The 950,643-nt window shown below is 36.3% G+C and overlaps 6 protein-coding genes, 1 long non-coding RNA gene and 2 pseudogenes across 12 annotated transcripts; 4 read left to right on the top strand and 5 right to left on the bottom strand.

The window, feature by feature from the left end:
* Window positions 1-23,280: 23,280 nt before the first annotated feature.
* Window positions 23,281-24,044, bottom strand: LOC122121785 (annotated as a pseudogene).
* Window positions 24,045-43,147: 19,103 nt separating this feature from the next.
* On the bottom strand, window positions 43,148-52,181 carry Kiaa0408 (KIAA0408 ortholog). The gene is made up of 5 exons (XM_042701505.1): window positions 51,956-52,181; window positions 48,227-48,586; window positions 48,062-48,141; window positions 45,610-46,882; window positions 43,148-43,393 (listed from the first exon to the last, which is right to left on the bottom strand). Exons 1-5 carry the CDS (start codon window positions 52,088-52,090, stop codon window positions 43,220-43,222), a joined length of 2,022 nt encoding a protein of 673 aa, XP_042557439.1. The 5' UTR covers window positions 52,091-52,181; the 3' UTR covers window positions 43,148-43,219.
* A 16,545-nt stretch (window positions 52,182-68,726) lies between these two features.
* Soga3 (SOGA family member 3) lies at window positions 68,727-103,248 on the bottom strand. Its single transcript, XM_042701427.1, has 6 exons — window positions 102,148-103,248; window positions 101,400-101,624; window positions 99,243-99,401; window positions 75,236-75,307; window positions 70,632-71,810; window positions 68,727-68,943 (listed from the first exon to the last, which is right to left on the bottom strand). Exons 1-6 carry the CDS (start codon window positions 103,246-103,248, stop codon window positions 68,833-68,835), a joined length of 2,847 nt encoding a protein of 948 aa, XP_042557361.1. The 3' UTR covers window positions 68,727-68,832.
* Window positions 103,249-132,264: 29,016 nt separating this feature from the next.
* Window positions 132,265-142,136, top strand: CUNH6orf58 (chromosome unknown C6orf58 homolog). The gene is made up of 6 exons (XM_042701298.1): window positions 132,265-132,565; window positions 132,837-132,923; window positions 135,981-136,165; window positions 137,384-137,484; window positions 140,565-140,803; window positions 141,994-142,136. The coding sequence occupies exons 1-6, from the start codon at window positions 132,265-132,267 to the stop codon at window positions 142,092-142,094; spliced, it is 1,014 nt and encodes a 337-aa protein (XP_042557232.1). The 3' UTR covers window positions 142,095-142,136.
* Window positions 142,137-165,277: 23,141 nt separating this feature from the next.
* On the top strand, window positions 165,278-173,584 carry LOC122096217 (protein LEG1 homolog). The gene is made up of 6 exons (XM_042666705.1): window positions 165,278-165,578; window positions 165,852-165,938; window positions 167,482-167,666; window positions 168,890-168,992; window positions 172,047-172,283; window positions 173,468-173,584. Exons 1-6 carry the CDS (start codon window positions 165,278-165,280, stop codon window positions 173,566-173,568), a joined length of 1,014 nt encoding a protein of 337 aa, XP_042522639.1. The 3' UTR covers window positions 173,569-173,584.
* A 33,421-nt stretch (window positions 173,585-207,005) lies between these two features.
* Window positions 207,006-207,101, top strand: LOC122103482 (annotated as a pseudogene).
* A 5,711-nt stretch (window positions 207,102-212,812) lies between these two features.
* Themis (thymocyte selection associated) lies at window positions 212,813-377,487 on the bottom strand. Of its 2 annotated transcripts, XM_042673925.1 has the most exons (6): window positions 377,171-377,487; window positions 337,616-337,774; window positions 305,136-305,594; window positions 287,673-288,721; window positions 224,952-225,104; window positions 212,813-213,179 (listed from the first exon to the last, which is right to left on the bottom strand). In XM_042673925.1, exons 1-5 carry the CDS (start codon window positions 377,259-377,261, stop codon window positions 224,973-224,975), a joined length of 1,890 nt encoding a protein of 629 aa, XP_042529859.1. In that variant the 5' UTR covers window positions 377,262-377,487; the 3' UTR covers window positions 212,813-213,179; window positions 224,952-224,972. The 2 variants fall into 2 exon arrangements, with proteins under 2 accessions (XP_042529859.1, XP_042529867.1); XM_042673933.1 differs by lacking the exon at window positions 224,952-225,104.
* Window positions 377,488-423,709: 46,222 nt separating this feature from the next.
* On the top strand, window positions 423,710-435,245 carry LOC122103587. The gene is made up of 4 exons (XR_006146799.1): window positions 423,710-423,787; window positions 425,467-425,470; window positions 426,820-426,825; window positions 435,233-435,245. It is a non-coding gene; the product is annotated as an uncharacterized LOC122103587 (long non-coding RNA).
* On the bottom strand, window positions 424,682-929,423 carry Ptprk (protein tyrosine phosphatase receptor type K). 5 transcript variants are annotated; one of them, XM_042673843.1, is made up of 32 exons: window positions 929,284-929,423; window positions 813,301-813,423; window positions 750,083-750,354; window positions 681,651-681,732; window positions 679,405-679,520; window positions 660,939-661,113; window positions 633,372-633,665; window positions 555,288-555,590; window positions 549,851-549,960; window positions 548,796-548,997; window positions 544,360-544,465; window positions 530,643-530,916; window positions 526,790-526,826; window positions 469,919-470,057; window positions 460,594-460,754; window positions 459,083-459,118; window positions 457,162-457,173; window positions 454,708-454,892; window positions 453,017-453,104; window positions 451,777-451,853; window positions 448,690-448,726; window positions 446,786-446,883; window positions 446,250-446,366; window positions 438,841-438,995; window positions 436,717-436,852; window positions 436,098-436,247; window positions 435,060-435,233; window positions 433,890-434,021; window positions 433,632-433,757; window positions 430,800-430,963; window positions 428,423-428,558; window positions 424,682-424,918 (listed from the first exon to the last, which is right to left on the bottom strand). In XM_042673843.1, exons 1-32 carry the CDS (start codon window positions 929,378-929,380, stop codon window positions 424,865-424,867), a joined length of 4,368 nt encoding a protein of 1,455 aa, XP_042529777.1. In that variant the 5' UTR covers window positions 929,381-929,423; the 3' UTR covers window positions 424,682-424,864. The 5 variants fall into 5 exon arrangements, with proteins under 5 accessions (XP_042529777.1, XP_042529858.1, XP_042530002.1 ...); XM_042673924.1 differs by lacking the exon at window positions 457,162-457,173; XM_042674068.1 differs by lacking the exons at window positions 457,162-457,173; window positions 459,083-459,118 and having other exon boundaries at window positions 469,919-470,054.
* Between the last annotated feature and the right edge of the window lie 21,220 nt (window positions 929,424-950,643).

The raw sequence follows: 950,643 nt of genomic DNA on the forward strand, positions 1-950,643 counted from the left end.
CATTTTCACTTTTTCCTTCAACCAATTATGCTTGTTTGTTGAGTAGGCCTCATGCTTTCATTTTAGAACTCTTGAAAATCATTACTTTTTAGAAAATAGCTTCAATTAAGGTGGAAAAGGAAGGACACAAATAATTAAGAACTCAAAAATGAGATGAGGTTACTCTTTCAAGTATTCATGTCCAAGAATTTTACTATAAAATCATTGAGAGGTACAACTGTGGCATGATTTTAATTGACATATAGTAATTATACCTACTTAGGGAATACAGTGTGATATTTCAGTACATGTATAAAATTTTCTTATGGTCAGATCACTTAATTTATATGTTTGTATACATATATATGTATATAATGTGTGTATGTAATCTTACACATTCATCAATAAATGTGTTTTCTTAACGTATATTCTTAGAAACATTCAAAATAATCTCTACTAGCTATTCTTATAGTCAATTAATTATTGTGAACAACAGTGTACTATGTAACATTAGAAATTATTTTTCTATGTCCTGTATTTACTAACCATGTTCTCTTAACCCCAAGAGATTATTTTAAATAAATGCCATGTCTTAAATATATTAGTCTATTGAAAGTGGAAAAAAATGAAAGACTATTTGGGTTTTGCTAAACAATGAAGTATGAGAAAGTTAACTGAAGAAGTCACTGAAATTTTTGAGGTAGGGCAAAGTATGACAATATAACTTTGAGCTGAAAATAAGATCAAGTAAAAGAGATGGTATCAGGTTTTGTTTTGCCACAACATTGCTTCCCTACATTGAATATTAACAAGTTATAAGTTGGGATGGGTAAGCTACCTCAGTAAACAATATAACCAAATTCTATGGGGCAGATAGAGAACACAATTGTGAAATGTGTAAAAGTATTTCAGCCAAGAATGAAGAGAGTTGGAGTGTACACATCCATCCACACACTAATGAGCTGTTAATAAAGTTCAGTTACTGCAAATCATCGACATGCACAGGTGTGTCATGTCTGGTGCTCTTCTGTAGCCTGAGTGTGGCTCTATGCAAAGATAGAGCAACTAGCTGTCAGGGAATTTTGTTATATGCAGAAATTGTGGTCCTTTAGGCATTGCTAGTACTTGCTCACTGAGGAGACTTGCAAACAATAGTACAAGCCTGTATGTTGAGCTTTCTCCCACTAAACACTCCAAATTCTGGTTAACTTTGTATATCAGAGTGTAGAAAAGCAGGGCAGATTGACATGTGTTTTCAGAAAGACGTTTATTGGTAAATACCATAGAAGTTAATTTTTTAAAGTTTTTACCAAGTCTAAAAGTAGGACTGAGAATATAGAGGAGAAGAGAGAAAATTAAATTTTTAAACATCACTTCAAGGAAAATATAATTGGGGTCAAGAAAAAATAACAAAAGATTGTAGAGATTAGCCAGGCACAGTTGGCTCATGCCTGTAATCCTAACTACTCAGGAGGCTAAGATCTGAGGATCACGGTTCAAAGCCAGCACAGGCAGGAAAGGCACAGGGTTCAAGACCCATGACTGATGAAAAAAAAAAAAAAAAAGAATTGTAGAGATTGAAGTAGAAACATGAATTCTACTATACACTCACTGGGTATTAGGAAAAGATCCAGCAGATGAAAGGAGAGAAAGAAAGCAGATACCTCAACAGGTCTGAACAGGCTTTAATTATTGCTGCAGAGAGACTTTGTGTAACACCCAGCAGGGTTGGAGAAGCAAGGAGCAGGGAGTATGGAGGGTTTTATGCATTTATACATTCAAGGGTGAGATCTTCTCTGGAATGTCTTTGTCTTGTACTGTTTGTGATTTATGAGAGAAGTATTCTTCTGATACCAACAGTCCTGAACTTTCAGATAAGGTCGGGGTGAAGTTTTTCTGAGAACCAGGAGGTGTCCCCGGAGAAGGGTAATCAATGGGCCATGGAGACAGCATTGAGTTATGAAACAAAGCAGATTTCCATCACTGGGGACACAGGGTAGCTACCCCTGGACATTCTGAGGAAAATAAGTAAAGTTGTTAATGTGAGAATTTAAATTAAAGTATATGGACTGAGCTGGTGTCAGGGCCTTACATCTGTACTTCTGGCTACTTAGGTTGAGCTCTGAAGATAGCTGTTCAAAGACAGGCTGGGAAGACAAGTCTGATTCTTAGCTCCAATTAATCAGCAAAAAAAAGCCAGAAGTGGATATGTGGCTCATATAGTTAAGTGCCAGCTATGGGAAAGTGAAATACCTTGACTTCAAGCTTCTATAGCAGTACAAACACACTGTACTATGTCTTGGCCAGATAAAGTGCACCACATATGTCCAAAAGAGGAAAGGTTTAATGTCAGGAAAGACTGACGGGCTGCTTCCACTGGAAAGGAGAACAGTAGCTGCCATTTAGGTTGTGGAATGGACCTGTAGGTATGAGGTGGGAGTAAACCTATAGAAACGAGGAAGTGAAAGTCTGCATTGTGTCGGGGAAATGGATGGTGAGGGGGTGAGAGGGAAATCGACTGTGAGGGGCATTGGCCAGGTCAGGGTGAGGGAGATGCAAGCAGCCAGGCAGAACATGAACAGCCAGAATACTGGCCACCTCGGGATGACTTCACCACAGCCAGGTGTATTCTGGCTGTTTGTTATCAGCCAGAATAAGGGGCGATGGTCCATCTTCCGGAGCTGCTTCCTGTTGAAAAGTGGCAATGACCCTATGGGGGTGAACTCAAGGTCCAGATATCCATTGGACTCGTGGGTAGAAAGTTGACTGTAGCCATATCCACCATGTAGGAACATCGGGTTGACAGTTTGGTTGGTGAAAACACTGGCTTGTTCCAGAAGCACTTCCTGTAGGCATTTGAAAATGCAGGGTAGCAAAACTTCCGGTGGTAATAGAGCAGCTAGTAGCATGGGTAGCATGAGCCAGGAAGTATTGGGTCCTGAAGTTTTTTCCTTCCCCCAAAGAGCCTATTGGAGTTAGAAATTTTCTCAGGGTTTTAACAATTTGTTCTACCTTACCTGATTGGTTAACCTAATAGCAACATTGTTCACCAAAGAATAAACAGGTTTCTCTCTTTTTGGTGGTGAGAAGATCTATGGCACTTCAGTTTTGCAGGGTTACCTTAGCCAGGGGGGAGATCTTTTGTTGGAGCAGGCTGATGGTAGTGGCAGAAGTCTCAAAGGATGGTACCTCATCCCTGAACTGTTGAAGTTGGCAGGCTAGCCTTAAACTGTGGCCTCGTACTCCCCCAGAGAAGGCCACGGAGGTGAAGGCAGTGCCAACTAAGATGGGAAGAATTATAGCTCTTTTCTGTCCTGTTGGCAGGGCTACCTGTAGGGCAAATTCTACAGAGTCATATAAAGTGAGTTGAGGTGACAGTGTGACCAGTGAACAAGATCCCATAACAGATAAGTTTATATACAAGTATAAGACTTTGATATACAAGAAATATGTTCCCAGAGGGCTGGTGATTGAGGAAGTAGATTTTACAGCATTCATAGGTGAGCAGGAGAGGTTGTATGGCTGGCTGTAATTACTCATCCAGTGAAACCTCCCGAATGTACAGAGAGGCTTTTGCTAACTATTTTATCTGGAGTTGGAATGCAGGAATTAAAGTTGGTCGTGGCAGCGGGTAAAAGAACTGCCAAAATAGGAGGCTTTGTTAATGAAGCACATATAAAGACATTTCAGTGATATAAAGAAACATTTGCTATTTGGTGTAACATGTCAAGGGACAGATTAATGATCTGGACCAATCTCATTAAGGACTGGGGTCCTTTTGAGCTATTTCAAGGTCTCCTGAACAAAATTATTTACCACATCCATGGTGGCAGTGGGAGTTTGTACGTAGCCTTCATGATTTTTAATAGGTCATGGGGGTCCTATATATTATATAGATATCTATATGCATATCTATATAGTATAGATATAGTATCTATATCCCATCCCCATGTGCATGGGAATAGAAGCCTCTACACCCCATTGTCATGTAGGGTCCTCTGAATCTTCAGTTCTAAAGGAAAGCAAGGAGGAAATATTGTTCTGCTCACCTTGTGCAGCTGGGTCTGTGGTGAGGATGTGGTCTTTAAGGCCATATCTAGCAGCAGTATAGTAATAATTACAGCTCCAGCTAGTACATACCCTCCAACAGTCATCTATTCAGGAAGGGGAATTGCCTGCCTTTTTTCCATGCACGAAGTAAAAGAGGGAGGCTCTAAATTCTGCTGAATTTGTGACTGAGCGGTGACAATTATGTCTGCATACTTTAGCAAAGACAAAATTTGAAATTACTGGGGATTTGCAGCCTGAAATCCAGCAAAAGGTGAAATTGCAGCGTTCATAGATATTTTTTCCTGGGGGCAGTGTTCACAGCTGAAAGTGCTGCGCATATCTTACCCCAGGTTGTTTGCTGGCAACCAGGCCAGTGGAAGGAGGGTAATTAGGAGAAGTAAAAGCGTAATTCAAAGAAAATATATGAGAGGAGCAAATGGCTCAGGTTAATTTTGAAAGGGCAAGTGCCGTAGTGGCTCCATTTAGGATGTGACCCCATCCCCTCTTACTCTTCTCCATGATTTGTCATTATCAGGACTGGCTTTATCCTGGTGGTCTGCTCATTGTCCCAGTTGGTATCTCTCTTGTCAGTCAAGAAGTTTGAACTCAAGACCTGGGCACTGTTCCTGAGCATTTCTGCTCAAGGCTAGTGCTCCACCACTTTGAGCCACAGTGCCACTTCCAGCGCTTGGATGCTTAATGAGAGATAAGAGTTTCTTGAGCTATGTTTCTAGCCTGGCTTTTCACTGGTTAATTGGGAGATGGAGTCTTAGAGGGATTTTTCTGCCCAGGCTGGTTTTCAACTGCAATCTTCAGATCAAATGAGTCTTTGCCACAAAAACCCCTTTTATTTCCAGTTAAGGCAACAAGGAGATCAATAGAAATATTAAGTAGAGGGCTGGGAAGGTGGCTAAGTGGTAGAGCGCTTGCCTTGCATGCATGAGGCCCAGTGTTCGATTCCTCAGCACCACATAAGCAGAAAAAGAAAGCCGGAAGTGGTGCTGTGGCTCAAGTGGTAGAGTGCTAGCCTTGAGCTGAAGAGCTGAGGGATAGCGCCCAGGCCCAGAGTTCAGGCCCCACGACCGGACCCCGCCCCCCCCCAAAAAAAGAAAGAAATATTGAGTAGAGCTTACTTGTAACTTGTTAAGAGTTGACCAACAAATACTTGTCCAACTTATTTTTCTGTGTGTCTGGCTAAATACTGCAGAGGATGAAATCTGTAATAACAAAACTCAGTAGATGTGATGAGAGAGTTTTAAAATAGCAGCTGCTTAACTGAATATAGCACTTCAGGATTCTACTTGAGATTGAAACCATTGTCAGCTCTGTATTCAAGATAGCTTACATACTTGGAAAACATATTAAAAACTGGACAAACTTAATAGTGCACAATTACTTTCATAGATAGACATAAAAAATGACATGCTGGTTTTACATCAGTATATCAATCTTGACCTTATTTAAATCATAGCCAACTTAATTACATACCAACTTTACCCAGAAGCTCTATCTTTTAGACATACTCAGACCATCTGCTATATACTTGAACCTTCTGGGTGTCAGGCCACTGGACGAAGTAGGCAGCCAGGGAAAAATATTAGGCCATGGAGGGAAAACAGGCTGCTGCGGGAAAAAGACCATGCCCCTATCAAAAGCACCATCTGAGTCAACCATTCTTCCAGTGTACCATCCTAAAACTGCTCAAATTTGCAAAATAAGCTATGGTCACAAGTTCCTGTTCACTAAAATTTTGGCTTTTACCCTGTCTATAAAAGCTCTGCTGCAACTAAACTCAGTGCAACCTCTCTGATGCGAATCAGGAAGTTCGCCCAGGAGCATACCCCAATAAGCTTCCTTATCAATCTTTTAGTGTGGTCATTTTCTCGCTTGAAACCTTACACTGGGGTTTGTCTTTCCCACTTTTTTCATTTTGGACAAACATGTTAAGGTAATTCTTACTTTCCAAATCCTTTTTCAGAGGAAACCATTTTTTGTTTTTTCAGTTCTTTCCCAAGTCTTTCTTTACTAATTTCCTTCTTTCTTTACATTTCCTTACTGTTTTGTTTTTTTTAATTTGTGTCTCAGATGAACTCTTAGACACATTTGTTCACATCCAAATCTGAAAAGGTTTTGCAGTTTGAGTTTAAAACTGCCTGCTTTTTTTCCTTTGGCCTGTAGGACTAGGTAACTTCAGAACTGCTACAGACTTGTACAAGGCCATTAATTGTGACTCTACCTACAGATAGGCAGTAAAGGCAGAGCAGTTTGCTAGACTTTGGCTCACATTATACCTTTTAACAAGCAGAACACCTGATAGTTATCTCCTTTAACACAAGTTTCACAGTAGTTAGGATTGTAATCTAAAGCAAATAATTTTAAGAGAGTTTCCTGAGCTCACAGTATAGGTATGGTGAGGTGTAGTAATCTCCACATCTCCGGCCTCTGCTTCTAGAGATTCTGGCCCACCCGTTACCTGGGGAGGGTGAACTCTACCCTCAAGATTTAAAAAAAAATTTCCTATCTTCTACCACCTTGCCAAGAGGACCCCTGCTAAACCCTATTATCCACCGTTAAACTCTATCCACCATGTGGGGTTAATCGTTGGCAAAACTTAAGAGTTAGCCAACAGCAAGCAGAATTTAACAGAATCTCCATTCTTAAACACTGATAACAAGAACAGAAAACCTTTAAAACAATTTCGGTAATGAGACATAGAGGAGTGAAGGTGAGTTAGCTTCGTGGAAGAGTGGGGGTTGGGCCAGAGAGCTCACCACGTGGCCTTTGTCCTTGGCAGGTGTTAGTCTCCAGGACCTGTAGAGAGAATGTTTCTCCAGGTGAGTCTAAAGCAGTGTTTTGCTTTAAGGGGGAGGTTATGAATCCAGGTTCCAAAGAGAGTAGACTCAGGAAAGAAAGAGATTTATTTGTTTTAGGTATACTATCTGTCTAACTTCTTCCATTACAGGATTGCCTGAAGTAAAAACGGACAGTTTTTATTTAGAATCTGCAGAGAGAAAGAATTTAGTGACAAGAGCAAGGATGGAGAAAAGATTTAGGCTAACCACTGGCCATTTTGTTGGAGAAATTTTGAGTGGAATGGAGGCGATTTAGTGGCAAATGATTTTTAGTTTGGAGGGCACCAGAGAATGGGGGAAGGGGGGGTGGAGAGAGGGAGAGACAGAGAGAGAGAGAGAGAGTGCATGCAGCACAGAGAGAAAGACAGAGATATACACAGTTTCCAGGTAAGAATGCATCTTGCCATAAAACAGATCCTTATCCTTGAGATAAGGAAGGTGCTTAAGTTTTGGGGAAGCATTTTTCTCAGGAAGGCAAGTGTTAATTCTTAGGGTTAGGAATGTATCCCTCAGGAAGGAAGGAATCCTGCTGTCTTTCTCTGAAGCGAAGATGGCACTTCTATGTTTCTAAAGACCATATTTATGAGGGATTGCTGATACCAGGCCTCAGTTTCCTTAATTTATCCTGTTTCATTTTCCCATAAATGACTTTGGTCCCTTACTCTTAATGGAAGTACATCTCTTTTATGTGATATAACTTTATTACCCCTCATTTTCCCCTAGTCTATCCAGCTTCAAAATAACTATGCAAAATAAATTAGGAAGACACATGTTAGTCATAGTAAAACATTGAAAGTATCAGCCTACTACCAACATGTACTGTGTGACCTCTTTATTAGAATAAAGTATTTCTAGATTTTGAGAAAGTGCCTTTTTTGTTTTCTAGCTCAGTTTTTTTTTGGGGGGGGGTCATTTAGTGAAACATATTCATTTTAATTTTTCATTTGCAAATGCTCTTCTGTAAAAGCTGGTATCACCATAAGCAGAAATAAAAAGGGGACAGACAGAATTGTTCGTCCCTCAGTTGCAATAACATTTGCTTCTTTTAATATTTCTCTGCTCTTTCCATATTTAGTAAAGTCAAAAGATAATTGAGTAAGACACATTAATAATACAGGCAGGTTTATGTAGCAGTGCCTGAAGGTTCAAAGAGAGAAAAAAGTTTGGCTGTAACGTGCATATAACCAGACCAGAGACTAAGTTTTATCTGAAATATTTAGACAACATTTTTTGAAGTGTACTTTTGACTCCAGCAAATGTGAAATTGCGTTTTATAGGATTTGTGATTTGATCTGCCTCTGTTCTGAGTCTGCCACAGGCTGTGATTTATTCAGTAATATTTCTCTTACCTCTCTCTGAGCAGACGGGAAGGCACATTTTCTGCTTTAAGTAAGTACTTGTCTTTTATTTTCTCTTGTCCATATCAGAAGTTTTGTAGCCATGAGGCAGGTGGGAACAATTCAAGTGGGACTCAAGGGGCATTCACATGGCTTTTACCCTCAGTCCCAGGAAAATTATGTCAACAATAGTGTTATGGTAGAGAGCATACATTTATTTGGAGCACCCCCAAAAGAGGAGGAGCTCTGATTCCCCTGGCTCTAACATACAATATTTGTTTTAAAATGCCTATAACCTACTTTGCATTTCTTTCCTTTTTATACCTTTAAAAATTATCTTTCAATAGTTGTACAAAGGAATGGTAATTCAATAAAGTAGTTTATGAATACCATGTATTTGACCAATGTCACCCTTTTCAATATCCTCACCAGCCCCATTCCTGTCCACCCTTTTCCCTCCTCTTCTTAATTTTGTAGGATAGACATTGAATTCTTGTTACATTCTCCACCTCTTCTTTTTATTCATCTACCCCTATCTCCTTGACCCTACCCCACCCCTCTCAAGTACCCACTTCCTAGAGTTTATTTTGTTGACTTTGATTTTGCCTCTATAAGAAATTATACTATTTCCCTTAAATCTACCATGTTTCAGTTAACACATTTGTATGCACTTGCATACTACCCACTGTATTTACTTATAAGTTTATAAGATAAATCCAGCTTTCATCTATAAGGGAAAACATGATCATTTGTCTCTCTGGGATCTGGCTTGCTTCATGTAACACAATTTTTTTTCCAGGTGTTACCAATTATTTACAAATGGTACAATATAATTCTTTCTAACAGGTGAATATAATTCCGTTGTATATAATACTACATTTTCTTGATCTATTCATCCACTGAGGGGCATGTGGGCTAATTTCAAACCTTGCTTATGGTGAATAGTGCTGAAATGAACATGGTTGTGCTAGAGGCTTTACTGAATCCTGGGTTTATCATCTTTTGGATAAATGCCCAGGAGTGGAACTGCTGGATCATAGAGTAATTCTATGTTTAATTATTTGAGGGACTTTCTGTAAGGTCCTCTCCAGGAAGACAGGCAGACTCCTCCCTTCTCTTGGCTAAATCTTCACCCAGTATGTGCCTTACCTAGGCAGCTGGCACACCTGGAGGAGGTCACATTCCCATCCACTGAGATCACATCCCAATCTGATGTGGCCACACCCTTCTCCCACCTGGCCACATCTCCCTTTACCTGGCCTTACCTCCCCTTACCTGGTCCCACCTTCCTTTTCCTGGCCACACCTTCTCCCTGTCCCTACCCTAGAAAAGATTTGGCCTGGAACCAGAGTCCCTCTTTCCCAACCACATGGAGTACCAGCTTGGCCTGGTGCCAGCCAGCAGTTCAGTGAATAAACTTGTCCCTTGCCAGAATACTACATGGTATTCTCTTTACTCCACAGCCAATTTAATTACCTAACACTTCCATACTGCTTTCCAAAGTGGTTGAACAAGTCTATAGTCCCACCAACAGTTTTTTAGGGTTCACTTGTGGCTGCATCCTTGTCAGCATCTGTTAACATTTGTCTCTTGATAATGATCATCCTTACTGGGGTGAAGCTATATCTCAATGTTGTTTTGATTTGCAGAAAGCTATCTCCTGTACTTGTTAACTAGAAATAATTTTTAGGGCATTCTGAAATGCATGCATTTTCCAGTGATGAAACATGAAATGTCATCAATAAGATAGGTGTTTACAAATAAAGGTTTACCAATGAGATAGAAAGTTATGTCACCAAGTTATGATGGGGATAATAAAAAACATGATATTTGTCTCTAATACTTTATATCCCCATTTGGAAGCAGGTTGATCCAAAGGTGTGTCCAAGTCAGCTTTGTAGTCCTAGGGCTATAGGTGGTTTCTGAAACAACTACATTTGGTTGACCTTATCTATAACCTTAATTAGGCTTTTAAAATGCTTTGCTTTCCTTATGAAAATAACTAGAACCCACTAAATCTTAAAGCAAATAAAACATTAATTACAAAGGCAGAACAAAAATATCTCATGAATGCAAATTTATACTGAAAGCCTCTGAGAAGTGTTATACTTCTCAGAAACAGATAGCACTGTATTTAACTTGGAATAAAGTGCAATTGTTTTCTTACACATTGTATTTCTTACAATTTCTTACATTTCTTACAATTGCATTTCTTATATAGCATTCTTATCTCATACCTTACATGAAGAAAATAAGGTACAATTTTGATAGACTACTTCATGACATTGAATGTTCAACCTGGAGTTGATCAGTTCTGAAACTGACTGTGGATCTTCCTAATTGTATAGCTTTAAAAAACTTTTTCACCTAGGTTTATATGAGTTAAAATGAAAATAATACTAGTCTCTAACTTTTAAAATTGCCTTGAATTAATACATAGCATTATAAAGTGTTCAGTAAATGATAGAAACATTACACCACTGGGCTGGGAAGGTGGCTCAGTGGTAGAGCGCTTGCCTTGCATGCTCGAGGCCCTGGGTTCTATTCCTCAGCACCACATAAGCAAAAAGAAAAAAGCCGGAAGTGGCGCTGTGGCTCAAGTGGTAGTGCGCTAGCCTTGAGCTGAAGTGCTGAGGGACAGTGCCCAGGCCCAGAGTTCAGGCCCCACGAACGGACCCCCCCCCAAAAAAAAGAAATATTACACCATTATTGTTTCACTAAGGCCAAATACAAGACAAATTCAGTGTCTCCATACCAGAAGATATGGAGAATATGCATGCCCACTAGACATCAGGTTGCAATATTAGATAGCCCAATAATTGTATGACAAATGTCTGTTAACATCAATCTGCCATTTTTACTATAAACTTCAAGTACTACATTAGTATCTTTTGTGTAGGCAGTTGACTGTAAAAAATGCTAACACCCTCCTTTGAAAATTTAAGATACTACCTTATTCTTACACAAAAATAAGCCAGCAAATGATTGTTTTAGAACATATAAAAACATATTTTTAAACAACAAAGTAGATGTGTAAACAACAAATTAGAAATGTAACTAAGTGGAATGTTATACGTATGCATGTATAAAAATGATTACAGACTAAAACATAAAGTAACATAGCAATGGATAATAATGTTTTTAAAAATTACAGGTTAGGGCTGGGAAGATGGCTCAGTGGTAGAGTGCTCGCCTTGCATGCATGAGGCCCTGGGTTCAATTCCTCAGCACTACATAAGCAGAAAAGGCCGGAAGTGGGTGCTGTGGCTCAAGTGGTAGAGTGCTAGCCATGAGCTGAAGAGGAAGAGCCGAGGGATAGTGCCTAGGCCCAGAGTTCAGGCCCCACGACCGACCAAAAAAAAAAAAAATTACAGGTTAGAATTAAAATGTTGCACTTACAACTAATAACCAAGTAAGAAAGAACTGATTGGCTGGGCACTAGTGGCTCACACCTGTAATCCTAGCTACTCAGGAAGCTGAGATCTGAGGATTGTGGTTCAAAGCCATCTGAGCAGGAAAGTATGTGAGACTCTTATCTCCAATTAACTGCTCAGAAAACCTGAAGTGGCATTGTGGCTAAAGTGGTACAGTGCTAGCCTTGAGTTGAAGAGCTGAGGACAGTGCCCACGCCCAGAGTTCAAACCCCATCACAGACAAAAGAAAAAGAAAGAACTGACTGGTGGAGCCAGAATGTTTAAAGTGACAGTGACTAAAAATATCACAGAACTAATGAAAAACTTATATCCACAGATCCAAAAGGTAAAATGCACTAGGAATGTATTGTAGTCTATAAATTAGTTTATAAATTAGTCCTAGGCTAATAAGTGTGAAACTGAAGAATACTAGCAATAATAAGACATCTAAAAATGTAATTACTCACACACTTATTTATGACCACAAAGACTGAAATCATCAAATAGATTTATTTATATACAAAGTCTCAATTTTTTTTTTTTTTTTTTTTTTTTTTTTTTGCCAGCCATGGGGCCTGAACTCTGGGCCTGGGCATTTTCCCTTAGCTCTTCAGCTCAAGGCTAGCACTCTACCACTTGAGCCACAGCGCCACATCTGGCTATTTCTGCTTATGTGGTACTGAGGAATGGAACCCAGGGCCTCATACATGCAAGGCAAGCACTCTACCACTGAGCCACCTTCTCAGCCCCAAAGTCTCAAACTTTAAGACCCACTTCCCAGAATAACCTTGACTTAGTATCACGTTTGGTTTTAGAAGACTAAGAACTGGGTGTGGGCTAAGTTAACACAGGAAAGCAACTCTAGAAATGGAAATGCTTTGCATTCTTTGACACAACTGCAGTAAATAGATTGAACATTATTTACAGTGGTCATCACAGACACAGCATGCTACATGTGCCATCTGCACTATAATCACTACAAAATACTCCTATAGGATCCCTATGTATTTCTTGGCCAATCCATACTTACAAGGATCTCTGCCCAAGGTCAAACTTAGCTTTGGTATGCATGTAGAGAGAAATATGGTTTTCAGGACTGTTGTTCTCTACATTCCTAACTAGAGTAATATTAGCAATGGTAGACCTACAACAGGCTTCTCAAGTACAATGAAAGCCAGAAGACAACACAGCCTAAACTGATGTGTCACCACACAAGAGCCCTACATTAATATAACATTTTTAAAAGGTGAAGAATTGCTGAGAAAGCTAAAGACTGCTACACTGCCCCTGTTCAAAATTTATATGAAAACATTCAGTGCTTCTTGATTGTGGAAAAGTAAAGCATAGGTATTCAGGAGAGGTTGAAAATGGTGTTGGATTGGATTAGAACATTAGAAATGTTGCCAAAACATAGAGGGGTCTGTAATTAGCACTATTGTGAACAATGTTGACCATGGTGAATTTTATTTTTTGGATGCCATCACTGTTTCAAATATCTACTCTGTAGTTACACTTACAAGAGATGGGGATCACTGTCATACTTATTTTTTTTTAATGTGTGAAGCCCTCAAATTTGTTTTGAATTACCAAAATAATGTAGTTTTACTACATTACTAAACTTTACTAAAAGAATACTAGTTATGTTACCAAATTGTTACAATTATGTTCATTTACCTGTTCAAATAGATTTATGCCATTTCTTTCCTGCTTATGTTCCTATACAGCCTGTATATAACTTATAATGTAACACTTATTAAAAGAACTTAATAGTAATCTTTTTATCGCCCATTCTAGTCACAAAGCACTTCATAAATATTATAGTTTAATAAATAAATATAAGTCTACATGCATTAGTAATCAAAGCTAAAGGGCTGATGTATGTGATAGTCACTCTCCAAGGAGAAGAGTCAGCAGTATACCAGATTACTAGATCCAACTGATAATTGTCAGGAATTTGGTGACCTGGGAGACATCAAATTAGTTGCTAGAAATTGGCTATGATTGAAACAGTGTACACCATGGAAATTGGCAAATGTTGCTAAGATACTGGCTTTTCTTGTTTTCCTTCCCTGAAAACCAGATGTAAAACATTAACTCGCACTGTTGAAACCTTTTTCATTGCTCACATGCATGTACATGTTATATCTTAGAACAAAGAAAAGTTCAAAGCAGGATCCAGCTGTTACACAACTGTTTTAATAGTTTAATTTACCATACAGCTTCCTCACTCCTTCTATAGTAGCTCAGGATGTGAGATTACAGATTCTAATTCTTTGAAAATTGCATTAGATTCATTCAATGCCCACTAATAAAGGGCTGACTTTCCCCTTGCATGCTCTCCCCTGGCTCTCATTCAGAATAGAGGACTAGAAAGAATAAATTCATTGGGTAGCTGTTTGTGGCTCCTTCCAAGTTATTTTACTCATTATTTCCTGTCATTCTGCCTTTAATGTTCTTTGTTTTCTGTTTTAATCTAACTTTCTAAGAAAAGTCATCATTTTATGCACATAAGATGGAGCCAGAATAGATTTAACCCTTTAAAACAAAGAAATTAAATTAGGCCTAAGACTTGAAGAAACTTGTTAGGCACTATAAAGGAAAACTCAAATATGCAAAAAAAAATAGGATTTGTAATTACTGAAATGGTTTATCTATGGAGTGTCTCCCGACTCAAATGCTCCTCTGTTCAGGGTTTGGTCCCTCGCTGGTCATGCAGATTTGGGAGGTTCTGGAAACTTTAGCAGGTGAGGCCTAGCTGGATGAAGTAGAGCACAGGGTGAGTCCTTGAGTGTATCTTGCTTCCACTACTTCCTGTTTCCTCTTCCTAATTTCCGTCCACCATGATATAAGCTGCCCTACTCCATCTTGCCCTGGCTCCTGAGGATTAGAGAACCGACCTTTTTGAAACCCAGAGCCCAACTAAATCTTCCTTATTTTCTTTCAGGTATTTGGTCACAGCAATGAGAAGCTAACTAATGTAATTAAATGTGATCATAAAAAATGAGTTTACTCTGAAATAAGGTAAATATAATGCGGCACTCAGCAGAATAAGAGGAGCCATGATAGTGCTAAAAAGCCAGGCCGAGGGTTGTGATGATACTGGGAAGCCATGGCAAGAAATTGCTAGACAAACTCACAAAAGCTCCTAAAAAGAAGAACTTAGCAAAGGAGGTAGTTTGTGGGCAGCCGATTCTATTATGAGTGGTGGTCCTGGCACCTACTTTTTTTTTTTTTTTTACTGACAATTGGATATTTAGCGTCTGTATTTTGCTTGGCTTGCAAAACATAGGAGAGTTGGAAAGATTCCATTTGCATGACCCCCCCCCCATCCCATTTGGGGGTATAAAAACCCCCACTAGTTGCTATTCGGGCTGCTTCTGGGTTCCTGATACCTAAGAGTAATCCCGGCTGGTTATAATTGGCTATTGACAAATTTCCTTTTACTAATAAATTTCCTTATAATCAAGATTTGGTTTCTGAGTCAGTGGTCTTTATCCTGGGGATTTTTCAACTCATTGCAACTTTATCTACAAGATAAACCACAGTAAGTGTGGTGAGAGGTCTAGATCAGTATGTCTTTTCTTTATCAGCATGTATGTTTCATTAATGTGAATTTTTGGAAAGAAGCATCCTCACCAGTGGGAGAAGTGAGGGTGGATGAGGCTGAAAAAGCAGGAAAGGAGTTGATAACAAAGTTCCAGATTCATCCTATCATGGATTTCCCCTAGAGTTACCATCCTTAAAAATCATGCTCTACTTCTAAAGAACAACCATGTTAGCTTATAACCCTAGCTACTCAAGAGGCTGAGATCTGAGGATCCTAGTTCAAAGCCCACCTGGGAAGGGAAATCTGTGAGCTTTTTCTCTCCATTTAATCACCAGAAAACTGGAAGTGGAGCTGGGGCTTAAAGTGGTAGAGTGCTAGCCTTGAGCAACAGAGCTCAGGGATAGCACCCAGGCCCCAAGTTTAAGCCCCACAACTGGCAAAAAAAGTACTAAATTTCTAGCTATAGCTATCCAGAGTACAATAGATGTCTTGAATTTATCCCTCTTGTCTAACTGAAATTTTATCCAACTTCTTCACTTTCAATACAGCCTCTGGTAACAGTTGTTCCTCTCTACTGTGCAGTCAACTGATAAAATTACACATATAATTGACATCAGATAGTATTTGTCTTTTTACCTTGTCTTATTTTACTTAGCAAATATCCTTTAGACTTACCTATGTTCCACATGACTGTATTTCTTTCTTCTTTAAGGCTAAATATTCTACTCTTCTGTTTGTATTTGTTTGTGTCTGTATGTACATATTGTATTTTCTTTATTCATCTGTTGATGGACTTTTAGCTTGTTTACATTCATTAGCTATGAATAATGATGCAATGAACATGGGAGTATAGACACTTCTTCAACATACTAGTTTAATTTCTTTTGGATATATAGATAATATGGAGATACTATAGAGATATGGATAGCATACTAGTTCCACTTTTAATTTTTGAGGAAAAATACCATCATTGTCTTTAGCAGTTTTATGTATTACTTTATCTTCAATATTTATAGGTTATTTATTAATATATTTACATCCATAATTATAGATCATAATTCTGATCTTAGTGCTAAAGATTGTATTAAATGTTTCCCTGTTTTCCCCTTGAAGCTTCAAACCAAGTTTTGCAGATGAAATTTCACCTTGTCTTGAAATTTTCTATTTTTTTCTATTGAGTGGTTTTGTTGGTTTGGTTGGTTGGCCACATTATTGAATACTTTCCCTTATTTTGTAAATCTTCATACTAAGAGTCTTGCCTTCCTAAGATAGAAGTTATAAAACTCATACCCACAAACTAATTTGTATTATAGTACAGGCCAATAAGATTGTATGCATTATGCATAAAAGTCAGAGAAACTTTGAGATTTTTATATAAAAACTGATCATACTTGTTAAAATAGTATAAATTTCCCATTTTTGTATATATATTTATTGTAAAAATACTGAACAGGGCTAGGAAGGTGGCTCAGTGATAGAGCGCTTGCCTTACATCTTTGAGGCCCTAGGTTCAATTCCTCAGCACCACATAAGCAGAAAAAAAGCCTGAAGTTGCGCTGTGGCTCAAGTGGTAGAGTGCCAGCCTTGAGCTGAAGAGCTGAGGGACAGCACCCAGGCCCAGAGTTCAGGCCCCACGACCGAACCCCCCCCCAAAAAAAATACTGTACAGAGGGGTTACAGTTACATGAGTAAGGTAATAAGTACATTTCCCAAAGAGCATTGTTACCTCCTCCTTTGTTTTGCCCCTACCATTCCTTCCCTCCCTACCTTCCCAATTCCTCACCCCACTCCCGAGAAGTTGTAAAGTTCATTTTCAATATAGTGTCTTATACATCTCATTGTTACAATGGGTCAACCTGCATCCTTATTTCAGCATTTTGTTATTTCCCTTCCCCTCCCCAAATTAGAAAAATGTATATTCAAGATGCAGGGCACTGGAACCAAATACAGTGAAAACAGGGGTTGTACCATAGGGGGAAGAACATACAAAAGAAACAAAAACAAATCACATGGTGATAATGTACATTTCATTAGCATACTTCTCCATAATCCAGTCTCTACTGGTCTGTATAATTTAGTAACCCATCAGCTACCTTATCTATACCTTATACCTTATCTTGCATATAAAGTTCACATTTAAGAAAGAAAAAAACTTTTCATGCTTATAAAACAAATATATATATAATTACTCTGAACTTGTTCAGGAGGCAATAAGTGAAATTTCAACTTTTAATTGTTGGGAAATTAGGGAGAGCTCCTGCTTTCTGAACTTACTTTATTAATTACTTCATAAACTGGGCCTGGGCATATAGTGTTCTCTAATTGGCATGAAGAGTAGTGGTAAGAGAAGGAGCAATATTTGTCTTCTTCATACTGCAGTCCCCACATATACTCTGATCTTTCCTAATAAAACTGACTGTATATTAGTTTGGAAAAATACAACATACCCTTATTCTGTCTTCTCCAGAACAAAACTAGACTCATACAAACTTGTTTAAAAACACACTATAAGGAAATGAATAAGTTTTAAAAGAGACCCTCACTTAATAAGGCAATTATTTAAAATTCAGCTTCACTGAACACTTGACCAGAAATGACAACAACCTGAGAATTTTCCCAGAGGAGAGATTCTAAGTAACCACTCTGACACACTCAGGGCTGTGCAAGTTGGGGACACTGTGCTTCTGTTGCACTCTAGAATTAGTACAGGTCAGCTACTTGACAGTAGAGGCTTGACTATTTGGCATCTTGCTCCAAACCAGCATTTTTTGTTTTGTTTTGTTTTTTTCTGAAGCTTTGGAACTCAGCAAAGTAACAGGAACAGGCTATAACCAATTTTTCTATTTGATGTGGAAATGCAAAGAGACAGAAGTAAGGTTTAACAAAGTCTAAAGCTACTAAGAAGGAGGAAGGAGTAGACAGGAAAGATATTAGCCAATATCTACTCTGCAGCTCACTATGCCAGAAGCTTTATAGATAATAACATTAAATCTTCAAAAAACAAAACAAAACAACAAAACAGTTACTCCATTAAAAGTACATTTCCATTGCAGAAGTAAGGAAGCTAGAGAGCTAGCTACTTGAGAGGCAGAGATTGGGAACAGCAGGATGAGAGGCCAGGCTGAGAATATGAATATATATATATATATATATATATATATATATATCATAAGACTGTATTTGACAAATAACTAAATCAAGAAGGGTTATGTTTGTAGTTCAACTGGTAGAGCACCTGCCTAACAAGCACAAAGCCCTGAGTACAAGTCCTACTATCTTTCTCACCAAAAGCTACAGATATCTGATTTTCTGGTTTTGAAAAACATATTCTTTCTACCTCATTCATTTCCCACAAGGTTATTTTAGCCTTAGCATTTTTTTTACAAATAAATTATTTAAAAATAATCATCAGGGTTCATAAGTTAGCCATTATCTTATAATTCTGTATGTAAACAAGTGAAAATTAACATATATATATATATATATATATATATATATATACTGCATTCTGAAATCAACTGTGGCATAAATTGTTAAAAATAGAGAAGAAAGCTTCATTATAGAGCAGTGTAAACCTATAATCCCAGCACTTGAGTGCCTGAGACAAAAAGGATCTGAGTTAGATGCCAGCCTGAACTATAGAGTAAGATCCAGACCAGCTTGGGCTACATATTTAGGGCTCTCACTCCAAAAAAAAAAATGGTTGAAGAATGACACAAAATATGTACGTTACTAATATCTCCTTTGAAATCTCAGTATTTCTGATAGAGTTTGTCAAGTGAGACTAAAATTTATCTTTGAAGGAGAGCATGCACAGGCCAGGCCACAAAAATCTCCAGAAACTTTAATGTGACTAAATAAGGAGGAGAAGCATCAAGTCCAGTGCTTTGGGTAGAGTATATCACACTATTTTATAATGCTGTAGTTGTTTCCAGAACAAAGAAAAGTTTCAGAAACTTTCTCATGCAAACTATTTGGCAGAACAAGTGTTTACTAGATTGTGGATGCATGGTAGCAAATAAGGTAAAAATACCACAGCAATATAGCAAAGACAAGGCAACTCAGCCCACAGATAATACAGCAAAGACAAGACAACTCAGCCCACAGATAATCCATTTATCTCTTGGCTCCCCCCCCCCCAAACTCACAATTACCCAAGTAATTCACCTCTGTCAAAGTTCAAGTCCGTGTCGGTATGATGTCAAGAGGGATGTGTGTGGGTGTATAACATTCAATTGATAAGAGAGCTCTTCAGTCTTTGTAACACCAATCCTATAGGCATTTTCCCATTCTGATTATCATGCAAAGGTTTCTTATTTGGATGTTTGATATCACTTAAATACAATGTAGGACTCAAAAATAAGTACGATCATTTATAGCACAAATTACACACACCATATCACTATCTGGCTATAAATAATGAATGCATCAATTATCCTGCTGCCTCCTCACGAAAGCAGATGACAAACTCCTACTCCTTTCCCCAGAGGGCAGCTCATGTTTTGGTATTTCCAGCTATGGTTTATAAAAAAAATTAACATACAACGTTCTTCTATTTTTATATCTACCACAACAGAGATTAGGAGATTTAAAAGCTATTTAGGATATTTGTGCTCCCCCATGTCACTTTGACTCAAGGACATTATAATGGTAATCCTGGTGCAGGACCACAGTTGTGACCAGAGCTGGGTGGCTCATTAGGACTGTATTGCTCTTCTGGGCTTACCCTCAGTAAAAGTCACCTTTGGTTATTAGGCCACTAATAGGTCAACTTCCTAGTCCTTCATCTATGGTTCTACCTAGAGATTTTAGTTGAAAACCTTCTGAATAACTTGTATTGTCAGTGTAACAGGAAACTTTGGGTCACCAGAATATCTTTTCAAAAATTTTAGAGAGCTGGGAAGGTAGCTCAGTGGGAGAGTGCTTGCCTTGCATGCATGAGTCCTGATTTCAATTCTCAGCACCACGTAAGCAGAAATAGCCTGAAGTGGTGCTGTGGCTTAAGTGATAGAGTGCTAGCCTTGAGCTGAAGAGCTGAGGGGCAGCACCCAGGCCCAGAGTTGAGTCCCCGCGATCTACCAAAAAAAAAAAAAAAATTAGAGAAAAGAAAACAAATGGTGGAGACACATATTTTTCTGTTAACCAAAGGAGAATTCATTTTCCAAATCTGATAGTTTCAACTTCACTTAATCTAAAACTTGATGAGTAAAATAACAGCTGCCACAGCACTACATAAAACAAGATCAGAAAATTCTTAGCAAGCTATTTCATGGCTGTGGGCAGAGATGAAGGAAGATAGACAATGTTGGTCTATACCATAAAGGTCTGTGAAGACACAAGATTTTATAGGCCCAGGACTAGCTTCTGGTGAGTTGGTGTACAGATGGATTATTCTCTTTAATAGCAATATTTTTTAAATTTTATTTTATTGTAAAGATGCTGTACAGAGGGGTTACAGTTACATGAGTAAGACAATGAGTACATTTCTTGTCGAGGATTGTTACCCCTTCCTTTGTTGTTCTCCCACTATCCCTCCCCTCCCCCTACCCCCCTCCCTCATTCCTACCCTATAAAGTCTTGTGAGTTGTAATGTCTTGTAAGTATCATTGTTGCAATGAGTTATTCCGTGTCCTTATTTCAGTGTTTTTTTAATTCCCCTTCCCCTACACAAATTAGATTTATATATATATATATATATATATATATATATATATATGATTCAGGATACCAAAATCAAGCAGAGTGACAACAGGGGATATACCTTAAAGGGAAGAACATAGAAAGGAAACAAAAAAAATCACATAGTACATTAAAAACAACAATAACAAAGAAAGACCTCTTGTTTCCATATCTTGGGGTTCATTTCACTTAGCATCATCTTGAATGCTCATATGTACATAGCTTTTGACCTTTTCTGCTCACTTGCTAAAATTATCCCACACATATACTAATTATTGCAAATTAGGGAAACCATTTGACCTATATTGGTTTGGGTCAGGCTTACTTCACTTAATATGTTTTTTTTCCAAGCTTTCCATTTCCTAACAAATGGGTGGTGTCATTCTATCTGATGGAAGCATAGAATTCCATTCTATATGTATACCACATTTTCTTGATCTATTCATCTACTGAGGGGCATCTCCCACCACCCGATCCTCCCCCTCCCCCCACCAAAGTTGTAAAGTTCATTTTTTGACATAACGATTTGTACATCTCATTGTTGCAATGGGTCCACCTGTATCCCTAGTTAAATATAACTCAAAGACTTATTCATGTATTTTCCTGAACATTAAAGGTATTGTTATAGAAACATAAGAGTCCTTCTATAACAATTATATGAACTTGTGGGTATGTTTCTTATAATCATACTTCATGGATTAAAAAAAATCAATACTGGCTGGGCGCCAGTAGCTCATGCCTATAATCCTACCTACTAAGGAGGCTGAGATCTGATGATCATGAGTTAAAGCCAGTCAAGGCAGATCTCCAATAAAACACCAGAAACTGGAAGTGGCACTGTGGCTCAAGTGGTAGCTAGCCTTAAGCTGAAGAGCTGAGGGACAGCATCCAGGCCCAGAGTTCAGGCCCCACTACCACAAAAATAGATAGATAGATAGATAGATAGATAAACTGACATCTGAAGAAGAACTTGTAAATCAAAGATTATTAGCTGGATCAGAATAATTTTTTTTTGTTGTTAACAAGAACCCAAGTACAATGTGTAACCAAATATTGCTGAAACTACAGAAACAACTAAAAAATCTATATTTATCTGTTTGACATCTGCTGCTTATTAGCTCAGTACACTTATCAGTTCTAGTGATTCTAGCTTTTCAGTTTGCTAAAAGTATCAGCAGGAAAAAAAACAAATTTGCTTTTATCACTGATTTCTAAGTAACTTTAGCACCAAACATTATTTTACTTAATCTGAGCGCATGATCCATTAATAACTTTCTCTTTACAAAGTGAAAACTTGCTTCATCAATTGTAAAAATACCTGAGTTAAATACATTAGAATACAAAGATGAGTATGTGTGGCAACAGAAGAATACAACCTGGGGCGGGGAAGGTGGCTCAGTGGTAGAGCGTTTGCCTTGCATGCATGAGGCCCTGGGTTCGATTCCTCAGCACCACATAAGCAGAAAGAAAAAAGCCAGAAGTGGCGCGTGGCTCAAGTGGTAGAGCGCTAGCCTTGAGCTGAAGAGCTGAGGGACAGCGCCCAGGCCCAGAATTCAGGCCCTATGACCGGACCCAAAGAAAAATAAAAAGAAAAATACAACCTAATTTTAAGACAAACTATTACACACCTAATTAAAACTGTAGTCTGACCTGTGACCGCAGCAGGATTCTCCAGGATTGGTCCCAGCATTCCTCTCAGTGCCCCTTCTCTATCCCTCCTCTTGGATCACCTTCAGATGCACTGACCTACTTGCAGCTTTTACAGCCTATCAAGCTTCAATCCATTTTAGAGTTTGGCTTTTCTGATCTTTTGCCTAGTCCTCAGGCCATAAGTTCTCTTAACTCACTTCTACTCATCTTGTACTTTTTAATGACACTTTGTTAGGGAAAGTTTTCTTAATACCCTAGATTTGGCAAGGTCTTCTGTTACATATCTTCCACAACTATGTTTTTCTTTCATAGCATTTAATGCAATGCAATGAGATGGCCTTTATAATTATTGATTTAATATGTGTCTTCATACGTCATTGCAGTAATGTTGGGAGGGTCTCTGTGTTTGTTAATTAGATGAGTAAGAAACATGAAGGTGATGCATCTCCTGAGACCCATTCTAGTAGCCACAAGTGTTTCTTTTCTTTTCTCCTTCCTTTCTCCCTTGCTTCCTTCCTTCCTTCCTTCCTCTTTCTTTCTTTCTTCCTTCCTTCCTTCCTTCCTTCCTTCCTTCCTTCCTTCCTTCCTTCCTTCCTTCCTTCCTTCCTTCCTTCCTTCCTTCCTTCCTTCCTTCCTTCCTTTCTTTCTTTCTTTCTTTCTTTCTTTCTTTCTTTCTTTCTTTCTTTCCTTCTTCCCTTTCTCTGTTTATCTTCTCTCCTGAAATCCCTCATAGCCCTAATTAAACACAAACAAAAGTGTCTTCCATAGATAGACTACTTGTCATTTTCAGTTGCCTCCTGTGGTGGCTCTGGGGCCTGTGGAGGTGCCATCTCTTCTGGAGTGCCGATGTCCTCTGGCATCTCATTGGAGCTTGTATGTGTCTGTTGAAGCTGGCCTCTGTGGCAAGAGGCTGCTGCTAGTTTCTTGAGTATTAGGAGGTCGACTTCCTACTCTCTTCTAGTAGTAAAATACCTCTTTGATCCAGCACACTGGGGGGTTGTGCCAGCAAGGGGCTTTATAGCGTTTCACAGCAGTTCTTTACAATGTTGCCATGGCTGTAGGGATTCCACACATGATGTTTCCCTGTCCAAGATCCTTTGATGTCTTCATTGGTTGATGGGTTGAGAGCCATGAGGAAAGTGTGAAATCCAGTCAGTCCCAAAACAGACCACAGTGTGAACATGCAAATGAGGACTTCTACAACAGTTCCAGGAGTTTGATTCAGCCTCTTCAGGAAGCCAACTTTCAAGGATTTGAGGGCCACCTAGGTGATGTTGAAATCAAAGACACAAATTGTGAGGAAGGGAGGAGAAAGAGCGAAGAGCTAGAAGAAGTGATAGTTCCTCTTTCCAACCCAATTTTGCACACAGGGGCAGTGGTGTTTGAAGCGCTTCACATGCTTGTCACAGATGCAGAAATGAGGAGCCCGGGGAAGTCAGAAGATCTTCCATGTATTGTTGTAAGGTGAATTATCCAAGAAGCCACATTTTGGAAGATGGAATTTGGGAGTCTTTATTACATAGTTAACAGGCTGCATGTAGCCCCCAAATACATGTAACACAGCTAGGAAACAAGCCAGAGAGGAAAGAAAGAACAAAAACAACACTAGCAAACTGATTCAGCTCCAGTGGAGAGCGGAATTGGAACACCATGATGACCAGAGCCAAGCCAGGAGACAGGACACAGGACATGATTGTTGGGAAAGTGGAGGAGAATGGAAAAGGAATAGGCCAGTCTGGATCATCAACAGGCGATGAGTCTTCATTGAGGAACAATGAGGTGCACAGACCTTCTCATGGCTTTGGACGTTGTGCAAAGGATTGCATTTTGGGGTGGGCTTATAGAGATCTAAACAAGGAAGCAGAGAAAAAAAATGAGCTATGGTCTCCTTGGGATCAAGGGCAATGTCCTTGACCAGGCCCACATGGAATGCTGGGTGTGGGGGTCTATTTACTCCTGGGGGCCAAGGTGAGAATGACCAGCCTGTGCACAAGCACATGAGCACAGATCTGGTGCTTTGTTTGACCCTGGGGAAAAAGGAGGACTCAATCCTTCAGCGATCATGGAGACTCAAGTGGCATGGCATCCCAATGCCTATGCTGTTCCATGCCTAAATAAGGTCTGGGCAGGGAGCAGGGTCACAGACACTTCTAGGCTCAGGCACTAGACTGACAGGTTCAGCACAACCTGTCAGCCAAGTGCCCACCCCTGTCTCCAGGGATCAAGGCATGCCCATCACCCCCACCCCCACCATGAAAACAAGATGACATCTGCATTTCTCTGAAGCAGAGCCCTACTAGTTCACCTTGAGCTCTGCATCTGCATTTCAAAGGATGGTTTGTCTCACCTCTAGGTCTTGGAGCTGGATGGACAGCCCCATTCTCCTGCCTAGGCACTACGATGTCTGCAATAAAGTATTTAGGCTCACCCACCTTACTTCATCCTCTCCCCCCTTTTCTTTTGCACATGGAATCAAATAATGGATTTCTCTGTAAGAGGGCCGACTTTTTGCCTGCGCTGTTTACTCCTGTAACTTAAGGAGCCTTCAGAAGTTAAAAGTTAGCTCCATATAGTAGTCAGGGGGCTTCAAACTTTCTTTCCCAGGTCAAGCCTGGTAAGGTTTACAAATCTACATATTACAGAAAGAATGTCCCACAACCGAAGTCTCAGTTTGTAGGTCCAAAGCAGTCTTTCACCAGGAACCAGCGATGTGTGATGGCGTCAGGCATGAGTCCAGTCCACTTTCACCATGGTGGAGGTGGTCAGGGTGAAGATGTAGTCTCCTGCAGGTGATGTCAGGCTGTCTTTGTGCTTCACTCCAGAGGCTTTCCTGGGACCCTGGCAATGATGGAGCATCCTGAAGCAGTAAGCCACTGCTCAGATGGCAGAGGTGGTGTTGGAGATCCACTTGTGGATGGCCCTTCAAAAATTGTCAGAGCCAGGAAGTCATGGGAAGATAGGTTGTAAGTATGCCTAATGTCCATGACCATCTAACTTATAAAAGGACAGTTACTTGCCAGTCATCTGTGATAGTAGTAAAAAGCTAAGGTTGTAAACCCTCCCTGTATTTGCTCAAAGCTCTAATTGGCAGTAAATGTTTGGCTGGCAGCAGCCACCTATATTTATCAATTCAGGAAAGAAAGCTGTGGATCTGAGATTGTATCTAAAGGCCTACACAGGTAACTTAGGCCTTGTTAGGGTCACTAGAGATCACGTTCCTAAGCCAGCCAGAAAAATTCTTTTGCAAACCAGAGTGCTAAACAAGCTACAATGTTGTAGCTAGAGAAAAGGTCTGTGCATTTGTTAAAAGTTAAATGTTGTATATCATTTCCGAGTAAAATATTGCCCCTAATAACATCTCATCCTGGCAACCCATTGGTAAAATAGGCTAAGGCTATAGGTTCCTGACTAGGAAGTCTCAATGACCCTGAGTCAGCTTGAAGAAGTTACAGAAGATGCATCTTCACCCATTAACCCCGTTGAGATCAAGGGACCAGAGTCATTTTAAAAAATGAGGCAGGATAAAGTAAAGGAGCCATGAAAAACATAGTGATAACAAATGGACAAATGTAGAGACTGCACTTAAAAATGGTTACAAGCCAAGCCCTAGGAAAACCTAGGGCTGCCTAGGAAGCCCCTCGTCTGCCTAGGAAAACCTAGCCTTACTTGATAAAATCTCTGGTTAATAAAAAGTTGTCACCTTGGTATATTACCCAGGAGGAGCTACTGCCTAAACTGCCTTAAAAACCGGTCGGGCTTCAGCCTGCAAGAGCCAGTGTCCAACCAGGAAGGTAGTGAGAAATTTCAAAAAAAGGTCAGACCTTAGGTTAAGCTTCTTTAACCAGTTTGTGCAGAAATTGGCAGGTAATTCAGAAAGAGGTTTAACAATCTACCCGAGCCTCTGGGAGACATTGCTGCTGCTGTCCAGCCCATCTCTTCTAATCTAGAGATTCCTGTTTGGGTAAAGTTTAAAAATGGCCTGGCATCATCTGGAGGAGACTACATCATCATCCTGACCACCTCCATTGTGGCCAAAGTGGACTACTTCTTGCCTGACTCCACCACCTGTGGCTGATTCCTGGCGAAAGACTGGTTTGGATCTGCGTAACCTAAGACTTTGGTTGCAGGACATTCTTTTTTTTTTTTTTCTGTTGGTCATGGGGCTTGAACTCTGGGCCTGGGTGCTGTCCCTCAGCTTTTCAGCTCAAGGTAAGTGCTTTACCACTTGAGCCACTGTGCCACTTCCGCGGGACATTCTTTTGCGGGACATAAATTTATAAATCATAACCTGTCTGACTTGGGAAAGAAGTTCAAAATCCCCTGACCATATATATGGGTACCAACCCTATGGAGCCAACTTTTAACTGCTGGAGACTCCATAAATTAGAGGAGTAAATGGCCTAGTCAAAAATTCGGTCCTCTTACAGAGAAATCAATGATTGGATTTCATGTACATAAGAAAAAAGGGGGGTAATGAAGTAAAGAGGTTAGATCTGGCTGGCCCCATATTGACCACATGGTGGATGGCAGGGTCTGGCATCTTGTCTTCATGCTGGGGGAAGAAAACTCCCCTGCCAATCACCTGCCTCCCAGGTAATGGGCTGCCCAGATTTCTGGAGACAGGGGCAGGCACTTGGCTGGTAGGTTACTGAATCTGTCAATCCAGTGCCTGAGATTGGGAATTTCCTGAGGATCTGCCCCTTGTGCTGACCTATTTAGGCCTGAAACAGCCTAGCCATGCTATGTGTGTCTCTGTGATCGTGTCCTGTGTCCTGTCCAGTCATCATGGCATCCCAATTAAACTCTCCATTGAAGCTGAATTGTCTTATTGTATTGTTTTTGTTATTTCTTTCCTCTTTAGTATGTTTCCTAGCTGTGTTATGTGTATTTCTGTGTGGTATTGCTTTGTAACAAGTGGCTACCTGCAGCCTATTAACTGTATAATAAAGACTCCAATATTCTATATTTTAAAATCTGGCTTCTGGGATGATTCACCTTACAATACCACTACCCTCTATGGAGAGACTTTGTGGGTGGGCAGATTTTGTTTTTGTCATTATAACCCAATAATTTTGAAATTACATAAAGACATTTACTGATTGATTGATTGATGGGAATCTACAATCCCCCAAGCAGGAAAGTCCACTCTCCCTACTCTTAAGGTAACAGGCACCTGAATTCCCTTGAAGCAAGCAACACTTGGCTGAACTGCACCTTCTCAGTGTGTACACAACAGGCTCCTAGAAACCAGGCCACTATAAATTACTTCAGGCTCAAACCACTGGCTTGCAACGTACTTCCTGAAGCTTTTTGTACCCTCCAGCCGCCTTCACCCAGGAACCCTCTCGATGCCTTCACACCGCCTCCCCCACCCCCAAGCATGCCATGCATCCTGTCTCCTGACAAACCTCAGATCACCATGGCATCCCTCTTCAAAACTCTCCAGTAAAGTTGATCTGGTCTGTTGGGGTCGTTTCTGCTCTTTCTTTATTCTAATAACCTCTTTAAGATCTCAGAGTCAGTTTGGTGATTAAGGCCCTTCCCCGTGTCCCTACCTGTTTACAAAACTCTGTTAAGTTTCTATTTCCCCAATGCTGTATTGCTTTCTTGGTGTGAAGTACAAAGTTCTGCCCCAGTTGCAACAGTCTCCTTACACTTACACTCTTTCTCACAATGTGACTCTCCCTTCAATTCCTGTAGTCCCCGTAATACCCTTATAACACTTCTTCTCAGAAGTGACTCTACCACCAAATTCCCATAGCCCATGTAACGTGAACTATGTGGATCATGTGACTGCCCCTAAAATTTTGTTTAAATTCATCCCACACCTGTCCATGGCTGTGCCTCCATTCCTGCTTGGAGCAGCCCAGCAGGTCTGTCCCCCAATAAAGCCTTGAGCTTGTATCGGTTGCTTTCACTTGCCTCTCATTTCTTACACTCTCATGACGGTTTTCTAACATTTGTAATGGAAAACATACCATATTTTATGCTTCTTGCATTTTAGTGATTTTTTAAATCTTTTTTTTTTTGTTGTTAACAATCAGTTACCAGCCAGTTTATTAGTTTATCTTACTTGGAGTAGCATGCTTCCCTCTGTTCCTAATTCACAGACATTGCTCCATTTTCCCCAGAGCTGCATGTTGAAGGATTTTAAGCCTGGGGAACACATCAGTACCACCTTGTTAGCCTCTCATGCACATCATCTTACAGCCATTTCTGAATCCCAAAGTAAGATTTTTTAAAATTAAGTAGTGTGTGTGTGTGTGTGTGTGTGTGTGTGTGCGTGTGTGTGCGTGTGTGCGTGTGTGTGCGTGTGTGTGTGTGCGTGTGTGCGTGTGTGTGTGTGCGTGTGTGCGCGCGCGTGTGTGTGCGTGTGTGTGCGCGTGTGTGTGTGCGCGCGCACGCGTGTGTGTGTGCGCGCGCGCGCGTGTGTGTGTGTGTGTGTGTGTGTGTGTGTGTGTGTGTGTGTGCGCGCGCTGGGCCTGGGACTTTGAACTCAGAGCCTGGGTGTTGTTCCACCTTCTTTTGCTCAAGGCTTCTGCAGTACTACTTGAGCCACAGCACTACTCTTGGCTTTTTCTTAGTAGTTTATTGAAGATAAGAGTATAACAGACTTTCCTGCCTGGGCTTGCTTCAAACTGTGTTCTTCAGAAATTGGCCTTCCAAGTAGGTAGTATTATAGGCATGAGCCTTCAGTGTCCAGCTTACTTTGTAAGATTTTAAGTCCTTTTTAATTTCTTCTTCATTTAGTCCCTCTTGATGTAGTTCCTTCCTTTAATTTCTACTCTGGCCTGTCATAGGCAAAATTGAATATGTGCAGGGTTTCTAGATAACACACAGATCTCCAAGAATAAATGTAATTTTTAGATAAAAATAATATTGTATAGAGTATGTTAAGTTTTTAAAGAGTTGGCCAAGTAAGAACCACACCATGCACGTGGTATTCAGGTAAGGGGTAGTTTTATTCATCGTTCCAGCTGGCACCAGGCCATGTTAGCATTCCACGAGGTTGGGAAAAGCCTGGGAAAGAGAGCATCTGGCCTTGGGCTAGGCCTTATCTGTGAGGGCAGAGGGCGGGGGGGGGCCACATCGAATCCAGATGTGACCTCTTCCAGGTGTGCCAGTTGCCTAGGTAACACAGACACTGGGCAGAGACTTTGCTGCAGAGACTTTGGAGTCTATCTATCCCATCACAACTCTACTTAAAACCTTGAAATTGGATGCTGTGGGAATACAATAGAACATATTGTGCTCAAGTCAAAAGTCTATGAGTTGGGCAAAGTATATGATTCAGAGTAGGGGTCTGATGCTGAATAAATCAATGAAATTGATGTTAACACAAAGATAGATACGTAGGTAAATGTAAGGAGAGTCTTAGGCCCCAGACCAAACTCCAAGTGTTCCAGGTCTACTCCTCCCACCCACGCCCCACAAAAGGAGATGTGACATAGTATATATAGGGTCTATATAGGAACTCAATCACAGAAACAGAGGAGTCACATCTTGAGAGGATGAATTGGGAGTCTTTACTAGAAAGCCAGTGACTGCAGGTAGACTCCTGTCTCAAAATCTGCAGCCTAGGATGTAGCTTGCACCAAGCTTTTAAAGACAAAAAACACATGTTTGGGGTGGAGGCCCAACTCAACAAAAGCAGACCATATAGGGGAAAATTCAAGGACAAGTAAAACTTTCCATCTAGAGAAATAATCACAAAAATTTCCATCTAGGGGAATACTCAGAGGTGAGCAAATCAAACCATTTAGGGAAACGTTCAGGGGACAGCTTTCTATGTAGCAAAGCTTTCCTGAAGCTAAAAACAGAATGACATCTGCAACTCAAAGAATGGCCTATCTCACCTGTAGGCTTTTCAGAGGGGATTGAAAGGCCCCCTCCACCCAGCAAGACACCCAGACGGCTGTGAGAACAAAGGAATGTTGCTTAGACCTTATTTTATAGGCAGCCTCAGGAAAGAGGCAAAGTAAGCTTTTCAGCACATCTTCAACATATAGACATGAACTTTAGGCTTAAATGGAAATAAGCAGGGCAAAGGGGTGAGAAGTTATGCATAGTTCAGATACAGTTCAGTTACTTGAGGCCTAGTGGATCTTTATCTCAGTCTTGGTTTGGGAAGAACTCTAGAAAAGTTGCAATCCTTGTCATCCCTTGATGAGAGCAATCTGGCCAGGATGAGCAAGTCACAGTTGCCTGATGGGTAGTCTATTATGTGTAGTCTCTGTTGATTTTCTATTGGGGCCACTGTCCCTTGAAAAGATGTTGCTAATCAGTTGCAAAGACAGGTACAAAGAAAGTCAGAGAAACCAAGTTTTTCTCCTGCTTTTAGTAAATTTATGGGCCCACACCAGGAATTAGTGCTTTTTCTTCTTTCTTTCTTTCTTTCTTCCTTTCTTTCTTTCTTTCTTTCTTTCTTTCTTTTCTTTCTTTCTTTCCTTCTTTCTTTCTTTCTTTCTTTCTTTCTTTTCCTTTCTTTTCCTTTCTTTCTTTTCCTTTCTTTCTTTCTTTTCCTTTCTTTCTTTCTTTCTTTCTTTCTTTCTTTCTTTCTTTCTTTCTTTCTTTCTTTCTTTCTTTCTTTCTTAAGCAAATGTAGTTTCCAATTAGATAGGTTAAATAAATGCAGTATTTAGGAAATATTTGTACTAAAATTTTTTTGTGACTTCTCTGAAATTCAAATTCCACTGAGCAACTTGTATTTATTCGTTTATTTTTAAGCCAGGCTCTTACTATGTTATTTAGACTGGCCTGGAACTCATTATGTCATCCAAGGCTAAACAAAATAAATCATACACTTCCTTTTTTTAAAAAAAATTCCTCTTTTCACATTTATGTTCCATAACATCTTGAACAGAAGTGCAAACATATTTTGCTATATAAAAGTTATCAGGGGCTGGGAAGGTGGCTCAGTGATAGAGTGCTTGCCTTGCATGCATAAGGTCCTGGGTTCGATTCCTCAGCACCACATATGCAAAAAGAAAAAAGCCAGAAGTGGTGCTGTGGCTCAAGTGGTAGAGCTCTAGCCTTGAGCTGAAGAGCTGAGGGACAGCGCCCAGGTCCAGAATTCAGGCCCCATGACTGGACCCTAAATAAACAAATAAATAAATAAATGTTACCAGATTCCACTTTTGACATTCTACAATATGTCTGCCTATAATCAAAAGAGTATCTCTTTACTAATAACTTTTCTAAAACTCTTAATTTCCTTTCTGCTACCTTGGCTATTAAAGCAAATAGAGCCTTCCTGAGATGGCTGACTTTGGTAACTCATTTCCTCCCTCTATTGGTAGCTAACCTGGACAGTCAGTTTAACAAAAGAACAACCCTGACAGCCATGACAATGTTCTGTAGTTTTCCCTTTGAAACAAGGCCATGTTTTCAGTCTCACGCCATTATTAAAGGAAGATCCCCTTGACACAGTGTTAAAGTCAAATAGCCATTCCTTACCCACTTTCGGTATCTTCCTTGATTGTTACACCTGTAATGTGTTCCTATCTGATGAAGTCCTTCTTCCATTCAATGACATCTCTCCTTGTTTCAGCATGTCCCAGCAAGATACCTGGACAAAAAGAAGCCTGCCTTTCTCTGCACTTTCCATGTTTCTCCAAGATATCCACTTTATTTCCATGCATCTGGCTGTTAATGTTGTCTTGTACTGACACATACGCAATGATACATACCAGACAACATTTAGAAATGATGATGGTGTTATCATTGAACCAGCCAAGCCTTTTTATGAGCTCCAAAGGGGCTTTTACCCAAATTTGGGATTGAGTGCAGAAGATTCAATCACTTTATTACAATCACTTGCAAGTCATTATTCCCTATTCCATCCCAGTAATCACCCTTGGCTCTTTCAGCAAAGTTGGGTAAAAGATTGGCACCCAGTCCCATAACTTTGCATCTGTGTTCTTCGAAAGAGGTATTATAAAGTCACTGTAAAATCACCTGAGCTCCAGGAAAGGCACGATTCACCAATAATCACCTGTGACAAAAGGCAAGCTGCCCCTTACCCTGTCGATGCCATCTTCTTTTCATCTTTTCTAAAAGACAAGTTTTCCATTAGGTTTTTGCTCCTATTGTATTTCTCCCTCTAAACATGGACAAAATAGAAATGATTTTGAAGCCTTATTTAATAAGCCATGAAAATTTTAAAATGTCAATTACAGTAATAGAAAAAAAATTAGGTGAATGTATTACAAGTTTTATAGATAACATTAGGACAATCTGAGTCAGAGATGGTCACTTAAGGCATAGATGCCAAATACAGTTTAAAGGACAATCTTTAATGTTTTATAAATATTCTACACTAACCTTCATTTTTGGAATGGACTGACTTCCATTCCTTACCCTTTTTCACACATGCATCTTAATAAACCTTGTGTGTGTGTGTGTGTGTATGTGTGTGTGTGTGTGTGTGTGTGTTAAAGTAAATCTCTTCTCTGCCAGTTTACCTTTGGTAATTTTGATGTAAAACATAATGTACAGAATATCACTAACAGATAGCATATGCTATCACTTTTTCCTTGTGGTTTAAAGATGTTAAAATCTAATGTTTAACTGGGTAACTGTGGTTTAAAATATCCTAACTATTAAGGAAGCTGAGATCTGAGAATCACAATTCAAAGCTAGCCCAGACAGGAAAGTCTGTGAGACTCTTATCTCCAGTTATCCACCAAAAAGTTGGCAAGCACTCTACCACTGAGCCACCTTCCCAGCCCCCCACCAAAAAGTTGGAAGTGGAGCTGTGGCTCAATTAGCCTTGAGCATGAAAGCTCAGTGGCGGTGCCTTTGAATCAAAGCCTTAGAACTTGCACAAAAGTCAACAACAAAATCTCATGTTTCCTTTTAGATTAAATTTTACTTTTCTTATTTTCCTCCTTGTTTTCATATATTTTGCTGTATCGTAGCCAGGGCTGTAGGACTACAACTCACATTTCTATTCTCCCTTGGAACTGCAAAAGCTCAGAAAGATGAATTAGCAGGTGATGTTGGTTCGGTGTTGGAGGTCAGGTGATTCCAAACTCCGTGGTTCAGATGGAAGCAGAATATTTCCATGTGGATTGTTCCTCACTCTGTCTCAGAATCAGCCAACAGTACCTAGAGAGGAGGCTTTCCTAGTGAAGTTGAGGTATAAAACATCACAGACCTTTACTACTAAACTTGCAGTACGTAGATGTTACCTAAAAGTAGGAGATATACTTAACAATCATAATGAAGACAAGATGAAATTGTGTCTACTGGCAAATTCTAATCCTTTATGCCTTTCAGTGGTAAAACTGAGAAAAGTTGCTTAACCCATCGTTGTTTTTGAAGATAGCATTAAAGATGAGTTGTTTAAATAGCTAGACAATTTTGCATCTATGAAACAAAAAATAGAACAGCTAGGAGTAAAAATCATGACTAAAATGTCATAATTTTCCTTATGGTTAGGGACGCTGAGCATCTCTGCATGTACTTATTGGCCATTTTTCCTTCTTTCCAGAGTTTTCTGGATTTTTTCCTATTTATTAATTAGGTTGTTGATTCTTTGGGGGTTCAGGAGCTTTTTTTACTTCCCTTTCTAGTTTCGTATAATCTTCAGCAGAGAGATAGATCACTGGCACAGATTTTTCTCCCATTCTGTAGGTAAGTCTGAAATCTAGTGATTATTTCCTTTGGTGTATAGAAACTCATTAATTTAATCCAATACTATTTGTCAATCCTTGCTTTTATTTGCGGAGCTATTGGTGTTCTGTTTAGAATCAATATAGTCCAAAGAGTAATAATACAGCTTGTTGAGGTTGGTTTGGGAACTAACCTCAAGTGAAGGAAGGGTGAGTCTGTCTAATCAAGGAACATTGTATGCATTTATGGGTATGTCAAAATAAAGTCCCTTTGTACAACTAAATTGGTGCTAATAAAAATTTAAGGAGTCAAAATTGCTGCATAATTTACTTAAAAGCTATTTACAAAAGACAAAACTTGGTAACATTCCATGCTGTGGTAATGGCCAAAGTTGTATGGAGCTTAAAAAGCAAATGGAGAGCAGGGTGCCAGTGGCTCATATCTGTAATCCTAGCTACTCAGGAGGCTGAGATCTGGGGACCGCCGTTTGAAGCCAGTCTGTGAAGACTCTTTATCTCCAATAAATCACTCAGAAAAAGCCAGAAGGGGCTCTGTGGCTCAAGTGGTAGTGTACTTATAGCCTTGAACTCAAAAGAGGCTCCGGGATAGCATGCAGGCTGGGTTCAAGCCCCAGGACTGGCAGAAAAGAAAATAAAAGCAATTGGAGATGCAGCAAAAGTAAAGTCATGCAATGATGCTGATCTAAGTATTCTACCATGCAAAGGAACTTCTGGGATTATTTGCTGAGAGATGAATGATAACTTTTGTCTTTAATTTTAGCTAGAAAATATGGACATTAATGAATTTGTGAATTTATTAGTCATTCACTAATTTTAGAAAAAATATAAAGAACAAAATATTTTTAAGAAGGTATTTGAGGTTTTAAGGGATATAAAAAAAAAAACCATGGATGAACACACGTCAAACCAGCCTATGATAAACATTGACAAAGATGGTAGAGATTTTGTGTCCTGTATGTACCAGGATCCCTGAAGTTAGCCACCAGTAGAATCTCCTCTAGATAAATTTGTCTCTTGATTTTCTTGGTGTATTAAAGGGGAAAAAGAAATGTAGGGGTGTTTTTTTCTTAAAGAAATGCTTGTTTTTCAAATTGCTTTGTAAAGAAATGAGAAATGAGTTTGAAAATTTGTTCTTTGACATGGTGGACATGCATCCATTGGTGTAGGCAGAGAGAAATGTCAATTTGATTTCCAGTTAGCAGAATTTAGAATTATTCCTTTATGGGGAATGAGCCCTTATGGAGAAAGTTTATGACAACTAGCATGGAAATCCATGTCTATAAATTCTAGGAGGTGAATGCAGGAGGATCTAGAGTTTAAGGCCAACCTGAGCTGGCCTTTAGTGAAACAATAATTCATAAAAACAACAATAACAACAAAACTAGTCAACAACAGCATCCCTCCAACCCCCAAACTTACAACATTGGTTAAAATGTGATTAAAAGCAGGGATCATGGCTTTGCCTAATGGTAAAGAGTAGTTCTCAAAATTGGCTTACTTAGCAGAAGTTTAAAGAGTAAATCCTTTGTGAAAATGAAACTATGAAAGCTCAATGATTGCAGGAAACTTGCCACAGAATTAAAGTGTGACAGTTGAGAAGTGACTTTATTGACAATGAAATATTTACCATTTAACCACATGGAATAAAAGCCCATATAATGTATTAATTTTCTCCTTTCAAAAGGACTTTCTACTATCCTTCCTCCCTAGGCAATAAAAGAAACAGCCTTACACCAAATTATTTGACACATCCTTTTTGTATTGTTGATAAAATGTATTTAACCAAGTTTCTTCTGGCAGTCATCTGCATTGCTGATATTCAGCTCTTCTTGCCTCAGTGGTTGTGTTTGTAATTTTTGCCAGACAAAGATAAAAGAAATTTTTATTTTTATTTATATTTTGGTGGGACTCAAGCTCTCAAACTATGGTTACAGAGGAAGAGAAATTACTTCCCAATTATTATAATAAGCAAATTCAGATTGCTTTGATTAAATGAGGACACAGAAAGAAAGACTTTTCCTTTTCCTGGTGACAAGTGATTTGAACATTTGTATTTTCTATTCATTCATGTCACCCTCTCTGTCGGCTGACACTTTTCTAAGTGCACGGCATAATAATTAGTGAATGAAGCAGCCACATTCTCTGTTCAGTGACTATAGTTTTCAAGTTCAAAACCTCCCAAATTTAGAAAAATTCCCTTAGATGCTGTGAGACACTTGGCTGTGGTTATATCTTTCCTCTACTGTTTGAGAAAATTTAATGGGAACATGCAGAAGGACTCTAGATCTAAAAAGTAAACAATAGGACAAGAATGTAGAGAGAACACCTTATCGGTAGGACCAATGAATGAGAGGAAGGAGAAATGAGGGTTAAAATTATGTAGTATTTCATATACATAGGTGAAAATGGTGGAATGAAACCTACTAAAAACTTAAAGAGGAGGGAAAGGGAGAGAGGTTGGTTAAAAAAGAAGTAATTTAGATGAGGCCAAGTTGATCAAAGCACATCATATACATGTTGTAAATATCACAATGGAACCCTTTTGTAAACTAATTTATACAATTAAAGAAGAACTAAGAGGAAAGCAATCCCTGAAATTAGAAGAAAGCTTTACATGTACACTCTCCAAATTCTAATTCATCAGTTTTTTTCCCCCTTCTGATGATCAGTTTCTCCATTTATTCCACACTCATCCAAGAGGCCTGATTCTTGCTAACTACATTGATATTTAGAGAAAATAATGAATATCCAGAGTAATAAAGATGTAGAAAGAAAAAAAGAGAGAGGGAGAGAAGGCCCATCTGTTCTAGTTCCTCCCAGTGAAGTTCTTTGATAATATCCTGTCTGTTCTAATTCAGGAAAATACTCAGATCAGAGCTTAAGCTTTACCACCCACCATCTGTTTCTGCTTGGTAGTCATTAGTCTCCTAATTTCCTATGAATTGGTCCTCACTTCTTATATGTTGGTTCCAACATATTGTATATTGAATGTAGATCTTTTTTTTTTTTCTCAGTCAGTCATGGGGCTTGAACTCTGGGCCTGGGCACTGTCCCTCAGCTCTTCAGCTCAAGTTTAGCACTCTACCACGTGAGCCACAGCGCCACTTCTGGCTTTTTCTGTTTTTATGTGGTGCTGAGGAATCGAACTCAGGGTCTCATGCATGTGAACTAAGCACTCTACCACTGAGCCACCTTCCCAGCCGTAGGTCTTCTTTGAGTCAGTATTGACACAGACTCTAGACACAGAGTCCAGTGCTGCTTTATGTAGAAAGCTCCTTTATGATAACCACCTGCCTCATCCTCAGCACATCCTCATGGTGCCCATCTGGGTGCCTACCTGGCTCCTTCACACTACACTCCCTCTTCTAGACTCCCTGATATGTGCTTTTCCCAGGCTGTGGATATGTCTGAGAAGCTTAGTGTTTGCCTTTGGTGAGCAGAACACCTCATAAATTCATTTGGCTCTGGATCCCTAGGCTATCATTCTGCTAAATTCCTTTGAAATAATATGACATTCCTAGTCTCTGCTCTTCCTAGGAAGAGCATTTATTCCCAGTGAATGGCTTTCTAATTTTTAACAGATGTGCTCATTACTCCTATATGTATTTTAACTTCCTTTAAAAATATTGTTGACAGCTGGTTGCTGATGGCTCAAGCCTCTAATCCTAGCTACTCAGGAGGCTAAGATCTGAGGATTGCAATTCAAAACCAGCCTGGGCAGGGCAGTCTGTGAGACTCTTATCTCCAATTAACCATCAAAAACTGGAAGTGGTGCTGTGGCTCAAAGCAATAGAGTGCTAGCCTTGAGTAAAAAAGCTCAGGGACAGAGACCAGACCCTGGCTCAAGCCCACAATCTATCTATCTTTCTATCTATCTATCTATCTATCTATCTATCTATCTATCTATCTATCTATCTATCTATCTATCTGGTGTATACTTCTCCAGTTTTCACTGCAAATTAGCTATTTTACTTCTGGTATCATCAACTCAAACAATCCTTTATGGAGTTTTAAACATTAAAATGAAACACATACACACAGAATCTGGGTTAGATAATTCTGCATTCATTGGAGTGGCATTATGTAGAAAAGATGTAACAAGTAGATGGATTACAAATGAGTCTTATAAATTTGATAAGTGAATAAACAATTTGGTTGGGAAATGAAGCTTGCAAATGAAACCGGTGGCCAAAACACACTAAAATTTAAAGGAGATTCAACTGGAAGTAATAACTTGCTGGGTTTGAATGTGCTCTACCAACATTCACCCTGAAACTTAAACTCTACTGTAATAGTTTTTAGAGGTTGGGCCTTTAAGAAGTGATCTGTAATTATACATTCTCAGCCCCTTTTGCTACACAGTACTGCTTTTTCTACCATGGATACAGCAGTTTTTGCCTCTTTTGTTATGTGAAGGCACAGCGACAAAGCACCATCTTGGATACAAAGAACAGCTTGTTCCACACACTAAATCCACTAGCACCTTGCTCACATACTTGCTAACCTCCAGGACTGTAAAAAAAAATAATTTTTTTACAAGTTAATCCAATTCAGATTTTTTTCTTTTAACATACACTAGTTCCAAACAGACAAAGACAATGCTCCAATTGAAGCACTCTTTTATTCTGGATTAAGTTTATATAGCCTGATCCTTTTGAAGACAGAAAGGTCAGGATTCACATAATACTAAAAGATTATTGGTCCACTTATTGGTTTTTACCTTCAACATCACGTTCTACATAAAACTTTATATAAAATCAAAGGAAAACATTACAGATAAATATTGTCTATTTTTGTGAACCTGTTCATAACTTCTTAAAATTTTTTTTAAATCCCCAAGTCAAGGGTATTGATTACTAGCCAAGAGTACTGAAAAAGAAAATGAAGAGCAACACTCGATGAAAGTGAACAATCCCCTGGTCACGAGGAAATATATTAAAAACATGAAAATAACATTTAGCTCATTTTCATCCTCTTCTGCTTCTTCGGGAAAAGAGTCTGAGTCGAGAGGAAAAGTCATCTAATTTATGTCTAACTTTTATCTTGAAATATGTTTCTTCTCATTATTATTTTGAGTAGAAATGAAAAAAATCACAAAGCCTGCCTTCACGTTTGCTTTGCTTTGAGAAGCAAAACTAAGTGATGGACTGTGAGTGGATGAGCTTTATAAGCTCTGAGTCACAGATGCTCACAGGACATATGTATACAAAGAAGCAGGGCATGGATCTTCAAGGATCAACTCAGAAACCATCCTGGAACCCCTGACAGCCATAAAAACTTTTCTTCTCTGGGCATAATTATTCGAATAACTTCTAAGGTGTTTCCAATTCTGGATTACTCTTAATTTCTAGACTTCTATATAATTTCCTATGTAATTTTTCCAGATCTCATCAGATCCAACTATATTGAAATATGGATCTATTTTTAAGCCTTGTGATTCTTTTTTATAAATACAAAAATTATTTCCTATGACAAGAAAAAATTTACATATAATAATGAAAGAGTAGTGGTCGTCTTTGCCATCTCAAATTTTCTTTGTTTTCATTTTTGTTTTTCATCTTGAAACCCATATTTGGAAGGAGCTTATTTTCCAATGAGATAAATAAAGTCATAGTTATAAATTCCGTGTATAACTATACTATATATTTGCATCGCCGTAAAAATTAACATAAATTAAAATACTAGAAGTGATTACTCTTTTCAAAGAAAACTTTCGTCAGACTTACTTAGCAGTAAAATGACACAGCATGGATGTCTGTGTGAGAAACTCTATCAGGTTGTGTGTGGTTAGAAGCAGGAAGTCAAGCAGGTCTAGTTGAAATTCCAGAGATATTTTTGGAGAAGCCAGACCGGAATTGGGTACACATTTGCGTTTAGACTTACATTTTCTGCTTCACTGCTATTCAGTGTAGGAAAGGAGAGACATAAAAATATTCTCAATGTATACAACTGCCACAGCAAGTGTTTCCAAACTTATTTTATTTAATAGCTTCCAAAGGATGAAGGAGATTTTAATATCAAGTAATTGTTTTGTCAGAAAATTTGCCTAAAAACTATTTTCAAGATATTTTTTAGAGAGGTGGATACTCTTTTGGGGTTCAGAAGCTTCCTCAAGATGACATGGAGGCTGGTTAAGTCACCTACATAGAAGTAAATCAAATTTTAGGGCAACATCAACAAAATGACACATCACTTTCACGGTCTATATAAAAAAACAAATCAAAGCTATGAGTAATTAATGATGAATAACAGTGAACTATACAAAGCATCATTTATAAGTTTATATTTGGCTTTGGGACATAAGGCAATATAGAGAAATTATGTAAAAGTGGCTGGTGTGCATGGTAGTGCATGTGCACACATGCACAGAGAAAAATGTAAGAACACTTCTCTATTTCTGTCTTACTCCTTTCTGAGTGTAGCCAACCAAATAAATAATCCCCTATGAAGTAAAGTGAGATTTTTCTTTCTGAAAAAAAAAATCTATAGGTTTTGTTTCTAATCAGATTTCCGAAAATGTTTACAAATTCCTTAAATCCAGAAATGATAGCATAATGAAGTGTATGCTTGGGTAAGAAAATGTCCATCCAAAGTAGAAAAATTGCCAGTTAAAAAGCACAATACCTCAAAAAATATTTTTTCAAGGATAATTTCCACTTAATTGTTAGATTATTTTCCCATAAAAAATTATAAAACATTTTAAAGGAGAACACAGAATACTTAATCTGTTTTAGTCTATGTGGTTTGCAAACAGGGGTTGGACTAAATACTAGTTATTTTTTCAGCTCTAATATTTCATGATTTTAGTCAACATAAGTCACTAAAGTGGTCCCACCTATTCATTCAAATAATAATAGAAAAAGTGGCTTAAAATTCTGAAGCCTGACAATATAATAACTCTGTTCATTTGTCGATAACAAAGGCATGTCTAAGGATGGAGTGAGGGGTTGCTGGGAGAGGAGATACAACCCAAGGGTACTGATCAATTTGGGCACTGTTTCAGTATCTGGTAGGCCACCAAATCGTCTGCATTTCATTTTTTGCTTTGTTTTGCTTTTATTAAGTACTCCCAAACTCTCAAGCCCCAACACTGGGAATTTTGATTTAGCAGTTATGGAGTAAGGGCAGGAATTTAACTTTTCAAGGTATCCTCCCTGTTCTGATTTGTAGGTAAAGATAGGAACAGGTAAGCTGGAGGGGAGCTTATGCAACAGGGTCTGGGCACCATTGTTTATAGAACATTTCCTTGACAGGTCTGCCATTTCAGATCCCAGGGAATCCCTTTTCCAATATTTTCTTCCTTCTATTAGAAAGGTGTATGACAAAAGTGCTATCACTTGGTAACTAGGTTACTTTTCTTTGATAGATTTCATGTGGGAAAGAAAGATAATCCCTGAAGGAAATAAGAGTTAGAAAAGTATATCTATAGCCCTTACCATCCAATCCAGTCTCCCCCTCTAGTTTAATTCAGTTTACCTCCTGGAACTTTCCTTACTATGTAAAGCATGAATCTAGTCATCTCTGTGCTACAGTATTGAGCCTTTTAAGGCAGTCAGCTATTTGCAAATGATTTACTCTACCTCAGAGCAGGGTGTAACAAAATGAATCCTCTTAGTGGTTAGAACATCATAAAGAGAAATCTCTCTGAATGCATTTGGCATAAGATTTTCTTGACCTTTTTTGGTAGTAAAAGATGAAACAGAACTAATATCTAAATAATAACAATCGGTTGTGAAAAGAGGCTGTGGTAAATAAACATAGCTGCTTCTAAGATCTTATACATAGAATTTCAAGCACTTCAGCATTCCAGTTCTGCCAGCCCTCAAGACTGCATTCATATATTTACTGTGGGAAAATTGTAGCCAAGGCATACACACACACACACACACATACACAGAACACACACTCTTCTGTTTCTTATGCTACTGTGGATGCCAATATTTAAGGCCTTTTTTTAATAGCACATTATAAGAAATATAATTCAATTCTCAATGAAATATTTTTCCTGATCTTCCTTGCCAATAAAAAAGCAAGCTAGTCTTTTATCACTAATTTTTAGGGCAGAAATTAGAAAAAAGGGAAAAAATGACTTACCTCTAAGCATGTATAGCTCCAGATAAGGCAGCTAAACTAAAAGCTTACCATAATCTTAACAAAAAGGTGAAATTCAGCATAATTTCATTTTGCATACAATGTAAGGAATATTTGTTACTGAGGTTGACAAAATAAACTCATTATTTAGTCCTGTCATTCATAAGGCAGTCTTATGAAGTTGGCTCTGAGGATCAAGTATACAGGTAAAGCCATTTGAGACTACCAAATGATATAGAAGCATTTATAAATAGTTTATGCTTACTTGAGAATACTGATCTGTTAAATTTGTTGCATTTTTATTTTAAAAGAATAAACAAGAAAATCCATGGTGTAAGTCTATCCTCATGTGAATTACGAAGCTACTTATATGCTATATTTAGAAAACTACTGTTAGATATATGTTTCATTCTTTTTTTAATGTAGTTGTGGGTCAAGAAAGTGGTGAATGAATATATGAACCTCAAATGTTTTAGGTGGATACCTATTAAAAGGTATACAAAATATAAATAGTACTGTATATTTTCAAAACTTTCAAACAAAAACAAAGAATATATAGGTATACATGTTATAATGTCAAAGTCAACACTAGCACATAAGTGTTTCTTGTCTGAATACATACTAGAATACTTCTTATTACAGCACATGCACCTACAAACACATGGCCATGCACATCACCTTGCTTTCTGCAAATTGCAAGAAAGTTAGAATATACAATATTGTACACTGTTCCAACTTAAATCATAGTGAGAAATTGATGCGAATGACATTAAAAAATTCTGACCTAAAAAGCCAAAAACTACAAAGAGATAATTGTTCTGTAGATTAAAAACACTGAAGACTGATGGAAAGTTAAGATTTAAACGGCTCATCCTAGTGATCCTGAAAGATACAGAAGAGAACAGGACTGGCTGTAAACATTCAGAATGTCTGGCTTGGCAACTGGGACTACAACTTCTGTAATCTACTAATCCAGACTAGAGATTTAGATCATGTGTGCCTCAGATTGCAGAGAAATATTATAGTTGTACGTAGTCCGCCTCAAGGCAGGGGGTGCTGATGGAGATCTAGATGCCCATCTGGATGGCAGCCTGCGATTTGCAGGTCTAGCAGGTCGGGAAAATCCTTTTCCGTCTGAAGCTTTCATTACCATGGATTCCTACAAAAACGAATGCATGTATCTCACTACATACACATCAGCAATGTAGCTTAACACATTACACATCCCAACAGTGGGATTAAAGAACTGAAAATGAAAGAAAGTATCTAGCATGTGTAGGCTTGATGTTTTAATCAACTTCAGTTTTAATCCAAAATCAATTTTAATATGGTATATGGTTTTTGATATTCTTGAAGATCTCTTTACATTGGCAAATCTTGATACAGTTAATGCTTTTGTAGGACTATGAGCTCAAGATTCAAAAGTTCAAGTCAAATAATTTCAATAGGACAGATCTACTGATGTTTCTTTGGGGGGTGCTAGAATATTTTGATAGTATTTGAAGATAAGGTAATCAGATAATTATATTAAAATCATTCATTTATATTAGGTAAGTGACACATTTAGAGATCAAAAGTACAAGGCTTTTAAACAAAATACCTTATATATTTATTTTATTTTATTTTTTATTTTTTTGTGGGTCATGGTGCCTGAAACTCTGAGCCTGGGTGCTGTCTCTCAGATCTTCAGCTCAAGGCTAACTTCAAGTGCCACTTCCAGCTTTTTCTGTTTATGTGGTGCTGAGGAATTGAACCCAGGGCCTCATACATGCAAGGCAAGCACTCTAACACTGAGCCACCTTCCCGGCCTCCCATATGTATATATATATATATATATATATATATATATATATATATATATTTTTTTTTAAAACTAGAGATCACTGTGATACTGTCTCATAAACATTTAAAAACTGTACTTAACTCCTTAAAGTCCTTTTCTTTTTTTCATGCTGGATATTGAACCGAAGGTCTTACATGTGCTAAGCAAATACTCTACCACTGAGTTCTACTCCATGCCCTAACATTAATCCAAATATAACTTAATTTGAAATTGCTAATAATAGAAGGTTTGCTAGCTAATTTGAGAATTAGCTAGAATTCTGATGAGTGAAAAGTTTTTTCTTCTCTATCCTTTCATTTTCTTCCTTCCTTCTTTCTATTTTGTGAAAGAAAACCAGCCTTTGACCATGACTATTACAAAGATGACCCTTGGTTCTACCTAGTCTTCTTAACAAAGCTTGCACCCTTTCATTGAGAATGGACAATGCAGTTTTTTCTGTTCTAGTCATAGCTGGCAATAACCTGCACTTTTCTTTTTCTCTCTTTAGAGCCAACCAACCCAAAGCAAAGCAAAGTTTATTCGTATGGCATCTATAATAGAGTATCTTGCTTCCAGACCTCCTCAATTATTGCAAAAGAAAAGGGAAATCCATTCATGCTTGCTAGCTAATGAGAATTTTGGTTGGTTAATGTGTATATTTCTATTTCCTATCTCCAACTGTAGGATTTCACAGTTATTTAAGAGCTCAAACAAAAAAATAGAGAAATGTAAAAGCAGGATGATTCATTGAAATATTGGTAAATAATAACAATATGTCCATTGCAACTCCTTGTAATATTATGCACACAAAAAGGAAACACTGTATGACTTCACTTTACAAGTTTCTTTACTTCTTTATAATTTATGAAAATTTTACTCTTTTGTAAATGGACAACAAAGAGAAAGGGTGAGTTTACTTAAATATTTGTGGTTTGTTTTTTTTTTTCTGTTCCTTTCTCTTCTGTTCCTTTCCTTCCCTCCTTCTTTCCTTCCTTCCTTTTCTCTCTCTCTCTCTCTCTTTTCCTCTCTCATTTCAAATGCTAAGTATATCTCCATGTGGCCCTGTTTCCACATATGGTCTTTTAGTACCATGGGTAATAAAACTGTGAGACAGTGTTTAAATGATGTGTTTAGCCAATATTCACATTCTTATGACTAATCCTCTTCTAACATGAATCAAATGCTAAGAATGACTGATCACAGAAAATGTCTGAAAAATGAACGTTATATTTAGAAATATTTATATACTGCAAAAATCAAACTCAAAAAAATAAAATTTTAGAAATCAGCAAATGTACATTCTCAACTTTTTTTCAACCAAGAAAATAAACATTTGATCTCCTTTAAACCACTTGAAATATTACTCTAATTGGTTATTAAGTAATACACTAAGTCTAGTCTTTAAAAACTCACTTTAAATTCATCTTGTTGAAATATATTCACAAAAGGTGAAGTTCTGTCTAATTTCTATGTAGATGAATGGACAATTGAACTCAGAGCCATTGCTAATTACTAATACAGGCCTACCAAAACGTATAATTTGAATTTCTTACCTCTGTTACCTTGTTCTCATCTATTCCTTGTTTCACTTGCTGTCCCCCAAGCAAAGCTGTTTTTGGCTGAAATTCTTGCGCCATTGGATGCATTTCTAAATGCTGACTTAATGTGTCATTACCACTGGCATCAGAATTACATCTGATCCAGTTATCCTGGAAACATTTAGAATGTTGACATGCAGGCCTGACTGAGGTCTTATAAGTTTTCAGCAGCTTTTCTACAACACCATAATTTGACCTGGGGTCAGCTGACCTGGGTCGGCCAGATAAATCGCTTGGTCTCCAGTCATGTTCAGGGAACATATTCTGGTTACTGCTATGACTTCCATAATCCTGCATTTGTCTGACCAGGCCTGTTGATTTCTTGGTGGGATTATTGATCATATTTTCCATGGACACAAGTACATGTTCACTGGCTTCCACAGCACCAGTCACATGGTCACTTTTTGTGGTGCTATCACAGGGATGAAGATCCTCAGATGATTTTGAGTTGTTCTGAGTTTGCGGAATTGCATGGCAATTCCGGTCCGTTCTAAACACAGTTCTGTTAAATTCATCAGTCTTTGCTGCCAGCTTTTCATTCCTTGTTGTCCTTTCAAAGCCACAACTGAAGCTTGCAAGTGAGCCACCGCTCTGTGTTATGGAGGAACTACAGTCATTATTTATATGAAGCTCAGGGGGAAATTTAGGGAGGTGTTCTGAAATCACCCTTTCTGATGTCGGGTTATTGGGTATATAGCTGTTTTTCTGAAAGCACAAAGGGGAAAGGCTCTTTTGTGTATACATCCCAAAGTCATGTGACCACACAGGAAGTCTGATATCTTCATTACCTGGATGCTTACTATCTACCTTGACCTCTGGTGTCAAAATCTTCTCTTCCTCTGGACACGAGGTAGGTTTCCTCATAAGGAATTGAGGGTTGGCATTCCTTTCTCCTTCGCCCTTGTGGGTCACCCAGCTGTTGTGCTCTAAACTTGCCTTCAGTCTTGCTTGGGCTTGCTCAGAATAAGAACTGGGAAAATTTCGAGATGTGCTTCTTGGAGGAGGAACTGGTGGGGTTTCATTTCTTAGCAGATCAATTGTACCAATTCCACATTTTTTCATAGGATTGCTTTGGGGCACATGGGTATAGCTCAGATTCTTTCTAATTTTCTGTGTTTCTTTTTCTAAATGGATTGGAAGAACATGCTGGTCATTGTTGATTATATGCTCTTTCTGAGGCGCACTGATTACATTTGGTATTTCCTGGATAAAAGAGTCTGACTTCATCCTAAATAATGATCAAAGATGGTACTTTAGTGATAATTTTATTTTAAGATGCAGTCTTCAAAGAAATGGCTTAAGCAATCTATTTCTGTAATAAGAAAAAAATCCTCACAGTTTCTCCCAAGGAAACACATTGTCATAGCTTCCTAAAAGTTGCTAACCCCATTTCCTGGATGGAGAGCAAGAATGTTTTTCTCTCTTTTTCTATTTCTTCCTACCACAAACCTGTTCTACTAAAATAAATCCTTACTAAACCATTAAAAAAGATAACTGCCTCTAAAAGAGATAAATACTGATCCTAGTATAACCCATCTTTGTTAACCATATCAAAACTCAAGATTAACCTTAAAAAACATGGCTAAAACTGTTACAGTTATATACTGTTTATGAACTAAGGCAGCACTTCTTGTACCATGTGTATATGTGTACACATTTATATGTTGTTCTGAAAATTACATGTGTATTTATTATATAATGGCTAATCATAGAGAAATAAATGAATCAGATATAAAATATTTCAGTTGAATATCAATATGTTATCAAAACACCACCTTTTACAAACTTTTCTCCAGGAAAACTTGAAAAATGCACAAAAAATGTATTGTAGAAAGTCTACCTCAACTAAATGCCAAAAAGTAAAGTATTTCTTATAAATTACACAAAGCAGTAGAAGATGTGTATTAAGTGTTATCACACAGTTGGATGCTGGTGGTTCTGGGCTTTAATCTTAGCTTCCCAGGAGACTGAGAGTTAAGGATCTTGGTTTGAACCCAGCCCAGGCAGAATAAAGACTCTGTCTCCAATAAACCAGCAAAAAATAAAGACAAAAACAAAACAACAACAAAAACACAACTGGAATGGAGGTGTGGCACAGGTGGTAAATCATCAGCTGTTAGCTGTAAGTGGGAGTAGCATGAGGGTGAAGATGAACGTAGAAGTGAGGGTAGTCGGGTAAGGAATGCAAAGCTCTAAGTTCAAAGCATGGTACCAGCAGGAGAGAAAGAAAAGAGCACACCAAGAAACGTGCAGTTAGAATATATCTCTTGTGTCCAACAATAAAAATAAAATAATTTATTTTATAATTCTAACAAACTGTAAAGAGGAAGCAGTTTGGATTCACGAACTAAAACCAGTATTCCTATTGATTTTCTGGAATAAAATAATTACATATGTGCCAGCCTACCTTCTGTGGTTAGACCGCTTCCGAATTTCCTCTTGAAAGCTGCATAACTCTTCACTAACTTTGGCAAGTTCTTCAAGAGCCTTTGTACACATAAGCAATAGCATGTTAGCACTTAGAAGTAATATTTCCTTAGACACAGTTCATAGCCAGTCATATCTTACTTACAGTGTGGAGGGCTCCAGAGCAGCTCTTACTTTCTTTCTCAGAAGTCTTCTGGCCAGGCCAGGCCTCATATTCCTTCTTGTCTGTGGCCAAAGGATCTATAAACCCAACTTTTGGTTTATTGGTTGCTTTTGGTTCCTTACACACTTGATTCTCTTCACTGAGAAAGCTCTGCTCTGTTTTCTTTTCTTTTCCCAGTCCATCCCTGTGATTCACCCCTGTAAAATCAGATTGCTTTGAACTGGGGTCCTTTGGAGAAGATTCCAAGATTTTATCTTGAACAGCCTTTTCATGATCAATATCAATGACTTTAAATCGTTCATTCATGTTGTTTTTTCTTCGAAGTTTTACTTCCTGACAAAGCTGTAAGAAAAAAATTAAAACTTTCCCAATTCATTTTAACAAAGTTTTTTAGTACTTAGCAAACCATTTTGAGCTCTCTTGGCCATTTTACTATGCACTCCCCCAGATATTAATGCTTTTGCCTCCAAATGGTTGTCTCTAAACTATGGATTAGTTGGAATATTTTGACAAAACTTAAATACTACTAGTAGTATTTAGTAGTAGATATTCTTTCTTTCTGAATAGAATTTAGGAAAATAGACCTCCCCTATGACCCAGCCATACCACTCCTAAGTATCTACCTTGAGCAACAGGAACCAGTATACAAGGACATATGCACCTCCATGTTCATTGCTGCACTGTTCACAATAGCCAAGATATGAAAACAACCCAGATGCCCCACTACAGATGAATGGATCAAAAATTGTGGTACCTATTTACAATGGAATATTATGCAGCTATTATAAAGAACAAAATAATGGCATTTTCAGGGAAATGGATGGAACTAGAGCATATCATTTTGAGCGAGGTAAGCCAAGATCAGAGAGACAAATGGCACATGGTCTCCCTGATATGTTGGGTGTTAAATCCAAAATGCAAGGAGATATGACAAAGTAAACAGGACTCAAGAAACAAATGACATATACTTAGTCATATAATTTCCAAATGACTCCATGTTCTTGACCTCATATATGGCACATATATGTGCACATCTGAGGGAATCTAGGAGGAGAGCACAGAATCAGAGGGAAATAGGAAAAAATACAACAGAGGACCCATCAGCTGCACTGGATATTGATGAAGATGAACTAAGCGACTCAATGACAGTGATGGGAGGGAAAGACAGAGAGGGAAAGAGAGAACAGTTAACACTAAGCAAAAGGAAAGAAATATACATATCACCCAATGCAGAAGTAATAGTTGTATGTCCAAGCTTATAGAATTCACAAACTTATAGACCAAGATAATGATAATTTGCCTTGTGAAGGTTAACATGTGCTTGTGACTTTAACTAAGTATCACTATCCTCCAATACTGTAAAATTTGTGAAATTTATATAATCACTTAATCTCAATAAAAAATTATTAAGAAAAAAAATGATGGGCCTTCTCTTGAGTCTTGGGAGTTTGTCAGTTTTCAAAAGGGACCATCAGATAATTACTAGAACAAGTGCCTACATTTCACAAACACAATCAATATATATACTCCAGGTATTATTAGTCATACAATAACAGATTTACTGCTCCTTGATATTTACCCCAAATCCCAGTTGAAAGAAGTACTACCTGAAGTACTGCCTAAAGGTTGCTGTTGATATTACCTTCTTTCTAAGAAGGTGTAGGGAAAACAAAAAATGTTTTTGTTTCAATACAAAGAGCTGTTCCTGGGGTGTAGGTTTGCTTTAGTTTTCTGAATATTGAGAAATATGTGGCTGATTACTTCTTTGTTGGTTCCTAAAAAGAGACACACTGCTACATTTTATGTGTGAACCTTCCTTGTGGCTATCTATCAATTTATTTTTGTTTTCATATGCTTTCGTATTCTTTTTTTTATACCAGTAAAATTCTGTTGGGGACTGAAGGTGAGGAATGAATAATAATTAGTAGAAAACCATTTGTTTTATTTAAGGAAATCTATTATGTGATATTTAGCCCTTATTAATTCTATCAGAGAAGATAATCAGAAAAGATTGCAATGTGGAGAAAAAAATTCTGCAGTCTATCAACTCTAAATAATGTCTCAATAATCCATACTTCCTAACTGGATTATTCCAAGTTTCAAACAATACAAGTATGTACCTCTTTTTTTTAAAAAAAAAAATAGCAAGTGTAATAGCTGTCAAAAGTACACAATGCTGGATGCTCTCAGTTGGTAATATTATCAGGCAAAACCACTGAAGTTCGGGCTGGGAAGGTGGCTCAGTGGTAGAGTGCTTGCCTTGCATGCATGAGGCCCTGGATTCGATTCCTTAGCACCACATAAGCAGAAAAAAAAGCCAGAAGTGGCGCTGTGGCTCAAGTGGTAGAGCGCTAGCCTTGAGCTGAAGAGCTGAGGGACAGCGCCCAAGCCCAGAGTTCAGGCCCATGACCGGACCCGGAAAAAAACAACAACAACAGCAACAACAAACCACTGAAGTTCTTTATGTGAACCCCTGGGAGTCTACAATTCTCATTTTTTTCACAATGTATGTTTCAATAATTTGTACTTAAAACACAGAACTCAATAATGAATGTCAGAAAAAATACATTCTATTGTGATTATGACATGATATCATTTTTCCAAGTAGTGATTTTTTTTCCTTGTCAGTTGTAGGCTCAAGGCTATTGCTTTACCACTTTGAGACACAGCTCTATTACTGGTTTTTGAGTGGTTAATTGGAGATAAGAGTCTCATCGGGATTTTTCTGCTGGGGCTGGCTTTGAACCATGATCCTCAGATCTCAACTTCCTGAGTAGTTAGGATTACACAGGCATGAACTACTGGCACCTGGCTCCAAGTATTGATTTCTTAATTTTAGTTTAAAAATTTTTTTCTCTGTGACCTGTGAACATATTTTGCCTGCACTTTCCTTTTTACTGTAGCTTTGTAGCTTACAAGAATGTACCATATTTGGTGCATCCACATATATATGATGTGTGTTATATAATAAGAGAAAGATAACTATGATAAGGTGAGCCCAGTGCTGGTACTCAGGTATTGAAAAGAACCATCATGAGCATTCTCGGTAAGTATATTATATAAATATATTCCCAGCTATATAGCTGTATACACAAGCCATAACAGCATTGCATAATTTGCCTCTGTGATATGAAAACTATGTTTTGTTTGCTCCCTTCATTTTTCCCCTCTGGCCCCACTCACACATGACAGAATTGGATGAGATCTACAAGGAGATAATGAGGTCATGTAGTCAAAATAATTAAGGATGCATAATTAATCTAGCCAGTTGTTTAGCCATGTAGCTAAAACAGTCTGCTGACTGGTTAAATTTGTAATTATTCAATAATTACTCTGCCTACTCTATATACTCCATATATGGTAAATATTAGCTTCTGAATATCTAGGATTACAGGCATGACCCAATGGCACTTGGCTACAAACATTACTTTTAATATTAAACCTCTCTGTTCAGAAAATAAAATAAAATGATGTATTTTACAGTGAAGTTTCGAGATCTTAATTTTCTTTTAAGGCTGAAAAATAAGTGTAAGTCTGTCAACTACCATTGGGAAAAGTCGTGCTATTTTTGGTCTAGTAAGTGTTAGTAAGACTTGTATCTCTTCAGGGCAATACAGAATATAAAAATGGTTTCTAATAGAAAATAAACTTCAACAAAGTTTCACTCTGAACTTGAAGTTTAGAATATATTCAAAGCAAATCAACTTATACCTCTTCTATCTTCTTCTGCATGATCTTCCATTGACTTTCCCATTCCTTCCTTTCATTGTCAAACTGGTCCAGCAATTCCATCTTTTCCTTATGCCAGTTGGCCTCTGTGTTCTCCCATTGCTTATGTAGGTCCATGGCAACTGTGCAAGTATCAGCAAAGTGGGGCTGCTTGTCTCTGCCTTCTCTTAACTGTTTCTTGGAAACTCGGAGTTGTTTTATTTGAAGCAATCTCACTTGCCCTTAAAATAAAGCCTAATATAAACATAAAACACAGAGTTCCAAATTCACATGCTTCCTGAAAACATGAATTATCATTTTGTTAAGAATCATTAACATAAACTAGGAAACTGAACACAGAAGAGATAACAATCACCTGCTTAAGAAGAAACTATCACAGTCAATAAAATAAAGAACTACCGTCTAAACGCATGCTTCCCCCTTTTAGAAACCAGTCAGTAAAACTGTAGTGGACAAGATGGTCAAATGCACATATTTGATACAAATATTCCTTTAACAATCTAAAAATAGATTTTTTGTGAATGTTCAAATATTTAAGTATGAAATTCAAGTGTATGTTACATATACTCAAGTGTGGTAGAATTGCTATAATAGAATTATTCTTTTTCTGTACTGATGCTATAAAGTGACTTAAATTCCTGATCCAAGTCGGGATTGTAATCTCAATTTGTACTTAGAGATCATGCTTATCCACATATGATAAGTACACCATGTCTGCCTCCAAATTCAGCAGTCAAGACTGATGTATCAAGAAGCTAAACCACACCTTAAAAATGAAATTATTATTCCACTTTACAAAAGCAAATTTAAAAGCATCAAGACCATCCTGAAACTTATGTTAAGTTTGGCTTTCTTTTCTTTCTGGTAAACTATGTATGTTAAGCCTGTTAAGGATAACAAAGAATTGAAGAAAAACTTTAGCTCAGTTTTTAAGTAATCTATTACATTAATGACTGAAATAATTAGGTTTCTAACCTTCAGGGTATGTACAGAAACTGCTATAAGTCATTGAACATTCCTGAGATTTACTTTATTACATTAAAACAGAGATATTGATGGAATTGTTATAAACATTGCATGACATAATGAATGCAAAGTATTGAGATGTTTTAAAAATATATTTCCACATTTTTTGCTTTCAAAGTCTTGCTTCAGCTGGGTGCCAGGGGCTCACTCCTGTAATCCTAGTTACTCAGGAAGCTGAGATCTGAGGATTGCAATTTGAAGCCAGCAAAGCCCATGAGACTGTTCTTTCCAATTAACTACCAAAAAAAGCCAAAAGTAGAGCTGTGGGTCAAGTGGTTAGAGTGTTAGCCTTAAGTAAAAACGTTCAAGGACAGCACCCAGGCTCTGAGTTTAAACCACAGGCCTGCTACAAACAAACAAAAAACCTCCTTTCAGTTCAATTGTAAAAAAGTTTTATTACCAAAGCCATATATCTTTTAGTGACTATAAAATTATATTTAAAATGGATGTGTATTTAAAATAATTATGCCTATAAGAAATATAGGGCTGTAGCTCAGTGGTAAAGCATGAACTTAACATTTGCAAAGCCCTAGGTTCAATCTCTAACACAAAAAAAAAACAGAAAAAGTGGAAGAAGAAATCTAATTCTCTAGCTTACCAATCCATTTACCATGATACCATAGCTTACGGATAAACACTTAAGATGATTATGTACAAACCACCCAATGGCCAGTATTGTGCAGGTATGGCATTGTAGAATTAATTCTACATAACTAGGCAGCAAGCATAATTTTGTATTCACAGAAGATAGGTATTTACTTCATATCGCCAAATACACACAATCAAGGACATCTTATTTTTTGTCAGACTTTTCTGAACAATTTCTCAATGAATTATAATAGCCTAATAAGGAGGTTAAAATTAGCTGATTACCTATGCTGGGTTATGAGTTCAAAAGCACCCTAATAATATTAGGATCTATATTTTTATCCTTTCCCAATACCATTTGTTAATGATCCTATGGTAATCTTTTATTTCCTTAGTACTCACAATGTCATCACTAATTCAGCCAAGAAAAAAAGAGTAATTTCATATGTAGATATGTTCTCCTATCTCATTGTATTCCCATAGCCCTAGTTTTAACCACCTTTCTATTCTGTCATCTCTTTATTTTGCTACCATTCATTCTAATAAGCCAGTAAACAGAACTATTCGCCACAATAAATGTCAAAGACAACCTTCTGACAAATTAAAATAGTAAAGAATTTAGTTTTTCTTTATTTTGGATAATTTAACTTTTACTGATCTTGATTGCCTGGCAATCATTTAGGTTCATCTAACAGCTGTTCACAGGAAATGCAGACTTTGCTTGTTCTGAGGCAGGAAGACTGTTTCTTAGCTATATATAATTAACTGTGAACTGAAACTGTCTGGCTGACTAGAAGTTACTTGCCACTGGAACTTCTTTGTAAATATGGAATGCTTTGTGATATTAAGAGATAGCTCCATTTTAAACCAACAATGCTATAAAAGGGAAATGAACTAATTACAAGATATCTGGAAAATAAATTCTATGGTAGTGTATGTGTTTTTTTCTAAATTTATCGTAACTTTTAGCAAGGATTTATATAGTATAAAATAAAGCAAAAGTAAATCAAAATAGAAAAAGAGAAACATTTCCTGCTCTTCACACAGGAAACAGGAATTAAAGACTCTGACATTCCTTGTTTTAGCCTGTCTTTAAGCACTGGAAATGTTGTACACACACACACACACACACACACACACACACACACACACACACACAGAGATATCTCAACATAAAGTTTTCCTACAGGTGTATAGCAAATGGCTCTAATTTTTCCTTCTATTCCTAACTACCTAATCCCACTTCATATTTTGGCTGTATGAGGGATTGAATTCAATGCCTTGTGCTTGCTGCTCTACTTACTCAAGCTATTCCCTAGTCCTTTGTGTTTTAGTTTGTTTTCTAGATAGGGACTTGTGCTTGTGGCCCAGCCTGTGCTTAGGCATTAATCTTCCTACCTTCACTTTCCAAATGGCTAGGATTACAGACATGCACCACCACACCTGGTCCATTCTAAATCTTCCTGAACCACTTCTACACTAATTACAAAAGTGCCATACCCTTTTCTTTCTTTTACTTACCAGAAGGTCATCTAGAAATACTCTAAATCAGTTTTGCTTCTGGGAACAGGGCTAAGTTAGGATGAATAACACTGGTGAAACTTTCAGAAATCTATGCTTATCTGCAAAGAGCCAAGCTCATCACTTACTAGGGAGAAGGGCCAGTCTGTAGAGCTTCTCCTTTCTAGGGCCAGAGCGATTCTAAGTGCCAAGAAATGTAATGATTATGGATGAAAAGTAAGCCTGTGCAGAAAAATTTCTGTAGAGCATTAGTGCCAATTTTTGTGGGAGGATTTAGTATGTTAGTCTTGTCGTAAATATCAAATATAATACAGCTGAATCTATTGTTTCCTCCTTGAAAAATAAAGTAGGGAGGGGGCACAGAATTGCAACATGTAAACACTGGATCACAATGAATGCTTGATGAATGATTATTTCTTGGTTTCTTCCTCTTCTTTCTTGTCTTCCCACATCCCATCTTCCTTTCCATCATTTATCTCTTTCTATCCCATTATCTTTGTCTGAAATAAAAGTGATCGTTTTGATTTTTAATTATAAAACTGACACAAGCAAGTTTAATTGTTAAACTTTTATGTTCCCCATGATTTTCCTTTTCCTAGTATTTTCTAACTGTTTCAAGGACATATATCAAGTTAAATGGGGGTGTGTGGAACGTTATACCAGTAATGTAGATTCAATAAATCTCATATGAAATCATTTTAAATCAAGCATTTAAGAGCCAAATGAAAGAAGGAATATTGTAGGACCAGAATGTTCTGTGATGAGAAGTTACAGGGTAGAGTTGTTGAGCACTCTCTTTGCTCTCCAACAAGGCAAATATAAAAGTTCTCTTTGTTCTCAGTTGTCACTCTTTTCCTCCCACAATTCCTGGCATCTATGTGGGAGAGAAAGAAGGATTTCTGTGTTCTTGGAACTCTCTTCCCTGCATCTTTTTGTTCTTCATGTCATTTTACTCTTTCTAGAATTTCATTCAGAATAAAAAAAAAAGTATTAGTGCAAATGTTAAAAGACTGAGTGAGCTGCATTACTTGCACACATTCTTTTCTCCAATAACTCAAAGCTATCCTTACATAATCCCTTTTAACCTACTTCTCCTCCCCTAGGCTGAAAGCCAGGATGGTTGTGAGGGGATTGTGCAAAGGTGCCATGGAAGGCAAGTTATTTTGTTCTTAGCTGGACTAGGAAGCACAATTTAAGAGGAGCACAGGGGTCTCACAGAACTATTTTCTTGTCCTACATCAGGTTCAGTTTAATAATGGCAGCACTTTGTTACGTGAGCAGTGCTCCATTCTGACCCCTCTTTGGTCGATACCATTTTAATCTCTATCTTGCCCATTTTGAAAACTGTACTTTAGCCAACCAAACTAAACATTGTTGGTAGAGATTACTGCACTGCTAGTTCTCTGGAGATTTTTACATCAGAATACTTGTTTCTTGCTCTTTATTTTCCTTTTTTGAAACATATTACTTTTCATGTAATTAGAGAGTTTTCATGGAAATGAAGTTGCATATTTCAATAAAAATTTCATACATAGCAGGTACTGCTAACTGCACTACTCAATTCCTGGAACCAATCATTAACCTGAAGATGCTTCTCTATTGGATCAACTTTTAAGTATTAGGAATTTCTATGTCTATATCTTTCGGAGTAATGTAACATTTGCCTCTAAAACTCTTACCTTCTTTCCAGGTTACTATCAATAATTGGCATTATTTCACCAAATTAATAAATCCCATTGCTCCTTTATTATTCATTTGCAAATGATCTTTCCAGAGAACATCCTGGTTTGATTTTATTAGGGAGTAAGAGGAAAACTTTTTTATTGCTATCTTTTGCTATTTCAGTGTACACTTTAATGTTCCAACAAGGTCAGGGAGACACAATCACATGCAATTTCAAAGAAATTGGTTTTGCTTTCTCATTTAACTATCATCTCTTTTAATGTCTCTCTAATAGTTTACTCAAATTAGAAAACATTCAAGCTATAGGCACGCTTATTTTACCTTTCTTCACTTATAAAATATAAGCTTTGATAAAAAACCTTTTGGGCTTGGATAAAGAAATGTTTAAATTTAATCATCTGGAGTAGAAGATACAGTGATGAAATTTCCTCTCACTGTAGATTAACCCTTTATGAACAGTTCAGATTTAAGATCACATTGAGAATACACTCCTCCTGCAGTTATCTTGGATGAAACATTTATTTAGTTTGACGGAAACTTTCACATACCAACAGACCCAGGAGTTGTAAATTTTAATGTATAAATCTTTTAAAAAATTCTTCATCCTAACATGAGTTACATTCTAATAAACTAGTTAAATGAAATCCCGGGCCACTCTGAGTGCTCTGTGAACACTGAGAAGCAGTGTGTTTGAAGATACAGTCTCAGAGAGCGGATGGCACTGTCAGTCCTGGCTTGGGAAATCCACCCACAGCAGCTGACCAGTCTCTCCCCTGAGTCAGTTCAATCCGTTATGCACCCCGCCCACTGTTCTGAAGCTGAAGCCTAGACACAGACATTAGTACAGGCAGATGTTGAAATCATGCTCAACGTCAACAGTATAGTTGGAAATACATCCTCAGCAGCCCCACTGTGTCTTGCTGTCATTAGATGCTTGCTTTATAATTTGCCAGGAAAAAAAAACATACCTTTTGGTATTGGGGTGGGCAGTCCTACGGCAGCTGCACCTCTTGTCAGTCTAGCAGCAGATGGCAGCAGGATAGACAGCTGACATCTTTAAGAGTAGAGTCATCTCAGCTCAGTGAATCTTGTGTCTTTTACAAGAAAATGGAATGCAGCAAAGGTCCAAGGGCTCCACGGAGTGGTAAAGACAAGTCCCTTAGAAATGCACGCTGCTTTTACAGGCAGAGCTGCTTGCTCAATGTCACCACAGCAGCTGAGACTTCTGTGACGTCAGTTACTTGGAGGCGGCCTTCAAGCCACTGCTTCCAACCACAGCTCTGTAACTTTAGAGCAGCTTGTACTCTGGGGTAAACAACTCCAGGTCCAGGACATTTTTAACTTTTATAATGGAGCTCAGCATCTTCAAACTTGCCAAAAGAGCTGCTTGTTAACATCGCACGATGACAATGGCCAATTTTAGATTTCCTTTTATTAGGAAAAGTAAACTCATTTCTTATGGGCAAGAACTATGCCTTGCTTTGTATTTCTCTCTTTTCCCCCTTCTCAGTTACTATCAGGATATAGTCCTCAGTGACTTTAGAGCTCAGGGTCTGAATGTGACAGGAAAACAGTTAGTAACTGCACATATGTATGTATGTGTATACACACATGTAAATGTATACACACGTCCATATTCCAGAAAGCTTGTAAAATCTATGGAAATTGTGTCTTTAAATAAAATAGAACTGGGATATATATTAGACCAGTCTTGTAGCTCTCTGTGATATGATGGCAGCATTGTGTAGCTCCAATAATATTCAAGGCTTTTTAGTGGGGGAAATGCTTCCTATCAAGGAAAATCATAGTGAGATAGATCCAGGTACTTATTTTTAGCCCAAATTAGAAAACAAAGCAACTCAAGTGTATAGAAAAGTTTTTAAGTCATTTCACATAGGCCTCTCTTACATCCAGAAATGTTGCCTTTCTGGTAATATTTCTAAGTGTGTTATTCCTTTGTGTGTTTTTCTGTGTACTAGACAATGGAGACCATGTTTGGTTCAATTTAGTGGAAAAAAAGTCTCTACAGCAATTTATGTCTAATGAAGCAAATAAAACACATTATAGTTTAAGTGATCAGGTCCTCAAGTTGAAGAGCTTCTTTAGTATGGTGTTTGAAGCAGGACATATGTTCACATTACTTTTGCTCACTTCCAGGTAATATTTCATAAGTAGTGAAAATATTAATTCATAGTAGTACTCATATGGGCAGGATAACTGAAATTCTGTCCTGAGTTTGAAGAGCTTGGCATCAACATTTCAACAGCAATAACAACATAATGTTTACAATAAAATAGCAATTAGTAATGGATAATAGCTTTCTGCAAGACCTTGTTCTAAGTACTTCAAGTAGAACTTTATCTCAGGCTTTTCTGTCCCCACCTCCAGCAAAAGTAGGTATTAGGAGCTTGATCTTATAATCATGGCTTAGAGAGTTAAAATAACTTGCCAAAGTTCATAGAAAATCATCCATATGGAGGTGGAAGATTAAGGCTTGGAGCTACTTTCCCAAATTGGGAACTCTAAAGTTTTTGTCACAGTGCCCTACTGCCACCCCTTATCTACCTGATTTTGGGGGTCTCTGTTTCTTCCTTAAACAAGTAATTGTGTTTCTTTCTTGAATGGAAACATATAGTGACAAGGACACAGTAAATGTTTGTCCCTCTTTGCTTATACTCATGAAAACAGAAGATTCTGAGCATGAGGGTGAAGAACAGAATTACTTAAACATCTGTCAGAACTATCAAATAACATCATTTTTATAGTTTCCCATTCCAAACCCTATACTTCAGACTGTCACACAGCAGTACTTATTCCAATGTCCTTTTTCCTGTACATCCTCAGTATTTCCACAAACAATTCTTAAATTGTATGTGGAGTCAAAATTTACCAAAAGATTTTGATCAAGTTTGCCACTTATCTAGAATAACTTTGTCAAGAAAGTATGTTTATGCTATGCATATTTTCTCTGGCATGGTTTCATATCCAGAAGACATTAGGTAAGTCAATTAGGTGAGATGGCACAAAGGCCACTGTTCAACACAACTTTTGATCATTTCCATTAAAACAAACTTTTGAGAAAACTTTAGGGGGAAAAAACCCTGAGTAGGCTGAGTCAAGGATAGTGGTAGGGTAATGGTACACATCTGTAATCTCAGATCAGGGGGGTTGCAGGTAGCTTGTCTGGAGATCACTATCAGAGGCCAACCGAAGCAAAAAGCACAAGAGTCTATCTGAAAAGAACTAAAGCAAAGTGGGCTAGGACGGAGCTTGAGTCCAAATCCTAGTACTATCAAAATGAGGGAGGAAGAGAGGAAAAGAGGAAGGAAGGGAGGAAGGAAGGAAGGGAGGAAAGCAGGAAATTGAAACAAAGAAAGAAAAGAGAGAAAGGAAGGAAGGAAGTAAAAGAGAAACAAAGATAGAAAGAAGGAGAAGAAAGATGGAAGGAAGGAAGAAGAAAAATGGATTGTGAAGACTAACGAGAGTGTGCTCAGCTCTACAGTGATAATCAGACATCTTGAACTGCCTGACATTTTCAGGTGTTAGAATGGCTGAAAAGTTTAGTTGGATTTGCTGCATGATATGTTATTTCTAAACCATTTGAACACTTAAATACAAAATGCATTTTGTATTTGAGGACTTTATGTTTTGGAAAGAATCACAACTTTAATACCTGAAGACATCCTAATCCAATTTCAATGTATAACAGATAGGTACAGAAATGTATATCATAATGCTTAATGACAAATAGATGTAGAAATACAGCAGCTGCAGAACTAATATAAATGATTTGAAAAGATTTATAGTGAGCCACCAACTAGGACATTTTGGAGAGGATGAAAAAGGGATTTTGAAACATAAATATCACTAGCAGGTGTTTTCAGACTTGAAGAATTTTAGAGCCAGAAAGAGCCACTGAAATCATTTAGCTAACCTTCTCATTTTACAGTGAGAGAAGAGGCCCTAATGTTAAGTCATCTGTTCAAGGTCACAAAGCCACTTACTAGTAAGGCCAAGAATAGAATCTAGGTCTTCTCATTCCTGATAGGATGTCTTAAAGTTTAAAATTCCTAGCAGTTCAAGGGAAAGGAAGCAAACCTATGGTTAGGACTGTTAGCTGAGAGAGAAAAGTGAGAGACTGATTCCTGGTTTTGTTAAATTTTGAATTCAGTTTTCTTTTATGTCCAAGTTGAGAGGTACAATACTCTTATCTTTCAAGGATGACTAAGAGTCAGGCAGCAGAATATTTGTTTTGATTATTATTTAGAGAGGTTTATGCTTTTTGCTAGTCTAAATTCTGGGTCAAAACACAAAGAAAAAACAATTCTAACAGCAGTTGAACAAAGGTCAGGAGATAAAGCACATGGCCTTAGGCAGAATTAAAAGATTTCGTTTGTTTGTTGAATGATCCTGAAACATTACAAAACAGTCACATAATATTTTTTATACTATAATAACCCTGTCTACTATAAGACCAAATGGCTTCTAACTTCTTATATCATTTTAAAAATTTATCCCTTAGGTACCATTTAATCATATTTAACAGTAAAAGAGATACTATGTTTCTATTTTTATCTAAAAAAAGATGGAAAAAACTATTCGAAAAGAGAATGACTTTTGAAAAACTATGTTTTTATTCGCATTCAAGTTAAGAAGCTATTATGGGTGACGAAGCTATTGTAGTAACAAATCCTAAAAGGATGCCCAGCCTTTAAAGATAGATGATTCTCAATGGTGCAGCAGAATTCTTCAATCTTAAATTATCTTGAATTTCTAAAGAAAATCTTGAGCATTTCAACTAACATTCCATTGAACAAACTTTTAAGAGTGGTAACCTAGGTTAACCTAGGTTAGATGATGAGGATTTCAAGACATAATCCTCGTCCTGAAATAGACTGATAATCTTTAAAGTTTCCCTGAAATACAGTCTGCTGCATTAGTGATCACACATAGCCGATGTAGCCAAGACTTTGGAAAAAAGTTGTCAACAATTTTGGAGGGCCTCATCTGGTATATCTGTTTAGTGTAACCTTTTGCCCTAGTTGCACATTGCAACCACCCAGAGATTTATATTTTAGATAAATATGAAAACTGCAACTTTCCCCATGTTGAGCTTTTTGAATCAGGCTGAACAGCGGTAAAGATATAGGCTTTTTTTAATTTTCATTTTTCTTTGTTCTAGGTCCTCGAATAGAATTTCAACAGCATGTTCATAAAATATAGTTTTGACACATCTGAGGCTCTGTCTTCGGGGATAAAATTATGAGGTACACCCAGAGTATTTACTATCCTTGGAAGTTTCAAATTTAGATTATTATGTGTCAGCAAATGCACTATTTTCTAAGTGCTGGATGTTTTTCCTGAGAATCATGGGGTTCTGGCTCTTTCTTCTATTTTGAGGGCTGATGACATGTCAACAGATATTTTCACAAAGCAGATCTGTCATGGGGCTTATGTACAGCCATTTCCAGATGGCAGAAGTATTCCAAAAGAACAGTTTTGAACAGTCCTTTCTTATAATGTATGAGTCCAGATTCTGAATAAAACAGTAACATATTTGAGAAATATGGGTTATTTAAAACTAGAGAGACCTTACGTATATTTTTCAAAGATATTTTAGCTTCTCATTATATTCTTTACAGATTCATAAGCTAAGGATTGTTGATGACGATGACAATCAAATTTTAAAAAATAATAAAAGGACAGTTAAATGGTTTGCTCTTTATTCAGTTACCAGTCTTGTGAATGCCTGTCTACCACAAGAGGGCGACCCTGAGTCATTTCTCGCTGCTAGAAATTCTAGCAGTAAAGCATAGTGGAGAGGCCATTTAGTATACAGGATGTGAAGGACACAAGGATTAAATTTATAATCCTCTAGAGAGTTACTGATCCTATATCTTGTACCAATGTTAGCGTTATCAAAACTGGGTGAGATCAGTATATTTCCACTAGTTGTATATTAAAATGACAGTGATTTAGAAGTCAATTACTGGCTACTCATACCTGGCGCCCCCCTCCCATCACCCCTTCACACCCCCACATACCAAAACAACAACAACAACAACAAAAAGCCAGCACATAGAAAGGACTGGAAGGGAAAAGTTTATATAGGTAGGCTTTGATGGGAGTTTGGGAAATGTATCTGTTTCATTTATAGGGCACAGAGTGGGAAAAGGGAGGGAAGATCCAAATGAGAGCCAGTAAGAGTGGGTGCTAGATTTTTAGACACTTGAAACTCAAATGAAAAGAATGTGGTGTTTATTTGTGAGTTTACAATAAAAGATTGAGAGATAAGGGTACAAAAAAAGAGAGGTACAAAGCTGCAATGAATACTAATTAGTATATTCTATCAACTATGCTAATAATTTGAAGGAAACAATTTTAAAAAGAGAAAATTGAAAGAGGATGAGTACAATCAACATAAACTGTATATATCTATGAATATAGAACAATGAAACCTGTTGAAATTGTTGGAAGTGGGAACAAAGGAGAGTAGAAGATGAGGAGAAATTGACTGAAATTCCTCTCCTTGTATATCTAATATAAAATAATATGGAAAATAAAAAAGCAACATTTCTGATCTAAGTTTTAAATGTCTAGAGAGGAATTTGGGTTAGACAACATTGCAAAAAAGTGCTAAGGCATAAGTCAATAAAACTATATGACCGATTTTGAAAAGGCTGAACAAATGCTTAAAAAAGCTTAAAAGAATAAAGAGATTATATATTCTTATAGTGAATTTTTGAATGTCACGAAAGCGTATGTCTTTTTCATATGTTGGGTTTGGTCTCTACTTTGAAACACAGCTACAAGAAAACACGGACAGCTATGAACTAAAAACCGTTTATACTTGTTCATGAAACTAGATAATTGAGACTACAGATTTAAATTTACTAAACATAAATGTCTGAGATATATAAAAAAAATTAGGGCCCTTCAGGACAACACAGCCTGGTGCTGATTGCTAGGTATTTTTTTATTTCAAAATTTGCTACTTGTATTCTTTTGTTCCAGCGGATTTTAACAGGACTTCTCTGAAAAGGTAACCTTGAAGTGTCTAAAAAATTATCCACATCTCAGCTACAGATTAGAACTGCTAATAAATAAACACTGCTTTGAATAGGTAGAACATGGACTCATAGATATTTGTTCAGTAACAGGCAAAGAACCTTTAGAGAGTCTATGATTCTGCATACTTTCAGAGCATTCACCATGGAATAAAAATAAAAGCCACCTCTACTTCCCCTTCCCCTCACTGAGTAACCCAAAAGCACAGCTCGGAAGTATCTGAGATGCAGCAGCATCTGGGATGCTACTGTAGTGTTCCTTAAGGAACTGCTAAGTGTTCCCTCTCATGCTTAGGCCACCAAGCATTCTTACTTTGCAAGAGTTACTCTCTGAGAAGTACAAGTTGTCATGTCGAAAACGAGCTTTACAACGTTGGTGGGGGGGGGAGGATTGAGGGGGGGGGGAAGGAGGCTGGGAAGGGATGTGAAGGGTAAACAAAGGAGGAGGCTGCAATGCTTGATAAGAAATGTATGCATTATCCTGCCCATGTAATTGTAACCCCTCTGTACAGTATATTCACAAAAAAAATAAAATAAAATTTAAAAAAAAAAAAGAAAAAAAAGTTACTCTCTGAAACGCTACAAGTAGGCTAATGAGAATATGAAGATATAGTCATAAAATATTAAGTTGTTATCAAAATGTATATGCAATTACCCCATCTATGATAAACCAGATCAAAATTCCAAGCAGATTCAAACTGTGCTATAACTGAAGGTAAAACAGCTAAGTTTCCATGTATACTTAAAAAAATTATACCAAATCCTGTTACTTTAGTAAACTTTTCTTACTTTACTTACTTACTTACGTAAACTTTTCTTACATTGTAACACTATCCTCTACCGGTTTCTGTGGATATTTGGAGTGAAGACTAAGCTACCAAGCTGACATTCCAAACTTTGCTGGCAGCTGCTTAAATAATCACACCCCACTTTGCCATAAAATTGAAGACTGGGGAATTTAAGCCAATACACATTCCAGGCTCAGCTTTGAATTTTCCTTTTTGTTAAAAGTTTCAGTATTTTACACTTAAAAATAACCAACAGAATCCCTCCCTTTTTTCTTAAATCCAGGCTAATTTAACAAAGACATGTTTCCTATGCCCAATAATGTGCAATGCAAGAGAGTTTTCTATAATAAGATTTGCTTTTTTGTGAGTTTATTTCCAGCGTGGTGTTTAAATCACCATAGCTTCAAAGGGTTTTTGGTTTGTTTTGTTTTTGATTTTTTTTTTTGCTTTCTTGATGAATTAAAGCTACCCGAGTGTTCTTTTAAAACTAGCTAAATAAAACAAAAGCAATACAAACAACAGAGTCAATGGGGAGAGAGGGGAAAGAAAGGCTAGATTTCTCTTTGGATGTCTTGGACACAGCCTGTTACATTCTCAGTTCGAGGTTTTGTGGTATGAGAGTTGTATCGTAGCTGCTGAGGGCCCACAGGACAGACTCAAGGAACAGAGGGCAATTAGTCAGGGAAAAGGTTATTTCATGCCTATTGACAGTTTGCTGAAATGACCTTTTACCCACTGGGCTCCAGCACGTTCCAGAGGTACAGGCAGGTCTGAGCACCCTGACCTGCAAGCATGTATTTTTATAGACCACAGTAGGAGAGAGAGAGAGAGACAGAGACGGGGGGGGGGGGGGCCACAGAGACAGAGACAGTCAGAGACAGAGAGACAGAGAGAGACAGAGACAGAAACAGAGACAGAGACAGAGACAGAGAGAGACAGAGACAGAGACAGACAGACAGACAGAGTCTGTACATGTAGGAAATTGGCTACTCAATGGATAAATGGACAGGACCAAGTTGTAGGAACAAACCCTTCCTTACAATTGAATGGAACACATGTTGCCTCACGAAATTTGGAGCTGTCAGAGGCCTCCTAAGTCTGCGAGCAGCCGTCAGGTCAGATGCGCGCAGCCTACATTCTCCTCCCAAGTATTGTATACGGTTCTCCATTTGTAGGTCTGGATGAGGTTTTAAAATTCTCCTTAAATTCTATAACATCAATGCCTTAGAACTCACAAGTAAGGTTAGCACATCTGTTGTCAGGATGACAAGAGCTGACTTTCAAGAAGATCTGACGATGAGGCTGGTGTTTGATTAGTCTACACACTGCTTCTTCCTTACTAGGCCATAGGTCATGCTAAAGTGTATCACTCTGGTACATATTTGGGTCTCTGTGAAGAATGCCTATGCAAGTTATTGTAATAGAATATTGGATCCTCATCAGGCTTTAATTCATTATGCCCCGACACCTGTACCTCTGAGTGTGCCTGACCCTGTATTCACAACTCTCCATCTTGTCTTTCCTTTCTCTTATTATTCTGATCTACTCAAACCTAGACAAGTGATGATCAAATAGTGGCTCTGCTGTAATCCTACCTACTTAGGAGATGGAAATTTGAAGGACCATGTTTCAAGACCAGCCTTAGCAGAAAACTTAAGACTGCTATCTATCTCAGCTAGTAACTAGCTTCTGCCATGTACACCTGGCATACTCACTACAGAAGAAGTTAAGATTAGGAAGACTGCTTTCAGATCAGCCCTAGCAAAATAGTTTGCAAGACTCCATCCTAACCTAAAATGCTGAGTATGGTGGTGAACACATGTCTTTTCAGTTACAACAGAAAACACAAATAAGAGACTTGCAGTTCAGGTCAGCTTGTGTACAAAAGCAAGACTCTATCTTAAAAGTAACAAGAATAAGGAGGCATGGCTCAAATAGTAGATTGCCATCTATTATAAAAACCCTGAGTTCAAACCCCATAACTACCAACAAGGAAAAAAAGAAAAGAAAAAGCAAACACATCCCAAGCTAAAGGCTTGGGGCATACTCCAAACCAAGATAAACAAACACTATGTTTGATACTAACACTCTCATTTTTCAACTGCTATGAATTTTTTAAAACTAATTCTCAAAGAGAAATGGATTTGTAAGAAAGATAAGGCTATATATGTATCAGTGTTCTGCATATTACATTTCTGGAATTCAAAAGACCATTACAACAGGGGACCGGTGGCTCACACCTATAATCCTAGCTACTCAGGAGGCTGAGATCTAAGGATTGTGGTTCAAAGCCAGCCCAGGCAGAAAAGTCTGTGAGACTCTTATCTCCAATGAACCGCTAGAAAAACTAAAGTGGTGCTGTGGTTCAAGTGGCAGAACACTTGCCTTGAGCTGAAGAGCTCAGTGACAGTGCCCAGGCCCAGAGTTCAAGCCCCAAGGCCAAAACACAAAACTAACAAACAAACAAAAAGATCATTATTTGCTCCATTGCTTTGTTGTGGTGGTTGTCTTTATATTTTGCTGGTACTGGGGTTTGAACTTAGAACTCAGGTTCTCATGCTTATTGAGCAGGTATGCTTACAGCTGAGCCTCCGGTCTTGCTTTAGGTTTTTGGTGTGTGTGTGTGCATGTGCGTGTGAGCAAGTGTGTGTGTGTGTGTGTGTGTGTGTGTGTGTGTGTGTGTGTGTGTGTGTGTGTGCCAGTCCTGGGTCTTGAACTCAGGAACTGGGTGCTGTCCCTGAGTTTTTGCTCAAGGCTCATGCTCTACCACTTGAGCCACAGCCCCACTTCCAGCTTTTGGTGGTTAACTGGAGATAAGAGTCCCATAGACTTCACTGCTGAACCTGGCTCTGAGTCTGATCCTCAGAACTCAGCCTCCTGATTAATTTGGATTACATACATGAGCCACAAGCAGTTGGCTTTTGTTCCTATTTTGAGATGAGGTCTTTCCTCCCTCCTGCCTTGGTACATGCAATTCACCTATATTAAACTCCACCTATATTAAAGCCACAGCATCAAGTTCTTCATTAAGAAGGAATCTTCTGAACTTTTTTCTTCCTGAGATGTCCTTGAAATTTGATCCTAACACTCTCAGACTCTCAAGTAACAAGGATTAGAGGTGTAAAGCACCAGTACTTGGCTCCAATACCAACTTTAGTGAAAAAGCAAATGTCTTCTATGTACTATGGTTTTTGCTGAGCCCAAGATACTTCTTTATTACCGATTTTTTGATATGTGCTAACCAAAACATCTGAGAATCACAAGCATATGACTACAGTGCTGTGATTTCTCAATCTTGAGTGGCACAGGTGATTCCATGTTTCTGCTGGGTAAAATACCAACAAGACAGACAGAAGAGCTTTAGATATATATAGTATCTGCTCAGGCTGCTTCAGTTGTGAGATGACAGAGAAGTAACTCCCTCTAAAACTAGGCTTCTGGTTTGGCCTATGATTTCAAGAAATTCTAGAGACTACTGTTTTCTCTGCTTGAGATGTTTTAAGAACCACATTTCTAGCATTTTTCTTGCTCTGAAGGCAGTTCTGAGGGGCAGACTATTAAGGAGGATAGAACGCCATATAATAAACTGCATCACATAGTAAGTAAATGCAGAAAGAGCTGGCTTGATGAGAAGCTGGTTAACTAAAATAGCATGATTTAAAGCCTGATCCACACTCAGGCTTCTAAACACACGTCTACAGAGAGAACAGAGAGAACATTTTGGTTGGCTTCCATGAGGGCCACATTGCATTTATTCATGTATTTTTGACAGATAACCATTGGATGTTAAACTTATCTTGTTGGTAATGTATAAATCTATATCATGAATAGCAAAGATACATATATCTAGATTTATAAAGGAAAGGTATAAACTATTCATTAATAGTCTGCAAGTATTTATTAATACAAGTGCAAACGAAGATTTAAAGAAAGAAGCAAAAATTAAAATACATAACAAAGACAGTCACATTTTCCTACCTGAAATATTTTCATGCTCAGGCTTCTTATTAAATTTGGTTGTGGTAAGATGAGTTGTGACTTTTTTTTTTTACAGAAATAAGCAGTCTTCAGTGTTTTTAAAGCATTGATTACTACAGAAATTATACTTCTTTTACTTCTGGTCTTGAAGGATGAACAAAATAAAACAAACTGAAAACACTACAATGAATGGTAAATGATGAAAGATTTACAGTACAAAAAACAGCGTAAAAAGGAAGACAAGTTTAAATATTGTTGTGTACGAAAGCGATGAAAATAATACAAGAATGAGAATAAGCAAAATGATAGGCTGGAACATCTGGGAAGGTAAATGCAAAGACAAAGAGAAGAGTTAATTAATAATAATTTTTGACACATATTCACATCACCTAATCTATTTATTTAATTTAAAATCAGGATTATTCCCTGAAGCCTTTATTAACAAAAATCTGAATCTAGTACACAGTTCATCCATTCTGATTTTTATTTTTTCCCCTTGAGGGCATAATTAAAACACACACACACACATGCTCAGAATACTAATAAGAAAACTGCAATCATTTACTATAATAGAAAAACTTCAACATTTCAAAATCCAATATGTTCCATCATAAAACTTTTTCTTTTCATAGCAAAGCAGAGCAACATGCAAGATAAATAAGCAATGAGCTAGCAGTTTTGCTAGTTGTGAGTCTAAAAGACAGGTAGTCTAATGTCATGCTTCTGTGCATAAACTGAATCTTAAGTATAAATGTTTTGCCAGTCGCCCATGGCTCACGTCTGTAATTCCACCTACTCAGGAAACTGAGATCTGAAGATCATTGTTTCAAGCCAGCCCGGGGCAGACAAGTCATGGGGACTCTTATTTCCAGTTAGCCAGCAAAAAGCCAGGAGTGGAGGCGTGGCTCATGTGGTACAGTGCCAGCCAAAAAGCCAAGCGAGAGTGCAAGGTCCTGAGGTTAAACCCCAGTGCCAAAATATTAGTCTTGCGTGTCTTAAAAGCCATGCAAGCTGTTGTACTTCAGTGGGTTCTCCATTGGGTTAGACACCAGGCTTGCCACAAAAGACAGCCTTGCCTTTTGTTTCATAAATGTTGATGAATTTTGGTAAACAGTCTTTCAGAGGCCACCATACCTGGTGAGTGGCCCAGTTCCATTCATCCGGTGTGCCTCTACAGGTCAGGATGGAGGAAAAATGGTGATTTCCCCTGGTCTGAAATGCACTATTACTAAGTCTGTGGGTTGGTGTTTTCTTAAAAAGTTATGGTGTGACACTCTTTTACCAGTCATGAGATTTTCCACTACAGAACGGTCAGTGACTTTTCTCTTGTTACTTTAACTTAAGGAAGAGAGGTAGCTTGCATGTTGTGTGTTTTTGATATAGATTTACGCACAGATCATGTCTCTTTGATACTATTGTCTACATTTTTCAGTAAGTATCCGTTGGTCGTGTTTCTTTATTTAGTACAGCTGAAGCTCAATTTGGATCTTGGCTCAAAAATCTCAAGTGAACACACTTGAAGATTGCTATTAAAGACTTTTTTTTGGGGGGGGGGCGGAGAGGGGGACAGGCCAATCTGCAAAAGTAGATTTCTTAAGATAATAACATACAATGAAAAAAAGAGATAAATCCCTTAATCTTTGCATAGAAAAACAGAGGGTTGAGGGGTTCAATTTTTTTTTGTCCTTAAAAGAAATAAGGGGGAGAGAGGTAGAAATGAGTGGTTGCAGGGGCGTTGGGAAACCCAACACAGACAGACAGACAGACAGACACACACACACTCAGGTGTGAAGTATTCTGGTGTGAAGGATTGTGGTGGAAAGAACACAGAAGCCCTAGCGGGGCGCTTGGATCCCCAGCAAGGCTGAGGGTCCGGAGGGGGACGGGGAGGGAGGCCCTTCCCTAGGGCGGGGATGGGAACTCCAGACGTGGAGACGCCCCCCGAGGGACTGCAGCTCCGCGGGCCAGCCTCGCCATCGCCGTGGCGCGCAAAAGGCAGAACTGTACCTGACTCACGGATATGGGCTCCTCGGGGCCGCGCTCGTCGGCGGACTTGGGCACCTCGAGGCGGTCGATGAAGGTCTGCAGCTCCTTGCGGAAGGCCTTCATCTGCGCGTTGATCCGGTAGAGCAGCTCGTGCTCGCGGATGCGGCTGCCGTCGTCCTCCTCCTCCATCAGTCCGAACAGGTCCCCGTTGGCCACGTAGATGCGCGCCTCGGTGATGATGGTGCTCGTGTCGGCGATGAGCCGGTCGATGGTTTTGCCCAGGCGTTCGGCCTCGGAGCGGATGTCCTTCATCTGCTGCCGATCGGAGAAGCTCTTGGGCCAGGCGCCGGGCGCGGGGTAGAAGGAGCGGGTAGGGGTGAGGCAGCGGATGTTGCGCACCTCCTCCGAGTCGCTCTCGCCCCCGATGGGCCCCTCGCGCTTGCGGTGCGGCGGGCGGGAGTCGTCGTCGCTCTCCTTCTTGCCCGCGTCGCTCTCGGCGTCGCTGTCGCGGGGGCTGCCGCGGATGCCCAGGTGCGAGGCCAGGTCGTAGCGCTGCATGTTGGACATGAGCACGCGGTTCTCGTACTGCAGCTGCATGACCTTGCCGCTGAGCTCGTTGATCTGCAGGCGCGCCGCCTTCAGCTCCTCCTGCAGCGCCTCGCTCTTGGCGCTGTTGTCGTGGTGCCGCGCGCTGTCGTGGCTGCCGGACTTGTACTTGTACTTGTTCAGCTCGGCCGTGATGCGCTTGTTCTGCTCCTCCAGGTCGGCCACGTTCCGGCGCAGCAGCTCTGTCTCGTCCTCCACCAGCTGCAGGTGCTGCCGCAGCTCCGACAGCGACTCGCTCTGCTCCCTCATCAGAGGGTTGGCCGAGCCGTTGAAGTCATCGCCCCGCAGGTCGTCCAGCTCGGCCTTCAGCCCTCGGTTCTCCACCTCCAGTTCCACGATTTTCCGGCCCAGGATGTTGGCTTCTTCCTCCACCAACCTCAGCCGTAGTTTGAGCTCGGCCTCTCTGGTGCTGGGAGGTCCCCCGGCCTCCCCTTTGGGCAGAGGGCTGTCCAGATCGCCGTAAAAAGATCTGTACTTCTGCAGCTCGTGTTCGAATCTGTCCTTTTCTTTATCAATCTTGGCCATTTTCTTTCGCATCAAAGCAGCTTCTTCCTTCACGAACTGCAGCTGGCATTTCAGATCTTCATTGTCCTCCTCAAAAAGGGGAAATAAAGGGTAGGAGGTCATTGTTATGGAAATGAACACCACTAAGAAAAAAGAGACACCTGCAGAAAAAAAAAAAAAAAAACCGGCATTTCTTTTTCTGGTCCTTAAGATTTCACCGCACACGGAGAAGTAGATGTTGTGTATTTTCTCCAAATCACTTACATTCTTTGGCCAACAAGACATTACATCCCGGAAACAAAAGGAAAAAGAATATGAAAAGGAAAAAAAAAACACTTCAGCAATCACTATTCAGAGATTATTTTATGTTATAATCATGTATAAATGTTTGGTGGTCATTTTGACAGTGTTGCTTTTGTTTTGTTTTCAAATGATGTAAATTCCCCTAATTGTAATAAACATGAAATCTAGTACTGTAAGGAAGATGATTAGAATGCATTTACTCGACATTAATGTTCTCACAACGATGAACAACTTTAATACTCAAAATAAACTTGTAAGTAGGTTATACAGCTCCAGTTTGAAGCTGTTCAGTGACTTGTTCAAAGTTACATAGCAAAAAAAAGTCACATAGCTAATAAGTGGGAGAGAAAAAAGGATAAAATTTGAATTCATCCCATCGGAAACTAAGGCTCTTGATCACTCTGCTATACAAGGAATAATCTTCCTCTGTGGTCAGAGAAAATTGTTTTACAGTTCATTAATAGGGAAATGAAACATCCAAGGAGCAACTGGTACGTTTTCCATTACTCATGACTTCTAAAAGAGGATGCACTACCATCAGTGTGAAATTCTTCTTGGAGAAAGGATAATGGAGTAGACATGGTAGAAAGTCCTGTCCTTCATGTTTAACACAGTCGGCAACTCCTAGTCATTAACTACAATGATGAATCTAAAGAAAAAAATGAAAATATTTCTCTCTGAGAGCTTTTGTAGAAGCACATTAACTATGTCCCAGACTACATTTCCCAAGGGCAATTACTCAACTTCTGTTTTGAGTCTGTACTTTGGGGCATGTAACTTCTGTGGACTTTGGCTCCCTTGTTTTTACTTACTTTGCATTTATTTATTTATTTATTATTTTGCAGGGTATAAGCTAGCGTCTTGTACATACTCAACAAACTATCATGAACTGAAGCTTTTCTCTTAAAAACAGAAACAAACAAACAAAAATAACGGACAAAAGTCCTTTCCTTATCTAGCTCTGAGTTATCTTGTGTTTGAGAAACATTCTAACAATGAAGTAGAAGACAGTGAGGAGAAAAATGAGTTTCTGCCACAAGTGTGATTCAGAACCTATGAGACAGAAGTAATGAGGAACAGGGCACAAATGTCCTGTCCCTCCATCTATTAATGGAGAGTTGCTGGATAGATAGAGCCCACAAGCTACATTCCTTCTTTCATGAAATACTTCTATCAACTACTCGAATAAGTGATTTATTTTTCCTTTTACAGAGAGGAGGTGTTGCTTAACACAGCAGAAAGCAAATTAGTAAGTGACAGAGCACAATCTGAATTCAGGTTGATTCCAAAGCTCATGTTCTGTGTACTGCACACATTGCCCCTACAACTGAAGTAGGAAAAAACCCAGAGCAATGGGTTAATAGACTGTATCCTTTCTCCCTAGAACTGCACTCACAGGAAAGAAGGAAACACTGCAGAGATTTTTTTTTAAAAGACAACAAAAAGCACTTCAGTAGTACATACAAAGGAGGGAAAAGGGAGTAGATCATAGGAAGACATACAAAGGAGGGAAAAGGGTGTAGATCATAGGAAGATTTGTTATTAGATTCTCAGAGATGGAAAGTGCCCTGCAAAAGACACAGGAACCAGGAAATATAATGGTTAAGATTATATCCACCAAGGGACCACAGATAACCCTGATTCTCTAAATTTAGTTGTCTCACTGGGCTGTATTGCTAATAGCAGGGACAGAGAACAAATAGGATTGGGTTTGGGGTAAAAGATACGGGGTTTAGGTTTTTAAAATGTTGCCCTTAAAATGGAGGAATGGAGTGGAAGCATCTAGTAAGAAGCATGTCCAACCTAGGAGTCAACATAATGAAGATTATATCTTAAGGCATGAAGAAAACTCAGATATGCAGAGTACATGGGAATGAGATTCTTTTATGTGATGGGGAAAGCCATGGTAGTAGTTGCAGAGATGACTAAAGAGAAGTAAAGATTGTGTGGAGAGTGTAAGGTCACATAAGGCTACTAATTAGAAACAATATGTGAACTAGTAATGGCCAACCATAAAATATGATTTTATGTTAGAAAGAATAAGTAGATTGAGTGTTATTGTAATAAATGTAATGTTTCCACCACCAAAAAAAAAAAGCTGGAATGTTCTCATTTGCTACAGTTTGAATCGAATATACTACAGTTTGAGTCTAACTAAAACAGTAGTGGTGAAATACAAGCTGAGGAGTGGAGCAGAATTACACTGGGCATATTAAGCAAATAAAAGAGAAAATCCCTGACTTGTGTATGTATAAGCTCTCCTCATCAGATGCATGAAAACATGAAGGTTATTTTCAGGCTTGGGCAGAGTTTGCATGTAATAAAGGAGAATATGTAGCAAGATGATGATGGCACAGAAATTTATTTTACTTATTTGAAATGACATCTTTTCAAGATACAAACTATGTATACCAACTTGCTTTGCATCTTTATCTTAAAAAGAAAAACTGGCTACATTTGAAGCTAAGCAGGGAAGCATAACTGTTGGGGGGAGGAAAAAAAAGAAGAGAAAGTAATGGAAAGTGCCTGGTCCAATAAACCACCAGAAAAACAGAAGTAGCGCCTTGGCTCAAGTGGTAGAGTGCTAGCCTTGAGCTGAAGAGCTCAGGGACAGCGCTCAGGCACAGAGTTCAAGCCCCACAACAGACAAAAAGAAAAAGAAAAAAAGAAAAAGTCCTTTCTCTCCCAAGTGAATGCTTACCTACAAGTTGACTATATATATAAACATATAGAGGAACTACTTTTTTTATCGTGAGAATGGTTCTAATGATTTTAATAATTTCATGGTGAATACTGTTGTTACTTTTTTCTTCTGCTTCTTTTTTTCCCTTCTCTCTCCTTCTGCCCCTTTCCTACATTTCCTTATTCACTTTGCCAGTATTATAAGAACAATAATTGCATTGGCCCCCCATTAATTATGGAAAGATATTTGTACCCTGGTTAGAGTTCTCTAATATGGCAACACATAAAGTACTAATGACATGTTGCTGTATGCTTACAGCATGAAAGCCATTATGACAGGGATGCTAATGTGGCTTTAAAAGCAAATATACTGAATACTTCATCCTACCTGAGCCTACAGCTACATAATTGTTATGCATAATTTCACTGTTTTACATAAGTCTACTTGGTCATTACATCTATTTATGAATGTAGCTTCTTACATATTCAGAAGTGCTTGATGTTCTAGCTGAAATTTTATTTCCACATACCTCTGTGGGAGTCTGTTGAGTCTTTTTCTCAGATTTTGGCAAGTCTTTGCTTCCTCTTCTTTTTAAGGATAACTGAAACAAAGCATGAACATGTTTAGTTTGATAAACTATCATTTTAATTCAATTTTATGTTGCAAGTGTCCTTATTACAAATGGGAAAACCAATACAAACAAAAAGAATTAGCACACTAATCATAATCAAACTGCATAGATTCAGATTTTCATTTCAAAGTAGAATATGCATCACAGTAGTATGTATCTGACAAGTATCTCATGAATTCAAGAAAATGCAGAAAAACACCTCATTAAAAAAGGGTGTCTGGCTGGGCTCCAGTGGCTAATATCTGTATTCCTAGCTCCCCAGGGGGCTGAGATCTGAGGATCCTGCCAGCTCAAGCAGTAAAGTCATTGAGATTCTCATCTCCAATAAACTATTCAGAAAACTCTTTATGTGGCTCTGTGACTCAAAGTTATAGAACACTAGCCTTGGGTGAAAAAGTTCAGGGACAGAGCCCAGGTCCTGTGTTCAAGCCCCATAAGAAACAAAATTTAAAAAAAAAAAAAAAAAGATGCTTAGCCGGGCGCTGGTGGCTCACGCCTATAATCCTAGCTACTCAGGAGGCTGAGATCTGAGGATCGCGGTTCAAAGCCAGCCCAGGCAGGAGAGACCGTGAGACTCCTATCTCCAATAAACCACCAGAAAACCGGAAGTGGCACTGTAGCTCAAGTGGTAGAGCGCTCGCCTTGAGCTGAAGAGCTGAGGGACAGCGCCCAGGCCCAGAGTTCAAGCCCCACGGCCGACAAAAAAAAAAAAAAAGATGCTTAATCACTCAATAGTCTAGTTCAGCTGAAGGCAAATGTTTGTTAGCATTCATGTCATTAAAGAAAAGAGTTCCTATTTATAATGTTGGAGCAAAGTTGCTATATACTTGTAAAAACAAATTTTCAGTATAATTTAAAGAATTTTCATTCTTTCTTGCCACCATCAAACAAACCCCATACACATTCACGTATAATCAGACAGAAAGTGGAAGGGGGGTAGAGGGGAAAGCACAGTATGGATCTCAAAGCACAGCCAGACTGGGAACAGCACCAGCCCATTAGTAGAATGTGGGCTTTCCCCAGGAACACCAGGCCTCTGGATTGTTATGTAAAATCTCTCACATTTTCTTGGCTGATCCTAATTAAGATTCACAAAGACTTTGCAATTTACAGAATGTGAACTGGTGCCAATCTGGTCCATGAACCAGAAGTATATAGAATTCAATCATCACTTCCTTTTCTCACCACAAAGTCATATGAATGACCTTTGAAAATACTAATTACCCATATGTAGGGACATCTACTGTATACCATTTACTGAGCTATACACTCAAAAGTTTGATTCCGTATCGCACCTTCTAGCATGAGGCTCAAATTAGTCATGGGCAAAAAGGAAGCTAAGAATTACAGTGCCAACCAGCCAGTGCCATGCTTGTGGGTATGTGAAGCTAGGTTTTTTTTTTTTTAACTATGGCATCATCCCTGAGAACAATGCTTGCTCTTGTGAGGTGGTAAAAAAATATTTTCTGAACTGATAATAATATAAAATACAAAATTTTAATATTAAAAAAAGAATGACAAATGTAGAGACTGACAGTAAAAGCAAGAAGAGTTTTTCAAAGGGGAGATGAGGCTTCATGAACTTTCAAACACAGAATATCACATTCTTCACATTTCAGTTTCTAACTGATGGAACTCTGCCTTGCCCTCATAATTCAACTTTGCCTCCCTGGCCCACTGATCTTCCCCTCCTCCCCCTTTCTGGGAAGTAGCTTCCATGGAGCAATTACAAACCTATTCCCTTTCCCCCATCCCGAGAAAGTATGTGTTGAACCAGGTGGAACCTTTTTCCACAATGACCTGATTTATTTCATAATCCATAACTTTCTTATTTGACTGTACTTAAACCCTGCACCCCTACTTTCTGTGGCCCTTATATCTCTGACTCTATTCGTTCTTACTTGGTGCCCCTCTTCGGCGATGATTAAAATCTGATCTTATCTGCGGAGGTCTCTGTCTTCTTTCTTTCCTTTATTCCACTTGATCTTCCCAACATTAACTCCTATCCCATATTAAATGATAACAACAAAATTCAGGTACAGAAAGTGGGTGAAATATAATGCTGCAACTGATTTCATTCAGAACAAACTGAAATGACAGAGATGAACAAATCCATATGGGAATTCTTTTCTAGTTCTTTACAGAAAGAAGCTCTGTATATTGCTTGTGCAGTCTTCTCAGAAATGGAAGGTGTGGGGACCAACTTGGCATAACCCAAAGTAATGTAGGAAGCAGTCGTCAAAATCAGTCCCAAGTATACCAAGAACTGTAGAGAACTGAAATCGAGAGCCTGAAAGATTCTAGGTAGAGAATACTTACAAGGAATAGTAAAGTAGTTTTACTAAAAATCTATTGAATCATTTTCTTTTGAGTTCATGATGCTGAATGAATGTAATTAATACCCACTAACGCACCTCATAAAGTACCTGATCCATAGCAGTGGAAACCAATGCAATCTCTGCTTTTTATGGGGTTCTCAGTCCAAGGCACATGGCCTATTCAGTCTTCAGTTCAGTAATGTAATGACACACTGGTAGTGTAAAGACAATTATTATGTGGCATTGACTGAGAAATAGTTCATGACACCTTACATACATTATCTCAACTAATTTTCTAAAAACATCTCTTCTGCTTTACTTTGTAGATACTGAAACTAAAGCTTAGAAATGTAGATTAATAAATTATATACAACAGGTTTTTACTAAGTATGATCATCCAAAGAGCACCATCAAAGTAACTTGGAAAAAAATCAGTTAGAAAAGCAAATTCATGAGATCAGTTGAGCCCACTAAATCAAAAGCTGTAAGGATGAGGCCCCATGGGATATGGCTTGTTGTTAATATTTTTTAAGACAGTATCCTGCTGTCTTAGGCTAGGCTGGAACTGCAATTCTCTTGCCTTTCCTCCAGAACGTTGCGCTAGCAGGGATACTTGCATGGGATTATGGGACACCTCACCAGCTTCTGCATATGATTCTGATGTATTCTGGTCTAAAGTTACCACTTGGTAAATGGAAGATTCAGATCTTGATCCAAGTCTCTTTGATCTTGGCTACCTATTAGACTTCAGGAAATATAAAAAAAAAAAAAAAGGCTTAATCTTAATCTACCCTGGAGTTAATAGAGATATTGAAGCAACTAGGGATGATTTCCAGAATAAATTGGATCTGGTAGATGTGTATCAGGTAATAGACGGTAGAAAGAGTAGACAAGGAATAACAGATCATCTCATGAAAAAAGATCGATTTCTGGGAAACAAAAAAACATAGTACAAATGTAGCAGAGAATGAGGAGCCAAAAGTGACATAAGATTTGTTGGTTTTCTTATGTCACTTAAGGGTATTGAATAAAGTTGCAAATGATCTCATTAAGACCAAATGATTCTGCGGTCAACTAGGATCATTGATGGGTTTTAAGTAAGGAATAATGTAATTAGACTGTCATTGTTCAGAAATAAAAAGACACACAGGTGGCATAAGCTAAAAGGATGACATGAAAGGTTACAGGTAAAACTATGGTCTAGTTCGGAAACAATAGTTTTTTTTTTCCCTCCTTGAACTTCATCCATTTCAATAGATATTTGTTGAGGTCCTGGCATATACATACATATAGATATATAAACGTATATACATATATATGACATAACTATGTAAAATATATAAATATACATATATAACTACATTAAACATGCATGACTAAGAAATATTTTATTCTTTCCCTAAAGAGCTGTTTGTGTTTTTGTTTGTTTTGTTTGTTCTTTTGTGTTTCTTTAGTCGGGAGGCCTGAACTCTGGGCCTGGGTACTGTCCCTCAGCTCTTTAGTGCAAAGCTAGTGCTCTACCACTTGAACCACAGTGCCACTTCCGGCTTTTTCTGCTTATGTGGTGCTGAGGAATTGAATCCAGAGCCTCATGCATGCAAGGCAAGCATTCTACCACTGAGCCACCATCCCAGCCCTGTTTTTGTTTTTGTTTTTAAGTACACAATTAGTTAAAAGAGTAAGAAGAGTTAATTATGGGAAATAAATGAGCAACAAACTAACCATACAGAATAAAGAAAGAAGCTGTTACTACAGATCTGGGGAATTAGAGAAAATCATCCAATGAACTGGCTGATTTTTAAAGGATGTACAAAATGTCAACAAGTAAAACTGAACAAATAGCAAGGGGAAAGACAGATTGGAACGAATGTAAATCGATGCACTAACTTCTGTGGATTAGTGATGGAGAGAAGACTACTGTGGAAATGTGGAAGATGGCATTGAAAGGTAGAGGTCAGAGTTTGAGCTGAGAAGTTTAGACTGTATCCTATAGGCAGCTGAGAAGATGAGACCTCTGAATTAATTTGAGAGAAATGCTTAAATTAGGGCACTCTCCCACCAGATGCATTTTTTTCACTTTTTAAAATATTATCACTCAGGTAGGGTGTTAAACTCAAAGGAAGCTTTATAAAAAAGCTTTTAAGCTGCCTCAAAAGCCTCGTGCCTTTAAGCATCAGCATTAGATTTTCACTAAATAGTTAATCATCTTTTCATATTTAAGTAGGTTTTAAACAAACTTCCTGCCTTCTATGAAACAAAGATGAACGCTTTGCAAAGTGGAGAAAGTTTTAGCAATAATGTCAATCCTAACCGTCTATTGCCCCAAGGATAAAACTGTCTTACTTATTCTGTCATCCTGCCTAAACTTCACCCACCAAATCTGGAAACCTCTTTGAGATGGAAGACTACAATGAAATCTTAGATTTTCATTTTTCGCAGAACAGCCATTTCATAGAGTTTCCAGATAAATATGCTGAAAAGATTTCTTGTCTCTCCACTTAATTCTTGGCATTTCTAGCCTCAGCTTTTCCAAAAGTAGCTATTGTTCTTTTTATCCAATTAAAGATGAGGAATTAGTTTTTTTCCAATCATTATATTTTCATAGCAGTTATATAAAATAGATGGTTTATATTCTGGAAATGTTTTGAAGCTGACATTCTTTCTCAATTGGAATTTTGTCTGCTTCTCCATGTGTACTATCTTTATGTTTTGAGTAATTAAGTAGCAAAAAAGAACCTTCCTAAAATGCTGGAAAAACATGCGAAATCTATAAACATCTGCTGGGTTGATAAAATTAAAGACAGATCTATTTGTATGGTGATTAAATTGTATATTTACTCATTTAGACAAAGAATAAACAACCTGGCTAAGAAATGTGAGAGCCAGCATGCAAATCATAAATTTCCCTTTTTCTGAACTACTAGTTTATACTGTGATTCCAAACGAAGAAATGTGCAAGCTAGGAAACAAGGGTCTGTTTTTTCTGAGCATATCTTCCCTATCGATGACTATATAGATCTGGGGAACTAAGTGCACATACATTACACATACATAGGTCTGGGGAACTAAGTGCACATACATTACACATATGTAATGAGTCTTTGCATTTTCAACAAAAGGGCCAGCAGAAGTGAAACACACATTTATAGGTTCTAATAGTCAATGTGTAAATATCTGTGATTTCAAGGCAACCTTGAGAAGGAAGTCCAGGGATATCTGACTGAAGGTGGAAAGAAGCTAAAAGAGGCAGGAGCTCTGTCTCAATCAGTTCATGGGAAGGCAAGGAGAGACTCCTGTACCTAAAAGAAACTTTTTCTCTCTTATCCTTCAAATTGTATCCTAACAACAGAGAGCTTGGTAGAAGCAGGATAGGTGAGAATATCCAAAGATTCTGCTCAGGAACATAGTGTCCCTTCTCACCCTGAAAGATGACACATGATTTGGGGTCTGGAGAAGGAGAGAGAGTGGTAGAGAGACAGATGAAATTGGATCAGGCCAATCTTGTAGTGGTTATCTATACCGCTCACGGTCAGTGCCATGATTTACTAAGGTACTCAGCCTGGATTCCACAGTGGGTTTTACAAAGAATTGAGCAGGCTTACAAAGTCAGATTCTGATCGGTGTATTTCCCTTTGCCTTTTCCAATGTTTTGACTCCAGAAGGGATTTTTTAAAAAAAAAAATGAATCTGGTTAAAAATAAGTTGTTTTAGCTTATAATTCTATTCTAAATTGAAGATTTTCCGTGTTTTGAAAATAATTTTATTGTTATTATTAAGGCATTGTACAGAAGGGCAGGTAATGAGTGCATTTCTATTTTTGGACAATGTCATCCCTCCCTTTACTTTCCCCCAGTTCAGATGTTCCTTTTAGTATAAAGTAAGCTTGCACCAGAGGTGTGATCTGAGTTAAGCTAAAAAAGTTTGTGTAACATTGAAGCTTATTACTGGGATCAGATCAGCACAATTTTGAAGTATTTTGTGTATTTGAAATTGGTTTTTCTCTTTCATTTTCAGGTAAGCTCCTAGATCTAAGTTTCTGACTTAAACCTATCACTTTTGTTCTTAATTTGAGCTAATCTAGTTCTGTAATTTTCTTAGGCAGGGAAAGAAAATTAACTAATTTTCAATTCTGGCTATCTTTAGTCAGTCAGAATTGAAGGATAAAGGCGTACGCAAACAAAACCCAGAAAATTCTTTTTTTTTTTTTGGTTGGTCGTGGGGCTTGAACTCTGTGCCTGGGCGCTGTCTCTGAGCTCTTCAGTTCAAAGCTAGCACTCTACCACTTGAAACACAGCATCACTTCCGGTTTTCTTGTGGTTTATTGGAGATAAGAGTCTCACAGACTTTCCTGCCCAGGCAGGCTTTGAACCTCAATCCTCGGATCTTAGCCTCCTGAGTAGCTAGGATTACAGGCGTGAGCCACCGGCACCCAGCTTAGCCCAGAAAATTCTTAAATGTAACTTTAGGAGTACATTTTTTCCAAACTTCTATGAATTGTTAAGAAGGCCAAGATTTAGGAAAGAATAAAATGGAGAATGTGGGGGAAAAGCCATCGTTAACTCATCTACTTGCAATAATCAATGTTGGAAAACTTAGGAAAGGAGATTGACTCTTTAAACCTGGAACTTATCCCCAGAAAACAATAATAAATAAAAAGCCATGGGCTTTTCATTCTTGGTGAAGATGGTGATTTTCTGAGGATACTTACAAAGGCAGAGGAGGAATGATGTGTCTGGCACACAGACATCTCTGACATGAGAGCAGAAAATCAAATCTGCAACCCACAACTAACCTCCTCCCAGCCAGCTCAGTTCCTCCTCCATCTCATAAGTACAGGCCCTATTGTAGTCTTCTGAGTTATAAAGGCTGTATTTTTCCCCTTTCTTCAGCAAATGCCTAAAAATTTTCAACTACTGAAAGCAAAAAAAGAAAAACAAAAACCTACTTTTTTTCTGCTCTAAAATTTTTGATCCATTGCAAATTAAAAAATAAAAAACTTGGATTGTGTTCTTTATTGTTTCTTTTTCTAAATAATAGAACAAATACATTTTCCTTTTCTTGGTTCCTGCATCCTTTTCCTGTTTGGTTAGAATAGATACCTACAACAGAAGTCAGATTGATGAGAGCTACAGGAATTTATCATTAGGGAATACTAATGGGTAAACTTTGTTTTTCACCAATGAAATAAAAAGTTATTACTCTTTGTGGGCATTAGAGATGTCTTAGGGCTTACATATAGGGTCTTTTACTTTTAAAACATTTTCTGGTGCTGAATATTACTTTAGAACACCACTGCTCTTTTCCTACTATGACTTGCTAATAGTGCTTACATGTTGTTAAACTGAAACCCACTTTTCATGACTAGCAGACTGAAGTTTACCTAAGCCAGAAATTTGGTAAGTGGATGGTTAAAAACATATGCAGTATTAATACATGTTATTTTTCCTTCGCTGTGGTTACATACTTGACATAGGCAACTTATAGGAGGAAAGATTTATTTTAGCTCAGATTTGAAAAGTTTCTGATCATTATGATGGGGCACAGAGTCGGGGCAGGGATCGTGGCAGAGCAGTTCACATCATGGCAGACAGGAAGCAGGGTAGAGCCACAACAGGAAGAAGCCAAAGTAAGATATATCACCCAAGGTTAAACCTTCATTGATATACTGCTTCCACCCAGGTCCCACCTTTGATAGTTCCATCACTTCACAATATTCTATTCCAGTTTTAAATTAGTCAACGGATTAAATCATTGACTAGATCAGAATCCTCAGGACGTACTTGTCTCTGGAAATACCCTCACAGACACTTGAGGGATGCCATCTCTAACTTCATTAGTTTCTTAATCCAATCAAGCAGAAAATCAAGATTAACCAACTCTCAAGCCCAATGAAGTATTATTCTGCCATTTGAAAGATGAAAGTTTGTCACTTGTGGGAAGTATGGGTGCAAATACACAACAGTATGTACAGTAAAATTAGACTGGAACACAACAACATATTCTCACTTGTGGATGTTAAAAATATTAATCACAAAAATAAAGAGTAGAACAATGGTCACTAGAGGCTAAAAAGGATAGAAGAAAGGGAGTATAGATGTTAGGTAAAGGAACCACAAAACAAGTAGTTCTAGTGTTCTATAGCACACTAGGGCTACTGTGATTTCAAATTCTTTAGTCTTCATTCTCGAATAATTTTAGAAGACATTAAAGGTGTCTAACAAAGAATTGATAATATTTGAGGAGACAGTACTGCTGATTGTCTTGACTTAATCAGTGCACATTGTACCAAATTATGATACTTTCCAGGCACTGGTGGTTTACACCTGTAATCCTAGCTACTCAAGAGGCTGAGATCTGAGGATCACAGTTTGAAGCTAGCCTGGGCAGGAAAGTCCATGAAACTCTTATCTCCAATAAACTACTCAGAAAATGCCAGAAGTAGTGCTGTGGCTCAAGTGGTAGAATGTGCTAACCTTGAGTAAAAGAAACTCAGGGATAGCACTGTGGCCCTGAGTTCAAGCCTGCGACCCAAACCATACTGTACCCTATAAGTAAGTAAAAATACTATGTCAACTAAAAATAAAGAAGACAAAATGTAGAAGAAAACGTTTTTCAATAATGTATCTTGCATCTAGACTTGTATCTACACTAAAAAGAGCCTAAATTGAATTTCACAGAAATATAGGCAAAAATACAAAATTTTTAAAAATGGGTAAAAAAAGAGTAAAAATTGCATAGAAGCAGATGCATAATAAGCATATGAAAAGATGTTTAATACCATTCTAGAAACACAAATTCAGATAACAACATTATATATAATATCCAACAGAAAAGCTATAATAAAAAGTAAGCATTGGCTAGGCTACTACAGATAAATTGGACCTTCTAATCCACTGCTGGGACACACACGGGACACAGTGCGCTGTTTCTTTAACAAGTCAAACATATATATCCACATAAAATTCTGTATGTGTTCATAGCAGCATTAATCATAAAATTGAAAAGTATGCAATGAGCTGGGCACAGGTGGCTCATGTCTATAATCCTAGCTACCCAGGAAGCTGAAATCTGAGGATCACTGTTCAAAGATAGCCTGGACAGAAAAAGTCAGAGAGACTCTTATTTCCAATTAATTTCCCAAAAAGCCAGAAATGGAGATATGGCTCAAGTGGTAGAGCACAAGCTTTCATCATAAAAGTGCAAGGCAGTGCCCAAGCCCTGAATTCAAGCTGCAGAACTAATATAAGTATACACACAGACATATCCCTGAATTCAAGCTGCAGAACTAATATAAGTATACACACAGACATATACATACCACACAAATACACACACACACACACACACACACACACACGGATGCAGTATTCATCATCTAATTAATACATTTAAACAAATGTAGTGTATATAAATTTAACATTATTTAGAAATAAAAAATTCTCATGCAGGGTATAGGAATGAATCTTAAACACTCTAGTCTATGAGAGAAACCAAATTGAAAATTGCCCACCACTGTATAAGATATTTAGAAAATATAAAGCCATTCAGAAAATGGATTCATGGTTGGCTGAGGGTAGGGCTGAGAACAAAATATGGGAACTTGGCATCTTAATCAATTAGATTTTTCATTTAATACATTTATGCTATCAAAACAAAAATAAAACATATGAGGTAGATTTTCTTTTACTTATTTATTTTTATTTTTATTTTTTGGTTGGTCATGGGGCTTGAACTCTGGGCCAGGGTACTGTCCCTGAACTCTTCAGCTCAAGGTGAGCGCTCTACCACTTGAGCCACAATGCCACTTCCAGTTTTCTGGTGGTTAATTGGAGATGAGTCTCACGGACTTTCCTGCCCCAGCTGGCTTTGAACCATAATCCTCAGATCTCAGCCTCCTGAGTAGCTAGGATGACAGGTGTGAGCCAGTGGTACCCTGCCTAAGTGTTTTTTTAAAAATCAGCAATGAAAATAAAAAACTATTTATATTTGAAAATGTTTACTACAACAATCAGAAGACAGCTTTGGAAAGCAATGTATTTTTTAACAAGAACCAAGCTATGGTCTAAAGGGTTAAATTAACTGAAAGAATGTTTAATTCCATATTTCACTTTTGGTTTTAGTATCTAGGAAAATTAAAAATCATAGGTGTTACAAAAAAAAAAACCTTAATGTTAACAGCAACCAAATTAAAAATAGCATAACTGCCTTCAGAATCACTGCAGAACAGAACTAGTCTACTTTGAATTTAGACATTAAAGAATCCAGTAGCTTTATTTTATGTTTGAAAGATGATGTTTTCCATATGTCAGATTCTCCTAAGTACACACACATGGATTAACTGGCTAACCTTCAGTGAAAGTTTTTTCTTTTATGTGCATGTGCAAATGAGGAAGATGATACAACTATGTATCAACGTGGAAGATACTCAGTCTATACTTTAGTGCAGAAATATTGGGCTATCTACTCCCATTGCTATAAACGGTTCTCAGTCAATGTAATGGTAAGAAATATACTTTGTAGCCCGGCACTCGCTGGTGGCTCACGCCTGTAATCCTAGCTACTCAGAAGGCTGAGATCTGAAGATCATGGTTTTCCAAGCAGGAAAGACCAGAAGTGGCGCTGTGGCTCAAGTGGTAGAGTGCTCACCTTGAGCTGAAGAGCTGAGAGATCAGCGCCCAGGCCCAGAGTTCAAGCCCGACTACCGACAAAAAAAAAAAAAAGGAAATATACTTTGTAAAGGAGAGAAAAAAATATCCTTGATTTTTAATGACTGCTTACCCCTATGTTAAGTGACTGGACCACTGAAGCTAACTGATAGGCAGCAAATGAACATAGAACACTGTGAATTTTTTTTATTTTACGAGCTTCTAAGTTGAACATGCTCACTATAAATTACTCGATTAAGTGAAATGTGTAAGTATTAGACAGAAAATGTCAGCAGAGTAGCTAAATGACATCTTCAAATGTCATCTGCTATCTCAATGAGGATTAGTTTAAGTGATCCTAATATGTAAAATATAAATATATAAAATATAAAATAGAATTAGAGCAGAAATATGAAATAGTTGTTTTTCATTGCAGTTCAGTCAAGTTGGAAATCATTAAGATATAATTGAGTTTTTTACTTTAAAAAGGAATCCCAATACTTAGTAAGATGGTGTGCTATATATACTTTCTCAAAAATTACCTAAGTGTGCTGGCGAGGTGGCACAAGTCAGTAACCCTAACACTTAGGAGGCTGAGACAGTATGATTAGAAGTTCAGTGCCATTCTGGGCTACACAATGAGCCTGAGTTAAAAGTGAGAGCCTGTCTCAATATTAAATAAAATTAAATTTAAAAAAAAAAAAGAAAAAAAATAAGGGGCTTGGCTGGGTGGCTCATTCGGTAAAGCTGTAGGCCAATGAGACAAAGTATCAGGTACCAGGTGAGTCCCGGTCTCAGACCAAAAAAACAAAAAAAGAAAAAGAAAAAGGAAAAGGAAAAAAGGAAAGAAAACAAACAAAAAAACAATACAACATAGCACAGGTAGGACAGAATTCTAATTAAGGAGCTAAGTGTGAAGTCTTTTTAAAAATCGTTTTTTTTTTTAAACCACAGCCATTAGATACTTACTATATGCATTGGAATTAAATAGAAATGTGGTATTCAAATTCAAAGAACATAAAATTTATCGAAGCTAGAATTTATCAAAACTAGAATTAAAGCTACAAAGCAATTTCAGATGTCTTGAACTTTAATAGTTTAATACTTTTGATCAAAGGCAAGCCTTCCTCCCTCCCTTTCTCCCTTCCTCCCTCTTCTGAAGAAATACTAGTCACAGATGAGCAGCAAGGTAGAAGAAAGGTATTTCATTGTGAGATCAGCACCTTCTGCTCTGTTGATGGACGTAGAAGTAGTCAGTACATTTGGTGGTCTGTTTATCTTCCAAGCATGTGAGAATAGGAGGTAAGTACAGGGAAAAGTACACAAGAAAAGAGAAAGATAAGGCATTGCCAAGTTTACATAAACTAATATGTCCTAACTTGATCCAAAATCTCACTCTGCTCGGTGTGTTGGTTTATGTCTATAATTGCAGCACTGTAGTAGCTGAGGAAGAAGAATTACGAATTTGAGGGCTGCCTGAACTACATAGTTAGACACCTTGTCTCAAAACAGCTAAGTTAACGCAAATATTTAAAAAATAAACAGAAATAAGCAAAAAGTAAAATAAAATATAATTCTTAAAAATGTCTTGGTGGGAATGTAAACTTGTTCAACCACTTTGGAAAGCAGTGTGGAGGTTTCTTGAAAGACTCCACATGGAGCTCCCCTATGACTCAGCAATCCCACTTTTGGGCATTTACCCAAACAATCACAAACAAGGCCACACTAAAGCTACCAGCACAACTATGTTTATTGCAGCATTATTTACCATAGCTAAGATATGGAACCGATCCCAGATGCCCCTCAGTAGATGAGTGGATCAAGAAAATGTTGTAATATATACAATGGAATTCTATGCCTCCATCAGAAAGAATGATATTGCCCCATTTGTTAGGAAATGGAAAGACTTGGAAAAAATTATATTAAGTAAGCCAAGCCCAAAGAAACATAGGTCCCCTAGTTATTTGCAGTAACTAGTATATGTCTGGGACAAGCAGATATGTATATATCAAGAGATATATACATATGATCATATAAGATGATGTTAAGGGGCTGGGAAGGTGGCTCAGTGGGAGAGTGCTTGCCTTTGCATGCATGAGGCCCTGGGTTCAATTCCTCAGCACCACATAAGCAGAAAAAGCCAGAAGTGGCTCTGTGGCTCAAGTGGTTGAGCTGAGGGACAGTGCCCAGGCCCAGAGCTCAGGCTCAAAAAAAAAAAGATGTTAAGTGAAATGAACCCCAAGACAGAGACATAAATGTTTTTTTTCTTTCTTGCTATTGTTTTCAATGTACTTATATACTATGTGATTTTTTTTGTTTCTTTGGTATGTTCTTTCCCATGGTATAACCCGTTTTCACTGTACTTGATTCTGGTGCCCTGCATCTTGTATATACACTTTTCTAATTTGGGGAGGGGAAGGGACAAACAAAATGCTTAAGCAGGGATGCAGGTCGACCCATTGTAACAATGAGATGTACAAGACACCATGCTGAAAACAAACTTTACAACTTGTGTGCGGGAGAGGGGAGTAGTTGGGAAGGTGGTGGGAAGGGATGGTAGGGGGAAAACAAAGGAGGAGGTAACAATGCTTGATAGGAAATGTACTCATTACCTTACTCATGTAACTGTAACCCCTCTGTACACTATTTTTTACAATAAAAAACTTATTAAAAATGTCTTTTAGAGGCAGAGCTACTATCCCAAGAGTTAGAAGGCTGAGGCAGGAGAATCATGACTAGCAGGTCAACCTGGGGTTGATATTATAATTATTAAAAAAAAAAAAAAGAAAGAAAAGAAACTTCTGGTAGGATGAGCTCTTGATCAGCTAACTGGGGCATGATGAGGACACCTGACATAGCACCTTCCTGCTGACACAGCAGTTTCACACACACTATTTCATGTCACCCCTGTAAAGATGGAAAGAGAAGATGTTTTCCTGTGGAAGGTGACTGAATTGAGAATCAGGGGCCGCCTGTGTGCCTCCGATGGCGTCACACAGCCCTGGCGAGTCAAGATGATGCAATGGAGGTTGACAGACTGGTCTGGGGACACAGCCTGCTTCTGATGATGCTAAATTTCAAAAATCTATGATCTCTCTCTTTAGAGTTTACCTATAAAATGAAACTCTTAGCACTTTTATACATAAGTATTTGGGTACAGTGATTGGAATATAACTAGCCCTCATTGGTGGCTACTGATCAACTGCAGCAATTGCTAGGGCCAGTGTCCATCTGTCTTCGGCCAAATTAACTGCTGGATTAACTGTCCCAAATATTAGAGGCATCAAAGGAAATTTCATTGGACTGTCTTTGGGAATGAGTGGATCTCTATTTCAATTTTTCTCACCAAAACGTAATACAGTTGTCAAATCATAGAGCCAATGTCCAGGGGCCTCACAGTTCATAAGCAAACTGTACCTCTTTAGCTACTGTCCCCCCTTTTCCTCCCAAAAGAAATTTTATTCTGGAGTTCCTGTCTTCATTGGCCTTCCCCAGAACCTTAGAGCTTCTTATAGGAGTTTGCTTTAAGTTTGCTTTGTTCCTTCCAAGTGATCAGTAGGATTTGAGAGAATCAATAGAGGGTTAAAAGCTTCTACAATGTAGTAAGGTAGCAAGAACTTTTCATTTCACTTCTGGAAGCAGATGAGGCTGATACTATCCATCTGCTCCCTTCCATGTTGACTGTTTTCCACTAAGCACTGTGGGAGGAGTCCTGATTCCCTCTCTCACCACCCTTCACTCTCAGGCAAAACAGTTTGCTTGACTGCATGCTGCTGAATCATTTATTGTTTAACAACTCTGTGCCCCAGTTCTCCTGGCTGGGACAAATGAAAAAGGAAAGTAAGCCAGGCCCAAAGAAACATAAGTCCCATGATTTCCCTTATCTGCAATAACTAGTATATGTCTAGGACAAGCAGAAAAGGTCAAAAGCTATGTACATATGACCACATAAGATGATGCCAAGTGAAATGAACCCCCAGGGACACAATAGGTTTTATCTTTCTTGCTGTTGTTTCTAATGTATTTATAATGTACTATGTGATTTTTTTTTGGTTTCTTTTGTATGCTCTTCCCCCATGGTATAACCCCTGTTGTCACCATATTTGATTCCAGTGCCCTGAATCTTATATATACATTTTTTAATTTGGGGAGGGGAAGGGAATAACAAAACACTGAAATAAGGATGCAGGTTGGCCCATTGTAACAAGGAGATGTACAAGACACTATTGAAAATGAACGGTTACAACTTGTGGGGAGGAGGGGAGGAAGGGGAAAAACAAAGGAGGAGGTAACAATGCTTGATAGGAAATGTACTCATTACTTACTTACTAATGTAACTGTAACCCCTCTGTATAGTATCTTTACAATAATAATATATATACTAAAAAACAAAAAGAAAAAGAAGACAGACTCAGTCCTTTGTCTGTGAGTTTATAGTCCAGCACAGGAAAAAGATACATGCAAATTAAACATGGAGAGTAGCGTTTTACAGAAGATAACTGCCAAATTGTCTGCATGCTGGACACTGAAAAGGGCACTGAGGGTCTCAGGAATTCCATGAAGTCTGAGTTCTCACCTCACAGAGCCCACATCTCGCTCATGTTGTAAGAACTCCCTGATACATGGACATCAAAGTATCTGGCAAAGTAAGGTATATATGCAGCTGTTGTCACAACACAAGTACTATAAAGCTGTCTTTGTTTAAGAAAAGGAATCAACTTTGGAGGAAGTGGACTACTATCCCATGGTGATATTATCTGTTATTTCTTTTCGACCAACAAAAAAAAGAAAGAACATCAAATACAGTGAAAGCAGGGGTTATGTCCCCCATGGTATAAGCCCTGCTTTCACTGTACATAACCCCTGCTTTCACTGTATTGATGTTCTTTCTTTTTTTTGTTGGTCATGGGGCTTGAACTCTGGGCCTGAGCACTGTCCATCAGTTCTTCAGCTCAAGGCTAGCACTCTACCACTTGAACCACAGCGCAGCACCACTTCTGGTTTTCTAGTGGTTTACTGGAGATAAGAGTTTCACCGCCTTTCCTGCCTGGGCTGGCTTTGAACCGCGATCTTCAGATCTCAGCCTCCTAAGTAGTCAGGATTACAGGCGTGAGCCACTGGTGCCATGCTATCTGTTATTTCTTAAACATTCTCGCTCTCTGTTTACACACACACACACACACACACACACACACACACACACACAGGTAAGTAGAGGGGCTTAATAAATGTTTGCTAGATTAAATTCAAGTCAAACTGTACAAGATTTTAAACTCTTTTTACAAGTGTAGACCTATTTACAAGGCTGAGATACTATTATCTGCCATGATTTAATGTCAAGACCTTTCTCAGGTAACCAAGGATGGCTCTGATAAAGGGGAAAAATAGAGAATAGTATTGTCAATTACTTTTTAATCCCAAAGGCTGTGTGTACCACTTGGACTTCTTAGACCACAGCTACATCCTCTGAATCCCTTAAAACAGAAACAGATTCTTAATGGAGGTGGTTGCACAGGATGGTTGTATGTCTGTGCTCCACATAAGGGCCAAGTAGTCCCAAAGAAAACATCATTATGCTTCTGGAAAGATAAAGTCTTGCAACTTCAAAAAACACAGTCACGGGTAGTAGAGGGTACTAAAATAGATTATATTTCAACAAGACCAAAATACAAATGTTTGGTTGTTTAACTGCTCATTAAGGCATGTGAAATACACTTTCTGGTAGACCCTAATAGCTTTGAGGGACAGGAAACAGGAGCTGACTTCACTCCAGAGGACATTGTTAATCAAACCACCTCAGAAATGTTTGGGTGTCATTATTCAATACACTGGTTTGTTGATTTATTGCAAAAGATGGTGAATTCTTTGGTTACCATCTGGTCTGTGTGGCTTTCTAGAGTGGAGAAGCATCTCATCAAAAACTGTAGGTCAGATTATGAGAAAAGTTCTACTTGTCTTCATCCTTACATCTCAGGTTTTCAGTTCAGATTTCTACAGCATGAAGCCAGGCTCTGAATGCTGAATACTAACACTCAGATCACTGTAGGCCTTATTCTGTGTTAAAGACCCTCAGTAATGTTCTTCAGTGAGGACAGGAATTTAATGCAATATACTGCCATTCCTCTTTTTATCTACACTTTCTTGAATCTGGATGGATTGCCACACTATAGTAGAGATTAAATTTAAAGTCAACAAATACCTGTTAATGAAATGTATGAAAAACTATTACAGCAATTAAGTCAAGGTAATAAAATTTTATTCTTGATTATGACACTTTCATGGAAACAGAGATGGATAACTAACAGATAACAATTTTATAATGGTATCTTAGAAAGTGGTTTTGTTTCAGTATTTACAAATAAAGAAATTAAAGCCTATAAATTTAAAATTAGTTGCTAAAGGTCATAAGGAATGACCTATGGTCTAGGCTCTATGATATAATTACTTCCTAATAAATGCCATTCAAATTTATACATCATGACAAAATGTCTTAATTGTATTTGCTTTAAAAATTTATTTCTTAATTTGTTGATTCTATCGATGACAATTGATAATTTTTTGGAAGGCTCATTTGTCTATGTTGTTGTCATGTCATGTCAACTTATAGCAGTCTACATTTTTCTGTACTATAATGGCTTTTCTTCATGTTTCTCTCATACGTAACTCAATAATGCCTCCATATTTGGTCATAGTTTGGACAGAAATACTTTCAATATTTCATTCCATGCCTTCATTGCCACTAAATTCAAGAGCTGTTTCATAGCAATGCGTATCCCTCAGATTAACTTCTCATTCGTCTTCCCAGAATATTTCCTCGACTTAATTCTTAAACTCTGTTTCAATTGCTTTATTCTTTCATTATGAATCATTTCAAATTATTTTTTTCAGGCAAATTGGATACAGAAGTCAGAGAAGTTAATAACCCTTCAATAATGAGATGAGTCATTGTCATGGAGATACTTAACACAGGAAAGCTGCTAACTTTCCTGTAGGTCATTAAAAGTTCAGCCTCGGGCCATATTAAACTGGACTCTAAGCAGGGTCTATGGTTAGACACACTTAGCTCCAGTGAATATGGTTTATCAGCAAAGGGAACAAACATCCAAACATGTAACTACTGAACAACGCAGCCCACTACACTGCAAAACATTAAACTTAATTTTGTAGGAAAATTAGAAATAGATTCATTAAGGTTTTGCTTAATGAGGTGAAACTTCTGTTGTGAACAACTTAATCATTTCAAGAATATAAAGTTCAAAAATCCCAGTCAATAAAGATATGAGATCTGATCAGCAATGTGGAGGTGCATAATGCTAAGCTGAATTTTTTTAAAAAATGTTATTGGGATAGGGACTTGCTAAGCTGCTTTGGAGCTTGTAATCACCTTGCCTCAGTCTCCTGAGTGTTAGGATAGCAGGAATATTCCACCACACCTTGCTTTACCTCTGTTGTAAAATAAATAACCAAAACATTGAAGTTCATAATAAAACTTAAATATATTTCACTAAACAATCTATCAATTTCTAGTCTGGATACTCATTTGCTTTTTTGAGGGGCTTTGGTAAGAAAGCTACTTACCTAAGACTAAACCTTGAAAATGACTGCAAAGTGTATAACACTACAACTAATAATTGTCATTTTATTTTAAAATACTAATGACTATTGGTCCATTGTTTTTCTTTTCTTTTCTTTCTTTCTTCTTCTTCTTTTTTTTTTTTTGATCTGGTCGTGGGGCCTGCACTCTGGGCCTGGGCGCTGTCCCTCAGCTCTTCAGCTCAAGGCTAGTGCTCTCCACTTGAGCCACAGCGCCACTTCCGGCTTTTTTCTTTTTGCTTATGTAGTGCTGAGGAATCAAACCCAGGGCCTCAGGCATGCAAGGCAAGCACTCTACCACTGAGCCACCTTCCCAGCCCCTTTCTTCTTCTTTTTTGGATGGTATTGGAATTTGGAACTCAAGGCTTCATACTTGCTAGGCATTACCATCTAAGTCATACTTCAAAATTTTTCACTTCCAAATTTCAATAAACCAATGAGAGAAAATATTCACATTTCGAAAACTTCTCCATTAAAATTGCCTCTTTTGCTGCCTCTTCACTGATTTATCACTCTGCAGGATACTTGCATAATATTGCTTAAAAAATATGACTTACAAAATTAAGTGTGGCTATGATAATCCTTTATATAAGAAAACAAATAAGTATCCATAAACATGTAGAGCAATAATTTGTTGAAGTGCTCCACATATGAAGATGATAGGTACATACACATACACACACACACACACACACACACACACACACACACACATATACACATATGCATTGTATTGTATTAAAAAAGCGGAGGTACTGCTATTAAAATGTATACTACTAATTATTCCTGTGTTCTAGAGTGAAAGCTTATTGTAGTTTTAGGCTATATTAACTAAGTTTAGATAGATAGTATTATTTTAGTAGGTCATTTAAATGTCTCTAGCAAAGCCTGGAAAAAATTAACAAAATTATTTTCTTTTAACACTGTTGTAAAAAAGAGAGTGAAGAGTGAAATGATTAAAAGAATACTTGTTGCTCCCTTCAGTATAATTTTTTTTACTCAATTTTCTATCATCAATTCTTTTGGCACCAGGCCTTAAAAGTAACATGAGGCGTCCCCTTCCTCCTGAGGGGTACAAGGAGGTCCAAAGGCCAAATAATTTTCCTTCCCAGTGCAACCAAACTTCAAGAAAGGAACTGGCCAACAATGTAACTGGAACAAAATTTATCCCAACTCAGAGAATGTGTTGTGTATAACCTCCTCCACAGCTTCCCCTACTTTTATTTGTGCTCAAACTTATCATGACATTCAAAGAGCTGGCTGTTGTTTCCATGAACTTTTGCAGAAATCTCTATTGCTAAGTGATAGACCATCATTTCCCCAAATTATAGGAAGTTGAAGGTATTCTCTTCTCCAGGAAGAAAGCATGCTGCTACTAGCAATCAGTGTTTTATAACTGGGATGAGAATGTTATAAAGATTGGAAGGCAGCATTCTAAAGGTCTCTCTTGTTTGCAATTGGCAGAATATCAGCTGTTTCAATACAAGCAATAAGTGGCTAAAGACTGAACAAATTACTTCCATCCTACTTCTACTCAGTTCTTCTAGTCCCAGATGTCTACTCCATCCTCAGGAGAAGCAGATTAGCAGATGGATGTGAGCAGGTACATAGGACTCTGTGTTGCCACTAGCTCTGAGAACAATTGGTCAATACCCTTGAAGCCAGTTAAAGGCCTTAGTAAATGGTTCCAAACACTAGCAGATGGTTGATTGGTCCCAATAGGACTATTCAACATCTATATGGCTCCATGTGAGGAACTAAAGTCTTAGAATTAGAAGAGTGCTTTTTTCAAGTACATTATATTTAACATTTCATGTTTGTCTCCAAAACTAATGTCTTTTCATCATAATAGAGAATTTGGCATGATTCCACTTTCCTCCATTGGTAAAGAATAACACAAAAGGCTTGTTGTTCATGTGGTTGGTTATGAACTCAGGAAGGATTTGAACATGTTTTCATTTCATAACTAAGAGAGAACATGGTTAGTAACTTCTGCCTCAAAAAATAACCAAGCTACTATTGCAACTCAGTTCTAATAGTTATCTTCTTAGAGGAAAACAAAGTTATCATTACAAAAAATAATTTGTTTTGAATAAACCAGTTCTTGTTTCTAGACATGTTAAAACTATTTTTTTTTACCTCTGACACATCTCCAAACATTATGAAGGTCAACCTCAGGTTGAACCCTCCTGCTAGAATATTTTTCATTTTTCTTTCATTTTATTCAATAGTCTCATATATTCTATACCACCCTACTTCGGCTCGTTTTTTACCACGCACACCACCCCATTTTCTAATATTGTTATTCTTTTTTAAAGAAAAAATATTGAATAAGGGTTTCTGTCCTAAGATTTCAGCTCAAAGCTTTAAGGGCCTTTTGCTTGCTATACAGGCACGCCATGCTTTTAGCTCTTTCTAAGATAGAGTCTTGTTTTTGTTAGGGCCAGCCTCTGACTAGGATCCTTCAACCTCTGCCTCCCATATAGGTGGAATTACAGGTCCAGACTGTTCTATTGACACTGGGGAGGGAGGATCTCACCAACTTTGTACTAGGGCTGGTCTCAAATAATGATCATCATGAACACTGTTTCCCAAGTTCCTGGAATTATAGGTATGAATCACCACTTCTGGTCTTACACTTATGATCTTTAGTCAGGGATTAAAGTTTGGGTTTTATAACTCTACAGAGAATGTGAATTGCCTCTCTGGGTTGCCCATATATGCTTACACTTCCTGGAGGTGCAACAGCATTTCTAGAAGTACATCCTGCAAGGCAGAAAGTCATAGGCATGTGTGGGGAAAAGAATCAAAGAAATGCTTCTCTCTGACAAGTCTCCTGAGGACTTTCATAGGTTTCAGTTCTTCCTCATTACAACCTTGGCTTTCACTATTGGATCGGAGAAGTCCCTCCACGGAAAGAACCAACAGTCTTTAAGCATTTCCTCCTTTGCAGGACATAGGGTAAATTTCAGAAGATTCTTATGCCATTCTTAGGTACAACTTGCCAAATATCCACTTGAAAAATATTCACATGATGCCAAATTGCAAAGTATTTTTGTCCTATCTCTGGTAATCAAGTGAAGATTATTTTTCACTGAATGTGTTTAATTCAAGCAAGATAATTCTATGTTTATAAACACAAAATGTTAAGGATGAAATGAATGACCTGGAAATGAAATCTACTAGGACTGACAGTCCCTTCTGTCACCTCTATCATTGCATATGGTGAAATCCTAAACCCTAAGTTCTTAAAAGAAAGGTAAAATTGAAAACAGCTATAGGGAGAATGGCAGGTGCATATGAACACAGCCATGGACAAGTCAAGAAGAGAAGCCTGGACCCTACTCTTTACTCCAGCCTTCAGAAGAAACCAACCCTGCTGAAACCTTAATTTGGGACTTCTAGCCCCCATAACATAAAGTTTTGTTCAAGCCATCTAGTTTTGTTACCTCATTACAGCAGCTTTAGCAAATAAATACAGCTATCTGCTTCATTCCATCTTTTCTTTCTCTCTTTTATTTTTAGGTCTGAGACTGGGACTCAAACTGGGTATCTGCCACTTTCACTGATTGGGCAATGTTCTATCAACTGAGTCATGCCTCCAATCCCATGCTTCATTTCATCTTATCTTGGAAGTGATATTTCAAATTATGATATTCAATTATATGTTTTGAAAAAATACATGTATTACTACTTATAGATACATGCTTGTATTTATATTAATTTCATGTTTATTTCTTGCCTTTAATAAAACAAAAAAAAGCTATGCTTTTGGGGGGGAGGTCAATTGTGGGGTTTGAACTCGGGATCTGGGTGCTGTCCTCCACTCTTCAGCTCAAGGTTAGTGCTCTACCACTTGAGCCACAGTTCTGCTTCCAGCTTTTTCTGCTTATGTGGTATGGAGGAATCAAACCTAGGGCCTCATGCATGCAAGACAAGCATTCTACCACTGAGCCACCTTCCCAGGGCAGTGCCCTGAATTTTATGAGAAAGTATGTAGTAGTTGAAAATCATCTAAAACAATTTACTACTGAGTAAATAAAGACAAGTAAAAGAAGCCTTAAAAGGTCCCCTAGTCAGTTATTTGTAAAGATGGGTTACAAGATTTTATTCTCCATATTTTTATACTGTAACACAGGTCCACTCTTAGCTAGTGGCCAAGGATCATAGATCATCAAACTGATTTTCCCTGTTTTATATAAAATAAGTTTAAAGCCAGTATAATATAAGAACAAATAGATATTAACATTATGAAAAATAGCTTCCTCGACTGAAACCACTCTACAAAGTTCTTATGTACACTTAATCTATCAATATTTTTGGTTACATCATAAATATAGATATATAGTTGTACCATTCCAAAGTAAGCACAGAAATTATAGGTTAATACCTCAGTCCACGGAAAGATTAACGTTTTCTTTAGGATTCTGTATATCCAAGCAAAGGAATTTGCTCAGAAAGTCATGTATGCATTTGTTAATTGTCAATATTAGTTCTCTCAATTTCACTGTACATACTTAGGTACTTTCAGAGAAAAGTACTGTAATTCAAATAAACTTAATAGTTATTATGAACCTAATTATGTATTGGCAGAACCTTTTCTGTTTTATTCTTCTCTATTTTAAGTGATATTTATTTTGTTCTTCAAGATGACTCAGTATAATTAAGGTAAGAATCTTCAAATTGTCAGTATGGACGAAAGCTTTGACTATCTTCTGACAGAACTAGAGGAATTGCTTACTACCTAAATGATTTCAACAGAAAGAAATCCTTTAAACAGAAATATGCTGTAACTAAACTGGTAGATGTGGAATATCTCCAAGGTAAGTCATTCATCATATCCAATGAGATATCATCTTAGGGACCTTATCATAGAGAAAATTCAAGCCAATGAGTAGAATTGATTGAATGGGCCTTACAGTGTTGACCATTCTAGAAAGTTATTGTTCTATGAATTCATCAGTAATACCACAAATCTGTTCCTGTCATCCAACACAAGCACCACTCCTTCCTTCCTACTTTTGATGTCCATTGAGTCTGCTTCATGGGATAATTTATTTAATTAGCATACACAATAATGTCCAGGAACAAAACATTTAGTCACAGCCCATAGTATGTGGAGCAGGCGGTAATGCTCAATTCGAAATTTTTTCTTTGCTACTCATTTGTTACTAGGAAATAATATATTTATTAGTACCTTGGTTAAGATCAAGAAACTGTCTTTTATAAATTATAAGAATTACTTATACTACTATATAGAATTACTTAACCAGCCATATCATGCTTTAGGATTTTTTTCAAGCATTTAAAAAAAATACATATTACATTGTAAGACAAGCAGTTACTAACCTCTTTCATTTTTTCTAGTTCATTCTGTAAGGCTTGTTTTGCAATTTCAACTTCTATAAGCTGCTGCCTCAGTTTCTCATTTTCATCTTCTGTTGTTGTCCTCTTTTCTTCTACATTTTCCAACTCATGGTGAAGTCTCACAGATACATCCTTTGCTACCTAAATTAAAGTGTTTGTAAAAAGAGAATATAATTTTATTCATACTAAAAGTATTAAGAACCTATGGTGTTTTTCTTCATATTGAAAATATTAAAATGCCAGGCATTGATGGCTCATCCCTGTAATCCTAGCCAGTCAGGTGGCTGAGATCTGAGGATCTCAGTTCAAAGCTAGCCTGGGCAGGAATGTCTATGAAACAACTAACTACTAAAAATGCTGCAGTGGAGCAGCAAAAATCTCCTACCATATGATAGTTATAAATTCCATAAGTCATTTTTTTATGGAAGTGGAAACAATGTCAGAAAGGTAAATTAAGATGATTAACATTACACAGCTAACAAAAGGCCAGATGGGATGGTTCTAGACTTTGTTACCTTAACTTCGGTAGTACACTGTAGTATTTGGTTATACTGGAACTCCTACAGAGCCATTCATACACCTAGAGCTCTTCAGTACACTATGAGGTAGATGTTTTGGTTATTGCATTTATTGAAAACTGGAGAGACATTTATTCAAATGGCAGTTGGGGGCTGAATTTTGATCTTATAAGAGGTATTTAAATGTAGGAAACATTTTAGTCTTGATTTGGTCTTGACTTAGTCTTCAAATTTTTGGAATGATTGTTTGCATTTTTCCCCAAGCATTCAGATGATGATGAAAATTATAGAGTTTGGAAGACTAAGGGATCACCTAGTGTATAAACTCAAGACACATGCTATGGTTTTAGACTGATGAGGGCTGAACCTGGCTGAACCTCCAAGTGTGTCTAGGTCTGGGCACTGGAAATTAACCTCTATAAATGTTGTAGTATTTGTACCTACACAATGGTTCTATTAATAATCTCTACTGCATGTTTTTTTTTCTTGAAATTAAATGAAAAAGAAATGTATAAAACAATGCTTGCTACAGCTCCTGGTGCATAATGAACATGCAAATGTTGGGGAGAGAATGGATGTAACAATGACTTTGGTAAAAATTAAAACAATACTTATAGTTGTATTGAATATAGGGCAATTTTACTTTTTTTTTTTTTTTTTTGGTCGGTTGTGGGGCTTGAACTCTGGGCCTGGGCGCTGTCCCTCAGTTCTTCAGCTCAAGGCTAGCTCTCGCCACTTGAACCACAGCGCCACTTCCAGCTTTTTTCTGCTTATGTGGTGCTGAGGAATTGAACTCAGGGCCTCATGCATGAGAAGCAAGCACTCTACCACTGAGCCACCTTCCCCAGCCCCTTTATTACATTTTTATGCTGAAGTTAACACAATTAAAAGTATATTTTGTTATGCATGGTGATGGATTTTATACCAGGTGTTCATTGTCCGTGAGTCTGCCTGATAATCAACCTGAAGGGAAGAAACCACACAGTCCAACAACTGCATTTCAAGGCTGCATTTTCTCCTGGGAGAGACTCTGGAAGGAGTCACTTCACTTCTAAATGAGGTTCTGTCTATACTTCTCCCAAAGGGGTTGCAATTTGGATAGTTTTCCTTTCGGAAAGTAACTGGAGTGGTAAGTACAGAGAGGAAGGAGTGAAGTGTGGGTGGGGGAGTGGAGACGAGAGACGTAACCTTCACCGTGCTGGTTCTTTCTATTCTGGATGTCACCATGTCTGCACCTGTCCATCTCAAGCTGCCCTCAATCTCCCCTTGGCTTTCCCCGAGGAGACAGACCCTGGAGACCAGATGGAGGCTAGAGCCAAGGCACTGCCACGCCTTGTTCCAGCTAAGGAGGGAGGTGCTCTCTCCATCACTTCTGCAAGACCCACAATTCCTTCCAGGAACGCCCCACAACCTCGTTCTCCACGAACACACGCTGAATTCTTCAGATCCACCATCCAGTTCTCCTTCTGGAACCCTGATAGTTGGCAATCGACGCTGCTAAACTCCGCGTCCTAACCACCACGTCACGTCCTTCACTGGCCCTCCACCAAAATACCCCGCCTCCCACTCGCACCCCGCCACCAAGCGCGGTGCAGCCCCCGCGCGCGCGCGCGCCGCAGACCTTGAGGTCCTGCTCCAGGCTGCGCAGCAGCTCGCCGTCGATCTCCCCGGTCTGCGCGTAGCGGAGCCGTTTGCGCTCGGCCTTGCGGAGGCGGTACTGCAGGATCCGGCAATTTTTGTTGGCTCTCTCCAACTCGTGGCGCATTTCCTGCAGCTGACAGGCATCCTCTTCGAAGAAAGTATCCCTCATCTCGTCCATCTCGGTTCTCAGCTCATCAATCTCGTTCTGGAGCGGGGACGATAGGCCGCGAGGCGAATCAAACAACCAGCCTCACATCCGTCCCCTCCGATACACACCGAGCGCATCCTATTCCTACTCTGAACCCTCAGCTTTATCGTCCCCTCTCCAAGAGGGAGTGAGGGCTGACAAAGATCTGATTGAAGGAGAAGAAACTAGAAAAATAAAAACGGCCTGCTTTCAAGCCTTTCTCTCTCTGGCTCTAGGTTTATCCATACTCTCCTCTTCCCCCCGCCCCCCAAAAAGTGGGACAAACCTTGATCGTTAGCAAAGCGAAGGCCCAGATTTGGTTTCCCATGAACCCTAACGCAGTTTCAAATCCCAACCAGGCCAAGGAACAACCCCACCTTTTCAGTTCTCCGTACCCTCCCCTCCCCCAGTCTGGCAAGGCACCCCGAACAGGTTAGCAACCACCACACAGCCCGGCCAGGACACGCCCTAATCCTCCCGGGGAGCCCTCCGCCCAGGTCCGTTCCTCCCCCGGCCCCGGGGTCTCCCCTCTCTTTCTCACCTTGAGCGTCTCGTTCTCCTCTCGCAGCTTCTCCATCTCCTCTTGCATCTCCTCTTGCTCCTGAAGCGGCTGCGGCTGCGGCTGCGATGCAGGGGGCGCCGCCGCCTGCATGGCTCCGCCGCTGGCGCTGCCCTCTGCGTTCTGCGGGGGGCCCTCGGCCGCGGCCGCCATTGGAGAGGAGGAAGGGACGACGGTCAGGGGCTCACAGATGGCCGGGGAGCCAGCGACCGGCGAGCCGCGATTGCCGCCGCCGCCGCCGTTCTTGGTGTGCATCTGAGCCGCGGCCGCCGCCGCCGCCGCCGCCGCCGCGCGCTCCTTCTTGAGATGGAACTGGATGAGCTCAGACTGCAGACATCCTTCTTTCCAGTAGCCCCCTCCCCCGCCGCCGCCCCCGGCCACGCCGCTTCCGGAGTTTCTCCCGCTGGGGCCCGGGGTTTTGCTCCCGGCAGAGGTGGATGGAGACGGGGAGCCCCCCTCCCCGCCGCTGCCGCCCCTCTGCGGAGCGCGGGCGCCTTTCCCTCGCCAGCCCCTGGGCGGCGGCAGCTGCGGAGCGCCCCCCTCCCTTTCCCGGGAGCCGCCGCCGGCTCCGCCCCCTTCCCCACCCCCTCCTCCTCCTTCCCCGAGCGGAAGGGGTTCCCCGAGTTTGGAGGGTACTGAGTCTATCCCCCGGGGTGAGTCTTCCTGCGGCCCGGTCCTCCTGCCGCCCGCAGAAGGCGGGGTCGCGGCGGGGGCCGCTTCAGCACCAGCCGCGGGCTGGACAGCTCCCGGAGCGGCTCCTTTGGGCGCCAGGGGCGTCGCCTTCTCCGCCCCGCCCCCGCCCGTCCTGGAGCCGGCTGGCGGCGCCGCGCGGCTGGGGTTCTTGTTCCCCTGTTGCAGCTGCAGCTGCTGCTGCCGGACAGAATTGAGTTTTGTGCCGGCCCCCACGGGAGACCGCGTGGCCCCGGCTGTCTGTCGGAGGGAATTGTCCCGGGGTCTCGCAGGTGACTGAGCTCGCTGCTGCTTTCGGCTGCTGCCCTCCGGGTGCAGGCGAGCCTCGGTGGCGGCGGCCACCGAAGCTGAGATTGCAGCAGGGGCAGCGCCCCCGGTCGGTGGCTGACTCATGGCAGTCTAGGAAGAGCCTACCAGAGGCGACTTGGAATCGTCCATCACTAGATCCTCCTCTCTCCCCTCCTCACCGCCACCAACCTTGCTTTCTAAGCTGGAGGGGGGGGGGGGGGGGAGAGAAACAAAAGAAGAGAAAGATGCACCGTGTCTGCATTGTTAAAGAGCCAGACCTGACTGTGTTGTGCAAGCGAAGCTGCAGAACCCGAAGGTTTTCAACACAGAGGTTTTGACCTAGGAACGGGATGCGGAGCTGTCAGGTCTCTTTTCGGTCGTGGTGGCGCTGTGTTCCATCTGTCAGTAAAATGGCAGATTGGAAACTGCAGAGGCTTTCATTCTGTGAGGTAGCAGGTTTCCGGAAGGGTGAGATAGAGGGTCAGAAAGACATCGATGGGAAGAAAGTTAAGTAAAGAAGAAAAAATAAGGTCAAGAAGCTTTGGTGCGAAAAGGAGATGAGCACACACTGGAGTTGCCAAACCTCAGCCTTTCATAAGGTTGGCTTTCCTCAGCATCAAATCTGTATTTAACGCTTACCTTACTGGAGAAGTTTCCTTAAACCAGTATTCTCATGAGTCAACTACAGAAAAAGAGTTATGATATAGAGGAAATTTGCTACGGGTACACGATATCTTTCCCAAACATTTCCAACTCTTATTGCTATTTTAGAGAAAGGTAGCCACTTGTCTTTAGAATAGGACTAAAAGAAATAGAATTAATTAATTTTAAATCAACCCCAATTTTAAGAAAATAACAACACCAGGAACTATCTATATGGTTAAATTATTCACAACCCTTAAGAGGTTCGGTCCCCCCCCCTTTATAGCTTACACATATATTTTTGAAGAGTTGATAGGCAAGTCTACACTTTTTAAAAAATTATTTTTCTACACTTAGTCCATTTTGTAGTTGTTCAGAATAGTTTTAGTTTTACATGTAATTCCAAGTATTTTCATTTGTAGGCATCTTCTTAGGTGATATATGTTAGGCTAACTGGTACTTTTAGCGTTGAATATGGTAAATTGTGTCTTTAATGTGCCAATTTCTTTGAATGGAGTCAAACTTTGAGACAGAATGACCCTAAACCTAAAAGGTGATGCATGTCACCTTCTTTCATGGTAATAAGATTATTTTCTTTTGTATATCTTTCCAAGATGAATCCATTCCTGACTTCTTTAGTCTGTAAAAATAGCCAGGTACTGTCTCTTGGGTTTTCCTCTCTGGTGATCCATTCAGCTAGTCAATTTGGTGCTTTCTCTTTGGGATTTTTATTTTTCTCTAAAGCACTGAAAAGGCATGACTAGGCAAAATGCTCTCTTAAAAAACAAAGAAAGTCAATACTGCCCAACATCAGCTACTTTAAAGAAAGGAAGATAGTTCCTTTGCCTCCATCATTCCTGTTAGTATCTACTCTGTTAGAAAGTAAGCATTTTCCTTTTGTAAAGAAACAGTACTGAAAAGCTCCTTCTCCACCTCACCTCCCTTTCTGTTTCTGGGCTCTTCTTCTAAGTCACTGAAATACAGTAGTGGGGGAGGGGGGAGAAGTTACCCACCAACTTTCCACATTCTTTCCAGGAACCCACAATCCTACTAAACTGTCTGACTTATTTAATAAGCCTGGGCTAGATTAATGTGGTCTGCCCAACAAAATTACAAAGCCAAAGCAAACTTATTTGTAATTAGGCAGAACCACCCTGAAGCTGAGAAGCCATCAGAAAACACTAAAGGCTGTCCCCCAAACAGATAGAAACCCAAACAAAGCTTGGCTTCCAATAACTTGGCTTCATAACCAAGGTACCTGACAGCTGTCACGTGGTTCTCACAAAATGACAAGAGGCCACATCTCTTTGAGTCTTCCCCCACGGAAATCTCCCAGCAGAGCCCAAATGAACACTTTGTATCTCAAACTTTACCTGCCCACTTATCCACTCCATTTCTCATTCCCACCCCTTTAGAAATCCAGGGTAACGGCTCACTTTCTCAGGAGAAGAGATGTGTCCAAGAAGTTGATGCAAATCCACAGAGCTTTCGTTCCGGTGTTCCGGGGACCTCGGAGCTTATGTCTGTCTGTCAGAGAAAAGTTCAACTTTGTAGTATTATGTGTATATAAACGACTTTCTGACGGAGCACGCCCGCTCGCCTACTTCCACACCCACATGGATTTCCCCCAGACAATGGTGGTAACCTCCAAACGCAGCTGGGTTGGGAGAGGGCTCCTTGATGGCTCTCCGCGGCCGGGCTGCAGCTGAGTCTGGCAGCAGGCTAGAATCGAGGTACCAAGCCGTGCCAGACGCTCCCCAGGAAGTGCAGTGGTATTCATGAGCTGACCTCACCGGGCTGGGCAGGAGAGAGGGCGGGATTGAGAGCAGGACAGGACAGAAGTAACCACAGAGAGGTTACTTTGAAGAGAAAAGAGAAGGTGGAGGTCAGAAAGGGGGTGGGAGGTTGGGGGAGGGGGACTGGGGTGGAGAGTGGGAGGAGGAAAGCAGACACAAAAAGGCCAGAGCCACGCCCGAGCTGGAAGATTGGCATCCGAGCTCAAAGTCCCAGCTCCACTCACATTTCCCGTACTTGGCCAAGGATCCCCCAAACCGCTTAAAATCGGATGCATTGATTTTCTGCAAAGCTTTTGTCTCGGCTCGGATCAATCTCCATCAATTATTTACTTGAGCGCTTTGCTTTAGCAGGCGGGCTCCAGCAGCCTTCCGGGCTGCCCGGCCTCTGCGGCGGCAGCTGCGAGGCGCTGGCGAGCGAGCGGCTGCCGGAGTTCTCTTTGTTCACTCACTTTAATTCTCAGACGAGCTCTCCACGCGGTGCGCCCTCCCCACCCCCAGCTCGGGCGGAGTCACTCGACGTCTTTTCCATGAATAGATCCTGCCCGCCAAGCCCACCGTCCCACAGACAAAGGGTTCTTGGGAAATCTCGACTAATTGACTGCATAAATATTAGCTTACAGGGAAGGTTTGCTGGCGAGTCAGCCCTTGCTTGGCACATTTTCTTTTCTCCTGTACAGAGAGACGGATTTTTTTTTCTCCTCTTCCTACAAAACCCAGGTGCATTTGCTGGGATCCACAATCTTTATTGCGGTGTCCATGAGTGATGGAATCGGGAAGAACGCATTTATTATAAAATAGCAGGGTAAAAAGGAATTCACAATCTATGTTTTCATAACTTAACTCTTCTGCATGCTGCTACACAGTAACAATGTGTCTTTTTAATAAAGGGAATTTTCTCCTTTTCCTTCTTCATTTTTTTTTTTCCTTTTTGAGTCTCCCTCCTACCTACAAGGATTCCTTTGTGAGCTGGAACGTGAGAATAAAAACAAATGTAGAAAAGGGCATTTGTAGAAATCAAATTTCTTTTACATTGCTATGGTGATTTTGTAAGGAAAGGTGGGGGTAAATGCCATGAACAAAGCATTTGTGCTAATACGAATTTTAGTGTAGGTTTTTTTTTTTTATAAGCATGAATTTTACATATTGTTAAATTAAGGGGAAATGAAAACAATTTGAGGGTAATTTGGCATGCAAGCAGTCATTACAGTAAACCAAAGTATGTTTAAAACCATAGTAACTAATAATCTTCCTTAACAAACAGGACAATGGTTATCATAACAAGATCATTTCCTGATAAAACCTGAGAAGCTGTGAGTGCCTGGTACTGTCCAAGGTGCTAAGAATACAAGTTAAAGTTAATATATTGTGCCTGGGCTGAGGAGGTTCAAGCATAGTAGCTAGAGTTGAGGTTAATTTCCTTATTCTTCTAATAATTTATGGAGGTGCAAAAGAAGTATTTGTGATATCTATGAGGAAAAGCTTAAACACTTGACTAGCTTATCATAAGAAAGGGAGAAAAGACCAAAGTGAAAGTGTAGTCTTGTTATTTTGAGCTTGTATTAGATAATTTCTCATCATGAGCTCAATTTTAACTCACAATATTTTTGAAAAATCTCAAGATCCACAGTGTCCATTCAAACAAAGGAGACATAATGGATAGAGATAACTTTCAATAATCTTTCAAAATAAAATATTGGCATAGTCTTCCTTGTTTAAGAATTTGTCCTGTGTTCAAACATCTCCATGTCAATTTTCCCCACCTTGAATAAAATTTCAATGTAATTTTAAGACGTATAATATCAAACAGGAATCTGTCATTTTGCCTGACACTTTATAACTTAGTAGAATATACTTTCAAAGTTGACTATAATCATAAAGATAAATAAAAATAATATTTAAGGTATGTCTTTATCTATGTAAATATAAGAGAGCATAAGAGAATGAACTATTGCATTACAAGTTTTTCTAGTTTATTCCCTTATTTACTTATCAACATTATACTTCTTCAATTAAGGAAACCTCAAAGCTGATTATTCTTCAGAATCTAGAGCAACATGATGTTTGCTATTTCCGAAATAGGTATGCCAAAAAAAACCTTAAGATGTACTTGCAATCATTAATCATCAACTGTATACCACAGCAGAAGATACTCATCTTCAATCAAGGGAAGAAGCTAAAGTTTCAAGTCTGAAACCATTAAAAAACACAGAGATTAAAAATCTTATCCTTTAATCACTGTTACTTTAACTAAATCACTATTGCTAATCTAAGTAGCTACACCGTTTACAAGGCTCTCTTATTTTGTGCCTCCAAAAGGCTGTGATGTAGATATTATCTTCCTTACTTGATTTATTCTGATGGTAAATGTCTTAAAATAATATGTCATGTTCTTCATTTTTTCTAGGAGACACAGAAGCTGTTCAATATATACCAATTGATTTCTGATTCCTACCAGAAGAAAGCTGATGCTTTAAAATCTATCCTCCCTTTTTCAAGAGTAGTATAGCAAAGAGATGTGTCATTGTCCTGACCTTTACTGGCATGTGTATGAAGTCACATACCATATTTGTTCTCTGATGATACTTTTGATAGTAATGAATCATAGACTCTTTGGGTTGTAAACAACATGATTCATCCTTCCTTTTGTCTCTAAGTAGTCTAACAAGACTATATCATATTGAATTTAGCCCAATTTCAGAAAGTTCCATAAAGGTTATCCTACAAACTCCTAGGTTAAATGTACACATGTTTAGTTATTGTTGTTAATTTGGTTAATTTTTAAGAAAATGCCTCACTATGAAGCCTAAGCTGGCCTCAAACTTGTGGCTTTTCTGCCTCAGCCTACTGAGTATGGGATTAGGCATGACTCACCATGCCCAGCTTTACATATATTTTAACCTAATGTTATGACCAATAATTTTTGACATGGTTGATGTATTGAATTTAAGCTGTTTTGTGAATAACATTGATACTTTACTACCATGGATGGTTTAATTATTCACACCATTGCTGCTGTATACATTTGCAGCTGAGTTTTACATGGTCAAAGTTCTGTTACATTACTTCTGTTAATGTTCATGAGAATTTAGTCTTGGTAATGCAGCACATTTTCTAGCCCTTTATTGTAGCCAACATACTATTGAATGCAGGATTCTAATGCAGCTTCATATTCAAATTTATCTTAAACTCAGTGGGGATTTTCAACATGTACAATATATTTTATATAAATACTGTCCAAATTTAAGATTAAATCTAAGACATTTTCATTCAATATCACTACTTTAATAACATAGAATAATCAAATGTTCTACACAAACATTTCAGTAACCTTTATTCTACCTACTCTGGAAACTCACGCAACTCTATGCATTCATTCATCAGTAATTATTATGTTTAAAATGAGCATACCAGGAAAAATTTCCTCATACTAGACCAATACTTTAAACTTCCCTGGGAAATTTCAGCACAAAACTTTTCCATCTTAACATTTTTTTTCTGGTTCTGGGGCTGGAACTTGGGTATCTCATTCTTGCTTAGCTTTTCACTCAAGGCTGTTACTCTACCACTCAAGCCACACCTCCATTCTTTATTTTGCTGGTTAGTTGGAGATGAGAGTCTCCAGCTGTCCAGGCTGACTTCAAACCCTAACCCTCACATCTTACTCTCCTGAGTAGGTAGGATTACACGCATGAGCCAGTGCCCAGCTCAGTACATTCTTTTGTTTGTTTCTTGTTTCTACCTTCTATCTTGGTGTCTAATAATAAAATGTCTAAAGATACCCTGTATAGACATCATCTAGCAAATATACCACTGTAAATGGAATATGACAAATGCCTTTTGATACTCAATATTTAGAAAATTGCAAAGATATTTTAACATTCCATTTACCTAGTTATAAAAACAAGAAGCAAATGCCAACTGTGTTCTGTAGTCTAATATTTTCCCTTTCTTCTGAAATACCAGTGACATTTTAATACTATGTGAGTCGTTCCTATCATATATACATATATGTATGCATACGTTTCATATGTCTATCTATGTATATCCAAATGATGTTATATGCAATACAGAGACCAAGGCACACTTACCTAACAGTAAGCTAGATTATGTTGACTTAATTAATTATGTACCCAGTTACAATAATTGTAAACAAGTGTTTATTTAGGATCTTTAAAGTAGCAAGTAGCAAGTAGCAAATTCACCCAATTTAAGCTAATTTACAAAGAGGTAATTTTCATAGAGACTAATTTATAAGATGTGGGTTAGGTACAGAAGAACATAATGGGTACTTCAATTATCTGAGTTAAATAACAGAGAGTTACTAACATCACACTTTGTGAATAAGGATGATACCACTGACAGGAGGGATACAGGGGTAACTGCAACCTACAGGAAGATATGCAGGGGCTGGGAAGGTGGCTCAGTGGTAGAGTGCTTGCCTCACATGCATGAGGCCCTGGGTTCGATTCCTCAGCACCACATAAGCAAAAAGAAAAAAGCTGGAAGTGGCGCTGTGGCTCAAGTGGTAGAGCGCTAGCCTTGAGCTGAAGAGCTGAGGAACAGTGCCCAGGCCCAGAGTTCAGCCCCCACAACAAAAATAAAGAGAGATAGACATGCAGAGCATGATACCTTGAAAAGAACAGTGTTTTACATCAAATGACAGAGACAATCCATATGATCTCACTATGAGTGATTCAGAATGACATTTACAATTACTCAACTTCTCCATTGCCTCTGGCCTGCTTGAAATCTCTAGTGGTTGACCAAGAGAATGCAGAGGTAGATGGGGTCAGTTGATATGGCTAGACTTGTTTGTTTTTATGACTAGACCATCTTATTGAATAACGGTATTTAATAACAATAGTGATTTTCCTAGTAATGACTGAAGTAGGAATAAATGAGAACTTTCTTAGGTTCATACGGTATGCTTATAAAAATTTCCCATAAGCATCAACATATTTGCTGATTGATTAAAATATTTGATTTGAATTTAGAAAAAGACAGGAAAGCTTTCTGGCATTACTTTTATTTATTATTTAACTGAAGTCTTTACAAGAAAATAATGAAGGACAAACTATGTTTAAGGGTTGCAAAGGAGGCAAAAATTGGTCATTATCTTGGGCATTATATTGATAAAATTAGGTACCAGTCCAGTCCTAAAGAATCGGAGGATAGGGGCTGAGAAGGTGGCTCAGCAGTAGAGTGCTTGCCTTGCATGCATGAGGCCCTGGGTTCAATTCCCCAGCACCACATAAGCAAAAAGAAAAAAAGCCAGAAGTGGCACTGTAGCTCAAGTGGTATAGAGTTAGCCTTGAGCTGAAGAGCTGAGGGACAGCGCCCAGGCCCAGAGTTCAGGCCCCACGACCAAACCCCCCCCCCCCAATAAAAAGAATCTGAGGATAAGTTATTGCACTAAAGTTACATTTATCAGGAGTTGTGTTCATGGGGACATTTGTGATATCAAAACTCCATGAATTTGGGGCTAGGAAGGTGGCTCAGTGGTAAAGTGCTTGCCTTGCATCCATGAGGCCCTGGGTTCAATTCCTCAGCACCACATAAGCAGAAAAAGCTGGAAGTGGCACTGTGGCTCAAGTGGTAGAGTGCTAGCCTTGACCTGAAGAGCTGAGGGACAGCACCCAGGCCCAGAGTTCAGACCTCACATCTGCCAAAAAAAAAAAATCCCATGTATTTCAAAATTACATGAATAATTTAGCTGTAATATGTTTATTCAATGTATTACTATAAATGGCAAAACTGAATGAATTATATCTATAAGCATCATATTTTATTGTATAGAGTTTAATAAAAGAGGCATATCACAAAACAGATGACTACATAATTTACCAAACTGTGAAACTAAACATATTACTATGAATGTATGCATATAAAATAGCTAGAAAAAAACTCAAAACAACAAGGAAATAATAATAAAATCCTGGCCTGTAGTTACCTCTAAATGTAAGAGAATAGTAGTTCAAAAGAAGTGGTGCCAGTCGCTGGTGGCTCACATCTGTAATCCTAGCTACACAAGAGCCTGAGATCTGAGGATCGCGGTTCAAAGCCAGTGAGGCAGGAATTTCTGAGATTTTTATCTCCAATTAACCACCAGAAAATCAGAAGTAATTCTGTGGCTCAAAGTGGTAGAGTGCTAGCATTGAGTAGGAAAAAGCTCAGGGACATCACCCAGAGGGAGGGAGAGTGGGAGAGAGGGAGAGTGGGAGGGAGGGAGAGAGGAAGGGAGGGAGGAAGAGAGAGAGATATTATGCTTTGGAAACAGGTAGGATGGCTGTATTTTTCCACTAGTTTCAATATCAGGGAGACTCATCATTTTAAAGTAACTATGTATACCTCCAGGCTTTTTGGGTTTTTTTGTTGGTCATGGGACTTGAACTCTGCGCCTGGGCACTGTCCCTCAGCATTTCAGATCAAGTCTAGTGCTCTACTGCTTGAGCCACAGCACCACTTCCAGTTTTCTAGTGGTTTATTAGAGATAAGAGTTTCATAGACTTTCCTGCCCGGGCTGGCTTTGAACAGCAATCCTCAGATCTCAGCCTCCTGAGTAGCTAGGATTCCAGGCGTGAGCCACCAGCACTCAGCTACCTCCAGTTTTATAACTCTAGGATTATCAGAAAATCTGTTTTCTAGTAGCTCCAGTGAAATTCTAGCTACCACTCTCATCATCCACATTAGGTTACATGGATAACGGTCAGTTTTCATGGATATATATATATATATATATATATATATATATATAATTATCATACCTAAATCTGGACCACATGTCAGCTTCTTAAGCTAAATAATAGGGAGAAAAAACTCACCAGTCAATATAAAAATTTTTGGAAGATTCATAATATTCAAAGGAAAATTAAGGACCTGCTTCCGAAAGAATGGAATTCTGGTGTTTAGTTGCCCCCAAATGGACTTGCACTTCAGTTTCCATGCAAATTATCTGTCTCTGAACCAAATAGTCATTACATGGTGATTAATAATATAGAGTCATTAAGATATCTAGTGAATTCTGTACAAGTAGGATCTAAGACCAGTATGCATATATGGCAATATTTTCATGACATTGTCCAAGAAGAATCCTGATGCAGGCTGGGTGCTGGTAGCTCATGCTTGTAATCCTAGCTACTCAGGAGAGTGAGATCTGAGGATTGTGGCTCAAAGCCACTCTGGGAAGGAAAAGTCCATGAGTCTGTTATCACCAATTGACCACAAAATATCGAAAGCGCAGCTATGGCTTAAGTGGTGGAGTGTTAGTCTTGAGAAAAATAACTCAGAGATAGCCCCCTGGCTCTGAGTTCAAGCCTCTGGCACAAAAGTGAAAATAGAAAAGGAAAAGAAGTGAAACACCTGATTCAGTTGGAGCAAGTGATGGGAACAGTTCATATCAAACAGTTACTTGGGGAAGATCAGACTTGATGGGAGATTCAGAGGACCTGCAAAATTCTTACTGCTATTTGTGTGAAGTTTTGACTATCGTGAGAAAGGAGATCAAAACCAAATGTTCTCACATAATGTAACTGAATTGTAGAGATGAACTTGAGGGTTCGATTGAGATTTCGAGGCAGGTGACTCAACTATTACAGATTGAATTCCTGATTAACACAGCTCCAGCAAATATATAAACATTATGACTACTTGGGGCTGTGTTTGTCCTGAATAGAGGCTTTCAGAATGAGTGTCCTGGGATTCCATGAGATTGCTGGAGCTACCAAGGCATGGCACTTCTAGAGTTCTCCAACTTGCTGTCAACACAGAACCTCCACAGAAAAAAAGAAACTTTAAACACAAAGCTGAAACTTTAAATAGATCATAGAACATGTATATTTTATAACTATTTTTATGAATAATACTATAAACCATTCAGTTTGTGTTTGCACGCTTATGAATCTATTTTCTGTAGAATCAATGTTCAGAATTGAGTTACTAATTATGCAGATTCCTTTAGCTTTACAAAGGTTTGCTCTTTCCTTTCTCGAATGCCACTTTTAAAATTAATTCATTTTCTTATTATAATGTGTGCCTGTCATCTACACTCATGACTCTAGTCACTGATCTCTTTTTATGCTAATCTAGGCTCTTTTAGTTACCAAAAAATCATATGCAACATTGATATTTGGTAGAACATAGTCCTTGTTATTTATTTACATCTTTTTCTTGACCACTTTTTTCCATTTGTCTTTCAGGCAGAAGTTTGAATGAGCTTGTCATGTTTCATGAAACTCCTGTTAAGATTTTTCTAAATGTACGCATTTGTTTTGGGAAAATTAATGTTTTTTATAGATGAACATTTTCATGGTATCATTATTAATTTGGACTATTGTTGACTATTGCATGTGGGAGTGATGAGAAAAATTACAGGAGAACATTTAGTCATTTAAACAGCATGGAGTAATATAACTCAAGGTTGCCTTGAAACAAGTATCACATTTGATCATTATTTGATTCTCTGGCTTACATTGATCTTTCTTTCCTCTTTAATTCTGGCATTTCTCTTTTTTTCATTTAATTAAAAAATGGAAATATGTTATATTCCAACCATGGAACGTGTATACTACACATTGAGCTTTCAGGATTATGTCAGAAACTTCTTGAGAGCAATTTTGTCATAGATCATATTTATATCCCTGTAGAAGATAGTGAATCAGTATCCACTATTTGTCAGATACTGTCTTTATAGATACTGTATTCAGTATCATTCAGTATTCTTTGTGTGTAACTGGCTATTTTTCTAGAATATTTTGTATATTTGAATAGTGTTGTTGTAATGTTGCAGATATACAGATTATTTCCAGATGTTGGTTAGGAACGAGTGAAGCCACAGGTTTTCAGTTGCTAGTGTAAAGCCTTGCAAAGTTTTTGAATGGTTCCTAAATGTTTTTAATTTAGTGAGAAAATGGTGGGTAAAAACATAAACTTAAGGAAATAAGTGTAAGATAAGTACTGGGAAGAGGTCAGACTAAAACACATGGAATCTTTCTGTGAAGGTATGATTATATACCTTCTGCATTTCTTCAGTGTCAGGTGATAAGGCCCCATTTCCCTCGTTATTTAACTCACAATGGTCATCTCATCTTTTTCTCCTCATATGCGATCCCAGTCAGTCTAAGCATTTTGGTTCTGTCCACAAAACACATGCCCAAAAGAAGATACCTTCCTGTACCTTCTTGTTATTATTACCATAGCCCAGGGATCATTTCATGTCTTAAAAATATTTTTAAAAGTCATTCTGAGGGAGGATGAGAAGGGATGGGAAGGAGAAACAAAGGAGGAGGCTGAAATGCTTGATAAGAAATGTACTCATTATCTTGTCCATGTAATTGTAACCCCTCTGTACAGTATTTTCACAATTAAAAAAAAGTCATTTTGAGCCCACAGTAGTCCCAATGGCAAAGACTTTGAGAAAGGCAAATAAATATAATACTTGTATAGCCATAAAAGACTGTTCTTCTCAAATTACATTTTTACTTTTTTATATTTTATGGTGTACCTTCATGTAGCAGGCTGTTGTAATTTGATCTGCATGCTAGCCTGAAAAGGAAAGATCCTAACTCCAAATAATAGTATGTTTTTACTGCATCTTAAAGAGTCATAAAATAATTAATGAGTCCCCAGATTCTCTTTGACCTAGCCCTCTAGGTATGTCCCATTTTAGAACTCCATATTCATAGATATTCATTAACATAATGGATAACATAATGGATTTCCAAAATCCTACACTCAGACAGAGAGAGAGAGAGAGAGAGAGAGAGAGAGAGAGAGAGAGAGAGAGAGAGAGACAGAGATGGGGAAAGAGATATATGTGGCTCTACACTGATTAGAATCCCAGTTACCTTTTGATATGAAATTTAGGTTGAGACTTTAATAAGTACCTCTTCGGCCCTAATCGGATTATATTTACTTTAATCAAATCAATTCTTTCTTGATAGTCCAGATGGTAACTCATCTTGTCTATTCAAAAGGTTACTAGAGCAATTTCAACGTTTACAACTGTAGTCTGTTCAAGTTTAATAATACCAGAAGAAGACAAATGACAATGTAGAAAGCCAAAAGAAGAAAAAAAAAGAACCTAATACTTAAAAACCCACATAAACAAATACCAACAATCAAAACAACAACAATAATAACAACAACAAAAGTTTGGTAGTAATTCTCTTGCAGAAATAGGAATTCATTCTCAAGTATTGCATAAAATGAAGATGTTACGATTTTCAACAGTGAGTCTGCAAGAGATGGTGAGCTTTTGTCCTGGGCAGCAAATAGATGACCTGGAAAATGAAGTGAAAGCTAATTAAGGGCAGGACTACTCCTACCCCTGTACTGATAATGAGCTCACTTCCAGAAAAGGCTAGCACTGGGACTGCTCTGCCATCTCACTGGGAGACAGGGATTCACAGTTGCTGGATTCTGAATCCACATTTACACTCTGCAGCATGCTGTTCCCTAGTTATCAAGGTGCCATTCACAACCGTTTTCTAGCATTTGCCATTTGCATACAGAGGAATACATGTTTCATTTGTGTATCTTTGTGTATAAAAACACAGAGAATATTCATTGGGAATATTTTCAAGAATTACATGTACCACAATCATTCAGTGTAAACTTCCATTCCTATTCCAGAAATGATATTTTATAGTATATGTGGTCAATATACTTGTCCTTAGAGCACTAGGTACGCACCTAGAACTTTCACTTTTTTATTTTACAGAATTCAGCATGTTATGCTCTCAATTTAGACATCTCCAAGAACCTGATGAGGTCTTTCAAATTCTAATACCATCAAATAGGAAACAAAATCATGAGAACATGAATGTCTTGAACAGAATATTGTCTTCTATTAAGTCAACAGTACATCATGGAAATACTGTTATAGTAGTGGTAACAACAGCCCCAGCTTGTGAAAAATAATAATTCCTAGTGATTTTTTAAAAATTTGATTTCATCTGACAATTGACACACTTCACACTGCATAACTTAGTGAAAAACTCACCATTATTATTTGCTTGCTTAAGTAATATATAAGACTATTCTGCCTTGATGGGCTCTGATTATAGCTGCACTGTATTTGGTCCTAGATTGAGAAATGTATATCTGAACATTTGTAATGGGACTTTGTGAAATGTATTGATCTGCTCTGGTCATCAAGAAAACCTTCATTCACTGTGATTTGGAAGGGCTGTCATATTAAGACCAATGAACAAATTCTGGATTTTAATGAGATTTTATATCCTATTTTTAAAACTTCACTTGACTATTTAACAAAGAATATTTTAAATAAAAAACACTCATGTTCATTATGTGATTCTGGTTTGGATGATAAAACTTGATAAGATTCTCCTGAGCTGAAATTATTTGTCAATATTTTATTCTGTTTTTTTCATTTCTCTCTCTCTCTCCTCTCTCTTTCTTTCTCTCTTCTCTTCTCTTTCTTTCTTTCTTCTTTCTTTCTTTTCTTTCTTTCTTTCTTTCTTTCTTTCTTTCTTTCTTTCTTTCTTTCTTTCTTTCTTTCTTTCTTTCTTTCTTTCTTTCTTTCTTTCTTTCTCTTTCTTTCCTTCCTTCTCTCTTTCCTTCCTTCTCTCTCTCTTTCTCCATCCTCCTCCTTTTTCTCCCCCTCCTTCTTTTCTCCTCCTCCATCTTTTTTTTTTCCAGACAGTGTGTCACTATGTAGCTTAGAATGGCTGTAAACTCATGTTTTCCCAGAGTGCTAGGATTACATGCTTGTTTCAAAGCAACTATAACAACAAAAAATGTTTTCCTGATAACTTTAACATTCTATAAGAAAAATTTTAGCATTATATAAGAAACAATTTATTCAAATTCATATTTTCACTAAACTTGTCACTTTATAAAAGAAATAGAAAGTATGCTCATGTAATGAAACAGTGCCTTCTTTGAAACTGTCATATGGACCATTGTCCTTATATATGGAAACAAACAACAACATTGAATTTTCTCTGCATAAGCACTGCTTCCCCCAGCCCCTGGGATCATTTGAAGTTTGTGCATATTAGTGACTGGATTTCCCAGTACTGACTATTTCTAATGTAGGCTTTGCAGTATTAGGCTTCTTTAGTCCTCACAGTGAACAGCCTCTTTGTTTGAATCATACTTTGGTATGCTGGGCTTCCATTCCATTCCTTAGGAATAATAAAAGGCTGAGAAAAGAAGGAGAACATTTCCCTCCTGTGAAGTTTGTGCATGAGTACTCATTTTGGGTAGGAAATTTTCTACTCTGCATGACAAGGATATTAAGAAAACTGTACAATGCTTGTTTTTTGTTGTTAGTTTCTTAAAGAAGATTCTTTCCTCTATACAGCTATTTTCTTAGTTGTTTATTTGCTTTTATACTAGTTCAAAATTCAAAATGGAATTGAATGCAGTTGAAGTTTTATCTCCAGTTTGTACCCTTTGTTTTCATACTCTTGTTCAAATACCTTTACTTCAGTTTCCCAATAAAATTCCACAGTCAGCACTTTGGATCCTGGCTCAAACATGTTTTCTGTCATACCTTAGGCTTAGAATCTTTTTTCTTCTTTTCCTTTTTCTTTCTTTCTTTTTTTTTTTTGTCATTTTACTAGCAAGTTGTTTTTCTCAGTTTCTTAATTTCCAAGGAAAGAGCTGGCTGATGGTCAAGTTATTATAATATCATTACATAGTCTTTTTCTGTATGCTATTTCACATTATTGTGACATGTTAGAAATTTATAAGTATTCTTTATAAGGAACTTAACAATGGTTTCTGCTTTAACATATCCTGGACATTATTTTTCACTTCTCCACTTCTAATCATACCAAAGCTGTACTAAAACTGAGAAACTATCATAATTTTTAAAAAAGCTATAAATATCATTGTCTTAGTCAGTATATGTTACAAATTAATTTAACATACCAGAATTCTGGAAACTTCCAACACATACAATCTTCAGTGACACAGACTAGAGGGTAAAGCTTTACCCTCCTGATAATATCTTAGATGGATTTTCTTTTAAAAAATTCAGTTTAGAGCCTCCTGCTGGTAGAGTTTCAACAGTATGGCCTCTCTGGGAAGGAAAGGGCTTCCTGTACAGAAGAATTTTATCTTCTTCCTTTTGACCAGAACCATCATGCTCTTGATTGGCCTGAAGGCATAGGACACCAATTATTAAATCAAATAAAGAATTGTGCTATGCAGGTTCTAAGCATGATTGATTGTATTTCTAACCCAACATGTAATTAGGGACAAATTACTGTTGCTGGGCCTCAGTTTCCTAGGAAGTGCATTAAATATTTCAAATTATATGATAGAATGACGTTTCTCCTTCTAAAGTTTAAAATATTCATTGCAATGTTGTTCTTTATTTGTTTACTACTGACTGTCTTGGCCTACTGGATATTATGGGAGACACTGAGACATGCTGATTTTTAAGGAAATCAAGCACTATCTCAAATTGTGTTTTATTTTGCTGAATGTACTTTATCTCCATCTAGTGGACTCATCCTAAAATTGCACTCTCTAATTTTTTGACAATGACTTGATCACATTCAAATAGAATATTTCCTTAGGGGAAATGATATACAATGCAGGCCATGTTGTCTAACCTCAGGTTTCAGATAATAGCTCATATGTCCATCAGCATGGTATATACAGAAGCATAAAATCCTTAACAAAATGGAAAGCAATTGAACTCAACAACCTGTAAAACAAATGACACTGAGGAGCAAGTGGTGCTCATTTCAGAAAAGCAAAAGTAGCTCAACATTCTAAAATCAATTGATTCTACTTACTGTTATAAAGTTTGACAGTTTTAAAATAATTGTTGTGGATAGAGTACCTGTAAGTACCTCAGTGCTGGTCACTCCTACATCTTCTCAAAATACATACTGTTTCTGAGCAAGGGGGACTCACATCTGTAATTCTAGCTAATCAAGAGGTTTAGATATGAGGATCACAGTTCAAAGCCAGAAGTTTGGTAAATAAACCCACCCCTGGACATTACCAAAAGTATAAAAGGATTATTACATCGCTTTAAATAACTTTAGTTAAAAGATTTTGTAAGGATTCTTTAATTTGGAAACCAAAAAAAATCTGATATTTTGATGCATAAGGCTGTTTACTTTGCAATCAAGTTATCTAGCTTAGCAAAATGCATTGGAAACTTGAGATTTATTTCCCATCACTGCTAAAATTTGGGAGTAAATATTAGAAATTTGTTTTTTTTATTATTATTGTTTAAATATTAGAAATTTGGATGTAAAGTTTTGTTTACCACTGTTAGAAACATTGCTTCTTCTGTGTGTCTAAACTGCTTGGTTTCTCAGGCAGAGATAAAAAGGACAGAAAATTTTTAGGATAAACCTGCATGCCTATTTTCTGGGGTGAGGGGTGCTCTGGCAAGGGAGCAACTCAGCCACTCCATGCATGGTGGGACAGGCCTTGGGGGAGTTCATGCATGGTGGAAGAGGGTAAGTTGGCAGTTCATCTAACCCTACAGAGTCAGATTGGGTGTATGTCCATTCTGTAGGACCAGCCAACTGGCCCATCTTCATCCTGTCTCTTTTCCATGCAGATGGAGGCTGGAAACCTGATGGTAAAAATTGGTGTTGTAATATTTCTAAGACTGCCCTTTAGGATATATTTAAATTGAAAAAGTTTTAAAGAAGAGTTTAAAAGAGTTTATTTATGTGATGTAATTTGATTTCTAGGCTCCTTTTGCAGTGGGATGTATTTTTTAAAAAGACAAAAGGATACTAAGTCTAGATTCTTGGTACAGTGCTAGTACTTGTAATTTCTTGCATTAAGAAACAATGCTAATTTCCTAAAGGTAACTCAGATTGCAGGAGAAAAAGTGGCCAGTTTAAACCTTTGGCCAAGAGGTAATAAGTGCTGCCCAGGATTCCAATGGTGCATTTAAATGCAAATTACAGTGACTTTAGGGAAAGGGATTAAAAATAGCATCCCCATTGTACAAATGTGGAAAATAGTAAGGGAGTGGCTGGCCTCCCTGACAAAGTTTAAAGTTAAAATTGTCCTAAAAGTTTCTTTAAAAATCCAAAAAGGTAAACTAGGATTACCAAAATGATTGTTTAATTGATATTCCAGTTTTCCCTTAGAGGTTTTTTGTAACAGTTTCCAGCAGGCCAACAGTAAAGAACAGAGGTTTCTTATAAATTTGTCAGATGTTGGCTCTTAATAAATTCCAGGTAAGGGGCTGGGAAAGTGGTTTAGTGGTAAAGTGCTTGCCTTGAATGTGTGAGGCCCTGGGTCTGATTCCTCAGAACCATATAAATAGAAAAAGCCAGAAGTGGTGCTGTGGCTCAATTGATAGAGTGCTAGCCTTGAGCTGAAGAGCTGAGGGACAGCATTGAGGCCCCGAGTTCAAGGCCCATGACTGACAAAAAAAAAAAAGAAAAGAAAAGTTCCAGGTAAGACCATGCTTATAGAACTACTTCCAATGACCATATTTGCTGCTTTTAATTGGAGTAAAGTGGGCATAAGACTCATTGATCTGAAAGCTGGTTTGAAGTCAGCAGGGGCAGAAAAAGATCCTGTGAGATTGTCATCCCTAATCCACCAGCAAAGTGGTGGAGTTGCTTTGGAGCTCAAAGTGGCAGAGTGCTAGCCTTGAGCTGAAGAGCTGAGGGACAGTGCTCAAACCCTGGTCAGGTGCAACTGACCAAGGAAAATGCCAAGAGTGCATTTATCCCAGTATGGAGAAAGGCACTCCTCCCTGACAATGATGGAGCATCCTGAGGCCATAAGCCACTGCTCAGATGACAGAGGTGGTGTCAGAGAACCTGGAGTCACTTGTGCATGGCCCTTCAAAAATTGGTTAGAGCCAGGAGGTTATGGGAAGATAGCTTATAAGCATGCTTAATGTCCATGACTGTCTACCTTGTAAAGGGACAGTCATCTGTGATATAGTAAAAAGCTAAGGTTGTAAAATGTGGGGGATAGTTTTGTTAGACTCAAACTCGAGACCCCTGAGCGACCCCCAGAGACCACGACCAATGCAAACAGCAAAAGAGTTGTTTATTTACAAGCTCGAGCCTGGACTCACAATCGTCACTGATGCAGTGGATCAGAGTTGTGAGTCCCAGCCACATGTTCAGCAGGGTTTTTATAGGGTTTCCAGCAAGAGGAGGGGGTTTCCATCCTAGCAGTTACATGATTGGCTTAAGGTTCGTGGGCTTCTACACAATTCTACACATTTCACGGGCAAGTTTCAGGGTAGGCTCATTGGTTAGGGGCATAATCATTTCCAGTAAGGGTAGGGGCTTTCCAACGTAGTGATTACAGGATTGGTTAAATGATACATAGCAAGCAGATCATTGGCTGGGATATATAAGACTAACCATAGGACTGCAGGCAACAATATATTTTTTAACTGTTTATGACCCTACAGCTGCTTTTTCCAGGAACTTGACCATTTTCCAGTAACTGGGGTCGTGTTTCTCAACCCTTTGTCTAACTGACAGTTGCTAAGGGTATAGTTGCAGTTTCGATTGTGGGTTTTCTGAGAACTTTTCCAAAAACTGGTTTTTCCGACAACTGTTTGTGCCTTAAGTGGCTAACTTGCGTTCTTTCTCAACAGTTTAAATCCCAACCCCCTGTATTTGCTCAAAGCTCTAATTGGCAGTAACTGTTGGGCTGGCAGCAGCCATCTAAATTCATCAATTCAGGAAAGAAAGTTGTTGTCTCTACTGAGATCTGTCTAAAGGCCTATATAGGTAACTTAAGCATTGTTAGGGTCACTAGAGATCATGTTCTTAAGAAAAACGCTTTTGCAAACCAGAGTGCTAAACAAGTTACACTGCTGTAGCTGGAGAAAAGGTCTGTGCATTTGTTAAAAGTTAAATGTTGTATGCCATTTCCAGTTTGGAGTAAAATATTGCCCCTGGCAACCCATTGGTAAAATAAGCTAAGGCTTTAGGTGCCTGACTAGGAAGTCTCAATGACCTTGACTCAGCTTGAAGAAGTTACAGAAGATGCATCTTCACCCATCAACCCCTTTAAGATCAAGGGACCAGAGTCTTTATTTTATTTTATTTTTTTGGTTGTGAGGCTTGAACTCTGGGCTTGGGCGCTGTCCTTATGCTCTTCAGCTTGAGGCAAACGTTCTACCGCTTGAGCCAGAACTCCACTTCCAGTTTTCGAGTAGTTTATTGGATATAAGAGTCTCACGGACTTTGCTGCCTGGGCTGGCTTTGAACCATGATCCTCAGATCTCAGCCTCCTGAGTAGCTAGGATTACAGTTGTAAGCCACCGGCACCTGGCCAGAGTCATTTTTAAAAAATGAGGCAGGATAAATTAAAAGGAGGCATGAAAAACATAGTGATAACAAATGGACAAGTGTAGAGACTGCATTCAAAGATGGTTACAAACCCAAGCCCTCTATGTCTGCCTAGGAAAACCTAGCCTTATTTGATAAAATCTCTGGTTAATAAAAAGTTGTCACCTTGGTACATTACCCAGGCGGAGCTATTGCCTAAACTACCTTAAAAACCAGTTGGGCTCCAGCCTGCAAGAGCCAGTGTCCAACCAGGAAGTTACTGGGAAATTTCAAGAACAGATCAGACCTTAGGTTAAGCTTCTTTAACCAATTTGTGCAAAAATTGGTAGGTAACTCAGAAAGAGGTTTAACAATCTACCCGAGCCTCTGGGAGACATTGCTGCTGCTGTCCAGCCCATCTCTTCTAATCTACAGATTCCTGTTTGAGCAAAGTTCAAAAATGGCCTGGCATCATCTGGAGGAGACTACATCATCATCCTGACCACCTCCATTGTGGTCAAAGTGGACTGGATTCCTTCCTGCCAGACTCCACCACCTGCAGCTGATTCCTGGTGAAGGACTGCTTTGGATGTGCTTAAGACTTTGGTTTCAGGACATTCTTTCTGTGTGACATAGATTGTAAGTCATAACCTGCCTGACATGGGAAGGAAGTTCAAAGTCCTCTGACTATATGGGTACCAACATATAGAGCCAACTTTTAACTGCTGGAGACTTCATAAATTACAGGAGTAAATGGCCTAGACAAAAAATTGGTCCTCTTACAGAGAAATCAATGACTTGATTTCATGGACATAAGAAAAAATGGGGGAATGAAATGAGGAGGTTGGGTCTGGCTGGTGCCATTTTGGCCACATGGTGGATGGTAGAGTCTGGCATCTTCATGCTGAGGGAAGAAACTCCCCTGCCTCCCCCCCCCCCCTAGCCCTGCCCATCACTTGCCTCCCAGGTGATGAGCATGTCTGGATTTCTGGAGACAAGGGCAGGCATTTGGCTGATAAGTTACTGAATCTGTCAGTCCAGTGCCTGAGTCTGGGAATTTCCTGAGGATCTGTCCCTTGTGCTGACCTATTTAGGGCCGGACCAGCCTAGCCACCAGGAGGCCATGCCACGTGTGTCTCTGTGGTCATGTCCTGTGTCCTGTGTCCTGTATCCTGGCTCATGTCCAGTCATCATGGCATCCCAATTCAGCTCTCCATTGAAGTTGAATTGTCTTGTTGTATTGTTTTTGTTATTCTTTCCTCTTTAGCATGCTTTCTAGCTGTGTTATGTGTATTTGCATGTGGCATGCCTTTGTAACAACTGGCTACTTGCAGCCTGCTAACTGTATAATAAAGACTCCAATATTCTACATTATAAATGTGGCTTCAGGGATGATTCACCTTACAACATTATATAAGGTCAAAACCAAAAAAGCAACAGAGTCAATTCTATGAAGTGTATTTGAAATTACACTCAACACTACACAAAAAATAATTTCTAAATGCTCAACCTCAAAAAATTGAAAAGATATCCATCCTAACAGATGTGAAAATATCAGTATAAAGCCCATACAGCTGAAAAAGACAACATTATCACTGAGAAACTTAATAGCAATGCCATTAGTGAGTGCCCAAAAAATAAACAAATAGAATTAAAAGATTGATTTTAAAAGCTGTAAGTGGATTAACAGAGCAGCTGAATAAATTATAAAAGGCAATACAAAATATGCAAAACACAATTGAATAAGAAGATAGGAATGATGCTGAGAAAATTCACCATCCACATGCAGAAAACTAAATCTATATCTCTCAATGTCACCAGTTATGACATTGTGGTCAGAGCTAGGTCATATACCTGGTACTAGTGGTCCCAAAATTCAGGTCTGGTCAATTTACCCAAAAGATCAATTGAAGGGCAAAATGGTGGTAAAATTGGTTCTTTTCAGTGTAATTGCTCCAGAAAGAACAGAGAGACTTTGTCATCACTGTGGTATAACAATTTTGAGATTACATTGAAAAATAACAAAGGCAACAGCCAGAGATTTGTATAAATGGTGGTTTTGGTCAAACCTGGTTCTCTGTAATCATTATCTCAGGATTTATCATATAATTTCTTGTCAGTGATAAGTAAGCTGTTACTATCAGGAGGTGAAATGCTAATATAAAATGTTTATCAATCTGATCTATTATTGTACATCTTCAAGGTGACTGCAGAAGACGACTCAGAGAGAGAATACATCAGAAAAGCAATATATGACATCAATATTTGGGCCCTCCTTTAAGTGTAGGGCAATAATTGGTCATTTCTAGTTCTATTTAATGGCCTGAAACAAGTCATTATAAAATGTTGCAGGTTGACAATATGTTGACTATAATGGTCATGAAAATCTTTCACAGCATTGGAATAACCATCAGAATAAAGAAAGCACCTATGTTATAAGAGCAAGTATGTATAAAGTGTACATCTTTCAGAGGACAAATGTCTAGGATTTAAAAGGAACTCCAGAAATTATTAAAGGAAATTGTATTTTTCTAAATAAATATTTAAAACACCAGGCTCAGAAATTAGAACCAGGAAACAAACTGAAAAAGTGGTTGGCTCCTTTGAATTACAATAGGGTAACATAAAAGGCCTATCTGTACCTCCTCACTTGTTAGCAAATCTTCTTGAATGATTAGAATTGGTATAAATAATTAAAGACATATCTAGCCAAACAAAGTCCTGAAGGCTACTATTGTTTTGCCTCACCCATTATAGCCACACCAAACCATTATCTAAGACTTAGGGCCAGCAGAAACAATTAAAGCCCTATCTGGCAAAAGAAAGTCCTGAAGTTTACTATTGATTGGCCTCACACACCATACCCACTTAAAACTATTATCTAAGAATTGGGGCTTGGTAGCAGATATGATGATGTTTATTCTCTCAACTTGGAAAGTATAAAGGCTACTGATAGGAACCACCATTTGAGTCTTTAGCTTCCATTTCCTCCTTGGGGAGAAGGAAATATTTCTTCACTTTTTTCTTCTTCTCCCTATTTTGTTCTGATATACGAAAATAACCCCTGCCTAAAACTTACACCTTGTGAGGTACACTTTATTTGAAGACCTGTCGAGATGATTTTCTGTGGGGATCTCAGGAACATATGGTTTTATGTGGAAACTAGGAAACTGAGGAGATATTTTCACCCCTCATATAGTGGGCAAACCACTATATTTATGTCTTGGCTTCAAGACATAAATAGACCTGCCTGAAAAGAGAATGTCCACCAAGTAAATAAAAAGTTATTACTGTTCACAAATTAAATGTAAATGCTACACACATTGAGGTATCCCCAATGTCCAGGACAATATGTTCACCTACATCCCATTTTCCAGGTGGCGTGCCTCTTTCCACCTGCGATTCCTTGGATCCCTTCAGGGATCTGCATAAGAGGTAACTGAATAGTTCCAGCTATAGCCCTACAGCTAAAAAGGAACTGTTATGCTATTCTGAAAGTACATGCCCATGTGTTTTTAGATTTTGATAAACTGTATCTTCTTAATATATCTTTTATAAGTGGAACAACTGTTTAAAACCAGGTAAATGGGACTGAATCCTTCATACTGTGGTTTTCATGTTCTTCTATAATCAGGATTCTAACACACACAGGGAACTTGGTTGATTTAGAGAAGGAAGATCATATAGACCTTCTTGAATAGTAAAACTTAGGAGGAAAAGAAAAATAGAGAACTTGGTCTTTATTTGCTTTAAAGACATTCTGACTGATGTAGTGGTCACAACTTCCCCAATCCCTTGAATATAATATCCTCTTACTGTTTCAGCACATTTATTTGTTGGAACTTAGCATTTTCTCCTGTCTGGTTTCTAATTTTGCCCTTTTTCTATTTTATTTTCTTATTCAGGGCCTGGGCATTGTCCTTGAGTTTTTTACTCAAGGATAGCATTCTGACATTGTGCTACAGCTCCACTTCTGTTTTTCTTGTAGTTATTTGAAGATAAGAGTTTCATGGACTTTTCTATTCAGGTTGGCTTAGAATTGTGATACTCAAATCTCAGCCTCTAGAGTAGCTATGATTACAGGCACAAACTGCCAGTGCTCCACTTTGCCATTGTAATTTTTATTCTCTCTTCTCCTCTTCAAAAGAGGAAAAAATATGAAGACAGAATATGCTATGGTGGTTGGAAGTATCAGAGTGAACCTTTACAATGTGTAATGACCTCCTAGGGATTATGACGTATACCTGGATAGGGAGAACTTTGCAACCTAGGAAGACATGCCTAAAATTAGTGATCACTTAGCTTCTTGATCTCCTTCATATTTCTTATCTATAAATATCCAGGAAATAATGGAGAAAAATTGCCTTTGGGTCAAATCTACAGAGACTCTGCCCATAAATAGCACCTACACCAATCCAAAACATAAATTCTATCAGTTCCCATAAGAAAGTCAAAATATTCAAAAAAAATGGAGCCTCTGATAAAATATGACACAGTTATTCAAGAAAGGAGGAAGTGTTTGAGGGAGCAATTGACATTTGCTCTTTCAACTCTATATGTATTTCATAATTTTGGTATGTCTTTCACATGTATATATAAATGGGGAAATTTAAACTGGGAAGATTTGATATTAGGTTTGATATTCCTATTGCTCTCTTAGATGCAAAACTAGAGGGCTTGGGTATTAAAGCAAAAGCATAACAACATTTTATATGTATTAATATAACATTATGTATATAACATATTTATATATGAAATCTTCTCCTGGAAGTAATTGTAGATATAAGAGCAATCTTTTTCTAAAAAACTGCGGTATATGCACTCCCAGGTTAACTGGATATAAAATAAATGATCTTTCTAGTTCTTATTACAGGGTTTTGCTGAATTAGAAAAATTGAGTTATTGTACTGGATTATGAATTTAAGGCTTCTAACAGTCAATTTTAAAATTTTTTGTAAAAGAATTTTACAAAGTTGTATTCACAAAGTTGTTTCCCTTTCCTAGCAAGAAATGAAACTTTCAGATTAAGGAATGTAAAACTTGTGAGAATCATGAGAGTCTTTTGTAGAAACAATTGACATATTCCAAAATTACATCATATTTAAAATCAAAGACTCCTCTGTGCAACCACTGGACTTTCAGATTGCTTCATACTTTCTTTGAGTTGGTTTTCTGCCTCTTGGTGCTTTTTAGCTTTCCTGAGACCTCTTTCCTGATTCTCAAAGCTTTTCTTCTCCTTTTCTCCTTAGAACTAATAAGCACTTTTTGAGTTTGGTGCTCATATTCAATCTCAGAAATGACTTTCTGGTAAAAGTTTGTAATATGACACAGAATGCACAGTTAGTGAGCCTTTCACTTAATATGTGTCTAGTATATTTGCTCTTAATATATCCTTACCTCTTTTACCCACAGAAACTATCATTACTGCCATTGTCCAAAGTACTGGTTAAAAAGCATAACTCAACTGGGCAGTTGATGTTTTATTTGTAGATTACTTTTGCCATGGTTTTCCCTATATTTTTTTTTCTGTATTTTAATAAAGGGAGTTCCTGAGCTAAGAAGAGTTAACATCTTGAGCAGAATTTCAATTTCCAGTATATTCCAGTATATTTCCAGTATAGTCAGAATATTTTTAATTTCAATGCTGACAGATTTACAGTTACAAATAAGTTGCTGATATCACTTGAAAAATCAGTCAAGGCATTATCTATTAAATATTTTTCTTACTTGTATGATCTATTAATTCTTTAAAAGGTGTTAACTGAGTCAAGCTGGGAGTGTTTGTTCACACTGTGGTATCAGTTACATTGCAGGTATAGGTAGGAGGATTGCAGTCAAGATTGGCCAAGGCAAAATCCACAAGTAAAGGTCAATTAAGGAAAAAAGGGAAGAGTGATTGTCTATCAATAGCAAGATCTTGAGTATAAACCTCAATTCTACTAGAAATAAAATAGGAAAATAAAGGTTTCTGGCACTGACTGTTAGTCTGAAGCAGTTCATTGATGGGTGAGATATGGTGATTATGCTATACATAATTTATGCTATAATGGATTATGCTATACATGATTATGCTATACATATGCTAAACTTGAAAATATATTTGTGTTGTCTTCAGTCTGGTATAGGGAGAAAGATTAGGTAAATTTATGTGTAACATTGGAGAAATACCTCCATATATTGGAACTGAGAAGGCACAGGACTGCAAAGGAAACAAAAGCAAAAATTTACACATATGATTTCATTAAACTAAAAAGCTCTATACAGCACTGGAAACAAACAGTGAGTAAAGAAGAAACCTATGAGATGGGAGAGAAAATTTGTTCACTGTACATCTGATAAAGGGTTGATATGGAAATATTGGATCACATCTAAAAATCAATAGCAAATGCAGCCAGTAACTCAAGTAAGGTGGGATACAGAATTGTCACAAAGGAGTCACTGAAATGATACCAGGTAAATTTCAACATTACTGATCATGATTTAAATAAAAACCAAATGGCATTGAAATATCTACTCACCCTAAGATTACTTATTAACAAAATGACAGTAGACATAGACAAAAGTACAGGAAAAATGTGCAGAAAAGGAAATCTTTGCATAGTGTTTTTTGGAATGCAAATTAGGGAAGCTATTATGGGAAACAGTACAGTGGTTCCTCAAAAATCTGTCATAAATAGAACTTCCATGTTATCTGATGATTCATTACTATATATCTAAAGGAATAAAATCAGTCTGTTAATGTGACAAATGCACTAGTCACAATACACTCAAAACATCCATGAAATGAAAGTATGTGCTCATCACCTGATGAATGATTATAGACAAGTTGGTACATAAAAGCATTGAACTATTATTTGCCATAAAAAGAGTGAAATATCAGTGTGGTAACATGGTGGAACTAGAAATCCTCTGGTTAAGTAAAACAAGTGTTTGGTTAAGACAAGTGTTGTCTGATCTCATTCATATATGGACTAAAAAATATTTGATATCAGTGGTGGGGGAGGAGAGGAAAGAGGAAAGGTATGGGTGATGGAGTTGGAGCTGAATATTACAGTACTATACATAATATATAACATATCTATATAGCATAGTTATGTAATATATTTACATTATATACATATATAACATTAATGCCACTAAAATGTTAAAATATGAGGGAAGGAGAAATGGGGTTAGGAAAACAATGTAGAAGAGGTGAATTTGATAAAAATTCATGACATGGATAATAGAGAAATGGAGGAGAAAGGAAGGAAAGAGGAGGGACTCAGTCTTCAACAGGAGAGGACTATTTATGAGGAACAACGAGAGTCCCAGCATTCCTGCGGGTTTGGATATGGGGCCAGGGAGGTGTTGGCGTCAACACTTTCATAGGGTCTTGGCAAGGAAACAGAGGTGACTTTGGTTTAGTATAGGGGAGTTATTGCAGGTGTGGAAGAGAATAGGGAGAATATTCCCTTATACAAGGTCTCAAGCTATCTAATGTTTAAACAGCTTACATTTGTCTTGCCTAGATTGTTTGACCTTCAAAGGGTCCAGTTCTCAGTCTTTTAACCTCTTAACCCATTCCAGGCCTCATAGCTCATAGCTCATAGCTCAGGCTCAGGCTCAGGCTCAGAGCCTTACAGGCTAGGCCCAGGATGGAATATTTACAGGCAGGTTTAGGTAGGATTGCCCTACCTGCACATTAAGCATGTCTGCACATATCTGGGGTTTCTCCTGGCATCTTTATGCACTTGGTATAATAGGGTAGAGCTCAGTCCTTTAATGGATATTGTAAGTTTTACGACGAAGCCATTTTTAGAATTAATTTATGCTAACAAAACTTTTACTAGAAAAGCTGATAGCACTAAAGATAAGATTAGAGTGATGGTTATCAGAGCCTGGGGCGGTTTATTGGGAGAGAGGGATGATCAACTGGTACTAAATCACAGGTAGGGTAAGAAGCTCTGGTATGGCATTGAACTTAGGGCAGCAATAGGGTGCAATTAGTTCTTATCTTATCAAAGAGGTCAAAGAAAGAATTTTCAGTATTTTCATCATGAGAAAATGGTGGACACTTGAGGAGCTAGATTTCCTTAGCCTGTTTTATACACAATACAATATACATTAGATGGTACTCCACTATAAGGTACAAATTCTGATTATTTAAGTTAAAAATGATTGCTAATATCAGTGATTCTTGCTTTTCAAATTTCTCAATTTACTTCTGATAATATTGTGTCAATATAAAACCTGACATATAACTAAACATAAGTTCTCTTTTTTACTTTTTCAATTTATTTTCTCATCCTTTCCAAGTACCAGCATAACATCTACAAACAAAACTTTTCTGATGGTACCAGTCCTGGGAATTGAACTCAAGATCTAGGCACTGTACCCTGGCTTTTGTGCTTAGTGCTAGCGCTCTACCACTTGAGCACCACTTCCTGATATTTGGTAGTTCATTGTAGATAAGAGTCTCACAGACATTCTTTCTGACTTCATACTATGATCCTCAGCTCAATCCTGAGTAGCTAAGGTTATAGGTGTATTTACAGCCTTAATTAAAGGAAAATATATGTACTTGGGCAATGTTTTGTGTTTTTTTTTGTTGGTCGTGGAGCTTGAACTCAGGGCCTATATGCTGTCCCTGAGCTTTTTCCCTCAAGGCTCTACTACTTTGAGCCACAGCTCCACTTCTGGATTTGTGTGTGTGTGTGTGTGTGTGTGAGTGTGTGTGTGTGTGCTGGTTAAATGAAGTTAAAAGAATAGATATTGGGAATTTATTAGCAGTATCTGTCCAACAAACTCATTATTTCTAAGCTACTGGTTTTGTCTATGGAACTGAGATAATTGGATATACTTCAAGCTTCTTTCTTTAATGAACTGGTAATAACTGATAAAGTTTCTTTCTTTTCTTTCTCTTTTTTGATGTTAAGGATACTCTTGTTTTTGCAACTCTACGTAGTAAATAGGTTTCTTTCTTGAAACAGAAATTTGCTTTATAACAAAATCAATCTTATTTTTATAGCATATCTTGCTTGCCTATGATTACAAATGTTAGTATTCCCATTTTCTATGAGATATGTTTTTTTAAAATGAGGGCAAGTATTCTAATGCCCCTGATGATCTATTTTATAACCACAGTATGGGTTGGATAATTTTTGAAATTTTTTTTGTTGACAAATCTTTCATAGAGTACAGCCTCATTTTGTATTTAGGTTTGAGCATAATTTGTGAATTCTCCACAGCTGGCAAAAATAACTTAATTGTAGTGAATGCTAACAAATGTATCAAAGTTATCAACACCTCCACCCTCTGCAAAAAAAAAAAAAAAAGAAGAATGCAAAGTAGTAACAAGAGGTGGGGGTAGGAAAATATTGCTACTTCCTCCTTCCTTCTCCAATAAAAGCTCAACCCAATCACAGTTCCCCAACATTAGCACCATGGCTTTCATTCCTTGCTGGGCATTGGTATTAGTGGGTTATCTTTCTACCTCTGTAGTAGGAGCTCCTAACCTTTCAAGTTTCTATCCCCCTCTATGGGAGGAGAGTCCTGGCCAGTTCAGTGACTACAAGGTGGAGAATGGAAAATACATTATTGATCCCTGGGTCTACACTAGCAGAATGGGGATGTATAAAATTCTGCTGAGCCAGACAGCCACATATTTTGCAAAATTTGCTCCAGAAAATGAGCAAAATGTCTTATGGGGACTGCCTTTGCAACTTGGCTGGCAATTCAGATCAGGTGAGAAACCTCGTTTTCCTTCTCTTGATCTATGAAAAGTGGAACTCTGTATGCCACACCCATGTTTTTGAAAATTGCTTTATTTTCTCATTGGAATAATTATATTTCTCTACTTTCCTTTTCTCACAAGTTCTTTTTTGTTTGTCTATTTCTAGTAGAAACTTCAGTACAAAATTAGGCATAATTATCAAGCATAAATCAATGTTAGATCTGAATTATTGGCATTAGAGATACTCAACTACTACTAATCTCTGCATTCTTTGTTCTCTAGGCAGATCAGCTGATCCTACCAGAAAGACTAACTGTGGTTATGAATCAGAAGATAATCTGTGTATCTCTGCAGACAGTTGGTGGACTGGTAGGTTTACTTTGCAAAAATCTTGATTACCTTTTCCCTAACTCACAATTCTCCTATAAAAATGAATCAAATTCACGATGTATGTGGTAGACTCTGTCACATTATAAAAGATATCAACTACAGTCATTTTTAGGACACATCCAGCATTTTACAGAAGAACTGAACCACAAAACGGAAGAAGGTTATGACCTCTGAGAGATCAACAGTGACACTTAGCAGGCAGGTCCCCAAAGTGTGGTATGGAGTCTTTTGAACTGAGGAAGCTAAGAAGTGAAAGTCAAGAAATCAGTGCTTTAGTTTTTCTTGGTCAAATGGGTAAATGAATCAGATGAATAGTTTTCACACTTTATTTTATCATCATGTAATTTAAGGCTTCAGTCACATAAAAAAAGTGCTAAAATGCATTGGAAGGAATTTCTAATTCTCTAATTTTGTGTGTTTGGCAAAACTAATGTATATATGTATTTATATATATCTGCTTCTTAGAGATTATTTCCTAATTATAAGACACAAGATAAAGTTAATTTTCACTTTCTCAGGGAATCACATGTGATATGTATCTCCAAATATATTTCTCTTACTACTTTACACACTCTTCTCAAAAGTTCAAGAATAGGCTTGTCACAGATATAAAATTTAAATTTCATTTCCCTTCCCCATTAGCTTAGTAGTTCAGTATATCATCCTGCTATGCTGAGACATATGAAAAAAATACATGGTTATAGTACACCACTGATTTCTAGTGGGCATCAGTATGAATTAGAATGCTTAACTCTGCTGTAATAAAGCCATTGAGGGAAAAACTTTTAGCTTATGTGATTGTTATTCTCATTATTTATTGATTTTATTATCTACTGCTAGAACTCAGGAATAGTTTGATTTGGAGACTTTGGTTAAAACAAGGGCTAAAACCAGACACTTAATATGTCTTCAAATTAAAGATACTTCTCTAAGAGAAAAAAATATCCATTTGCAAAATCTACAATCATATTAGAGTACTTTAGAAAAATTATAATTCACAATATAATCTTGGTGAGAGATATATCCACTTCAATTTGATAGTTTTCTTCCTGTTTTATTTAATATTTGAAAAACGAGTGTTACTAAGTCTATTAAAATATTTTTCATTTTCACATTCCTTTTTTAAAAAGCTATAGAGCAAATTATTTGTTCATTTTTTAATCAGTCACGGGGCTTGGACTCAAGCCTTTAGCACTATACTTGACCTTCTTTTGTTCAAGGCTAGTGCTCTAACACTTTGAGCCATAGCTCCATTCGCAGTTTTCTGGTGGTTAATTTCAGATAAGAGTCTCAGGATCCTCAGATCTCAGCCTCTGGAGTAGCTAGGATTACAGGTATGAGCCACCAGTACCTAGCTGTTCTTTTGTTTTTAATCTTATCTATTAAGTAGCTGTACAAAGGAATTGCCATTTAACAAAACAATTTATGAGTAAAATGCATCTTGATCATGTCTCCCTTATTCCCTCCTTCCCTAACTCTTCTTAATTTTGTAGAATATGCATTGAATTCTTTACTGAAGTCTCCACTTCTTCTCCTCTTTCCCTTGACCCAACCCCACCCTACCCCCTTGGGGTACCCATTTCCTGGTGTTTTATTTTTACTAAACTTTGATTTTGCCTTCCTAAGGAATTATACTATTTGAGTTCTTCTTTAAGTCTACTGTATTTTGATTGGTACATTTCTTGAACTGGTATATATTCATGATTATAGTATTACTAACAGAAGTACATTGAATTCATATGCATGGTCTTTAGGGTTTTTTATATAATATTTTTGAGTTTGGTCCCCAATTTTTATCTCCTGCTTCTGAATCTGTATTCGTTTTATTTTATTTTATTGTAGGGGTGGTGTACAGAAGGTTTACAGTTACATAAATAAGTTAATGAGTACATTGCTTGTTGAACATTGTTACCCCTCCCTTGTTTTCTCCCACTTTCCTTCCTCCAGACTTCCCTGCCCTGTAAGTTGTAAAGTTCGTGTCCAACTTACTGTCTTTGCGTATCACTGTTGCATCGGTTCAACCTTGGTCCTTTGTCTCACCATTTTATTATTCCCCTTTCCTTCCTCAAATCAGATAAACATATATACAATAAACAGGGTACCAAAATAAAAAACTGGCAATAGGGGATAAAAAAAAGGAAAAAAAAGGAGCACAGAAGTAACTTCACGCAATACATTAAAAACAAACCAAAACAAAAAACTCTTAAACCTTGTGTTCCCATATCTTGGAGTTTATTTCCATTAGCATCATTGTCTGTGCATAGCCATTGAGCTATTGTGATCCTCTGCTAGGGCTATCCTAGACCTATTCTAATTATTACAAATGAGGGAAACCATGGAGCTTATGTTTCTTTAGGTCTGTCTTACTTCATTAAATATAATTTTTTCCAAGTCTTTCCATTTCCTTATGTTCAGGGTGATGTCATTCTTTCTGATGGAAACATAAAATTCCATTGCATATTTATACCACATTTTCTTGATCCTTTAATCTACTAAGAGAGATCTGAGTTGGTTAAATATGTTAGCTATGATAAATGATGCTACAATAAACCTAGTTGTGCTCGCAGCTTCTATGTGGCCTTGTTTGTGATCGTTTGGATAAATGCCCAGGACTGGGACTACTGGATCATAGCAGAGCTCTATGTTTAATCTTTTGAGGAACACCCATACTGCTTTCCAGAGAAGTTGAACCAGTTCACAATCCCACCAACTGTTAATGCCCTATGGCCTCATTACAAACATGTTTTTGACGTAGGTACCAGTGGCTTATGCCTTTAAGTCTAACATGTTATGAAGCTGAGTCCAGAGGACCTGAGTTTCAAGAGTTTAAAGACAGACTAAGTAGAAAATCTCTGAGACTCCATCCCTAAACAACAAGCTCAAACTTTGGACTGCAGGTATAGATCAAATGGTAAAACATCAGCCAGGAATGAAAAAAAAAAAAAAAAGAGTTAACAGTGTGAGGCCCTGATCTCAATCCCTGGAAACTGAACACATGCAAACCAAAATTCTCTTGATGTTTGTTTGTTGTTACAGATATAAATTATTTTCTGTGTGCAATACCTTTCCTTTCTGCGGTTGATTCTGGCATCATGGGGATATCACCCGATCAAGTCACACTACTGCCACCACCCAAGGATCAGCAGAGGTTTTGTTACAATGTTTCTGGCTGTCGTTCATCCCACACTGAGATGATGAACCAATGGAATGCTTTTTATCAGGTTGCTTCTTTAAGTATTGCCATTGACTATTATCATGTCAAGAGATTCCTGTAGTTACGTTGCAATTATTGTTTAAGTCTGTTTTAGGGGTAATGTACAAAAACATTTTCCTTATTATGAAAATGTGAATTGTTGTACTACATATATTGAGGCTAAGTAGCACAGTAGTACAATGCATGTCATTGATAATTACAACTCAATCACAGCATTAATATAAAATGTATCCATTCTTCTCAATTCCAATGATGTATAGCTCCCAAATTGAGGATATTAGATTTGTTTTAAACTATAGGATAGATAAGCTAGAATGGTTAATAGTAAGTGTAGGTAAGCTGTGAGATCTTAGGAGAAATGCAATGGCAGAGTTGGTTTTAGAGGAACCAATTTATTTCAATGAAAATTAATAAATAATCATATATGGGAAGAACTAAACAAATGGATGGTTTTTTGTCATAAATATTCAGTGAAAAGCTAGGCATAATGAATCATGTCTGCAATCCTAACTACTTGGGAAACAGAGATCAGGAGGATTGGGGATCAAGGCCCACCAAAACATTAGTACCATCCCACCTCAATCAGTGAGCCAGGCATGGTGACATGGAACTATGAGTCCAGCTATAGGGAGAAGCTATAGGTCAGGATTGTAGTCTGAGGTTAGCTGAAGCAAAAACATGAGACTCTCCCTGAACAATAACTAAAATTGAAAACGTGTGAAGGCATGCCTCAAGTATTAGAGTTTCTGAGTAGTTAGCAGGACATCAAGTTCAAACCTAGTACCACCAAATAAATAAATGACAAAGCATACCTAGGTTAAATACAGGAAAGGACTAAAATCAGTGATGAAAAGATGTATTTATCTATTTAATTTTCAATTGATTGCGGTAAAGGTAATTAAATATTGAAACAAAAATTTTCCTTCTTACTGTTATGATAATTTTAATTATGTTTGTGGGAGAATAGAACACAAATACTTCTAGACAGTATAAACCTATGGGCTTTTTGAAAATGAAGTTCTTGTTTTCTGGATAAATGTGCTTTACTAAAATTAATATATATTCATATATATTATATTCTCTCTACAAGATGTTTGGCACTAAAGTCTTCTACATATTAATTCTTAGAAACTCAAACTAATTTTATGCAGTACATTTCTCAATTGAGAAATACTTCAATTGTCTTGAACTTTTTTCAAATCATGATTTCTTTTCCATACTTTAGTATCTGAAGTCACCTTCCACTAACTTTGATGATATCTTGAGATACCTATGGACTGCACATACCTCCTCCTTGGAAGGATCTCTTGGCAATTTTGAAGATAAGTAAGGATAAATTTTAAATGTTAAACTACTAAAAAACTTATTATTTTTATTTTTCCTTTAGAAAGGTAGTGATTTTCAATCTGAATATTACAAACAAATCCCAGGTTGGGCGCCAGTGGCTTATCCCTGTAATCTTAACTACTCAGGTGGCTGAAATCTGAGGATTTAGGTTTGCAGCCAGCCCAGGAAGGAACATTCATAAGACTCTTTTCTTTAATTAACCAAAGTGTGAGCTTTGAGCACAAAAAGCTCAGGGACAGTGCTCAGGCCTTGAGTTCAAGTCCCATGACTGATCAAGGAAAACACAACAAATTCCATCATCAGTGTTTATAGCATGATTTACAAATAGTTTTGGATGTTCTAGCTTAGAAAGTATGTGATGACAAAGGGCAAAAATGTGATAGGGGAGTATCACATTCAAAGTTAGTCATCTTCCTTAGGTTGATGTTCAGAGTTGAGATTGCTATGGCTGTAATCATTAGTCACATTTTGCCTCAGACTGAATGGATCACTTTTCCTTACTGTTTTATCCACCTAACAGATAATCATTGTCCTATGTGCTGTCTCAGTGTTCTGTACACATAACACTATTACGCCGTGTGTTGTGCTACATACTGTATGCATCTCCTCTTCTGTTTCTAATCAATGCACTTTCTATGATCTGCCCAAAGGCCAGGTATGGTCCAGTGATCCGATTATACTGCTGCCCTGGGGAAATTTTCTGCCTCCTTTCATTGGTGTTTTATCATCCATTTCCATTTCTCCAGAGTCTTTCCTGTGCATTATTTGGTAGGACCCATCCCCTAGTAGGTTCTGAAGAGATGAACATGAAAGGTAAAATTGTTTGAGGTACAGTTCTTAACTAATCTTTCTTCTAGTGTCTGTGACACTAGGAATCTAGCAGGTTGTTTTCACAATTTCAAACATTAATCTCTAATTTTGTGCTTCTTTCCTGGAAGTCTTGGGATCCCATCCACATTTGAAGCTTTCCTCAGGAATCTGGTTCCCTTGGAAATCATTCATATTGAACAATTTCATATTGAACAATTGTTCATATTGAGCAAGTTGTAGTGCACTACAACTGGTAAGGAGTAGCACTACTACTCTAAGGGCCAGAATAGAATTTTTCAACTATAAACATGCCCCTAGGGTAAACATGATATGTTGTTTATCTAAGCAATCATTTAACTATAAACAACATGGTTCCAAATAAATTTATCTTTATTCTTGTTGGTCTCCAGAAAAGACAGTTTTAGTCACCTGCTTCCAAAGTGAAAGGTGGCTTCTAATATTCTTAAGGGAGGAAAGGAAGGAGTAGAGAACTCTTGATCCCTTTTTTAACTTGGTGTCTTCTTTTTCTAAATTTGTAGGAAAATAACAGTAGACTGGATTATAGAAAATGTTGAAGAGTTGGGTCCACCATTGTAACATACTACACACTGCCAAACATCAGTTACTTTCTTCAGACCAGACTATGAAAAGAAGTGTTATTTCAGTAAGACACTACTGTGTGGCTTTCATGTGCTCCAATCTTAGAGAATTGAATTCTAGAACTGACTGGCTCCAGTCTACCTATTCATAAAATTTATATGAATGATTTGAAGTTGTTTTTTAAAATATATTTTCATGGTCACACAGAAATTGCTCATCTCACTCATCGCATGAACAACTCATTCAGCCAAAGTATTTGGAAAGGTCACTTACTATAGAAGTTCACATTGGGTCCTTTCTCCAATGTCTATGAAGTGGTGCTGTCATTCCATTTCCTCCTGTCCTAATCCTTTGGAATGTAGCACATCCACTGTTACTGGTCCTTAGTGTTCTTTGCACAAGAACCTTAGTTACAGTCAGATGTTCTTATTTTCATTTGAAAGACAAATGTGGTCTAAAAAAGATCAGTGATTCCCAAGTAAACTCTTGTCACCAAGGATCTAAATCTGCTGTTCTACCACCTCCAGGCAAGGAAGGAAGCTGGGAGACCCTGCCAGCTAGTGTTCCTTGTCATTCCATAGTTTACTTGGCATTGACAAGCATAATACAAGCATTTTCTGTTTGATGGTAGTCAAAAAGACCTAGCTTCTGTGAATGAGAATATAATCTAGTGATATAAGAAACTTTCAAGTATGCAGATGGTGCCATGGGAAACAGAGAAGGAGTTGCTGCTTTCTGATGAGATGACTAAGGTGCTGGGATTGGTAAGGCTTGGAGGAGGATGCTCTTAGTGAGCCAAGGAAGGTGCGTACATGTCTTATGGGGAACAAGAATTTTGCATATCTTTAAATCATTTAGCATGCTGAATAGTTGTTGAAGACAGAGTCGTACACCTGTTATTACTTCCAACTATAATTATTAGACTTATAAATATGAGGAATTTTGAGAGAGATTTCCTCCACTTTAAAAGCTTCTAATCCCTTCCCCCCAAAGCCAAGGAAAGCTAGGTGCCAGTGGCTCACATCTGTTAGCTACTGAGAAGGATGAGATCTGAAGATCTTGGTTTGAATCCTGCAAGAAAGTCTTTGAGATTCTTAGGTCTAAATTTATGACTAAAGAGTCAGAAGTGGATCTGTGGCTCAAATGGTAGACTGCTAGCTTTGAGAACAAAAACTTGGGCCTTGAGTTCAAGTCCTAGAAAACAAAGGAAACAAGAAAAGTTGACATCTTCCTTTGGGGTGCTTAGTATCCTGGGGACACACAGCAATGGTACTTATTTCTATATTACCAAGGAGAGTTATTTACACTCTTACCATTCTTACAAATCAACCATCAAAAGTTTTTCTAGTATAATGTGTCTTAGAGAGGTATATAAAACGTTAACAATGTGGTATGATCCTTTTCAGGTTTAAAAACCTATTAGCCATCTCCAAAACTTTTGAAGGTATCATAGACTAATGTCATTCTACTTTCAGACCTATTTCTCAATGAAGTATGGATTTTGTTTTCTTTTTTTTTTATTGCTTTTGAATATCAGTATTTGTTTTTATTTTATTTTATTTTATTTGCATATTGTTTTCTTAACAGAAGACAATCTTGAATGAAATGAGTTTGAAATGAAGTGAGTATGTTTTCCATTTGTCTTGCAGAATTCTTTACTATTCCAAACCAGAAGCAGATTTTGAGAAAAGTTGGTGTGTTGTTGTGAATTATTTAGTGGCATCCTTGTATCCCCCTACCTTGATCAGAACACATAACTTCGAGAAGGGCCTGCCACCACGAGTTCTTCTTAAGACTGACATAGCCCCATTCATCAAGGGCTTTACTCCTCTCCAAAATGTAGTCGTGCTCTCACTGAATGGTCTCAGGAAACTGGATGAATCAACAGGTAAGAATTGAAAAATACTTTAAAATTCAAGATTTGAAGTACTGTAATTAAATCAGAGGTATAGACATCAAAACAGATTCCAAATATATATTTTTTCATCACCTATGAGTATCATTTCAAGTTCTTTAGCAGTAATTAGTCTTTGTATATGGTAGGGCATTTATACATTCTTGGCTTTCCCATTCATGGTCTGTCTTTTCATCTCAAATCTTGGAACACAGTTTTTTTTCCCACACCCACACCCACACACATACACACACACACATATATATACATATATATTTATATATGTATATATATATATGTATATTTCTTACTTTTGCTCATGAGAACCTAAGAAAACATCCTACTTTGCTCTTAAGCTTTTTAGAAAGAAAGGAATGCTTAAAAATCTGACATAATTAAAGGACAGTTCTATCAACTTGACTATTCTCTGTTCCTTTGAGCCAAGAATATTAATTGAGGATTAAATCCTTTGCTTTATCTTTCAATGCTCAGGTTCCCAGAAAACTGAAAAGAAGTATGTATTAATTATATGAATAAAGATTTCTGTGTCATTCCTCTATTCAATAGGTGAACTGAAACTAAGCCAAGCTAAGCACATATTTATACTATGATTACTTTGAAAGGAAAGAAACCTCATGTTATAGATATAAATAAAGTACACTATACATAAATACATTATACACATGTATTTTTGAAAATCTTAGCATTATGTATTAAAAACATTGGAATACGTTAGGGCATTTTTGCAATTGGAGCTGCTTGGTAGCTTCATGGCTGTAGTTCAGCACTGTGAGTCAGCAAGGAGCTTTCCTACTACACACAATGACCACGTACTCCGGAGTCTCCTGGTCTGTCAGTGGTAATTCAATTTGGAGCATTACACCAGAAAATTGACTCTCATTTTCTAAAAAGTAGATGTGTATTTTATCATTATAAGTATGGAATTAGTATGCTTTTCTGGTATAATTCTATGAATTTATTACTTAAATTCATGACAAAGATGCCATGAAATTGATAGGTCAGATAGTGCCAAAGGATGTTGTGAACAATGAAACAACAAAATAACATGTTTATTTTCTTTGTATAATTGATGATTTTGCAACTAGTCATCAGGAAAGAAATGAGACAGGATTGATCAGTCTTTATTGGGGAGTTCATATGTACCAATTTTACATGTCTTCTAGATTCAGAATCGTTGACTGTTTGGGAAACTTTAATGAAGACCAAGACTGCAAGGAAGCTAGTGCTGCTGTTAATGGAAATATTTATTGAAATAGCTACTTAAAACTTTAAAAAATGGATGGGGGGCTGGGAAGATGGTTTAGTGGTGGAGTGCTTGTCTTGCATGCATAGGCCCTGCGTACGATTCCTCACCACCACATAAGTAAAAATAAAAAAAACTGGCTGTGGATCAAGTGGTAGAGCGCTAGCCTTGAGCTGAAGAGCTGAGGGACAGCACCCAGGCCCAGAGTTCAGGCCCCACGACCAGACCAACCCCCCAAAAAATGAATGGGCTAAATATGAGCAATGTTGACTGCAGAAAATAGAGATTTCACAAAGTAATGAACACAATCATGTACTGTTATGGTTTCTGCTGTTTTCCCCAGATTTGCATTTTTTAAAAAAGAATTTGTCTATCCCTATTGAAATGATCAGTATGATTATGTTGCTTAAGCAGTCATTCTTTTTTTAAATCAATATTTCATTTTTAAGATTTGAAGAGATTTTTCAATGTACCAGACAATCACTAATTAAAATACTGAAATTGAAGTGTGGATTTTTTCCTTTTACATTTTCATTAGCATGAATTAATTGTACAGGGAAACCTCATGTTGACATGTTCATATATTCATACAATGAGCCTTGAACAAATTCACCTCTCCATCACCCTTCCTCATCCCAACTCCTCACCCTTCCCAGACAAATTTCCAAAGGCTTCATTGTCCCAATCTCAAGCATATATGTAAAGTATGTTGACCAATTTTGACATCCTCATTGGTTGTCCTTCCATTAGTAACTGAAGTGCTCAGTTTTCAGACATCCCCTCACAGACCACCAGAGGCCATGATCAATGCAAACAGCAAAGAGTCGTTGATTGCAAGCTCCAGCTTGGTCCTCCACGCACTCGGTGACGCTAAGAGGCCCGGAGATCAAAATTAGCACAGCTTTTATAGTATTAAACAAGTTCACAAGTTCAGGGGGGTTCCACACAAGTAAGCAAGTTCACCAGTTCAGGGGTCTGCCCTGACTACACTTCCCCTTTTTCTGATGGAACACTTGGGCAACTGTTCTGTTCCTTAAGGGTGCGCAGGGTTGGTGGCAACCTGTGGTTTTTTGAGAAGTGTTCCTCTTTTGAGGTTATTCTGAGGGCAGCACAGCTACAGGTTGGTGGGGTTAATCTTAAAATGCAGTTACTTGAGCTCTTCTTCATTCCCTTCTCTTCTAGAGCATCAGGGACCAATCATGCTCCCCTAATTGGCGCAGTCTTTTATATTTACAGTTTGGTATTGGGATCTCAGAACTAATAGATGGACTGTGCTGATCTCTTTTTTTTAGAGTAACCTAATCCTAGACAGGACCTGTTTTCACATTCATTATTTTTAGTGAATGATGCTTAATCAAAAAGGTTTTATCTTGGTGTTTTACACATGTATGTACAGTAGTGTGTGTGTGTGTGTGTGTGTGTGTGTGTGTGTGTCTTTGCCTGTTCTGGGGCTTGAATTCAGGGGCTGGGTGCTGTCCCCAAGCTTCTTTAGCTCATGCTAGTGCTCTACCACTTCAGCCACAGCTCCACTTTTGGCTTGTGTCTTTTTTCAACTGGAGATAAGAATCTCATGGACTTTACTACCCTGGAGAGATTGGAAGCTTGATCTCACCTGTTGAGTAGCTAGGATTACAGAGTTGAGCCATTGGTGATTGCCTCATGGATAGTGTTTTAATCAGATTTAACTCCTTATTTGTTTTCCTCATCTCCATTACCCATGTTTTTCAAGAGCTTTCAGTGTATTCTAAAGTATAACCAATACATGTATCTAATAAAACTGCCACAAAAGTGCACTTAAGACCTTCTGGTAGAGAAACTTACTACAGATGAAGGTTTTGGAAAAATTAGGAATCCATGGAACATTCCTGAATACAATAAAGGCTGTATATGACAAACCTACAGCCAGCATTATACTCAACGGTGAAAAACTAAAGCCATTTCCTCTTAACTCAGGAACAAGACAAGGATGCCCACTCTCTTCACTTCTCTTCAATCTAGTATTAGAATGCCTAGCTACAGCAATAAGACAAGATGCAGACATAAAGGGGATCCAAATAGGGAAAGAAGAAATAAAACTCTCCCTCTTTGCAGATGACATGATCTTGTATTTAAAGAATCCCATAGACTCCACTCCCAAATTACTCAAGCTGATTCAAAACTTTGGCAAAGTAGAGGTTATAAAATTAACCCCCAAAAATCAATGGCTTTTCTGTATGCCAACAATGAGAAAAGTGTGGCTGAAATTAGGAAAGCAACTCCATTTGTAATAGCCCCACAAAAAATAAAATACCTAGGAATTAACTTAACTAAAGAAGTGAAGGACCTCTATGATGAAAACTTTAAAATCTTGAAAAAGGAAATCAACACAGAACTTAAAAAATGGCAAAACCTCCCATGCTCCTGGATTGGAAAGATTAACATCGTGAAAATGGCAATACTTCCCAAGGCTATCTACAAATTCAACGCAATACCTATCAAAATTCCACCCTCATTCTTCAAGGAAATAGAAGAGGCAATCCAAAAATTCATATGGAACAATAAAAGACCCCGAATAGCAAAAACGCTCCTCAACGGAAAGAACACTGCTGGAGGAATAGCAATACCAAATTTCAAACTCTACTACAAAGCCATAGTAATCAAAACAGCTTGGTATTGGCTTAAGAACAGACCTCAGGACCAATGGAATAGAATTGAAAACCCAGAAATGAACCTACAGACCTATAGCCATCTAATCTTCGATAAGGGAGCTAAAACAATAGAATGGAAGACAGACAGCCTCTTCAGTAAATGGTGCTGGCAAAATTGGTTAACTACATGTAGAAAACTAAAGCTAGATCCTTATATATCACCCTGCACCAGAATCAACTCCAAATGGATCAAAGACCTTGAACTCAAAGCAGACACTCTGAAAACTTTACAGGATGGAATAGGAGAAACCCTAGGTCTCCTTGGCTCAGGCCGAAATTTTCTGAATAGAGACCCGGAAACACAACAAATCAAAGAAAGGTTGGACAAATGGGATTGCATAAAGTTGCAGAGCTTCTGCAGGGCAAATGACATAGCTAGCAAGATCAATAGAAAGCCCACGGACTGGGAGAAGATCTTTACTAGCCATACAAAGGACAAGGGTCTCATATCTAAAATATACTTGGAACTCAAAAAACTAAATCCCCCAACAACAAATCCTCAAAGAAACAACTGCCCAATAAATAAGTGGGCGAAAGACTTAAAGAGAAACTTCTCTGAAGAAGAAAGAAGGATGGCCAATAGACACATGAAGAAATGTTCAACATCCCTAGCCATAAAAGAAATGCAAATCAAAACAACATTGAGATATCACCTCACTCCAGTTAGAATGGCAAAAATCAAGAACTCTAACAACAGCAGATGCTGGAGGGGATGTGGACACAAAGGAACCTTACTTCATTGTTGGTGGGAATGTAAACTTGTTCAGCCACTTTGGAAAGCAGTATGGAGGTTCCTCAAAAGACTTCACATAGAACTCCCCTATGACCCAGCAATCCCACTTTTGGGCATTTACCCAAATGTTTACAAACAAGACCACACTAAAGCTACCAGCACAACTATGTTTATTGCAGCATTATTTACCATAGCTAAGATCTGGAACCAACCCAGATGCCCCTCAGAAGATGAATGGATCAAGAAAATGTGGTATATATACACAATGGAATTCTACGCCTCCATCAGACAGAATGACATTTCCCCATTTGTTAGGAAATGGAAAGGCTTGGAAAAAATTATATTAAGTGAAGTAAGCCAGGCCCAAAGAAACATAGGTCCCATGGGTTCCCTTATTTGCAATATCTAGTATAGGTATGAGTCAAGCGGAAAAGGTCAGATAATGTGATGTTAAGAAAACGAACCCTTAAATATGTATTTTAATGTTTTTGTTTCTTTCATGCATGTGTTTCTAACGCATTTATAAGATTATTTCTTTGTTGTTTTGTATGTCCCTCCCCCACAGTGTAACCCCCGCTTTCACTATATTTGATGTCATTATAACATGTGGAGGAGATGGGGACAAACAAGTCGTTTAAGGATTCAGGTGGACCTGTTGCTACAATGAGAAGTACAAAATGTCATGTCAAAACCAGCTTTACAATGTCGGTGTGGGGGTGGGGGAGGGAGGGTATGGTTGGGTGGGGGGGAGGGGGGAGGCTGGGAAGGGATGTGAAGGGTAAACAAAGGAGGAGGCTGCAATGCTTGGTAAGAAATGTATGCATTATCCTGCCCATGTAATTGTAACCCCTCTGTACAGTATGTTCTCAAATAAAATAAAATTAAATTAAAAAAAAAAGACCTTCTGATAGAGAAACTTACTACAGATGCATTTATATAGAAAAAGCCACATGGAATAATATAATTCAAACTGGACTGAAAGCTCTTAATGCACTGGAAGAGCCCAAGAGCAGATGAATGACACGTGATTATAGATTGCTATATAGCTATATATGTATAGAACTGTATGTACAAACAATAATTTGAAATTCTTTATTTCTTCATATATTTTCAAACTTTTTTAATGTATTAGTTGCACTTTTTTTTCTTCTGGCATTAAGGCTTGAAATTGTGTTTCAGCTCAGCACTTTTGCTCATGGTTGGCATTTTACCACTTGAGCCATACTTCTAGTTGCAGCTTTTTCTGGTTAATTGGTGCTATGAGTCTCAAGAATTTATCTGTCTGAGTTGCTAGGATTATAGGCATGGGTCATCAGTACTTGTCAAAAAACTGCATTTTTATCATATACCAAAGTATTTAGAATACAAGCAAGAGCAGCTGCTGAAAGTACTGTAGTGTGCAAGTTCTAGGCCTAGGTATATTCCTAACCAAATATGTGACCTGTGGGATTTTTGTTTTTGTTGTTTTGGGTTTTTTTTTCTGGTCTTGGGGCTTGAACTCAGAGCCTGGGTGCTATCACTGAGCTTTTGTGCTGAAGGCTAGCATTCTACCACTTGAGCCACAGCTCAATTTTCAGCTTTTTTGATTCTTAATTGAAGATAAAAATCTCATGGACATACCTGCCCAGGCTGGCTTTGAACCTTGATCCTCAGAGGCAGCCTCCTCTTTAGGTTGGATTGTAGGAGTGAGCAACTACTGGCACCAGGCTTGCAGCAAATTAGTGTCTGGCTGAACCTCATTTCTCTAGAAAGTGCACTGAATGTCTTAGGTTAATGTTTCCTGTCTTAAAGTCGGAGACACTCACTCATTTCTATATTGCTTTTTCCTTTTTTTTTTTTTTTAATAACTTGGCTGTTGGGAGATGCAATAAATTAAGCTAGTACCTGTCAACTCAGATTGCTAATGAATTAAGTACTATCTTGTATATATATATGTTTTTAAAAATTTGTTGTAAAGGTGATGTACAGAGGAGTTGCAGTTACAAAAGTCAGGTAATAAATACATATATTTTTGAACAGTGTCACCTCTTCCTTTATTTTCTCCCAGTTTTTTTCCCTCCCGACCTCCCTCCCCCACAAGTTGTATAGTTCATTTTCAACATAGTGTCTAGTGAGTATCACTGCCAATTTTACTCTTTGTCTGTGAGATTCTTATCGCCAATAAATCACTCAGGAAAAGCTAGAAGTAGGTTTAGGGCTCAAGTGTTCGAATTCTAGCCTTTAGCACAAAGGCTCAGACAGCCACTGTGTTTTGTTTTTTATGTGACTTATCTCCATCTGCTGGCTCAATGCTGAAATTGTAACATTATTTTGAGAAAGAAGATTTTATATTCCAAACCCAGCTGATAGGATTCCTCAAAGAAATTTATCTTTCTTTAGCCTACTAATCTGAAAGGATACATTATTAATTTTTGACTTTTAACCACTTCTTCTGTAACATAACACCTATCTATCCTTAGAAAGATCACTTTTTCTGTAATTTACCAATGTATATTAGCAGTAGTATGATTTTGATTTGATTTAAATTGCTTTCATTTCTTTTGATGCTTCTTTTTTTTCCTTTAGTTTTATTCAGAAATGTACAATTTGATCTCCAAATATTTGGGAATGTTCTAGATTTTTTTCTGCTATATTTCTAGCATATTCCATCTCTATCCCAAGTCCATTATGGCCTGAGAACTCACTTGATCTTAAACCTATTATGATGAATTTTCTATACAGAAAAATGAAAAAAAACAGACCATAAAATTTAAAAGCCAATAACGAGCCAAATAGTCATGGCTCATACCTGCAATTCTTATACTCAAGAAGCTGAGAAACGGAAGTGGCACTGTGGCTCAAGTGGTAGAGCACTAACCTTGAGCTGAAGAGCTGAGGGACAGCGCCCAGGCCCAGAATTCAAGTCCCACAACCTACAAACAAAAAAACAGAAAAGAACATGAGAAAATGGAGGATGTTAGTTCTGAGCAGGCCCAGGTTGAACAGTTCGTGACAGTCTATATCCTACATAATTAGCAATAACTAACTACATGTGTGACTTAAGTGGTGGAGCACTAGACCAGCAAGTACATCAAACAAGTGAGGCTCTTAAGTCAAACTCCAGTGCTGTCCAAATGAGTCAACAAACAAATACCCAATCAAAAGCAGCAACAATAATTGAAACAGGTAAAGTATGTATATGAAATAAATAAAAATCTAAATACCAATTATTGAAAAATTCAAAAAATAAAGTACTACTAACCAAGGCAAGAAAATTACAAAATACAGAGAAACAAAATAAAACAGCAACAAAACAAAGCAAAAAAGCAAAGCAAAACAATATAAAAATGAGAAGAGATAAATTACTATACCATAAATGCAAAATACGTTGTTCCTACTCATCTCATGAACACTCAGAAGTGAGAGAGGGAATACTTACATGTTATATTTTGTTTAGGACATATACTTCTTGTATAAGTCTGATGTAATGAACCAGTTTCATTTTTTTCCTATTCTGTTTTTTTCTTTTTTCTTTTTTGTCTGTCATGGGGCCTGAACTCTGAGCCTGGGCCCTGTCCCTCAGCTTTTCAGCTCAAGGCTATCTCCCTACCACTTGAGCCACAGTGACACTTCTGGCTTTTTCTGCTTATGTGATGCCGAGAAATTAAACCCATGGCCCTATGCATGCCAGGCAAGCACTCTACCACCTTCCCAGCCCAGCCACCTTCCCAACCCTCTTTTTTCTTTCTTTTCTTTTTCTTTTTGGTCCTGGTGCTTGAACTTAGGGACTGGGCTCTGTCCTGAGATCCTTTTGCTCAAGGCTAGTACTCTACTCTACCTCTTGAGCCACAGCATAATGCAGAAAATTGTTTAAAAAATCATTAATGTAAACACCTTAGAATAAAAATGTCATGATATGTCCTAAGATTTTTTTTTTTTGCTTAATGTTTTCTAGAGCAGTATGAATCTAATATGCACTCTTTTCTCAAAACCTGAAGAGACAAGAAACTTCTTCGCTTGTTTTTCACTTGGGGCTTTGAGATTGTTTGACTTGGTCACAAGTGGGCAGCATTTGAAAAGTGATTCTCATTTCCTCCTGTTTGTTCACTAGTGATACAGAGGACTGAATTACTTGCTCAGTCTTGGTGGCTAGCTTCCAGTTCTCAACACGAATGACTGGCAGGCAGGCAGATCGGCCCTATTTCATCAACGTTAGGGTGATGGATCTTTGTTTTAGATAGTACTCTGCTGGAATGTTGATTTTGATTCTGAAGGCCCCCTTATCATATGGAGGACGATCAGGAACAATAAGCCCTTACCAAGTCAATAAATTAGCTTTATTAACCTGGATGTTAGGAAGTTTCTTGTTCCACATCTGTGAATCTCTTCAAGCTCCTTCATCGGCTTACTGCTGGTGACCATCCTGTCTTTGGTATTCCATTCATTTCCTATATTCACAGACTTTCTTCATAAAATCCAGTTTGGGAAATTTTATCTAAAGTAAGTAAAATATGCTTAGGTGGTTATTTGAGAATATTCTGAGATCTTGGATACTTAAGAACAAATGACACAGTATTTTATTGATAGATGAATGTAAAGCCAATCACTCTTGAAATAATCCTCTGGGGGCTGGGAAGGTGGCTCAGTGGTAGAGTGCTTGCCTTGCATGCATGAGGCCCTGAGTTCGATTCCTCAGCACCACATAAACAAAAAGAAAAAAAAAGCCAGGAGTGGCGCTGTGGCTCAAGTGGTAGAGTGCTAGCCTTGAGTTGAAGAGCTGAGGGACAGCGCCCAGTCCCAGAGTTCAGGCACCATGACCGGACTCTAAAAAAAAAAAGAAAAAGAAAGAAAGAAAGAATCTTGTGTACAACCAGATCTTTCCCAGATATTTATCTCATTGAATTATCAATATTATTATTGACCCATAAAGTAGGCTCCTGATTTTGAGCAATACGATAAAAATATTGCAGATTATAGAAAAGCCACTGAACCATAATAACAACGAACCTTTCTTAAAATGACACTTTTAAACTAAGTTCCACTAAAACTAAGTAGCAGGCGAGTGTATTAAGAAAAAGATACTTTCATTCCAAAAAGCAAAAAAACATGAAAAAGTGGATCTTAAAAATTAGAGTTTCAAAGATAGAGGCAGTTTAGTTTAGAAGTGCCAAAGGTATTGAAAGCAAGAAAGACAATAGAGTTAAAAACAACTACTGATAAGCAGAGGAGGACAGAGCACAACGAAAGACACAGTCAATTGTGACCAGGGAATGATCCAAAAAACTTATCATGCATTTAAGGCCTCCTGTCTTGCTGATAAGTCATTGGTCACCTCATTCTTCAGGTAAAAGGGAAATCATGTTATGATATTTGGTGTATTGGAGAGTAAAAGCTTAATCATTACAACACACTTGGACACATTCCTTATAAATAATGATAAGCCAGGGCACAATAGAGCAGTATTGTTTCCTGAATAGTAGTGTCACTAGCCAGTGTTCCAGAATATGGCAATTTGGCAACTGAGGAAACTGAAAAACAAAAGTCAGTCTGACTTTTTCCCACCTTTATGAACAGGAGCTATCATAAATGAAATTTCTAACCCACGTCGCCCACCCCACCCGAAGTGGTAAAGTTCAGTTCCAATATAGTGTCTTGTGAGTATCATTGTTGCAATGGGTCATCCTGTGTCCTTGTTTCAGCATTTTGTTATTCCCCTTCCCCTCCCCAGATTAGACAAATGTATATACAAGATGCAGGGTACCAAAATCTAGTACGGTGACAACAAGGGATATACCATAGGAGGAAGAACATACAAAGGAAACAAAAAAATCACTTAGTACATTTAAAACAACAACAACAAATACAGACCTCCTATGTCCATATCTTGCAGTTCATTTCACTTAACATCATCTTATATGGTCATATGTACATAGCTTTTGAGCTTTTTGGCTCATCTGATAAAATTATCCTATACGTATACACAAATAAGGGAAACTATGGGATCTAAATTTCTTTAGGCCTAACTTACTTCACTTAATATGATTTTTTCCACACCTTTCCATTTCCTAACAAGTGGTATTGTCATTCTTTCTGATGAAAGCATAGAATTCATATATATTTATATATATATATCACATTTTCTTGATCCATCTATCTACTGAGGGGCATCTTGTTGATTCCATATCTTAGCTATGGTGAATAACGCTGGGATGAACATAGTTGTGCTGGTAGCTTTAGTATGGCTTTATTTATTTTCATTTATGTAAATGCCAGAAGTGGGATTGCCTTAGTCTTTTGAGGAACCTCCATACTGCTTTCCAAAGTGTTTGAAGAGCTGAGGGACAGAGCCCAGGCCCAGAGTTCAAGCCCCATGATGAAAAAAAGAAAAGAAAGTGTAACCACCTACTATAGCAAGTGGCAGAGGGAAGGTTCTGAATTCCAGCATTTATAAAATCCTATAGCAAAGCCCAAATCCAGCATGAGACATAATGATGAGAAACAGGACATATTTCTAAATTCATGAATCATACAAAGATATTCCTTTTTTTTTTTTTTTGTGGTGGGGCTTGAACTCTGGGGTTGGGCACTATCCCTTAGTTCTTCAGCTCAAGGCGAGCGCTTTACCACTTGAACCACAGTGCCACTTCCGGTTTTCTAGGGGTTTATTGGAGAAAAGAGTCTCATGGGCTTTTCTGCCCGGACTAGCTTTGAATCCTGATCCTCAGGCCTCAGCCTCCTGAGGAGCTAGGATTACAGGCATTTGCACCAGCGCCTGGCTAAAGACATTCTTTATCTTACTCCTCTAACATTGTATTGATGAGGAAACCTAAGGTCTTAAGATGGGTGAAGAAAATTAAAGCGTACATGTTGGCACAGGTGCTGGCGGCTCATGTCTGTAATACCTAGCTACTCAGAAGGCTGGGTGCTAAAGCTCTAACCTTGAGTGAAATTGCTCAGAGACAGTGCCCAGGTCCCGAGTACAAGTCTCATGACCAACAACAGCCACAAAAGAGAGTATATGTCAGGGAAGAGGAAATGAAACTGTGCTCATTTATGAAATGATTGTTTCTGTACAGAATCCCAAGGAGGCAACCCAAAGCTGCTAGAATTAATAAGATCATATCATACAGAGTTCATTATTTAGAAATCAATAGCTTTGCTACAGACTAAATATTTTCTAATAGCATCAGGAGAAACTATGTTGTGAGAAATTGTTCATGGGAAGACTTTAGCATTAAACACATCATGAAGACTTGTTGGAATGGTTTTAACAGTGTATTAAATATAAAACTGAAATCTGTCAAACTTTGCAATGATGTCAGGATTCTCCTTTCTCCACCTTTTCACTGGGACTCCCCCTCCCCCACCCGAGTCAGCATGAGAACAAGGTCTCCATTTCTTCCTGGTGAGTGCCCTGTTTTTGCATCACAAGCATAGAGCAGAGGGATTAGAGTGGCATCATTAAGTGACAGTCTAAAACTAGACAACCAACATACTCCGTAACTATCAAAGCACAAAATTGTGTCATTATAGTGCAGAAATTTGAGTTTTCCACTTCTAGAATAGAAGTCCCTATAACATCAAAAGAGCAGCAAGTTAGCACCTTTATAATACTTAGCTCCAGGAAACGGGACAAAGTTCATCACACACATGATTGTATGGGATCTTCCTAAGTAGTGTGATACATCTTTATCTTTATTTCACAACAGACAAAATCTAGTGTTATATACCAGACACACCCTGACAAAGAACATCTAGGCTATCTTGAAACTTGGAAGCAGTAGACAGATTTTTCTTAACCATCACTGGCCAATGATGTTTTGAAATTATGATGTGATTATGATGATGATGATGAAATTATCATGTGGTTATGTAATTATTACATAAAACTTTATGTGAATATGCAATCATCTCATGCAATATTTTTTCTCTTAGGGGCTACAAGCTTCACAGGTGTGACAAACTTGTTTTCCAAATCATGATGACAGAAAATGTGTGAGTACACTGAGGTTTGTTGCAATTTTGGAGATGGTCAGAAGATTGCCCTCTGTTGCAAACTAGAACAACTGGAAGTTCTGGAGGATAGCCCTAAGGCGCCTTGTCCAAATGGCATGGGAGTGTAGAGGATTAGTGGAGGGAGTATGAGGTTGGCCTCTCATTCCCTCTGGGTCTGCAGGGACTATTGCTATGTGAAGAGATGTGGTTCTGAGGACACTTCATGATAGACCAGCCCTATTCTGAAATCCTTGAACTTGTAAATTCACACCAGGTCCTGGCAACTCATTGACTCAGAAAGGAAAGTCTGCTTGCTACCTTGTGACTTAATGAGTGACCAGACAATGAGCTGAAGAGGTAAGAGGACACCTGGCCACCCCAAAATCCCTTGGATAAGAAACATTTAATTGTAATAAATGGCAACAATATTTTCTCAACAAAATAAGTTAGGTTCTGAATATAAGAGTGATATTTCATAACGGGTTTTCTAAGTCAACTTTAGAATACCTGTGTTCTTAGTCATTAGCTTTGTGCGTAACAAGAAGAATGGGGTAGAAGTTAGCCCAAGTAATTATGATATAAAGCAACAGTTATTTGAGAATATTCTGAAATCTTGGATTAATGGGAACAAATTGGGCACTATTTTCATTGACATAAAACTCAAACCACTGAACTGCTAAACTGATCTTCTGTACATAACCAGATCTGTATCAGTTATCTACACACAGCTATCATACTAGTCAGCAAAAATCCAGACAAAATAGAGACTATAGAGAAGTCACTAAACCACAAGCAAGTATGTATGTATGTATGTTTGTCTCTATCTATCTATGTATCTACCTACCCACCTACCTACCTACCTACCTACCTACCTACCTACCTACCTACCTACCTACCTACCTATCTCTCTGGAGCTTGGGCTCTGAGCTTAAGCCTTTGTGCTTACTAAGCAGATATTTGACTTGAGTCACAACTATAGCTTTCTGTTTGTTGTTTGTTCTAGTTATTTTTGAGATAGGGTCTCGTTTTATGCCCAGAATGCCCCAGATTAAAATCCTCCCATTTTTGTTTACCATTGTAGCTGGGATAATAGGACTATGATACCATGCTTTAGCTTTGGTTGTTGTTGTTGAAATTGGGGGGGAGGGGTCTCATAAACTTTTTTCTTTGGGCTGGCCTACAATTTTGATATTTGCAAAATTAGCTTTACCAGTAGCTATGATTAGAGGTACGAGCCACCAGTCAGTGGCAAGTCTAAAGATGCTTTAGGATGTAGATTGATTTATTAACACAAAAATATAATAGTTATTATATTTTTATCTTTAAGCAGTTGTACAGAGGGAATATCATTCAACAAAGGATGAATCTTGATATATATCACTTTTTTCATTACCCTCTCCTCTCCTTCCCAACACCTCTTCTTAATATTTCTAGTTGAATGGCTATATATTCTCCCTCTCCTTCTTTTTCATTTACATATTCCCTTCCTTTGATGCCCCGCCCCTATCAATCTTAAGAACCAGCTTCCAGATACTCATTTAGTAGGAGTTTGTATGTGTTCATTTTTCCAAGTAATTATACTATTTGAATTCTCCCATTCATATACCATACTTCGGTTAATTCATTTATGTGTACACCTGCTCATGACCCTGTATATGTTTACTTGTATATTTAAAAATTACATCTAGAGAGAAAACATGCATCCTTTGCCTCTGTGGGCCTGACTTCACAATTGTTTTCCGGGTTCATCCATTGTTAATATTATTCTTCCTCTTGGCCGAGTAAAATCCATTGTACAACACAATCTTTCAGGCAAAGCAGGCTCAAAAACCTGAACATTCCCACAGATGATGGAACTTATTGTCAGAAAATAATAAGCCAAGGTACAGACTTCTGTTGGCTGGAGAGGCATGCCAGGACATATGGTTTAATACGCACAAATGTGCCACTCTGGCAACTGAACGAACTAGACACATAAAAGGCACCCTATTTAAGCTTACCTATTTGAATAGAGTTTAAACAGATGCAATATTTTATGTATTTTGAAACCAATTGCATTTAAGATTTTATGTTTCTTTAAGGGATAAAAATATTGAAACCATGCATATATAAGGAATAACTTTTGGTACTAGAAATTAGTATGAAATAAGTTATTTTACTACTTGGACGCTGAGATTTGAGGATCGCTGTTCAAAGCCAGCCCAGGCAGGACAGTCCATGAGACTCTTATCTCCAATAAACCACTAGAAAACCAGTAGTGGTGCTGTGGCTCAAGTGGTAGAGTGCTAGCCTTGAACTGAAGAGTGCAGGGACAGTGCCCAAGTCCAGAGTTCAAGCCTCACGACTGACAAAAAAAATATTGTGTAATAACTTGAAATCAAGCCACTTTTATAATATGGATATACTCTGGGAAAATTAACAGCATGGGCATCTATTGTTTTTAATGCCTCCAATGTGGCAGCTATTTTTATCACAATCAGCTGAAGTCATCGCTCAAGTGGTAGAGCGCTACCTTTAAGAACAAAGCCTTGAATTCCTACTTCAGTACTTCTCTCCAAAACTTGGTCGTTATATGAATGTATGGAATTATCCTTTTCTTTCTCCCTCACTGGTCCCAGTGATACATCCAAGATAGACCTTCTCCCACTTTCATTACTGCCATCATGATCATCATGATGATGATGATGATCATCATCATTTGCATCCATTCTCCAACAAATGAGTGGGAATACATTTTTCTTTAATAGGTTATAATTTTCTAATTAAAAACTAATGTCCGAATGTCTCTGGTAAGCTCATTTCTACAAAGTGGTCCTAAAGTTCAAAAGGGGCATTGTCAGATTTTTATGTAGTAATTTACTTACTAATCACTACAAAAATGTCTTTTTGTGATTACTTTTCCAGCTTATTATTCGTAAGTCTAAAATGGTATAATTTCCTCTGAAAATTTGTGCTTTTCCTTCCTCAATATAGGTTGTATACATCTAATGTTGCTCTTTCTGAAGTACCTTGTTGGGATCCTGAAAGAAAAATCTTGTTACTGTTACACTAATGATCATTTTTAATCTATTTTAAACTACTTTTATCTTTTTTCTGACTTTATGGGTAATGCTATTAAGGTTTATTTGCATTGTTGATAGCCCTTGCAATTGATTTTAGAGCCATACTAAGTAATACTCAATTTCAATTTGTTTTTAATAAAGATGGAATGTGCTTTAAATGTGCAGAATACTTATTTTGATTTTGTCAATTTAGAACATTAGGGCAATTGCCAGAACTTCCTTTCAATAACAATATATGTGAAGAATTTATAATTAATGATCCAGTGGCCATTGGCCAGTACTAGAGCAGGACAAAGAACTGAGTTCTATTCTAATCTATAGTACTGCACAAGTGAACAAACTCTGTAACTTGCTATGAAAAAACTGGAAACAATTATTTCTATAGTTGACATTTTTAATAGTACTGCTTTTAACGAGGGAATTTGACTACAGATGATTGAAACCTAAATAACAGTTACAAAATGAGAACATGATTTTGTTTTGTTTTGTTTTGATATTTGTTTCTCAGACAAAATTAAGATCTAGGATTAGAGACTCAGCATTGACCTTCAAAATTTTCAACCTTTAAAATAGTGGGAAGTGTCTGAGGGTCAAGACTGAGGTTAAGACACTGCATTAGTAATGGAAACCTCAGCAAACTGGCAGGGGCATTGACTTTCCAATTAAGAACCTGTACCAGAAGGTGGCAACTCAATTTAAGACCCTGTTCCAATGGCCACCATTTGGCTAAATGGTTGCAGTGCAAGAAACATCGAAAATCACTCTTTAATTCCAGGATACTGTGTTTGTGCTCAGCTAAAATTCTAAGCATCTTTTACTAAAAAAAGAAAAAAAATGGAAAATGGATATCGAGTCAATTAACAGGTTTTGTCCAACAACCTGGTTTTGTTTATCTGATTTGGCTATTTGGGTAGACTTTAAGCTTCCGTATTTTTTTTTTTTTTTGGGTCCGGTCGTGGGGCCTGAACTCTGGGCCTGGGCGCTGTCCCTCAGCTCTTCAGCTCAAGGCTAGCGCTCTACTCTTGAGCCACAGCGCCACTTCCGGCTTTTTTTCCTTATTGCTGGGGAATCGAACCCAGGGCCACATGTATGCAAGGCAAGCTTTCTACCACGGAGCCACCTTCCCAGCCCCTAAGCTTCAGTCTTAAAGCAGAAACTTGTCTTAAAAGCCCCGCATATTTTGTAGTACATCTTGAGCCTTGTGACCAATCCAGTAATTTACATCTTCAATTAGTACTTTCATTAAATAAGTTAAAATATAAAAATTCCATTGCCATGGTTGACATATTTTATAGTTAAATGTAGGATAGAATAGTTCTGGAAGGTTTTTGTTAGTAAATAGTTTTCAACAAAATAGTATAATATGTTCGAGTTGTGCTCAGGTTCTGATCCAATGCACTGATAATGAAAAGATGGCAAAACTCTATCACTTTAAAGATGAACTAGTATGCCATCACCTTTGACATATCCACCCATATCAAGCAAAAGGAAGCAAGGTGGTGTGAAGATATGAGATTAAAAAATACTGTGACTTCCTCCTTCACTCATCAATAAAAGCTCTGCTGTGGTCTCAATTCTAGGATGGCGCTGGCTTTTTTTCTTTCCTGGACATGGGTACTAGTGGGTTGACTTTCTGCCTCTTGGGCAGGAGCCTCTAACTTTCAGATCTGTGTCCCCCACTGTGGGAGGAAAGTCCTGGCCAAAAAAGTGAACGTGAGATTCTGCTAATGAGGAAGAATGAGAATTGAAGACAAAGGAAAGTACTTTCCTTTTTGAATACATTAACTTTGTTAAATACCAAAACCCATCAACGTGTCAGATACTTTGATTAGATTCATTGATTATATTATAAGACTTAATCATGTACACGATGGTAAAATAATCAGAAGGAATTATCATATTTTTTTATTTATTGTGTTTTGGTTATGATATTAATTGAAACAAATTGTGTGTGTGTGTGTGTGTGTGTGTGTGTATGTATGTATGTGTGTGCCCACGAGAAAGAGTCACAAGCTTGAATTCACAGCCTGGCACTGTCCTTTATCTTCTCTCTCAAGGCTGGTACTATAGTATTTGAGCCAAAACATGACTTTTGGCTTTTTGGTGGTTAATTTGAGATGCAGTGGCTCACAGACTTTCTTGCCCCTGTTAATCAGAATCAAGATCATAGTAAATTTTAATTTCTGAAAATGACAGATACGGTGCATATCCCTGTATGTCTTGCAAATACAGCCTTTGAAACTCTTTTAAAGAGTCATGTCTACAGATCTGTAATTCAAATTTTGCTTTTCTCCTATTGAAGTTCTAGCTGAACACTGGGACCAAGAAAGACAAATGTGCATCTATAATGAACATTATTTTGCATCACTGATTTACAGTTGATATCAATATAAACTTAATTTATCTAGCTAAATTGACATACCTAACTCTGGTAGATGTGGTGTCACATTCGAATCAACAGCACCGGTTACATTTCAGTTGGTAGGTCAAAAGCTTTAAGTCCAGTCTGGGCTACATAGTAAATTCAAGGCCACCAGGTGAATAGTAAGTATTGTCTCAAATAAAAAGTTGTGAAATTTCTGGACTAAGTTATATGTTGGTAGAAATTTCAAAAAGCAACTTCTTCCCTTTTTTTTCTGAAAGCCTTGAAAAATAATTATTGCAAATCTATTAGAAGTTTTTTCTTTAAAAAGGTTATAGTTATGCACATTAAACCATATATTCATGATCATAGGATTATTAGAAGCAAGGCCCTAATGGTACTTTATATATACATTTATGTATATATATATATATATATACATATATGTATATATACATATATATGCATATATACATATATGTATATATGATATTATATGTTATTACATATGTGTATATATCTGTATGTCTATGTGTATATATATATATATATATATATATATATATATATGGAATTTTGTTAACCGTTTTTTTCCTAAGTCCACTTTTCTGAATCTGTGACTTTTTCCTTAATGACTTAAGCCTCCCTCAAGGCATGCTGACTTTTGTAACTGATTGTTTTAACAATAAGCAGTTTGTTCTCACAAGTGTGAATCATTTTCTGAGAGCATTACCATTCCTTGCAGAGGTTGATTCTGGCATCAGGGGGATATCATCAGACCAAGCCACACTGTTGCCACCACCTGAGGATCAGCTGAGGTTTTGTTACAACATTTCTGACTGTCCTTTATCTTACTCTGAAATCAGGAACAAATGGAGCTCCTTTTTTCAGGTTCCTTTTTGTGTTTCACAGTTAATTCTCTTAAGACATGACAATGTATTTTAGTAGGGCATTGTCTCTCATACTTACTGTCCCAACATATAATTTATCTATATTTTTCATTTCATAAAATTATATCACAAGTCCTAGCCAAACATAATATTTTGCTGTAGATTTATAGGTTAAGATGGTTATATGAACCTTTTGTTAATAATGACGTCTTAGATTAAATGCGAGTAGAGAATTGATTATAGAGCAATCTTTCAATTTATTACAACTGAAGTCTTCATGGTCATCTACTACATACTTAAAGTATGAAGTATACTAGTATACTTAAAGACTTATATAACATTTTTGAATTAACTATTCAAAGGATTCCCCCATACATGAGTCAAGCATAGACAATGACTAACAAACATTAATATGACATTTACTAGTAGCCTAGATTGTGAATTCATTATTTTAGGTATAACTAAATTTTAAATTGAAACAAAGCTTTTGTTACTCTTAAGATTTCCTGGGAGTTTTAATCATGCTTCTAGAAGAAAAGTACCAAAAAAGATTCTTGTCTAGTATGCAATATAGTCTTTGAAGATACTTGAAGTTAATGTCTTTTAGGTTTACATGCCTTATTAAAACGAATGCATACATTTTGCCCTTTTTGGTTAAGATAGACACTAGCATCCTTCATATATTAAGTCTGAAAGACATAATTCTATCAGTGTAGAATATTGCTCGGTTATCTTTCTAATCAAGTTTGCAATTTAGGAAGAGGAATTATTATAGGAGCTCAAATAACCATAGATTTCTTCTCTCCAGCATATACAGTCACCCTCTAGTAAATTCACCATCATCTTGAAACATTTACGGGCTGCACACAGCTCACCCCTGAAATATTCTGTCAAATTATTTGAAGACAGGTAAGAAAGAATCCCAAATTATTTTTAAAAATTTTTATTTGTTGGCAATGTTAGGCTTTGAACTTAGGACTTTGTGCTTGTTAGTCAGGTGTTTACCATTTGAGCCATGCCCACAGTTCTCTCTCTTTTTTTGCTCGCTTTAGTTATTTTTGTTTTGCAAACCATCTTGTGTTGCTTCTCAAGAACATCCTTCCTATGTTTCCATCATAGCTGGAAACACAGCCACTGTCACGATGACTGGTGTTGCTCTCTCTTCTTTCTTTTTGCTTACCTTCTCTCTCTCTCTCTCTCTCTCTCTCTCTCTTTCTTTCTCTCATTCTTTCCTTCCTTCCTTTTCTTTTCTTTTTTCTCATTATTTTCTCCCTTATCTTCCTCCCTCCATCCCTCCCTCCCTCCCTCCCTCCCTTTTTTCCTTCCTTCTTTCCTTCCTTCCTTCCTTCCTTCCTTCCTTCCTTCCTTCCTTCCTTCCTTCCTTCCTTCCTTCCCTCCTCTCTCCTTCCTCCTGTCCTCATGTCTTTCTTCCTTCCTTTCTCTCCTTTCTTCTTTCTTTCCTTCTTTGCCTGTGCCTAATGTGAACCACAATGCTTCTAATCTGTACTCTGCTTAAGTAGTTAGGGCTATAAACATCAACCTCTACACATGGACCCAAATTATCTCTGATAAATGATATTTTTGTCTCACTTTATCCATTTTATTGTTATACATAGTATTTTTAAACCTTCATGATAAAAAATAATTCTAACCTTTAACGATTATAATGATGAACATGATCTAGACTAGAAATTATTTTATAAGGGACAAAACTCTGAGAAAAAGTGTTGCATTTAAAAAAAATCATACAAATTGGATGTTGACTATAGCTACTCAAGAGACTGAGATGTGAGGATCCTGATTCGAAGCCAGTGTGGGCAGGAAAGCCCATGAAACTCTTATTTCCAATTAACCACTCAAATGCCCCAGAACCAGCAAAACAAAAAACAAAAATCAATTAATTTTCTAATTATAGACTGACGCCTGTAATTCCAGCTACTCAGGAGACTGAGATCTAAGAATCGTGGTTCAAAGCCAGTTGAGGCAGGAAAGTCCATGAGACTCTTACCTCCAATTAACCACCAGAAAACCAAAAGTGGTGCTGAGGCTCAAATGGTAGAGTGCTCGCCTTGAGCTGAAGAGCTGAGGGACAGTGAACAGGCCGAGTTCAAACCCTATGACTGACAGAGAGAGAGAGGGGGGGAGAGGGAGAGAGAGAGTTTTCCTTTTAAAATTGCTTATCTTCAAGTAGTTGTGCAAAGGAGTTGCTATAAAACAATTTATGACAAAGCATCTTGAAAGTTCCACTTCTTTCATCACCCCCCCCCCCCCACATCCCTGGGAGTTTTACCTTGATCACAGCTGTATGACCCAATGGTATATAATTGCGAAAATATCAGCTACCGTCAGAGCTAACCTTTAAGACAGTCTAGAAAATTAATAAACCCATCTGGAAGAGCTGATGAAAGAATGATCTGGTTACAAAATGAATGATGTTGCAGAAGGGTGATATCATCCGATCTGAATGGGGTGTGGGTAGTACGGGCACTACAACAATGAGAGCAAAGAAAGCAGGGCTCATGGTGCCATACAAACAGGTGGTTGCATTTGGGTAGGAATGTCTGAAGACTTCTCATTCATCTCTCTTGCTTCGGCTATGCACCACATTTATGAATTGCTTCTGGATTTTTATGTTATTTGAATATGTGTTTTGAAAATATTGCTGTTTGTGTGATCCCCCTATATTATCTCTAATTATTTTATTTTATTTTATATTTTTTTGTTGGTTGTGGGGTCTGAACTCTGGGCCTGGGCGCTGTCCCTCAGCTCTTCAGCTCAAGGCTAGAGCTCTACCACTTGAGCCACAGGGCCACTTCCTGCATTTTCTGCTTACATGGTGCTGAGGAATCGAACCCAGAGCCTCATGCATGCAAGGCAAGCACTCTACCACTGAGCCACCTTCCCAGCCCCTAATTTTTTTTTTAAATTAGGACTTTTCTCTTTTCCTTTTAGTTAGATTGACTAAAAGTTTATCCATTTTGATTTTCTTTTCAGGGAACCAGCTTTCACTTTCTTTTAAAAATATTTTTGTCTCCATTTCAATTTTTTTTTTTTTTTGGTTGGGAAGAAATGATTCTTTCTGAAACAAGTTTGTTGGAATTCTGAGATGTTTGGCTTTAATTGAATGCTTTGTCTTTTAGGTATGCTCATTATTCTAAAAAAGAAGCAGGGCCTCTGCTCACATCTGTAATCCTAGCTACTCAGGAGGTTGAGATCTGAGGATGGAGGTTCAAAGCCAGCCTGGGCAGGACAGTCCATGAGACTCTTACCTCCAACAAACCACTTGAAAACCAGAAGTGGCACTGTGGCTCAAGCAGTAGAGCGCTCCCCTTGAGCTGAATAGCTGAGGGACAGCACCCAAGTCCAGAGTTCAAGCCCCACGACCGACCAAAAAAAAAAAAAAAAGAAGCAGACTTTTAAAAATGGATTATTGTAGTTGATTACATAGCTATTACCAGATTTCCTATGACACTGATTATAACACATGAGTCTCAGAAACACCTGCCACAATGGATACTTTCTAATACTGATAGAGCTAATTTTTTTAAAGACTTTACTGTTACTCAGAATTCAGTACTGGTGGCTTTCAGTTCTCTTGCAAGTTGGAAGGAGCTACAGTTAAGATTATACTTTTCTTTGATTTGTTGTGTTTCTGGGTCTCTATTAAGAGAATTTTGGCCTACGCCAAGGAGACCTAGGGTTTCTCCTATTCCATCCTGTAATGTTTTCAGAGTGTGTGTTTTGACTCCGAGGTCTTGATCCATTTGGAGTTGATTCTGGTGCAGGGTGATATATAAGGATCTAGCTTTAGTTTTCTACAAGTTGTTAACCAATTTTGCCAGCACCATTTACTGAAGAGATTGTCTAAAGAAAACTTAAATGATTAGAATGCTACTAACAAATGCTCTTGAGGTTTTTCTATTGACAATGATTTTGGAACTCGATTTTAGAGAAATGTGTAATATACATTCATGTATTTATTTTGTACAAATGTAGAAAAACATTTTAATTGTTCATAATACTCATTTTCTAGCTGCAGAGAGTAATAGAAATCCAAACTACTTTCATTTTACATTGTTATATGTGGAAATTTTAATAATTAATGGAAAAAGTGGCTATTGGGTAAATAATATGACAAAAATAAATATTTGAATTGTGTCAGAATTATTTAATCTGGAGCCATGGCAGGATTAAACAGACCCCTTGACCTGTTATGCAGAATTAAACAGAATGCTTGACAGGCTATGCAATGTATGGATATGGTTAGCCTAATAATTCAGATGATCAGATTCAACTACCTGTGAAACAGAAAGATGTTTCTCATATAAAATGGAGCTGTAAGTATTCTGAGATATTTCATGATTGTACAGTTTTATGGACTTCAGGCAATATCCTGCTTTACATTCCATAATACCTAAAGTAGTGTCTGATGCATGGGGATCAAAACTGAGGTTTCACCATTGTTCCAAGCCACACTCCATAGGAAGAGAAGTGACTTATGAGCATGCCATGAGATGGGGAAATCATTTGTATTTATAGCTCCCATTGTCAACACTTAGTTCTATAATGTTGGTGTAAGAGACCTTGCAAATACAGCCTTAATTATAGGAAAATACGTGTACTTGGGCAATGTTTTGTGGTTGAACTCATGGCCTAGATGCTGTCCCTGAGCTTTTTCCCTCAAGGCTAGTGCTCTTCGTCTTTGAGCCACAGCTCCACTTCTGGATTTGTGTGTGTGTGTGTGTGTGTGTGTGTGTGTGCGTGTGTGTGTGTGTGTGTGCTGGTTAAATGAAGTTAAAAGAATAGATATTGGGAATTTATTAGCAGTCTCTGTCCAACAAACTCATTATTTCTACGCTACTGGTTTTGTCTATGGAACTGAGATAATTGGATATATGTCAAGCTTCTTTCTTTAATGAACTGGTAATAACTGATAAAGTTTCTTTCTTTTCTTTCTCTTTTTTGATTTTAAGGATACTCTTGTTTTTGCAACTCTATGTAGTATATGTTTCTTTCTTGAAATAGAAATTTGCTTTATAACAAGATCAATCATATTTTATAGCATACCTTGCCTGCCTATGATTACAAATGTTAGTATTCCCATTTTCAGTTATCCAATATTTTCTATGAGATATGTTGTTTTTTTTTAAATGAGGGCAAGTATTCTAATGCCACTGATGATCTATTTTATAACCACAGTATGGGTTGGATAATTTTTGAAATTTTTTTTGTTGTCAAATCTTTCATAGAGTACAGCCTCATTTTGTATTTAGGTTTGAGCATAATTTGTGAATTCTCCACAGCTGGCAAAAATAACTTAATTGTAGTGAATGCTAACAAATGTATCAAAGTTATCAACACCTCCACCCTCTGCAAAAAAAAAAAAAAGAAGAATGCAAAGTAGTAACAAGAGGTGGGGGTAGGAAAATATTGCTACTTCCTCCTTCCTTCTCCAATAAAAGCTCAACCCAATCTCAGTTCCCCAACATTAGCACCATGGCTTTCATTCCTTGCTGGGCATGGGTATTAGTGGGTTATCTTTCTACCTCTGTAGTAGGAGCTCCTAACCTTTCAAGTTTCTACCCCCCTCTATGGGAGGAGAGTCCTGGCCAGTTCAGTGACTACAAGGTGGAGAATGGAAAATACATTATTGATCCCTGGGTCTACACTAGCAGAATGGGGATGTATAAAATTCTGCTGAGCCAGACAGCCACATATTTTGCAAAATTTGCTCCAGAAAATGAGCAAAATGTCTTATGGGGACTGCCTTTGCAACTTGGCTGGCAATTCAGATCAGGTGAGAAACCTCTTGTTTTCCTTCTCTTGATCTATGAAAAGTTGAACTCTGTATGCCACACCCATGTTTTTGAAAATTGCTTTATTTTCTCATTGGAATAATTATACTTCTCTACTTTCCTTTTCTCACAAGTTCTTTTTTGTTTGTCTATTTCTAGTAGAAACTTCAGTACAAAATTAGGCATAATTATCAAGCATAAAACAACATTAGATCTGAATTATTGGCATTAGAGATACTCAACTACTACTAATCTCTGCATTCTTTGTTCTCCAGGCAGATCAGCTGATCCTACCAGAAAGACTAACTGTGGTTATGAATCAGAAGATCATCTGTGTATCTCTGCAGACAGTTGGTGGACTGGTAGGTTTACTTTGCAAGAATCTTGATTATCTTTTCCCCAACTCACAATTCTCCTATAAAAATGAATCAAATTCACGATGTATGTGGTAGACTCTGTCACATTATAAAAGATATCAACTACAGTCATTTTTAGGACACATCCAGCATTTTACAGAAGAACTGAACCACAAAACGGAAGAAGGTTATGACCTCTGAGAGATCAACAGTGACACTTAGCAGGCAGGTCCCCAAGTGTGGTATGGAGTCTTTTGAACTGAGGAAGCTAAGAAGTGAAAGTCAAGAAATCAGTGCTTTAGTTTTTCTTGGTCAAATGGGTAAATGAATCAGATGAATAGTTTTCACACTTTATTTTATCATCATGTAATTTAAGGCTTCAGTCACATAAAAAAAGTGCTAAAATGCGTTGGAAGGAATTGGTAATTCCTTCCTTTGGTAATTCCTTGTTTGGCAAAACTAATGTATATATATCTCCTTCCTAGAGATTATTTCCCAATTATAAGACACAAGATAAAGTTAATTTTCACTTTCTCAGGGAATCACATGTGATATGTATCTCCAAATGTATTTCTCTTACTACTTTACACACTCTTCTCAAAAGTTCAAGAATAGGCTTGTCAGAGATCTAAAATTTAAATTTCATTTCCCTTCCCCATTAGCTTAGTAGTTCAGTATATCATCCTGCTATGCTGAGACCTATGAAAAAAATACATGGTTATAGTACACCTTGTGTTCCCATATCTTGGAGTTTATTTCCATTAGCATCATTGTCTGTGCATAGCTATTGAACTATTGTGATCCTCTGCTAGGGCTATCTTAGACCTATTCTAATTATTACAAATGAGGGAAACCATGGAGCCTATGTTCCTTTTGGTCTGTCTTACTTCATTAAATATAATTTTTTCCAAGTCTTTCCATTTCCTTATGTTCAGGGTGATGTCATTCTTACTGATGGAAACATAAAATTCCATTGCATATTTATACCACATTTTCTTGATCCTTTAATCTACTAAGAGAGATCTGAGTTGGTTAAATATCTTAGCTATGATAAATGATGCTACAATAAACCTGGTTGTGCTCGCAGCTTCTATGTGGCCTTGTTTGTGATCGTTTGGATAAATGCCCAGGAGTGGGACTACTGGATCATAGAGGAGCAATAGGTTTAGTCTTTTGAGGAACACCTATACTGCTTTCCAGAGAAGTTGAACCAGTTCACATTCCCACCAACTGTTAATGCCCTATGGCCTCATTACAAACATGTTTTTGAAGTAGGTACCAGTGGCTTTTGCCTTTAAATCTAACGTTATTAAACTGAGTCCAGAGGATCTAAGTTTCAAGAGTTTAAAGACAGACTAAGTAGAAAATCTCTGAGCCTCCATCCATAAACAACAAGCTCAAACTTTGGACTGCAGGTATAGATCAAATGGTAAAACATCAGCCAGGAATGAAAAAAAAAAAGAGTTAACAGTGTGAGGCCCTGATCTCAATCCCTGGAAACTGAACACATGCAAACCAAAATTCTCTTGATGTTTGTTTGTTCTTACAGATATAAATTATTTTCTGTGTGCAATACCTTTCCTTTCTGCGGTTGATTCTGGCATTATGGGGATATCACCCGATCAAGTCACACTACTGCCACCACCCAAGAATCAGCAGAGGTTTTGTTACAACGTTTCTGGCTGTCGTTCATCCCACACTGAGATGATGAACCAATGGAATGCTTTTTATCAGGTTGCTTCTTTAAGTATTGCCATTGACTCTTATCATGTCAAGAGATTCCTGTAGTTACGTTGCAATTTTTGTTTAAGTCTGTTTTAGGGGTAATGTACAAAAGCATTTTTCTAATTATGAAAATGTGAATTGTTGTACTACATATATTGAGACTAAGTAGCACAGTAGTACAATGCATGTCATTGATAATTACAACTCAATCACAGCATTAATATAAAATATATCCATTCTTCTCAATTCCAATGATGTATAGCTCCCAAATTGAGGATATTAGATTTGTTTTAAACTATAGGATAGATAAGCTAGAATGGTTAATAGTAAGTGTAGGTAAGCTGTGAGATCTTAGGAGAAATGCAATGGCAGAGTTGGTTTTAGAGGAACCAATTTATTTCAATGAAAATTAATAAATAATCATATATGGGAAGAACTAAACAAATGGATGGTTTTTTGTCATAAATATTCAGTGAAAAGCTAGGCATAATGAATCATGTCTGCAATCCTAACTACTTGGGAAACAGAGATCAGGAGGATTGGGGATCAAGGCCCACCAAAACATTAGTACCATCCCACTCAATCAGTGAGCCAGGCATGGTGACATGAAACTATGAGTCCAGCTATAGGGAGAAGCTATAGGTCAGGATTGTAGTCTGAGGTTAGCTGAAGCAAAAACATGAGACCCTCCCTGAACAATAACTAAAATTGAAAACATGTGAAGGCATGCCTCAAGTATTAGAGTTTCTGAGTAGTTAGCAGGACATCAAGGTCAAACCTAGTACCACCAAATAAATAAATGACAAAGCATACCTAGGTTAAATACAGGAAAGGACTAAAATCAGTGATGAAAAGATGTATTTATCTATTTAATTTTCATTTAATTGCTGTAGAGGTAATTAAATATTGAAACAAAAATTTTCCTTCTTACTTTTATGGTAATTTTAATAATGTTTGTGGGAGAATAGGACACAAATACTTCTAGATAGTATAAAAGTATGAGCCTTTTGAAAATGAAGTTCTTGTTTTCTGGATAAATTTGCTTTACTAAAATTAATACATATATACATATACATATATTATATTCTCTCTACAAGATGTTTGGCACTAAAGTCTTCTACATATTAATTCTTAGAAACTCAAACTGATTTTATTCAGTACATTTCTCAATTGAGAAATACTTCAATTGTCTTGAACTTTTTTCAAATCATGCTTTCTCTTCCATACTTTAGTATCTGAAGTCACCTTCCACTAACTTTGATGGTATCTTGAGATACTTATGGACTGCACATACCTCCTCCTTGGAAGGATCTCTTGGCAATTTTGAAGATAAGTAAGGATAAATTTTAAATGTTAAGTGACTAAAAAAACTTATTTACTTCTTTTTATTTTTCCTTTAGAAAGGTAATGATTTTCAATCTGAATATTACAAACAAATCCCAGGCTGGGTGCCAGTGGCTTATCCCTGTAGTCTTAACTACTCAGGTGACTGAAATCTGAGGATTTAGGTTTGCAGCCAGCCCAGGAAGGAACATCCATAAGACTCTTATCTCTAATTAACCACCCAAAATACTGGAAGTGATAGAGTGTGAGCTTTGAGCACAAAAAGCTCAGGGACAGTGCCCAGGCCTTGAGTTCAAGCCCCATGACTAATCAAGGAAAACACAACCAATTCCATCATCAGTGTTTATTAGCATGATTTACAAATAGTTTTGGGTGTTCTAGCTTAGAAAGTATGTGATGACAAAGGGCAAAAATGTGATAGGGGAGTATCACATTCAAAGTTAGTCATCTTCCTTAGGCTGATGTTCAGAGTTGAGATTGCTATGGCTGTAATCATTAGTCACATTTTGCCTCAGACTGAATGGATCACTTTTCCTTACTGTTTTATCCACTTGACAGATAATCATTGTCCTATGTGCTGTCTCAGTGTTCTGTACACATAACACTATTACACCGTGTGTTGTGCTACATACTGTATGCATCTCCTCTTCTGTGTCTAAGCAATGCACTTTCTATGATCTGCCCAAAGGCCAGGTATGGTCCAGTGATCCAATTATACTGCTGCCCTGGGGAAATTTTCTGCCTCCTTTCATTGGTGTTTTATCATCCATTTCCATTTCTCCAGAGTCTTTCCTGTGCATTATTTGGTATGTCCCGTCCTCTAGTAGGTTCTGAAGAGATGAACATGAAAGGTAAAATTGTTTGAGGTACAGTTCTTAACTAATCTTTCTTCTAGTGTCTGTGACACTAGGAATCTAGCAGGTTGTTTTCACAATTTCGAACATTAATCTCTAATTTTGGGCTTCTTTCCTGGAAGTCTTGGGATCCCATCCACATTTGAAGCTTTCCTCAGGAATCTGGTTCCCTTGGAAATTGTTCATATTTAATGGAGGAACACTACAACTGTAAGGGCCAGAATAGAATTTTTCAACTATAAACATGCCCCTAGGGTAAACATGATATGTTGTTTATCTAAGCAATCATTTAACTATAAACAACATGGTTCCAAATAAATTTAGCTTTATTCTTGTTGGTCTCCAGAAGAGACAGTTTTAGTCAACTGTTTCCAAAGTGAAAGGTGGCTTCTAATATTCTTAAGGGAGGAAAGGAAGGAGTGGAGAACTCTTGATCCCTTCTTTAACAAGGTGTCTTCTTTTTCCAAGTTTGTAGGAAAATAACAATAGCCTGGATTATAGAAAATGTTGAAGAGTTGGGTCCACCATTGTAACATACTACACACTGCCAAACATCAGTTACTTTCTTCAGAACAGGCTATGTAAAGAAGTGTTATTTCAGTAAGACACTACTGTGTGGCTTTCATGTGCTCCAATCTTAGAGAATTGAATTCTAGAACTGACTGGCTCCAGTCTACCTATTCATAAAATTTATATGAATGATTTGAAGTTGTTTTTTAAAATATATTTTCATGGTCACACAGAAATTGTTCATCTCACTCATGGCATGAACAACTCATTCAGCTAAAGTATTTGGAAAGGTCACTTACTATAGAAGTTCACATTGGGTCCTTTCTCCAATGTCTATGAAGTGGTGCTGTCATTCCATTTCCTCCTGTCCTAATCCTTTGGAATGTAGCACATCCACTGTTACTGGTCCTTAGTGTTCTTTGCACAAGAACCTTAGTAACAGTCAGGTGTTCTTATCTTCATTTGAAAGACAAATGTGGTCTAAAAAAGAGTAGTGATTCCCAAGTAAACTCTTGTCACCAAGGATCTAAATCTGCTGTTCTACCACCTCCAGGCAAGAAGGAAGCTGGGAGACCCCGCTAGCTAGTGTTCCTTGTCATTCCTTAGTTTACTTGGCATTGACAAGCATAATACAAGCATTTTCTGTTTGATGGTAGTTAAAAAGACTTAGCTTCTTTGAATGAGAATATAATCTAGTGATATAAGAAACTTTCAAGTATGCAGATGGTGACATGGGAAGCAGAGAAGGAGTTGCTGCTTTCTGATGAGATGACTGAGGTGCTGGGATTGGTAAGGCTTGGAGGAGGATGCCCTTAGTGAGCCAAGGAAGGTGTGTACATGTCTTATGGGGAACAAGAATTTTGCATATCTTTAAATCATTTAGCATGATGAAAATGCTGTTTAAGACAGAGTCTGCACCTGTTACTACTTCCAACTATAATTATTAGACATATAAATATGAGGAATTTTGAGAGAGATTTCCTCCACTTTAAAAGTTTCTTTCCCCCCAAACCCAAGGAAAACTAGATGCCAGTGGCTCACATCTGTTATCTTAGCTACTAAGAAGGATGAGATCTGAAGATCTTGGTTTGAAGCCTGCAAGAAAGTCTTTGAGATTCTTAGGTCTAACTTTATGACTAAAGAGTCAGAAGTGGATCTGTGGCTCAAATGGTAGACTGCTAGCTTTGAGAACAAAAACATGGGCATAGCTCACAGGCCTTAAGTTCAATTCCCAGAAAACAAAGGAAACAAGAATAGTTGACATCTTTCTTTGGGGTGCTTAGTATCCTGGGGACACACACCAATGGCACTTATTTCTATATTACCAGAGAGAGTTATTTACACTCTTACCATTCTTACAAATCAACCATCAAAAGTTTTTCTAGTATAATGTGTCTTCGAGAGGCATATAAATGGTAACAATGTTGTATGATCCTTTTCAGGTTTAAAACCTATTAGCCATCTCCAAAACTTTTGAAGGTATCATAGACTAATGTCATTCTACTTTAAGAGCTATTTCTCAATGAAGTAGGGATTTTGTTTTCTTTTTTTTTTTATTGCTGTTGAATATCAATATTTGTTTTTATTTTATTTTATTTGCATTTTGTTTTCTTAACAGAAGACATATTGAATGAAATGAGCTTGAAATGAAGTGAGTATGTTTTCCATTTGTCTTGCAGACTTCTTTACTATTCCAAACAAGAAGCAGAGTTTAGGAAAAGTTGGTGTGTTTTCTTAAATTATTTAGTGGCATCCTTGTATCCCCCTACCTTGATCAGAACACATAACTTCGAGAAGGGCCTGCCACCACGAGTTCTTCTTAAGACTGACATAGCCCCATTCATCAAGGGCTTTACTCCTCTCCAAAATGTAGTCGTGCTCTCACTGAATGGTCTTAGGAAACTGGATGAATCAACAGGTAAGAATTGAAAAATACTTTAAAATTCAAGATTTGAAGTAATGTAATTAAATCAGAGGTATAGACATCAAAACAGATTCCAAATATATATATTTTTATCACCTATGAGTATCATTTCAAGTTCTTTAGCAGTAATTAGTCTTTGTATATGGTAGGGCATTTATACATTCTTGGCTTTCCCATTCATGGTCTGTCTTTTCATCTCAAATCTTGGAACGCAGTTTTTTTTCCCACATAGATGTATATATGTATGTATGTATATATATATATATATATATATATATATATATATATGTATATTTCTTACTTTTGCTCATGAGAACCTAAGAAAACATCCTACTTTGCTCTTAAGCTTTTTAGAAAGAAAGGAATGTTTAAAAATCTGACATAATTAAAGGACAGTTCTATCAACTTGACTATTCTCTGTTCCTTTGAGCCAAGAATATTAATTGAGGATTAAATCCTTTGCTTTATCTTCCAATGCTCAGCTTCCCAGAAAACTGAAAAGAAGTATGCATTAGTTATATGCATAAAGATTTCTGTGTCATTCCTCTATTCAATAGGTGAACTGAAACTAAGCCAAGCTAAGCACATATTTATACTATGATTACTTTGAAAGGAAAGAAACCTCATGTTATAGATATAAATAAAGTACATTAAACATAAATACATTATACACATGTATTTTTGAAAATCGTAGCATTATGTATTAAAAACACTGGAATATATTAGGGTATTGTTGCAATTGGAGTTGCTTGGTAGCTTCATGGCTGTAGTTCAGCACTGTGAGTCAGCAAGGAGCTTTCCTACTACACACAATGACCATCTACTCCCGGTGTCTCCTGGTCTGTCAGTGGAAATTTAATTTGGAGCATTACACCAGAAAATGAGTTGACTCTCATTTTCTAAAAAGTAGATTGTATTTTGTCATTATAATTATGGAATTAGTATGCTTTTGTGGTATAATTCTATGAATTTACTACTTAAATTCATGATAAAGATGCCATGAAATTGATAGGTCTGATAGTGCCAAAGGATATTGTGAACAATGAAACAACAAAATAACATGCTTATTTTCTTTGTATAATTGATGATTTTGCAACTAATCCTCAGAAAAGAAATGAGACAGGATTGATCAGTCTTTATTGGGGAGTTCATATGTACCAATTTTACATGTCTCCTAGGTTCAGAATTGTTGACTGTTTGGAAAACTTTAATGAAGACCAAGACTGCAAGGAAACAATTGCTGCTGTTAATGGAAATATTTTTTGAAATAGCTACTTAAAAACTTTAAAAAATGAATGGGGGCTGGGATGATGGCTCAGTGGTAGAGGGCTTGCCTTGCATGCATGAGGCCCTGGGTTCGATTCCACAGCACCATATAAGCAAAAAGAAAAAAGCTGGAAGTGGTGCTGTGGCTCAAGTGGTAGAGCGTTAGCCTTGAGCTGAAGAGCTGAGGGACAGCACCTAGGCCCAGAGTTCAGGCCCCATGAGAAGACTCCCCCACCCTCAAAAAAAATGAATGGGTTAAAAATGAGCTATGTTGATGAGGAAAATAGAGATTTAACAAAGTAATGAGCACAATCATGTACTCTTATGGTTTCTGCTGTTTTTCCCAGATTTGCATTTTTAAAAAAAGTATTTGTCTACCCCTATTGAAATGATCAGTATGATTATGTTGCTTAAGCAGTCATTCTTTTTTAAATCGATATTTCATTTTTAAGATTTGAAGAGATTTTTCAATGTACCAGACAATCACTAATTAAAATACTGAAATTGAAGTGTGGATTTTTTCCTTTTACATTTTCATTAGCATGAATTAATTGTACAGGGAAACCTCATGTTGACATGTTCATATATTCATACAATGAGCCTTGAACAAATTCACCTCTCCATCACCCTTCCTCATCCCAACTCCTCACCCTTCCCAGACAAATTTCCAAAGGCTTCATTGTCCCAATCTCAAGCATATATGTAAAGTATGTTGACCAATTTTGACATCCTCATTGGTTGTCCTTCCATTAGTAACTGAAGTGCCCAGTTTTCAGACATCCCCTCACAGACCACCAGAGACCATGATCAATGCAAACAGCAAAGAGTCGTTGATTGCAAGCTCCAGCTTGGTCCTCCGCGCACTCGGTGACGCTAAGAGGCCCAGAGATCAAAATTAGCACAGCTTTTATAGTATTAAACAAGTTCACAAGTTCAGGGGGGTTCCACACAAGTAAGCAAGTTCACCAATTCAGGGGTCTGCCCTGACTTCACTTCCCCTTTTTCTGATGGAACACTGAGGCAACTGTTCTGTTCCTTAAGGGTGCGCAGGGTTGGTGGCAACCTGTGGTTTTTTGAGAAGTGTTCCTCTTTTGAGGTTATTCTGAGGGCAGCACAGCTACAGGTTGGTGGGGTTAATCTTAAAATGCAGTTACTTGAGCTCTTCTTCAATCCCTTCTCTTCTAGAGCATCAGGGACCGATCATGGTCCCCTAATTGGCACAGTCTTTTATATTTACAGTTTGGTATTGGGATCTCAGAACTAATAGATTGACTGTGCTGATCTCTTTTTTTTTAGAGTAACCTAATCCTAGACAGGAGCTGTTTTCACATTCATTATTTTTAGTGAATGATGCTTATTTAAAAATGTTTTATCTTGGTGTTTTACACATGTATGTACAGGTGTGTGTGTGTGTGTGTGTGTGTGTGTGTGTGTGTGTGTGTGTCTTTGCCTGTTCTGGGGCTTGAATTCAGGGGCTGGGTGCTGTTCCCCAAGCTTCTTTAGCTCATGCTAGTGCTCTACCACTTCAGCCACAACTCCACTTTTGGCTCCTGTCTTTTTTCAACTGGAGATAAGAATCTCATGGACTTTACTACCCTGGAGAGATTGGAAGCTTGATCTCACTTGATGAGTAGCTAGCATTACAGACTTGAGCCACTGATGCTTGCCTCATGGATAGTGTTTTAATCAGCTTTAACTCCTTATTTGCTTTCTTCATCTCCATTACCCATGTTTTTCAAGAGCTTTCAGTGTATTCTAAAGTATAACCAATACATGTATCTAATAAAACTGCCACAAAAATGTACATAAGACTTCTGGTAGAGAAACTTACTACAGATGCATTTAGATAGAAAAAGCCACATGGAATAATATAACTCAAACTGGACTGAAAGCTCTTAATGCACTGGAAGAGCCCAAGAGCAGATGAATGACACATGATTATAGATTGCTATATAGCTATATATGTATAGAACTGTATGTACAAACAATAATTTGAAATTCTTTATTTCTTCATATATTTTCAAACTTTTTTAATGTATTAGTTGCACTTTTTTTTCTTCTGGCATTAAGGCTTGAAATTGTGTTTCAGCTCAGCACTTTTGCTCATGGTTGGCATTTTACCACTTGAGCCATACTTCTAGTTGCAGCTTTTTCTGGTTAATTGGTGCTATGAGTCTCAAGAATTTATCTGTCTGAGTTGCTAGGATTATAGGCATGGGTCATCAGTACTTGTCAAAAAACTGCATTTTTATCATATACCAAAGTATTTAGAATACAAGCAAGAGCAGCTGCTGAAAGTACTGTAGTGTGCAAGTTCTAGGCCTAGGTATATTCCTAACCAAATATGTGACCTGTGGGATTTTTGTTTTTGTTGTTTTGGTTTTTTTTTTTCTGGTCTTGGGGCTTGAACTCAGAGCTTGGGTGCTATCACTGAGCTTTTGTGCTGAAGGCTAGCATTCTACCACTTGAGCCACAGCTCAATTTTCAGCTTTTTTGATTCTTAATTGAAGATAAAAATCTCATGGACATTCCTGCCCAGGCTGGCTTTGAACCTTGATCCTCAGAGGCAGCCTCCTGTTTAGCTAGGATTATAGGCGTGGGCAACTACTGGCACCAGGCTTGCAGCAAAATAGTGTCTGGCTGAACCTCAGTTCTCTAGAAAGTGCACTGAATATCTTAGGTTAATGTTTCTTGTCCTGAAGTTGGAGACATTCACTCATTTCTGTATTACTTTTCCCTTTTTTTTTTTTTTTTTTAAGTAACTTGATGTCTTAAACCATTGGCTGTTGGGAGATGCAATAAATTAAGCTAGTACCTGTCAACTCAGGTTGCTAATGAATTAAGTACTATCTTGTATATGTGTTTTTAAAATTTATTGTAAAGGTGATGTACAGAGGAGTTGCCGTTATATAAGTCAGGTAATGAATGCATTTCTTTTTAAGCAGTATCACCTCTTCCTTTATTTTCTCCCAGTTTTTTTCCCTCCCAACATCAAGTTGTATAGTTCATTTTCAACATAGTGTCTAGTGAGTATCACTGCCAATTTCAATCTTTGTCTGTGAGATTCTTTTATTTTTTATTTTTTTTTTGGGTTTGATCGTGGGGCCTGAACTCTGGGCCTGGGTGCTGTATCTTGGCTCTTCAGCTCAAGGCAAGCACTGTACCACTTGAGCCACAGTACCACTTCCGGCTTTTTTCTTTTTGCTGATGTGGTGCTGAGGAATCAAACCCAGGGCCTCATGCATGCAAGGCAAGTGCTCTACCACTGAACCACCTTCCCAGACCCTGTCTGTGAGATTCTTCTAGCCAATAAGTTACTCAGGAAAAGCTAGAAGTAGGTTTAGGGCTCAAGTGTTCAAATTCTACCCTTTAGCACAAAGGCTCAGACAGCCACTGTGTTTTGTTTTTTATGTGACTTATCTCCATCTGCTGGCTCAGTGCTGAAATTGTAACAATATTTTGAGAAAGAAGATTTTATATTCCAAACCCAGATGATTGGATTCCTCAAAGAAATTTATCTTTCTTTAGCCTACTAATCTGAAAGGATACATTTTTAATTTTTGACTTTTAACCACTTCTTCTGTAACATAACATCTATCTATCCTTAGAAGGATCACTTTTTCTGTAATTTACCAATGTATATTAGCAGTATTATCATTTTGATATTATTGAAAAGGTTTTCATTTCTTTTGGTACATCTTTTTTTTACTTTAGTTTTATTCAGAAATGTACAATTAGATCTCCAAATATTGGGGAATTTTCTAAAATTTTTTTCTGTTATATTTCTAGCATATTCTATCTCTATCCCAAGTCCATTATGGCTCGAGAACTCACTTGATCTTAAATCTATGAGTTTCCTATATAGAAAAATGAAAAAAACAGTCCATAAAATTTAAAAGCCAATAACAAGCCAGATAGTGGTGGTTCATACCTGCAATTCTTCTACTCAAGAAGCTGAGAAATGGAAGTGGCGCTGTGGCTCAAGTGGTAGAGCACTAACCTTGAGCTGAAGAGCTGAGGGACAGCGCCCAGGCCCAGAATTCAAGTCCCACAACCTACAAACAAAAAAACAGAAAAGAACATGAGAAAATGGAGGATGTTGGTTCCGAGAAGGCCCAGGTTGCACAGTTAGTGAAAGTCTATATCCTACATAACTAGCAATAACTAACTATATGTGTGACTTAAGTGGTGGAGCACTAGACCAGCAAGTACATCAAACAAGTGAGGCTCTTAAGTCAAACTCCAGTGCTGTCCAAATGAGTCAACAAACAAATACCCAATCAAAAGCAGCAACAGTAGTTGAAACAGGTAAAGTATGTATATGAAATAAATAAATCTAAATACCAATTATTGAAAAATTCAATAAACTACTACTAACCAAGGCAAGAAAATTACAAAATAAAGAGAAACAAAATAAAATAGCAACAAAACAAAGCAAAAAAGCAAAGCAAAACAATATAAAAGCAAGAAGAGATAAATTACTATACCATAAATGCAAAATACGTTGTTCCTACTCATCTCATGGCCACTCAGGAGCTAGAGAGGGAATACTTACATGTTATATTTTGTTTAGGACATAAACTTCTTGTATAAGTCTGATGTAATGAACCAGTTTCATTTTTTTCCTGTTCTGTTTTCTTCTTTTTTCTTTTTTGTCTGTCATGGGGCCTGAACTCTGAGCCTGGGCCCTGTCCCTCAGCTTTTCAGCTCAAGGCTATCTCCCTACCACTTGAGCCACAGTGCCACTTCTGCTTTTTCTGCTTATGTGATGCCGAGGAATTGAACCCAAGGCCCCAAGCATGCCAGGCAAGCACTCTACCACCTTCCCAGCCCAGCCACCTTCTCAATGCTCTTTTTTCTTTCTTTTCTTTTTTTTGGTCCTGGTGCTTGAACTTAGGGACTGGGCTCTGTCCTGAGATCCTTTTGCTCAAGGCTAGTACTCTACCTCTTGAGCCACAGAATAAAGCAGAAAATTGTTTTAAAAAATCGTTAATGTAAATATCTTAGAATAAAAATGTCATGATATGTTCTAAGGCTTTTTTTTGCTTAATGTTTTCTAGAGCAGTATGAATCTATTCTCTCTCTTTTTTTTTTTTTTGGGTCCAGTCGTGGGGCCTGAACTCTGGGCCTGGGCGCTGTCCCTCAGCTGTTCAGCTCAAGGCTGGCGCTCTAACTCTTGAGCCCCAGCGCCATTTCTGGCTTTTTTCTTTTTGCTAATGAGGTGCTGAGGGATCGAACCCAGGGTCTCAAGCATGCAAGGCAAGCGCTCTACTACTGAGCCACTTTCCCAGCCCAGCAGTATAAATCTAATATGCACCCTTTTCTCAAAACCTGAAGAGACAAGAAACCTCTTCGCTTGTTTTTCACTTGGGGCTTTGAGATTGTTTGGCTTGGTCACAAGTGGGCAGCATTTGAAAAGTGATTCTCATTTCCTCCTGTTTGTTCACTAGTGATACAGAGGACTGAATTACTTGCTCAGTCTTGGTGGCTAGCTTCCAGTTCTCAACACGAATGACTGGCAGGCAGGCAGATCGGCCCTATTTCATCAACGTTAGGGTGATGGATCTTTGTTTTAGATAGTACTCTGCTGGAATGTTGATTTTGATTCTGAAGGCCCCTTATCATATGGAGGACGATCAGGAACAATAAGCCCTTACCAAGTCAATAAATCAGCTTTATTAACCTGGATGTTAGGAAGTTTCTTGTTCCACATCTGTGAATCTCTTCAAGCTCCTTCATCGGCTTACTGCTGGTGACCATCCTGTCTTTGGTATTCCATTCATTTCCTATATTCACAGACTTTCTTCATAAAATCCAGTTTGGGAATATGCTTAGGTGGTGATTTGAGAATATTTTGAGATCTTGGATACTTAAGAACAAATGACACAGTATTTTACTGATATATGAATGTAAAGCCAATCACTCTTGAAATAATCCTCTGGGGGCTGGGAAGGTAGCTTAGTAGTAGAGCGCTTGCCTTGCATGCATGAGGCCCTGGGTTCGATTCCTCAGCACCACATAAGCTAAAAGAAAAAAAAAGCCGGAAGGGGCACTGTGGCTCAAGTGGTAGAGCACTAGCCTTGAGCTGAAGAGCTGAGGGACAGCACCCAGGCCCAGAGTTCAGGCACCACGACCGGACCCTTCCCCCCAAAAAAAGAAATAATCCTCTGTGTACAACAAGATCTCTCCCAGATATTTATCTCATTGAATTATCAATATTATTATTGAACCATAAAGTAGGCTCCTGATTTTGAGCAGATTATAGAAAAGCCACTGAACCATGATAACAATGAATCTTTCTTAAAATGATACTTTTAAACTAAGTTCTACTAAAACTAAGTAGCAGGCGAGTGTTTTAAGAAAAAGATACTATCATTCCAAAAAGCAAAAAAAAAACATGAAAAAGTGGATCTTAAAAATTAGAGTTTCAAAGATAGAGGCAGTTTAGATTAGAAGTGCCAAAAGTATTTCAAGCAAGAAAGACAATAGAGTTAAAAACAACTACTGATAAGCAGAGGAGGACAGAGCACAAAGAAAGACACAGTCAATTGTGACCAGGGAATGATCCAAAAAACTTATCATGCGTTTAAGGCCTCCTGTCTTGCTGATAAGTCATTGGTCACCTCATTCTTCAGGTAAAAGGGAAGTCATGTTATGATATTTGGTGTATTGGAAAGTAAAAGCTTAATCATTATAACACGCTGTGGACACATTCCTTATAAATAATGATAAGCCAGGGCACAATAGAGCAGTATTGTTTCCTGAATAGTAGTGTCACTAGCCAGTGTTCCAGAATGTGGCAATTTGACAACTGAGGAAACTAAAAAAACAAAGGTCAGTCTGACTTTTTCCCACCTTTATGAACAGGAGCTATCATAAATGAAATTTCTAACCCACGTCGCCCACCCCACCCGAAGTGGTAAAGTTCAGTTCCAATATAGTGTCTTGTGAGTATCATTGTTGCCATGGGTCATCCTGTGTCCTTGTTTCAGCATTTTTTTATTCTCCTTCCCCTCCCCAGATTAGACAAATGTATACATAAGATGCAGGGTACCAAAATCTAGTGCGGTGACAACAAGAGATATACCATAGGAGAAAAAACATACAAAGGAAACAAAAAAAATCACGTACTACATTTAAAACAATAACAACAAAGACAGAACTCCTGTGTCCATATCTTGAAGTTCATTTCACTTAACATCATCTTATTTGATGTGATTATTATTATGATGATGAAATTATTATGTGGTTATATAATTATTACATAAAAGTTTATGTGAGTATGCAATCATCTCACGCAATACTTTTTCTCTTAGGGGCCACAAGCTTCACAGGTGTGACAAACTTGTTTTCCAAATCATGATGACAGAAAATGTGTGAGTACACTGAGGTTTGTTGCAATTTTGGAGATCGTCAGAAGATTGCCCTCTGTTGCAAACTAGAACAACTGGAAGATCTGGAGGATAGCCGGAAGGCGCCTTGTCCACATGGCGTGGGAGTTCAGAGGATTAGTGGAGGGAGTGTGAGGTTGGCCTCTCATTCCCTCTGGGTCTGCAGGGACTATTGCTATGTGAGGAGATGTGGTTCTGAGGACACTTCATGATAGACCAGCCCTATTCTGAAATCCTTGAACTTGTAAATTCACACCAGGTCCTGGCAACTCACTGACTCAGAAAGGAAAGTCTGCTTGCTACCTTGTGACTTAATGAGTGACCAGACAATGAGTTGAAGAGGTAAGAGGACACCTGGCCACCCCAAAATCCCTTGGATAAGAAACATTTAATTGTAATAAATAACAACAATATTTTCTCAACAAAATAAGTTAGGTTCTGAATATAAGAGTGATATTTCATAACGGGTTTTCTAAGTCAACTTTAGAATACCTGTGTTCTTATAGTCATTAGCTTTGTGCGTAACAAGAAGAATGGGGTAGAAGTTAGCCCAAGTAATTATGATATAAAGCAACAGTTATTTGAGAATATTCTGAAATCTTGGATTAATGGGAACAAATTGGGTACTATTTTCATTGACATAAAACTCAAACCACTGAACTGCTAAACTGATCTTCTGTACATAACCAGATCTGTATCAGTTATCTACACACAGCTATCATACTAGTCAGCAAAAATCCAGGCAAAATAGAGACTATAGAGAAGTCACTGAACCACAAGCAAGTATGTATGTATGTTTGTTTGTCTCTATCTATCTATCTACCTACCTACCTACCTATCTCTCTGGAGCTTGGGCTCTGAGCTTAAGCCTTTGTGCTTACCAAGCAGGTATTTGACTTGAGTCACAACTATAGCTTCCTGTTTGTGGTTTGTTCTAGTTATTTTTGAGATAGGGTCTCATTTTATGCCCAGAATGTCCAGGATTAAAATCCTCCCATTTTTGTTTACCATTGTAGCTGGGATAATAGGACTATGATACCATGTTTAGCTTTGGTTGTTGTTGTTGAAATTGAGGAGGAGAGGTCTCATAAACTTTTTTCTTTGGGCTGGCCTACAACTTTGATACTTACAAACTTAGCTTCCCCAGTACCTATGATTAGAGGTACGAGCCACCAGTCACTGGCAAGTCTAAAGATGCTTTAGGGTGTAGATGGGTTTATTAACACAAAAATATAATAGTTATTATATTTTTATGTTTAAGCAGTTGTACAGAGGGAATATCATTCAACAAAGGATGTATCTTGATCCATATCACTTTTTTCATTGCCCTCTCCTCTCCTTCCCAACACCTCTTCTCAATATTTCTAGTTGAATGGCTATATATTCTCCCTCTCCTTCTTTTTCATTTATATATTCCCTTCCTTTGATGCCCCGCCCCTATCAATCTTAAGAACCAGCTTCCAGACATTCATTTAGTAGGAGTTTGTATGTGTTCATTTTTCCAAGTAATTATACTATTTGAATTCTCCCATTCATATACCATGCTTTGGTTAATTCATTTATGTGTACACCTGCTCATGACCATGTATATTTAAAAATTACATCTAGAGAGAAAACATGCATCCTTTGCCGTGGTGGGCCTGACTTCACAATTGTTTTCCGGGTTCATCCATTGTTAATATTATTCTTCCTCTTGGCCGAGTAAAATCCATTGCACAACACAATCTTTCAGGCAAAGCAGGCTCAAAAACCTGAACATTCCAACAGATGATGGAATTTATTGTAAGAAAATAATAAGCCAAGGTCCGTACAATGGACTTCTGTTGGCTGGAGAGGCATGCCAGCACATATGACTTAATACCCACAAATGTGCCACTCTGGTCAGGTGTTGGGGCCTGAACTCTGGGCCTGGGTGCCATCGTTGACATCTTTTATAGTCATATGTAGGCTAGAATAGTTCTGGAAGGCTTTTGTTAGTAAATAGTTTTCAACAACATAGTGTAATATGTTTGAGCTGTGCTCAGGTTCTGATCCAATGCACTGATAATGAAAAGATGGCAAAACTCTATCACGTTAAAGATGAACTAGTATGCCATCACCTTTGACATATCCACCCATATCAAGCAAAAGGAAGCAAGGTGGTGTGAAGATATGAGATTAAAAAATACTGTGACTTCCTCCTTCATTCATCAATAAAAGCTCTGCTGTGGTCTCAATTCTAGGATGGGGCTGGCTTTTTTTCTTTCCTGGACATGGATATTTAAGGAGAGGGAGAATATATAGCCATTCAACTAGAAATATTGAGAGGAGGTGTTGGGAAGGATGGGAGAGGGCAAGCAAAGAGGTGATATGGGTCAAGATACATCTTTTGTTGAATGATATTCCCTCTGTACAACTGCTTAAAGATAAAAATATAATAACTATTATATTTTTGTGTTAATAAACTCATCTACATCCTAAAGCATCTTTAGACTTTCTGCCTCTTGGGAAGGAGCCTCTAACCTTTCAGATCTGTGTCCCCCATTGTGGGAGGAGAGTCCTGGCTAAAAAAGTGAACGTGAGATTCTGCTAATGAGGAAGAATGAGAATTGAAAGACAAAGGAAAGTACTTTCCTTTTTGAATACATTAACTTTGTTAAATACCAAAACCCATCAACATGTCAGATACTTGGACTAGATTCATTGATTATATTATAAGACTTAATCATGTACACAATGGTATAGTAATCAGAAGGAATTATCATATTTTTTATTTATTGTGTTTTGGTTATGATATTAATTGAAACAAAGTGTGTGTGTGTGTGTGTGTGTGTGTGTGTGTGTGTGTGTATGCGTGTGCACACGAGAGAGAGCCACAAGCTTGAATTCACAGCCTGGCACTGTCCTTTATCTTCTCTCTCAAGGCTGGTACTATAGTATTTGAGCCAAAACATGACTTCTGGCATTTTGGTGGTTAATTTGAGATGAAGTGTCTTTCAGACTTTCTTGCCTCTGTTAGTCAGAATCAAGATCATAGTAAATTTTAATTTCTGAAAATGACAGATACGGTGCATATTCCCGTATGTTTTGAAACTCTTTTAACGAGTCATGTCTACAGATCTGTAATTCAAATTTTGCTTTTCTCCTATTGAAGTTCTATCTGAACACTGGGACCAAGATAGACAAGTGTGCATCTATAATGAACATTATTTTGCATCACTGATTTACAGTTGATATCAATATAAACTTAATTTATCTAGCTAAATTGACATACCTAACTCTGGTAGATGTGGTGTCACATTCGAATCAACAGCACCGGTTACGTTTCAGTTGGTAGGTCAAAAGTTTTAAGGCCAGTCTGGGCTACATAGTGAATTCAAGGACACTGGGTGAATAGTAAGTTTCGTCTCAAATAAAAAGTTGTGAAATTGCTGGACTAAGTTATTTGTTGGTAGAAATTTCAAAAAGCATCTTCTTCCCTTTTTTTTTTTTTTTACTGAAAGCCTTGAAAAATAATTATTGCAAATCTATTAGAATTTTTTTCTTTAAAAAGATTATAGTTATGCACATTAAACCATATATTCATGATCATAGGATTATTAGAAGCAAGGCCCTAATGGTACTTTGTATATACATATATATATGTATATATGATATTATATGTTATTACATATGTGTATATATCTGTATGTCTATGTGTATATATATGTATATATGGGATTTTGTTCACCATTTTTTTCCTAAGTGTCTGTTATCCAATTTTTTCTAAGCAGCAAACATCCACTTTTCTGAATCTGTGACTTTTTCCTTAATGACTTAAGCCTCCCTCAAGGCATGCTGACTTTTGTAACTGATTGTTTTAACAATAAGCAGTTTGTTCTCACAGGTGTGAATCATTTTCTGAGCGCATTACCATTCCTTGCAGAGGTTGATTCTGGCATCAGGGGGATATCATCAGACCAAGCCACACTGTTGCCACCACCTGAGGATCAGCTGAGGTTTTGTTACAACATTTCTGACTGTCCTTTATCTTACTCTGAAATCAGGAACAAATGGATGACACTTTTTCAGGTTCCTTCTTTATGTTTCACAGTTAATTCTCTTAAGACATGACAATGTATTTTAGTAGGGCATTGTCTCTCAAACTTACTGTTCCAACATATAATTTATCTATATTTCTCATTTCATAAAATTATAGCACAAGTCCAAGCCAAACATAATATTTTGCTGTAGATTTATATGTTAAGATGGTTATATGAACCTTTTGTCAATAATGACGTCTTAGATTAAATGTGTGTAGAGAATTGATTATAGAGCAATCTTTCAATATATTACAACTGAAGTCTTCATGGTCATCTACTACATACTTAAAGTATGAAATATACTAGTATACTTAAAGACTTATATAACATTTTTGAATTAACTATTCAAAGGATTCCCCCATACATGAGTCAAGCATAGACAATGACTAACAAACATTAATATGACATTTACTAGTAGCCTAGATTGTGAATTCATTATTTTAGGTATAACTAAATTTTAAATTGAAACAAAGCTTTTGTTACTCTTAAGATTTCCTGGGAGTTTTAATCATGCTTCTAGAAGAAAAGTACCAAAAAAGATTCTTGTCTAGTATGCAATATAGTCTTTGAAGATACTTGAAGTTAATGTCTTTTAGGTTTACATGCCTTATTAAAACGAATGCATACATTTTGCCCTTTTTGGTTAAGATAGACACTAGCATCCTTCATATATTAAGTCTGAAAGACATAATTCTATCAGTGTAGAATATTGCTCGGTTATCTTTCTAATCAAGTTTGCAATTTAGGAAGAGGAATTATTATAGGAGCTCAAATAACCATAGATTTCTTCTCTCCAGCATATACAGTCACCTTCTAGTAAATTCAGCATCATCTTGAAACATTTACGGGCTGCACACAGCTCACCCCTGAAATATTCTGTCAAATTATTTGAAGACAGGTAAGAAAGAATCCCAAATTATTTTTAAAAATTTTTATTTGTTGGCAATGTTAGGCTTTGAACTTAGGACTTTGTGCTTGTTAGTCAGGTGTTTACCATTTGAGCCATGCCCACAGTTCTCTCTCTTTTTTTGCTCGCTTTAGTTATTTTTGTTTTGCAAACCATCTTGTGTTGCTTCTCAAGAACATCCTTCCTATGTTTCCATCATAGCTGGAAACACAGCCACTGCCACGATGACTGGTGTTGCTCTCTCTTCTTTCTTTTTTGCTTACCTTCTCTCTCTCTCTCTCTCTCTCTCTCTCTCTTTCTCTCATTCTTTCCTTCCTTCCTTTTGTCTTTCTTTTCTTTTTTCTCATTATTTTCTTCCTACCTTATCTTCCTCCCTCCTTCCCTCCCTCCCTCTCTCCCTCCCTCCCTCCCTTCCTTCCTTCCTTCCTTCCTTCCTTCCTTCCTTCCTTCCTTCCTTCCTTCCTTCCTTCCTTCCTTCCTTCTTTCCTTCCCTCCTCTCTCCTTCCTCCTGTCCTCATGTCTTTCTTCCTTCCTTTCTCTCTTTCTCTCCTTTCTTCTTTCTTTCCTTCTTTGCCTGTGCCTAATGTGAACCACAATGCTTCTAATCTGTACTCTGCTTAAGTAGTTAGGGCTATAAACTTCAACCTCTACACATGGACCCAAATTATCTCTGATAAATGATATTTTTGTTTCACTTTATCCATTTTATTGTTCATATATAGTATTTTTAAACCTTAATGATAAATAATAATTCTAACCTTTAACGATTATAATGATGAGCATGATCTAGACTAGAAATTATTTTATAAGGGACAAAACTCTGAGAAAAAGTGTTGCATTTAAAAAAAAATCATACAAATTGGATGTTGACTATAGCTACTCAAGAGACTGAGATGTGAGGATCCTGATTCGAAGCCAGTCTGGTCAGGAAAGCCCATGAAACTCTTATTTCCAATTAACCACTCAAATGCCCCAGAACCAGCAAAACAAAAAACAAAAATCAATTAATTTTCTAATTATAGACTGACGCCTGTAATTCCAGCTACTCAGGAGACTGAGATCTAAGAATCGTGGTTCAAAGCCAGTTGAGGCAGGAAAGTCCATGAGACTCTTAACTCCAATTAACCACCAGAAAACCAAAAGTGCTGAGGCTCAAATGGTAGAGTGCTCGCCTTTAGCTGAAGAGCTGAGGGACAGTGAACAGGCCGAGTTCAAACCCTATGACTGACAGAGAGAGAGGGGGGGGGAGAGGGAGAGAGAGAGTTTTCCTTTTAAAATTGCTTATCTTCAAGTAGTTGTGCAAAGGAGTTGCTATAAAACAATTTATGACAAAGCATCTTGAAAGTTCCACTTCTTTCATCACCCCCCCCCCCACATCCCTGGGAGTTTTATCTTGATCACCGCTGTATGACCCAATGGTATATAATTGCGAAAATATCAGCTACCGTCAGAGCTAACCTTTAAGACAGTCTAGAAAATTAATAAACCCATCTGGAAGAGCTGATGAAAGAATGATCTGGTTACAAAATGAATGATGTTGCAGAAGGGTGATATCATCCGATCTGAATGGGGTGTGGGTAGTACGGGCACTACAACAATGAGAGCAAAGAAAGCAGGGCTCATGGTGCCATACAAACAGGTGGTTGCATTTGGGTAGGAATGTCTGAAGACTTCTCATTCATCTCTCTTGCTTCGGCTATGCACCACATTTATGAATTGCTTCTGGATTTTTTATGTTATTTGAATATATGTTTTGAAAATATTCCCTCTGTGTTCCATTGCTGTTTGTGTGATCCCCCTATATTATCTCTAATTATTTTATTTTATTTTATATTTTTTTGTTGGTTGTGGGGTCTGAACTCTGGGCCTGGGCGCTGTCCCTCAGCTCTTCAGCTCAAGGCTAGAGCTCTACCACTTGAGCCACAGGGCCACTTCCTGCATTTTCTGCTTACATGGTGCTGAGGAATCGAACCCAGGGCCTCATGCATGCAAGGCAAGCACTCTACCACTGAGCCACCTTCCCAGCCCCTAATTTTTTTTTTTTAAATTAGGACTTTTCTCTTTTCCTTTTAGTTGGATTGACCAAAAGTTTATCCATTTTGATTTTCTTTTCAGGGAACCAGCTTTTACTTTCTTTTAAAAACTTTTTTGTCTCCATTTCAATTTTTGTTTTTTGGTTGGGAAAAATGATCCTTTCTGATTGGCTTTAATTGAATGCTTTGTCTTTTAGGTATGCTCATTATTCTAAAAAAGAAGCAGGGCCTGGCCCTCGTGGCTCACACCTGTAATCCTAGCTACTCAGGAGGTTGAGGTCTGAGGATCGCGGTTCAAAGCCAGCCTGGGCAGGAAAGTCCATGAGACTCTTACCTCCAACAAACCACTTGAAAACCAGAAGTGGCTCTGTGGCTCAAGTGGTAGAGTGCTCGCCTTGAGCTGAAGAGCTGAGGGACAGCACCCAAGTCCAGAGTTCAAGCCCCATGACTGACCAAAAAAAAAAAAAGAAGAAGCAGACTATGAAAAATGGATTATTGTAGTTGATTACTTAGCTATTATTAGATTTCCTATAACACTGATTATATAACACATGAGTCTCCGAAACACCTGTCACTATGGATACTTTCTAATACTGACAGAACCATTTTTATTAAAGACTTTACTGTTACTTAGAAGTCAGTACTGGTGGCTTTCAGTTCTCTTGGCAAGTTGGAAAGAGCTACAGTTAAGAATATACTTTTCTTTTTATAAGCTTATCATTTGCTCTTAAATTTATAGAACATAAAGAAATTTCAAAACAAAATGTGCCACAATTAATGAAATCATTATTAATTTGATTTATACAAGTTTTTTGGCTCTACTAGTATTAGTTATGAAAGTGCCTTCTTTTATTACTTCAATGTTGAATTTCACAGAAAACTTTTAAAAATGCATTAAAAAAGAGTATAATGAATATTTGAATATTTTTCATGTCATTTATTTTTGAGCCAAACTAAAAATATGATTGTAGTATTAGTATTTTGCAAAGTAAAATGATTGAAGCTGAAAAGTGTTAAGTAAAAGAAATTAAACATGGATAGATTACATAACTGTTCTTTAAAGTATATTTGCCTTATGAAGAATCAAAGGTATTTAAACACAGCTGGGTTTGATGGTTAACGCCTGTAAGCTTACCTTTTTTGGGGCCTGAGCTCAGGAGGATTGTAGTTTCAGCCCAGTCCTGACAAAAGTAGTTGTGAGATTCCATCTCAAGTAATAACTAGGTAACCTGGTATGTGCTCATCACAGCTATTGAAGAAACAAAATAGGAGGTAGTCCTATCTGGCTTAGGCAAAGAGTGAGGACCTGCGTCAATATAACAGAACAAAATAGGCCAGAGGGAATGCCTGAAGGGATGGAGTAGATGCTAACAACTAACTACGAAACCCTGAATTCAAATTCCATTATTAAAAAAAGAAACAAGAAGAGAAAAAGTAAAAAAGGAAGGAAAAGGAAGAGAGGAAAAGGAAGGTAAGAGGAAGGGAAAGTAAAGGAAAGGAAAGACAAATATGACAAACTTTAAGAAGCTGGTCCAACTGGAGCTTGTTGGTAGTAGACATGGCTCTAGTGCAGCCTCGTTAGTCAATAGCCAGATTCCTTCTTCACACATCGACTAGTCCACCAAGTCTGTTTGTATAAATCTTTCTTAAAGCTTTAACCTAGAAATGGGTTGGTTCAATTTATTTTGTCTAATAGATTTACAGTATTTTGTATTATAAATTTACCAAAACTACGACCATTATTTAAGCTCTTTCTAATAAAATGCTTAGGCCATTCCATGTTAATTTACCTGAAAATTTTTATTATTCCATTACTAACTTCACAGAAAAGATGAAATAAAATCATTTGGGCAGTTTCTCTCAAATGATACTGAAGATAATGTAAAAATGGGCACATCATATGTTCTTCATATCAGTGAAGATTTTTATCACTAAGTTGCAGAAAGGAAATGAAATACAATTTCTTTGTTATATAGTATCAAGTAAAGCTAAAAGTTTTGTAGTGGTTTTTATATCATATATTTTTATCCATATCTATTCCAGGTTTAGCAGCTAACTTACACTATTTGAATGATAATTTTACTTTCATTGAGTGTATTTTTAGAGAATTTAAAAGAAAGACTTCCAGAAAGTCTTCATGAATTTAAAACGAGCAACTAAAATTTGAACGAGTACTTTCAAAAAGTGACTACAACCATGTTGTCATATAGATTCTTGTGTGGAGGCCTCTGTGATATTTTTAATAAATAATAATCCTTTATTACAAAATCAACTCTGTAATGTTTAAAGTTTAAGATTCAAGTGAATACATGATTGTACCAAAAATTCACTAATAAATAAATATAAAGTGAGTATGATTCCTTTGTGGTTATCCTATATAACATAATTTCATCCTCTATAGCAATATATTCTACTAATTTATAACAAGTCGAGAGAAAATAGACATAAATTACAGATAAATAACGTAAGTCTTTTGAAAACAGATAAAACCCAACAGGGAAATATAACAAACCGAATAATCCAATATATTTTTTTTCTGTGCATTTTTACTGAGCCTACGTTTATAATATTTACCTGATTTTCACTCAGTCTTGATAATGAATACTTCAGGATCAAGTTTGTCAGGATTTCTCCTTTACCCAGAGGTGTAATTCTCTGGCCAAGATAGGATGATTTCCAGAACTGACATGAAGCTATTTCCTCAATGGACATTCTGTGTGGGTCAACTCCCAAGGAAAAAAGAGAAAAATTGCATGGTGGAGAAACAGACTCAAGTGGCTAAGTTTACACAGATCAGACTGGGGATTCTGCCTATTCTCTGTAAGCCACAGTTTGGTGTTAATTAATTAATTAATTAATTAATTAATTTTAGAGTCTTTAAAATGGTCCAATGTTACTTGACTCTGTCTTTCTCTGACCATCTGTGACTGGTCCCATGGCCTTTGCATATATATTATTCTCACCATCTCTGGCATGCTAGTCATAACCAATTCATGTATGAATATGGTGAGGGCAGCTCAGAAGTTCCTAAATAATTTTGTAACTGGCTTTCTGAGCCTCTCCATGAATCTAGAAATTATGCCTATCACTTGATAGCTAGGAGTCTGTTATGTTACTGAAAAAAAAGAAAACAACTAAAATGTCCTACAAATCATCTCTTCAATTAAGAATACAAAAATAAATGAAAAAAGGAAAAGGAAGAAAAGAAGCCTATCAAGTAAACACTAACAAAACTGAATCGTCGCCCAGTTTATTCCTATGTGCTAGCACTACCCTGTGGTCTATAGGATTGAACACTGTCACAAATCATGCTTTCCATTAGGATGTTTCTTACTTTCCTTTATCAAAAAACAAAATTGCAACTGGTCTCATTCAAAAATCTGTTTAAGAAGCGTACAGAGACAAGACCAAGTGCTTCAGTGAGAAAGGCTGAGCAGTTGGTTTTGGTAAGGTGGAGGCAGGAAAACAATACAATAATACACATGCCAATTGGTTTATATGAGAATACTTCCGGTTACTTTTCTCTTTAAGGATGGGGCAAAGTGGACTTTTAAATTACTCTGGGTAAGGTCAACTGAGCCCTTTTCTATTGGTGCTAAGGAGCGTATGGAAACTTGTGCTACTATCTTTCCATTTTGGTATAAGTCCAAATTACTCTGAAGAAAATAAAAGTACATTTAAAAACTACCACTGACTACTTACTAAGTTTCCTTGGAAGGAAATGAGCAGAAAGGCAAGGAATGAGTGGGCCGCATATATCAAACCCCAAATATAGAAAAAGAGGAAATCTAGTTCTTCTTGATGGTGCTTCATATTTTAAGTTCTCCTGGGTCTTAGGAGTACAGGTTAAACTGTATTTTGCTTTCAAACTCTGTAATTTCAATGTTTTTTTTTTCATGGTCATAGATAGTAAAGTTCTCTGATTTTCTATTGTACTCAGCCCGATGTACAAGGAACCATGTATAATGTAGCCTTTATATTAACAGGTGTTAAAATAATCCTTTTAAAGCGAAAAGGTATGCAAGTCTGATTTTTTCATTTCCAAAATATGTAGATTAAAGTTATCTATGTCTTTCAAAATAAAATAATTTAACTGAGTAAATTCATATATTTATTTGTGGTACAGATAACCATCTAAAATTCTGTTTTGAAAATTATGGAAGTTAAGGGTTATTCAAAAGTAAACCTGTTTGTTTTAAATTTGAGTATCATGAAGGAGAATTTGTAGGATGCTTCTTTTTTGAATACTGTTATCTGTATACCTACACACTACATGAATTTACTTTTTAGAGGCCTGCCATTATTGATTCTGATTACTGGAGATAATCAGTGGCTTTGATAACTTTGGTAACTTCTAATTCTACAGTAACAATGCATTCTGTAATGCATTGGATAAATGACAATTTAGTAGTCAAATTACGAGGATGCAAACTCTATCAATTTGTCCTCTTAAAAAACACGAGTTAAGCACAGTTTACCTGACCAAGAAAAGCAATCATTAAAACTGCTTTGTCAGAATTTTGCCTACCCAACTCTTTAGATTTTGGACACAAACAAAGTCCCTTGCCCAAATTCTAATGTTTTGCTCATCCTTCCCAATTCCTAGATTATATAGCAAAGAAAGAAGCCAAAGCAGTTGAACATTTGAAACTTCCTCATTTACCTTAACTATGGAATAAATTTAAGTTGAACTGTTATAATTAATTATTTGTAATTACATAGCAGGAAATATCCAAGTGGATACCTATATAGAAGTAGAAATATTATCAACTTTTTAGCTACTATAGTTTGGGATATTCCTTTTTAAAATATAAAGAAAAGAGGTTAATTAAAAAATTAAAATAGGGGCTGGGAAGGTGGCTCAGTGGTAGAGCACTTGCCTTGCATGTATGAAGCCCTGGGTTCAATTCCTCAGCACCACATAAGCAAAAAGAAAAAGCCAGAAGTGGTGCTGTGGTTCAAGTGGTAGAGCGCTAGCCTTGAGCTGAAGAGCTGAGGGACAGTGCCCAGGCCTAGAGTTCCGGCCCCACGACCGGACCCCCCAAAAATAAATAAAAGAAAAAATTAAAATAAAAATTAAAGAAGGCTGTTAAATATTTTAGAGTTTCTTATCATTTAGTTTTATTCAAGCTGGCATTGCATGAAATATGTGCTTGAAAAATATTAATGAAAGAATGAGAGACAAGCTTCTGAAAACTGAAACTGCAGATTTATAAAGTAGTCAACTTCCACCATCTAGTGGCTGTTCTTATGAATAACCTCTTTCTTTTCCATTATTAATTATAAGCAAAACAAATTCAGAACATATAAACATTTGTTTCAGTATAGTGCAAGAATAACCAGGTTATACACAAACTTTTATTTCCTTCCTTCCTTCCTTCCTTCCTTCCTTCCTTCCTTCCTTCCTTCCTTCCTTCCTTCCTTCCTTCCTTCCTTCCTTCCTTCCTTCTTTCCCTCCTTCCCTCCCTCCCTCCTTTTTTGTACCAGTTTTGGGGCTTAAATTTAGGGCCTGGGCATGCCATCCCTGAGCTTTCTCCCAACCCCCATCCCTCCTCCCCCCACCCCAAGGCTCTACTCTTGAGCCACAGCTCCATCTACAGTATTTTGGTGGTTAATTGAAACTGTCTGGGCTTGCTTCAAAGCATGATCCTCAGATCTCATCCTCTCGAGTAGCTAGGATTACAGGGCATGAGCCACTGGTACCCAACTTACAAACTGTTATTTTCAAATGCTTGTGTTCAGTTTATAATCAATAAAATTTAATACATTGAGCAAAACTCATTTAAAAATGTTTAGCTGCTTTACCTATTGATAGATGGGTTATGATTTTTCTGTATTTAGAGGACAGAACTTAATTTTAAAAACTTTAATCTTCAGGGTCAAGCCAGTATTTAAACTCCCCCTTCTTTTAATAGAATTAAAATTAATTTTAAAAATTAATGGAATTGTCACAGTGTACTATTATTTTCTCAATTGTTTGGAAGTAAGCTATCTGAATAGCAGGATTCAGCCCTTGAGCATACATAATCTTGAAGTGAAAGTGTATTCACGTTAAGAAATAGAAATAACAACTCTTTTATGGCAAAGAAAGGTATTTTTGGAGGTTTTATATTTTTCACTGTCAACTTGCAAATAAATAACAAGGATTGAAAACTGTTTCCTCTATAATTCAATTGCTCTAAAAGATTACTTCAATATAGTAGTAACACATTTTATTTAAAACACACAGGGTTTTTTTTTGCAAATTGAGATGGGAATTATAGGAGAGACGAATGATTGTTATGCACATTCTTTTTTTAATTTTAATTTTTTGTGAACATACTGTACAGAGGGGTTACAATTACATGGGCAAGATAATGAGTGCATTTCTTATCAAGCATTGCAGCCTCCTCCTTTGTTTACCCTTCACATCCCTTCCCAGCCCCCCTCCCCCCCCAATCTTCCCCCCCTCCACCAAAGTTGTAAAGTTCGTTTTCGACATGACAACTTGTACTTCTCATAGTTGCATCAGGTCCACCTGTATCCTTAAACGACTTGTTTTTCCCCATCTCCTCCACAAATTATACTGACGTCAAATATAGTAAAAGCAGGGGTTATACTGTGGGGGAGGGACATACAAAGCAACAAAGAAATAATCTTATAAATGCGTTAGAAACAAATGCATAAAAGAAAAAAACATTTAAATACATATCTAAGGGTTCATTTTCCTAACATCAACTTATCTGACCTTTTCTGCTTGACTCATACATGTTATGCACATACTAAGCAGTAGATGTTGCTTCATGCACATCCATCATCCTATCTCTCCCCGGGACAGTAATAATCATAGATGTCTCATTTTATAGATAAAAGAAACTGAGGAGTTTTACTGTCACAATCATATAAATCTAGAGTTGACTTCAACGGTCTAATTAAACAATCAATATTCTTAGAGATTAGAAATCATCTTATACACTAAATTTATAGTTGGGGCAGAGAGTTTTAATTGTATTAGTAGAAATTGATAGTGTCATTGTTTTGCAAAATCTTGAATGAAGTTGATCCAAGGTCAATCACATAAAGATACCCTATTGGTTAAATATGACTTATTAGTGAGCAAACTTTGAATTATATACATTTTTAATTGTGAAAATACTGTACAGAGGGGTTACAATTACATGGGCAAGGTAATGAGTATATTTCTTTTTTTAAATTTTATTTTATTTTATTTGAGAACATACTGTACAGAGGGGTTACAATTACATGGGCAGGATAATGCGTACATTTCTTACCAAGCATTGCAGACTCCTCCTTTGTTTACCCTTCACATCCCTTCCCAGCCTCCCCCCCCCACCCAATCCTTCCCCCACTCCCCCCCCACACCGACATTGTAAAGCTCATTTTTGACATGACATTTTGTACTTCTCATTGTTGCAACAGGTCCACCTGAATCCTTAAACGACTTGTTTTTCCCCATTTCCTCCACAAGTTATACTGACATCAAATATAGTGAAAGCGGGGGTTACACTGTGGGGGAGGGACATACAAAGCAACAAAGAGATAATCTTATAAATGTGTTAGAAACACATGCATGAAAGAAAAAAACATTAAAATACATATTTAAGGGTTCATTTTCCTAACATCACATTATCTGACCTTTTCCGCTTGACTCATACATATACTAGATATTGCAAATAAGGGAAACGATGGGACCTATGTTTCTTTGGGCCTGGCTTACTTCACTTAATATAATTTTTTCCAAGCCTTTCCATTTCCTAACAAATGGGGAAATGTCATTCTTTCTGATGGAGGCATAGAATTCCATGGTGTATACATACCACATTTTCTTGATCCATTCATCTACTGAGGGGCATCTGGGTTGGTTCCAGATCTTAGCTATGGTAAATAATGCTGCAATAAACAAAGTTGTGCTGGTAGCTTTAGTGTGGTCTTGTTTGTAAACATTTGGGTAAATGCCCAAAAGTGGGATTGCTGGGTCATAGGGGAGTTCTATGTGAAGTCTTTTGAGGAACCTCCAAACTGCTTTCCAAAGTGGTTGAACAAGTTTACATTCCCAACAACAATGAAGTAAGGTTCCTTTCTGTCCACATCCCCTCCAGCATCTGTTGTTGTTAGAGTTCTTGATTTTTGCTGTTCTAACTGGAGTGAGGTGATATCTCAATGTTGTTTTGATTTGCATTTCTTTTATGGCTAGGGATGTTGAACATTTCTTCATGTGTCTATTGGCCATCCTTCTTTCTTCTTCAGAGAAGTTTCTCTTTAAGTCTTTCGCCCACTTACTTATTGGGCAGTTGTTTCTTTGAGGATTTGTTGTTGGGTGGTTTAATTTTTTGAGTTCCAAGTATATTTTAGATATGAGACCCTTGTCCTTTGTATGGCTAGTAAAGATCTTCTCCCAGTCCGTGGACTTTCTATTGATCTTGCTAGTTATGTCATTTGCCCTGCAGAAGCTCTGCAACTTTATCCAATCCCATTTGTCCAACCTTTCTTTGATTTGTTGTGTTTCCGGGTCTCTATTCAGAAAATTTCGGCCTGAGCCAAGGAGACCTAGGGTTTCTCCTATTCCATCCTGTAATGTTTTCAGAGTGTCTGCTTTGAGTTCAAGGTCTTTGATCCATTTGGAGTTGATTCTGGTGCAGGGTGATATATAAGGATCTAACTTTAGTTTTCTACATGTAGTTAACCAATTTTGCCAGCACCATTTACTGAAGAGGCTGTCTTTCTTCCATTCTATTGTTTTAGCTCCCTTATCGAAGACTAGATGGCTATAGGTCTGTAGGTTCATTTCTGGGTTTTCAATTCTATTCCATTGGTCCTGAGGTCTGTTCTTATGCCAATACCAAGCTGTTTTGATTACTATGGCTTTATAGTAGAGTTTGAAATTTGGTATTGCTATTCCTCCAGCAGTGTTCTTTCCGTTGAGGAGCGTTTTTGCTATTTGGGGTCTTTTATTGTTCCATATGAATTTTTGGATTGCCTCTTCTATTTCCTTGAAGAATGAGGGTGGAATTTTGATAGGTATTGCGTTGAATTTGTAGATAGCCTTGGGAAGTATTGCCATTTTCACGATGTTAATCTTTCCAATCCAGGAGCATGGGAGGTTTTGCCATTTTTTAAGTTCTGTGTTGATTTCCTTTTTCAAGATTTTAAAGTTTTCATCATAGAGGTCTTTCACTTCTTTAGTTAAGTTAATTCCTAGGTATTTTATTTTTTGTGGGGCTATTACAAATGGAGTTGCTTTCCTAATTTCAGCCACACTTTTCTCATTGTTGGCATACAGAAAAGCCATTGATTTTTGGGGGTTAATTTTATAACCTGCTACTTTGCCAAAGTTTTGAATCAGCTTGAGTAATTTGGGAGTGGAGTCTATGGGATTCTTTAAATACAAGATCATGTCATCTGCAAAGAGGGAGAGTTTTATTTCTTCTTTCCCTATTTGGATCCCCTTTATGTCTGCATCTTGTCTTATTGCTGTAGCTAGGCATTCTAATACTAGATTGAAGAGAAGTGGAGAGAGTGGGCATCCTTGTCTTGTTCCTGAGTTAAGAGGAAATGGCTTTAGTTTTTCACCATTGAGTATAATGCTGGCTGTAGGTTTGTCATATACAGCCTTTATTGTATTGAGGAATGTTCCATGGATTCCTAATTTTTCCAAAACCTTCATCATAAAGGGGTGTTGGATCTTGTCGAATGCTTTTTCTGCATCTATTGAGATAACCATGTGGTTCTTATTCTTGCTCCTGTTGATGTGATGAATAATATTAACTGATTTGCGTATATTGAACCAGCTTTGCATCCCTGAAATGAATCCTGTTTGATCGTGGTGTATGATTTTTTGGATGAATTGTTGAAGTCAATTGGCCAAAACTTTGTTGAGAAGTTTTGCATCAATGTTCATCAAAGAAATGGGTCTATAGTTTTCTTTCTTTGATGAGTCCCTGCCTGGTTTGGGGATGAATGTTATGATGGCTTCATAGAATGTGTTCGGTAGTGAACTTTCTCTTTCAATTTCATTGAAGATTTGGAGGAGTATTGGTGTGAGCTCTGCTTTGAAGGCCTTGTAGAATTCTTCTGTAAAACCATCTGGTCCTGGACTTTTCTTAGCTGGGAGGTCTCTTATTGCTGTTTCTATTTCAATGCTTGATATGGGCCTGTTAAGCTGGTTTAACTCATCTTGGTTTAGTTTTGGCATGTCAATATTTGCTAGGAAAAGGTCCATTTCTGTCAAGTTCTCAAACTTATTAGCATAAAGTTTTGAGAAGTATTCCCTTATAATGTTCTGAATCTTGGTTGTTCCCGTGGTGATGTTTCCATTCTCATCTCTGAGTTTATTAATTTGGGTGTGTGCTCTTCTTTTTCTGATAAGATTTGCTAAGGGTCTGTCAATTTTGTTAAGTTTTTCTAAGAACCACCTCTTTGTTTTGTTGATTCTTTCTGTAGTTTTTTTGGATTCTAATTCATTCAATTCTGATTTAATTTTGATTATTTCTTTCCATCTACTGGATTGGGGTTTATCTTGCTGCTCTTTTTCAAGGAGGTTTAGATGTGTTATTAAATTGTTAGTTTCAGATCTCTCCAATTTGTTGATGTAGGAGCTCAGAGCTATAAACTTGCCTCTGAGTACTGCCTTTGCTGTGTCCCAGAGGAGCTGGTAATTTGTGTGTTCATTTTTGTTGAATAGCATGAACATTTGAATTTCCTTTCTAATCTCTTCCATGACCCACTCATGATTCAGCAGTGTGTTGTTCAGCCTCCATGTGTTACCGGACTTTCTTTGGTGGCTTTTGGTGTTGAGTTCTAATTTTATTCCCTTGTGGTCAGAGAGACTGCAAGGTATAACTTCAATGTTTCTGAATTTAGACAAGTTTGCTTTGTGGCCTAAAATGTGGTCTATTTTAGAAAACGTTCCATGTGCTGCTGAGAAAAACGTGTATTCTGATGCTGCTGGGTGAAATGTTCAGTAGATGTCTGTTAAGTCTAGTTGATCTATGCAGCTGTTTAGATCTGCGGTTTCTCTGTTGAGTTTTTGTCGAGTTGATCTATCTAGTGGGGAGAGTGGTGTGTTAAAATCCCCAACAATTAATGTCTTTGCATCTACATGGGATTTGAGGGAAAGTAGTGTTTCTTTGATAAATTTGGGTGCTCCATTTTTTGGCGAATAGATATTTAGAATTGTAATATCCTCCTGAAGGAGAGATCCTTTAATTAGTATGTAGCGACCTTCTTTATCTCTTCTCACGAATTTTAATTTGAAGTCTATTTTATCTGATATTAGGATTGCAACTCCCGCCTGTTTATGGGGGCCGTTTGCTTGGTAGATTTTGTTCCAGCCTTTCACATTGAAAATGTGTTTGTTTTTACGGGCAAGATGTGACTCCTGCAGGCAGCAGATAGAAGGGTCTTATTTTTTAATCCAACTAGACAGTCTATGTCGCTTAATTGGAGAGTTCAGTCCGTTAACGTTAAGAGATAGGACTGAGAGGTATTTGGGAGTTCCTGCCATGTTATCTACCTTCTTGGGGGCTGCGAGAACTGGGTTCTTCCTATGGTTCTTGGATTCTCAGTTTGGGTTCAGTTTCTTGGCCTTTATTGCGGTCTTGTTGGTTTTCTATGTGTAGGACATCTTTAAGAATCTTTTGTAGGGCTGGTTTGGTGGAGATGTATTGTTTCAATTTTTCTTTACTATGGAAGGTTTTTATTTGGCCTTCAGTTATGAAGGAGAGTTTAGCTGGGTACAGTATTCTTGGTTGATAGTTGTTTGTTTTTAGGGCATGGCATACATCATTCCAGGCTCTTCTTGCTTTGATTGTCTCTGCTGAGAAATCTGAGGTGATTCTAATTGGTTTCCCTTTATAGGTGATTAATCTTTTCTCCTTGACAGCTTTAAGGATCTTTTCCTTGGACTGATTTGATCCTGTGTGGATTATAATGTGACGGTGGGATGTCCTATTCTGGTCTGGTCTATTTGGGGTTCTAAAGGCTTCTTGTATCTGAATAGGCCTATCTTTTTGCATGTTTGGGAAGTTCTCTGCTAGGATCCTGTTAAACAAATTTCCTAGACCATTAACTTCTGTTTCTAGGTGCTCCTCTACACCCATTATCCTTAGATTAGGCCTTCTGATGGTGTCTTCATATTTCTTGGACTTGTCTTGGATGGTTGTATGTTCTTTCTCTATAATATCTAGGCTGTCTTCAATCCCTGAGATTCGATCTTCTGCATGGTCTAACCCGCTGTCAAGACTCTCTACTTTGTTTTTTATCTCTTTTCCTTCTAATTGGTTAGCTTTGATGGCTTCAAGTTCTTTGTTGAAGCTCTGTTTTAGGTCTTGTATGAATTTCTTTACTTCCTTAATTTGGTGTTCAGTGTTTGTTCTCAAATCACTTAGTTGATTGGTTATGGTTTCTTTGGACTCCCATTCCTTCTGTTGGGTTCCATTCAGCATTCTCTTTGTGGTCTCCCTGTCTTCCTTCAGCTCTTTGTTAATGGATTCCATGAATGTCTTTAGTGATCTTTGTGTGTTCTCTACCTGGTCTCTCAATTCCTGTATTACTCTTTGATTAGCTTCCTCCCGTTCGTGGGATTCCTGCAGTTCTCTTTGAGTGTTCTCAGCCTGCTCATGCCATTCCTCCCTTTCTCTTTGAGTATTCTCAAGTTGTTCACGCAAATCCTGTATCAGTTTTTGAGTAGCTTCCTCACGCTTATGATATTCCTGTATAAACTTCTGGGATGCCTCCTCTCTCTCCCTATCACGCTCATACAGAGTCCTTTGTACGTTGTCAAACTTATTTATCATGTTTGCCAGCAGTGTTTGTAGAGCTATTTGGGAACTCTCCTCTGGATTATTCATTATCTGTTCTAACCCCTGATTATCAAGATTGGGAATTGAGATACCTGAATTTGCCATTTTTCTTGTGTTTTTCCAGCTTACTCTGCCCATTTGAGATGAAGATAGCACCAGTTTTGTGCTAGAACACTATCTTAAGGCAACCATCAACCAAAGTTTGCATTTGTACAGTCAATAGTCTACAGATACAATCTAGTTCAACAGATACATCTATTCAACATCAAACAACTATATGTTAAAGGACTTCGAACCGCAGAGAAGAATTTGGAAAACCAGAAATTATTAGGGTTAGGAAGAGATGTGGGTAAAAAATAGGAATAGATTGGTTGGTGTGGGGAGGCACAGGGAGAGTTAACTATGTCCTAATCACAATGCAGGAAATAGGTTGGGTAGGATGCAAGTAGAGAGAGAGAGAAAAAGAAGAAAGGGAAAGGGGAATGAAAAGAGACCAGAAAAAAAATAGAAACGTAAAAATTAATGTTATTATAGAGATTAAAAGACCATCTATTTAGAGAGGAATGTGAATATATTGAGAGAAAGGGAGGGACATAGAGGAGATGTGAAAAACTTTAAAAAAATGCTTAAAATATTATATAGGTATAAAGAGGTAGTACTGCTATTAATGAATTTAAGTCTCAGAGGTTTTGAATTGAGTAATAAATTTGTGGATTAAGTGTGTACACAATGGGGGATAGGGTCTACTAGTTAACTACGGGTTTATCTGAGGATGTGCAGGGCAAGAGTTAAGTCACATAAAGAAGAACAAAAGAGAGGAAAAGGTGGAAAGGATAGGAAAGTGAGAAGAAAAGATCAGAAGTTCAGTAGAGCTAGACAAAAAACAAAAAGATAATTAAGAAAGAAAGAAAAAGAGAAAGAAGACAAGAAAAGAAAGGAAAACGCACATTCACGTATTCCTAAAATAAAAATTATAAGAGGAGAAAAAAAAGTTACTGGAAAACAATTATTTTTTCAGAAGAGGCAAAAATAAAAGATTAATAAAAGTTTTAGAAAAGGAAAAAAAATTTTTATATATATAAGGTAACAAAAACAAAAAACAAAAAAAAAAAGAAAAGAAGAAGAAAAAAAAAAGTTCTTTGATTTTTTTTTTTGGGGGGAGGGGTGGGAAGAATCCTGTATCTCCCTTTTGTCTGTAACCAGCCTCTTGTTGGAGTCTCTGGTCAGCTTGAGGTCCTGTGGCTTGATTGGTTTCTTAAGTCAGTTTGTTGGAACAGGCAGAAAAATGCACTGCTTTACCCAAGATTTTGAGATCCCCCTCCCAGGTTAGTTTACTGGGAGGGTGATCTGCTTTGAGAATCACAAAAGAGGGGGATGCAGTGATGAGGCTAGGTTCTGGGTAGAGTTGAGGCCTTTCAACGAACAGTAGCTTTTCCCTGGGGCTATTTTGTGAAAAAAACTCACAGCGCCCAGCCTGAAGCCATTCTCAGGGTTTCTGTTTTTCAATTGATTGTGGTGGCTGCTAGAGGGAGGGGCAACCTCTGGCTCTGGTTACCCAGTGAGGAGAGCCACTCCAATGGCTGGCGCCTGAGCTGGGTGACTTTTCCCTGGATGGAACTGAGTCTGTGAGGTCACTTTGCCGTTAAGTTCTTGTGACCTGCTAAATGACTCGTTTTATTCCAAGGCCTGAGCTGGAGCTAGCTGCTCCTCCGAGCTTTGTCGGTATCCAAGATGGAGATCACCGGTGCTGGGGGGGGAGGGGTGACCTTCCCTCCTCTGCTCCCTGAGAAGGAGTGAGGACATCGGGCTTCTACTCACGCCGAGTCTTGGATCCTGTGTCGTCTCTGGTCTGCAAACTGCAGGATGAAGATGTCCGCTCCTTGTCAGTTCTTGCTGGTGTTGAGTAGAATCCACTCTTCCGCTGCGTCTGGCTCCTTCGTCCCGGACTCTCTGTGGCTCAGGTATGTCCGCGGCGGCAGTTGCCGCCGCGACCCTGCCTCCGGCGGCTGCTGGCAAGCGCTCAGATGTGTCTCCTTGCCTTGGCTTCCCCTCTCTGGCCTAACTCTCTGTCCTGTGATGGCACACTTGGTGTGATTCTCTGGCTTAGGACTGTTCACTGGAACTCTAAAACTGCTTTCTATGCGAGAGCTTGTTCAGATTCCAGCTTCTCTTCCGCCATATTCCCGGAATGTCTCTGAGTACATTTCTTATCAAGCATTGTAGCCTCCTCCTTTGTTTCCCATTCTCTCCCTCCCCCCGCCCCCCCAATCCTTCCTGCCCCCCCCTTGAATTTCATACATTTATTCAACAATGGTGCTGCCATTTCTACAACTGGAAATCCATTGTGTGAATCTCCTCTATCCCAAAGCTTGCTTTCTTTTTCTTTTTAATGTTTGTTACTGTATCTTTACCTGTTTGCTTTGTTTTGTTTCTAGCAAGAGCCATCTCCAAGGGCCATGCTGTGAACAAAATATCAGCACAAAGGTCTAAGCACAAGTCATCAGGTTTGTCCAAGCCATTGGTTAGCTTCTGATTGGCGTATTTGTCCTACTAGTTTGGGCAACAATGCCAGCAGGGACGCCAGCCAGTGCATCACATGGGTTTCATTTCCCTCAGAGAGGGAAGCGAGTGTGTGTTCCTGGAGAAATCATTCAGCTAAGCAGGTATATTACAAGCACCACACAAAAGTACTCCAGGAGGCTTCTTTCCAGAACAACCTAGTAGGGGAACAAAATTCATCTGATACCTGAGAAAACTTTTGACTACATGGACCGCCTAAAGTCCCCACACATTGCCTTTGACCTGTCGATGCATAAAAACATTCTGGCTTCTTGTCCCAAGACAAAGGATATTGGCAGGAGGCTGCTAGGAAGAAAATAGCATGTGGGTGTGGGTCTTTATTGCAAGAAAGTTAAAGATGTAAGTTGCTGCTAGAATATAACATAGTCTGTCCGGTGTGTCTTCTCTTTCACTTTCCAAAAGGAAACATTGAACTCAAGGCCTAGGGGGAAAAGGGAAAAAAAATCACTGGTATCCCTGAGAAGGGCGAAGCATGGCCTACAAAAAAGGAAAAATATTTTCTTACTAAGCTGTGCTTACAGAAAGACAGGCCGCCCATCTCCAACTGCTACTTAGCCCATGCAGAATGGGTAAAGATGTTATAGACGTAGGATACTGCTGTCCTACAGGAACTCATTCGTGAGAAACAGAGAAGCCACATTTTGAGAGGTCAAATTGGAAGTCTGAGAGCCGGTGTGTGCAGGTGGACTCCTGTCCCAAAGACCTGCAGCCCCTCAAATACATTTAACACCATTAGGAAATCGAGCCATGAGAGCCAGAGAGGAAAGAAAGAGCAGAAAAACAATACCAAGAAACCAGGTCAACTCCAATGGAGAGTTGAAGGGGGACAGCATAAGTGGCTGGAGGAGAGCCAGGAGTCCCGAGACACAAGGCATAAGACATGATGTTGCCATGCCTGAGCTTCTCTGGGCTTAAATGGGAGGAGAGTCCAGGGTCCCAGGAAACTGTGACTCTCCTGAGTTCAAAGCATAGGACTGACAGTCCAGTAACCAAGTCCCTGCTCCTGTGTCTGGGAATTCAGCCACGCCCATCACCTGAGCGAAGAACTTCCCTGCCTCTGCCATGAAGACAAGTTAAACCCAATTCCTTATCATCCACCGCGTGGCCAAGATGGCGCTGGTTATACCCAGTATCCTTATTTCATTGTCAGTTAGAGTGTAACACTGTCTGGTCAGGAGTGTCTTTCCTTTCACTATCTGAAAGGAATCATTCAACTCAAGGCCTTAAATGAAAAAGGGAAAAATTCCCTGGAATCCCCAAGAAGGGCAAAGTTTGGGCTTCAAGAGACAAAAAGTTATTTTCTTACTCATTAGCTGTGCTTAGAGACTGGTACTTCGCACCCGAAGAATGTCTTCACAGAACCTGGTCACAACAAGCCAGATCCAGAGAATTTCTACTACTCTATAAGGCCCATCTGCCTCCCTGCCCCTCCCGTCTTCTCTGGAATGAGAGCCTTAATTGACCATGGAACACTGTGGACTGCATTTGGTCAAGGCAGAAGCCTGAGGGCATACAGAGATTGGGAGAGGACAACTGTTTTGCCGAAAAGACAAGCAGACACTCTTCATTATTTAAATAACCAGACAGGTTTCAAATAAAGAACCTAGTGCTGCATCTCATCATCCTAGACAAACAAGAACAATTCTAATCAAAATTTAACATACTAAAAATATAAAAGAATCATTTAAAGAATATTTACAGAAGACCGCATAGGTTGTCCACAAATAATTTGTGATTTTAGAAAAGAGACAAGACATTTGACCATCTCAGGGAGTGTGAAAAATAACCCCTTGTAGATACAAAGCATAGTATTTCTTCTTCCTCTTCCTCTTCTTCCTCCTCCTTCTCCTCTTCTTCCTCCTCCTCCTCCCTCCTCTCCTGCCTCCCCCTTTCCTCCCCTCTCCCCCTCCCCCTCCTTCTCCTCCTCCTTTTTTTTTTTTTTTTGGTGCTAACCTGAGGCTTGAACTCAAAGCTTGGACACTGTCCTTCAGATATTGTACTCAAAGTTAGTGCTCTACTACTTGAGCTGCAGCTTAATTTCCATCTGTTTTTTGCAGTTAATTAGAGATAAAATATCTCATGAATTTTCCTACCTGGGCTAGCTTTAAATCTCAGTCCTCAGATCTCAGCCTCCTGAGTAGCTAAGATTATAGGCATGAGCCACTGGTACCTGGCTACAAGGATAACTTTCAAGGACAAGTCACAATTAAAATAAAATATAAGGTTCAATTCCTTTTTTATAAGGGAAACCTATTTTTCACAAGATCTGATACACTCAATTTATGCTTGAAAGTTTTAGGATTCAAATAAGAAATTCATGTGTATACCTTTATTTAACCATAGTTTCAAAGTAGAAGTCAATATTCTACACAAATTAATTTTTGTAAGGAGAGGAAGGACTTAATCTAGCAAACATTTTCTAATTGGGTGTTAATAGTTTTGTCAAGGACATGAACACTTAAAAATATTTTTGAATAGTTTTGCTACTAATCTGCAGGAGGAGTAGATCTATTCTTATATTTTTTATGCATAGGAAATATTCAAACCAAGCTTGTGGTTCCTCAGAGTGCACAAAAGGAAAAAAAGGTATTAAATGTCAGGTTTATATATAAAATTATACATATATGATATACACTAGTACTTTAAGTACTTTGATCATGCAGACTAAAAGGTTTAGCTTTCACTTCAGAATACAACAAAAGATAAGGTTGTCACACAATGTAGAAAGCATTTATTGTCAACACAAGGATTTCATGTATCTTCAAGAACATGAAAAGTAGTACTTCTTATCTTTTATTAGCACATAGGATAAAAATAAAAAGATGTTTATAAGATCATTCACAGAAAAACACATCCAGCAAGATAGCAGAGCAAGAGTACATGTGTGAAAATATTTCATGTTATAAAGTAAGTGCATGCTGGGTGCTAGAGCAGATATTGAGGGAGGCTTGCTGAATATCTGCTCACTCTGTTGGCACGTCAAATACAAATGTTTCCTAGCCACTCAGGAGGCTGAGATCTGAGGATCAAGGTTCAAAGCCAGCCTGGGCAGGAAAGGCCCTGAAACTCTTTATCTCCAATTAATCACCAGAAAACCAGAAGTGGTGCTGTGGCTCAAGTGGTAGAGCACTTGCCTAGAGCTGAAGAGCTGAGGGACAGCACTCAGGCTCAGAGTTCAAGCCCCATGACTGACAAAAAAAAATGTTTCCTGATGCTCTTTTTTTCCTTATTTGTTAGGAAAATACTCACATGTGCAAAACATGGATGTAAATAATGATAAATAAAATACAACACTGCTGATATATTTAATCTTTTAGGACCCTTAGAATCCCATCCACAATCTCTTCTTAAGCTTTACCACAGGACTTAACTATTAATTAATTAATGGTCTCACTATGTAGCTCAAACTGGCCTGAACTCACAATATTCCTGCCACAGCCTCCAAAGCGTGTACCACCATTCGCAGCTCAAGGAGTAAGTTCTAGGCTGAAATTGATATGTCCTATTGTAGTAGGAAGCTTGGTGGATTTAAATCCATGGTTGCGGGGTGTGTGTCCTCTGGTGTGTCCAGTGTGTCCTCCCTTCCACAGTCACTTCCAATTCAATTGCAAGCAGTACCCTCACTTCTTTTTTGCATAAGGAGTGTTGCCTGTCCTTCAAAGTCATTTAGATGCATGCTTGCTTGAGCAGCACACACACTAACATTGGAATAATACACAGATTAACATGGCTCCTGCACAAAGATGACACACAAAATCATGATCTTCTGAGTTTGGGCTTTTAAAATGATTGTGTTGGTGATTTTTAGTAGCTTTGTGTGGGTTTATAGTAAGTAAGGCTGAGGTGAAGCCTCTGAAATTACATTCACTTACCTCTGGCTAAGACATAAACATAAAGCAATACATATCCTAATGGTATTGACATGTCAGTGCTAACTTCAGTGTGGAAGTTGTAGTCTGTCATATTTCCATTTCATTTAGCAATTTGTTCCCCACAGAAATTTAGTATAATATGATAGAGAACAATGGTCATAGCCATATAGTAAACTTAATTATAAGCACAATGTTTTTTAATTGTAGACTCTGATACACTACCTACCTTACTTTTAGTATGTACAAGAAGGATCAAAACCAATTCTTAGGTCAGCTTTACTGCAGAGAAATGCTGACTGCTCCTGCTTTCTGCCACAAGACACTCCAAGAAATAAGGATCACCTGGAAATATCATGTTAGTATAACCTATGGACAATATTTTGTTATTTTGACATGATGTAAAGGAAGGTAGGTTCTCTGATGAGATCCACGTACTCCAAGGCATGTAAGATAAATTCTGTAGAGATCCCAGAATGTCGCAATATGGGCCAAGTATCTGGTGTTCCATTGATCTGGGGATGGCTAACTTGCCTCCTTTAAGAAGGACAATGTATCATACAGTCTCATGTCACTCCCGGCTGCTATAACAGAAGATACGGCATTGAGTAATTTATAAATGAGGAATTTATTCTTATTAATTTAAATTTTGAACCAGGTGAGATCCAGGTGCCAGAAGATTTTGTGTCTGGCTGCGGCTGGCTCTACTCAAAGATGGTGCTCCTTGGTGTAGACACATGACCAAGGAACAGTGTGAGCCATACGACTTCCGTTATGTGGGCACTAAAGCATTCATGAATGGGAAGATCATATGATGCATGATTTACAATTCCTAAGGCTCTCACCTTTTGATATTACTGTATCGCATTTAAACACAAGCGTTGGAAGGACAGCAATATTTGGAAGATTGTCTTTACCCTGCTTGGCTTTCCATGGAAACGTTCAGCACACTTCTTGGGCCATTTTGGGGTTTAGAGGTAGCATTACCACACTTCGTGTACCTGCTATGAACCAGAATTCAAACCAAAGTAGTCTGACCTGAGTTCTCATATCTTAATTTTTATCAGTTCATCCAGCAAATATACACTGAGCAATGAACATGTGTCAGACACTCCTCTAAATCCTTGTTTCCATGGAGTTTCCGTTCCACTGTAGGTATGATAAAAATAAACTAGACATGTGAGCTATGGAATATGGTCAATAGAATCTAAAAACTAAAATAGGGAAGGAGACAGAAGGCCCAGAAGGGATTTAGGTTACAATTTGAGAAGGGGTGGCCAGTGAAGGCTGCAGTGAGAAGGTAACTCCAATAAACCCTGAACAGAGTGAGGAAGTACCGTCATGGAGACAAAATGAACAAGCCAACTTCTAAGCATAGAGAACAGCAAATGCGAAGGTCTTGAAGCAAGGTGGGCTTGAGTGTATTTAGAGAACCATAGAAAGCCCACTGAGATATTAGCAAAGTGAGTGAGAAGAGGCTGGCTAGGTAAATGGAATACTGGTGTAGAATTACTTAGATCATTTTAGAAATTGGGGCTTTTACTCTGAGTGAGTTGGGAAGCAATTGTGGCATCTTTTCATGAAATGATTCATTAAGAATGAATGGCCTCACTCTGTGAATGCCTAGAGACCTGTGTAATTTATTGTGTCCCAGTATACTTTTGTTTTCTTTTACCACTCAGGGTTTTTACTTGTATATTTGTAGGAACATTCTAGTTACCACAAATGAGGAAAAAAATGTTTCTTTGGGTCTGGCTTGCTTTGCTTAACATATTTTTTCTAAGTCTTTCCATTTTTTTTACAAATGGTAAATATAATTCTTTATGATGGATGAGTAGAATTATTTGTGTACATATAGCACATTTTCTTGATTCAATTCAGGTGCACCTGGGTTGATTCACTAATCTTAGGTATGGTAAGCAATAGTGCAATGAACATGATTGTGCTGGTAGCTTTAGTGTGGCCTGGTTTGTGATCTATTGGATAAATGACCAAGAGTGTAATTTCTGGGTCATAGGGAAGCTCTATGTTTAGTCTTTTAAGGAACCTCCATACTGTTTTCCAGAATGGCAGAACAAGTTTACATTCCCACCAACAGTGTAATAGAGCTCCCTTTTGGCCACATACCCACTAGACATTCATAGAATGAGACCAAAGGAGGATACTCTTGGGAGGTAATGATAAAGGCACAATAGCTATGTGTGTCTGATCATATAAAATAATATTTATTGAAATGAACTCTAAGAAATAGAAAGAAGAGGGTTTTTTCCTTTTTGTTGTTTTTGTCTTCCTTTTGTCTTGTTTGTTCATTTACCTGTTTTGGGCAGAGTAATAGGAACACAGTAATGGTGGGACAAAGAGTGAACAAATACGTAGTGATACTATACGCTTTGTTGAAAGCTAACTATACAACTTGTGGGTAGGGACAGGAGGAAAAAAACTGGGAGGGAGGGACGAAAGTAGGGAGGGAGGGAGGGCAGGGATGACATTGTTCAAAACAAATGTACTCTTTAGGTGACTTATGTAACTATTACCCTTCTGTATATCACTTTTACAATAACAATAAAAGTATTAATGGTTATCATAGTAAGAATAGCTTGGTAGGTGGCCAGGACAGGAATAGAGAGAATGCTTTCAGGGTTATAAAATAGACAACATGACATGACTGGAACTTGAACCACAGTAGAAGTGGAAGTTAGAAAATGTAGTAAGATCTTGGAAATACTTTGATAGGAAAATGGAAAGAAAATTTTCATACTATTGGATATCATTTTCGATATTCTAGCTTATTAAGATAAATTTATACTCTAATACTAGTTCTTCCCAAATTTTTGACTTTTTCTCTTCCATTTCCCAGCAACATGAATGATAAACCTTTGAATATACATTGAAAAGCCATGTAATGTTGACTCTGAAATTAGAACAGATTTTTTTAGAATAAATGATTTTTTATCAAGGTGATATACGGAAGGGTTACAATTCCATAAGTGAGGTAACAAGTACATTTTCTTGTCAAACTTGTTACCCATTCCCTCATTTTTCTCCTACTTTCCTTCCCACTCCCAAGTTGTACAAATCATTCCCAACATATTGTCTCGTGTATATTGCTGTTGCATTGTCTCTAAGAGCATATGTATTGCGTCTCAAAGAATCATATTTCTAGGTACCTTTCACTTCCTTTCTACTGCCATTTATAAAATTGCCTGATTGATCCAATTACAAAGAAAGCAGCATTATTAATTAATAGCACTTATAACTGGTAATCTTGGCACCTGTCTGTGCAGAATATCCATGCTGTCAAATTTTGTCATTGTGATTGGCCCAACATTGCAGATTCATAGTGGGTGGGGTAGGCAGAAAAGATACCACTCTCTTCTTCTTCAATATTAAGCAGCCTCCTCTTTAGTAATGAAAAATAAATTTTTACTCTAGTTAAAATATTTTAACTTAGTTGTTATAAGGAGATAGTTTCTGCATTGTCAGATATGACAAAATACTAGACATGGACAAGTACAAATACAAACACAAGTACATGGACAAGTATTAGCAAATTTATTTTCAATTTCAAAATAGTCTTCTGTAGGTGAGCTTGAAAGTTACTACACTTTTACTGCTAAGACAACTGGGAGTACTATATATAAAAGGAGTAATATTAACTTAGAAATACATGATTTCCAACAGAAAAACTGTTGATATATAACCACAAGATATGGATTCTCTTTATTTTTCTAACCAGAGACTTGTCTTCTAAAAGTAGAAAGTTAAATCACTCTCAATAAATAGAAAAATAGGAATATAAGGCATCCTCATATTTCTTGAAAAACTCCCAATTCTGTGGGCTTAATAGTATCAATGGTATGCCTTATGAAGATTGTCAAGATTCTTTGTGTTGTTCAAAAATCCGATATGATATAAACAAAAATTGTGTTTTTGTTTATGTAGCAAAATAAATAAAAATAAAATCACATTATAAAATTTCAGAATAGTAAATGATATTATTGCAATCAAATCACAAAACAACTTGTACAGCATTGGAAATCAGGACTCATCACTAAAATAGAAAAAAATAAAATGAGTATACGATATTACAAATGAATATTGTATGAAAGGTTGCTAGCTATAATTGTTTTTCTGTTGACAGTTTGACTCAAAATTTATTATCTTTAGAAACGTGCTAAATCATCAAATAAGTCTTCCACACAATGTAATTAATTGTAAAACTAGAGCTTATTTATATGTATGTTTATTTTAAAGATACTATACAGAGGGATTACAGTTACATGAGTAAGGTAATGAGTACATTTCCTATGAGCATTGTTACAGACTCCTTTGTTTTTCCCCTACCATCCCTCTCCTCCCCAATCCCCCCACACCCAAAATTGTAAAGTTCATTTTCAATATAGTGTCTTGTACATCTCATTGTTACAATGCATCAACCTGTATCCTTGTTTCAGCATTTTGTTATTTCCCTTCCCCTTCCCAAATTAGAAAAATGTATATACAATATGCAGGGCACCAGAATCAAATACAGTGACAACAGGGGTTATACCATGGGGGAAGAACATACAAAAGAAACAAAAAAATCACATAGGACATTAAAAACAACAGCGACAGAGCCTGTTTTTGTAAAAAATGAAAGTATGACCTAGGAACAAAATTTAAGTCTTATCATTAAATTATCATTAAATTCTGGTGTAACTTAACCAGTTAAATTCTGTTTCTTCAACTTTTAGAGACAAAGTAATATTTCTGTATCCTTAATATTTAACAAGATAAATTATAAAAATGTGATAGCCTTTGAAGTAATTTTTACATATTGTGTAAGAATCAATGGTATTCTAGTATTTTATAAGAACCAATCAACTAAGTTTATTGTATCTTATAATTCTAATATCTTTTTTCTTTTCATCAAATATTACTATTAATTAGATAATTTTGTTATAATTCTAATAAACATTTATCTAAAGGATCATCTAGAACATAGTACATAAAAGAACAAAGTATAGTATCACAACTTCAGTAGTATTTTAGTCAAAACTCTAGTTCTTAGGATATTGAGGGAGAAGTTATGAAAAATTTCAAAATTTTTTGCCTATTGAGACTTGAACACATTTATTTTATAGTGCATTTATAAAACAGACTCAAAATGTGAAGTTAAACTAATTTCCACAGTTCACAGGAAATCAAAGATATAACCTGATTATATTTGATTTGTAGATATAATTATTTTCCTTTGAATTAGTCTCATAGAAATGGTGGTAACATTAGAAAAGTGGCAAAACTAATTTTAGAATGAAGTGGAATTATTTGGTGAGCTTTTATAATAGTTTTACTCAATAACTGAAGTATTAAATAGTTTGCAATAGCTTAAACAATTAATCTAGAAATAGAAATAGCTACAAGAGCCAGATGCCAGTGGCTCACACTGGCAATCCTAACTACTCAGAAGGCTGAGATCTGAGAATTGTAGTTTACAGCCAGCCCAAGTAGGAAAGGCACTGAGATTCTTATCTCCAATTAACCACTCAAAAGCTGGAAGTAGAGCTGTGTCTCAAGTAGTAGAGTGCTAGTTTTGAGCAAAAAAGCTCAAGCCCAGGACCAACACACACACACACACACACACACACACACACACACACACACACACACACTCACACATGAGAAAATAAAAGAAATAGTCACAACAATGTGCACAGTAAATATGTGCTTACAATGAAACAGTGCATGCAGATTTTGGTATAACAGAACACAAAGTATGAGTTCCTTATCACAGTATTCTCTTTGAGTTTTAGCTGTTAAAACTTTCAAGATTGTTTTCTCCTTTGCAGTGCCCAGCCAAAATTCTCCTGGAGTTCCACTGGGAAACAGTTGTTTTTCAGTTAGGAGCCTGAACTTCCTTTCCCATTGCAACATTTATGTTCACTGCCCAAGTGGCTTCCATCGTATCTTGTTATTTTTGATGTTTTTCCATGTTTGAAGATTTCTATAAGTAAAGAAAAAAGAGAGAAGCCCATCAGAAGTATGTACTAGAAACAACCACAAAGGAAACTTCCTGCTATGCAATATTGTTTATAAAATTTTCACATATATGTCTTTTGAGAAATAATTTGGAGTAAAACAAAAAAGCCAAAAATAATAAAATAAAATAAAAGGAAGAGATGTAAATTCTTCAGACAAAAGATAGATGCTTCTATACACCAGGCTAGGAGATAACAACACTTGGAATTTCTAAAGTGTTGTTCTAAAGTGTTTAGTTTATCCTTATACTATCCTATTTTATAGGTAATACAAGATAAGGTCACAATGAAGTTCTGTCATGTCTACCAATCACACAGCTGGTGGGAGTCCAGAGCTGATTGTGATCCATAAATGCTTGACTCCATAGCCAACATTCTTTGGACCTGGCACTAGGCATGTGGAATAGAATACAATCCTGGTGGAATTCTAATGACTATCGAGTAGAAGGGCATCTCTAAATGTCAGTCTGACAAAAAAACCAATAGGCTTCAAGTATCAGCTGTACTGCTGAAAGCTGCTAATTAAAATACATGCCACTATGACATTAATACAACATCCTACCAAATTTGAAGAAAAGTAAAAAGGAGTTCTGGATTTTCATACAGGACATTTTCTTTCTTTCCATTATGTCTTTTTTAAAGCACAACGCATGAGTAGATAAAAAGCCAAATGAGCAAGCATTACTCTCGTCAAGTGGCATGGAAAGCCAGAAATCTTATCCTTTGATTGTACTAGAGGTCTGTTAAGTGCTAGCCTCTAAACCTACTCACTACACCTGTATGGATTTGCTGCTGAGTAGTCATTACCCTGTGACTGACTTCTTTCGCTTCCTCTTCTTTCTTTGCTCCTGCTCCTTTCTCTCATTTCTTTCTTTCTCTCGTCCTTTTTCCCTCACTTCTTTTTGTTATTCTTCTTTCCCCCACTTTCTTGAATTCTTTTTCTATTACTAGTAGTTAGATGATCTAAAGGAAGCTACTTAATCAATGGATGTCATTATTATAAAATTCAGGACAGATAAAGGGATAATGATGCCTAAATGAGTTGAAATAAAGAACCTAAAACTGCCTTATCACCTGTTCTTTATTATTATAGTATCAGTGAAATACGAAATGTTCAGTCTTGTGACTTCTGAGATCACAGGAAAAAGAAAGATGACATCAAAATAGGTAGAAATAGGATTTCTCCAGGAATTATGAAATAAACTTCTTTTTCCTTTTTAAAAATTTCAACATCTCTCAATGCTAACTGGAGATGGAAACAGACAGTGGCCTAATATGGAAGAGGCCTAAGGACCCTGTTCTCTTGAATTTTGATTTCATTCTCTCTTCCCATGATCCACTCCTTTCCCCAATGGATGCATTTAGATAGGTAGACATTTCTTATAGCACAAATAGCAAAACAACTATTATAGAATATACATTATAGATAATACAATATACAGTTTTTAGGAAATATGTCCAGATTTAATTTCTACTTCTATGACTTTCTATCTTTGAGATATTATCTGTAAAAGGAAATAACAACATTTCTCACTCACAGTGTTGCTTTTTTTTTGGTGGAGGGAGATAAGGAAAAATAAAATAGATGTATTATAATACAAAGTACTGGAATCTGAGGATCTAGGTCTGAGCCCTAACTCTACAACTCACTGGCTGTGTCCTAGAGTCTATGGATTTTATCCCTTATTATTGAACAACTTGATAAAAAATTGCAGATTCATAGAGCTATGGAACTATCAAATGAAAAAAAGGATTTGCAAAGTGCATTGTAAAACATAAAGTGCTAAAGAGATATTACCTGTTATTACTATCTCATATTCACATAAAATTATTATAAGCCTGTAGTTGGAGAGTTCAATCCATCATCTTGACAGTTATTACTCACACTCTCCCTTGTCAATAAACTGATTTAACATAGTATATAGTCAGGCAAAAAGTGGGAGGTGAAAAAAATCTGAATAATTATATTATCTCAAAATGGAATAATAGGATTTAATCCAATTAATTTAGAAAGGGCTAGATAAGTGACTTCCCCTGTCTCATCGAGCCCAATTTCCTAAACTGCTACAGAAATCTTCCAAATACTATTGCTGCTTTAGTGGCCAGTTCTAGTCAACAGAACCATGGATTTCACAGTAAATAGAAACTCTGTGATTGATTTAACTTTGAAGAATATGCAGGAATTTTTTTTCCTTATAATTATTTCAGTTTTAAAATCCAAATTAGCCAAACCTTTATCTGGGATCAGTCATTACTCATTCTTTTGGTGAAGAAGACATATTTACATGCAAGTGATATTTCTTACATTGCATTGAATATTCACTGAATATTACATAGTGTTGTAAGGAAATTCAGTCTCTAGAAACAGAGAAGCCACCCCTTAAAAGGTCAAATTATGAGTCTTCAGTGAAAGCAGGAGGACTGCTGATCTCTGAGACCAGCAGCCCAAGTGCAGCTAGCACAAAGCTTAGATAGGCCAAAGCCACACATGTCCATGGAGTCAAACCTAACACAAGTGTTATACAGGAGCAAAGCAAACCAGATTAGGACACTTAAGCCTAATAGAAAAGCAAATCATCTAGGGAAACAATCAGGGGAAATCAAGGGCCAATTATCTAGGGAATCCTAGACCCAGTCTCCTTACTTCACCAGAACATGGGATGAACTGAGGAATTTGGAGTCACAGAAACTAAGTTCTATGACAATCGAAACAAACAAAACCCACACATCCTTAGAAGAATAAATACAAAAACTGAAACTGTTAGAACACTTGTTATTCAGTTTTTAAAAATGAAGCTAGAAGCATAAAATCAGATGGGCAATTCTTTGAATGAGAAGATAGAAGTGGAAGAAAATCTCCATTTCTTCATACGTTACAGGACTCAAATTCAAGCATATCTCAACCTGATTTACATTCTCTTGCTAAGTTGATGTTTCCTAAACTTTAATTTAAATCAAATCTATTCACACTTCACTTGCCCTTTTGGGAATATGGAGTGCCAGACTCCAATTGTGAGCAGCAAAACCTTCAACAAACTATCCACTCCTTAACAAGCATTGAGGCTACAGCCTCTCTGAACAACTGAAGGAATCTCTTGATTCAACGTTTTCAACTATATTTTCATCCATATTCTCATATCTGTGCCCAGTTGTCGAATTTCTTTTCATTGGTATCTTTTGTAAGTAAGTCTGAGAATGAACAAGCAAATGAAATATGGTAATAGTCACTTTATTCTCTCTCATTAGCAATAATTAAGTAGTATTCCATAGTTTATCCAGAGAGGGCAATACACACACACACACACACACACACACACACACACACACACACACACACACACACACACACTCACCTATCTATGATTGTTTTTGCATATAGAAAAATTTTGAGAAGTGCCATAAATTATTTGTCAAATACAGAACAAGAGTCTGGAGTTTATATTTTCTTATTCAATAAATATTTATTAAGGAATTCCTAAGAGCCAGATATTTTTTCTAGAATCTAAAAATAGACCACACTGGTAAAAAAAAATTGTGTTATAATGTCCCTATGGGTAGAAAAATGGGCAATAAAAATTTTTGAAAGGAAGCACACACATTAGGTATTGGAAATTGGATAGGCAGTTCCAGACAAGTGGGTTATAATTTCAGATAAGGTGGTTTTGTAAGGAATACCCGTATTGAAAGGAGGCCATTAGGATTTCTGGGGAAAAGATTAAGTGACAGAGAGAAAATAATCTTTGTGAGACCTACGTGATCTTCCTTTTGAGGTTTTAGAAAACAGGATGCCAGTGTTGCTAGGGCAGTGGGAAAGGGGGAGAAATGGAGGTCTCTGAGGACTGTCAGGAGGGGCATTCCATGTTTAGGAACTCAGCACACTGAGGTCTTAGCACAGTGAGGTTTCAGCACGTTGCCTCTGGGTATTACGTTAAGAATGGACACTCAGCCACAAGGACAGAAGCAGATGGATTAGTTAGAAAGCCCCATAATCCTGATGAGACGTGTCTGATAGAAACAGACAGCTGAGACTAAATAGATAACAGTGGTCATAGAACAGAAACAATCACATCTCACATGTTTTTTAAAGATGTGGACTCACTAATAGTGTAGGCGTGATGAATGAGTGAAAATAAGAGAGAAGTTTCTCTCAATTCTTATACTTAATTACTTTGTAAAATCTGAGCCAGGTGTCAGTGGTTCGTGCCTGTAATCCTGGCTACTTAAGAAGCTGAGCACTAAGAATCATGGTTCAAAGCCAACCTGGGCAAGAAAGTTCATGAGATTCTTATCTCAAATTAATCAACAAAATACTGGATGCGGGTCTGTGGGTCAGTGGTAGAGTGCTAGCCTTGAGGAAAAAAGCTAAGGGACAGAGCCCAAGCCCTGAATTCAATCCCCAGGACTGGCACAAAAACAAATTTGTTTCATAGGCCTCTTACATTGGAATCAACAGAAGACCAGGCTGAGAAAGATCTTGCATTCCAAAGAATCTCTGAATCATTCTCTGGAGTACAGGTTTGTAAATTTTTCTGTAAAGTGCCGAATAGTAAATATCAAAACTATTCAACTTGGTCAATATGGAGCTGTAGCCATCACTGACAACATGTAAATAAATGTTGAATGTGTCTATGTCCAAATAAGGCTTTATGTGCAGAAATTGACATTTAAACTTCATATTCTTCACTTCTCACTTATGCTACTTTCTACATTTTAAACCACTTCTAATGTGAAAAGAAAACATTTATAGTACCTATGCTAGGCAAAAACAAGCAATGGATCAGATCTGATTCATAGGCCATAGCCTGCCCAACCCTTCTGTAGGAGACAGATCCCCCCAAGAATGGATTTTTTAACATACTTTGAATGCATTATGCACATTAAATGATTTTTAATGCACAAGAACTTTCATGACAGGTAAGCATTTTTTTATTCTATGTTTAAAGACTAGAAAGCAAGCTCAAATGAAATGGGACCATCTTTGAGGTTAGCATTCAATCCTAGGTCTATCTGGTTGCAAAGCCTGAATATTTTCCACAATCCCTTGTCACTTTGTAGAATATTTTCCTTAAACCTAATGGTTCCATGAAGCCACAGAATGATGAGCAGATAGATTGAAAAGGGAAAGTAAGGGTTTTCTTGTCTAGAGTACTAGCTCTTCTTTTCAATTCAATGCCTGGTGTTGCTTTTATAATTAACATTCTGTGATAAGATCTCCCATTGGTGAAGGCTGATGAGTGGCATTTTTTTTTCATGAAGAGCAAGCACTGCAGGAAATAAATTAATCTCTAGAGAAGAAGAGGGGCAAGGTTGTCAGTGCTCACACAACTGCCTAATAGAGAATGATATTTCAGAATTGTTCAAAGAAGAGAATGACCGTGGTTTTCCTTCCAGCATATTCTAAAACATTTAACAGGGTTGGGATGAATTGAAGACCAATCTTATAATATTTTACTTTAAGGGGTCAGTATTTTTCAAACTCACAGAGAATTACCTATAAATATTAGGAGAATTCGATTGGTGTTGTTATTTTGTCTATATATGAAAACTTTACTTTAACGTTAAACAGAACAAAATGAAATAATACCTGTATGGAAAACAAGAATAGAAGAGTTTGAAAGTTCTAAAAATAGAGCTTAAAGATATGATAAATCTAATTATCCTGATTTGATCAGTATATCGTATAAATGTTAATTGAAATATCACACTGTATCCTACAGCTGTATATAACCTCTCTAATTAAACAATTAGAGATGAATAAAAATAAAAATAAAACTACCATATAATATGAAGAATAGAATTCAAGATATACTAGATTTTTTGGTTCCCAGTTTTAAATTATACAATATTTTAATTAATAAGTAATTACTTATTTTTTTAAAAATTATCTAGTCTTTAAAAATATTTATTTGATTTAGAGCACCTTTTAGAATAGCACTGATAAACAATGTTTCATGATAATAATGACATTTCAGTATGCACACTTTTTAACATTTGTTCCTGTCCATTCCTTCTACTCTAGCTTCTACCTTGCTCTGAATGAAGAGCTTTCCTACAGAGTTTGTCCCCTCTCACCTGTTTAATAGACCAAAACCAGTAAGAGCCTAGGCTCAATGAAGCAAGTGTATGTTCATCTTACTTAGAAAGAGATGGATCAAGTCAAGCAATGTCAATGCATTGTGAAATCAACTAGGCTCTGAATCAGAAACATTCACAATGTTTCGGAGGCAAGAAGACTCCTTCTGAGTTTGGAAAGGGAAGTAAAGCTCTAGCATACTTTGTGAAAAGATATCCATTTAGGTTTTGGCAGAGATGGGACTAGAACTTGCAGAACTTGTATTTGTTTTCTGAAACAAGGTTCCTCTCACCAGTCGACTAATGTGTGAAGCATAAGTGGTGGCAGATTTAGTCTAAAGATTAAAAATAATTTAAGGAACAGAGTTGAGGCTTCACATGGAATTGCGGGGAGGAGCATAAAATTTGCTCAATCGAGAATACTTTGGTATGTAAACACAGGCATGTTTAAGTAGGTAAACTCTCTGGCTAAGATTCCAGTTCCTAGAGGGATAGATAAGGAGAAAAAAGAAACTCCCTTTCTACTTGGTCAGTCAAAGTACCAGATGTTAATGGATGACTCATATATAATAAATATTTGCTCTTCATATCTAAATAATCATCCCCTTATTCTGAAGTATGTTGTGCTTGGCTGAAAGAAGACGCCATGCCTACAGTCACAGTCTGGTCTCAGGAGCAGTTGTATCCAGTAATTGGCTTATGCAGGGGTATGTATAGAGGGAGGTCTGTCCTCAAATTCCTTAGTTCTCTGCGGACTTGGCTGAAGTATTGGCAGTGACTATTATATCTTGATTCATTATTTGCCCAGCCCTGCCTAGACCTGCTTCTGTTTTTCAGATGTTTTTCCTGACAGCAATTCTCCCAATCAACCTCCCAAGTACAAATCAACCCAGGGAACTGAATGTGTAACCAGGAGCTTAATGCAAACTTTTCCAATGAACACATTTGCCCACTAAAAATAACTCCTGAGCTGATTATCAGTGAAGACCTGTTTTCTCCTTAATTTATTGCTGCTGAGGTAAAAAGGGCAAGAATGTGTCAGAGGACTTCATCACCCATAATTGGAATTTTCTTTAAACTTAGCAATTAATGACATTACCAAAAAGTTTTTCATCTCTTTCCAGGTCCATAGCTTCACAAGGGGCATTAGTGTCCCCAAAGGACAGAGTTCTCAAAAATTAAATGCAGACAGAGACTCAAAAACTACAAATCCACAGCATCATGTAGTCATAACCAAAATTTGGTATAGATATGGTAGGGAGTTTTCCTACACTAGAGTTGATTTCCTTAGTAATCTACTTGTAATGGTTTATTACATTACTATCGCACTGAATGAATTAAACTTTATCATGTGCTAGATTAATTTCACCTATTTAATCTAATGTACTCTTCAAAAGTGCTTTAATATAGATAGCACTCTTCTTACTGACTCATTATGTTAAATAATAACATAGGGAGTTTGACAAGTTATTTCTGATACGGAGTTAGCAAGTGGGAGAACCAAAAATTTAAACACAGCCATCTCAGTTCATACTCAAGAGGGCTGAACTTTACCCTTATTCCACTTATTTATGCTGCTCTCACACAACTGTACTCCTAGCTATTTATGGGCAAAATAACATGCAGAATTAATGGTAGTGTCTATGAAATAGGAAGTGAGAAACACCAAGCCACATGAGTAAATTAAGGACCCACTACAAAGGTTATTGATGAGATCTGGTGAAATATTTTCATCAGCTTTATGGTGAAAGAAGCAGAGGTTGGCAGCACTGCCTGAAGTTTTTTTTCTTTTCTTCTCTCCTTTCTCCCTCCCTCCCTCCCTCCCTCCCTTCCTTCCTTGCTTCCTTCCTCTCTCTCTTTCTCTCATTCTCCCTTTCTTCTTCTGGCTGCAATATCATATCATTACATAATTTGGTCCCAGCCATTCATGTTAATCCTAGTAGTTTACACTGAATGTCTCAGATAAAGAATTCCTGTAAGTACATCATTAGCCAAATATTTGTAAAGGATCTATATCATATCTTTGAAAGAATAAATTTGAGTATATTGAAGTAACACAATCAGACAATCAGTACCCCTACTTTAATTAAGCTTAAAAAGGTTATTTTTTTGGTTATTTTTTTTAGTCTTGAATTTGCTACAAAGATTCTACAAGTGCCACTCTCACTAGAAAAAAATTGGAAATGGCTAATGTCTAAGCAACAAAAAACAAGTGAAAGGTTGGTGTGGTGGTGCTTGTTTATAATATCAGCACTCAGAAGATAGAGGGAGGATTGTGAATTCAATACTTAGATGAGCCACATAGTGAAATCATAAAAAGAGAGAGAAAGAAAGAGACAGTATATTATAAGAGGAGAGGAGAAGAGAGGAAAGAGGAGAGAGAGAGACAGACAGACAGACAGAGACAGAGACAGAGACAGAAAGACACAGAGAGAGACAGAGAGAGACACACACAAAGACAGAGAGACCTTACTCACAAAATGTTTCACTTGCCTATCATAAATCCAAGAGAAGCTACTAAATATGAATATTTAGGAATAGTAAAAACTCTATATTCAGAGTAACCACAATTCAAAGCATGGATTAATAGCAAAGTAGCACAATAGAATGATTTTTTTTTCTGGTTGGTTGTGGGGCTTGAATTCAGGGCCAGGGAACTGGCATTGAGCTTTTTGTACTCAAGGCTAGAGCTCTACCACGGTAAGTCACACCTCCATTTCATGTTTGCTGGTAGTTAATTAGAGAGAGGAGTTCCAAGGACTTTCTTGCCAAGAGTGGCTTCGACCTGTGATCCTCAGATCTCTGCCTCAGAAGTAGTTGGGATTACAGGCATGAGCCACTGGTGCCCAGTGATTTTTTTAAATAGCAATCAATTGCTTCACATTAAAATGTTCCCTTTTCACCATCAATGATACTTTCACTTAAAGCCTTTAGGACAACCCATGTATAGGATCAGCACCTGTCATAACATATGACCATTATCATTTGTAAATGTAAATCATCAGTTATACACAGCCAGACAGATAACTGGACCCCGGGCTCTTCACATTACCCATGATACACACAGTGCACATTTGTGCCATGGTTGATGGTTTCCAATGGGAATTACTTATGTTGCTGATATGTAATAGGGATGCACTAGTCCAGGAACCAAGACACGTGAGTTCTTGTCCTACTCTTGCTCCCAAGAAGCCATCTTACAAGTTAGCTGACATTGTAGCCAAATTTATCACCCATCAGGGACTTGTCAGACTGATGGTTCCAATAAGCTCGTGAGCCTCTCAAATGGTACCTAGGACTCTGCATTGAAAAGCACTAGGCACCTAATAAGATAACTGATGGATGCTGCTATTCATCTTAATGGTTCTTAATCATGATCACTGCAACTAAACACATAAACAGACAATCCTAACAGTGACTGAATTGTCCAAATGCTTTAACATGACAGGCAATTACTCTTATTTTGTAGACTGTGCACTTAAAAATCCATACAGTGATTCTGTTACTTCACTGGAGGAAACAATAAACAAAAATTTCTCTTGAGGTATTAAAATATCTGTAGAAATCATAGCTTACTTTGATAATGTGGAAATCAGTGGATTTGCTGAGAATATCATGCGATCCTCCTTCTGTCAGGAGGAAAGTACATGCATGATGTTCTTCGTTCATTATGTGCTTAGTTCCTGTTTTGATCAGTTGCATATAAATGTATTCTATTGTGATGTTTATTGTACTAGTCAGAAACATATCACCTATGAAGTATTTAGTCAAAAATATATCTCCCTTGAAGTATTTTTTCCCATTAAGTCTGGTTTGTATACTTGCCCAGGTCTTTCCAAGGCAAAATTTATGTCAACGTTTCTTTTATGTGAAATATGATAAAAGTAAAGAGGAGAAAGCATAGAAAGGGTTTCATTTGCCCACCCCAAACGAAAAGGAGACTACCGAATTACATGTTCAGAGATGAGCTACTTATACCAGGCATGTATATGTTAAGTATGAATCCAATTAGTCTTTAAAAATGAAGCCATCTATGCTATATTATATAAGATTTGAAAACATTTACTTATGCTCTAATCTACTCTTGCATTTTATATATGAACTTGTATATATGAAATTGTCATACAATTATGATTCATAACAAAAAGATTCCAATGTATTGAATTTGCAGATGGGAAATCAAATAAAAACAGATATGCATAAGGGATAATTTCTAAGCAAATACATATGCACATTAACCTAAGAAAGGAAACTTCTCACTTTCTTGAGTGAAGCTAGGAAATCCCATTTGCCTTGAACCATTACTTGAATCCCAGGTCCTCTATGTCTTTATCTTTAAAACCATTGCCTATGAGAAATAGGTTGAGAGCAGGGGTTTTCCTAGTCTGTAACATATTCTGCACTATTCAGCAAGAAACAGAGCTGGACTGCCACTCTACTATTCCAGACACACACACACACACACACACACACACACACACACACACACACACACACAAGATTAGATAACAAGTTTCTCTTAGCTTGAAACAAAAACTTTGATCTCAGGAATTGTGTCATCTGGTACTTTTTTAGGATCCAGAATCTCAAAAGAAAGAAAATAGTTTGCAATGAATTAATAATGGCTTTGAGTCTCAACATGCTACAGCAATTTTCACTACGGTGGTTGTTTCTTTTATAGTCACACTTGATTAGTATTTGAAATGTGGAGGAATTGCAATATGCATGGTTTTCAAAGCCCTTTACAGAATTTCATTTTTATCACTCGCAGAGAGTCAATGAAAAGGTAATAAGAAAAGCTCTATGGGATATTTTTATAGGAATGTCAGAAGCCAGTAAGCTAACTACATGAAAGAATCCAGATTGTACAGACAGGGTTTGGAGCAGAAACACTTCAGAGACTTTATATCTAGTATTTTGACTTTTACATGTCCTTGGAGAAAAAAGTGTGCTGGTTACAAAACCAAATAAGGAGGCAAAAGGAACACACAGTATGCTTAAGAATAATTACAGTTTCAATTTTCCTGCAAACTAAATATGAAGTTTCAAAGATAAAGTATAATAGAAATTGAGCTGGTTTGGTGTGTCTACAATATTGTCAAAAGAAAATTCTTATTTCTCTTGCTAACTCATCCCTGATTTCTACCAGATGGAAGTTAGTCTGGGTAGCTTAACTGAATGTCACCAACTCCTCTATGAGTCCATTTGCTCTTGTTTATCTCTCTACAGAAATGAAAAAGTTCAGATCATCATCTCTATAAATGAAACCATTATAGTTGAAGCCTACATTTGATTACTTGTCTGCCACATTTAAATATTTCAAGACATATCAACTATGAACCTCCTTTCAAGCCATGAATCTTGTTCACTCTTCTAGTAGAGATATCAAAACATCATCATCATAAAAATAGAAGTAATCTCAACACACATTTTGGGCCACAAAAGCTATAAATGAAGAAAAATGTCATTATGGAAAACAATGAATAGCCCTATCGTTATTGTGAGTGTTTAATATCATGCTGCACTTAAAACTTCATTTCCAAAAGATTTGGAGGACAGTAGTCAATTCAGATGAGAATATATTCCCAACAAATGGTATTACAAACACGTACACTGTACCTTTGTCAGACAGGCCACTAAAACCACAGTCCTGGGGCTTAACTAACCTCTAGTCAGAGTGGTGCCTGCTACTGCGGGGTCTCATCCTTGCTCTTCTGTTTCTCCACCCTGGCCGAATCATTGTGATAACCAGGTGGTACTCTGGAATCCAGGCCAGCTTGATTTGACTGAATTTTCTTGGATACATCCACGTGGTGACTCTGGAATGACACAGGCCAGCGTGTTTGATTTCACAAGGAAATTACCAGTACGAGATACATGCTCCCTAAAGATATGACGAGGATAAATATTTAGCATATAGCCAGTCATTTCTGTACGGCCAAAGCAAGTTATACGTTTTACATTGTGGAAATTTAGGTGCGAAATATTTTAAGTAACTTCTGTGACTAGAAGAAGAACTTTTTTTTAATTTTAATTTTTTGTGAACATACTGTACAGAGGGGTTACAATTACATGGGCAAGATAATGAGTACATTTCTTATCAAGCATTGCAGCCTCCTCCTTTGTTTACCCTTCACATCCCTTCTCAGCCTCCCCCTGCCCCTCTCCCCAATCCCCCCCTTCCCACCCCCCCCACCCCGGACCAAAGTTGTAAAGTTCGTTTTTCACATGACAACTTGTACTTCTCATAGTTGCAATGGGTCCACCTGTATCCTTAAACAACTTGTTTTTCCCCATCTCCTCCACAAATTATACCGACATCAAATATAGTGAAAGCAGGGGTTATACTGTGGGGGAGGGACATACAAAGCAACAAAGAAATAATCTTATAAATGAGTTAGAAACAAATGCATGAAAGAAAAAAACATTTAAATACATATCTAAGGGTTCATTTTCCTAACATCAACTTATCTGACCTTTTTTGCTTGACTCATACATATACTAGATACTGCAAATAAGGGAAACCATGGGACCTATGTTTCTTTGGGCTTGGCTTACTTCACTTAATATAATTTTTTCCAAGCCTTTCCATTTCCTAACAAATGGGGAAATGTCATTCTTTCTGATGGAGGCATAGAATTCCATTGTGTAAGCTGGGTGCTGGTGGCTCACGCCTGTAATCCTAGCTACTCAGGAGGCTGAGATCTGAGGATCGCGATTCAAAGCCAGCTCAGGCAGGAGAGACTGTGAGACTCCTATATCCAATAAACCACCAGAAAACTGGAAGTGGTGCTGTAGCTCAAGTGGTAGAGCGCTCACCTTGAGCTGAAGAGCTGAGGGACAGCACCCAGGCCCAGAGTTCAAGTCCCATGACCGACAAAAAAAAAAAAAAAGAATTCCATTGTGTATATATACCACATTTTCTTGATCCAAAGAAGAACTTATTTTAAGCACAGAAACTCATATTAAAATACTATTTGTGGATATTAGTTTTTCTTTGTGAAGCTTCTAAAGTATTTCCTCACTTAGAACATTTTACCCAGTTTATAGTCTCTTAGTTAAATAATCTAGCCTTTAAATATATTATACAATTAATTATTATTATTATTATCATTATATTTGTTACACTGGGGTTTGGATCCAGGAATTTGTATGTCCTAGGCAGGTACTCTAACACTTGAATCATATTTCCAGCTCTGTAATAAAAATCTCCATGTCATTTTTATATTATTGAACTCTTATTCAGAAGAAATTTACTCTTTATTTGTTTTTATTTTGGTCGTATTGAGGTTTGAGGTCAGAGGTAGGCAACACTCTAGTGCTTGAGCCACTCCATGAGTTCTTTTTTTGCACTGGTTATTTTCAAGATAGGATTTCTTATGCCCAGACCAGATCTTCCTATTTGCTCTTCCTTTTGTTGCTAGGATGACAGGTATCTTCATATTTAGCTCATATTTAGCTCATATTTAGCTCAGCCATTTTGTTTTGTTTTTTCCACAGTTTAGGCATGTGCCAGCACATCATGCCATTGATTGAGATGCAATCTCTGGAAATTTTAACTCTGGCTGGCTTTGAATGACCATCTTCACCTTCTAAATAGTTAGGTTACAGATTTGAATCTACTTGATCAACTCAGAACAAATCTTAATATATAGTCTACATTTGCAATCCATGTTACAAGAATTCTGCGAATCTCACAAAGCTCTTATAGTCAATTTAAGCATCATAATTTATGATAATAAAGACGTCAATAGCTCTTATAATTCCTATCAGTGGGGGGAAATACCTTAGTGTTTGCCATTATGTTGACCCATTGTACACTTCATGAGAATCATCAGTTTGAGCCAAAACTGAAGAGCAAAGTAGGACAAGGAATTTCAATACTTTGCTTCATACTCAAATTCAGACTAAAATTTATCAACTTGAATGTGAGTATAGGATGTTTTAGATTCACAGTCAAAATTAGCCAATTAATTTTAGCCATCCACATTAGCTATTTTGGCTCATTATAGGGTAGGATAATGAATAACTTTTCTCTAAAGTTCCTTTCATGGATGAGGTGTTGAATTAAATTCATTAAAAGCTTGATTTTATAGACTGAAAAGCTTTTAAAGCTTGGAAAATACCAATAAGAAAATTATCAGTATAATTACATAATTTTGTTAAAATGAACAGTGCCAGGGCTCAAAGGTAGACTCGGAGTCTTTGCATTCCTTAGTGACACAAAGTTAGTACAAGGTTCTTTTTGCTACCCTCTGAGTGATCAGATTAGTTTTTCAAGGGAGTGGACTTGTTGCATGCATGGTCTCAATCCTCTGCTCTCTGTGTCCATGTCCTTTGCATGCCCTCCTATTCTGCCTTCTAGATTGTCCATGTGGCTTTTTCTGGACCAACAGGATATTGCCACAAATGGAGACATCAAAGACACTTGCAGAAATGGTTTTGTTCATTCTTGCACTTTCATTAGACCATGGGAGGTTAGCCCACTTGTCCAAGGTAAAGCAACCAACAAATTTAAGGAATCCTAGATAGTTGAACTAAGTCAGCCTAGATCAGAGTCAGGGAAGCCCACAGCCCCATGAACTAAACAAGTGTCATTTTGGCTACACACGATTAAGGTGTTCTGATGGCCATGTGATATTGTGAGGTGCTAACTAGCAAATGAAACAATCACATATCTATGGTACCAAGCATAGAAGGTGGTGAGAGAGTTTCTAAATGGCTTAAATACAAGGCCTAAAATTGCTAAAACAGAGAATTTAGACAGAGGGTGGTCAGTCATTTGTAGGTAATTCCCATTTCTGATGACTAAAAATAGGTCTTAATGATGCTACCAGGTGGTGAACTAACTGTGTCACCTGATGGGCCCTCTGTGCTGCAGGCATGGGGAAATCAAGAAATAAAACCCTAGCAATGACACCAAGTTTTCAACCATACATTTACACTGAGAAAATGTAAATGCATGCAAAGTATAGATGGAAGAATAGATAAGTTTGTGCCTACACGTATCAGCCTTTAAGAACATTCTATATTTGTACTTATAACATAAATCTTGTTTATTCTGTGTACTTTCCACTTAAATAGTCATTTGAAATGAGTCATTAGGATCCTGGCTGTTAATACAAAGTGACTGTTAAATTATTTTCCATGTTATTCTTGGCATATAGTTTTCATGTTGATTTTAGTGTTCCTGTGAAAGTAATGATCTAATTACAAGGTACTGAATATGTTTCTCATGAACAAAAAAAGAACAAAATTAATATTACCCAAAATTATGATCACTAAGGCATCCATGAAAATAAAATAAAGTTCTTTTTGTCTATGTTTATCTTTAATGTTATATATAAGGTCATTTTTGCTCAGTAAAATCATCCTTTACCATGAAATTTATTGAGATTCCCAGTTCATGATTGTGTCCACTTATGCCCTTTCTCCCCAAAGGCAAAGAGGCTTGATTTTCTTAGAGGGCTGCAAATGACCTGTCTTGGCCAAGGATGAAATAGCCATTATATTTAAAACAACATAAGGCATTCTATATAATGTACTTTCCTCTATGCTTTGTAAAAATAACAATCCTCTTCTAACCAGCTGAAAATGTAATCTATTTCTTCTCTGTGTATACAAACAACTGCTCCATTACACTATTTATTTTTCAATCAGAAAGCAAATTTGAGAGATATTTCACAAGAAATTTCAAATGTTATTTAATGAACTTCTCCTGAAATTTCTTTTAAGGAATTAAATTTGACTTAAAACAAGAACAATAGCAAAATGCCAGAGATTATACATTAAAGGAGTATCAAACCAATCTGGAGGAACTTAAGCTTGATATGCATATTCCAATGATCATTCCAGAGAATACTGAGTCCTCTAGGTAATCTTTCTCTGTGTGTGTTGGAGCACAGAGTTCTCTTATGGTTGAATTACCATAAGTAATGACCAAGGAGATTATTAAGATCAATTTTTCAGCTTAGTAAAAATATATAACCCTGGACATAATTTATCCTCTACTGTGTGTGTGTGTGTGTGTGTGTGTGTGTGTGTGTGTGTGTGTGCGCGCGCGCGCGTCTTTAGTTATATGGTTCAACTACCACAAATAATTTAGAGGATTACCAGTGTGGCTATTCATGCTTATAATCTGAACCACTTGGAAGTGAGAATCAGGAGAATAATTGTTTGAATTTAGCCTGGGCAAAATGTTAGCAAGACCTCATTTCAACCAAGAACCCTGGCATGGTACACACCTGTATTCTCAACTACATGGTAGGCCATAAGTAAGGACATCTCTAGCTGAAGTTAGCTCCAAGAGGAAAAAATATCAAAACCTTTTCTGAAAAAGTAACCTAAAGCAAAAATGACTGGAGGTATGGCTCAAGTGGGATAGAGTTTGCTTAGCAATCATAAGGCCCTGAATTAATATAGCCCCAAATAAAAATCTCATTATGCCTTATAAAGTTCCAGTCTCATAGAGACAAAGGTTTGCATTTTTTCTGAGGAAAATACTTAAATAAGCAAGAATGTAAACTGTGAAAAGCAATCTAAGTGGAATCATGTAGTCCTCTCTTCTCTTGTATACAATTTGAAATTTTCTGTAGTCATCTATACACTCATAAACTGCCTTCTCTGTCATCCTTGTCCCAACTGAAAGTAAATTCTTGGGCCCAAATGTGGTTGATAGTCAACTGTAATTCAATCCTTTCTTCTCTGTGCCAAGTATCACCAGAAGTTCAGCCATTTATAAAAGATTTGGAGTTTTCCATCTATCTTCTTCCCTCATTAGGATCATACAAGAGACATCAGGCTATAGAATAGAAGATTCCTGTATCTACTTTCCCAGTTTCTCTGGTAAAGATGACAGCCTTCCATTACTGGGCCTTCTATCTCTCCTGGACTGGCTGGGATTAGATTCAAGAATAGATATCTCTGTCGAAGTATGATTAGCACTCTTACCATGATAGCATAATAAAGATTTTGCATGTTCCCTTGGGAAGAAATCCTTTATTTCTTTGTAATATTATTGTAAATCCTTGTCTTCTAATACCTATTTCAACAGCATGTTAGGCATTAAAATAAGAGATTATCAGTACTCATATTTCAATAACATATTCCTCTGTTCTCTTTGCTGAAACTGGAAAGGAGCTTATTTAAGATTTCCAAAGTTACTCTGTCCTGATTTGACATTGAGTTGATCACCTTCTTGGGAAAAATAAGATTCTAGCCTGCCAATCAAGATGTCAGTATAATCCTATACTTTGAAAGAGTTTAGGAATTCTTGTTCACAGTTTTTGGGTAGAAAACCCAATTAATTAATTAATCACTTCATTCTCCTTCTTCCTACTCTAAGGTTCTATGAACTTAGTCAAAAATGAAAAGGACATTTTAAGTGATATTTAATTGAAGTATTTTCATCTTAAAACAGGAATTGAATGGATAGCTAATTTATAGAGTTGTGAGACAAATGAGAAAGCCGCATTGCCTCTAAGATGTTAGAAACAACACTCCAGGTACTGGACAAGCATTGGAAAGGGCTGGTTATTTTACAGATAACATGGTGTTTTCCCTAGGTCAGCTTACCTAAAATGTTGTGGTATGGTATGAACCATGAAGTAGCACTTAGTATACAGAAAAATCTTTCTTCTTCTTTATTTTTCCTTCCAACAAATTTAAAAGTAATTAATTTACATAGTATGGTCATAAACATTCAGGGCTCCTATTTTTAATGAGAGATTTTTGTGAGGGTAATTGGTGGCCAGAGGGCAAGCAAATAATCTAATTTTGAATTGCAGGAACAGAAATTCCAATGGACAAAAGTATGTGACACATTTTGGGGGGTTAAATTAGTTTTTGCTGAAATTAATTTTGAATTAGGGGACATATGAATAGCATTTGAACGGTGTCCAGCAGAGTCGCGGGTATCGCAGATGCCAGATGAAATCCTTCGTGTGCTACATAATAGGTTTGTAGCTAGGCAAATTGTTCCAAATTCATTTCCTTCAAATTGCATTCAAAATCACCTTAACCTTCTGCATGCGAAAACATAGGCTCTCACATTACTCTTTTAAAAGTATATATCTGGGCCGCTGTTACATTGTTGCTTGAGCCAGAAACCATGTTGCTGAGTATGATTTATCTCACCAGTTCTTCAAGCATTCACAGGACAGGAGTCAAGTGTTGTTAAAATATAAAAAGGCTCTGCTTCTCTGGAAGTGCCCAACACAGAGTGAGGTGCTTGAAGTGTTCTTTCTACCTCCCATCAACTCAATTCTGCAAACATTCCTTTAAAACCCTCTCCCATGGAGGTCATTCCTCTCACTCAAGACCCTGTTCCCCATCCTCTTTCTCATATATTTATTTATACAACTTATTTAACATGTCTAAACTAATTTTTAACTGAAAAACACAAGTGGACACTGTTCATAGGATACTTCAGGACATGTTTATTGTGTACGGTTTCAAGTATGCCCCATCCCACACTTTGTCCGCATTACTGTATCTGAAGTCCTGGTGTTGCCCTTCATATTCAGGAATGTCCTGCATTTTGCTTAGAATGTCCTCTTCAGCTCACGTCTCCCCCCACCACCCCAGCAGGAAATCAAAAGACCCTCAGTATTTAGACTTTTCTTTATCTTTTAATTTTTTTACTCTTTTAACTCCTTATAATGGAACTACAATAAAACCTTCATTGTCTTCCAGAATATTCCATCCTCATGGCTTCAGATTCTAAGACTCTACTCTGTGCTGACATTTACTGCTGCTAACCATGCTCTTCCCTCTCAGTCTTCATTGCTACCAGGAGCCTCCTCCTCCAGCCTTCGCTTTCTCCCTAACCTTGGGGTCCTTACCACCTGCTTAGTGGAGCTAAGAGCCTTTTGCTATTTCACACTTTTTGCTAGTCCCTAAAATATTCTTTATCTTCTCTTAGTACCCCCCCACCACTCCCTGTTCCCACAATCCCCAAATATCTCTTTGTTTCCGATGGAAATCCTTACTATCTAGTGGCACCTGGGTCCTCGCCATGGATCAATGATCTGATCTGCCTGCTTTCTTGTGTGAGAGGCGGGGAGGAGATGGCAAACCCCACTCTTTTTTTTAATCATGTGGCCTATTGAAGCCTGGCATTCCTCAATCTTAGAAGTTACTTAATCACTTAATCCATTGAGATAGTGGCCATCTGAAATCAATTCCCACAGCTTTCCTGCTCTGTCTCTTATCTTTATTGCTGACTTCCCAACTGTCCTGTCTTCTTTTAAGGGAAACTGCCTCCTACTTTGAATGTGACCCCTTTCCTTCCCATGCTCTGCTTGACTTAATCAACAACACTTACTTCTATTAGCTGAGTCTCCTCCATTGTCTCATGATTTCTGGTCAAAGTTGAATAAGAATAATCTCCTTTCACAGCTCCATTTTCATTCCTCTTCTTTTCACTGAGCTAACAGTGTTTTCACCAATAATTCTCGAATCCTCTGCCATATCCTCTGTCTTAAGTCTCTCAGTCTTTCGCAGCCTGGTCTTTGCTCCACATACTGTTTCTCACACCGGTGAGCTTCTCATCAGTCCCCTCAGCCTCCAGTTATGCTGCTCTCTTCTGTTTCCTAGGTCTTCATATACTTATCTCTTGGTATTACTTCTCTTTTCTTCTAGCTTCTCAACCAGTGATTTCTAAACCATTCTGATTATACATTCTTAAAATAAAAATTGCAAGCATAAGTCAGGCACTGGGGCACAAGACCGTAATTCTAGCTATGTAGGAGGTAGATGTGGAGGTTGTGGTCTAAGGCAAGCCAGGACATAAAAGTTGAGGATACTCAGTTCCAACCAATGTCCTGTATCAGTTATCTCAGCTATGGGAGAAACTCAATGTCTGGTTACAGTGATGTGCACCTGTCATTCCTAGTGACATGGGGAAGTATAAGTAGGAAGATCACAGCCCAACTTGGCATAGACATATTAGAAGACCCAACCCTGAAAATAACCAATGCAAAAAGGGACTTAAGGGTGTGGCTTAAGGAGTGGAGCACCTGCCTATCAAGTGACAGGCTCTGTGTTCAGTCTTTTGTACTGCCCAAAATAAAGTAACCAAGTAAGAAAGTAAGTAGTGAGCATGAACCATAAAATTATATACATGTACTCTATAAAAATATATATATCGATATATACATTTACTCTGTTAAGACATTGTGTAGCTGGGTGCTGGCAGCATACACCTGTAATCCTAGGTACTGAGGTGGAGATCTGAGGAAAGTGGTTTGAAGCCAACTCATGTAGGAAAGTCCACAAAACTCTTATCTCCAGTGAGTCAACAAAAAGCTAGAAGTGGAACTGTGAGTCACATGGTAGAGAGCTAGCTTTGAGCAAAGATGATGAAGGACAGCATCGAGGCTCTGAGATCAAGCCACAGAAATGGGACAAAAACAAACAAACATCATGTGCCTGTATGAAAACTTCAATTGAACTTTTAAAAGAACAAAGTTTCCCAGTGCATGGGGCTCATGCCTGTAATCCTAGCTACTCAAATGGCGGAGATTTGAAGATCGTGATTCAAAGCCAGCTTGGGCAGAAAAGTCCCCAAGAGGCTATCACCTCCAATTAACCACTCAAATATTGGAAGTGGTACTGTGGCTCACCTTAGCCTTGAGCAAAAGAGCCTAGGAACCCAGGCCCAGAATTCAAGCCCTGTGGCCCACAAAAAAGAAAAGCTCATGGACAGCTCCCAGACCCTGAGTTCAAGACCCACAATGATCACCACTAACAACAACAACAAAAACAAAAAGAACAAACTTAACTTTGTTTGCCTTTTCTCCTCCATGTTCTTACCCAGTCTGCCACTGTACACCTTCGGCAAAAACAAAACTGCCTCCCTGAAATCAGATGACACAGGGTTTTTGTTGTTGTTTTTTTTTTGCCTGAAAACAGGTGACTCAGGTAGCTACAATCTCAAATGGTATCCCTTTCAAAATGCAATTTCTCTCCTCCTTGTTTGTGCAGCTATAACTGTAAATGTTAAATCCTTCCACAACTTCCCTGATCTCATGCTCCACATAAACCCACCCCTATAAAACTCTGCTATTGCTCTGCCCAACTGCTACTCTCTGCCCATGAGGTCGCCTGTCAGGCTACTGACATTAAAAACTCCTTTTCTGGCTGGGAATGTGGGGCTTAGTGGTAGAGTGCTTGCCTAGCATGCGTGAAGCCCTGAATTCCATTCATCAGTAATACATACACAGAAAAAGCTGGAAGTGGCACTGTGGCTCAAGTGGTAGAGTGATAGTCTGGAACAAAAGAAGCTCAAGGACAGTGCCCAGGCCCTGATTCAAGCTCCAGGACTAACAACAAAGCAAAACAAAACAAAAAAAAACAAAAAAGAACCCCAAAACAAAAAACAACAACAACGAAAAACTTCTTTTTGGACCAAGTAGCTGAGTGATTTTCTTGGGGAAGCCTTTCAAACTTAAAAATATTTTCAGCAAAACTCATATTTTACTTAGTTGTAGTAGTATATTGAGAGAATGGTTGGCTGGTTGTCATCATTTTAAAATTGCTTTGGCATTTTGTGATACAGAAATTCGATTGTTTGCTTCATAATTCAGTTGATTTGTGTAACATGGAGTTTTAATGGCTATCACTGCTAAGAATGAAGCCTCACAAATATACAAGGATCCAAACTGGAGAAATTCATGATTAATCACTCTTTGTCATCATGTATATTTTTTTCAGTAAAGTTCTTGGTGAAACTGGCTGCTAAATTCCTGTCCATTGTAGGCAGGTCAAACTGAAACATATTTGAGTTAATCATTATTTAATATAATTAGGAAGAGAAACAGATTTGAGTAAATGTTTAATTATTAGTTAGTATGTTAATTATTGGATTTCAAATCCACTTCAATTCCTTAGAAGAATTTATAAATGGTTAGAACATTTGTTTCCATATGTGAAGTTTACAAGAAGAGAGATTTTATAGGTTAAACACTATCTTTAGCAATAAATCACATGACACAGACATTCCAAACTACTCAGCCTTCAAAGCGTTCTTTATGGGATGGTTCTTCCATTACAGTCACATTTTTGAGCTTTTGGTTAAATGACCACTTCAGATGTCATATGTGTTTGTCGCTGACGACTGTGAAATGCAGTTCACTGCTAATACAACCTTAGTTTTAAACAAAATATTTTGTCATAAAATAACCAGCAAATGTCAAAATGGTACAAACAACTGTTAGTCGTTACCCACATCATAAAGTACCATGAAAACATTGCTGTGTTTTTAATCTTAGTTTCTGTACGTTAGTCAGATTCATAACATCTTGCATAACTTTGTAAACTTCTGGCTATAATTTCCATGCTTCAATAACTAGAAATGTATTCCATAGGTAAAGCCATTTCTTTATAAAGCTATTTCTTTAGTCATCCTGTAAGATCACTTTAAAAAGTTTTAAACAATCTAGCTGCTGTATGGGTGTTTGAACTGACTCCAAAAATAATGCTTTCACTACAGAGATCATTCAGGGATAGAATAACAGCATAATATAAAAAATTACTTCTTTGTGCAATTTTTTATTGAAACTCAGGCTAGCAAATACAGTAAACAGATACGTCAGGGGGATAAATTGAACTCTCTTGCAACTTTATAAAAAATCTCCTACACCAAGGACTTCATTCATACCAATAATCATGACATTTATTTGGCATTTACGGTCACTCATATTGTAGCATATTGAAATTCACATTATTGTAGAGGTAATGTACAGAGAGGTTATGATTACATAAGTCAAGTAATGAGTACATTTCTTTTTGAGTCACATCATCCCTTCCCTTGCTTCTCCCAGATTTTCCCTCCCATCCCAACATACAAGATGGACAGTTCATTATCCACACAGTGTCCAGTGAGTACCACTGTTATAGTTGTTCACCCTTTGTTCTACCTTTTCTGTGACCCACTCTTACCCTCCCAAAGACAAACTAAAAACAAGACAAAAAGAAAACACAACAACTCTCTTGTTCCCAAGAGATTTTTGGTGCCAGTCCTGGAGTTAGAACTCAGAGTCAACAAAAGATATGTCTCAATGACTTGAAACTTCTCCAAACTTAACTACCAACTTGATGCCTAATATCATAGCTTAGTTTTCATTCCTGTATGGAAATTTTATGTATTTTGAATTATGTATTTTGTCCTATTTTGTGTCTGACTTCTTTCTTTATATCAATAGCATATTCCAGGCATGAATATATTGAAACAGAATATACTGCTGAGGAATGTTTGTGTCACTTCCCATTTTAGCTATTATAATTGATCCTGTTTGAATCTTCCTGCACACGTCCTTTTGGGCATATTGCCATTGGGTGCAGAAGTGCATCTCAGAAGGTCCAGTTTTAGTGGACCTTATGAAATAATTTCCCAGAGTATAATACACCCTGAGCATAAGTATATTAAGTTGTAGTTTTTCCATATCTTTACTAAGATCAGATACAGTTACTCTACTTAAAAATGCTAACTATTCTGAAGTGCTGATGTTATTTCATTGTGGTTGTAGTTTGTATGGATGATTCCAGGAAGTAAGTAGCTTTAAATGTTATATTCATCATAGGAAGTACTTTTCTTGAATACTTGTTGTTAAGTACCTGTTTCCATTGATATGACAAATACCCAAGAAAACACCTTCAGAGAGGAAAGACTTACTTTGTCTTACAGTTTTGGAGGTTTTGCCATGCCCAGCATGGCAAAGAGAATGATGGCGCAGAAACTCTCAGCATGGCAGCCAAGAAGAGGGAGAGAATGCCTGCATCAGTTGGCATGTCTCCTTTTCTCTGTTTTATTCCATCCAGGATTAAAAACCTATAGTGAAGCTCTTCATATTCAGAGCAGATCTTGCTTTCTTAGTTAATGCTCTCTGGAAATCCCTCAGACATAGCCAGAGGTGTGCTTTATTCATCTCATAGCTGCTTCCTGATCCAATCAAGTTTGCAACCAAGATCAACTATCAGATGTGTTTTGTGAAGTAACTGTTCCAGTGTTTTCATTCACTTTATTTGTCATGTAATCTGTATTTTTGTTATTGGTTGCAAAAACTATATAAATGCTGAATATAAGTTTTTTAAATAACCCTTATCTATTTGCAATCAAGTTTGCAACCAAGATCAACTATCAGATGTGTTTTGTGAAGTAACTGTTCCAGTGTTTTCATTCACTTTATCTGTCATGTAATCTGTATTTTTGTTATTGGTTGCAAAAACTATATAAATGCTGAATATAAGTTTTTTAAATAACCCTTATCTATTTGCAAATAGCTTCTTCTATGCAGTACCTTGCCTTTCACTGTTTTAATGGTGTCTGCAGTATAATCTTTACAGGAGGTCTCAGTAATTTTTGTTCAGTACTTGACAATCAGGTTGGGTTTTTGGTTGGTTTACATTAGAAAACATAACTATTAGAATCCTTATCTAGGCACATCGCATCTATAATGGAATATATTCCCTGCAATCAAGGGTGTCACTGGGATCCCTTGGGTAGGAGCTCTTGAGCGAAATTTTGTGGGGACTTACAGACAAAAGCATGTCTTGAGGGGTGGCAAGACAGGAAGAAACCTGCACGTCAAGGCCAGAGAAAGATGTTCCTGTGCTAACTTAGACAAAGGTGATCTGTGTCTGCCACTGTGTTCTTGCTTCTTCTCAAAAAATATAGCCTGCCCAGTGTCAGCTAAGAAAAGAGCTTTGGTGTACACGAGTGTTTTGTCATCTTAATATTTATGTCATACAAGGCTTGTACTATGTACCAGAAGCACAAGGTATCTATAGTTCAGACAGGCTGGATCCCTATAACATGCTGTTTGAAACATAATCTGTTTGAAGCAGGTATACCTTAAGAAAAACAAGAGCCATTATTTTTTGTAAACAGCTTCAATTTTCCTTTGGAATTTATATTGGAGATTGTCTTTCATATAGAAGCACTCACTGCCTTTCCGTGAAAAACAAAAGAAACCCATGGCTTATACATAATCTAAATACACAGTGATCATTTTTTACTTAAGTCCATCGTGGGGTAGGTGAAGTCTGTCCAATGCAGGTAGAACAAGTGCTGTGATCTGTTCTGAAAATCAGCTTGTTTATTGGCTTCATTGACCATCTCTCTACATGAAATGAGTCCCCTGCCTTATTACTGAATCATTCAAGATGACTGGATCCCCCTCCCCAAAGGTGCATGATATGACTGAGATGCTTAGCCTTTGAATATAAGATGAAGAATTCTGTCCAAGCATTGGGATGGGGACCTGGACAAACAAGCCAGTCAACAACTGCATCGGCTGATCCTGATCAAGCCGTCTGAGCAGCTGCCAGGCAGCTCCTGTGGATCGTAGGCCTTCATGAAGCTTTGCTCACATGGATTACTTTGTGTAGCTTGCTCCAGGATGTGGGCTATGGGAAATTTATTAATTTAATGAAGTTTAGCGATTCTTCCAAGAAGGCGTGAAATGTATGAACTCCTTTTTAATTTCTTTTTATTTCTTTAGGTAGCTGTACGAGAGGAGTTCCAATTCAACATGTCATGAATGACTGTAATACATCAGGATCAGTGTCACATCACCCACCTTTCTCTCACATCGGTATTTGCTCTTCAGGAAGATTTTTAGACACTATAATTCAAAAGTTTCATTAAACTACTGCTTAGCTTGCTAAAGAAGGCATCAGCAAATCCAGTGGAGGGGCTCAGGAAATGCCAACCCCAGATGTAGCCTGTTGGTAGATTGGTAACTTTGAGTGGAAACAAGGAATGTAGACAGAGATTTTCTCTGAGCTCCTCTCATCTACATAAAGATGCTCCACCAATTGCATGAGCCCCTTTCCAAGGAATCTTAATCAATGAAAGAAGATTAACTCAGGGTCTCCAGAGAGGAAACAAAATAGCTACCATATCCAGACACACTCCTGGTTATTCTTCTGGGGAATATTATTCTGAGTCAGTTTCTATTACCCAAGATACTTTTAATTTACACAAGGCAGCTTTATTCACCATATATTTTCTTCCCTCTATCGCCAATCACTTGTGTCATTACTACATAGAAACTTCAAGCTACAACTGTGTGTTGACACTCAGTTTAAACTGTGTGATCCTTCTTCAAGTGTGTGTGTATGTTGGTGTGCCTGTGCACAAGTATGTAATTAAATGTCTTTTCTCATATGAATCTGACTTACCACATTAATTTGTTGCATACTCAAGGCATCTAGAAGGGCAGATCGAAGCCATTTCCCCCCTTACCTACGCTAGTCACATAGATATGCACAACCTGAAAGCATTTGTAGTGGGCCATAACACAAACTGCATTGCCTCATATGACCAAGCTCACGATCCCGCATGGAATTTCAGCTTAATTGTAGGGAGTTAATGAGAGAAGTAGGTTTGAATGTAGTATCTTTTTTTTAACCTATATCTAAAATTATACAAAAAATAGGTATGTTGTTTTTGTCTTTTGGTATGGGTCTTTTGGCTTGGGTTAGAAATGAATAATTAAGGTCATGTATTGAAAGAAAATTGATTTGATTATATAAAATACTTATATTAAACGAAGATACAAACATATGATATGAGTTTTAAACACAAACACACACATGCACACACACCATCTAATATTTTTCAACTCCCTCCCAAAGTCTTTTTTGAGAAATTCAATACTATAGAGAGTCAAATTGATTTTAAAGAAGGCTAAGAGCTGAACATTTATTGATAAAATCTTATGGAAGCAAGATCTAGCCCAGCCTCAGGATCACATAAGCACTTTAAGTATTTTGAAGTCTCTACACGAATACTTGGTCTGTCACAATCATTTGCCAAGGTGAAACCACACTGAGAAACTATGAGAGCTAGAGTTGACAACTGAAACAAGTACAAAAGGAGTAGACAATATCCTCACATGTGAACTAGAATCCATGCTGAAAAACTCATGCCATGACTCGCAGACCTGTTGGGGTATGTGTCTTTTTCTTGATTCTTCTATATTCTTCTGTCTCCTAATACACTGTGAGGTGAACAATTCATTGACATTTTTTTTTGTAACAGCAGGGCTTATCTTGATTTTTAAAAATGATGAAATGATTAATAGGAAAAAACTAAAAGATCAAATAAAATCTGGATTTTTACCTGTCAGAAGAACAAAATGTAAAACAGAACTTGCAAATTTAAAATTAGTACTCATTATTAATGACAATATTATTAATTTCATCCCAGTGGTGTTTGATTTAAACTTTCATTTCACACTTGCCTTAAAATTAGGTTTTGGGGAAGAGGTTCAGGAGAGGAAAGAAAGAAGGAGAAGGTAGAATAAAGTGTGAGTCTGATCAATGAGTAATTTTTTGTATGGATTTATAATACACATTAATCTATATGATTTAACCAATTCACATATACTACTAATTATTTTGAAGTTAAATTGTAAACAAGTATTTCAAGCGACCCGGGAGGTTGGCTTGCATCTTTGGTAGTAACTGTATATTCCCACTGGATGGCAGTGTTCCCTGGCTCATGGCAGAACTTTCTAGCATCAGCAGCTATTGGCAGCTGATAAAGCAGTAGCATTTTATTTCTGTACTCAATTTGAATATTGGAAATCTGCCAGGATTCCGTGACTTCAAGATTAAGTGTCTCTCATTTGAAAAGAGACTTCCATGGGCAGAGGTTTTTGTTTTCTCAGGCATACATATATCTTCAGGACAAAGGCTATTTACATAAACTCTGGGCTTCCTTAAGCCTCTCAGAAACACAGTTGGCCTCTTCTCTTGAAGTTGAGGACTACAAGCAGTTGGTAACACACTAGTAAATGCTGGACAGTATTGTGTTTTATAAAGCAGAGCCAAGTAAGAAGTATTCAAATGCCACAAGATCTCAAGTATTCTTATCTAATCTTAACTCCTAGACTATTTACTTAAAACATTTCCATTTTCTTGGCAAAAAGCTACATAAATACATTTAATTTTTTAAAAGTTTTTACACATTATGTCCCTGAGACATCTGACTAATGTGTTAGATTTGAAAGTTCTACTCTCAAACTACATGGGCAAAAATATGTAATAAACTAGTTTGAGTATAAATGGCTTACCATAAAGATCAGTAACATTTGCAATGGAAAATTCAGCATTTCCCTTTACTGTAAATAATGCATTTTAAAATTTGTGCCTCTAACAGACACATATATCTAGCATTAGTGAACTACTTACTATTCAATTTTACTATGTGTGTTACCCTGGGTGCTGTCTAAATTTTAGGTAGAGAATAGGCTTGGGACCATTCTCATAGGAAATCTGTGCATCTATTCAGGATAAAGGATGGGGCATTGAGGATGTCCCAGAAAAGGCTATGGGAGCTGGGGGCCAGGGATTTGATGTATCCATTATACCTTGGCTATGTCCTATTCACAGGCAGCAGAGAGAAGTACATGCTATTGAAGGATGCTAAGGAAAAGATCCACTTACTCACTTGACCCCAACACAATGTAGTAGCACTAGTCTGCAAACATAGAGAATATAAGTTAGTTTTCATATGCATCATATAAAGGGTTAGAATTCAGTATGAATTTAAGTAAAAATAAAAAAAATACTCATTACCTAGAGCTAAATTCACAGACATCCACAGAGAATTTGACTGTAATCCAATTTCCAAATAATGTAGCATATATTGATACAATCATGCATAGAAAAGAAAGTATTTCTATGGTTGGAGAATTTGGGACCAAATTATTTAAGTAAACAATTCAACGTGGAGAAGACACAGTACTATTCAGGAAACAAGTTCTATTCTAGCTCAGTAGCAAAGAGTGACAGTTTCTTTTAGGAAATTAGTAGTTAATTTAACTCCACTATAACTTAGTTTATTGGCCAAACAAAAAGAGCCAGTACGTCGCCTTGAAGATTATTCTGTAACTCCACTGAATACCTTTCCTGCTATGTGTTGTTTTGTAGTTCTCTGAGTAAGCCCCAAGTTTTACTTGTTTTCAAGTCTAGCCAGATATTTCACCCTGATAGTACACTAGGCCTCTTATTAGTTATCTTTGAAATTTCTAGTTTGCCCACAATACACATGTGATGAATTATCAAATAAGTAACTCATGAGAACTTTTCTGATGAGGATATTTATGTAAATTCCCCAAATGCCTGAGAAATATATGTCTATTTGTATTGTCTTGGGAAATCACAAAATATTTGTGTGCTTTATTAGTTTTCTTGAGTGTTTTGGCTTAAAAAATTATACTCAGTGTTCTGGAGGTCAGAAGTTTGTGACCTTTGGCAGGTGACTACACTGCTCCAACCTCTGCCTTTATCTTCATGTTGACTTTTCTGTTTCAGTGTGTCTAAATTCTCTGCTTCTCTCTTTCAAGGATACTAGGTTGGAATTTAGGGTCACCAGTTATTTCATGACAAACTCCTTGAGATCTTTAACTTAACCATATATTTGCCATAGAAAGGAATGTTAAGGAAGAATAAGAAAAGTAGAATGGGGAACTGGGTCAAAAGGTAAATAAGAAGCCTCAATAGGAAAATTAGTCTCACTTCTAAGAAATAAAGAGAAAAGGGGGTTGGGAATGAGAGGGAGAGAGAATGAGAGAAAGCATGAGAGAAAGAACATAGATGGAGAAAAAAATTAATGAAACAATTTGCAACTTCCCTGAAGGGCTGAGAATAAAGGAAAAAAAACAAAGCAGATCAGTTGGAAGATGGAGGTGACCCTGTGACATGGGGGAAAGCTAGGAAGCCCGCTTAATGCTCTTAGCCTAACAAATTATATATAAACTAAAATTAGATTTTGTATAAGTGATTAATCTGATGTTTTTTCTAATAAACTCATATTCTAATATTCAAATGAGCTGTTAAAAACCAGGGTGATTTTTAATTAAATTTCAGAGCTCATATTTGCAGGATGTATTTTATTATACAACTGAGCAGCATCCATTTTCTACAAGGCATGTTCTGATTGGCTAATGTTTACATTGAATTTCTCCAGGATCATAACTTCCTTCACAAGCATGTAAGAATGGAAGAGAAAGCCGGGCGCTGGTGGCTCACGCCTGTAATCCTAGCTACTCAGGAGGCTGAGATCTGAGGACTGCGGTTCAAAGCCAGCCCGGGCAGGAGAGACCGTGAGACTCCTATCTCCAGTAAACCACTAGAAAACCGGAAGTGGCGCTGTAGCTCAAGTGGTAGAGCGCTTGCCTTGAGGTGAAGAGCTGAGGGACAGCTCCCAGGCCCAGAGTTCAAGCCCCACAACCAACAACAACAAAAAAAAAAGAATGGAAGAGTATTACTGAATAAGGGAGACACAGATTCCTTCCTGATTCTCCCAGAGAAAGAAGTAGGAAATTAATTAGAAAAAGTAGCAACAGAAACTGAATTGAGTTTTTGTTTTTCTACTTTATGGTTTTTATTTTTGAAAAGGGTAGAGGATAATTTAATTTAGGTAGGTAATTTTAGTTACACATAAAATTGTAATCATTTAAAATATTTATGGTATTAGGTACTGGCAAATGCCTTGACAACCCATGACAGCTAAATAGATAGATAGATAGGTAGGTAGATACCTGATTGCTGCTAAATCCTTTATTGGATATAAAGTTCAAACTGTTAATAGTTATATCACAGCGATTTTAAGCACGCAACCAATTTAACTTAAATCAAATTCAACCCAAATATTCTTTTGGTTCTTAATTGTCTCATGTCTCCCTCCGCCATTGATAATGGCAGCTATATATAAAACCAGCCTTATTTATTGGCTTGTCAAGGAAGACACAAAAATACAAAGGGAGAGGATGATATTATTACTGAAGCAATCCACAGTGGGCATTTATTTATACAGAGAGCCTCTAGAAGTCACTATGACTCACAACATAAACTATCCACTACTTGCTACCATCCATTTTTTCTAAGAAAGAAGAAATAATAATTTAGAGAACATTTTATGATTTAGATAGTTTTATATGGTCAGCAAGTACTCTAACTAAAATTCAAAAGCCTTTAAAATTTTTGCTTTATCAATCATGTTTGAAAATAGTTTAACCTCTCTCCTTCCATTGTATATATAAAGAGACATTTGTATGTGTTGGCTTGCCTGAACCTCAAAGTACTTACATTTTATAGACAATATCTATGAGTCCCAATAAAATGTTGCAAATAACATAGCTCAGTGGAAAATTCAGTTTTAAATCTTCAAGCCTAGAATTCAGCTTCACTATTTCTCAACAAATGTGTGGTTTATAGGTAAAAAAAAAAAAAAAAAAAAACAGCAAAAGATAGTAGCCCACACCATAAATTTTAGCATGTGGGTAAGCTAACCATTTCCTGCAAATTTGATATTGTTTTCATCAATTATTTTAAGAGTTGAACAATGATCTACCCTTCATTTAAAGTTAAATTACCCTTTATATTTCCTTTTTCATCTTCTCAGATCTTGAAAGTAGCTGGTGTAGTAGCAGTGTGTGATGTTGCTCATCAAATTTCACCTGCAGTATTATAAAAGGAGGAGTACCTGCTAGATCTACCTTGCAATCTACTCCACATAAAGTAAAAATGAAAAAATGGAGTGAGAAAGAAGACAAACCAGCTAGATATAGACAACCATTTCATCATGAATTCTTCTTTTTTTTTTTTTTTTTGGGTCCAGTCATGGGGCCTGAACTCTGGGCCTGGGCGCTGTCCCTCAGCTCTTCAGCTCAAGGCTAGCACTCTACCACTTGAGCCACAGCACCATTTCCGGCTTTTTTCTTTTTGCTTATGTGGTGCTGAGGAATCGAACCCAGGGCCTCGGGCATGCAAGGCAAGCGCTCTACCACTGAGCCACCTTCCCAGCCCTCATCATGAATTCTTAAGGCTTAAAACACACCAAGACCTAGAGGTACAACAGAAAATAACTCATTGTGAATTTAGAAAGCCTGATTTTTATACCCACTTTTCCTCTAATTGGCATGTGAAATCATCTTTCACTTAATCTTTTACTAATTTCTTAGCTTCAAAATGGGAATAATCGTTCCTGGCTCTTCACAATAGTAGATGAAAATTACCTGAGTCTGCTCAGGCTAGAAGACAGATTGAATCATGAAAATCCTTCAGGAGACAGTTCTCTCCAAGCAGATAACCAAGTAGATCAGAAAAATGACAATGTTGTCAAGAATTGATTGATACAAAAATGAATGAAGATATTTTAAACACATTCTTTGCATTAACAATTAACAAGCCCAAGCACCAGTGGCTCTTGCCTATAATCCTAGGTATACAAGAGGCTGAGATCTGAGGATCCCAGTTCAAAGTCAGCCAATGCAGAAAAGTCCATGAGATTTTTATCTCTAATTAATCACCAACAGCTGGAAGCAGAGCTGTAGCTCAAGTGGTAGAGCACTAGTCTTATGCAAAAATATCTCAGAAGCAGTGTCCAGACCCTGAGTTCAAGCCCCAAGACTGACACACACACACACACACACACACACACACACACACACACACACACACACACACAAAGAATACCAACATACAAGACAAAACCCAATCAATAGAGTCACATGAAATGTAAAAGATAAAGAGGATGTACAAAAGATATGAGCCACTGTACAAATAGGGTGTCAGTTCATTCATATATTAAACATACAGCCAGGCACTGGTGGTTCATGTCTATAATCCTAGCTCTTCAGGAAGCTGAGATTTGAGGATCATGGTTCAAAGCCAGCCCCAGCAGGAAAGTCCATAGACTCTGATCTCCAATTAACAACCAAACAAGCTGGAAGTGGAACTGTTGCCTAAGTGGTAGAGCACTAGCCTTGAGCAAAAAGATCAGGGACAGTGTCCAGGCCTTAAGTTCAAGCCCCAGGACCCCCCCCCCCATATTTGTGTACGCACACATACAAGAAATTAAACAAAATTATATGATTAAGAAGTTCTAGGTCTCATACTATATCTATAGCAGGCAGATTCTTTTACTGTAGCATGATTCCCAGTAGCCCAAAAGAAGAAGCAGTATCAGTATCCATCAGTGGATGAATAAATACACAAATATGGTAGAATATTATCCAGCCTTGAAATTGTAGCAATTCTGACATATGCTACAACATGGTAAAGTTTAAATACATTATGCTAAGTGGAATAAGGCAGACACAAAAAGAAGAAATATACAATTTCACTTACCTACAGTTGTCAAATTTGTAGAGACAAAAAGCAGAATGGATACTGATCTTTAGTTTGGGACTGGATGATAATCATGGTTGCAGAACAATGTGAATGTCCTTTTACACTAAGCTGTATTCTTAAACTCAGAAAGATTGCAAATTTAATATTGTGAGGTCTTGATGTGAAAACTTAAAAGTAGATATTATGGACTTAACTATAGCATTTCAGAGGTTAAGAAGGGTAAAAAAGAGGGAAAGAGGGAAAAGGCAATGCAATCTAATGAGTACATAATTACTATTATGTGAGGGAAGTAAATCCTACTCTTCTTCAACTGGTTTTAGTTAATATTAACAGTGTATACTGCAAAATAGATATGTGAAGATTTTGGATGTTTCCAACCCAAATAACTGATGAATGCTAAAAAAGTGATGAATAGGCTACGGACCTCAATTAATACAGGTATTGACATATACCACACTGTACCCTATAATATATACCATTATTAGATATCCATTAAAAATAAATAAGTAAAACATAAAACTATATATGAAGAATATGTCTTCCCAGATTGTATAAAATATTTATTAAAAGAGGTCAACTTCTAAAAAAACACATTTACTTTGCAAACTATATACAACATAGGGAAGGAAAAGACAGAAAGAGAAAATGGGTTATTCTTCTGAGGGTCAGCACGCCAAGAAGTAGCCCAGGAAAGAATAATAAAGGCAAGAAACAGCACTAGGTGACTGTCTTCTCCAAGGTTAAAAAGATATCTCAGCCCCAGAGAATGGTTTTGCATTAGAGCCCTTCAATTTCAACTCCATCACTTAGCTGCTAATCTTCTAGGTATCAAACACTGCAGATATGAAGTCTAAGCCTGGAAAAATGTCGTCCCCCTCAATTTTTCTCCCACCCAAAGCCAAGCGAAATGAAAAAGTCCGCTTGACATTTAAAAATCTATGGATGTGAATGAAGAGGAGGAAAAAAGTGCATGTTAGAAATACATTTGATGTTTAAGAGGAGTACAAGAATAAGATTTCTGAGAGAGAGAGAGAGAGAGAGAGAAAAAAAGGACTGAAATGTTCTGAAGATGCACTGTACAGTCCTTAAATCTAAGGGGATGAGAGTACAAAAGGTTTCTTAAGATAGAAACTCTTAAGGAAAATGTACAAGTGTTTTCTTACTTGTGATTATATTAGCTTTGTGGCAGATACTGAGTTTAAATACAAGTACAGACATTCATTGTGCCCACAGGCTGTTCAACGTATGTGCTATTATGAAAAAGTTGATGAATAAATCAATTGCTTTCATAAATCTTAGTCCAAATTTCTCAGGTACACAATGTATCACAAAAGCAAATCTTGTATGTAGAAGTAGTTCTGTGGAGAACAATGTATAAATAGTGAAAAAGAGTCTATACTTTCAATATTATTCTAGTCATTTCTGTATTATGCCTAGGCTGTTTCCTTGGGTTAAAGAACAGCAACTTATTAGGATTTATTTCCACCAACCTAGTATATTATACCTTAAAAATGCATTTTAAGTCAGGAAAACAAATAGTAAAAAGAAATTATTGAAATATGAAGGCAAACTTTTAAAAATTAAATCATTGAACTTGATTAAGTTTTAAATATATAGTAATCAGGCATATGGAGCAGAACTGTCCACAGAACAGACTGGGCATGGACTGCGCCAGGACTTATTCCCCAATAAATTACAGAAGCTTGAAGTTTCTTTATATAGAGTCAGAGCCACAGTCATCTATGGTCACTTTTCTCAAGATGACAGAGAAGGGTGATCCTTTGAAATCTGTCAGGGGGTGGGGGCAACCTTCATCCATTGTTGTCTGTTGTTACTCATTCTTTTTACTCTTCTTCTTATCTCCATCTCAGCAACTAATTTCCTTTAATACCTGTACTACCCTAGACTCAACCCAGTTAGTGCACTTGTGTATAATTGAAAAGTATGAGAAGAGAAAGCCTGAGAATATCTATTTCACCTATAATCGCATCATTGTTCATACTAGCCACAATATAGAAACATTCAAAGAACAAATGACAGGGATGTTATGAGTTGTTTACTGACAGAAGCACGTGTTAAGCCTATCTAATATCAGTTCAATCCTATGGTGTTTAAATCATCTCTGTGTGCAGAGCACAGACATTCATAAAAGAACTAGCTTTATTAAATAATGAAGTTTTAACTTATTGCAAGACCTCTGCTCCCATAAGTGAGCAGAATTCTCAAAATTTGTCTGTATTACTATAGTAAGATTTAGAAACATAGAATTCCTGATGTTAGTATGAATATTTATACTAAAACTACTTCAAATTGTTTTGTGCAAATTGCATCATACTCAAGAGTTTGAGCAATATCTATCTATCTATCTATCTATCTACCCATCATCTATTATCTTCTGTTATCTATCTCTATCTATTCTGATCGATCTGCATCAATATCCATTATCAATATATAAACATATAGATACATCTATCTATATATCTTAAAATATTGGTTTCTCCTTACGACCAAAATGGGTTCTGAACTCTATCCCTTTCTACTAATACACTGACCAGGTTAACATATTAACCTGCAGAAACACTGTCATTTTGTGTCTATGACTCATTGGCCATACTTCGTTTTGTAATCAACCTAGTTGTAAGATATGCTAGGAGAGCTAGGACTTATACTAGAAGGCAGACCCTCAAAACTAGGGCTTGTATATTACTAAGGAAGAAGTAAAAATGAACAATCATAAAACAATAAAGTCTAACACAAAGACATTGGTCTTCATTTTGGCAGTTTTCAGAATAAAGTAAGTGTGGAAAAATATTTGACAAATGATATCTTTAGTATTTAAATCAATTAAGGTAGGAATATTCAATCACAAATTTAATGATATGGTAAAATTTAATACTATGATTCAGAAATGGCAATTCTAGTTTCTTTCAGTAAGTAATAAATAAAAACATGCTAAAATATTTAACAGGGTATAGTTACACTTTATACTAAAATTATGAATAACGAAACACAAATAATACAAGATGCGTTACATAAAATCTGTATGATATCCATAACATATTGCTTATGTTCACGTGTAGAAAATGTATATAGCAAACATCATATATAAATGAAATAAGTTGAAAAGAGCTGGTTACAAATCAGAATGAGCAGTTATAAAGAAATGGAAAATAGATTCATTAAACTTTACTGAGGTAACTACATGTTGAATTATAAGCAAATTTATATTCATGTTGATCTGCTACTTTTTCAAAATATTGTCCTACAATAATCATTTTTGGATAAAAGTTATTCACACAGTAAAGTGATTTTAAAAGTTGTAGTGGAATATACAACATCAGCATCAAAAGGAGTGAGTGCTCATGATTTACACTGAATGGACATTCTCCACACTCTGACCAAAAGGATACTTGAGAGACCCAAGAACTCTTCCCCTTACTCTTTCTATTTACTATTTCCCAATTCTCTCCCCAATTTCTTCTTATCAATTTCCCCTCTTCCATCACATGAGCTACACAGAAAGCTATATAGCTAGAAACTTCCGGGAAAACCATGACAACTATTTAAATTGAAAAAAGACTATTAAAAAATCACATTATGAAGACACCACACACAAAAAGAGACTCGTTTCTCAGGAGCATTTTTCAGAATTAGAATTAGCAATGCTATTGAATGTGGGCTGACAGGCAGCATCCATTGCTGCTAGGACTCAGGTTTGCCTCCACTGGGGATTACATTTGCTTGGATTTAGTAACTCAAACCATCAGAACACACAAGATCCAAGGGTCAAATGGATATGCTACAAGAATACTGCAACAAAATAGAAAGTTAAAACTTGGCTGTTACCATTATTTTATAGTCTTGAAAAACAATCATAATTTTTTCCAAAACCCAAGTTTCAGACTAATCCCCAATAATGTAATTGTATAATATCTAGATGTTAGTAAGGCTCATACAAAATTATTCCATAGTGATGAATGTACTGGATGAAAGGCCAGATTGAAATCTGAGTCAGTTCAGTATTCAGTTTACATTCTCAGCTCATTCCAAACTTATACTGATACTAGCTAGACAATTTATCAGGAGCTGGAAGTCTACCTGTAAGTGAGATAAGATGAACTCTAATTTCTCCTTCAGATGCACATTTCATGATTTCTTAAAGAAAGTGTCTGAAATAACTTCATATCCTAGAATATCACATTTAGCGAAACTCTCCTTATGGCAAAGCCTGAATCAGCCCTGAGTCTGTCATGCCTCCTGAATCTGGGGCTCACCACAGGATGGATGTTCTTCTTTAAATAGGAAAAGCATGTGATTACCCACTCTGTGCCCCTTGTACTATGGGTAATTGTATCAATAGCCATTGTTCATATCTGATTCAACTGAGGAAAATATTTATTCAAAGCCCTGATTGATGCTTTTTATTTTTTTGATGCCTGTCTCCTGGAGGCCTGGGTGTTCTACCACTTGAGCCACAGCTCCACTTTTGGCTTTTGGGTGCTTAATTGGAGATAAAAGTCTCACAGACTTTCCTGCTTACACTGGATTTGAACCAGGATCTTCACATCTCAGCCTTTAAAATAGTTAGGATTACAGGTATGAGCCACCAGCACCTGGCTGTGTTTAACTGAATTTTATTTTATTTCTGTGCCTTTTCTGAGGCTTGAATTCAGGACTTGGGCACTGTCCCTGTGCTTTTGTAGTCAAGGCTGGTGCACAGCTCCTGTTCCAGCTTTAGTCATTTATTGAAGATAAGAGTCTCATGGACTTTCCTGTCAGTGCTGGCTTTGATCCTCAACCTTCAGATCTCAGCCTCCTGAGTAGCTATGATTACAGTTTAAGCCACAGGTGCTCCGCTAGACTGGTGCTTTTTATGTCACATTAATGGAGAAGTAAACTCTTCATGAAACTAGGTATGAGCTATTAGATATCAGCAGCTTGTTTTGAAAGAAGATTTGCAATAGAAAAGAATGATTCATAATCATAAAAGTCTTTCTCCTATTTTTCAGCTCTCCCCTAGGGGTTAGCTGTGTGTGCCAGATGCCCTTGTAGGATGTCATTCCCAACACAGCAGGAGACTAATGCAAAGGGAGTCTCAAATAGATACTACAACAGGCCAGAGACTTCTTTGAATTTGTAAAAGGGGGTTAAGACTCCAATTAAGTAATCTTATTCCATAAGAGCCTGACAAAGCATTACCAGGCCAGAGGGTTAAATGTTTCTGGACCTCACTAGATTCAAGATGAAGTTTAAGCCATAAAATAGGCCTTACCCTCTGGACAAGCAGCTGAACTAAAAGTTTATAAGAGCATAATACATCACAGAGAACTGCTGCTAGCTCCATTGACCACAATAACACCATGTCACAAGTTTTACAGAACAGACAGATAGGTTGGTAGTTTTTTGTAGATCAAGATATTCATGAAAGGTACTTTGTTGGAACTTTTTTGGGGAGCATTAATTAAAAACCCCTAACTCTACTAATTTCAGAATGCAGTCATTATATCCAAGAGTCACTGGAAATGTTTGTCATTGCTATATGTATCATGGAGATTCAAAGAAGCCAAAGGTTAAAGGATTCACCATAAGTCTTATTAGATGGGTGACATTGACACATTTCTCTCTAGGTCTCAGTTAACTAACCAGACTTACCTTGTGTTGAAAAAGGTGTATCTGAAGCAGTGAGGAATATTACCTGTTGCCTTTGCCAATTAATACTAGGTTTTGGTTACCAACAAGGTGAAGAAAGAAATGGTCTCTCCCAAGAGATATAAACAAGGAAATGGCATCATTCATATATAGTTCTGTTGAGTCAGGCATGTGTTGCTTGGACTATGAAGAAAGTGTACTTTCATATCTAGTTTTAAACACTGACTTTGATAAATTTTGTTGTTGTTGTTGTTGGTTATGGGGCTTGAACATGGGGCCTAGGCACTCTCTCTGAGCTCTTTGGCTCAAGACTAGTGCTCTCTTAGAACCACAGTGACACTTCCAGTTTTCTGGTGTTTAATTGGAGATAAGAGCTTAGAGACTTTCCTGCCTGAACTGGGCTTTGGATCATGATCCTCAGATCTCAGCCTCTACAGCAGTTAGGATTACAGCTATGAGCTGCCAGTGCTAATTTATTTATATTTATTTATTTTATATATTTCACAATATTTCTGTAGAAACTTTAGAAAGAACACAAAATAATTCAATAATTATGGGCACAGTGTCGTTTGTCCTAATCACACACTAGCACAAGACCTATTCTCTCTTTTTTGTGTGTATGCTAGCACTGAGATTTGAACTCAGCCTCTTGTGCTCTTGCCTGGCTTTTCACTCACTTGAACCACAGCTCCACTTCCAGATTTTTGCTAGGTTATTGGAGATAGGAGACTCATGGAATTTTCTGCTTGGGCTAGCTTCTAACTGTGATCCTCAGATTGCAACCTCCTAGGAGGAGGTAGGGTTATGAGCCACTGGAGCCTGGCACAAACTATCCTCTTCATACATATATGGATGTGAGCTGGAGCACATGGCTCACACCTATCACCCTAGCTATGTGTGGTGTAAGATGGAGAGAACTGAGTTTCTAGGCTGCCTCAGGCAGAAAAGTTCAAGAGACCCAATCTCAATGGAAGAGGCTGACCCTGGTGGCAGAAACACTAAAATAGGAGAATTTTGGCCCAAGTGCTTGCTTAGGCAAGAAGCAAGTTATTAACTCAAAATAATCAGGCAAGAATAAGCCTAGAGCTTCATTTCACTTACCTGGCAAGCACGCGCCTCTAAGTTCAAACTCTAATACTGCCAAACATAAAGGAATGAATGAATAAATAAATAAATAAATAAATAATGGTAGATTCTCATAGTAATGGTGCAAAACAGTCTAACTAGATATTTTTGTCTGGTTTCGGATGGGAGAAGTAGTCTGCTTGTCATAATCGAAAATATTTTTAAGTTGATTGTTAAAATATATGGAAAAGTAAAATGATTCATCTTATAAAAATGATTCATCTTATACAAGAAATTCCATAACAGAATTAATAAGTTTATCAGTAAAATCTTTAGAGGCCAAGAGACAGTAGAATACTGTCCCAAAACCAAGAAGTTTTATTGGGCAAAACTATCCTTCAGAGATAAAGATAAATAAAAGTTTGCCCAGACAAACACAAGTTGGAAGAATCCCCTGCCCTCAACCAGTCTTACAAGAGATGATAGAGTTCTTGTTGAAATGAAAGAATTTTAATTAGAAAAATGAAAACACAAATTCAGAATACCAGTAAAATGAAGATGCATAAAAATTAAATTACAAAGATTAAATCTACAGCAACAATAATTTGTTAGTGGATACAAAGGCAGTGGCAGTGACATCACTAACAAAGTATATGGGGAACAGTTGAAAGTATAGTATTTTTGTATGTAATTGAGACTAATTATTATAGTTAAAAATAAGCTGTAATGTCTATGAGATAATCCTATGTAAGAACTACTATGAAGGAATCACAAAGAAGTCTAGAGTATATACACAAAAGATAAAGAGAAAAGAATAAAAATATATCTCCATAAAAAGATCAAATCACAAAAGTAGGCAAGATGAGAGTAATAAAGTAATTCACTTCGGTTTTAAAGGTAAAGATGGCTGGATGTGAAGGAATGGGAAAAAGACATTCTGTGAAATAGTAAATAAGAGAACTGAGGTGATGATACTTATATCAGACAAAATAGACTTCAAATAAAGAACTGTCACAAGAGACAACAAAGTGGGTCATTGTACAATAAAAAAGGAGTCAATTCAACAAAACCCCATAACAAAGTATAACTATGTACACACCCAACATTGGAGTCCCTAAACATGAAAGTATTAACTGAAAATAAAGGATAGTCAGCAATACAATCACAGCTAGAGGACTTTAATACCCCCTTTTAACCCTAGATTATTCTCCTAGGCATAAAGTCAATACGGAAATGGTAGACAGGAACAATACCCCTAAAGTAGCAAATACAACAGCAACAGAACACACATTCATGAAGCATGTGTTTAATGCTCTCCAGGAAAGATCACACATTAGGCTGTAAAACAAGACCTGAACAATTTAAGAAGATTACCAGGTAAGCATACAGTTCAGTGGTACACTTGCCATCCAAGAGAAAAGTTCTGGGTTCAATCCTTGGTACTATAAAAACAAACAAACAAAAATTCAAGAAGGTGGAAATCATGTCAAATATCTTTTCTAACCATGAGGAATAAAACTAGAAGCAAGAAGAAGAAAAATGAACAGATCATTCTTAAAGAACTAATGGACCAAAAAAGAAATCAAAAGGAAATCATAAAGTATCTTGGGACAACTCAAAATGAAAACGAAACAAACCCAAACTTACAAAATGAAGCCAAAGAAGTTTTAGCAGGAAACGTTATCGTAATAAATGACTATATGAGAAAAGTGTAAGGTTTCAAGTATGCAACCTAACTTTATATCTCAAGAAACTGAAAAGAATAGTAAACTAAACACAAGTTAGCAGTGTGAAAGAAAGAAATAAATGACATCAAGTTTAGAAAAAAATAAAACAAAACAATCTAAGATTTGTTTTTTTAAAAAATAAGTAAAATTAAATATTTAGCTAAGCTAAAGAAAGATTCAAATAAATAGAATTATACATAAAAGAGAGGACATTACAATTGATAACAACAGAAATACAAAGTATCATATGGTTGGGGAGAATTTTTAATGGCACAACTCCTAAGGACAGAATGAATGCTCCTTACTGTGCTTCAAGACTAATTCTAGCTTCTTCAGAGGGAGAAGATTCAAATCCACTATGGGCATTATAATTGTGGAGACTTGAGTTCAGCCAATGCTTAGGCACGTGGCAAGTACCTGTTATCTCAACCAGGGAGGGAAGGACAAAGAATGAATATAATGGTGTAGAACTTTACCCCAGTGACACAGGGACACACAAGTAAAAGGATTACAGCCCAATCCTTTCCAGGATCCACGTCTAGAACCCAAATGAGTGATTCTATAATCTTCCTTTTCAAAGTGAAAGAAGGAAAAGATGGAAGGTAAGGGGTCCTTTTCATTTTTTAAAAATGAATAATTTCATTTCGACATCATTCATTTTACCTTCCTAAAACACTACATGAAAATACAATCTCAATATGCAAGCAGACATTCATTTGTATGAGCCTGACTATGCAGCAGCATTTGTACAGAGCTGCTGTCACTTTAAAACAGTAGCACAGAAACATCTCATTAACTTGTAGATCAATGCCAGAAATGCAACTCTAAAATTTTGGAATGTTTTTCTTTGCTACACCAAAGGATATTTCTAATCAATTTCATTTTTGCGGCAGCACAAAAGATGAAAACTATTGTGTGACAGTCTCCAGCAGAATGTTTGCATAACCAAATTTGATATTATTCAAGATGGCTGTCTACCTACTGCTTCCAAAGGATACTTTTGACAAGATGATAATAAAAATAAAGCGATGAGAGTGATCAGTAAGCAAAACATTTCAGAAAAATATTCTAATACTTTTACAGGAAGCTTTTGCTATTTTTCCTTCCATTCCTCTGTTGTCACTCAACCATGTCATGTAATACTTTTTGCTAATTATTATTTACTAATATGACAGCTACATTCTTTAGCTGAAGAAAAATAAACCTAAAGTGATAGTGTATTTTCTGGGATTTTAATATGCTATTGCAAATTAATTCCAAAAGTGATATCAGAGTGGTACATTGCTTAGCTTTTATGAGGGAGAAGTAATGTCACTTTGAACTCTAAACTGTTCATGTTCCACAGTCCAATTATTTATCTCCTAATAGAAAATGCCGCTATAATTAATCTTGGATTTTTTTTCTAACAGTACAATATGCCATGATTTCAATTCAGACATTTTCTCATTAGAACACTGGTGCCAATTTGCTATTTTTTGTTGCAAAAATAATAACAAAGTAGTACTATAATAAAATGGTTATATCTTTTTTTTAACAAGGAAAAGTAAAAAACAAAAAATATACTTTAAGTCAAAAGAACATTTTCTTAATCCATCATTAAGTTGCCCATTGAGCTTTCTGTGATACTACACTAGAAGTGTTTTTCCCCTGCAGAGATTTAAAACAGTTTGAAGAAGAAAAGGACTTGCCTGATCTTTGAATAACTCATAAAGGAAAAATTCATTTATAAAGGATAGAGAGACTTATTTTGTGTGTTCTCACCAATGAATTCTTTAGATGATTAAGAAGTCTTGATCCTTGAGATGCAGTATATTGAGATGTCAACTTCACAGGATGCTTTCATAATGAGTTATCTCACTAGGTCACCAAAATTAAGATTTTTGTTGCTGTAGTTGTAACAGTTATTGTTAATAAAGAGAACTCTGTACTTTGAAATTGAAGGAACTATCATTGAAGCTATTTAATTAAAATCAAAATATTTTGGTTATATCTAATTCTCTTACAGAAGACCTGCATTCTCAAAGGGTTCTTCGTAAGAGTTTCAAGAATTCTCGAAGTCAAGAATCCTATTATAATCCATAATCCCTTCCTAAAAATGTAGGAAAGCAGTAGGAAAAAAAACACGTAAGTGGTCAGACTTTCAGTGGTCTTACAAACCCGAAACTAAGTTCATGCACAAGGCTATTTGAGGAATTAAAAATCGTCACTTTGTGGGATGGGAAGGTGGCTCAGTGGTAGAGTGCTTGCCTTGCATGCATGAGGCCCTGGGTTTGATTCTTCAGTACCGCATAAGCAGAAAAAGCCTGAAATGGTGCTGTGGCTCAAGTGGTAGAGTGCTAGCCTTGAGCTGAAGAGCTGAGGGACAGTGCCCAGGCCCAAGAGTTCAGGCTCCATGACGGGTAAAATAAAAAGTCACTTTTTAGGTTTTTTTCTTACTCATCAAAGTGATAAATTTATCACTTTTTTTCTAGGAAATGTGTTAGAATGCCACAAAGATCATGTCCTGAGTTTAACAGTGTAGGAAATACAGAGAGCAATAAATGGCCCATGTTGCCATGGATTGCCCATTGGGAAAGGGAACTTGATCCTAATTCATCAGCTTTGAAGAATTCAGTATTGTAATTCAGTCATGAATTACATTTTCTGAAGTCATTTGTTAAATAATAAAGAGAATTTTGTAATATTAAGAAACTATCACTCAAGCTATTTACTTAAAATTAAAATATATTGGTTATGTTTAAATGGTATTTCACTGACATAAAATCACTTGGCAAAAAATCTGCAAATGTTCTTAAACTTACTGGTGATCTATAGTGAAGTTTCATATCAAGTGGCTCAAGGAAAGTGTAGAAGTGAACAGCTGACTTTCAATAAGCAATACATATTTAAAACCACTATTTAAAATTCTGTTCATGAAACCTTGTTATCAGAATTCTAACAAACTCTCGATTATTATTAGTTGGGATTATTACATTGCAATCTTTGCTCATCTGATAATTCCTTTTATCATTACATCTTTGCTATGTCCAACAGAAATCCCCAGAGTGAATTTCCCCCATTTTATGTACTATTTGTTTGATTAATATTCTAACCAACAATTTCATTGAGTATAAAATATGTCATGACTATTAAGCAACATTTGGAAATATTTGTTTCTAAACAAATATCATTTAGTTAAATGATATTTTAGTTAAAAATATGGTTTTGTTAAGCAAAGATTTAGTCTCTTTTCTATTCAACTTCCAGTAAGAAGAGAATTATTTCTTCTCTTCAGGTTGAAGCACCTGTGAAATAATGTTTAACAGTCCAGTATAACAACTGGCATGTATTGACAGTTTGTGGTAGTGATTCCTCAAACATTCATAAATACGTTTCTCCCATCTTCTTAAAATCTGCATTCAAACACATATGCATTCAAACACATCATTTAACTCTCTCCTTCAGCCTAGAAATCCAACGGTACTTTTCCATTCACATAGGTTACCAATTGGTAGAGGAATATGATACTTCCTCCACTTAATTGACAAACTGTACTTTCAAAAGAAAATAAATGTTAACTAACACTATTTGTATTCTAAAGACTCATCTTCTATGTCTTCTAACTGACTTAAATGCCATGCTATGTTTCTAGATTCGTTAGCAATCCAGGCACACATCCCTTCCCTTGCCTCTGTCAACCAGCAAGCTGTTCCTCCTGACTTCAAAGTGTAAATATTTTTGCTTCATCATCAGTTTTGTAGTCTGAAGGGAGAATTGGCTCATCTAAAAAGAAACCATACTTTGCAAAGAAAACAATAGAGATGCTAATCAATGCTTCCTTTTAAAATATGTATGCCTTTTCCTCCAAAACAGAAAAAGACAAAAGAATAAAGGCAAAATATGAACAATACCTTCAGACAGTATTAATTATATTTTTTAAAATTCCAGTTATTAAACATCTTACAACACAATTAGCTGAATTATTTATATATTCCCTTGACTATTCAGATGGGGAATTTAACAGTTCTGAAAAAAATTAGAGTATTTCCAGACAAAAGCTCCCAAGTTGCTCATCATTTCTGCAAATTTATGTGAATATAGGTGGATGATGATTTTTAAAGTAATCGCTTTCTTATTCATTTTAATTTTGCTTTCTACTAACAAGTTCTAACTCTTGGCAGCCACAGTTTTAGTTTTGGGCACCAAATCAGACTTTGTTGCTTAGAAAATCCTGGAAAAGTTTTCAACCTGAAATAACACAATACTGAGCTCATTCTAAAACACAAATAGCCCCTGGTTTGTAACATATCATGAGGATACAATGTAAATTTCTAATTCACTTCCTAAATTTCCTTTACCAAGTGGCTCTCTGATTTTGGTCAACTTTTATCTTCACGAGAAAGTGAAAACATTATTTCTTGGGGAACTATTATACTTCTGAAAGCTATACCACAATGAAAGTGTTAAAGAGGGAAAAAATAGGTACACATAAAGCATAGACTTTTAAGAATCTTGCCTGAATGGGGGTTAACCACTTGAACTAGTGCTCCTTGATTTTCTTCATATTACTCTAATCAGAAGTGGAAGAAGTTCTTTAAAGCTTCTGAGATTGTGGAATTGTTATGAGTAGATAAAACAGGTCAAGATTTGAGGATCTTGGTAGTGTCTGAAATGTTGTTCTACTATACCGTCTTCCCTTTCCCCTAGAAACTTAGCAGACAGAGAACATCTCTTCATTTCACAAATGATGGAAAGAGAAACAGAGATGGTGCAAGGTACTTAATGTCGCAAAATTCATCCATCCACTCTGCATTGCTCTCTACTGCCAATCATGCTTATCGTTGAGGCTTAACAAGGTCTTATTTCTGCTCCATTAGATAAAGTACTTTAAAGATTACCTTTATATTCCATAGCAAATACCAACCTCTCATTTGAAGTTGGAACTATGAAAGTAATTATTTGTAGTTCAGCCATTAAACAAAAAAAAAGAGATGAGAGTCTTTTAAACTGAACCATGGATATATTTTCCTTTTTCTTAACTTCTGCATACTTACCTCAATAGTTCTCTCTCCCCTATCACTACAATAAGTAAACAGCTAGGTGTATGTATGTCACATAGGCTACATAGGTGCATCCTAGCACCCATATGAAAATGTATGTATTTATTTTACGATTTTTGGGGGGCAGTATTAGGCTTTGAACTCAGGACCTTGCAATTGCTAGGCTGGTACAATACTACTTCAACATCTCTAACCTCACTTTTAAATAATTATCTTTGAGATGTGGCCTAGTGAAATTTTCTGTCCAGGCTGGTTTTGAACCATGATCCTCTAGGTCTCAGCCTACTGAATAGCTGGGATTATAAGCATGAACTACTGGTGCTCACCTTGTTTTGTTATCTTGAAATAGATGCATTTAATAATAATTTATTATAACACCTTCATTTTAATTTTTTAATTACAAATTTTATTGTATTTGTTGGTATGCTTGTGTTTGTGTGTGCATGTATGTGGGTGTATGCTCATGCATATGTATCAGTCCTGGGGTTTGAACTTAGGCTCTGGACACTTTCCCAGAGTTGTTTGTTTTCTAAAGACTAGCACTCTTTCCTTGAACCACATATCTACTTCTGGCTTTTTTTTTTTTTTTTTTTTTTTGGTGAGGGTTGGGACTAACTGGAAATAAGAGTCTCACAGACTTTCCTGAAGGAGCTAGTTTTGAAATGAGATCGTTAGATCTCAGGCTTCTGAGTTGTTTGGATTACAGGAGAGAGCCATTGGCTCCTGTAGCTCAGACTGGTCTCCAACCTGAGATCCTCTTACCTCACCCTCCTGTTGATTACTTGTGTGTGCTACCACAGCTGGCAATAATAATCTTAAGTATATAGGAAGAGTTCTGGAAACTTGGACTCCACTTTACTTTAAACCCAAGGAACTACACCCTTTCCACCTGACAACTAGTTACCATCACTGAACAACTGAGTGATGCTGGCCCAAGCCTGGAGGTGACATTTAATATTTAATAACACCTTGCATAGTCATAACACCATGCATGCTATGAACCCACTTGAGTGCAAAAGCAAATGTGGCAAGTAGGAGGCCTGGTGACTCTAGAGAATTCTATATGGGTTTCTATCTTGATTTCCAATGTTCAGCTTTTCTGTAAATTTATTTTTTTAAGGAGGTCTCAGAGTATACAATTTCCAGATATTCTGATTAAGTCAATCAACTCAGTGATTCTGGGATAAGTACTATGAACCTGAGGTTTTTAGGTTCCTCCAATCTGTTGCACAAAAAAAAAAAATAGTTTTAATGCATCTAGGTGACTTACTATTTTTAGATCTTTGGTAGTATATATGTTCCTAGTTTATATAATTCATTCATTAATACACTGTTTCCATTTGCTCCTTATTTGAAACCATACAATATTTTTTCCCAGGAATGCAAACATGTGGCATACTTCTAAGACATATTAATATTAAAATGGAACTATTACACCAGGCACCAGTGGCTCATGCCTTTATTGGAGGCATTATAGGAAGCTGAAGATTGCAATTCGAAGCCAGCCTGGGCAGGAAAGTCCACGAGACTCAGAACTTCAACTAATCACTAAAACGCCAAAAGTAGAGCTGTGGCTCAAATGGTAGAGGTGCTAGCCTTAAGCAAAAAGGAACAGCACCTAGGTCCTGACTTCAAGCCCCACAACACACACACACACACACACACACACACACACACACACACACACACTCAAACTATTAAAAAATGTCAGTGATGGAGATTATTTGGAAGTTATTGTATGCATGAGTATAAATGTCATCATAAAATCACTCCTGCGTAGCTAATAAAGGCTAATAAAAATAAGCAAAATATATACTGACAGGTTACAAAAGAACTTGTTTCTTTTATACTCCTAGATTATTTCAACTTTTAAACTTTTTTTTCTATTTTTGTCCCTCTTGAAATTCAATTTATTTTAAATTGTTCTTATTCTTGAATTTTAGTGAGAGTAAGCTCTTTTTCATATATTGGCCATTTGCCTTTCTTTGAATTTTCCGTTCATTCTATTTTTCTCCAGAACGTAAAAATCATTTGCCTGATTTTCAGAGACAACGTTTATCTATTTGCTAAGGAATCTTAAGGCAGACTTCTTGTAGCTTCTTATTTACTTACTAACTTAATTACTTAAAGATCAAGTTCATAGACTCAACTCTGGGAAACTCTGGATTTGTGATGCTCGTTTTTGCATAGCCTTTATCATGCAACACATTTTTCTTTCTGTCATTCCAAACATTCCTCTCTCTTCCTGTTAGTAGGCAAGCTCACCAGCAGATTTTTAGTTTGTACAGCTTTCTCAGAAACAATAATTGTAACTTTCTAGTTCAATGTCATGGTGTTTTTACTCAGAGAAGTCTAAATATGTGAGAAGTTATCATGAACAATTTAGAAGCACAGTCTTTTCATTTATGCAGTTTGTTGCATAGGGGAAGAAAATAAACCGAATCTTTAAAGAAGTTCTTGCTCTATAAGAAGTCAAAGTTTATTTAGCAGGCCTTTCCTGGCTGTCACAGTCATGACTACTTAGCAGAATCATGAAGTTAGGTTAAATCAATGGAATAGCACTGGATAAGTTCCAGAACTTGTTGTCTGCATGCATGTTAATGTATGTTGACTCTAACTAAGAATCTAAAGGCTTTACGAAACTCTTTCCATGATTTGGAAGATTAAAATATAACTAAAAGCTTGACATTGTTCTAATATTTTGCTGATAAAAGAGCTCAACTTTGACTAGGAATATACTGGCTAAGGTGTAAAACACTGAATGTAGCTTTTTGTAGGAGTCTCATACAAGTACACTAATGAGAAAATACTGAGACAGATCAAGGAATTTGGGGATACCAGGTTATGTTTCTCATCATCAAACATATTCCTGATATAGTTCAGCAGAACTGATACGCCAAGTTCTAAAATCTTCCTAAAGAAGAATTTACATTTTTTGAACATGTTGAGCCTCTGTACCCATTTTACCTTAAAATTAGAACATTGTTAAAATATTCAGAGATCTTTAAAATATACATTTAAAGAATTATGGTTTTCTGACTGCTAAGTTACGATGAATCTATACTTTCACTAAAGGATTTTTCAAAAAAATTTTTTCATGACAACAGGAAGATTCTGGGTATTTTCACCATATACATGACAGCTGGTACCTTTTTCTTGCCAAGATCCATAAATGGTGGAAAGTATCACTTAACTTTATACTTTAAAAAAAGCACCACCTTAATAAAGAAGCCAGAATACCTAAAGTATAATTAATAGACTAATAACTGTACAAAGCTCTTACATTGGTAGCTATATAATGTTATAGAAAATGGCTTAGTTGGGGTGAGATTCGCCCATCTTACCCACCCATTTTACCTTGCGGTGTAAGGATTAGGAGTTGCTAGACAATGTGTCCCATGAGGATTTGCCCCAGTCAAAAGGTCCAAGTAGGGCCTACCATTTTGAGTCGCTCTCATTTCCTGCTTGAAGATCAGGAAATGTTTCTCTTTTCTCTTAATTCCTACTTTAACCTGTTATACTAAAATAAATCCTTACTAAAAACTTTAAAGAAAAAGATGTAAGATGAACTTAGGTTCAGGAAGCAAACTTATTTTTATTCTATGGGAACTGATGTTCTTACATGTAGAAAATGCTTCATATCCCTGGGACCTATTGCTGGCAAACAAATCACCCCCCAAATTCAGTTATTACCTCTACCAGTCTGAATCTACCAGGCCCAGGGCCATATATATATCATCTAGGTTTCCAACTGGCTGCATTATTAAAATTGCAGTATATTGTGTTTGTTTTCAATAGATTCAAATTATTTTCATTCCCAATGTGATTTCTTTGTTGACACAGAAAATATCTTAAATGCCAAGTAATTAGAGATTTTTCTACCTATCTTTTTGTTTTGTACTTCTAACTAATTTCACTGTGGTCAGAAAATTTATTCTGTAGAATTTGTTTTTCTCCTCCAATAAACTTTTTTTCATGTTCCAATGTATGTTCAAGAAGCACTGCCTCTAAAATGACTGCTTTTCTAAAATGTGCCCTCAATGATTGCTGTGTCCTGAATTCACCCCTTTATGTAACCCCTTCATTGAATGTCAGCTGGTTTCAGTGATCGACATTTAACAAGAAAATAAAGCAGAAGTGATGAGATCTCCCTTCTGAAATTATAGAGATGTAAAGAGATGTAAATGTCTATCTTTCTCTAAAGCCTCTTACTCTATGGGTAGCTAGCTGCCATTTTATTTGACAGCTCTGGGGATAGATTCATGTAAGTGATCTTGATCTAGAACTTCAGAAGCCTACCCCAAGCCAGGTGAATATCCTTGAAAGCAGAACTTCCTAGAATCAACCCTTGAGATGAGGACAGCGTCAGCTATCACTTTGATTATAGCATTAAGAGACTCTGAGCTGGGTACCTGAGATTTACACCTATAAATCTATCTACTTAGAAGGCTGGATTGGGAGGACCGAAGTTCAAGTCAGTTCAATACAGGGATGTTTACATGTAGTTTCTCAACCAAGAGCTGTCATCCTCACTATACTGGGAAGACTGAAAGAGGCCCATGATATGCTTGGACAGGAAATGACCCTTATTTGAAAATTAGCCAATGAACAAAAGGAGCCGAGGCAGACAATTGTGCATTTGCCTATTTCTTTTCTCTTTAACACTTTTTTACTTTGTATGTTTTAAAGCTCTCTTATTAGGTTGGACATACACGTTCAAGAATGGCGATATCTCCTCTGGTGAATTGACCTTTCATAAATATACAAATATAACATTTCTATTTTTATAGTTGGCAATGTTCTTTTCCCTGAAACTTATTTTTTGGTTTTATAAACCTTCTCCAGCCTTCATTTTATTTATTTTTAATATACATATTTTTATTGGAACTAACAGTTTTCCTTAAGATTCCTTAGGCCATCTTTCTGCACAAGTGTAATGTTTTGATATCATTTACCCTTCACTGTTTATCTCCTCCACTCCCTTAATAGCTCCATAGTTAAAATCATGTTCTATGTGTATATATTTGTTCAGGTATCAATTGAATTCAACTTTTTAATGCAAATTACCTTTCCCTTTTTTAATTACTTTTCCATCCCACTGAGAAGAGGTATGTGAAAGGAATGTGTGTCTGTTTCCATTCTTTTGCATTCAACCTATGTTTAATATTTAAAGTACATTTGCTTTAGACAACACAGCTGGGTATTTATTTTCATATGTGATCTGGTAACTTCCTTCTTCTCTTGGACTGTTTACCCATTTACATTTAATATTGTTATAAATGCCACTTTTTTTCAGGGATATCAGATAAACTTTAAACATTTCTCATATGTATAACCTTTTAAAAATTTACAGTCCATTGGAGAAGGCAGGACATGGAAGATACATGAGGGCAGCAATCCCTTTTGTCATATGCAAACAATTTGTTCATGAAAAGAAAATCACCAGAGCAAGCTTCTTTTCTTTATGTATGCAGTCTTGCATTTTATGTTTAGTACATTTCATCTGACTATTTCATTCACGCTGAACTACTCTGTAGTGTTTACTAAAGTCTAGTTCTATAAGTCATTCGTATTAAATATTTTTTTTCTTTTTGGCTACAAAGAAAAGTGAAGGAATGAAGAAATAATACTTACTGGGTTCCTTGAACTCAAGCTCTCATTTTTATGGAGTCAATTTTATTACCTTGAACAGAGAAAGAGATTCATCTAACTTACGAACCACTTCATGCTATACATTTCCAGGAGGACACAGAGTTATTACAAAATTCTCTCTCTCTTCTCTCTTTCTTTCTTTCTCTCTCTCTCTCTCTTGAGAAACATAGAAGAGGAGTCTGTGAAAGAAATTTCTGAAGAAAACCAAAACAATAGACAGTCTATAAGTGATATCAGTCAATGCGTCAAAACGATAGTTACAGAGTACACTCGGGGTTTAACATCGTCCTCTAAGTGCCTGCTCTCACTTACTCTTGACTTTATCATCTTTTAGAAGGAATTGAAAGCCCTTCTTCCAGACTGATCTTTCCTTAGGCATTAAACAATGATAAAATGTATCTTTAAATAGAGTTTCACTGCAGAGGCCTTCTCTTTAACACCATACCCACCTCAAATCTCCCAGTGACTTAAGTTTTAAACTTATTGGTGCCTTATCTTTCACAAAAAAAGCATACAAGTAGCTTTTCCAAGCCAGAATTGAGACGAGATGATTAAATTAGCATAGTCTTCTGAACCTCTCCAATCATACACAGTCAGTCATGTCATTACTTCGTTCATTTTACTGTGCTTATTCGTTTTCCAAACAAAATTTCAAGTCATTGAGAAATACAGAATAAAATACCTGCTTAAAAGATTCAGATAAAGATTGTATTTCTAATGCACTGTAGAAACTGCTATATCAAAGGTATAAAATGATACTTGTAATTCTCCTTTCTTTAAAAACAGCTTTTCCTATAAAGCTGCATATCAAATTAATGGATATGCAGTGATACAGGACAAATCTTGGAACTACTCTGGCCTCTAGTTGCTCTACTGTAAGAAACATTTAGAAGTGTCATTTCTAAAACTTACTGGCTTTAATTATACTATTTATTTAGCTTTACTTCCCCTACTAATTAAAAAACATCAATTTCATAGAGATAGTTGTGAAACTATCTCTTCTGTGGTTACATTCTCCATCAGCAACTTCTTGCTCCTTTGTCTGATTCCTCCAGCAGAGTTTGGGCTCTCATGGTGGTTCCGTCCCTCCACACAGCCCACGTGATCTGACTGAAGCAGCATGCCTGTCTCCACATGAGAATGGGTGACTTAGACAAGTAACTTAGTAGTATTACTTCTATTTAATTCTTTGCTAAAGCAGGTATCGTTGTTCGGAGAAACTGAATGTCTTGATGGCATGATTTTTTTTTTGGGGGGGGCCTGTTATGGGGCCTGAACTCTGGGCCTGGGCACTGTCCCTCAGCTCTTCAGCTCAAGACTAGCACTCTACCACTTGAGCCACAGCTCCACTTCTGGCTTTTTCTTTTTGCTTATGTATTGCTGAGGAATCGAACCCAGGGCCTTATGCATGCAAGGCAAGCGCTCTACCACTGAACCACCTTCCCAGTCTCAAGGCATGATTCTTATAATATAATTGTGGTGAGCACAATCAAACTGTAAATGGAATGGCTATGAGGCATTAGAGACATGCAGTTGTGATATCTTCATCCAGGCCTGGAGAATAACTCACCTCTACCCTTTTCTTACTTAACCCAATTTGGGATGGGATTTTTTCCGTTAACAACCAAAAGAACTGCTAACTGTCACAGACAAAAAGTTTTCATTGCTAATCATTAAATTGTAAAGATAGTCCTTAGTACATATAGGAGATTACATAAAATATAGTCAGATCTTTGGTTTTTACTTTCTACTAAGTGACACCGTTAACAGAAAACTTCATGTGAAGTATATTCTTCCCTTCCTTTCCCCTTTTCTTTTTCTTTTGCTGGTCTTGGGGCTTGAACTCAGGGCCTCTGACCTTCTTTATGCTCAAGGTTAACACTATACTGCTTGAGGCACAGCATCATTTCCATCTTTTTTTGAGTAGTTTATTGGAGATAAGAGTCTCATGGACTTTCTTACTCAGGCTGGCTTTGAACCATGATCCTCAGATCTCAGCCTCCTGAGTAGCCAGGATTACAGGTGTGAGCCAGTGGCCCAAGGCTTCCTTCCTTTTCTTTATCCCTTCTTCTTCCCTCCCTCCCTCCCTCCCTCCCTTCCTCCCTCCCTCCTTCCTTCCTTCCTTCCTTCGTTCCTTCCTTCGTTCCTTCCTTCTTCCCCTCCTCTTTCTCCTTCTCTCTCTCTTTCCTTTTCTCCCTCCTTCCCTCTCTTCTCCCTTTCATTTTTTTAAATTTTTATTTCTTATTGTGAAAATACTGTACAGAGGGGTTACAATTACATGGGCAAGTTAAATGAGTGCGTTTCTTATCAAGCATTGTTGGCTCCTCCTTTGTTTCCCCTTCCCATCTGTTCCCAATCCTCCTCCCCCCCCCCCATGCCAAATTGTTTAAATAGGGATACAGGTGGACCCATTGCACCAATGAGATGTACAAGATTTATGTTGAAAATGAACCTTCTCCCTTTCTTTAAAATAGTCTCCCTATATAACTCAAGATAGCCTTGAACAGGCTGCCTTAACCTCTCACATGCTGGAATTACAGGTGTGCACCACCAGGAAAATTCTTCAAATTTGATTTAGTGTGACTTTACCATATGGAAAGATTTTAAATCTTAACCATTAGAATATTTCAGTTCACTCATGAACATTTCCAACATCAGGTACAGTGGCTCATGTATGCTATCTTAGTTACTCTAGAAGCAAAAATTAAGATTGTCATTCAAGACCAGGCAGGGCAAAGGTAGCAAGACTCCAACTAACAAATAAATTGGGCATGATGTGCATGCACGTAATTCCAGTTACAAGGGAAGCTTAAGTAGAATTGTGGTGTGAGGGCCAATTTGAGCAAAAATGTTGTTCTATTTCTGAAAAATTGCTAAACCAAAAAAAGGGCTAGGAGTTTGGCTCAAATGGTAGAACATCGGGCTGCCAAAGCATGAAACCTTGGATTTACTCCCCCTTACTACCAAAAAGAAAACAAAAGAACAACTGATGAACTACCATAAACATCTTTTCTAGTTTAGTCAAAAGTCAGAAGGGCCAGGTGTGGTACTATGCACCTATAATCTCAGCTGTTTAGGGAACACAGACAGGAGAAAATTGGTTTAAGCCATCTGGGGAAATATTGAAGTGGAAGAATATGTGCTTGAGGCCCTGAGTTCAACTCCTGGTATGGAATAAGTATATAAATAACCTGGAGAGGTACTAACAAATATAGACCAAAAGAAAAAAAAGTGAGAATACCTCATGTTCATTATATGAATACTCCCCTTTATCAGTTTTATAGAACAGAGGGAAAATGAATATCTTTCACCATGAATTTATTGTTAAATATTCTCCGTGAGCCACTGAGATTACATAAGTCTATGGGAGGGCATTCACTTCCACTGACGAACTAGTTTGCGAGTATTTAAGGTACTGAAGGAGAGCCTGCCTTCTAGTATCTTTTGCCCTTGGTATGTGGATCTTTTGAGGAAGCAGCTTTGTCACTAAAAATGTAAATATTCATTAAAATATTAAATGACTTTGATAGCTCTAGGTATCCAATAAAATGCTTCACATGTTTTATTTGCACTGTGAGACAAACCTCAAAAAGTGCAATTTTATAAGCCACACTGAGAAAAAATAGGTAAGTAAATGTAACACACTTGTTTTTCTGAGGTAATGAAGGCAAAATTACCCTGTTATGGTATGGTTTCAGCCTACATGTTTGTAAAGTAAGTTGAATCATAATGTCTCCAACAGCTTGGCCATCTGTTATTGTTTCAAAAAGCTTTGGGGAATATTCAGTGTGATGGAATGTAAAACAACATCATCGACTGTTATGTTCGGGGGCTCTGTGAAATGTAATTTGTACACCTTCCTGTCTGAATGAACTAGCTCAGAAAACAGAAAATATGGCTTTCACTTCAAACATGAAACCAACATTTAGATCAAATAAAAGATGGATCTGTTACTCTCTGAATATGTTTATTTACTTATACCATAATTAAATGTAACTGGTACATGGAAGCATACAAGTTGTACAGAATAATAAAGTAATGTGCTACTTTGGAACATATACACATTGCATAAGTTTGAAATCAGAATAAATACACATTTCTCTACCAAGTATTTTTATATATGGTAAAACCTTTCAATATCCTTTCTTCTAGTTCTTTGACCTGCACAGCTCATGCTCATTGCAAGTAATAGTCATTCTACTAGGTAATAACACACAGAACTTGTTGATCTTATCTAACTGTACCTTGGTACTCAACTGATCAGCCATCCTACCTCATCACCCAGTTCCTGCTATTCTTCCCCTACTTTGATAAGCATCATTCTACTCTCAAATTCCAAGAGATAGTTTTTAAATTTTTTTTGTTTCCTCATATGAGTCAAATCACATACCACCTTTCTTTCTCTACTTGGCTTATTTTACTTAATAGAAAGATCTCCAGTTCAACTATGATATCACAAATAACATGGCTTCATTTTTATTTATAGACGAAGGTATTCCTTTGTATATACATTCCATCTTTCTTAAACCATCCGCCAGCTGATAAACACTTATTTTCACTCCATATGTTGGCAATTGTGAAAACTGATACCCTAAATATGGGCATGAGTGATTTCATTTCTTTTGGTAATAGATTCAATTGTTGGATCAAATGAAAGCTCTATCTGTAATTATTTTAGGAATCTGATGCTGTTTTCCAAGCAACAGCATGTGGGGGTTTCCTTTCCATTATACCCTTGCCCACATTTTGTTATCTTTAATTTTTTTTTTTTTGTCAGTCGTGGGGCTTGAACTCTGGGCGTAGGCGCTGTCCCTCAGCTCTTCAGCTCAAGGGGAGCGCTCTACCACTTGAGCTACAGCGCCACTTCCAGTTTTCTGGTGGTTTATTGGAGATAGGAGTCTCACGGTCTTTCCTGCCCGGGCTGGCTTTGAACCGCGATCCTCAGATCTCAGCCTCCTGAGTAGCTAGGATTACAGGCGTGAGCCACCAGCGCCCAGCTTATCTTTAATTTTTTTTTTGATAATAGTTATTTTTACTAGGGAGAGGTGATGCCTCATTATGTATTTTTTACTTGCATTTCCCTGTTGATTAGCAATGTTGAACATTTTAATAAACCTGTTTTGAAGAGCTATTTATACCTATTGTCTGTTTTTAATTGTTTTATAGATTTGATATTTAATTTTCAGAGTTCCTTACATATTCTGAATATCATCTCAAGTTCAGATGTAGAGTTTGCAAATATTTTCTCCCATTTGGTGGGCTGTCTCTTCACTTTGGCCATTGCTTCCTTTGGTCTGCAGAAGCATTGTAGTTTGATATAATCCCATTTGTCTATTTCAATTCATGTAGTTAAAATAAATCTACTGATAGGATGCATGCTTATTGTGTGTTCACTGTGACAGGTACTACCCTGGATGGATCAGCTTAGTCCTTACAACTCTCTTAGATATCTAGTCTTTCTTGTACAAATGAGAAACACCAAGGAAAGGAAAGATTATCTTGCATCAATGAGCAATGGTAAATTTAGTACTGTTATTCTGGGACTTAAAAATCTATTCATGCATAAGCAAAAATGAACACAAGCAAAAGCAATCACAGAAAACATTTTCAAAAGTCTAGAAATTATCTAAAGACACTACTGCAGGAAGAGGAGAAGAAGAAGAAGGAGAAGAAGAAGAAGAAGAAGAAGAAGAAGAAGAAGAAGAAGAAGAAGAAGAAGAAGAAGAAGAAGAAGAAGAAGAAGAAGAAGAAGAAGAAGAAGAAGAAGAAGAAGAAGAAGAAGAAGAAGAAGAAGAAGAAGAAGAAGAAGAAGGAAGAAGAAGGAAGAAGAAGGAAGAAGAAGAAGAGGAGGAGGAGGAAGAGAAGGAGGAGGAGGAAGAGGAAGAAGAGGAAGAAGAAGAAGAAGAAGAAGAAGAAGAAGAAGAAGAAGAAGAAGAAGAAGAAGAAGAAGAAGAAGAAGAAGAAGAAGAAGAAAAGGAGGAGGAGGAGGAGGAGGAGGAGGGGAGGGAGAAGAGGAAGAGGAGTAAAGAAAGGGGAGGAGGAAGTGGAGGAGTAAGGGAAGGGGAAGAGGAACTGGAGGAGGAGGAAGGGGAGGAGGAGGGAGGGAAGGAGGAAGAAGGGGAGGAGGAGGAAAGGGAGGAGGAGGGGAAGGAGCAGGAGGAGGAAGAAGGAGAGGAGGAAGAGGAAGAGGAAGAAGAAAGGAGGAGGAGGAGGAGTATCTTGCCCATGTAATTGTAACCCCTCTGTATGGTATTTTCACAATTAAAAAAATAAGGAGGAGAAGGAGGAAGAAGAAGAAGAGGAGGAGGAGGAGGAGGAATAGGAGGAGGAGAAGGAGGAAGAGGAGGAGGACGACGAGGAGGAGGAGGCAACAAAAAAAAAATCAGTGAACTGTTGTGTTTTAAATTTCTCTATTCCAATTCCCTTTTCCCTACATCCCTAGTATTCTTCATAACCACAATAGCTAGGAAAACAACCTTAGCCCTATACATAGTTCACAGCTGTAATCCCAGCAACTAGAGAGCTAGAGGCAGAAGAGAATTCAAAGTTTGAGGCCTGGGTTGTACAGAGAGATCTTGTATGAGACAAAACTAAAACTAAAATGAACCCCAATAATCTGAAAGTCAGCAGAGAACAGACACTTTGTGTAAAGCTCTTCCAAAATCCAAATTCCTACATCATTGTTACTCTTCAACCAGATAAGAATATCCCTGAAAAAGCCCTGTTCATAGGACTTATATTTGTTTATACCACTCCACACTAGAACAGCCACCACCTGAGCACTTATCAAAGAATCAGCAGCAACTGTTTAGCACTACATCTTCCTGAGTCTGTGATATCAACTACAATGAACAAGATACAAGATATAGTTTATTCCTTTCATAGTCTAAATCTTTCTTACTTGCTTAATTTCTCTCTGTCTTTCTCTAGGGTGTACACACACACACACACACACACACACACACACACACACACACACACACACACACACACACCTCAACTTCTTTTAACCAGAAAATAAAAACCTTCAATATGTATTTATGCAAATACAAGGCCCTAGTCTACTCTCTGCCAGCATGGATCCTAGCTGACACCTATATTACTCATCTTTGTAAAACATCATCTTAAACTTGCATTCATGGCCTCCATTACCATTGGGAAACTGCTTCCATCTCTCCCTTTCAATAATTATATAAATATGGGCATATATGTGTGCATATGTGCAAAAATCATACATGTCCATATATTATTTCTGAGATCGATTCTTGAATATATAACAGAGAACAAATGACATACAGAAGATCTTTGTTATTCATACTGTGAGATACTTGTTCCTAATGAGTAGAAACATCAACATGAGATTTATGAAGACAAATGTTTTGAGTCATAACTCTACTTATAAGCTGAGAAATTATAGGTAGGAAGACACATAAATAGTTAGGTGAGTAGGTATTTAAGCAGATATAGATGATAGAGAGATATCCTGAAAAATAAACAAAGTAAGATCCCCAAATCTTTAGTCTCCAGAAGGTGCGACAATGGGTAACATGAAAGTATTCATGGGGACTTCTGCCCAGGAGTCAGTCAGAGTTGAGATGAAAAGGTCTAAGGAACTTTCCTCAGTTTCTCCTAGTTTTTGATTATTGAATAGAGGAAGACTGAAGGCCCAATATGAAAGATGCTTTCAATTCAACAGGGAGAATATTTTCTTGTCTATTATTGATAGTTTTCTTAAACATATGAGTTATATTTATAACTTTGCCTCCTTCTACCCAAGTACTTGAGCTTTGAAGATAATAGTGTTGTGGTAATTATAAATTACTAAGCCACATTTTCAAATTCTACTAGAAAAAAAAAGCCCTTTTGCATTTCACCCTGTGATTTTCTTTAAAAGACCCCCAAATAGGCTCATCCCAATGGAGATTCCCTCCCATTACTGACTGGAAAAACCATGCATTTTTTTTTAATATTTTACAAACTCTTGTTAGACAAGGCTATTTGACTTAATTCTTGCGAGCTCCTGACACTCTTCTAGAATATGACAAAATATTAGAGAAATAACATTTACTTTAATAAGGTAATATATATCAAATTTTATTTTATGTTTTATTTATTAAAAATATTTTTTCTTATCTTTAAGTAGTTGTACCAAGGAGTTGTCATTTAACAAAAGTTTATGAATAAAATGAGTCTCTCATCACCTATTTATACATACAATCTTACTCATCCACTCAACCCACCCTTTCCCTAACTTTTCTTAATTTTGGAGGAAGTACATTAATGTTTGATTGCATTCCCCTTTCTCTTCATTCCTTCATTGTAGCCCCCTTGACCCATCTTGTCCTTTTCAAGTACCTGTTTCCTTGTGTTTAATTTGTTTAACTGTGCTTTTTGTCTTTCTAAGGAATTGCACTGAGTTCTCCCTTAAATCTACCATATTTCAATCATTATATTTACATACTCTTCTTTATCACCCAAGGCATTTACTTATGTTTTTATGCATTTATTATATATTCCAAATATGAGTGAGAACATGTGCATTCAATTGTATGATTATGTCTCCTCATTTCCTCTATTTAAATAATTTTCAAAAACAAAATAAAATGGCTTTAGTATCTAGATTACATTAAAACTAAATCCTAGCTGCCCTGACCATGACTGATGTTAATCATTAGCTTGCTCTTAGAATTATGTTTTTTTAAGCAGAAATCATATCATCATTTACCTGCTTCAAAGCCTGTGATCATTTTCAATTTCAGTCATAGAAAAAAAAATCAGATTCCTTTCAATGGGCTACAATACTCCACAAAGCTTGTATTAACAGTTGTAACTTTTTCAAAGTTAGTTTTGTTTTTTTATATATCCATCTTTTAAACAACTGATAGATCATTTGATAAACAATTGAGTATAATTAGCATGCAGCTTAGAAAAAAAGTTTCCGAGCTGCTTAGCTCTGCACAGAAACCATACATATTCAGTATACAATTGAAATGTTTTCAGAGAAAGTATTTTTCAGGTGTCATGAACATTTGTTCTCTTTTCTAACATTAGATAAAGATTTCTTAAGCACCCAGAACATGGTGTTTGCTGTACAGAACATCACAGGTCTAAGAAAGGAGATAATTTGAGTCTGTAGATGCTAATATTACCAAATAAAACATCATAAGAAAAAAAATAGAATGTTAAGAATTCCAAAGAAACTGTGTTTGAGATCCCTTGTTTACTCAGCCCAAAGTATTCCTGAGTGAAATTCTCTCAAAGAAAATGAAAAATGTCCAGGAACCTAAATCTGCTCAGAGTGAAAGAAGTAGATAAGAGGAACAGGTGTCCTGCCTAACTGCATAGTTGTAGTTTACCTCCTTAGCACACAAAACACAAAACCAACTAGGAAACTTGTATAAAACACCTGTCTCTCCAACAGTGTGTTAGCAATAGGAAAATAGAAATCCATTTGTTTCTATACTTATTATTAATGTAGCCAACTATAATACCTTCTCCTAGAAGAAATTACTTATGTCAAATAACAACATTTGCATTGAAACAATTAAAATTTTCATATCTCTTATAAGTCATATTTATTCTCTTTTGGTAGGTATGAATGTATGTAGATAAGTGTATGTGTATCTCTACATACACACATATTCATGCATTTGTACACATATATGTATACATTATATACATGCATATATGTGTATATGTATGTGTGTATTAATATATATTTACAGAGGTACACACAAGCATAGATTATTTCTTTGGGTTTTGCATTCAAAACCACCCTCATGGAAATGCTATTGTTACTGGCATTGGCAGACACAAACATAGCTTCCCTACTAAGAAAAAAAGAGCAAGACATTACAAAGGCCCTCATATACCACCTTTCCAGTGTACATCATGGGATGGTAAGTGCATGGGCTCTGCGGGGAGGAGACCAGAGAGCTAAGCCAGCTTTCACACTGACTGTGAACCTTAGCCCTTTGGGTAAGATTCCTGCTGTGAAAAGATGACCATGAAACGCCTCTCAGTGCTATATGGGTCAGAAAAATAACACACACACAGAAAGTATTCAAACCCACTATGTTTCACTGTTATAGTTGCCAGGAAAGACACAATTTTGTTTTTGTAAGTTGCAATATATTTACTAATATAATGTGATGTTAGGAAAACAATTCTTGGAAATGTTATTTTGGACTGTGTTTCTTTCTCTCTGCAAATGTTCTGCATTTTGAAACTGTTCCTTAAAAAGCCTATGGCACCAATCAAATTGGAATTACTGCTTACCTCTACAGGACTACTCTCCCGAAGACTGATTACCTTTTAACCGTGACTCAAGATTTAGTTTTCATAATAGGAAATAACAGTTTCACAGAGTGGTCTGGCAGAGCTTTAAAGAACAGCTTCACTGTGGCTGACATAGGCTTTTATTAACCACATTTCCTGTAGCTGCACAGACAATGAGAAATCCACTTCTCCGGGCAAAACCAATTATAACTGAACAGGTACACTTTTTTCCCTCAGCCTGGTCATGATGTCAAATATTTGATTAGAAAGGTCTTGTGCTTTTAGCCAAATGAGGCTAAATTTCTTTCTATTTTGCTAGAACAAGCTATTTCTGCCTTTCATTGCATAACCTCTTGGTATCTTAATTCTGGTATCTCAATGGCAAATAGAGTCATAATGTAACACCCTTGAGATGGGTAAAACAATATTGCTATATTTATTTGAAAACAAATTGAGTTAGTTTCAGAAAGGAATTGTTTACATCTCTGTCTGGAATTGATGCACTGTGGAATACAAAAGGGTAGAGGCAAACTAAATGTGAGGATTGGGTAACCAAAGGAAACACGGGGTTGGGATGAGTAACCACAGAGAGGAATCTAAAGGTGAATCAAGGTGAAATAAAGGGAAATATTAAGGCAGAATGGACTATAAGTAGAAGGTACTGCTATGTGCATATCTAAGGGAATAGCACAATCCTGACAGATCAGGTTTTGGAGATGCAGAACTGAAATAGTGAGGAATTATTCTACACAGAAGGAGATCCTTGGAAAAACCTTTCAGGGAAGGAAAGAGAAGGTGAAAACAGGAGGCAAGCTAGAGGTATAGGTGTGAGCTATTGGTCAAGCCTCAATTTTCTTTCCTCTATTTTTTGTTTACAGTTGAACACTCAAAAGGACATTGAATGGATTCAATGAGAATTCATAACCTATTTAGAATTTAATAAACTCCAGTAAATAGTTATTAAAAACCAGCAGTAATTACAAAATTGTATTGGAAAGACTAGAGACTAAGAATAGAAAAAAGTATTTGTGAATTGTAAATATTAAGTATGATACAATAGTAATTGTGTAAATATGAGTCAAGGTATAAAGAGCCATAAAAAAGAACAAATGATTAACAAAAGGAATGTCAAAGAAATCTTACGATATGTAAGATTTTTCTCTTAAAATGATCAGTCAGTCAGTAATGTGAATAACAATTTGAATACATTATGACAAGAAACAAAACGATGATTTACAAGTTGGGCTCAATAATACAGACTAAAAATAAAAATGATAATGATCTAAGTAAGAAAGTATGCATTAATGGACCATTCAAGAAACTCTAAAGAAGTGCAACCTTCAGAGTTTAGTTAATGACAAATAGAAAAGGGATGGTTCCTAGATGTCTGCTGTAGGCTAGTTAGTAGAACATGTTAGTATTTCCAAAAACGAGTAGAGAGGAGGAATAAAGATAGAAATTTTTAATTTTTTTATTATTATTTTGGTCGGTCATGGGACTTGAACTCTGAACCTGGGTGCTGTCCCTCAGTTCTTCAGCTCAAGGCTAGTAGTGCTCTACCACTTGAACCACAGCACCACTTCCGGTTTTCTGGTGTTTTCTGTTGGAAATAAGAGTCTCATGGACTTTCCTGCCTGGGTTGGTTTTGAACCATGATCCTCAGATCTTAGCCTCCTGAGTAGCTAGGATTACAGGCGTGAGCCATGGCGACCGGCTGAAATTTTTTTTTTTTAAGGTAATGTAGTAGTTCTAACGTTCACGAGTGCTCAGTTTCTTGCTACTTCCATGTTTAATAGAACATGACCACCTTTTCACCCTAGCAAAAGAAGGACTGTAATTTTTTTTTTGACTAGGTAGAGAACAGATGAACTACTTCACATTTTTCTTACTATTTCCTTCCTCAATGCATGATAACTGAACTTCCAGGAGAAGAAGCCCGGTGAAAATTGGCATTTCAGAAAAAAAATTCCTTTGACATATTAGAGTGCCATGAATTTAAGTTATAGTTGAGTCTCTGAATGATTTCTACAACGCTTTATAAGAAAAATTAGTGCCATGGTTTCAGCTGTCATTCTAAAATCAAAGCTATTCTTTTTTTTTTTTTTCATTGTCAAGGCAATGTACAGAAGGGTTACAGTTACATAAGTAAGCTGGTGATTACATTTCTTTCTTTTCTTTCTTTTTTTTGTCGGTCGTGGGGCTTGAACTCTGGGCCTGGGTGCTGTCCTCAGATCTTCAGCTCAAGGCGAGCACTCTACTGCTTGTGCCACAACGCCACTTCTGGTTTACTAGTGGTTAATTGAAGATGAGTCTCATGGCCTTTTCAGCCTGGGCTGGCTTTGAACCCCAATCATCAGATCTCAGCCTCCTGAGTAGGAGTAGACTGAGTAGGATTACAGGCGTGAGTCACCGGCACCTGGCTATTACATTTCTTGTATAACTTGTCACCCCTTCCATCATTTTTCTCCCTCTTCCCCGCCTCCCCCAAGTTGTACAGATTATTTCCAACATAGTATCTTGTGAGTGTCGCTGTTGCGTAGGTTCCCTGTCGTTCGTTGCCTCACCATTTTGTTGTTCCCATTCCCTTCCCCAGTTCAGATACACGTATACATAATCCTCAGCAAAATCAAACACAATGACAACAGGGGATATACCATAGAGGGGGAAAACACAACAGAAAAACTAAATACATTGAGAGCAACAATGAAGAAAAACCTCTTGTGTCCATGTCTTAAGAGATCATTTCATCAAAGCTATTCTTTATGACACCAACTACCTTAAATGTTCATTTCTTTTCTACTTGGAAAAATAACAATCAGACTTAAGATTTTGGAAGGTTAACATCAGTATGGATGTACCTTTCTATACCTGTAAAACCAGGATAAGAATGATAAAGTAAGACTGACTTCATTAGGCTTACTTGAGGATTAAATGAGTTTATACATGGAATTAGGGACCTAATCACTGTCAGCACTCAGATAATAGAACTTGTAGGGTCCCAGGTTTGGGGCTCTTTATGTATTTTTCCTTGTTCCCTGTATTTTTGAACTTCTCAGAGAAGAATTCCAGCTTATGCTTCCCTCGTGGGTTATACTCATTCTTCAAATTCCTTTCTCTCATATATATATATATAAACCCTAACTCAGTTCATGCAAAAGAACCTTAAGAGTTATGTCCTGTGCTCCTTATGTTAATGAGTTTTGGGCTGAATTTTAGTGAATTTAAGTATCCTCCATTTTGATATGTAGGCCAGAAACCAGGATATCACCCTTACATGTGGCTTTCTTGTTCCTTACTTTATGTCAACCACACATCCTACAAATTTCATATCACAAGTTTTCTTGAATGTTTTCCATCTTTTAAGGCAGCATTTTCTAATTTCTATATTATTGTTTTAGCTTTCTAAACAAGGCAGGGAAACTTCCCTGCCTTGGTGTGAGTTATCTTATCATAATTATAGTTTTAATTGCTTTATGTGAGTATGAAAAATGTTACCATTATAATTGTACAAAGGATTATCACAATTCAATTTTAATATCTTTTCATCATCCTGAAATTTCCCACAACTACGTGTTCTATCTCTATAGACTTGCCTTTTCTAGATATTTTAAGTCTAAAATATTTGTTTCTAAATATTATCGCTATTTTCCTACTGGGAATGTTAAAATGACTTCCATTTTTTTTGTGTGTGTCTGCGAGGAGTTTAAGTTCCTTAAAAATCAGCGACGTTTAGAAAATCCCAGGCTTTTCAACGTGAAATAAACCAATTTTGTTTTCCTTCATTCTTTAGTGTAGCAGAATAAAATATATTATTTTATCCACAAGGATCAGAAGAAAATAAAAATAAGTTGGTTTCAGGTATTAAAGTTTTAGCTGTGAACTAAATGAATCTTATGTTTCCTTATTAAAGAAGGGGTGAGGATAAGGACACAATGTTTGCCCCCAGAAAAACTAAAGAAAGCAAAGAATTATGAAAAGAAGAAAAGGATGGGACAGTGGCTGGGGATTCTTCAAAGACAGAATAGAAATGCTTAGGAAATTGGCCAGAAAGATGGATCCAAAATCATAGAAATTTGATGGTTGAAACAAGCATTAGGAAACATAAAATGAAGACATAGGCTTTGATCTTTTGAAGAGAGAATGTGGCAGGGACTTTGTAATTTAGTGGTAAGGAAGTCTCATATTCTATCTATAATGGAGAACCCTGAGCTAAGAAACTAGATAACTGTACAGATTTATCATCTGAATCTCTATGTTCTTCTACTTTTGTATCATTGCTCTATACTCCAGTCAATGTAAGTCACTCCTAAATCAATGCAGAGTTATGCCTACACACATGATCACAAATGTATGGTCTTTCTCCTGGCTGGACCACACTAGCCATCACTCAGCATTTGATTACCTATGTCAGTAAATTTTAATAGATTTTAACATTAATATTAACATCATCACAGCAAAGGGCACACAATTAAAGTTCTATACATATGAAGAATTAAAATTACAATTAACTATTTTGACATGGTAAAATAATTAGATATAAATAATTTAAAATAATTTTATTAAGGGGTATCTGGCCAGATTCCATACCTTGGCTATGGTAAATAATGCTGCAATGAACATGGTTCTGCTGGTAGCTTTAATGTGGTCTTATTTGTAGTCTATCGGGTAAATGCCTAGGATTGTAATTGCTGGGTCATAGGGAAGCTCTGATGAGTCTTTTAGGAACTGCCATACTGCTTTCCAGAGTGATTGGACAAGTATCCATTCACAACTACAGCCTAATAGAGATCCCTTTTTGCTTCTAAGCCAGCATTTGTTGTTAATAGTTTCTTGATAACAGACATTCTAACTGTGGTGAAGTGGAATCTCAAGATATGCTTTGTGTGTTTATTGGCCATTCTTACCTCTTCTGAGAAGTCTCTCTTTAAGTCATTAGCCCATAAAACTTACATGTGCAAATGTGTAGTTTATATTTTATCGAGGTTTTATTCTGAAATAGATATTGTATTGATAAATATAATAATAGAAAATTTATATAAATTATCTTTAGAAACTGCAAAACCAGCTAGAATTTCATCCTCTGCCAGTTTCCAACTATTATTTTGATTGTTTTTAATTAATAAAGTAAAACTGGCCATTGAGAGCTCAAAGAATATGACTTGCCTATCTAGTAATCCCAACACTCATTTTAGTGACTCCAGGCACTAAAACTTCTATTGGGATTATGGGAATTTGCCAAATTAGTTGTCCTTAACTTTGTAGATACTACATACAGAACATCCCAAACTTCTTTTATTATTGCTGGTCATTTTTAGCAGGGATTTCCGTGTTGTGGAAATTTAAGAAAAGGAAACTCATTCTAATTTTCTTTAAAGCCAGAAATCTAATACAAAGTAATTGACTCCAGATTTCACTGGATCATTTTTCTAATCTTCTGGAGAAATAAACTTTTTTTGTATAGCTAAGAAATAACCATTCTTAGCACTGAGAACATAGTAATTACATGTTTGGTGGTATTTTAATTTTTGACACCACAAATAAAGGGTTGGAAATAATATTAACTAAAGTTTTCATTGCTTCTCTATGGATGAAAGCATTCTCAGCTGCTTGAAAGGTTAAGAGGGCCAGAATTTTGGTTCACTGAAGGATTTCCAAGTGGGAGTTTACTTCAATCATCTCAGAATGAAATAATGGTCTTTAGACATAAACTATCCAGAGAAAATTAATATTTTCTTCTTTGTTTGATGACTTGTTCATTGTTAGTTGAAGTTCTTTTAAAACCAGGAAATGTTTTTGAATGTCTTACTAAATTTAACTGGCTCTTTTAAAGCTCACTTAAACTGGTATTCAGCTACCCAATTCTAGGTATTAACGTAGGATAGGTTATGCCTAGAGCAAAACTTTGAAAGTGTAGACTACTCTCCCATTTTGAGAAGCACAGAAAAAACTTATGTCACACATCCCACTTGGCATAGAGCTCTGTCTGGGAGTTTCCCACTAACAGTTTTCAACCGAACACTTACTTTATCCAGGGTTAACTTTCTCCCATCTTTTTCAACTGTTTCCTTTATAGTTGGCTGTTTATAGACCAGGCCATTTACTAAACCAACCTCAGGGACCCAAACACTGTGATTTAATTAATCTGTTTGTGTCGTAGTCTAAAAACAACTCATATATCTGCTAAGAAAATGACACACCTGTTATCTTACAGTTAAATTTTGCCATTTTTTAAGAAAAAGAAGCTGCGATTTCTTATTTCTAGATTCAAACACCCAACTTTTAAATGTGCCTATATTTGATCTTCATTGCCTTAAAAATTTCTATAATCTCTACTAGACAGCAAACAGATTTGCAACTTTTAGATTGAACCAAGTGGACATACTAATACTAATAGTATATTCTATATCAGTATTGAGAAGTTCAGAGGCATTTATAAATTCCAAACATTCAATGATTTTAAATCACATCACAGTAAGAAAAACAGAAGGAAATCATATTGCTTGTGACTGAACCCTACCAATAGCAATGGGGTGGATGTTATACTCTTCCCTGTTGTGAGAAGATCTAGATTCAGTCCAGGAGCTTGGGCTTTTTAAAACAAACAAACCCCACATTTCAGCCACTCATCTGTCACTGCAGATCAGAAGTGTTGTTTTAGCACCAGCAGCAGCAACCAAAGAGGGTTCTCTTTGCACTTTCCAGGAACTAGTGCTTTCCATCTGCCCTCTTCAGCCTCACTCTAATTCTGGCTTAGGGTTTCTTCCTGCACATTGTGCAGTACCTAGCCATTACAGCTTCCTTTGTTCTTTGCCTTAATGTGTCCTGTGGGGATTCTTGTCTGACAGAAATCTAGAAATTCTGGCAACGAAGTGGACACTTGGGCATTAAATAGCCAAACAGAGTTAGTGAAATGCAAGATTTCTGGTCCCAGTTGCAGTCTCTGTAGACATGGAATATCTCATCTTTCAACCAGTGGATTGTTTTTCTATCTGGTTATAGGCCCTTTCATCAGAATGCAGAAGTTACATTTCTCCCGTGTGGTACTCAGAAGTCATAGTCATATATATATCCACGACAGGCAAAGACCCCAGTGAGTATGTGTTCCTCCAAACTACCTGAAACTACTTCTCATAGAAACTAACCTTTGAGGAAGGGCAGTCTATACCACCACCTCATTCCTATGTCAATCACCATTTTAGGCATAGTTTCATTTGTTTAGCCATATTATATTATCTTCATTTGATTAAAAAATCCAAATGCACAGTTCTTGAAGATATTATTTCTACATCATGATGTTGTATCATTTTAAAGGGAATTTGAAGGGTCATTTGGTAAATCCCCTCGCCTGTTTTGATTCCATACATTATTTCATAAACAAACACTAAAGTTCTTCCATGCAAAACTGCACAGAGCTTGAGATAACTTGTCATTTCTTTAGGTATCCAACCCACACTGTCCTCTGCTCCTCACCATGCTTGAATTACTTCTCTAATTTCTACTACAATCTTCTTTTTGTTGCTTCTTATCTGTGCATTGCTGAAAGTGAAGAATAGTTGGGAATCATACCTTCAAAAATGATTCTTTTCATCACTTCTAGTTTTTAACATAATTTATCCTCATTTGTTTTTAATTTCTAAAATGTCTTAGATGAACTTACAGTGTTCACAACTGACAATGGATACTTTTTATAGAGTAATTTGGCTAATACTAAGTACTTTTTAGATTCTTCCTCCTAAACTATACATCTGTCCTGTTATTAGCAATGCAAAAAATGATGTGTAAAGTTAATGATCCATTAGGAAAGCAAAAGTAAACTGATATAATGATGCATCTAGTATTCTTTTCTATAGTGTGAAAAAGCATTTTAACTAAGGAAATGAACTTAAATGTTTAAACTCTGAATAACCCTCACAAATTGTTCTGTAAAGTTAAAGGAATATTCTGTATACAATCCAAAATTCTAGAGGCATGTTTTCAATGATTGCTTCCTGCATGGAAAACATAATGTTCTATCCAATAACTTCAAAGCTATTCATTATAGAAGAGCTTTAATGTAGGTATCAGAAGAAACCGAAAAGAAACGTATTAAGGGGTGAAATTGTAATAATAGGAAAGAGTTGGTTGGAAGACTTTAAAAAATAGATTATACAGAGATGGACAGATCTTCTGCTGATGTTCCAAAAATGACCTACTAAGCAGATCCGTATCTTCATGATAAGAAACATCACTGAAAATGAGGTTATCTGGCCTGAACACAGGTAAATGATAGCATCTTATGGCATTTTAGGTGATTTCAGAGAAAATATAGTGTTTTATTTACTATAGAAGCAAGGAAAATGTATATTATTCTTTACTACCTGAAAAAAATAATTAATCAAAGCAAGATCCCCCTAACAACATCTCTCACCTACAGTCCACTATATTTTGATATAAAATTTTACCCTTCCCCAAAAGTCCTTTCTAGGACTCAAATATTGGTGAGGATATTGTAACAGGACAACAAGGTTGCCCTCTTTTCTTTTCTTGTCGATTGTGGGTTGAACTCTAGGCCTGGGCGCTGTCCCTCAGCTCTTCAGCTCAAGGCCAGCACTCTACTACTTGAGCCGCAGCGCCACTTCCCATTGCCCTCTTTTCATAAAGTACTTTCTATCATTTTAAAAACAATTTGCAAACTCTAATGAATCTTCTGTAGACTGGGACTCAGAATTCAATACCAAGAAGAAATGTAGGGTTTAACCAATAAAGAAGCATTATTAAATAAAATTGATATGATGCTCTGCATAGAAGAATTTAGTTATGATTACATTCACCTTCACTGCCTAGAAATAGTCATGTTGTTTTATATTTCCCTCCCAATAAAACATTTGAATCATTTTCATCTGCCAAAGGAAAAAAATTAATCTAGGAATGATACCTTTCTGGTTTAGGCTTTTTTATTTCCTTCCTGTTCTGTTTCATCTCCCAATCTACAGGCTTGATTTTGAATCTTCTAGTGTTCACATATTATAGTTCTAATATCTATTATTTGAGACAACCAGACTTCATTTCTTTCTATTGTTTGAATGCATTTGTCCCTTCAAAAATCCATGTTTTGTATAGTTAATTTCCAGAGCAATAGTGCTGGGAAGTGGGGTTTGACAGGAAGAGATTAAGTTACAAGGGATTTAATGGATGAATTTCTCTATAAAAAGGGACCCGAGTCAGTGGCTCATGCCTATAATCCAAGCTATTTGGAAGGCATAACTAGGGAGGAGTGCTAGGTCAGTTAGGGTGAAAAGTTCACAAGTTTTCATCTCAACTAATGAGATGCTGGGTTCAGTGGCACACACCTGTCATCCCAGGTATGTGGAAAGTGTAAATAGTAACACTGTGGTCCAAGCCAGCCTGGGCATAAATGGTAAACCCTACTTGAAGAATAAGTGAACATCAAAAAATGCAAATGCAAGCTTGAATTCATATCTAAATAAAGGGGAGTGGCAGGGCACCTGGATTGTGGGAATGAGTTTTCTCTCTCTTGCTCTTCTGTCATGTGGAGACTTAATGTTCCTTTCTCATCTCTGGATGATGCAACAACATGGTATCATATTGGAAACAACTTAAATTTGGACTTTCCATTCTCCAGAAATATAAGACAATAGACTTTTGTTCTTTATAAATTATTCAGCCTGTGATTTTCTGTTACAGTAAATTGAATCTAGAACACGCATTAATCTTGTCCCTAATTTGGCTAGCCAGCAAGTTGATTGAGTCCAGAGATGGACATGTAAACCCATGTGACATTCTTTTCTAGTAATGAAACAATAAAATATGAGATGCAGAAACTCTCAGCAATCATGTCACCTGTATGACAAAACTTTCCTGGGAAAATAAAACCAATATGTAAAGAAAAATAAAGCACATTCTGGCCATTTTCAATAGCTCCTGAAGCTTAGCTGTGCCTTTAATTTCTCCATGAAAAATAAATTCATTATAAAGAAAAAATGCAACAAAATCAACAGTAGCTGATATATGGATTTAGCTTTCAAAGATTTTTACTTATTTTCCCCTTTCAACTTTATGTCCTATAGTATTCTTTATGCCATATATTATCTTTTCATTGCCATGATAAATGACCATAAATTCAACAGTTCAAATACAATAAATTTATGGTCTCATAGTTTTGTACGTCAGGAGATTGATACTGATGTCACTGCCTCCAATCAAGATACTGTCATTTGTCATTTTTGTTATTGTTGATCTCTTTCTTCTCTCTGAGTTCAAGCCCCAGGTTTAGAAAACAAACAAACAAATAGATAAAACACTGTCATTAATTTTTTACCTACCAGCATAATCTAGGTTAAACTTCTCATCTCAAGGTCCTGAATTTTACAGACACATGCAAAGTCTCCTTTGACATGTAATATAGTACCTTCAAATCATCTGGGAATGGCATTATTCTGATCACAAATAAAAATAAGGAAAGGATTCTTTTCCACACATCACCCAGTACTGAATTATGTCATGGAGAAGAGGCAAAGACAGACAGACACTTTTCATGGGAGTATCAACCGCTAATCAATGCTATGAACTGTTTCTTTAAAATTTGAAATGGGAGCTCTGAAGGTGGCTCAGTGGTAGAGTGCTTGCCTTGCATGCATGAGGCCCTGGGTTCAATTCCTTAGCACCACATAAGCAGAAAAAGCGGGAAGTGGTGTGGTGGCTCAAGTGGTACAGCACTAGCCTTGAGCTGAAGAGCTCAGGGACACCACTGAGGCCCAGAGTTCAGGTCCATGATCAACAAAAAATAAAATAAAATAAAATGAATTTGAAATGATTCCTCCTAAACTGCTATACCAAAAATTATTTGGTAATTCTTATTAGATTTCTCCAACATACATTCTGAATGTAATATTTGAGAGGTGAAATGAACGTCTCAACATCTATAGTTGAGCCTTAAAGCCCAAGGTTACTTATGCTTCCAGAGCTCAGGGAGCAAACAAGACATCTCTCTTTGTTTTAGTAATTGTGTAGATTCCCTAAACTGCTAGCACAGCATCTACCAGGACAGAAGGCACTTCTACATTCCCTAGAACCACAGCCGGATAAACAACCCCAACGTCCTAATAGGATGAGATCTTTCCAGGTAGCCAGGAGGCAGACAAAGACAACAAGTGGAACTGAAGCTGAGCCACCATCCAGAATCTTCAGAGTGGTGATGGGGTTGTTAATTCTATAATGGTCTCATACTGTCTGCAATTTTATTGATTTTGTTTTCCAATAGAACTGTTAAAGATTGCAATTCTGAGATAGACGTAATGTGGGCAGATGCTCACATTCTCACACACAGTGCTGCCAAGATATTTTTACATCTTTCTTCAGATAAAACAAAATGAAGACATGTGTTAGAGATGCATGTTACCAGAAACTTTCCAGAAAAAAAAATGGGAGTTTATTGTATGCTCATTTCCTGTATGAAGTATTAAAATAATTCTACCCTGGAAAAATAAACCACTCTTGCTCATCCAACATAAAAAAGATACTTGCCTCTGAGGCAGCTTCTTAAGTCTTCTTAGTTGTGAGTAGGAGCGGTTTGGGCCATTACATCTAAATGCTATCCCTGCTATTTCTCATTCAGTGTAGACTCCATACCACATCGACTGGTTAAGCATCAAAACACACAATACTGCAACACTTATGCTCTGGTGATGTTCATTCACCCACTGTGCATCGGAAGGGCTCATTTCAAAGATGGCACGCAAGTAAGAAAAAAGCAAACTCAACAAAAGACTCGAAACAAATTGGCTCATGAATAAAACACTCCAAAGGAAAATCTGGGAACTCGCAGCCTTACCTTGGGAGAAGCGGGCAGATCCAGTCTCCTTTCTTCTGCTAGAGTGCGCAGGGTTAACCTGGCTCCCTCGATGGAGGGATGTTTGGGGGGTCTGGGTGGGGGGTGTAAGAGAGAGCTTTCATATCTCCGCATCATGTAATACTGCTCTTCGGTGATCTCTTCCACCAGGCTCCTGACGAGAGGCGAACCTGCGTCCTTGGACACATTGTGAACTAACTGAACAGTCATGTTCCAGCGGCCAGCAGGGATCTCCCAACATTCCCCAGGGTTGGCAAAGTCACTTATGAGCAAGTAAGAGTCTGTGATGTCTTCCTCCAACTGCAGGCCGGGGGTAGATGCCAAGATGTCCTCTTCAATAGAGAGATCTCGCACAGACACCTTCACATTGAACGGCAAGCGGAACTGCTGGCAGAGCTCAGCCAGCTGGTACTGCTTCTTGTCATGAATCACCTCTACAAAACCTCCTTCCATGTACAGAGGGAGCCGCGCCGCCTCTTTGGACTTGGAGAGGAGCTTTTCACAGGCCAGAACATTGACCACTTCCGTGATTCCCTCGCAGAGGACTTCCGTGGTCTCCGAGTGATGCACCAGAAACTGGTCCCCGATGGACACCGAGGAGAGCTCCCGGTGCAGGGGGTGGAAGGCCTTGGTGGCCACCACGTGCAGCGACTCCTTCTCACTCTTGGCTATCTCCAGGTCATAGGCGGTTGGGAACTCGCGAGGCCTCCGCTTGAACTTGCCTTTGTAGCTGGTGGGGATCAAGAAGTGTCTTTTAGGGAAACTGCTTCTGATTTCTGAAGCCAAGATTCTTGATGCCTGGTACTTTTTGTGGATCACAATGGTCTTCCCAGGCTGTAAAACACTATTGGACAGCTGACTTCTGGGAGGTGCTTCTAGGACTTCAGCCACCATGGGAAAGTCTTTATGGGCCATTTCGAAAAGGTCTTCGGTAGAGAGCAGCTGAAGAAACCAGTTAGCATCGTGAGAATCAGTGATGTCTTTGACCTCGACGTCTAAACTGGGGAGAATGCGGACAATATCCTTTCGAACTGAAAACAAAAAAAGACAAAAAAGATTGACATACATCCAAATGTTTTCTGTGGCTTATTCTCCTAGTGATATAGATAATTTTAATTTAGAAAAAAATGAACTGATATAATTAGAATATTGCAGTTTTTAATGTGACTTTTCAGATTTAGAACTTGGGATGGCTATGTTAAAAGGAATGCAAGTGTGTGTGTGTGTGTGTGTGTGTGTGTGTGTGTGTGTGTGTGTGTGTGTGTGTGTGTGTTGGTCCTAGGGCTTGAACTCAGGGCCTGGGTGCTGTGCTTGAACTTCTTTGCTCAAGTCTAGCATTCTACCACTTGAGCCATAGCTCCCCTTCTAGCATTTTGGTAGTTCATTAGAGATACAGGAATTTTTCCTGCTGGGGCTGGCATCAAACCTCAATCTTCAGCCTCCTGAGTAGCTAGCTTTACTGGTGTCAGCAATTGGCACTCAGCTAAATTCAATTTTATATATAAACAACTCCTATGAGCCCATGTTCAATTAAGGAAGAATATTGACTATTCCTTTGGGCCCTATGCATCTCACTCAAATCATGAATAATAATTTCATGAATATGCATGTAAATCTCTATGTGAAAAATGATATCATTATAGCATTTTAAGTCATGTTCTTTAAGGCCAGAGTTCAGATAAAATTATTATACAAGAAAGTTTGATACTTTAGACAAAATCCTTTATGTGTAATGCCCACGACATACATACTTTTTAAATTTGTTTTCTATACTACAAATAAAACCAAGACATGCATTCTGTGTACAAAATCTTTTCCTGTGAGAAAAAGCATTGTTGTAAAATTACAAGATAAAAAGTATTTAAGAGCTGGGCGATGGTGACTCACATCCAAAATCCTATCCACTCAGAGGCTGAGATCTGAGGATCGCGGTTCAAAAGCAGCTCAGGCAGGAAAAGTCCTTGCGAGTCTTTCTTTTTTTTTGGGGGAGGGGAGGGAAGGGTCTGGTCATGGGGCCTGAACTCTGGGCCTGGGTGCTGTCCCTCAGCTCTTCAGCTCAAGGCTGGCTCTCTACCACTTGAGCCACAGTGCCACTTCTGTCTTTTTTTCTTTTTTCTTATGCGGTGCTGTGGAATCGAACCCAGGGCCTCATGCATGCAAGGCAAGTGCTCTACCACTGAGCCACCTTCCCAGCCCCAGTCCTGACACTGAGCCACCTTCCCAGCCCCAGTCCTTGCGAGTCTTATCTCCAATAAACCGGCAAACCAGAAGTGGCGCTGTGGCTTAAGTGGTAGAGTCCTTGAGCTGATAGAGCTCAGGGACAGTGCCCAGGCCCTGAGTTCAAGCCCATGACCAACAACAACAAAAAAGCATTTAAGAGTAACATACAAAAATGAATAGCAAGGTAGAATCTTTTTCCAATGTCATAGTTACTTTTTTTTTCCCAGTGCCGTATGCTACCTGGGTAGAAAGAGTAGGAGCGTATGAATCACAGAACATCCACTCAGAAGCTGAGGAAGACTAGTGGGTACCTATAAATTCATTTTTGGGACAAAGGACTCTTTCTAAGACTTTGTTCTTTCCAAAAGGTCTTCCTTTGAGACCAAAGAGCTATCAAAATACTGTTGCAAATCATTTACTTACTCTCCAGGATTACTACCCATTGGTGTTATGATAAAGAATCTTAAATTCAAAATAAAGTTTTGTGTGAGTGTTGATATATTTTTATAAGAGTTTACATGTTTTCTAAAAGTTTTTGTTCTGTTTTGGTTGTGTCTATCTAGGGCCTGTTTATTGCTCAACTACTACATGAACAACAGCTACATTTCTGGCTTTTTGGTGTTTAAGTGGAGGTGAGAATCTCATAGACTTTCATGCTTCAGATGGCTTTAAACTTTGATCCTCAGATCTCAGCCCCCTGAGTAGTTAGGATTATAGGCATGAGCCACTGGTGTCTGGCTAACACAAGTTTTTAAGCATTTTCATGATCCAATATTATTTCCCAATCTCTCAAGACACTTTTAGTATTCTTTCTTCCATGTTCTGAAAATGAACAATTTGGGAAACTTAGAATATATAATTTGTTTTCACACACACATACACACATATAATTTGCTCTAGTTAACTTTAGTTATTGCAGATTAAACACAGGACCTCCTGTTTGCTAAGCATTCTACCCCTTCAATCATGCCTCTAATCCTATAGTTTATAGTTTAATTTTGAGATAGGGTCTCACTAACTTTTCCTAGCTGTATCCACCTCTTCATTAGTTAGAAATAAGGTGAACACAACCCCACCTGACCTTTTCTATTATTACTTATTTATTCCATATCTAAAAACCTTATTCTATGACTTCTGTCAGATGACACTTACATTCTGTATAATGGAGTTTGTGAAGACACAGCTTCAAAAAAGTATTCTTTCATTTCCTTGAGAAGAAAAAGTAAAAAATCAATGGCTTCCAATAGATTGAAATCTATAAAACTTCTAATACAGAACAGGAAGGTTAATAAAAAGAGAAACTTTTACCTCCTTAATCAGTTCATTTTCTAAGGTTTATCAGATCCTAATGATTGAGATTATTACCACAGGCTTCCTAGAATCCAGAGGTAATTTTAGAAACTAAAATCTTGTTACTGATGCAAAAATTAAGTAGGTTTAAACATTCTAGAGCTAGAGGGACATAGTACTTGCATGCTATTTCTCCAGTCTCAAAAATGACTAGAGATTGATGTAATAAATGACATCAAGTACTTTGTGGAATCTCTAAATCACTCCATCAGTACACCTTTGCCATAATACAAGCTGAATTCCCAAATATATTTGTGTTGGTAGATGCACTGTACCAAGATTAGCCTAATTGAAACACCATAGCTGCCAGAGAAAGCCTCCAGACCAGGCTTTCCAATCTCTCTACCAACTTTGTGAATCTAAGCTATTGACTTATCTTCAATGCTTCTCTTTTCAAGTCTTCTAAAGTTATGATAACCAATCTCATTTCAATAGCATATCAACAGTATTTGACAAAGAGGATTTTGGCTCCTTCTGCTTTGATCGGTTTTCCTCACTTTTTTTTTAATCTTAATTTTTTCTCAAGACTTTTTTCTTGGTTTCTTGTCTTGTCACACCACCCACTATTTAAACACATGTCTTTTAGTGTGTCTTAGCTCTCTTCCTTGATCTACACTCACACCTACAGAAATGTTACAGTCTCATGTATTCAAATATCATCTATCTGCTAAGGATTCCGTACAGTATAGCTCTAGCCAAATCTTTCTCCTGACTTCCGTATAGCTCTTTCAGATCTTCTTTTGGATTATTTGTAGCTGTACTAAACTTAAAATTCTCAAGCTAAATTATGATTTTCCTATCCTCTCCTAAGCCTGGTTAATCAGGATTGTTTCTCCATCACAGTTATTGCAAAAAAATTCTCCTTGTTTAACCTATAGAGCTCAGAAACATCCCTAGCTTCTCTCTTTTACTAACATCTGAAGTCCCATTCATCAGCACTACTCTGATCTCTGATCTATGCAACATTATTTCTTATCTTGTCTGTGATGATGGTTTCCTAATCAGACTCCATACAGTCAAATCTCAAAAGAGATTGGCCAGAGATCTCCTGAAATGTTAAAACAAGTATGGCTACTGTCTGCCCACAGAATTACAACTTGACCCTTTTTACTTAAAAGCAAAGTCTTCACCTGGTCCATGGTGTTACTCATATCTAATATTCTACTGCAATTCTCCACTCTAAATCACTTCTATCTCCCTGTATCTCTTCATTTTCCATCACGCTTTGCATTCCATGCTTCTTCTGACTGCTACATCCTTCAACCAGAAATATTCTTCATCAATCCCACTTACAAGTCTTCCTAACTATTCTTATCAATGACACCTACTTTAAGTATTCATTTAAAAAATGCATTCATCCTGCTCTTTGCCCTTCTGCTTCTTCACTTTTCTTCTATTTCTTTAACTTCAATCATTCAAAAATGTGCATGTTTTCTATAACTTATTTCCTGAAGCTGTAGATAGCATTTATTCCCAGAGACAGAAGTCACTAATTGTTTTGTCCATCAATACATCCAATGTATATAATGGTGTCTCAATCATAGCAGATATTTACTAAATGAATTAAATGACTACAACACAATTGTCAGCACAATATACTGAAGCAATCATTAAAAGAAGTGATTCGGTAAACAAGTAGAGCTCCACGTGAAATTTCACTATGTAAGAAAGTTTGCACCACTGAAACTCTTGATATATCTAAGTAAACATTGTAGGCTTTATTTAAAAAGTTTTTTTGAAGGTGATATTTATCTTATTTAATGATCTATCCAATATATGAAGTACTTGTTAAATTTTGACAAAATAACATAGCTGTTTAGTATAAAGATGTGGGCAGAATGAATTCTTTTTCATCCAAGATTTTAGGAAAAAAGACCAGGTAAAATTGCCATATGCATGCCAAAAGACAAAGTGAAATTGCACATGCAATGTTCTCTTAGATCAATTTCAAAATTTATGTCATAGAGTGAATCATTACCCCTAACACTAGAGAATAGATGAATACAAAGGCAAAACTTACGGCAAGTAGAAACTACTGTAGAAACTCTACAACTGTGAAGAGCGTGTAAAGAATTATTGATTCTTTCTGGTGGCTGAATATAGAGTTTCTTGACACTGTGGTATCTTAAGAAACTCCACACCATATTGTCTGCGTGATGGTTGGAGAAAAACCCCCTTGTGATTTTGGCAGGGTGAAGGGAAAAAACAAGCCTTGTTATTCTGATCTCCTTTTAAAAGATCTCCCCACAAGGACAACCATCTCACCATAGTCTAACCATCTTTTTGTTTTTTACCATAACCTAACCACCATGGAAGAAGGTAATTACCCTATCTGATCCATCTGTAACCCTCTACATGTAAAAAAGGAAATATTCAACTCCTACCCCCTTTTATCTTCCCACAGAGGGGAGGGGGGGGGGAATTCCTAAGTCCAGAATCAACTAATGGTTCTCTATCCCACAATGCACAGGCTCACTGAATGACCAAAACCTACTTATAAGGTTATAGAATGATCACAATTTCCCCTCCCTCAATAAAGCACAACCTATAATTACATCAATGGGAATCTCACTGGGGAATGCCGTTTAAAACCCTACTTAAGATGGAACTCTTAGGAATATACACAAAGAGAACAAGACAAAGACACTACAAGAAATTCTAACCTCTGACACTTACAAGCATAGTGAATAGTAAAAACCAACTATGTCTAGCCAGATAAACAGTAAACTTCACACTACAGGGTTATTTACCTTAGTTCCTTTCCACTGAAACATCCTATCTGTCAAAAATTTACACAATATGTTAAAAGAAAATAAAGAAAAACCTGAGGAAACAAAGCCAGGATACAAACTCAGATATAGAAGTTCTGGGAGCATAAGATCAAGAACTTAATGTGTGGTTAATTTAAAATGGGAAGGGGAACACCAAAAAAAGTACAAATGAGTAATATAATCAGATTAATGGAAAATTATAAAGAAATGGTAGAAAAAATGAAGAATTACTTTGATGGATTACTCAATAGACCAGACACTGCCAAGAAAAGGATCAGAAATGTGGAGATAAGCCAATTTAAACTTCTTCAGTGGAAAAGTAAAAATGGCTGAGAAATAAAATATCCAAAAAGTCTGGGATGATTACAAAAGATGTTGCATGCATGTAATGGTTATACCAGAAAGAAAAGGAAAGGAAAGGAAGAGTAGTGATACCTAGGACTATTTTGTTCAATCTGCATAAAACAAAAGACAAAGAGAAAACATGGAGCCAGAGAAAGGAAAAAAGGAGGAATAGATGTAAAGTTTACACTGGAATTATCCCCAGAAACCAAGCAGGAAGAAGAAAGAGGTAAAAAGTATTCAAATTGCAGGTAACCTTCAGGACTTCTTTTCACACGTATCTGTCATTCTTTCTATATTCTCATTCTTTAAGGAACCCTGGCAGATTTTTATATAATAATAATAATTACTATTATTATTCCAAGAGAGAGAAAAGATAGATACCCAGAGGAGAGATCCCTTTATGTAATTCAACAACTTAAAGGAGGTGGAGAGGGACTTAAATACTTCTTTTTCAGTTTACTTCTTGGTTCTACTTTCTGAGCCTGATGTTTTTAATTTTTGTTATGTAATGTAATTTCTATGTCTTCTCTTCTATGTGTCCTGACTCATAAAGTAAGGGAAGAGTGTTAGATGAAGAATAAATGAAAAAAAATAATACTTTTTATTTTTATTAATGATAGATGATAAACAGCAGCTAGCCATGAGCAAGGGAGAAAGGCAAAGGGAACCCAAGATGGTAGCTAAGATCAGAAACTCTCTAAGAAATAATAGTGGAATTAGACTTCCCAACTGACAGGTGTGAACTCAGCCCTGCAGACTCAACCTGGGTGCAGGAAATTGTCAGATGCCATCCCAATAAGCACTTGAACTCCACAGGCCAATGCCGTTTTTCTTATCATAGATACAACTTATCAGTCTATTGAAAGTGTATTTGAAGCTTTTGCCTGGTCTCTCTGTCTTTATTTTGTGATTCTTATTGTTCTAAGCCATTCTCGCCACAGACACTTGTCAGTCACCTTGGGTTCCAGGAAAGACAGGACTGCTTAATAACAAAGGACTAGAATTTTAGTCCCTTCAAACTGAAGTCTTCAGGGCAGATCATCTCTAAATGGGGATAATTGCTAGTAATGATCAGGTTGCACTCTAGAATGAGAGCCATCATTTTGTAGGAACCAGATTGCTCTCTTCAGGTGATGTCGATTATAACTACTTCTCCAGAATGGGGAGAGCCAGAACCCAGAAAATGACCAGCCAGGCAAAATCTGTAATCTTAAACTTTGCATATCTTTGTCCTCTGTCCCCAATTCTTCCTCTACCTAAACCTAATGCTCAGATGACTGAAGATAAACTAAACTGTCACCTTCCTGTGGCATCATGCCACATATCCCATTTTCTGCCATATTCCTTTTGTAATAAACTCTTTCTCTTTCATGACATTCACTGCATTGATGTCTTGCCTAAATTCTCTTGAGTCAAAGACACAACTAAGGTTGATTAGCGGAACTTAACTTTCCAGTAACAGTAGGACAGAACTTGTTTAAAATAAAACAAGTGAAATAAATGACAGTATGTTACAATAGGTTGGGGGACAGGCAAATACTTTGTTGTACAATATTTTTACTACTCATGAACTTATTTATGTTGTTTGAAAGAGGCCTTAGATTAGTCATAAATGTATATAGCAAACTCTAGAAAATATTTTAAAAATATTTTCTACATTGTCATTGATACACTAAAAGAACAGACACATGATATGAAAGACTCAATACTACAATCTTTGGGAAAAGAATGGAAAAATAGCACATCTAATTTGAGAGTGATGATAAGGACAGATACTGTGAAAGACACAAAATAATAGTTCAATGGGAGGAGAAGCTGAAGAATGAGTTTACCTTCTCTACAAATCATACAGATAGGTTGCAAATTTATTGAGAACTCAATATGTCTAATTCTTTCTGTATCAATTTCAAATTGTAGATCACATTGTCTGTGGAAACACTAGAACATAACTATTTTTATAGCGTTCTCTACTTTTCCATGTTTTAATTTTTCCATTATAAAAAGTTGAAATAAAGACACACTTGTTTAAGGTTATTTTTATTTAAGGTTATTTTTCCAGACAATTTTTTTTTTTTTTTTTTTTTTTTTTTTTTTTTTTTTGTCGGTCGTGGGGCTTGAACTCTGGGCCTGGGCTCTGTCCCTCAGCTCTTCAGCTCAGGAGAGCGCTATACCACTTGAGCTACAGCGCTACTTCCTAAGGTTATTTTTAAGATTATGAAAAATTTGAAAATACTGTCTCAAGTTGTTACACTGGAATAAATTTAACTACATGTAAGAAAAAAAATTGGTTGTGGGGCTAAGTGTTGTCCCTGAGCTATCTTTGCTTAAGAATACTGTACTACTACTTTGAGCCATAGCTCTGCTTCTGGCTTTTTACGTGGTTAATTGGAGATAAGCGACTGATAGACTTTCCTGCCTGGGCTGGTGTTGAACTGTGATCCTCAGATCTCAGCCTTATGAATAGTAAGGATTATAGGTGTGAGCCACCAGTACCGGCTTAACTAATTTTTATGACAGATGTTACACCTAAAAATCTCTGCTAGCGGAAGACAACTTATTTTTGTTTTTCTTAGTAAATACAGTGTTATATAATATTTAAAATATGAGATAAAATCATAAAAACATATTTATGAACATATATTTAGAGCATACATTAAAACAATTAAATATTATACATAATTATGTAATATATTATATGCAATATATAATATATAGTTTATATAATTTATGTTATATAATATATAGTTTATATAATTTATATATGTTATATATGTATAAAATATATGTAATATATAATATCATATAAATAGTTTTGTACCACAAACTTTTTAAAGAAGCATTTTGCTATTTTACAATTGGAAAACATAATCTTCTCTCAGACGACATATAGATAGTAAGCTAAATTTAAAACTGTCACTTTCTGAAAAGTTCTCTTTGACTTTAAAATTATAGATAAGAAAGCAGAAACTCAGCAGGAGAAACATTTCTGGAGGTATTTATTTAAAAATTTCCAGCTTCAAACTAGAAGCAATATATAATTAAACAATCCTAGTCTAAACTTCCCAAATTGAATTGATTCTGGCTGAAAATGGTTTGGTTTTCCAAAGGGAGCTTCTGTTAAAAACAATTTTGTTTCCATTTTTCTCTAACAAATTAAGATAAATTTCCTCTTTATGCTGCTGAGTCATTTTCCTAAATCCTTGTCTTTGTACCTGTTCCTTCAGAGAAAGTCCCTGTAATGTGCTGCTATTCTACATTAGCTATTGCAATACTTGTTTTGTTTGACTTTTGAAGATCCCACTAAAGAATAACTTGTAAGAGAATACAAAAATACTACATTTCATTTTAGCTGGTAATGAACAAAATATATTTTTGTTCAGTGGTAGGATACAAACTCAGTTCAAACTCAGCACATGAAAAACTATCCTTTGCAAGTGAACCTAAATTTGTTTATTATTGACAATCTTATGTATCTTGAAGACATGATGATTGTCTCTTTTTCTACCTTAAGCTAATTTCTCACACTTTCTAGTTTCTCATATATTATTAACAATGATAAAGATTTAATAGCTGTGCATTTTCAGTTTTTAAGTTTGATTTCTTTGATAGTTACATTTTCTTTTTTAAAAACATGTTTTTTATTGTGAAAATACTGCCCAGAGGGGTTACAGTTACATGAGCAAGGTAATGAGTACATTTCTTATCCAGCATTGTTGCCTCCTCCTTTGTTTTTCCCCTACCATCCCATCCCTCCCACCTCCTCAACTACTCCCCGCCCCGCACCGAAAATTGTAAAGTTCGTTTTTCGACATAGTGTCTTGTACAATAGTGGTACAGATTGACCCATTGCAACAATGAGATGATAGTTACTTTTCTAAGGCACTTCTTTTACTCAAAACTACTATCAGAAACTTCATCTCCATCTTGCAAGTACTCATGAATTACTCTGTTACGTTTTTACATTTCATTATACTCTGCGACATGGCAATTATGAAACTTAACTAATAATTTCTAAGGTCTGCATTGTTCTAGATTTAAAATAAAATTTGCTTTAGAACCAATCTATTTTATCTAAATTTTCTTTGTAAATATTCTCTATTTTTTTGTCTGTTTTATTCAGTTTTATTTCAACTGAAGAGAAGCTATCTTGTAAATTTCCATTTTGTTAAATACTCTCTTTTGGCTTGTTTGCTCTTCAGATTAAGTGTTTCAAAATTGCTCTCTATCTTTTGATACCTGAAACAAAAATTATGATGACCCTTTTTGGGAAATCAAGAGTCAATTAAAATGAATGCATTTGATTCTGGCATGAGCTATGTATAATACCACTCCATCTTTCACATTTTCATTTGGTTTTTAAAAACTAAGAAAAATTTTATTATACTAGTTGGTACATTCCAACATTTTTTCCATTAATGTTTGTGATGGTTAATTTTAAGTATAAACTTGCATAGGCTATAATATCTAGCTATTTAATCTAACAGTAACCTGGTAACTGCTGTGAAGGAATTTTATAGATAAATTAACAATCTAAAATTAGCAGTCCTTCAGTAAAGAATGTTACCTTCTGTAATGTAGCTGGATTTCATACATGTACTTGGTACTCTTAAAAGAAAAAAACTGGGGCTTCTCAGAGCAAAAGAAATTCATTCTGCCTCAAGGCTACAGTATTAAGTTTAAGTTTCCTGCTTGCTCACCTGACCTTCAGATTTAAGACTTATCAACCTCTACAATTGCATGAGCCAATACTTTCAAATAAAAAAATATTACATGCAATATTTCACATTAATATTTTATAATAGTATGTAATTACATAATGATATATAATATAACAATATAAAGATAATAAATACAAATATAACATATAGCATATAATATAAATGAATACAAAATATACTAGAATGTATTAAATATATTAGTTATAACATTGTTATATAATAATTACAATATGTATTTATATTATATAAATATTATATAATTGTGTATTATATACTATGCACAAAATATTATATAATAAAGAAAACCACATATGTAACATAATATATAGTATATAACTTTATATATGACAAGCATGCATATACTTTATATTATGATATATTTGTTTTATATATATAACAAATAGTAATTATATTTTTAGAGGACGCTGTCTGATAAAACATTATTATTTGGTAGTGTTAAAACTCAAAATTTGGGGCTGGGAATCTGGCTTAGTGGTAGAGTGCTTGCGTAGCATGCATGAAGCCCTGGGTTCAATTCCTCAGTTACACATAAAACAAAAAAAGCTGGGAATAGTGCTGTGGCTCAAGTGGTAGAGAGCTATCCTTGAGTAAAAGAAGCTCAGGGAAGTGCCTAGGCCCTGGGTTTAAGTCCCAAGACTTACACACACACACACACACACACACACACACACACACACACACACACACAAATAAACATGTATAAATAAATAAATAATTAAATTGTGTTCTTCTGCTTGCCGTGTGGTATTTCTATTATAATTAATAATGTACCTTAAAAGAAAGAAATAAAATTAAGACCAAGTCATGTACCTTTGGTTCTAAATAGCATGTCACCATAGTATTTTCATGACTGCTTAAGTGAAAATATCACTAATAAAAATAGATCCTGTTATATGAATATAAATGGTAACATCTTTGGTGCCAGGAAGTTAATGCTTTTTTAACTATTAAAGTCATAAATACATCACCATGATAAATCAAATCTACAATGATCAGTGAGAAAGTCTCTTATTTCCTAAGAGCTTTGTAAATTACAATAAATGAATGAATATGTGCATAAACAATATTCTACTTTATTAAAATTCTTCCTTTACTGAATATGTTCAATATTGAGATTGATGCACTGAGAAGTATTTGAGCATTAAGAAGGTAAAAATAATTGTGGAAGGAATTCACTCTGAGCTGTGTATAAGTGGCTCATGCGTATAATGTCTTTCAGAAATCTAAAAAGCTTTAGGACTTGGAGAAGAAAGACTCCTCTACAAGTGGAAAGGAAGCCAGGGACTAAAAAACAAGGAGTTTATTTGAATGACACACAGATTCATACATATACGTACACACACACACACACACACACACACACACACACACACACACACACAAAGTTAGTTATTTGATTCCAGAAATTTCTGTTTAATACAAAATCAAGTCAAAAGGGAGCCATAAGAATAATTTTAAATAGAAGCCCCATTTCTGCACATATACAGTATGTTTTAAGAATAACGTTGAGATTAGAGTATAAGGAGGAGGACTGTCCTTCAAAGGAAAAAAGAAAAGAAAAGAAATGATTTACTGATAAGTTGGAATTTGTAAAATTGCAGAGTGGCTTTTTTCACAAAGATATTGGAGATTTAGGAGACAACTGTAGAAATGGAAGTAGAGAAAACAAGGCCATCATGACAGAGAGCAGTTAGAGATATTGTATTACTCATGGCTTGGTTCAGCAATGAACCAACACAGTAATGAAAATGCTAATGCTTAACCACAACCTACCATCCATGGAGACAACAGGAATGGAAAGTAGGAATCTAAGAGAATCACACTGTCAGGGATATATGTGAAAGTTAGTACTATCTATGGGGCTGAGAAGGTAGCTCAGTGGTAGAGCACTTGCCTTACATGCTTGAGACCCTGGGTTCGATTCCTCAGCACCACATAAGCAGGAAAAAAAAAAAGCAGGAAGTGGCACTGTGGCTCAAGTGGTAGCGTGCTAGCCTTGAGCTGAAGAGCTGAGGGACAGCGCCCAGGCCCAGAGTTCAGGCCCCACGACCGGACAGAGAGAGAGAGAGAGAGAGAGAGAGAGAGACTTCTTTCTTCAAAGACAGTAATGTTTCCATTCTTTTGAGATTGAACACAGATATCAAAAAAGTAGGAAAATATTGAAAGGAATCTGTTCAGAGTATCAGAAGGTGAGGAAAACTGTAAGTAGGCAGGGCACAAGGTTTGGTGATAACTTTGTTATGCCTCTCCATACTACAGTTTGACCTTTTAATTTTGATTAAGGTTGAAAACTGTTTTTAAAGAAAGAAGTCTTAGCTGGGCACCGGTGGCTCATGCCTATAATCCTAGCTATTCAGGAGGCTGAGATCTGAAGATCACAGTTCAAATCCAGCCTGGGCAGGAAAGTCTGTGAGACTCTTATCTCCAATAAACCACTAGAAAACCAGAAGTAGCGCTGTGGCTCAAGCGGTAGAGCGCTAGCCTTGAGCTGAAGAGAGCAAGGACAGAGTCCAAGTCCAGAGTTCAAGACCCACAACTGACCAAAAAGAAAAAAAGAAAAGAAAAGAAAGGAGTCTTAAGATACTAAAGATGTTTGTTCTGTGATTCATTTATTTTCTACCATACCATATTTACATCTAACTTTCTCAGTCTCTCGTTTAAATGTGTGATTTCAGCTCTCTGCTTATAAAACTAATTAATGTTTTATATCTATAAGCCAAGACTGTATCCCCAGATTTTGAGCAGTATTGGAATTTTCTTCTCAAACACAAAAGACTTGCATAATACTGAAATGTTCAGTTAAGGAGGAAACAAAGCATATATATATATATTTATTTATTTGATGTATAAATATATATTTAATATAAAATGAATTACAAAAACATAAAATGAATTACAAAGTATCAATTGTCAAGACCTCTGTTTGGATGAAGCAAATTTAAATAACTTTCAGCTTTTCATGTGCAAATAGTATACCTCCAATTTCTTACAGTAATAAGAACTTTTATTTTCCTGTAATAGCACAACCATTTCATAGAAGACTTACGTGAGACCAATACTTAGAGGTATTAGAATGTCATTGACATTTATTCTTCATAGAGAGATCATTTATTTTACAAATTATTAGATGTGTGATGAAGGTTCTCATGGTTTTGGGCTTATAATAGGGATTTCAGAAAGAGTTCCAGGAACAGATATCTCATTTCAATATTTCTACTTCTTCTCTTTTTTTCTTTTCTTATGAAGCCCAACTTGTCTAGTAAAAACATTACAAATAAGTAATAAGAGTAGAATGTTCATGTTCTTATCTGCCATGTTCCCTTTAGCAAATCAATATTTCATAGGTTCTTATAGTTCTTCTCATATTGCTCTTCCCATAAGGTTTATATGAAACTTCCTAACCCGACTCACATCTATTCATTTCATTTCATTTCTTGGTCCAGCCAAGAAAGTTTAAGCTACATCAGATACCCAAGACCTGCAGAAAGTAACTTCCCCTTATCCCTTGAATTCAAGGCATGCTTGAGCCTTTACTTTAAAAAATAGCATAAAAAGATTACCACTGGCTCAAAGCACCAACTATATTTTACATTTTAAACTTAGGGGAAGAAATACCTACAATACAATTTTTTTGAATGGAGCAATATGGTAGATTTCATGGAATACTATACTGTCAGTATACAAGCTGGTCTCATGTAGCATCTGTCCCCAAATGGCTTTACAGTTAGAACTAACATATAAAATTATCCTTAGGAAATTAAGATGCAGAGTAATAAAAATGAAAATTTAATTTTTAGAGCTGCTACAGCTGGAAATTGAACTAAAAAATTTTATGAAAGACTTTTATTTCAACCAAAGGCTTTCTTCTGGGATTTTGTTTAACAGAAACCATATGTAAGACTCGTTGAATAATTTTGTTAATAGCCTTTGCTTTTCTGACGCTTATATTTAATACATACACTTCGATCCAACAGTAGAAGTAGCTAGAAAAGGATAGGAATAATGTTGACTATTTTTCCTTCCAATGGACTTCCGAATTTGGCTTACTGTACTTAAACATTCATTAATCCCAATCATTTCTGTCTCTCATTGATATCTCTGTTACATAAACCTCTCTGTTGGCAATATGTCCAACTGGCATTACTTTATGCTATGTCTCCAAGTTTAAAGATCTTTCTTGACTAGGACAAATTTCAATCTCTTAGAACAGATCCAAAATCTTCTAGGATCAAGTCCAGTACCATGTTTTCATATTCGTCTCAGTTTTCCCTCTCTTTATTCTCATAGCAGCTGCATTTGAGCTCTAATCTCTTGCTAAATGCTTTTCTTCAAGATTCTCCTGCTGGCACTAGCCTTAGCCTCTGCCCCTTAATTGTCTTCTATTCATCCAGGCAGACCCAGTTTCTAGGGGTCAGAGGCATGGCGCAGGGAGTAGTGCCAGACAATGAGCCAAAGCATCAGATAATGAGTTCTAGTGCTGGTCTCAGACCAAAAGAAAAAAGATTCAACCTCTAATCTACATTCATTCACTATTATAAACACCCTATTCATATGCTTAAGTTCTAAGTTTTAAAATGAGAAAATTCTGTTAGTGGTGAAAAATGAGAAAAAAGCATTGATTCATCTCAATCGCATATTTTAGGATAGCTAGCTGAACACTAATGTTCTAAAATTCTAAAGTTTGCTGTGGCTTTGATTTTTTGTAATATTATGTCATAAGTCACTAGTATGATTTCTATACTCTTAATTATGGTTATAAAAATGAAACAAGGATAACATGTGGAGGAGACGGGGACAAACAAGTCGTTTAAGGATTCAGGTGGACCTGTTGCAACAATGAGAAGTACAAAATGTCATGTCAAAACCAGCTTTACAATGTCGGTGGGGGGGGGGGGGAGGGGGGGTATGATTGGGTGGGAGGGAGGGGGGAGGCTGGGAAGGGAGGTGAAGGGTAAACAAAGGAGGAGGATGCAATGCTTGGTAAGAAATGTATGCATTATCCTGCCCATGTAATTGTAACCCCTCTGTACAGTATGTTCTCAAATAAAAAAAAAAAAAAAAAAAAAAATGAAACAAGGAGCAGGGAGCCGGTGGCTCACACCTGTAATCCTAGCTATTCATGAGGCTGAGATCTTAGGATCTCGGTTTGAAGCCAGCATAAGCAGCAAAGTCCACATGAGATTCTTATCTCAAACAAATGACTCAAAAAGCCAGAAGTGGCACTGTGACTCAAGTGGTAGAGAGCCTTGAGCACAAAGAGGCTCAGAGATGGCACCCAGGCCCTGAGTTCAAGCCCAGGACTGGTATGCTATTTTGTGGGGAGAGGAAGAAAAAGACATGATTGAGGGGTGAGGTAAGTTAGAATAAGGCACAAACATTTGTGGAGATGTAGCAATAAAATCTCTCCCTGTATAAACATATTTTAAAAATATGTTAACATATTTTAAAAATATATTAAATATTAAAAAAACATAATTTTAAAAATGGGAAGGATAAGAAAAAATGTGGAGTGGAGTTGTTTTGTTTTTTTTTAATATAGTAGTACTACACATTATGCTTAGGATCTTGTGCTTGCTAGGCAGGTGCTCTACCACTTGAGCCATTCCTTCTGACCAGAAGGGGTCAATTTGATCAAAGCAAATTCTATATATGCATGGAAATTCACAATTAAACATCTTGGTACAATGACCACCAGTAAAAATAAAATAAAATAAAATTTCAAAGCCATTTTGACCATGCTTCGATGGCAGTAGTAAAAATGATTAGTATTTTTAATTTACCTGTACCTGATAATTACAGTATCATACAATGGAGTAGCTCATAAAATCTATAATATATATTATTTGATTTGATCCTTACTACAGACATGTGGTTTAGTTATATGTGGAGGAATCCATGTCTGAAGGACTTAAGAAATAAAACAGAGACAGAATTCCATTTTTTGGTGTCTGAAAGCCTTTCTTTTTGCTGGTCCCTTTCCCCCCATAGTACTCATACCATCACTTCCAGTGCATACTTACATTTCATCACACCATGGATTTCATAAACAGGCTTGAGAGTCAGAGTGCCGTAAAAGTCTTTAGGAAATGGATTTGCTGAGGCCCATTTATCAGAAAAATCCGTAAGTTTCACCTTTCGTGTTCTGTTCTTGGGAATCTTCCATTCGACAATCTCTTTTAGAGTATAAATATGCTCATCTTCACACTCATAGAATTCTCCTTCTTGTGTCAAAGGCAAAGTAAATGAATGACTTTGATGATTCCTTACTATTCCACAATTCACCATCATTTCTCCATCAATTTCTTCAACTGAGCTGAGCATGATTGGCTCATCCTGCTTGATGGTGAGATTATCTAGTTTTACATCCTTCTGACAATAGAAGCAAGGATGCCCTAATCTAGTAGGTCCAATATGAATAGTTCTTGTAATTTCTTCCATAGTGAGGTATGGAGTTTTATCAGCCATGATCTGAAAGAGACCTAAACATAAAATAAACATAAAATAAATAAAGAATAGCTTTAATAAGGAACGCTCCATTTTTTGAAGATTTTAGTATGGCTTATTTTCTAGGTAAAATGACAGCATACTCTTTGTAGATTACTCGATCATCAGCTCAGAAGCACAAATGACAACAAATGAGCAATACCTTAAAGTAGAAAATGCCTATACTTGGAAATAGGAGAGATATTAGTTCTGAGTCAACCGACCATGTGATTTCAAAGAAGGTAATAAAACAGTTAAGGTCACATTTTTAATGTTAGGAAGAGATTTTTTTAAAAACTCAAATGACCTTTGACTCTTAAAGAGTCAATATGTCATTCAGAATTCACCAAATTTCTTTCATTATAAAACTCTTCAGCAGGAAGTGGTGCCGTGGCTCAAGTTGTAGAGCACTTGCCTTGAGCTGAAGAGCTGAGGGACAGCGCCCAGGCCCAGAGTTCAAGCCCCACGACCAAAAAAAAAAAAAAAAAAACCAACAAAACAAAACAAAACAAAACCCCCAAACTCTTCAGTAGTGCACATATGCAAAAATAATACAATATAGTATAATATCATAATCCTTCTTGGAAAAATGGCCAGTCAAATGGTTGTCTGTTTTGAATAATTTTGATAGCATGTCATTCCTTGTTTGTATTCATTTTCTATTTTTCCATTTCATTTTTCACTACTTCACAAATTTCTATTTAGCTAATTTTACTCTTAGAAATTTTTCTTTAATGCTGTTTGCATATCAAATGCACATTTATTATTAAGGAAGTAGCTTTTTATAGTTGCAAGTTAATAGTGACATGCATAAGTGTTTCTCCTGGTTGAACTATTTTCTTTTCATTCCAGTGCACATCTGCTTCACATCATTCTCAGAAAATTATTTATTGAATGGATTTTAATAAATTCCAGAGAAAACAAAAGGAAAAGAAAAGTTAATTGCTTTCTCAAACAAAAGGCAAATTAATGAAAATAGTATCTACTAGCATGCTGTAAGAAGATTGTGTAATTTAAAAACTTACTTGGATAAGATAGCTTGGAGAAATCATTTATTAGTTTACACAACAAATTCACTCTAAGTAATTTATATATCTAATTATTTATTTATTAGATCATAGTACTTTCTATGCTTATTTGTAGTTACTGTTCAAACACTTCTAAGCAGTTGTTTTTAAAGTATGTTTTTCTTATAACAGAATTTGGGTTATGGTTAGATATATATAGTTTTAGTGACCCAGTCCTAACAGGGAAAAGGCAGCACATGAGACCTGTCCCCAAAACCTTTAGAAAATGAAAAGTGTCCATCCAGTACATGATGTGCTTGACAAAAAGAAAGAAAAGAAGCATTGACATTGAAATAATTTCTTATTGTATTATGTATTATATCAGGGAAAATGCTACAAATAATAATCTGGAAAAGTAGTCTTTGCTGCAGCAGATGTATTGTGTATTGTGTATTGCGTGTGTGTGTGTGTGTGTGTGTGTGTGTGTGTGTGTGTATACGTGTGTGTGCACATGCATGGGCATGCCTAAGAATTTAATCTAATTTGTAGTGTGTATAGATTTATTTCTAAGAGCCCACAGTCATTATCACAAAACAGAAAATTCATAAATGTCATAAATATAGAAACACATATTTTTTTGATATTCATTGATCATTATTTATTATTGCTCCAACAAGCATTTATTGAGCATCTATTTTTGTAGCATATAAAGATAATAAAAAATTGCAGTGCCTTAAGACCATCACAAGCTAACAATGACATGAAGTAGTAGTGGAACTATGCAGAGTTGATTATACACAGGGAAACACATACTTTATTTCTATTTTTTTTACTTCTATTCCAGCTATGTTGGTGAAATAACCCACAGAAGAACTAATTAGTGTTTCTTATTTCGAGTTATAGAATTTACTTAAGGTAATAATGGCCTTAACATAGAAGTAGAAAGACCCTGAAACCCTAAGAGCCACTATTACTCCAAGTTACTCATGCTCCTCAGTGCTGTCTTGTTGGATATCTCTATTGAAAGAAAAATGCATGCATGAATTAGTGTGTTTTCTCTTAAAAGATAATGTAGTACATAGTTTAGCATACCAATTGACAGGATATAGGAGGAAAAACCAGTTGACTGTCTCACTTGCTTCCAGCCAATACTAACAATCCTTCCTCATAAACAGGCTTTGTCCACTATGTACTCTAAGGTAAACTTCTGAATATGCTGATGCATTGTAAGTTCAATTTTACATTGCAGAAATTTAAAGATAAACTAAAGCACTACCAAGACTGATCTGCTCAAAATCTGGCCAATTTTTCATCTTTACCACAGAGAATATAATGGATTAAAACCGGAAAAATACTCTTTATCACTTAATTATATTTCTGACGAATATCAAAACACTTTATGGGAGTTGAGTCATTATGAGATTTATTCTCAAATAACCCTGTATGTAATCTTTGTAAGTTAAAAGCTTAAAGAAAATAGATTTGTATTTCTACTTTGGATTGTTACTTGCTAGGGTGAGTTTCATGTTAATGCCAAATTAGAAGAAAGTATTAATAAAGAATGTCACTTAAGAAATAAAAATTATAAAAAGTGAAATTATATTTTTGAAAATTAATTAAAATAAAAAACTTATTAGGTCTTTTTCTTAAATCTTAGTTTTGGAGAAATTAGTATTTTCAACCAATTCTTAGTGATTTACAATCATTATTAGTCATATCTAATATTTGTGCATCATGTATGTTCATAATAATGAAACATTATTTCTGGGAAATATGAAAATTTTTCATGTCTTCTAATTATGACTCTAAATTGTTCAATCAGAACTTGGACATCTGTATAATACATTTTGCCATTATGCTCAGCTGCCTCTCCATTACACATGACTCACAAGACAGAAGAACATGTTTATTCTAGTTCATAAAACTATTACCCTTCTTTGCATTCATTAGGGAAAAAAGGCCAGAAGTGTGGTTCAAGTGGTAAAGTGCCTGCCTTGCAAGCATAAAGACATGAATTCAAGCCCAGTGCCATAAATAAAACACAACACCATAAAGCAACATCTTAAAAGCTTTCAGCAAAGTGCTGGCACATTCAATAATATCCACGCTATGAAAAAATTACCCAGATTTCTGAGTCAATTGGGGGCTATTGAACACCATCAACTAAAAACGAGTTTGTTAACTTGTAGGTAAGACTGAGCCAGGCTACAGATTTCCTATTTGCAAATGTCTTTCCATTAATAATTTAATTGCAACTGTCTATAATAACTATTAATGGTGTTTGTGTGTGTGTGTGTGTGTGTGTGTGTGTGTGTGTGTGTGTGTGTGTGTGTGTGTGTGTGTGTGTACTTGGAGGAAAAAGAATACATCATAAAGTCTTGTCATTTATTTTTATCTCTTTGGTTCAACCTTGTATGGAATAACCAAAAGAAAACACCTCTTTCTCAATGACATATAAACTCTTTGAAATGTGATAACACATTTGAGATGTTTAACAAATAATCTCCATTAATAATGTCAGCTCTCGAAATCAAATAACATAGCCCAATAAAGCTTGGTTGTAAGCACAGCTTATTAATAAAGGTAGAACCATAGGTGCTCATGTTAAAGCTCCTTTTCTCTCAAGCTGCAACAAGAATAACAGAACAGATGAGGACAGAGGATCTTCCCCGTCTTCTCATCATCCTTGGTAAGTGGATAGCTCCTGGCCTCTCTGCAGTCTGTGCTGTCCCTTGTGTGGCCCAAAGATGCATTGTAACCACAGTGCTGGAAAGAACCTCCACTGACCTTCTATGCCTCCCCAGCCTCTCACTGAGCTTTGTCAGGAGGATCTTGAAAACATCACAGCATTACTCCTGCGGGCCACAGGTGACTTTGGGCATTGTAATTTCCAGGATAAGGGAATTCTAACTACACCAACAGAAGAGTAAGTGGTGAAGAGTATGTCCATTTTGAAGGCCTCCTTTCCATTCTGGTCTCAGCCCTTTCCTGCCTATGTAAACATGAAATCTGAAATTCTCAGGGCTAGTTCCAAAATGTAGAAGAAATGACATCACCTTCTTACATCATTGTTATAAATAAGCCAACACATGTAACATGTTTAGTTAATACAGTGAACAGTCCCCTCAAAAAGCACAAAAAAGAAAACCTGGCAATTCTCTGTCTTCATTTTCCTGCACTCTTGCACTCTTAAGCCATTGCTTATAAGGTCAGAAAAGATTATAAGGTCAGAAAGATTAATCCCACTAGAACTTCACTGCCAAATAGGGAACACTGGATATTCAGTTCTGGAGCAAATAGAGGAAACAAAATATATGTAATCTACCGCTCAGTCTCTGACAGGAATTGAGCCAATTTTCTCAGCAATGATCATTTGCACCAATTTTACCACCATGTTTGAAAATGGAAATGAGTCTCAGGTGACCTCTTCATGTGGACTACCTTTAGGGAGGTATCTGTAGGTTGTTTTGAGGAGTTTGACCCCATGCTTTGATAAATGACTTAGAATTTAACCACCATAATTGTATGCCCATAGTAAGTAGACTGGATACTGGATAGGGAGAAGAAAAGATGTAAGCACATTTAAATGCAAATACTGTGCTGGCTGTAGTTATTCACAAGGTATATATTATACACAGTTACTGAAGTTCTCATGAACAAAAGAAACTGCAAAATACTGAGGTATTTTTGAAAGTGTGTTTTATTCATGACTCTGAAAGGTAGTTGAAGCCATCAGAGGGAGGAATATAACCCTCCCTCTATTTTAATGATCTTAATTTGCTAATGGAATGTTAGTACAAAGAGTTTGGGAGCCATGTGGAGCTGATTGTGTTGTTCGGTATTGATGTTGCCTGCAAATTAAATGTACCTAAGTAGCCACCTGTTTATGCTTATGATTATGTAAAGCCCCATATGTTTCCCTCTCTACACATGGGAGGTAAATATTGAAAAAATTACTCTGGTGTGAAGGGTGAAAACAGCAGCAATTCTTTTATAGCTGTCAACATATGCTGTGGCGTTTCCTTGTGATGTTGTGCTTTGTCTGACATATTTGCTGATTTTTGCTATGCAACATTCAAAAAAATCTGTTACCCAGGGTTATACAAAACAATTAAATATCAGTTTGCATTAAATTCAAATTAAGAAGAGGTATAATTTTCCAATGTAACCATAAGTTTTAAATGGATTTCAGAGCTTATGATTTAAATAGATTTTGATTTGTACAATACAAAGAACTGAGCTTTTTTTTTTTTTTTAAATTTACCAACATGGAAAAAGGAATATTTTTCTCTCTAAGAATCTCTTTTGGATTCCATATTACTAGGCAATCCAAATGAACTCCCATAACAGAAATTTGTAAATCCCATGTAAAATTTGCACTGGGCTTTTCCATTGGGCAGCTAGGACTGGCCCTGCCCATGTGATTGATGTGGTAGATGTCTGATAGGATTCTTCAAGAGCTCTGACCTGGCACCAGCCAGCAGAAGTGCCTTAGCCACCCAGTGTTGGAGTGTTGTGACTTCCAGTGCAAGTAACTCTGAAGGAACTGCTTCATATTATGGAGAGACTGATCCACACAGTAGAAAAGACCAGAGAGACTTGATATTGTGATCACTTCAGATGACAAAGATAACCAAACTGGCCTTTTCCCTGACTCTGATCTGATTTAGAGGGCTTCAAACATGGACAGTCTGGCAGTTCAAAATGCCTATGTCTCTGACTTCCTCATAAAATATTCACAACAAAACCCAGAAAATGATAGGAAAGGTTGAAAATGTAACCACATCACTCAAAACTACAAGTAACAGACCAGCTAAAAAAGCCAGATAGGAGGGTTTTTAAAAAAAATTTAAAGGTTTTTTTTTTCTTTCAAATTTTATCTTTAAGTAGTTGCACAGAGGAGTTGCCATACAACACAGTAACCTAGGAACTGAATGCTTCCTGATCATCAATTCCCCCATCCCTCACAATCTTACTCCTTTCCTCAATTGTCCTAATTTTTGTAGGACGTGTGCTGAATTTTCTGGCTGCAGCACCCCCTTGCTCTCCTCATTCATCCATTTTCAAGTACCAAAATTCCTGGTGTTTATTTTGTTGGACTGTGATTTGGGCTAAGAAATTACATCATTTGAGTTCTTTCCCCATCTCCGACATTTTGGTGTATACTTAACTATTACCACAAAGTGCATATTTATATATTGATAGATTCACTCTAGCATTTACATGGGAAAGAAAACATAGTCTTTTGTCACCGTGCTTTACTTACTTCACTTAACATGATTTCCCCCCCCCCCCAGGAGAAAAAGAGCTGAAAGGAGAATATTAGAGGCCCATTCTTGCTGGATTTTGTGAAGTACAGGAACACATCTAAATTTCTAAAAGATAACTACAGTATTAACAATCTCTGAGTAATTGTTGTGTGCCAAAGTTTGTAGTAAGCACTGAATGATTACTTTATTTGTTTAATTCTCAGAAGACTTTTATGAGCTATTACTTGTATTTCCTAACTCAATGGATGAGAAAATGGATAAACTTCACCAAGACACATCACATTTACTCAGCCTAAATTTTTATGTGAGGGGGCAAGTAAGCAATTTGCATATATATTTCTTACAAAACTTTAATTAATTCAAAATAAAATCACATCCCATTAGATTAAAATAGCTTCCTTTAAAACTTCGGCACATGCTTTTCCATCTTTTCATATACATAGATAGAACAAAGTTTCAACAACAGTGAAACACTATTTTGTACCTGTGGGATCCTACTTTCCCCACTTATCACTGATTAAACCAAATTTTTGAAATTATTTTTTTACAAATACTATTTTTAATGCTTTAATATATCCATTTCTTTATTCCTGGGCATTTAAGTTGATTCTATCATTTAGCTATCAAAAGTAATTCTGCAATGATTATTTCTTTAGAGTTTATTGTTACATGTGACAAAAATGAATTAGAGCCTTTGACATTACAAAGGGCCATTCTTTAACAGACTGCCTGTTCTAGGATGGCAACTCTAAGACTTAAGTGCATCCCTCTTATCAATCATTCTCTAGAAACATGCACAAAACACACATTTTCTAATTGACTGATGGGTATTACTTGAAGTATGTCAGTTCTCCTTACAGGATTACTCAGTTTATTAAATATTCAAGATGATTACCATATAACTTTCAGCTGGGTTTTAGAGTGACAATACCTTTTTCAACAATACATTTTTCACTTGATTATCATAATAGGAAAAGCTTAGCTAATTATGTGTATAGAAAACTTCATTTGTTTTTCACTTGAATGAATCAAAATTAATTATGTCGTTATAAAATATTCAGTATTTTCTATTCTTTGTCCATTTCCCAGTTAGTGTTCTACTAGACTTCCTACTGATTTCTTATTTTACATTTTGATAATAATCTAGTCTTGGCTATTTCCTATGCTTTGTTATTAAGCTCTTCTTCCTTTTTTCACCTTTTCGATGCACAGAAAGCTTCATTGTTAATATATCAGGGGTTTTCATTATATTTGTAATCTGAAAGTTGTTTCATGTACAAACATGAACTAGCTTTACTTGAAATGTAACTTTTTCATCTATTTCTAACTTCTTTTGCTGTGTATTATAAAGTTGGTGATCTAATTTGATCCACTGTTTTCTAAGTAGAAATTGGTACTGGAACAATTTACAAAGTAATTCTTTAACTCTGGATGTAGCATCACTTTTATCTAATAGAAAGTAATACTCTATAATAAAGTCTTCTGAACTAAAAACAAAAATCTAAGGGCCTAGAGTCAAGTGTAAAGCATTACTCTAGTATTTCTGAAACAACCAGTTCTATTATTATTAAAATAATTTATTGAACCAGCTTTTGGTTTTTGGACATCAAAATGTTGGATTTGGAAAAGTGTACTATGATTTATTAAAACATATTTTCAGTTTTAATATTAGTAGAACAAGTACTTCCTCACCATTCTACTTTAAAAAATATTTGCTTATATGGAAACTCTGTGTATCAGTGTGATAACTTACAATTTAATTCAGACACAATTGATGTATATTTAGAATTCTTAACTTTCTGATTCAAATACTTATACTAACCTAATCTTTTCATTTAATAAAATAACTGAACATTATAGAACTTTAAGTGAACAAGTGACTTAAAAGGTATAATATGCAATCATTAAGTATATTGTATGGGGAGTTATGACTATATATTCTTATTTATAAATATTAACTTATACAAACTTTTCGGGCAATATGAAATGAATCAAAAAAGACACCTTATGACAACTCTGCATGACTCAGCTATGGTGCTGCACTTGCCTCGGGCCTTTCTAAGATTCTAATGGCTTGTTTTTGTTTAGTGTGTAGGTGTTTTGCTGTTACTAGGGTTTGAATTCAAGGCTTCAATTGCTCAGCTGGTGCCCTACTGCTTAGGACATACCTTCAAGCTTGCTTTGCTAGTTAATTGAGGATGGAGTCTTGTAGACTTTTCTGCCTGGGATGGCCTTGTACCATAATGCTTTGGTTCTCAGCCTCTTGAGGAACTAGGATTATAGTGATTTTAAATTTCAGGTTGCCAAAAGCCTAGGGAAATGAAACTTTAAAAACTCATTGATTCATGTATTTCCTTGTAAACAATTTTTATTAGCATAAATGAATGATACAAAAGGACTTTACTTTGCAACATGTGTATAATATGCTTTGGTCAAATTTACCTCAATAAATTGTGTACCTTAAACAGATGAATTTAATTACATATAAAGTATATTCCGATAAGGCTATTAACCATTAACTGAAAGAGTGGGAATAGAGAGATGAATAGTCAAATCATAGTTTAAATAAAGTGATTGGGTTGATCCCTTCAAATATTTCTACTAAAAATGCAAATTGGTAGAGTTAGCATTGAGGTCTTCAAATATATATTGAGATCTTCTAAATCATTTTTACTTCTGAACCAATGATGGAACTGTAATAATCAGAAATGCAAATAAATTACTAAACACTTGTAATAATAAAATTGCATCAATTGCCACATTCAGAATGGATTTACTAAATTGCAAAATGTATATGAGAAATGTAAAAAATTAAGGTATTTTTGTAGATTAGGAACAACCACTTTCTCTGACACAAGTTTTCTATTATGTCACATCATTTATCTCTATATAGAGATGAACATTGTACTATCAACAATGTAAAAATGTAAAAATGTTAATTAATGCTACACAGGTCTAGTGATGAAATTAGAGGGAGCTTTTGTTTACTTTTGAGTATTTTATGCTATTCTGTAATTTTCTGCAAATAGCAGACAAATCAATACATTTTACAATTTTAATGCACATAAATGTTCAATATAGTTTCATTCATGACTGTGAAACTTGTAAGTAATCAAAAGTTCTTCGAGAGGTGAATGGATAGTACATGCATACAATAAAATATTACCCATTGTTAAGGAAAAAAAAACTTATCAAGCTATAAACATCCATGAAAGAGCATGAAAAGTATATTAGGAAGAGAGGAATGCACTCTAAAAAATGCATGTTTTCATATGATTCCAACTTTCCGAAATTCTGGAAAACCCAAAACTACAGAAACAGTGAGGGAGTTAGGGGTTAGAGAAGGATTTAGGACTGAGACTGGAACATCCTCCAGGCCATAAAACTAATCTGAATGATATAAAATGTTGAATCTATGTCATGAAACATGAATCAAAACCCCAGAATGCATAACCCAGAGAGTGAATGTCAGTACAAACTTGGGGTGTCAGTGTAGGTTAATTACTTAAAAAAAGTCTCAAATTAATTTTTACCAATGCATTCACTCTGGAGTAAATGCTCATTGGGAATGTATAGTTGCTTATATTTGGTTTGGGGGGGGGGGGAGTCAGAGAACAAGTACATGGAAATTCTGCTTGTATTCAATGGCAGAACCTTTAAATCACTGAAATGCCATTGAGTACAAATAGAACAAAGTGTCTTTTAAAAAAATTAATTTTTGTCAAGGTGATGTACACAGGGGTTATAGTTGTGTTCAACTGGCAATATTCAGTAAAGAGTCAAGGCACTGAAGAGCAAGTCTAAGAGCAATGTGATAGACTTTCCACAGTGATAATGGCCAAGATAACATTAAGATATTTTACAAAATTGCACAATACGAAAGGAGTACATTAAGAACAAGGAGAAATGAAATAGATCTTAGAAAATTGATCTAATATATTAATACTATAAAAACTTGTAGAATAATGCTATCTGTGGAATTGTCTATTTTTTAAAAATGGTATTTCTGACAGAATTCTGGTCTGAAACTAAAATATAGATTGGGTGTAAAAGATCACATTAACCTAGAATTGCAATCTGTTTGTCTCTCATAATATACATAGTCATTATCCAAAGGCATATGACTAATCTAATCATCACTGAAGTATAGAAGAAAACGTTTTACATTTTAAGACTATAAATGCCTGACAATTTTGCTTGTTGATTAATCTACATTTTATTTCAGAGTTTGTACAAAATATCCTTTTATCTCTCAGAAAATATTTTGTATACATTAGACAAATCTGAACTTATTTTGCTTAAATAAGCACAGTATGGAAGAAATGCCATAAGAGAAGTTGACCCAGAAAAGTTAGAAGAATAAGCCATTCCTTAGATAGTAAATTATCTAAAAGACAGGGAGCTCCGTGGAGGGCTGCTCTGAGTTACATTTTATCATAACACCTAGATGGAGAAGCAGAAACAAATTTTGCCCCATAAGCTTGTCTTTTAATAAAAGTCGTTAAAAAATCAGATGCTAGAAGTGTATCTAGCATAATGCTATAAAACATACTTTATTTTTTGCATAATAATTTCTATATTAAATTTTTTCTAAAAAAACTATAATCATAACATGGCTAAAGATGAAACATAAAGATGAAAGTAGAGGTTCCAGGAAGATGGCAGAGGAGAAGCTAGAGGCTAAACAAGCTCTCACATAGAAAGCACTTTTAGTGTTCCAGTGAACAGTCTTAGGCCAGAGAATTACACCAAGTGTGCCATCACAGTATAGAGAGTTTGGCCAGAGAGGGAAAATCCAGGCAAGGAGACAGATCTGAGCACTTGCCGGTAGCTGCAGCTGCGGCCGCGGTGGCAGTGGCCGTAGGTGCCATACCTGCAACACAGAGAGTCTGGGAAAAAGGTGCCAGGTGCAGCGGGCGAGCAGATTCTACTCAACAGCAGCAAGAACTGACAAGGAGCAGATATCTTCATCCTGCAGTTCGCAGACCAGAAATGATCCAGGAACCAAGACTCCAGTGAGTAGAAGCCTGACATCCTCACTCCTTCTCAGGGAGCAGAGGAGGAAAGGCCACCTCTCCCTCCCACCACCACAGGAGATCTCCATCTTTGATACTGACAAAGGTCTGGCTGAGCAGCTAGCTCCAACTCAGGCTTTGGAAAAGAGTCATTTAGCAGGTCACAGGAACCCGACCTGACCTGCCAGGCTCAGCCCACCCAGGGGAAAGTCACCCAGCCCAGGCAGCGGCAGCTCTACCCCCAGACAAGTGACTTTCTTCACTGGGTAAACAGAGCCAGAGGCTGCCCCTCCCTACAGCAGCCTAGACAATCAATTGAAATTCAGTAAACATAAACCCTGAGAATGGCTCCAAGCTGGGCTCTGTGTGTCTCAGAAGCTAGCCCCTCAGGGAAAAGCTACTGTTTGCTCAAATGCCTCACTCTAACCAGAGCCTAGCCTCATCACAGCATCTCCAAACTAGAGGAAACAACCATCTTCCTCTTTTGTGATACTCAAAGATCTGCCTCCCACTGAACTAGCCTGGGAGAAGGATCACAAAATTCTAGGTAAAGCATAATGACCCAGCAATCCCACTTTTGGGCATTTACCCAAATGACCACAAACAAGGCCACACTAAAGCTACCAGCACAACTATGTTTATTGCAGCATTATTTACCATAGCTAAGATATGGAACCAACCCAGATGCCCCTCAGTAGATGAATGGATCAAGAAGATGTGGTATATATACACAATGGAATTCTATGCCTCCATCAGAAAGAATGACATTGCCCCATTTGTTAGGAAATGGAAAGGCTTGGAAAAAATTATATTAAGTGAAGTAAGCCAGGCCCAAAGAAACATAGGTCCCATGATTTCCCTTATTTGCAATATCTAGTATAGGTATGAGTCAAGCGGAAAAAGTCAGAGAATGTGATGTTAGGAAAACGAACCCTCAAATATGTATTTTAATGTTTTTGTTTCATTTATGCATGTGTTTCTAACGCATTTATAAGATTATTTCTTTGTTGCTTTGTATGTCCCTCCCCCACAGTGTAACCCCCGCTTTCACTATATTTGATGTCAGTATAACATGTGGAGGAGACGGGGACAAACAAGTCGTTTAAGGATTCAGGTGGACCTGTTGCAACAATGAGAAGTACAAAATGTCATGTCAAAACCAGCTTTACAATGTCGGTGGGGGGGAGGGAGGGGGGGTATGATTGGGTGGGAGGGAGGGGGGAGGCTGGGAAGGGAGGTGAAGGGTAAACAAAAGAGGAGGCTGCAATGCTTGGTAAGAAATGTATGCATTTTCCTGCCCATGTAATTGTAACCCCTCTGTACAGTATGTTCTCAATTAAAATAAAATAAAAAAAAAATTCTAGGTAAAGCAGAGCATTTATTTCCTTGCTCAAACAAACGGACTTAAGAAACCAATCAAACCACAGGAAAACCAAATACCACAAACAGACCAGAGACTGGTTATGGACACAAGGGAGATACAAGATTTCCCACCCTCCCCCCCCCAAAAAAAACCCAAAGAACTATTTTTTGTACCTATTTAAGAAATTTTTAATTAAAAAAATTGTTTTCTATTAATCTTTTTTTCCTCTCATAATTTTTATTTTACGTGTATATGTGTGTGTGCTTTTTAAAAAATCTCTACTGACCTTTTAGTCCTTTTTTTCTTTTTCATTCTTTTCATTTTTTTCTTCTTTCATTCTTTTTTACGTAACTTAATTTCTGTTCTGCTCATCCTCAGATATATACCCATTGTCGAATATTAGACCTTACCCCCCATTGTGTACACACTTAATCCAGAAATTCGTTACTCAATTCAAAACCTCTTGGGCTTAAATTCCTTAATAGAAGCATTATCTCTTTATAACTATATAATTTTTTAAGAATTTTTATTTCTTAGTTTTTCATGTCTCCTTTCGATCCCTCCCCTCCTCTCATCCTATCCCTTTCTTCTCTCAATTTCACCTGTAAAATTAGATAATTTTTAAGCTTCACTTTTTAAACTTAAATTTTTGTTTTTCCATTCTTCCTTGTCTCTTTTTTTCTCTCTCCTATCATTCTGTCCAATCCATTTCCCTCTTTGAGATTAGGACTTGGTTAATTTCACTCTCCTTTTACCCCTCTAATTATCCCTCTAATCCTATTTTTCCCACATTTCTCCCTAAACCTAATAATTTCTGGTTTGCCAAATTCTTCTTTGCTGTTTTTAGCCCATTAATACATAGTTGTTGGATGATGATTAGATTGTATCTGCAGCCTTTTGGCTGTGCAACTACAGGACATTGGTTGATGCTTGCCTTAAAATAGTGTTCTAGCACAAAATTGGTGTTACTTTCTTTTTTTCACATTTTAAAAGGGTTTCTATCTTTTTTTTATTTAATTTTAATTTTTTGTGAACATACTGTACAGAGGGGTTACAATTACATGGGCAAGATAATGAGTACATTTCTTATCAAGCATTGCAGCCTCCTCCTTTGTTTACCCTTCACATCCCTTCTCAGCTTTCCCCTGCCCCTCCCCCCAACCCCCCCTTCCCTCCCACCAAAGTTGTAAAGTTCGTTTTTCACATGACAACTTGTACTTCTCCTAGTTGCATCGAGTCCACCTGTATCCTTAAATGACTTGTTTTTTCCCCATCTCCTCCACAAATTATATCGACATCAAATATAGTGAAAGCAGGGGTTATACTGTGGGGAAGGGCCATACAAAGCTACAAAGAAATAATCTTATAAATGAGTTAGAAACAAATGCATGAAAGAAAAAAAACATTTAAATACTTATCTAAGGGTTCATTTTCCTAACATCACATTATCTGACCTTTCCTGCTTGACTCATACATATACTAGATATTGCAAATAAGGGAAACCATGGGACCTTTGTTTCTTTGGGCTTGGCTTACTTCACTTAATATAATTTTTTCCATCTGGGTTCCGGGAAGATGGAGGAGAAGCTGGAATCTGAACAAGCTCTTGCATAGAAAACAGTTTCAGAGTTCCAGTGAACAGTCCCAAGCCAGAGAATCACACCAAGTGTGCCATCACAGGACCGAGAGTTAGCCAAGAGAGGGGAAGCCAAGCAGACACATCTGAGCGCCTGCCAGCAGCTGCTGCTGCGGCGGCAGGGTCGCAGCGGCGACCGCAGCCGCGGCCATACCTGAGCGCTCACACAGAGAGTCCGGGACCAAGGAGCCAGACGCAGCGGGCCAGCGGATTCTACTCAACACCAGCAAGAACCGACAAGGAGCGGACAACTTCATCCTGCACTTTGCAGACCAGAGACGACCCAGGATCCAAGACTCGGCGTGAGTAGAAGCCCCACTTCCTCACTCCTTCTCTGGGAGCAGAGGAGGGAAGGCCACCCCTCCCCCCCAGCACCGGTGATCTCCATCTTGGATACCGACAAAGTTCGGAGGAGCGGCTAGCTCCAGCTCAGGCCTTGGAATAAAACGAGTCATTTAGCAGGTCACAAGAACTTAACGGCGAAGTGACCTCACAGACTCAGTTCCATCCAGGGAAAAGTCACCCAGCTCAGGCGCCAGCCATTGGAGTGGCTCTCCTCACCGGGTAACCAGAGCCAGAGGCTGCCCCTCCCTCTAGCAGCCACCACAATCAATTGAAAAACAGAAACCCTGAGAATGGCTCCAGGCTGGGTGCTGTGAGTTTTTTTCACAAAATAGCCCCAGGGAAAAGCTACTGTTTGTAGAAAGGCCTCAACTCTACCCAGAACCTAGCCTCATCACTGCATCCCCCCTCTTTTGTGATTCTCAAAGCAGATCACCCTCCCAGTAAACTAACCTGGGAGGGGGATCTCAAAATCTTGGGTAAAGCAGAGCATTTTTCTGCCTGTTCCAACAAACTGACTTAAGAAACCAATCAAGCCACAGGACCTCAAGCTGACTAGAGACTCCAACCAGACTCTGGTTACAGACAAAAGGGAGATACAGGACTCTTCCCACCCCTCCCAAAAAAAAAAAAAAAAAATCAAAGAACTTTTTTTTTTCTTCTTCTTCTTTTTTTTCTTTTTTTGTTTTTTTTTTTTTTTCGTCTTATGTTACCTTATATATATAAAAAATTTTTTTTTGCTTTTCTAAAACTTTTATTAATCTTTAATTTTTGCCTCTTCTGAAAAAATAATTGTTTTCCATTAACTTTTTTTTTTCTTTCTCCTCTTATAATTTTTATTTTAGGAATACGTGAATGTGTGTTTTCCTTTCTTTTCTTGTCTTCTTTCTCTTTTTCTTTCATTCTTAATTATCTTTTTGTTTTTTGTCTAGCTCTACTGAATTTCTGATATTTTCTTCTCACTCTCCTATCCTTTCCATCTTTTCCTCTTTGTTCTTCTTTATATGACTTAACTCTTGTCCTGCACATCCTCAGATAAACCCGTAGTTAACCAGTAGACCCTATCCCCCATTGTGTACACACTTAATCCACAAACTTATTACTCAATTCAAAACCTCTGAGACTTAAATTCATTAATAGCAGTACTACCTCTTTATACCTATATAATATTTTAAGCATTTTTTTAAAGTTTTTCACATCTCCTGTATGTCCCTCCCTTTCTCTCAACATATTCATATTCCTCTATAAATAGATGGTCCTTTAATCTCTAAAATAACATTAATTTTTACGTTTCTTTTTTTTCTGGTCTCTTTTCATTCCCCTTTCCCTTTCTTCTTTTTCTCTCTCTCTCTACTTGCATCCTACCCAACCTATTTCCTGCATTGTGATTAGGACATAGTTAACTCTCCCTGTGCCTCCCCACACCAATCTATTCCTATTTTTTACCCACATCTCTCCCTAACCCTAATAATTTCTGGTTTTCCAAATTCTTCTCTGCGGTTTGAAGCCCTTTAACATATAGTTGTTTGATGTCGAATAGATGTATCCGTTGAACTAGATTGTATCTGTAGACTATTGACTGTACAAATGCAAACTTTGGTTGATGGTTGCCTTAAGATAGTGTTCTAGCACAAAACTGGTGCTATCTTCATCTCAAATGGGCAGAGTAAGCCGGAAAAACACAAGAAAAATGGCAAATTCGGGTATCTCAATTCCCAATCTTGATAATCAGGGGTTAGAACAGATAATGAATAATCCAGAGGAGAGTTCCCAAACAGCTCTACAAACACTGGTGGCAAACATGATAAATGAAAAGTTTGACAACGTACAAAAGACTCTGTATGAGCGTGATAGGGAGAGAGAGGAGGCATCCCAGAAGTTTATACAGGAATATCATAAGCGTGAGGAAGCTACTCAAAAACTGATACAGGATTTGCGTGAACAACTTGCGAATACTCAAAGAGAAAGGGAGGAATGGCGTGAGCAGGCTGAGAACACTCAAAGAGATCTGCAGGAATCCCACGAACGGGAGGAAGCTAATCAAAGAGTAATACAGGAATTGAGAGACCAGGTAGAGAACACACAAAGATCACTAAAGGCATTCATGGAATCCATTAACAAAGAGCTGAAGGAAGTCAGGGAGACCACAAAGGGAATGCTGAATGGAACCCAACAGAAGGAATGGGAGTCCAAAGAAACCATAACCAATCAACTAAGCGATTTGAGGACAAACACTGAACACCAAATTAAGGAAGTAAAGAAATTCATACAAGACCTAAAACAGAGCTTCAACAAAGAACTTGAAGCCATCAAAGCTGACCAACTAGAAGGAAAAGAGATAAAAAACAAAGTAGAGAGTCTTGACAGCAGGTTAGACCATGCAGAAGATCGAATCTCAGGGATTGAAGACAGCCTAGATATTATAGAGAAAGAACATACAACCATCCAAGACAAGTCCAAGAAATATGATAGATCTATCCAACACCTGGAAGACACCATCAGAAGGCCTAATCTAAGGATAATGGGTGTAGAGGAGCACCTAGAAACAGAAGTTAATGGTCTAGGAAATTTGTTTAACAGGATCCTAGCAGAGAACTTCCCAAACATGCAAAAAGATAGGCCTGTCCAGATACAAGAAGCCTTTAGAACCCCAAATAGACCAGACCAGAATAGGACATCCCACCGCCACATTATAATCCACACAGGATCAACTCAGAACAAGGAAAAGATCCTTAAAGCTGTCAGAGAGAAAAGGGTAATCACTTATAAAGGGAAACCAATTAGAATCACCTCAGATTTCTCAGCAGAGACAATCAAAGCAAGAAGAGCCTGGAATGATGTATGCCATGCCCTAAAAACAAACAACTATCAACCAAGAATACTGTACCCAGCTAAACTCTCCTTCATAACTGAAGGCCAAATAAAAACCTTCCATAGCAAAGAAAAATTGAAACAATACATCTCCACCAAACCAGCCCTACAAAAGATTCTTAAAGATGTCCTACACATAGAAAACCAACAAGACCGCAATAAAGGCCAAGAAACTGCACCCAAACTGAGAATCCAAGAACCATAGGAAGAACCCAGTTTTCGCAGCCCCCAAGAAGGTAGATAACATGGCAGGAACTCCCAAATACCTCTCAGTCCTATCTCTTAATGTTAACGGACTGAATTCTCCAATTAAGCGACATAGACTGTCTAGTTGGATTAAAAAACAAGACCCTTCTATCTGCTGCCTGCAGGAGTCACATCTTGCCCGTAAAAACAAACACATTTTCAATGTTAAAGGCTGGAACAAAATCTACCAAGCAAACGGACCGCATAAACAGGCGGGAGTTGCAATCCTAATATCAGATAAAATAGACTTCAAATTAAAATTCGTGAAAAGAGATAAAGAAGGTCGCTACATACTAATTAAAGGATCTCTCCTTCAGGAGGATATTACAATTCTAAATATCTATTCGCCAAACAATGGAGCACCCAAATTTATCAAAGAAACACTACTTTCCCTCAAATCCCATGTAGATGCAAAGACATTAATTGTTGGGGATTTTAACACACCACTCTCCCCACTAGATAGATCAACTCGGCAAAAACTCAACAGAGAAACCGCAGATCTAAACAGCTGCATAGATCAACTAGACTTAACAGACATCTACCGAACATTTCACCCAGCAGCATCAGAATACACGTTTTTCTCAGCAGCACATGGAACGTTTTCTAAAATAGACCACATTTTAGGCCACAAAGCAAACTTGTCTAAATTCAGAAACATTGAAGTTATACCTTGCATTCTCTCTGACCACAAGGGAATAAAATTAGAACTCAACACCAAAAGCCACCAAAGAAAGTCCAGTATCACATGGAGGCTGAACAACACACTGCTAAATCATGAGTGGGTCATGGAAGAGATTAGAAAGGAAATTCAAATGTTCATGCTATTCAACAAAAATGAACACACAAAATACCAGCTCCTCTGGGACACAGCAAAGGCAGTACTCAGAGGCAAGTTTATAGCTCTGAGCTCCTACATCAACAAATTGGAGAGATCTGAAACTAACAATTTAATGACACATGTAAACCTCCTTGAAAAAGAGCAGCAAGATAAACCCCAATCCAGTAGACGGAAAGAAATAATCAAAATTAAATCAGAATTAAATGAATTAGAATCCAAAAAAACTATAGAAAGAATCAACAAAACAAAGAGTTGGTTCTTCGAAAAACTTAACAAAATTGACAGACCCTTAGCAAATCTTATCAGAAAAAGAAGAGAACACACCCAAATTAATAAACTCAGAGATGAGAATGGAAACATCACCACGGAAACAACCAAGATTCAGAACATTATAAGGGAATACTTCTCAAAACTTTATGCTAATAAGTTTGAGAACTTGACAGAAATGGACCTCTTCCTAGCAAATATTGACATGCCAAAACTAAACCAAGATGAGTTAAACTGTCTTAACAGGCCCATATCAAGCATTGAAATAGAAACAGCAATAAGAGACCTCCCAGCTAAGAAAAGTCCAGGACCAGATGGTTTTACAGCGGAATTTTACAAGGCCTTCAAAGCAGAGCTCACACCAATTCTCCTCCAACTCTTCAATGAAATTGAAAGAGAAAGCTCACTACCGAACACATTCTATGAAGCCATCATAACCCTCATCCCAAAACCAGGCAGGGACTCATCAAAGAAAGAGAACTATAGACCCATTTCTTTGATGAACATTGATGCAAAACTTCTCAACAAAATTTTGGCCAACCGACTTCAACAATTCATCCAAAAAATCATACACCATGATCAAACAGGATTCATTTCAGGGATGCAAAGCTGGTTCAATATACGCAAATCAATTAATATTATTCATCACATCAACAGGAGCAAGAATAAGAACCACATGGTTATCTCAATAGACGCAGAAAAAGCATTCGACAAGATCCAACACCCCTTTATGATGAAGGTTTTGGAAAAATTAGGAATCCATGGAACATTCCTCAATACAATAAAGGCTGTATATGACAAACCTACAGCCAGCATTATACTCAATGGTGAAAAATTAAAGCCATTTCCTCTTAACTCAGGAACAAGACAAGGATGCCCACTCTCTCCACTTCTCTTCAATCTAGTATTAGAATGCCTAGCTACAGCAATAAGACAAGATGCAGACATAAAGGGGATCCAAATAGGGAAAGAAGAAATAAAACTTTCCCTCTTTGCAGATGACATGATCTTGTATTTAAAGAATCCCATAGACTCCACTCCCAAATTACTCAAGCTGATTCAAAACTTTGGCAAAGTAGCAGGTTATAAAATTAACCCCCAAAAATCAATGGCTTTTCTGTATGCCAACAATGAGAAAAGTGTGGCTGAAATTAGGAAAGCAACTCCATTTGTAATAGCCCCACAAAAAATAAAATACCTAGGAATTAACTTAACTAAAGAAGTGAAGGACCTCTATGATGAAAACTTTAAAATCTTGAAAAAGGAAATCAACACAGAACTTAAAAAATGGCAAAACCTCCCATGCTCCTGGATTGGAAAGATTAACATCGTGAAAATGGCAATACTTCCCAAGGCTATCTACAAATTCAACGCAATACCTATCAAAATTCCACCCTCATTCTTCAAGGAAATAGAAGAGGCAATCCAAAAATTCATATGGAACAATAAAAGACCCCGAATAGCAAAAACGCTCCTCAACGGAAAGAACACTGCTGGAGGAATATCAATACCAAATTTCAAACTCTACTATAAAGCCATAGTAATCAAAACAGCTTGGTATTGGCATAAGAACAGACCTCAGGACCAATGGAATAGAATTGAAAACCCAGAAATGAACCTACAGACCTATAGCCATCTAATCTTCGATAAGGGAGCTAAAACAATAGAATGGAAGACAGACAGCCTCTTCAGTAAATGGTGCTGGCAAAACTGGTTAACTACATGTAGAAAACTTAAGCTAGATCCTTATATATCACCCTGCACCAGAATCAACTCCAAATGGATCAAAGACCTTGAACTCAAAGCAGACACTCTGAAAACATTACAGGATGGAATAGGAGAAACCCTGGGTCTCCTTGGCTCAGGCCGAAATTTTCTGAATAGAGACCCGGAAACACAACAAATCAAAGAAAGGTTGGACAAATGGGATTGTATAAGGTTGCAGAGCTTCTGCAGGGCAAATGACATAGCTAGCAAGATCAATAGAAAGCCCACGGACTGGGAGAAGATCTTTACTAGCCATACAACGGACAAGGGCCTCATATCTAAAATATACTTGGAACTCAAAAAATTAAACCACCCAACAACAAATCCTCAAAGAAACAACTGCCCAATAAGTAAGTGGGCGAAAGACTTAAAGAGAAGCTTCTCTGAAGAAGAAAGAAGGATGGCCAATAGACACATGAAGAAATGTTCAACATCCCTAGCCATAAAAGAAATGCAAATCAAAACAACATTGAGATATCACCTCACTCCAGTTAGAACAGCAAAAATCAAGAACTCTAACAACAACAGATGCTGGAGGGGATGTGGACAGAAAGGAACCTTACTTCATTGTTGGTGGGAATGTAAACTTGTTCAACCACTTTGGAAAGTAGTATGGAGGTTCCTCAAAAGACTCCACATAGAGCTCCCCTATGACCCAGCAATCCCACTTTTGGGCATTTACCCTAATGTTTACAAAAAAGACCACACTAAAGCTACCAGCACAACTATGTTTATTGCAGCATTATTTACCATAGCTAAGATATGGAACCAACCCAGATGCCCCTCAATAGATGAATGGATCAAGAAAATGTGGTATATATACACAATGGAATTCTATGCCTCCATCAGAAAGAATGACATTGCCCCATTTGTTAGGAAATGGAAAGGCTTGGAAAAAATTATATTAAGTGAAGTAAGCCAGGCCCAAAGAAACATAGGTCCCATGGTTTCCCTTATTTGCAATATCTAGTATAGGTATGAGTCAAGTGGAAAAAGTCAGAGAATGTGATGTTAGGAAAACGAACCCTCAAATATGTATTTTAATGTTTTTGTTTCTTTCATGCATGTGTTTCTAACACATTTATAAGATAATTTCTTGGTTGCTTTGTATGTCCCTCCCCCACAGTGTAACCCCTGCTTTCACTATATTTGATGTCAGTATAACATGTGGAGGAGATGGGGACAAACAAGTCGTTTAAGGATTCAGGTGGACCTGTTGCAACAATGAGAAGTACAAAATGTCATGTCAAAACCAGCTTTACAATGTCGGAGGGGGGGGAGGGAGGGGATGATTGGGTGGGGGGGAGGGGGGAGGCTGGGAAGGGAGGTGAAGGGTAAACAAAGGAGGAGGCTGTAATGCTTGGTAAGAAATGTATGCATTATCCTGCCCATGTAATTGTAACCCCTCTGTACAGTATGTTCTCAAATAAAATAAAATAAAATTAAAAAAAAAATATATATAATTTTTTCCAAGCCTTTCCATTTCCTAACAAATGAGGAACTGTCATTCTTTCTGATGGAGGCATAGAATTCCATTGTGTATATATACCACATTTTCTTGATCCATTCATCTACTGAAGGGCATCTGGGTTGGTTCCATATCTTAGCTATGGTAAGTAATGCTGCAATAAACATAGTTGTGCTGGTAGCTTTAGTGTGGTCTTGTTTGTAAACATTTGGGTAAATGCCCAAAAGTGAGATTGCTGGGTTGGTGTTACTTTCGTACCAAATGGGAAGAACAAGCCAGAAAAAAAACAAGAAAAATGGCAAATCCAGGTATCTCAACTTTCACTCATGATAATCAGGTGACAGAACAGTGGAGAGCTCCCAAAAGCTCTACAAACACTACTGGGAAACATGGTGAATGAAAAGATTGAAAACCTGCAAAGGACTCAGTGTGAGCGTGATAGGGAGAGATAGGAGGCAAACCAAAGATCAATACAGGAATCACATGAGCACGAGGAAGCCACTCAAAGATTGACCAAAGAATTGCATGAGCAGGTTGAGAACACTCAAAGAGAAAGAAAGGAATTGCATGAGCAGGTTGAGAACAGCTAAAGATAACTGCAGGAATTGCATGAACATGAGGAAGCTAATCAAAGAGTAATACAGGAATTGCGAGATTGGGATGAGAATAGACAAAGATCAATAGAGGCATTCATGGAATCCATAAACAGACAGCTGAAAGAAGTCTGGGAGACCACAAAGGCAATGCTGAATGGAGCCCAACAGAAGGAATGGCAGTCCAAGGAAACCATAACCAATCAACTAAGTAATTTGAGAATAAATACTGAAAGTCAAATTAAGGAAGTAAAGAAGTTCATACAAGATCTAAAACAAAGCTCCAACAAAGAATTTGAAGCCATTAAAGCTGACCAATTAGAAGGAAAGAAATACAAAACAAAGTAGGTAGTCTTGACATTAGGTTAGACCATGCAGAATATCGAATCTCCCAGCTTGAAGACAGCCTAGATATTATAGAGAAAGAACATACAACTATCCAAAACAAATCCAAGAAATAAGATAGATCTATTCAACATTTGGAAGACACCATCAGAAGGCCTAATCTGAGGATAATAGGTGTAGAGGAACACCTAGAGACAGAAGTTAATGGTCTAGGAAATTGGTTTAACAGGATCCTAGCAGAGAACTTCCCAAACATGCAAAAAGATAGGCCTATTCAGATACAAGAAGCTTTTAGAACTCCAAATAGACCAGACCAGAATAGACATCCCACCGTCACATTATAATTCACACAGGATCAATTCAGACCAAGGAAAAGATCCTTAAAGCTGTCAAGGAGAAAAGATTAATCACCTATAAAGGGAAACCAATTAGAATCACCTCAGATTTCTCAGCAGAGACAATCAAAGCAAGAAGAGCCTGGAATGATGTATGCCATGCCCTAAAGACAAACAACTATCAACCACAAATACTGTACCCAGCTAAACTCTCCTTCATAACTGAAGGCCAAATAAAAACCTTCCATAGCAAAGAAAAATTGAAACAATATATCTCCACCAAACCAGTCCTACAAAGGATTCTTAAAGATGTCCTACACATAGAAAACCAACAAGAACACAATAAAGGCCAAGAAACCACACCCAAACTGAGAATCCAAGAGCCATAGGAAGAACCCAGTTTTTGCAGCCCCCAAGAAGGTGGATAAAATGCAAGGAACTCCCAAATACCTCTCAGTCCTATCTCTCAACATTAACAGACTTAACTCTCCAATTAAGCAACATAGACTGTCTAGTTGCATTAAAAAGCAAGATCCTTCTATCTGCTGCCTTCAGGAGTCACATCTTGCCCATAAAAACAAACACATTTTCAATGTGAAAGGCTGGAACAAAATCTACCAAGCAAATGGCCCCTATAAACAGGCGGGAGTTGCAAGCTTAAAATCAGATAAAATAGACTTCAAATTAAAATTCGTGATAAGAGATAAAGAAGGTTGCTACATACTAATTAAGGGATCTCTCCTTCAGGAGGATATTACAATGCTAAATATCTATTTGCCAAACAACGGAGCACCAAAATTTATCCAAGAAACACTACTTTCCCTCAAATCCCATATAGATCCAAAGACATTATTTGTTGGGGATTTTAACACACCACTTTCCCCACTAGATAGATCAACTGGGCAAAAACTCAACAGAGAAATCACAGATCTAAACAACTGCATAGATCAACTAGATTTAATAGACATCTACCGAATATTTCACCCAGCAGCATCAGAATATACCAGCACAAATAGGCCACATTTTAGGCCACAAAGCAAACTTCCAAATTCAGAAACATTGAAGTTATACCTTGCGTTCTTTCAGACCACAAGGGAATAAAATTAGAACTCAACACCAAAAGCCACCAAAGAAAGTCCGGTAACACATGGAGGCTGAACAACACACTGCTGAATCACGAGTGGGTCATGGAAGAGATTAGAAAGGAAATTCAAATGTTCATGATATTCAACAAAAATGAGCACACAAATTACCAGCTTCTCTGGGCCACAGCAAAGGCAGTACTCAGTGGCAAGTTCATAGCTCTGTGTTCCTACATCAACAAATGGGAGAGATTTGAAACCAACAATTTAATGAGACATCTGAACCTCCTTGAAAAAGAGCAGCAAGATAAACCCCAATCCAGTAGACGGAAAGAAATAATCAAAATTAAATCAGAATTAAATGAATTAGAATCCAAAAAACTATAGAAAGAATCAACAAAACAAAGAGTTGGTTCTTTGAAAAAATTAACAAAATTGACAAACCATAAGCAAATCTTATCAGAAAAAGAAGAGAACACACCCAAATAAATAAACTCAGAGATGAGAATGGAAACATCACCAGAGAAACAACCAAGATTCAGAACATTATAAGGGAATACTTCTCAAAACTTTATGCTAATAAGTTTGAGAACTTGGCAGAATGGACCTTTTCCTAGCAAATATTGACATGCGAAAACTAAACCAAGATGAGTTAAACCATCTTAACAAGCCCATATCAAGCACTGAAATAGAAACAGCAATAAGAGACCTTCCAGCTAAGAAAATTCCAGGACCAGATGGTTTTACAGAAGAATTCTACAAGCCCTTCAAAGCAGAGCTCACACCAATACTCCTCCAACTCTTCAATGAAATTGAAAGAGAAAGTTCACTACCGAACACATTCTATGAAGCCATCATAACGCTCATCCCCAAACCAGGCAGGGACTCATCAAAGAAAGAGAACTATAGACCCATTTCTTTGATGAACATTGATGCAAAACTTCAAACAAAATTTTGGCCAATTGACTTCAACAATTCATCCAAAAAATCATACACCATGATCAAACAGGATTCATTTCAGGAATGCAAAGCTGGTTCAATATATGCAAATCAATTAATATAATTCATCACCTCAACAAGAGCAAGGATAAGAACCACATGGTTATCTCAATAGATGCAGAAAAAGCATTTGACAAGATCTAACACCCTTTTATGATGAAGGTTTTGGAAAAATTAGGAATCCATGGATCATTCCTCAATATAATAAAGGCTGAATATGACAAACCTACAGCCAGTATTATACTTAATGGTGAAAAACTAAAGCCATGTCCTCTTAACTCAGGAACAAGACAAGAATGTCCACTCTCTCCACTTCTCTTCAATCTAGTAAAAGAATGCCTAGCTACAGCAATAAGACAAGATACAAACATAAAGGGGATCCAGGGCTGGGAAGGTGGCTCAGTGGTAGAGAGCTTGCATGCATGAGGCCCTGGGTTTGATTCCTCAGCACCACATAAGCAAAAAGAAAAAAGCTGGAAGTGGTGCTGTGGCTCAAGTGGTAGAGCACTAGCCTTGAGCTGAAGAGCTGAGGGACAGCGCCCAGGCCTAGAGTTCAGGCCCCACGACTGGATCCCCCAAACATAAAGGGGATCCAAATAGGGAAAGATGAAGTAAAACCCTCCCTCTTTGCAGATGACATGATCTTGTATTTAAAGAATCCACAGACTCCACTCCTAAATTACTCAAGCTGATTCAAAACTTTGGCAAAGTAGCAGGGTATAAAATTTACCCCCCCTCCCAAATCAGTGGCTTTTCTGTATGCCAACAAATGAGAAAAGTGTGGCTAAAATTAGGAAAGCAACTCCATCCGTAATAGTCCCACAAAAAATAAAATACCTAGGAATTAACTTAACCAAAGAAGTGAAGGACCTCTATGATGAAAACTTTAAAAACTTGAAAAAGGAAGTCAAAACAGAACTTAGAAAGTGGCAAAAACTCCCATGCTCCTGGATTGGAAAGATCAACATCGTGAAAATGGCAATACTTCCCAAGGCTATCTACAAATTCAATGTGATACCTATTAAAATTCCAACCTCATTCTTCAAGGAAATAGAAGAGACAATCCAAAAATTCATATGGAACAATAAAAGACCCCGAATAGCAAAAACGATCCCCAACAGAAAGAACACTGCTGGAGGAATATCAATACCAAATTTCAAATTCTAAAGCCATAGTAATCAAAACAGCTTGGTACTGGCACAAGAACAGACCTCAGGACCAATGGACTAGAATTGAAAACCCAGAAATGAACCTACAGACCTATAGCTGTCTAATCTTCCATAGAGAGCTAAAAAAATAGAATGGAAGAAAGCCTCTTAAGTAATTGGTGCTGGCAAAATTGGTTAACTACTTGTAGAAAACTAAAGCTAGATCCTTATATATCACCCTGCACCAGAATCAACTCCAAATGGATCAAAGATCTCAGAGTCAAAGCATACACTCTGAAAACCTTAAAGGATGGAATAGGAGAAACCCTAGGCCTCCTTGGCTCAAGTGGAAATTTTCTTAATAGAGACCCAGAAACACAAAGAAAGGTTGGACAAATGGGATTGCATGAAGTTGCAGAGCTTCTGCATGGCAAAGGGCATAGCTAGCAAGATCAATAGAAAGCCCATGAATTGGGAGAATATCTAGCCATACAACGGACAAGGGTCTCATATCTAAAATATACTTGGAATTCAAAAAATTAAATCCCCCAACAACAAATCCTCAAAGAAACAACTGCCCAATAAATAAGTGGGCTAAAGACTTAAAGAGAAACTTCTCTGAAGAAGAAAGAAGGATGGCCAATAAACACATGAAGAAATGTTCAACATCCCTAGCCATAAAAGAAATGCAAATCAAAACAACATTGAGATACCATCTCACTTCAGTTAGAATGGCTAAAATCAAGAACTCTAATAACAATAGATGCAGGAGAGGATGTGGACAGAAGGGAACCTTACTGCACTGCTGGTGGGAATGTAAACTTGTTCAACCACTTTGGAAAGTAGTATGGAGGTTCCACAAAAGACTCCACATAGAACTCCCTTATGACCCGGCAATCCCACTTTTGGGCATTTACCCAAATGATCACAAACAAGACCATACTAAAGCTACCAGCATGACTATGTTTATTGCAGACTTATTTACCATAGCTAAGATATGGAACCAACCCAGATGCCCCTCAGTAGATGAATGGATCGAGAAAATGCAGTATATATACACAATGGAATTCTATGCCTCCATCAGAAAGAATGACATTGCCCCATTTGTTAGGAAATGGAAAAAATCATATTAAGTGAAGTAAGCCAGGCCCAAAGAAACACGGGTCCATGGTTTCCCTTACTTACAAGAACTAGTATATGTCTGAGACAAGCAGAAAAGGTCAGATAAGGTGATGTTAGGTGAAATAAACCCCAAGATAAGTATTCAAATGTTTTTTCTTTCATTGTTTCTAACACATTTATACGATGATTTCTTTGTTGCTTTATACATCTCTCCCCCATGGTATAACCCTTGCTTTCACTGTATTTAATGTTGGTATAATTTGTGGAGGGGAAGGGCAAAAACAAATCATTTAAATAGGGATACAGGTGGACCCATTGCAACAATGAGATGTACAAGTCGTGGGGATTGGTTGGAGGGGGGGAAGGTGAGGGGGAGATGGGAAGGGATGGGAAGGGAAAACGAAGGAAGAGGCAAAAATGCTTGAGAAGAAATGCACTCATTATCTTGCCCATGTAATTGTAACCCCTCTGTACTCTGTTTTCACAAAAAAAGGTGAAAGTATAATTAATTCAATGTACTATTATACATGTTATATTAAGTATATAATTCATCAAAGGAAATATTGGGAAAATGCATTTTCAAAATATTACTGACATATTTTGACAGCCAAGCCAAAAATAGAAGTATATTTTATAAATTTTGTTCATTGAACTTTTGAGAATTTTATGTCGAAGCACTTCTTTTATTCAATTTTTGTCATAGTTTATTCTTAATACTTCTAAATTTTTCACATGCTTGGAGAAACTTGAAAGATAATGCTTATTGAATTTAGAGGCAATTTTCATGTAATAAATGAAAAAATTAATGTGACTTCTCGAAAATTTCAAATTAATTTTTGTAGCTTATAACCTGTTTTTATTGAACAGTGACAGTATAGATGCAACAAAACCACTTGTGACTGTGAATGAGCTGCTCAGTCTCTCTAGCTCTATTGCCTTATCTGTAAAATGCAGATTAAATCCAGAACCTACAAGTACATAAAGTACTTGTTATATTTCAGATATTTAGAACAGTGTCTGACACAGTCTCAGGATCCTCATTTAGTTTCTGATTTAATGGTAGACTGTAATGCAGTAGAAGATGTTTCATTTTAAGCTTTACTTCCACATTTCTTACTTATCTATGACCTTCAGAAACAAAATTTCTGTATAGTAATATAATTCATAGAGTAAGAATCTGAAAATGTAGTGAAAAAATTCTTCAGTCTAGCTGTGTAATGTTAATAGTAGTTTTATAGATATATACAACCTTCTTCTAACATATAGTTTAGAGATACAATGTAAACTTTTAGGTTTCACAGGGGGAGGAAGGAAAAAGTCTGTGTTCATCATAAAGATGGATTAAAACATTTTCTTTCAGGATATTTCTCATGATTAAATTGGAGACATTTATTATTCATGCTTCATAACATTGCAAAGGAAGAATAAATCCAAGAGGTAATCTAGAAATTTGGATCTTCACTGTAAGCCAAATATTATGTGATTTGCCAATCTATGGCGATAACACAATCAACTACTAAGTATCAAGATATATTTTTACTGTGTTTGGTAAGAACAGCATGTATTCTTGCTCATCAAAAACCTCAGCTGAGAGAGCTGTCTCCTAAAAGAACAAATTGTGCTTCTAAGACAGTTTGTTTATTCCTGTACAGAAATGAAATGATAGCTTTTTATTTCTTTTAATGTATTTGAACATATTTTGAGATGACAAAATAGAGACATATGGAAGCATAACATTATATAGAATGCAGCAATGGAAATTCAGTTCCACGCTCATATTTCAGCATTAAAGAAAAAGCAGGTTGTAATGTGTTCCATAAAAGTGGGTTTTCCCCCTAAATCTCTGCAGACATTCCCTTTCTTGACTTTTGCTTGACCTTGAATTTATGTTTTGGGGGCTGGGAAGGTAGCTCAGTGGTAGAATGCTTGCCTTGCATGCATGAGGCCCTGGGTTCGATTCCTCAGCATCACATAAGCAAAAAAAAAAGGAAAAAAGCCGGAAGTGGTGCTGTGGCTCAAGTGGTAGAGCGCTAGCCTTGAGCTGAAGAGCTGAGGGATAGCAGCCAGGCCCAGAGTTCAGGCCCACAACCAGACCCCCCCCAAAAAATTATCTTTTGGAGCTGCCTCAATAGACCTATTATTGGATAGAGGTCAGTCTTTTATTTTTTTCAGTGAATTTCCTTTACTTCCCAGGTTTCATTAAAACTTCTGTGTTACCATATGAAACTGGGAATCTGTGCACTTGAATACATAAGGGTAAATGGTGTCAGCAAAGTGATGAAAAGACCTATAGAAAATATTCACCATACCCATGTTATGGAAACGTGTCCTAAAATGGGCCAAGAAAATGAGATAGATAGATAGATAGATAGATAGATAGATAGATAGATAGATAGATAGATAGATAGATTGATTGATTGATTGATAGATAGATAATAGATGGATAGATATAGAGATATATTCTTTTCACTCATTCATTAGGAAGAATAATATTGTGTCTTTGTAGGGAACTTTATGGACTTAGAAAATTATGTTAAGTGAAGTCAGACTCAGAGAAAAAGGGCACATGTTTTTTCTCATATGTGGAAGTTAGATCTAAATCATAAACATATATGATAAGAATGTATAGGGTTGTATGCACATGTGGATATACACAAACATGTTTACTATAGTATGTTGTAGGCATACACCAGAACAGCACTGATATAAATGTTACCATGAAACCTAATAATTAATAAAAGTTAACGCATTTATAGACAAACGCTTTGCCAACTCTCATAAACAAGCACTTGAAATTATCTCAACACAAGTTCTCCCAGCAACACTAAGAGATACAGATAGTAGTATTTCATTTTACACAAGGAAGGAAAATAACTGGCCCAGGTTACACAACTAAGAATTGGCAGGCTTAGGAACGAAATGCAACTCCCAAACCCCATGCCCTAAAACATGACTCACCACAGTTTGAAATTCCTTGTGGAGCCTCCCATTGAAGCCAGATAAGCTTCTGCTGTATTATAACTGAAACAACACATCACAATGTTTCCAATGCTTTGCTCTCTCTATTCATATACCCACTTCTCTACACCAGAAAATTGCTTGGTACTAGAAATGTGAAGTTGCATGTCAAAGCACCCAATAAAGAGTTTTAGTCTACAGCAGAGCTCAGCCAATCATAGCTGATAGGCCAAATCCTGCTATCCACTATTTTTTATAAAGAATTTTTTTGTTAAGGTATACCATGGCTATAGTGTCATATACTATCTATAAGAACCTTCATACCATAACATTTAGAGGGGAGTAGCTCTGACTGCAAAGCCTAAATTACTACCTGGCACATTTGCCAAACTCTGCTTTAGACAAAAAGACAAGCAAATCATCAGTCCTGGCCCAGTGATGTGTGAGTTATGGTGCCCCATATACCATGAGAATACACCAAAAAAATCTTGAGCAAGTTAAAGGTAGGCAGATGCTTTCTAGATACCAAGATACATGCGGTAATTTTAGAAGGCTGAGTATAGTTAACTAGACAAAGAAAAAGAACCAAACTTGTCAGTAAGAATCAAACAGAAAAGCTAAGCAATGGTCTAAGATAATGGCCACAGGAATACAGGGTATATAAGTTTAACTGATGCAGATTGGTTCTAGTTCTATATGTCTTTTGTTGCAAGTCCTGGTGCTTGAATTCAAGGCTTAAGTGCTATCCCTGAGCTTTTTTTTGCTCTACCATTTGAGTCAGCTCTACTTCCTGAATTCTTTGGTAGTTTATTGGAGATGTGGGCTGACTTAGAATCAAAATCCTCATATTTCAGCCTCTTGAATAGGTGGGATTACAGGTGTTAGCCATCAGTGTCCAGTAGTTCTATATAAACTATAATAAAAATGTAATAAAATTTAATAAAAATTAATTTAATAATAAATAATAAATAAAAATGTGGACAATGTTTTCCTAATAGTAGTTCTTAATTAGAGTTAACTATAAGAATTATGATTTTTTCCCCTACCTATTCCTCTAAACTGGGAAGACAAAAAGTTATTACCAATGGTAGACAACTGAAATGAAAGCCCTGGGGAGATAGAGAGGCAGCAGGGTCCAGATCACTCCAGATCACTCCAGATCAGTCTAGATTATATACGAGTTTTGAGGCCAGCCTTGACTAACCAGTGGGACTTCCTCTAAAACAAAACAAAAGTATCACAACAAAAAATCCCTAGCACTTGTTTATTGTTTCTGGTTGTATGGATGGAGGTGATTATTAGCAACATTATTTTACAAATGAGAATTGGTCATAATGTACTATACCTGGAAAATTCATAGGCAGTTCAAAGGTTTTTGGAGACCGGTCACCTTCAATATTCTCACAAATTTCAGCTAAGATCTTCTTAATTTTTAGACCAGTGATTTTGATCACTTCGCCAGTTGACAAACAGCATTCATTGCCAAACATTTCATAAATGGAGCCTACAAAGAAAGAAAATTGAGAAAGAAAGGAATGAAACAATGAAGCAGGAAATGGAGTCAGAGGTTTTTACTCCGTTCCTCTATTACCGATCTACTACAGTAAGTAGAAATTTAATCATGCCTTCCAAGTTGTACACTATGTACTAGGAAGCATTAGATTTTTACTTCATTGAGTGGGTAAAGTATAAGCAATCATATTTTTATATTATTATAAATTATATTTATATCTCCTTAGCAACTGACTCATCTGTCCAAGGTCAAACTACAAATATGCCTTCCACTGCTGGGATTTATGATCTGCTTTTGCTGGGCCAAAGAATTAGACTTATGAGTCAACAATGATCTAAGTAAATACTGCAAAAAAGGTTTTAATACAATCCAAGCTTCAACGACAGAGAGGTTTACATACCAGGCTATATATGAGGAACATCATATTTACTTGCTAGATGTGTCTGTTCCTTATTATGAAATAAGATTTTGCTCACTTTGACTGTTGTTCTTCTATAAACTGTAACAACTCTCCATACCTTCGTGGCAATAGATGGCAGACCAGACCAGAAAACAGAAACACTTTATTGTAGTTGTTAAGAATTTTGATCTCTGGGGCTGGGAAGGTGGCTCAGTGGTAGAGCGCTTGCCTTGCATGCATGAGGCCCTGGGTTCGATTCTTCAGCACCACATAAGCAAAAAGAAAAAAGCCAGAAGTGGTGCTGTGGCTCAAGTGGTAGAGCGCTAGCCTCGAGCTGAAGAGCTGAGGGACAGCGCCCAGGCCCAGAGTCCAGGCCCCATGACTGGACCTGCCCCCCCCAAAAAAGAATTTCAATCTCCACTTGGACAAACCACGTGCACAAACCTTTTATCCTAGATGCCAATGTTCTATTTTCCATCATTTATATTACTTTTTACCCCCTGTGGGTAGGCTAATACATAGTGAAGTAACTAGAAAGTAAATAATAAAAAAGAAGAGAGGTTATAACCTTGGACAATTCTACTGCTGATAAAAAGGGAATATCCTGCTGTACACCAATGGCTCACACCTCAAATCCTAGCTACTTAGAAGGTTGAGATCTGAGGATCATGATTCAAAGCCACCCCAGGCAAAAAGTCCCTGTGAGACTCTTATCTCCAATTAACCACTCAAAAATGGAAGTGGCACTGTGGCTCAAGTGGTAGAGCACTCTTTGGTTACAAAGAGACTCAGGGACAGTGTCCAGGCAGCAAGTCGCCCCACAATTGACAAATAAAAAAGGAAAGAAAGAAATTGTGAATACACACAAAAAGTCATTCTAAATCAGAAGCCTCTTCAAAGTAAGAGCACATACATTTCCAGTTTTGAAAGTCAAGAAACCTATCAACTTAATAAGAGGTCATTTGTACACTTGACACTCACTGCCTAAAGTGTGGTCCACTGTTTCATCAGGGAGCTTGTTAGTGTCTTGGCTAGCCCCAGGCCTGCTGAGTCAGAACCTGCATTGTTAACAAGGTCCCCAGATGATTTGTAAGTATATTAAAGGTTTGTAAAGCATTGGTCTAAGCAATAAATTTATAAGTGAAATAGTCTGCTTTTAGATTGTTGTCAAACTAACCACAGAGAAAGCCTACTGTCACTGAATAGGGAAAGGGTGGGTTTTTAACTGAGAGGTGGTGTCATGAGTTTTCTGATCACATGAAACAAAATATAATTTAACTCAGACCCTTTCAGTTGATATTTGTTGGGCTTCATTTCGAAGCAATGAATGTCCAGTTGTGGATGTGATGTAGGCCCAACTGTCTGACGTGGGATTCCATCTTTTTCACAAAGCTTTAGTTGGAATTAAAAATGACAATATAAAGGCCAGGATTGGTGGTACACACCTGAAACCCCAGATCCTTGGGAAGTGGGGATTGGAAGAGCCAGCTAAGGCAAAAAATAGTTAGCAAGACTCTATTAAAACAAACAAGGTGGTCATGGTAGTTTAATCTTACTATCCCAGTTACATTGAAGACACAGGTAGGAGGAACACAGTCTAATGCTGGTCTGAGCAAAGGCAAAACCCTATCTGAAATAATAACTAAAGCGAAGAAAAAAGGACTGGTGTAACTGCCTAGCAAGTGTAAGGCCCTGAGTTCAAACCCAATCTTAGAAAAGGAAAAAAAAAAAAAGTATAGACAAAAGTTTGAGTTTGCACATCAATGCTCTGGGAATAGAAACCAGAGACTTCTATTGCTTCTGTAAGTTTCGTGTCCCTATGAAAAACTTTGGGCTCTTCAGTTTTTTAACCATTTCTTTCCTTTTCCCTCCCTTTTTTCAGCATTTTGTTATTTCTCTTCCCCTCCCCAATTAGAAAAATATATATATAAGATGCAGTTCTCTTTCTCTTTTCCTTCTTTTAGTCAGAAAAGGAGAAGAACCTTATGTCAATGCTGGCATTTGAAATTTCTCTTAGAAAGTTTTTTCTAATCAAGGAAGTTACTAGCCCACATTTAATAGAGAAGAGTCAATGATGCCCAGTGCTAGACAGGTTTTATATATGATGAAAAAAAATGTCCCTCCCCCAGGTATAAGCCCTGCTTTCACTGTATTTGATGCTGATATAATTTGTGGAGGGGAAGGGAAAAACAAACAGTTCAAATAGGGATACAGGTGGACCCATTACAACAATGAGATGTACAAGACGTTATGTCGAAAAACAAACCTTACAACTTTGGCGGGGTGGGGGGTGGGGAGGTGGAGGGGTGGTGGTAGGGGGTTTGGGGGTGGAGGAGGAGAGGGGAAAGGATGGTATAGGAAACAAAGGAGGACGCAACAATGCTTGATAAGAAATGTACTTACTATCTTGCCCATGTAATTGTAACCCCTCTGTATGGTATTTTCACAATAATAATAAAAAAATGTAGAGTGTAGGAAGGGGTGACATTGTCCAAAAAGAAAAGTTCTCTTTACCTAATTTATGAACTGTAACCTCTCTGTACATCACCTTTATAATAATAAAAAATTTTAAAAATAGAGCCAATGTCAAATCCCTGAAAGCAGAAAGATTTTTACACTCTGCTATTGACAATATTATGTCTCATAAAATATACTTTTTTCTTAGTACTAATATACAATGGTGAGATTTATAAATTTCCAATGTTCATAATCTTAGAACAAACACATATTTGTAATTGTTTTTTAAATTTTTATTGAGATGTTTATCTAAAATACATTTGTGTATATAGAGACATACATATTAAAGTGGACTTCATTTCATTTTAACCACAAGACATGTATTTTGAATATGGAAGTCTAGAATCTATTAAATCTTTACAGACTCATATTTTCTAAGTCACAGCACATGTATTCACAATAATGCAAAACATCAGAGAAAACTGGAACAAAGCAGCCCGTTTTCAGTGATCAAACATCGCCCCCGAAGGCTGTAATGAAAGAGCCACGCGCCTTTGAAATCACCTTCTCTATAATGTTGCTTTGCTCAATGAAAATGACACATTGATATCCTTTTATAACTCAGCCCTTGTCTGACAATCCTTATAAGTAATGCTATGATCACATAAGAATAGCCAAAACAATTGGCTCAAAAGATTTCCTTCCATTTCCCCTCAACAATAAAAATATATGGCAACCAGATGACACTACGTTGCATGGGCTTTCCATCCCTATTCAAATGTCCCAAAGTATTCTAAGTATTCTAAGTTCCACATTCCCTTACCTTCTCATCGGCCTAAGTCCAGAAAGAATCAGCTAATCCTCATTTCCTTCTAGAAGAGGATCTCACACTTAAAAATTAATTGCTTTGCCTAGGCTCTAAAAGCACTTGTATGTGTATCTCATTATAGCCTTTTTGAGATGATTGCTATAGACTTTTAGTGGGCTATTATTTCCTGAGTTGATATTATGTATAGTATAAAATGTATTATGAGTTCTTAAAATAGAAACATTGGGTTAACTCTTTATAAACCTCCATAAGAAGCTATAACATGGCTTGTTCACTTACAGGTGACTGTTGTTATTTCTTAATTTTCCTAGATAAGGACAATAAATTACTGCAAATGTAACTGTGGTCCTACATCATCAAACTAAAGCATGTTCAATTCAAGGTTCTGGCATGGGTTGCATTTTCCATTCGTGTGTGTGTGTGTGTGTGTGTGTGTGTGTGTGTATGCAGTCCTGGGGATTGAGTTGTATTTCTGGCTTTTCTTGGTAGTTCATTGAAGAGTCTCACAGATTTTCCTGCCCAGGCTGGCTTCAAACCTCAGATTTCAGCCTATTAAGTAGCTAAGATTATACATGTGATCCACTTGGTGCCCAACCAATTAGTATTTTTTACTGTCAATGATATAGCCACATGTCAGATCAGCTAGCTGATCTGTACATTCCCTAGATAAAGAATATTGAGGGTGGGTGACCCTCTATGATCTCTACGGATTGAGCTGACCACTTTACAATGATGTTTGGGGTTTTTGTCACTCTAGTTCTTTCACGTTTTTGTACCAATACTACAGTTTGAACTTAAGGCCAAGAGCTAGCACATGGATTTTATTTTTGCTCAAAGCTGGCACTCTAACAGTTGAGCCATACCCCCACTTCTGTATTTGTCTGATTAATTGGAGAGAAGAGTCTCAAAGACTTTCCTGCCAAGGCTAGCATTTAATAGTAACCCTCAGATCTCACCTTCCTGAGTAGCTAGGTTTACAAGTGTGAGACACCAGCAGTGTTTGTTTGTTTATTGCTGGACTTGAAGGAGCTCATGTGATGATGTGAGACAGATGTGTAGAGTTTAGGAATTTATATTTATAAAGTATGTTTCATAATACTGGACAATATAAATAGACCCATATCAGAGTGTGTTGTGGTTAGGGACATACTTTTGCTTCTTATAAATATGTGTGTTTAGTCTTTGCTAAAGGATAACACAAATTATCAAGGAATAACCCCAGACAGTAAGCCTTTACAAGTGCAATTGTTTTATTGGAATTATACATATCCCTAGATTTGGTGGTTGGTAAGGTATTAAAGAAACTATTTGAGAGATATGTTCAATTCTTCACAGATAGTTCACAGATAGTTAAGAATAAGGCTTAAAGAGGTCCATGGTTGAACAGACCTTTACATAACCAGTGTTCCAAGAGGATGTTCTCCCAATATACTGAAAGGTAAAGAAAAAATATCACCATAGGAACAATACATCTAAAATAAATGAACATGTCATCGGAGTGCAGTATACAGAGAAAGATGCAAAAAAGCAGGCTTGTTGCTTAGCTGGGGGTGAATTTTGTCAGCTAAAATATGAAGCATATTTGAATATTAACAACAAATGATCTTTCAAAGTATGCTTTCTTTCCCCTCTTCCTACATAGCAGTATAAAGTGTGCAGAAGACTGAGACAAAGAGGTAGGAAAGTAGTAGCTGCTTTAAGGACTAAGGGATTATCTCCACCCTTAAATGATGTCAAGTCATTATATTCAAGAAGTCAAGCCTACAACCAATGATGAACAGTAATTGGTGAATCTTTAAAAGTGTTCATGGAAAAGAGCTGAAGCCCTTTCAGATGAGTAAGACTGCATCTTGAGACCCAGAGAGCAAATGCAAGGCAGATCAAAATATTAGTGAAGTCAGAATCCAGAAGTACTCAACTTTCCAACTACTCTGAGTGAAGTACATGGCTTTCGCTATTGAGGAGAAATGATTTAATTTCTTAACTGTTAGTATCTATTAATTTAATAGATTTTAAAAATGTATTAAGAGAGTTTGCAAATAGTTGTTATAATTGAAGTCATTATTGTGGCTCTTTCTTTGTGTCAATGGTTACCTCAGCAAACAGACTTAAGGGTAAGCGTGTATGAAACCAATGTCTCTCCTTACAGAGACACAAAATGTGTTCCTATGATGTGACAAATTAGTGGATCTTTATCTTCTGACACTGTTTTGTGTGTGTGTGTGTGTGTATGTGTGTATGTGTGCACACACACGTGTGTGTTGGTCGTGGGGCTTGAACTCTGGGCCTGGGTGCTGTCCCTGAGTTCTTCAGCTCCGAAGTGAGTGCTCTACTACTTGAGCCACGGCATCACTTCTGGTTTTCTGGTGGTTAATCAGAAATAAGAATCACATAAACTTTCCTGCCCAGGCTGGCTTTGAACCATGATCCTCAGATCTCAGCCTCCTGAATAGCTAGGATTACAGTGTGAGCCACCAGCGCCTGGCTCTGACATTGTTTAAAAACCAAACAGTCCTATGTTTTACCCAGATTTCAACCTTTAAAATGTCTTAATTTTATTTAAACAGTATCACATTAAGGGTTGTTTTCAGTTTTATGAAGGACATTGTTTCAAGTACATTTTATCTACTTTAATATACTTGCCTGTGTTTTATTTCCTAAATGTTATATAAAGCTATTACAGACCTCTATTGCTATTAAAAATCATAAACCTGTTCTCTACATCCCATTTAATGAACTCAAATGTACTGATGGCATTGATGATTCAGGACTCAAATGTACCATAAAAAGTGTTCACACTGTACATTTTAAAAAGCTTTACTATGTTAGCTATTTCTCTATGTTCATTATCATAATTAAAGCACCTAATTAACTATTCTGCTTGTGCATTATAGTATAGAAATTGAGAGTGAAATTTTAGAAAATATTATAGAAATTTTGGAGGTGATGTCAATTGAATTAAATAATAGAAGTTATTCTGATAAATTGTCTTTAGTTTTCTTAACTCATTTATATTGTAATTTATCAAAGTATTAGTTAATGGTGGATTAGAGAAAAAAATTAATTGGGCACTACTACAGAAAGTCTGAGGAAGGCATCGAGTACAATGCATGATCAGAGTCAAACAGGGAACTAGGAATATAGTTGAAGGAGTTGGAGAACATAAACATTGAACAAACCGGAAAAAGAAAAGTTATAGGCTAATATACAAAGACTTATTCAGTGTCATTAACTCATCTATCTCAATGACACCAGCAGCTGGGTGCCCTAACTAAAAGATAAAATTTTAATCAACTTGACAGTAATAGTTCTAATTGCAAATTATAACAATGAGATTCTGATTTTTACATTATACTCTTCTGAGTTGTATTACCTAATTGACCTGGAACACTTTGAGCTGCTGATTCTACATACCTGAGATCCAAGAACAGGTCATGCTCCATAAATAAATTCTGTGAGTTTTATCTAAATACCATGACAGGTATTCTACATGTGAGAGATGGAAAGTAGCTATACTATATTCTGTCCATTGATCCTGCCATCACTAATCTTCTATGGCATATTTCCAGCTGAATTAAGATGTGGCCTAATAATCCTCTTCAACCCACAGTTCCAGACTATCAATGAAGATGGCTTACCATGTATAAGCTATCACCAATCTAATGATAAACTACAACCTAACCTGCTTTCTTTCAGGCCCTGTGCCTGATATTTACTTTTAAAGATTTTAATCCTTAAATTAGGCTAATTTACTACCAAAGTGTTTGTCAAAAGAATTATAGCTAAAAAAATCTTCTAAATCTATCATTTATTCTAAGACAATTGTCTAAAATAAGGCATAAAGTATCTAACATGATAATGATTAGGCTTTTTGAAGTCCAATGTTAGCATTAGAATTTCATTTATATCTCTAAGTAAAGTGTTAGGAAAATCTAAAAGCCTGTTGAATCATTGAATCTCAATGTCAGGCAGGACATTGTCTTATTGATGTACTACAATGACTGAGACCCACTACCTATTGAGTGGTTGCCTAAATTACATTCAAACCATTTCATTGATGAAATTCCATTCATCTTGAGAATTTAAATACAGGTTAATATAAGGTGATTTGCTTTACCATTCAATAATTCTCGGAGTTAAAACACTTTTCCTTAAATTAATTATAATGTGTCTTCCTATAGGACAGGCACATTAGAACCCTTTAGTCCTACATAATGCAGAAAAAAATATTTTAGCCTTTCTATATAGAGGCATAAAAATGTTTGAAGACAGCTGTTGCCAGCTGTCTTTGCTAAGAAATAAAGCTGCCAAACTATTGGGAAATGTTCAGGGACTTAACTCACTGAACTGGTAATCCTCTATGAAATAATTTGAAACCCAACTTTAAACATTACAAATAATTTTCCTAGAGTTCTACAAATGGCATACTGATTTTCAAATGTCTTGTCAAAGATATATTTCCAAGGGAAATGACCGGACAGAAAACTAAAAATCTTTGTAAGAAAAACCAGTCATCTCAGACAAGCAACAGTTGGCTTTGCCAATTAATAGTCAAAAGTAACTCCTAGCTAGTGCTAATGACTCATGAGTTACGGAGGAGGAGGCTGAGATCTGAGGATTTGGTTCAAACCCAGCTCAGGCAGCAAAGTTCATGAGACTCTTACCTTCAATTAATCACCAAAAAGTCAAAAACAAAGCTGTGGCTCAAGTAGTAGAGCAAAACAAATAAAACAAACAAAAAAAAAAGGAAGTTCAAGGCCAGTTCCCAGACCCTGAGTTCAAGTCCTAGAAAGGGCACTCACACACACACACACACACACACACACCACATCATTCTTAGTTTAAAGTAAAAATCCATGTAGCCAAATTCTCCTGTATCTCTCTTATAACTAAAGCCAAAAATGAGGATTATTTTCCCATAGATAGTATTAGCAGTTTTATCATTGTTTACCTCTGAGGCTCAAAGAAGTTTTGAGCATTTAATGTAGTAGTAATTGTGAAAAGATGAGGTTTGTTGGGAAAAGAAGACCTTTCACAATTGTTAAATTCTTTTTATGTGAATATAAAAATCAAATAATGGAAGTTTATCAATAGTAGATTTTAGACCAAGAGAGATGTGCAGAGTATGACATAAAGGCATTTCCCACCTTATTGAGAAAAAAACTAGTGCTCTCTTAGAATTATTTTCCTAATTAGGAGGGGAAAAATCAAATGTACAATTTTTTCAACTCTAAAATCCTTTTTGTGTCCTATCAGAAAAAAATTAGTTTATACAGCAAAGCTTTTGATTAATAAGATTATTTTCCTTCCTTCTTTCCTTCCCTCCCTCCTTCTCTTCCTTCCTTTCTTCCTGTTTCTCTTTCTTTCCTTAGTAATGCTGGGTTTTCAATTCAGATTTTCATGCTTGCTAGGCAAATGCTCTACCATTTGAGTTTTATCCCAGTCCTTTTGCCTTTAGTTTAATTTTTAGATAAAATTTTATACTTTTGTCTTCACTGGCCTCATAACAAAATCCCCCAATCTCTTCCTCCAAAGTTGCTGAACACCATAAATTTTCACTGTCCTATTCAGCTTATTTTTGAGAAAAAAAAACAAACACAAAAAACAGACCTGACAACTTTTTACAGAGGCTGGCTTCAAAGTGGTTTCTCCAAATTCTGCCTCCTAATCAAACTATAAGGTTTTGTTATTGTTGTTTGTTAGTTTTTTAGTTTGTTTAGAGAAGTAAATGTCCTGAGGAAAAAAGCCATTTGTTTTGCAATTACTTTAGAAAGACAATAGAGGATTCCAAATTATTATTATTATTATTATTATTTTTGTCGGTCATGGGGCTTGAACTCTGGGCCTGAGCGCTGTCCCTCAAGCTCTTCAGCTCAAGGCGAGCGCTCTACCACTTGAGCTACAGCGCCACTTTCGGTTTTCTGGTGGTTTATTGGAGATAGGAGTCTCACAGTCTCTCCTGCCCCTGCTGTCTTTGAACCGCGATCCTCAGATCTCAGCCTCCTGAGTGGCTAGGATTATAGGCGTGAGCCACCAGCGCTCGGCTTCCAAATTATTTTCTGTGACTCCTTGAAAATGAAAAAAGGTAAGTTCAATGGCCCGCCATCTTAGAGATGATTAGTTGGGTCTGACTGGGAGACGCAGGGCATGGAGAAATGCAGAGACTTTCATAAGATAGACTGCTCAATGATCAGAATCAGGAAGTGGTTACTGCAGACTGAAAAATATGAAGCAATTTGTAGCTTCACACCAGTGTCTGCTCAAGGACAATAGCTACAGCTACTTGAGTCTAAATGCCACTGCTATACAGTAAAAACAAACAAATAAACAAACAAACAAAACACAAAGAACAACAACAAAAAAAACCCAACGACTTGGATATCCAGCAAATGATGTCTCTCCAACATGCACCATTGATCCTCATGTCCATTTTCAGGTTAGAAGCATCTTGCAGTTAACTCCATGAATAAGAGGAATCAGAGGAATGACTTGCGACCATACTCCCAATAGAGAAAGAGAAGAAGAGGATTGGGAATGTAGGAAGAGTTGACAGAACAATTGAAAAGTAAAGTAGAACATGGTCTGCAATTCCAACCCTTCCCTGGTGAAAGAAGAGGCAAAGAGAAAAAGACAAGGTAACCTGGCAACAAACCAACAATTTTTCAATTCCTTTCTTTTTCTTTTCTCTTTCTTTCTTTTCTTTTCTTTTTCAGTGGTACTGGGGTTTGAACTTAGGCTTGATCAGCTTGCTTGTTTGGCTTATGTCCTCCACTGGTGCTCTTCCACTTGAGAAATGCCTCCAGCTCTGTTTTTTGATGGTTACTTTTTGGATGAAATCCCATGGACTTCCCTCCTTGGGCCTGATTTGAACCATGATCCTTTGAGTGTGAGCCTCCTAAGTAACTAAGTATTACAGTCCTGAGCCACTAGTCCTCAGCTACAGACTGGCAATTCTAGCTACAGGATAGGACCACACTTCCTTTAGGCTTTAAAAACAGTTAAGGCATTTGGTGTGACAGTGACTATTTCTGCATGGTGTATTAACCTCATTGAAGAAAGACATTTTGTCACTTCTCATCTGGGAGAGCTATAGTGAAGTACTGTTTTGAGAGAGGGCCTATTGGTTGAGAATCAACTAATCTAGGGACATGAAAACAAGAAACAATTGCAACTCAGAAAATCTTGAAACTCTCTGCCAAAGAGTCTTAGTAGGAGACAGCAAGAGGCAACTGTGAAGAGGAGAGCTTCTGATGTCTTATGTGGACCCAGTAAAAGCTCAAGCAATGAAGGTTCAGAGGTCAGTGGCCCCATACCCACTGGTGAAGAAGAGTCTGATCACCTGAGGATCACAGAAGAAACAGAATACCAGCCTTAGGGAAACAGAAAGCTCATCCTCTGGGAGTTTCCAGCTCCCAAGTAGGACTGAGAGCTCTTATCCAATATGCACAAAAATCACAGGATCTTCCCACTTCCACAAAGGGTGGGGGAATTGATGGGTGGGGTCTGAAAGTACTGAAAACAACCTCTAGGAGATGCTGCTTATATTTACTGTTAGGTGGGACTGTGAAGTCTCATTCAGACTCCTGAAAAACACTTGATGATATCAGGCTCCTCCCTTCCCCTGTGCTGATAAGGCTAGGTGTGATTGGAAGGCAGTGAGTCTAGCAGGCAAAGTCTCTCAGTGCTCAAGCAGCCAGACAGAAGGCAATACTTTGTTAGCTTCTTCCACTATCAAAGGCTCAGATACTTAATGTCCCTAGGAGGGACAGGGGGGGCACTTAGTACACAGATTAGTGATTCCCCACTGCCAGCAGGAGTTCCCACCACCAAAAATCACAACAGCAACAAGAGAAGCTTCAAAAGAGAAGAGAAATGAACTTGAATAAGAGAAACTTATTGTCCTTGCCTTTAGCCTACATATAGTTATTATCTATACACAAAGAACTATAAGAGACTTGTTTTCCTTTTGCCACTAAATTATATACCTAGTTCAACTCACCCACGCTACTATAGAGGCTTTCATGAACATTGAGAACACTGCATGTGTAGTCTTCAGTCCTGCCTGAATATTGAAGTCACTACACATTATTAAAACTTCCAACCAATGATGTGATTACAGACATGCAAATCTGAATGCAATAACTCAAGAAAAAATGAAATAACAAGGCAATACAACTTCTTTAAAAGTCCACAACTCCAAAGTTATGAACATTAATGAGAGTAAAATGAATGAATCCCAAGTCATTAGAAAGCATGATTATACAACATTGAGATTCCACTTCACCTCAGTTAGAATGGCTATAATAAAAAAAAAAAAAAAACAACTAATAATGACAGATGCTGGAGGGGATGTGGCCAAAAGGGAACCCTACTCTATTGTTGGTGGGAATGTAAACTTTTCCAACCACTCTGGAAAGCAGTATGGAGATTTCTCAAAAGACTACATATCGAGCTCCCCTATGACCTAGCAATCCCACTTCTGGGCATTTACCCACATGATCAAAAACAAGGCCACACTAAAGCTACCAGCACTACTATGTTTATCACAGCATTATTCACCCTAGCTAAGATATGGAACCAAGCCAGATGCCCCTCAGTAGATAAGTGGATCAAGAAAATGTGGTATGTATATACAATGGAATTCTATGCTTCCATCGGAAAGAACACCACCACCCCATTTGTTAGGAAATGGAAAGACTTGGAAAAGTAAGTAACCCAGTCCCAAAGAAATTTAGGGCCCATGGTTTCCCTTATTTGCAATAATTATTATACATATAGGATACTCTTATCAGAGGAGCTAAAAATCTCAAAAGCTATGTACATATGACCATATAAGATGATGCTAAGTTATATGAGCCCCAAGGTATGGACAAAAGAGGTCTGTCTTAATTGCTATTGTTTTAAATGTACCATGTGATTTTAATTTTTGTTGTTGTTGTGTTTTCCTTTGTATGTTCTTTCCTTTATGGCATATGCCATCTTGTCACTGTACTTGATTTTGGTACCCTGCATCTTCAATATACATATGTCTAATCTGGGGAGGTGAAGGGCAATAACAAAACGCTGAAACAAGGACACAGGATGACCCATTGCAACAAGGATACCCACAGGACAGCATATTGGAAACAAACTTTAAAACTATGGGCTGGGGGTGGGGGGATCAGAGGAGGAGGGGAGGAGTATGAAAGGTGGGAAAGGGAAGGGATAGTGGGACAAAAATAAGGAAGGAAAGGGGTAACAATGATTGACAAGAAATGTACTCATTGCCTTACTCATGTAACTGTAACCCCTCTGTACAGCATCTTTACAATAAAATTTTATTTTATTTTATTTTATTTGAGAACATACTGTACAGAGGGGTTACAATTACATGGGCAGGATAATGCATACATTTCTTACCAAGCATTGCAGCCTTCTCCTTTGTTTACCCTTCACCTCCCTTCCCAGCCTCCCCCCTCCCCCCCACCCAATCCTTCCCCCTCCCCCCCCACACCGACATTGTAAAGCTGGTTTTGACATGACATTTTGTACTTCTCATTGTTGCAACAGGTCCACCTGAATCCTTAAATGACTTGTTTTTCCCCATCTCCTCCACAAGTTATACTGACATCAAATATAGTGAAAGCGGGGGTTACACTGTGGGGGAGGGACATACAAAACAATAAAGAAATAATCCTATAAATGCGTTAGAAACACATGTATGAAAGAAAAAAAAATTAAAATACATATTTAATGGTTCATTTTCCTGACATCACATTATCTGACCTTTTCCGCTTGACTCATACATATACTAAATATTGCAAATAAGGGAAACCATGGGACCTATGTTTCTTTGGGCTTGGCTTACTTCACTTAATATAATTTTTTCCAAGCCTTTCCATTTCCTAACAAATGGGGAAATGTCATTCTTTCTGATGGAGGCATAGAATTCCATTGTGTATATATACCATATTTTCTTGATCCATTCATCTACTGAGGGGCATCTGAGTTGGTTCCATATCTTAGCTATGGTAAATAATGCTGCAATAAACATAGTCATGCTGGTAGCTTTAGTGTGGTCTTGTTTGTAAACATTTGGGTAAATGCCCAAAAGTGGGATTGCTGGGTCATAGGGGAGTTCTATGTGAAGTCTTTTGAGGAACCTCCATACTGCTTTCCAAAGTGGTTGAACAAGTTTACATTCCCACCAACAATGAAGTAAGGTTCCTTTCTGTCCACATCCCCTCCAGCATCTGTTGTTGTTAGAGTTCTTGATTTTTGCCATTCTAACTGAAGTGAGGTGATATCTCAATGTTGTTTTGATTTGCATTTCTTTTATGGCTAGGGATGTTGAACATTTCTTCATGTGTCTATTGGCCATCCTTCTTTCTTCTTCAGAGAAGCTTCTCTTTAAGTCTTTCGCCCACTTATTTATTGGGCAGTTGTTTCTTTGAGGATTTGTTGTTGGGGGATTTAGTTTTTTGAGTTCCAGGTATATTTTAGATATGAGACCCTTGTCCGTTGTATGGCTAGTAAAGATCTTCTCCCAATCCGTGGGCTTTCTATTGATCTTGCTAGCTATGTCATTTGCCCTGCAGAAGCTCTGCAACTTTATGCAATCCCATTTGTCCAACCTTTCTTTGATTTGTTGTGTTTCCGGGTCTCTATTCAGAAAATTTCGGCCTGAGCCAAGGAGACCCAGGGTTTCTCCTATTCCATCCTGTAATGTTTTCAGAGTGTCTGCTTTGAGTTCAAGGTCTTTGATCCATTTGGAGTTGATTCTGGGGCAGGGTGATATATAAGGATCTAGCTTTAGTTTTCTACATGTAGTTAACCAATTTTGCCAGCACCATTTACTGAAGAGGCTGTCTTTCTTCCATTCCATTGTTTTAGCTCCCTTATCGAGGATTAGATGGCTATAGGTCTGTAGGTTCATTTCTGGGTTTTCAATTCTATTCCATTGGTCCTGAGGTCTGTTCTTATGCCAATACCAAGCTGTTTTGATTACTATGGCTTTATAGTAGAGTTTGAAATTTGGTATTGATATTCCTCCAGCAGTGTTCTTTCCGTTGAGGAGCGTTTTTGCTATTCGGGGTCTTTTATTGTTCCATATGAATTTTTGGATTGCCTCTTCTATTTCCTTGAAGAATGAGGGTGGAATTTTGATAGGTATTGCGTTGAATTTGTAGATAGCCTTGGGAAGTATTGCCATTTTCACGATGTTAATCTTTCCAATCCAGGAGCATGGGAGGTTTTGCCATTTTTTAAGTTCTGTGTTGATTTCCTTTTTCAAGATTTTAAAGTTTTTATCATAGAGGTCCTTCACTTCTTTAGTTAAGTTAATTCCTAGGTATTTTATTTTTTGTGGGGCTATTACAAATGGAGTTGCTTTCCTAATTTCAGCCACACTTTTCTCATTGTTGGCATACAGAAAAGCCATTGATTTTTGGGGGTTAATTTTATAACCTGCTACTTTGCCAAAGTTTTGAATCAGCTTGAGTAATTTGGGAGTGGAGTCTATGGGATTCTTTAAATACAAGATCATATCATCTGCAAAGAGGGAGAGTTTTATTTCTTCTTTCCCTATTTGGATCCCCTTTATGTCTGCATCTTGTCTTATTGCTGTAGCTAGGCATTCTAATACTAGATTGAAGAGAAGTGGAGAGAGTGGGCATCCTTGTCTTGTTCCTGAGTTAAGAGGAAATGGCTTTAGTTTATCACCATTGAGTATAATGCTGGCTGTAGGTTTGTCATATACAGCCTTTATTGTATTGAGGAATGTTCCATGGATTCCTAATTTTTCCAAAACCTTCATCATAAAGGGGTGTTGGATCTTGTCGAATGCTTTTTCTGCATCTATTGAGATAACCATGTGGTTCTTATTCTTGCTCCTGTTGATGTGATGAATAATATTAATTGACTTGCATATATTGAACCAGCTTTGCATCCCTGAAATGAATCCTGTTTGATCGTGGTGTATGATTTTTTGGATGAATTGTTGAAGTCGATTGGCCAAAATTTTGTTGAGAAGTTTTGCATCAATGTTCATCAAAGAAATGGGTCTATAGTTCTCTTTCTTTGATGAGTCCCTGCCTGGTTTTGGGATGAGGGTTATGATGGCTTCATAGAATGTGTTCGGTAGTGAGCTTTCTCTTTCAATTTCATTGAAGAGTTGGAGGAGAATTGGTGTGAGCTCTGCTTTGAAGGCCTTGTAAAATTCCGCTGTAAAACCATCTGGTCCTGGAATTTTCTTAGCTGGAAGGTCTCTTATTGCTGTTTCTATTTCAATGCTTGATATGGGCCTGTTAAGATAGTTTAACTCATCTTGGTTTAGTTTTCGCATGTCAATATTTGCTAGGAAAAGGTCCATTTCTGTCAAGTTCTCAAACTTATTAGCATAGAGTTTTGAGAAGTACTCCCTTATAATGTTCTGAATCTTGGTTGTTTCCGTGGTGATGTTTCTATTCTCATCTCTGAGTTTATTAATTTGGGTGTGTTCTCTTCTTTTTCTGATAAGATTTGCTAAGGGTCTGTCAATTTTGTTAAGTTTTTCGAAGAACCAACTCTTTGTTTTGTTGATTCTTTCTATAGTTTTTTTGGATTCTAATTCATTTAATTCTGATTTAATTTTGATTATTTCTTTCTGTCTACTGGATTGGGGTTTATCTTGCTGCTCTTTTTCAAGGAGGTTCAGATGTCTCATTAAATTGTTGGTTTCAAATCTCTCCCATTTGTTGATGTAGGAACTCAGATCTATGAACTTGCCCCTGAGTACTGCCTTTGCTGTGGCCCAGAGAAGCTGGTAATTTGTGTGCTCATTTTTGTTGAGTATCATGAACATTTGAATTTCCTTTCTAATCTCTTCCATGACCCACTCGTGATTCAGCAGTGTGTTGTTCAGCCTCCATGTGTTACCGGACTTTCTTTGGTGGCTTTTGGTGTTGAGTTCTAATTTTATGCCCTTGTGGTCAGAGAGAATGCAAGGTATAACTTCAATGTTTCTGAATTTAGATACAATAAAATTTTAAAAAAATGAAAAAAGGATAAAAGAATGGACAATGAAATAAAAAAGTCACAAATAAATACCTGAATGAATTCCAAGAGAATACAAATAACTGAATGAAAAGCTCCATAAGCAAATAAAAATTCACTTGAAAGCCTCATCAATAGACTAGATTTGTTAAGTTGAAGATAAAATATCTAGGTCTGAGCTGTACCTTGGCTGGATGTATAAGCAAATGGTGACCTAACTTAAGGATATATTTGTTTAACCAAGCAACTGAAATCAATTATAGAAGTCCAGTTTCCACCAGTTATAGACTACCAAATAATTAGATCCTGTCCATCTTAGGCAAGTACTTTGGTACAACACCTATATAAAGAAAATGCTAACAGCAGCCAATCAGGTTGTTTCTATATGTCACATCATATACTCATTAATGATACCATATGTCCATGCATATACATATGTATGTACATATCATGTCATCAGTGGTATGCCATGCAGTATGTTGGTATGGATTTCCATTGTATAATGAGATACATATATCTCCTCAAATATTTGTCACATGTGATGAAACTAAAAATCTTTTCCTCCAACTTCTTGAAATGCTCAGTACCTTTTTGCTATCTATGATTACCATACTGTGCAGTATTACACCAAAACTACTTGTTGTTATTTAACTATAACTTAGCAGGCATTGATAGACCTTCTCCCATCTCTCCTGTTGTCCTTCCTTTCCCAGCCTGTGATAACCCCTATTCTCCCAACTTTAGAACTTTTTTCATACTCATGGCAACTTGGTTGTATTTAAATGGCTTTAGTTTTACTTTTAAGAAAACTTGGTAAATTGGATTTTGTAAAAATATTTAAAATAATTGTTCTTCTCCTAAGAAGGATTTTCTGAGAGATACTTCTTTCAGAGAGTGTCAAGAGTCACTATGGCCACTAAGATTTGCCATGGGTATGACAGAGGTATGTGCAAGAACTTAAATAGGATGACAGCAGCAAATATTGAGATGTACATGAGGAGTAGTGAAAAAAGTAGAAAAGTAAGACAAAATGTACAATCTGAGGTGCTGAGGTACTAAGAGGATGATGGGGTACTAAGATTCATTGATCTATGAAAATTGAGATGGGAGCACTGAACTCAGTTCTTGGTCTATCAACTGGTTATCTTTAAGCAGGAACTAGCCAGTCTAGTTCCTCTTAAACAAGTGTTTCCTGTCAGGCTACATTAGAATCAGCATGTGAAAACATCAAAACATGGACTTGTGGGCTACCCTCCAACATCCTCAATCAGATTCTAGAAACAGAATCCATAAAAACATAGTTTATTTCAAAATTTTCTAGTCAATTGCAAAGTTTAACTTTTAGATTGCACATTATTGACTAGGGCACTAGAAGTCAAAATACTACATAAGTAGTTGAAATAACATGTTGATTTAGGAGCCATTTAAAATCATCAGAAAAGATAATATAAAACTAAAGCATATGCAAGGCCTCCACAAAGAATAAGAATACCTGAGATATGTGTGGAGATAAATGCCTAAGCTTATTATACTATGTAATATCTCACTGCCATTTTGTTATCTGAATCTACCTAGAAGGGTTGGTTGAATCCTGCTGCTAAAAATTAAAAGTCTCTAATGAACTTTTCATGCAAGGTACTGAGTTCTCCAAAAGACAAGTAGCTGGGATGACATCAAGTCATGACAGGGGTCACATAGTATTTTATGTCTGCCTGCAAAAGAAATGTTTTGCTATATTTGGCAAAATTTGATCTAAGGCTTTCTTTCATTAGATGAACCTATTGTGGGGAAAGAGATTAATAATGGCCATGTACCTCTAAGGACCTAAAGCTCTTGATGTCTACCCAAAGTAATGTCATAATGGTGAATGATCCGATCAATTCTTGTCATTTTGCAACAAAAGTCATTTGTGTCTAGAGCATTTGGCATGGTTTTTACAGTTCTTATTCTTCCCTGTATCCCTTTTGGTGCTGGAGACAGAACCTGAGGCTCATGTGTACTTGCTCTGCCAATTGAGCTAAACCTCTGCAGTTACTCAAGTAAAGATGAAATTAATATTCCTCAGTAGGTTACTTTAATAAGTAGGAGCAGATGAATTTTGCTGAACAAGCCTCTAACATTTTAAAATTATGTATAAACATGATATTTCTGTGAATAAATCTGTTTCCTGTTCTGCCAAAGGATCTCAATTTAAACACTAATGAACATGGAATCCAACAATAGAAGTACCATACTATCTGTCACTTGTCATATAATGGTAACTATCAGTAGTTAATATGGATTGTCACCTTGCAAACATTACAGGAAGGAATAGGAGAAACTCTAGGGCTCCTTGTCACAGGCCAAAATTTTCTTAATAGAGACCCAGAAACACAAAAATCAAAGAAGGGTTGGACAAATGGGATTGCATGAAGCTTCAGAGCTTCTGCATGGCAAAGAACATAGCAAGCAAGATCAATAGAAAGCCCATGGATTGGGAGATCTTCACTAGCCATGCAATGAACAAGGGTCTCATCTAAAATATACTTAAAATTCAAAAAAATTAAATTCTCTAACAACAAAACCTCAAAGAAACAACTGCCTGATTAATAAGTGGGCTAAACACTTAAAGAGGTTTCTCTGAAGAGGAAATAAGAATGGCCAATAGACATATGAAGAAATGCTCAACTTCTCTAGCCATAAAAGAAACACAAATCAAAACAACATTGAGATTTCACCTCACCCCAGCTGGAATGGCTATAATCAAGAAATCTAATAACAACATGCTGAAGGAGATGTGGCCAAAAGGGAACCCTACTGCATTGTTGGTGGGACTGTAAACTTACTCAACCACTCTGGAAAGCAATATGGAGGTTCCTCAAAAGACACATAGAGCTCCCCTATGACCCAGCAATTCCACTTCTGGGCATTTACCCAAACGATCACAAACAAGGCCATACTAAAGCTACCAGCACAATTATGTTTATTGCAGCATTATTGACCATAGCTAAGATATGGAAGCAACCCAGATGCCCCTCAGTAGATGAATGGATCAAGAAAATGTGGTATATATACACAATGGAATTCTATGCCTCCATCAGAAAGAATGACACTGACTCCTTAGTTAGGAAATGGAAAAACTTGGAAAAAACTAAATTAAGTGAAGTAAGCCAGACCCAAAGAAACATAGGTCCCATGGTTTCCCTTATCTGCAATAACTAGTATATGTCTAGGACAAGCAGAAGAGGTCAAAAGCTATGTACATATGACCATATAAGATGATGTTAGGAGAAATGAACCCCAAGATAGGGACACAAGATATTTTATCTTTCTTGCTGTTCTTTTTAGTGTATTATATGATTTTTTTTGTTTCTTTGTATGTTCTTCCTCCATGGTATAACCCCTGTTGTCACTGTATTTGATTCCGGTGTCCAGTATCTTGTATATACATTTTTCTAATTTGGAGAGGGGAAGAGAAATAAAAAAAATGCTGAAATAAGGATATAGAATGACCCAAGGTATCAATGAGATGTACAAGACACTATATTGAAAATGAACTTTACAACTTTGGCGGGAGTCGGCGAGGGGTGGGGTAGTTGGGGAGGTGGAGAGGAAAGGAATGGTAAGGGAAAAACATAGGAGGGGGTAACAATGCTCGATAGAAATGGACTCATTACTTTGCTCATGTAACTGTAATCCCTCTGTACAGTATCTTTACAATAAAATATATATTAAAATTACAAAAATATGGATTGTCAGTTTTTCAAAGACAGAAATGAATAGGTTGTTATTCTGAGAAAAGAAAAAGCACTTCTATTATAAAAATTAAAATCTCCTTTAAGTATCTGTATGGGATTTAAGCACTCATTTAAACTTTACAGCATATGTTACAAGAAGATATCATTTGTTGAATGTCAACTTAGGAAAAACAATCTTTTCCAACATATTATTTCTATAAAGAAAAAGGAAAGTTTCCTTAGGTATATTATGTGAAAATTCTTGTAGTCTAATAGTTAACAGAAACAACAGCAATCCAGGACTCAACCTGACTGATTGTTGAACATATATGACCATTTAGCAGATATTGAAATGTATTTGTAACTGCTATGTTTGACTGCACAGAGGAGGCCTTAGGTTCTGTGAGATTTGCAAGGTTATGATTTCATGAACTTTACTCAAATTCAGCATACAACTAAGATTAAGTAGCTAGGTAAAAGATTGACAGCCAAATAAATGGACATTCTTAGATGTTTTAGTCTTGATTGAGGAAGAATTTTCCTTATTTTTAAGTTTCATTAAAAAGCATAATTACTCCTATTCATATGAAATATTTTATTATTTTGTTCACAGTGGGTAAATGAAATAACTGTAACACTATAATTTGAATACATTTTCATTCTTGTAGAATCAGAAAGTTTTGATGACTTAGAATCTTTTATCATCATAAAATAAAGTTGACTTTCCAATGACAGAAAAAGTGTTTTTTGTTTTTTTTAATAGCCAAGTAGTTCAAGGACAAACTAGGAAAAGAACCACTACTTTATTAATTTTTAAGTCAGAGTGTCTTTGCTAATACACAATTCGAAACACATTTCATTTTAGGGGTTTTTAGTAAATCGTATTCTGAATATGTTTTAAATATTTTAAAAACAACGGAGAACTAAAACATTTTTCAAAAGCAGTATGTGTATTTAGGATTCATATACCACTGAAACAGGTGCTCTTTCCTTAACTGACACATATATGGTTCCTCTAATATAAGGACAGGCTCTGCAATCCTAACTTCTCTTTGTAAGAATTAGAAAATTGGATAGTTTATCTAATTTCACTGACTAGTAGTAATTTTACTACTAGTAATAAAATTTTAAGGAAACTTCTTTTAAATTTTTAATGATCAAAAAGTATTGTCAAATTATGGATTTCCATTTCCACTTAGAAAGCTTTGTTTGTTGTTTTTTTTGGGGGGAGGGGGTCCGTTCATGGGGCCAGAACTCTGGTCCTGGGCGCTGTCTCTTACCTCTTCAGCTCAAGGCTAGCACTCTACCACTTGAGCCACAGCGCCACTTCCGGCTTTTTTCTTTTTGCTTTTGTGGTGCTGAGAATCGATCCCAGGGCCTCATGCATGCAAGGCAAGTGCTCTACCACTGAGCTACCTTCCCAGCCTGGAAAGCTTTGTTTTAGGTGAAAACTAACTTCCATTTTATCTCATTCGTTTTGCTAAAATTCTGGTTTTAAGCAATACAATGATCTCAGATGTTTAAAGGGAGTGAAACAGATTGAAAATTTGAGGTAAATATAAAACTTTCAAATTCAAGAGCTTAGATATTGTAGCAAAAATAGTTGTAAAAACAAGTTTTCTGATTTTTTAAACTAACTTCAGGTTACTTTTCATTTTACCACTTATTCATTATTCATTTAGCAGCATACAACAAAATCTACTAACATCATAGTATGTAAAAATACTTATTCTTCTTGAGACTTTCTTCAGTTTTATTTGTGTTGCTACATGTAATTCTATTGTAAATAAGGGACCTGTAATTTGTGCTATTTATGAGCAATTGACCAATAATTTGTGCCTATTAAAATGCACCTATTTCATATCCTACCCAGATAATCAAATATTATTTATTCCCTTTTATTTCTTCATATGTGTAAAATGAAGAAAATATAAATAACTTATCTTTATATGATTACATTGTATTACCTAATCAAAGTTAGTACTAAACACAATTCAAGTAGGATATTGTTTAAAGTTGAATACGCTACAATAGATGTAAATGATATACTCCATTGTACAAAAATGTCTACATTTTGCCCAGTCTCCAAGTAAACAACATAAGGCAACAATGCTTGATAAGAAATGTACTCATTACCTTCCCCAGGTAATTGTAACCCCTCTGTACGGTATTTTCACAATAAAAAATTTAAAAAATAAAAATAAAGAATACTCAGGCAGTTTCTCTTTGTAGCTTTTGAAAAGAGCACAACCAAAATTACTTTCATCTTTACTTGTTTAGGAGCTTTATCCTAAGCAGTGAGCTCTGCTAATGCTAAGTTTTAGGTAAAAAATGCATTCTGCTCAAATATACAAGGAAAAGTGCACTAAACTTTTAAACTTTGAATGTTTTGTTTCTTATTTTCAAAAATGTAATAACTAATTTCCTAAAAGTAGCTATCCCAATAAGAAGTCACAACTTCTTATTGGCCTAAATACATTCTAGTGGCTACTTATACATATAGAACTTGATTTATATGTGTGTATATATATATATATATATATATATGCACAAACGTGTATATTATACATATATATTTTTCCCCAAAATTTGATACTAGGTTTAAACTTAGGGCCTTATGCCTGCTAAGCTAGTATACTATCACTTGAGTCAAACTTTCAGCAAAGTTTTCTTTAAACTCAAACCCAAATATCATTTGAATTAGTTATGTCTTTATGAATAGCCCAAAGTAGAATTATTGTACATGGTCAAATGGACACAATTCCAGTATAACTGATCTGAATATTTAAAGCTTCCTGATTCCATTCTGACATTCATTTTAGTGGTCAACTACATACCCATCACACAGAGCAAATTTACATTCCTTAATAAATCATTATTCACTTAAAGTTTCATAAGTTCTCAATTTTCAGTGTCTGTTGGGATTAGGGTGTTCTGACTCAACAGCAGTTTCTTATCGGGGAAGTTTAAGAAACATTATAAACATGTGAGAATATTCTACTCTAGAAACTTAATGCTTGTCCTCAATAAATCTTTACAAATATATGCTCACCTAAAAAATATGTTTCTCAGTTTTTGTTTACCGAATTATTTTTAAAATACATGACTAGGCAGGTGCTGGTGGTTCATTGTTACTTGAGAGCCTGAGATCTGAGGGTGACGGGTTGAAGCCAGCCCAGCCTGGAAATCTGTAAGACCCTTACCTCCAATAAACCACTAAAAATCCAAGAGTGGAGCTGTAGCTCAAATGATAGAGTGCTCAGAGTTAGCAGCCAGGCCTTGAGTTCAAGCCCGTGACTGGTACAAAATAAGACAAAACAAAACATGTGACTACGCAGATATTGATTGCATATAATTTTGCTCCTCTAAGTCTGTATAAATCAGTATCTATGTAAACAAATTGAAATAAAAATAAGATTTTTGTTTTGACTAAATATTTGCCAATTATAAAATATGAATAAGTGCAACTTGAACATAATTCTGTAATTTTCATATTTGCTCTGATTTTACTACCAGGTCATGGATTAAATTAAGCTAGAAAAAGACTAAATTCAATTAACCATAAAATGTTTGTAAGCATTAAAATGGGCATAATTTTTAATTATAATATAAACTCTCATATAATATAATATAATATAAACTCTCATCTAAACATTAAATCTATAAAAGTAATGCTCTTATAATGCACAAGTCACGCAACACAATTATTTAATGTACTTATTCAACTAATTTTATAATTGGTTTAATGCCCTATACATCCAATTGCAACAAGAATAAATAATTTAAAAAAACAAGCATGGAGCTACCACAAATTACTTTTTATACATTTCTATTTCACCAATCATACTTGAATGGATAAATTGCTTAGTGAACTGTTAAAAAATCTTTTAAAACACTGTAAATTCTATGATAGCATGCAATACAGGATTTCTTATTTAAATCTTCTGGACAGCAAAACAAGAATAAACTTTACTGTAATTTAATTTCTAGGATAGAGGTAGGTTTTATATTATACAGGTAATATTGAAAACTAACTATATAATAATCTCACAAGACTCTCATGGGTTAAGTAATTCTATGAACATGATAAATTAATTTAAATAAAATCAGATATATTTTACATATATACAAATGAACAAAAACGTGGGGATATGAACATGTATGTGAGATATTGTTTAATTACAGAAAAGGTGGACATGGTATATACATGGAATTTCAATATTCAAGAGACTGAGGAAGGAGATTTGGGAGTTCAAAGCCAGCCTGGGCTACATAGAGAAACCATCTGAATAATAATAAAATAGCATTTAACTATAAGTATAGTGTTATCACTACTCACACATGCATGTATAGACATATGTACAGACATTTACACATACACATATAAGTATATATATAATCTATTGCTTGAACACACACACACAAATATAAAGGGCATAGCAGAATGCCCCTTCCATAATAAAATTTCAATGTATACATTTACAATTCTCATTAGCATTCTATAATAAACCACCTGCTAAAATCAAACATTCGTCCCCAACACTTTCTTTTCCCGATGCTGGATGTTGTTTCTTTCCATTATCAGATGGTAACACTCTTTGGTGCTTCTCCTCTGATGTAGAAAGAGTTGTTGGGGGATTATTTTGGTGGTTGCTTTCTGTTTGTTGTTTTGGGGTTTTCCTTTGGCTCTACGAGTCCCTCTTTTAGCCCCTCCGCTAACCCAGGCTGATGTTCTTTAGGACTCATGTACTCTTTCTGATACCACACATTACTTACAGGTCAATCCATGAAATACCAAGATGTTTTTCAACCATCTATATGTGTAATGTCATTCCTGACAACTCTATTGCTTCTTGTACTTTAGATGTGTATTTTTGACTGCATAAGGTTACTCATATGTCAGGGTTTGATGACAGCTCAGACTGGGGATAGAACTGAATTTTCTGATGGGTATTTTTATTGTCTACCATGCTCCTAGTCAATAACCTACAATTCCTCCCTTGATCGCTACCTCTTCTAAGCTGTCAAATTCAAAACTTCTACTCAAAACTATCAGATTCTGTCTCTATAGCTCCTCTTTGCTTCTTACTATCTATTTTCTTTTCATATCTGTCAGCAAACCTCTGCTAGGATGTCTCTTTTACTTACCTGGTACAATTTTTTTTTACCTTAAGTATCTCAGAAACTCATTGGGTTTTCCATAATTTTCAAATTAACCACAATGAACATCATCTAGTTTTATGACTAGGAAGACATCTTGTGTATTAGGTGGTGCTTCTATAACAAAACACTGTAGATGAGATACTTTAAATAACAGGAATTAATTCTGTCATGGTTCTGGGGCTAGAAATCCACTATCAATATTCTTACTAAATCAATTTTTTTTTTGGTGAGGACTCTTTCTAATTACCATGCCTTCTTATACTGGTATAACATAGTTTTTCCCAATGTCACATTGGTTTTGAGAGGTAGAGAGAAGAGAGGGGCATGTGGAGTGTGCAAGAGAGAATACACATTTGTTTCCCCTTATTTGTTCATTGATAGCATCAGATCAGAACCTCACCCTTATGACTTCATTTAACCTGATGGCTTTTGTGAGGCCTTATCTTTAAGTACAGTGCTACTGGGATATTATCATTTCAACATTTTTCGGGGGGGGGGGGAATTATGCAATCCTTACTCCATTGTAAAGTAGCTTTATAGTTTTCTTTTGATTACAGTAGAAATTCCATTAACCTTGTTATATAATTCAGGAGCCATGTGAGATATGACCACAAATTGCCTGGTTAGCTACTATTCTCTGAGAAGTCATTGGATTAGACCACATTTTGGATTTAAAATTTTAATCTTCTAAAGAATTTCTCATTCTATCAGTTACTTAGCCATCTCCAATTCAAGCTGCAAATCTCAACAAAAAGATCACCACGTTTCTCTTAAGCTCTCCATGGCTCTCCTGGGTGGTGAGTTATACACTCTGCAGTATTCTCAAAACAGTTTGTGTCAGGGCATTTTTCACATTGTATTAGAAATAATTGATTTCAACCATATGTCTGTCTTCTACTGGCCTAAATATTACTCCCGGGAAGGGATTATACTTTGTTCATTTTTTAGAAGAAAGGAAAAAAGAAATAAAAGAAAGAAGAGGGGAGGTGGGGAGGGAAGGAATGGTAGGGGAAAAACAAAGGAGGAGGTAACAATACTCAATAAGAAATGTACTCATTATCTTACTCATGTAACCCCTCTGTACAGTATTTTTACAATAAAAATATATGTTCAAAAAGAAAGAAGAAATGAAGGGAGATATGTGACTTTAGGGAATTTTTGCTCCATGGGTTTTTAGCATTTTTTTCAGGAACAAAAAACAACATTTAATATATTGAAAACATAGTACATAGAAATCTTATCTCTAAAAAGTAGAAAAAAATAAAAACACCCACATCGTGACATTTCCAAATTCCTACAAGAAACACTTTTGAGTATCATATTTATGGATTCACAATTATGTTTAACTTGAGCAAATGTGTGTGGTTTCATCAGCATTTTCCTGGTAAAAACTGAAAAACTGTGTTATCTAAATTCATAATGGAACAGCTGTCTCTTTTTTCCAGCATTTTTCTTAGTATTTTAAACTGATTTCTTTAGGCTCTCGTTGGGATATTCAATATCTAAAGCAATTGATAAGGGTCTTCACAATTTCCCCTCAAATAACATTTCTGACTACTCTTTTCCTCCTTCCAGAGTCACTTGGTTCTCATTTTTTTTCTCAAATATGCAAGTACATTCTTGCCATTAAATTTTGCTGAGTGGTGGTAAACCATAACCTTAAGTAGAACAATTCGTGTGAATTTGCTGAGTTCTTCCAGGAAATCACTGTCTCAGAGTGCTCCCCGCTTGCAAGAAACATAGAGGAAATTATTGTGACTATGGTTCAGTCAACATAATACCAAAAACATCAGACTTCTAGAGGAAAAAAATAAATTGGACCTCATCATAACTCAAAATTTTTACTTCAAATGAAAACATTACAAAAATATGAAAAAAACAGGTTGTAATGAGAAAGAAAATACCTGTAAATTATATATCTGAAAATATTTGTGGATCAAATACTGAGAATATATAGAGAATTCTTGTAACTCAGAAACAGAATATTCAATTAAGGATGATGTCATATGAAGGGTAATTGTTATAAAAAATGAAAATAAATTGCTAATCAGACCAGGAAACATGCTCAGCATCATTTGTCTTTAGGTTGATGCAAAATATAACTACAGTGAGATATCATCATCTGCAACAGAAAAAAAAGTTGTATAGCTTTGGGAAGGATGTAGTAAAGTTGGAATCCTCATACGTTTTTGTTGGAAATGAGAAATGATTCACTCTTTAAAATATCTCTAAATAAAAGGCACTCTAATAGTCCTTCAATTGGCACTGGACAAACAAATTGTGATAGCTCCATACACTAAAATGTGATTTGGCAATAAAAAGAAACAAATTCTTATGCGTGATGCAACATGGGCAAAGCACAGAAACATTTTGCTAGGTGAAAGAAGCCAGATGCAAGAAAACTACATAGTGGATAATTCCTTTGATAAGGCCTGCCTACTGAAGGCAAATTTATAGACAGAAAGCAGATCAGTGGTTGCCTAAAGCTGGAAATGCCAAGAGGGAATTATTGGGAAACAGCATAGCAGTTCTATAAGGTAATGGAAATAGTCTAAAGTTGGTTAATGATTGCACAACTCACCAACTTTCTAGAAACCATTGAAGTGTAATCTTTTAAAGAGTGGACTTTGTATTTCATAAATTATATGCTTTAAAGTCATAAAAATCTAATAAGTGGGGATAAAAATATTTGAAAAATAACCAACTTATACTTGTGAAGGAAATGACTGTTTTGGTAAAAAAAAAAAAGCCAACCAAAAAAACCAAAGAGATGAAGGACAGACTATGGAAATAAGAAACTTTAGGGAAGAGCAGAGTGAAAATTGTAAGATTAATAAACTTCATAAAGAAGTGAGGGAATTGAGCTGATAGATGTAGAACTTTTCTAGCTGGAAGGAAGAGTGTGAGCAAAGATTTAAGGAAGGAGAGCAGCCTCCAGGGTGGAGGGACAGTGAGGGAGCCAATGTAGTTGGAAGAGAGAGATGAGTAAACCATGAACTCAGATAAAACTCAGGGAAATAATACAGGCTCTAATACCAATTGTAAGTTTTTAATTTGAGGAGTAAGAAGAACCACTGGAGAGTGTTTAATTAATAAGGAACAGATTGATATATGTTTGAGAAATAAGTCTGCTCATGCTGAGTTGAAGGGTCAGCTGTTAGGTATAAATTGTGATAACCCTGGAAATAAATTATGACTTGAACCAAAGTGGTAAATCAAATTTGTGAAAAATAGTGAAAAGAAAGCAGAAAAGAAAGAAGAAAAAGAATATTAGCATCAATTTTGCTTCATGTAAAAGTTAGTTCATACATTCATAAAAATTAGAAGAGAGTGTATCAAAGTATGCATAACATTTCTCTTTAATATTTATTAATAATTATTTTAGTACAATTATCCTAAACTGCCATATGCAACCAACTTATCAAAAGGATCATAATTCTAAAATTCTTTGATTTTGTGAAAAACTTTCAAATGTACACCAAAATGATTACATGTGTGAAAGAAACTTATATGTAAGTTAAAAATGTTAGCAATTTGAGCAATAATCAAAGAAACAAGAGATACTATTTCCTGAATACTAAGTAGTGATCTCACCTCTCTATGAACGGATGATAACTATTACTCATGCAATTTTCCTGATATTATGGGACTCTAAATATGCTTGTCTAATTATGTTGAATTGATACTAGATTCAGTTCCAACCATAATACATAGAAAATCATCTCATTTTATCAGTGAGATGTGTTTAGGTTATGTTAAGATAATAAATTCCAGTAAAATATCAGAGATTTAAACAATAATATATCTTCTTCTACTATATGACCAAAGATGTTTCTATTTCTCAAATTTGTTCCTTGGCTATAAAATGTTTTTTCAAAGAACTGCAGATGACATAAAAGTGACTTATGATAGAAATTATATTATCTCCTAGCACGGCTCTTTAAAGTGTGCTACATATTTCATAGACTACTGTAAGATGTGAAAAGGAGAAAATATTAAAGATAAACTTAAATTAAGACCCCATAAACTCTTTTCAGGTTACTGAATAATTTTGTAATCCATCTCCTAACTCCATTTTGCTCCCCTATCCCATGTTCTTTCTAGAGCAGCCAATGATCCTCCAAAAAAGACAATGAAGTCTTGCCAATCCAACTGGTCATTGCCATTCATTTTTGTAAACATCAAACATTTTTTTGTCTTGAGGCTTGAACTCAAGGCTTGGGTGCTGTCTCTGAACTTTTTCTACTCAAAGTTAGCTCTCTACCACTTTGATCTACATCTCTACTTCCAGTTTTCTGGTAGTTAGTTGGAGATAAGAGTCTCATGGACTTTGCTGTCCAGACTGGCTTTGAACCATGACCCTTAGATCTCAGCCTTTTGAGTAGCTGGGATCACAGGCATGAGCCACCAGCACCCAGCTTCAACTCCCCACCCTGCTTTCTACAGGCTACAAGTACTGTACAGGTCTATTTTTTTTTAACGTATATCCTTCTGCTAGTCTCTACATGTTTGCTCTATCATTTCATTCTCCAATACACTAGACCTGTTCTTGACTGTTTCTGATCAATATTCCTATGAAGCCTCCAAAATTAGCTCTTTTGACCTTTGCAGAGTATTTTAGGAGCCCTACCTCTTCCTCATCACTATGGTTTGAGACTTACAAGATATAAGCCATGTACATCTCTCCTGCTCTCCCACCACCTTACTCCCCAGTTCCTTTGCTTCCTCTTCCTTTGTACTGGTTTTTTTCCCTGTTTCTTAATAACAAAAAGCAAGCCCTGTCCAGACTTGTGCTTGCTCTGTCCTCTGCAAGGAACATTTCCTCAGCTTACTCAGACTTCAACTCAAGTTTTACTCCACCTGAACTATCATAATCTTGAACCAAATGATGGTGCTTTGATTTAGGTTTCAGAGAAACTACCAGTTCAGGGGTAGAAAGGTCAGGAGTAGCTAATGTGTGTAAGGAAATGACTAACACAAATCTTGGCTACCACAGCAAAAGACCACCTTTCTTGATGGCTTTTTGTTTTTTATTATCTGCAGTATTTTATTTTACTTATTATTGATTGATTGATTGATTATTAAGTAGTTGTACAAAGAAGTTACAATTCCATAAGTCAATTATGAATGCAATGCTTTGTGGTCAATGTCACCCTTTCTTCCATCCTCCCCTAATTCCTGCCTCTTGTCCTTACCCTAAGTTACTGCTTTGTTTTACTATGGGTAGTGTGTGTGTGTGTGTGTGTGTGTGTGTGTGTGTGTGTGTGTGTGTGTGTGTGTGTGTGTGTGTGTGTGTGTATTACTGGGGCTTGAACTCAGAGCCTGAGTGCTATCCCTTAGCTTTTTTTACTCAAACCTAGAGAGTCACAACTCCACTTGCAGTATTTTGGTGATTTGTTGGAGATATGCAGGAACTTACCTCCCCAAGCTTGCAAAGAAGCCAAATCCTCAAACCTCAGTTTCCTGAATAGCTACGATGACAGGCAAGAGCCATTGTTGTGGCCTGGCTCTGGCACATATTCTAATCCTATCACATGTTTGTCACTGCTCCCCTGGATTTTAGTGTATGTTCCAAAAGGGAAATGGGCTTTGCATTTTTCTCAACTATAATTCTAGCCCTTTGGACCATACCTGAAAATGGATTATAGAAATTTATGTAAATTATTCTATGCTAAAGCTTCCTTAATGTTTGTCTATAAAACATGCTTCTGTGAACATTCTCATGTAATCATTATTTTTGCATTTTGCAATTATATTTTAGAGTTAATTTCTAAAGGTCAGACGTGGATGCACATTATCCATGCTGATGCAATTACCCAGTTATTATCTAGAATGCTGGCAGTACTTTATACAGCTACTGTGTCTTATTTTATTTCTTCTCTGTTTATGCTACAGTGGCTTTTATTTTTTATTCCTTTTTGTTAATTTTTTTTGTTTACCTTGTAAAGTAAATGATAAAGCTGGGCACCGGTGGCTCATGCCTGTAATCCTAGCTACTCAGGAGACTGAGATTGGAGGATTGCAGTTCAAAGCCAGCCCAGGCAGGAAAGTCTGTGAGACTCTTATCTCCAATAAACCACTTAGAAAACCAGAAGTGGTGCAGTGGCTCAAGTGGTAAAGCACTTGCCTTGAGCAGAAGAGCTGAGAGACAGCATTCAGGTCCAGCATTCAAGCCCCATGACCGAAAAAAAGAAAGAAAGAAAAGTAAATGATAATTTGTTATTTCATACACAGTATTTTGGTCCCAGTCCAGGGGCTTAAAATCAGGGCCTGTGTGCAGTCTTTGAGATTTCTTGCTCAAGACTAGGGCTCTACCACTTCAGCTATAGCTCTATTTCCAGCTTTTTAGTAGTTAATTGGCAATAAGAGTCTCGGGCTTTCCTGCGCAGGCTGGCTTCAAACTGTGATCCTCAGATCTCAGCCTCCTGAGTATCTAGGATCACAGACGTGAGCCACCAGCACCTGGCTTCATACACATTTTTGATAGTATAATTTAAATTCATTTAATATTATATCATGTGAATGCCTTTTTACATTTTGCCCATTTTTTAATTTTCTTGTCAGAATATTTAGAATTTGTCTATTGCATATACTGTGAATATTTTCTTACTTTATACTTTGTCTTCTTTACACATTTGTGTGTATGGGTTTTTTTTAGTAATGAATACATTTTTATTTTGTGAAGTGTAATTTTTAATTTATTTTAATTTTAAATTAAATAATTCCTTATTTAGTTTGTGATTGATGTCTTTAACTATTTCTTCCAATGTTGCAACAGTGTTGGCCTATGAAGCAGAAGAATTCAAATTAGTTTTATGTTTTGGAAATGGTCAATTTCTTTCTTACCATATGTCAACATTTAGCTAATAGTAATAGTCATGCTGTACAAAAAGATTACTGCTATGTACTTCGTATATGATAGCTCAGTAAATCTTACCTCAATCTTTAGGATTAGTAGATTATCCTAATCTACTTTTTTTTTTACCAGAGAGCAAAGCAAATACTTCTGGTTTTAACTTGGCACTAAATCATTCGTCATTTGAACTTAGAAGTCAGCTTCTAGAGTTTATTTAACTGAATTCATCTTTTAATATCATAATGCAAACATACATTCCTAAAGAACTGAGTGATCAGGCAAAATGTTCACTAGAATAACTTGCTTTTGTGTGGTTATCTATTGGAGTATTTCATAGCACAGAACTTCACATCACCAGATGTTAACTGTTTTCATCTTCTACCAGTCTCCAAGTAGGGCATGTTGCAGGCCAAAAGTACAGGAAACCACAATCAATTAAAGAAAAAACCGTACCATGTCATCTATTGTTTTCCCAAAAAACACAATAAAGATATTAACAAAAACCAGGACTACTTAGATAAAATTCTTTATGATCAACTATTCAATAGCTACAGAATTTAAAACTAAGTGATAATTAGAGCTGTGAGGGGAAATACTTGTAATCCTGGCAGTTGGAAGGTTGAGACAGTAGTATAGTTAATTTGATTCTCTGTCTCAAAGAAAAAACTAAAAACAGAATACAAGTAAAAAGAGTGAAAGCAATAATTTAAAAAAACCCTACATGATAACACATTCTTAGAAAACAAAATAATAATAAGTACATTGATCAATTAAAAAAAAAAAGGAAGCAGAGGTGTGGTTCAAGTGGCAGTGTCAAACTTCAATGAAAAAGCCTAGAGAACAAGACCCTTAGTTCAAGCTCCAGGACACACACACACACACACACACACAGACACACACTCACTCACCCAAAAAATGTTTTAAAAATAACAGCAGGTTCAACAGAGAAAACTAAGAAAGGAGCAACATAGCAAACAGAAAAGGAAAAAAAAGATTAGATCAGAAATATCAATGAAAGATACAAAACCATAGAGAATATTAACAAAAAATAATTCTTGGTTTCCATGCTCAGTAGTATTTACAAAAGAGTCCTGCTAAATTTTCAAGATGTTAAAATGAATTTGGGATAAATAAGTTCAGAAGACATAAAACAAAATCTATGTAATTCATTTTAGAAAGGTAATTTTATCTTAGCTAAAAAGAGGCTAAGTCAACTGGAATGGTTTATTGTAATTAAATAAAATATCCAAAGTAGATAAAACAAACCCTATATGAAATATCAACGAAGCCTAAATTATATTAAAAGTTTGTTCAATATTTGAAAATCTTTTAATGGTAACTCACATAAACATTCTAAAAAAGCAAATCATGTCATTATACTAATAGCTTTAAGTTCAGTATCTATTAAATATAAGAACACATAGAGAGTTAAACACTAAAACTTAGAGCATGATATTTAATGAAGGAACTCTTGATAACTTCAAGATTAGGAATAACACAAGGATTCTCCTGATAGCTTAACATAGTACCCCACCTACACTACAAACATAACAAAATAATTGTAGGAATAGGGACATACCTTAGTGCTATGGAATGATATTGATATCCACTAAAGAAAATGAATGACATAAAAAATCTGTTAGGACTCATAAAGGAGTAAGTCTTCCAGTAATACAGATGATATTTAATCGTATTTCTTTACCTTGGATTCAACCAATCAGGAAAGAGAAGAAATATGTTATCAGTTTAATATAGCTATGCAAATATACAAATGTGCAGTCTAGAAATTAACCTGGGACACCTAAGATCTGTGTGATAGATCTATAGACCTAGAGAGACACTTTCTGAACTCTACTTAAAGTATTCCAGAAGGTGTTTTGTTGTGTATTTTAAATGAAAAATAAGCTATGCTCTTTGATGTCAAGACTTTCTCTTTAAAGAACTGAACTAACAATAAAACAACTCTACACTAGAAAATCTACTAATTTCATATTGTGTTTTCAGTTACTTATACTCAGACAACATCTAAAAATATTAAGCAGAAAATTCTAGAAACAAAAAATTATCAATTTTAAAAGAAACATTTGCTAGATATGACTTCCTTTAAAAATTCTACTAAATTTTTAGATAAGAAATAACACCAATTTCCCCTCAAAGTTTTATCAGACTAGAAAAATTCTTTTCAAAAAGTTCTATTACTTCAACTTTCTTAATATGGAAACCTTGCTAAGACATTACAAACAATCAAATTTCGGAAGCACTAAGGCATGGCGACACATGCTTGTTTGTAATTGCAGTATCTCTAAGATTGAAAAAAAGGACAATGAATTCAAAGTACAATGAATTCAAAGCTGAAAGAGAGAGAGAGAGAGAGAGAGAGAGAGAGAGAGAGAGAGAGAGAGAGAGAGAGAGAAAGAAAGAAAGAAAGAAAGAAAGAAAGAAAGAAAGAAAGAAAGAAAGAAAGAAAGAAAGAAAGAAAGAAAGGAAGGAAGGAAGGAAGGAAGGAAGAGAGAAAGAAAGGGATTAAGCCAATGTTATTCCCTTCAAAACATATCAAAATCTTAAAAACAGAAGAATAAATTTTAAATTCAGTTAAAAATGACTAAATTGGTTTTATTGCAAAAGTGAAGTCTCATCATCCAAAAAAACCAATGTAGAAAATAAAACCATATAACATCAAGTTTTCATATAGAATATTTGAGTATGTTAAACACAAATTTTACTTAAAAAGAAGCTAGAAACCAAATGCTTCTTCAGTCTAAAATGGGTATATTTAAAAGAGAATTAGTGCCACTTTCTGAGTTTCAGAATGAAGCAAGAAGATCCTTAATTACAAACCCTACTGTATATTTCTCTACAAGTTACTACCCTGAGTTTCAAAAGAGCTCCACCCAGTTCATGGATCAGAAAATTTCATTTAAAACAAAGTTTATCTTCTCCAAACCAATTCACTGTTAATCAAAAATTCCAGGAGGACTTTATGGAAGTTGGTAAGTTAATTGTAAAATGCATTCAAAAAATTCAAAGAGCCAAACTTGAAGAGAATAATAAATCAGAGAGTATATTCTGCAGAAGCATTTCTCAATGTGCTGCATTTTGTGATCACCAGAGAGATTTCTAGAAACCTGACAATAACCCAACATACCTGTCACATAATTAGATCCTTCTCTCCGAAGGAGATAGCCAGTCACTTACAGTTTTATAAAAAAACAACTCAGGTATTTCACATATACAATCAAATTTTAGAACCAAGGCTCTATAGCTTATAAGCATATATGTGATATAAATGAATCATATACTGTTATTGTTCTACATTAATTAGGATAAGATAAAATTGGCATAATGATAGTAACTAGATGACTGGAAGAATGAAGAGGCTGTTACAAGGCTATAAGCACACTGTTCATCACTAAGATAACACAGTGGGCATCCGGAAAAGGCTGGCACCCATTGGCTCTAGAGAGAAAATAAATAAAAGGAAAATTTTGGCCTTCAAATCATTTTCAAAGACAGAACTTCCAGGGAGAGTACACATTTGGGTTAAGAGTAAATAATAAAATTTGTAGAAGCTAATATAAAAACTTTTCACAAACTTAGAGAAATTTTCTCTAATAGAAAATAGAATATAATCATACATTGAACACATTAAGTGCAATTGAAAATTTCCATTCATCAAAAATATTATTCAAAAAAACTAAAGGATTGGGGCCAGGAAGGTGGCTCAGGGGTAGAGTGCTTGCCTCGCATGCATGAGGCCCTCAGTTTGATTCTTCAGCACCACATAAACAGAAAAAGCCAGAAGTGGTACTGTGACTCCAAGTGGTAGAGTGCTAGCCTTGAGCTGAAGAGCTAAGGGACAGTGTCCAGGCCCAGATTTCAAGTCCCACAACTGACTAAATAAATAAATATTAAACTACACACATGGAGAGAGATGATGTTTGCAACACAGATCACTGAAAGTGTAATTTTATTTGTATTTTATAAAAGAAGTAATAAAATTTATAAAATCTAATAATAACAGGCAAGAGATATGAACAGTATCCTAAAGAGAACCTCCAAATAAGCAAACAAGCAAATGAAAAGGTGCTCAATCTCATTACATGTAAGAGAGATGCAAATTAAAATCATGAGCTATCATTGTATTCTCACCAGGAAGATTAAAATTAAGAAGACAAATAGCCAGATATGTTGGCACATTTCCATAATCCCAGAACTCAGGAGGTTCATAAATTTGGAGCCAGTCTGGGCTATATATAAAGATTCTATCTAAAAAAAAGATTAATAGTATTGCTACCAGGAATATAAAATGGAACAAGTACTCAGGAAACTTGTTTTTCATTATCTACCAATTCTGAACATACACATACACATACCAGATAACATTAATCCTACTTATTCTTATACCCAACTAAATGTCATTCATGTGAGTATGCATGTATAATAATATTCATGACAACATTACCGTAACAATGTCAAACAGGAACTAATCCAAATATCCATTCACAGTTGAATGGATAAATAGTGGTATATTCATTCAATAGAACATTGTATATACTGAAATTGAATTAGGTATATAGAAACTAGATTAATTTTAAAAAGTGTTATACATGCCAATCAGAAAAGAATACTGTAATTTTCCCATTATATAAAAATCTGGGAAGTGGCATTGTAGCTCAAGTGGTAGAACGCTACCCTTGAGCTGAAGAGCTGAGGGACAGCACCCAGGCCCAGAGTTCAAGGCCCATGACTGACAAAAAATATCTGTAAATGTCCCAAAATAAACATACTAGTTAGTTTAGGAAGAGATGGTAAGTATCAATTAAAAAGGGACAAGGATAAAGTTTTTACATTTGTAGGTTTTTTTTGTTGCCTAGAGTGACAGTTACATGAATGTCCTCACATTAAGAAAATTCATCTTAATTAAATTTTAATGTAGTAATAAAGTAATAATGTGTGACAAAGATGCTTTATACATGTTTCTTTTGTGAAAACAATATGAAATTGTCACTATTTCTCAATAACAGTAAAGTTGATGCAATTCAATAAAAGTCTTATTTGGATGTCTTATGAAATCAATTTTTTAAAAAATGTATTTAAAAAGGCTATAAATTACAAAATGGAGTGAATACAAGGGAGTAGTCTGAGTACCAACTGTGTATTAATAATTATTTTAGTTAACATTTTACACTATGGTATTAAAAATTGTATTTTCTTAGCAAAAATAAGAAAAATAAACTCAGATATTAGTTTCAGAGATCGATTGAGATTGTACACACAGTTCGACATAAAGGTGGCTTAAAAATCAACAGGGAAAAGACATTTAGCTTGGTATGCTGAAAATAAGTTTCATTGAATAGAGAAGACTAAAATTGTATACTTCATGGAAAAATATTTTTCTCTAAGTGACTAAAACCAAATGCAAAATATACAACTTTAAAATTAGCATAAAAAAGAATCTGTTCCTAGAGGTTAAGATTTCTTACATGAAGCCTTAAAAGCTAAACCCTGCTGACAAGAAATGGCTTCCACTTGACATAAGTCATAACATGGTACTCATAATGAAAGATGGTCTGATTTCAAATAGCCAATTACAAATGAATTAAGGAAAAATTTATAATAAGCCAGTGACAATCTATACTCTATATCATTTAAATAGCTTGGTGGAGGTGAAGGAATGATTATGTATGTATGTGCACATGTGAAACTAGGAACTGACATTTTTTAGCTTTTCTCTTTTCCATAATTGCTGTAACTACTGCATTTATGATGGGATTTGAGCCTAATAAACCTACTCTAATTTAAAAATAGCGTAAGTTTAAAATGTGAAGAAAATGAAATAAATGTGTTTAAGATACCCAGCCTATAAAGTATCCTAATTTATTCTGCTTACTATAAACATGTTCAGAACATAAATATGATAGCCTCCACTTGGGCACAATAATCCAACTAAAAGCCTACCTTATAATACATTGTTTAATATTTTGTGCAAGTTATTGACAAGAATGGGTGTTAGAGTTTAAATGAAGGAATATCTATCTATGAATGGAAAAGACTTGTCTATCAACAGTTTTTGCAGTTACTTTCCCAGTAATTTGGTCAGAACTTACTGTATTGGTTTAATTCTAGTGTTCTTGTAAACAGAAACACATTTATTGTACTAAGTTACACCAAAATTTACCAATTTATTTTTCAATAGTTCTAACTCTGACTTTTTGACATAGGCTTAAGAAATTATCTGTGATTAACAGACTTTAATTTCTGCCCCTTCAAATTAAAATTCTCCCTATTACAGAATTCAGAATTAGGTCATTACAGAGTGAGAACAGTCAAAAATTCATTGTATACACCACAAAATTAAGAAAAGTACGGGATGGAGAGGGTCGAGGCGGGTGAGACTGTTGAAATGGGTGCCACTGGTGAAGATGCATTGCATTTATAAACTATTTTGTTAAATGGGCACCTCCTTTGCACAACTGCTAATCTAAACTCAAAAAAAGAACGAAAGACTGATAAAGTTCCGATGTAAACAGTAATATCTAGAAGTAGTTCAGACTTTGGGGAGCATTCTTTGTAAAGCATTGACAGATGCTTTTGCTTTGGAAGAACTAATTTCTTTATATTCGAGAAACAAATATCAATCACTTTCAACTTTCCACTCTTGATTACAACCAATTTCAAACCGCAGAAATAATCCACCATTCCTATAGAACTACTGAAAAGCCCATACAAAACTTAAGAGGTTTCCCCATAATTCTTTATTCCCATCCACCCATACACTCTCCTCTCTTGAACACTGTTGAATCTCCACTATTGATGACCCCTTATCAGTGGGCAAGTTTCTTCTTTGTGTGATTAGCTTTCCTTTACAGAACTCATACTGTTTATTAAAATTTCCTCCACCAATTCTCAAGAGTACAGACTTTACTAGACAGCTAAGGAACTGCAGAATGCTTACCTTCAAAATAGATGCCTGATTGGATTTCCAAGACCCTGGGAAGGGTCCGGAGGTCGAGGGAGTGGATGAATTCTTGCAAGGATAATGCCATTGCTGGGTCTAGGGTTCTTGTAGACCTCGCTTTTTACAAAAACTTCTGGCTTCTGGATGTCACTTGTCTGAAGCTATAGTTCTTGCTCATAATTCCTTTCCCTGATAGGCAGGATGTCACACTGAAGCTAGCCAGATCTTGGTTGGGCAGCTCCTATGCAAGATGAGTGAGACTTGTCTGCACTATCAGTCCTGGCTCACAAACTGTCCCTGGGGCAGGCAGGATGTCACCCAGGAGCCAAGACAGGGTGGAGCCGCCCTAAGTAGAGAGGAGGCAGGAGACACACACACACACAAAAAAAAATGCCACAGCTCTTTGTAGCTTGATTTCCTTCTGACACTAAAAGAGACTGGGGGTGGGGATGGGGGGAGACTTTGTCTGAACAGACCCTGCCAAACCAATGAGAATTGGCAACTTACTGCTTTCTGTACTGTTGGCCCAGATGTGCAGTGACAGCAGCAATGAAACTGTTTGGGGTCAGAGTTACCTGTGGCTTGCCCACTGTAAAAGACAAAGGGGTGGAGGACTAAGTTCTAGCCCTAAAACTGGCATCACATGAATTTGTTAATCTTTCAAGTTCATTTCTAAAGTTTGGCTTTATACCTTATTTGCATACTGTTGTGCTTTTATATGCAATTTTGTTACAAAATTGCTTTGTATCAGCTGTTTTTAGAAACTTGAAGCTATGGAGTGAATATCGAAACCACTTTTCATCCTTCCACATGAAAAATGTTGCTGAATCTTGAAGTATGGTGTGGGAGGGATACAATATGCAAAATGACATGGAAATGAATACAGTAAGGTAATGTGAGTAAGGTAATATGATCTCCATAATAGAATGGAAAGCATTTCTATTATTTGCTAGGAACTACAGGTTTCCTGGGCTCAACTCTGCTTTTGATTTGCAGGTGAATTACACCCTTGTCTTTTTAGAAGCTCATTCATCTACTTTAACTGGAGATCAAAATCTTTGAGACTTTCTTGCTGTGGCTTGCTTTGAACTGTTAGCCACCAGAGCCTAGCTTTAATATCCTAGTGGAATACATTCAAATAAATATTTAACAGCAAACACAACAAACTAATATTAACAGATTATAATATGTTATTTGAAATATACACTCTGCAATTACAAGTGAAAATCTAAAATTCAAAGAATGGGAGAATATAGGTCATCACACATTATGCAAAGAAATTTTATGAAACTACTCTTTCAGGAAAAGTAAATGTAAAGTTATGAGGCATTTAGAAGGGAAAGGCTTATTGGGCGATAGGCCATTTGCTTAATGTGACAAATGCAATGTGACAAACTGTTCATTGACAATATTTTTTTCAAACAACACCAGAAAGAATTAGAATGGGGAGTGTGTCAGGTAACTAACTAAAGCATTGCTTTAGTAGCATTGCTAGCATATTTAATTGATTTCCAGCATTTCAAACTGATTATGGAGAAAGTGATAGATATGTCCACATAACCAAATATACGATTTGAGCATGGTAGTATAAGCCTATTTCCTAGTAAAGATTGAGACAGGAAGATAGTCATTTCAAGGCCACCATGAACTCTATAAAAAGAATCTTAACAAATAAGTAGGTAAATTAATAACAAAACTACTACTCATACAACACACACACACACACACACACACACACACACACACACACACACACACACACACACACACACACACACACTAAAAGTGGTAAGTGATACAGCCTGATCAAGATCCTCGTTTTCTAATGTGTTTAAATGACTGAAGAGCTTGCTTTGCCCACCTGACATTTCCCAATCCCTAGCTGTGAGCAGTTTGTTACTCAAATGTGTTTCAGTTTTCAAACTCAGCATCAGATGCATAGTACCACTGAGGCTCTCCTTAAAGTGGAAAAGTGATAGATTCAGTGACAGGAAACCTGCAGCAGGAAATATTTACCAAAAAGAAAAAGAAAAAAGAAAAAGAAAAATCCATTCTTTGCAGAAACTACCCCCTAAGTAAAAATCTCAAAGAAATTGATTGAAAGAGTAGAAATACTGAGATTTACAGATCCACTTTACAGTAAAAAAAATGACTTTGGATTTCATTACTTTCCAGTGTATCCAATTTCTCTTTTTGGGGGGTATATGAAATAGCTAAAAATAAATGAAGTAAAAGCCTGTTATAGATGATTATTTTTCACAAAGATTTATAGTTCTAGTTCAAATTACCTTCTCAGTGACTATGTTTTCCAATTAAGCCCTGAGCATTGCAACAAGCCTCATCATTTTCTGAGCTCATTGTTTCAGAAGATGTATTTATTTTATTCCTAGAAATAGGGAATTTATCTTCCAGATAGTTTTATCAGAGAAGAAAAAAATTCTTGATACAAACAATTGCAATCACCTTACATGAGCATTTGTTTTCTGATGGAATGTATTCAAAAGGAATCTAATATTTACATCCATCTTGCAACAATATTTGTGGAATATAACTGTCTGATTAGAACTAAGGATTGGGGAACCTGATCCTACTATCCCTAGGCCTCAAGAAAAATAATTATGCAAGCTCATATTTGAAATATTTTATAAAGTAGAGCAGCAATTATTTTAATTATTGTTTTATTTTAGAATAAGTTGCAGGTTCACAGAAATTGTAAGTAGAAACTTCCGACATATCCTCATCACACATTTCCCTTATTTTAATTCTTTGCAATATTGTGATCTATTTATCACACTTTTGAAACCAACAATGTGATGTTATTATTAACTAAAGGCCAAAAATACGGGACTGCTTTTGGTGTTTTGCCAACATCCTTTTCTTTTTTCTGGGACTCCATTCAGGGACGACATTCAGTCGCCATCTCTCTCTAGGATCCCCTAGGCTGTCACAGATATGCCTTGTTTATAATGACTTTGGAAATATGAGCAAGTATTGCATGATGCCTTGAAAGATTTTTTTTTTATCTCAACCAATAAAAGCTGGGCATGGTAGATCACCCCTATTGTACCTCTGCAGGAAGCCTAAGAAGAAGGATGCAGTCTAAACTGGACTAAGGATCAATGTAAAAGATTATCTCAAAAACTACAGTAAGGAAGGATGGGAGGGAGGGACTGGAGAAAATGAGAGAATGGAAGACACTGCGTGAAAGGAAATGTACTTATTACCTGACTCATGTAATTGTAATCCCTCTGTACATCACCTTTATAATAACAATAAATTTAAGAAAAATTAGAAAAGCATAAAGGTATGGAGGTGTAGCTCATGATAAAGCTCATGCCTAGCAAGGCACTGAGTTTCAACCCCAGTAATAGATCCAAAATAAAATTAATCTGAAGAACTTCTAATTATTGATATTGAACCGTGTTTGGAATGAAGCCCCTAAAATTTAATCACCACATATATTAAAATCCCATTTTCACATTTTACTATAAGAACATTTGTCTTATTTCTCCTTGCAGTGCATTTATCTTTACAAAAATCACAGAAAACTGTTATGAAACTTCTGTGTTGTGTCAAATGTGATGTACATAGGTCCCCTTTGGGAAGAAAGCTGAAAATAAGCATACAAAGTAAAATGAGCAGTATGGAGGTTCCTCAAAAGACTACATAGAGCTCCCCTATGACCCAGCAATCCCACTTTTGGATATTTACCTAAATGATCACAAACAAGACCATACTAAAGCTACCAGCACAACTCTGCTTATTGCAGCATTATTTACCATAGCTAAGATATGGAACCAACCCAGATGCCCCTCAGTAGATGAATGGATCAAGAAAATGTGGTATATATACACAATGGAATTCTATGCCTTCATCAGAAAGAATGACATTGCTCCATTTATTAGGAAATGGAAAGATTTGGGAAAAATCATATTAAGTGAAGTAAGCCAGGCCCAAAGAAACATAGGTCCCATGGTTTCCCTTATTTACAATAACTAGTATATGTCTAGGACAAGCAGAAAAGGTCAAAAGCTATATACCTATGGCCAGATAAGATGAGTTAAGGGAAATGAACCCTGATAGGGACACAAGTATTTTTTTTCTTTCTTGCTATTGTTTCTAATATATTTATGATGTACCATGTGATTTTTTTTGTTTCTTTGTATGTTCCTCCCCCATGGTATAACCCCTGTTTTCACTGTCTTTCATGTTGGTGCCCTGCATCTTGTATATACACTTCTCTAATTTGGGGAGGGGAAGGGAAAAGACAAAATGCTTAAAAGGGATACAGGTTGACCCATTGTAACAATACACTATGTTGAAAAACGAACTTTACGATTTAGGCGGGGGTGGGAGTGGGGGATGGGAGGGGAGTGTGGTTGTGGAGGTGGGAAGGAAGGGATGGTAGGGAAAAAACAAAGGAGGCGGTAACAATGCTTGATAGGAAATGTTCTTATTTCCTTGTTCATATAACTGTAACTCCTCTGTACAGTATTTTTACAATAAAATGTATTAAAATGATAACTTTCTAGGTCATTTTTATTTGATAGTACAGTATCATTTTGTCTGTACAGTATCATTTTGCTGTTTTCTGTGTTGGTACAGTTGGGCTCAGGAATATACATATACCTGACATTATTATGATCAGAAAACTAGAGCCCTAACCAGCATCCACAAATTCCAAATTCCAGTAAAACCAGTCAGCTCCCTTCTATCTAAAAAGCAAATTTCCTTTATGCTTAAACCTGAGTCTGCTTTGTTGCTTGCAGCCAATGGCTTCAAATGATGTGTTACCAGGCAACTGTTTTAGATGTCCCTAAGTCACAGTATAAGTACAGCAGAATGCATTAAATTGATGGGCAGGACACAACTTCTAAACTCAAAATCTACTGACAACAGAAACACAAATTTCAGGACTAAGATTCATAATCTGATTCTGCAAGAGCATTCATTCTGAAATCGAACGCAAATCCAGACCATTGCTTCTGAAATGTACTAGATTCTGAAATCTAGTGCATTTCCATAATGGAAATAGACCAAAGCAAAATGCTAAGAGTTGTCTTTCCATGGAAACCAAATCCTGGAAAAGTTTAAAGTACTATATTAGTCAACCTCTAAAATAATCCCAAATCTCACAAATTATAGCACGAGGCTCACGAAAGTTGGATGCACCTGAAAGCTATCTCATATGATGTGCAAATCAAAGTGAAGAAACGTAGAGCCAGTCCTACAGTTACATGCTGGGTTTGAGCACCCAGAAGATGTTTCTGACACCAACCTTGGTATCAATTATAAATCCTTTGAGCCAGGCAAATGATCTGAGGATCACGGTTCAAAGCCAGCCCCAGAGGATAGTCCATGAGACTCTTATCTGCAATAAACTACTTAGAAAAAGCCAGAAGTGTCATTGTGGCTCAAGTGGTAGAGCACTGATATTTAAACAACATTTTCTCAGATCCTATGAGATATCATATTGGATTACTTACAGATTTCTTTCTCTACTTAGTGAGTGTGGGTCAGTCAATGTCACTGTTATCTGAGTGAACCTTCTTCTACACACTTTCTAGCTGAATCTTTACTACAAGGTCTAGAGTCAGTTTTCAAGAACAATGTGTGGCTAAACTGACTTTGGAAGCTGTACGTCTATATAATGTACCTAGTATAACTAAATTATATAAGAAGTAAAGTTTACTCAGTTCATGGTTTGGAAGGTTCCAGTACAAAATTGAGTAGACCCTTTGCTTTGGCCTCCTGGTAGGGTGCTCAGTAGAAATGGCAACAAGTGTAAATCAGAGCAAAATGCTCACTGCATCAGCTAAGAAATGAAAAACAAAATATGATGGGCTAGGTACCACAATTCCTTTAAGCGGTGTGCCTATAAAGACGTAAGAACCTCCCCCTAAGTCCCATCTCCTCAAAGCCCAGTTCACTTCTGGGTAGTGCCACTGCTGGAACCAAACCTTAAAACCTGAACCTTTGGGAAACCTCCATCTAATCCACAGCACTTGGCTTCTTCAGCTATATTCTTAAATAAATCCTAATTCCTGCATAAAAGTGCACCTTATCATTAACTCCAAACTAAGTACTTAAGACGCCAAAGGAAGCTGAGCACCGATTGTTCAAGCCTGTAATCCTAGCTGCTCAGGAGGCTGAGATCTGAAGATTGTGGTTCGAAGCCAGGCTGGGCAGAAAAATTCACGAGACTTTCATCCCCAATAAACTAAGCAGAAAAAGCTGGATGTGGCTCTGTGCCTCAAGTGATAGATCGCTAGTCTTGAGCGCAAAGAGGGTCAGGGACAGCACCCAGGCCTTGACTTCAAGCCCCATGACTGGCAAGAAATGAAAAGGGGAGGAAAAAGACTCAAAGAACACTCAGTATTAAAAATAAATTCACATATAACATCTCCTCCTCCTCCTCCTCCTCCTCCTCCTCCTCCTCCTCCTCCTCCTCCTCCTCCTCCTCCTCCTCCTCCTCCTCCTCCTCCTCCTCCTCCTCCTCCTCCTCCTCCTCCTCCTCCTCCTCCTCCTGCTGCTGCTGCTGCTGCTGCTGCTGCTGCTGCTGCTGCTGCTGCAACTATGGCCTGTGAAGTTCATGTGAAGAAGCATCCTACAATGCTACAATGAGCTGTGCTTTGATCAGAGGTTGATGATAAGGATCATTATCTACATCAGAACCTTAGATCTTCTGCTAAGAAGAGATCCATGAAGGGCTTCTTGCCCCCATTTTCTAGCCAGAGAAGCTGATATAAGTTTAAACTTTTACATTTGCAGAGATCACTAATTGTGATCTGGTTTGTCTACAAAAAGGGTAAAGTCTTAAATTTTGATATTACTAAACCTAGCTAAGCCAGTCACAGATTTCCTGCTGTCTTGGCTGGAAATAAGAGTACCTAATTCCAGTTAGGCTAATATTAAAATCATTACAAGGTTTCAGAACTGTTTAACAAAGCAAGCATACATTTAGGGATCAGTAAATATTAGAACCACGAATCAAAAGCCGTCTGAATCTTTGTTTTCTCTATTTGTCATTAAAAAAGGAGAGTCTATGTAGCTTATACATATTTAGTGAGCTTGCTTGTAATAGGGGTAAAATAAAATCTGGTTTTAAGTAATTTCTATTTCATTTTACTGCCTGCTTTGAAAGCAACTAAAATGAGCTATGCAAATCTAAGTTCTTCCATGTTCTACTAAATGGTAAATTGCACTAAATGAATAGGTATTACATGACATTGATGAATAGTTTCAGGAATGCCTGTTTTTATTCCATCTTGCCTTCCCTCTGCTTCTTTTCCAATATGGCCATCATAGACTTTGAAGTCACCCAGTTCCAGACAGCCCCTAAGCAAGTCATTTACACTCCTTAACTCTTGGCTTTTCTTTTTTCCTTCCTTCCTTCCTTCCTTCCTTCCTTCCTTCCTTCCTTCCTTCCTTCCTTCCTTCCTTCCTTCCTTCCTTCCTTCCTTCCTTCCTTCCTTCCTTCCCTCCTTCCTTCCTTCCTTCCTTTCTTTCCTTCTTTCTTTCTAAAGGTACACTGTAGGGGATGTGTCTCACATTAGGTATTTCTGGAAGAGCTCACTGGGATAATGTAACACCTCAGTGTCCCCATGCATGGGAAATATTTTGATGGAATTGCTTAATCAGATGGCTATTCCATGTCAGTTCTTCAAACACTTCTACCATCCAGTCTCCAGTTCTAAGCACAAACACTACATCCCCGAGAATTCTCAAAACTGGATATTTATGTTTCTAGGGGAAAACCCCACCTATCTTTTAGCATTTTTTGTTTTTTGTGGAGGAGGAGGTGAGGTGAACAGATGAATTGACATTCATTTGTATCCTAATCCAAGTGTCGAAGTCTGGTTTCCCAAAGAGAAAGGCCAGTATTTCTAGGCAACCAAAAGTTGTCCCTGATTGACACAGATGCCACAACACCTGTTGAATTAACCTGTAGCATCTACCAAAGCCAATCCCTGCTGAAAACAAATTCTCTTTTCCTGGCATTCTAAGTAAGAGATGGGGTGCTTTAAACATTTACTGAGATACTTCCAGACAGTCTTAGGTAACAGTAAGTATTTTGTGATTTATTTGGCATATTTTAAGTGCACATAAGACAAAAGGAAACACATGGAGAATGTTCCTGGGATTTTTTTTTCTTTTCAATCAGTTTCTGTGACTTTTATATTATAATTTATTTTTAAAGAGACATCATAGTTTTCTGAATGCCATAACAAAATATAAAATAATGTTTTCTTCTGGATAAGCATTATTAAAAGGAAAGGATACTGAATTCATTTAAATACATTTGCAACAGAGTGATTTTCCCAGGAGAGTGTACCTATCCTATTTCTTTAATTATTCTTGAAGTTTTGCCTATCAACTGACAGTTTCTTACAGAATAAAAGCCAAACAGCCTGACTCTCTTGACAGTAAAGAGTTATAATAGTATTAGAGTGAAAACAGGTTTGTCACTTTCCTTATCTGCTTGAATGTTTGAGTTACCAGCAGTCAGAAATGTAATAACCCCATACTAGTGAACACCGTTGCTCAGAATATATTAACTGGAAAGGCAATACAAAGTCAATTTTCTTTAGTTTGGAAGATCAGTATACATATTCCTAAGTAATGAGCATGATGAATTATACAAAATTAGAACAAAATATCTGCTTTATTTTTTCAGCTGATCATTTTATTAGCTAGATCCTTTGGAGAGATAAGTTTTATAAGTGATTATAAGTTTTATAAGAGGTAAGTGATTTTCTAACCAGCAATAAAACTGTTAGTACTCAGAAGTCTGATCTTTTTATTAAGAGAGAAACTGAGAAGTTTCATCAGTCTGCTGTCTCCTCTGCTTTGGTCTCTACTTAACAGTATTACTATCATAAATTGGTCCTGACCAATCATATCAAGGTTTTGTATTCTACACAGAGACTTTTGCCTCACTGTGCCATGACAGCCTGCTGACAATGATATTTCTCAGCAACATGTAAGCCCAGGACCCAGCCCTACCTTAGCCCTGTACTAAGCAGGGGTCACTACTTCCATACCTCCCCTCTGTCTTAGCACACTTCCTCTTTTGGAATTGTGGTTTCTTCCTTCATACTAATCATGTTCAAGTTATCTTGATCATCATCATCCTAAGAAAGTAATTTTCTCTGTGCTACAGTAGTAATAGTTCTGCATTTCTATTTTATGCTACTGATATGTGAATGGTAAAAATGCCAAATTTCGTGTTAGATGTCCTTTACCACAAGATAGTTATTTCTAAGTTTCATGTCTTCATAATTCAGTGACTGTCTCCTCACAGGCTCTTGCCTTGTTTGTTTGCTTGGTTTTGTGGTTTTTTTTTTTTAAGTAGCTTCTTCATCTTCTTTTTTCATTTACATGCCCAATGAAAGACTTCCTTGCTTTTACAGAGAGTCAGAAAATTTGATTTATTATACCTTTCTCCTCTCCTTCAAACAATGGAATGAAATTTCCCTTATCTTGAATCTCAGTAGTAACGTAATGCCTCATACATAAGGGGGCTTGACTAATTGGGCTGACTTCCATGCTCATGCCCAGTATCAGAGACCAATGAGAGGTACACTCTTCAGTGTGGTCCCTTACTGATCAATCATGTCCTGGGGTAGGAAAGTGGTTAATAAAGCATAAAGCCTCTTCCTTTGGGAGATTTCATTGGATTCCATCTCTACCATCCTTCCCTAAAAGAGTCTGTATTCTTACTTTCGATCAAACTTTCTGCTTTACAATACCTCTACGCTTGATTCTTTGCTGGACAGAGGAATGGACTCTTACTCTTAGATAACATTAACAAAGTAAAGTATATTGTCATCTGAGGACACACAGAAAATAATATATCTAACGAACATGAGATGAGAGCTATCATTGTCTGGGCATAGTGTTAACACTATTTACTTGGCTGCGGCTAGCTGCCTACAATAAAATGAGAGGGGGAAAAAAGTCCCTCAAATTATTCAAGTTTTGGGTGGAATTTAAAGAATATGTACAGAAATGAGAAAATAGTCTTTACAGCTAGAGAAGTTCCCAGAATAAGACAGCATCTCAGACTAAAGCTCAAATATAAAATGTGACCAAAGGATTGTCTGGAATAGCTTCAAGAAGGTTTTCCGACAGACAGGAAGGTCATGAAGACATTCCTTACAGATCTTTTCACTTCAATAAAGGGGCCTTAGAACCTTCAGGACATCGTGACTAAGAATCCTGAAAGGTACATCTAAGGTAGAAAAAAGATGTATCTTGAAGAGATCTGTGCACATGCCTTCGATTATAAATTAATGCACAGAAAAGGTACAATTTTCCCCAAAAAATTCTATCAGAAAAACATTCAACATTGAAATAGGCCCTTGGACTCTTGAACTTGTAAAGACAGAAGGCAGGAAGAAGAAATCAATCAACTGTAACCACTAAAGACTTTTACTGGAACCTAAAAATGATGCCTCCAAAGGCATCACAACAGAGAACAGCTCCCAGAGAGTGGGCATGAAACCTAACTGAAGCACTCACCTAACTGGATTCCAGAATTGCTTCAGAGCAGGACAGTTCTGGGCCTTTTGGTTGCTACTTTCTTGAGTGGTTCTATGGCACTACTGCACATTTGAAGTCTGTGGGGAGGTAAGAGGACTCTTTTCTTGTTTTGAGGGGAGGAGGAAGAAGAGTGTTTTGGTGTGTGTGTGTGTGTGTGTGTGTGTGTGTGTGTGTGTGTGTGTGTGTGTGTGTGTGTGTGTCCCCATGCATGTTAAGCACAAGCTCCACTTTTTGACCTCCACTCCCTTTAGTCCAATAGGTCTACACTAGACACCAACAATACTCAAAAGGCCAGATCCAGCCACCTGAGGTCAGTGTATCTGATTTAAATGGTGGAATTTTGAGTCCATGTTCCATGCTACCATGGGATAAGAATTTGACTCCATCTTAGGTCAGAGTTCACTCTGTGGCAACTGAATTTTTCAAAGATGACTGCCATCACATTTGTTCTATGATCCTGCTTCTCCCATCTCAGGATTCCAGGTAGGCTTGTGACTCACAAAAACTCCTTCAAACCCAATCTAAAAATGCAGAAATGATACCGAGTAACTTCTGGCAGCAGGTGTGAGTTGCTGAATGTTTTCAGCATCAGCCTTGTCCTCTGTAGCTGGGGGGCAAAGTGGGTTGAATACATTATGATTACCATACCATGAGGAAGCTCAAATGAATTTATGCAGAGAGACTACATGAAGAAACCCCTAAGCTTTATAAGATACAGATTCAGAGATCCAGACAGAGAGGTGTAGTAAGTTTTTCCGTTGCTTCTGTTCTAGCCACCATTGGACTGATGGCCACCACATCAAGGCTGAGTCAAGGCCACCCTATTCAATTCCTGCCCCACTGAAACCAAGATGGAAGACTCAGTACTAGGAATATATACAGACTCTCTATCTTAGACTAACAAACAAAGCCTCTCTATTTTTCTTATTTCATACACAATCACCAAGAAATACAGCCTTTTCTACTATCTAAATATTAGCTGAATCCTCATACTTCTCATACCCCATCCCCTGCCTTAGGCCAAGTCATTGTTAGCCTTCATGTGTCTCCTTCAGTCATCTCCTCTCTCCTAGCTTCCATTCCCACCTCCTTGAAATCCATCACACAGCTCATAGGATAGACATTAATTGTGTAAGTCATAGTGCAATCTTCCCATTTAAAATCTTCCAATTCATTGCTTTGCAACTGAAATAAAATCTTCGGTCTTCCGCATGCTCTAAAAGCATTGCATGATCTGATGTGGCTCTGAATACCACTCCAACCACATTTCACCTGGCTCTTTTCACCCACCCAACTGGCTTTGGTTTCTGAACAAATCAAACTCAGGTCTTTTCTTTACCATTTGGAATGGAAAGTCTTTCATTAGATCTTCAAGTTGGTAACTGCTCATTATCACTCAGTAGTAAGTTCAAAGGTCATCCATCTTCTTAAAAGGTCTTCCTAACCCACATCTCTAGTGCATACTTCATAACACGTATCAACTTCAGTGACTCTGTCACGTTGTTCTTTAATTTCCCTCAAAGCAATAACTCTTATTTGAAATGATTAATTGGGCTATTTAGCTTCATTCTAATGATACATAGTTATCTGTTGTAACAAATGTGTTTACCAACAGAAGAGCTTAATAATAGGGGAAACAGAGGTATATGGTCATCCTCTACATTATCTTTATAATTTCTAAGACTATTCTAAAATAACCTATTAAAGTAAAGGAATTATTGAAGGAAATGAGAATCACAGAGTTGCTATGACAATGTCTGGACTCCCTATCACCAGACATTGTATTTCATCATGCAAATTCCAATATGGTTAAATTATTCTTAAAATATTTTCCTAATTTTCCCTGTTGCAACATGACAAGGACCAATAAATACTCTGGGTATCAGAGGTGTGAGAGAAGAAAGGCAGGACTGAAACAAAGAAGATGGATAGAAACAAGAAAATTTTTTTATACATAATGTCATTATATTATATGCCCATATTCTAACATAATTGTAACAATAGATATATTTTAAACTAATTGAAGGAATTATATTTGCATTACAACAATAAATCACTAATTGTTGTGTAGATTGTGTTATGGAAAAAAATGCATGTTAATATCAAAATTCTAATCCGGTGACACTCAGAGGTAATAAATGAAGAACAGAAAAGATAAAGGAAAAGAACAAATTGAAAGAAAACATTTAAGATTTGGTATAGAAGGAAGGCAACTGAAGATAAAAGTTCACGTTATTATAATCAAGAATACTGGTTTTACTTGGGATCTTCACAGATTTATTTTTGCTTGCTCTTGTTGCCATTTTCACTTTCTGTTAAATCCAGCTGGTCCTTATTGTCATTGAGATTTTGCTTATATATGAATAGGAATCACATAGACCCAGTCCATGGTAATCGTTTCCTGAGATTCCCCAGAATGTGTCTTAGTTCCTCTTGTTAACTATTTGGATGGTTAGTTTCAGGTAAAGAATGTCACAACTACATCATCAACTCAATGGACTGAGTTAGAAGGCAGGATCTTTGTATTTGAAAAATAAAACCAGAAAAGCAGAATTACAGTGGGTTCAGAAACAGAAAGACAGAATGTGACAACCAAGTAACACCTGAGGTAACACCAGTAGTGAGGATGTGGTGAAGCACGTGAAGAGTATGGAGAAGAAACCCTTCAAACTACTGCTATCAGTTTGCTTCCAGTTATACTTCACCTTCTAGCAGCTCCAGAGGTCAACCCAAGAGCATTTTCACAGCTTCTAAGGGGGCAGGATTAGGAAGGGCAATTGTGGTTTCAAATTTTTAATACACTAGGAATACAAGGATTTTAGCAAAAAAAAAAGTTTGCATTTTACTTCCTTTTGAGAAATCCCCATGTCTCATTTTATAAATTAAAAACTTGGCATGATATATTTAATTGTAATTTCTTCCTCGGCCTATGTAAAGTTCAATCTGAAACAATTTCAGAGTGTTTCATTTTAATGACTGAAATGTGTATTCAATTCCTATAAAAATCCAAAGCTCCATTCCAAATGCATTTGACATTCTCCAGCACATCATTTAAATTTCTCTTAGTAATTTTCTGCCTTCTGTGAGACAGTGATATTACATTGCCTCAAGGCATTTTGCATATTTTGTGGATTTTAACATTTAAAGTCCTGGTGGTTTTTATTCTCTCATTATCCCTGTTCAGGCCCCATATTCCTCTCCACTCCTCTCTAGCAGACAACAAAAAGTTTAAGTAATTTGCATAGTTTTAATGAACAATTGCTTTTAGATGAGGATAGTGAAGGTTTGAAACGAAGTATGGATGAAGATATCAAGAATCAAGAAAGAGTTCTGGTTACAATGACTATGACAATCATATAGAGAATTTTTCTACCTATTGTGTGAAGTCCTCAAAATGAAATGGAGGTTGAAGACTAGAATGGCTTTTAGCACACACAAAAAATTTTACAAAGCCATTGTATTGTTTGAAATAGGAAAGGCATGGAGAAAAAAAAATAATAAAGTATTCTAAGTCCCTGACTTTTCAAAGGTAAATTCTATTGAATAGAGAAGAAATATTTTTGAATGACAAAAGGAGAGAAGACTAGAAAAATCATATCAAAAGACAGGGACAAAATCCCTTTTGTCTAACAAGTTTTTCTAGAGACCTCCATTCCAATGAACTAGCATCAAAAGTAAAGACTGCTTTGTGTCCATGATTGCAATTATTTCAACAATATGTTGTATATTTTGCTTAAATATTTCACATCATATATCTAGGCTATGAAATATATCTGTAGTTTAAAATTACTTGTAGTAGTAGTATCTTCATTTTTAAATTTTATATCTTGTATCTTCCTATCCTTCTTTATTCTTTGGCCTACATATTTTATTTACCTGTTTCCATGTAATATTTATACAAAAGACTAGTTTGGTGGATTAAAGATAGCCGTAAATTTTTTAAAATACTTCACATTGACAGAATCCATTTTCTCTCCATGTAAATCTGAACGGTTAGGATAATTTCAATTATTAACAGAATTTGAGCTAGTTTTAAGACACAATCATTTGACTTTTCCCCTTTGAAATGCTTGTTCTTGGAAAAGCTAGCCACTAGACAGGAAGTTACATGACCAGAGTCTACCACTCATAGTATGAGGAAGCTCAAGGTGGTCACTTGCAGGCATTCTGTGAAGGAGCTATCTCTAGTGATAGACACATGGGAGCAGAAGCATTTCAAGGAATCAGCTGAAGTCTGTGTGTAGGAAACAAATTTTAAATAATATTACAACAAGTATTTAAAAGAGATGGTAAATAAGTTCAGGAAGCATAGGAACTACTTATTATTTAATTCACGCTGTAACCCTCATCTAACTAATTTCAAATCTGGTTTCTTTTCTGTTATGTTGTTGCTGTTTCAGAACCAAGAAAATTTAATTTTAATAGAATTAACACTTTGTTAGGATTATCAAATTTATCATGGAAAAAAATTAAAACTACATTAAAATATTTACTATTTATCTGAAATTCACATTAATTGAGCACCCTGCTTTTTTTTGGGCTCAGGCATGTTTTATTTTTTTAGCTATTGCTTCTAAAATTGTTTGTATTTGTTGTTGTTTGTTTACAGTGTTGAGGATTGAACCTAGGGCCTTATGCAAGGTGGTAAAGTGGTCTACTAGTCACCTGCCTAGCCATGTGTGTAACTAATGAAAAATCAGTGATCTTCCCATTTGGAATTAGTGTTAATTACTTTTCTTGTTGCTGTGACCAAGTATCTGATGGAAACAACCTAAAGAAAGAAGGATTTATTTTGGCTCGTGGTTCCAGAAATGCATTGATTCTGGGTCTACTATGAGGCAAAACATCATGGCAGCAATGGAAACATATAGAGGAAGAAGCTGTTTACTTCACAGTGGGCAGGAAGCAACGACCAAGAAAAGGACAAGGGACTGGGAACAGCCTTCAAAAGCATACCCCAGTGACCTACTTTCTGTAACCACTTGTATCTTAAAGTTTTCACTACTTTCTAAAATAGTTCTATCCGCTGGAGACTAAGTTCCAGCTCATAAGCCAATAGGAAACATATCATATTTACACTATCACTGTTCCACTCTTGTCCCCCCAAAGGCTTGTGATTATTTCATGATACAAAAAAGGCATTGAGGCCACCTCCAAGAATCTGCAAAGTTTTAATATTGTTAAAAAATGCAAATTTAAAGTATCTTCTTCTAAGACTCAAGACAAACTCTAATGAGTGAACCCCTATACAATCAAAAGTTATTTGTCTTCAAGATACCATAACACAGGACATTTTCATTCCAAAAGGGAGGAATAGGAAACTAATAAAAAGTATCACATCAAAGCAAGGCCAAAATACAGCAGAGCAAATACTAAATCCTGTGATTCAGCATCCACCATTTAGGACATGTAGTGTCATGCAGTTCCATTGGGATTGGGAAGACTTGCCCCTGTGCTCTTCCCATTTACAGTACACATGGTTTCCCTTTGGAATTGGTTCCACATCTTTCCATCAGCCTTCCTCAGCCAACCTATCATATTCCTGGAACTTCCAATATCCTGAAGTTTCCATTACAGCTTAGAATCAACCTTCACAGCTTCATGCTTTGCCTTCTCCGAGTCTGCCTACAAGAAACCTGACCCAGCCAAATATTTCCTGGCCTTTTAGGTCTGAAATCTGATTAGAGGACTCTATAACCTCTAAACTCTCAACTTCTGCATTTTGTATGCATGTAATATCAGTATCACACAGACAATGGCAAGATCTTCTGTCATCTTGAACTATAGCTGGTACCTTTGGGCTTTGTGTTTACTGGTTTCTGAGTGCCTACGCAGTGAAGCCTGGTGAAAGGAATCCTGGGAAACAAACTTTCTGGAATATACTGTGGCAGCAGGACTTCCTCTATGCACTTTCTTCTCAAAGGCAATTCTTCCAAATTACTTTGGGTATGACTTTTTCATACCTTTTTAGCCTGAGATGGATAGCAAATTCACACAGGCTTCTCTGATCAAACTCTAAGCCTTTTTCAGTCTTTCTACTCTGATATTCATCCAGATTTTTAGTGTAAGCCTGGCTAAAATCTTCCAACAATATCCATTCCATAGCTTTGGTAGTGTGCTGACTTGAAGTTACCTGTGCCAGATTAATTTATCTCTGCCTCATAGGAAGTCATAAGGCATGAACAAAATGTAAACAAGTTCTTCTAGGACATAACATACATGGCTTCTAGTATATCCAGTTTTAATTCCCAATGAAGTGTTCATTCCTGTCTGAAACCTCAGAACCCGGCCTTTACTGTCCATATTCCTGCTGGTGTTCTGGTCTTCTGAGCTCACAACAGGATCACACATTAAGCTCTTCTTACATTCTTGATCATTCTTGGCCCATTAACATTTCTTCTGTATACAGTTTCAAAGTCTTAAGAACTCAAATGTTCATCATGAGTCATAGCAATGTCTCCATTTCCCTGGCACTCATTTTCTTTGTTAGTTAGTTTTACGTCACTGTGAAGAAATATCTGACAGAATCCACTGAAAGGTGGAGAGATTTCTTTGGCTCACTCTTTTATCCGTGGTCATTCAGTTCCAAGTTTCTGGGAGGTTGTTCTGAGCAAAACATCATAGTCTCAAGAGAATATAGAAGACGAAGCTGTCTTCTTCATGGAAGACAGGAAGCAAAAAGATCCATTGAGAGGTATCTGGATAAGACACTCCCCATACACACCCAATGACATAATTCTAAGTCATACATTTTACTGGTCACCACTTTCCAAAAATGCCATCCTCTTAGGAACTCATGAATGGATTTATTGATTAGAGCACAGCTCTCAGGAGCCAATCATTTTCCAAAAGCTTATTGATGGGAACTAAATCCCCAATATAAGAGCCTGGGGGGGGGCATCTCATATTCACACACACCAGGTACCTAGCTTTCACTTGATAGAGGTAATCTAGTTGAGAGAGGGGTTGTACACTTGTATTAGATATATCCCACACATAGAATTACAGATGGTTACTCCAACAGATTGAACGTGCTCTTTGGGGAAAGGGCCTTTGTCTCCCTCATGTTTGTGTCTCCCAGCAGCATTATCACAGCTATGGCACTCAAAAAAGTGCTTGAGGAATGAAAACAGCAGTGAAGTGTTCTCTGAGTTCTCCAGCGGGAGAGATTGGTGTAGTGAGAAAATGTTTAGCAAATGGCATGTGAGCTGCAAGAACTTCATCCAAGTTCTTTGGTAACTTGAAAATTAACATTTTTCTTTCTTCTGAAAACTGAAGACATTTCAAAACTGACTTACAAAAGAAAACTTAAGTAAATACTTTGATCTTTTCACACTTATGTTGAAGCATTAGAAAGACAGAATAGGTTGATGCTGGTGTATTTAGAATGTTAAATATGATGGACCACAATTCAACTTAAAGTTACTTCATAGCAGGACAAGATTTATCATCACCATCACTACTGTTTACCTGTTTGCATACTGCATCATCTTCAAAACTCCATTTGTTGAGAAAAAAGCTCATAAAACTAAGAAAATCTTTTGAAAAAGGTGAGGAATGGTCTGACCAAGGGTTATTAGACAAAGGAAGAGCAATGGAGTCTCAGAAATAAAATCATCACAAGAAACACAAGTGTGGATTGGCATAGTAGAAAAAGAAAATAATTTATTTATCTATGATGTGGAGAGGTAGCCCAGAATTGAGATATACTCTGGGAAAGCAAATAGATCTAAGGAGCCATAGCTCTAACAGTTCTTGGAAGCTTTAGCATAGAGTCCTCAAGGGAGAAATTATTTCCTATGACCAGGATTGAATACTATACTAGTAGACATCCAAATGGTACAGGAAGTAAATTACTTCAATCATGCTTCTGTACATTGGACCATCATTGGTGGCAATTTTTTTTTAACTATTGGCAATTTCTTTGCCTTATATGACCAGATATATTTTCGTAACATCTCTGTACCCCCAGTTTCTTGGCTGTGAAATGGGGTTAATAAATTCACATGAATCACACGTCTAGTATACAAACTCAGGTATGTTATAAATGCTGTTGACTTTACCTAGTTTTTCCTGTGGACACTGAGTTATGCAATGCTTTATTATAATAAAAGAAGCTGTTGGCTTGGAAACTCAGAACAGTTTTGGCTTGAATTTCACTGACTTCAGAGTAGGGGAATAATAGGTAGTTTCTCTCTTTGAGGGTCCGTGTTCCTGGATAGTCGGAGGGAACACTTAATCCATCCTCTTTTTCCCCTGTACTTTTGACAGCAATTCATAGACCTACTGCTCTAATCTAGTGTCCAGCCACCTCAGAAAACCCACGATATAGTGGGCACAAAGTATTCTTTTTTTTATATACCACAGAAAGCACACAAGAGTGTCAGAACCCCCTGTAAGCTCCAGAAAGGAAGAAGACTGTCAACCTTGCTAACACTAAACATCAAGGATTCCAAGCTATTTAAAGAGACAAAGGATCCCTGGTGAAGGCAGGTATCTGACCTTTATGTTTATCACACTCCAAAGTGTGATTCTTCTCACATGGTATAGGCACTGGATTTTTCAAAACAGGTAGCATCAAATATTTATTCTGCTCAGAGATGCTTTCGGATGAAGGACAAAAAGATGAGCATTGCTAGGGGGGAAGAGAAGAACAACATACAGCCTTCTGTGGGCCACTGATATTGTGCTTCATGCTTCTTATTCTCGTCAGGGAAAGATACACCTCTTCTGTATTGTTTCTCATGCTATACCCATTTTTTCTGAGATTCTGGGAGCTAACAATAAATTCCTTCATTTGTCCATATTTGCCTAGTATATTTTCATTTTTAATGATGGCTGTAAATGAAAAGAATTAGAAAATTTGATACCAGAATAGTTGGCCACAATATGTGATGTTAAATATATATGTAGAACACTTTACCCTTGGGGGTAGATTTTATTTGTTCAAATTCCAAAGAATTTACTTGGAAAACACAAAATCAGAAATAATTCTGTATCATAAAAGCAAACATAGTATAACTCATCTTCCTTTTGGCAAGTCAGTCATCATTAAAACAATCACAAAACTGTCTTATTTTTGCTAACTGATTATTTTGTGATTTAAAGGCAACAGACTCCTTTAATGTTATGTTGTTGTTTTCTATGCACATAGCCTCCTGGCAAAAGCCTATTTACAGCTCTGTGTTTTGTTGGTGGTAGTGTTTTGTTTTTCTTTTTTACTTATTTGGATGTTTCCTTTTTTTTTAAATGTTTTTATTATCTCTAAGTAGTTGCACAAAGGAGTTGCTATTCAACAAGGCATTTTAAGAATACAGTGTAGCATAAGCGTGCTGGGCCTGTTTACAGCTTTTTTACTTTCTTCTTTGCCCCATCAGTTTTTTGCTGCAAATACATTTATTACAATTCACCAAATGACAGCACACACTGCTCTTTTCAACAGTTTCAAGAATATATTTGTGGATAGTAAAAGGATGTCAACACATTTATCCAGACATCTTTCTACTAAGCTCTAGATACACTCAAAGTGTTTGATGTGTACTGTGGCTCCTAAGTGCTGTCCTACACTCTTCTAAAAAGGGTCATGCCAATAGTCGTACACATGAATTTATGATACCTTGCTGTGAGAATCCAGGGCATTTCAGAAAAATTTCATTCTCTATTGATGCTTTCCTGAAGAAATACAATCTTGGAGGATTATTATGTCTACATTTTTTCAGGAATAAACTTCTTAAAAACCTTTCTTTCGTCACAGAAGTGTTGTCATGTTTTCCTAGTTTCAGATGAGGAGGGACTCATTAGATAAACTATCCATGCCCACTTCTGTCTAGTGTAATGTAGCTTAGGACCAAGTTCTCCTCTGAGAATAATTAAAACATCTTCAATTAAATAAATATATAAAAACATGAATGAATAAATACACTATACACAAAGTCTTGGGAGAGCTTCTGAGGTATTCAACACTTGAGTGTCCAAGCCAGACACTGGATAGAAGGAACACCAGCATTTCATTCAGTGGGTTCAACAATTTTTCTAGTACAATGCGAGAACAATTGGGACGTGACAAAATGTAGAGAACTTTTACAAATACCAAGTTGCAACAGAGGTGAATCTTGGAGTTCAAGACTTCCAGGCAAATTATATTTATAATTAGCAGGTGGATTGTGAAGTGCACCAACTGTGTTTTCTATAACACAAAGGCTAAACTGAAAAAGACTAACAGTATCAATACATGTTAAGCCTATGAAATGACTGAGACTCTTACAGGGCTGTTTTGTAGAGTTTGAACTGTTACATTACAATCACTTTGTTCAACACGCAGCTCAATATTCCTAGCCACAAATATATATATTATATTACACTGCTAAGTACACACTTGTGTGTACACTTTAGAAGGAATGACCACATATACTCATGAAAAGACATATACTTTAGTGTGTAACAGTAGTGCTGTGTGAGTGTGTGTGTGAGTGTGTGTGTGTGTGTGTGTGTGTGTGTGTGTATGCCAGTCTTAGAGCTTGAATTCAGGCCTTGAGAGCTATCTCTGAGCTTTCTTTTGTTTTTTGTTTTTGGGGGGTCCGGTCGTGGAGCCTGAACTCTGGGTCTGGGCACTGTCCCTCAGCTCTTTAGCTCAAGGCTAGCGCTCTACCACTTGAGCCATGTGCCACTTCTGGCTTTTTTCTTTTTGCTTATGTGGTGCTGAGGAATCAAACCCAGGGCCTCATGCATGCAAGGCAAGCGCTCTACCACTGAGCCACCTTCCCAGCCCTCTCTGAGCTTTCTTATTCAAGGCCTAGCACTGTGACACTTGAGCCACAGATCTAATTTCATCTTTTTTTGCTATTTAATTGGATATAAGATCACAGACATTCCTGTGTGGGCTGGCTTCAAACCATGATCTTCAGGCCATAGACTCCTGGGTAGCTAGGATTACAGGTGTGATGCTCCAACGTCCAGTTCATACATGCTATATTTTAGTAAAGTTACATTTAGAAAAAGATGTTGTATGCATTTTTATCTTAGAAACCCTACTGGGTTTTCACAGTTGAGACCAATGAGATGTCTCATCCTAGGCATCCGATAGATGAAGGAAAATGCAACCATTTGAAATTTACTTAGGCATTCTCCACCTCAAAAGCCTACTTTCCTGTGGAAAAGGCTGTTAGAGCTCTATCTCAGCTCAGTTCCAGCTTTCTCTTGCCTTCCTGCCTCCCTAAGGGTTTAGAGGCTGTGATGTATGGAGAAAGCTTAGAAATACTTATGAAGGCCAAAGCCCAGGAGCTGAGGCTAAACGACTAAGACTTACTGAGTATGTTAAAGACCATTTCCCCTCTTCAGAACGTACCACTACACCAACCGTGCTTCTGTACAGGAGCAATAAATAAGAGCTAAAAGAGATGTTATGGGCACACTTTTTCTAAGGAGCTGTTTTTAGGAAACCCAGAAGAACAAACAAAGTCAAAGCCACAAGAAGAGTCTGAAGCCAATGGCACTTACAGGTCAGCAACAAAAAAGTTGATGTAAAGTTCAACTCCTAAAACAATTAATAAAAAGTCTCCTACTATAGTCCTCTCTACCCCAGTCCTGTTACCTCGTATCTGGCTCTCAACAGACCAAGAGAAAAAATAGTTTTAGTGCTAAGAACCAAGGATGCTCAGGATAGACCATTGCATTGTTTATAAACTATCTCCAGAAAAACAGAGTTCCTCTACTGGGTTCAAGGTAATCTTTCTATATTGGCTATAAGGTTTAATTACCTGTTTCGGTAAAAATATATTCATGCTTTTCAAGATTGTAATCCTGAATTTAATTAACACGTTTTTATTAACATGTCAGATCCTTGCATCTGTACTTAAATACCACCTCATCCTCAAGTTCTTTGGACATTTAAAACAGCAGCAATTCTCCACATCCTGAACCACCTTCCCTGCTTTGCTTTTCTCCATAGCTCTTATCTTTAATATGATAAACTAAATCTTTACTTGTTAGTTGTGCACCTTCAACAAAATGTGATTTTGATGGAAGTTGTCAACATGCTTATAACTTTTAAGTGATTTTGGAAATATATGTTGAATAAATCAATACGTTTTCTGAAATACCTATATCTTACTAATTAATGGCAATTGACATTGGTTGACTTCTTACTCTGTAGTTCTAAATAATTGAACAAAATAGCTGTGGGTTTTGCATGGATTTTCTTATTTAAGCTTCAAGACAACCAGAAATATGTTTACTATTTTTGTTCCCATTTTCAAATATGAGAAAATTGAAGAACGAGGAGATTAAGTACATTTTCCAATGCACTCCAACAGGCAAATTGGACTTGCGTTGATCTCATGGAGGTTTGGCTAAGTATCAATATTATAAACGATACATAACAGGAACAAACTCAGTGTAATGAAAAGCCACTATATTATCTAGGCAAGGCATTTTAAAAAGCAAATCAAAGAATCCAAACCATCCTCAGATTGACATCCATGTTCTAAAATTTATAGCTTCTAGGAAGTAGTCTTTTCAGGTAGCCATTGTAGATCAATAGAGCTGTGGCTTTTTCTATTTTCCTTTCTTCTTCCTCTGCTGGTCCAAGGACTGTTGCTAAGAGAACAATCCAGAAATGATTATCCCCCTCTTATAATTTCTAAGCTTCAGAAACCTACAGACAATCCCTAGTTCACTGTACCAAGGTGAAGTAGGATATAGCTAACTGATCACCTCTGAACTTTGAGGTCTCCTATACGAACACTGAATTAGACATTGTCCTGTCAGATGAGTAGTATTAGAGTTGAATTGATTGCTGTAGCCACCCCCTCATGGCAGGGCTTGAAGACACAGACTCATCTACAGGCAATTCTCCCAGAAGTTTGCCACGGCAGAACTAGGATTCATCTATATTGAAGATTTAAAAGTTTCCGTTTGTTAGGACAGACTTCTGGGCCAGCAGAAGGTTAGCAGATACAGAAACTGAAATATGTCCTCCAGGTGAAGAATCAAAGTGAAGTATCCTAGAAGTAAACTGTAAAGAATATCAGCCAGATTAAGAAACCATGCAGTACAGAAGTCATACATGTTCCCCCAAGGTAATAAATGCCATCAGCACATAGTAGCATTTCAGTGTTTGTTCTGAAGCAAGTCTGAACAGCTTATCTGTCAATTGTATCTAAGAGGAAATAAAATAGCAGTACTAACAAAGTAAAAGATAAACACACAGGAAGTTTACACCCTTACTTCTGATCCTTTCTCTCCTTCATCAGGCTACTTCAGATTTCTTTCCAGTCAGGTGAAGGGGAGGAAGAGTAAATGAATAGGCCCTTCCCCAGGGCAAGGCCACCCTCTTGATAATAAGCACGAATTGAATAGGAAAGGGTTTAAAAATGGGTACCAGATTTCAATGATCTTGCAGTCTGTTTGGGTATTTATAACTTAATTTAAAAGTTACTTCTAAGAGAAAGTTCTCAGAAATTTCTGGTGTGATTATTAGCTATCACCACAGGATGAAGAAGGTAAGATAAAACAAGTTGTGTTAAAAGCCAGATGTAATGATACATACCTATGATCCCATTACTTTAGTGGTGAAGGCGGGAGGAGTGTCTGAGCTATGTAATGAAACCCTGTCTCAACAAAACAAATAATGGTGGAGAAATAATCAAATTTCTGCTTTACTCTCATACCTTAGTAGGATTGGATTCTATAAGCAAGTTCTAATAATGCTGACACTAATAATATCTGATATAAACCTTCATACATAGAAAATAAATCATTAGAAAATAATATAAAATAACCCCATGATCCCTTAAAACAAATTGTAAATTCTGAATTAGAGATTCTAGTTTGCCAATTTGGTACCAAAGATCTTGGTCAGTCAGGCAAAGTGAGATATTTTTGACCCCAAATCTACACTTAGTTTTAGCGAACAATTTTGCATATGTGCTAATGGCCACTTGTGGGATCTGAAATGCACAGCAAAGAATGAGTTAATAGAAAAGGTCCCCTTCACATCATGTCTACCTGCTATGAGTAATCTTGCTAAGATTATCAAAAATAGAGATCAAGACTACTTAGATGACAATATAGGAATCACTATCATTGATTAGGTTACCTGATTCCATATATAAGACACTTAATTCTTACACTTAATCTAAGAGGTAAGTGTATTATTATTCTCCATTTCCAAAGGAGGAAAGTGAGACAGTTCTTTTTTCACCCCATTTGTGCATAGTGGATTGAGCTTGATTCCAAAAAGTCTAGTTCGGTCTACGCTTTTTCTAATATTTATGAAAAGAAGATGTCTCAAGTGGCAAAACAGAATTAGTTAAATTTCTTCAAAGGAATCAAGATGAAATTATTAGAGAATTACTCCCCTCTGTTTCCTAAAGAACCCAAAACTCTTAATGCCAGAGGTGTCAGTTTTGAAAAATTTCCTCTGTCCAAAGTTGATTATAGCATTATTATAAAATTCTTGGTGCTTATCTCTTCTGGGTCTTCAAACTCAGTATGGTGGGCAGGGATTTCTTTAAAGTCAAATTTAGCTGGAGGGGAAATATTAATCATTAAAGGTGGACTGGCTCCAAAGGCTTAGTGCTTCTGTTCTTTTATCTTTACACTTACTTCTTGTAATACAAATATTACAAGATTATAGATTTCTGCATATTTTTCGTTCTAAAAGCCTGGATATATATTGGTTTATATGTTTGCTATTACTTTAGTGACACCTCAGCTAAAATGAATGTTAAGTGTTTAGGACTGTTGCAGTAATGCACCTAGTTGCTAGGAGAATCGCTGCTCAGTGCCTCCCAATTGAATTTATCTCTAGAAGTTGTTCTTGGATGAAAGGGGCTGCTTCAAATCAGGGTTAAAACACTTCTTTGAGTTTTCTTGAGTTTAATGAGTAGTCAAAGTGATAGTATACAAATATCAATCTCATTGTACAATAGAGAAAATTCTGTAAAGCGACTCCAGAATATCTAGAAGATATGGTGAGGCTTCCGTAGCTATTCCTTGCCGTTTGGTTGACTCCTCTGCCCTATTTGTGCCTTTCTCATTTCTCACTTGTGTTGTTCCACAGGAAAGACACTCTAATATACTGCATGAAAAGCTCTGGGTTCCAGAGCCTTCCTAGGGAATCAATCTAAGAGAGCTGATAACAGACTGCCCCTAGGAAAGGCATTCAGAAATCTGATTCTGAAGTAAGTCCTACTGATGACCAAGTGAGAGAAAGACCATCACTGGAGGTAGCTGATCACCATAAATTGGTGGAACACTTAGTCTCTAGCATGCCTCTACAGTGCAATTCTTAAAACTGTTACCATTGGGCAACTGGGAAGGTGGCTCAGTGGTAAAATGCTAGCCTTGCATGAGGCCCTGGGTTCTATTCCTCAGTACCACATAAGAAAAACAAAAGCCAAAAGTAGCACTGTGGCTCAAGTGGTAGAGTGCTAGCCTTGAGCTGAAGAGCTAAGGGACAGCACCTAGGCCTAGAGTTCAGGTCCCACAACCAACAAAAAAAACAAAACAAAACAAAACTGTTAATCATTGGTGAATTGGGATACTGTACTGGCAATTGTAATGCCTTGGCAGGTACAATATCTTACAAGGTTCAGAGATGTGATTATTTTAAGAATTATAAGATCTGATAGTCATTGATGGGACAAATATTACATTAGAAAAAAGAATCTGAAGGACAGCCAGGTTCCGGTGGCTCATGCCTGTAATCCTAGCTACTTAAGAGGCTGAGATCTGAGGATTGGTTCAGAGCCAACCCGGGGCAGGAACTTCCATGAGACTCTTATCTCCAATTAACCCCAAAAATCCGGAAGTGGCTCTGTGGCTCAAGTGGTAGAGCGCTAGCCTTGAGCTGAATTGCTGAGGGACAGTGCCCAGGCCCAGAGTTCAAGACTCATGACCGACAAAAAGAAAAAAGAAAAAAATCTGAAGGAGATTAATCATCAAAGTAAGGTTAAAAGGTGTCTCCTTGACAGTATATGGTGGTTCTCACTTTCTTCAGGAAAAGAATAGAAAAAAATTGAAGGTCAGAAACAGAACTTAGCTGTAAGGAAAGTTAACTGCAATCAAGTTGCATGCAAGTGCAGATCTGATGCACCAGAATTAAGAGTGCTGATTGAGAAAGAGTGTGACCCCAGATTTGAAATAGGGGCATTTGGGAGAACTTTTAGTACATTAAAGGATTCTGAAGCACCAGAATCCTCTGAAATCCCATACTACATAAATATTTATCACTCTTAATGATTATTGCTCTACCCTTGATTGGGGACAAAACATAGATTCTGATATAAGAATAACTGATTACCAACTCAAGACATAGCCTACTTTGTCTACTGAGTGCTGCAAAAATAGCTAGAATTCAATCACAATATGACAGACAGGAAGGTGAATTTTCTATCAACAGAAGTCATTAAAGAATGTAGGTGATGTGGATGAGTAGGAGTTGGAAAAAATATAAGGCAAGTTCCTGAAAATGTTCTAATGAAAGTTATGGAATGCAAGGTTGGATAAAGATATATTTACCCTCTGTAAGGGTCACTCTCACATAGAAGACTTAAATCATTGGCATGAACCTGGGGAAATGGTGCTATTTCACTGTGAGATTGGCTGTAGGATATTGGTGAATATCTTAGTTCATACTAAATAAAGTTGAAATACAAAAATATTTGGCACAAATGGTATAGAAAAGAATTTAGAAGGCAGGAGGAAAAAAAATGGGAGAAAATGAGGGAAGGAGTGACATTGTTCAAAAAGAAATGTATTCAATACCTGACTTATGTAATTGTAACCTCTGTTCATCATCTTTACAATAAAATGTAAAAAAATTAAAAAGAAAAGAATTAAATGTCTCAAATGCCTTGTTAGACTTGATGGCCTATTCCAATATAACAACTCACGATTTACTACTCATATTCTAGACCTGAGCTAGTTCTTAGATCTGGAACCTCTTGCCTAAAGCTGATTATCTTTAGCAAAGGAAGCAATAGCAACATTGCAAGCTTTAAGGTAATAATTTCTCTATCCCTTCTCCAATTTTCTCAAGTCACTGCATATTGGAAAAGCAAGAACATTTAAACATTTAGAGGACTGATGGAACTACCCTCCCCCCACATTAGATTAATGGGATCTGAGAGTCAAGAGATAAAATGGGTTCTTGGTCCTGGTCCAATTCATAGTGTCTTCACTTACCTTAAGAACACAGCTGCTAATCATTTTCTTCATCTCTCAATGTCTGATTCTCATGAAAATTTTGGTAGTTGGCTGAATTTCTACATTTCTTCTTTAATCTGAGAGCTGAGAGGTATTGCAATAGGAAAACCAGAGGAAGTTCTCAAAACTTCCTTGCAAGAGAATAAGTAAAAAATAGTATTGCACATATGGGTAAATGTCCTAGAAAACATTGAATTATACAGTTTAAATTGGAGACCTACATGTGGTAATTAGCATAATCATGTGACATTTACGGATTTCGATAAAACTATTTAAGAGCCCAAAACATTGGGAATGGCATATATGTATATCGCTTGAAACATTTAGAAGACGCACTGTGGTGGTCCTAATCATAATCCTACTTAACTCATTAATCTAGTACCCAGGCCTCCCCTCTGGAGCAATGAATTCATCAACCAGCTGCCACAAGTATTAACTGTTAATTGCTTTTACCCGAACACCTTTAACCTGGGTTAGTGGATGTTTCTTTGTCTGAGGTTATATTCGTAGCCTCAGGGTAGCCTGCAACAAATGCTTGGTTAATGCAAATATGAAAGGCAAATAGAAGAGGATGGCCTATGTCAGCTAGGGCTTATCTGCAGGGACATCTAAGTTATTATAACTGTACCATTATTAAACATTGTTAATGCCCTCCTTTTGAGACAACGAACAGTACTTCTGAACTTACACTTGCGTGATTTTTTTTAAATGTCTCTTGAGGTACTGGTATAAAATTTCATTTAGGTTCATTTTCATTGTCGTCTTCATGAGTTAAGATCGCCAGACCTGGGTAACTGCAGACAGCCTAGGGTATCTTGCTTTTATTCATCTACTGTTCCAATGTTGCTCAATCATCTATATCTTTTATTGCCACTGCAAAGGTATAAAGAAAAAAATGAAACTTGCAACTGTTCCTTTAAATATGAAGTAACTGAACAGTTTTAGTTTATCAAAGCCACTTATTTCCTGTATCTTTAAGCCTTTGTCTTCAAGAGCCACAAAACCCTATCATTAACAAAACCAACAGTCTTAATTCTAATTTCATATTTCAGTTTAACTTTTACCACATTGAATCATCAGCAAAAATAAATCTAAACTTCTCCGTGCCAGAGCCCCCACACCGTGTTTTAAATGAATCTCTACTGTGTTCCAGTTTGACTGGCTGATACACAAATTACTAAATCATCATGTCTTTTGTTCTGTACTCTTCTCTCACAACTCCTTTACCTTTAGTCATTTTCCATCTCTTATGTTATCTTATGTGGAAAAAATTTCATGACCAACAAAGAAGTAAATTCCATTACTCACAGGAGAGATCCCATAATCCCTAGGTCAGTCCAGAAGTTTCCAAACTAGATAGTCTCTTTATCTTCTCATCTGAATCTTTATCTGACCTTGCTCCATAAGTTTTAGTTCTACTGGCACTTTTCTTTTTGTAAAACCTTCTTAGTCTGTTTTATGCTGTTATAACAAAAAGCCTGAGATGGGGTAATCTACAAAAACAAGCTTCACACATTGAAATCTGAGATAGGGTGTCTCTACCCTGATCACGTGTAAGAAATGAGAGAAAAAGACACCCAAAAGCTACAGCATTTTCCCTTTTATAATAAACCTCCCTCATAATAGCTCTAATGCATTCATGACGGCAGGCCCTTCACTCTCCAATTACCTCTCAAAGATCCTACCTCCTAACACCGTCTTAATGCCCATTGAGGTTTAGAGAAGACATTCAACAGCTCCCATGTTCCTCCTGCTAAAGACTTATTTGCATACCACTTTCACCCATTCCTGTATTCCTGATAACCTGAAAAGCACTGTCCTTTCAGAAGTCCCTCATATTCTTACATATCTAAGATCATTTTGACTTCCTTAAGGAAACTTCAGCATATTTCCCACAATAGGTAAGAATTACTTTATTTATTTATTTTGTAGTCCAGGCTAGCTTGCAACTCGCCATCCTCAGAGTCAGCCTCCAGAGCCCTGGGATTAGTTGGAGAAGAGGGGCTGCTATTAGGACTAGGGGAAAAATCCTTTATTATATGTACTCTTAGAGCACACTTCTTCTCGTCACTCTAGCTATGTTCTAGTTACCATGTTTCTTATTGATCCATTGCCTTTTGAAAACTGACAAGAGTCCAGCTTTGTGTAGAAAACTAGAACTGCCTACCTGAGATATTCCCAGGAGGAAAAGATTTAGCATAAGAATGCAAGCCCCACACATGTCTTTGGGAGGTAGAGTAAAGCCTGTGAGAAAACAGCCATCATGAAGTGATAAGCATCAGGAATCACCTACCATTGGGGCTAGGCTTATGTGATTAATTCACAAGAGATCCAGCAGCTGTTGGCCTAGTGCCTGGTGGCCTTCCACATGCCCTCTCCCCAACCCTGTGCAGTTTTCTTACACCCTGTTGTAGGAAACTGCTTTCTGCTTCTGCTCTTCCTTCTAAGTCTTCTAAAAGCTGCTCCAATCTGCTGTTAGGAATTCTGAGCAATACCATCCCCAGGCTTCCAGATCTAATTGGACAAACTTTTCTATAAAAGGCATGATAGTATTTTAAGCTTTGTGGATGAAGTGTGCAAAGCATTGCACAGATACAAAATTTGAATCTCAGATAATGTTTACATGTTGCATACTCTTATTTTTCTTTAGATTTCCCTCCCCACATGCACACAAATACACAACTATTTTAAAAAATAAAACACCACTTTTGGCTTGTAAGGAAAATGAAACAGGTGGCAGGCTGGTTTGGGCCCATAGACAGTCGTTTGCCAACCCTTGTTTTAAACCCTGAGAAACAAGGAGGGTGGAAGTGGCACTGGCATGGCAACAGTGTGGTCCCTAACTAACAAAACCACGATGATTTGTTTAGTGTCTTCATGAGGCCACAGATGTGAGTTCAGGGAGAGGCAGTGAAGAGCAGGTGTACACGCCAGAGGAGAATCTTAACCACCCACTTGAAGTTTGCTTGTGTTCTCTTGGGCTGCTCAGGTTCAGCCTTCAATAAGCCATTTATATTTTCTACTGAAGTGCACTATCAACTTTATAATGTCTTGGGTCAGATAGCTCTCTGTTTTGATGATAGCTTCATTGTTATAATTTCTTGGTTTCTCCTACTCATGTCAGCTGCTCCTTTTCATCCAAAGCCAAGTAGCGAGCTAATGCAGCTTTACAAACAGGGAGAAATAATTGACAGAAAGGGAAGTGGTCTTTCTCCAAAGGACTTGCAGCAGTGTCACTATGGTTGTCACCATTCTCTGTCTCCTTTGCTTGCAAATGCTTCAAGAACCTCCTATCCTGTCTGCTAAGTCATACGCCTGAGTGGCAGTTCTCCTTCTGCAGAAGCCTGGATTTGCTGCTAAAGCTCTAAATGTCTTTTAGAGTAGGGAGCCTCACATGTTACCCAGTAACATGTTACTCAGTAGACAGACCAGAGTAATAGACCCAAATTGCTGCCTCTCCATTTCAATGATATTTATCATATAGACCTCTTTCTTTTGTGGGTTGTGCAAAGTAAGGCATTTTGTCTATCATCTGAGGAGGAAGAGACCAACCTTTTCACAACATATAACAACTCTCATAGACTTTCTTTTTACTTTCGTCATGCGTTTGTCTTTCTGAGGCTCTTGTTTTAGCTTTTATCTGAAGATATGGCATACCTGGCTTGTCCAAATGTGATATCCTTTTGGATATTAAGCCACTCAACTTCCCTCCAGACCCAGAAGCAACCATTCAAGTTCTCTCTTAGCATCAATGAGATAAGCAGCTTATGGCAGAATGAAAATCTCTGCACTGCTTTTTTTAAATTAAAGATTATAAAAAACCTTTCTAAGAAAAAAATAATGTCAGCTGAGTATGCCCGGTGATCTAGTTATCATTCTGATTTCATTCTGATTTAACTTCCTAATTCATTGGGGACACATAACATGGACCATCACAGAACACTCTGAGGATCACTGCTCTAGTCAAGACCCTAACAAGACTGAGATTAGACACAACTTCCATAAAAGACAGCAAGGTAGACTGGTGAACCTCTGGGCAAAGGTGAGTTATTGTAGGTGATAGTTACTGATGAAAAATCAAAAGAAAGCATTTATAGGTCAGAATGTTCACATCACATGCCAGAGGCTGGTACGTTTTAGTCAAGGTATCAGCCAGTGCTTGCCTGTGATTATCAGGGGTTCATTCTCCTTAGCAGAGTTACAAGTTCACCACACCTATGAGGGACCCACCCTTCAAATACAATTTGATGGACTATGGCTGAAGGCTGCTTCTAGAATCAATGGCAGTTAAGAATTAGGCAGGAAGTAGATAGCATGATGAAACTGACACAAGAAAGGTTAAAGAACCAACAGGCATTGTAAAGTACCCAGAAGGTGGCAGAAGCTAGAAATTATCATCTCTAGATCCAAAGAATAAAAGCACAAAGCAGTGTTACTGAGTCTAGAAAGCTCAAGAAAGCTATGGGAGCCTAGAAAACCATGGGCTGACTGACTGCCTCAAAGGACATTGATAAAGTATGGACCAGCAGAGGGAATGTACCTATTTCTTCTCTTCCTGCCAGTTAACCTCATATTGATGCCTTGTTTCACAAAATCCCCATGATTCAGATAGCAAGGGAATGTGCAGTCATACTATCACAAGATCTCAATCTCCTATGACATACATCCTGGCCAAGAAGAGTAGAAAATATCCCATAATGGCAAATCATATTCATTCATTCACAAGAGAACATTTGGACAAAAAAGGGAAGATCTCTATTATCAAATCTCATACAGCACTTTTTAAAAATGAATAAGCCTTCCAATGTAAATGAATCTCAAAAATGTTAAGAAAAAAACTCAGAAAGCAGCAGTAAGATACCCACAGTATAGCATTTATATAATATTTAAAATCCAGAAAAACTATATGTTATGATTTCATAAATGTGCAAGGAAAAGATGGTCTAACTGTAACCACTAGGGATGCATGGCTGTGTACATCAACGTTATAGGCTGAATATGTCTGAAAATGTCTCTACTGCACTGTCATAGATGAAGAATTTGGCTGAGTATGTTAGTTATCTTTTGTTTTGTGTCAGGGGCTGGAATATGGACTCCAAAAAGCTACTCTAATTCTTAATCCCTAGTACCTTAGAATGTGAACTTCTTTGGAAAGAGGGTCAGTGAAAGTCTAGTTATATATGGCAATGAAGACATATCTTAGGAGAGTCGTTTAGTCCATATGGCAAGTATCATTGGAGTAGAAGACACTGGGGAACCAGCATGTGAATACAGAGGCTGAAGTTGGCGCGATGCAGCTGAGAACTGGAACGCCAAAAATGGTGGGCAAACCACCAGAAGCTAGGAAGAGGCAAGGAAGTATTCTCCCATAAAGGTTTCATAAAGGCCCTGTTAGCACCTGGATTTGACTTCTCACCTCCAGAGAGGTCATTAAATCGGTTAGACTTTGTGATCATAGCCCCAGGAATCTAACACAAACAACCTCAGGACTGACCCGACGTAGAATATGTGCTTCTAGATCATCAAGCTTCGTTAGGTAGAGGTGGGTGATTCCTCCACTCCCTTAAATGTGTCTCTTCTTTCTCTGCTAAGGACCTGGCTTCAAACATGTAGAGGTGGAAAGGCTCAGGCACTATCTCTCTGCTCATACCCAGACCACAAAGCTTCAGCCCCAACTCACTGCCCAAACTTTCCATTTTCAGTTTAGCAATGGCTCTTCCTTACTGATCTATGTGATTTCTCCTTCTAGTTCCCACTATACGCTCTGTGTTTATAAAATATGTTTACATGTTGTATCATTTATGAGTTTGGACTGGAAAGGAGGAGGACTCTGTTTATATTCCATCAGTGATACTGAACTGGATGTATGCCATTGTCTCCTTAGACTCAGATTTATTTTTTTGTTTTTCATGGTTCTGAGTCAAATTACTTGGTAAAGAGCTCATTGAATTTGTGAATACTATAAATGAAGTGCCAAAGTACTTATGGGAGCAAGCTACCCAGCGTACTCAAAGGATAATCCTGGAAAAGTCCCAGGAGCAGATGCCTTTGGGTTTCATTTATTTGTCTGCTTTTTTAGAAGCAGAGACACTGATGTAGTGAGAAACACACAGGAAGAGAAAGAAGCATGCATTTTAGGCCTGGCTTACATTCTATCTAGTAAACATGTGTTGAAATCTAACATGTGCAATGTAATAAATACATAGAGCTCTAGATTATGCAGTGTGAGGGGGGAGAGGATGAATAATATTTCCAAACTCTTGGCTCAGCGTGCAAAGCCCGGCATGCTGCGATACTTCTCCTGACCCCAGGCTGTACCACTATTCTCCGTGGGCTTCAGTCTCCCACATTTTAAATTCTCTGTGTCCATTCAGCTTCTGCAGAGTTTAGAGTCATAGATTCTAAGTCCTCTCCATTACTGTCTTCCATTACCTCGGTCCCTTGGTGGTATATCACTTTACTATAGTCAATTCTGCAGGGCACGTTATCTACTATGTGTTCTGTATATTTGCTGTATGAATTTTGTTGGCATTTCCTGACTTCTCTATCTGGTTTAATACCCTTGGACATAATTTTAGACAAACACAAAGATTTTGATTTGAACTCTGTTCCATATTCTCTTTTGTCTGGATGCCATTACTGCAATAGTAAAAAAAAAAAAAAGAATATGCTGTGAACGGTACCTTTTCTACTTGACAAAGAAGTTAATGATGTCAAGAATGGTGGTTTCATGATGGTAATTTCAGCACCCAGGAGATTCAGGTCAGCCTAAGCTATGTAGCAAGACCCTGGCTTGGAAGCAAAGTAAAAGAATAGGAATGGCCGGTGGCTCACGCCTGTAATCCTAGCTACTCACAAGGAGGCAGAGATCTGAGGATCATGGTTCAAAGGAAGCCCGGGCAGGAAAGTCTATGAGACTCATCTCCAATAAACCACTCAAAAACCGGAAGTGGCGCTGTGGCTCAAGTGGTAGAGTGCTCGCCTTGACTTGAAAAGCGCAAGGACAGCGCCCAAGCCCAGAGTTCAAGCCCCATGACCAAAAAAAAAAAAAAAAAAAAAAAGAATAGGAATGAAAAAAACAAAAGAAGAGAAGCTATAGATGCAGATGAAGTAGTAGAAGACTCTTGTAATTGTACAGTAGGTATCACTGGAGCATCTAGAAGGCCACATGTAGGAGCAAGGGGCATGTTAGAAATGTGTATGGAGCCCGGCACCAATGTCTCATGCCTATAATCCTAGCTGAGATCTGAGGATTGTGATTCAAAGCTAGCCAGGCCAGGAAGACTTAGATCCTCAATTAACTATGAAAAAGCCAGAAATAGAGCTGTGGCTCAAGTGGTAGAGCACTAACCTTGAGTTGAAAAGCTCAGGAGTTGACTTCAAGCTCTCCTACTGATAAAAAAAATGAGAGAAAGAAAGAAAGGAAAAGAAAGAAAGAAAGAAAGAAAACAGATGAAAGAGAAGGAAGGAAAGGAAGGGGAGGGAAGAAGGAAGGAAGGAAGGAAGGAAGGAAGGAAGGAAGGAAGGAAGGAAGGAAGGAAGGAAGGAAGGAAGGAAGGAAGGAAGGAAGGAAGGAAGGAAGGGAAGTATATAAACATAAATACCCATAATGCTTCCTGAATTTTGCTGGCTGGACCAGGGAGCCAGACAACTAAAACCAGGAGTGAAAAGTTAGATTTTCCTCAATATTAAAGCCAATAAAACAATCAGAAGTTCTGCTTTTCATCCCTGACACTAGCTTTATTAATCTTGGAGTCTTATTTCCCAAAGGACACAAGAACGGTTTCTTGAGCTGAAGTTGAGTCTGCCACTCACTTGGCCTTCTGGCCTCCCACAACTTAAACTATAGGCAGGGGAGTAGCGTATTGTGTTGTGTTTCTGTACCCACTGGGTGATTAATCCTAATGATCAAACTGTTGAAATAATTGTTCAGAATCGGAGGGATTTTTTTTTTCTGGAGGAAAAGAGAGGCCCATACAGAATTTGTAAATGCAATCTTATCTGGAAAAGTGTCTTTTTCTCTGGTTTAATTGAGATCATCTGGATTAAATGGCAAGTACCATTACAGGAGGACGAAAGCATATAGACAGAGAGGACCAGAAAAGACCACGTGAACATGGAACCAGAGATAGGAAGGAATGATGAAAAGCATGAGATGAAGCCCCACAAGTTTCCAAAAAGAACTGGCCTTGTCATCCCTTGATTTTGGACTTCTGGCTTCCAGAACTGTAAAAGGAGAAATTTCTGTTTTTCAAAACTACCATGTTCCTTGCAATTTGCTATAGTACTCTTGAGAATCTCTTGTAATCTCTTAATATCTCTTAGGTTTTTTGGGTGCAGTAATAAAAGTTAATGGGGAATTAAATTAAAACAACCCAATAAAATAACACTACCTGGGTTTCAGACCTTGTAATAAGGTTTGCTTTACTCTACCCAAAGGAGCTGGTTGAGGGCAGCGAGGCCTGGAACAGGCCTGTATTCTGTGAAAAGGAAGCCAGAAATCATAACCACAGCCCTAAGACCAGTTACAGAAATGATGAGATTTGTGAGCTACACATATTCTCTTCTTTGTTGGTAATGCATATTTTTGTGTACATTACATGTTTCTCTTTGTTGCACTTTTACATCCTCCTATATTAGTTTCCTATACCATGTAATGGATTACAAAATTAAGAGACTTAGAAAACAACATACATTGGTCATCTCATGGTTCTTGTGGCTGAGAAAGACTTGATACAAGTGGATCATCTATGGTCCACCCCAAGATAACTTGGGGTTATCTTCCAAGGTCATGTGTGGTTGTCAGAATATAGTTTCTTGAAGTTCCTAAGTTTTGGCAGCCACCAGGGCTATTCTTGAAAGTTCTTGAAGACTTGGAAGATTTAATTAAACAACCATTTTCTTTTTTTGTAAAGATGATATACAGAGGGGTTGCAGTTACATAAGTTAGGTAATGAATACATTTCTTGTGGAACAGTGTCATCCTTTCCCTAATTTCTCCCAGTTTTTTCCCCTCTCTCTCTGCCAATCCCCCAATTTCATAGTTAATTTCCAATATAGAGTCTAGTGAGTATCACTGCTGAATTAGTCTACCCTTTGTCCCACTATTTTGTGCTTTCTCTTCGCCTCCCCGAAACAGATAAATTTATATACAAGACAAAGAGTACAGAAATAAAGAAACAGTAACAAAAGGGAGGAAAAAAAGAAGATAAGCACAAACAGTACAAAAAAAACCTGTTTCCGTGTCTTGGAGTTCATTTCCATACGCATCATTTTATATGATCATATGAAGCAACCATTTTTTAAAAGGTCCTTATTAGAACAGTCTGGAAGTTTATTTCTTAAACCAGCACAACAATCTCTCTGTCTTATATTTCAAGGGAGTTGGAACTCTAGTTTTTGTTTTTTGTTTTCAATTATAAAGTATAATATCACAACAGGATGTTTCACTGATACAATGACCAAATTATATCCAGACTTGCTGTTTTATGTTTTCATTTGTGTGTGGATGTATGTGAACATGTATGTAGTCTTTCCCAGCTTTGTCATGTATGTAGTTTAACGAATCTACCTTCCTAATCAAGTGGTTCTGTAACTGCACAGACCTCTGTGTTGCTATTTAAAACCATATCCACTCCATCCCTTCTCTGTTCCCTTTTCTGGTATCGCTTCTTTGTTTATTTCTAAACATTTATAATTTTAAAAATGTTATACACATAGAATTATACAGATTATACAGCATGTACCCATTTAGCATTGCCTTTCTTCTCTCTCTCTCTCTCTCTCTCTCTTTTACTCAGCTTGATTTCCTGGGGATTCATCCATGTTGCTCCCTCTATAAGCAGATTATTGCCTTTCATCACTAGTGGTGTTTTATAGTGTGGATGCATCAGTTTGTTTGGCCATTCACCCCTGGGCTGCTTCCAGTTTGGGGATACTATGAATAAAGCTGCTATAAAAATTCATATACAAATTTTTGTGTGATCAAATATGTGCTCAGAAGATAGGATATTCTCCCCCAAATGTCTTGCCACTAGTCTAGTGGGTCCAAAATGTGGTACCTTTATTGCCATGAGCCATGAAAGAAAATTATGCTCCATCTTTAAGGTTTTAGTTATGTTTGGAACTCGCCATTCCTTTCCTCTTTCCTGTTTTTCCCTCACAGCATGAAAATGTGTGTTCTGCGCCTGTCCTTGTTTTAGAAACAAAAGAGATTTTCTTCAGAATGAATTGTACAATAAATCTCACCCATAGTTGATTTGGATGATGTTTGGATGAGACTTTGGATTTTAAACTTTTAATTTGACAGTGGAAGAAAGTTCAACCTTTGAAGCTAGTGGGACAGATGGAGGTATTTTTTATGTAAAGATAAGAACTTTGGGAAGAGGGAATGAAAACAAGCATTGGCCTGAATGTATATGTCTTTCTTGAATTCATATGTGGAAATCTTGACCTTCATGATAATGATATTAGGAAGTGGGGATTCTGTGGGGGGTTTAGGCCACTTTAATGGCCCCCATGTATGAACAAGGCTGATGCCCACATGAAACAAACACCACAGAGATCTCTATCCCATGTTACCATAGTTACTGATCTATGAATCAAGGAGTGGGTTCAAGATGCCAAATCTGTTCATTCTCTGAGACCACCAACACTGTGACAAATTTCTATTGTTCCACAAGCACCCTGGTTTCTGGCATTACATTAGAACACCCAAATGGAATAAGTCCATAAATGTTCATTTTCTTGGGATTAATATGCTGGAGTGTGCATCTGAATTGTATAAGACCTTACTGCACACTGAGGATGTCCCTACTCTTTTCCAGAGTGACATTTTACATCTTCCCTCACCTGCAATATTTCAATGATTCATTTTCTCTGCATTTAATCTCTGAATTTAACTTCTTTAATGATTATAAGAGTATTTTATTCTGATTGTTTTAACAGTTGTGGTTTTCACAAATTGACCCTTATTCCTATATTTTTCAAATGGTTGATATTGCTTTTGTAATAGTCCTTGTTATCTTTATAACAGCTGTAATGTCTGTAGAGTTTGTTTTTTATTCCTGATACTTATGATTTATCTTTTACTTGGTTTTGTATCTATACATTAGAGGAATATACATGTTATTGATTTTCTTTTGTAATAAGTTTTGTTTCATTGGTAATTTTTATTTTTTATTTTTATTTCCATTGTTTCCGCTCTCACCTCCTTCTTTTTTGGTTTGTTCTTTTTTCTTTTCCTCTTTTCTTGACATAATTTGGTAACTTATTTGGGACTGTTTTACTTTTTACTTCATATGTAAGCATTTGATTCTATCCTGTTGTCACAGATTTGCTACATCACTCATTTTGGCATATTGTACTTTGATTTTCTTTGCTATTTTCTACTTTTCAACTTCACTAACTTTTGCTTCGAGTTTGTTTCTGTGTTTGGTGTGTGCATATTGGAAATCATTCTGTCTTCCTCATAGTTTTTTCATCATTGTGTAAAGCATACTATAACCATGGTAAATTATTTGCTCAGAAGTTCATCATATAAAACGTAACTGACAATATTTTATTGAATGTTTGCATAGCATACATATTTTAATCTATTTCATTAAGTATGGAATAAATTTATCATACATAATATATGGCATGAACATTGTTTTTTCTATCCTGGCTTCCAACCTATATCTTTAATTAGCATATGTTGACCATTTATAGTAATTATTGGAATTAGCACTTAAATCTGCCATTTAATTGGTCTTTTTCTCTGATTCTTTAGTATCTCTTTCCTTGTTTTCCCACGCATTATGTAATGCTTGAGAAATCCACCTTGATTCACTTCTAGTGTCACTGTACTACAATGAGTACACATAAGTCTAGTCATTCTTTAGTGAAGTATGGAATACTTACCTCCATGTAGACACTTTACCATTTTTGAATATTGTATTGGACATTTTACTTTCATTCCTAATGCTTGGAAAATCTCCTCTTTCATGATTTCATTTGTTTGCAAAGCAACCTTTAGCTAATCTTTAAGGCATCTTAGGTAATAGAGATCGATAGCCCACAAAGAGGAAAATATTTGCTATCCAGACCTTTTACACAGACAACTGTTTTTGGTTTTTTTTGATGTTAATAATGAAAGCCTGACATTTGTAGCCGCTAGTGTTCCTCTAATATTCTATCATTCATAGTCAACCCTCTGATTTCTTATATAAGCATAGATTTTTCCTTCTTCCTGACCACACTTGATCTCAGGTGGTAAAGAACTTGACATTGGAAAATAAGTAATTAACAAATATTTTTTCATGCCAAGACTATAACAGGAAGGTGAAAAGAAATCAATTTCAGTCTGCTGACTGTGCTCCAGGTAATTAGATTGATGACGGTGGAAGGCAAGTTCCCCTTGTGGGCTGGCGAGAGCCCACACTGCTCTGCACCTGTCGTGGCAGTCAGCAGGTACCATCACAATCTGGAAATGCAGGACCCACAGATGCTGTTCTGCGCTCGTGACTCAAATGGTTCCGGCCACCCCATGGCTCAAGAACAAATGCTCTGTTATTTTTATGTTGTTTTGAGTTTGCAGTATTGTGGCTTCCAGAATTATCCTCTTCTAGTCATCATTTTGGGGGTGCTGACTGGGAGAATATTTGAGTTACTTTCGGATCCAAGTCAAGTACCAGGGAACAAATGAGACAATGACCTTTTTCTTATTTTTATTTATTTTTTCTTATCTCAGGAGTCAAGGTTCATCTACACACCATATTAAAATGGATAAACGAGAAAAAAGATACATAGAAAAAATATTAAAGAGCAGTTATGATGGCTACTTGTAATTATTAAAACTGTTTGTTAAAATATTTTTAAAAGGGCAAATCATATTTTTTTCCTGTATAGAGGTCACAAACCAGGAACTTGGAACTCTTAAAAATTGACATGAGATGTAGCTTTCAGATGGCTTTTGTTAGCCCTGCAGAGTTGAGACCAGAGGTTTGTTTTCATTTTGTTTTTAACTACATTGGTTGCCAATATTCAAACATTCTAAGAAAGTCTAAAAATTTTGATGTGAGTAACAAGAAACAAATGGATCAACACACCCATGTAGGAGATGCTGGTGGGAAGTGTGTGCTATTCTCCTTGCATGGGTGCACGTTTGGGTCCCTGTGGGAGCTGGCTTCAGTGTCAAATAACAGTTGCCATTTACCATCACTCATGCCTCTATGGTTTCCATGATAGAGCCAAGGATAGCAGAATAGCTGTGTCCAGTTTCAACTCAAAGCTAAAAAATCCAAGATGGATCAAGAAGGACCTGTGCTCTAATAAAATAGAGTATTGTTTGATTATTTATCCACTCATTTTAATAAACCTTTGATAACTTTTATTTTCATTGGAAATACAGATGTTTACAGTGTTAATAAATTTAAGTAAACAAGTTTCCAGCAAATTCTTAAAAAGAAAATACATATTCACTCAAATATTCACCATCTCTACTCTCTAGATTCCAATGATGTATTATTTTTAGAAGAATCAGTAACAAAAGGGCACTGGAATTGTATGCAACTATCTGAATCTTCAGTTCACTGAAATAATTGGGATCAGTCATGTTCCTAGTCTTTACTTACCAGTACCTCTATCCACATTCATTCAAGATGTTAAAGTATGCATAGAAAATAATGGCAGTACATAACACAGGACAGTTGTAAAATGCAGTCATAGAAAGTAAAGTTTGCTACATGAGGGCAGAGACAGAAGACAGCGGGTCCAGTTAGTGTTCAAGATTGTGCCATTTTCTGCATTTCATATATGCAGATAGTGGTATACAGAGATTTTCTCATTTTCAGTGAGTAAAGACAAAGCCAATGAAAGACTTGTGGGCACAGAAGCTAGGAAGTAGCCCATTCATCTCCCTAACAGCTATAGAACAATCTCCACTAGCAAATTGGAGTATTTTTATTTTTTATTATTAATGTGCTGTAGAGAGGGGTTTCCATTTCACAAGTCAAGTAATGAGTACATCTTTTGAAGGGGCAATGCCACCCTTTTCTTTGCTTTCTCACAGAAGCAGTAGTTTTGAAGAGGTGAAAAATATTCCTACTAGAGAAAGCACAAACAACAGATATTTGTTGTTGTATAGGAATGGAGTTGTCATTAAAAAAAATCCCTGGTCTGATTCCCTCACTAACACTTACCTGCTGGCATACAGCCATTAGTTTGCTTTGCTTTTCTCAATAAATAACAATGGATGCCATGACAATTACACTCTGTGTTCTCTGTTTGATGCTGTCTCTAAAACCATATAGCACAGACTAGTTTATGGCCTTTGTCTGTCTGTACATTCTAGTCCCTATGTAAGAAAAGAAGTCTTCGGTGACTCTGCTTAGATATTTTCGTTCTTGTATCTGCATAGATTGCCTGGAAATTCTGAGGGTCATTTTTGTTTGTTTTTTGTTTTTGCATAAATGTTACATTTTTAGGACTGAATCAAGACTAATAATAAAACATAAAAAAATCAGATTTTGAGATGGATACCACTACATCAGAATAAATCAGTATTTGATTTTCTGCATTACATTTTAGGAACTGTAGCTCATTTTCTACAACTGGGTAGTGCATCGAGGGATTATTATCTGTCATAAAATCTCTCCCTGCTTTCTTCCCCAGACAAATTTTAACAAAAAGAAAGAGTTTTCAGATAGTCTATGTGGACCTATGTTTGTTCGGTGGTTTAGAAACCAATCCATTAATTTCTTCTAGGATTTGATAACAATGGTGCTTCTGTGGTGTTGGTTATCTTCCAGTTTAGTACTTCAATTCACTCTGGAAAGAGCTAGATGTTCAGAAGTGTTATATATCTATCACATTTCCATTGATTTTTTTGAAAATTTATATTCCAGAAGTGACTTACAGCTTATGTAAGACACATCCCAAGACAGATCTTTCCCTTTTAGTTTTTGAGAGATAATCTTCTACTGTGCAGACTGAATAGGCCAGCATTGAGAACTAATTCTAATATCACTCCCACTTCAAGCTCCCTAAGTCATAGGGGTATTTTATGGAAGTGTGTAGGGAGAAGTAACCAAGTGAAGCACAGACAGTTGTCTTTTATATTTACACAAAATAGCATTCAATAGAATATTATATTGACCCTGTCCATTATATAATTTTTCAGGGTGTCTGTGAAGAGTGTGAGGTTTCTGGCCATGTTAATATTTTTAGGGTGGACATTACATATTACATTTGAGTAGGTGACAAAAAGTTGTTTTCATGTTATTTTGTTAAGAAAAATGAATGCCAGGAAGTGGTGCTGTGGCTCAAGCGGTAGAGTGCTCGCCTTAAGCTGAAGAGCGCAGGGACTATGCCCAAGCCCAGAGTTCAAGCCCCATGACCAACAAAAAAATAAAAAATAAATAAAAAATATAGATCTAAGTCTTTAAAAAAAAAAGAAAAATGAATGCCAAAGCTCAATGAAATTAAACAAAAGGACAAATATCACTCCTTTGTGAAAATGAGGCTAATCTCAAAGGTGATCTTTTAAGTTAATAGATTCTCATGTTTTCAGTTGAGCTATAAAGAATACTTTCCTTGACTTTTAATGATTATTGGAGTCGAGATGCTATGCTCTCTGTAAATAATAGGAAAAGGCTAAGAAGAAGTTCAGACTAGAGGGTTGTTTAACAAACATTTCAAGAGTACTTGGTTAAAAGAATAAATTTCTAGTTCTCATGTGTCTCTGGCCCACATATTCCATCATTCCTAAGTATATAGGAAAGGGATCTTGAAGTCCAATTTGTGACAGCTATTTAAGGAATAACTGATAGATATGGAAAACTGAAAAATAGGTCACTCTTTGAAACTCTGCCAAGGTGCCTTCCCAGAGAGATTTAGCTGGGTAGGAGCTGGCCATGAACGGATCTACTCCAAGTTCCTCAAGATATAAAGTACGAATATTTGCTTTTCGTTGTGTGTGTGTGTGTGTGTTTCTTTAAGGCAAAGTCTTACTAGGTAGCCCAAGATGGCTTCAAACTTGTTATATAGCCCAGTCTGGCTCAGAAATCTTAATCCTCTGACCTCAGAGTCTTAAGTGCTAGGGTTACAAGTGTGCATAACCCTATCCAGCTCAACTGTGAGTTCTTAGAAAAATGTTAGACCTCTCATGCTGTCTCCTGATAAACTGTCCTCTGTAGTACCCTAATGAAGCAAGCATGGAATTTTTCTCTTTTTTGAGAATATTTTTTTGGTAGTACTGGGACTTGAACTCAGTCCTGTGCTTGCTAGGTAGGCACTACTAGTTAAGCCACACAGACTGATTGCTTTTCTTTTTATTTTTCCTTTTGCTGAAGCTTGAACTGAGCTTGAACTCAGAGCTCACGTAATTACTTAGTTTTTCCATTCAAGGTTCATACTCTTTCTGCTTTTTCTGCTTAACTGGGAAGAAGAATCTCTTGGATATTTCTATCTGGGTTGGCTTCGAACCAAGATTCTCAAGTCATAACCTCCTGAGTAGCCAGGATTACAGACGTGTGCCTCCACTGCCTGCCTTGATTTCTTGATGTATGCAGAAAGAACTGTGTGGAAGCTGCACTCAAGAGGACTTTGGTAGGGTTTCACATATTCACACGAGCTGGAATGACATTATGACCCTTCAGCACTGACAGAGAATACTGCTACCTAAAGGAATACTGGATGAGTTTGCAGGTGTTTGTGAAGTGTCTTTGCCAAGGCTTGGTTTGTTTCTAGTAAAACTCAAGTCAGAAGGGGGAGCCTAGTGGGTGGTTTTTGGGTGACGGGTGAAACTCCCTTGAGGAGATCTTTCTTGGGGGAACGGGGTAGCTATCCTGAGGTAGGGCCCTTCTTTCCTTCATGTGCAAGCGCTTGCCTTTCCACTGTCCAGCCAGCTGAAGGCAGCCAGCCAAAGGCCCTCCCTGGAAGCCAAGAGCAGGTGTTGATTCAAAGCTCCTAGATTTTCTAGCCTCCAGAACAGGAGCCAAAATAAATGCCTTTGTTTCCCTCCACAATCAGGTTTTCTGTCATAGCAACAAAAAGGTTAAGACAGCCTCCATCTTTGTTAAACATTTCCATGATTCTCTGAAAAATAGTTTTCCCAGCAGAGTCCTTACTGATGAAAGTCCCAACTGCTCTCGACTTGTCCATGGCAAAGGAGAGCCTGGGGATGCTCAGATTGTTAATGCTGCCCAAGAAAAGCAATTCATAATGGATAATAAGAATGAAGTGACTGCTCTTGCAACATTATATAAACAGAGGGGTTAGTAGATGGAACAGCTAAGTTAGCCTCTGATTTGAATCTAATGACACACCATTTACCCTGTCTTTAGACTCAGTTTCACCAACTATATACTACAGAAGAATGACCATTATTATTATTTTTTGATCAAGATTGTTACAAAGAAGTATAGAAATGTGCTATTTAAGTGGATAGTGTCATGGCTTCTATCATAGATTACCAACCCCAAACTTGCGTGCTTAGGACTAGGGTCTCATAGGCAGCAATATTTAGAGCGAGGTTCTTTGGGGTGATAGGACCATGAGATCTCTGACCTCATGAATGGGTTAATCAACTCCATTCATGGATTCATGGTTCAATAGGTTATGGAGGAGGGGCTCTGCTACAAAAACAGCTCATTCTCTTCCCAAGCCACCATGTGCCTTCTGTCCGTCATGAGTTCTGCCTTGACATAGGCCCAAGGCCACAGGTCCAACTGACCCTGGACCGAAACCTTTGAAATAGTGAACCAAATGAAACTCTTCTTAAGGTATTTTGTCACAGTGATGTAGAGCTAACTAACACAGATATTCACTTATGTAGAAGAAAGGTAGAGAGAAAAGGAAGAAGGAAGAAAGAACCAAAGAAAGAACCAAAAAAGAAAGAAAGAAAGGAAGGAAGGAAGGAAGGAAGGAAGGAAGAAAGAAAGAAAGAAAGAAAGAAAGAAAGAAAGGAAGAAAGAAAGAAAGAAAGAAAGAAGAAAGAAAGAAAGAAAAAGAAAGAAAGAAAAGGAAGGAAGGAAGGAGAGAGAGAGAAAGGAAAGAAGGAAGGGAGGGGGGATGGAGGGAGGGAGAGAGAGAGAGAGAGAAAGAAAGAGAGAGAGGGGGGGGGTGAGAAAAGAGAGACCTTGGCTATTGTTTTGTTGTTGGTCATGGGTCTTGAACTTTGGGTCTGGGCCCTGTCCCTCAGCTCTTCCGCTCAAGGCTAGTGCTCTACCAATTGAGTCATGGCGCCATTTCTGGTTTTCTGGTAGTTTATTGGATATCAGAGTCTCAATCCTCAGATCTCAGCCTCCTGAGTAGCTAGGATTACAGGTGTGAGCCACCAGTGCCCGGCTGATCTTGGCTATTTTATTGTTCATTCTCCTGGGAAGATATTTAGATTAGGAAAAATTATTTAAAAATTCATTATTACTTTAGTATAATTTTGTGGCCTATGGATCTCCACAATTTAGGAAAAAAATGTGAAAATTAAGAGGCGAAAAAGACATGTAAACAGTAACTGTTGTAATTATAAAACTTTATTTCACACTTACTTCCATTAAATCTTTAGAAGCACCATGTAGTGAACTGGCAATCTAGAATGAGGACACTAGAAAGCTTTAGTCACTGTCAACTGCAAGCTGACAATGGGAAGTTATAGCTTCATGGAGCATGGGAACAAGACCATATTTAGAGAAGTTCACGCGAGAGTCTCATTGACAAATGCACATATCAGGCTGACACTGATTTGCTCACACTTTCTATATGGTCAGAGCCCACGGCCTGTGCATGTAAACATGGGAAGAAGCATTTTATCACCTTGATAGTCGACAGTTTGCTGATACTCGCCCCAGGAAGCATCAGTGTTGCTGATAGTGTTACCGATCAGTCTGAAGCCATGAATTCCTTTAAAGTCTAAATAATGCTCCAGAGCTGTGCTAAACACTGTGCAGCTCACCCACTATGCCTTCCAACATGTGGTGGTGTGTGTGTCTCTAATCTGGTCACCAAACCATTATTATTTACTAATGAAACTGTGAAAAAATTACATTTTTGGCAAAAAAAGTTTTTAATTCAGTCCTCTATTAAAAGACAATTGCCAAGGTGTTTTACATAAATTTAATTCACAAGCATGTACACAAGGGAATCACTATAAAGACATTGCTTTCCTGGTTTATGAATAAAAAGTTTATCTTCTACTTACACTAAAACATACAAAAAATAATCTACAAAAATCATTTACAATTGATTTTCGCTAAAGGAAAAAAAAATCTTAGGAAACAAAAATGATTGCATGGTGGTAGTATTTTTGCCATCAAAAAAGGAATGTAAGTAACCAATAAATATAATGTGCTTTTTCCTTATAGACATATTTACACTTGAGTCTTTGGCTTATGTTATTTTCTAAAAAGAATTTTAAATGATCCAGCCATCATTGCACATTAAAAGAAAATAAGACAGTTATATATATTTATATATTTATATAGAGATCTGCTACACTTGGAACATATAAAAATGAAATTGACTGTGAATTTGCACAGCTCTTCTTTGTTCTTATTCCTTTAAGGATTCAACAGCTTTTTATTTTAAAAAGGGAGGAAAATGCCACATAGAAAGTACTAATTCATGCAACATGTAGTGGATGCTCTACCTAAGGCAGGAGAGAAAATGTTGTGTATTCACTTTACAAACACTAATAAGTTGTCATTTGAATCTGGTTCTTATTCAACGTATTTCATGTGGCATGAGATGTAGATGCTTTAATACAGCAATAGAAAGTAATCAAGTTCTCTTTTTTTTATTAAGATACATCTTCATAAGAAAAATACTTTTACCTCTCAAATGTAAAATCCTCCCACCCCCCACATTAAAATCTCTCTGCACAGGTGTAACAGGTTACAACTGCTGCTGGCTCAACAGATGAACAGGTTTCTGTGTGGATGCACTGTGGAAATTCTCACCCGACTAAGAAGATTCTAAGTATTCCAAAGCTACATCGTAGCAGAAACGGTACTGCTCCTGGAAAACATCACAACAGAAGGGTTGAGAGAAATTAGGAAAAAAGGCTAATGGTGGAGAATAGCTGCTAAAGGAAAACTAAACACCCAATTTAGATCACTTGACAGTCGCAGCATCACTGTTTTCTATACACAAGAGGAATAGTTAGGCATATTTTACATTGAGTCTAATCATTCTTTGTTTAAGAAAAAGAACAAGGAAGAAAGATATTTTATCTTTGCCCACCTATGTTTTTTGTTAAGAGAATCATTAATTGTCCAGATTAAAAAAAATCTGGTTATAACAGTAATACTTCATCATTACAGAAATATTTCCCAGCACAGAAAAAAAAGCAGAAGAGATACAATTCTTCCATGAGAAGAAATTGTTAAGATATTGCCTTAATTTAATATAATTTTTTTTAAAAGTATATGGTTAAAATGATAATTCTTTTGGAATATTCAAAACATAATTTTATATTTTACTTTATGTGACATTGTTATGTGTCTTTTCCATTTTACTTAAAATCTTTTTAGTATTACATAAAAATCTGTGATATGGATTGGTAGGTGGGTTCTCTATTTTTTTAAAACTATGGCTACAAAGATGTGTGCTATTATTTTTCTCCACATTGTCTATTTTCCCCAGGAAAAAAGAAAAGAAAGATAAAAGCAAAGTCAATTATTATGAATTGTTTTTCCCAGTTTCATTTTTTTTTAAAGCTGGTCATGGGGCTTGAACTCAGGGCCTGGATGCTATCCCTGAACACTTAAAAAAATTTTTTTTTTGCCATTCCTGGGGCTTGAACTCAGAGCCTGGGCACTGTCCCTGAACTTCTTCTGATCAAAGCTAGTACTTTATCACTTGAGCCACAGTGCCACTTCTGGCTTTTTCTTTTTGTGTAGAACTGATTAATCAAACCCAGAGATTCACTCACGCAAGGCAAACACGCTACCACTAAGCCACATTCTCACACCTGCACTCCCCCTTACCCACCCCCCCACCCGCCCCCATCCCTGCGCATTTTGCTCAAGGCTCATGCTCTACCACTTTCAGTTAAAACACCTCTTCTGGTTTTCTGGTGGTTGACTGGAGATAAGAGTCTCATCATAAACTTTACCAAGTGGGATGGCTTCAAACTGAGATCCTTAGATCTCAGACTCCTGGGTAACTAGGATTACAGGCATGAACAACCAGGGCCCAACTCAAATTTTTAATTTTTGCTTTGGTACATAGTCCACCAGACTACTACTTAAGTAAATTTTACATGGATGGCTAGTGATTCTTGAAATTTTCATGGCTAGCTATGTATATATAATTTTATTAATGTCCCCTCTCTCTACATCAGATAACTTGGCTGGCAATAAAATTTTGAGTTACACTTAATAATTTGAGTCATAAATCCATGGACTTGGTCCATTATTAAGGATTTAGAAAAATTCTTATAGTGTATTGCAAATTGTGATGTACAATATTTAATTCATTTTAAAGTTCTTAATTCAGTCTAAGTGGTTATACTAGAAAACAATCTGAAATAAATATTATTTATAAATGAATATTACTCATTATTTATAAAAGTTTTACCAAGAAGTATTTAACACTTTTAAGAATTCTCGAAATAAATATGATTTAAATTAGCCTGCTGCTGTGGCAAGTCCATCTTGTAGATGGTTCTTTAAACCAAAAAAGTGTTGGGAACAGTCTCTCTTTAAACATTCTCTACTAATTTTAACTCTAAAGTTCCTGGCCAAACAACTCAACCCTTTAGCAACCTGAATTAATTATTAACCTTGATTCAACTGGGTATTTAGTAATAATTAGATCTGAATGTAAGAAAAAAAATAGTAACTCTATGGAAGATTCCATAAAGGCAGTATTTAACTACAGAAATTTTAATTTCCAGAAAAGGCAAGATAATAAAGTTAAATGTAGAACAAACTTTGAATTCTGAAGACAGGAGTGATTCCCAGAGCCTCAATGTTGCAATTTACAACTCTTCAGATTAGAATGATTTAAAGGCAGAAATAGTACCCCATCCATTTTATATAAAGATCTGAAAATTCTTCCCCCAAAAATCTTTCAAATTCACCCTTTTCCCAATGTTGATTGTTACCAATCTAGACAAAACCAGCATCATCCTGTCCGTGGGGAAGAGAGAGAGTGAGAGACTTGAGAAAAGGCAGTTATCTGCCATCCTTTGTCAAAATGAAATAGCACAAACCTAAGTCTTCAAATTTTGTCTCAGGAAGCAATTCACCTCTTGTGTGAACAACCCAGAAGCAGGAAGTGGTGAAAATACATGAAAGGTTTATTGAATTGCTCATTTGAGTTATCTGATCATCTTGATAAAGGTAGGGCAAGCAACAAGGATGCCTTGTTTTTTTTGGTTTTTCCTCTTGAGTCTCAGCTACACACTTGCTGCTCATCTGAACTATCGTGTACACGTGTGAAACCCAGATACCTTGCTTTAGAAGTAAAAAAAAAAATGTCAGAGAGGTAATAATCTTTTTACTTTGCATACAGCTTCACCAAGTGAAACTTGACTCATATATACCCATAGACCATATACCATTTTGAAAGCCATATTCTGATTCGGCAAGCCCAGACAAACTCTGTGATATCACATGAACTGTACTTTATAGATGCTAAAAGCTGAAAAGTGTCAACAATGATAGTTTAATAATTTCTAATTTAATTAGACAAATCAGACTGAATTCAGTGTCAGCTCTCCTTTAAAAATCCAGAGTATGGTTGGGTTAGGGTTGTAGCTCTAGCATGGGTGAGGACCTGGGTCCCATTACTAGTACTGCAAAGAAGAAAATCAATAAACAGAACAGAATAAAACAAAATACATTTATCTGGGTGTCAAAGACAAGGCAACCTATGAACATGATTGCAAATAAATGTTTTAGTAGTTAACTCAATATGCCTTACATAATGAAAATAAAGCTGGGTGCTTGTGGTTCTTGCCTGTAATCCTAGCTACTCAGGAGGCAAAAATCTGAAGATAAAGTTTCCAAGTCAGCTCAGGCAGAAAAGTCTGTGTGACTCTTAATGCCAATTAATCAGCAAGAAGTGAAGGTGTGAGTCAAGTGGTAGAGTAATAGCCTTGAGAAGAAAAAAAGAAAGAAAGAAAAGAAAAAAAACCCAAAATATGAGCATCTGAGGCCCTGAGTTCAAGTCCCACTAGCAGTAAAATATAAATCAAAGAAAATAAAATAAAAAGGAGAAAAATGAGAAAAGAGCTTTGATAGCAGACTTTCATCTTGAACCATTTACTGAAGATCTTTTAAAAAGCAAATACTGATAACAGGAAAAAATTCAGTATATTACATGAAACCACAATGTTTGTCATTAGTAACAGTTTATGTGACGTGTGATGAGCTGACACGGAAGGGAGATACTCCACAATCTAAAAATTAGTGGGAAGATCCCCACAATAGTCTATTTTCTCATCTGTATGAAATGAAATCATTACAAGCCCATTTCTAAGATCCTTTATGAGTCCGAAACCCTGTGACTTACCGGGGCTTCCACCATGTTCGGCTTGCTGTTTCTTAGTGTCTTCACTGCATGGAATACATCTACAACATTCTGCCGCTTTACCATCTCAACAACAATGCCTATAGCACAGAACATGCCACTTCGCCCGCCACCGTTTCTGAAAGTAGAGGAAACAAGTTTATTTTTGGCAGCTCTAGGGAACCCTAAGCCATAATATTACATTTATTTGAGAGAAGAAAACATTAGCTTTTAAATGTTGTTCCATTTGTGTTTGATTTTGCTCTCTGTAGGTGCATGTGTGTGTATGGGGAAGGAAATAGGAAATGAGACTGAGTTAGCTCAGGAGCTTCCTGGAGGAATAACCTGGATACCTTGACATTTAGTGTAGTGTTGAAAAGAGTTTAAATCATAAAGCAATTCTATAACAATATTTAGAGAATACAAAAATGAAAGTCAGTTACTGGTTTATCCTATTATGAGAAATATGGTAGATTCAAGAGTTTCATTTTTTTAATTGTGAAAATACTGTACAGAGGGGTTACAATTACATGGGCAAGATCATGAGTACATTTCTTATCAAGCATTGTAGCCTCCTCCTTTGTTTCCCCTTCCCATCCCTTCCCATCCTCCCCACCTCCGCCCCCCCCCCCCAACCCAGCACCAAAGTTATAAAGTTTGTTTTCGACATAATGACTTGTACATCTCATTTGTTCCATTGTTGTAATTGATCTACCTGTATCCCTATTTAAACGATTTGTTTTTTCCCTTCCCCTCCACAAATTATACCAACATCAAATACAGTAAAGGCAGGGGTTATACCATGGGGGAGGGACATACAAAGCAACAAAGAAATAATCTTATAAATGTATTAGAAACAATTGCATGAAAGAAAAAAACATTTGAATACATATCTTAGGGTTCATTTCCTAACATCAACTTATCTGACCTTTTCTGCTTGACTCAGACATATACTAGTTACTGCAAACAAGGAAAACCATGGGACATATGTTTCTTTGGGTCTGGCTTACTTCACTTAGTATAATTTTTTCCAAGTCTTTCCATTTCCTAACAAATGGGGCAATGTCATTCTTTCTGATGGAGGTATAGAATTCCATTGTGTATATATACCACATTTTCTTGATCCATTCATCTACTGAGGGGCATCTGGGTTGGTTCCATATCTTAGCTATGGTCAATAATGCTGCAATAAACATAGTTGTGCTGGTAGCTTTAGTATGGTCTTGTTTGTGAACATTTGGGTAAATGCCCAAAAGTGGGATTGCTGGGTCATAGGGGAGCTCTATGTGGAGTCTTTTGAGGAACCTCCATACTGCTTTCCAGAGTGGTTGAACAAGTTTACATTCCCACCAACAACGAAGTAAGGTTCCCTTCTGTCTACATCTCCTTCAGCATCTGTTGTTATTAGAGTTCTTGATTATAGCCATTCTAACTGGGGTGAGGTGGTATCTCAATGTTGTTTTGATTTGCATTTCTTTTATGTCTAGGGAGGTTGAGCATTTCTTCATGTGTCTATTGGCCATCCTCCTTTCCTCTTCAGAGAAGTTTCTCTTTAAGTCTTTAGCCCACTTGTTTGTTTTTATTGGGTCCAGTCATGGGGTTTGAACTCTGGACCTGGGCACTGTCCCTCAGCTCTTCAGCTCAAGGCTAGCGCTCTACCACTTGAGCCACAGTGCCACTTCCGGCTTTTTTCTTTTTGCTTATGTGGTGCTGAGGAATTGAACCCAGGGCCTCACGCATGCAAGGCAAGTGCTCTACCACTGAGCCACCTTCCCAGCCCTAGCCCACTTATTTATTGGGCAGTTGTTTCTTTGAAGATTTGTTGTTGGGGGATTTTCATTTTTAAATACCATGAAGTCTTTGAAGATGTAAGGAACTCTAGTATACACTGAATGAGACACAAGGAGGATATTCTTAGGAGAAGATCACAGATGCAGTAGCTATGTGCATCTGATCATATGAGGTAATATTTATCAAAATGAATTCCAGGAAATGGAAACAAGAGATTTTATTATTTTCTTTGTTGCTGTCTTTGTTTTATTTTTGTTTTGTCTGTTCATTTATCTGTCTTTGGGAGGGTAAGGGAGAGCATAGAAATGGAGGGACAAAAGGTGAACAAATGCAGCAGTGATACTCATTAAGGCACTATGTTGAAAATGAACTATACAACTTATATGTGGAGATGGGAGGGAAAAACTAGGAGAGAGGGAGGGAAAGGGTGACATTGTTCAAAAAGAAATGTTCTCTTTATCCAACTTATATAACTGTAACCCCTCCGTACATAACCTTTACACTAACAATTAAGATTAAAAAAATGAAAAGAACACAAGCAAGTGAATTCTAAGGCTCCCTTGTTCTAAGGCCAATCAGCTCTACTCACAAGCAATGGATGATGGTCCGCCCTTCTCCTTCCTCGCATTCCTCCTGCCATTTTTCTACCTGCAGTATCAGTTTCAAAAACGACCGCTTGGATCCAGGTACTTCCCGATGAGAAGCCCACCCTAGATACTGAAACTGCTGCACCATCAGATAACCTTCCTGGGGCTGAAGATGGAAAAATGTTTTAATTAGAGTAAGGTGAGAGTAGAAGTTTGGTGAATGTAAGCGTGTACGTACTTTATAATACAAAGTGCATTCACACTGGCTGGAGTCTAGATGGCACGCACTCTTACAGAAGCATTCCATGTGACACAATGAGAAGCATGGGAAGTGTTCTTTAGGTCTATGGTTGGCACATCCCCAATCCAGGGCTTGATTCCCATGATCATATTTCTTAAGCTCCTTTCATATTCACCTGTCACGTTGCTACCAGTGTTAGTCACAATTTATAAATAATTGATGCTAATCTTTCTGAATAAACCTTGATATCTTTCCAATCCATTCTTACTACAGATATCTACAATGATGTTGATAACTTGAATGACTTCAGATGATCTTAGCATAAAATCCAAATCTCTACTGTGACTTGAAAATCTTTACATGATTTCATTGCATTCCTTCCAAACTTCTTTTTACTCTACCTAGTTAGCATTCCAGTTCTAGATACAATGGCCTGCCATTCTGTTTTAGCCTTTTTTTTGGCTCATGTCTGGCATTCTACTATTTGAGTCATTCCTCCAGTCCATTAATATTGCTGGGTAACTGGAGATGCAGTCTTTCAGAGTTTTCTGTCCCAGCTTCTTTGAATTGAGATCGTCCAAATTTCAATCTGAGTTGATATTATTGCTGGTATGAGCCAGTGAGACTTGGTTTTACACAGGTCTCCTTTCATGCATGCATTATCAAGACACTTCTTGCTTTAACTTCTTGCATTTGCTGTCCCCTTGGTCTTGGAAACTTTTTTCTTGATTGCTCTTCTCAATCCAAGTAGGGGAACTTTTCTGTTTTAGAACTGAAACCCATGCATTCTGGGAAAGTTCTCTGTCTCGGGCAAAGCAAGATAGCTGGTTTCTCACCTTCAAATATCACCTACAGATTTCAAATTTTGTCTTAAATACCAGTATCTTAGAGATGTCTTCTGTGATCACATAGCTATGTCTCACCTTCCAGTTTTAAATAAACTGCATGCTGGGCTTTTCCTCTGTCACTTATATATCACATTAGTAAATAAGTGATTATTTATCTTCCCTGATAAAATGTAAATTCCCTAAGGCTAAGCAAATCTCTCTTTTCCCTCTAACTCTGTCACAAGAATCTTGCATAGTACTTTTCAAAAGCTAGTACTGCTAAAAGAAATCAAAATGTTAAACTCAAGACAAGAAAGACTATGAAATACATTGAACAAGCAAGCTGTATCTTAAGGCATCCTATCTGAACCTCTATGTGCCAGCCTCTAGGGCTCCAGCTCTATGGAATACAATACCCATCTTGACAGTTGTGCATACCAAGTACATGATGAAGGAAGTCCTATTAAATAACGAGACCAGGAAGAGAAAAAGTATCATACCTTAAAAAGCACCAAAACATCAGATATGGAGGAAAATAAAGAAACACATAAACATACATAATGAAAAAAATGGATTTTAAATATTATTTCTAGTTTTTTTTCCATATAAACAGCTCAATTCACAGAGGTCTTTTACTTTCTTACTTTAGCAGCTATGGTTGCTCAGCTAAAATATAACTAGAACCATAATGTAACAGATGTGCAGACATAATGAGATTCCATTTAAATTAACATCCAAGATATGCATGAATATTATGACATGATTGAACTTACCTGTTTTTCTCCACTGAAATGAGCGAGAGAATTGGATATGATTTTATCCCGTTTATAGTTATATACATATAGGCTAATTAACAGACACGCATATAGTCATTTTGATATAAGAAACACTGAAACATGACAATCCTAATCACACACTTAAAATAATGCATACACATCGAGCGGGTACTTTGTAAACAGAAGCTATCTTTTTCTTTATGAAAATGCAGCTTTCCAACTATGGTTTTCAAATTCTGCTTGCTCTCCAGTGCTATAATCTAAATGGTCTTAGTACTTGTTTTGGGAAAAAGAAAATTCCAACTTGCTATTTAATGCAAAGCACATGACTAGACAGGGGAAGGGCACCTAAGGGACACAGTTGTTATGTTGCTGATAGGAAAAGGCACAGAAGCGGCAGCAGAACTCTCGCTTTAGATCTTGCAGAGCCAAAACCACGGTGCTTAGAAAGACAGCATTGTTAGTAGAAGAATCAGTGATGGCGAGGATCTACCTTTTCTTTCAGGCCTGGACTCTTCTCTTATATGCAGGTCTTGGAATACTGACATAGAATTACCCTATAATAGCTGCTCTGACATGTTCCTCCCTCCTGAGGTAAATCTTCTTTGTCATCAACAACATCATTATGTTCTTACTTTTCAATTGCAGGCCATTTTCTGGCTAGATATCTACTGAAGTGCACGTGATTCTGAGGATGCAGGCCTGCCTATCAAATCTATCTGGGCTACTGCTTCTGAATCTAGATTTCCAGATGTGATAGACTAACCTAGTTAGCAACTGGAAACAAAATTGGGCTTTTGTATTTCTAATTTTTGGGGGGATTGGATTGCTTTTCTTGTCCTTGCACTAAGGTATAAGATATCACTAGTTATTTCATGCATTATGGGGTGCTTACTAATTCTTCTCTCTCAGATCTTTGAGGTGAATTATGTTCATCACAATAATTATCTATTCACCCTGAGTCAGTTAGACGGCTCAACAAAGACTTACCCTGGTTAGATTGCATATCCTAAAAATCCGATTGATCACATCACAATCCATTGAGCAAGACATACATTCCACTTGAATAGGGCCATACCGCAGCATCCCTTCCTCTGGCCAGTACTGGGGGCAGCCCTAGATGAGAAATATTTTGAAATAAAAAAATGAGTATGAAGTTTTCTAATTAGGATTATATGAAATAGAAATTATGATTTGTAACTCTATTAAGTTGTATATTAATACACAAAGCAACCAATGCCCACTAACCTGGGACAAGTCGACTTCATTTAACATCACTATGGAGGTACAACCATAATCATATACTAATCTCCAGAAATCTTTCACAGTGTTGGGCAGTGGGTACTGTGTGACGATGAAAGCAGCTGGCTGCCTGTAGCTCTGTGAAGAAACACAGTAGATAGAGAAAGGTGAGAACACAAACTGATAATCAGTTGTTCAAGCAAATTCAATACACTTCAGAGGAAGATCCATAGGAGGCCTTCATTTCATGTAGAGATGGACCAAAATGCTGCCTACACCATGGGGATCACTGGAGAATATTACTGAGTTCATTTGTGGGTAGACTTGATGCCTCCAAACGAATGTAAATGAAGAAATGAATTATTACTTCATTCAAAGAAGTAAATATAGGACCAAGACAAGAAAGCCCCATTTCATGACTCCTATGTCTTATGTACACCAATGGTCATATACTTATTTCCAAAAAGTCCTTATTAACTAACAGCAAATAAAACAACTTAGCTGTAAATTATGGGAACATTACATGACACATAAAATTCCCCAAATTAGCATAATTTTGTTAAGATATGGCATCCTATGACTTTAAAAATACATCCTTAATGAAAATCAAAATAGATAAGGAATGATTTCCTTTATTTTCTAAAAAAATAATTACAATGAAAAAAATACAACCTCCACAATTTCTTCTATGAAGACAATAACTGAGCCGGGTGCTGGTGGCTCACGCCTGTAATCCTAGCTACTCAGGAGGCTGAGATCTGAGGATCATGGTTCAAAGCCAGCCCAGGCAGGAAAGTCCGTGAGACTCTTATCTCCAATAAACCACCAGAAAACCAGAAGCGGTGCTGTGGCTCAAGCGGTAGAGTGCTTGCCTTGAGCTGAACAGCACAGGGACAGTGCCCAGGCCCAGAGTTCAAGCCCAATGACCGACAAAAAAAAAAAAAAAAAGACAATAACTGATCATCAAGCCCTAGTTCTCCAATAAAGCTAAAAAAATTATAATTACTAAGACTCTTCATGAGTCAAATCTGAAATCACTTTCTAGAAAAGAATGTCCATGCAAATTTCCAATTTTCAATTCTAAGCCATTTAAATTTTGTAGAAAGAAGCCAGTGTTCAGGGGCATACATGGATTTTCACTGCGTTTCTCCACTAACAAAGAAGGTAGTCTCTTACATCCATAAGCGCAGCATTGATGTAGTTACTGCTCTCCCCATCAATTGTAATTAAAAAAGGCAGACATCTGTCAGGTGGCAGCATGTCCATGAAACGGTTCTTGTCGTGGTTCCTTGGCAGGCATGCTATACTGCAGTCCTCAGCTTGTAGTCGAGGGGTGACTGAATTCAGAGTCTGAAGAGAAATAAGAATCCAGGTTAAAAAGACAGTGACCCATTTAATAGCAAACAAACCCATCACGGATTCAGGAGATCACATAGAAAGTGAAAGATTTTGCAAGGCCTGGAAGTTGGCACAATGACAGGCTGATATGACTTTTTTACTTAGAGCTAATGAAGCCTGAGAAGTATCAAAGAAACAAGACACACATTGTGCAATGTGCTTCTTCTTAAAATGAAAAGACACGCTAAACAACATAGCTACCTGAAAAATACATTCTGTAACCAAACACAATACAACCCAGGTGGTCTAGACTGCTGATGCTGACCTATCCAAACTGGAAACTGTATTAGTATAATTTGCAATCATACTTTAGCAAGGCCACATTTGAAGATTCACAAGTGGTACTTGGTAGAAGGATCACTATGCTGCGAAGGAAAGTATTCATTTTCTAGAGCTATTTATGACTTCATTCCTATCAATCTTTGGCTAGTTAGAGACAATATTTAGCACAAACTTTAGCTATTAGTATTTATGTGCTGATCTCACATTGAAAGTTACATAGCCAGTCAAATTTCTAAGAGGCTACATGAAAAAAGGGGATACAAATCATCATCAAATTTGACTTTTATAATGCCTTTCCCTTATACTTTTCCTTGAGGACGCAACTCATTTGCCCTACAAGACATAGCAGATATGAGCTGATTAATATGGAAGTGATTCTATAAAATGTACAATGAAAGAGACAAGTATTTTATTATACTTGAAGTAGGGTCAAAGGTTGCAAATTTGACTTGCCAGGACCTTTCATGAAATAGTTATTAGTACCCAGAACAAGTTGTAATAAGTCATAAAAGAGGCTTCAGAAATAGTCCATACCTGAAATTCATCTTTGAGATGTGAAGAGTTTGTCTGGGAATCTATTCTAATCATATCGAAATATGCAGCTTTAAATTCACAGACAGGTATGGCAGTTTCTCCACATAAACAGGCTTCCAAAATGGCATCATGAATAAAAATGTACTGTTCCTACCAAAAGAAAGCAGAAACACTCATCATATCTTTTTTTTTTTTTGTCGGTCATGGGGCTTGAACTCTGGGCCTGGGCGCTGTCCCTCAGCTCTTCAGCTCAAAGAGAGCGCTCTACCACTTGAGCTACAGCGCCACTTCCGGTTTTCTGGTGGTTTATTGGAGATAGGAGTCTCACGGTCTCTCCTGCCCGGGCTGGCTTTGAACCGCGATCCTCAGATCTCAGCCTCCAGAGTAGCTAGGATTACAGGCGTGAGCCACCAGCGCCCGGCTACACTCATCATATCTTAAAAACAAAAAAACTTCTCTGTAGAAGCAAGAGGATCGTGAGCATGTAATTAAGATAGCTGAATTCTCCTATGTCTTGATGAGCTGAATGACCATTATATATGAAAAATATAGAATTTTTTGTTTCAAAAGGCAAAAAAATCAAAATGAAACATTATTTAGTATCAGTGAGTCAATATACCTCTGTCTGGACCATATTGATGCGACGAGATCTTAAAGCTTTGACACAGTTGTAGATGTCAACCACACCCTCTCTTTCAGCCATGTCCAGCATGATGTCAATCACAATGTAGCATCCTGTTCGTCCAGCACCAGCACTGAAAATCACCAGATGTTAACAAAAAGTGTGAGTGTTTGTCTTTGTAGCCTTAAATATATTTTTCACTTTCAAATAAAGTGAAATCAAACTGATGTAACCAGAGTGCAAGGCACATTTTGTATATACACTATGTGCAGACTTAGGAATTCACAAGCAACTTCACATGGAGTATTTGGTTTGGTGTAAAAATTAAGATTGGAATTTGAGCTCCAAATCATTTCCGAATGATGTGTGTATGTCACTCTAGTTCTAACATCACAACATCTGCGTTTTATGCTAATTGGTTTTGTAAACGAATGGGAAGAATTGGATTGATGCGCTAAGTTTAACTACACACTGAAATCTGTACTCTTCTGTGTATGGGTTCTCCAACAACAAAGTGACAATGCTGGCTTGGTATCTACAAGAGACTCCTTTCAACACCAAGGTGAAAGAATAGTCAGGCCACAGTTTACAGATGGGAAGTCAGGGGCCACCATGCACAGGAACTGCCAGGTTACATAAGAAGGAAAGCCCATTCGGACAATGGCTATTTAAATCATGGTCTGTAGGGAAACTAGGCATGAATTGTGAGGTGTAGAATATGGTTTTACATAGGTTACAATGATAGGCATTATCTTATATCTCATTAAAAAGTCATAATTATACTTTATTTTAGCTTTTGCAAATATACTTCCAATTTTATATGTGGAAGTCAACGAAGCAAACAAGTTAAAGGTTTGTTCTTTTTTTAATTTTTAGATACATTGCAGGCAGTTTCTGCTTTTCCATAAATGTAGAGATGCCCACGTGTGTAGGAAAATGCTACTTCTGTTTCAGGAGAGGGTGTGAGAATTCTGGACGACTTTGCAAGCAAGCAGTTCATGAGAAAGTTGACTCCTGAATTTTTCCTTGAATTGAAAACCTTTTCTAAATGCTTAGAAAGCTAATGGCATTATTTCTTTGTTATCCAGATTCAGTTACTTCTCTTATACTCATTGTTCTTAGAGACATTTAAGCAAGAGACTTTGTGGCTATCTCTATTTCTTTGTCCCCTAACATCTTCTCAATCACTGCTCTCATGCTTGAGACAGGAAAGTAATTGAAGACTACATCAGATTTCTCCAAGAAGATTGAAATGAAGATTTATTCTCAAGGAGCACAGTATCAGATCTTTACGGAATGCTTTGCCTTTGCCTTATTCTACTGTTTCTTCCACCTTTCATACAGGTCAGTTAAATCCTGATAAGTTGTATTTTCTGAGAGAAAAATGTTCTTAAATAGAACCTATTATGTAGTTTGGAGGTAGTAATGTTTGAAGACGGTATGTGGCATTTAGAAAAGCTTTTCAGATTCTATACTTATTATTTTTTCCTTATCTCATCTGAAAAATGAGGACATATAGCTTGTTTTATGTCTCAGAATGCTTGTTTTAAGAGAAGCTTCTAATCAGAAACCTGGATATAATGCTCATGATTTTTGGCATATATTCAGTGAATCTCACTGATGTAGTTTTCAAGGTCCTCTGATAGATGGTGTTTTGAAAAAGAAAACTTTAAATAGCTGCTTTACGGCACAAATTCTTGCAATTTAGGCCACTTAGTAACTCTGTATGTTTCAAATTTAGCTTTAAAAGCTAGAGTTGTAGTGGGAATTGACTAGATTGACAAGGAATCTCTACTTTAACCTACCATCCCACACAATATTGGATTTACAAAAGTGACACAAATCCCCCCAAACACAGATGTTGCGCTAAAAGGCAGTTTCCACATTGATAATGGTGGGTAACACCGCACACATTAAGATGAATGTATGCATCTTCTAATTTCTGTTTTATATCCTACTTAGAGCAAACTTTTCTTTTATTGCAGTTTTGTGTTTTCTGTTACACATGTTGCAACCAGGAACTGTGTAAGCACACAGTAGCGCCTGTGCTGAGAAGCCTTGAGTTGATACTCTTCTCAAAAGCTGAGTGCGTGGAGTGAATGCATGTGGACCGACACTCACCTGCAGTGCACCACGATGGGTCCGGCGCTAGGAGGGTTGGATAACTTGACTCTCCGGATAAAGGACAGAAGCCCTGTAGCGTGATATGGCACTCCATGGTCAGGCCAGCCGGTGAAATGAAACTGCTTCACTTCACGAATTTCATTGTACGCCCTCTGTGCGAAGACCGAAAGAGTGAATTCACGGGAGACAAAATAAGCCATTTGATCTAATTATGGGTAGTGGAACTGATGGATAGCAATAACAATTAAACACTGACCAGAGATAGTGCCTTTTCTAAACAAGGCTTAACCTGGCCTTTTCTGGCTCAACCTGGCCTACCTTTGTCTTCAGACAATTGGTACTAGTTCTGTTAAGCCAAGGTAAATAAAATTAATCCTGACGGCTTGCTTCTGACGGTGAATCACAACACATAAAATTATTAGGGGATAAGGATTCAGGTGGACCTGTTGCAACAATGAGAAGTACAAAATGTCATGTCAAAACCAGCTTTACAATGTCGGTGGGGGGGGAGTGGGGGGGTATGATTGGGTGGGAGTGGGGGGGAGGCTGGGAAGGGAGGTGAAGGGTAAACAAAGGAGGAGGCTGCAATGCTTGGTAAGAAATGTATGCATTATCCTGCCCATGTAATTGTAACCCCTCTGTACAGTATGTTCTCAAATAAAATAAAATAAAATTAAAAAAAAAAATTATTAGGGGAAAAGTAGGGAAACCCTAAAGCCTAAATGTTGCCCAACTGACCCACTTGCTGAATTCTCAAGCAGTATAGAGCAGTGACTTCCCACCTTCTCACCTCACTGAGAGATTTTAATGCTTTGCTTATCCAAGTTGAAAATGGTTTTAAAGCATAGCATGTAGGGATTTTCCAGGACAGTGGTGCTCTAGATTGGTTTGTGAAAACATATAGACAGCTAAACTGTTCTTTGGGTAAACTATTTTTCTTCTCTCTGTGAAGTAATTCAGCACATAACAAAACAACACAATGAAAGACGTGAGGCTGTCATTGCTGTCCATCTTGCCTATTGGGCTAATGGAAGGGAACCATGTAAATATATATTTTAAAGCTTTCTCTTTCCTTTTTTTTTTTGGATAAAAGAAGGTAGATTTGGGGGCAGCAAAGCTAGGAGAGCGTAGGTGGATGACTGCAAAGTTCATTTCTAAAGAATTCAATTTATAGAAACGGACCTGCTATCATCAATACTAGTCTACGTCTACTGTGCGCTTCCTATGAGGCCATCAGTCTCATCACCTCCATCAGAAAAGGCAAACACATTATATGAAATAAACAAACTGAACAGAGAAGGGCTGTTTAACTTTAGTGTTAACCAATATGACCTTCTTTGGAAACTAGTGATCATACATATAATGATATAATATAAAATATATAATAATATAATAATTCCATGATAAACACTGTCATGGAATCATAGAAATAAGAGATGATCAAGCTGGGTGCTGATGGCTCATGCTTATAATCTTCGTTACTCAGGAGACTGAGATCTGAGGATCACAGTTTGAAGTCAGCCTGGACAGAAAAGTTGTCGAGACTCTTATCTCCAGTTAACCACCAGAAAACTGGAAGTGGTGCAGTTGCTCAAATGGTAGAGCTCTAACCTTTAGTGAAAAAGCTCACACAGGCAATGAGTTCAAATCCCACAAGTGACAAAAAAATCACCTTCTTATTCTTTTCCCTCCCTTATTTTGCAAGACAACTATAGGAATAAAGGTGGTAGACTATTTTTTTAAAATGTTTCCTATGATACTATTTTGCCAGTATAGCTATAATGGTACTCAGTCCTTTTTTATTCTCCTGTTATTCAGAAAAGATTTCTTTCTTAAAGTGATTTTTTTTTTCCTTCTACATGGCTGATTTTCTCCTAATCAGTCTTTTATCCGAAGTCCCTTCTGGGCTGACAAAATATGTGTGTGCCTCAAATTACTGTTTTGCATTCTCAATAATGAGGAAAAAAACGTAAAACTAAAAATCTCATGATGTTGCCACTGCAATATAAAATCTGTGCAGTGAGCTGGGTGCTGTGTCTCACTTCTTTAATCCTCGCAACTCAAGATGCTGATATCTGAGGACAGCAGCAGGGAAGTCTGTGGAAATTAACCACAAAAAAGCTGGAAGTGGAATGGTGGCTTATGTGGTAGAGTGCTAGACTTGAGTGCAAAAGCTCAGGGATAGCATACAGACCCTGAGCTCAAGACCCAGGCCTGGTACAAAAAACAAAAAACGTCTGTGTAGTGATATTGATGTCAAGGACTCCCATATTCTGATTGCATGCTGTCCTTCCATTCAATACTTATTACATGTCCTCTAAAATGCTTTCATGTTTTATTCATTAGGACTTAATCTTGTTAAATAAATTCAAAGATATTATGGTGTTTTTATTTTTATGAACCAGTGCTAAACTGTATTTTGCAGTTTATTGTTAGTACAGAAAATAATCATTTATTAGTATTTCTCATTAGATAGTTTAAATGTTTCTTCATTTCATTTAAAATAGTATTAGTTTTCTGGATATAAAATCTTTTGACACTGAAATAATTTTGTCTTTTCTAATTTGTTACAGATTTTTTGTTGTTGTTGTTAGTCATGAGGCTTGAACTCTGGGCCTGGGCGCTGTCCTTGCGCTCTTCAGTTCAAGGAGAGTGCTCTACTGCTTGAGCCACAGCACCACTTCCGGTTTTTGAGTAGTTTATTGGAGATAAGAGTCTCACTGACTTTCCTGCCCGGGCTGGCTCTGAACCGTTATCCTCAGATTTGAGTAGCTAGGAGTACAGGCATGAGCCACTGGTGCCCGGTTTACAGATTATTTTTTTGATTCTTATTTACTTTGCTGAAATTTCCTATAACATTAAGTACTAGTAAGACTAAATATTCACATCACTTTCCTAGTGTCAATAGCAGTAATACCCTTTACATTGGTTATAAGTAAACTTAATAGGTTTTAGTATTCCACTCCTGAAGATATATGCTACTGGTTATTGCTTTATCATGGTTACAAAGTTTCCTTATTTTCCTATTATATTAAACATCATTTAAATAAAACTAAATTTATTAATCTATTAATAAGATCATATAGTTTTCACCCTTAGTGGACTAGTATAATGAAATATCTTGCTAGGCTTCCTCCAATGGTTAAAATATCCTTCTATCCATACTAGTCATGCAGTGAGATTTTGTTACTTCACTGATGGATTAACATTTTAAGCATTTATTTTTAAATTCATTCCTGGTTTTGAATGAAACTGACTGCATTGTGTGTGTACTAGAGAAACAGAGTGATCAAAAAGAAAGTCTCTGTGCCAATAAGCTTCATAGAGTACTATTAAGAACTCAAGACCTGCATTTGCTCAGCTTGCTTTCTTGTCCCACTGGTGTTCTGTTACTTAATTCTCTAGTCTGATCCTTTTGTCTATTTTAGATAGCTCTATTGTCACTGTTATGAGAGATTTTAAAATGTACTTTGTTGATTTTAATGTGTTTCTTTGGCCAAAATGGTTTCAATAGTATTAGCATTGGCTATTCTTTAAAAGGATAAGGAAAGTTGAATGAACTATAAAACTATAGTTCAACTTTAACAGTAAATTTAACCATCATCCCCTTTCCTTCTACCACTTGTTTATTTCTGTTTGTACCAATTTTTTAAACAATTTTATTGTAAAGGAGAAGATGTACAGAGGGGTTACAGTCACAAAAGTAAGGTAATGAGTACATTTCTTTGTGAACAGTGTCTCTCCCTCCTCATATTCTCCCACTCCTTCCTTCCTGACTCCCCTCCCTCACAAGTTGTAAAGTTCATTTCCTAGTAAGTAAGTTACATTGGTTCGTCCTTTGTCCCACTGTTTCTATGATTTCCCTTCCCTTTCCCAAGTCAGATAAACTTATATACAAGACAAAGGGTACAAAAACAACAGGGACTAAACCAAAAGGAAAAAGAAAGAAAAAAGAAATAACTGCAAGCAGTATAATAATAATTAAAAAACCCTCTTGCTTCCAAGTCTTGGGAGTTCATTTTTTTTAACAAATGGTCATATGCCCATAGCTATTGAATCACTGTTATCCTCTACTAAGAATATCTTAGACATATTGTAGTTATTACAAATGAAGGAAACTATGCAGCCTATGTTTCTTTGGGTCTGGCTTACTTCACTTAATATGATTTTTTAAGTCATTCCATTTTCTTATGAATGGGACAATGTCATTTTTTCTGGGGGAAGAATAGAATTCCATTGTGTCTATTTACCACATTTTCTTGATGCATAAATCTTCTAAGGGGCATCTGGGTTGATTTCATAGTCTAGTTATGGTAAATAATACTGCAATGAACATGGTTGTGCTGGTAGCTTTGGTGTGGCCTTGTTTGTGGTCATTTGGTTAAATGCCTAGGAGTGGGATTGCTGGGTCATTGGGGAGCTCCATGTTTAGTCTTTTGAGGAACCTCCATACTGCTTTCCAGAGTGGCTGAACAAATTTACATTCCATCAACAGTGCAGCATTCCCTTTTGGCCACAACCCACCAACATCTGTTATTGTTAGTCTTCTTTATAATGGCCATTCTAACAGGGGTGAGATGTTGATTTGTTTGCATTTTTTCTATATGTAGGCCAACTTTTTGAGTTAAAATTTGTCTCTGGAATAAGATGAATAAAATCTACACTGAAGTTCATATGTAATATTTTCATTTATAGTTTTTTTCTAATAGTAAATACAAAACTGTCATTAGGTCTTCTTTGTGTTTCCTGACTGAGTTGACTTTATAGAATATTATGATTTTTTCATTTTGCCTTGTTTAGAAATGAGTGATTTAGTCAATTTATTGATCTTCTCAAGAAACTAGGAATTTAATTTATGTTTTTCTTGTTTGTATTCCACAACTATATTTATTTTTTTCTTTGTTATATTGATGTTTTCTGGTTTTCTAATTTTATGATTTTCAACAGGATTTAAATGGCTTTCAAGAAAGAAGTCATTTATGAACATATATCATTTTCTTAGAGAGTAATAATGAGGCAAATTTTTATGAAAATTGTTGGTCTATGCAATACAATTTTTTTCACTATGAATTCTTTTTTTAAATACAATTTTTAGTTTTGAGGAAATCATCCAACAATGTATTCAAACAAGGGTTTGATGACTTCTAAAAAGCTAATTTGTAAAGTTGTAGGTTACTGTTCGTGCCAGTGAAATAGCTTTCTTCATGACTAAATTCATGAATAATTTTTAAAGTACAATTATTTGACATAGATTTAAGAAAATGCATATTCTACTTCTTTAAATAAGAATGACTTCTAATTATTCATTAAATCAAGCTAAGTGATTAAAATCTTCTCTGTCATTGCTTATATTCTTCTACTACAATATGCCTAAGAAATTTCCATTTATATTTTTGAGTTCTGATCATTGTAATTATGTTGTTCTGTACACTGCTACCATTTACTTAGTATTTTTCTCTAAGCACTTTTTTTATGTAGGGGGGATTATTTTCAAAATCACTGGTAAAGAATGCTATTTCTAGATAGTATGTTTAACTATTACTGCTAGGGGTTTATAGTGATCTTCATTTTAGTCTTCATTTTAATTTCAAAGAATTTGCAAATGAAATAAGTAATTCCCCAAGGATTGGCTTACAAAGGGTATAAACTGCATAGAAGTCTAAATATTTTAAAAACTGAAATATTCAATGCTTTATTGATTTATAGAGGGTTTAAAACAATTTAACTACGATTACCAACATGTAAAATACCTATCTCAATACAAATAGGGTTACTATTCTTTCTTAAGTTACGTGTTTATGTGAGGTTATAAAATAGCATATTGCATAGAAGGTTAAACACTTTTTTTTTTTTTTGATATGGCTGCTGGGGTTTGAACTCAGCTTGCTTGCTAATGGTTCCTGCTCTACCACTTGAGCCTTATCTCCATTCTTGCATTTTGTGGGTAAACTGAAGATGGAGTCTTACTGACTTTTCTGCCTAGTCTAGTTTGAATCATGATCTTCTGGGTCGTAGCCTCCTGAGAAGTGAGGATTACAGGTGGGAACTGCTAATATGGCTTAAGTGTAAACATTTTTAATAGGTAGCCTGTCTTCAGAGACACTAATCAATGGTATTGATAATCACACATGTGGTCTTTTGACTTTTTTTTTTTTTGGTTGTGGGGTCTGAACTCTGGGTGTGGGTTGTTGTCTCTGAGCTCTTCAGCTTAAGGCTAGCACTCTACCACTTGAGCCACAGTCCCACTTCTGGCTTTTTCTGATTATGTGGTGTGGAGACATTGAACCCAGGGCCTCATGCATGCAAGGTAAGCACTTGTTTTATTTATTTATTTGATACAGGTAAAACATTTGTGTGGTCAAACCTATGAAGCTCTTCTTTAAAAAATTTTATTATCTTTAGTTGTACAAAGGTGTTGCTACTTAACAAAGTAGTTTATGAATGTAAAGTTGTTCTGTCTATGTTCTGCTTCCATTTTCTACATCATTCTTCCTGTTATAGTCTTCCTCTCAAGTACTCTCCTTTCTCCCAAACCCTTTTTTAACTCTTCTTTCTGCTCAACTTTTTCCCAAACCAATCTCAAAAGGCCTTACTGTTCTATTTTCACACCTATAAAGTATTTTGACCTATCCATCCTCTTTCATCCACTCTGTTCTCCCTCTCCTGCCCATTAGTACTCACACTCCTGTCCTCAACAGGACTTGTTTTGCATTCCTGTCATAAAACTTTTTAAGTGCATGATAATTCTTCAAGGCGTTTAGTTTTTTCTCATCTTCCCCATCCATACTACCCTTTATTTCATTCATGAGTTTTCAGTGAATTACAGTTTGCAATTCACAGGTGCATGGTATTTATCTTATTCACTCCCTAATGTCACACCCTATTTCAATCTTCTTAGACAGTCTCACTACCACAAATGACATACACACACACACATACACATACATGCGTGTGTGCGCACACACACACACGCACATACTCTTCCCTTGACAATTTATCAAATTCTTATTTTCTCTAGGCTCTTGCTCATGTTGCTTTCAAGAAGTCCTTCCTGATCATAGTTTTGAAACTGTAAAACCTTTCTTACCTTACCTCCATAATATTCCATATTTGAATTTCCAGTACTATTTCTTTCTTATATCATTGCACTTTTCATGTTGTATAACATATTTCCTTTTAAAAAAATAATTATTGCCCATCTCCCATTAACAGATGGGTGATACACTATTACTATTTTTCCACAAGAGTAGAGATTTTTCTTTGTCTTAAGGTTTAGAAAATAGAGCTGACACAGAGTTAGGTCTCAAAGGAATGAATGAATGAATGAATTTCACAAAACATGACAGAGATCTTCAGAGGAAAACATTTCAGTATAGATATTCTTACTAGAATTCCCCAGTACTTACTCTTTCCAGGGTGAATGTCCTAACCACATATTCAGCAAGTGGTTCCATTTCTACACAGGTTACTTTGAAGTCACCATAAACTTCAGTATCATCAGGCCAATATTTATAGCATTTAACCTACATGACCAAAAAGAACAGGTAGACATAAATACATAGTAAAAATTAGTCAAGAGTATCTAAGTTCCAGGTAACAGATTAAGTTACCATTAAAATCCAGTTAGAAACACATTAACAAATGAAAAAAAATGTTAGATTTATGTACTCCATAAAAACACATAAACATAGTAATGCAATTAGATTTTAGAATATAATTTTAGAATAATAATTTTCGCATGTAATTTAGTACATACTTTAAACAATTAGTGAGACATCAAATAATTCTCTGCCAAATAAGGTCCACTGTAGAAGCATTCATTTGAAATAGTATGCTGATGAATTATTTTTACACAATTTGATGACATTTTCTGTTCATCAACTCATGTGCTGCCTCTCAACTATACTTCCATTTATTATTAAAAGAAATCTTTTTCTCTTACCCGGCCAACTTCAACTAAATTCGTAACCATAACAATACAGGCAGATTGCTCCTGCCAGACCATCCTCCAGAAATCATACACCGTTTCGTGAACTGGGCCTACAAAGACATTCATTATATATTGTATGTTAATTAGTTTTATTATGATACTAGACAAATCTTGTAGTCAGTAAGAAGCACAGGAAATGAAATAAACTAAAAAAGATAAAGCCTAAATGTTAATGAAATGACTTAAATTCAGTTCATAGATACATTTATCACACAGGAAAACACAGACATATGTAAGTTGCTTTTCTTTTTTCTTCAACATGCCTTTTATTCTCAGTTAAAAAGAATTACTATGTCCTAGGATCTTTTACTAAGTCAGTCCAGTGTGCCTTTATATGAAAAACAGAACTTTTATTTTACCATTAACCAATCAGCATATTAATTCCTGACAAATTATTCATCAGTAATGATAAATCACCAATTAATAATAAATTAGCAACAAGTTATTATTATTTAACTACTAGCTGAATAATTTTCCATCATTTGTAAATAGTACATAGTTAGAAGTTGATGAATTGATGTGTCCTTACATAGGACACATCCCAATATATTGGATTATCCCCAAGCTACAAAACCATAGGCTAGACTACACTTTGATGAGTACTATAAAACTTCAGCCCACTAGATGACTTTTTTATTTATTTATTAAATTTTATTTCATTGTAAAGATGCTGTATAGAGTGGTTACAGTTACATGAGTAAGGTAATGAGTACATTTCTTGTCAAGCATTGTTTCCCCTTGTTGTTTTCCCACCATCTCTCCTTCCCCCACCTCCTACACTCCTCCCCCAGTCCCCCAAGTTGTAAGGTTCATTTCCAGTATACTGTCTTGTGGATATCATTGTTGCAATGGGCCATCCTGTGTCCTTGTTTCAGTGTTTTGTTATTCTAGTTCCCCTCTAGATGACTTTTTAAACTTTAGATAGTATGCAATTAAACACTTAGAAAATTACCTCTATTTAAAAAGCAAAACAAAACAAATCAGGGAAGTGCCTCCTGGTTCAAGTGGTAGAATGCTAGCCTTGAGCACAAAGAGGCTCAGGGATAATGCCCCAGCCCTGAGTTCAAGCTCCACAACCAACAAAGAAAAACAAACACATGAACAAACAAAACCAGATACAGACTTTTGTTTTAGTTTCTTTATGCACAAAACAGATCTGCGAGTTTCTTTTTTGATTGTCAATAGTCCATTTGGAGAAATAACAAAGTATATATTTCTTTGCTTGGATACTTTTATTTCTAGTGAACCTCTGTAAGCTTTACTAACTTTGTTATTATTTTTCATGAGAAATAAACTTGCTGAAATTCCCTCCAGCTCTGTCTTATCTTGACTTGCCAAGAAATTGCTAGAAGACAGTGTAATATTTCATTATAACAATATTGGTCTGGGGTATTATTAGATTCCAGGCTGACAAAAGTCTTCTGGAAGACAGGGACCTTACATATGAAGAGTCCACTTCCTTATCATCAGTAATTCCTCTCCCAGCACTATTCACTAGTCCTTTGAGCTCTCTGGACACAAAGGACCAAATTTCTGAGGCACCCAGCAACTTCACATTTATTTTTCTTTTTATTTTTTTTGGTTGGTACTGGGGTTTAAACTCAGGGCCTTGCTAGATAGGCACACTACCATTTGAACCATCCATCCAGCCCCATATTTTAATTCTACAAAATAAAGCATAAATTTATATAAGTTTACACAGATAAAATATTGTACTACAAAATGCAACAAGTGCAGTGTCATTTTAAGGACTGACAGTTTTTCATTTAATTCTTATCAAAATGAAAAATAATCCCACATGGATAAATATTCCAACTATATCTAAGCTACAGTATTTAAGAAAAAAAAAGTTTTACCTTGGGTTGCGATGTAATGGCTTGGTCTCTGGTAGCCCTAAAATAGGAGATCAAATTGGTTATCATTTTACATCAGTACCAGAAACAAATGAATGAAGGCATAAAAAGATGAAGACAACCACCTGTTAAGATTAAGTTATAGAAAAAGTCCAGAAATGAGTAGTGAACACACAGTTCACTTCTCAAACCTATGCCATCTGAAAAGTAAACATAGAACAAAAATTGAATATTTAAAAAGAGTTCAGATTAGAATATAATATATTGTATAATTAATTGAGTTTTGATTGCTATGGAATACCTTCATAGATTTTGTTTAGTTTCACTAAGTTGTTTATGCCTTCATGTTAATCTTTAGTCATTCACACTTAGCAAAACTGTGTTTGAGATATTAATTCTTATTTCATCATCCAAAAGTACAACACACTGCATTACAAATGGACGAGGACATATTAGAACCATAAAAAAATAAAAATAACAGAACATTCCAATGTTAGAGCTGGACAATGCATGCATGTCTCAAATCAAAATCTTGCTAAGGTTTTCTTAGATAATTATTTCTGTTCTGTAACATGTTCAGAAATCTGCATAAAAGAATTTTGTTGTGTGTTGACAATGGTGATTTGCACACACAAAATTACAGATGCACGCATCCACAAAGAAGAGTTTCCAAAGTGGACCTTAAAAGTTTTGTATTTTCCTCCCACTGTGCCAAAAGCTTATCTAAACATGAAATATTGTTCCAATAAATTATTCCCAATAAGGAATGAGTTGCTAATTGCTTTATAATGAATTGACCTGCAGCAAATTGTAAGTTGAAAAGTACTATTGGGATGATGGAACTAGGTTGTGCACTTGTTTCAGTTTTATTACAGTCTTTAGTGGCAGTCTGTGCTATGTCCACATTTTGGTGTGGGCAACATAATACACCTTTAAATACCTGCTAATTGGGCTCCCCAACCTAAAATTTAATAATGTGCATTATACTGCTGCAAATTTTGAAGATCTCTATTTCTTAATATGCCAACATCAGATATTTTATGGAAAAACATTCAAGCTTTATAAACTGTAAGGTTTTTAATGAAATAATTACCAGTTTCAAGTGGCTTTCAAGCTTAATAAGTGATTAGGAGAGGAAATTATAATATTGTGTGGTTATCAGCCAAAACACAGTGGAGTTTTAGCAGAAAGACTGGATAACAAGACTTATTGAGAATATAGTTGGACCATCAGATCCATAAAACAATATTGTAATAAGGCTCCAGTTTATGTCTTGGCAGAAAACTCAGGTTAAACTAAGTTGCTAAGAACAATTATAAGTTGTCAAAGAAATGTGATTTTTTTTTTAAGGCTAAGAGTACACCAATAGTCAAATATCTGTGGCTCATGTCTTCAATTCTAACTTCTTCAGAGGATGAGATCTGGAGGATTCAAGTTTAAAGCCAGCCTGGGAAGAAAAAAATGCGTAAAAATCTGTCTCAATGGAAGAAACTAGGAGTAATGACTTATGCTTGTCATCATGCTACCATGAGATGACTAAAATAGGAGGATCACATTCCTGGCATGTGCCTCTGCAGGAAATAAGACTCTGTCTCAAAACTAAGCACCAAAAATGACTGAGGCGTGTCTCAGCAGTAGAGTGCTTCTGTAGCTAGCACAGGGTCCTGAGCTCAAATCTCAGGACCTCAAAAAAAAAAAAAAAAGATCAAATAACTACCTTAGTGTCCATAAGACATGCCAAATTTAGATACTGAATGAATATAAGATTATAATCAGCAACTTAACTGACATATCGAGTTATACTTAATCATTAATTCAGTTAAATAAATGTAACTATCAAAATAACTGTATAAAGGCCTACAAAAATTATTTTCTAATTTTATGAATTAGGAAAAATTGGTTGTTATATTTCATATTTTACATACAAAAGCTACACACAGTGCTGTAATACAGCACTTCTACAGTTTGCTGTAGAAATGTGCATACTTTGAATCAAACTCAGCATCTCCATTTTAACTGTGAAAAAAGTAGCTGAAGCCAAATGAGAGCTTGACACTTGGTAGGCATTGTCTGAACATTTAAAATGCATGCTTCTTTTAATTCCCTTAACAAGTGAGTTAGTACTACTTTTATTTCCCCCACTGTAAAGATGAGGAATTGAGTCACAGAGGAGCAACTTTCATTAGATTCTCAGGGTGATTTTGAATGAGGTAGTAGAGCCAAAGAACCTATCCTCCCTACATCCTCTTTGCAAGTTTTATATTTCACTTGGCAATGACTTTCCCTTAAAGAATTTACCTATATATATGTATGTAACCTAAATTTAACAGGTGACTGAGGTGCACAAATTTTCCTTTTCTTTTATAATGTATGTGTGTGATGTGTGGATTTTACAATTGCAACTTAGTAATTATTTTGATTAGTTCTACTGCTTTACAAGCCAACACTACATACCACAAAATATTATCCCTGCTTATTTTAAACATCCAAGGTCAAATGCAAAATAAAAAATCCAGAAACTCCAATACACATCATACTATCCATACTATCCAGCTTCTCACATGTGTTCAGGGAAAGGTAAAGAATAAAAGCCAGAAACAGAAATCATCAACAAATAAAACCCAAGTACGTAATAAATTGTCGAAGCCAAAAAAATGATCCTGTTTTCTAAACGAGGAAAGGGAAGGAGGTAAAATAGATCTTCACACATGTGCAAGAATTACAAAAAAATGAGACATATACTGTATGAGACTAATTAGGTGAAGCATGCATAAGTAACTAGTAAGCATTAGTAACAACTGCAATTAAGAATATATTCATATTAAATATTCACAATAGAGTGCTGTTATTTACATATAGTGGTACTTACATCCCTGTACAGCCAAATCTACAGCCCAAACCAAAGTCAGGTGTGAAAGAAAGCACAACAACATCAGTAAGTACTGGGACGTAGAACAGGGCAAAGTGTACAGTTTGTTCTTTATTTTAAAAGGCAGCAAATCACTTTATACGTAATATAAGCAAAAGGGTTCAGTTACAAGCTGATAATGTGGCCATACTATAGAAACACATGCTATAAAAATTACTTACATCTATGTAGTTGGCATTGATGTAATCTGAAGAAGGATCATCCTCCACAGGTTGTAAAATTACTCTAGAGTGATCATCTAAAATGTTTAAATAATAAAATGAAAGCTATTAATATTCCTCTCCAGACAATGTCACTAGGAGAGATTTAAAGTAACTCAGTTTCTGCAATCCATACTTGCCAATACTCCATGCATAATTTACGACTATCTAATCAGCCATTTAAGGAAATGCAAGAACAATAATGAGCTCATTACTTATTGCAATGTTTGTTGTTGTTGTTGCTTGTTTTTGGAAGGTCCTGGGCTTGAACTCAGAGCTTTATCAACTAGAGGTTAATATGTTCTACCACTTGAGCCACAGCTGCACTTCTGATGTTTTGATGATTAATTGGAAAGAAGAGTCTCACAGACTTTCCTGCTCCAGTTGGCTTTGAAACCATGATCCTAAGATCTCAGCCTCCAAAGCAGTTAGGTTTACAGGTGTGAGCCACTGATGCCTGGCTGGTTTAATGTCTTTTTCTTTTTCTCTTTAAGGATGATTTTAAACAGAACTAGGGGATGAATTTTGAGCCCTGCATATATTTCATTCTTAAGAGTTCAAGGTTACATTTTGAGGTATTTTAGATAATTTAAAATAATGTAAATTCAGAATAGAATGGTTTAAGGAGATTGTAAGCTAATTACAAGTTAAACTATCTAGTCCTTACTGTAATGTGGTTTCCAATGATGATGACTTTATTTTTCTAATGTATACAATGTGAAGACCTAATCAGGAGGAAGCCTAAAATGATGTACTGGAGTTCAGCTCCTGGTAAAGAATAAAGTTATGTGGAAAGAATACACTTCCAGCCTTGAATGTAGTTTATAGGAGAAAATTATAAATTTTACAGGAGTAAATTCAGTAATTTATAACTGAAAAAAGTCCTTTTCATTATCTTCATATTCTTAGCTATTTGATAACAACCTCATAGATGCACAAATATGAAATCAAACAGCAAGTTCTCTTCATCAGGTCAGGGGTTTTATCAAATTAATTAATGAGGATTATGACAATCCTGAGTCACTGTTAATAGCCAGTGCTGTTTTTAATATTAAATAGATTATTATCTAGTAAGAAATGTCTAGAAATAACCCGCTAGTATTTTCTGGAAATGTAAAATCATGTAAGGAAAAATTGCCAGTCATGATTTATTTTTGTACACATAATATTTAAATTCACCAAGAATGTTATGAGAACTTACATGCTATAATGTTCCCATAGCGGTTTTTTGCTCTATTTTGATCTTTTTTTGCTACATCCCAAGATGCTGATTGGCCTTCAAAGAAGCTCTAAAGGGGGAAAAAGTAGATTAAAATTAATTCCATTTTTCAAAACAGGTTTATCGGTTTTGAAGATTAAAATAGTAAAAGCTGCTTTCTCAGGGTAAAGGGGATTCCTACAGCAGGAAACAAGTTTCTTTCTCAGACCTCATAGCTGGCTTGTGGGACTCATTCTTGTTCATCCTGGATTGAGTTGAGTTCAAATAAAGGACAAAATAAAAACTGTATAGAAAACAAGATCTTGAAAGTTTTCAAATGAATGTAGCTCTAACTTTGTGAGACCCAAGGAGAAAATGATCATTCTTTTCAAAATACAGTGAGTGATAATGCAGCAAAAAATTGCAAAAACTATTTTAATGAGTATCTTTCAAATGAGCTCATTAGCATTTATAACAGGAGAAAACCACATATAATTATTCATTTAATCATGTGCAATACATCACATTTTAGTTTCTTTGAAAATCATGCACAAGATTGAGTCTCTGCAACAAGAGACCATATGACACATAAAGAGTTTCTTTCTCCAAGAATCTAGGAACAGATGAATTTGCTGATTGGTTTGCTTAGTGTATGTAACAATTAAAAATATGGGTAAGGATTTCCTTTTGCAGAAAAACGTCAACTTTGCTCAATACAGGAAATGAGGGGTTCAAAGAGCCAGTGGTCTTTGAAGCAAAGTACACAGGACTTCACATGAAATGAATAAAAAAAAAAAAACAGCTCTGGCAGAATACTGCAATCCCTGAACTTATTTTATTATTAAAGTATAATGTTTCAGCATATATGTAAAAATCAATATTTAAAATTGAAAGATAATTCACTCCCAAATTAAGGCACACAAGTAGTCTGTAGGTAACATGTAGAATTTAAATGATTTCTCTTTCATAAAGTTGGATGGAGTTTGGTTGTATCCTTTATGTCTAAAATTCATACAATATGGTAGGTGTAGGCAGGCATATGGACAAGCTTCCATACTGCAGATTGACATTTCTCAGTATGTGAAAGGTATAAATGGAAAGTCTTCTTTTTTTTCTGTTTGTAGGGATGTTGGGTTCAAATCACTTCCTTTGTAAGATAAATCCTGGTATTTTGGTTTGAGTGGGACAGAGAAGTATTGTAAGTGGCATTTTCCCCTAGCCATCTGAATCTTGTGTGCTGATTTGCTGAGCAATTTCCTCTCCGACACTCTTAGCAAACAAAATTAAACTAAGTGGCAAGTAGCATATTGAAAGCACATAACTTCATTTTCATGAGAGGATCAGTTAACAAAGAGACAGTAGAGAAAAACCCATTAATGAAACCATTCAAGCTTCAGAGTCCATAATGATGCAATGAAACTCCAGGTATCTTGCTACCGGATTTGTCAGTGAGGAATGAGGAGGAAGGGCTAACGAATGACATGCATTTAACAACAAATGAAAACAAATTATACAATCCAAAAGTGAATGTAGAGCTAGTTATATTTCTTTCAAATTTCATTCCTCTTCCCCAGACATTTGATTGTATGGTCATAACCACTGGACTAGAGAAGCCACAGAGCTTTACATTCCCCCTAGGCTGAGTTCCATTGTCATGTTAAAAATCAAATTTATCACAGTACTGAAGCATTTACCTCATACTCCTCTTTGAACCCATAGCTGTCCGATGTCTTCATGAGGTTAATGTGCTGCAGCAAGTCAGCTACCCTGATGGCTGGGTGCAGCTGCCCGGTCTGGTAAGGAGATTCTGTTCCCTCACAGAGGTAGCGAGGTACATCCAGAAGGCGACTGGACTCTGCCGTGGCACTGTGATTCTCATCTGGCATTTTTCATATCACAGAAGATTAAAAAAAGAAATAAAGTTACCTTGTTTAATATACATCTAGCAAAGAGACTTTTTTTTTAAGATAACAGAAGGAGGGGCAAGAAATATCAGCCCAAAGAGGCCTAGAGCAGCAACCCCACAAAGATAAAATTTATCAGCCTTGCACTTCAGCTCAGGGGGTTGAAGTCAGAGCATGTGACAGGTATATCAGGAAGACAACAGATATTGTGAGATGTAAGGAGACATATGTTTTCACCAAGTGTCCACAAGGAGGAGGTTTAGCTGAGTTCTTACTGTTCTTTGTACCTGTAGTCCTAAGCAGTACAAGTTGGTGACCAAAAGACCAAGTTGTCAATTGGAAATGTGCTTTCATTGTTGAGTTGAACAAACTCGTTTCCAATCAGAGCCCAACCTCCCTCAGAGGCCTGACTTAAGCAACCCATTCTCCTCATGGCTGTTCTTGCTCTTCTGGCACTGGCGTCTTAGGCTTCTTCACACAACACACACACCCTAGTGGGGAATTTTGAGTACTGATAGGGTCATCTCTTGACCTACTTGGTCTGCTAGTCAGCTAACACACATATTTATATTGTCTTTGCCCCTTAGGTTCTCCTTATTATTACTGACATCATTGTTAATATACTTTGACTCTTTTGGCCACCACACAGAGAAACCAGGGAGAGCTGGAGCAAACTGTGGGTACCTCCCCAGGCCCTCTGGAGTGATGAGAATTAAGGTTACTTAATTTTCTATAGGTTTCATGCCATTTCATCTTATATGTTGATTATTTACTTGACTATTTTCATTCCTAAGCCCTGAATGCTGATAGTATAGAGACAGTGTGATGCTATTATTTTTTTAAAAAATTCTAGTACATATCAGTAGTTCAATAAATATTCCAGTTAATAGATTGGTTAAAATTAGTTGAATCCCTTACCACCCACATTTAAGTGTAGGACCCCCTCCATCTCAATTGTGTTATGTCAAAATTGAAATAAATATTCAGTTTTCTTTCTGTCATAAGGAGGAAGAAAAGAACAAGAACATTTTGCCTATGAAGAATAAACAGTATTTTAATGACCAAAAGTACTAATCATTACAATGATAAGCATGCTTATATTTATCACATTTAAACTTACCACTTAAGAAAAAAAAAAAAAAACAAGTGTCTTAAGGGGTGTCACTTTGAAAAGCATTATACTGTCATACTCATTAACAGAAAAGAAAGTACACTCATAGGGGAACTTTTGTTTTTAATGATAATGCATACTGAAGAGAATGATATTTAATTAACAGTTAACATATTTCAAGTGCTGGTACATTTGCCTGTACTATCACCAACTCTACAAATAGGATATGGCAAAAAATGAATTGTTGTCCCCATGATAAACATTTTTTCTTCCTGGAGGAGGAAAAAAAAAAAGAACCCTACAATCAGATTTGTGTGCCTCTATAATTTAGCTTGATTGCATTTATCTTTACTCTCTCTTATTAAGCTGAATGTATTTCTTCGCATTCATTCCCAAAAATACCACACTGAAAAAAACAAAACTAGTGCATTCTGCTGTGTCCTACCACCCTAAAATATTCATGTCTTTTATTCAGGCTTTGCCCAACCCTCTAGAGCACAAACATTTGCTAGCAAACATTATTCAGGCACATTACCCCTTCTTAGGCTATAGTCAACTGATCTGTATTTGCTACAATATTACATAGACTGACATTAAGAATATGTACATCTCACCAGTAAAATTAAATTGTATAGCAACTAGTGTAGGTGCTCCCACAGAAAAACCAGTTTAAGACAAGAAATAAAGAGAACTTATAGTGTCAGGGAAGCAAAATAGAGGACTATCCAAGGTGAAATAAATTACCCAGGGGTCTGAAGCTCTGAGGAGCAATCCTAAAACTTACAGGCTACTGGCTGGAGGAAAATTCTTACAGTTGTTAAAAAGCTTAGAGAAAAACACAAAACTCAACCATATTGCAAATCTTACAGATCATCCTACCCAAATATGAAATAGACAGTGCCTTTTATGTTGCATTAAGCTTTAATACAGTAGTACAATCAGCAGTGAGGTCTTAAGATCATCACAAATGAATTATTAATCTTAATACACTTCCACCTCATTAAACCACCTAATAATGTGACTACTAGTAGGGTACATGTACTAATCATTATCCTTATTATACATTTAAGAATAATAACGGTGACTAAATACTTCATTGAAAGGTTTTCTAGAGTTCTTTGTAATACACTTACCAGTTATAGGGACTTAAACCCAATGAAGCAGTAAAACACACACAAAAAAACAAAAACAAAAATATGAATCAATATGAAAAGTTTCCGAGACCCTTTAATTAACTAAGTAGAAATTAATGCTAAGCAATATTTGAAGTAACTTCAAAAATTGCTTTATAAATACAAAATCAATCGGATGCAAAATTATAAACACAATGACTCAAAGAATGATGAAAATATAACAAATTATTTCCACATCTAGGATGATTAATGAGTGACTTAACTTTTAAAGAATGCCAATTAAAAAAACCAAAGCAACCAGCTTTATTTTCAAACTAAAATAAAAAACATGATGGGAGATTATATGGATATGTCTTATGACTCCATTGTGTTAACTCTACCCTTCCTTTGCATGAATATCTATTTTTACAGGGAAAAGTTTAATAATCCTTGTTTCAATTTTGTGATTTGTAAAACTCACAGGCATTGTCATCTCATTTTCTCTTTACAGCCTTCTCAGAACTGTTATGGTAGACATGATAGTGGTGTTTAAAAAATTGGAAAAATAAAGATGTAAGGTATTTTTTTTTTACAATATATTCATATACAAAGTCTAGAGGCATTGAGATTTGGACCTGATTCTAGATGTTCTTAGAAAATTATGATAATGAAACTGTTCATATTCAGGCAATTTTTTTCTTTCTTTCATTGAACTTGGTTTACCTACTGGGGACTGGCAACATTCTACAGTGCTGTACAAAGTTGACTCTAACTCATGGATCCTCTATCCATAACCAGGCTACTTGTTATGACAAACCACTCAGTTCACCTATTTCCCACTATTGACGTGGTCGTCAATGGAAGTGAACAACAGATGGTTTAAAGTATGTATTCTTCATATCAAATATAAAAGAGATTTTAAAGAAATAGCTTTGTCACTAAGGGGTATATATTTCATGTAACTGAAATTAGTTATATGACTCCAAATATTTTATAATGAAGTTAGCCATTTAATAAATAGATTAAAAAAATAAACAAGGGCCCAAGTGTAAGTTAAAGCTTTCATGTTTGGATAAATTAGATATAAATAACAAATATGATATCTGGGAATCTTAAAGATATTTTTGATCTGAGGATCCACATCTTTTTCATTAAATCTTCATCAGAACATGAAGGCAAAACTGATGTGGAGCTCATAGACATGTAGGCAAGTTGGTCATGAGTCACTAATGTGTAACTCGTCAAGAAATGGTACAATTTGAAAGTTAAAAAAAGCACTTCATTCTAAGCTATATGGCTAAATTTAAATATGAATGCAATTTTGCATTTTAAAATGTTGGAATAATCACTAACATAGAGGTAAGCCAAGGATCGTAAAGACAATACTATAGTTAATGTAATGCTAACCCCTATATCAATATTCTACAACTTTACCTGGATTTGTCAAGTCTTAATAAAGACAATGAAGGAAAATGCACATAGTCCCAGTGCTAACTTATAAATGTATTGTTTTGTTGTTATAAAATTAAGAGGATTTAAAAAATTCCCTTTCCATAGGCTAATAAATAAATAAGCTAGGTATTCAGTTACTATTAAGCCCCTATGAGAGCAGAGACACTTGAGTTTTTCTCTCTGGGTATGTTCACATTAGAAATGCACAGAAGATGCTACAGAACTTTTGCTTTGAATCTAACAGAATCATGAATTGAAGAATACAGTGTTTTCATAAACAGTATACTTTGCTAATTTGAAATCCATTAGATCTGATTCTGTAGAACAAAGATGCTCTCTCTGAAAAGACCGTGGGTGTTTATTTTCAGTATCAAGACGCTTTCTATAAGTCATTACTATGTGGACAAATCTACAACCCATGCAAAGAGTTGTGATCCATGCAGATAAAATAAAATAAAATGAGAATGGTGATAAAGATTTAGGGCCTCACCTAACACAGCAGTCGGCACAAGTGGATCATTGGGCACTGTAGGAAAACAAAGCTCATGAAGGAATATACTTCTCTAAAATTGTATTCTGATTTTTCTCCTTATAATAGACTTATGGTTTCTTAAGAAATATAATTACTAAACTTGCTTTGATACCTGCAAGGGTAAAACTCTCACTTCCAGCTTTGGTTATCTCAAACCATCAAGAAAATTCTGTAATTATAGTTTGGTACTCTGTTCAATTGAAAAACCGGAAGGTTCCTCTTGACATTATAAATATTATAAAATTAGGAGACAAGAAAGTACACTTTATATATTTCACATGTAAGGTACTTATAGGAATATTTATCTTATGTTTTTTCAAATAAATATTTATGGTTAACTGTATAAAACAGATTTAATGCTTTCCATAAGTTCTTAAGTAGATATTTATAATTATATAGCTGAATTGGAACTTTCTAGTATTGTAGAGACACAACCTGCAGAAAAATTTTGTTATCAGAATTTTTTTTTCTGTAGAGTTGATTAAACATTAACTCAAGCACTTTGAGATAATACATATATATTTTCAGTTAAATTTACTTTTAATATTATCAATATTTTATATTCTCCCTTGCAATTTATCAGTGAAACAAGAGATCAAACAGATCAGAAAGATTCTTTCATGATTAAATTACAAAATGATTCATAAAGCATTTCTAACTTCTATTTCTTGTAAATCTACATGAGGGAGAATTTCACACAAGTATCTAAAGCAACAAAATCATGTAAATTAAACTTAATTAAGTTAACATAAACAGAGGCACTATGGAACAGAATTCAAATTCATAGAAAACAGTTAAGATTAAATAGTACTATCAATTCTGAGATAATTATCAAATCATCTGCCATTAATCAGTACTCTCAAAGAAATATATTCAAAACATTGCCTTCACAAACAACATTAGTAATTCTTAGGAGCGATGGATGTGTAGATTTTACTATTCTTTCAAATCCCCCAATTTAAGTACACATCTAGATTCTACATTAGATATTTAGGAGCATATAAACTAATCTTTCTTTTAGTTAACCTTTTGGTATTTTAATTCTCCAAGAATTCAATCTTATCCATACTATCAGTACCTAGGAAAGATTTACTACTTCTCACTCAAAAGAAACTTACCCTTATGCTAAGGAAGCTGCTAATGGAAAAATAAGTATAAATTCTGACATGGTCCAATTATATGTAGGAAATCACATTTTCACTTAAGGCTCTAACATTATGAGTAGTATAGATTTGGAATATTTCTTATGATTTAATAATAAAGGTTTAACAGTCTGGAGTTAAACCAAATCCAGTATCAGGAACAAACATCAGCTTCTTGTAAGTTCCATACTACCTTCTCATTTTACTCTTTTTAGCTCTTTCTCTTCTTTTTGTTTCTTTTTCATTACTCAAAAGATAATATGAAGAATATTAAACAAATTTAATAGATTTCAGGTTATTTATTAAAATATTAATAGAAGAACTTACATCTTGGACTAAAATTATGCTGGTCCATGAAGGTTATAGAGAGAGGATCTTCTGCATGCAGAGTGCTCTGGTCGGCATAACTTCGATCCATTGCATTCACCATGTGAGTCATCTCCTGCCGTGTGTTTCCCATGGCATCTTTGCGTTTTTTAGCAAGCTTGCTGCCAAGGCAAATACAAAAGGAACCTAAGTGTAAGGCATGAAGCAACAAGTAGTTCAAGTAGGCTTGCTTGGATAAGCTTATGGACATGGATTTAAAAAACCCAATCAACTAGTTACAATTTCAGAAATTAAGTAGACACTCAAACAGTTACACTGATTGGTTGCTGTAAAACTTGCCTTTTAAATATTTTTGGTCAGATATTTCAATATTCAATATTCAAAATGCCAACCCAACCTGGTTATCAATTCCTGTATTTCAAAACAAGTTTCAAAAAAATCTGTTTTACCCAAAGTATAAATAATCGTTTCTGGCGTAGAACAATCTAAAGAGGATTAAGTTAAAGCTATGTTGTGATCTGGATAGTTAATTTCTTTGATCAATTTTTAGAAGTTCTTAGAAAAAGTGAGACTTATGTCTCTCTTATGATAGCCACTCAATTAAGACAAAGAAAAGTTTCATTCTTAATTCTGTCTGTTATTAATAAGTAAAAATGTAACATATCATTAACAGACGTGATAATAAATCTATAACATGAATCAAAACTTAGTTTAAAGTCTTTATGAAGAAATCACAGATAATACTCAACCACATAATATCTAGGACAAAATTATATACTGTGTGAGAAAGGTGGTAAAAATGGGACAAGTGTTATATGCAAGTAAAATGTAATTTATCATCATCTTGGAGTTCTGATACAGTCAAAAACTAAAAACATTCTAAAATCTTCCCTCATCCATGGTAAAATATCCACTTATGAAATTCCTTATAAATACAGAGAGCAAGGCAGATTATTTAGCTTTTCTGGAAATTAGAAGAATTAACATTTTGAATTACTCAGACAGTGACCCCTTTATCTTAATTATCAAGAATATAAACTACATATAGCTTTTCATGAATGTTACCCATCAAATATGCATGTGAAAATATTAAAGGCATATAAGATGTTTAAATCATATTAGCCAGGCAACTCAAATAGGAAGAGCCCACACTAGTCAAATTATATATATAAAAAAAAAAGTTTATGGCAGCAGTCTATGTTGCCTTGGAAATATTATTCAGTTGTTTCAAGAACACTATTTCTCAGATTTTAACATCAGACATTTTCTTCTGATTCCCATTAATATATCTGTACTCAATTAAATGTAGTACAAACACCATAAAAGCTAACTCAATAGATTGTGTTTCTATTGAAAAGCTTTTTCCTTGAAACATTCCTTGAATACTTTGAGTGTTGCTTCAATGTGCTTTGGTTTTATTTTTGAAAACTGCAGTACTTGGCCTTGGGGTAGACACCCCAAAACACAAAACCCTAACAGGACAGATCTGACATTTGAGGAGATGATTTCATTTTCCCCCCGAGGAAATAACAGTAATAATCAGAGTATTGGTAATACTTATGAAGACAATGACAGAAACACAATTACCGCCACCACCACAACTACCTCTACACAATTACTCCCATCACCACCATCAATGTTTGCTCTCTACTAATTCTTTTTACTAGTCTAGAAGGTAACATGTAGACAGGTAACAGGTAAAACATCATATGGAGGGGTGATGAGTAGGAAGAACTGGCGAGCAGTTTAGGCAGAACTCTCTTGACCTACAACATTCAATCTGAGTATTTAAATTCAAACTTGAATAAAAACAATACCTGGTAAAGACCTCCCATTCTGTGAGCTTTCTATTTATTTTGCTAGCTATGTCCTTTGTCATGCAGAAACTCTTCAGTTTGATGGAATCGCATTTATCCAGTCTCTCTTTGATTTGTTGTGAACCTGGATCTTTACTTAGGACGTTCTGACCTGTGCCAAGGAACCCTAGTGTTTTCCCTTTCTTTTCCTGTAATATTTTCAGGAAACACAGATCTGTGATCTATTTAGAATTGATTCTGGTCCAGGGTGGTGATACATAAGGATCTAACCCATTTTGCCAGCACCATTGAAGAGGCTGTCTTTCTTCCATCCTGTGTTTTTGGCTCCCATATCAAATAATAGGTGGCTATAAGTCTGTGGGTTTATTTCTGGGTCTTCTATTCTATTCCATTGGTCCTCAGGTCTATTCTTGTGGCAGTATCAAGCTGCTTTTATTACTATGATTTTGTAATACCAACCATGATTCAGAATATTTATATTATAGTTTTATATCTTTCTTTTCAGTAGTTTTACTCTCTAAAACAGTATGTAGACTTAATGAAACATCACCAGGCCATATTTAGACTATAGACATACTTTGGAAACTTTTCTCTACTTTTCACTAATCCATCACACAGAATTTGCTTTTGAACCTATAATAGTCTTTACCCTCTAATAAGTGACTACAGTTGGTTTGTTCTGCTTAAGTCTAGAAGAAAACTGGCCAGGGAGGGTTGATGGATGGATGGATGATTGATTGATTGATTGCCAGTCCTGGGGCTTGAACTCAGGGCCTGGCTCTGTCCCTGAGCCTCTCTGTGTTCAAGACTAGTGCTCTACTACTTGAGCCACAGCACTACTTCTGTCTTTTTCTGAGTAGTTTATTGAAGATAAGAGTCTCAGGGGCTTTCCTGCTCAGGCTGCCTTTGAACTGTAATTTTCAGATCTCAGCCTCCTGAGTAGCTAGGATTATAGGCATGAGCCACTAGTACCTGGTTACTACGGAGTTTCCCAATACAGTGTTTCAGGTGATTTTTGTAGCATAATGCTTGACTGTAATAATATTCATGACATATCATTGCTAATACTTTTTACTCATTTTCCATTCTGTATGCTCAATGAAGGGAAAGATCATCTGTTAGGGATTGCAATCTTAATTTCTCAAGCCAGAATAAATAATTAGTTCATTCCTTAAGAATTGTGAGAGATTTTGCATGATTACTTAAAAATTGTGAAACTGCTTAAGAAATGATATTAGGAAATTATAAATGTATATAATTACTTCTTTATTTGTATGTGCTTTCACGTGCCTAAAATGCCTCTGGGCTTAGCTTTTTCATTTAAGTAACTCATTTTTTAGATGGATCTCTCAGATTTTTCTGTCCAGGCTGGCTTCAAACCAAGTTTCTCTAGATGTCGACCTTCTGAGGAGCTAGGATTATAAGAAAGAGCCACCTTTGTCCAGACTTTAATTTACATTTAACATCATACTTTTATGCTTTTCTCTGACCAAGTTTCTTTCGTTTTGTTCAGAATTTTCTGAAGGAAGCATTATCCAGGGCTGTCTGCAGGCAGATCTGAGGAAATGCTTCCCACGGGGATTCTGCAATTATTCTTTTGTGAGGTTGATTATGTTAGTTATGTATTCTTGCCTCATTGCCTGTCCATTCTTTGCATTTGCCATTTATCAGACTTATTCATGATAATAAAAAATAAAGCATCTCTGCCTTCAGACTATTTACTTATATTTAGAAGGTCCCTTAGACTGGATTTTGTTTGTTTTCTGTAAGGCAATAAGACTGAATCATCTTATTAACACTGATTATGAACCTTGTTACTTGAAGGAAAAATAAGGTTTTGAGATTTAGCTTAGTTTCCTTTCCTTCCTGTACAAGGCCAGAATTTCAATCCCCACAATGGAAAAAGAAAAAAATAAGATACTGAATTAGATAAAAGTGGAACAACTTGAAATTTAGATTCAAAATAATGTTAAAATTTTGAAGCTAAGCACATAGAAAATGACCAATAGCAATGATGATTTCAAATTTATTTAACATCAATAATTTCTATGTATTTCATGACTGGATAAAACTTAGAAATAACAGATTTTCAAATCCATGAAAAGTGAAAGTTTTCATGCAATGAAAGACTTTTATTTTACAAATCCATAAACAGAATGGTGGTTGTTGGCAAATTACATGTGAATGTATAACCTTGTGGAAAGCTACATGTCATGTGTTATCAGCTTGATTCTTTCTTATACTTTAATCCTCACAACAACCCTGTGAGGTAGGTTTTCATTCAGGTTATAGTAAAACAAAGAAAAATTAACTAATGTCCTTTCAAAAAACCTGACAGCTAGTATGATACAGTGCCAATGAAACTTAGCTTACTCTGCTTTACTCTTACTTTGATGACATAAAACTCTGACTCCTGTTAGTGTCTCTAGGGATGTTTAAGTAGCCTTTAAAGAAGCATCTCTCTGCCCAACTATGTTGGCTCATATCTATAACTCTAGCTACTCAGGAGGCTGAGAACTGAGGACTTGGGTTCAAAGCAGCCTGGGAAGAAAAATCCAAGAGTCACATTGCCCATTAACAAGCAAAAATCCCAGAACTGGAGATACCAGCCATGAGCAAAAATGAATGAGAACTGTGAGTTCAAGCCTCCATTCTGGCCACTGTGAGTGTGTGCATGCACATGCACACGCGCATACAAACACATGTGCAAACACACACACACACACACACACACACACACACACACACACACACACACACACACACCATCTCTTTGATAGTCTTTTTAGTTAGGACTTAAAAATCCAAAAGACATAAGTAGCATAGTAGCATAAGCATAATGTTAATGTCTAGAACATGTTAATCTACATGTCTACAAATGTTAATCATTCACCAAAAGAGAGTCCCATTCTAATTTTACAGATACAGTGACAGTTAATGGTGGGCTTATTGACATTCTCATAATTAAATACTTATTGATTCTAGTATGTCTCATGCTTTGTGTTCTCTGGAGCAAGCAGCATATATAATGTGCACTTCAGGACAGTTAAGCAATTCATTTTGTAAGCACTTGATTTTGACAGATGTGCAAATGACTTTCATTATCAAAGCAGCCAACAGCATAAACTTCTGCAGGTGGATGTATGTGTGGGCCATAAAGGGAGAAAGTACTCCATCATTGTACGAAATGGTACAGTTAATTACCTTTGGCTTCATCAAACATGATTTAACGAGCATATTATGATGCATCACAATAAGCTAAGAGCACTGTTATTTTACACCTGCTTATTTTAGCCGATTTCAGGAAGCCAAATGTTTGTAATATTTAAAATGCTGGCAGACTTGTGTTTTAGTGATTGACTCATAAATTTCGTTGTAAAGCTAGCTTAAACTTACCTAGTGCTGCACATGCAGTGGGATACCTAACCAAACATACTTAATCTCAAACTTGTAAGCCTTATCATTTCTTTGGATTGGACAGGGAACTTCCTTGTCATCGATACTGAGAAACTGAAAAGGACTAAAAAAAATAGAATGGATAGTCTTCGCCAAGCTTATGTAAATAATCTTGCCACACCTTAATCTACAAGAGTTGCAAACTCAGAAAGAGAAAATGAGATGTGAGGTGGTGCTACTCCTTGAGTAGATTTTCACTTTTTTAAAAAAAATATTTTTCTGCTTTGATTTTATATAGTCTTTGTTCTATTAAGGCGTGCTAAATAATTTCGTTTCTTCTCTGAAAAGAGTTTCCTTCCTTCCCATCAATCATCATGATTTGATTCATTTATTTTAACTATAGTATAATGACTGTAAAGGTCTTCTGAAGATATGGGTTATACCCCATCTTGCATGTCTGGAAATGTGAAAAGAGATGTTATCACATGCAGACCTGATTTGATTTGCTTTTGGTAAAGGCAGCTCTGTGTGTGTGTGTGTGTGTGTGTGTGTGTGTGTGTGTGTGTATGTGCGCATGCGCTTTTGCATACGAGCAGCACGCATGTCCACTGTTCCTGAGACATGAACTTAAAAGCCTGGGCATTGTCCCTGAGCTGTTTCATTCAAGGCTAGCACTCTACTACTACAGTCACAACTTCAGTTCCAGGCTTTTGGTGGTTAATTGAGCCTCATGGACTTTTCTTGCATGAGCTGGCTTTGAACCGCAATCCTTGAATCTCAGAGTCCTGAGCAGGTAGGATTACAGGCAAGAGCCTCCAACACCTGTCCTGGTGAATTCTCCTCTAGGAATATATCATTTAGCTCATTCCTCAAATAAAACAGTATTACATAACGATAGAGATAAGGGATTTACAACACCATTCTCTACCAGTGTTGAATTGCTAAAATAAAGGCTTGATTTAAGTAAATAAGTTATGTTTCTCTGGCTGTAGACTAGAGCTATTTATGGAAAACTGTAAATAAAAATTAAAAGTAGCTGGACATACAGAAATACAATATCCCTTTTTAAAAAGATTGCCAGAACAGAAAATAGTTTGAAGTTTTATAGGGCAGAAAAAAAAATTTTTTTAAGTCACCAAAGGTACAAACATGATTTGTTTGTTTGTTTTTTGAAAAGGGATACTGCATCTTTAACACATGTAAAGTCGTACATCACCCGTTTTCTACTTACAGGTAGTAGGAGTAAGAATAGTAGCTCCTCCTGGCAAGCAAATCACAGACAGTGGAAAAAGAGAAGCAATGGTGAATGAAAAGCGTGACTCTGTCACATTCAATAAAGCAGAAAATGTGCGTTAAAAAAGAAAACAAAATAAAATGAAATTCATGTTTTTGCTTTTTGCTTTGCATTTCCATTTGCACATGCATTGTTAGGTTTCTTTTGCCATGCAACTAACAGACAGATATGCAATAAAATAAAATTTGAAATACATTAAGTTGGAAAAAATAACATGCTGACATTTCTTTTATTGCCAAAAATTGAAGAAATTAAATGGATTGTCTATTTTCAACATGCAGTAAAGCATAGTATCATCCATTACCATCTAAATGTCATGACAGATGGACCAGCTGTGTATAGAATTGTATACTAAATAGACTATTATTCTTTAGATATAAACAGAAAGATCTACTATGCTAATATAATATATGGAGAACAACATCCAAGTTTTTATGAATTTTGTAATGGTACACAGGTATATACATATATTCTGGTAATATACATATGCACCAAATACTATATATACACAAAGCTATTTCTACAGTAGATGCATGTGAACATGGTATCATGTACAAACATTTACTGTATTGAAACATAATTTCAAATAGATGTTTGCAATTATTAATGTGTTCATGCTGTGCATGTAGAATATATAATATGCAATCAATGGAAAAATGGCATACATTTGGAAATAATTCAACAGCAATTAAATTAAAAACAATGACATTGTGTTCTGAAAGATGCAATATCCCTTTTCTTCTCCTAAAAACTTACTTTATATATACCCTCAGCTGTAGTATTTTACTTAGCTGAATTCAAAACCACTTCTTTACAACCAAAAACACATGGAATTTTTTCAAGTAAGAAATATACCCACATATACTTCTACCAGTATGGGATAAAGTTTTGAGAAACAACAATTTCCCATAAATATGCATCTAAGAAGAGGCTATATTAAAAGCCAAAGTACCTACGCTAAAATTTTAGGTTAAACTTGGTCATACACAGTACTTCTATAATATCTATGCTTTTTGGTATATATAATAAACATACTGGCATTTAACTCATACATGATATATTTGTGCCATTGTACATATGAGTAAAGATCTTCATGAAGTTGCTTCGGTAAGTAAGGAGGTGAGTAATTTAATCCTAATATTATACATCAGAAAGTAACATATGGAACCTGATCCATGTCTAAAATTAAAATTTGTATAGTCATAGATGTGCTGATAACAAAGAAGAGAAAGTCCTAGATTCTTTCTATCAATTTAATCAAAATTATTAAACTTCAGGATTTATTACATTATGCAATTTTAGAGTTGTCAGCGCATTTGATTCTCCCCCTCCCAAATGTTTTAGTGACTGTTGTTAGCATGCCTTAGGAAGTATGTTCAGTATTTTTTTGTTCTTCCTACAACAGAGTACCATGGGATGAGGAGAGCAACTACATACCAATGAATATTTTCAAATTAACAAATAAAACTAAGTCCAATACTGAGTGAGTACATAATCAGAGGCCACTTTCACATATCCAAACTGAAGTTTCTAGGATAATTTCAACTGTGAAGTAATGCTTAATCAAATCTCTAAGCTGTTTTAGGTTATGTCTCTCTCCAGACATAAATTTAGGCTGGACAAAGACATAAGATATAAGGCTATGTCCCACAATCTTATTGATCTTTACTGGAAAAATTTGTTATTTCTAAAATCTTCTTGCTTCACATAGGATGTAATTTCTAATCACAGAGGTGTACAACAGCAAAAAGAGAAAGCACTATTTGGGGAAAGCACATAATGTAGCTAATTTAACACAAAACACTATAATGCATACCTAATGTTTCTAATGCAGATGTGTCTTCTCCAACATATATATCTCCAGGGGGTAAAGAGGCAATATATTAAAATAAACTCTCATGGAATTGTTAAAACATGAAGTATGAGTCTTATCCATAATGCTAATGTTTCACTTTGGGTATCACATTTTCATAATATTATATTATTAGATTTAATATAAACAATATCCCTTAAGATATTATACTTCATTAAAGTATAACCACTTCTATACACAAAGCTGTTTGAATGTACTCTGTATGTAAAGTTTTAAAAAATAATAATTTCTTTCAAATTGCATCATTATCCAAAAACACATGACTGTAAGGCCTAGAGTGCTGTATTAATTTCCAAGACAATGATTTACAGACTGTGACATTTCATATGATGGCTAAAAACTCAAATAATAAAAATTGAAATGTTTGTCCATAGAAATATATTTTAATGTTCAGAAGAGAGCAACTGAAATTATCCCACATTTTAATTTGTTTATATATTACAGAAGACTGTTATATTGGTTGATCTAATAGAAAAGATTATGTTTAGTTACAAAAATTAACGTTTGAAATTTTTAGTCAGTGTAAATTTAATACATACCATCACTAAACCATTTTATATTCTCATTTCTTATTTGCAGTAAAGATTTAGAAAAACACAAAACACAATAACTTATACTGTGACCCAAGTAGCACAAAAATCCATATTGTTACTCTTAATAATAACACTTAAAGTGTGATAAATTAATGACTCAAGTATCACTTCATTTGAGAAATCTAAATTCTTATGGTGGTTTTTACAGTTAATTTAATAAAACACATATATGTATAACCAAATTCAAACTGCAAATAACCAAATAAACATATGAGTAAAATATTCAAGGGCTGGCAATCTCATTAATTTTAAATTCTTCTTGTTCTAATTTAAAATACTTAATAGAAGAAAAGAATTTGAAAATTAGTGACATCAATTGTGAGTAAGAGGAAAGAACAGCATAGGACCTTACCTCTTTTTAACAATTAATATGACAACTAAGAGGAGGAGGATGAACACCAAAATCCCAGCACTAATGCCTGCTATTTTCACAACTCTGTCTGTCTGCTTAGCAGGATCTGGGATCACTTCTGGTTCTTCTGTTGCTGCTGCTAAACAAATCAGAAAAATAAGTTACTGAAAGCAGCTAATTATCACAGAAAGGAAAATTATCCCTAACTAAAGCTTACTATAAAAAGACAACTTGTATATTATATTTGAATAACAATAACCTAAAATATGAATACAGAGGCAGGCTAAACCTCAGTAAGAGAGGCTTAAGGTCAGGTTAACAAAAAAGCTTTCATTCTAGAATATTTTTTTCTCTGCCAAACAACAAAATAAAATAAAAAGAAATTGCTATAAAAGAAATGAAGTGTTTTTCTGTGTATCTTCTTAAAAGTCAGAACATAGTATTAAAAAAAATAGCACACTTCAAAGAGATGTGGGCAGATATAGAGAACTAGGTGTTTATCAGTTCCATCGGAAAACATTTCTTAGCCAAGCATGGTGCTACATACCTATAGTCCTGGCACTGTAGAAGCACAGGAGTTGTGCCAGGAGATTGGAAATTTGAGGCCTATCTTTTTGAGATGCTATCTCAAAAAGATAAAAAAAATCAAAAGCAATAAAATAAACAGAAAAACTACTTTTTGATTCAAGTACTGCGGCTGTTGCTTTAATACAGTGTCTTTGTCATTCGTTTGGGACACAAAAGTTAGGTTAAATAAATGCTTCACCTAACTGACACAGGCACAAACTTCCAATTCTCTATGGAAGGTTTGAGATGAATAATAGTTCAACAGAAGAAAAAGCAAAAGCAAAATAATACATTCAGGATGATTTCACTTTCTCTCACCAAATAAAACCCAGATAATGTGTGTAAGAAACAACTTTGAGAAAGATGAGTTTCTTCTTGATTATTTATACCTCTCATTTTTTCTTCTTTCTCAAAACTACCCACACCTCTCATGTATATACACATTGAGATTAGAAATACTAATCACTACATAAGCCCTCGGAACTTTCTGAGTATATTTTTCGCTTACTTCACTTAGTTTGAGAAGAGCAAAAACAACATTCATATCTACACTTTACAGAAAACCCTGAGGCTTAAGAGAATTAAGGAGAGATTATAAATTGTTCAAGGACAAAAACAGAATCTAATATATCTTCTATCTTTTAATACAGCATTTCTCAATTTCTAAGAATCTATGTGACCAAAGCCCAGGGAGTATGAGGGCTGGGCAGCAATCACAGCACCTGAAACTGGAGGCTAGAGATGGTGAGATGGTGGCTAAATGAACAGAAACAAGGAAGAGGGATAGCATTGTTTTACCAGACAGTTTATTCTTTTTCAAAAGCCATTTATTTTTTCTACTTGCCAGTCCTTTCTTTCGTTTCTCCTCTTGGCTTCTTTCCTCCCACTCCAAGTTCTATACATGTATACATGTCAATGTCTGCAACCGTTTGCCCACAGTTTTGATCCAAAAGAGACCAATAACACTAACTTTATTTTTCACAATTAGAAACTTAAAGGAACAAATATATCCAATAACAGTACAGGAATTTAAAGTTAAACCAGTGGGAAAAACACAGTTTGCAAAAAAAAAAGAGAGAAGGAGAGAACACAGTTGACTGCAAAACCATTCACTCTAACTGCCTAATCATTTTAATTTACAGGATAAAAATTGGTACCAAGATTTTCCATTAATAGGAGTTTTCCTTTATAATTTTGTGTTTTCCGGAAATACAAGTTGCAGGGAAATTCCAATTTCATAATCAGGAGTATCCTCACATTTCAAATTTTCCTGTTGTCCTAATTTACTAAAATATATGGCATGTCTTCCTTCACAGGAGCTACTTCGCCTCCACACTTCCCTCACAAAACAATAGTAGGAATCCACCTCTCACTAGGGTAATGGGACAAGGGTTAATTGTTGTTAGATTACTGTTAAACATTACTAAATAACCATTGGTGCACTGTACCTTAAAACTGCACACTTCTAAATGGAGATCAGTTGGTCAATCACTTTTCTATGACCCTGGAGGAATACATACCTGTAGCTTAGACCTGAATTTATCCTAACTCTTGAGGGATGTGAACTTCATGGGATGAGTGACAACAGAGGTGGCCAGTTCAGGAATACAATCCTGGTGTCCCTCCCCATCTTTGGGAAGGGTATAAAGTAGAATCCCCCTTCCAATTCAACAAAAAGCAAAACTATAATCTTATTCCTTCCCCTCCTTCTCAAGGCATTTGAGAATAGGCCACAACCCAAACTAAGGCCTCTGGGGGGCCTGGGGAAGCAAGTGATGGGTGGGGTAAAGAAGTCTTCCTCAGCACTTGGCTTCCTGGGGTCCTGCCAAAAAGAATGGGGACCCTGGGGATTCTCCCTGCCCCACCTGACTTCTGCTAGGCAGCATGTTTAAAGTCAATTAATTAGAGTAATAATTAGTAAGGTACAGTAGGGGGAGGTGTTCCTACAGAAAATTAAAGTAGGGTAACTGAAGCTGAAGGCATCCTAGAAAGAGGGTCCTGGGTAGCCTCAATTCCCACAGCTCACACTCATCTTATTTGGAATGTCAGACTGAGGCTTTGGTCAAGTTATAGGGTTTTTTGTTAGTGTTTATATTTCCTTTAAATGATCTAGGAAGTAGGAGGCTAGGACAATTTACTGTGTTGACAGCATTTAGACCTTTTCTTGGTGCCCTGGCTGCCTCCTGGAAGGTCTATTAGCTCCACAGTTTTACTGAGCTCCTGCCAGTGTCAGCTGCTCCACAGACATCTTGAGGAAACTACTCTACAACCACAGCCATCTGCTGCTGAAGTAGTCCTCTGTCCTGAAGCCACTGCCTGGGGGCACAGAGCTTGGTATGATCAAATTCAGTGAATTCGAATCTGTAATCATTCCCACCCAGGCCAGAGTGAAGATCCCCACCTAGGGTTCCCGAAGAAGCTTGTCCCTGGAGTCACCCTGGTCCTTCATTTACATAAGGGACTAACTGTCATGTCTGGAGGGTCTGTGTCACCACTGAGGGCAGACAACCAGACCACATGCCATTTCAAAAATAATATTTTAATTAAATGAATCAGTGCTCTCAGATCTGGGTGCTGATGACTCATACTTGTAATCCTAGCTGCCATTCAGGAGGACGAGACCTGAGGATCCTGGTGTGAAGACAGCCTGAGCAGGAAAAGTGTGACAGACTCTTAATTCCAATTAACCACCAAAAAAACCCAAAACAAAACCCAGAAATGGAGCTGTGGCCCAAATGGTAGAGTACTAGCTCTGAGAAACAAAAAAGTAAAAGAAAAAGAAAAGAAATCTCAAGGACAATGCTCAGGACCTAAATTCAGGCCATAGCACTGGCACAAACAAAACAAACAAACAAACATCAACAAAAGCCAATGCTGTCATAGGATAATTTTCTAATTATGCATCACAAAACACTATGCCATATATAGCTGTTTTAGATATGACTTTCAGAATTACTAAGTTCTACCAGATAGATAATACATATAGATCATGAAAATGATGGATTAACAATTTCAAGTTCAAAGTATAAACATTATAAAAGTTAAGTTAATCTAAGCTAGGTGCCATTGACTTACACCTGTAATCCTAGACACCTAGGAGGCTGAGATCTGAAGATCACAGTTTGAAGCCAGCCTGTTTTCTCCCCATGAGACTCCTATCTCCAATTAACCAAAAACTGGAAGTGATGCTGTGGCTCAAGTAGTAGAGTGCTAGCTTTGAGCACAGAGTGGCTGAAGGACAGTGCTTAGCTCTGAGTTCAAGCCCACAACTGACCAAAAAAAAAAAAGGTAGGTTAATCTAACATGTTCTCCTAAATGAAATGCCAAATTGTGAAAGTAAATCTTTGTGTGTTCAGAATGTACAACATTAAGACTTACATGATCTATTGATGCAAATTTAGTCCTTTACAGTAAAAAAGAAGGGAAAAGATGGGACTCTAATCTATAGTTATCAAATGGTTAAAAGTGGTTACCAAATGGTTCAAGTGCATTTACTTGAATTGAATAAGAGCATTTCATCTGTCATGATTACAATTCTTGTGCAAAGAGTTGCTTACCATATCAACATAATTATTAAACCTGAATATAGAAGTATAATCATGTTCATCAAGTACAAGTGATGATTGGTAGTTGCTTTCTCTCCATTGTGGGTTCTCAGAGTCTTACTTGCAACATATACTATTATCATAGCTACTACTATAAACAGCATTTAAAAAGAAAATATAACCATAACTATATTGCGTTGGATACTTTAATCACACATAACACATATGTTTTTAAGTTCTTGGCCTTAAGAATAAATATCCTATTTAATATCCTATTTAAGAGCATTGAAGCTCAGAAGATTCATTAATGGAAATATAAGCAGTAAACCCTAAGTGAAAATTTTGTTTAATTCAAATAAAAGAGCAAAAAGTTACTATAGTGGTTACACTCCTGAGCCCTATATATAATTTATGCATATATATATATATATATATGTACACAATATGGAGTACCTTTTACACAACTTCTTTCCTGTGCTAAAGATTAGTCAAAGATCTCTGTGTCCTATAGCCAAGAATGGAATAATTGCTTGCATATTGTGGAATTTTGTTTTTATTCAGCAAATTTATGAGGTGTATTTTGGAGGGACAAGAATGGCTTAAACTATATATATATATTTTTTTACAAATTATGTCCTTGCTCCCATTCCTTAAAAATAAAATAATTTTAAAGCCACATATATTATGCTAACATGTTACAACTATCTTCATCTATGATGAACCAGAATCATATTAGACCTGTATGAGCGGCCCTTAAGCAGAATGCGTTAGGTGATTGGAGACATGCTCATTCTGCTCACTCTGCACCTCTTCATAGCATTTCACTAATGTCTTCTTTCTTTCCTTAGTTGTCTTCTCAGAAAATTGTTCATATTCACATCTCAATCACTCCTTAAAATTCTACAGCCAGGCACAATATGTTAATACCATCAAACTACCACAAAATACCCATCTATATGACTTACTAGTTACTGAATTCACAAGGCACTTTTTACCTTTTTTTTTTTTTTGCCAGTCCTGGGGCTTGAACTCAGGGCCTGGGCACTGTCTCTAGCTTCTTTTGCTCAAGGTTTGCACTCTACCACTTGAGCCGTAGCACCACTTCTGGCTTTTTCTGTTTATGTGGTACTGAGGAATCGAACCCAGGGCTTCATGCATGCTAGGCAAGCACTCTACCACTAAGCCACATTCTCGGCCCACTTTTTTTTTTTTTTCAAAGCATTTAGCCTTCTAGTCCATTCCCTTCTTTGGTACCACTCTTTCTGGGGCTTCCATTATTGCACATGCCCTATTTTTCTTATGACTTATTTTTGCTTCTTCTTTGGTAAATACCTCCTTATTTCTCCCTCCCTGAAAAGCAGGTGCCGCTTTGTATTTGTAAGGGACCTCAACCTTTTGAAATTGACTTCTATACTTTCTAGAGTGGTGGTCTTAGAATTTCCACCACATTAGTTCTTGCTCACGATGATCATTCTCAGATCAAGACACTTCTACTGAATAGTTCCTACATGGACTCGTGATGTAGTCATTCATCTATTATATCCTCCATGCATTATGTCTTGTCCATTCTCAACTTTCTCATCCGAATTCTTCTTGTTCTTCCTTTATCTACACAGTTGCCCAAGCCAGAAAAGTGTAACTCTATACCTCTTCCCTCTCTTTATCTCCAAGATGAACATAAATTAATATCCAATTTCAGATGCTTTTGAAAATGAAAGGGGATACATATTTTTAATAATTATGCTTGGAGAAAATGCACAAGTCAGAAGTGTCCTGGGTAACAGGACACGTCTTGCTCCTACAATCAGCTGCAAGACACTACACTTTGAAACTATTTCCTCTCTTTCCATCTCCAATCATACAACCTTAACTTGTATCCATATAATCTCTTATCCTGTTCATATGCAGTCGGCTGCATCTCTCTGAATGTCCTCTTTGGCTATTCTAAATCAAAATACACAGTATTTCAAATATGATAATCAGATAGGATCACTGCAGGGATTAGAAACTCCACTGACTTCCCACTCCTAAGACAAAGTCCATGAAAGCAGGAATGTTTTGCTTATCATTGTACTTCTAGCAGGGCTTAGAAAGGAGCAAAAATACAAAAAATACTAGTGGCACAAATGACAAAAAGTGACATTCATCCTGCATATAGTAGCTTGAATTAGCATATTAAAAATCAGCCGTCTTCCTAAACTCACAGGACTGTTTTGGATGGTCATTTAAGATAAATCTGGCATAGATATTTCTAAGTTGTCTCAGCATGTCATGCCCAAGGGCTAGTATTCCTCCTAGGGGTTCTTTTCACTGTCTCTCAACATCTACAACCAAACAAAATAAAGGTAATTCCACAGCCACACACAGAACAAGGATTTGGTGTCAGAGAAACTCTGTTCTGATTCTGTGTTCCTTCACTCATTTGATGAGATGCATTACTAGTTAGACTTCAGATCTGAAGAAAGTACCCAGGAAAATATTGAGCTAAGATGATTAGGAGGACAAGAACTATGGACACATATTTCTTATATATTCATATGTTATAATGTTTCATATATTATAACAAACTACAGCTATAGAAATTAAAAAAATATAAGCCAGGCTCCGGTGGCTCAGGCCTGTAATCCTAGCTACTCAGCAGGCTGAGATCTAAGGATAACGGTTCAAAGCCAGCCTAGGCAGGAAAGTCCGTGAGACTCTTATCTCCAATAAACCACTAGAAAACCGGAAGTGGCCCTGTGGCTCAAGCAGTAAAGTGCTTGCCTTGAGCTGAAGAGCGCAGGAACAGCATCCAAACCCAGAGTTCAAGCACCAAAATGGACCAAAAAAAAAAAAAAAAAGAAAAAGAAATTAAAAACATATAATATCAGAATGAAATACATACGGATAGAATTGGAAACTCCAGACAATGATTTTGATATAGGTCAAAATCTGATTATAGATTATTGGATAAATTCAAAAGTTGTATACAGGTAACTAGATATTGACATGGGGATTGATGATGACCTAAACTACTTTGTACAATGAAACAAGTTAACGTTCATCTCCCAATAATTTGCTGCATGATAATGAAGAAGTAGGCATCTCTAGAGCATCTACAAAATAAAAATGATTAGAAAGCTGGGCGCCAGTGACTCACACCTGTAATTCTAGCTACTCAGGAGGCTGAGATCTGAGGATTGCAGTTCACAAAAAGCCAGGGCAGGAAAGTCTGCTAGACTCTTATTTCCAATTAACCATCAGAAAACCGGAAATTGTGCTGTGGTTTAAGTGGTAGAGCACTCACCTTGAGCTAAAGAGCTCAGGGACAGCACCTAGGCCCCATGACCAACAAAAAATAAATAAATAAATAAAAATAAAAAAAATAGTACTTATATTATGTACCCTATAGGTATTCAAGCTTTATAACAGTGTGAAAACATTTTTTATAAATGGACATACTTGTGGTAAAAGTACTAGCAAATTCTATTGGGCAGATATAACCTGGGGCTTAGCCTTTTAGGTCTGTCATATAAAAATGAAAACTTATGAAAGAAGGGAAGTGACAGTATTAATAAAAACCAGTTTTTAAAACGTCTGAGCAGTCTGTCACATAAATATATAATGGTGGGTTTTGTAAAGCACATGTTATTAATTAAATAGCCTGCCACAGTGGACGTCTTAAGCCTTACAGGCATCTTGAAGTATTTATTATTTAACTGAACGATTCTTTGAAGTTGTTCTGCTTCATCACTTCATACGGTCTTAGGAAACCTGTACATTTTTAGATTGCAAACTATTAAAGATGGGTCATTGATTGTCATTGGTGAAATACTACACATCACACAGTTTAACAGCAGCTGGAGAATAATGTATTCTTACTTAATAAAGACTATTTTTTCAAAAAATTGCTGATGTGAAGAATAAAATTGTAGAACCCTATGAAGAAGTTAAAGAAATAGGAAACAAAAGTATCCATTAATATATTTAAAATCAATTTCGCATTACTTAAGTCTTAGAGTCACATTGCTTAATTTCATATTACTTAAGTCTTAGATTCACATTACTTAGGTCTTAGATTACCTAAATTTGTTTTGATTTTTAAATTACAGTTCAAGACATCACATGAAATTCTGAAGGAATGGCAGAAATATTTTAAAAAAATCCATGTGGCATGTTTTAGAAGTGTATTTAAAGATAAAAATGTATAAATGTCATTTTACTTTCTGGTAATTTAAAAGCAAATGCTTTATTGTACATATAACTATTTCATCAAGCTTCTTATTTAGTGAAAAGTATTCAGCTGGGAAAAGGAAAGCCTTAATATGCTGTCTTGCTTTTTAAAAACAGTTGAGTCCTATCTGGTATGTTATCTCTGAAATCTGCCATGGATATTCTCCTCAGATATCTAAAACATTCAAGACCATCAATCACAAATAAACCTGTTATAAGTCCTTTCCAGTAAGTCTGCAACAGATATAGATGGGGAAGGTAATGGAAGGCAGGAAAAAAGTGCTGCTCAAAATTGTATTCTCTGAAGATTTATACAGTAATCAAATCTGAAGTGAAAGTTTAGCATCTACTTCTGTGATAAATAACAAGTGAAGATTTCTCATACTTTGTCAACAGGTACTACCTACATAAGAGCACATTCAACTACAATATACTAATCAAAGTTTTAACATTTTTGAAAAGATGTATTAATCATAGAGTTAACTGAATTTATTTATGAATATTGGAACCATACTTTAAGAAAAACAAATCCTTTCAGTGTACTACTTGTTGATATAGAAGAGATCTGGTTTGGATTTTGGAACAAATCTGGTTTGATTAGATCTTGCTTGTATCTTGAATGGTTCCCCCCAAATCTATGTGCTAATGGCTTGGTTCTCCACTGTTGCATTGCTATTTGGAGGTGGTAGAACCTATAAGAAGTGGGCCCTAATTTCAGAAGTTAGGTGATCAGAGGTGTGACCTTGAAGAGGTCCAGCCCGTTTGCTGGACTACCAATGTCAGCTCTTTCGTTTTGCTGGGAAGCAAAGATAGATCCTCTGAAGACAGAGGATTCTTCTGCCTTCTACATTATAATATACTGTCTTGCCCAGGGACAGTATCAATGAGGCCACCTGATCATGAACCAAGGCTTCCAAAACAAACCCTTTTTGCTTTATAATGTGACTAGGGAAGGTAGTTCAATAGTGTATTTTTGTTACAACAACAGAAATCTGACTATCAAACACATGCACTAAGAGAACAATCTGACCAGGTGGAATGATTATACTTTTTACTACAGTAAAACCATTGATCTGGGTTCATATTCCATTTCACTTGCCATATATCAAGGATCTCAGGGAAACCAAGCTACTCAGTTTTCGCATCGGCAAGATGTACATGATAAATACATCTTCCATACCTTCCATATTGACATCAATATGCAGTGAGTCCTTAATAGTATTGTAATTTCCAAAAAAAGCAACATTAGAGAGAGAGAGAGAGAGGTAAGTCTTATTTCTAAAAACAGAGATTACTTGATCGTTAATTACTGACCTCATATTGTTTGAATGCTTGAACAGCACAAAACCACAAAACCTTGTATGTGACTAACACAATCAAATATAAACAAGGGCTTTCCTTCAAATAGTGTATCATCTGTAAGTGGATGCAGCTGTATTTGAAAGACTTGACTTAGAAGAGGCAAAATCAAGGTTCTGGCAGAGGAAGAAGAGATTGCATGTGGCTTGCTGACATCTTCATCACTTAAACAATAAAAGCACAATTCGATGTTCAGATAAGAAAAAACACACTTTGAAAGGGAAAATCTTTTTATGGTTTTAGTTTCGTGGATATAATAAAAAATAGAACTTAGGCTTTCTGACCTCTTGTGTCCTTTTTACTTGGAGAGAATGTTGTCAGTCCTCAAAAAATTCTTTTGCCACCACCTTGTTTTTGTTTTTGTTTTTTTAAGAGAAAAAAGAATAGAATTGTCAACCTTAACTACTATCTCATTAAAAGAGAAGTTAAAGAGAGAGAATCATAAAAATACATTGACAGGCCCAATGAATTCTTTCAGAAGGAAAAGCAGACTTAGATGGAGAGATAGAATCAATCCAGGAGAGTGATTGTATGAAATCACGAAAATAAATTTTAAATAAAAGAAAACCATACTTCATGCTTTGTCTTAAATACATGAGAATGGTACTTTATTTTGTCATTTTTTTGTTCCTTTCATAAATTATGCAAATTATTTGTTGTCCTTGGCATGTGTGTAGACTTGGGCAATCATCAATGAACAAAACACAGCATGCCTCCTCTCCATGCCATTTGCAACCCCCTTTGTGATGTAAATGATACACAAAGAAATAATCATCCTTTGATAGCAATAAGTCCCTTATCCTCTTAATATAATAAAGAAATCGCTTGCTGGGCGCCAGTGGCTCACGCCTGTAATCCTAGCTACTGAGGAGGCTGAGATCTGAGGACCATGGTTCAAAGCCAGCCTGGGAAGGAAAGTCTGTAAAACTCTTATCTCCAATAAACCACCAGAAAACTGGAAGTGGTGCTGTGGCTCAAGCAGTAGAGTGTTCGCCTTGAGCTGAAGAGCACAGAGACAGCGCCCAAGCCCAGAGTTCAAGCCCCATGACAGAAAGAAAGAAAGAAAGGAAGGAAGGAAGGAAGAAAGAAAGAAAGACAGACAGACAGACCTCAGGTGGCTACAATAGATTTGAGCATGTGGAGACCTTTCAGAAAAAGACATGGAGGATGATGGTATAGCTTTTTATGCATCTTCGGTAGACAGTCTCATAGCAACAGTAAAGGATTCTGTATGTATTTCTTCCATATACTCAGTAATAAAAGGAGTTCAGAGATAAGCTGTCTGGCTTATAAATAAGATTCTTTCCTCACCTCAAGTAATGAATGAGGTCAGACCACAACAATATCATTTCTATGAAGTCAGGTAATAGAAGTCTTTGCTTTTGCAGAACAACAAACCCATCCACATATATGCTATGGGCAAAGGAAGGGGAGTGGGAAGGACTTGCGTCTTGCACATATTGATTACAATGTGTGAGGCAGTAGAGTAGTGATGGACTATGAAAAGTAAAGTGGATTCGTTCAGCTGATGATTCTCTGGAACTGATGGAAAGAAGTTAAAACCAACAAAGCTGAATCATGGATCTACTACACATAGTCTTTACATAGCAGAACAGGCTATGGAACAACTAAGTATAAACTTTCAAGTGAAATGTTTTATAAAATGATAAATGTGGAGATGTTAGGGGAAATAAGCTTTGTGATAATGTCAGTGGTATTTTCTTTCTTCCCATGAACTGCAGGCTCAGAAGAGTCTCTTCCTTGAGGAAAAGTTTGGAATAATGAAACCTAGGCACTGCCTGTAATTAAAAGGTAAATGCACTTGACATTTTTGTTGGCACAAACTCAGAATGCCAGATCTGAACCAGTCATCCAAACATGTCATTCAAAACACAGATAAGGGGAGGAAAAAAAAAGAAAGGAAGCCACATTTGTATGGAATATATGGTGTATGCTAGAGAGGTAACTAAAAATCAAAACTCTAATAGTACTCAAATTATACAAGTATGATGTGCTCTAAAATATTAAAGATGATGTAGCTTTAAACTCGTTCTCTGCTCTTATTTGTAAATCAAAGGGTTAAGACAAGCTGTGTTTTTTGGCTGCTTGTAGTTATGAATTCTATTTTCATTTTGAACAGGTCATTTTCCACCTAGGCTTAGATAATTCATTAATCTGGCATATCTCAAGAGAACACACAACATGGTTTAAATCATATTAATAGAGGTTGCACTGCAATTTTCACAGGTGTTTATTTACTAAATTAGAGATTACCTTAATATGGGAGAGAGGAGCCAGATTAAAAAATGATTTTAGTTGATTTATGGCTATTCTAAGATAGGTTAGTATAAAATCTAAATTATTAATGTTTTGGAATTTAAGATTCATTTTTAATCTTAAATATCTTTTGGCGTTGAGTGAATGAATAGATAGAAGCTACTTTTTTAAAATGAGGAAGTATACTGGAGATTAAACTCATGGCTTGTGTTTAAGTTGGTGGTCTATCACTTGAGCCTTGCCTCCGGCCCTGTTTTTATTTGCTGGTTACTTTGGAGATGGAGTCTTGCAAACTCTTCTGTCCAGAATATCCTGAACTATGATCCTCCTCACCTTCTTGGAAGCTAGGATTATAGGAAAAGCAACTAATGCTTGGCTATAAACCACATTTTAATTGTTTATGCATGTGACTGATGGTATTGGGACTCAAATTCCAGGCTTGTGCTCTTGCTCAGTTTTTTCTCTCCTGGCTGGTGCTTTATTGCTTGAGCCACCTCTGCAATCCAGCTTTTTGCTAGTTAAATACAAATATGAATCTTGAGGATTTGCCTGACCAGACTGATTTTAAACCACAATTCTTAGCTCTCAGTTTCTTCCATGACCAGGATTTTTGGAGTGGGGCACTGGGTTTTTAGCTTTAAATGGCTGATTGTTGAAAATTATCTATTATTGGTTGTGGGGCTTGAACTCTGGGCCTAGGCACTGTCCCTGAGTTCTTCAGCTCAAGGTGAGTGCTCTACCGCTTGAGCCACAGTGTCACTTCCAGTTTTCTGTGGTTCATTAAGCTAAGAGTCTCTCAGACTTTCCTGCCTGGGCTGGCTTTGAAAGGAGATCCTCAGATCTCAGCCTCCCGAGCAGCCTAGGACTACAGGCGTCATCACCAGCACCTGGCTTAAGACTACATTTTGCAGTTTCTAATTATTAACTGGCTAACACACACTTAGATTTGAGACAATTCAATGGGTTACATTTTGTCTACTCTTAGATAATAAACCTTTTAATACTCAACACCTTCTCCTTGTGAGAATTGGACCTTTCAATAAAAGGAAGTTCCATCTGTTTCTTGAAGTCTGCTCTAAGACTCTCATCCACCCAGATCTGAATTCCTCCATCTTGGCTCATTGTCCCCATATCCCCTCCTATTGAACTAAACTCAGGAACTTCTTTAGACGAGCCCTTTACCACTGAGCTACATTCCAGTCCTAATGTGGTTTGGTTGTTGTTTGCTTGTTTTTTTAAAAAAATTTTATTTATTTATTTATTTATTTGCCAGCATCAGAGTCTCAAACTCAGGGCTTCATGCTCCCTCTAATTGCTTGGTCACAGCTGACATTCTACTACTCGAACCACATCTCCAGCCGAGGTTTTGTCTCACAGACTCTTCTACCCAAATAAGCTTTGAACCATAATCTTCCATGCCTCAGCTTCTTGAGTAGCTGGGTTTACAGGCGTGAACCACTGGCATCTTGCTAAGAATGGTTTAAAAAGAGCAAGAAAGCATTTCTGAAGGGATGAGTCACTGATGCTTAAGATAGGGGAATTTATACCAGTTTCTCTTACAATGAGGTGGCAATGTTCCTTCCTAGGTACTCTGTGGATTAAATAACACTGAAGTACAATGATAAAGGTCAGATCTAGATGTATCTTTTCCATATCTGTCTCTATGAGGGCATATACCAGCATTTCCACTTTCTAGAAAGGAAGAAAGATTTAAGCAATACATAGTTTTTACATAAGCAATTTGGCTCAATTGCCACTGTTGGGAAAATGTTTTAGAGTACAAATGCAAATAGGCTATTAACCTTTTGCCTACTCTTCCAAAGCTACAGTAGGTGATATAAATTAGTTCTTAGAAGGAATTAAGCTCCCATGATTGGTGTCTTCTGTTCTCCCATACTCCAGGAAATATTTTCTCCTGTAAGGTGGATGTACATTCTAGGCCAGTTCTGCCACAGGGACTTTTGCTTGTTTTGTTTTGGAAAATTTGCAACTCGAACATTTTGTCGCTTACTTTCCTTCTCAAATCTATTTGCCAGCAAAACAAGTAATTTTATTTTTCTTTGACCTTATGTATGCTTCCTTATTCAATCATTTCCAAATTCCTTGCACCCAATGCTCACGTGTGTCTTTCACTTACTGTTTTGAATTCCTTCAAGTTGGTTTCTAGAGTCCCATTACTACCCATAATCCCCAGCATATGGAGAAAAAGCAAATATGCCAGTATTTTGAAGGACGCCAGGAGGTACAGACCTCCAAAGTCATCAGATGACATAGTGGTATCTGGGAAGCTGTACCTCAGGAGGAGTACTCCTTCTCAGGCACTTCATTGAGCCTCATATTTATGAGGACTTCTTCAGTCACTTAACCCTTTATGTTTTCATATTTAGACAAGCTTTTCAAAAGAAAATCTCTCTTGCAGGTTTATGCTTACATAGGTGATTTGGTGCTGGATTCTACTTAACTGTGGTCACTTCGGATCATTAAAATGTTAAATGGTTAAATCCTATGTTCACAAGTTTTTTCCTGCTTTAAAATAAGGAATAATGTGTGTAACTAACTTGTGGTGAAGTGAGTAGTAGGGCTAGAAGAAATAGGGACAAGACAAAACAAGGCCGAGGCTAAAGGCTTAAAGCAAGCACAGTTTGAGAAACAGATCCATGAAAATATTCACTACTCTCTTTATAATTATTCCAAAATGCCTATTTTAAGATTAATTTTTAACTGTTCCGATTTAAAAAAAAAAGTTGAATTTTTTTGCAAGAAATACCACAAGAATTAAAAGTACTAGGAAAATTAAATTCAGTATTACAAGAAGTAAAGTTAAAATTAGTCTATTCTCACTCTTTCATTTCTTTCTCTCTATCCCTCCAATTTCTTCTCCTTTCATTTCCTGGATAATATACACTCAGTGCTCCCCCTGTTTCCTTTCTGTACCATATTGGCTTTGCGAGCACTCTCCGTGTAAGTTAGCCTTGTGACTGCAGACTGTGAGGGCAACGGGATGATGGCGTGATGCCCACCTAGGTTCCCCACTCTCACTTGCCAGCTTGGCTGCACTTGTGATTTTCAGGCTGTTATTATGGCATTATGAACTGGCAAAATTCTACCCACCCCTCAGAAGCAGACAGATTCAAAGGATTTCAATGCACATTGACATATGAAAGCAGATCCTGTCCGTCCCTGATAGTGGGATGAATGAACACAGGTACTTTCTATGACTTCTCTTGGGAACCAGTAGGTCTCAGGTGGGTCCAACTGATGCTATTGTTGCTTTGCACAATAGTAGGCATGTTTATCTACTGAGAGCCATGGGCAATGGGGAGGTCTGATTTCACTAAACGCTGAGGTAATGATGATGCTGATAGGTGTTGGGTTTTTTTTTTTACTTCAAGCTATGTCATATTAAAAAAATATTACTTTTACAAGTTATTCTAGAACAACAGTTTTAGCAACACAACCATTGCAGGAAAAGAAACTGCAGAGGAAATGGAGCACCTGTTCTCCTGATATTTTATGCTACCTCATTTACTTCTTTAACGTTCTCTAACTTGACCCACAGATCTGAAGAAATGAGACATCTGGACAATGTCTGAGAGTTCCAGTATGGAACATGACATATTCTTTGGAGGGGACATCTGCTGGCTTCTGAATGAAGGATTGAGACTTTAAAGATTCTTTGGGTAGCCTTATGAAAAGAGGGTGAGAAGTATAAGGATGAAATGTTCTTAGGGAAAACCTTCTGGAAAGTCTAAATATACATAAAATGCTTCTCAAAATGGTAGAAACCATAGGATATACTAACTCAGCCAAATTCCCATACTTAACTCTTTCTTCATTCTTCCATGTTTCTATACATTTCCTTCTGGACAAGATAGGATCTTGGACAACAATGTTGCTGCTTGGATAGTGTGGTCCGATGGGGGAAAAAAATTATGAGATGATTCTTGCTGGGAAAGGGTGGGCCTCGTCTGCTCCATTTTTGTGGATAATTGAAGCCATCTGGCTCTTACAGTGATCAGCAAACCCTAAACTTAGGATTTCTCAATAATATTTTTAAGGAACAAAAAAAGAACGGTCCCTATTGTATGCTTTCAGTTAGAACAAATGCATAAATTCAGTGTCAGGAAGAAACAGTTACTTAGTATTTTAATGACATATCAGTCTGCAACATGTTGACTAAAATTTGTAAATGACTAGCTGTCACCAGCAAGTTTACAGGGAATTCTAGCAAACATACTACAGTAAAATATAAGGTGTTTTGCTTGTTCTAGATGGCTGAGTGAAAAGATTTACAACTAGATAAGAACACAGTAGATTTATAAAAGTCACATCAGTCTAAGAACTGAAAAGACAGAGTCTCTAACTGAGATCAATGCTGACTACTCTCTTGGGAATTTGCATGGACATAGAAACCAGCTTCCCTCGATTGAGAGTAGTGTAGAACCTCACACTACTAGTCATGGTAGGAATGTCCTTTAAAAATAATTAAACTCATATTACAATTCAGTTCCCACTATAAAGTATTAAGAGAGCAAGTGGAAATTTAATAAATGTATTTGTGAGGAACCTGAGCAACTCCATTTTACTTAAGACCCCATCTCAGTTCTGCAACCTTGACCTATTCCAGCCACAGACAGTCCTGGGAACCCTAGATGCCAGGATGTCGAGATATCTCAAATAGCCTTGCACAGAAATCCTGGGAAGCACCGATGGTGTAGTGTTTGCTTAAGGCAGGACCTCGAGGTATCTGAAATTCCAGAACAGCCCCTCCTGGGGTCTGGTGACCATTATCTAAACCCGACACCCTGCAGTTTAGCAAGTATCCTCTTGAAGACTCCCCTGTGGTGCAAGCCAATCAGCTTAAAGTACCTCAGTCCCCTTGATCTAACCAACAACCAGTTTCTGGTCCTTTCCCGCTTTGTAGTGCGCCAATCTTACCATAGAGTTGTTTTATGTTTTTCCCACGGTGTGTAATGATTTGTTACAAGGTGCTATGATGTATGCAAAGTCCCTGCCTTCCCCAAAAAGTGTATGAAAGGTGCTGTAACCCTGGGCTCAGGGCCTCTCAGCGTCATCTGTTGCTGCTATGTACGTCTGAGGGGACCAAGCTCAAGCTTGCAATAAAGACTCCTTTTGCTTTTACATTGGTGATGGTCTCTGGTGATCTTTTGGGGAAGGATTTCCAAATTTGGCTTTACATTTGGAGGTGAAACTTGGGGAAATAACTAGGATAAGTAAAGTCAAGGAAGAGGGGATCCTATGAATGAATGCATTACTGCCTTTAGAAGGGGAAGGAAGGAGACCTAAGTTAGCAAGCTTGCTAATACCACCACATGGTGCCTTGCACAACCTTGGGATTTTACAGAGTCCTCAGTAGCAAAGGCTCCTTAACAGATTTGACTCCTTAACTCCTTAGCCCTGGACCTTTAGAACCAGGAGATAGATAGATAGATAGATAGATAGATAGATAGATAGATAGATAGATAGACAGATAGATAGAGATATACATATAGATAGATAGAGATATATCTCTATCTATATGTATAAATACATATATACATACATATATGTATATATATGATGCTAATAATTCAGAAAACAGAATAAGAATACACTTTCATTTGTATGGTGTAATGTGTTTATATTCAAGCATTAGCTTCTGGCTTTGAATGAATGCCTATTAAACTTCTCTGGAGGCTCGATAACTCCAAAGCACATCCCAGTCCTTCTTATTTTTTCTGCTCTCATTCAAGCCTGGACTTGGTATTCCTACTCTCCTTTCTACCATTCTTATTATCTTTCTACCATTCTTATTATATTCACTGAATCTGTCCCTAGGATGTCCTTTATTTTGCTACAGATTCCTACTAAAACTCAGCTGGGAAGTCTTCTTTTTAAACACACACACACATCACACACACAATCTTTTTATCAGCATATACATTTTAACAGAACTATTCCATCTCTTATTTTGAACTAAAATAAAGAACATTCTGAAGGCAGTGAAGCAATTCACATATGTTTGTCGCTTTCTACTCTCTCTCCCAAATAGGCATTTAACCTATTTCCACAATTCAGCTATTTAAATGTTCAAAGTCATAAGTCACTCAATCATTTAAGTACATTGCATTTAAGCCATACTCACATACTAAAATAATTCCTTGCAAAATCTGGGTAAACATCTGCACAAATCTTCTCCTGTCACATTACCATGTACTTTGGTAACTGAATCTAACCACATGACCACAAGTTCTTGCATTGTAACAGATGATGTTCTCAATATAAGATTCTGTTGCTATGGCTTCAGCAAAGCACCATCTTATGAAATCTCTTATTTACCAGGAATATTTTCAAGGAGAAAAAAAAGATGCTTATCTATTATATGTTTACATTTACAAAAAATGCAAATTTGGCATCAACTGTAAAAATTAATGTTAATATTTTTCCATGTACAAAGCAGAACTACATTTCAACTGATTCTGATAACATCCAGCACATTCTGCAGCATCACTATACTTTTGCAGTTCATTAACATGTGTCAATAGAATGAATACGAGAGAATAAAATGTAAACTTTTACAACTAAGGTCATACATAGTGCTAGCTTGTTTGGTATTATAAGAAGTATCTCTCTGACATATGTGGAATAAATTCTACAGAGCCAAAAGAATTTGTTAGTCCTTTTAAATTAGATTATCTCAAGCCATTCCTAAATCCCTAGCAAACAATGAACCATAGTTCTGCATTCTGCTTGAATGAACTTGGCTGACAACAAAGATTTGCATAAGACACTCTTTCCCTCTGAGGCTGTTTTGTTTTCCTTTATTAGCTTGTATGCATTCATATTCCGAAGTCTCTGATTCAAGCAGATTGTTTTCTCCAACTTTTGTTATATCAGTTATTTAATCTGAACCTCAAAGGATACAACACAGTTTTTTGCTAAATTGTCCTACCTTGTATAGAAAGAATAGGTAAACACATTTACATAAGGGAGAAAAATCAATGTGCTTTTTAAAAAATTATAATTAGAAAATTCTGGTTAGATCCCACCTCAATAAGATAAAATGCTGACTAAATAAGTATACCTCAGGGAAAAGGGCCATAAAATAAATTTTCCATGTACATATTTGTTTTCCATGTTTGCTGTAAGAAATTCACAAATCTCATGGGTAGAAACAACACTTGGTATATTTTGGCGAACTGCAAGTCAAAAGGCAATGTGGCTGGGCCACACGAAGGTATCAGTAGAACTGGGCTCACACCTGAGGCTCATGTGGCTCAATTACTAGTCTCTTCCTGCAAAGGGAAGCTGTTTGTTACTCTATGACATCAAGGCAGTTTCTAACTCTTTGTCATATAGTTTTCTGTTCTCTTGTGTGTCAAATCTTCCTCTGTTCTACCTCTTTCTTCATTAATGGAAACAAATCTTTCAGTAACTTCTAATATCACAGAAAGAAAAATTTACATGTGTATTTATTTGTTTGTTTGTTTATTAATTATGTTTTGGCAAGTTCTAGTGCTTGAACTCAGGGCCTAGGTTCTGTCTTAGGCTTCATTTGCTTAAGGTTAGCACTCTACCACTTGAGCCACAGCTCCACTTCCAGCTTTTTTGGTAGATGATTGGAGTTGGGAGTCTCATGGACTTTCCTGCCCAGGCTGGATTTGAACCATGTGTAAGCATCATGTCCACCTTTGGTCCTCAGCTTCACCCGGACCTGAGCTCCTCCCTGCCCTGGCTCCTTTCTCTCTCCACCCAGACCCACCTGAGCTCCCATCTACCTCACTTCCTATGCCCAGACTCCTCCTGCTACCTGGATAGTAAAGGGTACGCTGTGCTCCCTCTTGGGGGAATTATGGCTTCTCTAATAAACCTTATAATAATCTTTCTCTTGTGTCTGCCTGCTTCTGCGTGGTCCCCTGGGATAGATGTGTGGGATCCTTCACCATGATCCTCAGATGTCAGTCTCCTGAATAGTTAGGATTATAGACATGAGCCACCTGCAATTGGCTATAATAATTTGTGTATAACAAATATAAAATTATCAGTGCTTTGGCCATCTTAAGTTAAAAGCCCTTTACCATAAAATAAATACATGTGTTTATGGAGAACATAGGCCTGCAGGCTATATGAAGCCTGTGAAATCATTTAGTACTTGACAGGACAGACATGCAGACTTCTCAAATACTTTGCCTAGGGTGTCTGTCTGCTGTACTGATAATTTTGTATAGCTCACAGATCATGTTATAAATATTAAAATGGTCCTTGGAAGAAAAAAGGCTTGCCACCCTGCTAGACTTTATTCAAAGAAATTTATAATCCCTGTAACTTCCCTATACAAACACACACACACACATACACACACACACGTATAGTAAAAATCAGAAATGTTTATAGCATAGTGACAATTTCTCATTCTTAGTATGTAATTTCTTATTCTTAGTATGTAATTCATTTCTTGGATTATTAGCTGCAGTACATAATGCAACAAAATACAAAATACCTGTTTCATGGTAATTCTCATCTATAAGCTGTTTGCCTTACTCTTCCTTACAAGGACATATCTGACTCACTTTAAGGCTCATCATGCTAATCCATGATAATTTTTCCCTGGTGAGATCCTTTACTTAATCTCTTTGAAAGGTAACATTTAACATGTTCCAGAATCTGATACTATTATTAGTAGCATAAGATCTGATATTATTATTTTAACTATCCACATTTCTAAGACTTGTTACATGATACTTTTCAAGGTACATACTTTGGTAACCAAAGGAATCAAGAGATCTAAGTGACGCAACTGTGAACAAGGAAGAAAACTAAACCTGTCCTAGTTTTCTACTCATTCACACAAATACTTGTCATAAAAGGTCCTGCCATACTTTATTCTCCTGGTTTTACATGTGTTAAAAATAGAATAACAATCCAGTCATAGTAGCTATTTCTAATAGCTAAAAGCCAGCCTTTGAAAGACTGATGAGTTAGTACCTAGTTTAGAAAACAGTTCGAGGCAGGAAAAAAAAAAGTATCTTCTGACATGAAACAAATTATTCTGCAATTGTTTTGTGAGAACCAGTTTTCTCATCTTTAATGTGAGATAAATAATTCCTGCTTTGTGGGTTTATAATAAGGATTATTAACTATATGTTTAAGAGCTTGGAAGAGCTTAGCGCACAGTGAGAATGTAACAGCTTTCACTATCAATGTGAAGAAGTGAGCAGTCAACAGCACACAGCACGTTTTATTCTTGAGAATATTATATAATTAAAAAAAAACCTTCTTTCTTTGTAGCCTATCTTATGTAGCAGCTCTTTGTCATGTATTTGCTTTTAAAGGAATAGAGATTTAGTTGCAGTTAAGTGGGTTATTACTCACTTTTGCCATTTTTCCTTCCCACTGTGCTAAGTAGAACATAACACCACAGTGAAATTGTGGTTGACCCAGAACTGTAGCCAGCATCCCATTTCATTCACTTTGCATTTTTAATCCCTTTAACAAATGTTTTAAGCAGCTGTTAAGTTATCGGAGGAAGCAGTGTTAAGTCTGATCCAAGCTCTGCTTTCATGGAGCCTGTACTGGAGAAGGGGAGGTGGGCACTAATTTCCATGATACATAGGAAAAAGTCAATTTATGCCTTTTTCACACTTTCTTATTTCACAACCATCAGAAAAACATTGGAATAATTGTTGGATCTCATCTATTTAACTCATAATTTATACCAAGCCCTTGATCTACAGCTAATTCATTGGCAAGAGAACAAAATATCTACTTCCCCCCACCCCTTAAATATGATGAATGACTTAACTCATCATTTCTTGGGTTAATGAACACATTAGATTCCTTAAGAGCAAACTCTACAAGTCCATTTCTCTACTACATAAGCATGAATTTAGCCATCAGATTTTTTTATTGTTTGGCATTCACTAGATCACCTGCTGCAGAAATAGGCATGTTGTGCAATAATATAAGTCATGCAGTGCAGTGATCACGTGAAACGAGTAAGACATTTCCTAAATTTAAGAGTTCAGAGACTTTCAGGAAATTGGATACCTAAAAAGTCAAACTGACCTTTAATTTTTTTTCCCACAGATTTCTCCGTAGAATGGATGATCATTTAGGAGCATCATAAATGCCAAGTTCTTCTAATATATTATTTCAATTAACTTTCACAAGCACCTCTGGGACTTGCTGTATCTCCTTTTTCTAGGCAAGGACTGGGATGCAGAGGTAGAGATTACCTCTTTCCTATATACAAGGCATTTCCTCCACTGATGGTTCTGATTCTACCTCCTATTCCGCCCAATCGAATGCATCTTTAAAGCACAGTTGTGTGGTTGTTGTTGTTTGTCCTTCAGTTCTTCAGCTCAAGGCTAGTGCTCTACCACTTGATCCACAGTGCTACTTCAGCTTTTTCTGCTTATGTGGTGTTGAGAAATCGAACCCAGGGCCTCATGCATATGAGGGAAGCACTCTACCACTGAGCTACCTTCCCAGCCCCAAAGCGAAGATCTAAATATAAGTCTATCATCACCTTCTTTAAAAGTGTACAGGCTTTCAGGGAAAAAAAAATGGAAATAGGGAATAAAAGAGCAGTCCCATGATTTATGATAGTATTTAGTCACTAACAATAAAAATACCCATGAATGTGAGAAAAGCTTAGGATATAACTGCAACTACAAAATTATTTGTAGCGAATCACCATCATTGAAATTAGGGGAAATATTGACATAAGCATTTGATGAAAAGTAAAAACAAGAATACTAATAGTTGTTTCTGATATTATGTCCAAACATTTTTACATGTTACTCAATTATTTTAAACTTTTTTTTTTCTTTTTTGCCAGTTCTTGGGCTTGAACTCTGGGGGACCTGAGCACTGTTCCTAAGCTTCTTTTGCTTAAGTTTAGCATTCTATCACTTAAGCCACAGGTTCACTTCTGGCTTTTTCTGTGATTAAAGGTAAGAGTCTCATGGACTTTCCAGCTTGGGCTGGGCCGGAACCTCGGTCCTCAGATCTCAGTAGCTAGGATTACAGGTGTGAGCCATCAGACGCCTGGCTATTATAATCATTTTTAAAGGAGAGAAGACGGATACCTGCTCCTCTGTTCTAAGGCAGTTAAACCTTCAATCTCACAGCTGTTTCATAGCTCAGTACTATTAACTTAATGTCATATAAATTTTTCTACAAACTTTTCCTTAACATCCTATTAGCTTTTGTGATCTCATACCTTGGTTCATGCTGCTGCATTTATGGCTTCTAGTCCTTTCCACCACTTATCTAAGAACCATTTTATATGGCATTCTGCTTCACATCTACACACTGAATGACACCAACTATTGCCTCCTCTATCAGGCTTCCCACTAGCCACAAGTCTAAGGAGTGTGAAAATCTTATTTTTAAAAGCTGCTCAATACTTAGTGTAGGACATGTGGCAGAGAGTAGGTGTGCATCAGAATCACATGGATTAAGTGTTTTTAGAAACTTTTAAAAAGTGAGAACATTTGTCTTTTTATATGATGCTTTAGTGGTTTCTGATTTATTAGGATACAAAATGAATTCCATTTTGATAGTGCAATACTTCCAACTTTCTGGTTTCTGCTATGGTCCCAGTTCTTCAGAGTTCGGAGTCAAAACAAGGTGAGAGCTGTGCTGGACTATTTGTGACTTCAATCATGCATCTTCTACTGTGAGCGCTAATGTCAAATATCTTACTATGCTCATGCTTCAAAAAACTTGAGAGTACCATGTTCCAGGTGTGCTAGAGAATGAGGATGAATGATAAAAGATGATAGAATCTGTGTTGTCAAAAATATCAATACTTTAGGTTAGGTTCCCTTGCAGCAGAGTCTGAGATAAGAATTTGGTACATATGATTTATTAAAGAACTGTTCTTAGATGAAAAAGACAGAGGCAGGAGACAAAAGGATACGTAAGAATATGCTCTTAGTTGCAGTCAAACTTTAACCTGATCTCATGGGGACCTTAAGAGTGAAAACCGTGAGAGCTGATCTGGCCTTAAAATAAGGGAGTGACCTACCTTTTGTACATCATACCCCCTTGCCAGTCACTAGCTGTGAGCCAGTGATAGAGAGGTGGGCCTCGTAGGTGCTAGGCCAAGCAAATGTTTTCTGCTAGGACTCAAACACCAGCAACTAACATAGCAACTTGGAATTTTTATAAGTTTGGTAAAAGGAATCTGGCCAGGGCATAAAAAGCAAATGTTGTTGCACAAAAACACAACTTTTAAATGACAAACTAATGGGCACATTAGGAATAATATTAAGCAGCAAGAAAGGAGATACATTTTAAAAATATAAAGCACAAGGCCTGCAACTTAAACAGCAGTGTTTCAAGAAGACCTTAGAACCAACTTCTACCAGAAAGTGTCTTGGCCATGTGAAACCTAGATGCTTCTTGGTTTCTACTTCTAGCTATGCATCATGGATCATTTTAGTCTCATCACAGTGTTCACAGGCAAGGCTCAAGCTGAAAAAAGAAGGTTTCTTCATTTCCATGAAATAAGCCCTACCTGGCTGATCAAGCAGCACCTGCTTGTTCTTCTGAAAGCAGCTCATTCTCCACAAAGCTTTACACATCTGGTTTGCTTTTTATTTCCCCAAGGCAAAAATCAAGTTCAAGAAGAATCTTTATCATAGTTCCCCTTAAAAGAACTCTCTCCAGATTATACTAAACTTTCCACATGGAAAGTGGTATGAAAATCTGAATAATGCCTGGTAGAGTCAGAATATTCATTCCCCGCCCCTCTCCCCACACAGTTATAAGACACTTATTAGGTCTAAAAGATGATGAAATAAAAATGAAATTTCAAGTTTGGGAGAAATGTTGCACACCATGCTATCAGTAAATTATTACTATTATTGTTAGTATCAGAGATGGGGTCTTGTTAAATAGTTCACTCTGATTTGCCTTGATGTTTGATCTTATCTCAGCAGACTGAGTGCTGGGAGTACAGGTGTGAATCACCACTAGTGGCTAGTAGTAGAAATTTAAAAAAATACAATAAAATCATATGTACAAGCTCTATATGAAATAGACTAAGAAAATAGGCATTGTAGGTGAAGCAGAAGCAACACACCTAAGATGTGAATGCCTTTACTTCCTGTTGCTCCACATACACTCATTCAATTGGATTTATAGTTTGGGCAACTTTGCATGGATAGTGATTTGACTAAGGCCTCCACAATAAGTTTATACCCAATTCTAGACTGGTACATTTTCTATCAGTTAAATCTGGAATTCCTGCTCTCTGAAACTTTGTACTTTAGGAAAAGAGAAATTTGCACTTATCATACAAAGTTGAATGATACAAATGTCATATAAATGCTGTGGAGAGAAGATGAAAAATGGAATTCCCCAAATCATTCACAGAAGAAACTAACGAAGAATTTTTGACATCCATGGAATAGTTGAATGCTCTGTGTGAGAATAGACATGGTAGTACATGCCTATGGCAGGATAATTGCAAATCTGAAACCAGCCTGAGCCACACAGTGAGTTCCAGGTCAGCTTGTATGTATGGAGATCACTCCTTAAAAGACACACACACACACACACACACACACACACACACACACACACACACACACACACACACACACAAAATGGGGCTGGGAAGGTGGCTCAGTGGTAGAGTGCTTGCCTTGCATGCATGAGGCCCTTGGTTCAATTCCTCAGCACCACCTAAGCAGAAAAAGCTGGAAATGGTCCTGTGTCTCAAGTGGTAGAGAAACAGAAAGAATAAAATATACTAGACATAGTAAAGATCCTTGTTGTTATTGTTGGAGGTACAGAATGAGTGAGAAAATAAAAGACAATGAAAATTCTAGTTCCATGTGTTTAAATTAACTATTCTTGTCTCATAATAGTCCTCTCATCTTTAAGTGTTTCTATAATGAAAACCACTTGAAGTCAGCCTTAATTGTGTGTGTGTGTGTGTGTGTGTGTGTGTGTGGCCACATGCACGTGTGTGCTGGTAGTTCAGGCTGCCCATAGAGACCCAAATTCTTGTCTAGCTTTCTTGATCAAGGCTGGTTTTCTACTGTGAGCTATGCGTCCACATCTGGCTTTCTGCTATTTAATTGGGGATAAAAGTCTTGGAGGATTGGTCTGCCCAAGCTGATTTTGAACCATGATCCTCAGATCTCAGTTTCCTGAGATTACAGGCATGGTTGTTAGCATTACAGACATGAGTTATTCGTGCCTGGATGATTTTTATTTTCATTTTTAAATTTCCGATTTGCAGCTCTTGAAATAATTTTAATGAAATAAAGAATCAACAGAGACATATTGTTCTTTCTTTTTCTCTAGGACAAACCTCAGCACATCACAGTGTGTGTGGGTCAGTATCCTGTTCCTCCCATAGTGCCATCCAGACGTTATGATGCTCAGCTGCAGGCTGCAGCAGGCCAGTGGCAGCAGTTACACAGCAGGGACTCTGCTGGCAAAGGCAGGTGTGTTTTGAACAGTTTAATGTTTCTGTTCGGTTGTGCTTACTCTGATCTCAAACATCCTGTTTGATTGTGACTTATGACCTGTTCCTAATTTCCAGCTTCAGCATCATGCAAACTACCCAGGCTTCCTCTTTTTTGCCTTCCTATAGTTCCTGCCTCCTAAGTTTTACTTTCAAATCAATGATGGCTGGTGTCTGCTCTACCCATTCTTCTTGCTTCCCTGAGGTATGTTTTTAAAATTTATTTATCTATTTTTAGTTTAGCAACTTGTAGTTTTCCTCCTTCAGGCTTCCAGCTCTGTATGAAATGAATAATCATGCTGTTTTTCTCAGGCTTAGCCAGTTGTGTAATTCACATCAGCAACAGAAGACTGGCTCTTCAGTTATACGTTAGTAAAACTACCATGCCAGTAGCTTCATCTATTCATACTTTTCAGAGAATAATTTGAGCTCCGATGATACACAGTTCCACAGATTTTTCAACTATATACATGGGTTATTTACAATGAAATAAGGCTTCTTCATTGTAAATTGGTATAAAAAAAAGGTCAAGTAAACATCAAAGATGATTATAGTCCATTTAGTGGTAAGGGTAAAAAAATGTTGTACTCTTTATGAAAAGAATAATTCAGTAATTCCAGTTTCTAGGGCCAAAGGCCTACCAAATGTAAAAAAGCCTGTGGCTTTCTTTACATTTTTAACAGCCAATCTTGTGAAGAAGGAGTCAGTTAACAGCAGATACTGATTGGATCCAGTTACTGAGGAATGCCAGGACAAAAGCATTGAGGAAACTACTGCTTGGGCCTGACTTCAGATCTTCTTTAGATGATAAACACTTCTGGACAATTAGTTCTGAAAACTCAGAAGTCTATGCGGAAGCTATGTGATTTTCTGAGGACGGAACAATTGAGCTGTGTGTGAGTAACAGATGAGAAGGTGGATGAGGTCCATATGGAAATGCTGGGATCGAGGAGGTGGGATATGCAGAGGATCCAGGCGCCTGTGTATCACACGTGGAATACTTCTAAGTTGTTTCCAGTGGCCCACCAAGCAGTGTGGAAAAGCACCACTGATCTTGGTAGAGAGCATTTGAGGCCTAGCACAGATGACAGAATTGGCCTTTCAATCTGACAGTGACTGCTGGGAAATGGCAGGGGATGTGGGAGTAGATGCTGAGGTATATAATTGTAGTAAAAGATAGCAATTGTTGAGTTGAGATGTAGAAGGCAAATATCCAGCTGACAAACCTCTCTAGCCAAAATGTTTGAGGTGACATTCAAACTTCTTGTGATCACAGCTATTTTCACAAGGTGTCATCTTGTCAGACTTCTGAGGACATGTCAGAACAGGATATGTCTGCTATTACTGCATGAAGATAAATGTTTTATTTTACAGACATACTAATTTAGAAATTAAACCCACTATTTAGAATGGTGGATAAGTATATATGTAAAAGATTTTTGAATTGTAAAATAAACTTGGAGATTTAACGGTTAATTTCCTTCCTCTATCCCCTGTTTTCTTCCTTCTCCCTCCCCCTCCCTCCACCCCTGTCTCTGACAGTACCAGGGTTTGAACTCAGGGCCTCGAGGATGCTGAGTTATCGTTCTACCAGTTGAAACACACACATAAACCCTGCTTTTTGATGGTTATTATCCTGGAGATAGTTTCTTGGAAGACTTTCCTGCCAAGGCTATCTTTGAACTTCTGTCCTTTGGAGTTTAGCTTCTGGAATAAGTAAGGATTACATGTGTAAACTGCCAGAACCAGACTAAAAGGTCAAAAAAACTCCTCACCTTCACATACAAAGAAACGCTCATTTGTATTTATGTCCACCTTCTGGAATACAGACTAGTCTGCCAGTATTCTACTTACACAACTGTGCAAAATAAACCACCATCAAAATTAAATTATCACTGTTTTAAGCAAGGGGCAGTATATCTTAACAAATCAATACAAATAACCATAGTCCTGGTTAAAAGGGGTAAAGACGAGCAATTATACGTAGCAAGAAGAAAAGGCATGTGAGCCGCTCCATCAACATTTCCGTGTGTTTGCAGAAATAACCCAACACTAATAGTTAAAAGAAAAAAATATACCTTACATTCAAATTGATGATCAGCTTTTGATCAGCGGATTTTAGAACATCAGTGTTTAATATAAGCTTCTGAGTAGTAAAAATAAATCAATAACATCTTCATGAAAGAAAAACATGTGCATGCTCCACAAACAAGGCATATTCATTCATTCAGTACAAAATTACTAAATATCCAACATTCTATAAAGGAAATGCTTTGGTTTAAAGAATGGTATCAAACCAAGTTTTAAGTGGTGTGAAATCTAGAGATTACTAAACATGCCATCAGGAGGTAAAAATAAACGTGTTAAAGTTTGATAATTTTCAAGTCCTCTTTGAGGCATGGAGTAATTATATCAGATACACTTTTGTTTTGCTTTTAGTTTTTATTTATTTATTTTTTTGTTGGTCATGGGATTTCAACTCAGGGCCTTGGTGCAGCTTTTGTGCTCAAGGCTAGTGCTACGACTTTGACCCACAGTTCCACTTCCAGTTTCCTGATGGTTAAGTGGAGATAAGAGTCCCAAGAGCATAAGGTAGCTCATGTCTGTATTCCTAGCTACTCAGGAGGCTGAGATCGGAGGATCAAGGTTCAAAGCCAGCCTGGGCAGGAAAGTTTGTGAGACTATCTCCAATAAACCACTCAGAAAACCGGAAGTGGCTCTGGGACTCAAGTGGTGGAGCACTTGCCTTGAGCTGAAGAGGTGAGGGATAGTGCCCAGGCCTAGAGTTCAAGCCTCATGACGGACAAAAAAAAAAAAAAAAAAATTTAAGGGACATTCTTTCCCCAGGCTGGCTTTGAACTGTGATCCTCAGATCTCAGTCTCCTGAATAGCTAGGCTTACATGCAAGAATCAACAGCACTCAGCCTTATTTTCTTTTTAATGTGAAGAAAAGATTGAGAATCAGAAGAGGGTCTATAACTTTGATGATCAAAACATGAATTGGAGTAACACAAAATATAGGCATCCTTAATAAAGAATTGTGGATTAAGTAATATGTTTAAATCAAAGTGGAAATATGAGTGAAGTAATATGAGGTGTTTTGTACTAATGTCAGAAAAACACATTAACAACAAGAAAGATGCAAGTAAATAGATACAAAAATTTTGCAGCTCCTCAGAAATGTGAAGAAAATTCAGGAAGTGTACATTTTCTTCTGCTAAGTCTATTGACTTTTCATTCAGAGGACATTGCTTATTTCAAACAATTGTATTACATTTATTTCTGGAAAAACATGTTTGAATCCTTAAGTGCTTTCCAATAATATCTTCTGGAAACAGGATAACAACAGAGTAATGGTAATGATACAACATGAGCAGTTTGGATTTCCTTTTACTATCTACCACTCATAAAAACACAGCATACCTTAGCATGGACATATCTGGGTCTATTTTAAGGAAAGAAGATAAAAAAAATCCAATGACTTTGTATGTTCATAGAAGATTTAGAGCAAAATCATCATTGAATTGAGTTATCAAATTGAGACAGATATAAAAAATAAAGACCTGGTTTTGGGATTTTGTTCCATAACAATGGTTCTCAGCAAAGCAGGTAGTGACTTTTTGGAAGCAGTAAAGTAATGTGATCTCTCAGTAATTTGATCTCTCAGTAATTAGAGCTAAAGCCCTGTTAACATTCAGTGGGAGGAGGTCACAGCTGATACCCTATCTAGGAGCACAGGGCAGGCTGCCCCAGTGCTGCACATGGCTATTCAAGGAGCAGTGCCTCACATCAGAAATGTACCTTTTGTCTTTTCGAATGTGTGTTTTCCATTTTTCAGCTAATACGTATCTATTAAGTTTTTTCTTGAGCTCTTCTTTACAAGAAGTTAGAAAAGTTTGGTTATCTTTTGATGGGTGTGTCTTGGCACACAAAATGGATTTGGAACCAACCCAGATGCCCCTCAGTAGATGAATGGATCAAGAAAATGTGGTATATAGACACAATGGAATTCTACGCCTCCATCAGAAAGAATGACATCACCCCAGTTGTTAGGAAATGGAAAGACTTGGAAAAATTTATGCTAAGTAAAGTAAGCCAGGCCCAAAGAAACATAGGTCCCATGGTTTCCCTTATTTGCAGTAACTAGTATATGTCTGGGACAAGTAGAAAAGGTCAATAGCTATGTACATATGACCAGATAAGATGAAGTTAAATGAAATGAACCCCAAAATAGGGACACAAGTGGTTTTTTCTTCCTTGTTATTGTTTCTAACATATATATACTGTAGCATGAGATTTTTTTGTTGCTTTGTATGCTCCTCCCCCATGGTATAATGCCTGTTTGCACTGTATTTAATGTTGGTATAATTTGGGGAGGGTAAGGAAAAAACAAAATGTTTAAATAGGGATACAGGTTGACCCAGTGTAACAAAGAGATGTACAAGACACTATATTGAAAAACGAATGTTACAATTTTGGTGGGGGGTGGAGGAGGGGGCTGTAGTTGGGGAGGTGGGAGGGAAGGGATAGTAGGGGAAAAACAAAGGAGGAGGTAACAATACTTGCTAAAAAATGTACTCATTACCTTGCTCAGTACAGTATTTTCACAATAAAAAACTTATAAAAATGGATTTTGGTCTCCATTTTGGTGAAGAGAGCCTCAGGAAACAGTCATTATATTTGGGATGTAGTAGGGTTGAGTGACCTCTGTTTCAGGCATGCCTCAAAATGTGAACACAAGGAATTAGAGACAAGCAAGTCCTGTTCAAAGATGAGAGAATAAATCCAATAACCAATGAGAATTTTGTGAATTTCCTCATGTTTCTGGGAGCAGCCTCACTCAGAGAGTCTTTAGAAACCAATCCTTGGTCTTAGTTAGACTAAATGTGGAGATGGGTGCCAAACCACAGAATTGTAAAGAGAATTCTAATTTTAACGGTCAGAAAAAACAACAAAGCATGATTTTTTTAAGTGGTAATTTTTAGTCATGAACACCAGATGAGATCATTTTCATCCATGGAAAATGTCAAGAGATGGAAAGAGCAACTGGGCTGTTCAGGTCTGAAAGTCATCTCTTTCATATTTGTATTTCTGATACTGTTATATTTGGTGGGTGGCATTTTAAGTCCTTAATAAGAGTGAATACTGACATAAACATGGAAGTAAAAGAATTAATAAGACTGGCAAACCATACATGTTACAAATTTATAAAGGATGTTTGAGAAGGATACGCAATAATCCCTGTTCCCTTTAGGCCTCTGTCATCTCTCTAACTCATCCTTTCAGTGGTGCTAGGAAAGCACATCACTCACTGTGCTGCCAACCATTGCACCTCACTTTCATTCTAAACTAATCAGATTTTTCTTCCTCTTTTCACTAAGCAGACTTGTATAATTTGATCTCTAGACCCAGGCCTCTTGTCACTGATAGATTCTCTTTGGGAGAGAAATTATACACTTAGTCATTTAAATCATCCCAGATTAAGACTGAATTAATTTACATCTCAGGGAAAATTTGTAACTGGAGTCTGCTATTGTATGGTCAGTCCATTTCCTGCAGGAAAGTTAAGTTGGGTCATTTTTTTTTTTTTTGATATTTTGCATGATGGGAAGTGGTTCTTGTGAATAGAACTAAATAAATGCTCAATACAAATGTAGGGCAAGCCAGACACCTGACAGAGTTACTCAACTAAACTGTCTTATAGCCGCTTAGGACATTTATTTTGTTGTTCATCAAGGTTTAGAACTTTAATGCGGGGTGGGGGGAGGACGGGATTGGGAGGGGGGCGGGGGGGGGGGAGAATGGGAAGGGATTGGAAGGGGAAACAAAGGAGGAGGCTACAATGCTTGATAAAAAATGAACTCATTATCTTGCCCATGTAATTGTAACCCTTCTGTACAGTATTTTCACAAAAAAAAAGAACATCAAAAAAAAAAAGAATGCATACCTTACAATAACATGATTAGCTTATTCATTTGGCACTCATAGACTCCAGTCATAAGTTCATTCATACATAATTTTTAAGCAAAATTAACATTTTACTACATGACTATTTCAATGAAGTCTGGGTCACAGAAAATCAGGCCAATGTAGGGTATCTGAAAACTCATGTTAGCATCATTTCATTAAAATAAATATCTTGTCCGAGTTGAGTTCTTCTCAACTTGTCTTGTTGAGTTCTTCTCAAATTAAATTTTAAAAAAATCTGAGTTTTTTTTTTAGTTGAGAACGTGAAACATTCTAGTTTTCTACAATATAGTCCTCTAGATAGCTATCCTATATATAATAGTAAAGTCTTATATGAATCTTTAAGACCTTTAAAACAATTACTCTATTGAAAGTCACACTTAATTTTGGCTTCATGCAAACTTTTTATGTAGTTTTAACACAAATTTCCAAAGCCATATGTTCTTTATCAGCAAGCAGTATATATAGCTTAAGACATTCCATGGCTATGTGAGACACAGACATCATTATATTGAACACTGAAAAAGACTACTATCAAAACATCTGGTAAACAGAACTCAAACTAAACCAAGACAGTGATGTGCATACTTTTCTAAATTTTTTTCCCCAACCTGTTATATGGCTTTGAAGAGACGGAGCTGTTTATCCAACCCCCCGCTTCCAGGAGAATTTAAAAAATACTAATGTACCTTATACATTTTTATGACTGTTGTGACATTCCACTTATTGTCATTCTTTAAAGTATTGGATGATTTTTTTTGAATAGTAGCTTTAACCTACACTTAAAAAAGAATCTCTCTTCACAGTGAATTTGAAAATATTCTCCACTTTGCTTCTGCCAACTGGCTTACATAATGAATCCCAAGCTTTCTTTAGCTTTCTTCCACTTTTTTTTTTTTTTTGACACATTTTACTTTTATTGAAGGATAAGAAGCACAATTTTTACAGCTTCTGGGGAATATTGTCCTACTCACTAAGAAAAAAGTCTGAAGAATTCAGATATCTGAGACTATCAGTGACTAATAAAGACACATCACCATCCTAGACAATTTAGCATCTACTGTAGCTCACAAAGTGTGGCAGGACCAATATGCACCAAAGCAAATGGATGTATTTCCAGGCATTGCCCCTAAGAGCAGTCTTCAATGAAAGAGCTTGGAGTATTTGTCTGACTTATTTCATATATCCATTTGAAGCAAAGTGCACCACCTAAACTGAATGATTAACTGAATTCATTCCTTTATTCTTTATGGGACAGTTTTCGAACAACAATTAGCAGCATCCTTATATAGGCTATTAACAGTCAACATCATGAAATCTTAACAATATATGCTGATGAGATAAGCAATATTTTCAAAGATGATACTAGTTAATAGTGGTAAGGGTATGGAGAAAGGAGATTCCAATACAATGAAATGTGAACTTATATAACTATTTTTCAGGGCAATTTGGCTATAAATATTTATTTATTTATTTATTTTATTTTTATTTTTATTTTTTTTGTCGGTCATGGGCTTGAACTCTAGGCCTGGAAACTATCCCTCAGCTCTTCAGCTCAAGGCTAGCATTCTACCACTTGAGTCACAGCACTACTTCAGGTTTTCAGGTGGTTTATTGGAGATAAGAGTCTCATGGACTGCCTGGGCTGGCTTGAAACTGCGATCCTCAGATCTCAGTCTCCTGAGTAGATAGGATTACAGGCGTGAGCCACCGACCCGACTTGGCTATAAGTATTTGTGAGTACACACACACACACACACACACACACACACACACACACACACACACACATTATGACCTAGTATTAATACTTTTAGGGATTTGTCATATTTCAAAGAATGTAAAGACTTTTGCCAAAGATGATTATTGAATTATTGTAGTTAATTGCCAAGAAATTTGAACAACCTACCATTGAAGAAAGGCATAAAAGTATACTCATCCAATGTATGGTCTTCATTTTCTAACTTAAACATGATGCCCAAGATGTAGTTTAACTTAACAGCTTAGAAGATTCAGGCCACTGTTTTAGAATGATAGAAATTAAAAAAATATTTTCTATTATCTATTGATACAGAAATATAGATAGATCTGAGAAGAAATCCTCATTCTCAGTAAATAAATAATAAATACTAGTGGTTAAAAACATTAGTTTGGTGACTTGTTTCATGAAACCAGAACCAAAAGAGAAAAAAAAAGGTCCTCTATGGTTTTAGATAAGAATGCAGTTGGTTAACAAAGTTATTAGCATACTTTGAGTTATAGGAAGTTTATAAAAATACTCCACTCCTTTTCGAGATTTTTCTGATTTGGGAGATCACTTTGAAAAGGATTTTATCACATGGTTCATGTGATGTGGTCAAAGGCTGTTTTCAGCCCAAACCTGCTCTGCATAGTTGCTGCATTCAGATGTCATGCTTTCCTTCCTACAACCATCTTCCTTGGATCTCAGTATCTGATTCAGTACATGACAGACAGAAAACACACAATAAATCCTTCCCGAAGGAATGACCAAATCATTGTGTAGAACACTAAACAATGGAAAAAGACGTACTCATTAGGTGTTTTTTTTTTACCATAGTAATGTAAAATTTAAATTAAAAACATCACAGCAGTAAAGTATTTGCTACTATTTCATATCCCAGAAATATTATGCTAGAAAAGCTCAAAGAAAAAGCCTACAACATATGAGCTTAGCCTACAGATTCCTTATTGATTTTCATTTTTTTCTTACCTTTACATTAAATATTTTATTCTATTCTCTAATCCACAGCTAGTCTCCCAGTAATGAACCATATTTGCCTTGACCTATCTCCCTTTTTGACTGAACTTGTCAATAAAATACCTATATAATACCAAGTAGATTTTCATAAGGGGACCTGAAGGGAGATGTTGGTTATCAGGATAAATATAAAAAAAGTTTTACTAGAACATGGCCTATTTGGTTTTTATCTGGGAAACAGATTAGAAAACAGAACAAGAAAGCAGGAAGTATGCCAGAATCGGGTGGCCTCCTCAAACAAAGGCCAGGACTGGAATTTTAAGAGGCACAGATGCACAACCAGGTGTTGTAAATAACAGCTGCAGACAGCAATTCAAACACTGTCTTTCAGAACTGACAATATGGAAGGCACACCTGCATACACAAACATCTATCAGAAAGATTAGCATGGTTTTCAAAAGATAATTGGTATTTTTAACGGAAGGATCAGTAATATTCAAGCTTTAAACTTCTCTCTGCCACTATCAGGACCATACAAAAAATGTGATGAGGATCACGTATCAATTCTATCATCAATTCTACCATCTATCCTTCTACCATCTGCACACACACGGACTTTTAAACAATGAAGACTAGCGATAGAGTTTTACAAATTTGTGAAAATGCAGTAGGTCTGGCAAAAGATATGAAAAAAGGAATAGGAAATATACAAAGTAGAACAAGGTTCCAAATGCTGAACCTCAGCTAAGATCTGTGTCAACAATAAGATGTAAGGAATCTGAGTCAATTCAAACACTAGAATCTATCAAATCTAGAACCATTCAAATGAGGGAATGAGATTCATTTTCTATGTCTTTAGGACATACAACATATAGTGTTCCAGTATGAGACATCTTTTTGTATCTCATACTCAAAAGACATTTTATCTTAAAATTAAAAGATTAAAATCTTTCCTATTATTTGTGAATGTTAAAGGACTTTCCCAATTTACTTGAGAAACTGATCACACAAAAATTATTTTTCTAGCCGGGCGCTGGTGGCTCACGCCTGTAATCCTAGCTACTCAGGAGGCTGAGATCTGAGGATCGCGGTTCAAAGCCAGCCCAGGCAGGAAAGACCGTGAGACTCCTATCTCCAACAAACCACGAGAAAACCGGAAGTGGCGCTGTAGCTCAAGTGGTAGAGCGCTCGCCTTAAGCTGAAGAGCTGAGGGACAGCGCCCAGGCCCAGAGTTCAAGCCCCAAGACCGACAAAAAAAAAAAAAAAATTATTTTTCTAACCTAAAATCGTTTGGGGCATAAAAAAGAGGCCTAGCTACATTCTGTACTATTCTTCCCCCTATCAATCACACATAGTGGTTACTGCTCATTCAAGGAAGATCCAATTAACTTTCCACTCTAATGCCATTTATTAAATCAGAAAGATAATCTTCAAAGTAATCCACATTTCATTAAAAACTGAATAGAATTTATAATTTCAGATGCTAAACTGATAGAGGATAAAGGGTATTTTGTTTGTCTATAATAGAGCAATAATCATAAACCTATGCTCTATAACACTCTGCAAATGTGTCTTGAGGAGACCAAATACGATATTAATCTTCTTTTCCTACAATAGGATAAATATAGAAAAAAGAGTGCAGAGATCATGTTACCATAATATTGCAATAAAACTAACGTAATCCTTTTGATTTAGGGATTCACTCGAAGGACCTGTTTTTAATTGCTAAGAATAAGATACTTGAATTTTTCTGTGATTTATCATTTGCCTTTTTTGAAGCTAAAAGGATTAAAATTGGGAATTTGTACTGCCATTACATAGATAATAGTATCAAGAATTTTTATGGATGTGTGCATATTATTTTTAATATATGTATTTATTTTTGTCCTGTCCGTGTGTGTGTGTGTGTGTGTGTGTGTGTGTGTGTGTGTATGCGTGCTTAGAAAGGTTGTATCTTGCACATTGCTAAGGAATCTTATCTCATATCCAAGTTCATGTGCTATAAATTTTGCTTTCTCCAAAACTACAAGACACAATTTAGCTAGATTTCTGCCATTTAAAAGGATCACATTTCCTCTAGTTTCCAAGAACATGTTCCTTATTTTCTTGTGAGGCTCACTGCAGAGATTTTGAACATTCATATTTCTGTTATAGTCAGTTTAAGGAAACCTAGGCTTTTTCTCAGCTGCTCTTCAGATTTTCTAAGCTTCTGACCCACTGCTCAATTCCAAAGTTATTTCTGCATTCTTAGGTAGTTATGATAGAATCCTACTGTCAGATGCTAAAATCTGCTTGAATCAGTAATAATGCTCTAAATAATGATGGCCAATTTTGGGTTAAACAATATTAACTTATTATGCTATAACGTTTGAGTTAAGTCCTCCTAAATGAGTCTTGTGGAACTAAATTCAAGATGTTGGGAGGACTTTGCTTGTTTTAGAGACCCAAGAGCAAGAATGCCTGTCCGTGTTTCTTCCTTCTGCACAATACCTAGGCAGGGCTGATAGCTCCTCTGCACACCAAGTATTTCTTCTTAACCTTTGCTTCTGTCATCAAATCCTTTCTCTGGCTCTGACCATTTTTTTCTCCACCTTGTAAAGACTCTGGTAATGAGATGGAGTTTACCTGGAAAATTCAAGATAATTTTCTCATCTCAAGATCTATAATTGAATCACAATAGCAAGGTCACCTTTACCACAGGAGTTAAAGTGTACAACGTTCTGAGACTTAGAATGTAGATTACAAATAATTTATCCATCTAATACAACACTATAGAAATGTTAACTGATTTAGCTACCACTGGACTGACAGCTTTACGAAAGGACATGGGAGGGTTCATCCTATCAACACAGGTCTTGCTATCTTTTCTAACATATATGTCTGTGAAACTGTTACATGAGTAGTTGATTATTTCAGTCTCATTAGTCACTCATGGCCATATTTCTAGAATTAAATTGAGACTTGGTTGTGGATATTTGAATAAAACTCTAGATGAGGAAATTCTCCCCAGTAAGCAAATACGTCCTCCGTGTGATGCTATATAAATTAAAATCTCAAAATTGTTTTTTAACTCATATTAAAGAGTTGACAGCTATCATGGATAGTCTAGTGTTTGTGTTGCTCTGGTTAACATGATGGTGAAGAGGGAACCCAAATAATGGTTAAACTAGTTATTCTAGACAGGCACTGTGGAATAAATGATATATAGCATAAATTGCAAGGAATTGACTTGTATTTTCATATTCAAAATCACGTGTGTTTTCTGGTAAAATCTAGTCAATGAATCCCACCGACAACAAGAGGGCATTGACTTCAGCTCTGAGATTCCAAACTTTGTAACATAAAACCATTTTGCAAAAGAAATACTGTATTGAATACAAATTTTTTTTATTAATCAATAACTTTGTAAGTTAAAACTTACTACCAGTGCCATTTAAAAAATGTATAAAGCCTGTCAGTGAAAACAGGCATCGAGTAATAATTTTGAAATCAGGGGATAAGGATAATAGAAACAACATTATAAGAATCAGTCACATTAATATTCTGTTTGGTTGTCTAAATATCTGCACCTGCAATTGCACATTATTTATCATTTTGGCAAGTCAGCTTGCAATTTCATGATTTCACCAGTCATGTGATTTCAATATCATTAGAATAAAAAGTTTTATATTTTTACATCTCAGAAATAAAGTGCAGCAAATATTCTTGAAGTTCTTAAAATTTTGACAAATCATTAGAAAATGTAATTGCTAAATACCTTTGCATTTGAAAGTTCTACAATTTACTTTCTAATGATGATTGAGTCTTCTATATCAAATCCTACATTTTCAGCCTCCATCTTGTCTGTGTATTTCACTTTTAACTTTCTCAAACTTCAAAGGGCACACATTTACACTATCACACAACCAAATGAGACTGGACAGGCATCCATTTAGTTGCACACAACAAAATCTCATCATCCTTAATTTTATTTTCTTCATATTGTACATTTAGTCTATCACAAAGTCTTATGGATTTATCTCTCATTTCCATTTCCATTGCCTATCCCTAGCTACCATATGCCTTGCATGTAAAAAGGCAATTTCCTTCAGTTACTTGCACTTTCTTAATACAATCTCACATTATCATCTATTCCATGGAGTTTCCAGAGTAATCCTTGGCTTAAAAGAACAAAGGAAATCACAATTCCCTGTTTAAATGCTCCTGTGGCTTGAATTTATACATAAACCAAAATGTAAACTCTCTTCCATGGTTTCTAAGGTCTTTGAGATTTTTACTATTCCTTGAATTTCGATAGCATGTTCCTACAGAAGGGTCTTATCTCTGGTAAGCTTATCTCTGGTAAGCTTTTCTGGCATTTTATATGGCTGGCTCTGTACTCTGTGTGTGTGTGTGTGTGTGTGTGTGTGTGTGTGTGTGTGTGTGTGTGTGTTTTCCACTTAAGTTTCAGATCCAACTTCACTCCAGAAAGGATTAATATGAAATCCTATCAGAATTAGCTTCACTCAGCGACTCACTTGAGATCACATCATGCAGTTCTATTTTCTTCCTTGAATGAATCAGAAATTTAAAACTCCTTTGATTATTTAATTTGCCCATGTCTTCTGTCTTCCCATCTAAAATATAAACTCCTTCAAAGAAGTAATATGCTATTCATCACTCCAGTTCTGTCACCTAGGGTCCTGGGCATGAATGGCATTTTAATTTTTGTGTTTTTTTCTTTTTTGAATAAATAAATGAATTTGGGAAAGTCCTAAAATAACTTCTGAGTTACAACCTTCCCATATTGGCTTACATCAGTCACATAATTAAAATTCAAAGGAAGGCATAAGACAGAGATTAGAATTCATCACTTCTAAACATTGTTCCTAAGAAACCACTGACATTATTCACAGATCCCAAAGTGTGAGTAGGATACTTAATACATAATATCCAAAGGATAGAAACATTTTTAACTAGTGTTTATTAGTTCTACAAAGGGGTTTTATTTGAGGTATTTTCCCACTTGTGTACAAGGTGCTGTGATCATATTCACTTCCTCTATTACTCTGTATAAACAAATACTGTATTGGTTTCCGGACTTGGATTTTTTTCAGGTCTTCAGTTTCTCCAAGTTAAGTCATTTCATATCATTGCCTCTGTCATTTACAGGAATGACAATTATCTCGAGGGAGAAAGAGGGCAAACTTTTAATTAATTTTTAAACCTATTTTTCTCCTGATGAAACAGTGAGAATTAATATGAGAATTAATGAAATTAAGCACTGTGGGAAAAGTTTCTTCCTTAGGTTTTGTTCATTCTAAGACTGTAGAATAGTTTGGGGGATGCAGAACAACAAGACAGAAGCAGAATTTCTACTCTCATTAATCTTCTAGGATTTTTTTTTCAGGTCAAAAAAATAAATGTTTAATATTGTTTTAAAATTATGCCAAGAAAATAAATATGTAGTAGAAAAATACCTGATGTCTTCAGGGCACTGAAAAGAGTAATTCTGAATTATTATTATTATTATTATTTTTAAGCAAATAACACTTTGAATAACAGCAATATTCATTGGTCTATTTTAGAAAGACTGATACATTTCAATTAAATATCAGCTACAGACATAAATATAAACACACTGTCATGCCTGCCCTTATGAACTTTATAGTCCACTCAAAGTTCATCCTGATACATTTCTGAATAATAAACAAGTTTAACCCACAACCTTTGAATTCATTGTGGAAATACTACATTTTTATTCTACTCTAGTGTTACAAAAGGAAAATGTTACTTTAGTTTATCCATCAGGCTGAAAATCTATTAGCTGGTCATTTTCAGTAACTCTCTCTATTTTTTTTTTTTTTTTGTCGGTCATGGGGCTTGAACTCTGGGCCTGGGCGCTGTCCCTCAGCTCTTCAGCTCAAGGTGAGCGCTCTACCACTTGAGCTACAGCGCCACTTCCAGTTTTCTGGTGGTTTATTGGAGATAGGAGTTTCATGGTCTCTCCTGCCCGGCCTGGCTTTGAACAGCGATCCTCAGATCTCAGCCTCCTGAGTAGCTAGGATTACAGGCGTGAGCCACCAGCACCCAGCAATAACTCTCTTAACAAAGACACAATGATAGGAAGTCTGACAGATCAAAGGAAATATTAGAACACTGATTTAAGTTTTATTGTTTTATTAAATATTGGTACACTGATTAAGTTTTACGCTGACTTGGTTTCATTTGCATATGTTCATTTTTATTAGGTGGTGGCCCATTGCTATACTACTAAAATACTTTCCTGTAATTTTCTCGCTCTGAGATTTAAAAAAAGAAGCTTACAATAAGATTGATTTTTGAACACAAGTGCACAAATAATAGACAGGAGAATGATATATGCTTGTCCTCTCAATAAAACATAAGATATTAAAACCTAGATTTTGATCTAGAAAAATCCACTTGAATGTACTTTTGTCTTTAGGTCTTAGCCCTGCTTTTAAATGATCTTCTACTGCTTTTAAGTTCTGTAAAATGGTAAAATATCAACCTTATATTATAAAATGGAGACTCACTAATCTATTACAGAATGGAGACTCACTGTGAAGATATTTTACTTTTTTATTTTTATTTTGTGTTAGTCATGGGGTTTGAACTCAGGGCCTAGGCACTATCCCTGAGCTCTATTGCTTAAGGCAAGTACTCATCACTTTGAGCTACAGCCCCCACTCTTAGTCTTCTGATAGGGAATTGGAAATAAGAGTCTCACAAACTTAACCACTTGAGCTGGCTTTGAACTCCAATTCTCAGATCACAGCCTCCTTAGGAGCTCAGACTACAGGCATGACCACCAGCAGTCAGCCTTTTGAAATGTTCTGAAGTTAAAGTTCACCAATGGAGTGTGCATGGTGAGAATAAACTCAGTAAATCAATTTCTACAGACATAGAGCTATAACCAAATGGAACTTCATAGTCTTTTTCTAACATCTTGACAGATTTGGTGTTCCTTTTCTTCTTATGTTTGTTATTTTTGAATGTCTGTCACTTAAAAGAAAGATATTCATCCATCTGCACATTCAGAGAAAAGGGCACCAATATAGACTTACAAAATAGAATGAGACAAAATGAAGTTGAAAACATGCTTCTTCAAAACCTGTGTTTATCAAGCGATTAGGAAATAGCAAAAGAGAGAACAAAGGACGTAAAAAAATTACTAGTATTTGTATGATTTATATACAATTTTAATATTTTTGTTCCTTAATTTTGTTATACATGCTTATAAATCATAGTAGCACTAAGGTCAAGATTTAGTCTTTACCCAGAAACACAACAAATCAAAGAAAGGTTGGATGAACTGCAGAGCTTCTGCATGGCAAAGGACATAGCTAGCAAGATCAACAGAAAGCCCATGGATTGGGAGAAGATCTTCACTAGCCATACAATGGACAAGGGTCTCATCTCTAAAATATACCTGGAACTCAAAAAATTAAAACCCCCAAAACAAATCCTCAAAGAAACAACTGCCCCTTTAATAAGTGGGCTAAAGACTTAAAGAGAGACTTCTCTGAAGAGGAAATAAGAATGGCTAATAGACACATGAAGAAATGTGTCCATAAAAGAAATGCAAATCAAAACAACATTGAGATACCACCTCACCCCAGTTAGAATGGCTATAATCAAGAACCTCACCCCAGTTAGAATGGCTATAATCAAGAACTCTAGTAACAACAGACATTGGAGGGGATGTGGCCAACAGGAAAAGATACTCTACTGTTGGAAGGAGTGTAAAGTTGTTCAGCCACTCTGGAAAGCAGTATAGGGGTTCCTCAAAAGGCTCAAATAGAGCTTCCCTCTGACCCAGCAATCTACTTCTGGGAATTTATCCAAATGACCAGAAACAAGGTTATACTAAAGCTACAGCACAATTATGTTCATTGCAGCATTAGTTACCATAGCTAAGGTACGGAACCAACCCAGATGCCTATTAGTGGATGAATGGATCAAGAAAATGTGGTATATATTCATAATGGAATTCTTTGCTTCCACCAGAAAGCATGACATTGCCCCATTTGTAAGGAAATGGAAAGACTTGGGGAAAAATAATATTAAGTGAAATAAGCCAGACCTAAAGAAACATAGATCCCACATATTCCCTAACTTACAATAATTAGTATATGTCTAGGATAATCCTAGCAGATGAGCAGAATAGCTCAATCACTATGTACATATGACCATATATGATGATGTTAAGCAAAATGAACCCTAAAACATGGAAACAAGAGGTTTTTCTTCATTGTTGTTTATAATGTACTATATAGTTTCTATTTTCTTGTTTGTTTTCTTTTTCCTACAGTTTACCCCTTGTTGTCACTGTATTTGATTTTGGTATCCTGGGTATTGTATTTATCTGAAATAGGGAAGGGAAAGGGAACAACAAAATGGAAAGACAAAGGACAAAGGGCAAACCAATCCAACAGCGATACTCAAAAAGACAGTATGTTGCAGGAGGAGGTTAGAGGAGAAGGGAAAATGGGAGAAAAACAAGGGAGGGGTAACAAATTGGGCAAGAAATGTACTCACTACCTTACTTATGCAACTGTAACCTTGATGATAAAATTAAACAAATAAATAAATCTGTACATCACCTTGAGAATAAAATTAATCAAATAAATAAATAGAAAGAAAAAAGATAGTCTTTAGTCTTATTCCACAGAAGTATTAAACACCTGGATTCTTATCAATGTTTGTCTGCTTTACTCTGAGAATAATTTCAGGTAAGTCAATATATAAATAACTATACATTGAGAAAAAATTAAACGACATAGCCTACATATTGTTCAGTATGGCAAGATTGAAGTTTGTTTGAAATTCATCTCCTAGTAATTTAATATGAATGACACATAACTTTTGAAAATGTGCTGAGTAAATTATATTATAATTTATATGCATTTGCATGAGTCACTGCTTTAAAATACAGCCATAACAGCCATATTGCTCATTAAAATTAATTCCCCTGTAGAAGTACTTATAACAGTATAAATTCTTATACCACTATGGCAAAAGATTCTTACCTAATAATTACCACAATTCTTTGTGGTTATGAAAAAGTAGGGAAATGTTGCAAATTGTATGTATATAGATAAAATAAATCAAAATCAAACACTCTAAAATAGTATTAGAGAGTAAAGGCAAGATCATCAATGATCCCATCTCACTGTCCAGAAAACAAAAACAAAGTCATTCGGGTTTCCTGATCCAGCTTTAGAATCAGACATTTCATCGGGAAGCACTAGTTACATTACTGGATGATGGAATTTAGACAGCAATGTGTCAGATGTTAGGGATGCTTATTATAATTAGAATATTGATGCTATTGTTCTCAGACCCTCTCAGTGAATTATGAAACATACATAGCCAGGTACACAAACACACACACACACACACACACACATACACACACACACACACATACACACACACACACATACACACACATCCTCTTCTGCCTTCTCTGATTTCATCTCCTTTTCTGTTATGATCTTCACTACATACAGATTCAGGCATCATGAACAGGGCAAGCATTGAGCATCTACATGGATCAGTAAGAATCTACCATTTCATCCTGATATCCTCCTGTGTTGTCACATCATATTGGCCATCATCTTGAGTCATCACCCAAACCAATTTCTATATCCCTACCTCAAATTTCTCATTGGAAACTACATGCCAGTAGTTTATCCCTCTTACACAGACACCATTCTTCCAAATTTGGGTCTTACTGTTCCATACCCTCCACATGTGGACATTTATTCTACCCTGCTCAAGCCCTAACTGCACGCACTGGCCTTAGGCCAGCTACACTGATGATCTTCTGAGTCTGATACATCCTGTTCTCGGGCCTCCTCCTCCTCTGTGAGTCCTCTTCACTAACTCCTGTCACCCCCCCTCCCCTGCCACCCGCCACACACACCCAGGTTATCATCAACTATAAGAGCCTCTACTGCCTCTCTTGACCTGGCCTTGCTCCACTCTAACTCAGTGCTTTTTAGCTTGAACTGTTTAGGAAATGAGGGAAGAAAAAAGGTTGAGAAAGAAAAGGAAGAGTTGTAAAGTTCATTTTCAACATAGTGTCTTGTACAGCTCATTGTTACAATGGGTCAACCTGTATCCTTGTTTCAGCATTTTGTTATTTCCCTTCTCCTCCCCAAATTAGAAAATGTATAAACAAGATGCAGAGCACTGGAATCAAATACAGTGAAAACAGGAGCTATACCATGGGGGAGGAACATACAAAACAAACAAAAGGGGGGAGGGGGGAGATGGGAAGGGATGGGAAGGGGAAACAAAGGAGGAGGCTACAATGCTTGATAAGAAATGTACTCATTATCTTGCCCATGTAATTGTAACCCCTCTGTACAGTATTTTCACAATAAAAAATTAAAAAAAAAGTAAACCATCCCAGAAAGTAAAAAAAAAGAAACAAAGAAAATCACATAGTACATTATAAATACTTAATTATTTATTTATTTATTTTGTGGTCGTGGGGCTTGAACTCTGGGCTTGGGCACTGTCCCTGTGCTCTTCAGCTCAAGGCAGCACTCTACTGCTTGAGCCACAGCGCCACTTCAGGCTTTCTAGTGGTATATTGGAGATAAGAGTCTCACAGAGTTTCCTGCCCGGGCTGGCTTTGAACCCTGATCCTCAGATCTCAGCCTCCTGAGTAGCTAGGATTATAGGTGTGAGCCACCGGCACCTGGCCATTATAAGTACTTTAAAAACAATAGCAACAAAGAAAATAACCTCTTGTGTCCCTATCTTGGGATTCATCTCACTTAGCATCATCTTAGATGGTCATATGTACATAGCTTTCGACCTTTTCTATTTGTCTGATAAGATTATCCTAGACATATACTAGTTATTGCAAATAAGGGAAACCATGGGACCCATGTTTCTTTGTGTCTGGCTTACTTTACTTACTATAATTTTTTCCAAGTCTTTCCATTGCCTAACAAATGTGCTGGTGTCATTCTTTCTGATGGAGGCATAGAATTCCATTGTGTGTGTGTGTGTGTGTGTGTGTGTGTGTGTGTGTGTGTGTGTGTGTGTGTATGTGTGTGTGTGTATCACATTTTTTTGATTATTCATTTACTGAGGGGGGGGAGGGAGGTGTTGGGGAGGTGGGGAGGGAAGGGATGGTAGGGGAAAAACAAAGGAGGGGCTACAATGCTAAGGAGGAAATGTACTCATTACCTTACTCATGTAACTGTAACCCCTCTGTACACTATCTTTATAATAAAAATATTTTAAAAAACAAAAAAAGAAAAGGAAGAGTTGTACCCAGCTTTTGGTTTCTTTATATTTAATATCTTTCTGTAACAGTTTAACAAATAGATTGAATATTTTTGTACTTCAAGTATCAGATACAGCTAGAATTAAGTTGCTTTTTGTTCAACACTGAGTAGTGACCACTGTTTTTCGCTGAGATGGAGTTGGAAGTGAAGGCTCTGTCAAATGTGAACATACACTTCCAAGCTTTCTTCTTCTACATTTAACATGGATAGGACTTAGTAAAGTATTATTCTATGTGAGGATATACTTTCTAGTCTCAAAGCTTTTGTTCTATCTAATTATTTCTCCCTTGAATGCTTTGCCTTTCATTTCCAACTGACAAAATAATATCCATTTTTAAAGGTACAATTTAATATGCTTCTTCTTCCAGCAAATCTTTCCCTTAGCTTCCTAACCATAAGTAATTATAAATAATATTAATAATGACAACAGTAGCAATAGGAGTTATAATAGATATTAAATGAAAATGTCGCATATGTGAGATACTTCACTAGAAAGTTCATATCTATTATTGCTGAGCTTACATTCATCTTGAAAATTAATTACTTTCAACTCCATTTCTACTATACACAAAAACAGGCACAGGAAGTCAGGTGGCTTACTGAAGTCCTATTTGGAAATAAATAGTATTGGAAGAGTTTCATAGTCCTACCATTAGCAATGTCCTTTCCACACAGGACATTCAACAGGAAAGAGAGAAAGGAATCATGGTTTGGGAGCGAAAAGACTAGTTTATAACTTAAAGCCACAGGATATGATAACATTTCAAAGAGTCATTTAACTTCCTGAATCCTTCTTATAGGTGCTTGGCAAGTAGAAAGAGAAAAAAATAGCACAAAGGAGCCAAGACAGGGGCAGTACATTTGGTCAAACATCTGGCTCCACCATTGTTGACTATAGTTGAGGCTACTTCTTACTGCAGTGGCCAACAGCATCTGGCAACAACCCAATAGAACTTTTCCCTATTTCAGAGGTTACACCTCCTCAATGGCCATCTTGGCAGTAAGGACACCTCATTAAAAAATAAATAAGTAAAAATAAAAATTTCCTCCATTCCTAGTTGTTAGAAATACCCTTCTTTTACTTGGGAAAGGTCACAACTGAGAACATATTCTTAGCATACTATTAGCATAATAATGAAACCGTATGCATAAAAGTACCTAAGAGCTGATGCCCCTTATTGTTCACGCCCTGAATCATAGCTACTCAGGAGACAAGTCTGAGGATTGGAGTTCAAAGCCACAATGGGCAGAAGAGTTTATGAGACTTTTATCTCCAATTAACTTCTAAAAAACAAAACTCTAATCTTGAGCAAAAGAGCTCAGGGTCAGTTCTCAGGCCCTGTGTTCAACCCCCACAACTGATGAAAAAATATACATAAGACTTGCTGAATGGGGTCACTTGGCTGTTTGTTGGAACTCAGTTTCCTTTGATGTTGCACTATTGCTTTATCATCTCTTCTGCTTTATTAATTCTGGTTTAGAGTAAATAAATCTGCTCTGTTAAATACTCCTCTGCATCTATGCTCTAAAATTTTTGGGGGGAGGGTGGGTTGACCACCACTTCAGATCTATCTTGCAGGGCATGATTCTAAATTAAGAGGTGTTTAGACTATATGACTTTTGTAATCTCCATCTAAATCAAGTCCTATGTTTGATTTCCTTGCATAACAAAACTGTAACTTTAAAATTTTAAGCATAAAAATCCTCATTATTATTTTCAAGTATTTGAAAGCTTCTAAAGGTTCAAGATATTACGTAAAATTCAAATTCAACCATTATTTTCAGTGAACAAATAAGTGTTAGGTTTACTCTGAGGTAATAATGTTTGATAGGAAATGTGCTCATTACCTTGTTCATGTAACTGTAACCCCTCTGCACAGTATTTTTACAATAAAAACGTAAAAACAAAGAATCCAACTTTTTAAGCAAACATCACAGCACTCAGGGCTCATCAAAAACTGAGACAGAGTGTCAAAATCAACAGCAAGAACTGAGGAGAAACACTTTAGCACAAAAGTTGCCTCAAGTGAATACATACAAATAAACTGGTCCCATGATATGTAATTTCATATTTATCATTTAAATGTGGCTTAAAACTTAAGTAACAAGTACAAAGTTGGATCTATATCATCTATGCACAAACCATCCAGATTTGCTTATGTGTTTGAGATTACCAAATTACACATCACTTTTTTACTTTATATGTTCCTCCCATATTTTGTCATATCACATACCACTTTTCCACTCATGGACCCTGCACTGAACATTCATTTTCCTCAGCTTTCAATATGTTGCAAGACAACATCTGATATTTTTTTTTTGGGTCCGGTCGTGGGGCCTGAACTCTAGGCCTGGACGCTGTCCCTCAACTCTTCAACTCAAGGCTAGCGCTCTACCACTTGAGCCACAGCACAACTTCCGGCTTTTTTCTTTTTGCTTATGTGGTGCTGAGGAATCGAACCCAGGGTCTCAGGCATGCAAGGCAAGCGCTCTACCACTGAGCCACCTTCCCAGCCCCAGCACCTGATATTTTTATGGGAAGGATACAGTAAGCAGGCTTTTGAATCCTGGCATTAGTTCTGAGGTTCAGCCCTGGCAGGTAAAGTATTATGTGACCTTCCTATTTCTTTCCTTTCTTTCCTTTTCTTCACTTATGTCAGAATGATGGAGTAAATTCCATCATTCAACCAAAAAAGAGTGAGGCATCTGTGCACTTTACTTAGTCCTATCTCCTCTTTAATGTTTTTGTTTTTTAGTTTAATTTCAGTACATATCTAAACTGAATAAGGAATATTCATCAACAAGGGCCTAAGGCTAGGATTTTGTGGATCTCCAATTTTTCTTTCTATATGCCTTAATCTTCTGTTCAGTGCTATTTGTACATATCACTACAATTCACAAAGTACATGCTATCATTTAGTTTTATCTGCTCATTTAATCTCTCTGCTGCTTTCTTTTCTTTTATTTGAAGTATCTCCTCACGCAGCTATACTTATCTACCTGAACATTTGAATTGCATAGCAGTGTACTAAGACAGCTCAGGAGTGAATAGAAGATGGGAAAACGTAATTCCATGGCAATTATTGAAGTAAGGAATTGAAATATAAGCCAGTATACTCCCCTAAAGGCAAGTGTCAAAATAAAGTAATTTTTAGAAGGTTCTGAACAGGATAAACTGTCTTAAATCCATAAGCAAGCCCATTTCTCTAGTTATACCAGGCTAACTAAATTGTGCCTACATTGTGCAAGCAACATTGTTTATGCTGAAAATCTGTTTCCCTTCTGCAAATATGAAAGCATAGTAGATACGAGGCAGAGAGTATCTACCTTCCTTCTTGCCAAAGCCCTGGGCATCAAGTCTCTAAACTAGCTTCCTTGATAAGACATTTTTGCCTCATATGACCTTGGAGAAGTTAAGCATGTTGATATGGAAGCACTGAGGATTAAGTCACGTCTTCTACCCCTTTGCCAGTGTCCAGCCACTGATGGAGATCAGGTCTTGTGGGCTTTTATGCCAGACTGTGCCTCAAACTGTAATCCTCCATTCCCTGCCTTCCAAGTAGCAAGATTACAGGCTTGAGTCACCATGCTCAGCCAGTCTGTCTAATTTTAAAGTAATGAATACTTAATTTCCACTTTGTTTAGGGACAGAATGTAGGGAATATGCTTACTTCTTCAACTCTTCTCATTTGATATATTTATTTCCTAGTCGAGTAAGATATTTCACTGGAACATGGGTAAAATAGTGTACTTATAAAAATAACTGGGCCAGAAATAGAGGTTTTTATCTTCTTGAAAATACATGAAAAAGGGACCATTCGACATAGAAAACTACAGAGTACAGATGATATGGGGGAACAAACATTAATTTCATTCAACTTGTTAGGAAAAGAAAAATGTTGGAAATGGCATTAAATGATACACACCTTATTATTTCCTAATGCGTATCTCACGTTTGAGGATGATCAAGAGATTGAGAGTTCTTATTTTTACTTTGGCTGTAACATTTAAATATATTTAATGAAGTCAAAATGTTTCTCATTAGCAAAAACATCATATATTATTCTCTTGTTTCTGAGTTATGGCTGTGTGTATGACATTTAATAAAGCTTTAATTTCTCATCACAATGATGACCTCCAGATTCTTATTAATGAGGTAAATTCCAGAGTTTCTTTAAACCTCTGCCCTAACACATCATATTTTAAAATTCTGATTAAATAAGTAGAATGCATCTTTCATACAAAAAGGAACATTCAAGGACCGGAAAGAAGCTATAGAACAGAATATAGTCATAAAAATAGCAGTGATTCTGAGGAGAGAACTTCAGCAGGACTATTTATCCTATTTATCTTTCAGTTAAAAAATTGTCACAGAATTCACAGGAAGAAAATATATTTGAATAAATGGATGTATAGACAGATAAGGATGTATTTTACTTAATATTTGTAATTTACTGTGCTCTATGTGGAAGGAAATGGTTTCAGCTTTTATATTAGAAAGTGAAATATATCACAATGTAACTAAATGCACACTTATAGATACAAGGGGAATGTGACAGAAGTAAATATTAGGGATATAATCAATATGTATGAATATAGCACAATAAAACTCAACAAAACCATTAAAAGGAAAAGAGAAGGAAAGAGAGAACTAAGGAGTAGTAATATAGATGGAATGAACTCCATCAAAGTACATTATACACTTGTAAACATCATGAAGTTCTTTGTGTATGCATTAAGGTTAATAAAATTTTTGAAAAAGAAACAAAGGAAAAACCAACACTAGTTGTATACAAATGGTCTCAATTCATGTATAAACTACTCTGATACTTTTCAAAATTGCAGGCGGTGTTTTAACTAGTTTGTTTAAACATTAAAGCTGCCTTAAGTTTAAATTCAGTGACTGATTCAGCAAATATTTGTTTTACTTAATATAACTCTCATCATGCATTTATTCCTGGAGATGCAGTGATGTACAAGACTATTAAATCACTGCATTAAATTTGACTTCAAAAATGTAGGTAGGTTTAAAAAATATGTGTGGCAACAATTATTGATATATAATTGCCTTAACACACTTTGGCTAATTAAAGGTCACTGAAAATGGAAAGGTATTATAAAAGGACACCAAGATTTCTAGGGAAGCATATTCTTTTCAACAAAGTTCCCTTGATCTGAAGGGGATTGGAAATGGAAGGCCTTGGATCTTTAGTACTCACCACTGAGACCAGGAAAGGCCTGATGAATGGACAGGTGGAACATGACAGAGATGTGCCCTAGATGTCAGCAGACTATAAATCATTTCTGCTCAGATTAATAATCCTTTGCTGAGCCTGTCTTGCTTAATAAAATGGCTTAGAGAGTGGAGATGCACCCTGCACCATGGAGAAAGGCTGTGGTGATGTCATAAAGAACAACCTTCCAAAACCCAGAACTTCCTGTGTACACTTAACATTATTTCTATTTTGGTCATTCAGTTTTAATGACTTCTTCATTTATGTTACAGATTGAGGAAATAACTACTTACTTGGGTGTCTCTATGTATATCCACATTTGAAGTACATGTTTTAATAATTTTCAACAATGTGCACCCTTGTTAACTATTTAGCCCATTCTGTTAAAAGTTTTCTTAAAGTTTTTTCTCAGTCAATATGGTTCTGCCATTCTAATGATTAAATGTGCCTTGAAGATGTCATACTAAAACAATTTTTTACTTTTATATTGAAATTTCCAGACCAAAGCAAAATCTTGTATGATGTTGAGATCTGGAGGATGGTACTTCCAGGCTAGCTCAGGCAAATGGAGTTTGCAGGGCTCCAATCAACAAAATCCTTGGGAATGGTATAAGCCTGTCATTCCAGCTATAACGAAAAATGTAAATAGGAGGACTGCTGACTAGACTAGCAAACAAACAAACAAAAAAAAACCCCTATCAAAAATAATCCAAACAGAACAAGCTGGAGTTAAGGCTCAAATAGTGAAGTGCCTTCCTAGGAAGTATAAAACTCTGGGTTTAAAATCTAAGTGCTGTAAAAAAAAAGATGTTTTAATAAGTATGTCTTTCCATAAGTAGAAAAATGTTAAATATTCAGAATAGGATATACATAAGATCGAGGCAAAACTCTGACAATATAAGAAACTGGATTTCTATCTACTATGTGAGCTTGCTTTGGTATTCATACATATTTCTTTCACACCTATATAAAATAAATTATGTCTTTCTACAGTATGATACATTATTATATTTACAATATGTCAACAACTAATATTACATACATTTACAGTATGCTAGACACAGTACATTAGTATAGTAAACCCCCCCCCCCACCTGCAATGAGTGGGAAGTATGTACAAGAACCATAGTCATCCTCAATGGAAAGAACACTGCTGGAGGAATATCAATACCAAATTTCAAACTCTACTATAAAGCTATAGTAATCAAAACAGCTTGGTACTGACATAAGAACAGACCTCAGGACCAATGGAATAGAATTGAAAACCCAGAAATGAACCTACAGACCTATAGCCATCTAATCTTCAATAAGGGAGCTAAAAAAATAGAATGGAAGAAAGACAGCCTCTTCAGTAAATGGTGCTGGCAAAATTGGTTAACTACTTGTAGAAAACTAAAGCTAGATCCTTATATATCACCCTGAACCACAATCAACTCCAAATGTATCAAAGACCTCAGAGTCAAAGCAGACAATCTGAAAACATTACAGGATGGAATAGGAGAAACCCTAGGTCTCCTTGGCACAGGCGGAAATTTTCTTAATAGAGACCCGGAAACACAACAAATCAAAGAAAGGTTGGACAAATGGGATTGCATGAAGCTGCAGAGCTTCTGCATGGCAAAGGACATAGCTAGCAAGATCAATAGAAAGCCCACGGAGTGGGAGAAGATCTTCACTAGCCATACAACAGACAAGGGTCTCATATCTAAAATATACTTGGAATTCAAAAAATTAAATCCCCCAACAACAAATCCTCAAAGAAACAACTGCCCAATAAATAAGTGGGCTAAAGACTTAAAGAGAAACTTCTCTGAAGAAGAAAGAAGGATGGCCAATAGACACATGAAGAAATGGTCAACCTCCCTAGCCATTAAAGAAATGCAAATCCAAACAACGTTGAGGTACCACCTCACCCCAGTTAGAATGGCAAAAATCAAGAACTCTAATTACAACAGACGCTGGAGGGGATGTGGACAGAAGGGAACCTTACTTCATTGTTGGTGGGAGTGTAAACTTGTTCAACCACTTTGGAAAGCAGTATGTATGGAGGTTCCTCAAAAGACTTCACATAGAGCTCCCCTATAACACAGCAATCTCACTTTTGGGCATTTACCCAAATGTTTACAAACAAGACCACACTAAAGTTACCAGCACAACTTTGTTTATTGCAGCATTACTTACCATAGCTAAGATATGGAAACAACCCAGATGCCCCTCAGTAGATGAATGGATTAAGAAAATGTGGTATATATGCACAATGGAATTCTATACCTCCATCAGAAAGAATGACATTGCCCCATTTGTTAGGAAATGGAAAGGCTTGGATAAAATTATATTAAGTGAAGTAAGCCAAGCCCAAAGAAACATAGGTCCCATGGTTTCCCTTATTTGCAATATCTAGTATATGTCTGAGTCAAGCAGAAAAGGTCAGATAATGTGATGTTAGGAAAATGAACTCTTAGATATGTATTTAAATGTTTTTTTTTCTTTCATGCATTTGTTTCTAACGCATTTATAAGATTATTTCTTTGTTGCTTTGTATGTCCCTCCCCCACAGTATAACCTCTGCTTTCACTATATTTGATGTCAGTATAATTTGTGGAGGAGAAGGGGAAAAACAAGTCATTCAAGGATACAAGTGGACCCTTTGCAACAATGAGAAGTACAAGTTGTCATGTCGAAAACGAACTTTACAACTTTGGTGGGGGGGGGGGGGGGAGGATTGGTTGGGGGGGGAGGCTGGGAAGGGATGTGAAGGGGAAACAAAGGAGGAGGCTACAATGCTTGATAAGAAATGTACTCATTATCTTGCCCATGTAATTGTAACCCCTCTGTACAGTATATTCACAAAAAAAAAATTAAAAAAAAGAACCATAGTCAATGTTGAAACCAAAGAGTTTTTCTCTCTATGTGCATATTTATGATAAAGTTTGAACTTATAAATAAGTCAAGTAAAACATTCACAACAATTATATTGAAATGGAACAATTATAACAATATATTATATTACAAAAGTATTATTGGCATCCATGCTCTCATACTTGAATACAAGCACTACAGTTCTAACAGTGGCTGTGACAAGTGAGGCTGCTGCTAAGGGAAGAAATGGCAGGACGGAGCATATTCAGCATGGATGCACTGGACAGCAAAGATTCAGGTCATGAGAGGGACAGAGACGGATGATAAGGAATTTCATTAAGCTATTCAGAATGGCATGCAATTGAAAACTTATGAATTGTTCCATTTTGAAAATTTTCAGTTTCATATTCTTAAGCTATGGTTGGCCACAGGTAACTTAAACCATGAAAAGCAAAATCTCAGATGAGGGACAACTGTATATACTAGTCTTAAAATCTCATAATCATAAGAGGAAGTACTCTAATTAACCTTATTTGGAGGATGAGAGCTTTTATAATTTTGCCTATGCTCAGCAACTACTAAGAGGCATAAGATCAAGATTTGAACCAGGTAGTACAAGGCTAAAGTCCTTGTCTTACTCATGATATCACTCTGTTAACTTGGGTACAGATATACAGCTGGGATATTTCACTAGACAAAGAAGAATGGCCTCCATTGGACTCTGACCAACTGGAAAACATTCTATGCCACACAGTAAGGTCGATTTCTGTGAGCTCAACCATGTCTAATAGTATATACTATTTGTCACTATGCTTTTATTTGTCCTCAGAGAGAAACAAAATGTCACTTAAACAGTTCATGCAAAAACAAATAAATGAGTAGGAAAATTTAAAATGTCAGAATAACTTATAGTTTTCTTTCCTCTGCTATGGAAATACACCATTATCCAATCTTCAGAACTTTCTTACCAGCAGATGTGAAACCTTTCATATTTCATTTTACATGTCTCTATTTCACATCTGGTAAGGCACAGGTGATACATATCTAAATGTCTTTTGCTATTAACTTATGCAAACTTTAACTCCTGATCATTGGCTGAAATTTTGAAATAAATGCCTATACTTTTTCAGATGTTTTCTCTGAGTTGTGTATTTTAACCTATTATAAAGAATCTTCATATTTGCATTGAACAAATGTATTTTTTCTTCTGAGAGATTCCTTATAAGTCTCATGAGCCAAAGAAAAAGGCCTTTGTTGCCTTTACAAATCTAGAGTAGAACAAATTGAGCATATTGGTGACTGGATGGAGTAAAATAACTAATAGAAATTTGCCAACATGAACAGAACATGGCTATTCATTTTCCCCCCAGATGAATCAACTAATGCTTAAAAATGTGGGTCTAATACTAACTCTGACAACAAATCTTCCGGAAAACCAACCCTGAGGAGTCTCACAAATGCATGCAGACAGTTTTATCTTCTTTTTCTTGCTATAATATACTAAGTAACTGTCTCTGCTTTGTTGGCACAATCGAATGACTCTTAAATGACTCTTAAATACAGGGGATTTTTCTCCACATTGAACTCCAAATACTCTTTCAAAGATGCCAATGTGTATATGTGTGTGTGTGTGTGTGTGTGTGTGTGTGTGTGTGTGTGTGTGTGTGTGTGTGTGTGTGTGTATACATATATATACATATACATATTTATATATGTTACATATTTGTTTTCTACCAAAAAACTAGCCAGTCTAAGTAATAATCAGCAGGGTTGGAAAGAATTGACTTGATTATTAGGCATTACAGAAATAATTTTTTTCACAAACCAACCAAGACCCTTTACAGCCCAACTATAACTACTGATAAAATTATAGAACAACCTCCAAACCCACACCTCATGTATCATTAGCTTTGTCCTTGTAGGTTTGATCATCTATTACAGAAAGCAAATAGAGGTTTTTAAATAAGCAACTTGCTATTTTGAGCTGCTGTTGCTGAGTTTTCTTAAGAGAGTCGTTGATAGGTAACACAAACCTTTTAGGTACTCAACGACAGAAGTAAGCCCTCTACGGTTTTTCTAAATCCTTTCTATTCTCCTAACAAGATTCCTTCAGTTAAGTACTAGAGGATGGGATGTAGCACCCATGATGTGTAAAGACAGCCAAGTGAGTCTGAGAAGTTCTCTGGTGCTTTAAGTGAGCCCCACTACAAATACTCTGTAATAGAAATGCCACATTTAATTAGCTTGGCACTAGCAACAAAGCTCTTTCATTTTAGAAAGGAGATGAATAGAGCTTACAAAAAAGGAAACAAACAAAAAACAAACCCCTTACCTTTTGTAGCAATTCGTACACACTGGGTTTTAGTTTCCTGGTAAAGTAAAACGAAATAACATAGTCAATGTAAAGATAATATCCTCTTTCACAAACTTTATTCCAAGACCAAAATGAGGTCATAACATAGGATTGTCACCAGACACAGTATTAAGATTTTTTTTTCGATACATACTCTCAGAGATTCTTCCATTCTCAGCCTCTAAATTACCTTGAGAAAATGAGCCCATACCACTGCACCAAAGGATGGGTTGAGAAGGAGTATCAAGAACTTTTCTGTCTGGGCTGACCTTGAACTATGACCCTCCCAAACAATTAGTACTACAGACAACTGCCATGCATCATGCTTCTTGTTTTGGGTTTGTTTGTTTGTTTGTTTGTTTTTAGTTGTTGTTTGTTTCTTTTTGGGTGCTGGTCTAAAGGCTTGAGCTGTTTTTGCTTGTGTTTAACACTCTACCAGTTGAGCCAGAGCTCCACTTCTGGCATTTTTTTGGTAGCTAATTGGAGATAAGAATCTCATGGACTTTACTGCCTGGGCTGACTTCAAACTGTAATCCTCATATCTCAGCTTCCTGAGTAGTTGGGATTACTGGCATGACTACTGGTGCTCTGCTACTGGCAATTAGAAAAGACAATCTAACGTAAAAGCTTAAAAAATTCAAGAACTTTCTAAAGATGTAGATGTCTGCTTTCAATTTGTGATAAAGTAGACTAGCTGGCTTGCTGGTGACAAGTAGTATAGTCTGCTATTTGCATTTATTGTTGTTTCTTAAGCTATCAGAAAGAAAAAAATGTGTCTGTGAGGCTAAAGTCAGAACTAAATATTTAATTTTCATCTGTTAGCTATAGACTCAGATAGGAAGAACATTATGTACTGTCAATTTGAATCCTATGTGACTAAAGAGCTAAATGGTTGTCTCTAGAAAGATCATCAAAATATTGCTTACCATTTATAGCATAATTTGTCTGCTCTTTTAATTTAGCTGCTAAGTCCTAGAAAGTTTTCAATGTGGGTCATGTTCTGCCTCTTGCTAGGCAGAGTAGAAACAGTAAAAGCAAAAGATGAAGGGAAAAGAATTATTATAATTTTATTTACACAGTTGCATGGTAGAAAGATACATAGCTAGTTTCAGGACCAAATTTCACTTCATAAGGAGCTAGAGTCCACTCAGTGTCTATTTTTAATAAATAATTAGTTAGAAGACGAGTCAAAGCCAAGGCACAAAACAGAGGCTTGAAAGATCCATGTTGCTCTAACTACAACCATCTTGGCTGCAACTCCATTCTGCCTGCCAGGTGCTTCAGGCATACATCCTAAACCCTATAGACCTTAAGAGAGCCAGCCAAATGCTTTGTGCCAATGCTTTGTGGCACCTGGGCTGTTTCTCAACATGTTAATAGATTTCAAAGAAGCCTTGGTACACTGATTGAGAAGGTTAGCGTGCAAATCCCTTCCTTCTGCCACCGAATGTGGGCATTCTCCTATTTTGTAAAGATGTGCCTCCCAGTGGGGATAGCTTTCTAAGTCTCTGATAAGTTGCATTTTGTCTATCCCTGGATCAGGACCTGATCATGGCTTCCTTTAATCTGTTGATCCCTCCCCCCTTCACAGTCAACTCTCACTTACATGGAGTAGGTTTTATTTCTGAAACAGGATGTTTGTTTTCAAGATTCATTTATAACTGCACCTTGAATAGTTAGATATGTTGATAAAACAAGAGAATTTATAATTTCTTCTTAAGCATTTATTTTGAAATTAAGTAAAACAAAGTACTAAGAAAGGAATACAAAAAAGAAGGAAAAGAAAGAGAATATTTCACACTCTCATAGAGGCCCAAAGAAATTCTGATTTCCTAAAAGCCATCTCTGTTGATGCTCTGTAGGCATTACCAGCCTCTGCTGGGGTGGGAGGGATAACAAATGAAAAACTCTTCATTAAGAATATTGTGAGATATATTACTAATTCTCTGATTTGATTTAATGATGGAGGGAAGTTACATCTAAACTGTTAAAGAAAATGAGAGAGAATACACTGTAAGAAACAGCCATTCATTAATACTCAGACCAGGCAACAACAGTTAGTTTGGAAGCTCACTTATCCAAGGATGAAAATCCAAACATTGAACTGTGTTTTCTACCTTTATGGTATTTGTGCTCAGGATAGATGAATAACGTTCATAGCAATCTCTTGCTTGAGAAGCCTAGTTGTACCACCAATGCTTTGGAAGGATAGATAGGTAGGTGTGGCCTCCAAAGATTCCCACTGCCATCAAAGAAGGCAGAGCATCAACGATGAACAGCCTCTGGCTTTATAGGATATCTTAGGACATGCTTTGGCAGGATTTTTGTTGTTTTTTTTTAGTGTATACTGCAAGCCAACCCCATTGGCAAGCAGAAAGATACAGCTTTCATGTAAAAACAGCTAATCAGTACCCAACTTCTTAAAGCCTCTGCAGAAACAAAAATGAGCTATGTCTTCCAATTATGCTATTCCAAGATATAATAAGACTGATGAAATTGGGTATCACAGTTTTCCTTTCCCTCTTCCTTCCTTTCCCTCTTATTCCCTTCCTTTCCCTTTCTCTCTCTTTCTTTTGTTGTGATTCTGGAAATTGAACTCAGGGCTCAGGAGCTGTCTCCTAACTTTTGTTTAGAAGGATAGCACTCTTCCACTAGAGCCATAACTCCACTTGTTTTTTTGCTGGTTTTTTTTTTTTTTTTTTTTTTTTTTTTGGTGTTTAATTGATGAGAATCTCAAGGTCTTTCCTGTCTGGGCTGGTTTCAAATGCTGACCTTCAGATGTCAGCCTCTCACGAGCATCTAAGATTACAGGTGTGAGCCACTGGAACCCAGTTTTATGCTTTATGTTATCTCTCCAGTGCTCACTTTAGGAGACTCAATTATACAAATGCAGCACTTTTTTACATAGTTATAAGTTTTTCAAAATGTCAGCACTCATCTGGATTCTAAATTGTGCAAGTTTCTATTTTCAAAGATTTTTTTTCTTTATACCTCTCTGTCAAAATACAAAATAAATAAATAAAGGCATAAATAAAAGTTTTAGGAAAGAAATCTTTCAAAAAGAAACAGCATGAGGTCAGGTTGTTTCTCTACATATGGGAACCACTGGTGTAGTTTCTAATGTCCTGTTGTGTTTTTCTCTTCAATATTCATTTGGGTTCAAGCAGCAATGTTCAAAAACAACTGTGTCCAAAATGGGAAAAGGAGGGGCAGCCTGGAAAAAGGAGGGGCGTTGGGGGAATTGGAAAGCCAACTTGTGTAACAGCACAGCATCAGCCATCACCAGGCAGCCTTCTGTGTAGGTTCTGTCAGCTATAGCTCAGGCATCCTGTTAGTTTGTAATCAGAGGATTGTTACCTGTTATGTGCTATTTGGCTTGTACCCCCTAAAAGTTTATAAGGGTTTATTAACCCACTGTGGAACACACACTCTGTTTATCCTGCAGTAAATTTAATCTTCTGAAGTGTGCCACTATGGAGCAAGTCAGACAGAACAATGCAGGGAAAATTACTCAGGGTGGAGTCTGGGCTACAGTACACCCACTTTTTTCCAAATCATTTTACTCACAGTTGCCATTGTAGGCTTTCCTGAAGCAGACTCAAGTAGCAGTAGTTACTAGGAAACAGGGATCTGTGAAATGTAACTGGCATGTTGCCTGGCCTTCTTTCAGTCCCAAACTGTGCTTACTGTCACAAGCAACAGCAACAACACCACCCACCACACATTGATTCTCTTTTCTTTTCTTTAAAAAAAAAAATAAATTCTTGATAAATGCTACTGACTGGCTTTTCCTCAGAGCAATGAGATCAGGCAAATCTGAGAGGAAGCTCACCTTCTCCACGCTGCTCATTGCCTGGAAGTAGATGTTGTATCCTTTGCGTGGGGCCAGAGGGGGGTTCCAAAAGCCTTGATAGGTGCGGTTGTCACCCACCGTGAATGGGGCAGGCTCGGGTAGATTCCCGGGGGGTAGTTCTGCAGCGAAGTAATAAGGTGCACCCCCGCTCATGGCGTTTTGGTAGGTGATAGGAATCTGATAGCATTCCATGGCCCCGGCTTCTCTCTTGGTTCGATGTGGGTGCAATTCTTCCACGACAATCTGATAAGCACTTTGGGGAGAAGAAACAGTCTGCACTTAGAAATTTGAGATATTAAGACATTATTACTATTAACATTACCATCGTTAGTTAAGAAGTTGTACAAAGGAGTTTCAATTCCACAAGTCTGCTTATGAGTACAATAAACTGGATCTTGAGACAAGATCTTCTCTCCTCTTCCATCTTTCCCTTTCCCATCCCTACCCTCTAGTTCAAAGTTCACATAATAAACAATGAACATAATGACTGTGGATTCTCAGACCTCCTTCCTCCACGTGCCCTCTCTTTCTATCCTCCTCATACATTTTGTTAATTGATTAAATGGTTCATTAGTTGTTCAGAGGTGTGATACCACTGGACTCCTCTGCTGAGAACACAATTCTTCCGTCAATTTGTTTGCATTTATAGGCACATAACCCTCCATATATGTTCTCATGTATTTTGTATTTTAGATTTAACTTTCACATAATAAAAAAAAAGTGCTGTTTTTCACTCTGAGTTTGACTTACTTTAGTTAATGTATTTTTTTCTAGGTCCATTTTCCTGTAAATAATGTAATTTTTGATCCATGACTAAAATTCTACTGTCTGACTGTTTATATATGTTTTTGTGTGAGTGTGTGTGTGTACTTTACATTTTCTTGATCTGCTAATCAATATTAAAACTTCAATTTTTTTGTTATTACAAAGGTGATGCTCAGAGGGGTCACAGTTACATAAGTCAGGTTATAAATATATCTACTTTTGGACAGTGTCACCCCTTCCCTCACTCTCTCCCAGTTTTCCCCTCCTGTCCCCACCCACAAGTTGTATAGTTCATTTTCATCATTGTATCTAGTGAGCACCACTGCTGCATGTGTTCACCCCTTTGTCCCTCCATTTCTGTGTCTCCTCCTTGGCTACTCAAAGATAAGCAAACAAAACAAAAAAGAAAACAAAAGCAACAAAGAAGAAAAAATCTAATTTACATTTCCTACAGTTCATTAGATAATTATTTTTTATGAACAGAGGCACATAGGCCTTGTGCCTTTGTATTCTTCCTCTAAGAATATCCTCCTTTGGTCTCACTGTGTGTGAATGCCTAGAGTCTTATATAATTTATCATGTACCATTGTATTTTAGATTCAGCTTCTGCATATGACAGAAACATATGAGCTTGGCTTACCTAATATTAAGATTTTTTAAAAAGAAGAACAAGTGGTTAACAATCAACCTACCACATCTCAAAGTATCTAAACTCAATCTTAACCCACTGCACTCTTGTTTACATGATTTTCACTAAAATAAGAGTTCTGCATGCATTCTTGTCCCCTCCACACAAACAGATATGCTAAGGGAAAGAAAAGTAAGGAAAACCACCAGAAAACAATTCATATATTCAAAGATTGAGAGTAAGCCACTTCATAAGGACCCTGACATTAAGCAGACTCACATGGTGGATTAAGTCCGTTGGTATTTCTCAATGTTTAAAGTTAACATTTTCTATTGAGATGGTATTATGGGAGACCCAGCTCCAAGGCCTGGCAGAATGACAGCCTCAGGGTGGGACAGGAGGTGCCTGTTTGCAGTTGTCATAGAATTAGAAACAGAATGTGCTGACAGGCTTCTCCACCTCTTGACCTTGCCACGGCATCTTCGTTGGCTCTGAGCTATGCAGAGCTAAAGTACAAGTGACATGCGGCAATATGGGCACAGATGGACAGAAATCTGTCCTCACCACTAAAATAGACCGCCTCCTTCTTCTGGATTTGTTAATAATAAAATGTTACAAATTGTAGAAACAGATGGCATTTGGCCTATTAAAACTCTAACCTGAACCTTCTCATACTTTGCTTAAACATCTTAAAACTTTTTCTTTTTGGGTCTGGTCTTGGGGCCTGAACTCTGGGCCTGGGCCCTGTCCCTCAGCTCTTCAGCTCAAGGCGAGCACTCTACCACTTGAGCTATAGCGCCACTTCCGGTTTTCTGGTGGTTTATTGGAGATAGGAGTCTCACGGTCTCTCCTGCCCGGGCTGGCTTTGAACTGTGATCCTCAGATCTCAGCCTCCTGAGTAGCTAGGATTACAGGCGTGAGCCACCAGTGCCCGGTTCCTCTTAAAACTTTTTGATAATTGTTGTTGCTTGAGAAAATAAAAGGAAAATGATAACCTTAAAACAAAGATTGCTTTGTTATCTAATAATTTATTTTTGCAAATTTCTGAAAGGGATATATAAATATTATGTCTTTATAGAAAATTCCCTGGAAGAGTTTTAAGGAAGGTATATCTAGAGAAGTAGACATAGTAATTTTATACATTATTGATATTGTTAGAAGAAATATATATTTTAACATTCTTTAAAACTTCCAGAAAATTCATTGGTGGGGCTTGTATAAGTTCAATATAGAGAAGCTATGTATAGGGTTGCACATTAAAACTTGAGAATTTAATACATTGGCTACTTCTGTTCTTTCTCTATAGGTAAAACTATTGCTATTCAATATTTCCCAAAAGGAATAATTAATACACCTTAATAATATGAAGGGTGAGGGAGAGCTGAGTTTGCATATAGGAAAACTAAAACAATTTAGGATGTGGTATGAAATTCTAACTTAAATTAAAACTTTGTTATATATAAATGAAAGACCTTCACAGATTAGCAGAAAGAACTAAATTTAATTAACGATTTAAAGAATCTCCTTTCTTACAAATAATAAATTTCCTATTCTTTTTCATTAAAATATCACCAAGTAGAAAACTGGTCTCTCCTGAAAGTGGAAATAAATTGTAATAATGGTAGAAATTATTATTTTTAGTCAGAAGTCTGTAATTTCAAATCATGTGTATTGCATGCTTCTCTATAACTCTGATGGGCTAGGCCACTAATGGTAGAAATGCTATTGACTAAATGTATGTCCTTAAGTAAGCACTGGTCAGTTTAAATTACTGAGAACATGCAAGCACAGCCCTGAGACAGAAAGGAGGAATGGCCATTGTTGACATGTTATGATAAGCAAAACTAGCCCCTTTGCATTTTGAATTCATAATCATGTGGACACACACACACAAACTTACACATCTATACTCATCTTTCTTTTTTTATTTTATTTTTTTATTGTAAAGATACTGTACAGAGGGGTTACAGTTACATGAGCAAGGTAATGAGCCCATTTCCTATGGAGCATTGTTACCCCTTCCCTTGTTTTGCCCCTACCATCCCTTTCCTCCCCACCTATACTCATCTTTCAATTAAAATTTATCCTTATATTCTGCTCCCAATGAATGATAATAAGTTATCCATCCTTGCTAATAATTTAACCTAATTCTTAAAAGAGAAGCACACTGTTAATTATTCCTTACCTCTAGGCAAATCCAGAGTCTAGAATAATCCAGAAAGTCTATTTTAATCAATTCTCTTCAATTGACAGTTTCTACGTTTCAAATTTAGATAACTCATGCAAGACAGCTTGTGGTTCTCAAGATATTTCAGGAGCAAGGAAAGGAAGGTATAATCTACTCTTGGGAAAAGAATATTTTGAGTACAATTCCATAGAGGCTAAATATCAACCTTTGATAAATTTTCACATTTGGTATTACTCCTAGTTAAATAAAAGAGAAATGACTGTGGTTTTTGAAGTTGGGGTAGGTTTTATAAGGCATATTTCTACCTGTCCATAAAAATAACCTATTAACCTTGCAATACAAATTTTATTTGCTAATATTATTCATTTATTCTTTGAATGCATAGGAGAAACGACATCTTGGCACGTAGAGATTAAGCTCCCCTTAAAACTTACACCATGAGTCACTTGCTCTTCTCTGTTTTATATTACAATGTTAAGTACTAAATGTTTGTGCCAAGTCTTTCCCACGAAGCCTCAGGTCAAAACAACTGTGATATATTTACAAGATTATGTCTTTGTTGCCTTGTATGTCCCTCCCCCATGGTACAACCCCTGCTTTCACTATATATGATGTTGGTATATGTGGAGGGGAAGGGAAAAAAACAAATTGTAAAAACAAGGATACCGGAGGACCCATTGCAACAATGAGATGTACAAGTCGTTATGTAGAAAAACGAACTTTACAAATTTGGTGGGGGAGGACGGCAGGGGGGGGGGTGCGGGGGGGGGGGGGGGAAGGATACGAAGGGATGGGAAGGCGAAACAAAGCAGGAGGCTACAATGCTTGATAAGAAATGTGCTCATATCTTAGCTATGGTAAATAATGCTGCAATAAACATAGTTGTGCTGGTAGCTTTAGTGTGGTCTTGTTTGTAAACATTTGGGTAAATGCCCAAAAGTGGGATTGCTGGGTCATAGGGGAGCTCTATGTGAAGTCTTTTCAGGAACTTCCATACTGCTTTCCAAAGTGGTTGAACAAGTTTACACTCCCACCAACAATGCAGTAAGGTTCCCTTCTGTCCACATCCCCTCCAGCATCTGTTATTGTTAGAGTTCTTGATTTTTGCCATTCTAACTGGAGTGAGGTGGTATCTCAATGTTGTTTTGATTTGCATTTCTTTTATGGTTAGGGATGTTGAGCATTTCTTCATGTGTCTATTGGCCATCCTGCTTTCTTCTTCAGAGAAGTTTCTCTTTAAGTCTTTAGCCCACTTATTTATTGGGCAGTTGTTTCTTTGAGGATTTGTTGTTGGGGGATTTGATTTTTTGAGTTCCAAGTATATTTTAGATATGAGACCCTTGTCTGTTGTATGGCTAGTGAAGATCTTCTCCCAATCCGTGGCTAAGATATGGAACCAACCCAAATGCCCCTCAGTAGATGAATGGATCAAGAAAATGTGGTATATATACACAATGGAATTCTATGCCTCCATCAGAAAGAATGACATTGCCCCATTTGTTAGGAAATGGAAAAACTTGGAAAAAATTATATTAAGTGAAGTAAGCCAGGCCCAAAGAAACATAGGTCCCATGGTTTCCCTTATTTGCAATATCTAGTATATGTATGAGTCAAGCGGAAAAGGTCAGATAATGTGATGTTAGGAAAATGAACCCTTAGATATGTATTTGAATGTTTTTTTCTTTCATGCATTTGTTTCTAACGCATTTATAAGATTATCTTTTTGTTGCTTTGTATGTCCCCCCCCACAGTATAACCCCTGCTTTCACTATATTTGATGTCAGTATAACTTGTGGAGGAGATGGGGATAAACAAGTTGTTTAAGGATACAGGTGGACCTGTTGCAACAATGAGAAGTACAAGTTGTCATGTCGAAAATGAGCTTTACAACGTTGGGGGGGGGATGGGGGAAGGAGTGGGTGGGAGGGTGGGGGGGGAGTCTGGGAAGGGATGTGAAGGGTAAACAAAGGAGGAGGCTGCAATGCTTGATAAGAAATGTACGCATTATCCTGCCCATGAAATTGTAACCCCTCTGTACAGTATGTTCACAAAAATAAAATAAAATAAAATAAAGAAATGTGCTCATTATCTTACCCACGTAATTCTAACCCCTCTGTACAGTATTTTCACAATAAAAATATATTTAAAAAAAAAACAACTGTGATAGCATTTGGAGATGGGGAGGTCTGTGGAAGTCAATTGTTTAAAATGGCAGGCCCTTAACCAGAACTGAGTCTACTCGCCTGATCTTGAGCTATTATAAATTCTTGAGAAGCATGAGAAACAGAAGTGTATCATTTAAGGCATCTAGGATTTTGTTACAGCAGTGTGAGCAAACTGAGAGTGTGCATATGAAAAGACTTCAGAAATCTTGCTTCCAGGCACATTTACTAATGTATTTGTAAGATGAGAGCTAGACCTCCAATTGTCCCTCTGTCTTCCACTCCACCACTCCATCCTGCCAGGAGAAGTGATGTAACACTAACCGCAATTTCTGGATATTTTTAAAACTCAACTATGCTTAACTCCACAAGCTGATGGGGAAGAGATTAATATTTTTTTAGTTTGGTTGTAAATAAGATAATAAACAATAGGTAAGCATTTGTAGAATGAACAAATTGTTTTTGCTTTTTCTGTTGATGTTTTTACTTGGTGGGAACATATCTGCAGCACTCTTTTTCTTTCTGCTTGAAAGGAATTGTTCTGCTTCAAAAATTTCCCACACTTTCTGAGTAATGTGAATTTCCTCAAATAGCTTTCTTCCTGTGACTTTCTATTCACGCATTCACTCAGTCGCTTCATTCAACAATTCAACACTGAACCATCCCACAAATGCACTGAAGATAAAGATGGAAATGTCCCAGTTCTTATGAACCTTGTATTTGTTTTCTTTTCCATTTCTTCCAAAATATCAAGAACTCTACTACTGCTAGAATGCTTTCCAACCCCTCTCAAGTGTGAGCCAATTTAAAAACAGTAACAAAAATATAAAATACCTAATTTCTTTAAAACCCTCTCCACTGAAGAACTGTCATTGTGCCCAGCATGCTTTTAGTGATGGTGACAACCACCCAGAAGGAGATGATCAGAATCATCTTAAATCATCTCTCCTATGTCCCTTTCAGTTACAGTCAAACAAGGCTGAAACTGATCCAGAAATACTCCTTGAAAAAAAAGTAAAGAAGGAAATTTGGTTCGCATCTGTCGGATATACTCAATCAACATCTTAGAAAAATGAAGTTATCTTTCCATGTGATAACACTGCTCAACATCCTTTAGTCGTATTTTACTATCATTACTTCTTCAATTAGCTCCTTCAAAACACGCCACTTTGCACTTCTGTTTCTTCTGCACATTGAGAAAGCATGTGTTTAATCTTCAGAGAGATCAACTGTAATTATAGTGACCCCTTACCATAATGTTTATATATAGCAAGGAACTAAGGAAAAAAAATCCTAAAGTCACAACAGGGAGAAATCTCATGGAACTTAAGAGGAATTCCTAACTATGAGTTATAAAGTTTGTGTTTAAAAAAACCACCTTTCTTTCATTTTTCAATTTGAAAAGGTAGTAAGCATATGTCAATCCCCTCCTCCTTGTTTATGTTCATGCTGAGGATTGCCTGTTTTTATCTGTGCTACTTTACTTATCAATGCGAATTAATTAAAGGACAGACAATAATGAGAAATCAAATTAGAAGTGAGTTGACTGATTACATGAAATGAGCTAGTGCCTTTTCAGTTGTATGGTTGTTTAATTACTTAATGGTACTTAACTCTAGCTAGATCCACATATTAGGGCTAACCATATTCCAAAGTTACTGCAGTATTTCTATTCACTCCATCATATTCACATATTTCCTAATCCTTTCAATTGAATTTTTAAAATATTACTTCAATTAGCTTAAAATCAATATACTGGTATGATGAATCTTTAGCGAATACTCAAATATAATTTTTGTATGTTTAAAATCTTAAAATGATATTCACTACCAAAATAATGCTTGATTAAGTAATAGTAGTATTCACTTTTAGGTTTTATGGAGGCCAAATGATACCCTCTTATCATATAATTTCCCGTTAGCTTCAAGCCTGTTAATAACCATGAGGAAATTTCTCTATTATCGCAACAAGAGATATGATACACATAGCAGATAGTTTTTCTAATTTGTAAATATTGAGCTGGAACCAACAGTACCTAATTTAAACTACTATGGATTCTTAAAAAAATGGTACTAAGCAAATCTTCTGTGGATACAGTGAGTTTAAGGTTGCATAATCTCATGGAGAAAGCAAAATGATAAATTATTCAGTAGTATATAAGCAACTCATATGTTGTTTAAAATGTCTCTAAATTTTCAGAAGAGATTTCCTAGCTCTAAAGTTTACTATTCCGCTCATGAACTCAATCCTCTAACCATTGTTGTATGTACTGCCCTACTGTTAACATTGTGATGGCCAAAAAAACTATAAATTATCATCCTCCATCCCAATTATTTAACCCTGTCTCTACCAGCTCACTTCTTACACACATAAGCCAGTGCCCCCACGGGTCTTCATTTCTATAGAGGATTCAGTTATGGAAGCATCAAAGCTCAAAAGTCCTCTGCAGTCTCTTCATATTTTCATATGCCATTTCTTTATCTCTTCCCATGCCCTTAATGCCATCATTTCACAAGTCAAGCTACATACTCTTTCACTGGGTTAATAGCTACCACACTCCTTTCCAAATACCTCATTTTCACTCTTTCTCTATACTGATATATATTACCTGTTTGAAGCTAGTAAGGCTTGTGTTACTCACCTATGTGCTATACACCATCAAGGGATTCTTGCTTCCTTTTTAAGAGGTGTTCTATTGCAACCAAGAAGCATTCTCTACTACTTCTCTCCTTAGTCCTCTATCTTCTAGGACCAATGGAGGTTAAGTCTTGTGGTTGATTAGGAAGTATTGTCAATCTAGTCTTTAACCTATTGGTACTAATTATAAAGCTACCTAACACTGACTAGAACCTTCAGGGCTAGCCTCAGACATTCTGAAAAGGCAGAAAGGTCAAGCAAGAGATATGTAAAAAAATGTATTGTTTTCATGAACATTAAGCATTGCACACACTTTCTGCTATTATGCTGTCATAAGTATTTCTTCAACTATCTTTTCTTTAGTACATTAGGAACTCGCTAAACACAATGCTTATCTTAGTCACGAAATATTTATTAAATAGTTGTTATAGGTCATAAAATGTTTTCAATGTTTAGACTGAAATAACAAAAACAGTATTGAAAGCCTCTGCTTTCATGCAGCTTACATTCTAGCAGAAAGACATAAATATATAAAAGCATAATATCTCAAAAGGAGATGAGTAATCTTAGATAAGAGGGAGGCTGAAAATGGAGGGATAGCAGTTTAAGGTCAGGCCAGGAGAATAGTTGAGGAAAACCCCTTCTGTACACATAGGTGGGCACAGTGTTATACCCCTGTCATCCCAAGCTACATGTGAAGCTTAGGTTGGGAGACTCACATATAAATGATGTATAAATGCAAAATTAGATGTACATGTGTGAAAAATGGAACCAGACAAATCAAGGGGATGAGTGGGCTGGGGATGAAGGGAAAAGATGAAAGGGATGACACTTGATAAAGATTCACCGAACTCACAAACTGAAATGTGGAAATAAATTTAGTATAACTACTTAAAGATAATTAAAATTTTAAGAAAAAAGAAATTGAAAGGAAGTATAGAAGGAAGGAAATACAAAAGGAAGAATGGAAGGAAGGAAGAAAGGAAGGAAGGAAGGAAGGAAGGAAGGATGAAAGGAAGGAAGGGCAAGATGATAAAGAGAGAAAGAGAAAAAGAAAAGGAAAGAGAAAGCAAGTAAGCGAGCAAGCAAGAAAACATGAAAGTCAGATTAAAACAATAATTCTGATTCTGGAATAGGCATCATTTTATCTAATTAAATTAAGTAGAAGCTGAGAACTGGTGGCTCACATCTATAATACTAGCTACTCAGGATGCTGCATTTTTGGGGATTGAGGTTCAGGGCTCACCCAGGCAGGAGACTCTTACCTCTAATTATCATAAAGCTGGAAGTGGAGGTGTGGCTGAAGAGGTAGAGCAAAAAAGCTCAGGGATATTTTCCAGCCCTTGAGATCAAACCCCAAGACCAGTGTACACACACGCTTATACACACACACACACACACACACACACACACACACACACACACACACACACACACAATTGAACATACATTTGAAAATTCTGAAATAAAATACACATTCATTTAGGTTGTCTTAAATAAAGAAAACCTCATCATGGAGGAACAAGTATGTGTTTTAATAGTATTTCACTATTTCAAAAAAAGAGTGAGGTAAATTATTCTATGAAATTGATTTTAAATGCAGATTACATTTATTTTGAGTCATAGAAATGATTGTCAAGTGATGACAGGTGTGAGGACAGATTTCAAAGAAAAAAGGCAGAAAAGAGAGTCAAAGTTCTAGTTAAGTCAGTAGCATCCCATCTTTGGAATGACTCTAAAAGAAGAACCGAACTTTCTTGAAGACCACGCTTGTCAAAACAACGCCACACATATTGCACATTAGCACCAGGGGCACTCGTGATGGGAAGGCAGCAAGGCCTGAGCGGTACGTGATGCCAACTCCAGTATCATTTACAATGGGTGTTTTCATTGTACCCACTGTGAGCTTAGAAAAAATCTGCTGAAAAATATTGGTAAGGCAAACAAAATATATGAAATAACGAAAATTCCTAGAGAAAGTGGACAGTTTTGATTTAGGATACAAACACTGAAAACATTACTTAATAACTTTTGAAACAAGACCTGGAACGTTTTTTCTCAGCTACAGATGCAACTGCATTCCCTTCCCTCTCAGCTTTATACATCTATAAAGCTGTGGAAGCTTCATACATCCTCAGACTTTGTGTAAGAGCACAGCTGTGTCTGTGTTTTCATTGCTACCGTCTTAATGTGGCCCGTTAGTGCATCTCACAGGGACCATTTCAGACTTCAGTTGGCATTAACCTCAGACCATTCTCTATGCCTCTTTTGGTGGTCCTTCTAAAATGTAAACTTGCTCAGGGTAATTGCAGCTTGTAGTCTTGTGGCCAACTTCAGTTTTTAGGCTGACATGACACAGCCTCATGCACTAGTCCCTCCTCAGCTACTGTCCGGTCTGAACTCTTCAAATGTGCTGTGCTATGTCACATATGAAACATTTGCTTTGCAGTCATTTGGAAGCCTATTGTTCTTTTTAGCAAAACCCTGCAGACAGAATATGTGCTCTATCTGCTGTCATTGAACTTATACTGTGTAATTATCAAATAGATCATTGTAATATTATGTGTTATTATCATTATATGTATGAGCCTACCACTCTCGTTTATGGGCATATGAATCCAACTTAACTCTTGGCATATTTAGAATGCTGCTGAATTTACTAACTTGGAGGAAACCGTCAGTAATTTCAGTTGTTTTTTTTTTTTAGTAAAACTAACCTAAATTAAATGTACAAGCTCTATACAACATTGTTTTCCAATTGCTACAAAAGAAGATATTGGAATTGGGGTTTGTTTGCCACTAGGGATATCAGGGGGAAAAAAGATACACATTTCTACTGGAGCTAGGAAAAAAAGTTTGGTAAACTGCCATCTAACAGAAGGTAGGAATGTTAGGAAGTAGGGAAAGATAGACCCCCTATTTCAGGCTGAAATCAGCAAACAAGATAATTATCGGTTGCTCTTAGGAGGTTTAACTTGCAGTAAAATTGTTCTGCCTTTTTTTGGGAGACCACAGAGTGTGTGCAGTTGCATTAAGCACTAGCAAAAATAGATTTTTATAGGCTGACATATAACAAAAGACATAAAGCAGAAATTCAAATAGTTTCAAGTACAGCTACAGGAAGTGATGTGCACCTAAAGGTACACAAAGTTAGATGATATAATCAGTGCCATGGGGATGGAGACAGTAGCTCGAACTAGAGCACTGGACCAGATAAAGCCCTAAATATGGCTCCAGTTACTGGTGGCGAAATGGAAGGCAGGAGTGTGGACACAGCTACTTGAACAGAGAACTCTAAAAGCATTTGAGACCCAATGCCCTGACTAGATCAAGAGGCTCCATCCACTGGCTCCACCTGCTATTGGTCTGAGCAAGTCTTCACAAACTATAGTAATAATGGGTGAGATCAGAATATGAGCTAGAAATCAATGTAAGTTTCCCTTAATAGTAATATTCCCTTAAAATGGCTATTTCTTTATAATATTATTAAATTGTTTCTTGTAGTGTTCTAAGATTTAAGGTTATTTTCAATGAGTACTATTCTCCTACATATTATTATTTGGAATTCTCAGTCAATGGGTTCTAATCTATATACAATGAAAAACCTTCCTAAACAAAAATAAAAACTGTGTTTATGTGATGGAGAAGAGGGTTATATGATCATCAAAAATTCACTTTTCACATTAATAGAGTTCACGCTATATGAATCTTCAATAATCAAATATTAAGAGATATATAAAAACAAAATAAAAAGAAGACTTTGAATTGAAAATGTACTATAGAAACTATATGACTTAGTTCACTTTGTTGACTTTCATGTCAAGAATAAATCACTCAGTTAAAAAAACGTACTGTAGAATGTATACTAAGTTCCTGAACATCATCAGTGATGAAAGGATTTATAAAATGGTAAGAATGTCCAATAGTCTATGACAAACCTAGGCCGAGACCTTGTGTTTTGTTGTGGTCATTTTAGCTTTGGTTTACAATGCCCAGCATAATTCAAGACACCTAATACATGTTCACTCAAATTTTGTGTGGAAAAATGATCAAGTGAAGAGAATTAATACTAATTACATTGTAAAGCCCAGTGGAATAATAATAATAATTAATAATGTTGCTGCTGATGACTGGTGATGATCCATGTTTGCATAAAGTAAAACTAAATTTACTCGTATATCTAAGATAAATGCAAGTAGCACATAGCTCATTTAAATGGCAATAGAACTGCACACCTACAAAGTAATTTTTATCACAGGTAGGAACTTGTGAATGACCCCTGATTACTTGTCGGTAGAAAAAGATGTTGAGTGCACCATTTTCCCTTTCTCCTCTGGATCAGCAATCAGACATACTCAGAGATCACTGATTCATGAAAAGCACTATATACTTGCTTTGAATTTTCAAGCAGTCAGTATTTCAGAAGTGTTTATATTATAAGTACACTTAGGCATCTCTCTGGGAGTGTGGTGTTCCACTGACTCTTAGCCAGATAGAAAGTGAGAATTTGCTTTATGATGTATGGTCTCATATATATTTTATCTATCACATATATAATTTCTGTGTCTTGATATCCTTCTTAGAAAGTGAATAGAAAAATTCCCATTAATCTACTAGCTTCAAATGGACATTTCCACCTGTTATACACAACCATCTAATTAGAATTGTATAAAAATTACAATGCTTGGAATAGTGTGACTAATTCCCTAAAGAGGATGTGACTCATAATTTTGAAAGATGAAATAATCTATCAATTTTGTAAGATGATAAATTTCACACTGGAAAGGTAATGGAAACAGCAAATTAAACTTTAATATTTACTACAGGGTTTCTGATAAAGAACAATGTAGGAACTAAAAGGTCATATAGTTTTCATTCATTTTCACTATTCTGCTTATATTTCCTCAAAGCTTCCTATTTTTCAATCACTCATGAAATTATTCATAACTGATTTACCGCAGTGAACAAGAGTCATTTCCTCATCCTATTTCTGAAAAATATCTTCAGAGCTTTTATACCTCAGACACCAACAGTGGAAGCAAAATGAAATGAGACTAAAGGAAAAAAGAGCAAAGCTCTTCAATCAAATAGCTCAGAAGTGAATGGTTCAGTTCATGAATATCTCAAAAAATCCCCTTAGAATTTTGCTCTCAACTATAGGTCTATTTACAGGCTTCATCCAAATGAAAAGTGAATAAGCAAAACCAGAAGAAAATAAAAACAAAAATAAAACCTCTGACATTAATTATTTGTGGCTAAGCAACTAGGAGAAATGTTTCTCTCACTAGCTGCTTTTTGGGGACTATTGACTCTTACCTGATTGGTGCACCTTTGGCTTGGGCTGGTCGCAACAGCACAGTGATTGTGGTGGCAGTTTCATTGAGAGAAGCATCGACTCCTTCATAGTCAGGCAAAGTGGGAGCTGAAAATGGAGCAATGAGAGAGAGAGAGAGAGAAAGAGAGAGAGTTCAATTTATAGCAATATATCATGGTCAGTATAAATAAATGAACCTACTGCAAGACAGAAATCAACTTACTTTTTAACCATCTACAGTGTACCTGATTTTATAGCAAAACATGATGCTGAACCTTAATTCCAGCAATCAAAGCATAGCAAATTATAAAGGCAATATTGTTGAAATTTACACAATAACCTGACCTGACAACTTTTGATAAACCTACCATACTTTTATGTATATATGTGTGTGTGTGTGTGTGTGTGTGTGTGTGTGTGTGTGTGTGTGTGTGTGTAGTATGTGTGTGTGTGTGAGAGAGAGAGAGACAGAGAGACAGAGAGAGGGGGGAAGGGGAAAGGGAGGGAGAGAGAAAGTACTGGGGAGTTAACTCAGGGCCTTGTATTCCTGGTTGGCTTTTTTTTTTTTTTTTTTTATAATTTTTGATCAAGGCTAGCACTCTAGCACTTGAGCCACATACCTCACCTTCAATTCTGGCTTTGGTTGGTTAATTAGAGATAAAAGTTTCTTGGATTTATACGCCTGGGTTGGCTTCTAACCATGATCCTCAGACGTTGAGTTGCTAGGGTTAAAGATGTGAGCCACCAACATCCAGCTTTAAATACGTTTTGGAAGACAGTTTTGCTTTCAGTTTGTAAGGATCTGTAACTCAGCAAGGAAGGGATGTGAAAAAAGTGGAAGCAACTCAAGAGTACTGGCAATGGAAGATCTGGAGTTCATTGGCATGTAATAAGGCTGCCCAGTGGAGCAGGGCTATTCTTGCTTTTATGACTTAGAAGAAGAATTGTCATTCTCTTAATTCTTCTTCATTTTTCTGATCACATGTAAGGTTGGTGAATAGGGATGGACATCTTAATTTTATTTGTTGAAGCTTTACTTTAATAAAATGCATTTGGTTTATTACTAAATGATTTCATTAGCTGTCATATTTTTGAAAAGAAAGTACAAGTTGTAATAATATTAAATAATGTTTAACTGGGAACTGGTTTATTCTTAATCATGAGCTGGTTGAAAGAATAACTTCAAATGATTTTTGGTTACTTCCAAGGTATAAAGATATTAAGCAATGCATACCTAGAGAAATATGTGCAATTATCAGAAAAACCTAAGCCAGTATCAGGTAGTGCATTATTTGGTGTTCACCTATTCATTGAATATTTACAGAATAGACAGCTTTTATGAGAAGTGCCACAGAGTATACTTTCTGACATTTATAGTATTACAAATAGGAATTAACATTTTATGAAACATTATTCTTATAAAAACAACAACACATTTATTAGGTTGCCAAAGCAGATAAGTTGCCAAAAGAGCAGTAACTTTTAAGATCGAAAGCACTTGAGGTCTTTATTTATTTTTTAAAAGACATATTACTGTCCCTTTCCCCTAGGATACTAACACATTCAGTAGGTCTGGGAAGAAACCAGAACTTATTCTCATTTGTAAGGAAGTAGAAAGACTTGGAAAAAATTATATTAAGTGAATAGCAGGCTCAAAGAAACATAGGTCCCATGGTTTCCCTTATTTGCAATAACTAGTATATGTCTAGGACAAACAGAAAAGGTCAAAAGCTATTTACATATGACCAGATAAGATGATGCTAAGTGAAATGAACCCTGAGATAAGGACACAAGTGTTTTTTTTTTCTTTCTTGCTATCGTTTTTTAACGTATTTATAATGTACTGTGTGATTTTTTTGTTTCTTTTGTATGTTCTTGCCCCACGGTATAACCCCTGTTTTCACTGTATTTGATGTCAGTGCCTTGCATCTTGTATATACAGTTTTCTAATTTGGGGAAGGGAAGGGAAAAAACAAAATGCTGAAACAAGGATACAGCTTGACCCAATGTAACAATGAGTTATACAAGACACTATGTTGAAAACCAACTTTACAGGTTGGGGGAGGAGGAGGAAGAATTTGGGGAGGTGGAGAGAGAAGGGAAGGGGAAAAACAATGCTCCACAGACAATATACTCATTTCTAGAAAGTTCTCAAGTGAAGCTGATGTTCTAAAGGAAGCACAATTAAAAAAAAAAAACTTAATGTTGAAATGGGGATGATGAAACAGAGGAAAAACTTAAGGATTTAGGCAATGGGGAAGCTAAATAAAGAGAAAATGTAAAAATTCATCATGAAGATAAAACTTAAAGTAAATTCCAGAAAGTAGAGACAGTGTTTGAAGATACTAGTGTCTGGAAGGATAAGGTGCATTCTAAACAGCCACCTGCATGAGTGAGGTTGACTCTACACCACTGGGAAAAATATATTAGATTGCAAAAATACCTAAGAAGAAAAATCTTTGTTATCTAACGTATAATAGAAAAATATATTGGAGAAGGCTGACCCTGAGGGGAGAGTACCACTCAGAAAGATATGTCAACAATCTGCTTATCTAATATAGTTCAGATATTTAAAAAATGGAACATAAATTAGAACTATTACAAATCAGTATTAGAATAGTTAACATAAATTAACTATTAGAAGTAATTACTTAGCAAGCAGAATTAAGAAATATCAAATCTATCACATGTAGTATCTGTCCACATGCATTGGGTGTGTGTGTGTGTGTGCTTGTGTATGCGCATATAAAATACAACTGTCACAACTCTAGTAAGTTAATTTCAATTGCATTTAAACTTGATTTGAAACCTTCTAGGAAACAAAATTATTGGACTTAAGGATAATTAATAATAAATTACCTTAATACTTCAAGTTGGCCAAACTCTATAAATATTGTCTGCCTACTGGTGATTACTACTTGTCCCCAATATAAAATGAGATCAAGTATGGCTTTAGAGCACATTCAATTATTTATAGTTCTCAGGTTGATGCAGAAAATTAAAAGAAAAAACTAGATGGGTATTTTGGTATTTAATTAAATAATTTTTTTTCTCAACCCTAACATTATTTGAGACTTGAGAAATTTTTTCTGAATATATAAATAGCTCTCAGAAATGTACATTTGCTCAGTGTTCTCTGTTTTATAAGCTTATGCAAATTTTGTAGTGATCTCTATGGAAATATCTCACTCAATTATAGCACTACTGCTAATTAAGGAGGATAAGAAACTGTCATAACATCATCAAATATTATTTTCTAATAAAGTGATTCATTTATGTTTTAATATGAAAACCCAGAATTGTTCCAACAAGAAATAAAATAGCAATTTTTATACACTTTCTTTTGTTAACATATGGATGTTATCTTAAAATGCTCATTTTACTAATCAAATGTGCTGCAAGAAAACATTAGAATAGCTAATTTTATTCATACTATCCATTTTTCAATTTTATATTATAGTTAACATATTTCCAAAAATATTTAGACTGAAAACAATTTAGGTAATGAGACTCTTCCTTTTGGCAAAGATATTCAGATTCAGAACAATGTGAAGAATTTGTAATAAATATTATGATACATCACTAATATGCACTATATCAAAAATAATAAAAATGACCAGAAATAGTTCAAAATCTAAGTTATACCTTATTTTTATGTAGATGACCTTTAAAACATTTACTATTCAAATTTAAGTCCAGATATATTTGTGTTAAATACTTTAAAAATAATCTTAAATAGATGAAACATTTTATAAATTAAAATAAGTTTAAGGCATATTATAAATTCTTTGCTAGAGTGTCATCAGGTTTAACTGATGGTATCATTAAAGACGAAACAACGTATGTAAACAACATAGTTGAATGCAAACTATAAAAGTATGGCTATAATAAATGTAAATTTTATGTTTCTTTATCAATCTAAAATTCTCCTGCAGTTCCCATTCTAAAATGTAGATGCTTTTATGTGAGGTTTTTTTTTGTTTTAAAGAGAAAATGGACAGCCTGGTTTTATTTAACATGCTGGAATGTTAATGACAATTGAAGAAAGAGGCTCTGTGGTATTTTGATACGACAACAAAGATATACTACTATCTTTTGGGGTGCTTTATTAAAAAATCAATTCATAGCAGAGATCAAATACCATGGTAATCGCTGAATCCTTACAAAATAAAAGACTATTATTCTCTATAATGAAATTCAGAAATTTTTGAAATTTTTTGCAATTTTTGAAAAGAGTACTGTCAATTAAATTGAGAAGTATAACCAACTGTAATTTTTAGTTATATGGTTCCTTTGAAGTGCTTTCCATCATGCAAAATTTTATTAAATATAGAATAAACAAAGTGAGTACCACACAGTATGTATGTGATTCTCCATGCCCATACTATTTAAATCAAGAGCAAAACCAATCCTCTTTTTACTTCCTTCATTTGCATACCTGAGATATTTGTTGTCACATTGATGGCTGTGGCTGGCCCAAAGCCCTTGACTGTGCTGGCTCGGATAAAAAATTGGTAGGTGGTTCCGGGGTGGAGATGCATAAATACATGATGCGTACTATTCCACAAGTTTGATACAGTCTGGGGAGGACCAGCCACTGGTACTGCAGGATCAAATGATCTTATGCTGCTATAACTGACCTGTTGTAGAAAATACATATTCCATTACATAGCTGGTAGAAGGAAGTCCTAGTAACTTGTAAAGAAGTAAAACAAAAACAAACCTCTAGCTGAATAAAATATTACACAATACATCCGTGTAGAGTCAATTATAAATTTTTCTACTCTTTCCTTCTAATTTTACATGGTTATTTTTATAGTTCTGTATATCTGTCTGTCTACATATCATCTACAGCTATCCTAGAGATATACTGACTAGACAAATATATATATATATATATACATATTTTCTATCAAAAACATCAAACAATAAAGTGATATACTTAATCATATGTACAAAATTTGATGGCTATTTACTGAAACAAAGTAACATTTAAACATGCAAAATAGCAATATCAGACTAGAGGTCTCATTTCTTCGATTCATTCTGTAGCAACTAGAAACTTAAAAATTTGTATGCTATAATCAATACTAACTATGCAAGAACAGAACTGTATATTTATGCAATTAAATATATTCTTCCATTTCTTATCTTTAGCTTTTTATATTTCAAAACATAGTGATTTGTAATCAAAATTACAACTCTGAAAAAACTTTATAATCTAAGTTTCTTTTTCAGATATCAATTCCTTACCCTGAAATAACCGACAATAGTGGTATCTCCTAATATGATTTTCTTAATTTTTATAAAAGGAAAATTTGGAGTTTGTGAAACATTTTTGAAATCAAATAATTTATAAACTAAAGCAAAGAAAAAGTAATATTTTAATATCCCAATCCTTACGACTTTCTTTTCCATTATTTCCCTCTACTTCCCCCCCACCTCCATCATTCCTTTTTCCACATTTAAATTAACTTCTTTGTCTCTCAGTACCTCATATTGTGTGATGATTCCATTTGGGTCCAAAGGCTCTTTCCAGTTCAAGAAAATCTTGTTTTCAAAGGATGTTCCTTGGAGAGATTTGATTGGAACAGGGCCAGGCACTATAAATATATGCATTTTCAGTTATAAGAATGGTTCCAGAAGAAGTAGAAAAAGAACATCATGTGAAGTACATAAACAAAATTTGAAATAAAAGCAAGTGAGTTTTGAACAGCAAAAAAGTCTATAAGACCAGCCGTCTAACTTTGCTCAGATATATGGGAACTTAAAATTATTCCATAAGAGTATAAAACAGAAAATATAAAAAAGTAAGGTTATTTTTATTCAAAAGAATATTCTATCACCTTAGAGAGTTACATAAATTATGCAGTCTAGTTTTCTCGGTTGTATAAATCTAATAACATGAAGATCTTATTTGTAATTTATTTCAAGAACAGAGCTATAGTTCCCTGAAAGATTTTTTGAAGATTATGATAATCCCCTAAAGAGTCTCCATAAACAAAGTTCATAAAATAATGAATACTACTAATAATTAACACTGTTAGGACTCAAAAGCCAAAACACATAGCATTAGATTGAGATGCCCATTAATAATCATCCAGGCATTTATAGCTATACTTTTGTACAATTAAAAAGATAGCTATGATTATTATATTTTTTAAAAGTTATTTAAGATGGATATATTCAAATGTCTTTGCTAGGAATCAAACCAGTTTATAATGTCATATTGGTTTAAAATTCAATGATCTGTTAAAAAACTATTTTGTTTGTTTATGTGGTAGGCAAATGCTCTTGCAATGAATCACACCCTTGGTCCCTTGACTCCTTATTTCTGAACCCAATACTTTTTAATAAGTTTTGAGTAGCTGTTATTGGACTCCTTACTCCTTACTTGCAAATGTCACGTAACTGCAAATCTTATTGTTTCTTATTATATCATTCTGAATGAGCTGCCATCTTCTGGTTGCAAAATATTCAACATAGTTCTACTATTGTGCCTTTTCCTTTTATGCATTCCACTTAAGTGGTTTATATTTCATCTTAGTTCATATTACATATATGTATATATAACATAAACGTATATAATACTTAGCTCTTTATTCACACAATTACCAAATTCTACTTCTGATAACACTGTACCATTTATGCACAACAGAACATTCTTGGCTTAAAAACTTGCTTCCTTTTGAAAATACCAACCAATATTGGGCAAGTATGTTTTTTAATTAATATTTTCCCTTAATCTAACGTTTCAGTGAACTTCACACATGACATTATCTGGAAATGCCATTCCAAAGTATAGAGCAATTTTGTGAGGACCGAAATAAATTAAAAATCACTGGATCAAAGGAAATGCATTGCTTCTTGGCTACAGCATCAAGAAATTCTGAGTGATGTGTCACAAGAATAAGATTTATTTCAATCTACAAGGAGACTATGAATGATGTTATGACCTCTGAGACGGGCAACATAATTTGGAACATGAATAATAAATTCACAGAGGAAGGAAACCCACAGCTAAGAGAAAAGATACCAGCATTGAATTTAGAAGAGGAGTGTCCCTGTATTTGTCAGCTAAAGTCATCTTTGGCCTCATCTCTGTGCTGCACAATGTCTGGTGTATAGGGAAGGCCTGTTGTTTCTCTTCTACCAAATGATGCAGCACATCACAGTAACTAAGGAAATGATCGTTCTTTACCTATCATTCACAGAAGGCGATAAGGAGGCAGGGACAAAATCCAAAACAGTGGGGAGATGTTTACATGATGATGTTATATTTATAACTGCTTATGTTCACCTAACACCTTTTGGCCTGCAATGTGTCATGGGTGTATTTAAAACAGTGCACAATTTGGAATTTTTTAAAATGCTTGCTCCATGCTGCGTTGAAAAGGAGAATTGGAAAGCTTCTCTATAAGTTTTATATATCTATGTCCTTTACACACATGTAATAATACCATGAGGATGGAATCCACTTCACTTATCCATAGGTCACATCTTGGAGATGGAAAGTGTGAGAGAAATTACAAATAAAACATGCCATACTATTGATCTTTCCTTGGACAGGGAAGAGTAAATGAAAACAAGGTCTACACTTCACTGGGCTACAACACATTCTCACACACACACACACACACACACACACACACACACACACACACACACACACAGATAGGGATGAGATGTAGTACAGGCCAATTATATTCCTTAGTTTTGTTCTTTTGCAGGGAGTTGTGTTCACAGAATATAACTCCATCTACTTAAGATTTCATGTGTGCATGCAGCACATAGTTACTAAATAAAACCTTGTCACAGCCTCTACAGACTTCAAGGAACATCACTTCACATTTCCACATCAACAATTTGTAATGGAGACAGAATGCTGACTTTTGTTCCCATGCTTGTGATTTAGAAGAGAGCTGCTTCAGCTACTTTTTTTTTTTTAAAGTATAACAAACTCTTTTAAAATGCAACTTACAAAATGGAAAAAAAGAAAGGAAAAATGAAGCATGGGTGGGTTGGGTGGGGGGCTAAATTAAACAAGCATTTTCACCTTTAAAATGTGATAAATGTATTTATAAAAAGAGCTTTCTATTGTCAAAATTGTTCCCAATCAAGCTTTTCTGCCAAGCTAATGTCATAATATTGATTTTTATGAAGGTGGGAATTAGAAATGAAAACAAAAAAAAGTCATGTGAAAAATTCTGCTCATGTATGAAAAAATGTGTGCAATAAATTAAATATAAATTCTACCTTAGGGTTCTGGTGGGAAATCATTCTAGCTTGCTCTGAAGATTTATAGATGTTCCAGTATTCTGTTCATATAATTACATCCTCTTATTGGATGGTTGATAATTTATTCTTTTTCTATGTACATAGGGCAGCAATAATTTAGTAAGACTGCCTTCATCAGATCATCATAATCACTGATCTTCTCAACACTGGGTCATGATTTAGATGTTTATCTTCTTGCTATGTACTAATGTTCATAATATTAAGCATTCTGTGTAGAAACGGAGATACTTACAAATCCCTCATAAAAGTTTGTACGTCAATCACTAGATATTATATGTGGCAGAAAAAAGAGCAAGAAGAAACGTTATCAGTCAGAGTAGAGGGATTATTTTGTGATCATAATATGAAATAATAACATGAACCTTAATGTCATTAAAACCAGTAAAATATTCCAAAAGCACATATTAAAACTAGGGTCTGAAAATAATATTAATATTAGTAGATATAGCCATTTTTTCTTACTAAACTAATTCTGGATATAGTAAATATCACAAGAACTTAACTTAGAGTAATATTGCATAGCAATTTCATATTCTGGTTATTAACAAGCCTTTCTATATGCTAAAGAAATACATTTAAAAAAAGCCTTAATGCATTCTTTTGTGGGGAAAAGAGCAGATGAATAATCCACATCAAAGTGCATAACCAACATAAAGTGTATTACTAAAGGGTGATTGGCTACCCTCTTCACCACCAAATTCAGGTGGAATTTTCTACAGTTATCAATTAAGAAATCAAGGTTTAAACATTTTAAAGTAGGAAAAAAAGCCAAGTGAAAGTATCTATATTACTAAAACTATAATTTAAATATTTCTAGTCTGACAGCCATTGGAACATTTATCTCAGATTATATGATACAGGTATATAGTGTTTGAATACACACTAACATTTCTTACTTCTATTTACCTATGAACCAATTACCTTTAGCCATTCTTTTTGCATAAACATGGGTTAAGTGGTACGTGTGTGTGTGTGTGTGTGTGTGTGTGTGTGTGTGTTTGTGTGTGAGGAAAAGGGACAGAAGAATTTTCATGTGTCCATACAGGTTTGTCAGATACCATTGACATTTTGGCTTGAAAGAGTTCAAGAATAATATCAGAGATAGTTCAAGTTTGATGAACTCTATATCAAAAGTATATTTATCAAATAAATCTTAGGTTTATTCTCTGAAATTTTAATATGTAAGAATGGGTACTATAAAACCTGTTAACTACAAATTCTGAACTATAGCTAATCAAAAGGCTCTCACTTCTACCTTATCTTGTTTCTTTCACAATGAAGCATCAGGACAAGAAAACAAAGGTATTTCTACTTCTCAAAGTGGGAGAACTCTGAAATAATGAGAATTCTGAGAAACCATGTGTTATTAGCCTGTTTTATGGCAACCTCATGCTTTGGTAGGCACCAAAAGATACAACTGAGTCTAAAATTTAGAACCTGAGGGAAGTTGCAAAGATCTCCTGTAAACTACACCATTTCCTCCCTACCCCTATGGAGCCTTCCCATCAAGCAAGCAATGCAATGAGAATTTTGGAAGATCATGGAACTTCAGGGATTATTTCCATTAACTACTTCATAGATGGGTAAGAAATTTGGATAGAGAGGGGAGAGAAATTACTGAACTTAATTACAGAGGACGCATGAATGCAAGCATTTTTAATCACAGCATGCCAGCATTTAATGATAAAATTTGGAAATGAGGGCTTGAGGATTTAGCTCAGTGGAAGAGCAATTGCTGGCAAGTGCAAGGTCTTGAGCTTGGTTCTCAGCACTGCAAAAAAAATTTTTTTTTCAACATGAAACCAAAATGTATTATTATTAATCTTAAAATATTGCTTTTTGTAGACTATTTAAATAAATAAATTGTTAGGCTAGGTAATATGTCCATATTTACATTAATGATACGTTGTACTGTAAAGCTGGTGAATGTATTTTTAAATATTAGTATAAATATTTGTTTTTACAATTTAACTATTTCAGAATGACACAGAACTGAACAACGTAGACTTCTGTGATGAGATATAAAGAAGATAATGCAATGCTAGTAAGTAGTAAGTGTCTTCTTCTATATTTGGACTCACACTATAGTATATATTATCTAAAACTAAATGGACTGAGTAAATACTTTCAAGTAGTAGTTTAAAACAAAATATAGGGAGGTGGGGAGGGAAGGGATGGTAGGGAAAAAACAAAGGAGGAGGTAACAATGCTTGATAGGAAATGTACTCATTACCTTATTCATTCATGTAACTAACCCCTCTGTATAGTATCTTTACCATAAAAATATAGATAATATTGATTTTTAAAACATAAAAGACTAATTTTTGTATTGAAGTTAATTTTATCATAGGTCACTGATGTAATGACATAGATAATAAAATATTTTCTTTTTTTAAACACTTGCTATGGAAAACTTCAGTTGTCACTCCTATATCATTGCTTAAAAAGACAACAGAGGTACATTTCATTGAATATTTGGATACTTCTCAGAAGAAAAAAATTGTTAGAGGAAAACACTATGCAAAATAACTGTATTAAGGTAATTTAGCATTATTTCAGCTTAGTAGGAAGGGTAAGGAAACTGTTAAGAAATTACATTAGTGCCGTACAAAATAAGAAAATAGGAACTCACAATCTTCATCAGTTTGGATGATGGTCTCTTCACTCTCCTTCCTTCCTTCCGGATTGGTGAGTATCATCTTGAGGCTGACATTTGTATACGGTGGGAGATGGCTGACGACATGTTGAGGGGCTTTGGGGTCCATGTCCAAACAGTCTGCCTTGCTCTCATTGTGACCACGAAAGTAATGATAGCAGATAGTGACATTGAAAGTGTGGCACCGAGTGATATTGTAACCCAAGGACTCCCAGTCCACAGCAATCCGTCTTGCCTGTATCTCTGCAATCTTTAACGTCTTTGGGGTTCTCATAGGTTCTGAAAAGTAAAGTAATAGAAAGTTGTACATTTTGCCATAAATTATCTTGGGAAAATAAACAAAACAAAACAAAATCAAACACCTAGCATGCTCAAACCCAGAGAAATATGGATGTGGGAGCGATGCTTTATTTTTTATTTTTTTTTATTGTAAAGATACTATACAGAGGGTTACAGCTGAACATTGTCACCCCCTCCATTGTTTTCCCCCTACCATCCCCTCCCTCCCTACCTTCCCCGAGGTTCTTTTTTTTTTTTATTTGATTGTGATTAAGTGATTACATAATTTCCGGAATTTCACAGTATTGTGGAATAATGATGCTCATTTAAAGTCTCAAGTTCATTCTAACTTTCCTGGAGCAAATTGTCTATCACAGTCTGTAACATAAAACGGTGTTCACATGTTATATACCATATATGTGATCAGCAGCATGGGGATTTTTAGTAGTGGTTCAACCAGATGAGTGGGAGTTCTTTGTTTCTTAAGTCCTGTTAATTTTGTCGTATCACTTAACATTTTGGATTTAGCATCCACTTATCAGGGAGACCATGTACCGTTTGTCTCTTCGTTCTTGGCTTACCTCGGAGCCATGCTTTTTTAAAAAAAATTATTGTGAAAATACCGTACAGAGGGGTTACAATTACATGGGCAAGATAATGAGTACATTTCTTATCAAGCATTGTAGCTTTGTTGTTTATGTTTTACTTACTCATAATCTTATTCTTGAAAGTTTTCATTCAAGACTATGATTTATCAATGTGGAAAGAAGTTAAATAATTAAGTAAAAAGAGACAACTCCTAATACTCAAGAATGTGGCAGAAAAAATGGAAACTTAGAAATGTTGTCACAGGGCAGCTCTGACTGCTGCTCTTGTTCCTGCTCATTTTCTTTCCTTTTCTGTCTCTACTGTTGTTGTTAGGCAGCAAGTGGGTTAGCTCATATATCACAATGGATAAGAGTCAATGTGCTCTGCTCTATGATTTGTCATGTCACTATGCTATGGTGTACAGTAATTAGTCTAATTGTAATACTAAGCTACCATTTACAAAAAATGACACAGCTATTAATTAACATTAATTATTTCAGTAATGATGTTGTTCATCAAAGCAAAAAAAAAATAGAGAGATTACAAGAACACATGTGGGCATTAATGCTGTCTTCCTTTTTTCTTGGTTCTTTTTTGACTTTTTTCTAGAAAACACACAATCCTAACAATCCATTCACTGTCACCCAAACCAAAATTAGGAGGTGAAATGCCATTTAAGATGGAACACTCTAAAGACTGGAGTCCATCCATCAATTCCTAGGTACATTCTTTACTCAGGCAAGACTAACTTTAATCATCTAACTGTATCAGAATATTACTCTATGAAAATCATGGCCATGAAAAACTCTACACAGTTAATAAACACACAAGCACGCATGTACGCACACGAGCGCGCGCACACACACACACACATACAGAGTAACACACACTGTAACCGCAGCCTTGGCAAAGTCACTAAAGATAGTTGAACAATTATGTTTCCCCCCATCAGTCATGGAGGAAAAAAAGAATCCACCAAAGTCCAAAATTTGGGTGTTTTTATACATTTTTATTTTAAGAATAAAAATTTCAATTCTGTGAAAATAATTAGTATGCTACACAGATGGTAAAACCTAAATTCGGAAGTCAGTTGAATGATTTTAATGTGAGATCTTAAACCATTTCTGTAGGTATTTCATTTAAAATGTCAATAATTCAAAACTCATTTACACACATGGGGAATTAACCTTTGGTTGATGCTTAGGCCTAGGGTTTAAATGTTGTTTTCCAAACTTATAACTCTCCTGTCTCTTTATTTTTCTTTTCTTCTGTGTGCTACCTTAGGCAAACAGATGAGAGGAAAAATGTAGCTTTCTAATGATTTAAATAAATTTGGACATCTAATTCTATGTTAACGTTTTCCTCACTTGGTAAATGAATAAATTATATTTTCAAAATGGACTGAGTCTGTTTCTACTCTTCACTCAATGACTGTAGCTGGAAGAATACTGAAATTTGCCAGAGAAGATGCCCTTTAGGGCTAAGGTCAAGTTGAACTATATTTTATTCGAAAAATTATTCTTCACGTGTCTGGTATGAAAAAGTAAGCATTGGAGGACATGAATAAACAACAGTGAAAGAAAACGCTGAAAACATTTATTTACCCCTTCATGTAGAGCTGTTTAGGTCTAGTATTTGAGACTTGTTTTTGTAGATGCCTCATTTTGAATCTGATGACTTCCCATTCTATGAATTTCTGTAGTTCTGTGCTCTCATCTGGTCTTATTTTGTCTCAATATTAATTCCATAGCCAAATACAATTTTAGATCATAACTAGACAGCTTACATGCTCTAAAGGAAGAGAGTGTAGTTCTGAATTCCCATATTTAGGACTTGGTGAAAAATATATTTTTACCATTATATAAAAATCCATAGGGCTCATTTTCAGAATTTTTTTAATTCAAATGTTTACTTTGGCATGCATAGTGAACTATACTAAAATATTTTACTTAACACTAAGAAGTAGCTTAATTTAATCCTACAAATATATGCATAAAATACTACCATAATTTCAGTGACCAACACTTTTTTAATTTAAGTTTTAAAAAACTGTGAGGAGATACTTTTCTAAGCTAAAATTTTTCAACAAATCTGTGTAATTTACAATTCATATATTGATATTTTTCCTCATGGACTGGATAAATGCTCTATGATGCTCTGTTGTTGCTAACATGGAGATTTACACTTAGTATTTGACACTTATTTTTCTTATTTCTTATTTATTCTCTTTCTGTTTCATTTTGTTGAAACAGGGTTTCACTATGTAGCTAAGGAAGCATTTTTGTTTGCTTGTTTGTTATGTTTTGTATTTTGTCGGTTGTGGGGCTTGAACTCAGGGCCTGGGTGCTGTCCCTCAGGTCTTCAGCCCCTTGAGCCACAGCAACACTCCCAGATTTTTGGTGGTTAATTGGAGATAAGAGTGTCAGGGACTTTCCTGCCTGGGCTGGCTTTGAACCTTGATTCTCAGATCTCAGTCTCCTGAGTAGCTAGGATTACAGGTGATATATTATAAACACTTTGTCATTCAGGTCCTTTTAATTATTCCTTTAACATGAACTGACAACTTGATACTTATGGACTTTTATAAACAACACTGGCTAGAAATCAATGAAAAGCTTTTATGAAATCTAAGGGAAATTTTATCAAAGAACTAAAAAAAATCTCATTTTAATTCATTATTCCTAATGTACTATCAAGAATTGGAATTGTATTTCTGTGGTATGCATACATAAACAAGTTTTTAAATTTCTAAGTCAGAATAATTACCTTGTCATAGAATAATTGAACCATAATAACACTGAGTTGGGAACTAAACCATGGGGATAAAAGCTATTTTTATAATTAAATAATTTAAAGAAATGATCACAAGGATGAAGGACAGGTTGAGAGACTACAGTTAGTAGTATCTATATCAAAAGCAATGTAAGTAATCATAATGACAGTTAAACACAATGGAAATCATATTTATCAATGTACTATATGTAAATCATTTTGGAATATACCAAATGTTCTTTCTTTTCCCCAATTTTTGACTTTGTGGTTGTAAACTTTTATTGAGAAATGTATATATATATATATATATATATATATATATATATATATATATATATATTACTATGTGATGCTTTATTATTATTGTTATTATTATTTGTGTATGCCAGTATTGGAGCCTGAACTCAGGGCTTTACACTCTTGGTTAACTTTCTTTTGTTTACTTTCTTTTTCTTGTGTGTGTACATGTGTGTGTTCTGTCTCTTTGGCTTGAACTTAGGGACTGGGTGACATCTCTGAGCATTTTTGCTTAAGGCTAGTGTTTGTCTGGCTTTTATTTTTATGACATTATATTACATTAATTAGTTATTTCTTGGTGGCTATTTGGAGATAAGTCTTAAAGACTTTTCAGCCTAGACTGCTTCAAACTGCAGTCCTCAAATCTTAGGTGCTTGAGTAGGTAGGATTATAATTGTAAGCATACAGCTTTGCTTAACTTTTGGCTCAACTCTGGTGCTCCACCATTTGAGACGTACCTCCACTTCAGGATTTTTGTTTGTTAACTGGAGACAGAAGTCTCTCCAATTTATCTGTTCAGGCTACAAACCTAAACCTCAATCCTTAGCTCTTAGCCTCTTGAATAGCTATGATTATAGTTGTAAGCCTCTGGTGCCTGGTGTGTATTTGTATGCATGTGTGTATGCATGCATATATGTAATATATATATATATATATATATATATATATATATATATAAATGTTACTTTTTTCTCTCTCCCCTGTTCTTCCACACTTTTCTGATGAAATTTGTGGCAAAACAAGGAAGTAAAAAAGTTGCAGGGCAAGGTTTTACCAGAAACATGGAGAGAAACACAGCAATGGAGAGACATTAATGCAGCAAATGGTTATAAAAATATCCAGATCAAGTTATACATATATTATGAAACAAAAATACATGTGTATTATAAAAGTGCAAGTAGCTCCATGAAGGCACTAATATGAATAAAACATAATACTAGAACTTTAGGATCTTTCCATTTATTTATTACTGATAAAGCAAAAAGAAAAATGCTTATATATATGAATATACATGACACATGATGGAATAAAATAGTACATAGGAATCCACAAGGGAGAAATAATTTTCACCTGTTAGAAGGAGGAGATGTTTGTATAAAGTCTCAGAAGAGAGAGAAAAGAGAATTAGAGATAGTTTGGGTAAATAATACAAAAGTAGAGAAAATAAGTAAAAATGTAGAACACAAGTGAATAAGTATCAAATATGTAATCTAATTTGCTTGTTATAAAAGCGCTGGGTATGATAAATGTAGGAAAATCTGGCTGGAAAAACAGACTGAAGAAACTTTTGAATTCATGGTAAAATGGAACGTTTAACCTAATAGGCTGTGAGGAGTCATTGAAAATTTTTAAGCAAGAGATTATGTCAAAAGTCATCTTTTTCTAAAAGATGACTATTTCTAAAAGATGACTATTTGGAGGCCATTATCAGATGTAGATGCATTGAAGTAGATAAATCAAAAGAATACAATGAGTCATGAAAAATAGTTAAGTAAAACAGATGGGTAGAAAATTTGGTGAAAGTTTGAGATGTGAATGGATACCATATAGCCAATGTGTTCAAATGGGTGGGCTAAGAAAATTACAGTGCTCTTCTTACATGAAAGAGTAAACTCAAGAAGGGATACATACTGACAGGAAAAATGATCTAAGTATGTAGCACCATTGCTTTACTACTTTCTTTTGGCCAGGAAATATGCATGAACTAAGGATGCAAAGACTAATTGGAGAGTGTTCTTTGCTTGGATTAAAAATATACAAACAACATCTGAGTTGATCTGCTCCCGAAGTAATTAAATAACATTCTAAGTAAGACGAAGAGGAGATTTAAAAGAAACTGTCTGTCCCCCTCAAGGAATAAGATGCCACCATTTTTTCAGATGAGGAAGAACAGTAACAGGGAAGACAACAGAGAAAGAAGAAAAGGATAAGAAATGCAACCACACCTGATCCTTTTGGACACACACAACGAATTCATTTTGATCTAGCATATGATTAAATACTTTATTTACTTGCATTTTGACTGGGCATTTTTGATATCTAAGAAATATGCTCTGCTAGATTTATGACTGGATCATGTTTATAGTTCCATTGCTACAGTATAGGTGTTTCTTACATTGTGTAAGGACAAAAGCGCTCATCAACTGCATGCAGTCTATCTATGGGTGATATGAAAATAACGTTAGTTAATGGTTAGATGCTTTATTTTTATTTATTTATTTTTGTCAGCCTGAATTCTGGGCCTGGGCGCTGTCCCTCAGCTCTTCAGTTCAAGGCTAGCACTGTACCACTTCTGGCTTTTTCTGCTTATGTTGTGCTGAAGAATCAAACCCAGGGCCTCATGCATGCAATCCAAGCACTCTACCATTAAGCTACCTTCCCAGCCCATGCTTTATTTTTAAAGTCTTTATTTTATCTTGGCTCCCAGAATTGAGTTTGGTTAACATGATCCCATAAATAAATATTTGTCAACCTTGTTTTGAGGCTCAAGATGCTGAAACAAATTGCCAAGAATAATATTACATTTACAATTTAGTTGATGATTCTAGATAAACCAGGTATACAAATACTAAACAAGGGTTGAAAGTTTAAAATCATTTTCACAAGTGGAACACAAAAACAAAATACCCCTCTTCACAGAAACATAACTTCTTTGACTCTTCTTTGTAAAATACAAATAAGAGATTATGTCACAGGATTAAAAGAAAAGTGTTGACACTGTAAAATATGTGTCTGCACTAATAACCGGGAAATTCTGTGAAGGCTTAGTGTTAAAATGCTCATCCACAATGCTCTTGAAATTCACTTCTAGTTCTGATTTCACCTTAGATTTTGCCTTTATTAAACCACTTCCTAACTTTGTGCACTGCAAAATTTGTTTCTATTATGTGATTTAAGTTTTGGTATTCGTATTCTAAGTGAACCAAACACAGCATATTTTTTTTGCTAGAAAAGTAATATATGTGTATAACTATAATCTCAATATAGTTCTGTGTGTGTGTGTGTGTGTGTGTGTGTGTGTGTGTGTGTGTATGTGTGTGTGTTTGGTGTGTGTGCAGGGGGACAGACAGACAGTAAGGAATAAAAGGATTGCTTAACGGAAAGTAAGAATTCACCTGAGGAGCATGGAAATATCTACTTGGTAAAATATATCAAAATAGATTCTTTGTATAATAATTGTAAGCCATATAAGATGGAGAATATAGGTAAGTGTTAGTTTCAGATTACAGATTAGTGAGTCAGGAACAAGTTAAAGTTAAGGTGGTAAAAGGAACAATCAAACTTTCCTTAAATTATTCTTTTACAATGGATTTACTGATCCAACTCTTTCTCCTAAATCATCAATCAAGAAGTAAAGACAGGATAAAATCTGTGACATAGGAACAGAGCAGAGGAATTAAGAAAGCTTAAAATTTCATTCATTTTGATATACAAGGCTTGGAGAAAAGAGGTGCAGGCAGAGAGAATACGAAGAGGCAGAAAAAGAAGCAGAAGCAAAATCCATCCTATTTTATTCTACTCTTTAGTTGATAAATGTCTCTCTTATTATGTACCCAGTAGACAGATGTATAACATCATAAAATTCTCATTCATTCATTTCCAATAAATTCTATGAAAATGCTTACTTAATTTTTAAAAATGGAACAGGAAATGTTAACCATTAGTTTTATCTTCACAGCTAAATATGGAACAACAAGGTATAGCAATGTTTCCTACTCTTTGTAGATTTTTTTAACCATCCACCTATTACCTGTTTGAGAAAGGATACCATAAATCAGATGGAATAAAATCTGTAGCCATAATTACATAATTAGCAGGTTTAAAAGCAATATGTTTCTGCCTTCACTGAAATTCTCAACAGATTAAGCGTGGGAATTTATGTCTGTAATAATTTATAGAATTAATATTGAACCCAACTTAATAAGACCAAATGAAGAACCACTAGGTAATTCTCTAGAAGTTGGTAAAAGTAAAAGCAACATGGACACATAGGACTGGTTGACTTTGAGGCATCTCTCAACATCAAGATTTATTAAGTAGCTCCAGATAGTAGATAAAAGGGAATTCTGTTTCTTTGGAACTTGATAACAACACATGCCATGACAGGTCAATATTCATGTCCTTTTGTAGTGATAATCTCCAGTTATTGTGAAAGAGTTGTGAAAACAAAAGCTTTAGCAGCTACAAGAGATGGAGGGCAGTGATCGTATTTTCCTAGAATCAGTTTTTTAATGATGAAGCTTATTATCCAGCTGTCAGTCAGAGAAAAACAGAAGTTATCCCAAAGCCTATGCCTAGGCAAAAAAAGGAAAAAAAAAAAAAGAAAGATCTTGTACACAAACTAAGAACACTGAAGCATGACAGTAGCTTCTTGCTCCTGGCTGTCTTTTCATCAGAAATCTTAGAAGCTGACTGCCAGACAGAATTTCTATTCCACTTATTGAAACAAACAGAAGAAAAGTTAATTCTCTGACTTGCCAGAGAAAATATTTGCTAGTGTGAAATACCAAAGAACTGAGATAAAATTTCAGAACATAAGTGAATTTTTAAATAGAAATGAATAATTAAATGAATGAATGAAAGAAATGTTATCACCTCTTAAGGAAAAAAGTAAGATTTTTTTAAACTTTTACCTTTAGAGCTATTGAATTTTTGTTCCCTTTTATTCCTAGTAAGGTTTGAATATAATCAAGGTCTTGCATTTCACATCTTTTCCATGCTACAGCATCATTAGTAATGCAAAAAAAAAAATGATTTCATCTCTGCTCCCATGGGTCAAATTGAGTTAATGGTAAGTTGAAGAGACGACTTGATTAGGGCTGTAACAGGAGAGAGCCTCAGGACCAGGAATAATCACAAGCCAACTGTCAGTTCTGTTGGCTTTCTGGCTGAGTGGCTGAAGTGACATGTTTGCACTCAGGGGATTTACAGTGACAGAGGGTGCATGAATCTCTTTGCTCTCCTGCAGAGTCCCAATAATATTTACTCAATGCCATCAGAACCACCCTAAGCACATTATCGCATTAAGCCAAAGCAAGTCTTTGCCACTGTTCTCTAGTCTTCCCAAGCTCAGAGGATAATCATAATGAAATGAACATTGGGATCTTCTCTACAAGGACAAGGCATTTGCTTGTTACCAAAGTAGCATGAATAGTAGTAATAATAATGAAAAGACAAAGTGATTACTTTTCCAATAAACAAATACCCCTGTGGTTCTTGTTGGGAGACTTAATTCTCAAAATGTGGGTGACTGAGTATTCGTGAACCTCTTAATGATTTTTCTTCACTTATATTTTATGCAACAATATTAGAACGTGTTGGATAAAAATATATACATAGTGGGGGAGGATGGGAAGGGATGGGAAGGGGAAACAAAGGAGGAGGCTACAATAAGAAATGTACTCATTCTCTTGCCCATGTAATTGTAACCCTTCTGTACAGTATTTTCACAATAAAAAATAAATTAAAAAAAAAACAAAAAATATACATAGTGATTTCACTGTTCATTCATCCCTGACATTATATATGACAGGCATGAGCTAAATCACCCCCAAATAAATGAATTTCTATGGTTAACTCTAATCCTGGAGGAAACAGAACATACAAAGAACAAATTTTCTTAATTTACAGAGCTAAGAGAATAACACTCAGAGAAACAAGCTTTATTTTTTTATTCACTTTTATAACAATAGGATAAATCACAGACAAAAAAGTAGAATGATTTGCATATAAACCTTAAAATATGTAAAACACTGCTGCATAATGTGCACTGTAAAAACTAAGGTGACTTTGGGAGAGCTGTATAAAGCAATGACAACATTCTAAAAGGACTTCAAGGCTTTCTTTACTACTTATAGAAGATAAATTACCCAGCTTTTACACTACTCTGAAAAAGGCGACAAATATTATGTAAGCCAAGCACAATGCTTGGCCTCATCGTATTATCTTGAAAACTTGTACTTTAGGAACAATACAGACTTTCAACATGTAACATGTTAAAAAAATCTAATGAAACTTTAGCCTGCAATCCCAGTTTCTTCTGTAGGATTTGTCATGATAACCCAAGTCTTTTTTTTCTCACTGTTTGCCCTGGCACTGTGCAGTTCCTCACATACAGTGTCTGTTTCTCATCCATCGATCTGAACCTTACATTGTGTGATTTGTTTTGTTCAACAGAATGCAGTGAAAGTGGGGATATCCTAGATGTCAGCTAGTATCTCCCAAAGTCCTGTGTTTTGCTCACAGACCTTCTAAACATCAAGTAACAGTAGAGTCCAGTTTCCAGAACTGTATCAGTGGAGGCCAACTCAATCAACAAATAGTTATCCCCTAGCAGAACTGTCAGCTACCAAGATCATTGGCAGTTTCTAGCCAATCAGCCCAGAAGTTACTCAATACACATTTTCATTGTGCCACAGAGGAGACTAAAACATTCACGCTTAGTCTTCTTATTTAATATGTTAACTTAATATTATAATAACGATTCTAACAGTGATATGTTAACACAAAAAGGACCCTAACTGGAGAATTTCATTTCTCCAGTATTGGGTTGTATGGAGCTGTCACAGGCCTATGTAGTAATCTGTTTTTGATGATAGGAAATATTTATTAAGAGCATGACATGTGCCAGACACCATTGTGGGAGAGAACGTGCTCTAAAGAAATGACTTTCAAATCAGGGCAGGTTGTCTTTGTTACCTGAAGGCTTTTTGAGGGCAAGTTAATTTCTTCATTATGTTCCAACAGAGAGTAATAAATACTAGAAAAATAACAATTCCTCTGAGTGATAAGATACATCAACACTTCATTTAGAGGAATAATAATTGGGATAGCAGGTTACAAGTAACTTAGTCCACCTCTGTAACATGCTACTTGCTAAAATATTTAAATTCTGGAGGTTAACATGAGCTTGGAGAAGTATTTGTGGTACAAATTTCTTTATTTATAAGTAAGACTGACAGAAAATACATTTACATATGTATTCTTATCCAGACATGACTAAAAGTACACTTTCAACCACAGGTGTCTTCTATAAATATTCTGCATCTGACCTTCAATAAATGAGTCAGTTCAAATGTGGAAAATCATTTTAAAATATATTAGTGCAATGTTGATAGGCACAATTTAAGAGAGGGGTGTATACTATCACATGGAAAACACATGACCTCAACAAAAAAAATAATTGTAAGAGCTATGCTATAAAACAAAATTCAAAGTATTTACCACATATTTTGTTCCCAAGAATAATTATAATGTTTTGGAAACACAACTTACACCGTGTTTTATTTTTTCTAGAAACTTATTTAAAAAGGCCAGATTTCTTTCGATTTTGTATCTGGAGAAAATAGATAACTTCTAAAGTATAATAGAAGTATGGTATCATACCTAAGTTTCAAAAGTGATCCTGGCTATTAATACACTTTACCACATTCATTTGATTTCACAAAACGCAAGTCTCTTGTAACATGCCTGCTTCAGTGAAATAGAAAGAAAGAAGGAATGGAGGGCTGATGATTATTTGTTCATTTCCTTTGCTGAAGCTACCATTTATTCTATGTTTTCATGCATGATTAACAGCTTGCGGATCCTTCACACATAATCAATAGTGGTGAAGTTTTATATTAGGTTTAGAGATTAGACAGCCTTGATTATAAATTTTATCGATTTGTAGAGCTTAGAGGCAGAAATCCCTGTATATTTTTTCAGAGATTAAATTAAAAGGAGATATATGGCCTGCACATACTAGAAATGCTGGTGTGATTATAGGTGACCTCTTCCTACTGGCTCCTAAAGATGAATAAAACCCATCTACTGCACTAAAACATGAATCAGCATGTCAACAAGCATCAAGATGAGATAGTAAACACAGTGAAAATGTGACAAAAAGAATTACAAAACTGCAAGGAAACCTGCCTAACACTATAATTAATACAGGCAACTTTCAAGGATTAATTGCTTCAGCTCATTTGTAAACGAGGAAATTGACAGAGAAAATAATGAACTACTTAACTTCTACCTGGCAAATTGGAGCCCATATTAAAACTGAAGATTCACAATCTCTTTTGAGATAAAGGAATAATGACTTCCATTTTAATTTCTAGAAGAATAAATATTGCTATTTTAAAGAAAGTAAGTAATATAGGGATTATAGAAGTCACAACCAAATCTGCGTTATGAATATAGTTACCTTAAAAACCATTCAAACACCACTATATACTTTATGTCCACTATTTTAATGTCTGAGGCTTTCCAGAAAAACTTAATCAGAATCTATACTTCAATAAGTATTACAGAAAGCTAATGATCAATTTCAAAATCTTTTTCCCCTTTTCCTATTTTGGATTTCTGAATATTATTTCAGCTTTTCCTTGAAATTTCTTTCACTACTCAAATTATTCCCAATATGCAAGTTCTATATTTGATGATTGATACGCCAGAAATAAATTAAACGTGTTTCATCTTAATATGGACCATTAAACTCTATTCACTTGCTTTTGGAAAAACATTCAACAGTATCGTGTAGAGCTTGGACTACCCCAAGACATGCAATTGCACAGTAAGGCTAGTCCCGTGTTCCAGTGTGCTTATATGAATGAGCCTTGACAGAAGGGAAATCCACTTTATGTATGTAAACAAACAACATATATATCATTAGCTATTTTATGCATGGCATTTGGTGAAGATAATTTCTATGAATATCTAATAATATCTTCAAATGTTTACACAGGAAAGCAAAGATTATTGAGAATATACAAAAACTGGCAACCCAGAAAACTGCTTTTCTTTGATTCCACAAGCAAAATAACTCTTTGAAATATTATGCAGAATTCCCTAATCATTACAGATGTTTGAGGAAGAACTGTAAACAGAGAAGGCAGTGTGAAGTGTTAAAGCACTAGGGAATTACTTTGTTTGCTCTGGATATATGTTATTTTAGTGATGACATGCTTTCCACATTCAAATCTGTATCACCAGTTCTAACTCATGGCTTGCATCCTGGTTCTGATATCAAACAGTCTGTGGATTTCCATACAGATGCTTACATACAACATCAGTGTAAACAACATTCCTGGTGTTTTCCTGAGTGCCTCCTTCTCATCTTTCAGGTTCTCATAAAGGCTTTATTCCCTCAAAAGAAAACTTAAAGATATCTCTTGTTCTCCTGCCTTCTCATAATAGCACTTTGGCTGCCTAATCTAGTTAATACATCCTTTTCATAAGACCCCTACTCTTGCTTTGTCTTTCTCTTTAATTCAAGTTCTAATTTTCTGTCACTTAACAATTAGGAGTTCTTGCTCTTGACAAGGTTTGAAGTAAATTTTTCATCTAGACTTTCCAAAATGCAATCCCGATTATATAACTCATTCATTCAAAAAAATTGTGGTGGCCAGGCACCCGTGGCTCATGCTGTAATCCTAGCTACTCAGGAGGCTGAGATCTGAGGATGGAGGTTCAACGCCAGCCCTGGCAGGAAAGTCTGTGAGAACCTTATCCCCAATTAACCAACAGAAAACCAGAAGTGGAGCTGTGGCTCAAGTGTTAGAGCATTGGCCTTGACCTGAAGAGCATAGGGACAGCACCCAAGCCTAGAGTTCAAGCCCCAAGTCCAAAACAACAACAACAAAAACCCAAAAAACAAAGTGAGGTTTCTTAATGTTGAACAAATGCAGTAAAATCTTTGTGCTATACCCAAAGATCTATATAGTGTTCACATTAATTCAGTTACTTTCTTAGTACCCTGGTCTCCTGCCAATATAAAGTGGATGTAAAATTGCTCAGTGTAAGTACTATTGTACATTTCATCCCATTAATTAAATTACAATTGTAATTAAAATATAACTTTGCTTGAAGATCTCCTATTGAAATGCTTTAAAGTCCAATGCAAAATATATTTTCCTTATAGGGGAAGTTTGTCTAGCTTGACAATATGAAAATTTATCTTCAGTTCTCAAACTTTCAACGGTACCTCCACTAAGGCATTTAATGCAGTCTTCCTCTCATAGCTCAAATTTGAAATTATGCCCTGGACAGAGATTATACACCTGTTCATAAAAACCAGGACATTTAGAAACAGTATTAACGAAGTGTTAAAGTAGAATAAGCAAATGTTTCTAGTACATAGATTTTTAAAAAACAAACTCTAAGATATCAAACCCATATGTTCATCAAATAATCAACTAAATACAGGTGGGCCAGGCCAAAGGATCATGGTTCAAAGGGGATTGAATAAGACAGAACTTCTTTTAGCTAAATCACAATGTGACAATGATATGGGCCCATAAACTGTCATGTGGAAAGAATAAATGTAACTAAAAATTTAAAAAATAGGATAGGAGAAACAACGTTTCCCCACTACAGTAACAATGAAGTGCTTTCCCCAAGAATGACACCATGTTTTTACTGTGGTGCAAGAATGACAGAGTTGCAGGAAGTTTTCCTTCGGATTCCAGACAGGGACTTCCACTACCACTATTTCCATGCTGTAGTGTCACTTCACTCAAACAAACTTAGCAGGCCCGGGGAAAAGTCAGGGAGTTTGAATGTTAACCTCCAGGGGGCGGACTACTACTACAGTCATTTCTCACTGCCTATCAAAGAGCTCAGGTTGGTTGTCTAAGGAGTCCCTCAAATGAAAATCTGCAAATCTGAGCCAAATACTTGTTTCTCAAGGTGTTTTTTCCATGTCTCAGCAAAGTAGAACCAACGATTATTCCAATTCTTCACTGAAGCCAAACTCTAGAGGTCTTTTTGACACTTCATGTTCACTTCATCCATCAATTCTTTCCCATGTCCCTCCTGAATTTGTTTAGAATCTGACCAGTTAACCATGCTATTGCTTCAGTCTTAGTCATTATCAAAAGGATGAATTCAGTAAACTAGGATGAACTCTGCTCCCCACTTTTTCTCTCTTCCACACGGTTGTCAAACCTCTCCAGTGAGAATGAGCTAAGTATGAGGGCAAGGTCTCCCACTCCACTATTTCATCACTTTACTCTTATTCACGCCACACAACCATGCCAGACATCTCTTGCCTTATGTAAGGCCTTCACATTTACTTTTCTGCTTTTGAGAAGGTTCTGCTAACAGACAATCACACTTTCTCAGACTGATAGTCTATGTTAACTTAATATTGATTTCCTTGACCATCTTATTTAAAATTAGACATAAAATTAGACATCCAGAAACTTCTTTTTTCTTCATAACATACTGCTAACATCATTTATATATTACATATATTTATTATTATCTTCCTCTACTATAATTCTGGCTACATACGTATTGCTTATTGAATAGATTTGCTGAAAAATGAATGAGTCAATATATGAATTACAGATCAACTGCTCCCATCTTCTCTCAGTAAGTTGCTGGCGCACAAGTAAGTTGCAAATTTTTGCTGATTGAAGGTTATCCTCTATATAGCAGAAAAGCAAAATAAAATCCTATATCTGAATCTAGCTGTGAGATTTAAACAACGTTGCAACCCAATCTACTATAGCATTAGCTTGTTTAAAGCTTAAGAAGCAAAATAGACTTCAAAAATTAAGGCACACACACAAAAAAATTTAATGTGCTGGTAGCTTTAGTATGGTCTTATTTGTGATCATTCGGGTAAATGCCCAAAAGTGGGATTGCTGAATCATAGGGGAGCTCTATATGGAATCTTTTGAGGACCTCCATACTGCTTTCCCAAGTGGCTGAACAAGTTTACACTCCCACCAAAAGTGCAGTAGGGTTCCCCTCTGTCCACATTCCCTCCAGCATCTGTTGTTATTAGAGTTCTTGATTATAGCCATTCTAATTGGGGTGAGGTGGTATCTCAATGTTGTTTTGATTTACATTTCTTTTATGGCTAGGGAGGTTGAGCATTTCTGCATGTGTCTATTGGCCATTCTTACTTCCTCTTCAGAGAAGTTTCTCTTTAAGTCTTTAGCCCATTTATTTATCGGGCAGTTGTTTCTTTGAAGATTTGTTGTTGGGGGGTTTAATTTTTTGAGTTCCAGGTATATTTTAGATATGAGACCCTTGCCCATTGTATGACTAGTGATCTTCTCCCAGTCCGTGGGCTTTCTATTGATCTTGCTGGCTATGTCCTTTGCCATGCAGAAGCTCTGCAATTTCATGCAATCCCATTTGTCCAACCTTTCTTTGATTTGTTGTGTTTCTGAGTCTCTTTTAAGAAAATTTTGGCCTGTGCCAAGGAGACCTAGGGTTTCTCCTATTCCATCCTGTAATGTTTTCGGAGTGTCTGCTTTGTTTATTGTAACATTATTTACCATATGGAAGCAACCCAGATGCCACTCGGTAGATGAATGGATCAAGAAAATTCCATGCCTCCATCAGAAAGAATGATATTGCCCCATTTGTTAGGAAATGGAAAGTCTTGGAAATAATTTTATTAAGTGAAGTAGGCCAGACCCAAAGAAACATAGGTCCCATGGTTTCCCTTATTTGCAATAACTAGTATATGTCTGAGACAATCAGAAATGGTCAGATAAGTTGATGTTAAGCGAAATGAACCCCAAGATAAGGACTCAAATGTTTTTTCTTTCTTGCTATTATGTCTAACATATTTATAAGATATTTCTTTGTTGCTTTGTATGTCCCTCCCCCACAGTATAACCCCTGCTTTCACTGTATTTGATGTTGGTATAATTTGTGGAGGGGAAGGGAAAAAATAATTGTTTAAATAGGGATACAGGTGGACCCATTGCACCAATGAGATGTACAAGATGTTATGTCAAAAATAAACTTTTCAACGTTGGCATGAGGGTGGGGGGTGATAGGGGTGATGGGAAGGGATGGGAAGGGGAAACAAAGGAAGAGGCAACAATGCTTGATAAGAAATGTACTCATTACCTTGCCCATGTAATTGTAACCCCTCTGTACAGTATTTTCACACTAAAATAAATTAACACCAAGGATATATTTAACAATGGTCGATTTGAAGAGTACTTAAAATACTTTGTTAAGAAGCCAGATTAATTTAATAATATTGATTTGATCTGTATTTTTTTAATCATTGAAGTAATTTTCTCATTTTTTTTCCTACTAGAGAGCAAGTTGCTGCAGGGTAATGAACATATTTACTACTTACTACTAGGACTCTTACTATTGTATCCAGTGTACTCTTGCATAGTGCAAGGAAACAATGCATATATTAACTTTAAGAAATTCTACCCTAAAAGATACATCATGAAATCCATGGCATTGTACATCAAATAACAAAATAAACCTCAAGACAAGAAAGAAATCTGAGAAATCAATGGATATTATTTTCATAACATAACAAGAACAGGTTTCTAGTACCAGAATAGGTTCTATTACTAGAACAGGTTTAAAATACTTCATGAATACAGTTCAAAAATTAAGGTGTTCTACATAAATTAAGCTTAATTTATAAAGAATTGATTTTGCTTTAGATTACACTGTAGAACAGATGGTGCCATTAAATGAACATTATACTTTTTTTTCATTCCTGTAGAGAACTAAAAGTTAGTTCTTGGTTTTTTGTTTGTTTGTTTGTTTTTGTTTTGTTTTTTTTTTTAAGCTAAAGCCTGAGTCATTCCTGTTTAACATGACTTGATTGTCTATCATGGTGCTGTTCTTAGGGTTAACTCCTTTGGCAAGCTGCTTATAATTTCTCCCAGTCTGATTATAAGTATAGCAACAATGGAAGGTCACAATCCTCTACTACTCTCTTTCTTTCTCTCAAACACACACACACACACATACACACACACACACACACACACACACACACACACACACACACACACGAGTATGAAAGGATGGATTTCTATTCAGACTACGGATAATTTAAGTGACATTTACTTTAAAAAGCCATGGAATGGGAAAAAACTTGATTTTTTTTAATCTGGATGATCTCTAGGTGTTAGTCTATGGAATCTATTGAGACTTATTCATTATTCTTAAGAAGAGGTTAATGGCTTGTTACTTCCCTGAAAGTAAAATCACAGCTCCTAAGTTATTGTAAGGACAAAATAAGATGGTACATATAAGACACTCCAAAATGTATCTGGTATACACTTTGAGTAAAATGTGGCTACTAATTCTATTGTCATTTCTTCACAGTCCAGTATGGATTATTACATGTATGGATAGAATCCTAGAAGGGTTTGGAAAGAATTAATTTGTGTTTTTCATTTCTAAAACTCAGTGTTATATCATTCTCTATATTCCATGAATACAATAAAAGGATATTTCATTTTCAAAATTTCAAACTAAAATCATATTGGGGGATAAACCTTGTTTTCTGGATTATTTTTACAATTTTTGGTCCTTAGAGAATATGTGGATAAGATACTGAGGGAAACTTCCAGTTTGAAATAACACTAAAACACAACAGAAACCTAACAAAGAAAAATCTCTGGAAGAATAGATGATTGCACTGAACATGAACCTTTCTATAAAACTAAATCTCCTGGGCCCACCCCCTCATTTTTATACTTGAATGCAAACTATTTTTTTCCTCTGCAAGTAAAAATTTCAGTAAATCTTTAAATGAATGTTAGTAGTGAATGTTTCAAATATTGCTGTTTTGAATGAAAAGCTATAGTGAAAATTAGTTTAAGTTGTTGTTTTCTATTTTTCTCTTAGAGTTGGGAGTTCAAACTCCAGCACCGACACTCATATTAAAAATATAGTTATTAAGCGAGGCACTGGTGGCTCACGCCTGTAATCCTAGCTATTCAGGAGGATGAGCTCTGAGGATCTCAGTTCAAAGCCAGCCAAGGCAGGAAAGGCCATGAGACTCTTATCTCCAATAAACCACTAGAAAATCAGAAGTGGCACTGTGGCTCAAGTGGTAGAGCATTAGCCTTGAGCTGAAGAGCTGGGGGACAGCACCCAAGCACAGAGTTCTAGCCCCATGATCGACAAAACAACAACAACAACAACAACAAAAACTATAGCAACTATAGTTATTTATAGTATCCTAGTATTGTTTTTCATGCTTTCTTGGCATATTTTAGAATGTTTTCTATAAAGGTAAAGACAATGAATTTGGTAAATACAAGAAAATATCTGAGTTTCTCACAAAATATAGTTTCTGAATACTTTCCAACTGAGTTTAAATGTGTATCCATACATTTTAAATTTTTGAATTGTTCTAAATTATACTGAGTGCATATATTTAATCTTGTATAATAGTTCTAGACAATGTATTAGGATTTAAAAAAGCAATTTGAATAATACATGTAAGTATACTCTAACACTTAAGGTAATTAATGGTTTAGTAATAGCTTATGTCCTGCCTGATTTTAGAAGAAATTTATAGCAAAAATGAAGGGCTTTTAAGTAAATTGGAAAAATATAGTTCTTATCAATTAGAGTGTAATAGCCTCATCGCTTCCTTTTTATACGCTTTGAGATGCATTTTTAGTATGCATCTTCTAAGGGAAAAGTATTATTGATTCCTCTGTCTTTTCAAGAGATGAAGCACACAGAAATATATTATTTGAAACATCTCCTATGAAGCAGAAGGTCTCAAAAGCAGTACAGTACAAAAAGTGATAAAGAGGAATCTTTAGTGTCTTTATTCATATTAAGTCAAAAAATGAACAGCTCTTTATCAAAATTAACACAAAAAAGGATAAGATCATATCAATTTGTCTTACTATTCTTTCACATTCCCTTTACGATGTAATAAACTATGTGCAAAATGATAATATTTGCAATAATTTGGGGGAATGATTTGTGGGTTAAGAATGTTCAAGACTCTCCAATGTAAATGCTGATTCCATCACTATGGGCCTGCATCATTTGGCAGGGCTCACGCTGAGTGGTATAATTGCAATGACATCTCCTGCTGGGTAAGACAGCAGCCCCACACATGGGCACATGCCAATGACAGTACCAAGAGAGGGCTTTTGTTTTCTGACATAATCCAACTTCTTTTCATTCATCAATGAATTCATCAGTGCAATTTTCTCCTAATTTCACAAGGGTTTGAAAGTTATCTCTCAATGGTTTCATTATGTCACCAGTCCATGACAAAAAAAAATAATAAGGTCATAACTAGCAAGAGTAAATACACATACAGACACAGAGACATAGACCCACAGACACACACACAGACACACACACACACACACACACACACACACAGACACACACACACACACACACACAGACACACACACACACACACACACACACACACACACGAAAATAATCACTCAAAATTGATTTCTAAGAACAATCTTAAGTGCTGACGTAACTTTACTGTTAACAATGTTAGTCACTGCTTAACTACTATCATTTAGTGCTTTCCCTGATGTAGTGACTAGAAATATCTAAATAATTAGTTATTGGAAATAAAATAATGAAAAAGAATAAGATAAATTTTGATATGAATACTCAGTATGGAGAGGTAAAAGCACTTAATTTGCTTACATAGTTTATGCTACGGAGAAGTTCTTTTTTTGGGGGGGGGGGAGTCCAGTTGTGGGGCCTGAACTCTGTGCCTGGGCGCTGTCCCTCAGCTCTTCAGCTCAAGGCTAGCGCTCTACCACTTGAGCCACAGGGGCACTTCCAGCTTTTTTTTTCTTTTTTGCTTATGTGGTGCTGAGGAATTGAACCCAGAGCCTCATGCATGCAAGGCAAGCACTCTACCACTGAGCCACCTTCCCAGCCTGGAGAAGTTCAATTGTATTATTTTATGTAATGTTGCCACAACCTCCAAAGAGTAAATATTTCTATCTTATGCCTTTCTAAAAGAGCAAAATAAGGCCAAGAGTAGATTTTTATCATTTAAAGACCATTCCACCAGAATGAAAGCCCAGTATTGAGAGACACCAAAAAGCCCTCATTTACCTCTCAAAGGCTCCACCTCCTCAAACCATCTCATTTGGTTCTTAACTTAAACATACAACTTTTGAAAGACCAAATATATGACTTTTGAAAGACCAAATATTCAGCTCATAACACACAGAAAGGGAATAGAATTTACCAAATCATTAAAAAAAAAGCAAAAACAGCTACCAAGCACCAAATTTAATTCACACTGATAGGACAATGGGATCAGAGCTACTCAGTTGACATCAACATCTACATAAATTCAGAATGAGCTCCAAGCTTCCCACCCTTGCCTTTCTTCACATGTGTCAGAAGTTTGAAAAGTAAGATTAATTATGATTTTCAACTGGACACACATTCATAATAGTTGTTACATTATTAATGACTCACTGTGTTCTCATCCATCTTACTCTTAAGCAGGATGTATTATTTACATATATTAGATTTTTAAAACTGTTACTGTTTTGTTGTTATATGGCAATAATACAAAATGTATTGATGTCTCAGATTTAGTCCATTAAAACCTAAATATCATCTGCATAGCCATGTCCGGAACACAGAGAACCCAGTGTTAATATTAAGTCTATGTTAAAGTCTCTTTCAGCTGAGACAAAAAGTTGATAAGAGAGGGAGGAAAAAAAGTAGGACTTATTTTTGGATTTTCTTCTATGAATGACCTCTAAGTGTTAGTGTATGGACTAAATCCATTGAGACATTATTCATCATTTTAAAAAGAAATTTAATGACTTGTTACTTATTCTGTAATTGACACACAACTTCTTAAGAACTAATAATAGCAAGGCAATGTTTTCCATGGTGACACAGATGAAATAATCACTAAAAATGAGAAAAGATCAAAAGCAGAGAGCTCAAACTGATATTGGTAGAATCAAAAGCAAGTATATCCACATTATTTCTGAAAGGCTTAGAAGGCCACTGGGAAAAGAATATACTATTATGTACTCAGAAAATCAGGGAAAACACTGACAAAATGTCTATATCAATGAACATTGTTCAACATTACCATCAATGTGGTAGAGTCACACATGGTGGGAGCTATGTTTCTACATATCTATATCTATATATTACATTTTATTGATCCATTCATCTACTGAAGGGCACCTGGGTTGGTTCCATATCTTAGCTATGGTGAATAATTCTGTGATAAACATAGTTGTACTGGTAGCTTTAGTATGGCCTTGTTCATGCACAATTAGGTAAATGCCCAGAAGTGGGATTGCTGGGTCATTGGGGAGCTCTATGTGTAGTCTTTTGAGGAACCTACATACTAGATGGTTTCCCTTATTTACAATAAATAGTATATGTTTAGGATAATCTTAGCAGAGTAGCTCAACAGTTCTGTACATATGGCCATATAAGATGATGCTAAGTGAAACGAACTCCAAACATGGACACAAGAGAATTTTCCTTCTTTTCTTTTCTTTTCTCTTTCTCTCTCTCTCTCTCTCTCTCTCTCTCTCTCTCTCTCTCTCTCTCTCTCTCTCTCTCTCTCTCTCTCTCTCTCTCTCTCTCTCTCTTTTGGTTGGTCAGGGCCTGAACTCTGGGCTGGGTGCTGTCCCCCAGTCCCCAGATCTTCAACTTAAGGCTAGTGCTCTACCACTTGAGCCATAGCGCCACTTCTGGTTTTTTCTGCTTATGTGGTGCTGAAGAATTGAACCCAGGGCCTCATGCATGCAAGGCAAGCGCTCTACCACTAAGCCAACTTCCCAGCCCATGCTTTTATTGTTTTTAATGTACTATGTGATTTCTTGTTTCTTTTGTATGTTCTTCCCCTATGGTATATCCCCTGTTGTCACTGTATTTGAGTTTGGTACCCTGGTATTGTATATATGTTTAGGGAAGGGAAGGGGAACAACAGAATGGTGAGACAAAGGACAAGGCGGGAAACCAATGCAACAATGATATTCACCAGACAATATGTTGGAAATTACCTGTACAACTTGGGAGGGGGGATTAGTGGGGAAGAGAAAGTAGGAAAAAATGAGAGAAAGGGTAACAAGTTTGACAAGAAATGCACTTATTACCTTACTTACATAACTGTAACTCTTCTGTAAATCGCCTAGACAATAAAAAATATATAGAGGACTGTATTATCCCTGGATTCCAACTGTACATAGGTTGAATCATATTTCTGTTACCAGGAACAATCCATTCTAATTAAAAAGACCATTCGCAATTAAAAAAAAAGAGTTACATGGTAGAGAAGCAATGCTTGTCTCTTCAAAGTAGTTGCAGACATTGCATTTGATAGTTGAAGAAAATCACTGATGTTCAGACATGTGTTCTAGATGGATATGTGGAATAAACTACAGGCATAAAAAGCCCCAAAAACTTTGGTAGAAGTCATTTCAAAGAATCAGGACTACTGAAGCTGGAAACAGGCACTGTATTCAATCCTGAATGAACACAGACTTTTATGGAGAAGGAAGGAAATTAAATAAAATTTGAATGTCAATACAGATATTTAATTCATCTTTGGAATAGCTGAGAGTCAAGTATAATACTACTTGATCTTGATTCAGTGTTGAAAGAAGTAATAATCGTGAATTTTATTATTCATGATTATAATGAATCTAATCATCTGGTATTTTCAATGTACTGAGTAAAGAAATAGGCAATGAATACAGAGCTCCTTTGCCATATTGAAACATGCTATCAAGAAGAAGCAAGTTCGCATCGGCTTTAAAATAAGGTTTAATTCAAGACATTGCGTTCTTATTTTGACCATGTTATTAAAAAGTAATCTAACAATTGAAAGTGGCATACTCAAATAGTACAATCTCAGCAATATAGTCAATTTACCGAGCTTCCTAAAATCTATCATGGTAATTATAAGCTTATTTGTTTTATTTAGGAAAATTTAAGAAAGTTTTCTTAAGCTAACTGAAAATGGTATGGATGATACAATAAGTGCAAGCTTAAATCTACTTCAAGTTAATGCTTTCCCATATGTTTAGAGGAAAGAGAATGCTATGTTACACTATGAAAATAATTTCTATTTCTGAATGTAACAAAAGAGCATATACTATGTCCTAACTTAAAATACAGAACAAGATTATGCACTTCAACTCCAACAGTTTGCAAAATATCCTTTCTAATAAACTACCTCGTTTCTGATTTCACATTAGCTAGACACAAAGAATTGCTAGCATCTAAGTCTCAATAGATATAATTTTAATTGATCTATATTTCTGAATTGGCCCTTGCTAACTTTAAGCAATGAAGAAAAATAAAGATTAGACTTAACACTTTAAGCTGGATCTTACAACATATAATTCCACAGGATAATAGCAAAGAAAAACGCTATAAATGACATCATTTTCTGACAGGAAACAAATAGTTTGTGTTTATTTTTTTTAAAAAATGTACTTATAACTGTGTTTCCTAAATTCCACCGTGAAAAATATGGATCTATTCAGCAAAGAGCAAATTCCTTAGCAAAATGGGCAAGATCTTCAGCAACCCAAACTTCCTTTCTTTCTTTACTGCCTACCTCTTCACATCTTTGTCATATTAAGCCAGCTGTGGCTCCTCATGTTTAGATTCATGTTCTTTCCACAAAGATGAATTTCCTGATGTTCCTCGGAAATGGCCTCTCCTCTGATCCCTCTCTCATCCATTCAACCTTTCTCACTCACTTTCTTTCCATCCTGTATAGCTTAGGTCCTGGATAAAGTACTTGCTTTTGTAACATCCTGCCATATAGCACCACAGATCTTACATTATTAGCTTATATTCCTCTTGGTCTGGAGTGAGAGGAACTCTACTCTCATTTTCAGCATTATATTCTCAGACTCTCACACAATGTCTAACACATAAGAGGTGTAGCCATAAATGACTTCTGATTGAATGAATGCTCAATTTCGCCTGTGAAAGCAGAGAGAAGGGTGTTGGAAAGGTTTTACAACTTTAATGATCTTATTTTTCTAATGTTATCACTATTCCCACTTTCAGCATCTGAGCATAAGTGCAGAAGTAAATCTAGTTTTGTGGGGGGGGGGGTATAGTTACAGACTTGCTCCACAGATAATTTGCATTTCTATTTTTGTGGGTGTGCCAGTACTGAGTTTTTGAACTCCAGTCCTCCTGCTCTCATTTGGCTTGCTGGCTTACAACTGGAGCTCTACCATTTGATCAATGTCTCTAGTTTTTTTTTGCTGATTACTTTAAAGAAGGACTTCCTTGGACTCTCTTCCTAGACTAGCTTCAAACCATAGTCCTCCAGTTCTCAGCATTCCAAGCTAGGATCACAGGTGAAAGTCCCTGAAACCAGTCTTTATATACCACTCTTAATTAGTATTTAATTTTAATGCAATCATGTTTTTGCTTTCTTGCTTTTTGGAGGAATTGCATTTCATGAAATTTCAATAAAAAACAGAAAAGTAAGCAACAGTAATTGTGTTCTATACTAATGCATACAATATAATTTCTCAAAGTGTATTGCTTGTGTTTCTTGATGAAAACACACTAACAATTAAGGGTTAAATAATTAGTATATTTTTAGTTAATATGAGATCTTGCCATTTAATTTTGTGATGCAAGGAATGGAGTTTACTAAACTGCGGTGAACTGTTTCCGGCTGACAGGAGTGAATATGTCATTTAGGAAGAGTGTTGCACACGAGTGGCAGGTGACAGAGTCTATCTGAAAACAGCATTTCACAGGTTTGGATCCCTGGAAGAGTCTCCACAGGTTACCTAGGCCAGCATTTGTTCCACAACACCAAGATCATTTTTACATACAACGGACAAATGCTTCTATGCATTTGCCAAACTTCTCCAGGGAAAAAGAGTTATAATCTTCCTTAATAATTCACCAAGCCTTTACTAACATGGAAGCTAAATATAGTTTCACACATAAAGGTCAGAGGCCATCTGCTTCAGCTTTCTCTTCCTCAGGGAATTAGAACAGACTAATTCACTGAGTCAACCAAGTTTGATTTCTTAAGGTGACTCAGACTCACGTCAGCTGATGAAATCATCTTTCCTGTCTGTTTCCAAACTGGATTCTTCTTATCCCTATACTTACTCAAATTTTATATCTGTCCTCAATATACTTGTTCCTCTCCCTTTTACACACTTAGATTAAATCAAGTTCCAATCAAACCTTCCAATTTGTTCTTGGAAATCTCCTCTCCCCCATTGCTCCAAGGCCTCATTTAAGAAGAACAATTAAGTAGTTGAACAAGTTTACACTCCCACCAACAATGGAGTAGGGTTCTCTTCTGGCCACATCCCCTCCAGCATCTGTTGTTACTAGATTTCTTGTTTCTAGCCATTCTAACTGGGGTGAGGTAGAATCTCAATGTTGTTTTAATTTGCATTTCTTTTATGGCTAGAGAAGCTGAGCATTTCTTCATGTGTCCACTGGCCATTCTTTTTTCAATGAACTCCAAGATGGACACAAGAGTTTTTTTTTTATCTTTCTTGCTGTAGTTTTTAATGTACTTATAATGTACTATGTGATTTTTTTTGTTTCTTTTGTATGTTTTTCTCCCATGGTATAACCCCTGTTTTTACTGTATTTGATTCTGGTGCCCTGCATCTTGTATATACATTTTTCTAATTTGAGGAGGGGAAGGGAAATAACAAAATGCTGAAATAAGGATACAGGTTGACCCATTGTAACAATGAGATGTACACGACACTATGTTGAAAATGAACTTTACAACTTCGGGGGTGGGGGAAGGAGTTGGGGAAGAGGGGAGGGAAGTGATGGTAGGGGAAAAACAAAGGAGGAGGTAACACTGCTCCATAGGAAATGTACTCATTGCCTTATTCATGTAACTGTAATCCTTCTGCATAGTATCTTTACAATAAAAATATATATACTAAAAAAAAGAACAACTTAGCCCCCTGACAAATATCTTAATGTCCAATTCCATTGGCATTCTCTGGGTTCCTAATGACATGATAATAATATAATGTTTACACAAAGATGGCACAGATACACAAAATGTTGACAGAGCAATACACATATGTGCATATAGACTAGAAGCGAAAACAGTGAAAAGAATTATATCAAATTATGTCACAATTTTCTGCCTGGCATCCATCCCAGTGGGGGGGGGGGAATTCTTGTGTGCATTTAAAAATTATCTGAGAGAAAGAAGAATCATGATCTTTTACTTATACACACACCTGTGTATCCACAGAGAGTATCCTCAGTGTCATCACACAAACATGTATATGCATATATGTATAACTATATATGTATATCTTAATGGCTTTCTGTGTTGCCTGATAAATATGATGATAAATGTTGCAAAGAAAAGGCACCTATGATATCAGTTAACAAAGAGTTTGTCTGACAATCAGGCATCAGGCTCTCTTGAAGAAAAATCATGCGTTTTCCCTTGAAATGTAAGTTAGAGGAAGTGATTACTACTCAGAGGTGCCGGAGGAGTCTTTCAGTCAGACAGCTTAGTGGTAAGTCCCAGAGGCAGCGCATCCCAGAGGAGCCACTGAAATCAAAACAGTCATGGCAGGAAGGAAGAGACAGAAATGTAAAATGGTATCTACATCGAGTCACATCATACACATATCACCGCTTTATTGCTCTTCTTCTCTATTTATACTTGTGTCTTCAACATGTATGTCTTAAAAATACCATTTTATGGTATTACATCTGTGAAGAAAATTTTCTTCTTGGTCCAAAATGATCAACTTTGCATAGTTTTATTTTTTAAAAATTGCTTTTTAAAAAAAATTTTTTTTTTTTTTGTCAATTCGTATCTAGCAACACACCCTGCAAACATACTCCAGGCAATCTAAAGAATTCAGTGTTTCTGTCTTGACACTGTGGCTGCCAGTCTCTAAGTCAGAAAGGTTTGTCTCTTAGCATCTTGAGGCCTATATACATCAGCAGTTAGAAATAAAAGTCCAGTTTCTGCAACATCTCTGTGGTCTCACCATAAAACCAGGAGTGCCCAGGCCACTCCACCTGTCCTGTCCAGGGATCTCTATCAGGCACAATTCAAACATAAACTTGGGTCAAAATAACAGAATGCCCAAGAACATACAAAGTAAGATGCCATGAAAGAAATCAGTTTAATATAGGAAAATAGATTACCGAAAGGAAATCAGAAAGTAATTTGTTGTTATAGAGTAGTAGCTCTTTGACCCACTGTAACAATGAGATGTACAAGACACTATGTTGAAAAACAAACAGCTTGGGGCGGGGGCGGAGAAGTTGAAGAGGTGGGGAGGAAAGGATGGTAGGGGATAAACAGAGGAGGGGGTAACAATGCTCAATTGGAAGTGTACTCATTACCTTACTCACGTAACTGTAACCCCTTTGTACAGTATCTTTACAATAAAAATATATATTAAAATAAAAAAGATTAAAGAATAGTCAAAGAAAGATTTAATACTAAAGTGTTGTAGACTCTTTCAATTAAAAAATTTTAGTGCATAAGCTAGAAGACTTACACAAAGAAGACATAACCTGACAGTTTTAAATTTTGGAGCTTTCTATACTTTTAAGTCTCCAGGTTGATTTACTTTATCAATGAAAGATCTGCAGTTTTTTTAAGTTGTCAGGTTTTAATATTCAATGTATAAACATATATGAACTTTAAAAAAATATTTATTTGTGGTACTGAATGAAAGCAGTCCCATTGAACACATTGTTTTCTAAATCACTTATCATCTAAAGGTGTTTTATTGTCAAACATTTATAGCCAAGAAACAATGATATCTGTAATAACCATGGTGCTCCAAGGTTCAAATAACTCCACTGACTCTCCTCCTACTCAATAGAGTTGAGTACTAGACTCAACTGTCTAGGACCACTGCTGGGAAAAAATGACCAAGTGAGGAAAAGAAATAAAGAGGCTTATTTCAAATAAAATTATGATATGCCTGTAGGAATATACTACCTCTATTTTTTTTCTCTCATGTGGCTATTTCTGTTTGAGAATAGGGTACAAATTTCAGAAATGTATGAACAATGCCAATTCCACTCCAATTTTTGTCATACACAAAAATCTTTAAATATTTGAAACTTATCCATTTCCTTTCGATCAATAATAGGAAAGGATAACACAGCTATGATTTCTGAACTACAAGAAGTTGTTCTTTTTAACTTTATTTTGAATTCTCCATCACTTTGCACTAAGATGACACCATTATATAAATAGGAAAATGTCTCCAAATTGTCTCCAAAAGCATAAATACATTTAAGAACATCCATACAAACATACACCTTTAGGGCATCTTCCCTCTTGAGAAATCAGCCTTTTATTTCTAGGATGTTGATATCCATTCTATGGTATTACATCTGTGAAGAAAATTTTCTTCTTGGTCCAAAATTATCAACTTTGCATAGTTTTATTTTTTAAAAATTGCTTTTTAAAAAATCAATTCTGAACCACCCAGACATTCTTCCTCAGCTATTGTATTTCTTTCAGGTTAGGTTCTACATAGCTTTTAACAGATCAATCAGAAACAATATTTAAATACTCTATTACTAAAAGTTAGCTATAAATAAGTGTATAAATAAATAATTATTGATAAGCCAGGCAGAAGTTCAAGTTCAGTGGCCTGTTAGCATTACTCTACTAATTGAACCCCCTTGGCAACTATTTAAATGTATAGCATAACGTATCTACATAGGTTTGAATTTCTTCAGGGATGAAGACATATTTTTAAAACACAATAAATTAAAAATATGAGAAGGATATGAAAAAATAACTTTGTTTTTCCTTGATTGCTATTTCTTAAATTAACTTTCAATGATAAAATAATGCTCTGTTTTATATGAATTTTCACCTCCTAAGTCTCAATTTTACTGTCCAAATTAAGAATGTAAAGTCTCTTAAAATATAAAGATCTGGAATCTTAATTTTTTGACAACATATACTTCCTTAAGTTTAATGAAAAAATCAGAATTATATAGAAGCCTAAAAATATTTTCTTAAAGACTTACTACCATTACTCATACAATCAAAACTAGCAGTTATTTCTGAGAATAAGCAAAAGCTATATGTGAGAAAATAATAACTAGAAAAGTAAATTTACTCAAAGACAAAACTGATTTTATTCCAAGAGAGAAAGACCTTAGTTTCACATAGTTTTCAAAGTCATGCCTACTCCTGCTTTCTCATTAATGCCAAGATGGGATTAAGTATAATGCAAAATTAGTAACCAGAATTCATGAAAATAAATTCTAAAATGTATGCTAGATAGCATTCATTTCTATAGGACCAATATAGGACATTTCTATAGGACAGTCACTTAAGTACTTCATTAGGGCCGCTTTGCCACAAATCCATCACTCTGGATGTGAATACAGGAAGATCTGGGAAGCTCAGGCAGTAGAAAGACCATTTTTTTTTTTTTTTTGGTCGGTCATGGGACTAGAACTCTGGGCCTGGGTGTTGTCCTTCAGCTCTTCAGATCCAAGGGGAGTGCTCTACCACTTGAGTCACAGCACCACTTCCGGTTTTCTGAGTGGTTTATTGGAGATAAGAGTCTCACAGCCTTTCCTGTCCAGGCTGGCTTTGAACCATGATCCTCAGACCTCATCTTCCTGAGTATCTAGGTTTACAGGTGTGAGCTACTGGTGCCCAACTAGAAAGACCACTCTTAACAAAGGGTTGGAGGATATTTCTTTACATAAGCTTTTAGCAATCAAAAACATTCACAATTATAATCACTGTCCAGGAATAAATAAAATACCATGCAAGAACCATATTTGTATTCAAGGACTTTACAGTGTAGTTTTGAAAATATTATTTTGCGAAACAGTGACAGTAAAAAAAATAAAGCATTAATTAAATAGAAGATATTACATAATCCATAAATAAAGGTGCACATGATAGCTCAAATTCAATATTTCACATTTGATGGGAAGATAGAATACAAAGGCAGACATTTTCTAATTGTAATCAAACACTATCATTCTCAGTGGGGACTGATATTCATTAAATGCTTCTATGGGCAGATAGTTTCAACTGATTCAAATGTTATAAGAAAATACTAAATATTTACTCTTCACAATAGAAAACTACAAGTAAGAATACTGAATGACCTATAAATGTGTTCATACTATCTATATTCTAAAATATATTTTCAACAAATTGACTAAAACAAAAATAACACCAAATAAGATATATTATTGTATATTATATATTATTTAATTATTATATAAATAATATATTTAGTATAATACTCCTAATGCCATGAAGAAACATAACTAAACACTTCTTACAAACTTCAGAACTTGAAAGTGGTACAATAATAGTATTTTGCATATGAAACTCAGGTAATTGAAAGAAGCTCAAAGGAATAAGTCATAACAGCTGCTACCTTTTCCCTAAATGATTGCCTGTTTGGACTTTGTACCTTCCAAATGCAGAGTGAATTTTAAATGTCTTTTAATGTGCAGTTTTTTTCCCACCCCAGCAATCAACCTGAAGATTATACCACACCTGCTCTCCCATTTAAGTTTCACTTGTTTTTTCTGAACTTTGCAGTAGACTCCAAGAACTGAATTTAGCTTTCTGATTCAAGTCTAAAAACTGAGCCAATAGAAGTTTTGCTAATTTGTGACCATCAGTCATTTAACTGTGCCTCTCTAGTGTTCAAAGATGTCTCACTCCATGATACAAGGGCAGTTAACACCTGTAAGGTAATTATATCTACCAAATGTTGTTGGCCAGGAATATGAATATGTAATTGTTCCTGCCATCTGTTAATTGTTCTATTTGAATCACTTACTTCATCATATACATTTACTTGGCAGCTGTGTATTTCTACTAGCCTCTAGAAATGCTACATTGGCTTATAACAGCATTTGTAAGTCCTTCCACAATTAAGATGAAATTTTCAATTCTTTGGAGGAATACAAAAATTACATGATTTTAAAAAGTACATGTGGGCATATGTGGTTGAAGGTGAGCAGGCAATTCCAAGAAGAGGGTAAGTTGCAGAAAAAAGTAGGCCACCTTAAGAGGAAAATAGAAATTAATAAAGAAGTGCTGTTTGGAAGCTAGTTAAATAATGGGAAGTGAAATCTTGCTTGAAATCCAAAAGTTTTTACAGCTTTATTGATCTTTGTCACAAGGTACCTCCAGTAAAAAAAAAAGAAAGAAAGAAAGAAAAGAGTGCTAAATCTTCAAACCAAGAATCTAACATCACTTCTTGCATAGCTTTAAGGAGAAGAATCAGGAATTCAAAATGTTTGAAATGCACTTCATTTGTACTTTAACTATAATAAACAATTTTAAACACAGATTTGAAGTTTACAAGCTATGTGATTTGGGTCATGCTTTTTCAATCTCAGTATGTTCATTTACTCAGTCAACAAGAAATCAGGGTAGATAGATTTGAGTACAGAGATGACAACAAAACATAGATCCAACACTCATACCCATAATCATTTCATGAGACTTCAAGATCTATTATCTGTTATTATTATCATCATTAGTATTATTATTAAGACAACTTTACACTTGAGGGACCACTAATAGGTTCATTTATATTATAGAATGTTTTACTTTTCTGCAGGCTTCTTTTGACATGTCTATGCAGGTGTTTTAATATCCTAGAGATATGATGAGATATAAGCAGGTAGAATATTGACTTCAAAACCAGGAATCAACACATGAAACTTCAGAGTGGGACTTTACTGAGTCTAAGCTTCTTTGCATATGTAATTAAGGTGAGGATTTGTTTATGTAATTAAAGTAAGGATCTCATTAAGAGATCATCATGGATTGGAGTGTTCTGTAAACTAAATGATGAATGTCCTCTAAAGGCACTGAAAGGAGAAAGAACTCAAGAGGACATAGATATGTGAAGATGGAGGCTGATATTGAAGCTCAAGAAAGGCCAGGAAAAGGCAAAAGTCACCAGAAGCTGGAGGAAGGAAGAAAGGTAGGAAGGTAGGAAGGAAGGAAGGAAGGAAGGAAGGAAGGAACGAAGGAAGGAAGGAAGGAAGGAAGGAAAGGAGGGAGGGAGGGAAGGATGGAAGGGGGGAAGGGAGCCAAGGAGAAAGGAAAAATCACCTCCTAAAACTTGATACACAGAGCTGCAGATATACTAATTTTACACTTCTGCCCTTCAAAACCATGAAAGGGCAAATTCACCTTATTTAATACCACTCAGATTATGATAACTTGTGAAATCGGTTATAGGAAATGAATGCACATGTTGTAGAACAGCTTTGTATTGTGCTTTCTTAAATTGATCCTGCTGTACATTCCAAAAATATGTCCTAAATTTCTTAAATTTTAGAAAAGCTATAAACTTGCATAAAATTTGTGAAGATGTGACAGTGTACTGATATATACCTAGTATTCTCTTATGAGTATTGCCCAAATCAGTAAGTTAGTATTGATATCCTACCTAAGCACCTTACTTTACTCAGCCTGATTTAGTTTTTACCTAATAACTATTTTTTTCTGTTCCAGATCTGTGATAATAACTTATGCTTAGTCATCGGATTTCCTTCATCTCCTTCCATCTATAATAGATTCTCAAACTTTTCTGGACTTTAGAAAAATGTTCAAACGCTGAAACAAGACATAGGTTGACCCATTGCAATGATGCTACCCACAAGACAGTGTATAGGAAATGAACTTTACAACTTCAGGTGGGGGGGGGGTGAGGGAGGTGGGGGAGGGAGGGATAGTGGGAGAACATCAAGGAAAGGGGTAACAATGCTGGATAAGAAAGGTATTCACTGTTTTGACCATGTAAAGTCATAGTTACCTATCCCAGGAATTTGTATAAAGACATTTCTTTTGGAGATGTTAATAATCAACCCACTATCCTACAATTATAGTATTATTGTTTCATTGCTCTAAAAACCATGCAGTACCTCAACTATTCTAACTTTCTACCCTCCACAAACCCCCCGGGGAGTTGTTCATTTAATGTTCATTTAGAATGTGTTTTTGATGAGACTGACAACCCTGGAGTGAATAAATGGTCCTTAATGTGCATTGTTTTCATCCAACCAGTTGGCTGCCTAAATAGACTCCTGAATGAAAGGAAATTCTCCTGTATCTGTCTCAGGCTGCTGCCCTGGCTCTTCAGACATGAGCTGAATATTGCCTTTTCTTTTTTATCCTACTGGCATTTGAATCTGAGTTGTGGTGTCATCTCCTAGGTCTCTAGGCTTCTGGCCTTTCAATACACATACACATATAACCCCCCCCGCCAACACACACACATATCACACACACATACACACACAAAACATACATTGTTTAAGTGGTTAAACATATCAAAAGCTCTACATAGTTTTGCCTTTTATGAAAATGTCATTTATTATGAATTATACATTATTTCATCTTTGCAGACATATGATTAAAATCTATATGTCTTGATAGCTCATTCATTCTCATTCCTCTTAATCACATCATAGCATTTTGCATATACCTCGCAACATGGAGTATAATTTTCCCTCTTATTCCTTACCTCTGCTTTCAGAGGTATGTAGGAAATCAGAAAATATTAAATGGAAAATTCAAGAAATTAACATTTCTTATGTTTACAGTATCATAATATCATAATATTGTAATAAAATCCCACAATACTGAATTATGTCTTACCTTGGGCATATGAATTTTTCCTTTGCCCAGCATTTCCATGATGTAAAATATTACCACTATTAGCTACTTTGAAGTCATATTCTAGGTGACACTGCTTAAAAAGAAATGTATTCTATACTAAAGTTACCAGCACAACTATGTTTATTGCAGCATTATTTACCATAGCTGAGATATGGAACCAACCCAGATGCCTGCTAGTGGATGAATGGATCAAGAAAATGTGGTATATATACACACAATGAAATTCTATGCCTCCATCAGAAAGAATGACATTGCCCCATTTGTTAGGAAATGGAAAGACTTGGAAAAAATTACATTAAGTGAAGTAAGCCAGGCCCAAAGAAACATAGGTCCCATGCTTTCCCTTATTTACAATAACTAGTATATGTCTGCGACGAGCAGAAACCGTCAGATAAGTTGATGTTAGGTGAAATGAACCCCAAGATAAGGACTCAAATGATTTTTCTTTCTTGCTATTGTTTTTAACATATTTATAAGATGATTTCTTTGTTACTTTGTATGTCTCTCCCCCACAATTTAACCCATTTTCACTGTATTTGATGTTGGTATAATTTGTGGAGGGGAAGGAAAAAAAACAGGGATACAGGTGGACCCATTGCAACAATGAGATGTACAAGACATTATGTTGAGAAACGAACTTTAGAACTTTGGCTGGGGTGGGGGTAGGGTGGGGGTGGGGTTGGGGGGGAGATGGGAAGGGATGGGAAGGGGAAACAAAGGAGGAGGCAACAATGCTTGATAAGAAATGTACTCATTACCTTGCTCATGTAATTGTAACCCCCCAGTACAGTATTTTCACAATTAAAAAAAGAAATGTACTCAATATCTGCCTTATGTAACTGCACCCCTCTGTACAACACCTTTAAAATATTTTTTTAAAGAAGTCTCATTTTTTAGAGGACCTGTTGGTGCCACCATTTAATGCCAAGATTTAAGTAAGTTTCATATCACTTAATATCCACAAACTACAAGATTAGTGATGGTGGCAATTTTATTACAATGTATTATTTTAATTATTTTATCTTTAGTTATTATTATTCATCTTTTATTGTGCCTACTTATAAAATAATCTTTTACATACATATATCTATAAGGGAAGAAGTATAATATACCTTGGAATACTGCCTTGTCGAAAAATAATAATTTCAGTATTCATTCATTAACTGAAAGACATTTGGTGGTTTTCAGTTTTTTGTTGATTATTAATATTGCTGATAAAAATCATGCTCTTACCACAACTGATTGGAAAGAGAATAGTTGTTGGGAAGTATGGTATATGTAATTTTGTAAAGCAAAATGCCAAACTATTTAATAAAATAGTTTTACTAACTTGCATTGCTGGATTTCTGTTTCTTCTACATCTGTATTAGCAAAGATTACTTCTATGTTTTCCAGTGAATTTTAGATATTCTACTATCACATAGTGGTATAATGCTTTTCAAAGCATTTGCAGCGTTAAAAGCCTACAGTTTCTTGATTGAACCAACTTTGTGCTTTGATAAAAAAGCAGCTGACTATGTTTGTACAAGTCTACTCCAACTTTTCTATTGTATTTCCTTGATTTAAGTCTGTTCTTTCTCTCATATTATACTATCTTGAATATTATAGCTTAATAGTTAATAGTTTACAATTGTGTAGCAGAGGCATTTAACTTTGTTTCTATTCCTTTGTACTTTTGACTATAGGCTTTTGCTTTTTTATGTAAACTTGAAAATCAGTTTATTAGTGTATACAATATGTACAAAACAGTTGTGATTTAGATTGGGATTTGGTTGTACCTATACAACAAGTTAACAAGAATTGAGATCTTAGAAGGTTCCATGAGCATATAAAGTCCCTTAACTTATTTATATATTTAAATTTTTAAACATACAAGAGGTTTCATTGTGATAATTCCATAGATGCGTGAAGTGTACTTTAAGCAAGTTTATTCATTTTAGCAATATACTTATTGTTTTGTTATAGTAACTTAGTTATTTTCATTACTGTATCATACTTTTCATAATCTATGCTAGATTTATGTTTAAACATTCCTTTTTTAAGAGGTGCTTTAGAAAATTGCCTTTTGTATTTTAAATTACACTGCTTTTTTTAATGTATAGAAATTGTCTCTTTTAAACTAGCGTTATAGTAAGTAATATTATTACTCATTGTTATATCTAGTAAGTTTTTAAAATTGTTTGTAGATTCTTACATAAACACATCCTCTATAAATAATGACAGTATGCCTATTTTTACATTACGTGTCTAGCAATACTTTTGTTTATTCCACATGAATCAAACTTTGCTAGTTAACATTGTGAGCAACAGTTAATTTCGTGATCAGTGTCAAAATAACATTTTACAATTATTCCTCTTTAGGAGTTTCTGAGTCAGCTTAATAGGAGATTATCCCAGCATGCAAAATGAAAAATTATGTTTTTTATTTGCATTATTTATATGAATTATAATTTTCTTGACACTGAATCTTAAAAAAAAAACAAGTACAGAAGATGGTATATAAGATGGTAACTTATCTGAAACCAATTCATTTTTTAAAATTTTTATTAAAACACATTTTTCAATGATTGATTTATAAGCAAATTAAAAAAAATTGAAGGAACTATAAATTAAAATATTTACTGTATAATAATTTCATTTAAAAAGTGGCTTCTTGTTAAATTGTCTACATTCTATATATAAGATGGCCCAGGCCCATAGCCTGCATATTGAGCAGGCCAAGGTAATCTCCAGTCATCATTTCATCCTCACTAGAGATATTCTCAACTTGTTGTGCATGTAGGCAAAGTAAGTCAAAATGTCTAATTACACAATTTGACTGAATAGTGGACACAGTAAAACATGGATGCATTTGAGATTACTTTAAAATGGCATATAGAGACACCTTCCGCTTTTACCATCCAAAGTAAACTCTGCTGGCTTACTATTGTGAAAGTCAGTTAATTTTTAGGTCTATTAATTAAGTTTGGAAGATCCAAACTCTTCTTCCCAGCTCACCCAAAGCCTTCCTGTTATTGAAGGCTTAGCTGAAATTCTATCTGGATACTCAGAAACAATCATCTGTTTCCTTTAATCCTCTGAGAGTATTGTGAGTACTCATTACATTAATATTTCATGTTTCTTGTACAATATCTACATGATACCGTGTTTCTCAAACAAGTGTATGTGTATATCCCAAAACAGATACAGTAGGAACCACAAGGTAACTGTGGCCAACCTCCATTAAGTATGCAAGTTTAAGGAACAAATTACATTAGGATGCCAGAATAAAGAAAGGGAAATTCATACACATTGAATGAGTGTTTCCATTGGAGATAAAGTTGTCTTGTGGTATTCTCAATTTTCACAGAGTTAGTCATTGGTTATTTTCTAATGCAGAAAATATTTGATAGGAAATTCTGTCACAAAAATTACTTTTGTATGCTCATAATTATTAATGCATGAAAAAGATGTTTGTGGATAAGATGATAAATGATTGTTTAGTGAGGCATAGAAAGACCATGAACCAATATTCTAATGTCCTCTAATAATTCACTCAGTGAATTAAAGGGAAGCTGAAGGGGGTCTATTGGTTTCAGAGAAATATTTCCAAATTTTGATAATACTGCCATGTGATGTAATATTTGTAGAATCACAGATTTTCTTGCTTTAATCTGGGTCTCCTTCAATGGCATTAAAAAGTGCACCAGTTATCCTGATTTCTCTTTTACCTGTTGGTTTATGATTTGCTATAGCTATTAATTCTCATTCTAACTATTCACATTTAGATTGAATATCTACTCAACTGATTTCTCTATACTGCTCTGGCATCAACACTACGATTTGGGATATTAGTTATGAGTAGAGCATGCTTTCCTGACTGACTTATTTGCTTGAAAAATAAAATTGTTTTTTGCCTTATTGTACCTCTACCTACTAATTTAATGTGACACCACTTAAAAAATTATTTGTTGTTTGTTTGTTAAACTTGTTAAACCAAGTTTATGTAGTAAGGTATGTTTCTTTGTTTGAGTAACATTTACAAATAAAGGCAATATCCATAGCACTCAGAATAGAGAAATTTCTCAAACACCTTAGTCAAATTGTCCTGAAGAAAGTAAGAAACACCATCACTTTCCCAAGACAGGAGTGAAGGGGAAGGTGAGGTGATCCATCACTCCCAAGAAAAACAGTATACACATATAATGTATAAACAGAATGGCTTACGTAACACATTTACAAGTTGAACATCATTACCTTCAGAACAATTTCAAAGTAATACTATTTAGAAAAAATAAATAAGGTAGGACATTTTAGTGAGCATCCCTACTTCCTTCTGCACACATTACTTTGTCATTGTGTGTCATTGTGTCAGCTGAGAACATTAATCTTCCTTAGACTCAAAAGAAAAAAAAACCCTACCCAAGGAAGCAATGAAGCATTTCTCTATGTCTTTTCTGTCTAAAGGCTTTTATCTAAGTGTCATCAGCTAACGTCACATGCAGACAATTATCATACCGGTTTTTGGTTTTGTTTTGTCTCGTGAGTTTGTGTTTTATTTCTGATTGTTGTTTAATTTGTGCAAGTAATGGGGCTTGGACTTAAGCTCTCACATGGCTTTCTTCCACTCAAGGGTAGTACTCTACCACTTCAGCTACACCTACACTTCTAGCTTTTTGCCAGTTCATCAGAGATAAGAATCTCAAGGAAATTTTCCACCCTGGTTGTTTCTTAACCATGACTCTCAGATTCTAAGACTTCAGCCTGCTTAGTAGCTACGATTACAGAAGGGAGCCTCCAGTTCCAGGACATAATTACTAGTGTAAATGTATAGCTGTGCTCATGCATTTGCAAGAAGATATACAAATACATGGAGAGTAATAATTTTATGATATATTTTCTCTAAATCAGATTGCAGTAAATCCAAAATTGAACAATTTCTAAAATCAAAGGTGAAAGTATCTTCAGACAGAATTGACTTGTTTTAGTTAGTTCTGCTTATAATTTTTCTCATATATTAAAGTTTTATTTGTGTTTGTATCCATAATACAAAATATGCTTCTGTGAATATTACATTTTTAAAGGGATTTGTTTTTGGTAAGAAACTTTTTGAGTTGTTTTAATTTATGCAATTCTTGAGGTCATACAATAATACAATATAACCAGATAAAAAGTAGGATTAGAAAACAGTGATTTATCTTGGAAACATTGTGGTCCATGCCCATTTATAAAACTAAGGAGCCTGGATCATGCGTATTTGCACTGTAATTCTCAAAAGCAATTTATTAAGTAATTATATGAAATGCTTGTGGACTACCTAAACAAACAGTAAACTATCTTTCCATAAGCAAAAAATTGGTTTTGTTATAAAAATTTAGTGATGTCAGCTTTAATTTAGATAACACTATAGGAATAAGGGAAAAAATGACAGTAAATGCATTCAAACAACTGCATATTTAAACTATATTTAAGGTAATGGCATGTGAAAGCTGTGAGGGTCTGGGGTTGGTTCCATCAATCCAGCATTATATAATTTGTTGTTGCCTGAATGAGTGGTGGTTATCTATGTCATAATCTCCACCCATTGCTCAACCTCCTGGGATTGCAACTGTCTACTCTTTGCTCTATTTCCCAGACATTTCTTGCTCTATTAATTACTTTCACTGTTCTATTTTAAGGAAAGAGAATTGAGGGAAGAGTGGTACACTGAAAAGGAAAAGGAAAATCAATTCCCTAAGAAACAATAAAAACTACAACTCAAATAATGTGCTACAGATTGTTCAGGGACAGTGGTTTGAACATTCAATTCATAACCAAGACTTTCTCTGAAAGCTGCTGGAAGATAAAGATGGAAGCTCCATGTTGGTTGAAAACTTTGTCCCTGGCAACAAAATGAGGACTATCATATGAGGGGCTGGCAAAGGATGCTTGACCTCACAGAACTCTAAGGGGAACTACATCTGATTAGAGATCACTATTGACAGTGGTCTAGCTTGTTGTGGGAAGATGGCATGTGTGCATTTAGGCCCAAGTAGCCTACTAAGTATTATTCAATAGTAAAATTAACTTAATTCTCTTCCTTAGCATCTCATTATATTAGAAATCCATTTTTCACTGAGTTGTTGCTGAAAAATTATCCCTTGCTCCTCCAGCCAGAAGCAAAATTTGAACATCTGCAGAATAAAATGGTTTATTTCAAATCAAATAGTTGTATACCATTGTTTACATATTTGTTTAAATAAATGGAGGTATGCTTTAAACTATGTTTAAATTGTTATTTAAAAGAATGGCTAATTCTTCTAATATTAGTTTTTACTGCATTTATTTCATGACAAATCAGAAGCAAGTACTTCTAAGATAATGTAACATAAAATAAAGTAGAAAAGTGAATCATTAGTGAGTTTTTTAAAACTATTATTCCCACAGTAAAGAAAAATATTGACTGGTTAATAATTTTATTATAAACATTTTAAATAAATTAATCCCATTGATGCACAAAATTGATGTCTTCAGAGGTCAAATCAATTTCTCAGACTAATAATTATGAACAGTTGTACAGCTAAACACTCTTCTTCTATAAGTAAGGCAATGAAATAAATGCATGCTAATGTAAAGTTTAAGTCTTCAGCTTAACTTGGGGAAGGTCCTGTCCATAAAGAAGTTTTGCTTACTCTAGGTAACATTTTACTGCTATTATATATAAAAAAGATATTATGAAAAGACACGTGAACCTTGGAATTTACCTCTTTTTAGTCTAAAATGTGGGCCTGGGTGGGTGATATAAACCTGCTTTGCTATACTGTTCAATGTGGTATACAGGACTATTCCCAAGAACTATGAGAAAGTAAATTTCGGTTTCTTACAAATGACTCAGACATTTTGTAGTAGAAGCACAGACTAAGAAGACAATTTTTCATTAGAATATTCTTATTTCTGAGCCACTCCATGCTGCTAATTCCAAATGCTGGTATATAATAGTGACAAAAAGTCTAGGAGATGTCCTCTTAGTTTACCTTTGTGTGTTACAACCATGTAAAGGCCTTTGTTATCAAGGATACTATCTGCATACTAAAAAGTCACCAGCTATATCAACAAATATGGTTATGTGGACTAAACTGTGTTCTTTCCCTGAATTTTTCTTATTTATTAGTTCAAATGGTAATTTTCTCAGACTATTGACTACTCTTGGAGTACTACTAAGGAAGCAAATAAGTTATAATAAGATCAATAATAATGGGCCATAATCCAAAATTCCTGTAAGAAGAGGAAATTTGGACACACGGATAGACATAATGGATTGGTAGCTGTGCATGCAGAGAGAATGGACCACGTGAAGATAAAGTGAGAAGGTTGTCAACATCAAGAAACCAATCATTCTTGATCTTGAAACTTTATTCTCCAGAAACAAGGGAAAATGAATTTCTGTTGTTCAGGTCACACAATCTGTGCCATCCGGTAATGGTAGCTCAAGTAGGTTAATGCATATAGTATGAGAAAATGAGAACTGAAACATCTGAGAAAAATAATTACAGATGGCCATAAAGTTCTTTTCCAGGTTCCACAATCTACTTATTGAATACACATCCCATTTGAGCTCTTCAGAGAGGCTCAAAATCTAATGAAGAACACTCAAAATAATTATGTTAAATGTTCTCACTAGCTAAAATAATATATATACTAATGAAAATTTATAATTATGTTAAATGTTCTCACCAGCTAAAATAAAATATATACTAATGAAAATTTTATTAGGCCATATGAAGCTTCCCAAACACTGAATGTAGATAGAAATAATCTCTCTTTTTAGAAACGTTTTCAAATAATATCATTAGTTATGAAAAATGTGGATCATGCCATAAAATTGTGTCTGTCACTTTGGGTCTTTCTCTTGTCCATTTGAAATATAACACTTGTTACATATTTATAAAGACAGGTTTGGAGAACGTATGGCTTTATTTAAAAAGAGCTATATTTTATTTTACTCAAGGGAAAAAGTGAATCTGGAAGTGTGACAGAATACATATAGGGACTAATATATACGGTCTCCAAATTAAAATTGGAAATAATATTTGTAGTGTCCTTGTTTTGGCATTATGCAAGATAGAAGAGCTGTTGAACATGAATGCTTATTAAGCACAAGGAACTGGTCCCAATGAGTTTAACTTGCTTACATTATTTGCTTACTGAAAGCCACAGATGAACAGAAAGTAATTATATAAACCATATAATTTAGATTGCCATTCTTCCTGCTTGATTCCTACTTTTTTTCACCTGAGATGCACAAATATGCTGATGTGGAATGCTAATATTGACCAATAAGGATGGAGAGGCATTATGATTTTTGTGACAATTGTATGAGTTCATTCTTCTTTCAAGAAGATTCAATGTATCTGCTGCATGTTAGAGATAATTATCCTATAGACTTAAACTTCCTCTTAAATTCTCCAAAGGCGCTTCTTTTTTTAAAAAAAACTTCTTTTTTCTTTTTTTCGTGGTGCCAGTCCTAAGGCTTGAACTCAGGGACTAAGCTCTGTCCCTAACCATTGTTTTTTTTTTTTTTTTTTTTTGCTGGTCATGGGACCTGAACTCTGGGCCTGGGCACTGTCCCTCAGCTCTTCAGCTCAAGGTCAGCCCCTACCACTTGAGCCACAGTGCCACTTCCAGCTTTCTCTGCTTATGTGATGCTAAGGAATCGAACCCAGGGCCTCATGCATGCAAGGCAAGCACTCTACCACTGAGCCACCTTTCCAGCCCCCTAACCATTTTTTATATAGGCTAGCACTCTATCACTTGAGCCACAGCTCTACTTCTGGCTTTTTCATAGTTAATTGGGGATCAGAGTTGAACTTCCCTGGCCTGGCTGGCTTCTAACCAAAATTCTTAGATCTCAGACTCCTTAGTAGCTAGATTACAGGCATAAGGCACTGATACTTGGTGTGACTGAAAAACAGCTTTGAATTTTTTTGTCACTAATATTTCTTCAAAAAACTTTAATCACCCTCACTTTTATTTATTTTCATTTTCTTTGCTAAACAATTTCCATTTTATAATAAAATTATTATTTTTCCATCTCTTGCCTGAAACTCCAGGGAACTGTCTTTGAAGCATAAGCAACACTGAGCATTTCAGAGTCTTTGTTTAGTTTTCAGAGTGGCAGAATAATGGGAGAAAAAGCAGGGGGCTTGTAATTAGGAAACTTAATGGACATATTCTATAATCACCTGAGTGCTTTTCCCTGTAGACAGTACTCTTCATCACGCACACATCATGTGGGGAATACAAAGTAATGACAGGGACTCTGTCACCCTAAGAGACTTCAGTCAAATGGGGTAGAGTGCAGGCAATTAAACACCACATGCATCACCTCAGTAACAGTTCAGGGAAGGGAAAAGTGATGTGAGTTAGAGAGGCAAAGGGTAAATAGCATGAGATCAGGGGAAAGGAGAGAACTATGGCTAGTGGGAGTTGAGGCTGTGGTAGGATAACAATGGGAAACAAGATTATAAAGAGAATAGCCACATGATTATAAATCTTAACCAAGAGATGAAGATGTGGACTTCTGCAAGCAATGGTAGGTCCTGGCAGGTTTTGAACATAGAAGTCAAGCATATTCAAAGCAAAAAGGAAAAAGATTTATTCTTGGTGTATAGAAATTTATTCTCTAGGAAAGCCTCTAATGATAGGCTTAGAAGCAACTCAGTAGACCATCTGTGAAGTCATGGGAATCACATAGCTTTAAAATGGTCTGATTCAGAAATTTCAGAGACAAATATGATACACACACATAGAAGCATAGAGGAACGTACAAAACTATACTTCATGCATTTTCTGAAGCTACAGTTTCAGGGGCTTTGTCTTTTTTCCCTGATAAAGGTCCCCTCTTAAGAGCTGTACAATATAAAAGGTTGAGGATGATCTCTTGAATGTATAAGTTGAACTTAAAACACAAATGAAGATCTAGGCCTATTTTAATATTTTATTCAATACATCCAATATTAATGTGGCATAAATGGGACTATGAAACCCTATTGTTTACTGTACAATGCAATTATAAATTTCCTTAGAATTGGAGGAAACAATATATAACAATTAAATTTTCCATAGAGATTATTGACAAATATTGTCACAAATTGGAAGTTACAAAGTATCATTTTACATACTGTGACAAAGGACTGTAGATGAGAAATTAAAATGAAATAAATTTCCATCTTCAACTACCTTCAGAATAGCTATAAAACACAGAAATGTAAGCTCTTGTAAATGCAATAAGTATGTGAGGAGGTTTTAGATTTCATTCACCACTAATAAATGATCTTAGAAAGAAAAATAAAAGCAGAAAGAAATCTCCATACCAAAATTCTGTGAAATGAGGAATTAGCAGCAACAGCAATATCAGAAAGAAACTGATCTAAAGCAAACCATAGCAATGTTCCTATGTGGTAAAAGTAACTGCTGCGAGGCTACAGATGTATTCATTAAATTTTGACTGAAAAGCTTTTCATATTTATCAGTTCCTTAAATTATAAAATTGTACCATTTCATCTTGACCTTCATTTCTGGGACTGACCTTTTTGATTTGGTGGGATGAACTTAATAATCTGTTTGACTCAGATCTTGAAGAAGTCAAAAGTTTTATGTAGTATGGGTTGACCTTGAACTCACAATGTTTCTACCTCAACCTCTTCTGAGTGCAAGAATTACCGGCATGTACCACCATGCCCAGAAAGATTATGTAATTTTAATAGCAAATAGTATATTGCCCAAGGTACATCCATCTTCTCCTCAAACATCGAATTCTCTCTAGTAATCAATAACTAACCCTACTTCTTCCCCCCCCCCCCCCGGCAGACACACAAAGATATTATTAACATTAATATCTGCATTTAGTTATACATTCATAAATTATGTATATCCATATGTATGCCTATCAATGTTTATGTATACACACATATATGTGCTCGTGTATTTATAAAGACCACATGACTACAACGCAGCAACTGCCAGTGACAGTCCACGATCTTGCTGTCCGTTGCTCCATTTATCATCCCCAAACCAGAGAGTACTTGTAGTTCAGAACACAGACTCAACAAGCATAATTACATTCATTTTACTTTAAAATTCAAATTGAGGAGCCTGCAAAGCAAGTGATAAGCTGTCTAGTAGAGTATAAAGTCTACCACAGACCAGGAGATCTTGCATAGGTGGATGATGTGTAATGAAGCAAAAGAAATAAATAGCATCTAAAATGAACAAATCCATCACAGTTCTCATGAAGGAAAGGCAAACATTGGAAACATGGGAGAAATGATAAGATTTCACTGAAAGTTATGAATATGAATACTGTAAAAAGTACATATGCAGATTGCTTTTATAGAACTATGTCTTCCAAATGCAAACATATTTCTCCTTGTTAAAGTACATAGAAAAAAGTTGCAATGCTTTTTAAAATAAAGTACACGCAAGAAAATCATGGCATATGTCTATCCATCTATCTAGCTGTCTATCTATGTGTATATGTCCAAAGAAGTCCAGTTAATACTCAGCTTTCAACAAAATAAAGACTAAGTTTAACAAGGTGTGAATGTTTTTCTAATCATACAATGCCTTGTCATCTCAAAATGCTGGTTTCAGAAATCCAAAATGCATTTTTTCACAGACAAAAATAATATCTGAAGTCAAAATATATAGAGCACAGTATATTAGGCCAGAAGCAAATATAATTTGCTTCTTAACAAAATTCCAAATTATTTAAAGATAACTACACAGGTATTTATGATATCTGATTCACTTACTTCTCAACTACATTCAACAACATTTATGTTGAAAGAATTAGAATATTCAGTGTTGTTTTTCTAAAGCAGATTCAAGCGGAAATTTATTATACTTCCTTTCCCCTTTTTCTTATCTCCACTATACCTTCATTCCTTCCCTCAGCTCCCAGACATAGAGTAGCTAAAAGAAACCACAAAAGATGACCCTTTGGCTACATGATAGCTTACACTAATATAACACGTTAGCTCTTGGCTTCCTTTCCATTCTTCTATGGCATCCCATCAAATGAGCTTAACCTTTCTCAGATACAGAAATAGATAAGAATGAACATTTACTTAACAAAAGCAATTGAGAGGTGAAGATAACAGTTGTGGCCAAGCACTTGCTTAGCGCATGAAGACCCTGAAAAGTAAAGGAATTAACAAAGGCCTGGTTGGAAATGTGAAGTGTCATTAGTATGCATCAATATTTCGTAATGTTGCGAGATACTCCCTAAAACCTGGTTACTCTATTGCTACTGTGACCTACATAAGTGTGAAGAGCAGGCTTCCAGTGTTTTATTTGAGAACTTTGCCACATGAGGTGGCTTCTTCCCCTACCGGCTCTTACCAACTTACATCATGTCCAAACCAGCTGTTCGGTTATTGCTCTCCTGGGCTCACAGTGCTTTCCTCTGGGCCCATGGTCTCCAGTGCTCCCATTGTAGCCATTTGGTATCTCACTGGTCCTTTCAGCCCAATTAGCTTTTCACTCCCGATCGTCTGCTTGGGCCTCACAATCCCAATTTACCCAGTTGAGATTCCAGGTGCTCATCACTATAATTCCCTTTTATAAGCTTTTGGTTCTTTTTCCTTCCCCTCTTAATATTTGCAAGAGAAACTTCAACAACCAGCTAAATCTTGTCTCTGGCTTCTCTGCTTAGAAAAATCAGAATAAGAACAACAGGAAAAGAAATAACTCAGATTCCTGGACTTGTATTCAATTTTTACCACAAACCTTAGGTGAGAGGCAGCAAATGCTACTATTCATACCCACATTTTTTGTTGTTGTTCTTGTTTGTGTTTTTTCTTAATTTCCAGTCTCACTCATGGCTGTTCGGTTTGGTAATTCTAGTAACTCCCTTTTCTTCCTCTAACAGAGTGCTTCCTAAATTGTTTGTGGTGAAGGACAATCATTCCAATCAAATATTAACCTATACTTTTATAACATGATAGAAATAAAATGTTAAATAATGAATTGCATTCAATACTTCCAAAAACTTCATGGAAGTTGCTTTAAAAACTCAAGTTTAGCCTCATCTTACTGCACATCAGTCATAACTTAACATCCTGGTGACACTCTATGCAGTATGTTGTGACAAACCAAGTACCATCTATTTCAGATCTAGCTTTTCTTGTTTACTCTGCTGCATTCTTCCCCAAAGTCCCATGGCTTGTCTTCTTATCTTCAGCTCAAACTGACTACCTTAGAGCCATCTCCTCTGTCCACTCTATTACATCTCTCAAAATTAAATCTCATTATTTTCCTCACAATCACTTTGCTTCACAGCACTGATAATTTACTGGGCAATCTGACTTATTACTTATTGTTCCTTTTCCTTCCCAATATAATTTCACCTTCATGAATACAATGAGTTTCTTTACTACAAAGTTGCTAACATTTACATCAGGAGAGCCAAGGAAAGTTGTTTAGTGGATATGGTTCACTCCCTTTCTGGGGTGCTGCTGAAAGACAGATGATAAAGCTATTAACGTTGACACTTCATTATAAGAGGACATAAGGAAACTATTTTGAGGTGATGGAAAAGTTGCACAGCTTGATTTTGCACTTGTTTGTGAAGATTCATAGAACTACATGCCTAAAAGGAAAAATTTTACTCTGTGTTAAACTATAATAAACCTGATTTTAAAAATTAAAAGTTTAATATATTGCTTTACATAATTTGTTGTTCACTGTAATGATATTTTACTAGGCTTGTTTTAGAGTTGTTTTAATATATATAACAATTTGAAAAGGCTGCATTGTTTTAAACTTTAGTCTGTAAATATGATATAGGAGTTAATGACAAAGTAGGAAATTAATACTTTCATATTATTCAGTGGAGCAGTGTATAATATCTAACAATTGCATATCTCATTTGCAAAATCTATAAGCATTGTGTAATTGCTTCAATTAAGAACATGTTTTAATACAAATGAATGGCCTGAAAAAAAGCAGGCACTTGAGAACCAAAGTGGGAATGTTTCTTCTATTTCAATCTAATTAGCTCATTCTTTCACCTCTGTTTATTCTCTTGTTATCTACTGAGGTATTGCTTTTGTATAAATTGGATATTGCTTCCATTTTTAATGGTATGCCTGAGTAGTAAATGAATATTATTTGCCATATATATTAAAATGTGTGTTGTATATGGAATATAAAGTATAGTGTATGGATACAGGAAATATTCTGAACACAGAAATTGCACTTAAAAAGGGTTTAATATTCTAGTAAAGAAATACTCTGCTCACGACTAAATAGCTATGGTAATTTTTTATAGGATGTATATGTAAATAAAAAATCAGAGGCAGTTTCAGGTATCAGAGAAATCATTTATCATTCTATCAGGTACGAAAAAGCAAAACCTTAAGTTGTCTTTCAGGGTACCCCAAACACATTTATCAATGTCTCTCTCTCTCATGCAAGGATCTATTTTTTTAGTAAAGTAGACTTTTAAGTCCCTAAAGAAAACAAAAATATAGTGTCATCAAGAAAAAGAATTAAGTCTTGTAGGATGCCAGATGCTCACTGTTGTAATCCTAGTTACTCAGGAGGCTGAGATCTAAGGTTATGGTGCAGTCAGTCCAAGCAAGAAACTCCAGGAGACTCTTATCTCCAATTTACCACTACAAAGCTCCAAGTGTTGCTGTGTCTCAAAGTGGTAGAGCAATAACATTGAGCACAAAGGCTCAAGAACAGACAGTACTCAAACTTTGAGCTTAAGCCCCAGAACATGACTGCCACCTCACCCCTAAATTAAGTTTTTAAAAGACAATGAACCTAACAGGTATATCTCAACTGTTTCCATTACTCATTCAGCCAAGACTTCCTATATTGCTAGCTTGTTATTGACTGGTTAGGTTGAATGTAGGTGCCTATGGATATTTTTGAAACAATACAAATTAGTATATGTGTGTCTCAATTTAACAATAATTCATATGAAATGATATAGGATAAAAACACAAAATACATAAACCTAATTGAGGAAGTGCTCTGCAGTAAAAAATACTTGATAGGGCTAAAAAAGGAGAGCTAATTACATGCCTGGGCTGAGCGCAGATTCACATCTGTAATCCTAGCTATTCAGGAGGCTGTGATCTAAGGGTCATGTTTCAAAGCCAGCACTGGCAGAAGAGTCCCTGTCTCCAATTATCCATTCAAAATAAGTATTGTTATGACTCAAAATGGTAGAGCACTCAAGAACAGTGCCTATGCCCTGAATTCAAGCTCCACAACACACACACACACACACACACACACACACACACACACACACTCACTCACACACAGCCAGGCACAGGTGGATCACACTGTAATCCTAGGAAAGCAGGAGGTTGAGATCTGAGGACTGCGGTTTAAAGCCAGCCCAGGCAGAAAAGTTCCCTTGAGACTCTTATTTTCAATTAACAACTCAACAAACAGAAATGGAGCTGTGGCTCAAAGTGGTAGAGTCTTAGCCTTGAGCAAAAGAGCTCAGGGACAACACCCAGGCACTGAGCTCAGCAATACTCCCTGCCCCTTCCACCCCCCACCTCCCGTCCACCTACACACACACACACACACACACACAATGTGCTTGGCATGTGCAAGCCTATATTCAGTTCTAGTACCACCAAAAAATGAATGAATAAATGAAAAAGCGAAAGAGATGAAGAGAGGGAGAGAGAGGAAGGAAGGAAGGAAGGAAGGAAGGAAGGAAGGAAGGAAGGAAGGAAGGAAGGAAGGAAGGAAGGAAGGAAGGAAGGAAGGAAGGAAGGAAGGAAGGAAGGAAGGAAGGAAGGAAGGAAGGAAGGAAGGAAGGAAGGGAGATAGAGAAAGAGAAAGGGAAACCCGATGATCTAAACACTAATGTAACTGCACAAGCTGTCTCCCCACTCCTTCTCTGGCCACCAAAAGAAAGGTTTCTGCCTTTATCTCTCCCACTTTCACAACTCTCAATTTATGTATCCTTTTTCCTTGTGGATAAGGCTATATGGTCAATTTATATAATAATAAAAATGATGGAAAGAAAGAACAATAAAAATATACATAGAAAACTGAGTTGACTGCTAAACCGGAGAGATTGTGGAAAATGGTAAAGTAATCTCAGTGACCAGAAGAGGGAGGTGAAACCCTTTTACATTCAGAACTTGATTGAACCACTCTATGTGGAGTTCCTTGCTCTGTATCATATTTTTCAGAGGGCCAAGATGAATGTTAAAAAACTGCCAAGACCCCCATGGAAGGAGAATTTCAGTTTGACAATTTGTTGTACGTTTAATAAGAATGCATTTTACTTGAATAGGTAGATACTGTCTTTAAAAAGAGGTTTCTTTCTGAGGTGGATGTTTTCTAATTATTAGACTATTAAAATATGAATATAAATTTAGCATATGTTATGTAAGAAAGGATTATGCCATGCATTGTGAAATTTCAGGTAGCAATAACAGAACCACAAAGTCTTCCCTCCAAGAATTTCTACTACAGGGAGTCTCACTGGTCTTAGGAATTAGTGTATGGGTTCCAATATAAGAAAACCTTCACTGTCAGGAAAAGGACAGAAACATTCCCCTATAATCCCTCCCAATTCAAATGGTTAATGCTGACCATTAGCATTTTATTATTTCTTTCCTAATGAGACTTGATATTTCTTTACAGATGATAGGCATAGCATTTCTTCAATATAAACATCCGAGCAGAAACGCAGAACTAACTGGTTGTGCAAAAAGAATACAGTAGGGCTGGGAAGGTGGCTCAGTGGTACAGTGCTTGCCTTGCATGCATGAGGCCCTGGATTCGATTCCTCAGCACCACATAAGAAAAAAGCTGGAAGTGGTGCTGTGGCTCAAGTGGTAGAGTGCTAGCCTTGAGCTGAAGAGCTGAGGGACAGCGCCCAGGCCCAGAGTTCAGGACCCATGACCGGACCCCCTCTTCCCCCCAAAAAAAAAGAATACAGTAGCCTTTCATTTCTTACCTTTTCAAATTTTTCAAAATATTTTGCAAAAGAAATAAATAAAAACTCTGCTTAAAAATCTTATGTCCAGCTACACTGATTTACATAGTAAGAGCAATCACTAGTGTGTATGAAATATATTTGCATGTTAATTAATTTTGGGGGTTTGAGACCTAGTTTACTCTAAGATTATATAATGTCTTTCCAAAAAAAGAACAAAGTCAAAGTTTGGGAAAATGACAGAATTTAATTACCTGTTTCTATGATGTCAAGGGGAATTCATCGACCGTATCTTATAAAAATGACTGATGCATTTTAATCAAAGGCAACCATGAACTTAATCAGGCTGCTTTGATAGGATGTTGTAGGCTGTCACTGAATATCAAACAAAATCTCTTTGACACAGCATAGCACATAAAGTAAAATTAAGACAAATAATTCTAAAGAACAAGCAAGATTTACTTAAGGAGAAATATACTGAAATGGTTTTTAAGATGCGTTTGACGTAAGAACAGTATTTTAACTTCAAAAATTTTGTTTTGTAGTTGTATGCATGCAATAGATAGGCATGTAGTCTAATTCCAATCTAATATCTATTGTGTGACACTTGACCTGGATATGGTATGATTATTTCTTTATTTATTATAAAATTATATATAAATATATATTAGAGGGTAGTTGTGCGAATTAAAATACCTAGCAAGGCATGTATGTAAAGAACCTAGCAATTGTTCATGCTTACAATTTCACTTACTTGGGAGACTGAAATAACAGAACCATGGTCAAAGCTGGCCTGAACAAAAGTATGAGACCTTCCTTGCAAAACAAACCAAAGCAAAACAAAGGTGGGACTGTGGCTCTAGCATGCTAGGCAATCTATTGGGTCTGAGTTCTAACCCTATTATATTTTGTGACATTGAAGCTTATTTGTAATAATCACAGCATCCTTTGCTAAATCCATACTGCCAACAAACAAAATCAGCTTTGAATTTCTTTGCACATAAAAGATAGGTAATAGAGAAGTAATCATTGTTAAACATCTCTGAAATTGAGATCATGTCCATTGAATTGTAGACGTTTACTATGGAGAATGGTAATTTGAGAATTACAACCTACCAGATTTCATAAGAATTCAAGGATCTTCCTCAATAACCTAAGTGAACTTTACCTGAAAGAAACAAAATGTTAACAACATGTGATATTATGATATTCATTAGTATCAATTGGGTTTAAAAGTAGTGTAAGAAAATTGATGGATATGGCTGCACTTTGGCAATTACCAATATAGTAGCAAGCCAGAATGACAAACTCCCTAGAGGATGGGATAAGAATACATACAAGTTTCATATTTATTTCACTGGCTTCTTTCTACTACATTAAGCTCTCAAAAATCAAAAAATCATTTATAATTTTAGTCTTATTGACATATATATGTATGTTTGTATGTATGCATATATATATGTGTGTGTGTAAGAATCTGTAAAACCCTGTTATTGTAAAACTGCAGTCTAAGCCAAATAACCTTGTATAAACTCTAGGCTAACTGGACTTTTGACAGGTCTATGGTTTACGGCTACCTTTTCCTCCTTAGGAAAAATGTTGCCCCTCCCTCCTTTGCCAGCCTTGTTCATGTTTCTAGAGGCATGCCAAATGTTACTCTTTCTGTCTGGCCTTCTCTGCTTCACACAACTTTCAGACAGTCAACTGCTGTTAATGCTTTGAAAGTGCACCCTATTATCATATTTCATAAACATCTGCTTATCTATTTGTTCTCTCCTAAATATCACATTTTTGTTGTGCAGTCATAAGTACACAAATGTACAAACATGGTAGGACAGAAGTACAAGGCTTTTAAAAAGATAGATCCAAGGTCAAATACTGGCTAAATTCTGAGAGAATATAATTGAACGTTTTATGTGTAAAAGAAGGGATACCAAAGAGTTGTAAGATTTGTTTTGAGTGTTAGACATAAAGTCAAGTCAATAGAGTGGTTTTTGGAAAATAGAATTATGTTTTAAAATGTCAGTTTTTATTATTATTGACAGTAAAACGTACATGAAATGTTGTGTAGTAAGTGTTTTGGAAAAAAATCAAAATAACAAGATGTGATAAGAGTAATTTTGATTGAGATATAAAAAATGTGGAGGCTGGCACTAAAGAATTAAAAAAAAATGTTTGTTAAACTGACACAAATTTCTAATGGAATTGGAACTTCAAAGACAAAGAGACTGTTGACAGCCAAAAGGGGGGAGGAGCGTTTTCTCCATTTCAGAGATATATGCTTTTATTCCTATTAATTACATGGAACTCATAAACCATGGTAGCCTCTCATTCTGGTTTAGAATAATTGAGGGAGAGTGTTATGTTCCATAGGAGAAAAAAATACAAATAATATTTGTATCGGTGTGCACACACAACCAATGAGGTGATCTCAAACCAGGAATAGAAAAAGATCACAAAAATGTATATGAAAACTCTTTCTTATAAAAAGACCAAAGCAGCTGAGCAAAGGTTGAAGGCTTTAACCCTGAGACTCGGACATTTTAAAATAAGTCATCAAGACAAAACTAACAGGACTTAAGAAACAAAGAACTCCCACTCATCTGGTTGAACCACTACTAAATATCCCCATGCTGCTGATCACATGTATGGTGTATATGTGTACACCGTTATATGTTATAGACTGTGATAGACAATTTGCTCCAGGAAAGTTAGAATGAACTTGTGACTTTAAATGAGCATCATTATTCCACAATACTGTGAATTTTGGGAAATTTTGTGATCACTTAATCACAATAAAAAAAAAAAAAAAACAAAAAAAAAACAAAAGAACCTCGGGGAAGGTAGGGAGGGAAGGTTTGGTAACAATGCTCAATAGGAAGTGTACTCATTACCTCACTCATGTAACTGTAACCCTCTGTATAGTATCTTTACAATAAAAAATTAAAAAAATAAAAAAAGTTAAAAAAATAAAATAAAATAAGTCATCAGGAGTGAATGTATGTAAGTCTACATAAGCTTCCTGGTTCCCATTTTTATTTTCATATTTTTCCTTTGAAGTATTAGTACTTGCAAATACATGACTCACTAAGTCATTCCATACATACTTGTACATTGGGTACCTCAGGTATATTTGTTTCTTCCAAACATTTAAGAAGCAGACATTTGTTAGATCTTTTTATTCTTTTCCCTTCCCTAATTTGACCTACAAAGTTGCTTAATATTTTCCCATCAATAAGATATAAACTACCTTGCTTGTCAATATGAACCTAGAAAATGCAATTGTTGGCATAAGTAGTCTTACAAGTAATAAATTTTGAAACTCCTCTTAACTTCTCAGGATTAAGATATATGAAAACTATTTGGGGGAGGATCAAAAGTTTGTTTCTGATTTACTGTATAGTACTCTTTTAATCCTGAATATATTATGGTGTACTAAATAAGGTCAAAATTACTTTTGAGAGACAAAGACACTATTAAATATGACCACATTACATGTAAAAATTTGCCAAATTCAATATGAGATAGAAATAAGTTTGATGGGGGGGGAAAGTGGAAAATATTTTTTAATCCTAAACCATTACTTTCATCTATGTGAATATCTCAATCGTGAATTTAATTGAAAGATACAAGAAAGCATTTCAATGTTCAATTCATCCTGGTTTTGACTCAATGAAGTGGATTAAAGCTACATATAAAAGAAAAAATATTTAAATATTCCTAGTAATTTCCATTGTGTTTTGGCATCATGTAGCGAAAGAACCTACCAAGGGACTTATTCCTGTCTGCTGTAATTGGCAAAATGTTCTGTTACTATAGTTTCTTGACCAATAGTTGCAAGAAAGTGTATTTGACATATAAAATAACAGTCATGGAAAGCCTATCATTAGAATTTTTTTTACAAAGCATCATAATTCTCAATTTGTTTTCAAAAGAAATTAGAGAAAGGAAAATGAAGTTTTGATACTCTCAGAAGTACCACTTAGAACTTTCACAAAGAAAACTTTCCAAAGAAAATGAAGATGAACAAAAAAGAGGTATATTATCTTTAAAAAGTCCACTAGTGCCAATAAAGTCTATCTTTAAATGGAAATCTCCTTTAAGAAAAAAAAAACAACTACTGCAGAGACATAAGGATAAATGTGAGCTATCAATCATTTCCATGGCAATAAACTGTGATGTCAAAACAGAAGAATAGGGATGTACAGCAAAAATGGGAATCAGATAATTTGGGGAGGGGAAGAGATATAACAAAATGCTTAAATAAGGATACAGGTCGACCCATTGTAATAATGATATGTACAAGACACTATGTTGAAAATGAACTTTACAATTTTGGGGGGGAGGAGTTGAAGAGGTAGGGAGGGAAGGGGAGATAGGGGAAAAACAAAGGAGTAGGTAACAATGCTAGATAGTAAATGTACTCATTACCCTACTTATGTTACTGTAACCCCTCTGTACAGTATTTTTACAATAAAATGTATATAAAATGGGATAGTAGTGGATAAACAGAATATTTGGCATAAAGTCAAAGAATAGATTATATTAATATACTGAGATTTTATTTCAATAACACAAGTTTTATATTGGAATACCAATGTTAACTTCACTTATTTTATACAGTCATTATTTATATTTATATAATTCCTTTTTAATTTTTCTTAGCTTCAAGGAATTGAAAAGCTGATTTTTTTAAAAAGACGAGTGCTACTCATTTGTAAAAAATTTCTTCATGCCCTAACAAATTAACTTAAAATTCAGATTAAGTAAAAGAAATATATGCTTATTTAATTCAAAAATGATAATTATAATGTATCACATTCATACTCAGAAGGACCACTATCACTCCCAAGGCCATGAAGATGGGTTTGTATGTGTATTTAAAGACAGCAAATAAGCAAGTGTACAGTGTATTTGTGTTTTAAATTTCTACCAGGAGAGATTAAAGGAAAGTTTTCTAAAGTAGCTTGTAAGGGTGATAATGTAAAAAAAATTGAAAACAATGACATCTCCCTTTTAGATGAATAAAGCAGGATAAGACGATAAAAGCCAAAATTGAGTACCAAAGAGGAAAGCTGAAGAGGTAGTGTAGTAAGAGAGAATTCAAACAAAAATTTGAATCTAAGATGCAGAAACTCTTCATTAATCATGTGACTTGGCTAATTTACTGACCTTTCCCAAACCTTCCTTTCCTAAATCTAAACCTTAAACTGCTTTGACCCCTGAATAGACTCCAACCATACACGTAAATATTTAGCATAAAGTTTAATGCACTGAAGGCAATTAATAAATCATATGATACAAATATCAATTATACACTTCGTTAAGAAGTTGAATGATTCATTGAAACATTGAGGCTAGTCTTCAAAAGTCTACTTGAAGTTAGAAAATAACATTAAATAAAATTAGGTGTAATACAGAATCTCTTAGCAGTTCAAATGATCCAATCCAAAAACAAAGTTTGAATGTCTTAAGACGTCTATTTCTATGAAATTTAAGATAACTATACCTCCATCTGTTCAAGAAGATTTAAACATTTATTAGCCCTAAGGAGAGAGGGCGGAGCAGATGGTTTTAAATTCTCTTCCACCTTTAGTATTTTAAAACTTCTAATAGTTTGTGCTAAACAAGTATAAATTGAACTCATAAATTATAGATGTAAAGAAAATGATAAGACATGTGAAACATAATTACTTACATTTGAAGCAATTTTTGGCATCTGACTTTTAGTCAAATATGCAAAATACTAGTTACAGTCACAATAAACAGTTCCATGGTTTTCTTGAATATGAATCAGAATGCATCAACATTTGATTAATGCATTACTGAAAGTTCATGTTCTAGTAGCCTTATGTGAATTGTCGGTGTATATTCTATAGGTCGTTATGATTTATCTTCATCAGCCATAGGCCAAAATTACTAGACTCCAATTACTTTGCTTTCCAGTTTCAAGAGAGAAATAGAGAGGAAGAGAAATTATGTCAGTCCTACCACAGGAGATGCTTAAAATGCCTGAGGTAAGGAAAGTAATCTACTGTTCTGACATTCACTGCCTGAAAGTCATTCACATTAACAACCATTCAAACTTGTTTAGTGCAAGCCAATTGCTTCTATTTCCCTCTTGTCAGTTACATTAGCTTCAATTCAAATTTCACTCATAAAATTAAAAAAAAAAAAACAACACCTAAACTCTGACAAGGGTATATATGGGTCCTGACAGAACATAATATTTCAAATTTTACCAAGTTTAATATAATAATTTTAAAATTTGATTTTCAAAATAAACACTTTTCTTTATAACATATGTTCATTTTTTTCCTTTTTCCACTACCTTCTAAACTAAGGTGTGGATAATAGGCAAATAAATATATCTAATAAATGATCTAACAGATCATTGCTTTATTTAGATACGCAAAAAAAGAAAAACCTGTTCACTTATTCTACAATAGCAGCAGCAGCAAAAAAGACCCTAATTTCAACCAAGACTATGTCATATTTATGATTATGAGATCAAGTTACATTTCAAACTGCATAATATAATCTAATATTCTTTCACTAGGAACTATTAAACTCATATAACAGACCATTAACTTCCAGACAATTTAGAGCTTACAAGGTTAACATCAGCACGACAAAAAGGGAATTGGGATGACATTTAAATAGCAGCAAGTGCCAATGCACCATTATACAACCCAATGAAGACACCAGTTTTCATGTTTATCTTTTATGTTGGACCATCAGATTTCCACATTTTACAAGCTAATTAACTATTTCACTTATATTATTTAAGACTGATGTGTGTGAATAAAAATATATGATGTATGACAACCAATGAGCTAACAATTGAATTTTTGCTAGTAATTTTACTCTATTTTCTCTTATATTCTTTGTGTCTTTGGGTATATTTATCAGTTTGAAAGTGAAAACAGGAAAGAGAAGAAAGCTTTCCTTGGAGCTTCACCATCCAGTAAGTGCAAGAAGAGCAGGAATGTGGGACTATTTCCCACGCTTCCTAAAACTACCCTGAAAAATTCTCACACAGAAAAAGTGGGATGTGAAAGCAATAGATCCAAATATATTTAGAAATAATTAATCATCCAATCCTTGGTGAAGGCTGTATTTCAACTCAAAAATAAGCCAAGTATGTTTTTAATGTGCTTGATTAATGAATTAAAAGGGTAATTAAAGAAAAAATAAGGCATACTTAGTTAATAGTCAACTCTATCTGGAAGAGGTCTATTAATGTTAGAAATTGAGCCATAAAGGGGTGCTATGGCTCCAGTGGTAGAGTGCTAGCCTTAAGCACAAAGAGGCTCAGGGCAGCGCCCTGAGTTCAAGCCCCGCAACCACCACCACCAACAACAACAAAAAATTAAACAAGAAATTGAGCCGTAAAACAAATTTCAGAAAACTACAGATATTGACAGGATCTGCACAGAATCCTGTTCAGAGATCATCAAAATTTCACTGAAAACAGCCAGGTGGACACCAAAACACATGGGACTTTTCCTCATTTTTAAGCATAATATTAGATGCTACTTAGCATTTTATCTTTGTATAAGTTATTCCTCTTAAAACTATTTCACCAAGGCAAAATGAAAACTAAGACAAACACAGTGCTATCATTTATTATAAAAAGTACTTTTTTCTTACTGAAAAGTATTTCAAATTCAGTTTCCAATCTAACTTTTGTTTACTGTGGTGCTTTGAATTTTTGGACAGGAAGAGCGAGCATTGAACAAGTTATTCCATCTAACTAGGTGCTGGTGGCTCACTAGCTACTCAGGAGGTTGAGATCTGAGGATCGTGGTTTGAAGCCAGCCCATGCAGGAAAGTCCATAACTTCTCCAATAAACTATTTAGAAAAAGACAAAGGTGGCACTGTAGCTCAGGTGGTACAGCACTAGCCTTAAGCACAAACAGGCTCAGGGACACACCCAGACCCTGATTCAAGTCCCAGGATCAGGAAACAAAAAACAAAAAAAAACAAAAAACAAAAAACAGAACAAACAAAAACAAAAAGTTACCAACTTTATCTTCATTGTATTAGCTATCCTGAATCCAAAAACACAAGCAAAAACAAACAAAAAACAATTACCTGATTAAAGCAAGGATTTTCACGCTTTTTTTTTTCTTATGTTGTGTCACCTTTCAGCAATCTACTAAAATCTAGTCCTCTTGTGGTGAAAAAAGTTTAAAACCCATAGAATGAAACCTCAAACAAGTTGCTATTACTGGCAGCTGCTAAATTTTGATTTATATGTGTTTCAATAACCAATAATTACTAATGCATTAAGTAAAAGCAGATTTAGTAACTGATACAATTTCAAATTACTAATAAGAATATCATTAATGAGATTCCATATTTTATGGCATATCTGAAAATACCAGGGCTGAGGACTGGGCACAACTACTCTAATATTGTGATTTGTGAATGATTTATTATTAAAGAAATGCTAATTTACATGTGGCTATTAATTAAAATTAGATATAATACTTTTCACATCCCAATTGCCTGAGCAATTTAAGGCTGCTAAGTTTAGAATCCCCATTTTAGAGGATTATTTTCTGACTGTTACTTTCTGTGGAAATGTATTTACCTTGTTGCTTCTCACCCTCTTCTGTAGGACATCCTACAGTTAACTCTAACTATGCTTTTCCTACTAGTGTCACCACTGACACAAAATATTCATACATGGGGATTCACAGGGGGGAATTAATAATGAATCAGAAACAAGCAATATATGGAAATATTCACTGTTCAAGCTCAAAAGTGTTGCTCACATAATGGAAAGTATACCTATTGTTCATGAAAGAAGCATGAACCTATAATCATAGCTCCTCTAGCTCATAAGTCTACTGACTCTCAGATGTATTCTTCATAGAAGGAAACCTTCACTCAGTAGATATACTAGGTTGCCACCATCTTTACATTTTCCTTGAGCTTTGTATATGAAAATACTACCAGATTGGGTTCCAGTTCTATCATGGCTTATTCAAACACTGCTAACCTAAGGTAAAAAATTCAAAATGGTGTGCATCTGTTCCAATACTATTCATCTGAATTTGTATCTCCATATTTAAATAGTAGTGAAATACAGAATTAAGTCCTCAACATTTTTTACTTTTTAAATCCTTAGTCATAATAACTCTGTTTGCTGGTGGGTATAGAATGACTACATCTTTAAAAAAAAAGAATAAAGGAAGCAAACAGGTGGACATAAGGAAAGATTACAAGCCTTCAACAAGTTGCTGATGTGGGGGAGGAAGGATACAACAAGAATATCTGCAAAATGGAAGTAAGTTAGTGTGTGTGCGTGCACACACACAGAGTTAACTGAAGGTATTGAATTGTTTTTGTTTTTATGCACAATTCAGACATTAAAAATCCTCTAAACAATCACAATGAAATAGGGATACAGGTAGACTCATTGCAACAATGAGATGTACAAATTGTTATGTCAATTTGGGGGGGAGGGAATGGATGGGAATCGGAGAAACAAAGGAGGAGGCAACAATGCTTGATAAGAAATGTACTCATTACCTTGCCCATGTAACTGTAACCCCTCTGTATGGTATTTTCACCAAAAAAAAAAAGTTCAAAAAAGAAAACATAAAACAAAAGATAAGGACTGGGGCGTGGATCAAGTGGTAGAGCAACTGCTTAGAAAGCTTGAGGCCTTGGGTTTAATTTGGCAGTATCTCATTACCAAAAAGAAGAGAAGGAATGAAGGAGTGGAAAAGGGAGAAGGTGAGGGGGAGGGAGAGAAGATGAACATTGTGTTGCCACCATTTATTACAAAGAATCCCAGATTTACACTTGTTATTTTATACACATACCACCAAACAATAAGGTTTGATATGAAATAGAAAAGGTACAATAATATTATAGAGACTATATACACTTAGCAATTGAGACTGTAAGATAAATGTGACAATAGCAACTAAAATGGACATGCCCCAGAACAGTCCCATCCTAATTTTGTTAATAACTAGGAAACATTTTGTTAAAGATGACATAGAAGGATGTCTATATTGATAAACACAATGGCTTAAAAGACAATAGAACGACACGGCCTATGTAAAAAATTTTAAACCAGCATTTTATATTTATCAAAATTCAGGACAAGAAAGCAATTTCTAGATTTTGGTTCTCAGTTATAAGCATGTTTCCTAGAGTTTGATCAGGACACTTGGCCAACAAGTCTTCCCTCTGGCTTTAATATTTACTTATAGGAGACATTCTTTTGAGAAAATCAATTCACTCACAGCCTAAAGACAGCAATTTGGTAGGGACAAAAAGCAGCGAGATATGCACAAGGACTGCCAGAAGGATACACATTACAGATATTTTTCTAGACCATCTCTATTTTATTCTTGAATCAGCCTTAACTGCACAGAATATACTTTTTTTCTCATCTTCATATCAAGGCAAGCCTCTTTTTCTGATTTATTTCCTTATGAAAACTGTTATTTCTTTGGCTAAGTTCGTGGATTTTGGAGTCTTGTCTGGATTTCCATTTCAGCTCAATGTGTGACCTCAGGAAGGAGAATTCACTTGTCTAAGATCCTGGTTGTGGAAATGAAACTCTAATGATATCAACTCTTGGCATGGTCATTGGAATGTCAATAAAAAATCCTATAAGAAATACTAAGCAGAGTGTTTAGATTAAGTAATTGATACCTATTAGCTGTTTAATTGCTTTGTTAATTTTACTTAGATTTGGTGGAGGAGGCAGAACTAGGATTTGAGGGTGGGGCTTCACGCTTGCTAGGAGGGTGCTCTACCACTTGTACCATGCCCCTAGCCCTTTCTGCTTTCAGTATTTTTCCAATAGCATCTTGTTTTGGGACCCAAAACTTTACTATTTGTGTTTGTTATTGTTATGCCTAGATATTTATTGGTTAAGATTGGGGGTCTTAAACTTTTATCATGGGCTGTCTCCAACTTCAATCCTCTATATACCAGCAGCCATTTAAAAAAAAAATTTAATAATGACAATATAAGCTTGTTTATCTGTATTTGTACATAAGGATTTCATTTTCATACACACATAATGTATTTCAATCAGACTCCTCCTTTCTGTAACTCTCCCTCATCTTTCCTGGATGTTGAATAGTAATTAGGGTTGTTATAAGTAAAATATAAAACTTTAATAACTGACAGCGTAATATATATTTCATGCAACAACTTATACAAAATAAAGAAAGCAGGTATGACTACATACTTTCTGTAGGAAGATGTATGAGTATTCAGGGAGTGACTAAAACTATAGTGCTTACCATAAATAAAAGCCAGGAAAGATAAAACTACATTGTACTACCTATATCAATATAAAATTTGTATCTATTGACATCGCTATCAATAACTATTCCTAAATAAACACTCTGTACAGGTTACTTTTCTGAGAGAGAATAATAAAGAAACTAATGATGTGAGCAATTTCTTTATAATCTTATTTGAGAGTTAAAATTTACAAATTTCAGTCTGCATTTTAAAATAATATTTCTTGATTCAATCACTGTATGTAAAATAGAAATAGATACTCCCTGGCCTATTAAATTATCTGAGAAAAGATCTCTTATCATGAGTGCCAATAACCTTTTTACTCCAACCTTTCTATTCTGTGATTGATGTAAACATTATTGAGGAAGAAAAATTAATATAGCTATCTCCAAACCACACATGATTGTAAAGGTCATTTTAGGAGAATACAACTTGCAACCATAAAATCATAATAGCAAAAATGCAGAATATCCACATTTCACACCAATTGATCACGAATGACTTTCAGAGGCAAGAGGTATAAATACCAGATAATTGATCTCTTCAGAAAATGAGCTTGAATAAGAAAGAAAGAAAAGAAGCAAGACCTGTTAGTTGTGCCGTTGCATGTAGACACCTATGCCGGCATACAATTGAGATAAAGAACCACATGCACTTTCCCAAGGGAGCTTCTTATTGAAAGACATTCCTTAGATGTAATGTGCAGCTTATTGTCAAGGAATACCGCGTGAATGAATCTGAACTTACAGGAACAGGGTCCCGGAGAGAGCAGAGAAAGACAGTCAAAGAGAGAGTAACATTTCATGTAAAATGTTCTTTGTTCAACACAGTTAATCTTAGATCCTGTCAGCCAGTGTGCCACAACTTACTTACACATCAACTAGAGTTGAGTGGCAAAATCTTGCCAAGCAGAAGTGATGTAGTATTTGTCAAAAAGATTGAATTGCACTTTCATATTAGTACAAAAAAATGACAGTGCATGATTACTGCCACAAGCATGAGTTGTTGATAATGTGAGCACCTTAACAGTAGGTAGTAATGGAAAATGTCTTATTCTTTTTCTTCTCTTTCAAGGCGGGCACTGGTAATGTGACTTGTTATACTGCCAAATCATTTCTCACTCCAAATCCTAAAACACCACCTGTCCAAGCTGAGAAGATATTTTAAAACAAAGTTATATGAAGTATTCCTTGCTAAAAAATCAGAATGTGACGACTGCCTTACCAGTACCATGAAAATTAAAATATGATGCATTGTTTGTAACGTAGGAGCAGATTTGTTTCCTTGATTTGCTCCAGGAAGGTACACATTTATTTCTCCATGAATCAGACACTTTATAAAGGTCTTCAAATTAAAAGGTTATAATTATACCCTTTCAATGTTTAGGACATTTCTAATTCTGAAGAAATTTTTATCAGAATTCACTTTTCATTTTTAAATTGAGATAGAAGTCAGAGTGCCCCATTTGTGTACTTTGCATTCACAAGTACACACATATATGCTTGGGTCTAAAGCCGATTTCCAAGAATTTAGCAGAGTTCCAAATTTTACATTCACTCAGAGCTATTCTCACAAGTTAAGATTCATTTTCTTGAAAGAGAATAAAGAGATTGGTCAATTAACTTTAGGATGCCGCTTTAATTTCAACTTCAATGCTCCCCAAAGCCCTTACAGCAAAGGTTTTTGCCTAGAGTGGGTCACTTCCGTGTGGTAAACCTTTGAAAAAGTGGAGACCAGTTGAAGGTTTTATATCTCTGGAGCCAATTAGATTCTGTATTTTTCACTGCTCAGCCAGGAGGTGAGTGGTTTCCTGTTAGGATGTGCTGCTGCCCAAGATCCAAACAAACAGAATAAACACACATGAGCCAAAACGTCTAAAATCATGAGTCAAAATTAACCCTGTTTCTGATGCTAATTATCTCAGATATTTGGTACAGAAATGAAAAACTGATGAACACAGATATATTTGAAGAATCTTTTGCAAAAATTGCATATGACTAAATAATGAATTGATTAACCACAGGTTTAGAAAGGTTTACTGGGAATGAGGGAAAGGATGCTAGTGATCCAGCTGCACTGTTACTATATACTGAAATGTTGAACAAAAACCCTTTTATAAAACTACTTAAAGATAATTTTTAAAAATGAAAAGAAAGACTTATTGGCTATTTGAAAATTACAAAAGTACTGTAACTGACAGAAAAATATCATCTTAAAAGTATAATAGTCTGTGTACATATGTGAAAATAGAACTAGAAAAATGGGGAAAATGGGTAAGGTTGAGAGATGAATGAGGATCCCAAATCGGGTGACACTGAACAAGATGTGTGGCCTTCATAAATTGCTTTAATAAACTGCAACTCCTCTGTACAACTACATAAACATATGTTTAATGCATTGTGCTCAAAAACTGGCGTGTAATTGAAACTCTCATACAACTACTTAAAAATAATAAAATTATGATAATTTTTAAAACTAGATACCAAATAACTATTGTACTCAAAGACTGAAATGTGTTAAAGAATAAATCACTAAAACTTTTCCCCCACCTTTTCTTTTAATAAAAGTAAATATAGTTACTTCTTAAAAATGATACTTTAACTGAAATTCTTTCAAAAAAATCTCCTATTTGTGGACCAACATTTCAGTTTATAAGACATTTCACCAAAATTGAACAGAGTAGTAAGTTATTTTCCACTCTTCAGTGAAAGAGAGAGATGTGTTTTATTTCCCCTGCTTTCATGAAAATGCTAAAAGTCTAAATATTTAATCTCATCTTAAGGAGGATTCTGATTTGAAAGTTTAAAGAAGTAATGTTGCGGTGAATAAACTAGAGCCAAAGAAACGGGTGCCATGGTTCTCTTATTTGCAATAATTAGTATATGTCTAGGATAATCTTAGCAGATGAGCAGAATAGCTCAGTAGCTATGTACATATAACCATATAAGATGACACTAAATGAAATGAACTCTAAGACATGGACACAAGAGGTTTTTAATGTACTATGTGATTTTTTATTTCTTTCGTGTGTTCTTCCCCCTATGGTATATCCCCTGTTGTCACTGTATTTGATTTTGGTACCCTGGTATTGTATATACGTTTATCTGAATTAGGGAAGAAAAGAGGAATAACAGAATGGCGAGACAAAGAACAAGGTGGGAGGGGAGAACCAATGCAATCGTGATATACCCAAGACACTATGTTGGAAATGATCGTACAACTTGGGGGTGGCGGGTTAGAGAAAGGTAATGTAGGAGAGAAATGAGGGAAGGGGTAACAAGTTTGATAAGAAATGTACTTATTAGCTTACTTATGTAACTGCGACCCCTCGGTACATCACCTTGACAAACTATATAAAGAAAAAAAGAAAAGAAAAACATAACCTAATTTTCACAGCTTATAATCAAAGTACAGAGGCATAGCATATGAGACAATGTTTAAAAAAAGAAAAAAAGCTGTGACAGCTTGCAATTATAGTTAAACTTGAGTGCAACACTACCAGCCCTGTAGGAGCATCCCAAGAATCAGAATGAGCATGCCAGTGTCCTAGTGCATCACTGGATCCCAAGTTCATACCCCTCACCTGCTGCCTTGTGCAAATACCTGAAGAATGTTGGCATGGCAAAAAGGTACCATGAATGAGCAGAAGGACAACGGAAGATAAAAGAGCAATAAAAAATACACTCAAAATACATTAGCACACTCCCAAGTATGCCTAGGATTGGCTGTCAAAATCACCACTAGTCTATATTTTGGTTCTATTATTAGCATACGGTTCTGAATTGCTTATTGTGGGTAATGTTAAAGAAACACTAATGTACGCCACACTTCAATAAACTGATGACTTTTTCTAAAAATTATCTAGAACAAGCTTGCAAACTAGTTTGCAAACACAACTTTTTAAAAATTTATTTCTATGTAAAAGAACCACTTAAGAGTCTCTGCCTTTAATAGGTCCTGAAATAATATATGAAGGTATACAGGCTAATTTTCACCAATCAAAACAAAAAATAGAATAAAATTTATGTAAGAAAGAAAGTTGGTTCAATTTCCAGTTAAAGAACTTAAAAGGTACCTGTGATTTTCACTCAGTGAATAAAATGTGATGACACTCAAATCTGTGCAGCCTGCTCCCTGTACTGTCTACTGAACCAGAGATCCAGGAATGCAATTGTCTACCCCTATCTTATTTCTGAAAATAAATGGAGATTTTCCTGCTAAGACTTCTCTCGTTGTGTTTACTCCTTCAAGTTAAAAACTGTCACTATACCTTAATTTCCCAAGCCAGAATTCACTCCCAACATGTCACTAAATTCTACTGATTACACCCCTCAAATCTCTCTCAACCTTTCTTCCTCATTGGAATTCTTATCTCTACTGCCTTGGTTCAAGCACTGATCAATTTTTGTTTACACAGGAGTAGCACAGCCTTCTAATCTCACTGAAATCTCCTTTCAATCCTTTCCCTAAATTGCTACTAGAGAAATATTTCTATACAAGGAACAAACAACTCCTTCTGAATATCCTAGTGAAAATAATTCACACAATCAATTCTCCTTCATATAACAATGAAGATATTAATTGATAGATAAATGCAAGGCATCACAAAAATAACAAAAGGCACAGTACAGTACAAGATTTGAGTACTGACTATATATATATATATATATATATATATATATATATATAATTTTATTATTTGGGGGTAATATCAGGATACTTTTTGAGAATATCAGAAAAATATCTTTAATGAAACAGGCTTTAACATAGCAAGATCTATTAACACTAGGCTTCACCTTTGTACTACACACTGATACAGCACACTGTATGAATTATTTCAGGTGATGTGCATGAAAATGGTTGATTTTATTGTTTACTTTTATGATTAAGTAGTTGTACAAAGAGGCTATATACATACATCAGGCTCTGAGTACAATGCATCTTGATCACTGTCATCTCTGCAGCAGCTCCACCTCCATTTTCCCCCTTTCATCCTACCTTCAAGTTGCATTGCTCACTTTTTACATAATGCACTTTGAATGCAAGGATTGCATTTGCTCACCCATCTTTCCTCCATTCATGTGCTTGAAAGAAAATGGGGAATGAGAGAAATATCCATGATTTTCTAATAGTTTCAGCATATCACTGGTTAATATATACATATATCAATGTGGGCAGGTTCAATGATGGATCCTTCTCTTACATGTGAGAAGATGAAACATTGGGGAGACAGAGGGTTTTTGTCTGTATTAGTAAATGTAAATACTAGCTAGCCCTTCTGATCTCCTCCTTGATAAAAATTCTACTCATCATTCATTCAGAGCTCCAGTGTACCACAATGGAGCACATTTAAATATTGTTTATGAGTCTAATTATTTTCCTACATGCCTATCTCCTAACCCCTCTAGGAAGTTCAGGAACAGATATGCATTCAGGGAGCCCCGAATTATATCTGAGAGCTTACACTAATGCCTGGGTACAAAGTAAACATTCAGATAATCAAGATTGTTTAGAATAGGAGTGCCTAGACTAAGAGTCTTCACTTTAGACTACCAACGGTTTGAAGGCTATGTAACATACAGGAGATTCTCAAGGGAAAGGAAACAAGAAAATACAAAATGAATGATAGTCTTCACTTTCTCATCAAATAGCTGTTTGATATTGATCAAATCACTTCACAATTGAATCCAAAGTGCCCAGAATACTGATTAATGGAAGTGCAGGACTTGATTAATTATAAAGCCCTTTTCCCACTAAAACTATACAACAGTATCCACCGCCTTCGAGTACCAGCACAGTTATAATTCTATGAATACAGAAGTGTTATGAAAATTGCTTTTTCAAAATTCTCTTTGTAAAATGTGGCCTAGTGTTCTATCTCACATAATTTACAAAACAATTTGGATACATGAATTTTTTTATTCTTTATTGATTATAGGACTTTTAGCAATGAACTTTTAAGTAATTCAAACGTAGGGATAGTGGCCCCTTGTCGTTTTCTCCAATTAAGCAGTGTAAAGCTGATGGGTTTACAGACCAGACACATGTACATAAAAATAAACTTCATCATTTATTACTTTCTTACTGTAGAGAAAAATATAGAGAAATAGAAAATAATACCAAAGCCAACAAAAGAAGATTAAATATTCAATCTTAAGTTCATTGATATGGTCCAAATGGAACAATTAAAATGGATATCAGTCAGTGATTTTTAGTTCATATCATATGTAGTGATCTATGAATTTGCATAGGTTAGGCCTAGTATAACAGGACTAGCATGAATTCCTATTGTTTGAAGTTTATTTTCTACTGGGATCCAAAAGTCTAATGTATATTATAGGATTCTAGATTGGACTTCACCAATTTTCTCTTTCTTCTGAATGATCTGTTTTTTTTCCTGTGGCTATTTACCTATAGTTAAGAAGAGACCACTGAAGTTCAAAGAGTCACCCTTATAAATTATAATTATATAAAATGGTTATAAATAATACCATCTTGTAGTAAGATTGCAAAGAACTGGAAATGAGTTCTCCAAGTGATGCTAGCATGTTCAGATTCAAAAAAGTCAAGAAAACGATGAAAAAATAAAAATGGTACAATATCACTACTTCCATGAAGAAAACTTCAGTGACCGACATTCCATCAAAAGCTAAGAAGGATCTAGAGTAGTGACTTTTAAAACAAATCATTTGGGGGGCTGAGAAGTTGGCTCATTGGTAGAGTGCTTGCCTCCCATTCATGAGGCCCTGGGTTCAACTTCTCAGCACCACATAAGCAGAAAAAAGCTGGAAGTGGCGCTGTAGCTCAAGTGGTAGGATGTTAGCCTTGAGCTGAAGAGCTGAGAGACAGCACCCAGGCCCTGTGTTCAACCCCCTTGACCAACACACACACACACACACACACACACACACACACACACACACACACACACACACACACACACAAATAAATCATTTAGCTGCAATCCTCGCTAGCCATTATTCAAAAACAAGAGCAAAAATTAAACAAAATCACTCAGATAATGTGATAATGTTTTTACTTGAACATGATTTAGGTTTCATTCTTATTACAAAGCAAAGAATACGGATATGTAATTCAAAAAAGAAAGCAGGACACCTGAAGGCAGAAGAGGTAGATTATCCAAATTAAAAGGAAGAGAATCACTAACACATCCCTGTGCTTGAACTCAGAGTCTGGCTACTGTCCTTGAGCTCTTTTGCTCAAGACTAGCACACAGCCACAGCTTCACCTCCAGTTTTCTGGTGGTTAATTGGAGATAGCTTCTCATGGACTTTCCTTCCCAGGTTGGCTTTGAACCATGATGCTCAAATCTCCTCAAATCTCAGCCTCCTGAGTAGATAGTATTACAGGTATGAGCCACCAGCACCTGGCTGTTATTTTCACTTCATATATCATTTTTATTTTTAAACCTATTGCGATTAGCTGATGTCAAGTAAAAATCCTAAAACTTGAGGGAAGACTCATGATATACAATGAGACTAATGCTGTTCTTCAGCCATTTCCACCTGTCAGCTTGTTTTCAGTATGTAAAAATTTAATAAAGACAAATGGAGCCAATAAAAAGAGTACTTAATGATAACATTAACAGACTCAACATGTGGTAAAGTACTAAAGATAAATAAATATAGTGTAATTTTCACTGGTTGCCAAATGTTGTTCACCAACAACGTAAATCAGAGGAGAAAAATTGAAGCTGAAAACAAACCAACTCTAGTTAATAGAGGTAATTACATTTTTAAGCATGATGTCACCTATAAGGGACTATGAATTGTATGATTACACATCCTGTTTCTGAGGTAAAGATTAGAAAAAACACATAGTAGGCACGATGATTTCATGTTTTTTAAACTTTCATCACTCTTGGCTAGATTTTAGCAAAGACCATTAGCTGAATACACAGATACCAATTGCCTACTAAAACTCCTCCTCTCTCCATAGAGATTTAGAATAACATTTCTCAAATTTATTATGTTCAGATTTCTCACAAAAATATTCTGATGATTTAAATTAGAATGTGAATTATTTCCTTCCTCTTAATTCCTCCATCTGTTCCTATAGATTTTCTAAAGGAGGTTGGAAAGTCAAGAGGAAAGGCAAACAAACCAACGCAGTGATAATTGACTGGACTCATCCTATATATTATTCACAGATAAGGAATTAGGGATGAGTTCTGGGTCTGCTAACATAGCATTATTTCAGCTCTTTTAGAAAACTTAATAGTGCTTGGGAAAAATGTGTTGGTCACAAATTGATGCATGGCTTTCTGGCCTATTGAATTATTTCTATTTTCACTGTACTGTAATATTTCCATTATGGCTATAACACTAGCCTATTTTTGCCTAATGGAATTTTGTCTTATTCATGTAATATCTTCTACAGAAGATACAACTTGGTACAACTTGGGCAATCGATCAATCTTTGAAAATAAAGATACAATCCATTGAACATACACTAACTCTTGAATATGTGCTCAATTGTTCATTATTTTCTCCTCTAACATACAATGAGATTTGCAGGCATATTAATAATATTTGAACTCATCCATACTATGTTTATTTATTTTATTTTATTTTATTTTTTTGCTGGTCTTGGGGCCTGAACTCTGGGCCTGGACGCTGTCCCTCAGCTCTTCAGCTCAAGGCTAGTGTTCTACCACTTGAGCCACAGCGTTACTTCCATTAATAATATTTGAAAGGTGAAAGTAATTCAAACAATAAACTAAGCTATATATTAAACTAGTAATTCAGTTGTAAAATACCTCTAAAATCTCTACTAAAAGTTAAAAAAAATCTTTATTGAAATTTCTAAGAATAGTAATATCTTCCATTTACAGACTTCCTGTTTCTCATGTAAAATTAGATAGAAAAGAAGTGGTGCTGTGGTTCAAGTGGTGGAGGGCTTGCCTTGAGCTGAAGAGCTCAGGGATAGCGCCCAGGCAGAGAGTTCAAGCCCCAGGAAAAAAAAAGCAAAACAAAACAAAGATTAGATAGAAAAGATCAAAGGAGATATTGTTATATAAAATATGAGCATGTTTTCATCTGCTCTCTGCTCTCTGTATCTTTCTCAATTCTAGTCCATCTTGCTTTGAGATGGAATGGCCTTTGTAAAAGCCCAAGCTAGTAATGTCACTTTCAGGAAAAAGACTTTATAACAGCTGAGTCGTGTAGGGCTTAGCCAAAGTTTATACCACCAGCCATGTTTGGACCACAAGCCCAGAATCAGCCTATCCACTGCATCCATTTATTTTCAGGAGCCATAAAACATCTGCAGTGTTTACAACTGGGTTAAACAAGTGGTGACTTCTGTTTGGAATTCTCTTCATATCTTCTTAACATTTTACTTTGTTTACATGTCTGTTGTTAGTGAACACAAGGGGCTGAGAGGCAAAACATCCATTGTATAACTTGAGATCTCAGTGCATAACCCAGACACGTAAGGAAGAAGGAAGCCAACAAAAGGTGTTGGGAATGTTTCTCAAATGATCATTGTTCTCTACACAATCTGTGAAAGATTGTGACTTGCAGAGATTATTACTTACTAAACAACCTACTTATTACTTACTAAACAATCCAATTTCAAATATATCTTTGAAATTAGGTTGTTGCCATATTTTTTTAATTTTTAAGAAAAGTGAATAACTGATATCCAATACTTTTCTTTCCAGTTTCTTTTTATGTTAAGTTTTCTTGGTAGCATTGCTTTTATTAAACTCTCACTCAAAAGAAAGACAATACAAAAGATCATGTACTTGTGTCTCGAAAAAAAATTCAGTAATGGGATAAGCCTTTGATATAAATTAAACAGTGTCATCTTTACACTGTTAAAAACAAAAAAAGAATTCTTACTAGAGATGTTTACTTTCTTTTAAGCTTGTAGGCTGGGTTCCAATGGTAAGGAGACTTTTATGATAGATAACTATCTTACACCATACTAAAAATCAATGTTACAATTTTTGATGAAATTCATAGCCAAAGGGCCAAATTTTAATTCAAATGATGGCTTTAGTAAATATCTAAGTCTTGCTCCCTTCAGTTTTGAATTTACAACCAAAAAATGCATTTTTAGTAAATGTTTACGTTTGAAAGAAGACACTTTCCATTTCAGGGCCCCATAGAGCTATACATTTCACTAAAAGTTGCCAAGAACATGGAAGCTCAATACAAGAGTACAGAGTAGTTTTCCCAGAATGTATAACTATATTATATTCTGGACACCCTGCACTATTGACCTTCCCTATGAAGGAGATGCTGCTCAAATGTCAGTTCATCATGAAGCTGTTTAAGGCAGAAAGCAATTTAAAAGAGCAATTTTAACATGCACTTGCAGAAGCATGTGAGGCAGACAATGCATGATGAGGGCATATTTTATTTTGATTTAATAAGAGGGAGAGAAAGAGACTGCATTTTCCTCAGCTTCTATAACAGATGTTATACCCAGAGGTAACAGACATGGAAGAGTGGAGGACGTACTTCCTCTGACTGTTCATGGGAGTATTTGAATTACTTCCCACTGAAAACAGCTTCACATTTATGCCACTTTTCAAAATTTATAGAATGCATGAAGAAACATTATGTGAGCAATAGCATGGGTGGGGCTACAGACTAACAGTGGAATAATCATAGCCCTCAGTTTACTGAGAAGCGGGAAGCAAGACGTGGGTGGCTTCAGCCAAGAGAAGCTGTAATTTCCACCTACCCCAACCTGAGAGACCCTGCAGCAGGTAATTGTACTTTACCAAATGAATTTAATGTACCTTAGAAAGTAAACAACAAAAATAAATAGCTTTGCCAACAAGGCAGGACATTTTCAGAAATGGATAAACACATTTCATACTTTTTAAACCTTTTAAAATGCTTAAAATGTAGCTTATATTTGAGTCTTCTGTAGTTTCAAAAAAGTGAAGCTGTGAACATCAGACAATGCTTTCTTAGGGAAAGAGTTTGCCATTCAGCTTCTATTAAAAAAAACAGTCTCCAAGATTTTACTGATTACAATTTCATTTATACATTTTGACTATGTTAAGGGTCAGGACGGGCTGGGTGGATAGAAGGAAGAGGAAAAAAATGATAACTAGGGCTTTATTCCCCTTACATAATGGAGTTGAGTCTTAGATTCCCAAGTCTATCATTGGAGAACTCGCTAAATGATTTGCTTAAATTCACCAAATTGAAAAGTATGATAATGATACATCTACTACGATAAGTGAAAACAAAAAATATGGTATAGATTCCTAAGATGTTGATTTGAAAATAATGCAAATCAATACTGAGATACTATAAATACACATTCTCTTTCCCCCAAAAAGGGTAACATTTCATTAATTATACATTCAAGTAAAACTTTTCAATTGCCTGGATGAAAAATCAAATATTGACAGATTCTTCAAAGTAAACAACAGATACCATTGCCAGAAATAAAATGGCAGTGATTCAAATGCATTAATATGGAATTTAAAAATCATACATGGTAAGTAATCTATTCTTGTAAATTGTTTTCTCTGTGATACAGAAAATTAATGCAAAAATTTCTGAAAGGCAGAAACTATTTATTGTTCCTTTGTAACTTAAAAAAACATTCACATGAAAAAGATATCACTACACACACACACACACACACACACACACACACAAAACTTGAAAGCTTCCTGCTGATCTAACATTCATGGCATATTAAAATATAGCAACTTCAAGGTAACCATTTATTCAACCAGAAGATATTAATGGTTAGAACTGTACAATTAGAAAAGTAGCACTCTTTACTTGAGTAAAATAAGATTGATTTTAGATGGGGAATTCAGTGCCACATAGAAGCCAGTATTCAGGACAGGTAGTGTTTATAGAATTAGGTAGGTTATGTTGGATATCTCAAAAGGAACATTTCCCTGTATTACAAAGAATTTTAAGCTTTAGAAATATCTATTAATTCTTAGATAGTTATCACAGGTTGAAGTGGCTGAGGTCGATGGTGATACTTATAAATCTTTGGAACCTGAAATTTGTGAAAAGAGAAAAAGAAAGAAAGAAAGAAAGATGAGAGAGAGAGAGAGAGAGGAAAGAAGGAAGGAAGGAAGGAAGGAAGGAAGGAAGGAAGGAAGGAAGGAAGGAAGGAAGGAAGGAAGGAAGGAAGGAAGGAAGGAAGGAAGGAAGGAAGGGAAGGGAAGGAGGGAGAGGGGAAGGAAGGAAGATGAAAGAAAGAAAGAAAGAAAGAAAGAAAGAAAGAAAGAAAGAAAGAAAGAAAGAAAGAAAGAAAGAGAGAAAGAAAAAAAGAAAGAAAGAGAGAAAGAGAGAGAAAGAGAGAGAAAAAGAGAGAGAAAGAAAGAAAAGAAAGCTGGACATCATAATGTAAACTAGTATTGACTTTATATTTAGATGTATCATGCTTATAAATTATATTCAACTTCTTTTCAGAGAATGTTTAAAGATTAGTATCATATACCCTTCTCATCCTAATGATTTGATAACCGTGGTTTCTCTCACATCTGAAATGAACTTGATTATCCTGCGCTCCTCCCTAAGACTAAATCAGACAAAGCTTGTGAAGACATTAATTAACTATAATAAACATGTGTGACAACGATTCATCACATGTGAAAAAGATGATTTTAAAAACAAAATCTCTCTAGTTAGAAGTAAAATGACTCATGATTCAGCCTGATACTATTTAATTCCATGAAGAGTACACAAATTAAATGTTGCTCAAATAAAGAATAAGATAAAAAAAGACTAATATAAATGTAAAATGTCAGGGCATTTCATAAGTTAGGCAGCAGCTATGAATATAAGTTATTTTTACTCTATCCCCTCCCACACAAATGAGGCTATCTCAGATTTAAAACACCTCCAAGTGCAATACAGCCATAGTTTTACTTAACACATTTTAATATGCATACTGAACATAAACATTCAATAAAGGTGAATCCATATTTATTAATATAGTCATTTCACTCACTTGATTCATTATCACTAGCCTTAAAGCACAGTCCAATTTATTTGAAATTTCCACATCTCTCACACTAATGATCAATTGTAAATAATCCCTAGGTTTAATAGAAAGTTCATTACAATAAATGCTGTACTACTTTTAAATAAAGATAAAATAAGATAAAAATGGAAATGATGAAAATAAAAATAAAAAACAAATCGTTTAAATAGGGATACAGGTGGACCCATTGCAACAATGAGATGTACAAGTCATTATGTTGAAAACAAACTTTACAACTTTCGTGGGGGGGGGGGGAGAATGGGGGGGCAGGGGGAGGATGGGAAGGGATGGGAAGGGGAAACAAAGGAGGAGGCTACAATGCTTGATAAGAAATGTACTCATTATCTTGCCCATGTAATTGTAACTCCTCTGTACAGTATTTTAACAATAAAAAAAAAACCAGATTGAATATTTTCATGAACAAAGTAAATCAGGAAGATAAATGTGATAGCAAATCAATACCGACTATGGTAATTTATATATACATTATAAGAAATAAAAGTGGAAAAAAGACCATTTTAATAAAATAAAATACATGTAGGAATATACTCAGGAGAATAGATTTTTTAAATTATTTTTCCATGTTAAAATGGGATACTAATTTCAGAATGTAGAATAAACTACTTTTCAGTTTCCACATTGTGTCTACATTTTGATGACTTCTATGAGTGTTCAGACTGTGGGCTTAACATGTCTCTCCAGAAAGTTTATCTACTTCTGGAAAAACAATTGTGTCATGAACTCAAACAGGAGGCTGTAGCTTTACAGAATATTTAAAGCAAACTGTGAGATTCAGGCTAAGCCTTGGAGGTAAAAATATATCTTTAACAACTTTCAAAGTATAAATAATGATAATTACCAGATCTTTGGACTTCTAAGTGTTACAGATGGCTGATCAGGTATACTTCCTTCTATTGCTAAGGTTCCTTTGAAAGGTGCAATTAATATAAAAAACAATTCAACGCCTGAGTTCCAGATGCTCAAGGATGTAATCCTAGCTACTCAGGAGGCTGAGATCTGAGGATTGCAGTTCAAAGCCAGCCTGGCCAAGAAAGTCCATGATACTTTTGTCTCCAATTAACCATCAAAACAAGAAGTAAAGCTGTGGGTTAATAGAGATAGCCTTGAGCAAAAAAAGCTCAGGAACAGAACCCAGGACCTGTGTTCAAGCCTCAAGACTAGCACAAAAAACAAAACAAAACTAAACTAAACTAAAAAGGCCCAATTTAAGAATACTTATAGATTATAAAATAGCTAAGTGAATGTTTTGTTTCACTGTAGATAAGAATTTTTGGTGAATAGCCTAGTATAGTAAAAATGAACAGATGTCTAAGAAACAAGATATTTTCTAACACTTATATTCTCATAGATTTCCAGTTTTATTTTTGAATTTTCAGAAACCCTTATAAACCACTGTACTAACTTCAAATATTTCAACCAAATGACTAATGTATACAAAATGCCTCCTGAAACTAATTTAAAATTAAACTATTTTCAGTCATTAAAAACAATAACAACACTGCATGGTAAAATGCATTCAAGTAACTTAGTTTACAAAATTTCTTAGTATTTTTTATATGTAGCTAACAAGTCCTCAATTCATAACAATATAGAAAAGATACATAAAACTTTATTTCTATTTTATTCATTCTCTGAGTTCAGTTCACCTATTTATTTTTCCACTACTTGTTTCAGGTATGTTGAAGGCAATAACAAAAGAAATACATCTGTATTCTGCAATGGACGTCAAGCAGTTGAGCAAATTTTTAACAATAGATTTTTTTTTTTGTTATTGTTAGATGTGGGGCTTGAATTCTGTGCCTGGGCGCTGTCCCTGAGCATTTCAGTTCAAGGTGAGTACTTTACCACTTGAGCTAGAGCACCACTTCTGGTTTTCTGGTGGTTCACTGGAGATAAGAGTCTCACAGACATTTCTGCCTAGGCTGGCTTTGAGCTGAGATTCTCAGATCTCAGCTTCCTGATTAGCTAGGATTAGAGGTGTGAGCCACCAGAGCCCGGCCATAGATTTTTTTTTTTCCTGTAAAATATTTATCTCACTGCAGCACTATTCAGTGACTTTTCTGTCTAGGATATGACCACTGCCCCGATGATAACAGCATTATTGAGAAAGATAATTTCCAAATGGTAAAGTGTTTTTCCTTGTTTACTTGAAAGAAAAAGATCTCTTAAAAATATTGTCACCTACAATGATCAGAGATTGTTTTTTCTTTTTGCTGAAAATAAAAAGTTCATCAAAATAGCCATTCAAAGATGGACACCTGATTCATAATAGAATGGTAGCAAGTATTGACACTGTTCCTTTATCAGCTAAATTATGACACTATCACAGTATTGAACTCATAGGAGTTCTTAGAGCAATTTTTTACATTGTATGTCAAATAATTTGAACTTTTAATATTGCATGCATATTGTCCTATATTGTTATACAAGATTTCTACTGTTGAGTCTTACCTGCACATTTTGTTCTAGTGATGAGCGGTGGTCCTGGGAGCCCGGTTCCACCTTCTCCAGGTCTTGTAAGTAGGACACGGATCTCATATTCGGTATCTGGATCTAAATGCCAGAGCTTGTAAGTTGGAGCATTGACTGCATGGGTTTCTGTCCAGGACCCTGATGTCATGCGATATTCCACTTCTTTCAGGATAATGGGACCATCACCAATGATGGAGTTGGCATTTAGCTGGATCAGTAGATATGTAGGCCCAACGCCAAGCAACTGAGGAGGAGCAATGGGTCTTGGTGGTTCTGTAAGAGATGAAGGTACACTCTAATTAAAAAAAAAAGTTCAAAATGTAACAACACAAAAATCTGTCAATGTCTTTAAAGCACTGAAGACTTAGTAAATCATTCATTTAGAAGCATATGATAGCTGTGGAAAAGAAAATGAGAATGAGAGCAGTGTGATACCTGTACTATCTTTTTTTAACCTTTAATCATTTTCACACATTTCTTTTTACAAAAAAACCCTGCTTCTCCAAGATATAAACTAATAAAAGACAAGAATTACAAGAGATAGATACGGATATGTACATAGATATATCTCAGATATAGAGATAGATAGGTAGACAGACAGACAGACAGACAGACAGACAGACAGACAGACAGACAGACAGACAGACAGATAGATAGATAGATAGATAGATAGACAGATAGATAGATAGATAGATAGATAGATAGTTGGATGATAGATCTTTGTTCCTTACTTCTTCAGAGTACCAGCAGACATGATAAGGGAAGTTGATCAGGGTGGTGATTTCTTTCTATGTATTCAGCTTACAGAGTGGGAAAGTGAAATTCACACCATGCAAAAATCACAAATCACTACTTAACCTTAGACCTTGACAGGGACATTTGTCAAGGAAGCCTTAGTTCTGTCAGTATATCAGTCCATGGGAAATACCATGATTTGACGTTCTAATCAGTACACTGTAACAAGGAGAGGGATGTCTTTAAGCTATTGAAACACTGCTCACACTTCACAGAGAAGTTAAAAGAGTGTAAATCATAATATTAATCTTACTAAACTGATTATAGCCCTGAAACTGATTTAAAGATTACTTTTTAATAGAGTAACTATTGTAAAGGAATATATTTAAGGCAACCACAAAATGCTTCCTTCACACTAACCAACCCAGACAAGGGTAGCCTGGAGGAGAAACAAACAAACACAGGAGGTTAACAAGGTACCCACAGTATCTTTGGTATTGTCCAATGGCAATACATTGTATACAGAAACTACAATTTAAAAAGCCACATGAAGGTCTGACCTTATTTAGGTCTAAGTGAATCAAGAATTTTCAGCTGGTGTACAGGATTTTCTTGTAATTCTGCTTGTATGGAAAGGAACAGCTGGCATAAATCTCTACATTGAGATAGACTAGCTGTCCCAGGCTAACTCATTTAACTCATTTGAGTTTACAGAAGCTGAAATTATTTCCATAAGTAGTGTTTATTGAGTACCTACTAACTACCCAGCAGTTCCTATAGTGGGCATCCATATAACATTGTGAATATAACATTGTGAAGGAAGAATGGACAAGATTAACTTATTCCTTTAAAATGAACTTAACATGAAACAAATAGCACACTGTGATAAAAATCACTTTAACAAGCCCAGCACGGGTGGCTCACGCCTGTAATCCTAGCTACTTAGGAGGCTGAGATCTGAGGATCGCGTTTCAAAGCTAGCCCGGGCAGGAAAGTCCGTGAGACTCTTATCTCCAATAAACCACCAGAAAACCGGAAGTGGCGCTGTGGCTCAAGTGGTAGAGTGCTAGCCTTGAGCTGAAGAGCACAGGGACAGCACCCAAGCCCAGAGTTCAGGCCACACAACCGACCAAAAAAAAAAAAAAATTCACTTTAACAATACAAGTAATGCAATAGCCTTCAAAGTAGCTATTTAAAGAACAATATGACTTTTTGTTGTTGTAGTTGTTATTTTTGTTGGTCGTGGGGTTTGAACTTTGGGCTTGGGTGCTGTCCCTGCACTCTTCAGCTCGAGGTGAGGGTGAGCTCTCTACCTCTTGAGCCACAGCTCAACCTCTGGTTTTCTAGTGGTTTATTAGAGATCAGAGTCTCATGGACTTTTCTGCCCGGGCTGGCTTTGAACCATGATCCTCAGATCTCAGCCTCCTGAGTAGCTAGGATTACAGGCTGAGCCACTGGCACCCAGCTCAATATGACTTTTGATTGACTACAAAAAAAAAAGAAAGAAAATAAACCCAAATTGTGTATGACATCCATCATACATATATAGAACTATTTACAAGAAAGTGTACTTCTTCACACCTGATTTTAAAATGATAACCACAAAATCTAATCTTAATGATTTTGTGTACTGATTTAATAATATGTATTTAGGGGCTGGGAAGGTGGCTCAGTGGTATAGTGCTTGCCTTGCATGCATGAGGCCCTAGGTTCGATTGCTCACCACATAAACAGAAAAGGCTGGAAGTGGTGCTATTCCTCAAGTGGTAGAGCACTAGCCTTCAGCTGAAGAGCTGAGGGACAGCTCCCAGGCTCATGACCGACAAAAAAGAAATAAAAATAATAATGTGCATTTAAAGTTGCACCCCGGTAAACTATTTCCTATTTCGCAAATGAATTCTATGAAGTTTTTCTCAAAAGCAAAAGCTTAAGTAAGGTGAAATAGTTTCAATGTTATCATCTAAAATAAGATTCATTTCATTTAAAAAAAAAATCTTACCAACTAACCTATAACTCTAAACTTTAGAGTTTTCTAAAATTTTATTTTAGTCAGGAAGAAAGAGAGAGATATTCTCTCTAAATCCTAAACTAAAATAAAACATTAAAAAAGAAATATAGGTGAGAGGAAACATATAAATGTCTTCCCAGCCTCTCTAAATGTTACCCATATTTTAAAAAGCACACTGTACTTGGCTAATAAGCTGAGTGGCCTGAATACCATGTTTGCATTCCAGATGGCTCAGATACTGACTAATTTAAGTTAAGGTAGAAAACAATGATAAACTGACAGCTCTCTGGGGTTCCACCCGGAGCCACTATACCTCACTCACTTTACAACTCAGCCATGACGCAAGGAGTTCTGGAACTTAACATGGTACGTGAACAGGAAGAACATGACAAATAATTTATGAATAATACTAGTTAATTTATAAATTTATAGCTTCTCTATGCAATGTGAGATCTAACCCTTGAAACTCTTGATACTTTGCCATAGAAATAAAAGAGCAAGCAAGAGTTGAGAGTAGAAGGTGGGAAGGACAGGAAAGAAGACAAAAGCTACAGCTAAACAGTATTACAGTTAAACAATGGTTCCCATGGTTACTTTCTTTAAATAGTGACATATCAATACAATAAAATCTGGAGTGAAGAGGGTAAGTTTCAAAATACATAGTTATATATACTCACAACCCAGGAAATGTGAATGGTATTTACTTTTGCATTACAATAATTTCATTAGTAAGGTAGGCATTATACAACAGATTAAAAAATACTTGATACTACTAAATACATCCACAAACCCTATATATGATACTAATTGCTTTTTTGACAGTGTGCATATAAATTTAAAAATGAGAAATTAATATTCAACAAGAAGAGTATGTGAGAGTAAGTTTGATGTAAACATTGTCGTCAACTGAGGAAAGGAGTAAGGAAGTGTGGCCAGTTTCCTATTTTACAGCTATGTTATACAAAAAAGAGAACAATCTCATATGCAAAGCAGTTGCTCCAATTCTGAGTGATGGTGATATAAAAAGGGTCTACAAAGCATATACATTGATTAGCAGCGTGATTATGAGAAGGGAAACTCACATTAATGAGAGTAATATACCACTACATATTAAATTTTTATGTTGGAGGTATAAAGTAGCTTTATATTAGCATATGTACTTTGTTTTTGGACTCTTGAGAGCAAGAAGATTTATTTATAAAATCCCTATTCATTTCAGTAAATTATACATGAATTTTAATCAGTTAGCAAATGAACAAGTAATTGTTCTGCAGCAATATTAATATTCTTCATAACTTAATACACTACCAGACCCAAAGGTACTGTGGAAATAAATCCCACTGTACACTAAGTATGAAGTGAAGCATGCAATCCCTAAAATACAAGATAAACTTTACCAATGTTACCCATTAACTTTCAATTAATGCCTTACATTCATTATTCTAGTGTCTACCTATTATAAGGTCCCAATTATATATTCCAATTACCTTATTCATTTTATATCTCAAATATTTTTTTCACTAGGTACTGAAATCAAGCAAATCACTATGAAAATGTATTTTCATCCAGAAAATAGCAATATCCTATTGGTATTTTACAAGTATGCACTGCTTATCAAGTGTCAGTTAATCAATAAAATGCAAAATCACAAACAGAAGCCACAAAGCCAGAAAATGTCAGTAACAAAGTAAATGTCAAGGCAAATAACACTTCTACATCCATTTTCCAAGTAGACAAACTAAACACCTTACAATTCTATTTCCGTCTTAATGGTTTTGTTTGTCAATGAGGCCTTAACATGAAGTATTCTAAGATTACCTCTTCCCCTAGAGAAGTAGGCAGTGATGTCGCTTCAGTCTCCTGGGTCTTCTCTAGAAAATTACAATAAGCTCGGTGACAATTTTTGCAATTTTAAGAGGAAAAAAAAATCTATTCTTTCATGGTTCTTGACCGGGTAAACTAAATCAGTAACACTAGACAGAAATAAAAATGTCAGAGAATTCTACATCCTGCCCCCCCCCCCCCGCCCACAATCCTCCCAAAGACCCTAAGTAAAAGTTAGATACGTTAGTTCCTTGTTTTTTGTTTGTTGTTTTTTATTTTTTCCAAGGTATTGTATCTGCTGGTGTTCTTTGACTTATTTTACACCCTCCTCCCAATCAACGCCCACTTTCCCTTCTCCTCTTCTGTCTCTAGTCAAATTCTGTGCTATCTATTTACAAGGAAAGTTAAGAATGCATCTAGGACATATGGACAACTCAAGACACCTTCACCATTTCTAACTCCCTAGCATAATTACATCTGGAAAAATTATAGAGCAATATAAAGGTAGCATTTACAGTTTAAAAAAATGAAAATAGTATTAGAGAACATTTTCAGCCTGTGACAGACATGAACCAGGATTCCCTTTTTCCTGAAAGACAGTTCAATCAGACCAATTTCTAGTTGGTTTCTAACTTGAGAGTGTGGCTCAAGTGGTAGATCACCAACCTTGAGTGAAAAAGTTGAGCAAGAATGTGAGGCCCTTAGTTCAAGCTTAAGTGCCAGCACAAAAATAAATTATACCTATATATATATATATATATGATTACAAATTTCCCAATGTTTTAAGCAGATGATATGATTTTATAAAAGACTAAACATTATCTGTATTACTTTTAACTAATTATTTGTCATGGCAGGAATAAAACAAGATGACAAATATTAAAATGGCCACAGGACTCAATGTTCGGTTATGATAAAGAAATTATTTTAAAATTTAACACTAGAGTATTTGCAGGAGACACATTTTTAAAATTTATTTTATTGTAAAGATGCTGTACAGAGGGGTTATAGTTACATGAGTAAGGTAATGAATACATTCCTTGTGGAACATTGTTACCCCCTCCATTGTTTTTCTCCTATTAAATGGATAACTTCAAAGACACTGTTACTTTTTTTAAAAAATTTTCATTTCACTGAAATTTTGACCCAAATGTGATTTGTTTAACATAATAAATTCACTTCTCTTATTGTCTAAATTTACTCCCCATCACCTACAGTACATTCATGCAAGGAAGAATGGACACTAACAAAATTGATGGAAAGAATAATGACGTCATTGTACCATACATTTCAGGAATTTACTTTATAGCTACCCTAGAATAACTTTTAAATTATCCTTCAATGAGATAACAGGGTAAGTTAATAGTATTTGAGTATTTTCAGACAGGAAATAACATAAGTGATGAACAGGAAGATAACTTTCATCTCATTAAAAATAAAAAGCAGGTCATTTATAAACAGGAACAGTTTCCTAGGACAACATACTTGCATTACATTGTTCCTCAAATTTTCAAACATGAAGTACTCATTTGAAAACATTTTAGTTTATGTAACAGGATTTTTTCTGTATCCCAGTTTATAAGCTGTAATCTAGATATATGTGGGAAAGAGTATATTCTTCCATGATTATCATGTTTTTTTCTAACATTTAACATTTTCAATTCCCCCCAAATTCTTAGATACTAATAATCAGCATTGGGAGATGGTGAGACTTTTGTACTTCTTTATTTACAAAATATATGTATCTTCAGGTGATGAAGTTAAGTGTTCAGAGAGTAAGATTTATTAGCTCTGATTCTGAATCAGGTAGCTAGGCAATTGCTCTGACATTGATACACAGCACCTACAAAATGCTACTATTTAATTAAGGGAGTTAGTTGACTGGAACACAAGAACACCCTCAAAGCAAGTGCTTAGTGACCAACTGGCATTTTAAGATTTATCTAGCTTATAAAATGGGTCCCAGCTATGATTACAGCAGTAATTCTTATTTTGTCTTTTAGTCAAATCAGATCATTTAATTGATTTGATATAAAAAAGTTTAATGCTTTTAAGAGCATTTCCATAGAAAAAGTTCCTCATATATCTTCAAAGGTATCTGAATATAGAAAGTAAATGCAGACTACAAATAAAATTTAAACATTAATAGTATAATATATATAATTTAAACCTAATATTTGAAAAATAAATAATTGTTAGAGATGTTTTCCATAAGTATTACTATAATATCTAAAAGATAGTCCAAGCTAAAAATGACAAGAACATTTAGAAATTTTTAAACGTTTTTAACAAATGATAAAATAGTTTAGCTATTTTCCCTGCATAGATCAGTTTAGGATAATATTTATGATTAACAACATTACTTCCTACTTAGACATTATAACTCTGACTTTAGTGTAAAGAAATACACCATTTATAAGCATACACAAATACATACATACACAACTATCTTGCCAATAATAGATTTTCTCTAAGTATAATAATCCCCATTTTATCTAACTATATGCTTTCACTAGTTTGTTTTATATTTTCCATATAGAACTTTATATCTTGTCTCGACATTTTTCACAACCACTTTTATAAAAATAATGAATCACATTATCATTTTTATGATTCAAGGATGAAACCAAAATTAAGCATACAAAACTAAACACAAAATTGGATGTCAGATAAGCCCAGCTTTGCAAACCTCTTGGTTACTTAAAGTTGTATAAAAATGTTTTATTGGCATCCAGGACTCCTCCTGCCAGCCAAAGCCCAATCACAGAGAGATTAGTAAAAGATGTCTTCAGAGAAAATTGTTCAAAGACAAGGGGAAAGTTGTCAAAACAAAAACAGTCACATGGGGCATGAGGGCACATGTCTGTAACCCCAGTGCTTGGGAAACTAAAAAAATAGGCAGATCATGAGTTTGCTGGAATACATAGCAAACTTCAGGCCATCCTGAACTATATAAAGACATCCTGTGTTAAAACCAGAAAAATGTAATCAGTATTGTCAACTCTTCCAAAAGTAACTAAAGCCAAGAGTTCATGAAGAATTGATTCTATGGCTATGGTTAAATGCCAAGTGTGACATAATTATGTATTATATTCTTAGTAGGAAATTTATCTCATCATGATGCATCAATTTTGATCACAGTCTTGGTTCTGTTTTTGCATTTAATCAAGGGCAAGAGATAATACAAGAGGCTATTGAAATTTTCTTCTACAGCTCAGTTGGTTAGATTCTAATTGTTTTTAAGTCATTAATTGGAAACACCTTAGCAAGGGACATAAACATTCATAACTTTAAAGGGTGGACCCTTACTTCAGAATGAAGAGGATGTAAATTTTGGAGGGGAATGTATAACTTCATCATACTGGGTCTCGTCACCAAAGATACAAATTTCCCAGTAAAAGTTAAAATAGCTAGGCCACACTGTAATTTCCAGAGACAACTAAACTAACTCTTCCCCTGGTTTTTTTTTTAAAGAAAGAAAGAAAAGGAACAGAAAAAGAAAAAAACAAAGTCCTTTTTTAAACAACTGAAACTGTACTTGTAAGTGGCTAGATTCTTTAATTTTGCATATACGGAGTAGGATGTTTGGGATAATAGCTAAGCCCTTTTATGAGGAAACCCAAGACAATTATAAACACATGGACTAAACTTGACAACAATGAAAAAGGTCCCAAACTTAAAGGTATACTGATTATCTGCCATTGTCCCAGGGTTGCGCATTTATGTAAGCCTTTCATTCTATATGTACCTGAAAGGTAATGCCTGGCATTAAAGATGTTATTCATCCTTAGATGCTGTCATTCCCAAGGACATACATCTTCAATGAACATTTTAAGAATAAAATCTACTTCTCTTGGGTCCTTACAGCAAGAGCATAAATAGCTGGATTTATCAAGGACGAAAGCTTTAAAATCAATCTGCCTCCTCCAGAAAGCACTTGATATTAACTAAAACACTGCCTATTGAGGGTAGGTGCCAACTGACCATTATATCTGAAAGAGACAATGGAAGGATCTAGGTTGCCATCTTTACAGTAGCTCTAGATTTTACTATGCATTTCTGTGAATGGCATGTATTTTGAATATATCTGTATGTCTTAGATTCCCTTAATGGGTCTATGACTCTTAATCTTAGCTTAGGCTAAGATTAGGGGCTCTATATGTTTCTCATAAAATTGATTTCCCCAATTATTCTTTTAAAGAAACAACAATTTGGCATCTCTGGTCCTCATCATGGCATCTGAATTACATGCATGTTTCCTTTGTCACTTCCTAAATAAGTTAAAGTAATGTCCTTTCAGCTCCTTTTCTAGGTAAGTTCAAATGTCTACTCAGTACAAAGCAACCATAGCAAATCGATTATCAACACGCTCAAACATGTTTAAGATTAAAAAGGACCAAAGTCATTTGCAGGAAAAAGTGGCAAGACAGAGAGACCAGACAGGAAAATTAAAATCAATAAGTATTGGGGTAGGAAAGCAGGTCATGTATCGGAAAAAACACATACCAAGTACAAAGCTCTGAGATCAAGCCCTAATATCAACATCAAAAACAAGAGATAAAAGTAATAAGTATTAAAAGGGCTCTACTCAGACATTAGCTATGTATCTGTCTTCTCTTTGTGATGTCAGGATACTATCAAAGGAGTAGAGAGGCAGAAAAGGAGGACATCTTGCACAAAGGAAGTCCTGAGGGTTGTCTACTGTCCTCACATGTAGACCTTACCCATTTTACCTATCAAGACCCAGTTCTTGATGAAATAACCATGGGTATTCTCCCAGAACAGAAAGTGTAAAGGGCACAGGTAAGAATGTTCATCTTTACTCCCATTTTTTTATGTGAGGAGCTGTAAATGTTTCTCCCTATTTTCGATTTCTCTATATGTTTTCCCATTCTATTAAAACTGCTTGCCTAAAGCTCATTATTCATACACACATACATATGCACATTTATTATATAAATGTATGTGTTCTTATAGAATTGAAATCACATCAGAACATATATAAGATATATGTATATATGTATAACTGTATTGGTATAATTGTATTGACATCAGTGTACGTACACACACACACACACACACACACACACACACAAATCTTGAAGAAAAAAATATGTATTTTTTTCTCTTGAAAAAAAAAACAACTTTAGTTCAGGGCAGGAGGAAATTCTGGTGGTAAGTTTGCCATCCTTCACATTAAACAACATTATATTTTTGTATATGAAGTCACTATGCAATGTGCATTCATTTTTTAAATCTTCAAGATCTGTGGAGAATCCAAGTATTTAATCTCTATGGCATTGCTCTTTCCTGCTGCCAAAGTGCTGACTTAAGAGGAATCATTTCAGCAATGAAATTGGAAATTTTGCATATTGAATTTTATATCCTATGCATTACCAGCGCATTTTATTCACTATGATTTGAAAACACTGCTGAAATAACTTTATTACCTGCCTGAAATAAAAAGTCACAGAAGCAGTATAGTGTTTTAGATCTGTCAGCAGAAATCAAAAACAAGGTTAGGATCCTATGTAGACTACATGAAAAGTTGAAGGGATTTTTGAGGAGTAAAGTTTCTTGCTTTGGGACCAACAAAATAAAACTGTAAGATAATCAGATTTGTACTTTATTTTGTCCAATATCTACTCTCTTCCTATGTAATATCTATGCAATGAATTGTTTGCAGAATGATTGATTATTGTGATAATTTAACAATCTCACAAACATTTTTCTCAGCATGTCAGGGAACTAAACATTATAATGAAAATTGCAGGCCCTTTTCCACATTAATAAGTATAGGAGAGTTTTCCTATAATTATTTAATCCCTCATTTCAGCTAACATTTCAGAGAAAGAGCATCCAGGTGATTCCAAGAATAACAATCAACTCAGTAGCTCTCAATCTATGCTTGGTTTCCTAAGTCTAAAGCCATAAATAGGTAATCACATCATTATCTCATCAGTCCTCTTTATGAGGTAAAGGCCTGGTGGGCGAAAAGAGGGGGATTTAGTTTGGCGGTGAAAATATTCATTTTACTTGCACATTAAATATGCCTCAGTTACACAAAGGTCATGTTTCCACTCTAGGTTATTTTAAAGGAATTTGGAGGACAATAACACCACTCATATTTATTTTATAAGACCACATATTAAGACAAAATGGCTATATGTAGTAAAGGAAGATATCAAAAGAAAAATAGCAGCAATAACACTGATTTCTCTATATATGCATGGGGTGCATATGCACAGAGACTTAGCTACTAACACATTTCCAGACAGGTAAAATACAAGACTAATTCACCTCAAGTTAATTAGAGGAATTAGGATTTAGTTCTAATTTCTATATCACTCTGAAGGGTACAAAAGTAGCTTTCTTGTGAGAAAACGTTGGTTAGGCATATCCTTACAAGTGATATTCTTAAATTTCTAATGCAAAAATAATTGTGATGACAGAGTGAAATCAATTTTACAATGTCTTAACCATGTAAATAAGAGATATATAGGAATTACAGACTAATTAAATGTCTTACTGTTACTGGCATTTTTATTTTTATTGGTTCTGGGGTTTGATCTCAGGGCTTTGCTTACTAGAGAGGCACTACATCCCTGGAGATCTGTCCCTTTTGTTTTCCTTGTTTTTTTTTTTTTTTTGGGGGGGGGCGGGTTGGTCATGGGGCTTGAACTCTGGGCCTGGGCACTGTCCCTGAGCTCTTCAACTCCAGCCTAGTGCTCTACCATTTGAGCCACAGTGCCACTTCTGGTTTTCTAGTAGTTAATTGGAGATAAGTCTCTCACGGAATTTCTTTGCTTGGGCTGGCTTTGAACATCGATGCTCATATCTCACCCTCTTGAGTAGCTAGGATTACAGGCATGAACCACTGGCACCCAGCTTACTTTCCTTCTTTCTTGCATAGGTTTTCTCATTTACAGCTCAAGCTAGAACAGACATTGATCCTCCTAATTGTACTTCCTATATATCTGGGATGAGAAACCTATACCACCACTACACCTATCTTTCTGCATGGGTTAGCCTTGAACTTCAATCTTCCTTATCTCAAGCAACTAAGGAGCTGAGAATACAAGAATATGTCACAGTGCTTAGCCAGTTGTTGATATTTTTAAGGATTTTTTTTTCAGAACTGAGAAGTAAACCCAGGACCTCATTTAAGCAGTTAGAACTCAGCCACTTGAGCAAAGTCCTCTGCCTTTTAAAGACATTTCAATAATGTAATGAAGGCATACAGAAGTGCAATTTATTCTGATGCATGTTTATAAATTACCTTCATGATGTCTACATTATACTTCAACAATGACTAAGTTAATCCAAATTATAAAAAAAAGCCAGAATACTCTGGAAAATGCACTAACTTCTACCTTCAAAGGACCACTAAGTCCAAGAAATCTTTAAGGTTGTTGTACAATAAACAGAGTATGGAGAGATACAAAAGAAAGAAATAACAAACAAGAGAGATTGGTATTGTCATATGATTTGATCAAAAATGCTTGGGCTATTAAAAACACCACCATTGAGCACCAGCCAAGAGGATGTTTTTAATATTCACAGGAAATTAAGATTAAGTGCTGATAGACATTCTTTGCTTAGTAAGCACTATGTCTTCAGAAAGAGAATAAGTTATTAAGTTGGGGATGATTTGTTTTCATTTCCTCAACAATTAAGAAAGCTCTAAAATATGAAGAATTTTATCAGGAGGAATGACAGCATCATTTCTTAGTTTTTCATAAACTATTCTTCTGAGTGGCTCTGCCAAGATTGTAACAAAGACTGCATAGCCTTGAATCTAAGTTGAATAAATTAAACAACATCCACGGGATGGGTACTTGTACAGGTCAGTTCATCAAAACCAGAAAAGAACATGCATGCTGGTCATAAATCATTTGTGTGTATGTGTGTGTGTGTGTGTGTGTGTGTTTAAATACTCAATACTTGATTGAGGACTACACATTCCCTATGGAAACTAAGGATTTATAAAATAGTAGGTTTTAGCCACAGTGTTACTTGTCTGGGCAAAATGCAATCTAAAGCAAGAACTAAGCAATTAAAAGCAAATACACCGGTTTCTAAAGTGACAAGATAATAACCAGAGGGATGTAATATTGAGTATCCTTGAAATTTAAGAGGAAAATAATACAAAACTTTTTTCTTATTCTTATTTATTTAAATCTTGCTTCAAGTAGCATTTTTATTACTGCTAGTATAATGAATTAATTCTTGTATGGACCAATGTTAGCATGACAAAAAAATTTGAAAAGATAGTTGCTGGAGTTGAATGTGCATTATTAAGTCTCTCAGAAACACATGAACAATGTAACTCTACCTATGATACCCAAGTTGTTGATAAAGAGTGATATTCAGTGTTGCTGTCTTTAAACTAGCCAACACTACATGCAAATAATCTATCATAGACCTGCTACATTGTTAATGGAAGATAAATAAACAGGTACTCTTATTATTTGTACTAAACACTTATATCCTGTTTTAAGTGAATTTTCACTTATTAGAGGAAAGAAATGACTGAACAAAGTTCATTATCTCTAGTTAAAATGTTCAGTTACTGAATAAGCTACAACTTGAAACAATCCCGTATTCATGATCAATGGTCATGGGAAATGAAAACAGTTAAAACATTTCCCCTTTAGAAGGAACGAAGTCCCTAGGGACATGTCCTGCTTATTGACATGTCACATCCAAAAGAAAACTCACATTTCCAGATAACATTTAATCATCACGGAGTTGTTAGTAATTTAATCTCAAATTTTCTCTTGAGGAGGAAATATAAAAGCAGTACAAACAGGCCCAGATGAACTTCCTGAACTCTCATGAACAGAATGCAGATAAGAAAAAGGAATTATAAGAGAATGTGAAAAAGAGAAATTATACTATACTTTAATTGAAAAATAACATACTATAGATTGTATACCTTATTCATTTTATTAGCTACAACTAATTGCTAATACTGCTAATGAGTTAACTGCTAATAAATAAATTAGGATTAATTTATGGGAGCTGACCGAATAGTACTCTACTCAATGAGCAAAGTAACAATGTTGATATTGTTTCTAATAAAGTGAATATTTAAATATATAATAATTTTTATTTAAAGTGAAGTAGGAGGAAGAAAATGAACAAGTGATTATTTATATAACAAACTGTTCTATTTTGGTATTTCAGAAATATTCTTTCCTACGTATCAAAATGAACACAGGCACATTTTGCAAGAGAGCATTTCTATCATCCAGAAAGACCTGACTGATGGTGATAAAGGAATTCAAGGAAAAAAAATCTCATTTTATCTTGCAAAAGTTTCCAAAACAATGCCTTTTCACAAGGTATTAGTAAATAAGAAGACACTTTATTTCTTGTATAAAAATACCATTATTAGCACTAATTGCTTAAATACCATTGACATTAAAGAAAGTATTTTAATACTGGATAGGTAGATAAGAGAAAATTTATTTCTGAGAATTATAATACTTTTTTGTAATCACCCAAGTATAGTTTCATATTCTACCATAGGCTCAACATGATAAAAGGTCACTGATATATTACCAACTGCATTTTTATGAAATAAATTCCTTTATAATTGCTGCAACGATTCCAGCCACAATTTAGACATAGAATCCAATTATCCATTTCATTTTCATTTATACCTCATGGGCTAGATCATTTATCATGTTTCATGATAATGATCAGAAGACACATGGAAAGTCATTTCTGTAGGTAACAAATTACCTACCATATTAGCATAGCTTACAAGTTCCTGTCAACAACTACTATGCATAAATATGAAGTAATTAAATTTACAATGCGCAGGATTATTTGATATGCTACTTGCTTCCTTCACAACTGTCAAAAAGCTGGGTTATTAAATGCAGCAAACTCGTTTGGTTTCAAATCAGGAATCATTGTGTCCCAGAACTCTAACAGGTAGACAGTATGCCGAGGCTCAAGTTGCTGGAATGTATCTTTCATCATCTGGTATTATTACTTCTCGCCACAGAACCATCCATCATTACTGCTGAGACAGCTTGGAATGATCGTCTTGGACCCTCACATTACTGCTCCTTGAACTCTGTCTCATCCATCTTTTGCATCATTCCTGATTCACAGCTAAGTATTCTCTTATGGCTGCAAAACCAAGTGTAAACCTGTAATGCCTTTAACCTGCAGTGTCTCACTAATAGTAATTGATTTCTCTTTATCATGGAGGGCCTGTTCGGAAAAGACTAGCCAAGGTTGCTGATGCTGAACGATAATTTTTAAAGAAAGTGATGCATGGCATTCAAATAGTTGTTGGGAAATGCATTCTAAGTTAGACTTCAGCACTTCATTAGTGTTTCTATTTGAATATTATTCAGAACACTCATAAACATACTTACACAGTCAGGCCTAGATTTCTCTAAGAGCGCAAATAGATACTCCAAAATGAAAAGGTAGCATGATATAGCTAACATATATTATATATACAAATGAAATACACATATTATATACATATGTATATGTATATGTACATATACTATATGTATGCATAACATTTTAATCAGAAAATGATTAATCCATGTTTCAAATATGCTTGATAAAATCAAATGTTTAAGGAACTTTGTAAATGGATGTTGAAAAACATGTTTCTCAGCAACAGAATGAAAAAAGGAGGGTTTAAAGTGAAATTGGGAATATAGCAGAGAACTACCTCATGTAAGTCTCTCATTCACTCATTCTTTCCCTATTCTCTGATTAAGAGAATTTTCAAAATGATACCAGCAAAGAAAAAGTAGCTGGTGTGCCATAAACTACCCGTGACTAAAGGTTTTAATTCAGCTGCATCTGAATGCTGTTATAAAAGTTTAATAAATCAAAATGATCAAAATGCTCCTGGTGGCAGGTTGGGATTCAGTTTCCAATTCAAATTCTGTTTAATATATGGCTTCTCTGACATCTTGCATTTCTACCATCCATATTGAATTCCAAATACCCTGTTTTTCATCATTACCATGCATCCACCAGTCTGGTCATGGTAACTACTTTTGAGCAATCCTGCACAAAACACAGAAATGTCAAACCTAGTGGGAGTTTTAACACAGGAAAATTATGACAGGCAGGAACTCTTTATCTACCCTTAAGTAAATATTTTCAAACCACCTGCTGTAGTGAACAACATTCTTTGAGGAATAAGAAATGAAGCTAGCCAAAAGTCCTAAAAGGAAAATTCTTCTCCTCTAAAACCTTTAAAAATTTTGCTATAAGGAAAAGACAGATCTAGGAGCATTGTTATCAGAAGCAATCAAATTCTGAAGAGCAGAGAAGGTGCTGAAGTCTTTAGAGAATTTGCTTCATTTCTATGAAGTTAAAAGTTTTCTAAAAAATAAGGAAAAGGTTTTCACTTAATAATAAGATTTAAACCAGCCCCAAATCCATGAGGCCATAAGCAGAACATATTTCAGTATTATAGAGTTCACACATAATTTTATGTGTGTAACATAAGCAAAAGAAAATGTAAGAGAAATTGTTTAACTAAATATATCAAGCTTCTCTTCAAAATAATTCTCCCTAATAGAATACATGTGATTTTACTCTAAATGTCATACCTTGAAAAATACTAGTATTATTGGCTAAAGAATATGAAATAGAAATTGATAGAATGTAACTAATTCCTATGCACTAAGTATCTATTGTTGAATTCATCTTGTATGAATCTGTACTTAATGCAATGCAATTACTCTAAGCATTATCCTCGTGCATACAAAAATTGGGCCTGGCTGTCTTCCGTGCACTCCAGATGAAAATTTGCAATTGAAATTATCATCCATACTCTATAAATCTTTGAAATTAGCATTGACAATAGCATATTTCATATAGAATCTAAGGCTAAAAACAAAATCTGTCTTTTTTGACTCTGTCCTCTTCTGATCTTCCAAAATCAAGATTTTTTAAGATTGCCAAATCCCCCTATATTTTGTCTTTAAAAACAAATTGTTTAAATAGGGATACAGGTGGACCCATTGCAACAATGACATGTACAAGACATTATGTCTTGTACTTTACAACTTTGGCATGGGGGTGGGAGGTGGTTGGTAAGGGGGGTGGAGATGGGAAGGGATGGGAAGGGGAAACAAAGGAGGAGGCAACAATGCTTGATAAGAAATGTACTCATTACTTTGCTCATGTAATGGTAACCCCTCTGTACAGTATTTTCACAATTTTTTTAAAAAAAGAAACCAGTAAAAAAAAAACAACAACAAAAACCCAGAATATTAAAGGTTGTTTGAGACAGATGTGAACACATAAGTAATCAACTTCAAATCTCTCAGAAAGTTCCAAGTCAAAGGATGTAATAAAGTTCTAATTCTTGGTTTAACACTCAAACTCTTCCACAATAAAGCCTCAAAGTAGACTTTCAATTTATCACCAATTTCTCCCCCGGAAATCACAGTGTTAACACTTTAACACTGTTCTAGAAGAACATGATTTTCATTGCCACTCTCTCTGTCTGGAACACTCTTGACCTTTTTCAGCTGTCCAAGTCCTACCCATCCATCACTAACCAGGTGAAACTTCATCTCCTCCTCAGTGCATACACTGACCATCCAAGGCAGCACTTGGGGTGGCCTTTTCTGCCCTACACATTAAATCCATATCTTTCCTGGGAAGATTTTAACTCACACTGCTTGTGTTTCTTTGACAACAAACACTTTAGATTGCATCTGCCAGACTTGGGCCATGCTGCTGGATAGCAAGACACTGTCAAGAATGGGTCAAAGAGAATGGTCCTAAATTTTCTTAGTCTAGTAGAAGATACAGCTCTCAAAACGTAGACTGGACTAAAGAACTTGTAAAGGAATACTTATGAAGAAAGCTTGGCAGAAAATGACTATGAAATGTATACACTTCAATAAATAGAAGCAAGTAGTCTATGTTGCCAGAATATTGGTGAGCAAGAAATCACATGAGAGCTTTAAGAGGATAGCCACAGTGATATCATCAGGGCCCTGAAGACAATGATGATCAACCTGACATTTCTATTTAATGAGCAAGAAGCCACCAGAACCAGCATTGGTCACTTAGGCTGGTTTGTGAGGACTGATTTGAAGGACTTGGTCCTCATGGAGGGAATCCAGTACAGAGGCCTCTCCCAGAAGTGAGGGAGCCAGGACATGGACCGTGGGCAAGTGGCAACAGTGAAGGAAATGAAAAGAGCTGGCCAATAACGTAAATGCGAGAAATGTCCATTAATAAATCTCTTTCTGTGTTTTCTTGTTTAAACAAGGCAAAAAGCTCAGATACTGCTCTCTTGCTCTGCAAAATTTTAAAACAATGTTAAATAATTGGGAAAATTATAAAACTAAATCAAGTATCACAAATACCAAAAATAATTGACATTTGGTCTTTAGATAGTTCCAAAAATACTTAGTACAAATCTGAATAATATAATAATGTAAGGAGCATGAATATCTATGAGAAATAAACAGTGAGCTTGAGAGAGCAGTGAACACAAAGGCCTAAGGCAGTAGTCTCTGAGAAGACTTAATAGGCCTGTGTAGACTAAGGAAAAAGCTGAGAGAGAGAATAGAAATCTGGAGTAATAGACTGAGAATATTGCTTTTAGGACCCACTGGTGGTCGTGACTGTGAATGTATTTCTTCTTTATCTGAACACAAGTCATTAGAGGAAGTGGTAATTGAGTCTTCCATATGAATAAGGAGATGAAAGAAAAGGCCAGTGAAAACTAGGGAGATATAAATAATCACGTGGGTAACATTTCTTCCAAATTATGCTACAGCTCATTATGTTTTTGTTGTTTTTTTTTGTCCATCGTTGGGCTTGAACTCTGGGCTTGGGCTTTGTCCCTGAGCTCTTCAGCTCAAGGCGAGCACTCTTACCACCAGTTTTCTGGTGATTAATGGGAGATAAGAGTCTCATGGACTTTCTTTGCCCGAGCTGGCTTTGAACTGCAATTCTCATATCTCAGCCTCCTGAGCAGCTAGGATCATAAGCATGAGCCACCAAAACACAGCTCAGCTTACACATTTTTGGTCTTTGTTGTTCGTTTAAGTACAATCATAGAATTTTCACTCTCGCAGGTGTATCTGGTTCTATATTGGCAATGTGGCAGAAAAAATTAATGCTTAGTTTTAAGCACAAATTGGAAAGGGAAAATAAAGTTATCTTTGAGGGTATCAGATTATACCTTTTAGTTCAAAATACATCATAAGAGGGGGAACAAATCTATAGGCTATAATTTCTCTACCATCATCAAAGCCAAGTAAAACCTGTATGAGAAAAGATTGCTGCAGAAGCTACCTGTGTGGCCTCACTCTCCCTATCCTCATGTTTAATACTGAAATGGTAAAACATTTCCTCTTTTCTAGAAACCACTAACTGAGAAGTAAACAAAAGCCATGCTGAGGTCGAACAAAATACAAATGTTTATCCTGTTAACTTTATGCTTGCTTTTAGCCTAAATAATTCCTACTAAAGGCAACAATCTCATCCAGATTAAACTAGATGGAAAACAAAGTGGTTTTCATGGACTATGATAACCTATGAACAAGCTAGTATTAATTGATTTAATCATAACATTGGGGTAGAAATTATATTCTCTGTCTTCATTGTAAGACTTCTAATATTACCTAAATGTATTCTCTGTATCTCCTTATTTAGAGTCTTAATTATAGACTTCTGACTACATTTTCACTAATGAGCATAATATAAACTGGTTAGTTTTTTAAAAGATGCTAATGTTTAGCCAGATGCTAGTGCCTCATATCTATAATTCTTGCTGCTCAAGAGACTGAGATCTGAGGATCATGGTTCAAAGTTAGCCTAGGCAGGAAAGTCTATGAGACTCGTATCTCTAATTAAGCATGCAAAACACCAGAAATGGAGCTGTGATTCAAAGAGTAGAGAGCCCAAAAGTTCAGGGACAGTGCTAAGGTCCTATGTTCAAGCCCCAGAAATGAAGCATGCATGCGCATGCGCATTCACACACACACACACACACACACACACACACACACACACACACACACACACAATATTAATATTCAAAAACAAAGAATTCATGTTAATTGCAAAATTAAACACTGTTATTGTTCACTCCCTAGAAGGTAAAATACACAATGTCCCTAACAAGGTAATGGCTTACCATAGCACTTAAAATCACCATTTTACTTTTATGCCACTGAACAACACTATGACCTTACTGCCATTACTGACTGAATTCAATGTTAGCTACAATGCTTCTTTTCAATTATAATTCCATAAGAAGTATAACAGCATTTACTATATCAGCAATGGATAACAGGATTTAATAAAACAGCTGCTTTGGGTATGTATTTTTATTAAAAATATTTTTTTCTCATAGAATTAATAATGTCACTAAGATCTTAGTGAAAATTCTGTGACAAGATAGTAGTTGTACACTTTCTTAGAAACTCAATTAAATTATGAAACTGTCAAAGAGCTGAAACTGTGTCTGTGGCTTCTTTGGTGTTTCTCAGTGCCTATTACCACTTTATGTACTCAATAAAGGCTACTGGGTGATTTTTCCAACGAAGTTGCAAGAGAACCCAGAGAGACCGAAAAAATCTTAGTACAAATTGACTTTGCTGCTTTCTTTTGGATTAAGTAGAAGGGAAAGAAAAATAGTGAGGAGGAAGCAGAGTATAAATAACAAAGACATCATCAGTCCATAAAGTGGACCTAAGTCCCTTGGTAGAAGTGAGCCCAAATTACATTTACAACAAACTCCAGGAGAAGAAAAACGAAAAGCTCAGGAGAGAATGGACCTGTTATCAATAATCTGAAATCAAATTTCTTCAAGTTCCACAGAAATCATTATTGGGTTATTTAAATGGTTTTTCTGCTTCCTTGACTCTGCAAATTCATAAGAATGGCCACCAAAAACCCCCAAAAATCCAAAAACAAAAAACAAAGATTCACTTTGGTGTTGTATTAAACACACATGAATCACCCATGGAAAAAATTCAGATATACTTCTGGAGACAATATCATTTCAAAGTACAGTTAATATATAAAAATATTCAGATAGAAACAACTACAGCATCTACCACTTTGTAGAGAAATTAAAAAGAAACTCAGAGGAGAAAATAGATAAAAGAATTTAGAATAATAGTGTACAGATGTGGACACTACTTTGGGCTGAGTTCTAATCAGTATAACTATTGAACTTATAATTCATTTCTCCATTAATTTTAAATGATAAAAATTTAGTTTTATCAAATTTGAAAAATGTATTTCTAAAATTTATATGGGCACATTACAAAACAGTATCATTTTTGGTTGCACCATACATAGTGTACCATTTGAAACAAGAACATCTAGTATTCTTTTGCTCATTTAAAATTTAGATATGTACCAGACATCTTGAACAACGAATCACCTGAATTACAAATAGGAACTATGAATGAGAGGAGAATCTGAATGCTTCCTTTGACTTTCTCAAGAGTGACAAAAAAAAAAAAAAACCCAGAAAACAAAAAATGAGATATTTTTAGTCCCCTTCAAATTTAAGATATTTGATATGGACTGATTGCATGGGTCTCTTAACTAGGCATGAGGATTAGAAGAAAATTAGAATGTGGTTTATCAATGGGTTGTGAGACCCTCATTATTCAGGTTTTACAAAGCACCAATATCTAAATTGCATTTTACCAAATAACTCCGTTTCCTGTTCAGCTGACTAGTTTTCACAATAGAAGTAAAGAAATAGGATCTTGAAGTCACCATTACAAAAAAAGATCTTTATAAGAATTCACAAGTCTGACAGCTGCACTATAAACACTAGTTAAAAATCAATAATGTGTACTATTAGGAGGGCTGTTTAAGGTCTGAAGCTAGAAATTCCAAGGCCTTGAGCCACCAACTAGCAAAACTATCACTGAAGTATATGGTATTTTCTGTTTTTAAAATGTTCTGTTGCTGGGGCTGGGAAGGTGGCTCAGTGGTAGAGCGCTTGCCTTGCATGCCCGAGGCCCTGGATTCAATTCCCCAGCACCACATAAGCAAAAAGAAAGAAGCCAGAAGTGGCGCTGTGGCTCAAGTGGTAGAGCGCTAGCCTTGAGCTAAAGGGCTGAGGGACAGCATCCAGGCCCAGAGTTCAGGCCCCAGGACTGGATCCCCCCCCCCAAAAAAAAAAAGTTTTGTTGCTTATAAAATGACCTGATTTTAATTAGTATATACAGAACATTAAATTATTAGTCAAATCAAGATTTAATTTATCAGGTGAAAAATATATCAAGCTAAACTTAAGAATCACTTTTACTTGTTTGCGTGTGAAGGGAAAGAAACTGGTTCAGCTTCTCTATGGAATGACTGCCATTTTCATTTCTTCTACACTGGAAAGCTTCTCCCTATCTGTCGACTGGGGAGAAGGAGTTTGAGGCTCATCACCCTTCCCCGACACCTCCCAGGGTCAGCCAATTACTCTGACTTTGAGTACATAATTTACTTGCTAATTTTGAGAAAAGGATTGCATGTCTTTATACAAAGGTTTCTGCTAGTTACTGAAATAAGCATACAAACTAGACACACTCTATGAGAACTACACATAATTACAGCCAAAGTAGAATCTTACAGTTCACATGCTGGTACTTAACAAGTTATTCCATTAATATCACACCACTGAATCTATCATCCCACTGATTGACTTAATATATAACACCCTTCCCCAAGAGTACTATATTTCAAACTGTATATAACACTTGTGGTTATAAGTTATCATCTCTTTTTGAAATAGTTCCTCAGCTACTATGACTCCTAATACAAGGAATAACTATGACTAAATAAGACTTTATTTACTAAAGAATGCTATACTAAGTTCTCAAGCAAAAATTCTCCTAGTCTTCCTAGCCATACCTTCCTTTCTTTGGATAGTTGTTTGATGTAGGATCCCTTTTAACTCAAACTAGATGAGACTGAGGAATCATGAGATAATCTGGGCTTGTATGAAGGTCCAAAATCATTTACTACAGAGCAAAGAACTACAAAGAACTCTGAAAAATATCCCTGCCTGTTACAAAAGCCAATAAACAAAAACATATTTTAAGCTGACTTGTACGTTCTTGATTATAATAATCAGGATTTCTTATCATTTGAAGTACTAATACTGAAAAAAGTTGGGTAACTACTTGAATAAGTTTGAAATGAATTGACATCCATCCCAATCTAAAGTTAGGGATCACTGTTATTCACTATGACTAGATAAATATAACACATGAATGAATACTTTTCATATTTAGAGCATTTTGATAATGGTTAATAGTTGCCAGTAAAATTCAATAATCAAAGCATTGGTAATAATCAAAAGAAAACAAAAAACTACATCCAATTAAGCATGTTAAAAGATCATTAAAATTTCCAAGGTAAAATGGTTCAAATAACCATACAGCAATCCAGAATAGAAACTGTCAGTTGTAAAAATTAGAGAATTTTTAAGAAACTTATTGTGGATCAGTTGATTGGAAGTATAAATAGATCTTTGATTTAGACAGGTGGAAAAAGAAGATCAAAAAATGAAGTAGAGGGCTGGGAAGGTGGCTCAGTGGTACAGCGCTTGCCTTGCATGCCTGAGGCCCTGGGTTCGATTCCCCTGAACCACATAAGCGCCCAGGCCCAGAGTTCAGGCCCCACAACTGGACCAAAAAAAAAAAAAAAAAAAAGAAAAGAAGTAGAGGTTGATTAATATCACCAAGAACATAAGGAGACAGGGAAATTGCTTCCTGCCCTGTGAGTTGGTACCTGCCCTGTGAAGCGGGTAAACACTGCTCACCCCCCCCACCCCGTTTTTTTGCCTGTCCTGGGGCTTGAACTGAGGGCCTGGGCTCTTTCCCTGAGCCTCTCTGTGCTCAAGGCTAGCACTCTGATCACTTGAACCATGCATCACTTCCTTTTTCTGTTTATGTGGTACTGAGGAATCGAACCCAGGTGTTCATGTATGCTAGGCAAGCACTCTACCACTAACCACATTCCTAACCAAGCACCACTTTTCTTCCGTGTGTATATGTATGTGTGTGTATGTGTGTGTGTGTGTGTGTGTGTGTGTGTGTGTGTACAAATATTATTTTTTCACAAGGTATACCCTTCAGTCTGTTGAATCAGTGAGCAAAAATGTCTGTTCTACATCTCATGTGTACAGAAAATTTTTTGTCAATAAAGATCAATTTCTACAAGCTGTGGTATTATCGTTAGTCAAAATGACCTGGAAGTAGTGCTAAAGACACAACTGAGCACATCGAGTCTCACCATCCCTTTCTGTTCTTCTTGTGGCTATGGGAAAACAAAGATCAATATGCTTCGGCATGAGAGTTTTAGACTAAAATTTTCATTTATAGCAAACAGTAACAAAAAAAAGAGCCTTAAGCATCCCCTGTCACTTTCAGTTTAAGAGAAAATGCACTAATAAACTCTTACCCATGGGTCATCTTTGACAACAGGCAACATGATGCCAGCTCTTATTAAAGACTATTCATATCAATGCCCTAAAAATTTCCCTTAAAATTACCATCTTTTGTATCCCTGTAACAAGATGTCATTTTAAAAGTGCCAATGAGAGACAGGATCTGTCACCACAGTTAAGTCTCAAAACCATTTCAACACCAGAACAGCAGCACCTCAAGGGTCTGGTTTTTGTTAGTATTATTTATTTGGGGGTTATCTGGAAAAACAAGAAAAAAAACTATTTATCTACATTGGTTTTCAATACAACAGCAAGTAAAGTATCACCTGTATATATTAGATATAGACCCTAAAAGTTTGTCAGAAATAAAACTGTCAAAATTCTCAAAATACATGTCCACAATGTTTGTGGACTAGCTAGATAACACATTCAAATCCCTCTTATGTTTAAACTCTATAAGCTCTAAAATAAAATCCATATGAAATATGGTAAGACTTGTTCATAAAAAGAGTCAAAAGAAGGAAAATCAAAACTTGGTATGAAATTTAAGGATGCTCATTTAAAACTATTGAAATAATGTAGTTGTGTCCAGATAAAGAAAATATGAGGCTTTAATTAAATGTTAAAAATGTATCATAATTTGTTAATTGATCCAGGAATCGTGGGATACTTTGATTAGCAGAGCACTTCACTACTAGGCACAGGATTCTTGGATAAATCTTGACTTTGCCAAAACAATTAATAAATATATAAAAACAAAAATAAAAGAGGGAGATCCAATAGTGGCAAATGGATTCTCTTAAGATAAACATAAATAGCCATACAAAAAATAGAGTTACATGAATAATGTGTAACCTGGATAAAAGTACCAACACTGCTTTCTGCAACCTTTTCAATTAACACATCATAGACCGTCACCTCAAAAAAGTTTAAACTGGCACAATGCCACCAAGCCATGATTCATGCTATGTGCAAGTGAAAGCAAGAAGATCATATGTTTGAGGTGAGCCTAGGAAAAGTTAACGAGAGACCCTACTTCAAATCATAAACCAAAATTAAAAGACAAACCCAAGGTCCCACAGCATAGCACAAGTGGTTGAACACAATACCAAGTAATGTACTTGGCTTCCGTACCAGTTAATGCAATTGATAGGATGCTGCCTTTGTAGATAAATGTAGTGAATGCACAGATGGTACTTGAAGATGACAAATCAACAACACAACCATATCCCTCTACTAAAGCATATTAATCATGCTAGGTTTACCCGTGTGGGCAGCTTCAATTTCAGCTTTCAAAATTAGGCTCACTGAGAAAGATTCTAAATTGAAGTTCAACATAGATTACAACATACTTATCATATATGAACATATAATAAATTGTTTCTATGAGCTTTTTGGTTAAATAGTTTCATATTTTTCTTAATTTATTGGGGCTAAAATTTCAGAATTTATGTTGGTGATATGAGCTGACAATGGAACTATGCAAGAAGGTTCATTGAGAACAGAGTGAAATTCAACCTACAAATAGAAACATTTTGAAATTGAGCTTCCCCCCCAAAGTTTTAAGAGGCTAACATAAGACAGTATTAATTAATATTGTTAATGTGAGAGAATGCTAAGATGGGAAAGAATGAACTATTAGGAGACAAAGACATGGGTTTGTATTCTTTTTGGGGGGCGGGGGGGAAGGGTCTGGTCGTGGGGCCTGAACTCTGGGCCTGGGCGCTGTCCCTCAGCTCTTCAGCTCAAGGCTAGCGCTCTACCACTTGAGCCACAGCACCACTTCCGGCTTCTTTCTTTTTGCTTATGTGGTGCTGAGGAATCTATGTGGTGCTGAGGAATCGACCTCAGGGCCTCATGCATGCAAGACAAGCGCTCTACCACTGAGCCAACTTCCCAGCCCTGGGTTTGTATTCTGGCTCCGTCATTTACTAATTTTTATGGTTCTGGGCAAATTGTCACTTGGCCTGAATTTCAATTTCATTCTCTATATAACTAGTAAAAATTAAAGTATTAAAATCTAATCAAAATGATTATATAGGTATAAATATAGATACAGATATATAGATCTAATAATGGTTTTCAAAACCTTACTAAGCAAATTAAGATGAGATGGGCACAGCACATATTTCCTTCCAAGTGCTAGAAACTGGCATGTACTCTTTCTCTAATCCTTTGTTCTTTATCCATATACCCTACTTGGGAAATGTTCTGACCTTTAGATTCTACATTAAAAAAAGTCATTACTAAATGTCTTCACTGGTGGTTTGAACACAAATTAATCCAGTTTAGAGGCTGCTAAACTTCTCCAAAAAGACATTTTACAGTTTATTTTTATTTTCATTTCTGTCAGTACTGGTTAATATTTGATATTGGATTCAACAATGCTGTTTCTCATTTTGCTGAATTCTTTTTCTTAAGGTTTGAGTTCATTTGCCACCATCTCAAAGTCACTTTCCAAACAACCTAAATCTTAAATAAACACAGCATGACTTGACACTACATTTTCTATATTTCAGTAAAGTCCCTAAAGTACCTAAATATTAAATGCTATGTGGACAGAAGCTTGGTATTTTATTTCCAGATACAGCTCTATAAACTAGAACAGTGCTAAAATATACCATAGAATTGTAACTTTTGAAGGATTGAAATGTACGTTTCGTTCTTGAACATATTCTTTTAAAATGTACTAAAGATCTGTCCAATGTGTCATATTCCTCTTAATTATTTTAGTCTCTAAAAATACTAAGAAAGCCAGGAGCCAGTGACAGACACTTGTAATCCCATCTACTCTGGAGGTTGATATCTGGGGATTTGAGTTAGAATTAAACGGGGGCAGACAAATTTGTAAGATTCTTACTTCCAATTAACTAGCAAACAGCTGAAAGTAGAGATGTGGCTCAAGTGATAGAACACCAGCCTTAAACAGAAAAGGCCACACAAGAGTACAAGACCCTGAGTTCAAGCCATAATAATAACAGCGACACAGACACAGACACAGACACAGGCACACACACACAGGCACACACACACACACACACACACACACACACACACACACACTCAACACACACACAAATACTAGTGAGAAACTCAGAATTCCTAACTTTTTGCAATCAGATCTAATAATAGAATTAATAAACCTGTAATACTAAGGCTTCATACTGGTATAATTTATAGGTTACATGGAATAGAAGTTTCATTGACCTTACAATGCTTTGAAGGCAAAGCAGTATCATATGAGGTATGCTTTTGAAGCAAAAGAAACAGAGCTAATGTAAACTAAATGATAACAATACGTAAAAAAGCATTTCATACGTGTCACACTATTTAGGGCAGTGTAAAGCAGATGCCTTTGATGAGAATCACTTTGGAGAAACTTGATTGATAAAAGTACAGTCTTAATTTTAACTTAAGACATTATCCAAACTTTCATAATGATATGTTATTCATAATGACTTCAGTTTAAAAATCAATCAAAAATGACCACAGAGGTGCTTTTGTGCTAATAAACACATGCAATTTCATGAAGTGAAAACAATTTTACCTCTCACAATAAGTTGAGCAAAATTGGATACACCAGAACCGCGTTCTGACTGAGTTACGCAGCGATACAAATCCTGGTCGGTTTTGGTCACTTCTTGCAATCTAAAGGAAGCAGCAAATCTTCTATGATTGATGTTCTTAGTCTGGGCCACAGGTATATCTTCTCCATTTCGTCTCTGCAAACAGAAACCAATCTTTAAAAGCAAGTTCTTAACTCCATAAATCTAAAGCATCTTAGCAAGCAATATCAGAGATAAATTATTCTTGTTGCTAAATTATAAGGAAAAATCTCTACATAGACCTACAAGTCTTTCAAACAACTAAAGGGTATTAAGTAAATATAGGATTAAAAAAATAAAAAATAAATAAAGAATAGAACAGGGCTGACATTATAGTTGTAGTTCCTACAGCAGTGAATGAACTAACAAGAAACAAAGACTCCATGACAAAGGATCCCATCTCTGTGATTGCTCAGTTATGGACTTTACACTGCTTTGCTTATGCAGAGCGGCTTTGTCCTTGCATAAGATGCACATCACACACTGTACGGCGCTGAACTCCACAAAAACACTGTGCCTTTGCCACAGAATGTCAATAAAATACTAATGAATAGAGTCAAACCAAAATCTGCACTCTTTGCAACACAGTTCTCTTTGTCATTGACAGCCAATTCATTTTGAATAAGCATTCAAAAAAACCTAAATGTTAAAAAAGTAACTGTAGATTTTCACATTGAAAAATTGGAACATATATGTATGATATAAGTTATCTTACATGAGACCAATAAGTATAAACTATAAGGAAAATGATTGAAAATCTCAACTATAATAAAATGTGAAACTTCTATCTATTGAAACACATCACAAAAAAGTGGTTAAAAAAAACCTATGGGCTATGGTATTTGTCAAAAAATAACCATAAAAATAAAAAATGAGGACATGTAAAGATCTTCTACAGTTCAATAAGATAAAAACTCAATCAAAAAGTAGACAGACTATAAAAAAGAAAAAATGTATATATCTAGTAATGAAAGGAAATCATTCATCTAAGTTTTTAAAGTTGTTTATTTTTAACATTATCTATGTTCAACACAGAAAAAGGCAAAGCGAAGCACTTTGAGAAAGAATTGCTCATTAGCCTTTACCCGGTTCCTGTTAACATAATAAAAAACATTCTTAGTATCCTTTATACCTGAAATATAGATTCATAGGAGTAGATATAGGAAATATTTATAATTTTAAATTTTAAAAGAGTCATTAACAAAGAAGACATATGAAGAAAATACACAATGTTTATTTCTATTAATCAGAAAGGTGGGTGCATTAGTGGTAATGACAAAGTGGTTTCTATGATTATCTTTGCATATTACAAAACTGTCAGGCTAATGCTTTAATCATTTTCTGACAGCCTTCATTACTACCTTACAACATGCACCTTTTCTTTCCTCATTCCTCTGCCCTGTCAGTGAGACCTCATATTCTCCTTTACTTCACCATGCCACTTCTTCAAGGGAACTTACATCAGCCTCAAAGAATTCTGATTCATTTAACTTTCTGTTGTATATTCATTGACAATATTGTTAATTTCTTTGCAACTATCCTAAATCTACTCAGTTCTGCAGAAATCATTTTCTCACATGAAAAATTTGAGTCATTGTCAAACAGATTAGCAACTGCTAACGCTTGTGATTTATTTTCCATGTTGTTATAAACTACGATGTTAGGATCTTCTCTCTCTGTATGCAATTCATATTTCCCTTACACTTTAGAGTACAACTTTGTGCCGCTGTGTTGTGTCATAGATATAGCCCCAAATGCCCTTCACAGATCTGCATTCAGATTTGAGAACTGGCTTTAATATTTTGTATCTTCAATACAATAAGACATATAAAGTGCATTTATGTTTGGTATACTAAAGTTGTTCTGAGGGTAGTAGCTTTGTTTATATTTACATGTGTTTTCTTTCCATGCCATGTTTTTATTTAAATAGTATCTGGATATTTTCTTCAAATGAATCATATTTACTAAATATGACAGAGACAAAAATTAGAAATTTCATTTTTGCTGTTGATTGCAAGGACTGAAGTCAGAGTCCACAAATTGCTCAGCTTGCTTGCTTGCCTGGCATTCTACCACTTGAGGCACACCTCAAGTCCAGCTTTATTTGTCTAGTGAATTGCAGATAGGCTTTTACACACGATCCTTCTGATCAGAGTCACAAGTAGCTAGGATTATGAGCATGAGCCACTCGTACCCAAATAAAGCCTAAGACTTTCTATAAATTATAACAATGTATACACAGCAATTCAACTTAAAAATAAAGGGAATCTATATAAATACTAAGTCTTTAGAACACCAAGATCTCCTTAATGTAAAACTTTTAGTTTCACAGATAAAGGTTTGAATTTTATTTGAATCTAGCCCATGAAAACAGACAGGAAAAAAAAAAAAGAAAATACAAAGCAAACAAATGTCTAAATAGAACAAAGTATTAAAACCCAAAAAGGGAGGTCTATGTTTTAATAAAATTCAAAGCAAGATGTAAAGGAAATCTATGAATCTACCACTTGAGCCACAGTGCCTCTTCCAGTTTTCTTAGTGGTTTATTGGAGAGAGTCTCAAGGCCTTTCCTGCCCGGGCTGGCTTCGAACCACGATCCTCAGATCTCAGCCTCCTGAGTAGCTAGGGTTACAAGCATGAGCCACCTATGCCCAGGCAAAGGTCAATTTTTCTGTATGCCCACCTCTATATAAATCTCAAAAATGTGTATCTTACACAAAAATAAACAGCTTGAGAGTCTAAAGTTTAAATCCATTGAAAGCAACTACAAGACTGAAGAAGACTAAGAAGTAGAGTCTGTTCTCTAGAGTTAATGAAAATAGTCAGAAAAATATCTCTACAAAATACATCAAAAGAATAACCTAATATCCAAAGATTAGCATTCAAGAAAATGAGTCAGGATATGAAAGATTAAAATGGAATTAATAAAACTCAGCAATGAACTGATAGAATAATAATAATAGTAATAATGATAGTGAAAGGAAAACATTTTAGAATGTTTGCTTCACAAAATTTTTTGAGTATGAAATGTATTAAAAATGTTTTTATCTGATACACTTTTCTAGAGTATATTCTGAGGCTTATTTAAACAGTATTTTAATCCCATCATACTACATGATAGAAGTATTGAGAGATGGATACTAACCCTTGATATCATATACTTATTTTAAGTCATATACTTGTTTTTTTCTTGCTATTAAATTTATGCTATTCTATGTACTTCACGTTTCCATTTTACCAGAATTTGCATCACTGTCATTCACTCTGGATAAGTTACCATATGTACATATGTTCTTGCATTTATTGGTAATCAGGCTGGCCTAGAACCTTCTATGCATTGCACATTCAACTTCACAGTGTTCCTAGTATAGCCCCCAGGGTCCTAGGAGTACAGGTAATTCTTAAACCAATCACAAAAAATGAGTAAGAGAATCCTTCCAAACTCATTCTATTCAACAAATGTTACCCTTAAACTGGAATTCCTGATGGATACAGATTTTTAAGAAAAGTCTTTTGGCAAATATTAACAAACTGACTTCTAAAGCACATCAAAACATTGTTTTTGTCCATAACCAAATGAATCCAATGAATGCAAAGATAATGCAACAAATGCAAATAAATAAATATGAAAAAACCAACGGAATAGCAAAAAACACATGATCATTTAAATGATACACAATCATTTGATAGAACTTAACATTCCTTCAGGATAAAAAAATATTATTTATAGAAGAAACATAATGATGACCATAGATAACAAGCTTATGGCTAACATACTGGATGATGTTAAACTCAAAGTTTTCTCTTTAAAATCTGGATGGAGACAAGAATGCCATTTACCGCTTCTATTCAACATAGTAGGGATAGTAGTCATAGTAGTAGTAATCTTAGAAAGAGCAATTATGCAAACAAAAGAGATAGTTTTGCTTTATCTTTTCCAAAATTGAAAAGAGAAAATAAACTGTCCGAAAATACCTCGCTCATCAGAAGATGAAGATAATAATAATAATACAATGAAGAAGAAGAAGGAGGAGGAGGAGGAAGAAGAAGATGAAGAGAAGGAGGAGGCAGAGGGGGAGTAGGGTGAGGAGGGGTGGGGGGGAGAGGAAGGAGGAGGATGAAGAGGAAGAAATGGAAAAAGATTAGCAAATACTCTGATTTTTAAAACGGTAATAGATGATAGATCCAAATTTACTGTTCTCAAAAGAAAACACAATTAAATCCAAAATGTAGTGGGAAAATGGTCAGTGTCACATATAAGCACAGAGATGTGAAACAGAATGAGCTATCACCTTTCATCAGTTAGAATAATTGTCACCAGAAGGACAAAGGATGGCAAGCCTTGGAGAGGAGGTGGAGGAGAGGGAACCTGTACCCACTACTCACAGGGATGCACATGAGTGAAACACTATGTACATTCCCACAAATATAAAACATAAAACTATCACGTGTGTGTGTGTGTGTGTGTGTGTGTGTGTGTGTGTGTGTGTGTATCATATCCTTTTCCCTTGGTATCACTTTTTTTTTTTTGTCGGTCATGGGGCTTGAACTCTGGGCCTGGGCACTGTCCCTGCGCTCTTCAGCTGAAGGTAAGCCCTCTACCGCTTTAGCCACAGCGCCACTTCCGGTTTTCTGGTGGTTTATTGGAGATGAGTCTCATGGACTTTCTTGCCCCGGCTGAGTTTGAACTGTAATCCTCAGCTCTCAGCGTCCTGCGTAGCTAGGATTACAGGCATGAGCCACCGGCACGTGGCTCCTTGGTATCACTTCTAAGGAAATGAAATCAGTGTGTGGAAGACATCTGCCCTCCTATGTTTATTGTAGCATTTCAACATTAACCAAGAAATAAAACTTAAGTGGCCATCCATGGAAAAATGGATAAAACAAACAGCACATGGACACAATATAATGCTATTCTGACAATACAATGGGATGCAATGCTGCCAAGGGATATGGATGGAAGACCTTATGTCAAGTGAACTAAACTAAGAATAGAAAGACAAATGCCACAATGTCATTTGAAATTAGGTTTACAAGGCTGGTTAATAGAGGCAAGGGGTTTTAGTGGGGAAGGAATCATGATGAAAAGTTGGTCATTGGGAGTATATTAGTTAGATGGGAAATATATGTGGTGTTAGGTTACATGGTAGGATAATTAAAACGATGGTAATGCTCTCTCTCTCTCTATATATATATATATGCATATATATGAAAAGGGTCTCTAGGTCAGCTAAACAAATATAAAAAAATTAGTGTTGAGGAAGGAAAAGAGAATATTACAATTTTCAACCTTGAGGAATACAAGCATTTAACATCAGCAGCTGTGCAGATCCATGAAAAAAAGAAGAAACATTTTCGTGCCATATTTAATTATACCAAGTATCACCTATGATCTTGCCAAAGGATCAGATTTGTTCCTAGATGCCAATTTGCAGAAAATAAAGACAAGAGGTGGGGGAGGATATGTTGTAATCAAAAGGACATTACTATTAGATCAACAAACTAAAGGAAACTATATAGCCAAAGCCCTAGGTTCCCTAATACATAAACAGGGAAGAAAACAAAAGGGAGAAGAGTACAAACCTACAGATTCATCTGTTAAAACAGGGAACATATGTGTTAAAATATATGAGATTATAAACCATAATATCTAGGGATACCTACATAAAGTCATGTTGATGGATGTTTGTAGAGGCTGGGAGAAAGCTCCATCATGTCTGGTGGAGTGTGCATGGAAGTAGCTTTTATGATGTTGGCTATGTTTCTATTTCCTGTGTGTCAAGGGATAGGGGAGTAACTGGACTTGAACTCAGGATGCAGCTGCTGTCACTGGTTTTTCATTTAAGGCTGACACTCTACCACTTGAAGCATACTTCCACTTCTAGCTTTCTTTTGTTCTTTTCTTCTTGTTCTTTTTATTCTTACTAGTTAATCAGAGATAAGAATCTCACAGACTTTCTTTTCAGAAATGGCTTTGAGCCATGATCCCCAGATCTCAGCTGCATGAGTAGCTAGATTACAGGTATGAGTCACCAGCGCCTGGCTACAATGTTTCTTTCTTAGCCTATATAGCATTAACCATATAAAAATTCAGTGGATCACGATAATCTTTTTTTTTTCAATATCTATGTTTTAGTGAACAATAAAATGGCTTTCTAACTAGTCAATCTAAAGTCTGTTTATCATAAGGAAGAACCCGGGCCTTTGCCCAAGCTCCATGTTTTAACGCTGATTTCAGAAGCTCACTGGGAAAGCAGTACTGTGACTGATATGTTTTGTGGAAAACACACCCACAGGGCAACTCCACTGATTTTTCATGCTCAGGAAACAAATAATGAAAAGGAAAAACCTGTAGCATCAATAATTTTTCAAGCTATAACAGTCATGGTTTAGGGATAGATAAGGCAGGTAAGGAATATGCCATATGTTTTTCACTTGTAATCATATGTGCAAGGTATAGACATTACATTTAGAATTTATGAATTATTAAAAAGTTAAAACAAATCACTATTGGAGTAACACATGGAAAGCTACAAGACAGCAACACAAGTTACTCAGAAATATTTAACAACCCTGTGCAATTAAGTATGATTGAACTTTGTGATGCTCTCCAGATAATATACACCTATACAAAATGCAAAAAGTAAAAGGTTATCCTTATAATTTATGAAAAATAGTAAGTGGATTTATGTCTGGTCCAATAAGGAAAATATATAAGGCCAGGAATGAAGAATACAGTGCATTGACTACAATAATCCCATGGCCCAAGCAAAACCAAGCATGACAAGAGTGATAGGTACTAGCTAGAAATAGAATATGGTCTCATAAGTGGAACAGAATTAATTGTAAACCAGGACATACTTGGAAAAATCACTACAGCTTAATGAAAAGATAAACAGAGAAAATTAGAATTAAATAGCAGGCTAGTACAAGACGTTAGCATAAAAGACAAGGTTTGAACTCTTCTCCCACCTGATCTGTGGCCAAAGGAACCCAGCTGCCAGATACTGGCCACACCAACTGTGCTCTGATCATTTCATTCTCCTTTAGTGCTATTAGGAATGCCTAAAAAATTAAGTTGGCCACAAGCTTCAAATTGCCTTAGCAGACTTTTATTCAGGTTAAAAAGAACCAAAGAATGCCTTATCTTTTCATTCCTATTTAGTATCATTTATATGCTTTTATGAAGGAAGAAAGGAGAAAAAAACACATAAACAATGATTCTAACAGATGAATTAGTTCCCACACAGAACATGAGAAAATTTATTGACTACGTCTAAAAAAAATAAACTTGGAGGAAATTTAGAAAATTGTTCTTCTGTTTTCATTCTAACCTCTTAAATACTGTCAACTCTGAACCTAGCAGAACCAAAGCTCTCTGTGTTCTTTAAGGCTAGCATCTCACATAAATTTTCCTATTCCTCTGCACTGTCCATCTGAAAACCCTGATTAGCTAACATTAATACTGCCAACACAGCCACTTCCAGTTTCCAACATGATTTACACACCATCCCTTCTTCACATCATAAGATCCTCCTCTTGTACTCCACCCCAGTCCACACTGAGATACATACATGCTTTCTGTGGTCCAAAGTTGAAGCAATGATCATACTTCAAATCTTGGTTTATTCAGGTTCTTTGTCAATGCAAGCTATCCATCAAGTATTCACTAAAGATTTTACAGAATTATAGTGTGCTTCTCTCATCTTATTTTTTTTGTCCCCCATCCCTACCAGTACTAGGCTCCTACAATGCTCAGTAGCCAGTACCTTCCTCCAGCACCCTCCACTATTGGACTATTTGTACCAGTGTGCTTCTATTTAGACAGGCCTTCTATTTAGACAGGCCATATGCAGCTTTCCAAAGTGCTCTGGAGGACAAAATTTCTCTGCCACCCAGTAAACCAATGCTAAGGAAGGTCTGTATCTTAGGCCTGAGTAGAGAGGCAGAACATTCCCTGGATGCTCTATTTCAGTCCAAAGGAAGTAAGATGGCTTGTATTTTTTGTATTTATTAAACTGTTCTTACTTGCATTTATTTATTTGTTTGTTTGTTTGTCTGTTTGTTTATTTTTCTGATCCTGGGGCATGAACCCTGGGCTTGGGTGCTGTCCTTGAGCTCCTTTATGCTCCTTAACTTAAGCCACAGCCCCCCTTCTGGTTTATGAGTGATCAATTTGAGATAAGAGTCTCATAGAGTCTTTTCTGCCTGGGCTGGCTTTGAACCCTGATCCTTAGATCTCAGCTGCCTGAGTAGCTAGGATTACAGGTGTGAGGCTCCAACTCCTGGATTTATTTTTTTGTTATTATATAGATGATGCACAGAGGGGTTATCATTTACATATGTTAGGTCATGAGTATATTTCTCTTTTGGACAATGTCAACCCTCCCCACACTCTGTTTTTCCCTCCTATACCAACCCATAAGTTATATAGTTTATTTTCAACATAGTGTCTATACAGAATACCCCTGCTGCGCTTTTCCCCCTTTGTCCCTCCATATCTGTGTCCCCTCCTTAGCCTCCTAAAGATAAACAAACTAACAAGACAAAAGGGAATAGAAACAAAAACAAAGAAAAACAACTCACGTTTCCATTTCCTAGAGTTAATTTTAATAAATATTATTTTATATGATCAGAGGCACACAGACACTGCACCTTCGTGTTCTAAATCTCATCTTTAAAAGAGTATGGTCTAGAGTGGTTGAACAACTTTACACTCTGGAAAGCAGTATAGAGGTTCCTCAAAAAACTAAACATATGATCCAGCAATCCCCGTTCTGGGCATTTACCCAAATAATCACAAAAAAAAGCCCATGTTAAAGTATGTGCACAACTATGTTTATAGCAGCATTATTCACATAGCTAAGATAGGGAACCAACCCAGACGCCCCTCAGTAGATGAATGGCTCAAGAAAATTTGGCATATATGTACACACACACACACACACATACACACACACACACACACACACACACACACAAACACACACACACACAATGTAATTCTATGCTTCCACCAGAAAGAATGACACCACCACATTTGTAAGGAAATGGAAAGACTTGAAAAAAATCATATTAAGTGAAGTAAGCCAGACAAAAAGAAACATAGATCCCATGGTTTCCCTTATTTGCAATAAACAGTATAAATCCAGGATAATCTTAGCAGATGAGCAGAATAGCTCAATAGCTACTATGTACATATGACCATATAAGATGATGCTAAGCAAAATGAACTCCAAGACATGGACACAAGAGGTTTTTTTTTTGTTGTTGTTACTTTTAATGTACTGTGTGATTTCTTATTTCTTTTATATGTTCTTCCCTCTGTGGTATATCCCTGTTGTCACTATATTTGATTTTTGGTACCCTGATATTGTATATACATTTAGCTGAATTAGGGAAGGGAAGTGGACCAACAGAATGTTGAGACAAAGAACAAGGGGGAACCAAGCAACAGAGATATTCTTCACAAGACAATATGTTGGAAATGATCTGTACATCGTGGGGGGGGGGGGTGGAAGGGGAGGGAAAATAGGAGAAAACTGAGGGCAGGGGTAACAAGTTTGATAAGAAATGTACTTATTGCTTTACTTATGTTACTGTAATCCCTCTGTACATCACCTTAACAATAAGAAAGAAATACATGTATCATTGAGCAAAAAAATTAAGCATTGAAACTGCCTTAATAAATCCACACAGAGTGAAAAAAACATATTATAGTCCTTGCTCCCTTAAAAAAACACATTATAGTCCTTGCTTCCTTATGATTTTTCCTTACTTGGTTAGGGAATCATTTTATCATTGGGGATAAAGTGATCTTGTAAAGCATGCAGATGAAGGCTCAAGTAATCCACACTTCTGGCAAATGATTGTCCACACTATGTTTGGTCATTCTCACTGATTGTAATTTTACTACCTCCTGGGACAGCTCGTTCAAGGTTTGTACAGCCCCACAGTTAAAAAGTTCTTCCTTAAACTCATCCTCATACATCTAAACACATGGCTTCAAATCATTAGCTATTATTATGTGTACTTGATCTGTAAAGAGCAAATTATGCCCCACGTATATATTTGAAGCTCCTAATAAATGTACCTAATCATCTTCCACAAGACATATTTGTGCAACAAAGGTACCTTAAGCCAAAGTGACATCCCATTCTTTATGTTCACTCTGTGTGCTAGAAATTATATGCTGCCTTTGTTATTTTAGTATCTCAGAGGGGTATCAGACATCCTTTAATTACCTAGAACTGTCAAAACTTTTGACAAAGTCCTGCTGTTGAGACAGATTTAAATATATTGCATTTCCTACTTTTTTTTCTTTGTATAGTACTAATGCAAGCTGATCACATATTAACATTTAATCAGGTGAACTGTGAACAATTCCTCTCCAACTTGTTTTCAGTGACTTGGCTACTATAAAATGCAGTGCCAGGCAGAGATGAATTTCTTCAGACAACTGTCCTTTATTATGATGAATAAAAAATTTCCAGATATATTCTCTAAAAGAATAGCATGGTGGATAGTAAAACAACTGTGGAAAATATGCACAAAACACCTAGCAGATGACCATAGGAAATGCAGCAGTATGAAATATCTGCAAGTATGTTGCAGGCAATGACTACAAACATTAGAAATGGTGCACCTGTATATTTTGTCAGATGAAATGTTTGTACTTCACATTAACTCAAATTTGTAAAAAACAACAACAACTAAAGCTTGCTTCAATTTCCAATACTATATGGGGACATTTAGTATAGGAATGAGGCATTTGCCTGAACAGGTAAAATACTACATGGTTGGAAGTTTCAGATCAGCCTCTTTTGTTAACCCTCAGCTGGCAGGGGTTGGCAATCCAAAAGGTCAGTCTCTCTCCAGTTGTTGTTTTTTTTCAGAGCAATTTGCATCTCATTTTACTAATTTCACTCTCCAATTATTACTCTCAAGCCATTGCTTAAATTATCTGTTGCTCTATAAGGAATGACATTTCCTTTGGCTGAGAAACTACACCACATTAGCAGTGACGAGACTCACCAAGGGCAAAGTGGTGGCTGACTTTCCTGTTTTGGCAGGCCCTCAGAGGAGGCACCAGGCCAGCACCTGCGGCGATTGCTGACAGATTGGCCCAATTGCCATAGCTTTGATGGCAATCTGCATAGGATTACCAGTCACACGTTAAACAGCCTCATTTCAATTCACCAAAACAAATGGTGCCACCAAATCTATTCACACAATTCCCTACTTTCTATAACTCCAGTGCTGAATTTCTCTGCCCAGTTCAGTGATGCATGTCGGCCAGGCTCTGAGATGATGGATGGAGTCATTACCATTTTAGTTTCTCTGCTGAACCTGAGGCCAAAGCATATGGTCTGACAGATGTTCTAGGAATGGGTTCTATTTGGTTTGCCATGTAGATGGTCCACTTACACTGGACCTTCATGAATAAAATGCTAGTTTATTTGTCACAGTAAAACCCATTCCAATCTCTTTCCATCCTCCAGTTAAAGGGTGTTCTTAGAACACTCCAAGCAAGCTTTCTTCTATATTTTAACTGAAAGTAACCATTACAAATTATCTTTGAAACTAACCGAATCACTTCAAAGGGACAGATATACAAAGATGCATGCAATGTTGGTAGGTTAGTGCCACCTGATATATTGACTAGTATTGCCAATAAATAGGATAGCTGATAAAATGTGTTATGTGGCCTGCTGCCATCTATAGACATTAGTCAATTTGCCATCACATTGGATATTTGAAAAAGAAAAGGCCATTATCTTCAGGTTGTCCTTAGTTTAAATGTATATACAGTGAATTAGGCTGGTGTTAATTTTTGTTGTATGTTTGTCGCCCATAGACCCCAATAGTCAATTTTAAGATATGGTATTTATATTGCCCTCAGAAAATGTTGCCTTGCCTACTTCTAGTCCAATTCTTTTTTTTTTTTTTTTTTTTTTGGGTCCGGTCATGGGGCCTGAACTCTGGGCCTGGGCGCTGTCCCTCAGCTCTTCAGCTCAAGGCTAGCGCTCTACCACTTGAGCCACAATGCCACTTCCAGCTTTTTTCTTTTTGCTTATGTGGTGCTGAGGAATCGAACCCAGGGCCTCATGCATGCAAGGCAAGCACTCTACCACTGAGCCACCTTCCCAGCCCCCTCTAGTCCAATTCTTAAAGCTAGTCAACAATCACTAATTTGATTTCAGTTGTTTCCCTGATAATTAGTAAAATGGAATTATCTTATTAATTATTATAGATAAGCAGGTTAGGAACATTCTTGTACAAATATTTTGAGGGGCATATATCTTAAATTTTCTTTTTTTAATAAATAAGTTTTTTATTGTGAAAATACTGTACAGAGTGGTTACAATCACATGAGCAATGTAATGAGTACATTGCTTATCAAGGATTGTTGCTTCCTCCTTTGTTTTCCCCTACCATCCCTTCCCTCCCACTTTCACAACTACATCGCCCCCACCTCCCACCTAAATTGTAAAGTTCTTTTCGACATAGTGTCTTGTACATCTCATTGTTGAAATGGGTCAACCTGTATCCCTATTTAAACAATTAGTTTTTTCCCTTCTGCTCCCCAAATTATACCAACATCAAATACAATGAAAACAGGGGCTATGCCATGGGGGAGGGACATACAAAGCAACAAAGAAATCATGTGGTATCTTATAAATATGTTAAGAAACAATAGCAAGAAAGAAGAAACCACTTGTCTCCTTATCTTGGGGTTCATTTCGCTTAACATCATCTTATCTGACCTTTCTGCTTGACTCAGACATATACTAGTTATTGCAAATAAGGGAAACTATGGGACCTATGTTTCTTTGGGCTTGGCTTACTTCACTTAAAATAATTTTTTCCAAGCCTTTCCATTTCCTAACAAATGGGGCAATGTCATTCTTTCTGATGGAGGCATAGAATTCCATTGTGTATATATACCACATTTTCTTGATACTTTCATCTACTGAGGGGCATCTGGGTTGGTTCCATATCTTAGTTAAAATTTCTTGTGTAAATACCTAGGAGGAAATGCTACATTGAGTTATATGCTTCAAACTCTTTTGTGTGTGTGTGTGTGTGTGTGTGTGTGTGTGTGTGTGTGTGTGTGTGCCAGTTGTGAGCTTGAACTTTGGGCCTGGGTACTGTCCATGATCTCTTTTGCTTAAGGTTAGCACTCTACCACTAAACCCACAGTTCCACTTTTGGCTTTTTCTGTAATTAATTGGAGATGAGTCTCATAGTAACTGTAACCCCTCTGTATAGTATCTTTACAATAAAAAATAGATACTAAAAAAAAAAAAAAAGACTCTCACAGACTTTCCCGTCTGAATCTCAATCGTCAGATTTTAGCCTCCTGAGTAGCTAGGCTTATGCATTAGCCACTGGCCTGGCTTCAAAATTCATTTTTCACTCATTCACTTGAACTGCTCTTCACTAAAAGATATAATAACAAAAACAAGAAGAAACATTTCTATGTATAGTCAACCTAACAGTCATTTTTCCTATGTGAAAATCATCTGGTAATGATCAATAGTATAAATAGATGCCTTAATATATTATTTCAGTACATGTTTTATGTTGAATATGATTTGTGATCCTATCTCCTATAACCTCACTTTTACTATAAGCCCTAAGTCATAAATCACAACTTTTCTAGTTCTGCAGTCCTTAGGAGCACAATAAAATTTAGTTCTGAAATTTTCAAGACCTGAAAAACATGTTTATATGGCAATTTTTTTCAATAATTCAGACAACAAAAGTCTTTAAGTATTTATGAACAAATGCACACTTCTTTGAGCTTTATGATGCAAGAGGAATTTGGAAATTAAGAATGAAAAAAACTATTATAAGTCACTTTGGCTATGTACTTTACTACATAATATATGATACTGTACATAGGATACTATTTAAGACTATGTTCGAAGGCCGAGTGCCAGTGGCTCATGCCTGTAATCCTAGCTACACAGGACGCTGAGAGCTGAGGATAGCGGTTCAAAGCCAGCCTGGGCAGGAAAGTCTGTGAGACTCTTATCTCCAATAAACTACTAAAAAACCGGAAGTGGCGCTGTGGCTCAAGCAGTAGAGTGCTCGCCTTGAGCTGAAGAGCACAAGGACAGCGCCCAAGCACAGAGTTCAAGCCCCACGATCAAAAAAGACTATGTTCCAGAAAGTCTCATGATTTCCCTATATTTCTAGTCCACTGACATTAAATAAATCACTGAAAATATTGAACCATGCTATATTATGAACTACTCGTTTCTTAACATGTACAAATAGGTTAATTGAGCTATGTATTGTTTTCTATATATCTAAATCAAGTGACCTTCATCAAAGGCTTCATATTTATATAATCTGATTCTTAAAAGAAGAATGCTTCCTCCAGATACCTCCAGAACAGCCATAATATGATTTATGAATTACCATAAATTAGCTGAGATATCTCTTCTAGTATTTGCTTTCTTTCCTCTCCCCTTCTCAATTTACCAAACTGCCAAATAATTTTAGGCAATAAAAATCTTTGAAATATGAATCACAGCACAAGAATAACAGAAAGGAGTTAGTCCTTAAATATATTTCCATATTCAAAGACTTGGGCTGGGAGGTAGTTCAGTATCAAAGTGCTTGCCTAGCAAGTGCAACATCGTGGGTTCAATACCCACTACCTCCCCCAACAAATAAAAAGACAAATCAAAGTCTTAAAATAACAAATATGTTCTGCTATTTTGCTTAATCCTTCTTATAGTTGTTCTGTGTCATGTTTTTTCTTGTAAAACAGAAAATAGGCAGCTTTGGTAGCATGCTACTTAATTCTATATTTAGACAGCATTTTACCAAGTGAAGCTAAACACAACGTAACTATGTTATTTGAAGGACTTAAAAGAAAAGTTGGTTGCCATTTATGATTTCACCTGACCATGCAGGTGTAATAGCTACTCTATTATTCCATTACTTCTGTGATAGAATGCAGCGACCTTTCATTGAGTTGCCTTCAAGTTCATCCATTTTCAATGCTCTCCACAGATATTTTCAGCACTTGTTCTCACAGTGAAAGTTAATTTAAGACACCATTCTTTGCCCACACAAAACTAATAACATAAAAATTTTACATTTTTCTATCAAACAAAGGAGATTATCAAGGTCACATTTCAGGTCATCAAAGCTAATATAAAATCCTAATTTAGCATCTTACAGCTGGAAGGGATTTTAGTCTTTATCAAATTATCTCTTTTTATAGATAAAGAAATAAAAGCCCAGAACAGTTTAATGAAATCTCTAAACCCACTATATTTAACTAGGTTAGAAGGGTAAGAAGGGTTAGATTAAGGTTAGAATTAAGAACTGTGTCTCCTGAACTATATGAAGTTAGTCCCCATCCTAAATGAAAATAACTTGACATCTACTTGTTTGGCTTAGATGAGAGATTTATCACGAAACCAGAATTCTTTGTAGTGTATTGTTTCTTTTACTAATTTTGACCAAAGATAAATATTTTTTTAAGTAACAGCCATTTATTTTACTGTCATATATATATGAGGACTGATCTCACATGGTTGATTATAAGATGGTATCATTATAAGGATTTTTAAAATTTGAATTTGAAAACACACCCACAGTAATTAGTGTATTCTGATGTCTTGAATATGAAAACAGTGATTTAAAAAATAATTTAAGGTAATTTACATGGTTTTGGTGAAAAAGACAGAATGGCTTGTCAATAAATGAGATCCATATACACTGATGAAAACTGCGCAGTATTCATGTGCACATGAAAGACGAATACACAGCTCACTTCCGTGGCAGACACAAAATGAAGAAAGGGAAGAGAGCAGAACAGAAATCACTGAGTGCATTCTCGCTATGAAAAATAGAAGGGAAAAATAAGAAATGAACTTTACAACTTGGGGCGGGGAAAGGGAGGAGTTGGGGGAGTGGGAAGGGAAGGGATGATATGGGAAAAACAAAGGAGGGAGTAACAATGTTCCATAGGAAATGTACTCATTATCTTACTCATGTAACCTCTCTGTACAGTATCTTTACAATAAAAGATATATATTACAAAAAGAAACTGTAATAAATGAGACAATGCATAAAATAAGAAAAAAGAGAAAGTGTACAGTTCTGTGACTGTAACCTACTCAATCCAGGATAGTCCAGAATATCTGTGTGGCCAGCTGGTATCTGTGGACACAAAACCCTTTTTATTTCAATGCCACATTAAATTCTAGAGTATAAAGCCACAGTGCCAGAATACAGGGACTTGTTTGGCTTCCTAAGAAAAAAACTAGATGGCTCACAACTAAAGCCAAATTGCAACTGATATTTTTATTCAAATGAAAATATAAGAATCAAAATAATTAGAAAATGATATTAAAAACAAATTTTAAACCATTTACATTGGCCAAGGTTTAAAAAAAGTGTTAAATAAAGGACTTTACAGTGAGTAGGTAAAATTGTCAGTGTGCTATGCCATGTGCACTCTCAGAAAAAAAAAATCCTATATCTCAATATTTGTAGTAGAAATTAGCATAATGAGAACAAAGAACAAAGCTTGGCTTGCTTTCCAAATTAGGCAAAAAAGATAGTATGCTTGTACCTTTAAATGTTTAGTTCAACAGCCATATGACCCAGCTCCAACATCCTATATTCAGGTTCCTTAAACTCCACCCATTCCCCCATTACTTCAAGGTTGACAGATTTTCATTAGGTCCTCTGAAGGAAAATGAATATTCCTTGCTCATTAGGGTTTTTTCCCCCTGATTCTTTTGAAGCTATTTATAAACGTAGGGACAAACCATTTAATAGAAAACATTATGTGTATTTATTATACCATCCTAGCGAAATTAGGAAACACACATATAACATCTAGTATAATACCAAACATTATAGTAAAATTGTTTTATATATCCATATATTATAACCTCAACCCAAAATACCTGCACAAGAATCTCTCCTCCCCAAGGAATATAGTGAAAAAAAATTCTGATGTCCATATTGAAGAAAATAAGATAAACATACACAGATTCTTCAGTAAGATCTTGATTGGCACCGTCATGAAGTGCTAGGCTCTGATGGCTCACACCTCTAATCATGGTTACTCAGGAGGCTGAGATTGAGGATGTTAGTTCGAACTGAGCCTGTGCAGGAAAGTCTGTGACACTCATCTCTAATTAACCACCAAAAACCCAAAGTGGCTCTATGGCTCAAAGTAGTAAAGGCCTAGCCTTGAGCAAAAAAGGTCAGGAGAGAGCTTAGGCCCTGAGTTCAAGCCCATGACAGAAGGAAAACAAACAAACAAAAAAACAAAACAAAAAAACAAAAAAACAGGGCTGGGAAGATGGCTCAGTGGTAGAGTGCTTGCCTTGTATGCATGAGGCCCTGGGTTCTATTTCTCAGCACCACATAAGCAGAAAAAGCTGGAAGTGGCACTGTGGCTCAAGTGGTAGAGTGTTAGTTTTGAGCTAAAGAGCTGAGGGACAGGCCCAGAGTTCAGGCCCCACAACTGACAAAAAAAAAAAAAAAAACTTTAAATCTTTTTCCTTATTCTGATGCAATAAGAATGCTTTAAAGACATTATTGTTTACATATCATCTACCTTTAGATGTTTAGTTCAACAGCCATCTGACCCAGGTCCAGGGCTCTTTGATTCAGTTTTCCTAAGCCCTTCCTACCCCTCAGTACTTCAGGGTTGACAGACAGATTTTCATTAATTTCTCTGAAGGAAAATGAATATTCCTCGCTCTACAGGTTTTTTATTCCCTTCATTCTTTTGAAGCTATTTATATGTTCCATTTACATTTTCTCATGTAAGTTAAATTATAATTGGCAAACACAGATCTATTAAAAGCTTAATATATTTAAGTCAGACGTCTTAAATATAGATCAGTGATTCATTCTGCTATAGAAAAAAATCTAAACAAAACTTTAACTGACTCTTTTCCAATTGAAATCTTAATATCAAGAGTTACTTAAAATATGTTGGAAAGTTTCATAGATAAAGACAATTTTTAAGTAACTACTATGCCCTTACAAGTTATTCTCCCAAAATTATTAAATAAGAAAATTTTCATTTTTCACTCCAATTTTGAATGGATCTAGAGAACTTTCCTTTAGAATTTGAAGAAAGCATTAGAAAATCATTAGACTTCACTAGAGACCAATGCAAATATTGATTATGTGCTCTCATATTTTTATTTATATTTCATTAGAAAGGGAGATGTTTGGTCTCAGGCCATTAAACCAACCCCACACACAATCTATGGCACATACTTGCATGTGCACACACACACACACACACACACACACACACACACACACACACACACACACAAGACCAATGCTAACTTTTTTGAAAAAAAGTATCATATGAAATCTTCCGTTCAGATGCCAACTGAATCTTACCTGGAGCCATAATTTGTTGTGCACAGCATCTCTCCCTGTAGCAATGCATTGAAATGTAGCATTCTGCCCTGCATTGACTTCTACATCCCCCAGGCGGAGAAAATGAGGAGATTTATCTGTAAATGGAGAGAAAAAAAATAACATACAAATAATATTTCATGTCATTTGTTTGCAACAAAATACTGTTCTTAATGTTTCTGTTAATATTTGTGTTACTTATTTGCAACAGAATACTGTTCTTAATGTTTCTACTTTTGGCCAAGACAAATATGCAAAAAAAGATGAACTTTTGTTTGTGCTAGAAGATAACATGTCCTCTCTCTCTCTGTCTCTCAGTTTTCTTCTGAGTAGCTTTATTGTACATTCATGCTGAACTGTTAAGACATTTCTCTACATAGAATGAGTGCTGAATAGTTATTATGAAGGCCGTTATAGGCTGTTACATATGGGTCATAATATAAGGTGTAAACTGAAAAGGAGAACAAAGAGACATGTGTCAGAGAATAACAGGAATATGCAAAGCTTTCTAAAATACTGACCATTATAAGGTCTAGAACATATAATTCCAACTTATGATTTAAGTAATTGCATCCCCTTCCCTTGTTCCTTCCTTCCTTCCTTTGAAAACCCTCATAGTTCCAAGAAAGAGGGGATTTTTTAAATAGTTCTCAAAAATAGAATATCTACTTAACAGTTGTTAAATCAACATGCTAGTTTTATAAGCATAAGAAAGATATCAAAAAGAAATATTAGTTAAATGAAAAGGATGACTGCATACAATGTATACAGAAACTAGGAGATCAGTTCTGTATCTTGCAATTGACATTTGAAATGAAAGCTTCCACTGGTATTTTTCATTTCCAGAAAATATAAACAGCAAAAGTAAAACCTCAGTCAATAAAAGGAAAATTCTTAGAAAACCATACCATGGTACAAGTGGCATTGTTGTGGCCAATTCACAATTTCCCATTCATGAAAGCCTTTCTTTGCCCATTTATCATTTAAGAAATGAATATGAACAGTAGATAGAAACACAGAGTTCTTATCATATAGACTGAAAAAATTTACTAATCCAACCTGAATTTTGAGTGACGTCATTTTGTTCTCTTCTTTCAAAACATATACACCATAGACAATGTAAGTGACCTTGGCCTGGTAGGTACTTCTTTCTCTAGGGCCTTAATTTAATAAGAACTCAGGAGGAAAAATGTTTGAACTAGAATGAACAGCAGAAAGACCATTCTCAAAAAAGAAATCCATTCACTAGAAGCATCAGCAACATCTGGAAATTGATTGGAAATGTAAATTCTCTGGTCCCAATTCAGAATTAATGAGTCAGAAACAGAAGAAGGACCCAGGAGAAGTCTGATTTACCATACCCTGTGGAGGATTCTGATACGCTAAAGGATGACAACCCACCCACCCGGGACACAAAGCCTTATCCTTTATATGGGGTCCCTGTGCATCCTGTTTACAATGACATAGAGATAGGGCTACCAGAGAGGATTATTATACAGAAGATCCAGAATAACACAGGTGCCATTGCTGCTGCTGCTGCTGCTACTGCTGCTGCTAAAATATAGTAAGAAAAGTCTGACGCTATGCCTCATTTTACGTTGGCTCCTCTAAATTCATGTTATAAGTAATTTTCTTTTGAGTAATGTGATTTAAATACAAACAGATATGTGATCTAAAAAACAATCAATATGTTTCTAAAGTCATTCATAAGCAATTTACATTAATAAATGGGGTTTTGTTTTGTTCACTTTCTCTTTCTTTAATGTCAACTAACCAGATATTTGTTACTATGACATGAAAAAAAGATATCCCTAAGTTTTAAAACAAAGTGAACTAAGTCATTCCCTTTGTTGCACCTGAACTTAAAATCAGAAGTTCAGATAATTCAGTCAGGCTATTTATTTTTCTTCATTTTCCTAAACATTTGGATAATACTTGAAAAATGTGACAGGTCCTACCAAGAGTTGCCTTTGCATTTATAATTTGTTCCCAGGAATCAAGTCATTTAAAATAGTCACCCTTTAATATTTAGCTACAAATGAAAAAAAAATACTTGTAACAGAATTCCAGAAATATTTATGTCTTCTTTTCAAAAGAAGAGAAGGCCAGGAGTACCAAGAATTAACAAGAAAGTGATGACCAAATCCTAAACAATCCAGTCACTGCCTATGAATGACAGTGGTTTTCAAAGGACACAGAAAAATACAACTGAGATAAATACAACTTACCACAAGGATAACTCAGTACTTGGATGTCATCGATGGCAATATAACCACTTCTTCCTCCTGAGACTTCAGCTTCAAATATTACCTGTTGGGAAGAAGCAGAAAACATTTACAACTGCCATTTTTAGAGGCAGCTACAATGTATTTAAAAAGTAAATTTGTTTGTACTTAATTCTTTAAATTCTTGTAAGTTTTTAAACTCTTAAGAATTTAAAGATTCACTTATCCCAAACCTTGTACAAGGAAATCAAATAAAAAGAAAAAAATTATGTTACTGAATTCAAACAGTTCAAATTTTCTTTAAGCAGCTACTAGTATGATAGGAAATATGCGGTAAGCAAACCTGATATCTCTAAAAGTAAAGTTTCTCCTATTTTTTTCCATTTGCATTATTTATTTGATATCTGTGTATCTATTACTAAAGATATAAAATAAAGAAACTAGAGTTTTCAAGAACAGAGACAAACATATATATTGCTAGAATTACAAGCACACTGATTGATGAACAGTGAAATAAACTACGGTTAATGACTTGGAGCATCAAATGAGAAGCAGGAGTTTGGAAGTAGTTACGGAAGGCCTTATATGAGAAGTAGCTTGGCTCAACAATATCACATTAACAAAAGCTAGCCAAAACAAAAACAACAACAACAAAAAGTTGCCATAATCCAATCTAGGCTCCTGTTACAGATTGGCTATTATGCATACAAACACTTCACATGGTTTTTACACATGGTGTGACATCCCAGAAGAAGCCAAGATTCAACCTTTAGAATGTCAATGTTCATAGAAGCACCAAGGTAATTTTTGGTATATTTAGCAAAGTATTTTTGAGAAAGATAATGGAAGTGATACATGAAATAAAGATAGAATATAGTCAAATGTACTTCACTTCTAAAGTGGGTGGAAGATAATCTGAAAGGAATAGGTAGGCATTATGCTGGTAGCAGTAGAAAATGCTGAAGAAACAACATGCTAGAACTTGTTGCTACCTTGGCTCTGGAGCAGGATAGATGATTTGGCTTGGGTTCCTAGGTGAATGAGCATGTTAAGATTCTAATCAGGATGGTGATACAGAAAATGGTGCATATTTGAAAAGGAAGGTAGATACCAAGTACATTTCAGACATGTCAAATTTGATTTCCCTCTGACAGATATGAGAGGTAACTAGGTAGATGGATGTGGGAGAAGAGGTGGCCCTAAAAAGGAGTGGATCTGGAAGAGAGTGCTACGCCACCGACGGCATTAAGCTATCACTTTGAAATTTAATATGAGTGAGTGAGACAGCACAGAAAGAAAAATAAAAGAGAGGGTAAATGATAGCACCTAATGAACACAAACGCTGGGTAAACTGAGCCTTTCCAGGACTGTCTGTTAATCTTTAACCATTTCCCCTTCTCATGGGAATATTTGTAATTATTGGATCAGTCTATGACTGGGGCTCAACACAAACTGAAGACCCCTGATGAGAGAAAGAAACAGCGAGCCTTCCAGGTTAATAATATGTAGATTTAGAAGACTGTGAAGGGGAAAAATGATATAGGCAATATTGAATAATAGCAAATACAGGAGAGCGATCAAGGGAAAGTGAAATTTAAAAGTATTGATTAGAGTTAGCAATAATTACATCTCAGGTAACCTTGGTAGGACAATTTTACTCTGGAAAAACTGTAGATTGGAAAAAATAAGGATCGTTTATTGAGCACTTACTCTATAAAAGAGACTGTCTTAAGCTAGCACACACGTTCACACTTGCTTCTGCTTGTTTCTCTATATAGAAAGAAACAAGGTAAATAGATTTTATATCTATTTATACTTAAAAAAAAAAAAAAGAAATGGACCAACAAAAGCAGCTAACAAGTAGTTTAGTTAACCAGAACTGAAAGGAACCACATTGACTAGCAGAGGTTGTTTACATGATCAACCCCGGAAGGCCTCTCCAATTAAGGATAGGGTGAAAGAATTTCAGTTAAATAAATTTCATTTAAATGAACTTCCAATTTCCTTTCAAGATGCTAAATTTAAAATAAAGTACCAACAGTATTTCAAATAGAACCACTTGTTCATATAGCATATTGAATAAATGTTAATATCATGATCATTAAATTTTTTCCCATCTCATGCAATACCTTTACAACCACCTAAAATTTACTACCAAAGGGAAATAGTAGGTGGGAACTTATGATTTCTCTTTTCTCCATATACTCTCATCTCAAACTCAGTCTGGAGTTAACATTTTTCAAGTTCCCCATTTTCCTTTTGTGACTATTGATTTTACTCAAGTACGTTGAAGCTCAGAGAATGAGATGTCAGAAATAAATAAATAAATAAAATGCTTCCTTACAGTAGGATGGTGAATTTATGAACACAGAAATGTTAGGGGATGTATTTGGACTTCACATAAATGCTTTTAGATCGAATCCAATTGCTAGATTATTTAATAACAGTTGGGACAAAGGATTAGCAATAAATGCAGAACAGGATGCAAATATTTAATGTAGCTCTCAGGGAACTGTGGTAGAGAAGATACTTTCTTGCCAGTGAGTTGGGGAACTTTCAGAGCCCAATCTCACCTTAGAACGTGTACATAAAAAAAGAATTCATCATGAAATGTATGGACTTGTAGGAAATGGATAACTGCGATTGTTTTGACTATACATTGTTTATAGGTGAGGATGTAAACTGATCCTTAGGAAAATAACTTTTATAGATGTAAAGAGAGGCTCAAAAAACAATAGAATAGCATAGAAAGAAAAGAATAGAAAGAAAAAAACCTGTTATAAAAATTGCATTCTACTGAAAAATAATATAGTTGCATAATAACTGGCTGCTGTTAATTACTTCAGTTTGCCTTTGTCAGCATGGTTTAAGTTATTTTAACTTCTTGGCTTACTTACCTTAGTGTTACTTTCTAGAGTCATTTAAGTTCCCTTGATGCTGATGGGTTGTAAGTTTAAAAAAGATTACTATCCCCCTGAGAAGACATTCTTATTTGTTCATTTAAATTGAGGTTCATTCAGGACAATAAATTTAGGCCTTGATTCAAAAGAAAGTGAAATGATTGGCTCTTTATTAAAGAAAAAAAGAAAAAAAATCCAAAAGGTTCCCTTTTGTAGTGACCTCATTTTCTCTATAAGTGTTGTCTTCGCCTCATTAACAAGAGCTAGAGGAAATTTCTAAGATCAGATTCCTATTCTACTAGGATGTAATCAGCATTATCACTTCAACTGAGCTCTCACCTTGCAAGGCTCTTCTGTCCAACCAGGGGAAACAAATCTCAGCCGCTTAATTATGCAGCACTTGCTTGGGCTAACGTTCAGGTCAGATCTAATGTCTGGTGTCAAGCGATCAACCAGGGCTTTCCAGGAGAAGAAAGCAATCGATGCCACACCAGATGTCAACTTTAACCTGTCCAGGGGCCACCCTGGGAACAGGAGACAGTGTCTCTGCCTTTCAAGCTGTTTTTATACTGCTCCATTACCTGAAATACGGAAGGTGATGATTCTTATCAAATTTTTGCTACTCTAGCAACATCCCTGGATTATTAACTAAATAAGTGAAGTAAAGTCAAATTAAAGAGGAGGAAGAGGAAAATGTAGCAAATCCAAAGAACAAAGGCAATTTTATCCTGTAGGAAACAGTTAACAAAGGAAAGGAAAAATCATGTATCAAGGAACGCTAACCCTGACTGTCAGGGAGCCTGGGTCTGGTTATTGTCCTGTTGACTTGTACAACCCCAGCAGTTAACATGTTAACTGGTAAGATAATATTTGGTTGTAAAGTAGAGAAAAGTCAGGTGTCCATGTGAGACAGGATAGGATCCAAATAAATAGCTCTATGAGAGGAACTAATTTCTTTCAGTGTATGAAGAAAAAGATGTATGGAACTATAATTTGCAGGATTTTTACCATAATAAGGGAGTATCTGTGGTGTGGCTTTAATATTCTCAGCTATGAACTGATAAACAGAGGGCTGAAGTTTACAAAGAATCAAATGCTGTGGAAGAGAGAAAAGAATGAGGAAAGAAAGTGAAGGAAAAAAAAAACGTAGCAAGTAAAATTCAGGAGTATCTTAGTGTACACTGATGGTAGTGGCAGGAATTTTATTAGATCAAAAACCTATTATAATGCTGAGCACATTGGCTCATACAGTTAATTCAAGCTACGGAAGTGGTAGAGCTTCAAAATATAAGGCCTGTCCATGTGAGGTTTAAAGACATATCTTTGGTACCAGCTGCACGAAAGGAAAGATAAGAGAATCACAGTCAAAGGCCAGCCCAGGATGCATACAAAAGACCCTATCTGAAAATAACTAAAGCCATGAAGGGGTCCGGGCATAGCTTCTATGTTAAATTATCTGCCTAGCGTGCAAGACTCTGAATTTAATCTCTAGTACCTCCCTCCTATGTAATGCTTCTTTAAATTTACTTTCAGAAAAAGTGGATAGAGTGTAAGTAAACAAAGTTTATAGAAATGACAAATGTCTAAACATCTAATCAAGATGAAATAAAAGTTTATTTATTGATGATTTACTTAAACTCTGATGGTATGACAGGCTGGGTTTCTTTCAGGTTGGAGGGAGCTTAACAAAATAAATACCGTGAAATGAAGGGTATTTATGGGTAGGAAGTGAGAGGCACACACGCACAGTTAAGACAGTTATAGGACAAGGTAACATCTACTTAACCAACAGCTTACTGAAGTAAAAATTTTGGAGTTGGGAAATTGAAGGAAGTCCTCAGATGACAACTGTCCAACAAAGTGGCAAGATCAACTCTAAAAGACTTCAAAACAAAGCTTATGATGAATAGAAAAAAGCATGACTTGGGGGTGTACTGGAAGATAATGACATGGGTAAAAGAAAAGAAAAAAAACTAACTGGGAAAGGGAAAAAAAAGAAGCTTTCTCCTACCGCTTGGTGTGGTTGTAACTTACATGGGATCAATATACTGTCTGCAAGCATCAGCTAGTTGGAAGAAAACCATATCATGCTGGTAGTGACATAATCACAGCCGAAATGAAATTTTGATTTTTATTGCCTCTATTAGAATAAGGACATTGAGAGCAATGATTTCTCACATTCCTCTCATACTAGTACTGAATCACAGGAACACTGCTGGAAGTCAGGGGTGGAAAGAGTTCCAATGAGCCACAGGAAACACTGTGATGTCAGTGGATCCTAATTAATAATTCTGCCTCCAAGGAAAATTTTGGGTGAGGTATTTAGATCACTTATACATAACTTATCCATCACTTATACATAACTTATAAAATTGTGTTGATATAATAAAAGTACACTACCTTGAGGAAAATTCTGGAGAATTTTGCCAAGCTAATGAGTTGTTCCCTTCTGCCTGTTAGGCTATAGAAAATCTTTTCTAAAAGGTGTAAGAGCACATGTGCAAGTATGTGTGTGTTGTGTGTGTGGAAAAGTTAAAATTCTAGAATCTAATCTCTTTCCAAATGTGAATATTTTATTTATATTCTGAACTAACACCTGATAGGAGAAACCAATATCTACTCTCACCTGCTGTAACTCAGGCACAGACACCATCAATCTGCAATTCTGCTTTATCACCTAAGGATTCACTGCCAGTGTTGGAAGAAAGGATCTCTCCTGTGTCAGAAGCCTGCATACCTGGCCTCTTTGCCTTCTAACGCCTGGAACAGTTCACATCTTAGCATATAAAGTATGAAAATAGCTTGGCTTTTAAAGGCCTTGGGTCTCTCTGATATTAATTATTGCCCTCCCTTGTCTATTGGTTACTTTGTTGTTTCATTTCTCAAGGAGCTAGATGACAAATGCACATAGACATGTGAACAGGGAATTACTGGGATATACTGGAGAGTTCTACTTATGCCAACTTAATAGGGAAAGCAGGTAAAATATATAATCAAGAACAAATCCATTCTTCATCTAAACTTTCATGTCTTAGATTTTAGCTATCTTTGGCACTGTCACAACTTATAAATACATAAGAATCCGAAATAAGTTATTTTCTTTATAATGGTCTTTGTTTTACAATTAGTCCTCTCCAAATTGAATGTGAGAACTCTTTTTCCCCCTTGGTTGAGAGGAAGGTGTTACTGGGATTTGAACTCATGCTCTTGTCCTGGCTGTTTTCTTCTTTCCTGCTCACTCAGCTAGTGTTCAAGCACCTGGCCATGCTTCTAGTCCTGCTTCTTGCTAGCTATTTCGGAGATGGAGTCTCATGGACTTCCCTGCCTACGCTGATGTTGAACTTTTATTCTAATTTTACCCTTCAGTGCAGCCAGGATTACAGAAGTGAGCCAGGAGCGCTTGACTTTAAAGATTTTAGAATCTCTCAGAAGTAATTAGGACCTTAGAAATTAAAACTGACTCAAAAACTTTCCTTTTTTTCCTTTTTCTTTCTTTCTTTTTTTTTTTACCAGCCACACATTTTTTTTATTGTGAAAATACCGTACAGAGGGGTTACAATTACATGAGCAAGGTAAAGAGTACATTTCTTATCAAGCATTGTTGCCTCCTCCTTTGTTTCCCCTTCCCAACCCTTCCAATCTCAACACCCCCTTCCCCTGCCTACTCCCCTACACACACCAAAATTGTAAAGTTCGTTTTTCGACATAACGTCTTGTACATCTCACTTTTCTGATATAGGCTTTTGTATGACTACAATATAAGAAACTCAGCAACAGCTACTTATGAGTTTATATGTACTTTCTCTTTAATATATACATACCTACATCTATCTCTGTATCGATCTATGTATCTATGTATCTATCTATCTATCTACCTATCTTTTTGTTGCAATATAAGAGTGGCAAGTGGATTTTACATTGCCAATATTTTCAGTGTACCAAATATTCTTGAATAAAACATCAATGAATTTTATTACGAGTATTTTTATTATAAATATACCTTGAACTCAAAAAATTAAATCCCCCAACAACAAATCTTCAAAGAAAAAACTGCCCAATAAACAAGTGGGCTAAAGACTTAAAGAGAAACTTCTCTAAAGAGGAAAGAAGGATGGCCAATTGACACATGAAGAAATGCTCAACCTCCCTAGCCATAGAAGAAATGCAAATCAAAACAACATTGAGATACCACCTCACCCCAGTTAGAATGGCTAAAATCAAGAACTCTAATAACAACAGATGCTAGAGGGGATGTGGACAGAAGGGCACCTTACTGCATTGTTGGTGGGAGTGTAAACTTGTTCAACCACTTTGGAAAGCAGTATGGAGGTTCCTCAAAAGACTCCACATAGAGCTCCCCTATGACCCAGCAATCCCATTTTTGGGCATTTACCCAAATGTTCACAAACAAGACCACACTAAAGCTACCAGTAGGACTATGTTTATTGCAGCATTATTTACTATAGCTAAGATATGGAACCAACCCAGATGCCCCTCAGGAGATGAATGGATCAAGAAAATGTGGTATATATACACAATGGAATTCTATGCCTCCATCAGAAAGAATGACATTGCCCCATTTGTTAGGAAATGGAAAGGCTTGGAAAAAATTATATTAAGTGAAGTAAGCCAGACCCAAAGAAACATAGGTCCCATAGTTTCCCTTATTTGCAATAACTAATATATGTCTGAGTCAAGCAGAAAAGGTCAGATAAGGTGATGTTAGGGAAATGAACCCTAAAATATGTGTTCAAATGGTTTTTTTTTCTTTCATGCATTTGTTTCTAACGCATTTATAAGATTATTTCTTTGTTGCTTTGTATGTCCCTCCCACACAGTATAAACCCTGCTTTCACTGTATTTGATGTCGGTATAATTTGTGGAGGGGAAGGGGAAAAACAAATCATTTAAATAGGGATACAGATGGATCCATTGCAACAATGAGATGTACAAGTCGTTATGTCGAAAACGAACTTTACAACTTTGGTGGGGGGGTGGGGGAGCGCAAGGAGGATTGGGGGGGGGAGGGGGAAGATGGGAATGGATGGGAAGGGAAACAAAGGAGGAGGCTACAATGCTTGATAAGAAATGTACACATTATCTTGCCCATGTAATTGTAACCCCTCTGTGCAGTATTTTCACAATAAAAAATGCAAAAAAAGAAATAAAAAGAAACCAAATTTTGCATTACCAGTTGTGTACAAGAGGAAATGGGCTACAACATTATGTAACATGGATAACAGAATTAGCTGTAACAAGACTTCAGTTGCAAGAAAAGCAGCTATTGCCCAGTACTTGTGACTCACACCTTTATTCTCAGACACTCAAGAGTCTGAGATCTGTGCATCATGGTTCAAAGGCAGCCCAGGTAGGAAAGTCTATGAGGCCCTTAACCCCAATAAACAACCAAAACTCTAGAAGTGGATCTGTGCCTCAAGTGTTAGCCATCTAGCATTGAACAAAAAAATCTGAAGGACAGTACCCAAACCCTGAGTGCAAGCCCATGACAGGCAGATAGATTTAGTGAAGAACTCAGTGTAATTCCTTAGAAATACAAAATCATAGTTCAACAAAATACACACCAAGAAACGGGTACTTGAAAGAATGAGGGAAGGTTAAGGGGGTGGGAGGCTAGGCAAATGGAAAGAAGACATGGGTGAGAATGTAGTCAAACACTGAATATACATCCTACAAAATTTAAGAAAAGAGAAGGAAGGAGTTTGTTGGGAGGGATGGGTTAGAATGTTGAAAGGGGTGACGATCAAGTTGCCATTATATTTATAAACTCCTTTGTTGAATGGTGATTCCTTTGTACAACTATTTAAAGCCAATAAAAAATACTTTTTTTAAGAGAAGGAAAGCAAAACAAAGCAGCTATAGCAACCATCTGAGTAAAACCCTTCTCAGAATGATATTATTTTTGTCTGATATACAACAGAACACCAATAAACACACACGCCAATATCTAAGAAACTAAAACATTAGAACTGGAGACCTAAAGAAGATAACATAAGAGACTTTATGCCAACGTATAAAAGAAAAGCCCAAAGAATATTCAGAAGGCTTCTTACTGAAGTGAATATGTAAACATTGTGGATTCCTGTACTATAGATTAAAACAGGGATTTGGCTATCTCTAATGCAATCACCAAAGGTATCTAAAAGATGAAGAAATTAACAATATTTACTTCTTAGCTTATGCTAGAATAGCAGTAGTAGTAGTATATTACTTATTCAAATTAATTCTCCATTCTTGAAATCTTGCACCTGTAAAATATTACCAGTGGTCTTTTAAGACAATTTTAATAGATATTGATAGATGAAAATATGAATCAGAGATTCATCATTTGATGAAAAATGATCTAGATAAATTTTTCATCTCTGAAATAAACCCCAAATGTGAACTAAAGGAAAATAATATGCATATCATAAACTCAAGGCATTTTTGTGTTCTATTTATATTCTCTGTCCCATTAAAACACTTTTGAGGAAAAGGTATATACTGCCTTCTCCAAAAGGTCTTATATAAGACCATTAAAAAATGGAGATTATCCTAGAGTGTATGCATCTAGGATACTCTTAGCAAATGAGCAGAATAGCTCAATAGCTATATACATATGACCATATAAGATAATGCTAAGTGAAATGAACTCTGAGACATGGACACAAGAGGATTTTCTTTGTTGTTGTTGCTTTTAATGTTCTATATGATTTCTTGTTTCTTTTGTGTGTTCTTCCCCTCCTGGTTTATCCCCTGTTTTAACTATATGTGAGTTTTGGCACCCTGGTATCGTATATATATATTTATCTGAATTAAGGAAGGGAAAGGGACAACAGAATGGTGAGACAAAGGACAAGGGCCGGGACGGGGGTGGGCGGCGGGAACCAATGCAACAGCAATATACACAAGACACTATGTTGGAAATGATCTGTACACCTTCGGTGTGGGGGGGATTGAGAGGGGATGGAAAAGTAGGAGAAAAATGAGGAAGGGGTAAAAAGCTGGACAAGAAATGTACTTATTACCTTACTTAGGTTACTGTAACCCCTCTGTATATCACCTTGACAATAAAAAAGAAAAGAAAATGGAGATAATGGAAATACACTGCTGTGTACACACAAACAACACACACACACACACACACACACGCATAGCCTCAACACGGAGTCACACAGACCTCCATTCAAATCCTAGTTTTGATCTTATGAAGTCATGGTGAGAAGTGAATGAAAATATAGTATACACAATTTAGTAGGCCTTAGCCTCTTCTTGTCCTTCTCCAGAAATTAATTAGGGAGAATGCCTAAAGGCCCAGAAAGTGAGATACAAGAGCATCTTTGGGAACAATGATGCTAGAGATGAGAAGGATGTAGTCTCAGTTTTCCTGTACTACAAAATCTCAATGCTGCATATCAACTATCTGGCCCACTCCTTGTTTCTTACAGGCCCCTTACTAAACTGCCCTGGGTGCGGCTCTTTCCCTATTTCAATGCAAACCATTAAAAAAAAGTGAAGCTGGCTGAAACTAGAGACTACAAGACCAGTTGTGACAAATCTGCAGTCTCTTTAGAGACTATTTCAATTCAAATACAGGCAAACATACAAGTAAAGCATGGAAATATATTCTAAATCCATTTAAAATATATATATATATTCAGAAGCAAAATTATATACGATAAAGAACGCATGGCATTGCTTATGTTATGTCTGAGTTTAGGGGGGAAAGAAAAGCATAAAAAGAACGAAATAATTAGAAGATGAAATGAAAACACGAGTTTTATGAAATAATCCCAGAACTAAAAATGCCACTACACACATTTCATTTTTATCCTATGAATCTGTCCTTAGCTACATAACCAAGCAACTTACACCATAAAAGATTTGGTATAAAAATGAAAATGGGGAAGCAAAGGGTAGCGGAAAATTCATCAGCAAAATGTCATTTCTGTATCTTTACTATCAGAGCTCCACCATCTGGGTTATATTTTATAGTTACTTGTCTGAGCCAAAAATAAAAGATGACTGGTTAAGGTTTCTATTTCTATCAACATGACACTGAATTACAGTACTATTTTTTCTCTCTTTCAGAGATGTGCCATTTGTCTTCCCACAATCCACAAGCAAAACCTTTTAAATTTTAGCACCAGCAGTCCAATCTTAAACACAGCACACAATTATATCTGAAAATAATGCTTTTCTGCCAAATGTAAGTGATTTTCAAGAGTATTAATCTAGAATCACACAATGAAATTAGGAAAAATTAAAATTGGTGAACTATTCTATATGTACCAATATAGTAAATAACGGCATATGAAATCCATGGACAATATGCACTTATTAGAAATGTAAACTTTAGGTATAAAGTGGGTGATTGATTATATGTAACTAAAAAAACTAACACCAGTTAACTATTCTGAATCCAGGCAAAGTCAATCAAATTCTAAACTTAGGCTATCAATCGCCATAAATTCAAATATATGAACAACCAATTATTTCTTTACAAAACCATGTATAAAAAGACAACTGTCTAAGTATACCATACTGGTTGAAGAATTAAGTTCAAAAATACCTTATAAGTATTAAGATAAGACTGATGTGTGCATGCAAGGTTTTTCTTATATTTGTTTTTGTTTTTTGTTCTTAAACATCAATTTCATGAAGTAGTTATGTAATCTTAGTTGAATTTACTGATAGAAAGATTCTGAACTCTTTTATGGAATTTCTTTTTCCCCAGGTAAAATAGTTAAGGAAAAGTGCTATCTTTGGCTATAAGAATTAAGTAATACAAATATGGTTATATTTTGTAAAATTTATGAGGCTAGTGCTTTGAGCTAGCAAAAATCTCACTCAAAATTAAAATCTATTCATGAGAAGTCATAACACATAACACATAGCCAATTCCTACAGAAGAAAATAATGGGAAACTTTAAAAAATATCACACCCCTACTAAGAACATACACACAGATGTGCACATATATATTTGTCTTGACTTAAAAGATGTATTTTAAATGAATAAGCTGAAAGTGTACAATCCAGTTACATTTTTTTAAAATACCAATTCATGTATTTGGTGATTTACATATCATAAATTCAGTACAATATAGAATTTTAGGACGTTAGCAAATTTTCTCACTGAAAGTTTTCAGGTTAAAAAATGATATGTAGAGGATTTTGGGTGAGAAGTTAGTCAATCAGAACAGAAAGGGAAAACCATCTTTTCCAAATTTAAAAAAAAAAACAATTTTTTAAAGAATATGCATAACCTCTCTGGGTCTGTGACAGTCAATAAAAATGGGATATTAGAATCAGAGACTCAAAGAAATTAAAACAAAACAACAACAAAAAAAGAAATAAATCCTTGGAGCTCAAGGAAGAGCTGCAGAAGCTCTGAAACTTGTGTGTGTGTGTGTGTGTGTGTGTGTGTGTGTGTGTGTGTGTGTGTGTGTATTCAAATGTGGCCAATTTTGTCACACATATAAAATAAATAGAATATTGAAAGTGATTTTTTTCTTAAAGATAGCTAGAAGAGGTAATGAATTATAGAAGATAAATTAGGAGAGAAAGCTTCAATTTTATTGGAAGGACTTGGTTATAAGCATAGGAAAGGCGCAAGACATTATAATAACCAGGTATTTTCTTTAAAGTGTAAAGGCTAGAACACAGCCTAAATTGGTTTGGATAGTAGAAAAGAGATTGTCTCTCTAATCTATGCAAACCAAAGGCCTTTTCCAAGGAACTTAGGAAATAGAAAACAAAACAGGTACCTGTGCAGGCTGATCTCCACAGTGCAGGAGCAGAGAAACTGCTAGAAGTTATTGTGACAGTTTCTAAGAAGAACTGGCACTAAAGAATCTTTTTTTCTTGGGCTGGGAAGGTGGCTCAGTGGTAGAGCGCTTGCCTTGCATGCATGAGGCCCTGGGTTTGATTCCCCAGCACCACATAAGCAAAAAGAAAAAACACCAGAAGTGGCGCTGTGGCTCAAGTGGTAGAGTGCTAGCCTTGAGCTGAAGAGCTGAGGGACAGTGCCCAAGCCCAGAGTTCAGGCCCCACGACTGGACCCAAAAAAAAAAAAGAATCTGTTTTCTTGCTTAAGTCTTTTTCTTTGTATGGAAAATCAATCTAAAAGTGTGGATTCACAAAATTTCCTCATGACATAACCAAGACAAAAATATGTATCTACATAAAATATTATTTTTAATATAAATCAATAATCTTTGGATTCTCTAAGTTTAACAGAACAATATTTGATAAAAATAACCTAGCTCTTAATTCTAGTCTTCACTAGAATCACAATATGGCCAAAGAGAGAGACACATTAGGAAATAACTGTAGCAGAGTTTTGAGAGTTTGGGGTTTTTTTTTTTGTGGAAAAGCAAAACTGGACAGGTAATAAGAGAGTTGAAAGGAAGGAGAAAATAATTCCACTTGGAAGAGAGCAAAAGACTTCAAATGTTTCTATGATCAAAGGAAACATTCTTCATATACCAAATGTTTAGTGAGCACACACTAAATATTTTAGCCACCAGGGATTCAAAGGTAGATGCAATGCAGGGTCACTACTTCTAAGAAGGAAAACACTATGTCTAACATAGAAATTGGGAACACTTTGGCAAACTGGCAAACTATTTTCTGCTGGAAAAACAGAGAATGTTTGTCAACATAAAATAATTTCAGGGTAAGATTTTTAAAACAAAAGGCAAATAGTGGGGAAAATGTGGGCAACACAGTACAGGTCAACTGGCATCAATGTACAAAAGAACTTAAACAGGGACCATCATGATCTCTTGGCACGAGCAGAATAGGATGCGTATAACAGGAGTGAGGAATGGTAGGCCAGAGGCTGGGACCCTATCTTGCAGAGATTTGCATGCCACATGAAGGGTCTGTCTTTTGTGCTGATTGCATGTTAATGACTGCACAGTTTTATTAAAAAGATAATGCGATTGATTGCATCTTAATTTTTTTCCAGCGTTTATTTGTATATAGTCAAATAGAGGCAAGGTAATGTTTCAAAGTTCCATTCAATTATGCTTTAAAAAAAAGGTGGAAATACTTTACATAGTATGATATATCAGTTACTTAACTGATGGCTTTGTTGGCTCACAAGATCTTTTACATCTTCCTCAAGTGGCTAGGCTAACTCAGGATACAACTGATCATAAAAATCCAAAGCATTTGTAAATAGTGCTAAACTTTACTGATCATAAGCTCATTATATATCTTGGTAGAAAAACAATGACCAAATACATTTTATACAGAAATCTTTTAAGAGCACAGAGATTACTGTAACAGCAGAATTTGAGGCAAAAATAAAAAGCCCAGAAAGAAGTAAAAAAAAAAAAAAAAGATACTATGTTACCTTTTTTGTCTACTTACCCTTACATATACACATACCCTTACAATGTATGTATTTGGACATTAGATAACTACTTATCCAGCATCTAATAAAGTAAAAAATAAGATGAACAACATGAAAAGCAAATTGATGTCTTTGGTGTCTTCAAGCAAAACAGTCTAGTACAGAGAAAAGATCATGAATTAACATGTCATGCTGACCTAAATGCTCTAAGGAGGAGCTACAGAATGGTGTTAGAGTGAGTAACAAGGCAAGGGTCTAAAAGGTAAAAATATGAATAGATACCTGAATGGGATGGAGAAAATACCATCCCAGCAAGATCGATAACAAGCACAAAGATCTTGTGAAAAAATCAAATTTGAAGCACAATAAAATCAAAGGGCAAAGGAAGGAGGCAGAGAAGAGCATCCAGTCAAGTTTGAGTGGTGCTAAACAGAAACCAAGTCTATGATAAGACAGGATTTGGATTAGGAATATGAGATGCACATTGCACATATCTGAAATGTACTTTTTTAAAGACTAATGTACTATAAGAATAGCCTTTAAGAAGCTGGGAGCTGATGGCTCAAGCTTTTTTTTTTTTTAATTCCCTCCTCCCCACCTAATCCTCCCCACCCTCCCCCCCACCAAAGTTGTAAAGTTCGTTTTCGACATAACGACTTGTACATCTCATTGTTGCAATGGGTCCACCTGTATCCCTATTTAAATGATTTGTTTTTCCCCTTCCCCTCCACAAATTATACTGACATCAAATACAGTGAAAGCAGGGGTTATACCATGGGGGAGGGACATACAAAGCAACAAAGAAATAATCTTATAAATGTGTTAGAAACAATCGCATGAAAGAAAAAAACATTTGAAAACATATCTTAGGGTTAATTTCCCTAACATCACCTTATCTGACTTTTTAATCCTAGGTACTCAGGAGAGTGAGATCTGAGGAACATGGTTCAAAGCCAGCAGGGGCAGTAAAGTCCATGAGACTCTTATCTCCAGTCAAACTACCCAAAGGACAGACAGGTGGAGTTGTGGCTCAAGTGGCACAGCACTAGCTTTGAGCAAATAGTTTAGGGACAATGTCCAAGCCCTGAATTCAAACCCCAAGACTGGGGGGTCAAGGCGGGGGAGGGGGGAGTTGGAGGACTGGACTAGAGCTTTATAGAAATTCCCTTTTCAATTAAACTAAGTGAAAAAAGAAATAAAGAATATGACTTGCCTCTGTAGCACCTAAAAACTGGTCCATAAAACCTCTTTGATTCTCTCATCTATAACCATAGATTTAAGCAATGTACAACATAGAAATTATTTCTTTTATAAAGGTCTTTAACCAAACAGTTATTGTCTAGAGAGAGAGGATTTATGTGGAAAAGATGCAATTGTATGAAGGAGAAATTTCCCTTTTTATTTTATTGATGTTTTATTTGAATTTTTATAGATCTGTATCATGTCACTTACATAATTCAGAAAATCTTTTTAGGTCTATTGAGTAGACTGATGTTCTCTGGACTGAACTTTTGATGGTATGGCTTCCCCCAACGTATATATTTAATTCCATTTTTTCTTTTTTTTTGAAAAAAAAGATTGGACATTATTCTAAATGTCACAGAACAGGCTTATAGCAGAGGACTGACATAATCTGAATTATGATCTAAAGAAGCTAAGATTGAGGACTTTGAGAAGTGGCTTATGGGAGAGCAAAATTGGAGACAATATTAAAGAGACCACTGTAGCTGTTCAAGGAAAGAGGCTTTAACCATGAGGATGCTGAGAAAATGGAGAAAATGGTCTTATCTTTGTCAGGCCCATATCTAGCTGAGCAAGTGACAGGCAGTGTGCTGCCTTCCATAAACATGACTGGAGGAAAGAAGGGTGAAGAAGGGAGACCAGGTGGAAGGCTGGATTGCATTCGCTGCTTTTTTAATTGGAGTTAGAGAGATGTAACATTGCTCTCTGGAATGTATTGCCTATTTCTGTATTTTGTGTGGTCTGTTTCTGAATGGAGTCTCCCAATCCTCAAAATATTAAAGCTTTATATAACTAATAGTACAACAAATTTTAAAGCAAGAGTATTATCATCATCATCATTATTATTATTATTATTGGATTTAACCCACTTATTAATCGGTGGTTGTTTCTTTGAGGATATGTTGTTGGGGGATTTAATTTTTTGAGTTCTATTTTAGGTATGAGGCCCTAGTCTGTTGTATGGCTAGTGAAGCTCTTCTCCCAATCCATGGGCTTTCTATTGATCTTGCTAGCTATGTTCTTTGCCATGCAGAAGGTCTGCAGTTTCATGCAATCGCATTTGTCCAACCTGTCTTTGATTTGTTGTGTTTCTGGGTCTTTATTAAGGAAAGTTTGGCCTGTGCCAAGGAGCCCTAAAGTTTCTCCTATTCGTTCTTCTAATGTTTTCAGGGTGTCTGCTTTGACTTCGAGGTCTTTGATCCAGTTGGGGCTGGTTATGGTACAGGGTGATAGATAAGGATCTAGCTTTAGTTTTCTATGGGTTGTTTAATCAATTTTGCCAGCACCATTTAATGAAAAGGCTGTCTTTCTTCCATCCTATTTATTTTAGCTCCCTTGTCAAAGATTAGGTGGCTATAGGTCTGTGGGTTCATTTCTGGGTCTTCGGTCCTATTCCATTGGTCCTCAGGTTTGTTCTAGTGCCAGTACCAAGTTGTTTTGATTACTATGGCTTTGTAGTAGAGTTTGAAATTTGGTATTGATATTCCTCCAGCAGTGTTCTTTCTGCTAAGGATTGTTTTTGCTATTTGGAGTCTTTTATTGTTCCATATGAATTTTTGGATTGCTTCTTCTATTTCACTGAAGGAATGAGGTTGGAATATTGATAGGTATCACACTGAATTTGTATGTAGCCTTTGGAAATATTTCCATTTTCATGATGTCAATCCTCCCAGTCCAGGAGCATGGGAGGTTTTTCTACTTCCTTAGTTCTGCTTTAATTTCCTTTTTCAGATTTTTAACGTTTTCATCATAGAGATCCTTCACTTCTTTAGTTAATTCCTACGATTTTTTATTTTTTGTGGGGCTGTCACAAATGGAGTTGCTTTCCTAATTTCAGCTGCGCTCTTCTCATTATTGGCATAAAGGACAGCCATTGATATTTGAGGGTTAATTTTATACCCTGCTACTTTGTCAAAGTTTTGGATCAGCTCAAGTAACTTGGGAATGGAGTCCATGGGGTTCTTTAAATACAAGATCAAATAATCTTCAAAGAGGGAGAGTTTTACTTCATCTTTCCTTATTTGGATCCCCTTTATGGTTGCATCTTGTCTTAATGTTCTAGCTAGACATTCTAATACTGAATTGAAGAGAATTGGAGAAAATGAACATCCTGGTCTCATTCCTGAATTTAGAGGAAATGGCTTTAGTTTTTTGCCATTAAGTATAATTCTGGCTGTAGGTTTGTCATGCACAGACTTTATTATACTGAGGAAAGTTCCATTGATTCCTAGTTTTTCCAGAGCTTTCATTATAAAGGGGGTGGTGGATCTTGTCAAATGCTTTTTCTGCATCTATTGAGATAATCACGTGGTTCTTATCCTTGTTCTTGTTGATGTGATGAATTATATTGACTGATTTGTATATATTGAACCAGCTTTGCATCTCTGAAATGAATCCTGTTTGATCATGGTGTATAATTTTTTTTGATGAGTTGTTGAAGTCGATTGGCCAAAATTTTGTTGAGAAATTTTGCATCGATGTTCATCAATGAAATGGGTCTATAGTTCTCTTTCTTTGATGATTCCCTGCCTGGTTTTGGGATAAGGGTTATGATGGCTTCATAGAATTTGGTAATGAACTTTCACTTTCAATTTCGTTGAAGAGTTGGAGGAGTATTGGTGTGAGTTTAGCTTTGAAGGCCTTGTGGAATTCAGCTGTAAATCCATCCGGTGGGTAGGAGGTCTCTTATTGCTGTGAAACACTGTACTTTAACAATTACTTTAGTCTCTAATATAATTGAAACATTATACTGTAACCATCTAATAGGATTATTTTTATTTACAAAATATATGTCACCAAAACTGCATGAGTAATTTAAACGACAATGAAATATAGCCATATATCTCATGTTGAGTCAAGAAATATATATGCACCATTTCTCAATCTTATAGCCCAACTATATAGTATAAGCATAAAACATGGAAATGTTTTATATCCATTCTACATGGGATACCCTAGCCAGCAACCTAAGCATTTCATACTTGAATTGTGGCTAGTCAGATCAAAGAAATGGATTTGTAATTTTGACCGTGTATTTGACTAGTGGCTATCTCATTGAACAGAAGATCTCTGGTGTATGAATTTCAACAAACCTGCAGAAAAGTACATGGAGAGTATACTATTAATATTAAAAGAAAAGTAACAAATAATAAACAACAAATATATCAGTGTAAATTTCCATATCAGAATAAGATAAACTGTCTAGGGGTCAAGAATGCATGTTTTACTCTAAAGGATATTTTCAAGTTGGGCCCTTATTGGAAGACTACTTCATGGCATCAACAAGCAAAAGTGACATGGCTAAGTGTAGAATCTAATACCAGGAGTTGCTCAGCCTGAACAAGGGCTCTCCACATGTGCAAATGACAGAACCAATCAAGTGTGCTTCATGTGGCTCAAGCAATGCTGTATAGGTTGCTATTACAGTCAAATATTACTCTCCCGGTTTGGTTGTCATCTCAATTTTATGGATGACAAACTAAACAGCATGGTGAAAGTTATACTGCAACTCAAAATTGTTCATATACAAATTTTCTGTCCAACACATTTTCTTCCGAGATTCAAACAGTGTGAGACAAAAGATTAAATTAACTGAATTCAAGAAAGTACAAGACAGTGAAAATATAAAGTATAATATATTAAAGGGCATAGTTGTCTTAAGGGCATCAGACAGAAAGTCTTAATTTAAAATACTAACATGTATCATCAACATCTATTTGTTACCATCTTACACTCTTAACCTTACACTTTTATTTTATTCCCATAGTAAGTTCTTTAGAAAAAGGGTTGAATCCTCTTATACAAAAAGCAAAACTAACTTCCCAAAGTAAGGAATGAAAACACTTACCTTTTCGGGTCCAAACAAAAAGAAGGCTCTCTTAAAGAATCACTCTTTGAGACAGAGATGCCTGTCAAAGCAGAAGCAGTTGGCCTAATTTGTTTTTTCTTTTCTTTCTACTTTTTTGGTGGCTGTGGGATTTGAACTTAGGGCCTGGGCACTGTTCCTGAGTTTTTTTGCTCAAGGCTAGCACTCTACCATTTTAAGCTGCAGCTCCACTTCTGGTTTTATGGTGGTTAATTGGAGATAAGAATCTCACAGACTTTTCTTCCCAGGCTGGCTTTGAACCATGATTCTCGTATTTTAGCCTCCTGAGTAGCTAACATTACAGGTGTGAGCCGCCTGCTCCTGGATGCCATACTAATTTTTAATAAGGTAGTTCTTAGAAAAGTTGGTTAAAGATAAAAAAGCTTTTAAGAATGAAAAGAGAATTCCATTTTGTATGAGGAGAGTCACTTAGAGATTAGACCCTATGGCAGGAGGACCTAAAGAGGAAAAGATTGCTGTGAGCCTAAGGTTCTACTGTTTGACAAATGGTTGGATAATGGAGGGACAACAAACCATAATTTGTGTAATCTGTTTGTTTCAGGGATGCAGTGGTGGATATACTCCCATCATGCCCATTTCACATTATCTGTACAGAAGTTCTCGTTGTTCTGTGGGGTAGGAGGTACAGGAGAACCTTTTTTCCCAGTATGCACTAGCATAAAATGTAAAAGATTCAAAGCAACATCAATTACACAGACATAGCAAACTGCAGCAAGTAACGAGATGTGATAAATATAGAGGAGTTATTAATTCTGTCTAATATAATCTATAAGAGTATTCATTTAGCAATGTCTATGTTAATAATGAGAGCAAAACTCCTTCAAGTTTTGGACTTGCAAGCCAGCTCAAGTCAGGTGACTAGGTGAAAGTTTCCCTGGTGATCTGAACAGACAGTGGCAGTTTGCCTGTCTGTACATAGAAGATGTGATTTCTGTGGTACTCAGTCTGCCCAGGCAGCAGCTTTGTGAAAATTTTATTACAAAGGCCAGAAGGCTGGGTTGTTTTGATCCTGAAGGAGTACAGCTGCTTCTTCCCAGTGGAGTTCTGAGGATTACTAGTGGCTGGTATGAAGAAGAATACCAGCCAAGAAAATCATTAAACCAAATAAGAGAAAGCACCACGTCATCATCCAAGGAGCTTTGCACAGGAGGAAACTCAGAGCAAGATCATACGGTCCTTCCCACATTCAACATCTATCAGTTAAGGAGAATGATAATTGCCTCCTACCCATCTCTCACCAAATGTAGGCATGAGTGGGAGAAAACAAGAGAAATAGGTAAGTCCACTCCTTCAACGCCCAAGCAGCAAGTACAGGTGGCAGGGTGAAGGGGATGCAAACTGTGAAGATGCAGACTTAATTTGAACAGAGGTAAGTTTTCATAAGCTGAAATGATCAAACACTATCCCATTTGCTCAACGTGTTGTCAAGAGCCAGGAAGGAGTGACTTGTGAAACATAATTGAGAATAATTGCTGGGTGGAGGGAAATAGGTCAGATCATACCTAGGCAGAAAACTCTGAATAAATGGATAAAATATATGGTGAAGTTGCCATTATTTAGAATAATGTACAAAGGATACCACTGTTAACACAAAACTAGAAACAAAAATAAGGGATTTTTCAAAGAAAAGCTATTTGCTATTTTAAACACTGTTATCAGGCAAATGGTGATATGTAGAGTCTTGTTATTTCTGCTTGAGCATTTTTCTATTATAGATTTACATCAAATTCAAGGAGATATAAAGTGCTTTGGCTAAGCAAGTCATCATCATTAAACAGTAATAACAGTAGTTACTTTAGATATTTTATAATGTATGCTAATGTGCATTATTTTATTTGATCCCAACAAAAGCTTTTCTAGGTACTGAGAACAGATATTAATAGCCACATTTTGTAGATACTAAAAAATGAAGCTGAGTGAAATTGATATGTTCACTTACAAGCCAAAAGCCAATGTATTCTCGAAGGCCTACCAAATCTTTTATTCAGTACACTTTGCTCTACTCTGTACATTCACTATATCACCAAACTACATGATTCAAACTTGTTGATTATTATCAGCACCATGACTAAGATACATGCACTCTGCTAAGCATTTTTTTTAGTCTGAATCAAATTCCAACTTTTTAGGAAATTCATGTTTTCAAGCACTTTATACTTTTATTATTTACTTATTAAAAACATATTAATGGCTACGTACTAGCAACTATTACAAGTTCTCAAAAACATCCATTAATTGGGTCATCTCAAATACTGTATGTAGCAGGGCTATCATTATTGAAGAAGACATAGTAACAAAAAGAAGTGCTGTTTTATTCCCATCAGCACATGGCTAGTACCATGGCAATACTAGGATTCAAACCTAGGAAAAAGTTTGGCATCACAGTCCTTTACTTTTTGGAACTAGTCTTGTTGAAATGCATGAAATTCATGTGATACATGAAATGCATGTAAAAACTCATCAGTGGGAATACTTTTCCAATTTAAACTAGAGGGGACATTTTAATTTCTGAGGTACATTGAATCTCTGTAAAACTTGTTAAGTCCTTAGAAAGACATTTTAAAAGACATCTTGAAATCTAAATTATTACATAATAGTTAAACTGTCTGTGTCCCTTCAAAAATCCTGCATTGAAACCTGATGTCCAAGGTGATGGTGGCATTAGGAAAGGGGCCTCTGACAGATAACTAAGTCACGAAGACTTTTTTTCCCCTGGTCCTGGGGCTTAAACTCAGTCCTGGGGTTCTGACTCTGAGCCTCTCTGTACTCAAGACTTAAGCTCTACCACTTGAACCACAGTGCCACTTCTGGCTAGTTCTGAGTAAGTAGTTTATTGGAGATAAGAGTCTCACATGGGGCTGGGAAGGTGGCTCAGTGGTAGAGCGCTTGCCTTGCATGCTTGAGGCCCTGGGTTTGGTTCCTCAGCACCACATAAGCAAAAAGAAAAAAGCCAGAAGTGGCGCTGTGGCTCAAGTGGTAGAGTGCTAGCCTTGAGCTGAAGAGCTGAGGGACAGTGCCCAGGCCCAGAGTTCAGGCCCACGACTGGACCAAAAAAAAAAAAGTCTCACAAACTTTCCTGCCTGGGCTAGCTTCGAACTGTGATCCTCAGATCTCAGCCTCCTGAGTAGCTAGGATTATACATGAAGACTTTTTAAGAAAAGTCTTTATAAGAAGTCTCCAGAGAGACTGCACACTCCCTCTGCCATGTGAGGTCACAGTGAAAAAGCGCTGTTTGTGAACCAGAAAACTGGTCTTTACCAAACACTTAAAATAGCAGGACATTTATTTTGGAAATCCCCCCTCTTCCCAGCTTGTAACAAATAAATGTGTGCTGTTTATAAAGTTCCCTAACTCATAGTACTTTGTTATAATAACCCAAAGGACTACGTAGACACGTATTCTAGCCAAAAAGGGTAGCAGAAAATAGCAGAAACAGACAGAGAAACACATAGACTGAAGAAACAAAGCAGTGATTGAAGCTGGGGAAAAGACATAAAGTTACCATCTGAATTCTGGAGACTATTTGTGTTTGATACACAGCAAGTAACGAGCACAGTTTGATTCCCCTCACTTTCCAGTGGTCAGGTAATAACTGATGATTCAGATAAAGGAGTTAGTCAGGCGCCACGTTCTAATACTAGTTATGATACTTTCAGTTGTTTAATTACCACACAATCTCTCCAGGCCACAATCTCTTCCTCTAGGAAATTAAACCACTGGGTGACAATATCTGAGCTCTTTCAAGAATTGCAATTCTGTATTAGTCACATGGAATGCACCATGTCTGGAAGACCAAGTGATACCTCAAGATTTTAAGAAGGAAGGGGACAAATTTCAGGAAAGTCTAAGATGAAGCCAGAAACAAATTTGTGCTAAACTCAGAAAGTTTTACATATGTTCTGAAAGCAAAGCTTCCAAGCTTGCCTAAGCAACAGCCCTGGCATGTGGGTAAGCAAAAACAAAATAAACGTGGGTATTGGAGAAACACAGAAAAAAGGAATCATTGCAAAAAAACTGCTGAAATCTACAGACCATAGTTATTTCTTGCCTTGGAATAGAAAGAATCAATAAGTTCATAATGAAACATTGTATTATTAATTGTGACCTTACTATGTTATTTATCTTATAAAAATCAGATAGGTAAGTAAATGCTAAGTTGAATATTTAAGTTTTTCCCAAAGGAATTGAAAAAATATGCACATATTATTTCACACTAAGCAAATAAATCAGTGATACACCAGTAAATGGAAAGGAGGTATACAGTCTGTGACCCAATTGTTCAGACATGCCTCTCTGAGCAAATGAAAATATAACTCATTTCTCTTCAATAAACTTAGCAAGAAAAAAAATCACTGAGACTCATAATCTGTAGATTATGTTATATCCTCTCCTTTATTCCTCTTGTTTGTTATTTCACCAATGCCAACAGATGCTGTATCATGTAAAACCAATGTATTCCTCTTGTCCTGACAAAATGAGGGGAAAAATACATGGGCATATATCTTTGGGAAACACTGTAATTACCCCCAATTAGGTACCCTAATAGAAATGCCTAATAGAAATTTAATGTAATTAAAATATGCTAACTAAAAGAGAAACTTTAAAAGTTGACTTTACAAACGAAGGCTAGTTTTCCCACTATGTTTAATGCCAACCTTCCCCTGCCTGAGCTGGGCTTTGTATCCTACTTTACTTGTAATTATAGGATCTTCATGTTAGGCCTCCCATTTGTTTCTTTCCTTCTTTGAATCAATAGTAATGTGATCATCACGAACATGGAAGAGGTACTCAATAAATGCTTAATTTCCTGCTAAAAAGAGAATAGCTTTTAGGAGACCCTTACTCGTCACTGCTCAGCAAAAGCCCCCTGACTGTCAGTGATGAGCAGTTAGACTGACCAGCCCAGAATTACTGTGTTTATTGATATTTATTTGTCACACAGTTAATATCTTGGGCACTTATGAGCAAATTTGAGGCCTACATACTGTAACTATGTTGTACAAGGAAACATCAAATGATTTAGCTGAGATTTCATTACAACCATATTTGATTCTAAAAGCCTATCTTCTATAAAACAATGGAACTCTTCCTCCAATATTTGTCTATTATTAATAATTCATAAAACAGCTTTCTCAGGAAAGAAAAGCCATGGATCCACAATTAACAATGAAAACATAGTCTTGATAAACCAGCAGTCCAATAATACCATTACTTGGGATGCAGTGGCATCAGCACAATGAGTTCAAGGCCATACTAAGGTCATAGTGGAATTTTGCCTCAAATCAGTAACCAAACTAACAACAAACTAACAAAAAATGGTCTTGCTGGGCCGCAGAGGCTCTTGCCTATAAATCTCACAACTCAGGAGGTTGAGATCTGAGAATCAAGGTTGGAAGCCAGCCCAGCAGGACAAATCCTTAAGACGCTTACATCCAATTAACCAGCAAAACAAACAACAACAACAACAACAGACCCCACAAGTGAAAGTGTTATGGGTCATATGATAGAATGCCAGCTGTTGAGCAAAAAAGCTAACCAAGTGGCCCAGCATTCAGCCCCCCATATAGGCACCAACAAAACAAAACAAACAGCAACAACAAAACTAGCTTGATTATAATCAGTGGACTGTTGCTGTAGATAATCCCTACCTACAGAGTAAAACATTGTTGTCTTCAATATGTAAATGTAAAAGAAAAGTCTAAACAATACAAAACAGTGAATTAAAATTGCCAATAGGCATAGAATTGCAGTTTGAATTGGAAATTCTAATAAAGGAAATCTGATGGTGAACCTTGGGATCAATATGAACAATGATCTGGGGGAAAAAATCTATTTTCTTTATTATTTAATTTATAGGTATTAATAGTCCACTCTCATTACTAGTGATTACATGGAAATGAACAGTTCAGATAAAATATATACTGAAGCCTCATACAACTACAGTGTTCTATTTTTATTTTAGCCCCAAAATTCTATTCCTCCTCTTTCAGCATGAGAGAATGGGAGGTCCTGGCACAGAAGGCTGGAGCATACTCAGTTGCTCTGAAATCACCATCAGGCCAAAGAAATAGACACATTGGCTTGTATCCTTCCCATTCTACGTCTTCCAGCTTTGTGATTATCCTATATTCATTGCTGCTTCCCAGAAAAACACATTCAGTTGCATGATACAATTATTTAAGTAGAAAATGTATCCTTAGAGGTTCTTCTTAAATTGATATTAACACACATTTGTCACTAAATTATGAGGGTCATTCATTATTGAGTTTTTCCTTTCTACCTAAAGGAAACATAAAATACAAATAAAAGGAGAAACCATTAATTAAAGTATGCACAAAGCAAAGAGAGTTATTAGAAATGCTTGTGATTTCAAATTTGGGAGGGAGAGATGAAGTCCATATTCAGAATGACAATGCATCAAAGATCATCAAAATAGAGTTTACTCACACTTGCCAACTGAACTGCCAGTAGAAAGTCATTATTCTGTTTAATCACTGTGCCCCAGTGAACAGTAAAATTATTTTCAACAATTCATTTGTTTTACAATCTCTCAAATGCAATGGCTAGAGTTAAATTACTGGACAATAACCTGATAGCTTAAGTTTAAATTGGTCCTTTATAGAGTACTAAATACATAGCAAAAGTAAAATATTTTCAATAGACTAACCCCATTCTTATTATTTTATTAATTGCTTCTTGTATATTGGCTTAAAGTGTTTAACAATGAATTTAACAACAAAGAGAGACATAAGGAGAAGCTTTCCAGTTTCTTTTCTTATTTTGACAAATACCCATTAGTCTTAACTTTCATTTCATGTCAAAAGAATATAAATATGAACTCTTAGTGAAGATTACTTGTTCATCTATTGCATAATTCATCTTATCATTTCCAGTACTATACATTCATCAAAAGGAAGGATCCAGATAAAACAATATGCAATAGGGTGCCTTTCTGATGTCATATGCAGAAAGAGATGTCACATCTACCAGTAATATATTCGTCAAGTGAAATCGGAAGTCAGGCAACAACTTGGTAATAAGTGTCTCATATCCTAAGGGCTAATTACTCCTAACAAAGTCCCAGAGGACAGAAATTTATTCTCTTCATTAAAAGAAAGACAGTTTAATAAAATGACATCTAAAATTCATCTCTATAATTCTAAAGTTTATCAGTCTTATAAGCAAAGGGAATTTGTGTCTAATTGGCCTTTGAAATTATAACTACTTCATTCATTAAGTTCATTAATTTCTCCATTATTAAGATAAGAACTAAATAGCTTCACTGTGAGCCAACAACCATAAGCAAGGGTTGCATACCTGGCAGTATGAAGAAAAATCAAGTTTCCATTATTAAATATATAAAAATATATATAAACAGAAGTTGGGCACTGGTGGCTCATGGCCATAATTCTAGCTACTAAGTTGGCTGGGATCCAGAGAGCCAAGTGGTTGAAAGTCAGCCTGGCAGGAAAAGCCCACAAGACTCCAACTCCAAAATTAATCATTTGAAAGCTAGGCTGGAGGTGTGTGGAGTTCCAGCAAATATAAGGACTTGGATTCAAACAACAACAAAAAGGTTGTTTAAGTATTTAAGCATTTAAAACTAACACTGGTTTTTATAGAGATAAACATCTGTGAAACAAGATCATTACTTCACAGAAATCTGAAAATATAGCTAATTAGAATAAGGGTGAAGTGACCATTTTTAATCTTCATGTATAATGTTGGGGCCAGCACTGTGCAATGCAGTTGGGAAAGGGAAGGTTGATGTTGAACGCAGTAATCCTCTTCTCAGTAGAAAAAGAAAGCATTTACAATCATCTATCTCAAATGTGTCAGGCAGTGCTGCAGACACTAAAATAGAGACATTTGGAGCAGTCGGAGACTAGGATTCATACAAACGGTTGCAGAGGATATTACATGGCTATGTAAGAGGGGGCTATGTACATCTGGTGAGGCATAGAGGACAGAGGGTCAGGTGAAGCTATGGCGCCTCAACAGAAAACTCCCTTTTCACTCATATGAAAGCGAGAGGAATTATGATTAAATGGGCCTCAAAATCTGGGTAAAAATTTGGTTCTTCAATGTCAAAGTGGTTCGTAGAAATTCATTTAGTTCTGATTTACAAAATGCTCCAATTGAGCTACTGGTGCCAGTAAGGTCAATTAATCAGAGGTCCAACTAGGAATCAAGGTGGTGGTGGGAATAGAGAAAGCTGACTAGACAGAAAACAAATTACAAATAAACAGTAATATAAAAAATAATGAACAAAGGTTTGTACTGGGATAAAAATTCAGCCTTGTCTACCTATAACAGTTTCAGGTAGAAATATTCTGAGAATAACTGCATCACAGTACAGAAATAAGGAGAAGTGTTCAAAAGTAATTTTCACTGAATATGGTGGTGCATGGCTGTAATCATAGCATCAAGGGTCAGAGGCAGGAGGGTTGAAAGTTCAAGGACAGGCTGGGCTACAGAGAGACTTAAGTACATGTCACTTCTCAATGGTAGATAGTAGCTAAAAATACAAAATAGCCAGCTATAGTTATGCAAGCTATTCCTTTACTTATGTGTACTTCTGTTACTAACTCTACATGTCCCAGGGTAAGCACTGCTATATCAAAATAATTTTGGATGGCTATTTTAAAAATTCTTAAAAATCACAGATACATATTCTCTAAAAATCAACTCCTGTATAAAGGTGCTGCTGTTTTCCACCTAGTAAGACAAAAATAAGAAAATGGGGTACTCATGGAGTGAAGAGGGTGGAGGGTGAATTTGGCCAAAATACTGGATATACATGACAATGAAGCTTCTTGAGACTTGTCCAAGAAGCAGGAGGGAAGATGAGAGAGGGAGAGATGGAGGGGACAGGAACATCACATCCCTATGGACCTGCGGCGAAATAAAATCCCCCCGCATAAATTATTGATGTTAGTAAGAACATTAAAAAAATAAAGCAAGCCAAAGAAAGTCAAGTTAGCATTCTTTATGACCACAAGAAACTTTTTAAACCAATTAACTCATTTGTCCTTTTCGCTGATTGTAGCTGCCGGTCCTTAGCCACTGAAAAGCAACCATCATTTGTGGAAACGATGGTTTCCTGGAAAATATGTTGTCAAACAACAGCAACAAAGGGGATTCAGTTTTCTCTATCAATGATGCTATAATAAATGAACAGTTTCAAGCATGCATTTCTTAAAAAGAAATAACAACCAGAATAGATAATCGTACACACAAAAAGTGTGATGTATGGTATGTGTGTGTGAGTGTGTAGGAAAAATATTTTATGTCATGTAGGATTTTTCTACTACTGAAGAAGCCTTAGAAAGTTCATAAACAAAGCATCACATTTTTTTTCAGACAAGAAACGTGACATAGAGCTCAAATCTGATTCCACAGCTGTCCACGTATTATAGACAGAAAAAGACTTTGAGTTGTCCTGATTCAATTCACCTCTCACCAACCTTCTAAAGCTACCTGCAATGAATAACTACTACACATTGATTTTTTTTAAGGAGAGCCAATTTACTATGAACATATTTTACAGGAAAGATGTTATTCCATCATATTCTGTTCTGAGAATGTTCTCTGTACAGTGCAGATGTGAACAACATCTCAAATATAATTTGTATGTGTATTTTTACTGAGCATGTAATATGCAATGTTCTATGGTCCTAACAAAGCATTCTTGGAGATGTTTTAAATAATATATATATATCTTCGCACTGCTATTCTGGAAAATTTTAATTTATTCCTCAGCCTAAAAGGAGAAATAAAACCATGTCAGGAATCATTCTGTTTTGATGTAGACATCATAGAATCTCCTTTTTTTTTTTTAATGGAGCAATCAGTGCAATCACCAAGCAACAAGAGACCAAGATTATAATTTCTGTTTTCTTTTTTCTTTCTTTCTTTTTTTTTAAAAATTGTGAATATGCTATGTCAAAGGAGAAGGCAGGACTGGATAGTAAGGTCTTGAAAAAAGTCTTCAAGTGCTATCATTCTGACTTCACTTGTCAACTTTGGAAAAGTAAGATTTGCTTCATATGGGGTGGGGGTGGGGAAGGGCAGCCTTGAAGGAATAAAAAGAACAGACAAAGGGCTTCATGCGTTTTCTAGTCTCTGGAGGGAGGGAACAGAAGCTGTGGCACTTTGCCTTGATAGTAGTGGGAGAAATTCAACCCTCACAAAAGTCTTCTGTAGTCAATCCAAGGTAAGGGAGATGGCTGGCAGAGGACCAGGTGCTGAAGAAGCCACAGCAGTTGCCAAGTCAAAAGCAAAAGGAACATGGCACCCAACTGCCCAAGTCAGAGCAGTGATTACCAGGTAAGTGTTTTAAAATCTGACAGGGATGGAGAGGGGACTGACCAGGTGTCCACACAGTAGCCTTGGTCCTCCCAGGTTCTTAAACAAATCAAGATGAAAGCACCACAGGGAGGTTGAAAGCAGATGATTTCATTCACCCCCACCCTGTTATCAGCTTTATAAGAGCTGTAGACGAAAAATGGCTGATAAAACCCATGTAGTAATCTCCCCTGCTATGCTTTGATCTGGTTTTCTGGCAGAAGCAGCTATTAAGTACTCAAAAAAAGAAAGGTCTGATCAGGTGCAAATCCCTGTGGGCATCCTGGCCTAAGCTCAGAACCACCCCCCCCCCCATCAAAGTTTAAAGCATTCACAAAATATTAGCACACTGCAGTTCTCAACTTTGAAGGAATCATCACTCCAACTTGGCTATGATTATAATACCTCTGGTTCTCTTCCAAGACTATTGATGCATAATTTTGGCTCAATGCTCTGTGGTCCAAGCACATTTGACTGGTTCATTCATTTTATGTGGAGTCAAAAAAAATGCCCTAAAAATTACTATAAATAATGAAAGCTTTATGGTGATAAAATAAAAAGTACTAGCATGTTAATAGCACTCTTTAATATGACAACAAGTTAATTTCCTAAAACAGAAGCCCAACATCAATTATAATGAAATTTTACACATTGATTAAAATGGCTTTATCCACATCTGAACCAGTCATTAAAACATGAGGGGAAAAAAAGACAATGAATTCCTTTTTTGTATTAAGCACAGAAGAAAAAAAAATTAGATCCACTGTTCACAGGCAGTAATGGTATTTAATCTCTGTGAAGGCCCACAATCCTCTCTATGAAAACCAAAGTTCCTTCTCCCCAAAAGAGTGGAAAATTGAGTTTCAAGCCTTTGAAGCACAAAATTAGACAAACTACTATTCCACAGATCCCAAATTATGAGCCTGAATTGCCAAACTCCTGCAGACTTAATTGCAATGCTTTGGCTATAATCTCTTTAGGATTGTGCTGTATCCTAAACCATGCCTAGACACCATGTGTCAGCAGTATTTGTACCTGGATACAGGAATTTCTCAAGTGTACCCATGAACCTTACACTTAAAAGCACGCTATCAAAGGGTTATGCAGAAAACTAGGCAATGTGAAAAAATAAATAAATAAATAAATGTTACTATAATGTCTCAAAAGCCCATAATAATAGGAAATTAACCACCTCATAGTAAACTGTTTTCTACAATTTACAAGTCACCTGAATATATTTAAAGTCATGTCATAGTTCTATGTGCAAGACAACTAAAGACTCAATTATTGGCATATGTACTTAAAAACTGAGGCTGACTGTGCATCAGTGGTTCACATCTATAATCCATGTAAGGAACAGCGCCTAGATCCTCAATTCAGAATTCTCTCTCTCTCTCTCTCTCTCTCTCTCTCTCTCTCTCTCTCTCTCTCTCTCTCTCTCTCTCTCACATACATACACACAGTGTATCTCAGACTGTAATACTACCTAAGGAACAGTGCCCAGAATTCACACACACACACACACACACACACACACACACACACACACACACACACACACACACACAGAGTATCTCAGACTACAATACTACGTAAGGAACTGCGCCTAGATCCTCAGTTCAGAATTCACACACACACACACACACACACACACACACACACAGTGTATCTCAGACTATAATACTACCTAGGGAACAGCGCCTAGATAGATCCTCAGTTCAGAATTCTCACATACACACACACACACACACACACACACATACACACAATCTCAGACTACAATACTACGTAAGGAACTGCGCCTAGATCCTCAGTTCAGAATTCTCACACACACACACACACACACACACACACACACACACACACACACACACACACATACACAGGGTATCTCAGACTATAATACTACGTAAGGAACTGCGCCTAGATCCTCAGTTCAGAATTGGCGCGCGCGCGCGCACACACACACACACACACACACACACACAAAGAGTATCTCAGACTATTCCTTTATCTTCAAATTTATATACCTCCAACACACACACAAAGAGTATCTCAGACTATTCCTTTATCTTCAAATCTATATACCTCCAACAAGATAAGTAGTCTCACTCTGAAGAATATAAACTAAGATTTTGCAATTAGATTACCTAGAAAGGAGTCAGAAGGCAGATTTCGTTTATGCTACAAACAAGCAATATAAATAAGCATGGCCTTTTGTTGCTGATAAAGTCTAACAACTAAGATTATTGAGTAGAATCATGTTTGAAAGCACCCTATATTATAATCCAGTGACACTGTTATGAACCAAGTTATGCCTGATATGTTTTTTACATTTTTCATATAAAGTTGAGTGTTCAGAGTACTGGGTAGTTAATCTAGTGATAGTGTTTAGTTTTCAGAAGTATATGTATCTGTGTGTGTGAGTTTTAAAATCAGAGCCTTCCATAATTAGGTAGGTTCTCTACCACTTGAGTCATGACTCTAAACCTTGCTTATTAGTTCTTCATTTATAAACAATGAGGAAACTCCATAATACTTCACAGAAAGAATAAATAAAAAGATCAAGATCCTACCACAGGTTTTTCATTCAAAGTCTATTTGGATATAAAGAGAAAACAGCTAATCAATTGTTAAGTAACAGAAAATTTAATTTTAAGAATGATTGCAATAAACAAGAGATTTAAAAGGTTAAAAATATGGAAACAGGAAGTAAAGGTCTTGCATCTAGTCTTGGGGGGGACAAAAAGAGTTCATGCTGCTTAACATAAAGTTATACAGTTATATGGTCCCAACGACAAGAAGGGTCAATACCTACTTGAATTTGCTGGTGTTCCAGTGAACATTTGCAAGAGGAGACGTGGCTTAGTAGAAATAGAAGAGACTAGCTGTCAAGAGATTTGACTCTAAGTCCCACTCTCTCAATAACTAAGTTATGTATCATTAAGAGCAGAATTCTATCAGGACTCCATTTTTTTCACTCATAAATTCGGATATTTGGACTAAAGGCTTTCCAAGGCGTTTTTCTGTAGAAAAATTTTATGAAACTTGTACTTGATAAATTGTAAGTAATTTTTAAAATTATGTCAAAATTTCACATCTTACACTTTTTGCCTATTTTCCCCTTATTAATTATTTTGGCACATCATAATCTAGTTGTTCATATAAGATGGGAGTAATAATTAAATAAGCCTACTTTGCTACTTTGTGGAATATTTTTCATCACTGGGATGATATATGTGATACTTTTTAAATACAAGTATTCATATAAAATAAATACTAAATATCGGATTAAATATTAGGCAATTAAATATTTAAATCACTATTAATATAAGATAGCATGCCTTAATTATAAAAGCACCATATTAATCAATTAACGGGAGCCACAATTCTTAAAGCAACATAAAATTTTGTGATATCTGTAAGTGACTTAAACCTGAATCTATTTTGGCCACTAATTACATTTACCACAGCATCTTTATCCAGGTCAGCAGAAATATTGCTTTTGACCACAGAACAGAAGTTGAAAAGACAACAAACACATACTTTCCTAGTTATCCATTTGTGCTGCATATGCTACATATTTGACTAGATTCTGACTCCATTCTAGAAAAGATTAGCAACAGCATAGAGAATGGATGAAGGCTAAGAAAACAGTGTAAATGTAAATTTGAAGAAAAAGATAAAGAGAGGGAAAGAGAGAAAACTGAGGATGAAGATGTCAATTAGAGCAGGAATAAAGCTCAAATACGCTTACCATCAACATTTACATACTTCTTATTAGGGAATCATAATTTAGCTCTATGTTTTCTAGCAATAAATGCAGCAAAACAGAAGCTCCTAGTTTAATTTGATTCAGGAACATAATTTGATTGAAAGGCAAATTGATGAGCTCCTTGTGCCAGTCTCTGCATATGTGGTTTGATTTGGGGATAGATTTTTAGATAATGTAGAAACATAGAGGAAGCAAGAAGTTTAAGAAAAGATATATTTTCTCCTTGAAAAGATATATACCATAAAATATTTCAATACTGACACTTAAATGCAGACTCTCTTGTTTTTAAAAAAACACGGAATTTTAAGAAACTAAATGTATAAGGTTTGTACATTCTTAAAAAAATTGAAGATTCTATCCTATATGTAAAAAGAAACCCCTTTCCCTCCATTGTGGAATACAATAGCATAGGAGTAGAGATTTCTCTTAAAAAGTCTTCCTAAACCTTCCCTAAGACAATGAGTGACTTGCTACCTAAAGAGTTTACTTTCCTTAGAGCCTGGCACAGCCATAATAGTCTAAAAGTTTCACTATTGCTAAAACAACTTTCTCTGATATTCATCCATAATGTGTGTTTAATAAAACACACATTAAATGTTTAGCCTTATAAAAGTATCATTGAAAAATAAACTAATTTGCTAGATTAGCATTTTAAATAAAAGTCACAACTTTCCCAAAGAAAGTAATATAGTAGTATGATAGATGACACTTTTTGATTAAGATGACAAACTATGAATCTGTCATGAAAGAAAATGGTGATCTGGAGTCTACCAGGAGGGAACAGGCATACAAGAGTCTGCCAAACATTGAGAATCAACTTGGAGAGGAGAGGTCAGAACACAATCATGTGTCACTCTAATGAAATATGTGACCTGCTCTCTGAAAACAATATTTCTGCTGACCCTGACTCTAGAAATAGTAATAATAGAGACAGATTCTGAAAGGAGATCAATAACTGGGGTGGGAGTATATGTGGACCTTAAGCAGCCTACCTCATAACCGACTCCTGACCAGAGAAGTAAAGGTTGGGGAAAGGACACACATTCATTTCTGTGTGGTTAGAATAACATTCTAGCATGATTTATGAATCAAACTCAGCCAGTGACTTTGACTAAAATTAATTCAGTCTCCTAGTCCAAACAAATAACATTTAAAAATATGGAACAAACTTGCACAAGTTCCTGACTCTTCTTTGGAACTTAAAACTCTTTGTTGAGAGAATAGCAGAAAAGTACTATTTGCCATTGTTGATAATAATAAAACTGGGTAGAACATGAGAACATAAGGGAAATACAATCTTAGTATTTTAGAAATGGAATGAACTGATCTTTAAATAAAAAGAAAAACAATGAATCGGTGTTACAAAATTATCAGTAAAATTACTGTGGTATTTTAAATTAAAACTTTCTGAGCATTTTCAAAGAAATGTTAGAAGTCTCTGAACAATGAGTAAAGGAAATACTGCAGCTTTAATTTGCCCATATTTTAATAAAGTATCTAGCAAATCCTTACCCTTTAGTAATAGGCAAAACACAGAAATAAGAACAGAATGATGTCACTTTATGATTAATGCGTCTTCTATTCTAAAATAGGATTTGATTGTACATTTTTAACCATCCAGGAAGAAACCATCATACATCTTGTATGAACCTTGGTCTTTAGCCTTAATCCCTTATTATTATTATTATTAGTAGTAGTAGTAGTAGTAGTAGTACTACTACTACTACTACTATAGTATAGTACTACTACTACTACTAATATACTATATTATTATTACTACCAAATACTTGAAAAAGAACATAAAACTATCAAATACTTACTGAACACAAAAAAGAAATATGAAGAAAACCTAACACAATGGCTGAGAAAATTAAATTATTGAATTAAAATAATGAGATACATCAAACAAAGTAAAATTTAGTGGAAACAGCTAACACAAACCTGATTTCTCAGATCAGTACTCAGATTATACTTCAACACGCTCATACATCAAAAGATTAGATACTTCTAATCAGTAGGAAGAACAGTCCAGGAAGCACATCTTGAGCATAGAGGCCAAGGAAGGGAATAGAAATAGAACTGGTCTGATCTGGTCTTTAGTCCACAAAGTGTTGTGTGTTTAGCTTTCCTGTTCAGTCATTAATCATCCTACTTAGACTATAAGCAGCTCACACTGAGAGCCACTGCAAGTAGGCTATAACAGAGCGGGAAATCATGCTAACCCCTAAGGGTACAAGCCTTACAAATCTCAACTGAGGGCAAATTGAATAACAACCACAGAAAGAAAAAACAAAACCCTAAGAGAAAATGTTCAGTGTTTAAAATCTGTGTTTTCAACATGGTCCAGGCTCATTCTAATTAAAAGCAAAAAAAAATTAATAAGTCAGACTGAAGACTTAAGAAAAAAAGAAAAATATTGATTTGTGATGTTTGAGAAAATGGAAAAGCAACAGGTACTCCAGCATTAGACACCTTTAATTAAAAACACAGAGTAAATAGATTCATTCCCCCAATGAATGGCTTTTCTTTGCAGACTAGAGAATTGCTTATCAGTTAAATCTGTAAGGGCAATAGGCACTCTGATAGAGATCAATGCAGCTGGAAGCTGGGTGATATATAGTTCAGTGGTAAACCTCAGAGCTATTTGTTTTTTCTCCCTTTTAAAAAACTGGAGCCATGGGAAAAAAGTATTATGACCAAGTTTCTTTGGAAACATTATTTCAAAATTTTAGGGGTAATGAGGAATGAAAAAATGCATTCCCCAAATAACCATTTATTTTAAATTTGGAGAATGTCTATATTTTTCTGGCATATTTCTCCATCATTGTGGCCAAATTGTAGTGCTGTGAGAGAAGATTCCAGGATAGCTAAGTCCTGTTACATTAACAACTCCTCCCTTCTCCTCCCCAGGGATTGCTCCCCATCTCACAGAGATGTTACCAATAACATTAAAAACCCCATCATCAGGACACAAGGAGAGGGGTGAAGAGGAAGAAGGAGATGGAGAAAGAGAGAGAAGAGGATGGGAGAGGGAGAGGGACAAAAAAGAAGGGAGGCAGAGAAAGAGAGGGTGAGGGAGAATGCTTTGGGTATTAGTAGCAATTGTTTTTCCATTCAAATATGCATGGCAAATACAGGCATTTGTGGGGTTTTTTGAGGCAATTAACCTCATTCCCCAATGTCTTACATTTTGAAAACATAGCTAGAGTTACTTTGGTTCCTTATCTGATTTAGTATCTCCTCCTCCAGCTTCCAACTCAAATACCCCTGAGAGTCTCTAGCAAGTTTCTTGGTAGTCAGCTTTCCCTGGCCAGTGTCTCTTCAGGGTCTAGAGAATAAGGGAGGGTATCTGTCTATATGAGCTGGGCACTGAGTAGCTTCTAAAAGGCAAAGAGTGAAAAATTATAATTTCCTATATGAATTTTAGTGGACAGAAAAGTATCACCATCCTTCTCTTTGTATCAGATTTCATAGAAGAGGAAAAGCCGTATTTACCTCATGAAATATAAAACAGTAATTTTCAAAATAATGTGTGGTGGCTCAAACAATGTTAAGGAAAAGTAATTTAGCAATAAAGCACATTAGCTATCCTTTCTGATTTCCAAGGCCAAAATAAGGTGGGGTAAGTTTATTCCACTAAGACATTCAAATGTTTAAACAGGCTATAGTTACTACTATGTGAAAAGAATACCTTTCAACACCTAGAAAATGTTACCATATTAATGGCAGTTGGGACTTAGAATGATTTCAAAATAAAAATTTCCTAACGTTGTATAGCACTTAGTTGAATAATCCTCAAAACCTACGAGAGCAATTAAACAAATTAAATCTGATGAAAAAATTACTCTGTGATAGTCTGATCATCTATGAGGATGATAGGAGGTAAAAGAAATCAATAATTGCAAATAACAAAGCCACTTTAAGCACAATACAGCAATTATTTCTCTGCATCAATATACAAGGACAGTTTTGACATCTTGCTGACCTCAGGAGCAAGATCCACTCTACTGACCCCTGCTGAGCTGGTCAGAGATCAGAGGGCAGACCAAGGCCCAGCAGCTGTTGGAGGTTGGGGGAAGGGAAGCTGCCAACAGGGGAGGCCAGATGTGAACTCCTTTCTCTAAACAAGGCACAGGCCATTCTCCCTCTTGATGTCTAGGAGCCCCTTATGCCTGCTCTTTCCACAGTTCACAAGCAGATGATTGTATAATACTGCAATCTGACTCTCCCCAAGACCTTTCCAGGGACACTCTACCTTAGTGGTAGGAGAATTCAACCTATCTTCCCATAGCTCCTAGGTTTACAAATGAAAATTCTCTGGCCCCTCACTTGCCCTGCTCTGCTAATCCTCAAATTTACCATACATCCCTCCCTGACATAAGGCAGAGAGGTGAAAATCAGTGGCCATCTACTGGTATATAAACTCAGTGTCCTTACAACTTCCATGCTCCTCTGGTACACCCCCAGGAATACAAGCTGGAATTAATTTACTATCTCTGTGTGTGTGTGTGTGTGTGTGTGTGTGTGTGTGTGAAGATTATTGTTTTCTCAGCAAGAAGTTGAAAAGGAGGTGGAGAGGACAAAGCAGTAAACCTAAGTTGAGAAATGACAACAAATGAGAGAAGGTAAATGATAGCTAAACCCTATCTATCCGGCATTCTAGGTCCACTCCTGGACCTTTGTCCCAGTGAATCCCCTGAGGTGACTAACAACCTCATACCTGCTGTCTAAGATAACTGACTTCAAGTGGTTTGGGGCTGGGAGGGGTTGTTTTGGTAGAAAGGGGAATCAAAATGATTCTTACCAAATTCCCTAAGATGTCTGAAGCATTTGGCTTTGATTATCAGCAAAAACTTACCAATTATATAAACCAGTTAAGCTTCTAGATACATGTAGATAAGTCAGACACATGCCAGGGGTGCCTGTTGTAATTTTTAAATCATGCAATGAACTGAATCCATCATTTGCTGAAATCTCAGTTCAGTAGCTCCTGCCCCTGGTCACTTCCCAAAAGGCAATGTAAAGGAAACAAGCTATCCAACAGTGGTTCAATAGTGCATGTCTGGAATAATTCTTTTCACACCAAAGCTGATGGAGCTTGCTTTACAATTGCAATGTTAGGCTACAGACAGGTCTTCACTTTCATCAAGGGATTTGGTTTACATCATCTCTACAAATTTATATACTCAGAATATAAACATTTTAACATAATGATAATCCTTGTTCACAATAGAGATACAGAATGATCTGAGACATTGCATACTGTTTACCCTATCCAGTTCTGTCTACTTCACAGGGATTCTACAAAGATTAATTAGTAGATACCTCTAGAAAGCACCTTGAGAACTCTGGTAAAAATAGCTTACAAACACCATGTATTTTATTGCAACAATTTGTGACACAAAGAGAAGAAAGATACAGTAACTCAGCTATAAGAGTTTTGTTTTGTTTTGTTTTGTTTTTAAGAAATGGTAGTTGGGATGAATTGGACGAAACAACTAATGAAAGAGATCAGAGGACTGACAAAATGTGGAAAACATGAATATATTAGTCTTATAAATACAACAAAGGGTGGTGCTTTCCCAAAAGCACTATACTAAACCTCCTCCTGATCACAAAGTGTTAAAACAAACCAGGCTTTCCCTCTGCAAAGCTCAGGGTCCTGCAGGAAGGAAAGCACAGTCTGAACCCAGCTTACTGTTAATTTCACTGGGCCCTTGGTTCACTCTATAACTTGTCAGGATAGCCCATGTCCTTGACAGGCCATTTCCTCCAGGGGTGCCCCCATGCATTTAGAAAAGGTGACACAAAGGAAGAAAATAAAAGGAAGAAGAGGCTCTGAAATAGAGCCCAAACTCATCAACAAATGGAGTCAAAAACAGAAATCAAATCAAGAGACAGAGTTACTTAAGAGAGCTAAGAAGCCAAATGATACAATTTTAACTAAAGGCAAAAGTTCCATAATTTTGAAGCACAATGGAAGGCAATTTTCTCCTATTTCAAAAGTATTATTGCTTTGGAGTGTGGGAGGGAAGGTTTGAAAATAGGTTTTTTATTTATCTATCTATCTATTTATTTATTTAATTTTGGTTGTGGAGCTTGAACTCTGGGCCTGGACACTCTCCCTGAGCTCTTCAGTGCAAGGCTAGCACTCTATCACTTGAGCCACAGCCCCACTTCCAGTCTTCTGGTGGTTATTTGGAAATAAAGTCTCATGGACTTTCTTTCCTGAGCCGGCTTTGAACCGTGATCCTCAGATCTCAGCCTCCTGAGTAGCTATGATTACAAGCATGAACCACTGGCACCAAGCTAATATATTCAGTTTTTATATACAAATCATTATTATAAATCCCTAAACATCAGCTAGTAAACTCAATAGTTTTTAATGTTCTTACAGTGGTGTGGAACTGCATTATATCTTTTGCAAGTCATACAAAATCTTATTAATACAGGCAGACAAGCTACAGGTAGCAGAGAAGCATGAATGTCTGCCCTGTAATACACCAAATGATTTCACCAGACTTATATTGCCCAAAGGCTAGAAGTCTTCTACTCCTGTTCAGATCTATCTGTACAAAGTAACAATTGCCAAGCTACTAGACTAGCAAAGATAAGTAAAAGAAATCTATATATTAAAGTTACAATCAATAGCATTTCTTAAGAAAATACATTAACTAGTTAGGCTATTAGTAATTATAATTAGTTAGTTATAATTAAACTACAATAGCCCACTAACAAGTCTCCTGAATCTATACAGCCTAAACACAGCAAGTAAATTTCCCTGAAGTTAACCTCTGATGATATTCAGTATAGGAAAATCTTCATACTGGGTCAATTTTGTTTTTATTTTTTTGAGTTTTTTATAAAACTATATTTTTTGGCCTTTTCTTTCTTGGTACTGGAGATCAAACCCAGGATGTTGCACTTGCTAGGCAAGCGCTTTGCCACTGAGCTACACTTTTGTTTTTAAACTGAATACTTATTGGCATGGTGTCCATAGCTCTTTACATTTAAGCCTTATTCACCCTATCCTATTTTCAATTTTAGTTTCAAAAGTAATATCCTGGAGTGGAATTGTTGAGTCATAGGAATGTTCCATGTTTAGTCTTTTGAGGAAACTCCATACTGCTTTCCAGAGTGGTTGAGTGAGCTTACATTGCCACCAACAGTGTAGTAGAGATCCCCTTTGGCCACATCCATGCCAACATCTGTGATTACTAGTTTTCTTGATAATAGCCATTCTAAATGGGATGAGGTGGTATCTCAATGTTCTGATTTTCATTTGTTTTATGGCCAGAGATGTTGAACATTTCTTCATGTGTCTATTGGCCATTTTTTTTATTTTTTTTGGGGGGTGGGAGTTTGGTAGGTGGACTTGATCTTTGGGCTTGGGCGCTGTCCCTCAGCTCTTCAGCTCAAGGCTAGAGCTCTACCACTTGAGCTACAATGGCACTTCTGGCTTTTTCTGCTTATGTGGTACTGAGGAATAGAACTCAAGGCCTCATGCATGCAAGGCAAGCACTCTACCACTGAACCACCTTCCCAGCCCCTATTGGCCATTCTTACTTTTACTGAGAAGTTTTTCAGTCTTCCTTTTCTTTTTCTTTTTAATTTTATTGTAAAGATGCTGGACAGAGGGGTTACAGTTACATGGGTAAGGCAATGAGTAGATTTCAGTCTTAGCCCATTTATCAATTGGGTTGTTTCTTAGAGGGTTTATATTTAGGTGGTTTAATTTTCTGAGTTGTGAGTATATTTTAGATATAAGGCCCTTATCTGATGAATAGGTAGCTAGCTATATTTATCCAATAGAACACAGACAAGGCCACACTAAAGCTAAAAGCACAACCATGTTCATTGAAGCACTGTTTAGCATAGCCAAGATATGGAATGAACCCAGATGCCTCTCAAAGGACAAATGCACACACACACACAAACACACACACAGGCACACACACACACACACACACACACACACACACACACACACACACACACTGGAATTCTATGCTTCCCTCAGAAATAATTATATTGTACCATTCAAAGGAAATGGAAAGACTGAAAAAAATTATATTAAGCAAGGTAAGCCCGACTCAAAGAATCATAGGTTGCATGCTTTTCTTCATTTGTTGTAACTAGAATGTGTCTATAAATCTACAAGTAAACACACTGGATGGTAAAAGCCAAAAAAATATACTTGGACATGATAAATTATATAGGAGTCTAGACATTTCCGGAGTGAGACTAAAGGAGGATGTTCTTAGGAAAGGATTACAAAGGCTCAATAGCTATATGAACTCCAAGAAATGGAAACAAGAGGTGTTTGTTAGTTTGCTTTTTGTTTCTGTTTTTCTTTTCTTGTTTGTCACTGTTTTTGTTTTCTGTACCTTTTTATCTCTTATGTAGGTTTATCTGTTTTAGGGAAGGTAAAATGGAGCACAGTAATGGTGGAACAAAGGGTGAACAAATGCAGCAGTAATATTCACTAGACACAATGTTCAAAATAAACTACACAACTTGGTGGGGGATGGGGGTAATTGTCAGGAGGGTAAACCTTGGAGAAAACAAGAGAAGAGGTGACACTGTGAAGAAGTCCTCATTACCTGACTTATGTAACTATAAACCCTCTGTGCATCACCTTTACAATAACAATAAAAAATAATGTCCTCACATTAACTTAATTTGGACTTTAGCAATCATTGAAATGTCCATATTTCAATTCCCAAAGCACCTTTTTAAAGGTCAATACCAGTGCCAATTCCCTCTCTCTCCTCTCTCCCCCACTCTCTCTCCCTCACTCCCTCTGCTCCCCCCAGCCTTCCCCTAGAAGAAATGGGAACAATTCAAATGCTTCCTCTTCTAGTCCGCCACCAAACCAGGTTACAAGATCCACCCCATACTCAGCAGCCCAACCTTTTACATTCAGAACATTTTTTTTCCCTAGATAAATCACTAGATACTTTCCACAAACTGATTTGACTATAGATGTCCTTAGTCTTTGTTCTAAGAACAGAACTCTGCCTTCTATAAAAGGTGTTGAATTCAGGAATGAATGGTTCTACTTTTCAACAAAACATATAAAAGTTATACTCAACTTCAATAGGGTTTGAAAGGATAAAAACATAAGGACCTACTTTAAAAAATCCGATGTGTGTGTATAATCTGATACATATATGCACATATATGTGTATGATATGTGTATGATGTATTTATAGGACATTTTATAAAATACATGAAGTTTTACACTACATGAATCAAATATATGTACAAAGTAGGTCAGTAATATCATCTTCTTTTAGTGACTAAGGAAACTATACTGCATAAAGTGATTTGGGACATTTCTGACATATAATCCAAATTCCAGATGTTTTTGTTTGCATAAACATTCTGAGAGCTATGTGTTTTCAGATACACAGATGCCCAAGTATAATCTGGGAAGTGGGGGCTTACACCTGTAATTCCATCTGTGTAGAAGGTGGGGATTGAGAGAATCAGTTTCAGGGAATCCATGCTGAGAAGTCCCTGGGACTACTCAAATGAAAGTTGAATTGGTAAGTAGTTGCATGAGCCCTGTCAACTCAGTTATTGTGGAAAGCAAAAGAATTGTATAGTTCAGATATATAGCCAAGCAAAAAAACCAAGAGTCTATTTAGAAAAATAACCAATGTAAAAAGAGGCTGGAACTGTGGCTCAGCCATACAATGCCTACCTAGCAAGCACAAGACTGGAATTCAAATCCCATTATCACCAAGGAAGGAAGGGGGGATGAGTCCAAGTACATTATCTGACTAAAAAAGCCCTATCAACATTAACATCGCCGAATACAATTAATTATTTGTGATTCTTTTCTAGGAAGTGACTATAAATCACAAATCAAATTTATAAAATTCAAGTCTAGTCAAAGTACAAAAGTATTGGAACACAATGTCTGATTTATAGTTTAACTGAGGCAAAGATCAAATTACTTGAACAGTGCTTTTAATTTTCTCTTATTTTCCAATCAATGTAATGACATGAAACTTCTTTAAATATTTATGAATTTTTAAAAGACTTTTTAAAAATAACTACTTGAAGGTTTTAAATGAAATAGCTCTGAGCTCTTTTTCTTCCCCTTTAAGGTCTCAGCCTTTTGCCACCTGGATAAATGAAGGAAATTTGACCTGTGCTATCTTTATATACTTTATGGAGATGAAATAACTTTTAAAAACCCATTCCAGGTTCTTATATCAAAGAAATCTGAGTTTGAACAAAACACAAATCATTATGTATTTCATAATGCTATAATTCAAGGACAATTTCAAGAATGTGTCCCACAACATTATTAACATTTTATTTTTCATGCATTATAAAACAATAAAGTATCTTCATACTACACAATGTCATGTTATAAAAATATTGGCACCAAGTTTAATAATTTCAAGACAGAGTTATTTAGACACTTGATTTGTGAAGCTGTAACATAATCAGACAGAAAACTATTCCATTTTGTCTGTATCACAATTGAAAAACAGCCTTATTAACTGAGTGGAAAGAGATAGAAAATAGCCAAGGCTTCCTTGTGAATTTTCATCGGATGCCATTCCTTGTCCAGATGTTTTGGTTCATATAAACATTCTGAGAGCTATGTGTTTTCAGGTACACAAAGTATAATCTTGGTACTGATGGTACTGGTACTCTAAACTGGTTCTGGTGTCTAGTAGATCCCAAATTCTGGCACCTATTCTATGATTACAGGATGTGTCACTCCTGATAAGAATATTTTTTAAAGTAGACATATCTGAGATAAAGAAAACTTCACACTTTCTACCATTTCCAACTTCATTTCAGTTTTTGGAGAACTACCAGCCAACAAAACCCAGAAAGATACATTTAAGGCACATAGGAAGTGAGTCAAATTAACCCCATTTCCTCATAGCTCTTTATATAACAGTAGCTCACAATGCTCCCCAGACCTTTGGCATCAAAATCCACTCAAAGCCTGTTAGAAATGCCCATTCTTGAGTCCTTTCACATCACTTTGAATGGCATGGCCTAGGAATGGGGTAAGAACTATGTATTCCAGGGCCTACTCAGGTTTGGAAAATACTGGTGTTGAAATTATGCGAACAGGAGTATTAGACTGTGGGATGGAGTATAAAAGGCACAACCGCAGCTCCTTAGAATTCAGGAAGGTGTTATAAAAGAGATTGGTAATCAGCTAACTTTAATACAGGATGAGAACTCTAGTCTTAAAAAGAAGATGAGGGAGATGAGAGTCAGAGGTAAACTACGAAGAGTTAGGGAGATGAAATGTGAGAAGAGAGCTAGGGCTGGTTCTGAAATGGAAAGGACCATGAGCTAAGGAAGGTGGACAATAGCCTCTTTTGGCTGTAAAAGACAAGGAAAGAAAGCCTCTACTAGAGACCTTGAATGCCAAACCCTTCACTTTGTACCACCAACCAGAATCAAACACATGACCAATGGAATGACAAGATTATACACTTTGTCCAGTTTAAATTTGCAGATGTGTTGTTTGGTTGGCATAGTGATATATAACACTGTTAGAAAGGAAAAGATAAATAGGAAACTCTGTGAAGATGATACCAATGGGTACCAATAGAATATTAGAAAACACAACCTTTTCTTTTCTGGTATCATGGGCCTGGTCACTATCTCTGAGTTCTTCTTGAGCCACAGCTCTACTTCAGTTTTCTGGTGGTTAACTGAAGATAAAAGTCTCACAGATTTTCCTGCCTGGGATAGCTTTAAATTATGATCCTCAGATGTCAGCCTTCTGAGTTTCTAGGATTACAGGTGTGAGCCACCAGCTCACAACTACTTGAATGAAGTAATTTAGTTAGGTGTCCATTAGAAAGATTACTCTATAGTTTAGAGTTATAGAAAGCAGTTGAAAATACATGATTATTTTTGTCACTGGGAAACAAAATTTTAAAAAGAAAGGGTATGTATGCAAAGTAAAAAAAACCTTGATATTCTGTCATTTTTTATCAAAACTAAAGATTAATAAATGACTATATGTTGTTAACAACTCTTCTCTTGAAAATACTGATTTTTATTTCACATTATTTTGTATTTCCTTTCCCCATGGGCCATATCAAAGAAACATAACATCTAAAACATTTCACCTAATTGTGGATTATGCAGTATTTTTCTGTCTGTCCTGAACTTTCTCCTCTCTTTCAACTACAATGTGGAAAAAGGTGTGTGTGTTGTGTAGTCTTCCTTTGCCAGTCTTAAGCAGTAGCCAGCCCTCTCCCAAGTTATCTAGAATACTGACAGATATCAACCATGCCCTTGGAATTTCAAAACAGCTGTGATTAATTTCATTTGCAACCCCATACTCCAAGAATTCCTGTTCTGAACAAGAAACTCCAATGCCCTTCAGTAAAGAATTAAATGACCTAGATGACTGGGGTTGGGTTCAATGTCCAACTAATGTTTACTGGCTGTCTAAACTTGGTTAAGAAAATTTCAAAAGTCTTTACGTTTCATTAGTATTTCATTAACATTTCACTTCATACAACTGTTAAAATATCAAAGCACATAAAGCAAGAAAATATGACATAGAGTAAATTTACTGTTATGAGCTTCTGTGCTATTATAAAGAAGTAACTGAGGCTGGATGTCACATAAGGAACAGAAATTCATTCCTCTTGATTTTAGAAGACAGCAAGTCCTAAGGTTCTGACAATTGGGGTGTGTGTTCAAGGCTCCTCTGTGCTTCTAAGATGTACCTAGAGGTTTCCTCCTCAGTAAAGAGGAACAATGTCTTCTCTTGGCCCAAGATGGAGAGGGCAAGCTAGGCCCTTTGATAAATGTCCTATTCCCATTTGGAAACGAGAGGCAGATGATATAATCACTGTCTCAGAGTCTGAATACTAGGCTTTAATATTTAAAGTCTTAATACTATCATATAGGAAGCTTTTGAAATTTGGAGTGGAATATTCAAACTGCAGCAATAATAACCCTGTATAACAGACAGCCATAAAGTTTTATTAACTGCAGTTTCATTTGACCATGGTCTTCTGAAACCTCACCAGAAATGCCAACCATCCTTTACCAGCTTATCTTAAAGCAGCTAATAAAATTTTAGAAAAAGTAAAGCTCAAACCTTTTCTAAAGCAATATACCAACTCAAATTCCTTTCCAGGAATTATCTGATTTAAAGGTTGTGTGTCCATTATAATTAAATAACAATAATGTAATTTAGCTACCACATCAAGGAGAAGGTGCTCACTGACTAAAGCAGAATTGATTTTAACAATCTTTTTGGGATTGCCTAGCACAGATAAGTTATATGCAAATAGCACACAGCAGACACAGGAACACAGGACAGACTCTGATCCCTGCCCACACATTGAGTGAGATGAAGACTTTGTGCTTAAAGCTGCGAGTCTCTTCTTTCTAAATCTCTGTGTGTGTGTGTGTGTGTGTGTGTGTGTGTGTGTGTGTGTGTGCATCTTTTTTCTTAATGTTTCCCAATCTCCACCATATTACACTATTTTTCCAATGAGAGCTATTTTTGACATATTGATATTCTAAGCACATTCCTTAAATATATTTAGCTATTTCAGTTTTATTTTGCTAACTTCAATTGTATAGGCATATTTTCTTTAAAAATAAATCAGTCAATGTTGGTTTTGTTATGACTGCTAAGAGCAGACTCGTGTTGTTTGTAACCTTAGAGCTAAAGATCAATCTTTCTAAGGTGTCTGCTGTTGATTAAATGGCAGTCTTCTCTCATGACACAATTGTCCCCTACTTATCTTGGTAAGGTGTGTGAAATCCCTCCCCATTTTGCTTTATTCACTGCACCTTAAATTAGATATGTTGTAATAATGCTTTATTGTCTGAAACTTGAATTAACCAACTATTTTTGTTTTGTTTTGTTTTGTTTTTCTGGGCTGCTCCTACATTTTAGAATCTAGCTTTGTTCCATCTACAATCAGGGAATGCAGTATGTGAGCATTTTGCTTATTTAATTTTAGTAAACTAATTTATCAAATTAAATGTCAGGAACAAAAGATACAGCCTAATGAATTTCATTTCTCACATCTAGACAAAGTATATTTTAAATTAATCTGACACGTATCTTTTGTAACAAGAAATTTTTAAGAGGGAGCTATGTGTCATATTGTCTTAGGAGCCAAATTTAAGGAAGTAAACACAAACGGGTATGATAAAGTTCTGTGTAAATTGTTTTAAGATGTGTTAAGTGCAGTGTTTATACGATGTATGTATTATATGTTTTATCCTAAATTCAATTATATATAAATTATAATGGGACTGACCAACTAAAAAAGAAATATGTAGTGCAGTTTTAGGAACAGAACTTTAATCATTAAAATACCTTCCTAGGCTGGGTGCTGGTAGCTCACACCTATAATCCTAGCTACTTAAGAGGCTAAGATCTGAGGATTATAGTTCCAAGCCAGCCTGGGAAATAGACTCTTAACTCCAATTAATGATCCCAAAAGCCAGAAATGGAGTTTCTGGCTTTGGTGGTACAGCACTAGCCTGGGAAGTAGAGGAGTTCCTAGGCCTGATTTCAAGCTATAAGACTAGCACAAGTGTGTGTGCTCACACACACACACACACACACACACACACACACACACACACACACACACGCTCGCACATATTCATGCAGCTAAGGGACATAAAGGTAAAAGACTTGTGTAATGTGTAAAAACTGACATTCAAATCCTTGCAACATATTTGAGTAAAAATATACAAAAAACATAAGATCCCATATCAAGAGGTCCAGAGTTATTTATGTGATTTCATTACACTTGTACAAAAATCCTTATGATAATGACATCAGATTTTTCTCTCACAAGTTAACTGTCTGATTGGTTTGGATTCAAAAAGCAAACTATATAATAAACTGTGGACATGTTTAACTCTTTTTCTTCAAATGTATATAATTTTACAAGAACTTTATGGTGCCTGGTTGTATTTATTGTCTAAAATGAAAGAAAAATTAATTTGAAAAGAAAAAGTTTAGCAAAAAAGATGAAATATCATTAATATGACCGATCTTTATTGGCACAGAACAATTAGGAAAGATCTCAGAAGGCTCCCAGGATAAACAATTACAAAGATAAATATTAATGAATGGGAAAAGAAAATGGCAATAGGCGAGAGGCCTTAGCCAGAGTACAGCCATTCTGGACTTAGACTCCATTTTGAAGGCTTTTACCGAAGTACCCATTGTAAAGACTTTTACCAAAGGAAGAACTCAGGTTCCTGGAAAAACTGCGGAGTCTCCCAATAACGTTCTGCCCATAACTCCACTAGCAATAGCCATCAGGGGATGACAGGAAAGCAACTGAAGCTCCAGATGTTTCTTAAGATAGCATAGTTAACATAGTTTGCTGCTTAACCGCTTAACCCGCACACGCTGCTAGCCAATAAGATTGTTATTAAGACTTCCTAAATGTGAACCAATCATGTCACTGCCAAGCTGGGAACCCCCTCACCTCAACCCTATGCCCTATAAAAAATCTGCTAAAAGAAAGGTCGGGGCTCTCAACTCTGACCAGCTGTGTCGGTGACAGTTGTGAGTCCTGGCTCGAACTTGTAATAACCGACTCTCATGTGCTTACATCGAAATCAGCTCCTTGGTGGATTTTGGGGATCCTTATCTGGGCATAAAAACAATGTATCTTTAATATGCTTAAATATTTGTGGAAAGGAAAATACATATTCTAAATTAATTTATGCAGTTCAGTATCTTGGAACTGTATTTGTTGCTTGGACTAGGCTGATTTAGACCATTCTAGACGGGGACCAAAACAAAACCTTTTACTTCCTTTCTCCAAAATTATTTGAATAAGCGAGGGGGAGATGAAGCAATGCAAGTAGGTGCACCTCAGAGCTAAGGTCACCCTGCAGACCTTTGGAATGCAGCCTTAGGCCCCTCCCTAATTTCAGGGAGGGCCTTCCTGGCAATTCTACACAGTATAAAGAAGCTCTAGGTCAGAGTATAGCAAACTTTTTCTAAAAGAGCTGCTAGAAATATTTCCTCTTTTTCAGGCAACTCTCAGTCACAACTACTCAAAAGGTTTTCTGCACCTTAGCACAAGCAAGTACAAATGAGCACAGCCAGTGTGTCAAGAAAATTTTATTTATTCAAAAATGCAAGGAAACATTATCAGAGGGCATATAGTATGAATAAAGCTAGACCAGAGGTCAGATTTGGCCAGCTAGTAGTAATTTGCCAAATTTGATATCTTAGAGTTCTAGGATATTGAACAAACCTTAGGGCAGGGTATATTTTTTTTTTCTGCCCTAATTATCTCTCAATTTAAGTATAACCCAAGAATTTTTTAAACAAATTAGTTCTAAGTAGGAAGAACAGGATTATTTTGCAACGTAGTAAATTGTACTAAATCAATTAAACAGTGACACTGGAATACTTATAATTTTGTATAAAAGATGCCATATTATAATTTAAGTGAGGAAAACTGAGCTTCAATTGGGACAAAGTAAGGTCCTGAGTTCAAATATCATAGTAACTACTTTTTGCTTCTTGTTTCCATATGACAAATAGTGAGGAAAGCTAGCCTAATTTTAACCCTAGTAAATCCACACAGAATCTGGATGGTCTTAGGCAAGTCACTTTCTCCATCTTCAAAGTACAGGATTATTTTAAATGAATCTAAATCAACCAAAATTTTGCATTTAAACCCTTTAACAAGGCATATTGACAGCCTATATACATTGAGCTTCAGAATCCTAAAAAAAAAGTCAAAACAGCAATTCCATACACAGCCAGAAGGCTACACTGTTGTAACTGTAATTCACTGTTGTAAACATTAAGAGAAAAAGATCAATTGCATCATCCTTCGGTGTACAGAATATTTGTGTGTGTGTGTGTGTGTGTGTGTGTGTGTGTGTGTGTGTGTGTGTGTTATTAACAACATAGAAATTAAGTCTCTCCTCTCCTTGAGACTTGCATTTTCTCCCTATCTTCCTAGTAAGCAAAGTCCTTCTCTGAGGCACAAGTTTCTTCCCTCCTTTTCCAAGCTCACGGCTCCCCAGCAGTGGCTTCTTACTTGACAAGCATATTGCCACCACTAGTAGATAGATAGCCAACACTTTATATCCTCATCTTTCTTCTCAACAACCATCTTGGTAGTTTCAATTCAATTTAAAATCCTAACCTGTCTTCTCTCCACTGTCAAACAACAGCAACAGCAACTAAAACACTTCTACCACAATACTCTGTTTTCTTTTTGATAGCTGTTACTACCATGCAGTCCTCCTTATAATGATAGCTGTTTATTATTTCCCATGGGTACCCCCTCCACATTTACATCACAAAAAGTCTTCCTTAGACAGAGATTTATTTGTTTCTCTTATTTGTTGGTACATTGTTAAGTATACAAAATAGTGCCTGGCATGAAAAAAGACTCTTGGGAAATATTTGTTGAATAAATAAATGAAGGCTTGCTTTAATGGCAGATAAATATAATTTCTTTTAAATAAAGCCATGCAGATATACAATTATTCAATCGTAAAATAACTTTTAGCAGCACTTATACTACAATTCTATTTTTCCCAAGATAATAATGTTTTTACTCATACTTATACTATCTATTTGGGATCTTAACATCAGAAATTTTCTTTTCAGTTTACTCAACTCCCCATGTTCAGTTTTAACATCAAAATAGTAATTTACATCTCTCCTAATAGTTGAAGGACAATAGATAAAAGTGTCATATCAGTTTATAGGTAAAATTTCCAATTAATTGCTACTTGCTTGAAAATATAAGAAATTCAGAAAAACATTATGCACAAAATCCATAAGTCTGGGAGGGATGGGGAATAATGATGAAAGGGGTAACATCAATAAAGATGCGTGTATTCATAAACTGATTTGTTGAATGGCAACTGCTGTACAAACACTCAAAGACAGTAAACCACAATAATAAAAATACTTTATGATTTCTAATATGTTAATTAAATTGTCATTCTTGCTAACATACTCTTTGATAACTATCTATAATTTTATTACTCTTTTTAAAATAAGGATATTCTCACCATAATTTATGTTCTAGTCTGTGATAAACATCTATTGTCCTGCCTGCCATTGGTAGATAAGTTTGTAGCACATTCAAATATTGGTCTTTTAAGTGTTGATAAGATCAAATAACTTTGTTCTAAGTTCCTACTACTAAATTACAGATAAAGAAAACAAAACAAACCTTACAAGCTCTTCATTCTCAGAAGTCAGAAGAAAGCAGAGCATTCCCTTCCATAGGACTCTACCTTTTCTTAGCTCCATTTTCTCTACCTATAAGATGTTGACTAAATCAAAACCAAAGTCTTCCATGCCAAAGTCAATACACCCTTATAATTTTATTTTCTTTGAGTCTTTGGGGCTAGTACACTCATCTAACTCCTCTCAAAAATACTCTCTTCTCTAAATTTCCAGCACAATCACAGGTTTCTCTGAACTCTTTGTATTTTTGCATCTCCCTTCAAAGGTGTCATTGAGGACTGGCCTTATCGAACTACTCCATAGGTTGCCCAAGACACCCGCCTCTGATTCTATCTATTCTCCTTGGTCAACAATAGCTTCCTCTTACTTACATCAGTCTCTTTACGTTGATCCCTGTAGTTAAGATGTCTCCTGTTTCTCAGACATTCCAACTATGAATTAAATACACATAACTGGCATACAATCAGCATATCCTATTCCTACAACTCTGAGTATATATGTACATACATATGGGGCGGGGGGGGGGGGGGGAATACACAGACACACACTATTTTTCTACTTATCAATTAGCCCGTAACTGAATAAAGCACATATAGATCACATATAGACCTATAAAATTAGAAAACTTGGCATCACCTCTAGTTTCTTTCCCTTAAAGTCATCTACCAAGTAACTTATCACCACTATCAGTTCTGAAATTAATGGACTCAGCCCACTTGGGCACTGCCACTGGATATTTCAATCCATCAATGCCCATCTCTTACCTAAATCACAACAAGTATCTCAAGTCAGATGAGTCCAGTATTGACCTTTAGCTCCCCATTTCTAAAAAAGATCTTCCAAAGTTAGCCTCTCTTTCTCTTTTTCTGTCAAAGTTATCCTCCCTTTTGGTCAAAGTTAGCCTCTTTATCTTGTCCTCTGAACTCTACCTTTCTATATACTGGGGCAGTTCCTTGTCATTGGTATTGCTTTAAAGAGATCTGGTCTCTTGTCAGTCTATGAGGAGATGTCCTTGGAGAGTAGAAGTCTGTAAGTATGAAGGCATCACTAGTGCTGAATATTCCTTGGACAAAGAATATATACTTGGAAATCACATCTGTTGGTGCTAATACATGTCTCATCCTTTCTTCTAATGTCAATGTCTAAGTTACTTTATAATGAAATTATTTAATATGGCCTCATAGCATTCATGGTGTCACACAAGGCTCTACTACAAATTATATATTTTGTTTATATATTTTCTTTATTACCTTATTTGTTAAAATAATATCTGCCATATTGATTGAATTAACCTATAAGACTAAAGTTAATACTTTGACATACAGATGCATTACATAATTTTAGTGCCTTAACATAAATTGTTCAAGCAATGTTTTTAATGTTTCTGACATAAGATTTTCTTTATACCACCTTAGAATTCAAAGGACAGAAGATTTCCACAACGATGGAAGTTATAAGAGTTGATTATCTCCACTCTAGCATTCATTTTAATAATTATTTGAAGTCTAGCTACCTGTTGAAACAACAGAGAAGTTGACCTTCAGAAGACAAAGGCTGCCTTTTAGCCGGAATGAAACACAGCCAGGGAAAATCCTATCACTACTTAGAACTTCCGCAGTTCTGAAGCATTAAAACCACAGTGGAGTGTGTAGATACTTTGTCCGTGGTTTACTTTAACACATTATGAAAGCCATAATGGCGCTTTTTGCTCTTCACTGGAAAATACAGGGGGGATAGAAGAGCTCTTTCCACATAATCTGTGAAGGAAGGGCTGGGTGGTGGGGTGAGAATGTTGAAGTGGTGACACTGATTAAGATGCACTGTATTCATAACTGTTTTGTTAAATAGCACTTACTTTGTACAACTACTTAATTTTTCAAAAAAATTGTTTTAAAGAAGAAACACAGCTACTTTATATTCAACATTGCTACTGACAGTGAAACCACTTCAAATAAGGGAAGCAAAATTTTACCAAATATATTTTAACTTATGTAACTACCCCATTTTAATGACGCATTATAATGTCTAAGACAAATAACTATCATGGTTGTAAGTGATAAACACACACAAACCAGGGATGTGGGGGAGGAGAGCAGAACCCTGGACCTTGTGCTGTGCAAGGCACACACTCTCACTGAGCTACATCACTAGCTAACTAAGCAGGTGTATGGATACATGTTTGTTTTTCTACTTTTCATTTCCTATGCACAGTTAGTAATTCATACAATGCTTTACTGAGAATAGATATCTATAAAATAAAACTGCTTATATGAAGAGAACAGGAAAGAAGGAAGATCAGAAAAAGAGAGATAAAGAATAAAAAGTGAGTGTGGACTGTTAGCTGAGAAGAAAAAAAGTGGTTCTCATTCTATGCCATGTCACATGTAAGTCACAGGAAGTCAGGCTCTGGGAAAGCTTGGAGATGCCTGGTTATTCGTGAAAGAAAAGACAGAAAAAACAAATTAGAGAGAGAGCTCCCATGTAAAGAAGTTTCCTGTAAAGTTTCATTGTACATAAGGACTGTGTTCACTTTATTAAAAAACACTTATTAGCATAGATTAGTTGTACAAAGCAAAGAGACATTTTAAACATAGAAATGCACAGATAGAGAGAGAGATTATCTGGGGTCTCTTATGAACCAGAGAAAATCATCACAAAGATGCCACAGAAAAAAGTTGAGGGTATAGATCTAAATAAATGATATTTTAACTTTGGGCATTCAAACACTATGGGACTGATATTCCCTATTAAAATACCTGGCCAGTCAAGAGTCAAAAAAAAAAAAAAAAATAGGTCAATAGGCTACAGAATACTTGCTCAGTTCATTGCCTTGTAACTTAACACAGACTCTAAATCAATTAAGTACTCACTAGAATTAGTTTTTAATAATGAGCATTATTGAAGATTATATTAGAAGCATCACCTCTCTCACTCCCCTATTTTCTTAACTCTTCATCCAGAGCAAGATTCTTTCCTAATAGGGGAATGGTTCTTCGGAGGTCAGGGAGAGGATAAAGATTAGAAATAGAGCCTCGGGGACCAAGGCTGAAGGCAGAAACGGGTGAGTGAGTCTAAGGTCCAGGAGGAACCAGAAGTCTCTGGGGATCATTGAATCAGTCCAGAAGTATCCGAGAGCTGATGCAGCAGTGTTGGTCTCCAACATTATGGATGGTGACAAACATCCTGGAATGTGGTAGGAGCTGCTACATAATCACCAGGAGGCCAAGTAGTCAATGTAGTCACTGGCTCCCAAGCTAAGCAACTTGTAATTAGCCTAGGACAAGACTTTCAATAACGCTTAGGAATGGAGTGGTATTTTCCACACAATTCTCTGCAAACTAAAGTAGTCCTATTTTTTGTTTCTCTTCTAGATTAATAAATAGTCACCATTATTAGAGCCAATCCCCTCTTCTGTAGTCCGATACCAGTTCATTGCTCTGAGCATTCTGATCCAAAACAATCATTTAAGAATTTCCTTCTGGCTTTGTGTGTTGACTCATAATTGTAATCTCAGCTACTCAGAAATGGAAGTTAAGGAGGATTGCAGTTTGAGGTTATTCTGGGCAAAAGTTACTGAGCTCCCCATCTCACCACACAGCTGGATATGGGGGAATGCACATGTGGTTCAAAGTATTTGAAAGGGATGGGTATGGGGAGTGTGTTCCTAGGCTAGTCATGGGCAAAAATATCAAACTTTATTCAAAAACAAAAATAAATAAGGCAAAGAAGGGTATAAGGCATGGTTCAAGTGTTAGAGCACCTGCCCAGCAAGTAGTAAACCCTTGAGTTCAAACTCTAATAACACCCTCCCTCCTTGAAAAAAAATTAATTAAATTAAATTCTGAAAAACTTGTTTATTGTTTAGTGGTAGCAATATTGAAAAAAACACATTTTTCAATATATGCTTCTACAAACCAGGCCATCTATTTATATCAGAACTAATATTACACAATGAAAATCATTGGGGTTTTTCCTTCCTTCCTTCCTCTTCTCCCTTAGTCTTGTCCTTCTCTCCTCCCCTCTTCTCTCCTCATTTTGTCATTTTAGTGAGTGAGCAACGGTCTTAGCCCAATATGTTTCATTTGACTTGCAGATAATGAGGCATTTCCCTGGATAACAGGATGTGGATTGCACCTTCTGTTTCGTTTCCATTCACTCTGTAAGCTAACTGATGGATAGGTATGGTCTCCTTGGAGGTAGAGATGATTTGTTAGGAAGGTTTATGTGGCTGAAGGTAAGAGGATTATTTCTGCAACATGAGCTCTCCTCAAACTTGAGTGGGACTCCAGGATGAAATTCAGTTCAGGGCATAACCTCTTGACATGGTCATCCATGGAATTTAAATTAGGATAGAGATTAGTAAGAAGCCATGGATAGCTTTGCTTCCTGTAGTCTCTGCTAGATGTTCTAAAAAAAAATAAAAACAGCAAAAGCAAATCCAAAAGCAAACTCACATAAAACTATCATGCCTTCCAGCTCAGGGCTATCACTAAATAACTCAAATGATTCCAAACCCAGGAGGAAAAGGCAAAAAGAAAAGGAGTCTGGCCCTTTAACTGCAGCATAAAAGCAGTGAACTCATAATTCTCATAGGCCAGTAGCCCAGCAAAAGGAACTCTCAAGATGAACAAGGAGCTTCCTGCTGCCAATCAATGGGGCACTCCTGGTTGTAGAGTGACTGACTGCCACTTCCGGACTGGGTTGCATTAAACCTACAGGCCCATTTTGTGAACAGCAGCCCACTTTATTTCCCCGGCAATCTGGGGGCGCAGCATGCCCTTTCACAGCACAGGGAAAGTTGCTTGGCATATGCCACACCCGCCTTGGAACTACTGACACATACAGCAAATAAAAGATTAGAAGCCACCCAGGTGTAGAAGATTAAGGACTTAGCAGGCAGATGGAGGAGAAGAGCATCATCTGGGCATCCTTCATCTTCTATAATAAGGGCAAGTTCCCCAGTGAGCCCCACAGAAAGAAGCAGAACTGAACAAAAAGACAGCAGTTCTGTTGAAAAGGAAGAATTCTTGAATAGGCCCCCTCTAATTTTTTAAATGTGAAGTTGTATGCCACAATTGGATTAGTTTTCAAATCAATCTAAACCTGCAAGAAGGGAAGAAAAAAAAATGCCTTGCACCTCTCAGGTTATGTGAAACATCCCAACTTCAAGAGTGTAGTTTGAAGAGACAGGTGTGAGTCAGGGACAGTAGTCTATGCATGACTGGCAAATGCTGACTGAGGGCAAGCCCACTTTTGATCTGCTGAGCTGTAGCCTTACAATGACTCTGAAAACCACTCCTGTCATCACAGTGCAGTGATGACTAGCCTCTTCAGATGACTTTACAAGAATTTGGAATCAAAATGAACAGACAATTCTCTTGGCCTGCACTTGGAAACCTCTCCACAATAGGGCCCAACTTATTCAGAATAATCTACATCTACTCTTCATTTCAGCCAGGCCAGAGTGGTGGCTGGAGTACCCACTGTGATCATTCTCACCTCTACCCACCTGAGGCTGGTAGCTAGCCATTACTACTGTGAAGCCCAAACTGCATCCCCAAATCCTTGCCAGCCAGCCTTTACAAACACACTCGCAGCTTTCTGACCATAGAGGTAAACACTTCTCGCCTCTTGGAGCTCCTTCAGTAGTATTGTTTCCTCCCTTCGCTCCACCTTTAGACATGTAACAGGCAAAGATATGCCAATATGGATGTAGTGTCTCCATTAAAGACATTCTTGCCTGTTGCCCTATTACAGCTTTTTATACCACAGATAGCATGGGAGATAATTATATAGGAAAACTCCATTTAACCCTCACCTACCAGTAAAAAACTACCAACAAGTGAGAAACTACTTTAGAGAATTTTATATTCTCTTAAGAAACGTAAAAATAAAATTGAGATGACACCCTTTTGTCTACTTTCAGAGCCCCAGCTAATGCTTAGGTAGGTTGTAGCAACACAGTACTTGCTTATGACAATGAATTTAATTCATTTCACAATAGTTCTGTCCCTCAAGGGTTCAACTTACTTCCTGCATTCAATTTTTGCATAGCAAATCCATATAACCACTTAACATTTCAAAAGAAATCTTAACATAGTATATATATGCATATATACTATAGCCTTGAGATAGATAGATAGATAGATAGATAGATAGATAGATAGATAGATAGATAGATAGACAGACAGACAGACAGACAGACAGATACTCTACACTTGAGCCACAGCCCCATTTCAGTTTTTTTTTTTTTTTTTTCCCTGTAGTTTAGTGGAGATAAGAGACTCACAGACTTTCCTGTCAAGGCTGTTTTAGAACTGGGATCCTCAGATGTCAGCCTCCTTGAGTAGCTAGAATTACAGATGTGAACCACTGGCGCCTAGATAACCAATATTTTTAATGAATTATTTTTCTGAGAAATTCTGCGGGCATGAAATTACAATCTTCCTCTTATACCATCGCTGAAAATTTAACCAGCAAACCAAATTTTCTCTGGAACCAAGACTGCAAAATGATGATCAATAAACACTTCACACAATAAACTGGAACTTCACAGTACACTAGTAGTAAGGAGACTTAGCTGAATTCTACCTAGCAATGTGGCCTATGGTCAATAACTGAACTGTATCTTTATTTAAAAATATTCATAGTTTCTCCTTTCCTGGTGATCTCATAAAACTATTGTGAAGATGAATATGTTAATTATATTCCAAAATACAAAATACCATATATTACATTGCCTGTATCACACACTCAGATCCTCTTCAAAAACGAACTTAACCTAAGGATGAAAAGAAGAAACAGAGGTAATTTGGAGGTATATGTAACAAGTATAAATTAACAAAAAGAAAAAAATGTTCCTAAATTGTTCAAAGATTAAAGAAGTTTGATCAAAGCAAGAAATGCCTATAAAAACAAAGTTAAAAACTAAGAGATTGGACAGCAGGGAACTAGTGGCTCACCCCTATTAGTGTAGCTACTCAGAATGCTGAGATCTAGAGAACAACAGTTCAAAGCTGGCCCCAGCACAGAAAAACGAGCACAAAGTTGAGATGAAGGTATAGGTCAAGTGCCTGTCAATAATAAAAGCTCAGCAAATGAGAGGCCCCATATTTAAATCCTATTACCCCTTTCCCAAAAGTAATAGTAACAGATTGGAGCAGTTGATGAACACTAAATTATGAGGAGTTCAGATTAAAGATTTAGCTTTAGCTTTAAGGAAAAAGAAAAAAAAAAAAAACTTTGGCAATACTTTAAAAGAAACACTGGCAGTACCTGAGGAACTCAACATCAGCGCATTAACATTCCAAGAAAAGCGAGTGATTTATAAAGCAGCTCAAGACAAGGGAATACAATACAATTATTGGAACAGGACAAACAAAGCTGTGAATAGAGTAAGAAGAAAAAGATTCAAGAGAACACAAACTTAAGAGTAGGTACCCAGATGAGAACAAGGATGAGTAAACAGGATCCCTTGATATCCTTTACCTATCTTGGAGAGGGTCAATGGAGGGCACAGAGATGGTAAGACAAAGGGTGAAAAAACTCAGAAGTGACACTCAGTAGACATTATGTTGAAAATGGACTATACAATTTGTGGCTGGGGACAAAAGGGAAAAAGTGGGAGAGAGACTGAGGGAACTGGTGACACTGGTCAAAAAGACATGAGCTCATTACCTGACTTAAGTTACTGTAATCCCTCTGTACATCAAAATAACAACAAAAATGCATTTCAAAAATTCTAAAAGCATTCACTTTCCTGAGATTGCAAGGAAATCCACTTCCTTAGAATCTATGCATACCATCTTGAAAAAGGTAATGTTGACCACTATGGACACTTTTGTCCCTCCTCCATTCCACCCTCCTTCTTGATTTAGGGACTTGGATTTGCTAGGGATTTTCTGCAGCTAAGGCCTCTCCTGCTACCTTCAAATGGCTAGCTGTTTATTATCAGTCAGAAGCCAGCTGAAGGTCACCTCAAACACTCCTTAAAGCAACGCTCTAACTCTGTTTCCAAAACTCTACCTCTTACATTTTTCTATTTTAATTATCTGTTTGGCACCTACTGCATTCAAATCTCCTTCTTATCTACTCCTCTCTCCATCTGTTTCTTTTTCCCCTTTCAACCCTTAAAGTACAATTTTGCGATAATAGAAACCTTGAAACTTTTCCAGTACCCGGAAAGTACTTAACATGGATTAGGTTGCTCAATTAACAAAACAGAATCTGTGGTAAGTATGAAAGTTATGGAAATATAAAGAACTATCACACATAAAAACAAACCATAGCATGCTTTCCTAGAGTGAGCCCTAGGAGTCTTTCTGTGGGCTAGTCTGGGTCTCAAGGGTTCACCCTGGGTATTGAACTTCCCTCAAATGTCAGGAGAGTTCCTAAGTATTCCAATTCTGTACCTTATTTGCTACCATACATTTAAGCTTCACAAAATATACCTACTATGAGTGGACTAGCAAATATCCCACTTTGCAGGGTATAAAACTTCAAAGGTACCACAACATACTCTAAACATCTTGAGCAGATGAACCTTCTATTGCACCCAGGCCAAATAATATCCACTTTAACCATTTACCCAATTGACAAAGCAGTCTCTATTATCCACTACCATATATTAATGACACCTGCCACTTCTAATTCTGCAGAATTCAGCCTCAATAAATACATATGGAGTTATGTCTTTATTGTTCTGTTTATTATAACATCTATCCTGCCACCAACACATAAGTAGATATATTTGCATATAATAAATAATATATGTTACATATGTATATTGTAGATAAAATATATAATTATATAACATATATATGTTATATACAAATACGTTTATATGTAAATATATGTCAAGAAAGATAAAAAGGAAACAAAGTTTATAACTAAATCTAAGCAGAGGCATCTGTCCTAGTGTTTATGCAGCTGAACTGATTTCAGAGCCTTGTAAGCTCTGCATCACTGATATTCACAATGAAACCTTAATTGTCTTTTAAGAATTATTAGTTCAGGGCTGGAAAGGTGGTTCAGTGGTAGAGCGCTTGCCTTGCATGCATGAGGCCCTGGGTTCGATTCCTCAGCACCACATAAGCAAAAAGAAAAAAGCCAGAAGTGGAGCTGTGGCTCAAATGGTAGAGCGCTAGCCTTAAGCTGAAGAGCTGAGGGACAGCACCCAGGACCAGAGTTCAGGCCCCACGACAGGACCCAAAAAAATAAAAAATAAAAAAAATAAAGAATTATTAATTCAGAGAAGCACTGTGTCAGTTTCCAATCTTTATATTTGTGCTGTTGCTGCAAAACACTAGGATCTAAAGAGATTTGTTATCTAGGTGCCAAAATTATTCCTTCCTTATTACTTTACTAAAGTATTACTTGGCACAAATATAGGACCACAAACCTTATTTTTAAACATAAAATGAGAATTGATTTACTGCTTCTAGGAAGCTGAGAATGACTTTTAAAAGATCATTCAAAGAATATTATTATCTTACGCTCATCAGGGAATTCCATGCTGAATACAAGGGTAACTTATAATGAAATACAGAAATAAGATATAGCAGTTAACTTTATAATGACAAGTTGTTTTGCTTTCTGGTTTGTTTTTTTTTTTTTGAAGAGGGGCTCAGGGTGTCCCCGAATATCCAAGAGTGTTCTCAAATTCATGATCCTCCTGACTTAGGCTCCAAAGTACTGGGCTTATACTCATGCACCACCAGACCCAGCTTTTGGTGAGTGTTAATAATATCTTTTTAAAAGGAAGTCAGATAAAATTAATGACAAATTTTCTACTATATGATGTAAGTAGCTAGTTACATTTACAATATTCAGTTTTTGTTTATATTCTAATTTGTGTTACTAACAACACAATAATAAGATTTCTTGTACCTAAAGAATGATAAAAAAATACATATGGACTACAATATGCCTACCTTTGTCATGTTTCCTTCCTACTGTACTCTTAACTGAAATTTGTACTACAATAATTTCATCCCCTTACTTTCTTATTATGATCTAAGAAATGAATCTGGCACCCCCATAGCAAAAAAGTTAATTTTAGACAAAAACCATAATGTCATCCGCTTTTCTTTTTCTTTTAAAAAGCCAACATTGTGTGCCCAAATTACATGCAGATTACACTGAAGCAGAAGCAGTCTTTGAAAATGAAAGTAGACAAAGAAGTCAAACAAACTTCCAAGGTGGACAAGATTAGAAAGCCCCTTGAAATCAGTTCTAATAGACTATTCAGATCAGCAGAGAAATAACTGGACTTAATTTAACAGTGATGCCTATATTTTGGCTATAACATAGAATTGCACACTGTCAGAAACATCATTAAATTGATCATAAGGAAATGGTTGTCACATTTTTATGATAAATAATGTATCTGGCTTCATGATTTTCATAATAGTTCATGAAGACTGACTCAACAAATATGAGCTACATAATTTATAAAGACATAGGCAAAATGAGAAATATGAATTATGCTGACTCAGATTCAGTCACATTAACTGAATCCAAATTGAAGATGAAGGTAAAGAACCTGCAATTCTTCAACTACTCTATGGAACATCAATCTTCTCTGTTCCGTTTATATAAAACACATTCCTAAGGAAAGAAATGACACCGATTCCACAAATAATACCTATCTTCCCTTAATGCTCATTATTTTTTCAGTCAGTTAGTAAAAGGGAGTTAAATTATTTAATAAAAATATTCCCCCAAAGCAAATTAGAAGGTGTTCTGTGGCAGCCCCTGCTGCCCTCAGTTAAAACAGGTGTGACTGAGTGAACGTTTGTTTAGTATGCAACTGATATTAAGGAGCAAAACTCCTGCCCATTTATTTTTATTTACTTATATGACAAATATTCACTGATGAACCAATGCAGAAATTAACATTAAAGCAGAGTTGAAGTTTTGTAATTAAAGCAAAAGCAAATCTTCTCGGAGAGCAGGGAGAAGCCACACACAGTTACAAGTTTGAGAAAAAGAATTGACTATGAAAACATGGAAGTCCTCCAAAGACATGCTGAGTACACTACATTGCAACAAAGAGGGTTTTGAAGATCAAAAGGCAGAGGGCTACTTTGTTAATCATCTATGAAACTGGAGGTAAATTTTCACCAATGTAAAAGTGAACCACAGTGTACATGTCAGGAAATTACTGTTGTCATAAACAAAATAGATGATGGACAAATTCAGAAGTCCCAACTTTTTAAAACCAGTTGAAATTACTACAATGGAAAATGGATAATAATTTTGAGCCGCCAATAGAGTATCAGAAATTATTCATATCTATAGAAATTTAAAAACTATTTACTTACCACTTGACAAAATACTAAACAACTTAAGTATAAACACATACAAAAGTAGACAGCCCAGAATCTACATACATATGATAGACACTCAATACATCAACTTTGCTTTCTTTTCCTTTCTTTTCTTTCCACCCCTTAAAATCCTTGATCCATTGTCATGGAGCCTACTGGCTTTCCAATTATGTACACTTGTTTCCTATATCCAACTGGGATAAAAATATGAATTACTTCATTCATAGATTCCTTGATAGTTCTTTCATGTCACATATGTTAAGAGCTCAAAAAATGGAACATGATATTTTTGAAAGATTTTGGTTGTGCAGCAGATTACTCACGTAAATGCTGTTTAAATAACAGTGATACTTTTTTTTGTTTGTTTGATTGGTCCTAGGGCTTGATCTCTGGGCTTGGGCACTATCCCTACACTCTTCAACTCAAGGAGTGCACTTTACGGCTTGAGCCACAGCGCCACTTCTGGTTTTCTAGTAGTTTATTGGAGATAAGAGTCTCACAGACTTTCCTGCTGGGGATGGCTTTGAACTGTGATCCTCAGATCACAGCCTCCTCAGTAGCTACGATTACAGGCTTGAGCCACTGGCACATGGCTAAGTGATACTATTTTTATCATTGCTGCTACTTTGTTGAAGAGTATGGCATAGGCTCTGTCACACATTTTTCTAACACCATCATGGGTAAACTATTCATTTCTTCATAGTGACAAGATGCCTTCACTAGTTCAAGGCATCACGGGCTCATGCAGTAACTTGCCTCTCTCTGGCATGATTTCCCCTGGCAAAATTTCCTTCTAACTCATTAACTAGAGGCATATAAAACCACTCCTATCTCAGAAAGGAATGGGGAAGAAAAGAAAAGCAAATGAAATCCTGTCAATATAGAAATGAGGAGGAGAATGAGTATTGATTAGACAACAATATCTAAAATATTGCTCAACACTAAAAATAATGAGCCAGAATCACTTGCACTGCTTACAAATTAAGAAGGTACATCTGTAGGGCATGTCTAGGACAGAATATTCTTTTCCCCTTCCTTTTCAAAATGTGACTAAATATAGGTTAAAGAAGACTAACAAAACTTGGGGAAATCCTAGGAGATATAACAGGACTAATCTCTCCTAATTCCTCGCAGGACCACTTAAGAGCCTGACCTTACATAGATCCCTGTGCCTCTAGATCTTTTCAAGTCCCCTACCCCTTTCTTTTTCAGGGAAATGGTCCCTTGGGTTAAGTCGCAATCTTTTACTAGATCCAAAGCCAGCAGGATTTCTGGAATGTATCAAGGTTTCTACTGCCAAAATCTGTTGGATACACGTTAATAAAACCCTTTAATAAAGGAGACAAAACTAGAAAGTTCCTTCTACTGTTCCTATATTTCTTCAAATAAGAGAAAGAAAACGTTAGGAAGAGAATGGATTGCAAAAGTGTAGAGCCTGTTTTTCAGTGAATTGGAGAAGAGGGTGAGGGATTTTCTGCTAAACTGTCACTTTTCCAATTTCTGGCCAAACCCCTGTAGTTTTCATCACGCACCATTTTTGTGATTAATGATGTGCACCCAGTTAATGGAAAACAGCAGATTAGGTTTCCTCTAATAGTTTTGAAAGTTATGTGCGTCGTCTGTCTGCCTCATTTAGTAACAACCTCACTGTTCAGTAAGAAAGTAATAGATTTAATCCAAAGCAGAACTTGGTTTTATGCATACAAGACGGGGCAGTTTTCTAGAGTGGAGAAAATTACTCTTTTAAAGGTATGCAGATTTTCATTTATAATGTAATGATGAGATGTGTTACATTATAATATTATGTATATGATATTCTATGATGGATATACTATTATCAATTATAATAATATAATTCAATATATTATAAATAATTTTGTTAATATAATTGATGAAATATAATTAATATACATGTATTAAGGTATAGTGATAGATTATGCATTAAAATTTATATATTATCTGTATAATATATACATATTAACTTACATAATATCTTTTTTTACTTAGATTTAATACTTCATCTTCTATTTAACAATCAACTTAAAATCTAGATATCAGCCTTTATCCTATAAAAACACATGAAATGGTATCTTGCAACAATGACGGAAACATCTAATTTCTATTATTAGAAAGCTGAGATGAAAAGATATTTGTTATTCTGAATGCAAAGGTGAGAAACAGTGCTTTATGTATTGGTATATTACTGTAATGGAAAAATGCTATGAAAAGAATATAGTCAATGATTTTCTTTTGCTTAAAAGTGGCTGGAAAAAAATCAGTTCGCTATATGATAAGGCCAGTACTTTTGCATGAGTTGGACTAGCCATAAAGAGCAATGAATGGACTTGTGCAAACTACAGTAACAACAAAATGAAAGTAGAAATACCAAATTACAGAATTCAATGGATCATTTCTTTGAATACATTTGTCCAAATCTGAGGATAATTCATCCTGGCACGTCTAATCACATGTTCTAATTTTTTAAATAAACAATATATGAATCTAGTTGGAGACCTCAAATTTTCTTTGTTCAAAACAGGCATGTATTTCCCCATTTGTTAGGAAATGGAAAGGCTTGGAAAAAATTATATTAAGTGAAGTAAGCCAGGCCCAAAGAAACATAGGTCCCATGGTTTCCCTTATTTGAAATATCTAGTATAGGTATGAGTCAAGCGGAAAAGGTCAGATAATGTGATGTTAGGAAAACGAACCCTTAAATATGTATTTTAATGTTTTTGTTTCTTTCATGCATGTATTTCTAACGCATTTATAAGATTATTTCTTTGTTGCTTTGTATGTCCCTCCCCCACAGTGTAACCCCCGCTTTCACTATATTTGATGTCAGTATAACATGTGGAGGAGATGGGGACAAACAAGTCGTTTAAGGATTCAGGTGGACCTGTTGCAACAATGAGAAGTACAAAATGTCATGTCAAAACCAGCTTTACAATGTCGGGGGGGGGGGGGGGGTAGGGGAGAGTATGATTGGGTGGGGGGGAGGGGGGAGGCTGGGAAGGGAGGTGAAGGGTAAACAAAGGAGGAGGCTGCAATGCTTGGTAAGAAATGTATGCATTATCCTGCCCATGTAATTGTAACCCCTCTGTACAGTATGTTCTCAAATAAAATAAAATAAAATTTAAAAAAAAAAACAACAGGTATGTAGTGGTTTTTATCTCTAAGGATAGGCTATTTTCTCTCTAAATTCTCTTTTTTCTTAGAAAATAATTTTTAAATCTGTTTATGCAAGACGTTTCTGGAGGCCAGGTACAGTGGCTAATCCCTTTAAATCCCCTTTACTCAGAAGGTGGAATTTGGGGGTGATTGCATTGAGGCTAGCTGTGCGATGTTAGCAACACCCCATCAAAACCAATAAAGCTAGGAATGGTGGTGCATATTTGTTCAGCTACACAAGGGGCCTAAGGAGGGGATAACAGTGCAATCCAGCCCAGGAAAAAAATGCAAGACCCTATTAAAAAATAACTGAAGCAGGAGGGGCTATGGGTATGGTTCAGTTGAGAGAATACTAGATAAGTAAAAAACCACTATAAATAAACAAAAACATGAATGATAAAAATACAGACATAGTTTGCTTCACAAGTCCACAGAAAGCTCCCTGATATAAACTGAGACTAAACAAAGACTCACTCCCCCAGTTTGAGGCACTATTTCTCAATATGAAAACTAATATTTCATTTGTACCATAAGAGTTTAATTAATATCAATGACTCAGAAATTGATCTTTTAAAAGAGGGAAAATGGCTATGATAAGGTCCTTCCTTAGTTATGAAAGGGGAAAACAGAGGCCACAGTTGGGTTTATCAAAACTTTTTTCTATGTTGATTAGTTTTTAAAGGAGTATGATTCCTAAAACATCAAAAACTATCTACACAGGAAGCAAAAAACCAACATGTTTGAATACAGACAATCAGATTCCAGCCCTCACATCTGTAATGATGTTGTTAACTTTCCTTATTTAGGGGGGATTAATTTAATAGAATATCAATGTTGACAGTTTTATTCTGCTGAATAACAGATTCTTCTATAGTGTTACGCTAAGCTTCAAAGCGAGACTCTCATGAAGTCAGTATGCTGATAATGCATTGTGAAGTGACCCAGTGATGACAGTTATCAAACTACTAAAGTCAGAAGTCAGATCCAAGTGTTCTTATCTTACAGTCATTGCTTTAGTGTAAGTTACACACATACACACACACACACACACACACACACACACACATACACACACACACCCCTTGTGCCATATTCTTCTTTTCAAGAATGATAGAGTTAACAAGTACTGAATGAAAATCCACAGATATCTCATGACACTTGTCCCCAAAATGAGAACTTTACCCATGAGGGCCATACCGAGGATGTAAGAAACCTTAAATAAGACAGAAAAAAATACCATCTCAAGAAAATGCATTGAAAAAGCATTGAGTATGTCATCTTCAGGAAATAAAACAAGCCTAACTTGAAGAAACAGACATTAAAAAAAAACACAAATAAAACTGTTATTACCTTATATGCTAAGAACTGACAATCATAAAGTAAAATGTTGAATGAAGACAGGGTCATTAGTTTCTATAGTAGGCCAAAAATTAGCAATTCTATTAACATTTAAATCTCATGGTCTAACACACACACACACACACACACACACACACACACACACAGTTTTACAAAAGAAACTATTTCCAGGTACTGAACCTCACAGGCAATGTTACTGAACAAGTCTTCAAAATGGTAAATGGGTTCTTTTATGAGGTTTTTGGCGGTGGTGTTGTAAAAAGCAGTCAGATAAACCTACATCATTTATTTATGTTATTCATGGTCTGATTTAATCATAAGAAGATGAAGCATTTCTGGAGGGAAAAATTCAAAGATGTATAGACAACTTGTCTTTTTAGTTTGCTTATTTTTATACTCCGTTTAGTTGACAAAAATATAAATAATCAATCAAAAAAGCCTCCCCCTCAAGATAGCATTTCATGAAATACTGTTTCATGTTCATTTTCCAAATGTTATTTTCAAGAAATCAGTATACCAATTTAGTCCAAATATTACAGTCAAATCAAAAGAGACTTTTTCTTTCTGAACAAAGCCATAGAAATATGATTTCCAATAAGTAGTTTTTGCCAAACACAAAACAAATTTTGGACCTCAACCTACATTTTTCCCCCTATGTGTGGAAATATTTTCTCCACCAAGTAGGTTTTATGCCAACATATTGAAAGAATAATGGTAAGGGAAGAGAAAAGGGACAAACTCTTTCATACTGTGGGGCCAATGTTTATGTCTACAAATTATACATAGAGCAACATCCAATATTAAAGACAATAATGCAGAAAATCCAAGATTATTACCTGATATTCATTGGGCCAAAAGGTGCTTACTGCTAGCTCAGCTCGAAGCCAATCTCTCCCAGTGAATCCAGTCACATTCCAAATTGGATTAGCAAGAGGTCCTTTATTCACCCTCACTAATATGTTCAAAGTGCCAGGATTCAACCCATTTTGGCTATATAACAAGTAACTGAAATCAATGCAGTGAGTGTCATTCTCCTTCATTGTGGGCAGCTGAAGTCGAGCTTTTTCTCCAGGGTCATGATTTGAAGAATCCACTATCATATATGAACCTGAAATGAGATCACAAATAATACAAAATTACATGAATAGGTAAGCCAAATTGGAATGTAAGACAATTAAAAGATACCAGTCCTGAGGTGGAGCTGTGGCTAACATGGTAAAGTGCAGCCTCAACTGAACGAGCTAAGGGACAGCACCAAGTCCAGCATCAAAAAATTAAAAAAAAAAAAAACTTCTGAGTGAACAGGTAGAATCTAGTTCGAATTCAGGTCTCATTAGTCCTTTAGTCCTCCTAAAACTGATAAAGATAGAAAAAACACCTTTCTTTTTACCCTCTTCAGAATATTAAGGCACAGAAATCAGACTGTACAGGCAATGAGTTTATTGTAGATTTCAAAACCCAAGATTATTATTTGGACAATTTCCATTTATTAATCACTTTAAACCTCTGCCCAACTTCTAGAGTTAGGATACAGGCTAATGTTAAAGTTTTCTGAAACTAACACTTGGGTATATTCTCACCCACTAAGTTGTCAGCCCATTACCTATCAGCTACAATTCTGCAATGTTCTATGGTGTTCTAAGGCAGCAAAATCTGAGCATGAGACTAACCTATTACACAATCTTTGGGTCGTGTATCATGAGGTCACAAAGAATAAGGAGGTGATGTTGAATCTTTGCACAACTTACTGCAGATTTCACTGCAGGCAAAATTACATAGTGTCGAGCAAAAAAACCAGGATTTCAAAACTGGATGGCTAAATGAATTCAAGAGCCTATCCAGGAAAAGCAGTTTTTTCATTCAACAGTTGGCTTAACAGAGATCATATAGCACACAAAATACCAATAAACCAGTCTGTCATATTTAATGTAGATTAACAGTTCTGTCATAAACACCCCCCCCTTTTTAGCGAAAAGGTATTAATGATATAAAACTCAGTTGTATCTCTAACTACTAATCCAATCTCTGTATTCTCACCAGAAAGCTATAACATATACCTAAGACACATCAAACAAGCAATGACTACTCTTCTTAACTGGTTCATCAAATCTCAAGCAAGAAGTTTGAATTGTGGAAGAGAGAAGAAAGTCAACTATGTCAGCAAACAGATGTCAAATCTGACCAATACCTATGGAGTGGTGAACTGTGGTTCTAGAGTTTTTTCTACCTCTTTATTATGTACACAAACTACAAAAGCAATGGATGGTATTATTGTTCACTTCAAGTTTCAATCTTCAAGTTCTCATCTTTTCTGACAGCTGGAATTCTTTTTGTTTTCTTTTTCTTCTTGATTCCCAAATGTAACACATTAATAAGATAAATAATCTGTGTATATTTTTGTAAAGACTGTATCATTTTATAACAGGATATCCTATTTCCTAATCTAATTTACAGAACAGATTTTTCTATTATTTAATATTTACATTCTAGAAGCAAGAGCTGATTTCACAAGATGTCTCCCAAACCAATTATTGCTCTTACCTAGTATCAGGACTATCATCCGAGGTCAGTTATTTATGTTTTCAGGCCTTACTTTTTTTTTTTACCCATTTCTATATTGCTATAACATTTTTTTCAGTGATGTACAGTTACTGTAGTCTATCTAAATCACGTTTACAAGTTTGTGTCAATATGGCCTCTGATGATAAATTTTAATGTAATGATTGCTAAATGACGTACTAGCTTCATAACAGTCATTTCTCCTTTGATAAAAATAAATTTTGTAATAAAATATGCTTTGTGTCCCATTTTAATTATATGACATTAATCATTAAGAGCATTTAGCAATTTGCATTTTAGGCTATCTATTGAAGAATTGGGATAAGTAATTTGTAGGTCTTCAAATTTTGATAAATAGAAAGGCAAGAGTCACAAAATAAAAGCTTATCCAAATTATTTCAGTATTCCAATGTCCCTCAAAAGAGAAGTTAAATGATAAAGAAAAACAGAGCAAACCAGGTGGTAGTGGCTCACAGTTACAATCCTCCATACTTAGGTAGTTGAGATGGAGAAGATTAGAATGGTCTGGTCAGCCTGAGCATACCTAGGAGACTGTCTTCTCAATCAACAGCTAGGTATAGTGGCATGCACCTACTGTCTCCGCTGCATGGGAGGCTGAAATCTGAAGGTTCACAGTTTTAGGCCTGGCTAGGCAGAAAAGTTTGCAATACTCCATCTCAACTGAAAGAAAGTGGATGTGGTGTGGTGGCACACCTGTCATTCCAACTATGAGAGCAAAGCAAAACTAGAAAGCCATGGTCCAGCTGGACACCTGGTACACAGAAACTGGTTCTTTATCTCAAAATTCACCAAAAGGGTTGAAATGGCTGATCATTACAATACTGTGTATAGTAAGCATGAAGCCCTGAGTTCAAACTAATAGGAAGAAAGGAGGGAAGGGAGGGAGGTAGGGAGGGAGGGAGGGAAGGAGAGAGGAAGGGAAGAATGGAGGAAGGGAGGGAGGAAGGGAGGGAGGGTAAAAGAGAAGGAAGGAAAAAGAAAGGGAAGAAGGAAGGTTAATTAAAGCTGACACCTCATTTTCATAAAATTTTTCTGAAAAATAAGGCTTTTTTGCAATGAAGCCTGATACTGCTACAGTCTCTAATATAGTATGTGATAATAATGAATTTACCACACAGTAGCAGGAAAGAAGAAGTGAGTGCTAGCACTAAAAACCATCAAACCTTTGTCTACTGACATGATATAGTGGCAAATTTCCCAATAGGTTACATGGAGTCAACTGCCTAGTTGACATATTATTCGCCTCAGTCTTCCTAAATGTACAGAACACTGTGTTCTTACAGCCTTGAAAGTACATACTTCATTCTGGTTTATAAACTTTTTTTCTATTGTTCTGGGTCCAGATAACTGATCTATCAAATTTAATAAGAGATCATAATATTTAATTGTGATTTAGCTATATCAAGGCTTAATAACAAAAATGTCTATGTTTGCACATATATATTTTATGGAGCATAATATTTTAATTTAATTTGTGTTAGCATAAATTGTATAAGAATTGCATTGTGATACTGATGACATCTATATCAAATTCATCTCATCTATATTACTCTTTCTTTACAACTATGCATGTTATGAGAGGTAGATAGATTGCTAGATAGATAGATAGATAGCAATAATTGAGGCTAAAAATTCAGCCCAAGAGAGCCAAGATCTGAACCCAAAAATCTGAAAAGTAGGGGAGCCAATTGTGTGTATTCCAGTCTATATCAGAGTTTAAGAATCAGGAAGGAAGATGGTTTAGAAGCCAATATAAGCACAAGTCTGAAGTTAGAAGACCTATGTGTCAGCTCAACATAATCAGGCCTATAGTGAATTTTCTATTCTTCATCCTTTGTTCTATACAGGTCCTCGGTAGATTGCTTGAGGAAGGGTAAACTGCTTTACTCTGTCTCTTGCTTCAAATGGTAATCTCATTCAGGATCACTAAAAAAATAATGTGCAGCCAAATATCTGGGCACATTATGCCTGCAACAAAACAAGACAAAATTAAGTACCACAAAGGGCTCTCCTCCATTCTCGCCCCCCCACAATCAGAGAGAATAATATCACTATGTAAGAGGAGAAGAGTAGAAAAGCATAGGTAGTATTCTCTTCTAATAAGGAAAGTATTTTTGTGTGTTCTTAAGATTATTTTGAATAGCAACAAGGTTCCAAAACACTGTGCAGAACAGTGAGTTCTTGGGATTGAATGAGACTTTCCCAGGAGAAACAAAAAGAACTTGCCAGAAACTGTTGGTATGAAAAAACTAAAGAAAACATACAGTATTATAGTTTCACAACCAGACAGCTTAAGGAGCAACAAACGAGATCTCTGGTAGAGAAAGAACTGAAGACTACAATCAGAATTTGGGCCCCAGCTGCTTTGGGACATCTTTTTATTCTAAAATTTATGTGTCTAAATAATTTCTGTAGCTCATATATATACAACAATACCTTTTTCTTATTTTTAGTACTATCTTGCTATATTTTCTTTCCTTCTTTTAAAACCACTTTACTACATCTAGTTAAGTGTAAATATCATGTGCTAAAACTAAGAAGTCAGGGATCACTTTCTTTTGTAACTCACCAGCAATTCTTGTCTACTGCTAAGCTGTTTCTTCAATCAACCACTTCTTTTCACACACCATATTTTTTTTAATCAAACTCTGGTTGTTTCTACAGAGAACAACCAAAGTAATCTCAACTGGTTTCATGGGTTCCACACTAGCAGTTATACAAAAGTTTCTACAGGCAGGGGGATAAATTTTTCAAAACATGAAAGGAATCATTTTTGTATCCTCACATTGCAATGTGAATAAAAACCAAACTCATTACTCCTCCACTTCAATATGATTGACACCTGTCAGCTCCCACATTAGCCCCTATCCTTCCATTTCCTTTACTTACTGTCCTCCAGATATAGTGGGCTTCCTTCTGTCCTTTAAAATATCTGAATGTATGTTTACCACAGTTTCTCTACACAGAACTTTCCTGCACTTGGAAAGCTATCTCCTTAAACATCATTCAACATCTCTGCTCCAATATGACCTACTGGTGAAGCATTCTTTCATCTGACAATTAATAGTTCCTTCTAACACCCTTTCTAATAAATCACTTTTTTAACCTCCTTCATATAACTTGGAACTGAATTCATTTATGTGTTTACTTGACTGAAAACTACATGAAAGATCTAGGTCTAGACCAAAAGCGTTGAGCATTCAGGCTGTAGAACAATGTCTTTATAACCAAATCTGGCATCTGTTTTCTAATGGTTCTTTGAGTGCAAAGAATTTATCTAATGAATGCTCTCTTTCATGTCAAATACCTGTCTGTACATCTCTCTATTCCACACATAAACTTCCCAAGATCAGAAACCCCCTTGTCTCTCACCAACAACATATAACAGGGATACCTTTAAACACTTAGTCAACTTAATTTAAGCAAGCAACAATGAAAACAAAATTTTAAAACCATAATTGTTATTTTCATAAACAAACTAAAAAGGGAAGCTATGAAATTTGAAGTGATTTTAATCAAAGTCCTCAATCTTGACTATTTCCTAAAGGATTCTATTGTTTGGGTAAGAGAGAAAACAATTCTCTCGCTTTCTTTTTGGGTTCTGTTAGTAATGTTCCTACCTTTTACATCTTTCAATCTTAATGATAATGCTTCTCATTTAGTGACAGTTCATCCCTACATGATACAGAGTGCTTCCAAAGACAAGCTAAGGCACATGTTATAAAATGTCAGATTAGAAAAAGTAAACGAGTCATTGAAAATCCAAAAGAACTGGACTTACATCTCTGGAGTATTATTCTTCTAACAACCTGTTTCTTCACAGTCTATAAGATAAACTTCCTCTGAAAATCTAAGTAAGACTTTTGTTTGCTATTGTCAGCTACCTTTTAAAAACCAAAAGATAACTTAATTTCAGAGAACAGCTTCTAAAACCGACTTTAGATACCTCTCTCTCTCTCTTTCTCTCTCTCTCTCTCTCTCTCTCACACACACACACACACCATAGAAACTAAAATTTAACAAAGTATTTCTACATTTTGGGTAGAGTTTATCTGGCATCCAATGAATTTCAGAACTAGTCTAACATTGTTCTGTAATTTCTCTTCCCCAATTACCTTTTGAAAAGAAAATTCTTAACTGGAACACAAAAATTTCATTTTCAATTATATGACATAGCAAACTATATAATGTGATTGTTAAAATGGTTAATATCATTTGTTTCCTTTTTTAAAGTGGTGCATTTTATAATTGGCTTTTTTTTCTTTCTGGGGCTTTCTGTATCTTCAACCCTCAACTTCTCATGTATTTATCAATTGTAGGTCTTCAGTAAATAGTTTAACCTCTCTACCTTAGTTTCCTCATCTTGACACATTTATGCCTGAGACTGGGAACTAAGTCTATATAATATGCTGAAAAGCAGAAGAGATATATCTTCTGTAATTGCTTCTCTTGGACCCAGTCATTGTGAAACATATAGTACCAAGAAACTTGGGAATGTGTGAAATGAAAATTTGAAATGATAAAAATGAAATGACAGTGTTAAAGAGTGGTACACACTGAAAATTTAAATTCCTTAGCCCTTAAACATCACAGCCATCATTAACACTTCCCTTACCACTCTGCCTTTCATCTGAGTGCCAGCCAAGCCCGCTCCCCATGTCTTCCCCTCTCTGTTCCTCTCTAATCCTCCCTTTCTCACTTTTTCTTTCTTTAGAATCTTACATTTAGAGATTATAAAATTTGAAATGCTCTTCTTTTTATCTTCACTCTCAGAAACACATACACACTACCAATTTTAAGGGATTCATGCTCTAACCTTAAGAGCTAGTATATGATTTTTCTCATTCCTGTAATGCTGGTATGCTACTATGGTTTTCCAATCTGAATAGCTTTCATTTTATGTTATGTGGTACTGAAATGTTTTGAGAAGTAGCTGCTAAAATGAAAGGTAAGTTGAGAGGAAGTAATCAGAGTTGCATTATCCTGGAAATTCAAGAGAGTCTTTGTCCTGAAGCCAATTTTGTAATTACTTCCCTTTCCAATGAATCAAGACTAGAGAGGACAAGAAAAGGTAAAGGTGGCAGTGCAGCTTGCAGTCCCTGGAAACTTATAATCTGGAGACTAAATGTCAAACTTACTATTCCTACCTTATCCTCTCGATATATCTTCTCGATAAACATCAGCACTCTTAATAATGGAAGGTCAATACTGAAGGTTAGTAAAGTGTGCACATGCTTCTCCCTTTCCCCTATAAATGGCCATTCCTGAAGGCAAAATATTCTACAAAGTAACAATCTCAGAATTTTATTTTTAACATCCCAAAGGAACAAATAGGCCTTAATTTTTATTCAAAACTCATAACAACTCTTAATTAGTTGATTCTACCTATGGGAATATAATAACTATTTCAGAACAATGTAATGACAAGTAATGATCAACAAGTGAAGAACCTTGGTTCTGTGTTTCAAAGGTAATGAGGTCACAGGTACAGGTTTAACTGGGAAACCATGTAAATTCCTTTCTTTCATACACTTAATAAAACACTAATGTTGCTAATTACTATAGCAAACAGATACTCAAAATGTAGGAACTGGGCTAGAAACATGACTCATACAGTAGAACATTTGCCTATCAAGTACAAAACTGAGTCCAGCCCCTTCCCAAAAATGAAAACCCCACTGAATATAAGAACAACATATTGTCCACCATTATATAAATTCTGTTCATGACAAAGTTAAAAATGCAGGCTATGGCACATACTACCATCCTCCAAAGGTCTCACTCTCCTCTCTGTCATTCACTTCACCAATGAAAATTTTGAGTTCAGAAAGGATAAGTGTCTTCAACATAAAAGTACCATTTGAGAGGACTGCTGTTGGGATTACAGAATTCAGAACTGTCAAAGCAAAAACATCTTTCCCCCACCATTTTTATTAAAGGAGTATCACCTAAGACTGTTTGTTTTCCTGGATTAAGAGTCCTGTGTTAGAGGGGAAGGAGAAGACAAATGAGAATGAGGGGAAAAAAATGAAAGACTGAGTACAGAAAAATGAAGAATATGTAGTCAAAAGTGGAAACAATTGCATATACACTTTAATATGTGGGAATAGTAAGACATGGAGCGATAGATAAGCCCAAGGTGGTGGAGAAATGGGACTATTTTCTTTCTATCTTCCCCATCAACTTCATAAATCATGCAACCACAATAAAAGAAACTGAAGTCTCAGTAATCAAAAAGTAAAAGACAACAGCATCCTTGCCTCAAATGCTCAGATTTCAACCACAAGGAAATAAATGTATAATTCAATGTTTAAATATAATTTAAGAAAAAAACACCTATGATCCTTCTCTATAATCTTCAAAGTCTACATTACTTTAAGGCATCTCCAATAAAATTAGTAATTTTCAGTCCTTGAAAAAAGTGTATTAGTGAATTATATCACTGTTCTCTGGGATAAATCATTTTACTTAACTCCTAAACTCACCTGGGTCAGTATAAAATGTCATATAGGCCACTAGTGAACTTCCCAGCATGTTAATACTTTGGGGATGTCAACAGACAAGAAGTCCAACTTCCTTTTAGAAATTAGTAATCAAGAGGTCTTCCTCCCATGAAACATTCCTTTGAAAGCAAAGAAGCAGTGTGATGCAAATGACCTACATTCCCAAAGTGCATTTTTGGTGTGTATGTGTCCATGTGTGCCTATGTGCATAAATGTGTGTGTGTGTGTGTGTGTGTGTGTGTGTGTGTGTGTGTGTGCATTTAACAACTAAGGACTGTTCTTTAATCTTTTCATAAATAGTAACTTACAACTCAATGGGTGAAGACAAACATTGGGAAATTGTAGACTTTCCGTTCCCATACTAACTTATTAAAGCTTCCCTCTGGGGTGCACTGTAGAAACTAAAATAGAAAACAGTTCCAGCCAAAACAAGTAACAGTTGGATCTCTGACCAACAAGCAACACAGGTGCCCCCAATCCACATTTCCAAACCAAGGGTGGTCTTCCCTTTCATAACAAAAAGGGAAGAGGAAATTGTCAACAATTGCAAGAAATTTAACTTTCACCTCTTTCAATTCATTATTGACATACGTTTTTAGGATTCATTAATATCCATAACTGCACATACCTCAGATAGGAAAAATAGCAGCAAATTTCTCTCTTGAGAATAACTAAATACAAGGATATGTCTCCAGCATTTTCTTCATGTAACTGTTGTTATCAAGTATCTCCCTAGGAAGTGTAACTAACAACACCAAAAATCAATGAGACGATTCTACAAGCTGGGACTAAACTCAGCAAGTATCTCAGGATGACAGTAGTTATTTTATTTCACAAAGCCATGCATTCACAAAAAAGAAACAACACAAATTTACTGGATGAAGCAATTACCTAGAAGTCCGAACATAGTTAAGAACTATATAATCAATCTGTCACTCAAAATTAATCCATATAAAATTTTGAGTGCTTATTTGCCACAAACCAAATGCAAAAACTAGCAAGTCACAGTTCATAATAACACAATATATATACATTTTAACCTAGATTTACCATTCTCCCTCCACCCCCGAAGGCTTACATTGTTCTATTCTCCTCTCGGGAACTCCAATATTAACTTCTCCATAAATTCTTATGTTCAATTATACAACTTTTTAGGTACCTAACAAAGCATGTATTTCCTATCCTTTATTATTATACTGGGTAGAATTTTCCAAAATCAGCAGTAGTAAACTTCTTAATGACTATTACCTCCTATTACCTAGTGATCTAAACATGGCTGATAATACTACATCAGCAGGAGTGATGATGGCAGCTTATATGAATTAGTAAGATGACTTAATTCTACTACAAGTGAGAAAAGTACTGATTACATGTTAAATGCAAAAAAATAACATTCTAAAAATGTTACATTTACAAAGTATAAGTAAGTATATACAATTCAAACATAGCAATTTTCTTCAGCATGTACATTATACTTTCTTTTGCAATGAGTGAGAAATGTAAATTATGGAGGGACAATATAATTTAAGTATTTTTAAAATTTCACAGAAAATCAAGTGAAGATCTATTTAACAAATATTTCAGTGGTTCTCTTTCAAGTGGCTTCGTTTACAACCACAAGACATTGCATAAGTAAAGCATGAACGTGTGTGTGTGTGTGTGTGTGTGTGTGTGTGTGTGTGTGTGTGTGTGTGTGTAAATAAAAGAAGAGAAACTGTATGAAAGATATACTGGTTAGAATAGTATACAGTGGGGAGATATGATCTCATCAAGAAGGCATAAAAAGCTCTCAGAGAAAGTAATGCTTGAGTTATAGCCTGAAGAGTAAAAAAAGTCGGGCCCCTGTAATCCTAGCTACTCAGGTGGTGGAGATCTGAGGATCACGGTTCAAAGCCAGCCTGGGCAGGAAAGTCCATGAGAATCTTATCTCCAATAAACCACTAGGAAACCAGAAGTGGTGCTGTGGCTCAAGCGGTAGAGTGCTCACCTTGAGCTGAAGAGCGCAGGGACAGTGCCCAAGACCAGAGTTTAAGCCCTACCACCAACCAAAAAAAAAAAAAAAAAGAGTAAAAACAGTCAGGTGCTGGTGGCTCACGCCTGTAATCCTAACTACTCAGTAGGCTAAGATCTGAGATCATAGTTCAAAGCCAGCCTGACCAAGAAAGGCCCTGAGATGCTTAGCTCCAATTAACCACTCAAAAACTGGAAGGGGCGCTGTGACTCCAAGTGGTAGATCACTAGCCTTAAACCAAGGAGCTCAGGGACAGAGCATAGGCCCTGAGTTCAAGCCCCACAACAGACAGGGGGGTAAAAAAAGAGTCAAAGTGTTACCCTGCCAAACTTTGACAAAGCTCAGGACGATGAATGAAGACATGGCATTGAATGTTTGGCTAGACTAAAGGGAGTGAAAGAGTTGAGTATGAAGATGCAGCAAATACAAAGAACAAGGACATCTTGCATATGAAGGTAAGTAGTTTGTGTTTACCTCAAATGCTATAGGAAGAAATGACTTAAGATGGAAAAAATGCAGCTGTGATTTACATTTTTGAGAACTACCCTGGTTTCAATATGGTGAACAGATGTATGATGACTGATAACAGAAATGAACAAAGGTCAGGCGTGGTGGTTCACACTGGAAACCCAGTTAGGTAGGAGGCAGAGGAAGGAGGATCATTGTTCAAGGCTAATCCACCATAAAAGTGAGACCCTGCCTGAAAAATAAAGTGGCATGACTCAGGTGGGAAGATACTTGCATAGGAAGCACAAAGCCCAGAGCTTAAATTTCAGAATTTGAGATTAGATAGAAAACAGTTGTAGCATTCAAGTACAGAAAGTCTATACTTAATTATGGTGGTGAGGTTAAGCAGTCAGCAAAGACCTACATAGGAAGTAGGAAAAGAAAAAAAAAATAAGTTCAATTAGTGATGCAGCAGATACATAAGGCAAGAGTCTGGAAGGTGCAATGTGGTTGTTGCTTATATATCTAAATCCATATTGTATTCCTTCTCTGAGACAACTTCTACTGGATAAGATCAAGTTAGAGGGAAGAGATCAGTAAAAGGTCTTCAATTTAGATAACCCAAATTACTATATTATATTCAGAAATTTAAAAAAAAAAGAATCGAAGGAAATTAGGAAGTCTAAACAATGATCAAAATACACCCAAATTCCCTACTGGGAGAGTTTCTTCCAGGCCCAACACTTTGCTACCTTCATATGCATGGCTGGGGTTCCACACTCCAGAAGGAAACCCTCATGATTCCTTCTCCCTATGCAAGAGCTTTCTACTTAAACTAGGAGTGGTCTAGATAGCGGAAGTTTGGTCATCTGTAGACATCTTTGCTAAAAGGATGGCTAAAAAAGGCAAGTATACTCTTCTCTGGGGAGTCATAGTATCTCATAAGGCAAGAAATTCACCAAATAAAGACTAGCAAGAACAATAAGAAACACTCTAAGGAAAGAAAGGCATGAATCTTGTTGATGCATCCCAGAAAAGATGTCAAATCAGAGTGACATATACAAATCTTCACTGTAATATATAGTATATATAATATATTATAATATGAAATATCTATTATATTAATTACATTAATATATTATATGTGATATATTATATATAAATACATTTGTAATCTATGTAATATTTAAATACATTTATCTGCATCTATGCTGATGTGCAAATTTCATAATGCTGTCTTTCATTTTTAAAAAACAAAAGGATCTTAAATATTATATAAATGAAATCTAAGGGTAAAGTTATAAAAGGCTACTCTGCATATTATTATAAAACACTGAATAACATTTCATTTCATGAAGTATTAAAAAGTTTCCAAATATTAAATAACTGCAAACTTTTGTCATCATTAAACATGAGAGAAATGTTACACAGGGCAAGGAAGATTATATTTAGTCTTAATCACTAAATTACATGAATTTTCTTGCCATTTTTTAACCAAAATGTGATTCTTAAAATGATTAGCACTTTGGGTGAAGTCCAAGACTTCATGACAGACTCTTAACTGAAGCCATCTAATCTTAACACTTACAAGCACACACAACTACTCTGGGTACCTCACACACAAATCACCTCCTGACCTCCAGGAAACACATCTCAAATCTCAATAACCACTTACTGATTTACTTCATTCAAATACAAAGCCTAAATTCCTTGTTGAGCATGTCATACATTTATCCTCATCAGCATTCAATTTAAAGACAATGTGTTCTGAGAAAGAAAGAATTGACAACATGCCACAAGACTCATATGTATCTGGGGAGCCAAAATAAAACTAATTGTGATTGAATCACAGTTGTGATGATCCTCTCCCTAATAGTTTTGGTCTGAAATTGCTTCCAGGAACAAAGAAAGGCACAAAATTATCCTCCAATACCTGAAAAATGAAGCACATGAATGAGAACCCAACACCAAGTTCATAGACATCAGTTGCTGAAAATGAACTTCCTACTGGGCTATCACGAAGGAGGAGAACCCCAGGTGTTCTTTACCAAGGGGCACCAGTGAGGCCATTGATAGAACCAGCCCAAATAAGAAATTAGCTGTCATGCAAAATGTGTACAGGGGATAGAGATGTTCCATCCATCTTTCTGGTTGTCCCAGGTAAATGCTTAAACTAAAATCCTCCCCAAAATAAAAGCAGAAATGGAAAATGATGATGGGATTGTGTCTAGAAAACACTGAGCAACAAGAAGGGGTCATAAAATCTAATTGTTTGATTAACTTAATAGATGCAGATGACCTTCAAGGAGAATCAGTTTCTCCAGTGGCTAGAATTACTTGTTAAAATAAATAATTTTGTTAAATACGAATTATTTCTCCATGCTCCAACAAATTTATAAAAAGAGCTAAGAGTCCACAGGTCCAAACTGTTAGAGACAATTCACATGACATTACATGCACAGAACTAACAGCTTTTAATACCTTCCCAGAGGATGACTGTTTCAGGCACCAATCTCACACACAGATTTACCACTAAATCCCCCTTCTTCTCTCAGAGTAGACAAATGGGTAAGCAAGATTTTTATCTTGACAAACTCCAAGTATGCAAGAAAACATTATCTGTTAATTCCCTCTGCCAGGAAGCAATCTAAAAGCAAACTTCTGACTCACTACTCCTGAAACATGTATAAATCATCAATCTTTCAAAGACAAAACTTTAACTCAAAAAAAGTTAAACATTAGCTTGAACTCTGCACAAGTACTTAAGTATTTTGTTTTATGCAAGCAACAAATGTCTAAGAACAGTAAAATTTAAATGACTGCTTATTTGATATGTTTTAAGAAATAATTTTGCAAATTCAGAGGCTGAATCACAATGTCTTTAATTCTAAAAAGAAGTAGTATATTATCAACTAGTATTTATTTTTATTATTTTATTTTATTTTTTTTGTCAGTCATGGGCCTGAACTCTGGGCCTAGGCGCTGTCGCTCAGCTCTTCAGCTCAAGGCTAGTGCTCTACCACTTGAGCCACAGTGCCACTTCCAGCTTTTTTTTTTCTGCTTATGTGGTGCTGAAGAATCGAACCCAGCGCCTCATGCATGCGAGGCAAGCACTCTTCCCAGCCCCTCAGCTAGTACTTTTGGCATATGATTACTTTTCACCTGGCAGGCTGCAAACTACAGTGCAATTCATACTTGACACAGACAGGAATTAACACAGATATTAAAAGGTTCCTGAGCTGAGTGCCAGTGACACATGCCTATAATCCTAGCTACTCAGGAGGCTGAGAAATGAGGATCATAGTTCAAAGCCAGCAAGGACAGGAAAGTTCATGAGACTCTTATCTCCAATCAACCACCAGAAAACCAGAAGTGGTGCTGCTGCTCAGTGATAGGCTGCTAGCCTTGAGCATAAAGAGCTCAGGGACAGTACCCAGGTCCTGAATTCAAACCCCATGATGGACATAAATAATAATAATATACCAACCTGAATAAATATGATGATGATGATCCTGAAATATTCTCAGTCAAATTGTCTTAATTATATGTGTACTAATTATTTTATTCTATTTTACTTAGTTCATTCCTCTTTAAAAAACAAACAACAACAACAACAAAACAATGTATCACTATTAGCCAGGCTGGTCTTGAACTCTCAAACTTATTTCCTCTACCCTTCTATCTCTATGGCTCCAAAGCTGAGATTAGAGGAGTGTACCACCCGACTTAGATGACTTTAATAATTGTATAAACATAAAATCTTAAAACTTCATAGAACCTCGAGAATTCTAGGTTCAAATCTAGGTTAATAATATGCTCAATGTCAAAAATATATCACCCAATATAGCTAATTATAGTAAGAGAAGAGTAAGAATAAACAGCATTCATTTTCTTAACAGAAAATCTATAGCTTAATTCTATTGACGATAAACATTTTTAACAGAAACTCAGACAAATTCAACCACTTAAAAAGAAGAAAAAGCCAACACTATTTCCTGTGCCTCTCTTTCCCCACAATTTTAGATTGGACCTAGGAAAAATTGTTTCCTTTACAAATCAGTTACAAGAAAACTCTGTATCTAAAGAGTCAAGTAAAACAGTAACTTATGCTTTCTTAGCTGGAGAAGTTAGGCTTTTTATTCTATAAACATGATTCCATTTTTATATCTGAGACTTTTCCTTATTTCTCTTTGCTATTCATTATCTTAGAAGTGTAGCATGTCAACTTACCTACATAACAAGGAAAATTATAAGACTACACATTAATTAATGTTTATTAATCATAAGTTAATCTCTAATTGTTATTTAGACCAAAATGAAAATTCTATGTAAATCTGTGAGAATGATAGTCATTTCTAATTGCCTGCTAATTCACAAGAAGTACTAAGACATCTACGGTTTATTTAGTTCAGCATTAAATCACATAAAGCTATAGCAAGAAAAGATGTCCACCTTGGAGTCAGGCCTCTGTCACAACATCAATTAATCTTCTTTGAGTAGTTATATAGGGATTCTTGACAAGGCTATCATAAATTTTGTCACAATGTTTTATAAACTATAATTGATCCCCATCATTAGTGCAAACACAAAATCAAAATTGTGAATAAAATTAAAATGGTAGAGCCAAAGGAAAATTGTTACAAACTCAAATGACATAACATCTTTTCTTTTAAAAGGATAGGATCATTCTAGTTAAGTTTTAAAAAAGCAACCTTTTTACTTAGAAAAGAAAAAAATCTGTTATCTGGAAAACCACTGCTTACAAAATCTACATCAATCATTTATTTTCACTGGTGAAAGGTTACAAATATTTCCCTTAAATTGGAAGTTGTAAAAAAAAGTATTTCCTAAGTTAAATATTTCTTGGATATAGGGGTCAGTGCAGTAAGAAAGATGATATATGATCTATACAAAAAATTTACAAAGACAGGTATCATGGTACACACCTATAATTTCAGCTACATTGGAGACAGGAATTAGAAAGACTTGGATTTGAGATTGTTCAGGCAAAAAGTTAGTGAGACTCCCTCATCTCAACAAAGCTAGGTTTGGTAGCCCATTGCTTTGATCCCAGATCTGTAGAAGGACCAGGGAGGAGGATCCTGGTCTAATGTTATAAAGCATAAATAAATAAATAAGAAATTTTCAAAAAGCATCGAAGAGTACAATGCCTGCCTTCAAAACTAAATAAATAAAAGGATAAAGTGACAGATGATTTTTTAAAATTACCCAAGGTTTTTTACTTTTTTTTTTACTTTAAGACTACAAAAATTCAGAAACTGAAGACGTGATTCATATAAGGTGGCTCTACAAAATACGATGAAAGTTCTACTAATAAAGTCTCATAATAAAACAAAAGCAATTGAAAACAGAAATTCAGCTGCAGAATGCTTTTTTTTCCCCTAAAAGAAACACCAATTATGTGAAAGCAGTGTTGTTTGCATTCTTAAATGCTTGACAAAATATACAAGGGCAAAGTTCTCATTTGTCCCATGTCCACTTGAGATAAACAGGACAGATTTTTAGCTAAGAAACATCTGACATTCTATTTTTCCAAATATATTGCTAAAAGAATAAACTGTGGATTCAAATTAACTTTGGTTGGAATCCTAGAATTAGCACCAAAAAGTCAACTCATTTTCATACATCTTTTCCCCTTTACATATATATTTGGACTCTATCTGAACAAAAGAGACAGCACTACCTGTTGTATACGAATATTAGAGGCATCCGTGAAGTATCTTTCTTTTTTTAAATGTTGCATAGAACCAACAAATAGAACAACAAATAGAGTTCTGAATTTTGAATCCTAAGGTCCCAATAACCAGTACGTTCACTCAAAGTAAACTCAACTCCCTCACCTGAATCCTCTATTGACCAAATTGAGTCAATCCACCAATGTACACCTGTTTCTTATGCATCATCTAGCGCTGCTCCTCTCCAAATTCCATTTATTCAATGAAATCATACTCAATTTTCACACCCCCAACTCAACTTACACTAGGATTCTGAGGTTGAATTTAGTAGTAATGGTTCACCTTTGTTTAACTAAAGTAATGTAACCAGAGGTGATAACCCACTATGTACGCTACATGCACTCAGATTTGACAAAATTATTCTGTAATTGTCCAATCTTTCACCTCCTATCCAATCAGCCCTCATTTCTAATAACTTTTTTATCTCGACATTTATTGCTATGTCCCTAGAAATTGAAGAAACAAAAGTGATTTTCTTAAAAATCTAGAAAAACAAAAATTCATTCATAGCATAAAGAGAAAAGAGTTACATAGGGAAAAGAAATAAGCCAAATGTAGAAGTGTGGCAGTAGCAGATCCTAAGACAAGAGATTTTTATTTTATTTGTATTGTACTGAATTGCACTGTAAGTGTTGTATTGCATTATATGATTTTCCATTGTATTAACTGCACAATTTTGGGTAAATACTATATGCTGTGAAAGTGTGAGAAATCAGATAAAGATTTTTAAGCAATTTTTAAAGTAAGCTTTTTAAAGTACCTTTTTTTCTACTTAGTATGGTATTTATATGTACCCACAGATGAATATGAATACATGGATAGATACAAAGTCATACGTCAGCATTTTCAGTAAATGTATTCTATACTTTTTGTGGTGAATATATGCTATCTTGTATGACACCAAAGAGAATTCAGCTGTGAAGTCTAAGCAAGATGTAATTTTGTTTCTGTTACATACATGGAACATTTAATGCTCAGAATGTCATTAAATGCTGAATAACAGTAGCTGTTTAAACAGTAATGTATAACAGTAGCTGTTCTTATCCTGTTGCTTATTGCTTGATTATACCGTGTATTTTGACTTCTCCTCAACAAGACAAGTTATCTGGCTGATGGAAATACCTTGTGTTATTCAAACAAAAGCATCCAACATGGTTCTAAAAAGGGGTCAGGAATCAATAAGTATTAGCTAATTGAATCACTGACATTTGAGAAAAATCCCAACATCTGAGACACAGATAATTAAGTTATGAGTCAGCTTCAGGAGAAGCAAGAATGTTTTCCAATGTATTTCTCCTCCAACACTGTGCAGAATTATTTGTACAGGCAAGAAGAGATAATAGTGTGAGCTAATCACCAAGCAAAGGGAATGAATATATATTACATACTTTGCAGTCCTTCACCTGGTATATCTTCTTACCCAGAAGGTATCCATATAATCTCATAAGTAATTTCATATGTAATCTGAATTGTGATTTCATATACAATGTCTAAATTACCAGTCTCTAAATGTATCAGCTTCGTTCCATTAGAAATATATATTATATAATACTATATATAATACATACTATAGATATAAAACATGTATACATATATATGATGTATATATAATATAAATATATAATTATTAAAACAGCAGCACATGGCTTTCTATAACTACAAAGAAAATTGGTAGATATTTTTAAATACCTACCTATTGTACTTATTATTATTTTAGCCAATATTTAAAATTTTTAAAGCTTATATATTTCAGGAAGTAAAAATTCATCTTGCAACAGAAGCTACTATATCACTTTAGTATATAGCCATTTGTTGAAAAATATTCAAGTTAATCAACAGAAATGGTTAATACTAATGTCTTCTTTATTAAGCTGAGTGTGACCTAAAACTCACAGAATTGTGTGGTTTGTAGCAACTTGACAGATCATTTGATTCTGCCATATGTACATTTTGTAGTTTATTTAGTTGAAAAACACTGAATTTAAGTGACATACGGCAAATATCTTAAATATTCAAGGAAGCAAAGGAAAACAGAAAGATGAAAATTGACAGGCAGTCTTTTTTATTTTTGCTTGAGCATAACCATGTCATTAAAAAAAGTTGAAGTTCTAACCAATTTTCTGTTACATCTGGTATCATAATAAGACTTTCACTCATTTTCTAAGTATGATTTGGTAAACAGTCTGAAATCTTATAAGTTATGTTAATTGGTTATTTTTCTTTTCAGTTTTCTGACAAGTTTAGCCAATTCAGATTCTATTCCTTCTGGAAACAGGAAGATTTTAAGGTAAGATTAAAAAAAGAAAAACAACTCCAGGAAATGTATAGCTGATAGATATAGTACAAATAGACTCAGAACCATGAAAATGCATGATCTTGAATAAAGTATTTCCTATTGTTAAACACAAGTCCTTCATCTGTCAAACTGGACTGTGCAGCCTGTCTCTCGAAATTGACAGGAGGAATCCATTGGAATGCATCAGCAAAGCACTCGGGTTGATGCTTCCCACTTCTTAGGACAGCTTGCAATGCCAAACAGGAAAAGGATGATAAATATTAACTCACATGCATCAAACATCTAGCCTTCAAAGATAAACCTGATTCCCCCCTACGTCAATGCAAACTTTAAATGATGTATTGATGAATAGTGAATATAAGAGTCTTTTCCTAATGTTTTAGGTTATTACTTTACTCTTGATTCCTAGTTGCAAAAAGGAATCTTAGCCTGCACCAGCAAGCTAGATTGGAGAACTGGGTACAACCAGAAAGAAGGACCTTATTAAACATGTATATAAAAGCCTGTATGTGAGTATGCATGAAGAGAGAGAGAAAGATAGGAAATGTAATCTCATATTTAAAGGTCTTTAAGAACCACTCCTGTACATCTCATTGTTGCAATGGGTCCACCTGTATCCCTAAACAAACGATTTGTTTTTCCCCTTCCCCTCCACAAATTATACCGACATGAAATACAGTGAAAGCAGGGGTTATACTGTGGGGGGCGGGGGCAGAGAGGATTGGGTAGGGGGGCAGGGGAGGATGGGAAGGGATGGGAAGGGGAAACAAAGTAGGAGGCTACAATGCTTGATAAGAAATGTACTCATTATCTTGCCCATGTAATTGTAACCCCTCTGTACAGTATTTTCACAATTAAAAAAAAAAAAACCACTCCTGTTCTTTTCTTAATGAAACACTGGTATTTTTTCATTACAAATTAGATTAGTGAACTGAATGTATCTAGAAATGAACTGAAAAAGAAATGTGAGTTCCTTCTATTTTATTTATAGCACATCAATCTCTACATTATAATTAAAGTTTTAAAGTGCAACTCTGCATAAAGATATAATATTCCATTAATTTGAAATATTAGTAGGTTGATTTCATTGTTGTTCACTAAGTTTCCTTCAAGTTTTGAATTTTGCTTTACCACCAATAGAGTCCTAAGGAGAATTAGATTGTTCTAATTACCCGAATAATATAGCCCTCCCTTCCCCCCCCCACCATTTTTTTTTTTTTTTGTCAGTTGTGGGGCTTGAACCCTGGGCTTGGGCACTGTCCCTCAGCTCTTCAGCTCAAGGCGAGTGCTCTACCACTTTAGCCACAGCACCACTTCCGTTTTTCTAAGTGGTTTATTGGAGATAAGAGTCTCCTGCCTGGGCTGGCTTTGAACCGCAAGGCTCAGATCTCAGTCTCCTGAGTAGGTAGGCTTATAGGAATAAGCCACCGGCTCCTGGCTCCAAAAATGTTTTAAAACATGGTTCATAAATATCACCTATTGCAGCTTCAAAAACACATATGTTTTGTTAAAAATCTCAAGAGGGAAATAGCATTTAGATATCCCTATAACTTTATTGTATTATAGACACATTAAATGAAGCTATATTATTTCCAAGTATGTACAATTTATATAATTTGCAAATGAATTTTCTCATAAATTCACCTAGCATATAAAACAATATTAACTAAAATAATCTAATAAACCAAGACCAAAAACTGTAAAATTTTGCTAAATATAAATATTTTAATGGTCTTGATGAAGAATTTTGGATTAAGTTATGACTTTAATATACACCATCTGTAGCTCAAAGAATGCTTTTAAGACATTAATATAATTAATTTCATTTACTGAACAAAAAGCATGCCCAAATCTTTAAAACGATTGACATTAATACCTATGTTTACTATATTTTTATATTGAATAGCATAACCTTAATAATTTTCAAAGCAGCTTCTAGAAAATATGATCCAAGTACCCTCTGGTAAAAGGATACTTCAACATACTGTTAACAGATATGCAACTGATTTTTAATATCCCTTATTTTTATTATAAAGAAGTTTTACCAGATACATAATTCTAATAATCAAACTGGAGATAATTACTTTTCAGTTAGTCATTAAGGATTTTTACACACGTTTTTGATATGTCATATATCAAAAACTTAGAAGTCCTATACCAATTTGTTTACCTTCTAAATTGAAGGTGAAGCAAGTCAAGCATCCTGTAGAACACAGATATGAAAATACTCACTGATTTGGTTACTGATGAATAAAAACATGTGGGCATCGAATCTCAGAAATGTCTGTGTCCTTATTAAATACAACAAGCAATGGAAAGCCCACCTAGCTACGAATGCTAGCAATTGCTTTAGGTTTTTGCAAACAGATATTTACATACTACATCCAGCCACTTTTCTTTATACTAAATAAAAAGGCTTTAATAGGTAAAGAAAATAAAAATAAATGAGTAATCATGAACACCAGGCTTAATAAGATGGGAGAGCAAGTTTCCATGAATGTTCCAAAAACTACAAGTGAGGAATGTTGAAAAAGGTACAAAAATTCACAGCCAAACAGAAACAATGGAAAATTGTTTATCAAACTTAACACAATGCTACTATTCTCCATTCCTCTTCTGCTCATTCACTTAATCAATTGTAAGAAGGAAAGAAAACACTGAAATAAATTTACTCCTAAAAAATCCTGGTAGAATTTTTAAGATCCAAATCCCCTTGATAATAGCATATAATTGAAGGTACAATTGCAGATGAATGAGGGGATATTTCCACAGAAAAATACAGAAATTCATTCTAGCTTTTTGTGATTTCAGCCTTCTTACTTTTTTTAAATTGTATCAAATATGAATAAGTGAATAAGTGAAATTCAAGGTGAAAGACCCACTGCAGCAATCTTCATAAGCTGATTCTGTTTCAAGGGGAAAAAACATTACAGAGCCATATTCACCCTGTTCAAAAAATGCAGGTGTGTGTCAGTATACCTTGTTAACTTGATGAAATATATGAGGAATTTTGATGAAAAAAAGGGCTGAATAAAAAGGGTCATCATAGTGTTTCGATTTCCTGATGTAAAACGAAATTTTTGTGCATTTAAAATCTAGTCAAGTGTTGGGATCTGGGCTAATTTATTAGCAGTGCCAACTCAGTGATCACAATAGGAGAGAAAACTATGAAGCAAGTAACTGTGTAAGGCTTCTTACAGCTGGCTACAGTGGTGCATACTTCTAACCCCAGCAACCTAGGAAGATTAAGCAGGAGGATGTGGAGTTCAAGGTCAACTCAGACAAAAAACAAAATAAATCAGGGGAGGGTTGTCCAGGGGTGTGGATCAAATAGTATAGCACTAGCATGTTCAAGGTCCCCAGTTCAATTCCATTACTATAAAAACAAAATGCCTGTAATCCTAGCTACTCAGGAGGCTGAGATTTGAGGACCACTGTTAGACGCCAGAATGGGCAGGAAAATTCATGACACACTTCTCCCCAGGAAACTTCTCAGAAAAAGCCAAAAGTGGGGCTGTGGCTCAAATGGTAGAGCAGCAGCCTTGAGCAAAAGAAGCTCAGAAACAGTGCCTACGCCCAGAATTCAAGCCCCAGGATTGGCAAAATTAAGATTAAAATTTTTAAAATTCCTCCTCCAAGGGGGGGCAAAAAAATTCCTCCTCCAAAATAAAAATACAGAGTTATTCGCAGAGAAGAAATGGGCACTGTTTAATTCTGTCTAGGAAATAAGGCATAAACTATGACATTTCAGCAAATCACAATATACAGACAATTCAGAAACTGAAGAACTCAGAGCAGTGTTTCCATCTTGGCCAGTATTGAAAGAAAATCTTATACTAGGAAAACTAGGTACTAAAACTATGCACATAGACATTCCTATGCTTTGACTTGATTGGAAACAGGAAAAACTAAAAATTCCAGGTAACAGACCAAGATGAGTTAATGACTAAAAACACCTCAAGTTCACCAGATTATTAGGCAAGGTAAAAATACTGAATGTATCAAACAGGGTCAAATATAAAACTGATTTTGCACTTTGAAAGTTTTATTCTTATTGTAAGAAGCAAATCAACAATTATGATATTTATTAGAGTAAGAAAATAGAAGAGAAAGAGAATGAGAAAGAGAAAGTAAAAGTCAAGGGGCAGTAGTCTTAGCAACAGTATCAGTTTTCTTAAAGAGAAAGAAGGTAGAAGATAGAGAATAAAGATGAGCACACAGGCATCTTCAAACTAACACAGAATCTAGTAATGAGGACACTAGATAAAAGTTTTCAGACTAATAAGTGAGGTGAAATCTATCCACAGAAAAGTTTTGCTTGATTTGAACAGGATGTTTATAAAATAAGCCAGTATCTGTCAAAGGAACATGTAACATTACACATTGGAAGTTTTTGTTTCTCTAGAATAACTGAAAGCAACACAGAATGATGAGCCTACACTTCTGCAATTGTGATTGTAGTCCTCACGATTTGCACTTTAAGTGGAAAAATTTGTAACATGTCAGCTTCTATTACCTGAACTTGCAAACCACATGAACTCCTTCAGGAAAGCTAGTTGTTCTGCTATTCTTGGGTGCAGAGAATAAAAGGTGAGTATTTTTTGTTGATGTTGTTGGTCATGGGGCTTGAACTCTGGGCCTGGGTGCTGTCCCTCAGCTTTTCCGCTCAAGGAGCTCTACCCCTTGAGCCACAGCACCACTTCTGATTTTCTGGTGGTTAATTGGAGATAAGAATCTCACAGACTTTTCTGCCCAGGCTAGCTTTGAACCACGATCCTCAGATCTCAGCCTCCTGAGTAGCTAGGATTACAGGCATGAACTACGGGCACCCAGCTAAGGTATGTATTTTTTAAACTCTCACTCAATGTTAGCCTCTTTTAACTTTAACCTGGAAGAAGTTAATATGGGAATGTGTCAGAAATCATTGTTTCAATTCAACTTCTTCAGTTGTATGTGCTTCTATAAACACGTGCTGCTTTGAATCATGCCAAGAGGTGAGTCCTAAGATCATCTAGAAATCTTTTTCTCAAGAGAAGAAGGCACTGGCTGAGTCCGCAGCTGAAATGTGAGCCATTCCATCTTGCAATCAATGAACTTCTATATACTTGAAGCCCAAGGTTTAGAAAAGTGAGGTTGGTGACCAAACCTCAGAATGATAATGTCAAAAGTGTGGAATTTGCTAGTAAATCCAGACAGCAGTAGTTCTATTTTATATAGTCAATGAGGTTTGTGCAATTTATATGATGGGAAATGAAGTGTGAATTAACATAGGGTAGGTAATCTCTGACATATAGGATAGAGGGGAAATCATCAGTGTAATTCCTTAAAAATTTAGAGGAATGTGTGTAATAAAAAAGCAGTGAAGAACAGAGAAACTTATACTTTGAAAATAAAGTATCTCAAAGGACCAATCATCAGCCTCTCACATAATTTTCACATGTCAAATTGATTCAATAAAAGTTCCTGGTAGTTCATGTTTCTCACCTGATTCTTACTTTAAAAACAGAAGCAGGAGTTTAAATTTTGCTTTTTTTAAATTAGCATTTACCAACCTGAACTCCCAAAACCCTAAGGGCAAGGACTTTCAACCACTTTGTTCACAGAAAAATCTATGTCAAAATTAAATCAGGCAATGAATTTTACACAAAAACCAATAAAAGCTAAAATACCTCCAAGGCCTCCATGTAATACAGTCCAGCCTGCAAAGATCATTGAATTACCCAGGGGTTGGAGAGACAGTGATGGTGACAAGGTCTGGCTTGGATTTGGTAAAAAGGAATTGGGGCTCTGAAGTCTGGATCATCATCTGAATTTTATGCAAAGTATGTCTACTGTATTAAAAACCATCACTACATTCAAAACACCCAACAAACACAAATCTTCAAGAAACTCTGAATATAAATCACTTCTGCCAAAAACTGAGTAGATCAATTACATGTCTGACAATTCCTCCATTCTGGAGCCCCACAGGCCCTTGGTAGAAAAACTACCATGTGTTTTATTATGATCCGGATACATAGCTTTTGTGTGTGAGTGCACACGTATGCACACACACACATACACACACACACACACACACACACACACACTCACACACACACATGATTACTATGACTTGAACTCAGGGCCTGGAAGATGTCCCAGACTATATTTGCCCAAGACAATTCCTCCACCACTTAAGCCACAGCCCCACTCCTGGCTTCTGTGCATGTGTGTGTGTGTGTGCGTGTGCGTGTGCGTGTGCGTGTGTGTGTGTGTGTGTGTGTGTGTGTGTGTGTGTGTGTGTGTGTGTGTAACTGGAGATAAGAACCTCAGAGAATTTCCTTTCCTGAACTGGCTTTGAACTATGATCCTCAGATCTCAGCCTCCTGAGCACTTAGGATTCTGGTATGAGACAACTTTGCTGGGCTAGCATGACATTGCCTCCTCCAATCTGGGCAGCTTCTCTGCTGGTTTTCTTCCTATGTAATCCAGCAACATTGAGCTTCTCTGATTTCCTCTATAATGCCATGTTATTTCATATCTCCACATCTTTGCACATTCAGTGCCCTCCAACCTCCACCTTTACTAGACTAAGTGCTGGTCATGAAGAGCCCAACTGAATTGACAAATTTTCAACTGCTACATGCTTCCACCTCATCATATATAATCCCCAACAAAGCTCATTACAACAAGCTTCAATGATTCCAAGCACTCCTTACTTGCTCAGTGCTGTAGAACATAAACATGCCAATGCTAGCTAGATGATAATGCAAAAGAATCTTTATAATGAAAGAGAAAACCAATGATTGTTTAATGTCGTCTAATTTTTTTCATCACACTATAAACTATTTTTAATTTATGATAAACATGTACACATGAAACAAATAGTGAATAGTGAAACAGCTTAGCAATAGAATATGTCATCTTGTGATCAAATTTGTCAGTAATTCTCTTTCACTTACCTATGTATATAAAATGTCATATAGGCTTTCAATTAGGTATATGGAAGCAACAGAAACTCCATGCTAGCTCTTTGTTTAAAATAAACAGTGGAGGGGCTGGGAAGGTAGCTCAGTGGTAGAGCGCCTGCCTTGCATGCCTGAGGCCCTGGGTTCCATTCCTCAGCACCACATAAGCAAAAAGAAAAAAGCTGGAAGTGGCGCTGTGGCTCAAGTGGTAGAGTGCTAGCCTTGAGCTGAAGAGCTGAGGGACAGCGCCCAGGCCCAGAGTTCAGGCCTCACGACCGGGCCCCCCCCCCCAAAAAAAAGTAAAAAATAAGTAAATAAACAGTGGATCCACATTGTGCCTTTCCCACAGAAAGTGAAAGGAATAATGTGACTCAAGTGGAAGAGTGTCACCAAAGAAAACAAACCAAGCAAGTAAGCTGAGTTAGCTTGAGGTCCTAAGGCCCTGAGTTCAAACCCTGGTACTTGACACTGGTTCATTTCTTAGAAAGAAACTGCATTCAAAACATATAGGCATATTATTCTTGTTAACTTTGCTTTCAGTGTCCAAATATTATATATTCGGAGGAATGATCTGTAATTTTACAACTACTACTACATATGTAGTGTGTATATATATATATATATATATATATATACATATATATACATATATATATACGTAATGTAGTATATATAGTATATGTAGTATGTATATATATCTGTAGTATATATATATATTATATTAAAGCATAAGAAGCATGAGTGCTTTTAATTTTCAGTCAGTATTTTTTTTTGCTTTTCTGTAAGGAATGTGTCTGTGTGTTTGTGTGTAAAAGATATGACAGATGTTATTATATACACACATATATATATATATACACATGTCCCCCTTATAAAAACTACAAAACAATACCCCTTTGACAGCTATTTCTATAAATTGTATCTTTCTATCAGATATTCCTTCTCCACCAGCACCCAGTCCTGGGCTTGAATTCAGGACTTGGGTGCCATCCCTGAGTTTTTGTGCTCAACCCCTTGAGCCACAGCTCTAATTATTTCTTTTTGTGGTTGGAGATAAGAATCTGACAGACATTCCAACCCCAGCTGGTTTTTAAAGGCCATCCTTGGATCTCAGCATCCTGAGTAGATAGGATTAGGGATGTGAGCCCGCAGCACCAGGCTTAAGATATTCTTAATTTGTAATAATTGTATTTAATTTTCTTTTACAATCTAAAATAAAAATCAATCCAAATGACACTAAGAATGTCTAACTTCATTAGAAAGTGCAAGGCAATGTTCTAAGTACTTCCTAAGCATTACCATGTCATGTGTATGACAGTAGGGACCGTGTTATTATTCCTGTTTTACACAGAGTAGAAATTTGGTATAAGATCCCACAGGATCCTACGGGTCCCACATGCAGGAACTCAGATTCATGCTCAGTCACTTTTTACCTGGACCTTTTTTCCACACTTGCTTTCAGCCTTCAATGAGCACTAATGAAGGGCAAATTATAGTTTATTTTTAATAAATAAATAGTTATTTTCTAGTAAATATGTTACAAAAAAATCAAGAAACCAATTATAGCCCACTAAACATTTAATGAATTTAGTTAAGAGCTAAGATGATTTCTACAAAAGCTGGTAATTTGCCTTGGTAAAAGCACACTCTAAAGGATATAGTGATTTCACATCATTATTTTACACCATTTAATCATTCTCCTCAGCATTATTTACAATCTGAATATCCTTGTGTAAAGATAAAAGTGTTTCCCTACTTCTCCCAGCAGCACAACTGAGTTCGGTAATTACATCCAAAAGTTGAAGATACAAGCTGGATCTGCCTAGCAAATCATTCTATCATATTAGAAAGAAATAGTCTTCTTTCTATGATGTCTGAATTATATAAAATTTAAAGCAGTGATATTGAAATACTTAAGACTTAAAATACTTAAGGTCTGATACTGTCATAGTCTTTACTTTTTTTTCCTATCTAGAGAAAGAATGGTTTTAGTGCCTCTTAAAAATGAATAGTCAACATATACATGTGGAGCAACTTTTGTGGAGAGCAGACTCTTTTCTGAGCAATAATGTACACATTAACTTAAAACACACAAACCTGTGTACACACACACCACACATACACACACACCACACATACACACACAAGCACACACATCTACAATTACTTTTTGCTTCATTTTCCTGACAAACAGCTCCTAAAATTCTTGGTAATCTCCTTAGTGACTAGTGACATTTGCATACCAATAAGATAACTAGTGGCTAGCATCCTCCATGTCTACAGTAGGGGCTAGGTATAAGAAAAACAGGGAAGGATTAGAAGATTGGAACTTGCCACCTAGCTATCTAAGGCAAACACTCTGATGCAGTGCTGGATGTTAAGTCAATAGCTGGTGATTTAATCAATTGTATCTATGTGTAATATTTGTATGTATATTATCTGTGTGTATAGGTAAATATAGATAACTATATGTACATATGTGCAAATGTATGTGCTATGTACATATTATATACACATATACCCATGTAGACATAGATATATCTATGCATATATACATAATATACATATATGTATATAATATCTGTGTATATTACATATGATCAATATGGATATATGGATATTATTTATATGTATTATGTATATTCCATAAAAAGCCAAAAACCCTGGGCTTGGGAAGCTTATAGATAACTAAACTCATAGGCTCTTCTCTTTTGCTCAATCCCTAGTAATACTAACTCTAACAAGCTGAGAAAATGTTTTCCTGGGTTTTGTAAGACATTTAAGCAAAGTAATCCAATCTGAGGAAGGGATAGTGAGAAGACTAAGGTAATGAGTGCATTTCCTATCAAGCACTGTTACCCCCTTCTTTGTTTTTCCCCTACTATCCCTTCCCTCCCCTCCTCCCCAACTCCTCCCCACCCCCAATTTATAAAGTTCTTTTTCAACATAGTGTCTTGTAAGTCTCATTGTTACAATGGGTCAACCTGTATCCTTGTTTCAGCATTTTGTTTTTCCCTTCCCCAAATTAGAAAAATGTATTTCTAAGGCTTGGGATCCATAGAGGAAGAAATTTTAAACAAAACTGAAAAATGCAGAGTATCTGGAAGCAAAGGCTGGGAATGTGGCTTGGTGGTAGAGTGCTTGCCTAGCCAGCATGAATCCTTGGGTTGGATTCTTCAGTACCACATAAACAGAAAAAACCAGAAGTGATGCTGTGGCTCAAGTGGTAGAGTGCTACCTTTTAGGAAAATAAGCTCAGGGACACTGCCTAGGCCCTGAGTTCAAGGCCCAGGAATGGCAAAAAAAAAAAGAGAGAAAAAGGAAAGAAGAAAGTCTAGAAGCATAGTAAGAGAGGAGAGAAGAGAAGAGGGAAAGATCGCCCACAGATCCTTCCCTCCAAACAAAGAAGCAGAGATACTTTTTATTGCTCAGGTTTGTTTTTTCTTTTTTCAATTACCTAATGAAACAATGAAAGCTAGCTACTATGCTGCTATTAAATCTATGCCATAAGCCTATCCAATTCTTGAGGGGCCATTTTGGAGCTATTTAATCAGGTGAGGATCAGAGTCCACATTTTAATAGTCTCATTATGATCTCACAATATTAAGCAGTAGAGAAAAAGCAAAAGGAGAGCTCACGGACCTCTGATTATTAACTGCCTCTTGTAAGTTGTGTAACACCATCTAGGATGTTGTCACTTTCCTGAGAGGGCAGCAGAGGCAGCAGTAAGGGGAAAAATCCCAGAAGGAGAGCTGTATTTCAGGGCTCTGGTGAGGAATCTAGGTGTCCTGACATCTAGCTCCAACAGGAGGGTTAAGAGCTTATCATGTCCAGCCACTGTCACAGCACACACTGTTCCCAGGCTCTGTCTATTTATATTTATACACTAGCTGGTTCTCAGTAGCCAGAAGAGATCAACTCTATCCAAATAATTATAAATATTCATATATTCTAGGGACATTGCCTTTGTTCCCAAAATGAAAGCTATTTTTTTCTATTTTTAGTGCCTTACTAACAATTCTTGCAAATGATCTATCATGCTGGTGATGAACTAATATTTGTATATATAATTTATCCAGTTTGACTGTAAACATTAGTGACTTCTTTTGTAGAAACTCCACACGTAGATTCAGCTTTGTGAGTAGAAGAAACATTCAGTTATGTGGAATTTATATTTATATTAACTTTCACCAAGCTGATATATTCTTTACGAAGTTAGAACTAGTCTAAACAGTAGCTGAATAAAATTTTAGGCAACTGAGATAAAGCAGGGATGGATTCCACTTGATTCAGAATAGTTTCTCCAGTTCCATTCAGATAATATCAGTGGTTAGGCAGCAGATCTCACTCGCACACACCTTGATGTGCAAGCTGTCCTGTCTTCTCCATCCTCCATCACTCATGGAGCTGGTGGTATGGGAAGAGTCCAACAGACAGCTGCTACCCGCACAGTGCAATCCAACAATGGATAGCTGACTGGAAAGACTGATCCAATCACAGGAATTATTTTCAATAGACCATGTCATCCAAACGTATGTTTAAGCCACAGTAGGAAAAATGAGAAAAATATAAAGGGAGAACCCCAGCACAGTTCTTGGGTATTTTTCAAATACTGGGAAGTTTCATCTATCTGAACTTTTCACTGGACTGAATAATAACTCAATGGGATAGTACAGCCTTTCAGAAGCAGATTTCCTGGCAGTAAGATGTCTTTCTGGGCCTGTTGTCTCATAGCAAATAATTGTTCTGATAAATCATGCAAACAGAATTCTTACCCAGCTGAATGATAAAAATAGCATCTTATCTCAGCACATGAGTGGGCAAAAATAATAATAACAATATAAAATAAGAAGCTGGTTTCAATTTTTGAGTATCTGCAGTTAGCAGTTGGAAAGCAGCAATGTATGTCAATTAGGAAGGAGTTTCCAAAATTTTAATAAAATATTCAGACTTGAAGATAAAAGGACCTGAGTGTGGAGAATGCTTTATAGAGAGAGATATAGATAACAGTTTTATTTACATGAGACAAGCATGATTTCTACCACGTGAGCTACTTAGTAAAGTTGTGCATGCAATGGAAAACAAACTTATTTGTCCTTGCTTTCACAATGTTCTCTGCACTATTGGATTTGAAATATGTCAGTGGATCCCACTAAAAGGCAGCTGTACAACTCAGTGGTTAATTTTCTAATTAAGAGGGTCAGTTTCCAGGTATCACATTAAGGTCCTTTGTTTCATGAGCCAGTCTCTTTTAGAATAAACATCATAATACGTTCTGAAAAATTTTAACATGATTTCTTAATTTTCTATGCCTTTCCTAATCCAGCAGCCTTAAAAAAGAAAACTGGAGGGAAAAACTCAAGGTAGTTTTGTGAAAGATGGTTTATGTTACATGAAAAAAATTTCTACCTTGTCAGCTTCTGAGAGTTTTGTCAAGTAATAAAGAGGTTAAGCTTAGAAACAATTTTCCCTTTTCCAGTTTGGCAGCATATCATATTTGTTTATGTCATGCTTACTTTTAGTGTCCTGTTGATACCATATTACATTCTATTTTACAGATGTATTTATTATTTAAGAACCATGCTTTTCTACTACATGCAGAAGTTCTTGTTTTAAATTTGTAACTGCATCTTCTAGTCTATCCAACTTACCAACAATTTCAATTTAAAAGGCAATATTTTCTATGAGTACAATCTCTGTGAAATGATACAATATGCCAATTTTCTTTAAGGAATAAATTTTATAACATTTAATGACAGTCTAAATAAGAAAATTATTTTTCTTTCCTTTTTGTAATTCAACAAAATTGTCTAACACATCTGTGAGTGGATGTTTGCCTTCTAACTCAATCAGCAAGTAAAAAACTAGCCTTAGGCTAAATAGCAATATTTTACTAGGTGGTGCATATGGTGTGATTCTTTGTTGTTGTTGATGTTGTTATAAAGGTGATATACAAAAGGGTTACAGTTACATAAGTCTGGCATTGAGTACATTTCTTTTTGAACAGTGTTACTTCTTCCCTCATTTTCTCCCAGCATTTTCTCTCTCAGCCCCCTCCCTCACAAGTTTTATAGTTCATTTTCCACATAGTGCCTAGTGAACATCACTGCTGAATTTGTTCACCTTTTGTCCCACCATTTCTGTGCTTCCCCTTCCCCTCCCCAAATCAGATAAATTTACGGTACAGAAATCACAAACAGTGATAAAAGGAGAAAAAAAGTTCAAAAACACAAAAAGTAAAGTAAAAAGGCTCTTGTTTCCATTTCTGGAAGTTCATTTCGATAAGCATCATTCTATATGATTATATGCACGTAGCTATTGAGCCCTTGTGATCCTCTCCTAAGGATATCCTCCTTTGGTCTCACTGTGTGAGTGTAATTTTTTTTTTTTTTTGTCTTTTACTATCCATTGGGGTTTACTTGTAGATTTATAGGCACATTCTAATCATTACAAATGAGAGAAACCATGATTCTTATTCCTTGGTCTAGAATTAAAGGAAGGTTGATCTTCTTCACAGATAGTCTTCACTTCTATAATTCAATACATTGCTTCATGAGTTAAAACAAGAGATGAAGAAGTGTTCTTTATCAATATATAACATTCAACCTCAAATAAAATTTGTCTTTTAAAACAACCAATTTCTTATTTATTTTGTTTCTTGAGCTAGATGCTACTGAGGCTTTTTTTTTTTTTGGGGGGGGGGGGGTCCGGTCATGGGGCCTGAACTCTGGGCCTGGGCACTGTCCCTCAGCTCTTCAGCTCAAGGCTAGCACTCTACCACTTGAGCCACAGCGCCACTTCTGGCTTTTTTCTGTTTGTTTATGTGGTGCTGAGAAATCGAACCCAGGGCCTCATGCATGCAAGGCAAGCACTCTACCACTGAGCCACCTTCCCAGCCCCATACTGAGGCTTTTTTTAAAGCAAACAATTAAAACAACACAAGGACAGAGCATTCTAAAGCATTTCACAAAATTATACCATCTTAACCTAAATATAAAATAAAATAAAGGAATGTGAACTCATTTTCCAGGGCCTCGCTCAGCAACCAGAAAATAATAACTAACAATTATGAACCAGACTACTAAAGTTTGACACACATTATTTAAATAATCCTCACTGAATCTTTGTGTTTCAGAAAAGGAAGCAATTTATAAAGTCCTGGATCTGTAACTAGCACAGATAGAATTTCAACACCATCACCCTGAAATTTTATCAACCAGTGTCAAATAAGTAATCACAAAATATTGAGATGTGATGATAGCTGGCATTGTATAATGTCAAGGTGAATTACGAATTGGTATTTGAAACATATGTATTGAATGCTAACCAATGATGTGTGGTGAGTCTGAAACTGGTAATTCACTTCTACACTCTTCATTCTGTGTCTCCAACTTCCCTTTGCAGAACTCACTACACTCATTCTGAAAAGTATTCCTAAGACAGGATCTCCCTTCATGGTCATTTAGGTATGAGAACAATTTTAGTAATTGTTTAAGTAAACACTTACAGATCAATAGTTAGGACACTGAAAATGGTAGTATAAGGAAGATTTTTCCCCATACAACCTAAGCTGTTCCCAGTCTCCTTTTATCAGAGACCCTCGGATAGGAGAAGTCCTCTTTGTTTCTTATATGCAAATCTTGTCATTTTATGAGTGATGAGAAATACTTTACAATCATGAAATTACATCATTTCAGTGAAAACAAGGAACTGTTAAGTTTTACTAACTTGTAGTGTTAAATACACAAAAGCCTCTGTGTGTGTGTGTGTGTGTGTGTGTGTGTGTGTGTGTGTGTGTGTGTGTGCTCGCATGCACATGTCTGGAGGCTTCAACTTGGGACCTGTGCCCTAGCCCTGAGCTTTTGTGCTCAAGACTAGGGCTCTGCCATTTAAGCCGTAGCTACACTTCCAGCTTTGTGATGATTAATTGGAAATCAGACTCTCATGAACTTTCCTGCCCAGGATAGCTTCCAATTATGATCTTCAGATCTCAGTCTTCTGAGTAGTTAGGATAACAGGTGTGCACCACCAATGCTCAGTCATAACAGCCTTTTTTGAAATACTGAAAATGGGATATATGACGACCAATCTTCCTATTATTGCTTCTTTATACTTGAAGTTTCAGAGTAGAGTAAAAATCACTATTAACTCCTTGAAATTAATACAGCCACATATTAAGTATCTCAATCTGTGAGGAATGGCTCTATAAAAAATGTTTTATAGTTAGCATGGTTTACAGGGATTTGAGAAGCAGCTTCAACTATTGGCTACATATGAGCATCCTCAAACCATATACAGAACAATGTTGTCTCAATCAAGCACAGAACAAACAACAATAAAAACAATTTTAAAACCTCATAAGAGAATTTGCTTTCCTCATTCTCATTTTTTGTCAATGAATGGCAAACCATTTTCTTCTGTAAAACTAAACTTTAATTTCTCCATCAAAAAATAATTCCATTAAGTTTGTTATTCTACATCATTATTATTACTATTATTTCATAGCAAGTTTAGTCATGCATTTTATTAAATTTGATAACAACTTAATATAAGAATGTGGTATACATCTACACTAGGCATCTTTGGAAAATGACAAAGAATGTCTAATAAACATTGTGATTCAAGTCTATCTTAATTTCTTCAAAGTGTCCTGTAGCACCTAGCATAATATACCAAAAGATACAACACATATTTCTACCATAATTAAACCCAAATGTGAATAAAAACTTGCCAACATTGTAAGCCAAACTGAAGCTTTTATCAAGCAAATAATCCACATGATCAATTTTCTCTTTCCTAACAATCTCATCTAAATCCCCACAGCTACCAATAACCAGACACTCACTCAGGTTAAAGGCACTACAGGTTTAAACTGTTTAAGTGTCTAAATGACATTTGCAATTTGGATTCATTTGAGTAGAGGTAAATGTAAAAGGAAATGAGGTTATATTTAACTAAAACCCAATTAGTTGGCAAAATAAAAATATCTTTCAGAAAACCAAAATTCAGATTCTAAAAGGCCTTCTAAAGTCTTTAGTAATTGATCTGAAGCAGAAATGCATTTCTTCTACCCAGGGACCGGTCATACTCATATTCTGTAAGAATCTCGATGTCACATATTCACAAGACACAGTGGCCTTGCTTTAGCAGCTAAGCGCTATGGAGCCTGTATTTGAGTGTGTACTAGATCAGCTGTGTCTATCTCTCCCATGTACTTTTAGAAGAACTACAAGTATCTCTCCTGAGGGATGAATGTGTTCCAAGCAAATGATCTTATGAAATATTTAAGCTAAACCAAAAAAGAAAAAAAACAAATAAAAACGCAAAAAACAAGGACAATTTGATAAGATTCATTTAAAACCTAACTAGGTCTGATACTCATTTGCTACCCTATGTTTAACTCTCTCAGGAGAAACTCACTCTGATACTTACCCTCAAGACTTAAGTGACAATGTTTTACACTTGCTCTAAGTTGAGATCAGTCACAGGAAAGGAGTTATCTGTCTGAGTAGCAGAGAGAGAAAGGGCTTTCTGTAGCATTCCCTTGACAGATGAGCCCCTACCATTAGAAGCAAACCATCCGAATTGGGGTCATACAGAGAAGTCCAAGGTAAGTACAGAAGTGAAATGGACCTTGGATACTTCTCGAAGAAATATATCACTGTGACTAGCTGTTTAGGCTCTAAATTGTAGTGTTAGGAAATAATTCTCATAAAGCCTGAAAAAAAAAAAAAGAAAACTTGGATCACCTCTTGCAAAAACACTATAAGCAAGCCAAGAAATTCTACTAGTACAACTGATAAAATTAAAGCTTTTAAATGGTGGGGAAAAGACATAAACAAATTATGTTTCACACCTCTTCTTGTAGAACACTACGGATTTTAAAATTTACACAGCTCTGGATTTTAGCTATTAAACAACAACAGTCACTCTGCTCTCATAACTGTACCAAATTCCAGCCTAAGGGCCTTACATAGTTTAAAAGTGCACAGAATCCTTAACAAAGTAGAAATCGAAAGTCCAATTTATGGCTGAGTAAATAAAAGCTTGAAGAAGTTGAACATAAGTAAAATACAGACCACTGACATGAAAGATAAACCAGGTCTTCTTGATTTTGAAACTTTGTAGCCCCAATGCTCTTGCAACGTTACAAAATAATTACATACAAGGAAGAAGCAGAGGCACTTCCTAATGTGCATTTGACATATATCAGCTAGAACAATAATAACGACATAGAAATATGGATCTACATCTGCTAGCCTCAGAATCTTGTTACTTCTTTCTTGTCTCCTGTAGGTGCAGAGAAAGTTTCTAATCTGGGTAAAAAGTGAGCTGGGTTAAACCCTGACCCCTGTGAGATATCTTCCTCAAAGGTTCAAACTCCCTAAAGAATATTTTATTATATAGTTCAACATTCTAACTACATAGATAACTACATAGCAGACTCTCAGTAAATATCGGTTGGTATATGGTTAAATTAAACACACTGCCAACAGGCAATGCTGAATTATCTGCTTCATCTCTACCCCTTCCATTTAATTCTGTACAATTTGATGGCGTTTACATAGAGAAATGACCAATACCATAAAATTCAGGATATATGTAAAGCCAAACCACTAAAATACCCACATCATTCTATAGTATTGTCTTCCAATCCAACTTTTGCTAAATTCAGTGATTATCCCGATATATGCTCTACCCTAACATGCCTTGGAGTGATTTTCAAAGCAACAATATCCTGGCCCTATTCCTAGAGATTTAAATTTAACTAGTCTCAGGTGGGACCTTACCCAATTGCTTTTTATTTTTTTTTTGTAAAGGCTTCCAGAATTGTCAAAAACAGCCAAGATGGATCACCACTGCCTTAACAGTTAATAGTTGGCAGAAAACCTGCATAAAAATATAGTTTAAAATATTACAACAATGAACATCTCTCCAAGTTGTTAAATATGTAAATAGAAGCCTCTAAACCATTGAATCCCAAATGCCTGCCTTTCTCATAGACCTCCTTTACATTAATAGCAGTGCTGAGATAGAAACCATGAAATGCTACTAAAAAATACAAATTCATGCTCTACCTGAGAATTTGAGAAAGTTTTTTTAAGAAACAAAGTATTCTTGTCATAATAGGTTACAACGTAAGCTTAGTTGTAGAAAGCAACTTAAGAAACAACACAGGGCGAATGTTGGAGATATGACTAATATATATCCATTGCCCATCCCCACATCCACCCAAACACAATGTGAAATGGGTGAATGTCCTCTCCTTCCAACACTGCTGAATATATTTTATGTCACTGGCTTTATAAATCAACAGATGTCGGGAAATTTTCAGTTACTAATTTTCTTGGATTTTAGACATAATGAAAGAAGGTTGTCAGAAGCAGGCAGGGATCCTAAGAAATAAAGAATAGAGAAAATAAATTCAAGGTGGAAGAGAGCAGAGAAAATAAACTGAAGGAGAATTTTACTCTATTTAAACAAACAAAACAAAATCAATAATGTAAGAACAGTCCACTTTTAATGATGGGAGAGGTCCCTTAACAATGAACTGTTCTGCTTTTTAAAAAGGAAGAAAGAAAATCAAAATCCAGGCAAATCTGTGGCAGGGCAATGAGCAAAAGCCTTCCTTTCCTGGTTGCTTCCTCTGACTAGCTGAAGCTTCCTTTGAGTAATCCTAATTTCTCCCCAGTGAAGCCTTGCCATTCTTGTCAAGTTATTTCCAAGTTATTTTTAACATCAAATAAGTGCTGTTGACCAAAGCATGCCATTAACCAGCAGAAAGACTAGGTGACTCATAAGTAGTTCTCCTTTAACTCTTCCAGGTCACAAAACTAAAGTGAGGGAATATTTTCATCTGCTTCTAATTTTAAGGAGCTTAATGTTCTTCACCTTCAAATATCCCTACTACTTTGGAAACAGGTTTTCATATCGTCAAAGTAGGAAATTTGGGCCAGATTTCTACAGTAATGTCTATTTCTAAAATACTTTAAAATTATAGACTATAAGAATGGTGTTTTAAAATGCAGGTACCAGAAAATCTTTCCATTATGCAGAGACTACATAAGAATAAAACTCTTCATTTCTTTCCAAAAGAAAAATCACCACAGCTAAGCTGCACAGTCGACTTAATTCACTTTCTTTTAAAGAGCCTTAGCATTGCATGTGATTTAAACTTTACCACTTCACAAGCCAAGCTGGCTGCCTGTAAGATACAGTAGGATTTGCATTTCGTTTATGGCTAGAGAGGTTGAGCATTTCTTCATGTGTCTATTGGCCATTCTTATTTCCTCTTCAGAAAAGTTTCTGTTTAAGTCTTTAGCCCACTTATTTATTGGACAGTTGTTTCTTTAAGGATGTGTTGTTGGGGGATTTAATTTTTTGAATTCCAAGTATATTTTAGATATGAGACCCTTGTCAGTTGTATGGCTAGTGAAGATCTTCTCCAAAACCATGGGCTTTATATTAATCTTGCCAGCTATGTCCTTTGCCATGCAGAAGCTCTGCAATTTCATACAATCCCATTTGTCTAACCTTTTTTTGATTTGTTGTGTTTCTGGGTCTCTATTAAGAAAATTTCCACCTGAGCCAAGGAGACCTAGGGTTTCTCCTATTCCGTCCTGTAATGTTTCTCCTATTCCAGGTGTCTGCTATTCAGGGTGTCTGCTTTGACTCCAAGGCCTTTGATCCATTTGGATTTGATTCTGGTACAGGGTGATATATAAGGATCTAGCTTTAGTTTCCTACAAGTGATTGACCAATTTTGCCAGCACCATTTACTGAAGAGGCTATCTTTCTTCCATTCTGTTTTTTTAGCTCCTTTATTGAAGATTAGGTGGCTATAGGCCTTTAGTTCATTTATGGGTTTCAATTCTATTCCATTAGTCCTCAGGTCTCTTCAGTACCAAACTGTTTTGATTATTATGGCTTTGTAATAAAGTTTGAAATTTGGTGTTGATATTCCTCCAGCACTGTTCTTTCTGTTAAGGATCATTTATGCGATTCGGGGTCTTTTATTGTTCCATATGAATTTTTGGATTGTCTCTTCTATTTCCTTGAAGAATGAGGTTGGAATACTAATAGATAGCACATTGAATTTGTAGAAGCCTGGGGAAGTATTGCCATTTTCATAATGTTGATCCTTCCAATTCAGGAGCATGGGAGGATTTTCCACTTTCTAAGTTCTGTTTTGATTTCCTTTGTCAGGTTTTTAAAGTTTTCATCATAGAGATCCTTCACTTCTTTGGTTAAGTTAATTCCTAGGTATACCACCTCATTCCAGTTAGAATGGCTATAATCAAGAAATATAATAACAACAGATGCTGGAGGGGATGTGGATAGAAGGGAACCCTGCTTCATTGTTGGTGGGAGTGTAAACGTGTTCAACCACTTTGGAAAGTTGTATGGAGGTTCCTCAAAAGACTCCACATTGAGCTCCCCTATGACCCAGCCATTCCACTTTTGAGCATTTACCCAAATGATCACAAGCAAGACACACGAAAGCTACCAGCACAACTATGTGTATTGCAACATTATTTACCACAGCTAAGATATGGAACCAACCCAGATGCCCCTCAGTAGATGAATGGATCAAGAAAATGTGGTATATATAAACCATAGAATTCTATGCCTCCATCAGAAAGAATGGCATTGACCCATTTGTTAGGAAATGGAAAGACTTGAAAAAAATTATATTAAGTGATATAAGCCAGGCCCAAAGAAACATAGGTCCCATGGTTTCCCTTATTTGCAATAACTAATATATGTCTGAGACAAGCAGAAAAGGTCAGATAAGATGATGTTAAGTGAAATGAACTCCAAGATAAGGACACAAATTGTTTTTATTTTTATTTTTGATCTTGCTATTGCTTCTAATGTATTTATAAGGTACCACGTGATTTTTGTTGCTTTGTATGTCCCTCCCCCACAGTATAACCCCGGTTCTCACTGTATTTGATGTTGGTATAATTTGAGGAGGGGAAGGGAAAAAACAAAAACAAATTGTTTAAACAGGGATACAGGTTGACCCATTGCAACAATGAGATGCACGATGTGCTATGTCGAAAAATGAACTTTACAATTTGGGGGAGGGTGATGTAGTTGTGGAGATGGGAGGGAAGGGATAGTAGGGGAAAAACAAAGGAGGAGACAACAATGCTTGATAAGAAATGTACTCATTACCTTGCTCATGTAATTGTAACCCCCTCCTCTGTAGTGTATCCTCACAATAAAAAACTTATTTAAAAAATAAAAAATAAAACCTACCAAAAAAAAAAAAAAAGACACAGTAAGAATCTCTCCAAAAGAAAGAACTTACACTGAAAGTATATTTACACATGGAATCCCACACACACACACACCATTGTCCCACCACTTTTTTTTTTTTATTTGTCGGTCATGGACCTGAACTCTGGGCCTGGGTGTTGTCCCTCAGTTCTTCAGCTCAAGGCTAGCGCTCTACCACTTGAGTCACAGCGCCACTTCTGGCTTTTTCTGCTTATGTGGTGCTGAAGAATCGAACCCAGGGCCTCATGCATGCAAGGCAAGTGCTCTACCACTGAGCCACTTCCCAGCCTGACCACTCCTTCATGAAAGTTTTAATGAATCATTTCCAACTTCTATATTGCCAAACGTAAAATAAAATAAAATAAGATGCAGTTTGCAGAAGTGGAGTAATTTCAGAGTGAGCTTTTTCCCCAAGTACAGTTTTTACTTTCTAAGAGTTCTAAAGGGAAAATAAAAATGTTCCATATGTAAATAAGGTTCAAAGACTGGCAATATAGGTAAAAATGCTGGAAAATCATGCAACCGGAACATCTCATAAGACATTCAAACCAGAGATGGCCTTAGTTGTAAATATAAGTTTAATTTTGTATTTCACTGCATAAAATAAAATGATACAACTCAGTACTCATTGTTAATGCTTCACATAGAGATTATTTAAAATAACATTCGTTAGACTCCATGTACAAAGAATTCAATGTAGCAGATATTTAAGGATAAGCATATAAAAACTGAGAAGCTGGATACATTATGAAAAATTAGCACTTTCTTTGGGGGAAAAAAAGCTTTTAAAAAGTAATTTAGCTTATATCCTTTCTCTAACATTATAGTAGATCGCTATTGTGGCATGTACCATGAAGATTTAAATGTCATTTCCTGGAAAATGTTCTCTTATAACGAAATCCATTCCAGAACAGAACATTTTATCCCAATGACAAACGATGAGAAGAAAGTGGGAGAATGCAAGTTTCTTCCTTCCCAGGCTGTCAGTATCATAGAGGAATCAATCATTCATATCTGAGATCACTCAAAACATTCCTGGCCTCCCTAGATAGCTTCTAACTATTCCTCCATGCCGACCACCATACATAGCAAAGACTTGAATGGAGTAAGAACTGGAATCTGCTTTTCAGAGGGACTTTGGTCAATCAGGAAGGTTGCATCATTTGGTCTCTAGCGCACACCACAGCCCCAGAATAACTATGGTTAAGTAAGCATTTAAAAACTAGAGGTTCAGTGATGAGAGCATGTGCTCATATTGTAGTGCTTGTCTTCCTACCCCAGAGCCTAATGTACTAAATACATTAAATAAACTAAATAAACTTTGTCATACACCAGGGCATCCCTGTTATTAATGTAGCTGGAAAGTATTACTCATTCCTTACCCAAATGAGGGAGAGATTTTTGGAAGGTTAAATTAGTTACTCAGAGCTACAGAATTAATAGTAAAGTAGGGAATAGAAATGAGGGTTCCCTAAGCAACTGCTCCAGATATTGGTTCATTTCCTAAGTAAGATATGTTTTTTTTTCTTTCTTTTATAAGTCCCTAGGGAGTCTCAAGTGTTTTTGATAGCAATATTATTTATGAGGCAGTACATTTTAATATGAAGATATTTAATCATGTTTATGTTTCTACTTTAAATGAGTATTCGTTTTTGTTGAAATTTTTCTATTTCATAAATCTCATTTTAAACTCAAAATTATCACAGTAGCATTCCAAATTTTCCTTAAAGAAGTCTGACTAGGAAGTCATCATGATGTAAATTAATTGTAGACTTCTGTTATTATCATTTTTTTAAAATTAGCTCACCCCATTAAAAAGCATTTTTATCATATTACTTTAAAAGATAAAATGCTTGCCTCCATGATTACAAAAGTTCAATCTGTTTGCTTTGGAAATTAATTTAAATATTTGGTTCCACGCAATAGTATGGAGACGACTAACTACCAATGGTGTTTTCCCTCAGTGCCCTTTGTTAGTTTCAGCAATAACTTTACTGTGTCATGTGGCTATTGTTTCAGTATAATTGAATTCTTCAAAGATTTCATTTGCCTCAAAACATTTCAAGCAAACAATATGAACAACTCAATTATAATCAGACAACTCAGTGAATTGAAACCAAACAAACAGAAATACTGGGATTTATCTATGAATTATACAATACCGTGTTTTCTCACACACTTGTTCTCTGACCACCCGTAACAACCAAAATCTTAGGAAAACACTGGCTTTACATTTAGTATTTTCCCCTTACAATGAATAATGTGGTGATTCTTTTTTTTTTTTTTTTTTTTTTTTGTCGGTCATGGTGCTTGAACGCTGGACTTGGGCACTGTCCCTCAGCTCTTCAGCTCAAGGTGAGCGCTCTACCCTTGAGCCACAGCACCACTTCCACGTGGTGATTCTTTTTCTCATTCACATCTGCTTGACCAGTGTTTCTGTCCCAACGGATAGCTTGTTAGCATGTTAACTTCATGTACTCAAATAAATAGAAGTCTTAATGTCATCTGGATTCTAGGGTATACATGAAACACTGTCTTTAATCTCACAGACCTGAACTAACAGTTTCTTATACAATTTGGAATATTCAGTAATTCATTAGAATCTGCAGCTGTCCTTACACTTCATCAACATATTTCAACTTTAGCTCCTTCACTGGGTAACAAACAGCTGGCTTACCAACTGATGTTTGGAACTGAGCTACTGAGAATAGCTAACACTAAGTAACTCATCCAATCAACCACCAACCTTTCCTTCTTAGGAAAGCAAATACATTCATTAATCTCCGGGAAAAGAGGCCACTGTAGATTTCTTTTTGTGTCCTCATATTCTTATCTTCTCTCTGTTGAAGCCATGTCATTTTGTTTGGGGTAAAGTTGAAAGTACAAAAGACCACTAGATAATCAATAGCTGTCTGTTTATTGTAATCTGCAGTGTTTCTCCTTTGTTAGGCTCACTCAGAATTTCTGCTTGAGACAAACCTTTGCCTGACTCAATCTTAGTATCAATCTTAGGTATCTTTTTTTCAGCAACAAAATTGCATCTACCTTATGAGTTATAACATTTTATCTGATGTCATAATTAATTATATCCCATTTTTCTCAATGGCTAACATTTAAAAATATCTGGCTTAGTGATAGAGTGCTTGCCTACCATGAATGAAGCTCTGGGTTCGATTCCCTAGTACCACAAAAAAAAAAAAAAACAGAAAAAGCCAGAAGTAGGGCTGTGGCTCAAGTGGTAGAGTGCTAGCCTTGAGCAAAAGAAGTTTAGGGACAGTGCCCAGGTACTGAGTTTAAGCCCAGGAGATGAAGGAAGAGAGAAAAGAAGGGAGGGAGGAAAGAAGGGGAAGGAAGGGAGAGGGAGAGAGAATTTCAAAGGTAAATATGTTAGTCCTCCTCCTCCAACTTCCCAGGATGTAAACTGCATACAACTTCACATCTTGTTGTCTGAAATTATTTTTAGTTCTCAAATGACAAACATAGAAAGGTAGACAAGACAGACATTTGGTAATTCTATAGTATGGTAAATTCTGTAGCATCATGCCCAATTTATTGATATGTTTATCAAAATGTCATATTCCTTTAGCAGCAAAGACCTTGGCTACTTAAGTTTCCTGTATTTCTCTGCGTTTTTTTAATCTCTGTATGATGGAGATATATACATATTCCTTGGAAGGATTGTGCTCTTTGTTTATGTTTATGATTAGGGTCTCCTCTAGTCTTATGGTTTCCAATATAACCATAGTATGCCTGTGTACTATGTGTAAGCATTTCAAACTTAAATCTCTAATTCAAATTCTGCAATCATCCACAAATCTCACATTCATCTCCACATAGTTCATGATGATTGCATCCTATCACATGTTAAGAGCTAACTGATGCCACATTTATTAATCCAGGGCTCCAGTCTTTACCTCACATAACAAATCCAATTCATCATTGAATTTGGTTGATCTGACATTGAGTAATCATTTCTGATAACATCCAGGTCTCAAGTTAAAATCTTTCCTCATTTGGATTATCACAAGGACCTCTAACTGGTCTTCCTGCTCATACTATTGCTTTGCCATGCTTACTTTTCAAATTATGCCATCCTATGTGACACTGTAGAGATTAAAGTAAAATTATTTCAAATGCCAGGCATTCATCTCCACTTGGGAAGCCCTCTGCCCATGCTGATATTGTCCTGGATATTTTCATGGATGTGCCTGAGCATCTCTTAGGTCTTTAGTCTTCTTCATAATCTTGGAAACACTGCATATTTTACTTTTACTATTCAGTTGGGTTTAAAAGAAAAGGAAACTTTCCCCTCAAAGACACAAGTTTCTTGAAAACAAGGAAATATATCTATTGAGATCATGAATTTATCCTCAGTAACTCAAACAGCATATCGCACATACAGAAATACATACATATTTGTTCAAAGGACAAATGAATTGGTAATAGATAATTATAACTGCCTAAATTCTCTTCATCATAGCATTTTGAATTGTTATTCAAAATTTTAAGAAACAATTAGAAGAAAAATTAATCAACTATTAAAACAGTAAGAACCCAAAAGCAAAGAAACAAAAAACCCACCAGAATCAATGTTTATTAGACAAAGACATGAACATAACTCCAAACTGAATGAAAAAAAGTCCTAATTAACATAGAAGGTCAAGTAAAGTGAGAGCTGCATGCAATTTTCATTCAATCTACAGACTTTTAATCAACTTCAAGACTGTCATGAGTGTATAAACTTGATTGTATTTTTAAAACATTACAATTCTTCCTTTCTTAATATTGAAAAGGAGTATTTGTGATGTTTTTTATTGTTAGAATACCATACAGAGGGGTTACAATTATATGGGCAAGATAATGAGTACATTTCTTATCAAGCATTGTTGCCTCCGCCTTTGTTTCCCCTTCCCATCCCTTCTCATACTGCCCCCTTCCCCCATCCGATCCTCCCCCACCCCCCACCAAAGTTGTAAAGTTCATTTTTCAACATAACGACTTGTACATCTCATTGTTGCAATGAGTCTACCTGTATCCCTAGTTAAACGATTTGTTTTTTCCCTTCCCCTCCACAAATTATACCAATATCAAATACAGTGAAAGCATGGTTTATACCGTGGGGGAGGGATGTACTAAACAACATAGAAATCAACTTATAAATATATTAGAAACAATATTCCACAACTCCAATACAGTCCAGAAAAGTACTTCAGATGTAATCTTTGAAAAAAGACTATAACTCAGACTTTCATAGAAACACAATAATCACATATAGTTAAATAACTTAATAAAGATGAACTATACATTTCTTTCTTCTACATATATTAAGAAATTATTATGTTTATTTGGTAGAGAGGAAATACAGTAAACTAAGGGGCAACAATTAATAATTAGGCCCTGGTTCTGGATAAACTGTGAAGACCATACTGAAACAACCTTCCAAGAATAATTACTACGAATCACTATGAACATTTTGGATGTTTGTTACAATATTAATTATGGCAGCAAAATAAATGTATGTTATTTCATCATGATTTCATAAATATACATACTACCTACACAGAGATTTGTATAAACACTCTAAGCATATAAAATATGTAATCTTTTTCAAGAAAAAAAAGATAACACAAAATGTTGATAATGAATTGTTTATGAGACTTACAGTCAACTTTCATAAGCCTTGGTGTACTTTAACTTTTGTATTTTATATGTGAAAAAACTATTTAAAGTTTCCATTGAAAATTCAAATAGAGAATACTAATTTTAAAAAATATCGTGCAGGATTCAAACTAAATAACTAACTACTGTTAGTGTATATTCTCTCCCTGAGCAAACCCAAAAAATTGAATGTGTAATATGCTTACATAGCTGAGTAAGTTCCAAGAGAATTATATAGAGAGGGTTTGTGAATATCAAGTTTCATCTATTCATTCTCAAAAATGTTATGTTTTACCTCTACACAATTAGCTTCTACTTTTATCATCACTCCACTAAAATTATTCTATTATGAAAATTTAAATAAGGATGGAAATAAAATGTAGAAATGAGTTATCATCAAAACAACTTTAGAAGCCAGGCTCTGGTGGCTCATGCCTATAATCCTAGCTACTCAGGAAGCTGAGATCTGAAGATCACAGTTCAAAGCCAGCCTAGGCAGAAAAGTCCCCATGAAACTATTATCTCCAATTAACAACTTAAAAACCAGAAATGGAGGAAATGGCACTGTGGCTCAAGGGGTAGAGTGTTCACCTTGAGCTAAAGAGTGCAGGGACAGTGCCCAAGCCCAGAGTTCAAGCTCCATGACCCTCCCCCCCCCCGCAAAAAAAAATGGAAATGGAGCTGTGATTCAAGGTGGTAGAGTGCTAACCTTGAGCAAAACAGCTCAGAAACAGAACTCCTCAGGGCCTGAGTTCAAACCCCCAACAGATAGGGACAAAAAAATAAAAAGCCTTTAGATATTAAAACTTAAGAAATGATTTTAATTATTGAACATCCACAATAGTAAAAGACGAATCTAGACAATATATAAGGAAAGCAAAGAATGTAACATAGTACCTAATTTTTAGCTTAACTTGTCTGATATTCTAATAGTCTGTCTAGTTTCTGACTAAAAAGTCTACTCTTTATTCCTATACACTCCAGTTTACTTGGTTTGTGCTTCTATATTCCATTTACCCTCCTCCCTAAACATACGGGATAAAATACTGGGAATCAACTACATTAAATATTATATATTATACTGTCATGAACCATATGGTTTACTCTGCTCTTTGAAGTATGAGTTAGTAAAATGACATGGAATAATTGAAGATCGAAGGTCCAACCCATTTACATTACAGCAGATAGACTTGTTACTTTGAGAGATTGTTAAAAATTAGTTCCACTGATTCAAAGTATGCTCACAATTATAATTTAATCTGATCCTTACAACAACCTAAGTCAAATTAAGGTCAAATCATAATGTCTCAAAATTACTATTCAGAAAGAGAAGCTCATTTATTCTAGTCATGTAGTATGCTGGAATCTAAACTTTAAATTCCAAATTTTGAGTCTTTTGAAAGATGTACTCTTGTGAGAAATGGTATAAGAGCTTACTTTTCTTCATAAAGTACCTTAAAACAAGGAATAATTTGTTTTATTTTTCTCTTAAATATCATATCATTTATATATTATAGATACGCTCAGGCTCTTGGAAAAATGCTAATTATTTGCTCAGTTTGTGGAGAAACAAATTCTAACTCTCTATGATATTCACTTTAGGGTATGCAACAAATTCCCTTAGTGCTAATTTTGTTGGTTTTTTTAGTGTTTGCTCTCTAATATTTTGTTGCCTAATAATAATAAGATAATTATTGTTTTTGCTGATGACATAACTTGGAATGATCAACAATGTGCTACAATTAATAAGGAACAAAAAATTTCATAGCAGTTTATATAAGTTCCCCATCACTGAAGAAGGAAGAGGCAGCAGGATATCAAGTTTGAAGTGAGCCTGAACTATATAGTAAGGTGGATCTCAAAACAAAATGGGGGAGAGAGAGGGGGAGGAAGTGAGGAACGAAAGGGATGGGGACAGAGAAGGGGTGGGGGGAGAGGGAGGAAAGAAGAAAGGGAGAGAGGGAGGAAGAAAGGAAGGGAGGGAGGGAGGGAAGGAGGGCAAGAGGAAAGAAAGAGGGAGGGGGTGAAGGAGGGGAGGAAGGTAAGAAAGAAGGGAAGGAAGGAAGGGAGGGAAGGAGAGAGGGAAGGAAGGAAGGAAGGAAGGAAGGAAGGAAGGAAGGAAGGAAGGAAGGAAGGAAGGAAGGAAGGAAAAGAGGGAGGGAGGGAGGGAGGGAGGGAGGGAGGGAGGGAAGGAAGGAAGGAAGGAAGGAAGAGAGGGAGGGAGGGAGGGAGGGAGGAAGAGAAGGAGGGAGGGAGGGAGGGAGATATAGCATAATTTTTCATTAGAACAAGAACTTACAAGAACTAACAACTTCTACCCAGTCCTAATATCTAGTAGAAGGTTATAAAATGATCATTCAAATATGTTGTATCCAATTAAACACCTGTACACATATAAGTAAAATGTTAAAAAATAAAAATAAAAACAAATGAAAATCTGTATTATGGAACATCTGGGTTTTAAAAACAAGGGCAACTATCAGTCATATACAGGCTCAATACGCCCTACTGATTGCCTAAAAGCATTTATATAGTAACAGAGACTCCAATTTTCTAGACCAGTAAGGTTTTGTTGTTGTTGTTGTTGTTGTTGTTTTTTAATTGATCATGGGGCCTGAACTCTGGGGCCTGGGCACTGTCCCTTAGCTCTTCAGCTCAAGGCTAGCAATCTACCATTTGAGCCATACCATTTGAGCCATAGCACCACTTCTGGCTTTTTCTGCTTATGTGGTACTGAGGAATTGAACCCAGGGCCTCATGCATGCAAGGCAAACACACTACCACTGAGCCACTTTCACAGCCCTAGACAAGTAAGTTTTTAAATATTTTTCCTTTCTTTGGTGTTTTAATTTCATTTAATTTTTTATTCCCCCATTGCATTTGGTGATGTTAGTAGTAAAGTACATGAGGAAACAAATATTAAAGTAAAAGAGGTCACAATGCAATTTTGTAATGCAAGTAGGCCAACTACATAATAAAACACAATATATATTAATGTTCTCAAAGAGTTAAGGAAAAATAAATGCTTTCTCAAAATTACTGTTGCACCTCAACTATTCTATATTAGTGAAGAATGTTGGAAAAGTCCAAGTTGACCTATAATACTGTGTTATGGAAATCATTTTCAGATATCATTATGTATCAAAGCACAAAGCACCTGAACACTGAACAATTATGTATGAAAGGTAATTTTCTGAATTGGACATAAAATAATTCCTAATGAGCTGCTGAAAAATTATAATGGAGAAATGCAATTTATTCTGTGCTAAAATAAGTAAGTGAAAGGAATTCAAATCAATTTCTTACAGATTAATGAGTTTACTAGCCAACCATGTCACCTTGTATCAAAGGGAAAAGCCAAATAATATTATTAAGCAAAACCTACCTGCCAGATACTATCCGATACCAAACAAACATTGTGTTTTCTTGCAATGGCACAACAAAACTTGACATAGAATCTTATCTCTAATGCGCTGATTGTGAAATGAAAGCATGAAAGACTAACGCTCACGACCAAACTGCAGCCGGCAGAGTCTGGATTTGAAACTCCGGTTACCCTAGTTCTTTCATCTGTTTAGATAGTTCTACAGTTTTCTTGTTTCACATAAAAGACTAGACCAGTTCTGGTGCTGCTACCAAGATGGGTTCCACAACGTATTAATAATGGGCCTTGCTCTGTCAAAACCAGGCAAATTGAGTACCAAGCAATGTCAGTGATTTCAACTCTATTTAATCAGTGTGGACAATATGTGTGTATATGTACATATATATGTATACATATGTGTATATATACACAGATCTGTATGTATACATGTAACTATACTTGTTTGGCTTTACCACTCATTTTCTTTATTCAGTCCACTTTAATGACTCCTTGAGGCCTGTAGGTGTCCATTACCTGTCAAAATTCTTTGGAACACTACTATTAGTCCTCTGAAATCATTGCTCAGCTTGCACACTAAGGAAGTAATATAAAAACTATTATTTTCTGCATGGGTACCAGTACTAGGACTTGAACCCAGAGCTTAAGCTCTATCCTTTAACATTTTTGGTTCAAGACCACAGCTCCAACTCTGGCATTTTGGTGGTTAATTAGATAAATAGTCTCCCAGACTTCCCTGCTGGAGCTGTCTTTAAACAACAGTCCTCAGATTTCAGCCTCCTGAGTAGCTAAGATTACAGGTAGGTAGGAGCCACCATTGCCTGGATTTAAAAGCTCCTGTGTTTTAAAAATGGGTTTCAACTAACCCATTTATAGGTGGAGAGGCAAGGGATGATAAGGGAAAAACAAAGAAGGAGGGAACAAGTCTCAGTAGGAAATATACTCATTACCTTACTCATGTAACTGTAACTCCTCTGTACACTATTTTTACAATAAAAAATATACAAAAAAATAAAAAGCACAAAAAATAAAAAAGCAAGCAAGCAAGAAGGAAAAGAAAGAAAGAAAGAAAGAAAGGAAAGAAGGAAGAAAGAAAGAGTTAAAAGAAAAAAAATAAAGAAACCCATTTATGATGAGAGAAACGTAGGGCTTAACATAAGGAATGTTACATACAAAGGCAATAGTTGGCTTTTCTCATCAACTTGTTATGAAAAAAAAAATCCAAGAGAAGAAATAGCCACTTCCACTACATAAAATCTGTTGCTTACTTTCATTAGTATACTCTGTAAAGAAAAATGACAATCATCCTCTTAGTAGCTACATTAAACCATAACACATACTGTAAAAATATTATATTCTAATACTGCTACAAAGATAAAAACTTCCAAAGATTTCATCTACAGCAAATATGAGCAAAAATGAAATGTTACACAATAATATGTTGTTGTATTTTAGCCTATTGTACTGTGTTAAATTCACATTCTTTTCCAAAATACTCTTTTTTTCTTGTAAGAGTCTCATGCTCTATGTCATGAACTAGCTGGGTGCTGTTTTTATTTACTTCTAGGCCAATACTGTCCTTCCATACTTCCATGCATTCAAAGATTTGAATTCCACACAACTGATAAATGTTCTCAAGGAAAAAAAAAGATTAAACCTCATTTTAAGATTTTGAGGAGTTATTCATTGACTTTATTTCAGTACACATAACTGTTTTGTCTCTTGTGTTAAAATGCACAGTGAAGTGGTATTGTCTCATCTTGCTCTTAACATTAAATATTTATTTTATTTTATTTTTTTGCCAGACCAGGGTTTGAACTTAGGGCCTGAGCACTGTGCCTGGGTTTCTTTTGCTCAAGGCTAGAACTCTACCACTTGAGCCACAGCACCATTTTTTACTTTTTCTGTTTATGTGGTATTAAGAAATGGAACCCAGAACTTCATGCATGCTAGGCAAGCACTCTGCCACTAAGCCACATTCCCAGACCAAATTTCTTAACTTTTGTCACAAGCAAAATTGTTTCACAAACACAGCATACTCTCTAACATTGTTTAGATGTTATTCCTTGAAGCTTAAAAGTGGCAAATCAAATGTATTACTATATCACTTTCCCAAGTCTGGGGAGTATAAACATGTTTTACTTTTGTATAAAATGCCAAGTGAAATACTTCTTAGTCCTCCACAAAGTCAAATACTAAAAGAAGAAAATTAAACATCCAAATGGTTTCTATAGTTACTACTGAATTTCTTTCTTAAACATTCTTAAAAAGAAGGGTAATCTGTTGTTACTCAGTTAGGTTACTCTCTTACCCTATCATTAGGCTCTGTTCATTATCAGCTACTAAGTAAAAAAGATCATTTCAAAGTAACATTTTTTTTCCTTTTCCAGGACTACAACACTCTCATTAAAGCATAACGATAAATAAGAATAATAATTTTGATTTGCCATGTCTAGTCAAGACCTGTGAAAGTAATATAGTAATAATTTTGGTTTGCCATTATATTTTGGTCTGATTATATCAGGCTGGCTTTTGAGACATACTCCATGCAGCAAAAATTTGACAAAACCTCCAGCTAGAGATTTCTCAACATATTAACATAACAGGCCAATTGCGTCATAATATTTTTGCTAATATTTTGAAATTTTCTGAAAAAATATTTTCACTTATGACTCAAAAATTTCAAGGGCTGCACTTTTGGGCATTTACCCAAATGTTCACAAACAAGACCACACTAAAGCTACCAGCACGACTATGTTTATTGCAGCATTATTTACTATAGCTAAGATATGGAACCAACCCAGAAGCCCCTCAGTAGATGATCAAGAAAATGTGGTATATAGACAGAATGGAATTCTATGCCTCCATCAGAAAGAATGACATTGTCCCATTTGTTAGGAAATGGAAAGGCATAGAAAAAAATTATATTAAGTGAAGTAAGCCAGGCCCAAAGAAACATAGGTCCCATGGTTTCCCTTATTTGCAATATCTAGTATATGTCTGAGTCAAGCAGAAAAGGTCAGATAAGGTGATGTTAGGGAAATGAACCCTAAGATATGTATTCAAATGTTTTTTTTCTTTCATGCGATTGTTTCTAACACATTTATGATTATTTCTTTGTTACTTTATGTCCCTCCCCCACAGTATAACCCCTGCTTTCACTGTATTTGATGTTGTTATCATTTGTGGAGGGGAAGGGAAAAAACAAATCGTTTAAATAGGGATACAGGTGGACCCATTGCAACAATGAGACATACAAGTCATTATGTCGAAAAGGAACTTTACAACTTTGGTGCGGGGGTGGGGGGGGTGGGGGGGAGTAGGGGGGAGGACTGGGGGGGGGAGGATGGGATAGGAAGGGGAAACAAAGGAGGAGGCTACAATGCTTGATAAGAAATGTACTCATTATCTTGCCCATGTAATTGTAACCCCTCTGTACAGTATTTTCACACACACACATACACACACACAAAAAATGTCAAGGGCTGTGTAGCTCCATGGTAAGGAAAAAAAAAAAAAACCCTTACCTAGGATGCAACAATCACCAGCACCATGAAAATTATAATGCTAATGATGCTAATGAGAAGAACAACAGAAAATTATCTGTTAGTGTGCTCACAGAGAACCTCTGAATTTCACAAGCAGATTTTTAACATTAATTGGACATTGCTGTGAGTTGAATGGGCGAGACCAGTGCCAGGGAAAATACAGTAATTCTCTCTTCAGGGATTAAAAAGTGTCTGGTTGCTAGGGAACGCAAAAGATTACACAAAGACAGAACCTGAATGGATATTAGAAATGTAAAAAAGTTTCTAGATAATTTGTCTTGGAATATAATACGAACAAATGCCAAATTCTGAAGATAAGTAATAGGCTCTGTTGCAAAACTTTTGCCAAAGTTGGTTTAGTTCTGATAGCCTTTCTCTCTCTCTCTCTCTCTCTCTCACCTTCTTTCTTTCCTCCCTCCCTCCCTCAACAATTTCACAGGCAAACAGTAACACTGAATGGAATCAGATTGTGTTAAATTAGATTCTCTGTTAAAATAGCAAATTAATCTTAGTATTATCAGTTTTTGCTTAACAAAAGGTTGTAAAACTTAATCCTGTTTTTAGTAGGGTTTAACTGGTGGTGTTGCTGCTGACTGACTAGGTCAGCTAAGCAAGCTTCTACTACTTTGTTATTGTTTTTTTTGACACAATGTCTCTCCATACTACCTAGGTTGGTCTGGAATTCCTAGTTCTGTCTTGGCTGTGTAAGTAGTTGGGACACAAGTACACACCACCTTACCTAACATACAACTTTATTTTAGTCTTAAGTTTAATCTAAGAATTCTGTATTTCCGCAAAATAATTTGCATAGTAAATTGATACTATTTTTGGTATTAGTAGCTAAAATCAAAATGTAGTGTCTTTATAATCATATTACATTTATTTTATTTAATTTATTTATTTATTTATTTATTGTAGGTCCTGTGGCCTGAACTCTGGGCCTGGGTGCTATCCCTTAACTCTTCAGCTCAAGGCTAGATCTCTATCACTTGAACCTCAGCACTACTTCTGGCTATTTATGTGGTGTTGAAGAATCAAACCCAGGGCCTCATGCATGCAAGGCAAGCACTCTACCACTGAGCCACCTTCCCTACCCCTGCTATTTAATTTTTAACTATGAAAATCAATTACAATAGTAAAGCAATTACTATTATTGTTAAGTATTAATATTTATGCTATAAAATAATGTTGCTATTCTTTTTTTTTTTTTTTTTTTTTTTTGTCGGTCGTGGGGCTTGAACTCTGGGCCTGGGCGCTGTCCCTCAGCTCTTCAGCTCAAGGCGAGCGCTCTACCACTTGAGCTACAGCGCCACTTCCGGTTTTCTGGTGGTTTATTGGAGATAGGAGTCTCACGGTCTTTCTTGCCCGGGCTGGTTTTGAACCGCGATCCTCAGATCTCAGCCTCCTGAGTAGCTAGGATTACAGGCGTGAGCCACCAGCGCCCGGCTGTTGCTATTCTTGATTGCCATATATTTCTTTCACAACATTAACTATAGGAGATCATTGATAATATTTAGATTTTTAAGCAATTGCTTCCTTTTTGCTACTTTTAATTACTTCCCTTTTTGTTACTTTTCAATTTATTTCAAAGGCATCCTTTTTATGTCTGGAAGATAATAAACACAGATAAACAAAGATAGATGCTAGCCATCATGAGACAAATTTATTTTTGGAAAGGAACAGTCTAAGGTCATAACTGTACTTAGTTATACTATTTGCAAGGAAAAGCAATTTTGTTTCTTTGGACTATCTATTGATCTTAAAGTATATATTATAGGTGACTATACAGATTTTGAAATTAGTGTATATTCTTATCTCTTAATTTATTCAAGGGGTTGGAGATTCTCCAGCACTGACACCAGCATAATTCTTTTCTTTTCTTCCTTTTTTAATACTAAGCTGTGTTTCCCCTGAGATATACTGGGACATATCAAACTAAGATACATTATGTCCCTGAAATAGCAGCCAAAAAAAAAAAAGAAAAAAATCCTGTCTCAGCATGGCAGTTCCATCCTCTGTAATTTAGACATTCTTCATGCTGCATTTATACCCATAAGGGTAATAGTCCTTACATTAAAAACCAGCCTTCATTTAGTGGCTCACCCTTCAAGCAGTCCATTATAGCCTTTCACTCTCTCACCCTGCACTGCCTCCAACTCTCACTGCACTTAATAAGCAACTTGAAAGTGGTAAACTCTCTTCTCTGTGCTCAGGGCAAAAAACACCAACAGACACTTGATAACATGGTGTGGAACTGCACATTGATATAAGCCCATAATTCTTGGCCTAAAATACCCCACTGCAAACCAACTCTTCAAATTATTTTCAAACCCTAACTTTAGTTTGATTCTTTTAGCCCATGAATTTCTTGTCTACCAGCCATGCTCTAATGAGAAAAATAATATGTGTTTCTTAAGGTTGGTTTAGACAGATGAACAGCAAGTATTCATCAAATAACTAAAAATAGCTTACAGGTAAAAATCAAAGCAAGGACAGAGTACCCACACAGGAGCTGAGAATACCATGGAGGGAAACCTAAATCTCAGTAGCAGTTCCAAACAAAGCAGACCATAGAGTCGGTTTCCTATGAACAGTCTTTTACAGCATTAAAATATGAAAACTACTAATAAAAATCATTATGGCTTACGTAGAATCAATGAAATCGCTCATTCCATGGTAGGTTTTAATGTTCATGTCCAAGCCAAGGAAATTAGTCAGCAAAGCTACAACGACAAAGCAGGATGCTACCAAGACAGCACTGACTTTAATATTTAGGCTGAAAAACCTAAATTCAAATTCTGTCCCTGGGTTTATTCAATTTATTCACTTATTTTGTAGGTTCTTATGTAGAACAAAAATATATACATGATATCTTGCCAGACACAGTGGCTCCCATTTATAATGCTAGCTAACTGGGTGGCAGACATCAGGAGTATCAAATTTTCCGGCCTACTTAGGCAAAAAGTTCGAGAGAATGATCTCAACCAGTAGCTCAGTGTGGTGGCATACCATTGTCATATCCGCTACACAGGAAGCATAAATAAGAGGGTAAAATTCCAGGTTGGTCAGGTAGTTAGTAAATGTATGGCTCAATTCAAGATAATAATAATAATAATGATAAACAAGCTCACGCTTGCAATCTAAGCTACTCAAGAGACTGAGATCTGAGGATTTTAGGTCAAAGTCAGCCCTTTCAGGGAAGTCCTTATCACCAATTAATCACCAAAAAGCCAGAAGTGGGTTGTGGCTCAACTGCTAGACCATTATCCTGGAGCAAAATAGTTTAGTCACAGTGCCTAGGCTTTGAGTTCAAGCCTTGACAAAGAAATAAAATAACAACAATAATAATAGTAAAAGCAAAAGGAGCTGGAGTGTCATGGTTCAAGTGGTAGAGCATCTACCTAGCAAGTGCAAGGCCTTGAGTTCAAATGTGTGTGTATGTATGTATGGGTGATTGTATTCTCACAGACATATCCATGTGCATATACACACATGTATGATATCTCACCAGTAAATGAAGGCTAACAATAGTAACAACTTTCATCTCAGAGATGTTTATCTCAAAGTGTTTGAGTTGGCAGAACCATACTATCCATAGGGTCTTATACCTTTAAATGATTTTCAGAGATTCTAGTTTGATGAAGCTGGAGTGCTCAGAGAAGGACTGGGTTAGGGGAGAAACATGGCACAAAATAAGCAGATATCAGTGTAATTTTTCATCTTTTTTATTTTACATTTCTGAATACATTTCTGAACAAGTATCAGATTAAAATAACAATTGCTTAAAGATTATCAAACTCGTAGAACAAAGCCTAGCTTGTTACACATTTAAACTTACAAGGTTTCAAACTCGTTAGAATTTAATTCCTACTTGAAGGGAATGGGTAGGGTCGGAAGAGATGGGAAAGAACATTGATCCCTTCTTACAACTACTTAAAGAGAATTTTTAAAAGAAAACATAATCTAATTCCTATCTCCAGTGTTGACAGGTTTACCCACCAGTGTTGAAGAACTCCTGTGTAGTCATTCACTGACCCTTCCTCCCCCTTCCTCTATCTTTCTTCTCCCACCACTACCTCATCTCCCAATTCTCCTGAAGACGCATTCAAGTGTTCACACACAGGATGACACTGCAAGTGTTTACTCATGCATTCAGTTTCAGCTTATTAGTAAACAATGCAGGCTAGGTGACAAAAAAAAAAATGAAGTAAACCAGCACCTTGGGCTCTAAAGAAAAAACAAAGAAACTAGCCTAGTATTAGGAATTCGACATCTCATTAGCAACACCACAGGCATATAACCTTATTCTACCATTCACTGCCACGCTCTGTTTCTGGCAGATATGCTGTCAAAAAATTCTATTAATTCAACTGTGTGAGATTTCCAGCAGGTATGACTTTGTAAATAAATAAATAGACAGACAGATAGGTAGGTAGGTAGGTAGGTAGATAGATAGATAGATAGATAGATAGATAGATAGATAGATAGATAGATAGATAGATAGATAACATGTCTTTATAGCAACAGTGAGATCCTATCTCAAAAAGAGTTATTATCTACTTTCCATAATGTATGTGATGAAAATAAAAAGCAAAATGAACTATTAAAGTGATCTATTGGTTTTAGTCAGTGAATACCATTTTCAAAGAGAAAGTCTACACATTAGAAATCATTAAGTTAAATTCCCTTCAAAGTTCTCCAGAGATGCATTAGGATGCATTCATAACACTGATAATATTATTTTAGTAAATTATAAGTGTGCTCTAGAAAACTAAAAGATATATCATTAACTAGAAAAATCAGCTGAAATGATGTTACTCATCAATTTAACATGCATACATATGTCACATACATATATTTGTATATATACCAATGTATATGTGTATATCAACCATTGTATATGTTAATCATTGTGGATCATTAATCATTATGAAATGGTTATTTGAATTTTCACTATATCACACTGTCAGAAGAAAGTCAAGCACAAAAATCAATGCATGTTCCCTACCAAACATAGAAGCACATTGTATCTCACTAAATAAATATTTGAAGAAAGCAAGCCTTATTTTAACAACCTGGTTAATAATTCATAAGTTAACTAAGAGAAAAAAGACATCTATTCTTAAGAGTATCAAATAAATATAAAGGATCATTTCTTAATGACATTATTCATTTCTCTTCTTTTATGGTGTAATCTCTGGATTACATCATAGCTGGAAGCTTTGACATGGCTCCAAATTGTGGTCTAGTAGGGGCTTAAAGTAGTGGATCACAGCTCACTAAGTTTTAGGAGAGGAAGAATAGTTTCTTGCTATACTCTTCAGATTAATGACAAAGAGCTTTTATTTTTTATAATATACAGTGTGTGCATTTTAAATGAAGAACTGCATGATGATTTACATTATCAGTAAAAGGTAGCAGACTGAAGGTTGAATATAATAGTGTCATAATTTTAAATACTGTCAAATGGTTACTCTAGAGACTCTAAAACTAAAATTCAATTAGTCACTTTATAGAAACTTGTTAAAAAGAAAAAGCAGTTATAATTTCAAAGACAAATGTGTTAAGATGTCATTCACAATCCTTACTCTCAGATATGGGAAGAACATATATTAAAAAAAATCAAATAATTTGGTTCATGGGTCATAAGCAAAGAGAATAGGTAGACTAGGTGACAAACAAGGTCATATGCATAGATTTCTAAAATCGAAGAATAATTTCTAGTTCAATGCAACAAAGCTCATTCTCTGAGTATGTATTTTATATTATAGGTTTCTGAGAAGCAGACTACAGGCATTGATTTCCAGAGAGAAAGACAAGAAACATAGACAAAGTCTTTCTTGGTAAAAAAAATTAATAAAAATTTTAGTGTTTTTCAAATAAATAGGTGATCTCATTTTTAAAAGTGAAGCCCTAATACCAATATTTATGTGAGGGTCTTCTAATTACATTGAAATCCAAATTTAGTACATTGCTTGGAAAATGGGATTTTTTTTTCTTCAATTACTTTTTAACAAGAGAAAAAAAACTTCAACATTTAAATTCTAACCAAAATATTTTAAACTTTATATTATAGAAGTTGGCATTTTTCCCCCTAAGAAAATGAACTGAATATTGTCTTGGAAATGGAAGATGAAAAAGTATGGGGTATACTCATGAGGACATTATAGTCTATCAGGAGAGGGAACATGTGAAAAATGATACCAGTACAACACCAGCCATTTCAATCTGTACAAAATACAGGTGGGAATAGATTTGGGTTTGAGTACAGAAGAAACTGAAGAAATCAAAGCCAGTTTGGGAAAAAAAATCTTCCCAATTCTGATGGAACTTATGCTGAAATAAAAACAAAATAAAATAATGGTAACAATTTGATAAAAGAATAGGCAGACAAGGAAATATATAAGCAGATGTAGGTCGGGGGGAGGGGAGGTCATACTAAGAACCTAAGATGTCAGAGAACATAGTATTTTTATGTCTATACAAAGAGAAAAATCCAGGGTGAAAAGTGACCAAGAATATGTAATCATTTGGGATATCAGATTAGGTCTTGTTCTAATATATAACACTTAATTATTATTTTAGTTTTCCCAATATTATTTTTATGAGCATTGGTTTTATTCACACTTTGTCACTGTTTTTTAACTTAGGTCAATACAAGAAAGTACATAATTCACCAATGGAGAGCATAATGTGTTTTTACAGTTTGAGCATAGCTACAAAAGCAACATTGAGGCCAAGAAAAAAAATAACCAGCATTGATAATAATGTATAAGTAATATTAACTGGATTTCCAACTTGCCCATTGGTTTTGCCTGTTTTTAAGCTTATGTTACTGGAATATAATGTGTATTCTTTTAGGTTGGGGTTGATACCCTCAACATGTTTACAAATTTCACCTGTGGCATAATGTGTGGTAGTATTTTATTCGTTTATATCAAGTAGTGATATTCCATTATATGACTGTATCCTCATTTATTTGACCATTACATTATTTAAAAAATTATAGTTATTTTTGGTCTGGCAGGAATATGAATGGTAATACTGTGAACCTTTCTGTACTTTTGCTGGGTAACTTTTTTGCATGGATCTCTTAGTCTTATACCTTGAATGGATTAGCTTGTTGTTAATTTATACAAAGTAACTGAAGACACAGACTTATCTTCCACAGTACTATGTGAGGGTTTCATTTGCTCCACATTCCTCTCACCAAACCCAGCTTCATGACTGTCTTCTTGTCATGTGTGTCATAGTTTCTCATTCTTATTTTAATGTGCATTTCTTTAAGGACTTAGTACAGTATGTGCTCATGTTCTGTAACTTCCTGCCATTAAAACTCTTTTGATCAGTGTTTCATTCTTTTACATGTTATTTTCAAACATATTTAGCCAGCATTTAGCCAGCATCATTGTCATCTGACAAAAGCACTGTATGGGGCTGCTGGATGTAGTGGTACATGCCAGTATTCCCAACTACTATGACAGTACAGATCAGGAGATTACAATTCAAGGCCAGGACAGGGAAAAGTTAGTGAGAACTCCATCTCAACAAATATGCCTTTAACCCCAGCAACATGGAGGATGTAGAAAGAAAAGTTATAGTCAGAGAACAGAAGCCCATCTAAAAATAACTAAAGCAAATAAGAGCTGGTGGTGTACTTCATGCAGCAGAGAGTGAGGACCTGACTTCAAATCCCAGTATTGGTCCCAGCCCCAAAAAAGTGCATCTATAGAGAACATTCGGATCAATTATTGAAATAATTTTTTTTCTCAGGTGGAGAAATTATTTTCTTTTTTCTCTGTGCTTCCTTCTGCCCATCTTCATTCTTCTTTTATTCTATGCTTTTAATTTTCCCTTTCTAATCATTCCCCCCTCTAGGCCAAAAACACCAAAAAAAAGACAATAAACAATGGACACTAAAGGCAATTAACAATGTCCAAGTATTACAGACTTCAATAACACATTGATGTCAGTGAGGCAGCCTTCTTACCACTGAAGTGATAAATGTTTTCTTTGTGTTTTGTACTAGTGTATGTATGTGTATGTGTGTTGAGTAACCAAAAGAAAGTAAGCATGCCTGCCTGTTTCCTTGAAAATGAAGTGATCATTAAGACTATTTAAAAAAATCATTCTTTATGTCCTTTTACTAATATCTTAGCAGATCATGCTCAATTTGTACTTTTAAGAAAATGGAGTATTTCTTGTTAAAAGAGAATATAAAATACTTAGATGAGTGCTTTCCCTCACCTTTCTCCAGACTAACCAGTTACATCATTGGACAAAAATAAATAAAGTGCCCATGACCTTTTACCCTTCTTTGCATGATTAATTACTTAATGTCCTATTAATTGGAGGATGTGGGTGAATTTCAAACACCTTCATTTTATGCACATATCATCTTTTACTGTAACCACCGATTAAGCTGTGCATAAAGGTGAGCCAACAAGGTCATCTGCACCCTGCACTATCTCTTCAGCTACTCATTACCCACCATCAATGGCAATTAGTAATGGTAACATTTCCATAAATCAAAGTCTTTCTGATTATTCTCTGCTGATAAACAGTCAAAATGTGTGCATTTCAACCCACCCCTTTAGTTTTACATGAAAAATTCAGTCTAAATATACCACAGAGAAAATTCAAGTGAAAAATTACAGTAGTTTCCTTAATTAAAATGCACCAGGAAAAAAAGGTTATGCGCCTCTGAAAAAAATACAAAGCCTCTACACAAAAATAAATGAGTCTGCTGACAATGTAGGGAGTCAAACATAAGAAGGAAAGGCTGTCCACTACCAAGTGCCAATGTATTTGCTGCAAAAAAAAAAAAAAAAAAAAAAATATATATATATATATATATATATACATATATAAAATCTGATTCCATGCCTCCATCAGAAAGAATGGCATTGCCCCGTTTGTTAGGAAATGGAAAGACTTGGAAAAAATTATATTAAGTGAAGTAAGCCAGGCCCAAAGAAACATAGGTCCCATGGTTTCCCTTATTTGCAATATCTAGTATATGTATGAGTCAAGCAGAAAAGGTCAGATAAGGTGATGTTAGGAAAATGAACCCTAAGATATATAGTTTAAATGTTTATTTTTCTTTCATGCATTTGTTTCTAACGCAATTATAAGATTATTTCTTTGTTGCTTTGTATGTCCCTCCCCCACAGTATAACCCCTGGTTTCACTGTATTTGATGTCGGTATAATTTGTGGAGGGAAAGGGGAAAAACAAGTTGTTTAAATAAGGATACAGGTGGACCTGTTGCAACAAAAATTAAATAAATAAATAAATAAATAAAATCTGTCCAGCCTGAGAAATAACTATTAGCATACTCACTCATTGATAGCAACAATTCAGAATAAAAAACAACTTTAATTTATGTGCATATCACATGATAGACAAAACAAATTTTCACAGGATATATTTACCATATTCATTTATGACCAACCATTATGAATGGTAACCCATAGGTTTTGTTTTCTTTTATTTTGTGAACTTGTGGTATGTTTTTGATCAGTGTTCTGGTTGTTTTCTTTTGATACTATAAAACATAGTAAGTAGCAAATGCAGAGATGCTACTGATAATGTCAATCACTCAAATTGAGACTTCCACTAAATTCACATTAAGTTTAGAAGAACTATCTGAATTTGTGGAAAAAATCTATATTTCGTAATAAAAAGAATAAAGCTACTTAAATTATTAGTAATAGGAAATCAACATCAATTGATTTCATACAATAATGATTCTACATGTATAATTATATATAATTTATACTTATATACTTTAGTCATGTTTAATCATTAGAAGGAAAATTGTCCCATTTTTACATATATTTACATTTTTAGTTCTATTATTAAACATGTTATTTTTAAACACATGACTTAGAATTAGTTCCAATTTAATATATAGATGTGAAAGCACAAATGTTAGCTCAGGATTACGTGTATAATGAAATGTACATGTTCATATACTATCTTAATGTGTTTTTCACAAGTAAAAAGGAAACATCAAACAATGTGTCATAAACAATAAGAAATCAGGCTGGGAAGATTGCTTAGTGGTAGAGTGCTTGCCTTGTATGCATGAGGCCCTGGGTTTGATTCCTCAGCACCACATAAGCAGAAAAGGCCGAAAGTGGCGCTGTGGCTCAAGTGGTAGAGCTCTAGCCTTGAGCTGAAGAGCTGAGAGACAGCGCCCAGGATCAGAGTTCAGGCCCCACAAGTGACCAAATAAATAAACGAATAAATAAGAAATTGTATTATCTCAAAACATTAAAAAAAATCAAGGAATATAACAAGGTCTAGATAAACAACGAGTATGTCTTATCCCTATTTTTATATAATTCATTCAGAAAATACCATCTCCACTGGACAATTTTATCTCCCAGCCAATGGCATGCTCATGATCAGCTAGAGAAGGAGACAGTCTGCCTTCTGATCATGGAAGAGAAATCCATCCTCTCAGTGTGATTGGATCAAATGGAAAGAAAAACAAAAAACAATTTAAGAGTCTGAGATGTGGCCAACTAATTTTTATAACAAATAAATTACTGTTTTATAATTAAGATGAGAAAATGCTACATAGACCCCAAAGTATTCTCCCAATGATGAGTAAACTGAATGCAGCTCACCTTGAGGCATTTCAGGTGGCAGGTAAAGGGGCTCTTGAGCACTAATGTGTACCCATTCAAAGTCATCATACAGATCCTGGTGGTAATCACAGGCTCCTGGACCATCATCAAAAGTGCAGCCACCTAGAAAGATAAAGCGGGCTGTTGTTATACACTAAACAAATCTTGTAAAGTTAGGGAAACATTGGGGAAAGCCAAGGTTATAGTAAAATATGTAATGCGTTACTCATATTCAACAATAGTGTGACTGTTATCCTTTTCAAGTTTTCACATCAAAAGAAATACCTATTCGCATTTTCTATTTGAATAAGCAACAAACAAGCTTCAGAAGGAAAGCTGAGGCACTGATTTTTTATTTTAAAAATATCTATGACACATGTACAGTCAAGTTTCCTGAGATATACATTACCTTCAGATAATTTTCATAACTGCAATCCCCTGCTCATCACCTTTTCAATAAAGTTTAAAAATAATTTTAACATTTCAGTGAAGAGAAGTAAAGAGTGTAAATTGTTGTTCTTTGTAGTACAAGTTTAAAAAAAGTAAAGCTACTATTGAAGTGTTATCAAACCCTTAGCTTTAAAATAATTCTATGAAAGCTGCTGGTAATAGCAAATGAAACAACATATAAAACTTTATCATTGGAGATTGAGATATACTCTTCCACACTTTGTTTAGATTACTTTCATATACAACTATGATTTGGAGGTATAACTAAACCACAAAATCAATCTGATTAGCCTACAATCACTCTCCCAAGTTCTACTTCATCTAATCACCTATTTCTTATTTTCTGGGGTAATTGTATTGCAATTGCATTGCTAAAGTGGAATGATTACTTTTTCTTCTTACCCCATCTCTACAGGCACACACCAGACACGTACTTAGTTTATTCAAATCATGAAAGTTAGAACTGGTGTATATGTCTATTCTGAAAAGAAAATGGATTACAACTAATGAAAATCCAGCAGCAGCTTTAATGAGAAAAACCAATAACCTGTCAACTTTCAAGTAGCTTATTTGTTTAGTTTCCATGGGGATCTATGAGAAGAAACAGAGTGATTTCTAGAACCAGAAACAATAGGATAATAGGTGGTAAAAATTCATCTCACTCCCCTCATCAAAAGTTTGGCAATATAAATATTCATGAAAGTCATATCCCTCAGTAATGATAGACAGATAGAGAAGAGCTATGTCAGTAGCCAAACATACATCAAAATGGACCAGGTGACATCATAACCCTAAAAACTCTTCCAAAAGCAAAAATATATTGTGGGCATCCTCGAATTCATCTTAGGAGTACATAATTCCTTAAAATAGCTCAAAGTCTAGCAAATTGAAAACGAATACTATCTTTTAAGTATTGACCAAACACCTTTTATATGCATGCTCATATCAAAACTGATGTGGTTTTTAATTTAATCAACAAAGTGAGGTTGCTAGGAAATGCATTTCCCATTGCAAGAGAATAGTTTTCCTCAAAAATATAATTTGTTATTACAACCCTGAAATGACTTACTGCTTTGCAACACAAGCCTTCAGGGCCCCTATTACCCTTTACACTACTACAAGTGCCTTCTGTACATAAATTTAAGCTTCCAGTGGAGTCCACATTGACTCATTTGGAAGACAAATGTCCTTAATTGCTGCCCTTGATAGCCACTGTTAATTTTAGATGCCAAGATTCTGATTAACAATATCAACAAGGAATAGCAGTACACAGTAAGTGGGTTGTTGTTGAATATCACTGCTAATATAGGAATGTTGTCGAAAGAGTCTTGAAAATTATTACTGGATGAGAGCAAACATTTTAAAAGATGAAATTTTGATTTATATGATTTATACTTAAATTCTAATCCAAAAGGTGTCATGTATCTATTTACCATATTTATATTTATAAATATATTTTCACTTTCTATTCTGTGACTGCTAGAGTTTCTCTCATTGTTTTTAATCTATTTTTATTGTAAATATACTATACAGAGGGGCTGGGAAGGTGGCTCAGTGGTAGAGCACTTGCCTTGCATGCATGAGGCCCTGGGTTCAATTCCTCAGCACCACATAAGCAAAAAGAAAAAAGCCAGAAGTGGTGCTGTGGCTCAAGTGGTAGAGCACTAGCCTTGAACTGAAGAACTGAGGAACAGTGCCCAGACCCAGAGTTCAGGCCCCACGACCAGACCTTCCCCTACAAAAAAAAAGATATTGTATAGAGGGATTACAGTTACATGAGTAAGGTAATGAGCATATTTCCTATCTAGCACTGTTACCCCCTCCTTTGTATATTTATAAATATAAGCATATTTATTAATCTTTAGTAAAATATTAATTAGAATTCTGTGTGTGTGTGAGTGTGTGTGTGTGTGTGTACATGCATGCACCAGTACTGGACTCCAGCTCAGGGCCTGGGTGCTGTCCCAAAGCTCTTTTGCTCAAGGATGGTGCTCTATCACTTCAGCCACAGCTCTATTCATGGCTTTTATGGTAGATAATGTCCTGGTTGGCTTTGATCCATGATCCTCAGATCTCAGCCTCCAGAGTAGCTAGGATTACAGGCATGAGACACCTATACAGAGCTTATAGCTTATTACAATTATTTTTATAATAAATTTTGTAATTTAATGCTAAGGGCTAATACTATCAGCAAAAATTATTAGAAATATAAAATAATCATCTGAGGCAAATTAATGAAACAAGCAAATTAATGAAACAAATACTATGTTACAAGGGATAACAATATAAAGAATACAGAAGATTTGAATACCTAAACTAGGTTGGGTAGTGAAGATCTTACTGAGTTACATCTAATGAAAATATGCAAAGATGCAGCCAGGAAAGAAAGAAGGAAAGAAAGAAAAGGAAGGAAGGAAGGAAGGAAGGAAGGAAGGAAGGAAGGAAGGAAGGAAGGAAGGAAGGAAGGAAGGAAGGAAGGAAATGTAGCTACAATCACAAATAAAGCAGAAGAAAAGTCATATATATATATATATATATAATATATATATGGAGTGTTGGGGAATGTCAAGTAACTTTTGATTAGAAAGCATGAAAAATATGGAAAGAACAAGCTTGAAACCCAAGTAAATAGAAAACATTTTACAGGCTATGAAAGAGTTCATATTTTGCCCTACCATTATACTGAAACCATTAGAAGATTTGTACCTAGGAGTATGACACAGTTCAAACCACATAAAAAAATAATGGGTTGACCCATTGTAACAATGAGATATACAAGATACTGTTCAAAATGAACTTTACAATTTGGGTGGGGAGAAGGGAGGAGATGGGGAGGTGGGGAGGGAAGCGGAAAAAAACAAAGGAGAGCATCACATTGCTCGATAGGAAATGCACTCATTACCTTACTCATGTAACTGTAACCCCTCTGTACAGTATCTTTACAATAGTTTTTTTTTTTTAATGAGAACAACTCTAGCAGTCACATAGAGAAGAAAGTGGAAAGGGACTAAAAGGACATAGTAAATTTTTGTCAGCCTTACAACAGGAAACACATTACGTGATTACGTGTGTGTGTGTGTGTGTGTGTGTGTGTGTGTGTGTGTGTGTGTGTGTGTGTGTATGTGTGTGTGTGTGTTCCATCATATATTCTCCTCACAGATTACTTAAGACTCACCAGATAGCCACCAAATCTTTTGTGTTACACTGTCCTTCATGGACATGTTCTGAGTTATAATATTTAAAAGAGAAATGTGATAGCAAATTCATAAATAAAGACGAAGCTAATGAATTTTAAGTCTCACTAAGGTAGACGGCAGAACAGAAGGTGGTAATACTGATTTGATATTAGGCAAGGGAGGAAAATGAATGAGGAAACATCTTCTGTTTTCACTTGTTGGAAGACTACAAATGAGTAGTCTCAAATCATGCCAGAGAAAAGAGTGACCATAGTTCTTGACCCTTAGAAGAGAATTACTTCTAGAGAGCATTTCACAGATTGCTAATTCCTCTACACCAATCAATCAGCTAACAGACAGTTCTTTACCTGCGAGAGTCTGATCCTACTATGATGACAAGCCACTTCATGACCTTTGCAGCCTGTTCACCTGAAAATAAAACCAGGCTGATTTGGACTTGTCAGAATTTCTTTTCCTTCCTACACAGCTCAATGGAAGGAGTAAGTAACACTTGGCACCTAGAAAGGAATATTCCAGCCACAAAACTATTTCTTAAATATCTAGCATTTCTTAAGAACTCATTCAAAAAGGCAATAACTATATAGAAGAATATGGACACAGACATTTTCTATAAAATTCATAAAAAATGAATGTACCACAACTCAAATTCTTTCTGATATCAAAGTTTTCAATAAACTCCAGGAATGGGTTAATTTAAACAAGGTTGAACTGGAGAAAAATAGAGTCATTAAAGCCCTGATTCTCTACATTTTGTGGCTGACAATCTTTTTTTATGACTATCTTTTAATTAAAAGATAGTGCAGTAGAATCTTTCATGTTTTCCCATTCAAGACACTTACATATTTTTTACTTTCTGATTGAGTATAATAATAGCAAAAAAAAAAGAATCATTCCTCATAGTTCCTACTGCGTGTAATGTACAAGTATTATTTAGCTTACAATATACCACACTTTATTTTATTAAAACATGTGGAATATATTGGCCTTAAAAATAAAAGTGTCCTTAGCTTAGTTTATTTAGCTTAGTTTAGCTTAGTTATTTGATGATCTTCAAAAGGGGACAAATTAACTTTTTCAAATTGTGAATCACACTGCAATACACAAATTTGTCAATATAAGAAGTAATAGACTTTAGAATGATCTTTATTCCATCTGGGTCATAGAAAAAGATTAAAACACACTGCCTTAGGACATATACAACAATGAGCTAAACTAACCTTTGAATAGGTCATCATTAATTAAGCTAATGAGAAATCATAAACTAAATTTACTTGTGTAATATCCAACATGAATTAAAGAAGCCAATTTACTTCAAAAAAAAATGAAAGACAAAAAGGGAACTAGTTGCTAAATATATTAAATGTGGTTCTATAATCTGATCAAATGTAGCGTACTCCCAGAAATACACCGTATTGGAAAAAATGTAGAAAATGATGCATTTAAATAAAATATGTATTTCTTTTTTTGTGTGTGAAAATACTACACAGAGAGGTTACAGTTATATGGGCAAGATAGTGAGTACATTTCTTTTTTGTGTGATTTTCCTCACCTTGTTTATTTATTTATTTTATTGTGAAAATACTGTACAGAGGGGTTACAATTACATGGGCAAGATAATGAGTACATTTCTTATCAAGAATTGTTGCTCCCTCCTTTGTTTCCCCTTCCTATCCCTTCCCATATCCCGACCCCCCCCCCCACCCATATTCCTTCCTTACGCCAAAAGTTGTAAAGTTTGTTTTCGACATAATGACTTGTACATCTCATTGTTGCAATGGGTCCACCTGTATCCCTAGTTAAACGATTTGTTTTTCCCCTTCCCCTCCACAAATTATACCAACCTCAAATACAGTGAAAGCAGGGGTTATACTGTGGGGGAGGGACATACAAAGCAACAAAGAAATCATCTCATAAATATGTTAGAAACAATTACATGAAAGAAAAAATCATTTGAATACTTATCTTGGGGTTCATTTTCCTAACATCAACTTATCTGACCTTTTCTGCTTGACTCAGACATATACTAGTTATTGCAAATAAGGGAAACCATGGGACCTATGTTTCTTTGGGCCTGGCTTACTTCACTTAATATAATTTTTTCCAAGTCTTTCCATTTTTTGAAAATATTCTGCATGTCTTAATATATATTCCCCTCTGTTAACTCTATGCCTCTGGGAATTTTATAGAATAAGAACAATAGACATAATTACTATTTAGGAATTAGGTATCCATTCCAGGGAAAAGCACATTTTCTCAACTTATATGCTGAAATTAAAATATACCAAAAAAATCCAACTACAGACCAAAAATTAATGTCTTCAAGAGCATATTGATAAGTCACTCGTCATGATATACTGCTGCAATTCTATATCAAGTAAGAAGAAACCTAAGAATATTTATGAATAAAGAGCTCTTTGAAAGATAATCCATGCAAGCAGATGCAGTAAACTCAAGTTTATATTCCTAGTTACTTAAGAGGCTGAGATCTGAAGATCACAGTTCAAAGCCAGCCTGGGCAAGAAAGTCCTTCAGACTCTTACCTCCAATTAAACAACAACAACAACAACAACAACAACAAAAAGACCAACAAAACAAAAAACAAAAAAGCAAGGAAATGAAAGAGTAGAGCATTAAATTTGAGTAAAAGAAGAAGCTCAGAACAATCCTAACTTCAAGCCCCAAGATTGGCACAAAAAAGAATAGAAAAAAAAAAGAAAGGTAACTCAGATCCCAGAGAATCTTCTTTGCAATGCTTATCATTAATTACTAAATAAGAATATTAGTTAGGCCTAGCTCCTTCACAAAAAAAAAAGAAACTTGAGATGCATTTTTGGAAATCCAGACCTATCATTTATTGATAGGTAGAAGTAACTCTTTAACTCTTAATGATGACGAAAGAATGCATTTCAAACACACCCATTCATTATCTAATTGTTCACCCCTGGACTTCTAACACCAACCAAGAATATATGTTTAATATATATAATCTAAGACTATTTAGCTGATAAGACTTCTATTGAAATTGCCCATGACTCAAAGTAAATGCTATACTTTAACTGTATAATCATCCTTTAATAAGACTGAATTAACCAGAATGGAATAAAACATTCAATTTCATACCCCTTCATCTTTGCATAGAAATGATATTAACATTTCCTCTATTTCAATTATTTAAGACTTAAGAAAACTGTCACTAGGCTCCAGTGGCCCATGCATACAATACTACCTACTCAAAAAGCCGAGATCTGAGGATGAGGTTTGAAGCCAGCCCAGGCAAATAAATCTGAGAAACTCTCAATAATATTTAACCAGTAAAAAGATGGAGTAAGAAGTATGGCTCAAATAGTAGAGCACCAGGCATATGCAAAAATAATAACCAAGCTAGAGTGCAGGTTCCTAAGTTGAAGCCCTGGTATTAGCCCCAAAGAAACAAGAAAAAGAAAATATTCATATACTGTTTATTCAGTTGGCACAATGGAGGTATGTACACAGATGCCACATGGATTCATGACTAACTGCATACTGGTTTCTGATATTTTACTTATTTGTGCTTCAATTTCCTCCCCAGTCAAATCAATAGAGTGCTAGGTGCAGTACAATGATGTGAGGACTAGTGCAAAGTTCATCATATTCAACAAGATTTTTAAAAATGCCTTCTTAATATTTTCAGTTTATTCCATGTGCTATATATATGGTTCTGCCCCCAATGTACCTACAGCTACATTTCTATGAAGCATGGTTTCTACCTAATTTGTCCATAAATACTACAGATTGTTTAAAGACAGTTACTACAATACAGACACCAATTTTCCCTGAGCAGTCATCATGTCAATTTTCAAACAGGAAATACATTCCTTCAGATCCAGAATGTCTGCACAAAGTAAACAGTTTTAGGCTTTGTCAGTCTTAACATTTCTATTGCAACCACAATAGCTCTTTCTAATTGTAGCAAGACAACAACTGCAGGAAATAGCTAATTAATGAGCACGTCTGCATTCCAAAACAATGTTGAATAAAACAGGTCTCAGGTTAGATATGGCCCAGTCAAGAGATTACCAACCTGTGAGTTGAATATTCTTTAAAAATATTGCTAGAATCTGTTTAAAAGCTTACATAAGAGACTTTGGTTCTGTATTACAGCCATATAACTCAATTTTTTTCCTCATATATCAATCAACTTGAGTGGCAGCAGGCAGCAGCCAGGAAACTGAATCAGAAATGGAGTCTGAAATGATAGTTCTATGGTTGAAATTAATTCAGTTGTCTGCCTGGACAGGAGTATTAAGTTAGAATCTATGAGATTATGAGAGAGCAAGAGATACTTTCAAGGTTCACCAGTCCAAAGGCCTCAAACCTGTAAGAGTACAAAAGTAAATGCATTTTATCCTGTGACCCCATCCATAAACAAGCATGCCTACTGGTCCTACTATAGTCTCCAGGACAGTATTATTTCCGTTAGTGAAATAAAGTGAAGAGTAATAACATGAATTAGGGAAACAGATAATAGGAGAAACATAAGCTATCCTGTTCTTCAAATGAATATAACCACCTGGCCATTGTAGAAAGGGATCTAGAATGATAGTATGAACTATCCAAATTTCTTTACCTCATTCTCTGGTTCAGGAACAAATGGAATACATACTTAAGTTCATCCAACCTTATTATAGAGTTAATGGGTGATTTCATGCCAAGTAACTTTAGAAATGATTTCACAGATAAAACGAGTTTATTAACATGTAAGAGCAATATATTAATGAAAATTATCTCATTGTAAAAGAAAAAAAATTGTTCATGGTCCCAAGGTAAGAAAATATCAAAACCAAAACCAAAACCTAAGCACTATGATCATTCTGTATCAATACATGAAATGGTGTTAAAAATAAGGGAGGTAGCCAAGTACCAGTGGCTCATGCCTATAATCCTAGCTGCTCAGGAGGCTGAGATCTGAGTATCATGGTTTAAAGCCAGCCCAAGCAGAAAAAGCTATAAAATACTTATCTCCAATTAACCACCAGAAAAACCAAAAGTGGAGCTGTGGATTAAAGTGGTAGAGCAATAGCCTTGAGCAAAAGATTTCAAGGACAGTGCACAGGCCCTGATTTCAAGCCACAAGACTGACATAAATTCCAGGACTGGGGCTTGGGGCAGGGAGATTGGATTCATAAAGGAGAGTGTCCTCTAATGGGCACAGAAATTATTTCCTGGAATGGATTAAGATTCTATATAATTACACTTCCCATGACTCTAGCTTGACAAGTTTCACTTTTCACTTACCTTTCCCAAAATGCATACATACAAATCACTTAACTATCTTTGACTTAATGAAAACATTTCACAAAATTTAAACCAATTTTGTTCTGATCACTTCAGTGCCTGTTCTCACATTAACCGTAAGAAACCAGGTGTTTTCTCCAAGATCACTGCTGAGTAAAAATTTTTCTTTTACCACTTTTTATCCTTTTAACGATTCCAATAAAATCTCATCTTTTTTGCTTAGCATTAGATACACAATCTAGAGAAGCCCACTGAACAAAGTAATTGAGAATAAATGTAGTGAAAAATAAAATTCTCAAGTGAAGCCATATTTACATTTTGGTAAAATTGGAAATCATCCAAGCTCACCTTTACGCCTTTCATTGTTTTGATTCCCATGGAGGGATTACTGGTGAGCTCACTTCACCCACATCAGACATTTTCTGGCTTATTTCGGCAGTTGCTCCTGACTTGGCTCAAGCATGATAGATGGGAGATCATTTTCATTGATTAAGAGAGTTCTGAGAAAGAGTGAAAGCTATGAAAAACAGACTTCCATGACTCAACCTTCTAGAGGAGGGGCAAAGACCAGCGTTAAATTTAAAGTCTAATATCATATTGGCAAAAAGCACCTTAAATCAGTTCAACTACATTTCAAGATCAACAACTCAGAAATGACTTTGGAACACACTCGGAGGAAACAAACTCCAAGTAGTGGTAAATGATTAAATGCATCCCAAAAGAAGGAAAAAATAGCCTAGCCAGTGGATCAAACTTGGAGTTAATCCTAGCTCCTTGGAAGGCAGAGACCCAGATTCAAGACAAGACCAAGCAAAAAGGAAGTGTGTGAAATTCCATCTCAACCAATGGCTTAGTGCATGGTGGTATGTACCCATACTGTGTCAGCTAAGGAATCACAAAGGCTGGGCCCAGTGTCTGGTGCCTCTCATCTCCAGCAACATGGAGAAACACAGGTCGGAGGATAATACCCAGGCCTGCAGGTCATGAAGACAGACCTTACCTCAAAAATAACCAACACAAAAGGATTTGTGGCTCAAATTTAAAGCATCTACCTAGAAAGTAAAAGGCCCTGAGTTCAATACCATTCCACGGACAGATAAAACAGTTGGATGATAATATCCTTCCATATTTTGCATTAAAATAAAACTTTTTTATCAAAATGTTATCTGGAGTTGACATATAGAAAGACAGGCCCATGTTTGGCTTTCCAAGAGTTCTTAAAAATTTCTTATGAATAAACAAATTATAGTTCTGGCATATTTTTTTCTTTAGTTACAGTAAGAAAATTGCCTATCATCATCATTTCAGCCACAATAATAACTACTGCTCTTAAATGGATTAATCAGTTCCTCTGTTATCAGTAAAAATAGTTTGCGCTTCTACTAGTACCACAGTAAATAAGACACTCACAAGTAGCTGCAGTCAAAACACATTAGTTTTCTCCTTATAGTCTTCTCACAGTAAAGTAGATCTAGTTACCATGTAGCCAAAATGTGACACATTTTTCAAGCAAAAAAGACACTATACACAGATCTTTAAATGGCATTATTAAGTCAGTGGTCCTTATAACCTAACGAAGACAGTTCAAGTGAAAGAAGGCTGAATGAGATTATAGCTTGGACTTCATTAAGACTCAGGTCTCTTGGGGTGCTGCTGATTTTTTCATTTCTATACCACCAAAGAAACAATTTGGCTCCCTTTCCTACCTCCATCTTCTAACAAGTCAAGAATGCAAGTAGTTAAGAATGCAATATTATATATATATGTATATATATGTATATATATATAATTACAAAATTAAGCAAAGAAAGGGAAAGGGTGAATTGGGAGGGAAGGATGAAATGTTGAAAGGGTTGACATTGATGAAGCTTTGTTAAAGGGTAATCCCTTTATATAATTACTTAAATATCATAAATAAACTTTTTTAAAAGATATAAGATAACATACCAAAAGTATTTGTGATGTTCTTTGCTGCAAAGGATGAGTTCAAAATTTAGCCAGAAGATGTAAACATATACATATTTCTACATAAAATGTTTGAACCATGATTGTGATTATCTAGATACTCTTACTTATAACATTGTTTAAACTAACATTTCACTAGTCATCTCATATTAGTGAAATAGAATTTATGTGACTCAAAACACTGAATAATCATTTACTCAATGCACTGAACTAGTGAAATCACGTTAACCACATCAGCAGAATTAAAATACACCTTTCAACAATTTTCTTTAAACCCTAGAAAAGGGTTAGAGAGGAGAAAGAATGGGGATAAAGAATTTTGGAGGATCCATGAAGGTGGAGGATGAACATCCATACCCCCTGAGATGGAGGTCTAGACAGATTGTAATAGAATTTTTGAGCCACATAGTCTAGGTGAGAAAGCCTCAATTTGGAAATTATTTGCAAGGCACTCAAGATAACCATGAATCCTATAAAGTAGTAGTAGCTGAAGAGATGCCTACAAATTCATAATAGATAGATGATTTTGATGCATCCAGGTTCTTATTGAACAAGGTTTAACCTCCAATCAGGGAAGGACTGCCAAATCTTGAAGAAATGTATATGACAGTAACCCACTCCAAACTGTGATCAGATCCACAAGGAAATATTCCCAGAAGAGCATTGCCCATTGAGAGAACCCTGCAATCTGCTCTCACTCCTTCTTAAGTATTCCAAAAGGATACACCAAAAGTCACTAAGAGTTAGAGACTTGGCACAGCCTGGTGAGGGTCACAAGAGAAATCCATTCCTAAACTGAAATCATGTGAAATATTGAAAGACCCTAAGATCTCACTAAATAAATAACCATTGAATCTGACTCAGCTGCATTAATTACACCTCCAAGAATGAGGTGAGAATTATGTGTAAAGAGTAAAACTTTATAGTACTATAAAATACTGGTCTGGAAGTCTCAAGAGAAGGGCACTCAAGGCTGAGTAATTGAGGCAGGAAAACCGACTTCCTGATTAATCACCAACTTGACCAAAGTTGAGCTACAGTGGTAAAACATCCTCCTTGACAGTTTTAAATTTATGACTACAATCACAACCATAGTCACCAAAGAAAGGCAAATAAACAGATGCAAAGTAATATTCTCTAACAATGCTAAATATTAGGCATATTGTGTTTTCTAAATTTCCAAATTTCGTAAGTATCTAGGAAAAAAGTTCAAGATGAGTCAACATTATATGATTCAACTTTTAAAAGAGAATCAAATCTTGTCATTTTAGGGGCAACATGAATAGAACTGCCGGACAGTAACAAGTAAAAATAAATCAGGAATAAGAAAAACAACTCTAAACCTGGAACAGGAAAACCAACACTGCATGTTCTCTCGACTGTAGAAGGTAATATTGATTTCATAGAAATAGGAAATAGAATACAGTCAGCAAAGGGTAGGAACGGAAGAGAGGGAAATAAGATAAGAGAGAGGAAAATACAGTTAGATAGGAATCGTATTAGTGTCCTAAAACACAGTATAATGACTGTCATAAAGCAATTTATTATGCATTTTTATTTTAACCATTGGGAAGGAATTTGAAGGTTCATTACATTAAGAAATAATAAGGATTTTAAAAGAGAATAATGTTAATTGCCTTGATAGATTATTATCCATTGTCTATAAGGAAAAAAAATTCACACTGTATCTCCTAAATATGCAAATCTTAACACTTCCTGTCTATGGAGAAAACACAATGACTTATTTTTCATACTTACAGAAAGTTGTGTTATTATTATTATCTTAAATATAAATGGTGTTCACCTCAATTTATTGAAAATAAAATTCTTCTATTACACATGAAGAATACACAGAAAATACAACCATATTTTCACATACAGAAAGGAGGTGAAATTTTTTGTTTTTACTCCAAAACTAAGAGTAATTTTACATAGTTATTTTGTAAATACCCAAAATATTAAACACAGTTCACAATATAAAATGTATTAAATAAACAATAGAGTTTATTTCATTTAAAAGACCTCATATCTTCTGGGGTTGGGAAGGTGGCTCAGTGGAAGAGTGCTTGCCTTGCATGCATGAGGCTCTGGATTCGATTCCTCAGCACCACATAAGCAGAAAAAGTCAGAAGTGGCACTGTGGCTCAAGAGGTAGAGCACTAGCCTTGAGCTGAAAAGCTGAGGGACAATACCCAGGCCCAGAGTTCAGGTCCCACAACTGACAAAAAACAAACAAAAAAAGTTATCGTTTCTTCCTACTAACCCAAAATCCTGAGGGTTAATATATGGGCTTGAGTTTCATTCTGACTTTTTACATATTATATTTACTTAGTTATTGATGATATTTTGGAAAGTTTCCACTTCTCTAAAAATCATGAGTTCCCAATCATGTTGCAGTTGATGCCATTGGGTTGTCTCAGTAAAAATAATGCTATTCTTTCTCTGTGTATATGTAGTTATTAAACCTTAAGAAGTTCAAAAAATTAACAATTGCTAAAGCTGCACAGAAAAGCACTAGTGCTCTTTCTATTAGCTGTGGCACTCACTGACTAAAAATATTACTGTCCACCTACATGCATCTTCTAATTTCCTTCCCATAGAAGTGGTTCTCAAGCTGGGGTGGGGAGGGGGGGAGAGAAAGGGGGAGGGGGGAGGAGGCAACATGCCAGGAAAAGCAGCAGCAAAAAAATTAACCCCAGCCAAAGATGACAGAGTAGAAACTGTAGATGGAACACCACTCTAAGCACTGAACATGAATCAATTTAATCCCCAACCTTAAAAGATGAGAGTTATCATTTTTTCTATTTTTTTAATGAAGAAAATACAGTAAAAGGAACTAAATTTTTTGAGTCATATTGATAGTAAGGCTCCAAGCCAGCCTCCAAATCTAAGCAAAGACAGTATTTCTCAACTTTCTTCAAACGGAAGGGAATGAGCACTTCAAAAGGAAGAGTAGAGGAGTAACCCAGACAACACGTCAGGTATTACCAGTTCAAAAGTGCAAACTAAATAAGCAGTCTCTCAAAGGCCAGACAACTTTGTCCCTCCTAGATATGTAGGGAAGATTTTTAGAGAAAGAAGAAACTACAGCTGGGCACTGGTTCTTGTAATCCTAGCTACTCAGGAGGCTGAGCTGTAAAGATAACTATTCCAAACCAGCCAAAGCAAAAAAGTCAGTAAAACTCCTAATCTTAACCTCCAATTAACTAGAGTGGAGCTGTAGCTCCAGTAGTAAAATGCTAGGTTTTTGGGGGGGAGGGATGGGCAGGGGTGAGCCCTCAGGGACAGTGCCTAGTTTCTGACTTCAAGCCTCAGAATTGGCATAAAACAATCAGCATCAGTATTTCTTTTATGATCAGAGATATTGAGCATTTCTTCCTGTGTCTATTGACAATTCTTATTTCCTCTTCAGAGAACTCTCTCTTTAAGTCTTTGCCCACTTATTAATGGGGCAGTTGTTTCTTTAAGGGTTTGCTTTTGGGGGATTTAATTTTTTGAGTTCTAACTATATTTTAAGTTCTAAGTATATTTTAGATATGAGGCCTTTGTTTGTTGTATGGCTAGTGAAGATCTTCTCCCAATTTGTAGGCCTTCTTATTATCTTACTAGCTAAGTCCTTTGACATGCATAGCTCTGCAGTTTAATGCAATCCCATTTGTCCAACCTTTCGTTGATTTGTTCTGCTTCTGGGTCATTATTAAGAAATTCTTGACCTTTGCAAAGGAGTCCTATTGTTTCTCCTAGTCCTTCCTGTAATGTTTTCAGAGTATCTGCTTTTACCTTAAGGTCTTTGATCCATTTGGAATTGATTCTGATGATATATAAGGATCTAACTCTAGTTTTCTACAAGTGTGTTACCAATTTTGCCAGTACCATTTGTTGAAGAGACTGTCTTTCTTCTATCATATTTTTTTGGCTTCCTTATCAAAGATTAATATACGTCTAGGATAGTCCTAACAGATGAGCAGAATAGCTCAATAGCTGTGTATATATGACCATACAAGATGATGCCAAGCAAAATGAACTCCAAGACATGGAAATAAGAAATTTTTCTTTATTGTTGTGGTTTTTAATGTACTATGTGATTTCTTTTGTCTTTTCTGGGTTTTATCCCCTATGGTTTATTTCCTGTTGTATTTTATTTTGGTACCCTGGGTATTATATAAACATTTATTTGAATTAGAGAAGGGAAGGGGGACAACAAAATGTTGAGACAAAGGACAATTGGAGAACCAAGAACTCACAAGACAATGGTTGGAAATGAACTTTACAACTTTTGAGGGAGATTGAAGGGGAGGGAAAGTGGGAGAAAAATGAAGTAGAGGATAACAAGCTCAACTAGAAATGTACTCACTACCTTAAATATGTAACCGTAACCCCTCAATACTTCATATTGACAATAAATAAAAACATAAAATAAGATACAAAAGCAGCAACAGCAACAACCATTCTTCTCAGCCTAAGAACCTCATAGACTTCTGAAGTCAGTGGATTTTGAGGATTTTGTTGGCACTAGTTCTAATTCTCTGTTTCTCCCTGTTTCTTCTCTTGGAAGGGGGTGGGAGAGGCATGGACTCTTTTAGCAGCTGTGACTCAGCTGTCCATTCTACATGCCTGCACTAGGAATTTGGACAAGCCTTTGGAGATGCTATTTACACCAGCAAGAAATTATTGGGAGATCAAGATACATCCAGTTAGCATCTCTTTTGTGTAATAAATATTTTAACCCGGTTTATTTCAAAATCTACCACCTATACATTTCCTCCATAATAAAGGGCATTTAATTTGCTAAAACTAGCTATTTTCAGGTTGGAATTGTACTTAAACCACCTACATATTTCTAAAGTAGGACACAGCAATGATATTCACGTGCCTTTTGACAGGGTTCAATGCAATCCTTGAAAAGAACCATCATAGCAAAGTTACCTATCAATTGTCTAGCTGCAGAGTGCTGCTTGTTGCAGGGCACAGGACAATGGACAAAGTCCATCCTAGTTTTCTCATAAAATTTAGGGATGTCCTATTCTAACTTAAAGTGAAAGAACTTAGTTACATGAGGAACTGCAAACAATTCTCGAGTCACTGAGTACAATTCTCCACCCCAATTAGGAATGTCCTCTACAGTCTCAGGACAGATGTCTACTCTGCATTTGCTTAAATATTTTTCACAATCTTCAACATAAGAAAGATATGCCATCTGTGATATCAATGGTATTTCTCCAAAATATCTTTGAAACCACTTTTGGCTATTCATATTGAATGGCATGGTGCTTCTGAGATATTAGCTCTTCCCCAAAGCTATACCCTAGTACAACCAGTAAGCTTCATACAACCAGTAGACCTAAGAAGTGAAAAGCACTATCATGTGAGCACAAGTTAAGCTAGCTTTAACCTAGACTACAATCCAAATTAGGGAAGTAAGAGGGACATACAAATGAAACTTACTATGATAGCTACTCTATATTACCTTTCTATTTTATTTATTTATTTTTATTGTGAAAATACTGTACAGAGTGGTTACAATTACATGGGCAAGGTAATGAGTAGAAAACTTCATTTCTACTAACTTAACTGAAACTAAAGTCGTTTTCACTTTTCTCTTTCCATCCTACTGATGTCACTTTGATTATACTGATTTTTTTAAGACTAATACAAGTCAGTAAGTCACTAATAGAAATCAGATTTCAGTACTGGTATTCATTGTGGCATCTCATGAGTCATAACTAAGAAAAACTTGAAAATGGGTTCATCCAGGTTTTCAGATGGTGTAAACAAAATAAATTCTATGTGACAGCGCTCAAATTCTACAGCACAAACCTATGTGTACCAAGTAAATGTGTAATATTAAGCATATAAATGGTCATAGAAAAAGCCATATTTCTTCAACTTATAGTAAAAGTAGAGGAGATGTCAAGATTTTTAACATAACTCAGCTCCTTATTTCTAGGCAAGAAAGGTGCTGCAGTCTCCTTTCACACCAAAGATTCTCTAAGGTCAATTGACTTCCTCAAGTAAGGAATTATGAGAGACTACAGCCCAGGACTCCTGTGTCCAGTAATGAAATTTTCTTCTCCTTTGTGTATAACCCTCCACAATGTGTGTTAGTTATTATGAGTTATTATTCAACTGGCCTCACTGAGCCAATTTAATTATTTTTTTTTGCTAGGATGCACAAATAGAACTTTCTTACTATGGGAAAAAATTAAAAGACAGAAGATACTGTCATTCATCTAATTTTTTTAAGTGAATGAAACAGGTGAGAAGTTGATTTGCTTTATCAGTACTTATTTTTAAAACCTCATCTTCTAGAGAAGATTAGTTCTTTTATTGCTCTCTCCAGTTGATCTAAAGTTAATAAAGCCATGTCTAAGCTTTACTCAATAAATGCAGTATATTAAAAAAAATGAGAAACCAAACAGTAACTTTAAAAAGAAATTGTTTAAGAAGAAAACAGTAAGTTTTTAAAAAGGAAGTAAAGTGGTTTTATGAAATCACACATTTAATGTTTTCAAACATTTCATATTTTATCTTATTTAATATTCACAAAAACTGATTTCCATATTTTAAATTCATATGAGATAATATTTTGATTATTATTTTCAAACAAGCCCATTGAAAATATTCTCACTTTACAGACTGGAATACTGAGATGCATCACTATTCATTGACCTGGCCTAGATTCTAAAATCATTAAATCTATGTATCTGAGTACAAAGTAATAATAATCTATTTAAAACAAGAGCCATCAGGTCCTATTACAGGTAACAAAATTAAGAAAGGGAAGAAATTATTCACATGTACCTGACCTTGTTACCAATCAGGTAGTAGTAGTAAGTGTTTTGTTTTTATTTGGTGACATTTCTCTAATTTATTCAGACTTGTTCTAATTCAAGACACAATACACCATATTAGAAAACACAAAGTTAGTCTCTGTGTGTCAGCTTCTACTCTTTTTCCCTCATAAACCTTGGTTTCTCCAGTGGAAAGAAAACTAAATTTAGAACCGCATTTTGCTCAAATTATTTTTTTCTGCTAAAAATCTGGAGGAGGCATCATTTAAAAAAAAAAAAGTTAACTAAGTTAATATGTTTCATAGTGTCCAAGGCCACAAGACAGTTTCCTCAATTAAGAAAGCTTTCACTTTTAATAAATACTTACCTATTAACAGACAGAAAAAACTATATTCATATTTCATTAATTGGGGAAAAAGTGTAATTTGAGATGCACAGTAAGGAAAAAAAGCAAAGTCATCCTGCTCACAAACCATCCTCACAAAGCCCTTGGCAGGGTACTCTTGAGGATAATGGTCACTTTTCCAGGCTCTTCCTTTCCTGTTATCATACCAGGTAAATGAGAATCACTGTGGAACTCTTCTGGGTTTTCAGAGACCAAAACAATTCATTTTCATAAATTCATGCACCATTGTTAAGAATGGGGAAATTAAGTAAGAGCCTAAGTGACCAAAATCCTACTGTGATTAAAGAAATGTGACTATAATTAAGCAAATGAAGACAGAAGGCTCAACTTTATTGTCTAATTATTAAATGTTTCTTAGTGATCAGAGGATTTATAACAGTGATAGACTCAGAAAGAAGTTTTAATGATGTACCAATGAATTAGTTTTCTGTGTTAAATGATCTGTGCCTGTTAGATCCCATGATTCCCATGATTTCCAGTACATTATTGTTTTGGAATTTGTATTATTAACTGCTATATTTTATATGTATGAGTAATATATAAAACTTCTCTTTGATGTTATTGATATTAATGGACTCTCCTTAAATAACATTGTAGCTGTGAGCAAATGAGCTCAGGGATAACACTCAGGCTGAGTTCAAAATCCAAGGACTGGAAATTAGATACATACATACATACATACATACATACCATTTTTTAAAAGCAAAGCAACGAAGGTTTGAGGGGAAATAAATCTCATCACGAAGATTAAATATATTTAAATGTGTAATTTTCTTCTTCATACATTTGAAAAAGTAGGGGCAAAAGAGCATCCAAAAGGAAAAACAGCAGAAGAGGAAGAAAGTAGAGAGAAAGAAGGAGGAGGGCAGGGGAGGGGGAGGAGACACGGAGAGAGAGAGGAAGAAGGAGGAGGAAGTCTGCTCCTGTTAGAAGCAATCTCATAAATCTCACAAATATTTTTAAGAAAATGCTGGTGTTTATGACAGAAGATGAAAGTCTATTGTCCAAAACTAAAGTGGTAATAAACTAAGAATGGAGAAATAAGAAAAGAGTTTATTGATGAAGTGTTGTTAGCAGCTCCTTGTGGGAAAAAATCCAATAGAAATATTAATCTTAAAAGGATTCCAAACTTGCTAAATAGTAAGAATATGATTTTTTTTACAAAGCATTTAAGAATACTCCTTACAAGTATTCCCCCTTCCAGAGTTACAGTTCACTTCAGGAAGGACTCAGTATCCACACAGAAGCAGCTTTCTGCTCTCTCTACCATACAATAATATACTACAAAATACATACCATGAAATAGAATTTGTCAGTACTATTGGTCTGACAAATCACTGTGATCAGAAAAAAAAATTAATGAATCTGATTATAATGATATCATCAAGTAATTTATCCTTAAAGCTTTGCAATAAGACTAAAAAATAACTAAAATTCTGTTCTTACATTCATTTGGTATGACAAGGTGTGGGTTTGGTTACCATTTTTGGCTGGCTGCTAAGAACACCTTTCTCTTGTAAAGGAACAATTCATGATTCATGAGGCTGAGTCCATTCAAAAAAGAAAACACACATTGCTAAGCAACATACAAAGGCTCACCTACCTTACAACTCTGGCCAGAAACCATGAGCCAACAAAGCAGCTTTGTACTTCTACTTAAGAATTTCCCCTAATTCCAACCTCTTTTGTGTGGTGTGTTTTCTACAACTGCAAATATAAGCTTATGAACAAATTTTTTGTGGCACCTTGTTTTCCCCATGTACATTTTAATCAGGTATTTCATATGCATCGAATATTTCCTGCATGTGTACCTAAGTGTGGTGAATAGATTTTGATGTCTTACTCTAAAGTAAAAACTCACCATCTTAAAACATGTGTAAGTTTTGATATGAAAGATTAGTGGCACTGTTACAGTCTTAATAGACATACTACTGAGTAGAAAAAAGAGAATACCTCACAGAAGAGGAAATAAAGGCAACAGACACAAAGAAACAAAGAAATGAGAGGAATTGAGATGAAAACACTGTGCAATCTTCATCCAGCTGTAGCTGTTCCCAAAGTCAGACTCCATCTCAAGTCCGCCTGGCTGGCTGTTTAGGGTTCATTTTGTCTTTGGACTTCTTTAGATTCTCATGTATCTTCATAACCTATTTCTGTTCCACTTCCACATTCAGATCTTTGTCTATCATCGAAAGTTTCCTAACAAACACATCATTAGTTCCATTTGTTGTAACATGGGAGAGTGCTTTTTTCCCAAGGAACTCAAAAAAGGTTTGAACATTTACAGATGTTTCTTATTAAATAAAATAAATAAAACATTTCTGCTGTTTAGAAATAGTTGAAAACAGAGACTAAGAGGTTGATCTGCAAAATAACCTGGTCACTCAGTGGTATTATACTGTCTTTAATTTACAAATTTCACAATTACCCCTCTTGGTTCTCTAATCTGTGTGTTTCAAACTCAAGACCAGCATACATTCCTCTTAAAATAAGTTCTACTCCCTCTCAAACTAATTCAACTTGGGTCTAGTGTTTTCTAGATTACCTACAGTCAACTTAATCTGTCCACTTGGGGAGAAAAATTGAAAAGTCCTATTTATTTTTATTTCAAAAGAAAAAAAACGATTTGTGATGTTTATCTCCTGTTCTTTATGTGGAATCTGGCTAGTGGTTCATAATGTAATTATCAATGTAGAAAAACTATTTTCAGACTCTTGTCATGGAAGAGTCTGAAGAGAAGAGACTCTTCTCGTGGAAGAGTCTCAGGAATATTATCAATATAGATTGTTTTTTAAAATTTAATCTAGATTATTAAAAGGAAAAACATCAAAAGCTTAATGTGTCAAAGAGTGACTAAAGTGTCAAACACACAGCAGAGAAATTTCTAGACATTTTTAAGAAAAAAATCATGAATAATACATTCATTTAGGTATCCAATCAAACAATGCACTCCAGAACAATTAAATTACATATTAAATAATCTTTTTTTGTTTTTTAGTTGGTCGTGGAGTTTGAACTCTGGGCCTGAGCACGTCCATCAGCTCTTCAACTCAAGGCAAGCTCTCTACCTGTTAAGCCACTGCACCACTTCCGGTTTTCTGGTAATTATTTGGAGATAAGACTCTCATAGACTTTCCTGCCTGGGCTGGCTTTGAACCGTGATTCTCTGATCTCAGCCTCCTGAGTAGCTAGGATTACAGACGTGAGCCACCAGCACCTCCTATATATTAAATAATCTTAACAAGCAATTTAAGGATCTCATATGGTTAATCCATATACATTTTAAAAATAATTTTGGAAAAGATATTTGTGAAGAAGTTTTCTTATATTCTCTATTTAATATTATAGTGGGCTCTTTACACTATAAACACAGAATTTATAATAGTAAACACATTCCAGTCATGTGAGCCTTTATTTTAAAAGTAGCAGATTAAATTACTATTAAGAGACCAGCAAAGAAATCATTGATATGGTGTAAAATGTTTACTTTCACAGTTACAGGACAAAGATGTATGCCAGAGAAAGAACAGCAGCAATAAAAAGTGGTCTGCAACAGGAAATCATGTCTAGTTCATCTTATCAGGCTAGTATCTAGAAGGCTGAGGGTAAGGTCTACATTTCTTCAACAAAGCAGCACTTTACTTAAAATCCTGCTATTCACAACTGGATAAAATTGGAGTAGCAAGTAAATAAGTGAGCCAAGTTCCCAAGGACTTTTTCCCTTTCGCTGATGGGTCAAAAGGGCCTGTGAAGAGAAGCAAAATCCATGAGAGAATCCTGGTTCTAGTGTGTTGTCCCTGTTTCTCTGAATCCCTGGAGCATGCTCTTCCAGTGGAGCCACTCATCCAGAACAGGAGGGAAGCACAGCATGTGACCAAAACTGCTAGGTACAAATGACTCCCAAACTACTCTGCTCCATTACTCAAAAATATCCTTCAGCAAAGGCATTTCAGTAAACCTAACTTTATTTATGTATTACTAAAGATTGAAAGACATGGAAATTAAACATTGTCATCATTAAATATTAAGATGCTTCTCAAATTCAAAGGTGTTAAAATGTATGTATACTTAGCAGCAAAAAAAAAAAAAAAAAAAAGTCACAAATGACCAATATCCAAGAATGGCTGACTCAGCTTCTTTTCTTCCAATCCTCTCCTCAGATTACTACCACCCCAACTCAGGTAATACCTCCATTAACTCAAGCTTAGTAATCGGAATAAGGCTTATTACTGAACACCTTCCACAAATTTCTTGCCAGTTTTCAATCCATCCCATCTCTGAAAAGGGCACGAGTTATCCTACATACACTACAGATTTTTCATTGTTCCAAACCTACCAGTATTTCATTGTAGTTTACCTTTGCTGACCAACACTTCCGGTAACAGTCAGTAATAGCAAGGAGCCAGTGGCTGGATCCTAGCTGCTCAGGAGGTTGAGATCTGAGGATCACAATTCAAAGCCAGCCCTGGCAAGGAAAGTCTGTGAAACTCTTCTCCTTAATTAGTCATCAGAAAACTGGAAGTGGTGCTGTGGTTCAAAATGGTAGACCACTAGCCTTGTACAAAAAAGCACAAGGACAGTACCAAGGCCCTGAGTTTCAAGCCCCACAACCAACAACAACAAAAAAAGAATCAGTAACAAATCATTTCACAGTATCTTTGTGTATTTTACTACAAAAAGGTATCATAATTAAATAATCTAGTATAAAGAATATTAAATACTTTTGAATAAAAACATTCTCAGAATCATTAAATGTTTCTGGTTTTAAAATCTCCAAGTGCCGCCGGGCGATGGCTCATGCCTATAATATTAGCTAATCAGGAGGCTGAGATCTGAGGATTGCAATTCAAAGCCAGCCCGGGGAAGGAAAATCTGTGAGACTCTGACCTCAATAAACCACCAGAAAACCGGAAGTGGCTTAAGTGCTGAGGTGCTTGCCTAGAACTGAAGAGCTGAGGGACAGCGCCCAGACCCAGAGTTCAAACCCCATGACCAAAAAACAAAACAAAACAAAACAAAACACCTCCAAGTGCCTGAAGTTTCTAAAACTAATTTTGCCATAGAAACCTTTCTGTGTCCCTCATTTCTGGGGACTAGTATTCTTCATGGAATAAACTGTGGCTTAGCCCTTCCCATACTTCTTCCTGATGTCTTTCCTGAGTCCTTGCACATTATAGTCCCTTTTCAAGCATACATCTCCTCCTCATGGCCTACAAAGTATATTAATACTCACCAGTTCTATTCTTCTCAAGGCCAAGTGCCAAACCCCTGATCACTTTTCACACTTGGGTTGAAGTCCCAGCTAGGAATAACATCCCCCAGGACAGCAATTCTACTACTTTTCTTTCAGTGTCTACTCTTCTACTTTCTATTAAAGATATTTTTCCTAGTATTTCACTCAATTGCTATAATCCATTTGAAAGTAGCATCTGGACTTCATCCATCCTTTTGATTCCTCTCAGCACCCAACAGACTTTAATTATGTCTTAAGTGTAAAATTCAAACATAGCCTAATCCTTGTAACTCCCTACAACCTTGTCACACACCAAGTTACTTTAAGTGGTTTTCCCTAGGGAAAAAAATAATAATAATTCAGCATTTCCAATACTCACCACGTCTTTAATATTACACAAGAACAAAATCTAACACTTCAGAAGAAAAGGTTATAGTTTAAATTTTTACTGAACATTTTGGCATTTCTTGTCATTTTATAATCCATGTTTGGAGTGATCAAGTAGAAACAAAAGAAAAGCATTTGTTCCTGAATAAGGAGAACCACGTAAATTCCTGTAAAGTCATTTTATTTTTACCTGAAACTAAATACATAATGTACTTATTCTACATAAAATCTGTCAAAGAAACTTTTCTTTTCCTTCTAATAAACTAATACACACCAAGATTTCAGAGCTCTGAGTTTTCCTGATATTCATTAATTCCTACCCTCCTGTCAAAGAACAATCTCTACATCAACCAAAGCTGTAACTACTTGAGGCATGAATTCTCCTTTCAAACCGTAAGACCCCAGACATTGAAAGATTATAAACTTTCTTGAGTGTATTTCCCTTTCATGTGTTCTACCCTGCATTTGTACTGAACAGCCAGCCATGCATGCTAGCATTGATTGTATTAATTATAGGAATATAATTTGGGCAAAATGAGTCCTGAAGTTTTTATGAGGCCTTGTGTTTGACTCTAGTACAATCAAAAATAATTGTAACACTCACAATAATACCTAAACTTATAATAACACTTAAATGAACTTATACAATGTGTAAGTGTAAAGTTCATCTCACTTAACCCTCAGGACAACACTATGAAGATAGAACCACGGTTACTTACACAAACATCAAAACCTATCTCATTTCAATAACTAACAGTAGATTTTCACCATGCTCTTCTGCATGTCTTCTCTTAAGGCATAATAGAAATGTTATCTGATTACATTCATGGTTAAAGAACTCCAAAAATGAGCAAAGATTTCTTGCTGTGTTACTGATAGTCTGAAATGATGTTGAAGAGATACTGGAAAGCAATAATGTATGTGGCTCCTTCCTACAAAAGGACAGTGTAGTCAGTAGGAAGATGATGCGAAATGTAAACATGATTTTCAGTCTTCATAATTTAAAGTATATACTTACAGATAAATAGGTTTACTGAATCTCTTAATTACTTTTAAGTCTCTCAAAGTAAAATGAAATCTTTGTCAATTCCATGATGATGGCCAGACCACCATCAGGATTCCTCTTTCCAGCCTCTCCACAGCTAGAATTAACCACAACTATCAGCCATTAGTCTATGAAGATTGCAAGTTTACCACATGTACTCTACAACCTTTCAGATTTTTTTCTAGTAAGTTTTCATTAAACATGGTCACTATTCTAAATAAAATGAGAGCAACAATGATAATGTTCCAGAAGTCATATTTCTTTTTTGTTCGCTGTAAGAGAATCTGGGGGTCTGAAATCAAGCTTGTGTTACTGGCCTAAGGCTAGAGGCAGCATCTGCTGATCTCTGAAATGAGACAAAAACAGATGTTTCTAGGGTATATTCTAAATAGAAATCCCTACACTTTGGTGGTCATAATATCTGCCAATTGAGTAACTTTTCCCAAGTGAATAATTAATTTACCTTGTCCCAACTTCCTAGTGACAGAGCTGAGAGGAACTGTTTCAAACATGTGCCAACAAAGGTAGAAAAATTACAGTCCAGCAGGTTACAAACCTATGGTATGAATGTGACTATCATTGTAAACAACTGAACTAATAGCCAATATCAAAAATGTATTGTTTTCTTTGATAAAAGTCAAGATTCATAGGCTCATGCTATGGTCATATCCTGTTATGTAAAATAATAATAAATCTAAAATAAAGCATAAAACATTTCATTTTTAACAAAATAACCAGACTGTAATGAAACAAATGTTTAAAAAGCCATTTCCAAAGTGACAGTAAAATAAAACAACTGAAAACACTCCTTCATCTCCTGTAATACATATATAATAGCATGCATTGTATACTGCATCCAAGTTCATTTGACTAGTAAAAGTAGCAGAGAAGTGTTTTAAACAGGCATCTCTGTTTAGAATCCTAGATGCCCTTCAGAAAGTTTGCCCTACTAATTAAAAATGCAAACTTGATCTACTCAAGGGAGCAATGCATTACTAATTAGATCATTTCTACCTGGAGAGATCTGCCTTCATAAAGATCAAATATACTAAGAGATATACTCCTAAAGTCACCAAGCTCCAGAGTTCATTCTAAATTACTGGAATTGTTTTCATTTTTGTTTCCATGTCTTAGGTAATATGTTATATTCATAAGAGCTCAGATTTCAAACTCTGTTAGTTTGTAAGATGAAAACTTTCCCTGTCAAGATAATGGGGGTCACCTTGATGGATGAGTTTCAAATCGAGTTGGCTTGGATTACATGAACCATTTAAGTGAAGAAATTTAGATGCAAAAATTGTAGATTCTATCAACTTGCTTGGCAATGATGGAATGAAGAAAAGGATCTGCATGATGCATAGCAATTCAACCCCTCAGCATGTAGCTTACTTAACACAGTTTGACTAGAAGACAGCTTGGAGAGCCTTGTTCTGCCCTTATTAGACTCTTAATATTCTTATCTGTAAGAGACATAATACCTCCTCCCACTCTGCATTATTTGAAAGATTACATGAGCTCTGAATTTCAAGCAACAAATGAAGACATGAAAATATATGAAGAATCAATATATACTAGCATTTCTCCAGTTTTCCTCCTTTGAATCCTGTTTTGATTCAATAAGCACTTACCAAGTGCCCATCATATGCATAAATTATATTCAATAGACAATGATGACAGAAATATGATATTAATGGCAAAAACATTGCAAAGTATCAGTAACTGTTGCAACATAATATTTGTAAGAGTATATAAAGCACACACACACACACACAAACAACTGCTTGGGGTGCAGGAATACAAAGAAGAAAAGTTAAAAAAAAAGACATTTAGATTTCATCTTAGAATATAAGCAGGAATCTCTCATGACAAAAAGGAAAGAAAGATAATATCATCAAAGAAGAAACATTAATTCAGTACATATTGACTCAGAAATGTAGCTTGTGCCAGGCTGTGAACTACTACCAAGCAGAGACCTGAAGACATGGACATACCTGGTATCTTCTAAAAAAAAAAAATATATATATATATATATATATATATATATATATATATATATACACACACACACACACACACATTTGTAGACACACACACACACACACACACACACACACATTCCGCAGACTCCTTTCCCAATGACTGTCACACTAATAATGTAACTCTGTATTGAACATGTGCTGGGGTGGAATGCTACTGGGGTTTGAACTCAGGGCCACCCTCCTGGTAGACTGCCAAATAGTGGTGAGCCATGCCTCCAGCCCTGCTTTCCACTGGTTATTTTCAAAAGGGGTTTAGCTTCCCAACTGGATGTCCATCTAGCTTTAGGGTCCCCCTTGTTTATGGGATCAGAGGCATTCATCACACCCCACAGAGATTCTTTCCATGAAGAGAATTTACAGACTTTTCTGGTACCACAATCCTCTGGATCTCAGTCTCCTACATGGCATGAGATGATAGGTGAATGCTACTGTGCTCAGCTGTGGGTTGCGATGTCTTGCAAACTTTTCTGCCTCCGCTGGCTTTGAAAAACCATGGTCCTCACTTTTTCAGCCTCCCAAGTAGAGAGGATTACTGGCATGAGCCACCTGTGACTGATTTCAATGTGTTCTTTTTTATACACAGATTTATTACATGTGACTTGTTACTAAACTTGATAAAGAAAAAATAATGAATAAACAAAAGTTCAAAAACTTTTCTTTTTGGTCCTAGTCCTGGGGCTTGAACTCAGGGCCTGGGTGCTGTCCCTGAGCTTTTTTTTCTTTCCTTCCCTCAAGGCTAGCACTCTACCACTTGAGACAGAACTCTACTTTTGGCTTTTTGCTGGTGAATTGGAGATAAGAGCCTCATGAATTTAAGCTGCCAAGGCTAGCTTTAAGCAGTCATCCTCAGACCTCAGTTTTCTAAGTGGCTAGGATTACAGGCGTGAGGCACCAATGCCCAACTAAAAACAAAACTTTAATTTTTACCTGCACGTCCTACAACTCAGAAAAGCTCTCAGTCAATTCTGTGTTATTATTGGTTGTGTTTGAATCATCATTTTCTGCTGTTTCCCTGCCCTTAAGATTGGGAAAATACAATTAATACCCTTAAGATTGGGAAAAAACAATAAAAATAAAGATGAGATGCCCCCAGAACAAGGTAAATATTATTCTGAATTTTAGTGATGTTGTGAAATAATTGACTTGTTGAAAAGCTGTGTGTCTTTAGCAGGAATTGGGTCAAGTTATGGGAAAAGTAAATCAAGTTTCTAAAGGATAGAACTGAAATCCGCATCCTGGACATCTCTTTGAAAGCACCTATCCACAGATCCATTGTTCTCAATTATTATGCAAATGAGGGCTCTGCACTGCACTGAGCAAGCAGGCTTTAATACAATTTAAACCTACCAGGATCTTGCTCTAGTGCTGTTCACATAAGAGCAGTTTCATAGTGCTTTCAAGTCAGCCATTTCTTCCAATATAGCCCATAGGGAAATATAAAACCATCATTCATTCATGATACATAAAACATTTTGAAGAAGAATACCAAGTATCACCCTAATGTGTCTGACAAATGTCATATTTAACAAATAAGGCAAGAGCTGGGTGTGGAACTCAGGACTGTAATCCTAGAGGAGGCATAGGTACAAAAGACTAAAGTCTGAGGTTATCCCCCATCAAAAATTATCTGAAAAATACCTAAAGCGAAAAAGGGTTGGGGCTCCTGTAGGCACAAGCATTAGACTCTGTGTCCCAACTTCAGGATCATCAAATAATAACAGTCATAATAAATTTAATAAGACAGATTCTACTCTCTAGTTCAACTAGTGATTGTATCTGGGGGATTAGAATAAAATCATGTTTTCTAAATGCACTGTAGCCTTTAGCAGATGCCCCCAAATAATGTAAGGAGCATACCAAATGAAAGAAAATGCCATTTTACTAGTAGAAACTGCACTATGAACTCAAAAGGTTCAAGATATCCATCAAATAATTTAGCATTCCACTTTTTCTAGATGCTTGTTTATCTTCTTGTTATTTTAATTTTATTGCCAATGTATGTACAGAGGGGATATAGTTACATAAGTAAGGTAGTCAGTACAATTCTTATTGAACCTGTTACTCCCTCCCTCATTTTTCTCCCTTTTCCCCTCCCTCCCAATGCCCCTCCCCCAACATACTGTCTTGTGTATCACTGTTGTATTGGTTCCCCTCTTGTCCTTTGTCTCATCAAAAATGTATTCCTCTTCCCTTCCAAACTTCAGATAAATGTATATACAATACCCAGGGTACCAAAATCAAATACAGTGACAATAGCGGATAAACCATGGGAGGGTGGGGGGAAATCACAAAAGAAAAAAGAAATCACATAGTACATTAAAAATAACAACAACCCAGAAAAACCTTGTTTCCATGTCTTGGAATTCATTTGGTTTAGCATCATCCTATATAGCTATTGAGCTATTCTGATCATCTACTAGGATTATCCTAGACACCTATTAATTAGTACAAATGAGGGAAATCATGGGACCTATGTTTCTTTGGGTCTAGCTTACTTCACTTAATATTTTCTTATTGGGTTTTTTATATTGTATCATCACTTATAAAGCTTAATTAAAGTGAACAGTCATATCAAAAGCTTAACATGTGATCTGTCCATTACATGTCCCTGATAGTAAAACTGCTTCCAAATGTGAAGCTGAGAGAGATATAATGGTCATAAAGACATGATCTGAGGTCACTACAGAGCTACCATGGCAAGCTAACATTTCCTGAAAAATGTACTGATTTTTGCCCTTTGTTCCTTTAGGAAAAATAGAATAATGTAATCTGATATGATATATTTTTTCACTTTTTTTTTTTGGTCAGTTGTGGGGCCTGAACTCAGGCACACTGTCCCGAGCTCTATGGCTCAAGGCTAGTGCTCTACCACTCAAAGCCACAGCTCCACTTCTGGTTTTCTGGTGGTTCACTGGAGATAAGACTCTGATGGACATTCCTACCTGGGCTGGCTCTGAACTGCTATCCTTAGGCCTTAGCCTCCTGAGTAGCTTGTGTCAGCCTACAGCCTATTTTCTGACGCTTGAAACAACAGGAAATGAAAGAAGTCAGGAAAAGAGACAAAAGAGGAAAAAAGGAGAGAGAAGAAGAAGGGGAAGGAGAGACATCTGTTGAAACTGAGATCCATATCAGTTTCTAAGACAATATGTTAAAACTGCTATAAAATACCACAGATAATCCAAATTAATAGCTAATATTTTCAAAGGATTTTGGTTTTTTAATTATTTATTTACTATATTTAGTTTATTTTAATTTAATTTATTTATTTATTTAATTTATTTTTTTCGGTCACAGGGCTTGAACTCTGGGCCTGAGTGCTGTCCCTCAGCTCTTCAGCTCAAGGCTAGTGCTCTACCACGGGGGCCACAGCACCACTTTCCTGCCCAGGCTGGCTTTGAACAGCAATCCTCAGATCTCAGCCTCCTGAGCAGCTAGGATTACAGGCGTGAGCCACTAGCACCTGGCTTAGGATTTTGTTTTAAAATCTCCCAAACAGACACTGTTAAATGTTTCTGCAAAAGACAAACAGATCAAAACTTATAAATTAGATTTCAGTCATTGATATTATATTGAAACCCCAAGTATATTTTCAGTAAATTCAGGACTTCTTTATTTTTAAGTTTTAAGAGGCTTTTTTTTTTAAGTTTTTAATGTAGTTTAGTATGGTTTGTTTTATGTTGGTGGTGGTACTGGGACTTGAACTCACAGCCTTGTAGTTACTTAGGCAGGAGATCTATCTACCTCATACATCCAGCCCCTTTTGGCCTTGGCTATTTACTAAGTAGGTTTTTTGCCTGGGCTATGATCCTCCAGCTTCTTATCATTCTACTGTGCCCAGACACTTGTTCAGGTGGGATCTCAAAAACTTCTTTTTGTCTGGGCTGGCTCTGAACTGCTATCCTTAGGCCTTACCCTCCTGAGTAGCTGGTGTGAACCGATAGCACTAGGCCTATTTTCTGACTCTTGAAACTCCTAGCCCTACTAAGTAGCTAGGAGTACAAGTTTAAGAACTATGCCCTGTATAGAATTCAGTTTTTAATTAAATAAAAGGCTTACATAAATTAAACTTCTTAGGAATTACTACTATTGTTAATACTACTTAGGCTGAGATCTTAAGAAATAAAGAGCTAAACACATGAAAGATGGTATTATAAAATTGTCTGGGTAGAGTTAGTTGTATAGTTAGTTATATAGCAAGATGCTACAACCATTTAAGCTCATTAGGAACCATGAAGATTGTCAGCACTGTTCTGAACCTTACAAAAAAGCATGCCCATGTCCCTCTTAGGAACTCAAGATAAAACTACTTTAGGGCTAGGAGGAATGTGGCTGAATGGTAGAGTGCTTGCCTAGCATTCATGAAGCTCTGGGTTCAATTCCTCAGTACCACATACACAGAAATATCCAGAAGTGAGGCTGTGGTTCAAGTGGTAGCGCTAGCCTTGAATACAAAGAGACTCAGGGATAGTGCCCAGGCCCTGAGTTTAATCCCCAGAACTGGCAAAAATAAAAATAAACTACTTTAGGTGAGACATTAATTCAAATTTTTTAAAAGGATCAGTTAAATGTTTTCAATACAACCATGACATAAGGGAAGAGTAAATAATGTTACTTCTGTCACATAGATAGGTATGCTATGTTAAAAAGCATATGCATACAAAATATATATTCATAACACAAAAATACATATATACAGCTAAAACTGTAATTTATTTAATTTTACATTGGTGTTTTCATTGTAAGCTTCCATTTAGTAATTATCTTGTTGTAAATTTATTTTTCCTTAAGCTGGACACTAGGTAGCTTATGCCTACTCAGGAGGCTGAGATCTGAGGATTGTGTTTCAAAGCCAGCCAGGACAGGAAAGTCTGTGTGATTCTTATCTCCTTAATCATGAAAAAAGCCAGAAGTGGTGCTTTGGCTCAAGTGGTAGAGAGCTAGACTTAAGCAAAAGAAGCTCAAGAACAGTACCCAGAACCAGAGTTCAAGCCCCAGTACTGGTATTAAAAAAAAAAAAAAGAAAGAAAATTTCTTTCATTAATCCAACTATATTCATTTGCCTTCTAATTGTGTAAGCACTTTATTTTATTCTGATTTTATTACTTTATATTTTTACTTTACTCCTTATTGAATGTTCATATCATTTTCTAATAGCTTTTAAAGATATTTGTATGAAATTTCTCCCCTTTTAAACAGATATTGGGAAAGTATTTGAGAGAAAAATCATAGGAAAACATCACATAAGTCCCATGTAGAAAATGCTCCCATGATGCCATATTTTGAATGGTTTTAGATTAAGCCACTCCCATTAGACTGACCAGTAGGCAATAGTGCCTTATATGTAGCCCCGGATGGCCTGGAACTCAATGTTCCTGCCGCACCGTCCCTACTTGTTGGGATTGTGAGACATGCACCACAGGCTAAGCCAAGCTCACTGTTTGTCCATTCAGAAGACACTCTAGAGACTGCGTAGGTAAAATTATCTCCGGGTGCAGATAACAAGCTGGCCTGTGAAACAACAGCCCAGGTAAATTGAAGCAAAAAGCATTTTCTCAACTCAGGGGCAATTCAAAGACTGTCTGTGGAGGCAGGTGGATGCATTAAAAGCCAGTCTCTGAGCACTATTATATGATTGTGGCTTTTTCTCTGGAGCAAAACTGCCTCGGAGAGACAAAGACACACATGGGATTTACGTAAATAAGCCTTTTTACTTGGTTTCCAAAGGACTCAGAATAGAGCATAACCAGATACTTCTGAAACTTTCTTTCAGCTTTATTTTGTAGAAGATGCACATGCACACAAAGCTGCAGAATACAGTGAGTGAGCGTTCACAGAGCAGCCCCCACGCTTAATAGCTAGATGACCTTGAACAAAATGCTTAACCTCCTGAAATCTCAACTCATTTATTCTATACAAGAGTCAGTCCTAGAACTGGTCCCACATTTCTTGGAAGCATGTCTAGCACTTATATTTAAATTTAAAATACTTGAATCTCTCTCTCCTGCTGGCCCATTGCAAAATAAACTTGAAGAAACACAATTATTTGACTTCAGGAAAGGAATTTATATGACTCAAATGGAAGCATCCCAGAGTCGCTACCTTTATTTTTAAAATCAAGAAAATATCTTTTTTTTTTTTTTTTTGGGTCCCGTCGTGGGGCCTGAACTCTGGGCCTGGGCGCTGTCCCTCAGCTCTTCAGCTCAGGGCTAGCGCTCTACCACTTGAGCCACAGCGCCACTTCCGGCTTTTTTCTTTTTGCTTATGTGGTGCTGAGGAATCGAACCCAGGGCCTTAGGCATGCAAGGCAAGCACTCTACCACTGAGCCACCTTCCCAGCCCAAATATCTATTTTTTATCATCCTTCCAGATCATTTCTATAGTTGTTTAAAAAAAAACCCTGAAATTTCCAAAAGCTAGGACTGCAACTGGCAGCCAGTGAGACTCAAATATCATAACCAACTAGTTTAACATAAACTAGTTAACTCGGCATCATGTTTGCTCACCTTGCCTGCTCAGCTGGTGCTCTACCACTTGAGCCATACGTTAAGCTCTGGTTTTTGCTTATTTTGAAGATACAAGTCTCAAAGACTTTTCTATTCAGGCTAATCTCTATTTTCTGAATCTTAGCCTCTTGAATAGCTAGGATTATAGGTGTGAACAATCCATGTTTCGACTATCTAGTCTTTTGAGGGTGAGATAGCTTGGCTTGAGTTACACTGCACATCTATTACTAAAGTATAAATTTGACTTTAAATAACGTTTTTTCTTGATATGTTCTCCATATAGCGATCAGATCAGCTGTAGCAAACAAGAAGAGGCTTGGGCAAAGACCAAGGAGTCTTGCAGAATAACTTGACTCATCTGATGAGAGTCGTAGAAAAGGTAGTTTTTTATCCTGCTGTGGATGATGTTAGAGCAGTTCCTTATCTGTTACTTGAAAGAGAACGACAACACCCATTAGAGACTGCTCTGAAGGGACAAGTCACAAAGTGTTGATTTGTGAAGTCAGGAGAATGAGCAGGACTCATAAAGAGTGCAACTCCATAGTCGTATGGGAGCATCACCACCATGTGAAGCTAAGCAAACATTCCCAGGAAGTCTGGCACTGAGAAATTAAAATGAAAGCAAGTGGGAGGCTTTCTAGTAAGCAAAAATAGTTCAATTTTTTTTAAATGGGGCACATGTGAAATAAACATCTTGGAGTCATGACTGGTTATAAATGTAAAATAGAAGAAATGAACAGACTCAGTAAATTCCCAAGTTAACTGACAAGAATTATACCTCCTTGAAGTTTTGGAGAAACACAATGAAGGTAAGTTGGCAAATGGTAAGGAAAAACTCATTCCTTTTATTCAAAAGCATAACTCCCAACTTTTTCTTGGCGTCTAAACCAAAACATCACTGGGGGTGAGTTGCTACTAGAATCTGAAATCAGGGTCTCGCCACTTGTGTGGCTGATACTATACCACTTAAACCATGCCTCTGGCCCTGCCTTTTGTTGATTATTTTCAAAATGGAATCTAGTAGCTAAGATTAGACATAAGCCATTAGCTTTCAGTTCCAAAACATCACTTTAAATAAAGATGTTTCCCAGAATAGCTCCCCCTAACTAGTATGCTTTAAATTCAGTTTCAGAGTGCTTTTCAAATTTTCTGTTATAGAGCTGTAAAATGAGGGCTGGGAAGGCGGCTCAGTGGTAGAGTGCTTATCTCGCACACATGAGGCCCTGGGTTCGATTCCTCAGCACCACATGAGCAGAAAAAAGCCAGAAGTGGCCCTGTGGCTCAAGTGGTAGGGCACTATCCTTGAGCTGAAGAGCTAAGGGACTGTGCCCAGGCCCAGAGTTCACCCCCATGACAGACAAAATAAAAAATAAAAGAACTGTAAAATGAGAACTAATTAAATAAATTGTCAATAACTAAAACAGTAAAATATCCAACTGAAGGAATCTATGAAAATGTATTTCCTGCTAGATACTAAAAAAAATTGAAAATTTTGTGGAAAATAAATGAGAAATATATTAACTTTCTAAACATAACTTTTGAGATTTTCACTTTTAATTTGGTGAAAAGCTACTTCCTCTGAAAATGATTTTTCTTTTCCATACATTGAGTATATAACTGACAGTAATTACATCAATAGAGATGATAACACTTAAATGAAAAGGTACACTGGCAGCCAAATAAGCTAGCCAATTGGAGGGATTGCTCCATATGAAATGATGAGAACTTTATCTGCTTTATTTTATTTCAGTGTGCCTTTTTTTTTTCTTTAAAAGAAAGCCATAGGGTACTAGATAACTAGCTTGGATCACAAGGAAAGGGAAAAAAATCTAAATCCCAGGCAGTGTTTATTTTTCTATGAAGTCTAATTCCTCTTAAGAGTTACTAAAGTAGTCAGACAGAAAATAGAATGGGGCTTGCTAAAGTCAAAAAGAGAGAACATGTTCAATGGGGATAATGGTCGAGTTCTATGAGATCAATAGTTCTGGAGATCTGCTACATGATTCATAGTTACTCTATGAGTATAATCACAATTAGGAAGGTTGCTTGATGCCCTTCAAATGGTTTTTTACTTACTTTGGTAAGTACCAAATTTTGCTACCACAAAAATAAAAATAAATGTATTTTAAATAACAGACAGGTGCCATGGTGTTAAGGTGACCAAAGGCAGCAAGTGAAACAAAAGTTTTCACGATAGAAAGAAAAGAATGCCAGTAAGGAAAGAAATGAAAAGGCACGCTCAAACTGATAAGGGGGGTAGGGACAAGGGACAGCCTCAAAGGGAGGAGGATTTGTGCAGTGTTACATCACACAGCCAACAGGACATGACAGTTAAATACACAGGTCCCCACTTTGGGCGAAAAGTGTAGCTAGGCTAAGGCTCAGCAGTATTAGAACAGATTCTCTGGATCAAACCTCTTTATATCACTGAGGATATTAATGAGAGGCTTGTTGTGGTAACACCATCCCTTTGCACACACATGGACGCATGCATGCACACGCATGCACACACACACAAAATCATTTCCACCTCTACTCATAAGCAAGAAAATAAATGCAGATTTGGCATGCTGCTTCTGAACGTCAGCCAATCCAAGGCTGTGGCTCTTCACACAAACTATAGTACTTCTACACATATTAACACTCAAAAGCCATAATAATTCTTCAACTATAAGTTTCTTCTTTGAAATGCAATTGCCAGCAGGGATTTCTCTAGGAAGAATGTGCTTTGTCACTGCCAGGGCACACAGAAGTTTGAATTAAGGAAACAGCTGGCTGCTTGCCACAGGCAGAGGGGATAAAAAAGAGAAAGCCAGTCAGCATTCATCTCTCTAGTTCTGTCCAACTCACTACTTCCAGCTCTCTTCGTCTGCCTTCATCTCATCTCCTTTGATTTAGTGATCAAATCAAAGGGCTGATACCCACCTCAAATGCAATGCAGAATCAACTTACAAAGACATATGAATAGTGAACTGCAGATGCCCCAGGTGCCACGTTGGGCTAAGAAAAACCTAGAGACAAAAGAATTCATACTGCAAGGCTGAAACTTGAACACACTGCCAAATACAAGTCCCACCACTTAAGCTGTTACTGATCTGTTATTTCTAAGTTAATCACCAAATAATGGTTAGTATTTAAAGAGCTCCTAGTGTGCTAGGTACACAGTAGAAATCTCTAATCCCTACATCAGTTCTAGAAGGTGTTTTTGCTTGAGTGAAACTCAAATTCTGAAGAAAATAGCCTAAATATTACTTTGCAATTATTAACTAGTGATTGTATCGAGTTCCAACCAGAAATATAAACTACTAACATATTGCATGTTGCTGCATTTATTTTCTTCTTTTATTATTATTATTAATATTTTTTTTAGATCTGAGACTAGAGGCCAGGGCTGTGTCCTAACCAAGGCAGTGCCAAAGTTACCAAGCAAGTAAGTAAGCCACTGGCTTACTGCAATGGCATTAAAAATACCTTACAATAATCAAAAATATTGCTGCTTAAATGAGAAAATTGCCAGCCTTGTACGACAGTGCCTGCTTGTAATTCTAGCTATGGAAAGATAGAGGTAGGATAATCCTGAATTCCAGGGTAGCCCTGGCAAATTCAGGGAGGTCCTCTCTAAAACACAATATTAAAGTAACTTGGAGTATGACTCAAGTTGGTAGAGTATGCTTGTAAGCACAAGATCCTGGGTTCAATCTTCAGTTGAGAAAAAAATATAAAAGGGAGCAGCAGCAAGGGATTTCTTAGCAAATCAAGAATGTACTAAATTAGAACTGGATACTTATGGGAAGAATGATTAAACATCTCCCCATCCTCCCCTTCTTCATACTATATTTTACAGAGAATTTGGGAAAAGGAGATATAAATGGACAGTGTAAATGATTCCAGTATTTATAAGGAGATGCAACCAAGGCAGTAACTCTGACTTGGTATGAAATCCTCAGAACTAGATAATAGTATCTACAGTGTCTAGCTTACATATATACTCAAATATTATTAATAAAATAATTAAAGAAAAATGTAAAGCTATACACACTGCTATAATTTGAAACAATCATCCTTTGTACATAAGGCTGCCTCAACCATGAAAGAATAATAGTTAAGCTTATACTAACAGAATCTCTTTCAGAGATCATTTTTTATTTATTCATTATTTCTTCATTGATTTCAGAATTCTAAAATCTATGCCGTAGGGAAAATAGAAAGTATGAAGAAAACAGGCCAACCACCAAAGAGTGCAGCCCACAAATTACCATGAATGACATGGCCTAAGATCTTGCAAATGATTATATGTCATCCCTAATTAGTATCCCAAAAGTTTGAGAATTATCGTGCTTAAAGTTAAAATTCAATTGTAAACAGTTACAGTTATAAGCATTAGCTAAGTTCTCAGAGTAGAGAATTAAATATATTTGATCTGCAATATACCTCATTCATATGAGAACTCAAAGCTTACATATATATATTCTATATATATATATATATATACACACACACACACACATACATATATTTTTTTAATTTGGATTCTAATTTGAATTCCACTCACACAAAAGGCAGGAGAATGAAGAAGGAATTACTCCACTTTACTTGGAGTTAGTTGATTGTGGGCAAATTCTCAAAGTAGATTAAATTAGTTTTTGGCATGTTTTCACAGGTTTTGTTACAAAGCTCCTACTACCTAGCTTTATACTTTCCCAAGGATTTGAAGTTGTTCCCATTGTAGGTTCTGAATGAGATTCAGTCTCACTAAGAATTGAATGATCTGCAGTTGATTCACTCCATTTCAGATAAGAGTTAAAGTGAGTACGTAGCCATCAAATGATATCTAAATTTAATTCATAAGTGTAATAATATATATGCTGCTCTAAAAATTAAAAATCACAAACAAAATTCAAAACATGATGGACATCTCCCCTTATGTAGGTAACTGCTGTCATTATATTGTAGTATTTTTCATGAGTATCTTCCTCCTAAACCTATGCTTGTGTGCATGTATGTATATATTTATGTCTGTAAACACACAAGTAGACATATATATACTTCCTTGTTTTATTTTCTATTTAATAGGTGGCAATCACTTCTCAACCTTTTGGCTAAGATAATGTGTAATAGGCAGTGGTGGGTGAAGAAAGGAGAACAGTTAGGTAAAGATGAAAATAGCAGACATAATATATGCTACAAGACATGTGGCCCATCATGGTGCCTTTTACTCCCATAATGCCCTGGGTTTCTGTTTAAAATCCTAGGTTAGTAGTGCACGATCAGGCATGACCAATAGAATCAACTTCTATATTTGTGCATGAGAGGACCAGCTGGATTTTCTTCTGTATTAATAACTTGAGACAAGATAACCAACAAAGGAATCTAGGCCAGTGGTATGCACAGGCCATCAGGCAGAGCACACACCCAGGGAAGAGATATGGGAGGGGTCCCCATAACATAACAACTACCCTCCAATAGGACCCCAATGTACTCCCAGCTGGGGTCCCTCTTATGGATGGTCTGTACTATAATTTGACTTTCAATTAACTTGTGCTTTACTGCATTTTACTACTCCTCTGCCTCTTAATTCTTTACCTGGGGAACCAACAGACATGTATCTCAGAGAAAGCATCGTTGCATATTGTATATCTTGTCAGATACTAGTTTTTTAAATCTTGAATAAATTGTCTTGCCCTTTCTTCATGAGAATGGTAAGAACAAGCTACCAGTTCTAACATTTTTAACACCTGGAAAGTATTCTGCTTTACGAGTACAGTCACTTAAGCTGAGTAGTTGGCAGACTGATACTTACTTTTCTCTTTTGCCATTAGAAATAACAATATGAACAATTTGTCCATAGTTTGAATCAATTCCCAAAAGGGGGTGTTATCAGCTATACTGATAACTAAACTACCCTCTGTGGGGTGTTCTCCATATACATGGACAAGAAAAAATGCAGATGTCATAAACCTTTGCTAACAAAAGTGTTACACATTTATATATATATATATATATATATATATATATATATATATATATTTGTCAAAATTGATAAGTAGAGAAAATGATATTTCTCTGTAATCTTAATATATATTTCTTTTTAAAAGAAATAAATAAGCATCAAAGAAAGTGAATAAGCATCTTTTTCATCTATCTACAAACTTGTACTTCTTTTTCTATGTATAATATTTTCATATCTTAATAACAGAATAAATTTGGGGCAGCCATTTAAACCTGTAAAAAACATTTGTTGGCTTTTTGAGATTTAGTCATCCAATTTAGTCATTAAGTGATACTATTTCAGACAACATGAAAATAGAGGTGGGGATAAGATATTATTGGGCAAAAGTAACCAACAAAGATGTAGGTTAGCCTGGCCCAGATGTTTGAAAGTTTTCTTGTAAGGAAACCAAACAAGAGAAGAGTAAGCCAACTGACCAGTTTGTGTGTTAGGAAGAATCAAAGCACACTCATGAAGTCTGAAGTCAGCCTTAATCCTAATAAAAAGGCCCTAGGTGTTGTCTTGTCTCCTTAGACAGCCTAGAACAAGATTAGTCTACAGAAGTTTGTGAGTCAGATAGCTTTATCTTCTATGAAAATAACAAAGATATAACAAACTGATCTAAGAAGCAATCAAAAAGAAACTATCTTAAATAAAAAATATAAAGAATGGTTGGTTTTATTCACCATTATTGTTAAAAAGAAAAAGGAAAGCAGTATTACTAGTAAGAGTTTGTAACATCACCTTATAGAGAACCTAGAAAAACCATTTGGCAGACCAGTGCTGCCACCAAAAAGTAGTGATAGTAAGTTCTACATGACACGATCAGGTTTGTTGTTAAAAACAGAGCACCCTGTACACTTAGCCCCTTTTTCATGTGGCTGTTTCCCTTTCTACTCGTCTTCCATGATGATATAACCCTATGAAGTTCTTACCCTATGAAGCCCTCAATCCTGATCTAAGTAGATTAGGGAACAAGTACTAGTACACACAATAGTCTGGGTGATACAGACTAAAAATGGTGAGGCTGGGGTAAACCAAAACAAGACATCATTCTGAAAATGCACTAGATAGAACTATTTGCTTAAAGTGGAGCCTTTGGGGCCAGTAAGAAATTATGACTCTCAGATTTCTTTTTTTTTGGGTCCGGTCACGGGGCCTGAACTCTGGGCCTGGGTGCTGTCCCTCAGCTCTTCAGCTCAAGGCTAGCGCTCTACCACTTGAGCCACAGCGCCACTTCCGGCTTTTTTCTTTTTGCTTATGTGGTGCTGAGGAATCGAACCCAGGGCCTCAGGCATGCAAGGCAAGCGCTTTACCACTGAGCCAACTTCGCAGCCCTGACTCTCAGATTTCTACATTAACCACCAAGTCAAGGTTAGAGGGATGAAGACTAGGAAGGGAAATGTAGAAGAATGCATTATGTCTTATGCTATGACTGGGAAACATCTAAACTGAGAAAATGAATGAGGAAAGATTCTGGGACTTGACTACCTTGGGTGACTCCATTCAGCCTCTTGATTTAGTAACAGTCATCCCTGATGAAATTTCTCATCTCACAATACTCCTCAGATGATCACCTTGGACTGACAATACTTTCAGGACTGTGTAACCAGAATCTTTCTTCTTACTCCTTCCCCTCTCAATTTCCTGAGTGATTTTCCATCCACTGTTATTTCCCCCACCTCAGTACTCGCCCATTCCTTAACCATGTGCCCACTACGGAAAGCATCAGACCCAGTTCTATACTGAGGGCTCATTGCAATCATTTCTAAATAAAATCTATTTTCACACACTTCTACTATTATGCATCCCTGGCTCTCTTTAAAGACTTAGTGGAGATGGACAGGAATTATAAACTTAACAGTAATAATGAATCTGTTTATGCATGGTACTAATAGGTATAATATTAGATGATACATCATGGAAACAGTGTTGAATACAAAAGAACAGGTCTATTATGAAGCACCGAGGACATGAAAGTAAGAGACAATGACCTTATAATTATAGCTAAGCAAAAACTTTCCAGAATATCTAGAAAACAAGGAAAAAAATGAAATTATGAAAAATAAGTGACTTTTTAAGAGCTTAATGTTGAGAATAGCTACTGCTTATTCAAAGTTCAGTAGAACTGGCTAAAAAACATGTATTATTATGCTTAGAGAAGCAGGTATAACTAATATACTACACTTGTGCATTCAGGTGAAACTACAGAAGGAAAAGACAAGAACTTGAGACTCAAACCTTTGTAAAATATCTCAATTGGACTGTTGAGATGATTAATGTATATATTATAAATCTATATGTAATATTACAATATGTTTATATGCAATTATATAAAATATGACACATAATATTTATGCTTATAAAACATGTATATATGGAGATAGTGTATACATAATTTCTGGCATATATTGTTGCTCAAAAACACAAGTCCTTTTCTACTATAAATTTAAAGAGTGAGAATAAAAGTTGCATTAAAAATGCATACATCAAATTGCAGCATATATTTCTGTATACCAGCTCACCAAATTTTAGAGACAAAGCATTGGCAACAGGTGTATAGCAAGTACACCATCTTCATTTTATTTAATGCATTGAATTCTTTACCTTTACTTTAGATATGTAGATGGATATTTATATTCATCCTTACAGAAGGACAATCCAGTACAACAGCCTATATTAACAATAAGATTTTTAACTGTAATTTGAGGAAGTCCCTCAAGGAATGGTCACAAGATGAGTAATACATTGCCCATAATTCTTTGCTTCTCTTGTGTGCTTTTCAAACTGAGCAATAATTAACTTTGATCCGGTTGCCAGGAACCTCCACATGTAGAAAGGGCTACAGGTTTTGTCTTGTTATTAGGACTGGGGAAGCTTTCTTCCTTGAGAATCCTTGGCCTCTCACCAAAAGACAGGCTAACTGATAGACCAGACAAGGAGGGAGGAAGGGAGATAGGGAAAGAGAGGAAGGAGAAGGAAGGAGACAAACGAAATCTACTTAAGTAATGATGATAAACTCACTTAGGACTTAGCAACCTCAGTAATGTGCTTAGATGTCTGGCTGGATAAGCAATTCCAGATAAACAAGAGAAAGGGTAAAACCTCTTTCAGAAAACTCCCTCCAATTAGCAATCACCTTCATTTAGCAGCAGCACCTCTACCAAGCCAGCTGCAGGGGAAATTAATTAAATTTAATAGACGCTACGGGGGAAGTAATTAAATTTAATAGAAGTCATGGATCCCAAATGAAGATAAACTGTATTTGTAATCCAGACCTACTGTGTCACTTTATTCACCCCCAGGTTTGTTAAAGTATGAGCCAAGTACAAAGCACCTTCCACAGGAATACTAAGTCATTCAGACTCACTCTCCTCATTTCTGCATGGGAAATGATGGATACTGTACACTGCAGAAAAAATCCTAATCATGATTTATATATGTAAATACATATATGCTTCATATGTGTGTGCAATAGTGTTACATGTCAATTATGTGTAAATGAGCAGATCTGAATAGCACAGAGACAAGAAGTAATGAAAAGTTGGCATGTTTGCTTGGGAAGGAAAAGTAGCAGCCCATTCATCTAGATGCAGTTATGTTTCAATTTAGCTAAATTACAAGGTTTGAAATTAGCAATGCTTCAAGCACTCTGGGCTACCTCTCCCACCAGAATACTTCCATCTTTAATACCTGCTCTAGCTTGGAAATAAAACTAAAGAGAACAGTAGGAAAAACATTCAAAAACATCTATTTAACAAAGGCCTTTTGTAACAACTGTGATCTTATGATTTACCCTTCAGAATATCTGAAGGTTAAGTGAGACAAACCTAAGTAATGCTTGCCCTTACTTAAAAGAAACTGTATTTTATTGGACTGTTACATGTTACCTTACATTACCTTATTTCACATGATAAAGTGTAAGCTTATTCAGGACAGAATAATTTCTATCTTTATTATTTTATTACCTTAAATGTCAATTACAAGTTTCTTATCTCAGTTCCTTTCCCAGTGCTTTGCCCATGGTAAGAAGTAAAGAAATATGTTTTATACCCTAATCTAATGGAAAAGAGAACATATTCTCTCTAAATTATTACAACCCAAAGAGTAGCTCCTGACTTGAGCAAGAAAGATGGTTCCCTTAGATGGTGGCGCAAAACCTTTGTACAATGCAAGGATTTCTACTTGAATAGTGAAGTAACAGAAATCAAACCTATTTTGGACTTATTTTGAAGACTAAATACTAAGACATTTATTCAATTCCTTTAAGAGAAAAATGGTGGTGACTATAATATATAACAAGTACCCACCACATACAGGTTCATGACTCTAATAAGCCCTTTCATATATTTACTGCATTAAATGCTCACAAAAACCATAGGAGGCAGCTCCTGTTCATGTCTAATTTACCGAGGAAGATAGTAAAGCTCAGAAATGCTACCTAACTCATCCAAGAACCCAAACCCTAATTAGTGGTGGGATTTAAACTAAAAGAAAACTATTATGAATACTAAGGCAGTGGGAAAACCTTCACTATTTTCCAGGGTACAAATTCAAGACCATGTTCCTTAATGATGAATGAGACATATCTATAGTACAAAAACAAAGGCCTCTTGATTTTAGTCATATTGGGCAGGGCACCAGTGTCTCATGCCTGTAATTGTAGCTACTAAGGAAGCTGGGATCTGAGGGTCATTTTCCAAAGCCAGCCTAGGCAGAAAAGACCCCATGGTACTCCTATCACCAATTGCTACTCAAGAACCGGAAACAGAGCTGTGGTTCAAGTGGAAGAGGGCTAGCCTTGAGCACAAAGAGGCTCCAGAACAGTGCCCAGATCCCAAGTTCAAGCCCCAGGACTATCAAAATAAAAAAAAAAAAATTTATTGGTTCTATGTACATGTAAAATAATGTTTCGTGATTCAGAACAACTATTCTTACATTAAGGCAAGTATGAATGTCTTGTTGCTATAGCTGACTACCAGCTGTGCGAGATGCCTTGGGGTGTGTCCTTCCAGGACCCTTACTATATGCTACAGAAATTAGGTGACTCTCCTACCAGACTGGCCTATGTCCTGCATTCATGCCGGTACTCCCAGAACTGCTGCATAAACAGATGTTCTAGATATGTTAGAAATGTGTCAGGACTACATGAAGGACTAATACATTGGCTCAGTGATTGCTATTTATAATAATTAAGGTATTTGAATACATATAATCACAGCTTGACATCTGTCCTTCAAAGGCTTCTCAGCCCTCTTTCCCCCTCCCCGTCTCTCTCTCTTTTCTCTCTTTCTCACATACAAACATACACACACAATCATAGAAATGAACTCTGACCAAGGCATCAGAACACACACACACACACACACACACCCCAGTAGAAATGAACTCTGACCAAGGCATCAGAACATAGCCTTATCATAGAAGTTAACACTCTTTCCTCATTTACAGTATCCTCTATTAAGCCATAAAAGCCTTACCTTATGCTTCATGAATCTTCTACACTCAATAAAAATCATGATGGTTTGTATTAAACACTAATTATTAAAAATAACTAAATTAGGTTAAAAACAGCTCTTTATGAGTCTAGCTCTTTACCCTTAGTACTCAAAGATGTTTCTATTTGGCAGTGAGATGAGGACAAGAGATGGTGAGAATCATTAACGACTTACATTTTAATCACCAAATACAAAATGCAAAACTTTCCCATGATCACACCAATTTCTTGCTTCTGTCCTCTGCCATGCAGATTTTTAAAATGGATTTAAATCTTTGTACTCTGGTCAGTTCAGAAATAAGTAGACATGATTATAGAAGAACTTCTCAAAAACCTAATTCTGTATATGCATTTGAAAGAAAATGATTCCTTTAATATTCTTAATATTTCATTTATCTACATCTCTTTATATTATTTAGGGGTTTTGTTTTGTTTTGTTTTCAGAGCCAAGGACCAAATTCAGGACAGATAAGTGCTCTTCCATTGAGCTAAATCCCTAACCCCTGCTTAGATTATTTAAAAGAGATTATTAATACCTATGTTTTGTGCTCTGTTTTATTAGAACTTGTTATTTTGTTCACTCAGACTATTTGATACCAATTCACATAATTGTTAACACACTAGCAAAACCTGTACTGCAGGCCTAGTTACAGTAGGACACTTATTTCCACCTTACATTTAAAGCTGGTTTTGTTTTGTTTTGTTTTCCCAGAAGGGAATTCTGGATTGAAAGGATGGTAGAATTCAGAGAAAACATTCAAAAGAAAATTACACTCATCTCTTTCTTGAGTACAATGATTTTTGCTTCCTGTTAAGCATTTTATGATTAACAAATGTTAAAAATTAATATTTAATGCTAGTGTTTAGAGCAGGCCGTGTGTGAATTCAGTAAGTGAAAGTAAAACATATTCACACTTAAAATTATTTCTGTCCTTATACTATACTCACGAAATTAAAGTATAGTAGCACAAAAATCAGACCAGGAATCCAAAAGCAGAGAAATAAGTAACACTTAGGACAGAGCGAAATGTATCTTCTGTTCTAACCATACTTGCTTGTAAAGATGTATCATTACAATAAAGAACATGATCGGTATTAAGAAAAGCATTATGAAATATCATCATGCTTAATATATTTGAAAATTAAAAACAAATTATTCTTTTCTTTATAATGGCAATTTAATTGTTATAAGCTGCTAATGAACCAATTAAGCAAAAGCATGTATCCTAATGCAAGAAAGGCATTCTACTTTTAGAAATCAAGACCAATAACTTTTACATGAACATACATCACCTGACTTTACTATTCATAATTACCACCCTCCTAAATCTTAGAACCCTTCTAAGTGTCCTGTGAAGTCACAGCTATTTTCAGAATGATATTTATCTCTCCAATTTTTGGTGAAGAAGATGTTGAGGAGTAAAACTGTGGAAGTCCCTAGCATGAATCAGGACAGGGGTAACCGTTTCTAATAGTCTAAAGTGTGCTCTGCATAAACAAAAGGGCAAGATGACTGCTTATGGACAAACAAAAGCTGAATGAGTTATCTTTCATTAAACATCATGTAGCCCTAAGCAAGTAACTGAAGACAAAATAATTCCAACATGGCCATGACATTTTTGGGAAAAAAAAAAAATGGAGTGAGCCTGTCAAAGGAAGGAACTTGTTGCCAATGATAAAATTTGAGCTTTTATGTAAACATCAGTATCCTGACAGCTTTTAATCACCAGTTTGACAGATATCCAATACTTAAAAGTTTTCTTGATATGAATAAATGTGATGTTTGATTTATAATGAAAGGTGTCAACATTTCATAGTACATGTTGTTCATAGCTAAATCACTTGATGTAATAACATCATTTTGCAACTGAACAATGCATGCTGTAGCATAAGGATGCGTTCTAAATATATGAATGTAATTGAATGTAGCAAAGTGTTTACTAATGCAGTTGTATATTCTTTATACTCTTAACAAAGTGGAATATGAGGTGTGGGGGTGGCTCAGGTGGTAGAGCACTTGCCTACAAACTGTAAGGCACTGAGGTCAAACCCCAATAGGAGGAAGAGAAGAAGGAGCACAAAGAGGAGGAGGAATTAATAATGAAGAAAGGATAGGAAAAAAACCTGTGCAGCTCTGGTATTATATCAAAGAAATACCTATACTTCTTCGGAAAGGCAAGAAATACACCCCTTTTCCAAAGCTACCTAATTGGATGGGGCTAGATATTTTTTATATACTCCCATAAAACAAGATATACTATCAAGATACCTATATTTATAGATCCATAGATATATATCATACATTAGAAAAGATTTGAGTACAGATATAGATATTAAAATCTAGCTATCTTCTAGAATGCTAAAAATTTGAGATTTGCAAAATATGCCTTTAAAAAATCAGTTTTCTCCATTCTTGTTTTGAAAATAGAGGAGATTAAGATTTTTTTAAAACACACACACATTAAGGGACTGGCACTGAGGAGTAGGAATATACCAGCCCAGCAAGCTCAAAGCCCTAGGTTTTATCAATAGCACTGAAAAAATCAATTTTCTTTTGGTAGCCAGATACCAGTGGTTCATGCCTATAACCCTAGCTACTCAGGAAGCTGAGATCTGAAGATCAAGGTTCATAGGCAGCTCAGGCAACAAATCTGTGAAACTCTTTTCTCCAATTAACCAGCAAAGAGCCAAAAGTGGTGGTACGACTTCAGTGAGTACTAGCTGTAAGCTAAAAAGCCAAGCACGTGCTCAAGACCCTGAACTCAAGCCCCAGAACTGACATAAAGACAAAGAAAGCCATGTTAATATGTAGTGAGTTTTTCACTGTTTTTTTTTCCCTCAGTTTCGTGTGTGTGTGTGTGTGTGTGTGTGTGTGTGTGTGTGTGTGAATGCACGCATGTGTGCGTGCATTCACAGATACACACAAACGTGTGCACCAGTACTGGAACTTTTTCTCAGGATGTGGGTGCTGTCTCTTAGCTTTTTCACTCTAGATTAGTGCTCCACCACTTGAACTACACTTCCATGTCCAGCTTTATGCAGATTAACTAGAGATAAGAGTGTCATGAACTTTCCTGTCTGGGTGGCTTTCAAACAAGATCCTCAGATCTCAGACTCTGCAGTAGCTAGAATTAAGGGCATGGGCCATCATGCTTGGCTAATTTCACCATCTTGACTTCTCGTATGATAAATATAGTTAGACCATTTTGATTTATCATATGATAAATACTGATAGATATACTCCATATAACAAATACATTTGGGGTACTTGCAAAAATGCAAGGCTATCTATAAAAATTAAATTTTAAAAAGGGCTAGGGGCATGGTTCACATGGTAGATGCCTAGGAAGTTTGAGGACCTGATTTCATGCCCTCACACTACAAACAAATAGCAAGTATAAACAAGAACTCTTAATACATTTTCCTAGGGGAAGGCACCCAATGCATCATGCCTCTGATCCAGGCTACTCAGGAGGATAAGATCTGGAGGATGCGTCAGTTCAAAACCAGCTGGGACAGAAAAGTCTGAAAGACTGCATCTCCAGTTAACCAGTAAAAAGTTGAACTGGAGATAGGGCTCAAATGGCAGAATTTTAGGCAAAAGAAAGCCCAATGAGTATGCAGGACCCAGAACCAACACACACACAAAATAAAAATCAATAAAGCTAAAGCCATTGGGAGAAAGTAATCACTATTTTCTTTTTTTTTTCTTTTCTGTTTTCTTTCTTTTTTTTGTTATTATTGTTGGTTGGTTTTTGCTTTCTTGACAGTACCAGTAATTGAACCAACAGCCTCTACTTTTTGAGGTATATCTCCAACTTACTTGCTTTCATTTTGTTTCTGAGATAGAATCTCACCAACTTTCACAGGGCTGGTCTTGAACTTTTCAATACCCCTATCTCTCCATGACCCTTTTCCTCAGTAGCTGAGATTATGAGCATATATCACAAAGTATGAGTAAGATTGTTTTTCCAAACTTCAAATTCTTCAGTTATAATAAAACAAAACCATGCAAGAGTAAGACATAGTAAGATTTCTTCTTGAGTGCTTATTTCCAAATGAGCAATACCTAGTGGGAAAAACAAAATCACAGCAAAATTTTGAACATGATTACCCAATTCCTTCACTGTGCAACAAACATTAGGGCATACTGAAAACTAAAATAAGCAAACTCTAGAGATGCGATCAAATTCTGACCCTGGGTTAATTGGGCCACCATCTCCAAAACCCACATTCTACAATGGTATCCTGTTTTGTCTGGAAGACAACTTTAAATTGGCTTCTAGAGCAGGCTATTGTCCAATTTACTGTTAATTCCTATTAATTTCCCTCTGTCTAGTCAGCATAACAGGTAAGAGAGTAGAATAAAGAACTCATTCAATCAGCTGAGTTCAGGTTGAAGGCACAGTGTCACACGAAGAACTAACTTTCCTTGATCCTAATAACAACTGTCCTACAGATTTCCTGATTAAATGATTTTTTATTATTATTTTATTTATTTATTTATCTAACTTATTGTGAAAATACTGTACAAAGGAGTTACAATTACACAGGCAAGATAACGAGTACATTTCTTATCAAGCATTGTTGCCTCCTCTTTGTTTCCCCTTACCATCCCTTCCCATATTCCTCCCCTTCCCCGACCCAATTCTCCTTCCCCTCCCCTCACCAAAGTTGTAAAGTTCGTTTTTCGACATAACGACTTGTACATCTCATTGTTGCAATGGGTCCACCTGCATCCCTAGTTAAACGATTTGTTTTTGCCCTTCCCCTCCACAAATTATACCAACATCAAATAGAGTGAAGGCAGGAGTTATACCATGGGGGAGGGACATACAAAGCAACATAGAAATCATCTTATAAATATGTTAGAAACAATTGCATGATTAAATGATATCATTAAGAGAAATAAACAATGTTGAGTGTACCACAATGTAACCACTTGGAAAATGTTAATTATCATAGTCAAATCAAAATAACCTTACTACAATATACAGCTGTGTATGTGTCCATTACCGTACAGCAGAATCAAAACAGTAAAAGTCATCCCAGCTTTGCGCCTCCAAATGAGAATCAGAAAAAATCCACACGAGCGAAAGGATTAGATATGTGAAATACTCCATTCTGAGCAGAGAACTGGATCCAATGTACAACCTCTCATTCTCACAACAGTCTGTACCTTCAGCCCCAGCCTCATCCTTTCCTAGCCCCATAACTGTAGATAAATTGAGCTCCTTGTTTTTCTTTTGCTGCATCAGGAATTAGATTATCTACCTCCAGAGGTGTTGCAAGGGTCAAATGAAATGATGGCTCCACAGGGTGAAGTTAGAAGCTGGACACAGAACAGGCCCTGAGCAAGTGTTAGCTCTTGCATTATTATTTCCAGGCTACCCTTGGAGTGTTTTCTTCTGCGGTTCATTTACTTTAGTTTGTAGATGAACAAATATAAGCAAGCAATTCCCAAAACACTCCTGTAGAAATTGCTTTGAATGAAATCTATATTCTTGTGATACAGTTTGGCAAAAGAATAAATCATGTAGTTAAAAACAATAGCTATCTTGTAAAATTGCTTTTATAATCAGTAGTAAAACCTGGGGATATGAAATGTACCCAAACTTTGCATTGGGTACTTTCTACCCAGTCTACACATAAGAACCACCTGGAGAGATGTTTAAAAACACCATGTGTGCTGGGGCACCGATTTAGTATGCCAAAAACTAACACATAAGAGAATCATCTTACTTTGCCATTATAAACTATATATCCATATATCATAAACTACAAACCCATAATGAAACAATTAGGCTCATCCACCTGAAATCCCTGGTCAGCCTTAGTCTTATTAGTACTATACATGATCCAAGTCAATGTCTTCCTATAACATATTAAGAAGTATTTTAGGGGCAAGGGATAAGATAAAAGAGGAGGACCTTAGGAAGAAGAGAGAGAAGGAGAGAGGAAGGAAATGAGGTAGGAAGGAAGAATGAAGGAAGGATACATTAGGAGAAAAGAATGAGAAGAAATGGGTAGAGAAGGAAAAAGAGGAGGAGTGATCAAAAGTGCAAATGAAGAGGCAAGGGGAAGGGAAAGGGGCAAGGATGAGAGAGAGAGAGGATAAAGGCTATGAGGCCAGAAAGCCAAACAGTATTTAAGACATTCAATTGCTGATTCTAGTTGATGCTAACATTCACCATGATTTCTCTCTTTATTAACAAGGCTCCCAATTCCTTATTGTGACTTCTCTGTTTCCACAATGGAGCCTGTCAGATCTGTTACTTACATCCTCACTGACTAATGAAAATAGAATTCAGAGACTAGAACAAAACAGTACAAGTCAATCAGAGTAACTATTTCAAGACTGATTCTTGATAGATATACCCCATAGCATGACATTAGAAAATGAATGCAATCAATAATTTATCCTTATTGTATAATGATTCAATCTAATGAGTTCAAATTTGAATTAGAACAAAAAGTTAAAAGTAATTTTCTAATGACTATCTCCCCCACCAAAAAAAAAAAAAAAAAATTAACAAGCATTGCTGGGCATGATTGTATTATACATGCAATCCCAGCACTTGGAAGGCTGAAGTAGGATTATAATCAAGAAGCTATCCAAACAAAAAAAAAAAAATAGGTAAAATACATTTTCTATATGTTTTTGGAAATATAAATCTGGATAGATGGAAGGAACAGGAAAGGAGAAGGGACCAAAAAAAAAAAGGAAAGGGAAAGAAAGGGATGGGTATAGGAAAGAAGGAAAATTCTTTCATTCTGTAAACAAAATGTTTATGTCCCCAAAAAGTGCATATGTTGAAACCCAATCCTCAGTAATGGTATGTAGTAATGGTGTTTTTGAGAACAGTGTTGGGCCTAAAGGCACAGTCCTCATGAATGAGGAAGCCTGAGAATGTTCTCAACCTTTCAACAGTGTAAAGGTGCTACCAGAAGCAGCCTCACTGCCAACCAGGCCGTGTGTTCACCAAATACTGAATCTGCTGGCATCTTGACCTTGAACTGGCTACTTCCAAAATTGTGATAGATTTATATTGCTAGGAGGTCACCCTGCTGTACAGGTACACTATAGCAGTGTACATGAAAGCCTTTTCTAAAAAGCCAATTTCTAGATAGATAATATTTGAATATCTTTTAAAGCCAATTAATAGAATCAGTTAATAGCATAAACAAGATAACAGAATGCTAATATAAACTAAGAAACTCATAATTTTTGTTTTTTTCCCAACTCCTAACTGATAAGCCAACTAAGCCTATCAAAAAACAATAAAACGTAATTTCTATAAGATTATTCTGTGATCCAGAATGTCAGTTAATTCAGACAGGTGCTGCCTACAACTCATCTAAATTAGCAAAAAATTTTATTGCAATACTATTAAGCTGCAGAGGGAAAAAAATAAATGAACTCAAATTGGGCATATTTCCTCCTATGAAATCTTATTATAAATGCTTGTCATTAAGCACACTTATTTTCTCTTCTGTCTCATGCCAATCCACAGCTTCACCAACCTGGAAAGCAGGAGTGCTGCAGGTAGAGAACTACTATTCTCACTATTTTGAGAAAGTCCCAGTATTTGGAAACATGTTCATCTTCCTATACTGAAAGTTAAATGTTCAAACAGCAATTTACCCTATTTCAACCATGATCTGTCAATCTACATAGGAACCCAGTGGCAAGGACCCAGATTTCCAAATTAGATTCAAATCCTTGCTCTTCCTCTTAGTTTGAGATGTCACATTGGAGTTACTACACATTTAAGTCTTTCCTTCCTTTTCTCTTACAAGGAAAAGTGTAAGTGCGGTGTGTTAACGGATTTAATTCTAGTTAAATGGTAATTAGAACTGTTAAGTAATTTAAACTAGAGGATATCATAGGCACTTGGACCCCTTCCACATAAAAGGGCAGCCACTCTCACAGGGTGTAAACGCAGGAACATTAGAACTGGAGAACATAAGGAAATTGAAAAGTGTATGAACACACTGTTGTCAGGAGTAATGGAACAATGAAACCACGCAAGTCATTTTAAAGGAGAGGGGAACAAAATTGCTCGTGGCATTGTTCACTATCCCAAAAGATGAAGAAACACTTCCATCCTAAAAATGGCTGTTGAGTACCAGAAAAGAAATGTCAACAGACCATTTATACAATAAATATCAACTAACTCATCAAGTTCAAGGACTAATTCACCCCAAAGCCATGTAATCAGTAATGTGATCATTTACATGGACTCTGTCATCAAAAATAATAAAAATCAGAGCCAGATGCCTGTAGCTCAAACTTGTATTCCTAGTGACTCGGCAGGAGGATGAGCTCTGAGGATCATGGTTCGAAGCCAGCTCAGGCAGAAAAGTCCATGAGATTCTTATCTCCAATGAACCATTAAAAAGCCAGAAGTTAAAGTGAAGAAGTAGTAGAGTATTAACCAGACAGTAGAGCACTGGCCTCATATGAAAAAAAAAACGAAGGGACAGTGCCTATGCAGTATGGATGAGCAACTCCAGTTATAACACACTAAACCACAGACACAGAGATGAACTGCATCATTTAAATCTGAGGCTCCTACTCCTACAGTTGTCTATATATCCTACATAATTCCAAGAGTCATGGCTCTACCCTTTCATTATTTGGTAGTATTGACAAGTGCTGATGTCTGTAACACACCAGGCTTTCAGCAACACTAAATCAACTTTTACTTACAACTGTCACAAAAACAGCAAATGTCCTGGCACCAAACAACAACAACAACAAAAAGATTATAGAATCAGTGAGCTATTACCAATTATATACAATAATTTGGTCTTTTCTCAGTTAATCAGTCTCCTGAAAACAGGTTAAATATTAAATTTTTAGCCTACAAAATTTGCAATCCAACATTGAACTTCAGTGACGCCATCAATATAAAGAAAAAGAGTCTCCGCCTGCAGAACCAAGCCAAGGAACCACAGCCCAAATGGATGTAATGGGACTAGCCTCGCAGTAAGTTACATACCAAGGGCAATGGAGCACAAAAGTTTTCAGAAACACTTTACTTTCAACAGGATTTGTTAATAAGAATCAAATCTAATTGTGTCCCCTGAGTATTTGCAACGAAATGTGAGTAGACTCATATCCGGAATAAGACAATACTAAATTTTCTCTTTTGTAACAGAAAATGACACAAGCCAAAACTCTGAAGGTATGCAGCCTATGCAGTATGGATGAGCAACTCTAGTTATAACACCAATCACAGATATAGAGATGAACTGCATCATTTAAATTTGAGGCTCCTACTCTTACATTTGTCTATACATCGTACGTAACTCAAGAGTGATGGCTCTACCCTTTCATTATTTGGTAGTATTGACAAGTGCTGAAGTCTGTAACACACCAGGCTTTTAGCAACACTAAATCAACTTTACACCTGTCACAAACACAGCCAATGTCCATTTTGTTTAGAAAAGTATTCATTCAACATTATGCATAGTTTTAAAAGTACATAAACTGCATACACAGTGTACACATGCGCACACATACACACACACACACACACACACACACACACACACACACACACACACACAGAGTTCCCAAAGATATTTCTATTTAAAGTGCTTAAAGACCAGCACTTCAGTAAAAACTCCCAACCTGCTCTTGTAATCCAAGTCCTATTTGGACCCGCAGTGCAGTCAAATGTGGGATCCCTGCATCAATTTGTTGCCATGGAAATAATTGAGATGTCAATGTTTTCCACATTATGACTATATCGCAAGAGCAGATGGGCTGACAAAGGGAGAAAATTCTTTGCAAATATCTCTAATAATTAGCCAAGGTGTGCACTTCTCTTCTAAATCTATACTATTATAAAAACTTCAATAAGACCTATCTACACAGCTCAGAGCATAACCCAGTTTAACCTGTAAATTGGCTGGAGGACAGCATCTTCATATCCATACCAAAAAAAAAAAAAGTGAGCTTTATTTGATTGTGCTTTTTTTGCTTATAGCATTACATTTTGTACTGCTGGAAAATATATAACCAATTGAGAATTAATCAGAGTTGACAAAAGCAACTTATTCCACACAAGGAAGTAGATGACATAGTTTCATGAGTTGAAGAGACAAACTAAGCTTTGACTTCTTTCCACTCTTGAAATTATTTTCTTTGTGAAGAATACTGAATTTGGCTAATAATATCTACTTTTTGTTTTAACAAACATATAATATAGTATAGATTATAACAGATACCAATAAAATGTTTGCCAGAGCTTGCACATTTGCTATTGTGCTATGACAGTATTTGTTCCAGAAAATTAGATACGTGTGTGTGCGTGTGCACGCAAGTGCATGCACGCACACTTGTGTGCTGGTCCTTAAAATCAAGTCCTAGTTGTTGTCATTGAGCTTTATTGCTCAAGGCTAGTGCTCTACCACAGACCACAGGAGCCATAGATCCACGGATGCCTTTTGGTGGTTAATTGTAGATAAGAGTCTTATGGACTCTCCTGTCTGGGCTGGCTTTGAAGCATGATCCTCAGATCTCAGCTTCCTGAGTAGCTAAGATTACAGGGAAGCCACCAGCACCCTGCAAAGACTTTTTTTCTACATCCTCCACTGTACTTAGCCATAGCTCTAAGTCTAAGCTTCATTAAAGCCATTTGAATATTTACAAGAACTGTTTTCCTTCGATTTTTAAAAATGGTTGCGTTTACATATGTGTGCATAGATAAAGACATAAATCTCTAAATCATGAAGAATATACTGATCTTCGTAAGGCACTGTCATTTGGAAGCTCTTACTCTACCACCCACAGGGAGCCCTTTTTATCCACACATGAAAACATTGTTCTTCCCTATTGCGGGTTAATTATACCATCTGTTTAGCCACAGTTCTATTAATATTAACTCTTTAACACTCCCACATGCACTGCCCTCAAATACGTTAAACTGTCAAATGTACAAGTAAGTGGTAGAGATGGCAAGAAAATCTCTCTCACAATTTGCATTCTTCACTTTCTCTAAGCAACACTAGGGTTCCCTTAAAGACCTGAGTTCTCAGACATTTCTCAACCTCTATTCACTTTAATGGTCCCAATTGTCAAGATGAACCATGACAATAATGACAAAATTGATCCCCTTCTACTTATCAAAGGCAAAAAAGTAGATAGTATGTAATTGTTTGGGAAGTGGGAGGGAACCAAGCCAGGAAATACAAGGCCGATAAAGAGTCAAATATCTGATAGTCCTTGCTTATCCCTAAAAGTATACCTACCAGTTCATATGAAATAAGGATAATCAAAATTCATACATTATGGGTTTGTAGCCAGTTGCCGAATAATGGCAGATAATTTTGTACTAAGTAATTTTAAATATAATCTTAATTTCTGTAGAGTAAGAAATGCTGGCTTTGAAACCTCTATACCCATGGATGCCACCAAATCATAAACTAATATCTACAGCAACAACAAACAGAATTATTTGGAAACATGATATAACAGAAGATCTAGGACTGGTCTGGCCTTCTAAAAACAGAAAGAAGCTATCAGTAGTCTGATTACTAACATTCTTTAAGTTCTTCCATGTAATAAATCCTCATGATGTACACACACAAGCAAGTGCTCTACCCTTTGATACAGATCTTCAGTTCATGGACTGCTATTTCTAAAAATAAGAAGAGTCCTGGCACAGTGGCTCAGCTACTTGCAAGGAACAGATCTAGAAGACTCCAGTTCAAGTTCAGCATGGGAAAAAAAAAAAAAAAAACAATTAAGCAGATTAGCAGGAAGTGGCAGTATACACCAATTACCCTAACTACAGAGATCAGAAGTAGTTAGGATGATAGTGATGTAAGGACAACCATTAGCAAAAAGCAACACTATCCACAGAACTAAAGCAAAAAACACTAGGGGTATAGTTCCTGCTTAGCTAGAATACAGCTGAGTGCAAATCCAAATACCACATTAATTACATTAACTTACTTGATAATTGAATAAAAAAATAAATAAGAAGACTGTGGTGCTTACCTGCTGGAATAATGATATTGCATTAAGATATCAGCTGTCTGCAGTTATTGATAATAGAAAGGCACCTTACATCATCCAGAGCATTCCTTTGTTTTTAACAAAGGTACTATTAAGGAGTAAATTAGTTTCAAAATTTAGGGATTCCTTGTCTCTTAAGTCACCAGCACAAATCAGGTCAATATGCTTTGAAATGCAAGGCACCAGTGGCTCATGCCTGCAATCATAGCTACTCAGGAGGTTCAGATCTGAGGATCACGGTTCAAAGCCAGCTCAGGCAGGAAAGTCCATGAGACTCATCTCCAATTAACCACCAGAAAACAAGAAGTGGTACTCTGGCTCAAGTGGTAGAGTTCTCTTCTTCAGCTGAAGAGCTCAGGGACAGCACCCAAGCCCAAGCCCCACAACTGACAAAAAAAAAAAAATGCTTTGAAGTAAATTACTTAATCTCAGTGTAGCATATAGATGAGGAAGAGGAGGAGGAGGAGGAGGAGGAGGAGGAGGAGGAGGAGGAGGAGGAGGAGGAGAACCTGACCTTACATAAGGAATGATAAGAACCACCAAAGTTTCATTTCTCATTTTTTAATTCACTTACAACCAACTGGATCATAGTTTATATTTTTTAGGTGCTTAATATTTATTTTGAAGGTTAGAAACACAAACCATCTCTAAAGGGGGGATGATACACAAAATAATCAAAACTTAGAAGAACTATAAAAATATTGATTTAATATACTGTAGTTTATAGCTATATTTAAAAGAAAATGGTAAAAAAGAAAATCCAGTTTGAAAGAAATTGTTTAAAAATTACTCTTTGGTACACAGATACTTGTATTGTCCAGGATTGTTACAAAAAAAATGCATAACCATATATTCATAGTTTAAAAAACATGTGTAACTACCTTATGAAAATATTTTCCCTTTTGCTGTCCTTTTTCTATACATGAAATCCAGATGTCCTAATAAAAAAACACAATTCATCAAATGTTGGAACATCACTGAAGTGTAAAAGAATAAGTAAAAGCTATTTTTAAAAAAGTATGTCACACTTAAATACATTTGCCTAACAAGTCCCCTTTGGGGGAGAAATAACATTAAAATAACTGTTCTGCACATAGACTAATATTTAAAAAGAGACAGTAACTGCTTAGAAAAGTTTCAACACACAGGAGTCTGTTTCTTTGCATTAATTAAGACAAAAGCACTTGACCACTGTTGACAATAGAAACATGCACATTGTTAGTGGTAGATAGATAGGTGGATTGATAGACAGATAAAGTAAATTGAGTAATATAAAAAAGTAAATTTGCCCTAAAGAGGAACAAGCTAGGTAGCAAGGCCATCTGAAGACCATTTAATGTCATGACCAAAATATATTTGTTATTTCAATAGCTATAAAACATAATTTACATTCCATAACTTCATTCTATTACATTCATAATTCAGGAGATCTTAATATATTCAGTTATGCAAAAATCACTACTATCTGATTATATATTTCACCCCCAATCAAAGAAACCAAGGACATATTGTCACTCATTCTTCACTTCCCACCCCCCTATCCTGGCCACTCAATGATCTACTTTAAGTCTCTATTGATTAACCTGTTCAAGACATATCATGTGTGTGTGTGTGTGTGTGTGTGTGTGTGGAATTATAGGTATATGAAATGTATATTTGTATATATATATATATACATACATATGTTTTATATATACAGGTATATGAAATATAATTCCAGGTATATATGCCTGGATTCTTCTACTTAGCATCACACCTTTTATGTTCATCTACATGGGAGCATGAATCAATGTTTATTTGACTGATACTGCTAAATTATAGTCGACTTAGCATTTGTTTTAAAAGACTGTTTTAGGAGATTTTTCAGTTTCACAATTTTGAGCCCTCATGAAAATACTTTTTGAGAAGTAAAAACAGAAAGAGCAGAAACATGTCCTAAGAGGGCTGGTACAAAAATCAATAGAATGGTCTATAACAATGTTATTCAGTAGAAATGTAATGTATGCAGTAATTCTAAATTGTGCCAGGCACAAGTGACGCATGCCCATAATCCTAGCTACTCAAGAGGCTGAGATACGAGGATCACAGTTCAAAGCCAGCCTTGAGCAAGAAATCCATGAGACTCTTATTTACAATTATCTACCAAAAAAACTGGAAATGGTGCTGTGCCTCAAAGTGGTAGAGTGCTAGCCTTGAGCCAAAAGCTCAGGGACAGCATCCAAGCCCTGAGTTCAAGCCCCACAACAGACTAAAAGGAATATATACATACATATATATGTATATATATATATATAATTTGTCTAGTATTTTGATTTTAGGTAGAAAAAAGAAGCCTTTTTGTAGTTACTGTAGCTTGAAGTCAGGGCCTCACATTTACTGGAAAGATACCTACCACTTGAGCTACTCCCTCAACCCTTTTTGCCTTAGTTATTTTTCAAAAGGGATCTCACTTTTTGCTTGAGTCAACTTGGACTCCTTCCTCTACATTTACACTTCTCACATGGATAGAATGACAGGCCTATGCTACCAGACTCAACTTTTTATTAGGTGAGATGAGATCTCATGAACTTTTTTTTGCCTGTGCTCTCCTAGAATCAAATCCTCCCAATTTTAGCCACCCAAGTAGCAAGAATTACTGACACTAAGCACCTCACCTGAAACAAAACTAACTTTACAAGTACTTTATATAATCCAATATATTTTAACTATTGCCATATCAATAGAGTAACAGAAGGGAGGTGTCAAAGAAAAATGAGAGTGGCCAAAGTGAGAATAAGAAGCAGATGAACATACTGCTAATGATAATAAACAGGGTGTGAGAAAGAAATGGCAGTCAGGAGGGGAAATGTGCAAATTTAATTTCTACATTAAACATTTTCAGTCTCATAACTTTACACCTATCAAAATGCAAGACACCTTGTCAATCAGTTGAATAAATAGGTCACCAAAGGCATTGATACACGCCTCTCTGGAATAAACATAGCATCAACTGCAAGTTTGAATGTTATGTGCTCCATATAACAAATTCAGATAAAGCAATACTACAAAACAGGTCTAAAAGCAGGAGGATTCATTCAGAACACTGCCCTTCTTCTAAACTGCACCCCATCACCACCACCCTGTTCAAATAATCCACTGTCACTATTAAAACAGTGAAAATTAAAGTCTGTTTGATTCTAGGGTTTTGATCACCTGGCAGCCTCCAGCATGCTATTCCCAGAGTTAATAACCAGTTTATGAGTTGGCTGTCTGCTTATACATGTCAAATGTCTCTGAAGTACAATCACTTCTTAAAACTACGAAGGCCGAAATTTCTCTGTGACTTGCATCTTAACACCACATCTAGCTAATCCTGACTTCTACACATATTCACATTCTCTTGCCACACCCTCTTTTCTCTCCAGTGTTGAAGATAGATCCCAGAGCCATGCACACACTAGACAAGAGCTCTTCCACTCAGCTACACCCCACGCCAGTAAACATCACCCCAGACAAATTTATACTTTGGTGGTCCCTTTTTAGATAACAACAAAATCAAGGTAGCTATTTAAAAAAGAAGAGACAACAAAGATATTTCAAAATGTTTCAAAGTAATTCAACTTTCTCTATGACAGTCAACTTTAACTGTTGTGATTCCACCCATGAATTCCAGGACGGACTTAGAGATAAACTAAGTACATACTCAGTCTTGTGTAATATTTTAGGCAATGGGCCAAATCGCAGTAAACATGCAAGTTTCATGTATCACGTTACAGCTAAACAGTTGGTTCTACTGGGAAATAATTTAGAAAGTCACAAGTTCAACTCTTAAATCAGAGGGTCAGTCTAACCACTAGAAGAAAAGAAAATGTAAGGTGATTAACTAGACAAATACTGACATAGAAGCCAATGAAAATTCTTTAAAATCTTTAGGATCTGAGGGAAAGAGAAGAGAGCATTAGTCATCCAAAATGTCCCTTTGTTTCATCTGCCCTAGGAGACAATCATGGAAGTAAAAAGTTAACTTGAGTAAAATCCACAAACACATCTCTGGACTCTGCTTTACTGCTATGGCTTAAAACCAAAGTAAAAAGTTTTAAGCTCTCATCTACCTCCATACATCTATATCTCCTTATACTTCTCTCTCTCTCTCTCTCTCTCTCTCTCTCTCTCTCTCTCTCTCTCTCTCTCTCTCTCTCCACACACACACACACACACACACACACAGTCATAATACATGTAGGAGCTTTCCGTTTAAAAGATAGGGAAAGGCACAATACAACAGATGGCCACACAAGTGTTCCAGCACATTCCGAAGAGTACCTACAACACCAGCATGATTAACTCTGCCAAGGTGTGACCAACAGCACATATGTTTTTTTATTTACTGGAAAATATCATTTTAAAAAAGGCAATAACAACACAACCAAAGTATTAGAGGGGTATGAGAGTAGAATAAAAAGTCACAAAGCTTATGGACAGAAAGATTAAAGCCAATTTATTCTCTTTTCTTTTGGCTCTGTTTTTTGCACTAAATGAAGGTTTGAGACTTTGCCAATCTACAATATTAGGATGTATTCAAAGTCCCCATTCAAAGCAAATATGGGTTTGAATAAAGCAGTCCTATAAAAATTATAATTTCTAACCAAAATAGTTTAGTAGCATAGCCCAATCTAGGATAAAGAAGGGATGGCTAAACAGCCATAACTAGCAGTGGTGGTATAGAAAAGTTGTACATAAAACATCTGATGACTGAGGACGTAGCTCAGAGGCAAACTGCTTGCCTATTACACACACACACACACACACACACACACACACACACACACACACACACACACACACACACACACACAGAGTCCCCAATTACCAAATTATACAATAAAATCTTAACTAAAAGTCATGACGAATTTTTATTAAAACAAGCAGCTTATTTTTCGAAGGTCAGGGTAACTAAGCATAACTGTAAAACTGTGAATTAATTGTGTAAATCCATCGTTTAAATTCATATGATATGAATTGCTCAATTTTGACGATAAAATGCAAATCAAAAGACTAACCTCATGGTTTGAAGAAAGACAAATTCAAAAATGGTTTATTTAAGAATTCCTTACATGTTTCAGAAAAGTAAAAATTTCAGAAACCACTTTAGAACTTATTTCCAATACAATCAATAAGTTGGCAAAGGTAAAGTTGGCCTCTAATTATTACTTCACTGTTTATCATTGTCAATGCAAACTATATAAGTTGCCAAGAACAAAATAAAAATACAAAAAAAATTTCTTTTGAAATCATTTTACATTTCTTTAGAGATCTCTCTCTCTCCACCATTGTTCTTTTATGTTGCTGGATATCTACTATCTTTAGCATGGAACCGTCTTGGGGTGTTCAGAGACACACCTAGATGTCACTCGTGAGCAGTAGACATCTGAACTACTAATCCTCTGAAAAGGCAGAGGGCAGACCATCAGTGGACTGGACTGGGTGTGGGGTAGGAGAATGAGTTCTAAGGACAGAGAGAGATTCCGTGGAAGCCAATCATATGTGGATTTAGCGTCCAAGCCTCAAACTCTTGGTCCACTGTCCTCTTAAGCTTCATTTACAAAACCCAAATCAAGGGCAATTTTTATTACAAGCAAAAAACCCTCCAACACAATTAGCCCAAGATGTTACAAAAAAGTACAAGCCCTTCTCTGAGTTGCAGTTCTGAGTGGTTGTATTAGTGGCCTGCCCATGCATCAAGTTCTGAATTACTATTCACACTAATAGGGAAAAAAAAAAAAAACCACTGAATGAAAAGTAGTGCTGTCTCCACAGTTGGATCTATCTTCACAACATCTATTGCCAAGATCTTGTTTGATGCCACAATTAAAAAATAAGAGATCCCTAACAAGAAGAAAAAGAAATAACTGGATACACAAATCTTACCAATTAATTCATATGCCAGATAATTTGCCTTGCCATACTTCAGGGTAAAGAAAATTAGACCTGAAAGTTGAAGAACAGCATGCACAAAAATGACATAATTGAATATGTCAACGAATAGCCTTTTTTTAACCTGGAAAATAAAGCAATTACAGCTGATGTGCATCCTGTGCATAATGTAAAAAGACTTCTTTCTACTGGCCTTGGGTAGCAAATGTCAATAGATGCATTTCAGACCTTTGAAAGGTTAGAGTGACCAGAAACATGGAGACAATTATATTCCTAATAATTACAGAAAGGTATATTATTAAAGGCCAGATATTTAGACACTTTAATGGTAAGTGATGTTTATGACAAAAATCTTACAATTTTATGAATGCAGAAAAAAGAGAATATGACTAATACTAATAGAGTGAAAATACAATTAGTATGACTCAATAGAAGAGCTTTGGTACACTTAAAAGCAATATACCCAGTCCTTTCATTAAGCTAAGGTACTAACTACACATAAAATTTAAGTGAAAACAAAGAGAATATTAATAGGCATATCTAATATACCCTAGAGTAATGGCAGTAAGTCTTCAGATCTAGTAAAACTAAAAGAATAAAAACAGGCTAGGCACAGTAGCATACTCTGAAATTACAGGTACTCAATAAGTAGAAATCAGGAGGCTCACAGCTCCAGGTTACCCCAGGCAAAAATAAGCTAGGTATGGTGGCATACACCTGTAACCCTAACTACATGAGAGATCTAGCAAGAGAATTGCAGCGAAAGGCAGGCCTGGGCAAGAAACACATAAAAGAAAATAGATTAGGACTGTAGCTTAAGTGGTAAAGTGCCTGCCTAGAAATAATAAGACCCTAAGTTTGAATGTCAGTACATTCAAAATATGACATTCAAATCATGGTCACTGATGATTTTGGTTTCACCTATGCAATGTGCATCTTGTTTCTGCAAAATTAAATGCTAATAACCACTCTCTACTCTTCACATTCTAGATTTTAATGATACATATGTCGTCAAGTTTCTTCTAACCATGCTGGTCATGCCTAAATGTTCTTTCAAATCCATAGTCCTCTAGCCATTAAGTGGGATTTCTCATAAGTATCAATCTTTTCAATTATAGACTAATGTCATTGTCTCATTAAAGTTCTTAAATTCTCTAATTCCACCATTTCCATTGACTTGTGGTGCTACAGATCCAAACATCTATTTGATTTGTCAGTCACAAGGCATTTCAGACATAGCCACTAGCACACCTCACCCTGAACCAAGATCCTCTTCGAGGACTCCCTCTCTCAGTAATGAAGTCTCCTCTCTCTCTAAATTGGGAAGGTGCTGAAACCCAGAATTCATTGCTGCCCTCCTTTTTTTTTCTCTTTTCCTCCCAGTCTCCCCTCCCCTTTTCCCTGTCCCTTACCTCACACCCACCTTGTCATTCATCAACAAGCCAGATCTATCACCAAGAGTTGAGATTTTACTTTCTATCATTCCCCCTTCTGTCCATAACCATAAAGATTAATGAAGCTATCAACTTCTCTTGCCTTAAGATTCTCATGATTTGAGAAATCTTAGCTAATGATAGAGTAGACATCTTTTTACAAATGACTGAATCATCACAACAAACTAATTAGCAGACATATGCTACTAAATATATATGCATAATACATTATCTTGGACAAAACTGCTATATGGCATCATTACATGAACCTTGAACTTCTAGTTTTAAGATTAAGTCTAAACTACAGTCTTCAGAAGGAATTTTGTTTGGTGTTGCCATTTAAAAATGAGTGAATAAACATTATAACTGGACATTTCTTATCATTTAATGTTTTTTTGTGTGTTGTATGTCTCTATTTAGACTCCTTTATCTGTGTTGATATTTATAGTTCTGTTCAGTCTGTGATCAGTAGAAAATTGTTCTGAAATAAAGTTTACAGTAAAGAATTTCCCAAAAACTACCACCAATTCCATATATTCTATTAGCAATATCCAAAGCTCCTCATTGGTAATTAGTTTTGGGATATATGCACCCTCCAGTGAACAGATTTCTTCTGAATCTGTTTTATTTCTAATAATTATTTTTACATAGCTAGTGCTTAGCTCTTCCTAGGAAACTTCGGGCCTATGGACCATATAAAGCTCAACAAATCATGTGGTGTATGACAAGGCAGACATTTGTGCTTCTCTTATACTTCCTATCCTTGGCCCTCAGCCTGCATTAATAGTTTGTATGGCCCACAAATGATTTACAAATATCCCTGTGGTCCTTGTCAAGTAAAAGTTTTCCCACCCCCATAAGTAGCTAGAGATTTCTCCTCCCCTAAGAAAACCTGCAACGGTTCTCTTTAAATTTTAAAAAAAAAACCCTCCCCAATTTTCATGCTGAATGAAAACAGTACCCTAAGCCAGGGAAGTTCAATGTTATACATTAAACACCTTCCCAAAGAACAAAGATGTCTAAATGTATCTCATTTCACCAACACACAAAGTTTTCTTTTGCCACAGAAATTTCCTTTCAAAAATAAATCTTATAATTTTGGAACATGGTCCTTGGTAAATAGCAAGGACAAATGTACTTTTCATTTTTGTGGAAAAATAAGGTAGCGCATAACATTTCTGGCAAGATTAACAAAGCCAGACCAGCATCTAACCCTGCACATAGAGAAATGACGGCTACAAGGAAGTGCTTTTTTTATTTTATCTAGTTAGAAAGCATGTGCTAAGCCACCTATCATCAAACAAAAGCTTATCTCATGTACTTAGTCACAGAGTTATGCCAAGGGAAGGTGTTGGTACAAATTAATAAAGTGAGAACACACACAAAGAGAGCATAGGTGATTTGTTCCACTTTCAAAACCTAGATCTGCCTCCAAGGTAATTTATATTCTGGCCTAGAAAATGCCTTTAAATCCAATAAAATAAAATGCTGACCATTCCTTATATTGTTGCCATTTATGAACACCTCAGAGCTGCTTTCTGCAGATGTTCTAACATAAGGCTTTGGGAACAGATCGCCATAAAATAACAAAATCTGTGCCTTTGAGCAAATAAGTATTTACTGCTTTGGTTCCTGTTTTTATTTTAACATGATTATTCAGATTACCTGTGGCAGAGAAAATAACAATACCACTCCCCCCCCCCCACCCCAAACCTGGCAAGTGTTGGTGATGTAATCCCTGATACCCATAAATATGTTAGGCTGTATGCCAAAGAGGAATTAAGGTTGCAGAAAAAATTAGGATTGCTCATCAGCTAACTTTGTGATCAGGAGATTATCCTGGATTACATAAGTAAAGCCAAAGATAATCATAAGTGTCCTTAGATGTGGAAGAGGGAGACAGAAAAGGACAGAGAGAAAGAGCAACACAGGAAGGGCTTCTCCACCTGATATTGCTGGCTGTAAAGATTTAAAAAACCACCATTGCAAGAATGAGATGTATAAGACGTTATATCAAAAAACGAACCTTACAGCTTTGGCGCGGGGGGGGGGGGGGGGGGGGGGGGGGGGGCGGTCGCGGAGGGAGATGGGAGGACAGGGCAGGGATGGGAAGGGGAAACAAAGGAGGAGGCAACAACGCTTGATAAGAAATGTACTCATTACCTTGCTCATGTAATTGCAACCCTCTGTAGGGTATTTTCACAATTTAAAAAAACTTATTAATTAAAAAAAGATTAAAAAAAAAAACATAAGCCAAGAAGATTGTTCATAGCTTCTAGAAGGTGAGAAGATTTATAGGCACATTCCAGCTCCTACACATGAGGGAAGCCATGCAACCTGTGCTTCTCTGGATCTGGCTTACTTCACTTAATACAATTTTTTCCAAGGCTTTCCACTTCCTTACAAATGGCACAAAATTGTTCTCTCTGAGGGATGAGTAGAATTCCATAATCTATAAGTAAACACAGTGCGTGGTATGCAAGTGGTTATAAATGAATTAATTGAAGTATAATAGACTCAATGGAGAATCACTCTTTAGAAAGACTAAATCAAAGCCCAACAAAACAAATACCAGGATACTTGCAAGGGTTGGGGAGGGGACTAAGACAGGGAGGTAGAAGAATGAACAAGGGAAGGAAGTAGAATGCACGCAAGAATGCATTGTACATGCCACAGAATTGAGAAAAATAAGGGAACGGGATGGATTGAAGCTGGATGAAGATGTTGACAGATGACACAAACCAAGAAGCACTGTATATATAAATTGCTTTGTTAGATATCAAAAATTAATATACAACCTAAAAAAAAAGAAAAGCGAGGGAAGAGGGCTGGAGGGAGGAATGGTGGAGACCATTAAAAGGGTTACCACTGATCAAGAAGTACTGTATTCATAAACTGCTCGGTTGAATGGCATTTCTTTGTACAACTACTTAAAGAAAATAAAAACAGGGCTGGGAAGGTGGCTCAGTGGTAGAGCGCTTGCCTTGCATGCCTGAGGCCCTGGGTTCCATTCCTCAGAACCACATAAGCAGAAAAAAATAGCCGGAAGTGGCGCTGTGGCTCGAGTGGTGGAGTGCTAGCCTTGAGCTGAAGAGCTGAGGGACAGTGCCCAGGCCCAGAGTTCAGGCCCCTCGACCAGACCCAAAAAACAAAAACAACAACAAAAAAACATTCAATTTAAAAAAAGGAGGGGAAAAGAGCAAGTAAAGGAAAAGTTAAATAGCCACTCTCCAGAGTACATGGCTCTGAAGATACCTACATGAACCCAGAGACACCTACTTTAACTCTGACCACAAACGTAACAAAATAAATGTGCCATGTTTTAAGCTACTGAGTTTGTTGCAATGGCTGTAGAAGCCATAGAAAACATATGTAGTGGTCTACAATTGAACAAAGTATTGGTTTATAATAACAGTAATATGTTACTATTATGCAATTATATTTTCCTATATAATTTAATCCTTTACAAAAATGCTTGTTCTACCTTAGGCCCTACAAAGTTATTAGTTACTGCTCCTTGACTCTGTTTCCTTTTGTGGTTTTTGCTTTTGTTTCAATACAACAATGTTTGTTGGCAGATCCTAAGGTTTCATGGAGCTCTGAAGTTCTCTGTCTTTGCCTCCTGAATACTGTGTTAAAACATTGTCTGAGTTTTGACTTTCCCTATGACATCATTTTGTTAGCCTCTAATGAGCATATTTTTTACCAAAAGTATTCATTTTAAACATGATGTAAATTCAAACAATTACTCATAATAATCCCCTGACACTCATTTTCAGTCTCTAACAGCAACTTTGCTTTGCTATGATTCTTCGGTCTTCCAGAAAACAAGTTCAAGCAAGATATGGCTCAATAATATCTCAGAAGATGGAAGAAAAGTCAACATAGTGTAGAATTTTGCTTTTAAAGTCGACTCAACATAAAGATATTTACTGGAATTATCTAGAATAAGGAACAATATATCTTTTTAAAACATATCTGAACAGTTCTGGCTATATTGCTTAACATCTATAATTTGTCACAAACTTTCTGTTTTTAACCATGTTGTGAATTGCTAGATGTTAATGGGAATTGGGATAGCCAAACTGAAAAAGAAACAAGATAAGGAAAGTTACTTTCACTACTAGCTAAAGTAAGTCTCCTAGAAGCTGGAATATCAAAATATCCTTGGAATATAGGATAATGACTTCAATGAAAACCACTGAAGGACATCATTTAAAAGTAAATTTTATGCAACAATGTTCCATTTGCTTTAAATATATTTAGTATTCCTCAGAGTGACTCTCAGCCAAGGTCAATAGAAGAAAATGGACAGAGAATACATATATGCAATATTTTCCCAGCTAGTGTTATAAATATGCTAAACAGTAAAGCCTTTTTGCGTTTTCTGAGAAGAGTACTGTGAGCTATTTTGTGTGTGTGTGTGTGTGTGTATGTGTGTGTGTGTGTGTGTATGTTTACAATATTACTCAACAAAATGTTTGATGTTTAAAATATCTGGTAGTACAAATTAGGACAGAAATGAATAGGGAAAAGGAAAATGAATGTAGCAGAGGATTCTAGATATCATGGAAAGTAAGCCGAAAAGGTGGTGACAACTCTGTTTTAGAAGAAAACCAATAATGACAGAGAGATGTGAGAAAGAATGACAGGCACCAGGTACAAGGTGCAACTAGGGCCAACAGAGACATCCAGGACTGTGGCAGAGTTCGAAGAGTGATCTGCAAGGGAAACAAGTACAAGCTGGTGAAAATGGCAAAGTTAAAATGCATTTAATAGAAAAGCCCTCAACAAAAGCAGGCCAATCAATAAGAGGAGAGTGGGCTGGATGCAAAATGGACTAGGCAGATAGACTCACTGGGGAACACATTCCTTCCTATTTTCAATCATGAGCTAAAGGTCCCTGTAGCTATCTGTGTTAGATTATACTAGAAATCTAAGTGTTAGATTCTCTCTCATCAGAAAGACCATTTGTGGATGCACCAGAAAACAAAAAAGAGGCAGCTGAGGTAAGTAACACACATTTACATACAAATCTACCACATTTAGTATACTCTCAATTTTGAGTTTGCACACAAACCGTTCCTAACTGTTAAATCTGACCAGGAAACAGATCATCATTCAGTAACTACTGTCTTGGGCTTGAGGTCATAAATAATACCCACTAATTAAATCATATCTAAAGTAATTGCCAGTGTTTTTTTTTCTAGGTAAAACTAAACCAATTATCCAATTATATACCTGGCTCTTCTACTCCTGAAAGTCATGTTCTAGAAGGAATGTAAATGTTTAAAGGAATGATGACAATAAAAACCATGATGAGTTGGGTCTTCCAATGATTGACAGATCCTCATAGAGGTAGAAGCATACACTAACACTATACATTATCCACAATAATAGATATCTATAGACAGAGAGATAGATAGATAGATTTAAAAAATACTATGACTGTGATATTCACTTGATCTTAGACTCTAGCAATTTCAGAAAATAGCATATATGTTTAGAATAGACTGTAGCTTTAAAAAATGACAAAAATACACTTGTATTTGCATGTTACCTTTCTCAAATAAAACTTAAAGACAAAAAGCTTGTGATTTGGGGCATTTAACCAAATGATCACAAACGAGACTATACCAGCACAACTATGTTTATCACAGCATTATTCACCATAGCTAAGATATGGAACCAATCCAGATGTCCCTGAGTAGATGAATGGATCAAGAAAATGTGATATATATATATATATATATATATATGTAATACACACACACACACACACACACACACACACAATGGAATTCTATGCCTCCATCAAAATGAATAACATCATCCCATTTGTTAGGAAATGTTAAGACTTGGAAAAAATTATAATAAGTGAATAAGCCAGGCCCAAAGAAACATAGGTCCCATGGTTTCCCTTATTTGCAATAACTAGTATATATCTAGGACAAGCAGGAAAGGCCAAAAGTGAAGTACATATGACCCTATAAGATGATGTTAAGCATAATGAACCCTAAGATAGAGATACAAGATAAATGGTTTTTTCTTTCTTGTTATTGTTTTCAACATATTTTTAATGGCTTAGTCCATTCAAATTGTAAACTCTTTTGAACTAGTCCAACAATGGAAAACTCCTGGCTGCTTCAGGCAAAAGCAGAAAAGAAAGAGCTTCATAGCAAGGTACAGAGTCTAATTTTTTTCTTTGCAGTAAAACATCTGCCCCAAACTGTCAACAGTACAAGGTCAAGAGAAGACACTGCTAAAAGGAAATGATCCTGTTATTAGTGTTGCAAATGCATTTTGAAATATCTAATGTCTCAACTAAAACTAAGCCATACAATGTAACAAATAGCTTAAAAGCCATTCATATTCACCAGGTCAAGAACCAACACTTTTCAGACTTAATTTTATAGTGTAAAATTTAACACAATCTTCTTCATAAAAAGTTCAAGGAAGGTCTATTTCTGAGTATAGGACAACATAAAAGTAACCTATCTTCTTTTTTGACTTTGAATTTCAAACTCTATCTTCATAGAAAGTTAAGAATTAGAAGCATTAAGTCTACCTACAAGACATCTAGAATTGGACTGTTTAACCAGAAAGTTCTTTTTTGTAAAATAGATATAATAAGAACTAAGACTTCACTTAAGGATTAAAAAATAATATTTTTAAAGAGTTCCTTAGACAAAAAAAGTTTAAGAAGTGAAGCTATATTTGTTTGGCAACAAGAAGACATTGAGCATTAAAGACAGAGCTTCCATCATCCATCAGATTTTTGTTTCGTATAGATGACTCTGAGAACACAATGAATGATAGATTGGTTAGAGAAGTTTATTTGTGCATCCAAAGCCCCGTGATGATAATTCAAAGTCTTAACAGCAGGAACACGAAGGAAGCCTAAGTATGAGAGATTTCAAGAAGACATTACAAGTCAGTGTTAAGGAAAATAACAAGAATCAAGGCAAAATCTGAAGCTTTTGGCTTAGGTAACTACAACTGAAGGGTTGTTAAAAGATGCATGCTTGAGAGCAAATAACATAGCTGCTGACAAGGTTGAAATTGCAGTACCCCTGGACATCCCTGTGGGTTTGTCTTAAGAAGATATGAAGCATGGAAGAAAAGCTGAACCGTAATATCTATTTGACAGCCATCATTTCACTGATGAAAATAATGTTTTTATTCCAGAGGCAAAACAGATGGCATTGCATTATAATATTGTAGGTTGAGTATCTGTGTACAATATTTAATACTGATACTAAAATACTTCCATCAACATCCCACTTATTTTTCAATGTTAGTGCTTACTTGGACACACCAATTGTTTTTCTTAAAAAATTTAGAAAGATGGTTTACCAAGATACATTTTCTGTTGCATTACAGACATGCTTTCTTTCTATTAATTGCCCAGAGCAGACTTTCACTGTGCAGTTCTAATTCTGTGGCCCAAGACAGTATGTATCTATAACGTACTGTGTTCACTAGAGCTTTCTCTTCTCACACCAAGAGCTATCTAGTTTGGACTTCAGGTAATAGAATCATACCTTCAAAGTACCTCAATACACACACACACACACACACACACACACACACACACACACACACACACACATTAACTATGAATAGTAATGGGTGTTTAAATTATATGACTGTGAAGACATCAGATTTTGTATGTGAATTAAATAAACAAAAAGCATGTCAGTAAGCATCTTGTTCACAAATATGTTTATAATACCCTGTTCATTGGAATCATCCTTGTGTAACATCAATGAATGTAGAAGTATGTAAGCAGTATTAACTACCTAGTAAGCATGAATGCTTGGATTAAATATGCATATAAACAATTCACAGAAGAACCATAAAATCATTTTAATGATGGGGGCTTTGTCCAGAAAGTATATGAAATATAAAGATTTAGTTTGATTTCAACCTCTTATTTGCTATAGTTTTTTTTAGAATAATTTAGTCTCCTTACTGATTGAGAAAACATACTTTCATTTTTATCTGACTCAGCTAATGTGTCCATATTTTTCAAGTTTAGCACTTCTGGATGTCCTGGTAGCCTACAATTTATATTGGAGAACTTAGAGTATGTGGTATTAAGATTCAGATGGTAATAAATTTCAACAACTAAATGATGTTTTCTTTTTTTTTCTTTTTTTGGGTCTGGTCGTGGGGCCTGAACTCTGGGCCTGGGCGCTGTCCCTCAGCTCTTCAGCTCCAGGCTAGCGCTCTGCCACTTGAGCCACAGGGCCACTTCCAGCTTTTTTCTTTTTGCTTATGTAGTGCTGAGGAATCGAACTCAGGGCCTCAGGCATGCAAGGCAAGTGCTCTACCACTGAGACACCTTCCCAGCCCCTAAATGATGTTTTAATTAATCAATTCTGAGATTGAAAAAAAATTATAGGTTTTTAACATCAATGTGCAAAATAAGGATACCTCCATGTGTTTGTTTTCCCAATTTGTTATACAGAGGAAATAAAATGTTAAAATGATTTTTTAAATTTTATGAAGCCAAAGTAATAAAAAAAGAGAAAGAATCAAAATGTTTACTCATTTTTGTGTGAAATAACCTTGAGTACCATTTCTTTTAAAAGTAACAAGCTTTTGACAAATTTTACCTTGGGAAGCTAAAAAAATTCTACTAAAGAAAATACACAATTATATTTAGGAACTGGCAGATGTATTCTAGCTAAGAGAGACAAAAGGTTAACATTATTTTCATGGTGGTATTCAGTATTTACCACAAAGTTGCTATCACTTTTCTGAAAACTATAAAATTTACAAGATGAGTTTCAAAAAATATTAACTATATATGAACTAATATTATTTAAAAGCAGTAAAAAAAAAAAAACAACAACTTCATTTACCTAGACTTTCAGGAAGATTAAGAAACAAAAAGCTGTGTTGCAACCATATACCATAATATATTGGTGGTATAGTCATAAGGTACCTAAAATATTCAGATATTCAATCTACACACAGATTTTCTTCTATTTAAAATAAGGCAAATGTAGCAGGTCACAATGGGTCATACTTATTATACTAGACACACAGGAAACTGAGAGCAGGAGGATCACAGTTCAACAAAAGCCCCAGCTGTTCATGAGACACACACCACCACAAAAAAATCCAAAATAAAGAGGCCAAGGGCAAAAGTGTGCATCACAAGCAATATTGGTATTACCTTACCTGAAGAGGATGTGCTGATATTGGTTCAAAGTAATGAGAAAAGTGTCAGTCCTGCCTACTCAGAATGAATGAATTCAAGCAATCTTGAGAGACACTGTTTTGATATACGTATTGAACGGAGGAAATAGAACAAAAATGTGAATTAAAGAATTGATTCAATTTTGCTTAGACTTCATGGATTCCATTCCATTATTCTACCCACATTTCTGCTCCCTGTAGGATACCAGCACTAGATATAGAATAGATGAGGCAAACACATGAGGTCTTCATTTTTGGACTTCATACTGGATCCATTCTGGAGCTGCCACCAACAGTACTAAATCTTGGTATTGTTGTTTGATACACTCGTCCTGGGCATGTGCTGACATGCTTTTAGTCATTTCTCCATGTAACTAAGGGTTGAGAGAGTCTTAATAGAAGCTTTGATCTTCACAAAGGCAAAAAAAAAAAAAAGGCCACCCAGCAAGTCTGTTTCTGATGTAGGCCATATTGAATTTGAAACTCAGATTTTTTAATTTATAAGGTTTGGTTGGGTTGTTTCCTAGCCCCTGCTCCTAAAGAAAGACAATCGTGCCTTGATGGCTACTTAACAGAACTTTCCCATAGTTTTCCTTTCTTCACCTTTCCACATCACGAATATATAGGGTATGACTAGAATAGTTTGTTGGATACAAGCTGACCCATTGAACCAATGAGATGAACAAGACACTATGTTGAAAAGGAAGTTTACAATTTGGGTGGGAGAGGGAGAAGTTGGGGAGGTGGGGAGAGGAAAAACAAAGGAGGGGGTAACTGCTCAATAGGCAACTGTATCCCCTCTGTACAGTATCTTTACATATCTTTATATATAGATAGATTTTTTCATTTTTTTAATTTTTCTAATTTACAAGGCAAATTTCAAAGTGCTTCTAATAGTAGGTTAAGGTTTATCACTAGAATCTAAAGAATCTAAGATAAACAATTGAACAGCAATTCCTTATAGACCAACTGCTTCTACACTAACAAACATGTGCGCTGACACTCAGCTCTGCGTTAATCTCAGCCATGCACTGGCTCAACATTTCTCCCAGTTTCACCTAGTTCCCGTGCCTAGAGCTACATAGAAAACCAGATGTTCTTACTGGGAAAGAGGGGTGGGCTAAAGGTTGTGGGAAAGCTGGATCAAGTGCTAACGTTGCTTGAGTAACAGCTGGCATTGCAGTTGAAAGCAAGCTTCTCAGTGACCTCTACTGTAAGGTTCAGAAGACTTCCTCTGGCCAGAGAAGACTGCAAGGGCTTCCACTTCACCAATGCCAATAAAACAGTGACTCTGACGCAAATTTATTACAACAAATCAAATGTCTTGGGCAGGAAAAAAACAAAAACAAAAACAAAAAAAAAACAAAAAACAGAATTTCATTCTGAAATGGTTGTCATGAAAACTTAGGTATTAAAAAAAAATCAAAAACTAATTTTAGCCTTCTCTCTATAGATCACTGGGAATCTTGCTTTAAAATGTTTTATCTATCAAGTATCTATCAAGGGAACAGAGTGATAAATTCCTCTACTGACTCAATCCCAATCCATGTCCAAATTCCACAGGGACAGAATCCATCTTAATCCAGACACTGTTTACAGATTCTAAAGCAGACCAGGGCCTCCTTCACAGTAAACCGACTTAGCAGTGAGATGGTACTGTTTTAGCATCAGTAGTTGAGGGGAAAAGCCTAACATCTAAGTTTCTGGGAGAGAGTTTTACTTCATCTGGCTTGCTGGCAGAGTGAATGTAGGTAGTAGCATTTGAAGGAGGAAAGATGAGCAAGGATTGAAAACAAAGTGAGAAAAAAAGTAGCCTCCCTTTAACGCAGCACGCAATTAAACTTAAGTATCTTGAGTTTTACTTAACACTACTCCTTTTCTTACTAGAGCCTTCATGCTTGCATTTTGATTAAACAAAGAATTTTATTCTTATTATCTCCAGTTCCTCCATAAAATTATGCCTTCCACGTCAATATTCCAAAAAATAGGTCAAAGGAAATGCCTGGAGGCTACCTGCTATCTCATGACCAAATGCTGTGGCTTTCTCCCTCTCACATTCCCTTGGCCTTCTGTCATTTCTCTCTTTTCCCACTTCTTTCCTGTTTCTTCTATCCTTGATTTCCTGCTATTGGCTCTGAATTCCATGAAGGAATCTCCTTTCCAACCTTCTTTAGGTGTTCTAAAGGCAGCCCGGCTGTGGCTAACGCTCAGGAGCTAACATCCAGCTCTTCATTGCCTTCTCAAGTTTGTTCTTCCAAATGCTGGTAGGACGACACATTCAGATGTCAACCAAAGCTGAGTATGTGAACACCTACACTCGTCTTCTTCTCCACCATCAGGAAGCGTTCCCAACATTTGCCATAACTACCACTGGGCCTCTGACCTACTGAGCCTCTCAACTCACAAATTCCAAGTATTTTCCACATTCCTTTCATGCTCCACATTCAACCTGTCTACAGACTTCCATTTCCACCTCTACCTTATCTCTGTGACCTGTATTTCCCTCAACAATTCCAAATGCCATTCCTGAACAAGCCAGTATCTCTCACAGTTAAATTCCAATTCATCCTCCCACCTTCACTTTATGTTCTCAACACTGAAATGCCAAAATAGGTTTCACACACTACAGAAGGTACCTCATAGACCAGTTTAACACCTCCACTGTCCTGATGACAAAGTGAGGGGTGAAGTAACTCATTCACATGTCCGTATTCCATGACTTTGAGTCCAGTGTTCCACCCACTGTAATAGAGATCACCACAGGCAAGGCCTGGAGTCTTCATGCATCACACTGTACACAGCCTGCACCATTCACGCATTTAAAAGTGCTTCCTCTGCTTCTCCAGATGTATTTCTCATTACTCATCACCATAACCTCTCCTCCCCAAGGCAATGTCTTTGTCACACCCAAGCCCACATAACTTTTCATCCCATTCCTGGATCCCTGACATATCACACCCTGAACAGACAGCCTTCTAATCTTGATAAAGTACAGCCCTGAGAAAAAGTCTGACTATAAATTTAGGGTCAAATAAGCTTGCATTTCTAAGCCTATTTCAGAGAATAAAAACACCAAGTAGTACCTAATTCGTTTGAAGTAAAAAAAAAAAAAAGTTTTTTAATGCCATCATATCTTTAATTTTATCCAGGTTTTAAATTAAAATACAGAGAAATTGTCTAAGTTCCACTATTAATGGACACAACTTCCATGCCAAATTCAAAACAGAAAATCCTTCTTCTTTTTTCTTTTTTTAACTGCAATGTAGGGTACCAAGTGCATTGTACTTTTCATTACTTTATATTATTAAATGCTAGTAACCTGCAATATTCTCAACAGACTAACCAATGCTGACCTTGAGACAATGGGCAAAGATGAATAAATTCAGTCTCACTTTGTAAGTGGTAAGTTAATGAGAATCACTTCCATCACTAGGAGAAGCCCTTTCTCACTCAGGAGGCAGCGATGGGGAGTATCACATTTCACAGCTAGGCAAAACACTGGAGAAACCCTATCTCAGCACAAAAGCTGTATGTGATGGTATATGTTCCTATTATCTCAGTTATACAGGAATCATAATTAGGAGGATCACAATCCAAGCCAGCCTAGTGAGAGGGAAATACAAGACTTTATGGAAAATAAATAAAGCAAAAAGGGTTAGAGACATTGTCCAAAATGTAAAGTACTTACGTGGTCCAAGATCCTGAATTCAAACTCCAATATTAAAATACAAAAACAACAACAAAAAAAAGCAGACAATTCTTTTCCATTCCTTCTTCTCCAATTCTCAATCTTCTTCCCTCTTTCTTTTTTGACCTCATATAATAACCATTCCTCAATTACTTTCAGTTGTTTTATTTTAAATTATACTTTTATTAATTTACTGAAAGCTATTCTTCAGCTTGTATCAAAATTTTTCATGAATATATATTTCCAAATTCTCCAACAGAACAGAAATACTACAAACAATTGTGTTTCACAGGTCTATTATCTTCACATTACTACATAACATAGACTTTGATAAAAACAGACACATAATAAAATATGATTAACTATCTCAAGAGTTCTAAAAAGGATAAGCTAACTGCTATGCATCTTCCTCACCAAACTTACTTTTATCCAACCTAGTACTTTATGCCCAAAATAAAGAGACATGAATAGATTCCACCTATGTGGATTTTAGGCAGTAGCACAAATTAGCAATGTGCATGGCGCCGTTTATGTTACCTATTTAGCGCTAACATTTGCCCCTAACAGTTCACAAACAACAAAAGTGACTTCTGAACCCAAATGCAAGCTAGATGTGTACTAAATGACATCAGTAAACATTCCCCAGCTCTTTGAAAAAGTAACTGAAATATCCATGGTTGTAATATTCATCCTAGCCTACAAGGCTCATCTCCATCCATCTTTTCTCACAGTTCATAATGCACTGTGATGTAAAGGTGATGTACAAAAGGGTTACAGTTACCTAAGTCGGGTAATAAATACATTTCTCTTTGAACAGTGGTCACCCACTCCCTGTTTCTCTCCGAGTTTTTGCCCTCCTGTCTCCCCAAGTTGTATAGTTCATTTCCAACATAGAGACTAGTAAATATCACTGCTGAATTGGTTCACCCTTTGTCCCACTGTTTCTGTGATTCCCCTTCCCCTCCCAAATTCAGATAGACTTATATACAAGACAAAGGGTACAGAAATCAAATACAGCAACAAAAGGAAATAACCCAAAGGAAAAAATACAAAAAAACACAAAAAGTAAAATAAAAAACCTGTTTCCATTTCCTGGAATTCATTTCAATAAGCATCATTTTATATGGTCATGTGCACAGTTATTGAGCTCTTGTGATACTCTCCTAAGAATATTCTCCTTTGTTCTCACTGTGCAAATGTTTAGAGTCTTGTTCAATTAATCATATCCAAAAGTAATTATTTGTCTTCTACTTCCCATTGCATTTTCTAGTACTTTTATAGATACCTTCTAGTCATTACAAAACCATGTATGTGGCCTATGTTTCTTTGGGTTTGGCCAGGCATCTGGATTGATTCCATATGTTAGCTATGGTAAACAATACTTCAGTGAACATGGTTGTGCTGTTAACTTTAGTAAGACCTGGGTGTGTGTGTGTGTGTGTGTGTGTGTGTGTGAGCACAGAAAATTCTGACTGTGAAAGTTTTGTGGCCACAGCTGTGAAATAGGAGACTGAGAGGTGGAAAGGAAAACCATAGAATGAGACTGCTTTAAATAAGATATAAAAAGAAGAGAGAACCAGAAATGCACATTAGCAGATAGGCTCAGCAGAAATGTAATGTAGGTATCTATAGATGCTGAGTGGTTACATGAAGGTCAAAAACAACAGCCTGATCACAGAAGAGAAGCACCTCCACAAATGTCACATTTGTCAGTTAACGTTAGTTTTTGCTATTGATGGGCAGACATGAACAAAAGAAGCGGGTGCAAGAAAACACAGAGAATTCCCTTTTCTACTGTAGCAATCAACAAGACTCCAATTGTTCTAAACTAAATGGCTTATTCTGGGAATTCTTTTGACAGGATTGATCAGATAGCATCTGTCTCCTACAAGTAAAGGCATTAAGCCAATGAACAGTTCTCATTACTCCAGACAACAACAAATGAAGTCAGAATAAGGAGGAACCAGGTGGTATCCTGCTCATAAAACCACTTGATGTGTCAACATCATGCTCTTTTGTTAGCTGAGCCAAGGAAGAGTTAACTTCCCTAGATGCATGATTCTTGATAAAATAAAATGTTACTAATAGGAATGACTGCTAATATTAGTAACATTAATATTAAATGTCTCATTCATATTACTAATTAATATGAATTAATAGGGTTCTTCACTGTGCTGTACCCCAACACTAAGCAAAGCAATTTTTCTATTATTTTTCAAAAGCTTGAGCAAAGTATACCAGTATAATCTTATAAAGCTTATATAAATCATGTTTACTACCAAATTTTTAATTGCATGCACTCAAATTTTGTCTTGTTTCTACCATCTTTAAGAGCAAAAAAGTATCACAGCTTGTATAAAAATAAACTCAAAAGCAAAGTCATTCTGACTTTTTTCTTCTACAAGAGTAGTAACAGTTTTCCACCAACATCATTTATTGAATTAATCAATTCTCATCTGTGTGTCAGAAAAATAAAGAGCAGCATGTTAGTAATTTAAAAATAATCTAATTTTGATTTTCCTGTTCCTTTTCACAAGTTAGCCCTAAGTTTAAAAATTAGTAGTCTAAGCATAGCAATATGGAGCCTGACTCTTTTGCAGAAGTGCTATTTCTTCCTAATAGATAAGATAAAAAGTACCAAAGGAACTCACAACTTTCCCATGGCCCAGGTTATGGTCACTATGCTGTGCATTCATAAACATGTTGCATATGATCGTAGGTGTCCATTGACATTGGAAGAGCTTGTTGTAAATAAAATCTATGCATGCATTAGACAGCCCATGCCTGCGACTACTTTAGAATTATACTGTAATTACAGTGAAGTTCAAATTATAGGTACTAAGCTAATCTGATAAAAGGAATCCAAAGGCCAATTGTGTATAAATTTGCCATTGTCCTCTGGTGTGTATAGATTTTATCTTTTAATAAAAATAATGGAACAAAGATTTGGTAATGACATCCTGGGCAGGATGTCCTAATAATTTCCAGAGTAAGTCATTTCCTTTTCAATTTGTTTTCCCCTCTTCATGGTTCTGTCCAGTTTCCCTTGACTCCTCAAAAACATATCCTAATTACTGACCAAAGAATTCTTCAAATATAGCAACTGATATATCCTAGACACCCTTTGCATTTGCCATGTTTACTAAATAAAACAAATACAGGAATTGGGGCAACCCTAGTTTTTCCCACTTGGAATTAACAGGCTTACTAATCATCCTTGCTCCTAAATTATGTCCAAGACAGACTAAGCTGGTTTAGAGCTGTGAGCTTTTAGGAAACCTCCATATTTTCCTAAAAATAGCAACTTCAGTTCTACAATGCTTTCTAATTTCTTCTCTAGAGGGCCTGTGAATAAGCGCTTCATTCCTAACAGTAAAATGATCATCTATTTTGGAATACTGTTTCCCCAATGTTTTCAATACTGTTTGTATACATAAAATTTCAAGTATTAGTATTCAATAAATTTCTACCTACAGGCTCTAGTAAGTCAAACAGTCTAATGCTAACAACAATAAATTTCAGTCAGCTGAGTCTGTCATGCTAATTTCATCCTTGTTGGCCAGTTGTCAAGTGATAATATTTACATATATTTGTTCTCATGGTTAGAAATAAACTACGGAAGAAACCATTTCCTAACAAATGTTTCAAAAGTAAACTTCAAATCACAAGTAAGCCACTTGTAAATTTCATTAATGCTCTATTTTGAAAACTGTGTTAAGAAAATACTGATTTTATGGAATGGCAACTCCTTTGTACAACTACTTTAAGATAAATTTTTTAAGGTAAGGAAATACTGAGTCTTGTTTCTAAAGTACAATAAGAAGAAATAGAAAATAGCATAGTTTGTTAAAATCAAATCACATTTTATGCTCACTAATATCCTTCTTTTTAGAAAATTTAAATCAAATATATAACCCTAAGTACTATAATTTTAATTATCTTCAAAACATGCACAAATCTCATGAAAATTAAACCTCCATTTTAACAGGCAGATAATCAACAGTATGCTCTCAGGATCAAAAACATTAAAAAGGGGGGGTCTCTGAACCCACAATAAAAGTGAGAAATGATCTACATATAACAGATGTAAATTATATGACACTTAATATTACCCCAAAAAATATTCAGTCTATGTAATTATACTGCAACTATATGATTATGAAAACTATCAAAAATGTCTAGTAGACTATAAAACTTTAACCTATGGCTTTGTTGTAATCAACTCATAATCACATTTTGTTGAAATTACTTAAGCAATAACATCATAAATTTAAACCAATTGTTTATAATAACACACATAATACAGTTATCAATAGGTTCTAAGCAAACTAAAGAGCTATCCTGTCATTTACTCTTCACACAGTTCAGCGGCTGTCAAATTGCCAACACTTTTCTTCCTTAGAAGAAAAAACAGAGTAGAGAGAAAAAAAAACTTTCCTGGTATTCCAGGCTAACAGATCCTTATATATCCATATAATTAAATAATTAAATAATTAAATGTTAAGTAGTAAGTTATGCAGTGCAAGGCTGGACATGGTAATATATATCTGTAATCTCTGCACTCAGTAAGCAGAGGAAGGAGGATTAAGAGTTCAAGACTAGGGCTGGGAAGGTGGCTCATGATAGAGGGCTTGCCTAGCATGCATGAGGCCCTAGGTTGGATTCCTCAGCACCACATAAGCAGGAAAACAAACAAACAAACAAAAAAAGCCAGAAGCAGAGCTGTGGCTCAAATGGTAGAGCACTAGCCTTGAGCTGAACAGCTGAGGGACAGCACCCAGGCCCAGAGATCAGGCCCCACGACTGGACCAAAAAAAAATAAAATAAAATAACAGTTCAAGACTAGCCAAGTACTGGTGGCTCACACCGGTAATCCTAGCTACTCAGGAGGCTGAGATCTGATGATCAGTGGTTCAAGCCAGTCTAGACAGGAAAGTCCATGACATTCTTATATCCAATCAACCACAAAGCCAGAAGTGGACCTGTGGTTCAAGTGGTAGAGCTCTTGCCTTGAGCAAGATATCTCCAAGACCTGAGTTCAAGTCCCAGGATTGACACAAAAACTAAAACAAACAAACAAACAAAAAGTTCATGACTAGCCAAGGCTACACAGAGAGACAATGTCTCAAGGGGGTTGGGGTGGCAAGGAGAATGTATATACTTAGAGATATCCCTTATTTATACAACAATGATTGCTATTACAAAGGTAAGATATCAGAATTAGAGAAGAGACTGGGAAAATTCATTTACATTTTTATGTTAAAATGAAGGAGGGGAAAGTGAGTATTAAAGTCAGACACTAGTTGATCATGCCTATAATCCTAGCTACTTAGGAGGCTGTGATCTGAGGACTACAGTTTGAAGCTAGCCCCTGCAGAAAATTCTGTGAGACTCCTATCTTCAATTGACCAGCAAAAACAGGAAGCTGAGGTGTGGCCCACATGGTAGAACTCCAGCCTTGAGAGGAAAAAGCTAACAAAGGGCTCCTAACCCTGAGTACAGGCCCCAGTACCAGCAAAAAGAAAGAGAAAGGGGGAAGGAAGCAATAGAAAAGAATGAATATGAAAGAAAGAAGAGATGCTGTTACAACGAACAATGCTAGCAAACAAGCAAAGATTAGGAATTAGAGTAGCTAGCTCTCAAGAGTACCCATATTAGAGGTGATCATCACCACAGAAAAGATGTAGAAACAGAATAATGAAGTAAACAGTGTCCAAAGGAAATGGCTGTGCTCTGGGCGGAAATATGTTACTAAGGAATAAGTTGACAATAATCAAACATTCAATAATGGAAAGTACCTTCCTCGGTGAAGAATAACCAGTTTCCTTTGAATGTTAAACATCGTTTTCCTTAACAATGTACATACTTTATTTCATTTCATTTTTACTACTAAAAACAGAAGTTGGATACTATTATCCTCATTTGACTAAGATGCTAAATAACTGTTTAACTTCTTGGTCGTATTGATAATACCCCTTTGATAATGAATGGCAGTTTGGATTTATGTGCAGTTGTATTTGGGCTCCAAAATAAATGCTTGTTTATTAAATAGTATGAACTTTTTTATTTCTCCACCATCACTCTTTAGAAATTAATAGCTGGGCACCGGTGGCTCAAGCCTGTAATCCTAGCTACTCAGGAGGCTGAGATCTGAGGATCATAGTTAAAGCCAGCCTGGGCAGGAAAGTCCATGAGACTCTTACCTCCAATAAACCACTCGAAAACTGGAAGTGGCGCTGTGGCTCAAGTGCTAGAGTGCTCGCCTTGAGCTGAAGAGCACAGGGACAGCGCCCCAGCCCAGAGTTCAAAAAAAAGAAAAAAGAAAAGAAAAGAAATTAATTCAATACTACAAAAGTTCAACAAGTTCTTTATTATTTTTATTTTTAAAATAATAAAAAAGTAGTAAAAGTAAATGTAAACAATGAGCTTGTATCAAATTGTAAACCAGCATGCCAATTTATGTATTATACTGGTTTCCCTATGGCATCTATTAAAAAAAAAAAAACAAGATTGAAGAAAAAAAACATGTATTTACTATGTGTAATAATTGGGGGAAGCAGAAAACAAAATTCTATATGATATCACCATAATTACTGCAAGGAATTTATGCCTATGACCAGAGACTATGAATGTAGAAAACAATTTGACTGATGTGGCTATTGTTTCAGTTTTATTTCCAAAAATTGTCACTCAAACTAGGCAAAAGGAAAAATGAACTGACTTAGGGAAATGCTGAATAATTACACTATAAGATATACAGGGAGCAAATTCTTGTAAGTAACCAGATCCAGGGATTTTTAACATACCAGGAAAATTCCAGTTCCCACCAACATTCTCCCCCATCATTGCTCAAATGCACAGAAAATGGATACTATGAATTTTCACATTATCGATCATACTTTTACCCATAGAGGATGACTTCGTTGGTCCCAGGTTAAGCATTCCTCCGGTAAGATTTGTATTTTGAGATGTGGCTCATCTACCCACCCCATGAATGATGGACAGATGGCTGAAACTCCCTCCACAACTGAACCTGATGAGGAGGCATCATTTCCTATGGCACAGTCTGGATGCTGCTTCCTATTTAAAATGGGAAATAGATACTGGGCATCCATAAACTACAGTTGCCTACCCTAGGATTCAGTAGAATATGCTATTTGTAACATAAACAAAACAGATAATTACCTTTGAAACAGATTCCACCTCATCTTTCATGTTGAGTATGCTGGGTAATTACTGCTAAAATTGCTTATTCAAGTGCACAGAGCAAAGCTTCCATATTTATGTTTAGTTCTGCCAACATGTAACTTGGATCTGGCTTTTTTGGGATTGAGTATTGAAGGAATATGGTTCACAAGAAAAGCATTACACCTGTTGGTGTGATGCACTTTTTCAATAAACAAATTTAAATTTTATTTAATTCTTTAAAAATCTGAATATAAATTCTGAAAAGAAAAGCAAATTTTAGCTATGATTTTACAGTACAATGATTATATCCTTCAGCATTCACTGATAAATACAATGGTTGAAAAAAAAAAAAAGAAAAAAAAACAGAACAAATTTACTTCCATAGAAAAATCTCCATATAAACCTAACAAAAGCTACTGGTCTGTATTTGGATAGAAAGACAACTGTATATTATAGTAATCTATTTATAATTCACATGCCTGTATTCTTAATGTAATAAGCCTGAGGAAAGAGTATGCTGAAAAAATATGGTATGTTTTATATTGTTTCTTGGTACATTTTCCATAAATCTTAATTCTAGAGTTTTGAAAAATATTTCTACAGCAGCTAATTTCAGGGCAATGAGTAAAAAGTGAATCTGAAGGCATTAAATAAGGCAAATATTAAGGATAGTTTTATTTTGACATTAATAGATATATGTTAAGACAATTGTTTTGAAATTAGAAGATATGTTTATTAGTATTGATTAATTTACAAAGAAATGGAGTTTCATTATGATGCTCCCATACATGTATATTACATAACTTGGTCATTTTCACCACATTCTCCTTTTTTTATTTCTCCTTCTAATTTTCCCTTTCCACATCTCTATTAGTCCCTCTTTTACTCTCATGCCTGTTATGCTAAGTTCTACACATAGTAGAATATATCCCATGTCATTTAACACAATGATCTCCAGTTCTTTTTTCCTACAACTGATATAATTTCATTTTTTAAATGGCTGAATATAACTCCAATGTGTGTGTCTGTGGATGTGTGCATGTGTGTGTACATGTGTGTGCATGTGTGAGTGTGTGTGTGTGTGTGTGTGTGTGTGTGTGTGTGTAACATTCTCTATTCATTCGTGGCTAGGCATCCAATCTGATTGTATAACATGGCTGTTATAGACATGTCAAAATAACCAAAAATGTGCAGGCATCTCAGTAGTTAACTCTTTTGGTTCTTTGGGGTACATACGCAGAATTTGTATAACTTTGGAGCACATGGTAGTTCTGCTTTAATTTTCTGAGTAACTTCCATACTAATCATAGTGTTCCCAAATTTACATTCCCACCAACCATATAAGGGTACCTTTCCCCCCATCCCATCTTTACCATTGATGGTAGCCATTTTGTTGGGGGTGAGACGCATTTGCCGATGGCCAAACATGCTGAAAGTAGAATATATTTTCTACTGACATTATACCTAGAAACATAGAGATAAGATTTTCTTAATTCATTCCAAAGTTACTCTAAGTTACACACTTAGAGTAAAACTCAATGAATCCCTCTTTTCCTTCTGGTGTTAGTAAGAGTCTTAACACATGCCATTGTATCATTAACTAGGAGCAAACGACACCTGAGTGATACACGTTAGTACCACTAGATATATGCCTATACAGGCATGTATCTAGATATAGGCATATACCTAGTGGTATTAACATGACTTCCAGAGTTAAAACTATGCTTTTCAGACAACTCTCTCAATCATACAACTCTAACTAAAATATAAAAATCAAACATATCAATCAATGGAATCTAATTTGAATTCATATCATCTCTATACAATTACAAATTACAAAAGACCAATGAGGAATCACACAGACTAGTCTTCCTTTAAATACATCATTAAACAGCAGTGGGTCAAAGTACTTGTTGCAAGTTGTTTCTTCTATTCAACCTACACATTGGCAAATTTTCAGGACGTATACAGAATAAACTCAGAAATAAGCCTCATTATTTCTCAGGCCAATCTCAAAATAAATGTGCACATAATCCATTCTTTGTCTTCATTTTCAGGAAAGATTATATTAACTGACCTTCAATAGTCTGTCACTGGACTGTATTTTTATAAGTATTTCATTTCTTTAGGTTTACTGAAGCTTAAGTACCAAAACCAGTATCATGTTTTGGACAGTATCTTAAAACATATAACATTAAGAAAATTTGTATCAGAATCATATTAATTGTACAAACAAACTCCATTTGTGATATTTCCATACACACATACAGTGATCTTTTATCAAATTCACCTCTCTCTTATATTATTGTCTCCCTCTTCATGATGCGTATTTTTATTTTTTTCTGATGCATGTTTTTAAATAGCCAAAAAGTTCCAAATACATTTAATAGATAAGTCTTAGGTATTAACATGGTCTTTTTTAATTCAAACAGTATATCTTCCCTTCCCAGTTCCTTGTTCTTGCCCACACACAAAAAATCTTCTCCAAAAGATGGCAGGCAGAGTTCTATTACCTAAGCAGCTTTCAGCAGAAACAATGAAGCTAATGGGGGGTGGGGAGGATAAGGTGAGTTTTGCTATTATTTGAAAAGTTAATGCATGACAAGAAAAACTTTTAACAGTGTTTGCTGACCCTGCTCATTCTGAACCATGAAATTGCTTGAGCCAGAGCAAATTACCAACCATGACAAGTGTAAAGGATTCTGCAGATGTATCATTTCTGCAGCCTATGGTATGGTGCCCTAGACGGAAACAAAATGTCAGAGAAGGTATGTAGTCTCATCATCCTGGCCCAGATACTGAGAAGCTTGATGTTTACATGAAGCAGAATAGCACAGCACTGATTCAATAATCATATACCCCAAGATTAAAGCCTTAATCTATCTAATTTCTAGATGCCCCTGAACTAGATGTTCAATGTTTCTGTGTTCTCATTTCTTCATGTGATAAAATGCATATTAATCTACTAGAACTGCTATAACAAAATACTACAGACTGGAAGAAATACAAAAAAACAATTTTTTTTTGAAGCTCCAAAGTCTGGAAATCCAAGATCAAGAATCCAGCAAAGCTGGTTTCACCTTGGTTTGCAAATGACTGCCTTCTCACTGTGTCCTAAGTTGGGCCTTTTTCTCTGCATGATTATTCTCGAGGGCTCTTCTCATCAGGATACTAGTCATAGTAGATTAATGTGCCATACATAAACTTTAATTAACTGCAATTGCACCCTTAAGGGACTACCTAAAAAACAAAGATCAGGGTTTCAACATATGAACTTGGGGGATACAATTATGTCTATAAAGAGCATATAACAGTAACACCTATCTCTCATGATCATGTTGGTGAATGAAGGTAGTAGTCACAAATCATTCAAGTACCTGAAAACAAACATATATTATTTGGGTTAAGGGATGGCTTATATGGGAATGATGATATCTAAAGGAAGGGAATGTAGAACACATCTTGCTGGCAACATTTACCTCAATTTAAAACACAAGTGGCTAATATAGAAATGTAGTGATTCTTAACCAAGAGCAAAACCTATAGATAGGAGTTTGATTTTCTCACATGCCCAGTAGGACACAAAGGCTTTTTTGTGTCACCAGATTATGTGCTGATAAAGAATGCGGAAAGAATGTTTATGAGGAAGCAGACAAGAGCGGTCTGGCTCCCCTGTATTCACACTTGGCAGCTGTAATGCAGTTTGGGCTACACCAATAATTTCCAATTATTTTACCTGCAGTCATTTCCCAGGCTGGAAACTGTGTGAGAGCATCAGATTTAATAGAGACAGGCTTGAGTATTTGTAAAAAACACTAACGCTATCTACTACCAGATTAAACATTGGACCTATATTACCCCATAACTTTTTTTACTTATTACTTTTTCTACTGGCCTTTATGACCCTGTCAAGTATTATGTATGCCACAAGCATTATGGCTGAAGAATAGAATGATGGGCAACAGCAAAAACAAGAGAAGCAAACTGACTGTCAGCATAGGGCTGCCAGATACTCAGGGCCTAAGCTTCAAGGCTAGAATGAATCTTAGACGATGCATTTTCCCCTAAGAAATGGCTCACTTTAGTTCACTACTGCTCACACTTAAAAAAAAAAGTTTAATATAACCTTCTAATTGTTGGAATCAGATACTATCTATCCTCTCTTTAAAACCCTTTCAACATCAGGTTGTCCCTCAGATAAAGTCACTACTCTTTGGAATAGGCCCCAGGGTTTATGATCTACTCCCAACAAAGTGCCACACTAATCTCTCACAGCACTTCCTGCTACTTTATTTCTGGATCTGTCACAGGCTGCTTACTTTGCCTAGAAAATCCACCTTAATTTCAGAGCCATCTTTAGTTCTCAATGCTGGTATCATTTCCTAGGGCAAACTCCATCTACTCACTCCCAGCTGAGTGGTGTGCCCTCGTTGGTCTATTCCTGATAAATATTTAAGCATCTCCTTACTGAAAACTTTTAACAGTATTTAATATGCTGTAAGTTGTAGTTTGAAGGAAGAGTACGCCAAGAGGACTCATGTGTTGAAGCCTTGCTTCTCAGCTGGTGATACCACTAAAACCAAAAGGGTTCCACCTTCGTTCATGGCCATTAGGATGTAGAACCTCACTGGCAGGAGTAAGTCACTGGCAGTGTGACTTTAAATGGTAAATTTTCTTGGCCCAAGCCCTTTCTCCAAGCCTCTGCTTCCTAGCTGCCATAAGGTGAGCAATCTTCCTTAGCTGAGCTCTTCACACCATTATATTTCTCCTTTGCCATAGGCTTAAAAGCACTAATGTTAGCAGACCACACAATGAAGCTTCTGAAAACATGAGCCAAAACAAACCCTCCCTCTTTTAAGTTCATTCACTCAAGTATTTTGCCATAGCAATGAAAAGGGACACACACAGCAAACACAAACACCAAAATTCCAGCTTTTATGAGGGTTGACTTCATAATTTTTGCCTCTTAGATAAAGTTGGCTGGGGAACCTCTCTCTATCATTTAGTATTCAGGTGGTCCCTAGAGAAGCTGTCGTGTAAAAGACATGATACTTGTTTCATAGGATTTTGGAGGATTATATAAATATACTTACCACTGTACCTGACTCAAAGAGAAAAGCACTTTTTATTCCATTGCTCTGGACCTAATTTATCTCCTTCAACTCTATTCAATATAATCTACTGTCCATGTTGAACCATTTGGCCTGAAAGTACTCTTAATTTTTCTCATCCTCTGGGACGCCTTATCTCATAGCCTTTGGAAGGCCTGCATTTCAAGAAACACCCAGTATTCCACACTCTCCAGACAACCTCCATCACACCTAGAAACAATGTCTCCATTATCTATGGTGAGACCATCAAACACATTCTTTAAGCGATAAGACAAAGTAACGTGGTACCACATGACTGTGTGTACTGAGTGTGTACTGTGTGTACTGAGTGCCACTGTGGCACTCCAAATCCCTTTTGGTGGCCCTAATCCAGAAAGGGGTATAGACAGGCCACCAAAATTTGAACACTGGGAGGGAAAGGAGTAGGCTGGAATGTTTATTTTCATTGTTCATTAAACAATATTTCACATACTAGGCAGTCCACAATATACACTGAATGAATAAATTGCAAAAAGAAAGCAAATATTCATCTTTACTTTTCCAAAAAGCAAATTCTATTTAACAAAATCCATTAAGACGCAGGAATGAAATGGAATTCTTTTAAATTTATTTAATATGAATACCTCAAGTCCATGTTTAAAACAGACTTACACCGAATGCTTCAACTATAACCAATTCATGGAAAAATATGAAAAAGATTAAGTCACCAACCACTGTAACACAGTGCTGACTTGGTATTCTATCACTTTTCTTCCATGTCTCTTGTCTTCTACAAACTCCAAGGCTAAGTCCTAACACAATCTCCCCTTCTGTAATATTTTCTCAAATTCTCCAAGCTGTCTCCTTCCTCAATGCATTCCATAGTGAGCCAAGCACTATCAAATTTCCATCTCTCAAAATAAACTGAAGCTCAGAGATTTTGCAGAGCCTTATCAGATCCCAATATAGTACCAATATACACTTGTGGTACACTATGATTGTTTTATTTAAGGCTGAATGAATGACAGTTCATGGATTTTCTTAGTTTATGTAAGATTAAGGTTTATATTGAATTTCATCACACTCATTTTTAAGGATACAATGATATAATTAAACTGGATTTTAGATGTAATTTTTTAAAGGACAGTCCAGTTAAGTTCTGACACAAAAGTCCCTCTCAAAAATATATCCCTTAAGATCTGTATGTTGTGCTTCAGATAAGACTTGGGGAGCTTTCTGATCAGCCAGAATTATAGTGTGTAAATAAGGAACAACTTTGAAACTGCTGCCCGACAGCTGGAGAACTCAGCAGGAGCATTGGAGTAAAAAAACACTTTTGTTTCCCAGGGGCAAAAGGTTAGAGCCAAACACAATAGTACAACAGAAACAACAAAATGAGAAAAAATGTTTACAGGATTTATCTTGACTCTTTGGGAAAGAAAATAAAATATTACAAGCCTTCAATCGAAGTGGCACCATGCAGTCATGCAATCCAAAAGCATTTTAAAATCTGCCCATGATGTTTCTTCTAGTAAACATTTCCGAAAGAGCCTGAAACTTGATTTATGTGCGTGAAAGGGAATTAGAGCATACCTCCCTACATTTTACAATTCACACTGAAACGTCATAATGCCCTGAAAGTATGTGGAGAAAAAGTAAAACCACTGAATTCTCATTCTCCTGACTTTCCTATGTAGACAAACTGTAAAATTTTGCAACTCTCACACACACAAAAAACTCAGTTCTCAGTGTTCTAGAATGTGTCCATTTTGTAAAACAATCCATTAAAAATAGTATAACAGCGTTTAAGTCTTTTCTCCCTTTCCCCAAATTTTGCTACACACCAACACAGATAAACCTACAAGGAATCATGTGTGCTTCATGCATATGCATATAGATGTATATGCACAGATTCACCTATTGTGTGTTCACATATAATTTACAGGAGAAAGTTAGCAAAGGATGAACCTCAAAAACAGTAAACCTTATCACTGAAGGAATTTCAGTCAGAAAGGGCAGGAAATCAATAGAGAAAGGTATCTGGAATGAGGATCAAATTACTCTACGTGGAATTGAAAAGGGTATTTCCAATGGCAAACTTCCAACATGTACATATATACTACTTTCACACATGCTTTAAGCCATAACATAAATAGAAGTAATTTGGACAGAAATAAAAATAGTGATGTCATCTAAAATAGAACTCTATATAAAAGAGGAAAATGTAACATACAAACTTGCTTTCAAGTCCTCTTACAGCAAAGGCCTCAAAAATCCAACTTTTATGTTACTAATCTTGACAAATATTATGGAACAAAGCAGCTCAGGAGCCTTTTCCTCAGTGTCCACAAACCTATCCAAAGTCCTATCACCCTTACCTTCAAGATACTTCTTTTTCTCTAACCATTTCTCTCCCACTCTACCTTTACCTACACTACTGATTATCTCTTAGATTACAGTAATAACATCCTAACGGGTCCCACTAAAATAAATACATAGTCTGCCAGGCCACTTATCACGTTGTTCTCAGACAGATCATCCTAAAATGGATATCACATCATGTCTTTTTTCTACTCTGCTAGCCTTTTTTCCTCTCAATCAAATCCTCACAATGACTGAATGGTATTTGCATGGTCTGGCCTCTGCCAGAAAGTCTTGCTACTCTCAACTAAGCTTCTCATCAGTCTCTTCTCCACCATAGAGGTGGATGGGCTTCTGGTCCATCACACCCATGACAGTGTCTCTTATGTTTCCCAAGACTCCACTCCTCAAACAACTTAAACTCTTTTCTCAAGAGTCTTCTGCTGTTTTCCTTCACAGCAACAATTCCTACTCACTCCTGATTTCTCAGTGAAACAAGGGCAATCCCCCGAGAGACATTCTCCTGTGTTCTCTTTCTTTAAGTAACTTTAGTAATTTGTGACTACTTATTTTAAAATATCTATTTAACATCTTATCATTGTGAAGGACCATGATTTAAAAAAAAAAAAACTCACAAGGAAAATGACCACATCTTCAATCCCTAAAACATGCCATAGAAAAAGTATTCAACATGTACTTAACAGATTGACACAGGGTGTCCTCCAAAATCTCAGAAGAGGGCAGGTCATGTAAGAAAGCCTCATCTTAGATCCCAGCACTGTGACCGATGGAAAAAAATACATTTCCTAAATCTTGAGGAAGTAAAGATGGCAGATACTGAGTAGAAGAATAATAACCCTGACCAGTAATAAAGTGAATGAGACAGAATCTTAAGAACAAAATACTCCAGTTTTTATATACTTGATCAAAGGAAATTTCCACAGCCTTTGTATCATAGCCTTTCTATCAAAATATTGTATACAACTGGCATTCAATAAATATTTGCAGGATAATCATTTTTAATATATTAAGCCAAATGAAGTAACTCATTTAACTAGTATCCAAGGACATAAGACAAGGTCCAGGAATAGTCCTTACATAGTTAGGACCTAGAATATAGGAACATTCTTTAAAATAATGTAACATACTTCAGTTTGATTGTAAGTAATAACATGCCAACCTATAAAGTTATAACTACCTTGGAAATTTTTTTTTCTAAATAAGTATACCAATTCATACTGTCTGTAGATTTATAAAAAACATTAATCATAAACAACATGTACAAATAAGCTAATAATGACACAATATAAGAATTTGGAATAACTCTATTCTCATTTTATCATGCATTTTTTTATAAACAAAGAAGACTATAGTGTTCCTCAGAAATTCTTACTCAAATTACATGCATAGTGCTTGGAATTACAGTAAACTCAAAAAAGACTCAGTAAACCAAGGTGTGTCTGGAATCAGTGAAACATTACAGGTAATGATGAGGCTTATAAAATGATACTCCAATGTATCGTACTTTTGCCATGCTGAATATTTTAAGCCAGGGGCATTTGGAAGCCTCAGAAGCAGCAGGAGCAAATGACTTTCACCCCTCATCCTCTCCAAAAGGCTGAGTCATCAAAACTTGAACTTTTGCCAGAAGGTCATAGAGCCTGAAAATGTTAGTCTAATGACCACCACCACTATCCCCAGTCATTCTGGCCATAAGAAAATTCTCTGACCTACCCTGTCTAACAATAATTATAAGAATCTCATTCCAGAAGCCAAGAAGAATCTGAACAGAAGCCCCTTAATCTATTCCCATTAGATCTTCCTTTTTCTTCAGTTGTTTCTATTATTCACTGTTCATCAAATTTAACTACAAAAGTAGACAGGTTCCTTGAATCTTGGAGTCCTCATTCTGATTTGTTTCTACTGTTAGTCTTTCTTTCTCATGGGAGTGACAGCTCTGCTCTTATGAAGAATGAGGAAAGGTTTCACATCTTTCCACTCCTATAGAAGCAAACATAAGGTAACTTATAAACTAAAAAAGATAACACCTAGAAAGGATAATTCCCCACATATACAATAGTACATGGTTAATCATTTACAAAATTATCATGTAGCAATTGTCAAAATTGAAATGATTATATGTTCTAATACCAGCAGTTAAGGTATAACTTAAAGAAAACAGTTTAAGCACCAGCAGTTGCAGAATACTCATCATAATGCCACAAAACAGAGGGCAATAAAGGAAGCTCACTTTTGAAATCTACTTAACTTCACTATCCCTGACTGTCTATAATATAAAAAATAATAATGTAAATAAAATTCCTCTAAATACTTGATACCTTATCTTCATTTAAAAATCAATAACTACAAAACTTCATATTTCAATCAAATAAATGTCAAAATTAGAGTCAGAAGACACTTTAAAACCTTGACCTTCTTGTTTTGATTGAATTTGCCGATTTTTTTCTCTTTTATTTCTTACTCCATCACTCTTATTTCTTTCCCCTTAGTTAATGAGACATTATTCTCTGGTTTGGATCAAAGTTTAAGTGAGTTATCACTTATCCAAACTCTTAGCATAATCAGTTTTTTCTTCATAACTACTAGACAAAGCTGATTCATTCCTGTAACGCTAGCTACTCAGGAAACCTGAGATGACATATGGAAGCCAACCCAGGCAAGAAAGTCTGTAAAACTCTTGTGGCCAATAAATCACACACACACACACACACACACACACACACACACACACACACACACACACACACACACACACACACACACCATGCAGAAGTGGAACTGTGGCTAAAGTGGAAGAGTGCTAGCTAGTCTTGAGCAAAAGAACCTTAGGGACAACAACCAAGCCCTGTGTTCAAAACCCCAAGATCAGCATAAGAAAAGGAAAGAAGGAAGGAAGGAAGGAAGAAAGGAAGGACCGACAGAAGGAAGGAAAGAGAGAGAAAAGAAAGAGAAAAAAGAAAGAAGGAAAGAAATCTCACTAACTGAGGTAGAATGCTATAACTGAAAGCCACCTTGGATTTAGAGCTGACAATGGTTTTATTTCAATCTAAGTAGTCAAGTACTATATTCAGCTAAACAGTTGAGGGAGGGGTTGTTCTCCCAAGCAGACCTACAATAACTATCAATCATTTTAAAATCTGAATTATTAAAAAATGTAAATAAGTATTTACGTAGCAATAAATTTATAAATCATGTTGATAAATTTCCTGTAAATAATTTTTCTCACAAATACAGCTGGTTGCTGATGGCTCACGCCTAACTACTAAGGAGTCTGAGATCTGAGGATTGCTATTCAAAGCCAGCTGGGAAGGAAATCTGTGAGACTCTTATCTCCAATAAACCAGCAGAAAACCGGAAGTGGCACTGTGGTTCAAGTGCTAGAGCCTTTGCCTTGAGCTGAAGAGCTGAGGGACAGTGCCCAGGCCCAGAGTTCAAGCCCCACGACCGCCAAAAAAATACATATGAATGTTTTGCTATGAGTATGTTGGTTACACCTGAAGTACAAATAGATGAGAAAAGCCCATGCCTGTAGTCCTAGCTACTGAGGAGGCTGTGGTCTGGGGATCCAATTTGATGCCAGTCCTGAGCAGAGAAGTCCATGAGATTTTAATTTTCAATGAACCAGGAAAATGCCTGTAGTACAAGTATGGCTCAAGTGGTAGAGTACCAACCTTGAGCAGAAAAAGCCAAGTAAGAGGGTAAAGCCCTGAATTCAAGCCCCAGTAAAGGCACAAAAAGAAGAAAGAAAAGAAAGGAAGGAAGGCAGGAGACAATGAGTGTAAGAAGTACAAATAACTCATCACAAATTCTAGTTATTCCATTATCTTAACCAACCAGATGTTAAAAGACAAAGCACAGCCTAGCTTCCATTTCAAGCATCCTCGCTTCCAAAATACCTCCAGTTTCCAGTTTCAAAATAAACAGCCTTCCCAAGCTCAGCTTTTCATGATGAGGGAATTCAGGTTTGGCTCTCTTTGAGGGATACATAGGAGAAACTCAAAACTTTCCTGCCTATTCCAACTACACAGCTTCCTTCAAACCAAGGAGGAGATACTCAGTTCAATAAACAACACTTGGCCAGAAGCCCTGCCCCTACTTCATTTGCATCCTAATATCCTCCTAGCTTTTCGCAGACTAGACAAGGGGCTGCTGGAGACTGATTATGAATGTTCTTCTGTCCAGAGATGGTTCCTTCCTCTAAATGATGAGAAATGTCTAAGTATGATCATGTCTATGCCTCTAAACCTTCAAGGTGTATACTGAATGAAGCAATGTCATGCTATCATTGAAAATATAAACAATGTTTATCATTGTATCATAGAACTGGGCCATAAAATAAATATTTAAAAGAATACTTCTTGATAAAATGTCTAATTAGGTGCCTACATAGTTACAGGTTTTCTGGGCCTCAAAAATAGAATGGCAGAGAAATTACTTTAAGAACCTAAGGATTTGGGATTTGTGGTTAGGGATTTAGCTTAGTGGAAGTGTCCTTGCCTGATAAGTACAAGGCCCTGAGTTCAGTCATCATCATTGCAAAAAAAAAAAGACTAGATGAGTTGTGTTTGTTTTTTGCACCTTTATTGTTTCCTTTTAAGTCTTGTATATTACTCAGAATTTTTTTAGATGTTCCACTGATTATCACCATGGTTATATACTTTTTTTGACAACCACGTTTTATTTGCATAATGTTTTCCTTTAAAAATCTAGATTCAGGTTTATTTGAAGACAAATGAATAATGAGTTTATACAGGTATATTCAAAGTGCATTTGCCTTCTGTTGTTTTGTCAAGAGTAACACCAAAATAGAAAATGTAAATATAAATAAAAACCATAGTTTCTTCATTCACTACAACATGTTGTCAAAAACAAGAAACAAAAGACTATATAAAGTACTCTACAGGAGTTCCTTCCACTGTTGAAACATTGAAATGTAAATTTTTAGTCTGGGAAATACATCAAAAGACATTTAATCCAAACTTCCCTTGCCTAGCCAGGTAGTCAATTGGTACTGAAAAGAGCCAAAGAGCAAGTCTCTGCAATAATAATACCACACATTAGTTCAAGGTACAGAGAATCAAATAAGGTAATTTATATAAATAGGCATTTTCAAATACAAATGCAAGGCATTATTATTATTGTAAGCCCATGTTCTTTGGTTCTCTAGATACTAAGTAGCAGATTTTAGTAAAGATGGCTGATTAAATGTATTTTAAAATCTTCTCAAACCCAAAAATTAATTACCAAGAAGTTGTCTCTCAAAAATAATTGCTCTAAAATTGGCCATCCTAGCTTGCAGAAGAATATGATTAACTTAGAGATTAACCCATTTTAAGGATGTGGTCAACTATTAGTAAAGTTTCCAGCTTTGTGAAATTATAATCTGCCTAGCATAAATACATCTATGATTATGCTTAGCTAATTCAGGCTCCCTTCTGGATATTAATTGTTACAGTATTAGATATAAAGGTGAGTGATTGAGTTCAAAGTCTACCAGTACCAGTTTCATAGGCAACAGTGACTATCACCTGAAAAAAAAAAAATGTCTCTTTCTTTTAGCCAAGGTAAAGGTAAATTAAAACAACAACAATTCCAGCCAAGTCAGTATGTGTGTGTGTGTGTGTGTGTGTGTGTGTGTGTGTGTGTGTGTGTGTGTGTGTGTGTGTGTATACTTGTATACACACAAGTATATGCCAATACGGGTCTTGAACTCAAGGCTTTGCACACTTGCTTAGCTTTTGTTGCTCAAGATTGATGCTCTACCACCTGAGCTGCACCTAAACTTCCTACTTTTTGGTGGTCAATTAGAGATAAGAGTCTCCCAGTTTTGTTTGTCCAGGCTGGCTTCAAAGTGGGATCCTCAGATCTCAGCCTCCTGAGTAGCTAGGATTATAGGCATCAGTCAGTGTCCCACCAGTATTTTACCTTTGTTAATTTTGAGTAAATATTTGTCGCTTGTCCCATTTAATTATTTCAAAAAGAGTGACTACTAAGTAAAATTTAAATCTACACTTTATTTTACAGTCTGGGAAATATTTGTTGTGCCATCAAGTCTTAAACTGAAAAGTTCAAAAAGCTTCCAGATTTGGGAAACTGTTCATATATAAAGGATAAGAGGGGAAAGACTTTATATAAAATATACTAAGAGAATTAACAGTGAGAAATCCATTCTGCTAAAAATAAATCACTGGAAGACAGTCAGCACTTTGTCCTATACAGAAGCTCCTCAGCTTAACGAGGAGATTACATTCCAATTTAAGTTAAAAATGCATTTAACACACCTCACTTACCAAAAAGCATAGCTGTTTCCCTCCAGATACAGAACCCCCAGAGGGTCCATCATGGAAGCATTGTACTACACAGCCCTCAACAGGAAAGAGCAAACTTTACAAGTCTGGTGGTTTCTACTTATAAGTAAATACATTGGGTGGAATGCAAATGTACACAGGTATATTAACTGAAATATGGGAGATTTCAAGGTGAATTCAAATAGTTTAATTCCATTCAAAAGCAGTCAGAGTTCAGCAAAATAAAACACTGGGAAGGGGTGGAGTGGGGTTAAGGAGAAAGCTGGACAAATAAAGAAGAGAAGATGGAGAGAATGCAGTCAAGAATTCAATGATTATCCTACAAAATTAAGAGGAGTGGCAGGAAAGATGGGTAGGGGAGGGATGGGTGAGAATGTTTGAAGGGTTGGTATTGATCAAGACATATTGTACTTATAAGCTGATGTGTAATATGGCAACTCCTTTGTATGACTATTTAAAGATGATTTTTTAAATGCTTAAGAAAAATGTTTTTGTAATTAAAGACAATTCACTCACTGGACCCATCACATTCACATCCAAATTAAAAGGTGTATTAGAGTCATGTACTGCAAATCAGACTATATCAGCCGTTCCTGACATCATTTATTACAACTTTCACGAATTTTGTTAACCAGTGTTAATTATAGCCATTACTTAAAATCAAATTATATAAACCCCTAGTTGAATAAATTATCTTAAAAAGCAGAGGTTAATGACTAAAAACTGCACAATTTCCTAATTATCTTATTCATATTCTTGGGATTATTTACTTGTATCTGTGTGTTGTTAGTACTGCACAACAGCTACTTCTATAGAATTCTTCCCAGTATCTGTCCAGTGAAGTCTGAAATTGACCATGGTGGCTGTTATCAGTCCAGATACTGGTCACAGTAAAAGCCTGAATATTTTTAGTAGTTGGCTGTTAAATACTATCAGTGCTGCCTCAGTTTCCCCTGTGAATTGTGTGCCCTTTCTTAGGGAATGTTCTAGTTGATAGCCTCCTGACCCAGAAAGGATTAAGTTATCCTAGGATTGAATATGGTTCCTGTAAGGTCCGCTCCTGGACGGCGAGCAGACTCCACCCTCCTCGCAGCAAAGTCTCCACCCAGTACCTGCATTACCTAGGCAATTGGCACAGCTGGAAGAGGTCACATCTGCATCCTCTGAGGTCACATCTGAATTTGATGTGGCCACACCTTTCTCCGCCCATACCCTAGATAAGGCCTAGCACAGGCCCAGACGCTCTCTCTGCTCTCTCTCTCTGCTCTTTTCTAGCTCTTTTCTCTCTCTTTCCTCTCTTTCCCAGCTCTCTCTCTTTTCTAGGCCTTTCCCAGCTGCGTTGAATGCCAACCTTGCCTGGTCCCAGCAGGTCTACTGAATAAACCTACCCCTTACCTGAATACCACGTGCGTGGTGCTGTTCTTACTCGGCTACCTCCTTTTAAAAACCTAACAGTTCCCTCGCTCCATGTCCTGATATCAATCACAGTCAGTCCCTACTCTGAATTGTAATTATTTATTTTTTAGATCCTCCAAATAGTCTTAGTCTGTGATATCCTTCCGGGCAGAGACATGGGTGGCAAACCATTTCATCTTCTTCACCTCTGTGCTGCTACACACACTTGTTTGCACATAGGGGATATGGATGTACTACTACTTGGTAAATTTATGTAGACCAAGACAAAGGAAAGAAGACAGCTCTATCATGCACATTCTGTTGAATGAAGAGGCTACTGGTTTACCAACCCAACTAACAGGGACTGTAATTGATCACACGAATGCAACAAATCAATGATCCCGGTCCCCAACAAGGTGTTGTAACAAAAAGGTGCTAATGATTTAGGATAGTATCACTTGGTTTAACAAGCTCCAAAGGAGCGTATGACAGGCTGAACTTGCGACAGCCTGTCACAAGTTCAAATCTATTGCCATAATGTACAGGAAAGATATATCCTTTCTGTCACTGTTCCATAAAAGACAATGTGTGATGTAACTATAACTCCAACAATAGAGGAGGTGACAACAAAAGCAGTATATACCTTAGAAGAAAGCTCAGTGCTATCCAGGCATTAGTACTAACATGACATCCTGATCTAGCTCCCATACTCTTCACTTAACTAATACACTGAAAGCAACTGGAGACATTCTTAATAGGATCACATGCATTTTCTTTTAAACATTCTGGTAATGGGTAAAGTTTCTCAGATAGTTGTTAATGAGTCTAGGGGTGGATAGTGTATTGGTACCCCATGCTGTGCTGACTCACTTTGAAGAAACTGCTGAGACACTAGGAAAGATCTCAAGTGAATAATTAAGGGAAATCCAAAAGACTAGTGAGCAGTTCCTCTGACCTAAAGTAAAGATGCACACGGCACTCAAAGCTCGCGCTTGAATCTTCACTGCTGATGATAACCCTAAGCATAAAACACACTAAGACTTTGACTAAGACCAAGCCCGTGCAGCAATTGGGTTCTTCTAGATCTTTTGGCTGTGAGTTTCTCCAAAGCCCTCCTGCTAAAAGTTTGGAAGTCAGAGCCTCAGTCATACTGATAGAAATTAGTTTCTCGTGGATTTTGTTCTACATGAGTATACTGCTACTGTGTGATTTTTCACTCCATAGCCAGTCTTCCATTGGCAGTTACTTCTTTTCTGATTCAGTATGGTTTAGGTATTGTGGAGACAGTTTTATGGAAAGCTGCTCACTTTGTTTTCTTACAGTATGATCATTTTTACTAAGTCAATGATGCTGGTCAAATAATGACAACACCTAAAGCAACTTACCAGAACCTGAAGAAAAGCTTTTTAGATGGGGAGGGGGCTAAGGAAGACATCTTCTACCACTGTGTTCACAGAGTGCACCAGGAGGCTGCAGTGAAAGCCCAAAGTTGCACTGTTACAGTAGCACTGAATAATGTTAAGACCATTTCTTGAGGGACTCTGAAGCCTGCAGTGCAAAGTGCTGCTTTGGTAAGAAAGATAACTGAACACTGCAAATATCTGGAGAGCAAAGTAAAACGCAAGGAAAAAGTGAACATTGTTTCAATTAAAGCTAGAAAAGATACTATTTAAACAAAAAGTGAAAGAGTACAAGAGATACAAATTGAGTAGAACATAAAACCTTGTGGAAGTTGACAGAGGGTTTCCTCTACATTGACTTGTCACAGAACAACTCTGCAAAAAGGCTAATAATGATCAAAGAGTGTGGCCAGACCTTAACAGCATATGCAAGACTAAAAAATGGCTTTAAAAAGTAGTTAGTGGACAGTGGCTTAAAAAGGTTTTAGAGTAAACAGCTTTGAAACTGCCTCATTACTAAAGAAGATTAAATCCCCATGGAGTCTTCAAAAACAAAAACAAAAATGTAAGCAAGCATTCAGGAGTAAATAGATGTTTTAAATGCTAGTGTACATTTGCTTAGTGCATGTTTCAAATGGAAACAACTCTTTATCACTCCATAATCCCTAGCAAAAGATATGCTTATATGTTATGGAGATCTCACATTTTTGCTTACTAATCCACCTCCTCTCTAAATCTGATTGCTGCTTCTAGACAGGACTCTAATCTCATTGGGCAGACAATGCTTGAAGTAGTAGAGATTTTACTCCTCCACTTTCTTGCCAATTGTCTCTTTAATCAGATTCCCAAACTATGTTTTTCATATTTTCTCTGACCTTCACCCTCTTCACAGGATAATTTAATGTATGCCTAAAACTTCCTATCTTCTCCACTGCTTAAGAAATTAAGTGAACTGCAGAGGGTGGTCCAGACCTATAATCCAAGCTGCTGGGAAGGCAGAGGGGAGAGGATCCTCCTGGTCCCAGGCCAGCCCAGGAAAAGTGCAAGAACCCAAACAGAACTGAAGCATGGCAGAGCCCTAAATTCAATTCCCAATACAGTTTAAAGTGCATTTTGCAACTAGTCTTACACCTAAAAATTAATGGCCCCCCTCTCTCTCATTCTCTCTCTCTCTCTAACACACACACACACACACACACACACACACACACACACAGCTACTATTTGAGGTTTGTTTTTTTTAATTGTCCATAGTGCTGATTTTTGTTGTTGTTTGTTGTTACTGTTGTCATTCATTCATCCTCAGATTTGGAGCTTTAGAAATTGGTGTAAGTTTGTCTCTTGTTTTCCTAAGCAATGAATAATATTCTTCATAGTGCTGCCTGTGTTCTTTGTTAATCAGCATATTGAGCTAATTTATTTCAGGTATCCTATTATCTACTCTCTGCTGGTTTTATTTTAAAGTAAAAGATAATGCAGTTAGAGGTTTGAAAAGATAACAGCATGAGATTAGATATTCTGCAAACATTAGTTAATTTAGTCCAGTAATAATGATGGCAATAATAATAGCTAATGCGAATGAATTTCACTAATGTGCCAGGCATTTAAAGTCAAGATTCTTCAAAATGTATACCCTGAAAAGGTATACATTCCTTACCCCAATTTGTCAAAAGTCAAAACTACAAGCCAGGCACTGGTGGCTCACATTGTAATCCTAGCTACTCAGGAGGGTGTGCTATCTGAGGATCGTGGTTCAAAGCCAGCCAGCCCTAGCAGGAAAGTCTGTGAGACACTTATCTCCTATTAACTACCAGAAAACTGGAAGTGGTGCTATGGTTCAAGTGGTAGAGCGCTCACATTAAGCTAAAGAGCTCAGGGGCAGCTCCCAGGCCCAGAGTTCAAGTCCCACGACCAACAACAACAAAAAAAAGTCAGAACTATATGGAAGTATCATGATCAGAAAACAAGAGAATGATGGACTCTGGCAGGCAGGCACCATTCATGCTGCACTTCCATATTATGCTATATCATCTGAATGAAAATCAGCATGTGGCTGCCTATTGTGGAAATGACTTAAGTAAAGCAAATTTTCTAAGATTTGTTCAAGTTTTTGCAAGTTTGAAGGGACCACAAAACTTGGCGATTTTAATTCTGCTTAGAAAACATTATTTCTCTCCAGAATTCTCTTTTAACACAGAAATGCAAAAGTCTCCATTTTCTGGTAAAACAGTAGGTGGAGTTACAATGTAAATATTCTTATCTTCTTCATAATGAATGACCAAAGTGTCAAGATGTGAATTTGTTCTGCTCCTGAGATACAGGAGCTGGCTAGAGAAGTAAGAGGGGAGCACCAGTGTACCTCAGTAGTCCCTGCAGGTCTCTCTGCTGGTCTCTGGCCTCCCTCTTCCTAGTGGCTGCCTACCACTCAAGACAATGAGTTCCATGAAAACAGCAGTAGAGAGGAGAACCGACAGAGTCCAGGGAGCAAAGACAGTTCAAACAGTGTAAGGTTGCAGCAAGCCTGAATCTACAGCCAAGCGGATTTTGCATATGGATGTCCAGTGAGTGAGTGTACATGTATACATACTGCAGCCTAAGATGCTATCACTTCCCAGTTCTACCTCCAGCATTTTACTGACATGAGCCTCAAGGAAACAATTTTTTTCTCCACCACTTGACTTTGTTTATACCTCAGATTACTCAACTTTTGCGAAATTCCACTTACTGGAATTTTACTATCTTGGTAGCAAGCATTGCATACTTCTTTGGTAATCTTTTTCTATTTTGGGTGTATCGTCTCAAGGATATGTAAAGACAAAATTTAAATGCTATATGGCAGCATATACATATATATGTACATACATATATGTATATATATGAATTGAAGAGGACTACACTTGTGATAGAATTACTCATTGTTTATAAGACTCATACAAACATTGTACTACTTCCTTCAATACTGGGATATGTGATGCATAACTTTGACATATATAAAACATCTCTTTTCTTCATTCTCATTCCTCAGCTTATATTCTTTTTGGGGCTTTCAACAAAAAAAAAATCACTACAAAAATATATCACTTTATATTACTACAAAAATAAATACATAGTATGGACGTATATAACTACAGAGGAACTTTCACACATAGTATACATTTTACCTTAAAAAGATAACCAGAAAACACTTTAAAATCAACCTTCATTGTAATATATCCATGCTAGTTACAAGTAAATGAAGAATCAAACAGGAAAGATTACAACCAAGTGACAGTGCTAAATCTGGAACCCAGGTCTTTCCTTGTTATAGGCTCTGTGTTGTATGGTCTGAAACAGCCTCCTACACAGATCTCCAAAGTCTTTGGCCTTCTCTGATTCAGGACCCCTCACATCTCCTTCACCTCCTATATTCTCTAAGTATTTAAATATGAGTTTAGATAAAGGACGATAAGGAACAATCTGCTCCAATCCAGCTGTTACTTCCCTACATTTTGTTCATTACGCAATACCCCAGATATTTCAACTTCCTAATCCCCACATTGCTCAGATAAGCATTATAGTTAGATAGCAGATTTTAGAAGATCAAAATTATACACAAATTCACCTCTTGTGGTTTTTAACATTGGTTTCCAAACAGTACGTTTTATTTCTCCTCTATTTCTCTTTATTCAAGATAATATAGCACAGATGATCTATCCTTCTGCCTGTACTTAAAAATAAATATATGCACATATATACACAAGTAAATCTTTTAAGGATACCTGAACATCAGGCAGTTATCTAAAAATGGTCGCTTTCATTCATACACATACTATTACTGTAATCAAAGCTCATCATTAAGCCAAGTTTGTGTATGGAAACAGTGTTTAAAAATTCTAGACACAAACCAAAATAATTCTAGAAGTTCTTAAATATCCCTTATGTAAATTATCATTAAGCAAAATTATATATGCATATGTATTTATGTATGTCTATATAGGTGTAAATGTATGTGTGTGCATGTGTGTATACAATACTTCCCCCTCCCTATATTGAAATCTTGAGTTTGAGCTCAGATTCTTCAGGAACATTTGAATCATATGACAAATGAAGAAATCATTAATTTAATGTTGGGTTTATTTAATACTGAGTTAGAGAATAGTGTAAGAAAAATAATAAAAGCAAATTTGCTTTAAAGTAGGACTTAAAGATAGAAAAACATAAAAATAAAATTTCATTCAATCACAAATATCTTTGTTCTCTTGCTCCTCCATCCTTTTCTCCCTAGAAATTAAATCTTAGACAGCCACATTTTTCTCTGGGTATTGCCATCCAACCCAATAGAATCCCACTGACTTTTCCCCTCTAACTTTTTTCTTCTTCTCAAAAGGATTATTATCACTTACACACACACACACATACACATACACACACACCACAAAATGCTCCCATGTTCTTTTTTTTTTTTTGACACTCAATGTTCCTGCCCTGGTTGGCTTTCAACTGTCATCCTCAGACCTCAGCCTTCTAAGTAGCTAGGATTACAGTCTGAGCCACCAGCAACAGGCTGCACCACCTCCTTTTTACTGCTCAAGTCCAGCTGAATTGCATCACATGCACACACTCTACTTGCCTTTCCAGAATCTACTTCCCGCTCCTCTGTGCAAAACAGATAATTTGGAGGGTATCATAGTTCCCTAACTGGTCCACAAATAACCTGAGAGGAATCTAGTCTTGAACCCAGAACCCTGAACTAAGTCTTCAAGTAATTTTCCATTGGTCATAGCTTTTGGTACACTAGTAGGATGAATGATCCACTGGCTCAATCTCAGTGAACATCCGGAATGGTTTGAAGGTACAACCAACAAGTAAGTTCACACTTCCCTGAACTTGGGTGGTGGGAGATGCCTTGGTGATTTTGCCTCCATATACAGCCACTCAGACCCAAATTGAGCAGGCAGAGGGAGACTGTATCCCAGTGCAGTCCTGCAGACTTCTAATTTAAGTTCGACTTAAATTGTCATGAGAGACAATAAATTCTTGCCACCAAACAGAGTTGCATTTTCTACTTATATGCAATCAAGAAAATTTATGATCACTACATATATACAATTATTATTATTGAATGTACAGTACTGAACATGTGTCTACATTCAATGACTTGGTTCACCCAGTCCTTCACACAGCCACTTAGGGCAAGAGCTCACACTCTCTAAACCTGTTTATTGTAAAGACTTGGAAATATATAAAGTGTTGACTACAGGTCCTGGTGGGTCAGACAGAGGCTTTCAGTAAGTGCCAGCTCCTATTCTTGTTTCTGTCATGCTCTGGGGGGAAAAAAAATCTCTCTTCGCCAATATGTGAGGGAATAAAAGAACCTAATTCTTGCTGACAAGAATAAAAGTAGAATAGTAGAAAAAAGAGACAAGCTCAGAATTTGAGGCAAAATTAGAAAAATGTAACTGGTCAGAACATTTGAAGTCTAAAATCTTGATGATAGACAAAAATGACTTGCAGGGAGCTCTCATCTCTAGTTCTCTTCTCAGTAATCTGTCTCCAATAAGACTGCTTCCTTGAGGGGGCTGGGAAGGTGGCTCAGTGGTAGAGTGCTTGCCTTGCATGCATGCGGCCCTGGGTTCGATTCCTCAGCACCCCATAAGCAAAAAGAAAAAAGCCGGGAGTGGCGCTGTGGTTCAAGTGGTAGAGCGCTAGCCTTGAGCTGAAGAGTCGAGGGACAGCACCCAGGCCCAGAGTTCAGGCCCCACGACCGGACAAAAAAAAAAAAAGACTGCTTCCTTCAAACACTGAAGTCTTTAAGGAAACACAGAAGTCATATTGCTTTACAATTAATCCAACAGCTACATGTTTTGTGGCTCTGACAATATAGGCTAAGAAAATTTTCCCTTAAGAACATTAAAAAAGACAAGAGTCTCATATCTAAAATATACCTGGAACTTAAAAAATTAAATCCCCCAAAAACAAAACTTCAAAGAAACAAATAAGTGGGCTAAAGACTTAAAGAGAAACTTTTCTGAAGAGGAAAGAAGGATGGCCAATAGACACATGAAGAAATGCTCAATCGCTCTAGCCATAAAAGAAATGCAAATCAACACAATATGGAGATACCACCTCACCCCAGTTAGAATGGCTATAATCAAGAACTCTAATAACAACAGATGCTGGAGGGGATGTGGACAGAAGGAAACCTTACTTCATTGTTGGTGGGAGTGTAAACTTGTTCAACCACTTTGGAAAGTAGTATGGAGGTTCCTCAAAAGACTCCACATAGAGCTCCCCTATGACCCAGAAATCCCACTTTTGGGCATTTACCCAAATGATCACAAACAAGACCATAGTAAAACTACCAGCACAACTATGTTTATTGCAACATTATTTACCATAGCTACGATATGGAACCAACCCAGATGCCCCTCAGTAGATGAATGGATCAAGAAAATGTGGTATATATACACAATGAAATTCTATGCCTCCATCAGGAAGAATGACATTGCTTCATTTGTTAGGAAATGGAAAGACTTGGAAAAAATTATATTAAGTGAAGTAAGCCAAGCCCAAAGAAACATAGGTCCAATGGTTTCCCTTATTTGCAATAACTGGTATATGTCTGAGTCAACCAGAAAAGGTCAGACAAGTTGATGTTAGGGGAAGAACCCCAAGATAAGTATTCAAATGTTTTTTTTTCCTTTCATGCAATTGTTTCTAACATATTTACAAGATGATTTCTATGTTGCTTTGTATATCCCTCCTCCATGGTATAACCCCTGCTTTCACTGTATCTGATGTTGGTATAATTTGTGGAGGGGAAGGGAAAAAACAAATCATTTAACTGGGGATACAGGTGGACCCATTGCAACAATGAGATGCACAAGTCCTTATGTTGAAAAACGAACTTTACAACTTTGGTGGGGGGGGCAGAAGAATCGGGTGGGGGAGGGGGGAATATGGGAGGGGATGGGAAGGGGAAACAAAGAAGAGGCAACAATGCTTGATAAGAAATGTACTCCTTATCTTGCCCATGTAATTGTAACTCCTCTGTACGGTATTTTCACAATGTAAATAAATAAATAAATTTTTTTTAAAAAAGGAACATTAAAAAAAAAACAAGAACAGCTACTATCTCTTATCCCAAAGTCTAGTTTCTAAAAACACTATATTACCAACTACCATGGCTACATTAATTTCTATTTTCTTTTCATTAGTCTCTGCTATAACCATGTCATTATACCAGCACTTTCTGAATGACTAGTGAAAGGCAAAAACAAATATACCAGTTGTGATTTAATCAGAGACTTCACTGTTGAAACAGCAAGCACAAGTAGACACATTTAGAATAGTAAATGAATAACAAAAAAAAAAAAAAAACCCACTTCCAGGCTCATTAATAAGAAGGCAATTAGGTCTTCTGGGAAAATTCATTTTCTGAAAGAACGCTAAAGCAAGCTATAAAATGCAAGCAAAATTGTGCTTTGACAAGAATAGTATACACTGTCTATTACATCATAATTTTTCTCTTGAGGAAACTGACAAAAATCTCTGTTCTTAAATATAAGCATAAAGCATAGTAAAAAGAATGCTTGTGAAATTTAATGCAGTCTACCTACTAACTCCCATTCATTAAATTTGACTGTCCTATAAATGAGCTCCTTATTACAAAGATCTTAAATTATACTTGGAAAGAAAAAAAAAAGAAAATTATGAAGACACTACCACTAATAATGTCAGAGGGAATACTATTTCCTGAACTAAATTGCATTAAGTAAAATGAAATGCACTTGATATTTTTAGTTCCTCAGTATATTTGCCGCTAAAAATTCTAATCAAAACTCATAACTAAAACTATTTATCCTTCTTTTTTCCTGTGAATCTATTTCTTTCAAATTTATCTGAGCATTCTTTAAAACAAAAGTGGGCGGCATTATTGTTTTGATGTGTCTGGGATGGTAAATTATAATCCAGTAAATACTGATAAGATTATAAATCCAGAAGAATTGCTTCATCTTATAATTAATCCTTTCACTATAGTCTTTGAGTCCTATAAGAAGTGCACGTGAGGCCGGGCGCTGGTGGCTCACGCCTGTAATCCTAGCTACTCAGGAGGCTGAGATCTGAGGATCGCGGTTCAAAGCCATCCTGGGCAGGAAAGACCATGAGACTCCTATCTCCAATAAACCACCAGAAAACCGGAAGTGGCGCTGTAGCTCAAGTGGTAGAGCGCTCGCCTTGCACTGAAGAGCTGAGGGACAGCGCCCAGGCCCAGAGTTCAAGCCCCACGACCGACAAAAAAAAAAAAAAAAAAGTGCACGTGAGATTCTTTTCAATCCAAGCTTTCTTTGTCTTCCTGTACTATTTCTCAAAGTTAAACATTACAAGAAAGTCACCTAGCCTTATTAAAGTAGGGATTCTGATTCAGTAGGTCATGTGGTAGCTTGATCAGCCCATGTTCTCAGGTGTAACTGATGCTACTAGTCGGTGGACAATTTAAGTAGCAAAACCCTAGAGAACCTTGCAGTGCCAGAATACCTTGACTGTGAAACAATTAGCCATCAGAGATTAGGTGTGTAGTAAGGACTGTAGAATGTCTTCTCCACTCTTGATGAGTCTGAATGTCCTAAGACAAATCACAACAAGACTGTGACCAGTCTTGCCTCACACTAAACTTGCTGGTGGATTTACCTCATTGTCTAACTAGGAACAAGAGAATTCCTCTGGCTGGGTTAGCAGGCTGGAGAGTCAGCCTAACCCAATGCAGGATGCACTGGGAAAGTTTTATACAAAATAGACAACAATCTAGAGGGTAACTGATTGCTTTTTTCTGAAGAAAAGATGGATAGGAGAGGATAGGATAAAAGGTCTAGTTCATTTAATCTTCACTACCGTTTCTTCATCTATGAAACAGAGAAAATAAGCATGGAGTTTTGTGTTACCCCAATATGTGTTCAGCATCTTTATAATCTGAACTTTGTACAGTGAATTACTATCATTGCTAAGCTACACATACTTACAGCTTTCCCAACAAAATCAGTGCCCACAGTATCTGAACTATACATTATTTCATGTGGCTTCATTTCTGAGTCCTCTTATTAAAGCAACTCCTAGCATGACATCTGGAGAAGTAACTAACCAGCATTGCCCGATTCATCACTGTTCTGCAAACAGAGCTCCACAACAATATTAAGTGGACGCAGGAATCATGTCATCTAGGATTACTTAATTGGCTCTTAAAGCAAATGTAAGTGACAAAATAAGCCACTGATAATGTTTATAGATTACCAACAGATAAAACAGAAAGTTCCCCTCCCCTCAAAAAAAAAAAAAAAAACACCTCAACCAGAGTTAAGTGGGAAAATGGCAAAGTTCCACCACAGAATCAATACAATCCTCACATCCCAGGCCTAATGTCTTCCCAGAACCTCAAAAATCTAAAACATTATCACAAAACCAAGTTTTTAAATTATTAAAATGTTATTACCAAAATATTAGCAAATCCAAAGAATTCAAACAAGAATATATACAGAAAAACTTTTATATAACAGAACCTTCAAGAAACAGTTCTTATGTGTAACTTTGATTTTTTAAGACATTTATTTGTACTGAGATGAAGTTTAAAGTTTGCAGATTACCTCAAACTTTGTACTGTAAATATTCCAACGTAATAATCCTTTAAAAAAAATTCACAAAGCACAGTTGTATGTAACTTATCACAAAAATATCAGGGAACCTGGTGTTCAAAGTTTCTATTCCCATATACAAAAGGGAACAAAAATCTCACTCTTTTTTCATCCAGAAACAGATAAATACAACAAATACACATCCTGTGACATTAAATAATTATTTCATGGCTATGCAATTTGCTTTTGGCTTCAATTGAAGCCTGACTGATATTTCATGCTTTATTGTTAAATACTACTTGAAATATCTCATGATTTGATATTTCTTAAACAATTTTTCAGAAACTACTACAAACAGCGGGAATTTTGATTATTTTTTAAAGTCATGTTCACAAGTAATTATAACCTCTTTAGGCAGAGAAACACGATTTAATAAAGGAATACAAACCAAGATACATATGATCAAAGGGTAAAGTCTGATAGGAATACACAGAGGGAAATTTTTCCATTGACTGAATAAGAAATGAAATCTATTTGAACAAAGGCAAAGGCTGATTCAAATAAACAAGTAAAAAATAGGACAGTTTCCCTCTCTTGAAAATTGCACACACACACACACACACACACACACACAATCCCTGTGTTCCCTTTTGTCTGAAAAAAAAAATCTGTAAGCTCTCTTGGTTTTCTGCTCTCAATCTTCCAGCAATCCTCTTCCTCTATGAAGAGCTAGTGGAAGAAATGGTCCACACAGGTCCACCTTCAACATGATTTACACTGGCCTTAATATCACCTTCAGTAGAACTAGGAAAATGTACTTCAAAAATAGTAGGGCTCAAAACACTTGCTCTATCTGGCATTATATCACATGAACTTAATAAATATGAATGTATTTAAGCATCATTGCTAGACATATGATGTTTGGTGGGAGAGAGGGCATTAGTTTTCGTCAGTGAGAATCAATCAGTCCTATTTCCAGTTTTAAATAAAGGACACATCCATGTTATATCAAGACATCAGGTCAAACCTCATATATGAGTTATTACCTGCTAAGTAATAATAAAATAAGGCTTCAGGTCAGCTCTGGGATAGGGCTAGAGAGTAGGAAGAGGCAGAAAATCCAAGATGGTCCTGCCCTACCCCCAGGATATTTTGGTGAAAGCCAAAAGATTGCCATTTTGTGTATATGTACATAGAGCTTGGTTGTTGTTGCTAGAAATGAGTGGGAGGCAGTGTGGAAGAAGACTGGAATGGCAGAGGGATTTATTTATTTTTTTATATTCCCATTTATAAACACAAAGAGAGGAGCTGTCAGCAGCGTACATGCCAATACCCAAATAGCAGCCAAACCTACCTCTTCCCGTCTGGGCAGGCCAGACACAAAAAATGGCATCTCGAAATCTAGGAAAGTCAGCATTCAGATAGAAGGGGACAAGTAAGAGAAAAAAAGCCTAGAAATGCCCATTTACCTCTCATCACTAGTGATTATAAGTTGTGGTCATTACTAAGGCACCAAATGCATTAAGACAGTGACCATTCAAAACTAGCAAACTCAAAAGCAATCCTCAACACAAACTGGCTAGAATGTGCTTTCCTAGTAAATAATAAGAATAAGTGAAAACAGTTTTGTCTTGGGGACAATGTGAAGTCAGACACAAGTGGCACTACTTAGATAGATGGGTTGAAAGGTCCTAAGGGATTACCAGTGTGACATTCCAGGAAGCACAGCCAGGATCCTCAGCTGCATTTTCTGTCTCACATCATACTAAAGAGACAATAGTCCCTCTCTAGGTCACAGGGAAGACTGCATCTAAAAGCTGCATGTTATTCTCTACACTGAGATGGAAAAGCTAAGCCAACAGTTCAACTAACAGCTTAAAAAATGGTTAAAAGTATTATTTTTCCTCTAATCTGAATGCTGGGAATATTGATACTAGCTTGTCCATGAGTTTAATGCATGTAAAGATCTACAGACGATAAAGAATAAATTTGTTTCAAGGATAACTTAATCACTGTGCTGTCACTGTTGTACACTGGTCTATGACAATCTAAGATATTTGTTTTATACATGAGTGACTAGACAGACATCAGTGGATACTGATTATGGCTATAATCAGTATGGCTATGGCTGAGATCTAAGGATCCTAATTCAATGACACTCCGGAAGGAAAGTCTATGACACTCTTGTCTGTAATTAACCACCAAAAAGCTGGAAGTGGAGCTGACTTACACGGTAGAGCACTAGCTAGCGTTGAGCAAAAAGGCTCAGGGACAACGTGCAGGCCCTGAGTTCAAGCCCCAGGACTGGCATCCCAAACAAATAAATAAACAAATAAAAAGAACGAAGAGAGAAAAAGGCTAGTGAAACACACACACACACACACACACACACATTCTAAACAGCCAACACTATCACTAAATAGAGCGTTCCAAGACTTTGGGGACAGTAAACACTGAAACTAAGGTACTTTAGCTACCTTAATGTATGATGATTACACACCAGGCAGCTGCATAATGCTTTACAATTGACAGTGGTGGCTCACATAAACTATGTTGCCTCATCCTCATAAAAACTACCTGGAATGATCAGGACAGGTATTATTATCTTCATTTTATAGATGGGAAAGCTGAGTTTCCAAGTCATCTCCCCTGAGACTGGTTTTGTAGGTCACCTGAGTTCTTCCAGAAAACACTCTCTTACGGGATGATATCAGGAGGCAATAGTCCCACAACCCAATACATATACTGTACTCTAACCTCTTCTGAATTTCTATGACCCAGTTTTACCAGAGATTTTAAGAGAATGACTGAAAATGAAAGAATACAAATTGAAATTTATAGGAGGTCCTGGTTTTAAAGAAATTTGCCATAGAGTTATATACTTTTTAACTCCAAAAGCTAAGAAAGAAGTCACAATAACGAAAAGTCTTACATTGTGAGATTTTAAAAGGCGATGTATGTGATATATCAAAGGCCCTATCTGATTTTCACATTGTTTATAAGCTCACTACATTAGGAGTCACACAATAATTTCAGAAGGTTGTGAATAGCCTTAAGGAGTATGATTTAAAAGTATTTAACAATAACTTGGAACCAAATTTGGAAAAGAATTTTAGCTTTTTAAAACATGCTTATGTGAATTTTTCAAAAAGTTCATCATTTAAAATATCATCTCTAATTCATCTGTAGTCTATGTCATTCAACAATTCTGACTGACAGGATTTGATGACAGTACAATTTCATAAGATTTATGATTAACCAGAACATGGAAATAATTAGAGATTGAACTTTTAAGACTATAGAGTCTACAATCTGACTTTTAAACCTGAGAATAAAAGACACCCATCTCTGAGCATATATGTGTGTGCATATATATAAATGTATAGATATATGTGTGTATATATACATACATATATATATATATATATATACTGAGTGGCAATTTTTATGGACAACCCTGTTTTATACTTATTAGGACTTTACAGCCTACTAATTAAATACAATATAAAGTCACTAAGGAGAAAAGCCAGGCATATTTAGAAAACAAAATGATTTAGAACTAGATGTGCATGAGCACAATTGTTATTTGAGATAACAAAACTCCATGTATCAGAAAGCCCATCAGTACATTGGGATAAAAGAAATATATTCCCTTGTTCTTTAAAGGGTAAGTAATGCCCAAAAAAGAAAAAAAAAAAGTTCCTTTACTATAGAAAATATATCCATCAGCTGTTGAGATACTAATAGCTGCGGCTGCTGAATACATGTAAGTTTAATCATGCAACTGGTACAGTTCAAACTTTCAATTAACAAACTACACGCCTTTTCAAGCGCAGGCTCTTTGTGCCATTACAAACACTGCAAAAATCGATCCCCACTCCCACTTGCTGCATATAATGAGTTACATCAAGCCTGGTTCCAATACTAACGGGTAAGTGTGTCAGAGATGCATGCAGTAATGTTCAATCCAAAGAGAATTAAATGAAAACATTGCGCAGAGAGCTGTGGCACACATCATCTCCACACATAGCCTTTCCTCTGCCTGCTGCCATTTCATCGTCTCTGCGTAAGTGGATGACACAAGCTGCCACCCGAATCTGAGGGCTAATTCCTCTGGAGTTCTGAATGGGGGAGGGGAGAGCGAAAGAAAAGACACTACTGCCCGGGAAAACAACAACAGGGTGAGTTTATTCCCAGGAAATCGAGCAGTCTCCACAAAGTAAGTTCTTTCTGCACACCCGGCGGACTGAGCCAGGCGTGTGGCTGTGGCGTTTCCCGTCTTCTGTCACCTCACGGCCACCCCTGCGCTGCCATCTGCTCAGTCAACCCGCCAGCCAAGCTGAGCCGGGGTGGTTTGGCTGGAAAAGTTATCAGGACCGGGAAGGAAGCAAATTGGTGACCCGGTGCCCGCTCCCCAGCGTTCACCGGGTGAAACTTCAGAACCCCCCCCCCACCCCCGCGCAGGAGAGGCTAGAAAGGCACCAAGGAACAAAACTGGAAGGGACCCCAGGACCAGCCACCCTCCCCTACCCCTCAAGAGGGCTAGTAGGGCTCCCGGAGTTCCTAGAGTGGCTTTACTAAGCGCTCAAACGAAAGGAACACCGCCAGATTGCCTCCTCTCCGTGTTATAAAGGGTTCTCCTGGCGGGCAGTGGTCTTTCTAGCCCCTGGCGGGCCCCAGGAGAGGTGCGGAGCCAGCCCGGTGATGGCTACGTGGGACATGCGGGTCCTCCGCATGCGGGTCTGGCTTTGCGGATTGGGCGCCCCGAGCTCCCGGCCCACGATCGCTCGGCACGGATCCTTACGATGGCATTGCAAAACATCTTAAAAGACTCCGCCAGGAGACGCATGCAACAGTCTCCAAGCAGTCCCGGCCCGTAGAGCTGGGCCAGGAGCGACCCAAAGCTTGGGGTTGGTGGGGAGGAGGGACGACGGGGAAGTCGTCGGACAATAGTCCGACCGCGGAGGTGATTTCCCCCCGGACAAAAAGCACCTGGCAAAGCGCGCCCAGTTCCGTCCCTTCGCGGCTGCACACTCCTGACAAAGGCTTCCTTGGGAATTGTGTGTGTGTGTGTGTGTGTTTAATTTTTGAACACTCGGTGGGGGGGGGGGGCGCAGCCAGCAGCCACAAGCCCGCACCACCAGGCACAGAGTAACCGTCCCCGCACTCCAAACTACTTTTTCCTCCTCTCTTCCTCCCCCGCCCCCCACACCCCTTCTCAGTGGCGCCGGACCCCGAGGCTCCACCAGTGCGCCCAAGGAAAATGTCCCTGCACTTCAGCCCAGAGGTGAAGCCCTGTATCCCGCACGAGACTCCGAGAGAAACAATGGGTCGCCAAGAGGAAAGTTACCTGCGCCAAGTGGCGCCAGCCCAGTGCCCCGCGTCCCACCTGGAGCAAACTCCGAGGACATCTCTTTCTAGACCCCGGCACCCCTCCGCCACCACAGCCTCCCGTTCTCCTGGTTCTGGACCCGCCAGAGGAGCTGGCGGCTGGGGATGGTGGTCCGGGCTCCGCACACCTCTCCACTCTCACACAGGCTACCCGCCCCCCCCAAGCCACTCACCTGCGGAGAACTGGCCTTGGGCTGACCCCAGGAGAGGCCACGGGGAGAGGAGCACCAGCGCCACAAAAGCGGGCAGCGCCGGCGCCGCCGAATCCATGGCGAGTTTGGAAGAAGTTTCAAGCAGCTTTGTAAAGAGCTGGCCCGGGAGGGAGGGGGGGGGGGGGAGAGGCTCTCCGCGAAATCCACGAGCGAGGTGCCAGGAAGACCCCCCCTCCCCGCAGCCGCCGTGGGGTGAGCGTGGGGAGTCTGCGCCCGCTCACCCCGCGCCCGGACGATGGCCTTCTGGGCGGTCGCCAAACTACCTCGGGGGCGAAAGCGTCTCCTGCGTCCCCGGCCCGCCGCGGCGGCAGCTCTCCATGCTCGGCGGTGGCTGCTCCTGTTAGTCAAGAGTTACTTTGCTCGGGGAGGGACGGGGGGGCGGAGCCTGCGGTGACGTCGCCCCGCGGGCTCCGGGCGCTTCGGAGGAATGCGGGCTCCAGCGCGCCCCCGCCGCCGCCGCCTGCCGCCTGCCGCCCGAGAGACGCGCGCCAGCCCCGGCTGCGCGCGCGCCCTCCTGCGCCCCGCGCCCCGCGGCTCCCCGCCGCCGCCTTTGTTCGCCGCCTGGGTCCCCAGCCGCCCGCCCGCCGCTCTGCCCAGGGCGGCGAGCGGGAAAAGGATCGCGACGTGGGGCATCACGCTACCCTGTTGCTGAAACTGGAATGGAAGCAGAATGGCGGGACGATTGAGGTCCAGCACGGAGGACACCCGCCACCCCGAACAGAGGGGAGTCCTGGGGTTGTGCCCCCCAGATGAAGATCCCACCACGGCCACCGCCGGTAGGAAGAAAAGGTGCCGGAAACATCCCCTAAGGAAATAGGCAGCCTGCGTAATACAGAATAAGGCATCCCTCCCCCATAGAAAATTACTGTGCCTTGTTCATGTAATACATAAAACTTGGACCAAAATAAACGTTCGGTAACTTTCCAGCGTGAACAACTGGCGCGTCTCCTTTTCTGGTTTTATTTGTCATTAGTCTAGAGAGTGTTTGACTTTTAACTTTCTGCTTCAATGACTGTTGTCCTGGAACCTCCTGGCCTCTTTCCTTTCCCCCAGGCTTGGTGGAGTAGACTATATCATATATATATATATATATATATATATATATATATATATATAATTTTTATTTTAATATATTGGGCCCACTTAAAATAGAAATACTTAAAAGGCAATGAAAGCAACAATGTGTAATCGGCCAGAAGGAACATAAAGCCATCTTATGATAGTGCAGTATTTTATAGTTTGCTACTTGTGCAGCAGTAAAAAGTAGTTTCACCATATGCCACCCTGACTTGCTCCTGTTGTAAGCACTGTACCCTGTATACTTGGTTCGTTTTTTGTAAAATAGCACAAAAATGTGTGCTATCACATCGTATAAGCATAACCCATTCTGAAGTATGGCATCTTTACAATTCCTAGCAATAATTTGTTGATTGATGCCTGACATCAGACACTTCTATCCCTTTAAAATCAAGAGAATGGGATATTCAATTTAATATAACATTCATGTAACTTACCAAACCACACATTTCTTTAATCACATGTATACTTTGTTTTGATCAGGCTTAGTGCACAACCTGCAACTCACCATATATATGTATGGAAAGACATTTTTAATTGATAAGAATAGAAGTTTAAACAGAAATTTTAATCTTGCACATTAGAATAATTATTAGCCCAACTCTTGTCAATTCAGTTTAGCATAGTAAAATTCATCCTTCTTAGAGTACAAAATTGATGTTTTTCAAACTCATTAACCTGTAATCTGAGGACATCCTACCACCATTCCAGTTTCTTAAATTGAGAAATGTTCCTAAATCACAAGTAATCAAAAGCTGAAAAATATGTTTATGTTTATATTTATATTTATTTAAGGACTTAATAGAACTTTCCAGAACTTAGCAGTTATTCACAGAAATAAAATAATGAAAACTCTAAACTAGGCATGATGCCATATGCCTATAATTCCAGATTTGGGAGTCTGAGAGAAATGGATTACAAATTCCATACCAGGTTAGACTATATGTGCAACCATATCATGGAGTAAAAGAACACACACATACACATATATATTTATATGTATACATTAGTATACATATATTTTGTATTTACTAATCTGCTCTATTGTACGAAAGATGAAATATAAAATTGTAAAAATAAAATACAAGTAATATATTATACAATACATTATAAATATAAAATTTCTCTAAAGACTGACCTATGTAGTGTCACAGTTCTGACTTTGCCCTTGTTCCTTGGAAGGAAGATTGCATTTCACTCACTCCTGTCATGGAGTAGTGACAGCAGCAAGTATGTTTACAACCTTTTCCGGATGTGCTACTACTAAGATACCTATTATCATATTGCATCCTTAAGATTATTCCATGTTTCCTTGAGTTTAGGCAAAAATCACATGATGAAAAATTATTCTCACTTCAAAAATAAGGAAACAAGGTTAGAGATTAATTCACCTAAATAAATAAGAAATGGGGAAGGGGAAATGAGGAGAAAGGAAATTTCCAAAGGGAATCACCAAACCAGCAAAGATGCCTTCTCACTAAAATCAAAGAAATGCAATAAATCTTTTGGATGAGTACAGCAGCCCTTTTGTCCTCAGGGCCCACAACTAATGCAGGCTTATATAATTTGAAATCATTTCAGTAGAGTTTACGTGGTTCTTCTATACTTGTAGCTAATTCTTGGCAAACATTAAAAACACTGAGTTCTGTTTTGTTCTGTTTTGTCTGGCAGGATCTAGATAGGCCACACTGATCTCAAACTTGCAATTGTCCTGCATTGAAACTTTTAGAATTACAGAGGTCTCCCACTATGCCCAACCTATATCCATCAACTGACAGATTAAGTATAAATTTTCTATAACTTTTAGAAGAGATTTGGCAACTTTGTTAAAAAGTGATACAACATTCCTTTTTTTAAAAATATTTTTTTTCCGGTCATGGGGCTTGAACTCAGGGCTGGGGCACTGTCTCTGAACTTCTTTGGCTCAAGGCTAGTGCTCTACCATTTGAGCCACAGTGCCACTTCAGGATTTTTTCTCTTTATGTGGTACTGAGGAATCAAACCCTGGGCTTCATGCATGCTAGGCAAACACTCTACCACTGAGCCATATTCCCAGCCTAGCATTCCTATTTTTTAATCTAGTAGCTATTCTAATAAAAATAATCCAAAATACCAAAGTGTTATATAGTCCAAGAAGCTTACAAAAGAGGAAAGTGTAAATATTGCAAATGTCCAAAAACAGGCCAATTATGAGCTGAAGGAATCTAATGATCATTAAAAGTGAATACTGTGAAAGAAATAAATTGAAAATTAGAAAAATAAAGTTTATGATAAAATATTGAATAAAGAAATCAGATAGTACAAGGTTTCCATCAAAGAAGATAAAATGTGAATATATTTAATGCCACACTATACACTCAGAGTGCTAGTGTGATCAAATTTATGGTGTGTGTGTGTATGTGTGTGTGTGTGTGTGTACATTAAAGATCAGTTGGCAACCTACTTGGGAGGCAGAGATGGGGGGATCAAGGTTTGAGGCCAACCTAGACAAATAAGCAATCGAGATTTCATCTCAACCTAAGGCTGGGCAGGGTAGCGTGAGCCTTGTTATCTCAGCTACAGAGAAAGCACAATGGGTAAGCCTATCTCTAGCAAAACAGGGAAGCATAATAAGTAGTATAGTAGCTAAGGCCTACAGGGCAGAAAAGTTTATATGAAATGAGATCTTACCCCAAAAATCACAGTGAAAAAAGAGACTACAGGCATGACATTAGTGGTAGAGTGCCTACTTACCAAGCATGAACTCCACAAAAGATCAGATGACAAATATCTGCATGTTCTTTGATCTTGAAAAATAAGAAAAGAAGAGGAGGAGGAGGAGGAGGCAGAAGATGACAACTATGACAACTTAGGTGTGGGAAAGCAGGTAGTCAGTGGGAGAATGCTAGCCTAGCATGCCCAATGATCTGGTTCCACAACACTGCAAAGTAAGTAAATAACCAGCTCATAATATTAAATTTATTACCAGTAAATATGTAATAATAAAACATAATTTGCCCCTTCTTCCTTTTCTTATTATTTTGGGTGCATGTGCATAATAAATCTTTTTGCTGAATACAGATTTAATTAGTCTTTTGCAGCTTCACTGTATACTGATTCCAAATCACTAACTTAGACCTACATCAGGTAAAATGATTTCCCTAAAACCCCATTTCTATCTGATGCTCCTGTGTCATTGGAAAAAATATCACAGTTAAACTGGGTTTGTAGTACGCTGGACTGGGCAAAATTTAGACAGGTTTCTTTTCTTATAAGATCTTTTCCATAACTGCCCAATATGGTATGGTGCCCGGGACAGTGAAAAATGCAGTATTTCTCTACTTGAGACTAGGGACCAATTTAATAGAAGAATGTGTTAGTAATATTTTCATCACTGAAAGAATGGCTAAGATATTCAATACGGGAGAATTCAACATTCAATATGGGATTATTCTGGCTCATGGTCTCAGTCTGTGGTCACTTGGCCCTATTGCTTTGACCTATGAGGAGAAGGCGAGAGGGGAAGCAAAGCCTTAACTAAGGAAGCTGCTCTCTCCGTGGTAGTAAGGATACAAAGACAGTGAGAAGAAGACCATGGGATAAAGATAACCCCTTTGAGGTCACTCCACCTTTGACTCCTTCCTACTAGTGTCACATCTTAAGTAGTCCACTCTTCCCCTTGGTAGTAAGCCTTAAGAAAAGCAGCTCTTTTTTTGGGGGGGAGGGGGCGGGGAGGTTGTAGTTAAGATCCAAACAATAGCTAGATGATCTCTGAGAGGTAGGATGCAGAAAAAAGAATTTGGAAAGAACCACTTTAAGTTGTATTTAGTATCTCTGTATCTTGGTTTCATATGAAAAATGAGATTCCTAAATAATTTGATAAAATGTATTTTTTAGAACAGTTGATTTATAAGTATGAAAAGGCCTGGATGATAATAACTGCTTAATAAATGCTCCCCACCTCCGCCCCCGCTTTGCTCACTGAACAAAATCTGTAGCCAACAGAAACAAGGTCTTATTCACCCAGTGACAAAGCAAGAGTGTAGACACAGCATGCATTTATAAGCAATTAGATAATATTCTCAGCTTGTTAGTAGGAACTAATTGGTTATATGCTTTTCACTTTGCAAAACACATTCACACATGTGATCTCAATCTATCCTCACTCCAACCCTGTGAAGTAGGCAAGGCAGGTAGTATTATTAATTTCACTGAACTAATGAAAAAGCTGCAGCCTAGAGGATTAAATTATTTGTCCAAGGGTATGCAGCTGGTTAATAGTTGGGCTATAACTCTGACCCGAATCTTACTCTGTATCTCATTCCCCCTCTTGATTCCTATGTAGATAATTCTCATGCCCAATGCCAATTTATCAGGCAGAGTCTCTTGGGGTAGGAGGTGGAAATGAGCTTCTATTTTTTTCTCCCCTGAAATTTGAAAAAGTAAGAAAAGAGAAAGAAAAAAACTTCATAGAATTGTTGTGAGGGTTTAAGTTTTGTCAACAGAATGCCTGGAGAAAGGAGAGAAGGAATTTCTGAACAATAACGCTCTTGGACAGAACATAAAATCCTAGAAATTTTTCTAAAAGTGTTTGTTAAACGTATAAAAGCCATTGTTCTGGATGGGTGTTGGAGCCTTGGGTGTTGTTCTGGATGGGTATTGTTCTCGGGAGTTTCTGAGACCTAGCTACTTACTACTTAGATCTTGACAACAGAGCATCTAGAAACTAAAGGAATCCTGATAGCCATACTCCTTAGTCTCTGAGGAAATTCTCCCAGGAACTTCTTTCCATCATATTCTTAGGTAACTTTGGATCCAATGGAAAGAAATACACTATATTCAAAATCGGAGTCATTTTGTGGCTCCCTTGAACCTTTTAAAAATATCCATCACTGGGGATTAGTTCAGAAACATTAGTCAAGAAATTGCATGCTCCAAAGGTTTTATCAAGGGAAGGGGAAAAAAAAAATACAAGCAGCTTGAGTGCTCGGTGTTGCCAATTTGGAAGCGCAATTTGCCTACAGCTGGATATAATTAACAAGCTTGGGTCAAGCAGGAAGCCAATCATAAAAGTGTGAATTGGATTGAGGTGCAGGAATGGGACAGTGACAGTCACTTCCAGAACTGGTATATTCTCACACAAATCAACTCTTCATTTTCACAAAGTCTAATCCAGTGATAGTAATACATTTATAAACTTTGAGGGGGAAACAAGCGCTTGGCCTAACAGTAACCTAGTATGTGTTTGATGAATTGTCTTTTCTGGGACAATATAAATTGTGCCATATTCTTCTTTTGTGCTAAGTATTTCCCATGTACCCAAATTTGTGTTTTGTTTTTTCTGATTGAATACGAGGCGGGGCAGGGGAGGGGGGGGGGGAGGAGGGGCGGGGGGGGGGGGGGGTATAAAAGGTACTAGCTATGTACCATCCCGTTGATCCCCATTTGAATTCTTTTGGTTTGAATGCATGCATTATTTTATAATTCTTTTTGTTTGTTGTTTTAGAAAAAAAAAACTAAGGAGAATAACTTGAAACTAATTAAATACCTCATGCATTCAGTAAGACATTCCGTGGGGTTAAGAGCTCATATGCAAAGTTGCAGCCTGATGAGAATTCACACAGCTGAATAAGAAATTCTCTAATGATTATGCTCCTTTCTTCCACCCACTTATTTCTGAAGGGGGTTGGGGGTTGCCTTCAAATATGGAACCCTGTGGATCTTGCCATCTTTCTTCTCTGCTTATTCTGGTCTTGAGACAGAATGAAATAGAAATCGGAACACAAAATGCTGTGTTTCCAAAGCTCTGGAGATTTTTCTAATCCTCCCAATGTTCTCCAATAAAATCCTCCCTTCACACTGTTGGTGCCGCCACAGCATTCATAGCCAGGGGAAGTCTGACAAGAAAATGAACCATTGAAACCTACATACAAACACAAGGGCTCATTTCCATGCTGAAGTCCTCTTTAACCAAAGCAAAGAATTCATTTTGTCATTTGCAAGCACTTATTAAGTGCACGACCCGGTGCCAGTTACACTATGGGGCACAGGGGAGAATTAGTAGTTTACATTTGGGATTAACAGATGAAAAAATAAACTAAGAGACAACACACTGCTTAAAGGAAGAGGAAGATAAATAAGTAAATATATAAATACATGTGCAGTTGTGCACATGGGCATACATGCACATATTTCAGAGAGATAAGTAAGTATGTGCATTCTTATATGTGAGGTAATAGAAAGCAAAGTGTTGTATCTTGGTGAAGAACACTTGTAGAGAAAAGGTTGGCTGACTTTGAGATAGATCTTGAAGCAAATGATAGTTGTGGCAGGAAAGGGGAGACAAAAATTCTGAAGGGGTCAACCACAGCAACAGGCTTCCTGGGAAGAAACTGGTTTTGATGAATAACAAAAGTGCAGCTGCTTTTGACTGTGATACTTTTCTATCATGGAGATGAGTTCTCAATTTTTTTTCCCCTTTGGGCTATTAGTAGGGCTTGAACTCACAGCTGATGCTCTACCACCTCAGCCACACTTCGTTTCATTTTTTTGCTGGCTCATTGAAAAGTATTGTCTCATGGATTTGTCAGTCTGGGCTGGCTATGAGCCAAGATCCTCAGATCTCAAACTCTTGAGCCAGAATTACAGGCATGAACCATCAGCTCTTGGCTAAATTCTCATTTTTTAAAAAATTACCTAAAGTTGTGTAGTAAGATGCACAAAATATATAGTAGATTTCTTATTATGTCAATTTGCATGCTTTTAAAGTATCACAACTATCTAAAATGAAAAACTCAGAAGAGTTCATTAAGAAATATCAACATGAGCACATTCAAGTATATTAAAAATGGATGTAATTTCTTGGGGCTGTAATGAAATAGTCAATTAACTTTTTAGATTGTTGATAACAACACCTGATACCAACTAATATTCTACTGATATGAACAGAAAGTCTAAGAAAAAGTTCAAACAGCCTGGGAAGAGAACTGGAGGCAGAGGCAGTAAAGCCTTACTGTGATTTCAACTTCTACATGATATGAAGTGACCATTCAACTACTTTGTAATACATTTCAGAGATGCTCAGTGTGCAAGACATATGTACATAAGAAATAGTATTAGCTTATTTTTCGCCTTAGGGTTAAATTCAAGGTCTGGGCATGTCCCTTTGCTTTATTTTGTTGAAGTCTGGCACTCTACCACTTGAGCCACAGTTCCCACTTTCAGCTTTTTGTTGGTTAGTTGGAGATAAGATCCTCCCAAACGTTCCTGCCCTGAATGGCTTCAAATCATGATCTCAGCCTCCTGAGCATCTAGGATTACAGGCATTAGCCACAGACTCTCAGAAATACTAGCGAATTTTTAAAACATTTACATGGCGTGGTAAACAAAGTAAAGGAAACACATTACCATTAAAGAAAATATTCCTATGATGTAATATTTGTAGTTGTGACTATTTTACTTTATGGGGCAAAGGAACTTTCCAGACGCATTAAATTGTAGACTCTGTAGTGGCAATGTATTCTGATTTATATCTCATTTTGATATATTTATTCTATATATTTATTTATATTTGAATACACTGGTTAAATCTACTACTGATTAAGAAGCAAAATTACTCCAGGAGAACTTTGGTTTTATAGGTTCATAGGATAAAGCACCTTGGCTATACCTTTCTATTTCTGAAATATTTTTAGATAGAACATGCCAAGTTGCAGAAATTCAAGATTTCATAGTGGATCCTGTAGCTGGACTCATAAGCTACCTGCTAAGCAATCAGCTAACTCATCATTTGCCCTGGTAGATTTGAAGTAAGTATAGTTTCTGTGTCCTGAATACTATTGATTAAAATGGAATTTAAAGCTATGCATCATTTATTTATTTAGTTAGTTAGTTAGTTCAGTCATGGGGCTTGAACTCTGGGACTGGGCACTGTCCCTCATCTCTTCAGCTCAAGGCAAATGCTCTACCACTTGAGCTACAGCACCAATTCTGGTTTTCTAGTGGTTTATTGAAGATAGGAGTCTCATGGTCTTTCCTGCCCAGGCTGGCTTTGAACTGCGATCCTCAGATCTCAGCCTCATGAGTAGCTAGGATTATAGGTGTGAGCCACTGGCGCCTGGCTAGCCATGCATCTTTAACTCACAGAATTCTACTAGCTTTAAAGTTTCTATCAGATCCATTGCTGTTCTGTGAGTTACCTTTGAGGGTTTGTGTGTGTGTGTGTGTGTGTGTGTGTGTGTGTGTGTGTGTGTGTGTGTGTGAAGGAAAGAAATTAACATGAGCAAGTCTTCCAAAATCTTACCAAATTTAAAATAAATCTTGGTACAGATTGTATAAATCATTGCAAATGGACATGTTTATGAAGACTGGGTAAAGTATCAGAACCGTAAATGAGGGTTATCTACCTTTTTTTTTTTTTTTTATTAAAAAGCAACTATGTGATTTGGATTTAAAGGTATGATTTCTCAGAGAAAAATGATGCCTGAATTAAAGTGACAAGAGCCATCTCAGAGCTACACTTTGTCCAGTGGCAACCCAGCAGCTGATCAGTTCCTAAAGTGCCCAAGGGGAAGATTAATTATTTAGCAGTGGAATAAATTGAAAAGTTGGCTCTAAACTACTTAAATATAAATTGCATGCACAACTCTGCAAAGCTTTCAGTAATAATCATAGGAAATATGAGGGAATTGGCAACCAGGTTTTGCAACCAGTCTAACAGCAGTGGCTTCTTTATTTTCCTCTTAACCTTCCACTTCCAATTGTTCCCACTTGAACTCATTCAATTACCAGCCTTCCTTTTCACATCTTGTACTATCCAGTACCTTTCCAATGTGGCAGTTGGTCTCTTTATCCCCTTCTTTCTTTGCCTTTCCCTCCCCTGCTATAAGCATTGTCACGTATCTGGCATTGAAGGTACGGAGATAGAGCTTAGCACTCATTCCTCCAAGAGCATACGTTACCATCCAGTGGTTAGCACCATGGACAATCAGAATGACAAATGGAAAAGAATTAGGAATAAATGCAGAAAAAGTAGGCACAATGGAGGTACAAACAACCTGCTGTGAAAACACAGCTGAAGAGGCAATTAATTTCTGTCATCTCTAGCAACGGTAGGTGACAAATATCTTTACTCTGCTTGTTCTCCTCCCATCTGTTTCTCTCACTTCTAATGGGGACTATTTGGGATCCAGGCTGTCAGATGGGAAGCTAAAGGATGAGATTTATTTCTATGTCAACCACAGAAGATGATCTACATTTAACTTAATATAACGAAGGAGCAGCTTAGTGAACAAATGTCCTCAAGGAACTATAATCCTAGAGCTCTGTATGGTTCTCCTTTCTTCTTTTCTACTGCAATTTTCTAACCGCGATTCAAGACTTCCCAGTAGTTTTCTTTTGCTAAGTCACTCCTGCCTTCAACGTGCCTATTCCAGATGTCTTATACTGAAAAATATAGATAAGTCTATGGGTAAAATAACCTGATTACCTATTTATTATAAGTTTACCAATACTTTTTAGAGCCACTGTGGAGAATATACCTTCCTTGGGTCTGTCATATTTTATGTCCCTGTGAGAGCGGAGCACATGGTCTCTCATTACTCACCCCTCTGTTAAAATTATTTTGTCATGTTGGTTTTCTCTTAATAACTACCAAATATGAACTATCTTGGAGAGGGTTACATTGTTCATTCAACCACCATTTACTTGGAATACTCTATGTTGAGCTGTAAAAACAAATACACTTATCTGACATATATACTACTTATGAAAAAAAAAAAAGCATGGAAGAAACCACCACCACCATCTTGGGTGGATAAGTTGAAAGGAATTAAAATAAGAATAATGAAACTGACAGGGATGATCCCTCAATATCCCTTTTGATCTACTCCTCCAAGTCAACTGGCAACTCTTTATACTTAAGTCTGTGTTCTTTATTATGCATAAACATTGAAGAATGCAGAAGAGAGTCATGCTTCTACCAGTAACTTACAAGTTACAAGCTTACCAGTCCCCTAAACTCCAGACATCTAATTTTTTCACAGGAAAGTAAGAGAAAATTTGATCTTTTAGATTTCTTTTAGTTTGAAGACAATAACTATTTTATATTTTAGAAGAATTGTGCTCTGTATGGCCTATCTTAATAGACACAATCTCCTCTTAGTTAGCCTTACCAGACAATATTATATTAATATTGTTCTATATTAGAACTCAAGAATTTATCATTTTAATTTTTAAAACAACTTTTTCCTTCACTATGAAAATAATGCACTCATTACCAAGAAATTAGGAGAAAGTTGAAAAACATCATAACTTCTATCCTGATTAATACTTGGTGTGTAAGCTTACTATATAAGAGTATATTAAGGTAAATTATTTGGTACTAGAAATTGATTCTTTGCTTCTTCTAAAGCCAAGAGATTGTCACACAAACAAACTATAGAACATTTCATGGGATATACCAAATCTAGACAGATTTCATTCTCTCTAACAAGTCAATTAGCTAGCATATATTAAGTAAAATCTAGTAAAATTATATGTCAGGATAAATTTTTTTCTGTGACTTCAGATTAATGCTTCTTTAAAACTTTTTAAATAAACACACTCAAACATTAATAGGAACATATACTAGGTAATGTACAGGATACTTTCTATGTGCTAGCTTTAAACCATATAATAATATTCTAAGCAGGTCATTTCTTTTTACTTTCACTGGTAACTTAGACTTTATTTTTATTTCAATTTTCTAAATTATTTTAAGCAGTTGTACAAAGGAGTTGCAATTTAACAAAGCAGTTTATGAATACCATTTATGAATACTTGATAAATGTCACCCCTTTCAACATTCCTTCCCTAACTACCCTCTTTTCCTAATTTGAAATTTTCTAGGATATGCATTGAATTCTTGACTGCATTCTCTCCCTCTTCTTCTATTTATTCCTCTACTTCTTTCCCTTGGTCCTAGCTTTACAAATAATGTTTCAGAGACTTAGAAAAAATAACTGACTTTATTTTGGCCACTTTTCTAGTAAAGGTCTGAATCAATTTGAACCCCAAACTACCTGATTGTCAAATCTCATATTCATAACACAATAATAGCATTCTACAATCTTATTTTCCAGTAACACTAGTACCCACTGAGATACTGTTGCATGAAAAAAGATGTCTTCATTAGCAGTTATGTTTGGGAGATACCACATTTCAGAGAAATAAAACATGCTTAACTCAGTTTAAGGCTTAGTTTCCGACTATTGTTTAGGCACTATTACTTTTCATAATAGTTTCTTACTTTTTTTTTTTTTTTTTTTTTGTCGGTCATGTGGCCTGAACTCTGGGCCTGGGCACTGTCCCTCAGCTCTTCAGCTCAAGGCTAGCACTCTGCCACTTGAGCCACAGTGCCACTACTGTTTTTCTGAGTGGTTTATTGGAGATAAGAGTCTCATGGACTTTCCTGTCCAGGCTGGCTTTGAACAGCAATCCTCAGATCTCAGCTGCCCCAGTAGGTAGGATTACAGGCGTGAGCTACCGGAACCCAGCTTAGTTTCTTACTCTTAAAAGAAAAAAATTCTTTTTAAAGAAGTCCTCCTTTGTGGAACACATAGTAACATATTTAGGTTATTTTTTTCCTAGAAATTTGAATTTGGCTAAGAAGGATTTGAAAAATCTTCTTTCCCTCCAATTAAGAAAACAGAGGTAATGGGAAACAGGATTACTTGTGTCTTTTGACCATTTTTTTTTTTCAGATTCATCTCCATAGTTTGAAGTTATTGTGGACTGAGAGGAATGAATATTATCTGGAGACCAAAATAAAATTCCTATCTATATTTGATTTTAATTATTAGCTATATTTGACTTCAAGATTTCTTGTAGGTTTCTGAGAGATAAGTAAATTTGTAAAGCCATTTTGATATTCAAGGGAATGTTTTTCTTAACCTTAATAAGTCTGCTTCCATGTCCAGAACATGGGTAATGTTGATACATAATATAAATTATAAAAAGAGGGACCAGATTGTGAAGGATCATAGCTTCCTTAAATTGCAAGACAATAAATATAGAATTTGCCTTTATGTAACAAGAGCCATTAAACTTTATTTCTTTCCAGCAGGTCAGTTTTAATGAAATTGATGTGACAGTAGAGTAAAGCAAGGATTAGAAGAGATTCTCTGTACTGTACACAAATATTTGGAAGTCTGGAATTATATCAAAATGGCTTCGGCCTGTAGTTCATCAGACCTCTCAATTATTACTGGTCTGAAGGATTTAGTTTGTTAACTCACAACAAAGTTGTTCTTGATTGTAGCTGGTCACATAGCAATATGACCATATAAAACGATGCTAAATGAAATGAACCCCAAGATACGGACACAAGAGGTTTTCCTGTCATTGTTTTTAATATACTATGTGATGTTTTTGTTTGCTTCTTCTGTATGCTCTTCTCCCGATGGTATATCCCCTGTTGTCACCATATTTGATTTTGGTACCCTGCATCTTGTATATACATTTATATGATTTGGAGAGGGGAAAGGGAATAACAAAATGCCGAAACAAGGACACAGAATGACCCATTGCCACAATGATACTCACAAGACACTACGGTTGGAAATGAACTTTACAACTTGGGGGGAGGGGATGAGAGAGGAGGGGTGAGGAGTAGGGGAAGTGGAGAAGGGAAGGGATAATAGAAGAACAACAAAGGAGGGGGTAACAATGTTTGACAAGAATTGTACTTATTACCTTACTCGTGTAACTATAACCCCCTGTACAGCATCCTTACAATAAAACAATGTTTTAAAGAAACAGGTAGATTTTTATAAGTAATTGATAAAGTGAGTTGAACGTGTACTTTGTGTAGTACAATAGTTCATAACCAGGAGAGATTTTTGCTTCCCAGAAAATATTTGGGGAATAAAAAGCAGATGGGTGCTGGCGCTGGCGGCTCATGCCTGTAATCCTAGCTATTGGTGGCTGAGATCGAGGATTGTGGTTTGAAGCCAGCATGGGAAGGAAAGGCTATGAGACTCTTACGGCCTATTAACCACAAGAAAACTGGAAGTGACACTGTGGTTCAAATTAATACAGAGCTAGCCTTGATCAAAAAAGCTCAGGGACACAATTCAAGCTCCAGGAATGAGGGAAAAAATTTTTAAATCAGATGAGTAGGTCCTATTGATATCTAGTCAATAAAGAAAGGTGTTGCCAAATATCCTGGAATTCACAAAATACCCCTCCTCCAATATCAATTAATCTAACCCTTAATGTCTGCAGGGCCAACAGCTGAGACACCTTAGTTTTGTAGGATATCCTTTTTTTTATGTTTTGCAAACACTTCCAAACATAGTTAAGTTATCCATAGTTGTGTATGTATAGAAGTGGATTTCGGGAATACTCCACACAATTGTCATTAGACAAAGATACAGGACCTGAAACCACATTGCTATATGACCTTGCTGTACCGTAATTGGCACTAGTCACATAGGGATGGTGAAAGGCAAAGGTTTGAAATAAGCCAGAAGCTCATCTGAGATTATTTTTCCAAGCATTGAATGTGAGCAATTAAAGGAAAGAAGACTACTCAAAACACAAGTACTCTTCTGTCAGGAACATAATAAGGCAGCATGCACAATGATAAATGTTCCATAATTCTTTTTTTGGATGAGAATTATGCAAAATAGATTTATAGGACTTATGTGGTTTTGGAGTGCAAGCCTATAACAAAATGCTCTAAAGCCATGTGTATCTACTCTTAAAGTCGCATGCTCTATGAATCTCAGCATATAGGGAAATCTCTGCATGGCATTACCAGCTATGAATTGTGAGGCTGGAGGAAAAATTTCTAAACTCCAATTAATTTAAAATACATTTAACCTAGCACAGACTGCAGTACCTTTCTTTTCTAACTACAGATAATACTGAAATTTTTGTCATATCAGGAGTGATCAGATATACAAACAAAAACAGTATGGAAAAAGTATAGAAGTATGGCCTTCATGAGGGTGGGGTTGGGAGAGATGGAGGGCAGGATGATGGAATGGATGACCTCTATCAAGATGTATTGTACTCATAAATTGAAATCCCTTTGTAAAATGACTTGAAAATAATAAAAACTAAAGCACAATAAAAACAGAGGGAATAGAATAAAAGTATGGCAGACAATCGACTAAGAACTAAAATTATATCATTTTTGAATTTGTGATGTTTATTAATCAACTTTCAAAAATGTAGTTTTCTATTATCTCTTTTGTCATTTTAAATATTGTATCTAATTTTGAATAAATTCCAATTTTTTAAAGAAAGGGCCCACAAAGTTGTACAAACCGTAGGTCTCATAAAACAAGAATGTTTTCCTAGATAGACAGGTTATTTTACAAGAAAATATTGAATTTTTTCTTATATTTCTTTATAAACAATTTTTTTTCCTGCTCATGTTTCATTCAGAAAGCAGCTATACCAAGAAGTGCATTTTGTTCCTCTTCTGCTCTGTCTTTTTAGAACTAAAATATTCTCTTCTATTTCCCTTACTTAATAGGAAATGGAGATTCAAGGGGGAAAAAATCCTATTACCTCTGTGAGACCTGGTGCCCTAAAGTCACAAACATAATTTATGGATTCTAGCCATGCTTGCATTCCTTTCCATGCCAATAAAGTTTATTGAAATTGGAATTGGAATTAAAAAGCTTAAAGCAAAAGCTCCAATCCAGGAGTTGTGTGTGTGTATATATATATATATATATATATATGTATATATATATATGTATATATATATATATGTTATATATAAAAATATTGTTCTACCTCTAGCCACACTATTGTGCAAGTTAGCAAAAGTTGTCTGCTTTGTTTTGTAAGTCAAGGTATCTTGTCAATATTGAGGGAAACTTTCACTTTATTTAATATTCTGTGATCTAAGACATGTCGTTGAAATTGGCATCCAAGAACAAGGAAATTTTTATCTTCTATTTCAGAATTCAAGGGCTCTAAGACTTCGAGAGAGAGAGAGTGACAAAAAAATCTTTGTAAGGCTGAAATTACAAGTCAGGGTGAACATTATAAAAATGTAAGTAAAAATGAATTTAAACGTGATACAAGTACATTGAAATGGTTGAAACATAAAATCCCACAGAGAAGTATTTGTGGATTGCTGCGGGAAATCTACATTAAAGTACATTATTTCATGCAGAGAGAATCTTACTGAAATTATAACATACTCCTATGGCAAAAGGAAAGAACAACCCACAGCTTTAGAGCAGCAGCCGGAGTAAGAGTACACATCTCAAAATAAATCCCTCATGCTTTCAGAGGGATGACTGCTGTTAATCAAATGTCCCAAAACATCTGGCCCCTTCTTGGAGTTGTCTGAACATTCTGGCCAAAGAGATGGAAATGTAGTTTGAATAGGGCATAATAAGTTCAATGAATTTTTAATTTCATTCAGTCTCAGAATGCTCAGATTAACAGAGAGACCCCAAAATGTTAAGTATCAAGAGCTCTCAATTTCAGATTAGGGAATGTTCAAAAGTAACAGTGATTACTAGGCTAGGTATGAGAAGATAATAGCACCAATGCAAGGTTTCTGAGCTCCTGAGTTAATGTCCTATACTCTCTTTGGCGTAGCTCTGGAGTAATCTATTAGGCTGGCTGTCAGAAATTTTGCAGGAGTATCTGTGTGTACATGGGAGATCTTTCAGTTGTAGAATGTAGTTGTGAATTCTATCAATTGTTTACCATTAAGAAAATACTGATCCTGGCACTGGTGGCTCACACCCACAATCCTGTTCAGGAGGCTGCAAAAGTCTGCATGTCTCTTGTCTCCAATTAATCATAGAAAAAGCTGGAAGTGGTGCAGTGGCTCAAGTGGTAGATCACTAACTAGTCTTTGAGCAAAAAAGGAGCTCAGGGACAGAGCCCAAGTGTAGAATTGGAGTCACAGGACTGACAAAAAAATTTTTAAAAATAATAAAAATACCAAGATGGACCTATAAATTTAATCTTATAGAAAAAGAGAAAAGTAGCCCACATCAGGAAAAGGCAATCAATCTAGAGACATAGAAAGGGTATAAATTTCTTAACCTTATTCTATAAAGTATATAATGGTACCCATCTGAAGAATGGGGAGGAGATTTGATGATAGCAATATATGAAGGGTTTGGAGCAGAGTGAGTTTTGTTGTTGTTGTTATTGTTGTAATAGTTTTCCTAATAATTTCCTTCTTCGTGTGGGTAAATATGTTGAAATTGAAGGAGAGAGTTTTAAAATGAAGAGAAAGACTCATTAGATTATTCACAAAACAGCAATACAGTTTTTATTTGCTGGGAAAGAGGATTGGGGACACAATATTCTAAAAATATTTTACCTGTGTAAGTATGCAAATTACCATGTGTATTCCCAAGTTTTTTATTTTCTTTCTTTATCAAATAAGCCAAACCTAATCTGAGCAAAAATCATGTTTTTAAATAAACAATATGATGCATAAAAACCATGTTGAAATGAAGTCACATTAGAACCATTGTGAGATTTAAAAAACAAAAACACAAAACTGTGTATTTCAATTTTAGGAGAAAACTTGGGTTATTAATTAGGACCATTATGCAGGACAATGTCTACTACCTTAGCCACCAAAATGGAATACACTTGAAACCCTATTTGGGTTGGGGGGGGGGTATTGTGGGGGTGTTGATGCTAGTCATGGGCTTGAACTCAGGGCCTGGGTTCTGTCTATGAATTTTTTTCAGCTCACAGCTAATACGCTACCATTTGAGACACCTAGCTTTATGGTGGTTCATTGGAGAGAACAATTTCACTGAGCTTTCCTGCCTGGGCTGACCTGGAACCACTATCTTCAGATCTCAGCCTCCTGAGTAGCTAGGATAGCAGGAGTAAGCCATCTGTGCCCTACCGTGTTGTATTTTGGAACAGAAGAAGGCATTTGGGCTTCAATCTCATTGTATCAAGTTTGGATCTAAAAAAAGTGTACTATAATACTTTTTTTTTTGTCAGTCGTGGGGCCTGAACTCTGGGCTTGGGTGCTGTCACTCAGCTCTTCAGCTCAAGGCTAGCACTCTACCACTTGAGCCACAGTGCCACTTTCGGCTTTTTCTGCTTATGTGGTGCTAAGGAATCGAACCCAGGGCCTCATGTGTGCAAAGTAAGCACTCTACCACTGAGCCACCTTCCCAGCCCCTATAGTACTTTTATCTTCGAGGCTGTCCTATATAGACTCACATTACAAATCATGAAAAGGTTCAATATGATAGGAATGTAATATTCTGTCCCAGATATATGATAGGATGCATGTGCAGAATGTGTTCTAAAGATACAATTTGAAATATGCTATATACTATAATTCTTACAGTTCTGCCTACCATATCATTTGTAATTCTTGATTTGTTTTCTCCAAAAATAAAGACTAATTCATCTACATTCTCCCCCCACCCCCTTCTGCTTAGCTTCTACTCAAATCACTAATGTGGCCAACTGTTCTTTGTTTATAATCGTTCCTCTAAAATTAGCAAAATATAAATTTTGGTTTCAGAATTCATAGCTACGCTTGTTTTATTTTAAGGAACCCTAGAATCTCTAAAAGCTCCTCTAAAAGAACTTTGTGTAGGCCTGCTTACACATTAATTTAGATATTTTTTGTCTTCAGACACAAGGGAGAATAAACTTCTGTTTTCATAGGTAACTAGATTTATCTTACTTTGTTACAGCCACTGGCAGAAACTGATACAACATTTATGATGAATTATTCCCATAGTAGGCATTTTAGATACGATCATCTCAGGATATCTTATCAAATCTTAGACTCAGAATTGAAAATAAAAGAAATTGAAATGAAAGACAGAGTCACACCATGTTAACACTGAACAGCAGACATAGCTACATTACAAACTACATACACTACATACAAAAACTACCTGGTCAAACTTGGGCAGGGAACCACTGTCAAGGACTATCTGGATGTTTATAGCATCATTTTGGGGTCATCCAAAATTATTCATACAGGCAGATGTCTGAGGGCAACCGAGAAATCAGCTGTGTAGGGACAGACAATATTCACCCTTAAAACTCACATACAGTATTTGAACTTTTATCAGCAATAAGTCTGTATTCTTAAGACTTTGAGAGTAAAAGGCATCAATTAAAATGTATATGTTTTCATATTGAAATGCCTCAAGCAAAGCTAAAAAAAATCATGACTCTTTTCTTTTAGAGATATTTAAATTACAGGTTCACAATGCCTTATCTACAAATTTAAGATCCAAAAAATGATCTCTATATCAAGAAGATCAATGATGAAAAATCTGTCATGGTTGAACATGAAATTATTTATGATCTGTTTCACATGCTTATAGGCATTCATATATTCCTCTGGGGGAAAAAAAACAGTCATATCTTTGAAAACACTGGATATGATGGGTTCCACCCTACTGTACTCCAACAGTGAAAGTTCTTAATTGAGATACATAGAGCTCCTTAGGACTGAGGACTGAGGCTGTAGACTTGGGTTGCCTTCAAGATGCCTCTTGTTTCAGCTCTCAGATTACTCTTTTTACATCTATTTTTAAAAATATAGTTAATTTCAATTACATTAAGGGTCAGCTGTGTTTAGAAATGGATTAGGGATTAATAATTCAGGAACTCTTCTGAAATATTAAAAGTGGAATTGGAGTTATTTTGGTTAAAGAGAATGAGGAAACACTAGATTTCAAATAGAAGTTATATATTTAGAACAAAGAAAAAATACTATTCCTTATCGGGGAGGGAAATTAAGAAGCTAAATTCTGGGTAAACTTACTTAAAGGTACTTGTTTACTAACACATCTTAATTAGCAGATGCCTAGCATTAGCTATACTAACTGCTAAGAATGCTAAGATTTTCTACCATAATCCAGCTGTTTTAAAAGTTTTGATGGATGGTTCTTACTGGTCTGGCACCCTGCTCTGTGAATCATGTAATTGTTTACTGTCCTGGCCCATTTAACTCACATTTAGGAGCATATCTCATACATACCAAGAGTATTTGTATATCCTTTCTTTGATCATAAAAGAAAACATTTTATGTTTTCTGCAAATGAGGTTTCAAGAATTCTATAAGAAAGATTGCAATAAGAAAATTTCTCTTTTGCTTCTATCTTCATCCCTCTCTCCCTCCTTCCCGTCCTCCGTTCCTCCCTTCCTTGTTTCCTTCCTTCCTCCCTCCCTGCCTTTCTTCCTTCCTTCCTCTTTCCTTCTCTTTTTCTTTTTCTCTTTCTCTTTTTCATTCTTAAAGTAATGTTTTAAGGAACTTTGATGCATATGGATCCATTCTCTTAAAATAACAATGCTTTCTCTACATATGTAAATCAAATTTACATAAAAACAAGTTTGTTTAAAACAGCTGTAATGAACTTTTATCTTTACAATGAAAGTGTTCTGCAATAACACCTGAATCAAGTGATAATAGTATAATACTTAAGTGAACATATATTGTATGTTAATTATATTTGTTGTTGATGAAAACAGAGGAATTGGATAATAAACCCCTCTAATTTGATAAAATTTCCAAATTAATTCAGAAGGAGAAAAATGTTTGATAAACTGCTTCATTTTAAAACACACAGTTTTAAAAAAAACACACACAGTTTGATAAGTTTTGTTATACGTGTACATTGTGAAAACATCAAAATAATTAAGAGCATGCATATTTAAATCTGTAATCCCAAAGTTTTCTCTAAACTCTATCACCCTCCGTAGCTTTCATCCCAATTAGTAACACAGACAGTTTCCTTCACTTAGAATAATTAGTATTTTCTGGAATTATGAAAAGAAATCTGTGTATATGTGTGTTTATGGACACTTTAGTATTGTTATTTTGAGATCTTTCATACTGTTAGTAACTAATCTTTCTATTTTTAAATCTTTTAAAAAATTTTTTTCTTTTGAATAAGGTTTCACTATTAGCACAGGTTAGCTTTGAACAAATGATTTTTCTGTCTTAGCCTCCTGAGTGCTGACATTACAGGAGTACCACCACTACACTCAGTTAATATTTTATACTTTATGAATGCTTTATAAATGTTAGTGGTACATTGTGTAAATATGGCAGTTTCTATATCCACATACTTGCTCACAAAATAGAATGAATGGATCATATGGTTGGTATGTTTGTCACAGTTTTTTAATCTATTTACACTTTCGAAAATCCCATGTGACGTGGAATACTTCCTTGTTGAGAAGAAGTATGTATTCCAAACTTTCACCTTTCAAATAGACTCTTTGTTAGAACCATTT

This window comes from Dipodomys spectabilis, unplaced genomic scaffold (genome assembly GCF_019054845.1).
Source record: "Dipodomys spectabilis isolate Male_0828 unplaced genomic scaffold, ASM1905484v1 ptg000001l, whole genome shotgun sequence".
Classification (NCBI taxonomy): domain Eukaryota; kingdom Metazoa; phylum Chordata; class Mammalia; order Rodentia; family Heteromyidae; genus Dipodomys; species Dipodomys spectabilis.

What these genes read in the sequence shown, in the direction of transcription:
- Kiaa0408 (XM_042701505.1), bottom strand. Translation starts at nt 52,090, where the DNA reads ATGGACCTACATAAGCAATGGGAGAACACAGAGGCCAACTGGCATAAG. An exon ending in TGCAGAAGAAGATAGAAGAG is followed by an intron (nt 48,587 to 51,955) that starts GTATAAGTTGAT and finishes TTTTTCTTACAG; the next exon opens with CTTTGTCAGGAAGTAAAACT. An exon ending in ATGAGAACAAGGTAACAGAG is followed by an intron (nt 43,394 to 45,609) that starts GTAAGAAATTCA and finishes TCGTTTTTGTAG; the next exon opens with GAATCCATGGTAATGAAAGC.
- LOC122096217 (XM_042666705.1), top strand. Translation starts at nt 165,278, where the DNA reads ATGGCTTTCATTCCTTGCTGGGCATGGGTATTAGTGGGTTATCTTTCT. An exon ending in TGCAGACAGTTGGTGGACTG is followed by an intron (nt 165,939 to 167,481) that starts GTAGGTTTACTT and finishes TTGTTCTTACAG; the next exon opens with ATATAAATTATTTTCTGTGT. An exon ending in TGGCAATTTTGAAGATAAGT is followed by an intron (nt 168,993 to 172,046) that starts AAGGATAAATTT and finishes TGTCTTGCAGAC; the next exon opens with TTCTTTACTATTCCAAACAA.
- Themis (XM_042673925.1), bottom strand. Translation starts at nt 377,261, where the DNA reads ATGGCATTATCCTTGCAAGAATTCATCCACTCCCTCGACCTCCGGACC. An exon ending in AATCCATGGTGTGATGAAAT is followed by an intron (nt 288,722 to 305,135) that starts GTAAGTATGCAC and finishes TTTTGTTTTCAG; the next exon opens with TTCGAAAGGATATTGTCCGC. An exon ending in ATCTGCCCGCTTCTCCCAAG is followed by an intron (nt 225,105 to 287,672) that starts GTAAGGCTGCGA and finishes GTGTCATTCCAG; the next exon opens with AGTCACCACGTGGATGTATC.
- CUNH6orf58 (XM_042701298.1), top strand. Translation starts at nt 132,265, where the DNA reads ATGGCTTTCATTCCTTGCTGGGCATTGGTATTAGTGGGTTATCTTTCT. An exon ending in TGGCTGGCAATTCAGATCAG is followed by an intron (nt 132,566 to 132,836) that starts GTGAGAAACCTC and finishes TTTGTTCTCTAG; the next exon opens with GCAGATCAGCTGATCCTACC. An exon ending in AATGGAATGCTTTTTATCAG is followed by an intron (nt 136,166 to 137,383) that starts GTTGCTTCTTTA and finishes TCCATACTTTAG; the next exon opens with TATCTGAAGTCACCTTCCAC.
- Soga3 (XM_042701427.1), bottom strand. Translation starts at nt 103,248, where the DNA reads ATGAGTCAGCCACCGACCGGGGGCGCTGCCCCTGCTGCAATCTCAGCT. An exon ending in CTCAACAGACTCCCACAGAG is followed by an intron (nt 71,811 to 75,235) that starts GTATGTGGAAAT and finishes CCCCTTTTTGAG; the next exon opens with GAGGACAATGAAGATCTGAA. An exon ending in AGCCCATATCCGTGAGTCAG is followed by an intron (nt 68,944 to 70,631) that starts GTACAGTTCTGC and finishes TTACCTTCCCAG; the next exon opens with ATGTTCCAGCCTATCATTTT.
- Ptprk (XM_042673843.1), bottom strand. Translation starts at nt 929,380, where the DNA reads ATGGATTCGGCGGCGCCGGCGCTGCCCGCTTTTGTGGCGCTGGTGCTC. An exon ending in GCCAAAGGTGCACCAATCAG is followed by an intron (nt 530,917 to 544,359) that starts GTAAGAGTCAAT and finishes TTCTCCCCAAAG; the next exon opens with TGCTTATCAGATTGTCGTGG. An exon ending in ATATTAATTGTTAAAAAGAG is followed by an intron (nt 460,755 to 469,918) that starts GTAAGGTCCTAT and finishes TTGCCTTGGCAG; the next exon opens with CAAGCTTGCTAAAAAACGCA.